The sequence below is a fragment of the Choloepus didactylus genome, chromosome 18 (assembly GCF_015220235.1).
Source record: "Choloepus didactylus isolate mChoDid1 chromosome 18, mChoDid1.pri, whole genome shotgun sequence".
NCBI lineage: Eukaryota > Metazoa > Chordata > Mammalia > Pilosa > Megalonychidae > Choloepus > Choloepus didactylus.
In genome coordinates this window covers 38,126,762-39,280,194 of record NC_051324.1, presented here as the reverse complement: position 1 = coordinate 39,280,194, position 1,153,433 = coordinate 38,126,762, and the positions used below count along the sequence as shown (strand labels likewise).

At 45.2% G+C, this 1,153,433-nt stretch overlaps 11 protein-coding genes, 2 long non-coding RNA genes, 1 other non-coding gene and 6 pseudogenes across 38 annotated transcripts; 7 read left to right on the top strand and 13 right to left on the bottom strand.

Moving 5' to 3' along the window:
* Window positions 1–15,106: 15,106 nt before the first annotated feature.
* On the bottom strand, window positions 15,107–36,372 carry C18H17orf67 (chromosome 18 C17orf67 homolog). The gene is made up of 4 exons (XM_037810413.1): window positions 36,305–36,372; window positions 35,057–35,157; window positions 17,825–17,962; window positions 15,107–15,493 (listed from the first exon to the last, which is right to left on the bottom strand). The coding sequence occupies exons 1-3, from the start codon at window positions 36,357–36,359 to the stop codon at window positions 17,846–17,848; spliced, it is 273 nt and encodes a 90-aa protein (XP_037666341.1). The 5' UTR covers window positions 36,360–36,372; the 3' UTR covers window positions 15,107–15,493; window positions 17,825–17,845.
* Window positions 36,373–61,098: 24,726 nt separating this feature from the next.
* Window positions 61,099–103,207, top strand: DGKE (diacylglycerol kinase epsilon). 6 transcript variants are annotated; one of them, XM_037809418.1, is made up of 12 exons: window positions 61,099–61,260; window positions 61,871–62,352; window positions 72,396–72,555; window positions 74,175–74,294; window positions 89,808–89,951; window positions 90,237–90,394; window positions 90,728–90,779; window positions 93,742–93,855; window positions 96,170–96,241; window positions 98,473–98,600; window positions 98,799–98,910; window positions 99,258–103,207. In XM_037809418.1, the coding sequence occupies exons 2-12, from the start codon at window positions 61,889–61,891 to the stop codon at window positions 99,435–99,437; spliced, it is 1,704 nt and encodes a 567-aa protein (XP_037665346.1). In that variant the 5' UTR covers window positions 61,099–61,260; window positions 61,871–61,888; the 3' UTR covers window positions 99,438–103,207. The 6 variants fall into 6 exon arrangements, 5 of the variants coding, with proteins under 5 accessions (XP_037665346.1, XP_037665347.1, XP_037665344.1 ...); XM_037809419.1 differs by having other exon boundaries at window positions 61,867–62,352; window positions 98,799–98,904; XM_037809416.1 differs by having other exon boundaries at window positions 61,867–62,352.
* Window positions 103,208–114,354: 11,147 nt separating this feature from the next.
* On the bottom strand, window positions 114,355–143,659 carry TRIM25 (tripartite motif containing 25). Its single transcript, XM_037809282.1, has 9 exons — window positions 142,830–143,659; window positions 138,152–138,247; window positions 134,722–134,955; window positions 133,450–133,621; window positions 131,197–131,262; window positions 122,581–122,607; window positions 122,202–122,285; window positions 122,036–122,122; window positions 114,355–118,269 (listed from the first exon to the last, which is right to left on the bottom strand). The coding sequence occupies exons 1-9, from the start codon at window positions 143,424–143,426 to the stop codon at window positions 117,740–117,742; spliced, it is 1,893 nt and encodes a 630-aa protein (XP_037665210.1). The 5' UTR covers window positions 143,427–143,659; the 3' UTR covers window positions 114,355–117,739.
* A 24,894-nt stretch (window positions 143,660–168,553) lies between these two features.
* On the bottom strand, window positions 168,554–184,876 carry COIL (coilin). The gene is made up of 7 exons (XM_037809745.1): window positions 184,621–184,876; window positions 175,733–176,834; window positions 175,520–175,606; window positions 175,012–175,059; window positions 173,028–173,097; window positions 170,367–170,455; window positions 168,554–168,826 (listed from the first exon to the last, which is right to left on the bottom strand). The coding sequence occupies exons 1-7, from the start codon at window positions 184,863–184,865 to the stop codon at window positions 168,740–168,742; spliced, it is 1,728 nt and encodes a 575-aa protein (XP_037665673.1). The 5' UTR covers window positions 184,866–184,876; the 3' UTR covers window positions 168,554–168,739.
* Window positions 184,877–191,913: 7,037 nt separating this feature from the next.
* On the top strand, window positions 191,914–192,681 carry LOC119513044 (annotated as a pseudogene).
* A 4,406-nt stretch (window positions 192,682–197,087) lies between these two features.
* SCPEP1 (serine carboxypeptidase 1) lies at window positions 197,088–224,190 on the top strand. The gene is made up of 13 exons (XM_037809459.1): window positions 197,088–197,227; window positions 199,468–199,616; window positions 203,862–203,951; window positions 208,959–209,114; window positions 209,451–209,525; window positions 210,157–210,229; window positions 213,334–213,371; window positions 214,370–214,498; window positions 215,168–215,261; window positions 216,047–216,160; window positions 218,096–218,233; window positions 220,042–220,205; window positions 223,603–224,190. Exons 1-13 carry the CDS (start codon window positions 197,143–197,145, stop codon window positions 223,663–223,665), a joined length of 1,368 nt encoding a protein of 455 aa, XP_037665387.1. The 5' UTR covers window positions 197,088–197,142; the 3' UTR covers window positions 223,666–224,190.
* Window positions 224,191–257,580: 33,390 nt separating this feature from the next.
* LOC119514562 lies at window positions 257,581–274,511 on the top strand (annotated as a pseudogene).
* Window positions 258,825–269,288, bottom strand: LOC119514561 (annotated as a pseudogene).
* A 29,065-nt stretch (window positions 274,512–303,576) lies between the features above and the next one.
* Window positions 303,577–304,372, bottom strand: LOC119514560 (annotated as a pseudogene).
* An 11,059-nt stretch (window positions 304,373–315,431) lies between these two features.
* Window positions 315,432–348,834, top strand: AKAP1 (A-kinase anchoring protein 1). 2 transcript variants are annotated; one of them, XM_037810392.1, is made up of 12 exons: window positions 315,439–315,573; window positions 316,665–316,833; window positions 334,179–335,826; window positions 338,477–338,610; window positions 340,149–340,275; window positions 340,857–340,984; window positions 342,832–343,009; window positions 344,458–344,608; window positions 345,052–345,119; window positions 346,885–346,958; window positions 347,156–347,218; window positions 347,814–348,834. In XM_037810392.1, exons 3-12 carry the CDS (start codon window positions 334,203–334,205, stop codon window positions 347,886–347,888), a joined length of 2,622 nt encoding a protein of 873 aa, XP_037666320.1. In that variant the 5' UTR covers window positions 315,439–315,573; window positions 316,665–316,833; window positions 334,179–334,202; the 3' UTR covers window positions 347,889–348,834. The 2 variants fall into 2 exon arrangements, with proteins under 2 accessions (XP_037666319.1, XP_037666320.1); XM_037810391.1 differs by lacking the exon at window positions 316,665–316,833 and having other exon boundaries at window positions 315,432–315,573.
* A 746-nt stretch (window positions 348,835–349,580) lies between these two features.
* On the bottom strand, window positions 349,581–468,520 carry LOC119514563. 5 transcript variants are annotated; one of them, XR_005212854.1, is made up of 5 exons: window positions 467,984–468,520; window positions 458,273–459,110; window positions 354,543–354,674; window positions 353,114–353,219; window positions 349,581–350,746 (listed from the first exon to the last, which is right to left on the bottom strand). It is a non-coding gene; the product is annotated as an uncharacterized LOC119514563 (long non-coding RNA). The 5 variants fall into 5 exon arrangements; XR_005212853.1 differs by having other exon boundaries at window positions 458,273–458,526; XR_005212855.1 differs by lacking the exon at window positions 354,543–354,674 and having other exon boundaries at window positions 458,273–458,526.
* Window positions 468,521–468,898: 378 nt separating this feature from the next.
* Window positions 468,899–860,974, top strand: MSI2 (musashi RNA binding protein 2). 7 transcript variants are annotated; one of them, XM_037810397.1, is made up of 15 exons: window positions 468,899–468,998; window positions 469,296–469,336; window positions 469,656–469,737; window positions 470,451–470,535; window positions 474,311–474,352; window positions 603,184–603,276; window positions 721,216–721,264; window positions 788,428–788,510; window positions 803,700–803,814; window positions 812,657–812,731; window positions 832,450–832,473; window positions 833,805–833,867; window positions 854,204–854,358; window positions 856,298–856,370; window positions 858,842–860,974. In XM_037810397.1, the coding sequence occupies exons 1-14, from the start codon at window positions 468,937–468,939 to the stop codon at window positions 856,337–856,339; spliced, it is 1,011 nt and encodes a 336-aa protein (XP_037666325.1). In that variant the 5' UTR covers window positions 468,899–468,936; the 3' UTR covers window positions 856,340–856,370; window positions 858,842–860,974. The 7 variants fall into 7 exon arrangements, with proteins under 7 accessions (XP_037666325.1, XP_037666321.1, XP_037666326.1 ...); XM_037810393.1 differs by having other exon boundaries at window positions 854,150–854,358; XM_037810398.1 differs by lacking the exon at window positions 832,450–832,473.
* Window positions 476,543–476,677, bottom strand: LOC119515083. Its single transcript, XR_005212977.1, has one exon. It is a non-coding gene; the product is annotated as a small nucleolar RNA SNORA70 (small nucleolar RNA).
* On the bottom strand, window positions 553,731–554,096 carry LOC119513774 (annotated as a pseudogene).
* LOC119513773 lies at window positions 684,091–685,259 on the bottom strand (annotated as a pseudogene).
* A 59,422-nt stretch (window positions 860,975–920,396) lies between the features above and the next one.
* CCDC182 (coiled-coil domain containing 182) lies at window positions 920,397–920,858 on the bottom strand. Its single transcript, XM_037808288.1, has one exon. The coding sequence runs from the start codon at window positions 920,856–920,858 to the stop codon at window positions 920,397–920,399; it is 462 nt and encodes a 153-aa protein (XP_037664216.1).
* Window positions 920,859–1,028,600: 107,742 nt separating this feature from the next.
* Window positions 1,028,601–1,036,745, bottom strand: MRPS23 (mitochondrial ribosomal protein S23). 2 transcript variants are annotated; one of them, XM_037810316.1, is made up of 5 exons: window positions 1,036,589–1,036,745; window positions 1,035,866–1,036,036; window positions 1,029,709–1,029,786; window positions 1,029,367–1,029,493; window positions 1,028,601–1,028,980 (listed from the first exon to the last, which is right to left on the bottom strand). In XM_037810316.1, the coding sequence occupies exons 1-5, from the start codon at window positions 1,036,630–1,036,632 to the stop codon at window positions 1,028,828–1,028,830; spliced, it is 573 nt and encodes a 190-aa protein (XP_037666244.1). In that variant the 5' UTR covers window positions 1,036,633–1,036,745; the 3' UTR covers window positions 1,028,601–1,028,827. The 2 variants fall into 2 exon arrangements, with proteins under 2 accessions (XP_037666244.1, XP_037666245.1); XM_037810317.1 differs by having other exon boundaries at window positions 1,028,601–1,028,977.
* An 8,823-nt stretch (window positions 1,036,746–1,045,568) lies between these two features.
* CUEDC1 (CUE domain containing 1) lies at window positions 1,045,569–1,123,695 on the bottom strand. 6 transcript variants are annotated; one of them, XM_037809452.1, is made up of 13 exons: window positions 1,123,171–1,123,695; window positions 1,065,193–1,065,842; window positions 1,061,320–1,061,447; window positions 1,056,177–1,056,303; window positions 1,055,171–1,055,369; window positions 1,054,326–1,054,376; window positions 1,054,119–1,054,202; window positions 1,053,835–1,053,903; window positions 1,052,217–1,052,288; window positions 1,051,268–1,051,361; window positions 1,050,471–1,050,529; window positions 1,049,631–1,049,701; window positions 1,045,569–1,047,398 (listed from the first exon to the last, which is right to left on the bottom strand). In XM_037809452.1, the coding sequence occupies exons 2-12, from the start codon at window positions 1,065,541–1,065,543 to the stop codon at window positions 1,049,634–1,049,636; spliced, it is 1,302 nt and encodes a 433-aa protein (XP_037665380.1). In that variant the 5' UTR covers window positions 1,065,544–1,065,842; window positions 1,123,171–1,123,695; the 3' UTR covers window positions 1,045,569–1,047,398; window positions 1,049,631–1,049,633. The 6 variants fall into 6 exon arrangements, with proteins under 6 accessions (XP_037665380.1, XP_037665381.1, XP_037665382.1 ...); XM_037809453.1 differs by having other exon boundaries at window positions 1,065,208–1,065,842; window positions 1,123,171–1,123,693; XM_037809454.1 differs by lacking the exon at window positions 1,054,326–1,054,376 and having other exon boundaries at window positions 1,123,171–1,123,694.
* LOC119513970 lies at window positions 1,083,010–1,098,530 on the top strand. The gene is made up of 3 exons (XR_005212732.1): window positions 1,083,010–1,083,092; window positions 1,086,061–1,086,304; window positions 1,098,238–1,098,530. It is a non-coding gene; the product is annotated as an uncharacterized LOC119513970 (long non-coding RNA).
* Window positions 1,123,696–1,137,836: 14,141 nt separating the features above from the next.
* VEZF1 (vascular endothelial zinc finger 1) lies at window positions 1,137,837–1,153,171 on the bottom strand. 3 transcript variants are annotated; one of them, XM_037809370.1, is made up of 6 exons: window positions 1,152,636–1,153,171; window positions 1,147,165–1,147,859; window positions 1,146,331–1,146,394; window positions 1,145,091–1,145,292; window positions 1,143,700–1,143,861; window positions 1,137,837–1,140,698 (listed from the first exon to the last, which is right to left on the bottom strand). In XM_037809370.1, the coding sequence occupies exons 1-6, from the start codon at window positions 1,152,666–1,152,668 to the stop codon at window positions 1,140,271–1,140,273; spliced, it is 1,584 nt and encodes a 527-aa protein (XP_037665298.1). In that variant the 5' UTR covers window positions 1,152,669–1,153,171; the 3' UTR covers window positions 1,137,837–1,140,270. The 3 variants fall into 3 exon arrangements, with proteins under 3 accessions (XP_037665298.1, XP_037665299.1, XP_037665300.1); XM_037809371.1 differs by having other exon boundaries at window positions 1,145,091–1,145,274; window positions 1,152,636–1,153,164; XM_037809372.1 differs by lacking the exon at window positions 1,152,636–1,153,171 and adding an exon at window positions 1,149,817–1,152,332.
* Between the last annotated feature and the right edge of the window lie 262 nt (window positions 1,153,172–1,153,433).

The window sequence follows — 1,153,433 nt, the reverse complement described above, 5'->3', positions numbered from 1 at the left end:
AATCAGCTAAAAATGTGATTTTTAAGAAAATTCCATTTACAATTGTAAAAGCCCTATAAGGTATCTAGAAATAATATTGACAAAAGATATGCAGGGTGTTTACAAAGAAATTATCAGACTTTAATGATGGACATAAAAGATGGCTTAAATAATGGAGAAATTGACCATTTTGATAAGCAGGAAGATTCAATATTGCAACTCTTCCTCCAATAGGGAGGCACACCCTCACTATTCTTGGTCCCCCAAACACTCTGTACCTAGTCTGTAAATAAAAAGTTTAAAAAAAAAAAAAAAAACTAGAACAAAAAGTAAATGAATAATGGGGGGAGGAGGGGTATGGGATGTTTGGGTGTTCTTTTTCATTTTTTATTCTTATTTTTATTTTTTGGAGTAATGAAAATGTTCAAAAATTGATTGTGAAGAGGAGCTAAGATGGTGGCATAGAGAGGTGTGGAATTTAGTTAGTCCCGTCAAACAACTAATAAACAACCAGGAACAACTAGTAAATAACCTGGAACAATTGCTGGGGACAACCGTGACTGTCCACACGTCGTACACCAACCTGGATTGGGTGGAAAGACTGAGATTGCAGCATAAAATCTGTAAGGAAAAACTGAGGAAACATGCCGGGAGCCCCCTCCCACCTTGGCAGGCTGAGCTACAAGACCTCACTGTAGGAGAAAGCAGCATTCCCAGAGCAAGCAAATATGGCTCAGTACAGCTCCAGCTGGGGTTTAAATTAACAAATGTGGACTGCTGAATACAAGCTACAAACATAGACAAGCAGCAAAGTATCCTGATGTCGCTCCCAGTGAAGAGGAGGTAGGGCTAATGGAGAGGAAAAAAATAATTAAAAAAAGAAAAAAAAATACAGAGACTTTTAGAGACTGACCTTAGAGAGCTGGAAAACACCTGTGCCCCATGAGGGGGTGCCCAGAAGACCAGGTGCTCTATCTGACTGATGGGCAAAATTGGGGGGCTGTGGACTGGCTCTGAAGGGGGGGCTTTCTTTCCCCTTTTCTATCTCTCAACCTGAATGGCTCAGTGAAGCATCAGCCATTTTCAGTTCACAGCACTCTGACCCAGATAGGGGTGGAGTTGACAGAGTCAGAGAGACAAAGAAACTATTGAAATGCAGAAGATAGCTCCCTATGGGGTGTATCTTCCCTAAGAGGAAGGAGGTGGAGCCCAACTCAAGGGCCTGCCCTCCCCTCAGAACTCAGACCCCAGGCCCTGGGGGAAAACAGTCAAAACAGAAACAACCTAAGTTAAGAATTAAAGGGGCCACACCTCTTTACACCACTTGGGAGCAACAGGCTGACAGGCACCACCTGCTGGGTAGGTTAGGAAAGGCACAGCAGCCAGAGGCCTCACAGGAAAGTCTGTCAATTTCTAAGACACACCCTCAGGGATACTTAAAACTGACTATAACCCCATTCTGAGACCTGAACCCATTCTGGTCTGGGAAAATCTGATTGGTGTAACTGGGGAAGCCACATGCCTAGAAAACAGAGAAATACGAACTACACTGGGAAAGGTGGAGATATGGCCCAGTCAAAGGAACAAACTTACACCTCAGTCAAGATACGGTTGAGATATTGTTTCACTTTAATGAAACAGTCAATTAAAGATTTTCAAAGAAATATGCTAAATCAAATAAAAAACCAAATCAACAAGTTCAGGGAAGATATGGCAAAAGAGATGAAGACTATAAAGAAAACACTGGGTGAACATAAGGTAGAAATCTAAAGTTTGAAAAAACTACTGGCAGAATCTATGGAAATGAAAGGCACAACACAAGAGATGAAAAACACAATGGAGACATACAACAGCAGATCTCAAGAGGCAGAAGAAAACACTCAGGAACTGGAGAACAAGACACTGAAATCCTACATACAAAAGAACAGACAGGAAAAAGAATGGAAAACTATGAGAAATGTTTCAGGGAATTGAATGGTAACATGAAATGCATGAATGTATGTGTCATGGGTATCCCAGAAGGAGAAGAAAAGGGAAAGGGGGCAGAAGCAATAATAAAGGGAAATAATCAATGAAAATTTCCCATCTCTTATGAAAGACATAAAATTACAGATCCAAGAAGCACGGTGTATCCCAAACACAATAGATCTGAATAGACCTAAGCCAAGACACTTAATAATCAGATTATCGAATGTCAATGACAAAGAGAGAATCCTGAAAGCAGCAAGAGAAAAGCAATCCATCACATACAAAGGAAGCTTGATAAGACTATGTGCAGATTTCTCAATAGAAACCATGGAGGCAAGAAGGAAGTGTATAATATATTTAAGATACTGAAAGAGAAAAATTGCCAACCAAGAATCCTATATCCAGCAAAACCGTCTTTCAAATATGAGGGAGAATTTAAAATATTCTCTGACAAACAGACAAAAAGAAAGTTTGTGAACAAAATATCTGCTCTAGAGGAAATACTAAAGGGAGCACTACAGACAGATAGGAAGAGACAGGAGTGAGAGGTTCAGAACATAATTTTGGGTGACAGTAGCACAACAATGTAAGTACACTGAACAAAGATGACTGTGAGTATGGTTGAAAGAGGAAGGTTAGGAGCATGTGGGACTAGAAGGAAAGAGGAAAAATAAAGACTGGGACTGTATAACTCAGTGAAACCTAGAGTGCTCAACAAATGTGATAGAATGTACAAATGTTTTTACATGAGGTAGAACAAATGAATGTCAACCTTGCAAAGTGTTAAAAATGGGGTGGTATTGGGGAAAGATACAATCAATGCAAATTAGAGACTATAGTTAATAGAAACATTGTACTATGCTTCCTTTAATGTAACAAAGACAATATACCAAAGCTAAATGCCTATAAGAAGGGGATATAAGTGAGGGGTATGGGACTCTTGACATTGGTGATTTTGTCTGACTCTTTTATTTTACTTCAGTTTAGTTATATCTTTCCTTTTGTTTTTAGCTGTCATTTTTTTATCTTTCTTTTTCTTTTTCTTTTGTCTCTCTACCTTCTTTGACTCTTCCTCCTCCTTTATGGAAGAAATGGAGATGTCCTTATATAGATAACGGTGATGGTGGTGAATGCATAAATATGTGACTATACAGGGAGCCATCGATTCTTTACTAAAGACAGAATGTATGGTGGGTGAACAAAACCATCTTAAAAAAAAAAAAACAGCATGATGAAGAAAACTTGAGGGGACTATATTGAGTGAAATAAGTCAGACACAAAAGGACAAATATTGTATGCCTCACTGATATGAACTAATTATAATATGTAAACTCATAGACATGAAATATACATTACCAGGATATAGAATGAGGCTAAAGAATGGGCAACAGTTGCATATTATGAACACAATATTTAACTAGGTTGAACTTAAGTGTTTGCAAGTGGACAGAGATGACAATAGCATGTTATTGTGAGAATAATGAACAGTGCTGAATGGTGTGTGAATGTGGTGGAAAGGGGAAGCTTAGAGTCATGTATGTCACCAGAAGGAAAGTTGGAGGTTAAAAGATGGGAATGTATAAAACAGTGAATCTTGTGATGGACAATGTCCATGATTAACTGTACAAATATTAGAAATCTCTTTCATGAACTAGAACAAATACATGACACTGTAACTAGAAGTTAATAATAGAGGGGTATATAGGGAAAAAATATACCTATTGCAAACTATGTACAACAGCTAGTAATATTTTAACATTCTTTCATCAATGGTAACAAATGAACCATACAAATACCATGAGTCAGTAATGGAGGGGGTGGGGTTAGGGGTATGGGAGGATTTGAGTTTTCTTTATTGTTTTTATTTCTTTTCAGGAATAATATATGCACAACTGTATGATGGTACCATGGGCAATTGATTGTGCACATTGGATTATTGTATGGTATGTGAACAATCTCAATAAAATTGAATTTAAAAAATTGATTGTGGTGATAAATGCACAGCTTTATAATGATACTGTGAAAAATTGTTTTACACTTTGGATGACTGTATGGCATGTGAATATATTTCAATAAAACTGCATTAGGAGGCGGGGCAAGATGGCGGACTAGTGAGCTGTATGTTTTAGTTACTCCTCCAGGAAAGTAGGTAGAAAGCCAGGAACTGCGTGGACTGGACACCACAGAGCAATCTGACTTTGGGCATACTTCATACAACACTCATGAAAATGTGGAACTGCTGAGATCAGTGAAATCTGTAAGTTTTTGCAGCCAGGGGACCCGCGCCCCTCCCTGCCAGGCTCAGTCCCGTGGGAAGAGGGGCTGTCAGCTCCGGGAAGGAGAAGGGAGAACTGCAGTGGCAGCCCTTATCGGAACTCATTCTACTGATCCAAACTCCAACCACAGATAGACTGAGACCAGACACCAGAGAATCTGAGAGCAGCCAGCCCAGCAGAGAGGAGACAGACATAGAAAAAAACAGCACGAAAAACTCCAAAATAAAAGCGGCGAATTTTTGGAGTTCTGGTGAACATAGAAAGGGGAAGGGCAGAGCTCAGGCCCTCAGGCTCATATGCAAATCCCGAAGAAAAGCTGATCTCTCTGCCCTGTGGACCTTTCCTTAATGGCCCTAATTGCTTTGTCTCTTAGCATTTCAATAACCCATTAGATCTGTGACGAGGGCCCTTTTTTTTTTTTTTTTTTTAATCCCTTTTTTCTTTTTCTAAAACAATTACTCTAAGAAGCCCAATACAGAAAGCTTCAAAGACTTGCAATTTGGACAGGTCAAGACAAGAGCAGAACTAAGAGAGCTCTGAGACAAAAGGCAATAATCCAGTGGCTGAGAAAATTCACTAAACACCACAACTTCCCAAGAAAAGGGGGGTGTCCGCTCACAGCCATCATCCTGGTGGACAGGAAACACTCCTGCCCCATCGCCAGCCCCATAGCCCAGAGCTGCCCCACACAACCCAGTGTGACGGAAGTGCTTCAAATAACAGGCACACTCCACAAAACTGGGCGTGGACATTAGCCTTCCCTGCAACCTCAGCTGATTGTCCCAGAGCTGGGAAGGTGGAGCAGTGTGAATTAACAAAGCCGCATTCAGCCATCATTTCAGCAGACTGGGAGCCTCCCTACACAGCCCAGCAGCCCAGAACTGCCCTGGGGGGACGGCACTCACCTGTGACATAGCACAGTCATCCCTCAACAGAGGACCAGGGGGTGCACGGCCTGGAAGAGGGACCCACTTGCAAGTCTCAGGAGCCATACACCAATACCAAGGACTTGTGGGTCAGTGGCAGAGACAAACTGTGGCAGGACTGAACTGAAGGATTAGACTATTGCAGCAGCTTTAAAACTCCAGGATCACCAGGGAGATTTGATTGTTAGAGCCACCCCCCCTCCCTGACTTCCCAGAAACACGCCCCATATACAGAGCGGGCAACACCAACTACACACGCAAGCTTGGTACACCAATTGGACCCCACAAGACTCACTCCCCCACTCACCACAAAGGCACAGCAGGGGAGAACTGGCTTGTGGAGAACAGGTGGCTCGTGGACGCCACCTGCTGGTTAGTTAGAGAAAGTGTACTCCACGAAGCTGTAGATCTCATAAATTAGAGATAAGGACTTCAGTTGGTCTACACATCCTAAAAGAACCCTATCAAGTTCAGCAAATGCCAAGAGGCCAAAAACAACAGAAAATTATAAACCATATGAAAAAAACAGACGATATGGATAACCTAAGCCCAAGCACCCAAACCAAAAGACCAGAAGAGACACAGCACCTAGAGCAGCTACTCAAAGAACTAAAGATGAACAATGAGACCATAGTACCGAATACAAAGGATATCAAGAAGACCCTAGAAGAGCATAAAGAAGACATTGCAAGACTAAATAAAAAAATAGATGATCTTATGGAAATTAAAGAAACTGTTGGCCAAATTCAAAAGATTCTGGACACTCATAGTACAAGACTAGAGGAAGTTGAACAACGAATCAGTGACCTGGAAGATGACAGAATGGAAAATGAAAGCATAAAAGAAAGAATGGGGAAAAAATCGAAAAAATTGAAACGGACCTCAGGGATATGATAGATAATATAAAACATCCTAATATAAGACTCATTGGTGTTCCAGAAGGGGAAGAAAAGGGTAAAGGTCTAGGAAGAGTATTCAAAGAAATTGTTGGGGAAAACTTCCCAAATCTTCTAAACAACATAAATACACAAATCATAAATGCTCAGCGAACTCCAAATAGAATAAATCCAAATAAACCCACTCCGAGACATATTCTGATGACACTGTCAAACATGGAAGAGAAGGAGCAAGTTCTGAAAGCAGCAAGAGAAAAGCAATTCACCACATACAAAGGAAACAGCATAAGACTAAGTAGTGACTACTCAGCAGCCACCATGGAGGCAAGAAGGCAATGGCACGATATATTTAAAATTCTGAGTGAGAAAAATTTCCAACCAAGAATACTTTATCCAGCAAAGCTCTCCTTCAAATTTGAGGGAGAGCTTAAATTTTTCACAGACAAACAAATGCTGAGAGAATTTGCTAACAAGAGACCTGCCCTACTGGAGATACTAAAGGGAGCCCTACAGACAGAGAAACAAAGAAAGGACAGAGAGGCTTGGAGAAAGGTTCAGTACTAAAGAGATTCGGTATGGGTACAATAAAGGATATTAATAGAGAGAGGGGAAAAATATATATGACAAACACAAACCAAAGCATAAGATGGCTGATTCAAGAAATGCCTTCACGGTTATAACGTTGAATGTAAATGGATTAAACTCCCCAATTAAAAGATACAGATTCGCAGAATGGATCAAAAAAAATGAACCATCAATATGTTGCATACAAGAGAGTCATCTTAGACACAGGGACACAAAGAAATTGAAAGTGAAAGGATGGAAAAAAATATTTCATGCAAGCTACAGCCAAAAGAAAGCAGGTGTAGCAATATTAATCTCAGATAAAATAGACTTTAAATGCAGGGATGTTTTGAGAGACAAAGAAGGCCACTACATACTAATAAAAGGGGCAATTCAACAAGAAGAAATAACAATCATAAATGTCTATGCACCCAATCAAGGTGCCACAAAATACATGAGAGAAACACTGGCAAAACTAAAGGAAGCAATTGATGTTTCCACAATAATTGTGGGAGACTTCAACACATCACTCTCTCCTATAGATAGATCAACCAGACAGAGGACCAATAAGGAAATTGAAAACCTAAACAATCTGATAAATGAATTAGATTTAACAGACATATACAGAACATTACATCCCAAATCACCAGGATACACATACTTTTCTAGTGCTCACGGAACTTTCTCCAGAATAGATCATATGCTGGGACATAAAACAAGCCTCAATAAATTTAAAAAGATTGAAATTATTCAAAGCACATTCTCTGACCACAATGGAATACAATTAGAAGTCAATAACCATCAGAGACTTAGAAAATTCACAAATACCTGGAGGTTAAACAACACACTCCTAAACAATCAGTGGGTTAAAGAAGAAATAGCAAGAGAAATTGCTAAATATGTAGAGACAAATGAAAATGAGAACACAACATACCAAAACCTATGGGACGCAGCAAAAGCAGTGCTGAGGGGGAAATTTATAGCACTAAACGCATATATTAAAAAGGAAGAAAGAGCCAAAATCAAAGAACTAATGGATCAACTGAAGAAGCTAGAAAATGAACAGCAAACCAATCCTAAACCAAGTACAGGAAAAGAAATAACAAGGATGAAAGCAGAAATAAATGACATAGAGAACAAAAAAACAATAGAGAGGATAAATATCACCAAAAGTTGGTTCTTTGAGAAGATCAACAAGATTGACAAGCCCCTAGCTAGACTGACAAAATCAAAAAGAGAGAAGACCCATATAAACAAAATAATAAATGAAAAAGGTGACATAACTGCAGATCCTGAAGAAATTAAAAAAATTATAAGACGATACTATGAACAACTGTATGGCAACAAACTGGATAATGTAGAGGAAATGGACAATTTCCTGGAAACATATGAATAACCTAGACTGACCAGAGAAGAAATAGAAGACCTCAATCAACCCATCACAAGCAAAGAGATCCAATCAGTCATCAAAAATCTTCCCACAAATAAATGCCCAGGGCCAGATGGCTTCACAGGGGAATTCTACCAAACTTTCCAGAAAGAACTGACACCAATCTTACTCAAACTCTTTCAAAACATTGAAGAAAATGGAACACTACCTAACTCATTTTATGAAGCTAACATCAATCTAATACCAAAACCAGGCAAAGATGCTACAAAAAAGGAAAACTACCGGCCAATCTCCCTAATGAATATAGATGCAAAAATCCTCAACAAAATACTTGCAAATTGAATCCAAAGACACGTTCAAAAAATCATACACCGTGACCAAGTGGGGTTCATTCCAGGCGTGCAAGGATGGTTCAACATAAGAAAAACAATCAATGTATTACAGCACATTAAAAATTCGAAAGGGAAAAATCAAATGACCATCTCAATAGATGCTGAAAAAGCATTTGACAAAATCCAACATCCGTTTTTGATAAAAACACTTCAAAAGGTAGGAATTGAAGGAAACTTCCTCAATATGATAAAGAACATATATGAAAAACCCACAGCCAGCATAGTACTCAATGGTGAAAGACTGAAAGCCTTCCCTCTAAGATCAGGAACAAGACAAGGATGCCCGCTGTCACCACTGTTATTCAACATTGTGCTGGAAGTGCTAGCCAGGGCAATCCGGCAAGACAAAGAAATAAAAGGCATCCAAATTGGAAAAGAAGAAGTAAAACTGTCATTGTTTACAGATGATATGATCTTATATCTGGAAAACCCTGAGAAATCGACGATACAGCTACTAGAGCTAATAAACAAATTTAGCAAAGTAGCGGGATACAAGATTAATGCACATAAGTCAGTAATGTTTCTATATGCTAGAAATGAACAAACTGAAGAGACACTCAAGAAAAAGATACCGTTTTCAATAGCAACTAAAAAAATCAAGTACCTAGGAATAAACTTAACCAAAGATGTAAAAGACCTATACAAAGAAAACTACATAACTCTACTAAAAGAAATAGAAGGGGACCTTAAAAGATGGAAAAATATTCCATGTTCATGGATAGGAAGGCTAAATGTCATTAAGATGTCAATTCTACCCAAACTCATCTACAGATTCAATGCAATCCCAATCAAAATTCCAACAACCTACTTTGCAGACTTGGAAAAGCTAGTTATCAAATTTATTTGGAAAGGGAAGATGCCTCGAATTGCTAAAGACACTCTAAAAAAGAAAAACTAAGTGGGAGGACTTACACTCCCTGACTTTGAAGCTTATTATAAAGCCACAGTTGTCAAAACAGCATGGTACTGGCACAAAGATAGACATATAGATCAATGGAATCGAATTGAGAATTCAGAGATAGACCCTCAGATCTATGGCCGACTGATCTTTGATAAGGCCCCCAAAGTCACTGAACTGAGTCATAATGGTCTTTTCAACAAATGGGGCTGGGAGAGTTGGATATCCATATCCAGAAGAATGAAAGAGGACCCCTACCTCACACCCTACACAAAAATTAACTCAAAATGGATGAAAGATCTCAATATAAAAGAAAGTACCATAAAACTCCTAGAAGATAATGTAGGAAAACATCTTCAAGACCTTGTATTCGGCGGCCACTTCCTAGACTTTACACCCAAAGCACAAACAACAAAAGAAAAAATAGATAAATGGGAACTCCTCAAGCTTAGAAGTTTCTGCACCTCAAAGGAATTTCTCAAAAAGGTAAAGAGGCAGCCAACTCAATGGGAAAAAATTTTTGGAAACCATGTATCTGACAAAAGACTGATATCTTGCATATATAAAGAAATCCTACAACTCAATGACAATAGTACAGACAGCCCAATCATAAAATGGGCAAAGGATATGAAAAGACAGTTCTCTGAAGAGGAAATACAGATGGCCAAGAAACACATGAAAAAATGTTCAGCTTCACTAGCTATTAGAGAGATGCAAATTAAGACCACAATGAGATACCATCTAACACCTATTAAATTGGCTGCCATTAAACAAACAGGAAACTACAAATGCTGGAGGGGATGTGGAGAAATTGGAACTCTTATTCATTGTTGGTGGGACTGTATAATGGTTCAGCCACTCTGGAAGTCAGTCTGGCAGTTCCTTAGAAAACTAGAAATAGAGTTACCATTCGATCCAGCGATTGCACTTCTCGGAATATACCCGGAAGATCGGAAAGCAGTGACACGAACAGATATCTGCACGCCAATGTTCATAGCAGCATTATTCACAATTGCCAAGAGATGGAAACAACCCAAATGTCCTTCAACAGATGAGTGGATAAATAAAATGTGGTATATACACATGATGGAATACTACACGGCAGTAAGAAGGAATGACCTCGTGAAACATATGACTACATGGATGAACCTTGAAGACATAATGCTGAGCGAAATAAGCCAGGCACAGAAAGAGAAATATTATATGCTACCACTAATGTGAACTTTGAAAAATGTGAAATGAATGGTTTATAATGTCGAATGTAAGGGAACTAGCAATAGAGAGCAACTGAGGAAGGGGGAACAGTAATCCAAGAAGAACAGATATGCTATTTAACGTTCTGGGGATGCCCAGGAATGACTATGGTCTGTTAATTTCTGATGGATATAGTAGGAACAAGTTCACAGAAATGTTGCTATATTATGTAACTTTCTTGGGGTAAAGTAGGAACAGGTTGGAAGTAAAGCAGTTATCTTAGGTTAGTTGCCTTTTTCTTACTCCCTTGTTACAGTCTCTTTGAAATGTTCTTTTATTGTATGCTTTTTTTTTTTTTTAATTTTTTTTCCATACAGTTGATTTAAAAAGGAAAAAAAGGTTAAAAAAAAAAAAGGAAAAAACAAGGAAAAAAATATGTAGTGCCCCCTTGAGGAGCCTGTGGAGAATGCAGGGGTATTGGCCTACCCTACCTCAATGGTTGCTAACATGACCACAGACATAGGGAACTGGTGGTTTGATGGGTTGAGCCCTCTACCATAGGTTTTACCCTTGGGAAGATGGTTGCTGCAAAGGAGAGGCTAGGCCTCCCTATAATTGTGCCTAAGAGCCTCCTCCTGAATGCCTCTTTGTTGCTCAGATGTGGCCCTCTCTCTCTAGCTAAGCCAACTTGAAAGGTGAAATCACTGCCCTCCTCACTACGTGGGATCAGACACCCAGGGGAGTGAATCTCCCTGGCAACGTGGAATATGACTCCTGGGGAGGAATGTAGAGCTGGCATCGTGGGACGGAGAACATCTTCTTCACCAAAAGGGGGATGAGAAAGGAAATGAAATAAGCTTCAGTAGCAGAGAGATTCCAAAAGGAGCCTAGAGGTCACTCTGATGGGCACTCTTAAGCACAATTTAGACAACCCTCTTTAGGTTCTAAAGAATTTGGGTAGCTGGTGGATACCTGAAACTATCAAACTACAACCCAGAACCCATGAATCTCGAAGACACTTGTATAAAAATGTAGCTTATGAGGGGTGACAATGGGATTGGGAAAACCATAAGGACCACACTCCACTTTGTCTAGTTTATGGATGGATGAGTAGAAAAATAGGGGAAGGAAACAAACAAACATACAAAGGTACCCAGTGTTCTTTTTTACTTCAATTGCTCTTTTTCACTTTAATTATTATTCTTATTATTTTTGTGTGTATGCTAATGAAGGTGTCAGGGATTGATTTAGGTGATGAATGTACAACTATGTAATGGTGCTGTGAACAATCAAATGTACGATTTGTTTTTTATGACTGTGTGGTATGTGAATATATCTCAATAAAATGAAGATAAAAAAAAACTGCATTAAAAAAATAGAGAGTGAGAGACTTTATCTTGATTATTAAAATAATGCCCAAGAATATTTTTTTAAAATAGTAATAGCTAGTTTTATGGTGTTCTTACTTAATAAAGCAATCATCTCAATAACATTTTGAACTAAGTACTATTATTATCCCCATTTTACAGAAAAGGGAACTGAGGGCTGGTGCCCAAGGGCACACAGCTAAACAGCAGTGGAGCCAGGATTTGAATGCAGACAGACTGGCTCCAAGGACGCCCTTTCTTTTCTTCCTGGACATTGGACCCTGGTTCCTGTGGATCTGCTTAATTTTTAATTCTGCCTCTCTTCTTGTCTGTTTTGGGACCTATTAGTCTCATTCCCTTGAATTCTGTCCAACCCACATATTCAGCTCCTACTTCTTGTAAACGCCATGAAAGGCAGATGGTGTGATGGACTGAGCTGAGTGTTCTGTTCACCTGCTCCACATGCTGCCCTTGGGACCTCAGGTAAGTCCCTGGTCCTCCTTAGGGCCTTGGACCCTCATCTAGTATTAAATGGCAGAGCCCATGGACTCTAATGCTGGGTACCCCTTCTCCTTCCCTTCTGTCCCCTCTCCAAGTAAAGGATGCAGCAGCATGACAATAAAGACACATCCTCATAAGCAAAATGCAGTATATCCATACCATGGAATGCTATTCAGCCATAAAAAGGAATAAGTGCTGACACATACTACAACATGGATAAACCTTGAAGACATCATTTGAGTAAAACAAGCCAGACACAAAAAGACAAATATTGCTTGACTTCACTAATATGAAATACCTAGAATAAGAAAATTCTAAAGACAGAAAGTAAATTAGAGCTAATCAGGCATTGTGTGGAGGGAAGTTATTGCTTAATGGGTGCAGAGTTTCAGTTTGGGGTGATGAAAAAGTTTTGGTAATGGTGTGGGTAACGGTAGTACAACATTGTAAATGTAACTAATATCACTGGACTGTACACATGTAAGTGGTTGAAATGGAAAATTTTGTGTTGTATGCATGTTACCACAATAAAAGTTAGGACAAAAAAAAAAAAAAAAAGACAGCCCCAGGCCTCAAGCTCAGTTGAGAAAACCAGTTAATCCCAAGGAGAAGGATCTCACATTAAGGGCAGAGGTGCAGTGTTTGGATGAAGCTGGGGGAGAGGAGGTTAAAGAGGAACCACCTAAGTTCAAATCTCAGCTCCTCCATCCACCTGCAGTGTGAATTTGAGCAAACTACCTGTGGTTGGCAGAGTAACGCCCCAAAGGTGTCTCTCTGAACCCCTCAAACCTGTGAAGATGTTACCGTCCATGGCAAAGGGAAACTAAGGTTGCTCATCAGCTGACTTTAAAATAGGGAGATAATCCTGGATTATCCAGATAGGTCCAATGTAAACACAAGGGTCCTTAAAAGTGGAAGACGGAGATGCAAAAGGAAGTCAGAGTGATATGATGTGAGAAGGAGTCAACCCGCTGTTGCTGGTTTTCAAAATGGAGGAAGGGGCCACAAGCGAAGGAATGCAGCAGCCTCTGGAAGATGGAAAGGGCAAGGAAATAGATTCTCCGCTAGAGCCTGCAGAAAGCAATGCAGCCCTGCACACCTTTGACTTAAGCATAGAAGACCTATGTTGGACTTCCAACCTACAGAAGTGTAAGATAATCAATCTGAATTGTTTAAGGCATCCAACTTGTGGTACTTTGTCATGGCAGTGATAGAAAACTAACAGATTACCTAAGCTGTAAACCTGTTTCCTCATTTGTCAATTGGGGATAATAACCATATCCCCATAAAATTGGGGATGACTACTTAACAGAGAGTAGGTACAATGATTAAATGCAGTAGCAAATGTAAAAAGCCTCGTGCACCCTTTTGGTTTTCGTGGGGGCAGGGTGGGGGTGGGGCGAGGTGCCACTTTCTGCAGTCATCCACCACCCGAGTCCAGCCCCAGCAAGATGGAAGTCGGGTACCTGAGGTGCAGAGGTGGGGAAGACAGTGCACTTCTGCCCTGGCCCCCAAGATCAGCCCCCAGAGTCCATCTCCAAAAAGGCTGGTGATGACATCGCCAAGGCAACTGATGACTTAGAGGGTCTAAGGATTATGGCAGAACTGACCATTCAGAACAGACAGGCCCAGATTGAGGTGGTACCTTCTGCCTCTGCCCTGTTCATCAAAGCCCTTAAGGAACCATGCAGAGACAGAAAGAAGATGATCATTAAGTGTGGTGGAAATATCACTTTTGATGAGATTATCAACATTGTCTAGACATGGTACTGATATTTAGTTTCTGCCTCCGCCCTGTTCATCAAAGCCCTTAAGGAACCATGCAGAGACAGAAAGAAGATGATCATTAAGTGTGGTGGAAATATGACTTTTGATGAGATTGCCAACATTGTCTAGACATGGTGCTGATCTTTAGCCAGAGCACTCTCTGGAACCATTAAAGAACCTCTGGGGACTGCCCAGTCAGTGGCTGCAATGTGGATGGCTGCCACCCTCATGACATCACAGATGACATCATCTGTGATGCAGCAGAATGAATATCTGTGGAACTGTGACGCAGTGGTGCAGTGGAAGCCCAGCGAGCTAAGTACTACAAAGGAAAATATTTCAATAAAGGATCATTTGGCAATCAGGAAGAAGAAAAAAAAAACAGCCCAGTGCAGAGTTTGGCCCTTAGTAAGCATGAAATAAAGGTTGATACCATTATTACTGATAAGTTCAGTAACTTTCTCCCTGGAAGCCTACCCTGGCCTCCCTTGGGACAAGACCTACCTCTCAAGCACAGGGTGATCCGGGCATACCTCCTCACCGTGTTTTGAGGGTGCCAGATCCTCCTTTCCTAGGGCCATGCAGCCCACCCTCCCTTTCCCTCTGAATTTCTGCTTGTGTTAGTCTCTGATAGTCCAGTCTCTGATTCTGGGGGTTCTGGGACAGGGAGTACTGCTGGGCTATAGCAGCCACAACCCACTTTCCACTACTGTGAATCATGGCTCCATTTCCAGAGCTGGCCTGGGGTGAATAATGTCTTTCCAAGAAGGATGGTCCTTGTGCAGAGGTGCTGGTTGTTCATATTTTCATTCATTCATTTATTTAAAGAACAGTTTTCAGATTCTGGATTCACAAAGATAAAACATGGGGGGGGAGCTCTCCTTCTCATCTTGTAGGGAAAGGAAATAAATAAGACACCACAGAGCAGATTTAACACCAATGTTTATTAGGGCAGAAAAGAAGGACAAAAAAAAAAAATAGGAGATGACAAAAAACACTCAGCAGACCCAACAGGTGTACTTGGCTACTCTGAACAAGCCTTCCCCGAAGTCCTTAGGGCAGCCGGTCCTCTCCCAGCTTCTGGACCAGGGGTCCCAGCCCCACTGGCCCCAGGTAAGATTCTGTTTCTGCCCACCCTTACAAACTGGTAGCCAGGCCATTTGCAGGTCTACACTTTAAGCTATTGCTTTAAATGATTTGTGCAGGATGGTAAAATGAAGCAGCATATATATTTGCTATCAATCCCCAAAGCAACTTTTGGTATGCCCACACTTCATGCGATCTGAAGAATCCATTTGGACAGTTTAAAAGCAAATGAAAGAAGGTGCCTTGTCCTGTTTCGACATCATCCAGGTCATTGCCTATAAAATGCTTGCTGGAAAAGAAAAAGAAAATAATGTCAGGAGGAAGAAGAGGAGGTAAAGAGAGAAGCAGCAGAAGGCTCAGAAGCAGAAGAGGCAGAAGCAGAAGTAGGAGAAGGAGAAGAAACAGTCCCAAACCACTATTTCCTATGCACTCCCTGTGTGCGTGTCAGGGTGGCACTATTTTCCATGCATTGACTTTTTTAAATCCTCGGAACTGTGTGAGGGAGAATCTATTACTATCCCCATTTTACAGTTGAGGAAGCAGACGGAGACATGGGGCTTCTCTTTTCCAAGGTCATTCAGCCAGTGACCATGGACTCAGGGTCTGACTCCAAATTCCAAGTTGACACATCCCTCCAGCCATTGCTTCCTCATCTCTGTATAAGTGTGAGCTGCCTGGATTGTGCCCCTCTGTGGAACCCTGTTTTGGGCGGGAGCCAGCCCCCCCAGTGCTCACTACCCAGAGGCAGAGGTCTCAGTGGTCCTTGGAGGGGTGCTGCAGTGGGGCTCACTCAACCCCAAAACCTCTTCTCTCACCCGGCATGCACAGTGGGAACAAGTCCTCCCGCTTATGGAACACTTCACGATGCGCGAAGCACCGCACATATGACTACCCCATTCTACGGACGCAGAAGCGGAGGCTCAGAGAGGACACGGAGCTGGGATGTGGAGAGGCCAACCCAGCTCTGCCAGGCAGGGTCTGGGCTCCTAACTGTTTTCTGGGAGAAGCCAAGTGTGTTGGTTAGGTTCATATGTCAACTTGGCCAGGTGATGGTGCCCAGGTGTCTGGTCAAGCAAGCACTGGCCTAACCTTACTGACATTTGTGGCTAGTTAATAAACCAGAAGGCTGGTTTACTAAATCATCAGTCAATTGACTGCACCCGTGACTGATTACATCAATGAAGGGCATGTCTTCTGCAACGAGAGAATTCAATCAGCTGGATTTAAACCAATCAGTTGAAGACTTTTAAGGAAGAAGAGAGAGAACCTTCATTTCTTCTTTGGCTAGCTAGCATCTCCTGGGAGTTAACTGAACACCTTCACCAGAGTTGCCAGTTTGCTGCCTGCCCTATGGAATTTGGACTCATGCATCCCCAGAGTTGCATGAGACACCTTTATAAAATCTTATATTTACAGATATTTCCTGTTGGTTCTATTTCCCTAGAGAACTCTAATACACCAAGGAAGGGCTTTCAGTGCTAGAGGACAAAGGTCCTCGATTCAGGTGGCGGAAGGCACGGTAGCTCGGGAGGCAGGGGTCGTACCAGCACACGGGGCTCCCGGGACTGGCAGGATCAAAAGAAGGATGTTGGCACATCCCCTGCCTCTTGAAAGCAGAACTTCAAGTCCACTCATAGCAGGTGCTTCCCACTGTTTGTGAAAACCCCCTCCAAGGGGATTCCATGACCTGCCCAACAAGATGAGGCAGTGCCGTGCACATGAAGTGTGCAAGGCTTGGAGCTGTCGAAAGACCGACATGGCCACCACTGCCCAGTGCACGTGAGGAGCTTTTTCATGCTCGGGGGCTGATGAAGATCAAATGAGAGAATTGATGTGAGAGCACCCTGAGAATTATGAGGAACTCTCCTCTAAAGGGAGCGTTCCTCTTTCACTTCACAGTAGCACAAACTAAACAACAACGATTTAAGATTTCTCTTACCCCCAGATGATAAAATACCCGATTATATCATGTCCTGCCTGGGCCACAGAATTCACAGAGGAGTGGAATTCACTGAAGGGATGTTCTACTTTACATAACAGGATTTGGAAAGAGGGAGAGGGAGGAGGTGGAAACAGACAGGCAGGCAGAGAAGAGCAAACTGCTTTTATCTACCAGCAAAGCAGAGGTGGGAGAGGCTGCATGTGCTGGGAGCACTGAGCCTGACAGTTCAGGTGGACCAAAGAGGAAACCCAGAGAAGGGGCAGACTGCAGCAGGTTCCCGGCCTTGGAGGCTGTGGTGGGCCAGTGGGGAACAAGCATGAGACCCAGTAAAGAAGGTGCTGGTCCTGGCCACAGTGGTGATGATGCAATGGGCGTCCCTGACCAAGACCACGGATGCTGGCGTCTCCTGGAGAGAGTCGGATCACCGCCAGCCACCCTTCCATAGATTTGCATTCCAGAGAGATCTTTCTCACTGGCAAATCTGGTCATGTTCCTCCCTATTTGGGAGCACTCAGGACCTCAGTGGGGGTCAGGTTCTCATGCATGTCACCCAGGACTTCTCTCAACCTAGCTTCTGCCTCTCTCTCTCTGGCTTTGTTCTTGCTGCTCTCCAACCCATATCCAGGTGCCCAGCCTTTTTCCCTAACACCAGAGAAAAGCCTCAGAAAAAAGACTTACCAGAGGCTGGCTCCAAAGCCCTTACACAGGGTGGACCACATTCCTGTCGCAGTGGGGCTTGCAGTGAGGATTCAGCCAGTGCTCCAGGAACTGCTCCTCGGCACGGTGCTCCAGGCGGAGCAGGTGGTGCATGTACTCCTGCCAAGACAGACCCACACTGAAGGGAGGCTTTTACCCACACTGACAGCCGGGCTGCAGATGTGCGTGACATGGCTGTGGTTCCTGAGACATGGCGCAGCCGGCTGAGAGGGAGGGTGGGAAAACCGACAGGGAGGACAAACCCCACACCCACACCTCTCTGTAGGGAAGGCCAGCCTGAAGGACCCCGGGATGGGCGACATGATGTCTGACAATACCAAGTGGTAAAGGGTGTGCATCCATTGGGAACTCAAATGTGCTGCTGATGGGGTGTGACATGGAGCAACCACTTTGGAAACTGACGGGTTTTGGTTTGTAAAGCTGACTTCAGTTGTTTGCGATCCACAAATTTCACGCTTAGTTTACACCCTAGAGCATGGTCCTCAAACTCTTGAGCATGCACCAGAATCACCTGGAGAGCTTGTTAAAACATAGACTGTTGGGCCCCACTGCCAGTTTCTGACTCTGGGTCTGGGGTGGGGCTCAAGAATTTGCATTTCTGACAAGTTCCCAGATGACGCTGAGGCTGCTGGTCACTCTTGAGAACAAGGGAAACTTGTCCCAGGAGACATGTGTAAGAATGTTCATAGCAACGATATTTATAACCGCAAAACTGTAAACATGCCAAGTACCCACTGACAGGACAAGAAATGAATAAATTATGGCACATTCAGATGGTGGAATATTTTACAGCAATGAACATTAATTATAACTACATGCAACAACATAGATGAATCTTACAAATAGCATGTTAAGTGAAAAGAGCAAGTCCAAGAAATCTAAATTTATAGTGATGCCATTTTTATAAAGCTCAAAACATGCAAAACTAAACAATTTATTATTTATGGCTGCACGAATTTGTGATAAAATCATTTTTGAAGACTATGGATAACCATAAGAAAGCTGGAGTGGCTATACCAATATCTGGCAAAGTGGACATTAAAACAAAAAATGTTAGCAGAGATAAAGAGGGACATTTTGTAAAAACGGTTTGGTGGCTCCTCATAATGATAAACATGGAGTTGCTATATGATCCAGAAATCTAGGTGTATATCCAGGAGAAATGAAAGCATATGTTCACACAAAAACTTATACACAGATGGACATAGCAGCATTATTCATCATAGCCAAAAAGCGGGAAAACACAAATGTTCATCAGTGGATGAAAGGATAACCAAAATGTGGCATGGCTGTGCAATAGAATATTATGCAGCCGTAAACAGGAATTAAGTACTGAGACATGCTACAACATGGACAAGCCTTGAAAACATGCTGAGTGAAAGAAGCCAGTCCCAAAAGGTCACATAGTGTGATTCCCTTTACATGATATGTAGCAGACTCTGCATATTGATATATCTACCACAGAAAACACTTCCTTGTCCAGTCAAGCCCATCTCTGTGACCAGCTCTCCACTCACTCAGGAAGCCAAGCCAGAACATGGACTGTCATCTCCTCCCTCAGCCTCAAACCCGACCTAAGACTGAACAGCAAGGCTTTGAGTCTGTCCCTGAATAGTTCTCAAACCCACTCCCTGCATCCCTGGCACGGCCCTCAGGTCGTCGTTGTCCACCGAGGCCGTTGTAGGCTCCTCATCCATCTATCTGTCTCTCTGCTTCCCAGCCTCACTTGTAGGATCTGCCACCTTCCCCCACCAATCCATGGCTCTCAATGTCCATTGATAGCCTTTGTTAATCTTTGAATGTCTCTAGAACTGTAATTTCTCCCTCAGATGGCTCAACTGAAGGGACTTTAACGAAGGCACTTTTTGCAGTAGGGTTAAGGGAATCAACAAAGACTATCTAAGCACCTAGGAAGCCATGACCATGCCTAAGCCTGCAGAGCCAAGGGTGGGAAGGTGTTGGAGGAGCCCTGGGAGCTGGAGCCATGGAGCAGGGGGCACTCTGGAGAGCAGGGAGGAAGCAGAGAACAAAGACCCGTCCCCTCTGCTATTACCCTCTGATCTCCTGCTGGACCCAACCAGAAGCCAGCCAGCCAGCCAGGGAGCTGGTGACACAGTCCCTAGGGATCAGCCTCCTAGAGCGCACATGAAAGCAGAACAGGATGGAGGACAGTTTGGGAAGGAGTCAGTGGAAAACCAAAAGCTGTACCAGGATGGCAGGGATCGAGGTGTGTGCTGTTGCCAGAAGAGGGGAGCAGGAAAGTAGGGATAGCAGATGTCCATGCATGACCCTTGGCTCCTCTGCACCCTGTGGCCCTCTGATACCACCAGGGAAGGAAGCTTGTTTCCTGTGTCTACGGTTCTTTCTTGTCTTTTCTCCTCTCTCCCAAGTGAGCTCCATCCTGGTCCTTTATCAACACGAGTGTTAGTGCCAGCCTCTAGGGGAGCCCTTCTCTTGGCAACATGCCTTGGTCTTCAGCATAGCCAGTTCAGGCTCTGAGTTCTCTCTACGTTGTTTCTCGTTGCATTTTAACATGCAAATAATCCAAGAAACAGAAGAATCATAACTCAACAGGATGCTTTTTAATTAAAAGAATGAAGTGTTACTTCGCTTGTCTTAGTTACCAACATCTCTTCCTTTCCTTTACCCTTTGTCTTTCTCTCTCCCGGTGCCATCTCTGCCCCCGGAACACCGCCCAGACTCCCAGAGGTGGCTCACCCTCTCTCTATTCAGGAAGTGTCGGCATTCCCCTCCCTCCCTCCTCTTTCTAGCCCTCCACGCCCACCATCCAAACAGCCACTGGGTGCCACGGATGCTCCTGAACACTCTTGACCCTCCCCCTTTCTCTCCCCACTTCTCCCCCCCCTGCAGAGGCCTCTCTGCCTCTCATCTTACCTCCGTCCTCTCCATTCCCCACCACAGCCAGAGTGGGCTTTTAAAATATGAAAATGAAAATGGTTTTATTGGTTTTATTTTTACCACAACAGTGATAAATACTAATATTTTTTTGAAGTTGTATAAAAATAGAAAGCTATGAAGAAGAGAGTGAAAAATCCCTCTTGGGATTTTTCTCAAAGTGATGCTTACCAAAAAGGAAAAGGGAAAAAAAAAAAAAAAAAACACCACCCACGTTGCTTCCCCTCTACTTGTATGACTTCCATTGGGCACAGGAGAAAGTTCCAATTCTCGAAAGTGTCCGTGATCTGGCCTCACCCATTTCCTAAGCCTCTTTCCTTACCATCAACTTGGTCTTTGCTCTCCATCTTTGCCTGAATGGGCCATGCTTGCTCTTTTCTCTGAGCCTTGGCACATGCTATTCCCTCTGCCTGGAACACCATCAAGCCTTCTCTTTTTCCTGCCTCACTCCTACTTAACTTTTCAGGCCTCAGCTTAAATGCTACTTCCTCCAGGAAGCCTTCTCAGATTCTCTGAGTTCCCACCTCTCTCGGTCCCCAAAGTACCCTGGACTTCCCCCAGCATAAGACTGGTCTCTGTTTGGCAGTGGCCTGTCCCTGAGATCAGGGACTTTATTGCCCATTTCATATATTTAGTGGTGGTGTCATGATCAGCTCACATATTGGCATGTGAACTTGATGTTCCTTCCAAAAGAGAGTAGCTGGAGATGGGAATGATTTTTAATTTGGAGGATATATGTTTTTGATGTTGCCCTGAAAGAGTCTGGGTTCTCTAACTGTATGATGCATGCCATTGCAAAGTATGCAAGAAGCACATCCATATAAACACATATCAACCAAAAACAGCAGCAAATTAATCAGAGAAGTGGCATTTCCCCTTGGGAGAAAGTATATATATTCAGTTATACCTGGGACAAAATTAAATAATTTTGGCACTTGTAGAGATCATAAAAATCCCAAATCACAGAAACCCTCCTGTGGCATTGATGAAGCTTTAACAAAGGATCCAGTTTAGATCTATTTTACATTTCTAGAAAGTCTGTGTCCTATATTAAATATGGTTTTTTAAAAAGAAAAAATAGTGTGCAAAGGAATGAATTATGAAGTGTCCAATTTTCCTGATTTTTTTTTTTTTTTTTTTTTTTTTGCTTCCCCCTAGGACCCATGCGGTTTGAATTTGTTTTGCTTATCATTGTTGTTTTCATTCAATTCATCAAAATGCATCCAGCATCCCAGTCTCTAGGACGCTGCTGGGCTGGGAGTCTTTGGGCCAGCCAGGCAGATGAGAGAGCTCCTTGTGGGACCCTATAATGATGCCCCAGCTGCTCACTGGACATGCTGTGAGTTTTGGACTGGATTCCTGCCCTGTCCGGAGAGTCTTTGGCCAAAAGAACAGTAATTGGGAAGAACAGGAAGGCAGTGTGGGGTGTTATAAATAAAGAGCAAAGACCTCCTGGTGCATCACATTACTTTTCAACTATTTCATGTCAGCAGCACACTGAAGGAAACCCGTTTTGCCTTTTTCTTGCCTGTTTGTTTGCTGAGTGGTATGGTACAGAGGCCAAGAGGTCTGGGTCTGGTTTAATCCAACCCCTACCAATACTGCTTTACTTCTCCAGCCTCAGTTTGTACTAGCACTTACTTCATTGGGTTGCCAGAATTAAATCAGATGCGTCAAATGGAAGTCCTATGCCAAAAAAAAAAAGTCTCCTTTTGTCCTTCCAGGTCTATCCTTTACCCTCCTTCACCCAGCCCTGTGCCCCGGGAGGCTGCTCTCAATGAACAACCACTACAGACTCCCTTGTCTTGCGGCCGCCAGTTGGGTTTGGCCAGTGGGAGGCACCAGCAGGGGACTGGAGGGTAGGAGCGACAGACACTGGGGTGCCTTCCCCCAGGACTCACAGCAGGGTGGCTGCGTCCCTCTCCTTGGCTCCCAGAGGGCTGCATTCTCCTGTTCTGGTTCTGGGAACCACACCCTCCTCTTTCCCCTTCATGCCAAGGAGTTTCTAGCTGCAAATGCTTTATCATTTCCTGCTGCTTTCCCTTAATCCTGCTCACCCTTTTGTAAAAAGTCTCTTTATCAAACTCTCCTCAGTTACCCAGTTTCCTTCAGGGTCCCTGACACTAGAGACACTCAGCATATCATTCCTGGCACTTAGTAGAAATCCAGAAAATATTAGCTATTAATTTTTTAAACTATCAGATAAGAAAGATCTGAGCGAGCCTGGAGGTTGTGGAGTGGAGCATCTGTCCCAGGGCCCGGTACACAGGAACCTTGCAGGGAAGGCTTGTTGAATGAAAGACAAGAGTGGTGGTCCTCAAAGCGTGGCCTCTGCTCCCTTTAGGGGTCTGCGAGGCGGCCAAAAACATTTTCAGGACACTAAGACATTATTTGCCTGTGCACTGTGTTGACCATGGCACAGATGGTGCACTGGTGGGTAAAACTCCTGATGCCTTAGCAGGAATCAGGCCGTGCTACCCAACTGTGTTACATAGTCACTGCATCTTTCACCATCACTTGCACACAGCTAAAAACAAAAATGATAATTAAAAATTTTTAAATGCAATTTTCGCCAAAGAATCCTCCTGATAAAGCAAAAAAAAAAAAAAAAAGAAAGAAAGTGACACAATGGCAAGAACACAGGCAGCATAACAAATACAGTGGTTTTCTCAAGGAGGAGCACCTGTGTAATTGTTTGTGTCAAGGAGTGAACTAGCTTTTTTAATGTGGGTATTTGGTAGGCATCTTTCCAAAAATGAAGAAAGTGAGCCTGTCACTTTCAGGAAAACAACTGACAATATTCGTTGCTAAATGATAAAATTGGAGCTGTCAAGGGGAAATGAGAATTTTGGAAAATTTGTATCTATTATTAACTTTGGCCTGAGAGTTTCCTGATACTTAAAGACTTTTCTGATGAGACTGGTGACAATATTAACAAATGTCACCAATGGTTTATAGCATTTTTACCATTTTATAATCATATGCTTATTTACATCCTTACTCATCTAATGCCTTTTCCTCTCAGCCAAACACTCCAGTGGCTTCTTGATGGCAGTGACCAAGGTATGCCTTAGTCCCAGAGAAATGTAAAAACAAGTGAAAGAATTCACGAAATAACTGTTCTTTCTCTGTAATCTTACTAAACTCTCCTTGGAAGATTCTGTGACATCTGAGTCAATCTGGTCACTAAAATGGCCCGTGCCAAATGTACATGAAAAGCATCAAAGAGCAATACATACTTCACACTCCTGAACAGCAACTGAAATCACTGGTGAAGAAAAACAACCAAAACAGACACACACGGAGAGAACTCAGCACTGGTTTCCATGACATTTCACTATTTATTTAAAATGTTAGGAAAATGAATATGCCACAAAGGCCTAAAAGTGATCATTAGTCAAAGATGAAAAGCCAAACTGCAAATCTGCTGGAAACCGCAAATTCAACAATTACGTTGGCGGAGTTAGAAACTACCCGGCATTAATGATAATCTCAAATGTTCCTGGACCAAGAAAGAAGGGGTGGATGGAAAATAAGTTTTAATTTCTTTAGATTACTTTCTTTGAGGGGAAAAAAAGAAGTAAAGCAAAATAAAAACCAGTATCTGCATTTCATGTCAAATGCCAAATGTAGTGATTTCAAAGACTAATTTCCCAATAATTAGAGTGAAAATTGGAATTACTCCTTTATTTTGGCACTGGAAGCTGTGATAATGAAATTATATACCCACTAGAACGTGAACTAAGCTGAGAATCATAGAGCGGACAGATCATCTATCAAGGCGGGAATTTTTTTCCAAGAAGGCAAAATCCTTCCTGTGACATTTGCACAGAATTACAGATCCATCAACATCTGGAAGAATTATTTTGCTCATTAGTAAAAGCAAGCTAATCACATAGGCAAAGAATGGCTCAGAACTTAACTGCTCTGTACACCAAAGGCTCAACCCTAAAGGAAGGCAGATGGGTGCCATATGCTACTTACATCTCAGTCACTCCAAACTGGCCTCTCAGGTCACAGGGAACAAAAGGTAATGGAGCTAAATTGTCAAGGAACTAAACATGAAAGCATGTTTTACAAAGACTACTTACAATAAAGCAGATTTATATTTTCCCAAAAAGAACATTCCTTAAGGAAGCACAGGCCAAAATGGAAAGCTTCCTAGAAAGGTGTAATCCCAGGATACACAGTGCTTATGGATGCCATCACAAAAGACATAATTTAGCCTTAGATGTCATCTTTTTTAAGGAATTTCCATGGTTCACCCCAAGAACTGGCAAACAATTTCTTCCCTAAAACCTGGGGAGATTAAGAGAAATTTAATGAATTTAAGTGAGGCAGTAGAAAATATAGCTTCAAAATAACCTTCAGATTCTACAGTAGAGTTACATCCTATAGAACCGTCTCCCCTGGAAAGAAGCATAGAAAGGAATGGAAATAAGTATGATGAGCATTTAGTAAATGCCAATGACTGTGTTTGGTGCTGAGGACCTAAGAGTGAAACAAATATTCCATCTTCTCAAGCTGCTTAGAGCCGTCTAGTGGGAGAGACAGGTAAGAAAGCCAAAATTAGCACACGAGCTGCCTCTCCTCATACATTTCTAAAGCCCGTGAATGGCACCATGTTGTCCACCCAGAAACCTGCAAGTTACTTTTTACTCCATTTCTTCCCTCACTGCACCTTTATCTCTCATCCCAGCAATAGCCAACTGGTCTCTATCTGAGGTACCATAACCATGTTCCCATCATATCTTTATCTTAAAATCTGTACTGGAACATGCTCTGGGAGCACAGGAACATGAATTGTTAAAAACCCTTTTGGAAAGCAATTTTATGATATATACTAAAATATTCATATCCTTGGCCCCAATAAGTTATTTTCTTGGACTATATCTTTAGGAACTAATTCAAAGTATTAAACGTACTTTATGCACAAAAATGTTCACTATGTTGTATACATAGGAAAAAAGTGGAAATGATCCAACTATCTACCCAAGGTGGGTAATTCAGTCATTTATGTTTAAAAAGAGTTTATAAAATATGGGGAAATGTGTATGATATTAGAATACTAAGAGAAAACCAAAACACAAAATTGTAGATATAATATGATCACACTTTTTTAAAAATATACACAAAAGACTGGAAAGAAATACATCAAAAAATGGCAATGCTGTCTTTGAGGAGAGGAAGTAGGACTACAACTGATTTTCTGTTCTTTTCTTTTCTTTTACTTTCTACATTTCCAGTTTTTCTATAATAAAAATAAATGGTATAAATTTTCATTTTTAATTACACAAGTAACACATAAACACATTATTTTTTTTAATTAAAATATAAAGTTCCCTAGATCATCACCTACAATCTTAGTCTCAACAAGATGATGCAATTAACAGTCAACTGTTTATTTTTCTAGAACTTTTTCTAGAAATTTTCATGCATGTAGATGTATCTGTATAAATATATGGTATTATATGAGCACTAGCAAAACCAACTGGGGGAAGATAGAGAAGGTGGTATTGAGAATGAATAGGAAAGTATCAGGCAGATATAAGGAAAAAGGGTATTGCAGAGAAAGGGAATCATTTGTGAAAAGGTGTTGAGACAGGAGAGAGGATGGCCTGTTTGAAAAGCAAGGAGAATTTCTTGGTGATTGGAGCATAAACTGCCTTGGAGCAGAGGAAGGAGAAGGGGCCACAGTGGTGGCTTGGGGCTGATTTGTGACTGGCCTTTATCCTTTAAGCAGTAAGGAGCCACAGAGGTTTTTATTTTGTTATATTTCAAGAAGTGTTGATTAAGCAGCTGCTTTTTTTAAAAAAAGAGGAAAGAGAACAAACATGATTACTAAATGTCAGGCACCATGCTAAGCTCTTTGCATGACTTCTCTCATTTCAGCCTCACAATAAGCCCATGAGGTAGGTGTTAGTAAATAGGCTCAGACCACACAGCCTGCTGACACATTCTTTAACTACTCTTCTGTGTTGTTTTTGTGAAAATGATACATCTGTTTATTTTTATAAAACTGAGTAGTGGCAAAAATACATAAAGATGAAAGTCAAGATTCATCCAAATCTTATCACCCAGACAATATCATTATTGTTTCGCAACATGCCCCATACAATATTCAGATAGAAGAATGGAGAGGTCCATTTTCTCTTAAAACTTTATTTCTCTCCATTTCAAAAGTTATACATGCAAAGTGTGATAATATCAAGCATTGGCTAGAGTATAGGGAACTGAGTAGCCTCATAAATCCTGATGGTGGGAGTTGGTATAGTCACTTTGTAGAACAATTTGGCATTACCTAGTATAGTGGAAAATGCATAAACCCTATGACTTGACAATCCCATTTCTGATCATTGAACCAGGAGAAACACACATGTGTAGAAGAACCTTCAAAACACACTAGAAATACCCACGATGTCCACTGTTTGGGGAAGGGCTAAATAGATTTATACTTTGAAGCAGTTAAAAATGTTCCAGACCCTCTCTCTCTCTAACTGAGCCACCTCGGCAGGTGAACACACTGCCCTACCCTCTACGTGGGACCCAACTCCCGGGGGTATAAATCTCCCTGGCAATGCAGGATATGACTCCTGGGGATGAATCTGGACCCGGCATCATGGGATTGAGAATATCTTCTTGACCAAAAGGGGAATGCGAAATGAGACGAAATGGTCTCGGTGGCTGAGAGATTTCAAATGGAGTCAAGAGGTCTCTCTGGTGGACATTCTTATGCACTGTATAGATAATCCTTTTTAGGTTTTAATGTATTGGAGTAGCTAGAAGTAAATACCTGAAACTATCAAACTCCAACCCAGTAGTCTGGACTCCTGAAGACAACTGTATAATAATGTAGATTGCAAGGGGTGACAGTGTGATTGTGAAAACCTTGTGGATCACACTCTCTTTATCTAGTGTATGGATGGATAAGTAGAAAAATGGGAACAAAAAACTAAATGAAAAATAGGGTGGGATGAGGGGGAATGGTTTGGGTGTTCTTTTTTACTTTTATTTTTTATTCTTATTCTGATTCTTTCTGATGTAAGGAAAATGTTCAGAAATAGATTGTGGTGATGAATGCATAACTGTATCATCATACTGTGAACGGTTGATTGTATACCATGGATGATTGTATGGTATGTGAATGTATTTCAATAAAACTGAATTTAATTTAAAAAAAAAAGTGCCAGAACAAGATATATTATTGAGTGGAAAAAAAAAACAAAAACAAATTGCAGAATATATAAACCCCACCCTGTTTTCCACACTGCCCAAATTGCATCAATGTAGGGTCAATTAAGCTATGGAAAGGAGCTTCTTGTGATTGACACGTCAAGGTCCAGTGAGGAGGCCAGCGTGGCTGAAGCAGAGTGAGAGGGGATGAGATACACGTGGAGGTTGAGGTAGGGCAGGGAGACAGAACTCTAGAGCCTCCAGATCACTGTAAGTCTATGGATTTTATTCAGAGTAAGATGAGAGCCATTGGAAGGTTTGAGCCTGGGAGGGATGGATCTGATATAAACATTTTTGAAAAATGACTGGCTGCTCTGTGGAGAGGGAGCAAGAATGGATGCAGGGAGACAGGTAAGAGATTATTGCAGAGTTCACTCAAGGGACTGTGTAGTGGCAATGGAGGGTGAGAAGGGGTCAGATTCTGGATTTAGGGCCCAAGCACCTAGGTGAAGGGTGGTGCAAGTTACCCAGATGTGGAAGGTAAGGCGGGAGCTGCCAGGAGGGTGAAATCAGGAATTCTGTTTTCAGGCCACTTAGGTCTGAGACACCTGTTTATTTATTCAAGTACAAACAGTTGAACGGATAGTGGTGCAAATGAGCCTGGAGATCACTGGGAGAATTCAGGCTGGAGAAAGAAATGGGAGGTCATCAGCAGAGAGGTGATATTCAAAGCCATGGGACTAGAGGAGGTAAGAAGGCAGAAGCCTAGGGTGCTCCAAAACTTAGAGAATGGTTGGGAGGCTAAGCATCCAGCAAGGATACAGAGTCGTAGAAATAAGAAGGGACACAGGGCAAGGTGAGCAGTGTACAGAAGGAAGGAAGAGAGATGAGCTGTGTCAAAACAACCATGGACTGGTTCCTAGATACCACAGTGCTGGAGAGAGAGGCTAAAAGCCATCTTTGGAGTTCTCCAGGGCAACACTTCCTAGATTTAAAGGTGCATATTAATCAGCTGGGAATCTTGATTTCAGGAGGTCTGGAGAGGAGCTTGAGAGTCTGCACGTCCAGAGACTGCCAGCCAAAGCCCATGCTGCTTGGCTGGCAACATTTTAAGGAACAAGAGGTTAACCCCAAACCTTGAAAACCTAAAGAAACACTGAAAATTGAGGGAACATTCCAGGGAAAATGCAGAACATTTTCAGCCTTCTTCCCTCTAAACACAAACCCAGCCCTTCTTTCTACACAGCCCTACCTACATCAATTTCTCCCCCAAGCAGATCTTTCCACCTTAGGATCTTGAGGCTTCATCTTACCCAGGAGCTCTCTCATGCAATGTCTTCACGAATGATTGGGCTGCTCTGTCTAAAGTAGAAGTCCATTCCACTGAAACCTAGTTGTCTCCAGAGAGGGTGACTCCAACTGGATTCCAGCCTTCCAGGGCTGCCCTTTATATACCTAGTCCCCATCCCATTCACCGTGAAGTCTTGGACCCCACCCTTCAAAACCCCTGAGGATGTGGGGACTGTTTCCCCTAAATTAGTCTCATAATCCACTTCTCAACCACTGCAGCTTCCAGAGTCCAGTGACTATCTTCCTTTCTTGTCAGTCCCCTTCACCCGACACCATCCGTCATTCCCCCAAAGAACCACTAACATAAGGGATATAGCAGACTCTTCCCAAGGTTAGAGGGTAGCTGAGAGTAATAACACAGAGCAGAAAATGACTTCAAACTTAGTATCAAGCATCACTATAAAATAAGCGTATCAGCAATTTCCTACTGCAGAGAGCTTCTCTTTAGGCCACATCTTCCTCACCTGCCTCTTTCTCTCCCTGATCGTTCTTCACACCCCTGCTACTGGGCCTTTCTCCCTCTTTCTCCCTGGTGGCCTCCAAACATTCAAAATCCCCTCTGCATTCTTACCCAGAGCCATCCTCTGGGGCCATGCCTTCCTCTGTCAAGTGTTGGAGCAAGGCGTGCTTGGGCCTCTGGGGTGCACACTGGCCCTCCCTACAATGCAGGGAGCCAGTGGTTTTTTAATACCATTTTTCCTTCCCACCCCCCAGTCAGGAAAGAACAGTTGTTGCAGTGAATTGGCAGGATATGTGCTGTCAAAATAGTCAAGCCCCTTATGTGGGGGGTGCAGCATGTCTGGACCTGTTTCCAAAAAGCCTAAAATGCCAGAGTAGCCAACATTAAGCCAAGGGTTAAGATTATAAAATTGCTTAGCAGATATTCATGGGGAAAGACAACTGCAAATCTTCATACTTGTTTTCATTTTGAATTCTTAATACCTCCCCAAAGCACCATTCATTTATCCTCCTCAGTGGCCTTTCACCTCTCTTTGAAAGAGTTTCCTTCTGAACAGTCCCTCAGAGGGTAGAAGAAAAATAAAATAGCCCAACCAGTCATCTCTTGGTAATTCAGAGTTAATGGTGGACTTATGAGTCTCAGGCTCAGCTCCCTAAAGATCACTAACTCTACTCATTTCCCCAGCTCCACCTGTTTGTCTCCTGGGTAACTTGGCAAAGAGGTGCAACAACTTGTCCAAAAATGTCCTTTCCCATTTCCCATGTACAACGGTATCTGAAAGCTGGCATTTACAAAGCTCTAAGTCCCAAACCCCTGAATGGCTTCTGTAAGACAGAGCTAATCACATCCTTCCTCTGCTTAAAACCCACTGATGGCTCCCCACTGTGTACTGAACTAAATTCAACCCCACTATGACATCCAAGGGCCTCCCAGCCTGGCTCCCAGAAAACCTTCAGCTGCCAACTCCTGTCACTCCATATTGTCCAGATGCTCAAGTCAAGGTCAAAGGTGGAAGAGATGGGACTAGAATCCAGAACTGTAAAAACTTTTCTACAAGGCCTCTTCCAACACACACACACGTTCCCACACACCCTCACACACACCACCACACACTTTCACACACCATCACATACACCTTCATACACAACCTCACACACACATCACACACACACTCATACACACACCGTCATACACCCCCCTCACACACACAAACACACACACATAATATCTGCAATTCCTAATGTGCGGGATGGCATGTCTACCCTGTCCTTTTACCTCACACATCTGTAAACTGATGGCTCTCAGCTTGCACAAAGAAAGAAGGTGGTCTTGGCAAAAGGTAAAGAGCAGGAAGATGTGGTCCCCAGGAACCGAGGTCTTTAGACTCTTAGCTCCTTTGGTCCCAAGGTGTAAGACATGAGCCCATAGAGCAGTTCTACAGCCCCTCCCTGCCCCTGTCCGGCCTCACCGCCTCCTCACAAGCTGCTAACAAATGCAGGGCCACACTGTCTTGCCCTCAGATTCAACAGTGAATGTGTGGCAATGATCATTTTGACAGTCAGCACTCAGTTAAAAGGAGTGAATTGCCTCTTTTTACATGACAGGTGATTGGTATTAATTTTCCTTTTAGTAAATCTACAAAAAAGAAAAAGCCAACAAGACCCTAGAGGAGGGAACAAGTCAAATAATAAGTCGAGGATGTCTAACGCAGCTGGCAGCTGGGCCAGTGTTAGGAGAAGAGGCCCCTAGGGAGAGAGAGAAAACTCTAGGGCCTTTAAATAAGCCATGCTGGCTCCAGTCCATGACTCTTCCCTCCAAGTCGCAGACCGGCACCAGGAAATGAGTGTCATCCCAGAAGCTCTATCCAGAACCCTAAAATATGAGACCTGGAATGAACTTTCTAAGCCTATTTTGGACCAAATTCTGTATTTTACAGATGATAAAATTGGGCTGCAGAAAGAAGAAATGACTTGCCCAAAGTCCACAAACTAATTAGTGGCAGAATATGGACTGGGATTGCACTGGGTGGGACATCCTTCCTACCTCACCTGCACCCCCTGCACTGCCTGAGAACTTCTCATCTTTAAAGCCTCAGCTGGGTGGACACCTCCTCTGGGAAGTCTTCCCAGCCTTCCTCCTACTGCCAGTTGGAGCCAGAGTCTCTACCCTCACAGATCCCACTGTTCCTTGTACCATATATCTTTGTCAGAAGACTTGAATCAGGCTGTAATGCTCTGGTTCTCAGTCTGTTTTTGCACAATGAACACGGAGCACATCAAATGAAGGAAAGATACCTAATTTATCTTACTTCTTCGGCGCCTGGTGCTTGGCAGGACACAATCAATGTAAGATTTAATTAAAGCACGTACACCTTGAGTTGCCAAGGCAGTGCTCTCCACAAACACAGCTCCACCCTCTCACACTCTGTCTAAACTCGTAGCATACCTACTCTCCATACCTGTCAGTCAAACTTTTACCTATTCTTTTTACTTTTTCATGCCGTTAGTTTTGTGTTCCCAACTAGAATACAGGAGAAGCATTACACGGGATTGCACTCTCCCAGAAGGTCTGGCACAGTGGTTTTCAGACTTGGCTGCACGTGGGTACCCCGGGAAACTTTAAACCACCCTCCCACCCCCATGCCCAGGCCACACCCCGGGCCACACCTCTGGCAGTGGGACCCAGGTGGTTCCAATACGCAGCCAAAGTTAAGAAATGTATGCCTAGCAAAATATGAAACCAGACACTTCTTGTTGATTCAGTCAACTCTGGGTGTGTGAGTGAGGATAATTGTGAATGGGAATGAGAGAGACACACAGTGACGCAGAGTAAAAGAGAAAGAGGTTGTTTGGCATTGTGTAGACAGGGTTCACTCACCCTCGGCACTACAGACATTTTGGGTGGAATAATTCTTTGTTGTGAGGGCTGTCCTGCACACAGTAGGATGTTCAGCAGCATCCCTGGCCTCTACCTACTAGATGTCAGAAGCAATCCCCCAACCCAGTTATGACAACCAAGAGCATCTCCATACTTTGTTAAATTTCTCCTGGGGATGGGAGGCAAAATCGCCCCTGGTTGAGAACTACTGGTGTACACTAGCCACCAAATTATTACTGGGTATTTATTTTGTATTGAAGTCATAGGTTCCATGACCACTTTTCCAGACTTGCCTGAGGGGTATACAGGATGGGGTGGGAAACGGTTGGTGGGGTCCACAGTAGGTTCGGAGGCAAGAACGTCTCCCAGAAACTAGATCCATTAGGCTCAAGGCAGTTAAGAGGAGTGGGTGGTGGTCAAGTTTACAAAAGATGACCACAAAAAAGCCAGATATTCAAAACAATGACGAAGTCAGATGCAAATAGGGAGTTATCAAGAATTAGGCTGGGAAAAGGCAAATTGTCAGAGACAGAGTTCTCATACGTTTCTGAGCAGGAGATAGACCTACAGAGCAGTGTTTTAGGGTCACAAGCACTGTGTGCAGCTGACACAGTGGTGAGGGGATGGGGTACAACAGGAGCGGGGCACTGGAGGCAGGAAGCTGAGCTGTCACAGTCCAAACCCACCTCCTGACTGACACCTTCAGGCAGGGCAAGGCCTGTTGCTCGTTGTTCCACAGTCCGGAATGACAGCACTCGGGAGCAGGCACTGTTTGGCAGACTTTGGAGTCTGAGACTTCGGAGACCTTCAGACCAGCTTTCCCCCAGCCTCCCGGAGTCCCTGGGGAAGAGCCACTCCCACCATCAGGCCCAGGGTATGTGGGGGGCAGGGAACCCCCATGGCAGCCCCACGGCAGCACCCTCCTCGCTGCCCACACTCTCTTGGTTTCCCCTCCACACATTCCTTCTCGGCCCCTCTGGGGTCCCTCTGCCCACCTCTGAGTGTTGTCCCCAGGCTCCAGTGCTGGGCCTCCTCTCTTCTAATTGCTTCTAATTGCTTCTCAAGCAATCTGTCTAAAACCCTTACCTGTACTCCACCATTGAAAAAAAAAAAAAAAAAAAACTTTCAGCGGTCTCTACAGAGCGCAAAACCAAGTCCAAAGTACCCAGACCCTGCTTGACCAGCCCCCGTGGGGCTCTCCATCCTACCCACCCCGTCCCTAGACATTCAGAGCCACCTGTTGTTTCTTCTACCAAACAAAAAAAAGAAAAGAAAAGAAAAAAGCCACATCCACTCTAACAGCCGTTTGCTTCTCTGACTCCACCACCAACTCAGAGCAGAAACCTGAGCAGACTCACCCTGCACCTGGCACCTAACCCTGAAAGGAGGGCCTGTTACCATTTACTGAGTCCCATTTTAGGTGCTTCTCACGGGTTACTTTATTTTATCCTCATAGAGCATTTATTTTAATATTAGTATTTATTATAACAATATGAACGATATTTACTATTATCCCCATTTTATAGATGAGGATACTGAGGGGCAGAAAGGTGAGGTAACTTCCTCAAGGTTACAGTCAGAAAACTGGGAGATTCAAACCCAGACCCTCTGACACCCAAGCCAGCTCCTCCTCACCATGCGATGCTGCACCTCACTAAGAGCCTTTAAAATGAAACGATCAGGTCAGCCACAGGACTCTGCAGTGAGTGAGCACAGGAAGGGCAACGAGTCTGGCCTGCAGAAATGGCTTTCACAACATTCTAACTTTGCCTGGGGTCCCCACCACTCACCCTCGCCTGAGTGGAGCAAAAACAGCGCGAAGGTGGCACTGCTTCAGCCACTGGGGCAGCAAGACAGAGGCTCATAGCTTCCAGCACAAGTCATGGAATGAAGGCAGGGCTGAGGGCCCTGGCTCAGAGCAGCCAGGTAGGTGGGCCCCAGGGATCAGGGGGCAGAGCTGAGGCCAATGACCAAAATCAGAGGGCTGAGGTCAGGGCTCTTGCTGGGCAGAGGTTCTGCTGCCTGGACAGAGTGTCATTACCAAAGTTGCAGGTCCAGCTCCCCTGGAGCCCAAGAAAGGAGGGAGAAGATGGGGTTGTGATCAGCTAAAGGAAAAGGCCCCCTGGTGCCCAGTTCAGGAGTGGCCACACCTAGCAGCTCACCCAGAAGCAGACTCCGCTGTCTGCCCCCCTATTTCTGTTTCAAATCCCGTATTCACAATGGCTGAGTCGGGTTGGCACCCCCAAAGGAGAGAGCAGCTGTGTAAAAGGCTGTGAGTGGCATGAATCCCACACCCAAGACTCCAACAGAGCCTTGACCTGGCAGCCCACGCTGGGGCCAGCGCCTGGCTTAGTTCCATCATGAAGGAGCTTTCAAGTGATCACATTTTCTTTAAAATTGCCAAGCCAAGCACTCACCCGCATGGGCTCGTCAGGGAATCCGGGTTTGCTTGGTCTGTCCTGCCTCCGGGATCTCAGGAGCTGCTTGGCCTGCTTTTCCGTCAGAATCGGGGAGGCCACTGAAAGAGGGGGTTAGGGCACCTTGAAAATCCTCAGGCACATGGAGCTCAGGCTCCATCCATCTCCACCATCCAAGGTGAAGGATTTGCAAGTTCAGTTTTGGTGAAAACACAAGAGATGTTTCACAGGGACCTGTCCCAAAGGGCCTGGCCTTCCTGAGGGCTCAGAGAGGAACTTTAAATTGTTTCTAATATGGTTAATGCAAGCAAAAGCTGCACACATTAAATATATTGTCTATTGCAATGGTCTATTCCTTTGAAAGTGGGTGTTAATGATTTTTTTTTAAATCTTTTATCATGGTAACATATATACAACACAGTTTCCTATTTTATCCGCTTTCAAATATACAATTCAGTGGTATTAATCACAGTCACAGTATTATGCCACTCTCACCAGCATCCATTACAAAAACTTTTCGATCATCCCAAAGAGAAACTCTATGCCCATTAAGCAATCACTCCCCAGCACCCACCCACCCCCAGCCTCTGATAACCTGTAATCTTTCTGTCTCTATGAATTTGCTTATTCTGGGGATTTTATATGTGAAATCCTACAACATTTTTCCTTTTGTGTCTGACTTACTTCACTCAACATGCTGTCTTCAAGGTTTAGCCACATGTAGCATTTAATGAATACTTTCACTTCTCTGCTCAATTTGTTTCTCATCAAAGGTTTGCTTTGATAGTTTTTATAAAGTCCCAATACAATAAATCAAGTTTAAAGCTCTTATTGGAAGATGACAATGAGCATAAAATTATGTTAAACTTGATAATCACACATAAACCCTAAACAAAGATATTATAATAAAATTATATTAAATTTTGATAATCACATACAAACTCTAAAAGACATTATGATGATAAAAGCATATTCAGTTTTGATAATCTCACATAAACTCTAAAAAAAGATCTTGTTGAAGATGTATCACAGATTTTGAAAATTTGTGCCCAAATACATTTAAAGATGTAAAAATTAATAATTATTATCCCTAATAATAGCAATTCTGAATGCCTATTCTTGAAAAAAGAGCATTGAATAGCTATACATTATACACTATAAAAAATTACTTTAAAAATATCAAATAGACTATTATCCCAGTTGATCGTGCCTTCACAAAACAGGCTGGTTTTTGGAGTCAGTGCCCACCTGAGAAGAAAGTCAGTAAGATGAGAGCGAGCACGAGCACAACCAATTTCTTCATCCTGCCGTACGATTCCGCTCTCTGCCTGTAGCCAAATGAATCACCGGGACGGAGCCAGCCTCCTTGAAGAGGCCACGTCACGCCCCGTGACCAGCAGGACTGACTCTAAATGCACCTGGCACTTGGTTTTTAGAATTACCATCAAAATATTTTCCTCAGAATTCCTGTAGATTTTCATCCTGAGGAAGGAAATATCCCTTGGCAATATGACTTTCTGAGCTTGAACTTGAGAAAGCAACATGTGATATTCATTTTATTTAAACATATATATATATATATATATATAATCTTCCATTCTTTAAATATGATACATAATATCACAAAGTATTTTAGCTTCAGTTTATGTTCCTACGGTTTCACTGAGAACTAATCTCTTACATTTGCATTTTGAAAATATTTTCCAAAGCCCATTCACCCATCTAATTTGACCCTCCCAATAATTTAAGAAGTAGGCAGGGAAATTAGTAAGGGGCATGATGAGAGGAAAGAAAAATCAGCTGACTTTGGAGCCAGAAAGACCAAGATTCAAATTCTGGTTTCATCTCTTTCTAACAATGTACCTTAGGTAAATCACTTTCTCTTTCTGAACTTCAGTTTTCCGATCTGTAAAGGAGATAAATCCTGTGATTAAGGATGAAGGATAAGGTATGATTTGCACAGCAGCTAGTTCTATTCACCCTTACCTATCTCCATTTTACAAAAAGGAAAGTGAGGTTCAGCAATGGGAAATCATGTCCAAGTTCACACACTAATGGATGCTAGAGTCTAAGTCTTGTGTCTTCAGAATCATAATCATAATACAGAAGCATCCCTGCATCTTCCACAGGGTCTTGTGCAATGATGTAAGACTATAACCAGCCTGACTTCAGACTTAAGGTTATTTTTGTAAAGGAAATAGAATCCCAATAAGCTCAAATACTTTGGAATTCAAATCATCTATAAATAGCACAGGAAGAAATTGTTAAATATATTATTAAAATATATCTGGAAAGTATGCAGCATTTATTTGGATAAAATTCTCAATTCAGAGAAAAGATCTGATGTATCTTTGGTCACTTTGCCAGTCTAAAAGGAAACAATACCCTCTCTGTAGCTGTCCCAAGTGTATGCTAATGTTGTATAACTGATATTAAATCTAAATATTCTGCCCACTCTGTTGTTATAAAGATATTTTGGTGAGATTGTAAACAAGAAAAAATAAGAAATCATGCATTATTAACAAAGTTGTCTAGTATGTTAATTTGCTCAAAATTTGATGTTTCATTTTATCCACTCTGTTACTAGCAACATCCTTCTGTTTTTGGATACTTTTTAATAATTGAGTATTATTTTAAGAATCCATAGTTGTAACATTAAACATCTTGTTTTTCTATGTACATTGTCAAATTTTCATCCTTTTTTCTCTTTGTGATTGGATCTAACATTAACTCCATTGTCTTATTCTATCAAATAAACATCCTCCATGGACCAGGAAAAGAAAATCTTTACCTAGATATAAATTTCTATTGTTATCCAACGTAATTTTGCTATAAAAGTATTTTTGAATGAGTAACTTTTATCAATATCAGCACTGTCCAATAAAAGTATTTTTGAATGAGTAACTTTTATCAATATCAGCACTGTCCAATAGAAACATAATGAGAACTACAGATGCAAATCACATATGTAATTTTAAATTTTCTAGTAGCTAAATTAAAAAAAAAAAACCTAAGAAAGAGATGAAAATTCTAATATTTTCCTTCACTCAAAATATTATTTCAACATGTAATCAATGTAAACAAATACTAATGAGATGTTATATATTCTTTTTTGTTTCAAGTCTTTGAAATCTGGTATTATTTTACACTGGCACATCTCAAGTGCTCAGTAGCTACCTGTGGCCAGTGGCTATTGGACAGCATGGATCCAGAGCCTTCCGTCTCCTTTGCCACCACCTGAATTTTTTTTTTTTTAATCATCATTTTATTGAGATATATTCACATACCACGCAGTCATACAAAACAAATTGTACTTTCGATTGTTTACAGTACCATTACATAGTTGTACATTCATCACCTAAATCAATCCCTGACACCTTCATTAGCACACACACAAAAATAACAAGAATAATAATTAGAGTGAAAAAGAGCAATTGAAGTAAAAAAGAACACTGGGTACCTTTGTCTGTTTGTTTGCTTCCCCTACTTTTCTACACATCCATCCATAAACTAGACAAAGTGGAGTTTGGTCCTTATGGCATTCCCAATCCCACTGTCACCCCTCATAAGCTACATTTTTATACAACTGTCTTCGAGATTCATGGGTTCTGGGTTGTAGTTTAGTAGTTTCAGGTATCCACCACCAGCTACCCCAATTCTTTAGAACCTAAAAAAGGTTGTCTAAAGTGTGCATAAGAGTGCCCACCAGAGTGATCTCTCGGCTCGTTTTGGAATCTCTCTGCCACTGAAGCTTATTTCATTTCCTTTCACATCCCCCTTTTGGTCAAGAAGATGTTCTCCATCCCACGATGCCGGGTCTACATTCCTCCCCGGGAGTCATATTCCACGTTGCCAGGGAGATTCACTTCCCTGGGTGTCTGATCCCACGTAGGGGGGAGGGCAGTGATTTCACCTTTCAAGTTGGCTTAGCCAGAGAGAGAGGGCCACATCTGAGCAACAAAGAGGCATTCAGGAGGAGACTCTTAGGCACAAATACAGGGAGGCCTAGCCTCTCCTTTGCAGCAACCGTCTTCCCAAGGGTAAAACGCCACCACCTGAATTTAGGACACTGTTAGCTCTTACATGGCTTCCTGCACCAGACTCTCAACCCCTGTCCAGCTTCTCTCCGTTCCCTTCAATCCATTGCCCAGCAGCATCAAAGCAGATTTTCCTAAATAAACATATAAAATACAAATTGGACAGCCATCCATGTGGGTGTGGGGTGGCATCTCATTGTGGTTTTGATTTGAATTTCCCTGGTGGCTAATCATGTTGGGCATATTTTCTTGTGCTTATTGGCCATTCGTGTATCTTCTTTAGCAGGATGTCTTTTCAAGTCCTTTGCCCATTTTTAAATTGGGTTGTCTTTTTGTTGTTGAGTTTTTATACATTCTGTGTATTAAGCTGAATGTATTTTGAATGGATGGAATCAACAGTGGATCAGACACTGCAGAAGCAATAATCAGTAAACTCAAAGATATTTGAAAACATATCAACAGAAAGTTTCAGAGAGAAAAGGAACTGAAGACGTAACAGAGCCTTGGTGACCTGTGGGACAATATTAAGTGCTCTAATATACTTGTAGTTGAAGTCCAGAAAGAGAGAGGAAACAGGTTAGAACAGAAAAATATTTGAAGAAATAAGGGCAGAAATTTTTCAAATTTGATGAAAACTATAATCTCAAAGATCCAAGAAACCCATCACCATCCATAAAGACAAATAAAATGACAGCAAAGCCCATGACAATAAAATTGCTGAAAATCTGTGACAATGAGAAAATCTTAAAAGCAGCTGGAGGGAAAAAGGGACCTATAGAAAAACAAAAAAATAAGAGTCTTTTCTTGTCAGAGACTCTGCAAGCCAGAAGGAATCGAATATGATTTTTGAAGTGCTGAAAAAAAAAAATGCTGTGAGGGTAGATCTCTATATCCAGTGAAAATATCTTTCAAAAACTGAAGGTGAAAGAAAGGCTTTTTCAGACAAAAAAAATAAGTGAAAGAATTCATAATCAGTTGACCTGCACTATTAGAAACATTAAAGAAAGTTCTTCAAAATACAAATTGGACCTCACCTCTCCCCTGCTTAAGAATCCTCTGTATCCTCCCCCTGGACTCAGAACAAAAGCAGGCCCCTTACCATGCACCACGGGACTCTGTGTATCTGCCCCTGCTGCCCTCTCCAGCCCCACTCCAGTCACTCACCTCCAGCTCACACCAATCCAGCCACTCGCTTACCTTCATCTTAACTTCATTCCCACCCCAGGACATTAAGTACGTGCTCTTCCTCCTTCTTCTAATGACTGGATCCTTCTCACTTTGAAATGCCTCCTGTTCAGGCAAGCCTGCCCTTACCAGTCCACTCAAGGAAGGTTCCCTGCTCCACCACCATCATTACTCTCCGTATTTTAGCACTCACCATAATGTGTAAATACTGTGTTCACTTGTTTACTTTTTTACATGGCTCCTCCACTGGACTGTAAGTTTTAAGTAAGCTTGTATTATTTTTATGTTAAAAAAAAAAAAAAGTAAAACCAATGTCTGGTGGACTGCAGAGGTGACCGTGGAGAGTCAGGGGCATGTATGCTGCTTCATGGTCTCAGGGGGATACTGACAGGGACTTTCAAATGCCCTTCAGCTTGACCTCTGAGGTAGTGTTCCAAAAGAGAGGGCTATTTAAAAACTGAAAGAGCAAGGTCACCTGATTGTGAGTGTCACTCTGGTGGAGCCAGTTCTCCCGTACCCTCCCACCCCTCTGTAAGCAACAGCCAGAGAGTTAGGTGAGTCAACAAGGCTCCCTGTGGAAGATGCAATTCCCAAAAAACCCACAAGGTGGCAGAGTGGAGAGAAGAACAGTTGGGGAAGAAACTCAAGGCCACCAAGGTTGGAGGAGTTGCCAGGGATCCCAGTGAATCCGTGGAACACGGAGAGGGTGGCACTGCAGTAGCTAACACTGTTTCCCTGCTGTTTCCATTGATGTGCTATTTGATGTACTTCATCAGATGCTGAGACCTAATAGGGCTTCATTACCGTTTTGACAACATTGAGAACATGGAAAGGAAGAATGCCACCACCCAGATTCAGAGCACCCTAACATAACTAATACTTGAATTTGTGTGGGTTTCCCACCTCTTTTTTAGAAGGAATTCATGTGTCATACAGATAGTTTCAGGATCAGTGAGAGAAGAACAGGCTGGATATAGACACCTGCTCAAAGCAGACAGCAGAGTCCTCAACATCACCACACTGGATACTGTTTTAACAGGATGGGGCAGTGGAGGTTAGGAGAGGATGCCAGTATCTCAAATTCTGTTGGCCAAAGAAACTTAAGGCCTAGGGGCAAGGGAACCTCTTTTTTTTTTCTTTTTTTTTTTTTTTAATATAGAAAGGTGCTGAATCTATCCTAACCAAGAGAATTATAATGTGCCGACATCTTTAGGCCCAAAGCCAATTAAATAAATGCGAACATTCCTTTTCATAGTGGTTTTTACATTTTTTATTGGCTGCCTCCCCCAATATAATATTCTTACAATGTGCATATAATTATTCATGATTTTTTTAAAGTAATGATACTAACCTCATAATTTGCATGTGTTCACCTACACAAACATCTCATTAATTTACAGGCACGTTGTACAAGAAAATGTTAGGCTTGAGAGGTGTGACAGAATAAATTATTTGCATCAATCGTTCACCTACACCATTCCATATCCAAGCCCTTCACCATGTGACTTTGCAGTCCTTTTGACTTTGGATTCAGCCAAGTGACTTGCTTTGGACAATGGGATGTTTTCATATCACAAACAGGAATACGAAATGTAATTGAGTAGGTGGGCATGCCCTCTTGCATTTCTGACATCATCACAGAAAGAGCTTCCCCCGATAGCTGTTGCCCCCTCAACCTGAGTTCCAGAATTAACACACATGGAAAGTACCTGAGCCAAGAGCCACACCCACCCAGACCTGCAGCTTAAAATAGAGCCACTTAGCCCAGCCCAGCACATCCTAGCTCAGCCAAACTCCAGTTGCCACAGCCTGAAGCAGAGCCACCTGCCAATCCGAGAGGAAAAATGATTTTGTTTTCGGCCATGATGTCTTGTGTGGTATCTTATACAGCATTGTTGTGATAACAGCTAACTGACAAGGGGATTCCAATGAGATGGTTGGTGTGTCCAAATATGGGTGCTGTTGGGTTTAAGTTAATAATAGGGTCCAGGCAGAATATTCATTCAAAAGTGAATAAAGGGGATTAAGAGTTTCCATTAAGCAAGATGGAAAACATTCCAGGGTGCCATTTCCCGTAGAATCTTTGAACAACTAGCAAACCTGGAAGAGCCATCTTCCTCAAAACTCCAGAGAACAGGTGAAGGGTTGCAGTAACTGGGCAAGGGTCAAATCAAGAAAACACAGCTTTAGAAACAGCAGGAGAAGCTTGTGGCACCAATGCTAGCCCCTCCCCAAACCCCTGCAAGGCACATTTTGGAGCCAGCTTGCAGCTTGGTCTGACGAAGAAAAAAGGAGAGAGGATGCAGCTAACTAAAATCAGAAATAAAAGAGGGGGACATTACTACCAACACCACAGAACTAAGAAGGATAATAAGAGGATACTATAAACAACTTGCATCAACAAACAAAATAACCTAGTTGAAATGGACAAATTCCTAGAAACAACAAACTACCTACACTGACTCAAGGAGAAACAGAAGATCTCAACAGACCAATAACAAATAAAGAGATGGAATCAGTTATCTAAAACCTGATAGAAAAAAAGCTTAGGACCAGATGGCTTCACTGGTGAATTTTACCAAACATTCCAAGAATTAACACCAATCCTGCTCAAACTTTTTCAAAAAAAAATTGAAAAGGAGGGAACACTCCCAAACTCAATCTATGAGGCCAGCATTGCCCTATTACCAAAGCCAGATAAAGAAACCACAAGAAAAGAAAATTACAGCATCCCTTATAAACATAGATGAAAACTCCTCAAAAAAATACTAAAATACTAGGAAACCAAATTCAACAACACATTAAAAGAATTTATACCATATGTAAATGGATTTATCCCAGGCATGCAAGTGTGTTTCAACATAGGAAAATCAATTAATGTAATACACCACAATAAGAAAACAAAGGGAAAAAGCCCACATTATCATCTCAATTGATGCAGAAAAGGCATCTGACAAGATTCAGCACCCATTCTTGAAAATTACTCTTTGCAAACAAGGAATAGAAGGAAATATCCTCATCTTGATAAAGGGCATGTATGAAAAACCCATAGCTAAGAATACTCAATAATAAAAACTGAAAGCTTTCCTTTAAAGATCAGGAACAACAGGATGTCTGCTGTCACCACTGTTATTCAAGATTATAATGGATTCTAGTCAGAGCAATTAGGGTAGAAAAATAAATAAAAGGCATCTAAATTGGAAAGGAAGAAGTAAAACTTTCCCTATTTGCAGATGACATTATCCTATAGATATAATAACCTGAAAAATCCACAACAGAGCTACCAGAGCTAATATATGAATTCAGCAAAGTGGTGGGGTACAACACACAAAACTAAGTCATATTTCTACACACAGTAACAAATGATCTGAAAAGGAAATCAAGAAAAAAATTCCATTTACAATAGCAACTAAAAGAATCAAATATCTAGGAATAAATCTAACCAAAGATGTAAATGACTTGTACACAGGAAACTACAAAATATTGCTGAAAGAAATCAAAGACCTATATATATGAAAGGATATTCCATGGATTGGAAGATTAAATACTGTTATGATATACATTCTACCCAAAGTGATTTACAAATTCAAGGCAATCCCAGTCAACATTCCAACAACCTTCTTTGCTGAAATGGAAAAGCCAATCATCAAACTTATATGGAAGGGTAAGGAGCCCCAAATAGCAAAAGCCATCTTGAAAAAGAAGAGCAAAGTTGGAGGACTCACATTTCCCAATCTTGAAACTTCTTACAGAGCCACAGTATTCAAAACAGCATGATACTGGCCCAAGGACAGACATATATAGCAACAAATAAAATTGAGAATCAATTGAGGTTCAGAAATGAATCCTCACATCTATGGCCAGCTGATTTTTGACAAGGGTGGCAAGTCCACTCAACTGGGAAAGAATAGTCTCTTCAACAAATGGTGCTGGAAAAACTGGATCTCCATTTGCAAAAGAATGAAGGTAGACCCTTACCACACACCATATGCAAAAATCAACTCAACATGGATCCAAGTACCTAAATATAAGAACCAAAACTATTCAACACCTAGAAGAAAACATAGGGAAACATCTTCAGGACTTTGAATTACACAATAAACAATTAACACTCAAAGCACAAGCAACAAAAGGAAAAAATAAATAAATATGACCTCATCAAAATTAAAAACTTTTGTGCATCCAAAGGACTTTATCATGAAAGTAAAAAGACAACCTAAAGAATGGGGGAAATATGTGGAAACCACACGTATGATAAGGGTTTAATATCCAGAATACATAAAGAAATCTTGCAACTCAACAAGTAGACAAACAATCCAATTTTAAAATGGGCAAAAGACTTGTATAGACATTTCTCTGAATCTTGACATATAGTCAAAAAAGCACATGAAAAGATGCTCAATATCATTAGTCATTAGGGAAATGCAAATAAAAACTATAATGAGATACCATTCCACACAAACTAGAATGGCTACTATTTTAAAAAAAAAATGGAAAATAACAAGTTTTGGACAGGATGTGGAGAAATGGGAACACTTTCATTGTTGATGACAATCTAAAATGGTGCAGCTGCTGTGGAAAACAGTTTGATGGTTCCTCAGAATCTTAAATATAGAATGACCCTGTGACCCAACAATTCCACTTCTAAGTATATACTCAAAAGAATTGAAAGCACAGACTTGAACAAATATTTACACATGAATGTGCATAGCGGCAATATTCACAATTGCCCAAAGACAGGAGCAACTCAAGTGTCCATCGACGGATGAATGGATAAACAATATGTGGTACATACATACAATGGAATATTATTCAGCATTAAAAAGGAATGAAGTTCTGATACATGCGACAACATGGATGAACCTTGAAGACATCATATTGAATGAAATATGCCAGATGCAAAAGGACAAATATTGTAGGATCTCACTAATATGAAATAATTAGAATAAGCAAACTCATAGAATTAGAATCTAGAATATAGGTTTCCAGGGGCTAGGTTGGGGGTAGGGAATGGGGAGTTAATGCTTGATTTGTACAGAATTTCTATTTAGGTTGACTGTAAAGTTTTGGAAATGAATGGTGGTGATGGTAGCCCATGATAGTGAGTGTAATTAACAGCACTGAATTATATCTGTGAATGTGGTTAAAAGAGAAAATTTTAGGTCCTATATGTTACTAGAATAAAAGCTAAAAGATAAAACATAGGACTGTACAACACAGTGAACTCTATTATAAATGATGGACTATAGTTAATAGTACCATTATAAAAATATTATTTTATGAATTATAACAAATGTATCACACTAATGCAAGGTGTTAATAATAGGGTGGTATTTTGGGGAAAAATACACACTAATATTAAACTATGGACTACAGTTAATAGTAAAATTATAATATTCTTTCATCAATTGTATCAAAGGTCCCACACTAACTCAAAGTATTAATAACAGATGGTAGGAATATATGTGAATGCTGTGTTTTTTACATGATTTTTCTGTAAACCTACAACTTCTCTAATTTAAAAGATTAAATTAAAAGAAAGTGCTTGACAGCATGAGGGTATAATACTTGGAAACCATTATTACTATTATTATCATCATTATTATTATTACTGTATGTGAAATCACCCTTATTATATTTGCATACCCATCCCATTCTCTGACACATGATAGAAAGCCTGTAAAAAAAATTTAAATGGCCAAATGATATACAGACTTATAAAAAACATATTAAGATATATTACCTCATATATTATTGAAATAAAAATACATCTTCGGGAGAGGCGGGGCAAGATGGCAGACTGGTGAGCTGTATGTTTTAGTTACTCCTCCAGGAAAGTAGGTAAAAAGCCAGGAACTGCATGGACTGGACACCACAGAGCAATCTGTCTTTGGGCATACTTCATACAACACTCATGAAAACGTGGAACTGCTGAGATCAGCAAAATCTGTAAGTTTTTGCGGCCAGGGGACCCGCGCCCCTCCCTGCCAGGCTCAGTCCCGGGGGAGGAGGGGCTGTCAGCTCCAGGAAGGAGAAGGGAGAATTGCAGTGGCTGCTCTTATCGGAAACTCATTCTACTGATTCAAACTCCAACCATAGATAGACTGAGGCCAGACACCAGAGACTCTGAGAGCAGCCAGCCCAGCAGAGAGGAGACAGGCATAGAAAAAAAACAACACGAAAAACTCCAAAATAAAAGCAGAGGATTTTTGGAGTTCTGGTGAACACAGAAAGGGGAAGGGCGGAGATCAGGCCTTGAGGCGCATATGCAAATCCCGAAGCAAGGCTGATCTCTCTGCCCTGGGCACCTTTCCTTAATGGCCCTGGTTGCTTTGTCTATTAGCATTTCAATAACCCATTAGATCTCTGAGGAGGGCCGTTTTTTTTTTTGTTTTTTTTTTTAAATCCTTTTTGCTTTTTCTAAAACAATTACTCTAAGAAGCTCAATACAGAAAGCTTCAAAGAATTGAAATTTGGGCACGTCAAGTCAAGAGCAGAACTAAGAGAGCTCTGAGACAAAAGGCAATAATCCAGTGGCTGAGAAAACTCACTAAACAACACAACTTCCCAAGAAAAGGGGGGTGTCCGCTCACAGCCACCATCCTGGTGGACAGGAAACACTCCTGCCCATCGCCAGCCCCATAGCCCAGAGCTGCCCCAGACAACCCAGTGTGACGGAAGTGCTTCAAATAACAGGCACACACCACAAAACTGGGCGTGGACATTAGCCTTCCCTGCAACCTCAGCTGAATGTCCCAGAGCTGGGAAGGGGGAGCAGTGTGAATTAACAGAGCCCCATTCAGCCATCATTTGAGCAGACTGGGAGCCTCCCAACACAGCCCAGCAGCCCAGAACTGCCCTGGGGGGATGGCACTCACCTGTGACATAGCACAGTCATCCCTCAACAGAGGACCCGGGGTGCACAGCCTGGAAGAGGGGCCCACTTGCAAGTCTCAGGAGCCATACGCCAATACCAAAGACTTGTGGGTCAGTGGCAGAGACAAACTGTGGCAGGACTGAACTGAAGGATTAGACTATTGCAGTAGCTTTAAAACTCTAGGATCATCAGGGAGATTTGATTGTTAGGGCCACCCCCCCCTCCCCGACTGCCCAGAAACACACCCCACATACAGGGCAGGCAACACCAACTACACACGCAAGCTTGGGACACCAATTGGGCCCCACAAGACTCACTCCCCCACTCACCAAAAAGGCTAAGCAGGGGAGATCTGGCTTGTGGAGAACAGGTGGCTCGTGGACGCCACCTGCTGGTTAGTTAGAGAAAGTGTACTCCACGAAGCTGTAGATCTCATAAATTAGAGATAAGGACTTCAACTGGTCTACAAACCCTAAAAGAACCCTATCAAGGTCAGCAAATGCCACGAGGCCAAAAACAACAGAAAATTATAAAGCATATGAAAAAACCAGACGATATGGATAACCCAAGCCCAAGCACCCAAATCAAAAGACCAGAAGAGACACACCTAGAGCAGCTACTCAAAGAACTAAAGATGAACAATGAGACCCTAGTACGGGATATGAAGGAAATCAAGAAGACCCTAGAAGAGCATAAAGAAGACATTGCAAGACTAAATAAAAAAATGGATGATCTTATGGAAATTAAAGAAACTGTTGACCAAATTAAAAAGATTCTGGACACTCATAGTACAAGACCAGAGGAAGTTGAACAACGAATCAGTGACCTGGAAGATGACAGAATGGAAAATGAAAGCATAAAAGAAAGAATGGGGAAAAAAATTGAAAAACTCGAAATGGACCTCAGGGATATGATAGATAATATGAAACGTCCGAATATAAGACTCATTGGTGTCCCAGAAGGGGAAGAAAAGGGTAAAGGTCTAGGAAGAGTATTCAAAGAAATTGTTGGGGAAAACTTCCCAAATCTTCTAAACAACATAAATACACAAATCATAAATGCTCAGCGAACTCCAAATAGAATAAATCCAAAAAAACCCACTCCGAGACATATACTGATCACACTGTCAAACATAGAAGAGAAGGAGCAAGTTCTGAAAGCAGCAAGAGAAAAGCAATTCACCACATACAAAGGAAACAGCATAAGACTAAGTAGTGACTACTCAGCAGCCACCATGGAGGCGAGAAGGCAGTGGCATGATATATTTAAAATTCTGAGTGAGAGGAATTTCCAGCCAAGAATACTTTATCCAGCAAAGCTCTCCTTCAAATTTGAGGGAGAGCTTAAATTTTTCACAGACAAAGAAATGCTGAGAGAATTTGCTAACAAGAGACCTGCCCTACTGGAGATACTAAAGGGAGCCCTACAGACAGAGAAACAAAGACAGGACAGAGAGACTTGGAGAAAGGTTCAGTACTAAAGAGATTCGGTATGGGTACAATAAAGGATATTAATAGAGAGAGGGAAAAATATGGCAAACATAATCCAAAGGATAAGATGGCCGATTCAAGAAATGCCTTCACGGTTTTAACGTTGAATGTAAATGGATTAAACTCCCCAATTAAAAGATATAGATTCGCAGAATGGATCAAAAAAAATGAACCATCAATATGTTGCATACAAGAGACTCATCTTAGACACAGGGACACAAAGAAACTGAAAGTGAAAGGATGGAAAAAAATATTTCATGCAAGCTACAGCCAAAAGAAAGCAGGTGTAGCAATATTAATCTCAGATAAAATAGACTTCAAATGCAGGGATGTTTTGAGAGACAAAGAAGGCCACTACATACTAATAAAAGGGGCAATTCAACAAGAAGAAATAACAATCGTAAATGTCTATGCACCCAATCAAGGTGCCACAAAATACATGAGAGAAACATTGACAAAACTAAAGGAAGCAATTGATGTTTCCACAATAATTGTGGGAGACTTCAACACATCACTCTCTCCCATAGATAGATCAACCAGACAGAAGACCAATAAGGAAACTGAAAACCTAAACAATCTGATAAATGAATTAGATTTAACAGACATCTACAGGACATTACATCCCAAATCAACAGGATACACATACTTTTCTAGTGCTCACGGAACTTTCTCCAGAATAGATCATATGCTGGGACATAAAACAAGCCTCAATAAATTTAAAAAGATTGAAATTATTCAAAGCACATTCTCTGACCACAATGGAATACAATTAGAAGTCAATAACCATCAGAGACTTAGAAAATTCACAAATACCTGGAGGTTAAACAACACACTCCTAAACAATCAGTGGGTTAAAGAAGAAATAGCAAGAGAAATTGCTAAATATATAGAGACGAATGAAAATGAGAACACAACATACCAAAACCTATGGGATGCAGCAAAAGCAGTGCTAAGGGGGAAATTTATAGCACTAAACGCATATATTAAAAAGGAAGAAAGAGCCAAAAATCAAAGAACTAATGGATCAACTGAAGAAGCTAGAAAATGAACAGCAAACCAATCCTAAACCAAGTACAAGAAAGAAATAACAAGGATTAAAGCAGAAATAAATGACATAGAGAACAAAAAAACAATAGAAAGGATAAATATCACCAAAAGTTGGTTCTTTGAGAAGATCAACAAGATTGACAAGCCCCTAGCTAGACTGACAAAATCAAAAAGAGAGAAGACCCATATAAACAAAATAATGAATGAAAAAGGTGACATAACTGCAGATCCTGAAGAAATTAAAAAAATTATAAGAGGATATTATGAACAACTGTATGGCAACAAACTGGACAATGTAGAAGAAATGGACAATTTCCTGGAAACATATGAACAACCTAGACTGACCAGAGAAGAAATAGAAGACCTCAACCAACCCATCACAAGCAAAGAGATCCAATCAGTCATCAAAAATCTTCCCACAAATAAATGCCCAGGGCCAGATGGCTTCACAGGGGAATTCTACCAAACTTTCCAGAAAGAACTGACACCAATCTTACTCAAACTCTTTCAAAACATTGAAAAAAATGGAACACTACCTAACTCATTTTATGAAGCTAACATCAATCTAATACCAAAACCAGGCAAAGATGCTACAAAAAGGAAAACTACCGGCCAATCTCCCTAATGAATATAGATGCAAAAATCCTCAACAAAATACTTGCAAATCGAATCCAAAGACACATTAAAAAAATCATACACCATGACCAAGTGGGGTTCATTCCAGGCATGCAAGGATGGTTCAACATAAGAAAAACAATCAATGTATTACAACACATTAAAAACTCGAAAGGGAAAAATCAATTGATCATCTCAATAGATGCTGAAAAAGCATTTGACAAAATCCAACATCCGTTTTTGATAAAAACACTTCAAAAGGTAGGAATTGAAGGAAACTTCCTCAACATGATAAAGAGCATATATGAAAAACCCACAGCCAGCATAGTACTCAATGGTGAGAGACTGAAAGCCTTCCCTCTAAGATCAGGAACAAGACAAGGATGCCCGCTGTCACCACTGTTATTCAACATTGTGCTGGAAGGGCTAGCCAGGGCAATCCGGCAAGACAAAGAAATAAAAGGCATCCAAATTGGAAAAGAAGAAGTAAAACTGTCATTGTTTGCAGATGATATGATCTTATATCTAGAAAACCCTGAGAAATCAACGATACACCTACTAGAGCTAATAAACAAATTTAGCAAAGTAGCGGGATACAAGATTAATGCACATAAGTCAGTAATGTTTCTATATGCTAGAAATGAACAAACTGAAGAGACACTCAAGAAAAAGATACCATTTTCAATAGCAACTAAAAAAATCAAGTACCTAGGAATAAACTTAACCAAAGATGTAAAAGACCTATACAAAGAAAACTACATAACTCTACTAAAAGAAATAGAAGGGGACCTTAAAAGATGGAAAAATATTCCATGTTCATGGATAGGAAGGCTAAATGTCATTAAGATGTCAATTCTACCCAAACTCATCTACAGATTCAATGCAATCCCAATCAAAATTCCAACAACCTACTTTGCAGACTTGGAAAAGCTAGTTATCAAATTTATTTGGAAAGGGAAGATGCCTCGAATTGCTAAAGACAGTCTAAAAAAGAAAAACGAAGTGGGAGGACTTACACTCCCTGACTTTGAAGCCTATTATAAAGCCACAGTTGCCAAAACAGCATGGTACTGGCACAAAGATAGACATATAGATCAATGGAATCGAATTGAGAATTCAGAGATAGACCCTCAGATCTATGGCCGACTGATCTTTGATAAGGCCCCCAAAGTCACCGAACTGAGCCATAATGGTCTTTTCAACAAATGGGGCTGGGAGAGTTGGATATCCATATCCAAAAGAATGAAAGAGGACCCCTACCTCACACCCTACACAAAAATTAACTCAAAATGGACCAAAGATCTCAATATAAAAGAAAGTACCATAAAACTCCTAGAAGATAATGTAGGAAAACATCTTCAAGACCTTGTATTAGGAGGCCACTTCCTAGACTTTACACCCAAAGCACAAGCAACAAAAGAGAAAATAGATAAATGGGAACTCCTCAAGCTTAGAAGTTTCTGCACCTCAAAGGAATTTCTCAAAAAGGTAAAGAGGCAGCCAACTCAATGGGAAAAAATTTTTGGAAACCATGTATCTGACAAAAGACTGATATCTTGCATATACAAAGAAATCCTACAACTCAATGACAATAGTACAGACAGCCCAATTATAAAATGGGCAAAAGATATGAAAAGACAGTTCTCTGAAGAGGAAATACAAATGGCCAAGAAACACATGAAAAAATGTTCAGCTTCACTAGCTATTAGAGAGATGCAAATTAAGACCACAATGAGATACCATCTAACACCGGTTAGAATGGCTGCCATTAAACAAACAGGAAACTACAAATGCTGGAGGGGATGTGGAGAAATTGGAACTCTTATTCATTGTTGGTGGGACTGTATAATGGTTCAGCCACTCTGGAAGTCAGTCTGGCAGTTCCTTAGAAAACTAAAGATAGAGCTACCATTCGATCCAGCGATTGCACTTCTCGGGATATACCCGGAAGATCGGAAAGCAGTGACACGAACAGATATCTGCACGCCAATGTTCATAGCAGCATTATTCACAATTGCCAAGAGATGGAAACAACCCAAATGTCCTTCAACAGATGAGTGGATAAATAAAATGTGGTATATACACACGATGGAATACTACGCGGCAGTAAGAAGGAACGATCTGGTGAAACATATGACAACATGGATGAACCTTGAAGACATAATGCTGAGCGAAATAAGCCAGGCACAAAAAGAGAAATATTATATGCTACCACTAATGTGAACTTTGAAAAATGTAAAACAAATGGTTTATAATGTAGAATGTAGGGGAACTAGCAGTAGAGAGCAATTAAGGAAGGGGGAACAATAATCCAAGAAGAACAGATAAGCTATTTAACGTTCTGGGGATGCCCAGAAATGACTATGGTCTGTTAATTTCTGATAGATGTAGTAGGAACAAGTTCACTGAAATGTTGCTATAGTATGTAACTTTCTTGGGGTAAAGTAGGAACATGTTGGAAGTTAAGCAGTTATCTTAGGTTAGTTGTCTTTTTCTTACTCCCTTGCTATGGTCTCTTTGAAATGTTCTTTTATTGTATGTTTGTTTTCTTTTTAACTTTTTTTTTCATACAGTTGATTTGAAAAAAGAAGGGAAAGTTAAAAAAAAAAAAAAAAAAAAGAAAAAAGACAAACAAGGAAAAAAAAAAAAAAAAGATGTAGTGCCCCCTTGAGGAGCCTGTGGAGAATGCAGGGGTATTCGCCTACCCCACCTCCATGGTTGCTAACATGACCACAGACATAGGGGACTGGCGGTTTGATGGGTTGAGCCCTCTACCATAAGTTTTTCCCTTGGGAAGACGGTTGCTGCAAAGGAGAGGCTAGGCCTCCCTGTATTTGTGCCTAAGAGTCTCCTCCTGAATGCCTCTTTGTTGCTCAGATGTGGCCCTCTCTCTCTAGCTAAGCCAACTTGAAAGGTGAAATCACTGCCCTCCCCCCTACGTGGGATCAGACACCCAGGGAAGTGAATCTCCCTGGCAACGTGGAATATGACTCCCGGGGAGGAATGTAGACCCGGCATCATGGGATGGAGAACATCTTCTTGACCAAAAGGGGGATGTGAAAGGAAATGAAATAAGCTTCAGTGGCAGAGAGATTCCAAAACGAGCCGAGAGATCACTCTGGTGGGCACTCTTACGCACACTTTAGACAACCTTTTTTAGGTTCTAAAGAATTGGGGTAGCTGGTGGTGGATACCTGAAACTATTAAACTACAACCCAGATCCCATGAATCTCGAAGACAGTTGTATAAAAATGTAGCTTATGAGGGGTGACAGTGGGATTGGGAATGCCATAAGGACCAAACTCCACTTTGTCTAGTTTATGGATCGATGTGTAGAAAAGTAGGGGAAGCAAACAAACAGACAAAGGTACCTAGTGTTCTTTTTTACTTCAATTGCTCTTTTTCACTCTAATTATTATTCTTGTTATTTTTGTGTGTGTGCTAATGAAGGTGTCAGGGATTGATTTAGGTGATGAATGTACAACTATGTAATGGTACTGTAAACAATCGAAAGTACAATTTGTTTTGTATGACTGCGTGGTATGTGAATATATCTCAATAAAATGATGATTAAAAAAAAAAATACATCTTCATTAGAAAAGAAAGTATGTCCCCTTTTAGATATGAGTTTATTTCCCTCTCTCTGCCTCCACACCCCAAATCCTTGGGCTTCCTTTTACATATCCTCAGCACTGCTTCACGCACACACACAGTCACATACACATCCCTTCCTGTTTGAAGCCGCAATACAATGGCCTCTGTAAGATGGTGTGGTCTTGGACAGGAGCCTTTCCAGGCTGCTGCAGGCTTTCACAGGGGACAATAATTTCTGCTCTGAGTCCAGGGTGTTGGCCTCAATATGTCTGCCCAGAAGATGAGAAGAGCCAAGATTAGGGGCAGGTTCCTGATAGCCAAGTACCAGGCTTCTCTCCAACCTAAACAGGAACAACAGAAGCACTGGCAACAGGTGTAGGAATGTAAGCTGGGTATAAATAAACACAACGGGGGAGTACAGCATGTACCCAATTATTGTGAAGCCACCTCCAAGGCTGCTGTCATATTATATTTCATTGAAGAAAAATGCTAGGCTTTTAAGTGAGAGAGAAGAGCTCTGGTTCTTCTGGGAAAAAATTACTGAAATATGTGTAGTTTTTCTCTGTGGGATCTTGGTTGGGTTGATAATGCTTCAAAGAGATTAAAAAACAATCTAGCAGTGGTTCTCAAACCTTAAGGTACATAACAGTCACCTGGAAGTTCACCAGTGAGCTGAGAAAGCCTTTGGCATGGAAGATAAAGACCAAACAAACCAAAGGATAAAGCAACCTGAGGCGATCAGACAGCAAGCAAGGAAAGAAAAACTTAAAAAAAAAAAATAATAACTAATTAACATTGATATCCTCTGAGATATAGAGATCTTTGCTTCCATGAAACATGAACAGGATGCTATAAAAAAGGAATATTCAGAAAACAAATCAACAAAAAAAAATCTCTTAGAAATTAAAAATATAATATCAAAGGTTTGGTAATGCATGGTGGTGATGGTAGCACAACAATGTGAATATAATTAACACTATTGAATTGTATACTTTGAAGTTGTTGGAATGGGAAATTTTGGTTTCTATATATGTTATCAGAATAGAAACTTTTAAAAAAACCTAACAAATAGGAAAAAAAGAGGACAGACCAGAAGGTTCAACATCCAAATAATAGAAGTTGCAAGGAAAGAAACCAAAAAAAAACAAACAAACAAAAAATAGAGAAGAAGAAATCAACAGAAATGGTTCTGGAACTGAAGGACATGTGCTGCTAGACTGAAAGGGCCCACCAGGCTCAGAAAAAATGGATGAAAACAGATCCAAACCAAGGCATATCTTTGTGGAACTTCTTTCAGAACACTAGAGGAAAAGAGAAGATTCTACATGCTTCCAGAAAGCAAAAACAAGTCCCATTCAAGGGATCAGGAATAAGAATACCCTTTGATGTCTTTACAATAACACTAAAAACAAGAGGAAATGGAGCAATGCCTTCAATGTTCCGTCTTAGAATTCTATACCCAGCTAAATAATCTAATATGGAAGGTAGAATAAAGACAATTGTAAACATACAAAGACTCAAAAATGTACCTCCCATGTACTACACAAAAACAAGAGACTTTACCAAGAAGAAGTCATGGGACCCAGAAAACAGAAGATCCAAACAGATGGGTGGTAAAAGGAAATCCCAGGATAACCACTGTGTCCCAGACATAGAGGGCAGCCAGTCCAGATTGGCACAGAGTGACTCATGGTACAGAAAACACAAGATAGACTGCACAGGTGAGCCTGGTGCAGATTCTCACTTGTATTTGGCTTATCTTGACAACCATGAGCTGATGAGATTCCTGCTAGCCCACTCCCCTATCCCTGTGCCTAGTTGCTTGGATCAGCTGAAGAGACTCATTTCTCCCTGAGAAGTGTTCCACATTAACCTTCTCCTGAGAACTTGAGGGAGGCCCTAATGAGCTAAGAAGCAGAAAATAGAGAGCAGTCCCTTCCCCCAGCTATACTTTTGCCAGATGTTTGAACTACAGCCCTGCCAGATACACCCACTGTGATTAGCAATTGTCCCAAGACTGCTTATGACCTTGTCCAGTGGTTTCCCCGGGTGGCATCTTCTCAGTGAAGTTGAATCCAGACTTGGTTCCGGGGACCCTCCTCAGCGTATCTCCTCCTGGGAACCTTCGTATATCAGTGGCGATAATACTATTTCCTGACACGGCCAGTTTAGAGCTTATTATTCAATTTTTCTAAACAGAATCATCTTGTTTAGGGATAGTTGCAAGGATGGTAAAACTATAAAGAAAAGTAAGCAAATGAAGAACACAACAATTAGGGGGGGATTTCCCTCTGATGGGGGGAAAGAAGGTATGCTATCTAATGGGCACATGAGAGGCTCCTGGTGTTCAATTTGTTAACCTGGATGGTGGATACATGGCTGTTTATTTTATTATTGTTATTTAAACTGTATATAAACAGCTTAAACCAAAATTAAACCAAAAACTTTAAATAAATATATAAAAGAATCACCCAGGGATGTGGAGAAATTGGAACTCTTATTCATTGTTGGTGGGACTGTATAATGGTTCAGCCATTCTGGAAGTCAGTCTGGCAGTTCCTTAGAAAACTAGAAATAAAGTTCCCATTCGATCCAGCGATTGCACTTCTCGGTATATACCCGGAAGATTGGAAAGCAGTGACACGAACAGATATCTGCACGCCAATGTTCATAGCAGCATTATTCACAATTGCCAAGAGATGGAAACAACCCAAATGTCCTTCAACAGATGAGTGGATAAATAAAATGTGGTATATACACACGATGGAATACTACACGGCAGTAAGAAGGAATGACCTCGTGAAACATATGACAACATGGATGAACCTTGAAGACATAATGCTGAGCGAAATAAGCCAGGCACAGAAAGAGAAATATTATATGCTACCACTAATGTGAACTTTGAAAAATGTAAAACGAATGGTTTATAATGTAGAATGTAGGGGAACTAGCAATAGAGAGCAATTAAGGAAGGGGGAACAGTAATCCAAGAAGAACAGATATGCTATTTAACGTTCTGGGGATGCCCAGGAATGACTATGGTCTGTTAATTTCTGATGGATATAGTAGGAACAAGTTCACAGAAATGTTGCTATATTATGTAACTTTCTTGGGGTAAAGTAGGAATAGGTTGGAAGTAAAGCAGTTATCTTAGGTTAGTTGTCTTTTTCTTACTCCCTTGTTATGGTATCTTTGAAATGTTCTTTTATTGTATGTTTTTCTTTTTTGTTTTGTTTTGTTTTTTTAATTTTTTTTCCATACAGTTGATTTAAAAAGGAAAAAAAGGTAAAAAAAAAAAAAAAGGAAAAAAAAAGGAAAAAAATATGTAGTGCCCCCTTGAGGAGCCTGTGGAGAATGCAGGGGTATTGGCCTACCCCACCTCAATGGTTGCTAACATGACCACAGACATAGGGAACTGGTGGTTTGATGGGTTGAGCCCTCTATCGTAGGTTTTACCCTTGGGAAGACGGTTGCTGTAAAGGAGATGCTAGGCCTCCCTATAATTGTGCCTAAGAGCCTCCTCCCGAATGCCTCTTTGTTGCTCAGATGTGGCCCTCTCTCTCTAGCTAAGCCAACTTGAAAGGTGAAATCACTGCCCTGCCCCCCTACATGGGATCAGACACCCAGGGGAGTGAATCTCCCTGGCAACGTGGAATATGACTCCCGGGGAGGAATGTAGACCTGGCATCATGGGACGGAGAACATCTTCTTGACCAAAAGGGGGATGTGAAAGGAAATGAAATAAGCTTCAGTAGCAGAGAGAGTCCAAAAGGAGCCGAGAGGTCACTCTGGTGGGCACTCTTATGCACAATTTAGACAACCCTTTTTAGGTTCTAAAGAATTGGGGTAGCTGGTGGTGGATACCTGAAACTATCAAACTACAACCCAGAACCCATGAATCTCGAAGACAATTGTATAAAAATGTAGCTTATGAGGGGTGACAATGGGATTGGGAAAACCATAAGGACCACAATCCCCTTTGTCTAGTTTATGGATGGATGAGTAGAAAAATAGGGGAAGGAAACAAACAAACAGACAAAGGTACCCAGTGTTCTTTTTTACTTCAATTGCTCTTTTTCACTTTAATTATTATTCTTGTTATTTTTGTGTGTGTGCTAATGAAGGTGTCAGGGATTGATTTAGGTGATGAATGTACAACTACGTAATGGTACTGTGAACAATCGAATGCACGATTTGTTTTGTATGACTGCATGGTATGTGAATATATCTCAATAAAATGAAGATTAAAAAAAAAAAAAAAGAATCACCCAGGGAACACAAGAAGGCAGGCTCCTCGCTCCACTACAATTCTGATTCAGGAGACCTGGCAAGACCTGGGAATCTGCATTTTTAGTGAGACACCCCCACACACACATAATCATGATACAGGTGGTCCAAAGACCACATCTTAAGACAACCTGCCTGGATTAACAGCATCACAGGTTATGGCACCAAACTTGGATCTAAAACCCCAACTCGACTCCTATCTACGTGACATCAAGCAAGTTTTCCTTCTCTGTCAAATGAGGATAATAAACTTAGTACAGTGCCTAGCACCTGATAACCAGTCAACCTAACTTAGCTATAAAAATATTGGTGTCTTTAGGGGAATAAGAGTGCTTTCTTCAGATGTGGTAATTTCTATTAATCTGTCCCTATGCAGGTAAATTTTCCATATGACTTGCATTAGCAAAGAGAGACTACTATTATTTTTTTCTAAGCCTTACACTTTTCATATCCTTTACTTAATTGTGGGGAACTAAGGAAATAACCCCAAACAGAGGAATTATTTATAATAGCAAAAATATTAGAAACAAATTGCCAACAACAGAGGTCAAGTTACAGAAACGGTGAGCTATAGTCATAGAATGGAATACTATATAGCCCTTAAATATGACTTTATAAAAATAGGTAAAAGTTATTTTATAATGCCAAATGAAAAAATAACCCGATAGAGAATATATCTACCACATGATCACAATCATGCATATTAAAAAAGCAAGACAGTGTTTGCATAGAAAAGAATGAAAGAAAATATCCCAAAATGCCAAAACATATGTTGTCTTTGAGGTAAAAGATGGGTGATTCTAGCTTCTTCCTTTTTTACCTTTCTGTGGTTCCAACTGTTCACAATCCCAGACTAACACTCATTTTACTTCATTGCAATACTCCCTGTCTTCATAATCCAGACTGTTAAGTATTTTAGCCTCCCTGCACAGAGTGTGGGCAGGAACGAGCAACATCAGCATCACCTGGGAGCTTCTTAGATGAGCAGATCTCAGGCCCCATCCATGATCTATTGAATCAGAATCAGCATTTTTATAAGATCTGCCAGGCAAGGTTCTCAGAGAAGTACCAAAATGAGAGAAACTCTCTCTGATGGTTTCATATAGATTGATGTTGATTCAGAGGACCAAATTAAAACACAGTGGTCTTAGTCCCAAAATTGTCTGTGTGACATCAAGCATGTTTCTCAACCTCTCTGTGCCTGGGTTTTCCTCATTCATAAAATGGGTATGATAAACTTAGCATGGTGGCTAACAGATACCAAGATGGGAGTTGGGGTACAGTAAATCATTATAAACAGAGCTAAGAAACACTTCTAGTTTGGCATATTTAAACCAGCCAGGCACTCTGCGAGAGTCGGGATTCCCAATATCCTGCCCAGTGCTTGAAACACAGTAAAGCCCTCAGCCAGTGTTTGTCTAATAAATCATTAATAAGAAAGCAGGTGACATTTATCCATTTTTGACCTGGATTGTCTCATTCCTTAGTGTGTAACACTCTCAAAAGTGCCCATTTTCTCCATTCCAACATTCAAAACTATGCCAGCTCGAGCCCTCGATCTTGGGGCTTGCCCTTATGAAGCCTGTTACTGCAAAAGAGAGGCTAGGCCTGCTTACAATTGTGCCTAAGAGTCTCCTCAAGAGAACCTCTTTGTTGCTCAGATGTGGCACTCTCTCTAAGTCCACGTGGCAGGTGAACTCACTGCCCTCCCCTCTACATGGGAACTGACTTCCAGGGGTGTGAATCTCCCTGGCAACACTGGACATGAATCCAGGAGATGAGCCTGGACCTAGCATGGTGGGATTAAGAACAATCTTGACCAAAAAGGGGAAGCAAAATGAAACAAAAGTTTCAGTGGCTGAGAAATATCAAATGGGGTCTAGAGGTCACTCTGGGGGGCTTTCTTACAAGCTATATAGATATCCCTTTTTTTTTTTTTTCAATCATCATTTTATTGAGATATATTCACATACCACGCAGTCATACAAAACAAATTGTACTTTCGATTGTTTACAGTACCATTACATAGCTGTACATTCATCACCTAAATCAATCCCTGACACCTTCATTAGCACACACACAAAAATAACAAAGATATCCCTTTTTAGTTTTAGTGTACTGGAGTAGATAGAAGGAAATGTCTGAAACTGTCAAACTGCAACCCAGTAGCCTTGATTCTTGAAGACAATTGCATAACTATGTAGCTTATGTGGTGTGACTGTACAATTGTGAAAACCTTGTGGCTCACACTCCCTTTACCCAGTGTATGGACAGATGAGTAGAAAAATGGGGACAAAAATTAAATTAAAAATAGCATGGAATGGGGGATGGGATGCTTTAGGTGTTCTTTTTTACTTTTATTTTATTCTTACCTTTATTTTTTGGAGTAAGAAAAATGTTAAAAATTTGATTGTGGTGATGAATGCACAACTATTTGATGGTGCTGTGAACAGCTGATTTTACACTGTGGATGATTATATGATATGTGAATATATCTCAGTAATATTGAGTTTTAAAAAAACCACGCCAGTTCCCACCTCCATCGGACAGTGAGGGGGAGGTTTAAGCTTAATGTAGTCTGTAAATCATTCATGCTAGAACTTCTTATCGGTACAAATTTACAGCGCTCAACCGTCCATACTGCCCACCCATCCTCACTGTTACACCGCCTACCAGATTCCCTAAGCCACACCCCTATACCCACAGTGCCCCGCCCGCGCGGCCGACTCTATCGCCTTCCCTAGGCCCCGCCCCCTTGGGCCGGTTCGCTTTCCCTTCCCACCTCACGCTTTCTCTAGGCAACAGCTCTCGTCCTCGCCCAACCACGGGGCGCGCCACTGCAGGCCCCGCCCCCAGCCCCGGCTCCCGCCGGCCCAGCTCGCGTGCGTGCTCGCTCTCGCCGCACGCCGTAGCTAACTCGCTGCCCAGGGCCGGGCATCAGCCCTGCGGCTGCGCTTCTGCTGGGCGCCGCGGGCAGGCGCCAGAGTCGGGCTCCCGCGGTGCAGTGGCCCGGAGGCTGCTTAAGGTTTGGGCTGGAGCCGTCCTAAGAGCCGCGCCTCCTTCCGGCGCGAGGTAGGGCCCGGGGACACGGGGCTGGGCCGAGGTCACGGAGGCCTCGCGAGAGGGACAAGGGCGCCGGGCCGGGCTGTGTGTGCGGGCGTGAGCGTGGCGGTAGCCTGCGAGCCCGGGGCGGTTAGACCCGTTTGTTTGTGTCCGGGCGCCCGGAAGGGGAGTGCGGCGCCTGGACTAACGGTTACCGGCGCCGCGCAACCCACTTGCGCCGTCGTGCCTCACAGCCCCGGCGCGGAGGACTGTGCCTATTCCTGCGTTCCGTGGCTGGGGATCCGTCTGTTCAGCCAGTAAATTTGTATTGCGCCCTTCGGTGTGCCAGGCAGCCGACTGGCGCCGAGGCGCAGAGAAGGCGGCAGTCCTGGGCATCTGAGCCCTTTGTCGAAAATGGGGTTGGATGCGAAGGGAGGGGACCGGAGCGTGACAGCTGGGCGCCGCCCCCTCGGCGTGACGAGATCAGGCCACCGGGAAGTCAAATGCGTGTGTTCGCCCTTGGGGAGCGCGGAGCCACCTGGACAGATGGCGCCTTCGTCATCCCCTGAAAGGCGGGAGGGAGGAGCGGGGAGGGCAAAGCAAGCCCGAGGTGGACCCCGCCTGTTTCTTTCCTAGTTAGAAATCGCCCTCGGAGAAGATGGAAGGGGAGAAGCGGCCGGCTCCGGGCCCGCCCTACGAAGGCGTGTTGGCGGACGGGCACCTGATCCTGTGGACGCTGTGCTCGGTGCTGCTGCCCGTGTTCGTCACCTTTTGGTGTAGCCTCCAGCGGTCACGCCGGCAGCTGCACCGCAGGGACATCTTCCGCAAGAGCAAGCACGGGTGGCAGGACACAGACCTGTTCAGCCAGCCCACCTACTGCTGCGTGTGCGCGCAGCACATCCTGCAGGGCGCCTTCTGCGACTGCTGCGGGCTGCGCGTGGACGAGGGCTGCCTCAAGAAGGCCGACAAGCGCTTCCAGTGCAAGGAGATCATGCTCAAGAACGACAGCCGGGCCCTGGATGCCATGCCGCATCACTGGATCCGGGGCAACGTCCCGCTGTGCAGTTACTGTATGGTTTGCAAGCAGCAGTGCGGCAGTCAGCCCAAGCTCTGCGATTACAGGTATTGCCTTCGGGGGTACTGTTAAGTCCCAGAACACGCAGCGGGAGTCAGGATCGCATAGGGTGGGTGTGGAGGCCGACTTTGAGCTCTACAAATGGCCTAAACTGCCCATCTCGAGGACGCAAGCTAATAAATATCCTGAGAATTGTCCAGCGGAGCAGCTTTTGCGAGGAGTCATTTGCTGAAATAATGCTTTTAGCCTCCGCTCCTCAGCCAGTCTGCTCTTTGGGGTAATAACACTTGGCTGTTAACTCTCATCCAGAGGTCTCTTAAGTGCTGTGTGATTCATGGACACTATATGTTGTAGCTTTTGCTACTGTTATCTCCATTCTACAAAGGGGGAAATAAGGTGTAGAAACATCAGCTTTTCCCTAGAACTTCAAAACTGATTGATCCTCGGTTTTGTACTGTGAATGTATGGCGTAAACAAGGGTTATTCCAAAACAGCATTTCAGATATCTTTTGCTCATACAAGTATTGCTGCCATAATGAAATATATTCAAAAAGGATACTAATCGGGATATTCCTTTTGCCACATGGTCTTTCAACATTTTAGATCAATGATGTGGTAATTATATTGACCCTGATAGAACCAAGAATATTTTAATGGCTTATACATACATATTGGGCAACACGTTTGTGTTCTTAAATACTCTCTGAAAATAGGCAAAGATGTCTTTGCTTATGTCAGAGATTGGTAGAAGGGGATGCTACTTTGCAGATCATCATTTTACAGTTCAGAAAGTAAGGTTCCTGAGGTCCATTCAGTGGTGAAATAGTAGTGGCTGCCATAATTTTTAACTCCAAGCCCAGGGCTAGGAATACTGTAACACCCAGCCTTGTCTCGGCCTCAAGTCTGAACATCCTCGTTGTGATGGGTTTACTCTGTGTTTTCTGAGAAGAAACATGTTAAGGCCCCCAAACATGTTTAAGAACTGAAATAAAAAGCTGCTACTAGATAGCAAGTTACCTCTTCTGATTATTTTTGGCAGAAAAAACTTTTTTAAAAAATTAGCATGGGCACTGTTGGGGCAACACCTGTTTTTCAAATATTTTACATGTTATCAGGTTTAGAGACTTAATTATTTTTCTAAATAATATGTTTTAAGCAATACAGAGTTCAGAGCCATTCATTTTTATTTGGAACTTTAAAATTTTATACTTTGTCCTTTTGGCATCTGTGAGAACTAGGTTACTGGTGAATATACATAAATTACAGAACTCTCTGAGGTGAGCTTTAGTCAGAGAAGTGGGATTAGTTGGAAAGAAGATACAAATTGAGTATTGTTATTTTTCCTTCCCTTCTTTGTGTCTGCAGAATTACGTAAAAATGGCTTCCAAGCAATGCTCCTTTTTTTTAAATAATCTTAATGCTTCCGATCTTTCACCCAAATGATCTTCTAAAAATACAAATGTGATCTAGTCTGCTCAGCTTAAACCTTCGTTTGCTCCCCCATCACTTACACTGGTGGGCTTACAGGGTGCAATCCAAGTGCTTGACGAGGCATGCAAGGTCCTGCGTGCCCTGCAGATCACCCTGCCTTTCCATCTTGTCTACCATCACTTGCATTAAACTTTATGCACTAGCAGCATCAAGGTGGTCATGGTTCCTAAACACAATCACATTGTTTTTTGTTTGTTTAATTGGCTTTCCTCTCTGTCTAAAGTACCCTTCTTCTGGCTAGCTTCTAGTCATCCTTAATGACCATCTCATGTCCTTTCCTCCAGGAACCCTTGCCTGACCTTCCATGCCAACCCCTGAGCCCCATTTTTTTTCTTCTTGATAATGCCATCATAGCCTGTATCTCAGTGGTTCTCAGAGTAAGGTTCCCCAGGCCAGCAGCATCACCTCACCTGGCAACATGTTAGAAATGTAAATTCTAGGGTTGCCAAATTTAGCAAATAAAAATAGAGGAAGCCCAGGTAAATATGAATTTCAAATGAACAATAAATAATTTTTTAGAATGAATATGTCCCATGCAATATTTTGGACAATCATACCAAAAAATTGTTTATCTAAAATTCAAATTTAATTGGGCATCCCCTATTTATCTGATGACCCTAGGCCCACCCCAAACCCAGTGAATCAGAAACTTGGCTGGTGACCAGCATCTGTGCTTTAACAGGCCCTGAAGGGAATTCTGAAGTTGGAGAACCTTATTATCTTTTTTATGTATCTTTCTTGCCCTTTAAAAACATGAGTCTCTCTCTTCAATTTTGTGTCCTTCCCATTGAGTACAATGAATGTTTCTGATGATAGATTTTTGCCTCATTAGCTTGTTCTTACAGATTACTGAGCAGTCTGTTCCCAGAGTTCTATACCACCACCCAGCCCCCCACGGAGGAAACTGTCTCTGAAATTTAGGAAGTGTTAAGTATTCCCAGGAGAAGATAGCACAGTATCCTGAAGTTGTACATATTCTCTAGTGTTCTAAGCTAATTTTTTTAGTCAGTAATACTATGCAGGATTGCAGTCTGCTTAACTTTCTGTAGGAATGACATATTTTGGAAGAAGAAACAAAATAGCTTTTTAAAACCTGTGAAACACAGGCCAGACTGTTCCTCTCTAGATTTTATCTGGAGGGGGCTCCTTCCATGGCTGCATCACATTCTCAGGGAAGTCCGTTTTTAAGTGAGCTTTGAAGAGTGTTTGGTCAACAAGTCAGCGTTTCAAGGGTGGTAATGACAAGTGATGATTGATTTTAAAGCCTCCAGCCCAGTTAACATCTGCAGAATAAGTGATTTATACTCATTCATTCAGTATCCAGTTTTCAGCTGTGCTAAGCACTGTGCTACATTCTGCTTTTCCTGTAGATTTTTTCCCTCTTTTTCTCTGTGTTCCTGCCCCTACCCTCCAACACTCTGCTGCGTTTCTGCACCTCGTATAGCCTCACTCCTTCCTTACCTTTTTTCCTTCTCAACTCTCTTCCGACTAAAGTACAGAACTAGGTTATATTTTTAAGGGTTCATTATATTTATTAAATAAACCTTTGTTCCTTGTAACTTTCTGTCTCTCATTAAGAAAACTTAAGGTGTTTTTTTAATTTGCAAGGCCTTTTTTCCATACATCTGCCACCACCATCACCCCTCACCTCCGCGCACACACACACTGTGATTAATGAAAGAAAGCTGCTGACTCTCGGAAGGTAATTACACTTTAGTCTTGGCTTTGATCTTAAATTTTATGTTTCTCTTTCCTCTTGGCATGCATTTATTTGTTTCATTCATTATCTGAAACAATAAAAGATACCAGATTTCTCTTCTAGAGCAGAGGTGGGGAAACTTTTTCCATAAAGAGCCGAAAAGTAAATATTTTAGGCTGTGTGGATGGTAATGTCTGTCGTAATTACTTAACTGCCATTGCGCAAACCCAGCTATAGGCAATATGTAAATTAACAGCTGTAACTGTGTTCCAATAAAACTTCATTTACAAAATCAGGGGCTGACCTGTTTGTAATTTGCCGACCACATTCGATTGTAAATCTCAGAAATGACTATCTCAGCTACATATGTAATTCAGCTGCCTCCTCCAGCATACAAAAGAAGAAAGCTATTGTGAACAGTTACTGTTTTCAGAAAAAATAATAAGCAGTGTTGCCAGCATTTTTTTAACCTTGTTAAAAAAATTTTTTTTTAAATCAGTCCTCCTCAACAAGAATGACATGTAAATTCATGAGTCATTCCATATTTTCGTATGAGGGACCTTTTGAGGGTGGTGGTAATTTTCTGCATCTTGATAAAGGTTTGAGTTAATGAATATGTGCACTTGTCAAAACTCAGCTAATGGTACTTAATATTTGTACGTTTCATTGTAAATTTTACATTAAAAGAAAAAACCTATAAACCATGTTGAACCCCAGGTATTGGTATGTGTGCTTGCTAAAGTATTTAGGAAGCATTCTTATGTCTACAGTTTACCTGGAAATGGACTAAAAATAAGGTGGATTAATGGGTGGATAAAAATGTGATAACGCAGTTACGGTAAGACATTAACACTAGAATGTAGGTGGTAGGCATATCGATGTTCACTGTAAGAAGTTTAAAAACCAAGACATTTTATGTACAATGTTTTATACTGTAGAATGTAGGGGACCTAGAGATACCAATTAGTGGAGGGGGAATGATAATCTAATAAGAACAGATAAACTATGGAGGGTAATCTCAATGTTATGGGAATGCTCAGAAATGATTATGGTTTGTAAACTTTCTTGGATATAGTAAGATCATGTTGGAAGCAATAGAGTTATTTTAGGTTTTTTTTTTCTCTTATTCCTTTGTTTTCTTAGGGGTTATTAATTTTCTTGGGGTATGATAGGAACATGTTGGAAGCAATGTAGTTATTTTAGATTATTTGTTTTTCTTACTCCTCTGTTTGGACATGGTTTATTAATTTTCTTGGGGTATGGTAGGAACATGTTGGAAGCAAAGTAGTTATTTTAGGTTATTTGTTTTCCTTAATCCATTGCTTTGTTTGAAATGTGGGGTTTTTTTGGTTGTTGTTTGCCTGTTTGTTTTTAATTTTTTGATAAACAAAGTTAAAAAATTGAAAAAAAATCAGTAGAAAAATGGGAGTAAAAACTAAATGACAAATAGGGTGGGATGGGGGGATGGTTTGGGTATTCTCTTTTCACTTTTATTTTTTATTCTTATTCTGATTCTTTCTGATGTAAGGAAAATGTTCAGAAATAGATTGTGGTGATGAACGCATAACTATATGATCATACTGTGAACAGTTGATTGTATACCATGGATGACTGTATGGCTTGTGAATATATTTCAATAAAACTGAATTAAAAAAAAAAAAAAAAAACCAAGACATTTTAAAGAACAAAGACTATCCTTGTTTTTAGGAGATACTAAAGTGTTGAAGAATGGAGTGTCATAATGTCTGCAGTTGACTTTCAAATGATTTAGCAAAACAAGTTCATACTGAGAAAGAACACGGGAGAAAATTTTAATTAAGAATCAGAGTGAAAGATTGGTTTAAGGATGTTCCTTTTACTATTTTTATTTTTATTTTTTTTGAGTTCTCTGTAGGTTTGAAATTCTTCAAAATGAAAAGTTGGGAAAACAGAAAGGGAAAAATAAAGATAAGCAATTACCCAATGACATGATTGCTAAAACTAAGGTATAAAAACATTATTAATAATTTCTTATTTTCTCATTAGATTTTAAATATAGATTGAATTAAATACTAATTACAAAATGTAAAGGATACAATATCTCAATATTTGAAAATGGTATTTCTAAGGAAAAGCATAATACTGAATAAATAGTAAGCATTTTGGCTTTACCTTTACAGAACACAGGCCAATAGTAGCTATCACCTTGGTTAAAAATAATCTGTCTGAAATTTAGGAGAATTTAGTAAATGATAAAGGTGGTGTTATACAATAGAGGGGATAGAAAAGATAATTTTATAAATCATGCTAGGACAAGTGCTGTTTGAGGGAAAAAAAGGATTAGATCTTTTTTTGTTGTTTTTTTAAGTAGAGAAGTTGTGTGTTTACAGAAAAACATGCATAAAATGCAAGGTTCCCATATGCCACCCTATTATTAACACTTTGCATTGGTGTCATACATTTGTTACAATTGATGAAAGCACATTTTTATAATTGTGCTATTGACTACAGTCCATGGTTTAACTTAGAGTTCACTGTATTGTGCAGATCTTTGGATTATTTAAATTTTTATCCTAGTAACATATAAACAACCTAACATTTCTCCTTTTAACCACATTCATATATTTAATTCAGTGCTGTTAATTGGGTTCACAGTGATGCGCTACCATTAGCACCATCCACTATCAAAACGTTTCCATCATCCCAAATGGAAACTGTTCATTTTAAGCTTCAACTCCCTAGACCCCACCTGCTCCCCATCCCCTGGTAACCTGTATTCTAGATTCTGACGCTGTGAGTTTGCTTATCGAGTTATTTCGTATCAGTGAGATCATACAGTATTTGTCCTTTTGTGTCTGGCTTATTTCACTCAGCATGATTTCTTCAGGGTTCATCTATGTTGTCTCATGTATCAAAGCTTCATTCCTTTTTACAGCTAAATAATATTCTACTGTGTATCTACCACGTATATACCACATTCTGTTTTTCCATTCCTCTGTTGATGGACACTTGGGTTGCTTCCAACTTTTGGCTATTGTTAATAATATCCCTATGAACATCAGTGTGCAACTGTCTGTTCAAGTCCCTGCTTTCAAGTTTGATGCATATATACTTAAAGGTGGGATTGCCAGGTCATATGGTAATTCTATACATAACTTTCTGAGGAACCACCAAACTGTCTTCCACAGCAGCTGCACCATTTTACATTGCCACCAGGAATGAATGAGTGTTCCTATTTCTCTACATCCTCTCCAACACTTGTAATTTTCTGTTTTTCTGATAGTAGCCATTCTAGTGGGTATGAAATGGTATCTTGTGGTTTTGATTTGCATTTGCCTAATGGTTAATGATTTTGAGCATCTTATTATGTGCTTTTTGGCCCTTTGTAGGTCTTTGTAGAAATGTCTGTTCAAGTCTTTTGCTCATTTTAAAATTGGATTGTTTGTCCTTTTGTTGTGAGTTGAAGGATTTCTTTATATTTTCTAGATAGCAAACCCTTATTGGATATGTGGTTTCCAAATGTTTTCTCCCACTGTGTAGGTTTTCTTTTTACTTTCATGATAAAGTCCTTTTATGAATGAAAGTTTTTAATTTTGATGAGTTCCCATTTATCTAATTTTTTCTTTTGTTTCTTGTGCTTTGGGTATAAAGTCTGAGAAATCATTGCTTAACACAGGTCCTGGAGATACTTCCCTATATTTTTTCTAGGCATTTTATAGTTTTTGGCTCTTGTATTTAGGTCTTTGATCATGTTGAGTAGATTTTTGTGTATGGTGTGAGATAGGGATCCACCTTCCTTCTTTTACACATAGAGATCCAGTTTTCCTAGTACCAATTGTTAAAGAGGCTATTCTTTCCCAGTTGAGTGGACTTGCCATCCTTGTCAAAAATCAGTTGGTCATAAAATGGGAGGGTGGGTATTTGAACTCTGTGTTCAATTCCATTGGTCTATGTTTGTCCCCATGCCAGTACCATGTTGTTTTGATTGCTATGACTTTGTAACAAGTTTTAAGATCAGGAAATATGAGTCTTCCAGCTTCATTCTTCTTTTTCAAGATGCCTTTGGCTATTCAAGGCTCCTTACCCTTCTATATAAATTTGATTTTGGCTTTTCCTTTTCTGTAAGTAAGGCTGTTAGAATTTTTATTGGGACTGCATTAACTGTAAATTGCTTTGGATAGAATGTACATCTTAATGTTAGTCTTCCAATCCGTGAATGCAGAATGTCCTTCCATATTTTTATGTCTTCTCTGATTTCTTTTAGCACTGTTTTGTAGTTTTCTGTGTACAAAAGGTTAGAATCACATTATGCATTAAGTGGATTAAAGCATGGATTCTTAACCTGATGGTTCTTAGATAGATAACCATCCAGAAAAGCCTGACACTTTAATGAGATGCTATAATCTATGACCCCAGAGGGTTAGGAAGTATCGAATTAAAGATACTAAATATGAAAACTGAATCTGAGGGGAAAAGACTCTATTTGAATATTTTTCTAATTTAGAAATGGTAAAGGACTTTAAAGCTTAAAGGCATTTGAACAAATCACAAAGGGATATCTAGATCTGACTATCAAATAAACTTACGTCTTTTAAAAAGTAAACGAGAAAACTGGAAAATATTTGCAAGAAATATGACAGAAAAGAGTTTGATGTCCTAGATAAGTAAAAAGTACAAGCATTTGTTAAAACCTCATGAAAAACGGATATAAAACATGAATGAATTCATAAAAAGAAGGCAAAAAATACTCAACCTCATCTAGTGACCAAAGACCTCTAAATTGAAACAACAAAATACCTTTTGCACCTTTCAGATTATCAATGAAAATTTTTGAAATAATTTTGAAAAATAATAAGCATTATTGGCAAATGTTAAATATAATGGACACCTTCCTTCAGTGTTAAGAAGCAAATTGGCCAGGCATATCAAGGACCTTAGGAAAATGCAGGTCCTTTGACCCAGTAACTTGACTTTTAAGATTCCAAGAAAATACTCTGATATATGTTTAAGGTTGTTCATCATGTTGTTTTTCCTTCCAAAAGTTAAAAAACAATCGAATGTGTTTTTTTTTTTAAAAAAAGAAAGGTTAAATAAATTGTGGAATAGCCACAATATATGTTCTACATCTTTTATAAACCATGTTTTAAAAAAAATACTTAATGGCCTGGGAGAATATTCATGATACACTGTGGGAAAAAAAAGCTGTATTCAGATATGTGTGTGTTTGTGTGTATCATAGTCCCAACTTTGAAAAACAATACATAAGTGTACTAAAAACTGAAAAAATAAGTACATCAAAAAGTTAAGAGTAATTATGTTTGGATGATTTTTATTTTATGTCTTTCTGTATTTTCTAAATTTACAAGCATAAGCTGGTATTATCTTACTTAAAATACAATTTTAAAATCTATGCAAGAAGTTCATGAATATATTCTGATTTTTAGAAGCTCAAGCAATATGAAAGAATATTAGAGTAATAATATCAGTCCTACTTTTGTTGCCGGAGGAAACCATTGTGAATTAATTCAGTAGGTGTTATTTCAGATTATTTTTAATGATAATAATAATATACTGTTTTCAAGTTAATGATAGCACAATATGTGGAGGTATTATACTTCAGCTGTAGTTTCCCAAGCTTAGTTTGAAAACAAGTGTCAACAAAGATCTCTGTGCAAGTGACTTCAGTTTTCTCTTTAACAGTTTATGCAGACAGCTCTTCGTTCAGCAGTTAATAGCACTCTTGAGTAAATAGCAGTAATTACTTGACAAATCTGAACATCCAACAGGAAAAAAAAACCTTAAAATAGGAGGTCAAGAAAGTTGACCTTGGGGCCCAGGAGTGTTTATTCTTTTTTTTTTTTTTAATTCAAACTAATTATAACCCTTTTCTCTCAGCCTGCTTTTGCCAGAAATATCTTAGCTGTGAGTGGATTACATACTTGGCACATTAATAACAGAAACCAGGAACCTTTACCAGCAATATTCCCTACTTGTTTAATGCATAGGTCCAAACGTAGAGATAAATCTGAATGTAAATGTTTTTCTTTCTGTATTTCAAATACAAATCTATAAATTATTTGTGCACTAACTACCAGGAGGAAATTGACTATTTTACTTATGTTATTGACTAAATAGAAGTTGACAGATGATTGTAAATTAAGAGATTTTCAAACTGGACCCTGAATAACTCTTCAGGGGCCCGTGGCCTGGAGGGCATTTGAGCAGTAAGAACTTCAGGATGCACAAGCCTATTTCAACCAAAGCACAAGTAAATTGTACATCAAACCGTTGTTCTAGACCACCTTTTGTTTGTATGGATTATATCTATTGGGTACTTATTTTATTCTAAGTTAAAACTGAAATTTAAAATTTTTTATTTATTTTTCAAATAATAAACTCATTACATGTTAAATAATGTATTTTTATGAAAATAAAAGAAAGGAAGATTTACTGAGAAGAGCAGCATAGATTTACAATTTTGTACATTTCTCTGGCTTAATGAAAGTCAGCTAGATTCACATGTTTACTTCTGCATTCAGTCTGTTACAATATCACATATCTTTTCTGTAAAACTCCACTGTACAATGTTGAGAGAATGAGGGTGAAATAACATCTTAGTAGTAGTATAGAAATTATTTTAACCTCACAGACCCCCTGAAAAGATATTGGTGATCCCCAGCAGTTTAAGAAACAGTGTTAAATTAAATTGCCAAGTATGTTCAAACCTTATTACTCTATTTTTACTATACAAGTACAGTTACATTTCTCTTATTTGCCAGATTTTAAGCTCAGTCACAATGAAATTACTGTTTTCTTGTTTTTGTGGGTTTTTTTGTTTTTTGTTTTTTACAAAAATGCTTTATTCTCAGACAGATTATGGTTTAAAATTTAATTATTGTCTTAGTTTCTTCCTTCCCTCAGGTGCATTTGGTGTCAGAATACAGTACATGATGAATGCATGAAAAACAGCTTAAAGAATGAAAAGTGCGATTTTGGAGAATTCAGAAATCTCATCATTCCACCAAGTTATTTAACTTCCATTAATCAAATGCGTAAAGACAAAAAAACAGATTATGAAATGGTAATTAGAGTTTGTTTTTCTTCTGTAATCTATTTCTAGAAAGTTACTTAAGTCAGTGTATGAGAAAATCGTGTGTGAGAGAGAGAGAGAGAGAGAGAGAAGAATTAGGGCCTGGGATAAAATAAACTAAGATAAAAGGTCAGGAGGAAGGGGAAAATAAAAGGCCATTATTTAAGCCATAAAACCCTACCCAATTCCTAGAGTTGTGTCACAAACCTTGGCTCTTGAGTTCTGTGTCTATAAGGAAAATGGAAATGTTTTATTCGTGGTTTCCAAATCACTGCCTGCATCTGAATCAACTGGGGAACTTTTTAAAAATACAGATTTCTGAGCCACTTCCATCCCCATGTTTGATTCTATAGGTCAAGGGTAGATTCCAGGAATCCATATTTTGGGGACAACATCTGATTCTGACTATTGTCAGTAAAAAGAAACATAGATTTTCCTCACATATTTTTCTAGAATTTTCCCTTTTGTAACTTTACATAGGATACCCAGAGAAAAGTTTACATTATACATTAGATGTTCCCACAAATAATGTGGAACATTAAAACTGTTGGCAACAGGTTGCAGTGTGTGTGTGTAAGAAACTATGCAAATGTTTTTCTGTCTTTATATAGCTCTTAAAAGAATGATTATAAAGATTTGCAGATTGATTGTCTCCTTGAATATGCCAAAATAGTTGAACTTTTTATCTTAACATTAAAATGTACCTTTCCAAGTTAAGGTTTTTGTATTATAAGTATCTTTGCAATATTTTTGCAAAGAAAGAAAGCATTTTTAAATTTTAAATTAACTCTGAGTTTAATGTTATTATATAGATTTTTTTTTATTTTTTTAATGTACAACTCCTTATGTAATTGAATTCAATCTGAGGTCTCAAGGGATGAGATTCACTGAGTAAAACAATTGAATAGCTTCATTAATGGTTACATCTACAAAGAGGGGAAGAGGAAAGAAAGTGCTAGATTATGGTCAATAATAACTTCATTTGACTTTGGACTGTGTACAAATCTGGATTCTTGAGTCTGATTCTGGGTACCCCACTTAAAAAAAAAAAAGTACACATTAAAATACACTAATATATGGCCAGAAAACAACAACAAAGGTAAGAGATCAGAGAAAATCATTGTTCGTTCTATGAATGATTGAAAGAATTTGTAACAGAGCCTAGGCGACAAGACACAGTGCTTCAGATGTTTTGAGTACAGCAGTTCTATGGAAGAACTGCTTCAGGAAGCAAAATTGGAACAATGAATGAAAGCTACTGAAAGACAGGCTTCCAGCTCAATTTTAAGGAAAAACTTTCTAATGATTTGATTTAGCACTGGAATGGACTACATAATAAGTGAGTTCCTTCTTTAATGAGTATTCAAGCACATGTTAGATGACTAATCTGGAAAAATGTAGAAGAGAATTATACAGTAAGTGGAGGTTAAACTAAATCATCTCTAAGTTCCCTTTCCAGTCTTAGAATTCTTTGATTTTTATATTGTATTGATGATACTGGTTTAGTTATTTTTCTGTCAGTATATTATAGCAATGCTGTTATCATGGAAAAGTGAGTGCTTCCTATCTTCCTAGTAAACTCTTCACTCATGTTCATTTTTTTTTTTTAGCTAGCCTCTAAGCTTGGAAAGCATTGGACCCCATTAATAATCCTGGCCAACTCTCGTAGTGGAACTAACATGGGAGAAGGATTGTTGGGAGAATTTAGGATCCTGTTAAATCCAGTCCAGGTAACTAAAGTGAAAAACTTCCTAATTTTTCATTTTTAGCTTTTCATTTTTCCTAAAATGCAATGAATGCTGATGCTATAAATCACTAGTCACCTGATTAAAGGAAAAAAAATAATTACAAAAGGATCAAGCCATTCAAGGATGTGGAGAAACAACAACCCTCATACACTGCTGGTGGGAATGGAAAATAATATGGTCACTTTGGAAAATAGATTTTTTCTTAAAAAGTTAAACATAAGTTGACCAATCACCCAACAATCCCACTTCTAGATATCTACCTAAGGGAAATGAAAAAAAGATTGTCACTGAAAGACACATGTAGAGAGAGAGGGTGGGGCAAGATAGCGGAGTGGTGAGGTATGGAATTTAGCTACTTGTCTAGGGCAGCTGATAAATAGTCAGGAACTGTGTGGAACAGCTGTTTTGGGGTTTTCTGTGACCAGTCACACATCATACTCTAGTCTGGAAGAGGTGGAATGGCAGAGATTGTGGCAAAGACCTGTAAGTTTCCCCGGCCAGAGGGTTGGCCTCCTTCCCCCCAGGCACGGCAGACTGTCTTAGAGCTGGTTGCCTGGAGGAAAAAGAAACAGTCTGTGCTGGGAGCAAGGAGGGGGGCTCCACCTAGCCCCAATTGCAGAATTAACAAATTGGACTGCTGAATAAAAATTCCAAGCACAGATAAATCAAGAGCAGGCAGAAAAGGAACCTGGGGGATTCTGCCCAACAGGGAGGAGGCAAGGCTAACATAAAAAAAAAAAAAAAAAAAAAAAGACTTTTGGAGGTGGAGTTGTTCAGGATACTGGAAAAGGGCTGGCTCCAAGAAAAGGGGGCACATAGAAATGGATAACAATTCAGGCTACCATTTGCAAACCCAGAGAGCTGGGATCTGCTCTGAAAAGGTTTTGTTTTGTTTTTTTCTTTTCTTTTCTTTTCTTGCTCTCCAACTCTTTATCTTTGTACTCTTCAATAGCTCATCAGAGCTCCTGCTTCAGAACTGCCTGGGGCAAGGGAGGAATTAAACCTTAGAGTAACTATTCAGGTGAAAGAGATAATAGCCTAAAGGGTGTATCTTTAAATAGTCCCTACTGGGACTGACAAAACTTGGGGGCTGAGGAAAGGCCTTAAAAGGGGATTTCTGAAAAAAAAAAAAAAAAAAAAAAAAAATTTGCAGAGCCCCTCTTAGGAGAAAAAAAGGGGGGGGGGATTTCTTTTTTTTTTTCTTTTTTTTTTTTTTCAGTAACTATTCTAAGTAGCTCTTTACAGAAAGCCTCAGATGTTTGCAGTTGGCCGCCAGACCCAGGAAAGGGGGGCAGCTAAGGTAGGTCTGAGAGACAAAGCAATGAGTCTGATGAGAGAGACAATTCCCTAAAGGGCATAATTTCTAAGACAAAAGGGGTGGGGTCCAGCTCAAGTGGCAGCCCTCCTTCAAAGAACTCAGACCCTAGGGGCTGGAAAACAGAAACCAGCTTGAGTCAGCCATGCCCCTGGCAGGAACAGGGTCTGCAAAGAATTAAAGGCACCTGTGGCACCTCTTTACACTGGTGGGTAGCTGTGGGCTGACAGTCGCCACCTGCTGGACAGGATAGGAAAAGCACAGAGTCTAGATGCTTCACAGGAGGGTCTGACAACTTTCAGGGTCTCATTCTCAGGGAAACGTCATACCCTCTTCCTGAGACTGGGCCTGTCTGGACTGGGAAAATCTGATTAGTGTCAATCATACCTGGGGAGACCCTCTCACAAAAAGATTACATAGAGGCAGAGCAAAAACTAGAAAGCCAAAAGGTGAAAAATTCTGATCAGCTAAACAGAAGCTAGGTTAGAGGTCTACAATAGGTTGAACTGAACATCAAAGACAGATAGCGAACAAAGCCAACCAACAAGAAAACCCTAGGTGAAACAGTGAAAATGAGCTCCAGAATAAAATAATCAAGAAAATCAGATGCCTAGACAGCTAAAAATAACAAGCCACTAGGAAAAAAGAAAATATGGACCAGCCAAAGGAACAAACTAACACTTCAACTGAGATATAGGAATTCAAACAACTAATTAAAGGTACTCAAACACATCTCCTAAATCAAATCAATTAGCTGAAGAAAAATATGGCAAAAGAGATAAAGGATATAAAGAAGATACTAGATGACCATAAAGAAGAATTCATAAGCTTGATAAAACAAGTGGGCAGAACTTACAGAATGAAAGGCGTAATAGAAGAGATGAAAAACACAGTGGAGACATACAACAATAGATTTGCAGAGGCAGAAGAAAGGATCAGTGAACTGGAAGACAGGACACTTGAAATCATACAAAAGAATAGACAGGGAAGAGAATGGAAAAATACAGAGCTGAATGACAAAATGAAGCACACGAATATTCGTGTTGTGGGTGTCCCAGAAGGAAAAGAGAGGGGAAAACAGGCAGAAAGTATAATAGAAAAATAATCACTGAGAAATTCCCAACTCTTACAAAAGACATAAAATTACAGATGCAAGAAGTGCAGCATACCCCAAACAGAATAGATCCCAGTAGACCTACTCCACGACACTTACTGATCAGATTGTCCAATGTCAAAGAGAATTCTGAAAGCAGCAAGAGAAAAGCAATCCATTACATACAAGAGAAGCTCAATAAGACTATGTACAGATTTCTTTGCAGAAATCATGGAGGTGAGAAGGCAGTGGTATGATATATTTAAGATACTGAAAGAGAAAAACTGCCAACCAAGAATTCTCTATTGAGCAAAACTGTCCTTCAAAAATGAGGGAGAGATTAAAATATTTTCAGACAAATAGACACTGAGAGAGTTTGTGAATAAGAGACCTGCGCTACAAGAAATATCAAAGGGAGTAGTACAAGCTGATAGGAAAAGACAGAAGAGAGAGGTCTGGAGAAGAGTGTAGAAATGAAGACTATCTGGAAGGGTAAAAGGAGAAAGAGAAAAAAATAACTTATGATATAAAATCCAAAGACAAAGTGGTAGAGTACTGCTCTCACAGTAAGTAATAACAGTAAATGTTAATCGATTAAATTCCCCAATAAAAAGACATAGACAGGCAGAATGGATTAAAAAACAGGACCCATCTATATGCTGTCTACTGACAAGAAGCTCATTTTAGACACAAGGACAAAAATAGGCTGAAAGTGAAAGGTTGGAAAAAGATGATTCACACAGACAACAACCAGAGAAAAGCAGGAGTAGCTATATTAATATCAGATAAATTAGACTTCAAATGTAAAACATTAAAAGAGACAAAGACACTGTATGTTAATAAAAGGGTCAATTTACCACGAAAACATAACAATCATAAATATTTATGCACCAAGCCAGAGTACCCCAAAATATATGAGGCAAACACACCACTAAAGGGAAAAATAGATACTTCTACAATAATAGTCGGAGACTTCAATACACCACTCTCATCAACAGACAGAACATCTAGATGGAGGATCAATAAGGAAACAGAGACGCTGAATTGTACAATAAATGAACTAGACTTGACAGACATGTATAGAACACTACACGCCACAACAGCACAGGATACACATTTTTCTCAAGTGCTCATGGATCATTCTCTGGGGTGAACCACATGTTGGGTCACAAAGCAAGTCTCAACAAACTTAAAAATACTGATATTATACAGAATACTTTCTCAGATCATAATGGAATGAAGTTGGAAATCAATAACAGGCAGAAGATTGGGAAATTCACAAATATATGGAGACTAAACAACATACTCTTAGACAATCATTGGGTAAAGGAAGAAATTACAAAAGAAATTAGTAAATACTTCAAGGCAAATGACAATGAAAACATAACACATCAAAACTTATGGGATGCAGCAAAGGCAGTGCTGAGAGGGAAATTTATTGCCCTAAACTCCTATATTAAAAGAGAAGAGAGAGGAAAAATCAAGGAATTAACTGTCCACCTGGAGAAGCTAAAGAAAGAACAGCAAACTAACACCAAAGCAAACAGAAGGAAAGAAATAACAAAGATTAAAACAGACATAAATGAAATTGAAAACAGGAAAACAATAGAGAGAATCAACAAAACCAGAAGTTTGTTCTTTGAGAAAATCAGTAAAATTGATGGACTCTTAGCTAGGCTAACAAAAAAAAATAAAAGAGAATATGGATGCAAATAAATGCAATCAGAAATGTGAGAGAGGTCATAACTACTGACTCCACAGAAATAAAGGAGCTAATGAGAAGATACTACAAGCAACTATATGCTAATAAACTAGACAACTTATATGAATTGGAAAACTTCCTAGAAAAGCATGAACAACCAACACTGACTTGAGAAGAAATAGACGACATCAACAAACCAATCACCAGAGATTGATACAGTCATCAAAAATCTACCAAAAATGGAAAAGCCTAGAACCAGATGGCTTCACATGTGAATTCTACTAAGCATTCAAGGAAGAATTAATATCAATTCTGCTCAAACTCCTTACAAAAAACAAAGAAGAAAAGCTACCTAACTCATTCTATGAAGCCAACGTCACCCTAACACCGAAGTCAGACGAAGATACTACAAAAAAAAGAAAATTACAGATGAGTATCTTTAATGAGTATAGATGCAAAAACCTACACAAAATACTTGCAAATCAAATCCAGCAGCACATTAAAAGAATTATACACCACAACCAGGTGGATTTTATTCCAGGTATACAAGGCTGGTTCAACACAAGAAAATCAATTAACGTAATGCACTACATCAATAAATCAAAGAGAAGAACCACATGATCATCTCAATTGTTGCAGAAAAGGCATTTGACAAAATTCAACATCCTTGATGAAAACTTCAAAGGATAGGAATAAAAGGGAATATTTGCAATATGATAAAGGCAATGTATGAAAAACCCACAGGTAACATCATACTCAACAGGGAAATACTGAAAGCTTTCCCTCTAAGATCAGGAACAAGACAGGATGCCCACTGTCACCATTGTTACTGGTGAGGAAGAAGATTGGAGAGGAAGAGGTAAAACTTTCACTGTTTGCAGATGACATGATCCTACATGTAGAAAATCCAGAAAAATCTACAGCAAAGCTACTAGAACTAAACAAGGAATGCAGCAAAGTAGCAGGCTACAAGGTCAACATGCAAAAATCAGTAGTGTTCTTATACACAAGTAACGAGCAACAGGAGAAGGAAATCAAGAAAAAAATTCAATTTACAATAGCAACCAAAATAATCAAGTGTTTAGGAATAAACTTAACGAAGGCCACAAAAGACCTATCCACAGAAAACTACAAGAAACCGCTGAAAGAAATCAAATAGGACCCTAAAAAAAAAATGAAAGAATAAACTGTGTTCATGGATTGAAAGACTAAATATATAGTTAAGAAGTCAGTTTTGCCTAAACTGGTTTATAGATTCAATGCAATACCAGTTAAAATGCCAACAACTTTGCAGAAATAGAAAAACCAATAACTAAATTTATTTGGAAGAGCAGAGTTCCTCAAATAGCCAAAAATACTTTAAGAAAGAGGAAGGAAGTGGGAGGTCTCACACTACCTGACTTTAAAGCATACTACAAAGCTACAGTGATCAAAACAGCTTCATGGCATAAAGATAGATATACTGACCAATGGAATTGAGTGTTGAGTGTTCAGAAATAGACCCTCTCATCTATAGACAATTGATCTTTTTCTTTTATTTTTTAATATTTCTTATTTTTGAATATCTCAATTTTATTGAGATATATTCATATACCGTACAGTTATCCAAGCGTATAATCAGTTGTTCACAGTATCACGATATAGTTATGCATTCATCACCACAATCAATTTTTGAACATTTTCATTACTCCAAAAATAATAAGAATAAAAATTAGAAAAGAACACCCAAAACATCCCATACCCTTCCTCCCCCCCCATTGTTCATTTACTTTTTTTTTTTTAATAATAAATTTTATTTTGAAATAAGTTCACTCTTACAGGAACAGTTGTAAAAACAGTACAAACCCCCTACGTAGAATTCCATCATACCCCAAACCCCCTCCCCCGATACCCCGATCCACCACCTTTAAGATCCTGTCACACCACTGTCTCTTTCTTTCCCTCCCTCTCTCCCTCCCTCACACCCATCATCTATTGCTCTGTCTTCTGAACATATGAGAGCAAGCTGCACATATCTTTGAACAAACAATATAATTCACATATACCTTTCCCATGAACAAGAACATTATTTTATGCAATCTCATTAAACACAGCTAGGAAGTTCAAGAAATTCAGCATTGATACAAAGCTTACATTCTATAGTTCCTTTTGTTTTTTTTTTTTCTTGTGTCCCATCTGTGTCCCTTTGTGCCTCCTCTCCTCCGACCTCAGATCCCTTCCAGGATCATCCTTGGCATTTAATTTTCATATATTTAGACTGTCTTATTTTTTTTTTCAATTGTGGAAAGATATATATAGCCCAAATCATCCTATTCCACCCCTCCCTAGCATTCCCTTAGTGGGATTAATCACATTTAGAATGTTGGCAATGCTATCACCTTCCAACCATCCATTTCTAGAAGTTTCCCTTCACCCCAAACCAAAACCCCTACTCTCATTTCTTAACTCCCCATTGCCCCTTCCCCTTCTTGGAACCCCTACTCTACTTTTCATCTCTTTGGTCATATTCTTTGATACTTTCTTTGTGTTTACCATGGGGCTTAAAATTAACCTCTTAAATCTATAACAATCTTGTTTTTCTTTGAAACCAACTTAACTTCAATAGGACACGTAAACTGTGTTCCTATACTCCCCCATTCCCCTACCTTTATGTAGTTCTTGTCAAGAGTTACATATTTTACATTGAGTCCAAAACCACCAATTTATCATTACAGTTTATGTATTTTAGATCCTGTAGGAAGTAAATCGTGGAGTTATAAATCAACAATACAGTAGTAATGGTCTTTATATTTACCATGTGATCTTTACTGGAAATCTTTATTTCTTCATGTGGTTTCAGTCAATTGTTTAGTGTCCCTTCCTTTCAGCCTACTTAGAACTGATCTACTGGTGGTGAAGTTCCTCAGCTTTTGATTGTCTGGGAATGTTTTCATCTCCCCCTCATTTTTATCTTTCAGGTGATTGTGAATTCTCCAAGTCTCTGATGGTTATTGACTTCTATTTATATTCCACTGTGGTCAGAGAATGTGCTTTGAACAAATTCATTTTTTTATTTTTTATTTTATTGAGGCTTGTTTTTATGTCCCCGCATATAGTCCATTCTGGAGAAAGATCCATGATCACTGGTGAAGAATGAGTGGCCTGCGATGTAATATTCTATATATGTCTGTTAAAAGTCTCTATATCTCTCTTTCATTTCTTTGTTTCTCTGTCGGTAGGGCTCGCTTTAGTATCTGAAGTAGTGCAGGTCTTTTATTAGCAAACTCTCTCAGCATTTGTTTGTGAAAAATTTAAGCTCTCCCTCAAATTTGAAGGAGAGTTTTGCTGGATAAAGTATTCTTGGTTGGAAATTTTCCTCTCTCAGAATTTTAAATATGTCATGCCACTGCCTTCTCGCCTCCATGGTGGCTGCTGAGTAGTCATTACTTAGTCTTATGTTGTTTCCTTTGTATGTGGTGAATTGCTTTTCTCTTGCTGCTTTCAGAACTTGCTCCTTCTCTTCAGTATTTGACAGTCTGATCAGAATATGTGTTGGAGTGGGTTTGTTTGAATTTATTCTATTTGGAGTTTTCTGGGCATTTATGCTTTGTGTATTTATATTGTGTAGAAGGTTTGGGAAGTTTTCCCCAACAATTTCTTTGAATACTCTTTCTAGACCTTTACCCTTCTCTTCCCCTTCTGGGACATGAATGAGTCTTAAATTTGGACGTTTTATTTTGTCTATCATATCCCTGAGATCCATTTCGATTTTTTCAATTTTTTTCCCCATTCTTTCTTTTGTTCTTTCATTTTCTGTTCTGTGGTCCTCGAGGAGGCTGAGTTGTTGTTCAGCTTCCTCTAATCTTGTATTTTGAGTATCCAGAGTCTTTTTAATTTGGCCTACAGTTTCTTTAATTTCCATAAGATCTTCTATTTTTTTATTTACTCTTGCAATATCTTCTTTATGCTCTTCTAGGGTCTTTTTTATGTCTTTTGTATTCTGTACCATGCTCTTCTTCAAGTCTTTTATATCCCGTGCCATGCTCTCATTGCCTGTCTGTAGTTCTTTGATTAATTCTGCCAGGAACTGTGTGTCTTCAGATCTTTTGATTCGAGTGTTTGGGTTCGGCTTCTCCATGTCATCTGGTTTTATCATATGCTTTAAGATTTTCTGTTGTTTTTGGCCTCTTGGCATTTGCTTTACTTGATCTTTAATTTGTTAGAATTGCAGCTTGGTGACATACACTTTCTCTAACTAACCAGCAGATGGCGTCCGTGAGTCACTTATTTCCCTCAAGTCAGTTCTCCCCAACTTTGTGGTATGTGGGGATCTGATTCTTTTGGGGTCCAATTGGTGCACTTAATTTGGGTGTGTTGTTGGTGCTGTCTGCCCCCAATGAGGGGCGTGTGCCTGAGTGGTTAGGGAGGAAAGGCAGGTTTAACAATCAGACCTCCCAGGTGTTCCCGGAGATTTAAGGCTGTTCTCTGCCGCTGACACAAAAGTCCTTGGTATTGGCATAGGTTCCCTGGGATTTCTGAGCAGTTCCTCCCTCCCTGCTGTGCTTTTCCAGGACCTCTGTTGAGGAGGGGAGGGCCATGCCACGTCAAAGTGCGTGCCGGCCTCCAGGGAAGCCCTGGTCCGCCAGGCTGTGTAAGGGCATTCCCAGCCCCCTTCAAAGAAGGTTGAATGAGACGCATTAACTTCCCCCTTTCCGCACAGCTCCGCTCTCCCAGCTCCGGGACAATCAGCCGTGGGTGTATTCAAGGCCACTGTCCATGGCCGATATTGTGTCGTGTGAGCGGTGCTGCAGGAAAGACTCCCTGTCAGGCTGGGTTTCTTGTCTCGGCTCTGTGCTGTGTGTTCAGCCCCGGGCAGGAGCAGCCCTGCCCGCTGGAGTGACGGCTGCAAGGCTGGGTTTCTCGGCTCGGCTCTGTGCTGTGTGTTCGGCCCCGGGCAGGAGCAGCCCCACCCGCTGGGGTGATGGCTGTGAGGCTGGGTTTCTCGGCTCGGCTCTGTGCTGTGTGTTCGGCCCCAGGCAGGAATAGCCCCGCCTGCTGGGGAGACGGCTGCAAGGCTGGGTTTCTCGGCTCGGCTCTGTGCTGTGTGTTCGGCCCCGCCCGCTGGGGAGACTGCTGCAAGTTGTGCGTCTCACCTTTGTTTCCCTGGACCCGAGACAATCAGCAGTGGATGTGGGAAGGGGTATCCTCCACCCCAGACACCAAGGTGTTAGTCCAGACCGCTCCCGTCTTATCTGCAGCTGTTCCCGGGCTTTTATTTTTTTAAAAACTCCAACCCACCGTTTCCCCCCAACGCAGCATGACCGAGGGATTCAGCCAACTCACTCACTCGTTTCAGAATGTAGACTCCTGGTTTCACCAAATGCACGTTCCCTGTGGCTTTAGCAGAACTTGTCCAGCTGGTGCTACTTTGGAAGTGGTGTTCTGGGTCCTTTCTGGTTTTTATCTAGTGTTTTCCATGGAAGTGTTTTTTTCTCTGTCTCACCTAGTTGCCATCTTAGGTTCCTCTCCTCATTTACTTTTTTTTAAACACGGTTTTATGGAGATACATTTACGTGCCCTACAATCATCCACAGTGTACAATCCATTATTCACAGCACCATCATACAGTTGTGCATTCATCACCAGAATCAATTTTTGAACCTTTTCCTTACTCCAAAAAAGTCAAAGTAAAAGTAAAAAAGAATTTTACAGTTTAGTAGGATGAGCCCTCAATCTTGGGATTTGCCCTTATGAAGCTTGTTACTGCAAAGGAGAGGCTAAGCCTACCTATAATTGTGCCTAAGAGTCTCCCCCAGAGAACCTCTTTGTTGCTCAGTTGTGGCCCTCTCTGTCTCTCTAAGCCCATGAGGCAGGTGAACTCACTGTCCTTCCTCCTACGTGGGATCTGACTCCCAGGGGTATAAATCTCCCTGGCAGTGCAGGATATGACTCCGAGGGATGGGCCTGGACCTGGCGTGGTGAGATTGAGTACATCTTCTTGACCAAAAGGGGGAAGCAAAATGAAACAAAGTAAAGTTTCAGTGACTGAGAGATTTCAAATGGAGTTGAGAGGGCATTCTAGAGGGCATTCTTATGCACAATATAGGTATTCCTTTTTAGTTGTTAATATGTTGGAATGGCTAGAAGGAAATACCTGAAACTGTCGAACCGCAACCCAGTAGCCTTGATTCTTGAAGATGATTGTGTAACTGTGTAGCTTACATGTGTGACTGTGTGATTGTGAAAACCTGTGGCTCACACTCCCTTTATCCAGTGTATGGACAGGTGAGTAGAAAAATGGGAACAAAAACTAAATGAAAAAAAGGGTGGGATGGGGAAGGTGAATGTTCTAGTTTCAAAATGGCTTTCTCCCAGAATGTTCCTTTCTAGGCTGCATTTCCTCAAAAATGTCACTCTTAGTTGCACTTGGGGTATTTGCCCTCTCTTAGCTTCTCCGGAGCAAGACTCTGCTTTCAACGGCTGTCTTCAAACTGTCTCTCATCTGCAGCTCCTGTGCTTTCGTCAGTGTCCCTCTTGGCTGTAGTTCCTCTTCAAAACATCACTCACAGCTGCACTGAGTTCCCTCTGCCCCTCAGCTCATTTATATGGCTGCAGTGATCAAGGTCCACCCAATGGGTGGGCCAACACTCCATGGAAATTATCCAATTAGAGTCATCACCCACAGTTGGGTGGGGCACATCTCCACAGAAATACAAAGAATTCCAATCTAATCAACACTGATAACGTCTGCCCACACAAGATTACATCAAAGATAATGGCATTTGGGGGACACAATATATTCAAACTGGCACAGTGAATGTTTTGGGTGTTCTTTTTTACTTTTATTTTTATTGTTATTTTTATTCTTTTTGGAATAAGGAAAATGTTCAAAAATTGGGGTGATGAATGCACAGTTATATGATTGTACTGTGAACAGTGGATTGTACACTGTAGATGATTCTATGGTATGTGAATATATCTCAATAAAACTGAAAAAAAAGACACATGTACATGTTCATAGCACTATATTATTCATAAAAGCCAAAAAGTAAAAACAACCCAATGATCTATCATCTGGTTAGTGACCTAACGAAATCAGGTGTACCCATGCAGTGGAGTACTACTCAGCAGTAAAAAGAAATGAACTTCTGATATATGCTAACCTGGATGAAGCTGGCTACATGAAAAAAGCCAGATACCAGGGATTACATATTGTAGGATTCCATTTATATGAAATGTCCAGAAACAATAAATCTAGAGAGACAAAAAGTAGATTAGGGGTTGCCTGGGGCTGAAACTAGGAAAGGTAATTAATTGTAAACGGGGATTGAGGGGTCTTACAGGGGGTGATGAAAATGTTCTAAATTTGATTATGGTGCTGGTTGCACAACTCAGTAAACTCAGTAAAACTCATTGAATTATACACTTTAAATGGGTGAATTTTATGATATGTCCTCAATTTTTTAAAATAAGGGAGAAAAGATCATACCATTAAGATTAATGAATTTGTGTGCTAACAACTTTCTACTTTGAAAAATTAAATAACCCCTTGTGCAACAATCAAAAATGTAATAACTTTATTCCTTCTAAGTTGTATTTTTTACACATTCAACGTTATATAGTTTAAGGAAATTATGAAAATAATAAATGAAAAAACATCACCTGCAGTTTCTACGCATAATTAACACTGGTTTTCATTTGTCCATGTTCTTTCCATTAAATGCATTTGCATATCAACATCACTATATAATCATCTAGATATGAATATGCATTCCGTTTTCTTTAATCAATGGTATAAACCGTTTTTTTATGTTGTAACATAGTCCTCATTAGTTTTGTTTTGTTTTTTTTTTAATTTTTAATTTTGAAATAATTTCCGATTACAGGACAGTTGCAAAAATAGTATAGACCCCATACAGAGAATTCCAGCATACCTCCACACTCCCAGATAACCAGATCAACCAATTTTAACATTTTGCCACTTTTACCATATCGTTCTGTTTATCTATCATCTATGTGTGTTCTGAACATTTGAGAACAGGATGCCCACATCATAATTCTTGAACAAGTAATACTTCCATGTTCTGTTCCTGTGAACAAGGATATTCACTTAGGTAATCACCTTAAGTGCAGTTATCAAGTTCAAGAAATTTAACAGTAATATAAAGCTTACTTTCTATATTCTGATGTTTTCTTATGTCCCAGTAATGCCCTTTTGAGCCTTTTCTCCTCCATTCTTAGATCCCATCCACTTTGATGTATTGCATTTAATGGTCATTTTCTCTTTAGTTTATCTTTCTTTTTTTTTAATTGTGGAAAAATTTATACAACATAGATCTTCCCAACTCTTCCCAAGCATACCATGCAGTGGGATTAATTACAGCCACTGCATTGTAGTATACCCACCACCATGCATTTCCATGCCTTTCCCTTCATCCCAAACAGAAACCCTACACACATTTTGCATTAGTTCCCTTTTTCCCCTGCTGCCTCCCCAAGGCCACCCCTGGTAACCTGTACTCTACTTTCTGACTTTATGAGTTTGCATATTCTGAGATACTTTTCTTTGTGGATGCCATGGATCTTAAAGTTAACATTCTAAGGCTATAATCTCATTTGCTTTGATACCAACTTAACTTTAGTAGTATACACAAACTATGTGCCAATACCCCTCTATATCCTCACCTCTGTGTAGTTCTTGTCACAAATTATATGTTTATATATTATGAGTCCAGAACCATGCTTTATCATTACATTTTATGCAGTTGCCTTTTAGATCCTGTAAGAAGTAAAAAGAGGAGTTACAAATCAGAAATATAATAATACTGATAATTATATTTACCCATATAAACCCATCTTTACTAGAGATCTCTATTTCTTTGTGTGGCTTCAGTCATTTGTCTAATGTCCTCTCCTTTCAACCTGCAGAACTCTCTTTAGCATTTCTTGTGAGGCCAGTGTAGTGAGGATGAAGTTGTTCATCTTTTGTTTATCCTGAAATGTCTTCATCTCGCCCTCTTTGTCGAAAGACAGTTTTGCCAGATATTTAATTCTCAGTTGGCAGTTTTCTGCTTTCAGCACCTTAAATATTCCTTCCCATTGCCTTCTTGCCTCCATGGTTTCTGATGAGAGATCAGCACTTAATCTTATTGAGGCTTCCTTGTATATGACATGTTGCTTCTGTCTTGGGGCTTTCAAAATTCTTTACCTTTGGCTTTCAGCAGTTTGATTATAACATGATGTGGTGTGGGTTTATCCTGTTGGAGTTTGTTGTGCATCTTGGATGTGTATACTTATGTCTTTCATTAAATTTGGGAAGTTTTCAGCCATTGTTTCTTTCAGTATTCTCTCTGTACCTTTTTCTCTTTTTCTCCTTCTGGGACTCCTACAGTGTATATGTGGATACACTCACTTGATGGTGTCCCAGGGTTCATCAGGCTGTGTTCACTTTTTTTTCATTCTTCCTTCCTTCTGTTCCTCAGACTGAATAATTTCAATTTTCTTATCTTCAAGTTCACTGATTCTTTTTTCCACCAGCTCCAGTCTGCTCTTGAACCCCTCTAGGGAATTTTTAATTTCTATTATTATAGTCTTCAGCCCTGTTTAGTTCCTTTTCATGATATTCTCTTTGTTTTCATCTGTCATTTTCCTGATATCCTTTAGTACTTTGTGTTTTCCTTTAGCTCTTTGAGCATATTTAGGACTTTTTTTTTATTTTTAACTTTCAAAGTATGATTTAACAAATAGTTATATAGAAAATGTTCCGAGACTGGGTTACAGTACCATAGTTTCAGTTATTTCCTTATTAGGGCTATTTTTAAAGTCTTAGTCCAGTATGTCCCAGGTCTGGTCCTCCTCGTTGATGGTTTCTAATGCTTTCATCTTCTCCTTTGCCTGGGTCAGCACTTCCTGTTTCTTTGTGTGTTTTGTAGCCTTTTATTGAAACCTGGACATTTTGATATTTAATGTTTTATTGCTAGAATTTTGACTCTGAGGCATCTGTCCCTTAAGCTTGTGTCCAGCTAGTGTTATGACAGAGCTTTCTTTGAAAGCAAGGCACTAACGAAAAAAAGGAAGAAAACAAAACACCTTTCTTGGTCCTTGCAAATTGACTTGTGCAAGTGCTCTCCTTCAGATCTCATCTACATTATGAGTTTGGAGAATAGCTCCAGGCCAAAGCATGGGGGCCTCCCTGATCCTTTCTGCACATGCATCTTATCAGGCATGCGCATGTCACCCAGCAGATCCCTTATTTACACGAATACAAATGCCCCTTCTTCATGGGAAACAGTTTCCTCCCAGTTCCAGGCACTGCACTGTATGTTCTACAAACAGCAGTCCCCTGCCCCAGGCAGCCACTTTACTGCTCTTCCACAGAATTCTGTAGGGGAGCTCAGTGAGCTGCCTTCATGCAGGGCAAGTTCTGGGATGACAGGTCCCTCAGGGGACAGAATGGGCCAGATGTACCTGCTCTAGTAGGTGCACAAGGGTTAGTCTGTGCCCTCTGGAACTGGGCAGATTAAGGTATCAGTCTTCAAGAACTAATTGCCTTTCATGGAAGCACATCCAAGAATCCACACTGAGAGTGTGGTCTGGGTCCGTGCTGAGCCAGTGAGGAGTTGGAGAGGGACCAGCCAGGAAGCCACGAGATCCTACCACTTTTAAGTAGCATTCTTCTTGGTTCAACATGCACCCTCTTGCTACAATCCTTTAACTGTCTTCCGGAAGTTTGAGAAAGTTGTTTCTGCCAGTTCTTGCTTGTTGTCCAAAGCTTCTCGGGGGGGGGGGGGGGGGGGGGGGGTGGAGCCTAAAGCATCTCACTCCACCATCTTAATCAGGGTGGGCTCCCCATAGGATGTTTTTGACTTTTGAGATGTTTTCATAGTATAATTTACAGAATTATGGATATTGTGTCCTTGAATTTTTATGTCATTTAATGCATATTACAAAATTGTTTTCCAGATAGTTCTGTTAACTTACAGTAGTGGTTTTTTAAAGAAACAACAGTATAAAATTGAAGCACTAGTTAGATTGAACTTAGCACATTTTGGCTTCCTGTGAACAAAGATAAAGCAATATGATATAATGGGCAGACTGTAGGTTTGAATTCGTATTGCTACACTTAGTTATCTGGGAAATAAAAGGCAAGTTATGTAACTTCTCTGTGCATCAGTTTCCTGGTCAGTAGAATGAAACTAAGTCCTGCTTTGTAGGGTGGGCATGGGCATGCACCACAATGAATGTCAGTAGTCTGGCAGGTGCCTGGCACATTGTTAAAGATAAGTACATTGAAGCCAATGTGGTTATGCAGCCATGTATGGACTTTAAATCTAAAGGAAAATCATCCCCATAACTGAAGGACAGTGTTGAATAAAAACACGTTTTTTCTTTGTCTTTCATTTCTAGGTTTTTGATGTAACAAAAACTCCCCCCATCAAAGCCCTGCAACTTTGTACTCTTCTTCCCTATTATTCAGCTCGAGTACTTGTTTGTGGAGGGGATGGGACTGTGGGCTGGGTCCTGGATGCAGTTGATGAAATGAAGATTAAGGTATCAGTCTTCAAGAACTAATTGTTTTTCACGGAAGCACGTCCAAGTTAAATATACAATTTTTTAATCTTTTTTTATTATGCAGATGAATATTAGGAGACCTTGCGAATTTTGAATATCTAAGAGTAAGATATTTATGGTTAAGCAGTTAGCTTAACCTTTAGTAAAATAACAGAGTTGTCATATTTGAATCTTTATTATTTTGGTCTTTAAGTTTTATGAAATATTATTACCCTATATGTAGTCTGAAGAGAAAAATCTAAAATATGTCTTTGCTATTTCTAGGGACAAGAAAAATACATTCCACAAGTTGCAGTCTTGCCTCTGGGAACAGGCAATGATCTTTCCAATACATTGGGCTGGGGTACAGGTTATGCTGGAGAAATCCCAGTTGCACAGGTCTTAAGAAATGTTATGGATGCAGATGGAATTAAACTAGATAGGTAAGTTAGACGTCCCCCCAAAATAGATTTCTTAGCTTTTGGAGTATTCTTTGGTTTATAAATGAAGACTTGTATAGTTATAAAACAAAACATAATTTAAATGTAAAGACTCTGTTAATTGTACTTATCCATAGATTCTGGTGCTTTGTTTTGTTATATAAAGCCCAAAGACATAAATTACCCTGGGTACTTTATCCCAGCATTTGCATGTTCACTTAGATGTAGTTATTTTTTCAAATGCTGTGTCAATAGAAGAACTTTATTGATAAGTCATCCAAACTACAGTTTATTTGATAAAAAGTAATGATTTTTTCTTTAACTTCTGTTTTTTAGATGGAAAGTTCAGATAACAAATAAAGGATACTACAACCTAAGAAAACCCAAGGTATGTTTAAGCACGTTGATTGTGAATAGTTTCAACAAGCGTTGAAGGAGTGCCTCCATTGCACAAGACATAGCACCATGTGGTGGGATACAGAGACGTGGTGCTTATGTGTAAGGAGCTTGTTATGTGATCTCCTAAGTTGGACTATAAACAGACTGTGGGGGAGAACACAATGCAAGCATGCTAAACAGTCTGAGGAAGTAGACATGTGAGCTGGTCCTTAAAAGGTAAATAGAATTTAGATCAGCAGAGAAAGGAACAAAGGACTTTCCAGGCAGAGCAAATAAAGACACAAGAGAATGCAAAATATAATGCACAAATAATGCAGAGATAGCAGATGTGTGTTTTGAAAAGATACTCTGGAGGTTGTGTGAAAATAGCCTAGAAGCCGCCCTTGGACAGAAACAAGAGGAATCTTAGGATGAGGAGAGTCCAGAGACGTTTGAGAGATGGAGTTGATCAACACTTGGCAACTGCTTGGTGTAAAGGAAAAGGAAAACATACTGTCACCAGGTTTCTAGTTTTTCTGCCTAGATGAATTAAACAGGATAAGAAAAATAGAAACAGTTTCAGGTTTGGGGCGGAATAAAATGCATTAGACTTTGGACACATCAACTTGAGTCTGTGGTGCATTCAACAAGTTGGAAATTTAGCCTTGCTCCTCAGGATCAAGGACAGAACTGGAGGGGTAGATTGAGGAATTGTCAGCCTATAGGTGATTGTTTAAATTATCAGGATGCATGAGAGAGTGTAGAGAAAGAGGAAAAGAGGTCCAAGATAATAGATACACTTAGGGGGCACAGCAAGGAAGAGGGACCAATAAAAAAGACTAAGAGTGTAGTGAGAGATTAAGAAGATGGTTTCAAGAGAAGACAGAGATATAGAAAGTAGGCAATAAGCAGCAAAAACAATGCAGACTTGAAAAAGAACATTAGGGGAACACTGAACATATGAATTTACCTCCACCCCTCCAAAATCTGTCCCCAAAATATCTGTCACCAAAATCTCTGAAGTGATGATAAATTCTTAGAATTTTGGTGTAAGCCCTTAAGGACAAAGAAAATGTGAAATGAGATGATAGCAGTCTAGAGAGGCCAGAACAATTTGGAAGGCAGAGGGCAAATAGTAGTAACTGACTTGACATATTGAAGAAAGCTGAAATGCTAAGTGTCTACAATGCAGAAAACTAAGAAAGAAGCCAAATGTGGCAGGATGCAGCAAAGGTTAGCACTTAGAGTTACCCAGTCACTTGGAAGGCATGAGTGTGTGGGCCTGAACTGAAAATAGAAAGAACTAGCAAAAGTAGCCATTTGCCCGTACAGCACCTCCCTTTCCCCAACCTCACGTAGTCACACACCACCCTCCTCCTCCTCCCCACGACCCCTTTCAGGCCGAAGATTGGAGGTTGACTCTGGAGAGTTTTAGGTAGAAGGATTTTGGTCTCAGGAATACTAAGACAGCTGAAAATAGGAGTTAAGTGACAGGTGAGAGCACTACCCTTTCATCCACTTAGCTTCAAAAATCCCAGCAGAGAGGATTTCTCTCTGAGGAAACTAACCTGCCCAAGGAAAAGTTTCACAGATACACTTGGAGGCCCCCGAACAAAATAACCAGATTCCTGCTCTGTGACCTTACAGTGAAGCTCTTCCCCTGGCAAACCCTGCCTTTTGATACAAAGTTCAGTTTGCCTTCGATGGCCTTACACCTAAAGGTGAACAGACACAAATAAGGATTTGAGGAAAGAACAAACATTTATGAAAAGCTTCTACCATGAAAGAGCATAAAAAAAGCAGACAGGAAAAAAGGAACATGAAGGAAACAAGGATAGTCCAACTAGGAGAAGAAAACCTAGAAGAAAAAAAGCCAAAACTAATGTCCTCAGAGAGATGAGAGTAACTGCATCCATGAAACGAAAACAGGATGCTAGAAAAAGAACATTCGTAAACACACACACACATACATCCCCCCCCCCAAAAAAAAGCTCTTATAAACTAAAATTCAGTAGTCAGATTAGAAGGTAAAGTTGAAGACAACTCCATAAGAGACAGATGGAGAAGGGATGAAGAAAATAATTGAATTAGACATTGCCCTCAAAAGGTTTAAGAGCACTTTGATTTGGGAGGTGGGGGAAGGTACATTTGAAAAAGACAAACTTTAAGTGGCAGGGAAGAGAAAATGTGAATTCGTACATGGTGATCTCGCTTTTTTCAGTGAGGCAAGAGTGAAGATCATTATCTGAGCATAAAGGCAAAAGGGACTGTTGGTCAAGGACTTAAGGAGAGTTGTAAAGGTGGATTATGAGAAAGGAAGTCTAAAGGATTTTCATGCACTATTAGCAGTTACGTGCAACCATGGTTGGAAATAAATTTCTAACAGAATTGTAATTATAAGGTTCTCACCAGCAGCTCCCAGCAACCTGGAAAACAAAACAGGATTTGAGTAGATTAACAAACAAGGCTGATACAGAAAAAGGTCAAGGGAATGTTGGAACTAAGGAAGCTGTCAAATAGAGTATTTGAAATGATTGACCTCGAAATCCAGACTAGGTTAAAAAGTACAATAAGTTACAAGGGGACCAGTGGCCTGTTTGGGACTGAAAGAAGTTGAGAACCTGAGGGTTGCAATGAAGGCGAAAAGCAAATATGATGGCAACACAGATGTGGAAAGACTGGATGCATTCATTACATTTAAGATCATAAAGTAGAGCCATTCTAGATGGTAAGATCTGAGGTGTAGCACTATTAAATAGAAATGGGAAGTGAAATTCCTGTCTATAGTTATTGTCCTTTGGACTGAAATTTTTTTCTGGCAATTGTACTGGACAGAATAATGTAGATTTATGTGGAAAGTAAACAAGAAAGTATTGGTTTTCATAAAGAACATGGACTACAATTTACATAATAATATGTGGTATAATCTTGGACTGAAGCCTAATCCGTTGCTTACTCTTTCTCTTCCATAGGAGTTCACGATGAATAACTATTTTTCTGTTGGACCTGACGCTCTCATGGCTCTCAACTTTCACGCCCATCGTGAAAAGGCACCATCTCTGTTTTCTAGCAGAATTCTTAATAAGGTGTGTTGGATAAAATAACATTTCCTGCTTATCACTGAAGGTACAGTAAAAATCAATAGTTCAGTTTTATTTAGCACCCTTTCAAGTAGATTCACATTGAACTAATTCACAGTTAGTTCAAACTGACATTTACCTGCTCAGTTTTATGTAAGCCTGTCAAATTAGGTCCTTGAACATATTTAAACTTTTTACAACAGTGACAGATTTTTAATCTAAAACTTCAAAGTTGGGATGTTTTACAGCTTATTTTGTTTAGAAGGCAACTATATGGAATGTATTATAGCTTATCTTACTTAAATGACAACTAAAATTGGAAATAAATTTTAATCAGGGTAGATTTTTGGTGTAGTTATTACTGGAAAAATAGATTCCATTGACTTGGGATAACTTGAAAAGGTAACTGAAGTAAGAAAAGGAGCAGCTTGTTTATCAGGGCCTCTGACTTAAGGTGGTTGCTCCAGTTTCTAGAGTACAATTGATTCCTTTAATGGAAGTTTTGAAATTTTTAAAAATGACTTGGTGAATCCAAGCATAACAGTTTAAGAAAATGCTTTTGAAAACATATATAATTTTAAGGACTAATACATTTTTTTTTTACCTTTTTTTTTTTTTCATTTTTATTGAGATTGTTCAGATACCATACAATTATCCAAAGATCCAAAGTGTACAGTCACTTGCCCCTGGGTACCCTCATACAGCTGTGCATCCATCACACTTAATTTTCGTTCAATTTTTAGAAACTTTTCATTACTCCAGATAAGAAATAAAGTGAAAGATGAAAAAAGAAAAAAAGAAAAGGAAACTCTAAATCTCCCCTATCCCTAACGAACCCCCCTCAATTGTTGACTCCTAGTACTGATATAGTACGCTTGTTACTGTTTATGAAAAAATGTTGAAATACTACTAACTGTAGTATATAGGTTGTAATAGGTATATAGTTCTTCCCTATATGCCCCTCTATTATTAACTTCTAATTGCATTGTCATACATTCGTTCTGGTTCATGAAGTGATTTCTAGTATTTGTACAGTTGATCATGGACATTGCCCACCATAGGATTCAGTTTTATACATTTCCATCTTTTGACCTCCAACTTTCCTTCTGGTGACATATATGACTCTGAGCTTCCCCTTTCCACCTCATTCACACACAGGACTAATATATTTTTAATACTATAGTGATGAAAGAAGAGGTAACCCTATCATTATTTAATATGCAAGGAGTATGAGGATATTAAATATTGCCTTTTCTCTCATACGTCATACTATCTCATGTTATGCATTCAGCCATGATGGCATTACAGGAAACATCAACTTCAAATGTTCCCATGATGTTTATTATGATGCCAGCAAATCACTTTTGTTGCTATTTTTGTGCTGTAACAAAGATCCCAAAAGTGTATGTGCGAATTCTTTGCCATGTGATCATTAAATGAATTTTATCATGCAAAAAAAAAAAAAATTACTTGGTGGACTTGGTGATTGAGCAACAGGATGTGAAAAACCAGTGTAAAACACTATTTTATTCCTGGGTCTGTTTTACAGATATTTCAAATTTGCAAATAGTTCCCTTTTATTGATATAATTACTAAGGCAATGAGTATTGGTATTTATATAATTAGTAATTAGCTCAAAATCTCAATGCCTCCATCAACTTTTCTGTATTTAAAATTGACTGTAAAATGTTTATTAGATTTATCTGCAATTACTTTCATTAAAATAACCTGAAGTATTAGGAAAAAAATGGAATTTTCTAATTTTAATATATTTCTTATAAAATGCATCTTTTTAGATAAACTGGCAGAAAACACCATCTGGGCACAAACTACCCCTTCCCATGTTTCCCCCCACCCCCCAAAAAAGGCCATTTAAACTAAAAAATAATGGCCTTCATTGTCACTTTCTAAAGGAGAGGCTGATTAACATTTCATCTATTCTACTGACATTCACCTAGAAACTTTAAACAATAAACAGCATAATAGAATAAAATATGACACCAAAAATAACCCCTAACATGTTAGACATATGCAAGGTAATATATCTAACATGTTAGGGACACTTTTGGCGTAATTTGTAATTATATATTTTCAGTGGTTGGTTCCAATTTTATCCTTTAAAATTTCTAGGATAGAGAGGTGTTGGATGGGGCCAGTGGTTGTGTAAAAACATAAGTTTCCCTCAGGTGCCCCTTTTTCCACTCTGAAAAAGCATCATTCATCAGTCAAGTCAGAGAGCTTTGATACAGTGCATTTTCCTTAATGTTTATAGAGCTTGTTAGATTGCTTTAATGTTATATATTTTGTCCATTTTTCATAGGCTGTTTACTTATTCTATGGAACCAAAGATTGTTTAGTGCAAGAATGTAAAGATTTAAATAAAAAAGTTGAGGTAAGCTATCAATACCTTTCCTAAAGTTTTAGGTGATCTCTGAATTATGAATTTTTCTAAAACAACAGTGCTAAATTATCTATTAACATATTTTGCCAACATATGTGGCATATTTACTGTGTGCCAGGCACTTGTTATGGTCCCCCTAAATTCTCACCACAGTCCTACAAGGCAGGTACTGTTATATTCCCATTGTACAGAAGAGAAAGCCTGGGTTTGAAATTAAATAATTTGTCCAAATTCGAGTCCTAATCAGGATTCATACCCAGGTTTATCTAACTCCAGAGTCTGTTTAATTCTTATGCCAAATAGCTTCATGTGATGACAGATTTGAAGTTATCTATCACAGTGCCTGACTCATCACAGATGCTTGGAGGAAGTTTAAACCCAAAGTTTAATTTAGATTACGTTTGTGAAGTCTCTCTCTTAAATATACTAAAGTAAAATAAAAATGTATAAACAATAAAAATAGAAGATTAACGATTGCTTATAGCTACAGTTTCCCTGACATCATGATATGGCAAATTATTGTATTTACTCCCTGCTTGCTTCCAAAAAGAATCCCTAATGATTGGCAGCCACAACAAAGACATTAGTACAGAGAATCCCAGAACTAGTAAAATAAAGGAAAGGGAAGAGCCAAATGATAAACAACGTGGGGAAAGTGAAAACATGAGCAGGGAGAAAGGAGCCTGTTTTATACATGGGGCAAAAAAAACAGCTGCTGCAGTTAGGCAAGACACTAGCTCAAAGCCTCTGGGTAGCCATGACACAGAAGGAGTAGCAAGCTTTTCCATACCAAGAATACTGTTCTTCTTTATTGTATCTCCTTTTTCCTAGGCTTTGTTAGCTTTGGTAGGGTGAAGCATACAAGGTGGCACTTTTATTTTCTGATATTTATATAAAAATTATTTTTGAGGCCACCTACAAAGTGCAGGCACTGTCCTAGGTACTAGAGATGTAATGGTAATTCCCTTGCTTGCACTAAGTTTACAGTTGAGGGAGAAGAAAGACCTTTAAGCCACTTTGCAATACAGTATGAGAACTGATATGATAAGAAAAGTACACAGTCTTATAGGAAGAAATAAGAGCAGTACATACCAAGGAGATTGGGAAGATTTTCTAGGGAAAGTGACAGTAACAAGGAAATCTTTCTGAAAGAAGTGACAGCTAGAATCTGAAAATTTTAAGTAAGAGTTAGCTAAGTGAAGAAAGGGAAGATTGTTCTAGGCTAAGAACAGCATTTTCAAAGGCTTAGAGGCAAGAGAGAACATAACATACTGGAGTGGGTTCAAGCTGGAACATCACTTGCAGGAGGGAAAGTGGCAGGAGCTGAGGCTAGAGCAGTAGGCAGAGGCCAAATCACAGGGGGCCGTATCAGCTCATGGATTTGATCATGAGCACATAGTCAAAGCCCCTGAAGGGTTGTAGTTAGGGGCTGACATATTTGCATTTTATAAGTGTCAGTCCAACTTCTCTGCGAGGGATGAATAAGAGGAGAGTAAGGCTAGAGTAACAGACCAGTTAGGAATATTTTAGGGAGGAGATGATGGTGTTCTAGGCTAGGGTACTATCAGAAGTGACAGGGAGAGAGATTTAGAAAGTGGTGATGACTGTTTTTAGTGATTAATTGGATGTGGAGGTAAAGACAAAGAAGTCAAAAATAACTCCCAGGTTTCTGGCTTGGGCAGCTCAGGTGATGGTGCTGCTCTTTCCTGGGAAGTGGGTGGGGGTATGTGGAGAAGATGCTTGACTCAGTTTTGTTCATAGATGCTACAGTCAGTGAAATTGTCTTATTAACAGTTGGATAGATAGATTGGATCCAGTTCACTTTCTGGACCAATGAAATCAATGTAAGAAGTGTCAGCTCAGAGATGGCAGTTCAAGACGTAAAAATGGCTTCAGAGTCTGGAGCATGAGAAAAGATGGGGCTTAGTACAAAGCTTTGGGGAATCCTACACTCATCCATGGGGACAAACAAGAGGTGGACTGGGGAGGACTATCCATAGAAGCAGAGTCTGTGGTTCCCAGAAAGCAAAGGAAGAGGATATTTCAGGAAAGGAAGGGGAGGAGTCAGTAGCATCAGATGCTGATGAAATAGCTATTTAGATAAGGCCTGGAAAAAATAACTCTATTTAACAAAAAGGACCCCATTGATGATGTGAATTCTAACTGGATATGTCTGGAAATAGTGTGCCCTGTAGTAACTCACTACTTGTATTTCTTTAAAGCTAGAACTGGATGGTGAGCGAGTAGAACTGCCTAATTTGGAAGGCATTATAGTTCTCAACATTGGCTACTGGGGCGGTGGCTGCAGACTTTGGGAAGGGATGGGAGATGAGACTTACCCTCTAGCCAGGTATGTACAGTTTTTTATTTGTTTCCTTTAAAGCAGCTGTTTTTCTTTATAGACATTAAAATTTCCCCCAATTTTTTGTATACCTTATTAATATAAATATTTAATAAGCTGATGGTCCAGCTGTGTTAAAAAGTACTTGCCCTAACATGCTGATTTTTTTTCCAGCATATAGTCCATATTTCCTTTTTCTGATTTTAGGCATGATGATGGTTTATTGGAAGTCGTTGGAGTTTATGGGTCTTTCCACTGTGCTCAGATTCAAGTGAAGCTGGCAAATCCTTTTCGAATAGGACAAGCACATACGGTGCGAGTAGGTGAAATATTGCTATAACATTCTAATTTGTCCCAGTTCTAAGTCATTAATGTTTAGAAGAAAATATATATGCTATATCTTTCCCTAAACAGTAGTTTATAGGACATGCCAGGACTTGATTGGGATGGGGAAGAAACAGGAAACATGGCCCTCAAACCAGTTGAATAAATAAAGCATTCACCAGGGAAAAAAATCTGTAAAGCAATTGCTGAATAAATACATAGATTAATTTTCCAAAAATGAAATGCAGGGGAGTTAAGAGACTATCAGTGGGATTTTTCAAGAAGACCTCTCTGAACCTTGATGGATTAACTTGCTTCTAATTATTTGTTCCCTACTACCAGCTGATCTTGAAGTGCTCAATGATGCCAATGCAGGTGGATGGTGAGCCGTGGGCACAGGGGCCCTGCACTGTCACCATAACTCACAAGACACATGCACTGATGTTATATTTCTCAGGAGAACAAACAGACGATGACGTCTCTAGTACTTCAGATCAAGAGGACATAAAGGAAATGGAATAGATGGATGAAGAAATGAAAACTTTGTTTAGAATCTGCACAGACAAGTCGATCGAGATGCATCCAAAATTAGGGATTCACTATTAGCTGGTCCATTTAATTCCTTCAGAAGTATGATAGATATACATTTATGTAAATTGCATTCCAAAAGCAGCCAAACCTTCAGTTATTGACAAAAGCTTGTTCTTTTCTCAGCTTTGAATGTATAGTACTAACTTTTAAAGAGTCACATGGAGTGGTTTTCAGCTTATGTATTGAGGGTGGGACTCACTCTGAAGTATGCACTGTCTCATTCCTTATTCTTGAACCACACATTTGATAGACATCCAGCAAAATGTGGGTGGGAAAATCACTTTAATTTGGTGACACCGTAGTATTTTAAAAATTAAATTATTTTTCCGAAAGAAAATGATATAAATGTCAAACCCACATGACACTACTAGGCTTCCACTTGCAACATGTCTCACTTCAGCCAAACAGTGAGTGGATAGATTTCCAGGAAACCTGAAAAGGAAAATTTTAAAGAAAGACCATACTTTAATTTTTTACTATAGTTTTTATGTGAGAAACACTTTCAGGCCCCCAAATATTGTTTGGCTGACCCCATTAATGACCCTGTTGAGCTGAGATTCAAAGTCTGTTTTATAACCCCAGTGTAACCGAAGGAGCACCAGATAGGTGACTTGGCAAAAATTAAAATTCAGAGCATTTTGGATTGAAAGTTATAGATTGCAGCAGGACAGTTCAGCAACTTGTTTTTGATAAAAAGTCAGTGTGTCAATGATTCAAAAAAATGTGCTGAAAGAAACTTACTAGTCAAATTACTTTCTCAAAAAAAAATTCAGTAATGACTGATAAGTTTTTAAAATCCAGTTGTCTTGTAGTATTTGAAATAGATAGTGTTTTATATTTAAAGCCCTTGACAGAATTTCCCCAAGGCTAGGGTTGGGGAGGAGGGAGATAGACTCTTCTGCTAAAGTCTTTATATCGTATTTATTTTAAAATGAAAAATCTATATTTTTTACTTATTTATTTACTTTGTGGTATAATACCTGTGTTTAAATAATTTTTTACAATATGTCTTTATTTAAAAGTCAAATTAAATTAGGTGAATTCTTCCAGTCACAGTTAATCAGATAGAAATTTAGCTTACTGACTAAGTAATTAAAATCCGTAATTTAATTCACCTGAAAGATACTACCCAGATATTCTCACTCATCGGAGATAGTCCTCTTAAAAAAAAAAAAAAAAGAATGAAAAGCACTGGCACATTACTTTTGGATAACTGAGAGTGCTGTTTCACTCTTTTGCCCCTCAACTGCTAGTTTCATAGGTGCCCATTACAGGGCGCTCCTCTGCTGTTGCTAACCAGCCTGCCTCTTAAATGCCCTGCAATTAGACAAACCCAGTGGGGTCCAGCACAGTTTTTTTTTATGGGCTTGGTGGTCTTTTGTGACATTAGTCTCTGAAAGATTATAATGTATCCCCCAAAACACCATTAGCTCCCCTTAATCTGTTATGGATTGGGCATCGGTGCATTGCCATAAACTTAAATTTGAGTCACCTTCAGACCTGGGCCATCTTTTTTGAAGGAACAATTTAGTATATAAAGTAATTGATATTCATATAAAATACTTTTATTTACTTAACCACTTCCAGAGCTCAGTGGATGCCAAATTCCGATATTGAAAGATTCTGTGAGCAGGTCTGTTTCACCTTATTCATAAATGTTTCTAGGCAGGTAACTTTCTTTTGTGGTGGTGGGAGATTTTGATTTTCTATTTTATGTACTGATCATGTTTTGAATATAATGAGATTTATCCTTTTATTTAATTCATGGTCAGAATTGTTGCAGATGTCACGTTTTATAAATACACTATTGTTTTAGATTATATTTTACCTATAACACATAGGTAATTGTAGAAGCAAGGTAAATAGTTTTGTAGAAGCCAAGCAGATAGTTAATTGGGGATATCAGAACTCATATAATCAAAATAACTATTTAGGTTTTTTAGTTGTTAAAACTGTACTCTAAGCAAAATATTACATGGATTTAGAATAGATTTATGTGCAACTCCCTCACTTACTTAAACAAATTGATTTTTCAGTTATAAACCAGTGAGGTTTTTTCCCTACCAACCCTTCATGAAGTTTTTCTGCTGCCATATTCACTCATTCATACTTTTATTTTGGAAGGTTATTTAGAATACCATATCATAAAACATCCTTATCTGGTCTGAGCCAACTTCATTTACTTTTTTAGTCACATCCACCCAGCAGTTCAAATAAATGTGAAAGGTAGGCATATGCCTTGTTTTAAATAGAATTTTCGTATTTGCTACATATATTAGGATAGCAACTGTTTACATTACCAGGGATTCTATACTTTACAAAATAACTTACCAGAATTTCCTGTTCCATTTTAAGCTGTCTTGATTTTTTTTTTTTTAATTCTACATTCTCAGGAATAAATATGAAAGTAGGACATAGCTCTCCATATCTGTTTTCAGATTTCTTTCATCTTTCACTGTCCTAATACATTCCTAACTCTTCATAAACCTAGTGGCTTAAATATTGAATACCTGGCAGCTCTTACAGATCACACAAGTAGATGATAATTTTCATTGCTTTGTTATGTTTACTATAAATCAATCTTTGTGTTTTAAAATAGTTTGTCTAAGATTGTATTGTCTTAAATGCATTTTTATTTTCTGCAACAATTCGCTGTGAAGCCCTAATGTTGCTAACTAATGTGTATACAAATTTTATAGACAAGATTATTTATTTTTATTTTTTTAGGCTCTGTTATAAAACATGTAGTATTTGCTTTTTTAAGATACGTTTGCTTACTTAGCATTATAAATTATACTGTGACCTTTCTGCACTGTAAAGACAAATACTGCCAGTATGTCAAAAGAAAAATAATTTGCATTTGTAATATAAAGTAAAATTGTACTTATGTATAATATGGGATTTTAAATTTGCACTATCTAGAAACTTTAAAAGTTATGTTCATTTACAGATTAATATGGATCCGAATACATAATTTGTACTTACTCCACCAAAAAGGTTAATAGACTGGATGATCATTTTGTGTGTGTTTTCCCTCTAAATGATAATATTGAAGCAAGAACCAGCACTTTATATTCAGAAATGTTTTTAAATTCTACCTAATTTGAGGCCCTGGATTGTAGGTATATTTATGAAAATGTATCTAGAAATTTAAGAAGAAAAGATAGTTTTGTTACTCTATCGAAATCTGAATGAAGGTACATTTTCAGCAACAAGACACAAAATGTCTTGCATTTTGCTTTTAAAATGCATTCCCCTGGCGTTTCTCAAATTTTCCCTGTAAGGACTGTCTCCTGTTTCTACAAGCGTGATCTGCAGCATATCTGCAGGCATCAGAGTCATCTGGGAGCTTCGTGCAAAGAATGGATTCTTGGGCTCAACCCCTGACTTAATGGTATCTCTGGAGATGGGACGCAGAAATCTGTTTTTATTAGCAAGCACCTCAGGCGATTGTTTGCACACTGAAATTTGAAAGCATCTGCTCTGTGCCTCGTGTCACCCAGGCCTTGTCCCAGATATCATGCAAAAGAACTGAATTAATTGAATGTTCCTAAAGTTGTATCTCCTTTACTAACTGCCCTCTTTGTGCCCCACCCCCACCCCATCATTCTTCTAAAAGAACTCTCTGAATCTTGTTCATATTCTGTCCATATTGTTGTATTTCTCTTAAACTCTATTGCATAAAAATTGGTGGCCCCAGATTCTTATGTGGAACTGTAGTTTTTGGTGTCTGGTCCATGTCTTGGAGGTGCAAGGAGAAGATTTCACTGTTTCTTTTTTAAGAGCTTAAAAGCCACTATTATAATGACTCTGTTACCTGTTTGCTTTTCTACTGATTTTTACATACCCAGGAGATGTTTTTTAGTGAAAAGATTATTTGAGGGGTCTCAGTTGCTGCTTTGAAATATGGCCACTTGGCTATTTCACAGTTTTTAAAGGCATTTTGTTGAGGTATAAAGCACTGCCTTAGGTTCTGTTCCTTGTATTTCTGATTTTAGTGAAGTATGGAAATGATCTGTGTATTTAATTTTAGATATGTAAACACACGCACACATAATTTTTTAAATATCCCTGCATGAGGCTTGCAGGTAGCAAAAATATATGCTCCGAAATTCTGGAGAAAGAATCTAAAAAATATCACCTTCTAATACAGAAACTCAAATGAAATTATTGAGATTAGCCATCTGCAGAAATGTTTGCAGAGAATAAGTTATCTAGAAACGATAAATTTAAGTGTCGCTGCTACCAGAACTGGGGCCCTTCCTCAGTCCCTGCAGGGATCACCTGGGCGACCTCACCATTAAAGGAAGGTGGCAGGAAAGAATGCATTTAACAAGATACACTGTGATCTAGGAAATTTCCATCGTGTACGTTTTGGTGACTGATAATGAAGTGTTGAAAGGGAAAGCTGGAAAGTTAGGTTGTTTTCCTTGTACCTCCACCATTGTCCAGGCAAGAGGGCATCCTGACCGGGTGACTAGATTTGGTTGTATGAAGCAAAGAAAGAAAAAAATCCTCGAGGAAAGCAGTGCACATCTGTCCTTACTACTACAGTGCTGGGCTTTGCCAGCACTTTCTCTGCCAGCATTTTCCAATTAGGTCTCATGGAACAAACCCCACAAGTCAATTGGCCCTCTTGGTTTGTAATTTTGTGTTATACAAGTTTAGAGTCCTCCAGCCCTGGTCACTTCCGGGCGAACTGTCTGGACTGTGTCTCTGAACCCAGAGTGTCGAGGGCACTCTGGATGACTGCGCCCGAGCAGCCCGCTGCCCCTGCACATCCTCCATCCCCCGGACTGCTGGGCACCTTCCCAGTGTTGATTACTCTTGCTGTGTTGGGTTGTGTTGTGGTCTATGCCTGCAGACAGAGAAATGTGAATTAAAGCATTTAGCATATTGAAAATTGCTTGTTTTTTAATAAAATTTAAAGTATACCACTTAAAAAGTATGATCCCATTTTGTTGTTTTGTTTTGTCCTCACTAACCATGAGATAAAATAAACAGCTTTGATTTAGTTTCACAGAAAATGGTCCTTGGTCTATAGCAAGACTAGCATTGGTGGCAAGTTCTGGATCAGATATTTCAGATGGAAAAGGTAATTTAAAAATTATATTACCTGACTTTGTGGGCCAGGGGCACAGTGCACAACTTGAATGGGCTTAGGAAAATTTGCATACCCACACTCACAGAAGGGCTCTGTGCAGGTTACAGAGGACCAAGGGATAATGCAATGAAGTAACTGAGGTGCATTTGTCTCATTTTAAGTCCAGTAGAGAAGAAAGAACATAGAATTCATTTGGAAATATCTAGGTTGAAAACCCAATTTCTGCAGTTTAACTTTGGATAATTTACTTGTTCTTCCTGAACCTCAATTTTCCTTGTAAAAATGGGAATTGTTGTCCACCTAAGGGCTTGCAAACTCAAATGTTTCCAGGGCCTAGGAAGGTGATAAAGGTAGGAATGGTGGGGGCTGGTAAATGAGAGAGCACCTGGTAATTGCCATTCAGGAAGGCAGACCCAGTGTGACCAAAACTAATTTTTCTAGAGAAAGCAGAAATCTAGACTTTCTATGTAAAAACTAATTTTTAAATGCTGGTTGGTAACTTTGTTAGGGTTCTCTAGGGAAACAGAATCAACAAGAGATATATGTAAATATAAGATTTTATAAGAGTATCTCACGCAACTGTGGGGTGCACAAGTCCAAATTCTGTAAGGCAGGCAGCAAACTGGCAACTCTGATGGTGTTTGATGAACTCAGGAAATACTTTGCTGGCTAGCCAAAGAAGAAGTGAAGTTCCTCTCTTCCTTAAAAGTCTTCAACTGATCGGATTAAATCCAGCTAACTGCATTCTCTCATTGCAGAAGACATGCCCTTCGTTAATGTAATCAGTCACAGCTGCAGCCAATTGACTGATGATTTAATAAACCAGCCTTCTGGTTTATTAACCAGCCACAAATGTCCTCACAGTAATGGTTGGGACAGTGCTTGCTTGACCAGCCACCTGGACACCATCACTTGGCCAAGTTGACACATAAACCTAACCATCACAGTAATTAACTGAATTTTTTTAAAAACATTGTGAATCAAATTGACAAAAGTATCTTCTGTTGCCCACCACAGGGTGATATGATGATTATAGGGGGAAAAAAAAAAAAAGGCATCTTAATAAGCCTGGTAGAAGTATGTGTTACTTTCCATTTGAATTTTTAAAAAGCCTTTTGATTTATCAGCTGTCTTCTGGGTTTCACATAACATTTTGTAGCATATAACTTTTATTCATTTCATTAGATATTAGGGGATTTTATGGTCCCACTTCATTATCCAGAAGCCCACTTTAGCAAATTATTTGGAAATAATTTAAAACTTTATGCATTTGCCTGCTTTTTAAGGACATAATGCCAAATGTAATGTACCTTTTCTTGATCAATAATATATATGCATTATACTTGGCTGTGATACCCACTGACTGACATTCACAGTGAAGGCCCCTTAAATAACCTGAGAAGTCCGTGTTTTGACTTCTTAAACAGCTTTTGCTCACATTTATCGGTCACTTGGGTGCTGTGCTAGGTTCCTTTACTTTTATACTTTGCAGTTCTGTGACACAGGTATTAACCCTGTTTTACAGATTGGTAAACTCAGCCAGACATGATCCCAGGTCATCATCCCTGCTGCCTTGTCATCATCAACACAACCACGACCACCAAGAGTGTGAAAGTTACTGTCGAATATAGTCTTAGACATGTCACTGTGCTGGCACTAGGAATTCCAGGGCTAGATTCAGCCTTCAAAGGAACTCCAATGCAAGGAAACAGATCAGCTACTTACAAAGATAAATTACTTCAACGGATTTTAGAGATTTTGATGAGCTGGATGTTTTACACATAAATAAGAACATAATCTACATTGTTGTGGGGACTGGGGACTAGGAAACAGAAACTGAGCATTTTTTTCAGGTGTGAGTAGATAGAAAATTACAAATCAGTCTGAGAAAGCTGTGTACACTGTGAACTTAAGAGCAGAAAGCTTACCTTGGTCATCTTTGCATGCAAATTAATGAATATTTGCATATCTTTTGTGAAGATTCTGTTCTATGTGGGAAATACCTACTCTGCAGGATACTGCATTTGACCTCCAATAATCAGCATATAAGGAGCACTCAACAGTCTTTGTAAAAAGAAGCTGCTGAGGCCCCTGCATTCATTATCTGCATACTTAAAATGGAAACAGCAAGGCTGTGTGTTCCTATAGCCTGCCTGTATCTCATGCCCCTTCTCTGAAAGTGCCCACCCCACCACCAAAGCCTCTGCCAAGGGGCTTTGCTTACACCAGCTGATCATACCTCCTTGCAGCTGATTGGACCCGAGGAGCCCATCAATTGGCCAAGCAACCAATCAGATTCTCCACTGGCCTTTATTTCCATGAAATGCCTTCTTTATCCTTTAAAACTATATTACTGAAAGTATGGCTCACAACTGTATGTTTCCAATCCACCAGGAAATAAGTACAGAAATGAAGTGAAAAAGTTTAGAAATTTTTAATTAGCCATTTTGACAGATGACTGTTGAATCTGATCTTTAAAAACTGGCTTATATTTTGTATGTCTTTTTCATTTCTTTTTCCCCTTTATTTGATTTTACAAAAAAAAATTGACACGTAATAAATCAGAAATTAAAAAAATAAGTGGTGAGTGTGTGGAGAAATTGGAAACCTTGTACATTGCTGATGGGAATACAAAATGGTACAGCGACTTTGGAAAGCACTTTGGAAGTTCCTCAAAGAGTGAAACAAAGAATTACTGTATGAACCAGCAATTCCACTCCTAGGTATAAACCCGAAGGAATTGAAAACAGAGATTCAATCAGATATTTGTAAGCCAATATTCATAGCACAATATTCACAATAGCCAAAAGGTGAAAACAACCCACGTGTCCATCCACAAATGAAAGATAAATAAAATACAGTATATTCATACAATGGAATATGATTTAACCATAAAATGGAATGAAAAAAAATCTCCCCACACCTTTGATCTAGATTTGTGATTACCATTTATGTCATGAGTCTAGATCAAAGGTGTGGGGAGATTTTTTTTCCTTCATTTTGGCTACTCCAGCACATGGCTAATACTAGTAGAGAAACTATTTTGAAGAGAAAATTAAGAATTACAATGCTTCTAAATTGTATGATCATTTTCTTAAAAGCAAGAATTTGAAGATAAGTATTTATGTAATATTCTTCAAAGTCTGAGACCAGAAACCTTGCTTTCATTACTGGCTCAGAAAAAATAAGATATCAAAACTGAAAACAATTAGGAATAATAAATGAATTAAGACAGGAGTTAAATATATTTTTATAGAGAGATTATTTGGGGTTTTATACATAAGAAGGGAAAAAATGACAATTCATACATGATAAATATTTAAGTAAAACAGATTATTTGAAGTTGGTAAAAGAACTCAAACAGGAAAATGTACCCATTAACTCTCTTAATATAATTGAATTCTTAGTCATAGTCAATGGCAAGTTTCCTGTTGCTAAAGTCCATTTACCTTGGAACTCTCAAGAATCCATGAAACCAGTTATTAATGTTCCTATGTTATCTATAATCAATAATATTTTTTAAATATACAGTTGTGTATTATAGTACTTGTGTAGATAAAAGTTGATAGCAAAATTGTGGGGGGGAAAGGAATGATGTTCTGATACATCCTACAAAATGGATGAACTTTATAAACATTATGCTAAGTGGAATAAGCCAGACACAAAAAGGACAAATATTTCATGGTCCCATTTACATAAAATATCTAGAATAAGCAAATTCATAGAGACAGAAAGTCAATTAAAGGTTACCAAGGGCCTGGGGGAGGGGCAACAGTTATATTCTGTTTGGGGTGATAAAAAATTTTGGACTTAGTGACTTAAGTTAAAGGTGGTACAGAAGGGATAGAGTTAAATATCATGAAACTGAAAGATTTTTTTAAAGTTTGCTATTGAAAAAGTGAGGACTTTTATTTTAGAAGACATTAGTTAGTGTTTCAATCTCAGTTTCATCATTCCCTGGCCAAGTGACTTGGGCAAGTCACTTAAAATTGAGATAACGATAGTATCTATCTCACAAGGGTATCAGGAACACCAAAGAGACACAATATATAAAAATATTTTGCAGACGGTAAAACTTTATAAAACATGAGTTGTTAAAACATGGTAATTCAACTCTCTTGGATGTACTGAAACTCTTATCCTGAGAAGAGTTCTATTCTGTTCTGGTAATTCTGAGATTCACTTCCTTTTCAGAAGTGCATTTTTTTTCTAAATACTTCAGTATGACACTTGTGGATATAAAAAATGTGTTAGCATTATCTGCACACTTAAGATGGGAACATCCTCACTTTGTGATTAATGTGATGGCAAGACACTAGCTCAAAATGTTTAAGGCGATTAATCTTACGATCTCACAAACCTGGTGTGCTGGCTTCTATGTATTGTGTCCCCCAAGAAGCCATATCCTTTAATGCAATCTTGTGGGGACAGATTTATTAGTCTGTTGATTAGGATGGAAACATTTGAATATATTATTTCCATGGAGATGTGGACCCCACCTATTCAGGGGGGTTCTTAATTAAATCACGGGAGTCCTATAAGAGAGCTCACAGACAGAAGGAGCTCAGAGCAGCTGAGAGGGACATTCAGAGAGAACCAGATGCTTGCTGATGCTTGGCGATGCAGACAGAAGGACGTTTGGAGATGCTGAGGTAAGAGATGAATCCCAGAGTTTGCTCCAGAGAAGCTAAGAGAGACCCAAAGACATTTTGGAGAAAGCCATTTTGAAACACAACCTAGGAGAAAAGGACCAGCAGACGCCAGCCACATGCCTTCCAAGCTGACGGAGGTGTTCCAGACTCCACTGGCCTTTTTCAGTGAAGGTTTCTTCTTGTTGATGCCTTAGTTTATGGCCTTAGAACTGTAAATATGCAATCTAATAAATCCCCTTTTTAAAAGCCAATCCATTTCCAATATTTTGCCTAACTGCAGCATTAGCAAACTGGAACACCTGGTCTGTTCAAAATTAAAATAGGACATATATTATTGACTATAAATGCCTTGGAATGAAATTTCCTCATATTTCCATATTTGTATATGAATAAGCATAATGGCATTTTGCTGCTTGAGCTGCAAAAGAAAAAAGAACCCAAAATACCATTAAAAAAAAAAAAAAAACAAACCCACCTGATCCTTTAGCCCAGAGTTTGAGAAGTATTGCTTAAATAACATGTGCACTTCCTTCTTCCGGAGAGGGTGGGGTCGGCTTTAGTTAGTTTCTGTTCCTTATAAACAAGTAAGCTCTGATTAAAATGTTTCAGAAGCCTTGCTTTTATCTGGTTTGAAGTGCAGCGACTTTGGACCAGTAGAACACCCAGGCAACAAAGTATGGGGGTGGGGAGATAAGAATAGCCGCCTATATTTCAAGATAAGTTAGACATGATGGAAATTGGAGCATATAAACATGAGAACCATATGGTTTGGAGATAAGCGGCATAATAACCCGTATTTGTCTCCTGACAGTCTCCCGGAGGAGACGGGAGGCAGGGAGGAGGTGAGCAGGGGACTGCCTCCTAGCAGCACCTCACAGTCCCGTCCTCTTGCGTTCCTGGAAGATCACAAGGCGACTGGCCAGGACTCAGATAAGCTGCAGCTCCAGCCTTCGCCGCGTGGATACATGCAAGTTCACCATAGCACCGTGGTGGCGCTGTCAGCCTACACCGGGAGCTGCTTTTGGGAGAAAGATAAGCTTGGTTTTAGATACAGAGAATGTCAAGTTACATTGGGACTTTCAGGAGCATAGAATTACCACCTGGCCGGCAATTCCACTTCCAGGTATGTAACCAGAAGAACTGAAAACAGGAACTTGAGAAGTTAGTTGGACACCAATGTCCATAGCGGCATGACTCACAATAGCCTAAAATGGAAGCAACCGAAGTGTCCAACAACAGATGAATGCACAAACAAAACATGGAATAACAGAATATTATTCAGCCGTAAAAAGAATGAAGCTCTGAAACACGCTACAACACGGATGAACCTTGCAGACATCATGTTGAGTGAAATAATCCAGATATCAAAGAACCAATATTGTATGATTTCACTTATATGGAACACCTAGTATAAGCAAATACATAGAGACAGAGAGTAGACTGCACGTTACCAGGGGATTGGGGGGAAATGGAGAATTACTGCTTGAGTTTTGTTTGAGGCGATGACAAAGGTTTTGGCAATGGATGGTGGTGATGGTAACACAATACTGCAGATGTAATTAATATCACTGAATTGTACACATGATAGTCATTAAAACAGGAAATTTTGTATTGTATGTATGCTACCATAATAAAAAAATGTTTTAAAAAAGACACTGATAGTTAAATGGGGATTAACCCTTATTTGTTGCAAGAGCTGGCAAAATATGCATTTCCTCTTCTTGAGCTATAATCTCATTTCCTCTTGCCCCCTCCTCCCTGGTTTGTTGACTCAGCATGTATAGTGTTAGTCCTTCGGTAATCTCTAGCTGGTCAACGGTCTTGGCCAGTTTGGGAATATGAACCATGAAAGTAAGAACCTTGAGGGTCCAGATTGGCTGCTGCATTTCTTCCCACAGTGTGGAACAAGAAGCTTAACAACACTCGTCAAACGCCGCCTGATGAATCACTGTTCTGGATCCATGATTGCCTTGATGGAAAGCTTCAAAATGCAGGGATGTAGAGTTGAAACAATTAGGCATTACCAATCTGCAGTTTCCCCAAATGAAGGCACGTTTCCTGAGCTCTTAATAGATCTCCTATGAAAAATGGGCCTGTGTTCGGCTAAGTTTGGTTTTAGATACAGAGAATGTCAAGTTACACTGTCTCTCTCAGAGAATCTCAATGCACTTTGTCATTTTAAAATTTACGAAATCAGAGGCAGCATGGCTTAGCAGCTGTTGGGGTCTGAGTCCCTGTTCTACCATACAACTGCTTGATCTTAGCTAAGTGCTAAACCTCTTTGTTTCCCATTTCCTCATCTTTTAAATAGGAATGACAACAAAACATTACCTTGGAGCCAGATGTGTTTCAGAATTCAGATATTTTTTGTTTGCATTTTAGAAAGTAATATAACTCTACAAAGTTATACTATGTGGCACCCTGGTATTTCTGCAGTAACAGATGAGTATCCACACCAAGTGGGGTAACTGTAGTCTTATTAAATGCCACACAGTAACTCAGATAAGGATTTACCATCAAATTAGTTTGCCTCCAAAATACTCAGTTTTCAAAGCATTTTAGGCTTCAGAATTGCAGATAAGGGATTGCACATCTGCAGTTGCTCCTCCTATAGTAATTTAGGATTCAATGAGAAAGCTCCTGTGAAGTGCTTCCCATCGTCTGTGGCATATTCATTGTCAGACATCAAAAAGAATTTTTTAAAGACTTGAAAATGGTCACAGTAAAGGAACTTTAACAGTGTTTCTCAAACTTATTGACCATGGAACCCTTTTATATCAGAGTAGATCACAGTTTGGGAAACCCTGATCTAGTCCAAACTTGTACTTTTACATATGAGGCAGTGAAGCCAGGAGAGGTAACATGATTTGCCCACGGTCAGTTGGTGGCAGCACCGGGACTAGGACCCCAACACCTGACTTCTAGGCTTGGGAATTTTCTTTGTGCTCTGTGTTCCTCGGCCTTAGAGAGCCCATTTTTAATTGCAGGAAACTTTGTGAATGGCTGCTAATGCTACAGGACAATTTGAAGTACCATATTATTCATCAAACTTAGGGGACGGTGAAGAGTAACAGTCCCAGGGAAGCTCAAAGGAGATACAGCTGCCCTCCAGGCACTTGGGTAAGAACGTCCTTAGGGTGAAAACCAAAAAAGAAACTTGGAAGGAGGGATATTTGGACTCGAGTTCTTTTGGGCCTTTAATTTCTGAAGAGAAAGCTGATAATACAAGATTTAACTTTGCTGTGGAAAATTAATAAAGTTCAGGAATGCATAAACTTGAAAAAAAAAAAAAAAAAGACCCAGAAATAAAGCAGAATGGTTCCAAGATCTAGGGCAGTAAGAGTTAAATAGAGCTGGGCTCAAATCTCACCTTGCCTTATCAAGTTGCAGTGGCCTGGGTGAGTCTCTTAATTTCTCTGAGCCTCAGTGTTTCCATCTATAAAATGGGGAGAGCGAATGGTTCTGTCACAGGGTGTGGTGAGAATGCAATGAGAGCGGTGTCTGGCACACAGGAAGTGCTAACTGAAAGGATTACTGTTACCTCTCTCCACTGACCTCGCCTGCCTCACGAATACTCACCTTCTGTACCTTTTTGGATGGAAAACTTTGTTTTCCTTAAACACATTACATGCTCCTTGCCGGACTTAAAAAAAAAAAAAAATCTGTGATAAGTGACCTTTTTGTGAGCCAAGGTCAGCATGACCCAGCACCGTTCAGCAGACATCAATCACTGCAGCGGGGCCTCGCCCTCAGGGCTGCAGGGAGGCAGCTCTTTGCCCCAACTCAGGACCGACTTGGGATCATGCTAACTCATACACTACTAGGCGTGTCTGATAAGACTCGTGACTTCTCTGAGCATCATTTGTAAAATAGGGTTAATAAAAAATGCCTGCATTTCAAGGCTTTGGTGAAAATTCAGTGAGTCAGTCTGCGAAAGTTCTTGGAAAAGAAAGCATTATTATATAACTGTTGATTCTGTTAAATTTACTGTCAATAGAAATAAAAATGGAATAATAACCACCATTTACTTCCTGAGTAAGCTCTGTATTAAGTGCTGTAGTACATTTCATGGGTATTATTTCCTGGTTATTATAGCAATCCTAGGAGGTAGGTATAACTCTCCCCTTTTGATGGCTGAGAAAACAGGCTCAGAGTGTCTGTCCTATGGTCAACACAAATTGCTGGGTGGGGGTGGATTGTGGGAGCCCCGGGCCCAGGGCCTTCCCCAAATGCCTTGAAGACTGCACACAGCAGCTTGCTTGACCTAGGACAGTTAAGATTTGACCTACTCTCCTTGTAGGATCAGGCCTCTGGTGCTAAATGTAATCTATAGCTTGCCTCCATTCTGAAACTACCTCTTCTCTGAAACTCCCTGAGATACTATTATCTAAAAAATAATCTATAGTCCTCCCCTCCTCCCTGTTGATTACAGTAGATCCCTCCCTACTTCAAAAGACCCGCACTCCCGCCTTATACCCTCATACCCACTAGAATGTTGAGCCTGTATAAACCACTCCCCAGCACCCCCTGCTTTGGTGGAGTATCTTCACGTTGAGCTCTGAACCTGCCGCCATTCAGAGCAGCTCTTGAATTCAGGGCAACGTGACCGACTTTCCACCCTGTAGGTAAGCCCCCAAACAAAAGCTCGTGTCTCAGAACATGTCCAGTGCTTTCTTTAGTCCTTCGGCTGCAAAAGCCCTCTTGGGCCATGACAGAGAGGTCAAGTTACTTGTCCAGGATCATGCACAGTCCAGTAATGGCAGAAACAGGACTTGAACCCAGGTCTAATTAAAAGCTAATTCTCTTAACCTTTACACCAAGCATCTCCCTCGTGGCAGTCTCCTCTGCCCAGAAATTTGCCTCTTCTTGTTTGTGGACAGGAAACCAGACTCAGATTGAGTGTGACCTGGAGCACTATCTTTTTTTTTTTTTAATTTTTTAAGTTGCAAAAAGAATACAAAAACAATACACAGAGAACTCCAGTATACTCCTATCCAGATACCCAGATTTACCAACTTTCAACATTTTGCCAAAACCTGGGATGTTAAACCCTTGGGATTTCACATGGGGGAGAATAAGCTTGGAAAGCTCCTTTTATAAGCAATATGTTTTATTCTGACAGGTCAGCCAAGAAGGGCTTATTCAAAGTTTACAAGTCCCACCACCTCAAATCCACGCCTCCCATAATAATCTACCAATATTCAAAAAGGGGACAAAATCTAGCAAACAGGGCCCTCTGCGGACCTGGGGCATTCTTTGTTTTTTAACTCTTTATTAGAGAAATTTTCAAAAATACACAGTAACACTAGAAAGAATAATGAATTCACATTCCCATCACCACTTCATTGATTCCACTCATTATCCATATAATTATTGTTTCAACTACACCCCCTACCCCTTCTCCCTGCCCCCACTCTCGGATTATCCAGAAGCAAAGCCCAGATGGACATGCTATCAGTCTAAGAATTCTTTAAACAAAAGGTTCCAGATGAGGTGCTTCACCTAGGGTGGGCCTCAAATGGGCAAAAGGCTGGCTGAAATCTCAATCCCTGGGGGCTGGGTGGCCCCTGAGCTGTGACACCCCCACCCCCACCACCACGGTGGGAGGCCTCATTCATTGATTCCAGCACCAGGGACAAGTCACATTTTCTACTTGGGCTGGTTTGCCAGAAAGAACCTCAAACACTTTTACTGCGTTCAGAGCTTCTAAGGTATGTCGGCCAGCCTTGGCCCTAGTATTTCTCATAGGTTCCAAAAGATCCATGTCTGTAGCCTTGATTATCTCCTTAGAGAATCAACTCTAAAAAGTAAGCTCAGGAAATAACAGCTCAAACACTTACTCCTCATCAATGAGAATCACTAGTGGAAGGAAAATAAGGTAAAAGTTAACATACCACTGTCGGCTATGGGTTACAGATACATTTCAGAGTAATGAAAATAGAGAATATACTACCCAGTCTGGACTAATACAAAGCCTTGACTCTGACCTTTGATTTATTTCACCAGAGTGACCGAGACAGTCCCTGATACTGGGGTCTGGGACAGTGGCTTTGGGCTGGTTTCTGTGACTTTCTGACACTTCCCCACAGCACCAGGGCCTCCTTCACGCTCGCCAGGAGGCATCTGCTCCATAATGGGATGACAAGACTGGCGAACTGAGCCATCTTCCCAACTGACTTATCCTGCAATATGAGAAGTCAGATGACCGCCAAGGTTCCTTCAACTCTGACTCCACTGTCCTGCAAGTAAGTGCAAGGTCTTACCCTTGTCCTGCAAACACAATGGGTCCGAGTCAGCAAGCGCACGCTCAATTTACATCCCTGAAGCTCCTGCACAGAGCTCTGCTTCCGTTACCTACTTGCCTCTCTTATAAACAGCGGGGCTCAGCCTTTTCTAGCTTGAGCTGCACCTTCGCCAGGAAAGAGCCTCTGCTGCCTTCATTTCTGCAGAAGAAGCCTCAACAGGAGCCATGAGTTAATCTTTGGCATTCTTGTCCCCTAAGCCCAGCTACATCCCCAGTGTGAACCGGCTTCAGACAAGGTTTTGTTTCAGAAGACTAATGAAGAAACCATCTTCCAAAGCAGAGAAGAATCACCAAAGAACTTTTCTTCCACATTACAAGGGAAGAAAACTTTTTAAACATATCAGCTATTGCAGGGATGTCTTCCCTGCTGAGATGCTCTCTCTCCCAAAGGCTTCAAAGTCCTCGTTGGGAGATGACACACACAGACACATGTCAGGAATTCCAAATGCTCTGAACCTAGCTAGAGTGGCCTAAAATTCCAGCACAAAGCCTGACATGCTTAAATATCAGTATGAAAAGGTCTTGGGGTCCTTCTTTCCCCAATGGTTACCTCTTTTTTTCATACCACAAGGAGCCTGACCTGAGCTCCTGTCTTAGAAAAGCCCAGAGCTGGACTCATTTCACCAAAAGAGGTTAAATTTCTTCCACTTTTGAGATGGGAACTAACGTCCTGACAATATCAGGATATAAGGAGCTTAGGAAAATTCCAGCAATCCATTTGCTCCTGCCTCCTAATGGTCAGGGCTTATTTTCACTGCACAGAATCAATGCAGGGAAAACGGTCACTCATTTGACCTTTGAGCTTGCTTCCTCCAGCTTGGCCAATCTGCACATCTGGAACTGGCTCAAACGAGGAAGACAGCAGAAGGGGACGGGGCCAGTGAAGGCCTCTGACCCCATGCGAGGCCCAGCACTGGGCCTGCAGCCAACCTGTGGCCGGGCTGAGCAGGAACAGTGCTGTTGCCCTGGCGTCTGCTTGTAAGGCCTCTCTGGCCATGGGAAGTCACCCCACCAGGTGACCACACATGGCTTGTCTGCACGACAGGAGATTTCAAATATCGGGCTCAGGTACCCACTTGACTGTAGTATCTACACTAGGCAATCCACAGTAGGACCCATGGTGTCTATACCTCTACCTGGCAGGTGGAGGAGCTAAGGTTGAGGAGATTTATCAGTAAGGAGGAAAGACACTCTAGTAAGAGCAAAACCACCATGCATTTGTTCACCCAGGGCAGGGTACAAGCACAGTTCCCTCTTACCCAGCAGTGTTCCTTGTCCCTGTAACCTAGACACTTGCACATACTTGGGGTGGAAGGGCGGTGGGTAGCCATCCAAACCTGGGCATTGGTCACCTTGACCTTGAATAAAAAGACAAATTCAACAGGCCCATTCAGATCATAGCCTGAAGCCTTAGAATAAATGGTTCCTGTTTGAGTGAACATTTTAAAACCATCAATGGGGAGATGAGGATTAGGAAGGGAAGCAGGGCTGTTTTCCAGCGGGAACACAGGACAGCCTGCTATGGGAAACTCTAGCTCTGGGAGACCTGCTGTGGGTGGTTTGCCTTGTGCACAGATAATAACCAGAAGAAGAGAACAAGCATTCACCCCAACCCCAATATTGGGCCGAGGGACTATTTCAAATTCAATGACGGTGGAATCTTTAAAAAAAAAAAAAAAAAAATCTATAGTTTTAAATGGCCCTGTTAGTATAATTAAAACACCAAGACCTGAAGGCAACATGGGAATGAGCAACCCCAAACAGCAAGGGGCTTTAAAGCAAATGATCCCAGAAATAACCTATAGTGGCTATAGCTCTTCTCCAAGGGGCAAGGGCACTGGTAACTTGATTTCCCAGGGTCCTGCTCAGCTGCCTAGCTGCCTGGTGACTAACGGGGACAAGTGGGAGGAGCCCATCCTGCCCTGAGGCAACGGGCCCCAGGAGGCAGAAATGCTTTCCCACCCACAGTACAGTTACAACCACTTTCTCCGGCCAAATCCCTCTCCTTACTCCATCTTCCCACCCTTCCCCCTCCACCAACTCCCCTCCCATCCTTGCAATACTTGGGGCTCCCAGAGAAGTTGCCCAAGGAGACTTCCTCCCGCAAGCCCAGCATTCTCACTGGAGTCTTGGGCACTCCCCAGGCCGTTAGCCCGAGCACCCCAGGGCTGCCCTACTTGGGGGGGAGGATGGAGATCGTGGCCCCAGCAGAGAACACCCAGAAGGCCGGGTACAGAGCTTCAGCAAAGTCCACCTTGTACTTATACATCAGATGGATCTTGTCACTGACGGCAAAGAAGATGACGAAGCCGTGGTCACAGCTGAGAAGCACACCAACCCGCGTGGCCTTGGTGGAGGGCAGGACTTTCTCCACATTGTTGTGCCAGGCCGAGATCTTGGTGTTGAACCACTCCACGCACCAGGAGGCGCTGTTGCGGCCGAGCCGGCTCTCGGGGCCCTGGCGTTCCATGGTGCCGTAGCAGACGCCCACCCCGCAGAAGTTGTTGTTCTGCAGATCCACTTCCCAGTAGTGGACCCCTCTCTTGTAGCAGTACAGGCCCAGCACCTGGGAGCAGTACGTGAACCTCTGGGGATGTGGCCGGTAGTTCAGGGAGGTGCCGGCCACCGAAGCCGTGGTGTAGTTCTCCGACAGGGCCACCTTGTTGTGGGCAGTGTTGAAGTCCAGGATGACTTTAACGGCATCTGAGAAAGCATCATCCCAAGGAATCAATTACAAGGAGCCTGAAGTGCTCTCACTTTTAAACATTTCTCCAACTGATATTATTTATTCACTCGTTCCAGCCATCCTTCAATCCATCCATCCATCCTTCAATCCACCCGTCCACCCTGTCCAGCCAGCCATTTGTCCATCTGTCTATCCATCGATCCAGCCATCTGTCCATCTATCCGTCTGTCCATTCATCCATCCCAAACCATTTACTGAGCGGCCAATTTATGCCACATTCTGTGCAAGACACACAACCATGAACCAGAGAGACATGGTGTCTGGTTTTGTGGAGTTCACAGTCCAACAAGCGAGGCAAGTCCAGCAGTAGTAAGGACGCGGTAAGACGTGCACCAGTAAAAGGGGGCACACAATGCTATCAGGACAGAGATGGGGCAACTGATTCTACGTGAAGGGTGGGGGGGGGAACATTTTACAGGTGGGCTGAGCAGAGGAGGCTGAGAAGAATTAAGAGAGCAGAGGAGAGAGAAAGGCAATTCAGGGCAGAGGGGACAGTGAGAGCAAAGCCACGGAGTCACAAGAGCTCTGAGCGTGTTGCAGAACCAGGGCAGTCTGGGCAGCTGGGAGCACAGAGTAAACAGCAGGAAGTGGATGTTTCCCTCAGGGCCAGACAGTGAAAAGCTAAGGGGCCTAGATGCTAATTAGAGGGCAGCAGAGAGCCAGTCAAGGTTTTTTAAGCACGGAGATGACCCATGTCCTCGGTTGGGACACAAGCATGCACCCCTCCCCTCTTCCTGCCACACCTTCGACCAGTCCCAGGAGCTCTGAAGACCAAGGTCAGCTGAGCACTCTGCCCACCCTCGGCCTCCTCCCTGGGGCACACTCATCTCTGCAATCCCCTCAAGGCAGATCCAGTACCCTGGGGGACAGTTATGCAAAGGGGGTGGGGTTGGGGAACAGGCTTTGGGGCAGCATGGCACAGAAGGCACTCCCCAGCCTGGAGACAGACAGACCTGGGTTTCTGGCTACGTGGCTTAGGGCACGATGCTTTTCACTGAGGTCTGAGTTTCCCTCTGGATGAAATGAATGGGCTGGGAAAAATGTTCTGAGATTCTAGAATTGTCCTTTCCCTGCTTATTTGGCTGTGCTTTTTCACGGTGTCAGGCTGGTTCTCTGTATGCTGACTCAAGTCCCTGCAACGGCCTGGTCCTTGATTTATGCCCAATTTGAATTTGTTCTATCGCTCATCAAATACGGATGGAGCCTGCTGGGTGTGCTGGATGCCAAGGCCAGGAGACAGGGGAGACTGATGCAGTGCTGCCCTCAAACAGCTTACATGGCGGGGGGGGCAAGGTCGTCAGCAAATCATTACACCCTAGAGAGTCACAGATTCTGCTGAGTGTTAAGAGGTGTGAAGGCTGTTCACAGAAAATGGCTTGACCCTGTCTGGGGTGCAGGCAAGTCCTCCCTTCCCCCTATTTAGGTGGTTACCTGCAGGGCAAGTAGGAGTTGGCTGAGAGGAGGGAGCAGAGAAAGATCTGGGCAAAGGGAAGAGCATGCATAAGGGTGTGCAGTGCTTTAGGGGAACTGACAATCCAAGGTGCCTGGAATGCAGAGAGCCAGGGAGAGGTGGTATGCAATGGAGGGCAGGGCTGGGGAGGTGGGAGGGGATAGATTCGCAGGGCCTTGGGAGAGGATTTGGATTTGATCTGGACAGCAATGAGAAGCTGTTGAAGGGTTTTAAGCAGGGGAGACACAGGATCAGATGTGCAATCTTTTTAATAGCAAAATCCTTCCCCAGGGCCTGGGCAGCTGGCACAGCAGGTGGCGATGCGTCCAGAGAGCACGTGGGGCTCCTGACGCACACGGCTCAGCGCCACCACCAGCAGCTCGGGTGACAGTTGGCTGTGGCCCAGCACCGGTTCTGTGAGGTACTGTGAGCTGGAGACAGCGAGAGGCTCCAGGGAAGGCCACCGGAGAAACCAAGGTATCCCTGGAGCCCCACCAAGCCCAGCTGTAGCTGTGGAAGAAAGAAGGGCCAGGTGTGCGTTTTCCAGAGATGTTTTGGCTGCTGCGTGGCAGTGGGTGTGCACGGAGGCTGCTGCGTAGGAGGCGATGTCTGTGGAAGGAGACCAGACAGTGGTGGGCCCTAGACCAGGCCTTCAGGAAAAAACTAAAATCACTTCCAGGTCAGAAGGGAAGGACGACCTTGCGAAGGAGCCTGAGAAAGAGCAACCAGAGGGCTAGGCAGAAAACCGGGGGAGTGTGGTGACACAGGGCCCAAGGAGAGTGCTTCAGGAAAAAGAAACCTGCTGAGAGGCCAAGCTCAACAAAAACAGATGTGCCCTTAGGACTGAGCCACACGGGGGCTGCCCCTGACCCCAGAGAGAGCAACTGCAGGAGAGGGGAGGGGGCTGAGTTTGACCCAGTGGGACGAGGGCACACAGCCGAGCTTATCAACTCTGGCTGCATTCTCCAACCACCCGGACAGCTTTAAAGGCCACTGAGGTCCCAATTCAACTTATCTGGGATGTGATCTGGGCATCAGGGATTTTAAAAAGCTCCCCCAGGGGAGCTGTGTTTTTCCAAACTTCCTTAAAAAGTATCACCGAGGAAATGAGCTACATGTACAGCTTTCCCTGCTCATCCTCTGGAGAGTCTGATCCTGTAGGACTGAACTGGGGCCCGTGAATTTGTAATTATAGCAAGTGTTCAGGGGAAGGAGAGGGGAGAAAGAGAGCTGTGGACAAGAAGGGTTTGCTTGTTTTGCTGTTTTTTGTGTTTATGATGAGACACATTTAAACATTTATGGAAGCAAAGGATCCAGGAGAGAAGGAGGTTGGAGAGGTGAGAGTGAGAAGGTCCAAGGGAGAGCATAAGTTTCCAGAGAGAGCAGGAAGGGATGTGATGCTGACCACAGGTGAGGGATGGACCTCAGGGATGACAGGTGGTACCTGAGAGATGAGGGCCTTACCCTCTTGGGGTGTCACTCCTCTCTGAGAGGGAAAAGGAGAAGCCTGAAGGGAAGGCAAGCGGGAAGTTGAAATGGTGGCTACGGCGAGTGGCAGAGGAGTCAAGAGGAGACAAAGACCAGGAGGCCCAGGTAGTGGGGCCACCCGGTGAAGGTGAGCTGGGTTCATCCAGGGCTGGGGTTTCGCCAGACCAGGCAGCAAGAGGGGGTGTTATGGATTGAATCATGTTCCCCAAAGGCAAGTTCAAGTTCTAAACCCCAGCCCTGTGGCTGTAAACTCATTTGTAAATAGGATCTTTGAAGGCCAAAGCTGAATCAGGATGGGCCTCATTCCAATATGAGAAATTTGGAGACAGGAGGAGACAGAAGGGAGCAGGTCACCAAGGGACAGAGACTGGGTCATAGATTGGCGGCATGGCACCACCCGAATGCTACAGGCTTCAGAAAAAGCACAATCCTGCCAATGCCCTGATTTTGGACTTCCAGCCTCCCAAACGGTGAGACACTAAATTCCTGTTGTTTGAGCCAACTGGTCTGTGGTATTTGTTATAGCAGCCCCAGCAAACTAAGACGGGGTTTCAGAGGACTGATTGTAGAATCCAAGCTGGCTAGGAAGGGAGATGAAGAAAGACAGGTGATGAAGGAAGGAAATAAGTAAGGGTGCAACGAAGTACAAGACAGATAAGAGGGGGCCAGCCGACCAAGCGAGCTGGCTGGACCTCCAAGCAGAGCCAAGAGTGAGGAGCTGTGCGGAGCTGCACAGAAGACATGCTGAGCCAGCAGGACCACCTGCCCCATCCGAGGCTACTCACACTCCAGGAGCTCAGATCTGGACTTGGCTAAGAAGGCCTCCAGCACCTTGGCCTTGGCTTGCTGAGACGCAGTGGCTGTGGCTGTAGCTGGGAGGAGAAACAAAGAGATGCTTTAAGAACAAACCCAGAGAGGAAACCCCATGTCCCCTTGCCCACAATAACTCACCCTCCGGGCCAGTTGCTTTTAAATCTATTGACTGTTCCGGTGCTCCAAAGGTGAAACCCTTGCTCGGTGAGGGAGGGGCAGGGGCTGGTGATGAGGGACAGGAAAAATGAGTTATTGACATGACACAGAGTACCCTGATGCTCTCTACTCCCTTCAGAGCTTCTAGGCACACCTGAACAGCCAGGGCAGCACAGGTGAGTGCAGACAGGCTACTGTCATCTTATTCATCTTATTATACTTGCCCTCCAACCTCAGGCCTGCCTATCATTACAGAAAATAATCATATAATTCACGACCCATCATAGAACCCAGATAAGAAAGGTTGGCTTTAGCTTGGGCAGTCTCAAAAAACAAAAAGATACAGAAATGCATAACTTACAAGGCTTCTTGAGTTTCTTTTCGACTTCTGAAAAAGAAAGTTTTCAGAATTAAGATATTTTAAAGTACAACACAATGATACTTCCAAAAGACCACAGATTTATTTGCATGAATTTTACCCACCCAAATAAAGCTGAGTTTTTTTTCAACTTGAAAAATATAAGGGGTCAACAGGCACAATGAATGTATGGTGGCAGAAACCACCCTCAGTGGTTGGGGAAGGAGGGACTGACTGGTAAGGAGCATAAGACAATTTTCTGGGGTGACAAGTATGCATTTGTCAAAATTTATCTAACTGTACATTTATGATCTGCACATTTCACTGTAGGTAAATAAAAAATGCAAACAAAAAAATTAAGGTGTCAGCACAAGATGTGCTTGCCAAGTACCACAATACTTTTTAAGTAGTTGGAGTGGGTACCTGTGAGAATTGCGTTTTGCTAAAACAATGCTTCTCAAAGTGTGGTCCCCAAGCCAGCAGCAGCAACATCAGCTGGGAACAAGCAAGAAATGCAAATTCTCAGGCCCCACCCCAGACCCAACAGATCAGAAAGTCTTGGGCTGGGGCCCAGCAATCGGTGTTTTCCAAGCCCTCTGGGTGATTCGGATGCACACTCAAGTTTAAGTGGGTTATGAGACTGCAAGCTCCCTCACTGCCACCTTCGCCACCATTGGAATGAAAAGGGAGGTTCTGGACCTCACACCTGCCCACCTGCTCCTCAACCTCCCCCCAGACTGTCCCTTGATCCCACATGGCTCCTCAACAACTCCTTCCTCCCTCTTCACGGCCACATCTCTCAGCAGTTGTCTTCACTTCCACGGGGTCTCCTGCCCACTCCCACAGGCCCAGCACCTTGAGACGATCTCAGAGACATCGGTCCTGAGCTAAGACGCGGCCTGGAGCATCACGACACGAGTGTTTCATCAACACTGTGACTAGTCCACCCCCTCCTTACATATTTTCCCATCTGAGTCTATTTTTTTTTATTTTTTCACTTGTGATAAAATATATATAACATAAAATCTGCCACTTTAATCATTCTTGAGTGTTCAGTTCAGTGGCATTAAAAACATTCACAATGTTGTGCTACCATCACCACTATCTAGTTCCAAAACTTTCCCATCACCCTAAACAGGAACTCGGTACCCATTAAGCAGTAACTCTCCATTCCCTTCTGTCCCAGCTCTAATTGTAACCTCTAATCAACTTTCTGTCTCTGGATTTGCCTAGTCTCCATTATTTCATAGAAGTGAAACTATACAATATTTGTCCTTTTTGTGTCTGGCTTATTTCACTCAGCATAATGTTTTCAAGATTCATCCATGTTGTAGCACGTAACAAAACTTTTATTCCCTTTTACGGCTAAATAATATTTCCTTGTATGCCTATACCACATTTTATTTCTTCACTCATCTGTTGATAGGCATTTGGATTGTTTCGACTTTTCAGCTACTGTGAATAATGCTGGAATGAACACTGGCGTACAAGGGACCTGCTGAGTCCCTACTGTCAATTCCCCGGTATATACCTAGAAGTGGGACTGCAGGATCATATGGCAATTCCATGTTTAATTTTTTGAGGAACTGCCAGACTGTTTTCCACAGTGGCCATACTATTTTACATTCCCACCAACAACATACAGGGTTCTAATTCATTGATCCATTTTTAGTTAATTTCTGTATATGGTAGAAGGTTCAAACTTCATTCTTTTGTATGTGGTTATCCAGTTTTCCCAGCATCATTTGCTGAAGAGACTTTCCCCCGTTAAATAGTCTTGGCACTCTTGTCAATAATCAATTGACCATAAGTGTGAGGGTGTACTTCTGGGCTCTCAATTCTATCCCATTGGTCTATATTCTATCCTTATGCCAGTTATCACTGTTTTGATTAAAATAGCTTTGTAGTAAGTTTTGAATTTGGGAAGTGTGAGTCCTCCAACTTCAATCTTTTTCAAGATTGTTTTGGCAATTGGGGTCCCTTAAAATTGAAATTCCACATGAATTTTAGCATGGGTTTTTCTAATTCTGCAAAAAATCACCACTGAGATTTTAATAGGGACTGCATTAAATCTAAAGCTGGCTTTGGATAGTACTGTCATTTTAATACACTAAGTCTCCCAATTCATGAACATACATGTCTTTTCATTCATTTCAGTCTAATTTTGCAATGCTTGAGGTTTTCAGTGTGTAAGTCTTCGCCTCCTTGGTCAAATTTATTCCCAAGTATTTTATTCTTTCTGATGTTATTATAAATGGTACTATTTTCTCAATTTAATTTCAGATTGTTTGCTGCTAGTCCACAGTAATACAACTGATTTTTGGGAGTTGGTTTTATATGCTACAACTTTGCAGAATTTATTAGCTCTAACAGTATTATCTGTGGATTCTTTAGAATTTTCTATATAAAAAAGTGTCATCTATTAATCGAGTTAGTTTAACTTCTTTCTTTCCAATTTAGATGTTTTTCTTTCTTTTTCTTGCCTAACTGCTTTGGGTAGGATTTCCAGTACTATGTTGAATAGAAGTGGTGACAGTGGGCATCCTTGTCTTGTTTCTGGTCTTAGGAGAAAAGCTTTCAGACTTTCATCATTGAATATGATGTCAACTGTGGGTATTTCATATATGGTCTTTATCATGTTGACGAAGTCCCCTTCTGTGTCTAATTTATTAAGTTTTTATCATGAAAGTGTATTGAATTGTGTTCAATGCTTTTATTCTACCCATCATATGGCATACTACACTGATTGATTTTTGTATACTGAATCACCCTTGCATAACTGGGATAAATTCTACTTGATCATAATGTATGATTCTTTCAATGTGCTCTTGGATTTTGGTTTCTTGTATTCTGTTGATGATTTTTGCATCTATATTCATAAGAGATATTGGTCTGTAATTTTCTTTTCTGTGGTATCTTTATTTGGCTTTTGGTATTAGGGTGATGCTGGCCTCAGAGAATGAGTTAGGGAATGTTCTCTCCTCTAATTTTTTGGAAGAGTTTGAGCAGGATTTGGTGTTAATCCTTCTGGGAATGTTTGGTGAAATTTACCTGTGAAGCCATCTGGTGCTGCATTTCTCTTTGTTGGGAGGTTTTTTTTAATTACTGATTCAATCTCTTTACTAGTAATTGTTGGTTTCTTCTATAACTTCTTGAGTCAGTGTAGGAAGTTTGTGTTTCTAGGAATTTTCCATTTCAACAGGTTATCTAATTTGTTGGTGTACAGTTGTTCATAATATCCTCTTATAATCCTTTTTCAGTTCATTTCTGATTTTAGTTATTTGTGTTATCTCTCTTTTTTTCTTTGTCAGTCTAGCTAAAGTTGTCCAATTTTACTGATATTTTCAAAGAGCCAACTTTTGGTTTTGTTGCTTCTCTCTCTATTTTTTTGTTATTCTCTATTTTATTTGATTCCACTCTAATCTTTTGGGGTTGCTCTTATTTTTCTGGGTCCTCCAATTTTGAGGATAGGTCTCTGATTTGCTATCTTTCTTCTTTTTAATGTAAGCATTTAGAGTTCTAAGTTTTCCTTTCAGCACTGCTTTTGCTGAATCCCATAAGTTTGGGAATGTTGTGTTTTCGTTTTCATTTGCTAGAAGACATTTTCTAATTTCCCTTGTCTTTTCTGCTTTGACCCATTGGTTGTTTAAGAGTACATTGTTTAATTCCACATATTTTAAAATTTTCCAGTTCTCCCTCTGTTGATTTCTAGCTTCATTTCACTGTGGTCAGTCATACATTGTCTGACTTCAATATTTTTAAATTTATTGATACTTGTTTTGTGACCTAACATGTGGTCTCTCCAGGAGAATGAACCATGTGCACTCAAGAATGTGTATTCTCCTGCTGTTGGGTGTTCTGTGTATGCCTGTTGTGTCTATTTACTTTATAGTATCATTCAAATTTCTCCTTAATGATCTTCCGTCTAGATGCTCTATTTATTATTGAAAGTGGTGTACTGAAGTCTTTTTTGTCTATTTCTCCCTTCAAATCTTTTAATATTTGCTTCATATATATTTAGGGCTTGCCTATAGATGCATAAGTACTTATTTATAATTGCTATATTTTCTTATTGAATTGACCCCTTTATTAGTATACAGTGAGCTTCTTTTTCTCTTGTAACAGTTTTCAGCTTAAGTCTTTTAAATATCTCATAGTAGCAGAGCTATACCAGCTCTTTTTTGGTTACTATTTGCGTGGTATATTTTTTTCCATCCTTTCACTTTCAACCTACTTGTGTCTTTGAATTTCAGGTGAGTCTCTTATAAACAGTATATAGTTGGGTCATGCTTTTTTTTTAACCCATTCTGCTAATCTCTGCCTTTTGACTGGGAAGTTTAAACCATTTACATTTACAGTAACTACCAATAATACAGGTCTTTCTTCTGCCATTTTACTATGTTGTCTTTTTAAAGTCTTATATCTTTCTTGACCCTCAATTCTTCCATTAATGCCTACTTTCGTATTTCTTTGGGTTTTTTTGTATTGTACCATTTTGAGTCCCTTCCCATTTCTTTCTGTATATATTTTTTCATATATTTTCTTTGTGATTATCATGCAGCTAAAATTTAACATCCTAAATCTACGACAATCACTTTTGATTTAATACCAACTTAACTTTAATAGCATACACATACACATCTCCTATGCTCCTCCATCCCCCCCTTTTTTTGTACTTGTTACAAATTTTATCTTTATACACTGTATTCCAAAACCATAGACTCTTTTTTATTACTTCTTATGCATTTGCACTTTAGAACCTGTAAGAAATAAAAAGTGGAGTTACCTACCAAAATATACAATATAATCATACTGGCATGTATAATTACCCATATGGTTAACTTTGCTGGAGGTCTTTGTTTCTTTATGTCTAGTGTCCTTTCCCCTCAGTTTGAAGAACAGCCTTCAGCGTTGATTGTAGAGCAGAGCTATTGATGACAAACTCCCTCAGCTTTGTTTCTCTGGAAATGTCTTAAATTTCTCCCTCGTTTTTGAAAAAGTCTCACTGGATATAAAATTCTTGGTGTTGGTAATTGCTTCCTTTGAGCACTTTAAATATTACATCCCATTCCCTTCTTGCCTCCACGATTCCTGATGAGGAATTGTCACTGAATCTTATTGGGATTCCTTTGCACATAACTCACTGCTTTTCTCTTGCAGTTTTCAGAACTCTCTCCTTGTCCTTGGTATTGGATGGTTTGAATACTATGCGTCTGGACATGGTTCTTAGTTTATTCTGCCTGGAGTTCTTTGGGTTTCTTGAAAGTGCATATTCATGTCTTTTGTTAAGTTGGGGAAGTTTTCTGCAGTTATTTCTTTGAATATTCCTTCTGCTCTCTTTCTCTCTTTCTTCTCCTCCTGGGACTCCCATAATGGATACATCGGTAGGCCTGATGGTGTCTCAGAGGACGTTCAGGCTCTGTTCACTTTATCTTTCTTTTTTCTTTCTGCTCCTGGGCCAGAACCATTTCATTTGTCTTGTCTTCAAGATCACTGCTTCTTTCTTCTGCCAGCTCCAATCTGCTGTTGAAGACCTCTAGGGAATTTTTTATTTCAGTTATTGTGGTCTTCAACTCCAGTAGTTCTGTTTGGTTGCTTTTAAAATTGCTGTCTCTTTACTGAGATTCTCATGTTGTTTATTCTTGTTTTCCTGATCTCCTTCAGTTCTTTCTCTGTGTTTTCCCTTATCTCCTTGAGTACATTGATGATCTTTTTTTTTTTTTTTTTTAAGTCTTTGACGGACTGTCTAAAGTCTGGTCATTTTTGTCAATGGATTTTGGACTTTTATTTTGTTACTTTGGATGGGCCATCATTTCCTGTTTCTTTGTCTTGTAATCTTTTGTTGCCCCTTGTACATTTTAACATTTTAAAGAGTTAACTCTGGGATAAAGTCCCTGAGCTGTCTATTCTTTAAGTTTCTATTCAGCTAGTGGTATGACAGAGATTTCCTTGAGTGTCAGAAGCTAACAGAAACTAAAAACCAAGCAAAAAGCACCTTTCAGTCTTTGCAAATTGGCTCTGCTTTGGCTGGTAGTCTCCTTCAGAGCTTAGCCCCCCTATCAAGAATATCAGCTTGAGGTGAATGCAAAATACAGCGTCCTCTTTGTCTTATCTGAGCCTGTGTAGAGGCTACATCTTGTCTTGGGCTTGTAATTGCTCCTGGCCTTAGGAATTCTCAGTTACAGGAATTCAAATGCCCCATCTGCTTCCTCTGAAATAGACTTTCATCCACTCCTGGGAGCTCTGTTGTACGACTTAATGCAGGTAGTCCTTTGCCCCAGGCCACTTTGACTTAATTATTTCTTTCACTGCTTTAGCTATCTGCAAGTTGCATCTCTACCTCCAGGATAAATTCTAAGAAAGAGAGCCTGAGATAAGTTTCCTAGTTCAATCTTTCAGGCTTCCACCTCATAAACCATCACTGACATGTATGCGCATAGAGGTTACTCTGCTCCCATCGGAACAGGGTCAGGGACCCATAATGAGAGCACAGGCTGGCTCCACACTGAGCTGGGATGGGGAAGGTTGGAAGAGGGGCTAGCAATGGCACCAGAAGCTTCACCTACCATTTTTCAAGCTGCTTTTTCTTGACTCTGCACTCCCCCAGTATTCCAGAGGTTGCAGTACTGTTTATCGGAGCTCTGAGGAAGACGGCTCTGCCAGTTTGAGCAAGCTGTTCAAAGATTCTATGGCTGGGCACTGCCCGGAAGCGTCTTATGCCACCATCTTGGTTGACCAGTTTTTCACTGAGCACATTTTAAGACAACTGATTTACCACCTTTAACTAGTAATTCCAATGTCTGCACTTCCTTAGGGATAGCATCTGTCAAATTCTTTTTTTCCTGTGAATGAGTCATATTCTGTTTCTCTGTATTGTTCGTAATTTTTTGCTGAGAAGCAGACATTTAAGTGCAATAATGTGGCAACTGGAAATCGGTTCTCCTCCGTCTCAGGGAGAGCTTTTGTTGCTTGTTAAGGGCTGGAGTCATGCACTTGTAGAGTGACTTTTCCAAACTATTTTTGCAACCTCTGCATTCCTTACAGTGTGTGCGTGGTCACTGCAGTACTGTTCCGCTCTCTCTTTGCTCAGCCTGTGACCTGACATAGACTTCCTTAAATGTTGAGGTTCAGCACCCTCTCCCTTCATCAAGAACTCCCCAGGTTGCTCTAAGTATCTAAGTCAAATTCATTGAATCTGATCTCTTTTTCCAGCTTAATGATTATTTCAGTGGAGGGACCGACCCCTGGAGCGTCCTACTCCACCACCTCCCATAACATCACTTTCAGTCTATGTATTTTGAGCCACTTTCAACACATAGGAGCCTCACTTCACTCAAGAATTTAGCTTTCATGGTCCCAACTATTTTCAAGGTCCAGGACATGGAGCAATTTATTCTTCTGCTGAGACAGGAGGGTAACACCTCCCTAGGGAATAGGCCTGCCTGATGGTCCAGCATCCACAGCTTATTAATGGGGAGAACATGTGCACAGTGGTGGTAATGATTTGGAGCAATGGTGAGGAAGCTTTCAGGGGAGGTATCGCTTAAGAAGGATACAGGCTTCTGGTACTTTTCATTTACTCTTTCATTCCCTTTTCACCCAAAATGCCCTTCAAAATTCCCAGCTAAGCTGAGAGCTCCTTCCTCTGGTCTGTATTCCCATTTGGAGACTGACAGCACACATCTGCCTCTTAAAGACAACCCAAACACTAAAAACAAACAAATGAACAAAAACTTGGAGTATTTTTATCCCCCCCAACCAACCACTGGTATGGGGATATCACTCCTTTGGTTTATAATTATTGTTTAGGGAAACAGTAACAGCTAACTGAAATTTTCAATGACATTTCTATGGTTTATGAAGTGCTTTTGCAATCAGTGTTCCATTTGCAACCTCACTCACAATAACCCTGTGGTGTCAATATCACCACTGTACAAATCTGATGCAGGAGGAAACCGAGGATCATTATTCTCCCTACCCTCCCCACGTACCAACAGAACATGTGTTCTCAATGACAGTGATACCACCTCCAATGGGATAAAAATTGATTGTGGGGGAGTGAAAAAATTTTACTCTTTTTATGTACAAAGCACAGCATATAAACAGATACACAGTATCTCTGGTATTAAAATTCCATGGGGGGAAGGAGCAATTAGGAAAATAAAAATGCCTGAAAAAGCTCTGGGTGTTGGGAAGAGGTTGAGAAACACTGCAATAGCAGAAGCACAAAGCACACTACAGTGCAAAGACTGAAGAGCACTGAGCTACTGGGACCATCAAACTCTTCCACAGCCTCTTCCTAAGTTCTAGAAAGTTATTGTAGTAAAGATTTCTTGAAACAAGCCAGCTTTGGTGAACTTGCTGTTCCAGACAAATACCTAATACTGATGGGTAAGCCCTCCTAAGGACCCCAGTGGAGCTTCTGCCACAGCTTCTACTTCTACTTGCTGTGGGCTGTAGCCAAACTTTTCTGCAGAGCAGACTTGAGCCCCCCCCCACCATGGCCTGCAATGGGCTGTGCTCGTCTGGAAGGAGCAGGGAAACCCGGGAGTGTCCCACCCACAGAGCCTAGCAGCCACAGCCATGACATCACCATGGGGACAGTGGTAGGTTACTTACTTGGGACCTTCTTCCCAGGGTGTGACATTTTGTTTGTGGATGGTGGGACATACTCTCCAGGGTCACCTGGGCCAAAGAAGAAGGGGTTATTTTATGTGGCTCTTACCCTCCAAACCCAGCAGCCAGCATTGCCATGGATGAGCAGGTAGAGGGTTTACACAGACAGCCATTTCCACTGATCTTCCGTGCCCTACCATTTACAAGAGCTAGAAACCACATACTAGATGGGTCAGCTCGGTGTGTTCCCTCTTTTCTCTGGTGCAAAATGTAACTGAGACCAAGTCTTTTCTCCACCGTTACTCCATGACCTCTCTGAGCTTCAGATACTTCAAAAGTAAACAGGGATATTCCACCTTCTGCAGGGTTGATGTGACCACTGAGCAAGACCACGATGGGATCATGTGGTGGATGCTCAATCAACATTAGTTCCTTTCCCACTGCTAATCCATCATCCCTCCTCCCCCAGACCACTGATCACAGACACAGCAAGAAAACAAACCTGCACGGCTAATCCATCAACAGCTTCACCCTGTACAAAGTCCTTTCACACACAACTAGCCATGGAACCACACCATGGCCTGTTTCAGAGGTGATTCTGCAAGGATGCTCAGCTGGCTGCCACTCAAGCCCATTCCCTGGGTTACATAACAAATATCTTCCACATGTTGGGATGTGGGCTAAGCCCCGCAGAGCAGTGTTCAGCAGCAACAACAAAAACTAGACACAGATTCTACCCTCACCAAGATCACAAGCTGGTGAGGGAGACAGACAGGAATCGCAAGGAAGAGTAAAATGACATGTGAGAAGGGCTCCAAAGGGATGATAAGGCTCCTATGACCTGCTGTGGTCTCAGGAGTGGGAGTGGTGACAAGGCAGACTTGCAGGGAAATGTAAGGTTTCAACCAAGCTTTGAAGGGTGAGAAGGAGTTAACAGGGTGAGGGGAAAGGTTCCAGGAGATCAGAATTGCACCTTGAAAAGTTGCAGCAGGAGCAGATGCAGAAGGACCATTTAGAAAACTGCCACAGTCGTGGCGCACAGGTGATGGCAACTGAGAGTAGACTGGTGACGGCTAGGACTGGGACGAGTGGACTGAGTCAGGAAATATTTAAGAAGCAAAAGCTGCTGATGGATTCGCTATGGGAAAGAAGGAAAGGAGGAGTCAAGGAGGAATTCCAGGTTTCTCTGACCTCAAAACTAACCATTCCCCCACCAAATACCCTGACAACTCAGATTCCACTCAAAACCCGTAACAGTCTCCAAGATGATCACAGAGAAAAAAAAACTTGCCCAGAAAGCCCAGAAAACTTGTCCACCAGGCCCCCAGAAACTTTTTAGGAAGGATGGTGTGCTGGTTTGAATGTATTGTGTCCCCCAGAAAAAGCCATATTCTTTGATGCAATCTTGTGGGGCAGACATATCAGTGGGGATTAAGTTGGGACGTTTGGATTAGGTTTTTTCATTGAAATGCGCCCCACCCAACTGTAGTTGATAACACTGATGAGATAATTTCCACGGAGGCGTGGCCCCACCCATTCAGGGTGGGCCTTGATCAGTGGAGCCACATAAATGATCTGGCAAACAGAAGGAACTCAGTGCAGCTGTGAGTGATGTTTTGAAGAGCAGCTACAGCCAAGAGGGACACTTTGAAGAAAGCGCAGGAGCTGCAGATGAGAGACTGTTTGGGGACAGCCATTGAAAGCAGACTCTTGCTCCGGAGAAGGTGAGAGAGGATAGATATCCCAAGTGCAACTGAGAGTGACATTTTTGAGGAACTGCAGCCTAGAGAGGAACGTCCTGGGAGAAAGCCATTTTGAAACCAGAACTTTGGAGCAGACACCAGCCACGTGCCTTTCCAGCTAACAGAGGTTTTCTGGACACCATTGGCCATCCTCCAGGGAAGGTACCCGACTGTTGATGCATTACCTTGGACACTTTATGGCCTTAAGACTGTAACTATGTAACCAAATAAACCCCCTTTTATAAAAGCCAATCCATCTCTGGTAGTTTGCATTCCGGCAGCATTAGCAAACTAGAACAGATGGCTATAATGTCAGGATGAAGGAAAGACTCCTCACCACCCCCTCACATGGAGGGTGGCTGTAATTCAGGACCCCTGAAAGCCAAGCCCAAATGCTCTAGATCACACACACACACACACCATTTCCATCCCATTCCACCCTCCAAGACGCTGAAGGGACCCATCTGGTATCATGGCTCCCCAACGGGGGTACAAGGGGGTTGCTAATGGTTACCTGGGATGGTGAACTCCTCAGGCTTCTTCTCCTGGGACTTCCTGATGTGCCCCTTCAGCTCGTTTTTGAGGTCTAAGGTGTCCTGATAGATGCTCTTTATCAGCTCATGGTTCAGCTCAACCTTGGGGATGTAGACCGACTTTGTTGAGATTTCTTGTAGTTTTGATGCTTTCTGGAATAAGCCAGAAGGTTAGTGTGGCAGCTCCTGGGAAGCCAGAGCCTGCCTGGGCTCAGTCCTCATGCTCCCAGGGAGGAGATTCCTGTGCCCACGGGTGCTAAGTCCAATCGACCTTTTCAAATTACAGGTCAGAAATTGCCACAGGTTCAAATGCCACTTTAAAACGTAGCGATCTGCAGCTGGAAGGGACCATGGAGCTCTCTCATCTTACAGAGGGGGAAACTGAGGTCTGGAAGTGACAAGTGGCCTGCCAGGAACTCTGCCAATTAATGGCATAGACAAGGCCTGGTCACCAAGGCACTTGTGGGCCATGCTGAGGAGCATGGAGTCAGAAAAGGTGGAGGGGGCTGGGGAAGAGGGTGGGAGGAAGAAGGTGGAGACAACATTCTAAGATGGTCTCCAAGATTCCTACTCCTGTTATGCAAGCCCCATATACCTGAGTGTAGGTGGGTATCACTCCCATGATTAGATCATGCTACATGGCAAAGGTGAAAAAAATTTGCAGCCGTAATTAAGGTTCCAAAAGCAGTTGCTTTCGAGTAAATCAAAAGGGTGGGCCTGACTTAATCAGGCAAAAGCCCTGAAAAGAGGTCCTGGGCCTTCTTGGAAGGAGAAATTCTCCTGCTAGCTCTGAAGAAGTAAGCTGCCAATCTGAAAGGGGGCCACGTGGCAACTGTGGGGGCCTCTAGGAGCTGAGAACAGCTTCCAGCTGACAGCCAACAAGAAGCAGGGACCTCAGTCCTACAACCACAAGGAACTGAATTCTGCCAACAACCACAGGAGCTTGGAAGGGTTCCATAAGCTGCAGAAAGGAACACAGCCTGGCTGGCACCTTGACTGCAGCTTTGGGAGCCACTAAGCAGAAGACCCAACCAAATCATGCCCAGACTCCAGACCCCGGGAACCGGCGAGATCATAAATGCATGTTGTTTCAAGCTGCTTACACAGTTTGTGTCTTAGGGATGCGTCCAGCAACCCTTTCAGCCCAATCTGGCAAAAAAAACTCCTTGAGGGCCCTCCTGAAACCATGTCAACATCTTGACGTGAGGCAGAGAGAAGACTGAACAGGACTGACTGCCCTCAACAAGACCCACCTCCAGAAAATCAAACTCATCCCCCTTAGCCAGGGCAAGTTCAATCTCCTCCTTCAGAGACTGGATCTCACTCTTCTTCTTGAGGAGGACCTGGTAAATGCCGTCAAACTTGCTGCTGACCCTCTTCTCCTCTTCCTTTATCTTTCGTGAAGAGTTGGCCTCTGAGGCATCAATGACAGCCTTCATTTCCACGTACTCGTGTCTAAGCTGCTCCAGCTTCCTGTTTGCAGCCTCCTAATGGGGCCAAGACAAGAGGGTACCCATTAGACTGGCGAAAATGCTAAGCATTCATGAGATGTGCAGCAGTAGGAACTCTTACCGTGTACTTTGTGGGAGTCCAAGCTGATTACAACCACTTTGGAGAGCAATTTGGCAGGAGATAGTAGGTTTGAAGGTGTTTATGCCATATGACCCACCCACCCCAACCCTAGGAATATACCCTAGAAAAATGCTCAACACCTGCCCCAGAGGCATGCACGACAATGTTCACAAGCAGCACTGTCTGAAACTGCAAAATCTTGGCAACAGCCTGACTGTCCATCAAGACAAGACTGGATACAGAGGATCCAGTGGGCTATTCAGAGGACAGAATATTAAATGGTTATGAAAATTAATGCATCGGAGCCAAGCATGGACAAATCTTCATGAGGGAAAAACCACTCAGAGAACAATACATTTACTATGATGCTCTTTATATAAAGCTTAAAAAGAAGCAGAATGGAGTATTTATTGTTAAAGAATGGCATACATATATAATAAAAGTATGAAGACATACATGGAAATTAATGAAAAAATTCAGGATATTGGTTAATGCTGGAAGAGAATGCTGGAGAGAGGGAAAGCAGACAGGGGCTTCATCTACATTGGTGATATTTTATTTTTTAAGCTGGGAAGCAGTACATGGGTAATTTTTTTTTTCAAAGAAAGGGCATGAAGCAGCTTTAGAAAAATTCTAGAGAATACCCAATACCATAGCCACACACATGTGGCCACTGAACACCTGAAATGTGGCTAGCTTAAACTGAGATGTGCTGTAAGGGTAAAATACATACTCACTGGCTTTCAAAGAATGTAAAATATCTCACTAACACTTTTTTAGACTGATTTCATCTTGAAATGATAATATTTTAGATATACTGAGTTAAATAAGATGTTTTATTAAAATTAATTTCATGTGTTACTCAAAGTAATTTAAAATTACTTGAAGCTCGCATTATCTTTCTGTTGGCCAGCACAGCTCTAGAAGCTGCAATTTCGCTTTACATCTTGGGTAACCTCAATAGATTAGAATCAAAAATAACAAACAGAAACACACATGAGAGAGAAAGTATACAAACAAAATGAATTCAACTATTTATCTAACGCTTTACTTTGCCACCTCCAATGTGACTGCCAATGTCCCCTATTGTCCCCTTTCTCCTGGTGTTTCAGCTGATCACATGGCTGCCCAGATACACAGGCCACGTTTCCCAGCCTCCCCTGCAGACAGGCTTGGTCATGTGACTAAGCTCCTGACAATCCAGTGTGGGCAGAAGTCATGTATGCAATGCCATGTCACCTGCTTAAAAAGAAACTGCTTAAATCGCAGAGTCAGAAACTAGAATACAGATTCCCAGGGGCCTGGGTGGGAGATAGGGAGTTAATATTTAATTGGTACAGAGTTTCTGTTTGGAATGATGGAAAAGTTTTGGCAACGGATGGTGGTGATGGAAGCAAGACACTGTGAGTGTAATTAGTACCACTGAAATTTATATTTGAATGTGGTTAGAAGGAGGAATTTTAGGTTGTATGTATGTTACTAGAAAATTAAAAAAAAAAACAGGACTGTATAACGCAGTGAATGCTAATGGAAACTACATGCAATTATAATATTGTTGCATCAGCTGTAATAAAGGTATCACACTAATGCAAAGTGTTAATAATAGGGAAAACTCTGTGTGTGAGGTGGCATATATGGGCACTCTGTATTTTCAGTATGATTTTTCTGTAACCTTACAACTTCTTTAATAAAAGTTAAATTAAAAAAAAAAAAAAATAAGGAAATTGCTCACCCTCCCCTTTCTCCCCACCCTTCTTCTTACAGGCTAGAACACAGATGTAATGATGACCCAACTTCAACCAAAGAGATGAGGACAACACTCTATGGAGTGCTGGAGCAGTAAGACGGACGGACCCTGAATCCCTGAAAAATCACAGGGGACGGAGCCATCCCATCTGCCTGGGCTGCTCACGTCTGCATCTGAACAGTCACAGTGAGCTAAATAAACCATCTTACTTAAGCCTCTAAATTGTAGGGGCACCTTTGTTACAGCAGCTTAGCCTGTCCCCTATCCAATGTAGGTACTTTCACAAGCTTCCTTTCATTTAGGCCTCATAATCAGCTTCAGAAAGAAAAGTTGTGACTCCACTGTGCAGAGGACAAAACTGAGGCTCTGAGATCTGCCAACATGACCAAAGTCACACAGACTAGTATTTGACAGAGCTGGTTTCTAACCCAGATGTTGTCTAATAAAGGCACAGCTGCCACAATAAAAACTGGGTGCTGCAGCTCCAGGACAAGATCCTTTAAAAAAGAAATCTTCTTTCAATATAAAAGCACTGTAACTTTATTGTACAAAAATTTAAAAAAGAGAGGGGGAAATATCCCTAATTCTATCCCTCCAATACTGCTACTGCTCTCCTTTTACTGTACTTCCTTCCAGTCTTTTTCCCTATATGTCCTGTCATGGGTCAAAAGGAGGCCCCCCAAAAAGATATGTCCATACCCTGGAACCTGTCCATGTGATTTTATTTGGAGAAAGGGTCTTTGCAGATGTAATTAAGTTAAAAATCTTTAGTGAGACCATTCTGGATTACAGAGGTTGACCCCAAATCCAATGATAAGCGTCTTTATAAAAGAGAAGAGACGACACAGAGAGAGAAGGGGGAAAGGCCCTGCGAAGACGGAGGCAGAGATTGGAGTGACGTGACGCAGCCACCAGGAGCTGGGAGAGGCCAGGAGGGATCTTCCCTGGAGGATTCAGAGGAAGCACGGCCTGGACAACACCTGGATTTTTACTTTCAATCTTCCTTTTTATAAATGGCTGCAACTACTTTGCTTCCTGTTTTTTTATTTTTCTTTTTTCCTGCTTTATATCATAACCATTTTTCTATATTACTACATTTTCTAACCCTAATTTTTAATTACCCCTGACACTCTCCCCCTCCCCCCAAGGCTGGGCTTTTAGGTAGTTTTCAATTTGGGGCTGCAAAAGATTTCCCTTGGGCACACAGCTTTTTGCACATTGGTCAGTTTAACTTTGACACTTGCGAATGAAGCCAACACCAGCCTTTCTCACGGCCAGAGCCGAGCCCGCACTGCCTGGAGGCCGTCGAGGGCCCAGGGCTGGTGGTGACAGCCATCGCTCACCCGGTGACAGCCATCGCTCACCCGCACATCCTGCTGCCTGGCTCTCACGTCGTCCAGCGCTCTGGATGCACCGTTGATCTGGCTGCACATGGTGGACAGTTTATTCTTCAGCTTGGTCTGCCGAGAAAACCAACCCAGGTGAGAGAGCAGCCCAGCCTCCCCACCTGCACCGGAAAGACAGCAGGGGCGCCCCCTGAATCGAACCCATCCACCCAACAGGTGATGCTTCCACCCCAGTGCTCGCCTGCTTTTAGCTTTTCAAAGAGTTCTCACATTTACTGCCTTCCTTCATCCTTTTGGGGGGACAGTGCAGTAAAGGAGCTCAGAATACAGGTTTTGGAGCCGGACAGACCAGGGTTCAAGTACCGATCCCCGGCTGCGCAATATTCTCTGACCTCAGTTTCCATGGCCACCAAATAGAGATGATAACGTTTCCCACTTCCCAGGGCTGTTTTGGGATGAGTAAATGAAATAATCTAAGTATTCAGCACAATGCCTGGATCTTAGAAAGGACACACTCAATGTCACCTTGGACTCTTATGAGTTTTTCACTATTACCCATTGTGCCGGTTTGAGTGTATTGTGTCCCCCAAATGCCATTATCTTTGTGGTCTTGTGTGGGGCAGGCGTTTTGGTGATGGTTGGATTTGCTTGGAATGTGCCCCACCCAGCTGTGGGCAATGATTCTGATGAGATGTTCCCATGGAGGCGTGGCCCCGCACATTCAGGGTGGGCCCTTATCGGTGGAGCTATATAAATGAGCTGACTCGGGGAGGGGGGGGGGGGAGAAAGAGAGTGCAGCTGGGAGTGATGTTTTGAAGAGGAGCAAGCTTGCTGGAGAGGAACGTCCTGGGAGAAAGCCGTTTTGAGGCCAGAGTTTTGGAGCAGACGCCAGCTGCCTTCCTAGCTAACAGAGGTTTTCTGGACGCCATTGGCCATCCTCCGGTGAAGGTACCCGATTGCTGATGTGTTACCTTGGACGCTTTGTGGCCTTAAGACTGTAACTGTGTAGCTAAATAAACCCCCGTTTTATAAAAGCCTATCCATCTCTGGTGTTTTGCATTCTGCAGCATTAGCAAACTAAGACACCCATTTTATAGCTGATGACACTGAAGTGAGGACACCTGGGGCATCGAGCTCACACAGAGACAGAAGGAGCTGGGACAGCTGCTTCAGTAATGGTAGGCCAGGTCATTCAGACCACCCTCCCATCCCTCTGCAAGAAACCAAAACCGTAGAGAAGATAGAAGAAAAAAAAAAAAAATCCCCTTAAGGGCACTGGAGAGCTAACGAAGCAGGGAAAGATTACAGAGCCAAGATCTGAGAGAAAGCAATCCAGACATGCAAGCCTGGCACCCAGGGATGTTCTCCCCAGGTGCTTCTGTCAATTCCAGAGACAACTGAGAGAGCCTCTGACAGCCTCCAGAACCAGAGGGACCACAACTAGAGTCCACGGCTTACCTGGTAAGCCCACTAGAATGAGACCACCAAGGGCTGCCCCTAGGAATAAGAACGAACTAGCAGCTGACCAGCCTGCAGGGGCTGGAGCCCAGCTGCAAACCAGCTTGATCCCTGGAACTGAACTGAGGGGATTCGGAATCCTTGGGCCCGTAGCCACCTCCAGGAACACAGGGAAATTATGAAGGAAGATAATATCGTGCTAGCCCTCATATGATTTCAATACGTTTTATAAGCAATATCTGAGCCTCCCACCCTCAGCCCACATGAAATGTTGGGGTGCCAAAATGAGAAGGAAAACCACCACCACCATCACCACCACCACCACCACAGTAACAGCAATTAACCTTTATCATGTACCTGCTACATGCCAGGCACCAATCTAGTGCTTTCCATGTATTGTGCTTTCCATGTTCTTATTCAAAGCTAAGAACCTGAGGAAGGAAGGACTGAATACCCCCAATTTACAAATGAAGACATTGAGGCACAGAACGATTAAGTGACTTGCCCAAGGTCACTCTATTAACCAGCACAGCTTAGATCAAGGTGTTATAATTAAAGACATGTGCCCAAGCTGACCAAACTGGAAATTTCTAGAAAAAAAAATTTACTTCCCCTAACTAGCTGGCTCAACGTACTCTGGTCCTGCCCTCTACCTTCCTATTCCTAGTCCACCCAGAATATTTGGGGCTGAACCTGACCTTGATCCTAGATTTGAACAACCCAGTGACAGTCACACGGAAGGGCAGGGGAGCAGGGACCAAAGCCATGCTAACTGGGCCCTGAAATGCAAGTCACTGATGATGTTTCAGGCTTGTCCTCTGTGACAACGCACTTTGACCTGGTATCTAACAGTGTCCAAGATAAACTGTGGGCCAAAGGCAGATGGCCAGGCCCAGGCAGATGCAGCCTCATGGGGTTTGGGGGATGGAAGAGACCTCAAAACCTAGAGGCTGCCAACTGCTTTACCTCCAATGGTGCTTTCAGTACTGTACCTGTGAGCCCTGTACTTTGATAGACTTTACCCGCCATTAATCAAAGACAGATGACAGTCCTGATTGTGGCCAGGGGTCCACAAGACTCCAGACAAAAGGACAGTGACCCAACGGCTTTGACCAGGGTAGAGAACTCTTTTGAAGTTCTGAGATCCTTTCACAGACCGACTCATGGGGACTTCCATCCTCCATGTTCAGCCACCAAAGTCCTGAGCTCAATCTTGCACCCACCACTCAAGGCCAGGGCACTGCCCAGTTGGGGCCAGCTCTACCATCAGTAATGAGTGGCAGCCAGCACTCAAAAAGCAGACCAGTTAACACACTCAGCAAGGCAGGACAACCAAAGCAAAACAGGGAGAGGGGTCAGGGAAGGCCGGTTTCAAGGATAAAAAGCATGTACAGGACACAATAAACTAGAAGCAGACTCCAGCTCTGGGCTGGGAGGCCAAATGAGAGCTGTGGCTCCCAGCCAGGAGGAGGAGGCACCTCCTACCCCTGCTGGCTTCCGCCTCCAAGGGTAGGAACTTCTAGACGAGCCTCCCTGCAGGAGCCAGGCTGCCCCAGTCCTGCCCGCAGGCCCGTGCACCCTGAAGCAAAGAAGATCTGGGCAGCCTGACCCCCAGGGGGGCTGCCCAAAAGCTCCCTCGGCTTAGCAAGTGCTTCTCTCCCTAGGCTTGAGCAACAGAGAGGATAGTGGCAGCTCTCAGAGAGCTTTTACTGTAAAACACTGCTTATGTGTTGCCTTATTTAATCCTCACGTTATGATTTCCCAGCTAGGAAGAGCAGTCAGGATTCAAACCTAGGTCTCTCTCAACCCCTAGCTCTGGCCGGAGCCAGGTAACCAGCCGCATCGCCTGACACTGGGCCCTGCAGACAAAGCACTTTCCATGCAGCTCACCTCTCTGAGATTCACCTCTCCGAGGCTCCCGGCCACCCCTGGAGAGGGGGAGGAAAGTTCAGTCCTATCTGACAGACAGGGAGCTGGGGCTCAGAGAACCATAATGACTTGTCCAAAACCACACAGCTAATACACGCCAGAGCAGGGCAGGTTCTCTTCTATAACTGGCCCACACTCAGGTGGTTGCTCCTAGGATGGCTGGACCTCAGAGGAGGTCAACTCGCAGGAAGTGCCTTTGAGGTCTGGCATCTGAGGCTCAGGGAGGAGGTCCAGACGAGCGCAGCTCAGACCTGGGAGCAGACAAGGCCAGGCCAGGGCCGTGGCCCCAAGTAGGGAGGCCCTACGCTGGTCCTGGTGTGACCACAAACCACCCCTGACCTTGCCAGTCCTCGTGTCTCCTTGGACAACGCGAGGACAGTCCTGCTCTGTCTGACAGTACTATGAGAACGAAATACAATAAGGCCATCTTTGGAGACTAGCGTCATGTGCAACTCAAGGCGGCTTGATGACATCTTTTCAGCCTCTTCCTTGAGTCCACCCACCACACACCACCCTCCTGCAATCATTAAAAAGACCACAGATCTGGAAGTCCCCTTAGGAATCCATAGTCTCACCTCCTCATTTAACCAGTAAGGATCCAGGCCCAGAAGCCAAATCCTGTGCTCCAAGTCACGCAGCCAGGGCGGAGGACGCCATGGCTCATCAGCGTTGGCTCTCCCTCTGGGTCATATCCAGGGACTCTTGGGACTCCGCCCGGCCTCCCTCTCCATCCTCTGATAACAACCGTCCCTGGTCAATGTAACTCTGGTTCACCAAAGGCTTTGGCTTCCATGACCTCCAGCCTCCGGGAACATCCATGCTCTGTGCTCTGTAGACCTAGACATGAGGCTGCCCACGGAGAGAAACTGCAAACTGTGCAGCCAAACCAACCCGGGTCCTATTGCCTGCTCGGCCACTTACTGTATTATATTGGGCTAAATCAACTTCTTGGACTTCAGTTTCCTCAACTGTAAAATGAAAACAATGAATCCACCTCCTGGATGCTGGAGGAACCCCCAAGGACTCATATTTGATGTTCAAAACCCTCTACTAAATACCATATGAGTGACCTCCGCTGTGTCTTCAGCTGTCTCCTCTGTAAAATGGGTGGGTGGGGACGGGTGATGGGGGAGGGCTGGATGATGTCCCAGCTCCTCTCTACTCTGACACTGTGGTTGGTCCCGTCTCAGGCCCAGCAAGACCAATTCCCCCAGGGGGTCCAGGGTAGGCTGAAATGCCACCAGCCTGGCCATCTGCACAACCCAGCTTGCTCTGGGCTGCCCCTCTGCCCCTCACCGACAGCCCCTACCTCCAGGTCGGCGCTGGCCTGGCTCAGGGGCGCGGGCGAGCAGCCTTTGTGTTCCACCAGACAGATGTGACAGATGCACTCGCCGTGTTCGGGGCAAAAGAAGTCCCGCAGCCGGTTGTGCTGGGGGCACTTGCGCCGCAGCAGGTCCCGGATGGGTGGCTGCAGCGGGTGGTCCCGGAAGACGGGGCTGTCGAGGTGCGGCCGCAGGTGCTCTTCGCAGAAGGAAGCCATGCACACGAGGCACGTCTTGGTCGCCGCGGCCTTCAGGCAGTGGTCGCAGGCCACCGGGCTGGGCGGGCTGCGCTCCACCAAGCGGGCGGGCGGCGTCCCGCCGTCGGGGACCGCCTCGCGGGCCAGCTCGACCTGCAGGAACTGCTCCACCACGGCGCACAGCACGGTGTTCTTCTGCAGCTGCGGCCGCGTCCGGTAGACCGCGCGGCACTGCGGGCACCTGAACGGCGCGCCCTGGACGGACCACGTCTCGTCCAGACACGAAGCGCAGAAGTTGTGGCCACACGGGGTCGTGACCGGCACCTTGAAGGGCTCCAGGCAGATGGAGCACGACAGCTCATCGGCTAGGGGGACCAGCTCCGCCATGGCGCTCCTGGGGAGACGGCACGGGACGTGCTGCTTCGCTCGCCGCGGCTCCTGCACCCTCGACCCGAGGCGCGGAGGAAACGAAACTGAGCAGCGGGAAGGACGGGCCCCGCGGCCTTTCGGGAAGTCACGTGGGGGCGCGCGGCGGGGGAGGGGCCCTGAGCGAGGGCTCCCCGGGCGCCCCCGCGGCCGCCGCAGGTTAGAGCCTCGGGCCCGCGGCGCTCCGAGACGAGTCTCAGCGACGTGAGGGCCCCCGACGGCTCCCGCGGATGGGCGCGGGGGCACCAGGGGTTCAGATCGTCCTCACGACCACCGGGAGGTTTCTTGTGGCCACTCTGCGGACGAGGAAACTGGCACGGGAGTGGAGCGCCCCACACCCGGGAGAAAGAGCCACCGGGGTCCTGTCTGGCTGCCGCACAAACTTGCTCCTGGAGAAAGTCCGCTCCCTGGGAGAACTCATCCAAGACCAGAGATGCCCCCGCCGCCGCCGCCGCCAACAGGGCTGATCTGGCTATCAGAAAGGCCTTTTTAAAAATAACAGTTGTAGGAATAGTTAAGGACAAAGGGCACTGCCCTTTTTTTTTTTTTTTAATCCTTTGTCTTCCCTGTTCCTGGGTTCTGGCAAAAGGGCATAGATCCTTGAAGGCTGGGACCCACAGTCTATCATGCATGCAGAGCTAAACTTGGAGATTTCTTTGCATTCCACCCATCTAACATGATTTTTAAAATCTCATTTCTACTTTCCTGGGGTTTAGACACACCCAGCTCAACAAAGGTTTTCACACACAAGAAATATAATATTGGAGTTTGGACTTTTTTTTTTAATCGTTTATTTAGATTTATTTCCTTTAATATTTTTAGCTCCTTTTCCCCCCACTGGCCTGGGTGCAAGAAAAGTGTGTGGCACATTCACATCTATGGCCGATTGATTTTTTTAAAATTCAGTTTTATTGAGATATATTCACATACCATACAGTCATCCATGGTGTACACTCAACTGTTCACAGTACCATTATATACTTGTTCATTCAAAACCCCAATCTATTTTTGAACATTTTTCTTACACCAGAAAGAATAAAAATAAGAAAGAAAAATAAAAGTAAAAAAGAACACCCAAATCTTCCCCCCCCAACCCACTGTATTTTTCATTTAGTTTTTGTCCCCATTTTTCTACTCATTCATCCATACACTGGATAAAGGGAGTGTGATCCACAAGGCTTTCACAATCACACTGTCACCCCTTGTAAGCTACATAATTATACAATCATCTTCAAGAATCAAGGGTTGCGGTTTGATAGTTTCAGGTATTTACTTCTAGCTATTGCAATACACTAAAACCTAAAAAAGGATATCTATACAGTGCATAAGAATGCCCACCAGAGTGACCTTTCAACTCTATTTTGAAATCTCTCAACCACTGGAACTTTATTTTGTTTCATTTCGCATCCCCCTTTGGGTCAAGAAGATGTTCTCAATCCCATGATGCCGGGTCCATATTCATCCCCGGGAGTCATATCGTGTGTTGCCAGGGAGATTTACACCCCTGGGAGTCAGTTCCCACATAGGGGGGAGGGCAGTGAGTTCACCTGCTGAGGTGGCTTAGCTAGAGAGAGAGAGAGGGCCACATCTGAGCAACAAAGAGGCACTCAGGGTGAGACTCTTAGGCACAATTGTAAGCAGGTTTAGCCGCTCCTTTGCAGTAGCAAGCTTCATAAGGGCAAGCCCCAAGATAGAGCGCTTGGCATACCAAACCCTCAGTCCTCAATGTTTGTGAGAATATCAGCAACAATCTAGGTGGGGAAATCCAACATTTCAGCATTTTCTCCCAACTCCTCAGGGGGGCCCGTCATATATATTTTTATTCTCTGCCCAAACTACTTTGGGATGTATCTCTATTTCACTCCAACCTACGCAAACTTACCAGGTCTCACTTCCTATTCAAAGTTCCATGTAATTATGGTATTTAAATAAACTGACTTACAAGTCAAATTATTTAGTGTACTACAGAAAATATAGATCCTGCACCAAACAAACATCTCTTCCCTTGTCTCACATGGAAGTTGAAGTTTTAAAACATAGTATCATCCTTTACCCTTTGGCTTGATTTGTCTTAGTCCTAACCATATCTGCTTCATTCATATCTCTAATTGAAGTCTGGACTCTTTTTCAGCTTTTTTAACAGTTGCTGTATGCACTAATACTGACATTCATAGTGCTGAGCTCTAGCTCTGAGTTTCTGGTGTCACACAGATACCCAAAGTTCCAGAGACTGACCAGGTTATAAACAGAGAGCAGCATCTCAGAATTTGGAGAAAGCCATTGACAAGGATGCCAAGTCCATTCAATTGGGCGAGAATAATCTCTTCATCAAAGGTGCTAGGAAAACTAGATAGCCATATGCGAGAGATAGAAGGTGGACTGCTAACTCACACCATACCCAAAAATTAATTCAAAATGGATAAAAGACCTAAATATAAAAACTAAAACTATAAAACACCTAGAAGAAAATGGAGTGAAGCAATGGTTTCTTAGACTTCATACCCAAAGCACAAGCAGCAAAATAAAAAACAGATAAGTGGGACTTCATCAAAATTTAAAATTTTTGTGCATCAAAGGTCTTCCTCATGATCTTCATCATGAAAGTAAAAAGATAGTCTACAGATCAGGAGAAAATATTTGGAAACTACATAAGTAATAAGGGCTTAATATCCAAAATATAGAAAAAAATCCTACAACTTAACAAAAAGACAAACAACCCAGTTTAAAAATAGAAAAAAACTTGAATAGACATTTCTCCAAAGAAGATCGACAAGTGGCCAAAACACCACATGAAAAGATGCTGAACATCGTTAGCCATTAGGCTAATGGAAAGCAAAACCACCTTGAGATACAATTTCACACCCACTAGAGTGGCTGCTATTTTGAAAACAGAAAATTACAGGTGTTGGAGAGGGTATGGAGAAATAGGAACATTCGTTCATTGTTGTTGAGAATGTAAAGTGGTGCAGCTGCTGTGGAAGACAGTTGGTAGGTCCTCTGAAAATTAAGTATAGAATTATCATTTGACCTGGCAATTTCACTTCTAGGTATATATCCAAATGAATTCAAAGTGGGAAATCAAGCAGATATGTGCATGCCAATGCTCATAGGAGCATTATTCCCAATTGCCAAAATGATGGAAACAACCCAAGTGTCCATCAGGTGAGAATGGATAAAGAAAATATGGTATATCCATACAATGGAATATTATTCAGCCATAAAAAGGAATGATGTTCTGATACATGTGACAACATGGATGGAACTTGAAGACATCATGTTGAGTGAAATAAGCCTGATACAAGAGGAGAAATATTGTATGAGCTCACTGATATGAAATAATTAGATTAAGCAAATTCATAGAATCAGGAACTAGAATACAGGTTACCAGTGGCCAAGGTCGGGGTAGGGAATGGGGAGTTAATGCTTCAATTGCACAGGGTTTCTGTTTGGTATGATGGAAAAGTTTTGGCAGTGGATAGTGGTGATGGTGGTAGCACAACACTGTGAATGTAATTAACACCACTGAAATAACATATTTGAATGTGGTTAAAAGGGGAAATTTTAGGTTGCATATATGTTATGTTACTAGAACAAAAAATTTTAGAAAGAATACATAGGACTGTCCAACAGTGAACTCTAATGTAAACTAGGAACTATAGTTAATAGTACAATTATAATAATATTCTTTCATTAATTGTAACAAAGGTATCACACTAAGGCAAAGTATTAATAATAAGGGGGATATATGGGAACTCTATTTTCTGCATGATTTTTCTGTAAACCTACAACTTTTTTTAATAAAAAACATATAAAAAGAAGAGACAATTAGAGGACACATCAGCCAAAGATGATAATAAAAGTGGGTGGATAAGAGGCTGAAAGTGCTCAAGAAAGGGGATGGGACGGTGGCAAAGAAGAAAAGTGTCTTGGAAAAGTTATTGGAATTTACACTGGCCACAAGGTGGGCAGCAAAAATGGAAAAAAAAGGTCAATGCCTTAGTAATTCCTACCATTTATGGGACATGGACTATGTGTTAGACAAGTCACAGATATTATCTTATAGTCCTTATAAACCCTGAAAGACAGATATATTGTGTCCATTTTAAAGATGAGGGTCACCTAAGTTATAGAAAGCAGGACTGGGATTCTAGCTCAGAACTGCCAAAGCAATGGAGTTACTCCTGGTTCCTCTAATTCTTGTCTTTCAGGCTTCCATTCCCCCAGAACCCTTTACCCCATTTGTTCTCTTTCATATTGATTTTGTTTTGTTTTGTTTTTGCATGGGTGGGGGAGACAGGAGGAGGACAAGGGAGGCAAGAAATTAAGATTTACTCATGCTATCTCAATTAATTCTCACAACAAATCTCTGAAGTGAGATGGATATAATTATCTCCTGTTAGTAGATGAGGAAACTGAGACTTAGACTAAATAATTTGCCTAAGACCATGGATAATGGCACCCACATGATCTGATTCCAAAAGCCGTGATTTTCCTACTATAAAATGCTGAAAGGGAGAAGTGAGGGCAGTTTCCAGGAAATAAACACTATGAAATTCCGTGTGACTGGCTCTCCTGGGTGCAGTGGCCTGGAGACTTATGCTGGAATGCCTGTAGACTGCTCTTTCCAGGCTGAGAAGGGCTGATTAGACAGTGAAGATGAGGAGGACCATACTTTATGTTTATCAGCTTCGGTACAGAATGTGTTTACTTAGACCTACTATGCGACAGGCATCACACGGAGTCCTAAAGGACTCAGATGTGAGTTGACCGCAGGCCCGCCTTCTCCTACAGGAAGACAAGCACAGAGCAGGAATGAGGATATGGTGAAAGGTCAATTTGGCCTAGGGACGTGGGTTCCTCAACTGCAAAATGGGAAGCCCCCCCCCTTTTTTTTAAATTATAATCATTACATTTATTTATTTTTTTTATTTTGAAATAAATTCAAAGTTATAGGAACAGTTGCAAAAACAGTACTAACCCCATACACAGAATTCCATCATACCCTGACCCCCCTTCCCTGATAGCTCAATCCACCAACTTCAACATGCTGTCGCATCGCTATTTCTTTCCTTCCCTCCCTGTCTATCATCCATCATCTATTGCTCTGTCTTCTGAACATATGAGATCTAGCTGCACACATCCTTGAACATACACTGTGTGCCGGTTTGAGTGTATTGTGTCCCCCAAATGCCATTATCTTTGTGGTCTTGTGTGGGGCAGAAGTTTTGGTGTTGGTTAGATTTGCTTGGAGTGTGCCCCACCCAGCTGTGGGAAATAATTTTGATGAGATGTTCCCATGGAGGCTTGGCCCCACCCATTCGGGGTGGGCCTTGATCGGTGGAGCTATATAAATGAGCTGACTCAAAGAGGAAAGAGAGTGCAGCTGGGAGTGATGTTTTGAAGAGGAGCAAGCTTGCTAGAGAGGAACGTCCTGGGAGAAAGCCGTTTTGAGGCCGGAGCTTTGGAGCAGATGCCAGCTGCCTTCCTAGCTAACAGAGGTTTTCCGGAGGCCATTGGCCATCCTCCGGTGAGGGTACCCGATTGCTGATGTGTTGCCTTGGACGCTTTGTGGCCTTAAGACTGTAACTGTGTAGTGAAATAAATCCCCGTTTTATAAAAGCCAATCCATCTCTGGTGTTTTGCATTCTGCAGCATTAGCAAACTAGGACACACTGTAATTCACGTATACACTTCCCATGAACAAGAACATTCTTTTATGCAATCCCATTAAGCGCCGCTAAGAAGCACAAGAGATTCAACAATGATACAAAGCTTACATTCTGTATTTCCTTTTCCTTATGTCTCAACTGTGTCCCTTTGAGCCATCTGTCCTCCATCCTCCAATCCCATCCAAGTTTATCCTTGGCATTCAATTGTCATCTATTTAGACTGTCTTTTTTTTTTTTTCAGTTGTGGAAACATCTATACAGCCTAAATCTTCCCATTCCACTCCCTCCCTAGCCTTCCATTAGTGGGATTAATCACATTTAGAATGTTGCAATGCTATCACCTTCTGACCATCCATTTCTAGAAGTTTCCCTTCACCTCAAACAGCAACCCTACACTCATTTCTTAACTCCCCATTGCCCCTTCCCCCATTTCTCTTAACCTATACTCTACTTTTCATCTCTATGGTCATATTCTCTGATAATTTCTTTGTGTTTACTGTGGGGGAGAAGCCCCCCCTTTTTTTTTATTTTGAAATAAATTCAAAGTTACATGAATAGTTGCAAAAACAATACTAGCCCCATACACAGAATTCCATCATACCCTGACCCCCTACCGATAGCTCAATCCACCAACTTTAACATGCTGCCACATCACTATTTCTTTCCCTCCCTCCCTATCATCCATCATTTATTTCTCTGTCTTCTGAACATATGAGAGTTAGCTGCACACATCCTTGAACATACACTATAATTCACGTATGTACTTCCCATGAACAAGAACATTGTTTTATGTAATTCCATTAAGCACAGCTAAGAAGTATAAGAGATTCAACAATGATACAATGCTTACGTTCTATATTTCCTTTTCCCTATGTCTCAACTGTGTTCCTTCGAGCCACCTGTCCTCCACCCTCCAATCCCATCCAAGTTCATCCTTAGCATTCAATTGTCGTCTAGTTAGACTGTCTCTTTTATATTTTTCCATTTTTCAATTGTGGAAACATATATACAACCTAAATCTTCCCATTCCACCCCATCCCTAGCCTTCCATTAGTGGGATTAATCACATTTAGAGTGATGTTATGCTCTTTCCCACCATCCATTGCTAGAAATTTCCCTTCACCTCAAACAGCAACCCTACACTCCTTTCTTAACTTCCCATTGCCCCTTCCCCCATTTCTCTTAACCCAAACTCTAATTTCATCTCTATGGTTATATTCTCTGATAATTTCTTTGTGTTTACTGTGGGCTTAAAATTAACCTCTTAAATCCCTATCAATCTTGTTTTTCTTTGATACCACCTTCACTTCAATAGGGCACATAAACTATGTTCCTATACTCCTTCATTCCCCCACCTTTATATAGTTGTCTAAAATTACATATTTTACATTGAGTTCAAAACCACTGATTTGTCCTTAGAGTTTGTGTATTTTTTATCATGTAGGAAGTAAATAGTGGAGTTACAGTTCAAAATTATTGACTTCTATTTGTATTCCATTGTGTTTGGAGAATGTTCTTTGAGTATATTCAATTTTTTCATTTTTTTTAATTTCTTGAGGCTTGTTTTATGTCCCAGCTTATGGTCCCTTCTGGAGAAAGATCTGTGATCACTAGAGAAAAATGAGTGTCCTGGTGATTTGGGATGTAAGGTACTATATGTGTCTGTTAAAATTCTCTATATCTCTTTCTCCTTTCTTTGTCTCTGTGTTGGTAGGGCTTCCTTTAGAACCTGAAGTAGGGCAGGTCTTTTATTGGCAAAGTCTCTCAGCATTTGTTTGTCTGTGAAAAATTTAAGCTCTCCCTCAAATTTGAAGGAGAGTTTTGCTGGATAAAGTATTCTTAGCTGGAAATTTTTCTCTCTCAGAATTTTAAATATGTCATGCCACTGCCTTCTCGCCTCCATAGTGGCCACTGAGTAGTCACTACTTAGTCTTATATTGTTCCCTTTGTATGTGGTGAATTGCTTTTCTTTTGCTGCTTTCAGAACTTGCTCCTTCTCTTCAGTATTTGACAGTCTGATCAGAATATGTCTCAGAGTGGGTTTATTTGGATTTATTCTATTTGGAGTTCGCTGGGCATTTATGCTTTGTGTGTTTATATTGTGTAGAAGGTTGGGGAATTTTTCCCCAACAATTTCTTTGAATACTCTTTCTAGACCTTTACCCTTCTCTTCCCTTCTGGGACACCAATGAGTCTTAAGTTTGGACGTTTTATTTTATCTATCGTATCCCTGAGATCCATTGCGATTTTTTCAATTTTTTTCTCCATTCTTTCTTTTGTTCTTTTATTTTCTGTTCTGTGGATTTCTAGGACACTGAGATGTTGTTCAGCTTCCTCTAGTCTTGTATTGTGAATATCCAGAGTCTTTTTAATTTGGCCAACAGTTTCTTTTATTTCCATAAGATCTTCTATTTTTTTATTTACTCTTGCAATGTCTTCTTTATGCTCTTCTAGGGTCTTTTTTATGGCGCTTATATCCTGGGCCATGGTCCTCTTGATGTCCTTTAAATCCTTTGCCATGTCTTCGTTCTTTGATTGTAATTCTTTAATTAAATTTGCGAGATATAACGTTTCTTCTGAAATCTTGATTTGTGTGTTTGGAGCTGGATTCTCCATATCATCTGGTTTTATCATATGCATTAAGATTTTCTGTTGTTTTTGGCCTCTTGACATTTGTTTTGCTTGATATGGTTCTTTCAAGTTGTATCAAAAAAAAAGGGATATCGATCTAATTTTTCAGAGACACAGTTTGGTGATGTACACTTTCTCTAAGTAACCAGCAGATGGCGTCTGTTAGCCACCTATATCTCTCCAGACAGTTCTCACGTAGTGAGGGGAAATGATTCTTGTGTGTTCAGTTGGAGAGCTCAGCCTGGGCGCTCCGCTGGAATCACCCGCCCTGAATGTGGGGCGCGCACACGGGTGGCCAGGGAGGAAGGGCAGCTCTCTGTCGGTGTCCCATAAACCACCGGACTTGACGTAGCGCCCCTGGGTTCTCCGAGCAGTTCCCCTCCCAGCCGCGATCCTCCCTCAGCTGAGAGAAAATGCCGTGCCATGTCATCAGTGTGCGCCGTCCCTCTAGGGAAGCTCTGGGCCACTTGGCTGTGCCGCTGGGCTCTCAGCTCGTTTCAGAATGCAGAATGTGTGAGGCTGTCTTTACTGCAACGCCTTGTGGGCTGAGAGCAGCTGAGGTTTCCTCCACAGAGAGAGAGCGAGAGACAGAATATTTCCCCCGATTCTCCCAAGGTCAGTTGTTGCCAAAAGCCTCTGTCTGCTTGTTGAGGATTCGCTGTCTGTATTGAGCAGTTAATATTAAAACCTCACTTGGCGCTGGGCTGAGAAAGTGCACGGCGCGGCTTCCGTGAGGGTGGGGCTCCCGGCTCTAGGCTCTCGGCTCTCAGCTTGGGTCCGCAGTTTTACTTACAGATTTTATGCTGTGATCTCGGGCATTCCTCCCAATTCAGGTTGGTGGATGTTGAGTGTACAGTCACGTTTGTCTCCCCACTGTTATTCCAGGTTATTTACTGGTTTTTTGTTCATTTATGAATTGTTCTGGGGGAGACTAAGTCTTCCACTTCTTTCTATGCTGCCACCTTCCCAGAATCCTGGAAACCCCTTTTTATACCTTTCTTTCTTTCTGTGGAACCAAAACGAAACCCGTGTAAAGGACACTGGCACAGGGGAGAATGGGGCACCATAAATGTTCACCCTTATAATGGGTTTGTGGAGGCCCAGAGAGCTTCCCTGAGCTGGTTTGTGTGTTTATTAGCAGTAACACCAGTACAGCAATGCCTCAAATCAAACGTGATCCTAGCTGGTCACAAGGAGTAGATGTCCCAGAAGATGACTGACTGGCTTAACTAGATTACAGTTTGTGTCTGTAGGTTGGCAGACCTAGGCAGAGTAATAAACCTCATTTACCTCCAAATATATTTTGATTAAGCCTGCCTATTGTATCTACCAATGCAATCCTCCTGGAATTGAAGGTCAGTTTGTGAGGGTGGTTCCAACACCCAACTCTCTAGTCCTCAATGCCTTATAAAGGACATTGACTGTTGTTCCCATTTGGAAGAAGGCTGGGAAGGACATACAGGTGTCTAGACAGAAATGGTCCTAGTATCCAGGCCTCCTGCCTTTGAGAGTCTCTGTGTACCAAAAAGATTGTGGTATGTGAGTGACCCCCACCTCCATACACAAACACAGTGGGGGGGGGGATCTAGTCTTAATAAAATAAGTATAAAGAGGTCCAACAAAGTCCAAAGTAACTACTATAGTCATTTTTTATTGAGATACTCTTATTTATTTAATCAAATAGTTTTCTAAACAACGATCATTTTTTTTCTTCCTTATTTGGTTAATATGGCAAATTACACAGATTGATGTTTGAACATTAAACCAACCATGAATTCCTGGAATAAACCCCCTTGGTCCTGTTTTATCATCATTTGTTATACATTGCTGCATCTGATTTCTTAACATTTTGTTAAGGATTTTTGTATCTATGTTCATGAGAGATACTGGCCTGTGTTTTTATTTTTCCTTTTTTTTTTTTAAACATCGTTGTCAGATTTTGCTATTAGGGTCATCCTGCCTTCATAAAAATGAATTGGGTATTAGAATAGCTAGGAAATACCTGAAACTGTAGAACTGCAATCCAGTAGCCTTGATTCTTGAAAATGATTGTATAACTATATAGTTACATGGTGTGACAGTGTGATTGTGAAAACTTTGTGGCTCCTACTCCCTTTATCCAGTGTATGGTCAGTGTATGGAAAAATGGGGACAAAAAGTAAAAAGTAAATGAATAATATGGGGGGATGGGATGTTTTGGGTGTCCTTTTTTACTTTTATTTTTATTTTATTTATTGGAGTAATGAAAATGTTCAAAAATTGATTTTTTGGAGTAATGAAAATGTTCAAAAATTGATTGTGGTGATAAATGCACAACTATAATGTGATACTGTGAACAACTGATTGTACACTTTGAAATATTGTAGAGTATGTAAATATATCTCAATAAAATCACATAAATTGCATAAAAAATTATACCTCACTTTCAATAATATGGTCAAAATATCAATTCCTCCAAAAATAAATGTATGACAGTACAAAAAAAAAAAAAAAAAAAAGGAATGAGGGACTGTTCCTTCCTTCTTTATTTTCTGAAATACCTTGTGTAAAATTGGCATTATTACTTTCTTAAGTGTTTGACAGGATTCACTAGTAAAACCTAGAATTTTCTTTGTAGGAAAGTTTTTAATTACTAATTCAATTTCTTTAGCTAATATAAGACTATTCCAAATTTTTATTTCCTCTTTTGTCAGTTTTTGGTAAGTTGTGTTTTCAAGGCATTTGTCCATTTCCTCTATGCTAATATATTTTATTTTACATTTCTGTTATTTTTGAGATATAATTCACATATCACAAAAGCCAATCTTCTTAAGGTGTACAAAAAGTTCAGTGGGTTTTAATATATTCAAAAGGCTATGCAGGGGTGTCTAGGCAGTGAGCACCCTAACTTGTTCATATTGAAAGGGGGTGTCAACAGTATGGGGAAGGGGGCTGCATCTGACTGTTGTTCTTAAAGAGGCTGTTGACTTCTCTAAGAAAGAAAAAAGTCTCAATAAATTCAGAAACATTGAAACCACACAATGTATCTTCTCTGACCACAATGGAATGAAGCTAGAAATGAATAATGGAGGGAAATCTGGAAAATTAACAAGTATGTGGAAATTAAACACACTCAAACAACAAATGGGTAAAAGAAGAAATCACAAGGGAAATTAGGAAATACCTTGAGGCAAATGAAAAAAAAAACACAACATACCAAAACTTGTGGTTTGCACCAAAGGCAGTGTTGAAAGGGAAATCTATAACCCTAAAGAAAATGTAACATATTTAAGGAAATTTCCAGACTGGTTGTGAATTATCAGGAGAATGTATTATTTGCATTGTTTATGAAGTCATCTAAATCTAGGTAGCTAGAGTTCATATATATTTAGATTTCATAAGTATTTATCCTCCAAGATGTTCACTGCAGCACTTTTTTAATAATAGCAAAAACCTGGAAAGTATCTAAACATCTAGTAATAAGATTGCTTAAAGACACAGGAAAAGATTATACACCAAAATGAGTTCTCTGTGGATGAGGGTATTATAGCCACTTTTCTTCTTTGTTATGTATGTATTTTTCAAATTTTTTCCAAAGAATTTGTATATTGCTTTTAATTGGAAAAAATACAATTTTAAAAATGAGTTGAATGCAATGAATTAAAAGGAATTGTTAAAATGAAGTAGGGATGAAGGTTGATATTTTGTCAACTTTATTCCCACAGAAGACGTCATGATGACCCAAGAGACTAAGCAAAATGTTACTTGTTGTTGAACCACAATAGCCTTTGTCTAATGTTCCAAAAATCAAAACAAACAAACCCTAAGTAATAAATAGATCGTATTTTCTTATGTTTACCCCTTCTTCTTCTTCAGAAAATAGGAAACAGGGTGGGGTGGGGCTAGCAAGGAGTGCCTCCCCTAGACCAGAAATTTTAAATCTCTTATTCAGGAATCCTCACAGCTCTGTGTTCTCCCCATTTCTTCAGATGAGGAGAGTGGGGTGCAGAGCTGTTAACTGACTTACATCCAAGTTCCTATGATTTTACACCCAAGACATCTGTTTTTTGTTTACCTTTTTAGTCAATACAGCACAGTGGTTAAAGACACCAACTCTGGAGCTCAGACCGCCTGGCTCCAAATCCCAATCCTGCCACTTACTAAGTAAGCGACTTCTGGGCAAGTGAGTTAGTTACTTCTTGGTGCCTTGGTGTGTATTACCTGTAATATTAGTTCCCATTTCTTAGCATTTCTGTGAGGATTAAATGAGTGCAATGTCACCATTCTCTTCCATCCTCTGAGCAAAATCACTGCTCACTTGTAGGATCACATGATTGGAGAGCATGGCTCCAACCGTGGTGGTCTGATGTTCTTAGCTGCTGTCTTCCATGAGTCCTCACCGGGCTTAAGTCACCATAGTCTCTGAGGTTGTGAGACCTACAAGAGCCACCTTGTGTGGGCCATTGACTTGGGGGGTAAGATTATACCCGTGGTAGAGTCCTTCAATTAAACAGCCAAAAGAGAGTCGCTAAAGCTGGAGTTTTAACGTGAGGTTCATGGATCCCCAGTGTTTCAAATGCATTAAAACTTTGTAAGTGACTATCCTTTGAAACCACATAAGTAAATCAGGGTCATTATATTGTAGTCACATCTCATTTGGGAAAAAGTTGGTATCTCCACTTTATTCATCAAACTTGGCTGCTTCCAGAAATTAAATCTATGCTTAAAGGGAGAGAGTTTAAGAGAAACTATATTTTGATTACTATTATTATTATAATTTGAGAAGGTTCTCAAGACTGTTCTCAAAAAAGATGCTGAAAGATGGTTGGAGCACTGGTAGCATTAATGGAGTAAGTTTCTGGAATTTCAAGGGAACTGTTTTGTAAGGCAGCATTTGTTTAAATACACATGTTGTTTGTAAAAATTTTAATATGACCGTGCATGACAAAACATACATTTGAATTTATATTGGAGGGGAAAAAATGTAAAATACTGCATTGGTCATTATCAAAAGGAAGTTAAAAAACAAAAACAAAAACCTTATTCATATTGCACTGACAGGGAATTTGTTTCCAATTACCTGTCAATGAGCCAAAAGCACATATATGCAACTCTATTCTGTTTGTCTTTTTTTTACGTAATGATTTCACAAAAGCACATTCTTAAGGGATTCACCTCAATTCCTAATGGTGACATTTTGTGTGTTTTTTCTCTTGCTCTTTTACTAACAAGGCCTTGAAGGCCTGGTCACGCCCCCATCAGCCCTGAGGCACGACAATTGATACAACTGTTGGCCTAAATCTCATCTCTTTGTTGTGCCTCACCCTCTCTACCTCCACAGAAGGAATGTGCTTTTGTAACACTCACAGAGCCCTCCTTTCCTCCTCTCTAAACTTGAATAATTGCAAAGCATCCCCAGGAAGAGAGAAACATCTATGACGGCCATGATCAGTTATACATTTATTTCATGCTGGGATTCCATCAGGGTCCATATCACTAGCTGCTTCTGCGTCCTTTTCTCAACCTCCACCCCCCAATCCTATAGCCTTCCCATTTCCTGTTGTTGGCTAGTTCTTCCTGATGTCTTCTTTGGTGACACACCTACCGATACCATATCCCTTTCTTTTAAAAAATACTTCAAAATTATAAAAGTATAGCATACATACAGCAAAACACTTCGCAGAATATACATAATGGGATATTGTTCAGCTGTAAAAGGAATCAAATGTGTTACAACATGAATGAACCTTGAACCTTGAAGCCATCATGTTGAGTGAAATAAGCCAGATACAAAAGGACAAAATTGTGATTCCACATGAATGAGATATCTGGAATAAGCAAATTCATAGAGAAAGAAAGAGAAACTACCAGGAGCAAGGGGAGGAGTGAAGAAAAAAATCTTGTTAATGGATGATGGTGATTGTAGCACAACATTGTGCATATAATTAATAACAGTGAAATGTGTACTTGAAAATGGTTACAATGGAAATTTTCTATGTTATCACAACAAAAATTTTCTTTAAAATCCAGAAAACAATGCAAAAAGTAGAAGCCTCCCCACCTCCCCCCCACACACCAGCCCCTCAGCGTAGAGGTGACCGCCAGTAAGTTTCATGGATGTCCTTCCGGAACATTTTTATCCATATCCCTTATCAGCAGCCTCTTTTTAAATTTAAATGGGAAATAAAGTGTAAAAATATAAAATGTGCTACAATTGCTTTTCCACTCCAATACTACATCTGTTTCTTCCCTGGAATCTTCTTCTGCTGAAGAGGTAGTAGAGCAGAGTGGCTGAGTTCAGGCTCTGGAATCCAGGCTCCTTCATTTGCTTAGCTATGTGACCTTGGGCAAGGTATTTAACCTCTGTGCCTGTTTCCTTTTCTGTAAAATGGGGATAATAACAGTACTTACCTTGTAAGGTTATTATGTAAATGAATCGATACATGTAAACTGCTTAGGAGAACAGCTGTCACATAGCTGTGATTACCATCATTTCCATTCTCCAAAGCTCCCTTGTGATGGTCTTATCTCCAGCTGTGGGTCTCAGCCTGGGGTCAGAGGGCAGCAGTGGACTCTCCTAGGCTGTGAGGGTGCCCAGGCCAAGATGGTGGTGGGCTGCTCAGGGCAAGCTGAATCCATTCCCTGCTCCTAAACTGCTGTGTCATGAAACATTGGTGTGCTCAGACAGGTTGCATTACTCATGTTCCAAGAATTTGATTCCTTCAATTGTGGGGCAGCCAGAACCCATGGGTGCTTGCCTCTATCCACTAAAAGCATTATTTGCTTACCTCACTGTGCCTGACTATTGTCATTTTCCATGTGTGCCTCAATGTGAAAAAAGATTGGGAATCAATACTTTCAGGACTCAACTGAATTGAATGTGCACATCTCAGTCCAAAAACAACCTTCTACCTTCAGAAAATCCAGAGCCAGTCAGCAGATTCCAGAGCCCTGTCTCTATTATTTTACTTCTCTGAGTCTGTTGTCTCCACAGTAAAACGAAGGTTGGGCTTTGTGCCAGTTGGATGTATTATGTCCCCCAAAACTCCATGTTCTTTGATTCAGTCTTGTGTGGGGAGACATATTAGTGTTGATTAGGTTGGAACCTATTGGTTCAGAGTTTCCATGGAGATGTGACTCAATCAACTGTGGGCAAGAACTTTCATTGGATTATTTCTATGGAGGTGTTGTCCCACCCATTCAGGGTGGGTCTTTATTGGATCATTGGAGTGCTTTAAAAAGAGCCACACAGGCCCAGACGCAGTGAGCATTTGAGAGTGACATTTTGGAGAGGAGCTGCAGCTGAGAGACACATTTTGAAGACGGCTGTTGGAAGCTAACACTGACATTTTGGAGAATGCCATTTTGAAATGCAACCTGAGAGCAAGCGGATGCCAGCCACATGCCTTCTGAGCTAACAGAGGTTTTGTGGACCCCAATGGCCATCCTTCAGTGAAGGTACCCTGTTGTTGAGGGTACCTTGGACATTTCATGGCCTTAAGGCTGTAACTTTGTAACCAAATAAACCCCCTTTACAAATGCCAATCCATTTCTGGTATTTTGCAAAAAGGCAGCATTAGCAAACTGGAACAGTCTTCATTTTGAAGGTGGCATACAGGTTTAACATTATAAGACCCTACAATAACCAAAAAATTGCTTATATTCCAGTGAAGAGTCATGTGTAGACCAGTGTTTTATTTCCTCCTTGAGTTCATCAGAATACAGGAGAGATGATTCCCATGACTAGCACATTCCCATGTGCACACCTGATTTTTTTTAAGGGTTGGGTGCTAACTGTAACTCCACTCTTATTCAGGCCCTAAAAATTTTAGAGCGAAAACCACTTTTTTTAAAATTGAGATTGTACATAAACCATACAATTATCCAAAGATCCAAAGTGTACAATCAATTGCCCATGATACCATCATACACTGTGCATCCATCACCACAATTCATTTTTTTTCAAATTTTAGAATATTTTCATTACTCCAGAAAAGAAATAAAGACAAAAAAAGGAAACTCTAATCCTCCCATACCCCTAACCACCCCCCCTCCATTATTGATTCATAGTTTTGATATAGTACATTTGTTACTGTTGATGAAAGAATGTTAAAATACTACTAACTGTAGTATATAGTTTGCAATAGATATATATATATTTTTCCTATGTGCCCCTCTATTATTAACTTCTAGTTTTAGTGTCATACATTTGTTCTAGTTAATCAGAGAGATTTCTAATATTTGTACAGTTAATCAGGGACATTGTCCACCACAAGATTCACCATTTTACACATTCCCATCTTTTAACCTCCAATTTTCCTTCTGGTGATGTACATGACTCTTTCTACCACCTTCACACACCATTCAACACTGTCAGTTATTCTCACAACATGCTACCATCACCTCTGTCCATTTCCAAATGTTTAAATTCACCCTAGTTGAATATTCTGCTCATAAGCAACTGCTCCCCATTCTTTAGCCTTGTTCTATATCCTGGTAACTTATATTTCATGTTTATGAGTTTACATATTATAATTGGTTCATATCAGTGAGATCCTGCAATATTTGTCCTCATATGTCTGTCTTATTTAACTCAATATAGTACCCTCAAGATTTCTTCATCAACCCTTTTTTTTTAAGATGGTTTTGTTCACACACCATACATTCTATCCTAAGTAAACAATCATTGGTTCCCTGTATAGTCACATATATATGTATTCAGCACCACTGCCACTATCTATATAAGGACATCTCCATTTCTTCCACAAAGAAGGAGGAAGAGTCAAAGAAGGTAGAGGGACAAAAGAAAAAGAAAAAAGAAAGAGAGTGAGAAAAAAAATGATAGCTAGGAAGCAACAAAGGAAAGATAGCATTAAACTAAAGTAGAATAAAGAGTCAGACAACATCTCCAATGCCAGGAGTCCCATACCCTTCCCCTATGTCCACCTCCCTCCCCCATATGCATTTAGCTTTGGTGTATTGCCTTTGTTATATTAAAGGAAGCATAACACAATGTTTCTGTTAATTATAGTATCTAGTTTGCATTGATTGTCTTTCCCCCCCCCAATCCCACCTTATTTTTAACACCTTGAAATGCTGACATTCATTTGTTCTACCTTATGAAAAACATATTTGTGCCTTTTATTACAATCATCGAGCACCCTAGATTTCACTGAGTTATACAGTCCTAGTCTTTATCTTTCATCTTTTGTTCTGGTGTCCCACATGGTCCTAACCTTCCTCTTTCAACCATACTCACAGTCATCTTTGTTCAGTGTACTTACATTGCTGTGCTACTATCTCCCAAAATTGTTTTCCAAACCTCTCACTCCTGTCTTTTCCTTTCTGTCTGCAGTGCTTCCTTTAGTATTTCCTGTAGAGCAGGTATCTTGTTCAAAAACTGTCATTGTCTGTTTTACAGAGACTATTTTAAGCTCTCCCTCATATTTGAAGGACACTTTTGCCAGACATAGGATGCTTGGTTGGTGGTTTTTCTCTTTCAGTATCTTAAATATGTCACACCACTTCCTTTTTGCCTCCATGGTTTCTACTGAGAAATCCACACATAGTCTTATCAAGCTTCCTTTGTATGTGATAGAACATTTTTCTCCTGCTGCTTTCAGGATTCTCTTTATCTTTGAAGTTTAATAATCTGATCATTAAGTGTCTTGGCGTAGGCCTATTTAGATCTATTCTGTTTGGGGTACGCTGCACTTCTTGGATCTGTAATTTTATGTCTTTCATAAGAGATGGGAAATTTTCATTGATTATTTCCTCTATTATTGCTTCTGCCCCTTTTCCCTGCTCTTCTCCTTCTGGGACACCAATGACTCATACATCCCTGCATTTCATTTTGTCCTTAATTTCCCAGAGACATTGCTCATATTTTTCCATTCTTTTCCCTATCTGTTCTTTTGTGTCTAGGTTTTCAGGTGTCTTGTTCTCCAGTTCCTGAGTGTTTTCTTCTGCCTCTTGAGATCTGCTGTTGTATGTTTCCATTGTGTCTTTCATTTCTTGTGCCTTTCATTTCCATAGATTCTGCCAGTTGTTTTTTCAAACATTCAATTTCTACCTTATGTATACCCAGTGTTTTCATTATATGCTTCATCTGTTTTGCCATATCTTCCCTAAAGTTTTTGAATTGATTTAGTATTAGTTGTTTAAATTCCTGTATGTCAGTTGAAGTGTAAGTTTGTTCCTTTGACTGGGCCATAACTTCATTTTTCTTAGTGTAGGTTGTAATTTTCTATTGTCTAGGCATCTGGTTTACTGGTTACCCCAATCAGGTTTTCCCAAACTAGAATGGGCTCAGATCTTAGAAGAAGGCAATAGTATCACATCTCCCTGATCATGTATCTTAGAAAATTGGTGCACCCTGTGAGGCCTCAAGTCATTGTGTGCTTTTCCACCCAGCAGGTGGGGACTGTCAGCCTGTAGCTCCAGAGTGGGGTAAGGAGGTGGGGCTGATTTCCCCCAGGCTCTGGGGTCTGGTTCTGAATGAAGGGCAGGTAGTAGAGCTGGGCCCCACCCCTTTTCTCTTAGGGAAGATAACACCCCCCCCCAAGGGAGAGGTCATTAGCATTTCAATGGTCTCTCTCTGCCTGTGCTATCTCCACCCTTGTCTGGGTCAGAGCACCAGGAACTGAAAATGGCTGAGGCTTTCTCTACTGAGCCAAAAAAGGGACAGAAATCTCCCTTCAGGGCCAGTCCGCAGCCACCCTCCAGCTCTCCAAGACTGGTTGTTACTAAAAAGCCTCTGTCTGCTTGTTGGGGATTTGTAGCTTGTATTGAGCAGTCCATGCTTGTTAATTAAAACCCCAGTCAGAGCTCAGCTGAGCTATGTTCGCTTGCTGGGAGAATGCTGCTCTCTAGCGCCATGAGGCTTTGCAGTTTGGGCTGTGGGGGGTGGGGGCTCCTGGCTTGGATCTGCAGTTTTTACTTACAGATTTTATGCTGTGATCTCAGGCATTCCTCCCAACTCAGGTTGGTGTATGATGAGTGGACAGTCACGTTTGTCCCCCCGCAGTTATTCCTGATTATTTACTCGTTGCTCCTGGTTGTTTATTAGTTGTTCAGGGGGACAAACTAGCTTCCACTCCCCTTTATGCTGCCATCTTCTTCCTCCTTTGAAAACCACTTTTAAGTAGAATGCACATACCCCTTTGACTATATCAATATAAATATAACTTTTGCAAAGTGTTAAATCTGCCCTGAAGAGTATCCCATGCTAATAATCTGTTGATTTTTTCTGCCTTGATGTTAATAAATTGAAGTAAACTTTATTAACCAGCCTCCTATGAGTCTGATTAGAGGCTAAATAGGAGACCAACATTTTCTGAATGCCTACTGTGTCAGAGTCTATACTAGACATTGAAAAAGCATTTTCACTACTTTCAATACAAGTCTGAGGATGGGTGAGGCCGTTTTAACAAATGAAGACACACACCTTATGTTACCCAGCTCATGGATGTAGGCCCAACTCTGACTTCAAAAACCCATTTTCTTTCCACCATGTCAGTGGTTCTCGATGTGTCTGAGGGCTCCTGCAGGTCCCCAAGATCTTTTATAGGGGAGTCCATAAGGTTAAAACTACTAAGACATCGTCTGCCTTTTTCACAGTGCTGACATCAGCAATTAAGGTGCAAAAAACAGTGGTAGGTAAAAGCACTGTACCTCAGCATGAATCAAACCAGTGGCACCAATCTGCCTAAGAATGCTGTTGATGGAGCAGTAAGAATTGTTATTAAATTCTGGCCCTTGAAGACACGTTTTAAAAATATTTTGTGTGAAGAAACGGAAAGTGTGCAAAAAAATCACTTCTACTGCATGAGTAGCACCGCAGAGCTTGGTTACCTCAAGGAAAGCACTGTGCAATTGATTGAGCTGTGAGTTGAACTGGCTGCTTTGTTCATGGAACACCAATTTTACTTGAAAGAATGATCGACCATAAAATCCATGATCATTCAGATTTGGGTATCTGGCAGACAATTTCTTGAATGAAATGAAGTGAACCTGTCACTTCAAACAGAAAGAAAAATGACAGTATTTGCTGCCAATAAGAAAATTTTGAGCTTTTAAGCAAAAATCAGTATTGGAAAACTTCTATCTCCACTGTGGCCTGAAAGCTTCCCAATACTTAAAGACTTTCCTATGGTATCAAGTATTTGTCAATGTTAACACGTATAACTTTTTAATATTGCATAACTAAAGGTATCAACATTTGAAAGACAGTGGATTTCCAGCATGTTCTGCCAGGACAGCAACACAGAGACTTCTCTGCCCTTCAGTGAGCCATGGCTGTGCCCTCCCAACAAAGTCTCAGCCTGGGAGAGGGATTGTTGGGGGTCTTTTCTTTGGGTGCTCCATTTCAGCCCCAGCGGTAATTGGTGGCTGCTCCTCATAGTTGCTATTTCTATATTCTTTAGCATTCTCTATATTTCTTACTAGCCTTGGATCATTCTTCTAATCCCTGTTACAGTTAGAAATTCTTTATATTAAACTGTCCCTGTTCAAATTACTGTGTGGCTTCTCTCTCCTGTTTGTACCTAAACTGATACCGCAGGCTTTGCAACCAAGAGCTGAGAACAGTGAACTGGAAGGAAAACAGATCAGTACCGTCATTCCAGTGAAGGGAAGGGAGCAAAGGAGAGGTGCATATTCCTGCCAATCTTGACCTTTGTGAAATGGCAAGAGGCTGTCTGCTTGATGTGGGGGGAGGAAGGTGTGAGTTTAAGGAGAAAATTTAGAAGAGCTGCTTTTAGGCATAAAGAAGTTGAAAATTAATACTATTTCAAATGAGCTAGTTCTTTCACCTGTGAAGAGTTTTTGTGCTATCCTTTTAGAACCATTAAAGAACTAGGGAGTTTGGGAGTCAATTAAAAAATAGTTAAGAGGTTGGTAATTAAGTTATCAACCAAGATGAAGACAGCAAAGGAGACCAATGGTATGGTAGAGCTTGAAGATTTCAAAGAAGGGAAAAAAGATCTGGTGGGATATGGGAGTGATTAAGTCAGGGTCAGAGTCCTTTATACTGAGTTGAATGTCTGAAAGCTAAGGCAGAAGTTTAGAACTTAATGGTGAGTAGACAACCTGAAGATGGACAAAACTGAGTTGAGGGGGCAGAAAGATAATTACAAGGTTCATGTTCCCAAGGAAATGGCAGCAGAGCAGAGATGTGAGGCAGGTGACCCACTGCTGCTTACACTCAAGGCCAAAACAGAGCCACTTTAGGGACAGCCACCAACATATCCTGGGAAAAAAGAACACTGCTCTGAAGTTACACTAGACTCCCCCTCTGCTAGCTGGGTGGTGTTTGGCAAGTTATTCAACACTGGGTTGGGAAGGGTTAAATGAGCTACTACTTTAGCCCACAGACGAGTCCTGTAATAAGAATAGCTGGCATCTGAACACTTACTATTTTCTTCAACTAGGACAGTGCTTGCTTCTAGACCCCCTGCTCAGGAGGAGTGAGGCAAAGATTTAGTGCCTGGCATGTTCTTCCAGCTCTGCACATTTGTTTTCATCTCCCCTCCTCTTCTCTCTCATTCTTGGGGTAAATGGTATACTTCAGAGTTTCCAGGTCTGAGTATAACATGATAATTATATCTCTGATATCAAGCAACAAGAAATACATTTACATTTTACATAGTCATCCAGTACACACATGGCAATATGGAAATGAGACAGACGTTTCATAAAGCAAACTTAAATTTACTGGGTGTGATACACTATTTTTCTATTCTATTGTATTTCAGTTTTCAAAAATCTGGTTGTAACTCACTAAATTGATTTTGACTCTTTTAATGGGCTATACTCATAGTTTGAAAAACATCACTAAAGAGGAAAAAAGGTGACTCATAATCTAATTACAATTTGAGGAAAACATACTCTGAGGTCAACACTTCCTTTTGGTCTAGTCCATGTTTTCTGGTTATCTTAATTAGGTTTTCAAGACTGGGAGGAAAGTGTGCTACACAAGAGTCCCATTCTTTCTCGAGTAATACTTCTCATTACAAGTGGATAAATCCACATTTTGATACACATCAGATGCTGGACAGCATTTTCACTGGCCTAGTGGCTCCTGGATATGGTGAACTCCATTGGACTAAACCCTGTAAGACCACTCTTCAGTCAAGAAAACCCTTGTTGCAAAAAATTCTAATCTCTTTGGAGGTCAGTGTGGTGGTTCCACAAGAAGCTAAGTATGTGGGGGCCTGCAGCCTCATTATGGGGTAGGTACTTGGAAGATCTGAAAGCAGAGACATGAATGGACATTTGCACACTGGTGTTTATGGAGGCAGTACTCATGATTTGCAATGGGTGGAGGTGGCCTAAGGGTACATCGACTGAGGAACAGAATGGTGAACTGTGCTGTATGCATGCAATGGAATACTGAGCAACTACGAGGAGCGAAGCTGTGAGACACGAGGTGAATGGATCCTGTAGCCAGCATTTTGAGTGAAGTAAGCCAGAAACAAAGGCAAACACTATAATGCCTCACTAATATGGACTAACTACAATGTATAAACTCAGAACTGAATCTTAGCGTACAGCCTATCAGGGGAATGATTATTGTAATGGTCGCTAGATTGTAAGCTCTTACAGCAGTCAAATCTATTCCTGAATTGTAATGGCTATCTCCAAACTCTGAGATACTGATCCCTTTGTGTATAACCTGACTGGTCTCTGGAACACTGGGTATCTGACACCTGAAACTTCAGAGCTAGAGCTCGGCAGATATGAATGTCAGTATTAACCCATACAGCAACTGTTTAAAAAAAAAGAAAAAAAAAAAGCTGAAAAAGAGCCCAGACTTCAATTAGAGATATGAATGAAGCAGATCTTGTTAAGACTAGGGCAAATCAGGCCAAAGGGTAAAGGTCGAAACTCACTGTGTGTTAAAACTTCAACTTCCACGTGAGAACAAGGGAAGAGATGTTTATTTGGTGCAAGATCTATATTTTCTAAAGAATATAACTTCTACAGTCAGTTTGTTCAAACACCATAATTACATGGAACTTTGAATATGAAGTGAGATACGGTAGGTTTGTATAGGTTAGAGTGAAATAGCAACACATCCCAAAGTAACTTGGGCAGAGAATAAAAATATATATGCAGGGCCCCCCTGCATAAAAATATATATGCAGGAGCTAGGGGAAAATGGAGAAAAGTTGGACTTCCTCACCTGGACTGTTGCTAACACTGAGGACTGGTGTTTTGATGTGCCAAGCCCTCTATCTTGGGGCTTGCCCTTATAAAGCTTGTTACTGCAAAGGAGAGGCTAAACCTGCTTATAATTGTGCCAGGAGTCTCCCCGAGTGCCTCTTTGTTGCTCAGATGTGGCCCTCTCTCTCGAGCTAAATCAACTTGGCAGGTGAACTCACTGCCCTCCCCTCTACATGGGACCTGACTCCCAGGGGTGTAAATCTCCCTGGCAACAAAGGATATGATTCCCGGGGATTAGCCTGGACCTGGCATCATGGGATTGAGAACATGTTCTTGACCAAAAGGGGGAAACAAAATGAAACAAAATAAAATTTCAGTGGCTGAGAGATTTCAAATGGAGTTGAGAGGTCACTCTGATGACATTCTTACACATTATATAGATAACCCTTTTTAGGTTTTGGTGTATTGGAATAGCTAACAGTAAATACCTGAAACTATCAAACTGCAACCCACTTGAAGATGATTGTATAACTATGTAGCTTACATGGGGTGACAGTGTGATTGTAAAAACCTTGTGGATCGCACTCCCTTTATCCAGTGTAAGGATGGATGAGCAGAAAAATGGGGACAACAACTAAAAGAAAAATAGGGTGGGATGGGGTCGGCAGGGAAGATTTGGGTGTTCTTTTTTACTTTTATTTTTTATTCTTATTCTTTCTGGTGTAAGGAAAATGTCCAAAAATACATTGGGGTGATAAAGCACAACTATATGATGGTACTGTGAACAGCTGATTGTACACCATGGATGATTGTATGTTATGTGACTATATCTCAATACAACTGAATTTAATTAAAAAAATTCTAATCTCTAGCATAATTGTTAAATAAGATAATGATATGTAATACTCAACTACATATGATGACTCAGCCTGGAAGTTTTAGTTCAATATGATTTTATTTTAAAATCTGGAAAGCTGAAGGAGGGATCGGATCTTTTGTTAAAAGAAAACAATTTTTACAGTATATATTTAGCAATTTTAGCTCTGTGTCAAATAACAACAGAAAAGAAAGTTTCTGTTCAAGATCCTCACTCCAGCACACTCATCCAGGTGCTTGGGATCTTGTGGCAAGATAACACATTTCCTGGGCTGAAGCTCACAGGAAACTCTCTCACCCAGTTAGACGGCCAGTTCTTCCCCAGGCACACACACAAGCTCTTATGTCCATTGCGCTACAAAGGGCCCTGAGAATCCTTAATTTTAAAGTTGGGAAAAATGTGAAAGGATTCCTTTTAATTCAAATTGCCTGCAACAAATCCAACTACCAATTGCTAACTCTTGACAGCTGCAAATATAAAATACTTGCAATTTACAAGATGTTCCACATTTAATGGAACTTAAAGGTTAAAAAAATTAGATCATTTAACATGCATAATGTTTTAAAATGTTACTTAATAAAACTTACTGAGACAAGATATACAGCACTTTCTTGTACTTGGTATTATAAACTCCTACTGACGGTTGCTACTTGATGGTCAACAAAATTAAAAATTAAAAAAAAAAAACAAGAAACCATACATATCGGTATGTAACAATGCCGGCAAGGAATGTCATGTTTTAAATGTTATAACTGAAACTGAAAAAAAAAAAAAAAAAGGTCTACAAAACCAATACCTGTTATTTTAAATGATGAGGTAGATCTTTATCCTATGCAGTAAAGTGAAGATAACAAAAATGCATACAATTTTCAAATCCTCTTTTTAAAAAAAGTACAAGTTATAGTCACTTTCACAAACAGAGATTTATAAACTATGAAGTGGAAAGATCATCCTCAGGCAAGTGATGCATTTGATGTGTTATTATTCGGAGGATCAATAATCAATCTTGGGTCAATCAATTCTCTCCAAAAAACAGTGATCTGAGGAAAAATATAAAACACTCAAATTTAGAGACTTCACTTTGAGAACAGACAAGTTTTAGTCAGTTAAAATCTTCAGTCATGTAAATTTCCATGGTTGAAGAATTGGAACTATTTGATTCCCAGTAAATTGAGTTCAATTGGGGTACAAGAACTCATTTATCTAGAATGCTGCTAAATTTTACATAACATTTCATCTTTTTTTTTTTTTTTTTTTATTTAGAACAGGGGCTGGCAATAGGAGGTAGCTGGTTACAAGATGGTCAGTAGGATTTGCCCTAACAAGCCCCTGGCAGCCAGGTGGCCCACACACCTCTTGGGAGTCAGATGTGGCCCAGGTGGGTTATCATTAAACTGTTGAAGTCCTTTTGCGCAGTCTGTAGTTCTTATATCCTATACTGCCTAAAAACAGGAGGTATTTTATATCTTACCCAGAGAAAGCAAATTCGAGCACCTGGCCACATGGATGAATGAGGGCCACGTATGTCAAAAAAGGTAATTAACAACATTTGTATCCCACTTCAGGTCTTGTTTATTAGGGCATAGAGAAGAAAGCTTCCAAGGTTTAATTTTCCAATGCAGTTCCAAGGAATGCATTTCAACAAAAAACTGGGGCTATATATATTGTAAATGAAGAAGTGTAGAAGACTGGGTCAAATCTACTGATCCTACCAGATTTGGAATAAAATCTCTCCTAAAGACAAAGCAAAACATATACTCTGATTAGGGTTTCCAGAAGTTTATATTTTAGATAATACGTCAATTTGCAATACTGAAACTTACAGAATAATATCTACCACATTTCAAATATAAATACCTTAGGAGAAAGCATTTTCATAAAAATAAATTCTATTTACTTTAATGCTAGCATAGCATGACAAGCCAGCCACTACCAGCAACCCTGACAATCTGGGATGCCTAAAACAGCTTAAACCATATACTTCCAACAATGGCAGTCAAAGGATTTAAACAAAGTCAAAGGATAGAACTGTCATTTTTTGTTATTCTTTAAAATTATCTATGCTGTTATAGGTCACTTGTAGTGAATAGTGGTAACATTTGAGGGTGTGGTAATGACTGCAAGGAGGAATGATTGAGGCTTCTGGGGAGCTTCTTAATATTCTATTTCTTGACTTGGGTGCTGGTTATGTAGGAATGTTCATTTGTAAAAATTGTTCAAACTGTACACTCGTGCAATTTTTTGAATGTATACGTCTATTAAAAGTTATTAAAGTATGCTACTCTTTTCTATTAGAAGCCTATAAAAATCCTATAAGCACTTTAAGCAATTCTACATGCTTAAACAAATATCTGTTATTTGTGCATCACATCACATAGGCTCTTTGAAGTCCAAGACAGTGCCTAAACTTGACACTTGACACTGTTAGTGCCACTCTGTAGGCATGCCACAGTCCCTCTAGGCCTAGATCCTTTACAGATCTAAATATAAGCAGCTCAGACCACATTACTTCCAGACCACTAGTAATAAGTTGAGAGAGAATGAATGACCAAGCAGTTCCAAAAAGAGAAGCCCACCTACCTTCCTCTCCTGTGTGACAGCATACTCCACTACCTCAGTTCCATTTTCATTGTGATAAACCAAATCAAATTTCCCAGGTTCTTTTATGGCTAAAATCAGAAAGTTGGGAGGAGAGAGAATAAGTCATTTTCCAGTAATTAAAATGTTCCTCCACAGAGAATTTGTATCATTATAAAAACAAACACAAACAAATTGTGAATTATTGTGAAGCCTGGATGTGTACATGAAAGCATGGAGTGCTCAGTGCCAGGAGACCCTTAGAAAACCCTGCTTGAGCAGACAGGGGGCTTCTTGGCCATTTGTCAGAGGCAATCTTTCCTTCATTGGAAAGAAATGAGCTTGATCAACTGTCATTAGTACTCCCAGAAAACAGAATCACAAAGAATCCCAAAAGATAATTCATATGTTTCAACAGGAAGGAAACATGAAATATTCTGCAAAACTACTCTCTCTCTCTATCCTCAGAAATCATGCTTACTTCCTGATAATAAGGCAGTCCTCACTTTGCAAGATAGTATAGGACCATAAAAATGACTGTGTAAGCTGAAACTGTATGAAGCAATCCTAATATCAATGGGAAAAGTTATTATTGTTTATTATTACAAAACTGTATCATTGCTGTTCAATGGATCTTTAAAAAATGTTGTCAAAACATTAAAAGCTCTTACTGTATAAGGAAATGAAAAAATAAAACTAATATTTATGCAATACACTGAAATTTAAAACATTAGAAGCATTGAGTGTTAAAGTGCTTTCTTTCTTTGTAAGAAAATTATCAAGGGTAGATTGAACAGCAATTGCCTTCTCGAATAACTAACAATACAGAAGAGCCTCTTTTCTATGCCTTAGAGAACTGTCCTGTTCCTCTCTAGGCTTGGATCAGCTTCTAACATTTTTATCCTTTGGACTTTTAATGTTGTGAAAAATCTCAGAGTTTCTCTCATGTGAAGTTTTTTGCTGGTGTTGGTTCTTCTGGGACATCTTCATTCTTTTCATCACAACCACTTTCCTCATTTAGGTGAGGAATCTGTGTGTCAACATTCCCGTGGTTAGCTATTTATTCTATAAAACCATTTACATTCGATTCAAATCTCACCTCCAGCATTACACTTTTTGATCCTTTGCTGTGCACTTTGGTTGGCCAACTCCCTCTATCAAATATCTGCTTTTGTACAATGTCATGGGGGTCATCACTGAGCGACAAGGAGACAACCCAACTCCACACTATGTTGTCTGCGTGTGAAATGAACAGTGACCAGTCACGGGCAGACTTTGAACGAAAAAATATGATTGGTCACTGGTCATGATGCACATCTACTATTTATGTGGTGATTTTGGGGCTGAAGAGCTAGCAGTAATTTGTGTAATTACTCATAGTTAATATACCACAGTAACTGAAATTTGAACCACATTGTCGGGGTTATTTAACTAAACCTTGGTAACTGAAATTCATGCATATCGTAATCATGCAACACAAGACTGCCTGTATTTATATTAGAGAACAGATAAAGCCTTTTCTTGGTGCCTCAAAGAAGGAAAGTTCTAATTGGCTGTCATTGCTGTCAATCACCTCACAAGCATGGCTCAGGTTGTATCCACAGAGCTTGACCCTGGATGAATTTCTCTGTCCATCTACCATTTCTAAGAAAAGGGATTTCTACAAATGAAACCTAACCCGAAGAAAGATGGAAACCCAGTGTAGGTCATATCTACTCATTTAATTAATATCATAAAGGGATTTTGTTGAAAAACTCCTTTGAATGATTTCTATTGGAATTTTGACTCTTTTACTCACTACCTTATTTAAAAACAAACAAAACAATTAATTGTTTTAGGGTCTACCAAAGAAAAAGAGAGCTTCCTGCTCTCTGGACAAGGACCCCTAAAACACATATAACTGCGTAAGTTAAGTCATATACAGTAAAAATCCTTTTATTCCAGGCTTTCAAAACCAATAATGGATGGGGTTTATGTGGGATAAAGCAGGGAACCATTTAAAATAATAATGTCAGTGTGAGAGTGTACACATTTTATTTTGACTTACCGGACAAAAGTAGGTTCATTTGCCAATCTTTTGAAATAGGGCTAAGTCTATGAGTCCACTGATTTAGCTCTCTTTCTTTTATAAAACATGCCCCTATTGTATTGTCTGCAATTTCCATAATTTCCAGTTTTGGTTTTTTAAAGTGATGCAAGAATGCAGAAACTTGCAAGGCAATCTGAGTGCAGAATCTCCCTAGATTTTTACAGAATTTCTCCCTTTTCCAGCTGACCTGCCCACACATAATTCAACAGCATTTTTTTTTTAGTACTGCTTCTGAGTCAGGATTCATCTTAGGTTTCACAGGGATATTTCTTTTCACAATCAATTTCCATCACTTTATATAATTTTTAACAAAATTACATAATTACAGTAATAAGAACAACTGGCCTACAAGCTTTGGAAACAAATCCAACAGGACCCTTGGGAGACACAGAACTCAACTAGTGGGAGCCGTGGTGCACAGGTCTCTCTGTGGAGAGAATGGAGAGTGCCAATTAATCCCGAAGGTCTATGAAGTGGAGGCCACTGAAGAGAGCTTCTCCTGGGTATGAAAGCTGTTTAAAAACCACTTGGCTATGAAGAGGCTGTATTTTCAAATTCTCTTCTAAAACACTCACCAGGTAAAGATGAAAGGATTTCTATATCTACTTGCTGGGTGTCTGGATTGTGGCTTAGTATTTTTCCTTCCTTTCAAAAATAAAAGTCCAAGTCAAAATCAACATGCGGAACATTGTGAATATAATAAACACGAGTGATTTTCAAACTTTAAAATGGTTAAAATGGTGAAGTTTTAATGTGAATTTTATCTCAATTTTTTAAATTAGAAAACAAATCAATAGGTAGGGGAAATAAAAAAAAAATGTGTTCTGATAAACACACTATTGGAATATACACAATTCTCCCCAGAGGAAAAATCAATTCATTTACATCATAAATGGCAGACTGTGACCTGACAGACTCAAAGAGAGAGTACACTAGGTAACTGAACAGAGGAAAACCATGCCAGGGTGAAGTATTCAGATGAGGACTGACCATCACAGTATTCACATGAGAGGCTTCACGTATTGCAGTGGAGCTGCTTTGGTTCATGATACTTTCAGAACTCTTCTAAAAAAGCGTCATCACAACCCCCAAGCAGGAAGAGAAGGTAGTTTTTCATTAATAAGGTCCAACTCTCTTCTCCCAAGTCTCCAGCTGTGGGAGCTGGTTTCCTAATGCATCAGGAGAATGCTCTGCCCCGTGCCTGTGGGACTATGGTAAGACAGATGGGCAGCCTGTGGGGGCATGTGTTGAGGCCAACCACGTAACATCAGGATTTCTAGAGCACCATCAACGGGAGTGGGACACCAGGGAAAGTAGCTTAATGAATAAAGCAGGTGATCAAACTGGGCAATAGAACTTGAGGTCAAAAAGTGGGATTGATTTTCATTCTCAAAATGGTTTTGAAAGCAATTCCAAAAGAATTCATAAAACACTGGGAATCAAAAAGCAAATAGCCTTCCAAGGTAATTACCATGAGGAACAACACCCATTTAAGGATGCACTTTAAAAAAAAATCAGGATTGTCTAGATCATCTAGAATCACAACTTGTAGAGGGAGTGGGACATATCAGTTCAGCATTGATTTCCATTCCCTCATGTATTACAAAATTAAATTAGTATCTATCATAGGGTGAGAAAACAGACTGGTTTGCCCAAAACAGGTCCATTTACCTTTTTCCTTCCAGAATAATTAATAGCACCCACTTTTACTCTCAAGTGTCCACAGATAGTAAATGGCAAAGAAGATCAAAACTGTAACACATCAATTACCCAGAATTAACCAACCAGATCCCTGAATTAACTGATTCTTCTTACAGCCTGCTTTTGAGGGAAGGCTCTTAACAAGATTTTAAAAGTCTTCCAAGGTATCAATCAATCAAATTTCCTGGTATTTTATCTACGTCATAATATTAACACTGCCAATGATTTTTTTAAAATGAACTTGCATTCTTTATATCACATCAAAATAGGAAAGTAGGCATTTTATAAGATTTCCAACAAAATTCTGAATGGGCAAAAAAAAAGGAAGGAAAAATAATCTGTAATCCCACTGACTGTGTCAAGCTTTTACTGAACTGTGATAATGCTCACAGGCCAATATGCACTTCCCTACAGAAGTCAAGTCAGTAAATTTCAAGGATGGCATTTGTGAATTACCTGTGATGAACTGATAATGCAAAAGAAACCATATTAGATCAAAATAACCAGTAGTAACTCACAAACACATAAAATAGATTCCTATGCTAAAAACTATCATATTTTCTGGCTGAGAGCAATTTATTTCCTTTCAGATTTTAGAACTGTGAGAGAGAGGGTACTCAGATAAGTTTGTGTGCTTAAGCTGATTAGAAAAAAGTGACTAAGAAAATTGAGCTCATCATTCTCATTCTACACTTTTCCCAAGAGACCTGTCATATTACTCAAGAGTTTACGTTTTCATGTTTTCATCTTCTACTTTGACATCATCTCTCAAATGATCTATCTTATCCATAAAAGCAGTTTTAAATATGACTTCACCTTCAATAGACTGACAACTGATTCATTTTTCAACAGCCTTACCTTGTACTCAGAGACATCAGGAGAGTAATTGGATGTTAGTTCCAAAAGCTAAAAAGAAGAAAAAAAAAACATGTAAATACACAAGTCCCTCTTAAACTCACACATTCTCATAGTGCCTCTCTCCCGCTCCTGAGTAAATGTGAGGTGTTGGGTTCCTACCTCTACCAAGCTGGGGGCCCTACTGTGAAAGTGGCAAAGGAGGGATTCTAGAGGGAAGGCTTTTTTTTTTTAAGAGAAGTTATCAGTTTACAGAAAAACCATGCACAAAATGCAGAGTTCCCATATACTACCCTATTATTAACACCTTATATTAGTGAGCTACATTTGTTACAATTCATGAAAAAACATTTTTATAATTGTACTGTTAACTATAGTCCATCATTTACAATAGGGTTCGCTTTTTGGGCTGTATAGTCCAGGAAGATGGGCTTTTACAGATATATTTAACTTAAGTTTATTTAGAGGATGAATTAACCCTTTTTGTTGTAGTTATTGTTTTTAAATATACCTTAAATGCAATCTTTTCTCCAACTTGAGGGGCAGCTGCTAATAGTGGTAACAGACTATAGTCCTTCTTTTGTATCTCTACTGGATTCTGAAAAAGAACAGTAGTTCATTAGCCAGTGACTTTGCTACTGGTGAGAAAATCGGAACCCATGACATCAACTCCAGGCACAGCACGTAGAGGCAGGTGAGGAGGTAAATTCACAATACTACTTACCTGAATAATAGTAGATGAGTTTGTTAGCAATTCATTTAATTGTTGCTGCTTCTGATAGTCGCTGTTTCTGTTTAAAACACAAGGAATGGTTTGCCCTCGTCCTCGACCTCTCCCCCGTACTCCCCGCCCCCTGGCTCCCTTCCAAGAAAGAAGGTCCTCTCCTCTACCCCATCCTCTTCCCAAACCGATGGGGACAGACAAGTTGGGAGGAGGACCAGGAGCCTGTCTGCCACCATTCGAGTCAGAGTGCTTCCATCCGGTAGCACTTGGAGTCTGTGAGGACGGCCCTGGCCCAGGACAACCACTCCCTGCAAAGAGGCCGGCTGTTTTTAAGAAACCTGCAGCACACACCGCCGTGCTCTTGGATATTATGCATTGGTTTTCTGACTCTGAACTGGAGTCTGAACTAGAAGATGATGCTTTTCTTGTCTTGCCCTTAATGGGTGTAAAGTTAAAGCCAGCTTTTGCAGCCAATTTGTTTGTAGGTGGGTTTTTCAGACAGGATCCTTCCTTTGACAGCTCAGTTGATATTTTCTCAGACTTTTTAACCTCCAAAATGACATTGCCGAGTCCATTGCTGGTTGATTCATTAGAAGACTCAGACTCCGAGCAGGAACTGGGGCTGTCTTTTTCACAAATGCCTCCACCACCTTTCTTTTTACCTTTAACAAGGCTGTTTTTTCCAGAACCTTTTGGAGGACTACAGTTCTGAATGGTCCACTCTTTCGCTGTCTGTGCTTTAGGAGACTTGGGATTCTTTGTCTGTTTTTTATATTCAAATTTTTCCTTTTTCTTGGGTGATTGTCCTTTTTTCTCCTCCTCCTCCTCATCATCCATTCCACCACATATTATTTTGTTTTTCTTCTTGTTTTTTTTCCTCACACTCTGACCTGTGGCAACTTTTGGTTCCAGATCCAAGGTCTTCTCGTTATTGCTCCCTTGCCTCTTCCATTGCTTCTTTGAATATCTGTAATCTAGTTCAGCTTCTTCCTCCTCAGACTTAATCGCCCGCTTCTTTGCTTTTCGAGGTAATAAATGAGTGTCATCACCATTAGTGACTACTACAGAATTCTCAGCAACTCCTTTCTCTTCTAACTTAACTCTGTCAAAAGAAAGAGAAAGCTTGAGTGAGAAATTCATAAGCATGTCTCCAGAATGTAGCTATATACTGAGATGACTCTGCAAACTGCCACTATCAGTAGTCCATGAAAAAATGTCAACTCTCTTAAAGACAATGGCTCTTTTTAGTTGGCTTTCAAATGACTAGTTTTATTTATTGAATACCTCCTGCATCCCAAGCATTTTCTCTCACCTTAACACAAACATGAAGTAGATGTCTTTCATTTTCCAGAACACAAAATTATACTTCTGGCAAGTAACTTGCCCAAGAGACACAGATATAATTAGTAGCAGAAATGGGATTCAAACCTTAGTTTTCTTTCATATCAAAGCTCACAATCTTTCCAGTACATTATATTGCCTACCCCCAAAGGTGATAATGCTGAACACCATTTTTGTTTTGGAATGCGGGATGCTTTATTTTTTTTTTAATCTTCATTTTATTGAGATATATTCACATACCACGCAGTCATACAAAACAAATCGTACATTCGATTGTTCACAGTACCATTACATAGTTGTACATTCATCACCTAAATCAATCCCTGACAGGGATGCTTTTTTAAAAACCAGATTTTATTTTTATTTTGTTTAAATTTAGGACAATACTAAACAATTTATGTTCTCTGCAGTAATGACAGCTATCCATGATAGTTTACCCCAAAATATTTCACTATAGGAAAGTAATTCTGTTCTTCCATGAACTGGCAATGGCTAATCCTAACATGTTCAGTCTAATGAGGGAAGGTTGAGTGTCCCCAATGTTGAGCACACAGTGGGTGCTCAAAAACGCCTGCTGAAAAGATACATTGTACTTAGGATGCATTTATTATAGCCAGCTATATATTTCACCAATTTTTTAGCAACTAGGTAAAGATGTAGGCAACCATATTTTAAAATAAAGTATAATTGGTGAATGATAAAAACACATATTCTAAGCATACCTCAAACTTTTTTTAAGCATAGTAATCCTGTGGCTTACAAATCTTACAAATATACAGACCCACAAGGATCAAGATAAAGTAAGAGCTACCAATAACTAAAGTAAGATACATAGAAAAAAGGCCTGAAAGACCAGGGGTTCAAGCTGTAGGATACACATTATCCTCTGTTCCCAGCTGTGGACTTCAGCATCTAGCAGCAAGGAAGTAATTTTTAAATTAGCAAAAGCTAGCTTGGCAACCTGTGAATCTAAGAACTACTGGGGAACTTCCAGAACACTGCTGTTCCCTGCTGTTCTTGATCAGTTTGTTTTTACTTGTGGCAAAGCTATGATTCAAGTTTCAATTCTGAGACTAGTGATTAGGACCAGACTATCAATCAAACTTTGAAAATGATTCCAAGACTTTCTGTTCAGTCATTGTGGTTTATGCAGGATCCTTGCCTTTCACAGGCGCTTGCAACACCATCATGCTTTTTTTTTTTTTTTTTTTTTTGTGTTTTTCTAATTGGGAAGATTTTCTTTTAATGCAATTTTATTGAGATATATTCACACACCAAATAATCCATCCAAAGTATACAACCAATGGCTCAGAGTATCATCATATAGTTGTACATTTTCATTACCCCAAGAAAAAAATGAAATAAAAAAGAACATCCAAAACATCCCACACCCCTTCATTCCCACCCACTCCATTATTTATTTTTTGTCTTTATTTTATAACTCATCTGTCCATACACTGGATGAAGGGAGTGTCAGTCACAAGGTTTTCAAAATCACACAGTCACACAATAAAAGCTATACAGTTATATAATCATCACCAAGAATCCAGACTACTGGGTTACAGTTCAACAGTTTCAGGTAATTCCTTCTAGCTATTCTAATACACTAGAAACTAAAAAGGAATATCCATATAATGTATAAGTATAACCTCCAAAATAACCTCTCAACTCTATTTGAAATCTCTTAACCACTGAAACTTTATTTTCTTTCATTTCTTTCCCCCTTTTTGGTCAAGAAGACACTCTCAATCCCATGGTGCCAGGGCCAGGCTCATCCCCAGGAGTCACAGCCCACATTGCCAGGGTGATTTATACCCCTGGGAGTCATGTCCCATGTAGGAGGGAAATGTGGTGAGTTTATTTGCAGAATTGGCTGACGGGCCACATTTGAGCAACCAAAGAGGTTCTCTGAGGGAGACTCTTAGGCATAATTATAAGTAGGCTTAGCTTCTCCTTTGCAGGAATAAGTTTCGTAAGGGCAAGCCCCAAAACGCAGGGCTTGACTTATTAAATTGAGAGTCCCTAATGCTTGTGAGCATATCAGGAATTCCCAAGATGGGGAAGTTTAATATTTCCACATTTTTCCCCAGTCCCTCAAGAGGACTGTGCAAATACTTTTAAAATTTTCTGCCCCAAATACTCTGGGATGTATTGGGGTATTACATTAACCTGTACGGAATAACAGGATCTCATTCCCTATTCCAGGTTTCATGCAATTATGTTGTTTAAATAAATCAACCATTCACGTTAAATTAGATAGGGTCCTACAGAAAATATAAATTTTGTATCAAAGAAACATCTCTTCCTTTGGTCTCACACAGAAGGTGAAGTTTTAAACTAGAGTCAATAACATCCATTACCCTGTATTCTCATTTACCAGAGTCGTAACCAAGTCCATTTCATTCATAATTCTCTTATTGAAGTCTGACCTCTTTTTCAGCTTCTTTAACAGTTGCTGTTTGGAGCAATACTGACTTTCAGTGCTGCAGAACTCTAACTCTGTGTCTCATGCGTCATATGGATACCCAAAGTAACTACTAGGTTATACACAAAGAGCTCAGCATCTCAGAATTTAGAAATAACAGTTAAAACTCAGGAATAGATACGACTGCTATAAGAGCTAACAATATAGGAACCTTTACAATAAGCCTTATTGAACAGTCTGTACTACTTAATCGTTGATTGACCAGTCTCTGCCCATGTTCTATCCCCTGATAGCCTAAGCTCTCAGATTCAATTCTTAGCATTTGCTCATTATCGTTCATATTAATGAGGCCTTACAATATTTGTCCTTTCATTTCTGGCTCATTTCATTCAACATAATGTCCTCAAGGTTCATTTACCTAGTTGCATGCCTCACACCTTCATGCTTTTTAAGGCAGCCCTTAGCATCATCTTACCCATTCTTAAGACAATGGACTTGTGGATACTTCGCATGAAGGCATGATCTGTGATTGCTGCAGCCTCACTACCTCTTCTTCCCAAAGAGAGTAACAGTTTCAATTTGAAACATACTAAGATCAAGAGGCAGAATGCCATCCAGAGGCAAGAAATGGTTTGCCTGGGTCTGTTTGGTTACTGTTGCTTTCAAGGTATACTTTCTTGGGCAATGTTCTTCAATTCTCCACCTGGATCAGACAAGGAATGGAGTTGTCCTTTTACAAACAGAAGTGAATGGATAAAACACCTGGGTAATTAGCAATGAAAGAGATTTTATCACAAGAAACTTTTAAAACAGACCCTCTACTTCTCATTCAAAGTGTCTGCTGGGCAAATTGGGTAATATTATCACAATGCTAGTATTCCCTTTAAATCTGCAATTTCACATCTAGGATTTTATCATACAATCGTGCACAGGTTTGTACAAAGGTATTCACTGCAGTGATTTCATTTTATTTAGAGTATTTAAGTACACACAAAAAAGGAGGAAGAACATTATAATGAACAGTTAGCTATATGTATCCAATTTAAGAAATAAAACTCTGTATTTAGTGTTAATTATACCCATGCGTTACTTTATGTCTTTATCATATAGGTATTATATATGGGTAATGTAGAGTATTATGTTGCATGTTTTAAAATTTTATATAAATGATATACTGCAAGTGTTCTCCTGCAAGTTGTTTTCACTCTATATTATGTGCTTATCCACATTCACCTCAATGATTCCCTATCAGTTGGTAAAGATCATTCTCCTGAGCCTGAAGTGGCACCCACCCTCAGCTTGGCTCCTCCCCTAGGATCTCCAAGCATCTCCTACTAAAGGGTTAGTTATCACCTAGTCCAGTGTAAGGGTGTTTGTTGATGCCGAAGTCAGTCAGCCCTGAAAATCCTGCTCCAGGGCTCCCCCACAGGCTCCTCACTGGGACTCCAGGGTACCAATTTGGCTCCACAGGAAGTCCTCACCCAACTCCAGGGAGCCCCAGGTGGGCATCTCTGAGGGAGTGCCCTGACTGTACGCTGGCCCAAAGCTGTGGTCCTCTCTATTGGCCTCTGTCCCTAAGTGTTCCAGGACCAGACTGAGTCAAGCCCCAGGCAAGGAGACGTCATCCCATGCAAATGCCTGATGCCCATTTGTCCCACCTGATGCCCCTCACCTACTGAGGCCAAAGTGATTGCCTTGGTTCAAATCCTTTCCCTGCCACTTAAATTAAGTTTTAAAAAAATTTCATTGCCTTTGCCTTTCTTATCTGTAAAATGGGGATAATGATAATTACAGTACTTAAAAGAGCTGTTACATACCAAGAAAAGTACCTGACTCTCTAGAGGAAGTGTTTCCCAAACTGTCAGCTCTAACTTTTATCAATACAATTAATGTTCTTAGTGCTCTGAGGGCAGGAGACGGTGGGTTTTTAATAAAATTGTCACATCAAATGAAGGTGAAATTCAACAAGGAGGGCAGAAGGGGGTCCTGAACTCCCTCTGGGTCTCACTTATTCCCTGCAGCCTCCCTTCTGCTTGGCTGCTACTCACAGTGGCCTCCATTATTCCCTTCAGAGAGGTAAAGTTACTTGACCAAGGATACACAGATAATGACTAGAGCTGGAATTCAGATTCCAGACCCTGAGCTCTTAATCACTCTGCTCTCCTACCTCTCACATGATAAGGAACAAAAGTAACTTACATATTGTTGGTGTAAGTACAGAGCCATACAACCTTTCTGGAGGCCAATTTGGCAGTACCTATCAAATTTTAAAATGCACCCTCTCTTTGGCTAAGAAGCAGCAATGAGTAACAGTGGAAAAGGAAGACAAATAAAATGCTCATTAATAAAGGGCTAGTTAAATAAATTATGACATGGTCACACAAAGGAGTACTCTGTGGCATTTAAAAGGAATGATGTACAACACAGACTTTACATACTGAAATGAAAGATACCCATAATATGTTACATAAAAAAAGCAAGGTGCAGAACAATATGTATGCTATGACATCTGTATTTAAGATGCATATATACTTTATTTATACATGGTTGCATATATACTTTATTGGTCTCTGTTTACTGTCCATGGGCATCAGATGAACAGGCTCCTTGAGACAAGAGAGCAGATGTCAATATTTTATGCCCTAGAAACCACTAGCATGCTGTGAAATAATATTTAGTCTTAAGAAACCTACAGCTGCACAAGGCTGGGCAATTTTAATGCAACCATCTTCTCTGACACTCAAGGATACTAAATTGTCCCCAGCCTGAAGGACAACAGCACACATAGACATTTCAGTGGTGTATCCAAAGATATCCAAGGGGCCACTCACTATAGCAATATGAAATGAGACCTCATCTCTAGTATTTAATCAAGCATCAAAAGCCACAGAGTCACAAGAGAATGAAGGAGAGAATGCACTTTGTTTCCTTACTGAGCGGTTCTTCAACAGAGAGATCTCTACTCCACCAGCCACTCTCCAAACCAGTAGGTGCAGCCAGCCACACACACCCCTATGAGACCCTCTTCAGGGGGCTTCAAGCAAATGGGAGCATCTCCTTCCTCCAGGAGAGTTAGAGACCACCTTCAAGAGCTCAATCAGCAGCTTGGGAGCAGATGAAGTCAGATTCCAGGGGCTTAAGAGAAAATGGGCTGTGGAGTCTTGTAGCTGTACGCAAGTGCAACAATGCCTATGTAGACTCTAGGCTCAAAATGTTGCATCCAATCCAGTGTCTCAGGCTAAAAATGAAGAATTCCTATCATCTGGCACCACTTTTCTTAAAATAATCTTCTTTCAGTACCCCCAGTACTCCCAAAAGAATCCTTTTGCTACTCAGACTTATCTCTTTACCAAGTCAGGCTAGCTCTTGCCTTGACGGTTGTGCTTTCACCATCCAACACTTCCTTCTTATCCTTCAGATACTGCTGAATTCCCTAACCATTTTTATTCCACCCTGGTCTCTTCTTTCTCAACTATCTTTTGTACTTAGCAGTATATCAGTCTAATTTTTCAGACTAATTGCTTACATCATACAAGATGATAATCAAAAGCATGAAACTAGTTAGTTTGGTCTACTCCAACAATATTAGGTACCCTTGAAAACAAAGACTATGCTTTCTTCTGTGGCCCTGAAATAAGTGAGTTTGTGCAGGGAGAGACAAAAGAGAATGATTGAGGGCATGAAACAACAAAAACAAACAAAATTTTTCCACATTCAGTTTTTTTCCTAAGGCCTGCTCCATTCACCACTGAAGCTGGCAGCAGCATTATTTCTGGGTGATATGCAATTGTGCATCTGACGAGTTTAGGATGGATTCTATCTGCTATTGTACTGTATTACTTATGACAGCTTTCACGTTTTGTTTTTGACATTACTAACTTCATTATGAAGAGTATAATTCCCAGATGATCCATTAATTGAAGCATAACTATAGTTAGCTAGCAGCAAGTTATTAACTCATCAGGCAAGGGACAGTTCAGAAAGCAAACTTAAGAGGTGACAGAGTCCTTAAATTGCAATATTTAAATTGTAAACTGTAATATTCTCTCTGAGTAGCAGGGAGAATGGAGATCTATTACACAGTTACTAAAAAGAACTCTTTGAAATTTAGACTATTTGAAATTTAGACTATTTTAAATTGCCATAAAATATGATTTATTAATAAATCATAGTGTTCCTGATTTAAATTAAGAGAGAGAAAAGATAGAGACTCAAAGACACAGTAATTGTTTCAAATTAAATTATCTGATATTCTACACAAATCTGAGGATCCTGACATGCTCTGGGGAAAGGAACATTCAACAGCAACAAAAGGCAAGCAAAAGGAAGTAGGCTGGTCCACAACTCTGGAATTAATTCAATGCAGCTTTAGCATTAAAAAAAGAAATCTCAAATAAATGAGTCCAAGATATGAGTCTGAACTGGAATGATCACATCCCATCATTTTATTCAGACAAATCAACCATGTATGGGCAATCCATACTACTACTGCTCCTGGTACGCACCTCTGAATCATTTTATAAAAAGTCCAAAAGCACATTTACAATTATTTTGTGTTCTCCCAATTCACAATCCAAAAGAACCCAAACACCTATTTGGGCGAAGCCCCAAAACACCTGAGTGAGACAAAGAATAACAACCAGACGGCTTAGGGGATATCGCGGGTAAACTAAGGTTGGGCACTCTGCGCCTTTCGGAGGAAACACGACTGTCTCTCTCCGTTTGTTTAGGTCTCCAGCACCTATCTCTGAGATCCGCCAAGGGGGAGGCCAGGGCTCAGGCACAACGGCATCATGTGCCTGTAACCCAGTAATTGGCTAAGTGAAGGCTTAGCAAACCGAGGCTTAAACACAGGCCCCGCCCATACACTAGATAAGGGTCTTTGAAAGTTTGATCCACCAACCACCTGCCTCAGAAGCACCTCGAGACGACTGCCCCTTAAAATGCAGATTCCTGGGCCCCAAACCTGACTGCACCAATCAGAATCTCTGGGGTTCACGAATCTGCATTTTCAGCAGTGGCGCGTCTAGAGTCCCCCAACCCCCACTCCCTCAGGGTCTGCAGCTACCTGAACACCCCCTTCCTCCAGGTCCAGGTCCACCCCCAACCCCCCGCCGCGCACCTAAGGCAGTCGTTGTCTCGCACCACGCGCGCGTTCTCGGTAGGGGGCAGGAGCCCCCCATCCAGGTAGAGACCTAGGAAGGCCCCAGAACTGAAGCCGAACCGTTGGCGGACGAGACTAATGAGATCGGTAACTACTCGGCATCTGTTCAAGTCGACCAGAAGCCAAAAGACCGTGCAGTGAGGAGTAGTTGGCGGTGGGTAGTCAAATTGAAGCCGTAACCTAACCGTCTCGGAGGCTGCCATCTTGTTCCAAGCTCAACGGAAGCCGAGAGATATCAAAGCTCTCAGGAATGGCGTGCTCAGGTGGCCCGCCCCCTGGAGCCTTTTAACGAGTGCCACCTGTTGGCGCCAAGAGGCTACTACAGGTTTCGTGAAATGTAAGAAGGCGGAACGTGGTTGATTTCAATTCAATTCGGTTCACCACAGGGCTAGGGCTGAATGTGAATGAAATGCCTTTATTACTTTTCTACCGAGCACTATGTAGAGTTCAATTTAGGCAAATATCTGTATAAACAAACACGTCTTCCAAACAGTGGTCGTCTAAGATATTTTCTGATACACCTAAAAGAATTTTTAAAAACTTTAATAGCTCAATTATAATAATATATTCTCTTATCAATTGTAAAAAAGGTACTACACTAATGCAAAATGTTACTACGGGGGGGGGCGGGTATATGAGAACTCTGTATTCCCTCACGATTTTTCTGTAAAAACATACAACTTCTAATAAAAAAAGGAAAAAAAAAAAAAGCTTAAAAAATATTCAATTTCCAAAAAAAAGTATATCAACACATTTAGTTGACAAAATTTTCATCATAAAGAGTTACAAAAGATGTCATTTCTAGCACATTTTAAATATTGACATTTTAAAATAAAATCTTTAATCATTCTTTTAAATGTATCCAATGGAATATAAATGCCTTAGTAATTCAATACCCAACAAAATCCATATTTAAAAATATAAAAATAAACCTTTCTTATTTACCTCTAGGTAAATAAGTCAGAAATTTTACATCATGCCTTTTACTCCTTGAACTTGAATTTCCATTCCACTTCTCCCACATAATGTAATATATTTATTAACCCCTCTAATTTTAAAGGCAAACTTATGAGTTATATATATTATCCCTATATGAAGATTAAAAAAAAGCAACAAGATTCAGAGAGGTTAAGTAACTTCCTAAAAGTCACTCGCCAAGTAAGTGGTTGATACCTGGCAGTTGGTATATACATGGAAATATGGGGGGAAAAATTTCATTTTCCTGTAACCTAATGCTCTAGGTCATCTGGATTAAATTATCATTACAATTTATTGGTGGAGCACAATTCATCAAAATAGCACAAAACATCACCCATTTGAATCAAACTTATTAAACAGATAAAATAAAATGGGCGTGGAAATGTGTCTCAATGAAATACGTGAGGCTGTGTTTAATTAGGCCAAGTATCCATGCATACCTATTAATGAATGAGGCAGGGCTCCATATCAATTCTGGACTCATTTTTTTGTTTTTGTAGATGTAAAGTCCTGAGGAAACTTGTTCACATAAATAAGTAGATACAAATGGAAGGGCTCATGCTATTGACAATGCTAGCCAACTCTTTGAATTCCTTCCAACTTACATGCTAAAAATCAGCTAGTGATCTATCTTTAAAAATTGTTAATACTCAGTCAGGCAACCACTCAGTTTCTCATTCTATGTTAAAGAATTGAGACCTACATGCCTTTCAAAAGAAATTTTTACTTTTGAAATTCATTGGAATTGTTGACTTTCTCTGTGTGAGAAGGCTCTAATAAAATGAATAAATGATTATTATCCTACTTACTCCTGCATTTGGGAGGTGACTGGTTGATGAAGCTAAAATTAGATGAAATGGGTAAAATGACAGCTGATTAAAATGAAGATTGTAGATTTTAAGATTTTTCCATTGCCTGTGATCAAAGACCTATATATTCAAGACAGATGTACAGAGAGACAGACACTTGTGAGCCATTATGTATAGATTTATTTGCAATTTAATATCATAGTTGAAATCAATTATGTTTATAAATATGCACTTGACAGAATTGGAAGAACTTATCAACATCTAAGAAGGAGGAGTTCATCCCAATTAAATGGAGCTGTTTTCTCCAGTTCAGGGCATTACTAGATTTCATGTATCAATGATTCCCCCTTCCAGGATAGACAAAAGATGGAATCTTACCCTTGCTCTTTCAAACAGAGCCAGAACTAAAGTGTTAACATTATTTTAATAAAGCTGGGTGGTGGATACATAATTCTGTATGCTTATTTGTATTTTGCAATGTTCATTACATTGGATATTTCTATTCTCCCTATCATAGTAATCTATGATGAGAAGAAAGAGAACAATAACAGCTGACATGTATATAGAAAATGTGATGGGCCATGTTCTCAGAGCTCTGTGTGTGTTATCTCGTACAATCCTCCCCAAAACCCTATGAAAAAGGCAATGTTATTACCTTCTTTCTTATTTGTAACTGATGAGACTTGAAAATAGAAAGGTTAGGTAATTTGCCCAAGGTCACACAGCTAGCAAGTGACAGAGCCAGGCTTCAAATTCTGGCAATCTGGCTCCAGAGGGCATACACTTACCTCCCACATGACACCAACTAAACTGCAACTGCAGTCATTTGGTTAAGGAAAATACTGATTGCTTTATTTATTCTCTACAATCTGGTTGGTCTTAAAACATGCCAGTTGAATAGGTGTTTTTCTTTCTTTGGATTTGCTTTTCTATGTTTTTCCTCTGAATTCTACAGTGTGTCTACAGAGCCCGGATGGAAGCATCTAGGCAGAAACTTCAGCTACACAGAAACATCTTTGGAGAGTTTTGCCTTTTGTATACTCTATGTGTCCCTAATAAATGCAAAGGAGACAGTGGAAATCATTATTTTATTTAACGAATAAATTATGAAGCTCAGACTTTGTGTCAGGCACAGTATTAGTCACTAGGTATTCAATGAAGGATATGGCACCACCACCACCTCCCCTGTCCTCAGGCTGCTTACAGTCTTCTAGGAGAGGCTACAGACAAATGACAAATTATAGTGTAGGGAGTGAGTGTTATCACTAAAGGGAGATACAGAGCCTAAAGGGGCAGAATGAGCGATGCTGGTGGAATCAGGGAAACTTTCACAGAGGACCAGATGCTGGAGCTGGATCTCAGATGTGAAGCAGTCATTGAGCTAGTAAGAGAGCACACTCTGGGAGAAGAGCTCAGCCTGTGCCAAGGCAAGGAAGCAGGATTTATTTGGAGCCGTAAGTGAATCATTATTTGGAGGGGTGAGGGCTGGAGGTGAGGTTGCTGATGCTGACAGTTTCTATAGGGTGCCAAGGACCGGCCTGTGTCCCCTCCAATGTGTCCCAGTGCAAGGCCTCATCCTGGCTGACATGTTCAATGGTCTTGAGCAGCCCCATTGGTCTCTGGTTCCACATTTACTATTATTTGTGTTTGGAAACTCTAGAATTAAACTGCATTCCAATGTAACCCACATAGATAGTTGAATTATCATTCCCATCACTGTGCCTAGGAATTTAAATTTAGAAATAAAGCTGAAAATATAGCTCCAAACAACTTCACAAAATTTGGGGGGTTATTCATGACATATCCTTTTATGGAAAGTTCAAACTGTTACTTTAAAAAAAATAGATAACTTAGGATGGCTCATTAAACCTGATTTCTGGAGATCTGCAAAGGAAAGAAGGACTACGAAAACTCCTTTCTGAGCTTTCTGGGTTTCCCTTGCTCCCATCTTATGTCCCATATTTTCTTTTCCTCAAGCACATTTCCATCTTTCCTCCTCCTTGGCCTGGGGCTTTATTCTGTTACAGCTACTGAACTTTGTGTGTTCTGGTAGTTACTGTAGTGATTCACTCTGAAGAAGAAGAGGCCTTTCCTCTCACCAACATAACAAAATGACAAAATTGACCCACAGGTCTGGGCATGTGACCCCCTGCTCACCTTTCTTCCCTGGATTCCCATTGCATTCCTGACCTAACTTGGTGACATGGCAGCCAGTTGTGTTACAGTTCCTGCATTCTGCTCCAGACCCACCCAAATACCCTGGTGGAATGATATACTTTATTTTCCAACAATGTGCCACTACTTGCAGCTCCCAAATATTCTGGGCCTCCCAGGCCCTATACACCATAAAAGAATAATTTATCTCAAATTTGGAAAAAGATAAAATGACAACTGTTTGCCTTTCTGATGTCATGGTAAGTCATTTTCCAATAAGCCTGCTCTGCTCCCAACTGATACTTTCAAATATAACTTTGTGGTCACAATCAATTTGACCAACCATCCACTAAATCCATGAACTCATGGAACTTACAGTTAGCAAGGAAGATAAATGTAAAAGAAACAATCACACAAATGATTGTTTAAAAGCAATTGTGAAAGAGAGGGGAGGAGGAAGATGGCAGCATAGAGAGGAGTGGAATTCAGTTAGTCCCCCTGGAACAACTAATAAACAACCAGGAACAACTAGTAAATAATCTGGAATAACTGCTGGGGGATGACCATGACTGTCCACACATCATACATCAACCTGGATTGGGAGGAATGCCTGAGATCGCAGCATAAAATCTGTAAGTAAAAACTGCAGACTTAGCCAGGAGCCCCCTCCCCCCACGGCAGCCTGAACTGCAAAACCTCACTGTGATAGAGAGCAGCACTCTCTGAACAAGCGAACATACCTCAGTCCACTCCAACTGGGTTTTAATTAACAAATATAGACTGCTCAATACAAGCTAAAAATCCCCAACAAGCAGACAGAGGCTTTTAGTGACGACTGACCTTAAAGAGCCAGACAACTTCTCTGTCCCAGGAGGGGGAGCTCAGAAGACCAGGTGCTATCTCTGGCTGATGGGTGAAACTGGGGGAGGCAGTAGACTGGTCCTGAAAGGGGGCTTTCTGTCCCTTTCCTCTCTCTCAAACTGAGCGGCTCAGTGGAGAAAGCCTCAGCCATTTTCAGTTCCCAGACAAGGGTGGAGATAGCAGAGTCAGAGAAACAAAGAACCTATTTAAATGCAGATGATAACTCCCTAGGCGGTGTATCTTCCTTAAGAGGAAGGAAGTGGTGCCCAGCTCTACTACCAGCCTTCCATTCGTACCAGACTCCAGAGCCTGGGGGAAAACAGCCAAAACAGAAACTAAGGGGGTCACATGTCCTTATACCAGTCAGGAGTTACAGGCTGACAGGAACCACCTCCTGGGCAAGTTAGGAAAAGCACAGCAGCTTGAGGCCTCACGGGGTTTGTCAATTTTCTAAGACACACCTTCAAGGAAACCTGATACTGAATATTTCCCCCTTCTGAGACTTGAGGCCATTCTGGTCTGGGAAAACCTGATTGGGGTAACTAATGAAACCAGATGCTTAGACAACAGAAAACTACAACCTACACTGAGAAAAACAAAGATACGGCCCAGTGAAAGGAACAAACTTACACTTCAACTGACATACAGAATTGAAACAACTAATGCTAAATTAATTCAAAAGGTTTAGGGAAGATATGGCAAAAGAAATGAAAGGTATAATGAAAACACTGGGTGAACATAAGATAGAACGCGAAAGTTTGAGAAAACAACTGGCAGAATCTATGGAAATGAAAGGCACAACACAAGAGAGGAAAGACACAATGGAAACATAAAACAACACATCTCAAGAGGCAGAAGAAAACACTCAGGAACCGGAGAAGAAGATACCTGAAATCCTACATAAAAAAGAACAGAAAGGGAAAAGAATGGAAAAATATGAGCAATGTCTCTGGGAACTTTAGGACAAAATGAAATGCAGGAATGTACATGTCATTGATGTCCCAGAAGGAGAAGAGAAGGGAAAAAGGACAGAAGCAATAATAGAGGAAATAATCAATGAAAATTTCCCATCTCTTATGAAAGACATAAAATTACGGATCCAGGAAGTGCAGTATACCCAAAACAGAATAGATCCGAATAGGCCTACACTAAGACACTTAATAATCAGATTATCAAATGTCAAAGACAAAGAGAGAATCCTGAAAGCAGCAAGAGAAAAGTGATCCATCACATACAAGGGAAGCTTGATAAGACTATGTGCGGATTTCTCAGTAGAAACCATGGAGGCAAGAAAGAAGTGGTGTGAGATATGTAAGATACTGAAAGAGAAAAACTGCCAACCAAGAATACTATATCCAGCAAAACTGTCCTTCAAATATGAGGGAGAGTTTAAAATATTCTCTGACAAACAGACAATGAGAAAGTTTGTGAACAAGATACCTGCTCTACAGGAAATACTAAAGGGAGCACTACAGACAGATAGGAAAAGACAGGAGTGAGAGGTTTGGAACACAATTTTGGGTGATAGTAGCACAGCAATGTAAGTACACAGAACAAAGATGACTTAGAGTATGGTTGAAAGAGGAAGGTTAGGAGCATGTGGGACACCAGAAGGAAAGAGGAAGGATAAAGACTGGGACTGTATAACTCTGTGAAACCTAGGGTGCTCAATGATTGTGATTAAATGTACAAATACGTTTTTACATGAGGGAGAACAAATGAATGTCAAGCTTGCAAGGTGTTAAAAATAGGGTGGTATTGGGGGAAAACTAGGGACCATAAAAAAAAAACAACAACTATGATGAGTATATACCCAAGAGAAATGAAAACATAGCTCCACAAAAAAAGTTAAACACAAATGTTCATAGCAGCACATTTGCAATTGCTCAAAGGTGGAAACAACCCAATGTCCATCAACAGATGAATGAATAAACAAAATGTGGTCTATCCATCCTTCCTGCTTGCTCCACGTGGTGGGGGTAGCTGCAGCGGTTGTCCTTGCCTCTTTGCCACCTCCACCCTGTCTCGCCTCCCCCCAGTGGCATTGGTGGGGAGGGGGACAGTAGTTTGTAGACATCTGCCCCTGCCTCAGAGAAGTTATACAATCATTATCAAAGATCAAGTCTACAAGATACAGTTCAACAACTTCAGATACCACGTTGAATGAATGAAGATTGAACTTTTTATAGATGCCTTTGTAAAGGGTGTGGAATAGTGCTTCAGTTTGAATCACAAAAGATTTCACATTTTAAGGTGAATGGGAGTGGAGTATTGGACAAATACAGGTTTTGTAATCTCTGCTTCATGATTTTTGGCTCCCCAGTTGTGGCACAGTCTTGCTATGTGAGGAAGTTAATGCTAAAAAATTGAAGCACTTAATGGGTGAATATGATCAGATTTCTCCACCAAGTTCTCAGCCTGATAAGGAGAATCCCTTGTTGTCAACCTAATGAAGCAGTCAAAGAAAACATATGACTCTTTTCAAGACGAGCTTGAAGATTATATCAAAGTGCAGAAAGCCAGAGGCTTAGAGCCAAAGACTTGTTTCAGAAAGATGAGAGAGTACTAGTTAGAAATCTATGGGTACAAGGAAGAGGTTAACTTCCGACCCAGATGTAGAATGTTAGAGCAGAGACTCCCATCTGAAACTGACCGTACTTACCGACGAGTACAATATTTCACAAACAGTGGAAAACCAGTTACCTCAGTGGCTACCAGCTCATGACAGCAGACTGAGACCAAATGCCCTGAGCTACTGTCAACTCTGCAGGGACTACTCAGAAAAACCAATACCCCTGAATCTTAGTCAGCAAGAATATAACTGTGCCTGCAACAGAGTAGAATCTGGAGTTTACAAGCACTTCTTCTTAGAAAACAATACCAATGCCTATCAATCCAGTCATGAACTAACACAGCAGAAAAAAAGGCACCAGAAGGAAAACAGAGAAAAATCAGAGGAGGAGCAGCCCAAGCATAAAAGGAAAAAAAAATTATGAGGAAATGGATTTAGGCAAACACAAGAGCATCAAAGAAAGAAAGCAGAGATAGAAAGTAGTCAGTGTCAGTAAAGAAAAGCCTAAGACTCGAAAGGAGAAAAAAACCCTGAGATGTAGTCTCTAAGAACGAGGAACGTAGGCATGGAAAAGAGAAAAAGGAACAAGGCCAAGAAAGGACAGAGGAGGGAATTCTTTGGGACCAATCTATCCTCAGATTTTGAAGCTACTTATTTGGTTCTCCTAAAGTTGAATTGAAAAAAGTAGTTGAGGGAGTTGTTTTCATGAAGTTTGTGTTCATATAACTTTTCTTATGTGACCTGGTACTTCAGCCTCTAACAAGGGCCAAGAGAACAGAAAGTATTTAGTATGCTTGTCCCCAACATGGAAATTACTTTTCCTCATTTTCTAGAATCATTATTATTACATTTTTCTTACATATAAGGTAATTTCCTTTAATGACAGTGGCTCTGCTTTTATTTATCAAATTGCTATGATAGTGGAATTATTTTCCCTTGGGAGATCATTTATTATCAATTGGAATATTAATAGGCTTTGCAGAATCTATTTCTCGATTGGATTTGTTTTAGTTTTGGTGGGATATTTTTATGTTGGTTGGTTTTCTCTGAATCAATTTAGGTTGGTTTTTTCTCTTTGTTAGATCTAACTTGCATTATATATTCTAGATTGGAAAGTGGAAAATGAGATACATTATAATATTAAGCTTAGATTACATATAATTTTAAAAGTTATCAAAGAGTCCCAATACAAAATTAGTTTATATTCTGCAAACATTTATTATAAAGTTCTAATTTCTTAAAAAAAAATGTGATCTATCTATTCAGTGGTATATTATTTAGCCATAAAAAGGAATGAAGTTCTGACTCATGCTTCAGCAAGGATGAACCTTGAAAACATTCTGTTAAATGAAAGAAGTCAGAAAGCAGATTAGTGGAAACCGGGTGAAGGCTTATTGTCCTATTAGTTAGCAGCAAAATCCCTCTTAAGGAAAGAGTGGCCTTTACAAAAAATACCTCATCCTTCCTCGAGGCTAAGGGGTGGGCGTATTGGGTATGGGGATGTCAGCAGAGGCATCAAAAGAGAACTGGCTGGTACGGGATGCTGAGAGGCATTTGCTTTATTTGAAGAGGAAAAGAGAGAGGGAGATGAAGAGAAAGGGGCTGTCAGAGAGGAAGACCAGCTAAAGAGAGACATTGCTGGATGAAGTGCCGGTGGAAATTTCCCTGATGGGGAGTGGGTGCAGAACATTTGAAGAAAGATAATGCTTGTGGTTTGGTTCAATCTTGCTTGCATTTCCATGATGTAATCCTGTTTTCTTGGGGCAGCTCAATCATAAGATATAACAGAACTTAGAGAGAGGAAATAAGAATGGAAGAGAGATGCTGGGAACTGGCCTAGAAGCTGTGTTCACAAAAATTATATGGTTTTTTTTTTTAATTACATGTTTTTGTGGGTTTTTTCCATTTTGAAATAATTTCAGATCTACAAAAAAGTTGCAGAAATAGTGCAAAGAATTCTTATATACCCTTCATCCAGATTGCCCAAATAGTCACAGCTTATATAACCACAGCACAATTATCAAGAACAGAAGACTAAAATTGATACAATATTATTATATAATGTACTGATCTTACCCAGAATGTGTCAATTGTTCACCAATGTCTTTTTTTTTTTCTGGCCCAGGATATATCTAGGATTACACTCTGCATTTACTGGTTATGTCTTCTCAGTCTCCTTGAATCTGGAACAGTTTCTCAGTCTTTCATTTTTTTTCAGTCTTTTTTTTTTTTAATTAGCAAAGTTGTAGGTTTACAGAAAAATCATGCAGAAAATAGGGTCCACCCCTCCCATTATTAACACCTTGCATTGGTGTGATATTTTTATGACTGTACTAGTAACTATAGTCCATAGTTTACATTAGGGTTCCCTGTTTGTCTTGTATGGTCCTATTTTTTTTTTAAATTTCTAGTCTAGTAACATTTACATAACACCAAATTTCCCCCTTTTTAACCACATTCATATATATAATCCAGTGGTATTACATTCACAATGCTGTGCTAGTATCACCTCTATCCACCACCAGAACTATTTCATCATTCCAAACAGAAACTCTGTGCAATTTAAGCATTAACTCCACATTCCTCCACCCCAGCCCCTGGTAACCTCTATTCTAGTTTCAAACTCTATGAATTTGCTTATTTTAATTATTTAATGTCAGTGAGATCATACAATATCTGTTCTTTTGTGCCTGGCTTATTTCATTCAATACGATATCGTCAAGGTTCATCCATGTTGTTGCATGTATCAGAACTTCATTCCCCTTTTTTGGCTGAATAATATTCCACCATATGTATATACCACATTTTGCTTATCCTTTCATCAGTTGATGGACACTTGGGTTGTGTTTTAGTTTGCTAATGCTGTTGGGATGCAAAACACCAGAAATTAATTGGCTTTTATAAAGGGGGTTTATTTGGTTACAAAGTTACAGTCTTAAGGCCATGAAGTATCCAAGGTAAGTTATCAACAAATTGACTACTTTCACTGGAGGATGGCCAATGGTGTCTGGAAAACCTTTGTTAGCTGGGAACACACGTGGCTGGTGTCTGCTCCAGGAATTCTGGTTTCAAAATGACCTTCTTCCAGGACATTCCTCTCTAGTCTGCAGTTCCTCAAAAATGTCACTCTCAGTTGCTCTTGAGGTGTTTGTCCTCTCTTAGCTTCTACTGAGGAAGACTCTGCTTCCAACAGCCATCTTCAAACTTTTTCTCATCTGCAGCTGCTCTCTCAGCTTCTGTGCATTCTTCAAAGTGTCCCTCTTGGCTGTAGCAGTCTTGCTCCTTCTGTCTGAGCTTTTATAGTGCTCCTGTAAACTAATCAAGGCCCATGCTGAATGAGCAGGGCCACACCTCCATGAAATTATCCAATGAAAGATCTCACCCACAGTTGAGTGCTCACATCTCCACGGAAATATCCAATCAAAAGTCTCCAACCCAATCAACACCAACATGTTCCTGCCCACACAAGACTGCATCAAAGGTAATGGTGTTTTGGGGGACAGCACAGGGTGCTTCCACCTTTTGGCAATTGTGATTAATGCCACTATGAACATTGATGTGCAAATGTCTGTTCAAGTCCCTGCTTTCAATTCTTTTGGGTATATACCTAGAAGTAGGATTACCACGTCATATGGTATTTCTGTACTTAGCTTTCTGAGGAACCACCAAAGTCTCTCCCACAGCAGCTGCACCATCTTACATTGCCACCAGCAAAGAATGAGTGTTCCTATTTCTCCATGTTCTCTCCAACACTTGTAACTTTCTGTTTTTTTAATAGTAGCCATTGTAATGGGTGTGAAATGGTATCTTACTGTGATTTTGATTTGCATTTGCCATAGCTGTTTATTTTACTTTTTCTTTTTTTTACCTTGATAAAGTGAAAATCTAAATTTCTAAGTATAGTTAAATGGTTTAGTGTATTTGAGGCTCTGGTGACAGAACAACTTGGAAGCTTTGGACTGGAAAAGTGTACGATAATGTTTGTTATATAGTTATTTTTATTTGACAAGAGAGTAACTTCTGTGCATCTTCCAAAGGTTTCTCCTAAGACCCATCACCAATATAGTCCTTATGGAATTTTGGGCATTCCAGAACCTGGTTGTATATTTCTTTTCCCTCACCCAGATCTCAGGATCCTCAAACCTCATCAGCAGGAATGCAGGTTCAGGGCTCTGCCTATTCAGAAGCCTTCAAAACAAAAACATCTCTGTGGATTTATGGAGGGGAAGGGGTAGAGATGGGGGAGCAGGTAAGGGGCAGTTGACACGTACTTAAAAAAAAAACAACACATGCATTTTTGAAACAGAATTTAGAAGTACTCTAACCCTCAGTCAGCTCCTGCTATAGCTTGTTTCTTAGCTCTATAAGGTGAATTATTCAATAAACCCTAAAATAAAAATGACCTTCAGACACACCACACACATCTCCGCCATCTGTTTTTCTTTTTTGCTTCCTCTTCCCAAATCCCAATTCCCTCTTCAAATGACTATTATGAAGACAATATAACACAGAATGCTGATGATAGTCTATCGAGAAAGAGAAGTAAAAAACAATAAAAATTTTTATTAGTGTGTTTAAACAGATGAGTGTGAGCAAAAACTAGGAAAAATATCCCCAATCCAATAATGCTTATTATGTATGATCTAAAAATGTTTTTAACTTTCAAAACGTCCATAATATACGCAATTTACAAAGAAAAAGAATTAAAAACACAAATCCCTGAAAATTGAATCCCTTAGTTTCTTTCTATCGACCAGCTGGGTTCAGGCTTAAATGGGATTTGAGGAGGACGCAGCAGTTTCGAAATCCCAGGGCGGGGCAGGAAAGACCAGACTTATTCCTCAGGAGCCGCTCTGTCTGGTCGCACGAATCAAACGGAAGCCCCAGCCCCAAATCAAGCGCATTAGACGCCTCGGAGGACCAGCTCCTTCCCGCGGCCCCTTTCCCCAAACCGCAGGGGCACCGGCTGGGCTGCCCGGCAGAGGGCGCGCGAGAGGCGGCTGGAGGCCCCGCCCAGGCCCCGCCCAGGCCCCGCCCGGCCCGCTGCCGTCACGTGGTGCGGCGCCAGGTCCAGCCTGTTGCTGATGCTGCTGCTCGGTGTTCGTCATGGAGCTGGAGCCGCGGAGCTGCCCCGTCCCGCCGCGGCTGCTGCGGGTGCTGCTGCAGCTGCTGCTGCTGGGCCTGAGCGCGGGTAGGTTCGGGCGAGAGGCGCATCAGCAGCCGATGCCTCCTCTCCCCAGGGCTGAGGAGAGTTTGTTCGTGGGTTTGTGCTTTTAAAAACAAATCTCTTTTCTTCGGTTCTGATGTTGTGTTTTTGAATCTCTTTTTTTTTTTTTTTTCCTTCAGTCCAAATTCTTTTCTACCCTTCTCTGGGCTCCGGGAGGTGTGGTGCGTCCTTTGTCCCCTCTGGCTAGGCAGCAGCAGTTGTGCTGCTTTGGGGTGTGGAGAAACTGCTGATGGACGAGGTCTCCTCAGACCCGAGGCCACCGCGGTTTCCCTGCCGTGATCGGCTGCTAAAGGCGGTCACAACGTCTTTTCATTTTGAGCTGAACCATGCGGTCGAAATGACCCTTGATCCTACCACGAGTGGAACATTTCATTGAGATAAGGTCTTTTCCGTCTGCTGAATCAGAAAAGGCAAGATAACTTCTTCCTCCGCCTTCAGCCTTTTCGGCGAAAACAAATTCGTGTTTGATATGATGACTTGCAGGCTGATCTTTTCTTCTTTTCATTTTTATTGGCTCATCAAATTGTCTCCCCGTCTGAATGAAGAACTGAGAGTTGCGGTCTTAGGCAAGTTGCTTAACAGTTTGCCCTTTTGTGAATCCGGGATCATCTGACCGTTCAGCTGTGTCTTGGAAATGGGGTAAAATATGCACTCACCCCCCACTCACCCCCCACTCCCTGGCAATGACCAGGGAGAGGAGGAGGGGCAGGATTGTCCTGTCATTTTCAAGGAGATTGCAATGCTGTGTGACTTGTGTAAAGAGAGAGAGAGAGAGAGAAAGAGAGAGAGAGAGAGAGGCATCAAGTCTTCCATGTTCTACGGCTTCTGTAATGCTCTAGCCATCATGTTTTGCTCCTCAGGCCACTTTCTGGTTTTCTTAATCTCCATTCTTACCATTTGCCAAACAGCAGCATCTCCTCCTCATCTACCCCATCTCCACTCTGTTGGGACATTTACTTGCCAGGGGCTTGAAATCTGAGAAAGAAGAAAGTAGAAGCAGAAAACTTAGGATACCAATGACGACCACACTTCCTTCACCTTTTAACATCAACCTTTTTTAACCCACAGAATAGTTTTTGAGAAAAAAAGATACTGTAACCTGGAAGTTGTCACTTTACCAGAAGGCAACACAGAAATGTATTTAACCTACTCTTTTCTGGTACATATTTTGCAGATGCTAGAAAAGTTACCTAAGGAAAATTGGGGTTCATAGGGTTAAAGTATATATAATATAATGTAATATAGTAATGTAATAGAATATAATTAAATATATAATATATTTCAGGGACTTGTGATATATTTTTGCCAAATTGCCTTCCCAAAAAGTTGTGCTGGTTGAGGGCCCCACTCACAGCTCCTTTTGAACACTGAATATCTGCTGTCACTTTTTATATATTAAATAAGTGAAGATTTTTTAATGTTCTCATCATTAATATTCATATCTTTGAATATTAATGATGTTAACTATTCTTTTACATATTTATCAGACATTTATTTTCTTTTTTAAGTTATCTCCTCACAGTCTTTACCATTTAACTGTTAGTTTTCAATTTTGAATTGATCTATGTAAGAAAAATCACACTTTTTCATACTTGTTGCAGATCTTTGTTGCTTGCCTTTTATTTTTGATATTCAGAAATTTCATTCAGAAATTTAACAATTCTCTGTCCTCAATTCTGTTGATTTTTTTTTTTTTTATAATCTCTTGGGTACATTTAAATCCCTTCCCTATCCAAAAGTCAAAAATATTCAACTGTATTTTAATATCATTTTTAATATTTTAATTTTAAAATCTAAATACTTGATCCACTTGGGATTTATTTTGGCTTATAGTGTTAAGAGAGGACCTAAATCTCTATTTTTTTTCCTCTAAAAAAGCTAACAGTTGCCTCAGCACCATATATTGAATAATCTTAGCCCCACTAATTTGTGTTGCCTCTATTTCATACTTATTGTTAAAAGTCCAAATATCACACAAGGGCGTAAGGAAAAGAATGAAAGCCCCCAGCCTCCTCTCCCACTATTAAGTTTGGCTTGTTTTTTTAAAACCGAGTTTTCCTTACCCCCACAATATACTGGGGTAGGCAAATAGTCTAAATATAAAGCAACTCATCTCTAGCTTAACATGGCCACGTCTACCAGGCTTGGGATTTATCTGGACATTAGACGATCTTCAGGAAAATCAAGTTGCACTTCTGTTTCAGGAGCTGTCATCAGCCAGCCTGGAGAGGAGGGCAAGGAAGTATGGGATTACGTGACGGTGCGCGAGGATGCCCACATGTTCTGGTGGCTCTATTATGCCACCAACCCCTGCAAGGACTTCTCAGAGCTTCCCCTGGTCATGTGGCTTCAGGTAAAAGTGGCTTTGCTGCCTGACCTGGGGTTGAGGTCAGGTTTCCCCCACTTTTCTTGCTGTTAAGGGTTCAAGGTAGCTCAGCAGTTTAGGAGACCTGATTTGATTGTTCCACGGCCAGCTGTAGGTGTCCTAGGCCTGGGACCTTGGCCTCCTTCAGAGGCAGGCTGAAGGATGGTGTAGCCATGGAGGTAACATCAGGGGGTGAGTGCCTTTTAGCCCTTTTTAAAATTTTTTCAATTGTAAAATATATGTAACATACAATTTGCCATTTTAACCATTGGCATTAATTACATTCTCAGTGGTGTGTACCCATCACCATTGTTGATTTTTAAACTTTTTCGTCATTGCCAGGGTCTTCTAAATTGGGTCCAGGCAGTCGCAGGAACCATTACGGAAAGCTCCTGATGATACCTTTGACTCTTGAAAATTGTTCTGAAAGGTTCAGAAGCAAAGCCTGAGGTGCCCTGACCCCCCACTTCCTCTGCTTCTTCCTCTCCTCCTCCTCCTTTTCTCAGACCCTGACTCCCTGTCCCCAGGAAAAGCTGGTCTTTTGGAAGGACAGGCTCCCAGTCCTTTGCATCTTAGTTGGAATTTTAAGCTCACGGCTCTCCCTAAGGGTGTTTGTATTTTAATCTTAGTCTCTGATTGTGGGACAGAAGGCAGGAAACTCCTTTAAATGTATTTTGGGGGCAGGCTGAGGATCCTTTCTGGTATTCCTGAAATATCAGTCAGAGGTGGCCCACACCCACCTGGAAGGCCAATCTCTAGGGTGATCGGAGACCCCTGCCTAGAGATAGAGCCTCTGAAAATGTGGCCCTGGCCCTGCCGGGGCTCCTGGTGCTCACCTGCACGGGGTGCGAATGTCGCTTCCTCCCACAACGCAGCAGTAAATAGTCAGCCTCTCGGGGCCCAGGCCGTGCAGACTTTCTGGTGGGACAGGGCAAAGATGACCAGTGTGCAAGGAGGGGCTTTCTCAGGATTATCCCATCTGCCTCCTCAGGGAACTAGAGGTGAGGCTCAGTGGATGTGCAGCTATGAAAATGCCTCAGAAGAAGAACAATTGTGTGCCAGCCCAGGGAACTTCTGTCCTCCTCGGGTGGCCGGAGGTGAAGGTGCCACAGTGGACAAGTCAGGAGACCTGGGGTCTAAGCACTTTCCTGCCACTTCTCCAGGCCTCAGTTTTCTAAACTTTTTATTAACCAGCAGAACTTTCTTCACCCCCAAAATGAAAGCCTACATATGGGAGTCAAAGCAGATAAAAGCAGAAATGCTGTGACTTGGGTGTGGGGAGGACAGAGTCCTACCCATTTGCCTCTGCTTTGCCCCAGGCTGCTCCAGAGGCACTTTTGCTGCTGTCAGGGAGGCAACTTGAAAAACACTGAATTTCATAGATTGCAAACTGTCCTTTTGGTTGACAGCAGCAGAGAAGGCTTGATGTTTAAATGTGTTGTAGCCAACATTTTAAACTCAGGAAATGTCCTTTCCCTTTCCCACATCAGGAGATCAAGCAGCTTTGGACCTGATTCCCTGCCGCCATGCTAAGGAGTGGCCGCCCCCTTTCATTAAGGGTGATACTGATCAAAAGCAGTGGACTCTTTGCCCAATGAGCTCAAATAACCAATTCCTGAGACACCTTGGTTTCAAAGAGAGAAAGAATTTATTGCTAAGCAGAAAGCTGGAGATCAGATGGCTTATTGGCCTAAAAGTCTGTCTCCTCCATCTGTTGTAACATTGATAATTTTATAGTAACAAAAGATGGACAGGTTTTCAGATAATGAGCATAGTGGCTCTAGAGGTTGTAATTAGAAGTGATGTAATTATTGAGCATGCTCAGATTGATTATGTACTTAGTCACAGAATGTAAAAATATGGTGGCCTTAATATGATGATGGGTGTGATTTTTAGTATTATAGTGAGGTATAGGTCACTTACAGGTTAAAGTTTAAGCTACTGCATATATCAGGCTGTCCAATTTTGGTTAGATACCGTTTTGTCTAGCAAAACAGATTTGGAATTGGGGTGTGTTAGTTCTGAGCTGACTTAAGGTCTTTCGTGATAAGACTCTAAAGTTGAAAAACAGGATAAGAGGGTATAGGTGAGGGTCAATTGCAAAGTTTTTACAATCACAAGATAAAGGCTATATAGTTATACAGTCTATCAGAGATCAAGGCAGCTGGGTTACAGTTCAGAGATTTCGGGTATTTATCAGAAAGTAAAAAAGACTCATCTATATAATGATTCAGTAATCATAATCATCCCCTAAATCCTCTCAGTTACAGGGGCAGGAGCCCCAGCCCCCACCTGGTTTGCTCTGCTCTGTGGCAGGGCCTGCTGCCTGGCCCCTGGCCAGTTTGTGGCCTTTGATTGGGTTCCTTTGAGCTGAGATGCTATGAGAAGGTTATCAATTTGTAGACACTAAACTGCTCTTTTCATTTCCCCAGAGGCCCAAGGGAGAAGTAAAAGGATTATGGTTAAAAAAGAAATATTTAGTTTAGATCAAAAGATGTATTTTAGCAGCCTACTGAGCCAGAGAGCAGTGACTTCTCTGTAGGGATCTTTGAGAATTGAGGTCACTTCATCTGCGTGGAGTATTGAGCTATTTTAGGACACTTTCAAGTCTTTTAAGCATTTCCATTGGTCCACATTTTAGTCACTGGATAGCCACAGGCTGTGGCAGCAACCAATCCCAAAGTTCTAGACAAAAAAAATTTTGCAATAGGATGTCCTCATAGAGAACAGAGGTGATCCTCCAGCCAGCTTCGCATTGCCTTGAGGGGTGTGGGGTCATTTGCCGCCACTATGGCTAATCAAAAGCAAAAAGACCAAGCCCCCTACGATTCCCAGCTTTCCCCTTTCGCTGCTCCTATCCCTATTGCAGTAAATACACTAGGAAAAAGGGATTCAGCTTCCGTTCAAGGGTACATATTGGTTTTATTTGTTGCACATTATGTCATAAGCATTTTTTAATATGTTTTTCATAGTTTCTGATTTAAATAGTGACATAACATTCCATCCTGTAGATGTGCGGTGATGTACTAACCCTGTACAGCCAGGTCCCACCCTTACTTTTGTTGTTAAAAATAGCACTGTGGTGAACATCTCCACCTAGTTCATGAACTTGTTTTTACTGAGTTAGGAAATCTTAAGATACAAACTGCATTTAATTAGAGGGATATATGCATCCCAGTTTTATCATGTCTAGCTTGTTGTAGATTCAAAGCATTATAAATGTCTTATAAAGTCTTTTCCTGTTGGGGTCCTCTTGCAGTTGTCTACCCTTAATCCTGACTCTGCCTTGCTCTTTTTTTCTTTTTTTTTTTTTGATGTTTCCCTACATAGATTGCCCTGGCTCCTGTTTCCTCTGAGCCCTTCTGTCTGTCCCTTTGCATGTCTTCCTCCCTCTCTGTCCTGCTTGTGCACAGGAAAGCAATATCCTTTTTTTCTAGACCCGAGGCTTGCCCCTCACCTCAGCTGCTAATGCTTTCCTCATAATCCCCCACCCACATCCCCAGCTTAGCTGGCACCTGAGATTTTGCCCACAAAAGCACTGATCGGCCTTTCCCCTGACCATTTTCCGGAAAGGTCTACTCCCATCACATTCAGAAAGCCCACCCAACCTGCTTGCATTCTGCCCCTTGCTGCTTCTTCTCTCCCCGCACTATAAGCCCATTGGACCCCTCAGAACCTTTGCCTCTCCCCATGTCTGCCCACCTGCCCAGCTTCAGTTTGGAATCCCACCTCTCCCTGCCCCCCTGGATGCCCACAGTGTCAAGTGCTCCCTGTCTTTGAACTTCGCATATGCTACATTATATCCTGAGAATCGACTTGCTCAAGAGGGGTGGAGAGTCAGGAGGCTGGCAGGGTGACCCAGGGCCGGGACTTCCTGCTCATTTTTGAAACTAGAGGGATTAGGCAAGAAACTCCTTTAAGGTTTTCTAGTTGTGAAGTCAGCAAATCCAAAGATAGGCCAATGCTCAAGCTCAAGAGAATCGGGGGTAGGAAAGTTCCCTTGAGGGAGTTTAGCCCAGGTCTGTTCCCTTCACACAAAAGGGATTCGAGCATTTATGAGCGGAGCTCAGTGTGTGCAGAAACCGCAGCCACTGGATAGATGGTGTCTTTGCGCATGGCTGACCCAGCCACCCTAAATCATAATTGTGTAGTCAACGTGGTCTTCAGTTGTAATGACACGGATTTGATAAAAATGTTCTCTGGATTTATTTTTGTTTCTCTTCTCTTCCACAGGGAGGTCCAGGAGGTTCCAGCACTGGATTTGGAAACTTTGAGGAGATTGGGCCTCTTGACAGTAAACTCAAACCTCGAAGAACCACTTGGGTACAGTGAGGTTTGCCCCTAATGGAAGCTGTGGGGTGCTCTCTGAAACTGAGCTCTGTCTGGCCTTTCCTCAACTCTGGGTGGGGTCACAGATTTAGCAATAAGGCCCAGTCTACCCTCCCCCTCTGTCTTCCCCGTGTAGACAGGCCTTGGGCCCTTGTCCACAGGCTTCCCCTCTAGGGCACCTTCTGGCATTTCTTAGAATAGCTTAGCCCATGCTCATCTCTCTGGCCTTCCCCGACTCTTTCTGTCCACTTGCCTTCAGAAACCTATTCTTGCAGCCACACTTTGGACTTTATCATTAACCCGCAGATTGGCCATGTCAGAAATCTCAGATCCAGGATCCCACCACCTCCACTCCTTTCCTCTTTCCTACCTATCTTGACTTTGTCAAGATTTCTAGACCCTTGCCTCCCCCCCTTGTTTTTTACATTTTAAGCTTTATTGTGATAACATACATAACATAAAATTTGCTATTTTAACCATATTTAAGCATACAATTCAGTGGCATTAATGACATTTACAATGTTGTGCTATTATCATCACATTCCATACCAGAACTTTTTATTCTTCACAAACAGAAACTTTGTACCCATTAAGCAATAACTCCCCATTTCCCCATTAAGCAATAACTCCCCATTTCCCCTTTCTGTCTCTATGAATTTGCTTATTCTAGATATTTCACATAATGGATTCATACAATATTTGTCCTTTTGTATCTGGCCTATTTTACCTTGCATGATGCCCCACCCCCCACGCCCCCAATCTGTCATTGACATCTCTGCTTCCCTGCCCTCGCTACCACCCTCATTCTAGCTTCACTTCCTTCCCTGACTGCAGTCTGCTCAGCTCACCCCTTGGCTCCCTTATCCTCCCCTCTTACAGCCCTGCCAAGCCCAGCCATGGGGCAGTCTCCCGACCACCTGCCCTGCCGCTGCCCACAGCCTGGGGGACCCTGGCTGCCTTTGCTCAGGGCTGCCCGGCCGTCCTCGGCTGTGGGCTTCTGGTCAGCACCTGCTGCTGTGTCTGTTCTCCCCTTCCAGCAGGACCCCTCCTCCAGCCTTCCTCCCTCACCCGGAGCTAACCCGACCCCGGGGCTCACAGAGAGAACAGAGCCAACACATATGGCCAGCTCCTTTCTGCCCTCGCCAGTAAACCTATTTACCTTTCTGCCCCTTCTCACCAACTTCTTGCCCATCTCAAAACAAGGGACCCTCATCCTGGCTGAGGTTACTTCCTTAGAGACTCCCCTTTGGCATTTAGTCCCTTTCTGTTTCTTTGTGTTCTCTAGTCACTTTTTCCCCTCGGAGTGCAAATATATGCAAGTGTTTCCCATCTTAAGAACAAACTCTCCCCCAGTTACACAAGCCACTCCAGCTGCTACCTTTTCCTGAAAGACTTGTTTGTATTTCCTGTTGCTTGTTCTTTACCCTTCATTTATTCCTTCATCTGGAGCTTTCCAACCCAGTTGCTGAGATACTGATCCCGGGGCTGGGACTGGGGAAGGAAGAGGAGGGTGCTGGGGACCCGATACATTATCTCTAGGTGCAGCGTACATATTATCATTTCCTCCTGGCCTTAAAAAGGCTGGGAAGCACTGTCTTACTTAACCTTGCGCTCTGTTCCCATCACTCTACTAGACCTGTTGTCCCCAAGGACAGGCTGGCTTCCTAATTCCCAAGTCCATGAGGTTCTTCTCAGTGTTCACCTTAATCAGACTTCTTTGCAGCACTGTTGGCCATTCCCATTTCTTAAATGCTGCTAATTCCCAGCTCTCTGCCTTGGTGACATTCTCTTCTACATGTTCTCTGGGCAGCCCCATCCTTGCAAACTGCTTTAATGTCACGTAGAAGCTGATGACCCCAAGTCAGTTTTCTTTTTTGCCCCAGAACTAGTTTTTTGGTTGTCTCTTGGACACCTCCATGTGGATATCTCACACACATCCCCAACTCAACATGCCCTAAACTGACTTCTTTATTCTCTGTCCTAAAGCAGACCCTCTGTCTGCCCACAAAACCAGCCAGCTTCCTGTTTCTCTTGTGAGTGGTGCCATCTTCCACTCAAGTGCCTAAGCCAGAAACTGGAAAGCTATCCTACTCTTCTCCTGTCCCTTACACTCCCATCCAATCAGTTTTACCCTATTTTTTTTTTTATTAAATTCAGTTTTATTGGAATACATTCACACACCATACAATCATCCATGATATACAATCCACTGTCCACAGTATGAAAACTAGTTATGTGTTCATCACCACAATCTATCTCTGAACATTTTCCTTACATCAGAAAGAACCAGAACAAGAATAAAAAATAAAAGTGAAAAAAGAACACCCAAATCATCCCCCCATCCCACCCTATTTGTCCTTTAGTTTTTATCCCCATTCCTCTACTCATCCATACACTAGATAAAGGGGATGTGATCCACAAGGTCTTCACAATCACACTGTCACCCCTTGTAATCTACATTATTATATAATTGTCTTCAGGAGTCCAGACTGCTGGGTTGGAATTTGGTAGTTTCAGGTATTTACTTCTAGCTATTGCAATACATTAAAGCCTAAGAGGTGTTATCTATATAGTGCATAAGAATGTCCACCAGAGTGACCTCTCGACTCCATTTGGAATCTCTCAGCCACTGAAACTATTTCGTCTCATTTTGCATCCCCCTTTTGGTCAAGAAGATACTCTCAGTCCCACGATGCCGGGTCCACATTCATCCCCGGGAGTCATACTCTGCATTGCCAGGGAGATTTACACCCCTGGGAGTCGGATCCCACGTAGTGGGGAGGGCAGCGAGTTCACCTGTCGAGATGGCTCCGTTAGAGAGAGAGAGGGCCACATCTGAGCAACAAAGAGGTACTCTGGGGGAGACTCTTAGGCACCATTACATACAACTTTAGACTCTCCTTTGTTTACCCTATTTTTTTTAAAAACAGCTTTACTGAAATATAATTCACATACTATACAATTCACCCATTTAAAGTGGTTTTTAATGTAGTCACAGATGGTACAGCCATCACCCAAATTTTGGAACATTTTCATCAGCTCAAGAAGAAACCCCATATCCTTTAGCTGTCTGACACAATTCCCTCCATCCCCCATGCCCATCCCTAAGCAACCGCTATACTACTTTCTGTCTATAGATTTCCCTATTCTGGACTAACATATGAATGGAATCATATAGTATGTGGCCTTTGGTGACTTGTTTCTTTCATTTAGGATAATACTTTCAAAGTTCATCCTTATTGTAACATGGATCAGTGCTTCATTTTTTATGGCTGAATAATATTCCATTATACATAGGTACTCTATTTTGTTTATCCATTCATCCATTGGTGGGCATCGGGTTGTTTCCATTTTTTGGCTATTAGGAATAATGCTGCTATGAACATTTGTGTACAGGTTTTTGTGTGGACTTATGCTTTCATTTCTTTTGGGTATATACCTGGGAGTAGAATTGCTGGGTCCTGTACTAGCTGTATGTTTAATACCCAAACGTTTTTAATGTTCTTCTTCTACCACCTCTTCTCCATCTCCACTAGTGAATGATTCAGAGTCTCCCCTCCGGTCCACTTTCCACCCTGCTCCTTGAGTGATACTTTTCCAGTGTGGATCAGCTCCAGATTTTGGGGCATAATCTGGCCGCCCCACCTACCTTCAGCCTTGTCTCCTGACACTTCCCCAGTCACATCTTATCTTCACGCCTCTGCCTGGCAATTTCCTCAGCTTGGACTTTATTATTTGGCTACCCATTCACATCCAGCTCACCGTACTCACATCTACTGCTATTTAAGACAATGCAGAATCTCCCCTTCCCCCTCCACCTCCTCTTCCTCCTTCTCTTCTTCTTTTGGCTTAAACAACAAGCATTTATTGGTTAATGGTTTTGGAGCCTAGAAATCCAAAATCATGGAGTCGACAAGGCCATGCTTTCTCCCTGAAGTCTGTAACATCTGGTGCTGGCTTGCCACAATCCTTGGGGTTACTTGGCCTACATCTCTGCCTCCTGTCACATGGCCATCTCTCTCTCCTTATGTCTACTCTTTGGGTTTCTGCTGACTTCTAACTTGTGGCCTTCTCTTTGTAAGGGCTCTAGTAATATGGATTAAGACAGGCTATTATTATTCAGTTGGGTCATACCCAATTAGGATCTTAAAAGATCCTTCTCACAAATGAGTCCATGCCCTAACTCGTCTTAGCATATTCAAAGATGCTACTAACAAATGGTTTCACACCCACAGGAAATCAGATGAAGATTAAGAACATGTCTTTTGAGGGGGTGCAGAATTCAACAAGATTCATACATACACTATAGGATCACCTCTTTAAGGTCCCCTTGAAGTCCTTTGACTTTTTTGTCTATCTCTTCACTGGTTTTCCTTTAGTGCCATTTACTCACTCCTGCCTCAGGGTGGTTGTACATGCTCTTTCCTCCCCCTGGAACACTCCGGAACTCAGTGCCAACTGAAATGTCTCTTCCACTCAGTGACAGTGCAACACTGGCTCCCAGAGCTAAATGGGGCAGCATGGCTGGTGCATCACTAAGGATCCTTCGAGTCATAAAATTCCATAATTTTAAGCCTTGTCGGAAAAGGCAGTGGAAAAAATTCTGACAGGGCCAATGTGGAAATTGGATTCATCTTGAAAAATACTGATGTGTGATATTCAGGCCTGGAGTATACTCTCACTGCTCCAACTTACTACTCAGACTGACATGCTCTGATGTGTTAACATTTAAGACATTTGTGTTTTGTGAAAAGTGACAACTTAGATTCTTTGATCTTCATATATCTTTCAGTCTTCCCTTCTTGTCTCCCCTGCTAATATTTTTCTTTGCCAAGTCATTCTGTCCTTCATTTTAAAAACAATCCCTTTTTAGCAATAGGATCATAACCACACTGATGTCCTCACTTGTGTGGTTTTTGCTGAGCTTGAATAAGATGCTCAAAAGATACTTGGTGGCCACATGACTGATTGCAGCATTTGGTTTTCCTCTGTGGTATGTAGCTCCAGTCGGCCAGTCTCCTGTTTGTGGACAATCCTGTGGGCTCTGGGTTCAGTTATGTAAACAAGAGTGACGCATATGCCAAAGACCTTGCCATGGTGGCTGCAGACATGATGGTTCTCCTGAAAACATTCTTCGATAGCCACAAAGAATTCCAGGTGAGCCGGGAGTCGGGAACAGGTAAAGAAGGGGCTAGCGGAGCAGTACCATATCAGAATCAAATTAAACATTCCCAAGGAGTCAATGCCCCTGATTTCAGAAAGAAGCTTTCCAGGTCCAGGTTAGGTTGTGGGCCTTTGTTTGTGTTGTCTCTAAAGGAGATTTTTAGCTTCAATGACCCTGAAGTTAGTATTCTACTCAGAGATGGGGAAAAGACAAAAGCAGACTTGTTTTGTCTGACCTTTTCATGCAGTAGAAATTTGAAATGAATGCGTGTGAATTAAAAAGCATTCACGATTTTTTAAAACTTCTCTGTACATTCCTTTTCTTGCCAGATGATTCCATTCTATATTTTCTCAGAGTCTTACGGAGGGAAAATGGCTGCTGGCATTGGCCTAGAGCTCTATAAGGTAACAGGGAAGATAACCTCATTGTTTTGGTTTTGGATAGAAAACTGAATATGTTACTTTTTTTTATTTTTATGTACTTTGTATAGGATCTTACACATGCAAAACGAGTAGGTCTGTATATTGTTAAACAAGAAAAGTTTTAAACAGAACAGTGAAGGTTGCCCTACCAGACAGCAAAGAAACCATAAAGCTACAGTGAGTAATACAGTGTGGTATTGGTATTGCAATAGGCAAATAGATAAATGGACAGGGTGAAAAATCCAGAACCATCAATATCATCTATATATCATATGTGCACATAAATATAATCATTTACAAATACATGTGTGTATCATTCATATATGCAATCATGTATCTGATAAGGCGGCATTTTGGATCATTGGGGAAAGGATAAAATATTCAATAAATGCAGTGGAAACAAATGGTGATTACTTTGGAAAATAGTAAAAGTTGGATTCTTTGCCATGTTTAAATACAAATTCTAAATGAATTAAAAATCTAAACATAAAAATTCTAAGAGCACTTAAAAAATATAGAAGAAAGTTTCATTCTCTTGGGTAGGAAAAGCTTTCCTTCACAAGATGAAAGATCTGAAAGTTGCATGTGAGATCCTTCTTGGTTTCGCTTTCAGGCCACCCAGCAAGGGAGCATCAAGTGCAACTTCGCTGGAGTTGCTTTGGGTGATTCTTGGATCTCCCCTATTGGTAAGTAGGGGGTTTGGGGGCTCTTCTTTATTCTCCTTTCCCCATCCTTCCCTGGGACTTTTGGGCTTTGTTGTTCATATTTAAGAACAATGCAGTATTGGCCTGTCTAGGAGGTGCTTTAGCTCCATGTTATATATTGCAGTTATTTTAACTACTTTAAATACCTTCTTCAGATGACTTTTTTTTTTTTTTTTTTTTTTTAGCATTAGCTAAAAGTCTCAGAGATAATGTAAAATAATAATGATAGTGGTGCTAATGAACATTCTTGCAATGTACTGATATCAGTGGCATTGGCATCAATATTTTAGTATATAATGTTAAATTTGCTGTTGGGTTTTCACAAGTTGCCTATCATGGTTAAGTAATACCCTTCCTGGTTAACTTATATTTTCATTAGAAATGAATTCTGAATTTTCTCAGAAGACTTTTTAGCATCTGTGGATTTAATCGTGTAATTTTGCTCCATTGATTTTTGGCATAATGATTTTTTTTTTAATTGTTCTGTAATTTTGAGCTATCCTTATGTTCCTAGAATAAACCCTACTAAGTCATGGTAATGTTAAAAAAAAAAAAAAAAAAAAAAGAACAATGCAGTAGAATTTTCTTGGTCCTTGAAGAGTATTTGCCTCAGAGGCAGCTGAGAAATTTGGGGATGAGAATTCATTTACAGAGCACCTACTGTGGGCCACGAAGGGCTGAACTGAGTTCTGTTATTTGATTCTCACACTGAAAGAACAAAATTCTACAGCTGAAGACATTCTGAAGGCTCGGAGAGGTGATGTAATGTGCATCTGACCTACAGAATGAGTGGCCTAGTGAGGATTCAAGCCCAGGTCTGTCTGACTCAGCTCATCCCCTCCACCACCCCTATGCTGACACCAGCATTTGGGGCGAAATTCCCATCTGTTGCTTAAGTCAGTGGTGAGATGAGGTTATCATCAGGTTCTGCAGCTCAGAAGTTCATTGATTCGTAACATGAGCAACCTTGTTGGAAGCAAAGATAAGAGTCATTTATATGAGACATCCGGGGTGTGGCTTCAGGAACCTGTACCCCAGCATTCTTCACCCTCAGCACTATTGGCATTTTGGGCTGTATAGTTCATTATTGTCGGGGCTGTCAGCCTTGGGAAAAGGGCTGCTGTTTGTTTTTCCTCCCTGGATGGACTTCATAGGACATCGTGAAACTGCCGAAGACTTGACCAGAGGCATGAGGGTTCAGCATGTTCTTGCCAGAGATCTGACTCCAAATTACAGGGCTGGTCCTCACCCTTCCGCAGCGGGGTGTCCTCACAGTCCCATAACAAACCTGAGCACCTTGCAGTGTTATATGCAATCATTTAATTCTTGCAACCACTCCATGAGAGGAATGCACTTATTATCCCAATTTTGCAGATGATGAAACAGACTGAGAGAGATTGAGTAATTTCTAGAGTCATCCAGCTAACATGGTAAAGTCAGGATTCAAACCCAGGCAGCAGGCCCTGGAATTGTGCCCTTAACCACTGCTCTACACAACTTTACAAGACTGGTTCGTTTTAGCCTCATGTCTTTGGAAATGCTGTTTATCCTGCTCAGAATCTATTGACTGTTGTATTGGACAACACAGGTGTAGAACATTTCCACCATTGCACAAAATTCTGCCAGCACTGGTCTAGATCAGAGGTTAGCAAATTACTGGCCCATCTCCATCCTGGCTGCCTATTTTTGTCAATAATCTTCTATTAGAACACATCCATGCACACTTGTCTGCATCTTGTCTCTGGGTACTTTCTCCCTACAGCAACAGAGTTGAGTGGTTGCAACACTCAATTTCTGGCTTGAAAAGCCAAAAATATTTGCCATCTGGTCCTTTACAGAAAAAGATGGTCAAATGTGGGTCTGGATCAAGCAAGGCATGGGATGCATAGAATTGCAAGCCATTTTGCTTTTGAAGAAATGAAGGCAAAGGCACAGGCTTGGAGATGAAGCTGGAGAGGTGAATGATAGATAACTAGGCCACAGAAGACCCAGTATACCCACATTCCTCGGGCTGTATTCAGAAGAGTTATCAGTCCAAAGGTGGTATCCAGAGGACTCCATTATTGAGTTGTGGAAGTGCTGAACACTGGCTCCACCTCCTGGTGGTTTATGGGCACATTAAAGCTACTGAGAAGTCCTGCAGTAAAGAAATATGTTGTATTTTGTGTATCTTCAATGGTGTAAACACCAAACAATCACTTTTTCTTCTAAGACACAGATTAAAATCCTACAAAACTGGGATGATTTTTTTTTTTTAAACTGAGATGATTTGAAACATACTTTGAGAAACTCAGCCTTAGGGAGCCATTGAAGGCTTTGGAACAAAGTTGTGGCATATGTCAGATGTGCTTTATAATAATGACTGAGGTCCTGGATACTTTGTTGGCACCTCTTTATCAATGGCACTTTCCTTGCCTAGTGTGGTAATTGCGAATTTGTCTACACCCAGGCCAACTATTCTCTTTGAGGACTGGTATTGTCTTACTTATAGTTATTATCTTCTAAAGCTCCTTTTCAGCTTCAGGCCCTTAGTAAATGCTCAATATGTTCATGAAGTAGAAATACATTGATTGACCATATAACCACAGAAACTTGAGTTACCATGAGTCTTCTTCCTCAGCTAGTTCCTTGGTAGAAGCTATTGGCTCCAAACAGGAAGAACAAACAGGATACAGAGTGAGGGCAGGGAAATATTTTGAGCTTTGAAAAGCCTGAAGAAGCGTGCAGATAAGAGCCTCCACCCAGCCACCCAGAGCGTGCTTGTGGGGATGCCATCACTGGCCATGACTCACTCGGCTGGGCCAGGATCAGGCCAAATTAAGGTGCAATTATTCCTCAGTCAGCCAGAGGGCATCTCCCACACCCTCATCTGGGCTCCCAGCCCTGAGGTGTCAGCTGGTGTCCTGTGTGGGCATGTCGAGTTAAGGAGCCTTCAAACCCAAAGCAATCAGGTTTCCTGCCTCTGTCTCTTCCTGCTTTGGAAGGAAAACTGGTTAGGTTTTCCTCTGGAAGGACAGAGCCACAACAGACTCATTTTGTATCTCATTTGCCTCTGTGTGTATCATTTTGTATCTTTGTACCTTTAGATTCGGTGCTCTCCTGGGGACCCTACCTGTATAGCATGGTGAGTAGGTGGGTCCTCACCTCCAGCACCCTCTGGGGGAACAGCTCAGTGGGACTCTTCTGGCTCTGCCCTCAGTTAGGAGGAGGCCAGGCAGGTGTGCAAGGTGGCCGGCATTCCCAGCATATTGACGTCTTTACTTGCTCCTTAGGGACTATCGTTTATAGCAAATTGGGTATCTTAAGCAGCAGCTAGCTTCAGGGACAAAGAAAAAAACATCAGCACAGTTATCCCACTTCAGGTACAAGAAACAATCTATTTAATCCCCCAACTTTTTAATATGAAAATTTTCAAATATGCAGAAAAGTTAAAGATCTCTGCCAACCACCCATATACCCACCACCTAGCATCAGTTAGCAATTTGCTATCTTTCTTTCACCAATAAATGCATGTATATGGGTTTTTTGCTTAATTATTTGAAAGTATGTTGCAGACATCATGAATAAATATTTATGCCTAACAAGTTTAACATGTGTCTTCTAAAAATGCAACCATTCTCCTATATAACCACATGTTCTTATCATACCTAAGAAAATTAACAATTTCTTAGTATAGCCTAAAATCCAGTCCATTTTCAAATTTCCCCACTTTTTCCAAAAATATATTTTATAGTTGTTTTTTTTTCAAAACAGATTCCAATAAAGGTTCACAGTTTACATCTCGTGGTTATAAGAAACATTATAATGCAATTTTATTGAGTTATATTCACACACCATACAATCCATTCCAAAGTATACAATCAATGGCTCACAGTATCACTCCCTAATAAAGTTAGCAGGAAGCAGCTAGATATTAACAAACTTTGTAAAGAATAAAGCACAGTAACAATAGTAGGTGATACCATTATTTTTGCTGCTAAACTGAGTAACTGAGCACTTTCAAAAGTAAGGTCCCTTTTCTCCTTCTACCCACTCCTTCCCTCATCTCAAGCCCAGTTGCAGCCATACCAGGTTCATGTCCTTAAGTATTAAGTGAGTCTTTGTCCTTGGTTTGCATTCCAGTCTCTTCTGGATGACCAGGGTCTGGCAGAGGTGTCCAAGGTTGCAGAGCAAGTTCTGGATGCTGTAAATAAGGGGCTCTACAAAGAGGCCACCCAGCTGTGGGGGAAAGCAGAAATGGTCATCGAACAGGTAAAAGGGGACTTGCTTAGGGGCCAGCCTGCTTGGCTTTTTACCATGGGTACAGGTCTTAAAAAGGAATCAGGTGGTTGGTGTTATCAGAATCAGGGTCTATCCTGAGTGAGACTCTCCCCAGATCTGGAAATGATTACATTTTGTATGATAAATCTGATGGGTCTGAGCAGTGAGGCAGTGGCCCCTTACAGAATCAGAAAGCCACTCAGCCCTGCAAGACTTGACTGTCCCTCGACTGAATGTATGGATTCTTTAAGAAATAATATGTCTTGCAGACGGGAGTATGTGGTTTCAGGCCAGTATATGACTGTAATTCTATGCTTGCCAAGCAACCTTCTGACTCCAGTGAGCCGGGGGGGGAAGAGTGGCCTGGCAAGGATTACAGCCCTCCCCTTGCTGTGAATTAACACACAGTCTCTTGGTTTCTTTCTCCTGGAGCATTGGGAGCTCAATTCACCCGCCCCCAAGAGAGTGGACTGACACAGCTGGCTTCTGAGCATTCAGAGCTGCATTTCCTTCTGGTCCTGGCAGATTTGTAGAGTTAAAGATTGACCTTGGATAAGATTAGAGCCAGTTGCCGTGCTGCTTTGAAACTTTGATAGTTGGCCAAAAAAACCCAAAACAACAACACACAAAAAAACAGCCAAATATCCTTTTGTATTTCAGAACACAGATGGGGTGAACTTCTATAACATTTTAACAAAAGGGACACCCATGTCTGCAATGAAGTCGAGCCTAGAATTCTCGCAGAGCCATCTGGGTGAGTGAAACTTGAAATTGTTAACTCTGCCTCAACCTACAAGCAAGAGGAAGTTGATTCTTTAAAATAGCTTTATTGAGGTATAATTTACATGCCATAAAGTTCCCCTGTTTTAAGTGTACAATTCATTGGTTTTTAGTATATTCACAGAGCTGGGCAGCCATCACCACAATCCAATTTTAGAACGTTTCCATCACCCCAGTAAGATGCCGCATGCCTGTTTGCATTCAGTTCTTGTTTCTACCTCCCGTCCCAGGCAACCACTACTCTGCTCTCTGTTTTTATGGATTTGCCTTTTCTGGACACATCATATAACTGGAATCATACAATCTTTTGCATCTGTCTTCTTTCACTTAGCATGTTTTCAAAGTTTGGAAACCAACTTTTATATAGCAAATTACAAAGTCACTTCTAAAGCGTGAGTCTGTTGTCTTTCAGCTTAGCCAGGTTCACTGCGAATGCAGAATGCCTGGCACCCTACCTCCATGAGAGGCGTCTAAATGCTGCATGAGTCCTCCAGATTCTCGGCTCATTTCCTTTGGCCATTTGGATAATCCAAATGGCTCCAAAGTGCACTGAATGCAGCAATCAGCAATGATAAAGCATCTCCACTTTCAGCATGTCTCTGACTCTCTTCCTCCATCTCAGGTGAATCAGGGTGACTCTTTACATTTTCCAGCCGAAACCCTCCCTCTTGCGGCACAGAATCCCCAACAGCTGAGAAGATATGTCCTCTTGGTTTTATTTCCAGTCCTTTGTTTCACTGTGTACCAGTTTGGTTTTAGTTCATCTTTGTCAGCGCCACGTGAGCTGCCTACAAGAAGACGCCTTAAGTGAGCTCATGAATGGTCCCATCAGAAAGAAGCTCAAAATTATTCCTGAGGATCACTCCTGGGGAGGTATTTATGTGACCTAATAAATCGCTGTCTGTAGAGTATGAAGGATAAAAGAGGTGCAAATTCGAAAGCCTTCTTTTGTAGAATGGGTTTTACTGGTGTGATGGCACACTGCAAGTAGAATAGTGTTCCTCTCTGCATTTTATAGGTGAGTGAACAGATATGGAAACAAGAAAGGACATGCCAAAGCTTTGTTCAAAATAAGGGGTTGATGGGGAGAGATATGAAATGTGCTTGGTTATGAGTTGATAACTCATAACCAGGTGTGGGTCCCAGGGAATTCTTATGTTTTCTTTTGCACAAGTTTGAACTTTTCCATAATACAAAATTAAGATTAAAAAGCCATGCCCAAGGTCACAATTGGTTGCACATGTGACTTACAGGTAGAGGTCCTTTGTAGGGTGACAAACACACCCATGTGCTAGGACAAGTTCTGACCAGCTCTCTCTGGCTGACCTCCCCAGGCAACCTTGTGCCAGATGTGGTCCAGCACCCACTGCATTCTGGCCTGAAGTGAGGGAATATTGGAGTTCTTAGAGCCCAGGGCTGGGTAAATCTCTGGTAGTCCTGTAGGAGGGAGGCCTTGGGCAAGTGGGACCCCCAGGTGCCTGTGTGGGAAACACCCCAAGCTGCAGAAGTTTTCACTTGTGTCCAGATACCCCAAGGCTGTGGTCAGGCGGCCCCTTCCTGGGGATGCCCCTTAACTGCTGAGCGGCACAGGGGACACAGGCCACCCTATCCCAATCCACAGTCACCAGAGGGCCTGGTATCTCCTTATCTCCCTCACCATTAGGGTTTTCTAGAAATGAGGGAAAAAAGTTAATTAGCTCAAATACAAAGATAGACTATGGTGTCAGAAGCTGCACGGGATGGCTGCCACTGTGGGTAGCTGTCATGGCACTGAGAAGAGAGAGGTGTCAGGGGTCACAGGAGGCCAGCGTGGGGACTCTCCAGAGCACATCTTTTCAGTCCTCACAGCTCCACTTCCCCAATTATCTTTATGTCGGTATTTTCCAGCCTCAGCTACCATGGTTATAGGGACCTTCTCTGCCCAGTGTGGCTGGATGGGCAAGGGAGACTACATATTTGCAGAGGATCACTAAGAGAGAAAACTGTCTCTGGCTGCAGATGTGCCTGTATATGGTTAAGAAAGGACAGCTTGGTCCTTGGCCAGTACCCCCAGGGTCTTGAGTTCCAGTCTGTAGTAAAGCATGCCAAGCCTAGCCATTTTACCCCAGAATGTTTCTTAGCCTCCCTGAGCCTCATTTTCTTTAACCGTCATACAAGTTAAGACTCCTTAGCTCCCAGGGGAGTGATGAAGAGGGAATTGATGTTGCTTATAAAGTGCTTGCTTAGCAAATACATGGTAGCTGCTGTTGTTACTCTTGTTGTCTAACATCACAGTGATGATGGTAATACTCAGGAATCCAGCAGCAGGCTGTGCCGAACATATCCTCTCTTTCCCAGACCTCGACAGCTCCATTGCTTTATTAGGGACCAGCTCTGAATGGAGCTATCTGAGTTGGTTTATCACCTAAGGCAGCCTCACTTGTTCAAAACTTAAAACTAAACTAATAGTGGCCCAAGCCCAGTTTCTTCCCTGCAAGTACCACCTAAAGAATGTTTTCTGAACTTCTGTCTGCTCTGTGCTTGGGCAATTACCTTCTACAGGTTTCAGTTCCTCATTAAAAATGGAATGTGCTGTCATCACGAGCTCTTGGGTGAACGGGCCATGTGTGCTGCTTATGCTTCTCCGTTCCACCAGCTGAGGCACGAATTTCTGGGCATTTAGAGTCACTGTTACGTGCTGCACAGTGGGTACTCCTAGGTGCCGCAGCCCAGGATGCTCACTCTGAGTCGAAAGGAACCTCTTGTTCTAGTAGATTCTGAACCTCTTGTTCTGCAAGATTCCAAGCTGCACTCCTTTTGCACGTGCAGATCAGTCTACAAGTGTCTTTGAGAACATGATGGGGGACTTCATGAAGCCGGTCATCAGCATTGTGGACGAGTTGCTGGAAGCTGGGGTCAATGTGACCGTGTATAATGGACAGCTCGATCTCATTGTGGACACCATGGGTAGGAGCAGATGTCATGGGTTGACTGGAAGGGAACTGGCCTTGGACATGTCATTCTTGGGGGAGGTGGCATTAAATTCCAGAAGCAGGCTATTTCCTGTTACATCCACACCCATCTGGCCTTGACTCTTTGAAGAGGGGGAAGTTGCATTCAACTGTGACCCTTCCAGGTTTTGAGGCCCTTAGGTTTGATTTTTAAAAGAACACCACCACAGAATTAAAAGAAAATTTCCACAGAAAAATTTAAAAGAAAGAACATTTTCCTGGCCATTGGGCAAATGCACCAGTTAACTGGAGGAAAACCTAGTTTTTGTGCAGGGTCACTGAAGATGTTAAGCCTTGCAAGGTGAATTAAAACTAAACCCTGGTGACTCTCTAAACCTGGGGACCCAGGGAAATGGTCTATGTGGAGTCCTAACAGGTACTGCCCTCTTGTGCTGCCACCACATGCTCACCTCTGATTTCAGTAGGGCCAGAGAGGGGCTAGGAGGCACCTTCTTAATGAGGGTAGGTGGTCTGCCAGGTCAAGGCACTTCTTAAAGTCAGCGGGATTCAGTTTTCTTGTGACTTGGAGGCCAAGGGCACCAAGTACCATTTGAAAAGTTTCTGCATTTCTTCTTTGAACGGCCTGGGGCTCCATGCCCTGACTCTGCATCCCTAGGGCTTCTAAGAGCTCCTGATATCCCTGCCAGCCTCCAAAGAGGCCCCTGACTTTCTTCCTCAAGAGCATCTGGTGGTGGGAGAGTCAAGGCAAAACAAACAGTGTTGCTTCACAGGCAGAGGTTTTCCAGCAGCGAGCCTTGGTGTTTAAAGTAGGCTCTGGAGGTCCAGGGTGTCGGCATCGTAGCTGCTAGCTGTGCAGAACCTCAGGCACCAGACCAGACTGATTGAATCACCGTCTGCATTTTAGCAAGATCCCAGGGCGACTTTGGGGAAGCACCAAGTCATAGGGCATATATATATTTATATTTTTCTGCTCTGCCCAGCTCTTTATTTTTTTATTTTAATTCCATTTTATTGAGATATATTCACATACCATACAATCATTCATGGTGTACAATCAACTATCCACAGCACCATCATATAGTTGTGCTTTCATCACCCCAGTCTGTTTTTGAGCATTTTCCTTAAACCAGAAAGAATAAAAATAAGAATTAAAAAATAAAAGTAAAACAGAACACCCAAATCATCCCTCCTGTTCCACCCTATTTTTCATTTAGTTTTTGTTCCCATTTTTCTACTCATCCATTCATTTACTGGATAAAGGGAGTGTGATCCACAAGGTTTTCACAATCACACTGTCACCCCTTGTAAGCTACATTGTTATACAATCGTCTTCAAGCATCAAGGCTCCTGGGTTGCAGTTTGATAGTTTCAGGTATTTCCTTCTAGCTATTCCAATACACTAAAACTTAAAAAGGTGTATCTATATAGTGCATAAGAATGCCCTCCAGAGTGACCTCTCGACTTCATTTGAATTCTCGGCCACTGAAACTTTATTTTATTTTATTTCTCTTCCCCCTTTTGGTCAAGAAGATGTTCTCAATCCACGATGCTGGGTCCAGGCTCATCCCCCAGAGTCATATCCTGCATTGCCAGGGAGATTTACACCCCTGGGAGTCAGATCCCACGTAGTGGGGAGGGCAGTGAGTTCACCTGCCAAGTTGGCTTAACTAGAGAGAGAGGGCCACATCTGAGCAACAAAGAGGTACTCAGGGGAAGACACTTAGGCATAATTATAAGAAGGCTTAGGCTCTCCTTTTCTGCCCAGCTCTTAATGTTCAGCCCTCTCGTTGTCTTTCTCACCAGGTCAGGAGGCCTGGCTCCGGAAACTGAAGTGGCCAGAACTGCCTAATTTCACACAACTGAAATGGAAGGCCTTGTACAGTGAACCGAAAGCTTCTGAAACATCCGCTTTTGTCAAGTCCCACAAGAACCTGGCTTTCTATTGGATCCTAAGAGCTGGGCACATGGTGAGTGTGAGCCAGCACTTGTTCTAGACTTAGAGTTGGTCTGGGGGTGAAGCCACGGGCTGCTGATTATGTGTGTGCTGGATTGGCCTCATAAGCAGAGCTTCAGGTTTTAGAGTGTTTGGAATTCTCTGACTAAATACTGCTTATAGTGCTTGATTCCTTTGAGCCTGGAAACTCTTATTTAAAAATTACATCCTCATAAGAGAATTAAGCTGGGTCCTCTTTACTCATTAGTTTATGTGAATTTAATAAGTTACTTTCCTCTTAACAGTTTGCCCTGAAGGAACAGGGTTTTAATGGGGGAAGAAGGGAGAAATTGTCTGTCTTTGACAGAGAAAAAAACCAAAGCTAGGTTCTCAGGAAACTGGGTCACCAGAGCATGGCACAAAGCAGGGGGTGGGGAGAAGGAAAGTCTTCAAGCAGTGCTGGCCCCAGAATTTCAGTTTAGAAGAGGCTTTGGATGCAAAGATGGACAGCCAAAGAAGGTTGTCCCACTGCTGTGCTTGCACAGCGTACACACTATTTCCCCCAGGATGTATGTTAATTGAGTGGCTTTGCATGGGCTGAGGGAGGTTGTGGAGGGCTAGATCCATCCCAGCCCCACCCCCAACACTCACACTTGCAGGGGAGGAATGCCTAGGAAACTGGTCTTAAACCTCTGTTTGCAGCAAGCATATAGTATGTTTACTTGGATGGCTGAAGAGGTTCTGGTAGAGATTATGGGGGGGATCAAAGTGTCCTGCTGCTCCTTGGGAGCATTAGTGGTTCTCAACCAGGCTTGATTTTACCCCTAGGGGACTGGCAATGCCTGGAGACATTTTTGTTTGTCAGAATGTGGGGAAGGGGGCAATCCTACTGACGTAGGTAGAGGCCAGGGATCTTACTAAAAATCCTATAATGCACAGGACACCTCCACAACAAAGAACTGTATAACCCCAGCTGTCACATTTTGGATTATACAATTGAGAAAACATGGTATAGAGGAAAGGGGAATGTGGGCATTTGATAGACTTGGTTTCGCAGTATTTATTAGCTATCTGTCATGGACGACTTATTCGTAACCTCTCTGACCCTCAGTCTCCTCTTCCATAAAATGAAAGCAATAATAGTCATCTCTTAGGGTTGCTGGGGAGATTAAAATAAGGTACTTGGCACAGTATTGGATACTCAGTTGGCATTTAATAAATGCAAGATGCCATCCCTTTTCCCCTTTCACGTACATTCTTATTTGTCCTCTTCTTAAGATTTCCTGGAAATGAAGAAGCTTTAAGCAAAACCAGAATTTCTCTTTGGTTTGTTTATTCAATGAGCAAACATTTGAGTGTCTCCTAGCTGCTAAACCCTGTGCAAGGTAATGAGAGTACAAAGATGAATGTTGCACAGGCCCTGTCCCCAAGGAGCTCACAGTCTAGAGGGGCAGACAGGCTAATAGACTGTAATAACATGGAGCAAGAGATACCAAGATGGGGGTTTGCCCAGGTAAGGGTACCCAGTCCAGGCTTGGGAGTCTGGAATACAGGGCCCTGAAGGATGAGTAGGAGTTAGTTAAAGAGAAGAAGGTGCTGGAAGTAGGGAGAGCAGTGTGTACACAGGGCCCAGAGGAGACTTCAGACAACTGAGGCCTTGGGAGGGACAGGGGCCAGAGATGAGGCTCAAAAGGTAAGCAGGAGCCACAGGGACTTTGCATATCATGCTAAGGAGTTCAGACTTTATCCTGAAAGCAGTAGAATATCAAGGGGTTTTAAGCAAAGAAATAAAATTGTGGGATTTGTCTAAGAAATAGCATTCTAGCAATAGAAGGGATGGGGCAAGACTGGGTTAGAGACCTAATCTAAGAGGCCATTATGGTAGTACAGCAGGGAGAAAGTGGATGGCTTAGATAAAGAGTAAGAAGGGAGACTTGGCAGGACTAAGTAACTGTATAGAAGAAATAAAGGGTGGCTGCCTGGTTTCTGCTCCAGCGCCATTCTCTGGATAGGGAGGTGGTTTGCACAAACTGCCTGTGAATTTCCTGTAGAACAGCCAAGTGGGATGTCCACAGGGCAATTGAATATATAAACTGAATATATATGGGTCTGGAGTCAAGACAAATATTTGTCATCAGAGATAGAGGTTTGGGAGTCAAAATGGAAAAGGCCAGGGACAGTGCACCGGGGAGCACCAGTATTTAAGGATCAGAGGTGAAAGAAGAGCCTACAAAAGAGACTGAGAAAGGAGTAGCTGAGAAGCAGGAGTGAGACCAGGGTCAGCCCTAAAGCAGGGAGGGGCCTTTTGGAGAAAGAGGGAGTGGGTGGCTGCGTTGGTGGTGAGAACTCAGCTAGAAGACTGACACCTACGCATTATTTGGTTACGCATTAAATGGTTGCCAAGGCAAGCATTTTTTGTGGAATGGCAGAAGACTCAGAAGCTGAATGGAAAGGTTGGCAGAAATGAGTGAGCAGTGAGAGAGTGGGGACAACCAGCTCTTTTAAGAAAATGGAAAGAAGTCGCCCACCCTTTTAAGAAACGTGATCTGAAGAGAGAATGGACAAAGTGGCTGTACAAAGAGTTAAGATGGCATTTTCTTGTGGCTCTACGTTACTGAGTAACTTCATTATAGACTGAGAAAAGGATGGTAGGAAGTCTTTGAGCAAAAAAAAAAATATTGCTAGAGACAGGTTCTTTCAGAAGCAGGTAGGAGGGGAAAGGAGCTGAGCTAATCACAGGCTCATTTCCTTTCAGTTAGTTGTATCTAGAACAAGAGGGGACAACCTGAAAATAACTCTTAGAGACAGTTATTAAATCATCCCCACGTTAAATCATCCCCAAACCGCTTCCCTTTCCGTGGATTAAATGTCTTTTTAGTGTGACCCATCATGCCTCTGCTCCAGGGAGACCGTTGCTTGGCAGGAGCGTCAAGGACAAGGGTGTGCCACGGAGAATCGAGAAGCCATGGAATTTCAGAACTTGGAGGCCATTGGTTTATGGCTGTTCTATTAGCTTCCGTCTGGGGTGCTTTTTCACTTCGTTCCCAACCTAGGATCCCTCCCACACAGAGAATCCTTTTCAGAATATAGAAGCTCCCTTCTTCCTTGAACATTCTGAGTCCCAGCCCTTAGAGGGGAAACATAGATCGGCCCCCAAATGGCATAGAAGGTTCTTTCTGAATGGTGACTTCTCCAGCCCCCTGCCACTCCACGCTGTTGGGGTCCAGAAGAACGTGTGGCCCAGCCCAGGGGTCATTTCACAGAAGATCCCTCTCCCTAAGGGATGTGTCCAGGTGCAGCTGACCTTGCAGGTTGCTATTGTGGAGCTGACACTCTTTCCCGAGAGCTAGTCTCTAGTCTCAGGATATGGTCCCTGAACCCAGCCCTGGGACACCGCTGGGGGCACTAACGCAGATGCTGCTCGGTTCCAGGTTCCTTCTGACCAAGGGGACATGGCCCTGAAGATGATGCGGATGGTGACGCAGCAAGAGTAGGATGGACTGGGCTGCCTCAGTCACAGGAGCGGAACTGAGGACCCTGGTGCTGTAGGAAGCACCACATTCTTCCCTGAATCTGACATTTTGAGTCACGATTGTGAAAGTTCCTGCCGGCATCCATAGAGGACAAAATTGTCACCTCTGCAGCACCTTGGAAATCATGTCTGCTGCTTATTAAACCTAAGATTTTAAAAAATGGATTCATTTTAATCAAAATGAAGGGGTTTAATAGATTAACTTTTTCTCATTATGAAAGTGAGTTATGTGAACTGCAGAAAAAAATGAGGAATGCAGGTAAGCAAAGAACAAAACAAAGCCTATATCCACCCCCTCCCCAGGGATATGCACTATAACCACTTTAGTGGACATCCTTGCAGATCTTTTTTTGCCATGTATACATATGTATTTTTACAAAAAAATGGAATCATTACCGTATATGTTATTTTACTATCTAGTTTGTTTACATACCAGTATGTCCTAAACACCCTTTCATGTCAATAAATATTCTCTAACATTTTAATGTTAGCTGAGCATTCTATTTTATGGAGGTACCATAATTTTCTTTTTAACCAAATACCCATTGTTTCCCATAAATAATTTCTAGTTTTTCACTACCATAAACAGTGTTCTGGGGATTCATCCTGACAGTTGCATTTTTATGCACATGCTTATTTCCTTACAGTAAATTCCTAAAAAGTGATTGTTTAGTCAAAGGATTGTCACATGCCTACTGTTAACATTTTGAGTGGACCCTTCTGGGCTCTTTTCTAGGTGTAAATGTGTATCTTTTTAAGCCTTTTAATACACATTTTTTAAAAATTAAATTCAGTTTTACTGAAATATATTCACATACCATACAATCATGGTGTACAATCAGCTGTTCATGGTACCATCATATAGTTATGCATTCATCACCCCAATCCATTTTTTAACATTTTCCTTACATCAGAAAGAATCAGAATAAGAATAAAAAGTAAAAGTAAAAAAGAATACCCAGACCATCCCCCCCATCTCATCCTATTTTTCATTTAGTTTCTGTCCCCATTTTTCTACTAATCCACCCATACACTAGATAAAGGGAGTGTGATCCACAAGGTTTTCACAATCATACTGTCACCCATTGTAATCTATATTGTTATACAATCAACTTCAAGACTCAAGACTACTGGTTTGGAGTTTGGTAGTTACAGGTATTTACTTCTAGCTATTCTAATACATTAAAACCTAAAAAGTGTTATCTATATAGTGCATAAGAACGTCCATCAGAGTGACTTCTCTACTCCATTTGAAATCTCTCAGCCACTGAAGCTTTATTTCGTTTCATTTCGCATCCCCATTTTGGTCAAGAAGATATTCTCAATCCCATGATGCCGGATCCAGATTCATCCCTGGGAGTCAGATCCTGTATTGCCAGGGAGATTTACACCCCTAGGAATCAGATCCCACATACGGGGGAGGGCAGTGAGTTTACCTGCCGAGGTGGCTTAGCTAGACAGAGAGGGCCACATCTGAGCAACAAAGAGATACTCAGGGAGAGACTCTTAGGCACAATTATAAGTGGGTTTAGCCTCTCCTTTGCAGTAATGAGCTTCATAAGGGCAAGTCCCACGTTAGAGGGCTCGGCACATCAAACCACCAGTACTCAATGTTTATGAGACCATCAGCAACAATCCAGGTGAGGAAGTCCATCACTTCTGCATTTTCCCCCAGCTCCTCAGGGGGGCTCTGAATATATGTTTTTATTCTCTGCCCAAACTATTTTGGGATATGATACACATTTTTAAGCCTATGATTCACATTTCCAGTTTTCTCTCCGGTTCATACTTCGAGGAGCAGTGCTTGAGACTCCTATTTCCTCCAGACCCTCATCAATCCTAGCTATTATCAATGTCTTTTGCTTTGCCAATTTGATAGATGAGAGAGTATTCTAATTCACTTTTCTTGAATTGTTAGTGACGTTGAACATTGTTTCCTATTTTATTGCTCACTTGTATCTTTAAGAGCTTTTTTGAAATTATTGATAAGAGGCTGCAGATATGTTCCCCAATCTATCTTTCAAACTGGTTTATGTACTCTTTTCCATATAGAATTTTTACATTTTCTGTTGTCGTGTTTAGTGATCTTTTCCTCTGGTTTCAGGTAATACTTTTTAAAAGATTTTATTTTTACAGCTTGATTGAAATGTAATTCACACACCATATAATTAGTCCATTTAAAGTGTACAATTAAATGGGTTTTAGTACCTTCACAGAGTTGTGTCACCATCAGCACAATCAATTTTAAAACATTTTCAAAACCTCTCAAACAAACCCGGTACCCTTTAGCTATCACTCTCCAACCCCTTCTTTCCCCCAGCCCTAAACAACCACCAATCTACCTTCTCTCTATATAGATTTGCCCCTGCTGGGCATTTCATATAAATGGAATCATATAATTCGTAGTCTTTGTGGCACTTCTGCGAGTGGAATCGTTGGGGCATATGGTAACTTAATGTTCAACTTTTTGAGGAACTGCCGAATCTTACGTTCCCACCAACCGTGTACGAAGATTCTGATTTCTCCATATCCTCGCCAACACTTATTATTTTCCTTTTTGTTGACTATGGCCAACCAAGTAGACAAAGCAGTATCTCATAGTTGTTTTTAATTGTGGTGACATAAATATAATGAAATTTGCCATTTTAACCATTTTTAAGTGTGCAATGCAGTGGCATTAATTACTTTTATAGTGTAGTGCTAAAAATTTTTCATCACCCAAAACAGAAACTCTTTACCTATTAAGCAATAACTTCCCATTCGCTTCCTCTCCCAGTCCCTGGTAGCCTTTAAATCTACTTTCTGTTTCTATGAATTTGTTATTTTAGATAATTCATATAAGCAGAATCATACAATATTTGTCTTTTTTGTCTGGCTTATTTCACTCAGCATATATTTTCAAAGTTCATCCATATTGTAGCATGTATCAGAACTTTGTTGCTTTTCACAGCTGAATAATATCCCATTGTATATATATACCATATTTGGTTTATCCATTCATCTGTTGATGGATACCTGGGTTGTTTTCACCTTTTGAATATTGTGAATAATGCTGCTGTGAACATTGGTGTGCAGATATCTGTTTGAAACCCTATTTTTCAGTTATTAGGGGGTATACATCTAAGAGTATAATTGCTAAGTCATATGGGAATTCTGTGTTTAACTTTTTGAGGAACTACCAAACTGTTTTGCACAGTTTAAATATTCCCAAGAGCAATGCTCGAGAGTTCCATTTTCTCCACATCGTCTTCAACACTTGTTATTTTCCATTTTTTTAAAAATCATATCCATCCTAGTGGGTGTGAAGTGGTATCTCATTGTGGTTTTGATTTGCATTTCCCTAATAGCTAATAATGTTGAGCATCTTCGTGTTCTTATTGGCCATTTGTATATCTTTGGAGAAATGTCTGTTCGGGTCTCTAGCCCACTTTTAAGTTGGATTGTTTGTCTTTTTGTTGTTGAGTTGTGGGAATTCTTTGTAAAGTCTAGTTATTAAACCCCTATCAAGACAACAAAAAATCCCATCAGATATAAGCTTTCCATATATTTTCTCCCATCCTGTAGATTGTCTTTTCACCTTCTTGATAATGTCCTTTGATGCACAATTTTTTTTTTAATTTTGATGAAGTCCAATTTAACTATTTTTGTTGTTGTTGCTCATGATTTTGATGTTACCTCTAAGAACCCCTTGCCTAAAACTAGGTCCTAAACATTTTCCTTATGTTTCTTCTAAGAGTTTTATGATTTTAGCCCTTCTATTTAGGTTATTGATTCTTTCATGTAGTGCTTTTGGAAAGAAAAGGCTGCTTCAACCAAGTTTATAGAGATATTCATCTATTTTTTTAATATTTGTGTTTTGTTTCACTTATATAATTGACCACTTGGGATTTATTTTGGTATAAGAAGTGAGGTGGGAATCTATAATTTTTTTTCCAGTTGAACCAGCTGTTTATTAAATGTCATCTCTCCTCCCCACCACACACACACACCAGTTGTATTGCATACTAAACTCCCATTTTTAGGCTGTCTCTAACTCTCTCTATCCCTGTACAGGTATCATTGTATTAATTACTGTATATTCATTGGGAATAGGCTGATCTCCCCCTTTAGTACATTTTTGTTTCAAAAATTTCCTCATAATTCTAGCATAGTTATTCTTCCAGGTGAATGTTAGTCATACTGTAAAATTCTAGGAAAAAAAAATCCTAATGAGATTTAGATAGGATTCAGTAAAATTTATAGACCAATTTAGGGAATTGACTTTATAGATCAATTTAGGGAGAACCTTTACTATATTTTCCCATACTCTTTGTTCAAGTCTTTTCTGTTCCATAGTAGGGTGTATGGTTTTCTTTATTGAGGTCTGTTCTGGTTTGCTAATGCTGCTGTTATGCAAAATACCAGAAATGGATTGGCTTTTATAAAGTGGATTTATTATGTTACAAATTTACAGTTCTTTGGCCATAAAAGTGTCCAAACTAAAGCATCAACAAGAAGATATCTTCACTGAAGAAAGGCTGATGGCATCCGGAACACCTCTGTTAGCTGGTAAGGCATGTGACTGGTGTCTGCTGGTCCTTTGCTCCTGGGTTCTGGTTTCAAAATGGCTTTCTCCAAAGTGTTTCTGGACTTGTCTCTCTTAGCTTCTTCAGCTCCTGTGCATCTAACCATCTGGGGGGTCCTCTCTTAGTTTCTCCAGAGCAAACTCTGGGCTAGCATCTCCAAACGTCTCCAAGCATCTCCCAAGTGTCAGCATTGGTGTCAGCTCTTAGCTTCTCTCCAAAATGTCCCTCTCAGCTGATTTGAGCTCCTTCTATCTGTGAGGTCTCTTACAGGACTCTAGAGATTTAATTAAGACGCACCCTGAATGGGCAGGGTCCACACCTCCAAGGAAATAATTCAGTCAGAGGTTCTACCCTAATCAGCAGATTAATCAATCTGCCCCCCATGAGATTGCATTAAAGAATATGACTTTTCTTGGGGAGATAATATATCCAAACTGGCACAAGGTCTTAAATGTTTCTTGTAAGATTATTCCTAGGTGTTGTACGTGGAGTGAGTGGGTTATTTTCTTCTTTTGTAGTCTCAGATTATTGTTTATATATGGGGAAGATATTGATTTTTATGTTAATTTTAGAAGCAACCAGCCTACTAAATTTGCATATTATCACTCACAGTTTTTCAGTTGGTTCTCATGGATTTTCCAAGTAGATGATCGTATCTATAAACACAATGATTTTGCTTCTTCCTATCCAATATGTATATGTCTTATTTCATTTCCTTATGTAATCTCAATAGCTAATCCTTTTAGAACAATGTTAAATAATGGGGATGATGGAAGGAACATCCTAGTGTTGCTCCTGACTTTGGGTATGCTTCCATTATTATCATGCTTCTATCTATTATTAATGTTGACTGTTGACTTGAAATATATATTTTTTCATGTTATAGTACCATTTACCCCCTCCTAGTTTCATTGGAATGGTGTAGATATTACCAAATACCCTTTTGACATTTAGCGAGAGTATCATTGTATTTTTCTCTTTTGTTCTACTAATACGATAAATTGTATGAATGCATGTATACCATATACTGGTTGGCTTAAAAACATGAATTTATTGGCTCAGTGTTTGCAATGTTAGAAGTCCAGCATCAAGGTCTTGGCAGGCCTTGGGAATGTGGCCCTTGGAGTGTTCTTTATGTTAGTGATTGATAATTTTGTTGTATTCACCTGGAGTAATGGACCGTGCCATACTGTCTTGTCAGACTGCTTTGCGCAAGCATCAAGATTGATAATGTGGATCTGATTTCATCCTTGGGGTCCAGAGTTTCAGTTGCCAAGGCTGGTTGCGTGGCACCTTATGCCTATGTAACCAGTCCCCTTCAAACCCTGAGTCTAAAATAGGCTTCCTTGGGCAGAAACCTTCCACACATGTCCCTGTAGTTTGCTTCTAGAGAGAGAACACTGGAAGCCTGTGCTGGACCCCTCTGGACTCCACCAATGCATGTCTTTTTCTTGCTGCATTTGCTCTGTGTCTTTTGCCATAAAAAATCTTAGTCAACAGTGTAACCTGTTATTGAATCTTGTGAGTCTTTTTGGCAAATCACTAAACAAAGCACTGGGTTCAACACAAATTGACTTCTCAATCTCTCTTTTGTTAAAGTCTCTTTTATTAAAGTTAGGGTATTGGTTGGAAAGGAATGGGATTCTGAAAATTGAGGTGGGTGACATGGTTGGATTCCAATATGGCTTAAATTCCTCTGAGCCTTTTTTTTTTTTTTTTTTTTTTTGCCAGTAAAAGCAGTCCCTTCTTCCCTGCCTGAAGAGGTTAATTTCTTCTTCTTTTTTTTTCTAATTCAATTTTATTGAGTTATATTCACAAACCATACAGTCATCAACAGTGTACAATCAGTTGTTCAGAGTACCATTATATAGTTGTGCATTCATCACCACAATCCATTTTTGAACATTTTCATTACCACACAAAAAAGAGTAAGAATGAAAATTAAAATAAAAAAGAACACCCAAAACATCCCATACCCCACCATCCCTCTCTATTATTCATTTTCTTTTTGTCCTCATCTTTCTACTCATCTGTCCACAAGGTTTTCACAATCACACAGTCACACGGTGTTAGCTACATAGTTATACAATCATCTTCAAGAATAAAAGCTACTGGGTTGCAGTTTGACAGTTTCAGGTATTTCCTTCTAGCTATTCCAATACACTAAAAACAAAAAAGGAATATCTATTTTCAGAATAACCTCTGGACTCTGTTTGAAAGCTCTCAGCCACTGAAACTTTGTTTCATTTCTCTTCCCCCTTTTGGTCCAAGAAGGCTTTCTCAATCCCGCAATACCAGGGCCAAGCTCATCCCCACGAGTCATGTCCCACGTTGCCAGGGAGATTTACATACCTTGGAGTCATCTCCCATGTAGGGTGAAAGAGAGGGAGTTTACCTGCAGGGTTGGCTTAGACAGGCCACATCATAAAGGCAAGACCCCAGATCAAGGGCTCGGTCTTCTAACTTGGTAGTCCCCAATGCTTGTAAGAATATCAGTAATTCTCCAGGTGGGGAAGTTTAATATTTCCACATTTTCCCCCAGTCCCTCAAGGGGGCTTTGCAAATACATCTTTTTTCTCTGCACAAATTACTCTGGGATGTATCGGGGCTTCACAGTAACCTATACAAATCAACCAGATTTTACTCCCTATTCAAAATTCCATGTAATTATGGTGTTTGAACAAACTGACCATACAAATTCAATTATATAGTATGCTACAAAATATATAGATTTTGCAACTAATAAATATCTCTCCCTTTGTTGTCACACAGAAGTTGAAGTTTTAAAAACCTGCCAATATCGTCCCTTACCCTAATTTATCTTAGTCCTAACCAAGTCCATTTCATTCATATCTCTAATTGAAGTCTGAACTCTTTTTCAGACTATTTAACATTTGCTGTGTGGGGTGATGCTGACATTCATAGCTGCTGAACTCTGGCTGTGAGTCACACAGATACCCAGAGTTCCAGGGACCAACCAGCTTATACAGAAAGAGCTCAGCATCTCAGAATTTAAAATAGCCATTACAACCCAGGAATAGATGTAACTGCTGTTAAGAATGTAGGGAACTTTATAATAAGCCTTCCCCTGATAACCTGTGCTCACAGATTCAATTCTCAGAGTTTGCACAGTATAGTTATTCCATATTAGTGAGGTATTACAATGTTTGTCTTTTCATTTCTGGTTTATTTCACTCAACATGCTGTCCTCAATGTCCATTCACCTAATTGCATACCTCACAAGTTCATTTCTTGTTGTAGCAGCTCAGTATTCCATTGTATGAATATCCCACAGTTCACCATTCCATTCATCAGTTAGTATACACTTTCACCTCCATCCACTGCGAATCGTGAATACTGCCACCATAAACCCCACTGTACAAATGTTCCTCTCTGTGCCAGTTTGAGTGTATTGTGTCACCCAAATGCCATTATTTTTGTAGTTTTGTGGGGCGGAAGTTTTGGTGCCGGTTAGATTTGCTTGGAATGTGTCCCACCCAGCTGTGGGTGATAATTTTGATGAGCTGTTCCCATGGAGGCATGGCCCCACCCATTCAGGGTGGGCCTTGATCAGTGGAGCTATATAAATGAGCTGACTGAAAGAGAGGAAACGGAGTGCAGCTGGGAGTGATGTTTTGAAGAGGAGCAAGCTTGCTAGAGAGGAACGTCCTGGGAAAAAGCCGTTTTGAGGCCGGAGCTTTGGAGCAGACGCCAGCTGCCTTCCCAGCTAACAGAGGTTTTCCGGACACCATTGGCCATCCTCCGGTGAAGGTACCCAATTGCTGAGGTGTTACCTTGGATGCTTTGTGGCCTTAAGACTGTAACTTTGTAGTGAAATAAACCCCCGTTTTATAAAAGCCTATCCATCTCTGGTGTTTTGCATTCTGCAGCATTAGCAAACTAAGACACTCTCTTTGGTTCTTCCAAGTATATACCCAATAACAGGGTTGCAGGACCATATGGCAACCCCATGCTTAGCTTCCTGTGGAACCACCACACTGCCCTCCAGATGGGCTGCACCGTTCTACTACCCCACCAAGAGTGAATAGGTATATCCCTCTCTCCACATGTTCTCCGGCACTTGTACCCCTCTGTTTATTTTTTAGACAGTTTATTCACACACCATACATTCCCTTCTAAGTAAACAAACAATGGTTCCTTGTATAATCACATACTTATCCATTCACCACCACTGTCTATGTGAGAACATTTCCATTTCTTCCACAAAGAAAGAGGAAGAGGTGAAAAAAGGAAAAAGAAAAAAAAATGATGACCAAAAAAGACAAGAAAAAATAAAATTAAAATAAAATAAAATACAATAAAAAGTCAGACAAGAACACCAATGCCAAGAATCCCATACCCCTCCCTTATGTCTCCCTCTTATAAACATTTAGCTTTGTATATATTGCCTTTGCTACAATTAATGGAAGCATATTACATGTTACTGTTAACTGTAGACTCTAGTTTGCATTGATTGTATTTTTTCCCCAATACCATCCCATTTTCAACACCTTGCAAAGTTGACATTCATTTGTTCTCCCTCATGTATAAACATTCTTATATTTGTACATTTAATCACAATCATTGACCACTGTGGGTTTTACTAAGTTATACCATCCCAGACTTAATCTTCTATCTTTCCTTCTGGTGTCTTACATACCCCTAACCTTCCTCTTTCAACTGTACTCATAGTCATCTTTGTTCAGTGTACTTACAATATTGTGCTACCATCACACAATATTGTGCTATCCATTTCTGGATCTATACAATCAGTCCTGTTGAACATTCTGTACTCCTTCAGCATCAAATGCCTGATCTTTACTCTCCTTCTATCTCCTGGTATCTTCATTTCTACACAAACCTCTCTCCTGTCTTTTCCTATCTGTCTGTAGCACTCCCTTTAGTATTTCTTGTGGAAAAGGTCTCCTGTTCACAAACTCTCTCAGTATCTGTTTATCTGTAAGTATTTTAAACTCCCCCTAATTTTTGAAGGGCAGTTTTGCCCGATATAGGATTCTTAGTTGGCAGTTTTTCTCTTTCAGTATCTTGAATTTATCATACCACTGCCTTCCCACCTCCATGGTTTCTACTGAGAAATCTGCACTTAGTCTGACTGAACTTCCCTTGTATGTGACAGATCACTTCTCTCTTGCTGCTTTCAGAATTCTCTCTTTGTCTTTGCCATTTTGACAATCTGATTAGTAACTGTCTTGGAGTAGGTCTATTTGGATCAATTCTGTTTGGGGTACACTGCACTTCTTGGACCTGTAAACATCCCTTTTCCCCTCTCTTCTCCTTCTAGGAAACCTATAACATGTATATTCATGCACTTCATGTTGTCATTCAGTTCCCTGAGCCCCTGCTCCTATTTTTCCATTCTTTTCCCTATCTCTTCTTCTGTGTGTGTAGGATTTCAGATGCCCTGTCCTCTAGTTCAGTATCCTTTCTTCTGCCTCTCCAAGTCTGCTGTTGTATATCTCCATTGTGTTTTTCATCTCTTCTATTGTGCCTTTCATTCCCGTAAGTTCTGCCATTTGTTTTTTCAAGCTTAACGAATTCTTCCTTATGGTCACCCAGTGTCTTCTTTTTATCCTTCATCTATTTTGTCATATTCTCCTTCAACTCATTGATTTGATTTAGAAGATTTGTTTTTTTTTCTAATTTTATTTTGAAATAAATTCAAAGTTATAGGAACAGTTGCAAAAACAATACAAACACCATACACAGAACTCCAGCATACCCTGATCCCCCTCCCCTGATACCCCAATCCACCAACTTTAACATGCTGTCACACTGCTATTTCTTTCCCTCCCTATCTATCATCCATCATCTATTGCTCTGTTAGAAGATTTGTTTTAACATCTTTAATTGGCTTTTTCAACTCTCGAATCTTAGTTGAGGTATTAGTTTGTTCCTATGACTGGGCCTTATCTTTGTGTTTCCTGGTGTGGCTTGTGATTTTTTTGTTGTCGAGGCATTTGATTTTCTTGATTAGTTTATTTTGGAGGTTGTTTTCTCTCTTTTGCCTTGGGTTTTCTTGTTGGTTTTCTTTGATCTCTATATTTCTTTGTTTCTCTCACTGACCATTTGTCAGATTGGCTCTGCCCCCCAGTCTTCCCCCAAAATCAGGCACCCATCTGGCCTGCCACAGGGATGTGAGGTAGGCACTGGGCACCCTAACCAGTTCACTGTGTGTGGTAATATAGATCTGCTGGTTTCCAGTGGTATTCTGTTTTCTGCTGGTCAGCAAGACCTGGGTTTGTTTTAGAACCCTGCTTTGACAGCTGAGGTGTCCATATTTCTCAGCCAAAACTGGGCTGGGTTTCTGTGCGTGGCATGTAGACCAGCTCCTGTGGTCCTAATAAAAGTATCTGAAGCATCTTTTTCAAATGTTTCTTTTCCCTTGCACTTTCTGGACTATCCAGCAGATGGCACTGTTCAGTAACTTAATCATCCTCAGAGGCTGCTTTGCCTCTGAGCACAGGCTGCATCTACACAGATGGGATTCCTGTGCCCTCACTTTGCTGGCCAAAATCTGGCTCAATGTGGGGCTACACCTGTGGCAGAGTACTCCTTCATCTGACCCAGTACTCCAGCCATCCCAAAGGCAATGAAAAGGCCACTGGCTGCTGCTTCCCTCAAGGGTGGGGGAAGGGTTTTCAGACCCAGGGCTGGAAATGCAGTCTCTGTCCATGTTTTCTCAGTCTCTTTATCCCTCACTGACTTGGGCCTTGAAATGTCCTCCCCTGTCCTCTGGGTTTTCAAACAGTGTGCATATGTCTCAGTGCTGTCAGAGATATTTAAATCTGTGTCCCTGGTGGGAGGGGTCCCGTCTCCATGCCTCTCCCACATGGAGACCAAGTGAGGGGGAGGGGCAGGACCAGGTGGTCCAGGACAGAAGATTCCTACCTGATATTTCTTCAAATTGGCCTATGCAGGGTCCTTCTCCAGTCTATATCCTCTTCCAGAGTTTCAAACAATTCAAAACTGTCCTTTTTTTTTCATTGAATTTCTGGAGAGGAGTTTTCTTGAGCTGTTTATGTCACCACATTGATGATGTCACCTGGTTAATTTCTTCATGCCCAAAGGTCCTAAATCGATTCCATGACTTGATTCCTATGGCTCGTATTTCTTCTACATTGTCTTCTCTCTCAACCAACATCCATGGCTTCAGGAGGGAATTCCCAATTATTAATTGACTGAAGAAGAAAAGCTCAGGCTTCGCTTACAGATAGTTCTGTATCTTATGCATGCATCACCTGAGAACCGACAGCTACAGCACTACAGCCCCACTTTGAGACATCACTGAAATATGGTAGTGAAGGAAAAATCTTCCCATATATAAGAAAAATTGAAGTATAGACTGTAAGCTTTATATCTATGTTAAATTACTTGAATGTGATAGCTGTACTTAAGGTAATTGATTACGTAAGTGTAATATCCTAACATTCTTGTTCATAGGAAATGGACATGGAAGTGTTATGTGTTCAAGGAGTATGATGTGTACAACCTGCACTCAAATGTTCAGAAAACAGATGATTGATTGATTGATAGGTAGGATGATATGGCTTTTGCCTCTTCTTTTCTTTAGAAGCAAGTTGCTAGATCCATCCCACATTCAAGTGGAGGAGATTACACAAGAGCATCAATACCAGGAGGCAGAAATCACTGGGAGCCAATTTAGAAGCTGTGTACCACAGTGGGCCAATACTTAATTTTCTCACAATTGCCTCTACCTTCCATCCCCTCAGAGCTCTTTTTGGGAGGAGAGTCAGGAAAAAGCATTGTGATGTGGGGCTTCTTAGGCTCTCCTCACTCCTCACACCCTGCAGTGGGGGGTGGGGGGGCATGAGCTCACAGGGGTGTTTTAAGTTGCTTCTGGAAGCTGGAACTTTCCAGTATCTCAAGCCTTCTCATCCTCTGACAATTTGGTCCCAATTAACCACATCTAACATATTAACAATGCATCATAGTCTTTGAGCATTTATTATATGCAAGATGCTTTATGTGGATTTTCACATCTAATTCTCCTAGTCTTCTCAGTGACATAACAATAATTATTGCCATTTTAAAGAAGAGAAAACTAAGGCTTGGAGATGTCACATAACCTGGCCGTGGTCCCACAGCTAATAAGTGAAAAATCTAGGATTTAAGTAAATGAAGCAAAAAAGCATGAGAATGAAAACCACCTGCCAAGGATGGGGGCAAGAAACAAGCAAAGGTTCCAAGGCCATAGATGAGACTATAAAGCTGTGGTGCTAGCCCCAGATCAGGTACCTTTGGATTTACTAGTAAAATAAGCCCCTACTTGATTCAGCCAGTGTAGTTTCTTTTTTTTTTTTTTTTAACATGGAGTCAAATGCAATCCTGCTACTGACAGCAGCTGAACCCAAGGGCCTTAATGAAATCACCCAGGGGAAGAGTAGACTGGGAAGAGAGGCGGGCCCCGGAAAAATCCTCTGGGAAGCTGCAACACTTAATGGCTGAGTAGAGGAGGCTGATGTGCAAGGGACTTGGAGAAGAAGGAGGAAACCTGAAACTAGTGCTGGAGAAAGGAATACTTGGAAATATCTCCAAGACCAGGCAGCAGCGGGATTAAGAGCACCAGTTTTGTAGCCATATTACCAGGCTCCTTCCTGGCTGGGTCACTACTAGCCAGGTGGCATTAGGCAATTGACTTAATAGTTCTGTGCTTCCACTTCCTAATTTGTTAAATGGGGATAATAATAAAGTTACTGTGATGATTAAATGTGTAGGACTTAGACCAGTGCCTGGCATAAGGTAAACTCTCAGCCAATGTTAGTTGCTATTATTATTAATCATTCCACAGAAAGAGGAAGGAGAACTTTTAAAAACATTGTTTTTTGTACAGGCTAGTCCCTTGGGCAACCCAGTAAATGGTTTTATCCTCCATGGGATGAACATTAGTCACAGACAGGCCTAATGAAAAACTGTTCTCTCTGAAGTGTTGCCGAGTTCCTCCTAGCCTGGCTGGCTTGTTCTGTGTCACACACTGGCAACATATTTCCATTCAGGGAAACATTCGTTGAACCCCTTTTCATGTGCAAGGACTGTGTTGGGTAATAGTGGGATAGAAAGATGAATACATATGGCAAGCATGTGTGTGTGTATGTGTGTCCATGTGTAATATCTCTGGGGCACCAACCACAACTATTACACTCTTGTTTCTACTGGACTTGAACCAGGGAAGATAGGAACCTGAGAGGGACCTTGTAAAGCCTGAGAGTGAAGCTTAGTTGGCAAACAGCAGAGCCCAGAGACAGAGAGAAAGGGAGTCGCAATGACATATTCAATCCTCAGATCAAATAACACTTGGACGGAGAAGTAGCCAAATTTTTAGCTACAGGATCCAGTAAATTGCTTAAACCAGTTTGAATTAGATTTCCCTTCACTTGCAACTGAAACAACTGTAAATGATGCAAGTGATAATGAGTTAATATTTGTCTCCTGCCTGCCTTAAAGTTCACTAATTGCTTTCTTCAGAGTCATTAATGCCTAATTGAATGGACTGTTGAAATTGCATAGCTAGCCAGTTTCAGAAGCAGGAGTTAAACTTAGGCATCTATTTAAAAATTATTTTTTGGAAAATTTCAAACAAATACAAAAGTAGAGAGAATAGTATATAACAAACCCTTATGTATCCATCACTCAACTTCAACAGTTATCAAATCATGACCAAATTTATTTCAATTATACCCCTGTCCTTTGACTAGATCACCTTACAGGAAAGCCCAGGCTTAATTTCATCTATAAATATTTCAGTATATATCTCTCAAAGTTAAGGACTCCTTTTTAAATTTTTTAAAACTTTTTATCATGGAGGATTTGAGACATACACAGAAGTAGAAGTAGGCAGGAGAGTATAATGAACCCCCAGGTACCCAATAACCATCCACAAAGGCAAGGCCTTCCCTACCCACAACCCTATCCACTCTCTCCCCTCCAAAATCGTTATGGAACAAATTTCAGATATGTCATCCGTAAACATTTCTGTATGATTCTCTAAAAGTTAAGAATAGTGAAAAAACACCCCCCCATACACATACACAAATTAACAAAAATTTCCTAAGATCACCAAATATCTAGACAGTTGCATATGTTTTCTTGATTATCTCATAAATATTTTTCTAAGTTGATCAGATTGAATCATGATCCAAATAAGGGCCACACGTTGTCATTGGTTGAAGTGACTCAAGTCTTTCATCTAGGATTCTCTTCCATCTCATTTTTTTGACCGGGCGTTTAAAAAAAATTGTTGTTAAAAAAAATTGTTAATCCTATGGAGTTTCCTACTGTCTGGACTTTGCTGATTTTATTCCTGTAGTGTCATTTAACAATGTTCCGTTATCCCCTGTATTTCCTATATATTGGTTGTTAGATCCATTAACTTGAACAAATTCAATATTCACTTTTTTTTTTTGGCAAGACTACCTCTTAGTATTGTGTACCTCCAAAAGGGGGCATGTAACATCTCTTCACCTCTTTTGATCTTTTGATCACTGCCTATATTCATTATTTCATCTGAGTTTGCCAAATGAATCTCTCCCTGTTCTTTATCTATTAGCTGGAATACTTCCCCTCATCAGCTTTATTAACCCACATGCCATACAATTCACTCATTTAAAGTGTATAATTCAATGGTTTTTAGTATATACACAGAGTTGTGTAGTCATCACAACAATCTAATTTTAGAAAATTTTCATCACTCCAAAAAGAAACCCTTTACCCATTAATAGTCACTTCCCATTCTGCCCCACCTCCTTACCTCTATGCCTCCACTGATCTACTTTCTGCCCCTACAGATTTGCCTTTTGTGGACACTTCATATAAATGGTATCATCGAATATGTAGTCTTTTGTAATTAGCTTCTTTCTCTTAGCCCAGTGTTTTCAAGGTCCATCTATGTGGTAGCATGTATCAGTACTTTATTTTTGTTGTTGAATAATATTCCATTGTACATGGATATTCCACATTTTATTTATCCATTCATTAGTTGATGGACATTTGGTTTCCAGAATCTCAATTCTATTTCACTGACCTACATGTCTATCCTGCCCATACCACACTGTCTTGATTATTGTGGCTTTGTCATAAGTTTTAAAATGAGGAAGTGAGAGTCCTCCAATGTTGTAATTCTTTTTCAAGATTGTTTTAACTATTTTAGGTCTCTTGCACTCCAATTTTAACTCTAGGATCAGCTTGTCAATTTCTGCAAAATGCCCAGCTGGCATTTTCTGAACACTTGAATGTAAGTTGTGGACATCATGTTCCTTAAACACTTAATACTGCCATATACACTTCCAGCTTCTTTACTTTTTTTGAAAAAAAAGTAAACTTAAAAACTTTAATTAGAATAATGGTTACTAAAGATACACTCTTTTTTTTCCATGCAAACACTTATTTATATTTGTAGTGGTACTCTGTGGGTTACATGCCTTTAAACGACCACTTTCCATCATGTCTGCCTTCAATGCGGCCCTGATACTTATAAACCCATTAATGAACCATCATCACCCCTGTCCATTCCCACACCTTTAAGTTTACCCTCATTATCATGTCTGTAATATTACACTAGCTACTATCTACCTCTAGGTCCAGACACTGATTTTACATTGTTCAGGGAGTTCACATTAGTGGCAACATACAATATCTCTCCTTTTGTGTCTGCTTATTTCACTCAGCATTATGTCTTCAGGGTTCATCCATGTTGTCATATGGCTCAGGAATTCATTCCTTCTTACTGCTACATAGTATTCCATCATACGTATATACCACATTTTTTTATCCACTCATCTATTGAAGGACATTTGGATTGTTTCCATCTCTTGAAAGTTGTGAACAATGCTGCTAAGAACAATGATGTGCAAATGACTGTTCATGTCACTGCTTTCATATCTTCTGGGTATATACCAAAAAGTGAGATTGCTGGATCATAGAGTAACTCGGTATCTAGCTTTCTGTTATCAGCAGCAGGAAATTCCAACAAATTCGACATCCAACTTCCAATTTAGTTGCCTCAAGTATAAAGGAAAATAAAGGAAATGCGGAGTGGGTGTTAAGACTTCTCCCATATTATCTTATTTCCAGGGATTACTGCTCCTACCCCAAGAACTATTAAAAGGTCCTCTTGAGAGAACTGCAACCAAAAATAAAGTGGCATTGGCATCTCTGGGGGCACATTTAACTCTGCTCCTACAAGCATAACCTGCTTTAATTTGCTGAACCCCAAGTCAAGCCCTATTTTCATCAGGGCTGGGAAAGAGAAACCACTGAGAAAATATTTTAAAATAATGATGTCAATCAAGAAAACCAAAGCAAAATATGCTGAGCCAAAAGAGGGTTGTGTTAGAAAATACTTTTGTTACAGTAAATCAAACCCAATGAAAACATATAATCTTTGGGGTTCAGACCTGCAAAATGTTAAGATCTAGGAATCAGGCTGAGATTGGATACCAAGGTTTTTTTCCTTCTTCAAAAATGTGGTCCCTTCTGGAGGCAGGGAAAGGAGTATAATAATTTCCTGTGATATTTATGAGCAACCCTGGTATTTGATCGTTCCTGCCATTAGAATGTGTCAGCAGTCAAAATCATGGTCAGATGCTAAAGCAAAGAGCTGCACCCACCTGGCCTAAGGAGTCAAAAATCATCACCAACAAGTAATGTGGTTTGGTATCCTCTGGGTACACAGAGTTCCCCTTGGACCAGATCACCCCTATCACTAGCCTCTCTGCCAAACTATGTGTGAATGCTCCAGACAGTTCTGTAAGATTCCCTCTTTCCCACCAACTTATCCTGGATCGAGTCCTCAAGTGCTTATATGGTAACCTCTCAACCTAGTTGAAGAGGGGCCATCCAATTCGTGCCTGTACATGGCGAGATGTGTTAACCAAAGCCAGCTGCCTCTTGCCACCTGCACAGCTCTGAACTATGTTGTATCATCAGTTGCTGTTCACCCGGGGAAAGCAAATAAACAAAGGCAAATATTGTTTTAGGCAAAGCCTTCTAACAGAAGCATCAAATTGGTTATGGAAGAAAGCATACAGTACACCCAAGCCAATGTAATTAAAAAGAAACATGGAACCATCCTCTGACATTCTGTTAATATAAATAATTATCCATCAGCTAGCCAAGTTATCCACTTACAAGTGGACTTCAGGATGTTTCTGATGTTGTAAGTCTTTTTACAGAATAGGCATTTCACCTCTACGGTTGATTGTAGAACTTGGCAATGAAATCTCCACTTCCTTGGGGGGAAAAAAGTACTCCATTTAACATTACTCAGTGATGGGGGAGGGGTTCTAAAATGGATTTAATATTATATTCCAGTGTGTTCCACCAAAATAACAACTGGTTGTTATCTTGTGCTTTTTGTGCTTTTTCTTTAAAAGCCACCTGGCTCCCGCCACAGCCCCAGGAAAACTGCTTTTGTTCCTTGTGCACGTTCCCTTTAAGAGTTGTTAGCGTTTCCCCTGGTGAATTTCCATGTGCCCTCTGGACTAATTGGCACGATGTGAGAATTTTCCAATTTGGAAGGTGAAAGAGCCTGTTCTCCAGGGAAGACTCTTGAAGGTAATTGCTCTCCGAGAGGTGCCCACCTTTGTCAGCCTTGGCGAGGATGAATCCCTCTCGCTGTTAGGTGGAGCTAGAAACCCACAGTGGGAGCGCAGGGACAGACTTGCCGAGACTTCTGAAACCAGTGACCTTTCCAAACCGAGGAAGTAGGGAAAGGCCAGGGCAGGCAGAAGCCACTCAACTTCCCTCCAAGCCAGACGCAAGGCTGTTGGTATAATGGACGTTTCTGCTGCTTTGCTTTTCCCAGGGAGCGTCGGTTAAGGGGCGCTGGGGGAGGGAACTAACGTGTTTACCAGGACTCCTCGAGGAGGGACGCACTTATTTGGAAGAATTACTTAAACAAAGCTCCTGGAACAAAGCTCCTGGACTGGAGGGCGGCACCCCGAGGGTGTGCTGGGTAGGAAAAGATGGTGGCTGACCCGAGTAAGGCTCCGGGAGGAATTTGCGTGTGTCCACGGCATGAGCGGGGGAGGGTGAGAAGAAAAGAGGCAGAGAAGAGAGAAGTGCTCTCTGGGGGCCCCCTCCCCACGCCTCACCCCTCCCCATCCCTGGGGCTGGAGGGGGGTGGGATGTGTGGGAGAAAGAGGCCAAGGGAGGGGGCAAACAAACGGGTGGCAGCTGAAGAGCTTCAGAGAATAAAAATAAAATTGCTGTTTTCTGTGATTGGGAACTGTAAATCCCTTTCCCCTGCTCTGCTTTGAAATCTTTAGTAAAGTTTACAACGTTCACTTTTTCTTGAGTGTGCACAAGTGCGTTTTTCCTGGGGAAACAGGAGGTGCTGAGTTCTGTGGTCTGTTGACATGAGGTGGAAAAGAGGGAGCACAGCTGGATGCAGGAGGCGGGAAAGCCCCTGCTGGGTTTTGGCACTTTTGTTCCTCTGTGTGCTGGAAAATGGCGGAAAGGGTATCACGGTTGTTTTTAGTTGGAGAAATGGAGACTCAAAGCTGAGTTGAAGGGCGGCACTCAAGATGAGGACGCCGGGCTAGGTATGCATTCAGCATTGCCTGACCCCAAACTCTTGCCTTAATTTTCTGTGTAGTCACATCCGGCCCCTGCCCCTGGACAGGGCCTTTAGAACTATGGGAATTAGCTGGCAGGAGCTGTCGGCTGCCATTTCTGATAGGAGGAGAATCGCATGGGTTTGATGACTCCTAGCTCTGCCATTTGCTAGCTGAGCGATCTTGGACAAGGTATTCAGATTCTCTGTACAGCAATCTCTTCATCTGCAAAAGCAAGACAAAAGTAGTACCTTCTTTATAAGATTATTGGGGGGTGTAAAGGAGATTATATACATTAAAGTTTTAGAACAGTGCCTGACCCATAGAAAATAATAAATGCTAGTTGTTGTTATTATTTTTTCTAACGACCACCTGAGACAGTGCCATAAAGGGCCCTAGAGCTCAGCAACGCTGAGGCTATTCATTTGTCTGTCTTTCTGATCCACAGAAAGAGTTCAAGCACCGGAGCAAAACAGACTCGGTTCCAATCCCAGTTCCGCCCCTTTCCATCTTTGCCACTATGGGTAAATTATTTAACCTTTCTGGGAAAGCCGTTAATCATGCCTCCCAGCAGGGTTGTTGGACATGTGAGTGGACGTGAAAAGGGCCTGGTTAAGTGCTGTCCATCTAATTGATCCTCATGAGATGGTCCCTGATTCCCACACCTGCTCTGCTTGGTTGTACATATTCTAAGTGGCCCCAGAGTCTCCTAAGCCATCAAACTTTTCCCACATCTGGTTTAATTTCAGCTGGAGTTAAACTAACATGGTGGGAATTGGTGGTGTTGTCTGGGAACCTAACTGGCCTCACTTAGCATCTGGCTGCTGCAGGTTGACTGAAGTATGATTCAAGCCACTCTGTGTCAGTTGGCAATGGGGGCTGTTTTGAGAAATGTGGGGAAACCTAAGTGGGAATAAACCAAGTCAAACATGTTTATTATGAGCAAAAATTTCCCTTTCCCCTTCAGCTGCAGACAGGTTTTCACGGTGGCTATGCATGAGATCTCCCCAAAGGCTTTTGTCTCTCCACCCAGAGGTATCCCCAAAGGCTTTTGTCACCCAGTGCTGCCGCCTGTACTGCTTACTCCCCCTAGGATGCTGTTCCGGTTTGCTAATGCTGCCATTATGCCAAATACCAGAAATGGATTGGCTTTTATAAAGGGGGTTTATTTGGTTACACAGTTATAGTCCTAAGACCATAAAAGGGTCCAAACAAAGGCCTCAACAGTAGGATCCTTCACTGAAGTACACCGATGGTGTCCAGAAAACCTCTGTCATCTGGGAAGGCATGGGCACGTGGCTGGCATCTGCTTCAGGGTTCCTGTTTCAAAATGGCTTTCTTCCAGGATGTTTCTCTCTAGGCGTCTGGGGGTGTTTTCTTAGTTTCTTGGGGCAAACTCTGGGCTAGTGTCACCAAAGTGTCAGCAAAAGTCTGCTTTCAGTGGCCATCCCCAAGATGTCTCTAAGCTGCAGCACCAAGCTCCTTCTGTCTGAGCTTTTATAGGGCTCTGGTAAAGAAATCAAGACCCACGCTGAAAGGGCGGGGCCACGCGTCCATGGAAATAATCTAATCAAAAGTTTCAACTACAGTTGGGTGAGTCACATCTCCATGGAAACAACCTAATCCCAATATCCCATAAGATTGGATTAAAAGATCATGGCTTTTTCTTGGGAGACATAATATATCCAAACTGGCACAGATGCCAAGCCCCATTTAGACTCTCCAAAAACCCAGTCACCAACACAATCTCTGCTCATCCATATGACAGATAGGAGTGAGAGTTGCCAGAAGGAGACGAGATGAGATGGAACACAGATGACGATCACACAAAACCCCACTACCACAGGAGAGTCTATAAAGTGGGGGAAACATCCACTTTTGTGCCTGCCTTACGAGCCCCACTTACTGTGTGCTTGTCATGTGCCAGGCACTGTTCTAAGTGCTTTCCTCTATTAACTTGTTTAACCCATACCCTGTGAGCTGGAACTATTATTCTGACCATTTTACAGATGGGGAAGTTGAGGTCAAGCAAGTTGAAATATCTGTCCCGAGACGACACAGTTAATAAGTGGCAGTGGTGAGATTCGAACCCATGCAGCCTATATCTGGAGCCCGTGCTCTTAACCATGATGTTATACACACTAAAATGGGTCCATATATGTGAAATTACATTGGAAACATCTATAGAAAATATAGATTAGAATTCGTGTTCCATTGACAATAGATAGAAGTATTACACTTTTAAAATTACTATTATTTTTTTAGTGTCATTTAACCCATTGCTTCCAGAAATCTTTCCCTTTGGATATTTCAGAGGCACCAAAAACTAAATATTTCTAAAAACAAATGCTTAGTTATTCTTTCCTATCCTCCCCCCACTCCCAATCTGTTTCCTTGCTTTCAAACCACGTTGTGGCAAATGGCTGTACTCAGGTGTCCAAGTTGCAAACCTGGGAATCGCCTTGGATGCGCCTCTCTCACCCCCACATTCAATTCATGGCCAAGACCTGTTGCTCCTACCCTGTTCTTCTCTTAAATTTGTCTGCCTCCACTCCCAGGGCTACTTCCTTGGGGGAGGGTGCTATTAGCCCCCACGGATCGTTGTAACTCTCTCGGAACTGCTGGCTCTGCCTCCAGTGCTCTCCCATCCATTATCTACCGTGAAGCTACAAGGATTTTTTTTTTCTGAAATGAATCTGTTCATGCCGCTCCCCTTGCAACCCATAGGTAGCCCCCGGACATCTTCCGGATCATGTCTAAACTCCTTCCTGTGCCTGACAAGGGTCTTGATGACCTGGATCCACATTTCTGGCCTCATTTCTGGCCCCCTGCCCCCACACCTTTACTCTTCAGCTCCCGGTGCTGCGCCCCTCCCACCCCAGGATCTCCGTGCATGTTCTTGCTTTGCTTTCAGTGCTGACTTCTCCCTTGGGCTCAATAGGGACCCATGAAATATTTTGATTTCTTTATAATCAGAAGGAGAAAAATCTTTTTAGATCAAAGAAATATATATTTAATATATGTAATAGTAGTATGATTATATATGTTTGTTCTAGTTTGCTAATGCTGCCAGAATGCAAAACACCAGAAATGGATTGGCTTTTATAAAGGGGGTTTATTTGGTTACACAGTTACAGTCTTAAGGCCATAAGTGTCCAAGGTAACGCATCAGCAATCGGGTACCTTCACTGGAGGATGGTCAGTGGTGTCTGGAAAACCTCTTTTAGCTGGGAAGGCATGTGGCTAGTGTCTGCTCCAAAGTTCTGGTTTCAAAATGGCTTTCTCCCAGGACGTTCCTCTCTAGGCTGCAGTTCCTCAAAAATGTCACTGTTAGTTGCTCTTGGGGCCTTTGTCCTCTCTTAGCTTCTCTGGAGCAAGAGTCTGCTTTCAACGGCTATCTTCAAACTGTCTCTCATCTGCAGCTCCTGTGCTTTCTTCAAAGTGTCCCTCTTGGCTGTAGCTCCTCTTCAAATAGCCACTCACAGCTGCACTGAGTTCCTTCTGTTTATCAGCCCATTTATATGGCTCCACTGATCAAGGCCCACCCTGAATGGGTGGGGCCATGCCTCCATGGAAATATCTCATCAGAGTTATCACCTATAGTTGGGTGGGGCACATTTCCATGCAAACAACCTAATCCAAACATTCCAACTTAATTCCCACTGATATATCTGCCCCACAAGATTGCATCAAAGAATATGGCTTTTTCTGGGGGACGTGATACATTCAAACCAGCACAATGTTTAATTCATTAATTTATTTTTTAATGAAGGAAGGGGTCCATGAAAGACATAATGTGGCTCTGTTGCTTTGGACACATTTCTCACCATGTCTGCTCCCCTGGCTGATGCTTTCTCATCAGTCCAGGTGTTAGCTCATAACTCTTGCCCTCCAGGAAGCCTTTTCTAACCCCCAAACTGGAGTAAGGCCATACTAGCTGCTCCCCGGACACCCTGCACTTGTCTATGCAATAGCACATGTGATGAAGGATGGCGATGGCCCCATTGCCTAGAAACTCCTTGACAGGTGGCTTCTGTCTGGGTCACCCCTGTGGCCCAGCACCTGGCACATTGTATATGCTCAATAAATAACTATTAAATGAATATTCTGCTGGCAGAAGTTTAAAATTGATACAAGCTTCAGGGCAGCAGTTTGAGTGCATGTGTCAAAAACCCTTGAAATGTGTATGTTCTTTGACCCAGCAATTTCGTAAGGAGAAGCAGCACAGCAAAGTCGGAGCCTGGGGCCCTGGAGGCAGGCAGCCTGGGTTGGAATCCCATCGCTGCCAGTTACAGCTGTGTGACCTTGAGCAAGTTACTGGCTTAATCTTAGTTCCTCAATTTCCTCATCTGTAAATTAAGGTAAAAAATAGTTCCCAATCTCATAGGGTCCTAGGAAAATCAAATGAGTTAATATTTGGAAAGCACTTAGAAAAATGCCTAACATATAGTCAGTAACTGCAAAAAAAAAAGTGTAACAAAAAATGAGGATTTATCTTAAGGAAATACTGAATGATGCAGATTATGCTTTAGTTTTGTGGCAGGGTTAAATCTTCAAACGTCAAAATACATGTGTTTTATATATTTCTCTCCCACCTGCTTTTTCACTGCACCCTGAGGGCTGGTTTGCTATCCCCCCTCCTCGTAGCCACATAAAAGCAGTTGCTGGACTGAGGACAAGGAAGGGTCTAGAAGCCACTTGCAGAGCATTGTCTCTCCCCTCCAAGGCAAGATCAGACCTGGACCAGGGGATGGGTGGAGAGAGGAGAAGGAGGGACGGTGTAGGCAGGGAGGAAGGCGAGGGGACATATGAACCCTCAAGGACTCTGGAGAAGACCCTGCATTTGGGGGATGGAGCCAGGAGTCGAGGTGACCTGCTCCCCCACTGGCCCAGGACACTTGTAATCCCCCCTGGCTGGGGGGCCAGGACTTAGCCTGCAGAGACCTCTCTCTCCGCTTCTGTCACCACCAATGAGGACCTAATCACTAGGGAATTTCTTTCTGAACTGGAGCAGCACTGGACATACCACCACCATTATAATTACAAGGATGTTTATTAAAGTTATATTATTATAATAGTAAAAAATGGAAACAATCTAATAGTATGGGATCAGTTAAATAAATAATGGTATTTTCATATAATAGAACATTATACAGGCAATAAAAATGAAGTTATAGAAGAATCGTAAGGTCATGTAAGTAAAAAAGTGCAAATCACATATATGTAGCATATACCATTCAAATGTTTTATATACATATATGTAAGTACATGTATGTATATTTTTATATATTATTTTTGTGTGTATATATATATATATACGAGACATAACTTCTGAACCACTTGAGCTTGCTCTGGATTGTGGGGCATGGGGGTGGGTAAAATATACTTTTAACTGTCCCTTCCCCAAATTAGAGGATAAAGACACCCTGCTTTAAGCATTTAGTCTAAAGAGCTGAGAGAAAAACTAATTTTAAGCTCTTGTTTTAGACTGTAGCTGGGTAGATGGCTTTTTGTTTGTTTCTTTGTGTGCAGTAAAGGATTGACTTAGCAAGACTGGGGTGTTCAAACCCTGAACATTCCAAAGAAAGGTTTACGCTAACAATGTGTGCCAGTTTGAATGTATTGTGTCCCCCCAAATACCATTATGTTTGATGTAATCTTGTGTGGGCAAACCTATCAGTGTTAATTAGATTGTAATTCTTTGAGTTTTTCCATGGAGATGTGCCCCACCCAACTGTGGGTGATAACTCTGATGAGATATTTCCATGAAGGCATGGCCCCACCCCTTCAGGGTGGGCCTTGATCAGTGAGGCCATATAAATGAGCTGACAAACGGAAGGAACTCAGTGCAGCTGAGAGTGACATTTTGCAGAGGAACTACAGCCAAGAGGGATGCTTTGAAGAAAGCACAGGAACCGCAGACGAGAGAGAGTTTGAAGATGGCTGCTGAAAGCAGACTCCTGCTCCAGAGAAGCTAAGAGAGGACAAATACCCAAAGTGCAACTAAGAGTGACATTTTTGAGGAACTGCAGCCTAGAGAGGAATTTCCTGTGAGAAAGCCATTTTGAAACCAGAACTTTGGAGCAGACACCAGCCACGTACCTTCCCAGCTAACAGAGTTTTTCCGGACACCATTGGCCATCCTCCAGTAAAGGTACCCGATTGCTGATGTGTCACCTTGGACACTTTATGGCCTTAAGACTGTAACTGTTTAACCCAATAAACCCCCTTTTATAAAAGCCAATCCATCTCTGGTGTTTTGCATTCTGGCAGCATTAGCAAACTAGAACACAATGTGATTTAGAGTGTGGACCTTGGGCTAAGCTGTGTCAATTTGACTGCTGGAAGGCTGGAGACTGAGTAACTAAGGCAAGCCAGGCAGGCAGTACTTGCCTACGTGACTAACCTCTATCTAATAAGAATCCTGGACACCATGGCTTTGGGTGAACTTACCGCATTGGAAATACTCTGTACATGTTGTCACACGTTGTAGCTGGGAGTCTTAAGTGCTGTCTCTAAGACTCCACTGGGAAAGGATAAGTGGAAGCTTGCACATGGTCTCTCCTAGATTCTGCCCTATGCACCTTTTGCTTTTGTTGATTTTAATCTGTATCCTTTCACTGTAACAAATTATAACCTTCAGTGTAACAGCTTTGCTGAGTTCTGTGAGTAATGAATGAATGAACCCCAGGGTGGTCTTGGGAATCCATGACACACTTTGTTTCTTTGTTTGGAAAACCTCTTGATGGGTCTCTCTCTTTTTGTCTCTTCTTTAATTCCAACCCTGACCTCCACCACCATTAATGTGAATGGGCAGGTAACCGGGCATTCTCTATCAGGGAGGCTAAGGAGAGATGAACTCAACTGTTCGACATATGAGGAATGCCAGGAAGCTGATCTTTTTCTTGAGAGGCTAGGAAGACCCTGAAATATGTAGCAAAAGGAGAAGGATCTGATTAGAGGTGGCAGTGGGCCAGGGACTTTGCAGGAAATTCAGGGAGAAATCCCCACTGCTAGCAGCAATAGCCAGTGCTGGGTTGGGTCTCCTTCCACGATCCTCAAACCTTCTCTAAAGAAGAACCTTTTAGCCACTTTATGTTCTTGGGTCTTGAGTTAGAGGTACTTTGGAGGATGAAGGAGAAGAGAAGTAAAGTCAAGGTAGAAGTTATAGAGATAAAACTGGGAAGAGAGAAAATAGCACCTTCGGGAGGTGAGATGTGGTAATTTAGCTGAGCCACAAATTGGAAGTTCACCAGAAGAAAGCAAGGCCCCCTGAAAATGCCAGGAAAGGCTGAGGAGAAGCCTTCGTTTCCCTCAGCACATTGCATGAGGACCAAGACATTTTATTTGACTTTCGAATGAAAGGGTGACCACAGAAAGCTGAATGACTTTGGAGCATATGTATCTATAAATATGTGGATAGAGATGCATCCAAAATTCCCTGGAGGAGTAAATATACTAGAAGGCTAATGATGGCTATCTTAAAATGTGGGATAACATGATTTTATTTTTGTTTTATCTATACTTTCTAATCATTTCTACAATGACCATGTGTGGCTTTTATAATGGGAAAAAAATAATTGTTAAAGATAAAAGTGATATTCTTAGCAAGAAAATTCATGGACTGAGTTTGCACTGGATGAATAAAAGGGACAAGGTCCCTGCACTCAAAAAAAAAAAAACAAAACAAAAAAACAAAAAAACTGCAATCAACTGAGGGAGACCTTCCAATACCAAAAAGGTAAGTATATCGCTAGAGACTGTGGTGCAGCAATGAAGGACATTTACTGGGTGCAGCAGTTGAGTACAATGGGAGGAGGCTGTGTGTGATGGAACCTACATTAGAAGGTAATAAACAAAGACCTCCCTTTGGGGGGTGATGTTTGGCTCAGACCTCAAGGAGCCTGAAATACAAAAATGGGTGGAGGAAAGTTCCAGATGCAGGAGGTGCCTAAGGCATGACCTTAAGACAAGAGTGACCTTGTCAGATTCTAGTAAAATTAGTGGACTTCAAAAAAAAATAAAAATCTATGCAAAAACAGTAAGAGACTTATAATGGAAAGAAAATTAGTTTATCAGCAAAAGAAAATGGAATAATATTTTTAAGAAACTCAAGGAAAGAAAATATGAGCCAATTATTTTATATCCAGCAAAATTGACTTTCAGGTATAAAGGGCAAAAACTGTTATCAACATTCAAGAACTCAGAGGATATTGTTTCTATGAGCACTTCCTGAGAAACTAACTAGAGAATAAACCTCAGGCAACTAAAATGGTTAGAGATACATTGGCATAGAGACTGTTGATGAACATTAGACATACATTACTTGTACAATTGAAATTAAATGAGGATTCAAGAGGAGAGTATATGGTATATAATGGCTGTATGTGTAGACAATATAGATATACTCCAACAATAAAAAATAAATGAAAGAGAAAAAAAAAAAAAAAGAGTGACTTTGTCAGTCTGAGGAACTAAAAGGTGGTTGCATGGCTTTAGGACCTCAAGGGAGGGTTTGGGAAGTGAAAGTGAGATTGTGGAGGAGGACAGGGACCAACTCATGCAGAGCCTTATGAGTCCTGATAAGAAGTTTGGCCTTTATTCCAAATGTAAGGGGAAACCACTAGGAGGGTTTCAATGGAGGTTCATTGACTGACTTGCATTTTAAAGAGATCTCCCATAAGCAGCGTGGAGAACAGAGTAGAGGAGAGCAAGTGAGGAGGCTCTTGAAAGAGAATATTCTGGGGATGGTGCAGCGGATATGGGAAGAGGTGGGTAGATTTAGGAGATGGAAGAATAAATAGACAAGATGTGACGTTGGATTAGGGCTGGGGAATGAGAGAGGGAAGTGTCAAGGTTGACTACCAGTTTTCTGGCTTGGAGTTATCTATCAAGGTAGGGCAGATTGTGGGAGAACAGATTTGGACCTGTGAAATAAGAGATGTCTGTGTTTATTAAAAAGGCAGCATTCACAATGGTTCAGCCCACTGATATGAAAAAGAGCGATGCAAACAAGAAAAACAATTCACCCAATTGCTTTAGTATCATTCCAGCCATAACTTATTTTAACAGCTTTATAAAGTTTTAATTCCTTATTTATAGAATTTTGAGATTCTAAGGAAGTCATATATAATTTTGAATTGTATTTTATTTCATGTTAGGGGTGACAATAAGTGCTATTTTGTAGTGATACCTAACAAAAGTGAAGGGTTTTCCAGTAGCCTTGATTCTTGAAGATGATTGTATAACTATGTAGCTTACACAGTGTGACTGTGTGATTGTGAAAACCTTGTGACTCACACTCCCTTTATCCAGTGTATGGAGAGATGACTAGAAAACTGAGGACAAAAATTAAATGTAAAATAGGGTGGGATGGGGGGATGGTATGCCTTAGGTGTTCTTTTTCACTTTTATTTTTATTCTTCTTTTTTTTGAGTAAGGAAAATGTTCAAAAATTGATTGTGGTGCTGAATGCACAACTATATGATGGTACTGTGAACAATTGATTGTGCACTGTGGCTGATTGTGTGGTATGTAAATATATCTCAATAAAACTGAATTAAAAAAAAAGTGGTGGGTTTTCTGCCTGATGTGCTCAAATGACCAATACCGAAGACACCAGAGTTTCAAAAAGAGAGTTTATTGCTAAGCATGAAGCAGATCAGATGGCCTATTGTCCTAAAAATCTACCTCCTCAAACTGTAGTAACTAATAGTTTTTGCTATCAAAAGAAGGGCAGGTTTTAGGATAATGAGCACAATGGCTCTAGATGATGTAATCAGAGGTGATCTATTGAGCATATGCAGATTGAGCACATGCTTAGCAAGATAGTTTAGGAATTGGGATGGGTTTGTTCTGGGCTGGCTCAAGTTCCTTCATTAATAATCATTAGGGGCTGTCTTATGTGATCACAAGGCTCTAAAGTTGAAAAACAGGATTAGGGGGTACAAGGAAGGGCCAGTCACAAGGTTTTCACAGTCACAAGATAAAGACTATATAGTTATACAATCATTATCAAAGATCAAGGCAGCTGAGTTACAGTTCAGTAATTTCAGGTATTTCCCTCTGGCTATTTTGATTTACTAGAAAGTAAAAAAGAAATATGTACATAATGATTCAGTAATCATAATTGTTTATTAAATCCTAACTTCTTGGTTACACCTCCTCCCTCTTGTTTGTCCACTCTCTCAATCTTGAGAGGTATCTGGGAAACAACTGTTCCAACTTCTTCATGCTGAAAAGAGGCATCATCATAGTGTGGAGGAATGAAACTGGCTGTTATTCTTGGAGAAGCTGATACTTCTGGGTTTCAGGGCTTAAGTGGCACAGGAACAACTTGGATGCTCTAAGTCTCTGAAAAATAAACTTAATAAGTAAAACCTTAAGAGTCTTATAGTCTGGGGTATTCTTTAGGGTTTTCAGGAACACTGTTGCTTAGGGTTTGGCATACTGTGGCAGTTTGCAATATCTGGCTGAAACTTGCATAAGAGTCATCTCCAGAATGACATCTTGACTCTATTTGAAATTTTGTAGCCACTGAAACTTTATTTTGTTTTATTTATTTCTCCTCTTTTGGCCAAGAAAGCAGTGCAAATCCCATGATGCCAAGGCAGGGTTCATCTCTGGGAGTCATGTCCCACGTAGTGGGTGATGTGGTGAATTTATTTGCAAAGTTTGGCTTAGAGAAAGAACATATCTGAGCAACAAAAGAGATTTTCAGGGGTAACTCTTAGGCATTAATTATAATTTGGCTTAGCTTCACTATTACATAAATAAGTTTATTTTGGGTAAGTATAATATCGGTAATATTGAGCACTTGACCTAATAAATTGGGAGTCTCTGTTACTTGAGAGAATAGCAAGAATTCCCCAGGTGGGGCAGTTTAATACTTCCATGCTTTCTTTCCCCAGTCCTTCGAGGGACCTTGCAAATACTTTTTCATTTTATGACCCAAACACTCTGAAATGCTTCAGGGTATTACATTAACCTGTACAGAATATCAGGATTCATTCCCTATGCCAAGTTTCTTATCAAATAAAGCTGAATTTGGTTGTTTAAATAAGCTTACCAGATAGGTTTAATTAGATAGTGTGCCACAGAAAATTTTAATTTTGGACAAAACATATTTTTCTTCCTTTGGTCTCACACAGAAATTAAAGTTTTAAAATACAGACACTGTCACCTTTTACCTCGTATTCTGATTTACTTTAGTCTTAACAAGATCAGCTTCATTTATATCTTCAAGTAAAGTCTGATTTTTTTGTCAACTTTTTAAACAGTTGCTGTGTGGGGTAATGTTATTTCTTTAGTACTTCTAGAGCTGGAGAACTCTGAGTCTGAATCTCAGGTGTCACACAGATACCCAAAGTCTCAAGGAGCTATCAGGTTATACACAAAGGGCAAAGCATCTCAGAATTTAGAAATAACAGAGCTCAGGAATAGATGTGACTGCTGTAAGAGCTTACAATCTAGGCCCTAATTTTCTTACAAGCATTTTCTAAATGGAGCTATTTCTAGAAATGAAAACATTTGACAGTTGACTTATATTGGGACCATTAACCACAAACCATAGCAGAAGTTTTGTCCTGTCTCACCTTTGCATGATTACCAGGGTTATGTTAATTAACAGGTAGAACATAATGTACATACCTGCCTTGCTTCTCTCTCTTTTTTAATATTCATTTTATTGAGATATATTCACATACCACGCAGTCATACAAAACAAATCGTACATTCAATTGTTCACAGTACCATTACATAGTTGTACATTCATCACCAAAATCAATCCCTGACACCTTCATTAGCACACACACAAGAATAACAAAAATAATAATTAAAGTGAAGAAGAACAATTAAAGTAAAAAAGAACACTGGATGCCTTTGTCTGTTTGTTTGTTTGTTTCCTTCCCCCATTTTTCTACTCATCCATCCATAGACTAGACAAAGTGGAGTGTGGTCCCTATGGTTTTCCCAATCCCATTGTCACCCCTCATAAGCTACATTTTTATACAATCGTCTTCAAGATTCATGGGTTCTGGGTTGTAGTTTGATAGTTTCAGATATCTACCACCAGCTACCCCAATTCATTAGAACCTAAAAAGGGTTGTCTATATTGTGCGTAAGAGTGCCCACCAGAGTGACCTCTCGGCTCCTTTTGGAATCTCTCTGCCACTGAAGCTTATTTCATTTCCTTTCATTTCCCCCTTTTGGTCAAGAAGATGTTCTCCATCCCACAATGCCGGGTCTACATTCCTCCCCTGGAGTCATATTCCACGTTGCCAGGGAGATTAACTCCCCTGGGTGTCTGATCCCACGTAGTGGGGAGGGCAGTCATTCCACGTTTCAAGTTGGCTAAGCTAGAGAGAGGGGGCCACATCTGAGCAACAAAGAGGCATTCGGGAGAAGGCTCTTAGGCACAATTATAGGGAAGCCTAGCCTCTCCTTTCCTTGCTTCTCTTTTAAAGTCCTTTTTTTGTTGCAGATGAAGTTCTGGCTTATAGCTGACCATGTGTACTTTTAGAGAAGCATTCAAGCAAAATAGTGTAATTGGTAAGGAAATTTGGTCATTTCCATGATCTGTAACATACTTTTAAGAATAACTAAAATCATGACTAACAATATACCATTGTCTAACATCATGCAGCTTGGTATCAAGATATAACATGGACAGTGAGAACATTGTCAAGACTTTAGAATTTTATACAATCTAGAAATATATGAATTAACATTTCACCCATACAAATTTTTTTTTTTAATTCAGTTTTATTGAAATACATTCACACATCATACAATCATCCATGATATGCAATCCACTGTCCACAGTATGATAACATAGTTATGCGTTCATCACCACAATCTATCTCTGAACATTTTCCTTACATCAGAAAGAACCAGAACAAGAATAAAAAATAAAAGTGAAAAAAAAAAAATCACCCATACAAATTTAACTAACAGAAGGATAGAAAATTCCTTTTTAATTATGTTAAAACTTCCTGAACATTTCCTTTGTAATATATTAAAATATTTTAGCACCTACTTTTACAAAATGAAAGAACATATCCTTTGCAACAGTTTGCCTTTAAAAGTGAGAAGGCTTGTCTTTTGAAATAAAGGATGATAAGGTCAACATAAACAACAAGGATATTATTCTGATATGATATAGAATCTGTCCTCTAGACAGAGTACTCAGATGGTTAAGAAAAACTTTTTATAACCTTTCATTAAGAGCAGACCAACAATTTGCATTATTTTAATGGAGAAAACTAAACTCCAGTTTTTGTATGAATACACAGTTTTACATAAAAGCTCTTTAAAAAATATTGTAAACAAACCTATCAAATTTTTGGTCAGCATTGACTATGGCAGACAAAATTCAGTTTCACAATCCTACAACTTTCCATATCCATTCAGGTGTTGTCTTCCATATTAAAACTAGCCATTTTACTTTAGGACAAACCATACTCCCTTAGACAAGCTTATCAAATTTATTGCAGTTACGGTTGCAAAGGTATCATGGGAAAAAAATAATTTTAAATTGGGGAATTCTCTCAGAACAACCTTGGCCTATTCCAAGGCATTTCTTCTGTGCCTACTATTTCTAATCCCCAGGCCCAGTAGAAAGAATCCTAAACCAAGCCTACCCTCCCCTATCTTTCAGCTACTTTAGCTGATTCATTCATATTTGGCCAAGATTTAAGAGGCCCTGGGGGCACGGATACGTGAAAGGGGAAGAATGAGGCCTTGTCTGAGTTTGTCTGTACAGGGTTCAAGACCCTGACCTCAGTTTGTCTGTTGAGTATACTCCTGGAAAATAAGGAACCCAACAGTTAATTGGTACTTAATGAAATTAAGTAAGTGTGTGATGCCTATTTAATTGTTAATTGGTGTGTTATGTATAGTGTTTAATACCTATTTAATTGTTAATTGGTGTGTTTAGTCTAGTTATGAATTGTTGTATCACTTTAAAGTGTTAAGTGTCTGTTTAAATTTGTTAGTCGGTGTGTTACTGCATTTCTATTGTTCATGTGCTTCTAATTGGTTACGGATTATGGAAATTCTTTAAAATAGGAAATTCAAATCTAATAGCATTCTTGAATGTAGATCTTTGGGCTATATTTTGAAAAATTGGAAAGATTTTAGTTATGAGCCTATGAAAGAAAATCATTTATTTCTGTAACACAGTCTGGAGAGAAATGGCCTGAGAATGGCTCTATAAAAAGAACTCTGTATTAAAGTTAGAGTTGTTCTGCAAGAGGGAGCAGAAATGGGATGATATGGCATGGGTTCAGTCCTTTATTTGTCTCTGCCAGCAATCAGTGTTGATGAGAAAACGTAAAATTTTGCCTATAATGATTAGCAGAGTAAAGAAAAATGCCCCCCCGGATTCAAATCTGGAGGATCCGATCGAACTTTTATTAACTCCTTTATCTGCTCTACCTCTACCCTGTAACTGGAGGGCCAATAGATCAGAAAAGGAGGAAGTTCCCCTACCTCTCCCTCCTCCTCCTCCTCAGTATCTCAGGTAAAAGACCCTGAGATAGAAATGGTCTCCCCTCCCATATCCGCCAGTGTACTCAGCTTGGCCAGGGCTGCTCTCTAAAACCAGCAGCAGAGCCACTGGCAAAACTTCCACCCCTCTGGCAAGTGCCTACAGGAGTAGATGAACAAGGAGACCTGAGAGGATTTGTATAAGTGCATATCCCATTCTCCACATCAGGTTGATACAAGGAGGAAAATAATACCCCACTCTATACAGAAGGCCCAAAGAAAATAGAAAGCTTAGTTTTCCCAAATTGGGCTAATATTCAAGCATACCAGAAACAATGAAAAAGTAGTGTTCAAATTAGTGTGTTTTATACTTCTATGTTTCGGTTTTTTTGTGTGTCTAACTTTCTATTTGTGTCTGTTTGTGCAATGTATATTTTCTATCTCTGGATGGTAATATCGAATTGGCAAGCAAAAATTCTTAAAAGAGCCCAATTCAGAGCAGTTGGTTCAGCGACCTGGCAGCCTTCTGTGGCAGGACCACGGGTATCTTCGGACAGATCAGAGGTATTGTAATAATGCCCGAAATAAACACCAACAATCTCGATGAGTAACAAGTTCAACTTCTGGCACAGTTGTGTATTATTATTGATGAAAATGACAACAAAAGTGGAGGCGAGCTCTCTCTAAGCCCGCTTGGCAGGTGAACTCACTGCCCTCCCCTCTACGTGGGACCTGACTCCCAGGGCTGTGAATCTCCCTGGCAATGTGGGACAGGACTCCCGGGGATGAGTCTGGACCTGGCATCATGGGATTGAGAAAATCTTCTTGATCAAAAGGGGAATGCAAAATGAAACAAAATAAAGTTTCAGTGGCTGAGAGATTTCACATGGAGTTGAGAGGTCATTCTGGAGAGTATTCTTATGCATTATATAAATATTCCTTTTTAGTTTTTAGTGTATTAGAACAGCTAGAAAGAAAAACCTGAAACTGTTGAACAGCAACCCAGTAGCTTTGATTCTTTTTTTTTAAATTTTTGGCAAACTTTAGTAAACTCTTTTGCTATAAATTACCCACATTTTATAAACAAAATCCCAATAACTTGCATTTGGTTTAAAGTAATAGCTTTATATCATGCAAATAAATTTCAAGTATGAAAAGTTCATTATTGCAATAATACCTCTTTGCAAGCCCAAAATTCTTGGTTTATACTAAAACTGTAAACTGAAAAAAAAAACCTAAAAAGGAGTAAAACCATCAGTGCCATCTATTGCAGAATTACAACATCTTCCTGAAGTGTTGCTAAGCAAATCGCAGAGAAACACGTCTGGAAGGAACATATCATTGAAAAGAAAAGAAACTGCTTTTATTTTTATTCTTCTTCTTTTTTTTTTTTTTTTTAACATTTTACATCATTATTGTCTCTAGTATTTTCTCCTTTCCAAATAGAAACTCACATCTTCTATAATGTTGCTCTTGAGTCAGCCATTCTATGCAGTCACCACTTGCATGTTCCCAAAATCGTCATCTTCATGTGTTCTCTTCAAACTGCCTGTGGTACCAGAATGGACAGATAATGACCTTTCTGTCTCTAGTGGTGACATCATCTGTATTGTTAATTTTGCTAGGTAGATGGCTTCATACTCCTGAAGCTGATGGATGAATCCAGCATTAGGAATAGTACAAAATCTTCTTTCTTGAACATAAGCGAATGCATCTCTGTACTTCATTCCAACTCTTTCCATAATGTATGCAATAACAAAGGCAACATTTCTGGAGATCCCTGCATTTCCATGAACAAGAACTTTTTTTTTTTTTTAATCTTCATTTTATTGAGATATATTCACATACCACACAGTCATACAAAACAAATCGTACTTTCGATTGTTCACAGTACCATTACATAGTTGTACATTCATCACCTAAATCAATCCCTGACACCTTCATTAGCACACACACAAAAATAACAAGAATAATAATTAGAGTGAAAAAGAGCAATTGAAGTAAAAAAGAACACTGGGTACCTTTGTCTGTTTGTTTCCTTCCCCTATTTTTCTACTCATCCATCCATAAACTAGACAAAGTGGAGTGTGGTCCTTATGGCTTTCCCAATCCCATTGTCACCCCTCATAAGCTACATTTTTATACAACTGTCTTCAAGATTCATGGGTTCTGGGTTGTAGTTTGATAGTTTCAGGTATCCACCACCAGCTACCCCAATTCTTTAGAACCTAAAAAGGGTTGTCTAAAGTGTGCGTAAGAGTGCCCACCAGAGTGACCTCTCGGCTCCTTTTGGAATCTCTCTGCTACTGAAGCTTATTTCATTTCCTTTCACATCCCCCTTTTGGTCAAGAAGATGTTCTCCGTCCCACGATGCCAGGTCTACATTCCTCCCCGGGAGTCATATTCCACGTTCCCAGGGAGATTCACTCCCCTGGGTGTCTGATCCCACGTAGGGGGGAGGGCAGTGATTTCACCTTTCAAGTTGGCTTAGCCAGAGAGAGAGGGCCACATCTGAGCAACAAAGAGGCATTCGGGAGGAGGCTCTTAGGCACAACCATAGGGAGGCCTACCCTCTCCTTTGCAGCAACCGTCTTCCCAAGGGTAAAACCTATGGTAGGGGGCTCAACCCATCAAACCACCAGTCCCCTATGTCTGTGGTCATGTTAGCAACCATCGAGGTGGGGTAGGCCAATACCCCTGCATTCTCCACAGGCTCCTCAAGGGGGCACTACATCTTTTTTTCCTTGTTTTTCTTTTTTTTTTTTAACTTTCCCTTCTTTTTTAAATCAACTGTATGAAAAAAAAAGTTAAAAAGAAAACAAACATACAATAAAAGAACATTTCAAAGAGACCATAACAAGGGAGTAAGAAAAAGACAACTAACCTAAGATAACTGCTTAACTTCCAACATGTTCCTACTTTACCCCAAGAAAGTTACCTAATATAGCAACATTTCTGTGAACTTGTTCCTACTATATCCATCAGAAATTAACAGACCATAGTCATTCCTGGGCAACCCCAGAACGTTAAATAGCTTATCTGTTCTTCTTGGATTATTGTTCCCCCTTCCTTAATTGCTCTCTATTGCTAGTTCCCCTACATTCTACATTATAAACCATTTGTTTTACATTTTTCAAAGTTCACATTAGTGGTAGCATATAATATTTCTCTTTTTGTGCCTGGCTTATTTCACTCAGCATTATGTCTTCAAGGTTCATCCATGTTGTCATATGTTTCACGAGATCGTTCCTTCTTACTGCCGCGTAGTATTCCATCGTATGTATATACCACATTTTATTTATCCACTCATCTGTTGAAGGACATTTTGGTTGTTTCCATCTCTTGGCAATTGTGAATAATGCTGCTATGTACATTGGCGTGCAGATATCTGTTCGTGTCACTGCTTTCCGACCTTCCGGGTATATACCGAGAAGTGCAATCGCTGGATCGAATGGTAACTCTATATCTAGTTTTCTAAGGAACTGCCAGACTGACTTCCAGAGTGGCTGAACCATTATACAGTCCCACCAACAATGAATAAGAGTTCCAATTTCTCCACATCCCCTCCAGCATTTGTAGTTTCCTGTTTGTTTAATGGCAGCCATTCTAATCGGTGTTAGATGGTATCTCATTGTGGTCTTAATTTGCATCTCTCTAATAGCTAGTGAAGCTGAACATTTTTTCATGTGTTTCTTGGCCATTTGTATTTCCTCTTCAGAGAACTGTCTTTTCATATCTTTTGCCCATTTTATAATTGGGCTGTCTGTACTATTGTCATTGAGTTGTAGGATTTCTTTATATATGCAAGATATCAGTCTTTTGTCAGATACATGGTTTCCAAAAATTTTTTCCCATTGAGTTGGCTGCCTCTTTACCTTTTTGAGAAATTCCTTTGAGGTGCAGAAACTTCTAAGCTTGAGGAGTTCCCATTTATCTGTTTTTTCTTTTGTTGCTTGTGCTTTGGGTGTAAAGTCTAGGAAGTGGCCGCCTAATACAACGTCTTGAAGATGTTTTCCTACCTTATCTTCTAGGAGTTTTATGGTACTTTCTTTTATATTGAGATCTTTCGTCCATTTTGAGTTAATTTTTGTGTAGGTTGTGAGGTAGGGGTCCTCTTTCATTCTTTTGGATATGGATATCCAACTCTCCCAGCCCCATTTGTTGAAAAGACCATTATGACTCAGTTCAGTGACTTTGGGGGCCTTATCAAAGATCAGTTGGCCATAGATCTGAGGGTCTATCTCTGAATTCTCAATTCGATTCCATTGATCTATATGTCTATCTTTGTGCTAGTACCATGCTGTTTTGACAACTGTGGCTTTATAATAAGCTTCAAAGTCAGGGAGTGTAAGTCCTCCCACTTCGTTTTTCTTTTTTAGAGTGTCTTTGGCAATTCGAGGCATCTTCCCTTTCCAAATAAATTTGATAACTAGCTTTTCCAAGTCTGCAAAGTAGGTTGTTGGAGTTTTGATTGGGATTGCATTGAATCTGTAGATGAGTTTGGGTAGAATTGACATCTTAATGACATTTAGTCTTCCTATCCATGAACATGGAATATTTTTCCATCTTTGAAGGTCCCCTTCTATTTCTTTTAGTAGAGTTAGGTAGTTTTCTTTGTATAGGTCTTTTTACATCTTTGGTTAAGTTTATTCCTAGGTACTTGATTTTTTTAGTTGCTATTGAAAATAGTATCTTTTTCTTGAGTGTCTCTTCAGTTTGTTCATTTCTAGCATATAGAAACATGACTGACTTATGTGCATTAGTCTTGTATCCCGCTACTTTGCTAAATTTGTTTATTAGCTCTAGTAGCTGTATCGTCGATTTCTCAGGGTTTTCCAGATATAAGATCATATCATCTGCAAACAATGACAGTTTTACTTCTTCTTTTCCAATTTGGATGCCTTTTATTTCTTTGTCTTGCCAGATTGCCCTGGCTAGCACTTCCAGCACAATGTTGAATAACAGTGGTGACAGCGGACATCCTTGTCTTGTTCCTGATCTTAGAGGGAAGGCTTTCAGTCTCTCACCATTGAGTACTATGCTGGCTGTGGGTTTTTCATATATGCTCTTTATCATGTTGAGGAAGTTTCCTTCAATTCCTACCTTTTGAAGTGTTTTTATCAAAAAGGGATGTTGGATTTTGTCAAATGCTTTTTCAGCATCTATTGAGATGATCAATTGATTTTTCCCTTTTGACTTGTTAATGTGTTGTAATACATTGATTGATTTTCTTATGTTGAACCATCCTTGCATGCCTGGAATGAACCCCACTTGGTCACGGTGTATGATTTTTTTAATGTGTCTTTGGATTCGACTTGCAAGTATTTTGTTGAGGATTTTTGCATCTATATTCATTAGGGAGATTGGCCAGTAGTTTTCCTTTTTTGTAGCATCTTTGCCTGGTTTTGGTATTAGATTGATGTTAGCTTCATAAAATGAGTTAGGTAGTGTTCCATTTTCTTCAATGTTTTGAAAGAGTTTGAGTAAGATTGGTGTCAGTTCTTTCTGGAAAGTTTGATAGAATTCCCCTGTGAAGCCATCTGGCCCTGGGCATTTATTTGTGGGAAGATTTTTGATGACTGATTGGATCTCTTTGCTTGTGATGGGTTGGTTGAGGTCTTCTATTTCTTCTCTGGTCAGTCTAGGTTGTTCATATGTTTCCAGGAAATTGTCCATTTCTTCTACATTATCCAGTTTGTTGCCATACAGTTGTTCATAGCATCCTCTTATAATTTTTTTAATTTCTTCAGGATCTGCAGTTATGTCACCTTTTTCATTCATTATTTTGTTTATATGGGTCTTCTCTCTTTTTGATTTTGTCAGTCTAGCTAGGGGCTTGTCAATCTTGTTGATCTTCTCAAAGAACCAACTTTTGGTGATATTTATCCTCTCTATTGTTTTTTTGTTCTCCATGTCATTTATTTCTGCTTTAATCCTTGTTATTTCTTTTCTTCTACTTGGTTTAGGATTGGTTTGCTGTTCATTTTCTAGCTTCTTCAGTTGATCCATTAGTTCTTTGATTTTGGCTCTTTCTTCCTTTTTAATATATGCATTTAGTGCTGTAAATTTCCCCCTTAGCACTGCTTTTGCTGCATCCCATAGGTTTTGGTATGTTGTGTTCTCATTTTCATTCGTCTCTATATATTTAGCAATTTCTCTTGCTATTTCTTCTTTAACCCACTGATTGTTTAGGAGTGTGTTGTTTAACCTCCAGGTATTTGTGAATTTTCCAAGTCTGTGATGGTTATTGACTTCTAATTGTATTCCATTGTGGTCAGAGAATGTGCTTTGAATAATTTCAATCTTTTTAAATTTATTGAGGCTTGTTTTATGTCCCAGCATATGATCTATTCTGGAGAAAGTTCCATGAGCACTAGAAAAGTATGTGTATCCTGGTGATTTGGGATGTAATGTTCTGTATATGTGTGTTAAATCTAATTCATTCATCAGATTGTTTATGTTTTCAATTTCCTTATTGGTCTTCTGTCTGGTTGATCTATCTATAGGAGAGAGTGATGTGTTGAAGTCTCCCACAATTATTGTGGAAACATGAATTGCTTCCTTTAGTTTTGCCAGTGTTTCTCTCATGTATTTTGTGGCACCTTGATTGGGTGCATAGACATTTACGATTGTTATTTCTTCTTGTTGAATTGCCCCTTTTATTAGTATGTAGTGGCCTTCTTCGTCTCTCAAAACATCCCTGCATTTAAAGTCTATTTTATCTGAGATTAATATTGCTACACCTGCTTTCTTTTGGCTGTAGCTTGCATGAAATATTTTTTTCCATCCTTTCACTTTCAGTTTCTTTGTGTCCCTGTGTCTAAGATGAGTCTCTTGTATGCAACATATTGATGGTTCATTTTTTTTGATCCATTCTGTGAATCGATATCTTTAATTGGGGAGTTTAATCCATTTACATTCAACGTTATAACCGTGAAGGCATTTCTTGAATCAGCCATCTTATCCTTTGGTTTATGTTTGTCATATTTTTCCCCTCTCTCTATTAATATCCTTTATTGTACCCATACCGAATCTCTTTAGTACTGAACCTTTCTCCAAGTCTCTGTGTCGTTTCTTTGTTTCTCTGTCTGTAGGGCTTCCTTTAGTATCTCCAGTAGGGCAGGTCTCTTGTTAGCAAATTCTCTCAGCATTTGTTTGCCTGTGAAAAATTTAAGCTCTCCCTCAAATTTGAAGGAGAGCTTTGCTGGATAAAGTATTCTTGGCTGGAAATTTTTCTCACTCAGAATTTTAAATATATCGTGCCACTGCCTTCTTGCCTCCATGGTGGCTGCTGAGTAGTCACTACTTAGTCTTATGCTGTTTCCTTTGTATGTGGTGAATTGCTTTTCTCTTGCTGCTTTCAGAACTTGCTCCTTCTCTTCCGTGTTTGACAGTATGATCAGAATATGTCTCGGAGTGGGTTTATTTGGATTTATTCTATTTGGAGTTTGCTGAGCATTTATGATTTGTGTATTTATGTTGTTTAGAAGATTTGGGAAGTTTTCCCCAACAATTTCTTTGAATACTCTTCCTAGACCTTTATCCTTTTCTTCCCCTTCTGGAACACCAATGAGTCTTATATTTGGACGTTTCATGTTATCTATCATATCCCTGAGGTCCATTTCAATTTTTTCAATTTTTTTCCCCATTCTTTCTTTTATGCTTTCATTTTCCATTCTGTCATCTTCCAGGTCACTGATTCATTGTTCAACTTCCTCTAGTCTTGTACTATGAGTGTCCAGAATCTTTTTAATTTGGTCAACAGTTTCTTTAATTTCCATAAGATCATCCATTTTTTTATTTAGTCTTGCAATGTCTTCTTTATGCTCTTCTAGGGTCTTCTTGATATCCTTTGTATCCCATACTATGGTCTCATTGTTCATCTTTAGTTCTTTGAGTAGCTGCTCTAGGTGCTGTGTCTCTTCTGATCTTTTGATTTGGGTGTTTGGGCTTGGGTTATCCATATCGTCTGGTTTTTTCATATGCTTTATAATTTTCTGTTGTTTTTGGCCTCGTGGCATTTGCTGAACTTGATAGGGTTCTTTGAGGATTTGTAGACCAATTGAAGTCCTTATCTCTAATTTATCAGATCTACAGCTTCGTGGAGTACACTTTCTCTAACTAACCAGCAGGTGGCGTCCACGAGCCACCTGTTCTCCGCAAGCCAGTTCTCCCCTGCTTAGCCTTTTTGGTGAGTGGGGGAGTGAGTCTTGTGGGGTCCAATTGGTGTACCAAGCTTGCATGTGTAGTTGGTGTTGCCTGCCCTGTATATGGGGCGTGTTTCTGGGCAGTCAGGGAGTGGGGGTGGTCCTAACAATCAAATCTCCCTGGTGATCCTAGAGTTTTAAAGCTGCTGCAATAGTCTAATCCTTCAGTTCAGTCCTGCCACAGTTTGTCTCTGCCACTGACCCACAAGTCCTTGGTATTGGCGTATGGCTCCTGAGACTTGCAAGTGGGCCCCTCTTCCAGGCTGTGCACCCCGGGTCCTCTGTTGAGGGATGACTGTGCTATGTCACAAGTGAGTGCCGTCCCCCCAGGGCAGTTCTGGGCTGCTGGGCTGTGTAGGGAGGCTCCCAGTCTGCTGAAATGATGGCTGAATGGGGCTTTGTTAATTCACACTGCTCCACCTTCCCAACCCTGGGACAATCAGCTGAGGTTGCAGGGAAGGCTAATGTCCACGCCCAGTTTTGTGGTGTGTGCCTGTTATTTGAAGCACTTCCGTCACACTGGGTTGTCTGGGGCAGCTCTGGGCTATGGGGCTGGCGATGGGCAGGAGTGTTTCCTGTCCACCAGGATGATGGCTGTGAGCGGACACACCCCTTTTCTTGGAAAGTTGTGGTGTTTAGTGAATTTTCTCAGCCACTGGATTATTGCCTTTTGTCTCAGAGCTCTCTTAGTTCTGCTCTTGTCTTGACCTGCCCAAATTGCAAGTCTTTGAAGCTTTCTGTATTGGGCTTCCTAGAGTAATTGTTTCAGAAAAAGAAAAAAGGATTAAAAAAAAAGGGCCCTCCTCAGAGATCTAATGGGTTATTGAAATGCTAAGAGACAAAGCAATTAGGGCCATTAAGGAAAGGTCCACAGGGCAGAGAGATCAGCTTTTCTTCGGGATTTGCATATGAGCCTGAGGGCCTGAGCTCTGCCCTTCCCCTTTCTATGTTCACCAGAACTCCAAAAATCCTCTGCTTTTATTTTGGAGTTTTTCGTGTTGTTTTTTTCTATGCTTGTCTCATCTCTGCTGGGCTGGCTGCTCTCAGATTCTCTGGTGTCTGGTCTCAGTCTATCTATGGTTGGAGTTTGGATCAGTAGAATGAGTTTCCGATAAGGGCTGCCACTGCAGTTCTCCCTTCTCCTTCCCGGAGCTGACAGCCCCTCCTCCCACGGGACTGAGCCTGGCAGGGAGGGGTGCGGGTCCCCTGGCCACAAAAACTTACAGATTTCGCTGATCTCAGCAGTTCCACATTTTCATGAGTGTTGTATGAAGTATGCCCAAAGTCAGATTGCTCTGTGGTGTCCAGTCCACGCAGTTCCTGGCTTTCTACCTACTTTCCTGGAGGAGTAACTAAAACATACAGCTCACCAGTCTGCCATCTTGCCCCGCCTCAGAACTTTTTTTTTAATATACAATTTTATTGATATATATTCACATACCCTACAATCACAGTGTACAATTAATTATTCATATTACCATCACACAGTTGTGCATTCATCACCAGGATCAGTTTTTGAACATTTTCCTTACTCTCTCCCCAAGAAAAAAAAGGACAAAAGAGAACACCCGAAAAATTGCATCACCCCCATTCCCAACCTATTCTTCATTCAGTTTTTGTCGCCATTTTCTACTCACTTGTCCACACACTGGATAAAGGGAGTGTGAGCCACAAGGTTTTCACAATCACACAGTCATATAGTGTAAGCTACATAGTTACACAATTGTCTTCAAGAATCCCTTGATTCTTGAAGACAATTCCAGGTGTTTCCTTCTAGCTATTTCAACACACTAAAAGCTAAAAAGGGTTATCTATACAGTGCATAAGAATACCCTCTAGAGTGACCTCTCGACTCCATTTGAAATCTCTCAGCCACTGAAATCTCTCAGCCACTGAAACCTTGTTTTGTTTCATTTCGCTTTTCCTTTTTGTTCAAGAAGACTTTCTCAATCCTACCATGCCGGGTCCAGGCTTATCCCCAGAAGTCATGTCCCACATTGCCAGGGAGATTTACACCCCTGGGAGTCATGTCCCATGTAGGGGGGAGGGCAGTGAGTTCACCTGCCAGGTGAGCTTAGAGAGGCCACATCTGAGCAATAAAGAGGTTCTCTGGGGAGACTCATAGGCACAATTACAAGTAGGCTTAGAGTTCTAGTTTGTTAATGCTGCCAGAATACAAAACACCAGAGATGGATTGGCTTTTATAAAAGGGGGGGTTATTTGGTTACACAGTTACAGTCTTAAGGCCATAAAGTGTCCAAGATAACACATCAGCAATCAGTTACCTTCACTGGAGGATCACTAATGGTATCCAGAAAACCTCTGTTAGCTGGGAAGGCATGTGGCTGGTGTCTGCTCCAAACTTCTGGTTTCAAAATGGCTTTCTCCCAGGACATTCCTCTCTAGGCTGCAGTTCCTCAAAAATTCACTCTTAGTTGCACTTGGGATATTTGTCCTCTCTCAGCTTCTCCGGAGCAAGAGTCTGCTTTCAACGGCTGTCTTCAAACTGTCTCTCATCTGCAGCTCCTGTGCTTTCTTCAAAGTGTCCCTCTTGGCTGTAGCAAGCTGTTCCTTCTGTCTGAGCTCTTATATAGTGCTCCAGTAATCAAGACACACGCTGAATGGGTGGGACCACACCTCCATGGAAATTAGCTCATCAGAGTTATCACCTACAGTTGGGTGGGGCGCATCTCCATGGAAACACTCAGAGGTTTCCAATCTAATCAGCACTAAAACGCCTGCCCCACAAGATTGCATCAAAGAATATGGCTTTTTCTGGGGGACGTAATACGTTCAAACCGACACAATCTAATCAGCACTATAACGCCTGTCCCACAAGATTGCATCAAAGAATATGGCTTTTTCTGGGGGACATAATACATTCAAACCGACACACTTAGTTTCTCCCTTGCAGCAACAAGCCTCATGAGGGAAAGCCCCCAGATTGAGGGCTTGACCTACTAAACTGGTAGTTCTCAATATTTGTAAGAATATTAGTAATAACCAAGGTGGGGAAGTTCAACGTTTCCACCTTTCCCCCCAGTTCCTCAGGGGCACCCCACAAATACATTTTTATTCTCTGCCCAAATCACTTTGGGATATATTGGGATTTCATCCCAACATGTACAAACCTACCAGATCTCACTTCCCATTGAAAGCTCCATGGACTTATGGTGTCCAAACAAACTGAGTGTGCAAGTTGAACTGTTTAGTGTGCTTCAGAAAGTATAGATCCTGCACCATATAAACATCTTTTCCCTCAGTCTTGCAAGGAAGTTGATGTTTTAAAACAGTATTGTCCTTTACTCTTTGGCCTGATTTGCCTTACATGGACAAGAACTTTTCCTCCAATTTGTAAGCTCCCATCAATAAATTCTTTAGTCATGGGATAAATATTATATTTTCAACTAGATTATCTGCAATATCTAAGACTAAATAGCTAAATAATTGCTGAAAGTTTGGTTTAATAAAATTTTCTTCAATATTTTGTCTCAAGCATATTATGTGGCTTATTCCATGTTTCTGTAGTATAGCTAGCCCAGAAAAGTTGGTTAATAAAGTTTCTTGGTGAACCTAACCTAAAGTTCATATGTTGCTTTTCATAGCAGAAGAATAGGGGCATAAAAACAATCCAGGTAAAATTTCCTGCATCTCTCCACTCGTAGGATAGGTCCATTCCTTGGCCTCTTCTTGGCACTGTGGGAGGGTGGGGAACTCCAGCTTCACGTCCTCCATGGTCCTGGCCCGTGGGCCAGTGGGTGGGGTGGGAGGGTGAGTTACCTGGCTGGATGACCCTCAGACCTGGCAGTGGTGGCACAAAGGAGAACCCGTGGACCAGAGGACTGGCAGGCAAGTGGCGGGCTTACAGCTAACACACGCAATCTAAACAATCTGGTGGCGGTGATGGCAAGGAAGAGGAGGGTTGGACGGCTCGTACTCAGCCGCCATGCTGCCACCATCTCCCACTCCTAATGTCTCCCAGCCTTGATTCTTGAAGACGATTGTATAACTATGTAGCTTACATAGTGTGACAGTGTGATTGTGAAAACCTTGTGGCTCATACTCCATTTATCCAGTGTATGGACAGATGAATAGAAAAATGGGGGCAAAACTAAATGTAAAATAGAGTGGGATGGGGGGGGGATGGGATGTTTTAGGGTTCTTTTTTACTTTTATTTTTATTATTTTTATTTTTTTTGGAGTAATGAAAATGTTCAAAAATTGATTGTGAACAATTGATTGTACACTGTGGATGATTATATGGTATGTGAATATATCTCAATAAAATTGAATAAAAACAAATTGGAGCTGGAACCAAAAAGAATTGTCCCCTGAATGAAAACATTGTCAAAGGATTATTGCGTTGAGCTTTTAGTATCTTCTTATTCAACATCAAAAATTAGCTCCTACTACAGCAGAGATCAGATGCTAAAATTACCTTTCCAGGTTGTTTTACCAATATCTTTTGCAGTCGTCCATCAAGTAATCCAGGAGAACTTGAAGTAAGTGATACAATTGGAGTAAGATGAGCAGCACAGGGGTGTTTAAATTAGGAATTCCCATGGAAGAGACTCCTTCAGAAGAAATTAATTATGTAACACAAATTCACTACAAGGCTCAATCTGATGGTATTTGGGATGAACATGAAATTGATTACATTTTGTTTGTAAGGAAGAATGTAATTTTGGATCCAGATCCTAATGAAATTAAAAGCTATTGTTATGTGTCAAAGGAAGAACTAGAAGAACTTCTGAAAAAAGCAGCCAGTGGTAAAAATTAAGATAACTCCATGGTTTAAAATTGTTGCAGAGATGAGGCAGGACAAGATGGCAGCATAGAGAGGTGTGGAAATTAGTTAGTCCTCTAGAGCAACAAGTAAATAGCCAGGAACAGTTAGTAAATAGTCTGAAACAACTGTTGGATACACATCGTACACCAGCCTGGAATGTGTGGAACGGCTGAGATCACAGCGCAAAACTGTAAGTAAAACTGCAGAGCTGGCACCCCTCCCTCACTGGCATGGCAGGCTGAGTTGCAAAACTTCACTGTGGCAGAAAGAAACAGCATCTGCCCAGAGCAAGGGAATGTAGCAAAACTAAGCTCCAATTGTGGTTTTAATTAACAAATTTGGACTACTGAATATGAGCTACAGTCACAGCTCTACCCAGAGCAAACTGGAAAGGTAACTGAGGTTCCTCCCAGCAGAGAGGAGACAGGGCTGATGAAAAACAAAAATAGATTAAAAACAGAGGCTTTTGGAGATGGCTGAGCTCAGAATATTGGAAAATGGCCATGTCCCAAGAAAAGGGGCACAGAGAAATGGGTACCAACATCAGTCGACCGGCAAAACTGGGGGGCTGGGGACTGGGTCTTAAAAGGGGATTTTGCTCTTTTTCCTTTTTTTTCTCTCTCATTCTAAGCAGCTCATTAGGGTAAGCCTCAAGCATTTTCAATTGTCAGTGCTGACCCAGGCAAGGGTGGAGGTAACAGAGTCAGAGAGACAAAGGAGGAATTCAAGTATAGAAGATAACTCCCTAAAGGGTGTTATCTTCTCTAAGAAAAGGGGGGTAGGGCACAGCTCAAGTGGCATCCCTCCCTTGGAGAATTCAGACCCCAGGGCCTGGGGGAGTGGGAACGAGAAACAACTTAAGCTTGGCTTCTGACACCCTCACCCCTGGCCAAGACAGGGTCCACTGAGAATTAAAGGGACTGCACTTCTTTACACCAGTGGGGAGCTGCAGACTGACAAATGCCACCTGCTAGGCAGGATAGGAAAAGCACCAAGTCTAGAGGCCTCACAGGAAAGTCTGATAACCTACTCCTAAGGGAAACTTGATACTGATTACATCTTCCTCCTGAGACCTGGGCCTGTCTGGTCTGGGAAAATCTGATTGGGGTAATCAAGGAAACCAGATGCCTAGAAAAAAAAATTACAAGTCACATTAGGAAAAATGAAGATATGGCCCAGTCAAAGGAACAAATTTCAACTGAGATACAGGAATCAAAACAACTAATTATTAATCAAACAACTCTCCTACATCAATCAAAAAATCAAATCAGTGAGTTGAGGGAAGATATGGCAAAAGAGATGAAGGATATAAAGAAGACACTGGGCAGACATAAAGAAGAACTTGAAAGTTTGAAAAGCAATTGGCAGAACTTATGGGAATGAAAGGCACTATACAAGAGATGAAAAACACAACGGAGACATACAAAAGCAGATTTGAAGAGGCAGAAGAAAAGATTCATGAGCTTGAGAACAAGACATCTGAAATCCTGCACACAGAGAAAAGGAAAAGAATGGAAAAATATGAGCACTGGGGACCAAATGACAAGATGAAGTGCATGAGTGCATGTGTTATGGGTGTTCCAGAAGGAGAAGAGAAGGGAAAAGGGGCAGAAATGATAATGGAGGAAACAATCACTGAAAATGTCCCATCTCTTATGAAAGACATAAAATTACAGAGCCAAGAAGTGCAGCATACCCCAAACAGAATAGATCCAGATATGCCTATGCCAAGACATTTACTAATCAGATTGTCAAATGTCAAAGACAAAAAGAGAATTCTGAAAGCAGCAAGAGAAAAGCGATCCATCACATACAAGGGAAGCTCGATAAGACTATGTGCAGATTTCTCAGTAGAAAACGTGGAGGCAAGAAGGCAGTGGTATGATATATTTAAGATACTGAAGGAGAAAAACTGCCAACCAAGAATTCTATTTTCGGCAAACTGTCCTTCAAAAATGAGGGAGAGTTTAAAATATTCCCAGACAAACAGACACTGAGAGAGTTTGTGAACAAGATACCTGCTCTACAGGAAATACTAAAGGGAGCATTGCAGGCAGATAGGAAAAGACAGGAGAGAGAGGTTTGGAGCACAGTGTTGTGTGATGGTAGCACAATAATGTAAGTGCACTGAACAAAGATGACTGTAAATATGATTGAAAGAGGAAGGTTCAGGGCATGTAGGACACCAGACGGAAAGATAGAAGATAAAGACTGGGACTGTATAACTTGGTGAAACCAGCGGTGGTCAATGATTGTGATTAAGTGTACAAACATGTGTGTACCTGGGGGAGAGCAAATGAATGCTAACTTTGCAAGGTGTTGAAAAGGGGTGGTGTTGGAGAAAAAATACAATCAATGCAAACTGGAGTCTGTGGTTAGCAATAACATTGTAATGTGCATCCAGTGATTGTGTCAAAGGCAATGTGCCAGGGCTGGATGTCTATAGGAGCGGGATATGAGGGAGAGATGTGGGATTCTTGGCATTGGTGGTGTTGTCTAACTTTTTTAAATTGTATTTTATTTTAATTTTATTTTTTCTTTGGTTGCTTTTCAGTTGTCATTTTTTCCTTTCTTTTTCTTTTTTCTTTTTACTTGTTTCGCCTCTTCCTCTTTCTTTGTGGAAGAAATGGAAATGTCCTTATATAGATAATGTTGGTGAATGTATAACTATGTGGTTATAGAGGGAAATATTGTTTGTAACTTAGGATGGAATGTATGGTGTGTGAATAAAACCACCTAAAAAATAAACAGAGGGATACAGGAGATGGTGAAAATGTGGAGAAAGGGATGTGCCTAATTGCCATTGGTGGGGAAGTAGAATGGTGTAGCCCATCTGGAGGGCAGTGTGGTGGTTCCACAGAAAGCTGAGCATGGGGTTGCCATGTGGTCCTGCAACCCTGTTATTGGGTATATACTTGAAAGAACTGAAAAGATGGACACAAATGGACATGTGCACAGTGGGGTTTATGGTGTCAGTATTCATGATTTGCAGTGGAAGGGGGTGGCCTAAGGGTACACCGACTGATGAACAGAATGGCGAACTGTGGTGTATGCATACAATGGAATATTGAGCGGTTACAAGAAGGAGTGAAGTTGTGAGGTGAATGGACATTGAGGACAGTATATTGAGTGAAATAAACCAGAAATGAAAAGAAAAACATTATAATGCCTTGCTGGTATGGACTAAATATAATGTGCAAGCTCAGAGAGGTGAGTCTGAGAGCATGGATCATCAGGAGAAGGCTTATTGTAAAGGTTCCTGGACTGTACACTCTTAGAGCAGTTACATCTATTTCTGAGCTGTAATGGTTATTTCTAAATTCTGAGATGCTGAGCTCTTTGTGTGTGATCCGGTCGGTCCCTGGAACTTTGGGTGTCTGTGTGACCTCTCTAAGCCCATTCAGCAAGTAAACTCACTGCCTTTCCCCCTATGTGGGACATGACTCCCAGGGGTCTAAATCTCCCTCGCAATGTAGAATATGACTCCTGAGAATGATCTTGGCCCTGGCATTGTGGGATTGAGCAAACCTTCTTGGACCAAAAGGGGGAAGAGAAAGGAAATAAAATAAAGTTTCATTGGCTGAGAAATCTCAAATAGAGTTGAGAGGCCATTCTGGAGGTTATTCTTATGCATTATATAGATATCCCTTTTTAGTTTTTAGTGTATTGGAATAGTTAGAAGGAAATACCTGAAACTATTGAGCTGCAACCCAGTAGCCTTTACTCTTGAAGACGACTGTATAACTATATAGCTTACACTGTGTGACCGTGTGATTGTGAAAACTCTGTGGCTCCCACTCCTTTAATACAGTGTATGGATACATGAATAGAAAAATGAGGACAAAAAGTAAATGAATAATAGGGAGATATGGGGGTATGGGATGTTTTTGGTGTACTTTTTTACTTTGACTTTTATTCTTATTCTTTTTTTGTGTGGTAATTAAAATGTTCAAAATTTGATTGTGGTGGTGAATGCACAAATATTTGACGTTACTATGAACAATTGATTATACACCGTTTTGTACACCATCTATGATTGTATGGCATGTGAATATATCTCAATAAAATTGAACTTTAAAAAATTATTGCAGACTTTCCTCTTTAAATGGTGGGATAATTTAAATCATTTGAATCAGTTTGTTGAACATGAGAAAATATATAGAATGTGAAAGCAGAGGTGAGTAATTAGTAAAGTATTGAGAATTTCTATATAGTAAACTTAGAAGGATTCTTTTTTTAATTTGGTTCTCTATTCAGAAAACTCATTTGGTACACTGATACTTTCATAACTAGAGTTTGGATGGAAAAGACTACTGACTTCTTAATTTTATTTCATATACCCCATTTTTATGCACTGTTCTTTGTAAAAGAAGGCATTTCTCAGGCATTACTGTAAAATAGAATACAAATAAATTTAAACTGTTGAAAATCGTGTTCATGACAAATCTGAACAAATAAGCTCTTCATTTTTAATATTTTTATGATCAACATTTTCAGAACACTTGTAGAGCACTTTGCTATTTGCCAGATGCTTTATATATCACTGATTTCTTTTTTATAATCATAGTCCAGGAAAATGTGCAAAGAAGCTGTTTGTGTGGCTCCTTCAAAACAGTGCTAATATTAACTGTAATTATTAGTAGATTGAACTAATAGAGCAGATTCAAGGGGAATTAAGTGGTAGATATCCTAATCTCTATCATTGTAAGTTGATTTTGCAGTTTAATAATTCTGGAATATCACTTGAAACTTAAAATTAATCATTGCTTTTGGCAATGAGCAGGCATTTATATTGATTAGGTTAGATCTCTTAATAGTCTTGGCAATTACCCAAGTATATGTTTTCAGAATTACAGTGGACAGAGGAGCTATTCATAAAGTGGGAATTGGGTCATATTCTATAACATGGTTTCTTAACCTTGGCACTGTTGACATTTGGGGCCAGATAATTCTTTGTTTGGGAGAGTGCCCTGTGAATTGTAGGATGTTTAGCAGCAACCCTGACTTCTACCCATTAGAGACAAGTATCACCCTACTCCCCCAGTTGTGATAACCAAAACCATGCCAGACATTGCCAGATTTCTCCTGGGGGCCAAAGTTGCCCCCAGTCAAGAATCTCTGCTCCACAAAGTCAGGCCATGTTATAGGAGAAAAACAAAAACAACAGAAAAAGGGCTAATGGTCAAATTAAATAGACTCAAGTTATGGAATATGTATATATTAATATTTAAAAGCATACCTTAACTAAATGCAGTTTTTTACTCTTACCATAGATTCCTTAGATTTGAAATCTTAAAACATCTTTATAAATGCTATATAGTAATGAAAAAAATTGTTTCTTACAAAGCTAAGTGATACACACATTCAATAGAAAAATTCATGCTTTAGCCCTGAACAGTGTATTTATAATTTCAGGCAAAACCTGCTTTATATAGCCAGTATTTATTTTACTGACAAGTAAAAGCAATAAAAAGTGTTTTTTGTTTTTGTTTTTGTTTTTTTTTAAAGAGCTCTATTCAAATGGCTTAAAGATAAATAACCATCCTGGAGTCCCAAAAATAGAAAAACCCTCTAGGCACCAGGGTGCAAAGCCTTAGTACATGTAACTACTGTAAACAAACCTGAACTTTAGAAAGAACATGCCCCCTGGAATTTCCCTAAGGAAGCAAAAGGCTGCCTTGGTAATGGCAAAGACTTATCCAATAGTTCAGGTCACAGCTTCAAGGAAAATAGACCTAATAATTGGAAATAATTAAAAGAAGGGCATAGGAACTCTCATCAAGCCTAAGGCCACCTTATGGGTCTTAAATCCCACCGCCCTCATTTAAAACCAAATTCTTTCTGTCTTACCTATCCCTGCCCCCAGGGCCTCTTAAACCTTGGCCAAATATGAATGAACCAGCAAAGGCAGCTGTAGGGGAAGAAAGATGGGGGAGGGAAGGCTTGGTTTAGAATTCTTTCTTCTGGGCCTGGAGATTAGGCAATGGTAGGCACAAAGGAAATATGGAATAGGCCAGGGTTGTTCTGAGAGTATTCCCCAATTAGAAATTTTTTTTCCAGTAATACCTTTGCAGTGGTAACCACAATAAACAAATCATTAATAAAACATAAATAGCCTTGGGATGGGGTAATTAGATGAGATCTAATTGCCAAATTTCAGTAAGTAAGAGAAAATGTCCTTGAGTGGTATGGAAAAGTTTTCCTGGATTTATACTTAGGACAAATTAAACAATTTTGGTATATTTTGCATATTTTCCAGAGTTTGATATTTTTGAGGTTGTTCATAAATTTTAGGATATTATGAAAACAGAGAGATTTTTTTTAACCTCCAATAGAAAAAGGAACATTGTATCTATTAGATCTTTAAGATGGTGAAAAATGTTTGTTTTTGCTTAATGAAATTAAATTAGTTTGACAAACTATTTTAAAAATTATTAGGCTTTGTAGGATTTTTAAAGACAATGTTGAAGATCTTTTTGGTCACTTAAGGTATGCAGGTATGTAAAGTATATAGCATGTGCTTTGTTAAAGAAAGGGGGGTAGTTTTGTCCTCGAGAACATGTAGGACAAAGCGTGGGTGAATATGGAAAATTGGGGAAGTTTGTGGAAATGAATGTTGTTTGTCATAGTCAATGCTATCTAAAATTTAATAAGCTTTTCTAAGGGAGTATAGCTTTGTAAATGGCTAGTTTTAATGTGTAAGACAAGAGCTGAATGCATGTGGAAAGTTGTGAAAGGGTTGTAAAAGTGAATTCTGTTTGTCTTAGTCAATGCTGATCAAAAACTTGATAGGCTTGTTTATAATATTTTGTAAGAGCTTTTTGTCAAACTGTGTATTCATGCAAAACTGGAGTTTAGTTTTCTCTCTGTTAAAATAATACAGAATGTTGGTCTGTTCTTAATGAAAAGTTATAAAAAGTTTTTCTTAACCATCTGAGTTTTCTGTCTAGAAGACAAAGATTCTATGTCATTTCAGAATAATATTCTTGTTCATGTTTATGTTCACCTTATCATTCTTTATTTTAGAAGACTTTTTGTTGTCACTTTGGTTAAATAAAGATACAATATTGTTTACAGTAACCCATTTTGCTGTTTAGCATGGTGTTCAAACCTGGCAACATTTGGATATTTTTCCATCCCAAAACTGAACCCTAAAAGATGTCACAAAGGATTTTTTCTTTGAGGTGATACTACCTAAGGAAATGTTTGGTAGATATCTTCTATTCCTCTGTTAGCTAAATTTGTATGGATGAAATGTTATTCATATATTTAGAGATTGTATAAAATTCCTAAAGACTTGACAACGTCCTCACTGTCAATGTTATATCCTGATATGATACAGATCATGGAAACAACCAAATTTACTTGTCAGTTATACTACCTTACTCTAATGCTTCTCTAAAAGTACATGTGGTCAACAAAAAGGGACTTTAAAAGAGAAGCAAGGCAAGTATGTACATTACATTCTATCTGTTAATTAACATAACCCTGGTAAATGTGTAAAGGTGAGATAGGACAAAACTTCTGCCATGATTTATTGTTGATGACCCCAATATAAGTCTGTTGTCAAATATTTTTATTTTTGGAAACAGCTTCATTTAGAAAATGCTTATATGAAAATTATGGCCTAGATTGTAAGCTCTTATAGCAGTCCCATTTATTCCTGAGCTCTAATTGTTATTTCTAAATTCTGAGATACTTTGCTCTTTGGGTATAAGCTGGTAGCTCCCTGCAACTTTGGATATCTTTATGATACACGAGACTCAGACTCAGAGTTCTCCAGCTCTAGAAGTACTAAAGAAGCAACATCACCCAATACAACAACTGTTAAAGAAGCTGAAAAAGATTAGACTTCCATTAGGGATGTAAATTAGGTCAATCTGTTGGGACTGAAGTAAATCAGAATACAGGGTAAAAGATGATTCTGTCTGTATTTTGTCCAAAATTTAAATTTTCTGTGGAACATTATCTAATTTAACCTGTCTGGTCAGTTTATTTAAACAATTTAGCTTTATGTGGCACGAAACCTAGAATAGCAAATAGGAAATGAGATTTTGATATTTTATTCAGGTTAATATAGTACACTGATACATTTCAGAGGGTTTTGGGCATAAAATGAAAAAGTATTGGCAAGGTCCCTTAAGGGACTGGGGAAAGAAGGTGTGGAACTATTAAACTTCCCCACTTGGGGAATTCCTACTATTGTCTCAAGCAACAGGGGCTCTTAATTTATTCTAAAATATATGAGCCCTGCCTAATATGACATAATGCCTACGAGACACCCCCTGGAAAATCTCCATGTTGCTCAAATATGGTCTCTCTCTCTCTCCCTCCTGCCCCCTCTCTCTCTCTCTCCCAACCCTGCAAATAAACTCACTACCTTCCCCTCTACGTGGGACATGACTTTCAGGCATAAGTTTCCTTACACCATGGGACATGTCTTCCAGGGGTAAAATTTCCCTGATACTGTGGGATTAGCAATGGATTTGTGATATAAAGGGGGAAAATAAATAAATTTCAGTGGCTAAGAGATTTCAAACAGAATCAGGAGATCATTCTGTAAGTTACTCCTATGCAGGTCTCAGCAAGATATTGCCAACACTATTCCTGAAAATCCTAAGGAACACCACAGGTTCTATCTAATATCTGTAGAAAGTTATTTCCCCAATGTAACCTGGTTATAAATCACTTCCTTCTACTCCTTTTATATGAACTTATAATTATCAATTTACTTATAACGTTTATTTTTCAGAGATTTAAAGCCTCTGGATTGTTCCTAAGCCAGTTAAGTCCTGAAACACAGAGGTACTGTCTCTTCAAGAATGACAACCAGCTTCATTCCTCTACCCCATAAGTTGAAGCCCCTTTTCAGCATGAAGAAGTTAGAATGGTTGTTGCCCATATATCCCTCAAGACTCGAGGAATGAACAAAAACAAAAGAAAGGAATTGTAACTGAGAAATTAAGAATTAACAAATGGTTGTGATTACTAAATCATTATATAGATGTTTTTGTTTCTATGTTGTAGAACAGGCAGAAGTTAACACTTGAAATTACTGAAACTCAACTAGTCTCAGCTCCGTGTATAGTTACTATTGTAATGGTTATTGTAGCCTGGTCTCAGCCCTGTATATACTTACTATTGTAATGGTAGCAACTTCATCCCTTCCTTGTTTGAATCCATAAAAACCCTGAACTCCTTGAACTCCTTAAACTCTGGGAGATAGAGTTTTGGGGGAATAGGCCATCTGATGTTCTGCTTCGCATGTAGCATTAAACCTTTTCTCTCTTTGAAATCTTCAGTGTCATAGATTCGCTGTTACGTGTGTTGGGCAGAGAACACACTGCTTTTGTTTGGTATCAAATAAAGATCTGAATATACATCATCTCATCCCATTTCTGCCCTCTTTTACAGAACAACTCAAACCGTAATATGGTGTCCTTTTCTTTAGGCCATTTCTTTCCCGATTCTAAATCATATTGAGGCTAGACTGTGATACAGAAATAAACTATTTTTTGTTTTATTCATAGTCTCATAACTAAAATCTTTCTAATTTTTCAAAATACAGCCCAACTGGCTACATTCAGGAATGCTATTACAATTAGAATTTTCCATTTTAAAGAATTTCAGTAATCAGTAACCAGTTAAGAACACTTGAACCATATAGATACGGTAACACAACAACTAACAATTTAAACAGACACTTAACACTTACTATGTATTTAAGTAACACATCAATTAATAATTAAACACTTCCATTAAATACCAGTTAATTGCTGGAATACTTATTTTTACAGATAACAGAAAAAAAATGTATGGTGGTCAGAACAAGGGGGATTGTTCTGGAAGCGAGATCCAGCCTTAAAACCCAGGTACGGGGGACTCAAACCTCTATTAACTTCCCAATCCACTTTTTCCTTGGTGACCCGCTCACCTGGTCCAGACCTGCAACTGAAAACTGTTTCTCTCTTTGAAGCTTTTTAAAGCACCAAGTGTTTGGAGGGCCAGCAGAGCAGAGAAAATCCCAGTCGCCAAGCCTCTTTGGTGGCCACAGAAGGCTAGATTAGCAGGTTTACCTGTCCTGCCGGGGCCCCAGAACTTCAGGCAGTCAGACTCCTTGCTTCCCATCTGGATCACCAAATTGAGACCAATCAAAAGCGGTATGTTCTCTGCCTGATGTGCTCAAATGACCAGTACCTGAGATAGTGGAGTTTTGAAGAGAGAAATAGTTTATTGCTAAACCTGAAGAAGGAGATCTGTCTCCCCGAACTGCAGTAACTCTGATAATTTTATAGTATCAAAAGATGGACAGGTTTTAATATAATGAGCACAATGGGTTTAGATGATGTAATTAGAGGTGATCTGTTGAGCATACGCAGATTGAGTACATGCTTAGCAAGATAGTTTAGGAATTGGGATGGGTTTGTTCTGGGCTGGCTCAAGTTCCTTCATTAATAATCATTAGGGGCTGTCTTATGTGATCACAAGACTCTAAAGTTGAAAAACAGGATTAGGGGGTACAAGTGAGGGCCAGTTACAAGGTTTTTCCAGTTATAAGATAAACGCTATATAGTTATACAATCGTTATCAAAGATCAAGGTAGCTGGGTTACAGTTCAGTAATTTCAGGTATTTCCTCTGGCTGTTTTAACTTACTATAAAGTAAAAGAAGAAATGTCTATATGATGAGTCAGTAATCATAATTAATTGTTAAATCCTAACTTCTTGACTACAGTAGTCTGGAGATTCATAAACGTATTGGGTGTAATCCTCATGAACGCCAAAGGTCTACTATAGATATAATAGATAATTCATTGAACTAATTTCCCAAAAATTTTATGGGAAATGGAAGTGGCTAGCTGCTTTGTAGTCTCTGAACGGACAATAATTATCCTTTATTGAGCATTTGCTATGTACTAGGCATTCTGCTACAGACACTATAAATATCCTCTTAAACCCTGCATATTTATCATCCCATTTTATGTGAGAAAAACATGGCTTAGAAAGGTTAAGTCACTTGTCCAGGGTCACAGAGCCAGCAAGGGGCAGAGTCTCCATTTGGACCCAGGTCTGGCTCACTAGAAATCCTGTGCTTCAATAAAGCATGTTTTGATCTTGGTTGCAGAATGGTTTCTCCAGGAAGCAGAAGCTGAGATGGAATTGGAATGCAAAAGGTTTATTGGGGAGAACACTGTGAAAGGACAGCACCTCAGTGCAGACTTTTCAAAGTCTCTGCCAGCCCATCATGGAGCTCTGATCAAAGACTGCCCATTTGAAGGACCCTGCATTGGGCAGAACTGATTGTGCCTTTGTACCACTGCCTTGCCTGGCTATTGGCTGGGAGAGGGGCCTCCCGAGAAGAGCAAGCTGAGCCGGACCCCAAAGGTTGCTGGATTACTGTACTCCTTGCAGCTGAGTCATGAGTCTGTCTTTAAATGGGGATGTGAGCAGCATACCTCTGCATCTGCCAGAGCCTCTAAAAGTTGCTAGCTCTTCAAGTTCACCCTAGAAAAAGCAGAGCATTAGTTATCTATTGCTGTGTAACAAATTATCCCCGAACACAGTAGCTTAAAACAACAAACATCTGTTTTCTCCAGGCACGGCCTAAGGTGCCTCTGGCGGCATCTTTTATGATGTTGCAGACGAGCTGTTAGCCAGTGCTGCGATCTCATCTAAAGACTCGACCGGGTGGCGATCCGCTTCTGAGCCCACCCATGTGGTTGATAGCAGGCCTTGGTCCCTCATCCCATGGGCCTTGGCATAGGGCTGCCTCATCCCAGGTTGAGAGAGAGAGAAAAAGAACCCAGGATGGAAGCCACAGTCTTTTATAATCTAATCTTGGAAGTGACATTCCATCACTTCTGCTGTATCCTATTTGTTAGAAGCAAGTCAGTAAATCCAGCCCATTTTCAAGGTGTATATGAAGACAAGAAAACCAGGAGGTGGGGACCATTGGGGGCGTGTTGCTGCCTACCATAAACAGGCACAGATTCAAATAGAGAACACTGGGAACAATCATAATCTCAGCGGCCATGGACTGGCTGTGGTGTTAGGCCCCTCCGTGCATTATCTCCAGTTCTCTCCATGACTCCTTTGTTCACTCGAGATTCATCAGGCCACAGGCACCATGGGCTGCTAAGGAAAGAATGACAAAGTGAGCCACACTTTCGGCTTTTGAGGTGCTCATGTCTAGAGGTATAATTTGTTCAAATTTTACAAGGAGGAGGAGAGAGGTCACGCATTAGTTAGCGGCTTGAGCTTGGAGGCCAAAGTTGGACAGTGAGATTTCAAAGCCCGTGATTATTGGGAGGACAGCATCTTCTGGAATCCACAAGCCCTGAAAATATCACTAGACACCAAAGGAATATTCTTCACTCCTCTCTAAGAACAATTGTTAGAAAGAAGCAAGTCACAAAGAATGAATAGATTACAATTCCATTTATATGAAGTTCAAAAACAGGCAAAACTTAATCTTGTTTAGCAAGGTTTAAATAGCAATAACACTAAAGAGAAACGCAAAGAAATGATTTCCACAAGTTAGGATAGTGGCTACCTTGTGGGGGAGAGATATGTGATGGGGGGTGCCACACAAGGGGCTTCTGGGGGGCTGAATTGTATTCTAGAACTTGGCTGGTGGTTACTCTCCAATTTATAATGACGCATTGACCTGTTTTTTGTTTATCTGTCTTATATTTTATCCATTATATATGTTTTATTCACTCCTCTGTCTGATATATCTTGCAATAAATGAAATAATAAAACAATTGTGTTGAACTGGAAGCTGTTTGCCAGGTGCCAGTTAGGGTAGGTAGAGAGCTCTGTTTTCTAGACACTTGCCAGGGGCAGAAGGTGCTATGCTCCTGGCACATCTCCCACACAGATGAATTTGCAGCCTGGTTATCACTTGGTTTTTAACGTGTGTTACATCCAACATAAATTCTGAGGAGGACAGGGCTTGGTGAGCGCATACTGCCATTTGATACAGCCTGTCTGAGCCAGCTGGTGTTCTCTGCTCCTGAAAGGGGTGCTGAAGGCTGAACCCTGATGCACTCTGTAACAACAGCCACTTAGTCTTGATAGAGCAGAGAGCAGCCTTGTACAAAAATGCAAGGGGAAACAAGAACAGATAAGCTATCGTTGTAAATTTAACGTTCTGGGAATGCCCAGGAATGACTATGGTTTGTTAATTTCTGGTGGGTATGGTAGGAACAAGTTCACAGAAATGTTGCTATATTAGGTTATTTTCTTGGGGTAGAGTAGGAACATGTTGGAAGTAAAGTAGTTATTTTAGGTTAGCTGTCTTTTTCTTACTCCCTTGTTATGGTTTGTTTGAAATGTTTTTTTATTGTGTTTCTTTTTTAATTTTTTTTGATATAGTTAATAGTTAATAGTTTTTTAAAAAAAGAGTTTTTTTTTTAAAAAAAAAACAATGAAAAAAATATGCAGCACTCCCCTGAGGGGCTGGTGGAGAATGCAAGGGTGTTGGGCTTCTCCACCTCGATGGTTGCTGATGTGCTCACAGACATAGGGGACTGGTGGTTTGATGGGCTGAGCCCTCTACCATGGGACTTGCCCTTGGGAAGACGGTTGTTGCAAAGGAGAGGCTAGGCCTCCCTACAATTGTGCCTAAGAGCCTCCTCCCAAATGCCTCTTTGTTGCTCAGATGTGGCCTTCTCTCTCTAGCTAAGCCACCTTGGCAGGTGAAATCACTGCCCTCCCCCCTACATGGGATCAGACACCCAGGGGAGTGAATCCCCCTGGCAACGTGGAATATGACTCCCGGGGAGGAAACTAGACCTGGCATCATGGGATGGAGAACATCTTGACCAAAAGGGGGAGGTGAAAGGAAGTGAAATAAGCTTCAGTGGCAGAGATTCCAAAAGGAGCCAAGAGGTCACTCTGGTGGGCACTCTAACACACAATATAGACAACCTTTTTAGGTTCTAATGAATTGGAATAGCTAGAGTAAATACCTTAAACTATCAAACTACGACTCAGAACCCTTGAATCTTGAAGATGATTGTATAAAAATGTAGCTTATGAGGGGTGACAATGGGATTGGGAAAGCCATATGGATCACATTCCCCTTTGTCCAGTGTATGGATGGATGAGTAGAAAAATGGGGGCAAAAAAAAAAAAAAAAAAAAAAAAAAAAGCACCCAGTGTTCTTTTTTTACTTTAATTGTTCTTTTTCACTAATTTTTATTGTTATTATTTTTGTGTGTGTGGTAATGAAAATGTTCAAAAATTGATTTTGGTGATGAACGCACAACTATATAATGGTACTGTGAACAACTGAATGTATGCTTTGTATGACTGCATGGTATGTGAATATATCTCAATAAAATTGAATTTAAAAAAAATGCAAGGGGAGGCTCACTCCTGAGATACCTCCCATTAATTAGGCTTAATTTATTCCCTTTCAGAACTGTTAAAAAGAAAAGCACAGGGGGGTTTTAGGTTGGGCTCTGTTTGAGATGTCTGAGCCAGAGCAGCCGGAAAGCACGACAGGGATCTGGGTCCCAAGCTTGGCTGCGTCTTTGGGAGGCGCGTCTGCGTGAGGAGGGAGGGGCAGCGGGAGGGGTTCCCACAGTGCCGTGGGTCTTGGGGGGATTGTGAGCTGGTTCTATTCAGTCCCACCTTGGTCAGGATGGGGCTTTGCTTTCTGAGTTCCCAGCCCTCTTGATTCCCCAGCCTATGGCGTTGTTCTTTACCTAGACCTGGGTGGCTGAAAATTTTACTATAAGTATGACCCAAATATTGCATGGCACATACTTTCCAAAAAAAAAAAAATTATTCATTTTTATCTGAAATTAAAATTTAACTGGGCAGCCAATATTTATATTTGCTAAATCTGGCAACCATGGCCAGGGCTGTGGTGCTGCTCAGCATCTAGCACTGGGAGGGCAGTGGGTGCTAGCCAGGTTTCTGCTGAGTTTTGTAGACCTGGCTATGGCTATTGCTTGTTTGATCGGCTCACCATCTGCATTTCTCTCCCTTTCCCCAGACTTTGGGGACTTCTATCCAGACTACAGGCTGAACGCTTGCTCTGCAATGGATTTTATATCATATTAAGGAATTCTTGTTAATTATTTTGTGTGATAATGTATTGTGGTTATGTTTCTTTAAAAATGAGTTCTTATCTTTTAGAGATACATACTGAAATGATATGATATCTGACATTTGCTTCAAATTAATATGAGAGGAGGAATCGATATTGTGGGGAAAAAAAAAAAAGCACATCAGTGGTTCCCTGAGGCTGGCAGCAGAGGGAGGGATGGACTGTAAAGGGGCACAAGGAAATTTTGGGGGTGATGGAAATGTTCTGTATTTTGATAATAGCACTGGTTTCAAGGGTGTATGTGTTTGTCAAAACTCCTCAAGCTGTACACTCTAAATGGATGCAGTTTCTTGTACATAAGTCATACCTTAATAAAGGTATACCCCAATAAAAGCAGACCTCAATAAAGGTATCAGGTGAAAAACTAAAATATGAGAGAGGAAGTAGATGCTGCTATGGACAGGACAGGGCTGACCATTGGTTCATGGTTGCTGGGACTGGGTGATGGTTACACATGGGATTCATTATTCTGCCCATCTGCTCTGGTGTATGTTCAAAATTCTCCATAATAAAAAGCTTTAAAAATACAATAAGGGAAAAGAGGAAAAAATCCAAATTAGAGATTTTGGAATTTCTCAATCAGGGAGAGCTGCTTAAAAAACAAAAAATCATTGCACTTAGATTTAGTTAGGACAACTATGAATGATTCGAAGAAGACTGTTATCATCTGGAAGGATTCTACATTCAGATTTCTTCTAAAGTGACTTTAAGTTCTTACTGCACATTAATGAAAAAATGGAAATCCTAAAAACAGAGACAGACAAAAATACAAAAGAATATTGCTCTGCAAATGTGCCCTCCAATTTTCCTTTCTGCACTTTATTTCAGCAGCATTTTAAAAATATTCTAGCTTTTATTATAACAGTTGTGATTCACGTGGCAAAAAAATCTTGCTTAATATCACCTAGAAAGAGTTTGTTTCACCACATTTGTCCATTGTGTATTATGTGACAACTTTCAGCATCCTGACATCTGCCTCCAGCATCATTTTGAAAGGAACTGTCTCATATTTGCCGCCTTTGTTTTCTGGTTCCACAGAAGGGTGACTCATGTTTCATGGAAGTGTGGAGCTCACAGGAAGGCCTTCGGGGAAACTCGAGAGTGAAGGGAAACTCTGAAAAATTAATCCAGTCGCTCTTACAAGCACTGCTGATATGGCAGGAAATTGCCTCCACAGAGGTTGGGATGCTGTGTTGTTAGACATCTTCCCCACTGTAGGGTGGAGGTGGGGGGCTGTGATTTTATTGCCTCTTGACTGTTGGAAACCAGCTTCGCGCCAAGTGTCTGGGAGGACGCGCTCAGTGCCCCGGCTCCGGCTGGATGTGAAAGTGAAAGGTTCTGACTGTATTATGCTGGCTGGAAACTGAAACACCTGTCAGGAAGAGCAGGTCAGGCCTAACTCATGGGTGCTCCCAAGTGGCTGTGGGCTAGTAAAGGTCTCTGGCTGAGAGAGGCAAGAAGTGTGAGGCAAACCATAAGCAAATGGAGAACATGGGGAATCCTTGACTATAACTCCCACAAGTGGTCTGGGTATGCCAGCCTCACAGGGTAAATCGGGAGCTTTGAACAGCAAGCACGAATAAATGATAATTAACATTTATTCAGCATTTATTCTGTGTCTGGCATTGAACTAAAGGTATATAAGAAATATCTCATTTGATTTTCATAACCACCATCTGAGGTGGGTACTATTTGTATTCCCATTTTATAGATGAGGAAATGGAGCACATAGGAATTAAGTAACTTGCCCAGGTCCCAAAGCAAGTACATGGTAGAGCTGGATATGAATCTGGCTGGCTGGATGCTAGAGCCTGTTCTCTTAAACACTATATTAGTGAGAAGGAGGGTGTTCTGGTTTGCTAATGCTGCCGGAATGCAAAACACCAGAAATGGACTGGCTTTTATAAAGGGGGTTTATTTGGTTACACAGTTACAGTCTTAAGGCTATAAAGTGTCCATCAACAAAGGGTGCCTTCACTGGAAAAAGGCCATTGGCATCCGGAAAACCTCTATTAGCTGGGAAGGCATATGGCTGGCATCTGCTTGCTCCCAGGTTCTCCAAAATGTCTGCATCAGCTTCCAATGGCCGTCTTCAAACTTTCTGTCTCAGCTACAGCTAGCTCACTCCTTCTGTCTAAGCTTATATAGTGCTCTAATAAACTAATCAAGGCCCATGCTGAATGGGCAGGTTCACTCCTCCATGGAAATTATCTCATCCGAGTTATCACCTACAGTTGGGTGGGTCACATCTCCATGGAAACACTCAAAGGATTCCAATCTAATCAACACTAATACATCTGCCCCCACAAGATTGCATCAAAGAATATGGCTTTTTCTGGGGGACATAATACATTCAAACCGGCACAGAGGGCAAAAAGATAGAAAAAGAAAGTTCTCCTTAAATGGCTCAATTGTCTTACTGCTTGATGGGGGCTAGATAGTCCTATTGCTGATGTAAGAACCTAACAGGGGAAGCAGGATGGCAGACAGCTATGATGAGTGCTCTCTTAAAAAATTTCAAGGTCAGAAATGTAGTGTCTGCACCCCCACTGCCTAGCATAGTGATGAGCATGCAGGAGGTGCTCAATAAAGATTTTCAGAAGGAATGAAAGAACATTTGGCCACTGGAGCCCATTACGTGGACTTACCCTAGGGCCTTAATAAATATCTGATTGCCTGTTGATGATTTTAAGTTGATAAACAGATTAAGAAAGCAAAGATCTCTTCTCTCTCTAAATTAGTCAGTACTCATATTGGTCAGGATGGTCTAGGCTATGCAGTGGTAACAAAAACCCTCCAAATCTCAGTAGCTTAAATAAAATAAAAAATGTATTTCCTGCTCTTGCTACATGACTCTAGCAAATCCCCTGGGGACCTATTCCACATTTGACTCACTATGGGACCCAGGCTGATGGAGGAGACATTATCTAGAGTATTGCTGGTTGCCATGGAAAGAAGTGACAGATCATGCCTTGGCTCTTAAAATGATCACATTTCGTTGGTCAAAGCAGGTCCTATGGAAGCACACCCCTACCATATGCCTGGAAAGAGGGAAGCAGAATATTTGTGAAGAGCACCTGATTATTACAGGTTTCTTTCAGTTGCAAATGATGGAAATGAAACTCAAATTTGTCTAAGCAGAAAAGAGAAATTACCAGTTCACCTAACTGAAAAGTCTAGGGGTTGTTTGGCTTTAGACATAACTGGATCCAGATACTCAAAGAAGCCATCAATTGTCCAGCTCTTTTGTTTGGACTTCTTTCTCAAAAGAAGTTAGTTTCGCCCCACATCATGACAAAAATGGCCATCAGCAGCTTCATATTTCTCTCTCACCAACTGGGAATGGGGGTGTTTCTTCCCTTTGTTTTCAGCAGAAGTCCCTGAACTGTGTCCCGCTGGCCTAGGTTGAGTTCCATGGCCATTCCTGATCCAGCCTCCCTGACTGTGGTCAGTCTGGCCTCATTCACGTGCCCACTCCACTTGGCAAAGGGAATCTGTCCCACCTGAAAAACATGAACTCATGAGGGGGCAGGGATATTTTCCCCAAATGAAGAGATGACTCTTTTCCTAGGAGAGGGGACACTGGGCAGGCCCAAACAAAATAAAGTCATCAGGTTTTCTCTTCCTTTTGTGTGCTGGGTCAGATACACCTGGAATGGAAGCTACTGGGATGTGTGACCCCAGGATTACTTACAACTGCTTCTATCCTCCAATTTATGCACAAGGCACTGCCTGGGTTTACTTCTCTCAGCAAGGTATGGTGGAAAGGGGCTGCTTAGAAGGAGGCTATGGAAAAGGAGTAATCAAAGATGAGTCTGATATTAAAGCCCAGGAGAATGGGAGAATAAAAATGCCACTAACAGAAATTGAAGGTGGGGAGAGTAGAACTATACATCTTGAATTTCAGACAAGTGGGATATGCAGATAGAGCAACGCACAACATTTGGAGCTGCAGAATCATAGGTCTTTGGTTAAAGGATCCAGCTAGGCACTGATTTGAAAATCATCTACTGATAAGTGGTAGGATACAAGAGCCTTGAGAAAACTAAGGGAGAAAATGGAGAGAAGAGCTCTGTCTTCCTCAGGGACTATCCACAGCTGGCCAGGGAGAGGAGGAAGGAGAACCACCAAAGGTGACTGAAGAGTGCCAGGTTATCATGATGAAAGGAAAACAGAGGGCATGTTCTTTTTTTCAGAGATGTCCACTGCTTTTTCAGGGGAAGAATGAAAAACATACCCCCCATGTTGTTTCCTCTGATCCTACGCATCCTCACTCTCATCTCTGTGCCATAGGATGATTTGTTTGATTGTACTTGTAAACATTTGTTTCTGTTTATCTTTTGATTGTCAATTGACTTCTATCCACTACCTGCTGATTTATCCATGTTTGTCCTAAAAGATTAGAAGAGTCAGTGATGCTAATAAGCAGTCTTATATTGATTAAAAACCGGAGCTTTAATAGCAGAGAGAACTGGGCTCCAATCTGCTCTGCTGCTTACTAACTCTGTGACGTATTTTAAGATACTCAATCTCTCTGAGACTTAATTTCCTAATCTGTGAAATGGGGAATAATAGTAACTATTTCCCAGAGTCATAGAAATGATTAAGTGACATGATGTAAGTGAAGTGGTTAGCATAGTGCATGGCACATGAAAATAGCCCCCATTTATTGAGAACTTATTCTCAATTATAATAAAAATGATATAACAGAAAACCCAATATCATGGAAAGCCAGTCTTGATATTATAGGTTAAAAGTCAGGTTGTCAGATAGTAATTACAGCATGATCTCATTTTTATTAAAACATATACACACAAGATGGGAAAAGTATACACTAGAATTCAGCAGTGATTAATATGGGCAGATTTACAGGTGATTTTTGTTTTATTATATTTTACTTGCTCATCTTCAGTTATCTGTATATTATTTTGCTTATCTGTAATTTCTATCATTTGTATAATACATAGCCACTGCTTATGTAATAATAAAACATGTCATTATAAATGAAGCAAAACAATGAGTGATTTTCAGAGAACCTAGCAAAGCTGCACTGACTAGGGGCCCTGGAACGGATAAGGCACCAGCTATCTTGGCAGCTGTGATGGTTGAATCATGTCATGTACCACTGTTCCAGTTTGCTAATGCTGCCGTTATGCAAAATACCAGAAATGGATTGGCTTTTATAAAGGGGGTTTATTTGGCTATAAAGTTACAGTCTGAAGGCCATGAAAATGTCCAAATTAAGGCATCAACAATCGGGTACCTTCACTGAAGGAAGGCCAGTGGCGTCCAGAAAACCTCTGTCAGCTGGGAAGGCACGTGGCTGGCGTCTGCTGATCCCAGGTTGTGTTCCAGCTCTTCTCTCAGCAACTGTGCATTCTTCAGAATGGCTCTCTTGGCTGCAGCAGCACTGAGCTCCTTCTGTCTGAGCTCTTTATAGGACTCCAGTGATTAAATCAAGACCCACACTGAATGGGCAGGGCCCACCTCCATGGAAATAATTCAATCAGAGTTATCACCTACAGTTAGATGGGTCACGTCTCTATGGAAACAACTTAATCCAAAGATTCCAACCTAATCAACACTAATAAGTCTACCCCCACAAGACTGCATCAAAGAACATGGAGTTTTGGGGGACATAATACATCCAAACTGGCACAACCATCCCCACCCCCCACCCCCAAACAAAGACATGTTCAAGACCTAATTCCCGGTCCTGTGGGTTTGAACACATTTGTAAATAGGATCTTTGAAGCTGTTATTAGTTAAGGTGAGGTCAAATTGAATCAGACTGGGCCTTAATCCAATGTGACTGGAGTCTACGTAAACAGAGGGAACTTGGACAGATGGGAGAAAGATGGCCATGTGAGAGAGGCAGAGACTGAGTTATGGAGGGCCAGCAAGCCACTGCCAAAAGCTCTGGACTTCAGAGAAAGCATGATCCTGCTGACACCTCGATTTTGGACATCTAGCCTCTAAAACTGTGAGACCAAAAATTCCTGTTGTCTAAGCCTGCTAATCTGCAGTGTTTTGTTATAGCAGCCTGGGCAAACTAAGACAGTCCTATCATTTTTTTTTATTTTACTTCCACTCTTCTAGTCTGTTTTTGATGAATGCCTTCCCATCCACTCTCCATAAATGGGGGATTTATGAGGAAAATCCTGCAACACGGATTCAAGGCTTCACTGGACATTAAAGAGCCTGCAGCAGTCCCTTCTCTGAATGTGGGCACAGCTTGTCACTAAATTCTTCTCTTTGAAGCCTCTCTTAAGGATCTCTAATAATGAAAAGGAGCAGTAGTACAAACCATGAGGATATCTAAACCATTAGTGATTGAGCTCAGAATGTTGCCATCTACATGTACTTGGTTTTATTTTTGTACCAGCAGATGTGCTGCTTTAACAGTGGAAATGAGCTTGCACTCTACAGTATAGAATAGCTGATATGTTAGTAAAACAGCTCAGGGCTGGGAGGTGGGAGGAAGGTGAGGGTCTAATTCATACAGCTCATCAATAATTTGAAAAACTAAGATGTAACATCCCTAACTCAGCACAGTCATGAGTTCACATAGACCTTTAAGTGACTAGGTTTTGAATAAGTAAGATCAGTGTGAAATCAATCTAAATCTCTTTTCACTTCCCACAGGACTGGTACAATTCTCAAATGCTTACCAAATACTGGTTATCTCTTGAGAGCAGAAGAAGAGAATGGGAACCATTTCATAAGCTGGTGAAAGTGTTCTCCATATTCTGAGTTTATCTTTAAGCCTGCCTCTCACACGTGCTTGGTTTAGTTTGTTTGACACTTTTGAGACTTTTACCATAGTTACCCATGGACGTGATCCCGACATATACTCAACAGTGACTGGGCAGATGGGGAAGGAGCTGGGAATTGGTGCCACTGGGACTTTGCAAACTGATGTGTCTGCCAATTGGACTTCTGAAGAATGTGAGACTCAAAAGGGGCCATTGAAGGGAGGCTTTATATCTGGGAAAATCAGATATGGTGGGCGGCAGTTGGGCCCACTCGGAACATTTGTCAGCCCCAAAGAATACAAATAGAGATCTACGTTCCATATGTCTAAATAATTAAAAGTTCAAGCTCAAGCCAGCAAACTGTTCAATAAAATATGTTCCAACTTCCTACTTTAACAAATATAGCTGCATAATGGAACAAATATATTTTCATAACAACAAAATCAAAACACTTTCATAAAGTGGTGGTATTTTAATATGAGGAAAGCCAGCAAAATAGCAAAGATAACTGAATGTAATTATTATATCAGATGTAAAACCAATGAAATATTTATTAGTTTCAATTTCCTTGTTTCTTTCTTCTAGCAGCTCAACAATTTACATAATACATGTTAGTTGTTTTAGATGATATTTGTACATAATATAATCTAGTTAAACTGAGTAACTGAGTAAGATTTACTTTTAAATGTGTTGTGTATGATTCCTTCTCTTACTTTAGAACCCATTAAATTGATAATCTCATTTTGAGTTATCCATTCTATATTATATCCTTTGATGAATTATTTTTTACTTGTATCACATGGTAAACATTCTTGCATCACATTTTTTGGAAATAATTTCTGTGAAACTTAGAAAGTTTTCATTGTTTTCTGTAAATATTGAACTGTGATTACCACAAAAAGCATCATTATGCTTGATTAAATATTGTACATCAATATTACTTTATAAGAACATTACACATCATATAGGAATATCAGTTGTCTTTGTTGAATGCTATTGTTTGCTAGTTATTCAGTCTTTAAAATTTAGTACTAATAATCACATTTTTTTTGTATGCAAGTGAAGTTTCCTTATTTTTTTAATTCACGTACCTAAATATTTTCAGACATATACCTTAACTGGCCAAAGCTGATCTTGAAGACTCGTTGAAAAACTCTTGTCACAGCAGTAACAAACACTTGTCTTTGTACTAAGGATATAAAAACAAAAACTATTTCTACAATTTATTTGTCCATCTAAAATAATTTTGGTGTAAAATTAAATACTAAATTTCCTTCCATGTTTATACAAAGGACAACTGTAATCATTAAGTTGAAGTGGATTGCATTTTGCTAGAAACATATTTACGCTGCCAGAAGGATGTCAGCCATTTTTCGGGATCACTATCCAATAAGCAAAATAAAGCTCCAGAGGTTTTTGATTTTTGCATTCAATTGCCGCTTTTATAAATACAATTTTCTTCATATGCTAATTGACAGCCCAGAGTTGCATTTGGTTTTCTGAGTTACGAATTTGTTATGAATAGTTTTTGTTCTCATTGTTTTTCATCGATAATTGACTCTTCAATGAGTGAAGGGTTTGAAGTTGCAGGGATTTTGTATGATCTTTTCAAACTGTGGATTTGAAGATAATTTTTAGTTCATTTTCATTTGATTAGTAGTTTCATCTTTATTAAAAGAAAGAATTTTTATAAAGTCCTGCCTGCCCATTTTCTGTGGGTCATGCTCACAGAAGTCTACTCACTTTCATTGTTACCATTTTTGAAAAATTTTCAGTGTTTTTCTTTCCTGAGCTCCACTATTGTATTTTCTATCTCTATGATGAGCTGGACTTGTCCTCATTTAAACACTATTTAAATAAAGCTGGAATTTGTATTTAAATTCTTGGAAAATTTAATCATCAATATTTTAATAAAAATTCTAGCTCTAACGTTCAATGTGCCATCGTATTTGCCCATCTAGTTGCCAGATCATATCTCGTTTCACGAAATTTGCATCCAGACCTAGGTATATAAATCTAAGAGTAATATGAATTATTTAATGTTACAAAATATTTCTCAGATGTCACCTATGACTGCTGCATATTCCAGAACCAGGGACCACTGGGAAATGATGCTTTGTTATGCAAGAGTCTATTATCTTCATGGCATCTGGGAGGATGAAGTTGACAAGTTAATTAATTGTCTTTTTTTCTGAAGTGCTTCCTTCTCCCTGCACTCTGAAGCGGTGTCTATGTCTGCATTAGCAGAAGCACAACTTACAAATTCTTCATTGCAATCGGCTTCAGTCTCTTTTTGTTTCAAGGGCGCAGGGCTAGAAATGTGGAGAGGTAATTCCTTGGGGCTTCCATGTACAGAACCGTGTAAGTCACAAGAACAGATGTTTAGGGTCACAGGTTGTTCTGTGCCAGCCTTGAGTGCTGATCCCAAATGACAGGCATCCTTCCATTCTTTAATGTTGCGTCTGTGACATGTGAGGTCCTCCAAGGCTCAAGGCCTGTGCAAGGGTCCTGCTTGTCTGGGTTAAGGGTAGTGTGGCCACTCTGGATGTTGTCTTAGGAACTAATGAGCGGTCTAGGGAGAACAGGGTCCCTGGCAGAGTGGAGACTGGGGAAAAGAGCCACATTAGGTATGATTTGGGGGTGAGAGGGCAGAAGTAGATTTACCATGAGGCTAATGAGGCCTAAGTTTCAGGTCCCTCACTTGCACAGAGAGCTCCTAGGCCCCGTGCCTGATTTGTGTTCTTTTTCTTAAAGATGGCTCCGAGACCTTCGAACTTAAGTTTGAAAAACTTAAGGCAGGATACCAGAGCCCAAGCCAGACAGATCCAGGGTAGGTCAGGACTGGGTCTTCTGCAGGCATCGAGCAGGGGTCCTCAACAGGAACCAGAGAAAAAAAGCCTGGAAGCACCAAGCCTGGGCCATCCCAGTCGGGATTCACAGTGAAACTGCAGTGACAAGCCACATGCAAATCTCTAGAGCAGCACTGATCGACAGAATTATAATGCCAGCCACTTGTGTAATTTAAACGTTTTTAGAAGTCACATTTTTAAAAAGTAAAAATAAATGAGTGAAAGTACTTTTAATAATATATTTTATTTAATCCAATGTATCCAAGGATAATGTAAAAACATTACTGAGATGGTTTGCATTCTTTTTTATGTGAAAGAGAAAAAATTCTTGAAATCTATTGTGAATTTTACATTTACAACACATCACGATGAAGACTAGCCACCTTTCAAGTGCTCAATTGCTACATGTGGCTGGTGGCTACTGTTGGGCAGCACAGCCTGGATAACCCCCTCTGTCTCTGCCTCCCCATCAGGACCAGCTGGGGTGCTTGGAGGGGCTGAGGCTTCAGGGGAAGGGTGCCAGGGCTTCTGGCCAAAGTGGGGCTAGGGAAAGAAGAAATAACTTGATTTTGTCTGGAGTAAAGGCAGGAATGAGCTAGAATTCCATAGGAGGAAAACTAGGGGAAGCTTTTCCAGTTTGTTAATGCTGCCTTTTCACAAAACACCAGAAATGGATCGGCTGTTATAAAGGGGTTTTATTTGGTTACAAAGTCACAGTCTTAAGGCCATAAAGTGTCCAAGATAAGGCGTTACCAATCAGGTACCTTCACTGGAGGATGGCCAATGGCATCTGGAAAACCTCTGTTAGCTGCTAAGGCACGTGGCTGGTGTCTGCTCCAGAGTTCTGGTTTCAAAATTGCTTACTCCCAGGATGTTCCTCAAAAATGTTACTCTTAGTTGCACTTGGGGCATTTGTCCTCTCTTAGCTTCTCTGGAGCAAAAGTCTGCTTTCAAAATCCATCTCCAAAATGTCTCCGTAAACTTGAGCTCCTCTCTCAGCTCCTGTGTGTTCTTCAAAGTGTCTCTCTTGGCTGTAGCAAGCTCACTCCTTTTGCCTGAGCTTCTATAGTGCTCTAGTAAACTAACCAAGGCCCAAGCTGAATGGGCAGAGACACAGCTCCATGGAAATTATCTAATCAGAGTTATCACCTTACGGTTGGTTGGGTCGCAGCTCCATGGAAACACTCAATCAAGGAATTACAATCTAATCAACACTAGTATGTCTGCCCACACAAGACTGCATCAAAGATAATGGTGTTTTGGGGGACATAATACATTCAAACTGCCAAAGAAGCCAAAGGTGGCCCAGGACCACCCTGACTAGCAGGCTCTCTACTTTTTTTGCCAGTTGGGAAACCTGTCACAGTTATCAGTCCTAAAACACAGTTTCTCCTCCAAAGAGCATATCCATTTCATGTAGTCTAAGGCCCAAACCCTCCCACAGTGTCCTCTGACACACACACACACACACACACACCCACCCATGCACACGTATACACACACATACAACCTCAGTGCAAATACCAGAGGCAGAACTCAAGTAGTGCATATTGGTAGAGTGGATCACATAAAATTTTAAATATTTGTTGAATGGAAAAATATATTGCATTTTCTCTTAGGAATGCTATTAAAATGGGAGATTGTGTTCCTGACCAAAGTCTCTGCACTAAATAAGCCATAGATACGGTCAAAAATACATCATAAGAGGAAAGATTATAAAGTCAATAATCACCTACAACAATAAAAGTGGGCTGTTCCAACTCTATAAAACAGGTTTAAGTATACTCTACTATAAAGCATGTAAAAGTACCACTGGCTCATATGTTTGAACTAAAGCCTACTTTGATGACTCAAATGCGGTCAATAATATTCTTGCTGGACTTGGTAGAGTTTAGGAAGGCTCCTATGACATGATTGAATGATCTGAGAATATCTCACAGACACTGTTATTTTCTCCTGATATATCTCCCTAGAGAAAGCAGAGGTATCTAAATCTATTTCCATGAGTCATATATCTAGTGCTGTGTTATTGGTTATGAAGGTCATCACAGCCTTACAGAATCAAGGCACAGTGGGAGTGGAGATGAACTAGCACTTGACACACCCATGAGGGCAGGGAGTGCCCTGGGAAGGCAGCCCACAGGATGGGTGCTGGGAGGCAGTCCAGTTTGGCAGGCAGAATGTGGACTCTGGGGAGCAGGGCAAGTGATGACAGGCAGTTGTTTAGTAAAACAGGAGGCATCGGGGTCATCAGGTATAATAAGAGGTGGATGGAAGGTGGCAACAGAGCAGGTATTAAATTAACACCCTTGGCATTCTTGAATACCACAGCCACCATTAAAAATATTTGTGAGTGATCACAAAAGGTCCTTGTCATGCAGTCGTTTGACATTTGCCAGGACAGGTATCTTTTTTTTTTTTTTTTTTTAAATTAAATTCAGTTTTATTGAAGTACATTCACACACCATACAATCATCCATGGTATACAATCCACTGTCCACAGTATGATAACATAGTTATGCGTTCATCACCACAATCTATCTCTGAACATTTTCCTTACATCAGAAAGAACCAGAACAAGAATAAAAAATAAAAGTGAAAAAAGAACACCCAAATCATCCCCCCATCCCACCCCATTTGTCCTTTAGTTTTTATCCCCATTCCTCCACTCATCCATACACTAGATAAAGGGGGTGTGATCCACAAGGTCTTCACAATCACAGTGTCACCCCTTGTAATCTACATTATTATATAATTGTCTTCAGGAGTCCAGACTGCTGGGTTGGAGTTTGGTAGTTTCGGGTATTTACTTCTAGCTATTCCAATACATTAAAGCCTAAGAGGTGTTATCTATATAGTGCATAAGAATGTCCACCAGAGAGACCTCTCGACTCCATTTGGAATCTCTCAGCCACTGAAACTGTTTCGTCTCATTTTGCATCCCCCTTTTGGTCAAGAAGATACTCTCAGTCCCACGATGCCGGGTCCACATTCATCCCTGGGAGTCATACTCTGCGTTGCCAGGGAGATTTACACCCCTGGGAGTCGGGTCCCACGTAGGGGAGAGGGCAGCGAGTTCACCTGTCGAGATGGCTCAGTTAGAGAGAGAGAGGGCCACATCTGAGCAACAAAGAGGTACTCTGGGGGAGACTCTTAGGCACCATTACATACAACTTTAGACTCTCCTTTGTGGTAATGAGCTTCATAAGGGCAAGTCCCTTGCTCGAGGGCTCAGCACATCAAACCGCCAGTCCCAATATTTGTGACATCATCAACACCAGTCCAGGTGAGGCTGTCCAACACATCCGCACCTTCCCCCAGATCCTCGGGGCTGGCGAGGGGGAGGCTGTAAATATGTTTTTTATTATCTGCCCAAATTACTCTAGGATGTGTCACTATTTCACTCCAGCCTATACTAACCTACCGTATCTTACTTCCTATTCAAAGTTCCATGCAATTGTGGTGTTTGAACAAATCGACTGTAGAGTTGTACCGTTTAGAAAATTTAGATCCTGTACCAAATAGATATCTATTCCCTTGGTCTCATATGAAAGTTGAAGTTTTAAAACACAATCAGTTTCAACCTTTATCCTTTGGCCTGACTTGCCCTGGTCTTAACCAGACCTGCTTCATTCATATCACTAATTGAAGTCTGGGCTCTTTTTCAGCTTTTTTTTTTTTTTTTTTTTTTTGACAGTGGCTGTATGCACTAATACTGACATTCATATCTGCCGAGCTCTAGCTCTGAGTTTCAGGTGTCTCAGAGATATGCATTGTTCCAGAGACCAATCAGGTTATACGCTAGGGGATCAGCATCTCAAAGTTTAGAGATAGGCCTTACAATTCAGGGATAGAGTTAACTGCTGTAAGAGCTTACAATCTAGGGACTATTACAATTATTATGTCCACGTTAGGCTATGTTCTAAGATTCAATTCTGAGTTTACACATTGTAGTTAGTCCATATTGGTGAGGCATCATCCCTCTCACCATGTTTTCTCCAACACTTTTACTCCTATATATATATTTTCCTACAATTTTATAGAGTTATATTCACATACCATACATTTATCCACAGTGTACAATCAGTTGTTCATGGTATCATCATAAAGTTGTTTGAGTAGGGTCTTCAAGGGAGAGAGAAACTTTAGCAAATGTTGAAAAGGGGGTTAATATGTTTTGTGAGGCTATGCCCAAGAAACACCTTCGATTCTGGAGAACAAGAGTTATCTTATGAACAATGCAGGGATTCAAAATGTCTTGAAAAAGTATTGCTCAAGCATGTCATGAGTGTGCTATAATCAGAAATCAAACAGCTAGTTGCTGATAAAAGGAAAGATGTTAGGGCAGTTGGTACTGGCTGGAGTTCAGAGGCAGGGCTGGGGTGGGTCTCAGGAGGAGCAAAGCAAGGCAGGGACTTAAGTCCTGGAAGGACTGGAGGGAATGTTTAGCAGAGAATCAAAATAGCACTTTTGACTCAGGGAGATAAGCAGAAGCCAGCCAACACAACTTAGAATGGAGGCAAAAAGTCAAAGCTGACCCAAGAGCAAACTTAATTTTGTACTAAGTCCCCAAACATCGGGCTAAACATCCTTAATTTTCCTTCCTAAAGTTAGAATTGGTCCTAAAAATTGTGGCAGGGCTGAACCTACAGGTTTAGGAGGAGGATCCAGGGAGGGCTTTTGGCTACAGGGAAGGGGGTTTCAGAGGCTGGGAGCCTGGAAGTCTGCGAAAAAAATTACCCAATGAGAAGAGCAACAAATTATTCGGGGGCAGACTACTGCAGAACACCTGGACAAATCAAGTGCTGGTAACATCTGGCTCTTCACTGCAAAATTAGGTCATGAGGTTCTCAGTGTGTGGCTGCCTGGGTAAAAGTTTGGGTAGTGTACTAATCTGCAATGTGTCAACTTGAATACATTGGAAACTACATCTCCCAGAATCCCCTTCTTTTGGTAGGGAGTGGCCAAAAGAGGAATTTGCATGAGATTTGGAAGATGGAAGTGACACGGTAGCTATTACCTTCTGAAGGTCACTGTGGTTAGAAGCAGCAACAGACAGATACAGAGGTGTCCATGGGTTCCAGCTTGTCCCAGCTCTCCTCTGCTCATTATCCATTTCTTCTTACCAGCAGCAGAGCCTAGTGACCACAGGGCCCCAGACTCACTTTGCATACCTGACAGTGATCTGCAAAGGTGATGGCTACACAGAGGCACAACTTCCCACTGATCTTACCTTTGCCTCCTTATTTTGGGAGTTGAATGCTTTCTTAGAATGACTGCATGGTGAATTCTTCTCTGGTCCTCCAATTTTCCTCCAGGACTTCACTTCCCCAGATTCTCCCATATGGGTCTAATACCTATAAATAATCCCTTATCCCATAACTCATAGTGGTTCTGCTTCCCTGAATTATGTCTGACTGTATTACTATGTAGCCTGTGTAGACCCCTGGGAAATCCAAGCATGGAATCTTCTACCTGATTTGATCCTTTCTCAGTTATTGTAAGGATTTTTGGTTGCAAGAGACAGAAGGTCATGCTGAATTAATTGAAGCAAAAAAGGAGACCTTTATTGACTCATATACTCAATCCACAAAAGTACAGGAGTGACTAGACCCAGGGGTTCAAATACTATCAGTCTCTTACCTCTGCTGCTCTTTTCTTGTTAGCTTTATTCTTTCCTACATGGGGAAAGACTGCCCATCCAAGTGTTGGTCTTGTTTCCACACCAAGGACCAATCACAGGCCAGAGTAACGAAGCACTGTCACTTGTTCACCTCCATGGCCCGGGGTTGAGTCTTGTGTCAGATGTTGCATTAATGTGGCTGCTGGTAGAATTGTCCTGAGCCAGTAATTTACATCTAATTGATTTACATTTACATTGAGTTCAATTTTACATTGAGTTAAATTAAATTGGGCAATTTCGAGCATAATGAAAACCTTTTCTAGCTAAGCTATCCAAAGAGACACCTAGGAGTTGGAAGATGCAAATAAGTTCCACGTGCCTCTCTTAGAATCTGACATTTCACTAATATGCTTTGGGGGCTTTTTGCACTGTTCCGATTTGCTAATGCTGCCATTATGCAAAATACCAGAAATGGATTGGCTTTTATAAAGGGTGTTTATTTGGTTACAAAGTTACAGTCTTAAGGCCATTACGTGTCCAAGGTAAGGTATCAACAATAGGGTCCCTTCACTGAAGGATGGCTGATGATGTCTGAAAACCTCTGTTAGCTGGGAAGGCACATGGCTGGCGTCTGCTTGCTCCTAGGTTGCGTTTCAAAATGGCGTTTTCCAAAATGTCAGTGTCAGCTTTCCATGGCCGTCTTCAAAATGTGTCCCTCAGCTGCAGGTATTCTTCAAAATGTCACTGTCAGTTGCTCTGAGGTCCCTCTGTATGTGAGCTCTTTTTATAGGGCTCCAGTGAATTCATCAAGACTCACCCATTCAGGCCACATTTCCATGGAAACAGTCAATCAAGAGGTCACACCCTAATCAAAGTTGACACTCACAGTTGGGTGGGTCACATCTCCATAGAAACAGCCTAATCCAAAGATTCCAACCTAACCAACACTAATACATCTGCTCCCATAAGATTGCATTAAAGAATATGGCTTTTTCTGGGGGACATAATATACATACAAACCAGCACATTCACTTTCCTAGAAACCTTACAAACAACCACCAGGTCATTACTAGGGATCATTAGATAAAGCTCTAAAATGTGTCTCAGGAGAGACTTGCTAGGACAGGTAAAAGATGTTCTGATAATGAAAGAGCTGATACTTTCTTTGGGGACATTTACAAGAACAAAAGAATGTAAGGGTGAGAAGAGAGATAATATGTCTTTTTTCTTCTTCTTCTTGAAATATATAATTTTATTTAGAAAATGTTTAAAGTAGAAAAAAAACCCTTTCAAGAAAGACCAGGTAGAAAATGGGTTCCCAATATAATAGAATTTTAGGGCAACGAAGTCTAAAAGGCCACAAAAGAGAAATAGCACCACTGTCTTTTGAACAAAATGGCTACTTACTTGCCTTTTTTTGGCATTGTTAATCACTGAATCGGGGTTTTCTTCTGAATTCCACACAAATCATGCACTACACAACAATTTTATCATAAAATACCTGCCTTCTACACACATTTTATGACAAGCTACCACCAGAAAGAAATCAATACAAACATATCTTAATAGTGGGTGACACACATTTTGCAGAATTCTGTCAAAAGGGACTGAATAGGCTGTGGGCAAAAGCAAATGAGAGAGAGGTAAGGAATGGAATATTTTAAATATTAATAGTTAAATCAGTCATGGCACTGTATTTTCTGCAAAAGAAAATTAACATTTAGTAACATGCTAACAAATTTATCTCCAAAGATATTAGTGCACTGGCAAATTATTCCAATAGCAGTGGAGAGCTGCGGATAGCAGGTACCGAAAACACCCAGCCTTGCAGATCCAAGGTAGTGATGCCCTTCACCAACCACTCCCTTTGCCAGAGGTCCAGAAAGAACATGCAGCATGATCACCTGCCTGCTGTATTTCCACTCTAAGCAGCAAACTTTAAGGGGCCAAAGAGGAGTCCCCAGTAGGCAAGGGGAGCAGAGAAGAGAAACACGTTAAATGTAAACTTAAAAGACAGTAAAATGGGACACGACCCCCATTCAAATCCCAGAGATGTGGGCAAGTCCCCAATAGTAGTTGTTAGATTAAAAAACTGGACACGCCTCATTTCCCAAAAAAACACAGTACACAGAAATTTGGGAGATAATTGGAAAAATCATTGGAGAAATGCTCAATGAAAATTGAGCTATTTAACTCAAATATCTCAGGGTTGAAACACAACTTGTATTCATCTAGGCAACAATGCCTCTTGCTTTTTTAGCAGGGATGCAATTGGTCAGTGATGCCAAATGGCTTTACAGAGCAACACTCCTTTTGGACCCATGTCTAGGCCTACAAGGATTCAAGCAGTCCTGCAAAGCTTCGTGAAGAGCAGGTGTCGAAGGTTCCAAGGTCTGGCCCTTCCTTCCTAAACACAATATCAAACACATTAAATCTGTCATGTTACATTTAATATTTTGAAATATGGAAGCCTATTTTAAATGCTCTTAAGGCATTTATTTATTAAAACGTTCTTTGCCAAGATTTCACATTAGCTTAAAATTCAGTTCAGTCTTTCCATTTCTCTCATGAGGTCTCCACTTCAATGTATGGCATTAAAACACCCTCTCCAGCAACCAGCATTTCCAGCAACCACACAGTGACCCCCAGGGTCACCTCTTTGTTCCCAGGTGAACCAAGTAGATAAAACTGCTCTGCTACAGGGTAAAAATTCCTAACTCATATTTAATGGAAAAGGAGTGAAACTTCTGCAAAGTGCACTTTTTAGGAAGAGATAATTTTTGTTTATGAAAAGAAACCAGAGAGTCCTCTAAGAGTAATAAAAGGGAGTATTTTACAGTTAAGCACATGATTTGGAGTGAAGATGTTGCTATGTTGGTCCAGGCTGTTAATAATCTTCTTGTTCCTCCTCTGGGCCCCCTTAATCAGGCATCACAAAGCCTTCATCTGTGGCATAGAGAATGTCCACATCCTTTGCAATACAGGGTCGTTTTTCCCCCTTGTTCTGCTGACAAATCAATTCAATGTTCCTTAGTTTTCCAAGACAGAAATCTCTCTCCTTCTCCAAGTCTTCAACAGTAAGTTGCAATACATTGACCTGCTGCATCACTTCGGCCACTTCATCATCCCCATCGCCCACACCAGGATTCTTTCTCACCACCCCTGGGCCAGCCTTAGGAGCTGCAGGAGCTCTCTGGGTGGAAATGGTCTTCTGTGGAGCTAAACTGCTAGAGCTGAGAGGCTTCTTTGGTTTATTAAGAGCTGGGGCACCAAGGGAGGGAACCACTGCCATTTCTTGATCTTGTCTAGCAGCTACAGGATCATAGTCTGTTCCATCGTAGTTTGCATCAAAAAACTTCTTGAACCTCTGAATGAATTCAAAATTGTCCTGAAGCTTTCCTTTCACTAATTTGTCCACAGAAATTACTTTGTCAACACCCATTCTCTTAAAACCTGCTTGTAGTATTTTGAAGTTCTGGATGTATTCATGATCTAACTTAGCTTGGAATTTCACTCTCTTCAAAGCAATGGAGTACGTCCATAAACTGACAATAGGCAGCCCCTGAGCACAACTGTTTAACTGTTGTCAAATTCAGCTACAGAGACTTGTTGATCCATGCCAGTATGTCATGTCAATTTAGGTTATCACTGGTCACTGATGTCGAGTATACATTCGCTGCCATCTTTGGCTCCTGGTGGGACTGTGTCCACTGCCTGTGCCCGACTCTGGTTCCGTCTCCATCTGTTCAAACTGCCCACCCTCCTGCATGATAACCTCACATGCAACCCTTAGTTACATGCTGACCAAAAGCTAATAAGTCTTAATTAGGAAGCAAAGGATGTGTAAGATGGAGACTATTACATCTTTACCACATTAAGTCTTCTTATCCATGAACATGGTATATAATCTCTTCATTTGTTTTGGTATTCTTTTATGTCTTTCAATTAAGGTTTTACATTTTCTTCATAAAAGTTCTCACCATAGTTTATTAGACTTATTCCTAGATACCTTGCAAGTTTTGGTCCTATTATAAATGGTATTTTCTCAATTAAATTTTCTAATTATTTGCTGTTGGTGTAGAGAAAAGCTTTTTTTAGGGGGTGGGGTGGGGTGAGGAGGGGGCAAGGACCTTGTGTCCAGAAACTATAGTGAACTTTCTCATTTGTTGTAAAGGTATATGTGGAAGTTAATTTTCTGTCAGTCATGTAAACTGAAGACTCTACTACCCAGTACTAATTTTCCCTCATTTAACAATTGACATTTATTTAGCTCCTACTGGAAATCATATTGGTCTATGTTTTGCAAAATATATACCCTGGACCAAGAAAAGTTTTCATATTTTATATTATATTCTTGTTTTAGAGTTTCACAAAGGCCTTGGGAAGACCTGCAAAGAGACCTTTTTATCTTGGGTAAATCCTGCATTCCAAACTTACTTTATCATGGAACCCCTTCTCAAGCAACACCTTCCAGCCTTCTGAGGAATCACTTTTTACAAAGGACACATTCTGGGAAATGTTGGTCTCAGGAAATTCATCACAAAATCTCGTGAGCCCCAGGACATTCTCAAGGAATCTACTATCTTCTTCACCATAGTCCATGGAAGCTAATTGGCAAGAGCAAGATTTTATTTGGCTTTTTCTGTGTCTACTCTTCAGTCTTTAGCAATAGTTCCCTATGGGTTAATGCCAGCATTATAAAAAGAGGAAAATATGCATATTAATTCTCACAAGACTTCTCCTCAGGAAAGGGCAACAGCTGGTCACAGTGGGAGACCACACTTGTAATTCCCATCAGTGTCTTCTGACTGATTTGGAGACATTTTTTCTGTTTCTGTAACTCTTCCTGCTAAACCCCAGGCTATCAGCTCTTATTCCGTGATTTTTCTTTACATTATACAGAAACAGAAGTGTTTATCAAAATCTATCCTTTCTGTGTTCTGGATCATGTACAAAGGCCACAGATTTGTCAGAGTACAAGTAAACAGATGGAAATATAAAAGGTCCAGAAGTAGGAACATATTTTAGGGAAAAAACATTCTAATTCTATCTTTTCCTTGTATTGCTATACCTGATCAGACTGCATGTTTACTCAGTTATTTGAAAGGAGAATGAACAGTGTCTAGCCCAGTGGATCTCACCGGATGTGCACGAGAATCACTGTGGAGTTCTGAAAAGTGTAGATAACCAGGTCCCACTTGGGACCCTCTGAATAAGAATCTCTAGAGAGAAGCCTGAGTGATTATATTTGTAAAGCTCTGTAATTCATTCCTTGGCATTTATTATCTCTTTTTTAATAAACTATTTTTCAGTATTGTATGACATAAAGAATTTCTCCTGATTTCAATTTAAAGCAACACTAGAAGAATATTCTTAAAGAAAAAAAATATATATCAACTCCAAACCTGTGTCCTAAACACTAAAACTGTTTTTTCATGTCTGGCTCTGATCCTTGTTCATGTAGAGATATATTTGAATTCTGAATTTTCTTTGAGCATTTTATTAAAAAAAATATTTTCCATGCCTCCACATAGTAATAATAATGGTCATTTTTGGAATTGCACTGTATTTCAGCAAGTATTTATTTGTGCCATAATTTAGCTGTTCCCTTACTATTGGACATTGAAGTTATATTTTTATTTTTAGCTGCTCTGGGGAAAATGGTAATAAAGAACTTGGTGTATAGAGATGTTACTTTTCTTTTGAATCAATTTCATTGGGACAATTTTCTGGGTAAAAGGATATGAACTTATTTTTATTAATCTTGCTAATGATTACTAAATTGCTTTCTAAAAGTTTGAATAAATTCACAAAGCTTTGTCCCAATCCATGGCATAATTGCTGAGATTTTCAGGGAGGGTCAGGCAGTACTAGAGGTCTGTTGAGTTTTCCCTTGACAGACAGAAGAAATGAACCCATAATATTACCTTATTTAAGAAGGCAGGCAAGAAACCTAATAAAGACAAGGGTTATCATGGCCCCTTCAATGATCTCACCTACCATGTACCAGCACTTTCCATACATTCTAATTCCCAAAATAGCTCTGCAAAGTAAAATCTTATGGCTCCTTATTTTACAGATGAGGAAAGAGTGACAAGAGGTTAAATAACTTGTGGGTTGTGCAGTAAGTGCTAAAATGAGGGTTTGAACCCCATGTTTTGTCACCAAGATACCATGCTTCATGTCATGCCATTGATTCCTAAGTCGGTCACAGCCCCTTGTCAGTTACCTACCTCCTAAGTCATAAATTGGTTGTAAAATGAAATATGAAAGAACAGATTTGGCCACAAGTTCTCTGCTGCCCCTCTCATCAGGAGGGGAGTCCCTACCCCTTCATCTTGAATCGGGGCCAGCCTGGGGCCCTTCTAATAAGGAGGCAGCTCAGGTGTCTGTGCCGGGTCTAGGCTTCTTAGAGAGGGCTGCCAGCTCCAGCTCTCATCCTTCCCGAGCCCTGAGCCACTCTGCAAAGAGACCCAGCTCCCTTGCTGGAGAGACCACTCGGAGACAGAAATAAAAGCCTGGGCCAGCCCCAGCTGTTCCAGCCATTGCAGCTGAGCCACCAGACATGGGAGTGAGGAAAATTCATATCCTCTAGCCCCAGTCAAGTTGCCCAGCCAAACTCCAAAGGTTTGGAGCAGAAACAAACCCTCCTTGAGCAACAATCAGTTGTGTTTGAAGCCATTAAGTTTTGGGGTGTTTTGTTCTGCAGCAATTGTCCTGAAGCAATAGATTTTATTTTGGTCAATGTCAAATTCAGGAAGAGAAATAGGGGTCTGTTCCGTTTTCCCACAAGTAGAGTTAAATCCATTAACATTGACCTCTTCCCCACCTAGTACTAACCTAGGTTGCAGCACCGCCCACCCCCCACCCTCCACCCTTCACTCCCTCCCCGGCCCCACTGCCTGCCCTTTACTTGTATACAGGTCTCACGCCTCTACCAGCCTGGGGTCAATTCACAGAGGTAACCAGGGTGCTGTGTGCAAGGCCCACACCAAACAGGTGTTTAACAGATATTTGCCGAGTGAATCATGACTCGCTCTTCATTGATTTCTGAAAGCTTGTGAAATGGAAGAGCAGCTTTTACTTATTGCACTCAGAACTGTGCAAGGTATTTTACACGAATTATCTCATTTAGTCTTCACAAACACCCCACCAGGTAGACACAATCATTATTCCTTTTACAGGTGAGGAAGCTGAGAGCCTGGGTAACTTGCCCCGGGTGCCACTGTCAGTAATTGAGGCAGTGCAGGTTCACCAGAGGCCCCATTTTGCAAAGAGAAAAAATTTTGACTATGAAGTATTTCAACCATACAAACAAGTATAGAGATGACATAGCAAACACCTATATACCTACTTCCCCAAAGCATTAACTTTTTATATTTGCCTCAAAACTTTTCAATGCTTTTAGAGAAATAAAATATCATAGATTCAGTTAAGTGCCTGTGTCGCCTCTCGATTCTATATGCCTCTCTCCCCTTCCTCGTTCCTCCTCAACCCGAGATAACAACCATTCTGAATGTGTTGTTTATAAAGCCAAGTTGAATCCATGCTTGTTTTTATAGTTTTAAACATATGTATGCATTCCTAAGGAACTTATAGTATTGTGGGTGTTTTAAAACTCTATATAAAGGGAATCATACAGTTTGAACCCTTCTCTACCCATAGGTGGCTTTTTCCTTCCTCAATAAATACATTTTTGAGATGCATCAATGTTGATATTTGTAGCTTTTTCTGCCATACAGTATTCCATTGTAGAAATATGCCATATTTTATTTCTCCATTGTCCTGTCAATGAACACTAAGTTGTTTCAAAAACCTTATTTTTGCTATTACCAACTATGTTGCGATGAGCATTTACACCTTACTCCTTAGGTAGATACTTAACAGTTTCTGCCCAGGGGTGCAATTGTTAGGTTATAGTACCTACATTCTTTTTTTAAAAATTTTCTTTAAAATTTTATTTTGGTCCTTTAATTTTATTGTGTTATACATACGCAGTAATAAAATATAAATAAAACACAAAATTTGTCATTTTAACCACTTTCAAGTGCATGATTCATTGGCATCAATTACATTCGCAGTGTTGTACAACCATCACTATCATCCATTACCAAAACTTTTTCATCACTCTAATCAGAAACCCTATCCCTTAACCAATAACTCCCGTTCCCTCCTTCCCCCAAACCCTGGTAACCTGTAATTTATTTTCTGTCTCTCTGAATTTGCTTATTTTCCATATTTCATAAAAGTGGGATCATACAACATTTGTTATTTTGTGTCTGGCTTCTTTCACGTAGCATAATATTTTCAAGTTCATGTACGTTGTAGCATGTATCAGAACTCCATTCCTTTTTTAAGGCTGAATAATATTCCATTGTACATATTTACCACATTTTGTTTATCCACTCATACATAGGTTGTTTCCACCTTTTGACTGTTGGGAATAATTCTGCTATGAATGTTGGTTTACAAGTATCTATTTGAGTCTCTATGTTCAGTTCTTTCGGGTACATACTTGGAATGGAATTGCTTGGTTATATGATAATTCTTTGTTTAACTTTTTGAGGAGCTGTCAAACTCTTTTCCACAGTGGCAGTACCATTTTACACTCTCACCAGCAGTGCACAAGGGTTCCAATTTCTCCACATCCTTGCTAACACTGTCTGACTTTTTAATTCTAGCCTTCCTAGTGGGTGCGAAGTGGTATCTCCTTGTGGTTTTGATATGTGTTCCCAGACTACTAATGATTTTGATCATCTTTTCATGTGTTTATTGGCCATTTGTATTCCTTCTGTGGAGAAATGTCTATTCAAGTTCTTCGCCTATTTTAAAATTTGGGTTATATGTCTTTATGCCAATGAGTTTTAGGAATTCTTTATATATTCTGGATATTAAACCTTATCAGATATATGTCTTCCAATATTTTCTCCCATTCTACAGATTGTTTTTTCACTTTCTTGATAATGTCCTTTGAGGCACAAAAGTTTTGAAATTTTGTTAAGTCCATTTTATCTATTTTTGTTGTTGTTGCTCATGCTTTTGGTGTCATATCCAAAAATCCATTGCCAAGTCCAAAGTCATGAAGATTTACCCCTATGTTTTCTTTAAAGAGTTTTATGGTTTTAGCTCATATTTAGGTCATTGATCCATTTTGAGATAAGTTTTTAACTATGGTGTGAGGTAGGGCTCCAACTTTACTCTTTTGAGTGTGGGCTATACATTTCTCCCAGCATCATTTATTGAAGAAACCATTTTTCCTCTTTGAATGGACTTGGCACCCTCGATTAAAATCAATTGGCCATAGATGTGTGAGTATATGTGCATCTTTAACTTTACTAGATTTTTGTCAAATTTTTGTGCAAAGTGGTTGTACTGATTTACACTCCCAGAGCCCACTCTCTTAAACATTAAGCAATAGTCTTGATAACAACAGTTACAGGGTTATTACCAAACAAGTATTTTTCAAGAACCTGTATTGAGCAATGCAATGCTTTAGGCTATAGCAGCCAGCAAATGAAAGTAGCCATTCCAATGTGGTGCACAGAACCCACAGAGGGTGGGTCGCTTGGCTGTGTCATGGTAAACAGCCCTAGTTCTGTTAGGACTTGATCCCAGCTGCAGGAATGTCATGAAAGGTAATGCAGGCCATGCCCCGTACAAGGGCATCCAGCCAAAGGGCAAGTGGAGGCTGAAATGTAGGCTCTGCTATTGCAGTCTGATCACCAAGGAGCCTGGCACAGTGCTGTTGTCTGCCTGCAGGAAGGAACACCTGTTGTCTAATTGCATGAAGGCACTGTATGGCTAGTGGCAGTCCTCAGTAGAAGGCTTTAGTCTGTGGGAAATTGTAGAGCCTAACCAAACAGGAGATAGAGGTTACTAAAAATGTGCAAGTTTTTAGAATGGATAGAGCAGGAAAATACTTCCAGGGAAAAGACAGGGGATGCATGGAGAATTTGAGTGTAGTGCATGAACTCCCATACGGCAATGTGCTTTGCCCCCTCACTGCCAGGTTTGGGTTACCTTGGCTATTGTCTCATCCCTAGGGAAGTTCCTGCTGCTATTTCAGACTTCTGGATCTTGCTGTTTCAGATCACTCCAGCTGAATGGTATGACATGCAAACTCATAGAATAAACACTGCATAGCTGGATTATAAACCTCACCTAGAGAGATCCAACTGCAGTTTGCTTATGGAGTCCAAGCAATTCAAACTTCCAAACATAGGCACCCAACACGGACAGCTGGCCTCCTGGGAGGATCCCAATGGTTGACACAAAAGGAGATACCCCACAGGTAGGTGGCAGTCTCTGATGATTCAATTGGTTCTCTACAGGCCTGAGCTTTGCTTGTTGTCTAAGGGCCTAAACTGACCTTGGGTAGAACTTCACCCTGCCTAGAGGAGTTTACAGAGCTTTCTAGATTCCACTTCCCAACTGAACTGCCATTGGTAGAATCTGCGAAGAATGCAGGGGGCTCTGGGAAACGTCCAGCCATACACTGGCTAGCCACCTACTGAACAGAACCAGAGTTAAGATCTTAAAAGGACAGCTGAAAGATTCCCAAGAATTATATGGTGGTGATGGTGTCAGAGCATGGGTAATGCCTATTTGAGGCCCATTTTAGCTCAGTCACTTGGATGGGGACCCTCTCCCATGAAGCCATGGGGAGGCAGTTCCTTTACATCACCTGCTGAATGACTTCATATTCCCTTCACCAGCTGGCATCCATGGGTTCAATAAAGAAGAACACTTTCCTGTAGAAAGCTGCTCCCTGGGTCTCTGAGTCAGCCTCCAGCAGTGGGAACCTTAGGTGGTGAATTCATGGGCTCTGAGTCAGATTGCTTGGGTTAAAATCTTGTCTTTGCTGCTCTGTGACTAAGGGTTATAAAATGGACATACGGTGTAACAGGAGTATCTAGTTTTTGAGGTTGGTGCCCAGAGCCAGGTACTAAGTAAACAAACATTAACTACTAGCCATTACTATTGTTATTCTCCAACTTTTTTCACTGACTTCTCTGGGAGTAGATCATTGATTCTTCCCTGCAGACACACAGTCCTGGAGCATAACCAAATGCATCTTCAGTTTAAGGGAACTGGGAGTGGGGTAGAGAGTGGGAAGGGCTTAGTTTCATCAATTATTCAGACTCAGATTAAAAGACGCTCCTTACTGTATTGCCAAGAAAGGAGACAGTTCATATTTATTAGTAATAAAAAATTATTTCTGTAGATGATTCCAGTGGAAAAGGTGGGACATTTCTCAAACACATTTCCCCTGAGGTTAGAGAGGGGCCAAGAAATGAGAACTGGTTGACTTTTTTAAAGAGCCTCATAAGGAGGTGTTTACATTGATGAATTTCCTCCACGGTCTTGGAACAAGCCCTCACTCGGCTTTATAGCAGGTTCAGAAACATCACCATGTTCAGTCCCAGAACTGAAAGCCGACTCCAACCATTGACAAGATGTATAAGAGAATACCGAAGTAGGAAACGAGTGGGCAACTTAGGTAACTTACTCTGACAAAAATCAACCTGTCAAAGGACCATGCCTTCCATAGGTCCAATCACTGCTTCTCTCCTTGGTCAGTTTTATCAGAAGACTACTTGGTGGGCACGGAATCAGCAGGACGGATGTGAATTACAGGGTTTAAATGAATATCAGCATCAGCCCCTGATCTGACCACTTCAGAGAGCTCAGCTTCTTGTTTAGATCGGATTGGGTACCTTCCTTTTTTCTTGCATGCTTGCTGCCCACTTTTCCTTTTTTTTTTTTTATCTCTTTTGGGGACTTTCATTGCTGATCTCCTCCTTTTGACTGATATTTCCCTTTTTTAGATGTAGTGTTACCCTGATGTCTTTGTCTGTCCACTGGAATCTTCATCTTTTTTGTTTGTTTGTAATAGGTCGGGATTAGATAACCTGATAGAAGCTATCCATACTATTTCCTCAGAAAAATGTCCTACTTAACAAAACTACACAAGCAATTTCAGGGAAGTTCATGGGCCTTCTGTTTTATGAACACTGGACTAAAATCCTGCCTTAAGCTATCTTTGCCTAACATTTTGAGCTGATGTTAAAGTCTAACACTGAAATCTTATTGTGCTCACTGCCAAGTTCTTAGGATCACTTTCCAGCCTCATTTCCCTTCTCATTCCTCCACCTTCGAATCTTTAACTAGGTTAAGCCCTTTGACCTCTGAACTGCACTGACCTTGTGGCTACTTTCTCAACCACGGACACTGGATTAAATTTCTAGTTTTGATTACAATTAATCCCATGATCTTGCTTTTTTCCCCTCTCACGTGTATCTTGCTCTTTCCCTTGTATTCTAGTTACCCCACTCCTCTCTTCCCTCACTCCTTTTTTTCTGACAAGTTTTGCTCAAGTCCCCACACATAGAGTCCGAGGGATTTGTCTTTTTCACCCTGTACTCCTCTGTCCCTCCTTCTCATAACCATATTTTCATAATTGTCTCCTGTTTTCTTCTACTCCCTCTTCTCATTTTTTTTTTCCTGCCAAAGCTTCAAGGCTTAATCCATGGGCATCATTTTCTCAGTTTCTTCCCTGTAGACTGTGTCCACCCCCTCCACCACCAGGACATCGGATTTCCTTAAAGTATTCCATTTTTACATGATTTTTTTCAATAAATATTTCAACACGCCTCTGAGCTCCAGACTGCATATCCAACTTCACTAACATTTCTACTTGGATGTCACGGAAACAGCACAAACTTAATGGGTCCAAAATGAAACTAATGATTGACTGTTCCTCCACCACCACAGCCTCCACCTCAGTCAGATGCCTCGTGCTCCACAGAGTGACTCAAGCCAGGGGAGTCATCCTTCATTGTTCCCTTTTCCTTACCCACCACAACAGAGTCTTGTTGTCACTACTTCCAAAATAAATCTTGTGTACAAAACAGTCTCTTCATTCCCACTGCCACTCCCCTTAGCTTAAGACAGCATCTTATCATTTCTCACCCGGGCTACTGCGGCAACCTCCCAACAGGCTTCCTGCTTCTCCAGGTTTCTCCCTCTAACCTGTTGTTCGCACAGCAGCTACAGCTTGCTTTTAAAAACAAATTAAAATATATATAAAATATATATATATGGTGTCACTCTCTAACCCTCTTTAATGGCTTCCCACTCATTTACTAAACAAAATTTTACTGAGCATTCTCTATTGCAGGGCCCTCAATAATTCCTATCTCATCAAATAAATTAAATATATAGTAAGGAATGGAAGAAAAATAAGAAAGGAGCAAGGTACAGGAAAATTGTGTGTCTTTGGACACAACGTAAATAAGGAGTCTAGAGAGGGCTTCACTGAGACTGAGTGACCTTTGAGCAAAAGTGACCTTTGAAAGTGGTAAGCCATGTAGAGCTCTGTGGGAGAATATTCCAGGCTAGGGGAATAGCAAGTGCAAAGGCCCTCAGGCAGAAGCATGCCAAGCTTTATAAGGTTTTATCAAGAGACCCAACACCTCCCCCCCAAAAAAGAAAACTTCCTGTACATCTCTAATCCCATCCTTCCCCCTCCCCCCAACTATATTCCATGGATCTTGGTCTTCCAGTTCTCTAGAAGCTATTTTTTGCTTTTGTCTGTGTCATTCCCTCCACAGGAAACACTCTCCACAATCTCGTATTTTCATATTCAGTTTGCAAGACTGGCTCCTTCTCATCCAACAGGTCTCAGTTTAAATTTCACTTCAGACCCTTCTCCTTCCCTATTTCAGCTTCTTTTCACGTTTCCTTCATGACACTTACCACACTTTGCTTTGGGAATACACACACACACACATACTAAAAATACAGTTAAACGGTATTTCAATGCTATTTTAATTTGACTTCGATCATTAGTGAGGATTAATAATTTCTTCAAGTAATGGTTAGCTATTAGTGTGACCCCTTTCCCGTATTTTGCTCAAACAAATGTTAACTTAACGTCCCCATGCCGTAATGCTGGAGCAAGGCGGTTAAGCAAAACCGACCCTCTCCACTAGCCGGGGATTGCGGGGTGTGGGGGTGGAGGGGTAGATTTATTTCCCAAGTTTGCTGGCGAATCAGGGACTCAAGTGATTGAGCCTTTTCGCAGGCAACATTCCAAAACCCAAATCCATTTAGAAGTGAGTGTTTCACTCCGAGACCACGGGTTGTGAAAACGGGCAAGAAAGTTGCATTTGAGTGCTACCAGGCATCATCATTATGTACTTATTATTGAGCAATTATTAACGGTCATCTAATTGTGCATTACAATGCAATGATGTTCGGGGAAGCTCAGAGTTCCGAGGCCATGGGAACCCAGCCTCTCATCCGCCCCTGCGCTCTTTCCCCGGGGCTCTCGGACCCGAGGCAGGCAGAGGGTCTAACCGATCCCTCGAGATCTCTCAGAGACAGGGCAGGAAAAAGAAGGAGTTTTTCTTCTGCAGGAAACACACGGTGGTCTCGCGAGGTGCAAAACACCCCGGTTCCCCCGGGTTCTTCAGGCGCCGGCGCAGGCCCGCTCTTTCCGAGCCCGGCGAGACTGCAGCTCCTCTCGTGAGAGCACGAGCAACGCCCGGTTCCCAGCGGCCCCGGGATGTTCAGGAAAATCTCTAGACTGCGCCCCCTCTGGCGCAGCTGGGAGAAGAGCAGCCCGGGCGTGGGAGTGAGTCGCCGGCGGCGCGCACGCGCAGGTGAGCGAGGGCGGGCGCGGGGGCACGAGGGCGGGGGGCGGGGCTTTGCGTCGAGCCGTGGGCACGTCCCTGCGCGTCCTCAGTATTTAATGTCTCTGTGTTCCACCCGCCCCGGCGAGCACGTGGGGTAGCGGCTGGAGCTCTGGGCCACCGGGGCCGGAGACCGGGGGGCGGTGGCGGCGCGAGGACCCTGCATCCGGACGATCACCGAGGAGCTGGTAAGTTGGGGTCTCCAGGGCCAGCTGGTCTGGGGACCACCTGCCTGGCCCGGGAGGACGATGCCGTCGGGGTGATGAGGAACCTGGGGTGCAGGTGCAGAGTGCGCCGCGCACTCCAGAGGCCCTGGGGCAGGAGGTTTCAGACGCCCGCCGCCGGCTGTCAAGAGCAGGCCCTTCCTTTCATTTTCCCCGCCTGCGCTCCCCCTCGTCCTGCCCGCTGGGGCTGTCTGTCCGCGGGCTCCTGCTGACAGATCGGGCGTGCGTGGCTTGGGGCGGTGCTCACCAGCGGCGCGGTTCCCCACCCCCGCGTCACCACCTCTGCCCTCTGGGGCTTAAGTTTCCCTGAACGTTCTGAAGGGTGTCTTCGGTTGAAAAGACGTGAGCGCGTCCCACCCAAGGTCGCCCAACCCCGTACGCGTTTACTTTTCAAAGGTCGAATGTACCCGGTCTGAGCCTGCAGAGGAGGCGACGGGGCGGGCTGTGGGCAGTGTCAGGTACTAAAGAAAAACGAGGGGGTCCCCCAAGCCCCGCGGGGTCCCTCGACTCCTTCAGAGGGATCGGAGTTGAAGTGGTAACTTCATGAACCTCACCCAACTTCTGGGTCTCTTTGGCTCGCCCTGGGTTCTACCCCACCGTAGGCCCGGCGGTAGTGACAAACCCGAGCGCGTAGCTCGGCTCCGGGGAGTTCGCTTTGCGGAACCGGTACGCTGGGTCGGGAGATCGATTGTGATCGGAATCCTATTTCGGGTGGAGGGTCCGTTTGGACCGAGTTAGGGTTCCGAGGTGGAAGGCTTGGGCGTCTCTTGAGAGGATTAGCATTGATAACCACTGGCTTGTCGGGAGAGGCGGAGGCTGTCCAGTCCCGTGTGCCCGCCGACTTCACGCCCGGGGCGCAGTGGGTCACGTGTCGCTCTCCGCCTGCCCCCTCCCCCCCACCCGCCTCTGGTCTGGAGGGACCATGCTTGTTTCGGGGTTACCCTTTAAAATGTGCTTGGAGAATCCGTGGGCTGGGCGCTTCGGGGGCGGGCTTTCCTATCTGTGCTCAACTAATTTGTGCCCTAGGTGACAGTTGATTTCATTTCCTCTCCCAGGGATGGGGGAGGAAAGGTGCTGATGGAAGGGTGGGTCTTGCAGAAAGGACTGGAGACAGATGGAAGCTCTGGGCGTTTCGGGATTTTCCTCCCCCGGGGAGATGCCCAGGACCGGCGCCTGCCTGCCCATCCGCAGCCACTAACAGAAACCCGGTGGACTTCGCTCCAGGTGTGAATGGAGGCCTCTCAAACCGGTGGGGTGTACGGGGAGGGCAATTAGTGCATTTAAAACAGCTATCTTTCCCCTACTGAAATGCAGGTTACTTGGTCTTTATATCTGCAGTGAAATCTGGGCTGTGGGACCTAGTGCAAGTGTATCTGTTGCTTGGTTTGCTGCTCCTTGATGTTGCTGCTCCCGATCAAGGAACACTTCTGTTCCCAGAATCCAACAACAACAACAACAAAAACAACAACAAAAAACCAGCTATTAATTCTGGCAACTAATAACCTTACTTGTTCTTGTAACTGCTAAGTCCTTCCTAAATTGGTAACTTAAAAAAAAAAAAAAAAAAAAAAGCTTTACTTTTATTTAGAAAGCAAAGCTTGGGTTCTAGTAAACACCACCCATCCACTTTCCTCTTAAAGGTACAGCACATCTTTGAAATGAGTAGCCTGCCTGACCGATACCTGTTGTTGGCATTCAGGTGGCTCATCTGATTATTGACGACTTTCTGAGCATTAAATAAGTGAAGTTGTGTTTGGGGAGCTTTTTGACTTGTGTTGAACCTTTTCTTTTTCATCTCTAGTTTTGCGAGGTCTAGTAATAATTCTTGGGTGTATTCGCTGTGAAATACAGCCTTAGGCTAGAGATTCTTCTCTAGATCCTACAGGTATGCAAATCAGTAAAGCTTCAGTTGTTTCCTGGAATAAATAGGCTCTTTTGCCATGTATGTTGTTAGGTGATGACCCAGAGCTTGCAGGTAACTGATTGAAGCCAGTGAGTGAGAGGACTAATGGATTGATTGGTGTACACCTGGAGTCCCTTGTAAACCTCTCACTCTCACCCTCTAGCTGTTTCTAGGAAAAATGTTCGCACTTGGCTACTGCAGGGTGACACTGGGGGTGTCTGTTGGAAATGGCCTGCTGAGGTGCTACAGAAGTTGATGGGTCTCCGGGGTAAGGATGCTGAGCATCAATAGTTTAAAGCAAAGTGTCTTGCTACCTGGTACCCCAAATTATTCTTGGGCTTTGGACCCAGCCTGGATCAGAGTCATAGTTTGTGGGGAAAGGCTAGTTTTAGCCTTCACAGGGTTCCCCGTTCTGCCCTAAAGACACATTGAGATAATATTGGTGAGACTCTGGGACTGTGCCTGGTCCATGATGGGGGCTCAAACATTGTTTTCTTCCCCGTATAGAAGCCCTGCAACTGATTTTACTTAATTTCTCTTGCATCACTTGAGTGATTTGAATTTTATTAAAAACTCCACCTGTCCTCTCCCCCAGCCTCTAACCTAGAAACGTGGTTGGAAGGAAAAGGAAAACAAATTGGTTTCCCCATGCTTTGCTAGCCAGCAGCCTGGCTGCAGCCATTCTTTGGTGTGTAGATTTCAGGGCTCTGAGGAGCAGTCAGCAAGTAGCCCATGGACCTCGGGAGCTACCACCTTCCAGCCCGTCCTCCCCCAGGCCACTTCTTCTGAATCTGCCCTGTGAGTCTAGAATGAAAGGGGCTTCTCTGCAACTTGGTCTGTTCTCTTTATTGTGGCGAAGTTGACAGTTGTTTCAGGTCTGAGTTAATACCTTCTGTTTGTCATTCAGAGAAGAATTTTCCTCTACTCCAGGGAGGTGGTAGGGCCTCTTGCACCACTAAAATCATATCAGACTGAGAGTTGCTAATCTCTATGGTAGAGGTGTATTTTAGCCCTCAGCCTTGCTTCCTAGGGCAAGTTCTGTTTCTTTCATGTCCCTTCCTGGTGTAATACCTCACACAAGTTTCACTTTTATGACCATTTGACATTGAGTACCCATTGTTGGTGGTGTTCCACTGAATGAACTTGATGCCACCTGCTGGCCGTGGAACCTGATTTTAAACTTGGGTAGTGGAAAACATGTTTTGAGTAGGATAGGGTCTGACTGGAGAAGTAGTGGAGATGTGGGAACTGAAGTTTAGGGGATGCCTCTTCTTTGGCAGATATGTGCTAGGTGAGTTACAGGTGAGCATCTCTTTAATCCTTTAATTCTCACACCTCTGAGTATAGTCTAGAAGGGTCAAGTTGGAGGTCATTCCAGATAGTTTCAGTGCTTGTAATTTCATGGGGAGAGAAACTAACAAGCATGGGTTTGGTCATAAATTAGGTTCTCTTGAGGGCTTTTGTGAAAGGAACCAAGGAATACTCTAAAATCCATTGGCTTTTTTCCTAATCTTTTGACTGCTTTCTAAGCAGTGAAGGAGTGTATGTTATCATTCAGCATTCTGTGGCTTTCCAATAATAAGTAGCTTTCATTCAATGTGTCCCTTTAACTTTTCCATTCCTTCTGCTAAATGGTTTAGAGGCGTCTTCATTCCTTCCAGGTCTTTGGCATCTGGATGTTTTTACAGCTCAGGATATAGTAAACATTCTCTTCCTCATCCTGTATTTCTGGCTGGCTGTGTTTACTGTCACATGTCACTGAGGCCCCTTTGTATCTAGGAAAAAATAAGGCCCTAAGGTGAGTTCTGGAAGTAAGGTTATGCAGAGCTCAGAGCTGATGAGGCTGGTTTCACCACTGGGCTTAATCTCTAAAGCATCACGTTTGGGTTTTAAATCTTCTATAATCCAGAAACCTGCCAGCTTCGATGACAAATTATTTTTGTGGTGTTTTTGTTTTTGTTTTTGTTTTTATGTGGCATGTTAAGCAAGTTCACGTTTGCTAGTTGGGAGTTGATCAATTAGCAGCAGTTTGAGAGAGGAGTTTATTGAAGGGCCTGGGGAAAGGAGCCTGAAGCAGAAGGGCCAGACACTAAGCCCTTGGAGAGCTGTTCGGGTTTGAGAGCCTGTTTATTATCCTAAAGGTGCTTGCTGGTTCTCCAAGACCTGTGCTCTCAGTGCTTGGTCTTCAAGTGAAAGATGTCACTTGAAGACCAAGTGAAAGATGTCACCAGGCCTGCTACTTGGTCCTGCACCCACCTTATGATAGTCTACAGAGTCCCAGTGGGAGTCCTAAATGAGTGTCAAGTTGGGGGCCTGTTTTCACAGAAGGTGCTTGAGGGAGAGTTGTGCCCCAGAGGGGATCCTGGAATGTTGGTGTGGGGCTAGTTGTTGTCTGGTCCTGGCTATGCTTTGTCAGAACCCTGCTAGACTGACCACTGGCATATAACATGAGCTCTCTTTTCTTGCAGGCAGACGGCAGAAGATGTATAGCAGGCACTTATACTTGGTGCTTTGGGGCTGGGTGGAGTGGGTTTTGAACTGTCCCACTTCAATACTTTCTCAGCTCTATAAGGTTGGGTATCTCTAGTTTGTGGATGAGGAAGCTGAGGCCCGAGAAAGGTGAGCTTGACCCCTGGACACCTGGCTGGGTTGGCTTTAGACCAAGATCTCTCCCTGGCCAGGCCCCAGGGCTGTTTTTTATTTACTGCCCCATTAGCACTCCCTTCTCATCACGAAAACTAAAACTAGGTTGTTTTGGTTTTTTTTGTTGTTGTTTTGCTTTAATGCAATTTCATTGAGATGTATTCACATACCGTACAGTCATCCAAAGTGTACAGTTATTCACAGTATCATCACATAGTTGTGCATTCATCACAATTTTTCAACATTTTTATTATTCCAAAAAAAAGAATAAGAATAAAAATAAAAACAAAAGAAAAAAGGACACCCAAAATATCTTGTACTCCTTTTTCCCCCCTATTATTCATCTACTCATCTTTCCATACACTGGATAAAGGGAGTGTGAGCCGCAAGTAAAACAAGGTTTTTAAAAGATTAAAATCCTGTATCCTACAAACTGTGAGTCAATCTGTTTAGAGATTTGAGTCATTTAAGCCTCCTAACAATCCTCTGAGGGAGGTACTGTTACCCCATCTTACAGGTGAGGAAACTCATGTACAGGATCCTACTCTTTAACTCTGTTGCCTTACCCATAGTTTATCACCAGAATTCTGCAACCATTTGGCACTTGGGAACTGCACAGGTGATAGCCATGAATGGAAAAGCCCCTATCCTGGTGCTGTGTTATGCGTAGAGGTAGGTAGCTGTGCCTTCAGTGCCTGGGGAACTTCTCCGAAGACAGCTGTTTAACTCAGTCTCCTGGTTGAAAAGACAACCTTGAAGTCAGTCATTCCCTGGCTAATAATAATGTGGCCTGTCACATCTCACATGGAGGTCACAGGACCATCCCCTGGCCCTCCAGAGGCTGTCACCCAGGAGGAACTTGGCTGCAGTTGGAGGAGGTTGCAAGCTCTGCTCAAGCACAGCTCCAGCCTCCCTTCTCCTCCACCTTGGCCTGGCTGTGTGTTGTGGGGACCCAGGACACCAGATCTGAAGGCCCATTCAGTCTTCATTAGGATCTCTTCTTTCTCCCTTCTCCCTGTCTTCCCAAAGAAATAAGGGGTGGAATGTTTCTCCCTTGCCCTGCTGTGGAGGGAGGCCAGCCCTTGGGCTCTGTCTGCAGTGAGAAAGGCCGGGCTGAGAATAACCTCCCCGCTTTGTCCTTTGCCTTTCCTGGGGCCCACCCCAGCCAAGCATGTGCTGTTGTGCTATTTTTAGCAGGTGGCAGCCTTTAGGAGGGCCAAGTGCCATGTGGCTGCAGTGTCTGGGGCAGGTCCTGGTGATGAAACTGCTGCCACTGCCACCTAATCGAAGGAGGAGAGAATAAAGGCACTCTAGGCTCCGCCATGGAGTGTGTGTGTGTAGGGGTTGATGGATGCTTCAGAGGTCTCTGGGGCTGCCTTTTCTATTCTGGGTCCCTGGCAGGGGCCCAACGCTGCCTCCTGGGCCAGGCCCACACGTGACCCAGGCAAGGAACTAGGGGTCAGGACTGCTGCCCTGGGGAGTGAGGACCCCCCAGCAGCCAGTTTCTCGGGAAAGCACGTAACCCCATTTTCCTGTGACGTCACCCTTGGACGGGTCACTCAGTGGGCACTAAAAGCTGTATAACGGTATGGCTCTGCCGGCAGCCTGATTACTGGTGTCCTCTGGGTTGAACCAAAGCCACAGCATGAACGGAGAAGGCAAAGCCGTGTTCCCGAGTGGGGATTCTTTACTGAGAAACCACGGAGGTTGAAGAGGCATAAAAAAGAAATTGATAAACAAAGTTCTGTTCCCCACCGCTCTTCTTTTCTCTTCTTTTTTTTTTTTTGGTTCCTCCTCTCTAACTTAGAGCTGCCAAGTCCAGCCCATGTATCTGTTTCTGGTTAAGAAAGCTTTGAGCCATATAAGGCCCTCTGCTGCCTATGGTTTATGTTAGCTGAGGAGTGAGGTTTTTGGGAAGCCCTGATTCAAACAAGTGGCAAGTGCCTATGTGGGGCTGAGTGTGTCTGTGTGTGTCTGTCCCTGGGGCTGCGGGCTCTTAAGGCTAACGAGTGCCCACTGTGCTTCCTGGCAAGCCCTCTTGCTGAGATCTTGACTTAGGAATTGATCCCCTGTTGACCCACCCGGTCCCGCTACCAGCCCCGGAGTCATCCTGTCTCAGGAATAGGTGCGGGAAACAGCTTCTGTTTATTAAAGAAACTAAAGCCCCTTGGCTCTGAAGGGGCACGGGAACCTCGGGGTTCTCAGTAGCCCAGATCCGCCTAAAAGAGGTACTTCTGCCTGCCGGGTTGGGGAGCGACTTCTCTGGCAACAGCCCTCCTACCTTATCATCACCTCCCCTTCTTGGTGACTCTTGTCTGCCAAGCAGTTCCTGCCTTAGGACTTCAGCTTGTGTTCTCGCTGCCTGGAACCCCTCCCCGCCGCCCCCACCCTGGCCGGCTCCTCACTGTTCCAGCTCTGGTGCCAGCTCTTTCAGGAGGCATTCCCCAACCGTTCTGTCTAAAGCTCCCCCTCCCAAGCACGCCCCTCCAGCCCTGCACCACACAACACAGAAAATGATTCCAGTGACTCTTTCTCTACTCTCCCAGTCAGTGCCGTTCTAGATGCATAGGCCTGTAGTTAATTCATTACATACAAGCGGGGCCTTAGGGCTCCGTTCTCTGCAGAACTCCAGTTGAGTGGCTGTGGGGTCTCTTCCATTATCTTGTTTGCAGTACTTTACCCCTGAGCCTCCCTCTCCTTTGCTTCCTGTGGGCCGTTTCCCTAGTGTCCAGAATGAGACTGGGCTCACAGTAGGTAATAAAATTCAATTTAAATGACTAGCCCTCAGGGCTGCCTGGCTAGCCATCAGTAGTAGGGTGGGGAGACCAGGTGTTTTGGTTCCTGAAGGTCCTTGAGTAGAATAAGCATGTTCTCTTTTTAATCATTACTATTATGTCAGCAGGGCAGTTTGCGCTGGGGTGGTGGTCTCTGAAGCAAAATGGACACCAGTTATTATGGGGAAAACAAAACTTTACAAGTTTGTATATAGATGTGTTGGCACTACTTGATATACATACTTACAATGATAGTTAACAAGAAACATTATATGAAGCTGTAAGGTAATTGAGCTTCCTTTGCTACTTTTGTATATACTTACGAATGTATTGATTTTCTATCAAATTGAAATTTGCTTGTAGAAAGATGTCTTCTTGACTGCATAAGGTTTGAAAGAAGAGTTCTTAGCTCTGAGACATGCCCATCGCTACCCCAGCCCCTTCTCTTGTAGTGGCAACTGCTTTCACGTCTTCTAGCTGTTCTCCCTGCCATTTACCTCTAGAATTCTAAATTGTATACTTTCTTATTTAGGTGTTTTTTTTTTTTGACATTATCTGAGTGTTTTCTACTGTAGAAGATAAGGATGGAGTTTATTCCTACAAATTTTTTTTCTTCTCTCATCCTCCCTATATAGAGAGAGCACAATTTTTGGTCAAGTTACTATTCAGTTTACATTATTATAATAAAAACATTGTTAATGGCTGAGAAGTTCTTAGTAGTTTTCCATGTTTCCTTTCTTGTCTGTCCTCTTCCTCCTCTCCCAGTTAATTTCCTTAGTTTCTTTTTCTTTGTTTCACAAATTCACTGATTCTCCCCTGCGGCTCTGCCCTTGCTGAAAAGCTCCTCACACTGTGGTTAAACATAGCGGTCAGGACATCCCACACTTCCAGCTTTCCTTCCGCCTGGCTCTGCTTCCCCTCCATCCTGGGAACTCCTCACCTTTTCTTGCTGAGGTCTCCTGGATCCTATGCCCGTGTCTTTCTTGGTTGACTTCCTTATTTTTTTTGGTGCCCATCTTCTAACAGCTTGCTGAGAATATGTGTGGGGGTGGGCAGCCACCAGGAAACAAACCCATTCACGCAGAGGAGCAGGTACCTGCGACGGCGTGGAGGGCAGGAAGTCTGCAGTCTGCAGAGACTGCGGGCACCCAGATCCCTCTACCACCCTGCAGAAGCTCGGGCTTTACTCTCTGACGACGTTATTAATAAGAGGGTCTCTGGATTTGGGGAGTGGTGAAAATAATGGGTCTTGAAACAAGGCCTGAATATTGAATGGGGTACCCCCTCCCACTCCCACTTAGACTACTATTCCCCCACCCCCCACTCCAGGATGGTAGAAGATTCTAATCTGGGGACCTGGTAGCCTGTTTCCTGTTCACTCTCACCCCAGGTAGGACAGTTGCCTGCGTCTTGGACAAATTGCCCCTTGCTTTCCATTGGTCAGTGGCAGCGGGTGGCAGTAATAAGCTCACTGGAGAAGAGGACATTGGTTTTATGCCCCCAAAGAAACAGAAAGACTTGAAGGCACCGTGAACACAGCGTTCTTGTCTGATTCATTTGTTTCCCAGCATGCTTTGTACCCTGTAGGTGCCAGTAAATATTTGTTGAATGGAAATGACCTCCGTATGCCTTTCTGTGATTGCCGGTTTGGTCTTCTTACACTGGCTGCTGTTTGGAAAATCAGAGTCTTTATTCTTTGCTTTGCCCATTTGAGGTGAGGGTGTGAAGGGTCTTTTGCCTCAGATCAGCATTTTACTAATTTCTTTTGAAAGCACATGTCATCTTTATTAGCATTTAATAGGCTTATTGTCAGATCACAACTTCATACCTTCTGGGCAGTCCTCTGTAGTTTTCTGTGGTCATGGACAGGAACTTGACATCCCCAAGAACACTGTCCTGGCACTTGCTTTGCCACCGTCCTCAGAAACCTGTCAGAAATCACTTGTAAAGAAAAGTTAGTTGCCAAGAATGAAGATGAGGGCCAGGATGGCGGGAAATATTTTTTTTTAAGTTTTTAAAAACCATCCTGACCCCAGTGAGGCAGTGGAGAGACCGTTATGGAATGTGGCTGGACCCACCATGGAGGGGTGGGGAGGTTGGGCAGTTCACCCTTGTGTCACTCCCTTTATTACCAAGTTTTCCAAACTGGTGATTATTCCATTTGGGCTAGAGGAGGATGAGCTTTCTGAGACCATGTCTAGCAGTGGGATTTTGCCTTCTGGCTCTTTTTTCCTGGAGCTCCTGGGGCCGGGCTCTGGGTGTCTGTTTTGGCTGGAGAGAGCTTCCCCGGGCAAGGGCTCCTCCCCAGTGCTCACCCTCTGCTGAGCAGGCTGGGGAAGTGTCCCGTGACTTCTAGGCAGTCAGTTTCCTGGCGTGGTGGGCCCATCCCCAGAGTGTGGCTGGTCTGGCCCAAAGCCTGGGCCAGTGCCATCACAATGGAGGGTGTGGGGGACTGTCCTGAGCAGGGGACAGCACCACTGTGAGCTAATTTGGAACCTCTAGTTCCAGTCACAGCCCACCCAGGCCCCCAAAGGATGAAGGTAGCAACCCTGTGAAGAGCTGGGGCTGGGCTGAGGCCAGCACACCTGCGACATGGCTCCAGCACGCTGAGCCCTGGGCCCATAGCCAAGCTGCCGAGAGGGAGTGGCCCAGGCTTACCATCCCCACCCTCAGTGGCCAGGACCCAAGGCATCCGGCAAGGTAGGCTTGGTGGCATCTCGTCTGCCCTCTGTGTTTCCTTGGGGTCTTTTCTTCTGAGACCATCCTCCAAAACTGGGCTGCCCGTGACTGTAGCCACCAGCCACCAGCCACATGGGGCTCTTTGATCAACTAACGTTAAATAAAACTAAAAATCCCATTCCTCAGTCACACTAGGCACATTTCAAGTGCTCAGTACCCTCACGTGGCTAGAGGCTCCCGTACTGGACAGCCGTCACCTTTTGGATCCCTGGCCTTTGCTCTTGTGACCTGCTCTACTTTGATCTGGTCACAGCTTCCACAGCTCTTTCTGGCTTCCCACTGCCCTGGCAGTAAAGGTCAAACTTCTTTTGTCTGACCCCTACCAGCTCCCAGGACTTGCTCCTTCTCTGCTCTGGGAGCAAAGAAGATGCTGCCCATTCCCACCCCAAAAAGCATCTTGGGCTTAGAACCTTAATTTTTGCCACCCCCAACCGCCCATTGCAGTCCAAGGAAATCCTGGCTCTCTTTGAGGGAGCCTTCCTGGGCTCGCTTTGCCTACCTCTGAAGTTGAGCTCAGCTTTGCTGCTTGTGGTGCAGAGGTTGTGTTTGTGTGTGTGTGAGTGAGTGTGTGAGTTTGTGGGTGAGAGAGAGTTTCTTCCATCAGGACTGTGAGCTTTTGATGGGCAGAAACTTTCTTATAGTAACTGACTCACATCTGAATGTACATGCAAGGTGTGTAACCTAATGGAGAATTAACACCACATCCAATACAAACCCAGAGACAGTCTTTCAGTCTTGCAAAGAACTTCTGGGTGTGTAATGTTCCTGGCAAACTCAGCTGAGAGTGTGGCTATTCCCTACCCTCGGAAGAACCCCTTCAAGGGGGATGACCCCTTGGGCAGAACTTGGTGCGCTTGGCACTGTAGAGGTGCAGGGTCCCAAGCAGGCTCCTGTTGGGGACGGTCATTGACAGTGAACAGAAATCCCTGAAATAATGGAAGAAGGGTCCAACTCTGATTTGGAGGGATGTGAACATCCATTCACAACCCAAAACAGTAAGGCTTCCCTGACCAACTCTTGCTTTTAGGATTGACTTTCCCATCAGTTACAGGCAGCTCTTTTTCACAGTAACTGCAAGCAAAGTTGGCACAGTGACTGAGACCAATAGTTTTTGTACCATTCCCAGGGATTTGTTTTATGGCTTAGCGGAAGGGTCTAGACTGCAGTGACAGCATGTGTTGGCTAGGTTGGGCGTGAGCCCTTCACTTTTCTGTTGGCTGCTCTGAGAAGCTGTGGGTACCTCTCTGGAGAAAGAAGGGGTCCTTTTAAAACCTGGAATGAGCAGATGAACATTGAGGTGTCTGGGCTTTGGCCCATGCCTGCCTTCATCACTGTGTGACCACCTGGCAAGCGGTCAGTGTGCATCTATCCATGGGTAAATGGACCCGCTAGAAATAAGCAGGCAGCTCTTTAATTCCAACAGATTTAAAATAGCCAAGTCTCTCCTCCCCACTGACCCTAGGACAGGGCTTTGCAGCATCCTTCTGGGAGGCTCTTCCCTGCTGATGCGGGCCTGCCCTGAGTGTCCTGGGCATCAGGGAAGCCCTGGGGGAGGAGGCAGCCTGGGTGGCAGCCTGCACTTCAGTTAGCTTGTGAGTGTGAAGGCTTTTAGACCCTCTGTTAAATGCCCCTTAAATCTTGAGAGGTTCAACTCAAGCCTGTGCTTGGAGCTTGTGGGCAGAGAAGGAGTGGAGCAGAGAGCCCAGTGAGCTCCTCTTGTGTTTGGGTGTGCGATGGTGGTCCTCCTGAACATTCAGGAAAGGTGGTGCATCCTACTTCACTCTTCTAGATCTATCAGACCATGTAAAGGGGGAGGAAGTTTGTATTTGACTGAGGTAAGATTGGCTCAAGGGTAGGGCACTCCCAGGGGTGACGATGTGAGGGACGAGCCGTTTTCTTGACTGGTGGGCAAGTGGGGTCACCCTCATGGAGCTCCCAGGCCGGGCCCTGTGAGGTGCCTCCGGGCAGTGGCTGTCCTCAGTGAAACCCAGAGAGGCTCAAGGGTGTTGCAGTCAAGGACTAGGGTGAGCAGCTGCTGATCCCAGGGGTTCTTGGTGCTGATCTTGGTGGCAGATGGCTCAGATCTCTAACCACAAACTTCTGGCAGTAAGGGAAAAAGCATGCTTCCCCCTCGAATCTCTGAGGATCTCATCCCCCTTTTCACGCTGGGCAGTTCCTGTTCTTCGAGGCAGTCACGGAGAGAAGGGCTTTGTTTGGAGCTACTCACCAGCAGAAGCAGTGGCACCTGGTTCCCAGTTCCCAGTTCCTGGTTCCTGGTCATTTGGTCTCTGGCTCAAGTTCAGAGTTGGGATGGAGCCTTTAAAGCAGCCTTGCAGGGCACTGAGGCTCGGGGCTGTGGGCACTTGGGAATCAGATGGGTCTTGCTGGATTCCGTGGGTTGGGTGGCCTTGGGGCAGTGTTATTAAACCTTCAAGGAGGCCCTCCTGGCACCATGGCAGTGGGGAACTGGCCTGGGTGCAGTGCAGGAACAGGATTCCCTGGGCAATAATTCTCAGCTTAGTGGGTGTAGCTGGGTCTGGGGTTTAGCCTCTGGGGAACAAGCTGGCTGGGAGGGCTGATGGGTGACTAGCCCTGGTGTCACAGTGAGCTCTAAGGCAGCAGACAAGGTCACATGTCGTGGCCATAGGCGGCTGGTTCCATCTGAGCGAGGCCTTGGGAACAGAGCAGATGAAGTGGTGGGAGGGCCAGGGGCGTGGAGGGGCCGAGGGCTGGGCTGTGGCCTGGTGGGTCTGGTGGGCAGGGCCCTAGCCACACTGGAAGGCATGTTTGAGAGTTGGGCCTCTGCTTTATTGCAGTAGAGCCAGCTCCTGGGGTCTTAGATGGGAGAGTCTGGACTCCTGGGGGTCAACTTCTAATTCCGAGTTGGGGGCTTCTCCCAGCTGTTTGAGAGAGGCAGTTTGCTGCCCCCGCATAAAAATTTGAGCCTCTGGCCTTAGACCATGTTCCCTTTGTGTATATGACCACATCCTACTGGGCGGTTAAGACCAAGGATTCTTCCCCTTCCTCTCTATCCCATTCCATTTAAATCTTTTTCCCCCGAGGTCACAGAATTGCTAGAATACTGTGGAGATTGCAACTATTAACTTTCTATTTCTGAAATGGGGTTGCTTAGTGAGTCAGAATCCACATTTACTGACAAGATGAAAACCTGGATTCAGGTTTTCACTTCCTTTGGGTAGGACTTGATCTCCTGGGCATACTGCCCCATCCTGAGACCACCCTTCCCCCACAGCCCATTTCCTTTAAATTGTGTTTGCATGAAAGATATTGAACCCAAAGCAAACCTTCCATTATCTACCACTTTCCTGGATGTGTATGGGCTATTATAGACAGTGATTCTCAAAATTGACTGCACGCTGGAATCACCTGGGTTAAAAACCAAACTGGTGCCTGGGTCTCCCCCTTAGAGATTCTCATTTGATTGGTCTGGATGCTTCCTGGGCATTGGAATTTTCAACGCTTCCCAAGTGATTCTAATGTGCAACCGAGTGAGAACCACTGATACAGAAATTAAAAATCACCCTTCCCAAAAGGAAGAAGTAAAACCGTCTCTATTCACAGATAAGAAATCCCAATGAATATACTAAACAAACAAACAAACAAAAAACTAACAACAATAAAGGAGTTCAGCATGGCTGCAGGATACAACCTCTTCTCCCTCCAGCTGTAAGTGGCTTGGTGTGTATCCTTGCCAGTTTTTCCATGAGATTATGTGGACACATAGAAAAACTTGAGTTCATATATGCATATTAGCCTACGACTTTTATTTTCTCTATCATGACAGTTTTTCCCTGTCAGTACATGAGATTAACTTCATTCTTTGACAGCAGTATATTAGTGAGGATTCTCCAGAGCAACAGAACTGACAGATTATACACACACACATGTGCACACATAGACACCCAAATGTAAATATTATGATATTTATTATAGGAATTGACTTATGCAACCATGGGATTGACAAGTCTGAATTTCAAAGGACAGGCCACAAGTTGAGAACTCCAGTGAAGGTTTTGATGAATTCCCCAGGAAAAGCTGGCTGGCTAAAGTAGAGATAGAAATTCTACTAACTGCTGAAATCATTAGTTCCCCCTTTAAGGCCTTCAGTTAATTGGATGAGACTTCTCTCATTGCTGAAGGCAATATCCTTTGTTGATTGTAGATGTAATCAGCCACAGATGCAATCAACTAATGATTTTAATCCATGAAAAGTCTCTGTGGTAACAATTAGGCCAATGTTTGCTTGACCAAACTGCTGGACACCATAATCTAGCTAAGTTGACCCGTGAACTTAACTATCACAGTTTGCCCCTTTGCAACTCAGCACCCATACACATCTCATCTCCTTAAACTATACTTCATCTCTAAATAAAAACAATAATAGTCACACTTTTACCTAACATAATTCAACTATACTGCATACAACTGAAAACTAATTCCCCAGAAGAGAATGCAAATCCTTGGGTAACATTCACTCTTAAACTTGATATCCCGTAACTTAAATAATATGACATAAAATTAAAACAGCATGATAAGGGGATCAGATAGGGAAGAAAACAAAGATATTTGCTATGTACGTATACACACACACATTCATAACAAAACAAGGAAGAAATGCTCATAACCATTACAGTTCTTCATTCTGTACCTGTTCACGTGGTCATAGCTTGTCTTTATAACTACCTCCACTGTTCATTCTCTTCTTTACCCCCAGCAAGCACCTCACCTGGCTGTGGTTCTGCCCATGGTTCTTTGCCTGGTGGGGTGACCCAAACCTTCATTCCTGAAGTTTCTGGGCCATTTGTAGTCCTGCCGGGATTAGGTTGTTGCAGTTTTCTGTTGACTTTAATCACAGGGCCAAGTAGTACTAAGAGACACCCTTAGGGGATCTGGTGTATTCCACACACTTCTTTAGCTCCATTGTGTGGTTTCAGTCCTATTTCCCCTTGATAGTCAGGAACAATCAAACCAGCCATTACAGTAATTCCCTTCTTTGTCTGTGGACTCAGAGGCTTGAGGTGGCGGCCTTAACTTCCAGTTCAGTGGGATCATTGCTGTGTCTTCTGGTGGAAGCCCGCCTCCTTGTGGAACCAAGACCTGTAGGCCAGCAGAGATTAAGGTCACAGGGACACACGGGTATGTCCGTGGACATGGATTCCACAGTGTAGTTAGTAGCAGTTTCCCTTTATGTTTAATCCCAGTTTTGTCTCGGATGGTGTCCTGGTGGGCTTTCATTGTTTTGTTTTGTTTTTTGACCAGCTTTATGGAAATGTAATTCACTTAACATACAACTTGCCCATTTAAAGTATACAATTAAATGTTTTTAGTATATTCACAGATATGTGTAACCATCGCCACGCTCAATTTTAGGACATTTTCTTTGTCTCACTATTTACTGTAGCTATCTGCCCCCATTCCCCTCTATCCACCCCCCATCCCCCATCCCTAAGCAACCGCTAATCTACTTTCTGTCTCTCTAGCTTTCCCTCTTCTGGACTTTCCTATGAATGGAATTATATAGTAAGTGTTTTTTTGTGACTGGCTTCTTTCATTTAGGATAATGCTTTAAAGGTTCATCGTGTCGTATTATGCATCAGTGTTTCATTCCTTTTTACAGTTGAATACTATTCCGTTGTGTATATGTACCACATTTTATTTATCCATTTGTCTGATGGGCATCTGAGTTGTTTTCTACCTTTTTACTCTTCTGAACAATGCTGTTATAAACATTCATGAACAAGTTTCTCTTGTTTAAGCAGTGAGAGAGGTTTGCTGTTTGGGAGCAGGGAGGGGGAGAGCAAACAGTCTGTTTTCATGTTTTCACCATGTTTTCATTTTTCTTGGGTATGTACCTAGGAGTGGAATTGCAGGGACATGAGGTAACTTTTATGTTTGATCATCTGAGGAATTTCTACTGTTCTGCAAAGCAGCTGTCCCATTTTACATTCCCACCAGCAGCAGTGTATGAGGGTTCTAATTTCTCTACATTCTCACCAACACTTTTTTAATTCTAGTCCTAGTGGATGTGAAGTGGTATCTCATTGTGGCTTTGGTATTTATTTCCCTGATGGCTAATGATGATGGGCATCTTTTCATGTGTTTATTGACCATTTGTATATTTTCTTTGGAGAAATGTCTATTCAACTGTTTTGTCCATTTTTAAATTATCTTTTTTTTATTATTGAGTTGTAAGTGTTGTGTATTATAGAGACAAGTCTTTTAACAGATGTAGGACTTGCAGGTATTTTCTCCTATTCTCGGGGTTGTCTTTTCACTTTCTTGGTGGTGTCCTTTGCACAGAAGATTTTAATTTTGATGATGTCCAGTTTATTTTTTCTTTTGTTGTTCTTGCTTTTGGTGTCGTATTTAAGATCCTTTGCCAAATCCAAGGTCACAAAGATTTATCCCTATGCTTTTTTCTAAGACTTTTATCAAGTTTTTGCTCCTACATTTAAGTCTTTGATCCATTTTGAGTTAAGTTTTGTATATGAGGCCTCAGTGGGCATTCTTAAACAGATCTCTGCCTGTTCAGAATTACTTTTTTGTAGGAAAGATTCCAGTTGTGGGATTTCTGGATCAAGGGGCATGTCTGTCAGATTCTAAGAACTAGTGCTAAAGTTCTTCCAGCAGGTAGTATGAACTTGCCCTTTCCTTGGCCCGTGCAGTGCATCTTCCCCATGCAGATCCACTGATTAGTGGGTCGGAGAGTGTGGGGTGGAACCTGGGTTCACATCCCTTAGCTGGATGACCCTGGCTTATTTTAACCTTTTCTGGGACAGTTTCCCACTTTTAGGATGGGAATACGTTTCAGATCAGCTGTTTGAGGACTAAATGATACAAGGGAAAGTGTCTAGGAAAGTTGTCACATATTTGAATCTGAAGCCATGTGGTCGCATCATCCAGGCTTTCAGCTCGGAGGTGTTAATACAAAGTCTTCTGAGCTCTGGCCCCTGCTTAGCTCTCCTTTGTACTTTCCAATCCCTTTGCTTCATCTTCATATGTTAGCAAGGTTCATCTTTAAAAACAAAGGGACTTTCCGGAGATTACCACCCCCCTCCCCCTCCCATATCATTTTGTGGACAGAATTTATCTCCTAGCACTCTCCTTCACAAACTGTATATGTGTATGAATCTTGTCGGGGTCTTGTTGAAATGAGGCTTCTGATCCAGTAGGTCTGGAGTGGAGACTGAGATACACTGCATTTCTTGGGAGGTTTGCTTCCCAAGGGATGCTCCATGCTTCTGGTCCAAGCCAAGTCCTGGAGAGCTAGTTCTCAACTGTGACTAAACTGTTAACCAGATAGAACCACCTGGACAGCTGTTAAAAGAACGGATGCTCTGGTTTCTCCAGAGACCACTAATATAAGTAAATTGAACTGAGTAAGAGTTGTTAAAACATTTGCATTTGTTACCTCTGCAATAAAAACACAAAATCAAATCAAGATGTAACTCCCCATGTCAGTTGGAGGATTTTAGGTTTTAGGAAGACATTATTTTTGCAGATGGATTAGAATTTGCTGGCATGGGAGACAGTGAAGACAAGTGGTCTAAAATAAGTCTCCAGTAAGATCTAACACTGTTTTACAGAGCACTTAATAGATATTATCTCAACTAATCCTCATACCAATCATCTTTTAAGAGAGGTGCCCCCATCTTACAGATGAAGAAAAATTTTTTATCTCCTATGTATGTCTACTGCCTTCTAGGCCCTTGTCAGTTTTCCTTGCTTGGATCTAACCAATTTAGGTCTCCAGGTTCCCTTTGCTTGATGTACTGTACATCCTGCTCCTAGAATCACCTTCTGGAAATGTCGTTTGAGGGGTGTGTCTTGCAGACTTGTGCTGGTTCTCTGTTGCCTCCATGATAAAGTCTGGACTCCGCTGTGTGTCCCCAGGACCCTGACTGGCCCCACAGGACTACTTGAATTCTCCAAGGGTGACCTGTCCTTAATGACCCTCACCCTGGAACATCTTCCTATCCTTTTGCAATTTTGCTCATCCTCCCTTCTGGCTGTCTATTGCTGCATAACAAAATATTGTTTCATTAACTTATGTTTTTGTGAGTATATGTGAGGGCCTTGTGTTCCCTGGGTGTTTAAAAATATTCCAGTGCCACCTGCATATATTAAAAAGATCTGGGACTTTGGAGAACTAACACACACGAAACATAACTAGTCCCTTGAGGGAATGAACGTAGGGAAAATTTGGCATCATGAAGCCATGAAGAAAGGGATTTGGGTTCAAGGGAATGGCTCAGTTTGTTTCATAGGAGTGGGTGTGAATTAGGGAGCACAAAGGTGCCCATCCACCTACGGGGGATCACCTAGGGTATGTGAGTTTAAGCAGTGAGAGAGGTTTGCTCTTTGGGAGCAGGGAGGGGGAGAGCAAACAGTCTGGCTACAGACCCCTCCACTCTTCTGCGTGAAATGGCATCAGCATCCTCTCGCTTGGCTCTCACAGCACTCCTTCTCTCCCTCTCCTGCTCTCCCAGGTGTGATTCTCCCAAGCCTCCAGGATGGCAATCCACTTCCGCTCACTGGTTCCCCTGGCCCTGCCTGGGATGCTGGCACTCATTGGCTGGTGGTGGTTTCACTCTCGTAAAAAAGAGCACGTCAGCAGCCATAGCAAGCAGGCGGAGGCCAGTGCCGTGGGCCTGAGGACAGACCCTGCCACCGCAGCCCCGCTCCCCGTGGAAGATGCCTGTCCTGGAGCAGGGCCCACGACCCCCACTGTCATGCAGCCGCCAGAAAAGGAACCACCCACCATGCGTAAGCCTTGCACGGAGCCCCCAGACTTGCTGTGGGCACATCCAGCCCCCCGGCGATCAGAGTCCTCGGGCAGCCTTCCCGGTACCATGGACACAAGATTTCGACCTGGAACTCGCAAAGACGATGGTGCTAAGCTGGAGATAGCCCTAACGTGTGATGAAGCAAAGTCTATTCCTCTAGAGTGTCCCCTTCCATCGCCGAAAGGTGTACCATTCCCCCATGAAGCAGTTGAGGCGTGTAAGCGAGAGTCTGTGTACAGCAGGATGCCAGGGCGAGGCCAGCCAGCCCTGTCTGCAGCCCCCACAGAGAAGCGAGGCCCTGGGGAGAAGGCGTGGGAGACAGGTGGGACAGAAGGGACTGGCGATGCGGTGTTGGGAGAAAATGTGCTTGAGGAAGGTGTGATGTCTCAGCATGGCTCTGGACTGGAGAACAGCAAAGTGCCCAGCCTGGCACCCTTGAGAGGAGGGGAAGAGAACGGGAAAACTAGCCTGGCTCAGGTGGTGGGGACAGTGCAGAAGGAAGAGTGCATAGTCAGGAAGTCGTTAAGTAGCTTCATCGAGTCGGCTCACACCGAGCGGGATGAGGATGATGAGAAGTCGGGACTCCAGGTCAGAGGTGGCACTCACCAGGACAGAGACCTTGTAGAAGAACAGTGCAAAGACGAGATCTTGGTTGGAAATGAGAAGATTGAGCAGGTTGCCATCCAGATCATCTCCAAAGTGATCTTGGAAGCAACTGAAGAAGTGCTGGCCATCACAGCGGACAAGATTGCGGGTCAGAAGCATCAGACCTCAACCAGTCAGCTCCAAGGGCAAAAGGAGGAGAGCTGTGCTCCAGACAGCCAGACAGCTGTCCCACAGCAGGATGCCACAGAACCCACTCCGGCCACAGCAGTGGCAGCCACGGACGTGTTGTCTGCTGCGCCCCCTTCCTCAGACCCGCCAGCAGAGGACCTGTCACCACCAAAGACCCACGTGAGCTGCCTGAACAGCCCCCTGTCCAGCCCCACTGAGGACAGTACGCCAAAGAACTCCGTACACCCCGTCTCCCTGGCTGCCTGCCCACCACTTTTGGCCCCTCTTGGAGAGTCGCTGGATGAGGCAGGCACCCTGGTGGAAGATGCTGGCGGCCTCCCCTGCATGTCGGACAGCAGCCAGGGCGTCCCTTCAGTGGTCTCTTCGGGGCCATGCTCAGATTCTGCCAGCACCTCAGGGCTCGATGACTCTTGCACAGAGACCAACTCAAGCCCCAGGGACAAGGCCAGCACCCTGCCACTGCCAAAAAGTACTTTGCCCTTCAGCAATGGGGTGCTGTCAGACTTGGGGGCGGAGGATGGATGGACCATGGATGCAGAAGCAGATCATTCGGGAGGTAGGAGGGCCTTGGGTGTTTGTCACTTAGACGATGGGCGGGTGCTCCATTATTCCTTGAGGAAAGGCTGCTGGTGCCTTGTCCTCTTCCTACTTCTGCAACAGTCACGATGCTCTTCAACTCTATTCCCTCTGGCCTAAGGAGTTGGGGTGCAGCATAGAGGATGCCCTGAAGACCCAAAGCCACGGGAGCTGTAACTTGGTACACCAGCCGATGACCCTCCCCAGCCCTTCTGACAGAACCACTTACAGTGGGGTTCACCGATTAGCCTAAGCGTGCCTCTCTCTTCTCTTTTACACACTAACCTCTTAATGGTTTTTCATGGAGAGGCCTCCTTAGCTTTGTTTCCCTGGTGTGCCAAGCAAGTGTGGGTATGAGTTGTTTTTAATGGTTTATTTCCTTTTAATCATGTGCTGTTCCCATGTCTTCACCTGCTTTCCTTCTCCAGAAGCTCTTACGGGGTAAGTGCCCAGAGAATGGCCACAGCTTTGAATGCTTGTAGGAGGCGCAAGCTTTCCTGAGTGGTTGCTGTCACGCATTCCTCCGCAGAGCGCCTCAGCCATTTTCTTTCTGTGCAGCTGCAGTTCCACCCCCGGGAAAGAGGGGCACTTTGGTAACGAAGTGTCCACTGGGTTTTTCGAGTGCTGACCCCAGCGTAGACAGTTCAGACCGCTAATTTACAGGTCAGCAGCTCCTGACCCTGCTTTTGCAGTTACCCCGGGGTGTTTTCATTTCTCATGGAAAGATGCCGCAAGTTAACTGCGTAGTGTCGGGCTTGTTTATCCTGGAGCCTTTCCCTACCATTTCCGCTCCAGGGAATCTTTCTTGGGAATTCGACTTTCAGCAGCATCTGGTGTTACCATACACTCTCTATCATTGCATCTAAGATGCGATTAAGACACTTCTATTTTATGTCCTGCTAAAAGAAAAAAATGCTGCCAGTCATGACTGTAGATGCATCATAACTTCAGAGATGTTAAAATGTGTTAAAATAATAATAATAATAATAATGTGCATCTTAAAATGGATGACATATCTATATTTTTAAGAACAAAGGGGGTTTCCCTTTGCCTACTGCCCTCTCAGTGTAATTAACAAGTCCCTCTGGCTTGTCCTGCCAACTCCAGACCGATTGTAGTAGCTTCTCAAGTTTGTGATGGCTTCTGGGTTTAGGTTTAGTGGAAGAGAATGCTGTAGCTGAGCCATGGTGATGGGGGGTAGAGGTTTAGGGATGGCAAATAGAAAACTGGTAATAGTGTCCATTGAACGCTAGCAACCAGGTAGGGCTCTACGTGCGTTCTCACATGCTCCCCACTTTGTGCACGAGAAAGTAGAGGCTTTGGAGAATTCCAGGGATTGCCCAGCTGAGGGAGCTGGAAGGCAGCCTTTGAATGCTGCCTGTTGGAGTCCTGGCTTTGGTTCTTAGCCACTCCTGGGTGCCTTCAGGTGTGCCAGGTGTTGGCCAGACTTGTTCTGTAGGGAGGGTACCAGGATGAGCAGAGCCCCCGCCAGCCTGCGTCCGTGTCTAGTGGGGCGGGCCGGCAGGCTTCTCTTTGAAGGGGTGGATTTCCCAGTGGGAAGCCCATTCCAAGCCCCTGGAGTTGAGGAGGGAGGTGGACTTGGAAGGCAACTCTTCCTTATATATAGCTGGGAGCAGAATCATTTTCGACCCTAGTCCTCTGCATCCAGACAGGGCATTGGATGGCAAAGGAATGTGCCCAGGATTTGGGGAAAGCATGTAGAAAATAACCTAATTAGTGGAATCTCAGGAGGGATCTATTTTTGGCTGAGTCATTCATATTTAAGCCAGAGCCACTTCTGCTAAGCTGGGCTGGACTCCTGTGTGCTCTGATGCCCTCTGGCACGGTGTGGAGCAAGCGTGGAGCAGCCTGAGTCCATGCCAGCAAGCCTCCGTGGCTGGCCTTTTAGGTAGGAGGAAATGAGCTTTAGCTCTGTCTCCAACCCAGGGGCTTTAAGACCAACTGTGAATCCAGAAAAGCAGAATTGCAAAAGCTAGGCCCAAGCAGAGGGGAAGGAGACCCTCCTTCCTTTGTCTTCTTCTGGCAGAGAAACAGACAGGGCCCTGACTGGGGATAAGAATCTGGGTGCTCAGACAAGTCAGCCAGGACTCTGTCTGGCTCTGCTTGGCTGAAGGCTCCCACCTCTGAGTCCAGCTTGAGGCCATGGGGAGTGGAGGCCCTTGGTGGGAGGTGGGGTGGCTGGGAGAGTGGCGGCACAGCTGTAACCAGTGCACCCCGTGGAGGCCCGCATCAGCACCTGGCTCCCGGGGCCACACAGACCTGGTAGTCTGTCCCCTCCCCCAGCTATGGGCTCCCCCTGCCTGGGCTGGAGTCCCTTTCTTCCCAGTTCACCACTTGTCTCTGCTCCAGCAGCTGTGGCTGGGCGCAGCTGCCAATTAAGCAAGTAGGACTGTAAGTGACAGGCTAAAATTAGGTGTATCTACACCCCCAGTCCTCCTTTCCTGGGAGTTGTTCTGAGCCTTCTAGACTGTGAGTTGACAGTCACCTGCCAAACTTGAGGAGGGGGCGTGGGGCCGCAGCCTCCCCGGAATGTGGGTTTGGGAAGTTCTGCATCACTGGCGGCTCTGAGCCCATGTCTGTGTGTGCGCGTGCCTCTTCCTCCCCTGCAGGGTCGGACAGGAACAGCATGGACTCTGTGGATAGCTGTTGTGGCCCTAGGAAGCCGGAAGGCTTCCAGAGCGTCCAGGCAGGCTCCGATCCTAAGAAGGTAGACCTCATCATCTGGGAGATCGAGGTGCCAAAGGTAAGGGCAGTGGCATCCCTGCTGGCTGCCGCTGCGGCTCCTGGGCAGGCGCAGGGTTCGGGCGAGGGGGCCGGGGCACGGACCGGAAACCAGAAGAAGCCCCGGAGTGAGCCAAACGTCAGAGGGAAAGGGAATGCTGCACTTTGTCAAGGTTCAGGGAGCTTCCCACAAAACGGAATTCCACCAGCTGCCTTCAGGAGTCTGTTCTTGTCCTCCTCCAACTCAGCAGGCCTGCTCACCTCCCCCGTGGGTTTCTCTTGTGTGAGCTGGGGCTTGGATCTTACCTGTTTGGAGATGGCTAGCAAACAGAGACTGCAAGCCTGCAGGTCTCCAGGAGTTATTATCCTGTGCTCGGCTCATAGCAGCTCAAGCTCTCTAGCATGTAAAGTGTATTTTTTAATTGAGAAGAGCATAAATACATATTTTAGAGATCTTGAAAAGTATAGAAATGCATGAAGCAAATAAAAGTCAGCTCTAAACCAACCCCTGAGAGTGACTGTTGAGACTTTTATTTCCTTCTCATCTTGCACCCTGTGGTTTTTAAACAAAACTGAAATTATGTTGCTTTAATTAATGCTTTTAAATATTTAACAATTTAATTTTCCTGCGTTATTCTTTGAAAATGTAATTTTAACTGCATTATTCATTGTGTGACTGTCAACTTACTTCACCAATCCCCAATTCCAGGGTGTCTGAGTGGTTTCCAGCTTCTTGCTGTTATAAGTTACCAATCTATTAGCTTGATCTTCATGTTTATCTCTGGGGCTCAGAAGGAATTGGCAGGCGGTACTCTCCTGGGGTGCTTAGCTCCCCGGCGAGGTGGGGATTTGGCTGGGTCTGAACTTTGGGTCGGGCAGGCTGTTGGGATCCCAGGTTGCTGGCTGTTTCCTCCCTCAGTGACCCCGTTAGCAACTCTGTCCTCTTCCCCTTCAGCGGGTATGAGGGGCACAGCAGGGCAGGCTCTGGATGAACAGGAACCAGGTCCCTAGGAGCTCAGCTGGAGTGGGGGTCATTTAGGTTTGTTTCGGAGTTTGTCTTACATCATGGCTAAGTTTGGCTTCCTCTCTCAGCCTTGAACTCTTGGTGCATTGGGCATTTCTTTGTGCCTTGCTCTGGATTTGCTGAAGGCTCCAGCCTGCTGTGAATTGGCAGCAGGAGCCCAAGGGTCTTTAGAAATTTATTTTCAACTAAGGCTTCTTTATCTCTGAACTTGAACAGACTTGAGGGGGAGGAAGAAGGGGCAAGAGGGGCGGTAAACTGCCCTTGCACTGGGATCAGCTGAGTTCAGATGTTTAGTAGCTGAGTGACCTTGGGTGAGTTACCTAGCCTCTCTGGGCTTATTCCCCATCTGCAAATGGTGATAAACGTAACCTGTTTCGTAAGTACTATCAGGAAACTTAAGTGCTTAGCCCCTGGCATGTAAGTGCTAAAATAGAATAATATGTTTAAACTTGTCCTTGTTTAAAACAAGGTATATCCTTGAGAGTGTGGGAAAGCAGCTTCCTGTTAACCCTCTTGTTTCTTTCTCTTTCTGGAAGCATTTAGTTGGCCGGCTAATTGGCAAGCAGGGGCGGTACGTGAGCTTTCTGAAGCAAACATCTGGTGCCAAGATCTACATTTCAACCCTACCTTACACACAGAACATCCAGATCTGCCACATAGAAGGTCAGTGGCAATTGTTTAGTTTTCTTACCTGAAATGTAAATAAATTGAAGCATGTGAGCCCAACTGCTCCCCTTTTGGAAACTAAGCTTCTGCGTAGAAAACCCTGCTCCTCGACCCTGGGGAAGAGAGAGTGTGGAGTATCTTCAGCCCTCTTCCCTGGTTCAGTTGCTTGCAGGAGACTTGTCCCCTTCCCCCACAGATCTGCTGGCCAGGAGAGGTGCTCAGACCGTGGGTCTCGGGGTCTGGGGATCCAGGATGACAGTGCTTGCAGGCCCCCTTGGGCACCTCCACAGAGCACAGATGCCCTGTGTGTGATCTGCCTTGGTCAGTGAGGGCCAAGCCTTTCCTCATCTGCTAGCCTCCTATTCTGTTCAAACCATTGATCACCCCCAGCAGAGGTATTGAAAGCTGATGGGTTTCAAGCTTCTTTAGATGTCTTTCTTCCCAAGGCAGCATCTTAGCATCTCAGTGATGCCCTTGCACCCTGGCAAACATTCTCTGGGGTGGGGTGTGTGCGTGAGCTGGTTTTGCTGTGACGTTTCTTTTACCCACAGTGATTTTGTGTCCTTTCCCCCTTTTAGGCTCTCAGCATCATGTGGACAAAGCACTGAACCTGATTGGGAAGAAGTTCAAGGAACTGAACCTCACTAATATCTATGCTCCCCCACTGCCTTCCCTGGCACTGCCTTCTCTACCAATGACTTCCTGGGTGAGCATGCTCCTAGTGTGGTTCCTTCCCCATACAAGTCCCCAAAAAGAAAGTCCTAAGACCACGGGCCAAGAAGGCCAGGACACGTGAACGGTCAGTTCTGCTACTAGCCTGGGCTCTCTGGGGATGGGAAGGGGGGTGAAGTGCTGGGCAGGAAGCCAGAGGCTGCTTGATCCTGTCTGGAAGGACCACTTTCCCCTGGCTCTGCTGCCTGGGCACCTTCTACATTTTCTGGGCATTTGCCTTCTTGAGAGGATTATAGTCCAACCAGGAGACTAGATGTGTCCAGCCTGGTTTGGGGTTCCTTAAAGCTGTGCTGTGTCCAGGGTGACACCCAGCATCATGGGCTCGGATGGGGCTTGAGATGGGTCAGTTCCATTCCTTTCTACTCAAGCCAGGCTTAGTAGTGGCCCTGGTGAAGGATTCTCTTCCCCCTTCCTTTTCCAGAAGATACCTAGATTATAAAGAAGAGCAAATCCCCCCCACCAGGCCCAGGAAGCCAGTGGCTGTGGGGCACCTTGGGGCCTTCTGCCTTGTCCCACACCAGCCTATTCCTGCATCGTGCTGTGGGTCCTCCCTCAGTGGCAGTGGGATTTTAATATTCCGTGGGCCAAAGGCAACTGCTTTTCACATCAACAAGCTGAATGTGCATCTCTAGGAAAGCTGCTGCCCTGGGTTTTGTTTGGCAGGGGAGGCATTTTAGTTTTCTGTCTCTTCCCCAAAGACCTTTGTGCCATGGGAGAAGGGATAGGGTGTCCCCTTTCTTTCCTGTGCATATTTGCGACTGGGCTGAATCCTACTGCACACTTCACTCCTGAAATCATATAGAACTTTTTTCCAGGAAGCCTGGCCCCCGACTCACTCTTTACTTTTTTAAACAGTTGGGTGCTTTGTATGGTTTCCTTCCTTTCTGCTCTGCTTGGCTCGGTGGGACTGGAGAGGAGATTCCAGCTGCCTCCCAACCAGCAGCTCTAGCAGCTCTGGGGAGAACATGGTGATGGCTAAGACTGTCAGCCAGCAGCTTTTTTCTCTCTGTGACCCCCTGGCTAGAAGGTGGAATTAGAGCCATATCCTGTGCAGAGCCCCTAGATGTTGCCAGTAGCTTGGCATTGGGAAAATTAGTATCCAAAGGACAATTATTTAGAGACCAGTAGTGGCGTTTTCCAGGGTCTTTAAGTAGTGTCTGTCCACCGAACAGATCCCTAGCGGGGATGAGCCGGGGGATATCTGTGGACCTAGAGAAAAGGAGCAGGACCTGGGAATGGACGGGAAGAAGAGGAAATACCGTGTAGACTGTTGCACACCATGGTGCTGGATCAGGTTCTGGCAGAGTAGAAAGATGCTCTCAAATCATAAGCTTCCGGGATCAGCTGCTGGGTCCAAGTTGTTGACTGTGGGGCCTGAGGGCCTGCCCACCTCCTGTTCTCAGTGGTCACCTCGTTCCCATGTTTACCCTTCCTGCCTTCATCAAGAGAGGTGGGAGGGAGGAGAAGCCCTGGTAGACGGCCCCTGCCCAGGCCACGTCAGGCCCAAGCCCACATCCAGAGTTGGCTCCCCCATACTTGCTGGGAGCCACCTGTCCCCAGCCCTGAGGTGAGAGTGCCCCTCATGGTTACTCCTGGGATTGCAGAATAGGGGCCACAGTGGTGTCAAATGCTTTCCACGGCTAAAGTAGTTTTCCTGGAGCCGCTATCATCTGGGTGCTGTGTTTCATAGGGTGCCATGCCATGCCCTTTCTGAGGATGTATGAGTTCAGAGACTTGCCCTAAGGCCTTGGGGCTTATCCCAAACAAGGGAAGAGAAGGCTTGTTGCAGTGCCTACTGCGCCTTCCCCTTCTTCTCTGCAGCTCATGCTCCCCAGCGGCATCACTGTGGAGGTAATCGTGGTCAACCAGGTCAACGCCGGGCACCTGTTTGTGCAGCAGCACACACATCCCACCTTCCACGCGCTGCGCAGCCTGGACCAGCAGATGTACCTCTGCTACTCACAGCCTGGAATCCCCACCTTGCCCACCCCAGTGGAAAGTAAGCATTGTCCTGGGGGCCAGGGGGGCGCCCTGGGCTCTGGCCAGGCCACGGGTTGCTGCTTTGGGGGCTGCCTATTTATGCCTTTGATCTTGAGCAGGAGTTAGACTGCTCTGGGCATCTTCCTAGGCACAGCCTCCCCTGAGTTTCTGCCACTGGCATGGCGTCATGCTGGGTGACTTTCCCAGCTACGCTGGTGTTTCTTTTGGCCCGTGGAGCGATGGGATTGGAGTGGAGGCTTGACACTTGGATTCAGATCCCAGCTCTGCCACTTAATGTCTGGTAAATGGGGCGGATACCCACTTGTCCCTGGAATTAGTGTTCGGTGCTGTATGTGTTATGTGTAAAGCACTGGGTGCACATGCTGGTTACCGTTTCCATGGGCTCCCCATGAATATCTCTAAATACAGCAAACCTGTTGAAGTCAAGTTTCTTGCCCTAGTGAGACCTGAGCAGGAGCTGGGATCTGAACCCAGGTCAGACCCCTGAGCCCACCCTTTGTTACTGTGATTTTTGTTGCCATTGTCAGCAGGTATCAAATAGTTAGAACTCTCTCTCCCCCTGTCCCCATCAGGAGATCCTAACTTGGGGACCACTGATGGGCTTCAAGGCATCAGAAAAAACCTTGAAATTAGGTAGCATGTTTTTAGGGATAAGGATTAGGTTTTTATCAGATTCTCTAAAGTTGCCTTGACCCAGCAGCACAGACCAAACCAGAGTCCAAGAGGGCTGACTGCCACAGGGGCTCCCTTTAAGGGTCAGGACACAGGCCCTTGTACCAGCTGTCCTGGACACCTGCTGGGGGTAGAGGGTGGGGCACAGCCTAATCTTTACCCTGTGGTTTCATCTGCCCCCATACCTGCCACCCCAGGGTGGGGGGTGGTGACCCCTGGAGCACTTGCGCTCTGACCTTGTTAGCTGCCCAAGGCATCAGAGCTCTCAGCACCTTCCTGAGACAAAGGCTAGAGAAAGAGGGGCTTAGGCCTAGGAGTCCCCTTCTCCTCAGGCCTGGATCTGGGCCGTCATGGGCCAGAGCAGACCTTAGATGCCGGGCCCTGAGATCTGGCTGCCCTTCTGGGTTCTTGATTCCTTTAGGGACATTTTTTTTTTTCTTAAGAATGTAGGATAGACCCTTGTCCTCATTCCCAGAGTGCTTATTTTACTTGATTAATTCCCAGTTACTCTGTACCCATGATGGGCTTTAGTAAGTGTCAGGGTAAATGGATCCAGTCTGAGTGCCTCTTGTTCTGGAAAGCTCTGGGGGCAGCACACGTTCCTAGGCTGAACTTCCCACACTCGAATTTTCCCCAACTGTCCTGGGCTTTGGGGAGGCTACTGTCGTTCCTGACCTGGCCCAGAAGTGCAGGCCCCTGAGAAGTACCGTGGGAAGGTGGGCAGGGCTGACCGGGCACCCTCGGTGCCCACACGCTCCTCTTCCTGCCCTGCAGTCGCGGTCATCTGTGCCGCCCCCGGCGCGGATGGTGCCTGGTGGCGAGCTCAAGTGGTGGCCTCCTATGAGGAGACCAACGAGGTGGAGATTCGCTATGTGGACTATGGTGGATATAAGCGGGTGAAAGTAGATACGCTCCGGCAAATCAGGTAAGTCGAGGCTCCGAGACAGACAGACAGATGGACACATGCCCTGCGTGCTCTGGAATGTGTGATCTCTGTAGCTGGCTCAGTCACCAAGCCTGGGATGTGGGCTTATCCTTCCCTCCTGCTGCTGCCAACTGTGTTTTAGCCGAGTCTGATATAAACAGATTTGATTCCTGGCCTCAACCAAAATGAACCAGAAAGGCCTGTCTAGGGGAAGAATTCCCCCAGTATCATACGTCAAAAGAGAAGGGGGTTCCTCTTTGGGAATCTGATGCAGGAAGTCCCTCTGGGGTCAGGCACGCAGCAGGGTGGGCGCCTGCAGTCAGGGATCCCCCTCCTCCCTGCCCTGCTTCATCCTGGATCATGGGTGTCTCTGTGCTGAGCAAAAGGGGAAATGGCGGCCTGGAGTGGAGTTGGTCTTCAAGTCCACGTTCTCGCCATTACAGGTCTGACTTTGTAACACTGCCATTCCAGGGAGCAGAAGTCCTTCTGGACAGCGTGATGCCCCTGTCAGGTAACAGGTGGGGCCTCTGGCTTGGGGGAGTGGGGAGCCAGTGAGAGGTCTTCCTCTTCTAGAACAGAGGTTCTCACCTGGACGGTTTCTGCAAACCCAGGTTGCTGGCACAACCCATGTTTCTGATTTAGTAGGTCTGGGGTGTAAGGCATGAGAACTTGCATTTGTAACAAGTTCTCTGATGATGCAGATGCTGCTGGTCCGGGCATCAGCCTTTGAGGACCACTGCTCTAGACTTGACCCATGCTTCCAGCTGAGAGGCTTCCCGCAAAGGCACTTCCCAGAACTTAGCCCAAACCGGAGTCTGGGCAGCACCCGTTGCCGAGGTCAGCAGCCCCGCTCGGCCAGGTCACAGTTCCTTGGGTGCTGGCAGGGACTAACCCTAACCCTCAGCCGGTGCCCAGTGTCTTACACTGTGTAGCAACTGCCACAGAGAAGAGGACTGGCAGCCAGGTCCTGGGCAGGTTACTTTAGTACCATCCCCCAAGGGGGAAATTGAAGCTGTCTTTCAGGGAGGCTGTGAGAATGACATAAGCCGGGAGCTGGTATGTAGAAGATGGTCACCAAGTAGCAGCCGTACATGGCTAGGAATTTTATATTTGTGGGCGTGGTCTGCTCATTCCATGCCCCTCCCTCCCCAGGTTCACCCTTTCTGATCTTGGTCTGGGTTGTCAAGGAGATTACGTGTGTTAGAAACACTTCAGTCTATTTGGAGTCATGGGATAGAAAACTTGGGCAAGGTCTTTGTTTTGTTTTCCTTTATCGCTCTTGCCCAATTTCTGTTTCTCTCTGATGTCTGTCCATCTTAACAATCTGTCCAGGCTCAGCTAAAATGCTCTATCCTTCCATAAGACTTTCCCAGACCTTTGTAAATGCCTGCCTCTCCCATCCTGACCATCTCTTGCCTTGGGTATGTTTGTGTGTTTTTTGTTTTTTTTTTTAATATATTTTTGATCGTGGTAAAACATATATAACACAAAATTTGCCATTTAAACAATGTTTAAGTGTATAATTCATTGGCACTAATTACATTTGCAATGTTGTGCTACCATCACCACTCTCCATTACCAAAACTTTTCCATCACCCCAAACCTCTCTGTACTCCTTAGCAATAATTCCTCATACCTCCCGCCCCCTAGCCCTGGCTTTCCGTCTCTATGGATTTGCCTATTCACGATATTTCACATAAGTGGGATCATACGATATTTGTCCTTTGATGGCTGGCTTGTTTCACTCCCATGACTGGGTGTGTTCTTACATGTGACTTTTATATCCCAACAAAGCAGAAGCAGCCTCAGTGCCCTGCCCCCCACCTGCTGACTGTCCAGGTTGGGCTTGGGGCCAGTTGCTCAGTCAGATTCCTCCCTCACCACGCTGGGAGGTGGTTGGCCTTGGCTGGTCAGCCCTCCCCTCAGTGTTCTCACCTGTAAGGTGGGGATAGCACAGATGCCATTGCACAGTGCACAGCTGATGGGGTGGAGATGCACACGACACGCCCAGCACAGTCAGTATCCCACATGTGGGGGTGACACTGCCAGCACCTCATTAGCTCACGAGGGCATTCTGCGCCCGAGTCTGCCCACGTGGAGTCATGTGGAGGCCTGAGGTCCACACCTGATGTAGGTGGCTGTCCCAAATGAAGAGTGCAAATCCCACTGCAGCCTCTGAGGCATTTTGCTTGGAATACATCTGGAAGTTGTGTAGGTGACGAAAATGCCCTGCCTTGGTGAGAGCCTAAATGCTGCCTTTCCTTCTCCTTTTAAAGATGATGACCACTTTTCACCTGAAGCAGATGCAGCTATGAGCGAGATGACAGAAAATGCGGCACTGCTTGCTCAGGTGGGTGGTTGGTGGCTGGCTGGGGTCCGTCTGAGGAGCCTCCTGCCTGGCTTCTGCAGTGCCTCCCTTGCCTCTGTTAGTTAAGTATCTGGGCTTCTTGGGAACTGATCTCTGAACCTGGGTCAGCCAGCACTCTTTAAGGAGATGACAGCGCATGGTGGGGAAGCTTTAAAACAGGCGCACTTTTCCCCCCACAGGTGACAAGTTACAGTCCAATTGGCCTTCCTCTGATACAGCTGTGGAGTGTGGTTGGTAATGAAGTAAGTTCTGTCATTCTTTCCTCTTCTAATTTGCCAGCCAGGAGTAAGGGATGATTTGAAGCTGGTTCTGACATGGTTTCTTCTTGAGCTAACTAGGAGATGTAACTAATAGACCAGCACCCTCAGGGGTCATTAGGCCACTTCCGGAGACATTTTTGGTTGTCACAGGAGGGTGCTGGGGACATCTAACAAGTAGAGACCAGGGATGCTGCTAAATGTCCTACAATGCACCGGGCAACCCCCCACAACAAAGAGTTATCCAGCCCAAAATGTCAATAGTGCCAGCATGGAGGAACCCGCTGTAGACCTTCCTGACCTTCTGTCCGTTGGGTTGTCCTATCCTTCCATCTGATGGTTAGATTTCTTCAGCATATTGACAAGTCCGTCCTCATGTCAAAGTGGCCAAAGAACATTGAAGTAAATAAACCTGTTGGCCCTGAAAATGTCATGCACCCTCCCATTATTCTCGCACACGTGTTGCCTATGAGGTTGTTCTAGGACTGTAGGAATAAGACCCCATGTAGGGTGGAGAAATTGCCCCCCCCCTGGGGGGGGGAGCTGTGGGCAGAACACTCAAGGGGACTTTCTCTTCCAGGTGGTGCTGATCAACCGGTCTCTGGTGGAACGGGGACTTGCTCAGTGGATAGACAGCTACTACACAAGCCTTTGACCCCAGCCCTCCGACAGCCGCTTGAGTCTTTTGCACTGTTAAAATTGGGCTTGGCACTCGAGGCAAAGACTTTACATCCGAATAACAAACATTGTCTTCCAGAAAGTCTTTTTTTTTTTTTCTTCCCCGTACTGTAATCATATCGAAGAAGTTTTCATCTCGAAGAAAAAGAGGGAACTGTGTGTTCTTTTCACATCCATAGGATGGTATTTAACAAGACAATTAGTTTGTTTAACCTGATTCCAAACTGTAAAAAAAAAAACCTCAACTAGGCTATTCTATTCCCCATCCATTCCATTCCCCACCTTTTTCCTTCCCATCCTCACCAAAAAAATGGTATTTCTGCACTTAGCACACAGGCAAAGAAGGTGTGTTGCTTGCCTGAGAGGGTTTCTTTGACTTCAGAGTCTTCCTTGCACCGTCAGGCAGTGAGGCATGAACTGACCCACTGGTATCAGTGATTTGCACAGCTCACTAAATGAACTTACGGTATTTAACTATTTTTTTTTTTTTTTTTTTTATCAATTTCATCTAGGTCTCTAGGAACACAAACTTTTTAAACGCAGATGTAAATATGAAGCAATCATCACCTCTCTGGCCTCCTCGACCAGTTGTGGGGGTGGGGAGGGAGAACTGTTATCCTACCAAGCCTGGTTGTAATTTGTAACATTTTCTATTTGTGCAAAATTTGTAAATATGTGTTCAAAAATGTAATATTTTGTACAAGATACACTGGAGAAGAAAGGGAACTCAAGATTTTGCCACACCAAGTGTCATCTGAAAGTAGAAGTTAATCCTTCAGAGTACAGCTGCCGATCCCACCTCTTCTTGCTGAGCCCCTGCGGCTTCCTGTAAACCGACAGCATGACTGTATGGCACAGACTGTGGTCAAGGGGTCTTTGGGCTGTACAGATTTGTAAAAAGCAACTCGTTGAATTACCTTGCAGTGGTGTGTTTTTGATTCTTTTTTCTAGACTGGCTTCAGCATTGTGCAGTTTAAAAATAAGTAACTTAAGTAACTTAAACTTATATAAATATTGAATTATATAAGCTATCGCTTTGAGTCCATTTTCTCAGTGGCAAAAAAAGGGTTGGGGGGTGCGGGGGCTGCTGCACCTAAAAGAAACTCATCATTCTTTGAAGGCAGTTTGTCCAGAAATTTCCACTGGGCCTTTTTTTCCTCTCCCTGCCCCATCAGGTGGCAGCCGAGCCTCTCCTGGCTTCCCCATTGAATCTAAATAGCTGAACCTGCTAAAGGTTCCCAGGAGAGACCTAAGTTTTTTAAAGCACTGGTTTCCAGAATTCTTCAGTTGTGTGTGATTAATACACAGTCGTGTATGCTGTTATTTCATCTACTGTAACGATAAAACTGATTTTTTAAATGTATGCATTTAAATGATGAGAGCAGCTATGAAGCCGTGATTGGATGGCCCCTCTCTTAAATGTAGGCTCAGACCCCTGCAGCCCAGCTCCCCAGGCAGCCGCTCCCCCTGCCTCTCCCACAGTGCTCTGCGGCTTTCCCACCCCTCCAGGGTGCTATGGAAGAGCTCAGCAACTCCAGTCTTTAGGGAGCTGAAATATCCAATAGCCCTTGGGGCTGAAGGAATCCTCCCCCAGAGCTGTGGCTGCCCTCCTCCGCTGCCAAGCCCCCCCACCCCTTCCCCATCCCAGGGAGGCTGTGAGCCCCTTCTCCCTGGAGCTTCTCCTGGTCCCATCCAGCAGACCTCTGTCACTCTTCTCACTGCTCTGCCCAACGGCTGTGGTGTCTCAAGCCTGAGCTGGATTGGGTTGAGTCTCACCTACGAGGCTGATAAGTGGTTAAAAGCCTGTTTCCTCATGTAAAATTAGGTAATGGTACCTACTTCTTAAGGCCATTAAATGAGATCATAGAAATGCCACCTGCTTGTATGGAGCTTGGCCCACAGGGCGTGCCCATGCAGTCTTAGCTGCCCTTAGCACTCAGTCCTAGCAGGGCTGGGGTGTGACTTTGGCCAAATCACACTGCTGTACATCTTGGCATCGCTGGAGCCTGAAAGGGTCCCTGGGAGCCGGGCAGAGTGGTCTGGGAGAAAGCTTACAGAAGCCTGCTCTGCAGATTGGCCTGTGTCTCCAGGGAGCCATTGAGAGCCAGAGGGTAAGTCACAGGTAACAACACGATTCTGGTGCAAGGGGAGGGAGGAGAAGCCCAGGCAGCCCAGACGCCACAGAAGGGCTTCCTCCAGGATGGTGACCCGGGGTGGATGACCCGTGTCAGAGCCAGATCCTTGAAGTCCTCAGGTGGGGATAGAGGAGATGAAGAAGACAAGTCACCTTTTAGGGTTCTCTCCTTCAAGGATCGGTCCATTAAACAGGATTTGGTATATGGGAGGAAAAGTGACACGGAGGTTGGTAAAAGGTGACTACATTTTGAACAAATGCTCCGCAGATTGTTGAAAGCCTTTGGTTAACTTTGCGTCCTGAGAAAGTTGGTTTTGACCGTTTTGCCAGTATTTTCATTACTTTTATGGAGGAGTGGATTAATGGAGGTCTCGCTCTACTGTCCTAGAATTTGGTGCACTTTCATGTGTCCTTTGAGTTAGCCGTGGGACATCCTGGGTGCATCTTAAGGGTGAAGCCAGTGCTGGAGAGAGATTTGGGAATGTGTCAGCCTTTTGCTGGGGTAAAGGAGAGAGGTGCATGCTGGGCCTGGGGTCAGAGCTTCCAGTGTTGGTTTCCACCACTTCCCCTCTGGTCCTCGGGGTCTTGTTAGGTACGGGAGGGATGGCTGGTCCTAGGAGGGTGTCACCATGAACACTGGGTTCTGGGGTTGCTGTTACACCTTGCAAAGTCTCGGCTATGTCACTTACAGGCATCAACCTCTATAAAACAAGAACCGATGTCAGTTCTAACCATCACAAGAGGATAAGACAAGATCAGCAGCTGAAGCTAGGGGGTGCTTACTATGTGTCAGACACTGTGCCAGGTGTTTTACAGGTAATACCTAATTCTCCAATAACCCAGAAAGAGAAGGATTCTTTCAAAGATGAGCAAACTGACTGCAGAGATATAAGCCGGTGACTTCATAGAGCAGAGACCCAAAGCCAGGCTGTTGCTTCCCGGGCAGGTGCTCCCAGCCACTGCCCTGCTATAAAACAGTGCGGTTGATCTCGCCTCATCCCGTATCGCTAAGTGCCACAGTGGTTAAATGACCAGACCATAGAAAAGTTTGGGAACTTAGAAAAAATACTAATGGTAGGAGAGATCAATAATTCTGTTTATATGAAAATTTTAAATTAAAAGCCAGGAGAAACCTGTAGCATCCAGTCCAAAGGGTGAATGCTTTTAATTTCTAATGACCTTAAAATGAAAACCATATCTCCATTGGAAAATGTCTAAAGGATATGGACAGAAAAAGATATTTTGCGATGTCTTTCATAGTGTTTAATATCTGGAGTGTTATTTTATACTTGTGTGCCTCTCAAGATGGGCCACGTTTCAAGCATTCAATAACATCATGTGGCTCTTGGCTACCCAGTGTTGGATGGCACAGGTCTACACGCTGATCACCATTTTCAAATCCTAGCAGCTTTGTATATGTTCTTCCTTTTTCAAAAAGTTCTAGCCCCACCCCCCACCCCGGAGCTTTGAACAACAAGCAAGAACTGGCAGAAACATCTTCCTCAGGGCTCCAGAAAAATTAAAGGATTGCAGTAAGAGGGTAAGTGCCAAATTAAGAAAAAGGCCAATTAGAAGCAGGAAATGTGGCGCCCTGGCCGGCCCCTCCCCACCCTCTCCGGCACAGTGGCGGGCACTCCCAGCGTGGATCCCTGGGCCTGGGTCCGGAGTGAGCAGAGTGGCCCTTGGGCGCAAGCTGGGACACGCATGTCTGGCGCGGTCTGTCTGGTGGTGGACTGAGGGACCCGCCCCTCCGGAGCCTGCCCTGCAGGTGGAAGCGATGGGGGAGCAGTCTAGTCAGGCTGCCCAGGGCAAGGGGTTGCTGGCCCCAGAACACCTGGGACCCTTAGGGAAACTATTTCCTAGGGAAGAGGGGACATTTACAACCGTGTTAACGAGGTGATTTCTAGGGTCACACGTGCATGCCCCAGACTGGACAAGCAAGCCAGGAAAGGATGGGGAGGCCCCCATGCTGAACTGGAGCTATTCTCATACAAGTCCCTGTATGGAGACGCCCTGAAGGAGAGCACTTGAGCTGCAAAGACTGGGAACTGGGAAGGTGTTTTCTTTTTTTTTGGTTGGCACCTGGCATTTAGGGAATACTCCATCATATCATTAGCTGGGTGCAAGTTTAAGGAGCAGATGCCTCAGAATCTGAATTCCAATGGTAAGTAAACTACCAGAATATCAAAATGTCCAGGTTTCAACAAAAGATTCCACAACATACAAAGAAACAGAAAGCGATGGCCCAGGCAAAGGAGATTAAAGCACTGGAGACTATCAATAAGGAGGATCAAACCTAGGACATCCCAGACAAAAACTTTTTTAAAATGGCCCTAAATACGCTTAAAGAGCTAAAAGAAAATAGGAACAAAGAACTAAAGAAACTCAGGAAAATTGAACACAAAGAGAATATCAGTAGAGAGATGGAAATTATGAAAAGGAACCAAAGTGACCTGAAGCATCGTTCCTGGTGGGGTGATTAGGCACAGGAGATCCTCACCCCCATAGGGTGGGCAAATGACCCACACAGGCTAGAAAGTGTGGTCCACAACCCCACAGCTGGCAGCATCTCATCTTACTGAATTTGCATCTTCACTTTAATAAGCACTCCCCAACCCCAAACAGGTAATTAGTTTGTACTTCGAAGTTTGAGAAGCAGTGCTCCAGGGTCGTGGTGTTCAACTGCATATTGGAATCACTTTTTAAACTGCTGATGCCTGAGATCCGTACTCAGATTCTGACTGAACTGGTCTGGGGTGCAGCCTGGGCATTGGGATTTTTCTTTGTTAGCTACCTTTGGAGTATAACATATGCACTAAAGTGCATCAAGTGCACACATCTTGAGTGTCCATGCAATGCACTTCTACATGTGTCTACACCGAGGCATCCTTCACCCCGATGAAGATAGAATGATTCCAGGACCCCAAGAATTTCCCTTTCTAGTCACTACCCCCTCCCCAGGTAACCACCGTTCTTTCTTCTCCGTAAGATTAGTTTTGCCAACTCTAGAACTTCATAGTAATGGAATCATCCAGTGAGTCCTCTTGCATCCTGCTGTTTTCACTCACCGTTATGTCTGAGATTCTTTTCTGTTGCTGTATGTTTCCACTGTATGAACATACCACAATTTATCCATTCTTTGGTTGGTGCGCCTTCAGGTTGTTTCGTTCTAGGCTGTAATGGATAAAGCTGCTATAAACATTTTTCTTCGTGTTTTTGGTAGATTTCTGTACTCATTTCTCTGGGGCATACATCAAGGAGGGGGTTTACTGGGCCATAGGGTAGGAATGTGTTTAGCTTCAGTGGTTATTTGGGTTTTGGGATTTTTAAAACTCCCCAGGTGATTCTGATGTGTTGCTGGGGCTGAGAATCCCTGCTCCAGAGAGACAGCCCTAAACTCTTGCTGCTAAGCTACCTCCACCTGAGTGACCCCTCCGAAGCCAGCTGTTGAGCTCTTCCAACTGCTGTTCTATGAATTTCCCATTAGCCGTCCAAGTAAGCCCTATCTAATTCAGACACAGAGTTTCCAGTCCAACTCCTACCTTACCCCTGATCCAATTCAGTTTTTAAACCTCTTCTCCATCATCTCTGCCTACTGGATTCCAGTCTCAGGTTGGATTCCCCACTGCCAGAGCCCTCAAGACCTGCAGCAGCCTAGCTCAGACTTGGGACAATTCTTCCTTCTGTGCCCGCTGGGCCGTACTGAACACGGTCATCTGAATGTGTGGACATTTGTCAGCCATGTGCTTGCTCCCGAGGGAGGACTGTCATAGGGGGTGATGCACAACATCCTCTAACATGGGGCCGACAGGAGATTGGAACGGCATAAAGCACGTAAAGCACTTAGACCAGGACTGGAACATGGAAAGCACACAATCAGTGATGCCTAAATGCAGATATAGAACATATCCATTGTCAAACAGTTTTAGGGACTGTGTTGCATCACTATCAAATAGGGGGTAGCCACTGGCACATGAGGCTACTGAGCCCTTGATATATGTGTCCAAATTGAGATGTATAAAATACAGTTTATGAGAAAAGGAATGATTACATGTTGGCATAATATTTTGAATGTACTGGGATAAATATAATTAATATTCCTCTTCTCACTTTTCAAAATGTGGCTGGTGGACATATTAAAATCACACATGTGGCTCATATTGTTTCCTGTGGACAGCGCTGGGTAGAAGAGTGTCATTGTAGGAGGGCACACCCTTCCGGACAGTGTTCTCAAATTATGGGGCTCGGGATGTTTGGGTTGGAATTTACCTGGGGTGCTTGTTTAAAATGCAAATTCCTGGGCTCCACCCGAGGCCAGGCCAATTAGAAGCTCTTAATTATAAGAGTGGGGCTGGGAATCAGAGTTTCCAACAAGCCCCCAGTTAAACTCATGCGCTCTTAAATCAGAGAACCACTGCTCCTAGAATTTGGGGAATTTGATTTTCCTTTGCCTCTCTTGCTTCAGATTGTGAAAAGGATGCAACCCTTATTTCCTACCGTGACTTGGCTCCAGGAAGCATTCAGGATGAAGTTTTAGGCTAAATTCGGGTTTAATAACTTCGTAACCTGGATGGCTTTTTTTGCTGTTTGTCAGTGTGTTAGCGTCATCATGCCTTAGGTTAGGAGCATCTGGAAGACAAAGATCAAGGGCTCTTGGCACTGCTTGGAGTTTCGAACCATCTGCCTCTCTGTTCTGCCTTTGCATGACTTTGGGCAGTTCACAGTCTGCAACAATCATATTTCCTAGTTGTTCAAAGGATAGAAAGAGATCACTTAACTTCAATAAAAAGCTTACCTAAAAAAACTAGAAGTAACAAAGGTGAATGCGGCCCATGCAAGCTGTGAATTCTTGCTGTGTGAGGAAGAGTAATTTTCATGAATGGTTGCTCATTTGCCCAGAGCAGATTGCTGCCATTGCAGTTTTAGGCCACTAGATGGCGCCACAGCACAAGCTACTGGAAGTGACACTCCGACCCGCTCCATCCCACAGTGGTTCTCCAAGTGTGGTCTTATTATTAGTACTTATAAGAAATGTAAATTCTCAGGCCCTACCCCAGACCTATTGAATCAGAATTGTTTTAACAAATTGTTCAGGGATTCTGTTGCATGCTGAGTTTGAGAATGACTAGATTCTACCTTGAATCTGCCTTGGGTAGTTGGGAAAGTTGTGTAGGAAGCCATGGGGTAGAGAGCTTGCTGGACAAGACGGGGGGTGGGGTGGGTGGGGAAGACCGGGTGAGCATAAAGATGAAAGGCACTGTGCAGGACCAACTCCACAGGGCTGTTGAAATCAGCAGTTAAGGAAAAGAGACTAGGTGGCAGGTTTTCATTTTCCTTTTTAGGTAGAGCATCTCAAATGGTATCAGCCAGATGGAGGGAATGGGGGTTTAAAGGTGAAAGGCCCTGGACAGGCAGCAGAAGCACAAAGCCTGGCCAAGTTCTGCCCGGAGCCGGCATATGTCTCACCCTAGATTCCTGGCCATGGCTATTTACCTCTGCCCATTCTGAAATTGCACCAAATGACCATTGCTAATGAAGTAAAATCTTGCAACCTTTCCAAGATGGCTAGGTGGAAAAATCACTAGTGAATTAAAACCTTTCTATCTTTTCAATCCTATCTGTATCCTAAGGGGAGGTCAGTGCCAGAATGAATTCATGTTATTTTCTTCGACACTGACAAAAATGCCTTTTGCAGTTGGTTACTGATGCTTCAAAGGGGCAATGTATCATGCGAATAATTGTTTTCATCTATGACGTATACAGTTTAGTTTGATTTATTTATTTATTTATTTTTCACTTTTATTGAGATTGTTCAGATACCATACAATTATCCAAAGATCCAAAGTGTACAATCACTTGCCCCTGAGTACCCTCATACAGCTGTGCATCCATCACACTTAATTTTTGTTCAATTTTTAGAAACTTTTCATTACTCCAGACAAGAAATAAAGTGAAAGATGAAAAAAGAAAAAAAGAAAAGGAAACTCTAATCCTCCCCTATCCCTAACCAACCCCCCTCAATTGTTGACTCGTAGTATTGGTATAGTACATTTGTTACTGTTTATGAAAAAATGTTGAAATACTACTAACTGTAGTATATAGTTTGTAATAGGTATATAGTTCTTCCCTATATGCCCCTCTATTATTAACTTCTAATTGTATTGTCATACATTTGTTCTGGTTCATGGAAGCAATTTCTAGTATTTGTACAGTTGATCATGAACATTGCCCAACATAGGATTCAGTTTTATACATTTCCATCTTTTGACCTCTAACTTTCCTTCTGGTGACATATATGACTCTGAGCTTCCCCTTTCCACCTCATTCACACACCATTCGGCACTGTTAGTTATTCTCACATCTTGCTACCAACACCCCTGTTCATTTCCAAACATTTAAGTTCATCCTAACTGAACATTCTGCTCATACTAAGCAACCACTCCCCATTCTTAAGCCTCGTCCTATATCTTGGTACCTTATATTTCATGTCTATGAGTTTACATATTATAATTAGTTCCTATCAGTGAGACCCTGCAATAATTGTCCTTATGTGTCTGGCTTATTTCACTCAGTATATTGCCCTCGAGGTTTTGTCATCAACCCATTTTTTTTTAATATGGTTTTGTTCACTCACCATACATTCCATCCCAAGTAAATAATTGATGGTTCTCTGCATGGTCATACATTTATGTGTTCACCACCTTCACCACTATCTATATAAGGGCATCTACATTTCTTCCACAAGGCAGGAGGGAGAGTCAAAGAAGGTAGAGAGGATTGTTGTGCTACCATCTCCCAAAATTGTGTTCCAAACCATGCACTCCTGTCTTCTATTACCCTGTAGTGCTCCCTTTAGTATTTCCTGTAGGGCAGGTGTCTTGTTTACAAAGTCTCTCATTGTCTGTTTGTCAGAAAATATTTTGAGCTCTCCCTCATATTTGAAGGACAGCTTTGCTGGATATAGGATTCTTGGTTGGCGGTTTTTCTCTTTCAGTATCTTAAATATATCATACCACTTCCTTCTTGCCTCCATGGTTTCTGCTGAGAGATCCGCACATAGTCTTATTAAGCTTCCTTTGTATGTAATGGATCGCTTTTCTCTTGCTGCTTTCAGGATTCTCTCTTTGTCTTTGACATTTGATAATCTGATTATTAAGTGTCTTGGCATAGGCCTATTCATATCTCTTGTTTGGAGTACGCTGCGCTTCTTGGATCTGTGATTTTATGTCTTTCATAAGAGATGGGAAATTTTCATTGATTATTTCCTCTATTATTGCTTCTGCCCCCTTTCCCTTCTCTTCTCCTTCTGGGACACCAATGATACATACATTATTGTACTTTGTTTCATCCTTGAGTTCCCAGAGATGTTGCTCATATTTTTTCATTCTTTTCTCCATCTGCTCCTTTGTGTGTAGGCTTTCAGGTGTTTTGTTCTCCAGTTCTGAGTGTTTTCTTTGGCCTCTTGAGATCTGCTGTTGTATGTTTCCATTGTGTCTTTCATCTCTTGTGTTGTGCCTTTCATTTCCATAGATTCTACTAGTTGTTTTTTTGAACTTTTGATTTCTGCCATATATATGCCCAGTGTTTCCTTTACAGCCTCTATCTCTTTTGCAATATCTTCTCTAAACTTTTTCAGTTGATTTAGCATTAGTTGTTTAGATTCCTGTATCTCAGTTGAAGTGTACGTTTGTTCCTTTGACTGGGCCATAACTTTGTTTTTCTTAGTGTAGGTTGTAATTTTCCGTTGTCTAGGCATGGTTTCCTTGGTTATCCAAATCAGGTTTTCCCAGACCAGAACAGGCTCAGGTCCCAGAGAGAAGAAATATTCAGTATGTGGTTTCCTGCATGTGTGTCTTAGAAAATTGCTCCACCCTTTGATGCCTCGGGTCACTGTGCTTTTCTGCCCAGCAGGTGACGCCTGTTACCTATAATTCTTGACTGGTGTGAGGAGGTATGGCCGTGTTCCCCCAGGCTCTGGGGTCTGGTTCTGAATGGAAAGGGCCCCACCCCTTTCCTCCTAGAGAAGACAGACCCCCCAGGTGGAGGTCATTAGCATTTCAATGGTCTCTCTCTCTGCTTGTGCTGTCTCTACCCTTCCCGGAGTCACACCCCTGGAAACTGAAAATGACTGGGGCTTTCTCCACTGAGCCGAAAAAAAAACAGATAGTCCCCTTCAGACCCAGTCCAAGGTGACCCTCTGGCTCTCCAAGGTCAGTCGTCACCCAAAGCCTCCGTCTGTGTTTTGGGGATGCGTACCTGTAGTGAGCAGTTCACACTCGCTACTTAAAAACCCCAGTTGGAGCTCAGCTGAGCTATATTCACTTGCTGGGAGAGAGCTTCTCTCTGGCACCACGAGGCTTTGCAGCTTGGGCTATGGGGGAGGGGGTATCACGACTTGGATCCGCAGGTTTTACTTACAGATTTTATGCTGTGTTCTCGGGCATTCCTCCCAATTCAGGTTGGTGTATGACGAGTGGATGGTCTCTTTTGTCCCCCCGCAGTTACTCTGGATTATTTACTAGTGGTTTCTGGTTTTTTGTAGTTGTTCCAGGGGGACTACTTAGCTTCCACTCCTCTCTATGCCGCCATCTTGCCCCGCCTCCTAGTTTGATTTATTTTTGATGTCAGAAACAAAATGGAAAGTTAGTGCTTTAAAAATAAGCGTGGCTGGCTGAATAAATAAATAATATGCTCTTGGCCAGAGCCTGCCAGTGCCTCCTTAATTGCCCATTGATTCTTTAATTCTCTGTAAATTAAGGAAACCGGGTTTTAGAAGGTATAGTCCTTCCTTGGGCTTTGACCTAACATTTAAAGGCAGGAGGCAAAGCTGCTGGTAGAGGAAAGCCCTTGGTGGTTTCTTCTGGAGCATGGAGATACCAACCCCTTGTTTTTTGAGCCATGAATATTTATGGCATGCCCCACAGGCCTGAGAACATACAGAACACAGTACGACTCAGAAAGCGACAGGGACACCATGCGTGCCTCCTGTCGCTCCCTGGGAAGTCTGGAGGAGACCTGGTGCAGTTCTCCCTCGGGAACATGCTGGTACCTTGCATTTAGATCCTTCTCGAAGGGGAGCCTGAGTAGAATGGGACACACATCCTGGGAGGGGTGGGCCTCCTCCATTTCCTAGAAGGTTTCTTTCGTCCCCATTTCTGGGCTGTATCAGAGGCACCAGCTATTCTCACCATCCTCGGGAGAGACCCCTGACCCAGCCCAAGCCTCCAGAGCCTCTCAGCTCACCACCATCCCTGGCTTTAGACTCGGGGAAGTTCCTAATCGCTGAAAGTCTGTGTGTTCTCTCCTCAGGCTGTTCCCTCTGCCCATTTTCCCCTCTTCTTCCTCGAAAACACTTCTCCTCTCTAAGACTGCTCTGGGATCCCCCCTCCAGAACATATGAAGCCTCACCTCCAACCCCCCACGAGTCTGGGGTCATAACCCCCCATTGTTCCCAGAGTACCCCATGTGTGTTTCTGCCATGACATCAACCCCCACTGAGAGCAGGGCCTGGGCCTTTTATTTCTGTAACTCCAGCTTATAAAACAGGATCTAGAACATCGTAGGCCCTCCAGATATTTGATTGAATGAATAAATGATTGAGAGTATTTGTCCCCAAGGAGATACTACAGATGTTACTCGGTTAACAGGAAGAAATGCCTGAAAGGAAATTTCATGACTATTTCCATTTTTGGTTGTGTTCCGGCATCTCACGCCTCTTTATCAGGAAGTCCTTCCTTATAGCCCCTCTAAACCTCCCACTCTGTGTTCAGGTGGAGTGTGTGGAGGTTAAATAGGAAAATGAGCGTAGAACACTCAGCAGGCAGTGCATGCCGGTGGTGGAGCCTGCTTTCTAACTCGCGAAGGCAGGGAGCCATTCTTAGGCCCTGGTGGATCCAAGGTTGGTCTGGAAGGACGGGTGTGGGGTTATCTGACAAAAGGCTGCATCCTACTGGGCTTCAGACCCTTGAACACGATGTCTCTGACCACAAGTTTGTGCCCCTAGGGCTGAAACCTTCTGACTTGGGAAGGCAAATCTACATATGTGAGCAGTTCTGGGGTGGCATGCCTGTTACGAGCTGTGTGTTCTCTGGGAAGTTACTTAACCTCTCTGGGCCCCAGTTTCCTCATCTGTAAACTAGGGTGCTTGTAGAAATTAAATGTGGAGTTCCTGGCATCCAGGGTGCATTTGATAAATATTTTATTATTTATGCCCTTCAGCTGCTGTATGGAACAGGAGTGAGGACATTGAGATCTGCTGAAACTCTTGTCTGTAGAAAGTTCTTAAAACGGGCAATCGTTGTCTGCCTCTAGGGGTTCTTCCAGGGTGGGGCTACCATCTCTCTCCTCCACTTGCCTAGTTTCCCCACCCCCTGGAACCACCGTGGGATGTAATTATGGCTCCAGGGTGGCACCACCATCCAAACACCCGCTGTTCAGGCCCCTGCTCCCAGATGCCCTTTTCCTTCCGAGATGGGGCTGGGGGGCAAGGCTGGGTCCCCTCATCCAGGCACAGCGTCTCCAGCTGGCCGCCCTCAGGACCTGCCATCCCTCCCTGGACCCCCTCTCTCCTCTGATTCCCCTTCCCATCAGCATCTTCATGAGATTAGGTTCTTGCCCGTCTACTTATCAAATCCGCACTGCACCTGCCTGCCTCACCTGCCTGCCTCACCTGCGTCAGCTTCCCTGCTCCGGGGGCCTGGGCCACTCCTCTCTCTCCAGTGTTTATGATTCCTTCCCCAGCTCCCTTTTTCATTCTTTGTTCTTCTCCCTGAATGTTCAAGTTAATTTCCACTGACTGCTTTTTCAGCCTTTGTACTGCCAGGCTTGCTACTTACTCAGGAAACGCAGCCCTCTGAGAGAAAAGAGCAGGGATGGCAGAGCCACAGTTTGAGACAGGAAGGAAAGACACTTTGGAGAGGGGGTAGACAGGAATTCTGCGGCCCCAGGGAATGGGGGCGTGGGGAGGGGGGGTGGGAGCCCAGCAGGGGTGGCCGGCCAGTTCTCAGGCCTCTGCTCTTGGGGCTAGTGTCTTGGTGTAGTTCCTTCCCATGTAAGCACGTGTGTGTTTGCACAGGGATACACGTGGGTGTGGAGTGACACAAATCTGTCCGTGGAGAAGGCAGGAAAAAATAGCTATTCACGGCCACAACTCACTCTGGTGGCTTTTTGAGCATTTGAGGAGTTTGGGAGGAGGCTCTGGGCAAGCAGAATTGCCTTGCTAAGAAGAGAGAAGAACTGGGCTCCAGAAGGCGATCCAACAGGGAGAGGAGGGGTAGGGAAGGGAAGGAGCCGGGAAGGGAGTGAGGGCTGGGTTGGTGCAGCCCGAAGAGTGTCACGCAATTTTAGATCGTCTGCTGTGACTCCTAATCTTCCTGGAAAATTTGGTTCTTGGGCATCAGCCTTGGATTTGAGGTTGCTTTGGTGGAGAGTGTCTTACTTTTGGACTAATGCCCGTGTGGAAATAAAGCCAGAGTCAGGAGATGGCACAGCCAGATTAGGGAGGTGCTGGAAGTCTAGGACTTGAGCATGTGGGAATTTGGAGAAATTTGGGGGACAGCTTTGGACTATGGAATGAGGGGCAGAGTCAATCTTATCTACCTTATTCACTAGAAGACCCCAAGTGACATTTGGGATTCTCTCTATAAACATACACCCACACTGACATAGTATATACATAATATAGAAAATGTGTAAATGTAAAATTATATACAATATGCAATATGTGTAATTTATAAATGTATAACATTATGAGAAAAATATAAAATACATAAACAAAATATATAATACATACAGTATATAATCATGTATACAATTATATATATAAAATATAGAATATGTAAACATGTTTTAATATATGTAAATTATATATATAATATAAAATATCTTGAGATGCAAAATAAAGTCACATCTTTTTTTCCCATTCTGACAGTCTAACTTGTTTTGCATTTAAACTTTTTCATCTTTGTTGATGTATAATTGGCATACAATAAGCTGCATGTACTTTAGAGTATACAACTTGATACGTTTGACATATAAATATACCCATGAACTCATTACCACAATCAAGATAGTGAATTTATCCATCAGCCCCAATAGCTTCTTCAAATCCCTTTATAATCCCTCCTGCCCCTCCCCAACTCCCTCCCACTCCTAACTCCCCACCCCACCCCCAGGCAACCACTATAGATTAATTTGGATTTTCTAGGATTTAATAGAAATGCAATCATACAATGTGTACTCTTTTCTGCTGGCTTCTTTCACTCGTATAATAGTTTGAGACTCATCCATGTTGTTGCATGTAACAATAGTTCTTCCCTTTTTAATGCTGAATTCTATTGTATAGATTTACTTCCCTTTGTTTATCCAGTCACCTGGGGAAGGACATTTGGTTTTACCATTCAAATTAAATAGTAAACATCTCCAAACCACTGTGCCATGAATTTCAAGCACTTCCTCTCTCTCTCTGGGTTTCTCCCTGTTTCTCATGAGTCCCAGGAGCCCAGGTTAACTTTTCCAGCGAGGGATGCCTGCGCAGTCTGCCTGTCCAGCTCCCTCTGTTTGTCCTGTCTGCACAGGCAGTGTAGGGTATCAAACCATGTCCCCCCATAAACGTCACGTTCAGGCCCTGAGGGTGTGAACCCATTTGTATCCAGGACCTTTGAAAACGTTTTTAGTTAAGGCACCCAACCGAATGAAGGTGGGCCTTAACCCAATTTGGCTGAGGTCCTTTTAAACAAAAGAAATCGGACACGGAAGAGAGAAAGGCACTGGGAGGAGCCAGGAGCTGGAAGTCAACGGAACCAGAAGAGAAAGGAGACGACGTCACCAGGTGATGGGAAAGCTAAGGAACCCAAGGACGGAGGCCAGCCAGAACGCGACCAACCTTGGGAGGAAGGAAGTCTCCTAACTGTGAAACCGTGAGCCAGCTGATTCCTGTTGTTCGGCTTATCCATTGCCCGTATCTGTCTGAGCAGCCTGGAAACTGAGGCAGGCCTCTGAGCATTAGAAGCAGCTCGGAACACACACCCCTTGGCGGTGGCTCTGGCTCCTTAGGGGGCTGGGATGGACAGGTCCTGGGAGCCACCGAGCGCCATGCCCGGGAGAGCCTTTCTCTGCTCGTTTGCCCCAAGCGCAGACACGGTTGTGCCCCTCGACGCTGTCAGGGCAGATCCAGGGCTCCCCAGGGTGCTCACACCCACAGGCGGGCACACTCAGGGAAGGCTCACACCATGTAGTTGACTCATCTTTCTTGTTTATCATTATTTCCTCCACTGCTCCGTGGAGGCAGTCATTTGTCGGCTTTATCATTGTATTCCCAGCTCCTAGAGAGCCTGGGGCTAAGCACACAGTAGGTGATTAAATGTTTGTCAAGCAAAATAATGAATGAATGAAAGATCCCTTAGTTCATTCCGCAGGAGGAGCGCCTCCAGTCCCTCCAGGATGACTAGCCAAAGGCAGTTCAATTTTAACAAAGATTGGTCATTTCCGTATTGGGGGCTGAGTGGATTTAATTCCACTTAGCGAGTCTGGTAGAACCTGGCCTGGTCAAGGCTGTGAGTCCCACTGAGCATTACAGGCAGCCTTAAAGGAACATTCCCTCCAAATTGTTTGCAAACTTTTAAAAAGGAGTAGATCCTCGGCTCTTCCCCCCAAAGAAATCTTCCTGGAATTACATTATGCAAAATAGGTAAAATTGATATTTTATTAGTATAAAACTACAGGTTCACTACAGGTTTAATTATTAAATGAGAACATTGAAATTGATGAAAATACAAATTTGACTAAATGCAATGTGGGATTCTGGATTGGGTGGCCAGGACAGAAAAAGGACATCGGTGGAAAAACTGGTGAAATCTGACTAAAGTCTGGTGTTTTGTCAACAGTAACGTACCCATGTTGGTTTCTTAGTTTTGACGAATGGACCACGGTAATACAAGATGGTAAGGTTAGGGGAAACTGAAACTGGGCAAGGCATTGGGTTACTCTCACTCCTCTCATTATAACTTTTCGTTAATATATAGTTATTCCAAAAGAGAAAGCTTAAGCTTGATTGCATTAGTAAATAACATTTTACAAATAAAAGTATGAATTTGAAATTATAGTTAACGATGACAATGATCATCTTTCACAACATAAAGATTATGTTAATATTGCTATGTTTTGCTTTGGTTACATAATATTGGAAAAAATCTTGATTCTTTCAGTTAAGCAGTTGAAAATGTCAACAGATTTTAGCAGCTGCTTGCTTTGCAGTCTCAGGATATGCTCCAATTAAGCCAAGAAGGTGGGAGAAGCTCATTTTGAGTTCTGTAGAATAATGAGTGAAGTAGACATTACACATTAGTGCAATGCTCATCTGCAATGGGTTAAAATTTTAAAGCACATTTTAAAGTGCATGCTGTTTTCTGAATTTTCAAAATAGTTAAAAATACTTTTGAAAGACCTCTAGGGCTTTGCTGAATGCACTTTGAAAACCATTGGTCTAATCAAAAGTTCCCATTTTGCAGATGGGCAAGGTGGGGCCTGGAGAAGGGAAGGGGCTAAGGTTTCAGGGGTCTGGGACAAGCCCAGGTTGTCATGTTTCCAGCCACGAGATTTATTCCCATGGATGGCTGTAACTAGAAATCCATTGGATGCTTCAGTCTATCTCTTCTCCTCTTGATGGTCATTTATGCTATTTCCGATTTTTAAAGCTCCAGTGAACAATCCTGAAATGTCTCCTTGTTTACATGTCTCGAGTTTCTCTTGGGAATAGCCCTGGAAGTGTGGTTGCTGGGTTGTAGGGTGTGCATATCTTTCACTTCTCTGGGAAATGCTAAATTGCTCTCAAGTGCTTGTAAGGATGACCCCTCCCCAACAGAGCGAGGCTCCCTGTGAGCTCCACCCCCCACCCCCCAGTACTCGGTATTGTCAGATGGAGGAGGCGGGTTTCCCCCGTTAGTCTGGTGGGCATCGCTCTTGTCCTCTGGGACCTCCACGGTCCCGGGAGGGAGTCCTGGCCCCGACTCCATCCTCACTCACAGGGACCCGGGGTGAGTCGCTCCTGCACCCCTGGCTGCATTCTCCTCATCTGTGACAGGAGAAGGTGGGCCTAGGTCAGAGGTTCACAATCCCAGTGTTTTAACTCAGAATCAAATTTTCACCAACCTCCCCCATGATGGCAGGTGTACTTGTGGTTGATGATTGAGAAGATGCAACCTGATCATAGGCTACTATGGATTCAGTAACAATTCAGAAGAAATTTGTATGTGAGATTTAATGTCTGGCCACCCCCCTTCCCATCCAGTCACAACCCATAGTTGGGATCTATTGCACTAGAGAATGTCAGTGAAGGGGGAAGGTAGCGGTATGGTTCAGAAATCCCTGGATTTGAATCCTGCTTTTGCCTTTTGCTAGCTGTGTGACTTTGCTTTGCAAGTTGCTTAACTTCCTGGGATCCCAGTTTTCTCTTACTCTGTGTGAGTGTGTGTGTGTGTTTGTGCGTGTGTGTGTGTGTCAGGCACTGTTATAAGTGCCCTATGTACATTAACTCTCTCACACACATACACATTGCTTAGAACACTTCCTGGCACATAAGTGCTTTCTAAATGTTAGCTTTTATTATTATCTCAATCCTCCCAACAGTTCTACAAGGGAGTTATCATTCATTCATTTATTCAGTGGATATTTATTGAACATGACCATGTTTCAGACATTGTTCTAAGCACTGAGGATATAGCAGTGAGCAAAACAGTGAGAAAAAAAAATTGTGCCTTTATGGAGCAAACCATAATTCCAATTTTACACTTGAGGGTGCTGAGATACAGAGAGGTTAAGTGCCTCTTCCAAGCTCACACAGTGAATATAGAGAAGCAGCATTCTGGTTGCTTTTGAGTGCACTAGCATGATCCACTCTTCACAGAGTCCACTCTACCTGGGGACTGCTCCTTCCCACACCGGTCCATCCATATGATTCCTGAGAAGCTAATCCCATCTCTCATGCCCTCACTCAGCTGGACTCTGCCAAATGGACCAATTGTGGCCACTCAGAGCAAACAGGAGACATGGATCCCATTCCATGGGTTTCTGTACTTGAGACCAGGGAAAGCATCATCAGTCAGTGGAAGCTGTAAGAGGCAAAACAGAAAAACTTGGGAGCCGCTGGCTGACATGTTTTCTTCCATATGGAGAATACCAGTCTCAGGTGGGGGAAGGGGTGGAGAGGAAGAAAGGAGGAGGAGAGGGAGGGAGAGTAATGAAGGGATGGCACAGAGAGGAACAGAGAGAGAGTGCGGGAGATGCTTGTATCTATGTCTCCTGTTTCAGACATTCCTAAGACCCAGACACATTCTCTCTCCTTGAGATCCAGGAGACACCCCAATATCCTTACAGCAAGCTCTCCCTTTTTTGCTTAAGCTTGCAACCAAAGGAATCCTAGTTATTGTACTGGGACCTGGTAAATGCATAGCAAACGACTGCTCTAACATTCTTTGAGCTTCCACCACACCCGAGACTTGCCTTTTTGGCTTCTGGAGCTGTGAGTTCCTGTTCTCAGATAACTTTGCAACAGCTTCTCTCCCTTCAGAGCATGTGGCTGAAGCCTAACTGTTAATAAATCAGACAGGAGCTTTCTGCATGGAAAAGAGCCTCCTCATACATCATTGTTGTTTTCCTCTTGGGAAGAACAACTATGCTACAGCAATAACCTGCCACGTATATGTCTCAAAGCCCTATTTATATAGCCATATGGATAAATATATATAAATAGGACTCTGGAATAATAGATTAAGGGATCTGCTCATCCATAGAAGACTTATGGGACTTTCAGGACCTAATGGCGGCTTGATTCAGTAAGAATAATGAGTTTCCAGCAGGAGGTGGCCGAGAATTAGATAAGCCCATAACCTGATAGGAAGCCCACCTGGAGGATGGAGAGGAGGGCAGGACTGGGTGAGAGGAGCCAGAGGCCCTCATGGGCTCTGCTCCTATTTTGCTGTGTCATCTTGGGCAGGTCAGTTGCCTTCTCTGATATCCTCATGTATAAAAGGAGGAATGTGGACTCACTGCTCTCTAAAGGTCCTATCCACTCTGACATTGAAATGACCCTGAGATCCATAGTCACTGCCCCCAGGGTGGGGAAGGTGGAGAAGCTCCCAGTTAGTGGGGCTCATCCCTAGACCTTGACCAATCACTGATGCTCCTCACTGGTGCTCCTCTTGGCTCTCCCGCCTTCTGTAGGAATCTTCAACAACGACAGCTACTATTACTACTCCTCTCCCGTTATGCTGCACTTTATGCTCATAATCTGCATATTTATTGAGCACTTGCTACGTGCCAGGCACGGTTCTATACACTTTACATGCATTATCTCATTTCATCCTTACAACAGCCCCAGGCAGTAGGTACCACGATTAGCCCCCATTATAGATGAGGAAACAGAAGGACAGGTCCGGGCTGTCCTGGACAGCAGCCACCCGGTCTCCAACCCCGGGAGCCTGGGTCCAGCGTCTGGGTCCCTAATCGCGGCTGTGTACTTCCCATCTTCAGGGGCGGAAACTAAGGTTACGAGGGGCTAACCACTATGTGAACTGTGCGGATCCTTTGACTCCTCAGATCTGTCCAATTCAAGAGAGGGGATATAGAGATAAAATGTATTCTGGCTGCTTCTTGTTTCTTTCAGTTTTTCCAGGTTACTCCATCTTAAAAAACAAAGTCTATTTACAGAAGAGACATATAGGAACCAAGATAACCACGTATCAGCCATGCTTCAGTGAACCCCCAAATCCATGATGGGCTGGATAATGTGTACCTGATGCTGTTGGCTTTTTCAGTATTTCAGACTATTTTTTTCCCCTCTGGGTTGAAACCAGGCTTTTGTGACTTGATGAGGACACATTTCTCCTGGGGTGTAATAACGTAGCTGGTGATAGATCTAATGCTGAAAAGACATTTGCTATTTTGGAAAAGTTAAATCCTAAAGCTTTTTTCCCAGGCTTCTGCTATGAGAAAAGGCATTTCTCACAAAGGTTCAGGCAAGACTGCAGTCTCCATATAATCTGTCCACGATCGTCTCAACGCCAATCACTGAACTGTATTGAGCACTTGTGCCAGGCCTGGTGCTGAATGCCGATTTAATTCTCTTAACACCTTGTGAATGGGAGTTGCAGTAACCCCAGGTTGCAGATGAGGGTCTGAGGCCTGGAGGTTACACAGCTTGGCCCAGGGCCTCCAGCCAGCCAGTGGCAGAGCTGGGACAAGAACCCCAACTCCAGACACCGGGCTAGTGATTCCATCCTTGATTGCCTCCAGAGCTGGCTACCAAGTAGCAAGCCCCAGCGCAAAATGAAAATGCGAGGCCCTTGTTCAACTATTTTAAGAATTTCAAGATGGTGACTGCAGAGCATGGGACTCTTCAGAGCACAGCCCTGTGTGATTGCATGGGTCATACACCCAGGAAGCCAGCCGGGCCTACCTCCTTGGATCAGTTTCTCCGGTTTCCAGGTCTTTTGGCCAGGGTTGTGTTCTCAGGATGGGGAAGCAGTACCTCCATCCAGGCAATGTGCCTTATGACACCCTGAAAGCTGTAAAAGGGTCCAGCACAGCCTGGGCTTTAGGAAACCTTGGGCAGCTGCCAGCTCCTTCTGTTGGGAGGCAGGGAAGGAGCAGAGCCTGGCGGGCACCCTGAGGCAGACCCATCTTGCTGTGGTCACTCAGCCGGATTTCACCCCCTCTGCGGGCAAGGCACGGGGCTCCTGAGAACATTGCCCAATCTCGACTCTCACCCGTTTCAGTCGTCCTGTGCACAGGGCCATTCTCAGCAGCTGAGAGAGGGCCAGGTCACCTCCCTTTCTTGACACTTCTAGTTTACTAAACAATGAAGACATGTCAAAACAGGTTGCAAAAGTGGTGGTGTACTTCAAAATGTAGATGTTGGAAGTTCATGCCATTAAACAGCAAATAATACAGTGTAATTATAAGTGTGCTTTTCCCAAATACTGGATGTATTCATTCAAAGCTCACACAGGATCTGGTAAACGAATATAATTATTTTTTGTTTTTATTGAGGTGTAACGCACAGTAAAATAAAAATAAAGGCTGCTAATCTTAAATATACAGCTTGATGGGTTTTCTCATATGTATACAACCGATCAAGACACAGAACATTTGCAGCAGCCGGAAGCTTCCTTCATGCCCCTTCCTCGTCAGCACCCTCCAGTGGTGACCACCATTCTGACATCTGTCGTCATTGATTGATTTTGTTTTGCCTGTTCTTAAATTTTGTATAAATGGAATAATCATCTTTTGTGTTTGGCTTCTGTCGCTTAACATGTCTGTGCAATCATCCATATGTTTGCATGTATCAGTAGTTTGTTCCTTTTATTGTTGTGTTCCATACCATTATATGAAGATAGTATACTTTATTTGCACATTCTTTTGTGATGAACACTTGGTTGGTTTCCAGTTTGGGGCTATTAGGAATAAAGTGCTAGGAATGTTTTTTAACGTGTTTTTTGGTGGACACATAAGCTCATCTATCTTGGGTAGGTATGTGCATGTTCAGCTTTAGAAGGCATGGCCAAACAGTGGTTGTCCCAGTATGCGCTCCCACGGCAGTACACGAGCATGGGATACTCATTTACAGTTGTAGAGTGAATATCGTCTTCTCTCAATTCTTTTAACCTAACTCTGTGAATGTCACAATTTGAGATACGCTGAAATTTAAAGGGGATGTCACCAGCTGGTGGGCAGCCGCCTGGTGCCCCCAGGCCCACATCTGATGAGGAAACGCCACAGCTGTTGGGTCTAGAAGGCACTGGTTTGTCTTGGAGATGCCAGAGCCCAGCATTTCCCTCATCATCCTCCATTGCCCGGGCTGCCTCGAGGGTGGGTAGGGATGAGTGCCGCCCCCAGTTTGGCCATTCTCCCAGTGAAATAATGGAAAAGGTCCCTGAACCAAGAAAGAGAGAGCCTGGCAGGCAAAAGGAGGGGAAGGGAAGAGGTCCTGGCCTGACAGTTTACTCCTTGTGGCCTCCTCGAAAGCCATGTCGATATTTAACTGCAGGTCCCTCCACTCCTTTCCACTGACTTTTTTTTTTGCGGGGCCGGGATCTCTCTCCCATGCCACAGGCATTTGCTATTTTTTGTAACCATTCCAACAACCTTGAAAATTTGCTATTATTAACTATTACCATATGTCAGACACCCGTTAATATTCATTATCTCTGATCTTTCTAACTCCCCCAATGTACAAAAGAGAACAAGGCAGCTCAGGATGAAGCAGCTGGCACAGGTCACATGTTGAGCAGCGGCTCACGTGACCTGAACCCACTCAGCCTGGCACAGCGAGCGCCACACGGCATTTTAGCAAGTGGGACCTCTACTTGATTATTGTATGTTACACATTTGCATGTGTGTGAACATTTGTGTACACACATGGATAGGTGCGTGTGAACACCACGTCTGGTGACAGGCTTTCAGGCAACTTCCTGAAAGAGTAGCATCCAAAAAAATGGATATTTTGCCCAGGGGAACTTGCTTTCAAAAAAAGACATAAAAGAAGATGTAGGGTAAGGCCATTTTAATATGTGACCCTACCTCTTCTTGTGGGCGAATCTAGGTTTTTACACTTGGGATTTGTTTAAGGCAGGACCTACACAGCCTTTCCCCCTTCCCACAACACACGAAGACTCACTCCCATTCTGTATATGTTTCAAGGAGCTCAGTGTCCTGTCTTGCGTTGCAGTGACCCTGGTTGTTTGTGTTGGAGGGTGGGGTAGGATGTGTCCACAGCTTGCAGGATTCAGGGTGGTGTGTGAGGAGCAGGCTCTCGTTCTTTCTGCTTCCTGTCCCCCTCCCACATCAACACCCATGGAAGGGCCCCTCATTTCTGCCAGGTTTTGTTTATTTGTAAGTCTGTGAGGCAAGCTAACACAGTAAAGTGATAGAAAGTGATGCTTTCCAGTTCCAAAAATAATTGCAAGCCACAAGTCATGGATGGGACTCTCTCATTCTGCAGCAGGTCAATAGCCTTCTGGGGGCAAAATAGGGCCCATCCCCTGCCCCTCACTCATCCAAGGAGAGCAGCTTCCATGGGGGCTGCACTGCCGGGGCTGGAACAGATTAGCAAGTGGGGCAAGGCCAAGTTGGGGGTTGGGGAGGGCTGTGCTCCTGGTTCCCCGCAGGGCCAAGTTGGGTAGAGGACTGGAGCCACCAGTGGCCAAGAAAGTTATTGTTCTGGGAGGTAACATTTGGGTAGGAGAGGATGGTAAGATGTAAGGAGGGAGATGAGTACTTTTTAGCACCGCTATGGGCCAAGAGCTATGCCCCTTACCCTATTCTGTCTTTGCAACAGCCCAGAGATACCACTTCTTATACCTAGGCTAGGAAATCATGTACTCTGCTGTCACTGCCTTGAAATTCTTAATAATTTTTGAACAAGGGGCCCCACATTTTCATTTTGCACAAAATAATGTGGCTGGTCCTGATTATACCCACTTTACAAATGAGTAAACAGAGGCTCTGAAAGGTTACATAACCTCCCCAGGGTCCCAGCTAGGAAATGGATTTAGCACTTAATCCATGGCTGTCTGACTCCCAAGACTATAATCTCCAACTTTATCCTGCATATCATTCCAAAAGGGTATATTTATTGAGCATCTACTCTGGGGCCGGCATTCTTCTAAGCATGTGGGATTCATCAGTATGTGAACAAAGGACCCCAGGTTTATATTCTAGCAAGACACGGTGCATGTGAGCACGGTGGTTCTCTAAGTGAGGTCCATGGACCTGCGTCAGCATCACCGGAAAACTTCTTAGAATCAGACCTTCAGGGGTCGGGGGGGGGCCCAGCAGTCTGTATTTTAACAAGTCCTCCAGGTGATTCTGATGCACACTCAAGTTTGGGGACCACTGTGCTAAAAGAGGTCAGTAGCAGACAAACAGGAGAGCAGAGTAAGGAAGGAGAGGGAGAGCTTGTGAGTATGCAGACGCACATGCGTGTTTTCCGGGGGGTTAGGCTGCAATTTTTGAGACAGTGACACTTGTGCAAAAATATGAAGGCAATGAGGAGATGACCCATGGGCCCTCTGGGGGAAGAGTGTGCCAGGCAGAAGCAGAGGCTGGCCAGAGGCCCAAAGGTAGGGTGGGCCAGGGGAGTGGGAAAGGAGCGGGAGGAACAGTAGGGAGCCCACTGGGGCTGGAATGAAGCATGGCAATGATGAAGCCACATTTGATATGTCACCAAGACTGTGAATCCTAATCCCCTTTCCTCCTTATTCCATCCTGGGGAGGCAGTTTGCCACCCAAGAAGGTGCAGGACAAATGAGGGGTTGCTTCTCTCAGTGGGCAATCATGCCCCTTCTAGGAGAAGGCATGAAGAACGATAGTGTCCAGTTTCCCTTTGGGCTTTAGTTATCTGAAAATGTGCCTTCATGGATACATAGATTGGGCCTCATTAAAGAACACTGGCCAAGGTCCTTGACTTGCACTATTTCCTGGGTGGTAGCCCCAGAGGACAGATCAGCAGACATTTTCACTGGGTTGTGTTAGCCCCCAAAATAGCACAGGAAGCTCCAGTCTTGCACTTTACTGTTGGAATAGTAAGCCTGCAGACAAGGGGTTTTCTCAGAATTTTCAGGGCCAAACATGTCACCAGTGGGAAATCCCAGGAAATCCTCAGAAGTGGCCTTGCCTCTGGGTGACCTTGGGGACTCATCCTGGGGAAGGCCCAGAGCTCCCATTTCTCCTTTTACTTTCTCATCTCATTCCTACCCTCAGCTCCTTATGCAGAATCTGCAGCTCAGTCAAATATGGGTTGGTGAAGCCCTGTACTGTGGTGGAAGGAATGGAAAAGGGAGGAAAATATTAAGGGTGTCATATGGATAGACTTGATTAAGGATTGTTCCTGGGGAGTGATGGAGAAGGAAAATGGAGGTTGACTTCCACATTGGCACCAGGATAACGGTCAACATTAATTGAGTGCTGATTCTGTGTCAGACAGTTTATTAAGTGTGGTAGGTGCATTGTCACATATAATTCCTCATTATCTCCATTTCATAGATGTGAAAACTGAGCCTCAGCCAGGAAAACATTTGCTTCAGGTCCCAGAGCTAGTGTGATGGTTAGCTTCATGTGTCAACTTAGCTAGGTGATGGTACCCAGCTGTCTGGTCAAGGAAGCACTGGCCTAACCATTGCTGCGAGGATGTTTGTGGCTGGTTAATAAACCAACAGGCTGGTTTATTAAATCATTGGTCAATAGGCTACAGCTGTGACTGATGACTCAACAAAGGGCATGTCTTCCACAATGAGAGAATGCAGTTGGCTGGATTTAATCCAATCAATCAGTTGAAGACTTCTAAGCGAGACAGATCAAGGACCTTCACTTCTTCTTCAGTTGACCAGTGAAGTGTTTCCTGAGGAGTTCGTCGAAGTTGCCAGTTCGTTTCCTGAGGAGTTCATCGAACATCTTCACTGGAGTTGCCAGTTTGCTGACTGCCCTATGGAATTTGGATTCGTGCATACCCACACTTGCATGAGTCACTTTTTTAAATCTTATTTTCATAGATATCTCCCATTGATTCTGTTTCCCTAGAGAACCCTAACTAATACAACTTGGTACCGAGAGCGGGGTGGTTCTTGAGAAACAGAATCTTAAAATGAGCTTTTACAATTTGTTTTCTACTCTGATTAGATTCAGAGGCACTAATGACTCCATTTCCAATAATCAAGAGGGCACTGACAGTCCATGGCATGAGTTGGCAAAGGAGATATGCAAAGTAGCACCGTTTGATTCTCCTCATCATACTCTTGTACAAAGCAAGGCTCTGGATGACAGTGTTTTTGATACCTTCACAGAGTTTTGCAGAATTAAGAGGTATAATGATGTTGGCTGGCTGCTCTTAGATACATTGGATCAAGTTGTAAGAGAAAGGGACGCGCTAAAGGCTTCAAATTTAAAATTTAATGCCGTATGACAGATGTAAAGGTTTCTATGTGTGCCCTGAAAGGAAATCTTATTTCCTGTGCCCACAGACTTGAGATTTCTGAAAACCAGAAGCAGATTCTCATTGTGTGAGTAATAGATTTACAAGTAAACTAAAATCTCAACCTCTCAGGGTGTCTGCTGTTAAAGTAAAGGCATTAATTGGAAAAGAATGGGATCCTGAAACTTGGGATGGGGACATATGGATTGATAATAATGGCAGTGAGGACACTGGAACCCTGGATTCTGCTGAGTCATTGTTAGATTTACCTGTAGAGGGCTGTCCTGAGGAAACAGCTTCCCCACCTCCAGTCTGCCCTAAGGAGCTTGTCATACAACCTCCACCTAAAGGGATTAACCCTTCAGTGCCTGCTAATCCTGTAATCACCTCCCCTGAGGAAGCAGCCCTCACTCCTCTGTCTGGAGAGATTAATCCTGTTTTAAGAGATGAAAATGCAACAGAATGTCTTGAGGTAAATGGCTTGAGGGTTAATTCTAACTCTTTTCATGACCCACCCCCACCACCAGTCTTTGCTTCAAGACCTATAACTAGACTAAAGTCCCAACAGGCCCTGAAGGGTGAGGTACAAAGTGTGACCCATGAGGAAGTATGCTATACTCCAAAAGAACTGTATGAGTTTTCCAACTTAAACAGACAGAAACCAGGGGAATATGTGTGGGAATGGATATTAAGGGTGTGGGATATGGTGGAAGGAATATAAGGTTGGATCAGGCTGAATTTACTGATATGGGTCCACTAAGCAGAGATTCTGCATTCACTGTTGTAGCTCCAAGGGTTAGAAAGGGCATTAACAGCTTGTTTGGGTGGTTGGCTGAAACATGGATCAAAAGGTGGCTGGCATTACCAGAGGTTGAAATACCAGAACTGCCCTGGTATAATGTGGAGGAGGGAATTCAAAGGCTTAGAGAGATTGGAATGTTAGAGTGGATTTATCATGGAAGACCTGCTCACACAGCTCTGGAATGTCCAGAGGACACACCTTTTACCAGGACTGTGAGGAATAAATTTATGACACTAGCTCCAACATCCCTGAAGAGCTCTGTAGTCACCCTTCTCTGTAGGTCAGATATTATGGTAGGAACTGCTGTCACTGAGCTGGAATCCTTAAACACAATGGGGATAATTGGGTTCTGAGTCGGCAGAAGCCAAGTGGCTGCAGTGAATCGCCACAGACGAGGTGGGCATGGCTACCATAATGGAAAACAGGCTCAAAGCAGCAATCAAAATAATATGACTCACAGAGATTTATGGTGTTGGCTAGTAGATCATGGAGTACCAAGTAGTAAAATAGATGGGCAGTCGACTAAATTCTTGTTTGAACTATATAGGCAGAAGAATTCTAGGTCAAGTGAACAAAAGTCTCCCTTGAATTACAAAAACAGAGAGTCATGGCCCCTTAATCAATTCCCAGGCTTGAGACAGTTTACAGATCCAGAGCCCCTTGAATGAAGAGAAGGCTGGATACCCTTGGGGAAGGACCCTGTTACAATGCCAAAATTTATACTGTTAATCTTCCTCCCAGCCTTCCCCAGGGGGACCTACGGCCTTTTACCAGGGTAACTGTGCACTGGGGAAAAGGAAATGATCAGATATTTCGTGGATTATTAGACACTGGGTCAGAAGTGACATTAATTCCAGGAGACCCAAAACGTCATTCTGGTCCACGAGTCAGAGTTGGGGCTTATGGAGGTCAGGTGATCGATGGAGTTATAGCTCAGGTCCATCTCACGGTGGGTCCAGTGGGTCCCCAGACCCATTCTGTGGTTATTTCCCCAATGCCGGAATGCATAATTGAAATAGACATACTCAGCAACTGGCAGAATCCGTACATTGGTTCCCTGACTCATGGAGTGAGGGCTATTATGGTGGGAAAGGCCAAGTGGAAGCCACTAGAACTGCCCCTGCCTAGCAAAATAGTAAACCAGAAGCAATACCAGATTCCTGGAGGAATTGCAGAGATTAATGCCAACTCTTAAGGACTTGAAGGATGCAGGGGTGGTGATTCCCACCACATCCCCATTCAACTCTCCTATTTGGCTTGTGCAGAAAACAGATGGGTCTTGGAGGATGACAGTGGATTATTGTAAGCTTAACCAGGTGATGACTCCAATTGCAGCTGCTGTTCCAGATGTGGTATCATTGCTTGAGCAAATCAACACATACCCTGGTACCTGGTATGCAGCTATTGAGCTGGCAAATGCTTTTTTTCTCAATTGCTGTTAGTAAGGACCACCAGAAACAGTTTGCATTCAGCTGGCAAGGCCAGCAGTTTACATTCACTGTGCTACCTCAGGGTTATATCAACTCTCCAGCCCTATGTTATAATATTGTCCACAGGGATCTTGATCATTTCTCCCTCCCATAAGACATCACACTGGTCCATTATATTGATGATATCATGTTGATTGGACCTAGTGAGCAAGAAGTGGCAACTACTCTCAATTTGTTGGTAAGGTATTTGCGTGGCAGAGGATGGGAGATAAATCCAACAAAAATAGAGGGGCCTTCCACCTCAGTAAAATTTCTAGGTGTCCAGTGTTGTGGGGCCTGTCGAGATATTCCTTCTAAGGTGAAGGATAAGTTGTTGCATCTGGCCCCCCCTATGACCAAAAAAGAGGCACAATGCTTAGTTGGCCTTTTTGGATTTTGCAGACAACATGTTCCTCATTTGGGTGTGCTACTCCAGCCCATTTACCGAGTGACCAGAAAAGCTTCTAGTTTTGAGTGGGGACCAGAACAAGATGAGATTCTGCGACAGGTCCAGGCTGCTGCGCAAGCTGCTCTGCCGCTTAGACCATATGATCCAGCTGACTCAGTGGTGCTGGAAGTGTCAGTGGCAAATAGAGATGCTGTTTGGAGACGTTGTCAGGCTCCTATAGGAGAATCACAATGCAGGCCCTTAGGATTTTGGAGTAAAGCTTTACCATCCTCTGCAGATAACTACTCTCCATTTGAGAAACAGCTGTTGGCCTGCTACTGGGCCTTAGTAGAGACAGAACGCTTAACCATGGGCCACCAAGTTACCATGAGACCTGAGTTACCTATCATGAGCTGGGTGTTGTCTGACCCACCAAGCCATAAAGTTGGGTGTGCACAGCAGCACTCCATCATAAAATGGAAATGGTATATACGAGATAGAGCTTGAGTGGGTACTGAAGGTACAAGTAAGTTACATGAGGAAGTGGCCCAAATGCCCATGGCCCCCACTCCTTCCACCTTACCTTCTCTTTCCCAGCCCACAGCTATGGCATCTTGGGGAGTTCCTTACAATCAGTTGACTGAGGAAGAGAAAACTCGGGCCTGGTTTACAGAAGGTTCTGCACGATATGCAGGCACCATCTGAAAGTGGACAGCTGCAGCACTGCATCCCTTTTCTGGGATGTCCCTGAAGGACAGTGGTGAGGGGAAATCCTCCCAGTGGGCAGAACTTTGAGCAGCGCACCTGGCCAGTTTGGAAGGAGAACTGGCCAAAGGTGCATTTGTATACTGATTCCTGGGCTGTTGCTAATGGTTTGGCTGGATGGTCAGGGACTTGGAAGGAACATGATTGGAAGATTGGTGACAAAGAAGTCTGGGGAAGGGGTATGTGGATAGACCTTTCTGAGTGGGCAAAAAACATGAAGATATTTGTGTCCCATGTGAATGCTCACCAGAGGGTGACTTTAGCAGAAGAAGATTTTAATAACCCAGTGGATAAAATGACCCGTTTGCAGGATACCAATCAGCCTCTTTCCCCAACAACTCCTGTCACTGCCCAATGGGCTTATGAACAAAGTGGTCATGGTGGTAGGGATGGAGGTTACGCATGGGCTCAGCAACATGGACTTCCACTCACCAAGGCTGAGTGCCCAATCTGCCAGCAGCAGAGACCCCCACACTCAGTACCCAATATGGCATCATTCCCCAAGGTGATCAGCCTGCTACCTGGTGACAGGTTGATTACATTGGACCACTTCTGTCATGGAAGGGGCAGCGATTTGTTCTTACTGGAATAGATACATACTCTGGATATGGGTTTGCCTTCCCTGCACGACATGCTTCTGCCAAAACTACCATCCATGGATGTACAGAATGCCTTATCCACCATCATGGTATTCCACATAGCATTGCTTCTAACCAAGGAACCCACTTCACAGCAAATGAAGGGAGAGAATGGGCACATGTTCATGGAATTCTCTGGTCTTACCATGTTCCCCATCATCCAGAGGCAGCTGGACTGATAAAACAGTGGAATGGCCTGTTGAAGACTCAATTACGGTGCCAACTAGGTGGCAATACCTTGCAGGGCTGGGGCAGTGTTCTCCAGGAGGCTGTGTACGCTCTGAATCAGCGTCCACTCTATGGTGCTGTTTCTCCCATAGCCAGGATTCATGGGTCCAGGAATCAAGGGTGGAAACAGGAGTGGCACCACTCACTATGACTCCTGGTGATCCACTAGGTAAATTTTTGCTTCCTGTCCCTGCAAGCTTTAGCTCTGCTGGTCTACAAGTCTTTGTTCCAAAAGGAGGAGTGCTTCCACCAGGAAACACAACAACAATCCCATTGAACTGGAAGTTAAGGCTGCCGCCTGGCCACTTTGGGCTTCTTATGCCTCTGAATCAACAGGCAAAGACAGGGATTACTGTACTGGCTGGGGTGATTGATCCTGACTGTCAAGGGGAAATAGCACTGCAACTACACAATGGAAGTAAAGAAGAGTTTTCCTGGAATACAGGAGATCCCCTAGGGTGTCTCTTAGTACTACCATGCCCTGTGATTAAAGTCAATGGAAAACTGCAACAACCCAATCCAGGCAGGACTACCAATGGCCAAGAAACTTCAGGAATGAAGGTTTGGGTCACTCCACCAGGCAAAGAACCACGGCCAGCTGAAGTGCTTGCTGAGGGTAAAGGGAACATGGAATGGGTAGTGGAAGAAGGTCGTGATAAATATGAACTATGGCCATGTGACCAGTTACAGAAATGAGGACTAGGATGACATGAATATTTCCTCCTTGTTTTGTTATGAGTATGTTTGTATTTGTCTATAAAGCAAATATCTTTGCTTTCTTCTCTGTCTTATCCCCTTATCGTATGGCATAAGCTGTACTGTCCATTTGGCTGTATTTAAACTAAATGAAATCAATTTTAAGAGTTAATGTCACCCAAGGGCTTGCACCCTATTCTGGAGAGATTTAGTACATTTCCAGTTGTACGTGGCACAACAGAGTATTGTTAGGCGAAATATATGTCTGCTATTGTTCTCTACTTAGAGATGAAGTATGGTTTTAGGTGATGTGTATAACTGCCAGGTTGACAAGGGGTGGACTGTGATGATTAGGTTCATGTGTCAACTTGGCCAGGTGATGGTCAAGCAAGCACTGGCCTAACCATTGCTGCGAGGACATTTGTGGCTGGTTAATAAACCAATAGGCTGGTTTATTAAATCATCAGTCAATTGGCTACAGCTGTGACTGATAACTCAACAAAGGGCGTGTCTTCCATAATGAGAGAATGCAGTTGGCTGGATTTAATCCAATCAATCAGTTGAAGCCTTTTAAGTGAGACAGTTCAAGGACTTTCACTTCTTCTTCGGCCGCCCAGTGAAGCGTTTCCTGAGGAGTTTGTCGAAGTTGCCAGTTGCTTCCTGAGGAGTTCATTGAATATGTTTGTTGAAGATCCCAGTTCATTTCCTGAGGAGTTCGTCAAAGTTGCCAGTTCATTTCCTGAGGAGTTCATCAAACATCTTCATTGGAGTTGCCAGTTTGCTGACTGCCCTATGGAATTTGGACTCATGCATACCCACAGTTGTGTGAGTCACTGTTATAAATCTTATATTCATAGATATCTCTCACTGATTCTGTTTCCCTAGAGAACCCTAACTAATACAGCTAGTAGCTGATGGCTTTGGCATGGAAACCCAAGCTCGATCGAATCTATGACACCAGAGGTTCACAAACTTCTGTATATATCAGAATCACCTCAAATGCTTGTTAAAACACAGACTGCTGGGTGCTACTCCCAGGGTTTCTGATTCAGCAGGTCTAGGGTAGGGCCAAGAATTTGCATTTCTAGTAGGTTCCCAGGTGAAGCTGACACTATTTATCCAGGGACCACACTTTTAGAGCAATAGCATTAAAATAAAACAGTTTTTCTCCACCCCAGCTGGACAGTGGAATCTCATGGAGCACTTAAAAACTCTGATGCCAGCTGCCTCCACGCTCAGAATGTCTGATTGAATCGGTCTGGACTGTTGTCCAGCCATTGGCATTTTTAAAAGAGCTCCCTGGGTGTTTCTAATGTGCAGCCAGAGATGAGAACCACTGCTGTAAACTTTGTCAGTAGGGAATACAGGAGAAAAAGCAGGCTTCTGGAGGAAAATAATGGTCCCTTTTCCCTCATATGCAGAAACATAATGACTTCTGCTTTCATGCTCAAAATCCCCAGCATTACCAGCCAATCTGCTCAGCTCCAGCTAAATGCTAATTGAGTTTCCTCTTTGGGCTGGATGCTTGTTCTGTGTGGCTTTTCCAACGACCTGAGTGTGGACTGATTGGGACCAAACGGTTGGTGGGAAATGACAAGACGGAAATGCATTGAGAAATTGATGATGGATCTACCTTGCAACTGAGCATTTTTTCCTTATAAATAACAATCTGCAGTGATTTCACTTAAGTTTGCAGCAGCAGGTTTTATGACCAAGGTCCTTGTAATTATGCAGTGGAAATGTATTTGAAATTGCTTTAATGGTAAGATTTGCTCAAACATTTGACGTACTTTTAAAAAGTTTGCATTCAGTTAGATTACCTTTGAAATGTGCTTTGGAAATTGGAGTTTGCTGTTCTCAGCTCAGTGCAGAGAATGAGGAGGTGCTGGGCATAACCTGAAAGCAACAGTGCTTTGTAAAAGGCCGGCAATAATTATTTCTAAGGATGATTAAATCTTCCCTGGTCATTAATTATTTAGGAAATAATTAAGGAAGCTTGTGGCTACTGCCTCAAAATACAAAAGGAAGGTCTGAATGTCTTGATTCATTGGTTCTCACCCAGATAAGAAATAAATGATGATGTTGACTGGATGAAGGAGGAGGAAAAGAAATAAGAAGCATGGAGTGGTAGGACCCCAGACCAGAGCTTGAGAAGGCTTCCAGGCCGGGGGTGTCAAACCCAATGCCCACAGAGTCTGGATGAGTGGGATGGGCCAGCATATACTCCAGCTAAAGGGGGGGCAGCTGAATGCTCCCCCCAGGACTGCGAGTCCAGTGCGGCCAAATCACGTTTACAAGTGAAGACAGAAGTCAAGATTTTAATGTGAACCTTCCCAATTTTAAAATGCTTGCTTAAATAAAATACTGTGTGGGCCAAAAACATATGTGGGCTGTATGCAGGCTACCTCCATGACCTTATCAAACCCCATCCTTTTATTGGGAGAAAAGCCCTAGAGGGTTTACTCAAAGTTATTGATTTAAATAAAGGCAGCCTGGAGTGTGGAACTCATAGCTTCATTGTCATCTAGGGGCTCACCATGCGGTGGGGGAGAAGGCAGGGAGCAGGGCTGTGATTGCATGGAGGGCAGGATGTTGTGACCTGAAGAAGGGGTTGTCTCTTCCAGCCTGTGGATAGGGAAGGACTTCTCTAGGAGAGGAATTCTCAGCTGAGTCTTGGCAGAGGATGGGGGTTGGCCAATGAAGGAACGGTGATCCTGGAAGAGGGGCCAGCCTCAGTGAAGCCCCAAGGGCAGGTGTGTTTGGAGACCTGCAAGAGGCTGAAGACTGAGCCCAGTTACAGAATCTGAAAAGTCACAGGCTGAACCCAGAAGAGACTCCCAGCAACCAAGAGATTTTGATACTTCTGAATCTGTAGACCACACCTCCAAGAAGTATATTCACTGCGGTGCAGGAAAGGATGAGTTAAGTGTCTGAGAATCTAACAGTGAGGTTGTAGCCAAGTCTGGGGAAAGTGTGACCATGTCAGGTGATGAAGTGTAGTTTCAGCCTTTGTTTTTTTTTCCTACTTGCTCTGAAAATGAGCATTCAAACTCTGTCATCATAACCCCCGAAACCTGCCTGATTCCTCCATGGCAATGGCTCCCTCTGCTTTTAACAGCTCCCCCTGCTTTGAAGGGATCTTCACATTTCAGTAATCAACATGATTTCCCCTTGGTAACCTCGGAATTCATCGTACCTGACTGGGGATGTTTTCTTTTTTGGTGCTCATGTCTTAGAATTCGGTAGGGAGGAAGGAAGAAGAGGGCCTTCAGACTGTTTTTCTGTCCTCTCAGATTTGGGGTGTTTCTTTTTTTCTGTTCATATTGTTACCCCAAAAAGGAGCGGTAGATTAGGATAGGAATTTCCTCCTTAAGTCAATTGTTGACCAGTTGTCCCTGTGGCTTCCTCAGAGTTTTTAGTCCCCAATATTTTCATTATTTTCCAGGTACTGTGATAGACTTCTGGGATCCAACTCTGTCCCTTCCCTCATGAAGCTTACAGTGCTGTGGGAAGACAGCTTTGTGTGATCCAAATCATGACAGGAGACAGTACAGAGGGCTATGATACTTACGCCAGGGGGTCAAAAGTTCGATTCCTTTATTGTCGGGGAAACTAATTTCACCAGCAAATAACATCTTGACCTTACTTTAAATTGAAAAAAAAAATGTTTCAGATAAAATTCAGGTAAAATAAAATGCACCATTATTTTAAATTGTGCAATTCAGTGATTTCTGGAATATTCACAATGTTGTACAACAAGAGCCACTATCTAATTCCAGAACATTTTCATCATTCTGAAAAGAAACACTGTAAATATTAAGCAGTCGCTCCCAATTCCTCCTTCCCCTCAGCCCCTGGCAACCCAAATCTACTTTCTGTCTCTATGGATTTGCCTATTCTAGACATTTCATTTAAATAGAATCACACAATATAAGACCTTTTGTGTCTGGCTTCTTTCAGTTAGCATAATGTTGTCAAAGTTCATCCATGTTGTAGCATGTATCAGTACTTTATTGCTTTACATGAAGAATATTCCATTGTATGAATGTACTGTATTTTGTGTATCCATTCATCAGTGATGCACACTTGGGATGTTTCCAATTTTTGGTTATTATGATAATTCTGCTATGAGCATTCATGTTCAAGTTTTTATGAGAACATGTGTTTTCAATTATCTTGGGTATATACCCAGGAGTAGAATTGCTGGGTTCTACGGTAACTCTATGTTTAACTTTTGAGGAACTGCCAAACTGTTTTCCACAATGGCTGCACCATTTTATATTCCTACCAGCAATGCATGAAGGTTCCAATTTCTCCACATCCTCACCAAACTTGTTATTTTCCAGTTTCTTTGCTATAGTCATCCTTATAGGCATGAAGTGATATCTCATTGTGGTTTTGATTTGCATTTCTCTGATGACTAATGATGCTGAACATCTTTTCATGTGTTTGTTGACCATTTGTATGTCTTTGGGAAATGTCTATTCAAGTCCTTTGCCCATTTTAAGTTGGGTTGTCTTTTTTTGTTGTTGAGTTGTAAGAGTTCTTTATATATTCTAGATACTAGAACTTTATCAGATACACAATTTGCAAATATTTTCTCCCATTCCATGAGTTGTCTTTTCACTTTCTCCATAGTGTCCTACAATAAAGAGTTTTTTATTCTGATGTTCAATTTACCTTTTTTTTTCTTTTGTTGCTTGTGTTTTTGATGGCTTATTTGAAAGACTCTTTCCTAATCCAAGATTATGAATATTTATAGTTTTGTTTCCTTCTAAGAGTTTTGTAGTTTTAGGTATTACATTTTAAGTCTTTGATGCATTTTGATTTAACTTTTGCACATGGTATGAGGTAGAAATCCAAATTCATTCTTTAGCAAGTGGATATTCAGTTTTCCCAGCACCATTTGTTGAAAAGACTATTCTAGTCTCATTGAATGGGCTTGGCACCCTTGTTGAAAATCAATTGAGTTTATTTATGTAATCTCAATTCTGTTTGATTTATCTATATGTCTATCCTTATATGCCAGTAACACACTGTTCTGATTGCTATAGCTTTGCGGTAAATTTTGAAAATGGGAAGTGGGAGTTCCCCAACTTTATTCTTCTTTTTCAAATATTGTTTTAGTTATTCAGGTCCCTTGCAATTCCATACAAATTTTAGGATCACCTTGTCCATTTCTGCAAAGAATGCATTTGGGATTTTGATAAGAATTGCACAGAATCTGGTGATCAGATTTGGAAACATTGCAATCTTAACACTGTTATGTCTTCCAATCCATGAAAACAGGATGTCTTTCCATTTATTTAGGTCTTTAATTTCTTTCAAACATGTTTTGTTGTTTTCAGTGTATAAGTCTTGCACTTCCTTGATCAAATTTATTCCTAAATATTTTATTCTTTTTGATGCTATTGTAAAAGGAACTGTTTTCTTAATTTCATTTTTGGATTACTCATTGCCAGTGTATAGAAATACAACTGATTTTTTTTATATATTAATTTTATATCCTGCAACTTTGCTGAACTCATTTATTAGTGCTATTAATTTTTTTGTGTTAGGTTTCTTTGGGGTTTTCAATATAAATGATAATGTTGTCTGTGAATAGAGATGGTTTTATTTCTTCCTTTCCAGTATGGAGGCCTTTTCTTTCTTTTTGTTGCCTAGCTGCTCTGGCCAGAACTTCCAGTAAAATATGGAATAGACATGGCAAGAGCAGACATCCTTGTCTTGTTTCTGATATTAGGAGGAAACTTTCAGTTTCTCATCATTGCATTTGTGAGTTTTTCATAGATGCCCTTTATTATGTTGAAGAAATCCTTTCCATTCCGAGCTTGTTGAGTAATTTTATCATGAAAGGGCATTGGATTTTGTTAAATGCTTTTTATGTATTATATTGAGATGATTATGTGGTTTTTTTCCCTTCATTCTATTAATATGGTGCATTACATTGATTGGTTTTCATCTATTAAACCACCCCAAATCCCTGGAATAAATCCCAGTTGGTCATGGAGTATAATCCTTTTAATATGCTGCAGTATTCAGTTTCATAGTATTTTGTTGAGGATTTTTTTTTCTTCTTGAGTCAGTTTTGGTAGATCGTGAGTTTCTAGGAATGTGTTCATTTCATCTAGATTACTAATTTGTTGGCATTCAGTTGTTCATAGTAGCCTCATATTCCTTTTAAATTATGTAAGGTCACTTTCTTGATTTTAGTAATTTGAGTACTCTCTGTCAGTCTAGCTAAAGATTTATCAATTTTGTTGATCTTCCAAAACACCAGCTTTTGGTTTTGTTGGTTTTCTCGTTTTTTTGCAATACTCTTTCATTTTACTCAACTCTAATTTTTATTATTTCCTTCCCTTTACTTGCTTTGGGTTTAGTTTGCCCTTCTTTTTTCTAATTTTTTAAGGTAGAAATTTAAGTTATTGATTTGAGATCTTATTCTCCAAAGCATCTCATTCCCAAGCCTTTCCTCCCAAGCTTTTTGGTTAGTCTCCTGTTTGCCCCACTGCCAAGTGTTATCTTTTGCCCCAGGCAGCAGCTACTAATGCATTTGCCCATAAAAGACCCTGTGCTGGTTTGGATGTATTATGTCCCCCCAGTGTCACAGCGTAGAGTGGTGAGCAGCCAAATGAACAAAGTAATAGCATTTTAAATAAAGACAATGTGGTAGGTTGAATCATATGCCCCAGAAAAACATGTTGTTAATCTTAATCCTTTCCTATGGGTGTGAACCCATTGTGACTAGGACCATTTGAAGATTTATTTTTAGTTAAGATGTGGTGGAATGAATGAGGTTGGGTCTTATTCCTATTACTGGAGTCCTTACAGAAAAAGCCACAGAAGAAAGTGACCGGGGAGGGGTAAAATCTGGAAGCCAGTGGAACCCGGAAGAGAAAGGAAAAGACACTGCCCTGTGCACTGCCATGTGATTGAAAAGCCAAGGACCCAAGGATCTCCACAGCCAGACCCAGAATGCCACAGTCTTTGAGGAGAAAGCTTCACCTTGCCAATACCTTGATTTTGGACTTACAGCCTCAAAACTGTGGGTCAATAAATTCCACTGGTTTAGCTAACCATTGTGTGGTATTTGTGACTGCAACTGGGAAACTAAGACAGGATGCAACCCTGCACTTGTATCACTCACCTTGCTTGCCTCACCCTAATCCCTGCCCTGTCCGATCTGGTCTTTGTTTAAAATTTTGATATTTTGTTCATCATGGATTTTTTGCATTAATTTTAATTTTTGCAAAAAATCCATGATGAACAAAATATCAAAATACTGTGCATTAAAATGTTATTTATCTTGGTTGCTGAGTTTTCTGGTGCCCCCTTCAATTTTGCACCCAAGGCGGGTGCCTCACTTGTCTCACCGTTGACTGGCCCTGTGGACTCCAGTGTCAGTGATGACGCAAACTGGGAAACAGCAGTGCCCGCCAGTGTGGATGGTGTTGATCCCCCCGATGCCTCAAGGCTGCACACAGCTCCCCTGAACTTAAAAGCAACTTAGGGATGATGGAGGTGGGAAAGAGGAATCTTGGAATTGGCTGATAAGACCTTAATCTGACTAAGATCAAGTTTTCACCACCAGCAGAACAGTGGCTAGAGAGAGAAATTAAGTTCAGTTATGAAGAAATAAAGTCACTTTGTGGACATTAAAGTTTGTAAATTCTTACTGATCTCAATTTAAAGTCTTGTCTCCAGGGAACGTATGTAAACTCCATAAAAACCAACAGGGAAATGTTGGATTTATTTGCTGCCATTTCCTCAACAGCTAGCACAGTAGTGGGTGAACGATAAACATGCAGTAAATATTTATTAAATTAATGATAGGAATGCACCTGCCCTAACAACAACAGAGTGGCATGGCTGTTTTCGCTTGTGTGCATATGTGTGTGTGTGTGTGTGTGTGTGTGTGTGTTGTTAGTTTTGTTTTTGTGTTTCTATGGCATTGAAGGTGTATTGCCTCCATTCACCTCTCTTCTCTCTCGGTCATTTTTTTGACCTGCAACAACCTCTTGGAACTGGCTGTCCATTGGTTCATGTAGTTGAACTAATAAACTCCCTCTGAGATCAAACCATAGCTGCCAGCTAAATGGGAATCCAAAGACCTTGACTTCTTTAACATTTGGGCTAGCTAGACCAGACAATAGATCTTTACTTTCAAAAGATCAGGTCTAAAATGTTAAAGTCAACTCCTGAGTGCATTGTGCATTAAAAAGCTATAAAGAGTTAATTCCCTGAAGGCATTCTTATTCATCGTGGCGTCATCTGAGTAAAACCTAAAATTGGGACCTCAATTCCCTGACCGAGTCCCGTGTAGACTTCGCCAGCAGTAATATTGATGAGGGTGGCAATCATTTCTCCCACTTGGAGACCCGATTGCAATCCCATCATAAGCCATCTGTCCTTCAAGTGCTTCCTGAGGTGGGCATTATTTTTCTTTTTTCTTCTGATGTAGAGAGAGTTTTTGGTTCCTGAATCTTTAACTTTCTGTGATCCACAGCACAGCCTTACTTGGATGAAGAAGATAAATAATACCACTAATATTCGAATCATCTGTTACAGTTTTGGAAGCACTTAAATATTGTCTTGTCTCAACCCAACCTCCTCACTGATCAGTAGGTAGGTTTGGTCATGCCCATTTGTCAGGTGAAGAAACTGAGGTTCAAAGAGGTTAAACTACCTGCCTGCATCATCCGGCTGGTAAGGGAAGGGGGCGGGGTACGACTCAGAAACTTGACTTTTCAGGCTCATGTTTTCTGGTTTCTCTAGGCTTATGGGCTATAGAGGGTTTCATCAAACAGGTTCAGATGTTTATAAAGAGCAACGGACACAGAAGAGCAAGCATTCTCCACAGTTCAGCAGTTGGTGGGGGAGAGGAAGGGCAAAGTTTGATGGAAAGGCTGTGGGTTGTGGGAAGAAAGTGGAATTTTGAGGAGAGTACTGGAGGTGGTGCTTTCAGCAAGTGGAGCACTACTGCCATCTAAAACGAAGGTCCCCACCTGTCAAGCAGCGGTTTGTGTACAGGCCTCCATTTATCTGTGGCTTTCCTATGCTGACCCTCATCAATCATCCCTCCAGGGAATTACTGGTGGCATATTTTTGGTCTCAAGCCACCTGATGCACATCTGGTCACCAACCTGGAGAGGGGGCACATGGTCAGAGAGTGTGAGGTTTGCTATACAGCATTATTCTGGCAATAGCTGACTAATACAAGCAGGCTGATTAGGACTTCTCTGAGGAATGAGTGACAGAGACAGGTTATTTAGTCCAGAGGACAGAAGAAAGAAAGGGCACCTAAGGATAAATTAAACTAAGGGCTGTCTCATGACAGAGGATGAGCTTTGTTCCATGTGACCCTAAAGTACATGTCTGAGACCAGCAGAAGAATGTACGAGGAAGCAGGTTTAGGCTACACCTAAGGAAGAATTTTTATCAATTAGAAATGTCAGGAAAATGGAATGAATTGTCTTGGAGATTGCCGTTCACCACCAGAGGAAACATTAATCTAGTGCCTACTATCTGCCAAGCACTAACAGAGTTTTTCTTTTGCGATAATCCTCACCAAAAAATCTGTAAGATGGAGAGTATTGCCCCATTTTACAGATAAAGGGATGGAGGCTCAGAGAAGGGAACGAACTCATTGAAATCTAAATAGACAGTAAGAAACAGTGGCAGTAGCTAGTTTCTAAAGATGGTTTCAAGAGGATTCAAGTACTGGACAGGAAGAGGGGCCAAAAGCCACCCCTATTCCAGAATGTTTTTTCCTTTTCACTGGCACTTAGCAAGTTTTCACTATTGGGGGTGGGGAGAGGGAGCAAGCAGTGGGGGAAAAGTGGTTTTTCTTAAAGTTAAATTTACTTCACTTAAAAGGCTTCCTTTATTCCAACATTCTATCTTTTCTTTGTTGATCAAATAATGATGTTAGTTTTTAAAAAATTGTCTTAATATAGCAAAAGTAAAAGTTTCCAGCCAGGTGTTTTGGAATTACATGGGCTGTGAAATCTCAAAGTCTAGACATCACTATCTGGATGACCTCCAGTGTCTTTTCCAGCCCTGAGCTTTTAGAATTTTTTTTTTCTTTTAACTCTAAAGGTCAAGTATCAGGCTTCTCAGGCCTCAGGAATCTGCCTCGGCCTAAAATTGCCTGCAGGCTGAGGAGGTAGGCAAGGCTGGCTGCCTTCTCCTAACTTGAAAAGGACACTAAATGCTCATCAATCACACACTTCGTTAGAGGGGTCCACCTTCTCTCATGCTGTCCCATTTTGCTGATTCAGTGGCAATAGGCCAGCCACGTCCCATTCATAATGGTCCCCATCACCTGCTAGGATGGAGAGGGTGTGGCTTATCCAGGTGCCCACACTAGCTGAAAACAGCCTGTTCCCAGCTAAGCGGAGCTGTGCTTATGCTGATGAGATCTCCTGGCAGAAAGCTCACCCCCACCCCTCACTCATGCAAGACATAGTCAAGTTTTCCTCCACAGATGAAGGTAATTAGCAGGGGCTTCCAGGAAGCTGCAGTCCCACCCACTCGTATATAGTGTCCACCACCCTGAAGAGTTAGAAACTGAGAACGGAAAGAGGGATTTGATTGGTCTTTTAAAACGCACCCACTGACTGTCCAAGCAGCATCCCTCCCCTGTGACTGGCTGCCCTGGGGCTAACCTGTGGGCTCCTTTGAAGCAAAAGTGAGGAACAGGGCACTGAGCTGAGGGCCACCATTGTGAGAACAAACTGGTGGAATGGGACGAGGATGTGCAAGCCTGGGGATTTCAAGAGAGATTTGCTTTGACAGCTAGGGGTCCGGGGAGGCTGTGCAGATGACTGGAAGGAGATCTGGCTTTGGAGTGAGACTGCCTGGGGTTGACTCCTGGCTCCACCATGCGACCTTCAGCAAGTTACTTAATCTCTCTAGGCCCCGGCTTCATCACCTGTAAATGAGGGGGCAATAATTCCTTCCTGTGAATGTGCCCAGCCGTGACCACTGTTGGGACAGGTGACAGAAGGACAGCTCTGGGTTTGAAGAGAAAAGACCTGGAGAACGTCTTCCACTTGCCCCTGCCCATGTTGTGTGCATGGCTTTGGGCAAGAGGCTTCATCTCACTGGACCTCAGTTTCCAATCCGTAAAGTGGGGATAACAACACCTGCCCCTATTATGTGCCGTGAGGTTGTGAGGTCGATAAGACAATGTTCTGTAAATGGAAGTGCCTTATACAAAAAATAAAATGGAGATGAGAAAATAAAGAAACATTTGGCATAATAATGAACTGTTAACCCAGGGTACTGTTGTTAATTAAAAATGATCCTGCATAATATGCAGCCATTAAAATTGGTAATTATGCAGACTATGTAGAAACAAGCAACACCATTTCTGAGAGGCAGAATGCTTACAAAATTATATGTACATGAGGATCAGAATTATGTATAATGTAGACAAAGACTAGAAAGGATCACATGGAAAAAATGTAGGTAATTATTATGTACAGGCATGGGGAAAATTATGGGTGATTTAAACCTGTGTCTTGAAGGTCATCCTTATATTGGTTTTACAATAAGAATATGATTTTTAAAAAATAGGTGTGTTAGCAGTGGAGGAAGGGCTCGTGTGGGGACAGCCTGCATTCTAATTCTGGTCTTGAGATCCATCTACCGTGGCTTTGTAGAAGCACTGGAGAAGGAAACCACAGTTAAGAGCTGTCTTTGCAGAAGCCCCGCCTGCCCCTCCTGCCCCTCCGGCTCTTCTCCTGCTGGCTCCGCCACGCACAGATGCTCAGCTCGAGGTCCACCTACCACTGCAGAGGACGGACGTGTCACATTCTGACAAGTTGCTCACCCTCCCAAGTTACTCATTCTGTAAAATGAGACACAGTCCCTGCCCCTGCATTCCCAACTCACAGGAGGCTGGAATGGGTTGCTGCGTGAGGCAGAACCGAACCACTGGAGCCCTGCAGACAGGAGCAGCCGTTGCTGCTTCCCCTGCCTGCGCGGCACCCTTGTGCCCGACGGGGCTAAGTGCCAGAGCCTGCTTCCTTCTCATGCCAACCGCCATATTTGGGAAATCGGTCTCAAAAGTATTATGCACTTACATACCTTCAGAATTAAAATACATGGAATGTAACTGTGCCTTTCTTCAAAATACCTTTTTGGTCCACATGGAACAGTCCCCTGTTCTACAAGTCTCAATCCCCAGAGCAAGTACTTCCAACTCTTTTAGTTGTTTCTTCCAAATGTTATGTACACATCCCTAAACGGATACTATTTCTTCATTTTGCATTTTAAGTATTACTCATTGCATTCGTGTCGCAGTGCTGCCATAACAAAATGTCCCAAACTGGGTGATTTAAAATAACAGAAATTTAGTCTTTCACAGTTCCGGAGGCTCAAAGTCCAAAATGCAGGTGTCAGCAGGGCTGGTTCTTTCTTGGGGACGTGGAAGGAGGACTTGTTCCATACCTCTCTCCTGCTTTTACTGTGGCTGGGCCATCCTCGGAGGGCCTTGTGGCAGCCTGACTCCATTCTCTGTCTCCATCGTCACATGACGTTCTCCTCTCTGTGTGTCTGTGTCTCTGTCCAAATTTCCTTCTCATAAAGACACTAGTCATACTGGATTTAGGACCCAACCTAATCCAGCATGATGTCGTCTTAATAAATTACAGCTGCAAAGACCCTAGTTCCAAATAAGGTCACATCCCCAGATTCTGGGTGGATATGAATTTTGGGAGGACACCGTTCAACCAGGTATATCCACTGACTTCCTTCTACATTAGGAAAGGACTTAGCTCACTGACTCCCCATCTCCATCTCCTTCTCCCTCCCATTCTCCCAATGCAATTATATCACCATTTCAGATGCTTGTTTGGTTATAATTGTAACCTTAAGGAATATGCTTATACCTCTTTTTGCTCCATCCACTGGTATTTCCTGGTGCCCTCCAGCCACTGCTCTATCAGAAGAGGCTGCTGGTGCTGCAGCCTTCCCTTCTTCCCCTCCTCCCTTCTACCTCCAAGTTTCTGTCCCATGTACTTTTTTTTTTTTTAAGGTGGGCTGTCCCATGTACTTTTACTTTCACATTGTCTTGCTCGATAGCATCCTCATTCTGTTTCAAAACTGTAATTAAGTTTTCCATGCTTGACAATAGATTGATTCTGAAATCAATAAACAATGTTTACATTATTGAGACTTATACACATATGCATTTGGTTCCTTGCCCAGCCAGAAGCATATCTGCTTATGTTTGCTTTCTTGCGAAAAATTTTTTTTATCTTTGATACGGATTTTCAAACAACCTTTCTCTGTCTCCTGCAATATTTGGCTTCATCATATTCTCAATTCTCCCCAAACTTTCTGTCCTAATATGTATTGTGTTTTCCCCCCTCCCCAAACTCTACTCTGGAGCCTTCTGTCATCCTGCTCCAATCTGGTTAGTTGGTCTGTCTCAAAGCCATCATCCAGGACTTCCCCTCACTGCCTTCCTGGGCTCAACCCACAGTTTCTGAGATTTATGTTGACATTCTTGATTTTTCTTCTGTAGTTTGTTGGAGCATAGCACCAAGCAATGTTCTAAGCAAGGTATATGGTGGGTAAAATTTCTGAAACCCTTATATTTGGAATTTTTTCTCTTCTGCCCTCATGCTTGATGGATAGATGGACTGTGCATTGAATCCTAGGTTGTAAATCATTTCCCCCTAAAACTTTGAAGGTACTAGTCTATCGTCATCTATATCCATTTTCCTATGGAAAACCCTGATTTATTCTGATTCTTATTGCTTTACAAGGAAACTGACCTTCAGTGGAAGCTTTTTTTAAATTAAAGTAGTTATGAGTTTACAAAATAATCATGCATACAATACAGGATTTCCGTACACTACTTGTGATGGCTAGGTTCATGTGTCATCTTGGCCAGGTGATGGTGCCCAGGTGTCTGGTCAAGCAAGCACTGGTCTAACCGTCACTGCAAGGACATTTGTGGCTGGTTAATAAACCAGAAGGCTGGTTTATTAAATCATCAGTCAATTGATCGCATCTGTGGCTGATTACATCAAGAAGGGAGTGTCTTCTGCAATGCGAGAATTCAATCAACTGGATTTAACCCAATCAGTTGAAGATTTTTAAGGAAGAAGAGAGAGAACCTTCTTCTTCAGCCAGCCAGCCAGCCTCTCCTGGGCAGTTCATTGAAGACCTTCATCAGAGTGGCCAGCTCACTGCCTGCTCTATGGAATTTGAACTCGTGCATCCTGCCCTATGGAATTTGGACTTGTGCATCCTGCCCTATGGAATTTGGACTCATGCATCCTGCCCTGCGGAATTTGGACTCATGCATCCCCACAGTTGCGTGAGACACTTTTATAAAATCTCATATTTACAGATGTCTCCTGTTGGTTCTATTTCCCTAGAGAACCCTGACTAATACAGCTTAGTACCAGAGAAGTGGGGGTGCTGCTGAGTTTGCAAATACCAAACATGTTGGCTTTTTAAATGGATAACAGGAAGATTCTGGAAGAATTGTGAGGAGCTTGATGGAAAAGGCCTAGACTGCTTTGAAGAGACTGTGGGTAGAAATAAAGACTCTAAAGATACATCCGATGGGGACTCAGACAGAAATGATGAATGTGTCGTTGCCAACTGAAAGAAAGGCAATCTTTGTTTTAAAGTGGCATAGAATTTGGCAAAATTGAGTCCTGATGTCAAATAGAAGGCAGAATTTAAAAGTGATGAGCTGGGATACTTACCTGAAGAGGTTTCAAAACTAAATGTGGAAAATGCAGCCTGGCTTCTCCTTGCAGCTTATAGTGAAATGCGAGAGGAAAGAGATAAGCTGAGAACTGAACTCTTGGGTACAAAGAAACCAGAAACTGGTGGTCTGGAAAATTCTGGGCTTTCGGAAAGTGAAACCCCAGAGGCTACAGCCCTGTGTGAGGATTTAATGAAACCTGGAACCAGCCAGCCAATTCAGTACAAGCCAGGATTGGAGATGGAGTTATCTGGAAAGGATGTGTGGAAAGTCCTATTGTCTGATGGTTTTGACCCCTGTATGCTGCATGCCAAGCCAACAATTTTTTGTGAGCTCTGTGTAGGTGGAACCACTACCAGTCTGGACTAAAATGGACAGAAAAGGGACAGATGGAAGGAAAAATTTCTTCAGAGAAGGCAGAACCATGGAAGCCAAGAAATCTTGGGTGAGGAGAGCAGAGCAAACCATGTATGTGGAAAAGGTGAGTTTGCCCCAGAGGCAGAGGTTGGGCCTTCCTCCTTGATGCTCAGGAAGAGTGCTGCCATCCCAGGCCTCAGAGAGGATGGAGCACATTCCCCAGGGATTGGGGAGAGCCTGGCCACTACCCCACTGTTTGGAGTGGGGAAAGTCCAGGTGGCACCCTGATTCTTGAGGAGGGTGGAGACGAGAAGAAGGTGGGCTCCCCAATGCATGGATATCTTGGAACACTCACCCTAGCATTTGGAGAGAAAAAGGCTGCCAAGAAGGCCCTTGGAAAAGGGCAACAGCTGCTTTCTCAAGCCCCGAGGATAAAATGTCATTTGATAAATGACTCTCAGACTTTGAAATCTAATGGAGTTTGTCCTGAAGATTGTAGGAACTGTTTCAGTCCTATGACCCCTGTTTTCTTTTCAGTTTCTCCCTATGACAATGGGAATGTTTATCCTATTACTGTCCTTCCTTTGTATATTGGAAACAGATAACTTGTTCTGTGTTTCATAGGTCCACAACCAGAGGAGAATGTTAAAAGACTTTGTACTTATCTGTATTATGATGGAATGAATACATTTTTGCATTTTGAAAGAACATGTCTTTCTGGGGTCTAGGGAGTGGAATGTGCCAGTTTGAAACTGTCAATTTCAGGAGAGTTGACAGAAGAGCCTTGATCTTTTAACCCAATCTTGTTGGGCGGAACATTTTGATTGAGTGTTTCCATGGAGATGTGACTCACCCAACTGTGGGTGATAACTCTGATAGAATGATTTCCATGGAGGTGTGGACCCCGCCCATTCAGGGTGGGTCTTGATTAGTTCACTGAACTTTTTAAAAGAGCTCAAGAGTCGACACAGACACAGACGCTAATGCTTGGAGATGTGGACAGAAGGATGTTTGAAGATGCTAAGAGACAAAGCCAAGTTTGCCCCGGAGAAGCTGAGAGGATCCTCAGATGCTTAGAGAGAAATGCTCTGCGAGAGAGGAGCAAGGACATCTAGGAGCTGAGAGAGAGGAGCAAAGACAGAAGCCCAGAGACATTTGGAGGAAGTCATTTTGAAATACAACCTCAGAACGAAGGACCAGCAGATGCCAGCCACGTGCCTTCCCAGCTGACATGTGTTCTGGATGCCATCTGCCTTCCTTCATTGAAGGTATCCTCTTGTTGATGCCTTAGTTTGGACACTTTCATGGCCTTAGAATTTTAAATTTGTACCTGAATAAATCCCCTTTATAAAAGGCAATCCATTTCTCGTATTTTGTATAATGGCAGCAGTAGCAAACTGGTACACCATCCCACCACCAATACTTTAGATTGGTGTGGAACATTTGTTACAATTGATGATGGCACTTTTTTTTTTAAATAATTGTGCTATTTTTAACAGTAGTTACCTTTGTTACAATTGATGAAAGATTATTAAAATAGTTCTATCTATCCTCCATTATTTACATTAGGTGTATGTTTTCCCAATATATTCACCCTATTATTACCACCTTGTATTGTGTTGTACATTTGTTATAATTCATGAAAAAACCTTCTTTACTTGTACTGTTAACTATAGTCCATCATCTACAATAGGATTCCCTGTGTTCTACAGTCCTATGTTTTATCTTTTAGGTTTTTTTTTTTTTCCATTTTTATTGAGATTGTTCAGATACCATACAATTATCCAGAGATCCAAAGTGTACAATCACTTGCCCCTGGGTATCCTCATACAGCTGTGCATCCATCACACTTAATTTTTGTTCAATTTTTAGAAACTTTTCATTACTCCAGACAAGAAATAAAGTGAAAGATGAAAAAAGAAAAAAAGAAAAGGAAACTCTAAACCTCCCCTATCCCTAACCAACCCCCCTCAATTGTTGACTCCTAGTATTGCTATAGTACGTTTGTTACTGTTTATGAAAAAATGTTGAAATACTACTAACTGTAGTATATAGTTTGTAATAGGTATATAGTTCTTCCCTATATGCCCCTCTATTATTAACTTCTAATTGTACTGTCATACATTTGTTCTGGTTCATGAAGTGATTTCTAGTATTTGTACAGTTGATCATGGACATTGCCCACTATGGGATTCAGTTTTATACATTTCCATCTTTTGACCTCCAACTTTCCTTCTGGTGACATATATGACTCTGAGCTTCCCCTTTCCACCTCATTCACACACCATTCGGTGCTGTTAGTTATTCTCACATCTTGCTACCAACACCCCTGTTCATTTCCAAACATTTAAGTTCATCCTGATTGAACATTCTGCTCATACTAAGCAAGAGCATCTACATTTCTTCCACAAGGCAGGGGAGAGAGTCAAAAAAGGTAGAGAGGCAAAAGAAAGAGGAAACAAAAAAAATGACAGCTAGGAAGCAGCAAAAGGAAAAATAACCTTAAATCAAAGTAGAATAAAGAATCAGACAATACCACCAATGTCAAGTGTCTAACATGCCTCCCCTATCCCCCCCTCTTATCTGCATTCACCTTGGTGTATCACCTTTGTTACATTAAAGGAAGCATAATACAATGATTCTATTAGTTACAGTCTCTAGTTTATGCTGATTGCATCCCTCCCCCAATGCCTCCCCATTTTTAACACCTTGCAAGGTTGACATTTGCTTGTTCTCCCTCGTAAAAGAACATATTTGTACATTTTATCACAATTGTTGAATACTCTAGATTTCACCAAGTTACACAGTCCCAGTCGTTATCTTTCCTCCTTTCTTGTGGTGTCTCACATGCTCCTCATCTTTCTCTCTCAACCGTATTCATAGTTACCTTTGTTCAGTGTACTTACATTGTTGTGCTACCATCTCCCAAAATTGTGTTCCAAACCATGCACTCCTGTCTTCTATCTCCCTGTAGTGCTCCCTTTAGTATTTCCTGTAGGGCAGGTGTCTTGATCACAAAGTCTCTCATTGTCTGTTTGTCAGAAAATATTTTGAGCTCTCCCTCATATTTGAAGGACAGCTTTGCTGGATACAGGATTCTTGGTTGGTGGTTTTTCTCTTTCAGTATCTTAAATATATCATACCACTTCCTTCTTGCCTCCATGGTTTCTGCTGAGAGATCCGCACATAGTCTTATTAAGCTTCCTTTGTATGTAATGGATCGCTTTTCTCTTGCTGCTTTCAGGATTCTCTCTTTGTCTTTGACATTTGATAATCTGATTATTAAGTGTCTTGGCGTAGGCCTCTTCATATCTCTTGTTTGGAGTACGCTGCGCTTCTTGGATCTGTGATTTTATGTCTTTCATAAGAGATGGGAAATTTTCATTAATTATTTCCTCTATTATTGCTTCTGCTCCCTTTCCCTTCTCTTCTCCTTCTGGGACACCAATGATACGTACATTATTGTACTTTGTTTCATCCTTGAGTTCCCGGAGACGTTGCTCATATTTTTTCATTCTTTTCTCCATCTGCTCCTTTGTGTGTAGGCTTTCAGGTGTTTTGTTCTCCAGTTCCTGAGTGTTTTCTTCTGCCTCTTGAGATCTGCTGTTGCATGTTTCCATTGTGTCTTTCATCTCTTGTGTTGTGCCTTTCATTTCCATAGATTCTACTAGTAGGTTTTTTGAACTTTTGATTTCTGCTGTATACATGCCCAGTGTTTCCTTTACAGCCTCTATCTCTTTTGCAATATCTTCTCTAAACTTTTTGAATTGATTTAGCATTAGTTGTTTAAATTCCTGTAATTCAGTTGAAGGGTACGTTTGTTCCTTTGACTGGGCCGTAACTTTGTTTTTCTTAGTGTAGGTTGTAATTTTCTGTTGTCTAGGCATGGTTTCCTTGGTTATCCAAATCAGGTTTTCTCAGACCAGAACAGGCTCAGGTCCCAGAGGGAAGAAATATTCAGTATCTGGTTTCCCTGCGGGTGTGTCTTAGAAAATTGCTCCACCCTTTGATGCCTCGGGTCACTGTGCTTTTCTGCCCAGCAGGTGACGCCTGTTAGCCTATAATTCTTGACTGGTGTGAGGAGGTATGGCCGTGTTCCCCCAGGCTCTGGGGTCTGGTTCTGAATGGCTATCTTTTAGTTTTTATTCTAGTTAAATGTATAACCTAAAGTTGTAACCGTATTCACCTATATACTTCAGTACTGTTGATTACACTCAAAATAATGTGCTGCTATCACCACCATCCATTTCCAAACCTTTACCATTGGCATAAATAGAAATTCTCTAACTGCAGTCTATCTTCTGGTAACCTATACTCTAGATTCTAACACTATGAGTATGCTTATTATAATCAGCTCATAACAGTGGGACCACACAGTATTTGTCATTTTGTGTCTGGCTTATTTCACTCAACCTAATGTCTTCAAGGTTCATACATGTTGCATGCATCAGGACTTCTTTCATTTTCACAGCTGACTAATATTCCATTGTAAGTATATACCACATTTTGTTTATCCAGTCATTGGTTGATGGACACTTGGGTTGATTCCATCTTTTGGCAATTGTGAATAATGCCTCTATGAACATCAGTGTGCAAATATCTGTTCGGGTCCCTGCTTTCAGTATTTCTGGGTATATACCGAGTAGTGGGATTACTGGATTATATGGTAATTCTATACTTATCTTCTAGAAGAACTGCCAAACTATCTTCCAGAGTGGCTGCACCATTTTACATTCCCAGAAGGAATGAATGAGTGTCCCTATTTCTCCACATCTTCTCCCAAATGGTTAGTTTTCTGTTTTTTTAATAGTGGCCATTCTAGTAGGTGTAAAATGATATCTTACTGTGGTTTTGATTTGTATTTCCCTAATAGCTAGTGATATTGAGCATCTTCTCATGTGCTTTATAGCCATTTGTATTTCCTCTTTGGAGAAATGTCTATTCATGTCTTTTGCCCATTTTTTAAAAATTCAGTTTTATTGAAATATATTAACATGCCATACAATCACCCATGGTGTACAATCAACTGTTCACAGTACTATCATATAGTTGTGCATTCATCACCCCAATCTATTTTTGAACATTTTCCTTACACCAGAAAGAATAAAAGCAGGAATAAAAAATAAAAGTTAAGAAGAACACCCAAATTACCGCCCCCCCCATTTTTCATTTAGTTTTTGTCCCCATTTTCCTACTCATCCATCCATGCACTGGAGAAAGGGAGTGCGATCCATAAGGCTTTCACATTCACACTGTCACCCCTTGTAAGCTACATTGTTATACAATCATCTTCAAGAGTCTAGGCTACTGAGTTGGAGTTTAATAGTTTCAGGTATTTACTTCTAGCTATTCCAATACATTAAAACCTAAAAAGGGTTATCTATATAGTGCATAAGAATGCCCACCAGAGTGACATCTCGACTCCATTTTGAAATCTCTCAGCCACTGAAACTTTGTTTCATTTCACATCCCCCTTTTGGTCAAGAAGATGTTCTCAATCCCATGATGCCAGGTCCAGATTCCTCCTCGGGAGTCATATCCTGCATTGCCAGGGAGATTTACACTCCTGGGAGTCAGGTCCCACGTATGGGGGAGGGCAGTGAGTTCACCTGCCGAGCTGGCTTAGCTAAAGAGAAAGGGTCACATCTGAGCAACAAAGAGGTTCTCAGGGGGAGACTCATAGGCCCAATTATAAGCAGGTTTAGCCTCTCCTTTTTTTTGCCCATTTTTAAATTGGGTTGTTTGTCTTTCTGTTGTTGAGTTGTAGGATTTCTTTATATATTTTGGAGATTAAACTCTTACCAGATATGTGGTATCCAAATATTTTCTCCCATTGTGTAGGTTATCTTTTCACTTCCTCAACAAAGTCTTTTGATGCACCAATTTTTTTAATTTTGAGGAGGTCCCATTAAGGTATGTTTTTTGCATTGCTTGTGCTTTGCGTTTAAAGTCTAAGAAACCATTGCCTACTACAAGATCTTGAAGATGCTTCCCTACATTTTCTTCTAGGGGTTTTATAGTCCTGGTTCTTATATTTAGGCCTTTGATCCATTTTGAGTTAATTTTTGGATATGGTGTGAGAAAGGGGTCCTCTTTCATTCTTTTGCATATGGATATCCAGCACCACTTGTTCAAGAGGCTATTCTCACCTCAGTGGTTTCTGATGAGAAATTGGCACTTAGTTTTATTGTGGAGCTTTTATATGTGACAAATTGCTTTTCTCTTGCTGCTTTCAGAATTCTGTCTTTGGCATATGACATTCTGATTAGTATGTGTCTCAGAGTAGGTCTACTAGGATTTATTCTGTCTGGAGTGCATTGTGCTTCTTGGACACATATGTTTATGGCTCTCATAAGAGTTGGGAAATTTGGGGCCATTATTTCCTTAAATATTCTTTCTGCCCCTTTCCCCTTCTCTTATAATTCTGGGATAGCCATGACATGTATGTTTGCATGCTGTGTGCTGTCACTCGAATCTCTGAGACCCTGCTCAACTTTTTCCATTCTTTTCTCTGTTTGTTCTTCTGTCTGTAAGATTTCAACTGTTCTGTCTTCTAGTTCACTGGTTCTTTCTTCTACCTGTTCAAATCTGCTGTTGTATGCTGCTAGTGTATTTTTAATCTCTTCTTTTGTGCCTTTCATTCCCATAATTTCTGTTATGTTTCTTTATGCTTTCAAATTCTTCTTTATGCTCACCCAGTGTTTTGGTTTAGTAAAGCTGCTGCAATGCAATATAGCAGAAATGGGTTGGCTTTTACAATGGAGATTTATTATTAACTTACAATTTACAGTTCTTAGGCCATGAAAATGTCCAAATTAATGCATCAACAGGATGATACCTGGACTCTGAAGAAAGGCTGCCAGTATCTGGGACACCTCTGTCCCATGGGAAGGCACATGGCCGGTGTCTGCTGGCCCTTCACTCCTGGGTTTCATTACCTTCAGCTCTGGTTCCAGTGGCTTCTTCTGTGGGTCCTCTCTTAGCTCCTCCAAGGCTTTTCTCTCTGAGCTTTCTTGGCTTTTTCTGTCTTTTATCCTCTCATAAAGGACTCCAGCAAAAGAATCAAGACCCCCCTTGAATGGTGTTTTGGTTTGCTAAAGCTGCTGAAATGTAATATACCAGAAATGGGTTGGCTTACATAATGGAGATTTATTAGTTTACAAATTTACAGTTCTAAGACCATGAAAATGAACAAATTAAGGCATCAAGAGGAATGTACCTTCTCTGAGTAAAGGCTGCTGGCACGGTCTGTTAGATAGCAAGGCACATGGCCAGCGCCTGCTGGTCCTTCACTCCCGGGTCTCATTGCTTTCAGTTTCTGGTTCCAGTGGCCTCCTCTGTGAGCTTCTGTGGGTCCTCTCTAAGCACTTCCGGGGACTTTCTCTCCAAGCTCTCTGGGTGATTCTCTCTCTGAGTTCTCTAGGTGTTTCTCTCTTATCTTCTCATAAAGGACTCCAGTGAAAGGATTAAGACCCACCTTGAATGGGCTGGGTCACATCTCAATTGAACCCATCCACAATAGATCTGCACCCTCAGGGATGGATTAAAAGAACATGGTCTTTTCTGGGGTACGTAACAGCTTCAAACCAGCACAAATGGGGTAGGTCACATCTCAATTGAAATAACCTAACCAAAATGTCCCACCTACAACAGGTCCACAACAACAGGAATGGATTAAAAGAACATGGCCTTTTCTGGGGTACATAACTGCTTCACACCAGCACACCCAGTGTCTTCTTAATATCCTTTATCTCTTTAGTCATATTTTACTTCATCTCCTAGATTTGATTTAGGAGATTTGTTTGAACATCTTTGATTAGTTGTCCAAATTCTGTGTCTCCTCTGCAGTTTTAATTTGTTCCCTGGACTGTGCCGTATCTTCCTATTTCTTATTATGGCTTGCAATTTTTTGATGATGTCTAGGCATCTGATTATCTTGATGAGTCTTACTCTGAAGTTTAGTTTCTCTCTCTTGCCTAGGGTTTTTATTGTTCATTGGCTTTGTGTTAAGGCTCTTCTTTGCTGCTTGCTTCAATTTATTCCATACCTTTAGAATATCCTGTGTTTAACTGATTAGATTTTTCAGCTCTTCTTCATCTGCTTCTTGCCCACTTTTTGTGCAGTTGCTTCCCCTCCAGGAGAAAGCTTCCTTTCCTCTGTTCCTTCTCTGCAAATCTCAATCTGTTCTGTTTGTTTTTGTCTCTATAATTTTTTACATTCTTTTCATTGTCTGTAGCTGTTTTTGCCTGGAGGGCAAATTCTGGGAGGAGGGTCACCCTGGAGAGGACATTGCTAAGTCAGTATTTCCCAGTCAAAACAGGGCCAGGGACTCACAGGGCAGGGCGGGTGGTGGTGGTGGTGGTGGTGGTGGTGTTGGCACAGACCAGCTCCAAAGTGCCCTGGGGAGGGGATCAGGAAGGACACCAAAAGCCTTTCTGATGACTTCCCACAGCTGTGCTTTCCTGGCCTGCCCAGCAAATGCAGCCCTTTAGCTAGCTGTTCCTGCAGCCCTGAGGAAAGCACTGCATCTTTAAATCTCCACCATCTCTGCCCCTGTTCGGGGCAGGGTTGAAACAATGGCTGCTGCTTTTGTCCAGCAGGTTGAAACAGCAGCTCAGAGCCAGGACCCAGCGATCTGTCTTCGCTAATCAAAAACCATGCCCACCGCTGTTCTTGGGAAAGATAATTTTTATATCCCTTTCTGGCTACAGTGGGCTGGCCATGGACCCCAAGGCGGCCCACTGTGGGAGGGGGAAGGGTGTCGGCAGCCACCATGTGGAGAGACTAACTCACTGTTCTCCACGGTGGTGAATCAGCCTCTCCCCCTGTCTTCACTGGATTCTGCACAGGATTCCTCTGGCCTCTGGAACCCCAGAATGGTTGTCTCTGACAGTCCCTGCCTGTTCAACAACCATTTAGGTGGAAGGATCGTGTCCCAGAACTCCCTACTCCGCCATCTTTCCCCTTCGGTGGAAGCTTTTAGGTTCTCTCTTTATCCTGGTAACCTATTATTTCACAGCGTTGTTTCTAGGTGTGGGCTTTTTTTCATTCATTTTTCTGAGTTCTTTCTATCTGAGGATTTGTGCCTTCATCTCTGAGGATTTTTCCTGCATTATTCATTTGACAATTTCCTTTCCTCTTTTTTTCTGTCCTCTTTTTCAGAAACCCCTATCAGTTGGATCCTGATTTGATCCTCCGTATCCCTCATCTGCTGGCTCAGTTTTTCCATCCCTTTGTCTTGATATCTTCAAATCATGCAAGTATATTTAAGTTCAAGAACGATTTGCCTTTTTTGATTGTGATGTAAAGTCTTATGTGAAAATGCATTTTTTATATTGTTTCCAAAATAAGAGTGACAGGCATTTCAAACAGGTTTACTTTTTAAGCATTACCCATGAAGCAGAAACCAAACTTGTCTTAAATGAGTGAGGCTTTGGAAATTTAACTACAAAGTGAGAGCAAGGGCTTTTAGGGACATAAAATGAGGATGCGGTAAGGGCAGGGGCCAATAGGAAAAATTAAAACATGACCTTAGGAAGCATTCTCGGAGCTACTGTAGGTCACCAGGTCACCAGGCTCTTGGGGCATGCTGCTCCCCTACCCTCGACGCTTTTGCCACCCTACCCCTGCCCCTTCTGAGAAATGGGTGGACCGGCCAGTCAGGCAGAGGAGCTGTGAGGGCCACACCCCACGTCTGTGAAGAGGTCTTTGCTGAGCAAGGCAGCTGGACTAAGAATGGCAGACACTAGTGGGGCAGGGGAAGCAGGAGACAGGCAGACAGACAGAGACCCAGGCTCAGGCAAGGGGCCAGGGTGAGGCTGAGTTGATCCTCAGGTAATAAATTGTCAGAGGCTCTGGGTGCTGAGGGGAGTACCCATGGCCACGTGGGTGAAGAGAAGCAGCCCACACCTGGCCCATGGAGCTGGGGAGGCTCTTCCCCAACCTAACCCCTCCACCTCCATGCTGCATGGCCTTTGCCTAATGAAGAGGAGGCAACCTAATAAAAAGATAACAACAGAGATTCAAGGGCCTTTCTAATGTTCTGGGACCCTGCATTCACTTTTCCTGCTCTTAGCGCTTTTGCACTTGTGTATATCCCCTGTGCACCCTGCGCTGTTGCCCCAAGACTCTGTATCAAGCTGGTAGTTAGAGACGGTGCATTCCCACACCCCCTTCAGGCACAGACGTGTTGAGCGTCTCCCCATAACTGTGCCTGCACAGAGTTGGGGCTGGAGCTCCATCGCCGAATCCGAGGCCCTTCCTGCCTCTGTGTCCCGTGGGGGAGGCAGGCGGGTGAATAGAAGAGGGCGAGCGACTCCTTCATGGTTCAGCTGCCTCCAAATGAGATGTTTGGCGGGAGAGGACTGCAACCGGTTGGCCCTATGTTCATTGCTTATTTACTAAAATAATAATTTAGGTAATTAGTTATTCATGCAAATGTTTACTTATTCAACGCACGTTTATTAAGCTCCTATAATAATAATAATTAGCACTCATTGAGTGCTTACTGTGTGTCAGGCACGGTGCTAAGCCCTTTAAACTCTACCATGTGCCAGACGTTAGGAAGACGGAGATAAAAGCACAGTAAGTGCCTTCAAGGAGCCGGAGAAGAGAGACCCGCAATCAGCGTTTCACAAGGAAAACTCTGTGAAGTGCTATGCCTGAGGGGAAGGATCACATAATGGTGAAGAGTTAGGCTTTTTGTATCAAGGTTTGAAACCTGCATATGTGACTCTCTGGGCACATTACTTCAACTGTCTAAGCCTCGGTTTTTCCATCTATAAACTGGGCATGAAAGTAATAACAGCTGTAATGTATGGCGTTGTGAAGATAAAATGAGATCATGCATATATAAAGCACTTTGCACACTGCCTGGCACATAATGAATTATTACTAAGCACAGGGTACTATGGAATCCCAAGAATTAACTTAGGACAATATTAAGTTAAGGTATTGACACTCAAAGAATGAGTAGGAGTTAAGCAAAGGAAGAAGTAGGATTAGTCTGCATGGTTCACGGTATCCTGATGGGAAGCCCAATATCTCCCCCATCAATAATATCTCCAGGGTCTGCTGTGAAAACTCATGGTGTGTAATTACGGCAGACCTTGGGGAAGGCTCTTGTCACTTCTGGGCCTCAGACTCTTCATTTTTACAAAGAGAAGGCTGTAATAATCCCTATTAGGAATCTATCCTTCAAAGATGTTCACTACAGCACTGTTTATGATAGTAAAAACTTGGAAGAATCTAAATGTTCAGTGGGGAAATATTATGATACAGTCATACAATGGAGATCTATATTGCTTTTAACAAGACTGACGTAAACCCATATGAGCTGATATAGAGAAATGTACTTTATGGAGCCATAACTTATATTCAATAAATGCTCTGATCCTACATTTACTGCTCAATGCATTCTGACAAACATATTCATCTTTGTTACCCTCAGCTGTCTGATCAAGAGAAAGAACACTTCTATCAGCCCCCAAGTTTCCGTCATGCTTTCTTTCAGTCAATCAATCCTTTTCCCCACCCACACAGATGCAACTACTATTCTGATTTCTAGCACCATAGATCCATTTTGTCTGTTCTTGAATTTCATATATTTGGAACTTTTTTTATATTGAGCCATGCTATTGCAAGTATCAGTAGCTCTCCTTCTTGTTGCTGAGTAGTGTTCCATTGCTTGGATACCACAGTTTGTTTAGCCATTTCCCGTTGATGGACACTTGGGCTATTCCGGTTTTGGGCCATTGGGTAAAAAACTGTGTGACCATTCTTGGAAAAATCTTTTGTGTATATATTACATGTATCATTATCATTTCTCTTGAATATATTCCCTAGAAGTTGAATTGCCATGTCAATTAATAAGTGTACATTTAATTTTATTAAAAACTGCCAAACAATTTTCCAAGGTGGTACTGCCATCTCACACTCCACCGGCATGTATGAGAGTCCAGTTGATCCACATCATTGCCAATGCTTGGTATCGGCAGTCGTTTTCATTTTAGCCGCTGAGTGTGTGTGGTCTATTTCATTGTGCTTTAATTTGCATTTCTCTGATGAAGAATGTGGAACACCTTTTCATACAATTATTTGATATTCAGATATCTTCTTTTTGAAGTGCCTTAAGACTTTTGCCCTTTCTCTTCCATTGTCTTTTTCTTTTTAGTTTGTAGGGGTTTTTACATATTCTGAAGATGAGTCCTTTGCCAGATAGATGCATTGCAAGTATTTTCTTCTGGTCCACGTTTTGTCTTTTCACTTTCTTAATTGTGCATTCTGATGAACAGAAGTTTTAAATTTTGATGAAAAGTACAACTTATTTTTCTTTTGTGGTTAGTACCTTTTGTATCCTAAGAAATCTTTGCCTACCCCAAGGTCATGAAGATTACCTGCCTGTTTTAGCTTTCATATTTAGACCCCTGACCCATTTTGAGTTAATTTTTGCGTATGGTGTAAGGAATGAGTTGAGATTCATTATTTTCCACAGGGATATCAGGTTGTTCCAGCACTATATGTTGAAAAGACTATCTTTGTCCCATTAAATTACCTTTGAAACTTTGTCAAAAATCAGTTGCGCCTATATGTGTTTTGGACTATTTCTAGACCCTATTCTGTTCCCATTGAACTTTATGTGTATCCTTGCATCAGTAATACCATAGCAATTCTCGAAAGCAAAGTAAGTCTTCCTACTTTGTTGTTTTGGCTCTTTCAGTTATTTGCATTTCTAGATAAATTTTAGAATTAACATGTCGATTTCTACAGAAAAGGCTTGCTGGGGGTTTTAATTGGGATTGCATTGACTCCGTAGCTCTGGGGCCCTTTTCTGCACTTCTCTCTGCTCTGTACCCTGCAAGTCCCAGCCACCTGAGCAGCCTGAGCTCGGATCTACTTCCTCCAGCAGGCCCCTGTTCTTCTACCCAGTGTGACTGCTACTCTATGCTTGGGCTCCACTTACCTCCACTGCAGTTTGGAAATCCCCATGCCCTGTGCAGAAAGCTAGGGTGAATATGCAATTTGCCTCCAGTGCTTCCCATCTTTCAAGGATTAGAGCTCAGTGCTTGTCCAGTGCCTGAAATCAGTTGCTTCATATTTTTTGTTCACTTTTATAGCTATTTACAGTGGGAAGATAAAGCTGACACCAGCTACTAAATCATAGCTGGGACTGGAAAATCCGTGGTATTTAAAAAAAATTTTCATTGAGGTGAAATTTACATAACATAAAATTAACTATTGTAAAGTGAACAATTCAGTGGCATTTTGTACATTAATCATGTTGCACAACCACCACCTCTATCTAGTTCCAAAACATATTTGTCACCCCAAAATAAAACCCCATACCCACTAAGCAGTTAGTCACCATTCCACCTGTCCCAGTCCATGGCAACTACTAGTCTCTATTCTATCTCTGTGGATTTACCTATTCTGGAAATTTCATATAAATGGGGCCATATTATAATATAGGACCTTTTGTGGCTGGCTTCTTTCACTTAGCATAATGTTTTCAAGTTCCTCCACGCTGTGGCATGCATCAGTGCTTCAATTCTTTTTAAGGCTAAATAATATTCCATTGCATGGATATACCACGATTTGTTTATACATTCATCAGCTGATGGACATTGGGTTGTTTCCAACCTTTTGCTTGTGTGAATAGTGTTGCAAAGAACATTTGTAGGCAAGAATTTGAGTCCCTGTTTTCAATTCTTTTAGATATGTACCTAGGAGGGGAATTGCTTGATCCTACGACAATTTTATATGGAACATTTTGAGGAACCGCCTGTTTTCCACAGTGGTAGGACCCTTTTATATTCCCACTAGCAATGTATATGGGTTCTTTTTTCTCCACATCCTTGCCAACACTTCCTATTTTCTGTTTTTGTTTTTTTTTTTTTAATAGCCATCGGGTAGGTGTGAAGTGGTATCTCATTGCGGTTTTGATGTGCATTTCTCTGATGACTAATAATACTGAACATCTTTTCATGTGCTGGTTGGCCATTTGTATATCTTCTGTGGGGAAATGTCTATTCGAGTCCTTTCCAATTTTTAAGTTATGATATATTTAAGTGAAAATAATCAGTATGATGCAAATTTGGTAAAATCACGTGTTTTGTGGGTGTTTGTATACAAATATATGTATAGAGCACAGTGCTTAGAAGCACAGAAGCACAAACTTTAACACAGCCTGGCTTGTATTCTAGTTGTGCAGTTTACCCCTGTACATCTATGGACAAGTTACCTAATCTCTCTGGGTCCCTGTTTCCTTATCTTTAAAGTGGAGATGATAACCTCTTAGGGTTATCTTCATGAAAAGGCTTAGAACGGTGCTTGGGCACTTTGTAAGTACTTGTTAAATATCTGTTGTTTTTATAATAACAATTATTTACATATATTATGTTGATATATGCACAGAAAAAAGTCTGTAAGGAAAGGCAATTGTTAATACAAAATATGACTGGGGAATAGGATTGTAGAGGAGTGGGAGACACTTTTTAATTCACATAGTTTTGTATTGTTTGAATTTCTTAAAACAAGCATATATTTAAAAATAGAGATTTTTAAATAAACCTTAATGTAAAAATAACAATCTCTAAAGAACTTCCTATTTTAAACTTTAAACTTAACCCTCAAATCAGGACTTCTCTGAGTCGCCAGGGGGCCTTGATTTTCTTCTGGCTCTTCCCGGGGCTGCAGTTTGAAGTAGCTTTTCAAGAAGGGCTGAGACAGCCCCTCCCTCCCTCCGCAGGGGTTTCCCAACCCCATTCCCCATCTCTTCTCCTGCTACTCAGAACCCCCTCTTGCTCCTGGCACACTTTGCTCTCCCACACTAAGAGCCGTTTAAATCTTCTTTCCCTCTGCGGGGACCCAGCCTTGGGCTCCACTCCTACTCCCTGCTCACCCTCCAGGCCTCAGCTTCCTTGCCTGGGAAGCCTTCCTCATTTCCTCTTCCAGGCTTGGTTGGGGGACCCTCCTCTGTGCTTGCCTAGTCCTCTGTGTGACCCCAGCTTTACTTCTTGTCACACTATGTCGGTAGTTCCCTGTCTGTCTTCTCTGACAGTGAACTGATATAACAGGGGCCATCTTAGTTTTCTAGGACTGCCCTAACTAAGTACCACAACTGGGTGGTTTACAACAGCAGAAATGTATTGTCTCCCACTCTGGGGGCTAGAAGTCTGAATCAGGGTGTTGGCAGAGCCACACTTCCTCTGAAGTCTGTAGATATCTAGTGGTGGCCACAATCCACGGTGATCTTTGGCTGGTGGCAAAACTGAAACTCCGCCTCCGTCACACGGCTGTCTTGTCTCTCCTTCTGCCTGTGTCTGAATTTCTCTTCCTTATAAGAACACTGGTCACAATGGGTTGGGATAACTCCTTAATCCAGTTTGGCTTCATCTTAACTAATAACATCTTCAAAGACCCCATTTCCAAATAGGACCTCATTCATGAGATTACAGGTTAGGACTTGAACATATCTTTTTGGGGAACACAATTCATTCCATAATAGAGACTGTCTTAGTTTCTTGGCTAAAACAAATATCATACAATGGGTTGGCTTAACGACAGGAATTTATTGGCTCGTGGTTTCAGAGGCTAGAAGGTTTACTTCCTCCCAGGGTTGGTATCTTCTGGCTGGTCGGCGATCTTTGGGGTTCCTTGGCACATGGTAAAGCACATGGTGGCATCTTCTCCTTTCCCTTCTGGGTTCTGTTGACTTCCAGCTTCTGGCTGCTCCCTGTGGCTCCCTCTCTGTGTCCAATTTCCTTTGTCTAAAAGGACTTCAGCCATACTGGATTAAGGGCCATCCCACCATCATTCAGTTTGGATAAACCTTAACTAATACTAACACCTTCCAAGGTCCTGTTTACAGAAGGGTTCCCACCCACAGGACCAGGGATTAGGACCTGAATGTGTTTTCTGTGGAGGACATGATTTGGTCCCCAACAGGGACCATGCTTATCCCCCTGGTGGCTTTGTGGCTCCATCCCTAAAGGCCAGCACACAGCCTGAAACATGGTGAGTGCCCACAGTATTTGCTGAATGAACGAATGAAGAAGAGACATGATTCACTCATAAGAAACACAAGCTACAGCCCTCAACTGTGTTGGCCCATCACTCCATGCCTTATAAGCAAGGGGCTTGAAGGATCTAAAGAAATTTTTCTGGAAGAAATTTCCCAAAATGGAAAGCTAAGTAGACCATAGATCCTTGTCCCTTCCCAATAGAGCTGCCTACAGATTCCAAAAGAACTGATGAATAGCATCCACACAATTCTCTTGGATATTATTGAAGGATTCATTTCCTTCTTTGATATAAAGCAAGACTTTTTTTTAAGCCTGAGTCTCAAGACAGCCATCCCCTCAAGTTACAGTGGGTGCAGCTGTTCTTTCAAAAAATGAAAATAATTAGAAAAAATACTTCTACCTCCCTGAGAAAGAAAGAACCACAGTTTCTTAAAGAACAAATGATGTTGCACTGAGTGTCCAGTATGTGTTCCTGGCAAGAGGGTTGAAAGTCTGACATGAATGTAGACACCTACCTCTGACCCAACATTGGTTTGGGTCTCCAAGCATCCTTCAGTACAGTGTGCACAAATGAGGCACACTCAGGGAGGGGCCCAGCCAGGGGAGCACATCCCTCCATGAGCCAGTGCCCAGGTCAGAGGATAATCACAAAACTCAGAAAATCCACCATGGGTTACTGTTGTCGTTACTGGTATGAGGCATTATTATAACTGTGGTTATCTTTGGCTTGTGTATTTTATGGTATGTATAGTTATGGTTAATTTTATTGAGAATTGTACTTTGTTGTTGCAGTGAGGGGGTTGGGTGTGTATTTGCCTTACTATTTTTCCATTCTTCTCATGGGATTTATAGAATTCTAGTGATGATAAACAATGGCTCTTGTTAATCTGTGTGACTAGGTAATAGAGTTCTAAGTGCAGGGATGGTTAAGTTAGGGAAGGCCCTAGTCCACAGCCAATCTGGGAGAGAAGTTCAACTTGGCCTGTCCCACAGGGACCAGCAAGGCCACTCACCCCTTGAATTTGGCAGCCCCCGGAGCTCACATCAGATGAGCAGAACCTCTTGCTGAGGTGCCCTTGAGTTTTCTGAGACGTTCATCACCTGATGGATTTCCAGTGGCTGGGAAGCTGGCTTCCTATCATGCCCCAAATCCCATCCCAGGTTGAAGTTGATCTCTCTTGAGATTTTTGGAGCAGCCAACAGCATGGATCTGGCATTCACAGAGAGTTTTGCAACCAAGGGAGGAGGTAGCTGTAGTCTGAGATACATTTCTGCTTCTTAATATCCAAGACAGACCTTGGAGTCTCCCAGGACCAATAATATTATTGTTAATCACCACCACATCATCATAGCCAACATTTATTGAGTGTTTACTATGTGCCAGGTACTGTCCTCAACACTTGAGATGAAATATTTTATTTTATTGTCATAAGAATCCTTTGGGGTTTACCCCCTGATGGGGATTGAATCATGTATTCCATACAAGACATGTTCAAATCTTAATCCATGTTCCTGAGTGTGTGAACTCATTTGTAAATAGTGTCTTTGAGTACGTTAAAGTGAGTTAAGGTATGGAATCATTTGTGAGTAGAATCTTGGAGAACCCTATTTAAGTGTGGCCAAAATGAATGAACGTGTGCTTTAAATCCGTGTGACTGGAGGCCTTATCAAGAGAGAAAATTAACATGAAGTTAGAGAAGCCAGAAGTTGGAGAAAGTCACAGGAAGAAGCCAGAGAGGAGAGAGAGAGAAAGAGAGAGAGATTTCCATCACCAGAATGTGACTGGGAGAGAATGTGCAGCCTTAGTGATATCTTGATTTTGGAAGTCTGGTCTTCCAAACCATGAGACAACCAACTCCTATTGTCAAGTAAACCACTGTGTGGTATTAGTCCTAGCAGTCCTGGCAAAGTAAGACACCTCCATTTTACAAAGAAGGAAACTGGAGCCGAGAGGCTAAGCAGTTTGCCCCAAGTTGTCTCTCTTATTAATGAAGGACACAAACGCAGGCAGTTTGCAGGCTGTGACAGATGCACCCTAAGGTGACCTCCACAATGAGCCATGTCCTTGTATTATCCTGTCCCCTTGGGCATAGGCAAAATCTGTGATCTGCTTCTAGTCAAAAGATTATGGTGAGGGTAACATGATGTCACGCTCATGAATATGCTATATCATGTATGACTTCATCTTAGCAGAATATAGGCCAGCTTCTCTTGCTGGCCTTAAAGAAGCACACAGCCACGTTGTGAAGAGCCCATAAAAAGGGACACGTGGCAGGAAACTGTGGGCAGCCTCTAGGACTTGAGAACAGCCTCTAGAACACAGTCATAAGGCGATGAATTCTGCCAATACCCTGAATTAGCTGAAAAGCAAATTGTTTCCTAGTTGAACCATCAGATAAGAATGTGGCTTGGCTGATGCCTTGTGAGACGCCGAGCAGGGGACCCAGTTAAGCCATGCTTAAACTCCTGATCCACACAAACTGAGATAAATGCATGTTGTTTTAAGCTGCTAAATTTGTGGTAATTTGTTACACAGCATAGAAAACTTATACATAGCCCATGCACTTAATCTCCACACTGTCCACCTTTGTGGCAGCTTCCCGAGCTCTGAGTACTGATCCTCCTGCAAAGTGCCCCCCTTTCCTTCCTGGAGAGTTCCATGTGAATTTCTTGGAAGGAACCAGTACAGGGGAATCGTGAGCTCCTTCCTGACCAGGAGGTAGAATAGCAGGGCACCCGGGCACAATCAGCTTTTTATTTGAAAGGATCAGCAAGGAGACCTCCTGCCTTGTCACAGGGCATATTTCTAGGCAAGCAGAGACTCTGGATTAAGATTCAAGCATAACATGTGAGAACTGTTACTAACAGAACTTGGAACCATACCCAGCGATCCCTAATGATATTATGCAGTGAGAAGGGGAGTGGTGCTGAGAGTTTTTTTTGAAATCTGAATCTACACTTACATTATTATGGTGCATAATTGCACTAGTGTTGGGCTTCTGGGGCATATTTCACCTTGACTTTCAGGGCTGGGATTTAAAGTATGGCCCACGGGCCACATGTCATTGGAGTGGCACCACATCTGTTAGATACTTTCAATTTATCTACTTCATCAAGCATGGCACCAAAAAGTCAATACCACAGGATGGTGCTGCCAGCATAATTCTTCCAAAAATAAAACACATAAGTCTTTGGAGACTTACGAAAACAGAGGGTTTCTCTTCCTTGTTGACTGTGTGTGTGTACACTCAGGCCTGTGCAGAGCTGCATCTAACAAGGACGCTGCTGTGTGAGGCCATTTAAAAGGCATGTTCAGCCTTGGCCCCAACCACGAGGGACACTGGGATCCTTCAGTAGCTGCCTTTACCCTTCCCAGAGAGGGCTTCCCCTCCAGTCTGAGCTGGCACCGTCCTGTGAGCTGGGGGGTCATCTTTGATGCTCACTCTTTCCAGGGAAAGGAGAAAGAGCCCCCACCGCCCGAGTGCCGAGGCCCAGGCTTGCAGCTGGTTTCAGGGGAGCAAGCCTGTTTCTCAGCAAACTGCCTCAAGAAGTGAAAACGGTTACTGATTCATCTCTCTGTAGGATCCACGTGACATTTAGGTCATGCCTAGATTGGAACTTGAAGAGTCAACACTTGCCTGTTTAAAAATGTCTCTTGTGGGGATGACAGTCTGAACAAGGCTGTTGCCCTGCCTTGCCCGACTCCAGTCGGTCTGCATTCCCAAGCCAGGGTCTTCTGGGGAGGTGGAGAATCAGTTGCAGGTGAGGCTTTGGTCTTTGGAGAAGTGGAAGAGGGCTGGGAAAGAGGCCGGAGATCAGTATCCAGTGGCCGAGGAGGACAACTCCCCACAGGTCTTGGAGAGAGCTTGCTCTCAGAAATCTGAGGATTCCCAGGGGGAAGGCTGCTGTCTACACTTGAGGATCTGGTCTCCTGGGCCCCTGAATGGCCAGAGAGGAGCACAGGGGATGGGCTGGGTCCTTAGGACCTCCTGGGAAGGTCAGTTAGAACCAGCAGAATTTGTGTCATGTGAAACAGAGCTTCTAGTGGAGACACATGGCAACTTCAGCCAAAAATTAATAAGTATATTTAAGAAGAGTCAAGAGATGCACAAAACAAAAGATCTGTGCAGACACTAAGAAATTCAGAGTATATTACCCATATCCCCACTGCAAAAGTAGAAAGACTCTGATAAAACAATAAATGAATTTGACAGGGACTTCAGGAAATAGGAAGATGAAGGGACTCTCAAATCCTGATGGCTTTGACAGCAAAGAGGTGTCCTTGCTCAGTTTATGGGCTGCAGTTCCAGTCCGCATGATCTTCACTGCAGGACCTGGATAGTGTAAAAGTTAATATATGTGCTTTCACTGCTCCATTTCACTTTTATTATTTGTTTTACATTGCTTTTTCCTCTTTTCCCATTTTCTTATCTTGACTGGTTTGATCAAGTTCCTATTTGTTCTGTTTCTCACCTGCTTAGCTAAGGGATTTTTTTTGCATTTTCAATGTAAGGGGTACCTTCCCTTTCCTTCCACTCTTTGCTATTATTTGAAAATAATATACCAACTAAGGATGACAAAACAGACAGACAGAAGTATGTGGGTCCCAGATGATGGTGGAACTTCCATGTTAGCCCTAGATTGACTATTTGGGGGTTTATTTTATAATATTTGTTTCAGCCTCTGATATGTGGGTTTTTCCGTTACATGCAGCAGGGATTGGTTATATTATTGCTCAAAATATTTGCTGTCTCTCCCTGTGGAAGGATTATATATTCCTGCTTTATTGAGGACAGGCTTGGCCATGTGGCTTGCTGTAGCCAATGCAAACCTAGCAGAAGTGAGATGTGCCATTTCTAAGCAGAAGCTTTGAGAGCCACTGTGTTCTCTCACCATGCTCTCTTCCTTTGCCATGAACCCAGCAATGTGCCAGGCAGGACAAACCCCAACAGCATGGGTCCCCTGGAGCAGAACCACAGCTACCCCACAATGGATCAGTTATGTGACAAGAACTAAATAGTGTAGGCCCCTGAGCTTTTGGAGTCATTTGTTATCCCCTAACCCCATCTATTCAGACCGACATAACAGTCAAACACCATCCTAGCTGCTGGTATTTGCAACTAAAATTTTATTTTGCTCAATGATGCATCATGCCATGTAATATTTAATCACCTGTACATGTACTTATAAATAAGACCCTTTTCCAGAGGAAGTGATGGAGACAGAGAGAGAGTAAGACACCTTCCCAGGACCTCATGGCCAGTAAGGGGAGCAGAGCTGGATTTCACACTTAGAGGACTCCAAATCCCTTGCTTGTTTTACCATAAGAAGTTGATGCAGGAGACTCTGGAGCCACCTCCCTGGCATCATAACAGAAGTGCACGAAGAACTGTGGCTTCCACTTGGGATTTTCTCCTTTAACTCCATTTTTAGCTTGAGTGGCACATGGTACTAGGTTTCTGACTGTTACTGTTGGGGTCTGACGGACTTATCCATAATAAGGAATCTCCATCCCCAAACTTCCCATGCTTTTTTAAAAAAGGAAAGGAGACATAATTGTCAATGCCCAGCTCCACCATCAAACTGAGTATAAAAACTTATGTTGATTTAGAGACCTGAATAATCAGTTTTCTGAATTTGTGGGGGAGGTTTTCCTCAGTCTCACCTTTGTGCAGTAATGCTAGGCTTCTAGCTAGATTCAGATCTTTGGGGTGTGTATATAGCAGAACAGGGTTCCTATTCTCTGGAAGCCTGGGATTCAGTGACCTTCCCTGCTTCACACTTCTGAGTTTGGCAGAACAGCCAGCCCCCTCAGGAAACCCCAGCCATCTCCCTGGGAGAGAGCAAAGCATTTTCAAGGTCCCTTTCACGAGGGGGGAAAATTGCTTCCACACCTCACACTAACATAAACCTAGCCATTGATAGACTTCTTGCAGATTTTTAAGCAGGACTTTAGGGGAAAGGGGGAAGAGACAAATGCAGAAGAGAGAAGAAGGGAACTCCTTGAAATCGACACAACAAGCCTGGACATAAACAAGAAAATAGGGCAACTTTCAGAGGGAGGCAGGGGAAATCACTGAAAGTTCCATAGATGAAGCCTTTCATTTCTATCTTGGCATTTTTCCTACCCGAGCTTTTACATAGGTGAATTTCTGGATCTCCAGGCTGTAATTTCAGTAACATTTACTGATGAAATAAAAATGGTTTGGACCAAAGAAACTGATTCACTCCACTTCTCTAAAGCTGATTTATTGCATCCTGCTCTCCTTGGAAGTTCATTCTAAAAGAGGGATTGAACAGTTTTCTGATCGAGGCTTTCCCTCCTTCCCAATCTTCATGTCCCTTCTGAGCTATACAAGTTAGGGATTACCATCCCCGAACTTGGACAAAGGCCCAACACAGAGAAGAGGGAAAAAAGCCTGGTGAGCTGAGAAGGGTAAAATAAGTGTGTCAAGAATGGGTGGCACCCAGAGATGATGGAGATATGGGAGAGGTGGGTACTGCAGGCTGTGTAGGGAGCGCCTATCTTGGTTTGGACTCACATCAAGATTTCTGAGACAGCTTAAATAGCCTGATGCTAGGGGATGACTAGTGTTTTGACACCAAGATGGATCTCAGAGTCCCAGAAGAGTGAGGAATTTCCTGATATTACAAGGTAAGATTGTTTCTCCTGAGCAGCATCTCTCCTGAACTCAAAGATTCATCTCTTCATGCCCAGCCTGTGGTCATAATTAGAAAGCCATGAACAGATGTAACAGAGTGGCGTTCACTAGCTCTAAGAAGTTAATCCAGATTAGAAGCGTGGACTTTTCTTAGGGCTTGTGGACTTCATAAGAGCATAAGAAACCCCAATATCACCTGTCAGACGTTTAGGGGGGAATGACTACCATATGCTGTCTGGAAATAGAGAAGACGATGTGCTAGCTCCCTGGTATCTTTCTTTAAAAGTAAGGAAGAGTTGCAAAGAGGCTCAAGTCACCTCTGTAACTGCTGATGTACCAGCTGGCTATTGTTGCATAAAAAACCACCTTCTAACCTAATGAGTTATAACAACAACCATTTATTATTTCTCACAAATCTATGGAGAACTGTGTGGTTCCTCTGGTCTGGGCAAGATTGAGCTGTTAATGGCTTGGCTTGTTCATGCCTCTCTTGTCAGCTGGTGGATTGGCTGGGGGCTGGCTGGTCTAGGATGGCTTCTCTCATGTGTCTGAGGACAGGCTGGCTACTGGCTGCAAGGGGGTGATGGGGTCATGACGTCTCATCCTCCAGGGGGCTAGCTCAGACTTTTTCCTAAAGAACATGCAGAAGTACAAACAGCCCTGAGGCCTAGGCTCAGAACTGGTTCATGTCACTTAAACGACATTCTACTGGCCAAAGCAAGTCATGAGGTCAGCCCAGATTCAAACAGGGGGCTAATGGACTCCCATTTCTTAGTGACCGGAGCTGCAAAATCACAATATCAATGGTGTGAGTATAGGAAAGTGTGGAGAATTAGGGTCTATTTGTCATCAGTCTACCACAGATGAAGTTGCCTTTATTTGAGAGATGGCTGTGCCAGACCGGGGTGCGTGGGCCCTGGAATTGAGGTCCTCTCTGTGTGCAATGAGTAGACCCACAGAGGAGTCACACACACAGTCCTGACCTCAGTGGGGCTGTGTCCCGAAGCAAATAGCCATAGGGCAAAGGATTTCCCACATTCAAAATACTACCTGGTATTTATTCTCTCACTACCTTTGTGAGTGCTGCTTGCATTTTACAGAAAGGGAGACCACAAAATGGGTTTTGTTCCCCCACAGATAATTTGCTTTTTTAATTAGAGTTTAAACTAACTGAACCTTCTTGTTTGGAAACACCTGATGCCAGGATGTCTTTTCTGTAGTTTCTTGGGTTCCTGCTGATTTCCCAAGACATTATGCACATGGAAGAGACAGGAGGAAGAGGTAAGAGTTGTGGCTTAATAGCTATAAATCCAACTTTGTGAATCTAGGACACAAATGTGACCTACTGGGGGCAATAGTGGACCATGATGCTCTGTCATAGTGATGGAGGTTGGGGCTCTCAAGCACCCAACTTGGATCTGTGAGGCAGTGCCATCTCCACAGGCCCAAGATCCTCCACCTCCGAGAGAAAAGGAGCAGCGTTGCCCACCTCATGGTGATCCCAAGGGAAAATGAAAAGTTGTTTCTCACCAAAAGGTGAATGTAGCAGATTTTGTGGAACCACTTCTCCAAACTCTACTTTGTTCCATACTCATGTAACCCTAATTTGGTTCTGGTACAGGTGGCGACATGTTTTGGCAAGGTGGGACCCTCCCCAGCCCGAGGCTGCACCGTGATTGGTCCACGTTAACCACTGTATTCCCATTTTACTTTGCTAATGATCAGTTTAAAGACAGACATGTGGCCAATTCTGGCAAATGTACTTAAAGAGGAAGCATACTGGGAGCTTCTGGGAAAGATCTCCCCCTGATAAAAAGAGAGATATACTGGGAGAAATCCTGCATTCCTTCTCTCCTGATTTTGGCTTCATTGTTAGAAGAGGAAGTGATGTTTGAAGATGTGGCAAGCACGTTGTCACCACAAAAGGGAGGCCAGCCTCTCTCTCCAGGTAAGCCACCTCGGCAGGTGAACTCACTGCTCTCCCCCCTGCATGGGACCTGACTCCCAGGGGTGTAAATCTCCCTGGCAACACAGAATATGACTCCCAGGGATAAATCTGGACCCCACATCATGGGATTGAGACCAAAAGGGGGATGCAAAATGAAACGAAATAGTTTCAGTGGCTGAGAGATTCCAAAACGAGCTCAGAGGTCACTCTGGTGGGCACTTTTATGCACTATATAGATAACCCTTTTTAGGTTTTAATGCACTGGAATAGCTAGTAGTAAATACCTGAAACTATCAAACTGCAACCCAAGAGCCTTGACTCTTGAAGACAATTGCATAGCAATGCAGCTTACAAGGGTAACAGTGTGATTGTAAAAACCTTATGGATCACACTCCCTTTATCCAGTGTATGGATGGATGAGTAGAAAAATGGGGACAAAAACTAAATGAAAAATAGGGTGGGAGAGGGGGGTGTTTTGGGCGTTCTTTTTTACTTTTATTTTTTATTCTTATTTTCACTTTTTCTGGTACAAGGAAAATGTTCAAAAAATAGATTGGGGTGATGAATGCACAACTATATGATGGTACTGTGAACAACTGACTGTACACTTTGGATGACTATGGTATGTGAATATATCTCAATAAAATTGAATAAAAAAAAAGGGAGGCCAAGAGAATCTCTGAGAAGTGACACAAACTGTACCATCATCATTCTGCTGAGCAACTGGGACCAGGGCTGAAATTCAGCCAGATGTTCCAACGCAGCAGCAGTGGTTGTTTATAGCTAGTTTGTTCCGATTGGTCAGGCATTGGTTCTGATTCATCAGTGCCTACGCCATATTGATTATTAAGTATTCTGTAAACCAACCTTGCCTGGAACCAAAGCCTCTGGATTTCTTGTTATATAATGAAAATAACCCCTATTGTTTAAGTCATTTAAATTGGATATTCAATTACTTGCAGCCCAAAGCATCCTAACTGATACAGTTATGGATTATGGGAATTTGGTCATGTCTGAACTAAGCATATGGATATTTCATTTGCAGGGCTTTGGAGGCTGGCAGCCCTGTCTGCATCTGTCATATTCCTTTGCTTCCCCACCCCACAATTGTTAGGAAGCAATAAGGACTTTCTCTGTTGATTGGCTCCCTTATCTAAAACCAAGTGGTGGTATCAAGATAAAAGGAGACTGTCTAGAATCTGTGGCCTGGAAAAAGAAGCTCTCCCAACTCTATCAGTGTGTGGTATCTTGCTCTTCACAGAAGGGTTGGGATAGACATTTGTCCTCTGGCAGAATGTAGATTTAGCTAACTTCTACATAATCTATACATTTACCCTTTTGCTATACCATTTGATTAGCCATATTGATAATGTCCCTTTTAGGAATGAGGCTTGGGTATCCATCAACCAACCAGTCAACCAGTCACTCTTGTTGATGCCACTGGTAACTGGGGGAAACTTCAGGGAACAGGTCTATGGACATGCCTGCCGCACCGTATTGTCATTATTTTTCCTGTGTCCATTCCCTGCTGGACTGTGAGCAACTTGAGGGCAAGAACCACATCTTTGATCTGTGTATCCACAAGCCTACCACAGGATCTGGTCCAGGTTGGGGGGTGCTCAATATGTGATTCATTGAAAGAAAAACTGAATTATATTCATTCATCTTCACTGTTTGTTAGTAAAATTATTTTAAAGTGCATGTTCTACCAAGAGTGGATGATTTTTATAGCCACAGAACAACCCACTTTCTATCTGGCTGTCTGAAAAAAATCTAATTAGGGATATTGGAGTATCTTATCCCATTTAAAACCCAACATATGCAGAAATACACTGAAGAAAACTCAGCCCATGTTTCCATATGCTTTTTGTGGCACAGTCTTTTCCTAGAAAGCCTTTTTTATGGGAAGGATGATGATTCATAAAGCGACTCACTACTAAATGTGATGACAAGAGTGGGAATATCATTCTCAGGTTAAAAAAAAGATTTTTCATGAATTCACTAAGTAGTGAGTTTGAACTAACTTGAAAAGCTGACAAAGAAGTTAGATAAAATATATTTATATCTCTGCTAACATGTCAGCTCATCTGAAGCCTCCCTGAGATCTCCAAGGGACAGCAGGTAAGCTGTTCTTCAAATGGCCATCTGAAAACTCATCAAATAGCAAGGTATGAAACACAATCACCTCCAAAACTTTCAAATTGCATTGATCTGTGGCATAAAGCTTTCACCACAGGAAGAACAGTGATGGGTTTGAGAATTGCAGGAGGATTCATTTAAAGTGCTTTGTGTTGTGGTTTTTTTTTTTTTAAATTATATACGGAATTGCCTGGGAGTCGTAAATAGACTTTATTTGCTATATTTTGCAGAAGATAAAATTATCAGGACTGTCTATGTATTTCAAAGCCGGGGAAAACAAAAACATCTTTGAAGTCTCTCCTCATGGATTTTTTTTTTTTTTTTTTTTGGTCTTAATCTTCTAAGAGATGGTACTGATAATGTTTATTCTTTTCTTCTTTCTAAAACAGTTGAAAGTACCATTTTTCCCAGTTAAAACAGCAATCTCATTTTTAATTAGGTCAGGTAGAGGACCCACTGAGTGCCACAGATTTTCTAAATAACTGCAAAGTGGTATGCGGGGATTTCTGAGCACCGTCACCCCTCTCTGCAAACATCTCTCCTCCCTGTCTCCCCAGCCCTGCGGCCCTTCTGCCAGGAACATGCCCTGATCTTTGTGGGGTGGGGCTTTTCGTTTGAATTCATACACACCATCCGGACAAGTTTTTCTGCACGTATTTCCCCAGTAACCAAAGAGATAAGCCGTTTTCTATCTGCTTGGAGATAATTCATGGAGTTTTGGTTTCAGATGGTGGTTATGGGTAGGGGGTGCACAGCCCATACAACAGGCAGGCAGTGAAGACCGGGGGCAGGATTTTCTTTTAAGTTACACATACTCAGAAATATCAGGTTCTCACAAAATTCCATCCTGTTAGTCTCCCCCATAGCCTGGAGCAGGAGTTGGAAAACACCTTCTGTAAAAGGTCAGCTAGTAAATATTTTAGGCTTTGCGAGACATTTGGTCTCTGTTGCAACTGTGCAGCTCCGTGCAAAGGCAGCCATGCACATACAGAACCACATGGGTGTGACTGTGTTCCAGTAAAACTTTATTTATAAAAATAGGCGGTGGGCCTCAGACCGCTGACCTGGAGCATCTCTCGGTGCTTCACCTGATGGGAGCCTAGACCACGGTGTTTTGAGTCATGGCATCCCGCCTGCTGTCTGAAGAGGTGGTATGTGGTGAGCCCACAGGAGCTCTGACCCATTTGGGTGAGCCCGTTACAAGGCCCTACCTGTGCCCTTTGCATGACAGACACCTGGTAAGCATTATAGTGGGTGACCCTCAAAAAATACAGTGGGTTCTGTATTTTTATTTGCTAAATCTGGCAACCCTACATAAAAGCCACGATGCAGCCTCGTTGCACAATAACATTCCTTTGCAGCCGTCTCTCCCTTGCTCCTTACGCTGAGTGTCTTAGGTCCGGTTCCCCAAGAGCAGCCCCTAAAGTGAGGATCCTTGTGCACGTGATTTATTGAGGAAGTGCTCCCAGGGAGCCTGGAAGGAGAGTGAGGGAACAAGGAGGAGACCAGGCTCGGGTGGAGCCTCAGGCAAGTCCTCCAGAAGGGAGCTTCAGCCTGATGACACACGGGAATTCTGGAGTGTACGTTTCACCTCAGCAATGTCCCCAGGGTATCTGGGCAGAGCACTGACACTGTCCTCTACATTAAGCCAGAAACAGAGGCAGGTAGAGGTTTGAGGCTTGGAAAGAATAATCACCAGGTCCCTGCCAGCTTGCTTTCATTTGGTTTTATTCTCACCTATCACTAAGAAGGGCAAAGGAGATAAATGTAGCCAAGCATATATGAGTGGATACAGCTGTCCCATCTTGCCTGCACCTCACAGAGTTGGCCTACACCTTACAGAGCTGGCCTGTACCTCACAGAGTCGGTCTGTACCTCACAGAGTTGTTCCATACCTCACAGAGTTGGTCTGTATCTCAGAGTTGGTCTGTACCTCAGAGTCGGCCTGTATCTCACAGAGTTGGTCTGTACCTCACAGAGTTGGCCTGTGCCTCACAGAGTCGGCCTGTACCTCACAGAGTCGGCCTGTACCTCACAGAGTCAGCCCGTACCTCACAGAGTCGGCCTGTACCTCACAGAGTTGGTCTGTACTTCACAGAGTCGGCCTGTACCTCACAGAGTTGGCCTGTGCCTCACAGAGTCGGCCTGTACCTCACAGAGTCAGCCCGTACCTCAGAGTCAGCCTGTACCTCACAGAGTTGGTCTGTACTTCACAGAGTCGGCCTGTACCTCACAGAGTCAGCCCGTACCTCACAGAGTCGGCCTGTACCTCACAGAGTTGGTCTGTACTTCACAGAGTCGGCCTGTACCTCACAGAGTCAGCCCGTACCTCACAGAGTCAGCCCGTACCTCACAGAGTCGGCCTGTACCTCACAGAGTTGGTCTGTACTTCACAGAGTCGGCCTGTACCTCACAGAGTTGGTCTGTACTTCACAGAGTCGGCCTGTACCTCACAGAGTTGGTCTGTACTTCACAGAGTCGGCCTGTACCTCACAGAGTTGTTCCATACCTCACAGAGTTGGCCTGTACCTCACAGAGTCGGCCTGTACCTCACAGAGTCGGCCTGTGCCTCACAGAGTCGGCCTGTACCTCACAGAGTCAGCCTACACCTTATAGATGTCGGCCTGAAGGGAAGGATTTGGCAGATCAGAGGAGCAGGCTTGCTATCTGTTGTTGGCCAGGAGAGGAATCCTGTTACAACTCAAGGACCTACCTTACTATCACAAAAATAATTTCTTTCTGGGACACTTCTTAGTTACACCCTCCTAGGTTTTACCCCTTGCTATACCAACTCCTTGCCAACCCCTCTCTTTAGGGGACTTCTTGGGGCTCCCGCATCCCTAACTCCAAATATCGGGACCTGATGGGTGATGAGCCTGATGCTGAACAGCACCAAGGAATCCCACGGCCTTCAACAGACCTACGCGCACCCACCTCTTGGGAACCCCAAAGGCCTGCTCCTCTCATTGCCCGGTGGGCAGCCCACTCCCACAGCCAGGGGGGAGGTGAGAGGACACCGGAAAGGACCTGGATTCTGGGGTGGACGGAGTGGGGCTTGGATCTGGGCTCTGGTGCTGACCAGCTGGGTAATCGTGGGGAAGATGTCTCCCCTCAGTGTCCTCATCTGTCAAAGGGACTGATAACACTATCTCACAGGAAAGGGAGAATTAAGTGAGATCACTAACAGATGCACAAAACAACAGCAAGTCCTTTTCCTTCTGTTTAGGGGCCCTCCCTGTTCCCAGAGGTCTTCCTTTCCTTAATGACCCTTGAAATCCAGGGTTCAGAATGCCTCCCAGTTTGAGAAATAGCCTTTTAATTCCTGATCCGCAGCCATGCTTTGCTGGTGACCGTGCTCGTGTGCACCGGGGAGGGGAGGGTGACGTTGACCCAGAGGACCTGACAGCAGGAAACGCAGAGACAGTGACGCAGCACTCAGGGAGCTGAGCAGGACACAGCACATTCTGCTCAAACCCAAAGACAAGCATTATTAGGAAGTCATAATGGAATATTCCTCCTGATGCGTGTGGGCAGAAGGGGCTGAAGTGATAAAGGGGAAATGATGTGGACTTTCATTTTCACGGGTTGGTCCTCAATTACTCAGGCTCGGTGGGAGGTTCCACTTGCACCGAATGTGGTACCCAGAGCGCACAGTGGCTCCTCTCTTCCCCTTTGCAAAGTGACGGTTAAGATTCATTTTCTGATCCGTTCAATAAGTACGTGGAAGGATCCTTCAGGAAGAGAGGTGTCTGGTGAAGGTGAGATGTCTACTATGTTGTTACAATTCTCTACCCTTTCTAACTTGCTTCAATTTCTGACTCCTCCACCTCTTGCCCTTCACTGCAGCTGAATAAATAGAATGACTCTGAGAGATTTGGTGACAGCTGCCAGCTCCCCCGATGGATTCAATCTTTAGTTCAATTCAGATAGTTTCTTCCTGTTGAAACAAAATCCCTAGGTTGATCCTTGAAGACTAATTATTTCATTACTCCTTTGTTTGTTCCCCGAACATCACCTACAATAAGCTAGGTGTGGAGGGGTGGGGTGGGTCAGGGAAGTGAGGATGTGCTACTCAGTTCCTGACCTTAAGACCCCAGGAGGGGAGAGAGGAAGGTAAGTGGTCACGGAACAACATGCAAAGTGCTGCCTCAAAGGGCTGCACAAGGTGCGATGGGAACACCGAGAAATGAGTGACTGAATATTACAAAGGAGAGCACGCTTGAACTGGGTTTGAAAGGATGAATTAGAGTTTACCCAGGGACAGAAAACTTCCTAAATGGAGAGGCTAAAGGATACAGATGTACAGATGCAGATTGGACTGACTTATTGGGGAACTTGGTTTAGCTAAAATATAGGGTATTTGGGGGAATTAGCAAGAGCTGGAGCTAGCTAGATAGGCTGAAGCCAGATTAATTCATTAAAAAAAATTACTGAGTACCTACTATGCACCAGAGATTATGCTTTGTGCCAGGAATGCAAAGATGTGTGAGATGGCTATGGTACCCACCCTCTCGAGGCACATCCACCAGGAGGGATACACAGGAAAAGAACCCAATCATGAAATAAAGGAATGTTTTCTTTCTGCAGTTCATTAAGAACTACTGAAAGTTGTTAAACAAAGGAATGCAGGGCTCATGTTGACATTGAAGGAAGTTTACCACGGTAGGTGTGGAAGACAGAGTGGAGATGGGTGAAACTGGGGACCAGCAAGGAGGCTACTGAGATAATCCAGGTAGGATCTGATAAAGGATTGGATTAAGGCAGGAGAGATCTTTCAGGAAATGATCTGGTCAGATAACCACACCCTGACTCCATAGCAAAGACTCCCTGTCCTCCCTCTTTAAATGGTGATAAAATACACGTAATGCAAAGGTAACCATTTTAAAGTGTATCATTCAGGAGCAGATATTACATCCACAGGGCTGTGCAACCACCCCCACTATCTAGTTTCAGAACATTTCATCACCTCAAAAGGAAACCAATACCTGTTAACCAGTCACTTCCTATTCCTTCCTCCTCCAGCCTCTAGCAACCATAAATCTCCTTTCTGGCTCCATGGATTTGCCTATTTTGAATATTTCATATAGATGGAATCATACAATTTGTGTTTTTATGTGTCTGCATTCGTTCACTCAGCGTAGTGTTTTCAAGTTTCATCCATACTGTAGCATGTATCAGTACTTCATTGTTTTTATGGCTGAATAGTACTCTATTTTATGGATATGCCACATTTTGTTTATTCTTTCATCAGGTGATGGACATTTGGGTTGTTTCTACCTTTTGGCTCTTGCAGGTAGTGATGCTGTGAACATTCACGTACAAGTTTTTGTGTGAACCCCAGTTTTCAATTCTCTGTGGGTAGACCCAGGAGTGGAATTGCTGACACCCTTCTTTTTGACTCAAACTTATAGCTCCCAGGAAATCAATTTTTGGGAAAACTTACACAAAGGCTTTCTTCCCTTGCCTAAAGAGTGTGAATGATGGTGGTAGTACTCCTTTCAGTCTGTGATTGTAATGGGATCAGTTTCTATCTTAAACTTCTGTTTAGGGCTGCCTGCCTCTCATCAGCAAGAAGTGATCTCTAGGGGAGTCTGGGTTTATGAAGTGGCCATAGAAGCAAATTGGCTTGGACTTCGTGACCTAGAGACATATGGTCAAATTTCTCAAATAAAATAGACTCCATATCGTCAGTTCTGATTTCCTGACTAGATTATTCAAGGGAAGCCTGAGGGGACTGGTATTGATAATTAGAGTCTCTCTCAGCTTCTGACCTCCGCATCTGCTTTGGGGTGTAGGACGATCATCCCTTCTATGGCTATTTGGAGGACAAAAGCAACACCACCTTCTCCTTTATGCCACAGTGTGGTCTTCTAGAAGGACCAAATTACATTTAGAAATATATTAGCCCTCTTGATTTTGTATGTGAGTTTGGGAACTGGTCAGCGTAACCTGAATTTTTCTAGTTGCACTGGTGTGGCCTACTGGAAAGAACACCCTCTCTGGACCTGATGGAGCTGAGTTCAAATCATGCTACTTCCCAGTTATATGTCCTTGGACAAGTTATTTAAATTTTCTGAGCTAACTTTCTTCACTTGTAAAAGAAAGATAGTAAGACCATCTGTAAAAGGATGTCTTGATTTTGGCTGAGGTCTCAAAATATGAGAAAAAAATAATAGGTAGCAAGTATTCTATCCAAAATGAGTTGCTAGAATACATATCTAAGATTTGCAAGGAAGCATCCTGGAACTGTTTTTTGTTTGTTTGTTTTTTTTGGTTGTTGTTGTTGTTGTTTTAAAATGCCCAGCCTTTGTGTACATCAAAAGTTTAACAGATACTGAGGTTGTAAAGGCCAAAAGTTGAAATTAGATATTTTTGGATCGTGTTGTCAGTAAGAAGACTTCAAGAAACCCCTAATCCTTAATATTGGGAACAAGGCAAGGATGTATGTGCTCACCACTCTTATCCAACATTTTACTGGAGGTACTAACCAGGGAAATCAGTCAAGAAAAAGAAATGAAAGGTATAAGTATTTGTGCCAGTTTGAATGTATTATGTTCCCCCAAATGCCATTATCTTTGATGTAATCTTGTGTGGGCAGACCTATCAGTGTTAATTAGATTGTAATTCTTTGAGTGTTTCAATGGAGATGTGCCCCACCCAACTGTGGGTGATGACTCTGATTGGATAATTTCCAAGGAGGGGTTGGCCTGCCCATTGGGTAGGTCTGAATTAAATTACTTGTGCACTATATAAGATCAGACAGAAGGAGCGAGCTTGCTACAGTCAAGAACGATGCTTTGAAGAATGCACAGGAGCTGAGAGAGGAGCTGCAGCTTACAGAGACATTTTGGAGACAGCCTTTGAAAGCAGACTTTTACTCCGGACAAGCTAAGAGAGGATAAACGTCCCAAGAGCAACTGAGAGTGACAGTTTGGAGAGAAGCTGAAACTAGAGAGGAACATCCTGGGAGAAAGCCATTTTGAAACCAGAACGCTAGAGCAGACACCAGCCATGTGCCTTCCCAGCTAACAGAGGTTTTCTGGACACTATTGGCCATCCTCCAGTGAAGGTACCCGATTGTTGATGGACACTTTATGGCCTTAAGACTGTAACTGTGTAACCAAATAAACCCCCCTTTATAAAAGCCAATCCATTTCTGGTATTTTGCATTGTGGCAGCATTAGCAAACTAGAACAGATTTTGGTACTGAGAGTGGGGTGCTTTTGCTGCTGAGTTTGCAAATACCAAACATGTTGGAGTGCCTTTTTAAATGGATAAGGGGAAGATTCTGGAAGAATTGTGAGGAGCTTGATAGAAAAGGCCTAAACTGCTTTGAAGAGACTGTGGAAATATGGACTCTAAAGATACTTCTGATGAGGCCTTGAACAGAAATGATGAATATGTTGTTGCAAACTGGAAGAAAGGCGATCCTTGTTTTAAAGTGGCAGAGAATTTGGCAAAATTGAGTCCTGGTGTCAGATGGAAGGAAGAATTTGAAAGCGACAACCTGGAATATTTAGCTGATGAGATCTCCAAGCAAAATATAGAAGAAGTAGCGTGGCTTCTCCTTGCAGCTTATAGTAAAATGCGAGCAGAGAGAAATAAACTTAGAACTGAACTCTTGGGTTCAAAGAAACCTGAAGCTGATGGCTTGGAAAATTACAGGCTTCCAGGGAGTGGAATCCCAGAAGCTACAGCCCAACGTGGGGATGTAACCAAACATTGAACCCAGCCACCATTCCAGTACAAGCCAAGACTGGAAAAGGAGTTAAGCAGAAAGGATTTGTGGTAAGTCCTATTGTCTGCTGGCTTTGACCCGTGTGTGCTTCATGCGAAGCCAACAGAATTTTTGCAAGATCTTTATAGACAGAGCTGCTGCTGGTAGGGACTGGAGGAGAAGACAAGGAACAAATTGAAGGAAAAATTTCTTCAAAGACAGAGCCATGGAGGTTGCAGTCTGGAGTCAAGAGGCCTTAGACTAGGAGAGCGGAGTGGCCCACATGCATGGAAAGGGTGAGTTTGCCCCAGAGGTTGAGGGTGGGCCTTCGGCCTCGATGCTCTAGAAGAGTTTTTCCACCCCAGGCCTCAAAGAGGGTGGAGTACATTCCCAGGGAATTGGGGACAGCCTGGCTGCCACCCCACTGTTCTGAAGGGGTTGAGCATGTGCCCCGGAGAAGGAAGGGAATCTGGGTGCTGCCCTGCTGTTTGAGGAGGGTTGGGTCGAGAAGGTGGTCTCCTAAATGTGTGGATATGTTGGAGAACTCACCCCAGTGTTTGGAGAGGAAAGGGCTACTGAAAAGGCCCTTAGGAAGGGTTAGACTCCCGCTCTCTCAAGCCCCAAGGATGCAACCTCATTCTGTTAATGACTCTCAGACTTTGAAATCTAATGGAATTTGTCCTGCGGGTTTTAGGAACTGTTTTGATCCTGTTGACCCTGTTTTCCTTACTCTTTGTCCTTATGGCAATGGGAATGTTTATCCTATGAATGTCCCTCCTTTGTATATTGGAAGCACATAATTTGTTCTAAGTTCACAGATTCATAGCTAAAGGAAAATTTTGCCTTAGGACTGACCACACCTATAATTGATTTTGATGGGATCTTGTATTTAACTACTGTTATTGAAATGATTTAAGTTTCTGTGATATTGTTGTGGGATGAATGTATTTTGTATATGGAAAGATAATGTCATTTTGGGGTCCAGGGGGTGGAATGTGCCAGTTTGAATGTATTATGTCTGCCAAATGCCATTATCTTTGATGTAATCTTGTGTGGGCAGACCTATCAGTGTTAATTAGATTGTAATTCTTTGAGTGTTTCAATGGAGATGTGCCCCACCCAACTGTGGGTGATGACTCTGATTGGATGATTTCCAAGGAGGTGTCGACCCGTCCATTGGGTGGCTCTGAATTAAATTACTTGTGCACTATATAAGATCAGACAGAAGGAGCAAGCTTGCTACAGCCAAGAGGGACACTTGAAGAAAGCACAGGAGCTGCAGATGAGAGACAGTTTGAAGATGGCTGTTGAAAGCAGACTCTTGCTCCAGAGAAGCTGAGAGAGGACAAATATCCCAAATGCAACTAAGAGTGACATTTTTGAGGAACTGCAGCCTAGAGAGGAACTCCTGGGAGAAAGCCATTTTGAAACCAGAACTTTGGAGCAGATGCCAGCCACATGCCTTCCCAGATAACAGAAGTTTTCCAGACGCCATTGGCCATCCTCCAGTGAAGGTACCCGATTGCTGATGTCTTACCTTGGACGCTTTATCACCTTAAGACTGTAACTGTATAACCAAATAAACCCCCTTTTGTAAAAGATAATCCATCTCTGGTGTTTTGCATTCTGGCAGCATTAGCAAACTAGAACAGTATTTTAAAACTAGAACAGTCTCTATTTGAAGAAGACACAATTTTTTATACAGAAAATCTCAAAGACTCTGCAAACAAAGCTATTATAGCTAATAAGTAAGTTTAGCAAGGTTGCAAGATACAAGGTCAAAAAACAAAAACCAATGGTATTTCTATAAACTAACATTGAACAACTAGAAATTGAAATTTTAAAATTTCTATTTACAATAGCTTCAAAACCATGAAATATTTAGGTATAAGTCTAATAAAATATGCACATGATCTGTATGCTGAAAAATATAAAACATTGATGAAATAAATTAAAGAAGACCTAAATGAATGGAAGGTTCATGGATTGGATTACTCAATATTGTTAAGATGTCAATCTTTCCAAACTGATCTATAGATTCAGTGCAATCCTAATAAAAATTCCAGCAGGAATTTTGTAGAACTCAACAAGCTGATTCTAGAATTTAGATGGAAAGACAAAGGATCTAGAATAACCAAACTTTTTTTTAAAAAAAGAGAAGAAACAAACTGGAGGATTCACACTGCCTGACTTCAAGGTTTACTATAAAAGCTGCAGTAACCAAGACACTGAGGTATTGTCAAAAGGATATACACAGATCAATGGAACCAAACAGAGTCCAGAAATGGACCCATACATATATGTTCAATTGATTTCCATCAAAGGTACAAGAAATATTGTCTTTTTGGCAAATTGTCTTTTCAGCCTATGATACTGAAACAATTAAACATCCATATACAAAAAGTCAACATGATCTATATCTTGTACCATATGCAAAAATTAACTCAAAATGGACCATAGACCTAAATGTAGAACCTAATACTATAAAACTTGTAGAAGAAAATGTAGGAGAAAATCATTGTGATCTTGGGTTAGACAAAGAGTCCTTAATTACAACACTAAAAGTGTGATTCAAGAAGAAAACCTTGATGTATGGTCTTCATCAAAATTGAAAATTTCTGCTCTTTGAAAGACACTGTTAAGAGAATGAGAAGACAAGCCACAGGTTGAAAGAAAATAGCTGCAAGACACACATCTGATAAAGAACTTGTATCCAGGATATATAAAGCTCTCTCAAAACTCATTAAGAAAACAAAGAACCCAATTTAAAATGGGCAAAATTTTAAACTGACAATTCGCCAAAGATGATATAGGAATAATATATAAGTACATGAAAATATGCTCAACATCATTATTAGCGATATTGAAATTAAAACTACAAGATACCACCACATACCTATTAGAATGGCTAAAAAAAAAAAGAATCATCACTATTGAGTGCTGGTGAAGATGTGGGGCAACAGGAACTTTCACAGCTGCTTTGGAAAACAGTATGGCGGTTTCCTACAGTATGACCCAGCAGTCCCACAATTCCACTCTAGTTATTTACCCAAGTGAAATGAAAACTTATGTTCACACAAAAGCCTGTACATAAATGTTTATAGGCCTTTATTGATAATCATCAAAAACTAGAAACAACCCTAAAGTCTTTCAATTGGTGAATGGATAAACTGTCATACATCCATACAATAGACTACTACTCAGCAATAAAAAGGAATGAATTACTGATCCTTACAACAATATGGATGAATCTCAAAAACATGATGTTAGTGAAAGAAGCCAAACTCAGAGGCTACATGTTGAATGCAACCATTTTTATGACATTTGGAAAAGGCAAAACTTTAGTGGCAGTGGTTGCCAGGGGCTCAGGGTGAGGGGAGGAATTAACTACAAAAAGAGAAGGGAATTTTGGGGGTCAATGGAACTGTGTTATATCTTGATTGTGGTGGTGGTTATATTATTGTATGCATTCGTCAAAATTCATAGAACTCTACAGGAAAAAGGGTGAATTTTAACGCATTATAAATTACACTCCAATAAGAAGAACACAGTTGAATGTAAAAAAAAAATGTAGGTGATGGTAGGGAGAGGAGGGTTGAAGTGTTAATATATTTTCTCTGAGATTTGGCTAGATGATGGAAAGATCAGACATTGAAAATCAGATTTCTTTGGAGAGAGTTGTGGTGTTATGAGTCCCACTCTCGTCTTGGGGGAAAAGTAGGGACCTGCATGTTACCCCCTTGGCTCAAGCCTAGGGTGGGAAGCTCCAAGGAGATCCCCCGCTGAGACAGCTTGAAATGTGACACCCGTGATTGGAAGGACACAGGGACTGGAACTCACACCTCAAAGAAAAGTCTCAGGCAAGGGGCTGGCTGAAGCAGCCTGTGACGGCAGTGAAGTCACCGTGTGGGAAGTCACTGCACTACCACAAAGGTCAGAAGTACGCCGTTCCAAATGTAGAACTCTAGGATGGGTGGGCTTGTTTAAAAGGACCCTGTCCATGGGGCTTCCTGTGTGGGCAAGAAGACCTCAGCAGAAAGAAGTGGAAATCCTCCCCTCCACCCCCTCAACAACTGAGGGGATTCATAAGCTGTCAGCCTAAGAGACCTACTGCCTGAGTCTAGGGATGCAGTTGTAGGGGCCCAGGAGAAGGACCTCGTGGGAGCCCACGAGGGAAGCATCAGCTCTAGACATCTGCCCCAGGTGGCATGCTGGCAGCTCACATCAGCCTTTGTCAGATCAGAATTTTCCTGCCCTTTACCTTTCCCCCCACCCCCACCCCCATAATCCTGTAGGAGCCACAGGGAACTTAGTGAGGAGGGGCGGAGGTAACGGGGTGGGAGCCTCAAGGGGAATCATCAGGCAAATCTGCTATGGGTTTCTGGGAGCTCCAATCCAGGGAATATGCTTCTACAGGAGGGAGATGGAATATAATGAAAGTCATTATTTCTTCTTTTGGGTAAACATGAATTATTCACCAAAGATCTAAATTCTGTTTTATTACAGCATCAAATTTATCAAGGGAGAAAACATCTTTTTTTTTCTTTTCATCTCCATCTCTAGAGGGGAAGTATGACCTCACCTTGCTCAACGGTACAAACACTGAATGTAATGATTACCCTTAATCATGGAAGCGGGTGAACTGACCACGGGCCAGGGTGCTGAACAGTGTGGTTATTTACATACTTCTTGCATCTGTTGTGAATGATAATACTCTATTCCTCTGCTGCCTGAAAGTGGTGAATTGTGCCCTCAAATGGAAAGATAAAATATATGACTTTTGTGATGATCTTAATGTCAGCTGTTATATTCCTTTAAAAGAATGTTAGGGATCTAATCAGCTTACATGCTGATTCTAAAGTCTGACCTTAACGTGAAAGGTGAGAGGTAGCGTTCTTTCTGAACCTAGTAGGGAGGGGGTGAAGACGAGATGATAACGGTGCCAAGATGGGCTTGAGCCCAGGGCTTGATTCAACTCTGTGCATGTTACTCCATTTTTTCCAACAGCTGGAACTTCTGGAGGTTCAGTCTCTCCTGGAGGTCACTGAAGCACCATTAACCAAGCTGACGAAGGTGACTCACCCTCCAGGGTGTGAGCTCACTTTACTGGGAAGGTGGCAACAACGTTTGTCAACCTGAGGGGTGATGTCAGATTTAATTTTGTTGTTCAGGGCCTCATAAAACTGGAATGAAGTGTATCCCAGAACCTAAATAACTCTTGTGGTTGTTGTTACTGTCATTCCCGAGACCGTTTCTTCTGTGATAATCTTCCATGACACTGGGCACATCCTCCACTGGAGGATGGCTGGGTGGGCTTGTTGATATCCAATTTATCCACAACTCCTCACTAATGTTAATATATCTCCCCTGAGATTCAGCTTCAGACCTAAGGAAAGAGACGAAGTGAAAAACACCTCACCTTAGATGAACCCTGAATGCATCTCAGTGCACTCTAAATACCCACATTTATTTTAACCCTCCCCACTCAGCTGGCACAATCATCATTGCATTATATGCCTGTATTCCTGTATTAGTCAGGACTCCTTTTTTCCCAAGCATTAGAAATTCCGCCTTGAGGCTCAGGTAACTGAAAAGCCTAGACGCTGGGGAAAGCTTCAGGCATGCGGGATCCAAAGGTTCAAATAATGGCATACGTACTCAGTCTCCAGTTTCTCGCTCTCCTTTCTTCTGGTTGGCTTCATTCACCATGACGGAGGATTCCCCAACCCCCAGGCTTGCTTTGTCTTTGTAGCCAGCAGTTCCAGTGCAAAGGGAACTCACTTTTCCCCAAAGTGCCAACAAACCCTTCAGACTTGAATCCTATACCAGTGTATTGCCTATTGTGGGCCAATTACTGCATCCACAGAGTTGGAATATACTGAGTGGCCAGGTCTGAGTCACTTCCTCAATCCTTGGACCGAGGACTGGGTAGTCAGCTCCATCTCAGGGACCACGTGCGAGAAGGGGATGAATCCCCAAGGGGAAACCAGGGTATTGACACCTGAAGGAAGGGGGTTGGATGCTGAACAGGAAAATTCACAGCACATGTTGGCTCTGCCTTTTCTGAGCTCTGTAAGTTATTAAATGTTACTGTGCTCATTTCCTTAGTATTAAAATGGGGGAAAATAGTAATACATACATTTACATTTCTCTGATACACATGCAGGAGAACTTTTCTAGGACTTACAACTAATGGTGGAATTATTGAATTTTAAGGTTTGTAAGGTGAGTATATATTCAACTTTACTTGATAATGAACTTGTTCCAGAGTGATTTTTATCAATTTTCACTCCCACCTGTGTTAGGTGAATGGTTGGGTGCCCCTTCGCTCCACATCCTCTATAGTTGTTATTCTCAGACTTAATTTTTGCCAGTCATGTGCATATGTAATGACATCTCATTATGATTTTACATCATAGTTGAGCCTCTTTTCAGCTGTCTGTCGGTCACCTGAGTTTCATCCTCTGTAAAGTGCCTTTCAAGTCTTTTGCTCATTTTTCCTTTGAATGATGTCTTTTTCTTAAAAATTCATGTTATTTATACTTCCAAGATTCTTCTCCTTTAATAGTTATACATGTTGAAAACATGTTTCCCCAATTTATGGTTTGTCTTTTTACCTTCTTTATGATGTACTGAAGTACTTGATTATAATCAAGACTAATTTATCAATCTTTTCCTTTATGTTTTCTTTTGTTGTAGGTCCTGTTTAAGAAATCTTTCCTACCCCCAAAGGCATTCATAAATTCTATTATCTTCTAAGAGCTTTATAATTTTGCCTTTCACATTTAGTTGTCAGTCCACTTAGAACTGATTTGTGTATATGATGTGAGGTAGGAGGCAAAGTTTTATGAATTATAGATAACCAATTATCCCAGCATCATTATTGAAAAGTTCAGTGTTTACCTGCTGTTCTGCACTGCCATCTCTATCACATAAAAAAATCTTCAAAATTGTGTGAGTCTTTTTTTGGAAAGGAGTTTCTCTATTTGTTTCTACTCTGTTTTTCTAACTCTGTGCCAACACCATACTCTCTTAACTGTAATGGTTCTATAGTAAGTCATGATATCTGGTAGGGCAAGTCACCCTAACTTATCCTTTTCTTTCAAGAGTGTCTTGGTCATCCTAGGCCATGTACATTTTCATATAATTTTATTTTTTTATATTTAAAATTATATTTTAATGAATTTAATATACACAGAAAAGTGCACACATCACAAGTGCAGAGCTTAATGAATTATTTCAAAGTGAACAAATCTGTGTAACTACTAGCCTGGTCAAGAAATAGTAAGTTGAGCCACATGAAATTGCTATTATTGTAAGTAAAAAATGTTTGAATATCTTCCTGTGAAGTATTAATGGCTATAGGAATTGATTTCCTACTATCAACAACTGGAAAACCAGACAAAACAAGTTAAACAGCTGTTTTCAGACATTAGAAACAGGCAACAAGGACTGTGACCCAGAGAAAGGAAACAAAAAAATTTAAGCCCTGTAATCATGTCACCTTATTGACTGTGGACAGTTTCCAACTGGATTTCAAAAATAGGGAACCCCAAAAGAACCCAGGAGTTTGTTGAGGGAAGCTATGACACCCAGAACTTGCAAGGCAGAATACTGGTCAAGGGATGCTGAACACAGAGAGAGGGGTCCAGGGATTTGCAGAGGAGTCCTCATGAATTTTAGGTTGAATATCAATCAGCAGATATTTGAGATGGAATTCCACAAGACTGGAGAAAGGACCCCTGGAAAGAAGTAGGCAAAAAAATTCCCAGAGCTTTTACAGGGCTGGGAATAGGTCGTATTCTCTCCAGCCAGCACGGAGACTCTGTAATTCATGGAGCTCTCAGAAGCTCATTGCTCTAGAAGTGGAGATAAATTAATCTTACATTAAGGACTACTCTGGATGCACCCTAACACCTTAAAAACAAACCTCAAAAGGATTCAATTAACCTCAATCAACTGCATGCCAGAAAAAAAGCCCAATAATTTTTGAAAGAATACAGCAAAATACAGCACCCAACAACATAAAATTCACAATGTCTGATATCCAGTAAGAATTTCCAGGCATGCAAAGAAGCAGAAAAATATGCCCAGAACCAGGAGAGAAAAATTAATCAACAGAAACAGACACTGAAATGATGGAGATGATGGAATTACTAGACAGGGACATTTAATCAGTGAGTATAAATATGTCTGACATGTTAAAAATGTAGAGGGACACATGAACATGATGAGGAGGGAATGAAAGGACCAAATGGTACTTCTGGTAATGAAAAATACAGCATATGAATTGAAAAATATATTGAATGGGATTTTTAGTAAAGACTGCAGAAGAAAAGATCAGTAAACTTGAAGACACAATAGAGAACATCCAAAGTGAAGCATGCAGAAAATATGAAAAAAAAAAAAATGAACAAAGTGCCCCATAAGATGATTTAAAGAGGCCTAATATATGTGCAAGTAGAGTCCCTGAAGGAGAGGATAGGTGGGGAAAATATTTGAATAAATGATGGGTGAAATTTTTCCAAGTGTGAAGAAAACCCATGGAACCAATAAGCTCAATAAACTCCAGACAATAAACATAAGGTAACTACATTATGGTACATTATACTCAGGTTGCTGAAAAGCAGTGATAAAGAGAAAATTCTTGTAGGGGGGAAGAGGTCAGCACTTTACATACAATGGAACAAAGATAAGAATGACAGAATGTTTCTCTTCTGGGACCACGCATGCCAAAAGGCAATGAAGCAACATCTCTAAATTCCTGGAAGAAAAAAAAAGTCAACCTAAAATTTTATAATCACCAGAAATACCTTTCAAAAGTGAAGAAGAAATGTAGATATTTTTCAGACAAACTAAAGCTGAAAATCATCACAAGCAAACCTGCACTGAAAGAAATATTAACATAAGTCTTCAGGCTGAAGAAAAATGATACTAGATAGAAATTTGGATTTATACAAAGGAATAATAAAAGCTACAGATGATGAATATGTAGGAAAATAAAACCACCTTTTTCCTTCACTTTTAATTCCTTGAAAAGATAATTGACTGTTTAAAGCCAAAAGATGTATTGTGGAATTTATATCATATATTAAAGTAACAGAAATGACAAAAAAGGACAAAATGGCAAGAGGGGCATGGAAATATTCTGTTGTAAAGTTGTTACACTAAATGTGAAATGAATTAGTATTACTTGAATATAAACGTATTAAATTAAAGATGTTTATTGAAAACTCCAGAACAAGTAATAAAAATAATATAACAAACATGTATTGCTAATAAGACAATAGAGGAGATTAAAATGGAATCATAAAAAATATTCAAGTAATTCAAAAGAAGATAGGAAAAGAGGAACAAAGGACAAGAAAAGAATGGACAATAGAAGAAAACAGTGACATGGTAGTTTAAACATAACCATATTGATAATTATATTAAATATAAATGGCCTAAACACTCCAAATAAATGGCAGAGATTTTCCAATTAGAAAAAAAAAAATGAGTGAATTCCAACAATATCTTCTAAATATAAAGACACAGATAGGTTAAAAGCAAAAGGATGAAAGAACAAATGTCATGAAAACATTAATATCAGAGCAAGTAAACTGAAGACTAGAAATAATATCAGGGGAAAATAGGGACACTGTATAAAATCAAGAGGTCATAATAATCCTAAATGTGTATGGACTTAATAACAGAGCTTCAAAATATATGAATGAAAACTTGATAGAACTGAATGAAGAAAGAGACAAATATACAACTACAGCTGGAGAATTCAACACTCCTCTATAGGTAATTGATAGAACAAGTAGACAGAAAATCAGTGATGACAGATAAGTCAATCAAATAGACTTAATTGACATTAAGAAAACAAGCCAAAACATCAGATTATACATTTTTTCAAGTACACATGGAACATTAACCAAAGATAGACCACATTGTGGGCCCTAAGATAAGCTTTAATAAATTATAAAAGAATTGAAACCATACAATATGTGCTTTTTCACTACAATTGAATTAATCTAGAAATCCATAACAAAAAGTCATCTGGAAAACCCCAACCATCTGGTGATTAAGCAATGCATTTCTAAATAATACATGGGTCAAAGAAGAAATCAGAAGGGAAATTGGAAAATACTTTGAACTGAATGAAAGTGAAAGCATAACACCTGGAATTTTAGGGGAATTTTAGGGGAAGCAGCTGAAGCAGTGTTACAGAAAAGTATACAGAAAAATGAGTGTTTATATTAGAAAAGAAGAACGGTCTCAAACCAGTGATCTAAGCCTTCACCTTAGAAACTAGAAACAAAGAGCAAATTAAATCCAAAATAGGCAGAAAAAAGAAAACAACAAAAATTGCTGATACAGAAAATGTTTTTTCATTTCAGAGATAATTCAATAAAGCTAAACGCTGTCTTTTGAAAAGATCAATAAAATTGTTAAAATAGATTAATGAAGAAAAAAGAAAAGATACAAATGATCAACATCAGGAAAAAAAGAATACCAGGAATAAAATACATCAAAATGGCTGCTACAGACATCAAAGGCTAAAAAGAAACATTGTGACAACTTATGCCAATAAATTCAACAACTTAAATGAAATGGACAAATTTCTTGAAGGTCATAAACAGCCAAAGCACACTCAGGAAGAAAAAGATAGCCTGAGGATCCCTAAATCTATTTTTAGAATTTGTACTTAAAACCTTCCCATAAAGAAAACACCGGCCTAGATTGTTTCGCCGATTAATTCTAACAAACATTTAAGGAAGAAACTTTCATAGTAATTTGACACAAGCTCTTTCAGAAAATAGAAGACAAGAGAACACTTCCCCATTCATTTTGTGTGCCAACATTGCCCTGTTACTAACACCAGACACAGAAATTACAAGAAAACTACAGGGCAATATTCCTCATGAACATTGACATAAAATCCTTAACAAAGATTTAGCAAGTTGGAATCAATATGGAAAAAGGATAACACATCTTGAACAAGTAGGATTTATTCTGGGAATATATGGTTAGCTTAGCCTTCAGAAATAAATATAATTCACCATATTAACACAATAAAAAAGAAAAATCATATGGTAATTATATCAAGAAAGCATTTGATAAAATTCAACACCCATTCATGATAAAAACTGTCAGAACACTCGGAATAAAAGAGCTCCCTTAACCTGAGAGAGACTGTTCAAAAAATCTACAGGTAACATTGTATTTAATGGTGAGAGATTGAATACCTTTCGCCTAAGATTAGGAGAAAAGCAAGTAGGTCCACTCTAACTACTTGTATTCAATTTAAGGGACAGTATGATAAGGCAAGAGAAAGAAATAAAAGGCATACAGATTGGAAAGGAAGAAGTCAGATGTCTTCATTTGCTGATGACATGATCATCCAAATAGAAAATCCTAAGGAATCTACAAAAAATCTTCCAGAACTAATAAGTCAGTCCAGCAAGATCACAAACACAAGTTCAATATTTAAAAAAAATCACTTGTATTCCTATATGTTTAGCAACAACAACAACAACAACAAAATGAAAATAGAAACTTAAAACTCTTGATGGGATTTTTATTGGGAGTACATTGATCAATTTGAAGGGAATTGACGTCTTTACAATCTTGAGTCTTCAAACCCATGACATGATATATAACCTTCCATTTATTTGTATCTTCTTTAATATTGATCAATAATGTTTTGTAGTTTTTGTGCAAAATTCCTGCACATCTAATTAAGATTTATTCCTAGGCTTTTGATTGTTTCTAGCTATTACAAATGCTATCTTTAAAATTTTCATTTCAACTTCTTGGCTGCTAGATTATAGGAATACAATAGGATTTTTGCAATATTGACCTTGTATCTAGTAACTGTGCTGAGTTAACTTATTAGTTCTAATAGTGTGTGCACATTACTTTGGATTTTCTACAAATGCACCATGTAGCCTGCAAATTTTGACAGTTTCTTCCTTTACAATTTTTGTATAATTCATTTTGTTTTCTTACTTATTGCACTGGTAGGATCTCTAGTACAGTATTAAATAGAAGTAATGAGAACAGACATCCTAGCTTTGTTCCCAATCTTAAGAAAAAACTTAATCTCACCATTAAACTTGATGTTGGCTGAGGGTTTTTGGTAAATACTTCTTATCATGCTAAGGAAGTTTCCTTCCATTCCAAGTTTTCTCAGGGTTTCTTTTTATAAATTCAAGGTTGGAATATGTTAAATGTTATCAATACTTTTTATGAATTTATAGAAATAATCAGACAATACTTCTTTACTTTATGTTAAGGTGTATAATTTATATTGACTTTCAAATGCTGAATCCGTCTTGCTTTGGTCATGATGCATTATCTTTTTCATATATTGCTAGACTAAGATTGCTAATATTTTAAAAATGATTTTAGAATCTATTTTCATGGGAGAGTCTTACCTGATATTTTTCTTTCTGTCAGGTTTTGGAACCAAGTTAGTGCTAGATTCATAAAATGAGTTGAAGGAATGGGGCTTCTGTTTTCTCCGAAATAGTTTACATAAAATTAATATTTATTATGTGAATGTTTGGAGTCTAAATAAAGTTTAACATGTGGAAACATTTTAATTTATACATTCATTATCTTTCATGTTATAGGATTGTTCAGGGTTTCTATTTTCTGAATCAATGTTTTTAATTCAGATTTTCCTGCAGTTTGTCTGTTTCAAATAAGATTTCAAGTTTAGTGACATAAAATTTGTCACCATATACTCTCATTGTTTTCTCAGTGCCTCAAGTCTCTGTATTTATATGCCTTTTCATTTTTGATATTGCTTATTTGTGCTTTCTCTCTTTATTTCTTGGTCAGTCTTACCAGAGATTTGTCACTTTTGTTGGTTATTTCAGAGAGCCATCATTTGGCTTTGTTAATCTTCTCTATTGTGTTTATTTTCTATTTCATTAATTCCTACTTTTCTCTTGATTATTTCCTTTCTGACTACTTTGGGTTTTTTTTTTTTGCTGATCTGTTTCTAACTTCATAGGATGGATTCTTGGCTCATTAATTTTTAGTCTTTGTTTTCCCTAACATAAGCATTTTAGGCCAGAAATTTCTCTTAGGACTGCTTAGCTGTATCTCACAACTTCTGCTATGTATTTTCATCATAGTTCAGTTCTGAATATTACCAAATTTCCACTATCTTTTCTTCTTTGAAGTCCATTGATTATTTAACCATGTTTATTCATTTCTAAATATTTGGGGCTTTTCTATTAATTTTATTATTGGTTTCTATCATAATTTCATTGTGGTCAGAGAGTGTAGTTTGTATAACTACAACCCTAAGGAAGTTTACTGAGATTTGCTTAAAGACTCAGAATATTGACAATTTTTGTACACATGCTGTGTATATTCTAAAAAAGAATGTGTATCTTCAGTTGTTGGGTATTGTGCCGGTTTGAATGTATTATGTCCCCCAGAAAAAGCCATATTCTTTGATGCAATCTTGTGGGGCAGACAGAATAGTGGGGATTAAGTTGGAACATTTGAATTAGGTTGTTTGTGTGGAGATGCGCCCCACCCAACTGTAGATGATAACTGATGGGATATTTCCATGGAGGCGTGGCCCCACCCATTTAGGGTGGGCCTTGATCAGTGGAGCCATATAAACGTGCTGACTCAAAGAGATGGAACTCAGTGCAGCTGTGAGTGACATTTTGAAGAGGAGCAAGCTTGCTAGAGAGGAACGTCCTGGGAGAAAGCCATTTTGAAACCAGAACTTTGGAGCAGACACCAGCCATGTGCCTTCCCAGCTAACAGAGGTTTTCCAGATGCCATTTGCCATCCTCCAGTGAAGGTACCTGATTACTGATGTGTTACCTTGGGCACTTTATGGCCTTAAGACTGTAACTGTGTAGCCAAATAAACCCCCTTTTTATAAAAGCCAATCCATCTCTGGTGTTTTGCATTCTGCAGCTTTAGCAAACTAGAACAGGTATGATATTCTATGCATGTCTGTAGGAGCCATACTAGATATGTCTACGTCAGTCACAAAGATGAGCCAGTCACTTCTCTCCTGGGGTGGGAAGCGTGGTTGACTAGCAGCTCTTAACTGCTGCTCAACTGGATCCACCAACACACTCCTCCTGAGACCACTCTTCCCTGGGCTGCTCCCAGACATTAACTGATCATGTCATCAGTACTAGTGCAGACCCATTCCCATGGGATGGGAGACTTCCTTAATGGGCAACATTGGCTCAAGGGCACTCCACTGGCCTGGCCAAAACACATGTAGAATTGCATTGTTGCCTTGGACCCTTCCTATCCAATTCTTCTTCCTTCTCCCATTTGTTTCAGATCTACCTTGTGGTTAGAAGGCTCTCCCAGACTATTCCTGCGTCCTCCCCTTTGTCCTTCACAAGCAGTTTTCCCAATAAATCTGTGGCACGTCTAAATCCATCTTGGCATCTGTTTCCTGAAGTGATATAATGCCCATTAGGTGCGTTTCATTACGTGTTGAGCAAATCTTCTGTAACCTTACTAATGAATTTTTCCTGTTTGCTCTACCAATTACTAGAAAAGGTATGTTAAATGTCCCACTATAATTGCAGATTTGTTTACTTTTTTTGGTGTCAATTTTTGCTTAACATATTTTGAAAATTAGTGCGTGTATAAATTTAAAATCAATGTTTTCCTGTCAAACTGAACATCTTGATGCGTCCCTCTTTATCTCTAGCATTACTCTTTGCCTTAAATCTATTTTGTTTCATATTAACATAGCTAAACCCAGTACACCTTTTCTTAATGCCTTTTTCCATTCTTCCACTTTTAGACTTTCTGCATACTTTTGTTTAAAATGTGTTGCTTATGAACTGCAAATGGTTAGTTTTTTTTTTTTTTTTAATCATTCCAACAAGCTTTTTTTTTGTAAGTGGAACATTTGATTCATTTATATTAGTCAGAATTATCTTTATAGTTATCATCTTTTGTTTTATTTCCATTTTTCCCACTAGTTCTACTCCTTTTTCCATCCTTTCTTGCCCTCTTTTAGATTAACTTATTGTTTTTTCCATTTCCATTTTTTTTCCTCCACTGGGTTAGCTGCTCTGTTTCTGTTTCTTTAGTTGTTTCTCTAGATAGAGCAGAAAAATAATTTACCAAAGTCAAAGTTTCTCAATAACTTTACCCTTCTTCTGAAAAACATAAGAACCTTACAACTTTGGTTTTTCCTTCCTGACTTATATGCTATTATTGTTGTGCATTTTAATTCTACCATTTTTTCCTTTTGAAATTTCCACTAAAAGTTTATTGTTTTATTCATTCATTATTTCACCTATTTTTCACTTTTTGTGTACTTTATTCCCTCTTGTTCCTCACACTTTCCATCTGGGCTTATTTTTCTTTTGCTAGAAGTGAAGGTTTATTGGTACCAAATTCTATCAGTTTTTGTCTGTCTGAAAATGACTATTTCCCTTTTTATTGTGGATATAGAATTGAAAATGGCAATCATTTTCTATCGGCACATTGAAGACAGCATATACTGACTTTTGATTTCAATTGCTGCTGCTAAGTAGTATGGTGTCTGTCATTCCTTTAAAAATAACCTCTTTTCTCTCTCCTTCTAAACTATTCTCTTTGTCTTTGGTATTCTCAATTTCACTGTAATGGGTTTAGATACATATTTTTTTTTTAAATCCTGCTTGGGATTCCTTAGATTTCTTGACTCTGTGGGTTGCTGTCTTTCATCAGTTCTGAAACTTTGCAGCCATTATTTTTTCAGACACATCTACTCTCTTTCTGGGATGCTAATTAGATGTTTGTTAAATTCTCACTTGATTCTCCATGTCTTTTTTTCTCTTTCACATGGTCTCTCTTTGTCTCTCTATGTACATTCTAGATATGTTTTTCAGATCACTCTTCCAGAACACTGATTTTCTTCCCATGTGACTATTCTATTAAATCTGCCCATTAAGTTCTTTTCTTCTAGAAATTTTTGGTTCTTTTAAAAATGTTTCTTTTTCCTTGCATATATTTTCAAGCATGAATTTTTATCTTTATTAAACATATTAAACATGATTATTTTATAGTTTTATCTTATTAGTCCAGGATCTGAAGTTCTTGAAAGTTTGTTCCAGCTATCTGCTTTTACTTGAGTTTAGTTCTTAGTGTCTTATTGTGTGTTTAGTTAGTCTTTCTTTCTTTCTTTCTCTCACTTTCCCTTGTTTAACTTTAAGCCAATCATTTTTCTTGACATTTTGTATGTGGGAATAATTTGATTTCCTCTATAGAGGAATCACTTTTGCATCTGCTAGGTTCCTGGGGCATTATATTTTGGGATCACTCCAGTAAATTCTCCACTTCGGGTGTTCAGACCACCCAAATAATGTTGATTTTTGCTATCAACTGTGTCATAGACAGCTTGTAGTTTGAATTCTTTGTGGTGGTTCCTGGCATGTGCATGTACACACATATACACACACGCACATCTCATCTCTTCCAGTGCAGCAAAGTTTGAGGCTGATTTTCCTTGCAGCCTCCAGGAGGGAGTGTAGGGGGTGCGGGTGGGGGAATGGGAGTGGGGGTGGGAGGCATAGCCCTTGGAGACTTCCCGTCTCTATGCTGGAGGATGTCTCATTAGACTCCCCATCTTAGGCAGACCTTGGTCTTGGTCTCCTTTTACACAAGTCCTATGAGGTCACGAATACCAAAGCTCAAGTTCACCAGGTTCAGCAAATGCCCTTGGAATGCTATGCTCTACTTAGATTTCTGAGATCCACCTCACTCAATCCCTGGCCTAAGAATTCTTTTTTTTTTGCTAAGTCACTGATACTCCTAAGAAATTAATTTTAATCCAGAATTTTTAGTTGTTTTCAGTAAGAATATTGATTCAAGTACTTCACTTGGTAGACTTCCAGAAACAGAAGTAATTTTTATAAAAAAAGAGAAAATGCCCATATTTTATAATAGTCTTCCTTTAAAAACTCTAGATACATGGTATCTACTGAAAATACACTGCAATTTTTGTAGATTAATCATACTGTGTATTTGAAAAGTACTTTTAAGTTTTTAAATTGCTTTCACATTTATCTGTTCTCAAGGGGATTGGGGGTAATAACGCCCTTCTGGAATTCTAAGGAGTGTTTTTGGTTGTCATTATGACTTGGGGCCATTACTGGCATTTAGTGAGAGCCAGGGATGCTAGACTTCTACAATGCAGACAGCTCTGCCCAAAGAATAATTGACGTGTGCCTCATGTGAGTTTTGAATGTCCCCCTTACTGTGTGGTGACATTTCAAGACAGGAGATGTATTTTTCCACATTATTTTATCACATCTTTTCCTGTGTCATAACAAAGGGAATTATTTTAATGCTACACTTTTAATAAGGCCCAGAACACTTGTGAGAATATCTTCGTTTTCTCCGTTCTGATAATCTTTAATTTGTCTTGGCATGTTATTCCTACTTCAATTAAGATTATATCCCTTTGTCTCTTATCATGTGCAAACAAGTACAATTTGTTATCACTTATCCAAACATTAGTTTCATTGTGATGAATATCTGTACCTCTTTCTGCACCTTCATTTCCTTAAGTTCTAAGTCCAAACTAATATATTTATTATAACTTGTTGCTTGCCTTACTCTTCACTATGTCTTCTAGTGGAATTATGCCATAGCAGACTGAAATAGAAATTTGTATATATTTATTTACACTTTTATTATCCTCTGGACATCATTTTTATATTTTGAGTAATTAGTTTTTGGATATATTGTCTATGAATTTTATTTCAGCATAGTAAAAGAGGCCATCACAAAAATATTTTTAAGAAATTAGGACAATTGGTCTGATAGGGTTAAGAACAACTACACATATGTTTCATTTTATTCTCCTAAAAATCCTTATTTCCTCTCCAGAGAGATAGGGGAGGAGATTGAGACTTCAGGTGTAATGACTTACCCAAGATCATCTGGCTCTTTAGAGTTAGCCTTGATTACAAAGTGGCTTCAAACATTTTATCATGCCACTAATTTTTTTTTTTTACAAAATGTTTACTTATTCCACCAACAGGTATTTAGGGTACAGCCATGTGCAGGGCACTGTGCTGGCTGTGGACAGAACTCAGAGATATAGAGATTGCAGTTCCATCTGTCTTAGTTTCCTGGCTGCTAAAACAAATACCATGCAGTGGGTTGGCTTAAACAGCGGAAGTTTATTGGCTCATGGTTTTGAGGCTAGGAAAAGTCCAAAATCAAGGCATCAGCAAAGCAATGCTTTCTCCCCAAAGACTGCGGGTGTTCAAGGGCTGGCTGCTGGTCGTCCTTGGTCCCTGGTTTTTCTGTCAGATGGCAATGCATATGGCAGTATCTTCTCCTTTCTCCTCTGGGTTCTGTTGACTTCTGATTCTTTCCATGGCTTTGTCTCTGTGGCCTTCGCTATGAGGATTCCAGCAATAGGATCAAGACCCATCCTGGTTCAGTTGGTCACACCTTAATTAAAAATAACCTCATCAAAAGGCCCTATTTACAATGGGTTCACACCCACTGGAATGGATTATGATTAAGAGTATGCTTCTCTTGGGTGCATAATTCAATCTGCCACACCATCTCAAGGAGGGGACAGAGACAAATAGAAGCCCAGTGACTACATACAACCCAGCAGCATCTTTGTCATCAGGGTGGCCCAAGTGCTCTAGGAGCCCAAAGGCAGGGGACCACTTCTGCTGGGAACACTTGGGAAGGAGGGGTGCACAGAAGAAAGGGCATTGGGACTGGGTCTGCAGGGTGGGCAGAAATGCAACAGAGTGAGGAGGGGTAGAGCAGGTGGAGGGAGACAGAGCTGGGCATCACTTATTTTGTTCAAGAAAAGGTGTAAAGGTGAAAATTTTTTCAATTTTTACTTTTGTGACAAATGCAGGCTTAAGAAAGATATTTTTTCAGCCTTGTTTATGCTAGGGAAGCATTGGGATCCACATAAATATCCAACAATAAGGAAGTGAGAATGCAAATTATGGTACACCCAGCTATTTAACATAATATTTATCTAGCTTGGTTTCATTAAAAAGTCAAGGTTATTAAAAAAGAAGGGGTGAGATACTGTTGTAGCTCAGAAGAGACTTAAGAGACACATCGAATGTAATGCATGGTTCTTGATTGGATCCTGATTTGAATAAACCATCTGTAAAAGACATTTTTGGGACAACTGGGAAATTTGAATATGGGCTGGGTATTGGATGATATTGAGAGATTATTGTTAATTTTGAAGTTATGTAGGAAAATATCCTTTTTTTTGGAAAGCATATGGAAGTATTTAGCCATGATGTCTGCAATTTACTTTAAAATACTTCAGCAAAAAAATAGATGAAGTTAATATGACCAAATGTTAACAGTTTTTACCTAGGCGAAGAGTATACAGGTGTTTATTATCCTATTGTCTCTACTTTTCTGTATGGTTGAAAATTTCCATAATAAAAAGTGAGAGAGAGAGAGAAAAAAAAAAAGAAGAATGTTTATCAATAATTTAAATGATGTTGAAAAATACTTGTGATATAATGTTAGAGGAAAGAAAAGCAGGAATAAAAATTTTATATATGGTTTACAATAATATATAGTGTGGGCTTAAAATTGTTTTAAAAATGAATAGATGCAAGTTATGAAGCACTTGCACTTGCAGGGGCCAGTTCCTAGGGATGATGTTACTTATATGTTATAACTAATCTTTCCCGTCCCCCTCTAGCTGGTCAACTGAAATCTAGACTCAGTCCACTCCAAAATTCTTGCTCTTTTTTTTTTTTAATCATGAATAAATGATTTATTTACACTGGAATTTACATTCTTATACACACACACACACACACTTTCAAAATTTTAATGTAAACTTCTTCTGGTTATATATATTTTCTGAAAAATAAATATTCTTAAAAATTAAAACTAATAGAGAATGCAACTATGAAACGTTGAATTTTGTTCTTTTAATTATGAAATATTCCTCAAATGAATTTAACTAAAAAACGGTATTTCAAAGAAATCATTCAGTAATCAACTGGAACACTGTAATCTACTGTGACTCAGGTCAAAATCACGCAGCCTGTGACATGCCAATATCATTTTATTTATAGTGGTATGTTTCCATGATTCTGCCCTTCAGTGACTTTAATTCATAATACTCAACTAAGAATTTACAATTCAGTTTCCAAAACCCTCACTCTTGCTCTACACAAAGGATTGGCAAACTTTTTCAGTAAAGGGTCAAATAGTAAATGGGTTTGGTTTTGCAGGCCATATGGTATCTATCACAGCTACTCCACTTGCTGCTGTAGCAGGAAAGGAGCCACAGGTAACATGTAACTGATTGTATGTGGCTGTGTCTTGAGAAAACTTTATTTACAAAAACAGCCGGTTGGCCAGATTTGGCCTGTGGGCTTGTATTAGTTAGGGTTCTCTAGGGAAACAGAATCAATGAGAGGTGTCTCTGACTATCAAATTTGTAAAAGTGACTCACACAACTGCAGGTATGCATGAATCCAAATTCTGTAGAGCAGTCAGCAAACTGTCAACTCCAAGGAAGATGTCCGATGAACTCGTCAGGAAATGAACTGGGATCTTTGATGAAAGTGTTCGATGAACTCCTCAGGAAATGCTTCACTGGGCAGCTGAAGAAGAAGTGAAGGTCCTCTATCTGTCTCACTTATAAGTCTTCAATTGATTAATTGGATTAAATCCAGCCAATTGCATTCTCTCATTGTGGAAAACACGCCCTTTGGTGAGTCATCAGTCACAGCTGCAGTCAATTGACTGATGATTTAATAAACCAGCCTGTTGGTTTATTAACCAGCCACAAACATCCTTGCAGCAATTGTTAGGCCAGTGTTTGCTTGACCAGACAGCTGTGTGCTATCACCTGGCCAAGTTGACACATGAACCTAACCATGACAGGGTTGCAGTTTGCCCACCCCTGCCCTTCATGTTGCTGCTTTCAAAATACTCGATACAGACACACAGAGACCAGAGACCAGAAAAGTCAGGCTTAATAGCAGTTCTCTCTTTCATACTTTTCTGTATTTCCCGAGTTCTCTAACATGGTCATGACTTGCTTTCATATACGTGTATTTGTTTATACAACTCCTTTTATTTTTTGGAAGGGAGGGGTTTTCTGTAACACATTTACATAGTTTCAAATTCAAAAGACACAAGGCCATATATGGTGAAAAGTCTCCCCCCAGCTCTGTTCCAAGCCACCTAGGTTTCTTCCCTACAGGCAACCAATGTTATTCTGTTCTCTGTATTCTTCCAGAGAAGTGCTACACTCACAGAGCCAAGTTGGCAGGGCCAGTGTTGCACAGTACTAAGGGACACAGTTGAACTCCTGGGATGCCACTGACAGAACACAGTGGAATGACGCCACCTGGAGGTGTGCAATACAGAAGCCTTGACCAAAGATGTGTGTGTATGTGTATTAAATATACACTTATGGATACACATGGGTGTATTTTATACCTCTTTTTTAAAACAAGGGTAGCCTATTATACACTCTGCTCTGTATCTTACCTTCTTTTCACCTAATATATCTTGATACTTAGTCCATATCAGTTTATAAAATGTCCTCATTCTTTTTTCTTAATTATTATTTTTTAATTGTGGAATACAACATATTTACATAGAAGTGATACCTTTCCAACTGCAATTTAACAAGTAGTCAGCAAATTTCAAAGAATGCTATGGGTCACAGTTCCACAGTTTCAGTTACTCATTCTTTTTTATAATGATGATAATGGTGGGGGTGCTGATAGTGGACACATATCGAGTGCTTTGTGTGTGTCAGACATTGTCCTAAGCACTTAACTCGTACAATTCTCAGAACAACCCATGAGATAGGCCCAGAGAGTAAAGAACTGACCTCAAGGCACAGGCAGTGAGTGCTGACCCGCAGGGAGTTCTCCTATGGTTCCTGCAGTATTTATATAGGCTTGTGTTTACGTTTTCGTCTTTGATCAATTTGAAATTCTACCTGATATGAGATGAGGATCCAACTTCAGTTTTCCCTAATGGCTCCTGTTTTTCCAAGCACTGTTTCCTGGATGTTTGGAGATGCCACTTTCTCACACATGAAAGTTCTGAATGATTTGAGCCTGTTTCTAGACTTTCTATCTGTTCCATTGTTCTGTCTGTATAATCAGGCACCAGTGTCACACTGTTTTAATGACTGGGGTGTCCTAATTTGTGTTAATCTCTGGTTAATCTCATCTCCTCATTATGTTCCTTTCTCAGAACTATCCTAGCTATTCTTGACTTGTTTACTTTTCCATCATTAATTTTAGAATCAGTTTGTCTAGGTTCATGCAAAAAATCCTTCCACTGCTTTTACAATTACCTTCCACCTCCCTCACCCCCACATCTCGCAAGGGCCATGTATTCGTTTGTCTGATCACAGCATGCCCCAATATCCCTCTGGACTTGTCTTCCATCACTCACGGCAGCCCACCTGTGGTTTTGCCTTCCCAGCTTTCCTTCCTCCTTCTTCTCATAAAACTGCTCTCCAGATTTTCACTTGGAAAACTACTTCTCCTTTATTCTCTATCCATGATTCTAGCCACTGGCTTCAGAGATTCGTTCTGGGGGTAAGTTGCTTTTCTTGTGCTTACCTGCAGACCCGAACTGCCCCAGCCCAGTGGAGCTCTCTGGGTTCCCCAGTGCCCTTGGCCTCCTTGCCTCAGGAGACCCTCCTTCTACCATCTCCAGCACTGGCTGCTTTAAGAAGCCTTTCTGCTTCTCCCTCTGTAACTTTCCACCACAGCTGGCCTCCTTTCCTTGGCCACTTACCTCCTCCATCCGGTTTATGAGCCATTTTTTTGTACTTGCTTGATCCACCTGTTGGCCGTACTCAGCTTGAGTACAGTGTTGTCTCTCACCTCCCCAGTGCCTGCTGCATCTAAGTGCAGTGTTTTTCACATAGTGGATGCCCACTAAATGGCTGCTGATTTGAATTGGGTTAAACCAAGAACGTCTTCTTCTAGAAGCTTAGGCACAAGTAGTAAAGTGTCTAAAGCCCTCCCATGCCAGGCACAGGACAGTCTCAGCCACTTGTTGGCTCACGGTTGACTGCAGGGACTGTTACTGACATCCGTCCTGCTAATGACCCTGGATGTCCTAGCACAGCCTGCTTCCCCTTGAGGTGCAGCTTTGTGTGCTGATCCTGGTCATCTGCAGGGTCCTATGTGTCCTGGGTCCCAGGGTCTGAATCACGACCTTCTCTTTCACACTCTGGGATAAGTTCTGAAAGGCAGGTTTAGGGTGGGTTGCAAATAAGACCCAGTTCCCATGTAGTTCCACTGTGCAGTGGGCTCTCCTACCCTTTGAGTTGTGGCTGTCTTCCTAAAAAAGTTCTCTGCAGCCTGATTTTCTGTGAACAGGTGTGTGTTTGTGTGTTTCATTACATTTCATGTTCATCTTACTTGTTTCTTTCTCAGCATTTAAAATGCATTCCCTTACTCGACAACTGTTTACTGGGCAGTTACTCTGCGCGAGGTGGGCAGGGTGAATGAGGATGACATGATCTCTACTCGGCGGCTTTTACATTCTCATGGGGGTGGGAGGCAGGCAATCAGCAAGGACACATGAATGAACACCATCATTTCCACCAGTGAAAAGTACTAAGAAGAAGACAAAATAGGATAATGTGCTAGAAAGTGATTTGGGGACAGATAGGGAATATTTTAGATTTTGGTGTTAAGCTTCTTTTCTTTTCCCCCAGACTTGAAGGATGGTAGTTAAAGACAGTTGTTCCTACCTCAAGGGGCCCCCCTTGTAATTTAAACAATCATCTCTTCAATGTATATCTTTGGTAATTGATATTTTTTTGTTGGGTTTTTTTACACTAGAGCTGCCCTTTGGAAAGGAATTATAGAAATGTAAAGTCATTCATTCATTCATTCAACAAATACTTAAGGGTCTCCCAACATGTGCCAGCCCCGTTCTAGCTGTTGGAAAGGCAGCAATGGACAACACAGGTGGAGCCCTGTACTGAGGGAGGTTCTGGGCTAGTGGAGGTAGCAGACAATTCTCCAGTGAAGACATAAATAGACAAGATGACTTCAGATGGTATCAGGGGCTATGAAGGAAATAACCAACGTGATGAACTGGAAAGCAACAGGTGGAGAGGCCCCTTTAGAAAGGTCGGGCAGAAAAGGCTTTTGTAAGGAGGTTACTATTTGAACTAAGAAGGATAATAGGGAGATACCCAGGCAGTGAGCAGAGAAAGAACATTCCAGGCAGAAGGAACCGCATATGCAAAGAGTCTGAGGAGAGAAATAGCTCGTTTTGAGAAATAGTAAGGAACTGGAAAAGAAGGCTAATGCCAGATTATGTAGGGCCTCTTAGGCCACTGCAAAGGGGTTCAACTTGATTCTAGGTGCAGTGAGAAGCCACTGGAGGGAAGAATCAGGATCTGACTTGAATCCTGTAACAAACCCTCTGGCAGCTATAAGGGAAGATTGTCTGGGTAAGTCCTAGGAGCAAGTTAAAAAAAGAGTTAGTCTATGAAGTGGACCTCCTTTGTGAAAATTCAACCTATGAAAGGAACCACTCACAGAAGATACAATGGACATGACACAGATGGGGAAACTCAAGTTCAGAGAAGTTAAATAACTTGTGCAATTGTACGGGGCAGATCCAGAAGCAGGATGAGGGGCTCATCGTGCAGACCAAGGAGACCACTTATTTTAATTCCCCCTATTTTGTTTCAGTCACCAGTTTGGTAAGGGGAGAGTTTCAGCCATCTGCAAGCAATCCAGATGCCTCACTAACCTGCCTACCCACCCACCCCCACACAACAAAAAAGAGAGAAGGATAAAAGAAGCCAACCCCAGAGCTTGTATGCCTCCATTCTCTACAATCATTTCTCTGTATTACAGCTCTTGTCATCTTACATTATACATGAATAACTAATCAACCAAACACAAACCCACTGATGAAAAAAAAGCGTATTAGATCTAGAATGTGAGAAGGGTAAAGTGTAATATTAATTTCACTGGTAAATAACAAAACGGGGGCAAACATGAGGGATGTTAAGGTGAGAATGGTATTTCTGAGCACTTCTGGGAAAGGAAATTTCCCAGGAAATAAGGGAAAGGAGAAGAATCAAATGACGTCGACCATATCTGAAATGCACAAAGGCTATTCTTTTTTCTTCTGGCATTCATATGTGAGCATAATCCTGGGTCGGACCAGCATTCTGCCTGCGTCACCCAGTTGAACAATTACTATACTAATATATCTTGCACTATGCCCTGGTGGACATTTAGATGTTAATCTTAATTCTCCAACCAATATTGAGGGGGTGTTTATGCTTTTTGGACTTCCATAGTGCACAGCACCATGCTAGGTATGTAGAGGCCCCCAATAAATGCATCCTTCCACAAACTTCCTAAATTCTGCTAATGTCTTCTGTTTTCTCAGTCCTTGAAGTCTGTATCTGCCTCCATGCTTTTCCTGACTCATCTTTCTTGACCACTAAGGATGAGCTCCTAATTTCCACTTCCAGTGAGCGGTCTGGAATATTTGGGTTTTCCTCCTCCTCCACCTGGACTTCTTCTTGGCACCTGATACTGCTGACTCCCTTCCTTCATCTTTTGTGACTCCAAACTTTCCTGCTTCTAATCTTTTTTTAGTGGTGGCCTCTCCTCTCAAACTTCCTTTTCCTCCTTCTGCACATGAAAGCACATATTCCACCAGGACTCTGTGTTTTTCTCTTGTCACTCTTTCCCTATAAGAAAATAACTGCATCTCATTTCGAATCAATGCATGTATCTATCACCATCTGTCACATTACATGCAAAGTACCTGTTTACGGGCCCATCTCTCCAACTAGTCTGCAAGCTCCTCGAAGACAGAGGAGCTTGTGTTCCTATTTGTTCTCCCAGTGCCTGGCACAGAGCCCACTCAGTACATGCTCAGTACACACTGGTTGACTTACATGGACTTGATCCTTCAAATGACAGTTGGAGGAAGACTGGGTAGAAGGTATTATCCCCATTATACAGAAGGGGAATCCCAGAATTCAGGTAGGTTTTAAGTAAACATTGAAAACATGATTCCTGGTATCAGCTACTGAGACTGTAACTTCAGTACAATAATCATTCTGATATTGCCAATTGCAAAAGAACTGTCATGCTGATGTTGATGCTAAATCCCGAAGTCCAATCCTTCTCAGACTCTTCAGATCAGGTTTAATTTTCCAATCCTCCCCCCCTTCCCACCTGCCTTAAAATATAGCCCACAGGCCTGAGCATAAACCTGTACATGGCCTGACCGCCAGCATGCACTGGGGTTCATGTGTCCCTCCTCCTACACTCTGCCGTTCTCCACAGCCTCCTCGCCCGGCGCTGCAGGTTCCCATCAAGCTTACGATCAGCTAAGCTTACGAACGTTCTCATGAACACCTCTGCCAAGCCAAGCGGCTTCCTCAGCCTCTTGGGCAATTGATTTTTTGAATGCTCATGATGATCTGCGACCCGGACTAGAGGATACAAAACCAGGCCTCACTCTCCTTTCTCACGAGATATTTGCTGAGTGGGTGACGGGGTCTCAGAACCCAGAGGCATGGCCGGTCTCTGCCGTGGGGGCCTCCAGCCTCACCGGATCCAAGAAGGAAGCGGACAGTAATAATCATAACGTCCTGCTCCTCTCGGAGTATGGTCCTTTCCTCATCTTGCTCTAATTCCCGGTGTTTACGAGCAGAGCCTCTTGTTTCTCCCACCGGTGGATGCAGCCACTCTTGAATTCTTGTGCCCTCTCTAAGCAGTATTATTTTTAGCATGAATGTCTTGCTCAGCAATTTTCTCTACAGTCTATCCTCTATTGTGCTTGCATCTAGTCTTTCCTTTTTTCCCCCTTTTTCGCTATGTGTGTCGATACCGTGCTTGGCTAAACACGTTTGATTTTGACCTATTTGAGAGAACAGAGAGGACAGAGCTTTCTCCCTCTCCTTCCTTCCCTTTAGTTTTGGCAGCCCCTTGGAACTAGCTGATTGGTAACTGTAGAAACTGCAATGGGGGCTATTGTGGTGGGTCTTGGCTTTACTTCCAGCAATACTCCAGATTTGGGGGCTTCGGTCTCAGAATCTGGTAGCAGGGCGCTGAGGTGGGGGAGCGTCTCTGCTCGGCCAGTAGAGGGAACTGACACACACGGGCGCACGTGGGCATTCCCTCTCTTGGCCAGAAGAGGGCGCTCACGCCCACCGTACTCCAAACTTGCGGTTTCTCACACGCAAATAGGTCCAGCTCTACTGGCCTCCTGAAGACCCAAACGTAGGGTGAGTTGATGCTCCAGCCAGGCTCCTTATTGCTGCTTTGGCCACCTCCAGCCAAATGGTAAAAAGAAAGACTTTATAAAAAGCGGACCCAATGTTGGCCTGAAAGAATTGGCTTTTGGGTCTGAGTGAAGACCTTGTTGCTGGCAAGTTGGCAAGCTGATGGGACAATGAGGCTAGACCATGGGAGTGACAGTGGGAAAGTGTGAAGTTCACAGACAATTTGCAGAGTGTGCAAGGGGGTGCTGGGCGCGGGGCCCTGCGGATTTCCAGCTGTGGCTTTTGGGGTTCGGCAAGGCAGGTCACAGCAGGGCTGGGGCAAGTTCCAGATGGTGTAGAGGGGTGAGGGACGGCCACGGTGGCACCAAGTCGGCCATCTCCAGGCAGGGTTAAAAAGCAGCCATCCCCAACCGCCCCCCCCCAGCCTCCTTTCATCAGGGCTAAGTTGGTGACTGATTAAAAAAGAAGTGATGGAAGATTAAGCCCGAGAAGGCAGGGAGGAAATGGTTCCCAGGTGGAAAGCACTCGACAGCACGGTGCCGCACCTCTAGCAACGCCAGGAGTTTTCGAGTAGCCCACTGTTGTCCCGGCTCCCAGGCAGCCTAGGAGGCAAAAGGCTCCTTAACTGCCAAGCAGTAAAGATGTTTAATAAAATATTTACCTACATGTATAAGAACACTGACAGCATGACAAACAGCAGTTAAACAGTTTTAAGATACATTGGAGAACAGCCCTGGGATGTTTTAATGAAATAGTAACTTTGTGTTTAATGCCTGAGCCTTCTTTCTTAGGCCTGCCATACCCACACTGACACGGTAAGACAGGCCCGGTTGGGGAGGGGGCTAACCAGGCCACCAAAGGGTGTGCTGCCCCCCACTCATCTCTGGCAGGAAGCTGCTGCCTGGTGGGGGGGGCGGGGAGGGGGTTTCCATCACCAGCCTCACTCCCTACACCAAGGAGCTCTTGCAGCTCCTGGAGATTAAAGATTTCCGATCTCTGTCCCCACCGCACCTAGGAAGGTCGTCTGCTGTGGTCACTCAATAAACTGTATTGACTGATCGGGAGTCTGGCCCTTTCTTCCTCAGCTAGACTTGTGGGCAGCATTTGCACTGTGGGTGTGATCATTTTGAGTTGCTGATAAGGAAGGAGGATGGTAGAGATGGATGAAAGGGGGCAAAACCCTTCAACCACGGCCCCAGATCTCTAGCCACATCAAATGGGAATGTGGAAAATGAAAAAAAGAAAAAAGTTGGTTAAACATGTTTTAGGTCCTCCCGGGCTCCTCCCCACCAACTTCGAGAGCTTTTTGCATTTCCTGCCCAAATTTGGAAAAGAAATAAAAACAGAACCAAACAAATTTTCTCCATCATTTAAATAAAATGGATCTTTATGTCTCTAAATATATCAAACAATATTAGGACTAATTGATTATACATAAAGATGTTTGTATATTAGATCAGTAATGAGTGTTTGAAAAATATAATAGTGCTTTCTCCCAGCCTTTCACTTTGCTCTCCTTTTTTTCACATTTTAACCTTTTCCAGATATTTTATACCTCTAGTTCCAACTCTGTGAGAAAGATACCATCCTGGCTTTCCCATATTCTGCATCTTCAGAGAAAAGACCAAATTAGGATCTAAACTCCTAATTTTCATTTCTTGGAAGAAAACAAATCAAGCCTGGATTTGAGAGCATGCTCAAAAGTTGTAATTCTTGAGGAAAGCAGTTAGGTATTTATTTAAGGGCAATACAAAGGGCCCTTTACTTTTACACATGGAATTTATACTTGGTGAAATTTTCATGAATAAAAAAATCACTTCACTAAATATTTTCTAGTAAAAATATGGTTTACTTTTCTGGCCTGATGTCTGCCGTGTCTGTTCTTAAAAGTTAGGCTCGTGAGACTCCAGGAGACATAAGTGAACAGGCTCTTTAATAAGAGTGGTGCCCGGCATGGCGGGGAAATGCAATACCAAAAAGTAAACAAAGAGCATTGTGTGAAAAAGAGCAAGTTTAAATTAATCTTGCTTTCTCCAATTTGAAAACCTGCCCAGGGTTGTTAGTAACTGACTCAAGACATTTAAATCATATATATACTTTTATATCTTGACAGTGACCTTTTATAAGTGTGCAGTGGGGATAAGAAGATGAGCAAAGCAATGCCCCAGAAAGAGCATTTCAGGTAATTGAACATGAAATGTGTTGCAATCTGCTAACATTAATAATATGTCATCACTGTTTTATATCTAATACGCAGTTCATTTGGTCAGAGTCTAAAGCACTCTATAAATGTTGGCATATGAATCCTCACTGCAAACCGATAAATAAGGTAAGAAGCTCTATTTTAGTGCATTTTGAAGTATCCCTGTATTAGTTATCTATGCTGTGCAAGAAATTACCCCAAAACTTAGCGGCTTCAAACAACAAGCATTTCTTACCTCCTGTAGCATCTGCGGGTCTGGAACTGCCAGTGGCTTAGTTGGGTGGTTCTGGCTCAAGGGCCTGCATGAGGCTGTGTGAAGATGTTGGCTGGGGCAGCCGTCTGAAGGCTTGGCTGAGGCTGGAGCGTTTGCTCCTGAGGTGTCTCACTCACAGTCCTGGCTCACCATGGGTTGTTAACCGAAGACCTCCGTTCTTCCTCACGTGGGCTGCGCCGTAGGGCTGGTTCAGTGTCCTCATGACATGGCAGCTGCTTCTCTCAGAGCAAGGGGTCCGGGGGAGAGCAAAGCAGACACCACATGTCTTTAATCACCTAGCCTTAAAATTCACAGTCATTTCCTCCACTTTCTGTTCATTAGCAGCCAGTTACTAAGTACAGCCCCCACTCAAGGGAAGGAGCTTGAGGCTCCACCTCTTGGAGAAGTATTAAAGAATCGGTGGACTTCTTTAAAAACCACCATGATACTCTATTTACAGGTGGGGCAGGTGAGACTACCTGCTAACTAGTGAGACATCAGGCAGAAAGCCTTAATTTCCTCCGTGCTGTGCTATCCACGCACAAAGCAAAACAGAAAACCCACACTCCTGAAACAACTGCACACAAAATCCAAAATCTGCTTCCCTAAAATTACCAAGGTCTTCTAAAAGCGGTAGGAGGCTTTATGTTTTAAAATGATGACACGTACACTAGACTAGAATACGGGAGTCAGCTTTCCTTTTAATCAGCTGCATGACCTTGAGAAAAGGCCCTTCTGTTGGGGACTGTTTCCTTCGTTATAGAACAAGATGGGTTAGGCTGGCTGAGCGGTTTCCAGACTTGGTCGCCCATCACGGATTCTAGGGGAACAGAAAGAAAAATAGACTCATGGGCGCTATCTTAAAATCCACCAGATCAGAATCTCTAGGAATCTGTATAATTAAAAAGTTCCCCGGGAGTCTGATGGTCTGCTGTGCAGACAGTAAGAACCGCTGAACTAGATTATTTCTGATGCTCCCAGCTCTATCATTGTTTTAATCCTTCCCTTCTGACGGGGTGTGCCTGGGTAAATCATTGGTTCTTAACCCTCACTACAGTCATCAGGGGAACTTTTAAAAAATATAGTACCCATCCTCCCTTGCATTCCCTGTAAAATAAATCAGAAATTCTGGAGGCGGAATCCTGGTATCATTTATGTTTTTGTATTAAAAAAAATCAGTATGTTTTAAACTCATCATGTTCAACCTTGGCTGCACATAGGAATCCCCTGGGGAGTTTAAAAAAGCCTGCTGCCCATACTGTTCCCCAAACCAAATAAATCAGAATTCCTTGGGGTAGGACCAATTATCAGTATTTTTTAAAGTTCCCCAAGTGATTACAATGTACAGTTGAATTGACCTATGTTTGCCTTATTTGAGACGATTTCAATGTAACCTCACACATAAAGGATTATTTAGAGGAAAAACTGGAATCTTAGATGACACAGTACTCTAAGAAAAATGTATTTCAAATGGAAGATATTAAAAATAAAATGGAAGTAAGTTCCATTTCTGGCAACATGGTAGACTAAATCACTTGAAACCCTCCCATTTTTAAAAAGGTAGATTTGAAGCCAGAGGGAGATGGCAGAATGGTCAGCAGGCCAGGTGAGGTTGAGCTGGCGTTGGGCATGTGTGCTGGCCTTGGAAGTCAGGTCTGAGCATCAAAATGGAACGGGATGAAGACTGCTTTGGGTACATTAAAAGTTCCTCCATATTAAACTGGAGACCCCCCACCCCCCAAATTGAATCATTACAGAAAGAACTGACTAGGAAAAAAACCTCCCCATGGCACAAGGAGACAAGAAAATTTGTCTTTCTTGACAAGGGCTGTGGTGGAGGAGAAGAGTCTTCCTGAGAATTTGACTACGGCTCTGCTTTCACAGGCATTTCAGGCTGGAATTTACACCATCTCTATGGTCCAGGAACCCCGAAGTCGAAAATGCAGACCCAATGTCAAACTATAAACATGCATGGGTACGATCCTCTATAAATAAGATGCAGTAGATACAAGAGTCCCAACAACCTCAGGTAAGAGAAATAGCAGGCAGACTATAGAATTAGCAAGTTTAAAATTATTAAAGACATGAAAATATTTGAAACCATGACAAAATAAACCATTTTTAAAAAGGTAGATTTGATAGAGAACTAAATAGAACTTCTAGAAATGAAATATATAGCCATTGAAATGAAAACCTCAGTGGATGAGTTACACAGCAGATTAGACACAGTTGAAGGAAGAAGTGGAAATGAATCTGAGGAAATTGCCCTGGAAACAGCACAGAGAGATAAAGTGACAGAAAGTCTGAAAGAAAGGTTGCGAGTATACTGAATAGAAGGAGAAGGTGTATTAATACATCTAATACGAGTTCTAGAAGGAGAGAATAGAGAGAATGGGAAGGAGGGAGGATTTATCTAGATAATGGCTTAAAATTTTCCTGACTTGATTAAAACCTGAATCCCAAGATTTTAGATGTACTAAGAGTTTTGAGCCAGATAAACAAAAGGAAATTCATACTTGAAGATAGCATAATATGCTGGAAATTGAAGACAAAGAGAAAATCTTAAAACCAAAGAGAAGAGACAGCTTATCTACAAAGCTACGACTATTAGACTACAGTAAATAGAGAAACAAGACGACATGACAGGTTCAGAAAAGAGCTGAGAGAAAATAACTATCAACCTAGAATACTACCTGCAGGGAAATTATCATTCAAGAGTCAGAGTGAAATAAGATATTTTTATACTAATGGAGAAAATATATCACTCCTACACCTTTCCTGAAAGAACTACTAAAGTATATTTCAAGAAAAAAAAGCAGGTACACAGAAGGAAGGAGTAGTATTTAAGAAGTAAAGGTGAACACATTGACAAATATGAGCAAATCTAAACAACGGACTGACTTACAAAATTAAAATGACGATAGTGATCAAATTTAGAAGCATAAAAGCCAGGTAAATCTAAAGCAGCAAAAACATAAAATAGGAGTAGGTGATTGAGTTGAATTGTTTGTTATATAGTTCTAGGGGGGACTGCTTCATTTTAGATTAAGCATACATATTAAAATTGTAAAAGTAATCACTAAAAAAAAAGAAATATAATTTATAACTTCTAAATTTGTAAAAGAGTTAAGGAGGAACAAGGAAATCTTGATCAATTCGATAGAAGACAAGAAAAGAACCAAACAAAAATGCTTTGAGAAGGCAAAGTAAATAAAAAGTGCAAAAAGAGATGAAAGACATAAATTCCACAATAGCAGAAATCAGTGATCAATAGACTCTTTTATACATTGCTAGTGGGAATACAAACTGGAATATCCCAAACAAACTGTTCTGGAAAAGTTGGGCATTACCTTGTAAACTTTTATATTTACACACCTTATTATCCAGCAATTACTCCAAAAATGAATTCTTGCCTACCTACACCAGATGACAAAAATGCTCATAACAGCACTCTCTGTAACACGGAAAACTGGAAACAACTCAAAAGCCCACTGATAGGAGAATGGACAAATTAAATTGTGGCATAGTTACACAATGGGATATTATACAATTATGAAAAAGAATGAACTATAACCAGATGAAACAGTCTAGCTGAATCTTTTTTTTTTCCTTTAAAATTTTTTATTTTGAAATAATTTTAAACTCACAGGACAGCTGCAAAAACAATATAAAACCGATACAGATAACTCCAACATACTCCCACCTCACATACCCAGATCAATCAATTTCAAAAATGTTGTCACACTTGCCATATCATTTTACCTATCCATCTCATCTATCCACCTATATGTCTGTCTGTCTATCTTATCTATCTATCTTCTGAATATTTGAGAGTAGGTTGTGTACATCAGGCTCCTTGAACACATAATACTTCCATGTACATTTCCTAAGAAAACGGATATTATTCACTTACGTAACCACCTCAAATACAGTTATCAAGTAGAAGAAATTTAACAATAATATAAACCTTACAGTCTATATTCCAATTTTGCCATATTCTCAAAAATGTCCTTTTGAGCCTCTTCTCCTCCATTATCAGATCTCATCCAGGGTCACATATTACATTTAATTGCCATTGTGTCTTTAGTTGCCTTTTTAAAAATTGTGTATGCATATATACAGCATGAACTTTCCCATCTCATCCACCTGGAAGCTACCATTTAATGGGATGAACCACATTCACAATGCTGTGGTACACTCACCACCTTCCTTTATTATAGTTGAATCTTGGTAATGCCATGTTGAGTAAAAAAAATAAGCCTCAGAGAAGTTTCATCAAGTCTAAAACAATGAAAACAAAACAGTATAATATTTAGTCATTCTTATCTGTGATAAAACTATTTTTGAAAACCAAAGAATAACAAAATATGAGATTTAGATTGGTGGTCAACTTCTGATAGGGGAGAGGGATGGGGAGGAATGCATACATGGATGTAAGTTATTGTCACTGTTTCAGTTTTCTGGTTGAATAGCAGGTTTACAGGTGTTCAGGATATAAAAAAATAAAATAAAATAATAAAATAAAATAAAATGAAACAGGGCCATGAATATGCCCAATGTTGACAGTGTACTGTACCAGAGATTGTGACTAACACATTTTTGTGCCCCAAAAGTTCAGTAAAAAAAATAGCAGCACTCATAATACATGTAACTGGCCTAGACTCAGGAGTTAAAATGAATAGAATAAATAAAAGAACAAGATCCAGCTATGTGCTGTTTACAATAGATTCACCTTAAAAAACATTTAAAATAAGAGGATAGAAAAAGATATGTCAGACATATGTTAGCTAAAAGAAAGTTGGAGTATTAATTTTTATCTCAGACAAAGTCGATTTTAAGGCAAAAACATGAGGAATAATGGTCATCTGTGTATGCATTAAAGGAACAGTCCACTAGGAAAACAAAGTAAATTTAAGTAAGTATATAACTCATAATAGCCTCAAAATACATAAAGCAAAAAATAAAAAAAGAAAAGAAATAGAAAAATGCACAGGTACAGTCCTATTTGATGTACCTGATAAGATAATCTCAAAATATAGAGAGCAAAATTTGAGAGATTTATAGGAGTAACTGGCAAATCCAGTCATATAAGGAGATTTTTTTTTAACAAACCACTATAAAAAGTGACAGATCAAGCAAACAAAATATTAGTTAAGACTATAGAAAATCTGAAATACACAATTAATAAGCTTGAGCTAATGGACTCACATAGAATGCTAAACTTAGCAATCTTAAGGCTTACACATTCTTTTCCAAACCAAGTGGAATATTTATAAAAATTGAGATCATGTACCAAAGTCAGTCTCAACAAATAACAGAATCACCAACATACAGTCCACCTTCCTGACCACTATCCAATTAAGTTAGAAATCAGTAACTAAAAGATAACTAAAACAATGTATGTAATGGTGCCTAAGAGTCTCCCCCTGAGTACCTCTTTGTTGCTCAGATGTGGCCCTCTCTCTCTCTAACTGAGCCACCTCGACAGGTGAACTCGCTGCCCTCCCCCCTACATGGGACCCGACTCCCAGGGGTGTAAATCTCCCTGGCAATGCAGAGTATGACTCCCGGGGATGAATGTGGACCTGGCATCATGGGACTGAGAGTATCTTCTTGACCAAAAGGGGCATGCAAAATGAGACGAAATAGTTTCAGTGGCTGAGAGATTTCAAATGGAGTCGAGAGGTCACTCTGGTGGACATTCTTATGCACTATACAGATAACACCTCTTAGGCTTTAATGTATTGGAATAGCTAGAAGTAAATACCTGAAACTACCAAACTCCAACCCAGCAGTCTGGACTCCTGAAGACAATTATATAATAATGTAGATTACAAGGGGTGACAATGTGATTGTGAAGACCTTGTGGATCACACCCCCTTTATCTAGTGTATGGATGAGTAGAAAAATAGGGATAAAAACTAAAGGACAAATGGGGTGGGATGGGGGGATGATTTGGGTGTTCTTTTTTTCACTTTTATTTTTTATTCTTGTTCTGGTTCTTTCTGATGTAAGGAAAATGTTCAGAGAGAGATTGTGGTGATGAACGCATAACTATGTTATCATACTGTGGACAGTGGATTGTATATCATGGATGATTGTATGGTGTGTGAATGTATTTCAATAAAACTGAATTTAAAAAAAAAAGAGATAACTAAAACAAAACAAAAAACAACCTTATGTTTAGGAATCTAACAGTATACTTATATTGAGTCATAGGTTAAGAAGAAATCATATTTGAAATCTGAACTTTTTTGACCTGGATCATAAAAAAAAAATATCATATATCTTGTGGAATGTAGTTTGAGTGGTCAATAGAGTGAAATGTGTAGTCTTAAATGTTAATTCAGAAAACAGAAGGTTGAAAATCAATTACCTAAGCTGCCAATTCAAGAAATTTAAAAAAGAGCAACAGAGTAAACCTAAAGAGAGCAGAAGGAAGGGAATACTATAATATATATAATAATATAAAATATACATATTTATATATTATATTCTTAAATGCGGTATATAAGAATATGCTATATAACAATATATAAACGAGCAAAAATTAATGATGGAAAAACAAATCGAGAGTGTTAACAAAACTAAAGCTGATACTTTGCAAAGACCAGTAAAAAGGCAGAGGTCTGGCACAACTGATCTAGCAAAAAGAGAGAAGATACATATAAACAATATTTGGAATGAAAAAAATGGACATTACAGATAAATACAATAGAGATTAAAATATATTAAGAGAAAACTATGAACCATATTTTGCCAATAAATTTGAAAACATTGGTGGTATGAAAAATTTCCTTAAAAGTATAATGTGTAACAATGAACTCAAGAGTAATAGAAAACCTGGAGAGACCTATAACCATTAAATAAATGGAATCAGTAGTTAAAAATCAACTGACGAAATGTCAACCCCTGACCCAGACATTTTACCGGCAAGTTCTACCAAACGTTTCAGGAACACATAATTCCAGTTTTATACACACTGTTCCAGAAAATGGAAAAAGAAGGAACGTTTACCAATTCATTTTATGAGACTAGTATAACCAGACAAAGGCAATATGAGAAAGGAAAATTGCAGTCAATTTGACTTGTGAACATGCATGCAAAATTCCTAGAATGAAATTAGATGTTGGCATTCATTCATTCAACAAATATTTACTGAGTGCCAACCATGCACTAGCACGCACTGTGCTAGGGGATGGTGGTACATGGCCGTGGTGGTACATGGATGTGGTCTCTACTCTCAGGGAACTTACACCTTGGTGGAAGAGACGGGCGATAAAGTAGATCATCACACGGCATAAGGTACACAGAGAGGGTTCTGGCAGGGTAATGTTTTATACCAAGGGGCATTTGACCTGATCAAGAGCTCAGGTATTGCTTCCCAGGCAAGTGAGAAGAGTAAGAGGAGATGCAGAAAAACATTTAAGAAGCTACTGAAGGAGTTCAGGTGAGAGACCTGGGATGCGATAGCAGAAGATGGATTTGAGAGATACTTGGGAGGCGAAATCCACAGGCCTTCACAATAGTTTGCACATAGGAAGGGTTGAAGAGGAGGGTTCAACTTTGTTGTCCCTGTAGGACGGCGTGGGACGGGGGTTCTGTTCACCGATAGAGGGAACCCTAAAAGAGGTTCAGATTTAGGTGGAAAGAGGATGCACATGGCTTTGGATATGTTGAGCTTGAGGTACCTTTGGGAAGTCTAAGTAGAGAAGTTGAATAGGAAATTGACAATGAGTACCTGGACATCTGAGAGGAGGTCAAGGGTGGAGATTTCAATGTGAGTGGCATTAGCATGTAGGTGATATTTAAATCCATCCTACAGAGGATGTCACCATAGAGTGTGTGTGGCTGGAGGAAAGAACAGAGCTGAGAATGAACACCAACATTTTAAGGAAAGGGAGAGGAGAAGTCAGGACAAAGAGACAGAGAAGGAGTGGCTGGGGAGGTAGGAGGAAAACCATGGGCATCAAGGAGGCCGAGGGAAGAGTGAGTTACAAGAAAGCAGTGTCCAATAGTGTCATGGGTTGTTGAGACCTTAAGAGGGTGGAGAACTGAAATTGTGCTGCTGAATTCTCCTGACCAAGGAGCTACACTGAGTGAGCTGGAGAAGAAATGAATAATCATCATCATAATAAGTTATTACAAATAATGTAGCGCAAAGGGTTTTATTTCAGTTCAGTAAGTGTCACTTGTGTATCTCTACAACTCCGAAGAGCACCCCCACTCCTGCTTTGTGATGGACAGAATACTATGCAGGCAGAGAGCCACAGGGCATTAGACTGAGGGCCAGAGTGCCATTTTAGGTACTGACTGGTGGGGGTGGGGTGTAGGCTGCTAAACTTGGCTTCTCTGGGACCCTGATATAAAATGTGAGGGCTGGATCAGGAAAGGCCTTTCAACCTCTGAAAGTCTGTGGTCCTAAAAATCCAAAACACAATCCAATTAGCTCTGTCTGCATTTTGTTATTGAGAATAATCATAATAATCAATTACCTTAATAACAAATGGCTCTTCAACACACAAGATCCTGGATAATTTGGGAAGCAGCTTGGAGTGAGAGGAAATGTTTGGATTTGTGGTTTAGGCCTTAAAGTGCCTTCTAAAAATCCTACTGATGATTGATAATAAGCATGGCCCATATAGGTCTGCAATGAAAAGGGGGCTTTTACAGAACTTTTCACATTCGTTCATGTCAACCTCTCACCTTGGTCCCATCAATCCTACCAGAGAGGAATTATTATCCCCATATAGGGGACAGGGAGATTAAGAGTCTGGTCACCCAAGGCAATGGCTTTGTTGGGATTTTCCAAATACCTCACTTTGCCAAGACCCACCACGGATTTGGTATAGCTTTAGTGTTTAGTGTTGAGTATTTTCCATTGTCTCCCAATCCTATGAAAATTAATTGCGAAATGTTAATTGGGCATCAATTCATGCTTAACTTTTATCTGAGTATTTGATGAACCACAACTTCATGTTGCCCCTCATGCCATATTAACTGAGTTTACTGTAATAATTTAAAACAATAAGGATAATTGTATCCTTACTGTTTTAAATACCCCATAAATTGAATCCAGCCTGAATCTGGCCAGCCTGGAATCTGCTGGAGAAGTGTGTGATGCCTTTGGGAGGCTACAAACACTGTCTTTTTGGAGTTTTCAGTACAGGAAGGGAGGATGCCATCATTTATTAAGCACCTACTGTGTACCATCACGACCTGTGCTGCACCTCATCGCTCCAAAAGTTGTGTGGCAGAGATGGTGTGTGTGTGTGCATGTGTGTGTGTATGTGTATGTGAGTCTGTCTGAAGCCTTCTACTATTCAAGCTACATCCCCAGGTCATACGGATTCTTGGGCTATTTCAATCTCATGCATTTTACTATCTCACAATAGAAAGCCTGAATAACCTGAGAAATAAAACATATAACAAACGGATTTGGGAGGGTATTTCTAAAATAACTACCTTTCCCAGCCATCCAGAGACGCTCCAAGACTATTCCTCACAATGTATAAAAGTTTGCTTTGAACCCCATTCATTTGACCTTGACTCCTTCCTCTAAACCGATTCCATTACATATTTTAAACGCTGTATGATTAACGCGGAAACCTTTCCTTTGGTACTGTCTTGCCACTAGAAGCTCCTTAGTTTCTCAAAGTTCCAAAATAACCTTTACCCGGCACGGATTCGTACCTCTGCCTGGGAAGGGCGGGGAATCACGGAGGACGTGCCGGTGTGGAGGGAGAGCCAGAGAGAACTTCCAGCGCGAAAGGAAAATAAAACTTGTGGCTGGTGTTTGTGCGGGAGGGTCTCCGCAATCCTGAAGGCCCCCTGATCCTGGGGGGGTCTTAGGGTTCGCCCGAGGAGTACCAGGGTTTGGGTTTGTTCCCGACGTCCTTGACCTAAATTTCTGTGCGGTGGCTGGAAACAGGGCGCACAGCCGGGCGGGCGGCTGGTGCCATCCCCGGATCCCGGCCGCAGGGACCGGCGAACTTGAGTTGAGAGGCCGTTTTAGAGGGAGTAGGGGACGTATTCTCCCCCGACTGGGCTACGAGCCGCGGCCAGCTCTCCGCGCCGCTCCCAACCCCGATCCGCCCGCCCCCCGCAGCCCATGTGATCCAGGGAAGTAGGGGTACGCTCCCCCTTGCCCCGCTCCCGGCCCGCCCGGAGGCGGTGTCCCCCGGGCCGCGGGGTTTGCGCGCCACCCCCGTCGGTCCATCCGCGGGGGGCCGGGTGTGCGCGCGCGGACAGGCGGGGGCCGCACCGGGGTGCGTGACGTCACCGGCATTGGTTACACGACGTTCTAGAACTCCGCCCCACGTGCGCCGGGGAGGAGGGGGAGGAGGAGGAGGAGGAGGAGGAGATGGGGGTGGGGAGGAGGAGAGGGAGAGGTGGGGATGGGCCGGGGGGGCGGGGACGGGGGGTGTGCGAGGCGGCGGGGCTGAGCTAAGCCGAGCCCACGTGTGACGGCTCTCGCCGCTGCCCCGGCTCCGCCGCTCGCAGAGAGATTCGGAGGAGCCCGGGCGGGGGGGAGGAGGAGGGGGAGGAGGGAGCGGGAGATCTCGGGGCTCGGAGCCGGCCGCCGCTCCGCTCCGATCGCTGTGGGGCTCGGTTTTGTGGGGGTGGGGGGGCGGGGGGGCTCAGATATGGAGGCAAATGGGAGCCAAGGCACCTCGGGCAGCGCCAACGACTCCCAGCACGACCCCGGGTAAGTTTCCAGCCGCTGCCCACCGCGCCGCCTCGGGCTCGCTCTCCTTGCAGCGGCGGGGACGGCGGTGCGCGGAGCCCGGCATCTCCCGCGCCCCCCCGCCCCTCCCGCGCCCCCCTCCCCCCCGTGGAAGTTACACACCTTTGGATTGCATTTCGCCGTCACCTTCTCCCCCACCCCACCTCCCGGCTCTCGCTGGCTCGCTCCCCCCCTCTTTCCTTTTAGCTTTTGTAAGTTACACGTCAAAATGGCCGATCTGACATCGGTGCTCACTTCTGTTATGTTTTCTCCCTCTAGTAAAATGTTTATCGGTGGACTGAGCTGGCAGACTTCACCAGGTAAGGGAGGGAGGGGGGACGCCTGAGTCCCCCCCCTTCTTGGTTTCTTTGTTGCTCTTTGTTATCCCGGTGTAGGAGCCCCCCCCCCCCCGCCATTGGCTCCCCACTTCTCCTGTGCAAGGTTATTTTTTTAAATAGCAAATCCTTTCCGAGCCCTCTACGCGACCTCTGTTGCCGAATTTCCCCCGCGTGTGCAAGATATGCACAACCAAAACAGAATAACAACAGAAAACTACTTTTGGTTTTTGTCCTTGATCAAAATTTGCAATGCCTTTTTTTCCCCTCCACCCCCCCCATCTCCCTCTTTCTCTCTCTACAGATAGCCTTAGAGACTATTTTAGCAAATTTGGAGAAATTAGAGAATGTATGGTCATGAGAGATCCCACTACGAAACGCTCCAGGTAAACCATTCTCTTCTGGATTTTGTCTTTATTTTAGAACAAAGTTTAAGTTTTATTTTTGGAGGTGTCTTCGGAAGTAGCCGAGCGGATTTAGGATGGGGCTGAGGCATGTGGATGGTCTCGAACGTCTCTCTATGGCCCCCCACCCCAAAGGTTATTGTTAATTGGGTCTGAACTCTGGATACCGAGATGCCCATCTCTCCGCTTTAAGTCATTTTCCCTTCGTTTCTTTTTCTCCTGTTTAAAATGACATTCAGCTTCATTCACTTTCCACGTAGTTTTTTTTTTTTTTTCTTTAATGTATGCTTCTCCTACACCACTAAGCTCTCCAAACTCTTAAGCCTCTTCTTAGAAAGGTGGGCGAATCTCTTCTTCTAAGTGCCCGGCTTTCCTCGGAATAAAACAAAGCGTTAAGAAAGGAAGGGGAGGAGGAGGAGAGGAAACTGAGGTGGCTAAAGAGGATAGACACCAGCATTTTCCAACTTACCTCCACCCGCCCTCCTTGGATTCCACCTCCCCCACTAACCTTGATATTTTCTCTTCGGTGGTGGTAGATGTGGGCAGGAGGGAGTTGGGGAAGGGTTGTGAGGGGTAGGGATGCTGTGGTGGGGGGACAACTTTTGCTCCCCTTTCTGCATTAGGTCTCACTCCCTGTGGCTATCAGTGGTGTCACATTTTCTTGTTTGTTTTTCTCCCTCTTTGTTTCATTTCAGAGGCTTCGGTTTCGTCACATTCGCAGACCCAGCAAGTGTAGATAAAGTATTAGGTCAGCCCCACCATGAGTTAGATTCCAAGACGGTATGTTGCTTTTTGTTGTTGTTGTTCACCCCTTTTCAGGAACGAAGTGGGCATTGACAGCCCCATTTAAAGGGACAGCGCCTGCTTTTGCTTCTGTGTTGGGAACTGGGTACTTTAAGCAGAGTTGGCTTAAAAGTTTGCTGTGGTGTCTGGGTTTGGGGTTTTCTTTTTAGACCCCGCCCCACTGCAGCTTCAGGTGCTGCCTAGAGAAGGCTTGGGGGTGTTTCGGAGTGGGGAGGGTTAGCTTCCTGGCCAAGGGACCAAGCAGGGAAACTGTCAGAGAGCAAATGCAACTTTTCTTTGTCACTGAAGCATAGTACATGATACCAACTGTGGCTGTGGGAATTGGCTTTTGGAAGGCACAGCCTCCTTCACCAATAGGGGAGAGGGGGGGATGAAGGAGAGGAGGGGGCGCTAATCACAGGTTCAGGCAACAGGTTCCTTTTGGGGCACTTGGAATTAGCAGTGGGGTTTGAGAAGGGGAGGAAAACGCTCCCAGAGCCAAGCTGGACATCCGGTGGGGACTCCAGATGGCACGAAATCTAAGACTGATAAGGCCTTGGATTTCAAAGTGATTTTTTTCCCCTTTCTTCCCTAGATCCTTTGATTTGCATGTGGGCACTTTTATAGAATTAGGTTTCAAAATCCAAAGTTGGGGGGGGTGTCTAAGTAGAAGTTAGAAGAGAAAAGGAAGAAAAAGTGTGGGTATATTACAGCTTATTAGTTGGAAATAAATTTAATGGATGGAGGAGGGGAGTTCGCAGTGTTTTATTAAGCCTCTATGTTGGCTTCCTGGCTCTCCACCCTTCCCTTTATGTCTACTAGAGTTTCCCCTCCATTTTTATACATCTGATTAAAGCAGGGACTCTAAGGTCTAAGGTGACATTGAGATGTGGTGCTAGGCTGCGTGGGACAAGGCAAAAAGCTGGGGTCTAGTCCCAGCTGCCCATTTCTAACTTGCACTGTAACCTTGGTCAAGTTGCTTCCTGCTCTTGGGCCTCAGTTTCCTCTTTTGTACAATGAAGGAGTGGAATGAGATGATCTTCCAAGTCCTTTTTGACTCTTTAACATTGAATGGAAGAAAAGAAGGGGGGGGAGTGGCCTGGCAACCATTGGTGCCCTTGAATGCATTTTGCAGTTTCAACCTGTTTCTCTGATCAGAGAGATCAGGTGTTGTCGTCCCCACCTCCCCCCCCAAGAAAAAAAATGTGCATTGTTTGTTGCTTTATTAATTGCACTGGACTTGTCATAGCTTGCAACCCAGATATTTTTGTACTTTCAGATAATTTAATTTCAGGGATCATCATTTATAGGGTGATAACGAATATCTGAAGCTTTTTCTTCTTGTCTTCCTGGTGAGACAATTCAAAAAGCTAATGAAATTACAGAGGAAAAACATTTCCAAGCAAATTCAGGAATTTGTGATGTACCCTTCTCCCTCCCCGCCGGCTGGGAGAAATAGTATTTAGTTTTATGGTAACTGGTCTGTCATAACCCTCAAAGCCTGCAGTTTGCCCTCCCTGATTGTTTGTAGACATGTTTTGGTCGCTATTATTTAGTATAACCTAGCTTTTGACTTTGTTTCAACGTTCAGTGCAGGAGCGGTTGGTTTATTGACATGGAAACGAGGATCTTGTTTACCGTTACCTTAAAAGCTTTGTTTAGGTAACGGCCATTCACACCCAAAATAGTACCCTAGTCTTCCTAGAGGACTTGTAGATACAGTAAGTAGAGCTGTACCTAACTAACTAATGTTTTAATTTTTAGTAGTTTCCTTTTTTTGTTTGTTTTTAAAAACTAGTTGACAGGGATGTGCAAAAGGTTGGGATTTGCCATACTTTTCTTGACCCTTCCTCTCCTTTGGAGATCTCGGCGTGTCGGTTTTGCACACCAAAGACCGTTGTGGTATAACACGCTGTTATCGCGGCACCAATCCAGGAGTTCTGAATTGGCTTTTAGTTTTGCAATTTTAGATTTTCTTTAATGCTGCGCTTTCTTCACCGCCCCCTTCCCCTCCAGCTCGTGTCCTGTTCCTCTACCGGTCCCTTACCTTTCACCGCATAAAGTCACTTTTATTATTGCAATTGTGTGCCGGTCAGCTAAAAAAAAAATACCTTGGGACATGTTTATTAAAAAAAGACATACCTACCTTGCCTTTGGTCAACAGAATGGAAAATCCACACCTGTTGTATTTCTCTTGTAGACAAGCTCTAGTCAGCGCTGAACACACCTGTAGATGCAGTAATGTTAATCTTTATGAAAAGGGTAGTTTCCTAGATCGAAGATTTTTGTCTATTTTAGTTTTTGAAAAAGTAATCTCTCATTTCTCAGGTGATGTTTAAAGGTAGAAAACATGCTGCAGCTTTTTATGAGGTCTGTAGACTACCTTAAAAAAAGCAGTAAATCCTTGTATGGCTGGAGTCCTGGGGATATAAATTAGGGAACAGATGAACTATCTTTGGTGTGCTTTTTAGCCCCCTTCTGTGCTTTTTCCCAGAGCATTACTCTCCCCCCACCCCCATGGCAGAACTGAAAACAAGATTCAGATTTACATTTTAAAAGGGGAAAATTTTAATATGAAAGCCAAAGCTCATAAATAAATAACTTGTAGCAATATTCATGCCACTCTCCGCACTGAATTTTACCCAAAGATTTGTGACATTTAGAAATCTAATGAAAACCAACAATGGAAATATTTTTTTTTATCCCTTCCTCTCCATAATACCCATCTAGTAACTTCTTTTTTTTTTTTTTTTTTTTTTTTTTTACCTCAAACCAGTCTGTTAGATTCCAGTGCTTTTGTGGGAATTGTTTTGCATTTTAAGGCCAGTCTCTTATTGAGAATCATGTGCTCTGCAAGTGTCTGATCTGGAATATAGAATGTTTTTCCATTTGGGCTGATAGTGGAGAGGGAACACCCTAACTGTAAACTAGATCCTGACTTCTTTTTTCCAGTAATTTTTTTTTATCCTCTCCGCATGATGGCCTTTCTTTTCTAACATGGGATTACGTTGCTCATAGATCCCCATGCACCATGGTTTTTAAATCCAGGTCAGTTATGCTCATGTGCTTCCTTTTTTACTTATTTTTTTGAGAACCAAGTCAGGCTCCACAGTTTTTGACACATGCATTCTTTTGAGGTCTAACTACAGAATAAATTATCTTTTTGATTAATCCTAGGTAATCTTTCCTTTTGCTACAACAAGTCAGTTAATTCAAGCAGAGCATTGTGTTGGATGTCTGTGGGGATTTGGGGGGATGTTCTTGATTTTTAAATTTTTTTGGTATCCCCTTCCCCTCCTGTGTTGTTCAGTTCTCACCAGGGAGAAGAAATGCTGTTTGGTTACTTACTGCTGGAAGATACTTACACTTAATTTGCAGGTTATGATTTTTTTTTTCAATTATAATGATGCTCCCATCTTTTCTCCCAGCCATGCATTGCAAATTAGATGCAGGTACCATTTTACTATTCAGTGTCTGTGGAAGAGAAGCTCTTCTCTAAATAAGAACACATGCGATCTGGTTTATTAAGAGCATCACACATTGAAATACAGACAGGATAGGACTTTTCAGTAAGTCTAGCTATGTTTGTTACATTTTGGGAGGGATGGTTAAAGTTTAGAACAAACGTTAAGGAACTTTGGAATTGCCTGAAAAGTTATAAAAGCTGGGTTGTAAGCCTGAGAAATGAGTGATTAATGCTTAGGTGATTAATCATATTTTTTTTCTCTCCTTAAAGGATTGCATTGACTCCTGTTTTTCCATTTTTCTTCAGATTGACCCTAAAGTTGCATTTCCTCGTCGCGCGCAACCCAAGGTAAGTAGGAGAATCGATAATAGGATTTTAGCACTCAGAGATTGTTGCTAAGGATTTCGGTTTTCAAACAGGGATTGGCAACCAAGCGAACGGTTGAAACTTGGTGCATGACTTCAGGGTATCATCAGCCTGTGGCTGTGAAAGTCCATGCAAAATGCTTTGTGAGCTAAGTGTGGGTCTCCTCGTTAGCCATCCCAAGGTGGGTTCTGAGCAGTTGGGGGCAGGGGTAAGTCTGTTCCTTAGTGGTAGCATATGGCTCTGCCTGTTGCAATGTTTGTGTAAGCATTGTATTTATTTTTTAAGCATGGCTGAGATTGTATCAAGAAAAGTTGAACATTTTCTTGTGACTCTATTTTGGAGGGAACTCTTTTGAGGCCTTACGAGTTGGAGTTTATGGAGAAGAGAAGAATTTTAAGTAAACAACTTGTCCTTTCTTGGAAGCAGCAACTTTGGAGAACTGCAAACTCTTAAATGAGAGAGACGAGGCAATGAATGTCTCGGTTTCAGGTTGGTTGGTTAAATCAGGGCACACTTGAAACCAACCGTGCTTCTTATTTGTGCAAGTACTGGTTCCCAGCTGGAGAAGTTTGGAAAATGTTGTAACCTTGTAGGAGTGGTACTACAAGACTTGCTTAAAAAATTAAGATAGGGCTTCACTTCTGCAGAAGTGTGTAGCTAACATAGTTTTCTCTGAGCTTGCCAGGTGTAGATATAAGAATGTAGCTGCAGTTAGCTTAAGGTTAAATTTAAAGGGCTTATGGCTTACATGTTAAATTTACACTTTAATTATACTTTTTTCTTTTCTGCATAGCATAGGAAGAAATGCTTTTTGCGTTTTTTTTTTTTTTATCTTGTGGTCTTGGGACTCTTTTAGTGAAACAGGAAAAGTTGAAGCTTCGTTTTTATGGGTCACAAAGGGAAAGGGCTTGTGGCTTTAACAAATTCAGTTTGTTTCTGCAGGCGCTGTCTTCCAGAAGTGGAATCTTTTAATGGTTTAAAGGGAGGAATGGTTTTGCACATTATTAAGAAAAAGTTGGCTGTATTTTGAGAATTTCAGGTCTGCAGCCCACTGTGAGATTCCCTCCCTGCCTCGTAACTTCTTTTTCTTCCTTTCCCTCTCTCTTTCTCTCTCTTTCTAGAAAGAAGCACACATCTATAAGTAAATATATTGAAATATTTCCTGAAGGCATTTTTTTCTAATGCTTAAGCAAATAATAGGAATTAATGAATCAAAGAGGCTAGATTATTTCTGTACTTAGCACAAACTTTGGGACTGTCTTAACTGTTTTTTCCCAAAATGTTGTTTTCCACACCAAAATGTTTTCCAAAACATAAATGTTGTTTTCCAAACTGTGTATGATCCTTCACATTTCAGAGGACTTCTCAGAATTATCTGTATTTCCCATGTTTAGTAGAATTGCTGTTTTTTCCATAAGGGTGAATCTTTGAATTTCCAGGTTAGTCATTTGATCACCCAGAACTAGGGTCAGATTACCCTAGAGGGAACCTGGAAAAATCCCTGAGTTGATCAAAGCATGGTGGCTCCATCTCCCTTCTCCTTTGCTGTTCCTTTGTCCCTCCCCTGCCCCCCACCCCCAACTTTTTTTAAACCCCAGGAAAGCAATATTTCACTTTAATATATTATGGCATTTGGTTTTTTAGTAATGCAGTCAACTTGAAAATGAGACGGAATACTTTTCAAGCTTGTTGAAGCATGTCTTCCCTGCTCACTGCCCCTGAGTATGGCATACTTATAAGTGATTTGTCAGACTTTTTTTTTTTTTTGATGCCAGGAAGTAGTAAATTGGTGGGCACAAGCTGGGTGAGGGCTGTGCTGGCAAAGCCTGTCCAAGGGGATGTAAATTGGTTGGGGATGTATTTGACCCCACAACCATCTGGGATGAGGCGATTTTCTGCAAGCTTGTCATCAAGTTTGTCAGCATTAAACTTGTTAAAGCCCCGCTTCTTGGAGATAAAGATTTTCTGGTGGCCAGGGAACTTGAACTTGGCCCTGCAAAGTGCCTCAGTCCCATGCTTCTTGTTTTGAAGCTTGGTGCAGATGGACATGACGACTTGGCCTATGGGGACCCTGGCTACCTTACCCTGGGGCTTTCCGAAGGCACCTCGCGTACCTGTCTGGAGTCTCGATTGGGGACGGCACGATGTCAGACATGACCATCAGCAGGAAGGGGCTGTCTCCAAGGTCCCTTAAGGCAATGCATACAAGCAACAGTCTGTGTCCACTACCAAGGAGGCCACAGTCTGCAGCCACTGCAGACTGGGCCGCTATGGGGAAAGGAGAATAGTTGGCTTAATTGGCTACAGAGAATGGTCAGACTTTTAGTTGTGAGTTTCATTAAACAAGCTGGGGGAAGACATCTTTCCATGGAAATTCTAGGGATTTAATAATACTACCTTACTCTTCATGCCACCCTTTACTTTAAAAAGGAGTTTCCCATCCATTGTCTTCACCTGAAGCCCTGTTCTGTTGCATTTGATGGTCATCTCAGCAGATTACTTTTTTGGTCTCAGTTTGTTCATCTGTTGAATGGCCATGATGATAGCTACTCTCTTGGAGAGAGGTTGTGAAGAATGCAAGAAGTGGTACGTGTTAACTCACCATCACCATCATCAGCGTTAACTGTTGTTGACTTCGTCGTCACCATTATCAGATGCTGTAGCCAGTCGGCGGCCTGGGTTCAGTTCTTGGTGCTGCCCCTCATTAGCTGCATCAATTTGGACAAGTCATTTAACTTCCCTGAACCTCAATTTCCCCATCTCATAGAGTTTTTCTGCAGATTAAATAGTTGAATTAAGGTAAAATGCTTAAAACAAGACCTGGCATATGGAAAATACCAGATAAATGTTACCTGCTACTTTTACTACTACTTTTATCAGGCCCTCACACCAGTCCTGTGTGAGGTCAAATAAAAATAATGACACTAATTGAATTTCTGTGCCAGGCACAGTGCTAGAGCCTTTATGTGTATTAATTCATCTAGTCAGCACCACAGCCCTGTTAGGTGGATGCTAGTATTACCCCCATTTTATGGATGAGGGAACTGAGGCAGAAACAGCCGACAGCCTGGCTCCAGAATGGGACCCTTTACCAGAGTGGTGTCCTGTGGGGTGTCGTCCCTTTGTTATGAAGAGGAGGTGGAGTCAGGGCAGGGGGTGGTGAGCAGCAGAACCACCACAGAAGCCCGATGTCACCCCTCTGTGCCCTTTGTGCCCTCGGGGGCATCCTTTTGGATTAGGAGGTTCTGAGGTTGCTCTGACCCCGTGAGGCAACCTGGTAATTGATAGGTGTGCGTGATTGGGAGTGGGGGCAGACTGCGGGTAAGTGCCTTCTTGTCTAAGTTATTTCCAGTGGAATTTGAGCCTGGCCACCGAGGTTTCAGACCAAAGTTAACGTTAGGGGCCAAAAGCCAGCTGACAGGAGTAGAGAATTTGATTCAAGCCTTATGTATTTATTATTTACTTATTTTCCCTTCCATGAAACGCATGTGTGTGTGTTAGGGCCACAGTGGCGGGGTGGACTGTGCTTGTGCTCGTGGGCTTGGTGAGGAGCTTGTAAATGATATGTCAGCGTGTGTTTCTGTTAAAATTCATCTCTCTGCTTTCTGGCTGTCCCTCCTTGCTGACACTCGCCAGAGAAATATTCTATGGAGGTGTTAAAACAAGACTAGTGGAAAGAAACTGTAACTGAATACGAAAGAAAACCCTCAGCGGTGAGGAACAGATTTCATATTAGTATTGTCATAATATTCTTTAATGTATCGTATAAATAAAAATCTGTCTTGCCCGGAATCTCAATGAGCGACCAGAGGAATGGTTCCGAATCCCCCGGTTCATCATTCCCCTCTGCGATGTAAGTGTTCACATCTCACATGAAGTGTGATGGGCCTTTATTACCTAATAAAGGGGCGACTCTTTGGAGACTTGTGGCCGTTAATTAGTGAAGTACCGTTTGATCAGAAGATAGGTTCATTTCATATCTTCCTGTTTCTCCTGATGATGATTTCATCTTGTGAAATATGTAAGAGGTTTTCTCCGCTATCCTTTTAAAAATTAAAGTAGCCATGCTATACTGAAAAGATGACTTAATTTGAAGCCATTGGAGAACTGAGGATGATTAAGATCAGTCACATCATGTCCTTTCTTTGGTCCCTTTGGGCAGAAATAGTAGCTGCCTGGAAGAGTTTTGCTCAAGCATGTGGGTTTTTTTCTGGTGTGGAGAAACTGAGAGACACCCTAGCATCTTGTGGCAAGAGTGAAACCTGGGTGTCGCTCATCGTGTGTCCTAATTATCCTTGCATATGATACAGCTCTCCCACTGCCCCCAATGTCTATTTCTTTAAAGTTTTTAGAGGCCAGAACATTATCTGTTGATTTAGAGATAGCTCATCCATTCAGCCTAATGGCCTTGGGTGAGTCACCCAAGCCCTTCCAAGCCACAGCTCTCTCCTCTGTAAAATGGGCACGGTAACAAAGCAGCTCCCCGGCAAAAGTCTGCTGATATTATTTTTATAGAATTAAAAAAAAAATTATAACGGTGTAAAGGACCTAAGAGAAACCTAAATTGGAATGTAGAGTTCCTAATGACAGGGAATTGTTGATGGTAGGTGTTCTGTGACTGTTTGTTAAATGAATGAATTTTGAATCCTGCTTGCCTTTTTCACAGCTGAGTCAGCCGGGAGATTGCCCTCAGGCTCACACTGTGGAAGGGTTGAGCCAGAAGCCAGGTTTTCCTGTTCCGGGCTGGTCCTCTGACGTGGCTGCAGGGCCCTGGAAGGTTGTCTGGGAAGCACAAGCGTTGTACACGCAAACCTCCTGTTGCGGGGGGGCGTGGCTTCCTCGCAGCCTCTCAAGGGCGAGGGGTTTGTTTTCCGCATCTGGCCTTCCCTGGCTGCTGTGGATCGAGTCGTGCTAGCGTCTTGCCATCTTGGATGGCAGCTGTCATCTCGGCAGCCACAGTTAACTGGCCTGCTGGTGGGTTTCTCTTCCCCAGCAAGGATGTGGTGGTGTGTCTGCAGCCCTTTTGAACAGCAGCGAGGAACTTGGAGGATTAGTGGCTGAGCCAGTGCGGCACCTTCCTGCCTTCTAAGTCAGCAGCAGGTGTCAGCTCAGGGAGGTGGGGCACCTCGTCCTACAAATGTCCTTGCTGTGGATTTTGCTTTTCCTCTTATGCTTTCAGTTCAGTGTTAAGTTCATTCTACCAAGATGCTGAAGCTCCTGTGTTCTATGTCAGATGTTTTTTTGTTTTTTGTTTTTGTTTTTTTTGTTTTGCAGACAGGTGAGACTCCTCTGAAGTCGTTGGGGTGCCCCTTAAGGCGGCTTCCATTCTGCATGTCCTGTTTTGTATTTTTAAACCCAGCCAGTCTGCGGCCGAAAGCCCCGAGAACACACGAGGGAGATGTAGTTCATCATCTGTCTCCTGTCGTTTGTTCTGGTGTGTTCATCTAACGAAAGCCTGGTTTATAGTTACGACTTGCTGACTATGTGTATGCACCCACTTTTGGGGGAGGGGGTGGGTTCAGGAAATCCTCAGTGACTTCCTGATGCTCACTGAACAAAATCTAAACTTCTTAGCCTGGTAAAGTCCCTCATCTGTATGGGGTGTGTTTTTCCAGCTTCTTTTTTGACTCTTCTACCTTTTGTTGCCTTTAAACGGAGTGTTCACCCTTTTCAGAACAGCTGCCCTTGTGGATGGCTGCCTCTGCATGTCTTCTGCACCAATCACACCCTGCTTTTGAAGCCTTTTCCACGAAGCTGTCCCCACTCTTTCTTGGAAGTAATACTTCTTTCTCTGGATTTCCACAGCACTTTACCTTTTCTTTGGTTGTGACTCCTCCAACAATAATAATATTAGCTAGAAAAGCCTTACTGAGCACACCCCCATTCTCTCACTCATTCATTCGCCAACCTTTATTGAGCACCTGTTATACGCTAGATAGTTTGAGGCCCTGGAATAGCGTGAAGTGGAAGATGAAGTCCCTGCCTGCAAGGAGTTTTCACTCTGGTGGAGCAAATAAGCCACGACGAATAGATAAATATATAATACGGCATCAGTGTGGAAACCAAAGCAGCATAAGTGATGGTAGGGCTGGGAATGGACCATATCTTTTAATATCTTTCAGTCATTCAGTAATAGTTTACCAAATTTCTGCTCAGCTCCAGGGACTGTGTTAGGTACATTGTTCTGATTTTTATGGTTATTTAGGTTCATGACTCATCGCCCTCCACTGGACGATAAACTCCAAGGGCAAAAGCTTATTTTACTAACTAAAAAAAAAATCCCAGCTCTTTAATACTGCACTTTGCACATCATAGACATCCTTGATTATTTTTAGATAGAATAAATGCAGAGTGGCAAAGCAGACACCATTCTTCAAGGATTTTACCTCCTATGGAGGAGGGGGACTTGCTGTGATCCTGAAGAGGCTGTGAGAGGCACAATAAGAGGGGTAGAAACAGCATTTAGAGGGAGGAAGAACTAAGGAAGCTTTTTGGAGGAAGTGGTCTTTGCCCCAGATCCTGACGAACTGGTAGGAAGGAGGACTATCAGGAACGTGGTGTGGGCTCAGGACCAGCCAGGTGAGGTGGTGCAGGTGTAGCAGAGGGTGTGTGCTGCAGAGTAGTCTGGGCGAGCGAGGCTTGGAAGGGCCAAGCTGTGGAAGGCCTTGAATGCCAGGCAAAGCGGACGAGTTTGTGCTTTATTTGGCCGGTGCTGGGGAAGCTGCTGTGTGTGTGTGCAGAATTACGGGGATACTCCGTAAGAATGTGTTAAGCCCTTTTGGACCAGTATAGAAGCTGGGGTCGCCGATAGGACCGTGCAGTAGCACGGAGAATGTCCCACACTGGGCTTGTGGCTTAGGCTAACTCATACGGTGTTCTCCCTGGCTAGAGGCCATTCTTCAGAAGCGGTTTTCTTGTTGGCAGATACCACTCCTGATCTTCAGAGTGTGTGGCAGCCGATGAGGAGCTTGTCAGTCCTTTGTCATTACCTTCTACCTTGCCCTCCTCTGTGGCACGTGGAGGCAGTGGCCCACTGTGGTTGGTCCAGGTCGAGGGCAGGTACCCCCTGGTGTTCCCCGTTTTCCCTTTCTTTTGAGGAGAGAGAACACCAAACCCCCAATCATCTGGAAAGTTTTTTTCAGGGTGGGAGCCTGGTTGCTGTATTTCTTTTAGTTTGAGATTTTGAGTAATCAAAAAAAAAAAAAAAAATCCTTAATCAAAATAATAGCTGTCACTTATTGCAAGGTAGTATTTTATAGGCAAAGGATGAAGCCTCTATCTCCTTTAATTTGATCTGTAAAACATTCCTTTGCAATAGTTGGTATTATCTCCATTTGACAGATGGGTAAACTGAGGCCCAAAAGGGTCAGGTCTGGCATTTGTACCAAAGTCTGAACCTCAAGGCTTTGTTCCTTTAACTGCTAAGCCCCACTGCATTCATTATGAGTGGATAGATTTGAGGTTCTTCCGCTTGGTCTGACCGCTGTAAAATGCTAAAGCTGAAGAATAGGGTTTGCTGTGCTCCGGCCAGGAAGCTTCAGGTTGCTTTCTATTGCGTGTTCTCTAAGAGTCCTGTTCAGCTAGTTAAGTGCCACTTACCAGCTATGGAAATTTGGACCAATTGCTTAACGGTTTTGTGATTTTTTTAAAAATGGAGATATCAGTAGTACCTACATTGTAGAATTAAGGGGAATAAATGAATTAATGCATGGGAAGTACGTGCCCACAGTGATACCTGCACATAGTGGGGCAATGTAAGCATTAGTTATCTGTTACTGTCCCCAAACATGCCACCCCCCACCCCCCCTCCATCACAGGAGGACCTTATCTAGTAGCTCCTAGGTTGGCTGACGCTGTTGCCCCTTTTAGGGATGATGGATGGAGCAGCAAGTTGAGATTTGGACAATTCTCTGCCAGTGGCTTAGCCTCCTGGTTTGAGCCTGGCTCTTAAGGGGGAGATGGCGTGCACCCTTTACCCCGGGGATGCTTGATGGGCATTACGAATTCATCTCCTTTTCTGACTCGGAGGCCTGCCTTTTTGCTGTCTCTGAGAGTGAAGTCCTGGGGAGCAGCTTGGGGACAGCTGAGACACCACAGTGGGAGAGGTCTCCCCGTGAGCCCTCGTTTTCCTCGTCTTGGTCTTTATCTGCCTGGGGGTAGTTCTATCACATTCATTTGTTTGTCATTGGCTGTGACAGGCAAGTTAATGCTAATGGATTCTTTTTTTAGCCTGTTGTCTGGGATGTTTCACCCAAATGTTCTAAAATCTAAGGCATTAGGGGAATGTGTGACTCCTATAGAAGGGGAGGAGGGCCTTACATTTAGTTTGGGGGCAAGAGTGGCCAAGGAGGGGATGTTGGCAAGCACAGTCTTCTTTTTAGGAAATCCATTCAGAGCTCTAAATTGCTGTTCCTGTTTCAATTATGTGACAATTTCAAGGGTTTAGAAAAGTCTGATAAAACGATCCTGATGATGCAGTCTGGGGAGAGAGCGCTTCTGAAGCTCCGGGAAAATGAATTCCTCGGGGTCAAGAGTGTCTCCTTCTCGCCACCTTGGGCCTTCTTTCCTCTGGGTTTTTACATTTTTATTGTTCTGAAGGGCAGAAAACGGTAGGAATGTAGTCAGGCCTCCATCCATATCCTCCACCAAAATGAATTATTCTCTTTGGGCAATTGGGAATAGATGGGCCACTCCAATCTACTCCTGTTTTCTCACTCTCTCTCTCTTTTTTTTTCCCCAGAGCATAGTTTGTGAGTGTAGTGATTCTGAATAAAACACCAAAGAGAAAAGACTCAAGGAGGGGAAAGGGGAAAGAGTGAAGAGGGGGGTCCTGTGAAAGTTTTCCTTTTCACCAGTCAAAGCTTCTGGTAGTTTCCCAATGACCAGACGTATGCAATGGAAGCCGGCTTTGGGCTGCCTACGGAACCGAATGCAGAAAGACCTAGTGTAGCAAAATGTGATTTTGAGCGACATTAACGAGGTGACTGTGTGGGTGGAAGGGACGCAGCATGCTAGCACAGGAGCGGTTCCCAAAATTCGCCCTCGGCCAAGCCTGGGTCCCTCTGCCTGCTTGCGTGGGTGCGTGTGCGTTTTTTCTGATGAAAGTTTTAACACCAGACCCTGCTTGGTTTGCTGCAACAGTCTTCACCCTAGAGAGCCCAGGTGTGGCAGGTTCCATTGTGTCTTCCCACCTGCTGAAAAATAGTTTTAAACCAGGAGGCGTTTTGTTTTACCTTCCGGGTACCTGCTGGAGCCCAGGTGGGGATAGCATACGAGGCTGACATCACAGAACTGGGCACAGATGGAACACGACAGCCAAGAGCATGAAAAGTCAATACTCTCATCGCTGAAATGGATTCTGGGAGCGGGATGAGAAGACCTATTGGAGTACGGCTTTTTTTTTTCCTTTTTTTTCCCATCGAGGTCCTAGACTGATAGCACTTCATATTGGTGGTATAAATGGAACCTTGCAACAACTGCTTCTTAAATATTTTAGTGTCTTGGAGAGAATTCTGTATTTCCATGTTGCACTTGTGCAATAATTTCCACTGACTCAAAAAAAAAAGCTGCGACATTTCTGGTAGATTACCTGGTAAAGAGGTGAGAAACCTGGGTGTTGCTGATTTACCCTGTAGGAATTTGGGAGAGCCTGGCTCTGTTGTCACCCTGTCTGTGAAATGAAGCTGGTCTCTTCCATCTTGTTCTTCATTGTGATGTTGGAGTGCGTCTTCTAACCAGTATCGAGCAAGCGTTTCAAACATGACTGTGAGATCTCAAGAAGAGAAGCTAGATGGGACCTGTTGGAGGGGGGCGGGTGGAAATACAGAGGGTGTTTATTGTCATATACCTGTTTTCTTTATCCCCATCAACTCAGTTCCCTATGGGATATCTCTCAGTACATCAATTTTGTAGCTGAAAGCAAACAACAACAAAAACCTTTTAAACTTAGACACACATAATACTTAATACAAATTAACCAGTAGGTTCACCTTCTACTCCACCTGGAGAAAAAGGATCAAATTAGGATGCTTGATCTAGGGAAAAATTGGAATGGATTCTTCACAAGACTAGTGCATGTATATATTTCCTCTTCTGTTTTCAAAGCAGATAATTGGTTTTAGTAAGAACTTCTGACTTGATTAGGGGGCCCTTAGGAAATTAAAGTGTGTTTGAATTTCACAAGTACAATTTTAATTATACAAATTTTGCATTTTTCACTGGGGAGCCAGGTTCAGAACTTGTTTTCCTGTACTAATAGGGGTAGTAAAGCTGATTATGGCAGAATGCCTTACTTAAATAGCTTTGAAAATAAAAATCTGTGGATTTGATCAGTTTTCCCCTGCAGTACATGACGTTCAAGTTAACGTCCATACGTGTCCCATATCCTTGTTAAAAATGATTTTTCATTGGATCCACACAGCTATAGAACTGACTGACAGAGTGGAGGGGGCCTCATTATGAATTTTTCTGCTGTACTTGCTGAAAGAATTCAATTAAAGTTCTTTGGAGCATAAGTCCTGCCTGAGCGGCTTGTGTTTGGCATGCGGCCACGTTACCGTGTTGCTATTGCCTTTATCGCCAAATCATGCTGTTTGTTTGAAGCCTGCTCGCGCCCAGCGTTAGTTCTCCTAGCTACTGCCCCTCTCCAGCAGGACCCCAGTGGATTAGAGTAGATGGTACCTTGGAAACATTCACCTGAGTTCTTCCCCAAGCTATAAAGAGATGTTGCAGTGAGGACGATCAGACCCCCTGGGCATCCCAGGAGAAGGACTGATTGTGTTAATGGGAAATGACGGCTTTCCAGGGCTATCCAGATGAAACCTCCAAGTGTCGGGCAAGTGCTTAGTGGGTTTGAACTCAGGCATCTTCAAACATCCCTCTGTGCAGGGGCTTTAAAGAGCCGCCTAGAGACCAGCTCCTTGGGCCCTCTGGGTCCTTGTCTTAAAGAGATATTGGCAGGAGAGCTTGACTAGACCGTTCGTTCAGGAAAGAGAAATCATGTCAGCAGCTTGTGAACAATTTGGTGTCATACAGGTTGGGGGCTGAGAATGTGGGCTGATAAAGCTCTATGACCCCCCCATACCCCCACTCCTCATTTTAATCATTGACTTTATTATTTTTATTACTTTCTATAGAGGTGTTGGAGCTTTTGTGTTTATAAGTGAGGACTCTGGAACCACCATCTGAGTTTGAATTCTTGCTCTGCCACTTCCCAGCTGTGTGACCTTGAGCAAGTCATCTAAGTATTCCATGCCTTCATTTTGTCATCTGTAAAATGGAGATACCGAAAGTACCTCCTTCATGGGGTTGATGTGAGGATTGTAAGAGTTATAGATAGAGTGCTTAGATTGGTGTCTGGCGCATGTAAGTTCTGCGGATGTGTGAGTTATGGTATCGCTGAGGAAGAGGATCTTCCTCTGATAAGTTCGGCAAAATGCTGTCTGCCTTAGTTGGAGTGTTATGAGAGCTGTGCCTGCTGCCTTACATATTGTTTCTTTTGTGATACTTGAGAAGTGCAAAAGAACACACACACAAACATACACATATGTGTGTGTACATATGACTTCAGTTGAGTTGCAGTGTAATTGAGATTCAGACATAAGCACTTGCACTGTATTAAATGAGGCACGTGGCTCATTGGACAGGGCACAGCCTCTAGAGTCTGAGGGCTCTGGTTTGAATCTTGTTGCCGACACGAACTCTGAGACCTTAGAAAGGTATCTAAGCTTTACCGAGCCTCAATCAGTTCTGCATCTGAAATAATGGGATCATAGAGTTGTGGGGATTAAATGAGACAGTATAAAAAAAGCACCTAGTGTATGGTTGAGTCTCAGCAAATGTTAATTTCTTCCCTCATAACCAGGGATTTTTTTTTTTTTGCCCGTCTTGAAAATGGTAAAGATGCAGTGTTCTGGTTTTGCTGGTGATGAGGATACCTGAAATTGCTAAGTCCTTAGCGTAGAGAAAAGCAGACCACAGGGGCAAGTGTTGTTATCTTTTATCTGCATGCAAAAAAGCTGTCTTATGGAGTTTGTTTCACACACCCCGAATTCCCATGGGTGGGGAAATAATTGTATTAAGTCAGGAACCTTAGATAATGTGCACAAGCCTTTGAAGATGCCTTTGTTCTTTTGACACACGGTGGCGGCTGTCAGAGGCCTGTGGCTAGATGGTAAGAGGTTCAAGGTTTGGGGGACTCCTTAGAAGGAAGGAGTAACTTCAGGGAATGAAACCTATGAGGACAGTTGGGAGGGAGGAGGGAGGGAGTTGGGACGGAAGGTAAGTGCTACCTTTCCCTAGAACCTTTTGCTAGAATGAATTGGGAACACGTAACATTACGTTTTGATCTACATATCCCTGAGCTCTGATGTGTAAGCGGGAGTAAGTTTGGCAGAATGCCCAGTGATGGCCACAATTCCTGGTTACCGACTTGCGGGATCCCTGACCTCGGAGATGGACTATTGGGGTTGGGAATGCCCCCAGACGCCTGAGGACGTTCACAGTGTGTGTGTCCAGGCCTCTTTGCTCACTTCCAAATTAGCCCCCTCCACTGTCTGTCCGCCCAGTGAAATTTATCAGGTGTTGCCAGGAAAGGAGAACAAGATTATGGTTGTAAGTGGATCCTGGGCCTGGAGGTGGAGTGTGTGTGGATGTTAGTGTGTAGAGGGTGGAAAGAGAAGGAGAAAAGGGGTGGCTGGGTGGAGGGAAATAGCAGTAGATTACATTGACTAATTATCGGGAAAAAGCCATATTTGCTGCTCCATTAGGTGATCGCTAGGCTATGAAGCCGTTTATTGTAATTAACACAGAAACAGCAAGTAAGTGTTGGATTTGGAGTTGAGGGTCTCCAGACAGCAACCACCCCCCCCCCCCCAAACACACACACACACCTCCTGCATTTCCCTGTGTTCACTGCCCCCCTTCATTATCCTTTGGGGTAAATCTTCGGAGGGCTGTGGTGGGATCTTTTGCCAGTTTTCTCTTGGTTTATTTTGGCAAGTAAGGAAGCTCTGTTACCGCATCTGCTTTTGAATCTTCTGTAGGGGTTTTATGTTTTCTAAGAATGGGAGAGGAGGAACAAACCCATGCCGTCATTGCTATTCTTGCCACGGTCATTTTAATTTCAGTGCATGAAGGTGGCAGGTTACGCATCCAGGTCCATGAAGTTACAGACCATGTGGAGTTGTGATTGCTTTCCTTGATGATTTCTTGTTCAAATCAGTGGCGCTCTTAATTTTCCAGGTGAAGTAAAAAGAAAATTGGAGACTCCCCTCCCGCCCCATGTCTCTCCATCCAGGGTTTTCTGAGCACGACTCTGATTTGGAGGGTTAATATTAATTAGGAGCCAGTTTAGACCTCTGTTGCTTGATGAGAGAGCTTCAACTGTTGTGACAAACGCTCCCTTTTGCATATACCTGCTTTTTGTGTGACAGTTTCTGGGTTTCAAAGCCAAAGGAATTTAGGAATTTGGGGGCTGACTCCTGAAGAATGCAACCGATTCTCTTGGGTCATGAGGGAGGCACAAAATGAGAGAGCAGAGCAGGTCTGGGTTCTGAGGATGCTTTTCTGCCTCTCTCTGTCCTGGTCAGTGTGGGGCCTTGACCAGCTGCTTTCTGCCTCGGTTTCCTTCTCTGCAAGTGAAGGTCATCTCTTTGGCTTTCTCAGGGAGGCATGACTCATTTCCTTAGTTTCCAAATTGGGTGTCACTTGAATTTCCCTGAGGTGAGTCCCCAGTTAGTGCCAGGTAACAGGGAGGCACTTCATTTTGTGCTGAGCCTTAAGATCCTTGCTTCCAAGCTTTACCAGTGCTGACTCAGTCCTTTTGGGGAAGGTGGCAGAAAGGAAAAGGACGGAAAGAGCCAGCAAGCCTCATTGTAGTGTTAGTGGACAGGAGACCTAGAGAGGAAGAGACCTGCTTCCCTCAGGTTAGATCACGTTAAGGATCTTTGTTCTGTGGTCTGTGGGTTTGGGCTGATTTCCTTTTCGATGGACAGTTTGGGGCCGCAGAAAAGACAGCTGACCATGGGTGTGTGTGAATGCTACAGGTGAGGCAGGAGAGACCTGGCTTCTGTTCTTAGCTAAGTAAGAACTGATTAGCTGAACATGACCTCCGGCAAATCGTCTTGTGGCTGCATGCCTCAGTTTCCCTATCTTCGCCTGGGGGAGAATGAGGGAGTATGTGGTAGGAAGCAACAGCACTTAGAGTTTCAGAGACTAGGCTCGGGAGGCAGGTAGTCTTAGGATTTTATCTCTGGCTGGACAATTTCCTAGTTGCATGATCTCTCAACTAGAACTTAACTTTGCAAGTCCTTGGCTTTCTGATCTGCGAAGTGGGAATGATGTGTGATAATGCCGACTTTTGTTCTAGGGATGGCACGAGATGGTGATTGAAATGCCCAGTGCAGGGCCTGGGAGGTGGTGAGCACTCTGCACCTGGGAGCAGCTGTCACTGTTAACAGCCCCGTGGTGTTGTGACGGCAGGTGTCTGAGATTTCAGTCAAGGTGTGGGCCAGAAAGGCTCACATCAAGGAAACATTTGAGCTGATTTGGGCAGAGCTTCCTACAGAGGGAGAGAGAGGTGGTCAAGGAGGGGAGGCTTGTGTGGCAAGTGGGAGCTGAACCTAGACATTGAGGTGCCCCCGGCTTTGGGTGGGTGCTGCGGATGAAGAGGGGCTCAGCGTTGCTGAGGGTGTGCGCCGGTGGCAGGGAGATCTGGGATGGTCCCTCCTGCCAGCGTGATCTCCGGGCTGCAGCTGCGCCACGCAGCTTCATAGTGTAGGGGACTGGGGTCTTCCCTGTGTGACTTCTTCACCACTTCACTGCAGAAGAAAGGGAGGGGGACCAATTACCAAGCGACGTGGAGGTCTACAGTAGTTTTGGGGAACCCACGTCTGGTACTATCTGAAATTCAAAAGCCTTGCTTGACTGAGGCAGAGCTGATCAAAGGCCATTTGCTATTTCAGAATGTTCTTTGTTGTGTTTGGCAGACAGAGTTCTGCCTTTTTATTGCTTCCTCTCCCTCCTCCTCCTCTCGGTGAAATGGTTTTATGTCAGCCCAGCAGTGAGGGACTCCACCAGCACCTGTTGGCCATGCCTTGCGTGTGCAGCTGGAATGGTTTGAACCGAGGACAGGTACGTGCCCTTTTTGGTCCCTGCCCACATGGAGCTGCGGATAGCAGAGCTTGTGGGGCAGGATGGCTGCTGGGAAGGGGCGGCAGCTGCCGTCACGTGTGTCTCAGCTTCGTTCTCAGCGTAGGCCTGATTAGGGGTGGGAGGTGGGAGACACCTTGGAGGTTGTTACTGAAGGGAAGGTGGAAGGAGGGGGCACAGAGGAAAGCAGCTTGCGGGGAAGGGGAGAGAGGGAGTGTATGTCAGCAAGCACGGCACAGCCAAGTACGGCACAAACTGCAGGACAGACCCTGAAGGGACAGAGAACCAGACACAGGACCTGCCCTGCATCTGCTCCCAGGACAGCAGGGGAGACGGTGACCAAACAAGGATGTGCACTTGGGTGTGACAGTGGGTGTGCTTGATCTATACCATCGGCAGCAGGAACACAGAGAAGGGAGCGGTCAGGACAGGCCCCACGGAGCTGAATCCTGAGAGGGGAGAGCTACTCCACGCTCAGGGAGCTGTGGGAACAGTTTAAGCAGTGTGGGTTTTGGGGATCATGGCATGTGGTTCCTCACGGGCTGGGGTGTAATGTGCAGAGGCATGTGTGGTGAGAGATTGATTTGCTTGTGGGGCGGCAGGTGAATGGAGCACCCATCCCGAGCCAGGCCATAGCCGGCGCGTGGGGATGTTATGAGGTGGACCCAGTCCCTGCCCTCAGGGAGTTTGCAGTCTGGCAGTGGGCACATTCATGAAACAACTTATTACATGGTCCGCCATTTAATTACAATGATGGTGGGAAATACAGGGATGTGTAGGGTGTTTGTAAGAGTGTTATAGGGAAGCCAGGTCTCCTACACGGTGCTGCTGGAAAGGCTTGCTGGAAAAACCACCTTGAAGCTGGGCTTGCAGAGTGAATACAAGGTTTGATAGGGAAGGGCGGGATGAGGGTGCTGGGAGAAGCCAGGGTGGCTGGAATGCAGAGCACAGGGAGGGGGAGACGAGAGGTGAGGCTGGTGATGGGCCAAGGCCGTGCTAGGTTGTTGCTCCAGAGTGGGGGGTTTTCTTCTTATCCTAAGGGATTGGGCAACCCGTTTAAGGGTTTAAAGACGGAAGCGAAATGATAAGTTCTGAGTTTGGAAAAGCACACCTTGGCAATCCTTGTGGAAGATGGCTTGTGGGTGCCCCCACAGATGTTGGGGAGATCAGTTAGGAAGCCGTTGCGGCTTGGAGGAATTCTTGGAGGTGGCGATGGGGACCCGTGGATGGATGTGAGAGACACTTGAGGATTTGCAGCCGCAGCTTGGTGGCCTGGTCCCGATGTCAAAGGTGAGCTCCAGTTTGCTCATCTTCTGTGTGGTAGAGGCTCCCTCCCCACCTCTGCAGGAGCCTGGGATGCTGGTGCCTGCGGGAGACACAGGCAGGGAGGCTCAGATGGGCCTGGCTCAGGAGTTTGGGTTGCACCCTCTTGGCTGGAGATCGCCACATTCTTGGTGATGTATCCCTATTGATAAAAGTTTTTTGAGCATGCACGTGCATACCTAAATGACATAGATGTACTACTGTGCTAAAATAATATGCTCCTCATAAATCATAGACAATTAATTAAAAAGAATGAGAATAATAATAAACATAAATAGAAGTCCTAACCCTCCCTGTTCTTTGGGGACTGTAGTATCAGGTCACGGGGGGCCATTGATGAGTTTTAGGCAGGGGTGGCCTGATGAGATGGGTGTTTGGGAAAGAGCTCTCTGCATCTGGGGGCCAAGAGAAGAGGCCCTTGGATGAGTTCTCTCCAGGCCAGGGGCCCATGGGGGCGAGGGGAAGGCGCTCACAGGGTCTGTCCTTGTGTATGGCTGGGTGTCTCAGGGGCATGAGACTGCAGTGTAATGTCCCCCCAGAAAGTCTTGGCAGTATCGCAGGAGGTGCTTGGTGTTTGCTAGTCTGTGTCTGCTCATCAGGCGGCAATTCCCCCATGGTCGGGGGTGGGGGCTCCGGGAGCACCGGCCTTGAGGGCAAAGGCCACACCTGCCTGCCAAGAGCCGAAGAGCCGGATTTTCAGATTCTGAGCCCACCTGGTCTGCCCTTTCCCTTGCGGCTGGTGGGTTGATAATGATACATACCTACCGGATGCCATAGGCTGACGTGGATCCAAAAGGTTGCAAAATGAATTATTTCTATCTTTGCCATCCAAGCGGTCCTCCGTTTACCCTCCAAATCCTTTCCAGCAAATTGGCATCGATGCACTCCCACTCTCGCTGGGTTTTCTGAGGCTAATTCCGTTCCAGCCCACTCCATTTAGCTCTTCTTCGAGCAGAACCCGAGCTAGGATCTCACCTTCCACACAGTGCTTTAAAAAGCCTTGTTTCCCAATATACTGCATTTCAGCCTTTCCCTGAGTGCAGCCGTGCTCGGTCGAGGGATGCGAGTCATTTTTACATGGAGAGGTGAGCAAATCAAAGGGAAGCTCGTTTTGCCTCGGTGAGGCCTTTTGTATAAAAAGGGCCTGGTGGAGTACAGCAGTCACATTGACTGACAACTGCCAGAACTACCGAGGGACAGTCCCGCTCCATATGGTAACCCTGAGAAAAGTCAGGGCCAACAGCGGACAAAAGACAACCCAGAAACCGGTGGCGGAGATAAAACAACCTGAAAATGTGTCTCCCAGTTAGTACTTGATGTGGAGTGAGGTCGAAGCGGCCGACTGAGGACATTGGCATTTCAAATTTGTCCTCACTTTTTCCCTGGCTTTATTTCCCTTGAGATGAAAGCAGGGAGAAGAGGAGCTACCACTCCCGGGTTTGGTTTCAGACTATTTTGGTGTCCCTTGCTTTATGACCTTGGGGTTTCGTGTCTTTGCTTGGGTGCATGGGGTGCGTTTCAAACAAAAAATGAGAGAGGAAGCACTCGTTTAGTCAGAGGAAGCTCTTAGAAACACCCAGAAGGGGCTTTGAGAGGATTAGAAAGCAGCCTGTAGGGCTGGTCCTGTAGTTGCCAAGGATTCTAGGGTAATAGGAGTGCAGGGGTTTCTGTTTCTTTTTGGGCTTGTTGCTCCTCAGAGGAGCCATCTGAAAGCAGTTTAGTCCTGCACGTAGAGACAAGGGACAGGCCTGACGAATTCCTGTCCCCTGCGCATAATAAATCTGATACTAAAGTTAGTACCAGCCTCCTGAGCCATAAGTCTTGCTGAGATGATAAAGAACTGTGTGTGTGTGGCCGGCTTGTCTTTCAGGATTGTAGGATGTTGCTTTATGGCAGATAAGTGTCCAGATCTCAAGTTGATTTTTTTATGACAACATTTCCTCTCTCTCCTTTCCTTCCTCCCTCCCTCCTTCCCTTTCTTCCTTTCCATTGGGGTGGGAGGATGGAAGGGGGTACAGAGAAGGGAAATATTTTAACTTGCCTTTCGGTTTTGCTTAAGTCACTGTCACTGTAGTAGATGTTCCTTGGGAATCCTTCTGAAGGTTTATAATTGAGTCTTTTACCTCAACAAGATACTATTCATCTTCTCTAAAGCATGTTACTTTATGCTCTGTGGAGGGGGAGAGGGCAGGACTTTTTTCGCTCCAGAAAATACTTGTCTGGAAGAAGCTTGCGGTCCAGGGCAGCTGAATGGCAGCTAACAACTTTAATAATTGAGGAGGCCCCTGGGTCCCTCAGAGAAAGGCAGCCCTTCTGGCAGGGATGATTTTGCTTTTAAAGTAACACGTTCACCTTTAACTGCAAGTGGCTGTGACATGAGGTTGTATTTAATTTTAAATTGCCCATGTCCACCAACTCTCTGTTACTCTTTAAACAATAAAATGTTTTTAATCTTCCTGCAGCTGTGTTCTCTGGGTGGGGGCTTGCCTTTTTTGGGAGAGGGGGAGCTCGTGTAAACTTTCCCCACTCCCCTTCTTTTCCCTTTCAAACTCAGGAGGACTTTTAGAAAGCCCTCTCCACTAGACGTGTACTCCCGACCCGGAAACCTTCTGAAGTGAGTTGGCTGGGACATTTGGAAGCAGGGGCCCTATGGGGTCAGTCAGTAGGGGCAGCCCCCGGGGCTGAAGTGCCTTCTTTGTGGGTAGAACCCATCAGGTCAGTATCACTGACTCTTTAAAGAGCCTCCCTGCTCCCGCCCCCTGACTTCAGTGGGGCTTAATTTGTCTGTTATAATCAGAAACAGATTTTGGCTCCTGATCCATTATAGATGTGTTGGAGATGGATGCCAAGCCTTAAGCCACTTAAAGAGCATGCAAAAATATATTTAGATACAGAAAGAGAGAGAGAGAGAAAGAGAGAAAGAAAGAGAAAGAGCCTCTTCCAAATCGCCCAGATCAAAAAATCCTGAAATGACTAAACACAACAACAACAATCCAATTCAGACCCTGAAAAAGCTTGGGAAGAGAAATTTTGGCTCCAGAATCAGCAAAATTGGTGTTCAATCTGGGACGAATTACACGGTAAAGGATGTTAAAAGGGTGCAGGACAGCTGTGCCCTGCCTGGAAGTGCCGCCCTCTGGGGGTGGGGTGGGGGGTGGTCCCCGGAGCCCACACTCCTTGGCAGTGGAAGTGCTGCCCCCTGGAGGCGTTCCCCAGAGCCCGGGGCCGCAAGCAGAGGGTGGCAGGCCGGTGGGGACGGCGGGAAGGCATTCACGTGCCCAGCAGGGCTGTGTTTCTATTGGGGATATCCTTGTGCGAGGAAATATTGATTGCTTTGTATTTGTAAACAGTCTTCAAAGGAACCGGGTGCCAACAAAAATAGCCGGCTTCAGGCGCATAAAATATGTTAGAAGAGGTTCTCCGCAGGGAGACCCATTGCTCTGATGCTCTGGATCAGCACGGCCCAGGATTTATTTTCCTTTTTAATTCTAAAACGGGGCCCGCTGAGTTGCGCAGTGTCCGAGGTATTGATTTCTTTTCATCCTTGTTGGATTTCCTTTTCTTCCTGAATGAAAGAGTCAGCTGAGTTGGCCGTGGGGCCCTCCCCCCCAGTGTGGTTGTCCTGATGACACTGGCTGCCCAGGTTCCAAGGTGGCTTTCCTTGTAGCCATCCTCAGGCTCGCTCCTGTGTCGGTCTGAACCCCTGGGAAACTTTTGCAGTTCAGCCACTGGCCTCCAGAACTTGCATCCATGTGTCTCTCACTCCAAACAAAAAATAAACCTGTGCGCTGTATGTATGTATTTTAGAGGTGTGTGTGTATGTATGTGTTTTCTCTTGGCAGGTTTGTTCCCTACAGCTGTGCTGCTGCAGCCGGCTTCAAAAACTGGGAAAAAAGTTTTTAAGCGCCTGTTTGGGGCTAAGGGTGGAAGTAGGAGGAGATGGGGAGATGTGGTTTGGTGTAAATAAGACGCTCTCTGACCCCAAATTTAAAATGCATTTAGTTGAAATATTGTAGGAGAGAGTTACTGAAAACAGGAAAGTTTTTACATTGATGGGACTCCTGTTTTTCCCAGTATAGGTTTTTTTTTTTTCAGTTGTAAAGGTGAGAAAGGTGGGGCTTTGTGATGTCACCCTGTTCCCCCACTGGGGGAGGGTTGTTGGCACAGGGAGCTCCCAGGAGGAGTTCAGGATGGCTCTTTTTGGTTGGCTGCAGGCCTCGGGACCATGGTTTTACCCTGTGCCCTCAGTCATATCGAGTTAAAACTGCCTTCTCTGCCGTGGGTGGGTCGGGGGCAGTTGAAGGTAATAATTTATTGAAGCTGCAACTCAGCAGTGATCAGTTTGGAGATTTTCTCTTCCTTCAACCCCTCCCCTTTCTGGAAGCTTTGTAAGAGAAAGGGAGAGAAGTTTTCTGTGCAGAGATTAGCTTTGGTTTTTCAGAAGTTTCTTCCTTCCCGTTTTTAGAAAAGTGTTTTTATTCCTCAGCTCAGACTCGCCTTTTCAGATAAGGATTTATCAACACCGTTGTAGAGCCGAGCGCAGAGGGGAGCTTGAGGGACTTGCACTTACTATATTTTCAAGGTCAGATAGCAGCAAACTTTCCGAGTAGCCCAGGCCTCATGTAAGGGAGAGTTCTTTGGTTCAAGGTTACCCGTTTTTCCCCTCCTAGGGAGAAAGCCTTTCCTTCTGTTTTCTTTTGCTGTGTTCTTCCAACAACTTAGAGAAAATAGATTAGCAAGCCAGCAAAAATCAAACAAATGAACACATAAGTTTGCAGTGGGTATAGGCAGGCTCTGTTGAGGAGACTAGTTTGCATTTTTTTACATGTTCACGTTGAACCACGTTCTCTCTGTCCTTCCTGGTTCTCTACGCCCTCTTAATACACACTCAGAAAATCAGAAAAAAGTTTAAAAAGAGGGGGCCACTTTTCAGGACTGAGGCCAAAGGAACGTATGCATAACCGTGTGCTATTAGCAGCACCCCTCAAGTCAAGTCATTTGTGGAATATCTGGGCACCCACAGTTGTGTCTGGGAAGTTCTCTAGTAGCAGCTGTTTTGAATTCTGTGGTATCGAATTGAACTTTTAAAACAGTTACAGGAACATCTCCCAAAAGGGGTGTTCCTGAGAATTTCTGTGTAAACGGAACCCTATTTTCCCAGCAACCGTCGTTACATATTTAGAAATGTTTTCTTTTCTTGTTGACCATCAGTTAGCAAAGGCTCCCAGTACTTTCTGTCATGTAGTTTAATTTCCTGAACAGGTGGGTGTTTGGAAGCACGAGGGGTTATTTTTCTCTAAAAAATACTGAAGGAATCGATACCTTTTCATTCTGCATGGATGGAGTGGGGCCAGGGACCCAATCTGTTTTATATCCCTGCTTTTCTGAGAGGGCAAGAAAAGGGTCATACTGTTCATATTAGCTAGGCAGCTAGCTTGCTTAGTTGCTTCCTTCCTTCCTTCCTGTCTGTCTGTCTGTCTGTCGGTTTTTTGACTGATACCTAACTCCTTGTTCTGTTTGCACGATTTTGAGAGAGACTAATTTTGTGTGGGCCAACTGAACTGGTAGCTGTAGTTTCACTTGTCTTTTAGCATTCAGGAGACAACTTACAAACAGATTGTTTTGAGCACAAATTTAAAATGTTTTTGGGGGGAAATTCTGAAGGTAGGTTGTGGCAATTTTTTTAGCGTTAGCCTCTCCTTGGTGGTTTGTGCCCTTGCCTTTTCCTCGAGGGTCGCTAATAAGAGCTACTGGTCTAAACCAGTGTCTCTGCGCATCATCGATTCACTAATTGCTCATAATCGAGTCCTGGCTTCCCCCCCTGCCGAGAGCACTTTTGTTTTCTCCTATTCTGTAAGGAATTGGACGGATTTCTGGAGTGTTTAAGAGGTAGCCAGTAAAAGTGTTTGGTGTGCCATTGTTCCTAATTGCGCTTCCCAGAGGGGACTGAATCGTTGGTTTTCGGCCTCCATAAACGGGGCTGCCAGGCCAGGTGACCTTTCCCACCTAAAACCGAGGGCCCTGGGGTTGCTCGTCTGAGGAAGGAGAGCGTATTACCACTATGGGCCTCGCTTCATCTGTTCCTTTCCTAAGGCAGAAGGACTGCCAAGTCCACCTGTCCTCTTTTTTCACGAAAAAACAATTAGGAAAGGTGTCTTTTTCTAGTAGAGCACAGGCAGCCACTAATTAAAATCCTTATGGAGGGTTACGCACATTATCAGGGTCCCACAGGTTACAGTGTCAACGCCAAGAGAACAGAGCGAGCCCAGGAACAAAGCGGGCCTGAAAGAGGGGCAGCCTGGAGAGAAACAGCTCGTACAGCACAGGGGTTTTGAAGCAACATTTCTCTTGGCATTGGGAATTAAAAAAAAAAAAGCAGCACTACTCACTCCATATTCATGTTCTTTATAGTACTCTGCAAATAAGTGGGCTTCGAAAAGCTCTTTTCTTTTTTTTTCGCTAAACCTTTATAAAAGGACCCTTCCCAAGGGCCTCACGAGGAGCCCAAGAATGCCTCCTTGCAGTGTGAGTGTGGGAAATTAGTTCAGCCCAGAGAAAAGGAGCACAAAATTGCTTCCCTCCGTGAGCACTCAGCCCTGCGGGGCCACCCTGAGTGTCTCAGAGGCCAGTGGATTTGGAAACTCAGATTAAATCAAAGCCGACTCTGGGTAATGGATGATTTGTTGGCCTCGGTTCCGTTCCACAGATCCTTTGCAAGTGCCTTGGGGAACGGGTGCATGGGGACTGGACCGTGCCTGAAGGACGGTTTCCCATGGAGGGACACCGTTGTGTTTGGTGTCACTTGGTTTCTCCATCCCCAGGTCTTGAGTGTGGCTTCTCCCTTGACGTGGGTGCTCACGTGTTTCTTTCCTGTGGTTGTCGGTTTCTGTTTTGTGTTCGGCACTCTGGTCTGCTCGGAGTGTTCCAACAGGTGGGAGCTGGAGATTTAGCCCAGGTAAAGGCTCACGATGCTTCTCTGCCTCTCTGCTCTGAGCCCTGGCCAAAGAACGGGGCCTTTTCCTGCCTAGTACTCGTCTGCATGGCCAGCCTGAGTTTTCAGTCCTCCGCTTGTAATTTCTAAGCTGTCAAATGGGTCCCATCCCCAGGCCTGGGAGGCAGGATGCACTATGTGGTGGGTTGCGAGTAAAGTTGAAGTCCTGGGCTCACACTTGCTCTGGCTCAGGCCATAGAGCACCCGCTGCAGTGCCGTCAGGTGGCAGGAGTGCCGGGGGCTCTGGACCAGCTTCCCCAAAGGACCTGGCAGAGGACGCAGGTGTGATCAGATCGTTCCCTTCTGAAAGCAGCGGAACAGGCCTGGGGCCGGGGGAGCAGCTCAGAAGGAGCCCAGAGTGGATTTCTGCAAACGAGCGGTCCATTGCTATTCGTTGATCTTGGGCTTTGTCCTTCTTTATTCCTCCATCCCTTTGGGATGGGATGTTTGGGAGAAGAAAGGCGATGTGCTGTGGTAGAGAGGGCCTATTTGGAGAGAGTTCTGGAATTGAATTCTGGCTCTGTGACCTGGCCAAGTTACATAACCTCTCTGAGTCTCGTTTGTATCATTGGTAAAAATGAGGATAATAGGATGATAAAAATAATTAGAATATTTAGATTTACCTGGTGGCTGTGGGGACAGATACAGCCTCATAGTCAAGTCCTGGTACTTAGTCAACGTTGGGTTGAGGGTCCCTAGTGAGTGTCTGCTGTGTGGCATGCACAGGGTTAGGCATTGGATGGCAGCTGGTGTTAGGGATGGGGTGGAGGTTGTGTAGTTGCCAAACCTTACACCAGTCTGTTACTTGTACTGATTTGGACCCAGGGGCCCTCATCCAAGTTCCACTCCACGTGGAACAGAGGCTCAGAACACATACAAACTTTCTCCTTCTTGCACCAACAAAGCCACTTACGGGGCTAGACCAGTGGTGCTCAGCTGGGAAGCATTGTTCATCATTGTTGTTTGGGCTTCCGGGCCCTGGAAGGTTAGTCATGTCATCCTATCTTGTCTCCAAATCTGCCCCCCAATGTCTGCTTGGATTGAGGGTTACCCTCACTGTTGGTTCAAGACATGCAGAGTCCCATCTTCTGGGCCAGCCTCTTTTTCTCTGGCATCTATCAGGGGCTGGGAGGTTGGCTCCAGTTAGTACAGACCCTCAGCTCTCACCTGAGGCTGGATCTCAGCATTCAGCTCACAGACTACCCAGTGTGGTTCCTAATTCTTTGCCTGAGTTAGAGGGGTGGCATTGAAGGAACAAGGCTGTGGGAGGATTGTGTGTCAGTGTTTAATTGCCTTTGATGGTCTAGTCCAGGGTTTCTCTGCCTTGGCACTACTGATGTTTTGGGCTGGAGAGTTCTTTGTTGTGTGGGCTGTCCTGTGCCTTGTACGGTGTTTAGGAGCATGCCACTAACCCCACCAGATGCTGGTAGCACCCCTACCCAGTTGCGACGATCAAAACTGTCCTCAGTCATTGCCAAATCTCCTGGGGGACAAAATTGCTTCCCAGCTGAGCACCACTGGTCTAGCCCCGTAAGTGGCTTTGTTGGTGCAAGAAGGAGAAAGTTTGTATGTGTTCTGAGCCTCTGTTCCGTGTGGAGTGGAACTTAGATGAGGGAGCGTTCATGGAATTCAAGAGCAGGAAGGCACCTGGAGAAGTCACCTGGTGCTGTCCCGTGTCTCCCGCAGGTGAGGCCCAAGCTTCCCTGGATTTGATTCTGTGGCCTCTGAAGTCCTCTCTGTGGGTAAGGAAAAGGCCAGGGAGAGGGACGTTTCCATCTGGGCCAGCACTTCTTTTAGCAGAATGACCTCGTGCTCAGGGGCGCTTGGCAGTCCCGTGTTTCAGGCCTCCTGGAGTTTGGTTACAAGCTCACAAGTTTGATCTGCCCTCTCATCTTCTACACGTACAAATTCGTCACTCGGAGAAACTGGCTTTTCTGCATGCACTGAAAGGACTTTTATTTGAAATGAATTCACTAAAAAAAAAAAAGAAAGAAAGAAAAGTTTCACTTGCCAGGACTCTGATGGTGCTGTCCTCTCATTTTCCTTGTGTTTCTTCTCTTTCGTCTGTAAGACCAGCCTTAGAGGGGCTGTCTGGTGGGAATGGTTGGGCAGGGATTTTTGTAGCCCCTGATTAAAGGTAAATTATCAAATGAAAGTTGACTGTAGCTGCTGTGCTTGTAAAAGTCAGTTGTGTGCTGTAAAATCCATCACGGCTCCCTTGGTGAGAAGGAGGAGGGTGGTCAAACATCCAGTGGCGTTGGTTCAGTTTCCAGCGATCAGGCTCCCTTGCTGGGGGAATGCAGCCGTTCGGCCTGGTGTCCCACGACCTTGTTTTCTAGCTTTTGGTGAGCAAGTGAGGGAGCAGCTTGTTTAATTGGATTGGTGGGAAGCTCCGAAATGGGCTGCTGTTGTCAGCAAGCTGTGCAGTGGTTTAAGATGTTGAACTTGGAGAAACTGGATGGGTGTATGGGCCACATGTGGGACCCGTGATGTGTTGGTGACTTTCGCCTCCCTTCTTTCCTAGAACATCAGACACTTGTCTAGTTGGAGTGGGTGTGCAAATCTGGCCTTTAGAATGTGCAGGCACAGGCACAGGGGCCAGGCTGCATTCTCAGATGGGATCCGGGAAGGTTATCGAATGCTCTGTGCCTCAGTTTCCTTATCTTTAAAATGGGGGTACGGTGATACCTACCTCAGGGTCGTTGTGGGGAATTAATGTATGTAAGAGCCTGGCGTGGGGTAAGGAAGTCCCTTTAGTTATATCATTATTGATTACATTATTCTGGAATGGTTGATGAGCCTTGCTCCCGAGATTTTATATGATGGTGGTTCTCAGACTTCACCGTGGAGAAAATCACGTGGGCCTTCACTGAGACGTATTGAAATCAGAGTCTCGGCCTGTGGGGCCCAGGGATCTGGTGGTGGTACAGGGGGTCAGCAGATGACCTTGTGACTCCTGGCAGTGGCGTTTATCAGATTCCTGAAGAACGAGTAGCCCCGGTATCGTCAAGTCATCCTCCTTCACCTCAGATGATCTGGCCCAGGCTCTGGATTTGGTTCTTGGGTTGCCTGACCTGGGCCCTGGGCATGGGGGACTGCGCTTCACTCTTCTCTGTCCCTGGAAAGGTGATGACTGCACCCTGTCAGCAGGGATGGGGACAATTCCAGCAGGGGTGGGGTGAGAGAAAAATTATTTCCATCTTCCAGATAAGTCAGAGTCCCATACCCCATTCTCATTTTGCCAGCGAGTGCTGTGGGCCTGCAAGCTGGGGGTCTGATGTGCTGGTTTCATCAGTTCTGTGGGTAACTGGTATGTGTGTGTGTGTGTGCATGCGTGCAAAAGAAAACATCAAAATGTTTTGGGAGTGTTTTAGGAAAATAGCAAGGAGCAGATTGCCAAGCTTTGCTTATATGTTTCTTTTTCTTTCCTTTTGCTGTGTACATGTGTGATCAGCATCCTGTAGCATTCTGAAATACAGCTTTGGCTTTTCTTACCCCAACTGTTCTTTCTTAGAGTGGAGAGGATAAAATTCAGCACCAATAATACTGAGCAATAAATAACCCAGAGAAGATGAATAGCCTTGTGTGGTGGTAAATTAAAGTTGATTTATTGCACATAATATATACAGGTGCTTCTAATGTAATTAAGCAGTGAGGCTTTTAATGCTGCAGAATCTGAAAGAAGACCCAAGAAAATTGGGTCTTAATAAGGCTTATTGAAGTAACAGCTAACCATGCCACGCAGTGCCATTAAGGGGATGCTGAAAGATAGATGGACTCCACAGCTGCTTCTTATGCGTGGAGATGATGCCCTGACCCCTTGGCAGCGGGGCACACACTTGAGTTATTTCCCTTGCAGGACTGACCGTGTTGAGATGTCTGCACAGACTAGCCTCGCCCCTCTTGTGATGGTCACTCAGGTGGCTGGCCATTGAACAGGCTTTTCCAGAGTGAAGTGCAAGGGTGCTGAGTGGCATCAAACTTGTGACCCCAGCCTCATTAGCTCCCCGTTCTCACAAAGTATCCGCAGGCAAGAGCTGATTGGTTCATCGAGTCAGCTCACTGGTTGAGGTCCTCCGGTGGGCTGTGCTAGAGCTGGGGATGCAGGCCTGGAAACAGACAGCTAGACTGCCCCCATCCTCAAGGTTCCCAGGCTGGCAGGAGAGGCTGGCATTGAAGCCCACGATGATGGAGAGACAGTGGAGGTTGCTGCTGCGACAGACGGGGAGGCAGGAGAGCAGAGCAAGGGACGAACTCACGAGAAGGTGCATTCATGGAGAAAGATTGCGAGTAGGTGGGTCCCGTGGGTTGGGGGCTGCAAAGGCCCTGGGGACAGTCCTGAGGGTGCAGGGCAGAGCCCAGGCAGTGTGGTCCTGGGGGGAGGGGCCCTCTTCGTGTGTCTGGAGGGTGAGGTCAGAGTTTGGGTGGGAGAGGGGGGCTGGGCAGGTGGCTTAGAGAAGAGAGCAGGAAAGGTTTTGAGTTTCAAGCCAAGACCTGGAGACTACTTGAAGGCAGTCTGGAATCGTAGAGGCTTGTGAGCAAGGACATGATCAAATAAATATTTTAGAAAGAAAACTCTTGGCAATAGCATGGGGCTTGGACTGAAGGGGATCAGTTAGCCAAGAGAGAAAGGGGCTGGAGCAGAGCAGGAGCAGGCGGGAAGGAGGAGGGTGTGAGAGTTAGCACCTGGGTTTGTGCCTAAGACCTGGTGACTCTGGTGGAAGGGGCAGGTGCTGAGCCAGGCCCCCCAGCCCCCTGCCCCCATGCCAGCTAGAAACGAAGTGGGATGGTCCCTTACCCTGGGATCTCTAGTGGCTGGGGCTCCAGGGCATCTGTGACTGTAACCAATGCCCCGGGGATGCTGAGGCCTGAGGACTTTGGTATCACATGGGGAGATGGCTCGGAGCTTCCCTTGGGAGCTGCTCCACAAGGAGTGTTAGGAGAAGGGGTGGTTCCGGGAGAAAGTGGGAAGAGTTCCTGCAGCCTTTCTGTGAGTTGCCTCAGGGGCCTAAGACTTTCTGGAGGGGAAGGAGCCCTCTGAGAAGTGGCCCCTCCCTCGCATAGGTGTACCCCACTTTAAGAAAACCCACGATACACAACCCTGACTTGTCGACCAAGATATGTCCAGGAGAGGTTAATTGTTGCCAATGCCAAAGGCTTCAGGATATGATCCTTGTAAGTAATGAACCCATCTTTTGAACGAAAAAATAAGATTTTGTTTGCTTTGAAGGGGGCCTCTATTGCACAGACTGAGCACGTTTGAATAGTTTAATGCTTCTGCCCACCAAGATTTAAAAAAAAAAAACATCGGTCTGCTTGGTCAGTGTCTTGGTTGAGTGTCTGTGGTGTTCTGAGAGCCCAGTCCTGGATACAAGAAGTGGTGTTTGCTACAGGGCCTGGGGCCACCAGTGTGGCTGGGGAGACAGAGACCCAGGACACGTCTTGCTGAGGCTTGGAGGCAGGTGCAGTGTGCTCCTGAGTGGGAGGCAGGGTAGCTCCTGGGGCCAGTGGGGCAGCTGGGACGGGGCTGGCTTGGCCTCCTGGGCAGCGAGTGCCCGCTCGTGGAGACTCCTCCCTTCGCCGCCTCCTTACGCCGGGAGGGTGCTCTGCTGTACCTTGCCATTACTTGATTATTTGCAGAATTAGAAAAGGCTCAAGTATCTGATCATGATTTTTTCTTGGATGTATAGCACATCCTCTGCATATATAATCAGTGCTTTTTTTTTTTCTTTTTAAAGGACTACGGGGATGTTAGACATCGCAGATGGACGGGCTGATGAATATTTACTCTTTTCAAGGCTCGTTCAGGGAAACTGAACAAAGTGCCTGTGCCACCTCTAGCGCGTTTGTGCAGCTCTGTGGGGTGTGGGCTGGAGCTGGAGGTGAGGTGGGCTGCAGATGACCCTGGGGAATGCTTCCTGGGGTGGGCCTGTTGGCTTTTGAATCCTAGGCAGGGCTATACCAGGCTTTGATCAAATATTCGTTTGACCTTTTTATTCCAGTGAGTGGGAAGGGATCTGGGGCATCCTTTATCATGAATCTCGCCTCATTGTTTGCTCCGGAACAGCACTGCAGTTGGGTGCTATGTGAACGTCTGGCTTCGATGTTTAAACACTGACAGGTGCAGGGGTGGGCATCTCTTCAGGGGCAGTGGTGAGAGCAGCAAGTCAAGGCCTGGGCCCGTTGGGCGGTGGAGATGGTGGGGGAGGGTGAAGTCGAGTTTGTCCTTGGGGAACTCTTGGCTCCCTTGCTGACATTTGTGAGGTATGCCACCCACAGATTGGCTCCAGGGGGCTTGTTTGCGGCGGGGGAGGTGAAGGAGAGGGGATTCTGAGTTGTCCGGAACTTGAGTGGTCAGGTATCAGGGCACTGCCAGCTGCCGGCTGTGTGCGGCTGTCCTCCTCCTCTGCTTCTCACGTCCCGTCAAGACCAGCCATTCGTCTTCTGAACCATCCCACCGCAGCCCCACGTCAGGCGATCCCTTCTTTGTGCTCCCAAAGGACTCAGCAACTTGGCTAACAAGCAGACGTTTGTTAGTTCATTTCTCCATTCATTATTCATGCAGCTAGTGGTAATTAGCATTTAGTAATGTAGCTTCTTTCTGGGGGTAGTTGGGTGTTGTGTTCGTTCATTGAGCAAACATAGGTTGATCCCCTGCTCTGGGTTGGGTGTGGGGCGTGGTGGGTTGGGTGTGGGGCGTGGTGCGAGGGTCCCCGAGAGGAGGGGAGGGTCTGTTTGCCCTTGAGTGTGCAGTCCGTGGGAGGAGGCAGGTAATCATCAGGGGCGGTCAGCAGGTGGAGATCTGGGAAGGCTTTTCAGAGGAAGTGAAATTTGACTTGGGACTTAAAGAGTGAACAGGAAAAATTGGGGTTGGGGGGCAGTGTTCACCTCCCGGGGTAAGCACATCTCTCAGGATTTTGCTTCCGGTGACCTGTGGTCATATCTTCTCTCCCTGCCCTCCCTCCCTCCCCAGGGCCTCTAGCAATCCGGAGAATTCATGAGCCTTCTGCCGTGCATCTGGTGGTCCTGCAGCCCTACTTGCTTGGGGAGATGGGGCACAGTAGGAGGGGAGGGGAGAGAGAGGGGTGCCCGTGAGTCATCCAGGTTCCCTGCAGCTAAAAGGAGAGCAAACTTCAAAGCCTGGGGCGCATGGTAGATGAATGGAGCCTCGCCCACTGAGCCTTTACACAAATAAGAACACAATTACTGGCTCTGCAACAAAAAGCAGGTTGAGAGGTGTTCCCAGAGATGGATGAGGCAGATACAAAGGTGGTAGCATGTGCTCTTGGTACCTCTCTTTCTGAAACTCCATTTTCCTTTGTTCTAGCTAATGCTTTATTACTGATCCAAATCACTGAGGGGTTTGGAGGGAGAGAGCAAAGGGTTTCTGTATAAACAACTGTCTTGCTGATTCAATCTACAGTGGATTTTATAGCTAAAGTATTTGTTCTTGCTTTAAAATGCCAAAACGGCAGTGTCATTTCTTCTGCTTAAGAGAAGGGTGTTTGGGAATTTGGGTACCTTCTATCATCAACCTTTTTTGGGAGGAAGAAAGGAAGGAATTCCAACAAACTTTCCAAAATAATCTCATTCTTGGAGTAATATTTTCTTCACAAAGTTTAAGACAGACTACTGAATTTGAGTTACTAGTTCATGCAGTCTTCATCTTTTGCTCTGGTTTATGCTGGTTAAAAGAAAATCATCCCATCTGGACCCCGCATTGTGGGATTGAGAACATCTTCTTGACTGAAAGGGGGATGTGAAATGAAACGAGACAAAGCTTCAGTGGCTGAGAGATTTCAATTGGAGTTGAGAGGTCACTCTGGTGGACATTCTTATGCACTATATGGATGACACTTTTTAGGTTTTAATGTATTGGAATAGCTAGAAGTAAATACCTGAAACTACCAAACTGCAACCCAGGAGCCTTGATGCTTGAAGACGATTGTATAACAATGTAGCTTACAAGGGGTGACAGTGTGATTGTGAAAACCTTGTGGATCACACTCCCTTTATCCAGTGTGTGGATGGATGAGTTGAAAAATGGGGACAAAAATCTAAATGAAAAATAGGGTGGGATGGGGGGGATGATTTGGGTGTCCTTTTTTACTTTTATTTTTTAGTCTTATTCTGATTCTTTCTGGTGTAAGGAAAATGTTCAAAAATATATTGGGGTGATGAATGCACAACTGTATGATGGTACTGTGAAAAGCTGATTGTACACCATGGATGATTGTATAGAATGTGACTATATCTCAATAAAATAGAATTTTAAAAAAGTACATATTTTTAAATATAAAGTACTTAATTTATGCATGAATTCATTATCTATAAGTCCCTTTTAACTCTTCCTATTATCTAATTATTTAAATACTAGTACTTATTTACTGTTTATCCTTTGAGTCATTGTGGAGAACATTATTATATTAATTATAAAATAAATATCATATATGGGCTACAAAAAAGAAAGAAAAAAGAAAATCATCCCTTTAGCAAATAGAGAAATGCACATTAAAACTGCCATGAGATACTACGTCACATCTACTCGGGTGGGTATTATTAAAAAAACTGGAAAGAACGACTGTTGGTGAGGATGCGGAGAAATAGGAGCCGTAGTACGGTTTTGGTGGGAATATAAAATGGCACAGCCACTGTGGAAAACAGTTTGGCCAATCCTCAGGAAGTTCAGCATAGAATTACATAGGACCCAGAATGCACCCCTAGGTATATACCCAGAAAGACTGAAAGCAGGGACTTGGACAGATACATGTACGCCAATGATCATCGCAGCGTTATTACCAATAGACAAAAGGTGTAAGCAATTCAAGTGTCCATCAATAGATGGCTAAGCAAAATCTGGTGTATCCTTACAATGGAATATTTATTATTCAGCCATACAACATGGATGAACTTTGATGACATGTTGAATGAAGTAAGACGGACAGAAAAGGACAAATATTGTCTGATTTTTCTCTCTGTCTTTTTTTTTTTTTCATGAATTGTAACAAAGGTTCCACACTAATGCAAAGTGTCAACAGTAGGAGTTGTATGGGAAACTGTATTTTTTTTTTTTGCATTTTTTTATTGTGATTGTTGACATATCATACAATTATCTCTAGATCCAAAGTGTACAATCAGTTGCCATCATACAGCTGTGCATCCATCACCACACTTTTTTTTCAATTTTTAGAACATTTTCATTATTCCAGAAAAGAAAGACAAAAAAAAGGAAACTCAGATTCTCCCATATCCCTAACCACCCCCCTCCATTGTTGACTCATAGTATGGATATAGTACATTTGTTACTGTTGATGAAAGAACGTTAAAATACTTCTAACTATAGTATATAGTTTGCCATAGGTATATTTTTTCCCTATATGCCCCTCTATTCTTAACTTCTAGTTATAGCGTTATACATTTGTTCTGTGTCTGATTTCTCTTATGTGAACTACTTAGAATAAGCAAATTCATCGAGACTGAAAGCAGAATAGTGGTTCCCAGGACCAGGGGGGATGGGGAATGGGCAGTCATGGCTAAATGAGTATGAATTTTGCTTAGGAATGATGAAAATAGTCTAGAAATAGTGGTGAAAGTTACACAGTCTTGTCATTGTACTTAATGTCAAAGAATTGTCCACTTAGAATGGTTAAAGTGATTTTTGTGTTATGTCTACTTTACCACAATTAAAAGTAAATAAATCATAAATTAAACAAACAAATAATCCTCCTCGGTCATCACAGCCACGTGCTTAATGTTTGCATGTAGATATTTCGTTTTCTTTTTTATGCAGGATTTCATTGTTGCATGATCTGAGATAGTTGATTGCCCTGAGATTATTAATAAATTGAGATGGTTAACGGTGTGCGACTCAAAACATGTATTTAAAAACAAGTTGGAATAGAAGTAGGCCTTTTACAAAATTAATTTTTTGTTAGGCTCCTCTCTTGAGCCTTTTTGTTTGAAGCCAGCTTGCTTCGTAATGCTCATATATGCCCTATTGCAATTAACATAAATTACTTTTAAATACCAGTTAGTTGCTGTGGAGAGAGGCCAGGGTTGTGGTTGCTTGTGGAGGGTTAAGAGGTTTGCTCATTGTCTGGGTTTTTATCTCACTGTAGATCGAATTCTGTTCCCTTTGGAGGCAGGCAGAGTATGTGGAAGATTGCTTTCTTTGATGGGAAGAAGGAATAAGTCTTTGCCTGGAGTGTCAGGACATTTTTTTTTTTAACCAAGGAAGAATAAATAATCAAAACTTGTTTGTTTATTTAAAAACTTGTTATATTAAATATTAAGTGCAATGTGGTATCCTGCATTTTCCGATCCTGGAACAGAAAAAGGACATCAGTGGAAAAACCGGGGAAATCCAAATAAAGTCTGTAGTATGGTTAATAGTGCTGAACCATTGTTAATTTCTTAGTTTGGTAAATGTACCCTGGTTAGGTAAGATATTGACAGGAGGGGAACCCAGGGGAAGGGTATAGGGGAACTCTCTGAAATCTCTTTGCAGTTCTTCTGTTGCAAAATAATTTCAAAAGGAAAAGTTTAAAAAAAAGTCATGTTTGGGGTATTCCTTTTGGCTTGGTTGAGATTATATTTGGCTTTACCCATATTCAGAATCGTCTCCCTGTAGGAAGGGCAGCTCATTCCACCGTTGCTTTGGCAGCTGGGGAACTAAGACCTGGGGAGATTGAGGGAGCCCCTCACTCCTGGCTCCTCCCTTCTTTCTTGCCTTCCTCTGTCCTGATCCGTAACAAGGCCCGTAGCAAATCCCTCCCCACCACGCCGCCTTCTGAAAACTCGGGGCCAGCTGACCTTCCCTTCTGCTTCCTTTGGCATTCGTTGCCCGAGAGGGACAGCTGGCATCTTGTGATTTGCCGCCTCATTCTCCTGTGAGGACTAGGTAATTGGATTTTTTTATGCTCTCTTGTTCTCTCTCATTTCCTGTGTGTTAAGTTTTACCTTACTGGCCAGATTGTAAACTTCCTAGAGTAGAATTTTGCCATGCTCCCTTCTAAAATCAATTTAAAAAAATTTCTCTGTCACAAAAATAATGTATGTTCATAATAAAAAATTAAACATTAGAGAATTTATAACATCAAAAGTAGAGGCCCAACTTGGCAGATGAAATCACTGCCCTCCCCCCTATGTGGGATCTGACCCAGGGGTGTAAATACCCCTGGCAACGTGGAATATGACTCCCAGGGAGGAATGTAGACCCGGCATCGTGGGATGGAGAACGTCTTCTTGACCAAAAGGGGGATGCGAAAGGAAAGGAAATAAGCTTCAGTGGCAGAGAGATTCCAGAAGGAGCTGAGAGGTCACTCTGGTGGGCACTCTTATGCACAATATAGAGAACCCTTTTTAGGTTCTAATGAATTGGAATGGCTAGCAGTAAGTACCTGAAACTATCAAACTACAACCCAGAACCCGTGAATCTTGAAGACGACTGTATAAAAATGTAGCTTATGAGGGGTGATAATGTGATTGGGAAAGCCATATGGACCACACTCCCCTTTGTCCAGTGTATGGATGGATGAGTAGAAAAATGGGGGCAAAAAAAAAAAAAGCGCCCAGTTATCTTTTTTACTTTAATTGTTCTTTTTCACTTCAATTTTTATTCTTATTACTTTTGTGTGTGTGGTAATGAAAATGTCCAAAAATTAATTTTGGTGATGGATGCACAACTATATAATGGTACTGTGAACAATTGAATGTATGCTTTGTATGTCTATATGGTATGTGAATATATCTCAGTAAAATGGAATTATTAAAAAACAACAACAACAACAAAAAGTAGAGGCCCACTATAGGACTACCTCCCTCCACCACTGGTAATGGATTGGAATCTATTTTTCCATATTTTTTTCTGTGTATAATGTAAATAGTTTCCATGATTTACAAATAGGAGACCCTGTTACGCATATCATTTTGCAGTATGCTTTTTTTGAGTTAACAAAATATCTTTGCATGGCTGTGCATCTAGAGACCATATCTCTGTCTCTCTCTCTCATTCCCATATTGACTAGCACTGGGCTAGGCACATTGGAAACATGCAGCACATATGTATTGTTATTATTATTGCTATGATTTATATTATTATATTAGAGTGGGTGATTTGACTCAGAACCCAGAATTACTGTATGCTTGGTTACAGATAGAAGACAGGTACATCAGGGTAGAGAAGGGGAGGTGGTTGATGATATAGCTTTGTTTTGCAGGGAGGAAGCCATCTTGACTTAATACCTGGGGTCAGCGTCCTTGAAAAGATACAGCAATAGATACGTGTGGTGAGAGAGTGAGTTGGGAGAGGAAGAGTACAAACCGAATCTGACCTGGCTTGTCTTGGGTGGCAGGGGGCTTGGCAGCATCGGGGTTGACTCGTGAGAGTCCCCGAAGACGACTTGTCTAGAGGATGGCCTGAAGTGCAGTGTGAGTAAGTTACACCAGCTGGGTGGGGAGTGGGGGGTGAGGTGGGAGGAGAGTGGTTTGAGAAGGTGCCGGACAACATCTGGCCACCAGGAGCTTTCAGGGCTGCCCAGCTGGGACGGGAGGGTGGAGACACTGGAAGAGCTGCCTTAGATTGATGGAGTTGAGCAGAAAATAACTATGAATTATTAGCGTTAACAAGAGGGTGAAGCCCTTTGCAGAGTTTCTTGAAGAGGGAACCCTCTTCCACCTGTAATGCTCAACAAGAGAAGCTCGTCGAGGGACGTTGTGAGTGCTGCTTTGAGATGAAGTGCTCCTGGGGGAGGCTGATGGGGGATGGTCTGTCTCTGACTAGGGAAAGTATCCTAGAAGCCAGTGTGACAGCCCCAGTCAGCAGCGTGCTGTGGCTGCAGGGATTTTTTTCTAGAGCAGATCTTGCTTTGAGCTATGAATAGATTAATTTCCGTTTTTGGTTTTGACTTGACTTCAGGGAAAAGGGTGGTAGTAAGTTCTGGAGAGCCCTTAACAAGAAAATTTCTTTAGAGAGAATGAGAGACCCCCATAGGAAAAATGGGTGTACTCTGAGGAGAGGAGTTTAACTTGAATTTAGTTTTGTTTTTTATTTTTTGCTCACATATAAAATAGGGCAAATATACAAAAATGTATAAAATATATATGTAAGGTATGGATGACAATGACGCCCACCCTGTCCTCCACATGGCTTTGAAATAGATTGTTATTAGTACCTTCGACACCCCTATTGTGTATTCCCAATTTAACCTCCCTGCCTACCCAGCACTGTAGGTTTGCGTGCTTTCCAACCCGGTATAAGAATCCTTTTTCATTCATCTTTATGTTTGTGGCATTTGTTCACTTTGCGGTGTACAGCCAGAGTTCGTTTGTTTTCGGTGCTGTTTGGTGTTCATCGCATGAAGGTGCCTCAGTTTGCCTGTCCGTTCTCCTTTTGCGGATTTCTGAGTTGTTGATTTTTATGTTTTGTTTTGAAGGCTTGTGCATATCTGCGAGAGTTTATCAGAGTGTATATCTAGGGCTGGAATTGCTGACTCACGGGTGGGCAGCAGCTTCAAGCTTACTGGAAATCATAGTCGCAAGATCCCCTGCTTGTAGCATTTGCACCACGTCACTGTCCCACTTGCAGCACGGAGGAGGTTTTACTGCTCTGTCTTCTCATCAACAGTTGGTGGTGTCAGACTTTTTCATTTTTGTCAATCTTGTAGTAATCTGGTTGTGGTTTTAAGTTGCATTTTACTAATGGGATTGAACATCATACTTATTTTATAGGGAAAGGAATCTAGATACTAAAACACACTTCTCATAAATGACACAAAAACGGCTGCTTTGGTAGGACCTCCCCAATGCTATTTTATGTAACCTTGGAACAAAGTCAGATTAATTATTTTTTCATATACAGTGAAAAGTTTGGGAGTGCCTGTGAGCTGGCAACACTTTCTTGGGTCCTGGACAGTCTGTTTTGAGAACCCAGCTAATGCCTGGTCCTGTTGCCTCTTTATTTTATCAAAAGCACCTGGATGGCAGGAAGCTTGCTGCTTCCTGGTTTGATGGGAGCATGTTGTTCCTTTTAATGTAAATAGACAAATAAATGAGAGTGCAGGAGGCGTTCCCCAGGTGATCTGGCATCAGATCCCAGGCAAGGGAGTGTCCTTGGGGGAGGCCTGACGCGCCCCAGCAAACAGCAGCACCGGAGGGAGTGACTGGCTGGCTCTCCGCGGAGGGGAGGAGAGGGGAGAAAACAACACGTGGGGTGGGGAGAAGAGGGAAAAGGGACCAGGCTCCAGAAGGATGGATGGGGGCCTCATAGGGATCGGGCAGGATTGCTGGAGCCCAGGGGCTCCCAGCCAGTGTTCCCTGGGTGGTTCCTAAATCTGTACGAGGGACCCAATGGCCAGGGAAGTCCCACTGCTGAGGCTTTGAGGGGGAGACAGCCTGTTCTATGGTATGTGCAGATGAGCACTTTCATGTGAATATACACCTTTGATGTTCTGGAAAACGAGAAAGAAAATCTGCATTAACACCTGTGGAAGAGAAGCTGTCTATGGGAAAAAAAATGGTCTGTTACAAAGGAATAGAATCACACAGCTCAACACATGCTGGCCCGGTTGTTCTAGGAACCCATGAGGACGGCCGCAGGACAAAATACAGGCTTTCTGTCCCGAGTGAAAGCTTGTTTAGAAACCCTGTGTTGAGGAGGGAAAATAGCAGCGGCTGATCAGGGTTATATTTATATTATGAGTATAGCTATATAAATACTTACGGACAAGGACTGGGAGGAAACAGGGAAAAATAATGGTTGATTTTGTTTGTGTGGTGGGATAGTGGGTGTTTTAAAATTTCTTACATTATTATTGTACAAGAAAAAGTCTTTGCCAAAATTAATCTGGACTCTGGGCCCATCACCACATTTATTTATTGAGTTCCTAATATCATGGGCCTTTTGAGGAAAAGATGCTAGGACCTACCTTCAAGAAGCTTCGAGATGAACTGTGGGATACTAGAATGTTAAAGATGTAAATAATAGTTTACTAGAGTAGCAGGTGTCAAGCAAAGCAGCATCTGACTGTTAAAGGAAGTGGACCAGAGGGCAGGCTCTCTTTGGGGGCTTTTGGGGAGGCATCTCAAAGGAGGCAGGCTTGGGGAGGTCATGAAGGATGGGAGCATCTGAGTATGCAGAAGGAGCAGGGAAAGCTGTCCAGGAGGGGGGCAAAAGGAGCACATCATCCACAGGGGAGAGGCCAGAAGGATAGTTTGAGGCCATATTATGGACTCATTGACTATCAGGCTAAGAGTTCACCCAGAATTCCTGCCTTAGAGCCCACCATTTGTCAGTATTTTTTTTTTCTTTTTTTGAGGCAGGGGTGGGTTGCGATCAGGACCTCTTTGAGAATATGATGAAAGCCATAGAGATTCTCCTAAGAAAAATGGTTGTGTACACATGTACTTTTAATCACAGTAAGCCCATACGCAGAAGGTTTTGCATACAGTTTCAAAGGATTCTCCATATCCCATCCTTGGGGATCCCAACCTTGGGGCTCTCAGTTCAGTTTAACAAATATTTATTGAGGACCTACTATGTGCCTGGTGTTTTATTGAGCACTTGGGATGAAACAGAAATTTGACAAGTCAGGTCTTTACCCTCAGGGAGCTTACAGTCTGATGGGAAGGACAGACCCTGAAGAGGTAATTACAGGAGGTGATGTGTTATTAAGAGGAAGACCAGATGCTGGGGAAGGGATCAAAGGGCCTTAGCATCTAGGGAAAGCTCCCCCAGTCAGGATTCGGGAGTGGCAGGGCATGTAACCCCATAATGGGAGCCCCAGAAGGGAACTTGTATCTGTGTGGTGGTGCCTCCTCATTTCTTGGAGGAGGACTTGGGCTCTCCTGTGAGGGTGAGTCGTTCAGCCAGGGTCTTAGAGAAAAGCAGGTGTCTCTGGGGCCTCCAGTGATGAGGAGAAGGGTAAGAGCAGTATTGTTTTCTGGGGCCTTTTTCCCTTAGCAACACACACTCACCTGGAGCCAGTTGTGCATTCTTCTTCCAAACAAACAGCTTTCAGGAAGAGTTAATAAATTAGTCTTCTGGGAAAAGAATCTGCTGCGGCGCCAGCAAGGACTTCAGCCACCCAGGCCAGAGATTTGGCTAATGTAGTCAAAACACACGTTGAGAATTGTGCATCGTTGCTGACAAGGTTTGGGCAACCAGCTCGGTGTCATCAACACCAGGCCCTCCTCGTGGTTAGCTGAGGTGCAGCTTGGTTCAGGAAGAGGAAAGGAAGCCAACTGGTATTAAATGCAACTCTCGCAAGAACCCTGTGAGGATATATTCCCATTTTGCTGAGGAGGACTCTGACACACAGGTTAAAATGGTCTTGCTGAGGGTGAGAGCTGCCGTTCCACGGGGGATAGGGTTGCACATCCTGTTCTGTTCCCTCCATTTGGTTGGCCTTCCCTTGATCCCCTTCTTCCAGCTATTTATAACAAGGTGGCATGACCTGACCTGCAGGGTGGTGTGGAAGGCTCTATGTAACCATCACTTCCAACTGGAGAAGTATTTTGAACCATCCATCTATATTTAAAGAGGCAAGGATATGATATAGTTATCCCACTGAAATCTAGTTATCTACTCAACAGGTAAAAATGTATTGATAGTCGTCTTTGTGCACCTAGCATGCATTAGTGAACAAAACAGACAAAGTCCTGGTGGGGTTTCATCCTGGCCATCCATTCAGATAGCGAGAAGCATGGCTTCTGGCTTCCAGGGAGGCCAGGGGAGCAAACTGTGGACGCTGGGGAGACTGGATCAGGTCCTTCCTGCTCCTTTGGCTCATGTGGAAGAGCTTATCTGGCTGCCTCTTTTGTTCCCCGCTGTCTGTCCCTTACCACCCGCAGCCCTTCTGGGGCTTGGAGTTCATTGGCTGCCTGTAGAGAAGAGCCCTTTCTGCCTACTAATGAGAGAGAGAGTTATTCCCACTGAGATCTGCTTGTTAAAAAGTTAGACTCATCTGCCATTTCACCAAACAGATGACTTGACAGTGGTTGAGGAAGGAATGGAGTCCTGTCCACCTCTTTATTTCTCCTCTGTGGGCACCTTCCCCTCCCCTTTCGAGCTCTTGCTCCACAGCTGTAGGTCCTGGAGTTCTGATCTAGGTTCTGCAGCTGTTTTGAATGAAAATGAGGTTGGAAGATTCAAGTGTGGCCTTGTCCTAAATGGAGAGGCAGGAAAGAGATTCTCTCCCTAATCCTGTTCCCAAGGGATCAGGGACACCTGGCGGTACAGTTAGATGTACACACTCTCCCTTCATTTTTTGCTTATCACTATTCAAATGCTCTGCCACCAACTTTAATATTCTTTATTGTACACAACTGTGACCCACTTTACAAAACTATGATAAAAGGATATCTCTGTAACATTTTAAAAAGCAAACTGATGGGCTAAGTGATTCTTTGGTTCGCAAAAGGATTCACTGGGCTTCTTTAACTAGGGAGTCCTCCCAGTACATTTAGAGGAGAACTTGGTCTTTGAGGAACATGTTGAATTTCTGATGCTTCCTTATTCCTTGGGCTTTCCAATATTTCCTAAATCTTTAGGTTTCTTCTCTGTTGCCTTAACACCCCATATATCCCCTATGATAGCACTCAGTAATTACTTGTTCAATTGTCTTGTTCCCATGTTAGACTGTAAGCTGTATGTGAGTGGAGACAGTGTCTGCTTCGTTCACTGCTCTATTCCAAGTGCTGTACACGGAGCCTGACACACAGAAGATGTTGTAGTTAATATCTGCAGAATGAGTGAGTGCTTCTGAATTCGCCAAGAGCCAACATGGACTTTGTGGTTAGACAGACCTGAGTTGGAGTCCTGGCTCCACTATTTATTAGCTGTTGGATCACCAGCTAATTGCATCTAGCTCTCCAGGTGGTTGTGGGAATCAAATGAGAAGATGTATCTGGCATGTAGCAATTGTAAGCCAGAGGAATCCAAAAAATGTCAACTACTACTGTTAAGATCATTGTCATCATCACCATCACCATCACCACCATCATCATCTTCATTGTCATTTTCCAAGGTTGTTTCAAGGACTAAATGAGATAATGAGTATACCATTCCTAGCACATAATGGACGGAAGTAAGTGCTGGTTCTCATCCAAGTATCACACTCATTTGCATATTTTCATTAAATTTAATTCCTGTTTAAATCCTGTGAAGTAGTTTCAATTGCTCCATGTTGATGAGGAAACTGAAGCCTAGAGCTGAGCTAAGTGTATTATCCCAAGTTCATAGGCGTATTTTTATTGTGTGCCTACTTGATGGTTGGAGTTCTGACCCAAAGCAGGGCAGCTCCGGCTCCTGGCCTCCTTCCTCTTTGGCATATTGATTTAGGAGCCTATGTGATTTTGGACCCAGTTTTCCCCTTACCTCATCCATTACCGTCAGTTGTCACATGATCTGGGTACGCTTACGTGTCCTTATGGTTCTGTGGGTTCATGTAGCTTTTTAGTCATCCCCAAACTGAAAAGTGGGTTGTCTTCCTTCTGAAAGGTCCTTTATGAGTTGGCTTTTGGGAGCTGAGAATGAGGATTGCCCTTGGAAACAAGGTCATAAATCATGAAAGCCCACAAAGCCTGAAAGAAGGCAGTTTCTTTTGAGACCTGACTCTCCCTGGACCTTCAGCTGGTATGAAGCTGGAATCGGGCCACTCCAGTTGGTTTCACTGGGCGGGTGAGGTGGGAGGGGTGGGGAGGGGAGGTCACCTCCTTGCATACCTGCAGCTTTGTCAGATGGAGCGAAGATGGGCATCAAATTTAGGGGATTCCTTGGGCCTTACAATGGGTAAACCCTCCCGGCTTCTTAGTGGGCCCTCCTTTTCTTCTTCGCTGTGGCCCCCAGGGACTCAGCCTGCTCCTCTTTCCTCTGACACCACCACTGCACACTCCATCCCTGGGGGTTCTTCTCTAAGACCTGCTCCTCAGAGGACACCACCCCCTAGTTCCCACCTCCACCTTGCCCTTGAGGGTGAGCCCTGTTTTCCTGGTGGTTTTATTGTTGATCGTTGAAAGCTCCAGTGGGAGGACATTTCAGTGATGACTGGGGCAGGGGTTCAACTAGGCTCTTTTATTTGTCTCATGGTCCCACTGAGGAAACAAGCCTAGAGCTGAGTTAAGATGCTGTGCAGGGTCACAGAGCTGTTACCTGGCAGATTTCCTGAGTTGGGGGCTGCCTGTATTTTCATCATTGTGGGAGGTTATCACATCCTCAGCCCATGTGATCCTGCAGGCTAGAACTGTAGAACTCTTTAATAAGTTCAAACGCCCTGCACAGTGACTCTTTGAACGTAAGTAATTGTATAGGTCATCTGTTCTTGTGGGCTTAGTCTCATAGGGCATTTTAGCCTCAGGTTTGGGGATAAGGAACATGTAAGTGCTTCTCTATTACCTATGAGCTGGAAGCTGTGTTCCGAGCGAGCCCCTCCTTATACTTGGATCATGCCTCTAGGTGCCAGTTATATTCTGAAATTGCTCTGGGCCTTCTGGCACCTCGGCTGCCCCTCTGCCACCAGTCAGCTTCCAGAATGGGTTTGCAGAATATGTAGCTTTAAATCTTTATTGGCCACTTGTTATATATCCCTACCATGGGGAACGGTGTATAATAAAACATGAATATGTGTCGGGGAAATTTATATATGTTATATATGTATTGTATGTGTAGTATTGAAAGAAAGGGGTATGCTATAAATATTAGGAAATGTTTGCACAACTAAACTTGTATTTAGTCTTTGTGATTTTATGGTCCTTGAGGGGAATTCCTTCTCAGAAAAGCAGGTGTTGGCTCCAGTTGATTGTGTCACCACCTCCCCAAGATCTGAGCACTGGAAGGAGCAGTTGGGGAAGAGGGGGCAGGATGAGCATGGCTTGGGGAGCTCGGTGGATGACAGCCAGACCGGGGAAGACAGGAAGTCACGACTCGTGTGGCAGAAGGATCCTTGAGGCCTGAGTTAAGTGCTGTTCATTATCAATAGGTTCGAGAAGCCGTCTGGAACTCCGGGAGAACTGGACTGAGTCAGATCCTGTCCATGGGGCTGCAGTGTCTCTCCAGGCAGGAGGTGACGAGGAGGAGCCGAGGGCCTGGGGAGCGTGATGAGTTTGGGCTTTCGTGAATGGAGGAACTAGCATTGATGTGTGTCTGTTCAGCCCAGGCCGTCACGGCTCTGTTCCCTTCCTCCTTCCCAGGCCAGTAGACCTGCTTGAACCAATATCCCACTGCTGCACCGGGCTAGGAGTCGCTGTGCTGTCTGCTGAGGAGCTGCTGCTCATCTTGCAGAGTGGAGCCGGGGCACAGGGCACCTGCAAGGACGCATAACGGCCCGAGAGCAGAGCTCAGTGGAGAGGCATGGCCTGGGGAGCCCTTGTCCTCTTGTGTTTGCAGCACAGGAAGGGTCTTGTCTCTTCCCCCAAGTGAAGGGTTAGGGGCACTTTGCTTCCCTATTAGGTCTCAGTTTTCCCACCAGTAAAATGGGGGATATTAAAGACTGCTCCACTTGCCCCTCTCTCCCCAGCTGGATGCTATGCAGGCGGTGGCTGGACAAGGAGAGGCCTGTGAGCTTCTGTAGGTGATACGGCATCACCAAGAAAGCCTTGCAGTCAGACAGACCTGAGTTCAAATCTTGTTCTGCCTCTTACTCTCTGGGGGACCCTGGGCAGGTGGTTTGTTTTTTCTTAGCCTCTGTTTTCTCATCAATATAAAAGGAATGATAACATTTTCATGAGCTTTTGGTGTTACCTTCTTGACAGCATTGCTGTGAGGAGTTGATGATCTTGTGCGTAGCACACATGAAATATGTATAGTGCCTAGGACCTGATAGATGCTCAATAAGTGGTGTCTCTTGTTACTATTATTGTTATTGTTGTCTGTAGAAACTCAGGCTTGTATCCCACTGGTGGCTTGTGCCAGGGAGCTTTAGGTGTTCAGAGAAACCACAGTGGAGGGCTTTAGCCATTGAGACCAGTCCTTGGGCAAGTATGACATATCGTGTCTCCGGTGGTCTTTCAGCAGATGAGAAAGAGGGTACTGAGTCCTTGAACAGCTCAGGGATGGAGCTGTTTCTTTACAGGCAAAGGGTTCCCTGGATTTTGAAGTTCCATTTTGTGGAGGATAATAAATAAAAGAGAGCAATCCCACAGCTCCTGCAGAGATGTCTCACGTTCTAGGGGGTTCTTGGAGAGGTATCCTGAAAGGAACCCTAAATACTGAGGGTTGGTGGTATAACCCCAGAGGAGAGAATTAAAGGTGTAAGTCTTTTTGGTACCTGCTTTCTCTAGATACGAGCCACTGTGCTCACACCCGGAAGGGTGTCTGTTGAATTGAGGTGTGAGTGGAGCGGTTGTAGCAGCTGCCCCTCTACAGGGCAGGGACCTTGCTGCTGGAGGGACCCCGTTTTGCTGTCCGTGTCATGGACGGTACGATGTCGGGGAGAATTACACTTTTACAGTTCTTGGTGTTTGAAGGCAACTTTGCATGAAGGAAAGTAAGTGCCTTCTGTCCAAAGCCTGTGTTGGACTGCATTGCGATGTGCAGCAATTCCTGCCCCTTCCCCCTTCCTCCAGTTCTCTTTCTTCAAACCACAAGTGGAGGTAGCCTGGTGCGGGGGTGCTGGAGAGGCTTGGGGAGAGGCTCTCCGGGGCCCAGGCTGGGAAAGAGCCTTGAGTCTCCTGACAAGGGCTAAACCCCTGTGCTGGAGTTTCAAGGCTGGCCAGCCCATGACCTTCCAAAGAGCCAACCCTGCAGTCTTTGGAGGATAAATCGAACCTAGATAGAAAGTGACCCTTTCATATTTCAGGTTCTATGTGGAAAGGAAAAAAATAAAATTCTACAAAGATGCCTGGCCTGTTCTCTAGTCACTTGGAGGGCATATATTTGACTCCCCTCTCTCTGTTGTTTGAACATGCAGGGTTTCAGCATTCTATCTTCAGTAGGAATTAATGGATCTGTTTTGGGTCCTCCTTCTCTCAAATCCAAGTTTCCAGGGCACCATTGTAGTTCCAAAGAGGGGTTAAGATTTCCCTTTGGCAAAGCTGGGCCTTCCTTTTCCCACGCCACTCATGTGCTCTCCTCAGCCCCCCTGTAGGACTGTAGCGAAGTTGAAACACGGTAGGTTTGCCCAGCTGCTCCGTGTTGCTTCTCTTAGGTCTCCTCTGCCAGCATAAAACCCACACCAGAGGATGGAAAGCTGCATTCCAAATCTGCCTGCGCTCCCCCCTGCCTAGCATTTGGTTACCATTGCCTTTTGACAAAAGAATTACTTTCTCTTCCTGGTTTTGAATTGAGGACCTTTTGTGTATTTACTGCAAATGTGATAAATGCTAGTCTGGAGAAACCAGCTGCCCCTTATGGCTGGGGGTAGCGTTTTTAACACCTGGCAGTTTGCATTTCAATATGGTGGATTAAAAAAAAAAAAACAAAACACACACACAATAAAAACAAAAACCAGCTCAATACAGTGATCATTCTTGGCTGGGGAGGAGGGAAAAACAGGCTGCAGGGGCAGGCAGAGAACTTGCCTGGAAAGTTCCTGTTCCCGAGGTCCACTTTCCTTCCGGCTGGCTCACGAAGGTCGGGCCCTTCCAAGTGCTGTGCCCCGTGCTGGGGGGCGCCGGGGCTGGGGGTGGGGGACAGATGCGGATGAGACAGGGTCTCTGCCCTCAAGGAGCTCACAAGTAGGTGGGAGTCAGAAGAGCAGGTCACTGCAGGACAGGGAGACAAGATCACTGGAGGCACCAAGGATAGCCACCTATTTGGTCAGATGGGGCAGGTCAGGGAAACTTCGCAAGACCGAAGTGCCTGGAAATTGGGTAGGAGTTTTAAAATTTTTATTGCGGTAACATACATACAACATAAAATTTCCCATTTTAACCACTTTGAGGTATACAATTCAGTGGTGCAATGTATACATTTGCAATGTTGTGCTACCATCTCCACCACCCGTCACCAAAACTCTTCCATTACCCCATCGACACCCCATTCCCCACTGCCACCCCAGCCCCTGCTAACCTCTAATCTACTTTCTATCTCTATGAATTTGTATGTTCTTGTTAGATCGTATAAGTGAGATCAAATAATATTTGTCCTTTTGTGTCTGGCTTATTTCACTAACGTGATGTCTTTAAGGTTCATCCGTGTTGTGGCATGTTTAAGAATTTCATTACTTTTTAAGGCCAACTAATATTCCATTGTGTATATATACCATATTTTCTTCATCCATTCAAGTGTTGGACACGAGTTTCTTCCACCTTTTGGCTATTGTGAATAATGCTGCTATGAATGTTGGTGTGCAATTATTTGTCTGAGTCTCTGCTTTCAGTTTTTAGGGGGATATACCTAGAAGTGAGATTGCTGGGTTATATGGTAATTCTATTAACTTTCTGAGGAACCGCCAAACTGGTTTTCACAGTGTTGACACCATTTTTATTCCCACCAACAATGCATGAAGGTTTCCTATTTCTCTGCATCTTCAGCAGCACTTACAGCGAAAGTGAGGTGGTATTTCATTGTGGTTTCAATTTGCATTTCCCTAATGGCTAATGATGTGGAACATCTTTTTATGTGCTTATTGGCCATTCATATATCTTGTTTGGAAAAATGTCTATTCACATCCTTTGTGCATTTTTTAAGTTAAGATTTATTCACACACCATATAATCATCCAAAGTATACAATCACTTGTTCACGTTACCATCATATAGTTGTTCATTCATCATCCCGATCTATTTTTTGAACATTTTCCTTGTACCAGAAAAAGTGAAAATAAGAGTAAAAAAAGGACACCCAAATCATCCCTCCCCTGCCGCCCTATTATTCCTTTAGTTTTTTGCCCCCATTTTTCTACTTATCCATCCATACACTGGATAAAGAGGAGTGTGATCCATAAGGCTTTCACAATCACATTTTCACCCCTTGTAAGCTACATTGTTATACAATCGTCTTCAAGCTTCAAGGTTACTAGGTTGTAGTTTGATAGTTTCAGATATTTACTACTAGTTATTCCAATTCATTAAAACCTAAAAAGAGTTATCTATATTGTGCGTAAGAGTGCCCACCAGAGTGACCTCTCAACTCCATTTGGAATCTCTCAGCCACTGAAACTTCATTTCATTTCATTTCACATCCCCTTTTTGGTCAAGAAGATGTTCTCCATCCCACAATGCTGGGTCCAGATTCCTCCCTGGGAGTCATATTCTGCGTTGCCAGGGAGATTCACTCCCCTGGGTGTCAGATCCCACGTAGTGGTGAGAGCAGTGATTTCACCTTTCAAGTTGGCTTAGCCAGAGAGAGAGGGCCACATCTGAGCAACAAAGAGGGATTCAGGGGGAGACTCTTAGGCACAATTATAAGCAGGCCTAGCCTCTCCTTTGCAGTAACAGGCTTCTTAAGGGCAAGTCCTGTGTTAGAGGGTTCGGCACATCAAACTGCCAGTCCTCAATGTTTGTGAGAACATCAGCAGCCATCCAGGTGAGGAAACCCAACACTTCTGCATTTTCCCCCAGCTCCTCAGGGGTGCTCTGCATATTTTTTTTTTCATTTTTTCTTTTAATTTATCAAAAAATAGAATAAAACAGACAATTAAAAAAAACATTTCATACATAACCAAAACAAAGGAATAAGAAAAACCAAATAATCTAAAATAACATTACTTCCAAGATGTTCCTACTCTACTCTAAGAAAATATACAGACTATAAGCCAGCAAAGGAATAAGAAAAACAGATAACCTAAGATAACTACATTTCTGTGAACTTGTTCCTACCATACCTACCAGAAATTAACAAACCTTAGTCATTCCTGAGTATTCCCAGAACGGTAAATTTACCCACAATAACTTACCTGTTCTTATTAGGTTATCGTTCCCCCTTCACTATTTGCTATCTATCACTAGGATCCCTACATTCTACATTATAAACCATTTATTTTACAGTTTTCAGTGTTCACATTAGTGGTGACATGTCATATTTCTCTTTTTGTGCCTGGCTTATTTCGCTCAGCATTATGTCTTCAGGGTTCATCCATGTTGTCATATGTTTCACGACTTCTTTCTTACTGCCGTGTAGTATTCCATTGTGTGTATATACCACATTTTGTTTATCCACTCATCTGTTGAAGGACATTTGGGTTGTTTCCATCTCTTGGCAATTGTAATATTGCTGCTATGAACATTGGTATGCAGATAATCTGTTCATGTCACTGCTTTCAGATCTTCCAGGTATATACCGAGAAGTGCAATCGCTGGATCGAAGGGTATCTCTGTATCTAGTTTTCTAAGGAACTGCCAGACTGTCTTCCAGAGTGGCTGAACCATTATACAGTCCCACCAACAATGAATAAGAGTTCCAATTTCTCCACATCTTCTGCAGCATTTGTAGTTACCTGTTTGTTTAATGGCAGCCATTCTAATTGGTGTGAGATGGTATCTCATTGTGGTCTTAATTTGCATCTCCCAATATTTAAATTGAGTTGTCTTTTTGTTGTTGAATTGTAGGAGTTCTTTATATATTTTGAATATTAAACCCGTATCAGATACGTGGTTTCCAAATATTTTCTTCCATTTGCCCGGTTTTAATTTCACTTTTTTGATAATGCCCTTTGATGCACAGAAGTTTTTAATTTTGATGAAGTCCAGTTTATCTATTTTTTCTTTTGTTGCTCATACTTTTGGTGTAAAGTCTAAGAAAACATTGCCTAATAGAAGGTTTTGGACATGTTCCTCTGCTTTTTCTTCTAGAAGTTTTATAGTTTTAGTTCTTATGTTTAGGTCTTTGATTCATTTTGAGTTAATTTTTGTATGTGGTGTGAGATAGAGGTCTACTTTCTTTTTTATTTATTTACTTAATTTTGCATGTGGAGATCCAGTTTTCTCAGCCCCATTTGTTAAGGAGATTATTGTTTCCCCATTGAGTAGACTTGGCACCCTTGTCAAAAATCAGTTGGCCATAGATGTGAGGGTTTATTTCTGAACTCAGTTCTGTAACATCTGTCTATATGTCTGTCTTTTTGCCAGTACCACACTGTTTTGATTGCTGTATCTTTGTAATAAGTTTTGAAATTGTGAAGTTTGAGTCTTCCAACTTTGTTCTTCCTTTTCAGGATGGTTTAGTCTGTTTGGAGCCCTTTGCCCTTCCACATGAATTTGGTGATTGACTTTTCAATTTTTGTAAGAAGAAGGATATTGGAATTTTGCTTGAGATTGTGTTGAATCTGTAAATTGCTTTGGGTAGTATTGACTTCTTAACAGCATTTAGTCTTTTCTAGTCCATGAACATGGGCTGTCTTTTCATTTATTTAGTTTCTTTCTGCAATGTTTTGTAGTTTTCCATGTACAAGTCCTTTACATCTTTGGTTAAATTTATTCCTAGATATCGATAAAAGGCAGGTAGGGATTTTGCAAGGGATGAAGGAGTTGAAGGACAGGCTTTCCCACCTAAGGGAATAGGGGCATAGTCATCAAGGAGAGAAATAGCACTGTGAATTTGGGGGAGCTGCATGCATTTTGGGGTATATGGGTGGGGCAGTGGCAAGAGATAGAAAAGGGAAAATAGAGGGTTCAGGTTGTATGTGCCATGAGTGCCTATCAGAGGGTTCGGACTTTTATTCTAGATCCTTGCTACTCAAAGTGTGGTCCGTGAACAAACAACATCAGCTGGGAGCCGTTTGAGATGCAAACCTCTGCTCGGTCAGCATATGCATTTTATCAAGAGCTCCGATAATTCGTGTGCATGCTAAAGTTTGAAATGCACTGGTCTAGAGCAGTGGTACTTATCCTTGGCTGCACATTGGAGGCATCTGGGGAGAAATATTGATTCCTGGAGCTTTTCCCTCAGAAATTCTGATTTATTTGGTCTGGTGTGTGGGCCTGGGCACCTGGAGTCCTTCAGAACCCCCTGGGGTAATGTGCAGCCAGGGTTGAGAGCCACTGGTTTGGGCAGTGGGGGAGCCAGCGAAGAGTTTAAAGCAGGGGTGTGGTATGGGGTAGAAGACACAGAAACCGTCTTCTGTCCTTTCTTTTGCAACAACAAGAGTTCATGGGCTTTGAAGCCTAACAGAGCCCTGACCTTCCCCAGTGACTGTCCTGCTGTGTTTTGCCTGGGGATGGGTCAGGATAGTGAAGGACAACTCCCCAGGGCCTATCACAGGGGGAGGCCCTGACTTGAATGTAGCTCAATCTTCTCAAGGACCCTGGGATTGGGGGGTGGGGGGCGGCACTTGACCCCACTGCTGCCAGCATTTCTTGGGTGGTTGGAAGAGGGGTGGACGTGAGCCTTCAGTGGAGGAGGAAGAGTAGCTTGCAGCAGTAGGAGAGGCATTCACATCAGGTTTTTTTGGCAATGGTATTCTTATTTCCAGTGGCAGCAAAGGTTCCTGAAAGCAGTTCCCACTCCTTCGAAAGGATGCTTTTCATGGCTGGTGCATGCAGCAGATAAGTTCTCTAAAGCCCACTGGTGATAAAAGTGATCTAGAGAAAACAAACATCAGTCAAAAAGCAAACAAACCCAAAAGCTCAACAGCATTTATCCCAGTTTAGTGGGGAGATGTCCGGCGCCGCCCCGCTCGACCCCTGTTCCCCGGCCGGCGAGGGGAGAAACAAGGGATGAGAGAGAGAGAGATGCAGACCACGCAAACTGACCTGGCTGGAAGTCACGACTCGAGCCACACGGCGGTTGCGAGAGCAAGTCTTTTACTGAAGCTAGATAAGCATTCTCTGTTACAGGTTTCCACGCGGGGCAGAGTGCCTCGCGGGAGAGCAGCCTCGATGTGGCCGTCAGGTACGGCTCCTAGTGGGCTGTCTCCCCGAGGTTCGCTTGGGCAAACTCTTAAGTACTCTACTCATAACCAATGATCTAGCGCCGCGCATATGCACTCAATTGGCAGATAGGAATAGTGAGTGTGCACGTCATAAGCGGAAGCAGGATATGGGCGCCATCTTGGCTCATTCGATGGGCGGGGGGACTTTGGAGCAGGTTTACAGCGCATGCGCTATGCCCGTCCCGGGAGACGGCTCTCCACAGGGAGACTTGGATTAGGCAGGTCACATGCCCACGACTCTCCTTCAATCCTTGGGAGACTTCTTCCGTGGAAATCTTTTTTGGCAGCTTTGCAGTTTTGATTTTCAGTTAATTAGATTTGTGCTGTTTGGGAGACTTAGTTAATGCATTTCACCCTACAGAGCTAATTCGCCTCTGTCTAAATTAGGTCTTTGCTACGGCAGAGGGTGTATACTGGGTACGTGAATATAGAATTGCACCGGGGTACTGAGGGGCCGTTAGACAGTAAGCAGGAGAGGCTTGGGAGTCATCATTTGTCGTCATCCACATTATTGTGGAATATTTGAGATCCCACCGAGTGAGGAGAGCTGTTCTTTGGAGAAAAGGCATCATGTGAATACACAGTGTCCTTGTTACTTGCCTCTCAGACTCCACCCTGGTTCCTGCTCTATTGTCAGCCTGGGTTACTAACAGTACTGAGAAGCGAAATCTATCAGGAGAGAACAAAGTAGTAGATAATGCAAAATAATAAATTTACAGTCTGTAAACTTCTTAGAGCTGGGAGGAACCTTAGGAGATATCTCAGCCAGTCCCTTAATTACAAGTGCAGGAAACTGAGACCTAAGGTCATTCCTACTTTTGAAATTAGAAGAGAATATGTTTCTCTTCCTTTTCCACACGTGCTTGCTCCCCCTATCCCTTGACCTCCTTGTCTTTGGTTGGACATGAAGGAGGGAGGGAGACTAATCTGATCGCATGGATATTTGAGAGGAACTGAATGAGGGCTTGGGGTCCAGTTTTATGGATTCATCACAAATTCTGTTCTTTGTTCTCATTCTCCCGTGTCAAGAGATTATAAACTTCTTATTAGTGATATGACACAAGGAATCATAATTTAATAATTTATATCCTCCTGATCTTCTCAGAAGACTTGGGGCAGCTATAAAAGGGACCTAGGTAGTTAGAATCAGGCTTTTTGTTGCCACTGTTCACAAAAGTGTAGGTGGCTGTGTTTTCAGAGTGCACCTGTAAATAGTTGGGGTCTGTGTATGTCAGAGGTCACGTGTACCATCTAGTCTGGAAGGCAAACCGTTTTCATCTCCTTTGCCATCTGTGATCGCTTGCAAGTGACTGACTTATGGAAGCACTGCTGATCAGTAGGTGGGAGTGTGCACTTGATTAGCCATGTCTGTCCAGGTCAGGGAATGGGGGTGGCAGTATGCTTGCTCTCTAGTTGCCAGCTCTTCCATCGTTACCACCAGCTGAGCTTACAGTGTGTGGAGAATCCTGTTTTAGGCATTTTGGAAAAAGAAAGAGACATAACCTCTGTCCTTGGAGAAATTATATTCCTATCAGGGAAAGAGAATATATGCACAAAGAGAATTTAGTACCTAGAGTATCAACAATATCAATTAGCATTATTAGCGTAATTTAGTAGGAACTGCCCTATAATGTTGTATCACATTTTAATAGTCTTAACTTGCAGAGAAGTTAGGAAAAAAATGGACTAACATTGCAGATGAATGCCAAGATACAGATAACTTTCTTGAGGCCACAAAGCTGGTAAACAGAGCCAAACGATATGTGCTCAGGGCAGTGGAGGCCTTGGTATCAGATTGTGCCTCTCTGGAAAGGTGGGCAAGGGTGGGCATATCTGGAAATGGGGGAGGAGGACCTTAAAGAGGAGGTGGGAAGTCCAGTGCGGTGGCTCACGGCTGATGGTTGGTCATCTCCTGGATGTTCATTATCGGAGCCTCCACCCCACCCCCACCCCCGGTTCTTTGCTGGTTTCATCTGAGTCTTCCTTGTGGGAAAGTGTCTGAATGATAGTCTGAGATCACCCTTGGACTCTGGCCTTGGGAAACTTCTCCAGCTTTCATTTTCATCACTTGTTGGGAAAGGGTGGCAGTGTTAACCAGAGAGGGCCCCACATTGGGCCAGAGAGCTTGTGGGGCATACTAACTGGGGTTGAGGCTCTGGAGCTGTTCATAGGAAGCTTGAAATAAGATGGTGTGCAGTCCTCCTGTCTGAAACCCAGGTCTGGGAAGGTTCCTGGAGGGTCCTGGGTTGGCGGGGGGTGGAGAGAAAAGGTTAGCCACACATGTAAGCACTTCAGGCACATCCCTGAATCCAGGTCTTAGCGTAAAGGGAGTATTTGAGTTGCACGTTTCCCTTTTTCTATTTTCTTGAGTTGTTTTGCTTCTTAACTGCAAGGGAGATGCTACATTACAGGAACAGCTGTGCTCCTTAGCTGATTTGTTAAATGTAAATTTTGTAATGTGGGTTATGGAGCTGTTGAAGGAGAGAAGCAGGGAGGCTAGCTCGGGAAAGTCTCTCTGCCACTTGACTTAGTATTGGTATGCGTGGCTCTAGGGCCAGCCTTGGCACTCTGCTTTGGGGTGAGTGTGGCCCTGAAAGGACGGTCTGTGCCCGTGTCCCGGAAAGCTTGGGGAGGAGTGGCCTTCTAAGCCCATAAAGGGAGCAGCGGGGGATTATGCAGAGCAGCCCCTTTTGGCTCAGGGCAGGCTGAGGCTGTTCCTGAGACAGTTAGGAAGGTTCAGGAATAGCACAACAGAGGCAGAGCCCTTGCTGTCACTGATTTGGGAACCTTGTTAGAAGTCTTTTAGGGCTGCATGGTGATCTTGTCCATCCTTCCACTGCACTTCGAGGAAACTGAAAACCAGAGAGGTGACGTGACCTCAGGGCTGGACAGGAGCACAAATGTCCTGATTCCCACCAAAAATACTCTATTTCTTCAACCGAAGACAATTTTCTTTCACGTTTGTGCTTGAAAATCAGGCTGCATCTTCCAGATAGATGGCATTGTGTCAGAATGGTGAATCTTAGAATCCATGGGGCCTTAGATTCAGTTAAGTATAGTAGCTATTGTCTATCAAGAGCTTGCTTTATGTCCAGTATTGTGCACATTGCTTTGAACATATTTGCTCAATTTGATCCTATACAAAACAAAACCCTATAGAGTAGGGCTTTCTGACATCCATTTTCTGATGAGAAAACCTCAACTTCTCTTTTCCACCACACTGCTGGCCAGTGCAAAGCTGGGATTCCAACCCGGAGTTGTACCTTGCCCTGCCCGTGCTGCCTCTCCTTTAGAGGGAGAGGGCCTTGCTGTGGCTTCCAAACCTCAAACCTCAGTGCCAGCCTCAAATGAGTTGACAGTGTGAGACCCCCTCCCTCCCCTCCCCGCCTGGCCCTGCTCTCAGCTTCTCTGGAATGAGCACCCTTTCTTCCTCTGAGTGGTCACCAGGCTGCCACCTGCGAGTTTTCTGGATACTCACCTGCTGAACTGTGTTCGGATCGAAAGAAACACAATTACTTTCTGAGACTTGAGGGCAATTGTGAACACTTGCAGTCCTCCTCCTTGTTCAATACTTGCTTGGAGTGTCTCTCTTGAGAGGGCTGGAAAGTCGTCTTGGGGTGGAGAACGATCTGTGTGGCATTTGGCTGCATTGTGGGGAGAGGAAGGTCTGCTTTTGGCCTCTCTCGGGGTGGGAAGAGTTATTTTTATTTAGGCGTCGACGTGGGGACTTTAATCCAAGGCAGAGGTGACGTCTTGCCTCTTTCAGTTGCGGGCCAATTTGTCGGACAGGCACTGGGGGGGGTGTTAGATATGCCACCGCCGGGGAGGCACCTCGGGGAGAGGACCCGAGGGCAGGGCGAGGCCCTGTCAGATGTTCCTCGCCAGTTTGCAAAGTGCTTGGAGGTCGCATTTAAGACAGTTGGGAGGGCCAGAGGTCCCTGCCCTCAGAGCCTCATCAAAGAGCTAACTGATGCCCAAAGGGCATGAATAATTCTTCCAGAAATCTGAGTCCCAAGCTTTCCTCTCTGCTTTCTTCTTGGTGAAATAGGCACGCTTATAAAGGGATGCCTCTAACCCTATCTTAGGGAGGAGATAGATAACCATACAAAGCAGACTCTTGCTGTTTTTGCAGCCAAGGAAGGGGGTTCTGCAGAAGACAGTCCAGGGAGGGAGAAGGAAAGATGTCAGGACATAAAGGGCTTGGTTTCTGCTCCACCCTATAGCCATTTCCTGGATATGGAAAACGGACATCTAGGGCTCCCCCCAGCCTGTTGCCTGCCAGGCTGCCCTCCTGACTTCTGCATCCCTTACCTCCTTACTCCCTCCTGTCCCTCACCCAGCCCTCCTGACGCGGCGCTGCCCACCTGGCCCAAGGGGAGGGGGATATAAGAACCTTCCATTGGTTCTCTTACTCAGGGCTGTAATAGGGACCCCAGGGGTCTCTAGCTGCTTCTCATGGACTCTATGTACCCCCAAGTCCTCTGGACGATGTTTGGCTGGGAAAAGTGACCAGAAAGGAGCCTCTTACTTGGGCTCGCTGAGATTGCTGTGTTCTTGTTGAGCCTTCTGCCTGTGGCTTCCAGGCCTAATCTCTCGGTTATTACTGTGCATCACCAAGCAGATAGGGACGATAATTATAAACACTTTGAGAGCCGCCATTCGCTTCGCTTGGCAAGGTGACTCAGACATTAGATCAGAATTAGAAAAGGAGAAAAAGCATCAAAGGGAGCCCCCACCCCACCCTCATGTGAAAACGGCTGCACTCAGTCCAAAATATTAGTTATGGAAATATCCCCAGCCTCTCTGGAGACGGGGAGCTCTCTTTCACCGGAATTCATGCTGAGCTTTCTCCCAGACTAGGTGCAGAAAATTTCCCTGCAATGGAGGGGAACCGATTTGTGTCTGCTCACCCAGGAGGCCACCGTATTTTTGCTAAAGAGATGCGTGGGAGAGAGGGAGTGAGCTGGAGAGGGAGAGATGTGGCCACAGACAGACGGCCATAAAGCTGGCTGTTCTTATTTCTTGGTCTTGGGCAGCAGCCTCCAAAGACACTCTTTTGTGTTGGGCTGGGACACCTTGCTGCTCTCATTTTAGATTTTAAAAGTGCCATGAGGGCAGGGTGGATCTGTCTTGTTCACAGCTGTAGGGACAGCACCTAGAACCTGGGCTCAGTCAGTACTTGTGGATGCAGGTGTTACAGCCTTGAGGCAGGTCCCCGCCACACCTGCTGACCCCGAGGGCAGGAGGCAGATCTTGTGCTTTTTGGTCAGGGTTTGGTCCTCAGACTCTGGTTAGAACAATTTGAATGGAAAAATTTATTTCTGCTTCAGGAAAGGGCAAGAAAAATATTTGTTCCCATCATCAAAGTGGAAATTTAAGTCAATGACAATGGAAACTATTTCTGGCCATTTGCAGACTGGGAGGAGGAGGGGGTGGGCTGACTCCAACAGGGTGGGAGAATTCAGGCACTGTAAATTTTAGGGGCAAAATAACAGCATAGAAATAAAAAGTCCCCGAGGAAATATAAACCAACCCTTAATCAAACATAAACAACAAACCACGTTCCATTCACTGGAGCCGCTGCTGCCGGCTCGTTCGCCGGCTGGTAGATTCAGGCTGGTTGTTGGGGTGAGATGCGGCCCATGACAACTTAGCATACAAAGGAAGAAATATTGGGTTTTCTCCCTTGCCTGCAAAAGGTCATCATGGACAGCCGGCAGCTTCTCAGAGCACTCAGTTGCTGATCCATGCCTCATCTCCCCCACTCCCCACCCTCTGTTATTAAGCTGGAAACACAGTGGGGGTGGCTCTCCGGATTCATTTCACATCTGGAGGGTTCCTGGGTGAAAATGCGAGGGATGGAGGCAGTGAGCAAAGCCCATTTGGGAGTTGCCTGTTGTGTTGGTTACAAACAGGTTGGAAAAGAAGCAGCTGATCAGAATAATCTAGTGTGCAGGAGGGTTGCAGGGGAAGGTGGGGGAAAGTAGAGATGAAACAAGAAGGGCCATGTGTTGGTAATTACCCAGCGATGGGTACTAAGGGTTCATTATATTAATGAATCCCTTTACTTTTGTGTTTGGAAATAGCCATATAAGAAGTCAGGAGAAAAAATCGCAAGGTATCCTCTCCTTGTAGCAAGTATAAGTTTGTTTCCTCATCTACTCTACATAGACAGATTCTACAGAGACCCAGGCCCCAAATCTTGTGAGAAAACTGGAAAAGGAGAAAATGAAAGACCGACTTTTATTAGGGTTTTGTCTGTGAGCATTACTTTTTCTCCTGGACTTCTGGAGATCCACGTCTGAGGAGCAGGTTAGGTTTTCTCTGCTCCGCCAAGACTGGCTGAGCTGTCAGTATCCAGGGAAATGTGGAGGCCAGCTGGACCCTCGGGGGCCACTTCTGGTGATCCAAGTCCCCAGTTCCCCTGGAGGCCTCGACCTGCTCCACAACCTCCTCGGTGCTCCCAGCCTGTGTGGAGGGCAGTTGTCCAGGCCAGAGTTCTGTGGCTTCCACTGGAGGGCCTGGTGCCCAGGTGCCAGGATGGGCAGGGCCAGTGGGGCTGGGAGCAGACAAACTGTCTGCCTCGGTGGGGGTTAGGAGACGCCTTCCCGGTCGACCACGGGGTGGCTGGAGCAGAAATGCACGTTATTGTGAAACAGTTTCTGGGCTCTGAATTCTTGCATGAATCCATCATTTGCTTATTGCCCTCATTTGTTCCTGCCTTACGAGGAGCACTCCTATGAAAATGGTTTTCTTTTTGGTGGTAGCTCAATTTGCCAAATAATTCTTTTGCAGTTGTTATGTTTGGAGTATTGTTAGGGGATGATAAACGGAGGAACAGGGTAGCCCCTCTCCTTAGGAATCTTGAGGAGTCTTGGGTGGAGACCGAGGCCTGTGTTTATACTCAGCCCTGGTCAGTTAAGTTCCCCTCCGTCCTCCGGCAGTGGAGCCTGCGGATTCACCGATGCTTCCACTTCCGCTGTTGGTTCACAGTTCCTGGAGGCATCAGCAGGTAAGGCCTGCGGACGCTACTTTGCTCCTCCTGGTCCACGACCCTTGTATCTCTCTCACCACCGTGAAATAACCTCTCCTCTTCTGCCCTGGCTCCAGGCTAATGTTTTGTTTTAGTTTGGTTTTGTTTTTAATAGGCGAATAGTGACCATTTCAGAAATGGATGGCTGTAGATAATCTTCATGAGTTGCAGAGTCTAGTTCCAAGCTGGCCTGGGCTCTCTCCTCCCTCTTCTCCCAGTAACCCTTCTGGGTATAAATCTGGTGTTAGCCTGTGGCCCAGGAAGGTGTGTGACAGGTGTAGTCCCCGCCTCTGTGACCCACTGCTGGGTCTTCATGGACTTGCTTTCTCTGAGCCGCTGGGGCTAGGGTTGAGTTGGGTCCAGTGCAGTAGGCCTGTGCCTCTGCCAGCCCGCTGGGAACCTGGAGGAGGCGCTGCTGCAGCTCAGATTCTTGTGCTGTTGAGAGTCGCTTTGTCATTTGGTTCATCAGAAAGTGGCATCTCGGAAAGGGCCTCCATGAGGCTTTGGCTGCTGAGTGTGGCTGTCTTCCATCCAGCATCCTGCCCTCCTTCGTGGCGGGACCGGGGCGAGTGCGCATGTCCGTGTCCCCCTTTCATGCCCTCCACTGCTTTTCTTGGCATCAGCATCTTCCTCACCATCAGCACAGTCTCCCAAACGGGCACCTCCTCCCTCTCCTCCCCTTCCTGCCCATTCTCCAGGCGGCCATCCAGGGGGCTTCTATGAAAAGGCAGATCTGCGAGTGCTCGCCCCCTCTTCACGTTCTTAAAGGGCCCCTCGTGGACGCCAGTGCCAAGCTGTAAACCCTCCAGCATGGTACACAGCTGCCAGGGTCTGACTCTGGCCTGATTTTTGAGCCTCTTCTCTCACCACGTCCGCACATACGTCTGAGGCTGCAGCCCTCGAGACCCGGCGCCGTTCCTGAACTTGCTGTGTTGGTTCCTTTTTCATCTGCCAGTCCCTCTGCCAGAAATGTTCATCCGCCTAGTTCAATGAGGCTCCTGTTTCTCCATCAAGTTTCAGCCTAAACCGTGACTTTTCTTGAAGCTTTTCCTTTTACCCCCATTTGGTTGTTGGCTGCTGCCTCCTTTGTAACACCTCATTACTACAGGTACAGGTCTACAGACCCTTATTTGCAATTCTGATATCCAAAGAGCTCTGAAAACCAAAAGTTTTTTTGTAACTCATTTGGCTGCAAAATCTAACCTGAGCTGCCTTGGGGCTCTTTGTAATGCTTGTTGATCCCACTTAGTGGGACTAGATGTGTGTTCTGCTGAAGAAATCCCACTGTGTTTGATTGTGAGGTTCCTGCCTATACAGGCCCCGTCGGGATGTTGTATAAATGTGGCATACACTCCTGTTACCTGTCTGAAAGCAGAAACATCTGAATCCAAACCCATCGACCCAAGGGCTTTGGTTACGGGATCGTGGATCAGTATTGTAATCATTTATTGGTTCTTCTGCCTCTTCCCAATAGACAGTAAGGGCCTCAGGGGACAGATTACATCCTATTTGGTATTTTTGTGTTTCATTAGAACCTTAAGGAGTAACTGGCATTGTTAGAATAAATACTCAGTAAGAGTTTGTTGGATGAATGGATGATAAAGGCTAACATTTACTAACATTTATTAAGCACTCACTGTGTGCCAGGCTCTGTTCTACATGCTTTAGTTAGAGTAAAAAGATGATTGGATATGGGGTTAAAAAAGAAAACAGTCTCAGTGGTCTTTGAGTTTTTTGCTAAGTGTGATATGGAACTTGATACTTACAGAAACAGGCCATTCAAAGTGGTAGGTGTCTTAGTGATCTTGTTCACCCCTTTTATTTTCTGTATGAGAAACCTGAGAGGCCCACAGAGACAAAGTAACCTGCCTGAGGTCACACAGCGCATATGCATTGCAGGGACCAGCTCTGAGTCCCCTCGGTGGGTTCCTCTCCTGTCGCTCCACGTTGCAGGCCCCCACAAGTACCAGAAAGGAGGTACCTGGGGGGCGAGAGCCGAATCCTCCTCCTTTGGTTCTCAGTCCAGCCCCTTGGCTGGTTAGCCAACTGACCATGTGACTTGTGATTGGTATCCGGCAAACTTCTAGAACATAAGTGTTCTTAGCACATGCCTTCTCTGTGACATCAAGGGGAGTGGCTGTATGGGGAACCCCCACCACCAGTGTGCTCCTGCTCTCTGAGCTTTAGGCAGACGAAGCTGAGGATTGAGTGTGCCCATGTTGGCAGTTAGAGGGGTGGCTGCCTTTTTAATCAAGCTGCAAAAATTGAGACCACCCTGGGATTCGCCTGGGGTAAATAGATGATGGGGTTGTGCTGGGGAGGTCCCCGTTTGTGGATAAAGCTGGGGTTAGAGGGACCTGTAGCCAAGATTCCTTTCTCTGTTTGGGACAAGAATTTTGCCCTTGACTGACTGTGTACTTGAGTCCGCTTCCAGGCACCTAAATCCAGTCTAGTTTCATAGTTCTTCCCCTCTCCGCCTGGGAGACGTGCCCTGCCTTTCCCAGCCGTGGGTAAGACGCTTCCTCTTCACCCTCTAAGAAATTTCAGTAGGCAGAGTCTGGGCTGTTGGGGTGAGGGTGATGAGTCAGGCAGACTTTTTTCCTTTTTATTTAATATTTTTTAACTGTCTGTTTTCCTTAGCAAGGTTCGTGTTCCAAAAACAAAATTCACTAGCTCTGAAAGTAATACAGCACTATCTGTTGCTCTCTGTCTCATACGTCTGTCTTTCTTTCCTTCTAGGCTTTCTGATGTAAATATAGACATATTTGTATATATTTCTGTTTTCTAAAAAAAAAAATAGGATCACATTGTACACACAATTTTCTAGCTTGCTCTGAATGCCTTTCACATCCCAGGGATGTACCTCAACACCAGTGTTTTCAATGGCAGCAGAATGCCCCATTGTATGGATATAACCTAATTTAACTAATCCTTTGTGGTTGGACAGCTGGGTGGTTCAGCTTTGCCTATGTAAACAGTGTGACTGTGAACATCCTTAAATATCCTTTTTTAAAAAAAACCCACTTGTTTGATTACTGCCCAAGGAGACAGCCTTCTGTGTAGAATTGCTGCGTCAAAGATTATTTGCTTTTTTGGGGGGGAAAGTGGTGGGTGGGGAAGGGGAAAGGGTTCATCAAATCACGTGACTGAAGTTTTCTCTCGCGGATTCCTCATGCCAGAGGCGTTGGGGCTCTCTGATAGGAATATAAACTCATTTTCATATTTGCGAAAGACTCAGAAAGTAAATCTCTGATAGGCAGAGGGAAAAGGAAGACATCAGCTTCCTGGGGTATCCCCAGAAATGAGATAAATAAAGGACCTCAGGGACGTTGTGACTTCACCTGGCAAGGAGAACTCATTCCGTGACCTTATTTGAGTTTCTCCTTGCAAAACAGCTCTTCTACATGTTGTTGAAATGGGATTATTAGAAGAGATTTTCAGTACCTCCAACTACAGTTGGAAAAGCTGTATTTATTTCCTTTGGCTTGGTTGTAAGAGACAAGTAAATAATTTTTTTTGAAGTTAAATGGAAATATTTTGCATTCCCAAAGAGCATGCTCTGTACTTTAAACTCAGAGTGCTCAACGGTAAATTATTTGATTCCCTCTAACAATACCCCTGTGTGGGAGGTATGTATAAACTTCCATTAAGGGTAAACGACACGGTAAACCGAAGCTCAGAAATATGTAATTTCTTATCCATCTGGGTGGGCCAAAAACCCATAGTGGGGTTTTACTGGGGTGTAACTGTGGGTGGATGGGGGGAGTGAGGGTCACTGAGGGTGTAAAGAGGTTTTCTCAAAGACTTGTTGACATGAGTTAGTGAAAAAGGATCTGTCCTGCTTCCCTGCCTCCCCTTGCTTACCGTCTTCTGTGTTTGAGCGCCCAGTGTCCCTGGTGAGGAGCTGAGGTACACACAGAATTGTCTCAGCCAGCAGGCTGCTTAAAGCATAATCAAATCAGAACCCTCATTTCTGAGTTACGTAATCTTGCAGAACGGACACAGAAGCTCCTGGGAAAAGTTGCCTGTCCTCCTGTTAATTTTAAGGTCCATTTATAAAATTAGAAGCTGTGTTGAACAGATGAATATGAAATGGGACTTGCCTATTAAAGTTGTTTTTTTTTTTTTTGGTCAGATAGCCTTATTTAACCTTTCCGTGTCTCAGAGGTCGGTGGCCTTTGCCTCTGGCGCCTTCATGGAAAAAGTTCTAAAGATAGCTCCTGTTTGTTGTTGAATAATGACTCGGGAGGGCGGATGGGAGGGTTTCCAGCTTCTTTCAGTCAGCAAACTGGGCGGCAGGCACCCTGTCCGGGGAGAGACGGGAGCTCGTGTTCAGCACCGCCGCTGTCGATGTGGCGCTGGGTCGGTCAGCGAAGGTGAGCGTCACCTTGCCCGTCTGCTGCCCGTCTCCTCCCCTCTCTCACCCCGAAAGCCTCTGGTGAATTCCCAACATGGAAACATGTTCCGAGTTTTGTCTCTCGGGTGTTCCTCATCCACAGGCCTTGGGAGCCCTTGGTTGTTATCCTAACAGAATGTGGTGGGGGCTGGAAAATTTACAAAACACTTGAGTTTCATTATATCTGTATTCATGGGAGCATGGCCTGGGAATTCAGGTGCTAGTGAGTGTGGCCTTGAACGCCAAGTTGATTTCTGTTCTTGGTAAAATGAGGCCTTGGATTATATTACTTTCCTCCCTCAAAGAGGTTTTGTTTCTTTGGGGCCCAGATTGGTTCAAACGAAATAATGAAACCTCTTGAAGAACCCGCCAGGGGCACCCTTTGCAGTCTTTCCTTCTGCAGTCCATGTTTTCTTGATGAGCTTCAACCAGATGCAGACTCGTTTCTTCTTTTAGGCCTCCGAGCTAGGGGAGGGGCAGGCGGAGAAGGTAGGAAGTTGGGTTTCCATTAGCGTCTCCAAAGGCAGAGTGAGGTGAGTTGAGGTGTCAAGGAAAGGAATGTCTGAGATTAGTGGGCTGCTGCTCCACAGTGGATGTGTTCCTTTTGCCACCACTGAGAAAGACCTGAAAGCTTCTTCAGGATGCATCTGTGCAGTAGTTCCAGAAGCCCCAGTCATTCCTGAAGCCCCGTTTCACATGACTGGGGGATGCCAGGTGTGTAACTTTCCTCTGTGTTCACCGATGTCCATGTCCTGGGTTTCTCAGACCTGTGAAGGCATATCAGCTGCCCCAAGGATCTGCCTATTTACAGAGAAAAGTTTTTTTTGTGATTTTATTACAAAAAATTTTTGTAATTTTTTTAGAGCCCAGTTTAGAGCAGAGTCATAGATAAGTTCACTTGACCTTGCTTTTCGTGTGTTTATAATACTCCTTTCCATGGGGCCAACTGTCTTTCATGTTATTTTATTGTTGATCTTATGTCTTTTCTTGTTGGTCACCTTAGAGCATTTGTGCAAAGTGGTGGGTTAAGAATACTTTAAAAATAAACACAAAAATAAAAGGGCAGGTATAAGGCTTTTGTGCTGTTAGGAAAGCTTAAGAATGCACAAGCATTCTTCTCTTAAGGGAATGAGAGAGACTGAGGATGATTAGCATAATATTTAAGAGCTTGGATTCAGGAGCCAGACCATTAAGAAGGTTCGCATCCTATCACTTAGTGGCTGTGACCGTGGGCAAGTTATTTAACGTCTCTCTGCCTCGGTTTCCTCATCTGTAATATGGGGATGATAATATTCCCTACCTTATGAGGTTGTTGAGAGGATTAGATGAATTAATACGTAAGACCCTAAGAAATGTGCCTAACACATATATACAGCCTATAAATTTTATCTACAATTCGCAAAATACCACCACTTTCTGTCATTATTTTTTCCCATCCCCATGGAAATATCACAATAGTATTTGATCTCTTCTGTCCTGTTCCTCTAATTCTGACTTTGTACCAGACTAATTCTTGATTTACCAAGCCAACTGTTTGCCTGTGTAATTACCCGAGGTGTGATTTGTACCTTTTAATTTTTTTTTAATAAGAAAGGAAAAAATAATTGCCGCCTAGGTTTGGCACACCTTTCCAGAAGATGAAGAGAAAGATGAAGTATGTCCTGTTGCCTGTAGCTACTGTGTGGCTTGCCCGGCCTAAATTTATCTGTGTGCCTTGGTGGTGAGGGCTGCACCCCAGTCTGTCAGCTTGAAAGGTCACTTTTCTGCTCTGTTCCATCCTCTCCTAGCTCCAGGGAGGTGGGGTCTCTGTTATCCCCCCTTCATCCTGCACATTGTGGCCACTCAGTAGATGTTTGCTGAACCAATGGATGAATGGAGATGGTAAATCCTTGCTGTGCTACCTTGTGCATTTCTTCTGAGTCTGAAATAAGATAACTGAAGCGAGAGTGATTTTAGGAAGTTAAAAGGACCCTCAAATGGAAGGGTTTTTGATTCCTATTTCTTACCTACTCTTTGACAGTGGCAAAATGCTGATAAAATCTGAGAGTTGGATGAAATGAAACAGCCCATCAGGGTCCCCTGCCATCTGGGCAGGTGGTGATTAAAAATTGCAAGCCTCACAGCTTCCCCTGGAGGGCTGTCTGCGGTGGCCACTGAAGATGAGTGTGCAGAGGGGCTAGGCTTCAGGGGTCTGCTGAGGGCTGGCAGGGGAGCTGGGTAACGCCTTTGAAAGTAGCACTTCCTGAGATCTCATTAAATGCTTCCTTCATTGGCCTGACCTGGAGCAAACAGGTTTGGGGATTAAAACAAGCTAAGGCTAGTAGAAGACACCTAACTATGAATTTCGTGGCAATTAAAGTAGAAAGACTTGAGCATGTGAATTTTTTTTTCCCCTAAGAATAGGGCCCTGTAGTTACCTTTTGTTTTTGGTGGTTAATTTAAAATAAGCACAAACTTTGTCTGTTAGCCTGGCTGCCAGAGTTGCATATATTTATTTTCATGACTGTTCTTTTGCATAGCACGGGAACCCATCAGTAACAGGGTATTTATTTGTCTGTGAACATATTTTGGCTTTGTTGGTATCCTCCCTCTACCCCCATCTGCCATCTCCTTGAGAAGTCAGCAAGCGTGAACCAGTAGATTTTCCTCCTAAGTGGATACTTTAATGATTGGTTGATTTCATTCTAGCAGTAGTGGGATGTGCTAGAATTTTATACCCATACTTGCTTTGCGGACCTTAAGAGACCAGCAGCTCTAAAAGTGGATGAGAGCATCTTCTCTGTGCTGAAAGACTTCAGAAAACAATGGGATGGCCTGTTGTCCATTTTGTTCTTCATTAACCATTTCACTGTGAGCAAAGTTCTTGCTGAATTCCACCAAGATCCCTCAGCATAGACATTGCAATCCCTTCTCCCCTGTATCGTCCAGCTGGAAAATGGAAAACAGTCTCATATTTGGGAGACAAGTACATATTTTTAATTAACTAATTAATCACAAATATCGGGTCAGCAAATTCTGGTCTGTGAGCCAAATCCAGCCCATTTCTGTTTTTGTAAATAAAGTATTATTGGAACACAGCCATGCCCATTCATTTCTGTATTATAGGGCTACTTCCATGTGACAGCAGCAGAGTTGATTAGTTGCCCCCGGGGATTGTAAGAGATGCAAAGCCAAGAATATTTACTCTCTGCCCCTGTACAGAAAAAAGTTTACCAACTCCTGAAATATGTGGTGAGCACCTACTGTGTGACAGGTGTTATTTTAGGCACTGGAAGTGCAGCAGTGAACTTCTCCGAGTCCTGTTGGTGAAACATGAATGGATACACATATAATACGTCAATCAGTGGTAAGTGCTGTGAAGCAGTCAAGCAGAATAAGGGCATGGAGACTGACGCCGGGAGGAGAGTGTAATTTTAGGTAGGACCTCCAAGCAAGGCCTTCGTCAGACACCCCTACGAAGCAGTAGCCAGGACGGTGCTCCAGGCTGGGCGCACAGTGAGGCAGAGGCCTGGTGGCAGAAGCTTTGGAGGTAAAAAACAGCTTTTGGAAAACTTTCTCCTCTCCCAGTGTCTCTGCTTCCAGCTGTCTTCCTCCCCTACGAATTTTCTTGGGGAGGAATTTTGAGGAATTATACTATTTTCATTGGGGTGGTGGTGGTGGCAGGATCTAGGATTTAGGCAGTGGTTAATTCACTCGTGTTACAGATAAGAGCCTGTCTCAGCAACGTCAGGAAATAATTACAGGTACACTCTCAGCATTTCCTCCATTCTAAGACATATTTGTTGATCACATTTTACTGTTTGTGAAATCTAGGTGTATCTTACAATTGATGTGCATATTTAATACGATGGCATTTCTTTTTTCCTGAAAAAGCTGTTATTAATCAGTGTGGTACGTTATGGTTATTTTAACCTACAGGAATTGAGGAAATGGGTAGGAAGCGTATATTGAGCCCTTATGTACCAGGAACCAAGTCTTTATCATCTATTGCTTTTATCTCCCAAGCCTAACAGCTTTAAACAACAACTATTCTGAAATTGAGTCTTAAACTGGAATGCCTTTGAGGTCAGATGCTTCTATAGAGGTCCTTTGACCTAAATAGTTGAACATTTGTAATGAGTTTTATTTTGGTGTCTGATTCCTAATCATAGCCCCTAAGAAGGAATGTGATTTTAATACTGGATTTTGTTAATGTGCTCGAGTGTCTGCTAGTTTTTTTCCCGTTTAAATCATAGCCATATGGTAAATTTTCCATTTTGTTATGGTTCTCTTTTATTGATGGGCATGCAGTGGGTGTTTCTTGGAGTGGCCAAGTTTTATTAAAATCTTTCTGGAAGAAAAAAAAAAAGAGGATTGCAGTCAGGCTGTCATTTGGGGCTGCGGTCACCTGAAGGCTCGACTGGGGCCGGAGGGGCTGCCTCCAGGTCCACTGACAAGGTTGCTGGAGGCGGCCTCAGGGGCTGCCTGGGTGACGTTGCAGCTGACTGGCCCCCAGCCTTAATCCTCCATGATTTCTTCCACCTCTTCAAATTATCCTCCAAGCTTGGCGTTTTAGCCTGGATCTCCAGATGGAGAAGCTGAGGCTCAGCGAGGTTGGTTCACTTGTCCCGAGGTTACACAGAAGTCGGCAATTAGACCAGGACAGGACTCCTGATAAGGGACCCCATCCTCTTTGTTTTCTGGGCTCCAAGGTAGTGTTCCTGTGTTTTCACGGTGTTGCCATCTAGGACTGACCCAGGAACCTCTTGGAGGTCATTACATTCCACTTCAACTGTTGGATGTGTTGGTGTGGTCCAGGCGAATAATTACAGCTTAAATGGTCATCTTGACCTTGAGACTCATTTCATTGCCAGCCCCCGCCCCGCCACCCTGTATTCCTCACTTCTCTTTCTCAGCCTCCAGGCAGACTGCGAGCCGCCTCCTCTGGAAAGGCCCTTGCTTCTTTATCGCCCGCTGACCGCAGTGCTCAGGCGTGGCGAGAGTCCCTGGCGGCATTTTCGTGCTGCGTGCCACCTTGGCAGCGAGCAGCTCGTGCTGCACCATGGCTGGAGCCCCTGGCTGGGCAGTGACTTGGTCTGGCGGGGCCTGTATCACGTCATGAATTGGTCCATGGCCAAACCCAATACTGTGGCTCCCTTCTTTACAGAAAAATGGTTAGTATATTTTTTGAAGTAGAAAATAAATGCCTGCCCCTTGCAGGAAACTTTAAAAATATAAGAAAAAAAACTGCCCACAATCCTACCACTTAGTGATAAAAACAGTTTAAGGTTTTGGTATATTGTCATTTCTGTATGTACATATATATTTAAATACATAGTTTAAAAAACACAATTGGAATCATACTATGTTGTACGTGTACTTCTTGGTATTTTTTTATTTAATAATACATTCTAATTATTTTCACGTCATTGGATTGTGAAAACATTTTTAATTGCTGCAAATAATATTCCATAATCTGGATATAAAATATAGATATATTTTAAATACACTTCACTGTCAAGGAAAAGATGTGTGAGGATTTGTTTTCATAGCATGTAAGATTGTATAGGATAGAGAGGAAAGAGGATTCAGCTTGAAGTTAGAGGGCCTGGATTTGAGTTTCTATTTTGCCCCTCAGACAAATTATTTAAATTCTGAGCCTCAGTTTCTTTTTCTGTAAAATGTACATAACATTATGCACCTCGTACCTGTGGGATAAATTGAGATAATGTTGTACACGTCGTGTGACTCTTGTTACAGACCTTGGTTCAGTTGGTACCGTGCCAGCTTCCCATCACCCCACGCTCACTCCTTTGGAATCACGGGTTTTGAATCCTTGTTGTGGGCATGATCCTTACAAGACCCTTTGGAGATGATTCTGCTTAAATGCTGTGCCAGTTTGAATGTACTATGTCCCCTCAGATGCCATTATCTTTGATGTAATCTTGTGTGGGCAGACCTATCAGTGTTAATTAGATTGTAATTCTTTGAGTGTTTCCGTGGAGATGCGCCCCACCCAACTGTGGGTGATGACTCTGATTGGATAGTTTCTGTGGAGGTGTTGGCCCGCCCATTGGGTGGGTCTGAATTAAATAACTGGAGCACTATATAAGATCAGACAGAAGGAGCGAGCTTGCTACAGCCAAGAGGGACACTTTGAAGAAAGCACAGGAGCTGCAGATGAGAGACATTTTGAAGACTGCTGTTGAAAGCAGACTCTTGCTCTGGAGAAGCTAAGAGAGGACAAATATCGCAAGTGCAACTAAGAGTGACATTTTTGAGGAACTGCAGCCTAGAGAGGATCGTCCTGGGAGAGAGCCATTTTGAAACTAGAACTTTAGAGCAGATGCCAGCCACGTGCCTTCCCAGCTAACAGAGGTTTTCCAGACGCCATTGGCCATCCTCCAGTGAAGGTACCCAATTGCTGATGTGTTTACCTTGGACACTTTATGGCCTTAAGACTGTAACTGTGTAACCCAATAAACCCCCTTTTATAAAAGCCAATCCATCTCTGGTGTTTTGCATTCTGGCAGCATTAGCGAACTAGAACAAACGTGGAGTGGTGGTCAGGGCAAAGGGTGGATTAGGAAGTTCTGAGTTGGGGGCCTGGGAGCGGCCTGGGAGTTGTCGTAGTGGTGGCAGTGAAGGGGGTAGTGTTGGAGCTGAAAAGAGATTCCTGAGGCCAAACTTCACCCTGTTCTTGGTTTGCGGTATTGTTAGCTCTGGGGATCCATAGATTTCAGTCAAGTAGAATATGGGAAAATTGCTTTCCCAGGACACATTTCTGGTGGGAATGTGTAGTGGGAACTAGGGAGCTAGCCCTTGCCTCAGAGAATTGTGTAAGGGCATGCTTTCTGTAATGAAAAGCTTCCTGCAAATAGCCATCACCTTTGTTATTGGGTTGGGACTTTTCTAGAAGGGACGGTGGGAGAGCTGTGTGGGTCTTCAGGTAAGAGAAATGGAGAGTAGTTAAAGGCCGACTCACCCCCCACCCCCACCCCCCTGTTGCCATACTGAGGGGCCAGCACATAGCTGTACTCTGCATAAGCTCTGTATCCTTGGCGCCTAGAAGGCTGCTCTGCATATAGTAGGTGCTCAGTAAATGCATGCTGAATGAGTGACTGAGGGAAGACTGCCAGACCAGCCAGACCAGAGGAGGCACAGAGACGGTGAAGGGCCCAGACCCAGCTGTGCAGAAGGCCTGGCTGGGTCTCTGGCTGCACCCCTTACCAGCCACATACCCTTGGTCTCACTTTGCTCCTCTGACAAGTGGGGATGTGAAAACCCCAGGCTGGGAGAACCTGGGTGCCATAAGTGCAGCACGCCGGATGAGAGGCCTGGCCATGGCGACGGTAGCCATTGTCTTTCTGCAAACACAGGAGGCCCGTGGGAAAGGCAGACAAAACGTCAGGGCCTGGTGAAATACAGGGCACATTACCGTTCCATCCCCCTGTTTCTCTTCAGGTGTCCGTGAAGGCAGAAAGAAAGAATAAGTAGCGGGGCAGGCCCTGCGCTGACTTGTGTCCCAGTTGCTCGGGGACCCTGAAGGCTGTGTAACTCACAGTGGGGCCTCTGCCCGGAGGAACCGGCTGTTGATTCGCTGACCCAGAGAAGACTTCCTGGCCGTTGGCCTTTCCATCTTAGGTGGTACCCAAACCTTTCTCATTTTGGTCCCTGGCATGGCTTTTTATTCAAGACTGCAGTTTCAGGGTGTGCAGTTGAGTTCCACCATGAAGCAGATAATGTGGGATGAGCAGTTCAAGGCCTGATATTGCGCCCTCCCACCCACCCTCCCTGCTGTCACCCCTAGGTGGTAAAGTGGACCCACCTGTCAGAGCCCCTTTGTCTCCTTTGCAAGGAAATTCCTTTATTTGTTCTTTTAATACAACTGGCCTTTCAATATCCTTTCAGATCCATTTGGTTTGTCATGGGTGCCGGTTTAAGTTTTCAAGCTTTCTAAAGAATTGTGGGGGTGGGGGGTGTGGGTGGGGGGGCTGGGGATCAGACTTTTTTCTCTTTGTGGCTTTTAGAAGAAAATCATGCACGTTGAAATAAATGATGCAAATATCTGTATTTTATATATCAAAGAGACAAATGGCATAAATGCAGATTATAGGGTAGTCCTTAGAACTGTCCATCACACAAGAGCTCCTGGGAAAGGCGAACTTCCGGCTTGGTACCAGCCAGTTCCACCGAGGGTGCCCTCGCTTTGGGGCAGCTTGCGAGTGTCGGCATATTTAGGTCATTGTCTCATAGATTGATTCAGGATCATCTTAAAAGCCAGCTAGTTTTCCAAGTGTTTCATCTTACATGCACACTTAAAAAAAGTAAAAGCTAATTTCCAATTTCTTATCTTTGATCCACATTGACCAGCCTTCAAATTTTGCCTCCACCTGGGTGATTATTTCTCTTCTGGTTTAAGAACTGGCATATTTGGAGTTCTCTGCTCCTGTCTCTCTCCTTTCTCCCTCCTTTGATTTTTTGATGCTGATTTGTACTTAAACCGCTGTTGTGGTTTATTGTCTATGGTGGGGAGGGAGTGCAAGCAGTTTCTGCAGCTGCTCATGTTTCTCAGCCTTTCTTGTGTCCACCCACCAGCCACTCTCTGGAGGAACCTGCCCCCACCACCACGATATCAGGGAGCCCACTCTTTCCTCTTAACATTTTCTTCCAAGGAAAGATCACTGATGTAAGTTTTTGAGGATGTGCATGGTTGCTGTACTGTGCTTACTGTAACTATGGAGATTCTTCTTTGGTTCTCCATTGCTAGTTGAGGACCCTTGCACTAGGTGACTCCTGGAGACTTTTCCAATTTCCGATGGTTCTGTGCTCAGTGTGTGTTCCAGGCTGTGGTCTCCTGGAAGACAGTTTTCCTAGCTGAGAATGATTCTCCAAGGTCCACTGCCCTCTGTGCAGTACTCATCCAAGAATCCTTCAATAAAACGGATGGATTCAACTGCTTTAAAGTCATGGGACTGTCTGTAGCTGGGCCATAATGTAACATCCAGCAAGAACGTTGGATGCAAGCCGACCTAGGTTCAGGTATGGAGTCTCGCCTTTCCCAGCTGGTTGACCTTGAGTGAAAACAGCTAACATTTCTTGACCGTTTACCATATGAGGATTCACCTTAAATCCATTGCCTCATCTAGTCCTCAAAACAACCCTATGAGAAAGGTATCACCCTTACTTTATTTTATCCAAGCCTACAGAACGTGCCTCCTGATCCCACACCCTACAGCCACTATTCTCTATTGCCTTAACTGCTATGCTGTAACTCATCAACACTACAAAACATTTATCTCTCAGAGCCTCAGTTTCTCCATCTGCAGAATGGAGATAAAATGTCAACAGGATCCTTTGGAGGATAAAATGAGATGAAATGTAATGAACAGTCCCTGGCACATGGGAGGTGCCCAACAAATGCTAGTTCCTTTCTTTTGTTCCCCTGGGTCAAGGGCTAGGGCATGAGAAATAGAAGGACATTTTTTCCCTGCTTGGCAGTCTTGATTATAAGAGGAAAATGTGGGGGATCCCCCTCCTTGTGGCTGGATCATTTCACCCCAGAAGTCTTCCCAGCATTCTGGGAAATGGGGTGGGCAGTGGGAACTTCTTCCTGGAGAGGAATGCATGGTAGGAAACACTGTCAGGCAGCCACTTGAGTCTTGATTGGAAGTGGAGATTGGGTACTTGTCCTTTTGACTCTGGGGAGGACTTGGCATTGGGCACTGGAGACTGAATGTGGCCCTGGAGGCTGAGTGGAGAGTCCCTCTGCAGAGATTTCCAGTGCACCAAGCATGCTCATTAGCACCCCTAAATCCACCAGCAGTGGAGCCCTATTTCTGGTTACTGTTACCCATCTTGGGGTGCTCCCCCTTGGATCCCATGAGCAGACCTGGAGGGAGCCTCACCAAGGAACCTGGATTTGGATTACTCCCTAATTATCTGTTCCAAGCCCTTGAATTTCATCCCATTCTGTGCCGGAGGGTGCCCAGGTGGAAGTAAAAAAACTGATGGGTGCATTGTAGAGACATGCACATGCTACCAAGGGGAAGGGTGAAGTTCCAGACTTTGTGCAAGAAAGCTGTTTGACTTTTTCCCAGTCTTCTTCTTTTAGAATGTAAACGCTGCAGGAGCACAGAGAGTCTCCCCACCTAGATCAGGGGCTCTGATGGGAGAAGCGGAGGTCAAGTCAGGACAGCATCTAGAAGCCAAAAAGGTGACCCTTAGAGCTCAGGGTGGTCCCAGGTGTCACCTGAGAGCTTGTTAGAAATGCAGAAGCTCAGATCCACCTCAGATCTTGGAATCAGAGTCTTCATCTTAACAAGCTCCCCTTGTGATTTGTGTGTGCATGAAAGTCTAAGAAGCTCTGTCCTTAGACTTTCTTTGGGGCTAAGAGGAACTAGGATTATACCCTTTTGCATACCCACCTGCATTTTGTAAAAAATAAAAACTGTTAATATAATGTATTTAGAAGATTAGAATTAGCTAGCTTAACTAAAAGGAAGAACAGAAGGAAACAAAACAATGCCCTGTGCCTGAAAGAGAAATGGAATTGGTTGCTTCCTGGGTTGGTTCTCTCACCCGCACCTTCTGACTGAAGACCCTGCACCATGTGAAGCCAGGATGGTATGTGGTTTGTGTCTTCAGTCTGTCAGTCAGCTGCCCAGCTCAGCCTCCCTCCTCTCTCTATTCTGTTTCCCTTGTGCATTATTTCAAAAACACTACTTTTGGGGAGAGTGTTTGTAGCAAGTGGGAGCTGTGGGTAAATAGCTTTGTTGGCCACTTTTGCTTTTCGTGCTTATATTGTACACCTTAATGTGCTTTTTCTTTTCTTGCTTTATTTTTTTGGATAATGGCAAAATCACTGCTTGTGGGCACTGCCACAGATAATACAAAAAGCCCTTTGAGAAGAGCTTTATCTAAGCACAAAGTACTTGGAATTGAAGACCCCTTAGGGATTTGCTTCTATCGCTCATCTTTTCTCTCTCCTCTCCCTCTTCTTTCTCTCCTGGTTCTTTTCACCCTCTCCCTCCCTGTCCTCTTTCTCTTTTCTTCATTCAAACTTTCTGTGGAACTGGAGTGAGCTACATATTGCCCTATTTTCGGCTGCTTTGCATGTTAGAGAGAGCAGAGTAATTGGTGTTTAACCAGAACAAAAGAGGATCTGTTTTCTAAAAGAAAAAGAATTTTTGAAGTAGACCCTATTGCATCTACTGTCTTTGTCTTCCCTCTCATTAGGAATTGAATAGGATGGCCCTGATGAGAATGTGGGAGAGACCGCATTGGTTGGGATGCTTTTTGAGCTAATTGGTTTGAAAATTGTATTTGATGTGGATCTGAGGGATGTTGGCAAAACACCACATTGGGATATGGACATCTTTTCCACACATCAGCTGAAGGATTGGGTGGGAAGAGGGGTTTCGAAACACTGTTTGCCTTCCTAGGCAAACAGATGGGCCATCTCGAGATTTTGTCTTTCTCCAAACCTTCATGTTGGGCCCCTGTCTCCTCTCCTTGGGTGAAAGGAAGCGTGTGGCTATTACCATCAGGAGTTCGGTATAAATATTGCTGGCTGATGATTTGACTTCCTGTGAAGAAATTTTAATTTGGGGCATTTTAGCAAGGAAGTGAAGTTGGAAAATGATTTTTTCCTTTGGTCAGAGGGAGACAATCTAAGTCTGGAATAGGAGATTGGCAGGGTGTCAGGTGAAAACTTCCGTTGAGCAGATTTAGATTGCCCATTTCTCAATTTATATGTGGAAATTGTTTAGTCACCTCAAGTGGTTACATTCTCTTCTTTCTGGAGCTTACCAGCGAATGATCATATGATAGAGTTTTGTGAAAATGAAGTGAAATTTTAAAAGATTTTCCAAGAATCCTTCAGAGACCATCAAACTATGTTTAAAATTTAAAAAGTGAAATAACTCTACATGAACTTTGAAAAATAAGAGGAAAATGAGTTATAATTGCATCATTCTAAACACCCTCTGCTTTTTAATTTTAGTGTATCACTCATTCTTTGGTTGTTGCTTTCCTTAAACACACACACATTTTAAAATGATGCTAGAATACTGATTACTTTGGGGATTGTATTGAGGAAAATATTTATTTAATAGTGCCAGTTAAAGGGTTCTGTGACCTTGAGTCCTCTTTTGAGATCATCCAAATTTGCAAAAGGTTGATATTATCTTGCAAAATCCAGTGCCAGATAAAAAAGAGGTACACAGATATTGGTGCCTTCCCTCAGAAACTGTGATTAAAATAAATTTTATTGTCTTTGTTTTGTTACTTTATCTTTCTGCAAAACCTGTGAGATCATAAGGGTTAAGCCATCTTGACCCCACTTTTTCTACGTGAGGAAATGGAGCTAAGTTTAGACGGAGGGAGTTAGCCAGCAGCCTCCAGTCCTCTGGTTTATGGACCAAATCACTCTTTCTCTCTCCTTTCTTTTCCCCTCTCTCCCTCCCTTCCAACTTTCTATTTGAAAATAAATTAAAATTTATAGTAAAGTTTTAAGAATGATACATAGGACACCCATATACCTTCCACTCACATCTACCCTTTGTCACATGCTCCATCCATTACTCTCTTTCTCTGTAGATGAATATTTTTAATCCCTAAACCTTTGGGGAGTAATTATGTATACCTGATGGCCCTTCACCCCCAAATACTTCAGTGTTCCTAAGAGTGGGAATAGTCCATTTCAAAACCACAGTACAGTTATAAACTACAGGAATTTAGCATTGAGTCAATGCTTTCATGTAATCCTACCATCCAAATTCCAATTTTGTCAGTTGACTCAATAATGTCCTTTTTTTCCCTCAAGTACAGGGTATAATCCATGATCAGGTATTACATTTAGTTTTTTATGTCTGTTTAATCTCCTTTAATCTGGAATATTTCCACAGTCTTTCTTTGCCATTTATGTAACATTGACATTTATGAAGAATATAATCCCCGCTCTTTTATTTTTTTCAACAGAACATTTTTGACTAATGTTTTCTCTTGATTAGATTCAAGTCATGCATTGCTGGCCAGAATACTACATAAGTGTTTTTGTGTCCTTCTCTGGTCAAATCTGGAGGCATGATGTCCTTCTGCCCCTCTTTTTGGTGATAGTAATTTCGATCACCTGGTCAAAGTGTTGTTTGATTTCTCCATGGTCTAGTTATTATGTTTTCCTTTGCAACCAGCAAGCAGTGAGGGGAGACACTTTTAAGACCATGCAAATATTCTGTTCCTCATCAAAATTTCCCCTTAGAGTTAGCATTCACTTCCTGATCTAGCCTTTACTATGATGGCTGCAAAATGATTTTCTGACTCCCATGTTCCCTCCAGGTTTACCAGTTGACACTTGGCACTCCGCTGTAAGCAAGTGCCCTTCCTTCTCCCACATTAATTCTTTTATTTATTTACTGTCGGTATGGATGCATAGAGCCCTGTTTTTTCAATGGCTTATTATCCATTAGTGTACTTGATTTTTTTGGTGCTTTAACTGCCCCAGATTTAGCCAGTGTGAGACCCTTCTTTGTGGTTCTTTACAATATACCTCTGTCATTTTTTGAGCACTTCTTTACTTTCTGGCTCATCTTGTGTCTATCCTGCCTCAGCTCTGGAGTTAGTCGTTTCTCCAAGAAGCTGGTTTCTTTTCATGGGGAATGGATTTAGAGACCAAGATCTGGGTGCTACTTGAGTGTCTTTGCTCATTGTTATTGGGTGTCTTTGCTTCTGGGCCTTTTCAATGGACAGAGCTAAGAAATATATGCTTTTAAATATATGTACATATGTATACATATGGACATATACATGGGAAATATACATGCATATTTTAGAAATCAAGAGCTCACACCAGCCCTCCAGTTCTAGTCCATCTGCACAGGCTTCTATCTTGCCTCCCCTATTCTGGGGTTGTGTGTCCTTCTTCCATGGAGACCCTGGCTCTTAGCATCAGCACATTTACTAGTTTGCTTAATCGTATAATAGATCTAAAGTAGAACTAAAGTTGCTTGCCCTTTCCACTACAAAAAGCATACCTGAAAAAAAAAAAAAGCAAACCTATTTTAAGAAGTTCTCATATGCACACACACAAACAGAAACACAAAAACATAAAAGAGTTTGGGATTTATTTGTAGTCACCCCCCACACCCCTTCTCCCCATCCCAAGACTGAGGGTATACAGTCAAATATAGTACTCCTGAAATACTTGCATTTGCTCCCTCACTCCACCCCTTACGGTTTGATTTCTTTTTTTTTTTTTTTTTAATCTTCATTTTATTGAGATATATTCACATACCACGCAGTCATACAAAACAAATCGTACTTTCGATTGTTTACAGTACCATTACATAGTGGTACATTCATCACCCAAATCAATCCCTGACACTTTCATTAGCACACACACAAAAATAACAAGAATAATAATTAGAGTGAAAAAGAGCAATTGAAGTAAAAAAGAACACTGGGTACCTTTGTCTGTTTGTTTCCTTCCCCTATTTTTCTACTCATCCATCCATAAACTAGACAAAGTGGAGTGTGGTCCTTATGGCTTTCTCAATCCCATTGTCACCCCTCATAAGCTACATTTTTATACAACTGTCTTCGAGATTCATGGGTTCTGGGTTGTAGTTTGATAGTTTCAGGTATCCACCACCAGCTACCCCAATTCTTTAGAACCTAAAACGGGTTGTCTAAAGTGTGCATAAGAGTGCCCACCAGAGTGACCTCTCGGCTCCTTTTGGATTCTCACGGTTTGATTTCAATGTCAGGTTTTTTCCTTTTTCCTTGCCATTCTTGTTAATTTAATTTTATTTTATATGTAGGACATTAACGTGTCTCCGAAGATCATACAAAAATGTTTGCTTAGAGAATTCCCTTGCTTATATCTTAGCCCATCCACCTCTTACAGGGAACCAACTTCATTGTTTTCTGGTTTGTATTTCTTTTTGTAAAGATAAGCAGATGCATGTATGTTTTCCTATTTCCCCTTCTTTCTTATATACAAAAAATAGCACAGAATATATACTCTTGAAGGCATTTTATTTTTTTAAATGAACTAAAGTCCGTACTATATTCACATTTCCCCACTTTTTCCCTAATGTTTTTTTTTTTGGTCCATGTTCCCACATTACATTTAGTCATTGTCTCTTTAAGCTCCTCTTGGTTGGGACAGTTGGATCTTATTTTTTGAAGTATGTTTATAGGTGGTAGATGGAGGAGGAGAAAAAGGAAGGTCAAAGGTGAGAGACTAAAAATTTAAGGTCCATAGCCCCCAAATGTTATTCTATATCACCATCATGATTTTTACCATATCCTCCTGCTACCTGTGCTTTTAATTACTTAATAGTTTTCTTTGTATTTACAAGAAAACTTTTCATTGCTGCCATAAATGGGAAACGACTGTTACTTGCCATAAATAGAAGTTAACTCAAGTACTACCAACAAATGCAGTTTTTCCCCTTGTCTTCAGAAAAACTGAAAGACAGTTGACAAGGAGGCACTTTTTCACAATGTGACTTGGTGCTTGTGCTGGTTTGGGGTTGTTATGTACCCCAGAAAACACCATGTTCTTTTAATCCATTCTTGTGGGTGTAGAGCTGTTGTTGGTTACAACCTTCTGATTAGGTTGTTTCCATGGAGATGTGACCCAGCTCATTCGAGGTGGATCTTGATCCCCTTGCTGCAGTCCTCTATGAGATGATAAAAGATGAAACTCAGAGGGCACAGAGAAGCTGAGAGAGAAACGCCCGAAGACATTTGGAGACAGCCATTTTGAAACCAGAACGAGGAAAGAGAAGCTAAGAAAGAAAACGCCCTGGGAGAAGCAAGAAGGACCCACAGAAACTGAGAGCGCCATTTTGAAAACAGGGTCCAGGAGAGAAGGACCAGCAGACATTGCCATGTGCCTTCCCGTGTGACAGAGGAACTCCACATGCCAGCAGCCTTTCCTCAGAGAAGGTATCTTCCTCTTGATGCATTAATTTGGACATTTTCATGGCCCTAGAACTGTAAATTTGTAGCCTAATGAATCCCCATTGAAAAAGCCAACCCATTTCTGGTATATTGCATTCTGGCAGCATTAGCAAACTGGAACAGTGCTGTTTAATGGCGCATGGGGGTGTTTCATAAACCCACCTTGAGTAATGGAGTCGTCCATCCCTCGAGTTCCATACCCCATCCTCTGGGATTTGTTGTGACTTCGGCCGACAGTAAAGCGAGAGCTGTGTACCTGGAATTGTGTTAGGCAACCTATGTGTACTGAGGCCCCTTCCAGTGGATGAGCCAGCTGAACAGCCGCCTCGCCGTGAGAAAAGATGCGTGTACACCTGGGCGCAGAGTCCTGCGCTGGCCAGGAGGGTCAAGCAGAGCCTGGTGGGCTGGACAGCTTGTGATCACAACCAAGCGATGGTTCACACGGGCCTTCCTGTGACCAGATATCCTCATAGGTATTGGGTTTCCTTGAATTTGACTTTTTTTTTCCTTCCAAGCAGATTTATTGAATGTAGCAAAATTCTACATACAAAGTGACCTGGACCTGCTGCTTCAGAACTTGATCCGTTCTTACCAGTATTTTGATAGGATAGTCTATAGAGTGTCTAAAGGCAGATTACCCAAAATAAAAGGAAAAATGCCCAGTGTACATTAAGTGAATAGCCTAACTACTGGAGTTTTAATAGCTCTGTAAGATAATTAACATAGGTAGGGTTGAGTGCCTGTGACAGGCTGGAGAATTGATATGCAGCTTGAAGAGGCTGTTTTCTGCACTGCTCCCATTATGCCATCATGTTTCTGGATCATAATGTTCCCATGAAATGATTCTAGACATACACAGGACTATCGGTGAGGTCAGAGGTGAGCTCAGCTGCTTGCTGGGCTGGAACAGGTATCACCCCAGCATGCTCATCTGATGGGGTCCCTCAGCAGCTGGGCTTAAACCTTATGAATCTGTGCATAGGACTGCAATAAAATGGATGGATTCTTCGTTGTGTCCTTCAAGTGCCTGTCCAAGCTCGCCTCCGTCCCACCCACCATCTGCCCTGGCCCAGGATCTTGCATCCTGAATCTGTCTTTTGATGAGTATTTTTAATCTATGCGTCAGCACGTTGCTAAGATTTTTGACTCTCTGTGTGTACCTTCATTATAGCATTTACAGAGCTATACTTGGGTCATGGGCTATGTTCATTCCACTTGTATTCCTTGAGAGTTAAATAAAAATTGCAAACTTCTAAAGTTTAAAAAATTCAGGTAATCTCTTCTAATATTTACTCTTAACAGAACTAGAAAAGTGAATAATAATAAACACTTCTTGCCCCATTTTTATCTTAATGCAGATGCGAATGCATTGAATTCATAGACATAACCCATTGATCTAATGTGTGCAAGAAACTGGGGCTGGGTCTTTCCGGGGATTTTAGAATATGTGTTTTCCTCTCAAAGAGCTATAACTTCGTAGAGGAATTAAAATAAAAACACAAATAACTGTTTTTAGCCAAATGAATTAAATGTTAATACTAAGCAGTATTTTTTTTTTCATTTGTAACAAATTTAAACAGACTATGGAGTGATACAAAACACATATATGTATTTGTGTGTGTGTGTGTGTGTATGTACTTTAGGTTTACTCTGTTTATCTTTTAAGATAAGGCCTTAAAGATTCTGGGCCATATCTTAGCCGTATTAAATGCCTACTGGTTATGATTATATCTTCTTGGTCATGGAGTTCTAAATGGAAAATTTGCCAGCGTTTAACTATAGCAGATTTCTTAATTAAGCAGCCAATAGTCAATACTCTATTCAGTATTACTCCTGGAAATGAGATATGACAGTCCTGGCCCTTCCCACTTGTTTTTCTATTGCCATAGATAATAGGAATGAGGGGTTTTCTGGGAGCAGACTTGCATTCTAGAAAGGAAATGGAAATTAATGGAGCACTCACAAGTGTGCCGTCTTATCAGAATTCGAATTATGAGACCTTTATTCCAGAATGACTCTTTAAAAATGATCTCAGCCATTCTTAATTTTAAATAATGAATGCAACATTATAGCAGTACTATTCAAATTCTAAATGAAAAAAAAGGAAGATGTTTACCCATCACTCTGCCCACTCTTCCAGCCCTGTCCCTGTGTGTACAAATTCATTTCTGTAGGTGTCATTGGAGTGCAGGTGTACAGTTTTCTGTCCTGTATCACTTGGCATTACGTGTGTTGCAACACAGGCTCTTTTTGAAGCTGTTCTGTCTTCACGGTTGTGAATAGGATGTTCGGTGACGTCACCTCCCCAGGGTTGCTACATGTGGCACCCCCTTGGTAATGGAGAAGTGGAATTTCTGCCCTGGGTTTCTTTCCTGGCAGAGTAGATTTGTCTCTAAGCTCCCCACATCACCTGCTTCAATGGCATTGGCCAGAATTGGTGGTGTTATCAATTCCTCTTTTAGTTGCAATCCTTCAGTCATTTTCAGCACACATGTCCCACTGTTCCTTCTTTGGTTCATTCACTGAATCAGTATTCATAGGTCCTGCTGTCTGCCAGGCCCTGGGTTAGTTGTGAGAATGGAATGTTGAGCCAGCTCAGAGCATTTGGTCCCTGCCTTGTTGGAGCTCAGTTCTTTTGCAGGACCCACTCTCATAGGTGAGTACACAATTCCTTTGTGCTTTGCTGCACATCCAGCCCTCTCTCCGACTCACAAATGCACACATTGCAGAGGAAGGAGATGAAGGTAACATTATTGTTGGAAGAATCTAGCATCTGTTCTCCCTTCTTAAATGCTAAGTTATATGCTCACCTTGGTACTTGACTAGTGTTACAGGTTAGCTTGCAGTACATCTCACAACTGCTGGGACACACGTGTGATGGTGGGATAGACTAGGGTGCTAAGATGGGGGAGTCTTGGGAGGTGGGCGGTAGTGACAAATGCCTTAGCTGCTTTTATTGGAGTAGGGGCCACTGCCCAGACTCAGGAATTCACTTTCATACCCAGGGAAGATGAGCTCTGGGGGAATGGTAACATTCTTAAGTTTAATATTGCTTCTCCCCCCAAAGCCTTCTCAAGGAATTCTGACTTCTTATTTCTAATCATGGGAGAACCACTGTCACAGAAGTGATCTGATGTCGTTTACACTCAACGTGTCAACTCTTCCAGCTGTTGCCTTTAAGCCTTTTATCTCAAATAATGGACTGAAAGGCTTTGTCTCTAGTGCAAAGGCTTTAGATACGCCTTCTTGAAGTCTCTGAAGTAAGGGCGGTCAGCAGTCTGGGGCTGTCCAGCCCCTCTCCTCCGTCCTGGGGTTAGGGGCCAGACTGTCGTCCCTCAGCCTCCCCTCTCCTACGATTGGGATCCCCTCTGCCCACTAACCTCCCTTTCTGGTGATCACTGCTGCCTCTCTCCTGAACCAGCCCAGGGAGTCTGTGTGTGTGTGTGTGTGTGTGTGTGTGTGTGTGTGTGTGTGGTGTCTGAGGGCTTTGAGAAGAGGGGGACAAGGATGTGAACTTGGAGAATGAGAGCTCACCAGAGGGGCATACGAAACTCCGAATAACATTTAAATCTTCTTGATGAACATGTATGAGCTATCTTGACAGCGATGAAAGAAAATGGGAAAAGTCTCACCACTGGAGTCCATTATATATACTGGGGCAGGGGGGCAGAAAGAAGAAGAAAAAAATGAAACTTTTGAGTGATTTGCTTTAGAAGGGCCAACTGTGTACATTTGTGTCTGAGTACCAGGCAGCAAGTAACGGTGGTATACATACTTAAATAGACTAATCTAATAGATGAACTTTTATCAGTTTTATTACAACAGTAGAGTTGGGCTTGTGCTCCAGCCTGTCTGCTTATTGTCAGAAATAACGGAAAGAGTTAACACTGGTCACTGTGAGTTTACCTAGCAGGTAAACTTTAAAAATTATTCTATCTGAAATCTTTTTAAGCCAGTTTTCAGAAGTATTATACTCAAAAGTCCAAGGGAGGGATGGAAAGCCAAGAAATAATTTTTTAATCCAAGAATATTCTAGAATCCAGTATTGCCTGAAAACCACTTGAATACATCTTTCTTTGCTGTCTTTTTGGAAAGATAAAAGCATTGTCTGGTTACTCTAGTAGATGTCATCTGAATGGATTCTTGCTGACTGGTGCCACGTGAATTATAAATGAACCATATGGAACCACTTTATGTTAAGTAACTTATGCATTCCAATGATAGTTATTTAGGTTGTAATCTTCTCAAAATCTGTTGTTAATGACTGGTGTGTTTTCACCTGAAGTTGTTAGTGCTGCAGAGCCTGTGGTTAACAGTGCCAGAGGTGTGTGAGTGGGTGTGTGTGCATGGAAGGATATTACTGGGAACCATATTTTATGGTCTGATAGCCTTTATAGTTTGCCTTACATCCCAGACACAGTGCTCTGTAATAGCTGTTTTAGGTAAAAAATTACGTTTATTGTCCTAAATGAGTGCCAGTTTTCATTTTGTCCAGGGATGGGATGTTCTTGGAAACACATGGAGTATTGGATGGAATCACCATATGATTGGCCTTTGGAGACGGTGCACTGCTTTAGGATAAAGTCCAAATGCCTTAGCGTTGCCTAGAAGGCCCATCGTCAGCTGGCACCCGTCCCTCTCCTCACACCAGGCTCTACTGAGCTTCTGAAGTTCTTCGAGCACTCTGGTTGTTTGTGCATCCCTGTCTTTGCTAATGGGGCCTCCTGGCTTCCTCCTTGCTTGGCGAGCACCTACTCATTTGGTTTCGGCATCACCTTGTCTGGGAGCCTCCCCTAGTGCTCGTCCCCTTCCCCTCCTGTACCTGGTGGCTGTGTTTACCTCTGTTAATATCTACACTTTTTAGATTTTTATTGACCCATTAAATGAATCCAGGTCCCTGTAGTAAACAGATGCCATGCTGAAGTGGGTGAGGGTAACTGGAAAGCTTTAGGGAGGGGAGGACGTACAGAGGTAAGAACAGGGTTGGGTTCAAAAAGGAATGAGGAAGCACCCAGGGCTCAGCAATGCTAACCAGTTACTACCTCTTGGACCTAAGGGGCAAGAGGAGGGAGCAGTTAGTAGAATGCATCTGTTGGGGGGTGGGGGGAGGGGTGCCCAGACAGAGTCATGGCCCGAGGAGGAAGGGTGGGTCCCAGCCAGGAGGGACTGGGGCCCTGACTCCCCCAGTCTCTCTTTGTTCCCACCTTCTCCTGACAGTGTCTTTCATTGGTGAAACCCCACTGGAAGTCGAATGGTAAGGGATCCCAGGAGGTGCGTTCTGGAGAGGTCAGTCTTACAAAGCACAGGACAGGGAGGGAAGGAGCAGTTGGTGGACAGTGATCAGCATACCCATGCATTTCTCCTGTAGGAGTATAACTTCCAGAAGAGCTTCAGCCGTATCTTTCTCATTTCCCTATTCCCATAGTCTGTTACAGTGGAGTGTTGGGATTGGGGCTTGTTCCTCTCCCTAATCTCCACTGACACCTCCTAACCACCATATCTGAGCTGCTCATGTAGCTTCAAGACAAATCCCCTGTCCATTGCTGCTTCTGAACCTCTTTGATTTAGAAATTCTGGAGCCATCACTGATCTAGCACAGAGTCTGACCCAAGGTTTATGTTCTGCATATACTTGTTGAAGGAAGGAAGAAATCAATGAACAGGTGAGACAATGAATGAATGAGAAAATATGTTGTATGAAGAAACATTGAAGGAAAGGTGTGATCTGAGCCTACTCTTTGCATCCCTTCCAATATATATAGTGCAGGAGGCTATCTGATTTTAGGTCCCGTGAAGGAAGGAATTTCTTACCTGTTTTATTGTGTCCCCAGCACCTGGAACAGTTCCCAAATGTTCTGTATGTTAAGCCACAAGCCTGGATGGGTTTCTTCTCTAAAGGGCTGCCCTTCGAGGTTCACCAGTGTATGAGGTCTTGGGCCACCATCCCTCTATTGGTTCCCAAGGACCACTTGGGTATTTTTCGGTAGTAGAGAAATGTGTAGCAGCCCTTCCTATTTATTATTTTGATTTCTGGAATTTAAAAGTCAGAAGAGAAGACTGCAAATATGCTCCTCTTATTTTAGAGGGGAATTAGGGGAGAAATAGGACTTTAAGACTTTGGTGGAAGAGAGAAGGAGGCGGGTGCCTGGAGGTGATGGTTGGTTGGAGCCACCCGCACCCCATCCCAGAGGCCCCGTTGGCCTTGCCCGGCGCTGAGCGGTGCGGTGCCTCCCCTCAGCCTTCCAGGCACACATGGGTCTGCAGTTTTATAGGAGGAGGTACTGAAGTACCCTGGACGAGAGACAAAGGGCAGGGCCAAGGGATAGAAATGTCAGCTACTCCCTGGATAGCTGTTCTTTTGCAGAGTCTGCACCTGGCCTTGAAGGAGTAGTTCTCATGTTCTCAAGCTCCTTGGTCTTTTGCCATGAGGATTTAATTTGGATGGAGTCACATAGCATCCCCATTGGCTGTGGCCAGGAGGGCTCCTCCTAAGCTACCCGTCCTGGGTCCCTTCAGCCTTGTGGGCACATTTTACAGGGTGGTGTTAAAAATCAGGGTGTGGAAGGCAGGACATCAGTAATGACTGTTCTTGGTGAGGGTGACTCTTGCAATTTTAAAGAAATGTTTAAAAATTAATTGGTTCTCTGCTCCGCAGCTTTGTACTGCTGAAGCCGAAAAGAAAAGTCAAGATGGACAGTTTCCCACTGTGACGCCTTTTATTTCTGGAAAGTTGAGTCATTTAATGATGATTTGAATATCAACAACTCATTGGCCCATCTTTCCCCAGACGGCTCCCTCCGTGTGCTCCCATCCAGGGAAGGACATGCTTCTTTCCATCAGAATTCTGGCAACTCCAGTGAGTCTGGGCTTCTGTGTCTCCCTGGACCATTATTAGATTTTTGCTGGCCAGGATTTGAGTGGGGTTTAACCTTTGCCTGTTGCCCCCTATTTAAGTCATCTTTGGACAGACCAGAGTGAAGTTGAATGGGGCAGGTATGGCAGTGCCGGCCGCGTTGCATGGGGGCTTGCTGACTGACTGTCCGTGGTCCCCAAGTGCTGTAGTTACCAGACTAAGAACCCCTGCCTTGGAGGACCCTCATGGAACATCTGGTTAATGGCAGGTTCTGGGCACAGATGTGTAGTTCAGTTAGAGGCAAATCGAGGAGCCCCTCAGGGACGCTAAGGTGTGAAACATGGTCAGTTATTGCCTTAGTTATTTACGGAGCGGGTGGAGCTGGCGTGGGGTGAGTGGTGTGATCTCTTCTCCTGTAGGGGTATTTGCTGAACCAGACTATCTGTTTCCTTTGGAAAGTCTTTGAAGTTAAGCACTTTCAGTATATTAGAGACCTAATCTATTTATTTTTAACTGGATCCCAGGACATTAAGAGAACTTGCTAGCCGGCCCTGTCGTTTCGTCATTAGCAGTTAGCCCTGGATGGCGCTGGGGTTGGAGTGGCCTAGAAAATCCCCTTTCCCCTGTCAATGTACAGTAAGTCTATAGCAGGGTCAGGAAACTTTTTCTGTAAAGAGGCCAGATAGTAAAATGTTTTACGCTTTGCTGGTTAAGAGGCGATATCAAGGATATTATGTAGGTACTTACATAACAAGAGAGAGTGAATTTACACAATTTTTTACTGACGAAATTCAATAATGGAGTATATTTTTTGTAGTATAGGTTTACAAGTGAGAAGGTGGATTTTTTGGGGGGAGCGATTAACATTTTGCTTAATTGGGGTTCAAAGTTATTACTTCCTATCATCAAGTCAGTTGCAAACATTCATTTGTAAAAACCATTCTCAGCTTGCAGGGTGTATGAAAACTGACAGTCAGCCAGATTTGACCCCTGAGCCATAGTTTGCCAACCCCTGGTCTATGGCATAACTCTGGTGATCTTTGTTTTCGAGTGGAAAGCCTGAGGACATGGAAAATGGCACAAGATTCCATGTTGTGCCTTGTTTGAGTGTCTGGGAGATGCTCTTTGAATGCATAATACTGCAAATTAGGTATATTTGTTCAACAAATAGTGACAGAAGAGAGGCTAGGCTTGGGGTTACTGACCTCAACAAGATGATGAAGGTTGTCGTCCTTGGAGAGCTTATATTCAAATTGGAGAGACAGTAAACAAGTGCACAAGTATAAATACTATTCCAGGTGGTGATTGCTGTTGAAGAGGTGGGGAAAGAGGAAGTGGGTGGACCCGGGAGAGGTGCTTAGGGCGTTCCTCTGTAGGTGGTGCCATTTGGACAGAGACCTCAATTAAGTGAGGGAATGAGCCACGGAAGCTTTGGGGGAGTCAACAGCAAGTATATATGTCTTGAGGCCAGAACAAGCTAGATGATTGTGGCCCAGGAAGATGCAGAGTGGTGGGAGCAGGGTGGGGATGAAGAAGAGAGGGGCAGGCGAGTTTGGAGAGTTGGGAGGGTCAAATTGAAGAACTTGAAGCCCATAGAAAGGACTTTCTGATAGGACATCATTGGAGGGATGAAAGTCAGAGAGTGATGTAATATGATTAACTGCCGAAGAAGATTATTCCAGCTGCTGGACAGATGGTAGACTCTAGAAGGCAAGAGTGGAAGTGGTTTAAGGGCGCCACAAAGCTGAGTATTGAAAATAGAGCTGGTCTGAAAAATCTGAGTCCTTGGTCAGTGAACATTTAACATTGTCTTACATGTCATAAGTCAGGATCCTTCTGGTTTCAAATGACCCAACTCAAATGGGCTCAAGGAGAAAAGGGAATTTATTGGGCCATGTAACTATGAAGTCCAGGAGTTTTATTAGCTTTATGACAGTTGGTTCCAGGGGCTCAAATGATATCATCATGGCTCTCTCTGTCCCTCATCTCTCCTTCCTTCTGTGGATTGGCCTCATTCACTCCTTTTGCAGATAAATTTATTCTGTGAATTGGAGAAGATGGCCATCAGGATTCCAGATTCACATGATATTAGTCTGGCAACTCCAGTGGAAACATTACTTCTTTCTTCAGCATCTGCATATCAATTTCAAGATGTTCTCTGACCGGCCTTGCTGAGGTCATAGACCCAGCCCTTGGACCACCCTCTGTTGATTAACAGCCCCATTAGAAGTGCGTAGGGTGAGGGAGGGTTGGTTCCCCAAAGGCAGGGGTGCTGAGCAGGTGAAAAAACCTATGTCCACGACACATTGGTGTGTCCCCATTTGGTCTCCCTTATTTTTCCCTTCCTTCTCTACCTAAATAATTTCTGTTGGGGAAGCATGTCAAAACCCACGTGAAACCTATGTCCCTTCCAGACACAGACCCATTGTGCCGGTTTGTATATACATTGTGTCCCCTAGAAAAGGCCATGTTCTTTGATGCAGTCTTGTGGGGGCAGAGGTATTAATGTTGATTAGGTTGGAACCTATTGCTTCAGTTTTTCCATGGAGATGTGATTCAGTCAAATGTGGGCAAGACATTTCATTGGATTGTTTCTATGGAGGTGTTGCCCAACCCATTCAGGGTGGATTTTTATTGGATCACTGGAGTACTTAAAAAGAGCCACACAGGCCCCGATGCAGAGCAGCTGGGAGCAACTGAGAGTGACATTTTGAAGAGCAGCTGCAGCAAAGAGAGGACAAAACTCCCCAAGAGATGTTCTGGAGAACACCATTTTGAAATGCAACCTGAGAGCAAGTGGACGCCAGCCAAGTGCCTTCCCAGCCAACAGAGGTTTTCCGGATGCCAATGGCCATCCTTCAGTGAAGGTACCCTATTGTTGATGGACACTTAATGGCTTTAAGACTGTAACTGTGTAAACAAATAAACCCCCTTTATAAGAGCCAATCCATTTCTGGTGTTTTGCATCCCGGCAGCATTAGCAAACCGGAACACCCATGAAGAAGCACAATCACATGCTGGTTCTTGGTTATCATTGTTCAGACCACATAATTCTCTTGCTCCAAGGGCTGGGCCCAAACGCGTCCTTGATCCAGAAATGCCATTTTGAGAAGGAAGGGAGCAGACAAGGCCTGGCTGGGTTCCATGTTCTGGTCCACCTGTTACTACCATAGGCCACTTAACCTTTGGGAGACTTAGTTTCCTTATCTTCATGTCACTTCTGAGCTGCTGCTGTGCATCAACTAAGATATCCACCAAGTGCTTTGTAAGATGCGAAGTGAGTGCCTTTTGGATGATAGCTGTTAATTGGTCGTTTTTAATCCTTTGCTCAGGAAGGAGAGTGTTACCCGGGAGAAGAAAGATGTTATATGTCAGTTCTGGACCTTGCTACCCATATATATCAGCTTTTCCTCTTTGCTTAACTTCTTTTCCAGTGGGCCTGTTTCTTTATTTTATTTTCTTGATACGGGCTGGACTATTAAGCAGATATCCTTGGCTGGTGGTTGCTGGCATGGGAGAACCACCCCAGATTAAGACAAGTTGTGTTTTGTCTTCAGCCACAAGCGACTCATAGCAATTTGACATAGACGTCATTTTAGATTTACAGAGAAGAAAGGACAACATGCTCTGTATTGATAAGATTTCAGCAAGACTTAAAAAGAAAAACACAAAACTTAATGCATCACTATGTGAGGACTTGGTTCCCAGTTCCTTAATTAGGCCTGTGGTTTAGCCGAGTGCACCGTCTCAATACACAGATGGTTTTTATGTAAAAAAATTTTTTCAAATGTTAATTTCCAGTGACTGATGTTCTCTGCCTAAATCATTTTCCATTGTTTGTATTTGATAAGAACGGTATTTGAACTGCTCCTTTATAAGTTGGATTCTTTTGTAATGGGATTTAACTTAGTGGTTTTACAGGTGTATGAAAATGTTAAGCTGTGTATTGTATTTGAGAGTTGGAAAATTCTTAGTTGCAGCTAATTTAAGAAAAAAAAAATTAAACAGGTGATTAGCAGCTGCTTTCGGTTTTCAGTGTCCTCGCCTTGGGGTTTTGTGTTTGCTTATTCGTGTGCAAATCGGTGTGGTTATTTTGCACAGGGCTAGACAGCCAGCAGCACACCTCCCCAGCCAGCTGCCTGGCCCGTTCCCCCGACCCCTCCCCGGTTCTCTAGGCTGCTCTGTTCCCCGGACACGGCCTGGCCTTCCTGAGGAAACAAAGCTGCCCTGGTCCTGTTTCTCCTTGAGGACGGCCTGGTCGGCGGCCTCCTCCTCAGTCCCTCCTTTAGAGCTCTGTACTTGTCTCCTGAGTAGCAAATTCTGGATTGCCTTCAGCTCCAGGATCCTCCAAGGCCACTCGACATGGGGTCTGCGTCAGGGGTTAAAACAACCATTAGGAAGTGGGAGGTGCAGAAGGGGCTCCTGAGCTGCGCCCAGCCACCCGTGTCTCCCTTTGGTGGCACCCCGAGGCCCCCGTGTGCTCTGGCTCTGCCCCAGATGTCATGCTTTTTTGGCTCCAGAGTATTGTGTTTGCCAGGGCCTGGGACGCTTTGCAGGGGCCGTCTCTGCTGACTTAGGAACACTGACACCAGCGGGAGCAGTGCCACCGGCTCCCTTTCCAGGCCTTTGTGGCCGCGTCCTTTTCACTTAAAGGTGAAATCACAACCTGCCGGACTTGATTTTTCAGTTGAGGGGTTTTTACGTGCGTGTCTTTCTTATGCAGTATGAGAATTGTGCTTTCGTTGATGAAGATTTGATCAGTAAATATGGAGAGAAAATGCTCAAGGGAGAAATGCTTTTCCTCTAGATTAATAAATTAATCTTTTTTATTATTATTTTTTTCTGGGTCAGCCCAAGGCACTTTGCTGTTTTTCTCACTTGAGTCTTTGTCTTGCAGCCCCTTTTTGCCTTGGTACCTTCTGACCTCAGCTGACTTGATAACTCAGCCAGGATTCCTGTACCTCCCCATCTCCTCTCTGGGGGCAGCTGGCTCCCACTTGTGCTTTCTTGTTCTTTCTTGCATGGCACTTCAGCCCATCCCCAAAGGAGGTAGCTTATGGGGCTGCCATTCGAGGGACCCCCGATGTGGCAGGCCTGGCTTCAAAGGGGCCGGTGGACTTTGGTGCCACAGGTCTCCCAGACTTTGGCAACTGTTGGCCCCTGAAGAAAAGCCTTAGTGGGAAACTGAGGGCAAAGGGAGAAGAGGAAGCCCTTTATGGGTATTTCTTTGCTTTCTTCTGGGCAGCATTTTGTACCTGTAAAACCAAAATGACTCCTTCAGGCATTTACTCTCCAGGCTGGCTCCAGTCATGGGCTGAAGTTGGCATTTCCAAAACCTGCAGTGATGTTAAGGTTAAGGGTTTGTAAGGTAACACGTTAAAGGATTCAAGTCCACAGTGTGAGCCTCATCAAGGAAAGTCTGTTTGTCCTGTTCTCTGTATGTGGGTGTTGATTTTTTTATTTTTTTTTTGGCGGGGGGAGCTGTTGGAACAAGTGTGTAAAGGCCAGGTTCACTTTCAGGATTTAGAAGTGGTCTACCCTGGTCACTGAAGGTGTTTCTGCTACAGAATCTCCAGGGACAGCCCTATTTATAACTTCTCACACAGGTGGAGAGGCAGCATCACTTAGCAGGCAAGAACCCAGAGAACCTGTCTGAATTCAGATATCCCTTATAGAGAGTCGGGGCTGACTGTAAGCCTTGAGGGCAGGGCTGTGTCTGTGTGTCTCCCCTGTGCCCCCAGCTCCAGCCCCAGCATGCCTGTTTCAGTGCCTGCTGAGTATTGGTTACTAGATGGTTGCATCAGTGAGTTAGGTCCCAGCTCTGCCACTAAGCAACCATGTGAACGTTGGGCAAGTCATTTAACCTCCTGGGGCCTCAGTTTCCTGATCTGCTAAATGGAGCATTTAGCATTCAGGTTGTCAGTGCTGTGAGTGTTGAATGGCTTGTGGCACCTGCCACTTAACTACAGCTGCCTGGCATAGCACTGGTGAAAGCACTGGTGTGTTTCCTTTTACACAAATTTACAAGCAGGCAAAATTAATAGTGGCAAAACTATAAAGAAAAGCAGGGAAATTCTACACACAAAATTCAGAGTAATGATTACCCCTGAGTAGGGAGGGAAGGGGGTGGGATTAGGAAAGGGCAAAATTGTGGCTTCAAAGCTAATAATAATTTTTTGTTTCTTCAGCTTGCTGGTAGCTACATGGGTGTTGGTTGCATTGTTTTTCTTTATAGTGTACATATATTTTATTAATATTTTTGGTGTCTGTTCAGTAGTATTTAAAACAAAAAAGAAGTTACCATGCTGTCTGGGACATATAATACAATCATTAAATATGAACTGCTGTTTTTGTTATTACTTGTGGTAGAACTGAGTAGTACGGCTTCAGGAATGTTGAATGGAATGGTTCAAGGCTGCCATGTATGGTTGTTCGGGTTGTTCATTACATAAGGCTCCTGATCTAGTGTGGGCTGAAAACCAAGCTTTGTTCCAGGACGGTTTATCACCTGGAGTAAAGGGCACCTTTTCCTAATTACCACAAAAACATCTTATGGGCTAGTGATGTCACTTTAGTATAAGGATCTGTTGGAAAGGTGAGATTAGAGAGGGTTGAGCATCAAAGTGACATATCAGGAAGGTGTGGGATGTGGGATCCTAATCGTTAGAATGCAGAGGGGACCTTGGAGATTCATTAGGTCAGAGCTCTCATTGTCAAATGAATTTGGGCCCAGAGAGGATCAAAGACTAAAGATCACACAATGATTCTGTGAATATCAGAACCACAATGCTTGAGAAAAATAATTTTAGGACAAATAAAAGAAGTGCTGCTTTTTACAGCAGTTCTAACAGTTCTATAGAAATTCTTATGCCTGAAGTATTGCATGTGTTAAAATGTAAATATGCTCAAGAAGAGTGCAGGTAAATTCAAGGATGGTTTGTTGCTAGGGGCTTTTGAGGGATGTTCCTGATACTTGGAGATTGGTTTTATAGAGGGCAGTTATGGACACCTGCAGCAGTCCATCAGATCTTGGGTGGGAGAATGGAGACTGCTGTTCAGACCAGGTAACAGGTGGTCCTGCTGTCCCAGTGGCAGCTGCCCCCTCTTTTCTCCCCCCACTCCTAGGGATCAGCAGAGGAACAGTTTTGTATCTTATCCACCCCACACCCCACCCCTCAATTTCTGGAATCCCTGAGATCCCTGCTCAAACCCCCCCAGTCAAAGCCATTCAGGTCCCCACTGTGACAAATCTTTGTTCTGATTCAATGTGCACATTTTAATGCTCTTATGAATCCAGCTGCAGAGGAGGTGGAATTGGCTGCTAGTGAAGGGCATGGGTCTTGAAGTCAGAAATTGGAGGTTCCAGTTCCACCTACCAGCTTTTGAAATTCTGGGCAGGGTCTTCCTGCCCAAGCCTCAGTTTCTCCATCTGTAAACGGACATCACAGTACTGCCTCTCCCCCAAGCTTGTGTGAGTGAGTCCTCATTAAAGCTGGCGGCAGCATTATTAACAGTGTTCGATGGGTGGTGGGAGGGGAGGGGGCTCAGTCTGTGACACCCCCAGCACCAGGGCCCTGCCAGCCGGAGCATGTCCTGTTGCCTGCCCCTGGGAAATCTCTAATGTTGATTCTCGAGCCAAAATCTTGCTGAGCTCTTGGTGATCCCTGCGACAGTTTGCTTTCCTCTTGGCTTCCTCTGCTTTCTTTTACAGTGTATGTATTTTTAAGTTCCCTTATAAGTGTTCTTTTTGCTATTTCTCCCCCTTTGCTAAGCCCACCCCCCACTCCCATGTGGTATCATTGAGCACTTTTGTTTGTGACCTGAGGTAGTCTGGGAAACTCTTCAAGGGCAGCTCAGAGCCCGGCTTTCCATCTCGTCTCTCAGGAAATCCCTGCTGGGTGTCCCAGGGTTCAGCGCCAGGGAAGTTCTGTAGATACAGTTTTCCAGAAAGCTCTCTGCTGTCACGCACGGTGAGGAAGTGGAAGCTTGAAGTAAGTGAAGAGGCGCTGGCGGTTGGCTCCTTTTGCCATGGGAGGCTTCAGCACCCAGGCGCTTGCAGCTGTTGGGAGCAAGCCCTGGGTCTTGGAGGAGCTGGGCTGCTGTCAGATGCTGGCATTTATGTTCAGTTTGTGTATTGGTGGAATCTATTATATCTTGCCTCATTTACAAAAGGTTTGAGGCCCAGGGGTACCACGGTTAGAATTTTTTCTCTTTAACAATTTTCCCTTTTCCTTACTTTTCTTTGAACCTCTTGATCTCCAGGAAAGGTCACTCGGCAGGTAGATTTGGGGTCTCTTAGAACCTGATGGGTTTTGGCTTTGTTCGGGAGAACAGCAGGGGCGGAGCAGAAAGGAGGTGGCTGGAGATCAGTTGAAGGAAACCCTGTCCAGGGGCTCTGAGTTCCACTTTTCAGCTACAGCAGTGGCTCGTCCCTTTGTCCCCAAATGCTCTCCTGGCTTGTGAAGGGCCATAGGATCCCAACCAGTTTATTGTGGTAGCACGAAGGTCGGTGCTGTTTCTGGAGATTGACGCAAACCTGTGAAGACAAAATGTTAGAGCTAGGCTTTCTGCACAGGCAGTGATTCTTCTCTGGTTTCTCAGTTCTATTAAAATTTTAAAACATCTTATTGCTTCCATGGCAGAAAAAAATTTGGAATATAGGAAAAATGAATATAACATTTTGTTCGATATTAAAAGTTAATTTAAGACAGAACCAGAGGCCAAGACAAGTGTCTTGTCTTTTCTTCTTTTGGTGATATAATTGACCCTTCACAACTCCATACGACTTAATATTCATTCAGCACAGGCTAATTACAGGGTGTGTGGGAGCCATATGGTTAAGGTGAGGATGCTGATTTCTGCGTCAGCTGCTTAATTCTGAGGGTTTATAACTTGTCCATAAAATTTGCTATGGATTTTAACAAGTGGAATATTAGCTAAGTGTATGGGGTGGGTAGGTCAGGGTTCTCTCCCACCTGCTTCCCTTCTGATGGGCTTCCAGCTGGGCTTAACGGGATGTACCTAGTGGACAGTTAACACACCTTCTGAACCCAAAATTGGATCACGGACCCCCACCCCCATGCCAATTCATTTATGTGGTTAGCCTTGTAAAAATAGAACAATAAAACAATATTTTCTCATATAGGCCACAAATTATCTTTGCTGAAAATAAGAACATACATGGAATCTGAGCTCTCCTGGAAAGGAGGAATTGTGTCTGGTGTTAGATTATTGACTGTGAGGAAGGGGATAACCTTGGTGCCTGTGATCTCGGCTTTTCCTTCTGGAATGAGCAACCCCCAACTTCCCCCTGTACCCCAGATCTGTGTGGATGGTGGCTCGATGGTGGCAGAATCTTTGGAAACAAAATGAAGTTCACTTCAGTTGTCAGAGAATGAATGCTGGAAACCAAATTGCAGTTGGTGGAAGCAGCGTTGGGCTCAAAGTTACATTCAAATTTTGCCTTGTAATAGGGTTGATTTGCTTGTATTGGGAGGGAACAGCAGCCTTTATTCCCTAAACTGAGGATCCTACAGCTTTCTTGAGATGACTGCTCACTGAGTGGTTGGAAAAGGGAGGTGGTGAAGTGAGTAATCCCCGTTCCTCTGTCCACTGTGGAAATTACTATCTGACCCAGTTCTGTTTGCCCGGTGAGCTTATGGCTTACATAAGTGGCCGTTGTAATGATCCATCGACTGTTACAACTGCATTTCCTGAAAATTATATTTTATAGCTCTGAAGTTTTAGTCCATAAATCTTTTGAATTTAGGGCTTTGAGTTAGAGGAGTCTTGTGGTTCTAGGGAAAAAAAGGTGCCAAATTTATTTTCATGTCTGTTGGCTTTTCCTCCCCCACCTACCCCCTTTTTTTCCCTCTTTCTTCACATGCCACCCCTCTCATATTTCCTGCTTGAAAAAAATCCGTACTGAACTGTTGGTCTTCGTGTAATACCACCCATAGAAAATTTGTATTTTAAAAAAACATCTGGTGAGAGCAGTGTTCAACAAAAACGCACACATGGATTGTTAATTGTAAGGTTTTCCTTTAAAAACGTAGGTTGAAGGAATGTCCTATGTGGGGATGTCCCTCTGAAACCAGGCAGGTGAGAAACTGCCCTGATGTCCTCTGAAAAAACAGCAGTGCGGGGCTGCTCCGTCAAGATCAGCCAGCTGCTGTTAGCACCAGATCCCAGCTTCCTCCTGGGCAGTCCCTGGGCTGCCGTGCATTTGTGCATTTTCCTTCTAGCTGGGGAGTTGGTGAGCTCCCACCTGAAACTGCGTTCTTGGTTGCTTTGTGTGGTAATTATTGTGTTCTATTTTAAGCCGGCTTCTCTGCATTTTGTAACCGTCTGGGACTGTTTTGTTAACTCAGTGAGACACGATAAAAGAACAGAAAGACGTTGTGTACGTGGCGAAGGGCAGAGGGCTAGGCTGGCTGGGTTTGGAGACAGAGATTCCTCCCATGCAACAGGAAACTTGAATCCCTTTTGGTGAAAGCTGAGAAAAGACAAGACTTAAAATCAAAGAAAATACATATTTTTTCCCCCTGCTCTAACTGTTGGAAACAGGGTTGGCTCTATCACAGCAGGTGGCTGAGGAACTCAATCTGTGGAAGGCGGCAGTGCTTTCAGTGCAATCAAAGTTAAGTGCAGAAATTTAATTAAACGGCATCAAGGATGGCAGAAACTTTGTAAAGCTGCAGTGCATTGTCAAATTCAACAATTATTTCAAGGAACACAACCCACAGATGGCATCTAATTGATAAATTAAGGTTCTGCTTCTCTAATGGGCTTGCATTTAAGCCCTTTTTCCTCCCATACAATAACTACATCACCTTCACTCGAGGCGCCTTTCCCCACCAGCTCTCCTTCACCCCTGCAAGAAAAAGCTCATTACATCCCCAAACAACACCCTGGAAATGTAGCAATGGGTCCTGAATGTTTGGCATGAAAGACCTTCAGCTCCTTTCCCTGCCAGCCCAAAGCGCCCCATTTGGGATCGAATCTTGTCCTAAAAACAGAAACTTGGATTTCTTCGGGCCTGTGTGTCCTTTCTGCTCTGCAAACTCAGATATGTTGCTCAGAAATGACTGGGTTATTTTTTCTTTTTCCTTTTTTTAGCATGGCTGGCTTTTATCAACCCCACAGCACAGGATTTTGCCTAAAACAAAAGTCTCAATTTATTTATTCTTTTTAAAAAAATCCTCTGTTTTTAAGACCTTGGGGGCACTTCCTGCCTGTTAACAGTTGATACACAACTAACTTATTTTTATTTCATAGGAAAATATTTGCTGTTGCTAAAGACCCAGCCATGTTCAAGAGAAATGCATCCTGCATTGAGAGTTAATAAATAATCTGAAATTCGAAGTTCTCAGATATTTACTGGAACTTCATTTTGTGGATGAGAAAATTGAGGCACAAATGGTTTTATATGCCTTGCCTGGTGGTTAGTCCTGTGAAATCATAATGATTTTAGAGCTGGAGAACAGGCCTTTGAGGCCATCTAGCCTACCTCCATTAAATGGTTATTTCATTCATTCATTCATTCATTCGTTCAACCAAAAAATATGTATCAAGTGCCTACTAGTGTTTTTCTTCATGCTAAGGGAGAAGTCATTAGTGAAGGTAGGTATACAATCCTTGCCCCTCTGGAAGTTCCAGGAGAGTGTGGGGGACAGACACTAAAATAATCCCACAAATAGAAGTATCATAGGGGGCATATATCAGGAGGCATCAGGGATGGCTTCTCTAAGGAATGACTTATGGATGAATGGAGTTTGGTCAGAGGGGTGGGAAGAGCCTCTTGGCCGAGGGAGCAGCCTGCTCAAAAGCCTTGAGCTGAGAAAGAGCTCAGGGTACTAGAGGAAAAGGACCACGTCCTGGAGGAAGTGTCACGAGAAGGCTGGAGATGAGCAGACCAGCGTGTTTAGTGACAGATTGGCTTCCACGTATTGAGCGCTTACTATGAGAGCTCAGTACGGCCAATCTGGTCTGATTCTTTATTTTATGGTTGGTGAATCTCAGCAGCTGCCACACTGCCTGGCACATAGTAGGGTCTCAATGAATGCTTGTTGAATAAAGGAAGGAAGGAATCCTTCCGGTTGTGGGCATTGTTAGTCTCATGTTAACGCTGGGGAAACTGAGGCCCATAGAGGTCAAATCCATTTGCCCGAGGTCTGTAGCCTCTAGTAGGGCCAGAATCTGTGCTGGAGTCTGACTCCCTGGCTCGGGCCCTTCCCCACTCTTCTCCCGGACTTTGCCACTAAAGGGATAACCTGTTTGACGCGCATGGTGAAGCGTTCTCAAATTTTGAGCTCTGACACCCCCCCCATCAGTGTTTTCATCCCTTGAAAGAAAGAAGAAAAAAAATGCAACTCCTGTTTCTGCACATATAGTAGTTGGTGGTGGAGAGGGCTGACTTTGAGACAGAACCTTTGCCAAAGGAGAACCGCAGGGTCCGAGACTTAACTGAGTAAGTAACTTGGCCTTTTCTCAGTCTGTGACGTCTTAGAACAGAAAAGCCGTGTGTGTGTGTGTGTGTGTGTGTGTGTGTGTGTGTGTGTGTGTGTGTGTGTGTGTGTGTGTGTGTGTGTGTGTGTGTGTGTGTGTGAAGGGCTGGGGGAGAGCCGAGGAACAGATCATATTTACTTATTTGTTTGTTTATTTCTAAGGTATAATTGTGGGGAACGCTGCAGCAGAACCCTTCCTAATTGCCTTTTTTTGTGAGAGCGTGGGTGGCTTTTAAAATTCCGTGTCGTTTCCGGCTGGAGGATCCTTGCCTAGGAGCCAGATGATGTAGTTGAATGGCTGATGGCTGTTTATTTGCTAGTCTGTCGTTACCAACACAGCAGACTGGAGTTCAGTGGCACAACAGTGTCCTCCCCCCTCCCCCCCATATCTAAATATATCCAACTAGTCAATCAGACTTGGCAGCCGGCAGGGCTGTGACTGTCAGATTGAGTTTGCTTAGATCCTCTGAACTATTGGCTTGTTTTCCAGGCTCAAAAATGTATTCAAAGAGGGATATCAAAACTAGACTTGCAAAGGCACACCCAGGTAGGGGCCACGTAGGTAGGGTAAGAATGGGGTAGCCTTTTGGTATAAAAGTGGAATTTCCTTCTCCACTGTCTAGGTTGTCGGGGAGAAACAAAGCCTTGCTGAGGGCTATGGCTTCAAGCTTGGTGAACAATTTTTTTTTTTTTTTAAACCAGGAGAGCAAATGAGAAGCGGGTGCTGTAGAAAGTACTTCGTGTGTGTAGCAGGTGGAGGTGGGGAGTGGCTGGAAGAGGGGAGAGGGCAGACATGGTTTGAGCATTAAAGGAAGGATGGCTCCTGATGACGTGGCCTTAGCCAGGGATGCCGGAAGAGACCCTTTAGCTCCTGTAACCCCGGAACAGCACCCCTACCTGCTGGGCCCCTCGGAGGCTTGTTCAGGGGGATCAGAGGAGAGCAAATCGGAAGATTGAAAATCCCTACCTGAAAGGTATCCTGAGTTCTCCACGGAGAGAAGGCTTTTATAAATAAATACCTTGGGTGTTCACCTCCCGAGTTGCTTCACTCTGGGAGAGGGTGGCGGTCAGCACTGGCCAGGCCTGGATGCACGGACACGCATGCACCCACCTTACAGATCCTTTCTCCCCTGCCAGCCTTGCAGAGCCCTGGAGGGGTGGGGGGTGGCCTGTGCAAGTTCTCCCCCCCATGGGGGTTGCCGTAGTTTGCTGTGTGGGGTTTCTGGGTGTTGAGTAGGGAGGGAGAGGTTAAGGGAAGTTCACCAGCTCCGGCACCAGGAACATGGAAATATATCATTCAGACCCTGCCCTCAAGCAGCTCCCAGAATCCAGAAAACACAGACCTACAAAAGAATCAGAACAACGGTTCCCAGATTGTGGTCTGGGGACTCTTGGGCATCCCTGAGGCCCTTTCAGGGTCTGTGATGTCAAGACTGTTTTTCATAGTAATGCCAAGAGTTATTTTGCCTTCTTAGCGCACTTCCTTTCATGAACGTACAGGGGAATTTTCCAGAGGCTCTGTGATCTGTATTGACTCCATTGTTCTGATGGCTAATGGAATGCCTGTGTGTATGTTCCTGTGTTTAAAAATGTCTTGGCTTTAATTTGTAATATGGTAATATTGATAAAATATAATACACATAAACAAAAATTCTGTGAGAGTCCTCACTTTTTAAGAGTGTTGTAAAGGTGTCCTGACACCAAAAAGTTTGAAAACCACAGAATCAGAATATAGTCAGATGAGTAGCAAGTTGAAGTATATACTAGGTACAATGGTAGAACAGCTCTATGGGTAGATAACAGGTGAGGGTGGGCAACCTGTAAGTGGATTGTCACAGATGGCTTACAAGAGGAGATGCTTTTTTTTTACCTGGGCTTTGAAGGTTGAATAGTTTACCAGGTACATAAGGAAAGGAAAAGCATTTTAGAAAGAAGGAACAGCAGGTATAAGGGAACTAGGATGTGAAACATCATGGTGTGTTAGGCTTTTGTCATCAGTCTGTGGAGCAGAAACAGTTTTTCTTACTAGCCTCTCATCATGGGATTTTCTTTACCATTGATTTCCAAGCCAGACTGCATCTTTATGGAAATACTGGTAAAGCTAGTTCTGAGGTGTGATTCTGGTCCTTGGTTGGATCCTTGTTTGCTTCTGGTGGCAGGAATAACCGAGTGCTCTTTGAACCATTTTGAGTTATTTTGTCGAGTGTGGCATTACAGTTGTGTCTGCCTCAAGCCAGAGTCACTCCATGCTGTTGGCTGTGTCACAAATTTGCAGCAGGTTCCACTGGACATGTGCAATTCCCTCCTCACATCATCCCTCAACCTCAGCATGAGGGGAAAGGGGGGTCTGTTGTAGTCTGGGGACCAGGAATTCTGAGATCCGTTTGCCCCTCGCTGCTGAGCTGTGTGACTTCGAGACCAAACAGTGTGGCTTGGTCTCTGAGCCTGTCTTTCCTTCCAGGAATAAAGTGGGTTCGCAGCCCTCATTTAATAGACACGCCTTAATCTGCCAGTGAAAGGGACCCTCCTGTTGATGAATAATTCATTCTAGTTTTGTTTCCTAGAAAGTGTTCCATGGAGCACACCACTTCTCAGCTGCTCTTGGTTATTATGCAAAGGAAGAGACTAAATGTTCAGATTAACAGTTTAGACAGCTTCTGAACCACCGAGAAAAGGAAGAGGGAAGCCCAGGGCTCATGTATACTGGGAACTCACTCTATGTCAGGCTCTGATCTGTGGGCTTTTGTGGATCATCGCATCTAGTAGTCACACCATTCCTGTGAGTAGTCATCATCCCATTTTACAGATGAGGAAGTGGAGGCCTGGAGAGGTTGCCTTTTGCCCAGTCCAGGTGTTCTGGCTTCATGCCTCTGCTGTCAACACCATATCCTGTGCCCATGGAGAGTGAGGGGGGTGGGCACGGCTGGAGTTCAGAGAAGAAAGGACACAGAGGAAGCCCCATTCTTCCTTTCTTAACAAGAATAGAAGATGGAGTAAAGGACTCAGGAATAAAATACTGTTAATCAGATCGGTGAATCAATAGACTAATTAGAAATCAAACAGCTTTGTAACATCATTGCCGGGTTAATTGTGAACCAACTTTGCAACTTGAAAACTTGCCCTGCCCACGGGTTTGAATTATTAACTGAGTGAGTTAATTTCCAGCCACCGCTTTGGGTAGCCCTGAAACCCGTGGTGAATAGAAGGGGAATTTGTGTGTTCTTTCCTGCTCAGGCCTGCCTGGGCGCCCAAGGTCTCGTTATTGCTACTGCCGTGTTTGTTTTTTGTTGAAATATCTTAAACATGTAGGCTGAACCTCGCAGATTCAGATAAATTGTGGGAAAGGACGGTTAGCATCAGTAAGGGGTTGAAGGACATGTATCTTTCCAAGTGGAAGAAATGCCGTTGTGTTGTGCAATGTCACAGAGTCTTAGAGGGAGAAGGGGCTCTTTTTTCAAGTCCTTTGGACTTCAGTGTTTCCTCCGAGGCTGCCATCCTTCCTGCTGCTTTCATGGCTCTTCGGTGTTCCTTTCATCCCAGAGGCCCAGGTCCTGGGGTCTGTGTTAGAATTTAGCCCTAAGACTGTCTGCTCCGAAATGAGGCTTCTAGGATATTCACTGTTGGGCCACTGGATCACAAGATGTTTTTGTTATGTTTTAAGTAGAGAACTTGATGGACCTGCTTTGATGACTAAAGAAACTCATTGGAATCCAGCTGCATTTTTGAACTTCCATTAGCTGTGTTTCTAACCTGTCTGGGGTCACGGATCACACAGGGAAAGTTAGGGACCCTTTCCCCAGAGTGCCGTGGCACCATAATTACGTGGAGCTCTCGATGCCCATTCACGACCTCACCAAGAACTAAGAAGTCCTGCGCTGAAGTCATGAAAAAGCAAAAATTTTGATGGTAATAATAGTATTTCATTATTACTTATATAGGTTTCCCCCGCCTCTGCTGAGTTCTCGACAAGACATCTCATTTGATCCTTATGAGAATCCTGTGGGGTCAATTATGTAGGCACTATTTTATACATGACATATAAAAGTAGGCTAAACAGTTTCCCCGTGTGTTGCTGTTTTCTTGTTAATTTGCTAAATAGGCTTTAAAAAAGAAGATAAAAGTAAATTTCAACCCTATAAAATAGTCACATTTCAAATGCTTGCAACTTAAATTCATTAATTAAAAAACAGTGTAAAACGCTACTCCAGCCACAGGCATGGGAAGTGAGTAATGTTTGTTCCATTCAGTCAGTGATGGGGTAAAATTATGAGATTGGTCTATGATTAAAAAAAATGCTTGATTCCATCTTTGGACACTTACAGAAAGGAGAAACTTGGGCAATTTATTTGTTTATTGAGAACACTCATTATTGCTTCTGCCCTATTCATACAATTATAAAAACTTGGGAAGTTTTTGGAAAACCAGAACAAGTAAAAAAAATCCCCCTAATGCCACCATTCACCGTTTAAAGATAACCACTGTTAATGTTTTGGTACATTTTCTTCCAGCTTTTTCATGGATATATGTGTGTGTGTGTGTGTATACACACACACACAAATACATACACACAAACACACACATGTTGTTTGCTAACCTGCTTTTATCACCGTATCATGAATATTTTCCCCATGTTAAGTACTGTATTTTATGGCATGGTTTTTATTGTCTACATGGTGTTGTGACTTATGAGTATACTCTGATTTGTTCGACCAGTTCTTTCTGCTGAACAGTTAGCTTGATGATAGTTTTATTTTAAACAGCACTGTGGTGGACATCCTTTTACTTAACCCCTTTGCAACATCTCTGATTGCTTCCTTAGGACATGTTATCTAGATGTGGAATTTTGGGATTAAAGGCTATTCATACTTTAAAATATATATAATATATATATGTGTATGTATATGTATATATATATAATGTCATAGTGCCCCCATAGGATAGTTCTTTATACTCTCATCAGAAGGATGAGAGTAACAATTTAAAAAACCAGCTTTTATAAAAATGAAATGTTTATGGAACGCATTTTTTATTTGTGCTGAATGCTTAAGTTTTAAAAGACTGGTGCCTGGCCAAGCTTGAACTAAATGTATTCTTTGAAACCACCCCTCTTCCGCTTGACCAAGCTTTCTCTTTAGGGTTTGTTTACCTACCTACTTGTCTATCAACATACTGACCTACCCACCTGTCTGTCTTATTCAGTTAATATTTATCCAAGTTGAGGATAGAAATCGTTTTCCTCTGAATCAGAACTTTCAGTGTAACATTCCAAAAATCCACCTCCACAGATATGGAAAGAGTGGAGAAATGAGGAACCTCTTCAGTGTCCCTTTTATCCATTGGGTTTGTAAGTGCGGCCGGGGCACCAGGGTACCAGATTTCTCAATGCTCTCCCAGCCTAATGCATCGTATGCTTGTATCATTAGAGCACAGTGGTTCTGGGTCTTATTTGTTTGTTTGTTTTCTTAAGTGCTCCCAAGGAATTACTGATTATATTTTTAAACAAAACACCTTTTCTTTGATTGTTAAAGTAAAACTTCTTAAGTATAACAAATTTGGAAAATGTCAAAAAAATATAAAAATGCAAAAAAAAAAAAAAAAAATCCCTGAAATCTCACCACACAGTCATCATCACAGTCAATGTATAGATATATTTCCTTTTGGGGAAGACACGTGCATACGGATAAATAGAAAATTTAAAACGGGATGTGCCTACAGTCTGCTTGCTTTATTGTACAACGAATTGATAAGACTTTTGTAAAAAATACAGACAATACAGAAACCCATACTACTACTTCCCTTTCTAGAATAAACAATAAATGGGTATCATGCATACCCTCCCTTTTCCACCACTCCACTGAGGACCCTTTCCTTCAAAGGACATGCTCTACACCCAGTGAAAGTGGAGTTTTTTGGTCTGGAGCCACAGTGTTCCAGAGCACAATTTGAAAGATACCACTTAAAAAAGAAAATGAGGACATTTTTTCCTATCGAGGGGCATTGATCTTATTATTTCAAAAGTAAATTCAGAATTACAAAAGTAAAAGGCAACTGGATTTAGAAGCTTCAAATGTTAGACATGCCAGGGACCTTGGAGATCATCTAGTTTCACCCTCCCATTTTACAGAGGAGAAAACCAAGGTCCATAAAGATTAGTAAGTGCCTTGCCCCGGGTCAACAGCCAGTAGAAGCAAAACTAAAATTTCAGGCTTTTGGTTTGTGACTTTTTTTTTTTTTTTTTTCCTTTTTAAATGAAGATATTGATCTGTTTTTAAAAACAGAAACTACAGCCAACTTTTTGGTCAGGTTCAGTTGCAGAGAACTGAATCCACTCCTATCTGGGCATTATAATGCTTACAGAAATCATGAGGAGATCTAGAGAAACCTGTAGATTGTGCTTTCAGAAATAGCTCTCAGAGCTACATGGCAGATCCCAACCTCCAAGTAGCTGCTGCCTCTTCTGTGATCTGGAAGTCACCTGGAAAATACTACGTGGCCGTACTCCCTGATCAGGAAGCCCCCGCTGCTGCTGCCAGCTGGCCATGATCTTCCCCCGCAACATAGATTCAGAGGACACCCAGGATACCGTTGCAGATTAACCACACACCCACCTGACCAGCGGCGAGAGGAAACAGTCAAAGCACAGAACCCACTTCACTTCCCCTTTCACACCTAGCTGCAAGGGAGCCTGAAACTGTCATCCTCAACTTTACATTCCCTGGAGAACAGAAAGGGACTGTGGAAGAGGTTGGAATGGATGATGGATCCCAATGTACCGAATTTCCTCAGCAAGTTAGTAAACAGATCAAATGATAAGCAACATGCTTGAGATCTGTGTTATACCTGTGTAAAATAGACTAGCAGAGAATTTAAAAAAAAACAACAGAAAGACAACCCAGAGAATTGTACAGAATAGAAGAACAAATAGACACAGAAAGAAGCTGTATTGTCCTGGGGTGGCAGTACTGCCTTGTAATGTTTCAGGATGTAGCATTTGAAGTTATGTTGCATTTTTGCAACAATAGGTGCCAGTGGTATGTGGTAATTTAGTAATTGCCCTGACTGAAATTAAAGCAGGTCCAGCTCCAGCCTGAGGGTTGAAGGTATCCTGTCCTGCCCTTGAACTTGTATTCTGAAATTTGTCCCTAAAACTTTTAACTTCCTCACTTTTTTTTTCCTGGCCTTTTTCTGGTGTTATTCTTTCCATAGTATTGAGAGACCCTTTATTCCCTCTAAAAACCTGAAATTTAGATAGAAGTTTATCTTTGATCTAGCAAGGAAATCCCTTAGCATTTATTCCATGCACAATTGACATTGGAAAGTGCTTTAGGCAAGACAGCAAACAGAACATAAGGCCTGTATGTTATTGGAATGATCATCTTGGTTTCCGTATCTTTCACATCTCTAGTGGGACTTTGTGGCACTCCTGAAAATTCTCCAGACAGATTGAAACAACATCACTATTTGCTATTCCTAGTCATTGCCAGCTTTCTGGTGTGGCAGCAGAGTGCCTGGTGTTTACGCAGCCCTGAGTTTAGATTTGGCTGCGTTTATGTGGTATCTTTACTGAACCGGGAGGTTTATTCAAGAACATCTAGGATGATAACATTGAAAATGAGACTTACCGGAGAAGAAGGAGGAGATAGATAGGGGCTCAAAAATTAAGAGAGGGACAGCATGAAGTGTAGCAAGCAGCAGATTTAAGCCCCTGGCAACAGGAGATCAGCAGCCTTTCCAGGTCAAGTAGATCAGCGGTTCTTACTGAGCGGCTGGGTGTAGAACATTCTACTTGGTGGTGTAGTGCAAGGGCTAGGGGGGAGGAAACCTAAGAGAGTAAAGATACAGCTTTATCTCCAGAGGAGTTTACTTTTCTATTTGGAAGGGTGAAGCCCTGATACAAAACAATTTCTGAGCTCTGGAAATGGTGATGAAATATAGGATTGCATACCAGGTGACATAGTGGATTTCTGAGTGACGCTGGAGGCCAGGTGTTCTCCGGGGAGGGCAGGAGTGGGGGTGAAGCCAGGCAAGGCTTCTTGGAATAGCTGAGGTTTGAGAGACTTGAAAGAAGGAATGCACTGGGCTGGGAGAGGTAGAAGGATGTTGCTTTAGTTCTGCTCTTTGTTCCCAGTCCAAGTGCCTTTGACAACTGACTTGGGAACTTCCTTTGACCATGGAGAAAGCATTTAAGGCCGTTGCCCCTTGGGGTGGCCTCTCCTTGGGGGGCTGTCTGGGAGTGGAAGCATCTGCTGACCAGGAATGGCTTCTGTTGGACAGGCTTCTCATCGTCCGTAATGTCACTGGGCACCAAGTTGTCTTCAGTTTTCTCTTTTGCACTTCTGGCCTACTGGGCACGAGCCCTCCTTGTATTCTTAGGGTGAATGATTTGGTGTTAAAGGTACCCCATGACCCCTTCATCCGTCCATGTGACTGGAGGGCACTGGGTACCTGCAAAAGGCGAGATTTTTAGACTGGGTTGGTTAGTTTTTAATTCTCTTAGATCTGTGGCCTTGGGCAAATGATTCAACCTCCACAAGCCTCAGTTTCCTCAGCTGTAAAATGGAGATGATGATGATACCTAATTCACTGAGTTGTTGGGAGGATTAATTGACTTTTGGAAGCACGCTGTAAGCAACATCCATTATCGCTGCCGTTATCCCTGTTATGCTGAGCTTACCCTGTCTGAAATCCTGGCGCCCACCTAAACAGGTCCTTCCAGGACTCAGCCCCGGATGGACTTGACACGCCTTCTCTCTGCCTCTCCTTTCTTTCCCGTCTCTACTTTTCCTTCCTCTTTTCCTCATCCTTTACTCTCATTCCTTTTCCTTCCTCCTTCCTTCTTGATTTACTGAATCTGTGGTTGGTTGGTTTGTAAAACTTAATGTGTGTTTGCTAAAAAAGGAAACACATCTATTGCCTTCTTAGTGGAGAAGACAAAACCTATCCTATATAGTGTTCAAAAGAGGCTGGTATAGACGAGCGTTAGGGGTATAGACTTTAGAACCCATATTACCAGGGCTTACATTCTAACTCTACCCTTTTCTCTGCATCTCTGGACCTCACTTTCCTTTATCTGTAAAAGGAGATGATGACAGTCCCTACCTGATAGGGTTGTGATGAGAAATGTGTTGGTATGTGCCGAGAACAGTGCCTGGCACCTAGTGAGGGCCACAAAATATTACCTAAATAATATTGATGAGGATGATGATATGATGATAACATTATTACATCCTCCCACTTACGAGTCAGTAATGATTAAGACAGTGTCTTTAAGATAGGTCCACCAAGAATAAAGGCACAGAGGCCACTCTGAGTGAATGTGTTTGGGGGGCCCTAACACATTTGGGGGAGCTGGTGTTGGGTACAAATAAGAGATAAATTTAGAGATGAAGGGTGGCTGTGCTCCCCTTTCCTCCTTCCTTCTCCCTGGCATGTGTGTGGCCCTGTAACTGACGGTGCCCATCCCCACAGCAAAGGCACACACAAGTCCCATCTGCCCATCCTTGATCTGGCCTCCCAGGAGCAGCAGGCTGCCCCGCCTTTGACCGGTGCTCCTCTGCTTGCTTTAATTAGATGATACGTGGTTTCCCTTATCTTCCCTAGAGAAGACTTCTCTATTCAGGTGATCAGCTCTTGAAGCCAGTGTGGGATAAGAGGGCCTGCTCTCTGTTCCCCCCTCAGGCCCTATTACAGGATGTCTAAGAGGGAAAAATCACGTTTGTGCACGTGAAGGGTGAGTTGCTTGGTGAGTTCATGAGACTGATAGCTGCAGTGTTTTTTCAGGTTTACAAAGCACTTTCACATAAAATCTGATTTTATCCTCATAGTAATACTTTAAAATACCCCAGAATATTATCCCATTTTGTAGATAAGCAAACTAAGGCTCAGAAAGGTGAAGTGCTTGGCTTCAGGTCAAATAGTGAGCAGGCAGCAGCGCTGGGAGCCGGACCCAGGACAGTTCATTGCTCTCTCTTCCGGTCATGTCGTTATCCACTTGGACTTGGTTTTCAGTAAAGATTGACTGTTGATTCAGTTCACTTCAACAAATGTGTTGTGAAACCGTGTGTTAGCTTCTTAAACACAATACAGTGCAGCACAGCACAGCTTGACACCATCATAGCGGTCATCCCTTTTTCCAGCTGCTGAAACTGAGCTCCCTTCCCTCCTGGGTGGAGAGTTACTGGGAGGCACTGAGCCAAATGGGTCAAGAACAGGCATGTGAGACCTTGGCTTCTCCACGACCCTGTGTTCTGGGGTCAAAGAAACTTCCGTGAGGTGAAATTCATTGGTGGTCTAGTTTTCAGTTGTGATTTTTAATTCTCAGTAAGTCAGAGATCAGAAATAAAAATTCTGAGGTCCATTGTTGTTTTCTTAACTCTCTTGAAGAGTGGTCTGTTTATGAGCAGCTAATGGGCTAAATGTTAAAATTTCAAAAAATGTCTTGATCTTTTGGGAAGATGTGACAACTCGGTTACTTTGCAAAATCAAGCATGTCCCCCTTTGCCTTTGGGCATGTTTGCTGACAATACCTACTTGTGAATGAGAGTCCACCCTTCCCTTAATACCCCCTTCACTCCTGGGCCCCGTGGAGGGAAGCACATGGTCATTCTGGGTGCCATTTTGACCAGAAGTGTCTTTTGTGAGGTGGGACAGAATCAGAAAAGGTAGGGACAGACCCAGCCTGTCCTCAGGTATTGGTCAGTCAGTCTTTAACTCGGGCTTGAATCAGAACATCAAATTCTCTAGGCATTTGCCTCGAAAGGCTTCGGCTCTGTTGCATCATCCTCTCATGTCGCATGACTGTGGTTGGCTTGAGTTGAAATTCTGTATTGGGGAAAGGGCAGGGAATCTGGGGCCGTGGCCAGGTGGACAGGGCTCCTGCACAGTCCAACCAGCAGATGTTGGCAGAAGCCGTAGCTTTTTGTCCATTCATCTTGGCAATAACTTGTCCTGTGAAAGCTCATCTTTTCCACAAGTACCTCAAACATATTTGACCACAGATATATTTCTCTGGATTCTGCAAGTGGCAGAATTTGTTAAGAAGTGCATTAATTTCCTTTCTTGGTCTCGGTCACTTAACAGCAGAAAAGCTAATTTTTTTTAAACAGGTTTATTCACACACCATACAGTTCATCCGAAGTGTACAATCAGTGGCTGTCAGTAAAATCACAGACTTGTGCATTCATCCCCACAACAATTTGAGAACATTCTCATTGCTCCAGAAAGAAAAATCCCTTACCCCTTATACCCCCCTACTTTATTTTAATGTGTACAGCAGGGAGGAGGATGGGACTAGATAAAAACTTCTCATCTTTTCACCTTGTCCCACCTCAGAGATTGAGGTATTGTAGGAACTTCTCATTTAGTTATTTACTCCTGTAGTTTTCTTTGTTACTTAATTTCTTACTTAGCTTACTAAGTTTAGGGCTTTCAGCATGTCACGCTTTGAGTATGGGTCACTTGGAAAGAAGATTCCGGAGTAAAGACACCTGTTATGAGGAAGGCTTTACCCCAAACTGACCGCCTCTCTCCCTGACTTTTCAGCACAGGCCTATGGAGCAGTGGGTGGTAAAATGAATGGAAGCTACATTCTCTTCACACCCTCTGGGGCCCCAAATGTTACCTGTGGTGAGTGGCTGGGCTTACTGCATGCGTTCAGCATCCCCGTGGTGAGCTGCGGGGCCGTGTCCCATGTGCTGCATTTCTTTGGGTGGGGTTCAGCCCCAGACGCGCCCTCTTGCTTTCACCTCACATTTTCTGTAGACCCCTCAGAAGTAGTTACTTCATTCTTTGCCCCCTTCTCAAGCATACCCACCCCCAAACCCTTCAGAAACAAAACCCAGCGACATGATCGTTTTCTTGGTGGCTTTTCTCTCAGTTTATGCCGTTTCTCCTAGCTTCGGAGAACAACAGAGAGAAACCAGCACCTGTCTCTACTGCTAACTATGCTTTCCCCAAATGCTTCTGCATCTCAAAGTTCATTTTCCCTCCGGCCTTTCCTGGGCCAGGGGTCAGGTAGAATCTTCCCCTGGTACTTTACAGCAGGGTATCTTTATTCAGCTTGACTGTTGCTATTATGTGGTGAAGCAGTCAGTAAAAGTTGTGATTTATGGGATGTGTATGGCTGCAGTTGTTTTTCTTTCATTTCTTTTTCTTTTTCTTTTTCTTCTTCTTCACTTTTTCTTTTTTTTTTTTTTTTGCTTTGTCATCTATCAGGGAGAGAAAAGCCAGGCCTGATATTTCTTGGTACATCCTGTGTTCAGTTAAGAATGTCAGCTGTCGGGCCGTCAGGAAGTTTCTTCGTGGACTGGTTCCTCCCGCCTTTTACCTCTCCCTGTGGTTGCTCGCTGTAAGCAGGCAGCGGCCCGGCTCCGTCCTGCAGGCCGGTGATAAGGGGAGGCTGGATGCCATGGGGACGGGAGCGTGCCCCTCAGTCCCTTCCAGTCTCCAGCGCCAAGTGGCCAGTGCTCCGTCCGCTCTCCATTGCTTAATAGGAGGAGGCAGGCAGGGGCCTTTCAGAGCTTTCAGAGTTGTCTTTGTTTTTGGATTCAGCCACCCTCATCCTCTTTGGTTTTTTGGCCTGGCCACTTAAGAAATATTTTCCTTTCTTGCTCTCCTTTCCTTTTGCTTTTCTGAGAGGTATGTGCATGTTAGATAAAAGGCTCTTGAATAGAAGGCCTAGCATATTGGATATTGGCTGCTTAAAATAGGCTAATTGGAGATGGAAACAAGTTGTCACCAAGGTGCCCATGGCAGGGGGTGGGGAGGACGGTCCCCAGTAAATGCCAGGTTGACTTTTCCCACCTCTCCCCTCCTCCTGCTTTTATTATTAGCTGTTTGCCAAAGTACATCCGAGTCTTTGTGGAGCCACCTACAATAGCATTGACCAAGCTGTGCCCTGCATCTTAAGCACCTGGTTAAAGCGTCTGGAATCAGTCCAGGCCAAGCCCCCCCCCCCCCCCCCCCGAGAGCATAAATAAGTCTTTAACTGCAGTGTGTGGCCTGGGAGGGAACAGTGGAAGGCAGGCCTGCTGCACCCGAACACAGTGTTGCCTCCGTTTCAAAGCAGAGCCGGCCAGGCTTTCTCTGTGGTCAGGAGCGATGCTGGCCGGCAGCATAGAACTTGGAAGAGCCCCATCTTTCTGGCCTCGTGACATCAGAGTGACGTGGAAGCAAGCTGAGGAACATGTCAGCACCTGCCAGGCTGACCGACGCAGGATCTAGTCAAAGTGGGGTTTTGCCCCCAGTTTTTATCGGATAAAATGTGTCCGCCTAGGAGGTTGGCCCTCCCCGCCCACCCCACCGTTCCCCCAAGATATCACCAAGTGAACATGGGTTTGCCTTCTAGTTGTTTACACCCTTAGCGGGCAGGGGAATTCTGCTTTTGTGCGCATCTTCCATCCTTTGAATTTGAACATTCCATCACCCGCAAGGATAGCCAGTATCTAGTCACGTGTTACCGCCACAGGCATCTGTTCTTTCCTGTCTATTTCTGCTGAGGCCACCTATCCAGACCTCTCCTCTAGGATGTGGTGGTGGCTTTCTCTCTGGTGGCCTCTGATGTGCCCTCTCCAGGCTCACCTGTGCCCTGCTCCCAGGGAGTCGAGAGCAGCCCTCTGCCTGGAACTCCTGGCTCACCCAAGCCGTTCCCGCCTCGTCTCCTGCATGCCCCATGCCGCTTTGCTCTGGGGAACATGCCCCTGAGCCCCTCTGCATGTGGCTTCTCATTCTCCAGGCTCCTGGGATGCCCACCCTTTCTTTTGCCTGGAAAAAACCCACCCGATTTTTTACTGTGCATCTCAAACATCTCCACTCCTTCCTTGAAGCCTCTTCTGCTTTTTCCTTCCCCCCAGGCAGGGACAGTGCTCTCCTTTCAACCCCCATAGCCCTTTGCTGGTTCCTTTATAGCTGGTTAACATATCGTTTCTCCTGGCCTTCCTGCTTAGATGTCACGAGCAAGGACTGTCTATGTGGGTTCTATCCAGGAGAACTTTCTGTGACGATGGGTGTTTTCATTCTGTGCTGTCTGATATATGAGGCCATCAAACATAGGAAATGTGGCTAGTGTGGCTGATGAGCTGAATTGTTAGTCATACTTAATTTTAATTAATCTAAATTTAAATTTAAGTAGTCACGTATAGCTAGTGGCTATCATATTGGTCAGTGCAGTTCTGTATCTTGCTTCTCTTTGCATTTTCAGAGGACCTAGCACTGTGCCCTGCACAGGAGAACACCTTCAGACCTGCTGAATGAGGTGGGAGTCACTTTAGGTGTATAGTTATAGTTACACTAGCTTGCGTTCTCTTTGCCTATTTTCTATGCAATTTGATTTTTAAGTTAAATTCAATAGATTATATATTCAAGCACTGGCAAGGCTTTGGGGAATACAAAGATGAATAAGACATGGTCTTTCCTTCAAGGAATTTAAATCTAATGGGTAAATGGCTAATGATAATATGAAGCAAAATGGAAGAGTGCCTCTGTTCATGAACAGATTACACCTGGGCGAGTGTAGAGAGAGGAGTGGTTTATGATGACTTGGCATGGGGGTGGGGGACGCTTTAGAATGCTCGTTCATTCGTTCATTCATTCAGCAACTACTGAATGCCTCTGATGAATCAGATACTGAGAAAATATCTGTGAAGGAAACAGACACAATTCCTGACCTGAAGCTTAAACCTTTTGGTGAGTGGGAGACACATAGAACGTGTTCGAGGTGCTGAGTGCTACGGAGTAAAATAAAGCTGGGAGAAGAGCTAAGGACTGCTGGGGTATGAGATAGGGTTGCACTTTTAAATAAGGTGGTCATGGAAGGCCTCCTGCTGAAGGTGTTATTTGAACAAAGACATTTGAACTGAGGCTTGAAGAACTGTGATAGGCAGCATTCAGCAGAAGGGTATTCCCGGATGAGGGGGCAGCTTGAGTGCAGGCCTGGAGGTATTGAAGCATTTTCTAGGGTCGGAGAATCCTGGCTGGAGTCTGTGTATAGAGAGAACTGAAGGAGGGCCTGCAAGGTAGTGTGGAACCTAGTAAAGAAGGGCCTTGAAAACTGTGCTGAGGATTTTGGATGTCTCTGCAGATGCCCTTTCTTTCTGATGACATTATTAGTCCCCCAAAAACAATGGTCCTGGTTTTTACTTCTCATTTGTCTTCCCAAGAGGTTTCATTCCAAGGAACTACTGAGAAATTGGGTTGATTAAGGGACAGTTCAAACTAAGCGAGCTCTCCTGTGATGACATTTTCAAAAAGAAAAGGTTTGATCAGCACAGTCTTCTCCTCTGGGTCAATTGTACCACTGTCTTTTATTTCATTTTTAAGTCACTCTGCACAGACTGAGTAGTTTGCAGGGTCCCAGGTGGCTCAGTCTATGTTTTAACACGTTCCTTTGACCTTGATCAGCTTGGGGTGCAGAGAAAGTTTGCGAGAGCCAGGGCATGTGAGAAGCAGGAACAGGGTAGAAGACCCCCGAGGCAGGCCTGTAGGAGGATGGGATTTGTGACCCAGCAAAGGAATGTCACATTTCCTAGCAAGTCTGGAGACCCAGAAACTTGATGGCTGGACAGGAAGTGAGTTGTCTGTAGCCACAGGTGCCGCTTGGAGAATACCTGTGCTAGGTCATCCTGATTTAAGATGTATCCTGGGTATTAAGAATCCAGGTTTCACCTAGGAAGGGAGAAGAGCATTTGGCCAAGGCCAAGAACAATTGCTATTTAACCTGTTTTGAGGGAGTTGCCTGGAGCCACTGATATTTACAGTGGTAACAGATACAAAAACCAATTCTCTCCAGAAGATGCTGACATTTTAGACTTCTACCTTTTGAAAAGCAACATTGACCACAACAAGCGTGTGGTGTGTGCTTTGGTGCTGTTATCAGGTTCATCAGTAAATCTTCCACTGCTGTTGCCATCAGTGAGGTTTTCCCCAAAATGAATACTTGTAACTGACCAGAGGCTGTCAATGCCACCCCAGGGCCTGGCACACCTGTGGGCCTGTCTGGAAGAGTTGCTCACGTGGCAGCTCGGGGTTTTCTGATGAGCTGCTTGTTGACTGCCAGTTTGCAAGCCCCAAGATCATGGGAAGTGTGTGGCTGGGATCTGGATTCAATGAAGCAGACTGGATTCCTCCTTACCTTACTAAACGAATTTATGATGCTTAACACCATGGACCCTTCCTTTCTATTTGAAATGCTCTAACTTTGGTGGTACAGTTATTATTGCTGTGTAACAAATTACCCTCCCCCTCCCCCCAAATTTAGCTACTTAAAAGCAACCACTTTACGAAGCTCATGATTCTTTGGGTCAGGAATTTGGACAGGGCATGGCAGGGAATGCTGGTTTCTGCTTTACCATGTCTAGGACCTCTGCTGGGAAGGCTTGAAACCTGAGGGTGACTTGATGACAGTGGGGCTGAAATCATCTGAAGGCTCGTTCGCTTGTACATCCAGCACCTGGGCCGTAGTGACTCGAGGAATGGAGCTCCTACATGTGTTCCATCCATGGGCTTGGCTTCCTTACCACCACAGGGTAGGTGGACTTCTTGCTCATTGGCCTAGGGCTCCAAGTGTGAATGTTTCAGCAGACAAGCTGGAAGCGGCAGTGACTTCTGTGACCCAGCCTTGGAAGTCGCATGCCTTCCCTTCTGCTGTATACTATTGGTCAAATCAGTCACAGCCCACCCAGATTCAAGGGAATGGGCACAGACCCAGGGGCCATGGCCCAGTTAGTGAAACATTTTTCTCTTGCTTTTTTCCTAGTTTTATGGCTGTTGCTTTGGATCTCCAAAAGATGTTAGGATTTCTCCTGAAATGGTCCTTGTCCTGATTTTCATGGCTGCCCAGACGTTGGTGAATTCATTCTGGGTCGTCTGCCCTGATTTTTTCCCTGAGCTTCCAGATCGGATATACAGCAATCATCCTGAGGGCACTGCAAGCATAACATACCCAAAATGAACATTTACCTTTCCTCTGCAAACCTGCTTCTTTTGTATTCCCTATGTCACTTGGTGGCACCAATAAATTCAAGACTCTGTCATCTCACTCATTTTACCAGTTACCCAGAACTGATAATTTTGTCTCCTACTCTCTCTGAAATCTCTTCCCACTTTGTTATGCAAAAGATCCTTGCTGTAGTACAGGGTCTCTTCATCATGGACTATCATAATAAGTTCCTGGCTGTTCTTAAAGTCTCTGGTTTCAGCCCCTCAAATCCATCTTCTGCAGAGTGAGTTATCTAAAACACAAAGCTGGTCATATTATTCTCCTACTTAAAATCTTTGGTTACCACCTGCCTACAGGGTGAAGTCCTGTCTCCTTGGTTATGGTCTACAAGAATCTTCCTGAATTAGTCATAACCCTAAACCATGTCTCTATCCTCTTCTCTCATCAAACCCTCCTTTCCACTTGATTTCTAGCAGTGACAGACTTTTAGTGCCTGAAACAAGAAATGTTATTTCATGCCTTTGTGGCTCTGACGGCTCTTTTCTTATTTTCCTGGAAAACTCCTGCTCATCCTTCAAAACCCTCATCAGGCACCTCCTCAGGCACCACCTCTTTGAAGCCTTCTCTGACTCTTCTGACACAGTTCATCATATCTCATCTGTCCCTTTTGCCCTCCTGTCATTGTGTATGTTAGTCAGGTCCCAGTGAGAATTTTAAGGACAGAGAACTTAATTCTTTTAGTTTGGGAACCAGGTCCTGGTAGGGATCAGATACTTACTATTGTTTGATGTTGAATGGAATTAATCAGGAGCCAGGTGATACAGACAGTGGAAATTATCATTGATTCTGTGATTGCCAGTGGTTTCAGGCCCCTGTCCTATTTCAGTTGACCTTTTATCTGGTTCCCTATAGAGTTATCAGTTGTCCTTTGTATATAAAGATGGGCCTACTAAATCACTAGCTATGGGACATGGTGTGTGTGTGTGTCCAAGTAGGAGGGAGGGGTTTGTTTGACTCAGTCCAACAGGACCTTTCTGTTGCAGTACTTTCTGTTCCTGTCCTTGAACAGAAATTTGGCCAACTGTTCTTAGGAATGAAGGCTTTAATCTCATTAGTGCCTGTGCCCAGCTTAGCAACAAGGAGTGTTTGGAATTACCCAAGGAGAAAGAGATGAGGCGAGCCCAGGGACCTTGAATCATTCACAGACTGGGTGAGTCAGAGCAGAGAACATTCACTTGCCCATTCATTCAATCCATATTTTTTTAGTGCTTGCTGTATACCACACATTCTCCTAGGTGCTAGGAATACCCCAGTGAACAAAAGAGATAAAACTTCCCTGACTTTATGGAGCTTCCCTTCTGGAGGGTGATTTGACCATTACCTTGCCCTTATGCAGCCTCCGTCCTGGAGGGCATCCCGTCCACGGCTGGTTGACCGTGAGTCTTTAGCCTAGTGCCTTGTGCAGAGCAGACACTCGACAAATGTTTATGTAGGGAAAGAATGAGTGCTGTTGGACACATGAGGTTTAACTGGGCAGATTTGTCTTCCTTGAGGGAAGGGAACTGGACTTTATTAAGCACTTGCCAGGTGCCGGGTGATTTCCCCTTAGAAGACCCGGGTCTTCCAGCAGAAGTGCCCTTCGGAGAGAGCTGTACGCAGTTTTCCAGGCTGTGTGGCTGATTTGACGGTTATCCGAGTGAGCTACAAAATGAGCCTTCCACATTGCAGCCAAAATCTCCCAGTCCCCAGTTGCCTCTTATAAACACCCAGTTCAGACCATTTAGCTGGGTTGGGTGCTTTGGGGAACATATCTTTTCTCTCTCTCTTTCTCGTTGTTTGGTTGGCCCAGGGCAAGCGTTTTAAATAGAACAGACAACATGGCTATAAAACATCTGTAACACTACACATTTAGTGAAGTTCCTGGCGGACCCGTTCTGTTTGATTGGTGGCATTTTTGCTGCGACTGTTTTTTCCTTGTTCCCTCCTGTTTATACCTCTGGAAAATAAAGTTTCCTTTTATATGAGGATTTATAGAAATATGTGGCTGGCATGAGGAGAGCATGAACATATTAGGATCTTGGTATAGCAGAGGAATATTACCTCCAGGGAGAGGGCAGCTTTATCTCCTACAGAGAATGACCTTCCTAATGGGGGACAATCTGTAAGGGGTTGCCTAGGTTAAGGCAGATAAAGACACTGCTTTGCCTTGACAGCATCTCTTTTGCTGGAGCACCCACAGCCCTTGCAGTACCAGAGCTGGCCAGCATCCCTGCTGGAGACAGTTCGGTTCATGGTGTCCGTGAAATCCAAGGGTAGTAGAATCAATAATAATTAGTCATTGAATTAGGAGGGTGTGCTTTGTGTCTTGCCAAGTGCGTCTCCTGTTGCTGAGCCTGTGGGATAAGCAGGGCAGGCTTGGTCTCCATTCACAGGGGCAGACGGAGGTGAAAGTCACTGGTGGGGAAGGGAAGGGGGAAGGTGGGAGTGTGGGAAGAGTAACCTAATGAGTGCCTGCCATCCCAGTCCCCATGCTAATAAGCACGTTTCATGGGTTGGTTCATTTAATCCCATTTGGTAAAAGGAGAAACTGAAGTTCAGAGAAGTTCAGTCCCTTGCCAGGGTCACGTGGTAAATCCATGACAGCATTGGAATCCCCAAGTTTGACCTCTTTCCAACATACCTCCCAGCCTGCTCAGGGTGCTGGGCGGGGGGGCTAGCCTGTGCTCTGCTCCCCCATCTCCAGATCTAATGCTCTTTTCACTCTCCAAGACCCTCTTAGGTGCAGAAGACTCACCTTCCATCTCTTGAGAGGGTGAGACATTTAGTAAAAGGTGGAGGGACTCGCTCATGGTCCCCTCAGTTTCACTCTTTTACTACAAACACTTTTTTGGGTCTCTCCCTTCGCTCAAAGGAAGTTGCTTGTTGGGGGTAGAAAGGACCAGACCAGCACCTCCTGGCTGGGGCAGGGAGGCGGGTGCAGGGGGAATTTAAGTATTGTTTTTTTTTTTTTTTTCTTGACAGGTAAAATTTATGACCTAACAGATGTCTGAGTGTGTTTCCAAAGACCACCCCAGCAAGGGCGCAATGTGCTTATCTCTCCTTTCCCTTCCCCCGTCCCCCCCTCGGCCTCCCACAACCAGGAACAGTAAAACAGCAGGGCCGCAAGGGACCTGCTGACGGGAAGCTGGCCCCGGGGCTCATGCCACCCTCACCAATGCCAACTCCTCCTTGCCAGTATCTAAGCATTAAGGTGACCCAGCCCCCCATGTGGCCCCATTTTTCTCTCTAACAGCCCACTTGAAGAGTCACCCCCTGCTTAAAGCCTCTGGAGTTTCCTTTGCCTCCCTGGCCTGACCTGGGCTGTACAGTGCTCCGGGCTTTACTTGCTGCCCTTCCTTGCATTCCACCTGACCTTGTGCTGCAGACTTTTGAACTTGCGGCCTTTCAGTCAGATGCACTACATCCTCTACTGGGGGGCCCTTCTCCCCTTTCTTTCCTGGCTACCCCCGCTGACCATTAAGCTGCAGGTCAGACCTAGCCCTGTGTTCCCCAGACCCCACCAGGCTACAAATAACACACCCCTCAGTTGACTGTCGGCACATTTGAAGCCAAGACCAGGTCTCGTTTGACTTGACATCCACAGAGCCTAGCAGAGCACTTGGCATAGAAGGTCCACCAAACACGATTGATGAGCGAATGAATCAATGAGTATGGTTTGTCACCAGAGACATAATCTGCAGTTCACCTTCTCTTACCCCTTGGTCTTCATTCTGGCTATCCTGGGATTCAGCAAACATTTCTGAGCACCTACTGTGTGCCAGGTGTTTTCATACTTGTCGCTTTTGATGCTTATAGGTATTACCTCACTTTACAGGTGAGGAGCTAAGGTGGCCTCCTAAAATTACACAGCTGGTGAAGCAGGGGAGCTGGAATTCAAGCCCAGGGCTCCCTGATTCAAGTCTCAGGCTCTTTTTGCTCTTTCCTGGATTTTCTCACTCTCACGCGCATTGATGGTAATAATGGAAATGACGGGAAAGAATCTTTGTTTTCGCAGAGGCCTCTACCCCCCACCTTTTCTCCTGCAAATTGGCAAAAGCAGCTTCTTCTGAGCCCTGGATACACACTGGAATTATCTAGGGAGCGTTGAAAACACACTTCTGCCTGGGCCTCACCCTGGACCAATTAAATCAGAATCTCTGGGGGTGGGGCCAGGGTTTCCGTAAGCTTTGAAAACTCCCCAGACAATTTTAATGTGCAGCCAGGGTGGAGAGCCGCTGCTCCGTAGGAGTGCCTGGCGCAGCTCTGTGGAGTAGGTAAAACTTGCTCATCAAGAACTGATTGCCATGTGCATCTAAAATATGTTAATCAAGGTAATCAAGGCTAAGGGTTAAGGCTTCCATTTGTTCTTTTCACTGAATCAGCTGGAGGATTTGAGGGATGGGACACCTTGGCTTTAGAACCTGCCTCCCAGCCCAGTTCTTCCTTAGGAAGAGCAGACTTCCAGTAATGTGGGTGGTACGGGTTCTAGAAGGCCTCTCTTGGGTTGTCTTCCCCCAAATACACTGGTACCCTCTGAAGCTTGGCTTTCTTTAACCTGTCATGCTTCTGGGGTCTGTACTCGTGACCCCCATTTCTAATGTGCTTTCCCAGCCTGTCCCCTGGTATTTCCTCAATGTCATCTGGAGGACGCAGAGGCCTCTGAGGTAGGTCAAGGTGTGGGTTTACTTCTGGTTCCAGAAAACTTGGGCACTATTAGTGTCCATGTAGAAACCTTAACTTCTGCGTAGGAACTGTTTCTCTGTTCGTTGCTGCCCAGATGACCTGAAATGTTTTAGGAGAGCAGCGGTTTGGGGAGCAAGGAGGGATGCTCTGAGCTCATTCTGTGCTTGGGTGTTTGTGAATCAGGCTGCCTGTGCCTAGGCAGGGACCTGAGCCAAAGGAGAAGAGCCCCGGGCGTTTCTCAGCCTGGAAAGAGGCACCGGGGAGGTTCCAGCCCGGGGAGAAGCTCTGAGGAGGGTTTGTTTTAGGGCTCAGGGCTTGGCTTCGCCTTAGTGCATTTGCGGAGGACACAGGAATCACGTGTGGAGGGTGTTCTTCTCGGTATAGTGTCAGACTTGGCTCAGATTGTGTCGTTGAGGCCAGTGTCTCTTGCCCACTTTAGAGCACGGGGAAGGTGAGGCTTAGAACTGGTAAAGGACTTGATCTAACACCGTCCACAAACCAGGGTCAGTTATTTTGCAAGTCTCAGTATTCATAGATGTGCTTTACCATGCAAAAGGGGGTTGGCATGTTACGATGAAAACATGATGCTAAGTGAAACGAGCTGGACACAAAGGACAAATACTATGTGATTCCACTTGTGTAAAATATCTGGAATAGGCAGATTCATAGAGAGAAAGTAGATTAGAAATTACCAGGGGTTGCGGGAAGTTACTGCTTAATGGGTAACGAGTTTCTGTTTGGGGTGACAAAGACCTTTTGGTAATGGATGGTGGTGATGGTAGCACAACATTGTGGATGTATTTAACAGCACAATTCAGTATGTAATTTCAGTACATAATACAAAATACTTGAAAATGGCTAAAATGATTAATTGTAGGTTGTGCATATGTTACCAGGGAAAAACTTGACAACATAAAGAGTGAACCCTAATATAAACTCTGGACTATAGTTAATAATATAATTATAATAATAATGTTTCATCAGTTGTAACAAAGGTAACACACTAATGCACAGTGTTTATAATAGGGCAAACTGTGTGGGGCTGGGTGGGTTGTATATGGGAACTCTGTACTTTCTGCATGATTTTTCCATAAACCTGCTAGTGCTCTAATTTTAAAAAAAGGTTAAAATGACAAAGTCTATGCTATGTATATATATCACCACAATAAGAAAAATTTTAAAAGGGAGTGGATGGACAGACATTTTGAACTTACTGTTATTTTATTTGGATCATTTCTGTAGGCAGAATCACCTTGAGCCCTCAGTTTTGACATGAGGCCTGAGACCATCTGTGTGACCGTTTCTATGCACCCACCCCAGACCCCCAGTCCTCCTCTGCTGCGTCCAACTTCCCCCCGGGGAGAGCAAATCCGACTTGCCCTGCTGGAGTGACAAGTTCGGATAGAAGGAACTGAGTTCAGACCAGCCCCGCCATCGTGCCTGGCCCTCTCTTTCTCACCTCTTACTGAGGTTTATTAAGAATCTGCTTTGGATGCCTTTCCTTAGCTGGGGTTTTGAAGGCCCCTCTTTTGTATGCAGAAATGCACGGCTTCTTGGCAAATTCAGCAACAGTAGAGGGTACTTATTTGCTTAATACCACTGCTATAAAAAAAATTATGGGTTTTCATTGCATGTGTGTATCAGTAAATCACTTGAATACTGGAGAAGATCTTGGGGCCTTCCCTATAGTATGTCTCACTGTGAGTGAGTTGGGGGGAAATGGGGATCTGAGAAGAATGGAATGATGGAGGAACTACCTGTGGATGCAGAGCGGCTCGGGGACTGAGCAGGTGGTGTTCGACCAGCCACCCGCTCAGCATCGGTTGATGTGTGGATCACAATTCCTTAATTTCCGGTGCTTTCCAAGGCAATGCTCCATCTCTGCACCTTTTTATGCTCACTCCCTCAGCCCCCAATATGAGTCAGTGCCACTGTCTAGGATATTGCTCTCTGATACAAATCTGTGGACAGGTCACCACTGCTGGCTGCAGCTTTTCCCCCAAGGGTAAAAGGAAGTAGTATTTTTAAAATTAGCCTGAGAGGGAGCCAGGCAGAGCTCTGAGTTGGGAGTGGGGAGGCTCAGTGCCCTGCCAAAGCATCCTGATAATTTCATTACAAGATCACATTCGCCTTTAGGGGAGTTACTGTTGTTTTGATCAGAGATAATGGTGTAACCTGACTATGTCATATAATTGTGTGTAAATTATATCCCAGCCCCATATAGATGAAGCCTCTTTTTTTTTCTTGCTGCCAATTTTAAAGCTACTTAGAGGGAATGCCAAATTGTAGCTTGAACCGTAGTGCACTCTGGCTAATAGCTAAAGATGGGGAAGGGAGAGCTCTGAGAAACATTTGGGGTTATATTTGTAATTAGTTTCATCTGAAGTTAAATTAATTTCTGCAATCCGCATCATAAAAGATTGCTATTCCTTTGTGCGGTGGTGAACCACGGATGAATTGAAGCACACGAAATTAGATGGAGGATGGAGCAGGCTTGGCACAATGTCTTGGCCACTGAGGTTCATTTTAAGCCCTTCTTGAGTTTGGCTTCTTGGCTCAGGGATCTCTCTGGCCTATTATTTTTGCATCTTTGCCTCAAAACTGAAAAGGACAGTGTCGGACTTGTTCCTGATGGTGCTCTCTCTTCTCCCCTTTCGCCAAATGTGTCTTCCTGCTGGGAAGTGAAGGTGCAAGAGACTTCGGTGAATGGAAAGGGCAAGAATTTGACTCTCGATTTTGTCATTCCTGGTGCTGTGTGGCTTTGGACCCTTAACCCCTCTGAGCCTCCGTTTCCTTATCCGTGGAAGGGAGGCCAAGCCCCATCCTGGGATTGGTGGGAGGACCAAGTAAGGTAACTCCAGGGAAGGACCTGGCCCAGAGAGAATCCAGAGTGAGGGCAGAGAGCTACATGTGGGAGGAGATGGGTAAATGGGCTTTTCCGTGGGAAAAGAGGGCCTGTCTCAGTTGCTCTGATCTTATTAGGTAGGATCCTGCCCGTGTGTGAACTCTGGCCACACTTTTATGATGGTTTTCTTAGAGGAACTTAAATCCTTGTGCAAAATTTGGGTTGTTTCTCCTAGTTTGCTTTGTTCTTCTTACTCCTTCCCCTTCCAACATGTATTGCCGTTACCCCTTCTTAAAAAATGATGGTAAAATAGATCACATAAAATTTGCCATTTTAACCAAGTCTACAATTCAGTGGCATTAATTACATTCACAAAATTGCACTATTTCCAAAAATTTTCACCTCCCTCTCCAAACAGAAATTCTGTACCCATTAAGCAATAACTCCTCATTCCCTTCTCTCCCCAGTCCCTGGTAACGTGTGATCTATTTCCTGACTATGAATTTGCCTGTCACAGATACTTTGTATAGGTCGAATTGTACAATATTTGTCCTTTTGTGCCTGGCTTCTTTCACCTAGCATAAAGTCTTCACAGTTCACCCATGCTGCAGCGTGTGTTTCTTTGTGGCTCAGTAGTTAGTATTCTATTGTAGGTATAGACCACGTTTTGTTTATCTGTTCATTTGCTGGTGGGCACTTGGTCTGTTTCCATCTTTTGTGGCTCTTGTGAACGATGTTGCCAAGAAGATTGGCCTACAAGTATCTGTTTGAGTTCACTTTACTTCCTAAGGCAGAGACGGAGACCCTGCGGCTCTCATAGGGTCTAAGAGGTGGGGGACTGTGATGTATGCAACCTGCCTTCCTTGGGAGGCAGATTAAGATGATCACCCCGGTGGATGTGACGTTCTTCTCCCCTGTAGCTGCTGGGAAACTTCTGTGTGGACTCTGGCTCCAGTGTCACCAAAAAATGGGAAGCCAAGGCAGCGGTGTTCTGGGCCTCTCCCGAGTAGGCCCCTTTCTACCTGTGATCCCATAACCATTTGGAATTGGAAGATTCCTGATGCCTGACCTGGGTTCTGGTTTTGCATGTTACGTGAGTTTTGCTGCTCACTGGATTCCGATGTGGTATTTGTACCGGTGGCGGCAGTGGTGGTGGCAACAGTGATATTTAGGGACAGGAAAAAAATAACTGGAGAAACAGGAATTTTCGAGGGCACATCCCTTGGAAGAAGCACCCTGGGGAATGGGGCCTTGGGGTTTGGGACTTCTGTGACTCAGCCGCCCTGCCGAGAGCATCTTTGCCGCACAAGTGAGCTTACTTCTCAAATTCAGAGTGACATGGGAGGATGGACATGTTGGCGATAGCACACGATTCATCCCAGATTTGAATGGTGTGCACTTCTGTTCCAAACTTTAGCCTCGTGTTTTTTTTTTTTTTTTGAGGGGGGGTGTTGCAGAAAACACTTTGGATGTGGTCATGTGGGGTGAAGACTAGAGCCTTGTGTGGGGTCTAGGGACGTTGCCCTCCTGGGCGCCTGCCTTACCTTTAGCTAGCACATTAAGTCATCTTTTTTCAGACTTGTTTTTTCCATCTGCAAAATGGGAGTGACAGAGTGGGCGGTTTGCAAGATCCCATCCAGTGCTGCTTCTAACATCTTTCCTGAAATTTACTGATGAAGGAGCATCTGTAAATGAGCCTGCATTCTTGGACAGTGGAATGACTGTTTTTTCAGCAAGAGGAGTTTGAACTGTCTTTTCAGGAACTTGATGATAGAAGAATTGGCCCAATTTCTCTAGACTCAGTTAAGACCCTCCAGAGCCATTTCTTGCAAAGCTTTCCCTACATTTGTCAGGATTAAGATTTTATTTTATTTTATTGGTTTTTGTTTTTCTTTGTGTGGTAACTAATATCTTTGGGTTAATGCTGTTGGAGCAAAGTTTGCCCTTCAAACTCATTCTTAAAAGTAGCTTCTCTTTTCTAATGCTCCTCACTCTTACACACACACACATATACACACATGCGTGCCATTTGCTTTGCCCTATTTTAGAAAAATACAGCCAGTGATCTCAGATGGAACACACTTGTTAAAAGGGAATTTCAAAAACAAACAAAAAAAGCACCTGTTCTCTGGTTAGAGCTACGAAGTGGAGTGTTCTTCGCAGCTCTGGTGGGCAGCTGGCTTTGGCCAGTTCTTATGCGTGAACAGTAATTTCCTGAACTGGAATGGGTGCTGAGGTGTTCTTTGTAGAGTGGGGAGTGTGTGGGGAGCAATGGCCTATATTTAAATTACAAGTTCAGATGCTCAGCTTTGCAGCTGTGTTCTTGAGAGCCCGACCACTCCCATTCCCCTGTCCACATCCACACCCCACTTATAAGCATGAAACCTAAACCAAAGACAGGGCACCTGTTGGAGGAGGGGCTGCCCAAGTGGTGCAGGTCTCTGTAGGGGAGGGGTAGAAGGGCTAGTGTCTCTAGCAGTGGGAAACACTCACATCCAAAGTGTTTTCTGCAACCCCCCCCCCAAAAAAAAAAAAAAAAACTCCAAGCAAAGGAGGGAATTTAAGATCAATTTCCTAATGAATTTTGGACTCTGCTTGCTCTGGAACAGATGGGCCACTTTCTACCCTGGCTACGTCATGGGAGCCGAATGAGGCTATCTGAGCATTTTGGTGTGCGGTGGCCAGCTGCGGTTGCCTGTACGTTGAGTCCTGTACAGGGTGAAGGTGTAGGTTAGGGAACTGTTACCTGGAAGGCCTAGAACAGGAAGAAAGCACAGGAGGCTGTCACCGCAGGGAGAGGGGCCAGTGGGTACCTTGTCCTTGTCACTTTTTCCAAGATCAGAGAAGAAAGTTAAAATTACGGGGGTGCTAGATGTTTCCTGAGGCAAGTAGAAGCCAAGACTCTAGGGTTGCAAATAGGCAGTTATCCCACCCACACACATGCATGTGTGCACACGCTTACACATCCTCCATAGTACTGATGGGAATTTGAGGACCTCCTTTTAGTCCCCACAAGAGACCAGATGTAATGTCCCAGCCCCCAGCCCCCTGCCGGCCCGCCTCAGTAGCCATGGAGATGGAAGGGAAAGGGAGAAAAGAATGTGTGATTCTAGGGTCCTCTGGCGCTGCCCCCCTCACCAGAATGCAAATCATCCAGCAGCCCAGTCCATTTAGCAGTGATGCTGTCCAGATTCCCGAGGTAAATCATGCCCCTTTCCAGCAGCATGCCCCTGGCTGGAGAGGTCACTGTGCAGGGCCCCGTTGTCCACAGCCGTGCTCCCCTCTCCTACGGCAGAGCCAGGGCAAGCAGCTAACCAAGTGTCGCACATCTTCCCCTTGGCCTTTTCACATTCAGAAGATTTTGATTCAACCAGTTTCCTTTCAGTGTTTGCGGAAGAGTGGGATCCATCACTGTATCAGCTTGTTCCTGGGGAGGATGTTTTAGTTACTTGGACATTTTGGCGCCTGGAATTTCTCATCCTTCTTTAAAAATGTGTTTTAAAGGCTTTTTGGGAAACCTGTGTAGATTTATCGCTGGGTGTCTGCCCCTGTGTTTAGGGCTCTGTCTAGGCAAGTTTATGGCTGTAGGGCAACTGGTGAGGGAGGAAGGGGGAAGAGGAGACCTTTCTGTTTAACAAGTTTCTGGGGAATGAACATTCTGTTGACTTCTTTTATTTGGAAGGAAGACACCCGGGTTGTTGAATTCTCTGGGTCCGTGTGAACATTTGGATTATAGATAGGGCCTGCTCTGAACCCACCCGTCTCTAAAATCGTAAATGAGACTACAGGGTTCATTTTATAGAATGCCTCTCCCGAGTTTCTTTAAGTAGAGAACTCCACTAGTGCATGCTTATAGATTACATTAGTGTTTCTTTACAGATATTTAATTACTTGGCTAGGGTAGAAAAGGAATGAAAAAATCTAAAATTAAACTCTTGGGAGTCTTTGCCAATCTGAAACCAAGTGGAAATGCAGGAAAGTGTTTTTGAAATTATAGTAGGAGAGAATAGGGGCAATAAGAGTTGATTTATCAAAGCTTTTTATATAAGGTATCTTTTTGCTGCACATTTATTCTGAGCTTGAAGGATGAATTCAGTAACTCATTTTGGATTTAGTTACAGTGAACAGTTATTTAGCGTCTACCAGGTGCCCTGCTAGACACTTTGGCATATGTTATTTAATTTAGTCCTAATAAGAGTCTTGTATGGTAGGCTAATTTATTATATCTCCGTTTTACAGTGGATTAAATTCCACATTCTATTAGAATGGAAGTTCTAGCACCTAGTGCATAATGTATCTGTTGAATGAATGCATTAGGAAACTTGGGTTAGCCAAATGTGGTGATTAGTGCGTATAAGGAGAGATTTAAATCCGAAGAGGACCTGATGGAGTTTCACCATAAAGGTGACCTCGATCCACCCGGGGACGCTTATGGAATGGGTCGGAGGGGAAATGAACAATGAGGATCAAGGCTAAGAGGCTCGCTAGTTAGGGAAAGGCTCTTAGAGCTCGGCTGTGCTTGGGATCTTCACAGTGTCCTCCCAAACTTTATCTCATTGAAACCTCTGTTCATCTGAAAAGGGACAGGAGACAGTAAATCACAACTCTCAACACCTCTGCATGTCTCTTGCAGGCAACAGGAAATAGCAGCGAGCAGGATGCAGAGTCTAGAACAGTGCCCTCTGAGACAGTGCGGGAAGTCTGTGGCAAGGGCGATCCAGTTTGGGGTAAACCAGCTGCCGCTGTGGCATATGGCCTTGCTGGCGGCTGCTACGCTGATGCGTGAGCTCCCTGAAGCCTGCGGGCCTCCCTTGGTTACTGCCCTCCCATTCAGGGATTCAGGAAGAGTTCAGGGTTAGGTGGGACCTGGTCTAGCACCTCACAGGGTGAGTCCGGCCCAGGGCCTTTCCCACTCCTCAGCGTGGCCTGCCAATCACCACCGTGCCCCCAGGGGCCCCTCGGGGAGCAGCCCTGTCCAAGGTGGCTGGGGTCATTCATTCACTCGGCTGGTGTCCCGGGAGCCGGGCTGATGACGTGGTCCATGCAGCCATGGTCCCTGCCCTTAGGAATCCTACATCGAGCTGTAATACCCAGATTTGACATTGTGCTTTTTTGGTATATAACCAAACTGGTGAAACTCTGCACCTGCTGAATTTTGTAAATTTTTAATTTTGACGTTAGAAACAAACAACTACACATAGCTGAAACTTCGTCTTTAGAATAAGGGTTATTTCTTGTTTAATACTTGTCTCCTGCATGTAAGGTTCTTGGTCCCTGTTCTGAATAGTGTATGCCATTGGGCTTCCTTCTCCCTTGACTTTGAAACTGGTAGAATTCTGGAGTATGGTCCCATTTGTTCATGTGTGCATCCACCAAACATTTGGTGTGAGCTTCTGTGCACCAGACACTGTACCTGGCATTGTGCAGGGTTCCTACAGGAATCAGGAGCTTATGGTCTGGGGGAGGAGTTAAGAAAGACATATTCATTGATGACTTTAGCACAAGGTGGTGAGTGGTGAGTGCTTTGAGAGGAATATGGATACAATGCTAGGGGATTTCAGAAGAAGGAGGAATAGCTTCTGGCCAGAATGCCTGTATTTATATTTTGAACTTTGGAGAAGGTAGTATTAGTTGGGTTTTGGAGGATGGTTATAATTTGTCATGGGGAGATTCAGGAGTGGAGAAGCAATCCAAGGAGAAAGACCTATTGTGAACAAAGGTGTGGAGACCTTGGGATTAGCTGGGCTTGACTAGAATATGGGGTGAATCGAGGTGAATCATGAGAAATCAAGAGGGAAAAGGGTGCTGGGGACAGAGCTTGGAGGGTGGTCCTTGCTTGTGAGGTTGGTGTCTGTCTTATTCCCAAACATAAACCAGCTCCCAGAACAATTCAGTATAGACAGTGCACAGATGTTTTTGAGTTGCTTATGAGTTTCTTATTGACTGTTTTTGTGGGTACTTTTTGGGCAGCAGATTTTTATGCATTTAGTTCTTTTCTGTTCAAGCTTAGGTTTGCTGTGTGACTTTTCTCTTTGTGCTGATACATCAGAATGAAGCCGGGTGCTATGGTAAAAGAGGCTCTGAAGCCCAGTCCACATGTGTGTGAAACTCAAGCTTTTAGCCTCAGCCTGAATGCCTAAGATATCCAGAGCTACTATCTCCAGAATCCTTAGATTTCTAAAGGGCCTTCTCCATGCAACTTGGCTATCTCTTAGAGAAATTGGACAGTGGCTTGTTTTACTTGTTTATCTTATCAAGTGCTGCTTCAGGTAACCTGGTTAACCCATGTACTTCCCTTGTTGTTTCTTGCAGATGGTCACAAGAACAAAGAAAATATTTGTAGGCGGATTATCTGCGAACACGGTAGTGGAAGACGTAAAGCAATATTTCGAGCAGTTTGGCAAGGTAAGCGCTGCGTGGGGTTGGATAGCTTAGGTTAGAAGTGTCCTGATCAGTTCTTGGAACTGGGTGCCATCCCCCCTGCCTCTGCCATGGCTGTGTCCTTAAGAAGCTCATCCTTGAACTGGGCCATCAGGATTTAAGTGAAAGTTGGCAGGAGCTGAGATGGAAGAGTCCGGCTTGTGGTCATCATGCTGCCCCATGTGCCTGCAGGAGCACACAGAGTGGTCTTTCAGTGTGGTTTTGCTGCATTTGCCAGCCACGTGGATCCTGGGCTGGGAGCTGGCCTTGGCCGTGGCTGGGGAGGGGTGTGGGGCTGTGAATCAGTCGTGGCAGGGACTGCCACAGAAGCTCCTAGAGGTTTGTGAGTTGGCACCAGGCTTGGTTTGGTTCTTTCTAGAAAATGTATTGAGAGAATAGGCTCCCTGGGGCCCTTTACAGCTAAACCTTCCCTGTCTAATGCCCAAGAAGATGCAGGAAAGATACAGAGCTTGTACCTGTCAGCATTTTCCCACTTGAATGCTGTGAGACAGCAGTAAAATCATCCCCTGGGCTCTGCTGCTGCTGGAATAGGCTGGGAGCAATATAGTGAGCCTTGACTCAGTCGGGAAACATTGTCAGAGTGTGTGTGTATGCGACAGCCAGAGAGTGAGACAGACAGAAAAGACAGGTAACCATGGGTGATGTGCCTAATTCAGCCTCTCTCTATTGGTGGGGGAAGTTGGTGCCTTTCTGAAGGAGACACATTCCCCAGATGGCTGTGTTGCCCCAAGACTCACATGGGGCCACTTGTCAGGGACTGACTCTTTTTGGCTTTTGTATGCTATCCTTCCTCTGGCTCCCCTGAAAAAGGCAGGTCCAAGGAGGCTGGCCGGTGAGTGGCTGAGCTGGCTACTGTCCAGAGGCCCCCACTTCCTGCGTCTTTGATAGTTGTGGACATTGTCCTGGGAGCCCAGGTGTCTGCACAGATCTGGGACCTCCCTGCCAAGGTGCTGACGTGGCAGAGTGCTGCCTTGCAACCTGCGGGGACATGCGTCTGTTCTGAGCTCTGCCACTCCTTTCCTCCTGCGATTGCTTGCCATGGGTGGTACAAAAAGGCCATGCGGCTCACTGGCTGCTCTGAAGGTTCTTTGCTTTTTGATTGGTTTGCCCAGGGCAATGGGCAGCTCTGACCTGTCTCTATCTATGTCTGTCTGAGAGCTAGCTGTCTGGGATTAGGGCCATGACCTTTATTTAGTCTTAAAATGGAGATTTTAAGACTCTGTTTCTGCATGGATGGGAGAAACCAGCTTCCCCCAGCCCCGCCTTGCCTTTGGAATGGCACTGTATTACTCAGGGTTCTCCAGAGAAACAGAACGGGCAGAGATACATATATATGTCAATATTATGAGATTTATTGAAGGAATTGGCTCATGTGACCATGGGGATTGGCAGGTCTGAAATCCATAGGGCAGGCTGCAAGTTGGGAACTATGATGTAGCTTTTGATGAATTCCCCAGGAGAAGCTGGCTGGCTGAAGTAGAGATAGAAATTCTTCTTTACGTCTGCTGAAATCATCAGTTCTCCCTTGAAGGCCTTCAACAGATTGGATGAGACTTCTCTCATTGCTGAACACAGTGTCCTCTGTTGACGGTAGATGTAAGCAGCCGTAAATAGAATCAACAGACTAATGATTTAAATCCACAAAATACCCTCGCAGTATTGATCAGGCCAGTGTTGGCTTGACCACACAATTGGCACCATAACCTAGCCAAGTTGATACATGAACTTAACCATCACAGTTTACCCCTTGTCAACTTGGCACCCATACATGTATATCTCCTTAAACCATATTTAATCTCTAAATAAAAACATTGACAGTCATGCTTTAACCTAATGTACTTCAGCTATCCTGCGTACAACCAGAAACACACTAACCATTTCCCTAGATGAGGAGGGAAGTCCTTGGGTGATATTCTTTCTTAAACTTGATATCCTATAACTTAAATATTATGACATAAAGTTAATACAACTTATGTTATATGCTAAGAGGATAAAACAGGGAAGAAAAAAGGTATTGCTTTATATATATAAAAACATATTCATAACAAAACCTGGAGGAAATACTCGTAACTATTACAAACCTTGTTTCTGAAACTGGTCACATGGTCGTAGCTCCTATTTATAATTACCTTCTTCCACTGTCCTTTCCGAGTTCCTTTACCCCAGCAAGCACTTCATCTGTCGTACTTGGCCTAGTGGGATGACCCAAACCTTCATTCCTGAAGGTTCTAGGCCATTAGTAGTCCCACCTGAATTGGGCTATTTCAGTTTTCCATTGACTTTAATCACGGGCATGGTAGTACTGAGATGCTATAAGGGGTCTCCTGTATCCCAGGCAAACTCTTCTTTACCTCCATTGTTTGGTAGCAGTTCTGTTTCCCTTTGATAATCAGGATCAATCATCCCAGCCAATATGGTAATTCCGTTCTTTGCCTATTAATCCAGAGGCATGAGGAGCCCAAGTGGCTGAGTGGCAGTCTTGACTTCCAGTTCACTGGAATCATTGTTGAGTCTCCTTGTGGAAGCACACCTCTTCTTGGAATTAAGACCTGTAGACCAGCAGAGCTTAAGGTTGCAGGCACAGGATGCAAAATTTCCCTAGTGGATCACTAGGGTAATAGTGATGCCACTCCCATTTCCACTCCATATTTCCTGGACCTGTGAATCCTGGTGTTCTGGTTTGCTAATGCTGCCTTTTCACAAAACACCAGAGATGGATCAGCTTTTATAAAGGAGGTTTATTTGGTTACAAAATTACAGTCTTAAGGCCATGAAGTGTCTAAGTTAAGTCATCAACAGTCGGGTACCTTCACAGGAGGATGGCCAGTGGCGTCCGGAAAACCTCTGTTAGCTGGGAAGATACGTGGCTGGCGTCTGCTCCAGAGTTCTGGTTTCAAAATGGCTTTCTCCTAGGATGTTCCTCTCTAGGCTGCAGCTCCTTAAAAATGTCACTCTTAGTTGCTCTTGGGGCATTTGTCCTCTCTTAGCTTCTATGGAGCAAAAGTCTGCTTTCAAAGGCTGTCTCTAAAATGTCTGTGTAAGCTGCAGCTCCTGTCTCAACTCCTGTGCATTCTTTAAAGTGTCTCTCTTGGCTGTAGCAAGCTCACTCCTTCTGTCTGAGCTTATACAGTGCCCTAGTAAACTAATCAAGGCCCACACTGAATAGGCAGGGCCACACCTCCATGGAAATTATCTAATCAGAATTATCACCTACAGTTGGGTGGGTTGCATCTCTCTGGAAACAATCAAAGAGTTACAATCTAATCGACACTAATGCATCTGCTCACACAAGATTGCATCAAAGATAATGGCATTTTGGGGGACATAATACATTCAAACTGGAACACTTGGTTATGGGAGAGACATCACCCTAGAGTGATTGTTGATTTAGAGCATACACAACCCCCTGGAGACTATTGCACCAGCCTGCAAGGTATTGCCACCCAGTTGCTCTGTAATTGAGTCTTCAAAAAGCTATTTCACTGTTCTGTCAATTCAGATGCTTTAGAATGGTGGGGAACATGATAAGATTACTGAATTCCATGAGCATGTACCCATTCCTGCACTTATTTGCTGTGAAGTGGATTCCTTGATCAGAAGCAATGCTGTGTGGAATACCATGACGTTTGGTTAAGGCATTCTGTTTAAGTCCATGGATGGGTAGTTTTGGCAGAAGCATTGTACACAGGGAAGGCAAATTAGTATCTAAAGTGTGTGTCTATTCCAGTAAGAACAAAATGCTACTCCTTCCAAGATGAAGTGGTCCACTGTAACCAACCTGCCACTAGGTAGCAAGCTGATCACCTTGGACAATGATACTGTATTGGGGACTGAGTGTTGGTCTCTGCTGCTGGCAGATTGGGCACTCAACAGTGGCTGTTGCCAGGTTGGCCTTGGTGAGTGGAAGTCCACGTTGCTGAGCATAACCTCCATCCCTACCACCATGACCTCTTTGTTCATGAGCCCATTGGGCAATGACAGGAGGCTGGAGAAAGAGGCCAGCAGGTATCCACGGGAATAGGTCATCCTATCCACGTGATAATTAACATCCTCCTCTGCTGAAGTAACCAGCTGGTGAGCATTCACACAGGACACACATGTCTTCATGTTTTTCATCCATTCAGAAAGGGCTATCCACTTATCTCTCCCCCATACCTCTTTGTCACCAATTTTACAATCATGTTCCCTCCAAGGCCCTGAACATCTAGCTAACCTTTGGCCACAGCCTGTGAATCAGTATACACACGCACCTTGGCCATTTCTCCTTCCAAGCAAAATGCACAACCAGGCATACTAGAAGTTCTGACCACTGGGAGGGTTTCCACTGTCATTTAGGCATGTCCCAGAAAGGCGCTATAGTGCTACAGCTATCCACTTTTGGATGGTACCTATATATTGTGCAGAATTGCCTGCAAACCAGGTCCCTCGGTCAGCTGATTATAGGGGACTTCCCAAGAGGCCATAGCTGTGGACTGGGAAAGAGAAGGTAATGTGACCGGAGTGAAGGCCATAGACATTTGGGCTACTTCCTTGTGTAGCTTACGTACACTCGAGCTTGATCTCATATATACCACTTCTATCTGATGAGGGAATGCTGCTGTGCATGCCCAACTTTATGGCTTGGTGGGTTCGACAACACCCAGTTCATAATAGGCGCTTCAGGTTTCGTGGTCACTTGGTGACCCATGGTTAAGCTAAGGCCGAGTAGCAGACCAAAAGCTGTTTCTCAAAAGGAGAGTAGTTATCTGCAGAGGATGGCAGGGCTTCGCTCTAAAATCCAATGGGTCCGCCCTGTGAATCTCTTATTGGTACCTGCCTGAGGCTCCAAACAGTATCTCTATTTGTCACTGACACTTGCAGCACCATTGGATCAGCTGGATCTTATGGTCCAAGTGACAGAACAGCTTGCATGGCAGCCTGGATCTGTTGCAGAGCCTCCTCTTATTCTGGTCCTCACTGAGAAGGAATAGCTCTTTGGGTCACTTAGTAAATTGGCCAGAGTATCACTCCCAAGTGAGGAGTATGTTTTCTCTAAAATCCAAAGAGACCACCTAGGCATTGTGCCCTTTTCTTGGTTGTAGGAGGGGCCAGATGCAACAGCTGATCTTTCATTGTAGAAGGGACATCTCAACATGCCCCACACTACTGGAGGCCTAGAAATTTCACTGAGGTGAAACAGTCATGAATTTTTTGGATTTCTCTCTCACCCTCTGAAACAAAAATGCCTTACCAATGAAATGCCTTACCAATATGTCTACAGTAGTTGCTCCTTCTTGGCCACTAGTTCCAGTCAGCATGTTGTCAATCTAATGGACCAGTGTGATGTCTTGTGGAATGGAAAGGTGATCAGGGTTTCTACAGACTGGATTATGGCATAGGGCTGGAAAGTTGATAGAACCCTGAGGTAGGACCGTGAAGGATCTTGCTGGCCCTGCCAGCTGAGAGCAGACTCTTTCTGGTGGTCTTTACTAGAAGGTGTCGAGAAAAAACCATTTTGCCAGATCAATAACTGCATACCAGATACCAGGGAATGTATTGCCTTGCTCAAGAAATGATATCTCATCTGGAACAGCAGCTGCAATTGGAGTCACCACCTGGTTAAGCTTTTGATAATGCACTGTCATCCGTCTATTTTCTGCACAGGCCACATAGGAGAGTTGAATGGGGATGTGGTGGGAATCACCACCCCTGTATCCTTCAAGATCTTGATAGTGGCACTAATCTTTACAATCCCTCCAGGAATCCGGTATTGCTTTTGATTTACTATTTTGCTGGTAGAGGCAGTTCTAGTGGCTTCCACTGGAGCCTTTCCTACCATAATAGCCCTCTTACATAAGTCAGGGAACCAGTGTGAGGATTTTACCATTGCCGAGTATGTCTATTCCAAATATTCATTCTGGAACTTGGGAAATAACCACAGAATGGGTTTGGGGACCCACTGGACCTATTGTAATGTGGACCTGAATTAATATTTCATTAATCACCTGACCTCCATAAGCCCCTACTCTCACTGGTGGACCACAATGATGTTTGGGTCTCCTGGAGTGAATGTTGGCTCAGAGCCAGATTCTAATAATTTCCCCAAATCATTACCTTTTTCTCACTGTGTGATCATCTTCGTAAAAGGCAGTAGATCCTGTTGAGGGAGGCTGGGAGGCAGATTAACAGTATAAATTTTTGGCAGTGTAGCATGGTCCTTCACCAAGAGGTGAAGGGTTTCATTCAAGGGGTTCTGGGTCTGTATGCTGCACCAAGTTGGAGAATTGATTGAAGGGTTGTGACTTTCTGTTTTTGTAATTCAAGTTAGACTTTTGTTCATTTGACCTAAAACCCTTCTTACACAGCTCACCTAAGAATTTATAGACTGCCCATCTATTTAATTTCTAGGTACTCCATTATCTACTAGCCAGCACCGTAGGTCTCTGTGAGTTAGACCATTCTGATTACTGCTTTGACTCTGCTGTCCATTAGGGTAGCCATGTCTACCCTGTGTTTGGCAATTAAAGTGCTGCCACTTGGCTCCTGCCAGCCCCAGATCCATTGTCCTCATTGTGTTTACGCATTCAAGTTAAGTGACAGCAGTTCTCACGGTAATATCTGAACTACGGAGAAGAGTGACTACAGAGCTCTTCAGGGATGATGGAGCTAGTCTCACAAATGTATTCCTCACAGTCCTGGTGAAATGTGTGTCCCCTGGATGTTCCTGGGGTGTGTGAGCGGGTCTTCATGATAAATCCACTCTAACATTCCAGTCTCCCTCATCTATATTATACCAGGGCAGTTCTGGCGTTTTGAATTCACCTTTTGGTCCATGTTTCAGCCAACCACTTGAACAAATTTGTTAGAGCCCTCGGGCTGCAACACTGAATACAGAGTCCCTGTTTGGTGGGCCCATATCAATAAATTCAGCTTAATACAACTTTATGTTTCATCTGCCGTTATCCCATATCCTTAATATCCATTCTAACACCTCCTTATGAGTAACATTTTGGACCTCATCTTTGAATGCCTGTTGGGACTTCAGTCTGATTAGAAGGCTGGAAGAAAAGAGGGGTGATTATGGTTGGTCATGAGAGGAATTATCAATGTCTTACAAGCCAGCTGCCTTAGGGCATTCCAGGTGTGAGGGTTGTTTACTCTGGGGAGCAGTTTACAGGTTTATCAGGGTTAATGTCTTCAGGTGGAGGCAGGGATGACTGATTCCTCAGGGCAGACTGGAGGTGGTATGGCTGATTCCTCAGGACAGACCATTACGGGTTTATCTGGCAAAGAAGCCTCGGCAGAAGCTAGGGTTTCAGTGTCCCCACCATCAGCATCAGCCCCTATGTTACCATACGGATTTTCAGGATCCCATTCCTTCCCAATCAATGCCCTCACTTTCAGAAGACACCCTGCAAGGTTGGGAGTTCAATTTATGTTGTAATTCAGCCACTTACCCAATGAGACTCTTGGTTTGGTTTTCAGAAATCTTATTTGTGGCTACAAGAAATAGAGTTTCTTTCAGGGCACATATAGAAACTTTCATGTCCTTCATGTGGCTTTCGAGCTGGGAATTTGAAGCCTTGAACTCTTATCCCTTTCTTTAACAACTGTATTCACTGTATTTAGGAACAGCCAGCCAACATCATTATACTTTTTAACCCCATAGAACTCTTTTAGGGTACCAAATATTCTGTCACCCAGAGCCTTGCCTCCTATGAGCATTTGAGTAGCAGTATCCAAAGGTGATATTTTGTATATCTCTATTGCCAATTCACTTGGACTTTCAGTGACCCCCAATCATTGGAAATAGAGTCATTAGTGCCTTTGAATCTAATCGGATTAGAAAACCAATTTCAAAACACCCAGAACCAACTCAGAAATCCCATCCTTAAGATTCTGTTTCTCAAGGACCACTCTTGGTACCAAAATCTATATTAGTCAGGGTCCTCCAGAGAAACAGAGCTGGCAGGATGTATGTGTATTTATATGTATTTAAATATGTAAACTTATATGTAGCTAAATGTATATTTAAATATGTAAATATTATGAGATTTATCATAGGAAATGGCACCTGCAACTATGGAGATTGGCAGTTCTGAATTCATAGGGCAGGCCACAGTGAGTTGGGAACTCGGATGAATGTTTTGATGAATGTCCCAGGAGAAGCTATCTGGCTGAAGTAGAGATAGAAATTCTTCTTTCTTACTGCTGAAATATCTGTTCTCTCTTGAAGGCCTTCAGCAGATTGTATGAGACTTCTCTCATTGCTGAAGGCAGTCTCCTTTTTTGATTGTAGATGTAAACAGCCATAGATGCAATCAACAGACTAAGGATTTAAATCCACAAAATGCCCTCATAGTATCTATCAGGCCAGCATTTGCTAGACCAAACAACTGGCACCATAACCTAGCCAAGTTTACACATGAACTTAACCATCACAGGCACTTAACTGCCCTTCCAGCTCGATCTTGAAAGGCTCCTTCCCCACTGCTTTCCGGCATTGGGAGTTGAGGGCTGATTCATTTTGTCAGGGTTCTAAAGAAAAGCTGAGTGTATTCTTGACCAGGTACGTTACAGTACTTCTCTTCAATACTAATTTAAAACACTAAGGGGAGTTTTGTCCCTTACCTAGCCCCACCCTGCCTGGGAAGGGAGATTAAAAATAATTAAATGAGACAAGTCCAGTTTGCACAATGGAAGGTTCTGGGACATGAGCCCTCTCTGCTACCATTCTGTCTTTAAAACAAGGCCAGGGTAGGGTTTGCAAACATGAGGTGGGATTTCTTTTTCGAGCCGTAACCTGCCTTGGAATCTCATGAGCCTATTTGTGGGTGTCAGGGAAGTTGACACTGCTCAGATGGGCTGTTGGAGTATTTCAGACAGGCTTCTACTTGCCAGCACATAGTACCTTTCTCTCTACACATTCCCAGCCCTCCACTTCTTTTCCTTTTTCCTCTCTCTTCCCTCCCTTCTCTCTCTCTCTCTTTTTTTTTTTCCATTAACACATAATTTTTGACTCAATATGTCAGCAGCAAGGCTATGGGAGGCTCTGCAGGCTTTGGCCTTGGCCACAGTGGCACGATCATGCCAGAGAACAGTTGTCCTTTTGTCTGGGAAGCAGTCACGGACCATCTTGCTCGGTCTGAAGCTGCCTGGTTAATTTTGCAGTAACGTTTGTGGATTCAGGCAGGATGTGCAACTTATCAAGTGTTTTATTCAGGGGCTAAGGAGGCTTTTGAATGTATCAAACCATAACTCTCTGTGCTCATGCTTAGTAGCTTATTTCACACGTATGCTCTGTGTATTATCTGGTTCTGTCTTCAGAATAGCTTATTTGTCTTCTGGCTGGTGGCTAGTGTTACATTTGTGTCCCCTTGTGCAGGGCCTGCCACCTCGCAGGAGTATGATCCAATTCATTTGAATCCAGAATGATCAGAGTAGTGGAGACTCTGCTCCTGGGCCTTTGGGGCAATGAATAAATCCAGTAGCTGTGAAAGTGGGTGACAGATAATTGGCAGAGTGACTCTGCCTTTCGGTAGTTTAAGTTCTGGTTGAAGGAAACCCACAGCACATGCACACACGCACACACACGCTTGCATGAAATATGCTGGTCTATATATGTACACCTGCATACATATTTTCCTGACTGTATAAGATTGTTTTGAGCTATCTTCAACACAGCTTCAAACTAGCGATGTATAAATTTGTTCCTTCTGGATACCATCTTAGTTTCCTAGCTGGTAAAACAAATACCATGCAGTGGGTTGGCTTAACAGCTGGAATTTATTGGCTCATGGTTTCAGAGACTAGAAGGCTTGCTCCCTCCCAGGATTGGTATCTTCTGGCTGCCGAGCAATCTTGGGGTTCCTTGGCTTTTCTGTCACAGGTCCACTCACATGGTAGTGTCTTCTTTCTCTTCCAGGTTCTGTTGACCTTTGGCTTCTGGCTGCTCCCCATGGCTTCTCCTTCCGTGTCCAATTTTCTTTGCTTGTAAGGACTTCAACCAAATTGGATTAAGTTTGGGCACACTTTAACTAATAACATCTTCAAAGATCCTGTTTACAAATGGGTTCACACCTCCAGGACCAGGGATTGGGACCTGAACATGCCTTTTCTGGAGGACATAATTCAATACCCAGAAGAAATATTATCTCATTTCTTTCTTCCAATGGTGATAGTCTCCATTTTGTAGTTTGTTAAATGGAGTCTCATTGGAATTAAATCTTTGATTCAAGGTCACAACCCCCAAAGATGTAGAGCTGGGTGCAAACATCCCCTCCTGGCTTGTCTGATGACAGAACCTGAGCTCTGGGTTCGCTTCCAACAGGTGGGGAGCATGCTAAGTAGAGGGAGAGACTATGTCCCTCCAGGTACCCAGGGTCAGTGCTGGGAACCTGCACGTTCATTGCCTCATTTCATCCACGTAGCAGTGTTGTGCTGTTTGGTATCATCAAGCCCCTTTGACCAAGACAGACAATGAGGCTCAGCAAAAGTCACCTAGATAAAACAGCACAAAGCCAGAATTCATGCCCTACTTCTTTTCCTCTAAGTGTAGAACTTTCCATTCTTCCTTGGCCTATGTTTAGGGCTTGCTACCCTCTTTTTAGACGTCTCCCTTTTCTCCCTCTTCCCTTCCTGCCTGAAGCTTCTTCAACTGTTTATTTGAGGTAGCAATCAAAGTAGGTAAGACTGCTTTCAAGGAGCTGAGCTCAGGGAGTTTAAATATGTCATTGCTTTAACTGGAGTGGGCACAGAATGGCACACCGAGTGCCTTTAAATAACCGGAATTAGAGGCTTATGAACTCTTTTGTGCTTTTTACCCACCTTCCCCCCAGAAAGTTTACCCCTCTGGTTGGAGATGTCATTACCTGTTTATATTTAAGATTAGACCCTGCTAACTTGAGATGGCTGTCTCCCCCCTGGGGCTGTTCTGTGCTGTCCTTGGAGAAGGGGAAAATGCTGGAGAAGGAATCCCATTCCTGTGGGCTGGGTCTGTCTGTGCGTCTATCCTGCGGGACACCTGGTCAGGTCATTTCATTCCCAGCCTCAGGTTCTCATCTGAGGGAAGGGGCTGGACCAAATCAGGGGTTGGACAAACTTGAAAAGGACCAAATAGTAAATAATTTTCAGCTTTGCGGACCATATGGTCTCTGTAGCAGCTAGTTGATTTTGCTGTTGTGTCACAAAGGCAGCCACAGACAACATGTGGACAAATAGTCATGGCTGCGTTCCAGTAAAGCTTTATTTACAAAAATAGGCAGTGGGCCAGATTGGGTCCATGGGCTATAGTCTGCTGATCCCTGGACTAGATTATTCCTAACACTGATTTCAAACTTGAAAATTCAGTAATTTAGAAAGTGTTTAAATGATAAGTAGATAGATAGATTGATGGATGGATGGATGGATGGATGGATGGATGGATGGATGGATAGTAATCTAATGTATCTTTAGGCAGTAACCAAAACAAGATCTTATCAATAGTAATGAGCATGATATAATTAAAAAAACAGTCTTAATCATGGTAGAGTTAACTTTCTCGACTTTGAGGTACAGGGACACTGAAAGATTCATTATTTGGAAAAAGCCACTGTTTATAAACTAGAATCACCATCTGTTCCGGTTTGCTAATGCTGCTGTTACGCAAAACACCAGAAATCAATCGGCTTTTATAAAGGGGATTTATTTGGTTACAAATTTAGAGTTCTAAGGCCATAAAAGTGTCCAAACTGAGGCATCACCAAGAAGATATCTTCATTGAAGAATGGCCACTGGCATCCAGAACACCTCTGTCGGCTGGGAAGGCATGTGGCTGGGTCTTCTGGTTCTTTGCTCCTGGGTTGCATTGCTTTCAGCTTCTGCTTCCAGTGGCTTTCTCTCTAAGAATCTGGGGGTCCTCTGTTAGCTTCTCCAGGGCAAACTCTGGGCTTCATCTCTTAACTTAGCATCTCCAAACGTCCTTCTGTCCACACCTCCAAGCATCTCTAAGCATCAGCAAGCACCTGGGTCTGTGTCAGCTCTTAGTTTCTCTCTTAAATACACCAGTGAACTGATCAAGACCAACCCTGAATGGACATGGTCCATACCTCCATGGAAATAATTCAGTCAGAAGTTCCACCCTAATCAGTAGACTGATCAGTCTGCCCCCACAAGATTGCGTTAAAGAACATGGATTTCTGGGGGACATAATATATCCAAACCAGCGTATCATCCTATGAGTAAGACCCAGAAAACCAATAGTTACTCCCTATTGCATGTGCTAGGTCTAATCTAATTGAGACTCAGAATTTGTGAGGTTCAGATTTTACTCTGAAGATAATTTTACTGTGTGTTGGTTTTTGAATTAGAGCCACATGTGCTTTGTTTCACACTTTTTAATGCATTTTAAAAATTTGCTTCTCAAGGATATCAAGTGAGGTGGGTGGCATATCTGTTATGTAGATGAAGAAATTGATGTTCAGAAAGCTAAAAGTAAGTTGTTCAAGATCACACAACCCTTGCTTGGTGCCCCAGATAGTCATTCAATTTTGCACAACCCATCCTCGCCCACTTTACCACCAAGCAACCCCTTCCTCAGATGGAGCACGTTTTGTTCATTTGTCATAAATGTTGATACAGAGTAATTTATTTTACGGTCTCAGGTTTCTTCATGGACGTTATCTGTGCTCATGAGATCGTACACACAGGAATGATGTACCTAAGCCATTCCAAAAACTGGCACGTAAACGATGCCCTAGATGTGCACACACAGACCCAGACAATGGATCTGCCTGTGCTCCACATTATCCCACACAGCCTTCCGGAATAGTCCTGCTTGGTAATTAAAATGCACTGGGATCAAAGAAACTCCAAGTACATGGGTTTCCTCTTTCTCCCGCTTAGGCCCCTCCTTCAAGTTCCGGTTTCTTAAATTCTCACTTATAGGCTTTTGGAGATCAAAAAGAGGCCTTTAAACTTAATGAATTCTCTGCTTCGTCCCGGATGGAGCAGTTCTGCACCTTTCAGCTGTTGGCTGCGACGAGGGGGCTGCTGGGTGCTGTGTGCGCCAGGTAATTCTCACTTTATAGAACTCCTGTGATAGCAAAGCAGCCGCATTTGGAGGCTTCCAATTATACTTCACATGGCGAACTGTGTAATTAGTTTGGAAGACTTATGCTTAGTCATTGGTTTATCCTAATCGGCTTTGGCTTTCCCCAACAACAAAGTGAGCTTATTTTGCTAAGCTGAAACAACTCTGCACCCTTTGTTCCTGCCTTTTATTGTCTCATTCCTTTCATTCTGTTTTACTGCCAAGGTTCTGTTTCATTAGGCCCACAAGTCATTTCCAATTCAGTGGGCTGCTACAATCCAGCCTTTATCCCTCACCGCCCCGGTTCCCATGTCCCTCTGGGCCAGCGCCCGAGTTTGTGGGATGACATGAGGGCTTTAACCCCTTCCTGTGCCAGGCCGTCATTGTACTGGATGGGAAGAAAAAGGATTTTAAGGAACAGATTTGGAAAGTTGTAGCTCTTCAGGTCCCATCAAAGGGGAGCTCCTGGGAAATGAGGTGAAAAGTGTCCTTCAAATGCTTTTTGTTAGATTTGGGTTATGTGTGGGCCCATAAAAGTTAATTTGAGCTGGAGAGAATGGTGCTTGAAAGCTTTCTGGGGAAAAAAAAAAAGAAAACAAAAAGGAATCGCCTTTTTAATATAATGAGATCTTCTCATTCTTTCCACTTGTGAGGGGATCCTCGGAGAGCACACTGAGGAAGTGTTTTACACCTATTATTTTCCAGCTCCAGGTTTTATGTGCAGGTGTGATTACGCGTCCACTGTTGCTACTCAGATTCTCCTTTTGATACTGTATGTGTGAGGAGAGTAATGCCTAGGAAGAAAAAAATGTTCTAAAGCCTTTGAAATTTGAAAGGCAAGATATTTGTGGGGAAATAAATAAGCGAGTCAACATACTCCTGAGAATGGACTGTGATCCTGAGGTAAAATTTTATCACTTCCAAATGTGTATTGTTGATAAACGGAGCTCTGTGCACTGTGGGGTTCCCTCAGATGTAGGCCTGGAAAACAAAAGCCCTGCCTGTCCTTTGCGGGCATCAAAGCTCCTGGGAGGCTTTCGGCTTCTGAAGTGGTTTGTGCAGGTGGGCTGACCGGGCCTCGCCTGTCGTCTGCTCACTTTTCCTCTGGAGAGCCGCGCTGTTGCTCAGACCTTCTCGAGCTCTAACTGTAGGGCGGACTGGGAGGGACTCCTTACCCTCCCCTCCCTGGCCAGCCATGCTGAAGGCTACTTTTGTGTTTAAATTTTTTTCTTACAATAGCGCGGAACAAGGCCAACACTGTCCCCATGTTTCATTAATTCTCTGTCTGGTTTGTGTCAGTCTCTCCCTTCGGAAGTGTGTCATACGGAGGAGGGGATTTTGTTTGCCCCCTGACCTTGGCAGAGCGGCTCAGCGAGAAATGTCACAGTTGGAAGACGAAAGAATTCTGCCTCATCCGCCTGCCTGGAGGCCAGGTGGCTGCAAGCAAACACACAGTACCCACAAGTAATACGATCCTTGGGGCTTCACAGGTAAACCCTCCTGCTGAACAACCTGGTGTTTTCCTGTTGAAATTTTCCTCCATAGACTGACTTTTGCTCCGGCCAGGAGAGGTTCCAGTTAGAAGTCGATTGATTTCGGGGCTCCAACGTCACTTTTCCTAAATCCTCATCCGCCCCCCCCCCCTTTAATTGCTTAAAAAAGGAGCTCCTGAAATAGAGAGTGGGTTTCTAGGAAAACTTCCCACTTCCCTTTTCGTGTATAAAATATAGCCGGCTGTTATGTTAGGCAGATGCATCAGACATTATTATTACTCTGTTAACAGTATTTTAAAATATACAAATAGAAAAAAAAGGCAACAAGCTGGGTAATATGCTGGGAAAATTTTGAGATTATGGTAATCAAAAGACATCTTCATATACATAGTAGGTAGAGTGACAAGGCCCAAACTTTCTGGCTTCACCGTTTGTGTTTCCCTGTGTGGTGTAGCTTTATTTGATTTTTCTGCCGGGCCAAGATGAGGAAGTCTAGGGCCAGGGTTGCTGATGGGCACGAAGGAGTTAAAGAGCCAGGGAGGGAGCTTGAAGGGCTCCCTCCGGCTCACCTTCCCAGAGTCCTCCTGGAGGCCTCTGAAGACGTCATTTACAATGGAGCTGTTAGCATGAGAAAGAAAGCCTTTTTCTCCCTGGACTTAGTTCAGTGGGAACTGAAAGTGAACTAGAAATCCTGGTTTAAGCTTGTGCCAGTGGGTGCAAGGAGTGGTTCTTAGGAAGAGAAAGCTCAGTTCATTTAGACTTGGCATAGAAATTGAATTCCATTGTTTCCTGGAGTGAACATTGATATGTAGATTCTACCCACTCCCCTCCCCGTTAATAGGACACCCCATTACATGGGTCTTGTACGCTTTTCTTTCTTTCTCTCTTTTTCTTTTTCTTCTTTTGTCCTCTTAGAATTAGTCTCTCTGTAGAAAGGCCAGATTTGTCAAGTCACCACCCTCTAAATTTTTATAACTCTGTATTTTCAGACTTGATATTTGTGAATTAGCTCGAAGTGGGCTGCCGATCTGTACTTTATTTACATTCGAAGCCTTAACAGTGAGAGCCCGAGAAAAATGTTAATATTCAGGAAGAGGCAGAATGGTTGAGTTTCTGACTGTTGCTAACCTCACAACTGCCTTTAAAACCAATCATGAGGCACACGGCTGATATTTAATAGCTTTTAGCTTATTATTTTTCTTCTCCTCCTCTTTCTTTTCTATCCAAGTTGACCTGGGTGTACTTGAGCGGAAATGAAGTCATCCACATGCTGAATTAGAATAATCACAGGCTTCTAAGAATGAAATGGAAGCAGAGATTAAATGGTGGAGGGAAAGCCAGCAGTAATAAGCACTGGGAAAACTTTGCATAAAATAAGTAGGAGATTTGATAGATTGGATTTGTATATGCTGCTTCCATTTTTCTCCATTTCATGTTATCTTCCTTGAGTTGAGTTACTGGCAAAGTAGGATTTGATTTGCCTGAAGTCCACATCCTTTCTGCAGTTCAGGCGATGGATGGCCCTTGCTTCTTAATGAGACGTTTGTACATCTAGGATGTTTCCAGAATGGAGGAATCGGGGTGGAGGGATGGCTGCTGTGAAATACTGATGATGACTTGTTGCAAGTGCTGGGTGGGGTGGGAGATAACACACAGCAGGCAAACTTAATGAATATTGACTGTTACAGGGAGAAGAAAACAGGGCAGGATGAAGGAAGGGTAACCCACTACCCTGGTTTCTGGGGACTTGAGAGCATGCAAACCAGAACAAGTTGCCACCCCTAAATAAAGGTGTGTGTGTGGGGCGGGGGGAGTCCAAACACTTGGCCTGAAACTCCAAAAGGGATGAAACCTTTCTTGACCACCTCCAGGGAGATTTAAAATATTCCTTCCTGTGTGTGTGTTCCAGAACACTTACTTCATACCTATTTGCAATCTGCCTTTCTGATTTAACTCCCAGCAGCTGGGAACAGGAGCTAGCACAGGACTTGCAGGAGTACAGGTCAGTAAATGTTGAGTGAGCAAGTGATTGGAGGAAGGCAGGACAGACAGATAGATCCTCCAACTCCCCACCCCCCAGGCCAAGGAATGACTTGGAGTATAGGACTTCTTTGGGCTCCTACTTAGGGACTGTTTCGCTGCCTTTTGAAAATAAAAAAATTCTGCTCCAGTGTAGTGAAAAGTGAGCTTCCTGTAAGTAAAGAATGAAATAAGGATTTAATTAGATTTAAAAATCCAGCAGTGGTTTGTTTCCAGGAAGTTGTTTTTAGGTGGTCTGTAGGAAAAGATGTAATTGTGGGAGGTGGATTAGTTGTAAATTAGAGTTTGGTGTTGAGATCCCCAAACGCTGTTTTAAAATTGGGGGCAGAGTTAAATATTTTCAGACTTGCTTATTGTTTGTATTTGAAAAAACAATTCAAGGTGCTTTGCACTTAAGGAAATGTAAATGAGAGTATGGAATGGTCAGAGACTGGCTTCCTGATCTTATTCTCAGCTGCTTCTGCAGTGGCAGCAGGGCAGGTAGGAATCGGGGAGATAAAGTTCTGGAGTAGTTTGCAAGACCAAGGGAGCTTGTAGATTCTCTGATATGGAAAAAAAAAGCATTTTTGGTTTTTATCTTTCAAAAGACCACCCCATTTCTTTTGTCAATAGAGTGTTTTAGTGGCAAAAGAGATTTATCAATGTCACAGCTCTTTATTCCGACTCATTTGGCATCAGTGTTCAGATTCAGGGATTCCTGTTTGCCTGACCCTTCCGTGGGTTGTTTGTCTTATAATTCTCCCATCAAAGTGAAGAGGTAGGTTGGATAATCTACATTTTAAAGTTCGGAAAGGAAGGCTGAGTGAGCATAAATGACTTGCTCTACCCTTTAGCCAGATAGCAGTGGGCCCAAAGTGCGAATCCTGACCTGGTGAGGGCTGGGGCCGTTACTCCACCTGAACTGCGTTCTCCCTCGGAGTATGGGGTGCATGCCCAGTGGATTTTGGGGCCACGGGATTATCATGGCATTTTTTCCAGAGGTGTGACTTTTACCTGGTGATTGTTTGTTTAAATAAATAATCTGGCATAAGATCAAAAATTGTGTAGTTTCTTTTTAATAAGCCATGAGACTTCAAGGCGTTTCAGGGTGGCAGCTGGCTGCATCAGTCTTGGGTAGAAAACTTGGGAATCACTATTGTTTAGCACAGGAGTTGGCAGACTTTTTCTCTGAAGGACCAAACAGTAACCATTTTTGGCCTTGTGCGCCAGATGATCTCCTTCACAGCTACACAACTCTGCCATTGTAGGACAACAGCCACAGTGAGTATGTAAATGATGGGCGTGGCTGCGTGGCAATAAAACTTTATTTACAAAACCCCAAGGCTGCCCGATTTGGACAGAAGACCATGGGTTTGTGGACTTTCCCCAGTTTAGCATATTGCTTGGTAATAAGGGCATTCGGATCAGTGAAGGCTGGGGTCAAAACACAGCTCGTCTGCTTACTAACTGTACCCTTGGGCAGATATTTAGCCTCTTTCTGTCTCAGTTTCTTTATCTGCAAAATGGGGATAATGATGGAACCACATACGATTGTTATGAGGATTAAATAACCTAGTTCTTAGCATCATACTGGAAAGAGAGTATGTGCTTAATAAATGTTAGCTGTTGCTGATTTCACCAGCTGAGATGTAGGTTTGGCCTCTGGAGTTCCCTCTCTAGTTCTACCCAGCAGCAGCCCTGCCACTGCAAGGGCCTCTTCACGTACACACACCACACACACACACACACCACACACACACTCCACAAACACAAAGCAGTCTTCCACCTTCCTCAGCCGTTCTCTGGGTAGGTTTACCACTCCATTCTTCCACCCATCCCCCGGGGGTGGCACAAAATTAAGAAGTCCTTCCTGATTTGCAGCATGAAGGCAAAACTTTAGTTTTGTGTAGTCTCGGATGGGATGCACCTTGAGTTAAATTCAGCTACCCTAATGCTTCCAGTGTGTGGAACTGACCTTCCAGGCACTCGGGCTTGGATGGAAAAAGTTGTACTGATCTGGGTTGAAAGACAGTTTTTTTTTTTTTTGGTAGGAGATACTGTTTGGAAATCATTCTAATATCATTTAGCTGATGCTTGTTAGTATCTATTGTGTGTTAAGAGTTTTTCACATCCTCATATAAGTTTTCCTTCTTTTTCCTTTAACATTCCAATAAGCTTGGTTTTCTGGCTTTTGAATTTATAGTAAATAATATAGGGTGAGAAGATGTTAATAAATTCGGTGTAAAGGAGGAGGGAGAGAAACTTGTATAAACAAAGCCTTCAATCTTAAAAAGCACCACCTTGTGGGACCATTTAATGCAGGGAAACATCCATCCTTCCTCATTAGGCCCAGAAGGCATTGTCTACAGCCCAGTGCACCCTTCCTTTGTTTATTGATTCACTCAGAGGATCTTGACTATCTTTGGAATGCCAGGCCTTGTGCTAGGAGCCAAGGGCATATCCAGTGAGTGAAACAGACAAGAGCCTGCGCACCTGTAGCTTAAGTTTTAGATAGGTTGGGGTGGGGGTGGAGGAGCACCATCCAAGAGCAAGCAAGTAAATAATAGGAATCATTATAAATCATGTCATAAAGAAAACAAGTTGCTGAGAGAATCCATCATGGGGGTACAAAAGAAGGAACCCATGGCTTATCAGGAAAAAATTAAATTATGGTTAGTCTCTTTGCCCCTACTGGATTATAAATTCTGCCGAGGTAGGGCTGGATCTGTAGGGACTCACTATGTAAGGTAACCCCAGGGCTGGCCCAGTGCTGGGCTGTAGTAGATACTCAGTAAATAATGGCAGAATCAATGAATCTTCTGGATCGGAGGGATAAGGATGTGTCAGTCATTGGAGAAAGATTTCCAAATGGTAAAATTATGGTTTCCTTTGTAAGGATGGAGCTTTAAGAGAATACACTGGGTTATCTGGAGTATTGTCTTACGTGGAACCCATTATTCCCCTGCAGCCCAGAATAAATGAGCTGTTGTGCTCTCCTGTAAGAACTGGATAAATGCTGGGGGTTCATGGCTAAGGGAGTGTCTGGGCAGTGTGGAGCTCATCAGCCAGGCTCTCTCTGGAGCAGGTCTTGGTGCAGAGGGTGGACACATGGAGCTGCCCAGAGAAGGGGCGGGTGATAGGAGGGGAAGCATCACGTACGTGCTTCTCCTCTTTCGTCTTCTCACCTGCTCTGCCTTCTTTCTTTGTGTCTAGGAAGAGCAGTGGGCCTGCGGGGTGTGAGGTGTCAAGAAGGGTTTGTGGTTGTTGGAAGCAAGTGGGAGACGTGCTCACAAGTCTAGGCCAGTGGGTGCCATGGACCTCCCTGGGGTCAGGGACTAGGTGGGCATGGGCAATTTCTCCTCCATTACTGCCGTTTGTGCTTGGCCAGGCCGGGGACTGGAAACGGGTCCAACCACACGAAGCCGAAGCACAAACATCTCTGAGGTTGAGAAACCAGGCTGTATACAGGGAGAACTTGTTTGTGGGTACATTTTTCCCTCTTGAAAGAACAGAGGGACACTGCTGGTGTTTATTGTCAGGCTCTTTGAAATTGGCTGGATAGTGTGTGATAAAGTTGAATGACAATGGGCTTTGGAATCAGGTAGAGCTAAATTTTAATCCAGATGCCACCACTGGCTATTAGTGTTACCACCTTGGACCTGACGATTTAACCATCCAGAGCCTCATTGCTTGTCTATGTGAGAATAATCCTCTCATTAACAGGGGTTGTAAGGATTAAAAGAAACAGGTTTGCCCAGTTTCTGGCACTTGGCTGCCCCATGGTAGTCTCTCCTCCATCCTTTCTCTGCTTCTCTCTCACACAGGTACATGGTGTCTCGAACTTCTGTCTTCCACCAGGTTCACCTGTCACCTATAGACTCAGTACCTTAACCTGCACAATGCACTTCATATGTGCCGATTGGGTGGTTGAGTTAAGGGACTAGTTCCTTAACCCCTCCCAGGCTCTGCCCCATTGTGTGACAGCATCAGCTCTATGACAAATCCTGAGCCACACAAGTCCCGCATCTAAGATCCTGCTAGATTTAACCCAGCTGGAGCTTTTGGAGGGGGAGGCCGATGGGAAGATTTGGCTTTTTTTCCTCTTATGCTAATGAAGTGAATATGGCAAAGAGTCACAATATTTTCTTTCCAGGCAAAGAAATATTGTAATAGGAGAAACAGCATGCAGGGAAGCAAATGTGATCTTACTGGATTCTCTCAAGGGAGGAATAGGACAAATTGTCAGCTTCTGTTGAGAAGATAATGCTCTCGGTATGATAAATGCCAAGTTTCTATTGAAAACCACCATCTTAATGGTGGTAGCCCCTAGTACTCGGTGCACGCCTGGCAGCAGAGGCCGGCGGCACAGGAAAGCAGATACTTGCAGGGGGTTGGTTTGTTTGCAGTGAGAAATCAGTTTAAAGCAAATGAGTCTGTGCATTAAAAACGTTCTTTTAAGACAACTTTATAGAGCTAACTGGAGTGCTCCAGCCTGGCTGGCACTTAAAACACACCTATGGGGAGACTTCCACCCTCAATAAATATTTCTTGCATATGACTCAGATTAAAGGAGCACAGGGGACTGGAAAGCAGCCTAAAATAATTTTCCCTCCCATAGGAAGCAGCTGCCATAATTCACTTGCAAGTATTTCTAAAGGCCTGTTCTGATAGAATTGCTGCCTTCTCATGGACTGGGGTTTTTTGAATACTGTTTGGAACATCCCTTTTTGACAGGGGCATGTCTGGTCGTATTTTATTGAATCCCTCTCCCTCGAGAAGCTTTTCAGCTTGTAGTTGCCTGTTGGGGTGTGCTTTTTGCTGACCCCTCGTAGCTTCTTTGGTGAGGCTGGTCTGGCTCATAGGTCTGAGCTCTGGAAGGCCCTCGGCCTGGTGGGGGGTGGTTCTGGGCAGTGCATCCTAGAGCTCTGAGTATGCCGGGCCATTGCCTTGCCACCAGGACCCTGGCTGCATGGGGGACTGTGGGGGCAGTTGAAGAGGGAAGAAAGGGGTCTCTGCTAGCTGTGGTTGAAAGGCCCTGAGGCAGTTCTGCTTGTCCCCCTGTCCATCCCTTCCACTGCCCACTTTTTGAATGCCTGCTCAGTATTAGGCACTTTCTGGGGTTGGAGGGATGAGGGAGGAGGGCTCCCTGCCCGCCAGGGGAAAGCAGTTGGGAAGTGGAGAGGCTGGTAAACAGAACGGCAGTGAGGAAGCGAGAAGCCCGCCAGCCACCCACCACAGGTGGTGGTGAGGGTGGCGGTTGCTGTTTGTGCTCCCCTGTGCCAGCCCTCCATGCTTTACACCTCTATCTCGCTTTTGCAGGCAGATAATGTCTTCATCTGTCGCAGGGCCAACCTGAGTGTTGAACTGGAAAAGGTGCTCGACAGACACTTACTTTGGGTTCTGTCAGAGTACTGGTGTTGGCATGAGGGAGGAGGAGGAGGTGAGACTTTTACCCCACACACCCCTGGATAAGGCAGCACCTATCCCCTTTGGAAAGGGCCAGATGGAAATTGCCCATTGGAATAGTGACTTTGTCTTCAGCCAGAGAGCAGCAGGGGAGGCAGAGTTCAGATCCGCGGCCTGCACTTACCTTGCCCAAATATGTTAACTGCTGAGGACGTGTCCCAGGCTTTTCAAGACTCCCCCCTTCTTGCCACGTTCAGAGGTTTCTTTCTGAGATCGTACCACTCACTCCCACCCAGAAACTGCAGCCAGGTTCTCTGGCTCTGGGTGGGACGGAGGGTGCTACCTTTTCAGAGCTAGAGGGTCTCAGTGTATATCAATTCAGTCTCATCACTGCCTCCCAGATGCATTTAACCCAGGCTCTGCTGCTGAGGGCATCTGGTGGCCCTGGGAAATTGACAAAGATAACTCCTCAGATGCCCCTTAGACAAAATGACGGTTGAAGTTAGTGGTTTTGTGCTAAACCCATAAACCCGTAACTTCTAACCACTGGAGTGAAAGCTTCCAAATCAAATATGTTACTTCTAGATACCTTTTTACAAAAAAGTAAACAAAAAGAAATCTCATTTATTTTTGTGTGTGTGTTGGGTCCTCCCAGTCTAGGGATCCTTGTCACACTTTCTAATTCATAATCTCATTCTTTGCACCATGTTCCTATAGAACAGGGGTTGGCAAACTTTGTCCATAAGGGGCCCAATCGCGAGTATTTTAGATCTGTGAGCCATATGGTCTAGTGGCCCAACTATTCAGGCCAACCATCGTAGCGTGAAATGAATGAGTGTGACAGTGTTCTGCTTAAACCTTATTTCCAAAAACAGGCAATGGCCTGGATTTGGCCTGCGGGCTATAATTGACCGACCCCTGCTATGGGCATTCCCAGCCCCCAACTTCAGTCTCAGAGGAAAAAAATGATTTCACCTCCCTGTGGACTATGGGGATTTTCAGGGTCAGTCATGAATTTACTTGGGGGGTAGGTGTAATTGTTTGGCATAATAGTCCTTTTAAGGTTGACATATACTGCAAAGGGACATCAAAAAGTGTCTCTCCAGTCCATTTGGAAAACTCAAATAAGTAGCTGTAAATAGAAGGCTGACCAGAGAGAGAGTAGAACAGGCCCAAGACCTTGCCAGTGGCCCAAGGAATGTAGCTGTGGATGGTGAAGATTGGCCCTGGGATTTTGCTTCTTCTCGGGCCATAGGATTCTGCTGCTCAGCGACAGGTGCCCTGCATGGCTGTGCCAGCCTCCAGCTAGAGGGACTCTGCCCGCGAATGGTTGTGGAGAGGCTTGTCCGTCGTGCGTGTGTCACTTGTCCGGCCACATCCTGAACGTGGAAGACCAAGACAGAGGCGTTTGTGTAGCTGCACACAGAGGATCCTAGCTCTGCTAACTCACACCCGGGAGCTCAGAATTTGGTTAAAATCATTTTTCTAAAAGAAGAGGAAACTGGATCCACATGGATTAATTCGAACTCCTGAGGTCTGTAAAAACGCAGTAACACTGACGTGTCGACGAAAATGTGGAAATAAACACTTGGGAATTTTTATTTAAAGCCTTTATTGAAATTTCAGCTAAACATTCTGAACACTAAACACACTGTAAAAGAGCTATATATTTACACCTGAAAAACTCAATTTGATGCAAGCTGCTTATTTCTCCATTGTGATCACGTGGGCTGAGGTTCTTGGTATGAAATGCAATTTACACAAATTAGTCCAAGGCAGGTAGAGTGTGAAATTAAATTGATGCCTTGATTTCTGTATCCTCTAGTAAGTGGTTCTCTGAAAATTTGTCATTTCTGTCCTAGGAACTTTGAAATATGTTGTTTTTTTAAACAGAGCAAAGAAATTCTTATTGGTTAAGGATAGGAAACAACCTTAATCACAGGCTTAAGAGACATGTTTCATTTGGTTTTGTGGCTAAATATTAGAGTAGGTCCAAATTGGACTAGCAGTAGATATAGAAAAGTTAGGATTTAACATGTCTGCTAAATTTTTCAACTATCTGGACCAAACCATTTCATGCCTTTGGCTGTGATTAGAACAGTTTGGAGCGTTTAGTTGTGTAGACCTGAAAGGGGCTCAGAATGGAAACTCCAGAGTCCCATTATGACCTTGGTCAATTCTCTGATCAGTTCCTGGGGTTACTGTATTGTCGTAGCAGCTGTACTAAGAATGAAGAAAGTATGGGGTATCCTGGTTCAATGTTGATAATCCAAGAAGAATGAGAACTACCACGTGTTCATCAGAAATAATCCCCATGGCCGTCGGAGGGACCTACATTAGCACATTATAACAAAGGCAAAGATGATTTTACTTGACCTTGTCAGCAGTAAGTCAGCCCTCCAGGACTGAACCCATCTGCTGTTCCCCCAGTAGCTCTGCCGACAAACGTCAGCTAAAAAGGAGTAAGTTGCACGTCCAGGGTCTAGGCTGTGTGTGGTTGCGTTTTATCGGTGTCTTTCTGCTAGACCACCTCTCAGCAAGGTAAGCCTGGGTCAGCCATGCTGATGTGAGAGTGAATCATTTCTGCCAAATAACTAGTGGCTGATGTTCGGGAAGCTCTGAATAATGAATTATGGGCTCTCATGATTTTTATTTGTCCATGGTGGCATAGGTGGTATTTATCTCTCTCATCCCCACTCTCCCCCCTTTCAGAGCCTTTGTCTCCATCTGAGTCAGCACGACATGGTTTGAAAATTGCCTGTTTGCCTTTTAATGATGATTAATGTCCATAGCCATGTTTCGAATTTAGGATCTCTTGGAGAGTCTGGGAGACTGTTACCCAGAGCAACCTGGTGAGGGAGTTGATCTTGCAGAGCTCTTTACTTCTCTAGCCGGAGTTAGGTTCCTCGTAAACATCATCTCCATCTCTCCTCCTGCACGTTGTGGACTCTTCTTGGAGCTTTGGCACAAGGAGCTGAGTTGGAGGGCGTGGGAGGGACCATCTGGCAAGCGTGTCCTACCCTCTTGGCCACTTCCGTGAGTGCCTCGCTGTTGGGTGTCTGAAAGGGTCACTCCTTGCCCCTCCTTCCCTCCCCCCAAATCAGGGAGGCCAATGAGGAGTTTAATTTCCTCAACAGCAGGTGCCTGTCATCTATCTGAAGATAGTTGACAACATCTGGTACCATTGCCTCCGCAAACGCAGTAACAAGGCGGCCTGCAGTTCAATCGCAGAGCGAGCATCGCCGCTTTAATGATAACAAGCTGTTGGCTTCCCCTCTGAGATGAATCCATCTCACAGATGTTTGTCTAGTTTTGGCAATCGTATCGCACTATAGCTTTGGTGATTATGCTCAACTGGAGACTATTACAATAAAAGAAGTTTGAACTTGTTCCATTTTTACATCCCACCCTCTTCTCCCCTGTTCTGAGGTGTAATTTATATCAGTGGCTGTAATATTGGTTCCATTACGGAGGCCTCTTTATTTTTTATTATGTCGGTGGAGCTGCAGCTTATAGCCTGGCTTCCTCCACAGGTTAATGTGTTTTAGCTACATCAGCGCTGCTAATGTCCTCGCTTACTGGCCCTGTGTCAGTCCTATTCACCCTCTGTTGAAGTGCGTGTTGACACTGAGAGGCCACGCGATTACTTTGACTTAATATCTCTGGCTGTAGATAGTTGTGGCTCCTGTGTAGATGGAGGGAGTGCTCATGGGTCATGGGGGAGACTTGAAGCATGCACAGGACAGTGAGTAGATTGGAAGGAGGGGTTTTCCCTGAGATAACAGTAAGAGAGAAGGGCTGAACATGAATGATGTTGGCCTCTCCCTCCCTCTCTCCTCCCCATCCATTCTTCTCCTCCTCCTTTTAAGAAGGTGCCATATACTTTTATTAAAACAAAATAAATCAAAATCCGACTGGGGTGAAACTGCCACAATGTTCAATATTTTGGGCCTTACTATCACAGAGTGGCTTAATATTTAATACTGTTTAATACTACACGTTTAATGTTATAGCTTTATACATAAAAATTGGAAAGAACTATCAATCTATTCAGATCATATTTAGCAATAGTAAATACTAGGTACTTTTACTAACAACGGTCGTTAATTGGGTCTTGGCTGTGTATAGTCACTGTGCTGATTGCCTTTATTAATATATGAATATGTAAACCATCGCCCTGGGAGGTAGGTGTTTTTATGCCTTTTGTCACAGATGAGGAAAGTGAGGTTCAGGGACGTGAGGGCACATGCTCCATGGCACACAGGACGGGGAAGGCCTCGGATCAGGGCTAATGTTCTCCAAACCGTTCTTGGGTCACCATTGTCACTGCTAAACTGCCTCGCTTCCTGAATTGATGCCATGGAAAAAATCTGCCCATCCGAGATGTGGTGCATTATATAAATCTGTATGAGATAAATCACCATCATCACTTGACATTTAAGCCTTTTTTCATTTTAATTTGGATATTACTTTGTCAAAGATTAGGAAACGCAATTTTGGCAAGGTGCTATTTTCAGCAGTGCGTTTAGGAATGGGTGAGTCAGCCTGACTGTAGATGTGTCATTGGTGGCAGGGCACCACGTGTTTCTTTCCTTGGCCCAGAAATAGACATTGGTCTCCGTGCTGGTGACACATCAGGGGCTTTGGGCAACTGCACCGGGCACTAGGGTAGGAACTTTGTACAAGGGACCGAGGGAGCTGCCACATCCTGGTCTGGGACAGGACGCCGTTCTCCAAAGAGCTCTTCACATGTGTGGGTTTGAATCTGATAGATTTGAGTCTGAAGATATCCCCTGAAAAATTAAAATAGAATGGTCTCTTGTGATGCATGTCAAATAAAAACAAAGTGGCTCATGAAGAATATTGGTTCTCCAAAATGGCTGAGAATGTGAAGCCTAAAACCTAGCGGATTGTTGAAGACTTGAGGACAGTGTCTGCCACCAGAGTTGGATTTTAGTCTTATGCTTTTAACCTGAACCATGCAAGGTGATTTTAAAAGCCCACACATGAGTTGAAAGATGTTCCAAGCCCCATGCCACCTGGGGCAGCAGTGACCTTCTCTGGGCCTCAGCTGTCCCTTCTGTAAAGTTGGACTAAATGACATTTTGGATCTGCTGTGGCCCTAGGGTTGTGCTCTATTGGCAGGGACCTATGCCTTATTTTCCGCTATCAAAGTGTCTCACTAGCTTCCTTCTGTGTCCTAACTAGGTCTCAGGATGCCCAAAGTTGTTTGAAATCAAGCAATATTTACCTTTTGGGGATAGCCTGTGGATCTGGTGTCTTCTCTTCCTCTACTTCCTCAGCACAGATCTCCCATGCCAACAGTCAGATGTAAATTTTCGTGCCCACCCAGTGTTCTGCATCGGGGATCTCCACCCTCTCCTGCCTGCCCCTCTGCATCAAATTAGCTCTTCCTTGTGAAGCCTGGGCCAAACCACCAAAATGCAGCACAGACATGTGGTGCAGCTTTCCCCAGTTTTCCTCTTGTGGTAGTTACAATATTATTAAAAATCCATTAAATTTTAATGTACCCTATAAAATATGTGCTCTTGTGAAAGCAAGCACAGATAATTATTTCTGATGAATAAACCAAGAGGACAAGTATGTATGAAGTTCATGCTGCAGCATTCAATTTTTATTATATACATCTCCTGCAGGGGCAATCATTGTGATGTTCCAGCTGGTTGTGTCGAGGGCCTGTTCTCCTTGGAGAGCCTTCGGGCAACGTGAACCCTGATCCAGCCGGCATGTTCTCAGGGCTTGTCATTACGGGGAAAGAAAGAGCCATGTGTAGTAGCCGTCCTCTCTTAAGCTCTTCAAACCAAAGAATGAAAGACTAAATGAATCAGGAGAATAGTGCTGCCCTGCCAGTACTCCAAGGGGGTGAAGATCAAAACCAGACATAGGTTCGAGGCTCCTCTTCTGCCCAGTGGCTCTGTGCCCTTGAGCCAGTCTCTGCTTCTGGGGAGCATTTGCTTCCTGTACCAAGGGTGATAATTTTATCTGTTTTGGTTTTGGCTAAGAGGAGTCTGCTTGGCATCGAGTCACTGACTTGTAAGTTCCTCCTTTTCCTTCTCTTTCCCCTTCTACTGAGGATCCTTTGAAAACTCTCTGAATAGCTCCAGAAGTTGGAACACAGAACTGCCTCCTGGAGTCCATGTGGTATGATGCTTCGAAACCCTTATTACAGCACTGCGGGTGTTTAGAGTGGTGCGTGGTGCTGTCTTCCGAGGGCTCCCCTTGTCCTGTGGATGGAAGTGCCTCCCATGGGGATGGTGGGGATTGCAGGTCAGCCCCCTCCCAGGCGGCCTCTGGCCCTGTGTGCCCGAGGACCCAAGGGCGGCAGCAGCAGCTCCTTGCTTGGAGGGGCAGTGGCTTAGAACTAAAAGGAAGGAGCTCAGCCCTGCTGGCCCTCCTGGGATTTATTTAAGGCTTTCCAGGGAACTGACACTTGATCTGCTTTGCAAGTTTATGAGGCCCAACCCTGGGCAAGGTTAGTCATCCAGCAGGATCTGGCTCTCCCGGAGGCAGGGGAAAGATTCCGGAAGCATTTTTAAATGGTTTGAAATCGTGGGCTTGTACAAGCTTCTCTTGTGAGGGACTTGCATTACCTCACATTCCATCTCACTCAGCATCCCGAAGAGGGAAAGGCAAGGGTTGTAGCTGGGTTCCATGGAGGTGTTCTGGAATATTCCAAAACTAAAGCTGGGAGTCAGTGACTGACATCAGTGAAGGAAGCACAATACTTTGCATAGAATTGAGTGATCTGTAGATGAGAGATGTTTCTTTAACAGGGTTATGATTTTTTTGAAGACAGAAAAAAATCATAGAAATAAAGAACTAAAAATTCACCTCATGTTTCGTCTCCCTGAGGCCTGTCTGCACGTACCAAAATGTATGGTTGTGTACGCTTTTATTTAAATAGGATCATATGTGTTGTTTGCCTAACTGCTTTTTCCTCTCAGCAACATATCAGAGACATCTTCAGTCCCCTGTGTGATCATATTTGATGCCTACATTGTTTCTATGATGTTGATGTATATGACTGACTGACTCACACCCTTTGTTAGGGGCGTTTAGATTCTCAGTGTCGTTCTTGTTGAGTGTTTGAACAATGCTGCCGTCACTCCCTGTGCACGCATTTCTTTCTTGCTCACGCTGTACTTTAGATCTAGTAATTTCGCTTCTGAGAATTTACACTAAGGAGAAAATCATACATTTTACAATTTGCTATTTATTGCCAAACTGCCCCACAGGGTAGTGGTACTAATTTATATTTCCACCAGTGAAAGGTGGTATAAATATCATCCTTGAGCCTTGGTCTTGAATTTTGTACCCAAGTTTTAAAAACATTTTTATTCCTCTGAAATTTGTCATTTGTGGCATTTTTTTTTTTCAGTATTGAAAACTGTTTTACTTTGACTTCCAGATGCATTACACTGTCTGTTCCCTGTTGATCCCTGAAGGCTTGAATTATTTTGGCCAAAATGCATGCAGAAGGGTTTCAGGATAGACCTGGAATTGAGTTTATGTTTCAGGTTATCATCTTGAAACAAAAATGGTGGCAGCTCAGATGTTTTCGAGTGGTGATTTTCAGTGAATTTTTTTTATCATTGTTACTTTAACTCTAGCCATGTACCAGTTTTGTCGTAGAGAGGATATCACTGAACAAAAATGGTGACTTTTTTCCTGCCAGTGATACATTTCCCAATTACTTACAACCTTGTAAAAAGCATTACCATTGTCATTTAAATTTTGCATTGCTCCTTTAAGATAAAGGTTCAGCTTGTTACCTGTTTACCTTTTCCTGCAGCTCAGTGGGTTGGGACTGCAGACTGCTGCCTCTTGTGCATCCCCCACGGATGCAGTCTGTAGATACCTGCTGTGCATTTTGTGACCTTTCTCCAGTCACAAAGTTCTAGCATTGGAAGGTCTCTAAGGGGTCGACTGTTTCCCCCTCTAGATGTCTTTTGTTCTTTTGCCCGTTTTAATTTGCCACTTCTTTCACTCAGTAAATAGTTGTTGAGAGCTTATTATATACCAGGCGCTGTGACAGTGTCCTGGGAGCTCCAGGCAGAGCCCTGGGGGCAGACAAGGAACAGGTTCCAGTGGGGTGTCCAGTGTCCCCCGACAGGGCTGGGACTCCAGCCTTAGTGGAGGACACCCACTCTGCCCTGCTCATTCCTGTTACTTTTTACATCTGTGTTTGATACAGACCTTCTCCTGAGAAAGGCTTGGAGTTCGCAGAACCGTTATTTCAGTAGAGTTCTGTGCTCGTCAGCCTTGGAGTGAAGGTGTGAGGGAGGCACGGCCTGGTGAAGGAGTGTTTGGGGAAGGGATTACGAGAAAGCAAACTCTTTCCATCTGACAGGAAAGCAAGCAGAGCCAGGTGCCCCCAGGAGCAGCCCTTCGGAAGTCTAAAATTGTTACTTCCACAGCTTCGCCATGGTGCTGCGAGGAGCATGTGAATGACGTTGTCCGGTTGCTTTGAAGGAGTCAGATGAGTTGAGAGACGCTCATCCTTTCTTTTGGAGGGACACACTGGCAGGAGCAAAGGCAGGAATGGGTAGGAGCCTTGTTGGCTGTGAGGAAACCAGCCTTGCTGGAGTAGAGGGTGTGCTCCGTGGATCCAGCCTCCCTCCAGCTCAGGAATAAAAGTTGCGTAAATACCGTGTTCCCTATCCTGTGTTTATAAGGAGTAAGTGAGGCAACGTTTGTGAAGCACCAGATGTAAAGCACCAGACATAATTGAGGGCTAGTAAATGTTAGGATGTCATTAGTCATTAATGCATTGAATTGAAAAGGTTATTTATTCCAACTTGTCCATCTAATCCATATGGGAATCTCTTCTGCAATATTTCTGACAAATTTGATTTGTTAGGAAACTCATCTTTCCAAGGCATCAGCTTCCATTTTTGACTGGCTTTTAACGGTTTAAGGAAGAGTTTTCCTCCCCGCCTGATGAGCACATAGTTCCTTTTTTTGGCTTTCTGAGCCTCGCAGTGGGACAACTCGCCCCACCTTCCTAAATAATATGTTTTCTGCAGCTCATTAAAATATATCAGCAGTTCTCAAATCTGGTTGTGCATCAGGATTATTTAAAGAGCTTTTAAAAAATGGAAATTCCTGATCCAGTCTCTGGGGATTGAGTGGGCCTGGGCCTTTATTTTTGAACATCCCAATGTGCCACTAAGGTTGGGAACCATTGGTTACCTGTTCTCATATTAAAAGGAGGGTCAAGTTGCTCTTCTAGGGGCACACAGAGTTAGTTGAAGTCTTTTAACCTCAGATTTCATGTTTTGTGTACTCCATCATGAAGCTTAATTGTGTAAGCACAATTTTGAGGTCTCCCCCCTCCCCAACTCCCTGTCAACATATTGTCTCTTTTCCAGGGTGAATGCCCCCAGTTACTTCAGTTCTTCCTCCTCTATGATTCTGAGTGCATTCCACTCCCAAGTGACAGCATATTTGCCACTCCATATATATTACTCAATCAGTCTTCATGCATTCAATGCTAGGCATTGGGGTTCAAGAGGATCCAGAAGACAAAACTCACAAACTAGACACAACGCCTTAGACATAGTCCTTGTCCTTAATGCCACCAAGATCTTTCCCAGAACATTTGCCCTTCCTCACTTGGGGAGCAAACCCTTCCTGGGTCCAAGAGGTATCCTCAGGCTAACCAGGGCAGACCCTACAGACCTGGCTTCCTGAGGTTTACCTTCTGGGTGGCCCTTTACTTGGGGTGTTCTGAGTTAGCCCTGCATTTCAGCCTGATTCTGTGCAGCCACTAAGTATGTAGCCTTGCTTTAGGATCAATGGGAAAGAAGCTGACCCCAACTTTGGAAGCTTTTTGGTTTTTATTGTGTCTAAGAGATTAAATTCAGTAGTTTTGCCCTCCCAAAAGAAGGAAGAAAAGCTGGTGGCGTGTTGTCAGACTCGGGGAAAGCCATTTTCATGGGCAGTCTTTGTACTGAGCTTCCAGTGACACTTGCAGCCGTCGTCCTTCCCGGCTGGATGTTTTTGGAGCGTCCGTCCACTCATCCAGCATCCTGGGAGTCCGTGATGAAGTGAGGACCATCTGTTAGGGACCAGATAGCAAGGACATCTGCAGCACATTGGAGGTTGGCCTGGACGACAAGCAAGGGCTTTGCACGCCCTTCATACTCAGACTCCCACCTTCCCACTCCTGCTTTGGCTTCTGGTTGGGAAAGTGGTACCTAACGGAGCTGCGTTCCTTCTGATACCGACCAGCAAAACACCAAAGCCCCCTGGTAATTCAGAGTCATCAATTTTTTTTTTATAAATGTAAATACAGCTAAGCAAAGAGAAGGAAGGATTTGTGGTCTCATTGTTGAGAGCTAGCCACGGTGAGCATTTTGATGTGTGTCCTTCCAGACTTGTGTTCTGTGCATTCGCTCTGTGTTTGTCATATTGGTGATGAACATGGACGCTGGAGGCAGGCAAGCCTGGCTGCCAGTTCTTGGCCCCATCACTTCCCAATCGTGTGACCTTGGACAAGTTAATTTATCTGTGAAATGGCAATATAATAGGATTGGAATTGGGAGCCTTAAAGGAGATTAAGTCCTTAGCAGAGGACCTTGAGCAGAAGAATGCTCAATATGATGCTAATTTAAGTGACTCGTGCATTAAGAATGGGACGCCCTCCAATGTCCTGAGGTCATTAGTAGATGGCCATGAATAAAAGTATCTACACATTTGTCCATTCATTAGAAATTCTGTTGCCACCAAAGAAAACTAACCACAAAGTTAACATGATGCACTTTTGATGGTAAACACCATCATTTTTGCTGCACAGTAATTAGGCATGAATGGCAAACAGTTCACATCAGTGATTATAATTAATTAGTACTGCTTTTAAATATTTTCCCCAGCCATCTCCACGCTCTCCTTCTTTCTTCTCATGTGGTTCTCCAGCACCAGCACTGGCAGTGTTGGTGGCAGCGTTGATGTTGTGCCTGTGGGAATGTGCCTTGAGGTCAGGAATGGCAGGGTCTTCTTTGTACCCTGAGTGTCTGGCACACTGGGGTTCAAGGTCTGTTAGGAATCAAGTACAACTGTGCATTTGTTCATTCATTCACTCCAGAGTCATCTTCACCTGTCACACGCACCCCTCAAGGCAACGGTCCTGTTTGTATTGGATTTCTTTTTCTTGTTCTGCTCTTAACAGGTGAGATACTCCCAGCTGCACTCAACAGCTTCTGTCTGTCTGCCCCTCAAGGCTAACGGTCTCTGAACACCCACTCACCACCTTTCCCTGGTACGTGTGCTGTGCCTGTCACCCGAGGATGACTACACCGTATTGGGGAAGGTGGAGGAAGTGGTGTGAGGCCATGGTGGAGGTTGGGTGGAGGCGTCAGAGCATAGAGCAGGAGGGGCTGCTGATTCTCTGGCCTCATAGGTGAAGGGGCTTTGGCCATTTAGAGGGTCCAGATTGGTTGTCCTGCACATGTCCTCTTCCTGATATTGACCTTGATTATGATTTTAGGAACGCAGAAACAGCTTCTCCAAGAACCACCAGTGCAATATTTTAATTTGTTCTGCCTTTGAGTGCAAAGCCTTTAACTGGAAACATGCCTTTCATACCTCTGCTCGAGATAAAAGGTCCACAGTTATTGAAACCCACTCAACTTCAAATGGTAATTGATAGTCGCTCCCTTCTCTGCTGAGAAACTGGGGGACAGAGAGCTGGGAGACCCCACAAGAGTTGCCACCACCAAGAGGATGGGGATTCAACCAACCCCAGCATGTCTGTCACCTGTGGCTGTACCTGGGCTGTACCTTCATTCCTCACCTCCCCTAGTTTGGAACTCACACTCTGAGGTCAAACAGACCTGGGTTTGAATCTTGCACTTGTGGGATGTGGAACCTTGGGCAAATTACCTGACTCCTCAGAGCTCAGTAGCCTTCCTTTGAAAAATGAGGATAATAATCCCTTATTCCCCAGGGTGGTAGTCAGGCTTAGAAGAAAGAATTTATACAAAATCTCTGTTGCAGCTCCTGGTATGTAGTAAATGCTCAGTAAACATTAATTTCTTCTTGAGCCCTCCAGGGTGGGGGGGGTAGGGTATTTTAGCATGCCTGATACCTACTACCTTCATGGAAAGTTCTAGCTAACCTTGGATCACCTGGAGAGGAGAGGTTTTGTCCTTTCACCCATTAGAATTGCCCTCCCTGATACTATAATGTTAATTGACCACTTTTAGTTTAATAAAGGGCAAAAAAAAATGAAATCCATGAGCATCCAAGCTCCACGAGACATTTAAACTTGCCAGTCCTGTTTTCCACTGGACCTCGTCCCTGTCTCCATGCATCCTGTAGTGGCGGAGCTTCAGTTTCTAATCAGCTGGTTGTCCTGAGCAGGCTCCCAAAGACCAGTGGCCTTCTCCAGTCAGCTAAGAAGGGGAAATGTTTCCATGCTAATTCTTAAAGAATTTATTTCTTCCTTGTGGGTTTGGGTCCTCTTCCCCTTTCCTTCTTTGTGGCCCTCCTGCCGTGAAGACTGGATCCCTTCAGGCCTGGCCTTTTGACAGGCTCATCGGCTGGGAGCCCATCTAGGGATGAGCCTTTTTTTCCCCCCAGACCCTCAGAGTCAGGCCCCCCTGTACACAGACGTCAGAGCCCTGGGCTTCCATATGGCCAGTTGTGGGCTGTGGGCTGGTACCAGCCATGTGGGCCTGAGCTGGCAGATTAGGTGGGTCACGGATAGAATCACCCATCTAGTACCTGTCTTGTGAGTCTTCCTTTGAATTTGCAAGAAGAGGCAGCTGCAGCAGCTTGGTGGCCAGGTCTGTTGTGCCAGAGCACTGTGGCACACGCTTTCATACACTCTACATCCAGGTTACTGGGAGGTTCCTTTGGTCCAAGAGGGAGGGTCTCCTGCTACCCTGGACCAGTTTGGCAGCGCTCAGTCACCTGTCTTCCTCGGAGACCAAGCTCACCCTTCTCTGACCTTTCTGCCTTACGGAGAACTTGACTGCAGGGGAAAGGGCAGGGTGGTTCTCATTCTGGTTCTGTGGCGAACAGGCACTCATTTGGTAGAGAGGCAGAGAGAATCAGCTTTTCCTATGCCCCTGGTAGTGTCCAGCTGCACCTGGGCAAATTTGCCAGATCATTCTGTACAGGTGGCCTTCCCTTGGGATGCAGACTCTGCTGGGTGCTTGGGTGGACTGTGGAATATGGAGAGAAGCCTTCCTCCAGCCAGTGTTTAGGACCTGCTGTGTCCCTTGCAGCCCATGTGTTTCCACTAAGCCGTGCATTTCTCCCCTCAACATGTTCAGCCTTTAATTGTAACTATTAATCACATGGAGCTGTGTCATACTTCATAACCCTTCCATTAAATATTAAGCTTTTTTAAAAAATCGAGCTTTCTTAATTGAATTATTGAATTACCAGGCACTTAATGTGGCTCCAGTGGATAATTGTAGGATCTTGGTGTCGGAAGGGATCTTAGTTTCCTCATCTGTGACGTGGAGGTTTGTGAGGCCTAGAAGAACTGCAAGGCTTACTCAGGGATGGTGGCCCAGGGTTGTTGGCCCTAATGAGACGTGAAGCCATGGCTCCTCTTTCTGCCCCTTCCCCTCCTTCCCCTACTGCCTCCTGGTGTAGGAGGCTCTGTTCCTGTGTGCATAGCCCTTCCTGGGTTTCTGCTGTGTGCATTTTTCTGGTTCTTCACTAGCATTAGAGTTGGATTAGGTGGAGACCCTCACGTCCAGTCATTTGAAGGGCTGCTCCTGGTGTCTGTGATTATGCAGGCTTGCCTTGGGCTGAAGTGCTCTCTGGGCCTTATCCTTGACCTTGGCTTCTTCTCTAGACATGTTCATCCCTAGGGTGCCTTTGTGCTCATGGCCTCAGCCGTCATCCCTCCCCTTCCACAGTTCCTCCCTGCAATCTAGGCCTCCCCCAGCCGATGCCCCTCCCCAGGCCCCAGCCCCACTGCTGGACATCTCTATTTGAATGTTCCAGGCTCATTTCATGCTCTGCCCACCTCCGACTGACCTCACCACCTCCAGTCTGGTGTCCAGCCCTGAATTCCTGTCTGGCAGAACAGTGCTGGTTCTGACCGCTCTTCCTGACTTGCTCCTTGAGACTGATGTTTATCTGCTCAGTGGTCCCCACTTTCACCTCTTCTCTCCCCCGCCTGCTGCCCCATCCCAAGCCAGGCTGAATCATTTCTGCTTCCTAATGATGTTTGCGTTTCCTCCTGCTCTGATCTGTTTTGTACCCCACCACCAGACTTGTCTTCCTTTATCCCTGTTTTCCCCGGACAATCCTCTGTTCCCAACTTGCAGTAGCTCCCTATTTCCTTCCACAGCAAGTCTGCAGTCCTCTCAACTGAGCTCACGTGGATGTGCCCTCCCTTTGTGCCGTGCTCCGTGAGCAACGCTGCCACCTTCCTTTAGGAAGAGGGTTCGAGACTTGCAGTGGGTTGATGAGGAAATGGAGACTGAGATGCTTTAGGTGGCTTCTCCAAGGTGGTGCACGCTGAGTTGGTGGGGAAAACAATGTTTTGAAACCAGGTCCCATACACAGCCACCCACCTGTGGTTGGCTTTCATGGATTTCCCTAATGTGGCCCCTCCTTGTGAAGTCTTAACCGCAGCAATTACTTAGCATCTGTCTTCTGGGTTGCTTGGCCCTCAGGAAGCACCTCTCCTTCAGGCATCATGTGCATTTAGACCTCCTGTCCTCTGCTTGTGCTGTTGGTTCAGCCTTCTTCTCCTCTCTCAACATACTTTAATTGAGTGCCTACTATGTGCAAAGTGCCTGGAGGATATAAGCTGGAAAAAGTTCTTGCTTTCTTGGAACGTACATTTTATTGGAGGATTGATGGGAACGCACTCAGGTGGCGGTTGAATAAACAGCACAGTTACCAGGTGGTGACTATTGCTATGGACAAAATAATATCAGATGATATAAGAGAGAGTGGTCTTTAAATGAAGTAGTCAGGGAAGACTTCTCTCACAAGCTGGCATTGAGGCTGAGACCTGAATGAAAGAAGGGGCCGGCTCTGTGCAAATCTAGGAGAGATCATTCCTGGCAGAGGGAATAGGCAGTGCAAAGGCCCTGTGGCCAGACCGGTCAGAAGGAAGGCAAGTGTGATGGAGGCTGGTGGGTGTGGGAAGAGGCAGAGAGGTCACCAGTGCCTTAGGAGCATGGAAAGAAGTTTGAATTTTGTTCAAAGTGCCATGGGAAGCCCTTGGAAGGTTTTAAGCAGACAAATGACATGACCGGAGTTTTTAAACTGGTCTGTGGAGACTGGACAGGGGGGAGTTGGGGTCACCAAAGGTGGTTGGGCCTTCGTGCCCCAGCTCGGTTCCTTTGTCTCAGACTCCTAATCCACTGTCCTCCTCTGAGCTACTTTTGCACTTAAGTCAATGTGGTTTGCTCACCACTTAATTACAAAATCGTTTCCATGTGCTAAACGTGGAAGAGCCTAAGGGCTGGGCTGTTTCATGTACAGCTTCTTTGGAATGTCCCACAGTTCTTGGTGATGGATTCATTGCTTTTCAGATGGAACTGAGTGATGGATTCATGTTTATCTGGAATTGTCCAAGGGGTAAGTGTTGAACCCATCCCACCTAGAAAAATCTTCATCTATCCAGGAACTACCACCCTCGTTTGATAATCCAGCTTTTGTCTAGAGGAGGCATCGGGAATGATTAGCTCCATTATACATGTGGGAAACTGGAGCTCTGAGAGTCATGAGAGCTTGGATCTGCTAGACCATGAAACTCATGCCTTCTTCCTTACACCATGGTGCTACAAGCTGAGGCTTGGCTCTTGGAATGAATGCCTGACTAAAAAAATCTGTAGCTCTGTGATGACGCTGTTAAAATCTGGAAAGCTCCTCATGGATCGTGGAGGCAGGCATGACTCTACAGCGTAGTGGGTAGGAGCTTTGGAATGAGATAGGCTTGGGATCGAATCCTGGTGTGGCTGCCCACTAGCATGTGACCCTGGGCAAGCAACTTGGCCTCATTGAGTCTCAGTAAGCTAATCTGTAAGATGGGAAGAATAATAAAGTAACTACATTACTGGGATATGGTGAAGATTATATGAGCGAATGCATAAAAAGGGCTCAGTCCAGGGTGTGAGAGGGCTCAGTGCTCGGTAAAAGTTTCCTGTTACGACAAGGAATGGAATAGATTTTAGAAGCACTAGGAATATCTATTCACAGATTTCTGGGAAAAACTGTCATACTTGTGTTCTGGACAGTAGGTTCTCTGAAAAGTATTGGACAAGAGAAAACCGATGCCGATTCCTGACTTACTGAAGGGAGAGAGGTCCAGTGCGGTCCTTGCTCTGTTAAGATGTGTGCTGAAGACATGGGGAATGGAATTTGAGAGATTCTGGAGACTGGGACAGAGGGGTCCTGGCTCTGGGCACCCCTTCCTAACTGGGGCGGCAGAGGAGTAAGAGAATGCAGAATGGGAAGTCGGATTCTAGGTTGTATGTGGACGTGGAAGGCTACTAATTACCATGGGCGTTCCAATAAAACTATTCCTCTGAATATGACAAATGCGAATCATAAAGTCATAGCAATTTTAAAAGTACACTGCCAAGGTCACAGCAAGCAGAGAGGAGTGCTGACAGTGCTCAGGTCTTAGAAGAAAACATTTCCCTTATCCTGTCCGTCCCTTCTCCTGGGTTGACTCCAACAGTCACCACTCCCCACCTTAAGAGGTATTTGCGACTCGGATTCAAGGGCATCAGGGACACTTGCAGCCTGCTGTCCGGCGTGTGCAGTGTCGATGCTTCCCCAAGGTTGAGCCGAGACACTGGTGTGGTGGCTAAAGTGTTTGTCCAATATCAGTAGACATATTTCTGATTTTCCTGTCAAGAATGGAATTTTGCAAAGGAGTCTTTCAAATCCCATCCTTTTATCAATTGTGATCCTTTTACCAACTGTTTTTGGGCAGTGGCTTTACATTTGGACTTACTTTATTTCACATTCTAGCTCATTTCTTCATCTATTTTTAGCATGTTTTACATATTTTCTGTAAGACACCTCCAATCCCTTTTGGAACAAAGTAAGGTAGAAACAAGTAAATGAAATCTCTTGGCTTTTGCACCCTGGTCATCAAAGAGATGTCCTCATCAGCCAGACCTCGGTCAGGTCAAAACTCAGATTCCAACCCAGGAGGGGGGTTGGCACTGGGCATCTTGGGTGGGACTGCCTGGGGATCCTGGTGATGGGCTGGAACTGAATTGGGCGTACGTGCATGAGGGACTGGAGAGAGGAGGAGGTTTTCAATGGGTTGTCATGTGGAATTGCAGTGTTCACTGCGATACAGCTTTTCCTTAAACTTGTGTCCTTGGTTCTGTGTTTTCTTTGGTATGGGGCAGGGATACATTCTTGTGTGGCTTCTGAACCTGCTGAAATAAGGAGACAAAACCAGACAAAAATAAGGAGAGGTAGGAGGAAAGTAAACAGGAGAATCCTTCAAGTTCCTATGGTATTCCCTGCTTCTCGTGTGAGGCAAACAGTTCTCAAAGAGGCCCACCCCAAATCAAGCTAGGGTCCTGTTTCTAGTAGCCTGTGGTAGCATTTCTTGATTTCTACTTGTATATTCAGTAAGTATGTATTGAGTGCTGGACCCCGTGGAGGAGGCAGCTGTGGTCTGAGCCCTCCTGAGGCCTAGTCTCGTGGGGGAGACCAACAAACTGACTGTCACACGTATGTGCACACACACACGCTCATGCCCTTGTGTGTAATTGCAAATTGTTATATATGCTTTGAATGGAAAGCCCAGTGTGTTCTACGAGAGGGAGAAAGGGACCTGATTTAGATGGGGTGCTTGTGGAAGGGCCTCTCTGAGGATGGTCAGCTTCCGTTTCGATTCTCTTGCGGCAGCCCCTCCAACCCCCACGTCCTCCAGCAGAGGTGGTTTCAGGCAGGCAGCGTGGCCTGAGCTGGGATGCCCGGGTGGTGACCTGCTGGGGAAAGGAGGATTTGACGAAGGGGAGGATGGGCTCTCACACACACAGCCAGCTAGCTACTCCCCAGCTAGGCCACCTGTCCCAAACGGCTGGGTCCCTGGGGGGCAGCCATTTCTCAGAAGGGGCTGACCGCAGAGATAAGACCACAGTGACAAAGGGGCCATAAATTGCTACCTGTGCCCTTCAGTTACCCTCCCTTCCTATGTCCCCTCCTTCTTGGGCCTGGGGGGCGGGGGTTGGATTTAGCAACAGGGTTTCTGCTCATGGGCTGGAGCTTAAAAGCTGCCTTTCTGATGGCTGGGCATAATCACTAAGATGCAGGCCCTGATAACAGGAATCAATTTAATTTCTGTTGCTCTGTGACAAGGAGCGGGGAGCAGGAAGGTCAGGACTATTTTGAAAGCCGCAGTTCAGTTAAAACAAAACGCTCCTCCTTAGGAGTTTAAAAAAAAAAAAAAAAAGCCAGCGAAACCACCATGTTTTAGGAAGAAAAAAATGGAAATGGCTTGAGATGATGGCTTGAGATCAGAGGGCAGGGGAGGCAGGGTAAGTCAACACCATGGAAAGGCCAGTGAAATCTGGAACCTGGCACCTGAGAGCTGTAGCTAGTCCGTTAGAATTGCATTTGGTGTCCCCACGCTTGAATCACTCAGGACTCGCTGAAGTAGAGGGCATGGTCATTAGGGATCAGTTTCCCCAGACACGATTGGAGGGCATGGTTCTCTGGCCTGCTGATTGCTGCTGGCTGCTGGGGAGGGTCTTGGCTTTTCCAGCAACTTATGGTTGCTCTGAGCAAGTCTGGGTAATTTATAGGATTGCTGCAGACTTGGAGCTGAGAGGCATCTGAGGACCTGGGTGAAGATTTGCACCCAGCCTGGATTGCAGAGCTGTCTGGTCAAACCACAGCCCAGCCTGACCTGGAGGCCTTGGAGGGTCCTGCAGAAGCCCCTCTTTGGCTGATGATAGAGATCGGCTGTTTCTGAGAAAAGAGCCAGGCCATCCTGAGCCTTCCCCATCAGTTCCACAGAGACCTACTTGAGGTGACTTTGATTCGTCAGACTTTGGTGAGGATGGTGGTGTGCAGGTCCTGTGCTAGAACTGGGGAGACAGGCCTTGTCCTGAAGGGGCTCACAGCATGGGAGAAGGCCCAGCATTGGACCCTTTGCTAAGAATTTGTGAGTGAATGCATTTACAGAATTCTTAGGGGAGGGCCCAAAGTTGGGGTTGGCAAATGAGGGCCAGAGGGAGAAGTTAAAGCAATGAAGGCCTCCTAGCCTGCCTGATGGCCTGGCATGTGTCAGTCACTTGTTACTGACACCGTAAATGTGGTTGAATGAAGGTAACTGAATGACTGTGTGTGCTCGCCTCCCGTCATTGGAACCACACTGCAAACCTGTGCCTGTGATGCTCGGGGTGGGCTGGGGGTCCATTCTGGCTAAGATGCAGTGCCAGTGGGGTCTCTTTGATAACGGCTTGCGGTAATGGTGAGTGAACTGCCCTGTTTGGTCTCCTGAGTTTAGGTGGTTGCTTAACCCAGATCACCTTTGACTGGGCACTCTCGACCTTGAGAAGCCACCTGCGACAGTTTGAACTGTGCTTGGAAGGGTGGGGGGCAGGGCCTGTTCTGAATTGTGAGGTGTACAGGTGGCCACAGGAACACTGAGCGCTGACTATCAGGGTCTGAGAAGCAAGCTGGAGAGGTAGCTGGGTCCAGGTGCTGAGCGCTTTGCTCGGGCCCAAGAAGCTGAGCCCTTTATGCCTTTTTATGAAGGGCTTCAGGTTTGTCATTCCTGTGACTTGGAGACAGCTTTAGACCCTGCCTCTCTGGGCTTAACATCAGTCAGATCCTATTTATCAGACAGTCTTACCGAGGGTTTATTATGCCTGTGTGTGTGGGTGTGGGTGTGGGTGTGTGTGTGTGTGTGTGTGGCTGGCTGGCTTGGATGGGTCAGAACCGGGCTCTCCGTCGAGCATCTAGCTAAAAGAGGTTAAGAGGGGGCAGGACTCATACCACTGCTAAAGGCCAGAGAACTTTGCTGAAGAGCTGGTCATCTTCGAAATGAGCTGGTCTATTTATAATTTGGCAGGCTGCTGCAGGCCTTTAATGAATGGCAGTCTGTGTGGGCTCACACACTTTGTGTACTGAATCTGAGTGTGTGTTTGTTCATTTATGTGCCTCTGTGCCATTGGTGTGGACGTGATTTCACAGCGGCCCCGTGGGAGGAAGGTGGGGCTGGGGGGCCCTGGCTACCCTTGCTTGTGCCTAGAGGATTGGCTTCTCTGGTATTGGGTTGCTGGAGGAACCTTTGAGGAGGTGGGCCTGGACAAACTCTTTTTACTCCTGGGGAAACAGAGACCTGAATAGGTAGGTGCCCAGGTCTCAGAGCTGGCCTCAGTCCAGGGCCACCATGGGCTGGGTCTCTGGCTCTTGCCCATCTCACGTCTGTCAACACTGCTCCCTACTGCCCTTCCCAGGGAGGGCCGCAGGGACCCACTGTGCTTAGCAGGTGGCTGTTTTTCAGGCCACGCTGCCCTTGGTAGGAGGCAGTGACGCTGGTAGCCCATTAATGGGAGGATGGAATCTTTGTATTTTGTTTCCGTTGATGGGGATGGGTTTGCAGCACCTCCCACGCTGCTGCCTGCTGCTGGTGATTCATGTGGACGTCGATGGCTGACCAGGGAGAGCGAGGGGTCCCAGGCTCCAGGAGGCTCCTATACAGGCACCACCTTCTCACCCAGTGGGTCTGCATCGAAAGACAGCTTTGCATTCCCTCTAAGTCCTGAGGCTGACTCTTTTTAAGACATTTGACACTAATCTTCAGCCCTGAGGCTTTTGCATGTCGACAAAGTCTAGCCACTTGCCTTGCCTCTCCTAGAGTCAGCATGAAACGCATCAGAATCCCCCTTGGGAAGTGCTCCACTCCTGGATCCCGCAGGCTGCGGCACTCGCCCTGTCACTTGTGCTGGGCTGGCTGGTTTTAGTTGCAAGGTAGTCATTTTTTTAGGGAAGTATAAAGGTGTCATCAGCATCTAGAGCGTTGCAGTCAGATGGAACTGGGTTTGAATCTCGGCTTCAGGGCTGAATAATTTTGCAGGTCCCTGAAATTCTTGGTACCTCTGTTTCATCTTCAGGCCAAGGGGATCATATGTGGGGCCTAGCCTAGAAGGCACGTCCAGTCAGGGCTGCTTTCTTTTTCCTGTCCTCTCAGCTTGAGTCTGTCCTTATTTTCTTCCTTTTTTGTGGATATTTGAACTTACTAATGTGATTACGTTGATGAATTGGGATATGAGGACTTAGCACCCAGTAGGCACACACGGTAGCAATTGTTTTTATATAGTTGTCCATTTTACACACAACCTATACCTGCAAGGATTTGTTTCCCTGTTAGCTGTGGCTTACAACTTGCAGCGCCAGGGCAGACAGCTCCGAGCAAAGTGTCACCTTCCTCCACCCCAGACGGCTCCCTTGAAGTCCCCACATTTAAACGGGGCCCTTCTGTCTTGTTGCTGGTCTTGGATGTCAGCACCGCCAGTTTTGATGAACCTTCTGGATGCGTTTACCTTCCTGTTGTTCAGGCATGAATAACTCCACTTCTTTCTAAAGGGGAAAGAACAGAACTTGGAGAGGTTTTTGCTTGGGGTTTATTTTCTTTAAATGGTGTGGGGCTTGTTGGCTTTTGTGGGGTTTCTGCAGCCTCTCCAGTTAGCCACCCCATTTCTCCCCCGAAGAAACCATGACTTGTTCTCTACTGGCCTCTCCTTGGAGGGTTTCTTCTCGTGGGAAACAACCCTCAGCCTGGGTTCTGCTGCCCAAGATGAGACTGGATAAAAACTGAGAGAGGATGTTGGAAAGGCCCTGGAGGACCCAGAGATTGGGGTGGAGCCCGGGCGAGCAGGCGGCGCTGGCCTGACAGGTGTATAGAATGGCATTTCCACCAGGTGGCATTCACAGGGTCTGGGATATCTGGCAGAGATGCCGGAAACTTGATGCCCATACTCTTCCCTGAGGATAGGAGAGCCCAAGAATGCTCCTGAAAATCGTTCTCATCAAAAAGTGAGCGGGTGGCAAAAGATGGTGATGGCGGAGGAGCCTCGTACTCTTTCAAGTCAACCTCAGAGAGGTCAGGAGTCACCTCTGACCTGACCCGCTGCATCTCAGCCCTAGGAGGACAGGGAAGATGGTGGCTGGGACCTCAAGCCACTTGTTTGTGACTTAAGCCATGGAGGAGGCAGAGGGCCCACCTGGAGCCCCTCGAAGATTCTGGATTCTTGCTTTTCTTTGACTGCTCGTGTTCTCCAGCCACCGCCCAAGGTTCAGCAGACTCTTGGGTGAGTCTCCGTTAGTGCCATGTGTTCTGTGGGAGCAGCTGTTGGTGCTGACTAATGAAGCTTCCTGGCAGCTGCACTGGGCACTCTTGGCTCTGGCAGGAACCACCTCCCCTCGGTCACCCACCCCAACCACCCCGAGAAGGGCCGGAGAAGGGTGCCTGTAGAGGGAAGCTGCCCGTTGTGGGAGAGACCTAAAGCTCGGTGACTCGCCGAGATTCAGAGAACAAAGTTGGAAGGGTCAACCCTTTCTGCAAAAGGGAGAACTTACTGCTAAGGAGAGGGACTGGTGTGTCCAAGATGAAAGAGCAAGTTAGGTGCTGGGATGGCTTTTAAAACTGTGTTTCCTCTTCACCCTCTGAATTAGGCGGCTCCACCCTGGTGAGTCTGGCCTGGCACAGGACTAATCTTGCTTGGGGTCCCAGGATGGATGCTGGCACTTGCCAGCTGGGCTACTTGTTTTATCTCCCGGAGATCAAAATGGGGTGATGACTGTCCCTACCTCATAGGCTTGCTGTGAGGGCAGAATGCAAGCCCAGGATAGCATGCCCAGCCCAGGGCCAGTCAACCTCAGCAAAAGCCCCCTTTCCTTTCTTCCTCACCCAAAATCGAGGTAGATGCATCTCTCCCCATAAATCCCTTGGCGCTTATAGCAGATGCCCTAGTGGACGCTGTAAGAACCATAGCTGGTATCCGCTTGGCCCTCCAGGGAGGAGGAGCAAAGGAAGAAGACAGGATAGAAACAGGAAAACCTCAGTGCTTACTGATTCCTGCCCTTTCCCCTCTGCCCAAACCCCTCCGTGTGCAGTCATCTGCTTTCGAGTCTTGGAAAGGACTTGAGAGGCCTTTTAGGAATAAACATTACCAAGGCATACATGATCCTGCTTATTCCTGACAAACAGCCACTGTCCCTTGCCTGATAATCATAGCTGCTATCCATGGAGCTTCCAGGGGTGCCAAAACAGCCCAAGGGGGCAGACTCTGTTCTCACCTCCAGTTTACAGACAAAAAAAACAGAGGCTCAGAGCCAAGAAGTGTACATCTGCCCAGTGGCATTTGCTGCAGATCCAGAAGATGACCCAGATGTTCCCACGAGGCCATCCTGCTTCCCTGCCGGAAACGTTGTCCTGGTAGAGCAGGAAACACGACTCTGGTTGTCCGAAGGCCTTGGGGCCTGGCTGGTCCTCTGGATACCACATTTGGGTAGCCTGGCCCTGACTGTGGCCCAGGAAGAAAGAGGGCTTTGCAAGGCACATCAAGAGTGATAAGAAGGCCCCTCGGTGCCTGTAAGTAAACCTCCCTGTCTGCTCTTCTTTTCAAGCCCCAGCTTTTCAGGGGATCAGATAACAGGGCTTTGTGCCCAGGGCTCTTTGAATGCTTGAAATGGGAGGAACAGTTTCAGTTCTCTGCATTCACAGGACTTGGAAGGCCCCTCTTTCTCCCCATACTGAATTCCAAAAAATGGGACCTTAGTTCGTATGGGACGAGTAGCTGACATCTGGACCTTTTTCATTGAAATTCCATGGTGGATTTTTCCCCAGGATGTGCAGTCAGTGTCTCAAAGAGAGATTTATCAGTTAAACCTGCCTGGCTCCGGAGGAGTTCCCGCTAACTTCCTGGTAAATAACCCTGGGCCTGGAATGCATTTGTGAAGTGTTTAGGAGGTGATCCCAGAAAAGCCTCCTCAGTCACCAAACTTTGTGTTTGTGTCTAGAGATGATCTGTGCAAGGGAGGAGGTTTGCTCCTAAAAGCAGACATTTTGTCCCACATGTACAAGCCTTTTATTTGATGTTACAGTCAGATGCAAGCTGTCAGGTGTGGGGCTTGAAGTTGAAAGTTGACTTTCCCCCCTATAGCTACAAAGTTCTATGTCAGCCTAAATTTCCATTTTCTGGGATTTTTGTCTGTCTTATAACTCAACTTAGTGTTCTTAGCACCTTGTTTTGTTTGTTTGCTTGTTTGTTTGTTGTATTTTTTTGGTGAGGGTGGTGAGGGGAAGGGATGGGTTAGTGACAGGGCAAGGGGGCATTTAATCATTTATTCAAGTAGGTTTAATTGTGTAACGATTATAATGCATACAAATGTCTGTAATTAGGGGAGTTGGTTCTGTTAGACAGTGTTTTAGTGAAGAAAATTATAGTGTTCATAAGCTGTTTAAGGAGGAGGAAGCACATATTAACATGCAACTAGTTTTTGTTAATTCATGCTGAGTATTTACAGTGCTCTCTGAAGGTGTCTCTCCTAATCCCAAAGTATTCCCGATCCCTGCACACTGGCTGTGCCTCTTTCAGCCAAACCAGCCATTTCCAGAAGACAGAGCCTGTCTCTAGGGGCTTAGGGACCAGATTTTGTTCTGCAACAAAATGAATACAAATATTTAGGTGTATCTGCTATGTGCCAGGCCCTGTTCTGGGCGTTGGGGATACAGAGGGGAATAAGACAGCAAGTGTTTTGCTCTCATGAAGTCTGTAATCTAAAGGGGAGTCAGACTGTAAACAAGAAAATAAAGAGATAAACATTCTATTTACAGCTAATGATCAGTGCAAAGAGGAAAATGGAAGAGGACTGGGGAGTGGGTGTGAGGATACGAATTCAGGTCAATTTAGGTAGAGAAGGCCTTTCTGTCCTTGCCACTGTCCTGGGACAGGATTTTCCAGGCAGGCAGCCCAGCCCAGTAGTCTCCCCAACAAGAATGAGTTTCAGGAGTTCAGGGACCTGAAGAAAGGACAGTAGGGCTGGAGGGCCAAAAGCAAGGGAGCAAGTAATGGGAGATGGGGTAGGAGAGGTGGGTGGGGCCAGATTGCTTGGGGGTTTGGATTTAGTCTTAGCGCACTTGGGAACCAGAAGTGAAGGTACCTGCCACAAGGAGAGTCGGTTGTTCTGCCCCTGCATAGATGGCCCTTTTTAGGCTCTGTGCCACCATCTTCCCGCATGGTCTTCTTGTCAAAGGTGCCAGGTGCATGGAATATGGATTTTCCAGGGAGGAGAGCCTTTTAGATCCCAGCAGAGGTGTCCTTAGCACCCTTCAGGATCTAGTCAGTTAGTGATGTTTTAACACCAGCTGGAGACACCAGCTGGAGAAAAAGGTGGATCACCTTTTCAACTCAGGGAATAATCTTATAGTGTCCACCAGGCCATAAAAGAGATTCAGTCATGTAATGTGGGAATATCATTGACTCTCAGTGGCTCCATTTGGGGGCAAAAGGCATGGGCTCTGAAGGATGAGTAGGAGTTTGATAATACATGAAAATGGGAAGAACATTTTTGGCAGAGGAAGCTCACATGGGCAAAGGGCAAAGTATATTGTAGGAATGACAAATAATCTAGTATGGCAAGAAATGAGTCTTTTTGGAAAAAGGGCCAGGGTCAAGTTGAGACAGGCCTTGAAGCTTTGGACTTTATTGTATCGCTACACTCGCATATGCTATGATGCTAGATTGAGTCATAAAAACTAAATTCAAGAAATCCATTTGCTCCAGAGAGATGACCATCATATTAACAACTCTGAGGCCAGCTGCATCAGTTTAAGTTTTAAACTTTAAAGACCCCTGTTCTGTAAGGGCAGCTCCTGGACAGAGTGGCCCCATCCAGATTTTGCCTGAGCCTTAGCCTCCTACTGTCAAACACAGTGTTATGGTTTGCTAATGTTGCTGTTAGCAAAATACTAGAAATGGATTTGCTTTTATAAAGGGGGTTTATTTGGTTACAAATTTACAATCTGAAGACCATGAAAATGTCCAAATGAAGGCATCAACACAAGTATACTTTCACCAAAGGAAGGCCAATGGCGTCCAGAAAACCTCTGTTAGCTAGGAAGGCACGTGGCTGGCATCTGCTGATCCCAGGCTGTGTTCCAGCTCCTCTCTCAGCTCCTGTGCGTTCCTCAAAGTGTGTCTTTTGACTGCAGCACCTCCTTCTGTCTGTGAACACTTTTGTAGGACTCCAGTGATTCAACCAAGATCTACCCTGAATGGAGGGTGGGGGTGGTGGTAACACCTCCATGGAAATTATCCAATCAAAGTGCTTGCCTGCAGTTGATTGAGTCACATCTCCTTGGAAACAATCAAAGGATTCCAACCTAATCAACACTAGTACGTCTGCCCACACAAGATTGCACCAAAAAACATGGCATTTTGGGGGACATAGTACATCCAAACTGGCACCCACAGGTAAGGGCCAGCCCACTCAGTTGTCCAGTCAAGCGCTGGATTAGACAGTAAGTATGTGGAAGGCCCTTGGCAGCCTCAGATGTTGTCATGAAGATTCCACCAGCCTGTCTCCCCTTTCCCCTCAGCCAGATAATCACCTGTCAATCAGCAAACCCAGCCTCTTCATTCGGTGCCATTTGTTGCTCTAGAACCTCGCGGCGCAGCTCTCACAGTCACTTTGGGTCATCATGGCCCCTTTCCCCCACCCCACTGACAATTTACTTCTGGCCGAAAGCCTCAAATACCAAGAAGCGTGCCATCTGAAACATCACTGCTGCGCCTCTCCTAGCTGGTTTGCGGCGAGTTGTTAGGGCAGAGACTCTCGGTTTGGATTTCAGCCGTAGCAGAGAGGAGATAAAGTTACAAGTTACTGAACGCGAGCCCGCATTCTTGCCTCGGTTCCCGAGCTCCCTCGGCACGCTCTTTCTGGCCTTGCCGAAAGACGATTTGCTAGGATGAAATAAATACGTCCCTAATTGTTTGTGGTGCGGGAAAGCAATCCCATAAGCATTAATTTGCCTGAGCCCAGAGTGTGAGAGAGAGCTCCTGCCTGATGTGTTTTTCTTTTCCATTAACACTTCTGTGATAAACAGCTTAGATGCACTGAGAAAAATTAATGAAACTATTGTAACAATTGTGTACATGTAGGTAATTTATTAAGGACAATTAAAAAGCTTTAAAAATCATCCATGAGGCAAAATGAACAGGAAGATGGTGTGTGGCAGGTTTGGCAGGGAGCCTGCCCGGGGGTGTGTGGAGCAGGTTTCTCTCCCGTCTCCCTCACTCCCCTTAGAATGACACGCCGGCAGGGAGCATGGATTTCTGCTGTCGAAGCTGTGGGTAACAAGAATTCCGTGCCAGCCCCCTGTTTTGTAAAGTCGGGGAGATGTGCAGAAGTGTGAGGATGGCTGTGAGATCCAGGCTGGCCTTCTAAGGGACATTTGGCTCTGTCCTTCCTTCGGACAGAGGGGTGCTTGCCCCTGGACCTCACCTCAAGGGCTTTAGGAAGGTTATGCTCCTTCCCTTCTTGATTGTTGTTATAAGGGTGTTCACTTGTGTTGGTTCTGGGACCTTCAGAGCAGAGGAGCAGAAGAGAAAGGCTAAAAAGGTTCAGGTGGCATTGTCATGGTGTCATTAGCCATTTACAAGCTTGTGGCCTTGGGCTGGCCTCTGTGACTGCTCTGAGCCTCAGTTTCCTCATCTGCTAAGTGGGGGTGATGGTAGACTGTCACAGGATTGGAGGGAGGGCCACACAAGGTCATGCAAGCGAAGTGCTTAGCACTGTGTACCATATAGGTGGTGAGTTCTCAGTAAATGTTAACTGTTCGTCACCATCGTCCAGGGTATCTTTTTTTGTGTTGGCTGAAGGCCACGCTAGGATTGAAATCCAGATGTCTTAACTCCAAGGCCAGTGCACTCTCCATCATATGCCAATATCTAACAGGTCCTTGTTTTACCTGAACACACACCTGATACCTGATGTGGGTGCTTAAATGCATTCATCCACCCTACCCAAGGTTTGGCGAGGCCCTTCCCAGCGGGGTGGGACCACCAGGCTTTCTCCTGGTCTGAGCTCCACCCCCACCCCTTCTTCACCCCTGTCCTGGTTCCCAGCCCTAGAGTGGTGCAGCTTCCCCACCGTGAAATTCTCTTCACATGTGTGAGGTCCTGGGATTGCTAGGATTTGCTTTTTTTATTGGCTGGTGACCCAGGAAATCTCTGACTTTGTAGACCAGCAGTTTCTCCAAAATAGACACATTTAATAAAGTAAGATTCCATTGGTGGATGGTGTTGACCACTCTCTGGGTAGCTCTTCGTTTTACTCTGTTTTCCTCCAGGCTTGATTATGGACACATATGTTATGTGTCCATTATAGACATATGCATCTACTTGCAAGAAGTAATTTTTAGTTCACTTACCAACTAGAAAGGAAAATGAAGACTTTTAGCTCACTCAGACACATCAGACGCAACAGACTTTTTCCCTTCCCCTGCTGCAAATGAACAGTGAAAAATTACCCGCTTTTGCTATTAAAAGCTGTAGAGCCTGTAAAAAAATAGTAAATTATAGAGACATTATCAAAGTTTATAGGCACTAGAATTTGACCTTTAGCAAATTCAGCACTGGAGGGGAACAGGGTTTTCTTTTCTTTCTTCAAAATGAAAAACGAGAGGGAGGAAAAAGATTTATTTCCTTCTGTGGCTAAGAGCAGCAACTGGAAATGGCACTCCCCGGTTTAAAAAAAACACACACTTTGTAAAATTACATAAAGTAATACAGGAAGTAGGCTCCTTAGAAAAAATTAACATCTTGTAGAAAATGTGAAAGTCCCTTTGGACAATTTACTCTCCCCACCCCACCCCCCACCCCTCATGCTTGAGCTTACCATTTTGGTGAGTATTCATACAGATATTTTTTTGTGAATTTATATGTCTATTTTTATGTACTCAGACAAAATGATGTAGTATTGTTTTGTCTTTCCAGGGTGTCTTTCCCAAACGTTTCATCTTTTCCTTTATCCTTTCCTGAGACTTAGCTGGAAGAAAAAGGAGCTTAGGGTGCAGTTTTCTTTAACGTGGAGTTGGACAGTAGGCAGAAGGGGTTCTACCCTCTTCTGTGAGGTGCTCTTGGGCTTCGTGAAGCTTGTTCAGTTGCTGATAATCTGGGTTAAGATGGACAGGATGGATGGTCAGAGGAAGCAGATAAATGTCTAGAGGGGGCAAAGTGTTGGGAGTCAACTGAGTGCCAGGTGTTTAGACCTGAGCTTCCTTTGCTATCAGGCCAGATCCTGGCACTCTCCTGAACTAGGAAGCCCATTACATGGTTTTGAACATGTGAGTGTGTGGTGTGTGTCTTTAGGTGTGCATTTAAGGTACGGTTTTTGCCAAGAAGCTGCCGACTCCTGCAGGTAACCTTGTGAAATGCAAAAATGAGACTCTTGGTTAAATAAGTCAGCAGACTTGAGTGTTGGTGTTTGAGGAAGACACCTTCAAAAAGCCAGTTGCTGTTTTTGAAATGACTGGTTGATCTGCCCAGAGTGGGCTCCAAGGGATTTTCTGAAAGTAGTTACCTCTGTCCTGTTGGGACAGTGACATTTCTGCAGCGTCCGGCGCCAGCCTGGGGCCTTGCATCTCTGAGCCAGTGAGATTTTTCCTCCCTCTCTCCAAGAGCAGAGACCTCATGGCTGTTGCTTGATCGTCACAGAGAATGGGTCTCTAATCTCATTCTCACTTGCTTATAGCTCTGCTCCGAGACCAGTGAGACCAGTGGAGAAAATTGCTTTGGTGCTTTGCTGCTCTCTGAGATTTAAGGTGGGAAGTTGAAGATTCAGATCCTTAGGAAGGCGCACATGCCATTTGGGAATTACAGTGAGATGCACACAGCTTTCTGGCCTGGCCAGCTTTCTTCCTCACCTCCTTGTTGAGCTACAGGTCTTTAAGATTTTTGTCCATCTGCTGCCTGGCAGGTGCAGTTTGGGCCCTTCAGAAACAGGGAAGGGATAGGGTACAATCTGTCACCTCTCTCGGCAGCTGACTCATCCCAAAAGTGAAGCCTTGGGCAAGAAGGGTATTGGGGAATCAGGCAGTGGGACAAGGAGTTATGAAAACGAGAAGCCCCGACTCCCCAAAGCTTTGCTGACTCTTGCAGTAAGTAACATCCCCTTCTCTTTCCTTTTCTGAGGAGTAGCTCTTCCATGTCCTCTGGCCCATCTTCCCTGGAGATGGCCATCTCTACCACACCCTCACTCATCAGCTTCTGGATGCAAGACATGGTGAGCCCTTCAACTTCACCGCCATCTAAAGTGGTTGATTAGCCGACTTTCCTAAATGCTCAGGGGTGGTTTGTGTAGCTGGTGTCTGGGACACACGTGGCTGGAGGGTCAGGCCTTTTTTGTGCCGGCTGGCTCAGTGATACATCCTGTAGCTCTGAGGGCAGGAGGGCAGGGATTCTCTCCTCCAAAAGTGGAGCAGGCTACTCGTCAGCAGGAAGGGAGCACCGGGACCCGTGTCCACCCTTGCAGAGAAGTCACTTGCCCAGACCCCCTCTCCCACCAGCAGCAGAACCAGGACTAGAAGCCAGATCTTCTGCCTCCTGGTTGTGCGTTCCCCACACTAGGCCAGAGACCCCTGACCTGGCATCACGGACTCCTGAGGGACAGCCAAGTTATTGCAGTGCCTTTCTGATCCATTGCTAATTGAAAACCAACTGTCTTTTCTGGACTTGGAACAAAAGAGGACCTTTTCCTTGAAAAGTCTGGTCTCTTGAATGGTTCTGATATAAAGAGAGAAGGCTTGATTCCTTTCACCTTTGTTTTTTTTTTAAATTAAAGAAGTTGTGAGTTTACAGGAACATCATGCAGAAAGTATGGAGTTTCCATATACCTCCTTCTCTCACTCTCAGTTTTCCATGTTTACATTTTGTATTTCCCTATTACTTACGTTTTGCATTAATGTTGTACCTTTGTTACAATTCATGAGACATATTATTATAATTATGCTATTAACTTGAGCTCACTTTTTACATTAGGGTTCACTTCTTGTGTTGTTCCGTTTTATAGGTTTGTGTGTGTGTGTGTGTGGTAACTTAAATGCAACCTAAAATTTCCTTTTTTATCCATTTTTGAATATATAGTTCAGTGCTGTTAATTACATGCACAAAGTTATGTCTCCATCCCTGTCATCCTTTGCCAACACTTTTTAATCACTCCAAACAGAAGCTGTATACCAATTAAACATTAATTCTTCTTTCCCCTCCCCAACCTGGCCCCTGGTAACCTGTGTTCTACTTTCTGAATTTATGAATATGCATATTCTGCTTATTCCATATAAATGAGATCATATAAAATCGGTCTTTTTGTGTCTGGCTTATTTCATTCAACATCATGCCATCAAGGTTCATCCATGATATAGCATTTATCAGAGCTTCATTCTTTTGTATGACCAAATAATATCAAATAATACTCCTTTGTATGGATATACCACATTGTGTTTTATCCATTTATAGGTTGATGGACACTTGGGTTTCTTCTGCCTTTTGGCAGTTGTGAATATGCTATGAACACTGATCTGCAAATATCTGTTTGAGTCTCTGCTTTCAGTGCTTTGGGGCATAAACCTAGATGTGGGATTGCCGGGTCTGATGGTTAGGGCTATACTTAATTTTCCAAGGAACTGTCAAACTTTTTTCTGCAGTGTTTGCATCATTTTACATTCCCACCAACAGTGCACGAGTGTTCTTATTTCTCTTCATCCTCTCCAACATTTGTAATTTTCTTTTTTTTTTAAATAGTAGCCATCCTAGTGGGGGTGAAGTGGTATCTCGTTGTGGTTTTGATTTGAATTTTTCTAATGGCTAAAGATGTTGAGCATCTTTTCTTGTGCTTATTGGCCATATGTATATCTTCTTTGGATAGGATGTCTATTCAAGTCTTTTCTCCGTTTAAAAAAAAAAAGATTTCTTTGTCTTTTTGTTGTTGACGTATAGAAGTTCTTTGTATATTCTGGGTATTAAAAGTTTGTCAGATATTTCTGATTTATTTCATTTTCACAGTGAGAATAACAGCTACCGTTTCTTTGATACCTACAGTGTGCCGGGAACTGAGCAAAGTGCTTTGTGTGCATCTTCTTACCTGTTTCTCCTAACCACTCCACGAGGGCAGCACTGTCTTCATACCTGTTTTATGAGCAAGGAACTGGAGGGGTTTGTGTCCTGCCCCCCAAGTCACACAACTAAGAGGCAGTGGAGCTGGGATTTGGGCGCAGGGTCTGATCTCAGATAGGAGGGGAGTTCTGCGGAACAGAGCTGCCTGGCCAGTCCTGGCTGCAGGACCTGTGCGGCCAAGGTCTTCTCCTGTGCTCCTGATCGCTTCACTGCGATGCCACCTTTGTGATTCTCAGGCCATCTCGTGACAGTCCCAGAGCCTTGCTCTGGCCGTCTGGGTGCTGAGCATCACAGGCCCATCTGGAGCCAGATAATCTGGGATTGAGCCATCTTCCTAAATCATTCTCTATGTTGAGGAGTCACTAGTACCCCCGACACCCGATTCCCTTTGCTCACCTCCGCTAAGTGGAGGGGCAAAGCGAAGAGCCTGGTCTCATATCAGCAAAGCAGCCAGAGCAAACAGGGCCTTGGGCTGTGGAGTCCTCTGCCCCGGGCCAGGCATCACTTGTGTTATTCATGCCATCTTCACCACAACTCTTGGGGTAGGTACTATTATTATTCCCACTTTGTATATGAAGAAATGGAGGCCCAGAGAGGCAAAGTGACTTGTCTGAGGTCACACAGCCAGGAGGTGGAAGAGCGAGGATCTAGACTGAAAGTGACGGTCCCCAGGGCTCATGTCTTTATCTTCCTCATTGAAAACCACTGGTTGAATGAGTTCCTGTGCCCAGCAGAAGGGGCCGCAGGACCCTGGGATCTGTCACCCAGCTGCAGGCTAGCAAGGCCGACCCAGGGAAACCTGCATTCTCAGGGCACAGCCCCCCATGAAATAAATAGCCATGCAAAAAAGGCTACATGTGGGCAATGCGTGCCTCTGGGAGCTCTGTACAGCTCTAGAGCAAGCCTCCTCTATATATTATGGAATATTATGGAAATGGAGGCGCCTCAGCTGAGCGAGGACTAATAGTGCATTTGGTAGTCCTGGGGACAGCCAGGAACGATGGGTTATCAGACTCCCTTCCTCGTGTGTCAAGATGGTGTCTCTGGTGTGTGGTGGCCTTGTGCTTCCATTTACTGTGTTCAGTGGCAGTGATGAGTGGGATCAGCCAGCTTCGTCCCTCTTCTTGTAGCTGCCAGTGGCATATTTTTTCAAGGTCCACTTCAGTTGGGGCCTATGGCTCTTTGGTCTGTGGCAACAGAATAAAACAGCACTTCATAGCCAAGTGACTCGTGTGGCACCTGAAGTCGCCGCCAGGCTTAAGCCAGCAGGGTTAAGAGCCCTGGTGTGTGGAGCAGGCAGCGGTGTTAGCAGGGCTCCATCCGGGGATAGACGCTGACCCCAGCACTGGCCCTGCCTGCCCGCTGCTCCTGTCGTGGAATTAGAAGGCCGGCTGGAACCTTCATCCTGCCGTCATCAGCTGCATGACCTTGCAGCTGTTAATTAACTCCTGGGAGCCTGGGTTTCCCCACCTTCCTTGTGAAGTTCTTGCAGAGTGCCTAGCCCATGTCCAGGCCCGTAGGAGATGCTCTGTGATGCCGAGTTCCTTCCTCACACCTCCTCATAGAGCTCTGGCCTGCTTTAGAACTTCCTTTTCTGTTAGACTACAGCTAGCTGTTGCTGCTCATATATGAAACTGTCTCTTTCTATGGTAGCTTTGCACAAAAGATGGTTTTGTGGTTGCCCACTAAATAATGCAGTGAACCCCTTGACACCACTTTCCCCCCACCTCCCCAACTTATATGCAGGGAGCTGTGATCATGGTCAGAGCAATTGGGAACAATAGCAAGACTTGAAACATGGGGCTTGAAACCATTGCTTGCAAATTAGCATGTTTTTCTCTCTTGCTTTTGTGAAAACCAACATCCTGTACAGCCGCTTGTGTTTAAAAACCTTAAAGGGTGGGCAGGTGGGGGGCGGGGGCTCTCCGCCCTGGTCCACCGCTCGCCTGGTTCCTGGGAGCATTGTGAATTTAAAATTACAGCCGTTAAAAAGAGATCATCTTTAAACAAGCACAGTTGCCTCTCTCCACGTCCCCTGAGTGTTGAAGTTTTTGTATGTAGTGAGTCCAAAACCAACAGAGATGTTCTTGAGCGATGTGGTGGGCTGGGACTCGAGCCGGCAGGAGAACTAGGGCAGCTCAGGAGACAATGCACAAGGGGCCAGGGCTGTGGGTTTGAACTGTTGGCCCCCTGTTGGTATTCTTGGAGAAACAGGGCAGCATGGAGTGCTCAGCGGAACGTGCTGCATGCTGGGTTGCTGTGTGACCTTGGGAAAACTTTGGATTTCACCTCCTCCCCAACAAACGCACACATACACACCCCCTGCATACACACACAAACACTGCCATCCCAACTGATACCCATGTGTGGGTGTTATGCACACGCTGATGTCTGAAAAGGCTCTGGGCTCTGGGCTCATTGGACAAACCTCTGAAGATGAACTGGGCGAGAGCTGCAGGAGAAACGTTCCCAGGAATCTTCTTTTATTAAATGCCTTTTCATTGCACGTGAAGATGGACCAGATGCCCAACACAGCAGCCCACATGGAACTCGCACCTGAAACAGGCACCACAAATGTGAGGGGTTTCTAGGATTTCTAGGCAGCTGAATAAAACCTCAAGCAGCTACCACCATTCATTGAACAGTAGCAATAATGGACACCCCTGAGCCAGTCATTGAACTATACAGATGCTCAAAAGTAAACCTGGCCCGTGGCACGAGCTCACAGTGCAGTGGAAAAGACAGGCATGAAGGGATGAGTCCAGAGTACTTTTCCACGCTAAGAGGAACTCTTAGCCTTTTAACCTCTCTAAGAGGGAGGGAAGGGATCAGAGCCTATTTCCCCTGCTTTGGAGATGGGTATACAGAGTGACAGTCTTGGTTAAGGGCTATACCAATGGCTGTGGTCATGAGCAGAACTGGGGCTAAATCCCAGGCCTTCTGATGTTGGATCAGGAAATCTTCACTGCAAAATGTTGATGTAATTCCCAGGGCTGCACCGTCTTGGAGTTTATTTCAGGCAGGTGATTACCTTTGTTTTCAACCATTTAAGTATCCTTAGAAGGAGACTTTTCTGAACTTTCCAAGGCTCTTTGAGATGGGAACAAGGCATGACATTTTCCCACCCAAGTGATCTCCATCTACCCTGGGCCCTGTGGTTTTATTGGCTTCTCATGTGGAAAGCTCCTGGATGTTGGGAGGGGAGGCAGAACAGAAGTTTGGCAGCATCAAGTTCCATGGTCTCATGACCACTGACTAACCCCTGCCAAGGTCACCACTTCTCTGAGCAAAACTGGACTCTAGGTAGAGGACTGGACATTTCTTCCTTGGGCTGTTTCCCAATGGCATTGATAGGTGACCACAGGACTCTTTGGTCAAATACATTTAGCAACTGCTGAATTAAACGTTGCCTGCATGCAGGACTTCTCAGAGCCTTCACTCTGCTAACAGCTGCTCTGCTCTTCCATGAGCACATTAAGTTAGGCAATGTTTCCTGAACTCATTTGACCACTGACCTTATTTTAAGGGGCATCTCATAGGACTAATGTCTCTTGGAACATTCTTTGAGAAACTTTCTAAAGTCACTTTTCCTTTGAAGGCTTCAGATTCCTGACTGTGAAATGATGGGAGTTATTAGAGTGTACTCCAGCATCTTCATTTCTTTTAAAATTATTTTTCTCCTATAGAGTCTATATCCTGAAAGAATATTTTTGCCTCTTGAAAGCCATCAGTGAATGTGGGGAAGTGTCTTGGTTTGCCAGGCTGCTATGACAAATACCACACAATGCATTGGCTTAAACAACAGGAATTAATTGGCTCATGGTTTTGAGGATAGAAGAAGTCCAAAATCAAGGTATCAACGAGGCTTGCTTTCTCCTGGAGTTTGTAGCATTCTATTGCTGGTTGCTAGTGATCCTTGGAGTTCCTTGCTTGTATCTCTGTCTCCAGTCACATGGCAGTTTCTCTCTCCTTGTGTCTGCTCTTCCGGTTTCCACTGACTTCTGGCTTCCTCCTGTCTTTGCCAACGTCTGGCCTCCGGTTTCTTCTCTTTATAGCACCTCCAGTAATATGGATTAAGACTCACTCTCATTCATTTGGGCCACAACTTAACTATAAAGAACATCTTCAAGAGATCCTGTTTACAGTGGGCTCACACATGGGAATGTGCATTAAGATTAAGAACTTGTTTATTTTGTGGTACATAATTCAGTCTACCGCAGGAAGTCAAATGACTTCTGACTTGATAGATTCAAGTCAGATATAAATATGTCAGCTTGATAAGTTATGTATCAATGGCCATCAGAACTTCAGGTCAACCAGTGTTACCATGCTTTAATCAAAAGCAAAGAACTTCGGGTCAGTGCTCAGTTTCTGGTTGGCTCTTGGAAGCAGGCAAAGCTTCCCTGTCGACATCTTCTCCAAGGCCCATGATTGAGAACCACTGGGTAAGTGGATGGGACGCCCCTTCCGACTCTAATATTCTGCAGGTCCCTTGCCTCTGGGTGATTAGCAAGACACCTGGCTGCTAAGCCCATAGCTCAGGTCAGCTGTTGCACAATGCCAGAAAATAATTGGACCCTTGATTGCTCCTGATACCATGTCTTGAACCAAGCTTTGGAGCGTGGGGAAGGAGCCCTGTGCAGACCATGGGAGGATAATTTGAGAATTCCCTTGCCTCTCTCTGCTTTGTGGTTGCCGGGCACCTGGCATGTGTGTTGTGTTGTTTGCTGTGGGTAACTATGGCAGCTCTTTTTTATTGCCACTAAATTATTTCAGCCCAGTCTCAGCACTGGTTGTTTTGCTGCCTTGCTCAGAAGAATGCCGACCTCTTTGTAAGAGCTGGAGAAGCTTAGCGGTGACTGACGACGCTATTTAATGTCTGTCTTTCCATTTAATGGGTGTGAAGCAAAGCTTAAGTTTCAGGGTCTTTATGTGGCACAGGGTTAGATTGTTCATGGTGTGCTGCGTCTTGGGCTAAACATTTCTCACAGACATATTAAAGACACAGACATATTAAAGTAAACTCCTGTCATTGCCAACTTCCTCTTAAAACACCATCTGCTCTATTTTGGGGATAGGAGTGGGAAAAGGGTGGGGTGAGAGAGGACCCGGCAGCATGTGGAGGGACGGGGGGTGCCATGCAGTTTCATTGCCCATGTTCAGATTTTCTAGAAACAGGTCGTTAAGTGGTCTGGGGATAGGAAGGGAGATGCATGAATCATTTGGTGTGGCTTTTGCTCCTCTGACGTCAAACTGGTACAAGACCCTGAACCTTTGGCTCCTGGCTCCAGATCCATAAATCTCCTGGGGCTTCCAAGGAAAGAAGGACACGTTAGGCTGGAACCCTAATGCTTGATTAAAGTGGTTTTTAGTGAACACCTGTCCTCACGTATTTGCTTATTCAGCCAGCCAGCCAGGATAGTTACTGTGCATAGACCAGGTGTCAGACACCGCACTGGGTGCTTGAGATATGAGACACAGTGCTTAGCCTTGGGGACTCATGGGGGTGGGGGTGGGAGGTAGAGTTGTGCAAAGCAAGTACTTTAGAATACAGTGTGCTGTGTGCCATGATAGAAGCATGAACAAGGTAGAGAAATCATACCGAGGAGGGGGCGATTAGCTCTGGGGAGAGCATCAGATAGGATGTGAGATCTGAGCAGGGATTAGGAAAACGATCAGATTCCCCAGGCCGAAACGGGGTGCCTAGGGTTCCACACAGGAGGAGCTGCTCAGGCAGAGGCCTTTCTCCAGCAGGTGAGGGGGGCTGTGGTTTCTGTAGGCTTCGCAGTGGAGGTCACCATTGGGGTAGTTGACTGTGTTCTGGGGAAAGTGACAGGTGCCTGGATGGCACCGTGCACGTCCACTCAGACGCTCCCGTGACGTGGGAGCCCATGCCTCTGGGGCCCACAGCCCCCTCCCTACCCTTGACCTGACCATACAGAGACATGCACACATCACACAGCTGCAGAGCTGTTGCCTGGCCTCCTCAGATCTGCACACCCACAGCATCTGCCTGCTCCACCCGGGCCGCACGGTCATCCCAGGCAGCTGTTCAGTGGGAATTAGTCAACCCAAGCCTTACAGGTTCGATGACTCATTGTCTTAAATTTTAATAAGTACAGAAAAACAGAGTGCTGATTTATTAAAAATTAATCCTCCTAAGAGGTAGCTTTGGCATTGGGGAAGCAGGGGGGCTGCCGTGCATAGTAGAAGTGTGGGTTGGGAGGAAGGAGAGTGGAGGGAATGTGCTAGAAAGCAGAAACTTCCTTCTTGAGAGCCCTACTGAACCCCTCACTTAGTCAAGGTCACATTTTAGGAGATGGTAGCTCTGTACAGATTTTTTCCTCTTCGTATTCCTTTTTCTTTCCCTCTTTTCTGTCCCCTTCTCCTTTCCATCACCTTCTTTCCTCTCCCCTTCCCCCTCCCTCCCTGGCACCCTCTTGTTCTCTTGCTTGCTCCATTCCCTCTGGCCTTTCTCTCTGGCTCGCAATATCCCCGTGCCATCTTGCCCTCCGATTCACCTTACTATTTAGGCTGCAGACATCTACCAGCAGTGGACCAATGCCTTGCTGTGTCCTGCCCCCACCAGCCTCCCCTGCTCCCCAGCAGTGGGTGCTGTGCCCTCGTGAGACCCCGGAACGTCTCTCCACGGCAGCCCCCAGGTTCCCATGCCATTCTCAGGCAGAAGTTCCCTTCCAGGGCCTTGAAGAAGTTCCCTGTCCAAGGTTTAGCTCCAGGCCAGGGGGTGTGTGGTGAGGACAGGAGAAAAGGTGTGTGAGTGAGGCTGCATTCTTGAGGGAGAATTTCCTGCTATTGATCATAGAGCATTCCAGCGCAGGGCAGGGACATCCCTGGAATGAGCCTTGTCATTTAAAACATTTCCTCCTCAAAGGCAATCAATTTGGGCAAAGTGCAGAGCAACTTTGTTGAGATACAACAAGTGGGGAATGCTGGCCCCCAAAGCATTACGGGCCATTAAGTCTGTAATGCAGCGAGTGCCTTCTGGGTAGCCCAGTGCCTGCCTTCCTTGCTAATTGCAGGGATGCTACACTCTCTTCCTATGAACTTGGCGTCATGCACACAGACGCACCTTCCCCCATGGCTGTCCCTTCCTTGTGTGCCTGTGTGGAAAACAGTCTGGGGAGTAGCCAGGAGACCCGTCTTGGATCTTTCTCCTCAGAGGCCTTTGGGCCCCTGGCCACAGCTCTCAGGATGAGGAGCTGCAGGTTCACAGCAGCCAGCGCCTCTTTCCCTGTTTGCGGTCGAGTAGTCCCCACACCTGAGCTCTGGGAGGAATCCAGCCAGAAAACACCCGGGTCCCTGTGCTTCTCCCCTTCTGCTGCAACCCCGGCCCTTCCAAGCTCCCCAAGGAGGACTTGGTTTCCACCTCGAGGGTTGAGCCCTGTCGGGAGGGGGCGGGGAGGGGCCGGCTCCTCCAGCAGGGGGTGGGGTGGGGGGTGGGGGCTGGGTGGAGGTGGAGGTGGAGGTGGCAGCCAGGAGGGATGGGAACTTGGTCTGACTAGGACCAATAGTTTTGAAATGACTTGAAAAAATTTGATCTTGGGGAATTTCCAGCATGAGTAAAACCTAGAGGATTCTTGGGGTTTTAAGAAAGGGCACCCCCTCACAAGCCTGCCCCCCAAATCTCCCTGCCCTCGGCCCAATCCTCTAGAGGTTTCCCCTAGCCCGGCCCCTGCTCACCCATCCCCGCAGGGCTGGGGCCCCGTCTCCCAGCTGCTGCAGTGTCGTGGCCCTGCGGCTTACCCTGCCTCACCCTGGACACTGCGTTCACACAACTGTGCCCAAATTGAGCCTCCAGTGTGTTCTCTTACGTGCAGGATAAAGCTTGGCCTTGCAGCCCCTTGCCGGACCAGTCCAACTCTTCTCCATCCTCATCTTTGTGGGTTTCACTGTGTGAGCCCCCTGCTCCGGCCCCATCCTGTCCGTCCTGAGTCCCGGAACACACGTCTGATGTGCCCCAGTCGGAAGTGATCTCCCAAACTGTTCCCTCATCCTCCATTTATACAAACAGGATGCCCCTCTCCTTTGACACTTGCTGGATTCTCAGGGTGTTCCACCTCGTACCGAATAGACCGTGTCTGAAATAGCTACTTTTTTTGTCACCCCAAAATATCTACCCTTTCTCCTTGCAAATTTAGTTTGATTCCATTTAATGAACATATGTGGTGTTCGATAAATATTTTCTGACTCAAAATGATCTGTCTCCTTGGTTGATATTTTGGAGGGTGGGGTGAGGTGGGGAGTTGAGTGAGGAAGGAAGGAAACACGTGGCCTTGAGGTGAAAGGGCAGGTGGCCTTGGCCTTGGAGTAGAACCGTTGTGGGGGAGCGTGCCGCCTTTCCTGAAGCAGCCGGATCTCCGGTCTTTGATCAGATAGGGGTAGGACATGGTTAAATCCATTTCTCTAGGAAGGAAGAAAGGTCAGCTGATTTGTCCACTGGGTACTTTTAGCTGGAGGAGGAGGTGGGGGCAGGTAGGGCACCCTCCCACGCTGGGGCCCCTCAGTGCTCTTTCTGGAGCCCCGAGAGATACCGCTGGTTCACTGTGTTCCCGTCCCTTCCCCTTTGCCCTGAGGTTGGTCCAGCAGGCCACCTGTAGACCCTCCTGGTTCAGCTTGGTGGGAAGCAGCCTGACCTTGCTAAACAGTCCTTGGGTTTGAGTTGAAAAGAGTCCCTCTCCCGCACCAGGTAGGACAGAGCCCTGTGCACTGTGCCCACCTGGCGTGAGAGTCTTGTGCGTGGAAGCTTTGCATCATGTAGCCCCCCTGTTAAGCGGTGTGGTTCCCTTGCCTTCCTGTTGACACATCCATCCCACGCCCACCCTGGGAAATGCCACCATCTTAATCCATATGAATGTTTCCTGTAGACCAAAAATAGGTATATATTTTCGAAGGTACCACCAAGAATGGCTTTAAGCATGCACTGTTACCATTATCCTTTTCATTACTATCATATTTCTGTTCAACATGATTAACTGACCTGTCCTGAGAACCTAAACTAAAGCATAGAGGCATTTTGTTTAGAGGGGAGCCTCCCCGGAGCCCCCTTACAGGCACCCCTTTCAACAGCAAGATCTTCCTGTGTTCCTTAAGTGGGAAAATGAGGTCAATTCTGGGTTTCGTTGGAAGCTGCTTTGTTTCTTTACCATGATATAAACTGCTCTTGAAGCCAAACGACTGTTGGACTTAGGGGTCCTGGAGTGGGTTGGAAGATGGGGGGCGGGGAGAAAGGAGCCAACATGTGAGAGTGTATACGCCAGGTGTTAGGCTAAGAGCTCTGCAGCCGCCATTCAAACCTCACCCAAAGCCCGTGGGTATGGGTGGTGTCTGCGGTCCGTCTTCCAGGGGCCTCCTATGGGTGGTGGAGAGGGGACTGTGGCCAGTGCTGTCCTTAGCTGCAACTACCATACTTCCCTGGAGATCCAGCCTTCGCTCCCTCACCTCTCTCTTCCCCATTCTCTGCCTTTGCAGGGCTGGAATGGCCCAGAAACCCAAGCTGTAGTTAGCAGCCCATCTGCTTAAGACCCAAGAACGGTGAAGGCTTCGTTGCAATGCTGTTGGAGAACATTTGCCAGCTCTGAGCCCAATAGAAGGTTTTCCAAGTCTATTAGGCAGCAAATGCTTTCATGGCTTTGGAATCGTAAGGTTGATTTGAAAAATTGACACTTAACGGCTTACAACTGGAATGCATTTCCTGAAATTGGACCTCAGAGGGAGACTTGGGTGCCCACAGTGGCCTCTCCCCAGCTCGGCATACACCACTCCCCTGTAGGTGCTGCTTGTCAGGCCACCAGGATTCTGAGTCCCCCCTAATTAGGAGACAGGCTCTGTAGCTCCTCATTTCTCAATTTGGACACGACATTTAGTGGCAGTGACTGTGGGGAGACTTTCTGCCTGGAATTTCTCCCCACTGGCTTTTAAAAGGCCAGAGCCTGAGAATTCCTGAAAAATTAATAGGGTCTCTATGGGTTCCTTACACTTGCTGGTAACCTCTCCTCTCCCAGGCTCATTGTGGCTTTGCAGCATAATAGCTGCTCAGCAGCTGGTCTTTTGTATGCAAATATGACCTAAAGAAGTCCGGGAGGCAGTGGGCCATTGTTGTGGGAGACTGAGAGGTTTCAAACAGACCCGCAGCTTTTAAAATATTCCAGGCAGATATTGGAAATGTCAGCAGCAGGTTTCTCCCACATACTTCTCACCAGTCTCTCTTTTCCTCTCTTCATCTCCCCTGCCACCCACCCTACCGTAAAATATAATCAAAAAGCTAGTAAATAATTTAAAGAATTGCCTCAAAGGATTGTCACACTAGAAAGAGGACCCCCTTCTCTGGTTTAAGTTGGGAGAAACTGTTTTCATTTTTTTTTTCCCCAAGATATTTAAAATATTCAGGAGTGTCCCACAGGGTCCTGAACTCATAAGTGCCTGCATTTTTCTCACCATGCACTCATCCCTTCTTTTCTTTATTGATTTTTTTTTTTTTAAGGTAGCTGTTGGCAACATTTAGGGTCAGCTTTCAAATGAAAATCATTTTTGAGATACTCATCTGAAGTCAGACGATCCTAAGGTATATTTTGTCCATCTGATTTCTCTACCCCCTTGCTCTTCAATTTAACAAGGGGTGGAGTGAATCAGGCTGCTGTAATTTTTCATCCTATTAACTCTTTTCACAGGGGTCTTCATCTTATGACTAGAAGCTAAATCAGCTGGGACTGGACCCTCAGTCTCTGCCTGCTCATCTTGAGAAGTGAGAGAGGTAGGGGGTCAGGGCCTCTGGGGAGCCAGAAGCTTAAACAGAGATGAGGGTGCACAGGCCTGAAAACCTTTAGATCTACCCAGTCCCAGCCCCCAAAAGAGAGTTGATGGATGGATGTGTGAATAGATGGATCAGTGACGGAAGGACGGATGGATGAAAGGAGCAGTGAAGGAAAGTTGGATGAGTGGAAGAACAGATGAAGGATGGGCAGATAGGGAGTTGGAGGGATGGATGGATGGATGGTGGTCACTTGGTCTCCCTGTTAGTATTTGTTCTCTCATGCTGTCCTCCACGTTGGGCATTGCTGGCACCTGCTTGTAGAGGCAAGGGTGAGGACCCGGCTGCCAGGCAGTCCTGGCGATGTCCTGTCCTCCTCTAATACTCACAGATGCTGCTACTGAGTGACCTTCCAAGAAGGCCACTCATTCACACAGGGATTCTTTCCCTTCAAAAGGGCAGTGCTGTGCTACCATCCCCACCCCATGGCACCCCTTTCCTCTGTGATACCCTCTCATGGTTGGGGTACCTGGCAGTCCCCTGCCAAGAAGCCAGATGTCCTCTGTGTTTCCAGCCAACACATGGCACCTCCTGGGCATTGTGATCTGTGAACTAAAGCAACTGCTTCAGGCCCAGGAGTATAAAGCATAGCGGATAAGAGCTCAGGTCCAGAGGCAGACAGAGCTGAGTTTGAATCCCCAGTGCTACCATGTGACCTTAGACGAGGTACCTAACCTCCTGGAGCCTCGGTTTCCCCACCTGTAAAATGGGGGCAATAGTCCTTAGCTATAGAGTGTTGTGGGCATTAAATGAGATGATGTAGACAGAGCCCTTAGACACAAGCCGGCAGCTGGTACCTGCTCGCTGTGGCGCGCGTCCTTTATTGTTGTTATGGGGGAGGGGGGCTGGCGGCTCCTGGGAAGGGGTACGTGGGCTACTGAGGTGATGGTGGCAACGGTCAGCCCCGTCAGCTGGGCTTCTGTCCGTGCCAGGGAACCCTAGCATTTAGCGCCTGCCTCTCGAGCCCCCATATGGGCACCGTTTATGGCTCTGTTGCTGTTTCTGCAAAGAACAGCCAAGGGCTCGAGAGACCTGGGAGGCTGCTCATCAGGTGGCTGGAGAGGACTTCAGCTGACCTCTCTCCCTTTGAGACCAGAGAGTTTTCTCCCTTTTGTTTTCTTTTAGACTACCCTCAGACAAGTTCTTTCTCCTACATTGAAAGCAGCAACCCCAGCCTCTCCCCCAGCTGTTGGTTTGCACGTCTTCTGGGGTTAGGGCCCCCGAACGTAGGGACTGCCCGGGGCCGGCTTCAACCCCATTTCTGACTTGGAGGGAGGCTGTTCCCGAGTTGGGGGCTGGCGACTCCGGGCCTTGGCGACTCCGAGCAGCCTTCAGAAAACAGGAGTTCTGGGCTTTCCGCCTCGTCCCCTAGCTCCTGTTCTTTTCTATTTTAAAGCCTCTAAGAAGGGAGGTGCAAAGCCCATGATAAGCATAAAGGATTTTTAAACTAAACAAGAAAACCAATTATTTTTCTAACTGCTTTACTCCTTCAAATCTTTCACTGTAATGGAGATTTAGAATCCATCACAGCTGGGCTATTATTTCTGTGTAAACAGTGTCATGCCCTGTCGCACCAAGCAAACAGTCAATTTTTTCCATTACACTTAGACACGGGCAACGAGGGTGCCCAGTCCTTGGTCTCCCGGACCAGGTTTGAGTTGATGGGCCCACTTGTCTATGGTTGGGGGTGAGGAAAGGGTTAAGGCTTGTGGGGATTTCGGCTCTGTCCCAGGGGTCACCTCTTCTGCTTGAGCTGTGTTAATCTTCAGACCTTGGCATGTGAACGTCCCATACCCAGAGCCAGGAGGCCGGGGGAGATTGAAGAGTCGACGGGGCACCAGGGACAGGGGCTTGGAGTTTGCTTTTAAACTGGTGGGATTTGGTGCACGCTGTTCTCCAGTCTCTCCCTTCTTCTGGTAGTTCTGCTCGCTGGTCTTTCTGAAGTGCACCTCTCATATTGCATCCACCTGGCCCAAGGCACCCATCCTCCAGTGCCTACCTGGAACCTTTTGCTCTTGCAACAACTATGCTCTTGTGGTTCCCTGAAGATGGCCTCTGCCCAGAACTTTCTTCCCAACCTTCCCCTTCCCTCCATCTAATGCCTTCTCATCCTGCAGGACCCAGCTTATATGCTGCCTCCTCCAGGAAGCCCTCTGTCTCCCTCACCCTCAGGGCTGGGTACAAGCCTGTCCCAGGCTGCCCTGGGGGCCCTCTCTTCTAGCATGTGCTGCATGGTCTGTCTTCTCCTGTAAAGTGCAAGCACCTTGAGGGCAGCCACTGTATCCTCATCACCTTTGTACCACCAGCACCTGGCACAGCTCTCAGCAGGTAGTACCTTCTCAGTGGATATTTGTGGAATGAATATATGGGTCCCCAAGCTGGTAGGGGGAGCAGGGCATGAGAATACCCTCAACAAGGATGGAGATGGCACTTTGCCTGGCAGCCAGACCACCTGGGTTCAAATCCCAGGAGCCAGACCTGCCTGGGTTCAAATCCCAGTCCCACCACTGTGACTCAGGCAAGTCACATAAACTCTCTGTGCCTCAGTTTCCTTACCTGTGATGGGAGTTCGTAACCATAGTGAGTTAACAGTGTCTGTGTAAAGTACCGAGCACAGTGCCTGGTACAGAGCGACCACCAGGTAAGGGTCGTCTCGTCTCTTTGTGGTGCTCCTGCTCCATGGGCTCTGCCCCAGGTACTTGGAGGAGAGGTCAGGGACCGTGTATTGCACACAGCGCTGGCTGCAGAGTTGACCCTCTGGGTGGTGGCTGCCAACTTTGGGCAGGTCGCCTAGACCCCACCACCCTGCTCCCCCTTTTGTGCCACCCGCCTGGCCTCTGAGTTTGTGACTCCTGCAGTGACGGTTAACTCAGTGCGAGGCTTCTTGAATCAAGCTGGCTCTGCTAACAGACTCAGCCAGACAACCTGAGGCACTTCTGGAACACCCTCTGTGTACATGTGCTGCCCTTCTGTCACAAATGCCTTCAAGAGCACGTTTTATCTGCACCCTAATCCCATGAGGTAGGCCAGGCTGGTGTTCTTAGTTTGCTCAGATGGAGAAATTGAGGCAGGGAGGAGCGCGAGGCGTGCAGCTGCAGGAGGTGACGCAGCTGTGCCCCCACCCCCGCCCCCCTGCCCCAGGGCCACTGTTGAGCATTTTTGCTTTTCTTGTCCACGTGGACAAATACCCTCTCAGTCCTGGACTCCACAGAGGTCTTCAAGGTCCTCGTGCCCAAAGCACAGGCTTCTGGCAAGGCCGTCAACGTCTGGAGTTTAGAGGGGCCGAGGAGAAATGTCTTCAGCCACAAAATGCCTGGTCTCTTTCTCTCTCGGGGCTGTGGAGGCTTCTGGTCCTGGCTGGGCCCACAGATCTTGAGGAGAAGCACAGGGAATGGGAACGGGAGAGCTGAAATGCAGCTTCTCTCTTGGGGGTGGGCATTTCCCCACTGACGGAGGGACATGGGGCGCCCGGGAGAGCTGGGGGGAGGGTGGGTTGCTTGTGGCAGGTGGCACAGTTGTTTCTGTTCTTGCCCATGAGTGGACCTGCTTTAAGCAGCGTTGGGAGCTGAAATGATGCATTCCCACAAAAGACAAATTAGGTAGGGATTATCGTCTCACAAAAGAACTCCTTAAAAATATACCCAAGAGTATTCAAAATAAGGTTGGTTCACATTCAGCTTGGCAGGTGCACCTGTGTTCTTTCCAGGGACTGACTGCTTTGTGGTGGAGGTAGGAAACGTCCGATGAGTGTGACGGTGCTCACTTTCCCAGATAGCGGGGAGAAGTCCTGCAGATTCCGTTAGTGACAAAGTGGGGATCAGACATCCCAAAAGACGAACGGGCAGTGGTGGGGTGGGGTTAGACCCTCTGACCCTTAACTGAAGGTGATGGAAAGGGGATCACTGTGGCTTAGAACTCAGGACCCGGCTTTGGGGCCAGCCACATCTGGGTTTGAGTCCTGACTGTGCTTCCTACCAGCCTTCTGACCTTGAGCAAATCCCTTAACCTTTCTGAGCTTTACTTTGCTCATCTGTAAAATGGAAATAATAATAGTAATAACAATACTATCTACTCTCATTGGGTTGTTGTAAGGTTGAAATGAGGCAATGTTTGCAACATGCTTAACACAGTCCTTGGTACATAGTAAAGGCTATATGGCAGCAGTTCTTGTAGTTGCGTTTTGCCCCACCACAAGGTACAGCCTTATACCTTACAGGACTCTGCTTTCGTGGACCCTCTCCCCACTTACACAGGCACTATCCATCACTGAGCTTTCCCATCAAGCCACTTCCCTTGAAATGTCCTTTGAAGCTATCCAGCACATTGCATTCCCTTCCCAGAGGCTGGGGGCTGCCTGTCTGGGGATTTGCCCTGTGTATTTTGTCGGTAATGCATAATATATGTGTGTGTGTGAGTATGTGTGCATAGATCCCCCCACACGGATGTATATATAACTCATTCCCCAAAGAGAGATTTATTTCATGGAACAAATGCTTCTGGTTAGCTTCTGTGTGGATCTGATCCAGCCCCAGACTGTTGCCATGAGTAGAATTCATTGACGGCAAAAGGAAATGAAAACAAACATTCCCTGACATGGGGCATTTCCGTTGGAAAGCCTCTGGGAATTCGCCTCCTCTTTTAAAATATCTACCAAATTGGAGAGAGGTACTTGGCAGCCATAGCCCGAGTGCTTTGTTTCTCTGCATAGAAGCCGTGCACTGGCCTCTCTTCTGGAACCTTCCCTGAGCCATTGAAGGGGCTGTTTGAGAACAGGCGATGGCTGGGCACCCTTGGAATCCAGCTACCACCTCCCAAGTCAGGATAGGTGCCCCAGCTGGTGAGAGGGAACGCCTTCTCCCCCGGTCCTCAGGAAGCAGCTTTTTGTAAAAGTTGGGGGTGGGCGTGTGGTGCTGGGAGCACACATTCCTGAGATGGTCTGAAGCCTTCCGTTTAGCCCCAGCAGACAAAGTATGAATGTGGTTTTGATCACAACCAGCTGATGGGAGCTGACCCAGACTTATTACAATTTGGCTGTTTTTGTGTTTTTTTTTTATTCCTTCCCGCTCCCCTTCCTTGTGGAAATGTTTCTTCTATGAATGAATTTGCTCCAGGGGACAGAGTTCAGGAAGGAGGCAGACGATGAGATCCAGGGGCTGTCACGCAAAGTTTGGGGGATTTGCTGATCTGTAGCATCCAGGGTAATGCTGACCCCCCCCCCCAAAAAAAAAATAACAAACAACAGACCAATTTGTTGGTGCTAGACATGTTCATTTATTCAATATCTCATTTAACCTTCTGCCAGGTAGGGGTACTTATCCCCATTTTACGTCTCAGCAAGGTCAAGAATCCTGCCCAAAATAACAAAGCTTACTGTCAGTGGTTGGGTTACTGAGCTCAGGCAGGTCAGTCTCTAAACCAGAGCTTCTCCACCTGGATGCCATTGAGATTTTGGGGCCCAGCGATTCTTGAGGAGTGAAGGAGGGAGGTGCAGTTGTCATGCGCATTGTAGGATGTTTAGCAGCATCCCTGGCCTCTACTCACTAGATGACAGTGGCACCCCTGCCCCTGAGTCATGATAATCAAAAATATCTCCAGACATTGCCAGAGTCAGCTGGGGAACAAAATCACCCCAGGTTGAGAGCCACTGCTCCAAACTCATGTTCTTTCTTATTCCCACTGCCTCCCCACGCCCTGTTGCTCCGTATGGAAATACAATATGTATTTTGGGATACCAAGGTGACCAGTGGCCAGTTCAGGTGTCTGATCCAAAGTTACCTACACATATTCAACAAGTATATAATGACTGCTTATTGAGCACCTACTTGATGCACTTGAAGGCAGTGAGACTAAGAGTGAAACTACAGGCTGACATGGTCCCTGCCCTCATGGAACTTATTATGGTGCCAAGAACTGAAGGATTTACTAAAAAGACTAGGAGAGGCTCTCTGTCCTCCACAAGGGTCCATTTGAGTGGGACACTCACAGTCTTGCTGTGCAGCAGATGCTCACTCTCAGTTATCATATGGGTGGATGGTGAGGGCTGCAGGTGAGTGTTGGGGGGGCGCCCCAAAGACACATGCAGGCACCCAGCAGTGGAAAGAATAACACTTGTGACACATCTGTGGGGTTCCTCATCAGGACCCAAGAGGCCATATGGCATCACCCAAAATAAACTCCCTTTGCTTTATCCAAGAACCTGCATGCATTTCTCACTTCTGAAAACCTAAGGACTTTTTTTTTTTTTTAATCTCTTACACCATTTTGGAAATTTACCCTTAAAACAAACAAGAGGAAACGCTCCTGGGCCTTTGCCCTTGCAATTTCAATTAATTGGTGCTAAAAATGTTTGCTAGTAGACACTGAAAACCTGATATCTTGGGGTAAGTCAGATTCCTTGGGAATCATTTCTGAGGACTCCCAGAGAGAGGAGCTAGTAAGAGAGGGTGTGTATTTGTGCATGTGTGTGTGTGTATACACACACACACACAAGAAAAGAACATCACGTTGTTCATTTCTCGCCTTTACGAACTCTAAGAATGCATTTCAAACTCCTCCTGCCTGCCAGTCACCTCCTCCCTGCAAAATCCTTGGTTAAATCTTTAAACTCAACAACAACAATGAAGAACAAAGCCATGATCTCCCCCTCCTGACAATGTCAGCTGTGAAGTGAAGATCTGAATAGCCTTTAAAATTGTTTTATTGTTGTCAGCGCTGCAGAATGGTGTGTAATCTTTGTGTTCTGGAGAATCTTTAATTGGCACAAAAGGGCAGTTTAGCCGGCATCTTGTAGGAGGTTTGTCATGCAAACGGTTAGTGCCTGCCACTCACAACATACAGGCCTACCCGAGTTGATTTGCATCCGCAGCTCCCTCTGGTTAATCGCCTGGGATGTTTCCTGGGGGGCCCTGAGCTGAGGTGAGTGAAGACTGCGTCCCCCTCGTCTGTATCCACACTGCATTCTCATCATTGGAGACCCCCCTGGCACCTTCTCCTGGGCCCACTGGGGGTGGGAGGGGGGCACGATGGATTCCTCTTGTAGATGGAAGCCTTTGGCTGTTCAACTATTTTGTAATAAAAAGCAGGGGCTCTAGAGAGGCATGCCTGGGTTCAAATGCCAAGCAAGAAGCAGTCCTTTTTGCTACCTTGTAGGAGTGATGGTAACGGAAGCAGCTAAAATAACTAAAGCCCAAAATTTCAGCGCTTAATACAGTAGAGGTTTATTTCTTGCCCACTTAAGGGTCCAGTGTGCATGTTCCCAGTTGGCTTTTCTTCCACGTGGGGTATTCAGGGATCCAGGCCTTCCATATTACAGCTTTGCCACCCCATAGGCCCTCAGAATTGTGGAGCTGTGGGCATGGAACTCAGCACTTTGGGTATGTGCTCTCGGTTTCTCCTCACAACAGGTCCTAGACATGTCCTCATTTTACAGGTAAGAAAACAGATTCAGAGAGGGCCAGTCGTTCATCTGAGGCCACTGAGAGCATCGTGGGAGCTCCAGGGCCAGGGCAGGGAAGATCGGTTCTCCCCACCCCTGCCACAGGGCACTTGGGTGACCCACCTGGTCTCACTCTCTCCCCCAGTTGACACTTGTAAAACAAGCATCCTCCCCCCACCCTGCCCAGCCGCATCCACATGTGGCTGCCACTGTGGCTCTCCTGATGGGGTTAGCAGGTCTTTTGTATGAGGGGGGCAGTGTAGGGGCGGGGGAGTCCCCCGAAGCCAATGCCGGTCCCCATCTTGGAAAGGCAGGGCAGGCTCTGAAGAACCACCTCAGACCATTGCCATGCTCAGGTGCAGAAGGCCCGCCTCGCCTGGCCTCAGCTGTGTGGGGGAGCATTTCGGGGTGCGGAGGGGGAGCTGTTTATTTGAACTCTGGAGATACAGACACAGCATGCGGCCCCGTGGGAGGGGTCTCTGCTGATGAGCTGGCCTTCCTTCTGACACAGCTGATGGTTAATGGATTCAGAGTCTGCAGAAAGCCAGCTGCCAGTGAGCTGGGCTGTTCCACATGCTTTCCACTGCTGCTCAGAAATGGGTTTCCTTTTGATGCCCTGCATTACTCTGCTCCAGAGATGGCCTCGATCAGACAGTGCAGAAATAGTTACACTGACATCCATCCCCAGGCATGTCCTCTAACTCTTCCTTCCCCACCCTCCCCACCTCCAGCAAGGCTTAGACATTCCCACAAAGCCTCCCCAGGGCTCTGAACGTGACTTTGGCCTGTGTGCTGATGTAAACCCACCCAAGGGGAGTAGACTTAGGCAGGGAGGGCCTCCAGAGGAAGCCATGTCGCCTGTGCTGGGGGCCCAAGGGGGCAGGACAGGTAAAAGGAACGGCCCCTGTAGACCTTCTCTCCATAGACGTCTGAGCTTACTTTATTGTCCCTGTCCCTTGTGGGTACCTCCTGGCAGAAAGTTTGGGAATGGACAGTGATCATAAGTGGGAGGCATTTGGAAGGGCTTGGAAGCAAGGGACCATCACAGTCTGGGTTTAGTCCATCTGAGGGTCTTCTCCTCTAGCAGCCTGGAGCCTTGGAAGAGCCACAGCTCTTCTCCCTTCTGCTCCCAGCAAGGATGCTGCTGGTCTGCAGCTCAGGGGGTCAGGTTAGCCCATGAAGAACACAGGGCCCTGGACCCTTGGCCCACCTGGTCCTGGGCTCACCCATCCCGAGAGGTTTTGCAGGGCATCTCCTCAGTCATTACCCAGCTTCTTGGCAGGTGGGCACCAGGCTGGGGCACGGTGATGATGTGCCCCCAGGCTGCAAGCAGAAACCAGCGAAGGGCACATCCCAGTGGCTCCCTTGCCAGTTCTGGGGAAGTCGGCCACTGCTGGAGAGAAGGAGCTGTTCGTCAGAATCCGCAAGTCAGAACCAAAGGGTCCTAGTGGGCCCCAGGTTCCAGAATCCTGAGTGCCCTGTTGGCTCCTCCGTACATTCTTCTGGATACTTTCCCAGTGCAGAAGCACAGGTTCAGTCTCTGATGGAGAAGACTTTGTTCTTAATTACTTAATTCTTGTGCTTTGTTGCAAGTAACAGGACTTGAAACCTTTAGAATGCTCTGCCAAATATTTTAGTTTCTTTTCTCAAGAAAGAAAAGGCTACAGGCCTCTGAAGCATGTATTATCCTACATCTGCTCCTCAACACCAAGCACGACAGACGCATGACCTGTCACATTCGAGGCCAGTGCTTATGTCATTTGGTTTCTGAATTCTTACAAGGCTGAGCCAGAGATGTGAGGAAGGCCACCGCGAGGTCCCAGCGAAGCACAGGGTGGTTCTCAGAGTCGAAGGAACTGAGTTCTGGTGGGAGGCAGCCTCGGTTTGGCCTTGGGCAGAAGGCCAAGCCATTTGTTGCTTTGTTCCCTCTTCCCATCGCCGAAACACAGATTTCTTCTCTTTAGAAAATAAGCAAAAACTTAACTGTTTAGTAGAGGAGCTACTTAATCTTTTTGCTGCTGCATTTGTTCATTCATTCGTTCATTCATTCAAGTATTTAGTGAGTGCCTATTATGCACCAGTGTCATTCTAGGCACCAGGGATGCAACACAAAGTAAACAAAACCCCAGCCCTCCTGGAGCTCACATTCTGGCCGAATAGAAGAAAACGTGTGCCTGATGGGGATATGAGATATGCAGGAAAATACTGCAGGGAGGGGGTGGGAGTGCCTTGGCAGAGGGCATTACCTCCAGCCCATAGAGCCTTGTGGGGTGACCTGGGCTGCTGGGGGAAAGGGGCAGTGAAGCGAACAGGGACAGAGGGCACTCAAGATTAATTCTCACTCTCAAGGCATTTAGTGCCATCGGGGTGGAAAGCGAGGTGGTTGCGTTGGACATGTGGAGACAGGGAGAGGGTCATTTTACCTGGAGCACAAGGATCCTAGGGAGTCTCCAAGCCCTCCTGTCTCACTCCTGACCCTTCCTCTTGGGAGTCAGTAGTCCTCATTGCATTGTCTTTTCCAGAATAGGTTTTTTTCCCTGCTTTGGGTAAAACCACACATGCTCCATTTGTACGTTTCAGGTTTAATCCCAAACAGTTTCATTATTTATGGGTAAGTCAATCTGTTCTTCCGAAGAGGCAGGAAGGACAAATCAAAACCAGCAGGATTAGAAGCTTTGGTTGTCGAGTAAAGGAAAAGCCGTGGTGAAAGGATGGGGTGCATCTGCACTAATCAGGGCCGCTGAACCCTGGATTTTTGTTTGTCCTGCCCAGCCCCAGCCCATCTGCTGTTACAGTCTGCTAGGCAGGCACCTTCCCGATCCCTTTGCATGCATGATCCATGTGATCCTCATTGATGGCATGCCACGTGGGAAGCTGTATTTTTTACACATGGAGAAACGGAGGCTTATAGAGGTCAAGTGATGTGCCCAGGGTCCTGGCTGCATTCATATCCAGGCTAGCAACCCCCACTTCACATCATGTACCATCATGTGTACGGCCTGTGCAAAGGAGGTGTTAGGCTACAGCACTTCCGTTAGGTCCAGTGGCCGGGAGAAAGAGCTGTTTCAAATACCAGTCTGGTAACGTTCATGTGAGATATAAAGCATTCATGTTAGCGTCAGTCAGTATAACCGTTAAAAACAAACAAACAAAAACCACAATCACAACAACTAAAGTTGTAACTTCCTTAGAATTTCTTAAGCCAGTAACAGACCCAGTTGAGTTTCGCCAGGGTTCCGGCTCCAGCCAGCAGCATGAGAAGAGATTTCTGGTCTCCTTCATCAGGGTATCTGCCTTACCCGAGCCCTTGAGTAATAGATTCAGAATTTCGAGATTGAATCATGTGAGCAGGACTTAACAGGCCTACCTCTGCCTGTGCTTGGCTGGGTTTCAGACCTCAGCTGCAGAGATGAGGCGCTATAAATAGATGAGGGGAAGAGAATTAGCACAGAAATCCTGTGTTCTCAGAACCGCCACATACTACCTTTTGGGCCAAGATGTCCTTGTCTTGGAGCCATGAAGTTTGCATGACTAACTTGCAGGAGTTAGTTTTCGGTCCCAGCCCACACCCTGGTTAGAGAGCCCTGATTCCTTAACATTTAGGGGGGGCGTCTACCAGGAGGGGCCTTCAACCTCACCCTGAATATGCTTCCTTCCAACATCAGGCTAAGAGGAAGGAGTGGGCTTGCCTTGCCAGTAAGCTTTAGGATTTGAAGGCTGGGGGTGACATTGCCTGGGAAGCTGATAGCATTTCAGGATTCCAGGGACTCATTGTAAAGGATGGTAAAATGCCGAAGGCTACGGAGAACAGGCTAACAGTCACCGGTGGGTTCATGATAATTATGTGTATATATCTGCAGCAATCACCCTAGGGCTGTTACCCATTCCAGACCAAAGGAAATGTGGTTTCTAAGTGACAAGGTGTTAGGGTCTACAATCCCTGTAGTTCATTGCTTCTTGGGTTGATTTCTTTGAGGAGACTGCAGAGCAGCAGCTGGCAGGTAATGTGTTTCAAAAGGATATATCCGTTCTGCTGGAAAGCACAGAACCAAAATAATCTGTAACCTATTCCACCCAAATAAATAAGTCAGCAAATAAGTCTGCTTTCATTGTATTGTCTTCATAAATATGTTTTAAATTGAGGCTGAGTGGCAAGATGTGCTTCTGCCACTAAAATGGTATCACTGATGATATTGAAAGAGCCTTTAAAATACCACAATTGTCACTGAAACTATACTTTGCTCTTTTTTTTTTCCTCTCCTTTGCTAGTAACTGGGTCTCTTTGGGGGATTTTTAAAGTGACAATTGGTAGCTTGTAGCTGGTGATATTTTTCCCATGTAATACTTCTGAATGCCACTCAACTCAACCTTGATTGGCCCCAAATATCCAAAAGAAGAAAAACATTTCATTTGAAAATGTAAAGCCTATTGGAGGTTATTTGCTCCCTAACTTTTCACCCCTTTTAAAAGGGGCGAGAAGAAGGCTGCCTTAGTAGGACTTGGCCTCAAGAAGGCTGCATCGGTTGGACCTAGCCTCAAGGGAACATAACTGCCATCAGAATCAATCTATACCTATCAGCTTGAGTACAGAGTTTTATATGCTTATTAGATTCTCAAATGTTACTCAGCTTGATTGCAGCTTTTATTCAAAGGAGTTAAGATACGGCTAGGGAAGATAATAGAACTATAAATTGCAAGACAAGTTCTTATGAAATCAGTAAATTATTCATTTAACAGTTCGCTCCTTGTTGATTTCATGTTGCTATGGCACCTCAAGATGGAGACGAGTGGGTCATCAGGTCCAACCAGGGGCCTTACACGGATGCACAAATCCTGGTGGAAGGCAGATAATGCATTACGTGCATCCTTCAGCCACATGATAAATCGCCTCTTTATCTGGCAAATTCCAAGGAGATCTACTGGAGAGAGCTGAAAGAGATATCTTACAGTGGCTAACATTTCTTGGAAGAGGCCCAGCCGTCTCAGGGCTTGAGTCAGAATCTGTTTAAGAACACATTAAGAATGCATTGTCTTGGAGTGACTCGCCTGCCTCCCGAGATGTTGAAAACACCGAGGCCTCACAGTTGCTTTGGCATCCACGCTACAGTAGATGCCTGACTTCATTGATTATTTTGATGGGCAAAGAAAGCTGCCTGCCGACAGTCATGCCCCTTCCTAAGTCCTTCCCTGCCTTACTTTGTAGTCTACCTCTGCCCAGTTACAGCTTGGTTCTTGCTGCTTGTTAAATTATTGTACTCCTGAAATAGAACCCTGTCGCCGAGCCTGCCACTCCCGTTTGGTATAGTTGAGGGTAGTTGGGTGCAAGGGGAGGTGATGTTGGCCGTGACATTGGTGGCCATGCAGTCTTGGAAAAGTCACTTCATTTCCAGGGTCTCAGCATCCTCATCTGAAACATGAGTGGGGGCTGGAAGGTTTGGGGGCCCCTTCCTTCTCTGACATCCTGAGGCCCTCTGCCTGTAACCCATACAGATGTCTTGTTTGTGGATGGCAATGCAGCTGCTCATAGCTCTGAGCCCATCTGAATGTGCCCGTGTTTAGAAAGTTGGGGCCAGACCCCCCAGATGCTATGAGCTCTGTGGATATTGTGTGTTTCTGACAGCTTGATGGATGGAATGGTTTTACCTGGCGTCCATAGGACTTGACTAAGAAAGAAGTGTTTCCTAGGAGAGTCTGGTTATGTGTGTATATTAGAGTTTGGTTCCCCCCTCCCCCAATCAAATATTAAAACTTTGCTCTGAAAAAGAAATAGCAATAACCTAATCTAATATCCTTTTATATTTGATTCTGTTGGTCATACCATCTCTTAAATTCTCCTCTGGGCTTCTGTGACCTAATACAGTAATGGTAATAAGCATCAGTATTATTATTATGAGGTAGATACTGTTACCCTATTGTATGAGTCAGGGTCTAGTCAAGAGACAGAAACCACATGTTACATGTTCAGAGAGAGTCTGATATAAAGAGTTGTCAATGGACTAGAAGGTTAACTAGGTAACCAAAAGGTAAAAGGAAAACTTGAAGGTATTGGTTTTCACATACTAGCGTGCGTCAGAATCACCGGCAGGACGTGTTAAAACACAGATCACTGGGCGCCACCTCCAGAGTTTCCGATTCAGTAGGTCTGGGGTAGGGCCTGAGCATTTGCATTTCTAACAGGTTCCCAGGTAATGCTGATGCTGCTGATTTGGGGCTAAGTTCTGAGAACCAGTGCTTTAACAAACCGCTGCAATGCAATATGCTAGAAATGGGTTGGCTTTTAAACAACAGGGATTTATTGAGTTACAAGTTTACAGTTCTAAGGCCTTGAAAATGTCCACATTAAGGCATCAAGAGGAAGCTACCTGCTTTGAGGAAAGGCTGCTGGCATCCGGGGTTCCTCTGTCACACGGGAAGGCACATGGAGGTGTCTGCTGGCCCTTCTCTCCTGGTTCTGGTTTCAATGGCTGTCTCCAAGTGTCTGTGGGCTTTTCTCCGTTTCTGTAAGTCCTTCTTGCTTTTCCCGGGGTGTTTCTTTCTAAGCTCTTTCTCTCTTAGAAACAGCTCTCTTAAGGGACTCCAGTAAAAGATGAAGACCCACCTTGAACTGCATGGGTTGTGTCTCCTTGGAAACAACCTAATCAAAAGGTCCCACCTACAACAGGTCTGCACCCACAAGAATGGATTAAAAGAACATGGCATTTTCTGGGGTTCATAACAGTTTCAAACCAGCACAGATGGGTTGGCTTAAACAATGGGAATTTATTGGCTCACAGTTTGAAGGTAGGAGAAGTCCAAAATCAAGGCACGATGCTTTCTCCCTGAAGACTGGCATGCTGGGGCTGGCTGCTGGCGATCCTTGGTCCTTGGCTTTTCTGCCACATGGCGATGCACAAGGTGGCCTCTCCTGCCTTCCCCCTTCTCCTCCAGGTTCTGTTGACTCAGCTTCTGGCTGCTCCCTCTGTAGCTTTCTCTCTGACTTTCCCTTTGCTTATAAAGGACTCAAGTAATCCAGATTAAAGCCCAACCTGATTCCTTTGGGCTGTTTCTTAACTGAACATCAGCAATGGATTAAGTTTAAAAACCTGTTTTTCTTGGGTACATTACCCCAGAGATGCAGGTTTGATGCAGGTTCCTCAGGACATAGAGCTGCTCTGAGAAGAAAGGGCCTGTCAGGGCAACCTGTGGGTTAAACAGGCTCCCTGCCTGCAGGCGTTTTCAGAGCCTTTAATATGCTATGGTGAGCTAACGATGAGCTTCGTGAACCTCCAGCTGCAAACGAATGGAATTGGACCACAGGAGTGGAGTTTTATGGGGCCAGAAAGGGCCCCTCTGAAAGGGCTTGGAGACAGATTGCCGTAATGACTAACTGTATCAGAAAGGGACCAAGGAAGCAGGAGCACTGGTCAGACCCCTCCTTTGGCCCTCCAGGGTTGTTGCTGGGTAGAGGAAGAGCCAGGAGGCCGGCGGGGAGAATGGCAGCCAATTCTGCAGCCCATGTTCTAGGCCCACGGGCCAAGACTGCGCGGGCCACAGGAAGGCACCAAACACAACTTCCCTCCGGGGGAGCTCTGGAGGACCTTGGGGTTTGTTTCCTCCACCGGCCTCGATGCCCCAAGGATGCAGTGTCAGAGCAGCAGCTTCTGTTGTCTCTGAAAGGAGTTTTCTCCGCCCATGCAAATTACTTTCTGACTCTGAGCGCCCACGTGGGAGGGAAGGTGTTCTGACTGCCCCGTGGTGAAGGAGGGACAGGGCAGCAGTTTCTTTTCTCCTTGCAGAGGCAGACAATACCCTGCCTTTAATCAACAGGTTCACAAGCATTTTTCTGAGAAATGAATTTATAAAGGGCTCTCCCGGCCTTGTGGAATTAGAGCAGAGATATTGCTTTCTTTTCACTTCAGTTAATCCAAATGAGCTGAGTCTCCTTTCTATAAGGAAGGGCAAAACAAAACAAAAACCCACCCCAGCAAGCACGAGGCTTTCTTACTGCCAAAGTAGGGCTCTGAAAATAAAAAATAGTTTGGATCATTGGAATCATGAAAGAGATGGTGTTTATATAACCTCTCTCTCGGGGAACTTGAAAGTGATTGCCTTAACATTATATGCAGATAATCTATGGAATTTATACCATCCCCTTTTGTCAAACTCATCATCTATGTTTGTGTGTATGGAAAGCTTATTCTCTGATGAACACAGGTTTCTTGGATTTCCTCCGGTTAAGTTGCCTTTAGATGGTAAATTCCAAGCTCTGTCCTTCATTCAGAGTTGGGAGGATATAAGTGGGATGAGATGAGAATCACTTTTTAAATTTTTATTTTATTTATTTATTATTGTTATTTCTTTTTTTGGTGGGCCTGGATAGAGATCTCAGTTTTTAATTTTGATGACAAAAACTACAGCTGACAAACTGGGTGTGGGGTGTGCACTGGGGAACGTGGGAGATGGGTGCCCGGGGATGCCATCTGGAATCCTGGGCTTCCTGAATACCTCCCAGAACCCTCCCCCCAGGGGTTCCACAGGGCCCAATTTGAGAACCACCCGCCAGGCCAGGCCTGTGGGGAGGGGGCAGCTCGAACAGTGGCCTCAACCTCAGCTGCCTCACCATCCTCCTCTCGCAGCCGGCCATAGGAGGCATGGCTCCATCAGTGTTGCCACAGTGGGTGAGCCAGCAGCTTGGCCATGCAGCTGTGCAGCTCAAGGGCTAGCTTGGCCAGCGTGACTTTGTACTTGTAGCTCATGCCCTTGGTATCCAGGCTGCCAACGAAGGCAAACATGGCCTTCCAGCTCATCTTTTCCTCCTCCTCCTCAGCTCCACTGTGGATGTAAACCATGTCGAAAAAGAAATACGGGCACTGGAACATCTTCATGAGCTCCATCAGGGAGAACTGGGGCTGGCGGGGCGGGCGGCTGCACAGGAGGATGGCGCGGACCACATAAGGGTAGAATTGTCTGCACGTTCTCCGTGACTGGCAGCTCGGTCTTCTTCTGGATAAGGATGAAGATGCCTTCTAGATTGAAGGTGGACATGAGGCTGGCTCCAGGTTGTAGAGGCAGCTGTGCAGCTCGCGGGGATCAGGGGCCAGTCCTGATAGCCAGGCCGTGTTGTCATTCACACCCGCCTGTGCAAATTTGTGACTTTTGTCGATCTTGTGTTTTGCTGCACAAACATCTTGATCATTTTCTGGGAGACGTTGAGGGTGTTCATTTTGGAGCCATTGAACGACTCCAGCTTTGGCAGTGACATTTCCTCTGACAGGTGCAGGCAGGTGATCACCTTCTCTGGACAGTTGACCCTCAGTGCCCGCACCTGTACCCCAGGGGTTGGTAGGGGCACCTGCCAGGGCTTGGGGCTGGCACCTGGAGAGGTGGGGGTGGCGTCTTCAGCACCGGCCACCTCGCTCTTGCCCTCATTCTCAGTGCAGCTGCCCACACTGACTTGGGCCCCTAGCGCCCGGTCCTCGGCCTCCTCAGGGTGGGAGCACGTGCAGAGCCGAGGCTCAGCAGACTGCTCCTCCTCCTCCTCCTCCTCTTCGGTGGGACTGCTGGGCTAGGCCACTTCCATGGCTCCTGTGTGCCTGGAGGCAGCAGGGACTGGGGAGGCCAAGACTTTCCCTATAGCCTGAGTTTCCCTCCAACTCAGCTGCCCACTCACTAGGAAGCCGCCATCTTTTTTTCAGACTCACTGTTGAAAGAGCTCCTTCATCTCTACTACGTAGATTTTTTATCTCCTTTGGATATGTCAGTATATCACTAGACTTAGTAGGTACTTAGTTTGTCCACAACTCCTCAAGAGATGCAAAGATAAACTAAGACCTCTTGCCTTCAGGGAGCTTACAGTCTAATGGGTGAGACAGTGCCAGACATCACAATACGAGGCGCATATGGGTGCATGCAGAGTGCCTTGGGGTTCTAGAAGAGAGGGTGACAAATCCTGCTGGGTGGAGAGGGGGAGGAGCTGGCCTTTGAGCTGTTCTTGAAGGACAGGTTGCATTTCAGCAGGTAGAGGGGGCAATATGGCTGGAGACGCAGGTGTGGGAAGAGCAGGAGGACTTGGAGGGATCTGGATGGGGAGTGGGCTAGGTTACGGTATGTGAGGATACCTTGAGAAGATGCTGTGAGAGGGAAGGGCTGGTGCTCGGTGGAGCCAGCTCCTGAGACTACAAAGTCAGACCATGGTGGGCAGGAGAAGCCAAGCAGGAAGAAACTCCAGTTTTACTCTTGGGAGCCATCCAGGTGTGGTGCAAGCAGGTGAGAGCTGTGATCGCCTCCTGTTCCTTTGTGCTCCCATCTCAGTGGTACTAGAAACATCCCATCTCAGTGGTACCAGAAACCTGGACACCATCTCCACACCCATCTCCCGTGTCTACGGTCACAATCCTTCCATTGTACCTTAAAAAACTATTGCTTGAATTGTTGCTTCTCTACATTTGTCCCCTGTCCTCTCGTCACTCATCTGTGTCTCCTTGAGGGCCCCTTCTCTTCTCCTGCCCTTCAGCCTCGCTCCCCTCTTGTCTGTCCTTCCCAGGCTGCCAGAGGAGTGGTTCTAAAAGGCTGATCTGGCCACGTCTTTGCCTTGCTTGGCACCCTTCAGTGGCTCCCATCATCCCCCGAGCAAAGCCTGAGCTCCTTGGAGTGGCAGATGGGGCCTTCAAGGTGTGACCTCCCTACCTCCCCCTTTGCGCCCACTGAGCTTTAACTGCACCAGACTGGATGACCGTGCACCGTATCGCTCCCGTCTCTTTAAATGTACTGGGGGTTCTGCTTGGATCTCTCTTTCTCCTGTACAACCCCCACAACCACCTCTCAGCCAACAGGCATGCAGAGGCCGTGCCAGCCCACTCCTGCCCTCCCCACCTGGTGCAGTTGGTTGCATCTCCCTCCCTCCTTTCCCATGGCACTCTGTCCCCTCTGCGCTCACAGCCCAGTGCTTTATAGTTATTCCTTGCCTGCTCTTCATGCCACTAGACTGTGAGGCCCTCCCAGTGCCTAGCTTTGTGCCCAGCCCATGGTAGGCCCCCAGGAAGTGTGTGCAGGGTGGGTGAATGGCATCCTGGGTGGGAGATCTGGAGGGAGGCCACCGTCACTGGTCCACTGCTGGTCTCAGGGTTTGCCTCCTGAGGGTGGTACTAGGTTACTGGGAAAGAAGACGGGAAAACTCATTCGTGTAGAACGAACCACCTCCTCTTTCTCATCCCAGGAGGAAATGATATTTCCATACATCCTAAACCTCCGCCTCCATTCAGCATCTGCTGAAGCTCGGTTGAATAATGAAAGATAATCAGTAATGGGTTGAAATTTCCTCTCCTTGGACAGATCCTGTTTTCCTACTATCATATTTAACTCTCTCCACCTACCCCTTGGGGCCTTTGGAACTTATGGTTGTGGACTAGGGGCTTCTTAGTTTTTGTGGGTGCAGTGATGTGTACCTTGTATCTTTCAGAGTCAGGAACACAGCTTAAAAATTTCTTCAGATCCTGCAAAATGATGGCTCATTAGACCTGGCAGTGTGCACACATGGCAAAAGAGAAAATTAGATGTGCTGGCAGAGAGCTCCCGAGTGCCCTTCCCGGGCGTGCCTCTCGGAGAAAAAGCCAGACTGCGAGCCAGCCAGTGGCTCGAGGCTTTAACTCTCCATTCTTGCAGGAGATGCAGGCCCAACACGTTCACTTAAGCATCATCAGAGCCATTAAAGGTCATTAAGAGCCTTGGGTTCTGGTCCCAGCTCTGCTGCCAATTGGCTGAGGGGCCTTGGGCAAGCCATGCGGCTTCTGGGGCCCAGGTAGCCCTTGTCTGTCAAAGGAGGCAGTTGGACGAGACCTCCGAGGATCGTTCCAACGTCTCATTTCCAGGGGTCTATGGAGAACCCAGAGTCATGGGATTGGCAATGAGTCTGAGAGAGGATGTGCCTTTGAAGAGGTGAGATAAGCACAGCGGGGGGAAGGATGGGAGGGGAATGAGACAGGGGACTGAGGGGCTCCAGGAGTAAATGCTCTTGGCTGCGGGTGGAAGGAGAAGAAGGTTGTGGGAGAGAAGAGCAGCTTTTGCAGTGGTGGGGTACAGACTGGGAGGAGGCAGCCCCTGGACGTGAGCCCGGTGACTCTGGGGTTCTGAGCACAAGTCTCAGAATTCTCATTTGGCCAGCAAGGCTGTGGGCATGGCCTGTCCCTCTGTGGACAGAGTCCCTGTCCATACCTGTCCTTTGTGGCCAGCCGGTACTGCCCGGGGGCTTTTCCGGAACCACAGTGGTCCTGGCGCCTGGTAGGTCTGTCAGTGTTGGGTTCTCTTCTTCCATCCTTTGAACCTTCCTTCCCTTACCTCTTCCCTGGCATGTGCTTTCCTTCTCACGCATTTCTGCGCCATCATTGTTACAGAGCACGCTGTGTGCCAGCTGCAGTGCTAGACACTGGAGACCGCAGTTCTTGTGTGGTCCTTATCCCTGTTCCCACCCAGCACCTGCTGTCCTAATTCTATCTACCTTTGGGTGCCCCAGGGAGGGGAAGATCATTAACCCCACTGGAGCGGTGACCCAGAAGACTGTTGACCTCTGCCCTGTGACAGCTCCATTCTGCAGTTGGTAAAACCTTTGCTAAGAAAAAGGACTTTGGAAAAAAAAAGGAAAAAGCAACGTGTATCCTACAAGTCCAAGTGGGTACTGTAAACAGTATCAGTTTCTATTAGTTGAAGGAGTAGGAATTTGGGTAGGCAGGAGAATGAAGAGAGGATTGTTGGAACTGCCAGGTGACAAAACATAGAAATGAATCGTGTTTGCTTGGGAAATGCAAAAGATGCAGGGACATCTTTGGAAAAGCATTCTTAGCTTCCATTTCTGGGAAACAAGAATGTACTTAACGGGGGCAGGCTGTGGCGGAAAGATCCCAGACCTTGGCCACAGCCTGGGTTTGAATGCTAGTTCCCCAGGGCAAGCTCTTTAATCTCCCTGAACCTCCATTTCCTCATCTGCAAAATGGGGATCATCAAGCCTGTCCAGAAGAGTTGTGGAAGAGATATAAATGAAATAGTGTATGTGACATGAAATAATGTATGTGACTTTTAGCAACAGGCCTTCTTTTTTGGCACCAGAAGAGACCTCTCCTTTGTCTTCCTCAGCCTATATGTTTAGGTCCTTTGTTGGAATCTGATGGCCATGCCCAAATGCTTGTTCTTGCCTTCTACCATGTTTTCAGTTTTTTAGATTTTCTCTAGGAAGAGTAATGCAGACTCCCTCTAATTAGAGCCTGGAGAGTTTGGGCTATTTAAAAATTTCCGCACACTGAAGGGAGTCCTCTGCTTTTGAAAGCCACCCTCAGCCATCCAGGAAGGGCTTGTGGGAGCCTCTTGGCCATACCAGTCTGTGCAGAGGGGGCAGGGGTTGGGTTGTGTTCTCACGTGTCCTGGGTTTCCAAAGCAAATGGCTTCTCCTTGCCAAAGGGGGTACATTTGGAATAAAACGCCACAGCTCACATTTCAAGGTATCATAGGCCCAGAAGTGACAGCAATCTTGGTGAGACACCCTGACGCTTTCTTTCTGTGGAGCACGTCCTAAAAGAACTTTGCTTTAACATTTTGGTCTGCCCCCGTTTCCCAGCCGAACCTTCTGGATTGGTCGTAGGGGTTGAAATGCCTTCTGGGGGGCTTTTTTCCCTCTCTACTTGCTCTTTCCGTCCTTTTCTCCCTCTGTTTTCCCCTCCTTAGCCAGGGGCAGCAGCTTTGTACTTGGAACTGGTAACTTGAATGGCTCAGACTCTCTGGAGCCAAGGTACACGGCTGGAAGCACCGCCAAGCATCTTGCCAGGGTTCTGGAGAGGGAGGTGGGCGATGGGTAGTGCCACAGTGCCCCCCGTGGGCTTTCCTGCTCACAGCTCGTGTGGCTCGGGGCCAGGGTAAGAGGCTTATACCCTGCTGGCCTCGGGCGCGTTCCTGCAAGGCACCCACATTGGTCAGTTAGTTCTGCTTCTGTGGAGGAGGTTATCCTGCTTCTTTCTGCCTCCTTTCCCCGCTGCGTGCCCTGGCCAGAGGCCTCTCTTAGAGCAAACCGGGGCCCCGGGAGAGCCAAGCAAGGAACAGGAGAAGACAGCTTGTGGAGTCAGTGGATGAAGGACCCTGGGGTGCTTGGGTTTTAGCTCTTAGAATAGTCATAGCCTACGTAGCCACGATGCAGCGGGCATTGAACCTGGCACCAGAAGTAATTTTCAATCTAGCAGAGGTGCCTGGAGAGCAGCCCAGGAGAACACTTGAGGTAAAGAGACAGCCAGCCTGGGGTCAGACGTTTGCGGCTGACAATAGACCACAGATAAATTGAGCGTAGGTCTGGCACATCTGCAGACCCAGAACTCGGGCAGTCAGAGGGACTCGGCCCCTTGAGGGGCTCTCTGGGAGGATCTGGGGGTTGGACAGAGGTGGACTCAGGTCTGAATCAATCAGACAAGACGTGTGTTTGGAGGCTGGGGCCGGGGGGAGGCACTGGGCCCTGTTTCTTGCCCTGGCAAGCAGGAAGGAGGCCAGTGCCTGTTAGTCCTTACTTCCAATTCAGGAGTCACTGAGCATTCCGGTGGGAGGAAGGCCAGCTCCACAATGATGATGATGATTTTTTTCAAAGCTTTCATGGAGGATCTAATGACAAGAATATGAAGCCATGGTGTGCCTCCTTCCTGCCAGTCATTCGGCTTTTTTAGCCTGGCAGCTTTGCCTCGGTTTTCATCTCTGGATGATGGATTCATGACTGCCGGACAGAAGATGAACACTGAAAAGTCATCATTTTGCCCTTTTAAAACTTATTTGTGTTTCTCCGAGTATTGTATTAGTATGGTAGTTTGCTTCTGATACCTCCTAAACCAGTTGTGATTAAAGCTTTTTTTTTTTTAAAAAAAAAAAAAAAACAGGTTTGCTGCCTGGATCATACATATATGAACAAAGATGAAAAAGATAGCTTCTGATTTATAATGTTCTGAATTGCATAAGTCCTTCATTTGTATTTCCCAAGAGTGCTCTAGGAAAGCGAGGCTTCTAGTCTGTTGTCAGGGTCTCGGTAATCCCCATGAAAAATGGGGGGAGGATTTGTGAGACATTCTACATAAGCCTTTGAGATGATAGACAAATAAAAATTAGGACGATATAAATTACTGAGTACCTTTCTTCCCCAGTTACATTTACTGTGGCCTCACTATATTGGGAAGTCCTCCAGGACCCTGGAAGGTCAAGAAATCAGGAAATAATAGCCTTGTAGCAAATGACCTAATCAATACTGGGGCTGCTCGAGCAGTTATCTAAGTCTTGGCAGCCAGTGCTGGGTGGGCAAGAGAAAAAATAGTTTTGATAAGTATTGAAGACATTCCAGCCGTGGCCGAGTTTGCATGTGTTGGATGTGTTTTCCACATGTGGGATGTGCCATGTGCCTGTCTCGGTTGGGAAGGGGAAGTCCATTTGGGTTCTTAGTCTTCTTCAGATTTGCTTTTTTCTTCCTCTATTTTCCATCGCTTTTCCACTTTGGGGTGCTGAAAATTAGTTAAAATGGTACCATGGGCATAGAAGGAGTTGAGAGATGAAGCCCATTGCAGACCCTCTTGGTGCTAATGAAACTCAGACTCCTGTTTAAAAGGAGAAAACCTAAAATGAATTCCTGGACTGTCATTCCAACCGTGCCTCCAGAATTCCCAGCACTGGCCCTCGGGCTCGAAAGACCCGGCAGTGCTGCCGAGATGCGGACGCTACCGTCTTTAATGCACACTCAGCTCATATGTTGCCTCTCAGAAATTGGGGAGTGTGAGCGTTGCGGCATTGGTGTCATTTGCATCTGTCAGAAGAAAGATGAAAGGAGTGATTGCTTTTACATTGGGCATTCCTGAGTTGTCTCTTAAGAAAACCTGTGTGTTGCCCATTTTATTACATAGTTGATCTAAAGCAAAAAGGAAGGAAGGGATGAATGAAATCACTGCCCTTCCCTGCCTCCTCCTGATCCTTTTATTCTTTGGTTGTTAAGTGCAGCAAAGACATCGATAAAGAGGCTGGCCAGTTAGCTGGCAGTCCGGGGCCACCTGTCCGGAGACGGTGCCTTCCCGGTGGAGTTCTGCCCAGGTGGGTGCAGTGGCATCGCCTGCATTTTGTGTTGTGATGTGTTTGATGAGATTTCCATTATTTGCTAAGTCCCTCCCACCAGATGAAAGCTTTCAAGATCCCAAATTAGATGCAAAACAATCTTGAACTAACTGAAGATCTTGTCTCCTTGAGGGGAAGAGGCATTAGAGATGGGATCTTTTCATCTGCCTATTGTCATTGTCTCTTCAAAGCTTTACCAGCTGCCCACACAGCAGTGGGGAAGTAGGCCCCTTGTGGGCATTTTCATGCCCTTCCCATGTGGGGTGAAAGGGAATGCAGGCACCAGATACCTGTTCCAGGCTCATCCCAGCACTGGGAGGACGGTGGCGCAGGGCTGGAGAAACTGGGCCTTTGGAGACATTGAGTGGTTTGGATGCGCCATGCATGGGCTGGTGCTCCAGGCCAAGTCTCCCAACTGCTCAGCGGCTCACTGGTTGCCCTTGGCCCTCGTGACTCTGCATCCGATCACTCTCTCAAGCGCGGAAGCCTCCCTCAGCACGTTTGACCTTCAGGACTACCCTGTTCAGTACGGCACTGAAGCTCTTATAACCCCCCTTTTGCAGATAGGGAAATCAAGGCTCAGAGAGGGTAAGTAACAGAGTAAAACTACTTGTCAGAGTATCTCATTGTGGTGCTGTTCATCCTCATCACCTACAGTAAGGGAGAGAGACCCACTAAATAGAGTATCCTAGTTTTATACAGAAGGTGACTCTGAAGCTAACAGCTTACTGATTTTCCCAAATCCCCTTGGGCTTCTTGACTCCCATGTCCAGAAGTCTCTGTGATGTGGAGATGCCTGCAAGAGCTAACGTTGGTTTCATTCTTTTCTGGAGCCAGGAGCCAGGCTGTGGACTTGGAGCAGTTGGGGATCCTGGAAATGGAGGAGGCAGGAGGAGGTTCTAGAGGAAGGGTGTGTTGTGACAGTAATGAGACCAGTGACAAAGCCAAAACCTGCCTTTGATCTGAGCAGTGAAAACTGCCTCCTTAGCCTTCGAGGGAATTTTGCTTTTCTCCACAAAGTAACATGCTTTGAGCATCCCCATGTTGCCATGCACTATGCCAGGTGCTTTTGCATCTGCTTGAGTTTAAGCCTCCCAGGAACACTAGGAAGGAGGTATCTGCCTCTGTTGTGGAGGAAACTGAAGCTCAAGGGGTTGAAGAACCTCGTCCCAGGTCACACCCCTGGTCTACAGTGGCACCACTCAGCCATTCAGCAAACATTTATTGAGCTTATGATGGGTGTCAGGTACTGTCCCAGGCACCAGGGATACATCAGGGAACAGAACAGACACAAAACCTGGTTCTTGTACGGCTTGATTCAAATGGGGGGAGGCATGCAATGCACAACAAATAGAATAAATAATAAATTACATAGCATATTAGAGGATGATAAGAACATTGGAAGAGAACAGCCATAGAGCAAGATAAAGAAGATTGGGAGCATCTGGGCTGGGTTGCAGTTTTAAGTTAGTGGTTCTTCAAATCACAAAAGGGTGAGCCTCGGGGAGAAGGGTTGGAGTTGATGAGAGGGTGACCATACCTGGGCACACTGACCAGAAGCCCCCTTTCGGGAAGAAAGGGAGGCCCAGCAACTGGGAGCGGCTTGGCATCCAAACAGGTCCAGAACCCTGGGATTCTTAACAGCTGCCTTGGAAAGCTCCCGTCTGTTCCTTTGTTTGCCCTCCACATCCCTGACTTTCTTCTCTTGAGCAAGTCTCCAGTGTCCACTCCTGAGTCCCCACACCTGCTCTCCACCACCTTCTGGGGCCCAGCCTTCTGTGGCGTGAATTTCCAGCCACCACACGCCATCCTCAGAGCCTCCCCCTACCCTCAGAAGCCCCATCTTGCTCCTTTCCCCATATAAACACGCATCCCCTCACCCCAGCGTCCCAGCGCCCTGACTGAGGAATTAATGCTTTTTTTTATTGGAAGAGATCTGCCGCTGTCATTTTTGATGTCTTCTGTTTTTGTATGCGGGAACACAGAGCACAATTAGAATACAGTTATATATTCTCATAGTTATTAAAGCTTGGATTAACATGACATAAAGTTTTGTCTGGGGAGTCTTTTGCTATGGCTCAGGGAGCATTTTTTGTGACAGTAATAGGCTACAGTTAATATACTTGAATGATACTAGAATCTGTGTTATAAGGCAGAACAAAAGGGGTTTATCTGAAGCTGAATTACAAAGGTGGAATTATCACTGCGAACGATCCGCAGAGATCTGGGCTTAATTATTGTCGCTTGTGTCATTTCAACATAATACGGGTAGTTACTGGAGCACAGTAGACGTGCGGGGAGGGCCGGCGTGTCACTCACCGGGGAGCTCCTGGCTCTGAGCCCGGGGGTGACACCCATCCTGCCCGTGCTTGGAGATGGAGCCCTTCTACGTCCACAGTACGCAGTGGGTCCAGGTTTTATGGCGTTTCTGCCACAAGTTTTCAGTGACTCCCTTTCCCACTTCTAGTCCAATTCCTCGTCACCCTTCTGGCCCTGCTAAACTGTCCACGGGGCTGATGAGAGGGCTCATACGCCAACTGCGTCTTCTCAGCTGCGGGACCACAGCACCTTCCAGAGCCTAATTGTTCTGACAAGCGAAGAGGCACACGCGTGTGCGCAGTCAGCTGTTTGGTCACAGAACCCGGCTGTGGCTGGCCCCGGTGCGGGCAGCAAATGGGTGTGCTCAGGTGCACTTCCCCATCTGCTCCCAGAGGACAAAGTAGGGCATCCCTTCTCCCCTCCTGCCCTTTGGGTGCCCAGGCAGGGCAGTGTTCCTCTGGGGATCGAGTCACATCCCAGGGGTGCGGGACCAGGAGCAGGACAGCTCAGCACCTGAACAGGGAGGGGCTCCCAGAAGGCTTGTAGAAAGGCCGCTTTTATAGGGGACCATAAGCCTCTTTTGTTGTTGTTGCTAATATCCGGCCATATCCAGCCGCCAGGTGCAAATTACAGCCTGTTTGCTGGTGGCTAAATTCAGCTCTCACCCTCACCTTTACTGTTAACTAAGAGATGGGTGGTTGTTTTCAACGGTTAAGTTACTTCCATTGAACCTTTTTAATGGAACTTTTTCTGGCAAACCTGTCTTCTCTAAAGAGGTCTTTGCTCCGGTGTTTTTTCATAAGCCACTCTGCATTGCCCCCCTTTTAGGGAGAGGAAAGGGAACAAGACTCTGTCAGGCAGCTGTATGTGGCAGGAAGTGGACTGGGTGCTTCACACGGCTTGGCTTTCTCCTGCAGTCCTCCCGGCAGTCCTGGAGGCTGCCCTTCTTCAGGAGCAGAGCGGGTCAGAGAGCCGGAGCACCTTGTTCATGGTTACCTGATCGGGGAAAACCTTGGACCATTGTCCAAAAAATGCAAGTTCCTGGGCCCCATCCCCGAACTCCTGAATCGTGCTCCCTGGGACTCTGCATTCCACGAGGTCACCAGGTATGCATGTGTGCATGCACGGGTGTGAACTGCTGCACTCCCGGGACAAACTGCTTGTAGGGCCAGCCCTGGTGTTCCCGTGGTGGACGGTGGTGGGTTTACGTGCCCTGACTCACTCCCTGCATCAGGAGAGCTGGTCTGTGGTCCATTGTACTCCATGGGCGGGGGACGACAGGAAGTGGGACAATGACCTCACATTCATTAGAGCCAAAGGGAACAGGTGGAATTTTCTTCACATTTCCTGTTTTATAAATAAGAGAACGGAGACTTGAGTAAGAGAGTCCCATGCCCAAGGACATGGGTTCATGGCAGAGCCGGCCTTGATGTTGTCTGTTACCCCCACTGCCCGTTAAAAAATAAATGTCTGTCACCCGTTGCATTCCATTGCTCCGATGATTTAAAAGAAGGGTTGGTTTTAATTAGAATAAACACAGTATTTTTCTTTCTGCAACAAGGCCTTCAAAGGGTGGGGAATCTCAATACCCCAATTATGCCAAAGCATTCCCAGTCCTATCCAGGAGTAATTAAAAAATACAGCCGATGCTTGTTCTCTCGCTTGTTTTTAAATGAATAGCTAAGTATCTGTCAAGATGATGAGTGCCTAGGCCGCTGACGGCCTTGCGATCTCAATTTGCTCCCAGGAACTGCGGTGAGAAGAGCATGAAAGCTGCAGTTTTGAACTGTGAAGCACCTGGCTGCCCAGCGCCCGCATTTTGTGGCTGGCGGAGAACATCCCCCAACCCCTGCACCAGGCTGGGAGGTGGAAGGCCGGGCTAGCGTCTGTGTTCCCAGCAGTCTTGCAATGATCCTCCTCTTTCCCTGTGGGGAGAGGAGGTGGCTGCTGCTTCTGCTGCCCCAGAGAACTCAGCTTCTCTACATACAGAACACAGATATTAGGGTTTTGAAGATCTGTCCTTTGCATAAACTTAGCTTGGATTTGTTGGGAGAGACCCTCCAGTTCCAAGTCACTTTCCAATTAGTTTATAGTGGAACCTTTCTTTCTAAAGGATGCCGCTTGGTGAATTGAGATGTCATTTATTTAGCACATGGACTCAGAACTTCATTTGGCAACATCTGGGTTTTTTTTTTCCCCAGAAGTTAAAGGCAAATCCACATGCTTTCTCCTCACCCATCCGCAACACAGATTTTTCTAAAGACAAAATCCAATTAACATGAAAATCAAGGGCAGATTTGAGGAAGAAATAACCATAAAACTTGTTATAGAATTAGTAGTTCTTAGTATACCCGTAAGTTTGCAGTATGTTTTCATGTTATACATGGTGTTCCAGTTATCTATTGCAGCATGACAAATCACCCCAAAACCTTTTGGTTTAAAACAGTAGCAGTCATTATGTTATATCTGGTGGATCCTGTAGATCAGAAATTCGGGAAGGGCTCAGCTGGGTGGTTCTGGCTCAGGATGTCTTGTGCGGTTGGGTCAGACTGTGGCTGGAGCTCAAGCAGCAGGGGGCAGCTGAGCATCTCTCTTTATGTGGTCTCAAGACTTCTCCATGTGGTGTGTCCACATGAGCCAGTTTGCACGTCTCACACCATGGTGGCTGCAGGACGCTCAGAGTGCTTATATGGTGCTTAAGGCCTCAGCACAAGGGTTCCACAAAGAAGACAGAAATGGCTTCATCTTTTCTGATCTAACCTCGAAAGTCACTGGCACAACTGAGTCACAAGCTCAACTAGATTGGGCGGGGGAGGTTGGTGATATAACCTCACGTCTCATTTGGAGGAGTGTCAAGATGGCATTGTAGATAGCATGTGGGCTGGGGGAGGTGTTGTGGTCTTCTGTGCTGGTTTATATATATTATGTCCCCCCGAAAAAAGCCATGTTCTTTGATGGAGTCTTGTGTGGGCACATGTATTAGTGTTGATTAGGTTGTAATTCTTTGATTGAGTCTTTCCGTGGAGATGTGACCCACCAAACTGTGGGTGATGACTCTGATTGGATGGTTTCCATGGTGGTGTTGTCCTACCCATTCAGCTTGGGCCTTGATTGGTTTACTAGGGCACTATATAAGCTCAGACTGAAGGAGCGAGCTTGCTACAGCCAAGAGGGACACTTTGAAGAATGCATAGTTGCTGAGAGAGGAACATCCTGGGAGAAAGCCATTTTGAAACCAGAACTCTGGAGCAGATGCCAGCCACGTGCTTTCCCAGCTAACAGACGCCATTGGCCATTCTCCAGTTAAGGTACCCTTTGTTGATGGACACTTTATGGCCTTAAGACTGTAACTTTGTAACCAAATAAACCCCCTTTATAAATCCGATCCATTTCTGGTGTTTTGCAAAAAGGCAGCATTAGCAAACTGGAACACCTTCTGTGGAAAATACAATCTTCCATGCCGTGCAATAATATTAGGAACTTAGAAGGTGATGTTAACCACCATTTTACAAACCAGAAAAACAAAGCCGGGGATGTCACTCAATTGCTAAGTGGTCATTTGAACCCAGGTCTTCAGCTGCTAAAACCCGGTTCTTCCCCCTCTGGGGTGGTCCGAAGGATTTGGGGAATGGGAAGAAGAGGCAGTAGCAGTTAGCTTGTCCAGGTGACATTTGGGGGTGTGGGGTGGGACTGATTGGCCTATACCTCAGGTGTCTTTTCAGTACATATGAAGGTGATGGCACCTGCAGGGAGAGGAGCCAGATGGGGCTGTGGACCAAGAGGAGAGGTAGGCTCTGAGGAGGAGGGGGGCAGGTACCCTCTTGCTAGAGCAGCTAGTGTTAGATAACCTCTGATAGGTGACAAAGTGTCACCGGGGTTTATGCGATGTAATTACCAGGCTTCACCCAGAGCTTGCAAGGTGAGTGTGCTCAGTTAAGGACACGTTCAGCTGTGGCCTTTAAATAATAACAACAACAATAATAGCAGCAGCATCAGAAGGTAATTCTTGCTGTGTGTTCCCATGGATGTAAATTCTTTGTAGGCACCATCTCATTTAATCTCATTTCATTCTCCTTTAAAGACTATTTTATAACTGGGCTCTGAGAGTTACTTGCCCAAGGTCACTCTGTGGCTCATGAGTGTCAGATGTAAGGCCAAGTCTCTGTGACCCTGGGCCCGAGCCCTTGACCACTCTGCTCGTGTCTGAGTTGGCCACTGCTGGTCCAGCTGGTGGAGGACATCTACAGGAGTGCATTTGCTATGTTGAGCTGGGCTACTTTGCCAAAAACAAACACGCTTTTATGTGCTTACTGCTGCACGTGCTCAGCCAGCAGCTCCTGTTTTATCACCTAGTTTAGATTGGGGGGTGGGATGCTCCATCCACAAAGCCCTGCCCCAGTCTCTCTCCAGCCTCCTCTCTGTCCCACTGCCAGAGGCAGGCCCTCAGCAGCTCTTCCTGGGCATCAGCCCCTCACGGTGCCCTTGCCTCCAGGCTGTCCCCACCCCCCCATCCATGTCCCCCGCAGTCCAGCCACCAAGTGCAGCTGAAGTGATCTTTCAAAGTCACCTGTATCTCTCAGTGCCTAAAACGGAATCCAGTGTGCTCGGAAAAGGTCTTGAGAGTGGCTGAACGAACAGTGCGTGCGTTGGCTGCTTCCTCTCCCCTCCACACTGTAATGGTTAGCCCGAGTCTGGCTTTTGGCAGCAAAGTGACCCAGGGGTGGGGGGTGGGGATGACTCCAGGAGGTTTTACCCCCCAGACCCTCTAAGGAAAGCCTGCCCTCGTGGCACAGTCAGCACATGCCTTGGGTTTTCCAGGGAGGTTCCATTTTCAGATTTTCTGTCCCTTTATCAGATGATACGTTTAAGATCCAGATAACTGCCTATAGGGCAGTCATTTCTTATGGGCCTCTTTAAATGTTGGAGCTTATCACAGAGTCGGTTGTACAGGCCCTCGGAGCTCAAGCCAGGTTGCACGGCCAGTTTCTAGGAGCGAGAGATTCCCTCATCCTCTTCTCCCAGGCTGCCGACAAATGCTGAGCACAAGTCATAGACAGGCCTGCCCTGTATTTGGAACTGCCCGAGTCCCTCTAGGAGGGAGACCCCAGGAGAGGGGGTGGAGGTAGCGAAGAAGAAAAGGAAATACAGTCTCTGCTTCTCCATATCGCTCAACCCTCTGGATCTCGGTTCCCTCTTTTATAAACAGAGGTGATGCTAATAGTACCTCCACTGGAGAGGATGTTTGAGAATTAAACCAGATAATGTGTCTGAAAATGCCTAGCATGGTGTTGAGTATACAGTAACTGTGGGATGAGGATGGGCAGCTTTGATTATTCCTGTTATTGTTGTCATTGTTGTTATTAACCTGAGGGATGGGAACAGAGAAAGAGGGAGATGGCTCTGGCATATAATATGTCACCTGTCCCAATAGTCACTCTTCTGCCCCCCAGGATGGTCTGGGCACCGGCTCAGGGCTTCTAGCAAGGAGGCTGCAAAGGAAACCACAGGAGGGGAGAGGGTTGTTCAGGAAGAAGCAGGATTGAGGGGAACTGGTTGGGACATGAAGGAGAAAGGATCAGTGAAGGAGAAACAGATTGGGAAATCTGAGAGGTCAGAGTCATTGTCAGAGGGTTCTGGAGGCTGTGCATGTGTGTGTGTCCATGCGGACGTGCACGTATGGGGGAGCCTGTCACCTGCCCCGCAGCTGCTCCCTTACGTAACCCGGGTTCCGTTAGACCTTCCGGCCCCAGCCTGTGCAGCCCTGATGTGGCCTGGGCAGGGGATGTGGTACTGGTGGCCTCGGTCTGGGCTCCGGCTTGCTCACCAAACCCTGAGCCTCTGTTTATGACTAATTGCCTTGTTTGTTCTATATGAGACACTTAATTTTTTTTTCCAGTGATTTACTCCTCTTTGTAATTAGGTGTAGTGATTAGAATCTTATTCCTATTACAATGGAGTTTTTCCTTTTAATTCATGCACATTCGCCAGGCCTGTCTCTGTCTGTTTCATTGATTGTCCCCAGTTGGCTTTTCCCAAGCTGTCGTATAAATCACAGTTCAGGGGTGGCGTGGAGACTGACGTGAGCTAAGCACTCAGAGAGAACTGACTGGGAGTTTTGTTACATTCGGCTACCAAATGGTGATCCATACTTGGAGAAGAAATATCAATAATTCTGGGCCTGAGCAGTTGGCGCATGACTTTATAAGCATTCTATACTGTATTTTCTCTCATGTAATTATTTTTTTATTATAAATGCTGTATTGTACACATATACACACACATTGCTAGGAAAAGGCTTGGAAAAATAAACACCAAAATGTTAACAACGGTGATATGTATTCCTTCTTTTTGCTCATGGGCAGTTTCTGCAATGTGCATATAATGCATGTATTAAAAAAATAAAATGTTTTGCAAGCCCTCCTTTATAACAGATCAGGCATGGTGCAGTTGTCAACTATCCCAAGGTCACGCTACACGTCAGCAGCAAGAGTCCACGTCCTTACTAAAGCCCCAGAGGGACTGCTCTGTCCCCAGAGCTGCCCTTCATCTGTCAGTCAGTCAGAGAAGTCATCGAGCCTTTGCTCTGGGAGGAGGGCAGAGAAGGCGTAAGATGCAATTCCTGTTCTCAAGGTGCTTACTCTTTAGGGGTGATCTCCCTGAAGCTCTCTCCTTCTCTGACAATGGCTCTGATCTCTCAGATTTCCCAGTCTGTGGTTTCTCCTTCACTGATCCTTTCTCCTTCATGTCCCAACCAGTCTTGCTTCTTCCTGAACAACCCTCTCCTCTCCGTGGTTTCCTTTACAGTCTCCTTGCTGAAAGCCCTTGTGTCCAGCCAGCCTGGCCTCCAGAAGGCAGCACCTTGAGCCGGTGCCCCCAGCCCTCCAGGAATCCCCTCTGAGTTTCCTTATGGTCTGTCTTCTACTCTGGAGGTTGCCACCCCATACGCAAGGGGAGTGGCAGGAATTCAGTGGCTAGCGGGCAGACAGGTGGGCTGGACTGCGTGTGCGACTGTGGGCACAGCGAGCCCTGAGGCCGGACAGCAGGACTGGAGCCAGCTTGCTCAGTCCGTGCATGCTTGGACGTTTTCCTGTGGGCAGCAGACGTGCAAGGATTGAAGCGGTTCTTCACAAAAAGTCACCCAGCCACACTGAGTGGAACAGAGTGGAGTGGTCAGTGAGCCCAGGAAGGAGGTCATCATTAGGTGCCGACTGGCGGTGATAAGGTCCTGAAACTAAGAGGGATGTAGACAAAGTAAGGAAGGAGCGGGGCCTGGGGTTCACGTCAGAGTAACAAATGACAGAACAGGGTGGGGTAGCTTAGAAGAAAGAGGGGTCAAAGAGGGCATAAAGCTTTCAGCCTGTGAAATGCGATCCACTGGTAGAAGTGGAGTTTTAGGGGGAAGATGCAGAGGTCAGTGTTAAGATATGTTGTGCTGAGGTCCCAGAATGTCCACTTGGGAGGAAACCACAGCAGGCAGAAGTGAGGCTGGTGCTTTCAGGACAGGCATGGGAGGAAGCTGTGCTCTTAGCTAGAGGACAGCTCAGGGGGAGAGCCTCGGGGCAGCAGGTGGATAGAGCAGGGTAGGTGACAACCTGGGGGCTTAGAGGGTGTGAGAAGAAAGAGGAACCCACAGAAGTTACAGAACAGGATGCCGAACCCTGGAAGCAACAGCGTGTGGGTGGGCGTAAAGGCAGGTTGGGATTTGAGGTAAACTCTAGGTTTTCCTAGGTGTTTTCCTGTTTAATAAAAAGGGAGTGGGGCCATCCGGACTTATCTGAACAAATTAATAAGGCAAACCATCATTCCTTAATATATGCAGGTATTCCTTGCTTTCTGCCTCACCAGAGTTCCTTAAACAGAGAAGTGTACGTATTTGTAGGATGTGCGCTACTTTGCATGGGAAGGTAAAACCCTGCGAGAAGCAGATTTAAGGTGAAGGCTATGTCAGTGCTTGTTTGGTTCGGTTGGGTGGCATCTTGGTTTGGGGTGGGAGGGGCTGGATATTTCTTCCCGAGTTAGTGTGTAAGTTGGTAGGGGGTGGGAGGACAAGGTGAAACCCATATAGGAAGCAAAAGCAGTTTTCCTGAGGTTCTGTGGCTGTAGATTTCTTTCTCAGTAGCTGAAGAGAAGCTTTAATGAGTTTTTCCTTCACAGGTAGAGCTCAGTTTTATTCTGTAGCTGAGACTTTTCTAAATAAAGCAGCCTTCTTTTTACCTCTCTCCCTAGGCCTCGTCCCCGCTTCCCGCCGGCCCCCTCTCCTCCTCCAAACGCTCTTTAAAATAGACTTTCATACATGAGGAAGCATCATAATGTAATACTTGTCTTATCTTCACACTCACCCAGCAGGCTTTTACGAAAGGACAGTGGGCAAGCCTTAGAGAGCGACGCAGCGAGTGGAGGTTGGACGTTTTCTTTTGAGACATCCTCACCTGGATCTGTGCAGGGCAAGCCCCTATTCGGTCAATTAGCATGTTCAGAGCCTCAGTGCTCCGATTCCTTCCCTTTGAAAAGCTCGGACTTGTCGTCTTTTACATTTCTCGGGTCCTCAACTTGTCGCCCTCACGATAAACAGTGTGAGGCAGAGTGTCGTAAGGACTCGGGGAAAACCTGAGGGGTTGTTATGGCTCATTTGGTAGATGAGAGGAATCTGTAATTTTCCGTTGTGTATTTGTATGCACCGAGATGTGATAAAGATGGCTTGTGGCCTCTTTCATTTTCCAGATGTCTCACAAGTGGATAAACATCGTTTCTTTCTTTGGCTGCGGGTACTCGCTCTGGTTTTCTCACACCGCCGCATTCCCCGGGAGTGTTAGCCACGGTCATTTCACCATCTCCAGGAAGCAGCCATTTTACCTGAAGAGGTCTTCCCCGGCCTTTGGAGGAGCGAGGGGATGACTGCCTGCTGGAGAAGGCTTGTTTCTAGGGCTATTTGAACACCTGGATGTGTTTAGCCTGTTTGATTAGAGTTAAGCAAAACCGGAGCTTATTTTTCACCCCTGTTGAGGGGAAAAAGAAAACCTTCCTGTGTTCTCCTCCATGTACAGGTTATTAGGACAGCAGATCTCATGAAATCTCATGAAAGCAGAAGTCTGACAGCCGAGAAGAGCATGGAAGGGGTGTGTGTGTTGGAGCAAGGGGGGATGTGTAGGGTGCTTGGTAAACACATCTTGAGCATGCTAATGGTGTTGTACACTAAGAGAATGAAAGTTTTCTTACAGTTAGATCTATAATTTATTTGGTATTAGGTTGTGGAAGATCCTTCCTGATTTCTCTTCCCTTTTTTTCACCTCCAAGATTTTTCTATGATGAGTCAGTCTTTCTCAGTCTCTCTCTGTTGGCCTCTGTCTCCGTCTGTCTGTCTGTGTTTGTGTGTGTGACTCTCTCTCTCTCTTTCTCTCTCTCTCTGTCCTCGCCCCTACAATGACTAGAAGCATTAAGACCAGGGCTTTTTCATACCAATGCAATGTCTTCTTCAAAGTGGGAGCCGGGCTGCTTATTCCAAAGATATCGTCTTTGCTCTGAAGATTTTCAAAGCTTTCACTGTGGACTCATATTCAGACTCTGTGGCATTTTCTTCTGAATATCCTCAGTGGTGATAAATCTTTGGCCTTTGAAAGTGGATGTGATTCTTGGAAACTATCACCAGCCTTAGCTCCAAATGACTTGGGGCCAAGATTGATGATGCTGTTTTTGGACCAAAATTGCAGTAGGACTATAAAATAATAAGACTGGTTGTCTTGATGAGTTGGAAACTGATTAGAAAGAAATTCCCCAAGAGGACCTCACAAAAAATATTCCCAAGACTTAGTGGAATAAAGAGAGCAGGGTCTTCCCCCGCGACTATTTGGAAGTATCCCATCCTGGTGTGCTGGTTTATCAAGCAAAAAGCTGAGGTTCTCTTTTATTTCATCCTTGCCGACATCAGACCAAATCAGCTGGCGGAAAGAAAAGGGCCAGGGTTGTTTGTGAATTAGTGAAGATCTAGCGTGGGGGGCATCGGCCACAGAAATTATCCTTTTGGAACACCTGCTTCAGGCTGGCGATGGCTGTATTGGGGGGCACCAAGGGCAAGGATGGTGGGAAAGCACCCTGGGTGCACATCACCGATTCCCTCCACTATGGGCCGTTATTGGCTGGCAGGCAGGTGGGTGGAGCGGGCTGTACCACACTGCCCCTTCATCTGCTGCCCCCACCCCACACTAACTCCCCAGATGCCCGGCCCCACAGTGCACCGAATTTGAGGGATCTGCACTGACAGTCCTTTTCTTCCTCACCAACCAATTTGCTATGTGAATGGACTATTAAAGCGAAGACTAAAACGTCAGGAACCTTAACTTTCACTTTAAAGTCAGGGGTGCACAATCCATTTGGGGGTTAAAGTTTGGGGCCCTCAGTAGAGCCTAAAAGGTTGGATGCTGTCTAGAGAAGTCCAGAAATGCTTCCTTTAGGAAGAGAAGAAAAGCCACAACACAGGCCATGTCTCTTCTTAAGATCTCCTCAGGAGCCTGGATTTTGTCCCTGAAAGTGATGTTTTAGTTCTAAATGGTTCCAGTCCTGTGGGATTGATGTGATACAGTAAACCTTTCCCCACCCAAGCTCCCGGCATAGGCTGATGAGCCTGGACCAGGGCACCTGAGCTGATGTTCACACCTGGCCAGCCAAGGTGTGAGGGCGTGGTGTTTTCTGTGGTCTTGCAGACTCAGCAGTGGTCTGAGGCCCCCGGGCTGTCCCCCAGCCCCATTAGAACAGAGCCAGCTCTAGGTGCAGCACAGGCTTCACTGGAAGGTGGTTCCTGTGGCCGGGGGAGAGGTGCAGCAGAATCTGATTCTAGGGAAAGCCCTGCCTGTCTTCCATCCTGAGACATGGGGTAACTGCTGCATTGCGAGGGTGCTGAGAACTAACGAGCTGACATTTGAAAACTGCTCGGGAGATGAATTGGAAGTGCTAAGCATTACTATTTCATGTGGAAGTCTGAAAATAACCTCGCTGAAGCGTCCTGATACATAACTAAATCATGCTAGCGAAGAGGAAATTTCAGCCGTCTAAAGAGTGTTTTACTTAAATATTTTCCTCTGAAGCGGAAAGGAGGAGTGAAGGGAGAGAGATCTGTGGGAACTGTCACCCGCCTACATTATCCAGCCCATAGAGGAAAGAATCTTGAGCTTGGGAAGCCTTGCTGCTTTCTTTTGCTCCTTCTTTAACTTCAGACTCAAGGCATTTCCAACCAGATTAAATCCACTAACATGAATTCAATCAGCCCCACCCGTGAACGGCTTCCCAAGGTCCCTCTGTTTTCCAAGTTTCCTGTCCTTCAAGGCCTGGCTTCATTCCATCTTCTCCTGAGAAACCATGCTGAATACATTTAGCCAAATAGTGATTTCTTCATTCTTTTTCTTCCAGCATCTCATTTTGCCATGATCACCGTTTCTGTCCTTTGGATTTAAATGTCTGCTTCAGCTTGCCCTCTTCGAATGGTCCGTGGTTGTCTGTGGGGCAGAGGTGGTCCACTTGTGACATGGACTGAGCCTGGCATGTGTTTGTTGACTGTCAGTTCATTCTTAAATTGGGCTGTTTGTCTTGCCACCACTCCGTCCCATGCTTTTCCGTCTTTTCCCTCCTTGGTCTCAATCCCATTGGACTCACCGCCTGTTGGGTGGTTGGGTTCTCCACAGCCTCATGGCCCAAGAAGGTGAGGCTGGAAGGTTGAGAATGGGGGCCCCATCCCTGAACATCCCTACCACTTCTTCCTACCCTGGTATTTTATAGCAAAATGCGAATAGCATTCGGTTTCACCAGTGTGAGGTCATAAATATAATGCTGAGCTCCTGCGTCCAATTCTTGATTATAAAAGCCTTGCAAGTTCTGAAAGCTGCTAGCACCGGCCAGGGCAGGCATGTGCATCCAGAAATGCCTATAAAAACTAGGCTTATGGCACATTCTGTGTTTCTTTGGCTTTAGCCCTCAGCACATAAACTGGGATTAGGAGCAGGCAGTTTAAATCCCCCAGGGTCAGTCAGCTCTCCTCCTGCTTCCAGCCTCTCTGCATCTTGCTCTTGCAGAGGCAGGGTGGCCATGGCAGCCATCAAACTGATGCTTTTGTCCCTGGAATTCCATTTTTCTTCAGTGACCAGAAATTCTGGGGTATTGATCAGCCTTGGCACTTTGGAGGATCACCATGTCCAGGCAGAGATGGAGCCGTGGTGCTTTCTCATCAGTTCTTGGGCCAGCACCAGAAGGGGATCAGCCAGCATGGCACTCAGGAAAAACCCCAAGGGTGGAGAAGGCTTGGGCCTTACCTCAGAGGGCTTACAGTCCAGCAGGAACACACCCTGGACACGTGGACATAATGATCCTGAAACTGGAGCAAGGAGGGCAAGTTAACTCAAAGTGAGAAGCAAATATAATAAAAGGTAGAGAAGTAATTCACCCACTCACATACGGAGTAGGCACCCCCTCACATACACGTATCTAGAGACAGGGGAAGGGCTCATTCCACTGAATAGTTCTCTCTCATTCCTGCCTGCCTTGAGGTGTGGGCTGTATGATTTGGGGGCGCCTCAGCATTCCAGGCCATGGGTGGGAGTCTCAGCAGCTCAGGATGACTGTCATTTACTGGTGATGGCTGCTCCTTGAGTCTTGTCTTGCCTTGTTCTCTTGCTCACACCGGTGCTGTTTCCCAGGGTTGAGGCAGTCTCCTAGCCCAGCTTTGCCTCTGACCAGCCACGTGATATGGAGGGCAGGGGATGCTGCCCCCGGACCCTCGGCCTCCACAGCCCTGGGGGATCTCCTCCCAGTGTGTTCGGAGAGGTTGCCTTCAGCAGAGACCTAGTACATGGGTGTCTCTGACTTCATTCTGTGCCCCTCTAGTCTGCCCTTCCCTTTTGAGGAGACAGGACAGAGGCCCAGCCGCCCCATGGCTCACATGGGCCAGGCCGTCCTGATGCCAACCTGGCCTGCAGCTCATTTCCCTGCACTGCTCCTTGGCTCTCATACCACCCCAGTTGTGCAGGTCTCCCGTCTGCTCCCCCAGCTCCAGGCCCACGGCGCCCTTTTGCCTGCAGTTCCCTTCCACCGGGTCCAGGAGGAACTCACCCTCCCCCAGCACAGTGTGTCATTTTTACGATGAGTTTTCAGAGCACCTGCATGCACTAATGAATGATTAGACAGGCTCTTATGGAATGCTTCTGTGGACCCTGAGGCCCGCTACACAACCCTTAGGGCACTCGTCACATATGGCACAGTGATTCTCTCTCTCCCCCAAGACCTCGAGAGCAGAAGTCACATCTTCCTCATTTTTCCATATTTGTGCCTAAGATGGTAGACATTCAGTAAGTATGTGTTGGTTAATTGATTTTTTTAAAATGAATGAATTAATTGTAAAGGTAGCAGCACTGCCTCTGACAAACTTGTCTTTTTTTAAGCTAGGGGATACCCATTTGCTGGATGAAAGGAACTCATTCGGTCTAGTTGTTAGGGCAGTAAATGGAAGATTAGGCTTCTGAAGCACTTGACCTTCCTCCTTAGCAACTCACTGAGGCCAATCAAAATGGATCACAGCTGTTTGTGTGCCAGGATGTCACAGTGCTCATGATAGCATTATGAGGTAGCTACCAACCTGGAGGTGAGTTACTGAGGCCCAGAAAGGTCCAGTAACCTGCCCAAGGTCACATGGCTAGTGAGTGGTGGAGCCAGGATCTGAGCTCAGGGAGTCTGGTTCCAGAGCTTCTGGCCTTTTCCACTCCTCGGTACTCCGTGGATGTGTCACTGGCAGAAGAACTATAATGCCCTATACATACTGGAATCCAAGAGTGTCCACAAGCAGTCGGAGTTCTGTGAAACACATTCTGCAGGTCCAGCATCACATTTGCCTCTTGATTCCAGCTCTGTGATGGGGGCTCCCCCTTCAGTGTCCTGGCTCCCAGGAGCCTGGTTCTGGGGGTCTCACAGCCTCTTGCCACCGACTCCTTGTGGTTCACCTAAGATGGCCAAGGGCAGTTTCCCCAGTGCCACACGGCAACCTCAGGTCCTCTGGGACATTTTGGCCCTAGAAGTTCCTGTGTATCTCAGAAAATCCCCGGCCCTGGAGCTAAAGAGGGAAACATTACAGATCTCAGCAGTTGAGGAGCAATTTAATTTAAAACAAAAAAAAATGTAAATGAACTTGCCCAAAGTCTTCACGAGGCATCATCATTGGTAGAGGAGAACCACGAGAGGAAGAGATTAAGGCTTCCTTTTATTTATTTTTAAGTTCAGTGGTAATCAAACTCTCGGTGTCGGTGGGGAAGGATTTTTCACACAGCCTGGCCCGTGGCATGCATTTGTCTTTGTTAATTTAAATGGGAAAGGGTAGTAAATCTACTGGAACATGCTGCTGGCTCCCGTGCTATTTCACAGGGGTATTTAAAGTAACAGCACCTGACAGTTTACCAGCAGCTAAGAGGTTTTTCTGCTTCAGGAAGCAAAATATTGTATGAGTTATGCATATGTATAAATGATTTGGAGAATTGGGGTGCAGCACATCGTACGGTTTTCAGCAGAGACCTAAAGACTTCATCAAGTCATAAAGTTAGCAAGTGGAGGGAAGGCAGGAGTGGGCCGGTGGGTACAACACGGGTGGGCTTTGTGGCATGGCGTCCTTGTTTAATTTCCTTTTTCCCTGGTCCCAATTTGCATTGCCAAAATATGTTAGATGCAGTGCATTATTTCATTTGCCTGCTTTGTAATTCCTCTTTACTGCAAACGGATGAAAAACATGGCACTAAAACAAATTGACAGCTCCTGAAATGAGAAAGATCTTTATCCTTCAGAGTGTTGATGTAGAAATAAATGAAAGAGAAACATGCTTGTTGGGTCTTGAAGCAGCTTAGATTGGTACTTTTTTTTTTTTTAAGGGTAGATGAGGCATTTTCCCTCTCCCTTCTGTTTTCCCTTTTAGGGAGGTATGTGGTTGGGGATGAAGTTGGAGCACTGGTTTTTCTGTTAATACTTACTTGCAAAGATCTGAGTCATGATTTGATCATAAGGAGCAGGCCAGAAGGTTCCATCCTAGGGGTTGACAGGAAGAACGCTGGGCCCCAAACTGGCTTCCTTACTTCAGAAAGTCTGTCGGGCATCGCAGTTATCCCAACTACAGCATCAGGCTTGCTTGGACAGAGTATCTCAATTCACGGGCTCTCCCCAAAGCCCCAAATGGCAATTTTGACAAGTATCGATAATGCACGTCCACACCTCAAAAGTATTAGTACATTTGGTATATGAAATATTTTCAAAAAATAGAAGATCTGTGTTTCAAAAATTAATGAAGGGGAGTTTGATGGCTTAAAAAAATTGGAGACTGTTGGATTTGTGGCTCTTTTTTATATGAATTTGTTTTCTTTGTCCTACAAAATCTTTCTGAAACTCAATCAGCAAGCACTTACTGAGCACTTTTTTTGCTATTAACCTAGTAGGTTCTGTAGATGTGCAGAGCTGTATCTGATATTTCCTGAGGACCAGGAAGAGGAACAGATGAGGTAGTGGGGCTGCCAGCTGGATATTTACATGACAACATAGTATTCCCAAGTAGTATATGCCAGTGGCCAATACGAGGTACAGGTAAGGAGTATATCTTTCTACTATCGGTGTATCTTACTTAGGCCCACTTCATCCAAATCAAGAGGGCATAAGTAGGATTTTTTATTATAAATTTTAATTTTTAAAGTTTAGGATTCACAAGAAATTGCAAAAATCGTACAACGTGTTCCCACATACCTGGTATCCACCTTTACACAAGAATAATATCTTATAGAACCATAGTACATTGTTAATACCAAGAAAATGATGTGCTAGGCGTGTATGTGTGTATTTGTGTGTATGTGTATGTGGGCAGTTCTTTGAAATGTTCTCGTGTAAATTTGAGTGACCGTCACCATAACCAAGATACAGAACTTCCTATCACCACCAGAAAGTCCCTCCCCTCCACTCCCTTCTCCAACCCTAACCCCTTGCCACCCCTAATCTGTTCTCCATCACTGTAATTTTGTCATTTTGAGAGTGTTTTAGAAATGGAACCATACTGTATGTACTTTGAGATGGACTTTTCCCATTCAGCATAATTCCCTTACGCTCCATCAAAGTTTTGTATCAGTAGTTCATTTCTTTTTACTAGGGGTTGTATTCCATTGTAGGTATATCCCACAGTTTGAACATCTGCTTCCCTTGTGTCTTTAAAATATAGTTTATTAATATACAGCTCATAACACAGGACATAAAGCAAGGTACACTTATTGGTAAAACCGCACTCATCCAGACTGATTTCATTAAATTAGAATTTGTGATAACCAAAGGAGGACAAAAATCTGTTGTTGCATTATCCAGTCCTTGCTAACGGGCATTTGTGGGGCATCTGGCATGCCAGGGGCTGGGGTATGTGCAGTTATCAGCCCGCTGGAGGTTAGCGTGATCTGTTACCACAGTCCAAGTGCTTTCCTGTACATGAGGTCAGTACTTGCTGCTTCTCAAGGCAAGGGTGAAGGTTAAGAGGTGCCATCACCTACTTTTATAGAAAGGAAACCAGAAGAGAGCCTTTTCCAAGATCGCACGAGGCTGGGATTTGAACTTGAACCTGGGACTTGTGATACCACACCAGGCTCTTTCCATTAAGCCTTTGTCTATAGCCAGTGAATCCCTCAGCCACTTTGCTCCTTTGGAAAATGAATGGGTTGGGCTCATCTTTTAGGTCTTTTCCAGCTCAAAAGATTTTATGATCTTTGCTAAACAAGAAGCAGCTTCTCCAAGTGCCTGAGTCCTTCAGCCTGTTGCCACACGTGAACTTTTTTCTCAGCAGCATTTTATCCATTCTTTGAAGATGCTTTGGGAATTTTAAAAGTAACAAAGTAAAATTCCTTTTAAAAATAGTCGGCAAGTCAGATCTTCCTTCATTTTGCTGATTTTTGACAAGGTCTTTAGGTCAGAGCTGGAACTGAGCAACCCATGGAGGGCTCTGTCCCAGGGCTCCTGGGGGTGGCTTTTGGAATATGACTTTGGGACTTCTAGTAATGCCCTTGAAGCCCCACTAAGAAGCTTTGGGACGGGGGATTCATGGGGCCCTGACTCAGGTGCCTGGCTTCTCCTGTGAGGTCAGGGGAAGCTGCTGTTTTCGGGCATCTCAGTGCTCCTGCTGCTGAATTTAGGCCTGAGCAGCTCCGCCGAGGGCTGGGGCAGACAAGCTCTGAGTCTTTGAAGCTCCAGAAGGGGAGCAGGGATTCCTGCACTGGGTGGGAAATGGAGAGGCGGCCTCTGGGTCACTTCTAGCTCCCGAGTCTGATTATGAGATGAACAGAGCTTCCTCTCTCCTCCAGTTACTGAAATTCACCCGAAGCCTCCTCTGAGTTTGTTGGAATCACAGGCTGGAGCCTGCAAAGAGCGGGTAGAGGGAGAAGGGCCTGGGGCTCAGGAGGCCTGCAGGGACAGTCCCTGTGACCTTTGGCATGTCACCTCATCCTTCCTCAGCGACAGATGGGGCTGTGGAATCTGACAGTCCGGTGTCCACCTCTGGTTGCAGAGAGGGGGATTATTTTCTCAGGGGATACTGGGGAGTCTTGGAGGCATCATGGCATGGGGATGTCAGAAAGCCCAAGGGCCATTCTAAACCAAATTATTGTCATCTGTGCTCTGCAAAAACCTCTCTGTGTTGGGCAGACAGTTGGTCCTTAACAATATTGGCTTAATAAATCAATGTGTCACTTTGGCCAAACTCCTTGCCACCCCTTCTCCATCCTTATCAAGATCTGTTAAAGAGGGTTTCTGAAAGCCTGTCCCAGAGGGTCATAGAATGCCCTCAGAAATTCTGTACCCCCAGGCCCTGACCTTCCCGTGGTGCAGACAAGCTCTCCAGCCCACCACCATCAAGCTATGCTGTTTCTGCTCATGATTTTCCAGGCAGAAAGAAGCTGCAAATGGCCCAAGGGACTGACATCGGAATTGAAGCTTAGACTTTCCATGCTCACAAAACTCCTTTCTCCCCTCTCCCAGCCCCGAGCTTGTGGTTGCAGCTACGTTTGTCACAGTCCGAGATTGCATTGGCCACAGGAGATGTGGATGATTTTTCCATTTGGTCCTGATGTTTATTTCATGCCCATCAATATCAGCCCATATTAGGACAGATGAGGTGGTTATTTACAGGCTGTGCATTTTCACACTTAGTAGTTATAAACCCTTCCCCCTGTTCAGTCAGAGTCGTGGAGATCTATTTTGGCAATTAGCAGTTTAGTATTTGTTTAATGGGAATGCAAGAGAGTGTTACGGCACATCAGTGCTCCACTAATGATTTGCCTGTCTCCTCTGGAGCGGGCAGGTTTGGGCCTTTTTCGCGGTGGGAGAGGGTGGTGAGCATTAGGCAGCTTGCCTGCTGCTCCCCCCCCCTCCCCGGAGCACGCCTGCCTGCATGCGCGCACACACAACCAGCACTATGAACGGACTGTAGATTTCCAGAGCACAGCAGCCGCCACTTGAAGGAGCCTTGCATGCAAGGCCCGTTAGGCCAGATGCCATTTCCGTGTGACAGCTGTCAAGCCTGCCGGAACCAACTGCTTCTCCTCCAGCAGCTCGTACCCGGCCTCTCTCCATGCCCTTCTCCCACCACCTCCCTTCCCTCACCTCCTAGGCCCCTGGCTGGCTCAGATCTCCCCAGAGGGAGCCCCTGCCCCACACTCCAGGGCCAAAGAGGTGCAGGGGCCCGGTGAGCCCCACCCCAAGCATAGCTTGCACAGGCAGTCTCTCACTCCCTCCCCCGGTTGAGGGGCAGGTAGTATCTCCTGGGACTGCTCCCCCAGGGACATGCTGGTTCCCTTAGGTCTGTGTTGTCAGTTGCTTGAAGTGACCCCTTTGCAGTGGGAAGAGGCACAGCATGGGGTGTGGCTCCTGGCTTTACTGTGTGCAGTGGGTGTGTGTCCGTGTGTGCATGCACATGGAGACGGCTCGGCGAGGGAGCTGCCAGGAGTGGGGCGTGAATCACGCCAGCGTCTCTCATGGTGAGCGTATTCCGTGTGCCGGGCACCCGCTCACCACCACCCAAGCCTTTTAACCTCTCTAGAAGGCAGTGCATTCTTAGCACGCTCAGGGCACGGCCGTGCTGGTGGGGGCCTCTGCCAGCCTGCTCCGTGACCATAGACCAGCCCCGTGAACACCAGGCGTCCAGAGCCACCCGTCTAAAAGCAAGGGTCTCAAATCGTTCTCCCCTCTTCTGAGCCTGTCAGAGCAATACAGTCCATGTCCTTGGCTACCTAATCACCTCTCTTAACTCTGGTTCGGGTTTAAGGCACCTTTTTCAATTCATTTGGCAGACAGTGGCATGCTGCCAAACCCTAGGGATTCAAAAGTAAAATAGAACGCAATTAAGGGAGACCAGTAGAAAGACTAGGACACATCTGGTTCTGTTTTTATTATTGTGGTAACATATGTCTAACACACAGGTTCCCATTTTAACTATTTTTTCAGTGTATAATTCCATGGTATTAATTATATTCACAGTGTTGTGCTACCGTCACCACCATTCATTACCAAAACTTTTTCATCTCCATTCGCCCCTCTCCCCGACCCCTGGTAACCTCTAATCTACTTTCTTTCTCTATGAATTTGCTTATTCTAGATATTTCATGTAAGTGGAATCAATACAATATTGGTCCTTTAGTGTCTAGCTTATTTCACTCAACATAATGATTTCAAGGTTCGTCCACGTTGCAGGGTATGTCAGAACGTCATTCCTTTTTATGGCTGAAAAATACTCCATTCTGTGTTTGTTCCACATTTTGTTTGCCCATTCATCTGTTGATAGACACTTGGGTCGTTTCTACCTTTTGGCTATTGTGAATAGAGCTGCTATGAACATTTGTGTATGAGCTTTTGTTTGAATTGAGGTTTTCATTTCTTTTGTATATATACCTAGAAGTAGGATTTCCAGGTCCTATGGTAATTCTGTGTTTAACTTTTTGAAGAACTACCAGACTTTTCTCCAGGGGCCGCACCAGTTTACATTTCCCATCCACATTATGTAAGGGTTTCAGTTTCTCCATGAATCTTGGTCAACACTTGCTATTCTCTGTTTTTTTAAAGTAACAGGCATCCTAGTGGGCATGAGTGGTATCTCACTGTGGTTTTGATTTGCGTTTCCCTGAAGACTAATGATGTTGAGCATCTTTTTTTGTGCTTGTTTAGCCATTTGTATATCTTCTTTGGAGAAATGTCTATTCAGGTCCCTCGCCCATTTTTAAATTGGGTTGTTTTGTCTTTTGTTGTTGAGCTGTACGAGTTCTTTATATACTCTGGTTATTAAACCTTTATCAATATATGATTTGCAACTGTTTTCTCCCATTGTGTCAGTTATCTTTTCACTTTCTTGATAATGTCCTTTGATTCACAAAAGTTTTAATTTTGATGACGTCCAGAGACACATCTAGTTTTAAATCCTGGTCCCATCATTTACTACATGTGTGACCCTAGGCAAGTCAGTTGATCTCAAAGAGCCACAGTTTTCACAATTTTCACATCTATAAAATGGGTATGATGATATCTCCATCATAGCTATTGTGATAAACAAATGAGCTTTGCAGCCTGTTCGCCTCCAGTATACGGTAGCTGTTACAACGGTTATTATTTGGGAGGATAGACATTTTGTCACGTAAAGTCTGATGTTTTCTTACGGACTCAGAATCTGTGCAGGAAGCTTGCTTGCCTTCAGAAAGGGAATGAAAAGAACCTGGTACTAGGATCCTGGGCCTACCAGCTCTGCGATCATCAGTGGGGAAACTGAGGCCCAGTTCTCTCCTTCCCTATGTCATGGGGTTATTGTGAAGGTCAAAGCAGTAATAATGCATGTGAAAATATTGGTGGTGAGAGGAGGGCAGTGGCGTAATCAGGTTTTCTTAAGGTCCCATCCATGAAGAATATCCTGTGTTCAGTTTTTTGTGGTTCTGAGCTACTTCCAGGACAGCACGTTGTCCCTCTGGTGCTAAAACAAACACAACAGTTGAGAGAGCCCCGAGAAAGCAGCAGGCAGCAGGGAGCTTGCTGAGGACCTCCGTCGGGGATAAGCCTCCACCCACACACACTCGGTGATTAAGGCTCAAATCAGATATATTTAGCCATTTAAAACAGGTTCTCAGCCTTGGCTGCACCTTGGAATCACTTGGGGGGCTTTAAAAAAAATTTCTATGCTGGACTCCTACCTCCTGGGATGCTGATTTAATAGGTCTGGGGTGTGGCCTCAGCATCACGGATTTTATAAGCTCTTCAGGTGATTCTGGTGAGCAGCCAACATTAAAAACCACTGATCTAGATTTTAGCAGGAACTAATGGGATTTTCCATCTGCTTCCTTTTCTCCTCCCTTCTTCCACATGGGCGATGATTAAAGGTAGACTCACCCCATGTTTTGCAAGGCCGGAGCATGCTGAAAAGGCCTGTTTAATAAACTAGACTCCATTGCTGAGCTTTATGGCAGGAGTAGATTTTGGTTCTGTTCAGGCTGGCAATGGGAGGAGCTGCAAGCTGCGCCTTCTGGGGTTCTGCAGTAACCCTGGTAGGGGAGCCCTTCTCTCCACACCTCTTTCCTGGGCACCATGTCCTGCGTGTCTCCACTCTGGTGCCTTTAGCACCTCTGATTTACAGAGCGTAACAAGGCCTGTTGAACCTCACACACTGTAGTATCCTGGTATTGCATCCGAGGGTGTTTATTTAAACTAACACTTCAAGCATTTGTGTGGGAGCAGGAAGAGAAATCCAAATCCATTTGTTCTGGGGGAGTTTGAAGAGCTAGGTTTCTTTCTTTCCCTTCCCACCCGCCCTGTGTTTGACCAGAAAACGTAAGGATCATTTGATGTGCCATTTCCTGCTTTGCTCTTGATATGCATGGTGTGTGGGTGGGTGTGTTTGTTTCCTGAGAGGAATAGGAAATTTCTTAGAGCCTGTGTTGGCTGCAGCAAAGCTCTGGAACATCTTCACAGAGCGGAGAGTTTGCAGAGGACCAACAGCGAACTCAATGCTCCCAGATGTTGTCCCAGCAGCCCCTGCATTCGGTTTTCACATTCTAGGCAGACAGTTGTTTAAAATGGATCTCAGGTGGCATCTCACAGAGTTTTCTCCCTTTACAAATGAGAAACTAAGGGCAGAGAAGGAAGGAGACGTGTCTCCAGTGAGAGCCTAAAGTCTGGCAGGGGTGGGATTGGAACCTGTATCCTCCCTGGGCTTTGTGCCTTGAGTCTGCCATGCTTAGCTGTCTCCCAGCACCTGCTGAGTTATTACCAGGAGCTCTTCTCCCTTTTGCTGTCTCCTGGGAACAATTTTTCTGTGTCTCCAAGTCAGTCTGGCCTCACTCACCTTCTGTCTACTTGTAGAGCCAAAACCACAAGCCCACAGGCAGCGAGGCTGTGGTCTGGGGGCATGCTCTGGAGCCACGCCTCTGGCCAGCCAACTGACCAGCAGAACTTTTGACCTCTCTTTGTAAGAGTGACTATACGTTGTGACCTCAGAGCTTTCCTATTCAGCTAGCACATGACTTGTGCTGGCTAGACTCTCACCTGTGGATACAGTCAACACCATCTGGCTACTTCTGAAATCACCAGCAAGAACGTCTAGCTCACAATAAATCTTTTGACTCATTATAAAGAGGGTTTGCTCGCTCATTAAATGAATTAGGATTAGAGAGGCATCACCCACTGACTTGAGTGCTCATTATTGCTGATTTTCATGGTCCTCATCTAGTGAGGAACATGCTGCCAGTTTCTCTTGGCACTTCTAGGATCTCCGTCTCCAACCTGGCTGCTGGGATGGGATTTAGAAGAGGTACCTCCGTATCCTAATACCTGTGCTCGTTTGGATTATGGAACCTGGTAGTTAATAGTTTAATACTTGGCCCCCATTCAGCACTTTCCTTGCTTCTCCCCACCCCCCCTTTCTTGCCTCTGTTCACTGTCTAATTGAGAAAGTCGGTGTGTCCTTTAATGGATTATGGGCTTTCTTTTTTTTTTTTTTGAGAATGGAGACTAGTATGTCCCAGTTACTTTTTACCAAAGAAAGCTGTGTAACAAACAAGCACAGTGCCTATTTATTTCATGTGTCTGGAGTCCACCAGGAATGGTTCTGCTCTTTCTGGGTTCACGCACATGTTTTGGGATTGGTGAGCTATTGTCTGATCCAGACTGGCCTCAGCTGGGGCGACCAGGGGCGCTGGCCAGCTCCATGGGGCTCTCATCCTCCAGCAGACTGGCCTGGGCACGTCCTTCTTGTGATGGCAGAGGTTCAGGAGGGAACAAGCAGAAAACATGCAGACCCTCTTAGGCCAGACACAAAACAGACAAGCCATTCTCTCCACCTCCTTTTATTGATCACAGAAAGTCAAATCTGGAATCAAAATGTGGGGAAATACCCTCTATATCTTTGGAGAGAGGAACTGCAAAATTACAGAGTAAAGGGTATGAGGCCATTAATGCAATGCTTACCATGGACCAAAATAATTTGCCTCTTATTTGTTCTTAAGCTGATACTTTGCAAATAGTGAGTGCCTAATAAATGTATGTTGACTGAAAGTCAGTAAATTATCACTAGCTAGATATTTCTAATCAAGATTAGGTTGGCTTCATGATGGAGACATTCAGTGGAGTTTATCTGTTAGAATAAAATTCTAGACTCTGAACTTCTCAGTATTGCAGCAAGGGTAGTTTGCTTGCCACTAAGAAATCCCCTTTTTGTCATCATTTTTAGGCTGTTAGAATGTAAATATCTGAGAGAAGGGGGGACCAGAAGGGGGAGAACGTGGTAATGGAGCAGTTACCCCTCGAAGAGAAAATTTGTCCCTGGGATTGAGAGCTGAGTGTCTGTGAAAGAGGCAGAAGCAGCCTCTGTCCAGTGTCTTTACCCTTGCTTGGCTGCTACTCCTCATCCCTTAGAGTAGTGCATGGAAAGTGGGGCCCAGGGCCAGCAGCTGCCTCAGCATCACCTGGGAGCTGGCTGGAAATGCAAATGCTGCTGAGTCAGACGCTCTGGTGGTGGGGCTCAGGCGGTCCTTGATTCAGCAAGCCCCCCAGGTGACGCTGAAGAGGATGACAGTTTGAGAAGCCCTGCCCCCACCCCAGTGGACCGCAGCCACTGACTGTCAGATGTGGGGTGTGCCTGGCACCCAGCTCCGAGGACACTGCAGACTCTCAGCCTTGCAATAGTCCGAAACACATGCTCAGGACTTTTCTAGGGTCAGGGTCAGAGACTCAGGCACCCCCAGCCGTCTCCCCTAAAAGTCACTTTACCCTGCTTTTTCCTTCACAAAGAAACATCACTGTTGATGCTGGGCTGCATTTTAAACTTGCATCAAGTTCTTATAAGGCAGATTTCAAGGTTGGCATAATCTCTTCCAAAAACAGACTGAGCGTGCATAGAGCACGGACAAAGAATGCTGAGGTCCAGATACCTCCTCTTCTTCTCTTTCTTGGGAACCCCCCACCAGGTACAAAGCCATCCATAAGATAGGTTGAGGGTATTATAAACACAAACTGAATACTGGTCTAATCAGGAGGTTGAGGCTGGTATCCCTTTAGGCTGCATTTAACTAGAGTTAATAGTGTTTCCTACCTGAGGTCAGAGAAATTCCTGTTATCGGCTTGCCTAACCTTTGGTGGGTTCTAGCACCCTGAATGAGGCCTGAGTCTGGGTTTTGTGTGTGAGAGAGTTGGTTAGCTAGCAAGTTAGCTAGTTGGCTCTCTCCGGGGCTGAGTGGCAGATACCTCCCCTGCGCCCCTCGCGTCCCCGTGCCGAAGCTCACACAAGTCTCTTCTGTTTGATTCACACAGAACCGTGAGAAACAGTCCCGTATGTGAGGCCGCGTTTTTCATTCTATTCAGCCTTTGTATATTCAAATTCTTCCAGTTTCAGCTCTTGCTGTTCTGCCAGATTTCCATCGCATTGATGGCTTCTCTGAATTAATAAGTTTTGCAATCGCTGAAACCCCTGCCACCAGCACAGGGACTTATCCATATTGATTTTTTTTCTTTCGCTTTTCTCTCTAGCCACTTCTTAGATGTTTTATTTTGTAAAGTGTTAATAGAAATTTTTTTTTGCCCTGACACTTTATCTGTTCAGGAGGTCTTTGCGAGTCCCATTGTACAACTGGGCTATAGTGGAAAGAGTTCTATTCTTTACGACAATGGTTGCCCTAAAAAGCATATACACATCCCCATCCCCCATTCACCAGGGTGGGGTGGATGTTGAAAGGCAGGGTTAGAAAACGTTCAAACGCAGGAAGGAAAAGAAGGAGCCAATTACGTACTGCTGAACGAGTTTCTTTGAAAAATATCTTTTAAAAAAATTCAAAATATTTATTTCCTAAGGGGATCTGAGTTTCAGAACCAAAACATGGCCAACACAGAAGGGAGGCTGTTTTCCTTACTGTTAGGCATTTTCAGTTCAAAATAAGGACTTGGCAAACATCTTAGAAAATATGGAGATGGTTGTGAAACAGATGTCACGTTTACCTGCAGATCCCCAGCAGGCCTTGCCCCCTACCCGCCTGCACCCCAGGCATTCAAATTCCTCTCGGATCCCAGGGTCTGAGTCTGAGACGCCATCTGCTCAAGTGTGACTCCTTTGTGTACAAACAAACCAGCTGATCTTCTGGTGGTTTTGTCTTGTTTGGTGCGTGGGCAGCAGGATGGCTGTGGTGTGTGTGGTCTTGGGAGGGGCCTGGTGAAGGGATCCATGTTCAAATCGTCTCCAAACTAGCACCCCCGACCTCTGTGATCCTGGTGCCCAGGAGAGAGAGGGCAGCTAGCTCTCTGCTGCAGGAGTGGGCTCCAGACAAGACCATTTTCCTCCCAGCCACTGACTTCAGAAATGGGGACCAGAAAGGGAAGGCCCCAGGAGCCTGTTGTTCAATCTCAGTTGCTTAGCAACAAAAGGGGGCCCTGACTCCAGAAGGGATTTATAAGCCAGGCCAGTCCCTTCGAGGTTTGTATCTGACTTGCCTACCCCTCTCTTCTGTTCTTACCTCAGCTGCTCTCTCCCCACTATTATATTTGATAGCACCTGGAAAAATAGATCTGAGTTGTCTGGAGGCACCTTTTAAAACCTAGTTTGAATGTCTCTCCCAGTTTCCTCTTCCCCTGGGCTGTGGTCTGGTGGGAGTGAGGAATGAACGGCTCTTGACTCCTTTTCTGTGCCGGCTTAGCTGAGCTCGGATGAGTGGTGCCCGGTCCTTCCCGAATACACACACACACACACTCGAATGCACCAGCACATGCTAGCAGTTTTGTCCACCACAGCCACATGGGTTGGGTTTACATGTTTATGGCCAACCTTGAGCACAAAATGAAGGAAGAGACCAGGAGTGCTCACCTGGCCAAACCCGGTACTCTCCCCAGGTAAAGTAATGATTGATTAGGACCAGTACCTTCACTATAGATGTGTGTTGTGTGAAATAAGAGGAGTGGAGCCCAAAGCTAAATCTGGCTCACCAAGTGTGAGCTTCTTGAGCTCTGCATGGGAATTAAGTGTGTATCCTGAAATCTTTTTATTTATTGCTGGAAATATCCAAAAGGGTTGCAGGATGTGTGGAGAAGGGATTAGGAAAAGATAGAGGATGCTTTTGGTATTTTCTTCTCTTTGATGTTTTTGATGTTTTTGGAAAGGTCCTAGCACCAAGGTATTAAAATTCCATTGATTATAACTGGAAACAACTTACATCTCCGTCAGAAAGGGAGTAATTAAGTAAGCTGTGGCTTCTGTTTGAAATAGTATGCAGTGGTCAAAGCATTCATGATGCATATATAGTAGTCTGGGAATTGTTTGCAATGTTGAGTGTTGTTGGGGGCTGGGGGGAAGGGGAAAAAATCATATATAATATGGTTTAAACTACATTAACATAGTCACAGATTTTTTGTTAAAAAAAAGACTAAAGGGAAATACATCAGATATTAACTGCACTTGTTCTGAGTGGAAAGACAAGGTTTTTTTTAAATTTCTATATTTTTTGTAATTTCAAATATTCTTGAATAACAGCTGTTGTATAATGGAAAACCACCCAAGCATACACTGTTGCGTGTACTTTGTTAAAATTCCTAAAGCAGACTGTGTTCTGTCTGTTTTGCAGGTGGAGGATGCGATGCTGATGTTTGACAAGACAACCAACAGGCACAGAGGTAAGAACCTGCAAGGAGGCTGCGCCTTCACCCTGTCCTGGCCTGCGTCTCTTCCCTCCCCATCCCACTGACCAAAGATCCAGTGACTACTCCGGGGTCAAGCTGGTAGGGGTGATCACCTGTTGAAGATATTGATGGAGAGCCACAATGGCACAGAGAGTCTAAATCACGGACCATTAAAAAACTCTTTCCTCTTGGCTTGGGAACTCATGTTAAATTATGCAGCCACTCCCAACACACTCATTCAGATACACCTTTCCAATCCCAAATTTCTTAGTCCCTTGCTAACTTCAGCACTAAGTGATCCAAGTCGCAATTATTCATAGCAGTTACTCAGTTGAGTTCCCAATTTGCGTTGAAGGAGGTGGTTTAGAAGCAAACTGTCAATCTAAAGAGGAGAGAGAGAGTGCTCGCGAGAGCGAGCCTTGTGGGTTTGTGGGATGTGTTCAAAGAGTACAGAACTGGAAATGCCCTGTGGCAAATCCCGGATGTTTATGGGGGCATCTGCCCCTGTTTGTATTATCCCCTGTGTCTCTCTTCTCCCATCCATGTTTTAGAAAGTGGGTCTTCTCCTGGGGTCTGTGTAACCCCTGAAATGATAGCCCCCCCCCCAAATTTTAACTATTGCTTGAAACTGAGAAAAATCAGAGGAATCTAGAAAATCTCCCCCAGAGGGAATAGAGTCAAAGCAGGGGATGGCATCACAATCCATTCTCCTGCTCTCCCGAAGTTCCCAGTTTCTGGGGTTCCTGTTAAGAGGATGTTACAGAGCAGAGCTGCCAAAGAGGGCAGCATTCGGGAAATGATGTGGGTGTGCGGGTGCTCTCTGTTCTCGAGGGAGGGGAGCCAGAGAGCAAGCAGTGTTTCCTTGCCACTCGGATTGCATTTAGATGTTTCTTGTGTTACTTACATTCCCGCTGTCACCTGTGATTAGAGGCAGTTACCCAGCGCTGACTGTCTGTCTCTCCTCTTTGGAGAAGGCAAGCTGAGCAAAAAAGAGGAAGGAGTGAGTGGGGATTATTGTTTGTGGGGGTGAAAGAAAGAGGGGGTATCCTCCGGAACATGCCTGGTAATCCGGCTGCTTGTGCTCCATCTCTACTGCATCCTCAAAATGGGAAAATTGAAAATTTGATGGAAAACTGTGATGTCTGGTGGTGTTTAGGATGGTAAGGGGAGAGATGGGGAGGAGGTGGGAGATGAGGAGTGGGGGAAGACAGGAGGGAGAGAAGAGCATATGGCTGTAGTAGAGCAATGAGATTTGTCTGTTGCGTTGTTCTGAGTGGGCACCGAGAGGGGAGGCAGGCGGTGACCACAGTGGACAGTCCTTGATTATCCGTCATCGTCATCTGCATTGCGTCCATCTGGCTTTATGGTTTCGAAGGCACTACTTTCATGTTCGTCATCTAATTTGTTCTTCACTGTGGCCCCAGGAGGGTGGTTATGACTTTGGGAAAGTCACTCAACTTCTTTATGCCTCAGTTTATTCATCTGTAAGATGGAAATAATAATAGTACCTCCCTGTTGGTTTGTTTGGAGGGTGCAGTGTTTTGAAACATCCTAAAGGGTGCCACACATATCATCAACTGTGAAGACATGTTTGCTCTTTTTGTTATTATTATTATCACCACCTCCACTTTGCCGATAGATAACCGAAGCTCAGAAAGGATAACTAACTGATTACTCCCAAGGTCAGAGCAGGGGCTCAATCAAACCCAGGACTGCTGGTTCTAAATCCTGCTCCATTTCTCTTGGCTCCAGGTGGGGTTGGGTTTATTAAGAGCGATTCATCTAATTATTTTCAGGGTAGGCAAGGCCTGTCTGATTGGGAATTTCCTTGGTACAATTCAGAATCCTGGAAAGATTCCCATCAGTCTTTTTGAATATCAGTAAGTGAAAGACATTTTTTGATCTCCTGCTCTGTGTCAGGCTTGTGCCTCCTCATGTAGTATCTCATTTAATCTCACAGCCACACAGGGAAAGAGGTTTGACATTGGAGGAACCTGAGAGGGCCAGGGGCTTGTCCGGGGTCCACAGCTGGTAACCAGTACAGGTGGGGTTCACTCTCAGGACGCTGGTCCAGCACAGTCCCAGGTGATGCCTTAGTAAGAGTTAGCTCTCATTTTTAGCCCTGATCCATCCCGCTTTGGGCAAAGCCTCTTCCCTTTTCCCAAAGAGGAGGAAGACTGAGAGGCATGGTAATCAGAGATTGGGGTAATCAGTAATCTGTGGATGCCTCTCTGCTCTTGGCCAGGGACAGTTGCCTGGAGGGAGGTGGAGGGAGGTGCTCGGCATGCCTTCGTGGGCTCATTGCCCGGGACCTCTGCTGGGCATTGGTAGGAAGGAGAGTGCAGAGTCCCCGGCAGGACCTGCCAAACCTCCTCCTGCCCTGCCAGAGTTTAAGGTAGCTTTAGTGGATGCTGGGCCAGTTACAGAATTTGTGGGGCCCAGAGCTAGAAGAAAAGTTGGGGCTTCTTCAAAAAGTGAAATTTCAAGACAGTGACAGTGGAGAGTTAAACCAGCATGGGGCGCTTCCGAGCTCTGCTCCTGTATAGCTGCACAGTTTGCACACCCGGAAAGCCGGGCCTGAGTGGGTGCAGCCTGCAGGGGCTCCCGCCCAGGGCTTGTGGGCAGGGGAAGAGAAGGCAGGAGGAAAGGTATGTGCCAAGATGCTTCCAAAGGAAGGACCTGACAGCCGCCCTCCCCTTTCCTCCTGAACTTTTCCATGGCACAGGAATCTCCTGCTCCCCAGTTTTCTCTCTGTGATAGTGGGGAGCTTTGGACCATACACATTTTCTAATCCTTTCAAACACTCTAAAATGGGTACTAGAGCTGGGATAATGCTACAGTGAGTCAGAGCATTTCGGAGAGTAAAAAAAAAATGATTTTTTAAAAAAAGAATATATCCCACAGAAGCACAAATCATATATGTGGAGCGAGTAGGCCGACACAGCTGTGGCCTGACGGAAGTGTGCATTTGGAATTGGGTGATAAACACAAGAAAATAAAATCCTCCTGCAGCCGCCGTGCCCAACCTTACCCTCACCTCCTCAGCTTCCTGATTCCCATTATCTTTTCAAGAGGAAAGTGCTGCAGCAGCAGAAGTTGAGGCCACCTCTCTGTGTGGCACTGCCCCCAGCTTGCTTCCTCAAGAGGCCCTTGACCCCGAGCTGCTGGCAGCCCCTGCCCAGCACACTTCCCGGCGCACGTCCAAGGCAGCCCCGCTGGGAGGCCTGGGGAGCCGACTCCAACCTCCGCCCCACACGTTTGAAAACGACCAGTGTGTCCTTGGTGCTCTGACAGCTACTGGTCGGGGAAAACCACCCAGGACTGGTGGTCAGGTCGGCCCGGCTCACGGGACCCACTCAGGCCCTGGAGGACCCTGTGGCCACACTTCCCATTATACGCCAGAGGTCACACCAGAACTTCCACCCCATGCCCCACAGTGGCCTCCCCCTCCCCGGTCCTTGTTGGTCCCTCTGGGAGCAAGGATGGCCCTCAGTTACGTCCATGGCATTTCGGCTTCTCCTGTGCACAGAGGTGCCAGCCTGAGTTTCTTTCCGTGTTGCATCCTATCTAGACCTCATAGCAACATGGGAGAGAACCCAGGGGACGGGAGACAACAAACTCTCCGAGGCTGTGTGTCTAGGGAGTGCCCGTGTCCTCCACCGTGGAAGGACAGGAAGGAAGAGGGTCTCGCTTCAGTGTTCGATTCCCCAGGGTAGAACCTGGAAGTGCGGAGTCGTCTTCCCACCTTTCTCCTCGGAGCTCCTGGACCTTTTTCCAGCTTCTGCTGTTCCCTCGATGTGTCGTCTGGGGCACGTTAGCTGCCCTCCCTGAACATCTCAGGTTACTGCTCTGTGGAATAAGGAGACCAGGACTGATGAGCTCCAGGACCCAAAGTATACCTTTTTTTTAAATGCAGTTTTATTGAGATATAGTCACACGCCATAAAATCCATCCAAACTACACAATCATTGGCTCCTGTATCATCACAGTTGTGCAATCATCACCAAAATCAATTTTAGAACATTTTCATTACTCTAATGATAATAATAATAAGAAGAAGATAAAATAAAAATATAAAAGAAAACCCAAAACATCCCATGCCCCTTATTCCTCCTCCCCTTGTTGACCCCTAGTGTTGATGTGGTACATTTGTTATTGTTAGTGAAAGAATATTAAGATATTACTATTAATTATAGTCCATAGTTTGCATTAGGTACATTTTCTCTCATATATACCACTCTATCATTAACTCCTTGTAATAGTGCCATACATTTGTTCTAGTTCATGAAAGAATTTTTTATATTTGAATAGTCATTGAAGTATAGCTTTCTAACTGAGAGATTGTCCAAGATTAATTCTTTCTTTTAAAATTGGAGGGTGGGCCCCTATGTGGGACCTGACTCCCAGGGGTGCAAATCTCCCTGGCAATGCAGGATGAATCTGGACCCGACATCGTGGGATTGAGAACATCTTCTTGACCAAAAGGGGGATGTGAAATGAAACAAAATAAAGTTTCACTGTTCTGAGAGATCCCAAATGGAGTCCAGAGGTGACTCTGGTGGGCATTCTTATGCACTATATAGATAACCTTTTTAGGTTTTAATGCATTGGAATAGCTAGAAGGAAATACCTGGAAGTATCAAACTCCAGCCTAGTAGCCTTGACTCTTGAAGATGACTGTCCGACAGTGTAGCTTACAAGGGGTGACAGTGTGATTCTGAAAACCTTGTGGATCACACTCCCTTTATCCAGTGTATGGATGGATGAATAGAAAAATGGGGACAAAAAACTAAATGAAAAATAGGTTGTGTGTGGGGGGGGGGTGGATTTGGGTGTTCTTTTTTACTTTTATTTTTTATTCTTTTTTTCTGGTACAAGGAAAATGTTCAAAAAGATTGGGGTGATGAATGCACAACTGTATGATGGTACTGTGAACATCTGATTGTACACTTCGAGTGATTGTATGGTATGTGCATATATCTCAATAAAATTGAATTTAAAAAATTGGGGGGTGGGGGAGAGGTCGTTGCAGATGGGGTTCCCTGGGAAGTGTTTGCGGCCGTGGGTTCCAGAGTGCAGGGGGTTCCTGGGAGTGCCCTCATCAGGAGTGTGTGGAGGAGGAAGTTGGCCTTGGATGCCCTGAAAGGGTCTCGCGGTAGGGTCTTGCAGTGGGGCAGGAAGGCTGGCTTTTATACCCTTTTGTTGATCAGCCATTGGATGCATCCCACCTTGGGAAGGGATGTGACCCTGAGCTTCACTGAGGAGATGCTGGAGGGGGCTGACAGCTGGGGACCATCTTCCAGCAGCAGTCCCAGCAGCTGGAGAAGAAGTCCTTCCCTTCCTGCAGGGGCATCTGGGCATCACAGCCCAGCACCCACCGTGGGGTGGTAGTGGGCTCTGTGGCTGTCTAACCAGGTCATGTGAACACCCTCAGTAGACACAGGCAGGCCTTCTGAGCGCTTTCATGCAAAGTCTGTACACACCGTTGCATCTTGAGGACAGGTGGTCCCAGGTGAATGGAGATGCCAAGAGCCACATGCTGGTCAGGCCAGAACCTGCCTGCCAGAGATCTGCTGGGCAATAGTTGAGAGAGGGGGTCCATGATTTCCAGGCATTGTCACTTCAATCATTATTAGTCCTTCTCCACACCAACCCTTCTTGCTAAACTGCAGTGTGCCTGCAATTCCAAATGCAGAAACTTAGGCACATAAAATTTGGGAATGCTGCCTGCCTGGTTCCTGCAGCCAGGCAAGAGAGAATTGAGCTACTGGTAGAAGCTGGCGCCCTCCTTGGCCTGGCCCATCAGCTCATTTTATGGCCTTCCATGAGGTTATTTGTGCCCAGAGGGAGAGAGGGAATGGTGGCTTTCCAATTTTCTCAGAGTCATTTCATTTGCTCTCTAAAAGTTGTTAGAGGTGGTCTGAAAAATATTGGGCTGATCCTCAAAGGATTTAATCATTGGGGGAAAATTTGTTGCCTCATCCTTGGAAAACTCAGATAAGATATTGAATTCAGTATTAGGTATTGATCCTAGACTGGGGCTGCAAGGGGGAAGACGAGAAAGAAAGAAAGAAGCTACAAGGCACTGTCCTAATTTGCTCTTTTGTTGACAGGAGCTGGGGAATTGAGAGGCAAAGGAAGGGAAAGTGGTAAAATGAGCTCAGCTCTCTCCATTCTTCCCACAGCCACAGTCCTCTTTGAGGTAGTGGCCCACAGGGGTGTTGGTTGCTAAATACATCTCGTATGCATCTTCTTTAGGCAGAGGATGCCTCCACTGCCTCCTCTCCCCCGAGAATGGATGTAACTTTGGGGGACTCTCAACCGTCCCTCCCTCTGACCCCAGGGCCCTGCGTCCCTCCGAGTCTGGCCCATCAGGGGAGAGCTGGATGGCGGGGGGCCCAGTGGAAAATGAGCTGGGTGTCTTTGAAGCTTATGGGTTAGTCTGGCGAGGGTCAGCTGGAGAGGGAATGGTTTCTGGCGGAGGAGAGGACTTAAAGGCACCGCCATCCCCACTCCCTGTGGCTTCCATTACCCAGCAGGCCTGTTTGCTCCGGAACGTTGCCAGAGGCGAAGGAACAGGATCCACGGAGAGAAAAATAAAGATTCGTGTGATGGATGACTCCTCTCCCAACTGTTACCAGTCGCTTATTAAGTGCAGTGCTAATGATTCCGGAGAGGAATAACAGCTCTAAGACTCAGCATCGAGTCTACCCCCCAGAGGATCCAGCACCCCAGACGGGCCCCTCCCTTATACCAACATCAGCCCAGGATGGTTTAATGAACTTCGGTGAACACCATCACCTCCAGGCTGCCTGGGCAGAGAGGGTCCTTGCTCAGGGTGGCTGGGCCATATTCAGAGCTTCTGGGCTGGAGTGGTGCATGGTAGGTGGATCCGGCCAGGGAGGGGAGCTCAGGGCAGACTCACCTTCAGACAGCCGGACAGAGAGCTTGGCTCCTGCCACGAAGCTTGCACAGCATCTCCGTCCCCCAAGAGCAGTTGGCCGAAGTTAAATGTCTCAGTAATTTGTGTAATCAGTTTATTTGTTAAAAGGGTGCCAGTAAGATGTCGCTGGAGCAGTGATGGAAGATAATGCTTTTCCAAGGGGAAAAACCAGCCCTTAATGCCCTGACTACCTGCCAGACACTCACTTTTGGAATTGACCTTTGAAGTCTAGATTGACTCTTTTATGTAAAGATGATTAAGAATCACAGCAGTTATTTGTTTATGGGTGCCTATTTTCCCAGAAAAGGGGTTTCTAAAAAGAGCTTCATTTTGTTCTGTCCAGCATTTAGCATTTAAAAAGGAAAGAAAAGGGAAAGGCATTGCTTCATTTGTAGGTGTGGATGTCAAAGATAGTGTTTGCACCCTCTTCCCAACCAGAGTCCAACATTTTGACTTTATGTACCTAGAAAAGAATTTTGGGCTTTACAGCCTGGCGATGTGACCTTGTGGGATGGAGAAGGGTATCTGACAAAGAGGATAAGCGCTCTGGGTAGGAAAGTGCACGTTCAAAGAGAAGGGTTGCTAGATGGGGTAGACATCCTGATAAGGGTGTGTGGACTCACAGCTGGTGATGGCACACTTGTGCCGATGCGACGGGAGGACTCCCCGCAAACACCAGCGCCCGGTCTGGGGTCAGAGCAAGGTGAGGTGACGGGAGGGCTCCCTGCAAATGCCAGCGCCTGGGCTGGGGTCGGAGCAAGGTTTGCCGCAGGTCGCCCAGCTGGAGTTAGCCCCGTGTGTTTCCCACGTGCTGGTTGCTGAAGACATTGCAGCCCATCACACCCTCCTCTGAGATGGTGCTCAGGGATTTCTTGGAAGCCTGTAAACCAAGAGCTGACCGAATTCTGCACCTGATAAATCAGAAGCCAGTTAACGTGAAAGCTGCTGGTCTGTCATGGACCACCAGGAACCACCGCTGGGATGGTGTTGACCTCGCGGAGCTGTCGGTCTCATCCCTGGTGTCACTGGCGACCAGAAACGCTAATGGGCTCTCTTAGGCGAGTCAAGCGTCTGGATGGGGTTAGGTGATAATCTTGTTCTTTGCCCTGCAGACCTCCCACAGGGGACCCTTAGCCTGGGGGCAGCATGTGTTTTAAGGAAGATGTGACAAACCAGGACTCTGGCAGGAAACTGAGTCTCCTTCACTGCAGCCTGGGGAGAGATGGGGGATGGGTACATTAATTGCCCCTTTTGAGCACTTTAAGGGGTTCCATTGGAAGAGAGTCCTGTGCAGGCTTGAAGTTGGGCACACATCAGCTCAGAATGAGGAAGAATGGCCAAGTCCAAAGGTGGCGTAAATGGGCAGCCGCTTACCCGAGGGGAAGGGCCTGGATTCTCAGAACCCAAGGTTCTGGGCTTCTGGCAGGGCTCGTGCTAAATCTGGGGCTGTGTGTGCTCGGGCCCCAGCCTGTGCCCACCATCAGGGGCACACCTGCCCCCAGCCTCTGCGTTCCCTGGCAGTGCTTTGTGACCCAGTCCCCCCACCCCCAGCAAATGGCCCTCAAGCCTTGACCAGTCACTGACCCATGACAGATCCCTCACAGAGCCTGGGAGCAACCATGAGGCAATGGAGGGCCTCAGAGTCACCCTGAGCCATTTTCAGAGACCGGCCCCAGAGCTGTCTGCACATTTTATTTTCTCGTTAAATAAACACCATTAGCCTTCCGGAGAAATTGGTGCAAACATGACCTTGCAAATAACCAATTAAAAGGGCAGGGTTGAAAGGGAATGTGAATTTGAAAACATGTAGAGGAGGCCATTAGAGATTTCTGTAAGATACCCCAGTACTGGCAATATCGATCCCAGACCTTAATTTTATTTCTGACAGGAAAGCAAGGAGTGCGCTCTAATTTTTTTTCCCTGAGCTAACTAAATTCCGGAAGCACCCATGCCGGCACTGTCTCTTGAGATACTGATCAACACGGTGGCTTGGTTTCTGTTCACCTGCCTTTCTTTGTAGACACAGGGTAATACAAAGCCCTCAACTCCCTAGCAACAGGGCGGGGGGGCAGGGGTGCCCAGGGCAAGGGGGATGTGAAGCCAGGGGAATTTGGCACCCTTGGATGAGATGCGTTTTCTTTAGCTGAAGTATAAATCTTAAGCTTCTTTCCTTTGGAATAAAAGCCCTGGCACCAAAAGGGTGGTGAGCTAATAGTTGTTCCTGCCTCCCTCCGGCTGCAGCCCACGGGGTAGAAAGGGAGTGGGCTCTGGGGCAGCAACTTCACTGACCCAGAAGTGGTTTGTTTTGCAGGGAGGGACAGTGAGGCCTTTGTTTGACCGTGTTCCCCACAGAGGCCCAGGCTCTGGGCTCTCACTGCACGTTTTAGGATCTCGGTGAGGGCAGAGCCTGGAGGTCCCGAGAGAAGCCTTCCGCTTGGCGACTTGCTTAAAAGCACCCCCATTCCCACCATCACGGGGCCAGGAGGGGCATCAGAGGGCCCCCAGGGCCGGGGCGGGGGAATCTCAGGCTGTGGGTGGCTGCCTCCCTATTAGGACCTGGGGTTCCCACAGGAGCCCCACTTCTGACGCAGCCCCAGACTTTGACTTCTGTTTGGAGCCTTGCTGACTGGAGGGTGGGTGCCAGCCCGTAGCTGTGTACACCCACACCGCATGTTGGAAAGAGCCTGAGTTCTCCAGTTGGACGTATTTGGTTTCCAATCCCAGCTTTCCCATCAGTGTGATTGTCGGCAAATTACTGAACAACCTCGAGCCCCGGTTTGCTCCCTTGTGGAGGTTGTACACCTAGTCACAGAGTTAACTGAGATGACAGGTAGAGCGCCTGCAGCGAACAGTGCCTGCTTTCTCTTCCCCCTTTAAGTAACACCATTGGTTTCACTTTTTTAGGCAGACAAACTGAAAACAGTGTTTGGATTTTTAGGACTCTAATCTTTAATTTTTTCTCCCTTTGGAAATTTTCTTCCTCCCCTGCCTACCCACAACTCCTTGGCTTGCATGTGCATAGGATATTTTGGAAAGGATACCCACCAGACTGGTAACAAAGAGGCAGAATGGCTTAGTGGTTGAGAGTACATACTCGAGAGCCAGACGGCTGGTGTTGGACTCTAAGCTCTGCCCCTTGATCGCTGTGCGACCCTGAGCAAATTACTTACCCTCTCTGACTCAGATTTCTTATCTATAAAATAGGAGTGAGAGCGGGTTAGCCTGAGGCTTAAATCTGTTAAGTGTCAAGCACTTGGAACAGTCTCTGGCCATAGTAAACCCTTGAATGTTTTCTGCACATGTACATATGTAAATAAAACACAGTGTTTGCTTCTGCGGAAGAGAACTGACCCAGGGGTACAGAGATAAAGGAAAACTTTTTGCTCTATACTCATTTACTTTTTGAATTTTGAACCATGTGCATTTATTACCTATCTAAACCTTTACTTTTTTTTTTAGTGCAAGTTTAAATAATTCATTCCAATTTGAATTGTAAATGTAGTACTATAACAACATGAAAGAAAATTTTCAAAAGAAGGAAATTCTTTTGAGTCCCAGCACCCTAACACAATAACTGTTGCCTCTTTTGCCTCATTCCTGACAGATGCATACAAATTTTCAAAGTCGGTTTTAATTATGGGCCCTTGGGCTCAGCAGCCCTGTGTGCATCCTAGGGAGCTGGGGAGTCTGAGGTTGAATGAGGAATGGACCTGCCTGGCCTGAGTTTTCTGTCCTGTCACTGAGAGGGACTGAGGAGCCCCAAACAAGACATGATTGTGCAGACGAGAAGCCTCCGTCTTTCCTTTTCTATAAACAGAGTCAGATAGACACATGAGCATTTTCTTAGTAGTTTCTGCGCTTCCCAGACTCTGTGCTATAATTAGAATAGCCAGACTGGCCCCGGTCTGCAAAAGTACCTGGTTGCTCAAGTTGTTCTGAGAATGGAGGGGAAAGAGGTCGGAACGGGGAGACCCCGTATCGCAGAGCTGGCCCTCCACCCCGAGGATTCAAAGTGCTTTCTCATTAGAGACAAAAAAAGATAGAAGCATTTTCCTAACCCAAGTTAGGGTTGATAAGCATGCAGGGTCCTTACACAGTATAGCAAATACATAATTCTCCTCTTTGTGCCCATTGCTTATAGCTTTAAGAGTCAAGTCAAAGATCTAGTTAGTTAATGGAGCTTGTGAGGTGGGGGGACTTGCAGCAAAGGGATGAGAGCTTAGGTCTAAAGTCACACTGCTGGATTCAAATTCCAGTGCTACCACTTACCAGTCGTGAGACCTAGGGCACATTATTAAACTTAACCTGAACCTCAGTTTTCTCGTCTGTTAAATGGGGCTAATGTTATTTACTCATGGACTTAAGAGAAGTAAATGAAATAAGTCATCTGTGTGAAGCATCCGACACTTGGGAGACCCCCTGAAAATCTCAACTTTAGTGTTAGCATACTAATTATTGTTATTTTACTACTAATAAGAATGTGGGTACTCCACTTCTTAAGGAAGGAAGCCTAAGGCTTGCTGGTTGGAGAGGGCCGTCGGCAGACACTGTCAAGTGCTCCAAGAGGAGGGCAAAGCGTTGCTGTCTGTTGGATGTGCTGTCGTGCTCACTGCTGGCCTGCAGTCCCGGCGGCCAGACCTGGCCTCTCCTCTCTGCAGTCTCCTGCCCCCATCACAGCTGCTCCCTCAGCACAGTTATGTGCAAGAGAAGTTAGAGAAAAGACTTCACCTGAGTTCATAAATCCAATTTAGCTCAAGACCCTGAAATTGTCCAGAAACAGTGACCTGGATGTTAAAGTTTTTTGTTGTTGTTGTTTTTAGTAGAAAGAGAGAGAGAGAGTTGAAAAACTGAGGTTTAATGTTTAATTTAGTGGCCTTCAGGGCTCAGTCATTTCTTTACACACTTAGGAGCCGACAGAACCCCCAACCCCAATGCATACCACACTCACTCACTAGTGTTTCCAGCTGGGTCGTCATGGCTGTTAAGAGAAAATAACACTCAGGTTAAAAAAAAATAATAAAAAATCAGGAGAGCTCCGATGTATGACAACAGGAACCTTGTCATCTTCACATACCTGCTTCTACTTCCATCCTGGAAAAAAAAATAAGAAAACACAGCTAGACAACACCAAACTTCAAAAGCTGCCAAACAGACTTCTTGCTTTATGTTGTCACGAAATCCTTTCAGGCAGGAACATTTGCCAAACTCAATCCTTGAGTGAGTTTCTGAGCTAAATGAATGCCATGTAGAGTCAAAGTGGTAGCACCCACAGGTCTCTGGTTGTGAGGCTGCTGGTGGGCACGGCATAATTAATAATTACAGCATCATGGGGATGTGCTTCTCTTGATCGTCAGGTTTGGTTGGTGAACCCAGCCGTATATAAAATAGCTGCCATGATTTTAAAGTGATCAAAGTTGTGTGCCTTTGAGCACTCCTTACAAATTCAAAATTGCTCCCTCAACGTGCCACCCCATTTTTGATACCAGGAAATAATTGAAAGTTCCTCCTCCTCCCCGCGTGTCCCAGCATTGGTGCCTGGCTTCCGGCACCCTGGGCAAAGCCGGCACCTCTGCACCAGCTCTGTAGTGTGTGCAGTGCTGACATCTTATTTATTATCTTGGCGGGCTGGGCCAGTTCATGGATGATTCATGACTCCGCTTTGCACTGTCGCTGGGGGTGACATCATCTGTTCTGGGCCGGGAATAGACACAGAAGTAACTATGGCCCCGGGTTTTTTTTATTATTATTAAATTCAGTTTTATTGAGATATTGTCACATATCATACAGTCATCCATGGTGTACAATCAACTGTTCACAGTACCATCATATAGTTGTCCATTCATCACCCCAATCTATTTTTTAACCTTTACCTTGTACCACTTTTGAAAAAGTAAAAATAAGAATAAAAAATAAAAGTAACAAAGAACACCCAAATCATCCCCCCACCCTAGTTTTCATTTAGTTTTTGTCCCCATTTTTCTACTCATCCATCCATACACTGGATAAAGGGAGTGCAATTCATAAGGCTTTCACAATCACACTGTCACCCATTGTAAGCTGCATTGTTATAGAATCGTCTTCAAGAGTCAAGACTACTGGGTTGGAGTTTGATCGTTTCGGTTATTTCCTTCTAGCTATTCCAATACATTAAAAAATAAAAAGGTTATCTATATAATGCGTTAGAGTGTCCACCAGAGTGACCTCTCAACTCCATTTGGAATCTGTCAGCCATTGAAACTTTATTTTGTTTGATTTCACATCCCCCTTTTGGTCAAGATATTCTCAATCCCATGATGTCATGTCCAGATTCATCCCCAGGAGTCATATCCTGCATTGCCAGGGAGATTTACACCCCTGGGAGTCAGGTCCCGCCTAGGGGGAGGGCAGTGAGATCACCTCCCCAGGTGGCTTAGCTAGGGGGAGAGGGTGGACCCCGGGCTCCCCTATCCTGCTGCTGCACTCGCTGGTAGGACTGGTGGTGGACCCGGAGCCCACTAGAAACGGCTCTTTGGTGGAGGCTGTAAACATCTCTCCGTGCTGCTGCCGCTGGGACCTTCCCCAGAGCTCACCTTCCCCTTATTTTCCTCTCGTTGGAATTCAGATTTCACTGACAACTCAAAGAGCTGCTTACCACTATGGTCACCTTTGGTTTCCGCATTTGCAGACAGGGTTGGCCAGGAAGGAAGGCCAGGAGGAGACTGTCATCCCACAGCCCAGCGTCAGAGGCTCCATATGATGAGTGGGTGTTTCCCATCCAAGGTTTTCAACACTGATTACACATTAGAAGCACCTGGGGAGTTTTTAAACCCTAACCAATGCTGGGTCGTCCCACCCGGGATGAATCGAGTGAGACGCCAAGGACGGAGCCCTGGCATTGTTAGGTTTTAAATTTCCCTCAGCTGGTGCTCATGTCTAATCAGGGTGGGGATCCCCTGGGTTGGATGATCTTGGAGGCACTTTCCAGCTCTGAACCACATCCTGTGACAAGCGTTCCAGCGACCACAGCTCTGGGACCCTGGCCTGCAGCTGGGCCATCCAGCAGTGGGGTATGTCCTGGTGTGTGAGCTCGGGGACTGTGAGGATGCTTTCTTGACATGAGTGGTTCTCAGTGACCCATGTAGGGGTGGGAGATGTGAGTAACTAGCATCAGGTTGTGCTGGTTATGAATCTAGTTAACCCCCACTGAAAAGTCCTTTGGCTTCCCATCGCTGTTAGGATGGGGCTGCCAAAGCTCCCTGTGGCCTGCTGGAGTCTGTGGCCTGGTCACTGCCTCCTCTCCAGCTCCTACCACACTCCCTGCAGCTGCACTGACCTCCTCCTCATCATTCCCTTCAGTGCCCAATGGGGGTCTCCATGCATGCTGTTCTCTGTGCTGCCAGGAACAGTCTCTACCCTGCTCCCGGCCAGTTCCCACTCATTTTTGAAATCTTCCCAAACTCCTAGACCACATCAACTCCCTCTGTCACCTTGCTCATGGCTTCTTGTAATTTTCCTCTTCATGGTGCTTGTCAGTTCTCACTGATTGTGTTGTTGGTTTTGTTCACTCTTCTATTCCAGAACCTAGCAAACAGTAGGTGTTTAATACTTGATGAGAGGGCAGTTGAATGGGCAGGTGGGTGGGTGGGATTAGCCCCAGAGCTGTTGCTGAGATGCTGGAAAGAGAATAAGCCCACTCCTCACCTTGGGCCCCACCCTCCTGTGGCTGCAAACCGAGAAAGGTTTGCCCTCACTCTCCCCCTCCCGGCTGCCTCTGCGTTGCCCCCACCCCCTGCTTGTGAGACCCTCTAGCACAAGGGAGACCCAGCGGCTTTGTCTGGAGGACAGTGTGGGAGTTACAGGTATTTTCTGGAGAGACTATTTGGAGAACTAAAGAAATGGCTCCAGAATGGCCTTGCTTTTCTGGTACCTAAGCAAGGAACAGTTACCTAACAAACAAATGAGAGTTGATTTTGTTTTGTTTTGTTTTTTTTAGCAAAGTCCTTGGTGGCAAGGTGGCTACCCTTCCCAGCTGATTTGGAAGAAAGACTGAAACGCTGGCTTTGACTTGAAAAAAAAAAGCAAACAAAAAAACCCACCTCAATCCTGCACTCCAACCTCCGATTGTTGACACAGGGTTGCAGCCCTAGTGGGCTGAGGTGAAAATGTGCTTTCACCAGGGAGGCAGGGACTTAAAATGCTATGCACTTGGCTCTCTGGCCAGGTAGAGAGGCGTGTGTTCACAGATGGATTCCTACATTTCCTCCCCATTTCCCAAATCACTAGGCTTGGCATCTTAAGCCTGCTTTTAATTAAGTTGATTCATTTGCCCTGGAAAGAGATTTCCTGATTCAGCTAGTATATTTATGTATAAACTACTCTGGAACACCTGGTAATTTTTCTGAGTGACAATAAGGAAACGTAGTCTGAAAATTATGGTTTAATTTGCTCCCTCCCCCATGCTGTCTTACCTTTTTAAAAAAATGGATGAGATTTACAAAAGAAGCTTTGTATTTTGCCCACAATTCTAATCCTGTTTTACTGTACAAATAGGCATATCAACAATACATAATAATTTGCCTTTATGTATTTTTAGAACTCTAGCTTTTAATGGACAGTTGGGTTATTCCTTGGCAAATAGGAAATCATCTAATTGCATGTTTTTATTTACTGTGAATTTGCAGGTAGATCCCAGAGGAGATTGGTGAGCATATGTAAAAAGTCAAAAGCAACATCTTAATGACTTTATTTTTTCAGAAGTCAAAAGCTTTGTTGCCACTCTATGTTGCATAGCAGCTCTGTGGGTTGGCATAGGTGTGTATGACTGGTGTGGGTCAACTGGTTTTAAAAAATAAGCTGGTTTTATTTTAAAATAAACTGGAGTCAAAGATGTAAAAGATCAAAATGAAAAATAGGTACCTGTTCCTATTTTATTTTACTTTATTGGAAGTTGTGGTTCTTTTATGGTGGGACTAATTAAAATCCTCTGGTAAAATAAAGAATCTGGCTATTAGCAGAAATGTTAACTGTTCCTGGGTGGTATTAGTGGCTTCCACAAAGTGGTTTGAATCATAAATGGCACCTCCTGGATCCATCCCCTTTTCCTTTTTTTCTTTTTTTTTTAAAGGTTCTTTAGTGAAATGGGAAGGGGGGCGGTAAGGCACTGCAGGTAGCCTAGCAAATCTTGCTACTTGCCAGGGCGGTAGCAGCTGGGGTGGGAAGAGGAGAGCAGCTGTGGTTGTGTTATTAGTCATTCCATGAAGAAATTGATTTGATAAATAATAAAGCAGTGATATTAGCAACACATGCTTGCAGGTCAGATGACTTCAATGAAAGACCCCAGTTAAGTGTGTGTAATGGTTTGACAATATATATGCCTTCTAGAAACATCCTATTTTAAAATGGAAATTGGACTGTTCATGCAATTCTTAGCAAATATGCCAAAACGATTACCAAAGGGAGCTTGAAAATCTGAAGGATGATCTTTCTATTTAATTTGGCCTCTACCCTCCCCCTTTCAGACGGATGCTTAAACTCACTTTATTTCCCTGTCCTTGCCTTTTCATTTTGTTAACTGTTTTGATTTGTAAAATACTATGCCTCACACTACACTCCTTTATGATGATTTACTGTGCTGTTCTTATCTTTCACCTTAAATCCTTGATAAGAACGTTTTAAAAATGAAATTGCTACCTGACACTATTATCAAGTCTTGGCTGGCAGCCAGGGAGCAACGACAGTTGGGGGAGAGAAAATGGAGACTGCATTTAGAGAAAGGAAAGTTTTTAAAGAAATTGCATAGCACTTTTCCCCCTGAATTCTGGAAGCCCCCTACTTCCCCCTTTTTTAATTCAGTTTTATTGAGATATATTCACATTCCATACAGTCATCCAAAGTGTACAATCAGTTGTTCACAGTACCATCATATAATTGTGCATTCATCACCCCAATCTATTTTTTGAACATTTTCCTTGTACCAGAAAAAGTAAAAATAAGAATAAAAAATAAAAGTAAAGAAGAATACCCAAAACACCCCCCCACCCTATTTTTCATTTAGTTTTTTTTGTCTCCATTTTTCTACTCATCCACCCACACACTGGATAAAGGGAGTGTGATCCACAAGGCTTTCACAATCACACTGTCATCCCTTGTAAGCTACGTTGTTATACAGTCATCTTCAAGAGTCCAGGCTACTGGGCTGGAGTTCGATAGTTTAGGTATTTCCGTCTAGCTATTTCAATGCATTAAAACCTAAAAAAGGTTAACTATATAGTGCATAAGAATGCCCAACAGAGTGACCTCTCGACTCCATTTGGAATCCCTCAGCCACTGAAACTTTATTTTATTTCATTTCGCATCTCCCTTTTGATCAAGAAGATGTTCTCAATCCCACAATGCCAAGTCCAAACTCATCCCCGGAGTCACATCCCGCGTTGCCAGCCCCACCCCCGTTTTTAATGGAGCATTAGTTCGGCATCAGAATGCCTCTTGCTATTGCAAGTGAGCCGTGGCTTGGGGAGTGGGTGAATGGAACCCTGAAACATTCCGTAGGCAAAGGGTCATCTCCATTCCACGCAGTGAAGAGGATCCTCCCGCATATCCTTGCTGGGGATTGAAACTGGATGGATGGATAGGTGGATGGCATTTAATGACCTGTTACATCTGTTACCTGGAGCACATGCCCCTCCCCGCACCCCTGGTCTAAGACAAGTCAAAGCAGAATCTCCTTTAGTGGCAACAGCACTGGGGGCGGACTTGCTGGAGTAAAAGCGGGTGCTATAATTGAAACTTCTTTTTGTTTGTTTGGCTGTGTTGTGTGTCTGGAGATCTATCCATCTATCCACAAAAGGCACCAGTGATGGGGGGCATCAGTAAATAGAGCTGTCTGAAGTAGCAGGTCATTTAAATTCTAATATAGGGATTTAATGAACTCTTGTCTTTAATTCCTGTGACTCAGAGAAGACAACGGTTCTCTCTCCATAATGGAGCTCGTTAACCCATCTGTGCGCTGACTGGTGCTTTTATTATGATGATGATGACCCAGAACTTAACTCTGACTGTTAGAATAGCAGGTTTCTGAAGTGCCTGGCAGAGAAGGGGGTGTATAATGACGCTGTGCTTTCATAGAAATAGCAGTGGCCACCGGCTCATCTGGCGCAGGCATCATCGTGTGAGGCGTCTGAAGTGCCTGCGTGAAGATCTGGCGTTTATTGCCCTGGATGATTGGGGTGGGGGAGGGACAGTGGCAGAGGGGACACTTAGGGCCCTTCACTGCTGACAGCCGAGGTGCAGCTGCCTGGTGCTGAGGTCACAGCCAGTGGGGGGCCCCTGCGTGTAGCTGGAGATTCTGGAGCGATTATGCCCCATTTATCACATAGCTTCTGAAAATATAATCTGCCACCCAAATGACTGCTTTTGGAAACTGTCTTGTCTCTTTTGAGTTGAGACTGGAGACAACCAGACAAGGTTCGGTGGTAACGAATAAAGAAACATTACTTTCTGCACACAATCTTCTGTTACCAGTCACTTTTCAACAGACATTCAATCAAAATGCTAATAGCAGTGGCAACAAGGGAACGCGGTTATTGTAATACTAATTGATTGGTTGGAGGGTGGGTTTTGATAAGTGCAGCTGAAGATTTCTGAAATATGATTCTCTTTAATTACAGCGACGCTGATAAAAATGAACAAGTGATTTAATGATGATTCTCTGGGTAATGACTTAAAGATTTTGTGAGGGTTTAAAACAAAACGCACCAGAAAAACAGGGCCCTGGCGGGTGGCCTCGCCTTTTATCAGGCTGTGTGGAACCTGCTTGGAGGATAGAAACAAAGGCCTCTCCCATGAGGCCACGACGGGCAGGTGATGGACTGATCCTCGCTTGACATCACTGGCGTTTCGAGGAGTGGGGACCACGTATTCCCTGTGGGTTCCCCCAAGCCCCAGACTGGCCAGGGCAACAGATGGCCTCTTTGTGGAGCAGGATGAACCCCACTGTACCAGTGGAGCGGCACCCTGTGGCTTGAGGCTCTTGGACTTGACGCTTTGGTTGGACAGTGTGCTATGTTCCAGGCTCTGTCTGTGATTCAGGCACTGCTCCAGTTCTGGCAGTACAGTAGAGGACAAGGAGACTGAATCCTGGTCTTCCATGAGCTCACATTCTATGGGGAGAAGGAACACATATCACATCATCTCAGATATGGCTCCACGCTGTGAAGGAGGTGAAATGTTGATGAGGCTTGATAAGCAGAGCCCTCTGTCTTAGGGCTGGCCGCAGGAAGCTTGTTGCTGCCAAGGAGAGGCTGAACCTGCTTATAGTTGTGCCTAAGAGTCTCCCGAGTGCCTCTTTGTTGCTCAGATGTGGCCCTCTCTCCCTAGCTAAGCCACCTTAGCAGGTGAATTCACTGCCCTCCCCCCTACGTGGGATCTGACTCCCCGGGGTGTAAATCTCCCTGGCAACGCAGGATATGACTCCTGGGGATGGGTCTGGACCTGGCATTATGGGATTGAGAACATCTTCTTGACCAAAAGGGGGATGCAAAATGAAACAAAGTAAAGTTTCAGTGGCTGAGAGATTTTGGATGGAGTCAAGAGGTCACACTGGTGAACATTCTTATACACTATATAGATAACCCTTTTGGGGTTTTGATGTGTTGGAGTGGCTGGAGGTAGATACCTGGAGCTTCTGGGCTCTAGCCCAGTGACCTTGACTCTTGAAGACAATTGTATGACAATGTAGATTACAGGGAGTGACGGTGTGGTTGTGAAGACCTTGTGGATCGTACTCCCTTTATCTGGTGTGTGGATGGATGAGTGAAGAATGGGGTGGGTTAGGGGGATGATTTGTGTGTTCTTTTTCACTTATTTTTTATTCTTGTTCTAATTCCTTCTGGTGTAGCAAAAACGTTCGGGGATGGATTGGGGTGATGAATGCACGGCTGTGTGGTGGTGCTGCGGACAGTTGATTGTGCACCATGGATGACTGTATGGTGTGTGAGTGTATCTCGGTAGAACTGAAGTCAAAAATAAAAAAAATGTTGGCGAGGGGTTCTGGGCCTGCCTTCTTTAGTTAGGCAGTTGGGAGTGGCTGAACAAAGCAAAGGGCCCGGGAAGGGCATTCCAAGGTCACAACAGCAAGTGAGGCCCTGATATGGAGCGAGCGTGGTGGAGGGTTGGTGGCCGAGAGGTAGGGAGATGGGTGGGAGAAGAGGACGGGGCAGCTGCAGGGAGGGCTAGTGAGCCGGGGTGAAGTGTGTGCTGAGGAGCGTCGGAGGATTTACGAAGGGCCGAGGCCTGTGGTTCATGCTTTGGAAAGAGCCCACTGGCCCTGGCTCTTGACTTGAGGAAAGGAAGGCCAGCGGGAGTTCATGGCAGGATGCAGCCGAGAGCCGATGCTGTCTTGGGCAAGGAAGGGTTGTGGCCGTGGAGGTGGGAGAAGCAATGGGAATTGGGACATATTTTTGGAGAAGAGGCACAGGATATTGTGATAGACTGGATGTGGGGTATGGGGGGCAAAGAGATAAATTAGGGCTGGTTCTGGGATTGGGCACTGGGGGGTGGTGCCATCTAATAACATGGGAACTGCTTTGGTGGAAGGAATAAATTTTAGGAAGAAAATCAGTTCTGTTTGAAATTCCCTTTGGACTCCATTTGGTGATGTTGAGTAAGTGGATATACAAAAGATGCACCAAAAACCTGCCTCAGGAGAATTAAAATAACTCACCCAATCATTTTTGCATAAACCTCACTAAGGGATTTTCTCAGCGGGCCCCTGAGTCTATTTTATTATCAGTGTGGTAGACAATGAAATTTGGAGATGGAGTGATTGGTCCCCAAGCACCCTGGCTTTCCCAGCATTGAAACTCCCCCTGTGCTCTTCTACTGTGGTTCAACTTTCATGAAAGATGTTGCATCCAAGGGACAAGCATCAGGCCTGTCTGGGCAGGGCCGGCTTTGCGGCTGCCCCGTCTGCAGAGAATGACAAGGTTGGCAGTGCTTCCCCTGGTGTGTGCAGAAGGGTCTGCGTTCACGGTGAATGTCCTGGGAGGACAGGGTGTCTGTCCCCAGGCACTTTCCACCCCCTACTTCTCTCAGCCCCCTGGGTCTCTCAGATTTTAGGGGCTTGGCCTGTAAAGGGGGGCTCACTCCTTGTGTCCCTAACCACACAAATCATAGGTAGGAACAGTTCTGACAAATTAATTGGCAAAAAAAAAAAACAGAAACCAGATTTTGTGTTATTGGGATGGGAGTGGGGGCTTACTTGGGGTGGAGAGGCAGTGCTAGCCTTTCTTTCAACGTGTCAAGCTTTCTTTCAAAAGATCTGCCAAAGAAGAAAGGGTAATTAATAGGCTTGAAGTCATTTCCGATGTGTCAGGATTTCTGCCTTGCTTCCAAGTGATAATGTTTCCCGGCTCTGGGCCTCTAGGGAGCCTTCCGTCTTATTAACTTGTCCAGGAGAAACAGGGAGTGGGGACAGCCAGGGCCAGTGGGTGACAGGAAATAAAGATTTGTGGTGTAGTGAGCTGTAAACATTAGGGCCAGCTAAGTTTGGTGTGGAGGTGGGGGGTTGGTGGGCAGGGGTTGGGGGAAAGGAGGGAACTTCTCAGACACCTCTTCCGCAAGCAAAGGCCTTGAGTTTTCCAGGTCAACTGATCATCCTTCTTACCTGGAGGAGTTATCAGGGTAACCCCAGAGAAGAGTTGCTTTTAATGAGAAGCATGTAGATGCTCAGCAGTTTTTGTGTGTTCATCTCTTCACCCCTCTTCCTTTAAAAAAAAAAAATACCAACTCCCATCAAAACAGTCCTTGGACTTTACAGTAGTTATTCTCTGCAGCTCTGGAAGTTTGACTTTTGCAAAGATAGTGGTGCAAGGCTCCGTCTGTGACTTGGCTATAAAGGCCTGGCCCCTGCCCTGGAGGGGTTTACAGTCTAGGAAAGCGAGCTCACCTCCCTTTTGCAACAGGCATGTTCAGTTGCCCAGTGCCGGCCGTGGTTTGTGGCCTGCCAAATGACCTCATGGTTGAGAGGGTGGAGAAGGAATCCCGTTTTCCTCTTTCTTGCTAATAGTTCATCACCATCATGGCCCTGCTGTGTAATGGCTCTTTGCCCCTCGTTTCCACGTGCCTTGCCTTCACCCCATCCTCAGCAGTAGGACCACTCACCTTTAAAAATTAAAGATTGTATGAATATTATTCTTAAATTGAGTAAGTGGATAAATGATAATGGTCATTGCTAGACTACTGCTGAGGCTTCTTTGTGCATTGTCTCATTTAATAGTTACAGCCACTCCATTTACCTGATTGATACTCAGAGAGGTTAAGTAACTTGGTCCAGGTCACACAGCCAGTGTGAGGGGGAGACCGGGATTTGAACCCGGGAGTCCTGCTGGGGGGGTAGCTCCTCAACTACCAGGTGGGCTCCTGCATTTGTGCTCGGGATCATGCCATTAGCGGTTGGCAGAGATGTGTTAGCTGATGTCGAAGGCCCTGCTGAGTGGAGAAGGGAGCTGAAAGAGAGGCTTGGAGACTATCCCGGCCTGTGACTCCAGGGGGGTCGTTGAGACCTGAAAGCATTAGGCGCATGCAGAGGAGCATCTTCACTCTCCACATCACCCCTGAGCGAGGGGGCAGCTGCATGGTTTCTCTCTCCCCCCCAGCCTCAGTCGGCTGGGTCTTTTCGGAGGGGAAGGAAATCTGAGGATTAGGAGTAACTGCCTCAGACAAATGCTGCCTGTAAATGCTCTCGGTGTTGGGGAGGGGTTCATGGAACTGGGTTTTAAAACTCGGAGTTGGGTGACTTTGGCAGTGGGAAGGTGGGGTGGGGTGGAGTGTCCTGGGCGACCTTCAGGATCGATGGGGTGCACCGATCTCCTTGATACACACCCGTTTGGGCTTTTCTTCTTCTCCTCCTCATTTGTTGCAAAAGTGCTTAGGAAGTAAAAATGAAGTGAGTATAGGAAGCCCGAGATGACTAATGCCGGCTCCAACCATATGCGGGCTGATCCTCATTCTGTTGCTTAAAATAACAAGGTTTGGATTTGGGGGGTCACAGGGGAAGAACATGATGTCTCTTTTCTTTTTTCCTCTGTGTATCTTACCTTTTCCAAAATGAATTTTGGGTGCCAAATCAAAAGATTTTCAGCTTGGGGAGCAGAGGAAGGTCCAGGACATTTTTCGTTTTGCTAGGAAAGCTCAGAGCAGGATTAGACAGCTTGCACATCCAAGATCTACACACAAGCATTTGCACGCACACGCGCATGCACACACACACACACACCCTCGGTCTCTCGCCTGATTAAATCCCCGCTTCAGAGTCTGTTCTGAATGAGTGTACTGCTCTGGCGCCTGACACCATCGCACCAGGAGGCTTTTTCAGGAGCCGTTTACTCTTAAACCACAAGAGTAGGACCTGATGGGAGAGGGTGCAGCCCTGCTCTGGAAAGAAATAAAGTTTGTTTATTATACTGATTAAAGAGAGAGCATGGTTATTATTCACACAGCAACCTGCTCCCTGTTTTTTTTTTTTTAGGACTTTTGTTGATTTATGTAAAGGGGTTCAGAATCTCAGAATCCACATGATGGCTGGCTTCTGTGGGCACCGAGTCAGGCCAGGAACCGAGAAGGAACGAGCGTTCCCTTATGTTGGTGCTTGTTGGTAACTCGGGCCAGGAGACAGACTGAAAGAGCATCTCTCAGGCTACACAGAGCCCTTTATTTGAGGTGGAACCTGAGTGTACAAGGTTTGCCTTTCCTTGTACAACCTGGTGACAACCTGAATTCTTCCTGCTAATTTATCTGCTGACTGAGACAGGCCCTCAGCTCGCTGCCTTGGGCTGGAGATTCCGAATGGCTGGGAGGACAGAGGCCTGGGTGAGACAGGCCGTGCAGGGCCAGCAGGCAGGTGGAGAAAGGTGTATTGGCTGGAGACTAGAACCGGGTAGCAATTGGTTTGGAAACGGGTGTTCAGCCAAGGGTGGAAATCAGGTGCACGGAGCAAACTGGTTACTGTTTAGAGGCTGTCTGTCCCCGCTTGCACCCATGGGTCACACATGTCCGCACCAGTATGTTTTCAAACCCTCCCTCCCCACCCACCACAACCAGCCTCCCTCCCCCACCGGCCGCTGCACTCTTAGCTTTCAAATGCAGGTGTTGAAGTTAATAGCCAGACAGTTCCCAGTTGACCATTTGCTTGAGAGGCTTCTCACAGGGCTCTGAAGGTGGAAAGGAAAAGGTTTAAAAGAACTGTGGAAGTCAAAGCTGGAAACGGTGGCATCCACTGCTGGGGGCAGGGGTTGGCTGGGAGGTTGTTTTGTTTGCTGACCACTCCGAGGAAAGAGCAAGCAGCCCGGGCAGCAGTTGTGCCTCACCTGTCCCTACCGCAGCCTGCTCTCCCATTTGGCTGTAGCACCCAGATTAGGCCAACGACTTGACTTTCCTTAGCCCTTTCAACTTCGGAAAGGCTCTCAGCAGCAGGGCCGAGTCCTCTCCGCTCACTGCCCAGAGTGGCTGTGCTCTCCTGGAGCCTCGAGTCCCAAGGACCTAGGCCGCATGACCTTCTACAGCTCTCTCCCCATGCTGCCCCAGGACTGCCTACACCCTGGGGTGCTGTCCCCCCTACTTCCTCATTGGACCCTCAGACCAATACTTGCACATTCTGGTTGTAAGGTTTTTACTGCTAATGCCACTGAGTAACATAGCCTGCGGGGGAGTTCCAGCAGCTTAATGAAGTTCAGAGTTGTGTTCACTGGTCTGGAATTCCTGGCCCCCGTTCCGAGAGGGCCCTGGGAAGCCAGGCTTGGCTTTCTGCCCACTTGCGTCGAGCACAGAGGCCAGCCGGGAACCCCATCGTGGCCCCCCTGCATCCACATCCGGGGCCTCCAGTCTGTTGGTGGCACTCCAGGTCTTTAGTAATAGGGCCAAGCACTAGATGTCCCCCGTCTCCAGAGGCGTTGGCCCATGGGACATGGCTTTCCCAGACTTGCATGTTTTAAGCCCTATTGTCTCTAACCTAAATCCCTAGGTTAGAGACAGTCTCACCTGTTTCCTGAAGTTCCTGCAGAAACTGGTGTTTCCAGTTTTCCCACAGCTAGTCACAGATTCCCTGAGCCCCGAGCATCACACTCGCCACCCCTCCCTGGCCATGGGAACCCTGCTGCGGGCGACCATTGTTCTATGCCTTCTGATTGCTCGTCTTTCACAGGTTGGATTCCTATTTTTATTGTCTATTTTTGTATGTGCTTGAGCATTATCAGCCACCTCAAATATCTCTAGAAACTTGGTGGGAACATCGAGGATAAACAGCTCAGTAACCACGTGCCTGCTGGCCCCCTCTAGTTGTGGGGAGTCGGGGAACCGGACTGCCCCAAGACGTAGACCGGATGCAGCTTTGGGCCGGGGAATCTTTTCGTATGCTGGTCTTTGAATGAACTCCCCCAACAAAAGTAACAAAGAATAATTTTTTTTTTATTTTTTATTTTTTTAAGCATTTTTAACACCACTGGGAATAATGGGAGATGCCTGCTATGTTCAACAGTGGGATCCGGTATTGCCGGGTTGGAAACACTGCCCTTCGTTAACCTAGTCCCCTGGCTTCCCACGGCCCCCAAGGCCAGGACCTTACCTGCTCCTGCACTGCGGTTGAGCATTCCCGGAATGAACTGCACTGATGGGTGCAGAGGCCAAAGTAGGGGCTGTGGAGGACGCCAGGGCTCGACCAGCTCACAGTTATCCATCTGAAGGCTGTTTGGGGGAAGGCAAAATGAATGTTAGAATCAGCTTTCACTTGTGCAATTTTTCAAAATTCAGCCACAGGTCTTACTGGACCCCTAAGTGGGTTCTGATTTTTCTAGGCTGAGATGAAAGATGAAAGCGGTATTTGTGTGGTTGGAGGGGGAACAGGGACATTGCACTGTTTTTAAATCTTGCAAAGAAGCCCTCTCTTCTCCCCCTTTCACTTCTGCTCTGGTGCTGAGTTTGAAAAACCTTCCCAGACAGGCTCCCAGACAGGGGAGCTTTCTCCAGCCACTTTGCAAGGCCAGCTTTTGAAGTACACGGGAAACCTATCTCAGCTGCCGATCGTCCGTGAGGTCTCAGCACGGAGGGGAGGGTGTGCAGGCGGCCCAGCTGGGGGAACTTTGTGGCCATCCTTTCACCTGGCCAAGAGATAACCATTTTTGAAAGTCCTGTGTTTATCGGGTGAGAGCAGCGTGGTCGGAGAGGCAGCACAGAAATAGCCACAGGCCTTTCTATGATGAATGAATGGCAAACTTTTCTTGTGAAGCAAAAGCAATCCACAAGTTTGTCTTCTCAAAGGAGAGAAGAAATTTAAAGTGACGCTCTGGAGATAAGTTAGGTTTTTTGTGTGTGAGTTTTTTTTTTTTTTTTTTTGGCAGTCTGGTGTTTCATGTAGGCTTAACAATTCTAGTAGGGCCCTGCAAATGGCAGTGCCCTCAATTCCACCCCCCTTAATGTGCTCCCTAACTAGAGAGGTTTGCAAAGCTTAAGGGGATTAATGCTCTTTAAACCGGCACTGCTTCCTGCCCCTCATGGGATCCGGGCGCTAATAAAGATGTACCAGCTCGGAAAGGCTGGTAAACACTGCGTTGTTGCCATGGCAACAGGTGAAACAAGAGCGACTCCGAGTATTGCTAACAAGAGTCCTTATGATCAAGAGTTTAAGGACAGAAAAAAAAAAAGCCAGTTCTTAAAAATGCAGAGACTCTTGGCAAGGTAATTAGACTTGGGGCTCTCAAAGTAAATTTATAGTTTTATAGAGTATCGCTGGAGTGCCTTGTTGCTTGCAGAGTCACCCGCCATCAAGTATTACCAGCGGCCTAATCGCTGAGAACCACCAGCATCTGCTGCCAGTTGCTCTGGTGATGCTGGGCCTGGGTCTGGAGACACCCATGAGGTTTTTCCTTCCCCTTCTCGCCTTGTCCTGGGCAAGTGGTCACCGCGTATGTTGGTGTGGTTGGAAAGTGTCAAAAAGATCTCTTCCCTGCCTCCTCAGTGTTGAAAGGCAGGAGGAAAGGTTCGACACCTGCCTTCTGTCTGGGACAGCATAGGGATTAACGACCAGGGTACGGAGATACATCTTACCAGAAAGCACTCACGGTGGCAGGGAACTGGGCTCAGGGCTTCCCTTGCTTTCCCTCACCCCCCCCATTCAGGCTGACCCCGGGCAATATCGCTGTTTTCATGCCCATTATTCAGATGAAGAAATAGAAGGGTTAAGGAACGAGGCCCGCAGGGACACAGCCGGCAAGTGGCTGAGCCGGGATTTGAACCAATTGTGGCTCTGAAGCCTGGGCTTTCGACACCCTGGCCCACGTGTTTGCAGACCTCCTCCTGCTGCTGTGATTTTCATTTCTGAGTCATGAGCAGCAACTGCAGCCCCTGCTGGGATCCTCTGCCCAAACGTGCAGAGACTTCCCAGCGAGCCCAGGGCGCTGATCTCACACTCTTCCCATCTCCAAAGGCTCATGCTTCTGGCCCGGCTTTGAAGGTCCTGTGGGCTGTGGGTGAGAAGTCGGGCAGTGTGGGGAGGTAGGGTCTCTAGAGAGGAAGAGGCTGCCCTGTCGCCTCATGGCCCCCTCAGCTGCTCATGACAAACGTGAGGGCTGGTTCTGGCCTGCTGCTCCCACTCATCAGGCCGGTTTCTGTCCTCGGCATCCTGGGCCATGCCCTGTTTCAGGCTTTCATCATGTCTCTCCCTGGCCGCTACAGCAGCTCTCCGAGGTCTCCTGCCTCCGGGCCACCCCTCCCTGATCCATTCACCTCCAGAGGGTTCTTTCCAAGCGAAGATTCTGATCCTGCAGGCTCAATGGCTTCCTGTGCAAGCATCTGAGGATGACCTCCAAGTGCTGCTTGGCTGAGCCTTGCCTGGCTCTCCACTCCCCATCCGCCTGGACTGCCTGCTTAGTTTATCCTCTCCTCAGCTGTCCCTTGGACACCGGGTTCTTGTGAGTCCTACCATATTGAATCCCCACCACCTTTCCTCTGACAAACTCCTCAGGTCTCCCAGAACTCAGCATAGACCCACCCCAGCTTAAATGCATGCCCCTTCCTGCTTCCTGAATCCTCCGAGCATACCTCTGTCATCTTATGTTCATGCTGAGTCCCCCAGTAACTACGAGGACCTGAAGAGTAGACCCTGTTCTGTTCCTCCCGGTGTCCCCGGTACCTGGGACATAATAGGTACTTGGTGTTTACTGACGGGTGGATGATATTATCTGTCCTCACTGAGGAGCTATGGCAATGGATGCTTTGGCCCTTGAAAGTCAGGTGACGCACTCAAGGCCACACCACTACCTTCCTCCAGCTCGGCCTGGAATCTCCCTCTTCCTGTGGCCAGGGCGGGCTACCCGGCCTCAGACCCACAACTAATCCCCCGTGTCCCAGTGTTGCCTCGAGAACCTGCCTTAGATGCCTTCCTCTCTCAGTAGTAATGAGAGCCCACTATCTGAGTTTCATTGCTTGTAAATTTCTTTTATGCTGATAAACTTGGAACTGGATTGGAATTGAACGTGGGATGTCATCCAGTATCCATCAAGAAAGTAATGGCAAACATTTAACGTTTTTCCTCCTCTTTCCCCACAGTATCAGTTTTCTTATTGAATTTAGGAAGCAATAGCAATTGATTAAGTTGCAGTGGAGCTTGCCCTAAAAGGAAATGATGGATAATCCGTTTATGCCCAGCCCGCTTGCTCTTCCCCTCCTGATTTCCTTGGCCACTTTTTCAATTACCAACTGTATTTAGCTTGGTTTGCTCGCCGTAACTCATTTCCCCTTCCTCCAGGATCTGCAGGGAAGTTGTAATGTAATGTTGGAGTAGTGACATCTAATTATTTCCCTGGGACATCAGTTAGAAATGCTAGAATACATCTTCCCCGAGGTGGACAGGCGAGGGATGTGGGGCTGGGAAGCAGAACCCGACTCGTCCCTTCACATCGATCCTTCGGGAGTTGAGGCAAGGTCAGGGCATCCTGTGACGTCACAGCCTCCGGGTCGCCGGCATCGGTTAGAGCTCACGCGGCCCTCCTGGGGCACAGGTCACGTGGGCGATTTCCCAGCGGACCCATTGGCGGGCCGGCTTGGTGCCGTTCGGTGACCTTAACCAGTGCTCACGGCTGGTAGCAGAGCTGCCCGAGGTGAGTGCTACTGAAAGGAGTGCCACACCGTTACCTTCGGAGCTTTGTTTTTATTGCTTTAACTCATATCTTTAAGGCAATTTGCCATCCACAAAGTACTTTCACCTTTCCAGTTTTGACAGCTCGAGATCTTCTCAACAGTACTCTGAAGGGAAGGAACAAAGAAATTAGCTTCTACATTTGCCCTACTGAAGTGAATACACTTGCGGCACCTGGCCCTTAGTGTTCAGTGACATGGTTTAGTGATGTGCTTTGTTGAGGCCGCCTTCTAGAATGGATGTGTGTTTCCCCTGTTTCACAGATGGACAAATGGAAGCTTGAAATGGTGGAGGAGCTTGCCCAAGATCATTTACTACGTGGAGTATGGAACCCACTACTGGGGATGGTGGTGGTGGGGGGGTGTGGAGGGGAGTCTGCCCAGTAAACAGGATTCCATATCTTCTGACTTCCAAATGGGAAGTCAAAGGAGTGGCAGACGGTGCACCAAATGTCACCTTACTAAGAAATGTTAAGTGGAAGGATGCCCCAGCTGAACCCCAGCCTGGGGGGACTCCCGCAGGCCTAGGCAAGCTGGGGCAGAGGGCGGGCAGGCTTCCCGGGTTGGGGGTGGGCTGACGTAAGGCAGGGGGCACACAGGTGAACTTGTGCTTTCTGCAGGAGCCTGCCAGAGAGGGGGATCAAGTTGCTACCATATCATTTTTCCCAATTTACCTGTGAGCTAAGTTGCACTACCTCTTTTAGGACAGGAGTGTTACAGAAAATCAGCAGGAATCACTCAGGAGCTGGAGACTTTTCCCAATATATCATGGAGTCTTAGGGCTTCTGCTCTCAGGCCCACACCCTGTTTCCCTCCTCTTCCTGACTGTTGAGTAATGGGCTTGGAATGACTTCAGTAATGCCACCACCACCCAGCTCACTTCTAAGTCACTTTCTGCCAGCTGTGGACAGTGTGAGGTCTGATTTACCACGGAGAGCCCTGCCCGGGGTGGGGTGGGAGGCTGGGGGGCTGTGTCTGCAGAACTGGGTCTAGGCTGTTGACTGACAGCCCCCCGCAGCCCAGGGCTGGGGTATCCTTCTGACCCTGCATTGCCCACTGTGAGGCAAGGCCATCTATCTGGCAGTCAGGCATTTGCAGCCACTCCCCTTTAGGGTTGGGGAGCAGAAGAAACACAGAGGCTGTCTTGGGAATGCAGGGTTCCTGATTCCAAACCTCTGTTGATGGGGGAGAAGCAGCCCTGATTTTGTTGAGAGTTAATGATGTGAAGCAGCAGAGCTGTTTTCATGGGCATTGAGTCTTTCTTCTAAATGTTCAGGTCCATAACGGAGGCAGCTAAGTCAGCGGATTGCCAGCATTCCAGAAAGCACTGTCTCCCGGGCACTGTAGTTTCCCCCCCAGGACTGCATCTGACTTAGCCTCCCCTTCCCTTTGTGGCATCCTTGATTTATTTTAAGAGGAATGAGGGGATAGGAGTGGCATTTCTCATAAAACCCACCCCCCATTTTCCAAAGAGTGCTGGGGGATGGAGCTTGCCGGCTGCTGGCTCAGAGAGCTGACACAATATTTAAATAAAGGCTCTGGGGAAAAGGACATGCTTAGATTACGAAGAGAAACTCCTTGCAGTTACCATCTCGGTGCACTACGCGCCTCTATAATTACACCAATTCCGCGCTGCCATTTCTAGTCACCACGCAGCCATCCGAGGGAAGACAGGCACTTTAAAGATGCCCCAAGAACAGTCTTTTTAAAAAGGCAGCTAACGATCCGGTGCTATAAATAGTGTCTTTGCAACAAATAGCAAAGATTGTCCAGTTCCCCCTTGGGGCTCTGCTGCTGTCATCCCGTGACCTGAAGAAAGTGGGTTGGGGCAGGAGTGTTTGGACTTGGAGGGCTCGAGCCACCCAGGTTCTGGTGGGACCAGCCCACGGCGTGGAGGTGGGAACCAGACCCTGGCTGGCCCCAGCTGCCTCCACACTGTCTGTCTTTGGAGATGCATCTGTCCTAGTGGCAAAACAGCAGAAAGCCACCGATGTCAGTCACTCGCCCCCTCTGTCTGATCTTTGCTAAACCCAGACCGGCTCTTCTGCCAGTTCTAAACCACTAACCCTGCCGTGAGCTGAGGCTAGCACCTGGATTCCGCCGGCCCCTGGTGGCCTTCCTGAGTCCCAGGCCCTTCCAGGTACTTCTTGGTCTGCCTCATGTGTCAAAACTCAGACTTCTTTGACATCATTTTAATTCATTCCCACTCTAAACCAGTAACACAAAAGTAACATATTTACTGTCGCGAGTCATGTACGTCATCTGAACTACTGACCCTAGAGGAAAAGTTAGTGGCTAAAGACACTCACATGAGGACAGCGTTAGGAAAGTCGAAACTAAGGGAACGAGAGGGATGGTTCTAAAAAGATGACACACCCCGATGTACTTTTATCTGCCCCCCTCTCCCTCCTCTCCTACCCCACCGCCTCCTCTCCTGACCATGAGGTGGTTTCCCAAGACTCATCTCTCCAGATCAGCTGTGGCCCCATTGGAACACAAGCTTCCCTAAGTTGGAGATTGGCCAGAAAGGGGACGAGCCTGGGTGGAAGACAAAGATACCTAGGTAGCAGGGAGATTCTGGCTCCTGCATCCCAGGGCTTACCCCGTCCTTAGCCAAACGTGACCCTGTTGGTAAATATTTAAACCCACGGAGAACCGCTGACAAGGCAGGCACTGGGGTGAGGGAAGCTAGAGGGACTGTGTGGGTCCACCTTGGCTGATGAGGACAGCTGGCAGCCTGGAGGGTGCTTATCTCTGAACCCCTGGCTTTGTTCCTGCCCCTCTCCTGGGGCAGCTAAATCCACACGCACCTCTCCGACTTCTGCTCGGTGCAGAAGCAGCTGCACATCTGGTGGCCACAGTGGCCCAGTGGTCAGCATCCCCACGGCCGTCCCATGTTCCTGCAGGGGTGGGGCCTGATAAAGCAGGAGCAGGTGGCTGCAATCTGGGCTGGGTCCACCTTTTGGTGTAACTCTTTAGCCATGGTTGGTTGATGGGAAGGTGAAAGCGTGGGTCGTAAAATCAGTTCTTCTGCAAAATGCCATGGGTTTTCTGAGCCCCCACCACTACTTCCACCATCTGGATTTGTGCTCTGAGTACACCACGTTAACGAGTTTTAAAGTAGAGAAACACGTGTGACTCTGGAAGACTAGAGATGGGGCAGTGGAAGAGACAGTTTAAAATTGCTGCTTGGTGTCTGGGTACAGTAGCAAATGTGAACCTATTATGGTACATGGAAATGGTTCACTGTAGAATGGCATCTTCATAAGCTGCCTTGCCAGCTGGCTTCTCTCGGTCTTGGGAGGGAAATTTTGCTCTTTTAAAATATTTTCTTGGGGTGGTGAAGGGTGGAGACTTAGTGTCCTGAGCCCCTCCACTGAACTCTGGTGAGGGTGGGGGAGGGAGAGCTGGCACCAGACTCCATGGGCTACAACCACCTCTCTGTGCTGCTTCTTGCCACTCTTTCCAAACTGCCATATTTGGGGGGGAGAATGATTGGAAAGCAAGAACTCTGGAATCAGACTGCCGACTTCAGAAATCCCAGCTTCCGACCACTCACTGGCTGAGCATCCTTAGGCAAGTTGCAAAACCTCTCTGAGCCTCAGGCCCCGGGTCTGTAAAAGGCTGGCAGTGACACCGGGCCCCTAGGGTACTGTGACACCTGACTAAGACAGTGCCTGTGCAGTTCTCACCAGGGCTGGTGAGAGCTCAGTAAAGGTGGTGGTTGACACTGATGCAGGCAGGATTGCAGCTTGGTTTTGGTTGCCTGAGCTGCCGAGTGGCAGGTTGTAGGGGTCTGATTTGTGAAGATCCCAGGAACAGAGAGGACAAGGGGGAGAAAGGAAAGTCCACGGCCCTCCTGGGGCTGGCAGGTGCTGCTGCCCTGTTGCAGCCTTGGCCTGTCGACAGACGAGGGGGGCTGCTGGTAGAGGAGCAGAGCAGAGAGAGGCAGGGGACGCTCCTAGTTCTCCTCTAGGGAACTAGGGGTTGTCCGGGATGCCCTGTCTCAGCTGGTAGGCAGATATTGGAGCCCTGTGCTCGCCAGCTCCCAGGCTTCCCAGCCTGGCGGGTGGGGGGGGCAGGGTGGCTTTACAGGGTCCCCTGGCTGACGTGGAAGAACGGTGGTGAGGGGCTGCCTCAGCCTCCCGACAAGACCCCTGTACCCAGGCTGATCTGCCTGTCTCTGGAGTCAAGAATGGAAATATTGTGCTCTTCCACTGTCTGTTCTTGAGCCATGATGAAGAGACCTTGTGACCCAGGAGAAATCAAGCAAAGAAATGAAACCACAGCCTGTCGGTGGGAAGCTGCCGGCGCGGATCGGGCTGGGTGCTTCGGAGAGGGTTCCGCTGAGGCAGCAGGTGGGAACATTTGATATTCTGGCCCATCTGCCTCAAGCATATTTCCGTGGCTGCTTTGCCCAGGTCTCTGTTCCCTGAGCCCTGTCAGCCCTGGACAGGCCCCAGATAGCACGGAAATCTCTGCTCTTGCTCACCAGTCTTGCTGTGTTCCATCCCCAGCGTATACATTTCTGTGCAGTTTACTCTTGAGAAATCCTCTGTGAACTATGGTTCTTGAACCAATGGGGTAAGAGAATCTGTGCCCCCCATCCCTACCCCAGCCTTTCATCCAAGCTGCAAACAAGAAGCAGAGTGAGCCGTTTGCCCAGTTGCTTTTTTATCTTCTTGGGCCCCATTCTGGGTGGGAAGCTGTGTTAATGGGTAGGCACCGGTCGGAAGGCCACAAGCAGGAATGCTTTGGGAGTACAGGAAGGTAGGAAATCCACAGTGGTCGTCTTGAGTGGTCTGCTGTCCCCCAGTATCCTGCTTGCATGACTCATCATGTGATCAGGTTTATCGGAATTTCAGGGAGCTGACGGTGCCCACGAGCTGAGGGCAGTACCCTTATTTTATAGATGAGGATGCTGATTCCCAGGCAGGGTCAGCTCATTTGTTACTTGAATTTGCAGCTTTGGTCAAATCTGGTTCCTTTCACTTACTAGATGTGTAAGCCACTTAATGTCTCTGAGCCTTAGTTTCCCCATCTATAAAATGGGGATAAGAATACTTTTTTCAAATGGTAGTTGCTGTGAATTAAATGAGGGAACAAATGTAAAGAGCCTAAAATATGAGTGTCAATAAATGGCAGCAGTTCTTCTTTTATCCATTCATTCAACAGTGATTGAGTCCCTAAGAAGTTCAGAAGCAGATTCTGTCCCAGGGGTTTATGGTTAGTGCCATTTCTAAGGTCCTACCACCCAGCTCTATAGATTTCTCTTCTTGGGGCTCTTTGTATCCAGAGGGAATGTTCTTCTCTAGGCAGAAGACGTGACTTACTGGTCCCCAGCCAGCCCCACACTGGGCACTGACTTCGCAGAAGCTACACATCCTCGTTGGCTTTGCCTGCAGCCTGAACCTGGGCCGTCACTCTCGTGGGCAATGGGAAGGTACAAGGCGGCGTGACACGGCTCCCCTTTCCAAGGTCTATGCCATCACAGCGAATGACAGTGATGCCCAGCTTTCCAGCAGAATGCACCAACTATCGCACGTGTCTGCTGGCTTTCTGAGGAGTAGAGGAGGGCCTTCTTTAAGAAATACGTAAAATTTAGGGAAAAGCCACTTTTGTTCTCATTTCACTGCCTTAAAGAAACGTAGTCACCTCCAACACTGACAGGCAAATGGTGGCCAGCAAATCCGATCCTCGAGGCCTGTGCGGAGGGTGGGTAGGTCTAGCTGTGTGAGTTGCACATCAACTGTTCTCACACCAGGGTCTGTAGGCCTTAGAGGCTCCTTCTCTTTAGTGAGTTCCTTGCCCCTTGCCAGTTCCCGTGGAACCTGTCTTGTTCCCTCCTGTCCTACCCTTCTGGAGCAGTTACACTGTGATGGGCACTTCAGAGACATTTAACAGTCCCTGTGAGCCAGGGACCCCATCTATGGGTGATCACAGCTGAGAACTCTTAGGCCACTTGCCAGGATCCCAGGCCAGGCAGCAGTGGAGCTGGGCTCAAGTGTGGGGCCCGTAACCCCATTTCCCTCCGGCTTTCATAAACAGTGTGACACTGAATAACGTTCAGCTCAACTCGGGTGCTCTCCCATCCTCCCTAATGTGGGCTGTGGTCTTCCAGAATGTAATGTATCAGTAACAGCCATGTGTTAGTGGGAAACACGTACACACGTGCATGCACGTGCACGTGCAGTCCTCTGTGTACAGATGGCCCCGTCCTCCAAGTGAGGCTTTGTGTTCTCCTTTCATGTCCCCCTCCTTGTCCCCAGGCCTGCCACCTTTCCAAGGATGCTGTGATGAAGGAGTTTGCAAAGAGCCCATTGTCTGGGCTGTTACACACTCTCCTGAACAGCCCACCTGAGCCAGACGGGCCTGAGCACCACCTCAAACGTGTGTCACATTTCCCAAGCACGGCGCAATGAATGGGACATCCTTATGGCCAGGCGCCCTTGTGCGTGTTGCTCGCTGTACAACTGATGCTGTTGTGCTCTGAACACAAAGGCTGCCGTCACCGGATGCCCTTTCTCTCCGCGTTTGCAAGGGTGTGCCATGTGGTTCTGGATCTCTTGCTGGAATAGGGGCACAGATGGCTGGGTTTGAGTGCATCGGTAATTAAGAATTGCCCAGGAGCTAACATATTTATGGTCATCGGCCAAGAAGGTCGCCACGTGACAGGTATCATGTGGCTCCCACAATCACGTCATCAGTCAGCTATAGCCTTTGGCTTGCCTTTGCATCCTTTGCCCTTTGTGCCCTCAGATGCTTTTCTTTTGACTGGGGAATTTAGGGATGTGTGGGTCTTTCCACTGTTTGGGGGAAACCCTGATGTGTCTGGGCCCCAGTGGATCCAGACATGGTGGCCTGGAAGTTGCCAATAAGCACAAGAGGTCTTGGCGATGGTGGAGGCCTGAAATTAGAGCCCCATGGAGGCCGCCTGGAAAGCCCCTGACTCGTGGGAACTGTGAGTCTGTGCTGCACCCTGAGTGCTGGGTGGCTAGTTTGGTTTAGGAGGTGTGGGGAGCTGCTGCCCTAAAGGGGGATCACTTGGCCTGTTTATGGGGCATTTGCCCCATGCCCAGCATGAGGTATAGAGAGTAGTCCCCAGCTCAAGTGTATGATTAAGTGCTGAATTGTGTGGCATTTCATTGGCTCATGGTGTGAGCACATGGTAAGTTTTGAGTGATCCTATCCCACACCTCCGCTGCGCTCTCCCGTGGCCCTTAGTGCAGCCTTTTGTTTGTTGAGCAAATACCTCTTGAGGTCACTGAAGATGCCGTGGCATATCAGTTAGCATTCCACGTGTGCATATGTCTTATTTCATCGATTTCATTAACAACCACCGTTTATGGAGCATCTCATGGTGCTAGATGCTGTCAAGTCCTTACATGCATCACCTCTGTAGCTGAGGAAACTGAGGCTCAGAGACGTGCTCATTTGCCGAAGACCACACAGCACATGAGTGGCAGAGTCGCATCCAGGTAGGCTGACCCAAGAGCAGGGGCCTGACTCGGGCTGCACTGCACTGCTCTGCTCTGCGTCTCGTGACTGCTTGTCCAATCCCCAGTGCCTAGTATTGATGCTTCCAGAGAAGGAAGAGATGATGGATTTCCCATTTTCTGTAGGTTGAGGGCTGAAGTTTTTTAGCACAGCATTCAAAGATTCTAGTAGTCTGGTTCCAGCCAGTCTTCCCAGCCACACACAATCCTGCCTGCTGTTTCCCGACACACCACAGCACACCTTGCTCCTGCAGACCTCCCTGACTTCACACCTACCTGGAATGTGCTTCCCAGCCCCTTTGGTGCCTGGAAGCCTCGCTCTCCGCTGCAGGTCTCCACTTGGACACGGACGCGGAGGACACCTGCCTGGAAGCCTTCCTGCGTTTGTGCAGGTGGAGTCCAGGCTCATCCTTCCTTTAGTCTGCCTCCATGCACAGCCTTGTTGGCTTTGAGTTGGGTGACTCACCTGTCCCCCTCCTGCTAAGGATGGGGTGTCTGAAGAAGGCATGCCATCCATTTTGTAGCCCCAGGGCTAGCCCCTGCCTGCCATCGAGGCAGTTCCTGATCGAACGGATCATGTGAGCGGCTTCACGGAGCTTTATCCATCTGGGTTTCGTGCATGCAGAGCAGGGGGCACATTTCAGGCAGACGTCTCCTTCTTGCCACTCTCCTCTCGGGCTCCCTGGGTTGGGTGAAAATTGTCTGTAGTTGTGAGACACCCTTGTTGCCTCCTAAATAACATCTGTTTACGTTCCCAGGGAGAGTAGCAATTTATGATGAGTGCATAGAAACGAAAACCCCTTTCCTCCTTTCGGCTGCTTGCGTCTTGCTGGGGCTCTCGGGCACACCCCCAGAGACGTTCTCACAGACTGCAGAAATTGGGGCTGCGTGAAGATGTAACATCGGCAGAGAGGGTTCACTGTAGAGCGGCCCTTCGGGTTTCTCCTCATCTGGAGAAGTGGGGAAGTGGTGCAGGGAGCCTGTGGACAGAGCTTGTACATGGCTCAGTCCTGGAGGGACAAGCTCCCATTCCCTGGGAGCAGGGCCCACCTTAAACGTGGAAACAAATACAGCAGACTAATACACACTTGAGGCTTAATGTAAGTTAATTCCTTTTGGCACAGCCCCAGATATCTTGATTAAATGACCTGTGAAGTGCTGAGATATCTTGATAATGTACATTTTACATTTGATTGTATAATCAATTATGTTTCTCCTAATAAAATGTAAAATGAGCTGAAAAGCTCCGAGAAGGCTGTACTGTATATAGCAAAAGAAGGTCTCCAGATGGGTGTAAGAAAGCCTAAACACCTCGAGGGGGATATCAGTGGGTTTATCTGAGCCAAAGTCACTGTAGGTTATGACACCTGTGTTTTCAGAGCATAGGGGCAAAGTGAGGTGTTGTTTGAAGGCCCTGAGATGCAGCACAGCATGGCTTTCTCAGACGAAATGGTTTTATTCACTCGGTGACTGAGGATCTGGCCCATCTTGCAGCTGCCCCTCCCGAAGCTCAGGGCAGATGTGTGAGAAGAGCTCAGCAGAGCCAGGCTTGCTCTGGAGGCGGCCACCGAGCAGGTTGGGGCTACCGGTCGGTTTATGAAACGATGAAGAGTTAGTGATCCACGGTGCACCAAGGGCCTCATACAGGCAATTAGGGGAGCTGTCATGCGGCTTTCTCTACCCACCTGTGGCAGCCGCTCCCCCCTGGTGATGTGGCAGGATGTAATAGAAGGGGCATGCTCAAACCCATTTTTCCAGGGAGCATCGGAGAGGGGCCCACGGGTTCTTTCTGTGGATCCCCTGGAAAGTAATGTTTCTCCAAGGACACTCACAGGTGGCCAAGAGCTTGAGGGAGTTGGGGGGCAAATGCTCATTCTCATTAGTGGAGGGGAAGGGTCGAAACAAAACTGTCCATTCCGCCTGCAGACAAGCCGCTGCAGCATTTCTGTTTCCATTTAAAACATTGCCATCAACCAGTTGGAATATAGGCCCAGAGTATCGCAGGGAGTAATCTAATTAGTATGAAGTCAATTCAGTCGCTCCTTTTGTATCTCGTGATTAAATAAGTGGGGAAAATGGCTTGAAAATTAGGTGCTAGAACGACCCAATTACATTTCTGTAGCTTTTTGTATTCAATTTCATAAACAATTTTGCTCTTCGCTGGTTAATCAGTGAATGCCTTTTTCCAGTTTGAAAAGCACTTTTGAAATTATAATGCAATTAAATTGTGTGTGGATGTTCTGGCATAGCGAGTGTGAAAGCTGGGGGCTTGGCAGGCCGCCATGTTGTACCTTGACTGCAATGAGTCCCCAGGCTGGCAGCTTGCAAGTGTCATTCATAATATTGTCCATGCTGGGTTACTGTAAAGTGCAGCTGCCTTAACCGGCAGTGAACCAGCGACCGCCCGTCCCCTGTCTCGAGCGAGGCATGTGTGCTACGTGTGGCGAAGCTGAGTCACGGGGAAGCTGGAATGGCAGGGCTCCTCTCACGACTTGTCAGGGCATCGGGAAGTCAGGTATCCTCCCGATAGATGAAGCCAGTCCCTTGGGGATGATCTTACCTGTCCCCAGGACAGGGCAGAATGGATGTGTCCCTCTTCTTCAGCTTGGCCACTCAGTCTTCTGTCTCCAGTTAAAATAGATTATGGGAAGGGAAGAAGTGGGAGAAGCCTTGGATCCCTTCTGTGTGCCCAGCATTATCATAAATACCTTTATAATACCCTTACAATAACCCTGCAAGAGAAGTATTACCCCGTATTGTAGATAAGGACAGAGGAACCATGAGGTTCTGTAAGTGGTGGCTCTGAGAGTGGGACCTGAGTTTATCTAACTCCAAAACCTATGTTCTTTTAGTGTTTCCGGGCTGTCAGAGCCTGGTGTAATGGAAGATAAGCTGAAATGAAGGCAGGGGACCTGCATGGAGGCTGGGTGCAGGCATGGGGTACGGGTTCCCTCCTCTCTGCGATGGGAAATGAGGACACGAGCCCTCCCTACTCTAGGAGGGTGCTTGCAAGTTCACAGAGGGATGCTGTGGGTAGAGTGAACCATGCTTTCGATTTATTTTCCAAGCCATTATTTAATAATATTCCTGATCCTTTGGGCATTTGGGTATGAGTCAGCATGATTTATGACATGGATACACAACCGTGACCCAGGGTTGGTGTTAGGAACTTACTGCAGGATAAAGAGAAATTTCCAAGGGAAATACTGACCATGGCACAATCCAGTGGACAAGATCGAGAGGACCTTTCCCAGGATCCAAATCCTGCCCCTCGTCTTTAGTGATTTAGGATATGAAGCCTGTAAGAGGCAGGCTCCCACGGGCCTTTGGCCTGTGGTTAACTTATTCTGAGCTTTCTTAAGCAGAAGTTTAATGGCTCAGCTCCAAACAGTTAATACCTTCAAGCTCCAGCCTCTAATCACCCGTCTTCCCTGTTGATTTTCTTTCCCAATAGAGGCCTTCATACTAAACCTGGTTTACCGGAAATGAGTGATATTGCAACTCCTCGGGCATCCTGTTCAGCACATTCTTTCATGTTAAACTTGGCCTGGAATTTCAACCAGGGGAGGGAGTACCTGTGGCCTGGTTATCGTGGTGCCTGCTGGGTGGGAATGACAGGCTCTTCCCGAGGTCAGCCGCCAGGAGCCAGGGAGCTGTGATGGTGTTTATTGGTGAGAGAAAAGGTCAGGAGGTAGGAAGGAGCACACCTGGGCTTAGCTAGTAATGGAGAGGGAAGGGGAGCCGAGGGTGATATTTACTGAGCTATCTTGGACTTGGGGAAACTGTTTCATGCTGCAGATTTTTTTTTTTTTTTTTTTTTTTACTGTTGGCCACATGCCTGGGAGATCTTGGGTCAGGTGCAACATCTGTTTTTCAGTAGAGCTCAGCAAAGCTGGGATGGGGATGTGGATGGGGTGGGATGTGGATTAAAGAGAGGAGGGAAGATAGTGCTCCAGGGACTGAGCTCTGATTTAGCTGGGAGGCATGGTAGTCACTGCTAGCATGTGCTTCTAATCATCTACTTGCCAGATGTTACCAGAGTGGGAACTGGAAGGGCCTTGCCTGGTGGGGAACGAGTAGCTTTGGATTGGAAATGGGCTCCTGTTTGCTTGCCAGGTGTTTGTTGCTGCCTAGAACATCTGGAGGGAGGATGGCAAAAGAGGCTTCTCTTTCCCAGCCTGGAGTCTTGGGGTCACCTGTCTTGCTGGTGGGTCCTCTAAAAGCTGGACATTCTGGTCATGGAAGGAACCATAAGAATCCTCTGAAATGAGCCCTCCCTATCCAGGGCCTGATCTGTCTCAGAGTCTGAACTTCCACACACCCAGCCCGAGACTCCAGAACAATGCACATTACATGCCTGGGCTGATGAGGCCCCTATTTCTGGAGAGAGACAGGTTTTTCAAGATTCCCAGAGGAAGAAGTGAGAGAAACAGGTATAAGCAGTTGAGAGATCAGCCGCTGACATAATTTCTTGACAAAATGACAAGATTCAAAACATCTGTTAAGGTGTTGACTGTCCTCAACTTGTAGGAGCTCTGTGAGGATCTGTGAGTTAAAAAGAGCCTGATTAGTTAATCAGGACCCTGTTTTGCGTGGAGGCCTTCATCCGGCCCTCTGGGTGGCTCTTCTCCAGTGGACCGAAGGGAGCCTCCTGGCAGAGAAGGTCAGTTACCCAGTTAGTGACAGATCCCAGGGTTTGGTCCAGGATCTGCTGATGGCCATGCAGGCCCCTGGACTGGGATGCCAGCAGCCAGCCTGTCTAGAGATACGCTCACTGATCAACCTCGGGGAGCCCAGCTCTCTCCAGGGAACCAGCGGGAAAGGGCTGAAATGGGCCTGCCTTAAGAGTTTGGGGAGCAATCTTCCCTCTGGACACCAGTCATGTGCTGACACACACTCAGAAAAACACTTGAGAAATCATACTACAAAGAAATTATGGTACATTCACATGACAGATTATTAACATCCATTAAAATGATGTTTACGGAGTTTTTAAATGACATAGAAATGCTGATGCTATAATATTGCATGGGAAAAGTTCTAAGATTTATACACACTATGAATTGCAATAGAATTAAAATCAACCAGGGGAGCTTTTATAGAATACCAATTCCCACGTCCCACCGCAGACCACGGAAGTCAGAATCTCTGAAGCTGGGACCTGTATATCCGTGTTTGAAGGCCCCCTGGAATCCCCTGACTCTGAGGTGCAGCAGGACTGAGAGTGACCAGGGTAAAGCAGTATTCGTGGAAGGAGAGAAAGTCTCCAAGTTGTTAACAGTGGTTTTCTCTGGTGGAAGGGTGAAGGGTAGGTTCCAAGTCTGTGCCTTAATCATTCCTGAATTTTCCAAGTTTCTGCAGGGTGCTTGGGAGCCAAGATTCGAGTAGGGCCCTGGGGCTTTGCCGGGGGCCCCTGTCCGCTGGTGAGAATGTATAGTACCACAGACCCAAGGTCAAGCCCCTCCATGCAACCCCTGGGAGTCTGTTGATTTGGCAATTTGCTTTGGTGCTGTGAGCCATGAAGCCATCAAGTGTATTCAGAATAAGTATCAGGAAAACAAAAACAATGTCCCCGAGACGAAGGCAGAAACCTGGCATGGTCCCCACTGCCTCTGCTCCTGTGGGTGTGTCCAGGCCACCAGTTGGGCGGCTTGGGTGTCTGCAGGGGAAGCCACTCCTTGGGTAGCCCCTGCTGGACCCTGTCAAAGGCGGGGTGCCCGGCAAGCTCATCCGGTGGGCAGGTGGTGAGTCCCGGCTGAGTTAGCCGCTACCCCTTCCCGAGACTTCTGGGCGGACTGCAGGGGCCAGGGGTCCAGGACAGCAATTACTGCCTCTGCAGATGAGGGGAGAGCGGGAGCCACAGGGTGGGCTCAGGGCCTTTCAGCCGCTGTGGCCAGTGGCCGTCTGTGATCTCGCTGGCGGAGAGCAGGGAAGGAGCCTGCTGTCCGCCATGATTGGCTGCCTCCCTGATGTATGGGATCTAGCGCGGAGCTTTTGAGCAGAAGGACAGGATGCTGAACAGCATTTCATCTCTAGAGCAGTGGCAGCTTTAACTAGCAGCCGAGCTCTCGCCTAGTCCTGACATCATTTTATCATTTAGTTCCAAGGAACCAGAGGCTGGGCAAGCACCACTAACCTTTTACTGCTTGTCACTGTTGAGCGGGAGGGGCAGGCCACCCCAGGCCGCAGGAGAATCAATCCAGGACTGGCTTATATCGCTTGTTAAATCTTCTCCCCTTGCGTGCCAGGCAGGGGGGATGAGGGGCAGGGGGGATGAGGGGCAATAGGCCCGGCGAGGGGCAGGACGCAGGGAGGCGCAGGGGCTGGGGAGGAGAGAGTTTCTGCTCTGAGGCAACACGGCTCCCCCACCCAGGCCCAGGGAACCTGCCTTTCCGTCAGACACCCCTGGGCTTGAGATATCCGATCCGAGATAGGATGGGGACTCTCTGGCTCTCCTCTTGTCCTGGTCATTTGACTCACAACGTGGCCAAGGGCAGGGTGCCCCCAGCCTCTGCCTCAGTTTCCCCTTGGGTTAAAACAGGAATAATAATCCCTTTTGAGATACTTCATTGAGTGGTTGTGAGAATAAGGTGAAATGACCTATGGGTATGGTTTTTAAAGACAGTATAAAATAACAACAATATTTAAAATGATGTGGCGAGAACGAATCCAGACACTTACTCATCAGTTCTTTTTCTCTCTCCTTCCGTCTGGGTAGATAAGCAGGTTATTATACCATATGGGAAAGCTGATACTTTATACATCTGGTCCTGCGCCTCTAGCCCCCTGAAATCAGAAGAGCTCAACCCCTTCTTCTGCAAGTGCTCATTTCCCTCCGTATTAGCTCAACCTTTCTATGAACATCCTTGTTCTCCAGGCCCCCAAAGAAGGATGCTGTATACTTAGGGAACTCTCTGCCTTGGTAGATGTGGCAGGAGAGCTGGAAGGCTGATCAGCAGTTCCACGGAGTAAGTCAGTGGGAGCGTAGCCAGGTGAGGTCAGGTGAGCCTGAGGTGGGGGCCTCAGGCCTGAGCTTGCTGGGGAGCAGTGAAAGGGTTGGCATCACGGAGGGGCAAAGTCACAGGCTTGAGTAAGGATTCAGAGGTTGAATCAGCAAAGCTATTTAGGTCCCAGTGAGTCTAACTGTGAGAATTATTTTGAGCCTCACCCTGTTCTGGAAATATTAGGTTCTCTAAGCAAGATGGCATTTGGCACCAGCAGTCTAAAAAAGAGTGAGGACTTGCTGTAGAAGCTTCCAGGATTAGAGAAATTTGCAGAGCCCTAGAACTCAAGATTTTTATGGGGCCCAGTCTCAGGACTTCCTTCTGAGGAGTTGCCTTTTAAGAGATCAATCTCTTTACCCTTTTCCTTCAGGAAATCTGTCTTGAATAAGAGCTATTTGTGTGCCTGCTTGTGTCTGTCCATTGTGTCACCTCAGGGCATTGCTGATTTAGCCTTGGGTCCCTCCCATCATAAAAGTGTGTGCTGAACAATGTTAATTAGGTCACAGGAGACTGGCTTTTTGGAGGGAACGTGGTCCTTTTGGTGCAAGACCCTTCCTTGCCCCTGAGCTGGTGTTGCTGCCCTGGAGGCAACCACCTGCCAGCTCAGGACGAGAGCTGAGCTCCGCTGACTCTGCACATCAGCATGGCGCCACATTGGAATAGCACCTGCTCCCTGCCGCCCTGATTTAGAGGAGTCTGGATTTAGGTTTCTGTTGTAAACTCTATTTTTAACTAAGGTGAGCAGAGACCTGGCCATGGTGGCTGCAACTTATGGGCGTTAGGTGATCTGTGCAATGGAAACAGGAGGCATTCTTGGTGGAGTTGTCTTGCAAGTGTGGATGTGCCCAGCAGCCTAACCCCAGAATCCCAAATGGGCACAGTGACCTGGGCAGACCATGGGAAGGAGCTCCTCCTCCCAGCTCCCAGACACCCATGTCTGCTGGAAAAGCAAGGAGCAGCCACCTGGGAGGGCTCCGTGCTGAGCTCCTCGGTCTTCATGGTGGCCTTTTGTCAGGGCCTGCCCTTATTTTTTGGCGGCAGTTACTAGTTATTGTAAAGACACTGTCATACGTTTATATAAGTCTTTAAAGTTCCCAAATGCTCTGATGCTTCTAATAACCTTGTGAAGCAATAATATCAACAACCACAATAATGGTATTAATAATAAACAGAAACTTCTGCTTATTGCTCCCTTGGTATGCACCAGGCTCTGTGCAGAGTGCTCTGCTACATTATCTCATTAATGAGGCAGGTAGGGGGAATGTTACTGGGATTTCCATTTTTCAGATTCATTTATTTATTTGACAGATTTTTATCAAGCACAAGTTCTAGACACTGGGAATACAGCAGTGGACAACGCAGACTGAAATCTCTGCCCTTCGGAGGAAGCTGAGCCTCTGGAGGTCACATGCTTTGCTCAGGGTGATACAACCCCCCATCACTTACTCTAGACCCTCTGAACATCCCAGGCCCCCACACATACTAGCAAGGATCACCCATCAGTCCTTTGACCTCCTTTTAGGTGGCTTATCCAGAGCCATGTCAGCACTAAGCCCTCTGTTGATTCCAGTTGTCCTCCCAGGGGCTAATGGAGAGGAAAGTCCAGGTTTTAGGATCAGACAAACCTGGGCTTAAAGCCCAGCTCAGCTGTTCACTTGAGCCGTGAGCAAGTGACTTGACTTCACTGAACGTCAGGTTCTTTATTTGTGAAATTGGAGTAACATTACCTGCCGTGAAGGTGGTTTGGAAGGATTAGAGATAATGTATCTGAGAGGGTTGAGTATAAAATAAATGGTCATGACAATAAGGATGACGACCCAATTAAGAAAAAAAACAAACCACACAGATGTGAAAGGAAAGGGGCTCATCCTAGAGGAGGACAAGCCAGGAGGGAACTCTGCCCCCTCCCAGCGGGCTAGGATTTCTCAGGCCCAGGTTGGGAAGCGACTCCCCATCCCCTGCCCTGCTGCTTCCCAGTGCTCGGATCATCCCCCTGACCCAGCAGCGCTGCCGAGCCTCTGAGGAGAGCGACTGGCCGGGGCATTACGCGCCTGCTGTTCTCCAGCCTTTGCTGAGGCCTCCGCCACTGCCAGCTTCTTTCTCCAACACTATCTGGTTATGTCCCTTTATAAGCCAATGAACTACAGTCCACAATACTTTCCGGCTGACAGAAAACCAGGTCTTAAGAAACAGGAGGCAGAGCCCTCATGAGTCCACAGCACTGGTCACTGGATGGGAATGTCCTCCTCCTCTGGGAGGGGACATGGGGACAGGGTGCCTGTGGGCCGGGGGCAGGGCAGAGCAGCCAGTCCGTGGGCCACCCACTGACACTGGGTTAAGGACACTGCTCTGGGTCCTCTCTCCCCAAGATTGAGCCTCCAGTGGCCATCCTCAGCCTCTCCTGGAGATGTGCCTTTCTAGAAAGAAAGCTAGACTCCTTCCATAGGGCACGATGTTGTGGGCTCAGCAATGGCCAGCGACACCAGGCAGGCAAAGGTCTGTCTCCAAGTCTGGGTTCTGTCCTAGCTCTAGCCTTCTGTCTTACACGTGAGCTCCTGGTTTATCGGTCTTTGGGGATGAGCAGGGCAGACAAGACAGCTTTCCTAGCCTCCAGAGAGAAAGGGATGCTGCATTCTGCTTTAAAAAAAAACAAAAGCAAAGTGGAATAGATTCCCACCCTGGCTGCCCGCTGGCTGGTCCCGTCCCTTCCACGGCAGCCCTTGAATGCTGTAGCTCGTTCATGGGGGAGATGGTGATTTGGGGATGCCATCCGGCGCTTTGTCTGCCTTGTGGTTTTTGTGGCATCATTTACCCCAGATGCTCAAACATTCTGCCTTGCTAGTGGAAGCCGGAAAACCAAATTTGACTTGGCTCTGGGTGGCAGTTCAGTGGGAGCAAATACTGGACTACACATCTCCAGTTTCATCTTTAAATCACTGGACAGCGCTTCCAAGCTGCCAGCTGCTGGGAGAAATGTGAACTTTTACCAAAGCCTTTGCAAATGGGCTTTTCCAGGGAAGGAATGTGGCTTTGTTTGGCCAGGCCCCGAGATCCTGGAATTGGCTTTCTTCCTCCGCTCACTCCTCACTGTTTTCTTACTCCTCTCCACCTCAGACTTGCAGCTAAGCAGATTCTGTCCTCTGGGACCTGGCTCCAGGTGGAAGTCAGAAAAGGACTCCTGGCTGGCTGAGGAAGGAGCCCTGGCTCCTTTTGTTTACTTAAATCTTGGTCTGGAACTGACCGCCTATGCTCATGATGGATTTGGTCTTTGGAAAAAAAAAATTATTTGTATGTACAGAGAGAGAGATTGGGCGATTAGAAGGGGGTTGGTCTGGTTCCTCTCTGGCTATAGGTGGCCATATGTGACAATCCCAAAAGATTGGGCGTTAGGATGAAGGAGAACTTGGTAACGCGTCAGGCTGCCCAACTGTAAACCAGCCATCATTAGGAAGTATTGAGGTGGTGTCCCTTTCCCCCCCCCGAAGTATCTAAACAGTTGTAGAATGGAATTGGTGAGGCTAGGGTTGGGACTGCAGATCTGGGTGTTCAGTGGACACTTTGCAAAACACAGGTGGGTCCTTTATGCCCGAAAATCTCTCACTGCTAGACCCTTGGAGACCAAGCAGTAATATTTCAGGAGGCTTCTTTATGAAACTATGTCTTTAAGCTTTGGTCTCTCCCTAGCATATATTGGTTTAGTTAGGGATTGTTTACTTCCATTCTCAATATATGATAGGCACGCAAGGGAAAAGGACAGAAGAAAAAAAAAGTTGAGATAGCAGGAAGAGCCCCTGCCTGTTAAGGTTGATTAAGAAATAAGGAGAAAGCCCTTTTTGGAGTCATGATATAAGCCCAAAGGGAGAACAGGTTTTTATTTATGAAAAAGGGTTATAACAAGCTATTCTGAAGCACAGCAATTACATGGAGCAAGATGCCTTTTAATTCATTTGGCCTCTTTTGTAGGTGACTGAGGGTTTCATCTTACTCCTGCCCCTTCTTTGGTCGGTCCTGTGGCTTCCTTTCCGAGCAGGTCACTGGGTACTCCAGAGGCATTATGATGACGTTTCTCCTCTATGCCCTGACCCCTGCCACCCGGACGCAATGCTTTGGAAAAAATAGCCAAGTGTTCCACCAAGTAAAGGCATAGTTTTCCCTCACTCCCTGCTCCTCCCCTTGTGGAACGATCCCAGTATCTGGGAGAATGATCATGAAACTCCAGTCTGTGGGCAGCTAAGCCATGGGCTATTGTTCTTTCCTTCTACACCACTACCCTGGTCCCCTTGTCTGTCTGCAGGGGGGAGACAAATATCTATATATTAAAGCTCTAAGCAGCTAAAGTCTGGGTTGCTTCTGTGCTGGAGGCAGCCCAAGCCCTTCCCCATGCGTTTGACATGATCTAGTGGGTTTACAGTTGTTTGCAGAGCTTCTCTGAAGCCAGTGAAAGCGCTGAGATCTGGGATGCATGAGGTGGCACAACCACAAAGCTGGAGGATCATCTAGAAGTGAGCCACCCTTTTGCTTCGGCCGCCCTCAGGACTCAGGGTGCTTCTGTGGGCAGCCGCCACAGAACCCTGTGGAAGGAGCTGCAGAGATGCTCCCTGCCATGCTGGCCTTTCTGCTTGAAAGGTGCTGGGATGCCGAGATCAGGAATCATCCTCCAGCTGTGTTCCTTTTGCGAGGAAGCTTGGGGCTAATTGGGAACCTAAGGGATGCCTCGGGGATTAGGAGAGGGGACAAGAGAGAGTGGGTCTCTCCAAGGTAGGAAAGGGACAACTATATGCTTGTAGCAAAACAAGAGTGAAAACAAGAGCCACCTAATGAGGGCTTCGGGGCATTTTGTGCTTTCAGTTCTCAGGGTGTGATTAGTTGTCTTGCTACTTGGTGCAAGACCAATCCCTCTTTTCAATATCAAGTTTCATAAGCATGGAACAATAACAAATCATTATAAATCCTCTGGTGAATGGTGGTGGGTGGCAGTGGTGGTGTTTTGTTTTGTTTTGTTTTTTCTCCTCTTCAATAAACCCATCTTTTCAGCTCAGGTACATTTTCCCCATTGTAAATGGAGAATGGCGAGGAAGGGATGGTGTCTCAGAAACTTGCAGTGTTGTTCATCTGTTATTAGGCAGAAGACTTAACACCAGGCTGGGTGCTCAGATGCCTCATTGTGAGCTCGGGATGGAATTATGCATCATGAATAAAAACCGCTGTCAGCATGCATTGGTTTCAAAACATTAGAGCATATGGTATGTGATTATCTGTATTGTCAAGTGCAATAAAGTGAATTTTGATATAATAAAGAATGTAATATTTTAGAAATTTGGTAATAAACTAAGGAAGGGATGACAGCTGAGGTTCCTTAAGGCCCCAGACGTAAATAAATTGAAGGTACTGGTCTCCGCAGCCCAGCGGAGAGTGGCCACATCGCTGTCGGTGCACAGTGACGTTTGAATTGGGGAAAAGCTCTGCTGTCTCCGAGTTGCCTTCTCTGGAGAAGGCTGAGGGGATCCGGGTCTCGTGCTTGCTGATGGGAACAGATGGTGGCTCGTTCTTACCTGGCCCCAGGATAGGCCCTGAGGCCCAGTCTCCAGCTCCCTTGGCCCCTCAGCTGGTCAACGGGAAAGTTGTTTCTCAAACACAAGGATAGTGTGCACATTGCCCATGGAGGCGGCCATTTCCTAGGACCCTCATCCCACGGGGTCAAATTCTTAAGTCAATAAAAGTAAAAAAAACAATCTCTAGACAGGCACTAACGGGTGAACAATCTGATTAGGGCTAGGAACTGTGCTGAGCTTCACAGGCATCGTCTCATTTAAACTCTCCACAGTGCTACGAGGGGGGAGTTCTCTCCATTTTACGGATGAGAAAACTGAGGCACGGAGAGACATCACACAGCTGATCAGTTGTGGAGCTGGAATTACAGCCCCTGCCTGAGCCCAAAGCCCGGGTTCTTTTCACTCACAACCCACAAATAAGGGAATGACATAGCTGAAGGGCTCACCACAGGAAACCTTTACATTACAGAATTCCCAGGGCCTTGAAGGAATGTTCCAGAAAATACATATATAATCAGGTGACTCTCTTCTCTCTATTCTCAGTTGGGCCTGGCAAAGGATGGTTCGCTTTTTTTTTTTTTTTTTTTTTTTTTGATTTTCCCTTCACTCTGATTTTGTATCCTGGCCCCAGCTAGGTGAACCCATTTATCCTCACCCTAACAGTTTGCCTTGGCCCTGTGCTACCCACCCTTGGGGAAGGTCTCCTGAACCAGTCAAAAGTTTATTGAGGGTGGAGGCAGAATCTGTTTGCTTTTCCTAACTTCCTCTCCTGTGTTTTCTGAGCCCTGGCTTCCCCTGGGCCCCAGGTGTGGCCTTCCACCCCACTGGTTCCTCCAGCCCTGCTCTCCAGCTCTGGTCTTATTTGCTGCCCACCCAGGCAGAGTATTTCATTGCGAAGCGTGAAGAGTTGGGAGTACCACCGTCGGGCCAGGCTAAAGCGATTTGGGCATCTGGGCAAAGAGAAGGAATGTAGTCCATTTCATGCCTGGATACCTCTGTAATTCCCAGGACAGGCCGAGAAGAGGCTGGAATAACCCCTCTGGCCTAGGGATTGTGTGAGCAGGTTTCCTTTGGGGAATGACAGCAAAGTGAGTCCAAATTCACTTCTAAATCGCTTTTCTTTGGCATTATGGGGTAGACCCCACTAGAACCCATAGCGCTGCAGTCAGCATTTATTGATAACTGACTTATTTTCAAGTCTCAGCCAGTGACCCACTTCTTCCAAGCAGCGTTGGTTACAAAGTTCTTATCTACAAACTACAAACTTGCGCAGTGATGATAACAGGAGCTCTTTCTTCCTCAGTTAACCCTCATACCGACCCTGTGAGTCGGCATCGCCATCCCTGTTTCACAGGTGGAGACGGAGGGTCGGGGAGGTTAATGGCTTGCCCTAAATCACACAGCCAGTATGCAGCAGACCCAGGATTTCAGCCGTGTCCTCAGATTCCCATCTCCAATCCTTCCAGCCAGCCCGAGTCTCACTGGTCTGCCTCAAAAAAAGTGTTGCTCTTCTCTTCTCTGCCACTCAAGTCCCTTCCGTATCGGCTCTTTTGAGTAGATTGCACTGAATGACATCAGATCTTAGAATAGTTTCCTTTGGGGAAAAGTAGACCTTGAGACCGTGAGCGGGGCACCGAGGGTGCACCCGAAGCTCACTTCCACCCTTGCTCTGAATTCCCGCAGTTGCTCACCAAGACCACCCTGCTGAAGAGCTGGTGAAATTGAACTGAATGCTCCTAATGATCTGTGAATGTATTAATCCTACTTTCCGTTAATTAACAATATGATAAAACCGGCATTTCGTAAGTCATCACTTAATACATGTTTTAGCAATTATGTACTTAGTGGTTTGGATTCAGAATGCTAATAGAATAAAATTTTTATGAAGATATGCTATGAAAAAAGTACTGGGAAGAGTTCAGGTGTTGCTTCAGTTCACGTGGAGGAGGTGGGGGTCTCAGTTTGAAGGGTGGGGCCGCCCACATGCCTCCTGAGCTTTCTGTGCCGCTGAGCCAGGAGGACCCAGGAGATCCTGGAATTAGCTGGTTCCTGACTTCCATGAGTATCTCGTCCAAAGGCCCCTCCTTGGGCATGGGCACGGGCTCCACACCAGCCGACAGGCACTAAGGTGCTTTACCTGCCAGACACCTGCTCCCACCCATCCCCCGGCTTTTAGCAGTTTCTGTGACCAAGGAATGACCTGGAACCAGGCTCAAGACATGCAGCTCCACGTTCTCCCTCTAGAGCACAAGGCTCCAGAATTTTTAATTGTGCAGGAAAAAAAATTAGCATGCATCCCTAATATATATAGTATTTAATTTTCAAATATATGCATGTAGTATTAGGGTGAATAAATCACATATATCATAAAACCTACATAAATAGAACTATAATAGGATAAGATAAACTTAATATAAGTGATATCTAGAATTTTATTAGTAAAGTAATATTTTTGGTGAGGACACTGAATATGCTTTTTTTTTTTTAATTTTACTCTCGATTTAACACTGCGATACAACTGTAAAGCTTGGATTCTAAGTTTATTTTGATACTTGGTTTTAATGGTGTCATAACTGAATCTACATCTCACAAAAATACCCAGATCCCGATGGAAGAAACGCATTCGCTGCGCTGACTAAATCATGATACTAATTTCTCAATCCCATCCTCCAATTATGCAAAGGAATTTGTTGAAATTCAGCTTGTAAATTTCCATCTTCCCCGATGTCAATCAGTTTTTCATGCAAACTAATCAAGTGTTGCATTTTTATATTTTTAATAAATGGGTTCAAAATCCACTGAATTGTACATTTTAAAAGGTTTAAAAAACAAGTTTCACAGTTCTGTTTCCAGGTCTTAAAAGTATGCAGATAGAAGAGCTTTTGTCGGTGACCCAGTTACATCTTTTTTCAGCCACACAATCGCATAACAATAGAAATATGTTTCCAAATGTCTGTGTTCACAGTTTCTCTGCAGCACAAGTTTCTGTTTTAAAGCACTTTTCTTTCTCACTTGCTTGGCTACTTCCTGTCCCGTCTGATCAGGACACGGTTTGGAAGTGTGATATGGCTGGTGAGGAGTCTTGCTAAGAGAGAGAGAGAAGTCAGCTTGCTGTTTTCCCGTTGGTGGTGCACACTTTTACCATTGGTATTATCCGATCCCCATGTTCTTTGCAGTTGCCTGTTTTATGAGGGTTGGTTTACTTAAAACCAGATCACAGAGGGCGGGGCAAGATGGCAGACTGGTGAGCTGTATGTTTTAGTTACTCCTCCAGGAAAGTAGGTAGAAAGCCAGGAACTGCGTGGACTGGACACCACAGAGCAATCTGTCTTTGGGCATACTTCATACAACACTCATGAAAACGTGGAACTGCTGAGATCAGCGAAATCTGTAAGTTTTTGCGGCCAGGGGACCCGCGCCCCTCCCTGCCAGGCTCAGTCCCGTGGGAGGAGGGGCTGTCAGCTCTGGGAAGGAGAAGGGAGAACTGCAGTGGCAGCTCTTATCGGAAACTCATTCTACTGATCCAAACTCCAACCATAGATAGACTGAGACCAGACACCAGAGAATCTGAGAGCAGCCAGCCCAGCAGAGAGGAGACAGGCATAGAAAAAAACAACACGAAAAACTCCAAAATAAAAGCGGAGGATTTTTGGAGTTCTGGTGAACACAGAAAGGGGAAGGGCGGAGCTCAGGCCTTGAGGCGCATATGCAAATCCCGAAGAAAAGCTGATCTCTCTGCCCTGTGGACCTTTCCTTAATGGCCCTGGTTGCTTTGTCTATTAGCATTTCAATAACCCATTAGATCTCTGAGGAGGGCCCTTTTTTTTTTTTTTTTTTTAAATCCTTTTTTCTTTTTCTAAAACAATTACTCTAAGAAGCCCAATACAGAAAGCTTCAAAGACTTTCAATTTGGGCACGTCAAGTCAAGAGCAGAACTAAGAGAGCTCTGAGACAAAAGGCAATAATCCAGTGGCTGAGAAAATTCACTAAACACCACAACTTCCCAAGAAAAGGGAGGTGTCCGCTCACAGCCACCATCCTGGTGGACAGGAAACACTCCTGCCCATCGCCAGCCCCATAGCCCAGAGCTGCCCCAGACAACCCAGTGTGATGGAAGTGCTTCAAATAACAGGCACACACCACAAAACTGGGCGTGGACATTAGCCTTCCCTGCAACCTCAGCTGATTGTCCCAGAGTTGGGAAGGTGGAGCAGTGTGAATTAACAAAGCCCCATTCAGCCATCATTTGAGCAGACTGGGAGCCTCCCTACACAGCCCAGCAGCCCAGAACTGCCCTGGGGGGACGGCACTCACCTGTGACATAGCACAGTCATCCCTCAACAGAGGACCCAGGGTGCACAGCCTGGAACAGGGGCCCACTTGCAAGTCTCAGGAGCCATACGCCAATACCAAGGATTTGTGGGTCAGTGGCAGAGACAAACTGTGGCAGGACTGAACTGAAGGATTAGACTATTGCAGCAGCTTTAAACTCTAGGATCACCAGGGAGATTTGATTGTTAGGGCCACCCCCCCTCCCCGACTGCCCAGAAACACGCCCCACATACAGGGCAGGCAACACCAACTACACACGCAAGCTTGGTACACCAGTTGGGCCCCACAAGACTCACTCCCCCACTCACCAAAAAGGCTAAGCAGGGGAGAACTGGCTTGTGGAGAACAGGTGGCTCGTGGACGCCACCTGCTGGTTAGTTAGAGAAAGTGTACTCCATGAAGCTGTAGATCTGATAAATTAGAGATAAGGACTTCAATAGGTCTACAAACCCTAAAAGAACCCTATCAAGTTCAGCAAATGCCACGAGGCCAAAAACAACAGAAAATTATAAAGCATATGAAAAAACCAGACGATATGGATAACCCAAGCCCAAGCACCCAAATCAAAAGACCAGAAGAGACACAGCACCTAGAGCAGCTACTCAAAGAACTAAAGATGAACAATGAGACCATAGTACGGGATATAAAGGAAATCAAGAAGACTCTAGAAGAGCATAAAGAAGACATTGCAAGACTAAATAAAAAAACGGATGATCTTATGGAAATTAAAGAAACTGTTGACCAAATTAAAAAGATTCTGGACACTCATAGTACAAGAGTAGAGGAAGTTGAACAACGAATCAGTGACCTGGAAGATGACAGAATGGAAAATGAAAGCATAAAAGAAAGAATGGGGAAAAAAATTGAAAAAATCGAAATGGACCTCAGGGATATGATAGATAATATGAAACGTCCAAATATAAGACTCATTGGTGTCCCAGAAGGGGAAGAAAAGGGTAAAGGTCTAGGAAGAGTATTCAAAGAAATTGTTGGGGAAAACTTCCCAAATCTTCTAAACAACATAAATACACAAATCATAAATGCTCAGCGAACTCCAAATAGAATAAATCCAAATAAACTCACTCCGAGACATATACTGATCACACTGTCAAACACAGAAGAGAAGGAGCAAGTTCTGAAAGCAGCAAGAGAAAAGCAATTCACCACATACAAAGGAAACAGCATAAGACTAAGTAGTGACTACTCAGCAGCCACCATGGAGGCGAGAAGGCAGTGGCACGATATATTTAAAATTCTGAGTGAGAAAAATTTCCAGCCAAGAATACTTTATCCAGCAAAGCTCTCCTTCAAATTTGAGGGAGAGCTTAAATTTTTCACAGACAAACAAATGCTGAGAGAATTTGCTAACAAGAGACCTGCCCTACTGGAGATACTAAAGGGAGCCCTACAGACAGAGAAACAAAGACAGGACAGAGAGACTTGGAGAAAGGTTCAGTACTAAAGAGATTCGGTATGGGTACAATAAAGGATATTAATAGAGAGAGGGAAAAATATGGCAAACATAAACCAAAGGATAAGATGGCCGATTCAAGAAATGCCTTCACGGTTATAACGTTGAATGTGAATGGATTAAACTCCCCAATTAAGATATAGATTCGCAGAATGGATCAAAAAAAAATGAACCATCAATATGTTGCATACAAGAGACTCATCTTAGACACAGGGACACAAAGAAACTGAAAGTGAAAGGATGGAAAAAAATATTTCATGCAAGCTACAGCCAAAAGAAAGCAGGTGTAGCAATCTTAATCTCAGATAAAATAGACTTCAAATGCAGGGATGTTTTGAGAGACAAAGAAGGCCACTACATACTAATAAAAGGGGCAATTCAGCAAGAAGAAATAACAATCGTAAATGTCTATGCACCCAATCAAGGTGCCACAAAATACATGAGAGAAACACTGGCAAAACTAAAGGAAGCAATTGATGTTTCCACAATAATTGTGGGAGACTTCAACACATCACTCTCTCCTATAGATAGATCAACCAGACAGAAGACCAATAAGGAAATTGAAAACCTAAACAATCTGATAAATGAATTAGATTTAACAGACATATACAGGACATTACATCCCAAATCACCAGGATACACATACTTTTCTAGTGCTCACGGAACTTTCTCCAGAATAGATCATATGCTGGGACATAAAACAAGCCTCAATAAATTTAAAAAGGTTGAAATTATTCAAAGCACATTCTCTGACCACAATGGAATACAATTAGAAGTCAATAACCATCAGAGACTTAGAAAATTCACAAATACCTGGAGGTTAAACAACACACTCCTAAACAATCAGTGGGTTAAAGAAGAAATAGCAAGAGAAATTCCTAAATATATAGAGACGAATGAAAATGAGAACACAACATACCAAAACCTATGGGATGCAGCAAAAGCAGTGCTAAGGGGGAAATTTATAGCACTAAACGCATATATTAAAAAGGAAGAAAGAGCCAAAATCAAAGAACTAATGGATCAACTGAAGAAGCTAGAAAATGAACAGCAAACCAATCCTAAACCAAGTAGAAGAAAAGAAAAACCAGATCACATGACCTATACTTCCATTTCTCGTCCCGTGTGAACGTCATTCGCCCCAGGTGCGCCGACAGCAGGTGTGAGTGCTGGTGCCACACTGTCCTGGCCTGCGTCATACCATCTCCCCTTTTCCATCCCATCCAGGACAGGTGTCGCCTGATATACGGCCATGTGAGGGCACCAGGATATTCAATCCATGTGTCTAAATATTAACGAAGCTTAAATTATTTTTAGATGAAAAATAAATAAAAATTAGATGTAACACTTTTTTTTCCCCTTTTCCCTGTATATCGACTCTCCCTGTATATCTGAATCACCTGGGGAGATTTTTAAAAATACAGATTACCCCAGATCTTTTCTAACTGAAAATTCCAAGGATGGGGCCTGGGTATCTGTACTTTTTTAAAGCTTCCTAAGTGATTCTGATGTGCATCCTTGGTTAAGAGTCACTATTCCAGACCGCTACAGCTGAAGTTTTAATTTGCATAAAAAGCACCTGGGGAACTTGTTAAAATGCAGATTCAGGTTCTGTAGGTCTGGAGTGAGGCCTGAGACTCTGCCTCTAACAAGTTCCCAGGTGATGCTGATGTGCCCTGGGAACCACCCCTTGAGAAGGGGGCCTCTAGCCTGTGCCGGCCCCTGCCCCCCACCCCCCCTTCTGCCCCGGACTTTGCCTTGCTCCCTGCAAAGCACTCCTGCATCCTCCAGGCCGCCTGGGCTCTGACCTCAGCTTCTTGAGGAGATCTGGCCTCCAGATGTTAAGAACAATTCGGAGCATGTTCTTTATAGCCAGGAAAATAAAATAGGCCAGACCCCACCCCGGCCTGAATAAGCGTGCGAGTCTCGTGCAAATCGCAGTTCCTCCGCCAAGCACTTGGCAGCTTCTGCCCACAGGCTCCAGGAGGGGTTGCTGGCAGCACGGCGAGCTGGGGTCACAGGGATGCCGGCGGCAGCGACCCCTGCGGAGGGGGCTGTGCACCGGTGGGCGTCCAGCCAGGGCCCTGTCAGCTGGGACTATTCTGAAACCATAGCTCATAGTAAAAGTCATGTAATTTGTGGTGGTGCTGAAAACCGGCTTCCAAGTAGTGGTTTTTTGATGGCGGAGATTTGGATCGCTCCCAAGAGCTCGTTGAAGGGGAGGTGGGTGGGCATCTTAAGGGGCCTGCTGGCAGGATCTGCTGGGGCACCTAGGCTTTTTTTTTTTGAGGGGGGGGCCCTCCCTCTATGCTTCTGTGTTTAGGGGAAGAGTGCAGGGCTGCTTCTGACACATCCCTGGAGAGCAGGTTTTGTTGTCGTCTTTGTCTGCCCCACCTTTCCCCTTTGTTTCCCTCTGTCTTCTTCACGTTCCCTCTTCAGAAGCCACCAGGGCATCTCCTCAAGAACAGAGGTCACTGGCTTTTTCTGCAGCAGCCTTTTGAGGGCCCTGCCTTGGCATCGTCTCGGGTGGAGAGACTCAGAGCCAGACCGCAGACTTCCCAGCCCCGGAGTGAATGAAGGGGCCGCTTGTGGGAGCATCAGAGTCAGGGCACTGGGCCACTGTGGCCACATCTCGCTCAGCCAGTGTCAGGTGACACTCAGGTTTTGCAGACACTCAAGGATTAAAAGATGATTTTTCTTAACCTAAAAGAATACAGAGTAGGGTCTATTTAAGTAACAAGATGGCTTTGGAATTGTTCCTCATGTCTTGTCTTCCCTCTCCCTGTCCTGAATCCTGTTCCCACTGTAATAATTGGTAAAGCCCCTTGGACGTCTTTGTGATAAACATGTCAAATGAATTTTAATAAATGAGGCTTGGGGCAGGGGGGCAAAGGTAAGCATGTGTGGAGATAAGGGTTGGGGTGGGGGAGAAGCCATAAAAAGTCTAATTTGATCTGTGGGAAGAGGCAGCTAACCCCTCACAAAGTGCTTTCAAATAATCCTCCTGTCTGGGAGGTGGGTTTTATCGTTTCTTTCTCACAGAGGAGGATGCTGAGGGTCAGGGTGGTTGAATATCCTGCTCAGAGTCGTACAGCCTGTCACTGGACTTGAGTCCAAACCTACCTTGTTCCAAAGTCCACCCCAACTCAACAGAGGTGTGAAGGCAGATGGAAACCCCTCATGCTTTCCAGGTTGCTCTCTGCTTGGGGCTGGAGCAGGGCGGATGAGTATCAGAAAAGGAGACAGATCTGAACCCCCTCTTTGGTGGAGAGACTGGGGATACCAACCTAGATCCTCACTTTCGGTCAGCGCCCTATTTCCCCAGAGCCCAGCCCAGGGGGGTTGAAGTATTGAAGGACACGCTCCTGCCCGTGCGCCCCAGGCTCTGTGGTTTCCAGAGCAGACGCGGAGGCGGCGCGTCCTCATGCCCTTGCTCCAGCTGCGCCGGCGACCTCAGCATCCTCCTCCCCGCTGGGCGCGCGCGGCAGTCCTGGCACCTTCTGCCGGGTCCTGATCCGAGCCAGTTGTCTAGCGATTTAATTTGGTGAATTTACCACTGCGTCCCAGAGTTTATATTGGCACTTAACAGCAGTAATATGTGTCTCTCTCGCCAAGAACTGACTATTTTCCTGACCAAGATGGAACACCACGCGCAAAAAATAGGTTTGTGAACTAATCTGCTGCCCTGACAAGTGTCATTCACGGAATCACTGCTATAGAGTGCACTTGGAATTAAATGAGGTTGGGCTTTTCTGGCCTGGATCACAGGTGCTTTTTGCCTCTCGGTTAACAAGAGGCTGGGATGAGACACCCTCTGCCTGCAGCCGCAGGCACTTGGAAATCACACCATCAGTATTCACGGCAGATTTCTCTCTTAGAAAAATGGTTTGGGGAGGGTTGGAGGACTCTCTTTGCCTCCCTCCCTCCTCCTCCCTCCTCCTATTTCTCTTTTCTGTTTCTTTCTTCCCTCTCCCTTCTGTCCTGACTCCTAAATTGTAAAGCTCTCTCTATGCACTGATGCAATTTCACGGGCTCAGGGAGACACCCCCAAACCAGTAAAAAAAAAAAAATCTCTCCCGGCCCAGATGCCTGTTTCGGATTCTAAAAGTAGAACACAGTGGCTTTTGCATATGAATTTGATTCGGGTAAGCCACCGGTACTCCAGGAGTGGAAGCAAGATCTGTCATTTACTCTTAAGTATGAATGGGTTTCTGATGTTTTCTTGGTCCTGGGAGAGAAGCTTTGTCTTTGCCCCCATCTCCCTGTCCTGCCTTGGATGAGGCTGTGCCTGACTGAGTTCCAGCTCTCTGGGAAAGGGATGTCAGAGGCTCCCTAAGAACTACTTTTGTTTCCCCCTTCGTGTGAGAAGGGGCCTGGAGATTTTTCTTCGGTGGAAAGGTTTAGATTCTCCTTTATCAATTCTGCTCCTCCTGAATTGGGAAATGAAGGGGAACTTAGAGCAAAGATAGACTCCGATGGGCATCCGAATGGCCAGGAAGCTGATTAAAAAGCAGATACCTGGGCCACACTCACAGAGCCTGTTTTAGGAGAAGGCAGAGCCCAGGGATCTGCCTTTTTAACAAGCCCGTCCCCTACCGGAAGTTTCTGTCGCAGGACCACACTGAGAAACAACTGATTTAGGAGCACAGTTTGCTGTCACACACAGCTTGATTTTTTGGTTTAGGGGCCTTCCTAAAATGGTCCTGGGGTTGTGGTGGCCATTTGAAAAAATTACTTGTAACTAAAGCCTTAATGAAACACTTTCTGTTTCACAGTTGGCTTCTGACTTTGCAAATGTTTATCCTCACATTTCAAGGTCAGGTGTTGGTCAGACCATCCTCAGGCTGAAAGAGAAAGCAAAGCATCTTTCCAGTTGAGAAATTGGCTCCCCTCTGGCAAATGCCGCCAGTGTAGCTTAATATTAATTTAGGGAATTCAGTCTTGTGCAGTTACTCAGAACTAGATTGGAAATCTGATAGTGCCATTTCTGTTATCTGATTCCCCACACACCTGAGATGCCACCCCTTCAATACCCAGCTCCCCTCGTCCCCAAAGGTGGCGGGAGAGGCGCAGGTGTGAGCTGGCTCGCTAAGTAACTTCCCCCTCCTGATTAAGTGGTGTGTGGAAATAAAGGAGACTCATGTCGATTCTCACTGATCTCTGCCTGGGCTGAGCGAGAGCCACTTGTAATTCCCCACAGCCCCAGCGAGCTCTGCAAGGCAGAAAGAAATATGACCAGGCAAGTTGAGAAAATAAATTAAACTAAGTGTCAACTTTTCTTGTTTCTCTCCTCATTATTAAGAGATGGAATGGGGCTCGTTTATCAAGGAGGGGGAGAAATTAATTGACACGGCTTTAATATCATGGTGTCTGGTGTGTCTGGCCACATTCCTTCATTTTTTGGAAAGGCATTTTATTATGGTTTACAGCCACCAGCTGCTAGGCTCCTGGTGTAAACGAGGAAGCAGGTGCAAGAATGAGCCACGGTGCAGGGGCTTGGATGCCACCCGAGGGACAGTGGGGTCAGAAAGGGCCCCAAAAGAGGCAGCCTCTTGGCTCGGGGCAGGGAGGAAGGAAGAAGGGTGTGGGGAGGAGAGAGCATGTGTCTGCAGACCCCTGGCTTCCATCATAGGCCTGTTGGTCGGCCGTAGGGGTGGGAGGTAGCGAGCTTTGCTTCTAATTGCTTCCTGGCCCGGAAGATTTTGTTCTGACCAGCCCTGAGGCCCAGGTACGGAAGGGTCAGCAGCCATCGTCCAGCGTGCCTGCCCCTGTGCTCTGTTCTTCTTAAGGTGAGGAAGTGGGTGCTTCTCTGTTTACCCCTCCAGGGAGGCTGACTCCTTAGAAAGCCAGTTTGCTGCAAAAGCACCACTCTTGGTGACCCAGCCCCATTCCAGGCCAGTTAGTGGCGGAGACTAGAAATGTTCAGAGAAGTAACTCACCCCCTGCCTATCCTAGGTTGGACAGCTTGGAAGGTAGGCTAGCGTACCACTAAAAGCCCTCAGCGTCACCTCACCTGACTTAGGTTTAAAGAAGCATTTATCTGAAGTGGATGATCTCTTGCAGCTTTCCCACACCCTGTCCCTGCCGTCGTTTTCCTGGGCAGTGAGGACAGTGGGTTTGTGGGTGTTCTCACGGAGAAATGTGACAGGACAGGGGTCCAGAGCCAGGATGTGAGACACGTATGGGATTCGGGTGATACCAAATTTGGAATAGCCCGCCTTTGCGGGAAAAGAACCGGCTGTGGTGGAAAGAACACGGGCCCCAGCAGGGCCTCAGTTCTTCGTCTGTAAAATGGGAGCAGTCGCTCCTACCCCATGGGGGTGGGGGGAGGGAAGGGAAGACTGAGTTAAATAAATGATGTAGACAAGTGCCCAAGACCTTTAGATGGAGAGCTGCTCAGGAAGTGAACTTATTTTTTTTTTGTTAGAATATTAGATGATTATTTATGTTGTTATCATTTTATTGTTAGAATAAATAACCACATGTGGGATGCCAGGCAGCTATAACGGAAGGAATCCCATCCCTAATTAGGTGGGAACTGAGATTCCTACCAACGTCTGATTTGCTTGTGACACCAGGCACAGCCGCGACTGTCGCTCCATCCCTTGCCAACACCAATGTCTGAAAATGCTCAGGAAACTCTAAAGGCAGCTCAGACCGGATTTCACTAGTGTCAGGGTATTGTGCCGTGAGGATCCCAAAGTGGCAACCGGTGATCGGAAACACGTCACTTTGGAAGGGCAGCTTGTTTTTTCATGGAACAAATTGATGTTCTGAGTTCTGTTCTTCCTAGGGCAAACCCAGACCTGCAACCCACCCATCCCTGTCTCTACCATACACTACACTGCCCGGTGCTTCTGGTGTTCAGGATGGAAGTTTCCATGAAAACCTTTCCGGGTATTGGCTAAGCCCACGGGAACCCCTAGAGGCGGCCCGGAGTGTTCTGAGATGAGAAGAAATGTTGATGCGATGCACAGCCCGCTGGGCGTTGACTCTTAAGGCTGGCACACCGCACACACGCATCTCTTTGCCCCTCATCCACTCTGAGCCACACGGCCATCAGTCTGCCTTCGGACACTCGCTGATCCAAGGACGTCCGAGACGACCTGCTCCAGAAGAGTGGGGTGGGGTCACAAACAGAGCTTGGGGCTCAGCTTCTGCTCTACTTTTAGACACGTCATCATCACCTTGGACTAGTCACTTAACTGTGCCGAGCAGCTGGGCAAAATGAGGAAAGCAGAGCCAGCCCTGCCACTCATGCAGGCTTGCTCGGAGACCCAGGAGGATGCTGTATGAAGCATCATTTTGAAACTAGAAAGTGCTCTCCGGGCCCAGGCACCCGTAGACAGTGCTGTTTCCCCCAACACTGGGTTTTTAGCAAGACAGGGAGGTTGTGCGAGTTGTAGACATACCTGTATGCACATACCGTATATTCCTCATGGGACACTCAGAATAAATTTGACCATTTTTCCCCCATTAACCAATTTTTTGTGTACCACATGACTTGCACTGATTTTCATCAAAGATGCATTAGGCACTGCCCAATTGCCTGTTATTGTTCATTGACCTATATGATAAGAGAAGGAAATTATTTTTGAGGCTAAAAAGAGGCTGTTCCCGTCTTTTCCAACCTGACCTAAAAAAAATTCTCTGCAAGTTAACTGTTGAATGTTCCGCAGTGACTGCATTTAGAGGAGGTCATTTTAATTTTGAGGTATTTTGTTTTCAGATTTTTAGTCTCTTCTGTGTGTGTGTTTATAGCCTTGTATTATTCAAATGAATATTCTGTTTTATTCATTTGAATAAAAGAGGGAAAAAAGGTTCGACTGTTAAATGCTTATCTCTTAAATAGAGCTTACTTGTTAGTTTCCAATAATAGCGTCATTCAGGAGAATGCTATGGAATTTCATTTTTAAATGCTCCCTGGCAACGACCACCCTATTCATGCCCGGTTTAAAATCCCTGTCTGGGTGGGGTCACCTTCCCACCACCTTTGAGGCAGTGTTGCTGACTCCTGGGGTACAGGTAAGTTGGGGGTCTGAGGGTCCAGATAGTTATTTTGCTGACAACAGGTGAGCACGTTTCCTTAGAGAATTACTCTGTTGTCCCCCAAGTTCTGGCCCTTTGATCCACCCGCCATTCCCAGATGTCAGTCCTGGGGGCTTCTCCTGGCCGCCTTGAGTGACTTTAAATATGTGGGGATGAGTTCCCTGTCTCCAGGGTGGTGCCTTAGGGGCACAGGAGAAGCTGAGCAGGGGAAGTTCCCAGGGCCGTCCCTAAAGGCTGTCCCTAAGGGCATGACCGGAGCAGGAGCCCCAAATCAAAGATCTCCCCCCGACAGGGACCCGAGCGGGCCCTCAGTTCTGCCTGCTTTTACAGAAGCCCAGAGAGGCAAACAGACTCTCTGGGGTCACACAGCTTGTTATCTGGCCCCTGCTTTTGAGTGCAGTTGATGGTGTTTCAGTTTGGCCTTCATGAGGCCATATTCCGGGTTCTCGGTGGGGGGAGAGGGAAGTGCTCTTGGTGGGGGCCTCTCTGTTGGAAAAAAAGGGGGAGGAAAGGGATGAGCCTTTCCCAAGTCCCTGGGATGCCCAAGAGGACTTTCCCATCCAGCACCCCATCCTGCCCAAATTTCTGACAACCTCCTTTTTGTCCTTCACTTCTCAGGTTAGTTTCTTTAGGGGTGGTTTGCCGTCGAGTTACTAATCCCTTGTAAATGATAATGCACCTGTGAGATAAAAATGATTATACGTTAAGGAATAACACTTATTGATAATTAAGTGTTTCATTGCTTCTTTGCTCTCCCCGAATGGAATGAATAAATATTTTAGACATAATCAAGTTTGTTTTCACTATTCAGGCCAAACAGGAATGTTAAAATGATACAGATCTTTAAAATACTGCAAATAAGTCTTGACATCAGTGAATTGTTATGCATCCCAGGCACATAGGCTTGAAATCCGGGCTACCTCCTTTAATCAAGAAAGTCGTTTTTGTGATTTTGAATCCTGTGTGGTTAGGGAAGGACCAGCAGGAGAAATTTCAGAATCAGAATTTGAAATGACACGTTGAGTCCTGCTCCCACCTGTATCGCTGAACATCTGCATTTAGTTCCTGTCTCCCCGCTCACCTGCCCCTCGGCATGTCTCCGAAGGGTGGCACGGGGCAGGAAGTCAAGGCCACACTGAGCTTTGCGTGGTATTGGCTGTTCAGCGATTTACGCAGCATTGCAGGCAGAAAAGCAGTTTCCGTGGCAGTGACCGAAACCGTTGACACCCAGGGTGACTTGACTTACCCTGATCTCTATTCCGGGATCAGTTACTTGTGCTCGGCAGCAAGGTCACTTTAAAACAGCCGTCCCCTGAGGGACAGTGTCCTGGACTGGCACCTGCTTCATGCTCTTGCCCGACAGCAGGATGGTTTTGCTCTCCCACCCGCACTCTCCTGCCCTCTGTCCACAGAGGCAAAGTCAGCTGGCCTGGCTGGAGGGGACAGCGTGTGGCCTGCCCTGGGGGTGGCCGAAACCCGTGGCCTTGCCCTCCTTAGAGGGAGGGTGCCCCTGAAAGCTGGTCCCTCCTGGCTTGTTGAGGGGTTCATCCATTGCCTGGGTTTGGGTCCAGGACAGAGGAGTGACCTTCAGAGACAGGGGAGACCCAGAGTGAGGCTCGAGAGGGGAGAGGCATGGTCTGCAGGGAGAGACTCCTGAGTGGGCACCTCCGACCTGTGCCTTTGTCGAGCGCGCTGCTGCAGAAGAGGGGGGTGGTCACGTCGATCCCATGTCCTCCTGTCCTCCATGATGCTTAGCACACAGGTGCGGTTTGTGGGCGGAAGGAAAGGCTGGATAAGGACTGAGTCAGTGGGTTAGCAAAGATGCCGGCTCCCTGGAGGAGCAGAAATGGCTTCTTCGTCTGTTCATTCATTCATTCATTCCTTCATTCACTCACTCCCCCTTCACTCAACACTTACTGTGTGTCAGGAGCTCTGTTTGGAAACCCACAGTCCCTGTCCCTGGTGCTCTGGCTTAAAGCCAGTGCTAGAAGATTCCTGCTCCTCCGCCACCTCTTCCTTTCCTGAAGGATGCTGCTGCTTAATCCCTCCTTGTGGGGCCGGTTAGAGGCCCCTTGAAGATCCGGGCAGGAAGAAGGGGATAAGCCCCTCAGTGTGCTTCAGGGTTTACTGCCTGGATGGGGGCTTGATCTGATGGCCTTTAAGGCCCTCTCCAACCCCGGCTTCCCGAAACCCTCTGGTGAGCAGAACATCCTTGGAAACCAAAACTGCTCGGTGTTGGGGGTAGGGAGCAAACACACCAAAGCCCGAAGAGAAATCATTCGGGGATGCTCCTGGATGTGGCTCTCGTCCAACTCTGCAGATAATAAATGGGACCAAGAGCCAAGGAGGAGACACTCAAACAGGGAACCCGTGTCCTTGCTGGAGATGACAGCTTGGAAGCCCATACAGGGACCTGGTTAGAGTGCGTGCAAGCCTGATGAAATGGTCTTTGTTGGGCCTCCTTTCAAACAAAATACTGTGTATGATGCCTGTTGCAGGCAACAAAGGAGACTTAAGGACCCAGCTTCTACCAGAGAATGCTGGGGAAAGCTTGCCAACTTTGGACCCCCACGTCCTCTTAGGTATCTGTAACAGGCCAGGCTATGTCACCGGGTGTTACACGGTGGAACACGTGCTTGGTATTAGATGTGTCGTAAACACATCATGAATGCCTCGGTTGCCGTTCACGTGGGGGTCCGAGCCATCTGTCATATTGGAAATTGCAGGCAGGGAGTGGCCTTTCCATTCTTTCCTGGAGGAATCTTCTAGACCCCAGGAGCCACGTTGTAGCAGCTGAGTGTATCAGCTGCCTGTTCCCAGCTGTTCCTTCAAAGATGGTGGTGTCAGAGTTGGAGAGATGAGAGTCAGAAGAGACTGCGGAGATTCTCTCTCTAACTTAGGTTGCTGAGACCCAAACTCGATGTGGAAGCTTGAAAAGGAAACATCTGTATTTTACACATCAATGGGAAACACGTAATTACCATAATACAGAAGCAGCCATTCTGGTTTTCATCTTCCTGTTCGATGTGTCTGGAGTTGTATTTGTCTAGGCTTATAACGTTGCAGAGGAGAGCCCTGGGGGAATCCTAATTTGGGTCGTGACCTGGGGTGTGGGACCCATTGTCCAGTCTCAGTACCTTAATTTGTAGGTGCAAAGTCAAGGCTCAGAGAAGATGGGGCTTTCAGAAATTACACATAAACCAGAGGCAAAATCAGAACTCAAACCCAGCTCTCCTGCCCTGCATCATTGTGTCTGCATCCACTGCATGAGTGGGTTGTTTGTACTAAAACAGCAGTTGCATTTCATCCGAGGTGGGGTGTGTTGCTCCCTTCAGACCCTTGTGGCAAAGCAGAGCTCACCGAGCGGTGTCACAGATTGAGTGGTGTCACAGATGGGGCAGCATGCTGAAACCCTGTCAGGGGTGGGAGGAGGAGAAAGGAAGAGGCAGGAGGGGGTGGGGAGAGGAACTCGGGATGCTGGGCAGCAGTTGCCTGCGAAAATTCTTCAGTAGGGCTTGTCTAGCAAAGCCGGTCTCCAGCCGAGTAAATACAGTGGATAGCTGACGGGCTGACAGCAGGCATCAAACAGTCTTAAACTGCCCCAAATCCGCAGTGCTTTTGAAGCAGCAGTAGAAAAAGGATGCCTGTGCAGAACAGAGACCCGAAACTTTTAATAGTTTCTTCCAGGCCTCAGGATGTCCTGATGAGGTATTAGAGGAAGTAATTCAGGAAGAAAAGGACAAATAACCACCTCCGTCTGGAGGCTGACCCCAGGGCTGGCCGTGGCTCCGTGCGGAAAGGGTGAGCGTGGCCCCACAGCCATCCATGCAGCTCTCATTAGCCCACCCGCCTGCCTCCGCCCAGGGAGCCGCTGGGCTCTGACCTGGTAAATAACAGACAAGTAAATTTTTTGTTTGCTTCCGGGCAAATGTAAGCCACACAGTGCCCGCTGCATGTGGGCGAGATCATCAGCTTTTCCTCACTGCTGGAAGGGTGCTCAGTACAAATCGGAAATCATTTCCTCCGCCTCGAGGCCCTTCCCAGGGATCGCCCGTCCCGACGGCAGGACATAGGGAAAAACATATGCAGGCGCGCCAGAAGTGAACTCACCCCGTCTCTCTCTGTTTTCTCTTTTCCTTTTCCCTTTAGGGTTTGGCTTTGTCACTTTTGAGAATGAAGACGTTGTGGAGAAAGTCTGTGAGATTCATTTCCATGAAATCAATAATAAAATGGTAAGTTGGTGGAGGGGGCGCGGGAGTGTGAATGCGCCCTTCCCCATCCTCGCCTCTGCTTCCCAGACGGCTTCAGCCACCATCGTCAGGCTTGAAGATGGGTGTGGGGTGCGTAGGGTCCAGACTCTAAGGGTTCAGCCCTGTGAACGGCAGCAGTGGTTTAGGACAGGGGTTGGCAAGCTTTGGCTGCAAGGGACCAGAGCATAAACAAGTCATGCGGGTCACACAGCTGAGTGTTGCGACCGTGCATCTCTGCCGTGGTAACACAAAAGCGGCCGTGGACCGTAGGTATGCGAGTGAGCAGGGCAGGGCTTCAGTGGAGCTTTATTGCTGGGCAAAGAAATTTGAGTTTCTTAAAATTTTCAAGTGTCACAAAATATTTTTTTTTGTTTTCTTTTTTTCCATTTAAGGATGGTACAAAAACAGGCAGGGAAGCTGGATTGGCCCGTGAGTCATGGTTTGCCCACCCCTGGCTTAGGGTATTATTTTGCTGTTTGGATTTTGAAGGGTATATTCTAGATGTGAAGTTTATGACCCCAGACTGTTTCTCTCTTTGGGTCTGGCTGGATGATTAACATTCTCCCCTTGTGATCAACTCGAGATAGTTTATACCATCACGATCAGCTGCTTCCTTCCCAGCCGTTGGCTCTTTACGGTTCCTTTACCTGCTGTGGCAGCGTCAAGAAGTGGGGGAGGTTGAATGAATGGAACTCGGGAGCCAGGTGGGCTTCCCCGAGAAGTGGCCACCAGAGGGCGCCATGCCACGGGCTGTTATGTGCACCCACTCCAAGTCTCAAACGCCTTTCTTCAAATTGAGTAGGGGGTGAGAAACCCCTTCTTTGTTGGTTGCAGAAAGTGGGAACTCAGCGGGTGTTTCTGGAGCCATCCACAGGTTCTTCAGCACCAAAACATTTTAATGGGCCCGCAGAGCCTCCAGCCCCAAGAGAAGAGGGAGGGGAAATTTGTATTTCAATCACAGCTGTAACTTTGGTATTTTCTCCCTTTTGTCAAAACATTCCTTGCTTCTGAAGCATGCATTCAGATATGCATTGTATATTGGTCTGATATGTGTTCACCAACTTTAAATTCAATAATAGAGCTTTTAGTGTGGATAAGATCAAAACAATCTGCTTAGCATGTGGTGCTATGGGCCTGATTCAATATTTGACTTGCTAATTTTTTTCCCAGGGCACTAGAATAATATTGTTCATATTGTTCCTAGCTATAATATGCATCTGAAATGGAAATACTGTTTCTTTGCATACTGTATGCTGGAGGTATCAGCTCAAGCATTAAAATGGCACGTGAAAGTAAGTGCATGGCAAGAGCACAGCTTTCTGTGCCCCCACATATAGGTGTCTTCCAGTTGGTACTTCTGTCTTCCAGGAGGTTCTCTGCCTGCTATTGTTGAAAACTAGAGACACAGGGAGCTTAAAAGGAAACTGGCCTCCAGTGCCCTGCTGCCTGGTTTATCTGAGCAGAGCCGTGCTGTTGGCAGAGTCCAGCGAACACCACCTGGGAGGCAGGGAGTGGAGGAGGCCGCACAGAAGTCTGGCAGACACCGCTCCTGTCCTGCGGGTTCTTAACTGTTCATTAGGGAAGGCCTGGTGTAGACTAACAAGAGACCGCACTCTGGGCTGCCTCAAATAGGTATCATGGCCTCTCACTACTGCCTGGCTTTGAAACAAGCCAGAGAGACAAGCAGGGACGGGCTTTGTCCTCCTGACTGCTCCAGTGGGGGAAACTGAGGCCCAGGAGATACACCCCAGGGCTACCCAGATAGTGAAGGAGCATAGGTCTTGAACTTACTCAAACTATAGACGGTGGTTTGAGCTTGGGGGTAGGAGGGTGAATCCCCAGATTACCCTGGGGGCCATGAGGAAGTAGAGTTTCAGCCCCAGAAAAAAACCCACAGACTGGCTTGAAGCCAGAGAGGAAAATGCAGTCATTTTCCCCAATTCTTTCACATTTACCACATCCTCCACCAGCCCCAAGTGGAGGTTGACTAAGATGGATGCAGGTAACTGGGTTGTCATAGTGTGAGGGTTTCTGTTTTCTTTTGAGTCTTGAGTTAGTACTTGTTATTTAAGAGAATATGCAAAAATGGTAGTAGACAAAGCAGAGGAAAGCTTGGGGGGTCAAGTGGTTAGGATACCAGGCTTTGAAGGTATCAGTCCAGTTTCCCAGCCCAGACCCACCAGTTAGTAGCTCTAAGGGAGAATTTTAAGGTGTCAGAAGACCTGGGGGTGGGTCACTGATTCTCACCGACCTCCAATGAAACAGGGATGGTAGTGGTACCACCTCATGAGATTGTTGAGATTGGATGAGATACTGTGCAGAAAGGCCTCACACATGCCAAGCACAGAGTATGAGCTTAATAAGCGTTTGCTCCTGTCATCCTCAACCTCATCATGGTTGAAAAGTCTTCCTCCCAGCAAGCTTCCCCTTCCTCCAAAGTAGGGTGCAGTTTAAAGGGTGTTGGTTGAAGAGCCTGAATCATGAATTACTTTGGATTCTGTTATCCTGGTTTCTACTTCTGAGGCCCAAAGAAAAAGAAATGAATTTAAACTGTGCTATGGACAGAATTCAAATGAGGGATCCGGAAAGACTCTGAGAACCCAGAGACTGCCAAGCAGGAAGGCGAACAGTTGTGAGAATGTACGTAGGAGTGTTGTATAAACTGGACTGTGCTTTGAAACTGTAAAGACGGGTGTCGTTTAACCCTCACAATCTCTCCACGCATTTGGCAGGAACATGCCTCAAGCTACAATTTTCTCATATTCACAAATAAGAACGGTCTCACCTCTGATTCATAACAAAGATAGGGCTTGAATCCAGGTCTTCCGATCCTAATCCAGTACTCCTGTGCCTGGCACTTAGTAGGCCCTCTATAAATAGTTGTGGAATGAATAAGGGATTTGATGAGGGACCACATGCACATGAGGTACGTCATGGCTCTGGAGTATCTTTCTTATCTGATTTGGGTGGCGGATCTCCTGGGCCTTTATAAAATAAGGGCCCTCCTCTGCAGTCCAGGAGAGCTGCTGCCAAGAAGCTGGGGTCACACCCCCCACCCTCCACCAGTAAGTGCCGGCCTTACTCCCCTACTGGGTGGTGGGGGTGGGGTGGGGTGGTCAAAAAGACCTCCCCTGACCCCCTCCCACACACAGGTTCTGTGAGTAACTGGCATTGTTTGGAGTGCCAGCAACAGCTCTGCTAAACGCTTCATGTGCCTCATCTCATTTGATTATCATGCCTTACTCTGATGTAGGCATAATCATTATTCCCTTTTTACAGATGAGCATGTTAAGGCAGAGAGAGGTTAAGTCCAAGGTCACATGGCTAGCATGTAACAGCACCAGAATGCAAGCCCAGAAAGTTGTACCCCAGAGCTCACGTCTGTAACCACTAGGCTGCACCCTCTCTCCGGGCTGAAAGGGACTTTAGAGGTCATGTAGCAGGGCCACGGGCCTTCCAAGGCTATTGTTGCCCCCGTGGCTCCATGTTCTCTTGAGGGTGGAGCAGAGGAGACACAGCCAGCCAGGGCTGGATTCCTGGCTGGGGCGAAGGGTCAAGCTCCATCTTACGGGGTCCGGGTTGGCTGCGGGTCTCCAGGCCTTTTCCTCCACTGCCCCAGAGGCAGGTGGACGAGGGGCTGAGCTCTGAGAGCCGAGACCCCACCTCTTACTCCTGGCACAGGTCAGAGTGCAAACTCTCTGTCAATAAACACACACACAGGGACCCTTCGGAGAAGGTCTCCTCTCTGGCCGCCCTGCCCCGCTGCGAGTGCGACTTGACGCCTCCCACCACGTCCATCTGATGGAAGCAGGCCCCCGGGCAGCAGGGGCTCCTGGTTTGCCTCCAGAGCACGGCAGCCTCCTGGCAGTGGAGGGAGGGAGGAGGGAATTCACAAAGGACCAGCTCGGCCTTCCTCAGAGGCCTGGCTCAGTCCCCGCCTCAAAATGGAGTCAGGGAGGCAAAGCCCACCTCACCGGGTAAGAACTAGGGGTACGGTTTGAAAGGTGGCTGGTGGGGGAAGGCGCCTGGGGTAGAGCATTTTCCCAGGACTGAGTCAACAGAAGAAACGGATGTTCCCCAGACCCCGGGAGAGAGAGGGCCATCGGCAGCGCCATTTCCTTGAGTCCTCACAGCGTCCTGAGGTGGGGGGGTCGCTGTCGCATTCTACAGATGTGCTCACTGGAGCTCAGGTTGAAGGAACTTTGTCCTTGGTCACTCAGTTCCAAGCGCTAGAGCTGGGATTTGAACCTGGGTCGTTCTAGCTCTAAGCCCGGTGTTCTTTCCATAGTACCCTGTTGCCAAGCTAGGCAAACCTAATATATGAAAAACTGGTGAATATAAGGAGTTTTTATTTGCTTTGTACAAGGACAACTATAGGATTCATTTAAACAATCCTTTTATTCTGTTAAGGTGACCCCGTTTGCAAAAATGTGCTGAGCACCTTATGAGTAAAGCACAGCGTACTTATTTGGGTGTCAGTTGTCTGGAAATGAAGAGGAGGTAGCTAGACCCTCGATGATCCAGGTGTGGTTCATGAACCAGCAGCCTCGGCGTCACCTGCAGAGTCTCAGGCCCCACCACAGACCTACCCAGTCAGAATCGGCATTTTAACAAATCCCAGGTGTGCACATTAAAGTCTAAGAAGCGCTGGGCTAGATCACTGCTAATGATAGATGACATGGGAGTTGTGGGTCCTAAATCGTCCTCTAATGTCAGCAGGAAGGTACCAGAAAAGGTGGAACTGAAGCCCCAGAGCACGGAGCTGGGACGAGCTGGGCCTGCCACCCAGGTGCCCAGGTTGGACTGGTGATCTCAGCACCGTCCCATGACCGGAGACCAGATCTCCAGAAGAGGCTCCCAGTGCCCAGGGTCTCCCCCCACCCCCAACCCTACCCCTGCGCATCGACTGTAGAGAATACCACTAACACCCCAGTGAACAAGCGTGAGGCGCATATATCAAAGTAAAGGCTGCCGCGTGCATGTCCTCATCCCCACGTCAGGACCTGCTGGGTCGTTTAGAGGCACCGTGGGCGCTGGACCAGGGGCCTGAATCCCAGACCCGCCGTTTCCGTGGCCGTGGGCAAGTACCCCAGCTGCCTGCGCCTGCTTCCTCCTCTCTGAAATGGGAAAGGAAGGTGATGGCTGCTTTTTTGCAGCTTATGTCAAACCTGGGTCTGGCTCCTGACCCTGGGAGGTCTCGGCCGATTCTGTAGGGCATGTGATCTGGTAGCCTTGAGAGAATCAGCCCTCCTGAAAACTCCCTTGGTAACCATGAGATTCCTCTCTGTGGCCTCAACCAAGGGCCAACAGACTTTACCTATAAAGGGCCAGATAGCAAATATTTTAGGCTTTGATAGCCATAAGGTTTCTGTCTATCATGAAAGCAGCCACAGTCAATATGTAAACGGAGGGGTGCGGCTGTGTCCCAATACAACTTTATGCACAAACACAGACAGCAAGACAATTTGGTCCGCAGGCCATAGTGTGCTGATCCCCGGCCTAAGCCGATCTAGCTGGGCACTGTCACGGTGCTGCTTGTCCCAAGGAGCCAAGGAAAGACTTTTCCAAGTGGTCATCGTTGTCACTGATGCGTCGGCATGTTATTAGGCAGAGGACTGGACCGTAGGTGGTGCCCAGACAAACACTGGGGTTTGGGATGGACAGCAGCCTCCTAAGGCCTCAGCACCTCCATCCTAGGAGGAGGTCCCGAGCACCGAGCAGGTAGGGAGTGACGGAACGGTCCGAGCTGGGGGTGTCAGCCAGAGAGGCCTTCCCAGCAGAGAGGGCACATGCCCCTCACCCCTGTACCCCCCAGGGCGCCGCGCAGCTACTTGGCCGTGCAGTGGGATATCCGGCTGCGTCACCTCCTAGCCCTGCAGCCTGTTAGCTTCTCTGCGCCTGGGTGGGCTGCATCTTCTGTAAAGCGGGGAATGCCGGTGCCCACCTCAGAGAGCTGCTGAGAGGGAAGACTTGTGCGGGCTTCAGGACAGAGCCAGGCCAGAGCACACCCTACAGAGCAATGGATGTTTTTACTACTGTTGTCATTGTCATCCTCTTTATCATTATTCTTAGAATCATTTTTGTTGAAAAATAATCATAAGGTAAGGACCTCCGAGAGATTAAAAGCAGTCGGGAAAATGCACAGGGAGTGTGGTATGAGGTGGGCTCGCAGAGCCTCTGTCCAGAAGCGGGTCCTGAGGAGAGAAGGTGCCCAGCCCCTCACCCCCGGAGAAGTAGGTTTCTGGGTCTCCAGGGAGCTCAGTCCAGCTCTTCAGCTGCATCATGCTTTTGGGAGATTCCAGAAAATGCACTTCTAAGAGCAAAGCCTGTGAGATCTGGGGCCTGGCACCCTCCGGCCCGGTGTACTCCTGGGGGATTGATTCCCAGATCGGTGGCTTCTGGGCAGGAGGGGATGGAGGACCAGAAAGCAGCAGAGTTCCGGGCTGGCCTCAAGGACTCGGGAGCCAAGCCGTCTGCAGGGGCAGGCCCCAGGCTAGGTCAACATTGGGTGCCCCTAGCAGCAGGGGACCCCCCAACTGGCTTGTTCTCCTCCCCCAGGCTGCTGCTGCTCAGGCCCCATAGACTGAGAGCCCAGTCGGGAGCCACCCCAAAAGGGGGTGTGTGTGATGTGGGTGGAATTAACTAGGCTCCTGTGTTCGTGATCCTCTTTTAGCATCATTCTCACGCGTGAGCTAATTTTAGCCATCCATTCTGCTTCTGTTGCCATTTATAAAATGAGAATGTCAAATGCAATATTAAACAAGCAGGATGAAGGCAAAAAAGGCAATGCCAGAGAGGCATTTAATAAGTGAATCTCATGTTTACGAGGGAGAGACCCTGCCCCCGGCCCCCCACTGTGCCTCCCACACACACGCGGTGGCGTCGTGTGCAGGCCCATTAATGAGGAGCGGAGTGACGCTCGGGTGGGGAGGGGGCAGCTGGGTGGGCAATGCTGCTTGCTCTCTAGGCAGAGGTAATTTTTCCTGCAGGGCATGGCCTTGGCCACACTGGCCCCTGGTTGCCTGCTGTCCAGCCTGTTTGTGTCTGCCCTTCACTTGTCCTTTGGCAGCGTCACAGCGGGGAGGGCTGGGGTGGGCGAGGGTCCTCCTCAGGATCTGGGCTTTTCCACACACTGCCACAACCACCCCCTAACCACCACCCTAGGGTACAGGGTCATGAAAGGGGAGCACGGAGACCCCGGAAGAGGCTGCCCCTTCCCTGAGGCCTGGGGCTCTCCCCTGTTCCTTCTTCCTTTGGCCTCCCCTCCCTGCTACTTTTGCCCGACTTCCCAGGGAAGTTCAAGCTAATGCTCTAGTTGTGCCTCTTATTCTTTGTTAAATAGAGCAATTAAATTCCTCTCCATACATCTCCCTGCAAAGCCCACCATGGGCTGGGGGTAAGCACTCAGCCTTAGGGCAGAATTTGGGCACCTGCTGGAGGCTGAGGTTTCTTTTTACTTTGAAATGCCCTTGCAGGTTCCCAGAAATAAAAAGGAGAGCAGCTGCTGCTGCCACCATCAGCTTTTCCCCCAAACAGCACAGCCGATGAAGGTCCTGTTGTGTACCTTGCTGGTGAAGGCAGGGAGATTGGTCTCTCCCTGGCTGGCAGGTGGGGAGACGTTAAGGAGAAAATCAGCTGCAGTATATGCCAAGAGCGCTGGGCTGGGGGAGCGGCCACTTTCTGTCTTCCTCTCTGCTCCCCAGCCCTCCAGATTTAAATAAACAGGGATGTGAGCTGGCTTCATCACCTTCAGGCACACTCACCTGGGCTTGATGTGGAGGAGGGTAACAGGTGACTCATCCTAGTTCAGCTCACTTTTTCCAGTAGTTCAACTCCTGTGATTGAACTCATTTTGTAGGATTAGCTCACTTATAGCCTCCGAGGTAGGTACAGCCTTTTCTCTGTTTTGCCGATGAAAGAATGAGGCCCAGAGAAATTAGGCTCAGAGAGCCAGGATGTGAAGCAAACGGTGAAACCTGCTACAACATGACTGAGCCCCCACCCCCACCGCCCCCCACCCCGGCTTTGGGCAGGGTGGAAGGCTGCAGTTACCGGGAGTGCACGTCCGGAGGGTGTCGGAGACCAGCTCCTCCCCACCCCTTTCCCAGACCCCGGGTCTTCACAGGGAGAAGCCATTCCCTGTCACATTCCTCCTTGGGTCCACACCCCACCCTGTAGGTGCTAAATATTACTGGTTTATGGCCTGTTTCACTTTGCCGTCATCGATTAGACCAAAACTCTAAGCAGAAGAAACAGAGGCTGAAATTAATTTTGAAAGTTGTGGGAAAATTAATTCTGGAAGCCAGACTTGAGGACGGTTTTGTGGAAGAAATAGCCTATGTGCAGGCCTTGGGGACTGGGTAGAGGGTGGTAGGGAAGGGCCGTCGGGGCGGGAGGAGTGAGTCTGGGCTGTCGTTGGCTGCCGTGATCTTGAACAAGTCATTCCTGGGGCCTCGGCTCCTTTCCTGCTGTCACTCCTGGGCAGATAAGGCATCCCCAGGACAGGAGGAGTCGGTTCAGTGGGGGTGTGGAGAGCGCCTGTGTGCCAGGCGCCATTACAGGTAGATGTCACTCAGTCTCCGAGCCTGGGAGGAGACGGTAACTGTTGTGCACAGTCCTTCCTCCCCAGAGCCATCCTGCTCCCCGGAGAGACCACGTCGCGATGCTGTGTCCTGCAGGACCATCCCAGCTTTGCACAGCTCGGTCCGGCTGTTTACAACAAGCGCAAGTGCTGGGAAGGCCTGAGTCCCCCGAGAGGAGCAGTCTTCCCACATCTGTGTGCATGGTGACCCCTTCTTCCACCGCCTCTATGGCTGGGTCCACCGGTGCCGGGCTGCACAGTGCGCCCTACCTCCAAGGACAGTGTCCGGGGAAGGTCGGAGGGGGTGAGGGAGCCTAGAACCCCTCGTATCCACTCTCTTTCCAGCATCAGCAGTGACCAGCTGGAAAGCCTCTTGAGTGGGCCGAGGGCAGCAAGGCTGCGCTGGTGAGGGAAGGTGTGGCAGATGGCAAGGCACCCTTCCCCTGCCGGGCTCAGGGGCTGGGCCCTCCCGCCACAGCTGCCAGGATATGTGGGGCCACACCTTGCCCTCGGGCAGCCGCGTCCTCCTGCGCCTCAGTACGGAATCTGCTCTGCCCCAGCCCCGGGGAAGCAGAGCAGCTCCATAGACCGAGAACCAGAGGCACACAGCCAAACAGAGAAGGGGCGGCCTAGCTCAGAGGGTCCCACAGGGAGTGATGGGCTCGGGTTCCTCTGGAAGAAGGGCCACGGGCCCCACCTTCCCTCCACCAGGTTGTTTGTGAGCGTGCCATCCCCTCACTTTATTACTCCATAAACCTCTCTTCAACTTTTGTACAAAAGATATCCCTTGAGCAGGAAGGGCCCGTGCTCAGAATGGCCTTGTGCTTGGTTTAATGTTCTGCTGTTGCCACGTTGAAACTCTAAATTGTCGAACAAAGAGCCCTGGTTTTCATTTTGCTCTGGGCCGTCCCCGTGAGGTAGCCGGCAGGTCCATCTGGGTAACGGTGGGGAGTTGCATCCTTTGAGATAGGTCTGTCCTCCCTAGTGGAGAAGGAGTTTCTAACATGACCTGTTTGGGGTGAGAGATGAAACTGCAAACAGTGGCCTCTTCAAGCTAGACAGAGTTTCCTTGTCTTGGCGGGAAATCAAAGCTTGGGTTTCCCCAGACCGGCCCCCGGGGCTGCAGAAACCAGGGGAAAACAAAAGCCTTTTCACGTCTCCAGCTTCCCAGAGCTCAGGAGCTGCAGGGAGGCATCCCCATTGAAGTCCCTGGGCCTTCTCCCAAAGTGTCCCCCCTCAGAGAGGGTGTGGGACCCCCACCTACCCCACACACACCCATAAAAAGAGTGTGGGTTGTGGCATCAGGCAGAGCTGGGTTCAAATCCCAGCCCTACTAGGAACACGCTGGGTCTGCAACCAGGGGGTAGGTGCCTGAGGTTTCCAGGCCTCAGCTTCCCTTCCCATAAGATGGATGGATATACATAATGTTGAAGAGGACATTATTGGGGCAATCAAAATAGGACTACTGAAGGTGGATTAAAGTATTGTATCAATATCAAATTTCCAGAAGTTGATAACTATACTGTAGTTGTATAAGAGCATGTCCTTAATCTTATACATGATGTATGCAACTTACTCTCAAGTGGTTCAGGAAAAAAAAAAACTACCTATAGATGTAGATGTAGCTATAAAGCTCAAGTGGGCAAATGAAGAAAGCAGATGGGGCAAAATGTCAACAATAGGTACATCTGGGTAAAGGGTGTGTTGATGTTCTTTTTGCTTTGCTCGCACATTGTCTGTAAATTTGAAATTACCTCTAGAGGGTTACAGACAACCGCCAGCCTCCTTGCTGAGTTACTTTGGACTCGAATGGGACGCGGCACCCCCACCCCTCTTCCCTCCTGCCTCTGATTCGTTCTCTGGAGGCACATGTTGCTGCCTTAGTTGTCCTGTCATTAAAGAAGGTTCAGTTAGGTTGTTATTCTGAAGCTGTAACTGAGGGGGTTACCATGAAGCCGTACCCTCTTCTCCAAGGCCAGTTTGCCAAGCAAAACAGCATATTTGGAGAATGAAATTTTAAAATAAATCCCACCCTTGGGGGGCAGGGGGTGGCACATCCTTGGCATTCGGCCCCTGGTAAGGGCTTGCTGCTTGTGGCTTTGCCAGCTGTGAACCTTGAAAATGCTGACTGACTCTTCCTGACATGAGCTGTTGGTCACAGGTGGCTTCTGAATGGAACTTCCTGATGCATTTCTTCCTGCTCCAGTTAGACTTTTTTTGACTGCCATTGCGGAAGCCGCCGAGGTGGAGTCTAAACTGTTGATTGAAGAGACTCAAGGATCAAGACTTGGAGATGTTCCTTCCTCCAGACTCTACCCCCACCCCAGAGCTGCCCTGTAGAGAGTGGACGGTGGGGAGCATTTACCATAAATGGGTTATTTAGGGGGTGGGGCTGAAACAGCTGGAGCAAGAGGCCTGGCGACCATGAGATGCAGCTCCATGTGGCATCTGTTGGCCGTGGGCTGCACCAGGAGGGGAGAGCCTGTGCCCTGCCCTCTGCCCCACGGTGAAAGCCATCCTCAGTGCTCACTGCCCCAGGAACCCGGTCTGCCAGATGCCAAGAGTGGAGCGAATGACTCCTGCTACCCTCTCTGCTCACTGCCTTTCCTCAGTCACATGCGGTAGGTGGTCTCCAAAGACGGCGCACAACAGTCCCCACCTCCTAGGGTTCAGCCCTTGTGTGCAGCCCTCCCACACTGAACCTAGGCTGGACTTGTGCAGCCAGTGCGATGTGGCAGATGTAACACTCCGTCCAGTTGGGTGTAGCGAGGCCAGGTGGCGGGGCTTCTGCCTGGGTCTCTCTCGTTCTCGGGATGCTCCCTCCTGAACCAGCCGCCATGCCCTGAGATGACCGAGCCACATGGAGAAGCCACGTAGGTGCCTCCATCAGCAGTCCCAGCGGCACCAGCATCTGCTGCCTGCCAGGTGATTGCAGAAGCCCTCTTAGACCTCCACCCTAGCCAAGGCTTTAGATGGCTCCAGCCCCAGCCCCAGCCACCCTCTGCCACAGGTACATGAGAGGCCAAGAGCAAAAACCCAGCTGAGCCCAACAACTCACAGAACCATGAGAAAGACTAATAAACTGGTTGTTCAAAGACTCTAGGTTTAAGGGTAATTTGTTGCCGAGCAGTAGATGAATGGGACATTGTGTCTGCCCAGATGACCGAAGTACGTGACTAGAGCTGGGGAGATAGCCTGCTTTTTCTCCTGCTTTGGTCTGACTAACACTGGTAGTTCATGCCAAGCTCTCCGGCTTACCCAGGGCCCAATGTGAAGGATGGCAGAGGAGGTTGACCCCAACACAGTCCAACTCGAGAGGCTCCAAAGGTTGACAGGCCCGGAAGCAATGAGGGCAGGTCGATGCATGAGTGTGTTAACGTTCAAGTTGGGTGACCAAGACAGAGCCCGTCCTTTTTCAAAAGAATGGGAGCTTTTGGCGATACAAGCTTGTCTTATTTATCTCTTTGCACCTCCCAAAGCCTAGCACTTGCCTGTCTTGTTGAGTTCCTCAGCACATCTCTGTTGAACTCGGTAGACTGGGTCTTCTTGACCCTAGCGAGCATGTCAGTCAGGACACGCTCCGGAACACCACTGAGGGACCGGAAAGTGGGGGCAGACCCCGAAGCCTGCTCTGGGAACTCAGCCTGATGGGGGAGATGCCTCGGCCAGTCTGATGAGTGACTGGCGTAACTTTCATCCTCAGCAAGCCCTCAAACCATTGCAAGGACTCAGGCCGAGAATAGCTATGCTTTCTTTCCCTTTTGTGTGTTTTCTTTGTATGAGATAATAAAAGGAGCCAGGAGCTGGGTGGGTAGGCTTCCTGATCCTGAGACTCTTTCAAGAAGCCTTCAGTGCCGACCAGGCCAGGCTCCCTGGCGTGACTGCCACCTTTCCCTGTCACTCAGGGACGTGCCAGGGTTCCCCGGAGAGCATACAGCACAGCCTCTGCCCGCTCACGGTTCACGCGGCAGGTGGTCAGCAGAACCCACTTGGTTGGCGCTGCTCAGAACACTGCCAGCGCAGAAAGAGAGCAGAATTAAAAGGAGCTGCCAGCCCTGTTCAGCGAGAGGAGGAGTAGGTGGGTTTGTTTAAAATACTCCCATTACAGTCAGTTAACCTTTATGTTCCCTAAATGAAAATTGTATAAACCTGAAATTTTCGTTGATCAGGTTGCCTAGGAACAGGCAGCAGGTTTTCATAAGACAATGCAATAGATTGTCACCGATAGGGCTATTAGGAAGTGAGCTGGTTAGCAGCATAATTCGGGCTCCTGGTGTTGGCGTTAAGTAATTATCCGTCTGCCTGTACCGCACACGCCCATCTTCCCAGGCTCTGGGCTGGCTCGTGCAGATGAGGCATCTCAGCCTGCTCCGCTCAGGGCCTGGAGTCCAAAAGGAAATCATCGCCACCCCTGGGCTGATGAGAAAAATCGAAAAATCTCTTTTTAATCACCTTCCCCCGACCCACCCACCCACTTGCAACAGAAATACTCAAATTAAAATTAAAATTGGAAAAACAAACAGCAAAAAGCACAATAGAAATTAGAAAATAGAGTCCCTTTAAGAAGCTGTAGTGGTTTTTATCTCTCTCTCTCTTTGATACATACATATTTTCCACAAAGTTTCCATAATTTGCTTGTTTACCTTTTGCAGTTAGGGTGACTATGCATTCTCGTTTGCCTGGGTGGAGGGGGTTCCCAACACTAATTACGTGCTTTTTTACCGCATGCTTTTCTGTGGCTGTGTAGTAATTTAGTCAGCGTGGATAAACCAAACTTGGCTTAACCAATCCCCTATCCTTAGGCGTTTGGGGTGTTTCCTTCTTTTGTTGTTGTTGTTTGTAATTATAGTTAAGGCTTGTGGTGAAGAGCTTCATCCAGCCCTTGTAGGAGAAGTTCTTAGAAGTAGAATTATTAAGTCAATGGGTATGTACATTTATGGCTTTTGATATATTGCCAGTTTGACCTCCAAAAAGATGTGCCTTTTTAGCACTGCCAATGCAATAGTGAAAAGCTGTCCTTCATTATTGGCGGCTTAGGAATTGCCTGCTTGTGTCCTTTATCCATGTCTTTTTCAGGATAGTCATCTCTTCCCTTTTAATTTGTAAATACTTTTTATATTAAGTGTAACAGTCACGTGTGTTGAACCATCTTGTTCATTTTTAGAAAAGCATTTGCAGTTATTCTTTTAAAGAGCAGAGCAGCACCCGAGTTATCTGGTGCCTTTGAAGGAGTTAATATTTTAGGTAATTAAAGCTTCCTCCCAACCTTGAACACCCACATATCTTTTAATGGAACTATTTGGGATGACAGTATCTCTACAATAGGTAACCCAGTATATCCCTTTTTAACAGAGGATACTGAGCACAGTTTAACTTTTTCTTGACATCTCACACCCACTGTAAACAATAGTAATTTTTTGTGTTACGGCGATACCCTCAGCAGCTTCTGAGCGACCTGGAGTTTGGGCTCCTACATCTCAAACCGCTTTTTAAATAAGATACTTGATCCTTCTCTTCCCTTCATCACTGTCAGGCTGTCACACTGTGACTTTTTGCTGCTATAAGCTTCCCTGCCTCACGGCTACAACTTGCGTTTTCATCAGCAATGGGCTTGATTACTGGGTAACTGTGCTTGTTAAATATATCTGTAAACTAAAAGCAAGTGAGTCCCGAGTGCTCTAGTAAAAGCAGTGCAGGAACTTCAGCAGGAAACCTTTTTACTTATTTTTTGAAGTTGGTATTTCATATGGTTAAGGTTGTCAAATAAGTGATCTCTGGATGTGTAAGCAGAAGAGGATTAAGCAATTTTGTAGGCAGAAGGGAAACAGAGAGGAAAGATTAGCAGCCACTTGAGGATGGAGCTGCAAAATGAGAAACCAGTAATCCAGATGAACAGAGTCGATGTTTAATCTTATTGTTTCACTAAGGAGTGTGATGGCGTAGGGTTTTGTTTTGTTTTGTTGAAATGGCAGCTTTGCTGACCTAGAACTTTAAAACTTCTGGCTCCAAGGCCTCGACCTGCTGGAGTATGGTCTTAGGTCCATTACTCAAGCCTTCTGATGCTCAGTTTTCTTATCTGTAAAATGGAGGTAAGACTAACTGGCCTCCTGCTTAATAAGAGAATCAGATGATCTAAAGTGGAGAATGCCAACCTGAAGGAATCTGAAAGGAATTTCTAAACCTGTAAAGGGCCAAAGGATTATGAGAGATGATTATTATTAGTTTTATTATACCGCTATCGTTATTCGCAGACACACATGTCAAACAGCTATCGCCTGGCTCTTTAACTCTCCTGCCCTCTGCACAAGCTTCAGTCTGTACTTCTTCCCATGTAAATCTTGAGCTAACATTTTTTGCTGTCCCTCCAGTAACCCAATTTCATCCTTGTAGGTTTTTCCGAAGCAGGATTTGCACAAGTGGCGTATTTTCTTAAATATTTATTTTGCAGGCCATTTACCTGGCATGGCTATTTTTACAGTGAGTAAGGAGCAAGGCTAAAAATAACTTAGCTCCTTAACCAGATCAGTTTTGCATTTGACATTTATGTGGAATTCATTTGCATCTCATTTGTTCGTCCTTCTGTTGAACAGGTAGAATGTAAGAAAGCCCAGCCGAAAGAAGTCATGTTCCCACCTGGGACAAGAGGCCGGGCCCGGGGACTGCCTTACACCATGGACGCATTCATGCTCGGCATGGGGATGCTGGGTGAGTCTAGGGGCTCTGGGGACACAGCGGGGTCCAAGGGAAGCAGGGAGAGCTGTGCAGGCCTGTATCCCCAACTGGGTCTCCCAGCAGCCGTGCAACTCGGGCAAACCACTATGCCCATCTGAACCTCGGTTTCCCCGTTTGTATGTGAGGCTAGTCCCCACCTGGCAGCATCCTGCCCCGCGCCCAGCTCACAGGAGATACCTGATGATGTTTTCTCTCCTTTTCGCCCCCTTTTTCAAAAGAAGGGAAAGCCAGCCCGTTTTCCCTGACCCTCTTTGCTGGGTGGAAGTTCTTAAAGACCCAGGGTTGCCTGGCCGGCTTGAACTTGGGTGTGCTAAAATTTGGGAATGGAGAGAAGTGGTGAGTGAGGGTGGGTGATAATCCTGTCTATTTAAATGATTAACATTTTTCTCTTGGGATATCAAAATTTGCATTTAAATGGATATTTTAAATAGCCTGTTTTACTCTTTATTTGCAAAAAAAAAAAAAAAGATAAAAGACAAAGTGTGTTTGTTCTGACTAAAAATGATCTCTCCTGGCTTTTAGAGAAATTGAGTCGCATATTATGCCCCTTTCCTTAAAGGTATCTCTGTCTGTCCTGCGTAGATAATTGAAAATCTTCCTGCTTAAATGGCATGAAAGATGGAGAAAGCAGTGGAGAGGCGTAATAGTGTGTGGGTCGCAGCAATAATTAGAAATTTCAAGGCGAGAGAACGGTATTTTAGTGCAAGTTATTGTGTGTCCAGAAAATACTAATTAAATGGGATAAATGGTAGTTAATGGTAAAATTCCATTCAGGCACATGATCCATCTAGTTTTAATGGGTTTTCATTTGGTTTGGCTAAGAGTCCCTCTTCTGTATTGTTTGATAAGCTCTTTATGTACTTTCAAATCATTCCTGGCTTAGTGTTAAATTTATCAAACTTTTCTTGGTCTTAAAAAGAATTGTATCTCCTTGTCTGAGGAATTAACCAGGGCAGGTAATGTTATTTTGAGGAACTTAAAAAATAGATATGCCATGAGAATACAAAAATAGCCAAGGTGTTAATTTTTCTTAAGTTAATTTTTGAAGTTTAACAGAGTTTCAAATAAGCCCATTGTAATTTTTAGAGACTAGCCAAGTAATTCTAAAACTTACCTGGAAGAAGAAATGCATGAGAATAAATAACAAAATGCTTTTAAAAAGAGAAATGAAAAAGATTCGTTTGACCACATGTCAGAATATAGTGTAAAGCTACAGTAATTAAAACAGTGTGGTAAATGGAGATACACCTGTTCATAGAAAGGATTTAAGAGCCTAAACTAAATATATTTATATGAGTATAATTATTATAAAGGAATGATTTAAAACAGTGAGTGAGAAGGGAGAATTATGTCCTGGTTGACCATAAGGCAATTGATCAGCTCTTGCTTTAAAACATAATTATTATTTGGTCTTTATCTCATGTTGTATACCCAAATAAACTCCAAATGGATTCATTATTCTAAATTTTAAAATCAAACCTTAAAAAAAAAAAAGAGTTGAGCCATTATCCCTGCTGGATTTTGGAATCTTGAATTTAAAATGTGTGCAAAGGCCCTAGGTTTGCATAAAATGGGAGACTTCTTAGAATCCAGATCCATCATTGACCACGTGAGCACTGTGTGGCCTTCAGGAGGTTCTCCCACCTTCCCGTGTCTAACTTGATACCCTTTGCAAGCTGGGAAGATTGAACTGGTTTTTCTTCAGGTAGAAGCAGCTGTGTGGACCCAAACCCAGCTCAGCTCGTGTCCATTGCCGCAGCATAGACGTAGCCGTGGTCAGCATCCCAGACTCTGGGCGAGGACTCGGGGCCACGCCCACAGACACCCAAGCTCAGGTCCCTGGACAGAGGGGCACCTGCTGGCTTCTTGGGGGAGCCCAGGCGAAGAGAAGGGACGGGTGGGCACCCATTGTGTGCCAGGCCCTAGGCTAGCGCTGGGATACAGTGCTTAAAGAGGCAGGTGCAGTCCCTGTCCTCATGGAGCTTGTGGTCTAGTGAGAGAGGCGACGTTGAACAGCTACTCACGCAGATAGGTAATTCATTGTAATAGAGGTGGGGGGATCCCAAAGCAGCCTGAGGAATCAGGGAACACCTCCCTGGGGAGGTGACGTTTCAGTGGGAATTGGAAGGATGAGCAGGAGTTAGCCAAAAGCATTCCAAGCAGAGAGGGAACAACCTTGGAATGCTGGGATCCTGTTGTGGAGCCTTGACAGCCAACCAGCCTGGCTGGGGAGGGGCCAGCAGGTGGGAGTGGGGGGTGAGGATGAGGAGGGGCTCTGGGATTGGGTCTGACCATCTCTGGCGGCAGACACACGTGGACCCTCCCGAGAGCAGTCCCTGACGTGGGGGTTCTCCCATTAGTGGGAGGGTGTGGTCCCTGCACTTCTCCAGACAGACACTACCTGGTTAGCTCGAGCTCCCCAAGGGACGGATCCGTGGTGAGTGCCAGATGCTTAATCATCTGCGCGAACTCTTTTCCTGTCCTCTCACGTTTCAAGTTACGACTTCCCGAGCCACAGTAGAGAAGTAATTGTTAGTTAAAAATATCTTCGCGGTTAAGAGTCTATTAGTTCTTGAGTGATAACCTCCTCTAGCAAATGATTTAGCCTGTTTGTCCTTCAGTTTCCCCATCCATAAAATGGGGATAATAATCTCACTTCATGGGGTTGTTGGAGGATAAGTGGAACCATAAGGGAAGAAAAGTGCCTGGCAAATGGTGTATTTCATCCCATCAGAGATGCTGTGACTAGTAGGGTGCACTCTTAATTTATGTACCATTCAGAAAGAAAGGGAAAAAAAAAAAAAAAACACTGCCAGTTAAACTGCATGATATGTTCTTATCACATTGACTGTGGGATAGATCCCACTTTTGAAGATGTTAAAATGTGAAAAAATGTTTGTCTTCCTATCAACAAAATACAGTAGTACGCACTCAGCCTGGGAGCTGTTATTAAGGTGCCGAGTGGCCCTGGGTAAATCATCACACGGGTATGCTACAGCGGCTGCAGCCTATCCCCGTCTGGGATCCGCACCCCAAAGGGTTTGGGTTAGCCTTGAGTTGCCGGGTCCTGCCAAAGATTCGGCCCGGCCCTCCTGAGTTATCCAGGCTTTGTGATGAGGCCATCCAGCTCCCTGCTGATACGGGTCCTCCTAAAAGGTCCCAGAGGGTGCCCCTGCCAGGAGCCAGCTCCGCCTGAGGTCTGGGTAGAAGGGGCAAATCAGGCACAGCACCCAGGGAAGACTTCAGTCTCGTTGGCCTGTTGCCTCCCCAGCCAAGCCAGAGCCTGCTGAGCCTTCTCTGATGCACTTACTGGTGCTGAAGAGAGGCAGAGAAGAACTCCATGGGCTGCTCTCCATTTCACCCGTTGGCACAGCTTGGCACCCTGGCCTCCGGGCTCTCTAGACAGGGGGAGTGCCAGCTGCCGGGACTTAAAACCCTTGACGCCAACATCCAAGACTATTTCCCCCTTTCTTGTTGCTGCTTCTCTCTGTGGTGGCGGCATGGCGTCAGGGGGAGTCTGTGCCTTGGGTTCAGCGCCCTGATGGGCCCCCCTGCCCCCAGTCCCCCCTAGCCACCTGGGTCACAGCCTCGGTGGTGCATTACCCCCTGCACGTCAGTCCTGGAATCACTACCATCATCAACAACCATAATTTGGCTGATGAACTTGGCTCATGCAGAAAAAACATATAAAAAAATGAATGAAATGAGATGAAGTTTCAGTGACTTAAACTTCTGTTGTTTAAAGATCACCAAAGTATGTAGCACTTCTGGGAGGTTTTAGAATTGATGCTTTAAACCATTAAAATTTTTAAATTCATTCATTCAACAAACATTAACTGGAGAACCTATTAAGTGCCTGGCACTGTTACAGATGCTGAGACTGCAGCAGAGAACAAAGTCTGTGATCTCAGGGAGCTGGCACTCTAGTGGCCGGTGGGGTAGGAGATGTCTCAGACAATAAACAAGCTGCCCTAGAATATCCCTTAAGCCTGTCTCTGTACTTTGGGAGGGCACATCACAGGGAAGCTGATGAGCTGAGAGTTGCACAGTTATTTTCTCCTGAACTCTCTTGATAGGGCTGCAGATGTCCTTAGGGGGAAACCTACCCCTGTTTTGACTTTAGCTTCCACAGCCTTTGACACAATCATAGACTAATCAGGCCCGATGGGGATTCCTTAAAAATAATGTAGGAGAGAAGCGGACGGCTCATCCTTAGGCCAGGCCTCGCCCCCTTGGAGCTAGACAAGACCAGACTCAACCGAGGCCCTCAGGAAAGGTCTTTGCAGCCACCAGGCTTTGTTCCTCTGCCCCCCAGCAGCAAAGAGATGCCCCCAGTTCTCCAGCCTCGGTGCGGTCGAAGCACTTTAGTTGTGCTTAATGAAATGGGCTTCATTAAAGTAAATACATGATTATGGTTCCTGTATCTGCTTCCTCTTTTCTTAGCCTTCTCTGCCCTCAGCCACATAATCCCACTGCCTTTAACTGTCTTGACCTCACTGGGCACCTGCTACTTATCTAACCTGTTTGATACCAACGATAGAGAAATAGTGCACTGCTGAGGCCTTGGAGGAAGGCGCCACCGCGGCGGGCCCAGGAGCAGACAGAGGCTGTTGACCGCTGAAGCCCTCCAGCCCAAGGCGTGCTTACAGCCTGCACCCCGAGACGCCCATGACATCACGCCCCGTGTCCCCTGACGCCACGCCCCTCCGGAAGGAAAGCTGTATATAAATATATGTCATTTATTGTTTAGAACTGATGAAAGCCTGTAATCTGCTGGCGTTCACTTGCAGACCAAAACGAGTATGGCTGGAACCTAAAGCCAAAAATCTTGACTCATTTGTAGGATTTTTGTGGGATTTTTCTTTCCCCAAACACCTGTATAGGCCATTCCCAAGGAGTCCCCACTTTTTCAGCCGTTTCCTCATGGACAGAGGAAACTCAAAATCCAGCTCCTCAGCGCAGTCCAGTAGAAGTTCCGCGATGGTGGAAATGGCCTCGATGTGCTGCCAGATACGGCAGCCACTGGCCACAGGTGCTTGAGATGCAGCTCATTTCACTGACAAACTGAGGTTTTTGTCTCATTTAATTGTAATTAAACATCAATAGCCACATGCGGCTGGTGGCTGTCGAATTGGCAATATACGTCTCAAGGAGCCCCAACGGCTCGGGGTGCCTCCGAGGACTGGGCATCTCGGAGCATCTCTGTGGACTTCGGCCTTCACGCCCTTGGCCCTTGGTGCTGTCCGAATGCAGACCTCACGGCGCTGGCGTGGGGCTCCCAGCACGGCTCCCTGCACCGTGCAGCAGACACTCCACACCCCAACAGTTCCCGGAGACACAGCCCTTGTCTCTTTCAAGTCGAGGGTCTGGCGGGAGCAGTTTTCCATGACTCTGGAGCCTGGGAGAGATGCGCCATGGACCTGTCTAGAATGCAAACATCTTCTGCAGTTGGGGCAAAGATCTAGAACCACAATTCTGAGAACCCTCCCAGGATCCCCAAAATGGGACCCAGGAATTAGTCGACTGGCAAACCTAAATTCTGCTTTTGGTTTCTGATTTCTGCTCCCACCACAGAAAGCCCGTCTGTAAGAAGGGTAGGTCATCCAGGCAGAAGGCTTGGTTTTTCACTTTTGTGACAAGAGATAATTACTGTGGGATTGATCAGACATCCAGGGTATTGGAGCAAATAAATTGTGCAGTGGCCAGCGTGGGAGGGGCCCGGCTGCTAATGGAAGCAGTGGCCGGGTCATCCCGCGTAATGTGGCTTGATGGAGCGTCCACATGGATCTGCGGTAATGTGCTATTGATATGCAGCCAGCCAATTTCCCCTGTGTGGCTGGGGCTGTGAGCGTTAGAGCAGAGCTGGGCTTCACAGCAGTAAATGAAGAGGAAAATTGAAGTAATGTTGTATTATAAATTTATGATTTCATCTGCCCAACCTAGAAGATGTTCAGCACTGGGAAAGGGCAGAGATAAGGATCCCTCTCTGGCAAAGGCCAGATTCTCATCCTTGTTGCTCAGGAGAGGATATGGAAGTGTCTGGGAAGGTTGGAGTGAGGCCCAAAGTTGGGGTGAACTTGACCATGTTTTTCTTCCTTCTTATTGGGGACTTGCTGGAATGCCAGGAAGAGAGCAGATCTGACCGCCCGGTGCAGATCGTCTGAGTGCAGGGAGGGACTTGGCGTCCCATCCCAACCCATCCCCGAGGGAGTCTTGAAGGTGACACATCGGCTTACACTTTGCTGTCAGATTAACGCTAAAATATTTAACACCCTCAGAGCTGAAGTTAAAAGCAAATGAGTCATTTTTCATCAGGAAAGCCTCGTAGGCAGCAGTGCTTTGGCTGTTTGCATATAATCCGTTTATTGATATTGTTGAAATAAGGGTATAAGAAAATCTAGTAGTGAAAGATCTGATTTGATAAGCAATGATTAATTAGGAGGAGAATCGAACTGCCCAGCCATGAAATAACTGGCCAGGAAGGAGCTAGCGTGCCTGTCTGCTTGAGGCCCAGCCACTGCTCCCCTCCGCCGCCTGAGCTCAGTGGCTTGCTTGGGCCCCGCTGCTCAGTTGGTAGCTGGTGCAGCGCACACTTGAGCAGCCTTCTGCCGGCGAAGCAGCCCCACGGTGCTGGAAAATAAACTCACAGGGAAGGAGCAGGTACCAAGACGCTTTTGGGGTGGAAATATTTCAGTTGGCCACGGAGTTGCAACTGCAAATTTGGGAAGGCCATAGCTGAGGGGAGGGGAGGAGCCACGCCATGGGTCTCAGTTGAGAATCTGGGCACATTGGGGCTCAAGCGACTCCCCGCCCCCCCACACACACACCCCAAGACTTTCTACAGGTGGTGTGGCTCAAGGTCAGAGAGAAGAGAAGGCCCCCCATGGTGTGGCATTGGGCCAGGGCAGGGCGGGAGCCCGGGTCTTCTGGATCCAGCCCACAAGCATCCGCCTGGGCCTGTGGCAGGTGCTGATCATGGGCAGAAGCTGTGACCCCAGCAACCTCGGGGAAGTGAGGGGAAGGCTCCTGTTTCTGGACCTGAGGCAGGGATGCTCTGCCTTGGCAGCGGGAAGACAAGAAACAAGCAAACTCACCATGCTGGAGTGCAGACAAGATGGAATTTAGTAAATGACTTTTCTATTTAGGCCTTATTGCAGGGTCAGAAAACGCTTGGAAACACGTGCGAATCCACTGAGTAGGTGGGTGAGGAGACCTCGAGTGCCTGATTAGGGATGTGTTGTAAGGGGCACCGTGGAACCCAAGAGACCCATGAGAGGGCTCTGCTGTCCTCTCTGCCCTCGTAAATCCACCTATTAAAGAAGATTTCTACCAGCATCCCGGGTACCAAAGAATGGAAACCATTCTGGCTACTGTAAGCAGCAAAGGAGTTTATGGGAGGGGTATTGGGCAGTGCAGACACGATGGGAAGGCTGGAGAACAGCACCAGAGAACAGGCAGGAGCCAGGGGAGCTGGGTGGTCAGAGCCCTGGTCACTGGGCCACTGTGAACTGCCATAGGCCCCAGGTTCTGCTGACGCCAGGCTAGATTCTGAGTCCCATCCTCTGCCTCACTGCTCGGACGCAGACCCTGAGGAAGGTATCAGCCGGCCCAGCCCAGGCCCACTGGCCTCCCTCCCAGCTGCCAAGCTCGGGGACAGTGGGAAGGGGCCTTTTCAGCTCCGGTGATGGGCGGCAGTGCCTCCCTCTAAGACTTGCACACAGCGAAGGGCTAAGATGCTGGGCAGCCCCCCCAAAAAATACTCACAGACATCCACCTCAATGGTCAGAGCAAAAGTCAAGTTAGTGATAGTGGTGGCAGAGTTGCCACGGTGACATTTGAAGGATGTGAATGTGCCAAGACTCCCCATTCATTGAGTGGAGGGGAGGCAGAGAGAGCCTGGGGGTGGGTGGGATCGGGGGGCAGCCATGGGCCCCTCCTACCGGTGAGATTTCCATCTGGGGAGGCTGCACCACCTTTTGTAGCCTGAGCAAGGAGGCAGGGACATGAAGAGTGACATGGCCTGAGCAGATACGGGAAGCATTGAGGGCTCAAGTGACATCCCATGTACAGACATCTCTGTACCCCATGCCCAGCCCAGCAGTAGTCACCGCAAGCACCCCGCAGTTAACCGATAACCCTCCAGCGTAAGAGCTGCAGAGACAGTGTCTGGAAAAAAGAACCCTGGTTGTAAAATGCTGGGCAAGACAAGGCGGCTTGAGGCTTCTGGGTTTTCTGGGTTTAGGCCACGCTTCATCTTACACGTTTTAACACAACCAGGCCCTCACCGTGCTCAGAGGACCTTGCAAAGGCACTGACCACCCCAGGGGTGGGCTCCTGGCACCCCACCTCCCCTGGGCCATGGCTCAATAGGCCAGGCATCTTCCAGAAGCCCGGGGTCAGCCCCGAGCTCTCTCCACCACTAAGCCGTGACTCCTGGGTGCCCTTGCCCTGCCTGGCATGGGTGCCACTGCCCTGTCTCGGGAGGAGGCATTACAAGAACTTTAATCTCGTACTGTCAATAGCTTTAAGGTAAAGTACATTCCGGGTAAGCTCTCCAAATGTCAGAGCAGACCACGGGCCCCGGGTTTGGTGCTATCCTGTGGCATTTACTCTGTGGGTTCAGACAGGCGTGTGGGCTTTGGGGTCTGGTACCCAAATACAAGCTAATTACCAGCAAGCTGACAGCAGCACCCCCAGCCACCGGCGATGACTCAGGCCTTGGGTGAAGACCCTCACAGCAGAAGGAAAACACTTGGGCTGTTCCTCGCCCCCAGCCAGCTGCACTAACAGATTCTGATCTTTCTCTGTATTCAAGGCTACCCCAACTTCGTGGCGACCTATGGCCGCGGCTACCCCGGATTTGCTCCTAGCTATGGCTATCAGTTCCCAGGTGAGTGTCTGTCTCCTGGGGCTTTGGAAACTCTGGAGGTGGGCTGGGTTTGAGGGGAGGTGGGAGGGCCCCCAAATAGAATGCAACTCGTACCTAGGTTCCTTTAAGAAACGATCTCCGTGTGCTGAATTTCAAATCCACTTAACGCCAGGGTCAGGAGACAGCAGCGCAGGGTTTCTGACTAACTGAAGTGTTCTGTTGGTGGCTGGGTACTTGAGAGTGGCAGCATTTAAAAATGAAAGGGAAAGAGCTGAAAGCAGAAGGCCTCCCTGTTCACCCTCCTTATTCCGAAGCTGTCACAGGGTCTTTCTCACTGGGGACTGGACTCCAGACCCGGGCTGTCCTCCCTCGCCTGCCTGCCCTCCTCCTGCTCGTTCCTCGTTGCTCTCGCTTCAGTGCCCCTCGGTGGTGTGTCGATGTTGTGTTGTGGGGTCTGTTCCACCCCACCCAGATGGCAGGCCCGGGACCCCTGCCCCAGGGCAGCAGCCAGGGCAGGCATGTGTGGGGACAGAGAGGGGTGCTGAAGGAGACGACGCTTCATGGGGTTTGCAATGCCCCTGAGATCATCCAGCCTTTATCAGACTTGGAGCACAGATGAGAATATATCGGGGCGCTTGGCAGTGTCTCCGTGAAAGGACAGCTGCGGTCCCTGGAGAGGGCAGTAGAGTGGAGTCTCGTCCTCTGCGGGTTCTCTGCTGGGGGTGGGGGCCCCGTGGGAAGGTGGGCATCAGGCGGGATTCTCTCCTGGAGGGTCACTGGAGGCCTGGGAGCGTCAGGGCCTGAGAGAATTAGGGGGCAACGGGAACAGAGAGGTGGTCCTGGAAGGGTGTGGCTCTGAAGCTAAAGAGCAAGAGGGTAGGCAAAAGGGGTACGCGAGGGGTCAGGCTGGCGTTCTCACTGCAGGCTTTGGGGTAGAGAAATGTGGCAGCAGAGGGGGCTCGGGAGGCACTGGGGAGGCCTAGGGCCGGGCCCTGGGTGCACAAGTCCCCCGACCAGCCACAAAGCCCCGGGCTCTTGTCCTGGCTCCAGCGTCAGCTGGCTGAGTGACCATGACCGCAGTTCTCCGTTGGGTAAAGGAGGGGACTGGGCGGGGTGGTCTCTGGGTCTGTGAGTGAGAAGTGGAGGGAGGTGGTGGAGGAGGCAGAGACAGCAGTGGAAGTCCAAGGTTGGGGAGTGGGGGTGTGGGGACCCCACCATGAGCAAGGCCCGGGGGCTGAGGCGGTTTCCCTGTCGGGGCAGGGCCCTCAGCAGGGACCCTCCAGGCACCTGCCCGGGATGGCCACAGCTCCTCCACCTAAGGAAGGACGGGAGCGCAGCCACAGCAAACCTAGTGGTGGAAGCAGCGCTGGGGCCAGGCCCGGCCTGGACTGCTTTAGGTCTGTCGTCTCCGTTAGATTGCTCCCGCTCACAGACGAGAACCCAGAGCAGAGAAACCTGCTCAAGGTGTCAGCCACCAAGGGGCAGGGCCACGATTTTAAATGCAGGCATCCTGGTTCCTAACTGCCCCAGCCCGCCGTCTCTCTAGCGTGAACTGTCCATTAGGAGAACACTGGCCACATGTGGCTACTTAAATGAAGATATAAATTAAATAAAATGAAAATGGAAAAATCCCATTCCTCAGTCACACTGGTCACCTTGCAATTCCTCAGTAGCTCTGTGTGGCCAGTGGCTACCGTTTCAGACGGTGCAGAACAGAGGACGTTTCCATCATCACGGAAAGTTCTGGGCAGTGCTGTGCTGGAGCGCACAGGAGGAGGTGTGCTGTGGGGCGTGCTTGCACTGCTTCTCCCCAGAGAGGGGCTGTGCCACCTTCCCTGTGCTCCGCTCCTTGCCGGTGCTGCTCAGCCCAGAGGCTAGAGGTGGTTTCAGGGGGAGCTGTTTGTCCCAGGGGCCGAGGCAGATGTGCAGGCTCCCCGACCCCGGCTCCCTGAGCACGTCAAGCTGATCTCTCTCTTCATAGCCAGGTTGCCATCACCTCCTCAGTGTGGCAATAGTCCTGAAAGGGTGGAGTTGGGAGGGGGTTTTATGTGCAGTCATTTGGGGGCAGCAACTTGGAGCCCATGCTAAGGCTTCATCTCATCTGTCTCTGTGACCTGCATCCCCCCATCTGCCCCATCGCTGATACAGGAGTGACCTAGTGAGGCCAGGCGGGATGGGCCAGGCCCCCCAGGTGCCCAGCTCTTCACCGTCGCCAGGGCTTCGGGAGCTGGGGGTGGGGTTTGTGCAGGACAGATTGCCCGTGCCTGGGGCCCGTCTGTTTATCACTGTCACCAGCGCCTCCAGCCGCATGCAGTCACCTGGTTTGAGTGGGACAGAAATCAGGCATTAAAATGAACATGCAGGGTCTCCCTGACCCAGGGGTGTAGGCTGTTTTGGTCTCTCTTAGCCATCAAACTTCCCGTTTCCCCATCCTTTCCGTTCACACACTGGAAGCCTCTCCTTTATCCCCACCAATGACAAGAAAGGAATTAGCTGTGGCCCTGAGAGTGAGGCTACCACTCTCAGGAGGGGAGCAGGGAAGGAGCAGCCCTGGGCTGGGAAGGGATTGCCCAGTGCCTGGGTCCAGACACCCGCCCTCCTAGTGAAGAGCCAGAAGGGGGTCAGAGTTGTAGACTGTTGGCTTAAGTCTGCTGCTTCCAGACTGTTCTCAATGCCTCCCCAAGCAGCCTAGTGGTTCTAGACCACAAAGCCTAGGCCCCTGCAGTTTCTAGTCAAGGGCTCTCGAAGCGGTTGCTCCCTCTAGAACCAAACTTGACCCCTCCTGGAGCCTTGGCCTCAGGGGTGGGGCTACCATGTCAGCGAAGCTTTGGAATGTTCTGATATCTGTTACTTGTCTCATGTCAGTGATAATATGTCTAGTGGGTCCAGTTCAGGGGGGCTGGGGTGCAGAGGGGAGACCCAGAGCAGGGGCGGCCCTTTCCTCACCCCCCGTCAGGTGGGTTCTGCTGACCCCTCCTTTCTCATCCCACCCCTTCCCTATCCCCCAGGGACTGAGGTCCTGACATTGGCATGGCCATCACCTCCAGGCTGTCCTGAGCTTTTTTTCTTTGTGGTCTCACTTTTCAGTGTCCTTGGTGTGTGCCCACTTCTCCCACGCCCCCACCTGCAGTCCCTCTTAGGATACATGTGGAACCCACACCCTCCCCGACACTTTCCGAATCCATCCAAGCAGGACGATGCTAGGTTAAGAGAAGTGCAAGGCTGCTGCTCAGACAGTCCCTGCTGCCTGTTTCCACTCCTGAACCATGGGGGGTCATGGGTCCCCCTTTGCACCTGGACTTACCCCTCCTATGAATGCCCGTCTCCTCACCTGGCTGGGGGTGCAGACTTCACTCCCAGTGAGGCCCCGTTTTAGCTGCATGATGTGGGGGTTCTGGCAGGTCTCTCTGGGCAGCCAAGTTGATGCTTCAGGATTCTCCAAGAATAAACAAGCTATTCCGAGGGAGGGGCTGGACGTCTGGATAATTATTAGACTTGGGGGGCAGGGGAGGAGTCCTTCTCTAGAACGGCTGGGTGGTGACCAGTCACTTTGGAAATGGTTCCTTCTTCCCGTGCCCTGGTGCCCACCGTGTCCCCCCCACACGGCTCCTGCAGAGCAGTATATGGTCTTGAATTACAGTCGTGCCAGTGGTCTCCCTTGTTTCCTCTCTTTTCCCCCCTCTGGACTTCTCATTTCAGTTTAATCTGTTAATTTCTGTTCTTATTTCACTTTGCAGACTATTTGCCGATTTCACAAGACATAATTTTTATCAACTAGCTCTTAAGAGAGTCATAAAAATTTGGGGTTTGCTACCATTGCTAGAGAGAGAACACAGGCCAGGTTGGGTCACCCCAGCCGCCAACAGTGTCCACTGAAACTGTTCTAGCTGCCGGTTTGAATGAATGCTCTTTTTCCCATTTTTAATTCTTGGAAAAGACCATCCTCATTGCTTCACCACACAATTTTTTTTTTTTAAATAAATTTTGTTCTCCAGTCCTTGCCCATTTTGCTTCTTGTATTGTGAACAACCCCTGCCTCCCCAGAATGTAACGGGGCCAGAGGGAAACTTCTCACAAACTTTGTAGAGCCTCCTCATGGCAACACAGGAAGAGAGTAAGAAATTATTTTGAATAACGACCAAGCAGGCTTACTTGGGGCATTACGTGGATGTGCTTTTAAAGGATGGTGGTCCAGAGGGGTTGCCATCGTGGGCCTCAGAGCCCCTATGACAGACAGAACCAAAAATGAACACATGCCTGCCTTGCACATACAGACCGTTCCGGAAACACTGATCTGAAAAAAATTAATCTGGAAGAGTAACTCTGTAAGAGGGATTGGATTGTCTCTGCCTCTTGGGGCCAGTCCCTCAGCGGTTGCTGCCATAATAAAAAGCACGTCTGTCTTCAAGAAGGGAGACACCCAGGCACTGCCACGTCTCGGGCACGGGGGGGCATCAACCCCTGCTGGACCCCTTCGTCCCCAGCCTCCCCTTCCTGCCCACACCAGCCCGGCCTCGAGGCCTCCTGGCACACCGGGGCTGACAGTCCCCCCAAGACGGGCTTTCTGTGCCGTGATGCTAACCCCTCCGCTTCCCTGTCTGAAGACCCCTAGCTCTCTTTGTTTAATGAGGTACAGATCAGTCGGACCCCTCAAGAGTCTCCCCTTTGTCGGGGCTCATAGTTTGTGAGAAGTGACCCGTGTGCTTCCATTTGATGCATTTGATGTGAGCTAATCCTTGCGTTTGAATGTCAGTGTCCTTGAGACTCAACATATGCAGTTTTGCTCATCTCATTAAAGATGCTTGATGTAATTAATAATTGGTTAGTTTCCTTTTATTTTCCTGTAGGCTTTTTCATGAGTATTATTTTTTTTTCTCAAACAATCTGTATGGCTTTTTTCCCCCCCATATTTTGTTTTGCTATGAATTGCTTTGCTTTGGTGAACTTGTCCTAGAATGCTTGACTCACAAACGTTTTAGCCATTGTAAATTTTCTTCATCTCTGTAAATAGTTCATCTGTGCTTCTCCCTAATGACGTTTTATTTTTTTCCCTGTAAGCAACTGAGGTAGAAAAATAAATTGTTTACCACGGACATGCTGTGTGCTGCCGTCTCTTAGCCCTACAGAGTCCTGTTCTTGCTCCGGGCGAGGTGAATGCACTAAATAACCAGTCCCAGTGACAGCCTAATGCAGCCTCTAAAAGCATGTGCTCTCCCCCTGCTTCCTCACGTTCCCTGCACTTGCCGGAAGTGATCCGTCCTGGAGCAGCGTGGCTGAGCATCTGCACGTGGCAGCTGCACGGGATCGCCCCATGCCCCTTTCTCTGTCACCACTCCCACCCTCCAGCCAACACGCCACTGGAACATCTGGAACCCGCACATCTGTGCACTGGTTGTGTGGGCTTATGCACGTGCTTTTGCACACAGGCCTCCATGTGTTTGTGCACGTGGCTTGTTTTCCTAATTCCCGGAGCAGTGCAGGTCGGGTGAGGCACTTGCCGGCTCGTGGAAATGTTGCTGGGTGTGAGGCTAGAAGACCTCGTTCCCAGGTTCCATTTGGCCACTTAAGTAGCTGTGGGACCTTGGGCAAGTTTCCCCTTCAAGCCCTGGGGATAGTGATAGTGCCCAGCCAGTCAGCTTGTAAGGAGAATGAAGTGGGATGGTATGTGTATGTGAAAGTCCACTTGTAAATGCTGTTGGAGCAGAAGTTATAGAAGTAGTGGGCTGTGAGGTTCTCATTAGGTCAGCTCTCTGGGGTGGTTTTCCCTGGTGGAGCTGCCTGTTAGTAGATGTGCTGGTGGGAGAAAGGAATGCTATGGGATCCACAGGTGAAGCCAGAGACTTGCCAGGAATTCCTCCCAGCCTCATGTCCTCCGTCCCTCCCTCCTGGTTTGCTGATCATCGGGCACTGGGCTAGGCACCAGATATCGGGACATGAATAAGACTCACCCTTCAAGATGCTTATAGTCCAGCTGAGGGAGAGAGAAAAAATGATCAAACCACTGAGAATCAGATGCTCAGCTAGAGAGAGGGAAACTATCTGGGCTTCGTGAGTTAAAGGTGGGCTGCTTGTTCTGTATGCAGGGCAGTCAGGGATGGCTTCCTGGAGGTGGTGATGCCAGAACAGGGTCTCAAAAGATCAAATTGAATTCGCTGGGGGAAAAAGGGAAGGGAGTATATCCCAGACAGGAGAATGGCATGCTTAGACACTGAATCAGGTAACTTTAAGTTTAGCTGTAGGAAACACAATAATAATGGCCTAATGAAAATTAGAGTATGTTTCTCTCTCCCATGTAAAAGAAGTGTGGGTGTAGCTCCATGGTATTAAGAGTCTGGATTTATTCTATCTTGTTGTGCTACCCTCTTCAGCATAAGAGCTGTGCTTCATGACCTAATAAGGCTGCTTGAGTTCCATCCATCACACACCCATCCTAGTTATCAGGAAAGTGGAAGGGGTCATGAAAAACACACCTCTTCCCTTTCATAACACTTCTCAGAAGACATGCGTGGCACTCTGCATAGATCCCATGGTCAGAACTGAGTCATGTGTCCAGTTTCAGCTGTCAGGGAGCCTCAGAAATAGTTTTATTCCAGGTAACCATGAGCTCAGCTAAAAACGGGTTCCTGGTGCTAAGGGAAGAAAAGTAGAACAGATATTAGGGGACAATTAGTGATCTCTGTCACAAACCTGAGGCAACAAGCACTGGAGGTCCCAGGAATTACAAGTAGTTACCGGGAGCTCATAGGAGCAAATTGGGTTGGGATCGGGGGTGAGGGAAGGGCCGAGTCACAGTGGGCCTTGTGAGTCAGGGTCAGGAATTCAGATTTGATCCCCAAATCACATGAAAAGCCCTTAGAGGATTTTAAGTAGGGGAGTGATGTGGTCAGACTTCCAAAGGGCAGTCCACAGGGATTTGGAGAGCTTAGGGGGGGTGAGCAGCAAAGAAGCCACAAGGGTGAGTTTGGAAGAATGCCCCCTTCTTCCTCTACTCCCACCTCCTCTGCTTCCTGCTTCACCTTCTCTCATCTCCATTCCTCTCCCCCCACCTCAGCTGGCTGGCGGCCCTTTGGGGCCTTTCCACTCTAGTTGGGGACAGCTGGGTTAATACAGTATGGCCCCCCGTCTTCCAACCTGGATCAGAATCTCAACCACCAACAGTGGCCCCGGAGATTGGGGCTCTTGGGACAGCCAGGAGAGCCAGGCTCGTGGCTCAGTGCTCACGGCTTCCTCCCAGGACCCCGTGTGTGTGTGTGTAAACAGCAGGGCGGTGTAGATGCCGAGGTGGCGGCCCTTCCCTGGCTGGCTCGGCCTGGACTCTAGTTCTGGAAGTGCCAGTGTATGCTCCCGCCTCTGCAGTGCTGGAAAACAGGTTTCCTCTCAGGTGCCTGTGTTGACCGATGGGTACCGGCTTCCTGGAGCACTGGCTGAAGGATTTTGAGGCCAAGTCCCAGCTCAGCAGAAAGGAGGGCGGTGACTGATTCGCGATGCCCGCGGTGGTTGCTGGGTCAGGGACTCACGGCCGCTCGCCACATGTTTTGCCTTCAGTCTAACAATGGCTTTCTGGTGCCAGGTGATTTTCAGTTGCTCTAAATCACAACCATTTTGTGTTTCACATCAGGGTGGGAGGTGGGGGGGTCCAAGGAGAGGTGGCCTAGCCAGGGGACCCCTTCCCTCTGGAGGAGAAACCTGTAGCCATCATCACTGGGGGATGCTGCAAGGTAAGCTTTAGTTACCTGCTTTTTGAGGACAAAGTCTCAGTAATCTGTCTGATCCGAGGCATCTGGCTCGAATGCAGAAAGCAGAATGCAGAAAGCCTGAGTGTCTTAGGAGGTGAAGGTGTTGCCATGAACAAGATGACTGAGGAAAGCAGCCCCGGGGACGGCGAACCAGCACAGGCCCAGCCGGTCAGTTCTGTCCAGCTCATGACAACTTGCAAAGCGTAGAGACGTGCGGAATAGCTGCCCTGTCCGAGGCCTCGGGTGCTCTTCTGCCCCCACCCCCTCCTCCAGAGCACTCCAGCCCACCAGGGACAGTGTGCCTCGTGCTCAGCCCCCACTCAGCAGAGCAGGACCCTCCTGCCCCAGTTTCTCTCTCATTTTGCACTTTCTGGGCCTAGTTCTAAGAGGGAAAGGAGCCTCTCTCCCCAGCCTCTGTGTCCTTAGAGGAGGAAGTTCCAGGGCATACAACCAGTGGCTGAGGATGGCCCTTCATTTGGTAGAAATTTAAATCCCAGGACTCTTTCCCTCTTGCTTCATTGTGTCGGGGCTCTTCCTCACCCTCTGCCCCAGAAGCCCCCGCTGGGAAACCTCGCCAGCTCCCCGGGTGGTGGACCTCGGGCTCTACCAGCACTGCCAGGCCCGCTGCTTCCGTTTGGGGTCGAGAACGGAGCCCAGACTGTGAGTGACGGCTTGCTCCTCACTCGTTAGGGAAGCAGAGCTTGAAATAGCAAGACTCTGGGGTTGGCTTCCCAGCTGCGTGGATGTAAACGCAGACCCACGTGCCGCAGCACCCACCGTAAGGGGAATCACTCCCTGGTACGGGAGCGTGCTGCCCACCCAGGAGCCACCGCACATCCGTTTCGTCACCTGCCCTCGAATCAGTCCCCGGGCCTCGTCTCGGGGTCACCCTCTTCTTGATTCAATTTTAAATCACTAGCCAGCCCCACAGTGGCCCGCCCACTCCTGTGCCATGTATGGATTTGGGGCTTACACTCACATTTGAATTTTAAAGGCAAGCTTAGGAAAACTTGTGTCTTGCTTTAAAAGAAGGTGGAGGTGTGGAGTTCAGCATCTCCCAGTCCAGACGGGCCTGGCGGTTGGAGTGTTGGGGCAGCGGATGGGCCCTGCCTCGCTCCCCTCCCTCGGAGTGAAAATTTCAGGAGTTGACTGTATTCCCAGATGGGAACAGAGAGCAGTGCCTAATAGGCACTTAATAAATGTTTGTGGAAATGAATTGGAACAATCTGAATTGACGGGAATTGCGGGTTTCACTTTCGATCAGCTTTCTGGGCCTCTTGAAGCTTCTCTGCATAAATAAAGGGAAATATGACTAAATGAGCGGCCAGCTCCCCGTGGTAAAACCCAGAGCAGTGTGTTCTCGGGCTGGAAGTCAGGAGGCTGAGTTCTTGCCTTGAGCTTGCTGGGAGAGTGCGGCCGTCTCTGAGCCTCAGTTTCCCCATCTGTCAAATTGGGCTGTTGAGCCTCGTCCTATTCCCTTCCTCACAGGTTGTTGAGAGGGTCAAATGGAAGCAGTCATGATGTAGAGCTTTGGAAAAGAATAACGTTGTGTCCAAGGAGGGAGACCCCCACCAGAAGCAGAGGGCCTCGCCTGCTGAGGGCAGCTGTGTGTAGCTCTGTGGGCTGAGAGCCTGGTGTCCACGGAACCCCTCTCCACCTCCAGCACTGCTGGCCTCGGCTCCCCCTCACAGCTTCTGGGGTACCTGGTACCTCCTGGCTCACAAAGTCCCCATTAAGTCAACCAGCAGGCACTTAATCACCATTCTTCAAGCCTTTCAGTTTTAATTTCTGTCTATAAAAGCAAGCCACAGAGGCTGGAGCTTTAAAAAAATAAATAAATGAACATAAATTACAGAGTGTGAAATTGTAGGCAGAAGGCAGTGCCAGACCTGAGAGCCAGGCAGCTCATGCCCTCTGGGACAGCCAGGGACAAATCAGAAGGCCGAGGTGTGTACCCCCACACCCCCTCCTCCCCAGGCTGAAAAGATGGAGCCAGACCCTGCCCAGAGACATCTTCAATGGGTCCAAGTCAGCTTGCCCCTGAGAGACCCCAGCCAACTGGGTCCCCCCATGCACTCCCTGTCCCACGTTCTCTGCAGGGTACTGGAGTGGGCCATCAGGACCTGCTCTGGGCCAGGATGTCCTAGGATGTGGGGTGCTAAGCAAGCGAGCAAGGAGTTCAGATCATGGAGGGAAGTCCCCCATGTGGCCAGCTGTGTTCCTGTGTGATCTGACAGCGCGGTCATGGCTGCATGCACAGGAAGCAGGGTCAGCACAGGAGGGAGTCATCGACCCCACCAGGAACACTTTCAGGAAGTGGTGACAACTGAACTGAGTTTTGAAGATCACGCAGAAGCTCACCAGGCAGTCAAGGAGGAAAGGGTTATTCCACATCGTGGGAACGGCAGGTGTAAAGGCAGGCATGAAAGCGTCACATGCCTTCCATCCCTAGCATTCCTGCTTCCATTGATTCTGTTGTCCTGTTACCTGGGCCAGGACAGCTGGACAACAGACTTGGACATTGGGAAGCCCATGCCAGTTCCTTCCAGACCCAAGGAATCACTGGCAGACACTTTGTGAACCGGGCGTGCTGACCCCACCCTTGCCGTAGGAGCTGCTCCCTGACGTGGCCCTCTGTGGATACCACTGAGCCGGTCCCGTGGGCTCTGGATGCTGGCTGGCCAGGGCTGGTTTCCTTCGAGGCGGGAAGCCTTGCCCAGATGCACCCACTCAGACAGAGAGTTGAGCACAGCCTGCTGTCCCCCCTTGGAGGCCCTGCTCCAGTCCAAGCAGGCGTTGGGCTGGTCCCAGGGCGTCCCAGTTTTGCAGGGGGAGGGTCCACAGCCAGCTTTGCAGCACTTTTAGCAGTGCCCGCGTAGGGCCTCTCCAGCCTTTCTGCAGCTGACCTCCAGTACCAACCTTGAACGTGCTGGGACTCAGGTAAGGCTAGGAACAGGAAGAAGCACTACCCCCACTGCCCTTGTACCTGTCCATCCTTTATGCATTCAGCACGCAGTCATTAAATGCCTTTATGTGGCACTGGTAGGGGCCAGACGAGCAAACAGGATTCCACTCGAATGGAAGAACGCAGAGAGGTTCCTCTAGCCCAGGCCCTCCGAGAGGAGCTGAGAAGAACTGGGTGAGCCCGAGGGCAGCATGTCAGGACTAGTGGGCAGTAGAGGGTGTCAGTGCAGCTGAGGAGCAGAAGCACCAGGGCCCCAGGACCTGCGTCCGCACCTGTGGTGCCCACATCCCAGGGCCCTGGCCACCCCGGCAGGCCTTGCTCTAACTCCTGCAAGCCCCATACGTCCAGCAGCCACACTGCTCTGCCTAAGTTAGAGCTCTTCAACTAAAACTTACCGTTATCTCCCACAAGCAAGTTATAAATGTTATCTGCAAAAGCCCTTTGAATGTGAAATGTCATATAAATTAATAGGATTTTAGACGAGGGAGGCACCAAAGGATTTCTCAGCTCCACCACTGTTATTACCTTGGGCAATAATAATAAAAATAGAAGTGAAAGTTATTATTGCACTTACTGAACACTTACTGAGTGCCAGATAACTGTGAGCCCCTAACGACGTCCTGTCATTGACTTGTTACAGCAGGCCCACGAGGAGGTATCGAGTTAACTATATTTTATATTTTACGAAGGAGAAGAATGAGGCTGAGAGAGAAGCATCTTGGTTCATACAACTAGAAAGTGTTGAAGGTGGGACTCAAATCTGGGTTTTTTTAGATTTCAAAGTTCACGCTTTTAACCACCATTAATGTTTGTTTCCTTCTGCCTTGCTGGACCTTGAGTTCCTCATGTTTTCAATGGAGTAGTCATGTCTTCCTTGTGAAGTGGTAGCGGGGATTCATTGAGATGATGCATGAAGCTCCTCGGTCCCTGGAAAGTGCTCAAATGGTAGCTGCTATTAGCATTAGTGTAATTGTTACTTTTCTCATCATCAAGGCTGAGCTGTATTGTATAGGTGAGGAAACTGAGTCACAGAGAAAGCTATTCTGCCATTCACCCTTTAACTAGGGCTCAGTGGTGTGATCCACTGGCCATTGCAATTTTTTAAATATTTCTGAACCGGTTGGTAAATAGTTGCTGCCCCAAATGCCTCCCCCAACCCCCAACACTCTGAGCTCTCCTCTGAGCCCCCCTGCCCACCCCACATCCATCAACCAAAGGGCCAGCCCAGGACAGCAGTGGTCTGTCGTTCAACACGAAACATCCCAGCTCAGGAGACACAAGGCAGGGGAATCTCCACCTTTTGCAGGGGAGGGAACTTGAGATCCACTAATGTTCGTTGACTCACTGGCCGCTGAGGGGGTCTAGGCAGGATCCTGGAGTCTTTGAGCCAGTTCTCAGGGTGCTCAAGACTGGAGTTTTTCCTGTCCTGGTCTGCAGAGGTGGGTGCCCCAGAGCTGCCATTTGGAACTGTGCTGCGGAGAGTTCCGTGAAAAGGGCCCATCTAGAATGAAGCTGGGGGCCCAAGAAGAGCTCAGCACTTAACCGGCTTAGCAGTGGCTCCCTGCAGTGAGGAAGCCACATTTTGACCCTCGCTGGCAATCAGGCATCTGAAGTTGTGGGAACAGGGAGACGTGTAAACAGTGAGCTCTAGAAGGACCAGAAGGCCAGACCAGTGGTTTGTCCTGATGCCTATTGGCAGTTAGTGGAGGGAATCTCGGAAGCAGACGTTACAGTCCTCTGTATGAGGAATGGCAGGGCAGGGGTGGTGGGGGGATAGAGTGGGGGTGGGGTGGTGGAGTTGCAGCACCTTATTACTTCTCTTTAGAGGTCTTTGTTTCCAAGAGACGGGGATGTTTGTTTTGTAAGCAAGTGGGTATCCCTGTTCTATCCAGGACCCACAAACTGCTGGTCCCGGGCAGCGAGGGCTGGCTTCAGAAGGCCTCCCTGTGGTGATACTTGCCCCTGGAATCTTGTTGGGGGGGGGAGAGTGATGCTGAGCAGTGTCCTCCTTGGGCCAGAAGCCGGTGCCAGATCTTTATATTGTGTCATTCATTCCTGCTGCGTGCCTTGGCCAGCACGGCAGAGCCTCACCCCAAGGCCCTGGACGGTCCGGCCAAGGGCAAAGGGGCTGGGACTTTCTTGAGCCCTGGAAGGCAAGGATTTGCCCCCCTGCCACCAGCTCAGTGGGTAATGATGGGAAAGAATTGGAGGGACCTGTGTCTTGGTCACCTGTGTCCCAGTGCCAAGCTCAGTGATTTTTTTTTTAACCAATTTGAATTCAATTGAATTGAATCAAAGTGGTGAGAACTTTAGGGGATTAGGTCAAGATCATGGCCATGGAAATACCTCCATTACTTTTCTTCTTGCCTCCTGGATTTTGGAGAAAATAATTCATTTGAATAGCTTCCCCCTGTACTGTTACCTTCCCTGAGGGTTCAGTCTTCTGATCGCTGCCTCTGTCTTCAAACAGGATCTGGCCCAGCCCTGCCCGGGTCCTTTGAGCTCAGCTTTAAAACCTGAAGTGGACATAGAGGGACCCGGCCCTAATCTAGAGGGTCCCAGGCACAGATCCACACCCCCAGCTCCTTGGCAGAGTGAGCTGCAGCCCCCGTTTCAGCCCATGGCCCAGCTTCTCACTGGCCAGTTTTCTCTCCTTCCCAGGGTTTGTGTGAGCTGGCTCCTGGGACCCCAGTCCTATGGATGAAGCTCCCCATCCCCATCATGGCTAGCAACTGTAAGCTCCACGAGGGCAGGGACTGTGTGTTTTGCTCACTGCCATGATGCCAGTGCTTAGAGCAATGCCTGGCATCTACTAGGTGCTCACTAATTACTACTGAGGGGGTTAAAGGTCAAGAGTGGGGAGTTTCAAGAGCTCTAGTGCAGTTTTCTGCAGAGGTTCTCGGCGAGTGAAGGTCCTGAATCTTGGGGTCCGGTTCTCTATTGGGAGGGATTGAGTGCCTCGGGGACAGAAAGGGCCCTGGAGAGAAGGCTGCTGGGCCAGCGTCCCCAGACAGAGCCTTCTGTTTCTTTCTGCCCAGGAGAGGACCTACTGCTGGGGTTCTTTCCCCAGGTGCACCCTAGAGTCCCCGGAGAGCTTTTGAAGTTCCCGGCTGCACCTCAGAATGATTATATCAGCATCCCTGGGGTAGGGCCCAGGCATCAGTATTTTTTCAGGTTCCCAGGGGATTCCAATGCTCAGCCAAGGTTGAGAGGTTGAGAATGAGGCCGAATGGAGATGGGAGGGTAGGAGGAATTCCTGTGGGTGGTGGGTGGTGGGCTGTGGGGCTGGCGAGGCTTCTGGTGGCTGGAAGGGGCCACTCTCCGAGGTCTGAGCACCCTCCCTGCTTCCTCCCCAGCCGCAGCTCCATGTCCTGAGCTGGGGGACAGGCTAGGGTTTAGACCAAGGCCCATTCCTGAACTGGGAAATCATTCACCAGGAAGATCAGAAGCTGCAAAGTGCCACGTGGCCGGGGAGCAGGGAGGCAACCTCGCCCCACTCCTGGTCCTCAAGGACACAGCAGGTGGAGCACCTCCAAGGCAGAAGGGAACTGCAGCAAAGTGCATGCCTTTTGCTCCTGGCCCTGCCACCTGGCTTCTCTTTTTATGCCCCCACAAACCCTTTCATCCAAATAGAGGCTCTCTGACAGCAAAACTTCACAAAGGTTTTATGTTGGCAATATACCTTCCATTTATCCCCATCAAAATATCTAAAGCGTTAAATACTTTTTAAAAATTAAGATAACTAGCATATGCTGTTATTCGGGTCATCCCTCTGCTTTAGGTGATAGCACCCCTGGGGCTCTTGACCCTCCCTTAGGCAACAAGAAGGTTCCAGAGACCAGACTGGAGAGCTGCTGACCCCTTCCCCCACCTGGCTGGGCTTTAGCATTTGGTCCCCCTGCCTTCCTCTTGGGAGGGACATTTGTCAGGTTCCAAATGACTGTCATTTCCAGGCTGCTACGATGGTGAGGCATTTCCAGCCCACACGCTCCTCGGTGCCCCTCCCCCCAGCAGCCCCCAGCCCTTTCCTTGTCCAGGACGTCTCCGTGGGAATGAAGCAGTCGGTGTCCTTGGGGAATGTGGCACTTGCTCCTGAGAAGGTGTGTGTAAATCACATTCCTATTTTGAATTCCAGGAACTCGGGCTTTCTTCAAATGGATGTACATCAGCTTGCTTCAGGGCAGAATTTTATACTTTAATCGTGTAAATGTGTCCCTTTGATTACTGAGTTTTCCTCCTTTTTAGGCCCTCTGTTCCAATTTGAACCCCTATGCTCACCCACCCCAAAAATGCACCATCCAGGCCTGCCTGGAGGTGGGAAGGGTCCTGGCCAGCTGGAATGGCAGATGGCAGTATTTCCAAACTCTTTTGGAATGCATTTCCTACATTTGGGGTGACAGTGTCCTCTTTTGGTTGCTTATTTTTTAGTGTTGGGATTCAGTAAAGCAAAACTGGGTTTAACCAAGACTGTTTGAGCCATCCATTGGAATGGCTGGGGGTGGGATGGGGCACGCGGGGTATACTGGGGAAGGGTATATAAGCAAGCACAATATAAGGAAAATCGCCTTTCATAATGGACCCTGTGATGCACATTACTAGAGATTCTCTTATAAAGATTCCTCTCAAAATCTCAGCCTGCTGGAGCCATAAAGAACCTTGGAATTCTGTCCTCTTTTTGTGCGAGACACAGAGGGCCCACTGACTCACCCAAGGACACCGAATTCAGTAATGACTGAGCCAGAAACACACCCAAGCAGTCCACTCCTAGTCTGGCAATTTTTCATATCAGGAAAGGGAGGAAAAGATTCATGACACAAAACTGCAGCAGACAAGGACAGGGTGGCAGTGTCCTTTCGGTGTTTACTAGAAACAGAGACCCCACACCCAAGGTTTCTTCCAGATCAGTGGTTCCCTGCCCACACTGTGCGTCTAAATCATATGGGGGGCCTTGGAAAGATAAGGGGGTGCAGGCCCCGCCTGATTCCGTGGGTCTGGTGGGGCCAGGTCTTCTGTATATTGTTTGGGCTGCCCCAGGCAGGACTGAGAAGCGCCACTTGGAATGGAAACATCCACAGTGGGTCTCAGAGGGGTTTGGTCGCAAGAATTAGATTCACAAAAGTATTTCCAGGGGGTCTTTTCCTTCCACTAGGTAGTAGGGTTACCAAACTGTGCAGGCAGACTCTGCAGTTTAACTTGTTTTAAAAAACTTGAATGCCTTTAAGCCATGGGTTCCCAACCTATTACGCAATGGGGTCACCTGGGGAGCCTAAAGGTCTGGACACCCAGGCTGCACCCCAGACCAAATGAGTCAGGATCTTTGTGGGTGGGGCCCAGGCATCAGCATTTTCTAAAGCTGTCCTGGTGATGCCAGTGGACAAACAGGACCGACAACTGTTGTGTTCAAGTGGGGTGCTCCCATTTGCCATGGCCCCAGTACTCGCCCCTGGGTTATTTATGCTCCTGGCCCAGCTGCTGTGGGCATTTGACTTTGCTGTCCGTGGGGGTGGAGGACAGTGGGAGCGAGAGGCTGCTAGACCTACAGGTACAGCCTGTCGGCTGCAGCTCACCCACAGCGTCCACTCCCAGCCCTGGCTCTCCACCGCTGCCCCAAGGTAGCCTGACCATCATCTGCTGAATGTACTCTGGGGCAGATGCTGGGTTAGGTGCTAAGTGGTTATGTGGGACTTGGACCCTGCCCTAGAAGAATTTGTCACCCAGCAAGAGAAATAAGACGTACATATACATATAACTGTGCTTAGGTAAGGCAGAAGCTGGGAAGCACTGCAGAAGCTGGTAAGTGCCATAGAAGCAGTAGAAACTCGGTGTGGTATCAAATAATTCTCAGAGAACCAAAATACCGTTAACTTGTCATTGTCAGTGGAGTATCACAGCTCCAAAACTTCAGAGGAGTGTCCTGTTCGCTGTCAATGGGATGGAAACACCTTTCACTTGGACAAGTCACTAACCCCATGGTTTCATTAGCGTCAACCACAAAGGCACCACTTTCCTGTGACAAAGGGACTTGGGTTTCTCGTGCTTTTACACCAGGGCACAGGCTCATGCGGGGGTTGGGGACAAAGAGACACTGGAGGTCATCTGGCCTGACCTCCTTGCAGTAGAGAGAAGTTACTCAGCGCCCAAGTCACAGAGCGAGTCGGGTCAGCCAGGCCGAGTCCAGGATCCTTCTGTCATCTCACTCAGAAGGCAGAGGAGCCCCAGACTAGGGGTCTGACCCCTGTCAAACAGTGACAGCTCCTGCAAGGAGTGACACTTGCCCATGCCCGAAATTCTACCATCAGTAGGTCACTCTTTTATGCCCAGGTGTTTTAGTTTCCTGGCTGCTAAAACAAAGACCACATAATGGGTTGGCTCACCAACAGGAATTGATTGGCTCACTGTGTCCGAGGCTGGAAGGCTTGCTTCCTTCCAGGGTCCATTTCTTCTGGCTGGCCGGCAGTCTTCGGGGTTTCTTGGCTTTTCCGTCACATGGCAGTGCGCATGGCAGCGTCCTCTCTTCCAGGTTCCACTGATTTCCACTTCTGCCTGCTTCCCGTGGCTTCTCCTTCCGTGTCCAGTTGCCTTTGCTTATAAGGACTTCGGCCATATGGGATGAAGGGCCACCCTTGGTTTGAGCACCTTAACTAAGAGTATCTTCAAAGGTCCTATTTACAAATGGGTTCACCCCCACAGGACCAGGGGTTGGGGCTGAAACATGCCTTTTTGGGGGATATGATGCAATCCCCAACACCAGGCATCTTTTTAAATGTAAGGTTCCCTTCCGGGAGAAACATACTCCATTCCTAATAGCCAGGTTACCAGATGTCCAACCTACAGCTGCGAGGCCCCATCAGCAAAACTTTTTTCTCCTTTCTGCCTGATTTCCTACTAAGACCTGGGAGGTAGGAGGCTCCCTGGTGTCGGGCAGCTCTCTTGGCCTGGTCATTATTGGAGCTGGAAATTCAGCTCCACTAAAATGACATTATGCAATTGGGATGTTCTGGAGGGTTACTGACGACTGTTATCGGTACAGGATTACTGATATGTACCCTGTATGCTGACGGCTGTCTGACCATATGACCCACCATGGAAAGGGTGGGACAGCCATGCATGGGGGTGAGTCCTGTCCTGAAGGAGGGCTGATGGCTGGACAGGCTTGACAGCCTCATGATGACAACAGCTAACACCCATTTAAGCTCACTGCGGCCAGGCATTCTTCTAAGCACTTTGCATATATTAACCAGGCACAGATATGGTAATCCCCTTTACAGATAGGGACATCGAAGCACAGAGAGGTTAAGCAGCTTGCCCAAGGCCACTCAGTAAGTGGCTGAGCCAGGATTTGAACCGAGGCAGGCACTAGAGTTGGGCATGTTGCTGCTGTGCTAAGCTGCCTTGCCAGGAAGAAGCCTGGTTGCCTCCTTTGTGGTCATCTCCCACCCTGGAGTGGACGCCAGGGCAGACCAGGGCACTGATGGACCAGGGAGCTCTGCCCCACCTTTGCTTGGGTCTCAGCCCCTAAGAGAAGCCCCGGGCCCTGCATCTTTGGCCCTGTCAGCCTTTCTGTCCAATTCTCTGCAGTCTGCCCTGGTATTCCTGTCGGGGCAGTTGTCTTCTCTCCTTGGCAACCCAGACTCCTGTTCCTTCAAAAAGAGAATAGAGAGGTTCCCCAAGGATGAAACCAGACTCTGAGAAACCTGCCCCAGGTAACCCCAGCATTCTCTGGGCCGGGAGAGAAATGCTGAAAATGGGACCACCAAGGGAATCTGCTTCTGCTCCCTGCACTCGCAGCCCTTCCAGAGCCAGCCCTGGGAGGGTGTTTTCCACCAGCATGTGAGTGCTGGGGCCCCCTAACCCCCCACCCCTGGCCACCCTGTGAAGGGCCTGGCCTGGGGACAGGCTGCTCCCCTTTTCAGGCCAGAGCTATGATTCTTCTCTGGCTTCTGACAACCTCTGTGCAGTCCCCCTCCCTGCAACACACACACCCTTTCCTGGATCTGTGCTTGTCCATCGCCCTCAAGCCACAAAGGGCCCCGGGCCCTGGAAACTCAGCATCAGGGGCTCTCTGCAGGTCACCTAGAGAACGCGTTTGGGGCGGCCAGTGAGGCTGGACCGCTGAGCAGGACAGAAGGGGGCTGTGGAGAGCTGGAGGAGTGAGAACCTGCATTCGGGGTCTGGATACTGGTGCAGGCTCTGTGTCCCCTCCAGGTTTCCCAGTGCTTCCGAGCATGGGGGAAGAGGCTGGGCAGGGGCCCTGGTGTCTCAGAAAGGGGGTACGACCCTGGGGCTGTTGGCCCGTCCCCTTTGTACGGGGCAGATGGGGGTGGGGAGGAGGGCTTTCATCCTCTGCCTCTCCCCTCACACCTATCAGTCTGACTTACCCTCTGTTTTGATGGTTGAGATTAAATTCCAGCCCTCAGCAGTGTCTGACGCCCAGTCTCCAGCAGGAGCCTTTATCTGAGATTAAGGATAATGGATTTCCTTTCTTGGATGAGATTTTTTTTTTCCTTTTCTCTCAGACTTTTTGTCCAAAATAGGCTCAACTCCACAAAATAGACCTTTTGTTAACGAGTCTTTTTATTGACTAAACTCCCCTCCCCCAGATCTGTGTCCCCACCACCACCTTTCATGCTTCCAAGGAAACCTTCTGTTTCAAATGCATGGTAAGAGAGTACAAAAGAATAACTTGACCTTCCTTCTCTCCCCTGAGCCCCCACCTCCTTCTCCAAACACCCCCTGAGCCCTGCTTCATGCCTGATGGCGGCAGAGACGGTATAACGGGTCGGGACAGTGAGAAGTAACTTGACTTCTTATTTCCATCAGTAATTCCCACCAGCACACACATCTTCAGAAGTCTAGTCTGCCTGGAAGAAATGGGGAGAGGACTTGGTGGTGGGATCTCTTCCTTCGGTGCCCTTGGGGTTCACTGCTGCCCCTCCCGGCACTGAGCAGCGTCCTTCCTGGGAGCCCGGCTCGAGTCCAACCACAGGGACAGTCTGCACGTTTACTTCACCTGGATCTCTTTTTTTCCCCCTCCACAGCCCTATTACCATACTTAAATGCAAGTACGTCTCTTTTCATTGACATTTTAAGTAGCTTAGCCTGACCTTTTTAGAGTAGCTTCTTCCCTCTTGATCTTCTTTCCCCCTAGTAGTTTTCCGTGTAGCTAAGATTGTAGTCTTAGTTTAGTGGGCTTCTAGTTTGCTCTGTTTGGGGTTCCTCTCCTCCCCCCTCCCCTTCTCCCCTTTCTTTTCCTCTGCTCCCTGCTCTTACTGGTGCATGTCTTCCTCGCTCTTGTCCCACAGAAATTCCGTATCTGAAAGGCTCAATGGCTGAAGTTGGGCAGCTCTGTTGGGGATTTCCTTGAGTTTCCACTGGCTTCTGGCACATCATTTAAAACAGGGCTTGGGGTCAGGACTCTGCCTGGGCAGCAGAGGATGTTTGTATGCGTGTGCGAGAGCGTCAGTGTGTGCACGTGCCGGTGGCTGAGACAAGCCCGGGGGACGGGACTCGGCCACCCCTTCCTTCACAAGGACACTCGGCAGCCGCATCTGGTCTCCTGTCCTCCCGACCTTCGTTCCCATTGCTGCCTGCTGCTCTTGTAGACGGCACAGGCTGGGATCAAGAAGGGCTCCTGGGGCTTCTAGGAGCCCTCCACTGCCGGCTTCCCCTGAGAGGGGGACCAGATTGAAATCCCCAACACTGTGCCTTAGCAGGTTGAAAAACTAAGAGAGAGAACGAAGCCCCAGGACTTTCCCCACGTAGATCCTCCCGCGGCCCCACGCTCTCCCTCCAGGGGCTTCACTACACACTCAGCTGGGACCCCCGGAATGCTTCACTCTTGGGCCTGGAGCTGTGAAAGAGCCGTCCCTCGGATGCGGCTGACATGGGGTTTTGACCAAGTCTGGAGTTAGATGGCCACACAAACCTCCAGTACCTTTGGCAACAGCTGGGATGAGCCCGTCTCTTGGCCAAGGTGCCTGTTCTTGTCAGGTGCTCTCTGCCTGCATTGGAGCTGACCACTCAGCCAGGGGTCCCTGCAGGGAGCAACTGCCCGGGCCAGCCGTGCCAGACCCTTCTCCAGACAGCCCCAGGGAATCCTCGGGTGCAGGGCAGGGTCAGCCTGGAGGCTCGGTCCCAGTCCTCAAGGGATAGTTCCTCCTAATGCTCCCGAATTTTGTTTCTGGAGTAACAAGTGTTAGGATCAAGCATACCTAAGGACGCTGTGCCTTCCAGAAGCCTGAGAGCCACTGCTGTGTGTCCCCCCTAAAGGCTGACTTGTGAATTCCCGTCCCCCTCCTGTCTTGTGTGGAGGGTGGGGAGCGTGGCCTGGGTGACGGTCTGTCTGTGGTCCTCTGAAGGGGGCCCCTGACTCCGACTCCTCTCTCCCCTCCAGGCTTCCCAGCAGCGGCTTATGGACCAGTGGCAGCGGCGGCAGTGGCAGCAGCGAGAGGCTCAGGTAGGGAGGTCTTTGGGACAGGCGGCTCCCAGGCATGCCCCAGTGTGTCAGGGGGAAAGGTAAAGGCCCTGTCGGATCTGTGTGTCTGCATCTGCCCAGCACTACTCTGACCGTAGCCCGGGGGCAGGGAGGGGTGGGCCGGGCCCTGCCACCCGGGGCAGCCCCTAGTGGGGGTCAGTGCCACGGGACTGCAAACCAATAAGATCACTTGTTCTCTCATTTTAAGAAGAAAAAAATATTTCCTTTTGACCTTTGGACGCTCCCCTTCCGCTGACACAGTCGCTTCAGGGCACCTGTGTCCTTTCTCTCCTTGGCTTCTAACTGGTGTACAAGGCTTCCCTCCGTGGGGTCTCTGACTGAGCCAGAGGGTTCTAGGTTGTGCGAGGGGAAGCTCAAAGCCTTGGAGCGGCCAGCCCTCTCCCGGGCTCCTCCTGTACCTGGCAGGAGAGTGTTCTGATCTGGCCAAAGAGCCGCAGGGCCCCTAAAGGGCCATACGTGGAGCCAGCACTTTGCCTCCTGTGAACGAAGCCCCGTCACATCCTAGTCTCCTGCTTAACAGAGACCAGATGGGTCCTGGCCTCCAGCTGCCAAGGATGCTGGGGCTTTCTCTCCCATGTGGTTGCCCCCATCCTTCATCTCCAAATCCAACCTTTCAGGCGGTTTGGAGCCTCTCGAGGGCACTGTGGGATCAGACCGGAGTTGGGCCAGGGCACTTCAGTCCCCCCAAATGCCCTCCGCCTTCCTGGGCGCGCAGGGCATCTGCTGTGCACTGACTCCGCCAGGCCAGCCGCCTTCTGCCTCCCTCCCTCACCCTGGCGATGGTTTGCAGCTCTCTCCCCATGCCCCGTGGACAGGGCTCTGGGGAGGGGGAAGATGGTGTTGCTGGTGAGGGGATGGGGAAATGGAACTTGGAAAGCCCAGAGGGCAAATACCAAAAAAACCCAAACCCTTGGTCATGAGAAACCGGCACAGTGAGGCCCATTAGAAAGCGTCCATAAAAATCCGTTCCATGCAAACTGGCACTGCCTCGGAGCTACAAAGGATCCCCTTCCCTGAATTATCCATTGGGTTTTGTTTGGAGGGGGCCAAAGAGTTTTGGGGGGTGGGGGGCAGCTGAGGGGCAGTTTGCCAGGGATCTGGGGAGTGGGCAGACTGGCAGGCAGGTCCAGATAGCTGGGTGCCCTTCCTCAGCTCCCACCTGCCCCAGCCAGTCTCCACAGGCTCTGCCCACCCTGTGGCCAGTGCCCCTTAGCCTCGCGGGGGCCGGGGGCAGCTGCCTCATGTTGTCCTCTTCCGTTTGGTATTTTAAGTGCTGTTTTGGTATCATTATAAATGACCCTTAGTCCTATCTGTGCCTGGGGGGCGGGGGGAGGGAGGGGAGATAAAAAGAAAAATCTTGAGATTTTTGAGTGTTGTTGGTCGTTGTTTTCTCCGTTCAGTTTCTTTCCTTTTATAACTTGGATTATGAAACTAAACTTTAACCCGAAATTAACCCTGCCTCTCTCCCACCCCCGGTTCTCCTTGACTTCATGGCAAGTTTAAAGGGCAGCACGGGGTTCTTTGTGAGTCTGAGAGTGGTGCCCCCCACCCCCCCAGCTCCCAGTCTCTACCCCCTCCCACCCCCACCCCACCCCTCATGGAGCCCCAGAGCCAGGCCAGAGTCCCACCCATTCCCTCTAACTCCTAACCACCAGAGATCAGACACCATCTCCAACCACACATTTTTTTTTCGGGATCAGTGGTGTTTTTATTTGTAGCCAATCTTCATCCAGAGCCAACCACTCCCACAGGCCATTTAGGTCAGCCATGTTCATCGCTGCACTGCTAGTGAACTCTATTCAGGAGTGTCCCCTGACCACCTGCCCACACCAGCCTGGGTTAGTGCCAGGAGTGAGTCCTCAGCACCGAGGTGCCCGCCCTGGGGTGCAGGCTGGGGCAGGAGGCAGTCCCGCAGGCTTTGGGGCAACTCCACCATGCTGCCCGGGGACAGGGGTTTGGGGTGAGCCTAAGGGCGATGGCTAGACTGTGCCCACTGCGGTTAGAACACCCTCTGGGCCAGAAGACAGGGCCCCCCAGCCGCCCTGCCTCCCCCACCTACCGTGGGCCTGGAGTAGGGTTACCAGGGTGGAGAAGGAAGATCTCTGCCTTTCTTTCTTCTAACCCATTTTGGCCCCTTGGGATGATCATCTCCCTCTGGAAAATGTTCTGGACTCCTGAGCCTGGCCAGACGCTGGTTCTCTGCCTGTGGCCCGGCCCCAGTGGCCACAGCTGCCCGGCCTCTGGAAGAGGGTCCACACAGACAGGCTTGGGTTGTGCCTCAGTTCCGCTGCCCCTGCAGGCCCTGGGGGGTTCACTGAAGGCCCATCGCCCAGTTCTGCCTTGACCAGCCTGCAACCCTGCCCCTCCCTTCCCAGTTCCTTCCCAGGGGATGAGGATGCTCCTGCAGCCTCCCGAGCACACTCCAGTACTAACTGCATCCCTTATAGGGAGAAGCACGGGTCAGGGAGAGCGTGTGGAGTACCCACCTTGAGCTTGGTACCGTCCTAAACCTGTTAGGTGATTAAAATAGTAGGAGATGTGGCCTCTGCCCCACCCAGGGGCTCTCAGGCTGAGTGTAGGAATTAGGCATCCTATGGAAAGCCCTTTTTTGTCTTTTCGTTTTTGTCCACCTCCTCCTATTGTTTTGTTTTGTTTTGTTGTGTTTCTTTTCCTACCATCCTTACTTATTAGGGGAGCTTTCTGAGGTAGGAAGCACCTGCTGAAGGCTGTAGGGATGGGAAGCAGCTTGGGTTTTGCTCAGGTTGGCAACTGGTATCTCTCAGGGCTATGGTGTCAGGGTAGGGGGTCCAGGGGGGCCTTGAGCTCTGCACCCACCTCAGCCAACTCCTCCGGGCCGGCTGCCCACCTTTTCCTAATCCACCCAGGACCTGAGGGGAGCAGGGCTCAGGTGACCCCACCAGGGAGGTCCCTACCGACTCCTAGATAACTTCACTATCAGTGGTCACTTTTCTTTTACCTTCACCTGGTAGTTTGAAATGTCATCTTTTCTTGTGCTCAGTCTAGAGTTTGTTTATTTTGCTCGTATTCATTCAGTTCCAACAGCCCCATCATGTCCCACCCAATCCTAAATCCAGTTTGGCCAATGACTTCCCCCACAGGTGAGGGAAGTGGTTTGGATTTTCAGGCTATTTTATTTCCGGGCGACATTATGGGTGGGTCAGTGTATCAATCTCAGAGCTTCTGAGCCCCCTGGAGCCCCCCCGGGCCCCATCTCCAGCCCCCATCTCCAGCCCCAGCCAGGACCCCTTACTGTACTTTATACTTGCCAGCTTTATCCCAATCTAGTGACATGAGCTCCCGATGGTGGTGGTGAGTGTCAGCAGTTATGTTTCTGTTGTCTTTTCTCTTGCTTGGTTGGGGCTGCGGTGAGAGAGTGTCTCTGAGGCACACTTTCCTGCCTCTCTTACACTAGGATCTGCACACCTCCTCTCAAACACTCTTCTGAGCACGCTCAGCGGGAAGGTTTGTCCACACCTATTAATCCTCTCTCAGTGTCCAGCTTCCTGTTAGTACCAGCTGGTTTGCATGTTTTTGCTTGTTCAGATGAAACAGTTCAAGAAACAAACTCATAGTCAACTCTCGAGAAATGTCTTTTTTTTGTAAACTTTCGTTTTCAATTTTTTTTTTTTATTAGTTAAAACTCCAAAACACCTGTTGTCCAGTAAAACATTTCACACCTCCCCTGCCTGTTCTTAGATTGTATGTATCTGTGGGACTGAACTAAATGCATGCACTGTAGTAGATGTACCGGTAGCTGTAGCTGTAGTTGTACAACATGCATTGTTGAGTTGGTATTACAGGGTCTCCGACGGCTCGGCACGGCACGACCGGCTGAAGCATAGCGTGGGGCATGAGGAAGAGAAGGGGCTCCATATTTTCAGTGTTGCCAAGGGGCTTGGATCCATGCTCTCGCCATCAGCCACCACCACCTCCCCTCACACTCCCTGCTCCCCCAGTCCAGAACTGGGTCACCACCCTCAGCTCTAGCCGTCCCAACTGAGGTCTCTGTTGATAGTATCCAGCGTGAAAGAGGATGCAAGGAGTCTTAGAGTTCTTCTTTGTTCTGGTCTTCCTCACATCGTTCTTGAACAGAGCAGATCTTTTCTAATTTCTTATAGCCTGCCAAGCCCCTCCATTCCTCGAGTCCTTTGCCAGCTCACAGCCAGCCCTTCAGGGAAACGGGACCATGCGGCAGCCCAGTCTCTATGGTCAATTCCTTGGGGCCAAGGGGAAGTGAGACATGGCAGGGACAAGGCTTGAGATCCTAAGACCCTCAGTCTACAGACAGGGAATGCATTTGGTCACAGCGAATGTTGGTATTTGTTCTTGTCGTTGGTGAAGGAAAAGGAGGTTTTCAATGAGCTCTCCAAGGAGGGTAGGGTGAGTGACATTCCTGGTATGGGGACATTCCTGGGTTGGAGATTTTTGGCACATCCTCATGGTGGGGTGGGGAGGGAATAAGGTGGGTCTGTAACAACCGCAGAGGAGGCCCCCTGTCCCCCAGGATGACTGCCTCAAAGGTATGTGCCCAGTGGTCTTTGGACAGATGTCTTCCCTATATTTGTGGTGATAAGGGAGCACCAGAGGCCTCTTAGAGCCTTTGGAGATGTCCCTAATCTTGGAAAGTTGATGTCTAGTGAGATGGTACTTGCTGCCTGTGGTCTGCTCTTTAGAGTGGTTGGTGGCTCTGACTCGCCCTAAGGCGGCAGGCTCTGTGAGCTGCTGCAGGAAACAGGTGGGCATGATCTGAGCCGTTTCAGGGTACAAGTTGCCTGTTTTGTGAGATGGAAGCCCAGGAGAAGGTCAGAGAGTTCATAAAGTCCCCAAATGAGCACGAAGGGAGCGAGCAAAATGGTAGCTCGACGGAAAGAAGCTACGGTGCTGCAGAAGCCAGTGGCAGAATCAGGGTGAGCAAGGATTAAATGTGAGCTCCGCCAGTCTGCCACAGACAGAATGAGGGCAGCCAGGCACAGGAAGTGCAGTCTGGAAAGAGCCAGCCTTCCAGCTTGGCTGTCCGGGGGCGAGGGTGTGGGCAGAGGAAAGTGGGGGGAACTGTCAGGTTTTGAGGCTGCTGAAGCTGCAAATTGACCCTAGGCAGGGGGTGGGGGTGGGGGGGTAGAGGAAGGCAGAAATAGAGCAGAAAATCCCCCTCCCACTGGCCTAAATCCTGTTCTGGCTCTGCTAGGAAAATGGCTTTGTTGCCCTGTGGCTGGAATTCCTAAGAAGTCTAGTTCCAGTAGGGTGGAGTGAGCAAAAGCAATATTCATATCAGAGGGATAGAATAAATCCTTTAACTTGAACCAGAAAAGAAAACACTTTGAGGAGAACAGATCTTCAAGAAGCAGTCCTGCCCATTCTACCCCTCTCAAAATAGTTTCCACTCCCACACTGATAGCCTCTGCCTAGATATGTTAGGGGCTGTGGGGTGTGAAAGGTCTTGTCCAGCCGTGGAGGGATCCTGGAGCTGTTTGGGCTGGTTGTGGCCACAGCTTTAGGGTTCCCAGATTTTCCTTTCAACAAGCATTTACTGAGGATTTGCTTTGTACCAGGCACTAAGGAATATAAAAACAGGTAACAAAAACTTCTTACTTCCGATAGCCTGAGAATCTAGTTCTCTCCCCTGAAAGCCCCTATTTCCCACAATACATTGCTTCTGGCCTGACAACGACCACTGTCAGCTGCAACGAAAAGGGAAAATGGATCAATGTGCTGGCCTTCACTTCTAAAATAGCTTTCCTGGGCCTCCATCGGCAGTATCCAGTGTCCAGGGATATAGGAAGGCTGTCTCTACTTCCTTCCCCCCCGCCTTCCTTGTGCTAGCAGCAAGCATCCTTTGAGGCTGTGACCCCAAGCTGGGCCCATCTGTGGGTAGGGTCATGGAGAGACCCTGTAGCTGGGATTAGAGGCTCATCTGCAGCCATGGAATGAGCCAACACCATAGCCCAGAGGGAGAGCGAACCTGTGACCCAGTAGGACCAGCCACTGTCACCAGCCAGACTTTCCCATAGGATCTTTCATGAACACCCATCTCTCAGCCCCCTGCCTTGGGTTTTGGGGATGGGTGCCTTATTTTCCAGTTTGTCATTATTTTTTTCATTTCTGGGAGAGCCTGGACTTTCACTCTAGGAGTCCAGCATGGATTTCAGTAACCCCAGTGAATTTATAATAATGTGCAAAGCCACCCACCACTGACCTCAGCAGCTTCATTCATTTTCCAAGGGCTTTCAAGACCAACCCTGTTGAGGATAAAATACATCAGCTCTAATCAATAATTTTATAATAGAAATACCATGCACTTGATAAATCAGCTCTAGTGCAATTAGTGACTAGCCTTGAAGCCCAGACTTAAGAATGAGTTAATCCTAAAGCGAATGGAGTGGAGGAATGTTAACGGTCTTTCAAATCAGTGGAATGATTTTCAGTGGGTGACACATCCCTGCCCGCCCCCTGAGCTGGGTGGCCCTCCCTCTTGTGCCGGCTCGGGAACCCAGGCCCAGACATCTGAAGGGGATGTGGAAAGCATGGTGGTGCCCTTCGTAGCCCCATAGGAACATGCAGACCACAAGAGAAAGGGACTGGGTAGGGGCCCTGCAGGGTCCAGGAAGTCCCCCAAAGCTTGTGAAACCCCTATGTTGATGAGAATCATCAAAGGAGGATGTTTGGGTGCATGACGATTCCTTATATTTCTGCAGAACTTTGAAATTTCAAACACTGTCATCTAGATGACCACAGCAACCCCATGAAGCAGGCAGGAAGGCAGATGATTTGGGCCTGTTTGTTGTTGTTTTATGAGAAGGCTGGGCTTCAGAAAGGTTCTGGGACTTACTCAAAGTCACACAGCTGGTTCCTTGGAGATCGGGGCTCTGGTCAAGGGTGAAGGGCCCTGGACTCAAACCCAGGTTTTTGACCTCTTTAAAGTAGCCCTGGGGGGAGCCGTTTTCACTCATGAAGGACCCAACTACTGCCCAGCACCCAGCACAAGCAGCAGTGAAGGATGTGCTGGGAGAGCCCAGGCAACCTCAAGTTCTAGCTCGGAATGGACCAAGGACTCGGGACCCAGCCCCGGATCACACAACCTCACCTTTCAGATGCGGATGTCAGAACTGGGTCCAGGGCCTATCTGCCATGGAGTTTTAATTCAGCAGGTACTTGTTAAGCATGTAACAACCAATTATAATTATAGGTGGCAGGCATTATCCTAGGTCTTCGAATCAGGGTGCTTTGGGTTTTGTATGAGAAAACCCAACTCACTGTGGCTTAACTATTGGAGAGGATGTATTAGTTCACATACTGAAAGCTCCACAGAAGAGTGGGCTGCATGTGTGCTTTGCTCAGGGCTCTTTTTCTGCACTTATCTCAACTCTGTCCCCCTTCTCGTTTCAATACTGTGTTTGTATTTTGGGTTTCTTTATGGTGGCAAGAGGGCTGCCACGGTTTTCAGCTTTGTACCATCCTGGCCAGAAGAGGAGGTCATATTGTCCAGTATTCTAGCAAAAGTGCAGAGCTTTATGCTGCTTGGCTAAAGAACCCATCACTGAGAGTGGGGTCCACCCCCCTCTAAATCGAATGGCTTTTACAAAGTGGAGGAAACCCAAAGGAAAATCTGGGGCCTGATAAGAGGGAGGAAGAGGGAATGGATGCTGTATAGACAACCCCATGAATGTCCACCACAGCCCTGGAAGCTCATGGATGAATACCGAGCACGATCCGTGCCTTATGAGGACCTCCCAGCCTAGTGCGGAGACCAACAGGTGATTTCAATTTGGCATAGCCATGGAGCTCAGTGAGGACAGAAACATCTAAAGAAGTTCAGCCTGGCAGCAGCCCCACAGAGCACAGCCTGACCCTTAATCCTGAGTCTTGGAGCTGGGTTTGTGACCTGGAGCCAGGGGAAGGGAGCCAGGCAGCCAGAAGGCAGACACTGGAGGGCATTCCAGCCAGGGTCCTCCACCTCCTCCCACTCAGGGTCTTAGTTTCCCTTGACTCCCTTGGTTCTGCTTGGGGCTGCTGGGTCCCATCCTGTACCCTCATGGCAGCCCCTGCCCCCATTCTTTCTTGCCAGTACATTTCCCTCTGTCCTTGTCTGGCTGAGACTGCCAAGAAGCCACACCCGATTAACCCTTCCCAGGGTGCCCCACCTCTGCTCCCATGTTCTCAGCACAACCTCCCGTCCATGGCACCCTTCCTGATTGGTGAGTTCTCATGAATGAAAGGTGGGGCCAGGAGTCCTTGGAAGATTTTTGCATGTGGCTCAGGGTGACCCCTGCCTTCCCCAACAATATACTGTCGGTCCTCCAGGAGGCAAAGTCAGTCTAGCCCTCACTGTTATTATAGATGAGTAATTATTATGCAATTAGAAAAAGCAGAAAATAAAGGGGCCCTTTGTTCCAGGATATGTATTAATGTTAATTAAAAGTCCTCCCCTTTCCAGCTTGGCATTCTACAGAACAAGAGGCAGGCAAATAATGCTTCTGATTGACTGATTGGCTGTCGGATTTAGACCTGCCAGAGGATAAGGGCGGTGGTGAACCCCACCCATGGCCCCCAAAGGAGCGCTCCAGCCAGATTCTCCAAATTCAGACCCCCCTACCCCACCGGGGAGGGCCCTTGCAAGAGGTGGATGGAATGCTAGAAACAATTCCCAGTCAACTTGATTGAGATAAAGTTAATATAGCAATGATAATAGCTAACATTTATTGCTTAATGTGAACCAAGTACTGGGCCAAGCCCACATGCCTTATCCTATTTAATTTTCACTATGAAGTGGTCACTGTCATTCCCATTTGAAAGCTTAAAGAGCTGGGGCTTAGGGAGGAGATTTAGCTTGTCCTGGGGGGTGGCAGAGACAGGATTTGAGGCCCAGGCTGGTCTCGTCACTCTGCACCTCTCAACCGCTATCAGTAGCCGAGGCGCCACCATACCAGCCTAGCAAGCAAAACTCGGCATCTTTAAAAGCATACACTCAAGAAAAAAAACAGCTGCTGTCAACTCAATTCTCCATATCCTTGGGGGAGGAGATAACTCAAAATCATTTACGACAGGCCTCGGGAGGCATTGTATGTATTTTTTGCACCTGCTTCTCCTGTTGCAGACTTAACGTCGTGGCACTGTCTGGCTTTGGCTGACATTTCTGTTCTGACTTCAGGTCCCTGAATCCATTCGGACCAATGTCAGACAAAGGAGGCCCAAGGGAGGGGTGTTTGGGTAAAAGGGAGTTACTCTGAAGGTCACTATTTGGAAGGAACCTTTAGCTAAACACAGCTGAAGAAAGTTAGCCACTGCCCAAGAGAAAACAGGCAGGGGAACCAGGGAGAGCGTCTCTGGGAAAGACAGACGTTCTCCGTGGGGGTGAGTCAACATCCTTTCCCGTGGGCTCGGGGACAGAATCCGGAAGGTCGCAGGCAGGCACTGCCCAGCCTAGGACTGGGAGGGGATTGGCCGCCCAGTCGCTTGGCTCTGGCTTTGGACCAATGGCTGTGTGGAGGGGGCGGGGCTCCAGCCGGGAGCGGCGACTCCTCGGCCAATCATCCTGCAGGGAGGCTGGACTCTGGGAACCATGGCAACCGCGAGCAGGGGCTCATTTGTTTTGTAGATGAGTAATTACTACGCAATTAGAGAAGGCTAAAAATAAAGGGGCCCTTTGTTCCTGGTTACTTATTAATATTAATAAAATGGTCTGTCCAGGTCTGTGGTAAACAGTTAATGCAACCCCGTGAGCCTGTGGTAGAAGCCGCAGTGGGAGGAAAAGGACGCCCACCCCCCTTTCCCCTCTCTCTTCTGGAAGTTATTTTCCGACTGTAACCTGGAGAGGTTTGGCTTTCCTGGCCTTAGGGAGAAGAGAAGAGACTCGGCTTCGCAAACACTCGCAGGATCCAGGACGCCCTGGAGTCAGGGGGTCAGGCCGGCACTGACCCAGGCGGAAGGACCTCCTGCAAGAAGACTAAACGCATAGCTGCCAAACCAGAAAACATGGCCAGTGTTGGGGGAAACCCCTAGTCCAGTTTTGTTATATGTCCTTGGCCTTGTTTAACTTTTCTGGGTCTTGATCCTTCAGCCTTAGGTGCATAAAATAGGCCTTAAACCTTCCACAGAAGTAGCCCCAGGGAAGTGTTTGTCTCCCCTTCCAGCCTTCCTCCCCACCCACCTGGCTTGAAGAACCCATTGGGCTTAGGCTTGGCAATGACTTGCTGGAGAGCTACACAGTGTCCCCTCCGCTCCCATGCCCTGGCTTTTGGTGTTCGAACTACCGAGAGCTTCCCTTACAACCCGTTCCCTTCCTGGGCGGGGAGAGGTGGCCCTGTGGATTAGTCCACTAAGAAAGAAAAGAGAGGGGGCATGAGCGTTTAGGGGATATGAAGACTTGGTCCCAGCCCAGGTTCTGCCACCGGCAGGCCTGCTTCCTTCTTGTTCACTTGAGGCCTTGAGAGGGTCCTTGGGGTCCATTTCAGCCTTTCTTGCTGCTGTTTCCAAAGCTTTCCATCCCTTGCCCTTGGAGGTGAAAGGGGTGACAGTGACAGCACCTTAAGATCCAAGAAGAGCCATGGAAGCATACCAGAGGTAGGGAGGAAGCTTGGTGGGGCTGCATTTGCAAACATTCAGGCAGGCATTTTTTTAATGCACAAAGGCAGTGGGAGAGACAGAAGTATTTCTGGAATTGGGTATCATTTTTTAAACTCTGTAGCCCCAAATCCCATCCTTGGGTGTAGTTGATAAGCCCCATAGGTGGATGGTATTCATTAATAAAGGTGGACCCATTGATAGCTGCCATCGGTCAGAAATCAGCCCTAAGAGCAGGACCAACAAAGTTGTAGTCAAATTTTGCCACACGTTAGAATCACCTGACGAGTTCTTAAAATTCCCAGTGCCCAGGGCAGCTCTGAAGACCAATCAAATCAATCTACCTGGGTGGATCCCAGGCCTCAGGAGGATTTAAAGCTCCCCAGGTGAGTCCCGTGTGTAACCGTGGACTCAGGTACCACAAAGCTCTTTCCAGATGCCATCTCTGTGGCATCATCACCAGCACCCTTAGCTGAGAAATGGATAAATGAGACCAAGTCAGGCAGCTCAACCCAACTCCTCAAATGCAAGGGGGCAGCAGAGCTATTCCCGGGTCTTTAGCCTGCAGCCTTGGAGCCCAGGGCTCTCCTGCCCCCTGTTGTTCCTCCTAGCAGGGCCAGGAAGTGCAGCCCTGTGTCCTCATAGACTCATAGACTCTCCTGCCTCCGTCCCCTCCCCACCCACCCCCCAGGCCTGCCCTGGCTGAGCACCCACACCTAGAACTAGCAATTCCAAAGCAGCTACAAACAGGGACACGGCCGCCCTTCTTGACTGTCGGAGGTAAGGTCGGAGTTTGTTTGTTATTAAAGACCTAATTAGAAAGGAGAGGGAGCGGAATGGCTCCGTGCCTGGCTAATTAGTGACATGTATGTGCCCGCTTTGAACTTCAAGGACACAGAGCTATTAGCACTTACATCAAAAATGGATTTAACGCCTGTGCCTTTATAATCATCAAAGACTGGCTGCTCAAGTGGAAAGCCTTTTGTACAAGTCCTCGAGGGGCTGCCCTTTGGGTCTCCTCCCCACTCCACCCCTGACTGCTGGAACCCCCGGCGGTGCGTGTTCATGTGTTTCCATTAGATCGGGCGGTAAATGTTGATCTGTCCTAGGGGGTTCCAGCACTCCATGGGACTAGCCCTCGCAGAATGGAGTGGTCTGCTGGGACCGGGGTCACCCTCTGGGGGCCCTGCTGAGTTCCACCCCTGTCTGGAGGGGTCCCAGTGATGGCCGAGGCATGGCGAGCTCTTTCTCTCCTGTACTGCCCACCCCATCCCCACCCCCCAGTGCCACACGCCTGCGTGCCACACGCCTGCTTTCCACACAGCCTTGGTCTCTGGGATACAGGACAGAGGAGGGTGGCCCAGTCAGGAGAGAGGCAGGGGGGATGTCTCCATCACCAGGACCTCCCAATTTGGAGAGGGTAACAGGGTCCAAGCTCTCAGGAACTTACATTCCGAGGTTGGAGAGTGGATTCTTTGTTCTTGAATTTGTGATCTCTCTCGGGCAAAGAAAGAGCCAAATGAACAGAGGAAACCAGGTCAAACTGTGATTCAGGGAAGGACACCTGGACAGCATGATACAGTTTAAAGCACACGCACTTTCAAGTTAACACAGCTGGGTCAGTCCTGTTGGCCGTGTGAGGCTGGACATGTTACTGCTTGGCGAAACCTCACTTTCCTCATCTAACCTGAGTGCAGGGTAGTCGAGTCGCTCTTACAGGTTGTGAGCGTGTGAGAAAAAGATGGTGTAAAACACCTACCACCGTGCCTGGCACCCTCGGAAGCCACAGCTCCTAGAACTCTGTGATTCTTGACTCATCGGCGCAACCCTGTTTCCCCCCCACTGGTATGAAGCACACACCCTCCCCCGCTTTCCTGACAAGAGTGTTTTCTAATTCTTACATGGTTTTTCATCTTGACTAAGGCAATCTTTTAAGTATATAGTGTCGGCCGTGGAGTTCACCGTGTTTCCTTTCCATGACAGCATATAGTACCGAAAATTTACGCTGGCCTGAGACAGGTGGAACATTTACAAGACACCAGCAGGGACGGACCTCTCTGGGAGGGGCGGGAAGTGGAGGTGGCTTTCAGGGTGGGAGTTAGTGAGTGAAAACACGCAGCCCAAGTCGGTGGCCGAGTACAAGGGGGAAAAGGCCAGACTGGTTTCTTCTTTGAAAAGGCAGAGAGATGGATGTGCCTCAAGGACAAGGGCAGGCATCAGATCAAAGCGAAGCAAAGAAGGTTCTCAGGAGTAAACTAAGAGAAACTTGGAACAACCCGACTACTCGAGAGAGCGGAGAGGCATTCACGACACCGTGCTCCCTGTCTTCATTTCCTTTCCAGTCTCAGGTGGAATTAGGCTGGAAGAGGGAGCAGAGTCTTCAGCATCCTCCCATGGTGCCCACCGCCCCACCTTTATGTGGGTGCTGGTGGATTCTGGATCTCCTCTCTGCTACTCCTTCAAGTTCGGAGCCTGGAGTCAGAAAGCAATTAATTTAGGGATGAGGCAGCAGGACGCTAGTGTTAGCCGAGCCATAAACATTCGTTGCCCTGGATGGTTTTCACCTCGTCCTCCAAAACCTTTTGGAGGGTCTGGGTGGATGCGCTGTGGAAATGCCCGTCCACCCTAGGGAGGGGCTGGGAACAGAGCCTGACCCGTGGCGGCCTGCTGAGGGCCTTGCATTGGTGAACCAGTTGCAGCCTGGCAGACGGTCTACACTGGCAGGGCGGGCACCTTCACCACCAGCCAGCCGTTCCTGGTCACTGAGTAGTGCTTTTCCCTTCCTGGGGTCCCTCCCCCACTGCCCTCCTCCTTCCCTTGGGACCCCTGGGAGGGTGGCAGGAAGGGAACCTGCCATGAGCTCCAGAAGAAATTTCAATTTTGCTTTTTTGCTCTCATGACAAAAGCCTGGTTTCTTTGGCTCCATCCCCGGAATTTACACCACAAGCAGATGCCAGCCAGCTGCTAACTGCCGACCAACCAGCCACGAACCCACCCAGCCTGGTCCTTTTTCTGAGGAGAGACACACACACACCCACAGACCCAAGTCAGGGTCCACAACAAAGAGCATCCATAAAGAGCTGTTCTCTGTTGAGAAGGTGTCTCCACAAAAAGTATAGTGGCCAGAGCCACAAAGCAGTCCTCAGACAGTTCTGCTCTGGGTGTTTAGAGCCTTCTCCTTGCACCTGTTTGAATGGCAGTGCGAATCCCCAGGTTTACCGTTAGCAAGTTATAGTTACGTGAGGGTTTAGAGCCGGCCAGTAGTGAAGTTGTCTTTTGAGGGTGATATGTTTGGAGGAGTGTGATTTGACTGGAAGCCCAGGGAGTTCTACGGAACAGTCATGACTTCCTCCGTCTATCAGTTCCCTACTTGAGACATGCCTGCTTACCCAGCAGACATCATCAGCACCAGCCATTGGGGTCTGGTTCCAGTTCCGTTTTGAGAGAACAAGCAGACACTGCAATCTTATAAGGCTGGCACCATTGTCACCAACATTTGGAGTGTTTGTGTCACCGCAACTCCCCTGTCAGGCCAGTGAACGAGCAAATGCTCTCCACCTGTCCCGTGCAGTTTTAAAGATGAGCTGCGTGTCCCTGGATGATGCCAAGACTGGCCAGTCAACGTTGATAACAGGCTGAGTTTGTACCTCCCAACAGTGTATTTGTTTGTATATGGAGACAGTGAAAAAGAAATATTCTCACATTATTCTCTTAATCCTCCCCCAGTTTTAAAGTGTATTTTCTCCTTCCTTCCTGAAATAGCCTGAATTTCAGCAGAAAAAGAAGTATTGTGTGTAAAATTGATTGTCCCTGCATCTGGGGTCCCTGAACTGATTTGATTTTAATTTAGAGTGTCACACAATTTTCCCAGCTTGGACATAACGGCTGGCCCTCTCTCTCTGTCTCTCCCACCTTCAGGCTGAACTCAGGAAGGGAAGCCTGAGCCAAGGATCCCTGGCCAGTAGCTGGCTGGGCAGACGTCTGGAGCGTAATCCCAACTTGCTTAGCTCGAGAGACATGTTGTAATAATTCAACATTGAGTTTTTCCTTCAATTATCAGAAACAAGTTTAGCTTCTTCATGCTGACCTTGCCCCTTTGACCATCTGCATTGATTTATGGTTGGCACTATCTTCAGGGGACACAGAAAGGAGATTGCAGGGTGGAGTCCCCAACTCTGTTACCCAGGAAGGGCCTCAGCTGCCCCAGGTGCCATTCTCCAGAGCCCTGAGCGAGGAGTGGCCGGCTGCCAAGAGGGATCCATGAAGCTTTCCACAGTCAAAAGCTTATTTTCCGCCCTACTCATTCATTTTTCAGTTAGTTTCTTTAATTTCTTTAAAACAAGCAAAAACCCCTCAAGTCCAGTGTTAAGGATTAACTCAGCCCCTGGCTTCGAAGAAAGATGTCAACAGACTTGTGGGCTCACAGCTCTCGGTTCTCCACCCTGTCGGGAACGGAGGCCATGGCACCAATCAGCTGAAACTGCCTTCCTCTTGGCTCTGAAATGCACAGTGTAATTCATTCTGGTTTTGGCAGCACGTTACCTTCTGGACTGGAATTTGTAAGGACCGGCCTTCCATTGCATTCTCCCAGCCAGGGAAGAAGCTTTGTCCCAGAAATATGCCAGGGGCCACAGGGGTCTTCAGCCTGAAATTAAACCCAACAGGGGCAGGTAATGCACAAAGGGGATGGTTGAGATTGTCCCCAGGGCTGGCCCTGCCCTTTGGGGAAATGCAAGACCCACCAAACCAGAAGCTGGGTCTAGGGCTGGAACTTGTCCCAGATATACTGGCTAAGCTTGTCTGGAAAGTTTGTCCACAGTTCCTTTCTCTGGGTTAGTCTTTATAAAATCTGATTTGCAGGCCTCAGAGACAGAGATGCCCTCTGCGGGGTGCCCCTTGACAGTCCTGGGCTCTAGCTTTTTGCCTCAGCTCCAGTGGTATCACTTAGGGCCAATGTAGAAATACCCTTGCCACCAACCACTCTCCAGCCTTTTCTAAACCCACAATGAGGCCGTTCTGAGGCCGTCCCCTTCCACGGACTAATGCCACTATCAGCCCACAGCTGGACAGAGTCACCTGCAGACTGTGTGCCAGCCACAAGGCAGGCAGCTGACCTGGCTCACCTAGAACCCTCGAGGGGAAAGGTGCCTGTGAGCTGCTTCTACACCTTTACAGGTGAGGATCTAAGCCTGCAGCAGACCTTGTTAAGGTTTCCAGAATAAGATTCCTTGGCCTTCCCGAGTCAGCCATCACTGTGTTTTATTCAATTGAGGAGCAGGAAGTCCCTGCTTTATCCAACCTAAAATTCCTCCAACTTTAATTTTGGGCATTACCTCTTGCTGTCCTCGGTGATACTTGCAGGTCCCTGCCCTCCTACCTTACATTCCCAGGAGTCATTTCTTTAAACCCGAGATGATTAAATGCACCAGCTGAATGAATTGCATCTTTTTGGTTAACCACCTACTGATTTGTGTGGTGAGAAAGTTGTGTTTCCCTAGACTAGATCAGATTTTCCTAAATCTACAAATCTACATATGCTACCTGCCTTGCCGGGCTTTGCCTACACAATGATAAAAAAAAAAAAAAAAAAAAAAAATAGGCAGGTGCATGGCTTTAAACTTGGTAAGTAGAGCTCTCTCTCATTTTCATTCTCAGAGCAGCCTGTGAGATTAAATAAGGAGGACATCATCCACGTTTTGCAGATGAGGAGACTGGGGCTCGGGCTGGTGAGCTTCTTACCCTGAGGCACGCAGCCCTAGGGGTCAGGGCCAGAGTCCCACTCAGGTCTTCTGACTCCAAGTCCAGGGTTCCCTTAGTCTACACTTAGCTGCCTCCCTGGAGGCACTTCTTGGACCAGGAGAGCCCAGAGGATCATGGAGCACAGGGTGAGAGGTAAAGAGGAACCTGCCCCTACTGAGGATGAAATGGTTGCTGTGGTCCCTGCTCAGAGCAGATGATAGAGAAGTAACCTGCTCACCACAGGGGACCCCCAACCTGCCAGCCTGGCACAGGGTCACCCCAGGCCACTTAACATCAATAGCTTCTGCTGCAGAAATGTCAAGGTTTTTGCAAGACACTGGAGTCATAATAGCCAATTTATAAATCTCAGCACTATTCACCAACATTTACTGAGAACCCCCCTGCATACACACACACACACACACACACACACACACACACACACACACACACACACACACACTCTCTCTCTGGCTGAACAACAGGCAAGTTGCCAGCTGCCCATTAGGGGTAATGTCCCATTCGCTGTGCCTGACCTGACCTTGGCCTGTGGAACCAGTTCTGCTCCCTCAAAGCCTCAGTGCCTGGGGAAGGGCACTCTCTGTTATGCCAGATCACAGAGAATTAACTGCAGGGGGAGCTTCTCAGAAAGCACCCTCAGGTCTGGGCTCAGCTTCAGAAGGTGAGTGTCCATGCTTCCTTCCCGGCCTCTCTCGAGATCACAGCTTAGGGGGAGACGGGATCCTCAAGTGGCTCCCTTTTCGGGGTAGCCAGGCAAGCATTCGGCAAATGGTTACTCTGACTTCCCAGAAAAGAATATTACTTTGTCCCAGTGCCTTCCCACTGTCAGACAACAGCAACAGCTACTGACAAGTTTATGTGCGAAGTGGGATCCCTGCTTTTCCTAAGCCACCAGTGCCTGCTTTTTATGTCTTCCCAAAGACGCATGCATTCCCAGATGGCTTGTTCAGCGTCTTGAGCAGGCTTTCTGGAGCCTGGGTCTTTTGCCCACCGAGAAAGAGGGAGGTGTTGACCATGGAGTCCAGAGGTGCCTCTTCTCTTCCCACCAGACCTCAAGGGTGCAGGTTCACTGTCAAGAAGCCTAAATGAAAGGGGACCAGCCTGAGAACTGGGTGATCAGTGTCTGCCAACTGTGCCCTCTAGTGGGGACCCACCAGCCTGCTCTTTCACCCCTGGCTGGGAGATATTTGAAAGGTGGCTTTGAGCTGGGGCTCAGCCATTGTGACAAGCAGGTATATAATAAAATAGGACTTCAGAGTTTAAAGCTGCATTCTAATACAGTGCCTCCTCCATGGTGATTTTAGTGTTACTGGATGGAAGATGGCCAAGCGAGGAGGGGTGATGTAGCCCTAAAAGTTGCTGCCTATTGGGAAATCCCCTTCAGGCCAGCTTCCCTAGAACTGAGCACACAGGAATGGGAGGGGCTGCCAGGGATGGGCATAAGACCACCAGCCCTCTTATCTTCTAAGCCTACAGTGGGGGCATCTCTGGACAGCGTCCTTCTGTGGGCAGACTACATCCTATCTCCGAAGCTGTTTCTGCTGGCTGGATTAGTCTCTAGGTGGCTCTCCCTGGTGGAAGATGCCATGAGCAAAACCTCCCTTTTCCCATCCCCTAGATAGTGCACACACACACACACACACACACACACACACACACACACATCCCAACCTCCTGGATCTTCATTCAGCCAGAGGAGAAACAAGCCAAAACTTTCTTCCATCTTCCACTGCCCCCCACCCTATTACCCTAAAGCAGAACAGGATAATGAGTTACTTTGGGGGGTTCAGCTACCTGGGTGAACCAACAGTCCACTGTCTGAGCTTTTTCTGTTTTCCCAAAACCAGAAGAAAAAGTGTGTCAGACCAAGATAATACCGCCTTTTGAATATCTCAGCTTGATAATTTATGCCACCATGAGTGAGAAGGGCCAAGTGTTATCTGCAAGTTTAATCTTCTATATTCAAAACTCCCCATGCCAGTGCTTTCCCAAATAAGCCATTCCCTTGCTCTAAGCCTCTGTGTTGTTATTGTTGTTTTTCTTTTTCTCTTTAACCTGTTCTTTCCATTGGCCAATTGATGCCTTTCTCGGCCACAGCTTCAAAGGGGTCTCACTTGGGGTTTTCTGCCCCAAAGGGCATCTGGAGGTATAACTGCATTTGTCTGGGCCGAGTCAGGAGCCCAGCCCAGCGTGGTTTGGTCTCCTTCAGATCTTCGTGCTCCAGGCTCCGTCTCCTATCGGGCTTGGGTGCATCATCAGTCTTCCCATCCCAGCGGGAAGTGGGTCAAAACCCACTTCTGGCTCTTCAAGCCTTCCTGGGAGTGGCGCCTCCAACCACAGGCCTCTGGGCAGGTGCCCTTCTCTTCTGCCATTGAAAGCAGCTGGTCACAGGGCAGCGAGGGAACTGCGGAGAGAGGTGGGAGGGAGAAGTGGCTGCGGCCAGGAGCAGCCCCCTGGGGCTGAGGAAGTGGAGCTCAGACTGTCTCGTGCTCCAGGAGAGGTTAGCTGTAGCCCGGAAGTGACCGGCCCCAGATTCACCTCGAACTTTAAAGATCAGGAAATTTGCTTTTATGATTAAAATATGTGCTTTTCCATTTTGGAAAAGAAAATAAAGTTTAAGCTTCTAAGGGAAGATAGCGAGGAGACAAAATTCATCTGACCAAAGGGCTGTGGGCTTTGCTGTGGAGGGAATGGTGGGATTCGGGGGAGGCCCAGGGAGGGAGCCGAAGGCGGGGTCTCCTTCCGCTGGTTCCCCAACCGCAGCCACCGCTCTCTGCATCTGTGGGCACCAAGTCCCATCTCTTGATAGCGAGGGTATCTTCTCAACTTTCTTTTTCTCAGTCTGGATTTTATATATTAAGATAGCTAACAGACAGCAAGCTTTTAGGTCAGACACGCTGCAGCTATAATTGGTTCAGTCGGTGTGCCCTGGATTCATACTTCTGTCTTTTTTTTTTAAACAAAAGGGAAAAAAAGTTTAAATCCCCCCTTCCTTCTACTGCAGGAGGTGAGTGTGTGGGTGTCCTGTAGAATCATTGGCTTTCACCCCAGCTTTGACCCCAGCCTCCAGGTCTACCATCCCCACCCCATCCCCTGCTCTCCACCCCAAAAGGGAATCGTCTCCTGCCACCATTACCGTTATGTTAAGATGCCCAAACTTTCCATGACATATCCCATCCTCCCACCACCTTCAGTATTGACCTCTTTCATGCAGGGATATAAATGGGAGGGGGGAAAGGGAGGGAGTAGCCAGAGGGGAGGGGGAAATGGTTTGGGGGGCGGGAAACAGAGAATGGAGATCTTTTTTGTCTTTTTTTTTTTTAAATAAACAATTTTTTCATCTAATGGATCCAAAAACAAACAAACAAGAAAAAAGCAAAACAAACGAAAAGTCCAAAATCCCCTCCCCAAAGATTTTTTTTTCCTGGACACAAATTGCTTTGTTTCCTGTCACGTTTTAATATCAATATTAACACAATGTGTAGTCTAAAACTAGTTCCTTTGTAGTTTGCATGGGATGTGAATGCTGTCTCAACGTGCCCAGACCTAGAAAAGACTGCATGAGCATCAATTCAGATGTGAAAACAAATCTCTCTTTCTCTCTCTCTCTCTTCCATATATATTTCTATTTCTATTGTGATAATTTGGTGGGCAGTGAAGCACCTCCGGTTGGTTGCCGTAGTGTGTTGAATGATTGTTTTTTTTATTCTCTCTATTTTTGGAGCTCCAAGCTTCTTAGTAGTAGCCTGGGCTGAGTATTTTTGAGTCCCTGCTGATGTTCTCGCATGGCCTTGGTTGAGTGTTAGAAGTTGGGCCTCAGCTGTTTTTCTCGAGTGTTTGGCTTGTAATGACCGGTGCATGCTTGGCTTCTGGCCTCATACCCAGCTCTATTCTCTGCACACCAGTCCTGAATAGCTACAGTGCTCAACCGAATTTTGGCGCGCCCGCTTCCCCGGCAGGCTCCAACCCGGCACGGCCCGGAGGCTTCCCGGGGGCCAACAGCCCAGGACCTGTCGCCGATCTCTACGGCCCTGCCAGCCAGGACTCCGGAGTGGGGAATTACATAAGTGCAGCCAGCCCACAGCCGGGCTCAGGCTTTGGCCACGGCATCGCTGTAAGTACCTGCCTCTACCTGCCCACCCACCTCCTTCCTGACCCACCTGGCGGCCCGTGGGGAGGGGGTGCCAGGGAAGCCCAGGATGGGGGGCAGAGAAGGTTGGGTCCCCAGCAGTGTCATGTCCACTTGTGGACTTTCCGTCTGCCAGCTGGGGCTGAGGCTTAGCACCTCCATTTAGCTGTTTCCTGAGCCCTCCATGGGCCAGGTGCAGCCCAAGGAGTGTGGGCAGGTCGGGGCGCCAAGTGCCACTCCATCACCTTCAGCCCGTGAGCCCTTAATCCACTTATATGACTCTGGCTGCAAAACTGAGAAGATGGAGTGAGAATTGACAGAAGGTATATGGCCCGTGCCTGGCACGTAGTAGGTCCTCAGTTTTTGCCCCTTCCTTGGTCTCTGCTTTCTGGAGACTGTCTTGTCGTTTTCCTCAGAGCTGGAGCTCCCCACTCCACCCCATGGTAGCACCTTAGCCAGCAGGGTCCCCCGGCCTGATTTCCAGTGGCAACATTGGTGTTTGGGAGACAGGGGTGGGGTGCAAGCCGCCTCCCCGCTGGTTTCCTTTGCTAATGTTTCTTATAGTTTCCAGGTTCCAAGTACATTCCCACTTGAGTTCTTTAGCCATGGCCCCCTGAAGGCCAGATGCATTTGATATTTGTAATGCTCTGTGGTTCTATAATCTGACTAATCCAGGCAATGGAAATTTGCTTAACAGATTTGCATGCTGTTTTCAGATTGTATTGTTCTCCCTCCTGGTGTGTGAGCATGAATGTGCCTGAGCCGCACCCTCGCTGTCCCTTCCATTTTGGAAACAGAAAATCGGCCAGCCTCTGTCCCAGCATTTTGGAGGCATTTTTGAGCTCAGGTGGCAGTGTCTGCTGTCCCAGGGTGTGTCCCTGTCAGACTCCACTTCTGGGAGACAGCAGGGAGCCCTGCCTGGGGGGCCATGCTGGGGAGAGCCACACACGTGCAGACAGGGTCTGGGGCACCAGAGCAGCCTGATGGCTGCCCAGTGGAAGCCAGTCACACACTCCCCTCTCTTACACACTCACACTCACATACACACTCATGCACTCACACACACACACACCACTCACATGCACACTACCCCGTCCTCTCACACTCACACTCATGCACTCTCACACGTCACACACACACTCCCCTCTCATACTCACACTCATGCACTCACACACACACACACCACTCACACTCACACTCATGCACTCACCCACACACAAGCACACACTCTCACACACTCCCCTTCCCCTGACTTCTGGCAGCCCTGGCCTGTCCCAAGCCCATATCACTTAATTAGTCAGATCCCCTTGGATCAGCTATAGGACCAAATCCAGAATATTTTTATTCAGCTTAGAGCTACGTCAATTTGGGGGAACACCTATCACCACTTAAAACACATCATTTCCATTTTGGGCATTCTGAAACACAGACCCTGCTTGTTCTTGAAAACCCAGGTCCTTTGGCCTCTGTGCGGTACTGGTTTTCTGAAATAACTGCAAAATAGCATCATATTTTGTCTGCACGGGGGGCTTCTTCTCCTAGGCTGAAGATGTTGGGATTGTGGACAGAGACATTTGTTATCTTTGCTCTCTGGGGCTCGGGGCAACAGTGCCCATCAGTTTGGGCATGAACCTCCGTTTCCCAACACCCACCCACCCCCTCCGAATCTGGCTCTTGATTTGCCCCTGGGTGGGCAGCAAACAAGCTTGGGGTTGGAGCTGGGGGGTGAGGGGCAAGGAGTGGGGGCTTGGTGGGGAGGAACAGGGCAGGATGTCATGCTGGACCCCCATGGCCTTGTGTCTCAGAATTACATATTCATGCTGGCAACCACAGACTAGTCTTAGAGGTAATTTCCTTTCCCAGAATATGACAATCTGTTCCCATGTATAGCACACTGATGACCTTAACAATTGTGCAATTTTAGGGACCTTTGATTGCAACGGCCTTTACAAATGGATACCATTGAGCAGGTGCTTTCGTTGCCATCTCCCTCTGAGGTACTACCGACTCTGCCTTGTGTCTCCGCCCCGCCGGGCGTGTCCGTACATGTATGTGACCAGCCATACATTTAAGCACACGCCCTTCTCTCATCACGGCCACATCTCCTTGTCTCTCTCCTCTCTGTCGGGACCCCTTTCTGGGGGGATGTGTGGGAAAAACTCCAATCTTTTAATCTCATCCTTTTTTCCATCTTTAATCATGACAAACACACAAACACACACATCCCTTGTTTTACTCCCTTTTTTTTTCTTCCTTTAGTTCTTTCCATTCCTTTTCTTGATCTTCCCCACCCCTCATCTTTCTCTGTCTTGAAATCATGCGTGTGGGAAACTGGAAGGAGATCCCATGCTGTGCCCATACCAGGGGGGGGTGGAGGCAGGGAAACCCTGGGCTTCTGCCAGACCTAGAAAAGGGGGGCAAGGCCACCCCGAAAGTCCTGAGAGCTGACCTTGGGGGTCGCCGTGCCCCTTCAGCTCCACAGGGCTGGCTGGTTGGTGCTCAGCCAATGGGGTTTGTACAGTCAAACAGCCAGACTACATCTTTTAGTGAAAAGAAAACATTTTTGCCAGTAACTACTGAGCAATTATCCAGATTACGGCACAAAAAGCAAATTAAATTAACAACATCACCTGTGTAACATGGATGTGGATCCCTGCCAGTTTCCTAACCTTTTAAACTGAGCTCAAGTTAATTAAACACTTTTAAATCATTTTGATGGGGACGTAGAGGGGCAGGAATGGAGAAGGGAGGTTGGGCAGTCACGGAGGAAGCCTCCTGCCACGTTCTCGTGTGAAAATGCATTCCTGTCATTCTTGGCAAGAACCCCAAGAATGAAGAGGGGGTTCTCCTTGTGTCAGCACTAAATGCACACTGTGTTCAAATGTTGGTTTGGGGGTGGAAACCTGGGTCTTTTTGGAAGAGGGAAGGCTACAGCTGAGGCCTGAGAATGGGCCATTCCATGCAACTCCCAGCTGGGACTGGGAACTGGAGGAGGCTTCACTCCTGGGGCGGGGACGTGGGCGAAACGAGGCCAGAGGTGAACTTGTCACTTGGGGTTTTGCAGTTAATAGGATGCCTCCCTGACAGAGGGGGTCTCTGCAGGCCCTTGAGGCAGCTGGGACTATAGGTTGGGACCATTCAGGGAAGCAAGTTGAGTTGAGCTCCACCAATCTCTTTTGGATTTCTCTAATGTTGCTGCTAAGGAATCACGACTAACACAACTGCCTCTCTTAACCAAATAAACCTCATGTGTGAATTCCTGCTCCTCACTGCCCTTCGTGCACTGACCCAGCCATTGCTGGCCGGAGCCAGAGGCCGCTAACAGTTTGAAGGAGAGCTACTCACTACTAATTAAGCTGGGTTTGGGGGCCCAGGAGAGATGAGGTTCCTTTAAGAGCAAGGAGGGAGCCGGTATGTCCAAGAACCTTGGGCATTGAAGGTGGGGCCAGCCTTTGTGGAGTCAGATGAAGGAGGAATTAAACGACTAGCAGGTGCCGCAGATCCCTGGAAGGCTGGATGCTGGGGCCGCCAGAGCTCTGTGTCTCCCTCCCCTGGAAAAGGATGTGTGGCTTGGGGCTCCCCCACGCCCCTCCAGGACCACTGCTGCAGCCTTTTTCTCTGAGGGAAGCCACTCCCAGACCATCCTCCCTCATCCAACTCTAGGACTCATTTCCGAGAAGGATGAAGTAGCCAACCCCTTCCGAAATGGGTTACATGAGCTAGTCGAGCCCCGTGGCTGCACCACAGCAGTTAAGAGGGACTGGCCAGAGACCACCGTGTCCCCAGCAGAGGTGACCCTCTGGCATTTTAGTGCCATCCGTAAAGGAAGGGCCAAGGCTCACATTTGACCCAGGGAGACACAATAGCAAGTCTGTGAGTCCTGGGCCCATTTATATTTTTCTAATGGAAGCCGATTATTTATTGTGTTTATTTTTTTAAAAGCCCTGATCTTGAATCCTCATTATAAAATATGATTTTTTAAAATACAGATTTACAGTTTCAGTTCTTAATAGCCATTGTTGAGTATCTAATAATGGCAGAAGTTTTCATTTGTTTTTAACATTTAGCTTTGAAAACAAATCTAAACAGAAAAAGCATCACTGGTCAATGTGCAATTCATCAGTCTAGTTGAAAACCCAGCGTGACCCCACCTGCGGACCACATTTCCAGCCATTGTCCTGAGAATTCCACAGCACTGTATCAAATCAGCCAAATAGTGGGCACCGGGATGTAGAACTGCCCTCTCCCCAGTGTCAGACATGGCGTAGATGTCAGATTTCCCAAGCCCTGATCTCAGCAAGCTGTTAGCTGGGCCGTTTTCACAGACTCAGTAGCCAAAGGCTGTCACCCTTTTAAAACTAGTTGAGATGTTGGAATAAATAAATTCACTTGTGTAACACGTCTCCTTTCTCCTCCCACCCCTGCTTTACGCTCTCTTCCCGGACACCTGACCTTCCTTACCACACAGAGCATACCTGGATGTCCAGGCAAGACTGGGCGAAGTTTCTGAGTGGCCCTTTGTTTAGGTGATGCCATCAGACGTGGATCCCCCCAGCCTCGCTCCTCATCCCAACCAGAGATGGCTCGCTTCGGATCGAGGGTTGGCTACATCTCATCATCTCACGAATCTGCTGTAATATACGACAACAGCTTTTAAATGTGTATATAACCCATGATTTTGGTTTTGGTTTTTTTTTTGTTTTGTTTTGTTTTGTTTTCTCGATGGTTTCCCTTCCCCTTCTCTCTTCCCCTTCTCCTTTAAGACCTCTTTGAATCACATTTGGTAGTGATTTTGACTTAGTCCAGTAGTCATATAGCTTTAATATCTAGTTAAAAGCTAACCATAGTATAACTGTTATATTAAGGAGTTATTTTATCTTAAAAAAAAATTTTTTTTTTGCTTGTTTTGATTCTGTTCTCACTTTTAAAGGATGTTGAGATGGTAATAATACTCTCAATATTTTGGTACCAATTCTGAGACTGTGTGAATTTTCAGGTGGAACTTTAGCACACACTGAATCGAAGTTGAGAAATGCGGAGTGGGAGGTGGGCATAAACTTTCTATTTTGCATTGTAGAAGAATCGAGATGTAGTAGGCTAATCAACAGACTCTATAGCAGTTCTTTTTTGTGATGTCTCTTCGTTAACCTAAGTATATCTATTTTCGGCAATAAGATAAGGACGACAATGTTTTGAGTGTCCTCCTTTTCTATAAGTGCTTTTTTTCTGTTGAAAGAGGTGATATTATAAGGTTTTTTGAAATTGCGAATCCTAAAAAAGAAATGTTGTAAATACAATTCCATTAACTACATAGAAACTATTAAGAAAGAGAGAATCAAAAATATTTTTGTGAGGGCGTCAGTCCCAGGCTGTTTGATGCTCTGTGCAAGGAGGCGGGAAAAGAACGATGACACAGTCAGTCACCGAGACCGGAGAACACCCAGCTGCCGGGACGACCCCAGGAGAAGTTAGAACACTGTTTAGCATCTTTTGTCTGTGTGATAGACCCAAGAACTGTATTTGTGTCCTGCCAGCATATTAACCTCTCGTCTGTGCACAGCTTCAAACGTTACCATCTAGTTAGATTTTTATTTAAAATATGAAAAACTGCTTTTCCCAAGACGTTTTTTAATGACAAAGCTACAATTTTAATATTTAACATATTTAAAGTTTCAAAGCACACCTGTTTGGCTTGGGTGGGAGGAGGGGTGAGGGACATTCTTTTTCAGTCTTAATTTTTAAATATTTGATCATTTTCTATTGTCCAATCATTTCAGCACCTCCAAAGGTCCCTGGGACACTTTGTCTCTCTCCTGCCTGCTCCCAACTTGGGGGGGGGGGGAGTCCATGCGCAAGGAGTAGATAAGCCTGCATTAATGAAACCTATTTACAAATTAGGAAAGCAACCTTTTGGTTTCTATTTTTTTTTAATACCTCAGTGCTGCAAGTATCACCAGAGAGGCTATGGAAGAATTTTTTTTTTAATTTATTGTAGATGTAAACAGAATTTTAAAAATAAAAAGTATAAACATCACTGCACTGTGACCGGTAGGAAAAACTGACAGTTTCCTGTTTGCACATGTTTAACATTTGGCTGTTATAATATATGGTCCTCGGTTGGGGAAAGATACTTATGATGAAGGATATTTTTTAATTTAACTTTTTTTTAATATGGTAATAGGTCGGCAACAGCAACTGTAGAAGTACAACTCAATAGATGGCATTAAAACCTATTGTAGTATGGATATATATTTTTTTCTTTTTTAAAATGTGATATTGACGTTTTATTAATATTTTTTAAATTGTTACGTTTATAAATTTGGTACTTAAGGCACAGCCAGTATGAGACACTGAATGCGACATTTATTATAAAGAGCTGCTGCACTCCTATTTTTATAAATTTTACTAACAAAGTAGACTAATGTAGACATTCACAGACATGGTAGAGCAAAAGCATCTTCAAACAAAAGGCTCCAAAATGCTAACTCAGAAAGAAAGAAAAAAGCCTTTTTCAATTCTAATTAAAAAGCGACAACGTTAAAAAAAAACAAAACATGTAACATGTTCTTTGTTTTTCCAATAAAATGTTAGGTTGTTTGGAGAGAGGCTTTCTTTCTTTCTTTCTTTTTACTTTCTTTTTTTAATTTCCAAACAACCAGGTTACGTAAAATGCTGGGCGCTTTTAAAATATCAAAACTTGTTCAAGGAATAAAATAACAAAATAGAAGTTTTATTTAAAAACATCAGCAAAGAAAATTTAAGAGACAGTAAATTCCCAGAAATTCAGTGTCTAGACTAGGGAATTTAATTACCATTAAATCCATGTTGGTGATGTACTGTACTACCCTCCGTTTCTCTGCATCTCCCATCACCTCATAGAAGATTCTCTGTTGATCATTGTCTGTTAATAATGTATAAAATGGCTATCTTGTAAGTGTGCCGTCCTGGTACTAGTATAGTGACTTTTTTTCTCCTCTTTCTTCTAGTACATATTGATAGGCATAATGTAATTAAGGTTTTAAAAAAAATTAGACATAGTTATTCAGATTTAGGACCAGTAAGGATAGAACTTTCTCTTATTTATGAAAAAAAAAAAAATGCTAATAATTTGGGGGCAGTTTTTTCCTTTAAAAATTTTTTTTTCAATTTCAAGTTTAATTTTATTTTTGCTGATCTGGTGTGGTTTCAACTAACCCAAGGTCTCACAATGTTAAAACGCCAGCCAACTCTACGGCGTTTGGTAGATCCCCGCTCCCCCCACCCCCCAGACTGTGAAGGGGTGTGCCATACTACCTTAAATGCTAATGCTAGATATGCAAAACTGGATTTTTTTAATTTATTTTTTAAAAGAGGGAGGCATGGTATATTAAAATGATTTTACTAAGAGAAAAAATATTTTTTTAAGAATGCTCAGAAGAAATCGATAATCTGTGTGAATATGTTTTAGATGTTTATATACCTTTTGAAGAGACCCAGTAGCCCATAGCACAAATCTCGTGGAAATCTGATATGTTTTCATGTGGCTACCTAGGTTAAGGCTCGCGTTAGTCCCCCACTCATCTAGAAGTCCATTTTGAATGATTTTTGTAAATTATTTTAGCAGTGTTGTTCAGCCTTCTCTTTGTTTCAGTTGAGCTCAGTGGCGAACCTGGGAGCCACCTTTCGCCTTCCCTGGGGGAGAAACCCTCTCGGCTGATGGTTTTTCCCCAGAATTATAAAACAGCCACCGGGTGACTTTCTGGCTTCCAGATCCATCTGCCTGGGACCCCCGAACTCCTCTCCTCCCAAGCCAAGGAGAGTGAGTAGCATTAGCTCCTGGACCCCCTCCTGGTCCTTACCTGGACAGGGAGCTGATGGAGATGGCTGAGAGCTTTCGGCCTCCTCCCTAGGAGCTTCTGCAGATGTGGTTCGTGGCCTTCCTCACACCCATCGGGAAAACCAAACAGCCTCACCGCTATCCCAGTCGCTCATTGGCTTGATTCAGACGAAGCCCCAGCTGGCCTTGCATTTCTCTCCTTCATGACCTTCATCTTAATTTGAACTCGTAGCTTGGACTTTAAGGTAGCATGGCTCTATTGCTGTCGATTTAATGTTTCACCACAGCAATTCACAGCCAGTGAATGTTACACACATCTTGCTAGACTAGTATAAAAATCATTGGGTAATTGTTGGTTCTAATGACCTGAAAGGTGTTCAGTTTTTGTTTTCGGTTTTGTTTTGTTCTTGTTTTTGTTTTTATTATTATTTTTGTTGTTGTTCTTTTTCATTTGGGGAATTTGAAAAAAAAGAAATTGTTTTTGTTCCAAATAGAGAAATAAAACCTATTTTTGATTTTTAGTGCAAACGAGGGCTAGGGACTTAGCCTCCACCACCACCACACTGCTTCATTCTGCCATTCACTCACTGCAGCATAATCAAGAATAAAGCAATATAGTTTACTACATTTTTTATTGAAGGTCAGCCATGCTTTCTGTATTATATTGCATATGAAATTGTTTACAAAAGAAACACTAACTCATACGTATCTTTATCGGTTGGAAGTGGCACGCGGGGACAGAGGGAAACTAGGGGGTGGGGTGGGGGAGCAGAGAGGTTTTGTCTTGAATGTGCTTCACAAGCCAGGCTCTCTTCCAAGGGGGGCACAGGTAGGAAGAGGGATGCACTGCAAGGCAAGCACGTTGAAGACAGACCCTGGCGGGTGTTCTCACCCTCTCCCTAAGCAGGAAACAAGCCGGAGTCAGCTCAGCCCCATGCTGGGCACAGACACTACACAAGGAGATGTAAGTCAAGCAATACTTTAATACTGTAATACATTCGTTTTTGTTTTCTTTTTCTTAACCAAAAATAATAATAATAAGTAAACTAAAACACATAAAAAAATATAAATAAAACCCACCCCTCTGGGGGAACAACCTTAATCCAAACACTTGGCTATCAGATAATGAGAATGTATTGTCTCGGACTAAATTTCATTTCCAGGAGGCGGGGGGGGGGGGGGGGGTGGGGGGTGGGGTGGGGGGTGGGGACTGGGAGAGAGAAAGTTCCAGAGCCTCCTTACAAGGCTCTCTGCTACTGTATTCTGTACATACTGTACCATCCTGCGTGGAATCTGTGAGTGTCCTCTTGAGTAGCGTGGGCTAGCCAATCTGTTCATGGCGTATTGTAAACTCGGAATTCCATATGTAATAGGATGCAAGTCTAAGCGTTTCATGTGGACATAAATGTATCTAAATAAAACCTTCCCTAGCACTGTGGCTGACCTCACCCTTACTTTTATACTTTAGTATGAAACTGATGAGAACTTTGGTAGTGAGTATTTTTTTTATATATATACATATATATGTATCTATCTATATATATATATATCTCAAGCATCTTTCAGGTCTTTGTGTGTGGCTTTCTTAAAGCCCTGTTGTAAAAAATTACTATGTGGATGGCAGTCTCTCACATCACAGATGTGGAAAGTATAATTTTATATTTGTATTTTCAAATAAATAAGTTTGTGAAAGGTTTCCATCCTCTACTGTGGTCCAGAAATCAATGTGTTTGTCTGACAAAAATAAAATAAAATAAAATAAACTGTTTTGAACAGAGTTGTCCGGTGTCCTTTCCCTTGCGGGGGCTGGGTGCAGGGGGAAGAGCTGTTGTTCGGTTTTGGGGGGTCCATCACCACATATACCTGCCTGCCTTCACCCCTCGGCATGAGCATTGGCCATGGGCCTCCAGCAGAGAAGAAACCCTTTCTCTGGACTAGAGAGCACTGAGATGGAGAAGTAGGCCAGAGATTGGGTGAATTAACAGTGGAAGGTGTCTCAGATCCCACGGGTGGGCAGATACAAAACACCAAAAGTCCCGTGCGATGTAGGAGCTGGATAGTGGAAGTGTGCTGAAGGAGCCCAGGGGCCTGACAGGTGCCTCGGGAGGCCAGCTTCTGCCCACGGGACTTCAACGTTTTGCCTAATGGGAAGGGTTTTTAGACTTACAAAATTTAAGGTGTAGAGATAGACCGCCCACTATACTTCCTATCTTCTCGCTGTCAAATTATTGAGAGAAAACAGAAGAACTGAGGCACAGTTGGATGAGGGCAAATCCCATGAGCTGGTGGTAGCAGGAATAGCTGAGGTACAATCTGAGCCAGTGGGATTCTTGAGACTTATGGAGATGAACAGTCAAGCCAAGCGGTTTCTAAGGGACCAGGCAGGGCCTGAGAGTGTCCTAGTAGCTGCTGCTTGGAGGCTCCAGGATAATGACCTTCTTGGCCCCTCCTCCAATTTCCTGCCTCCTACTTTTTCCTGCCACTCTAAGGTGCCCCTCTTTGTCTGGGGTTGGAGTCAGAACTGGGTGCCAGGCCCAACTCTTGAGTGTCCATAGGCCAAGCATCATCAGTCTCTGGGGTCTCCGTTATGTTGGTTGACCACAGCAGAAGAAACCATGCTCCCTGCTGAGTTGCAGAAATGGAAGACCAATGAGAGCTGATCTGAGAATTCTCTCTCCAAGAATTCTGAGAGGAGTGGGCCCAAAACAGCCTGTCTTCACCATCCCTCATCCCAAGTGATCCACTCCAAGGGCAGTGAGGCCCAGACCCAGCCCGGGAACCTAAGGGGAGAGCAGGGAAGGAAGCAGGGGCACCTGCTGCTGGATGAGTTACATACATGGTCTAGTTAGTCTGACGTGTGCGTGTGACTACACATGAATGCTCATAAGTAATTTGTCCACGGTCATTAGCCTGATGGGTGGCAGAGTTGCAATCTTGTGTCCAGGATCCCCTGCCACCCCTGGGTTCAAGTCCGGCAACAAGTGTGAGCACTAGTGAGTGTGCCGGGGGGGGGGGGGGACTTGTTTTCTATCCTCTCTTTTGGTGTTTCTCCCTGAAACTTTGATTTTCTCTAGACTGATAGCTCTCTGCCTCTTTTTGTGGTACAATTGGTTGACTCAGGTGGACACTTAGTTCAGAAGCCTCCCCAAGCCCCCCCTCCCTGCACACTCACTAGTGCTCACACTTGTCGCCGGACTTGAGCCAATTACCAGAGCAACTAAACACTTCAATCAGAAACCGTTAGAAATGCAAAGGGAACTTGATAAATATACAATTACAGAGATATTAATACACCTCTTTCAGAACTAAACACATTTAATAGACAAAATAGAGGACATAGAGGAATCAAATAATGTAATTAGTAAACTTGACCAAATGACTATATATAGAATGTTCAAAAGGAGAATGTACATTTTTTGGTATGTATTCAGGAAACATACAAAAATCACTCCAATACTTGCTCCCTCCCCCCCACCAAAAAAAAAAAAAAACCCTCAATATTATTAAGGAATTAGAAATTTTAGTCCACATTCCATTGTAATAATCCATTAGCACTAGAAGAATAATTGAAATATGACCATAGCCATTACAACTGCAGGAAAGCTAAGCAACAGAATTCTGTACACTCTTGGAACAAAGAGGAAAATTAAATAAAATCACAAACTATCTAGAAATCAACAAAAAACGCCTTAGACCTAAACCTACAGCATACAGAAAATTGGGGAAATTTAGCTTTAAATGCCTTTAATGGAGAAAAATTATGTTTTTCAAGTGAAGGAACTCACTATTCATCTTATGATATCAAAAAGCAATCAAAAAACTAGAAAGAAGGAACTGCTAGAAGTTGAAAACAGTAAAATAGAAAACAAATCATAGATAAATAAATCAAAACACTGGATTTTTACAAGGACTAATAAGACGGATGAGTCCTCCTCCCGCCTCCTTCCCTGCAGGCTCCTCTAGCGCCCCCTATTGGCAGAGCCTGACACGCGTGCAGGGGGCGAAGCAGCCATGTGGTTTGCAGGGTCTTAGGGCCAGCCTCACGAAGCACAGTGTGTACGGCTGAGTGCGGAGTGGAGGGGTAGCACCCTAGTGACGGGCACACAGATCAACATTTACTGAGTACCTGTTATGTGCCCCAAGTCACATTAGCTCCCTCAGACTACAGAGTCGTGAATGTCGTAGTAAGGTTTGGAATTTGATCAGCAGACAATAGGTTTTATGCATTTGTGTAAATGGGGTTACGTGATCAGTTGTCCTCTTTGCCCAGCTCAATCCCACTCATCCTTCCCCAAACTCTCAGCTCACCCCAGACTCTCCCCTCTTCGGCATTGCATGACTTCTCTGTTCATTTGATGTGTAGTAACAATTTAATAAGTAGCATATGTGCTTAGGAGAATGTTCCATGGAATCAGAGCTGTCTCTGCAGCTCCACTATGAGCCATGGAGTAGGGGCCACCCCATAGCAAAAACCAGGTTTGGGTCATAGTGGATCCCTAGGGGATGGGGTGAGGTGACACCCTGTCATTTCAACACCACCGCTCTTTACCCCCAGTACACAAACACACAGAGGCTCTCTCACTCACACGTGATCTGTGAATCACACCTTCTCACACTCATGCAAATCCTCTCATTCCCACACTCACATTCACCTGCTCACACACTCATCACTTCCATTCTCACACAGTCACACTCATTCACTCACATTCACTCATGCTCTTACACTCACCCTCACATTCATCCCTTCAGACTCACATGTTCAAATGTACTCACTATGCTCATTTTACTCACACTCAACTCTTGCTCCCACTCACATTCATTATGTTTGCATTCTCACACCCACTTTCCCACAGTTTCACACACTTACTCTGCTCAGTCTCCTCTCTTCTCACACACTCACATATGCTCTCTCACACTCTTACTCTTGCATTTACATTATCACTTACACACTCACTGCTTTCCTCACACACTGTCACTCAAAATCACACTCCTGCATCACTCATTCACTGTCACTTGCATTCCCTCCCTCACACTCACTTTGAATCACACTTACATACCCACACTCACCCATTCATTCCCCCTTCCTCACTTCCTCTCGCACACAAACTCCTTTGGTTGTACTTGCCCTCCTTCACTCTCTCTGTCTTGCTCAGTCTCACACTCATGCACATAGACCCTCTCAGCAAAATTCTGCCCTTCCTGTCATATTGTAACACTCTCCCCTTCTCAGCAAATTGGTGGAAACTGGATCAGCCTCTTGGGATGAGAACAAATGTCCAGGGAGTTTTCTCTCCACCCCCTTCCTCTGAGCAGGAGCAACTTTCCCTGCTCTTGGTTGCGTGGAGAAAAAAGACAATTTAGAAGAAAACAGAACAAGTCAAGCAGCCCATCCACCATCAAGGATCCTTCTCATCGATGCCCGTTTCCCCCTACCCAGCACGCTTTGGGGCCCCAGGACACTCCAAAGGGGACCACAGGCTCCCCAGAGGCCACCTGCCCCACTCCAAGGCCTCAGCTGGATGATACTCCATTTTCTGTTCCCAGAAACCCACTCATTCCTCCCTCTCTTTACTCCGACTTTCCAAGACTCCCAAAACTACGCCCAAAGGTTGGTGAGAATACCTCTAGCAATCCATTCCAACTTCAAGTGTCCTTCCTTCCCTGTTCCCAGAGAATCTCCTTTTGCTTGTGCCTGCAACCACAGCCTCCTCCTCAGGCTGAAGAAAAGTCCTCCTTCCCAACCAGCCTTCCCTCACCCTCACAGCCAGCCTGTCCCTGCCTAGAAGTAGCTCTGCTAACCCTTCAACTCAATGCAGCACGTGTGATTTGGCCTTCCTTGTGCCTGGCACAGTGCTCTGCCTTTTTTGGTTTAAGCTGATGCAGATCCCTCTGGAAATAATCATAGCATTCATTTATCAAGCATTTACTATATGCTACACGCTGTGATAAGTAGTTGCTTTACATAACTGAGGTTTTGAGGAGAGGTCAGGGAGGAAGCTCTACCAACAAATGAATTCAGCAAAGTTGCAGGATACAAGTTCAACATATGAAAATCAGTTGTATTTCTATACACTAGCAATGAACAATCCAAAAATGAAATTAAGTAAACAATTCTATTTATAACAGCATCAAAAAGAATAGAATACTAGGAGTAAATTTAAGCAAGGAGGTACAACACTTGTAAACTGAAAACTACAAAACATTGTTGAAAGAAATTAAACAGGACCTAAATAAATGGAAAGACATTCTGTGTTCATGGATTGGAAGATTTAATATTGTTGAGATGGCAATAGTCCTCAAGTTTATCTACAGATTCAAGGCAATATCTATCAAAAATCCAAATTCCTGGGGAATTCCTGATATCCTTGCAAGCCCTGGGGACGACCAGTTTAATAGGATGAGCCCTCTTATGAAGCTTGTTACTGCAAAGGAGAGCTTGAGCCTACTTATAATTGTGCCTAAGAGTCAATGCCAGAGAACTTCTTTGTTGCTCAAATGTGGCCTCTCTCTCTAAGCCAACTTGACAGGTAGACTTTCACTGCCCTCCCCCTACGTGGGCCATGACTCCCAGGGGTGTAAGTCTCCCTGGCAACATGGGACACGACTCCCAGGGATGAGCCTGGATCTGGCATTGTGGGATTGAAAAAGTCTTCTGGACCAAAACAGTGAAGAGAAATGAAGTAAAATAAAGTTTCAGTGGCTGACACATTTCAAATAGAGTTGAGAAGTCATTCTCGAGGTAATTCTTATGCATTATATAGATATCCCTTTTAGTATTTAGTGTATTAGAATAGCTAGAAGGAAATACCTGAAACTGTTGAACTTCAATCCAGTATCCTCGACTCTTGAAAATTATCATATAACTATATAGCTTACACAGTGTGACCGTGTGATTGTGAAAACCTTGTAGCTCGCACTCCCTTTATCCAGTGTATGGACAGATGAGTAGAAAAATGGGGACAAAAAGAAAATGAATAATAGGGGGGGATGTAGAGTACGGGATGTTTTGGGTGTACTTTTTTTATTTTTATTTTTATTCTTATTTTTATTTTTTGGGGTAACGAAAATGTTCAAAAATTGATTGTGGTGATGAATGCACAACTATATGATACTGTGAACAACTGACTGTACACTTTGGACGACTGTATGATATGTGAATATATCTCAATAAAATTGCATATAAAAAATCCGACTGCCTTTCTTTCAGAAATAGACAAGCTAATCCTAAAATTCATATGGGATTGCATGGAGCCCTGAATAAACAAACAATCCTGAAAAAGAAGAACAAACTTGGAGTCCTCACATTACCTTATTTCAAAATTTACAACAAAGCTGCAGTAATCAATACAGTGAGGTACAAACATAGGATGGATGTGAAGATAAATGGAATAGAAGTGAGAGTCCAGGAATAAACCCATACATTTATATTCAACTGATTTTCAGCAAGGGTGCCAACACCATTCAACATGGAAAGAATAGTCTTTTTTTAAGAATGGTGCTGGGACAACTTGATAGCCACAGGCAAAAGAATGAAGTTAGTTAGACTCTAACCTCACACCATATAAAAAATTAACTCGAAATAAATCAAGACCTAACTGTAAGAGCTAAAGCTAAAAAAAAACTCTTAAAAGAAAACATAGGAATAAATCTTCATCATCTTGGATTTAACAGTGTATTCTTAGATTTGACATCAAAAGCACAAGCAACAAAAGAAAAAATAGAGAAATTAGACTTAATCAAAATTTAAAACGTAGGTGCATTAAATGATCTAAAAGAGAGTGAAAAGAAAATCCACAGAATGGTAGAAAATATTTGCAAATTTTATATCTGATAAGGGCCCGGTATCCAGAATATACAAAGAACTCTTACAACTCAACAACAAAAAGACAAGCAAACCCCACCCAAAAAACACACGTATGGTGTTGCATTTAATCCTTTGAAGTAGATGCTACTATTCACACTTTATGGATGAGATTCAGGGGTGTGTGCATGACTTGCCCAAAGTCACCCGGGTGGTACGTGGTGGAGTTATATTTGAACCCAAGTCCGTCTGACTTGAGTGTTCCTTCCACAGCACCCCACACCTCCTGCATCACACATTTATCTTGCTGCTTTCCCTCCTCATTTAATGCCTGTCTTCCCTGCCGGCTTGTAAGCTCCACAAGGACAGGGATTGCTTGGTTCACCCTGTATCCCCAGCACCCAGAGTCTGGCGTATTCTCAGAAAACACTGCCTGGGTGAAGGGCTGGAGGAAGTGTGGAGTTTTCACATTTTACCTTCTCCTCCTTTTTGAAATCTGACTGCTTTGCCTGCCTCCAGTCTTCTATGGCCTCTTCTTTTGCCTCATGCTTCAAGCTCACAGACTGTATTTTAACAATCCCATTCAGGATCCTATAATGCTGTTTGTCTGAACGAGAAGATCAGAACTCACGTCTAACCCCTGGGTGTTCCCTTTTCAACTTCACTTCCTTATGGGGCACCCTCTCCCCCTCACCAAAATTCATGTAAAGCTTTTTAGTTCCAAACTCTTTCTCCTTAACTGAAAAGGAGGCAAGATGCTCTGCTCTCTCTGTCATCTGGTAACATTACCCCAGCAGCAGGCTGATCCTCTCTTTGATCTTCATCTTGCTCTGAACGTCCCTACAAAAGCCTTTTGTCTTTTCAGTTCTTGGTGTATCTTACGTTACTCTCCTCACTGGGCTTCAGCCATCTTGGGTTTATTCTTACAGATCTGGGCTACCGTCTTAACTTACCCTTGGTTTGTGAGCCTCTTTCCATCTTTCATAAATGCTCCTTATTTTATTTTATTCTTATGTATTTATTTGAATAGGTAATACATTTATGTGTTTCAAAATTCAAAAGGTACAAGGAGAAAAGTTTCCCTTCCACCCTATCCCCAAGTTACCCAGTTATTCTCCTCAGAGGCAATTGTTCTTTTCATCTTCTTGTATAAACTTCCAGAGATATATACAAGAGAGTGGGTGTGGGGGTGGGTGTTCTGATAAACGTAAACTTACGTTTATAAACTTACGTTGATAAATGTAAACTTGTTCAGCCATCACTGCAAATAGGGACATTCCCCATCAATTCCTCATCAGGGTCATTTGGGATGGTCCAGTGAGCGGTGTATTTCAGAGTCTTGTAATAAGAAAAACATGGCTACATGATTTTTTCAGAATGTTTTGTCATCTGCCTCCCTCAAGTCTAAGGAATGTTTCCTTGTTCTCTGCCTTCTTCACCTTGGCTATCACCAATTACAATATTATGGAGACAGTTTCCTCCCAAATTTCTCATCACTTCCAGTTGGCCAGTCAATTCTTTTTGGTGAGTTTAATTTCCAGGTGGCCGGCCCACTGGTCATTTCCTCTTTGCTGTGGGAGAGTAAATCACTGGGCAAGTCGAAAGCGACTCTTGGAATAGAAGCTTCTTCAAGGGCTCCCTTGTCTGCCAGTGGCCTTGGCCAACGCTCCGAGGAGGATGGGGGCCTGGAGGGGCTGTGGTTGCACCACCAGCCGGGCTCTCCTGCTGCCCTGCCTCCTGCCAGCAGGTCTCCGGCTAATTGCTGTGACATATCCATGGGCACTCTCCGAGGCAAGAGCAGGCGAGCCGGCCCACGGCATCCTGGCTCAGCAATCATTGCTGATTAAAAACTAGTTACAAAGCAATGAAGATGGGACCCTGCATTAACCAAATGACCCCGCCCGTGGCCAAGCCCAGATAGATAGGCATGATTATGAAAGCATCACTTACAAAGTCGGCAAACGTTAAGGGCTGTTTGAATTTCCGGGAGATTTACGAGGTAGTGACAGCGTTTGGCTGGATCGGGCACTCACTCTTCCCTTCCTTCCCAGATGTGCCTGTGTGTCTGTGGGCTCCCGGGGACTCAGGGCCGCTTCCTAGTGGTCTAGCTCAGCTGGGGTCTAGATGAGTCTAATCTGAATACACTGGCTTGCGGGAAGTGGCAGTTTATCATTTTGCCAATTTTCGGAGAATCTGAATTAGCTCAGTTACACTTAATACTGAAACTATTCTGAATGTAATTTAATCCTCTTTTAATGATTCAAAAGGTGCTTTGAGGTCTTGCACTAATCAGAGTCATGGTTATGAATATGAGAACTCAATATTGAAGAAGTATAAAAGTGCTCATAAAAGCATTAGATGGAGGAAATTATGGAAAGCAACATATATGGATGTTTCTGGGAGGGTGTGTGTGTGACTGTGTGTGTGTGTGTGTGTGTGTGTGTGTGGTGTGATAAAGCTAACCTGGCTCATGCTGACATTGGCCACATTCGACGAACGCCCCTATCGAGAAGTCAGCCTCTCCACCCTCTGCCTGCTCCCACCCCTCCCAAAAAGAATTTGGCCTTTGCCCCCTTGGGCCTCAGTTGTGCAGATCTGGAGTGAGGGGAAGAAGTGTCCTGCCCAAGAAAGACCCAAGAGCCAAAGACAGAAATTCCCTTTAATAGATAAATGAGCAGCTATATAAGGTGAGAGGGGAGGAGGGAGAAACAAGAGCCCACAAGAGTCAGGTATGAAAGGAGGCAGACGGGAACGCTGGGCGGCAGCTGCCATAAGAGTGACTTGCGTGTGTGTCTTTTGGGTGAAATTTAAATTGAATCACCATTTGCTGAGTTTGTTTTGTTCTGTTTAAAAAAAAAAACACTTCAGGGAAGATTTAAACTGCCTTTCAATAATTTCTGGCTATGGATATTTCTTTGAATGCACCCCCATGTGGAAACAGGGGCAAGAGGACTGGCTTTTTATAGGCTTTGTGGCAATATCACTTTGGGCCAGATGTCCTCATCTGGGTTCCCCCAGAAGCGATACCAGCATTAGGGTCCAGCGAATGGTGCTGGACCAGCTTTGGAAGTCAGCTTGAGAGTCTCCACCCTAGGCCAGGGCCTCTGCCCTTGTCCCTCACTAACCCCACTGATAGAGAAAATGGAGATGCCCGGCCATGGGGCAGGAGGAGGACAATGGGCAGCTCCTCCAGCCTAGGAATAAAAAGCAAATTGCTCTGAGTCTGAGTCATGGGGGCAGCTGCATTTGCCTCTGTTTGGCACCCCCTTCCCAGATCCAGGCCCAGGAGGTGAGGCCGCGCATCAGAGCTGGGGATGGAGGACACGCTGGGCCTGGAGCTGCCACGCAGCGAGTGCAGGGACCTGGGGCAGCAGATGACCAAAGTCACCATTACCAAAGGCTCCATGGCCCTGCTCCAGGGGAATGCAGACCAAAGTGAATTCCTCCTTCGGCCAGAGCCCAAATGCTACCCCTCCCACACCCCTGGTCCATGTGCCTGAGGACTTGAGGAGCCCACAGTGTCTACCAGTCTGTGCTACAAATTGGAGTCCACCCCGGCGTCCTCCCACTGTTGACCTCTCACCTGGGCAATCTCTACTAACTCCTCCCCCACCCCTCTCCATCCCTAACACCTGCAGAGTGTGGGCATTCTGCATGGCAAGCCTGGCTCCCACATGCACAAGAGGCTCTCAGTATGAGCGTTCTGGAAATTTGTGGGGGCATCTTGGTGGTCTCCATGCTGGGGAGCACTGCCGCCACTTAGTGGGCACGGCCAGGGACATGGAGGCCGTGATGTTGGGGCAATCCCAGGTGAGGGACCCATGTGGCCTTCACGGGTCTCCCACGATGTCCTGTAATGAAAACCGAATCTAATTATCTGAGCTTTCTGCCTAATTTAATAGACACTCAACTCAAAGTATTTTTTGCATAATTTTACTATACAGTGACTTTTGCTGGAGTGGAACTATTGTGTAAATGAAGGGCACACGTTTCATTCAGAACTTTGCCAAGAGTTAGGCACCTTTCAAAGAATCAAGTCAGTGCATTGACAGCGCCCCATTTACAGTGACTACACATATGGGTGCCAGCATCTGACCACTTCACTATGTGCTCTAGTGTAGTCATCCCCAAATACTCACATATTGAAATACAGATTATTTTATTATGAATTACTTAACTTACATCTCTCCTTCATATTATAGACTGAGCATTAAATTGAAGATTTTTTTAGGTATGCATGTTCCTCAGTTATATTACTGGTGTATTTCTTTCAGCCTGTAAGGTGGCATTACAACATGTTTTTATATAAAGGAGTTGTTGGGTCTGATAGAGCTGAGAACCACAGGCCCTCAGGCTACTCCCCAAGCCCCCTAGGAAGGATTCTGGACCCTCGTGATCTGCTGTCTGTCTGTGCCCCAGCCTGGTCACCTCCCACCCCTCCAGCCTGGCACTCCGGACTCCAGCAGCTGCAGTACAAACAGTGCCACGGAAACATGGTGCAGCTCCAGTCGTCATGAGACTGTGCGCACTGCTCCCGCCATCCAGGCTGGCACCCCTGCCCCACACTGCCAAAAGTGGCTACATTCGCCCTTATTATCTCCACATAACACCCATGGCAGAAGGACAGATTGCCATCCACCTGCCTGAATCACTTCTTGGGACCAAAATCTCACCTTGAAACCTGTAACATCACTGCTGGGTCTCCCAGGAAAGCATATGGCGGGCAAGTGAATGACAGGGACGTGACCGGCAAGATCTTGACTGTGATAAGTGCAATACGTATGATAGAGTTGGGGACGTGATCTCTCGGTAATGAATTGCTTTACAATTGGAGTCACCCCAGAGAGTCACACCAGGTTAAAAACCTTGAGTCCAGATGCCCTCAGGAGAGAGACCCCCTCTCCTCCTTCTCCTTTCCCAGCTGTGGCATTCCGCGTCCATCCGGGATTTTGTCAGCTCTTGGTATGGAAGCAGACCAATATGTCAAGTGACCAATCCTACAGAAGTCCAATTTGTTCAGTTGAACTAGTCTACTAGAAACTTGCTTCTTTTAACTATTTATAAAGTTTTCATCAATCTGTGTTGGATGAAAGAGGTTTAATAGCTTTTGAAGATTTCTGTGGAGTCACAGTTGCACGCTTTTTGTTTGCTTCAGCTTCATCACAACAATAGATGAAGGTTGCTGGGGCAGCAAGAGGGGACTGTCTGCTGAGGGAGGACAGCTTCAATCAGCACACAGCACTGCTGGTATGGCCAAGCCTGGAGAGCAAGGACACTGCAGGACAAAAACAGATGGAGGTTGGGGATGGGTGGAAGGCCAAGGGCTAGAAGTGGGGGCAATGGTGGGTGGGAGAGAAATCTGAAGGCCACAGAACCCTGGAGCCCTGGCTCACCACAGCCCTGAGGAGGCCTGCCCAGTAAGGTGATAAAATCCATCCAGCAAGATGATAAAACCACTCCTCCAACGAGTTGGTTACAAGCACTTGCCAGAGTTTTGTTTTAAACTTGCCAATAAAGAAGCTATTTCCATGAAAGCCAGTTCTGAGATTTCTTCTTGGTAGAGGCATTTGTAGGGAAGAAGGGTGTCTAAACCACAGGGAGATCAGGTACAATGAAAGAACGTGTAGTTTAAGTACTAAGGGGAGCCGGGGAGCTAAATCTCAATTCCCCAAGAGTCTGTAGATCATGTCATGCCTAACAGAGCTGCCCCAGACTAGGTGTGGAACAAGTTTCTTTCACAAAGAATTGCAGTAAAGACCACAACTAAAAACGTATGTGTGTGCATGTGGGTAAATGAGTAAATTTGATAATAGGACAAAGGAGTGTCTCAAGCCCCAATGTTCCTCTCCTGGGGAAAGGAAATATTAAACAATTAACTCCAAGTGTTGCAGCCCATCAGAGGGCACCTCAAGGTGGGGTGGGTGCTGGGGGCCTGACCCGTGAGTTTCCAGTTCTCTTGTCCTGTTGCTAAGAACTTCCTTTTTGGGAGACGGGTGCATCAGCCTTGGTTGCATAATCTCGGTTGATGCAATTAAACATTTGATTCATCTTGCTCCCTTTGTTCAGGTTGGAAACAGGCCAAGAAAGCATCTCGTTATAGTCTGGCTTCCCAAGTGGGCCTGTCGGTGTCCATGAGCTGCTGGAATTATTCCTCCAAAAGAGCCACTCTCAGGTTGCAGATGAAACCAAGGATGGTCGGCAATTCTAGAAGGCAGAAAAGCAGCCTGGGAGCCCTGCCCGCCTGCCGTTGCGGAGCTCCCCCCCGCCCTCCTCATGGAGCACAGCACTCTCTTCTACCACTTCTGTGCCTCCAGCAGCGATGCACTTTGGAGGTTGCAAGTTTGCTTCCCAGCCAGCCTCCAGGGCCAGGACCACAGCTTATTCATCTTTGTGTCTCCATCTCTTGGAACCCAGCAAAAACATGGGCCAGCTGAGAACACATGGTAGGCACTAAATAAAAATGTATGGAATGGAAGGGCAAATCTAGCCATTTTTTAGCTCACTCCTGGAGGCTGAGCTCAGGCCCACCTACTCTGACGCACATCAAGCTTTCAGAATTCCATGACCCTTTCCTGGGTTCTGCATGGTCATCAGGTTCTTTGTGTCTCCTGAACAGTGTGGGCTTCAGAACCAGGCACTCCGGGGTCCAAAGCCAGCTTCATGACCTTGGGCAAGTTCCTTAACCTCTCTGCATGGTCTCCACTGCTGCCTTCCCTGAAATGGGAATAAAGACGTTGAACTATATGGGAGACAGATGAACTTTTTCTACAGGTCCATAGGCTTTGGTTCGAGGAAGAAGCATCGTGGAAAGGCAAATATTCTTAAGTCCTCCACTGAATAGGCTTGAGACCCAAACTTCTCCACTCGCCCTCATCTCCACCCCCACTCCTGACCTGGGAAACTTTGAGCCCTGCTCGGCCAGGAATCAAAGGGGCCCTTTATCTGCCTGCCTTCTCCCCTTCCCTCGTCCCAGGAGCCTCCAAGGTGAGCCATCTCGGCCTGACAACTTCGGAGCCTGTCTTCTGTCGAGGGCGAGAGCTGGCACCTCCATCTGGAGCAGGGAGCAGGGAGCAGGGAGTGAGCTCCATGCGGACAAGCTCCTTCTCTGAGACCCTGCTCTCCCTCCCCTCCACCACACAGCAGCTGGCTCCCAGGGGGATCAAGGGACAGCCAGACTCCAGGGAAGCGAGCTGGCCAAGACCAAATTCTGTTGAGTGATCCATAGTGACAGAGGAGCCTCCGGGCCTGGGAAGCTCAGGAGGGGGCTGGGGCAGGGCCAAGTTAACCCATAGAGGGACGGACGGACAGTCTGGGGGTTATTGACTGAATCCTGCTCCTGGCTCCAACGGGCTCTGTCAATTGTCGCGTAACCCCCTGTCCCCATTAGCATGTCGAAGCCGCAGATGACTTTCTGTTGTTGTCCTCCTGACTGCCAGGTGGCTTCTGCCCACTCAGGGTCTCCATCCTGGGTGCCTGCCCACCTTTCCCAGTCCTCCCGTCTGACTGCTTGCAGTTCTACAAACAAACCGAGCAGAGCCAGGTCCCTGTCCTGCAGCCCGTGTTGCTTCCTCTGTCTGCAAGATCCGCTCTCGCACCTCCTTGGCCTTTCGGCTCGGTTCTGAGTCAGGGCTCTGGGGAAGCCTTCTAGATGCTCCAGTTGGAGGGGGTGCCCCCTCTCCTGTGCCCCCCCCCCATAGCCCCCATGCTTCCCTCTGCCACAGCAGTGATCCCGGGAAAGGGGACCAGCTTACCTGGCTGAGCTCCCGAGGGCAAAAATGCCATGTGTCCCCTATTTCCGAATCTTGAGTGCCTAGTACAAGAGCCTGCCAAAAAAATAGAAATTCAACAAATGTATGTTGACATTAAACGAATTTGGTCGAAGATTCAACTTTTAGTCAAATAAACCTCACTAGTCCTTGTGATTAGGATTAGGCTGGTATCTATGAACTTGTGAATCATGCATATCCAGCTTGCTTTTTTTATTGGTATCAATTTTATTGCGATACAATTCGTATACCATACAATTCACCCATTTAAAGTGGACAATTCATTGATTTTTAGTATATTCACGGAGTTGTGCAACCATCACCATAATTTTAGAACATTTTTGTCACCCCAAAAAGAAACCCCACTAGCAGTCACACATACCCCCCCCCCCCCGCACCATTCCCTGATAACTACTAATCTACTTTCTGTCTCTATTGATTCGCCGATTCCGGACATTTCATGTAAATGGACACATATAGTGGTCTTTTGTGACTGGCTTCTTTCACTTAAAATGATTTTGTGACTGGCGTCTTTCACTTAAAATGATTTCAAAGTTCATCTATGTTGTAACATGTATCAGCACTCCATTCCTATAGTTGAATAATATTCCATTATACGGATAGACTACATTTTATTTCTCTATTTCTCAGTCAAGGGACATTGGGGTTGTTTTCACTGTGGGGCTATTATAAACAGCTTGCTTCTTTTAATGCTAAAGATAATTTTTATTTTAAAATAGCCTCAAATTTACCAAAAAAAAAAAAAGGCGGGAATAGTACAAAGAACTTGTTATTTTGACCCTTTTGAGAGTGAATAGGTGAGGATTTCCCATCACCATCACCAACCCCCAACACACACATACACCTAATACTTCAGTGTGTTTGTGTGTTTTTCCTACAGCATTGACATTCTCCTACAGAGTGACAATACAACCACCAAAATCAGGAAATTAACACTGATTCATACCTACTGAATAATCCAGGGACCCATTTGAGTTTTGCCATTTGTTCCAATAATGTCCTTTTTACTTAAAGATACAATCTAGAATCACGTGTTGCATTTAATTGTGAAACACTTCCTCAGCTCTCCTTGGCTTCAATCTGAAACACTTCCTCAGCCCTCCTTGGCTTTCATGACCAAACACTTTGGAACATAATAGGCAAGTTACTTGCAGAATCCCTCAGTCTGGGTTTTCAGTGTTTCCTCGTGATTAAATTGAGGGGATGTCTCTTTGGCAGGACCATCACAGAAGCGATGCTGTGTTCTCGTTGCATCCTATGAGGTGGTACACAATTTCTGTTTGACCCCTTACCAGTGGTATTAACTTTGATCGCTTGATTAAATTGATGATGTCTGCCAGGTTATTCCATGGTAAATTTACTCTTTCTTCCTTTGTAATTAGTAAGAATTTTGTAAGGAAATACTTGGCAACTACGTATAAATCCATTCTTCATCAAACTTTCACCAAGTTTAGCATGAATTGATGTGTCTTGACTGAATAATTAATATGATGGTGGCCAAATGGTGATTTTCTGATTCCATCTTGCACTCTGTGTTTGTTAGATGAACCACTACTACATCTCTATTCTAAGGGAAATGTATCTCATAAGTATGGATTCAGGAATTCTTATTTAAAGAATTATTATCACTTATTATGATCAGTTATTTTTATATTCAGATTTTCCCTGATTTGGGAAGCATCCTCAAGATGGTTTCTGTGTCCTGTTGACACATCCTCATTATTCTGAGCACTTTCATTTTTATCAGCAGAAGATATTCTAGGCTTATCTTTTATTTTCTGTGGCCCAGCCCTGAAATCAGCCATTTCTCCAAGGAGTTAGGGCTTTTTTTAGAGGAGACTAGTATTTAGAAACCAAGATATGGCCACTAAGTGCTCTCATTAGTATTAGGATATTGCTTCCCCTAGGCAATGGACACACATGTACACACGCCTACATATATAGGTAATTATATACAATCATACTCACATTTACAGGTATATTTTTATTTGTATCTACCTAGATATATGTTGACAGACATGGACTTGCACTAATACCTCTAATTCCAATCCAGAACCACAGAGTTCATTCTCTTTCGTACATTTCCATATTTGTGACACCTCCAACAATGAGACACCTGGCTCACACGCCCTCAATATAGTTACTCATTGACTCAACTCCACCATGTGTAACCCGCCTCCCATCTCCTTTGTGGACCCCCACGTGGACACTCTCCTTACCTTGCTTTGGCTATAAATCCCACATGAGGTCACTGCTGTCACCAACCCCTACCCCCACCCATGCAGATGACCTAACACTAACCCTAACCCCCTCGGGCTATAACATTCCATGCCCTATTGACACCCCTACAAGGATGTACCTTTCCATGTGGATATGCTCCTCAACCTGCTCCATGCTGGGTTGCCACCCCCAAATGGATGCCCTTCTCACTCCACCCAGGCTCTGACAACCCACCATTCACCCATGCAGACACCCTCTTCACCTTCCTTGGACTCTAACATCCTGTGCCATGTCACATAGACACTCTTTTACCCTGCTGGGGCTCTAACACCCAACCCTCAGCAGCTACCTCCAGACATACCATTCCTACCCACACAGACCCCAATGCCCTGGACTGACTGCTGCCCCAGCCACTGCCCCCACCACCTGCTCCCTCCTCCCCACAGACCTACCTTGCTTATTGAAGGGATTAGACACTTCACAGCTGAGATTTTGCTAATTGCATCCCCATAGTGTCCTTTAGTATGTTCCTCCTTTTCCTTCAGAAGAAATTGGTAATCAGATCCAGAGGTTTGATAAGATTCAGGTTCTGGTTTTTTTAATTCAATTTTCAGTATTTGGGCAAGAATGCTTCATAGCTAATGCTGTGTTCTTCCACTTGCTAGAACATGATGTCTAGTCGTCCATAATTTCACTAAGGGTTGCAAAATGATGTTATTCTATCTCGCATTCTTCAAATGAAAATATATTACTCTTCAACCATTTACCCTGTGATTCATAGAGGAAAGGCAGGAAAATGTTTGATTCTTTCTCTTCATTTGCCAGTTTTCAAAATACTGAGTAGGTTTCCTAACATCCTCCAAGAATGATCAATGTGTATTTTCCTTAATTTATTAAGAACTCACATGAAACATATCAAATATGTTCTATCCATTGCAGATATTATTTCTATTGATCAAATTATCCCATCTTTGGCCAGTAGAAGCTTCTTTGAGTTGGCACCGCCCAGTAATCTCAAATGACTTCCTTGCTTTCTTTTTTTTTTTTTTTTTTTCATTTTAATTGAGATTGTTCAGATACCATACAATTATCCAAAGATCCAAAGTGTACAATCACTTGCCCCTGGGTACCCTCATACAGCTGTGCATCCATCACACTTAATTTTTGTTCAATTTTTAGAAACTTTTCATTTAGACAAGAAATAAAGTGAAAGATGAAAAAAGAAAAAAAGAAAAGGAAACTCTAAACCTCCCCTACCCCTAACCAACCCCCCTCAATTGTTGACTCCTAGTATTGATATAGTACGTTTGTTACTGTTTATGAAAAAATGTTGAAATACTACTAACTGTAGTATATAGTTTGTAATAGGTATATAGTTCTTCCCTATATGCCCCTCTATTATTAACTTCTAATTGTATTGTCATACATTTGTTCTGGTTCATGAAGTGATTTCTAGTATTTGTACAGTTGATCATGGACATTGCCCACCATAGGATTCAGTTTTATACATTTCCATCTTTTGACCTCCAACTCTCCTTCTGGTGATATATATGACTCTGAGCTTCCCCTTTCCACCTCATTCACACACCATTCGGCACTGTTAGTTATTCTCACATCTTGCTACCAACACCCCTGTTCATTTCCAAACATTTAAGTTCATCCTAATTGAACATTCTGCTCATACTAAGCAACAGCATCTACATTTCTTCCACAAGGCAGGAGGGAGAGTCAAAGAAGGTAGAGAGGCAAAAGAAAGAGGAAACAAAAAAATGACAGCTAGGAAGCAGCAAAAGGAAAAATAACCTTAAATCAAAGTAGAATAAAGAATCAGACAATACCACCAATGTCAAGTGTCTAACATGCCTCCCCTATCCCCCCCTCTTATCTGCATTCACCTTGGTATATCACCTTTGTTACATTAAAGGAAGCATAATACAATGATTCTATTAGTTACAGCCTCTAGTTTATGCTGATTGCATCCCTCCCCCAATGCCTCCCCATTTTTAACACCTTGCAAGGTTGACATTTGCTTGTTCTCCCTCGTAAAAGAACATATTTGTACATTTTATCACAATTGTTGAATACTCTAGATTTCACCAAGTTACATAGTCCCAGTCTTTATCTTTCCTCCTTTCTTGTGGTGTCTCACATGCTCCCCACCTTCCTCTCTCAACCGTATTCATAGTTACCTTTGTTCAGTGTACTTACATTGTTGTGCTACCATCTCCCAAAATTGTGTTCCAAACCACACACTCCTGTCTTCTATCACCCTGTAGTGCTCCCTTTAGTATTTCCTGTAGGGCAGGTGTCTTGTTCACAAAGTCTCTCATTGTCTGTTTGTCAGAAAATATTTTGAGCTCTCCCTCATATTTGAAGGACAGCTTTGCTGGATACAGGATTCTTGGTTGCTGGTTTTTCTCTTTCAGTATCTTAAATATATCACACCACTTCCTTCTTGCCTCCATGGTTTCTGCTGAGAGATCCGCACATAGTCTTATTAAGCTTCCTTTGTATGTAATGGCTCGCTTTTCTCTTGCTGCTTTCAGGATTCTCTCTTTGTCTTTGACATTTGATTATTAAGTGTCTTGGCGTAGGCCTATTCATATCTCTTCTGTTTGGAGTACACTGCGCTTCTTGGATCTGTAATTTTATGTCTTTCATAAGAGATGGGAAATTTTCATTAATTATTTCCTCTATTATTGCTTCTGCCCCCTTTCCCTTCTCTTCTCCTTCTGGGACATCAATGATATATACATTATTGTACTTTGTTTCATCCTTGAGTTCCCGGAGACGTTGCTCATATTTTTTCATTCTTTTCTCCATCTGCTCCTCTGCGTGTAGGCTTTCAGGTGTTTTGTTCTCCAGTTCCTGAGTGTTTTCTTCTGCCTCTTGAGATCTGCTGTTGTATGTTTCCATTGTGTCTTTCATCTCTTGTGTTGTGCCTTTCATTTCCATAGATTCTACTAGTAGGTTTTTTGAACTTTTGATTTCTGCCATATACATGTCCAGTGCTTCCTTTACAGCCTCTATCTCTTTTGCAATATCTTCTCTAAACTTTTTGAATTGATTTAGCATTAGTTGTTTCAATTCCTGTATCTCAGTTGAAGTGTACGTTTGTTCCTTTGACTGGGCCATAACTTTGTTTTTCTTAGTGTAGTTTGTAATTTCCTGTTGTCTAGGAATGGTTTCCTTGGTTATCCAAATCAGGTTTTCCCAGACCAGAACAGGCTCAGGTCCCAGAGGGAAGAAATATTCAGTATCTGGTTTCCCTGCGGGTGTGTCTTAGAAAATTGCTCCACCCTTTGATGCCTCGGGTCACTGTGCTTTTCTGCCCAGCAGGTGACGCCCGTTAGCCTATAATTCTTGACTGGTGTGAGGAGGTATGGCCGTGTTCCCCCAGGCTCTGGGGTCTGGTTCTGAATGGAAAGGGCCCCACCCCTTTCCTCCTAGAGAAGACAGACCCCTCAGGTGGAGGTCATTAGCATTTCAATGGTCTTGCTCTCTGCTTGTGCTGTCTCCACCCTTCCCAGAGTCACAGCCCTGGAAACTGAAAATGACTGGGGCTTTCTCCACTGAGCCAAAAAAGAAACAGTCCCCTTCAGACCTAGTCCAAGGCAACCCTCCGGCTCTCCCAGGTCAGTCATCACCCAAAGCCTCTGTCTGTTTTTTGGGGCTGCGTACCTGTAGCGAGCAGTTCACACTCGCTGCTTAAAACCCCAGTTGGAGCTCAGCTGAGCTGTATTCGCTTGCTGGGAGAGAGCTTCTCTGTGGCACCACGCGGCTTTGCAGCTCGGGCTATGGGGGAGGGGGTCTCCCGACCTGGTTCCGCAGGTTTTACTTACAGATTTTATGCTGTGTTCTCGGGCATTCCTCCCAATTCAGGTTGGTGTATGATGAATGGATGATCTCGTTTGTCCCCCCGCAGTTATTCTGGATTATTTACTAGTTGTTTCTGGTTTTTTGTAGTTGTTCCAGGGGGACTACTTAGCTTCCACTCCTCTCTATGCCGCCATTTTGCCCCGCCTCCTGCTCCTTCCTTGCTTTCTGATGTGACAAGATGTTCCAAGCTCACCTTGTACGTTTTTGTTTTTGTTTTTGTTTTTTTTCCCCGATCCCTCAGGTTAGGTCTAAACCTGGTATTATAAGCCTTTCAGCACCATGCCTCTCCTTGATGGCACGTGTCTGAGTTGTACTCTTTGGGACCATTCAGTTGTCTGTCTTCCTCCCTAAAGCACAATGAGGGCAGGAACCCTCTGTTTGTTTCACATCTGTATCCCTAGTATACATAGCACAAGACCTTGTCGGGCCATAGTTGGGACTCAGTACATTCTGCTGAATGAATGGATGAGTGAATAAATGATTGAGGGGGCAGAGTACAATTTATCAAGGTTAGAAATATTACTATCTAAGATGATCACCTTGTACGTTTTGTGCCCCAGAACTGGAGTCAGTCATTTCTCCAAAAGACCTTGTTTCCCACTTTGGGAGTGGTAGTATTTAGAGGCTACAATCTGGTCTTTAGGGGTGTTCTCTGCTACTGGGTTATTTATTGTTTCCAGATCTTTGCAACGGATAGAAAATGAACAAGGCATGGACAGAGCTAGAAAATAATAACCTACCTGTGAGTTCATACTGATACTTCCTATTAAAATTCAGGATTCCTGGACTGTTACTTAGCCTCATCAGTCTTACATTTGTATATCATTTCTTCCATGCTGAAAATCCATTTCCCAATGAAACCAACATACTCACTCACTCTCTCTACCTCACAATCCACCCTCCTTTCTCTGATGGACGGCATCTGCACAGTCATTAATAATATGCATATTGATAAACTGGTTATGATTTATTTTTGCAGTCCTTTTGGTTAGAGTATACCCCACTTGGGCTGATAATGAAATTAATTTGTCTTTAATTCACTCAAAACAGTTCCTCTCTATGTGGTTATGCTATAGTACAGATTGATACACAGATTTCTTTCTTTCATAACTTAGACTGTTATTTATAATTTTCATAGATTACTTTTTAATATTTAATTTTGTTTTCATAATACAAAGAGTATTTACATAGTTCCAAGGTCTCATCTACAAAACAAGTTTTGATAAAACAAATCTTCAAACTCCCCCCATAGGAATTGTACATTTTGCATTCCCACCAGCAGCATCCTCCTTTCCTACAATCTTGCAAAAGAATTCGTTGTCAAAGTTTTGAGCATTAGATTTTTATTAATGTAATAGAATTTGAGCAACCCCTAAACATGCTCAGAGAAGTGTAGGCAACAAATTGTTGAGGTTCTGTGATATCAACATTCTGGCCAGTTCTCAGTCATAACAAGGTGTTCTATAATTAGGATACAGGTTTGATACTGTAACAAAGACCCTAACGTAACAGTAATATAGAATTCTCACCATAGGTCAAGAATAAGCCCTCTGGGCTGATGTGATGGCTCCATAGTGCCAGGAGCTTAGGTTCCTTCTGTCTTGTTACTCCCCTATCCTCAACACATGGCTTCCATTTTTTTTAATGCAATTTTATTGAGATGTAATCACATAACATACAATCATTCAAAGTGTACTATCAGTTGTACACAGTATTGTCATATAGTTGTGCTTTCATCACCACAATCTTTGAACATTTTCATTACTCAAAAAAATAAAATAAAAATTAAGATGAAAAAGAACATCCAAAACATCCCCTTCCCCTCCTCGCTCCATTGTTCATCTACTTTTTTTAATACAGTTTAATTGAGATATATTCACACACCCTACAGTCATTCGCAATGTACAATCACTTACAGCACCATCATACAGCTGTGTGTTCATCACCAGAATCAATTTTTGAACTTTTTCTTTACTCCAAAATAAAAATAAAAGCAAAAAAGAACACCTAAATCTTTCCATCCTCTCCATCCCACCCTCTTCTTCATCTAATTTTTGTCCCCATTTTTCCACTCATCTGTCCATACACTAGATAAAGGGAGTGCAAGCCACAGGTTTTCATAGTCACACAGTCACACTGTGTACTTTACGTAGTTATACACTCGTCTTCAAGAATCAAGGTCACTGGGTTGCAGTTTGACAGCTTCAGGTATTTCCCTCTAGCGATTCCAACACACCAAAGACTAAAAGGTGATACCTATATATATAGTGCATAGGAACACCCTCCAGAGTGACCTCTCGACTCCATTTGAAATCTCTTAGCCACAAGAACCTTAATTTTATTTCATCTCTCTTTCCCCTTCTGGTCAAGAAGATCCTCTCAATCCCACAGCGCTGGGTCCAGGCTCATCTCCAGGAGTCATTTCCCGCATTGCCAGGGGGATTCACACCCCTAGGAGTCACGTCCCACATGGGGGGCGGGCAATGAGTTCACTGAGTGGGCTTAGAGAGAGAGGCCACATCTGAGCAACAAAGAGGCTCTCTGGGGGGGGGACTCCTAGGCACAATTATAAGTGGGCTGAGCCTTTCCTTTGCAGCAAGAAGCCTCACAAGGGAAAGCCCCCAGATTGAGGGCTCAGCCCACTAAATTGGCAGGCCTCAGAGTTTGCGGGAAAATCAGCAATGGCCCAGGTGGGGAAGTCCAACACTTCCTCATTTCTCTCCAGCTCCTCGGTGGGCCCCACAAATAGACTTATGCTCTCTGCCTGTATCACTCTGAGATGTGTCAGGATTTCACCTCAGCCTGTACAAACACCAAATCCCACTTCCCAGTCAAAGCTCCCTGCACCTATGGCGTTCAAACAAACTGATCGTACAAGTTAAATTATCTAGTGTACTACAGAAAATAAAGATCCTGCACCAGATAAACATCTCCTCTCCTGGTCTCACATCTAAGTTGTAGTTTTAAAACCCAGTCAGTATCATCCTTTACATGGCTTCCATTGCGTGATCCAAGATGACTGCCCCAGATCCTGCCATCACATCCTCATACCAGCCAACAACAAGTGGGAAAGAAGAGGCCAATTCTCTTTAAGGGCAGGGCCCAGGTACTGCACACACAACTTCCACTCACATCCCATTGGCTAGTTAACTGCAAGAAAACAGGGAAATGTAGTATTTTGCAGGGAAGCATGTGTTCAGCTAAAATTTGAGGGTGCCATTACTAAAGAAGAAAGTGGGGACTAGATATTGGGTGACCACAGGCTGTCTCTGCTACCTCCTATAATTAATAAGCCAAAACATCACATGATCCAAGCAAATTTTTCACCCCACTGATACTCTTTTAGGTTCAGGGTGAAATCAAGTGGTCAACCAGGACTACGTGCAGACAGAATATGGGAAAGGAGTCTACACTTAACCTATAAAAAATCTAAAGTTTTATATAGTCAAATCTAGCTTTTACAAATTCTGCCTTTATTTCTATGCTGAGAAAGGCACTCTCCCTTGAGTTGAGAATCATGTTCATCTTTCTTTTTGGCAGTTGTTTCATATATCTTTTGTTTTCTTTTACCCCTGAAATGTTTATTGAATAGTATGTTAGGGACCTAATTGTCAATCAGGATGGTCAGACTTGGGACAGACGGCCTTGTCTAGGATGCCCATAGACCAAGATTATTCGGAACAGTTTCTGGTCTTTGTCAATGTTGGTTGAGCAGCCGTGATAGGCCAGGCTCTCAGCCAGGATCTCAGGACACGGGGATGGAGAGGACCCCACCCCTGCTCGTGAGGGGCTATCCAAAAAGGAGACAACCCTCAAGACAATCAGCCCCATAGAATGTAATTAGTGCAGGGGTAGATTCTACACAGTTGGGAACAGTCATCGGGGGTAGGTGGGTGGGGAGAGAACATAAGGGAAGCCTCCCAAGAGAGGTGACAATTGGGTTGAGTCAGGAAAGACCAGGAGGTATTTGCCAGGTGGGCAAGTGGAGGAAGGGCATTTGGGGGCAAGTTGTTTCTTCATTTAGAAAACACAAGGCTAGCACCTTTTTCAAGGAGGAGATGCCAGCATCCTTGGTTAAATGACTCCTCCACTCTTCATTCTGTGAACCGGTAGGTGGGATTTCCAAGCTGCTCAAGATTTCTTGGGGGAAGGGTGCTAAGATGGAGCTGAGCAAAGGCCCCACTCACCTGGGCAGGGGTGAGGGGTGAGAGGAGGCTGAACAGCCCTGGAATTGAATATGGTCACCGTCACAATCTCCACCCAGCCTCCTGCTGCAAAACTGACTTTGAAGTAGAAGGTCCAGGGGACAGAGCCATAGGGGACTTGTGGTTAACTCACTTCGTGACTTTGAACAAGTCATTGCTTCCGTCTGAGAAATGATTCTTTTAGCTGCAGGACATCCAGAGCGTTCTCTGAGGCCCTGAGTCAGTCCAGGGGTGAAGAGCGGGAAAGAGGGACATATGCCTTTAAGGCTGTCATCTGGGCCTTAATGAAGTCCACATGCCAGCTGTCGCCACGCCTGGTCCTCGGGTCAGCGGTTGCTGTGGCATGTGGGCTCGGAAGGCATCTCGCTGTAATAAGACATGTTTATTTGAAAACGAAGGTCAGGGAGTTAAGTAGTTGGTATTCCAGTCATATAGAGTCGTTTGCACAGTGTCACTAATAATTAAAGGGGGTTTTGACTAATCTAGTTGCTCTTCCTAAATATACTCAGCTCAAGAAACTCATCAAAGCAGCAAAGTAATCTGTGAGGCTATTAATCTCCTCTGCTTCACAGCTGGGGCAAATTTATTTGCTTGAATTAGCATGTAATAAACTTATAATAAAGCTGCCTGAGCCCCAGCTTGGTAGAGCGCAGCTCTGGGTAATGGGTAGTCACATCTAGGAAATGGGGTGCTAGTCCTTGGGCCAGGGCATCCCCAGAGCAGTCAGGGGCGGCCTCCAGAAACCACACAGAGAGGAGCCTCCGGGGATGGGGAACCCCGAGATGGAGCTGAGGAGATGTTCGCAGACTGGCAGGTCCAGCCTCCTTGTCTCTGCCCCTCCATGTTGCAAAAGCGAGGAAACCACGGCCCAGAGAAAGGAAGGACATACCTGAAGTCACCATGGCCCCACCAAGATCTGTTTGCCTTCCCACTTCTCCATTTTCCAAGGAAATGCTGCCCTTCTATCCTATTGTATGAGCTTGTCTGGACAGCTTAGGCCACAACCAGGAGAACTCAGTCTCGCTGGTAACCATCCCTGAATGTACCGAGAGCCTACGAGAGGGTGCAGAGCATCTCCTTCTTAGACCTGGGTGGTGATGGGGGGCCTCTCACTCCGTGTGGAGGGACAGCCTCAGATGGGGGCCTGGGTATCTCTTCTACTTCTCCCTCCTCTCTCTCCTTTGCTTCCCTCTGCCCTCCCCCAGAATGTCAGCTCTACCTAGAGCTCTTTGGGGTTAAGATACTCCCTGACTGCTCTGGGGATGCCCTGGTGAATCATCTTATTCTTAGAGGAGAGCAGCTACAAGACAACCACCTCTCTGGTGCCAATACTGACCACCTTGCATAGCATGACTTTGATACATTATACCAAAAATAACCTACCCCACCCAGTGAGGGTGGTGGTGACAGGCAACACCATTCTGCCACACCCATAGCTGAGCTCCTCATCCTCTATCCCCTGTCTCATCCCCCATCCCTTCATCCCCTCATCCCTCATCCCCCATCACATCCCCACCCCCCCATTCCCCATCACTCATCCTCCTGATATTTTATCCCCTCATTGTTCTACCCCATCACCTTCTATCCCCATTCCTCATCTCCCAATTCCCCATTCCCTTATTCCTCTTTCTTTCAGTATTTGGAGGAGAATGGAAGGGAATGCAGGAGAAGAGAAGCTTTCTGAAGTTCTCTCAGTCCCAGGATTCTGGAACTTTTCTTTAGACACCTCTGAGACATTGACATGAGTGACATCCTTCCAGCAAGGTTCACACCCATGACATTCCCAAAGTCACAGCCATTTCTGAAGCAACAGATAATAAAAATGCAATGAGTATTGGGTCTCTTGAAACTCTAAAAGGTTGGAAGTCATATATCTAGGCCAAGTCCTTTATTTTGAAGACCAGAGAGAATAAGTAAATAGCCACTGAGCCCAGGTCCACCACTAGAACCCGGATGTCCCAATCCTCTCTCCAGGGTTCCTTCCTCTGCACCAAGTTTCCTTAGAGAGGGGCGTGTGGTGAGAGAACCTTCCCTGCCAACCAACACAGTGACTTATGTCCTGGGACCTGGATGACTCCTCAGTTATCCAAAGAATTCACTCAAGGCCCTCAGAACCCGTTCTTCCCATCTAATCCCCCCACCAGTCCTTATCAGTAACGATTTAGGAGGTACCCTGTCTTGGAAATTTTGAGCCTGGCACAGCTAACAGCAGCATAGCTTAGATCCCTGGGATGGTAGAATGAGACTTACCCAGTAGAGGTATCCGGTGCTGGAAGGAGAAACCCCAAATTGTAGGTGCCATTGGAGGAAGGACAATCTAGCAGGCAGACTGTAACCCCAATGATGGCAGAGGATAACCCCAACGGTGGTCAGCATCAGGAAAGCCCAATTCATCTGGGACAGGTTGCCTTGGCATGGAGAGAACTCTTGCTCCACATTTACCCCATGTCAAGGTGGCCCAGGTCTGCTCAGCCAGGAGGGCTCTCTCTACCACCCTTCACGAGCCCATGGTTCTACCGCGAAGCTAAGAAGCAAATAACTCCAGCCCTTTCTTGAGGGCCCTCACCCTGGTCTCGGAGGTGTCAGGCAAGACCTTCAGGGGATATCAGTGGGGAAGGAGTACGAATCACAGAAAAGGCATAAACAGGTATGAAGTCATTGTGGGAGAAAGCAGGACCAGAGAGGCCTCCAATTATTTTTCAACTCCCCAAGACTCCTCTGAAAACCTTAGGTGAGATTTTAGTGTTTGTTTGTTCATTGTTCGTTTGTTTGTTTTGCAAGGGAATGAATAGGAAAAGAATGGACTCTGCCTTTGTAAAACCTATCTAAACAGGCCTTAATGGAGGATAAAGGTGGAACAAGTTTTAAGTTGGGAAAGCTTGAAAACATGTCTCCCACAACCAAATGGTTTTTAAGCTATATTTGGAGCAAGAAAAATTGACCACTTGATGGGGATGGGATAACAGGACTGGTTGGTAATGAGAAAGCAGAACAACTGGAGGCATTTCAAACCCAAAAGGATAAAACAAAGAGAACATTGATCCATTCCTGGAGTTCTGACCAAAGAAAACAATCTGCAATAAAGAACAAGGGTGTGACAAGGACGCTCATTTCAGTGTTGTTAAATGGAACTTTGTAAACCACTTAAAGGAGAACCCAAATCAGAGCCTATTTGAGCAGTCTAGACAGCCTCAATTCTATGGACTCTGACAAAGTCATCAAAACCCCTCCAGACTTTGTAAGAACCTGGAAAGGGCATGTTGTCATGTTAAATGGGGGAAAAACAAAACAAAACAGGACTCAGATTTGCTCGCATCATTTCACACATTTTCTATTATGAGCACGTATATTCTTTTTTCAGCTATTACCTTTATATTAGAAAAACTGTGGCATATAATGTTTCAGAATATTTACAAGATATATTTCAATTATATTATCATATATTAACAATTATTTAAAACAAACAATGACTAGAAAATGGAAGAGAGTATGCTAAATTGTAAATACGGTAACGCAGAGGTGGGACATTTTCCAAATATCCTACAAAGAATACGTATTTTTTATATTATATTGGGAAAAAAATCTAAACAATTTTACAAGAAAAGAAGGAAAGAAGGAAGGAAGGAGGCTTGGAAAGAAGGTAGAGAGAAAGAGAAAATTGGATTCACTGTACATAAAACCAGAGAAACTCGGGTCTGTTTCCCAAAGTCCTTCAGACTCGTGGTCCTAGGACAGAAACTTCAGGGGCCACTGCAGAACCACTGATGGGCAGTTTAAGAGACCACAGAGAGTGAAGAAATACTGAAATATTGACAGCCAGCCCATGCCCTGATTTTTAGAACAAAAGAAAATATTCAAATCCCACGCACGGGCTGGCAAGTTTGAAAACAATCCCTGGCAAAATTCTAACTTTAGGGATTTGGAGAAGAGAAAGTCACAATCCCTAGAAGCCAGCATGAGTTCACCAAAGATGAGCCATGCCCGGCTAAATTCCTGCCTTGGAAGGTCAACTAGGAGAGGAAGGAAGAGAGCGTGCCTTTGACATGCGGTAATGGTGATTCAAGTAAGGCATTTGTCAGAGTCCTTGAGCCCTGAATAAGGTGAAGTGGGGCCTGCCTGATGGCGTGGGTGCTGAGGAAGCAGCCACTGGGCCCGGTGACAGCCCAGCGGGCATCTCTAATAATACCCCACGCTCAGCCCTTGATTTTGTCCACCTCACCTTTTTGTCAGCAACTTAGATGAAGCAGAAGAGAAGATGCACTTATCAAATTTGCAGTTGACACAAAGCCAGAGGGATTGGTAATAGAAAAGACGGCACGAACAGGATTCAAAAAAAAAAAAAAAAAATTGCTCAACAGGTTGAAATAATGGGCTGAAAACATGTAAAAGGGATAAATGTAAATTCCTGCGTTTAGCCTTCAAAAAAAAAAAGTTTCCTAAACATCAGATGTGAGAAACAGGGCTTAAAAGCAGAAAAGATAGCTAGGTACGAGCCAGTGTGGAGAATGAGTAGTTACAGAAAGGGAAGGAAGAAAGAAATATCATTTATTAAGTGTGCCAGCAACTGCTCTATCTCACACCATTTCCAGGAGGCAGACTATTGCTGAGCCCACGTTACAGATGAGGATGTCATTAAGCGATTAAATGATACATATTAAGCTATTAAAGGATTCATATTAAGCTATAGGAGTTAGGCCACAATGGATGGGATGGAGTCAAAATTTGAAATCAGGTCTTCCTGTCTCAAGGGCTAATGCCCTTCCCCTGCCCTGAAGGATAAATCTTTCCTTCTTTCTTTCTTTCTTTCTTTCTTTCTTTCTTTCTGTTCCTTCTTTCTTTCTTTTTTAGTTTTATTGTGGTGTCTTGTATATAAGAGTCGCCAATTAAACCATTTTTAAGTATATAACTCAGCAGTATTAATTACATTTACAATGTTGTGCTACCATTACCACCATCCATTACCAAAACCTTTTCATGACCCCAAACAGAAACTCTGGCCAGGAGGTAAATTTTTATTAATTTAAGAAAATCACAGTGATTCTTTTCCACTTGCCAGTAATGGTTTTGAAATAGGCACATCATCCAACTCTAGCCAATGAGACATGGGGGCAGGTATGCAGGGAGCTTCCGGCAACGTTTTCCTCTTTCTTAATAAAGAGCTAGAAAATAGCTGCCCTACCCCTCTTTTTTTTTTCCTGAAAACTGTCGTGAAGAATGCAAATGTTTATTTGAAGAGCAAGTTACATTCCATTACAATAAACTACATTCTCCATATGAATGATTTTGTCTTAGAATTCACTCCTAGTGAATTAGTGAAAAGAGGGGCTTCCCCACCCATCAAAATTCCCGGCCACCCTCCCCAATGATCTTTCTAAGTGTCTGTATCTTTTAAAGCATAGCAATGTAGTATTTTACCTGAAGTGTGTGAACAAGACCTGACATTTTGAACCAAAGGGCCTTATTTTGGATGCCTCAGTTCTTCCCCTTTCTTGCAAGGTGAAATGACAAAAAAGCATCAGTGGCTGATTCCTCCAACAGAAGATTTGTGCCCCTGCCTCTCTTGCGCCTCTAAACATTGTTACCATTGGAGGGCTGGAACCCTGGCAGCCATCGGGCACTTGAGGAACGTGGCCTTTGAAGGCCAGCAAATGAGGAGGATATAGGGTGGGGAGACAGGAAGGTTCTGGGTCACTGACAACTGTGGGAAAACACTGAACGAACCCAAACTGCTCTACCATGGGATTCTTCTTTGGAGAGCACCCATTTTCAGGATCAGTCAAACCCCCTCTGCTTGGGTTTCCTGTCATGTTCTACAATAAGCCTCCTAAACAATACACAAGACCTAGTGAGTCCCCTCTTTTTTCTGGCCCTGGCAAGACTGCATCTGGTACCGACAAACTAGCATCAGCCTGACCCAGATAATGAAGAGTCTCGGACCCACGCCCCACCCCATCCCTCACTCACCTGCCATCCCGAGCAGTGGAGGGCCTTGGGGAGTTTGCCTGGAGAGAAGATTTGGGAGGAAAGCAGCATAACATTCTTCAAATATTTGCAATTTAGAAGAGCAGCTCAATTTATTCTGTGATGCTCCAGGATGCAGAACTAGAACCAGTGAGTAGAGATTACTAGAAGGCAGATATTGGCTCAGTGGCAACTAAGTTGTCCTACAATGGCATGTGAGTCTGGCGAAGGAGAGCGTTCTCCGTCTCTGGAGATATCCAAACAGAGCTGAAGTAACCATCAGACGGAGAGGTCAGAGAGAGGTGTCCTCACTGGAAGGCAGTCAGACCGTTTGACCAGGATTCTTTCAAAGCCAAAGTTCAGAGCTTCTGTGTTATGAACTTGGGGTAGTACTAGACCCTTCCAGGAAGACGAAAGAGTAGAAAAACATGCTTCTGCAGTCTCCTCTTTCCCACATACAGAGAGGCAGTGAACAATCCTGGGCAGGGAAGGTAAGTGTCCAGAAAAAAAGACGTAGTGTTCCGTAGGAGGTCGGGGTGGATGAGAGCTCTTCTGGAAGACAATAGGAGAGGGCAGCGTGGAGGAAGGAGACGCGAGCAGGGCTCGATGAACACACACATGCCCTCCACTTCCACAACACACACATCGAGTTTGGCCCATTGGTCCTTTCAACCCTGAGGGCTCAGACCCATCCCTGTTCCCAGGAACAATGCTAGCGGGAAGCAAGAGGGATTTCAGCAGCTCCCACTCCAGAATCTAGTGCTGAGCAAAGCCACCTGTGCTGCTGGAATGACGCTGACTTTGTGCCTCAGTTTGCTAGCAGGGCCTCAGGGCTGTGTCTGAGACGCCTCTCTTTCTCCGTGCTCCTGCTGTTAAACCAGGTCTCTCAGTAACTTGTGAGGGCCCAGCTCCCTGCTGATGGGCGTTGGTTTTGCCCCCACTTTCTTAACCCCATCTCCCGCTTTTTTTTGATAATAGACTCCACCCACTGGTGAAGGATGACCATGTGACCCAGATCTGGCCAATCAGAGTACCCAAACCCTTCCCTACAGAGACTGGCTCAGGGAGGGCACAGGTGGCCTCATTCTGACCAGAGTCCTTCCCCAGGGCTGTTCTAAGTAGAGTTATGGGGGAGTCTCCCTGCCTCCAGAATTACAAATAAAGGAAAGTGGGAATCTAGGGCCCTATTCCCTGCCACACGGAGCAAACCTGTCTTCAAAAGGAGAGAAGGAAGCAAGGCAGACTCAAGGGCAGAGACGACAAAGAGATGGGTGGAGAGAAGGCAGTAGTGGCCACGCCTACTCTGGGTTCTTGGATTTTTTCCCCTTTTTCCTAGTGATTTCCTCAGTGCTGGAAACTGCCCCTGCATCCCCTGATAAATTTCCCTGTTTTCTCAAACTGTTTGAGGGGGTTTTGTCAGTTGTAACTCAGTCCTGACTGAAACCCTAGCCTTTCCCATTGCCACGCAGCTGCTCTGACCCTAGAAGGCTGAAGGAAACTTCCATCAACAGCCGCATCTGAATGAGGTTCTGCGGTTCTCTGCCCTGGGCCCGTGCTGGGGGAGTAGGGGCAGAGGTGGAGGGTGACTGACATGCATTTCAGCTCTGTCTTGCTGAAAGTCAGCAGGCAATGGTGTGCCCAGGCCTTGGAGAAGACACCAGCACCTTGGGCAGGGGCCTGAGTGTGAGCCAAAGGAGAGGGGGGGGGGGGTTGGTGTGGGATGGCAGGTGCATGCCATTCATTCATTAAACCTGTCACTCACTCATTCATTCATTCATTCAACAGCTAGGGATTGAGCCTCTTCTATTGTACAAGGTGCTCTTGGCCCAGGGGTCGGCAAACATTTTCTGCAAAGGGGCAGATAGTAAATATTTCCAGTTTCATAGGCCATAGGGTCTCTGTGGCAACAGTTCAGCTCTGCCTTGTGGAGCCAAAGCAGCCAGAGATAGAGGTAAACAGAGGGGCGTGCCTGGGTGTGGCTGTGTTCAGTAAAACTTTATTTATAAAAACAGGTGGTCGGGAGGAATGTAGACCCAGCATCGTGGGTTGGAGAACATCTTCTTGACCAAAAGGGGGAAATGAAAAGAAATGAAATAAGCTTCAGAGGCAGAGAGATTCCAAAAGGAGCCAAGAGGTCACTCTGGTGGGCACTCTTACACACAATATAGACAACTCTTTTTAGGGTCTAATGAATTGAGGTAGCTGGTGGTATATACCTGAAATTATCAAACTACAACCCAGAACCCATGAATCTTGAAGATGATTGTATAAAAATGTAGCTTATGAGGGGTAACAATGGGATTGGGAAAGCCATAAGGACCCACACTCCCCTTTGTCTAGTTTGTGGATGGATGAGTAGAAAAATGGGGGAAGGAAACAAACAGACAGACAGACAAAGGTACCCAGTGTTCTTTTTTACTTTAATTGCTCTTTTTCACTTTAATTATTACTCTTGTTATTTTTGTGTGTGTGGTAATGAAGGTGTCAGGGACTGATTTTGGTGATGAATGTACAACTATGTAATGGTACTGTGAACAATCAAATGTACAATTTGTTTTGTATGACTGCATGGTATGTGAATATATCTCAATAAAATGAATATAAAAAATAAATAAATAAAATAAAATAAAATAATAATGCATATCCACCTGAGGATTTTTGCCCATCCATATTTTTTGGAAATGTCACTGAGCTTTCATAGTTGTTTGTTGAATTAAACTAAAGTCTTTTGTTAAAAAACAAAAAACAAACAAAAAAAAAAACAGGTGGTGAGCCAGATTCAGCCTGCTGACCATGGTTGACCAACTCCTGACTTAGAACACACAGCTGGAGAAGCTAGTTAGAGACAGATTGAGTTCAGAGAAAAATGAACTTTATTGAATGGCTGATGGGAATCTTGAAAGAGGTTTACATTGGGGAGCAGTGAGATCAAGGCAGGGTGATAGAGGGGCTGGTTCAGCATCAGCCTCCTCAGCCAGGCACTCAGGATTCCTTCATTTATTCAGGGAGCATTTATTGGAGGCCCACCGTGTGCAGAGGCTGTTCTAGGCACAGAGGATTTGGTGATGAGTGGAGCAGGCAAGATCCCAGCTTGCACAGAGCTTACGTACCTTCCTCCACGTTTACAGAGTTCTTCCCCAGCCTTATTGCTTCCCGCTCCCCGCCTACTAAACCCCTCAGAATTCCCGTGTTCCTTCCCGCACGTGCCTTTCCACCTGCTGTGACCACTTCCTGGAATGTCCTCACTCACTCTACCTCACCTGCCTGCCGAAGTCCTTAGAGCCTGGCTGAGCTGCTCCTCCTCGTGAAGTCTTCGCCCTCCACCTTCCACCAGGGGAGAGCTGGTCACTCCTTCTCCCGGGTTCCCCCAGCGCTTTGCACCCACCTGGGCTCAAGCATCTTCCAGGCAGCAATGGAATTCTTTGCTTCTGTCTGTCACTCCGACAGGACTGTGGGCTTCTCAAAGTGCTGCATCCCCAGCACCTGGCAGAGTCCCCACACATCAGAGGGGCTCCGAAAATGGTTGTCGAGTGAAGGAATGATGGTATCTTTGGGAAAGGAGGAAAATCATGCCAGGAGAGGAACCATTTAGAAGTGGGAGACCCTGAAACCAGGGAAGAAAGGAGGCATCTACCTTTAGGGATCTATGTGCTTGAAGATACAAGAGATCTTATTTGCAGGCTTAAAACTGTCCAAAATTATTTGTTGAGCATGAGCAATAATACAGCTGCACACGCTCTGAAACACCATGGCAAGGGCTCCTTTGTTTGATTAAGGGCTGTCGGGAGTGATGGATGCGTTCCTGCCGGATACCGAAACCTCCCTCCTTCTGACAGCACAAGTGATAGGCGAGCGGAAACTGACCCTGGCTGACACACTCATCTTAAAATATCTCTGTTTCCCTGCGGCCTAGATAAAATAACTGTCACACTAAAAGTAAGGGCTGCACTCGGGGGGATGCTGGCTTCTCCAAGGACTGGTGATGGAGGAGCCTGTGATGTCAGGGTTCAGCCGAAGGCCAAACAGAAAGGACCCCAAGAAACTGGGCCCTGGATGAATTGTGTGCTGGGGAGCGACTCAGTGTTGAGTCTTTCAAGGCTGGGTCAGGAAGAAGGAGATACCGTCATCATCATCATCGAGAAGTGTCTATTCAGTGCTTATTGGCACGTGGCTCTAGGTTCTGTTCTGATCAAAGAGAATAATGCAGAACAGCTCTTGCAACACACAAAGGGTGGTAAGGACATTAGTCATTGTTATGGACCTTACAAAGCTTTTAGCAACACCATGAAATAGGTAGGGGAGGTATGAAAATTATTTCCACCTTAGAGGTAATGAACCAAGGCTCAGGGAGGCTAAGCGTCTCACCCAAGGTCACACAGCTGGGAAGGGTCATTGCAGGGATCCATCTCAGAGAAGGAAACAGATCGCATACTCATAAGGGCCATTGAAGAAGGTCCAATGAAGAGATTGTTTGAAGAGCTGTGGGCGGGTTAAGGGAACTGACAGATGGAAAAGCACCCTGAGGTTAGCAAGGGTGGGATCCCCTGGATTTCAAGGAAAGGGGAAGGAATTGCCTTAGAGGAGCCCAGAGAGAGTGGGACCCACGAAAGAGGAGCCACTCAACAGGAGCAGCAACCTCAGATAGAGGAACTCAGCCACTGCCAGTCACCCTCCCTCCTTCCCAGTCGCCTGACAGCGCCTCCCATCAGCCAAACCCAAACAGAAACCAGGGGGCAAAGAAGTTGGGGTGATGAGTTTGCAAAGTCAGCTCCCTGGGTCTGAGAGCAGGTGGAGGAGAGTGGAGAGTGGCTCTGGAGGAGCAACTGGGGATTGTCCAGTAAACCCAAACCCGTACCCAGGGCTCGTCTCCTGCTAGCATGTTAATATTTGGGGGTGAATGAGTGGGCAGGGATCCTACAGAAATGGAAGGAACAGTTTCTGCCCTTTGCAGACCCCATGGTTTCACAGGGAGATCATAGATGCATTTTTTAAAACCCCAGCGTATGCATCATGCAAAAAATAAATCAGTGCTCAGGAAAAGAAAGTGAGGGATGACCCAGGCTTGTGATTGGCAGAAGGCAGGGTGGCCTCCTCATGCCTGGTGTGAGTTAGGAATGCTGCTTCCTGGCCAAGGACCAGCCAGCGAGATTGTGGCTGCAGAAGCAGCCAGTGGTCAAAACCACCTGGGAAAGAGGACGAGGGGAGGGGTCACGACCACCGGCTCAGAGGTTGGGAGAAGAAAATTCTCTCTGCGAGGTGGGAGCCTGGGATTGGAAGCAAACTACAGAGCAGTATAGCCTGAGCTTTGGGGGTGGTGGTGGTGGAGGGGAGGGATGGGACTGCCCTGCTCCCTTCACCAGTAGGATTTTCTCTGGGTCTTCTATGTGGACCATGAGCTTCTCTTTTCAGCCGATTAATATCTGTCGCCCCCACTGGAAGCTGGGGTCACGTCTGTCTTGTTTGCCTCTGTATCTCCAGGGCACAGCAAGGGTCCCCAATAAATATTTGTCGAACAAATGGAGAATAAGACTCCAGAGGGAGGGAAAGGCTGCCAGGTGGGAAGGTACCTTGAGAAAAAAAACAATCACCAGCCAGACTCACCTGGAGGCAGATTGGGTAAGGTCTGGCAGGCGGCCCAGACTTGCAGGGGCTTCTGGGGAGATCAGAAGCCCCCTGTCTAGTGGCACCCCACCCCCTGCAGGCATGCCCCAGAGCTGCAGGCAGACCTGAACCGGACAGGGCAAGCCTGTCTCCAGCTCCAGCCCGCACTGTCGCCCGGGGAGACCGCGTGACCCACTCCGTGCCCTCTTTCCCCAGTAGGCAATGCTCCTCCTGGAGCCTCAGCAGAAAGGTCTTCAGGGGTCTCCGGGGGCCTCCTTCTAGCACCGTCAGTTTCTCCAGGGACTGGACAGATGGGCCGAAGCCTGAGAGTGAGGGGGCCCCTTCCAGGACACGAGAGGTCACAAGAGACTGGGGATGGGGGTGGAGGTGGGGGACCTGGTCCTGCAGACAGACAGACAGAGCAGCCTGGGAGAAGGCCACTGCAGGCACGCAGATGGAAAGAGCCAGTGTTCTTGGCTAAAAGACCGTCCTTCTCCCACTTGCACTTAGGCTGAGGCTTTAATTATAGCTTGTCACTCACGCACCTTCCCCAGGAGACGGGGGAGCTGGGAGGGGAAGGAAATGAAACTTTCACTTCAGATGACCCATTCTGTCTGTCAAGAAATTTCAAACCCACGAACAATGCTATCTCGAATTGCTGCAGCGCCGGCTTCCCGAGGGCTCCGCGTGCCCCCACCAAGTGTGGCCAGTGAGCTCATTCCTGGGCCGCCATCCATTGGCAGAGGCCAGACCCATTTGCAGATGGAGAAACTCATCCCAGCGAGGCCAAGCAACTGGCTCAAGGTCACCCAGGGGTTTGGTGGAACAGGGAGTGCTGTGACATTGCTCTATTAGGGATTCTTTTCTATCTGTTGGAAGATGTCCCATAGGGAAGGAGCCTAATGAAACGTCCCCTGAGGGTCAGCTCTGAGCACCGGGAGCTGGGGTGGGAGAGGTGTCTTTGTATCTGTCCCACAAGGTTGGCCTACTACAGTGTTGACACTGGGGAGGGGATGGGGGCTCGGGCCTGGCTCCAGGCCGCTCAGTCGTCAGACCTGTCCTCTCTTTGGGCATCTTCTCAGGTGAGCCATGCAGAATGGAGTAAAGTTGGGCTCTTCGGGGGCTTAGAAGGGGATACTGGCTCCCTACCCTAGGGCAGAGGCCACCCAGAGGAGGGTCGGTATGACGTGTCACCCAGACCCCTTCCCAAGAGCAGTGCCCCAAGCCCGCTGGAAACCCCACTGGTGGCTTCACAGAGCCACGCAGGAATAAGCCAAGACTCCTGCTGCTTCGGATTACTAGTGTGGCCGACGTTTCCGCCTGGTCTTGGGATGGGAGAGGAGTTTCAGCCTAAAGATGCTGCCGTGCAAGAGGAGTCGAGCATGGGGCTGAGAGTGGTCTGGTCCTGGGCCTGTGGTCTGGGAGGGGGAGGACCTGATCCAACTCTTGCCTCCTGTTTTGCTAGTTATGGGGCCTTTGGAAGGTCCCCGAATGCCCGGAAGCCTCAATATCCTCGCCCAGATGATGGAGCTGACAGTCCCTCCTCAGGACCACGAAGAGGATTAAGTCTGGGGAAACAAGGGGCCTGGGGTGGTGTGCTGACTTCCCTTCCTAGGTTAAAGGGATTGAACGATAAATTATCCATTTGTCTGCCCAAGACAGTGGCAAAACCCATGATCCACAAAGTACAGAGCAAATTCCCAGCAGAGAGAAATCCATCCCTAAGAGCTGAGTCTACAGTGCACAGCCACGGTCACGGGCTTTCCAGGTGTGAAGGGTCAGGGGTGTCGTCAGCCCGACTCTCGCCTCTCCAGCTCTGCCCCCTCCTCTGATTTGCTCAGTCTGCACCCATTTTGTGCCACATGTTGCCAGGTTTGATGTTCTTCATCTTGCTCATTCTTCACCATCACCCAGAAGGGAAGGTGTCACAAGCCCCATTTTACAGGCAGGGACACTGAGGATCAGAGAAGCTGGGTCTGGAAGCTGCCGAGGGCCGAGTGAGGACTGGCAGCAGGTCTGCCAAGCTCCAGAGCCCTGGGCCCCCACAGGGACCCCGTGCCACTGCCACAACTCCTCACGCTCACCACCCCCCACGCTCTGAAAAGCACACAGCCCTGGTCCATCTGCGCTGGGGTGAAGGGGTTAAGCTCCCTCCCTGCATGGGGGGGAAGGCCCTGGCAGCCCCCCTTCTGCAGAGTCCGGTTACTGGGAAATATGCTCAAATGGTACATTATAGTTTTATGAATCCAGCTCCTTCTGTTGCCCCGATTGAAGTGCAGAATGCCTGGGGCAGGCTGCCCTCCTTCACAGACCCATTTGTCATGGGAATTGAATTTAAAAAGAAGAAGAAGAAAAACAAAAAATTAGCATGATGGCTTGATCGGGTTTGTTTGAGGCCACCTGTCTGCCATCCTCGGCTCAGATGGGCCAAAGGGACGGCTGACTCTTTGTCCCCAAAGCAGGAAAACTCCCAGGAGCACCAGGGGATGCTGGGAGGAAGTGGGGGGCTGAAGATGGTGGGGTCTTGGAGCATTGGGGGAGGAGGTGAGAGACTCAGAGGAGCTTCTAGTTCTGGGTCAACGCACCAGTGGCTGCAGATCAGCGCAGATCTGCCTCCAGGGTCATAGGCTAAGAAAGGGGACCACTTAGGCTGCTTAATTTCTGAGCAGAACTCTCTCCTCAGCACCCCAAGAGACAAAGGAGCAAACCCTAGGAACCTGAAGGTAGGATGGAAAGCAGAAGCCTTAGGGTTCATCTGCCCTACCCCAGCTAGATGACCCCAGTGTGGGAGTGGAGTGTGGACACCCCCATCCCCCCGAGTGACTCACGGCAGAGGACTCAGAGGCTCAGCGGGAGCCTGAGCACAGCAGGCCTGTGGCCCCGCAGGGAAGAGGGCTAGACCTACCCCAGGTCCCGGGAGAGCCACAGGGTCTCGGATGGGAGAGCCCACCCCTTCTTCAACAGACCGGAAGGGACTTGCCCAAGGTGCCGCTATGGCAGTGGCACGGCCAAGACTCAACCCATCTCTCGACTCCCAGGAGAGGTGGCAAGAGGGAGTGGTAAGTGCCAGCCACGGCCCTCAGCCACCAGAAGCGTGAGGAAAAGGACAGCACCCCATCGCCAGGGCAAGTGGCCAAGTGGCCTGGTCTACCTTGGCCTTGCGCAGGGAGACCGTGCTCCCGCTGCCTCCCAGGGACCCCTGGTTTCTCACATGTCCTCTCCTCCATCGTTGCTACTTTGCTGGGGTGGGATGCGGTGAGGGATGCTGTGGGGGAAGGAAGGAGGGAGGAGGAGAGGGCAGGAGGAGGGTAGCAGGAGGGCAGCCGTGCCTGGGGAGCCATGGGTCAGCTGGGCCAGGAGACCAGGCTTGTTTCCACACAGCACACCTGGAATAGCCTTCCGTGCTCCGCTTGCAGGCTGGATGAGTGGACTCACTGAGATGCCACATTGTTTGCCAAGGTTTCCCAAGGGGCAGGGGCCAGAAGGCCTGAACAGAGCTGGGATGTTCGTCCGTCTTGGGCAGAAGGCAAGAGGGATGTCCTCTGGTTCTACCCAGCAGAGGCCCCATGCGTCCAGCAGCCCAGACATATGCAGCAACCCCAGCCCTTCCCAAAGCCCAGCAGAGGCACCGGGAGAGGGCAGGGCCAGGTTGGAGAGAGAGAAGGCACTTAGGGAGAAGTGTCAGCATCAGCTCACAGTCCCTAGGTGTGAGACTTCCAGGCCTCCTCACAAATTTAATTAAGTGCCTATAGTGCGTCAGATCCAGGGATGCAAGTATCAGTAGAGCCCAGAAACTTCTTTCGAGGGGCTTACGGTCTAGCGGGGAAAGCAGACTCACAAAGAGGTGACTGCGATGCAGTGTTTAAAAGGTCGAGCTGCAGGTGAGCAGAGGTGTCAGGAAAGTACAGGAAGGAGAGGGGGTGTAGGATGGCCTCCTGCAAGGTTAGGGTCTGTGGGGAGTGGCCTGAGGGAGGGAGCAGGGAGGTGAACTGGGCAGGGGTAGGCACAGGGACAAAGGCATGTTGGGGAGAAGGAAACAGCACTGTGTGCTGGGGGGACTGGAGGAGCTCGGTGGTGCTCAACTGAGCAGGTGAGGCCAGGAAGGACAGAGAGCAGGGCAGACGGTGGAGGTGGGCAGTGTGGGGACAGGGCCTAGGCCTGGGGTACCCCCTGGGTCAGCCCTCTGTGGTCCCTTCGGAGACCTTCCCTTTTCCTGGCACTGTTCCTTTCCCGGCCATGAGCTGCTGAAGGCCTTGCAGGGTGTTGAAAGTGGCCCCCAAAACATACATCCACATCCTGGTCACTGTTACCTTCTGTGGTAAAAGACTGAAGGTGCCCTTATTTGGAAAAAAGTTCTCTGCAGATGTAATGAAGGATCTGAAGGAGAGGAGATCATCCTGGGTTATCCAGGTGGGCCCTAAGTCCACCGACACGGGAGTGAGAGAAAGCATGCGCCCAGGCTAGGAGAAGGCCGTGTGCAGACGGAGACCGAGGCTGGAGTGATGCACCCACAAGCCAAGGAATGCCTGGGCCACCAGGAGCTGGAGGAGGCCAGGAAGGAGCCTCTAGAGGGGTCGTGGCGCTGCCAACGTTGTGATTTTGGACTCTGGCCTTCAGAACTGTGAGAGAATGAATTTGTGTTGTTTCCAGCCACCAAGTTTGTTGGGGCAATTGGTTGGGGCAGCCGTGGGAAACTAAGACAGGCCCCGAGGCTCGGAGCTGTCCTGTGGCCCGGTCAGCGTCCGCCCACCCCCGCCATGCCCCAGAGGCTGTGTTCAACTAGCTCATCTTTCTCCACCTACCACCAAAGACACCCCCTAACTTGAGGACTCGGGGTACCCAGGGAGTGGGTGGATCCATAGCTGACATCTCCTCTGTGGATCCCTTTAGATCCATGGGAGGGATATGTAGGCAGGGCACTGTCAAAAGTCAGGCCTAAAAAAGCTTGGAGAATGCCTACCAGGAGTTTGATGGGATTTACCATTTTAAGCCAACATTTTTCTCCACTGGGACTCTCAAGCTGGGTTGAGACATTACAATCTTCAGAGTAGCTCTTCCCAAATACCAGTACCTGTGCCCTCCCCAGGCCGATTAATTGGGTTCTCGGGGTGAGGCCCAGGCATAGGAATTTTTTAAAGCTCCCCAGGTGATTCAATGGGTAGCCAAGGTTGAGAACCAGCAGTCTATACCAGCCAATTCAGATGCCATTTTTCTTGTGCTCCCTCCGTTTCCTTCACTTCACAACTGTACCTTCCCTGGCTCTCTCCTCCTTCCCATCTGTCCCATCTTTCCTTCTCCAAGATGGACCTCTCTGCTATGCTTTGGATCTCATTCCCTCTCATCACCTGTGAGATCAGACTCCGAAGAATAATGATGATAAAATAGTCATAATAACAACAGCAGCGTTTTCTTTGAGTGCTTAATATGTGCCAGACCTATGGGTTATCTCATTTGGATTTGGTCCTCAGAACCACCCTTTATGTAGGTACTATTATTATTCCCCTTTTACAGATGAGGAAACTGAGATCGAAGGGGATTAAGCAAAAGCCTATGGCCCCATCACTATTGAGTGGTCCCTTTGTCACCAAAGCCAGTCCTTAGCTGTCATGGAGCCCACCTCCATCAATACCTTGTGCCTGCCATGACTTCAACTTCCATGAACTTGTACTTCCCTAGCAGGTGGATCTGTCAGGCTCTTGGCCTTCACATCCCAGTCCCTAAGCTGGTCTGCAAGTCCCAGGGCAGACGTGGGTCACTCTGTCTTCTGAATCCCCACAGGGCCTCCCCAGCTGGGTGCTCGTGGTGGGTGAGCCTCGGGCCTCCAGAGGTCTGGAAAGGCTCTGTCAAACCTGTTCACCTGTCAGAGGCCCCAACCACACCTAAGGGCAGCACCTATGGCATCCCTCCCCAGGGAGGAGTAAAGGGTTATCTGATTTATGTAATCTAAAGTTCAAAGGTGCCATCAGCTCGTAAAAAGTTCCATTGTTCCCAGCTGCCTGTTTGATGCCCTTGTTCTGCCGTTGCTTCACCCCCACCACCTTCCCTCGTGCCTGCTGGGGCTTCACGCCATGAAGACGACCCTAGCCACCAAGAGCCCTGTTATCTGGGGCCTCAGCTTCAGGAACACCACTGAGAAGAAGACAGCATCCTTTGAATGGACAGGGGCCCCAGAATATAGGCAAGCGCGGTGGGGGGGCAAATTTCCAATTCTGAAGCCTCGTCCCAGGCCCAGGCGGCCAGGATGATGGTCAGAAATGAATTGGAGGTAGAAGTCCCATCTACAGTCTACCATTCACAATCGGCTCGGCCCCGTGCTGGGTGTAACCTTTATAAAAGTTGACTGGAGATCAGAGCATGATCATGACCAAGAAGCACATGGCCCTCAAGAACCATGATGATGCCTGGGCAACTCTTTAAAAGAGAAGAAGAATCCTGATAAGTTATCTTCCTTCCCTTTCTGCCCAGCAAGTTCAATTGTCAATGACAGCGAGGTGCACGATGGAAACAGAGACACTGCTTGAAACCCAAATCCCAAACAAATATGTCAATACCTCGAGGTGATATCAGGTTAAGGTTTGGAAAAAGGCCAGGAAGGTTTGCACGACACTCGTCCTTACCAAGGGCAGAGAAGGAAGACCCTCAATTCTTCCCAGGAAGGTCCCAGGCAATGCTATTGTTCCCATTCTCTACACCCACCCTCAACATTTCTGAGTCTCATTTTCCCCACTTGAAAATGAAAGTTGAGTAGAGCAGTGCCTTTGGAACCAGACAAACAAAGGCTCACACTAATTCAACATTTCTTACTAGATGTGAGCCCCTAGACAAGCTTTTCAGCCTCTTGGTATCAGTTAGCTATTGCTGCAAAATAAACCACTCCAAAAACTCAGTGGCTTTAAACAATAATCAGTGATTATTTCTCATGAGCCTGTGAGTAGGCCGGGCAGCTCTGCTGATGTGAGCCAACTTGGCTGATCTTGATGCTGAGCTTGCTCATTCATCTGCAATCAGCTGGCGGATCAGCTAGGGACTGGCTGCTTTATCCCTGGCCTTGGCTGGGATAAGTTGGCTCTGCCCTGCATGGTCTCTCAACCTCCAGAAGGCTGGTCCAGGCTACTTTCTCTCTCAGTCCAAGAGAGTGAGTGGAAACACACGTGGGCTTTTTTCAAGCTTCTGCTTGTAGTAAGTTTGCTGCTGTCCCATTGGCCAGTCATTTAACCAAGCCCAGAGGCAGAATGGAAGGGAACTATAAAATCTCAGGGCAAATGGCAAATATACAGGAAGGCAAGTAATTAGGTCTGTCAAAGTAATCAATCTATCACAGCCCCCAAGCTCAGTTTCCTTTTTTTTTTTATTGAGGTGAAATTCACATAACAAAATTAACCATTTTAAACTGAACAATTCAGTGGCAATTAGTACCTTCACAATGTTGTGCAACCACCACCTCTGTCCAATTCCAAAACATTTTCTTTGCCCCAAAATAAAATCCCAAACCCATTAAGCAGGTACATCCCATTCTCCCCTCTTCCCTGTCCTGATAACCACCAATATGTTTTCTGTCTCTATGGGTTTCTTTATTCTGAATATTTCATATAAGTGGAATCATATAATATGCGACCTTTCGTGTCTGCCTTCTTTCATTTAGCATATTTTTTGAAGTTCATCTTTCTTGTAGTATGCATCAGCACTTCATTCTTTCTCATGGCTGAATAATATTCCATTGTGTGGAAATACCACATTTTGTTTATCCATTCATCCGTCAATGGACATTTGGCTTCCACCTTTTGGCTGTTATAATGAGTGCTGATACGACCATTTGTGTACAAGTGTGTGTTTGAGTCCCTGTCTTCAACTCTTTGGGGTATATGCCTAGAAGTGGACTTGCAGGTCACATGGTCATTTTATGTTTACCTTTTAGAGGAACCCAGTTCCCTTATGTTTAAAATGAAGTTACTTTGTGGGGATGTCGGGAGGCTTAGAGGGAGTGCATGTAAAATGTGATCACAGAGCACAACCTCAATAAATAGTTTATATAACTCTTCTTTGTTCTTTAATTCAATGAACATTTATTGAGCCTAGGATGAGGAATTATATGAGGTGCTTCATAGATATATGGGTATATAAGGGATAAAACATCTATTAAAACATATGCCTCTATTTTATAGAGGCATATAAATATATCCCTAGGGTCCCTTCCGGTACAGACTTCCAACATTCCATCCTTGCTCCTTGCCTGGTGTGTCCTTCACAAGCAGAAGACAAAAGGCTCTCTCTCTCCTTCTCCCATAACTGATTCCCCAGGAGGCTCCTGGCTTCACTGCTCCCCACCTGAATCAGTTCAAACCACCTATTTCAGATCTGTCGGCTCTTATAAATGTAGCCACACACCCACAAAGTGAGATAAAACAGCAATGTGATTAGTGTGTGTATGTGAGTATGAATACTTATGATTCCCTGTCTCATTCCTTTTGTAAAGATTAATACATCAGAGCAAGCACTTATGAAAGGAAGAATAAAAAAACAACAACCGCATCCAATTTCCCAGACATTCAATAACCAAATGTCATCCACATGGTAAGCAATAAAATAAAAATATATGCTTAGCAGAGGCAATATAAATATGATGTATATTTTGAAGTTGGATAACAGAACAGTGGCATAAAAATTATACCCACTGGCAAATTCAAGAAAGGAGAACTTTGGAAAATGTGGCATTCCTTTGGGCTGCCATTCCTAAAATATCGCAGTGTCTAGTGCAGTAAAACAGGGGTTGGTTTCCATCTGACAGGGGTTGGTTTTCAGTGTAGTGAGAACATGGAAATTCTTGCCAGCATTCCAGTGCCAGGGCAGCCCTTGCTTCCCCTCTGCCCCCAGCACCTCCTCACTCCTGAGAACACTCTCCCCAATCTGCCAGCTCCATCCCTTGCCTGTCACAATAATCCCTTACTTTTAAAAATGCTTCACAGACATTATTCCATTTGCCCTTTACACACTGCCCCTAAAGCTAGGAGAACAGGTGTCAGTATTGCCATTTTATAGATGAAGAAATGGAAGCCACAAAAGCAGTATTCAACCTAGGACTGGAAATCCACCTACCTGCCACTCCACCCAGGAAAGAGAAAATCTTTCGTACCCTACGAAGTATCACTTGCTGCTCATAAATGCATGGGAAAAAAAATCGTTAAAAGGATTTTAACCAAAAACAAAGACCCTGCTGAAGTCCAGCACAAGTTTAGACTCCCAGTTTCTATTTGCTTAAGCAATACAATAGAATTTTTTCTTTGCATCATCCAAACAGAATATAAATAGAAAGGTTAATCTGAGGGTTTATATGTAGACATCAAAATATATCAAAAATTGATACTGTCTGTATCTTAAAACACACACCTTTTGCAGCTCTTAGGTACCAAGATTTTAACGAGAAAACAGAGAAATGGAGGTCCAAAAATTTGATTTGTCTCAGGCCTCAAAATGAGAGCTCTAAAACTGGAATGCTATATTGTTGTGTAGAGAAAGTACAACTACAACCAGCTGTGTGTCTTGAGGCAAATTGCTTGACCCCTCTGGTTCTTAATTGGTTTTTTTAATGATGAAGGGAGTAGAAATAGATGATCTCAAAGCTGCTTTAAACTTTGAAATTCTATCATCTTTTCTCTAAGACAAGATGTTCAATGCTACCCACAGAAAGCCCTGTGTGAGATCGCTGGTGGAACCCCAACTTGTAACGGCTATTCTTGCGAGAGCAAAGGCCGTCTTGGAAGCAAGAAGAAGACTTGGGTCCTGGTCCCAGATGAGATACTAACTCACTGTGTAGCCCTGAGCTTCAGCTTTCTCCTATACGAAGGAGGGGATTGGACTAGATAAGGATGGGAAATAAATTTCTTATCAACTGCCACTCTGCTCAATAGATGGTGGCTGCTTAGAGTGTTGTGTTGAGAAAAAATTCCAGCCTGTATCCCAGTCGAGTGCTGGGATTGATTAGCAATGTCTGCCCCCAGTGAGCGTGGGAGGCAGCTGCACAGGGAATTTGCCATCCCTGGCGTAGATGCTCTCCAAAGCTCTTCTAACTTGACACTAATCCTCCATGAGTAGCACCCAGAAAACTGGGGGATTCAGAGTCACTGATGCACAGGAAGGAGAACTTGGCTTGTTCAACTGTTTTTATATTATCCATGGCTTGAGTTTGAATAATCTGTCCCCTGATACCACTGTATTTCAGAAATTGCTACCTAAGGCAAATTCTCCACTTTTAAACTCATTTCCTGAGTCGGTCTTTTTAAACCCCACATTAAATATTGATCTGCCCTGGAGAGATCTAATTTATTTAGTAGACACATTTGACTCCACCGGAACTGTCAAACCCAGAAATGGGGCCATGCCCCTCCTGAAGCAATAACCATCCCGGATGGTGACAGAGAAGCCAAGGACACAGGAACCAGTTCTTTCCTCTTTCTGAGTCGCAGGGACAGGGCCTGCCTGCCTGGGCTCACGCAGGTAAACCTCTCGCCCCAGATTGTCCAAGCGTCTTTGAGGACCTTTCCTATAAGGATGGTCTGAAAGTCAGACTCCCCGCCCCACTGCCCCAAATCCTGCTGGCCCACGGAAACCTCTTCTGCTTGCTCGCAGCATGCTCTAGTTCTAGGGCTATTGCTGCAAGCTCTGACCCTCAGACTCTGCAACCCATCCCACCCCACCGCCCTCGAGGCCTGTCTGGTCCAGGAATGTGACATTTCCTCTTGGATCCTGGCTTTAAACCTCAGCTTCCCTGGCAACGAGCTCTGCCTTGACTGTCCCTCTGATTGCCATCACCCTGGCTGCTCCTAAAGGAACCCTCTGCCTGGAGAGACAGGCTGGGGAGGGCGGGGAGCAAGAGCCAGAGAGAGAGAGAGAAAGAGATTAGACCCGCCACAAGCCTGAGAATAAGGAGTCCCACGCTCCCCCGCAGCCCAGCGCACGAGGGTGGAGCAGGAGGGGTCTCTGTTTTCCTCCTTGGATCTGGCTGTCTCCACCTCCCGCTCTCAGAAGCACTTGCTTCCGTCACCCGGCACTCTGGGTCAATCCAGCACAACTTCTCTAGGTGATCCAGGCTTTCAAGTACAAATGCCAAGGCGCCCTTCTGGATTTCTGGAAACAGCTGTTTGGGGCCCTGCAAAAAGGGCCCCTGAGGCAGCCTTTCTTCCCAAGTTAGAGAAAAGTAACTATAGTTTCAAGACCCGAATTGTGATTAAAATCTCAGTCAGTTATCCTGCCATACCTACATTCCCTTGGCTAATTCTCCCAACGATCCTATAGGTTGGCATGTCATTATTCCCATAGGGATATGGGGAAACTGAGGCTCTGAGGCTGTAGCCAACAGTCATATGCAGCTAATTGCAGCTATATAAAATTAAAAATTCACTTCCTAAACCCCACTAGCTGCATTGGAGCTACTCCATAGCTACACATGGCAGGTGGCGACCGTATTGGACAGCACAGCAGAATTACGGAACATTTCCATCATCACAGAAAGTTCTCCTGGACAAGGCTGTGAGAGGTAAGGTACATACCTACATCATACAGGAGCTGAGTAGCAGAGTAGTGTTTAAACCAGGCCAAGTTGTCTGCAGAGCCTGAACGCCTGTCTGCTATCCTTCCCTGCTGCTAAAAGGAATTCAAAAGGAATGAGATGGGGTGGGCAAGAGGTCCACGAAGAGATCCCACCAGAGTGAAGCCTTTAGGACGGCACACCAGAGACAGTGCACGAGAAACCCTAAGCCTTTTCAACCTCCTCTGGTCACGGGCCAGCACCGTGGGCCATGTAGCTGTGAAGCTGCCCTTTACCCTCCAGAGATCTCTCCTGGGCTGGGGGGAGGGCAGGGGACTTGATTCCCTCTGGCAGTGGCACCTCCTGTGTCCCTGGATCACACATTCAGGCACAAAAGAATTTCTTACGCACACTGCAGAGCTCCTAAGACTTCTTGGAGATGGTAGAGGTCAGTCAGGGTCATTGACCACAGAATTTTGCTCACGATGTTTTGGTGACTTCCTTGCAGTTTTGACTCAGTTATCATTTATGACACACCCCATATGGCTCCAGAATGTCATAAATAATTTCAATCGTTATTTGCTTCTCTCAATATTCAAAGGGAGTCAAATTATAAATCAGGGCATCACTTCTTTTTTTCCACTGCGTATGTGAGCTTACACTTTATTTTTTAAACAGCTTAATTGAGATATAATTCCCGTATCACTCAATTCACTTATTTAAGATGTCCAATCATTTTATTTTTTTATTTATAAAGATTTATTCACATACTATAAAATCATCCAAAGTGTACAATCCATTGATCACATTACCATCATATAGTTGTTCATTCATCACCCTGATCCATTTTTTTAACATTTTCCTTGTACCAGAAAAAGTGAAAGCAAGAATAAAAAAAAAAGTAAAAAACAGAACACCCATATTGCCCCCCCATTCTTCCTTTAGTTTTTTTAGTTTTTTTTTTTTTTTTTGCCCCTGCTTTTCTACTCATCAATCCATACGCTAGACAAAGGGGAGTGTGATCCACATGGCTTTCCCAATCACAATGTCACCCCTCATAAGCTACATTGTCATACAATAGTCTTCAAGATTCAAGGGTTCTGGGTTGTAGTTTGACAGTTTCAGGTATTTTCTGCTAGCTATTCCAATTCACTAAAACCTAAAAAGGGTTGTCTATATTGTGCATAAGAGTGCCCACCAGAGTGACCTCTGGGGTCCTTTTGGAATCTCTCAGCCACTGAAACTTACTTCTTTTCATTTCACATCCCCCTTTTGGTCAAGAATATGTTCTCCATCCCACGAAGCCGGATCTAGATTCTTCCCAGGGAGTCATATTCCATGTTGCCAGGGAGATTCACTCCCCTGGGTGTCAGATCCCATGTAAGGGGGAAGGCAGTGATTTCACCCACCAAGCTGGCTTAGCTAGAGAGAGAGGGCCACATTTGAGCAACAAAGAGGCATTCGGGAGGAGGCTCTTAGGCACAGTTATAAGCAGATTTAGCCTCTCCTTTGCAGTAACAAGCTTCTTAAGGGCAAGTCTCGTGGTAGAGGGCTCAGCACCTCAGACTGCCAGTCCCCAGTGTCTGCGAGCACATCAGCAACCATCGAGGTGGGGAAGCCCAATACCCCTGCATTCTCCCCCAGCTCCTCAGGGGGGATCTGCATATTTTTTTCAATTTTTTTTTTTTCCTAATTACCTATTAACTATATCAAAAAATTAAAAAAAAAAAAAAAAAACATTTCAAACAAACCAAAACAAGGGAATTAGAACTAACGTAAAACAACTATTTTACTTCCAACATGTTCCTACTCTGCCCCAAGACGTGTCCAGTCATTTTAGAACATATTTGTCACTTCAGGAAGTAACCTCATACCTATTAGCAGTCACTTCCCTCTCTCTCTCTCTCACCACCCCCTAACCCACCCTTAGGCAACCACTAATCTCCCACTAATCTCTATAGATTTGCCTATTCTGGACATTCTGTATGAATGGAGTCATACAATACATGTTCTTTTGAGCCCGGCTGCTTTCATTTAGCATAATGTTTCCAGGGTTTATTCTTGTTGTGGCATGTGTCAGTACTTTATTCCTTTTTCTTGCCAAATAATTTTCCATTGTGTGGATATGCCATATTTTATTTATCCATTCATCAGTTGATGGGCATTTGAGTTGCTTCCACCTGAATCATGCTGCTGGAGGCATCTGCTTTCATGTTTGTGTGGAGGTATGTTTTCATTTCTCTCGGGTATATATCTGGGAGGGGAATTGCCGGGTCATGTGGGAACTCTATGGCTGGCATGCTGAGGAACTGCCAAGCTGTTTTCCATTTTACATCCTCACCTCAATGCACAAAGGTTCTAATTTCTCCACACCCGCACCAATACTTGTTATAGTCTATCTTTATTATTGTCATATTAGTGTGTAAAGTGGTATCATAATGTGGCTTTGATTTGCATTTCTCCATGACTAATGATGTTGAACATCTTTTTATGTGCTTATTGGCCATTTGTCTATCTTTTTTGGAGTAATGTTTAGTCAGAGTCTTTGCTAATTTTTAAATTGCATTATTTATCTTTTTATTATTGAATTGTAATATTTCTTTATATATTTTGGATACCAGTCCATTCTCAGACACAATGCTTTGAAAATATTTTCTCCCATTCTGGGGATTTTCTCACTTTCTTGATAATATCATTTACAGAACAGAAGTTTTTAATTTGATGAAGTCCAACGTATCTTTTGTTGTTGTTGCATGTTTCTTTAGTGGCATATCTGAGAACCCATTACCTAACCTGAGGTTACCAAGATTTATTCCTATGTTTTCTTCTAAGAGCTTTGTAATTTTAGCTCATACAAACAAAGCTCTTAACTCCTCCTTCCTCCTAACCCATTGGCCTCTCCTCATCTGTCCTAGGCAAAAACTTCCAGCCCCTCACTCTCACTCTTTCTAAACTAAACACTGAGAAAGAACTCTCTCTGAAAACCTGAGCCTGCCATGCTTTTGCATTTTTCTCCTTCTCCCTATTTCCTTCCAGTTCTGTTCCTTTTGTCTTTCCCATGACTAAATCTCAGCCCTTTCTGAGGCAACCTCTTGGCCCCCTTCTTTTGTTCAGCATCACAAAATAGCAAATGGGCTGATCCACTTGGATGGTTGGCAGTAGAGGATTACCATCTCATAGTTTAGTATCTTTTCTTTTGTCACTCTCACACATGCCTTAACCTGAATTAATCTTTACACAAACCTGGGAAGTTGGCCCCACTAATCCCAGTTTGTAAATGAGTAAATAGAAGTCTCAGGATGACAAGAGAAGGATTTCTAGATAAAGGATCCCATCTTAAATGAAGGCCCAAGAAGCTGCAGAGCCAGAATTTGAACTTAGGACCTCCAACACCCAGCTTGGTGTTCTGGCACAAAACGGTGCCTCAAACATGAGGCTGCCATATGCCACTCTTTAATTGCAAGACCCTAAATGGCACTCAAAGGTTGCATTTATAAACACCATACATACAAACAGGCGTTTAAGATGCCATCACTTTCAGTTCTGCTCAGTGACTGTTTGCTGAACACCTACTACCTGCTGGGCACGGAATGTGAGCTCACTCGCCTTTGAAGCAGCCAAGTGGAAAATGGAAAGGAAACGGCTAAGCCCACATGTGCCTCTTTCATCTTTGCACCTCAATCTCTGGAGGAATTGCCAAGGAGTTGCCCAATAAATCTCCACCCAAGGACAGCCACTCTAGACTGGCACATGTTGTACATTAGGAACCATTCCCATGGCTGGCTTCTCATGGCATTGCAGGGATTATTAAACGGATCAGATCAGACCAGGAGGCAAAGTCTTGGGTATGGAATAAAACCAAATCCCAGGTCCAAATCTGTGCTTCCTGCAGCCATGCAAGGCCCACCCAGGCTGCACAACTCTGACTAGCCATGCCATCTCCCAGAGTGGCTTCTCTCTGGCTCTCGGTGTCAGTTAAGTAGAAAAGATAAGACTGGAGTTGTGGCAGCCAGGCCTGGCTGGGTGTTTGGCTTTCCTGCACCTCGGCCATCTCGCTACTCACCAAGCATCCATCTTCAACAAACAAAGGACTTGGAATCCAAGGGGGGCTCCCTGGGCAGCCCCGGGGTTTTGTGAGATGGAGCCGTGTCTCTAAGTCCTGCAGCAGCCCTCTGACTGCTGGGAACACTCAGAGGTGCAAGCAGAACGCTGCAGCTTTTACACAACCTTTGAGAACTATGGCTATTGTCAGGGAGAAAACCATCTGTTATTTCATCTTCTATTTGACATAGGATTTCAAAGTAAGCGAGCAGTTGGGCTGCTTAACTTTTTTGTTCACAATCAGGAAGAGAAGGGTTGGGATGAGAAACTCTATCTTCCAAACCTGCAAAAAAGCTGTCTTTTCTTGGTACCATGCACAGTCCCTAAGTGGGGGCTTTTTAATCTATCATGGATTTCCCCTGTCCTCCAGGAAATAACTCCATTCAACTGAGGTTTGGCCTAACCAGGAATCCTGACTGTGCACACGGATCTCAGAAGTTTCTCAGAAAAGGCCCAGCTCTCAAACCTCCTTGCTGACTTGGGGAAGCAGGCCAGGGAATGAGAGCAGGGAGGAGAAAAGAACTCAAGGACCAGCCCCTGCTGCTACATGGTGGGCAGGGCAGAGTCCTTGGGCTAAAAATGAAAGCAAAGATGCACCACCCTTGTGTCCTCATCTCCTGTGGCTCACCCACCCACAGCCTCACCTGGATCATCCCAAGGTGTTCTATGTCTAATGCAAGGTAACCAAACATCCCAGTTTGCCCAGGACTGAATGGGCTTCTGGCATTTAGGACTTTGTTTGAAAACCAGGGCAAGTTGGTTGCATCTCTAAGAGTGGCTGCCCATCTTAAGGACTTAGGGCTTGCAAAGTCTTCCTGGCATCCTTGAGACCATCTCAAGCCTCTGACATCAAGGGCAAAAACTGGGTATCAGACAGGTGGGAGAGTAGAGCAAGTGAAGGTCACCCTGCCCTTCTCCTCAATCCCCAGCTCCAAATCCATGCTTCCCACAGTGATGGGATGGCCACCCATGCTGCACAACTCTGACCGTCCCTGCTGACCCCCAGAGCTCTCTTCTTTCTGGCCCTGGATAGCAATTGGATGAGCAGAAAAGATTAGACTGGAATTGCAACAACTGGGGTTGGTTGCCTCCCCAGCAGCCAGCCTCTTTAATAGAAAATGGTTTGATTCAGATGTTAGACAACTGAGCAGTCCAGTCCCAGGGAATGAGTTGTGCAGTCATCTTGTCCTTTGTTCATGATTGGTTTAAGACGGGCAGGTGACCCAGGTCTTGTCAAAGAGATATAAAGGAAAGTCTGCTGAGGAATTCTTGTTAAAAGTCAATTAATTTTAAAAGTGACTTGCGTAGAAAGGTTTATCACTTTCCTGTTCTGGAAGTTATCGAGTAAGGATGTGATTTTGGAGCTCCTGCAGCCATAATGTGACCACAGGGGAGAGGAGGGCAAGAGGATCACAGGGAGGCCAACCCAGGGCCCTATTGCTGCTGAGTCACTCAACCAACTGCCTACTTCAGATGTCTTATTTTACAAGAAAAATAAACTTGCCTTAAACAAGTCAGCAGAATGGATATTCTGTGGCTTGCAGCTGAAAGAGGAGGGGAAGACCGTAAGAGAGGACACTTAGACTTTGACTGTCCCCAGGTAAGGCACTGTCTAACACAACCTGGACAGATGTACTCTTGAGCTCTCCAAGACAGGAAATCCACATGCCCCCTTTCTCTTCCTCCAGCACTTCTTCATCCTTACTCCAGGACATATAGCCCAAAGCTGCAGGGCCTTAAGGCCACCCTCAAGGAACCTTCCAGCAAAGGGAGCCCAGCCTATCATTCTCACTTCTTTCCCTTGGAATGGGGTGATGATCAAGAGAGGGAGCTCCGGAGTTCCCCTGAACTCCTAAACAAGTTACTTGGTCTCTGTATGCCTCAGCTTCCTCGTCTGTAATGGAGAATAATAGTGCCTGGCTCACAGGATTATAAGAATGAAATGTCAAGTGCTTACCACAGCATCTGACACTGTTTTGGTTCCCCAAGACCACCCTCAAGACAATGATTCACTAGAAGGACTCAGAACTCAGAAAAACTGTTATATTCACAGTTACAGTTTATTACAGCTGAAGAATACAGCTGAAGATTGGCAAACTTAAAAGGCAAATGAGGCAGAGTTCGGGAGAGACCAGGCACAGGCTTCCAGTTGTCCTCTCCTGTGGAGTCTGACAGACAGCACTGCGCTCTCCCCACAGTGGTGTGAATCAACATGCACAGGGCATTGCCAGCAAGAGAAATTTACCCAGGACTTGGAGTTTTTATTGGGGGTGGTCATGTAGGCATGGTGCACCCACATCGCTGAACTTAGTCTCCAGCCCCTCCAGAGGTCAAACTGATACCGTGTGGACCGAGGTCCTCACCATATGTCACACTGTTAGCAGAAACTAAAACTATGTGGCACGGCCCAAGGCCGCAGGAAACCAAGACACTCTTATCAGGCAAGATATTCCGAGGGCTAAGAGGTTATCTCCCAGGAGGGGCCACGGGCTGGACTTTTCTTTGGAATATGCAGTATTTGAACACCCCAGACCCGTCTGGGGTCAACCGTTTCCTGCACAGACCCTTTACTGCACAAGCACCCAATGTTATTTTTGTTCCTTATGTGGGGCTGAAATCTGCCGGCCTGTAGCACCCATCCTCTATCACTAACACTACCCTTCGAACTTACATAGCATCAGTCTAACCCAGCCCTTCATTGTTGGGAAGGAACCCTTGTCTCCCATTCCCCTTATTTCATTATGGAGGGACCCACACTCAAGTAGCATTCCTGGGCTCTCCTTACTCCTCCCAAGGAAAGGGGAATGACTTTCTGATTGGCGGGTTTGGGAGAAAGCTCAGCTCTTGCATGGCTCACTCCTGCTCCCTTGAGCTGGTCCTCTACAGAGAGGCCCTTTCTCTTTCACACCAGCAGCCCCTCAAGAGAGGCCTGTCCACCTCTGCCAGTGCCTGTGCCCAGAGCCTGCGTCTGACTCAGGGATGAGGCCTCGGTAGCCTGTGCGGCTGGCAGTCCCTAGCCCACCATGTGTCAGGTAGCTTTATCACAATGAAGGTGACGTTTTGTCTCCATTCTGCCTGGTTCCTGTATCTATTGCTCAAGCAGTTCCTAATGCAGAGAGGGAAGAGAGAAGTGACACTGATCAGCCCTTCCAGAGTTCAGAAGGCCATGCCTGGGCCTCCTCCTCCAAACGTCCTTCCATCATGCCTCGCTTTGCAGGCTTCCCTAACCTGTCTCCACCCTCTGAGCACACTCTAGGCTAAACCCCTCTTCAGATGTCAGGCCCAGAATGGTACACAGAGGACTCCAGACACGGTTCCACAGGCACCCATCACACGGCGCCAGCTCTTAATCTTCCTGGGAGGTCATTCAGCAGTGGCATCGTGAGCTGAACTTGCAGCTGGCTGCAAGGATTTCCTTTTCCGTATGAATTAGTGCTAGATCCAGTTTCCCCAGCATAGGGCAGTTGATGTTTTGTTCTTTTAAACCTCTTCTTATAGTTGGCCAATCAAATTCTGCTTCCCAGATACATTTGTAAACACATGCTCAGATACCTCCTACAAGAGTTAAAGATATTGGAATCTCTCCCACAAAGCAATCTGTTCTCCTAGAACTCACCTCACCAATTTCAAGTAGAAACCTACCTTCAGAGGGCTTTCCGTGAGGATTAAATGCATTTAAATGGCCAAGCATGGTATCTGGAATATACTATAGTCTCAATAATTATTACCTACCAGTATTAGTAGTAATGTCACTATTACTGGTGTGACCATTATTATCACCATTTCAGCCAAACTGCCCAAAGTCAGAGTCAGAATGTAGCCCTTGAGGGTGGATGGTTGACGGATGGATACTGCAATTAACTATGGGTCAAGATGAAGTGAAGCTTGGGGGTGCCAGATGTTCAAAGCAAGTCTGGGGAGACTTCATAAAAGAAAGAGGGAGGAGGATAGGGCTGAAACAGAAGATCAGAGGGCATGGAATAAGCTATAGGTCCCAAGCTAGGAAGACTAACTCGACTCTGGCCTCCAGGCTGCCTGCTTCTCCTGTCTGGGGGACAATCCCTGCTGCATGGCGGTGTTTGGGGGAGCCAGGGAGAGGAGATGCAATTCTATGAATCAGAGAGGCTCAATGGAAATAAAAGGTAAAGGGACAGCTAATGAATCAAAAAGTCTCCTGTGTGACAGTCTCAGCCCTCCGGAGGGACAGGCCCATGAGCAGCCTGAGTATAAAGTGTGGCTCCATTAAAACCAGGAGGGATGGCAGGATGGTGGGCAAATGAGCTCGTGACCTGGACTTGAACCATGGTCCTTTCACTTCCTAGCATGGAGACCTTGGGTAAAGGACCCCCTTCCTGAGGTTCAGTGGGGATTACCACTCCCCTCTGAAGGTGCCTGTGAGAGTGAATGAGATGATGTACATAAATTACCTGCTCAACGGCCAGACCCTGTCCCGTGGGTCAGACTGTGACAATCGGTTTCACTACTTTGCATCCCCATCTTGTAGGTGTCACATCATCTGCCCCAACACTCAGATAATCCAACCCATCAGAATCCCAATAAGTCCATCAATCCGATTGGCAAGCCTGCAGACTAGGTGGGGAGGAAGTAGAGGTGGGCACGGACAGCAGGGAAAGGGGGATGGCAGTCGAACAGTGAAAGCAGGCAGAGAGGCCCAAAGAGCCAGGAGAAGCACTGCAAAAGCGGAGCAACCTGGGTGCATTTCACGCGTTGACAAACGACCCGACCCAGCTCGGCGGACCGTGCATAAAGGAAAACATCATGAGCCTCCAGTCATTAAAAGAAAGGTAAATTCTGTTCAACACAATCAGTTTAAGAAGATTAAAAAAAAAAAGAAATCACACATTTCAGCAATATTAGCATTACAAAAAGGAAAGCTGCTAAAGGTGGGGTCTGAAAGACTTAGTGCTGGATGCCTTCTTCCTCCATGATGCTGGATAAGTGAAGTTTCACCGAAAGAACATGCTGGGCCTTTTCGCCTCTCAACAAGGTGTTATTTGGGTAGAAGCAAAGTGCTGGAAATGGGGGAGGGAAGCGAGTGAGTGGGGGCTTAGGATTTATCCTTCTGTTTAAAAGCTTGTGCTCGGCCCTTGGCTGGAGCAGCCCAGGAGGTTCAGTTTGCCTGGAACTTCTTGGGGATGCCCAGCGCCTCGCGGCCCCTGCCCAGAAGCAGGCCCTCCAGCTGCTGGCAGTGCTCCCGGAGCTGCTTCTCGCGGGGCAGCAGGAAGGTTAAGACCTTGTTGCGCACGATGCCCCGGTCCTCCTCCTCCCTCAGCCGCTGTTTCACGCGGGCTGCCTGCTCCTCCTGCTGGGCCAGGGCCTCGTTCATCTCGCAGAAGGCGTCCTCCAGGGAGTGGATGGCCTGCAACGCCTCCTTCTTGAAGTCCTCCAGCTCCCGCTGCAACCCGGCCACCTTCTGCTGCAGCATCTCCACGTCGGCCGGCGGCGGGAGGCAGGGGCGCCACGACGGGGGGAGGGAAAAGTCTCCAGACTGGAGGCCACTCTCCACCATGTTCTTCCCTTGTAGGGTATTCACCTTCATGAAGATGGAGCCAGCCTGGTAGAGTGGATCCATGGTCTTCCTTTCCCAGTTGGCAAAGGCCAGGGAGTTGTTTTGGTCAGAGTCACAATCAGTTGGAGTGGAGAGAACCCATCCATTGTGACATCAGAGCTCCTTCAGCCAACCAGGAGGAAAGCCACATCCATTCATTTGCATATTGTAGCCACTTTGGTTGGTCACCTGGGGCTCTGACCACTCATCTACCCAAGATGTGGATCCTCATCATCTCATCACCCCTTCCAGAAACAGAAGCTCTATCACCCCTTTAACCTGAGGGAGAAACTGAAGCCCAGAACAGGGAAGTAAATGGAGCAGAGCAAGGCAGACCAGCTGGGCTCTCTGGCTGCTAAGACTGAGTGGTCTCCCACACTGGCAAGGGGCCTGGGTGGTCTCGGAAAGGTCTCCGGGCTTCAAAAGCAAGGACGTTGTTAGAGATGATGTCTAACCTCCCTTCTAGCTCTAAAATGGTAAAGGAGCAATTTCTGATAATCTTAGAAGTTGCCAGATATGTACTTAGGTTTTGATGTATAGTCCGGCGCAGTGGCTGATTTGGTATGTGCAGGGTAAAAATAGGTCCTGGTTCACTGATTCAGTATTTTCTGGGCGCTCTGAGGAACATGTGTGAGCAAGAGTGCATGGTCCCCCACTCTCTGCCCTCCCAGAACATATCAGAATTGTTGATAGAGATGAGAAAAAATATACACAAGGGTGAATGTCTCACTTTTTACCTGATTCCTTTAACAAAAGAAAAGTTTTCTAGCTAACCTGTGTTTGGATGGGTCAGGAACAATCCTTTATCTTGCAGATCTCGATCTCTTGCCCAGACGTCTCTCCTGGGGCCCCAAGTCTAAATATTTCCTCCAGCTATGTCCCTCCAATGCATTCCGTCCAAAGTTGAACTGGCCGGCTTTTTGCTTTCACTGGTTCCCATTCCGATGTTGTCTCTCAGGTTAGTGACACAATCATGGGACAGCACCCACATCAGTCACCCACGTGAGAAACCTGGGATCAACCCAGACCCCTCTCCATCAAAGCGGCTCTGAGTCCTGTAGGACCTACCACATCTGAAGGCTCTAGCACCAGACCACCAGGGGTGGGGTCCTAGCCCCCTCACTTACAAGCTGTGTCTCCTGAGGCAGATTGCCTCACCTCCCTGACCTCAGTTTCCTTATCTGTTAAGTAGGGACACTAATTCAATGGTGTGCATACAAACCAGTTCTCTGGAGAGGAAAAAAGGCTGTGGTTTGTAGCTATCCAGATTTCCAGGGTGCACAGACTCCCGCTGAAGCTGCTTTCACGATACCAACAGGATGGCACTGACAGCGCTGGGAAGACGGGCCCACAATCAGCTCTCCTGAGCCTGGGCCAGCCGCCTCCAGCCAGGGCTCTCGTTGGGGTCAGCTGCCTTCTCCACGATGCATGTTGTCCTACCCTCAGTAGAGGGACTGGTGGTAGGCACCAGAGAGGGCATTTTTCAGGGAGGTCCGTGGCTAAACTAAGGGGGAGTTTTGAAGTGCATGATGGAGAAAGCAGGTGCAATTATTGAGACAGAGTGTTTGGCGGAAAGAGCACTGTCCTAGGAGTCGGGGGACCTGGAGTCTGGAATTCCTGTGTGACCCCAAATCAGTCACCTCCCCTCTCTGAGCCTATTCTCTCTGCTGTAACATGAGAAGATGGGGGTGGGGCAGTGTCTCTGAGGTTTCTGATGTTCTAAAATCCACACAACCCTTCCTTTAAACCTCTCCTGGGGCACTTACTGTATTGTATTCTGCCTCTTTTTGCGACTGGGTCCTTGTCCTAGGTCCCTGATGGCACAGTAACTCCATGAGGGCAGAGCTGTGCGTTTCTCACCCTTGTGTACCCCCAGTGTCCCTCCTGGCCCTGCACATAATGGCACTCCAATAACTAGATGAAATTTGAGTTGATTTTCATAGGCGGCTGTCAAGTCCCGTGGCTCCTCTAGCTTTCCCTCTGACTTGATGACACCTACTGGTCTGAGCAGAAACAGCAGCCCCTTTAGTCCCCTACCTGGGAGCTATATCGGCATTTGGGAAATGACATGAACAGCATGTGGTCTCATGGTATATTTAATTAGGGGTGGGCGTGTGGGTGTGTGGGGCCCACAGTGGGTTCTCAGTATTTTTTGAATCAGTGAAAGGAAAAGTGTCTCTCTCTGTTTCTGTCTTCCTGTCTCTTTGTGGCTTTGAGCGTTTTTCTGTTTCTGCCTCCTTTCTTTCTGTCTCCGCCTCCCTGCTCCCCCAACCCCTATCTTCTCTCTCTCTCTCTCTCTCTCTCTCTCTCTCTCTCTGATTCTCTTCTTCTTGGTCTCCTTCTCCCACAGGGAACAGTGGTTGTCATAACCAGAGCTATGAAAGAAAAGTAGCGAAACTTAAAATGGAATCAGAATTTCTCGATTTCCCTGGTGCTTTTCAATGAGAAGGCTTCTGCGCCAGTGGTTGGCGTCTCCTCGGCACCAGGGAGGACGGTGGGAAGAGCCTTGGTTTCCACGTGAGCCACAGGGGAGCCCGAGAGCCAGTGAGTGTTGGTAGCGGTGGGAGGCCAGGCCTGGTGGCCGCTGAGCCTTCAGGGTGTCCTCAGCAGCGGCTGCACAAAGCACGTGTGCTCTGCATGACCTCCTCCTGGAAGTTTTATAGTCAAGCCTGAGCCTTCGGCACAGAATTTCCTTCAATATATCCTAGGAAATATGAAGGCAAATCGATTTGTTTCCTTGAAGGTGTCAGGGGCAGGGAATTGTATCATCCCTTGGCAAGGCATCTCCAGGCCTTGAACTCCACTGTCAGGAGGGTTTGCCCGTCCCTGGTCTGTTTCGGTGCTTCCCAGGCTCCCTGGGCCTCCGAATGACGAGCATATGGGAGATGCAGGGGTGTCAGCCTGATTGGGATGGGGCTCAGTAGTGGGCACATCTTGATCGTTCCTCGGATTGGGCAGCACTCCCTGGGGCTCTGCCCACCTCTTCTGGATGGCAACCACACAGACCAGCTCCCCCGCTCCCAGTCCTCTTTCCTGCACCCCACCCATGCCTTCACTCTGCACAGGAACTAAACCTTCATCCTTTTGTCCCTGGCCCAAGAAAAGGGATGTGGAGGTGTTCCTTCTTCATGCCCCTTTTTAAAGGTGAAGACTCAGAAGCTCCTTACATCCCAGCAGTTACAACTGCATTCTCCTGTCTATTTCCAAACCAGTCACTGGCTAGGGAGTGGCCTTACCCCACCAACTTGGACCAGTCACAAGTCCCTTTCCTGGTCTGGGGCTACGACTGGGGCTGGGATGGGGTCAGGGGCTGGGTGGAGCGGGGGCAGGCCGGCCTCCCCAAGCACAGGCCTCCCAGTACCAGAACCAAACTGGGGTTCTGTTCCCAAACAAGAAAGAGGGAAGATGGGTAATCAACAGTGTACACAAGTAACTGTAGTATTATAAGAGAAGACACAGTGAAAGGACCATGCTAATCCTTTAAAAAATGTACTTCTCTATCAGTTTTCAGGCAAAGAAGGGCAACAGTCTTCAGGGGTCCCTCAAATCTACCTCTCCCCACTCTAAAGAAAAAAAGTACTGAAAAGCCCAGAATTCGGAGCAATTGCTCACAAACGCCAATGAGCATGTGATTTGACGTTTCTAGAGGAGCGAGAGCAGCTGCTGGTCTCGTTTCCCAGAATCCCCTGGGCCTGAGCCTTAGTTTGGGAGCCGTGCTGGCTGGGTGAGAGTGCTACACGGCCCTTGTTCTCCCAGATGTGCTCCTCCACCAGCAACGGCAATCTTCATGCCCTGAATCTTAAAATCCTGGCCCACAAAGAGACTTCCATCCATCCATCCATCCATCCATCCATCCTTCCATGCATCCACTATGCATTCACTTATTCAATGACATTCATTCTGAACCTGCCCTGTGTCAGATGCTGAGCTAGACAACAGGGAATTCAAGACAGCAAAAGGATAGAGGGGACCCCCCTCCCCACCTCTCCACCCAACTCTCAAGCAGCTTCTATTTCAAAGGAAGGAGACAGACAGTAAAGTAAAGCAATCAACTGTTAGGATGATTTGGGCTGGTGCGGAGTGCTCTGAAGGAAATATGACAAGGAAGTAGAGAGCACCTGGAGGCAGGAGGGGGCTGAGGGTGGGCCTTTGGGAGGCGGGGGCATTTGAGCTGAGATAGGAAGGTTGAGGAGACCTGGGCAGAGTGCTCCTGAGGGAACAGCCTGGAGGCAAGAATGGGTTTCAGGAGGAGGCGAGGGGCGAGAGGCGCGGGGCTGGGTCGTGCAGGGCCTCGAGCCCGCGCGCAGGAGTGGGAGCACATCCCCAGCGCAGGCGAGGGCTGTCCAGGGCTGCCCCAGCTGCGGGCGGTTTCCCCTCTGCACTCATGGTCCAGTCCGGGAAATGGGGACAAGGCTGGGCCCGGAGCGTGGGGACTAGGATCAAGAACCAAGCTCAGAGCTGTTCACCGTGATTAATTAACCCAGTGCCAGGGCCCCAAGACATAGTGCTAAAAATACCTGCTTCCCTCCGAGATGCAGCTGCCACCCAGCCACTTCTACCCACTGCCATTTGTCATAATTTGACACTGATAAGGAGTGTCCACCAGGCTGTGTGTCTGCAAAGAATCGGACCCACCTGCAGCCCACCAGCCAGCTGGTCCTCGGAAACCGTCCTTGGGGATTTCCTACCTTAGCTCTTCTCCCATCCCTGAGCCCCCCTTATGCACCCCTCGGTGTGCCTGCCACCTGCCCACCCCCCACTGAGGCCTCCTCCCCTCCTGGAGCCCGAGTCAGCTTCCTCGGGAGGTGGGAGCCAAAGCATTCTCAGGAGCACAGGAGCATCGTCGGGTGCCATGTTTCACACCACCACAGCCCTGCAACTCAGACTAGAGCCATCTATCAGAGGCCCTGCCAGACCAGGGCGGCACTTTAATTAAAATATGTAAAACATCCTGGTGGGAGTGGATCTGAAGACACAGGAGCGGTCTGTGGACACAGCAGAGCAGGCAGGCCCAGCAGGCGGAGCTGGCCCTTCTCCAGCCTGGGAGGGAAAGCAGGCTGGGAGAGCGTGATGTGACATGCACCATCCACCCACTCCACCCAGCACAGAACTTAGCTGCGGGCAAGAACGTCTGCACGAAGGAGAGCCACACCAAGTCCGTGGCCCAGCACGGTGACCACAGAGCATGCTGGAAGGGCTTGGCAGCACCCTAGTTGCCAGTCTTGGAGGGTGAAATTTTCTGTCCTCTCTCTCAACACTAACTTTTCTAAATGATCCCTGTGAAGCAGATCCCTGTATATTTATATAAATTCTTTAACAAGTCCATTTCCATTTTCCAGTCTAAGGAGCTTCCCAAGTTGACTCGTTATTCAGTCTTTTCTTTCTTGTTGAGTGGAAGAGTGGTAGAAGCTGCACTGTTTGGGGCAGGGAGAGCAAACTTTTTGCACAAGGATCAAATCAGGAAAAAGTGTTTATCTGCCAAATCTTTCAATCCCAACTATTTTTTTAAATCAGGAAATGCAATATCTGTAAATTGTCTTGAGCATCATTTTTTCCCATCATTGAATGATTCATGAGTTTTACTGAAATGGCAGAATCTACACAAATACTGTGTGCTGCAGACTGCAACAGAGATTGTTGGGAGTGTTTAGGAATTTGGGACTGGGGAGGTAAACTGGACTCCAAGCCCAGCCGAGACCAGGATCCTGTCCCAGGGAAGAAAGCAGTAGGGGTTCTCCTGGGAAGCAAGTCTCTGGGGGAGATAGAGCTGCAGGAAGGGGTAGGGGTGCCGAGTATTGTGGAATGACTGGCTCTGCTTCCTACCCCCAGCCCTCCCGAGGAGAGCAGGGTGGGGAGGGGAGCCCACCAGCTCTAAAGTAACCATGCTCTAAGACAAGCTGCGGCCGCCTGCAACCAGGGGAAACTTCCTCGGAGCAGAGCGAGAGCCACTGCCTTCATGTCGGGGTGTCAAGCTGAATTATTTGAGCTTAAAAGCCAAATCCCCTCCTTCCTGGGTTACTTAACTGTCTGCCGGGCTAGGCTGGGGGATTGCTGGTGACAGACACCAGGGCCTGCCTGGCTGCTCCAGACAGAGAAGCTTTGATCACCTGGAAAACTCCAGACACCAGGGCTCCTAATGATGAGTAATGAGCTAAAACCATCGGAAAGTTACCCAGCCGCCATGCTGTGGGAACACTCTGCTTCCCACGGAGGGCGAGGCAGGGAGCAAATAAAACCTGGGCCGGGGAAAGGGAGTGCAGCCACCCAGCAGTGTCCAGGGGAAGAGTCAGACCCCCAAGTCCCACTCCTGCCCCACCCAGAGTCCTGCCCACACACTGACAAGCTGGGGAGGGCTCCCGGCTTCCAGGCTCTTGGCTGTTACAGGCTTGGTTTGGGGTCTAGTGGCTGGAGTTTCTCTTTATATTCAAGAGCGCAGCCTCTCCATTCATTCGTTCATTCATTCATGTCTTCTACACACATTGATTGAATGACTAAGGTGAGCCAGGCCTGGCGCTAGATGCTCAGGATAGAAGTCAGCTAAGATGGAGTTGGTCTCCTAAGAGGCTCTCTACTCGGAAGACAGTCCAAGTTCAGCATCATAAGGCTCTGTGGTGTGGGTCATGGCAGAGGTGGCTACAGGGCACCAACACAGTCCAGAATAGGAGGACCCTGAATTAGACTGTCCCTTGTGGCTGTGGGGACAAGAAGAGGGCTGGGGGTGGAATCTGAAGACCCAAGTCCCTCTAGGTTTGGGGTTCAATATGATCCTGCAGTGTTTCCCAGTCTTGAGTCACTCCGCATCGCTTCATCGCAGTTTCCGTTAGCTGGGAATATGTCAACCTTGAATCCACCATTTTGTTATCATGGAAGCTTAAGCTCAGTGATTCTCCAACTTTGGCATGCATTAGAAACTCCTTGAGACAGTGCTTAAAAATCACTTTTAAGGTCTGGGTCTCATGCCTCAGAGATTTTCATTTGGAAGTTCTTGGGAAACTAGAATTAGGGAACCAACTATCCCTGTTTGCCCAGGGTTGAGGGAGCTCCCAGGATGTGGGACTCTCTGTTTTAAAATGGAACAGACCCAGACAAACAAGGATGAGTTGGTTACCCTAGCTGGGACACACACTGTTAATCCCTGCCCAATAACATCCTTGCCTCCCTGGGTAATAGAATCTCAATTTTGATCAGGCAGTGACATGCTCGGGGAAGGTCAGCCCTCCACAGCCCTAGATGGCAAACCTTGATACAAGCAGTAATCCCACTCCATGTTGCTCTGGATTTATTTAGAGTAGACCTGTTACTCAGTTCTGCCACTGAGTTGTAAAAGGAAGACTTATGGAAAGGATATTGGACCTGATTTAAAAGAGAGTGAGACAAAGAGAGAAAGAAGGCCTGCCTCTTCTTCTATCTTGTACACAGTTGTGTGAGACCATGATGGCTGGAGCTGGGACAGCCATTCTGCAATCATGAGGCAACAAGCATAAAGATGAAAATCCAACTCTGCTAAGAAAGAACAAGTAGAAAGATAAAAAGAACCTCTTTCTTTGATAACAGCACTGATTTAGTACACCAACCCAAACAATCTACCTCCAATCTAACTAACGTGACAGTTAAATGTCTTTCTTGCTTAAACCGTTGTCATCTAGTTTTCTGTACTTGCAGCCAAGCATCACAACCGTTACAAAAGGCTTAGAAATTGGAATTTTTGACAAGATCCTCAATGTCGTTCTGATGCCCTCCACTGATATAACTAATCAAGTGATTCTCAAAGTGTGTTCCTAGGACCAGCAGCACAGCATCACCGAGGAATTCATTAGAAATGCAAATTCTCAGGCCCCACCCAGATCCTTGGAATCAGAAACTCCTGAAGGAGAGTGTGGCTCAGCAATCTCTTTTTAACAAACCCTTCAGATGATTCTGACGCTCACTGAAGTTTAAGAATCACTGAGCTAATCAATACCTGAGACTCTGACTAATACCAGACCCCCAAAGCAACTGGATGGACCATCTAAACTTAACCCATGTCACAACTGCTTCTTATCACCTGAAAGATAATGTCGTATGTCCTCTCACCTGTGACTTTTGTCCTCCTCCACAGTCCCTTCCCTAGATATTGTTGAAGTTTGGGCCGGATTTCCTGGCCTGTGTTACATGTGGTGGCAGGGAGTGAGGGGAGTTCTTTGCAGTCAGGCCTGGTCAGGGGGAGGGACCTCGGTCAGCCCGCTGGTTCAGAAGGGAGAGTGGATGTCCATGGCCCTGACTCAGGAATCTGGGGTGGGGGCTTTCAGGCCCAGCCTGTGTGCTCACCCATCAGGCCTCAGCATGGTGCAGGCGCCAGCCTGGGAGGGGAAGAGGAGGGAGGCCCCCCAGCCCGGGCAGCCCTGCCTGCTCCCTCCCAGGGAAGCTCGGCTTCAGCGGAGCCCCCCACTTCTCAACATAATGTGTCCCTCAAAAGCCCGATGAGAGTCCAACAGGCAGAAACTGAACAATACACATCATGTTACAAGAGGGCTCATTCTCAGCTAAAAAAGAAGTAATTATGAAATCCCTAATCATACCTTCCCTTTGGGATACCTTTTTCAATAGTAATTTGCAGCATGTCATGGATGCTCATAAGTTTTATTTTTTTTCACAATTGAGTACACAGTCAAATGATTATCCAGTGAGCATCACATCATTCTCATGGTAAATCCTATCACTAACTGGGTGCTGTCCATGTGCCAGGCACTGTGTTGAGGGTTTTGCGTTCATTTTCCCTTTGAAGCCGGGCAGCCGTCTCCCAGGCATGCCAGCTAAGGCTCATCTTTGTCTCCATTGAGTCAGGTTTATGAGTCCTATGCTGGTAGCTCCATGTTTTCCAGCTTCCATTCATATTTATCAAATAAGGCCAAAACGCAATAAAATATTTAAATACTTGCACCACTTCTGCTCTGTGGTCCAAACTGGCAACACTGCTGGCACTAACCTGGTGGCCAGCAGGCCCCCCTGTGACAGCTGAGAGTGCTGTTCATTTGGTTCTCAAAAACAAATTCAGCACTTTTCAGATAAGAAACTGAAAATTGTCCCAAAGTGGAGTAAAGCAAAATCCTTCCCTGCCTTTCCCAGAGTGTCCCTGGCTCCTGCTGCCATCAGTCTGGTGTTAGGCTCACCTCTTGGAGGGTTGCCCCTCAGCCACCCCTGTGTCAAGGCTGTCACACAATGGGGAATGCATCCTGGGAAGAGCTGGATCTCCTGGTGTCAGGTCTCTCTCGCACATACAGTGAGACACATTCCAGCTCACACGTCATCACTGTCCTGGACGTTGCCTTGGTTGATCCAAGTTGTGTTTAACAGTTTTCTCGGCCATCATTGTTTGGTCATTGTTACAACAGAGGCCTAGATGCCAAAATGGTCCCCCTCGGCAGGACAACTGCATGGCACTGATACTGAAGACGTGAAAGTCAGGGTGAGCGGTTAAACCAGAAAAGGTCAATAATCATAAAGAAACATTAATGGCTGCCTTAAGACCCTCTTATTAAAGGCGACAACTTGGAGTCTCAGCCTGGAGAACGATGCAAAGACTTGACTGCTGAGCCTGAGGTTGTGCTGGCAGCAAAGCCGTTGGAGCCCAGCAGGCTGACCCACCACCTCCTCTGTGTCATCTGGCAGCCAAGTGGGTGCTTGTCTCAGGCACCCCCACCCCCTCTGGTGTCTGTGCTGGGGACATCTCGGCGGCTCCCTGCCAGCCACAGAGACGCTGCTTTGCCATAAGCCCAGCAACTCCAACCCCACCCGAGGCTCTGTACACACCTGGGGAACGTGTGTGGAAAGTAAGAGCGGGAAGAAAGGAAGGAGCAAGAGAAGGGAGGCGGGAGGGAATGACCGGGCTGGCTCTGAACGCCTCTTTCCCTTGACTAGTGGCACACAGGTTGGGGAGGGGTTAAGATGATCTCGCGGGTTTGGAGTGAAAGGTCAGGGGAAGCTGGCCCAGGCTCCAGAGGGAATTGTTTTTCAGACAGCGTTCTGGGTGTAAGTAGAAGGCAGGTCTGAGAGCGATTGCCAAACCCCACAGGCTGGAAGCCAGGGTGCCTGGAACCCTCCCCCGCTCCTGCCACCCTCAGAGCCGCAAAGCCTTAGGAATCAATCTCCCTCTGCTGGGTGTTCCGTCCTGTTGGAGCAGCTCCCTCTTCTCTCTCTCTCTTCTTGTAGGGGAAGGTCGGGGTTCACATCAAATGTCATTAATCATCTCCCGGGGGCCGGGTGCTTATTGGACAGTCCTATTAATCAGGCCTATCACACGCACAGCCTGGCTGGGCCGCCATTGTCCTGTTCCTCACCTATCATAGAGAGATTAGATTATCAGTGACAACTGAGACACCCTTTGAGTCACAGGGAAGCCAGAGAATGAGGTTGCTTTTATTTTTTTATTTATCCTCCTGATTGGAGGATGAGCTGTTTCTTGTCTTGTCACACGGCATCCTTTTCTTCAAAGAATCAGCTTTAAGAATCCAATTTGTCAAACTGGACAATCATTGGCAAATCCATAAAATAAAATGAAATAAAATAAACCCTACCTCAGCGACTTTATCAAAAAGGTAAAATAAAGCAGAAGGTTTTAAATGGGGCCCAAAAGGATTAGAAAATAAGTTGTGTTTGACCACAATCTCTGAAAAGCAGAGATTTTTTTTGTAAAAAGGAGCAGGCAGAGATGTGTCCAAAAGGGATTCTGGAGACACGTCCAGCTGGTGTCCATTCATTTCCCGGAGAGCCATCCCTCTTCCAGAGCAGAGCCAAATTGAGAACTGGTGCTAAAGAAGAATGCCGTGTCCTCCAAGCTTGCCCCAAGCTTTCTGCCAACCAGTGGCGGCGGCAACAATGACAAACAAAAAATAAACAAAAACCTAGGGCAGAGCAGCACAAAGAACCCACTTCTCCCACCCACTTCTGTGACAGTACCAGACAGTCAGTCAACAACTCCTGAGTCAGCCCAAAATGGCCACTGTGGGGAATTTATGAGGGCAGTGGGCGCTTTCCAGCCCTTCAGAAGTGTAGAGCCAAGCTGAGCACAAGAAACACCCAAATCAAGTTCCATGGGACGGGGCCTTGGTGACATGGCATCCCGGGGCCACAAACCCAGATGCCCTGAGGGGCCCAGAAGTGATGTGAACAAGGGCAGCCGGCGTGAGCTTGAGCCCATGTGGAGTGTCCAGGACCCCAGCAAGGAGCCCGCAGGCCCTGCCCAAAGGGGCAGCCACAGCCCACCCCCCACTCACTGATGCCGTGTGGGAAGAAGAGCCCAAATCTGTCGTATCCTCCAGTTTTTCAAGAGATGCTAGAGACCTAGGTTTTTTGTGGCCATTCCCTACGTTAAACCTTGGCAATTTATTCTAATTAAATGAAACCTTTGGGTGGGACCAATTCGGCCCCCAGGCTTGGGGTTTGTGACATTGATGTAATCCACCTGCTTCAGTGCAGCTGAGACGGTGAGGCCCAGAGAGGCTGGTAAATGCAGAGGTCACACAGCTGGTTAGAGGCAGAGCCGGATCAAGAGCCTGGTTCTCCAGACCCTTAGCCTGCTGCTTGCTCCTCCAGGCTGTGAATATGTATGTGTACCTTGATGTTTCACATATATGAACAATCGGCAGGTACAGTCACTCAAGGGCACAAAAGTGGTAAGAACCAATGTCCCATACCTTTGCCGTGAAATCAGAGAAGGGACTGAATTAGACGTCTAAGTCCCAGGTGGCTGTGGCTGTACCCTTGACACCGTATTCATTTACTTTTTCTACCTGACAAACTAGCCCTGAGTGATTCTCTGTGTGTGGGCTATGGAGGTCTGGGGCAGGGTTAGGGTGAGGAGGGGTGTGGAGCCTTCCACTTACAGATTGAGGCTGCATGCTCTGTGTGAGTGCATTGTCCACACAGGCAAAAATCTCAGGCTCTGGAGCCAAACTACCAGATTCAAATCCTGACTTTGCCACTGTTGGAGACTGAATCTTGCCCCCACCCAAAAAGGCATGTGCAAGTCCTAACCCACAGTCTTGTGGGTATGGACTCATCTCTGACTAGGATCTTCAGAGATCCTCTTTAGATGAAGCCAGATTGAATCAGGCTGGGCCTTAACCCACATGCCTGGAGTTCTGATCAGCAGAAGACATTCGGATGCAGTCAGTTGAGAGAAACCGGAGAAAGAACAGAAGGAGACGGGTTGTCATGTGACGGGGATTGCTGAAAAGCCATCACCAGAATGCTGCAGTCTTTGGAGAAAGCATGGCCTTGCCAACGCCTTGATTTTGGCCTTATAGCCTCCAAAACTGTGAGACAATAAATTCCTGATGTTTAAGTCACCCCTTGTGCGGTGCTTGTCATAGCAGTCCTGGCAAACTAAGACAGTCACTTGTTAGCTGTGTGACCTTGGGCAAGTTACTCGACCTCTCTGGGCTTCAGTTTCCTCATCTAAAAAGATGAGGATGGTAATGATATCTACATCAGAAGATTGTTGTGAATAACAAAAGTGGCATAGAACAATGCCTGACACAAAGCAAGTGCTCAGTAAAGTGTTGTTATATAAAGTAATCATATTTTATTTCCTTTTCAATTGTGCAGCTTATAAAGATTGGGATTTGTATGTGTCAGGGTGCCTGGTATTAAGACACAAAATTGTAGGAAATTGAGTCCAGAAGAAACCTTAGAAAGCGTTTGAGTCCAATTGTCTAAACTTAGGTAGAAGATTAGAAATGGAAAAGAGTTTTCTGTCTGCAGTGGGCACATGTGAAAATATATATATTCCTATGGACGCAGCTCACTTGCAACCACGCCCATGGCTCTGGGCCAACTATTTTGTTTTTCTACTGTGACCTCATTGGAAATAAGGGAAGTTTCTACTGTAAACTTATTTAAAAGCAAAGCTGTACACAAGCCTTCAGGCTCTCAAGTATTTCAGCAACATCAGCGTAGTTAACCCTGCATAACACGCCCACTCCTGTGCTCATTAAAGGAAGATTTGTGAGACAACTAGGGGCCCTATTTGTCCACTGCAAGTTTGCGACCAGCTTCATTTTTAAAAGGGATTGGTCCCCGGGGGAAGCTGGGGATCGTTAGTGAGAGGCCCAGCCTCACTGGGATTGCGTTGTCTGGGGGAGGGGCTGGGGCATTACGGTCAAGCCAGTGGATCGTTTGTGAAATCTGAACACTTGTATGTGTTAACTGTTGACAAAACTTGACAGGTATCGTGTCTGCCTTTATTAGCGATTAATTAAAGGCTGCTCGAAGTGCTGGCGTGGAGTGGAAAGCCTGGATTTGGGGCTGGGCAGATTTGGGCACAGATCCTGCCTCTTTGCTCAGCTCAGAAGCCTTGGGCTAAACTCTCTGTCTCCATTTATTCATGTGTGAAATGAGAGTAATAAAACCTACTTCATCAGAGTTGGTGAGAATTGAACAGAAAATGTACGTGCTCAGGGACCGTGAGGCTCCCTTCCACCCCACCGCATCCCCTCTAGACACGGAACTTCTGCTTATAGGCAAACGAGGCAGGAGTTCGTCTCGTGTGGAGTCCCTTGCTAAGTGCTGCGGTGAATCCGCTCACAGCCAAATGTAAGTTAATGTCAAATGAGAGAGGAGGACAATGGACGCGTTCATGCTTTATGCTTCTGTTCAGGCTTCTGGTCCGTAGGCCAGTTGCTGACTTGTTTAGAGTGCACGCCCTCCTCGGAGCTGATCTGGGATCTGAAGTTGGTGTCCTGGCTGAGTGCAGTTCAGGCATGCTAGTTTTGATGTCTTGACCTTTCTGCAACCTTCCACCACCCTGAAGCAGTCTGCAGAGGGGAAGGAGCGGGAGGAACCTCCCTCGGCATGTGGTGTAGGGAAAATGCTGGCCCTTAGACAGCATTCCAGAGGCACATACCGTGCAGCTCAGGGGAGACTTCCGGGCCATTCTGCCTGTTCTGGAGAAGAGTTCCTGAGAGTAACCGCCTAACTCAGGAGTACAAAGATGAATGTGCTTACGGGGGACTGGAGTTGGAAGCATGAACTGGAGAATAACGACGGCCAACACTTATTGAGCGTTTACTATGTGCTAAGTCCAACGCTTAAAGCTTCACCGTCAACAACTCATTCCATCCTCTGCAGCCCTCTGAGGTAGATACGACTGTTTTCATAGCCAAGAACACTGAGTAGTTATGCCTCCTGGGGCCACACGGCTCCCACGGGGCACAGCCCAGATTTGAAAGTGTGAGTGATGTCAAAGCCCACACTCTTGACCGCTGGCCCCATGGCTTCCCCACCCGCGGCTGATCCCTTCGATGCCCTAACGGGGGATCCCTGGTCCCTGGGCAGCGTGCCCGCACTCCATCCCACCTGGGGCCTTGGCGAAGACCCTCGTAAGGAGAGGCTTCCGGTCCCACTCGGGATCCTTTCTCTCCATATTGGAATCCCCGAGATCACCTGGGTCCTGGGTTCTAACCCTGAAATACCACACATGCACACACACGCACGCACACATCCTAAACTGCAAATATAATTCCTGGTGCTCTGCTCGATTTGGGGGCTGGATGGCAGCCTCTCTTCCTTCGCATCACCCTCCTAGCCACATCCCTTCCCAGGCATCTACGGATAGCCACCCTGTGGGGGCTGGTGGGGCTCAGAAGGGGCAAGTTCACCCGCCACCCACTCCCAAGTGCTGTGTCCTTGGCTTTGATGACCTTACAAAGGCTCTTCCCTGGAGTGCTACTTAGGTTCGGGACCTATCAACTTTGGGGGGCAAGAAGAAAGGAAAAGAGGAATAGCTGCAGCTTAAAATAAATATACCGGCAACCACAAGAGAAACTAGGGGTTCGCGGAACCAGAGGAGAATTTGTAAGCGATCAGCCACCTGAAATTGTGGTGCTTTCCCCCGCATGTTCTAATAAAAGCTGACAGCCCGCATTGTTCTGCCATGGCCAGGCGCGCTGCGTCCCAGTGCTAGGGGGCGGGGAGCAGAGGAGGGGCCGCGGGAGGGGGTAACAAATAAAGAGTGAGGGCTGGCGGGGGTGACTCTTAATCGGGGGCCTGGCAGGAGACCCTGGGAACGGCAGCCCACTGACAGTGGAGACCAGGAGCTCCAGATGGCTTTTTGTCTCCATGCAATAAAAAATGTAATCTGACAGGCCTGCGGATGGGACTCGGGAAACAGAAGTCTGAGAAGCGGGGGAGTGGGAGTGGGAGTGGGCCGGGTTAAAGGTATCAGAGTCTGAGAAAGGAAAAAAAAAAAGAAGCTACTGCCTCTTCAAACAATTACAGGCTTTGCAAATGACATTTAATTCCAGAGATGCACGCTAGGACAAAGCCAGTTGTTTCCTGGTCTTGGCAAAATGGGAGAGGAATTGGAAATGGGCCAGTGCACTGGACGTTTGGCCCCTGAATAAGGTGATAACTTTGCCAATTAACCACAGATGTGGGCTCTGTGTACCCACTCGTCCCACCCACCCACCCCTCCGGTCATTAGGGGATGATAGGAAGATACAGGACTTCCTGGTGCAATTTAATTGCTCGTAGACGGAAAAATGATGAGCTCCATCATACGATGCAGACGTCCTGGAGGAGACCAGCTGCTGCACTAATGTGGCTTCTCGGAGGGGGGCATGCCCCCACCTGCTTCACCGGGACGTACAGACGCCCGGGAAACAGTGGCACCCCGGTGGCCTCTGATGGGGCTGTCACTCTATTAAATAATCTCTGCCTTTGAAACCACTGCATGTGTTCTTCCCAAAGGTCTTGGTTGCAGTGTGGGCCCAGCACACAGCAGGCTCCTAATAAATATTAAACAGTGGATGCTGGTAATGGCTCCAAATTTCATTGTAGGGTCAACTTGTCACCCAGGGGACAGAGCCCACTCAGGATGCTGAACGGCGGCATGGCCACTGTGGCCGGATTACGGAAAATTTAAGGCATGGTGGTGTAAAGCAGGGAAATGAGGCGGTAGGTTCAGTGGATGATAGCAAGACAAAAAAGAGAAAAGCCAGAAGATGCACAGTGCTGGGGAAGATGTGGGGAAACGGGCACCCTCACATCGTGGCTGAGAGAGGGGCAGTCAAGGCTTTGTCAAAATCAGTGGGTCAGTGTTGATAAAAATGTAAATGAATTCCTGCAATTCCGGGAATCCACCCTACAGGAATGTTTCAGATGTGTAAGAAGTTGTAGGCATACGGGAGTCCATTGCAACATGGTTCATAATTTAAAAAAAAAGGAGAAATAACCTTAAATATTTTTCATTAGGGACATCGACGGTACCTCCATACAATGGAATACTCTGCAGTTATTAAAAAATAACAGGTTAATCTACACCTACTGATGCGGAAAGATCTTTAATACATATTGTTAAGAGGAAAAATAAGCCAAAAAACAATATATACAGATATATATAGCATGATAGTAAGTATACTTTTTAGAAAAAAAACCCTAAATATCTAAACAGGGGTACATAATGCAAATTATTTGGAGGGTTAGGGAAAAGGAACGGTGGAGAGAAGGTTGTGAAGAAGATCTTTAACATTTTTTTAATAATGAGAGTGTCTTTGTGTATTACTCACATAATTTTAAAATGAAAATATGTATTCAACAAGCACCAGTGTTTTTTAAGTACAAACTCTGGAGTCTGATCAGGGCTCAAATCCAAGCGCCATCTCTCCCTCAGTTTATTACCTCAGACACATTACTCAGTTTCCCCAAGTTTCCATTTCCTCCACTGTGGCTTGGGGAGTAGTGATATCTACCCCAAAAGGTTTTTGAAAGATGTGGATGAGATGCATAGAGGAGCTCAGGCCTCACACGTGCTCAGGACGCGATGACGGCAGTGGGTGATATCATTTTAGACCGAGAGCCTCTAAGTGTCTCGCAGGAATGGTGGAGGGTGCGGGGAGAGCTTCCTGTAGCGAAGCGCAGACTGCCCACAAGTAAAAGCGGACGTCTCCCATGCTGGGAAGATCTGCAAACCGAGGACACAAAGAGATCCATGCCTGGTCTGGGTTCCTCTTTGTCTCACCAGCTGGACCGTTCTGGGTGGATTCTCCCTCACCTCCCCGTCTCCCTAATTCAGGTTGCAGCGACAGGGACCTGAATTTTGGATACCGGCTAAAGTTAGACAAAGGGTCCCCCTTGCCCTTTAATTGTAATGAGGGGCAGGGTAGCTCTCTTTTCAAGGGAACACTCCTGGGCAGGGGCTTCTTGGGCAAGAGACCCTTGGCTGTCATGGAGCTTTGCACGTCCTTGTTGTAACTTCTTGTCCCCAAAAGAATGTTAGGTTGTGAGAGCCACCACGAGAGTTCTCAAGGGAGCAGACAAAAGAGGTGGACTTGCATAGTTGGTGCTTGAGTGAAGAAAAGAGAGAGAAAGAGAACTGAGGTTCCCCCCTAAGCAAGGAGGTGCGCCCCTGGCTGTCCCTCGCAGGGAGGCTGTCAGAGTGGACTGGGAGAGATGTTGCACAGCAGCCTCCTGTCTCCATTTTATGCTCAGGGACCCAAGCCCAGAAGAGGCAATGCTTCTAGAGACGCACAGCAAATGAGTGGTCCAGGCAGAATCTGTGTCTGAGTCTTTAGAACAATACTGTACAAGAGAAATGTAATAAGGTCCAGAAATGTCATTCAAAATCATTTAGGAGTCGTGTGAAAAAAGGAAAAAGAAACAGGTGAAATTAATTCCAGTAATATATACTATTTAACACAATATATTCAAAATATTATTTCAACATGTAATCCATATATGAATTATTAATGATCTCATTTACAATCTTTTTTCATGCAAAGTCTGCTGTATATTTTACTCTCACAGACATGTCAGTTAGGACAAGCCACGTTTCAAGCACTCAACAGCTAATGGCTAGTGGCGATGGTATCGGACAGCGCAGCCAGTTCATTTTCCTTGAAGTGCAGCCTGCATCCTCAGTGTGCATGGGTGTTGGCAGCGGGGAGGGGGCCAGGAGCCTCAGAAAATAAACCCTGATTTGGTGGGTAGAAGGTGAATTTGTAAAAGGGGAGCTGGCCACAGCAGTCCAGGCCGGGCATCATAACCGGGCTTTCCAAAAGGATCGGAAAGAGCCAGCGAAGAGCTGTGGCCACACCCCAGGACAGAGAGAACCCAGGGAAGGGGCAGGAGACAGGACTCCATGGGGTCTGAGACCGCGTGAGCCCTGAAAGAGGCCCGGCCAGCTCACCCAGCAACCCAGCCCCCAAACTACAGCCCGGAGCTTCTTCCTGAGCCAGAAGACCCAGCCCTGTGAGCCCTGTGAACTTTGCCAGGGAAGGACACCACTGTGTTTGCTCCTCCCTGTTTCTAGGCCGCCACTGTTAGCACCAGTCTTTGTTTATCGAGAGCCAAAGCGTGCAATGCAAGCTTGAGACAACAAAGTAAGACGTAAGGACATTGAGGGGATGATCCCGGTTTGGGGTCAGCCAGCCTGGGTACAAATCGTTGCACCGTCACTCAACTAGCAATGTGACTTAGGGAAAATTACCTTCTAAGCTTCAGTTTCCACAACTATAAATTGGGAAGACTAATGTGTCAACCCTATTGCAGACTTCACAAGGCACCTGTGAGCATTGCAGGAAATGATATGTCAAGACCTCTTCAAAGCCCCCCATTACCACTACCACTCACGGTTGATCCATGCAGGCGATACACAGTCACACCTTACCTCCATGAGCCTGGAGCAGGGGGCAGCCGTGGCGGTCATCTGGCTGAGAAGAGCCTCAGGGACTTCCCAAGGTCACCTGGCTACTAAGTATAGAACCCCAGGTGAACCTGGGCTGGTGGCTGCTCCGGTGCTCGTCCAGGGCTAGTTTGAAGATGTTTCTGTTTCCTTTGAAAGATGGGATGCTTTTGGCTTTCTCTTTAGTTTGGGAGGTTTTGTTGTTGCTGTTTGTGTGTTTTTTGTTTTAACTAAAAAGGTGGGGCACAGCCGTAAGAAGCAGATGTCTTCCTGTCCCTTCTGTTGCTCAAAGTCACCCTCATGAGGGACCCAGGCTGTGGAGGGAGACCTGGAGGGACCCAAGGAGCTGGCTGAGCAGCTCAAAGGCCAAGATGGTTCCAAAGTACCAGGTGGTGAGGGTTGGGCCCGGGAAGGAAGATGAGATCTCACTTGATGGGAAGGAGGGAAAAAGAGGAGCTATGGGTGGGGATGTTTGCTGGTTGCTAGGCTGGCCAGCCCCAGGTTAATTTAAGGAAGGCTTTGGTGACTACACTTGTTTTAAGGACTCTGGGTGTGGGGCCAGAAACCCCACCAATTTATACCACCCCTGTCAGAAAGGACAGGGCTCTCATTTCCAGGGGCAGGGAGCAGACAGGCCACAGGGAATGAGGCTCTGTAGCAGATCCTTGTAAAGCCGGGACAAAAGCGTCATCTCACCTCTTAAAGTGTGTCCTGAAAGCAGCCTTGGAAGTAAGTAATCTTGTCCAAAGACTGCTTTACAAGAGGTGAGACTGAGACAGAAAAGAGGCTGTGAACTGGGCTTAAAGTCCTATGGAGAGCAGCTGAGCCAGGTTTTATGCATCGATTGAAGGGGGTGGTGGGCAGAGGGGCAGGAAGGAAGAGGGGGGCATAAAGGAGAGGAGGAGGGATAGGAAGGGAATTGCTTCTATAGGGAAAGGGGCTGCAGGGCCTCCCCATGTCATCTGCATGATAAAGCCCCGGCCCTTGCTTGGCTCATCAGAAAAGCAGGATTGTCATCAAGACTAATTACTCGAGAGAATTATGAAGACGACCAGGAGACAACCAGGACACCCCTCACAGAGACTAGGGATCCCATATCCCAGGGGGTAGACCCAAAAGTCCAACTTCCATAAAAATAATCTGATGTTTTCTACTTATATATTAGTTAGCTTTGAGGACACTAATTGATGTGAGACAGTCTGAAATGTTAGTTCAACTTCCTTCCTTGGGAGGATGCGGTGGTGGTAGAGGGACATACAGGCTCAAGAACCAATTAATTAAGAACAAAATAAGACCATATTACAGTTTGTAGGTCTTAGATTGGAAGTGAGGAAGACGGTTCTGGATGTCATGATTGAGAAGCCCAGGGGACCCAAATAATCAGCCATGTGTTTCTCCAGGAAGGAGAGGATGGAGAAGACAACAGTCTTTTGAGAAGGCCTGAAGACTACGGGCTTTGAAGTGGACTAGATGGTTTCTTAGGTTTTGTCATACTCTGAAGAGTATTTGTTGAATGGCTGACTGATCCAGTTACTGAAGACTAATTGAATTCCATTCTTTCACTCAAGTGTCTCGGAACCAAGGCCTGTCCTGCGGCTGGGCCAAGTCCCTTTCAGCTGGGAGCTTGCCTAGGCCTGGGGGCAGGGGAGTGGGGTAGGGGTGAGATTCCACGCTCTCTTCTCAGCTTCCCAGCTCTAATGGTTCCAAGCAACCCTTGCAGCCCTATAGCAAGAGGATTAATTAACGTGGCTAACATGCTCAGAGATCCCTAAAGGAGGGCGTTAGCCATGGGCCAACATTATTAGAGTGAAGATAGCTATTAGGATTACACTATTGTTATTATGTTTGCTCTCTCAACCCTTAAATCACACTCCATCTCGCGATCACTTGTGTTTTATGTAATTATAGCTTATATAGGTAACAAATGGATATTTCTACAAGCCTGGGAGAGAGCCTCCTGCATACATTAATTTGCTCGATTAGTTCTCTATCTGGTATGCTTTCTTCCCCAGACCCCCCTTTCCTGCCCAGCTTCAACAGAAAATTAATGAGTTTTAACACCTTGCAAAAGTGGGTTGTACCATGGGAATACCTCAAGTGTACTCTGGGTTTTAAATCCACACATTCAGGGACTTCCTAAAGGTTATGCAAAGGTTAACAAATAATTAATATGTTGAATCAGTGTGCTAAATCTGTTTACCCAATCTTTGCAATCTAAAGGCCATTAGCCATCAGTCTCTACACTTTAGATTTATCTGTCTCTTTCCTAACCCACCCCCACTCTGTTCCCTGAGTAATTTGGGTGAAAAGGAGAAAGAAAGAATTCTGAATTGAGAGTAGTAAATATCTCTGTAAAGTTTGGGTTTTGTTGATACTTAAGACTCCAAAGTTTTAGGAGTCATAATAGACTTGATCAAGTGAGTTGAAAATTTTGAGAAGACAAGATGGGAGGCGTTTCTGACATTTTAGCAGCGATCCAACAATGAGCAAAATGTGAGTGAGGCTTATAAATGGATGCTGTATTGAGCTCCTGCCTCTTGTGTTGATTCCCTCCCTTGTTTACAGAGAGGGGGTAGAGGAGAGATATGAGATAACTCCCACTTGGGGCTGATAGGAAAGAGGCTTCCTGCCACGCTCCTCTAAAGAGAAAACACTGCACAGCATTTGGGGCCAAGAATGTTTCTCTTCTCAGGAGGCAAAAGAAAGAGGGTAAGGAATAGCCACATGCAGTCCAGGTGCTGCAATTGCCCCTTAAAGGACTCCTAATCCTACAAAGAACCTCACCATTCTCCACTTTTTAAGATGCTCTTGTTGATCATCATCATCATCATCACTATCACAATAAAGACAACGATGAAGATGGTGACCTTGATGAGATGGTCAAGATTTATCATTAGAGTCCAGGATACAGGAGAAAAGCAATATGTCCATCCCACCTGCCCCCTTTAATAGAAGCTGTCCTGTGCACACCATCCACCTCTAGCCTCTAGTCTCCCACATTGACTAGACCCCTCCCCTTTGCCTTTTTCCAGATCCTCCAGCTTGCCAATCACTTGGTCTCCCTACCGAAGACCCCTTTTTCTGATGACCATCCTACACAGTCTGCCAATTTTGGTCTTTGGAGGGGCTTTCTTAGACATTATTTGACATTTGCCCTTTGGAACTTTTGACCTTTATTCCTTGCTTATGTCCTCTCATCAGTGTCAAAGGCAACTCCTATGAAGGACTTCAAATGTTATGTCTTTTTCCTCTCCAAAATAAATATCAACGAGGGCTGACGGATAGGTCATTATTTGGTCTTTGCTGTATTGGGGGTGGTAATCAATCAAAAGCACAATCGCTGACCAATCTGAAAGGATACCAGTTGGAAACCACTGGAATGGCTGTGCCCATATATATCAGCTGAATATCTGCCCTGAGTAAGTGTCTATCACTGGGAAACAGTTATTTTGAATGTTGTTAGAGCTTAGCTCATGAATTTTCTTGAATGCATTGTGCTTTTGCACTGTATATAAATCAAGCTTCATTTAATTTTAATCTCACTTGTGACACTTTGGTGTGTGTAAATACCTTTGTTTCTAAAACTTCTTGGATGTGAATATTAATGGTGGAGATGAAGACGGGTGCCAGGCTCTGTGCTGGCAGTTTTACATGAAGATTCTCACCTTGATCCTTTTAAGTGACACTGAGATACATGCAATCACTACATCATTTCACAGATGAGGCTATGTAATTTGACCAAGGTCACAACTGAAAAGTGATGGAACCAGCTCTCTTTGATGCCAAAACACACATTCTTGGCCACAAGGTTATACTACCTCCCTTATGAGAAAAGAATATTTTTTTTAACAAGAATTGTATACTGTGTCTTGACCCAGAGCAATTCAGAGTCATTTAAGCCCTCTGGTCTTTTCTTTACCTAGAAATGAAGGTGTTGGATGCGTAGTTTATAATAATCTGGGGGAAATGGAACAATCATAGATATACAAAATTCAGAAAATGGATAAATAAATGATGGCACATCCACTTACTAGTATAAAATCCAGCATTAAAAATGAATTTTACAAAGAATTTGTTAACATTCAAATGTGTTAATATTATCAAAATTATTAAATAAAGCTGGATGCAAAATTACATATTAGGTATTGTATTATTACAACTAGGTAAAAAAATCATAAGAATGCTGAAGTGTTCATGAGCAAAGTGTGCTGATGCTTATAACACTGAAACACATCAAAAAATGAGAAGATTGATAGAGAAATGGATAAATGGATGGTGTTCTAGTTTGCTAATGCTGCCAGAATGCAAAACACCAGAAACGGATTGGCTTTTATAAAGGGGTTTATTTGGTTACAAAGTTACAGTCTTAAGGCCATAAAATGTCCAAGATAAGGGGGGTACCTTCACTGGAGGATGGCCAATGGTGTCTGGAAAACCTCTGTTAGCTGGGAAGGCATGAGGCTGGCTCTGCTCAGGAGTCCTGATTTCAAAATGCCTTTCTCCCAGGACATTCCTCTCTAGGCTTCAGCTTCTCTCCAAAATGTCACTCTCAGTTGCTCTTAGGGCATTTGTCCTCTCTTAGCTTCTCCAGAGTAAGAGTCTGCTTTCAACAGCCCTCTTCAAACTGTGTCTCATCTGCACCTTCTCTCTCAGCTCCTGTGCATTCTTCAAAGTGTCCCTCTTGGCTGGTAGCAAGCTTGCCCCTTCTGTCTGAGCTTATATAGGGCTCTAATAAACTAATCAAGGCCCATGCTGAATGGGTGGGGCCACACCTCCATGCAAACTATCCAATCAGAGCTATCACCCACAGTTGGGTGGGGCACATTTCCACGGAGACAACCTAATCCAAACGTTCCAACTTAATCCCCACTAATATGTCTGCCCACACAAGATTGCATCAAAGAACATGGCTTTTTCTGGGGGACATAATATATACAAACTGATACAGACGGAGATGCGATAAAGCAAATACAGCAAATGTTGATTGTAGAATCTAAGTGGTGGGTACGTTACTGCCCATTGTTCAATTCTTTCTATTTTTTTCTGTATGTTTGAAAGTTTTCAGGGTAAAATGTTGGGGAAAAAAATACATGTAGAAAAAAAAGACTGAAAGGAAAAGCTCATAGATGTTAGGACTGATTATTTTTGCATGATGAGCTCATGGAGATTTTTTTCTATTATCTAAGATTTTACTGTTTTAGCTATCTATTGCTGTATATCAAACCACTCCAAAAGTTAGAGACTTAAAACCAAAATGACATAATATTTCTTATATTCAATCTGTTGATTACTGCCTTAAAACAACAACTGTTTATTATTTCTCATGATTCTCTTTGCTGGCTGGGGGCTTCCTCTGCTGGTTTTGTCTGGCCTCACTCATGCAGTTGCACTCAGCTGGAGGGTCAACTGGGGTGGGAAATCCAAGATGGCCTGCTTACACGTTGATAATTGGTGTTGGCTGACGGTGAGGCTTTTCTCTCTGCGTTGTCTTCCATTCCAGGCCTCTTCATGGCATGGCAGTCTCAGGACAGTGTTTCAAGAGAATGAAAGTAGACACTGTGAGGATCCAGAAGGCTTAGCTTCAGAAGTTGCATGACCTTACTTTCTACACATTCAATTGGGCAAAGCAGGTCCTAAGGTTAACCCAGATGTGAGGCAGTGGAGAAACAGACTCTACCTCGGGATGGGAGGAGCACCAAAGCTCTTTTGCAAAGAGACATGATCCTGAATTGGAAGGAATCTGGGGCCATGAAAAATCTACATCTACCTCAACTAGATTGGCATTCTCTTGCCTCGGTGTTTCTGCTGAAGCCCCAAACCTAAGGATAATAGGTGCAGAGTCAAGCAAGAGGCAAAACCACCCAGGCAGGGCTTCCAGTTCAATCAGTGCTAGAACATTAGCATCTCCAGCCAACTTAAGAGAAGGCTATGAATTTATGAGTCAGGTTGAAGCTCTTGCGACTAAGAGAGAGAGTTGTTGAGTGTGAGGGTGGAGAAAATGTAGAGAGAACCACTCAGGGAACTGGATCTGTGGCCCCTGGAATTTGGGACATGCAGGGACTGCAACCCGACTCATGTCTAAAAACTCTGTGACAAAAGCTTAGCTGGGACTAATCTTAGCCTGCACGGAGAGGCAGCTGAGCGATGGGGTGGTGATGGGGACAGCTGCACTTCCAGGGCATGGTGTGTGAGGATGCAGGTGTGTTTCCCATGGACCACTCATATCCCCAAGAAAGATGCCAGCTATGGCTCAGATAAGGACACCCTAGAAGGAGGGTGTCCTGGAGAAGTGAGGTGACCACAACAGGGGAGGGGACTACTGTAAAAGAGGGGTTGTGTGTAGCCATCCGGAAGAAGCATTGTCCAGGTAAGTGGAAAACCCCCAGGCACGGGGGAAGTGGTGTCTGCAAAGAACCCAAAAATGTACCCACAAGAGAAACACACGTAGAGGACACCAGGTTACAACTGTTTCCATCAAACAAGACCTTGCCAGCCCCTTATCCCTTCTCAGCCCCCTTCACAGGTTACCTACCAAGTGGGGGAGGAGAAGCAAGGGAGAAAAGAGAGAAGGGATGACCACATGCCTGTCCCCAAAGGCTAAGCTTAGGGAGGGGAGAGGTCATATCAATTGGATGAGAGTTCGATGTGAGACTGGATTTAACCTTTTATTACCTGAAGCACTGAAACTCTTCAGTATACTTGGGAGAATCCAAAAAGCAAGGGGAAGGGGAAATGAATCCCCAGAGCCGGTGGGCAGAGGAAGGGGAGGAAACCCAAAGCTTTTATCAGCTTGCGCTCTACCAAGTCCGGCTCACTCGATCACTAGCTCCTCTATTTGTTCCATTTTTTATATTGAACTTGCGTAACTTATATAGGCAGTAAAAAATAAACACTATTTTTCAAAAAGAAAGAAAAGAGCTTTGCACTCTAAATTTCAAAGTTTTAAAATTGATGACAAGTGTCTTGACGGGCGCCTGAGTTGACCATCAGAGGAAGGAGTGAGGTGTCCCCTTGGGAATCGGGAAGTAGGTTTCTTCAAGGTTTTATGTCTAAATAAAACTACAGATTTCAGCAAAAGCCAGTTAAGTGGCAAGCTCTGAGCACACATTAGCCACTTAGAACCGTGGGGTCCAGGTGCCGGGCCCCAGATTGTATACTCAGAGTAGCTGGCTTTTTTAGGATATTAAAGTATTCTTCTAGCATAAACATGTTCTCTCACAAATTCTGGAGAAAAGTCTGCTCAGCCCACTTCTGCTCCCCAGTGCACAGAGGAGAGGCCCCAGGGAGAGGTCTGTTTGCAGCCAGCAGGAGATCTTCATGGAGACCCCAAGAGAGCCCAAATCTCCTGACTTCAGGTGACAGTCTCTGAGGCCAGGTTTCATGCCTGAAGAAAGAAAAGTTTCATTGTTTTAAGACACGCCAAGCTGATGATATGAAGGGAAAAGTAGCTAAGCTCTACTTTGTCTTCTGTGTCATTCGGGGGTTTTATGCAAAGATCTTATCTTTAAAAATAGGATTGGGGGCAGGGTTAGGTTATGTTTGGGAGTGAGAAGACATCAGGTCTGGCTTGCCCAGTGGCCAGGTCTGCTGATGTGTATGTACTGATAGCGGAGATGAGGGCACTGAGAAAAAGACAGTGCAAAGGCCTATCCCAAGCCACTGACTCTGGAGAGTTTGCCAATGCCTGACAGTAGCCCAGGAAGAAGCCCAGGCCCGTCCCTGCAGCAGCTGGTGGCCCTGCGAAAGGGCAGGTCAGAGCCAGTGGGTGGGCTCCCCCCCGCCCCCGCCTGTGACAGAGACACCTAGCTTGCTGCTGACAGCAAGGGGTGGGCTGTGCTTCTTGGACCTCTACTCCCCTCCTGAGCCTGAATGCCCAATTCAGGAGACACCATTCCCCCTGTGAGACACTGCTTGTTTAATTTGGCCCCGCTTCCATCCTAGATTTTAATCTCAATTTGGGAGGATAAATGGGGGGCAGGGGATTTCTGAAAATTTTGAAGCTTCCTATTCATAATAAGTAGAAACCAGCATTTCAGCCTCCTGCAGCCCATACTGGTGCCAGGATGGGGGTGGGAGGGTGCGTGGGGGCTGATCACTTGCAAGGAGATGGGGAGACATGTTGCCATAGCTTCACAGAGAAGCGCTTCTGTCGTCAAACCCTGTTTACACTGATAGAAGGAGGCAGTCCAGGCCCCGGACTGTTGCAGTTCTCCCAGATGTCGTGCTCTCACCAGAGACTGCTGTCCAGCAACACACCAGCACTCCTGTCCTTTGGTCATCCCTCCAAATCGGCCCTCCCTTCTTCCTGAGCATGTGATGAAACTACATTTCCCAGCCTCCCTTGCAATTAGTTGGGGCCATGCAACCAAGGTGCCCCCAAAGGAATGTAAGTAGAAATGATGGGTGCCACGGCCAAGCCCGAGCCTTGGAGTTCCTGGGTGTGCCTTCTCTATGCTCCTTTTCCCTTTCCCTCTGGCTGGAACCCTGGCAAGCCTGCCTCAACTCCACAGACAAATCCAAGGCCTCAATGATGCACGGAAGACTCATTTCAAACTGCTACATAACAGAAACAGAAACTATCCCATGTGATCTACTCAATTACCATTGGGGCTCTTTGTTACAGCAGCCAAAACTAACTTCTAACCAATACCCTGCATTCTGCAGTTCTCCCCTTGTTCACATATCCAAGAAGGAAGACAAGAGAAAGATTTCTTGGAGGCAGAAACCACAACACAGAGGAGCCTTTTTCTCTGGGGTATAACGCAACTGAGAACAGAGGCCAAGCAGACAAACCCCCAAACCCTTGTATTTCTTTTCCTTTCTTAATTATAATCCCATTCATAAGCCAAACCCTGTCATTCTGTCTCCCTTAATGGCTAGTTTCTATTCTGGTCCTTTCTCTACCCTATTATCATTTGAAATATTCAAGAGCTCGGGCAATGGCGGGGTAAGGCCACTCCATGAGCCTGCCGTCCTTCTCTATCTTTTTAAATATTTCAGTTGCTCCCAATCTTTATTTTTGCAATTCGATTTCCTGTGGTACAGTAAATTTATCTTGGTCACTCAATCAAGTTCTCCCTGGCTCTCTCCCCTTATCTTCCTTCCTCGGGGCTGACTAAAAATACCTACATTATCTTTGCAGCCAATATGCCGAGGGGAGGAAAATCTACAGATCATCCTGATAGGGAGACATCTGAGGGAAAGCTGTGGAAATGCTGGACTTGTCAGAGGACAAGGGCAAAATGTGTGACCTCAGTCAGCTACTTTCTTTCAAGGTTAACTGCACAGTGCCGGCCTCTTCCACCACATCTGAGAGAATTCTCTCCTCTTTGCTTTAGTTTGGAACCAGGCCTTCCACTTGTGTCTTTGTCCTGCTGTGCAGTGGGTTTACTAATAACTTCATACCCGTCGCCTGGCCTTGACCGATGAGTACCCAAGCCTCAGACTTCCCACTTTTGATACGAGCGTGCCATTTTTAGATTATTGGGAGATACGTAGATAGTTCCCAATAGTGTCATAAAACAAATATTTGAGAAAAAAGTTCTATCTTTACTTCCTGGAATCCTGAGGATCTTGAATGGGAGAAGCTCTGAGTTGAGTAGTTATTCCCCCTGGCAGATACCAGAGCATGGAAGCAAAGTACAGAAGAGCATTTCATCTGCTCTTTTTTATGGTGATAGCCAAATTCTGACCCAAATCTCTGATTGGCAGAACTTCCTGAATAACCCTAGGCTGCCTCAGCTGTGTTCGCAGATATACTTTGTGTGTTGCTTATATATACACAAATATTCCTCTGCTGGGCCTCAGGCTGGGTCAGCTGGGCTTAATTTCCACCAAAGAGGAACCCCCCAATAGTGGGCTGAACAGGGGAAAGGAGAGAGGGTACAGAGCACTGTTAAGCAGCCTCTCTGATGGCCATTCAACTCAACATGGTAAACAACAGTCCTTTGTTTCAAGATTATGCTGTATCTTTGGGGTTCAGCTCCTCCAAGACACAATGCCTTCAACCTCAGCTCTTGACATCCTGTAGCCACTTTTCTCAAACTTGGTGAGGCAAACCCTGCCCTTCCTCCTTGGGCCCTTCCTATCTTCTCCTGTTAGGCCATTTCCTCTGCTCCCCCAGGGTTCCACTTCTCTACTATCCCCGGGAACACATTTCAATCATTTTGTTCCACTGCATTTGGTGACTCTGGAACTGGGGAACAGGGTGGGAGACTTGTTTTGATTCTGCCAGATGGGCTCCTCTTAGCCGATCTCTTGAGTGTTGCAAGAGAGGCTCCGGTTTCTTCTCCGAGGTTTTAACACTTAGGAATTGCATTTATCTTGCTGTAGGAGAGACCTGATCAATGTGACCTTAACAAGATAGAGATTAATTTCTCTCTCAAGTTACAACAACAATAAAAAAAAAGGAGCAGAGCCCAGAATAAGGCAGCCCAGAGCTGACCTGGTAGCTCCCAAGCTCATGGTATACTTCTCCTCCATCCTGAGCACAAGGCTTCTATCCTTGGAGTCACTTCACAGTGGCTGCTGGACCTCCAGCATTGTGTTTGCATTCCAGGAGCAAGAGGCAGAAAAAGCCAAGAACAAAGAGCCTCCACTTACCTCGCATGGACCACACCCAACTGCAAGGGAGGCTGGAAACTGGAGTTTGTCAGCTGGGCAGGCTGTTGAGAATTGTGACAGTAGGGAAGAAGGATAGGACAGGACTGGGCAGACGACTGGGGGGTCTGCCCCCAGAGGTTGGCTGCAGAGGTGGTCCCAGGGGGAGGCTCCTGGATCAGACTCCATGGGTTCAAATCCTTTGCCCCACTAATTCCCCGCTGTGTGAGCTAGGGCAAGCTACTGACTCTCCACTCAGGCCTCTTCATCTGCAGAGTGGGACTAATACTAGTACTGACCTTATTGTTGTCAACCACTATTAATTGTTTGATTACCGAGTGGATTCAATAAGAATCTGAAGTGTTCTGGTACTTGGTAGGTGCTGATGGATGCTATAGTGATGTTATCACCTGCGACCTCACCAGGGCATCAGCTGGGGTGAGGGACAGGAGGAGGCAGGTGGCAGTGTGTCTCTTTAATTTCCCACTCCTAGGGCCAAAAAGACTCAAGGCACTTTGGAATATTCTTTCCCCTAATGCTCCTTTTCCTCCCCCTCTCCCCACTTGTTACTTATCCCCTGAGAAGGGCCTAGGTCTCCTTTCTACCCATCACAAGCCCCAACTTCAGTGTTGATAATGTCTCCCTTCCTACCTAATCCTCGTCAAGTCCCTAATTGTGCAAAACACTTTTCCAGGAGCTTGGGGCATCCATCTGACCCTTGTCCCAAAAAATGTACAGTCCAGACCACAGCCTAAGGGCCAGATCCTGCTTTACTAGTTTACCTGCTATCTGTGGCTGCTTTTGCACTACAACTGCAGAGTTGAGTAGCTGTGACAGAAACCACCCACAAAGCCTCGAATATTTACTATCTGGTTATTAATAGAAGAAGCTTGCTGCTCTCCTCTCTAAAAGGAGAAAAAGAACATATTTTTAAAAATATCTGTAGGTGTATGCAGTCACATAAGCAGAGATAGAAAACGGATCTGGAAGGACTTGAGCAAACAGCTAGAAGTGGATGTCTACACAGAGGTGAAGAGACTAGACTGGGATGTGGTCAACGGTGACATTAGCCTGGTCTGTAATGTTTTAATTTTTCACAAGGAGAATAGACTTGGGTAGTTAAAATTAATTTTAAAAGAGTTTGTTGATTGCTGGAAAGGGTGTGATACATTTAAGACTTTTATAAGGTATAAATTATTACAACCCTGTTGGAAAGCAATTTGGAAACATAGATCAAGAATCTTAAACATAGTCGTACTCTTTGGCCCCATAATTCCACTTCTAGGAATCCATCCTAAGGCTATAAACTAAAATGTCAAAAACATTTATGCACAAATATGTTCATTGTGATATAACTTACAGTAGCAAAAAGCCAAAACCATCTAGATGGTCAGTAATACAGCAAAAGTAAATAAATTATGAGACATCCATATAACGGGATATTATATAGCAATTAAAATGAGGTTTACAAAGAGCTTACAAATACTTTGGGAAAACGCTAAACAACTGAGTAAGATCCAGAGTTGGATGTTGTTTCATCACTGCTGTATAAAAGAAGCACTGACAGGACAATCTCGGCATACCCAAATGTCACAGTGGTTATCTTTGGAGGAGTGCAAGATTCATGTTTCTCTTCTTTATACAAATCTCTCTACATTTTTATGGAACATGCTTGCTGTAATTTCATAATGGGGACAGTGCATACCCTCATAGATTGTAGCGGTTTTTAAAGGGTGCATTGGGCTTCAAGTGGCTCAGAAGTTGCTTGGGAGTGAGGAAGAGGAGGGGGGAGCTGGTCACCCCGTCTCTGGGCACTCAGGAAAGCAAAGCAAAGAGAGGAGAAACTGGCACTCCAGCTCCACCAGACTGGCTGGTCACAGGGTGCTCTGCGTCCGCAGCCTCGACCAGACGCCGCCTTCGCCCTGCACCGGCCTCCACTGCTGGGAGGCTGGGAGAGCTGGCCTCACCCCACTCCACGGAGGCCGCTGCTTCCTTCGGGGGCAGGTCAGAGCTGTCAGCAGGTATCGGGTCTCTGGTCTCGGGTATCGGCTGAGAGGGAGGGAAGAGAAGGTCAAGGATGGGCAGGAAGCCTGGAGGAGGCAGGGTTGGCACCTTCACTTTCCCCCAGCCCCCCCCCCAAGTCTGGATCCGTGCCTTCTGAACGTTTTCCTCTGGTTCACACACTCTGCCTTGTCCTGAAACCTCTGGGCCTGCTCCTCCCCAGCGTTTTGTTTTCTATTAGCAGCAACAACTATTCGTTTGGGCTTCTCCTCCCTTACCCTAAAAAAAGATAAGAAAACAATATCGAAGCTGAGATCTCAATCCATGCAGTGTTCTAGGAGGGCTCCAAGGGATCAGGTCTGCCTAAAGGAGGAAATGGGGCACTCAAAGGGGAGACCCTTCAGAAAACAGTACACACAGTGCCCCTTCTGTAAATCGCAGCCCCTCAGCTTGGGGTTCATATAGAACCGGCTTCACATTCTGGCTCCAGCCTGATTTAGCGACATGACCTTGGGCGAGTTACCCGCTCTCTCGGAGACCCATTTGCTTCATCTGTAGATTAGGGCACAGGAGGATACTCCGATGAGGGCCATTGTAAATATTAGAAATATTTTTTAATGTGCCCCATGCAGTGATCGGTACAAAGCAGTTACTCATAAAAGGTCATTCTTATTTCAAAAATTATATTTCCTGGGCAGCCTAAAGGTATGAGGGGCAGTGGCCCGGAATCAGGGGAAAAAAAAAAAAAAAGAATTGTGAGTTCTTTTTCTAGCATCTGATGCTCAGCCTTCAAGAGGCAGCTCAAATCCAGGCCTGCCTCCTCCCCACACCTGCCCAGTGCTGTGGTTTCTGACAGGCACTGGCCAGAAGCGCTCCCTCCCTCCCTGGACCAGAGAGCAATCAGCCTGGGAAGCGTTCACTGCTAATTCATCACCTAGGCCAGGTGACATCTCTTTTTTTTTTTTTTCCTAGTCTTCATTTTATTGAGATATATTCACATACCATGCAGTCATACAGAACAAATCATACATTCCATTGTTCACAGTACCATTACATAGTTGTACATTCATCACCTAAATCAATCCCTGACACCTTCATTAGCACACACACAAAAATAACAAGAATAATAATTAAAGTGAAAAAGAGCAATTGAAGTAAAAAAAGAACACTGGGTACCTTTGTCTGTTTGTTTGTTTGTTTCCTTCCCCTATTTTTCTACTCATCCATCCATAAACTAGACAAAGTGGAGTGTGGTCCTTATGGTTTTCCCAATCCCATTGTCACCCCTCATAAGCTACATTTTTATACAATTGTCTTTGAGATTCATGGGTTCTGGGTTGTAGTTTGATAGTTTCAGGTATCCACCACCAGCTACCCCAATTCTTTAGAACCTAAAAAGCGTTGTCTAAATTGTGCGTAAGAGTGCCCACCAGAGTGACCTCTCGGCTCCTTTCAGAATCTCTCTGTTACTGAAGCTTATTTCATTTCCTTTCTTTCTTTTTTTTTTTTTAATCTTCATTTTATTGAGATATATTCACATACCACGCAGTCATACAAAACAAATCGTACTTTCGATTGTTTACAGTACCATTACATAGTGGTACATTCATCACCCAAATCAATCCCTGACACCTTCATTAGCACACACACAAAAATAACAAGAATAATAATTAGAGTGAAAAAGAGCAATTGAAGTAAAAAAGAACACTGGGTACCTTTGTCTGTTTGTTTCCTTCCCCTTTTTTTCTACTCATCCATCCATAAACTAGACAAAGTGGAGTGTGGTCCTTATGGCTTTCCCAATCCCATTGTCATCCCTCATAAGCTACATTTTTATACAACTGTCTTTGAGATTCATGGGTTCTGGGTTGTAGTTTGATAGTTTCAGGTATCCACCACCAGCTACCCCAATTCTTTAGAATCTAAAAAGGGTTGTCTAAAGTGTGCATAAGAGTGCCCACCAGAGTGACCTCTCGGCTCCTTTTGGAATCTCTCTGCCACTGAAGCTTATTTCATTTCCTTTCACATCCCCCTTTTGGTCAAGAAGATGTTCTCCGTCCCACGATGCCGGGTCTACATTCCTCCCCGGGAGTCATATTCCACGTTGCCAGGGAGATTCACTCCCCTGGGTGTCTGATCCCACGTAGGGGGGAGGGCAGTGATTTCACCTTTCAAATTGGCTTAGCTAGAGAGAGAGGGCCACATCTGAGCAACAAAGAGGCATTCGGGAGGAGGCTCTTAGGCACAATTATAGGGAGGCCTAGCCTCTCCTTCGCAGCAACCGTCTTCCCAAGGGTAAAACCTACGGTAGAGGGCTCAACCCATCAAACCACCAGTTCCCTATGTCTGTGGTCATGTTAGCAACCATTGAGGTGGGGTAGGCCAATACCCCTGCATTCTCCACAGGCTCCTCAAGGGGGCACTACATATTTTCTTCCTTGTCTTTTCCCCTTTTTTTTTAACCTTTTTTTCCTTTTTAAATCAACTGTATGGAAAAAAAAAAATTAAAAAAAAAAAGAAAAACATACAATAAAAGAACATTTCAAAGAGACCATAACAAGGGAGTAAGAAAAAAACAACTAACCTAAGATAACTGCTTTACTTCCAACCTGTTCCTACTTTACCCCAAGAAAGTTACATAATATAGCAACATTTCTGTGAACTTGCTCCTACTATATCCATCAGAAATTAACAGACCATAGTCATTCCTGGCATCCCCAGAACGTTAAATAGCTTATCTGTTCTTCTTGGATTACTGTTCCCCCTTCCTTAATTCTCTCTATTGCTAGATCCCCTACATTCTACATTATAAACCATTCGTTTTACATTTTTCAAAGTTCACATTAGTGGTAGCATATAATAATTCTCTTTCTGTGCCTGGCTTATTTCGCTCAGCATTATGTCTTCAAGGTTCATCCATGTTGTCATATGTTTCACAAGGTCGTTCCTTCTTACTGCCGTGTAGTATTCCATCGTGTGTATACACCACATTTTATTTATCCACTCATCTGTTGAAGGACATTTGGGTTGTTTCCATCTCTTGGCAATTGTGAATAATGCTGCTATGAACATTGGCGTGCAGATATCTGTTCGTGTCACTGCTTTCCGATCTTTCGGGTATATACCGAGAAGTGCAATCACTGGATCGAATGGTAGCTCTATATCTAGTTTTCTAAGGAACTGCCAAACTGACTTCCAGAGTGGCTGAACCATTATACACTCCCACCAACAATGAATAAGAGTTCCAATTTCTCCACATCCCCTCCAGCATTTGTAGTTTCCTGTTTGTTTAATGGCAGCCACTCTAATAGGTGTTAGATGGTATCTAATTGTGGTCTTAATTTGCATCTCTCTAATAGCTAGTGAAGCTGAACATTTTTTCATGTGTTTCTTGGCCATTTGTATTTCCACTTCAGAGAACTGTCTTTTCATATCCTTTGCCCATTTTATAATTGGGCTGTCTGTACTATTGCCATTGACTTATAGGATTTCTTTACATATGCAAGATACCAGTCTTTTGTCAGATACATGGTTTCCAAAAAGTTTTTCCCATTGAGTTGGCTGCCTCTTTACCTTTTTGAGAAATTCCTTTGAGGTGCAGAAACTTGTAAGCTTGAGGAGTTCCCATTTATCTATTTTTTCTTTTGTTGCTTGTGCTTTGGGTGTAAAGTCTAGGAAGTGGCCGCCTAATACAAGGTCTTGAAGATGTTTTCCTACATTATCTTCTAGGAGTTTTATGGTACTTTCTTTTATATTGAGATCTTTGGTCCATTTTGAGTTAATTTTTGTGTAGGGTGTGAGGTAGGGGTCCTCTTTCATTCTTTTGGATATGGATATCCAACTCTCCCAGCCCCATTTGTTGAATAGACCATTATGACTCAGTTCAGTGACTTTGGGGGCCTTATCAAAGGTCAGTCAGCCATAGATCTGAGGGTCTATCTCTGAATTCTCAGTTCGATTCCGTTGATCTATATGTCTATCTTTGTGCCAGTACCATGCTGTTTTGACAATTGTGGCTTTATAATAAGCTTCAAAGTCAGGGAGTGTAAGTCCTCCCACTTCGTTTTTCTTTTTTAGAGTGTCTTTAGCAATTCAAGGCATCTTCCCTTTCCAAATAAATTTGATAACTAGCTTTTCCAAGGCTGCAAAGTAGGTTGTTGGAATTTTGATTGGGATTGCATTGAATCTGTAGATGAGTTTGGGTAGAATTGACATCTTAATGACATTTAGCCTTCCTATCCATGAACATGGAATATTTTTCCATCTTTTAAGGTCCCCTTCTATTTCTTTTAGTAGAGTTACGTAATTTTCTTTGTATAGATCTTTTACATCTTTGGTTAAGTTTATTCCTAGGTACTTGATTTTTTTAGTTGCTATTGAAAATGGTATCTTTTTCTTGAGTGTCTCTTCAGTTTGTTCATTTCTAGCATATAGAAACATTACTGACTCATGTGCATTAATCTTGTATCCCGCTACTTTGCTAAATTTGTTTATTAGCTCTAGCAGCTGTATCGTCGATTTTTCAGGGTTTTCCAGATATAAGATCATATCATCTGCAAACAATGACAGTTTTACTTCTTCTTTTCCAATTTGGATGCCTTTTATTTCTTTGTCTTGCCGGATTGCCCTGGCTAGCACTTCCAGCACAATGCTGAATAACAGTGGTGACAGCGGGCATACTTGTCTTGTTCCTGATCTTAGAGGGAAGGCTTTCAGTCTCTCACCATTGAGCACTATGCTGGCTGTGGGTTTTTCATATATGCTCTTTATAGTATTGAGGAAGTTTCCTTCAATTCCTACCTTTTGAAGTGTTTTTATCAAAAACGGATGTTGGATTTTGTCAAATGCTTTTTCAGCATCTATTGAGATGATCATTTGATTTTTCCCTTTTGAATTTTTAATGTGTTGTAATACATTGATTGATTTTCTTATGTTGAACCATCCTTGCATGCCTGGAATGAACCCCACTTGGTCATGGTGTATGATTTTTTTAATGTGTCTTTGGATTCGATTTGCAAGTATTTTGTTGAGGATTTTTGCATCTATATTCATTAGGGAGATTGGCCGGTAGTTTTCCTTTTTCGTAGCATCTTTGCCTGGTTTGGGTATTAGATTGATGTTAGCTTCATAAAATGAGTTAGGTAGTGTTCCATTTTCTTCAATGTTTTGAAAGAGTTTGAGTAAGATTGGTGTCAGTTCTTTCTGGAAAGTTTGGTAGAATTCCCCTGTGAAGCCATCTGGCCCTGGGCATTTATTTGTGGGAAGATTTTTGATGACTGATTGGATCTCTTTGCTTGTGATGGGTTGGTTGAGGTCATCTATTTCTTCTCTGGTCAGTCTAGGTTGTTCATATGTTTCCAGGAAATTGTCCATTTCCTCTACATTATCCAGTTTGTTGCCATACAGTTGTTCATAGTATCCTCTTATAATTTTTTTAATTTCTTCAGGATCTGCAGTTATGTCACCTTTTTCATTCATTATTTTGTTTATATGGGTCTTCTCTCTTTTTGATTTTGTCAGTCTAGCTAGGGGCTTGTCAATCTTGTTGATCTTCTCAAAGAACCAACTTTTGGTGATATTTATCCTCTCTATTGTTTTTTTGTTCTCTATGACATTTATTTCTGCCTTAATCCTTGTTATTTCTTTTCTTCTATTTGGTTTAGGATTGGTTTGCTGTTCATTTTCTAGCTTCTTCAGTTGATCCATTAGTTCTTTGATTTTGGCTCTTTCTTCCTTTTTAATATATGCGTTTAGTGCTATAAATTTCCCCCTCAGCACTGCTTTTGCTGCATTCCATAGGTTTTGGTATGCTGTGTTCTCATTTTCATTCGTCTCTATATATTTAGCAATTTCTCTTGCTATTTCTTCTTTAACCCACTGATTGTTTAGGAGTGTGTTGTTTAACCTCCAGGTATTTGTGAATTTTCTAAGTCTCTGATGGTTATTGACTTCTAATTGTATTCCATTGTGGTCAGAGAATGTGCTTTGAATAATTTCAATCTTTTTAAATTTGCTGAGGCTTGCTTTATGTCCCAGCATATGATCTATTCTGGAGAAAGTTCCGTGAGCACTGGAAAAGTATGTGTATCCTGGTGATTTGGGATGTAATGTTCTGTATGTCTGTTAAATCTAATTCATTTATCAGATTGTTTAGGTTTTCAATTTCCTTATTGATCCTCTGTCTGGTTGATCTATCTATAGGAGAGGGTGATGTGTTGAAGTATCCCAGAATTATTGTGGAAACATCAATTGCTTCCTTTAGTTTTGCCAGTGTTTCTCTCATGTATTTTGTGGCACCTTGATTGGGTGCATAGACATTTACGATTGTTATTTCTTCTTGTTGAATTGCCCCTTTTATTAGTATGTAGTGGCCTTCTTTGTCTCTCAAAACATCCCTGCATTTAAAGTCTATTTTATCTGAGATTAATATTGCTACACCTGCTTTCTTTTGGCTGTAGCTTGCATGAAATATTTTTTTCCATCCTTTCACTTTTAATTTCTTTGTGTCCTTGTGTCTAAGATGAGTCTCTTGTATGCAACATATTGATGGTTCATTTTTTTTGATCCATTCTGCGAATCTATATCTTTTAATTGAGGAGTTTAATCCATTTACATTCAATGTTATAACCGTGAAGGCATTTCTTGAATCAGCCATCTTATCCTTTCGTTTATGTTTGTCATATATATTTTTCCCCTCTCTCTATTAATATCCTTTATTGTACCCATACCGAATCTCGTTAGTACTGAACCTTTCTCCAAGTCTCTCTGTCCTTTCTTTGTTTCTCTGTCTGTAGGGCTCCCTTTAGTATCTCCAGTAGGGCAGGTCTCTTGTTAGCAAATTCTCTCAGCATTTCTTTGTCTGTGAAAAATTTAAGCTCTCCCTCAAATTTGAAGGAGAGCTTTGCTGGATAAAGTATTCTTGGTTGGAAATTTTTCTCACTCAGAATTTTAAATATATCGTGCCACTGCCTTCTTGCCTCCATGGTGGCTGCTGAGTAGTCACTACTTAGTCTTATGCTGTTTCCTTTGTATGTGGTGAATTGCTTTTCTCTTGCTGCTTTCAGAGCTTGCTCCTTCTCTTCTGTGTTTGACAGTGTGATCAGAATATGTCTCGGAGTGGGTTTATTTGGATTTATTCTATTTGGAATTCGCTGAGCATTTATGATTTGTGTATTTATGTTGTTTAGAAGATTTGGGAAGTTTTCCCCAACAATTTCTTTGAATACTCTTCCTAGACCTTTACCCTTTTCTTCCCCTTCTGGGACACCAATGAGTCTTATATTCGGACGTTTCATATTATCTATCATATCTCTGAGGTCCATTTCGAGTTTTTTCAATTTTTTTCCCCATTCTTTCTTTTATGCTTTCATTTTCCATTCTGTCATCTTCCAGGTCACTGATTCGTTGTTCAACTTCCTCTAGTCTTGTACTATGAGTGTCCAGAATCTTTTTAATTTGGTCAGCAGTTTCTTTAATTTCCATAAGATCATCCATTTTTTTATTTAGTCTTGCAATGTCTTCTTTATGCTCTTCTAGGGTCTTCTTGATTTCCTTTGTCTCCCGTACTATGGTCTCATTGTTCATCTTTAGTTCTTTGAGTAGCTGCTCTAGGTGCTGTGTCTCTTCTGATCTTTTGATTTGGGTGCTTGGGCTTGGGTTATCCATATCGTCTGGTTTTTTCATATGCTTTATAATTTTCTGTTGTTTTTGGCCTCGTGGCATTTGCTGAACTTGATAGGGTTCTTTTAGGATTTGTAGACCAATTGAAGTCCTTATCTCTAATTTATCAGATCTACAGCTTCATGGAGTACACTTTCTCTAACTAACCAGCAGGTGGCGTCCACGAGCCACCTGTTCTCCACAAGCCAGTTCTCCCCTGCTTAGCCTTTTTGGTGAGTGGGAGAGTGAGTCTTGTCGGGTCCAATTGGTGTACCAAGCTTGCATGTGTAGTTGGTGTTGCCTGCCCTGTATATGGGGCGTGTTTCTGGGCAGTCGGTGGGGGGGGTGGCTCTAACAATCAAATCTCCCTGGTGATCCTAGAGTTTTAAAGCTGCTGCAATAGTCTAATCCTTCAGTTCAGTCCTGTCACAGTTTGTCTCTGCCACTGACCCACAAGTCCTTGGTATTGGCGTATGGCTCCTGAGACTTGCAAGTGGGCCCCTCTTCCTGGCCGTGCACCCCGGGTCCTCTGTTGAGGGATGACTGTGCTATGTCACAGGTGAGTGCCGTCCCCCCAGGGCAGTTCTGGGCTGCTGGGCTGTGTAGGGAGGCTCCCAGTCTGCTGAAATGATGGCTGAATGGGGCTTTGTTAATTCACACTGCTCTACCTTCCCAACTCTGGGACAATCAGCTGAGGTTGCAGGGAAGGCTAATGTCCACGCCCAGTTTTGTGGTGTGTGCCTGTTATTTGAAGCACTTCCGTCACACTGGGTTGTCTGGGGCAGTTCTGGGCTATGGGGCTGGCGATGGGCAGGAGTGTTTCCTGTCCACCAGGATGATGGCTGTGAGCGGACACCCCCCTTTTCTTGGGAAGTTGTGGTGTGTAGTGAATTTTCTCAGCCACTGGATTATTGCGTTTTGTCTCAGAGCTCTCCTAGTTCTGCTCTTGACTTGACCTGCCCAAATTGCAAGTCTTTGAAGCTTTCTGTATTGGGCTTCTTAGAGTAATTGTTTTAGAAAAAGAAAAAAGGATTAAAAAAAAAAAAGGGGCCCTCCTCAGAGATCTAATGGGTTATTGAAATGCTAAGAGACAAAGCAACCAGGGCCATTAAGGAAAGGTCCACAGGGCAGAGAGATCAGCTTTTCTTTGGGATTCGCATATGAGCCTCGGGGCCTGAGCTCTGCCCTTCCCCTTTGTATGTTCACCAGAACTCCAAAAATCCTCCGCTTTTATTTTGGAGTTTTTCGTGCTGTTTTTTTCTATGTCTGTCTCCTCTCTGCTGGGCTGGCTGCTCTCAGGTTCTCTGGTGTCTGGTCTCAGTCTATCTATGGTTGGAGTTTGGATCAGTAGAATGAGTTTCTGATAAGGGCTGCCACTGCAGTTCTCCCTTCTCCTTCCCGGAGCTGACAGCCCCTCCTCCCACGGGACTGAGCCTGGCAGGGAGGGATGCGGGTCCCCTGGCCGCAAAAACTTACAGATTTCGCTGATCTCAGAAGTTCCACATTTTCATGAGTGTTGTATGAAGTATGCCCAAAGTCAGATTGCTCTGTGGTGTCCAGTCCACGCAGTTCCTGGCTTTCTACCTACTTTCCTGGAGGAGTAACTAAAACATACAGCTCACCAGTCCGCCATCTTGCCCCACCTCCACATCTCTTCTTTTGTTGTCTGTTGTTTGCAACATTCCCTGGTACTTCACTTCCCATGTATTTGGGTCTCCCATCTCCTCAACTAGATTACAAGCCCCTCGAGGGTGAGGCTGTTTCCTACAGTTCTTGCATTCAGTAGGGCATTGACACCTATTTGTTGCACGTTTTATTTTTATGCCCGTTTAGGCCTAGTCAACAGAGGTACAGCTAATATTTGTCTGGTACAGGATAGACTACGTGTAGCTCTAAATAGATCAGTAAAGCTCTGAGACCGGCTACTTCAAAAATTGAAAGGGGAAATGCAAAGAATTTGCGGCAGTTGGGGGCCTTTGTATACCCCTCCTCCAAATGTTTTGCTCCCCCTGATTCTGTACAGATCAGCGGGGTGGGGGGGCAGGGCCAGTGCTGCCAATTCAAGGGCTAGTCTGCATCTGGGGCAAAGCCAGGACACTGGTTGCTTCCTGCCACCCTCAGCTGCTTCTGGGAGTCGTGGGTTGCAGCTGCCCCAAGGAAGCTGGACTTAATCAGTGAGCAACCAGGCTGCCAGCCGGGGCAAAGGGGCCACGCAGTCAGGCCAAATGTGGAATCAATTAGAAAGGAGAGCATGCGATTCTACCCCCGCCCTCACGTCCTTTCCTTGGGCTGGGCGTGTGGGTCCCCAGGAGGGTAAGCAGTGCCACGCTCCCCGCGGGAGCAGCTGTGTCCCCTCCCTCCCTCTGCAGCCGGCCGAAGACTCTGGTCACATGCAGCTGACAGCTGCAGTGGCGCCAGGGCTCTGGCGGCCACCACATGGCTTCCTTTTGATTCTGGCCCTCCCCTGGGCTGCTGCTCCTCTGCCCCCGAGCCACTAATGGCCAGTGGTCTACCCCACGAGGGGGCGGGGGTGGGAAGTGTTAACAGCACCTGCTTCCCCCTTGCCTTTCTTTGGGTGACATTCTCTTCAAAGTCGCAGGACTCTGCTTCCCTGTCTTTGTTCTATCCTTGCAGATGCAGAGGGTTGATTTTTCAAACTGGGAGTTCATATTTCAGAGGTTCTAATTGCCAGGATCTCAGAAAGAAGACAGCTTTAAAAGGAATGTAGGAAAGAAAACTGATACTCATTCAGTGCCTGCCAAGCATCAGATACACACCATTCTGGGCACCGAGCTAAACACCAGTTAGCTGGACTCCTGGGCACAGCCAGGGCCGTAGCTTGCTTGCTCCCTCTTCTCTGCCCCCTGTATTTTAACATCAACATCCTCTCACCAAGGGCCAGCGCCTCCCATCCTGAGGCCACCCCTATCCCAGTATCCTGGAACCACAGCTGATGTTTCACAAGAATCTCCGTAGAGAGGTTTTTCCTGATCCTGTGAAATGGCTTTGCTAACAGCAGCAGCGCTGAGTTCTGATGGGGCAGAGCCGAGCAGGGGCAATGTCTGGAGCCTTCGCGCGTTTTGTCCGCCTCTCGTGACTGGAGAGCGCCCCCTGCTGCCCGAGACCAGCTGGTGCCGCGCAGCCCAGACAGCGCGGGCGCATCCGCGCGGGGCAGGGCCTGTTCGGCAGGGAGCTCAGCGGGGCAGGAAGAGGATGCAGCCCCTGTGCAGCCCACATCTGCTTGCAGGGGCCGAGGGCCAGGACCGGCTTCCGGGTGGGCAGTGCTCCAGTGCTCGAAGGCCTCGTGGTCAAGAGGCTGGGGCCGCACTCAGCAGGTGAACTCACTGCCCTTCGCCCTACGTGGGACCTGACTCCCAGAGGTGAAAATCTCCCTGGCAATGCGGGACATGACTCCGTGGGATGAGCCTGGACCCGATACTCTGAGATTGGGAACATCTTAACCAAAAGGGGGAAGCCAAATGAAACAAAATAAAGTTTCAGTGGCTGAGAGATTTCAAATGGAGTGGAGAGGACACTCGAGGGCATTCTTAATGCGCTATATAGATATTCCTTTTTAGTTTTTAGTGTATTGGAATGGCCAGAAGAAAATACCTGAAACTGTCGAACTGCAACCCAGTAGCCTTGATTCTAGAAGACCATTGTGTAACTATGTAGCTTACATGGTGTGATGGTGTGATTGTGAAAACCTTCTGGCTCACACTCCCTTTATCCAGTGTATGGACAGATGTGTAGAAAAACGGGGACAAAAACTAAATGTAAAATAGGGTGGGATGGGGGGATGGGATGTTTTAGGGTTCTTTTTTATTTTTATTTTTTTGGAGTAATGAAAATGTTCAAAAATTGATTGGGGTGATGAATGCACAATTATATGATGGTACTGTGAACAATTGATTGTATACTGTGGTTGACTGTATAGTATGTGAATATATCTCAATAAAACTGAATTTTAAAAAGATAGTCTGGAACCTGGGTTCAGACCCTGGCTCCACCACTCACTGCTGGCGGGATACTGGGGTATGATTTAACCTCTGCAGCTTCCACTTCTTCATTATTAAATGGAGATAATCAATAGTATCTGCTTCGCAGAAATGCTTTAGGGAGATAATTCATGTAAAGCACATTCAAAAAGCTTTCAATAATAGTAACTATTATTATTGATTCAACTGATGCTTCTACAACTAAGTGATGAGAGAATAACTGACAAGGTCCTGTGGATGAAAGTCAAGGGATTTGTTTTTTTCACATCATTTTCATCATTACATGGATCTGATCTATTTCCATGGGCATGTTTGAGGGAAACAACTTTGCCTAAAGGAGGAATAAATGCCAGAGAATTCACAGAAACATTGATTCACAGAAACAATTACTAAACACATTGATCAATGCTCCAAGCTGTACAATATAGAAAAGAGAAAAAAGTTATGCTTGGGGAGACTGTCCTGCGTTATCAATTTTTTCCTCTTTACTGGATTATATCCATTAACTACAAACTTGCTGGAAAATCCCCCACATAAGAACAAACAAACAAAACGATCTTGACTCCACACCCCCTTCTAGCTAACCTTCCCCAAATTTCTTCCCTTCCCTATATGGCCAAACTTCTTGAAATATGCTCAGGGACTCCACTTCCTCTCCTGTTAGCTCTTGAACCCACTCCAGTCAGGCTTTTGTCCCCACCACTCACTCTACTTCACCTGCTCTTGTCAAGGTCACTTGTGACCACCACAAGGTGCATCCAATGGTTCATTTTCAAGCCTTGGTGTAGTTGATTGGCTTCTCCCTCTCCCTCGGAAACACTTCCTTTCACTTTCACCCCTGATTCTCCTCCCACTTCTCCCACCTGTCCTTCTCCATCGTCTTTTGCTGGGTGCACCTAATCTTCCCAACCTATAAATGTCAGGCCACTCTGGGCTGTGTCCAGACCTCTTCCCCCTTTCTAGGTGATTCCTGCCAGCCCCATGCTTTAACTACTATACACTGATGACACCCACATTTATGTATCTCATGTCACCTCTCCATGAACTCCAGACTTGCATATCCAGCTCAGGCTTCATCATCTCCACTTGGATGCCCTATAGTCAGCTAATGTAACATGTCCAAAAAGAGCTCTTGATTCCCCCACTTCTCCTAGTCCATCCCAGCTTCATAAATGGCAACTTCATACTTCCAGTTGCTCAGGGCAAACCACGTGGCCATCCTTATTGCCCCTCTTTCTTTCACACCTGACATCCAATCCATCAGCAAAGCCGGCAGTTTTACCTTTAAGATGTATCCAAAATCAGACCACTTCTGGAATCTCTACTGCTACCTCCAGTTCACAGCACAATTGTCTCCTGCCTGATCTTCCTGCTTCTACCCACGTCACCCTGCAGTTATTTCCACGCAGCAGCAGACACGAGTCCTTAATCACAAAGGTCAAATCATGTCACTCCTTTGCCTTCAACTCTTCAAAGGTTTCCATTCTCTCTAAGAATAGAATGTAAGATCCTTCCATGATCTTCAGGACACACAGTATCCTGCCCCTGGCTACTTTTCTGACTTCATCCCCCCTACCCTCTCCATTCTCACCACATGGGCCTCCTTGTTGTTGCTGAATGTGCCAAGCATGATCCTACCTCAGGGCCTTCTCTCTTCCTGGAATTCTTGGACCCCAGGCAAACTTGGGGCTCCTTCCCTCACTTCATTCAGTCCCTACCCACCTTATCAGAGAGGCCTTCCCTGACCACTCTATGTAAAAGAGAATCCCCTCTCCATCCCTTCTGCCTCACTGTGATGGGTTTTTTCTTCGTAGCATTTATCACCACTTGACATATTATAAATTTAATGGTTTATTTTCTGTCCCCTCCATCTAGACTGTGAGCTCCCAGGACCTTGCTTTGCTCACTGTGGATCCCCAGCTCCTAGTACAGTGCCTGGTACATGGCAGCTGCTCAGCAAATGTGCAGGAATGAAGGAGTTGGCACCAGCTACGCTCCCACATGAATGGAGGTAAAAGACAACAGGCCTGCCACGGCCCTGACTTCAGAGATGCACCCACGGTTCTGAGCTGTTCCTCTTTAGAAAGGCCTGTCTCTAGAACAGGAGCAAGACTGCCTCAGCCTTCTCCAGCTCCAAGATATTGATTATGTAAGGCTGGAAGTTTCTGAGGTAATATGACCCCTTCCACTTCTGGGTTGGCCAATTAGATTTCTTTTTTTCTTTTTTTTTTTTTCCCCCATTATAAGAGTAGAGATGAGCCTGTGAAATAATACACCCCAGAGCTTATCTCTGCAAAATCATGTCATCAGTCTGTATCATTCAATGTTCCAGTGATGCATTCAAGGAGATGAATATTCAGAGACTGCCAGCTGGGTTCAGGATGGCTCTAGCCGTTTCTAATGAATGCTCTTAAATAAAATAAAAGACACACTTGACCTGGTAGACTATTTGGGAGAAAGAAGGTCAGTGCTTCTAAATCTAAATTTCATTTCTTATTTCACCTGAAGCTCAACTGTAGAATTGCGTACACTGCAAGAGAGCCCAACAATATACCCCAAAAATTACTGACTGAAGAGGAGTAGCTTGGAATACTCCTCTTCTCCACAAATTGCTCTCTCCCTGGAGTCTGTCAATTTCCCAACCATGAAGTACATGCAACATCATTTTCCTCTGTTCATCTTGTTTAGATGAGGATGCCTTTGGGAAAGTGAGACATCTCCAAATAAAAGGTGTTTCAATTGGCTCCCCACTTCCATTTATTATGGTGTATCGTGAGCTGCCAACATGCAAAAGATTCCACTCCTGATATTTATGGTGTTTTTAGCTTATAAAAACAGTGTTTTCTGTCTTTTGACTCTACTGGCATAGGTGCAGAGTACTGACATCTTCCAGCAACCTCCTGATTCACTTGGTCCCATCACTAGCATCTCTTGCTAGTTCATCCTTTTTAAGTCTGTGTCCTGTCTGAATTTTTTCTTTCTCTTTCTTCCTTCTCTTTCTTCTTTCTCTCTTTCCTTCCTTCCCTCCTTCTTTCCTTCTTTCTTTCCTTCCTTCCTTCCTTCCTTTTATTGTTCTTGGTTTCTTTTTTAACTTTTTATTTTGAAATCATTTCAAACTTACAGGAAAGTTGCAAAAATAATACAAAAACAATAAAATATGTTGGAAAGAACGCCAATATAACCCCTACCCAGATTTACCAACTTTCAAAATTTGCCACATTTGTTATATCATTCTGTCTATCTATCTATCTATCTATCTTCTAAACATTTGAGTAAGAAACATACATTATGCTCCTTTAACACTTAAAACTTCTATGTATATTTCCTAAGAACAAGGATATTCACTTATGTAACTATATTAGGTACAGTTATCAAGTTAAAGAAATTTAACATTGATATAAACCATACAGTCCTATATTCAATTTTTTCAATCATATAATAATGTTCTTTTAGGCATTTTCTCTCCTCTTATTAGATCCAGTCCAAGATCATGTATTACATTTAATTATCACCATCTCTTTAGTCTCTCTCTCGTTTGTTTGATTGTGGAAACATATTTACAACATAAAACTTCCCCATCTCAACCACTCCCATGCAGACAGCTCAGTGGCATTAATCACATACAAATGTTGTGCCACCATCATCACCATCCATTATCAAAACTTTTCAGTCACCCCAAACAGAAACCTTACACCCATTAACTCCCCATGGATTTATTTCTTTTTGATACTATTGGAACTTGAGAATTCAAGGTTCTTTCCTACATGGGCCCCAAAGTGTATCCTCTGGCTTCAAATGTAAATTCCTCTCCCTGACTGTGACCTCATTATTTCATTTAACAGACATTTGAATGGATAGACAACTACCTAAACTCCCAAATACCATTAGTGTGCTAAATACTAACTATAGGCATTGGAAGTGCCTAGGAAGCCCAGAAGAAGATGACTCTGGAGGGTGACTCGGGTTGGAGGTGGCTCATCAGTTGGGAAGTTGTTGCAATGGTCCAGGCAAGAGGCCACAAAGGCAATGGTGGTGAGGAGGGCGCCAGAACTGGAGCAAAGAGAGATTAGAGGAGTAACAGGAGCAGGCGGGAGAGGTCCAAGTCCAGGGAAACTCCCAGATTTGGGACCCAGAGGCCTTGGACACTCAGATCCGCAGAAAGATCATTTGCCAACTCATCCTCTCTTCTCCTGCTCAACTCCAGGCTCTAATTCATCTGACGGTCCCCAGGACCCCATTATTCACGGCTCCAACCTACCAGCTTCATCAAATATTTTCTCTGCGCTTCAGTTTCTGCATCTGTAAATGGGGACAACAGTCATTTCTGTATAAGTTTGTAGTGAGAAATGAACAAATTAATCCATGTAAAGTATTTCAGACAGTGCCTGGGACATAATAAGCACTCAGGAAATGTTAGCTATCATCATCATCGTTGTTATCATTATCATTGCCATCATCACCGTCATCATCATCATTTATTCCCCCTCCTCCTATTCTGACCCTCGTATCCTTTCCAGCTTCAGGACTTTTCTCTATATTCTAGGCCTGTGTAGAATCTAGCATCTTTTCAAACTTCATTTTTCTGGCATTCTTCAGACCCCCAAATTTTACCACTGAGGGACTTCTTGCCATAAGACTTTAACTCCCTCTCAAAGCAAGTTGACTTAAAATTAGGGTCCCTCCGTCAGCCCCCAGCATTCCCCTCCTCCACATCCATAGCTGCTCTTCTCTCCCGTGGGCAGAACGAAACAACATAATCAGTACAGAAACTCCAACCCCTCAGCCCTGCCGACCACCTGGCAGCTCCAGTTGAAACCTGCTTGTTTCTTTTTCCACTCTCTAAATGCTTACAGATGTCTGTCTGCTTTCCTCTACCACATGCCTTCCAAAAGAGACGGGAAGATCAGATACTGGTAAATATTTTAATCTCTCTTTTTCTTTCTCTCTTAATATCAAAAGAAGCAGGGGGTGGATAGGGGGATGTTTTTCTCCTTCCTGGCAGAGTTTAAGTTGGCCAAGCCTGAAAAGAGCTTCATTTTATAGCCTCAGGGGATAGGAATCGTGAGTCAATTGACCAGGGGACGGGACTAGCCCTTCACACCTTGGCGCTCACCCCTCCAGCCCCACCAGGACTTTGAGATGCATTGGAAGGAACTCACCAGAGAGTCCCAAGCGTGACCACAGACTAAAGCAAGGACCTGGTGGGGCCCAGCTCCAGCACCTGGTTTCCGAATTGCTGCAGGGTTGCAGTTAAGGAGCTGCTCCCAGGGGGAACCGGCAGGAATGACCTCCAGAGGCCTAAGACAAGAATGGGAGAAGAACAGGGATGGAATCGTGGTCCTCAGACTACATGCATATCCTGCAGCAAGAAACTGCCTTACAGCATCTTTCAGAGAGAATCCGAAGGTTTTAAAGAGAAAGGGATATTGCCTCAGGCTTCGGAACCTTTCAAGTTTATATCTGAGCAGGAACATATTTACTTTCAAGAGTGTGGTACATTGGACAATATCGCTGGAATTGTAAAGACTCAAATCAGGACCCTTGTGGGAGAATAAATTCATGCCAAATCTTTAAAAAGCAAGTTGGCTAAATGAGTCAAGAGCCATAAAAACATCCGTCATCTCTGACTCAGGAATTACGCTTCTTGGATAGGATCCTAAGGAAATCACTCCAAATACAGAAAAAGATGTTTGCTCTCATGTTATTTATACTAGCAAAAACAAAACCGTAAAAATGGAAACATCTGCCCATTTGCAGGGGAAGGGTGAGAGAAATCAGGGGCGTTTCTGGAGGCACCTCCTAGCAGCCACTAACTTATGAAGAGTACATGACAGCATGGAGGCATTTTATAACACGGTGGAAAACAGGTCCTTTTTCTTTTCTTTTCTTTTCTGCATTCCCCAAGAGCTCTTTTTTTAATGCCATTTTATTGATATATATTCACACACCAAATAATCCATCCAAAGTATACAATCAGTGGCTCACAGTATCATCATATAGTTGTGCATTCATTGCCACAATCAATTTTAGAACATTTTCATTACTCCAAAATAAAGAAAAAAATAAAAATAAAAAAGAACACCCAAATATTCCACATCCCTTACCCCCCCCCCTCTTATTTATATATTATCTGTCTTTTTTTTATTATTCATCTGCCCATACACTGGATGAAGGGAGTGTCAGTCACAAGGTTTTCACAATCACACGGTCACACGATAAAAGCTACATAGTATACAATCATCACCAAGAATCAAGTCTACTGGGTTACAGTTCAACAGATTCAGGTATTTTCTTCTAGGTATTCTAATACACCAGAAACTAAAAAGGAGTATCTATATAATGCATAAGAATAACCTCCAGAATGACCTCTCAGCTCTATTTGAAATCTCTTAGCCACCGAAACTTTGTTTCATTTCTTTTCCCCATTTTGGTCAAGAAGGCATTCTCAGTCCCATGATGCCAGGGCCAGGCTCATCCCTGGGAGTCATGTTCCACGTTGGCAGGGAGACTTACACCTCTGGGAGTCATGTCCCACATAGGGGGAGGGTAATGAGTTTATTTGCAGAGTTGGCTTAGGGAGAGAGGCCACATCTGAGCAAGAAAAGAGGTTCTTTGGGGATGAGTCTTAGGCATAATTATAAGTAGGCCTAGCTTTTCCTTTGCAGGAATAAGTTTCATAAGAGCCAGCCCCAAGATCAAGGGCTTAACTTATTAAATTGGGAGTCTTTAAGGCTTGCGAGAATATCAGGAATTTCCCAGGTAGGGAAGTTTACTATTTCCACATTTTTCCCCAGTCTCTCATGGGGACTTTGTATATATTTTTTAATTTTCTGCCCAAAATACTCTGGGATATATCGGGGTATTACATTAACCTGAATAGAATAATAAGATCTCTTTCCCTATTCTAGGTTACATGTAATTATGTTGTTTAAATAAACTGACCATACAGGTTAAATTAGATACTGTGCTACAAAGAACATAAATTTTGTACCAAATAAACATCTCTTAAATAACAGTTAAAACTCAGGAATAAATGTGATTGTTGTAAGAGTTTACAATCTGGGAACCTTTACAATGAGCCTTATGGAACATTCTGTACTGCACTGTCAATTGCCCAATCTCCAAGAGTTCTTTAATTGTGGGTATTTCGCTCATAAAGTGGAGGGAAAAGTGTTGGTCTTCATTAGCAAGCACATCAAGAGTTTTTGCTTTCACATCTAAATTAAAAGTTTTACGTGGAAGTCGTTTTGCCAGAATTTTTTTCTTTCCATGGAAAAGTCCACTGATGTTAAAATCCTGTCCCTCCAAGCAGATGAACTTGGAGGGACATTTTGCTCCCTTCAAATGTCCAGGGTCCCTTAGCTTTCACCTCTAAGCAGGGAGGATATTGGGTAGAGCAGAAGCACCAGTAAATTTACCCAGATGAATACAGACTGCTGCTTACACGGGAAGACGTAGAGGAAGTGAAGATAAAAATCTTCCACTGAATGGCCCGATTCGCCTCAAATGCTGCATGCTCTTCACAAGTAGTCCTGGCCGGGTCTTCAGAAGTGCTCCCTTGTCTGTTCCCATGCAGCGGCTGGCGGATTCGCAAAGACCACAGAAACGGAGGAGGAGAGTCCTGAGTCTGCGGCAATCATTCCCGTCAGGCCTGCGGAGGAGACCTGTGAGCTGCGAGCAGCGGGAGGAGCCCGGGCTGGGCCCGCCGTGAAGCCCCCTCCCATGACTTCAAGGCAACAAGGAGAAACACCCGTCCTAAAGGACAGGTGCCCAAGCACCCTGAATCCTAAAGACACAGAGCTGCTCGCCCGGATCGCTGGGCGGGTGTTGGGCAGGAAGCCCCAGCACCATCTCCTGCCCCACTGGAATCCCACTCTGAGCTCCTGGCTCCAAGGGCAGACACCTCTTGCTTTATAAAAGCAGAGTCAGCTGATTGTATAAAAATGCAGCTTATGAGGGGTGACAATGTGATTGGGAAAGCCATAAGGACCACATTCCCCTTTGTCTAGTTTATACATGGATGAGTAGAAAAATGGGGGAAGGAAAAAAACAAACAGACAAACAAACAAAGGCACCACGTGTTCTTTTTTACTTTAATTGCTCTTTTTCACTTTAACTATTCTTCTTGTTATTTTTGTGTGTGTGGTAATGAAGGTGTCAGCGATTGATTTTGGTGATGAATGCACAACTATGTAACAGTACTGTGAACAATCAAATGTACGATTCGTTTTGTATGACTGCATGGTATGTGACTGTATCTCAATAAAATGAATTTAAAAAAAAAAAAAAAGCAGAGTCAGCAAGTCACTGGGGAGCCCCAGGGTGAGCTAGGTCCCAGCTGGGGGCTGTTGCTTAAAGGACACTTTTATTCTGCTTGAGACAATCTCTTAATGATGAGTGCTCTGCTTGTGAAACTGAAAGGAACTGGTTGATAAATATCCAGGAAACCAAAAAATAAGTAAATAAATAAAAGGCCACCCTCAGAAGCCCCTTGCTTTGACAGAGAGAGCCCTAGTTTAGCAGCCTCCAGGCAGCTCCTTGCAGGGTCTTTGAACCCCCTGATTTCCTGCCCACTCACCTCCTTCCCCATCCTAAACTTCCACCCATTTACCTTTTGTTCAGCCAATCAGAGAGCAGGAAAGTTGTTTTTTTTTTTTTATTTTTATAAGGGAACGTTTCAAAGAGCATAATAAATCCCATGTACCTCCCAGCTTCAGCCATTATCAACTCATGGCTAATCTTGTTTCAGCTGTGCCCGCACCTACTTCCTCCTTTCCCACCAATTATTTTGAAGCAAATGCCAAACATTATATCATTTCATCCATAAAGAGTTCAGTAAATATGTTTGAAAGATAGAGCCTTTTAAAAACATAGTCACTAAATCTAAAAAAAATTAATAATTCCTTCATATCATTAAATATCTAGTCAGTATTTTAACTTTTCTTGATTGTCTCATAAATTTTTTTATTTGAATCAGGATCCAAATATGGACCTTATAATTGTGAATAATTGTTACGTTGGAGACAAAGAGCTGCACACTAAAACCACAAAATCCAGATTTTAGGGCAGGTGGCAGAGAGGCAGTCTTAGCAGGTGCCAGTTGTCAAAACCAAGCATTCATTCATTCACTCATCCCATAAATCTTTATTGAGGGCCACCAGTGTGCCAGGTCTGTGCCTCCTGTGGGATATAACAGTGACCAAGATCATACCCAGACCCTGACCCCATGGAGGGAATCCGGTAACGAAGGCAGACATTGATCCAATGATTGCACAAGTAAACGTAACATTTAAAAGACTGAGGGGGGCTATAAAGGAAGGTGCCTTCAATACCAATAACAGGGAAGTTTACGTGATCCTAAAGGACTGAATTAGGACCGACAAGTCAAAGTGCTGGGGAATCAGATTTGGGCACAGTATGGGGAAAGACTCTCTAAAAATCTTGAGTTCCCCAGTCATGGAGTAAACCACTCGTCTTGGGATGACATGTGCCCTAAGCCTGGGTCAGTTTAAGCCAAGGCTGGGTGACCGGCCATCCAGGTGTTGTAGAGGAGATTCCTACATTAGGTGTCCATGGGCTTTGTGGCACAGGGCCAATTCACTAGGACCGTGTTAAGCAAATGTCTGTGTGGTTTGGTAGAACAAAGAGGGGCCTTGAAGTCATAAAGGCCTGAGTTCAAATTCCTACTCTACTCCTTGGAGGTGACCTTGGACAAGTCAATCAAATCCCCCTGTCTTCCTCGTTTGTGGAATGTGAACAATCAGAATCCTATCTTCACTGCAGTTTTTGAAGGTGAAGTGAGATGGTAGGGCCAGAGCTGATTCCGGACTTCTTACTCTGAATGAACATATGGGTGGGAATAGATGCCCCTGAAAGTCCCTTCCAACCCTAACATCCATGACCCCAAGAAATCTTGTGTTATCTGCATTTGTTTTTTATTGTGAGCCAGAGGAAGGGGCTATGCTTTAGGACCTTGAGATGTAGCCAGAATGGAGTGAGCTATACTCACTTCTGATAAGCCAAGTCTGGGAAGTATTTGAGAAGAAGTGAAGGAAGGGAAAGAGGAGGCAATCAGGAAGGGAAAATGACCAGTGGTAGGGAGGGGAAGGAGGGAAATAAGCAAACAGTGCAAGGAAGCCCAAGAGAAGTCTGGGCTTCAGTTTCCCCATCTGTAACATGGCAGTGAGGGGTCCCTATACTCTCTAAGGTCCTTCCCAGCTTTAAGATCCTGTGATGTGTGGGCTCCATGGAGTTTGGTCCTAGCTAGCAGGGAACCCACAATGAGGTTAGCTGCTCTTTTATTTCCTGGGTAGTTTAATCTGGCTGCATATATCTCCATCTTCTCTACCGCTTCTCTATCCAAGCCACCATCATCTCTTGCGTGGATGACTGCAATAGCCTCCTAACTGATCCCCTCAAATCCACTCAATGTCCCTTCCAATTCTTTCACCATGCAGCTAAGAGAGAAATGTTTCTCAATCATAAATCGTACTGTGTCATACACTTGCTTAAATTCTTCAGCGCCTTCAGTACATCCCGTTTAGACTGAAGTGCTCTATCCTCAACACAGCCCACCACAATCATCAGAGTCTGGCCTCTGACCTGACCACTGGCCTCATGGCACACTGGCTTCCCCACTTTCCCCATATGCCTGACTATCTTGTACACATGCTTCACATCTCAGCTCAAGAGCCGCTTCCTTATGCCCCCCTCGACAAGGAGCAGAGAGGGAGTTTGAACCCAGGTCAGTCTGGCTTCAAGGCCCATGCTCACTTCACCAAGCCTCACAGACGTAAATCATCCCTGGGCCACCAAGTGCCGGAATACCCTCCACAGCACCATGGATGGATGGCCATCTGGTCTCAGCTTCAATTGACCCAGGTTCATTCCAAGCAGTAGCTGATTCCACAACTGGATAGCTCAAGAGACTGAGGAGCCCTTCCCTATACTGTGATTCCTCAACACTTGGACCTATTGGTCCTAATTCTATCCCCTAGAATCAAGTCTACTTGTGGTAGCCAGTCTGTAAGACGGCCCCCAAGGATGCCCACCCCTGATGTTCACACCCTTGTGTAGTGCCCTCCCACACTGTGTGAGGTTGGTCTGTGTGACCAAAAGCTGGGGGCAGAACTAATGCTTTGTCACTTCCAATTAGGTTATGAAAAAAGACTGTGGCTTCTGTTTAAATTGCTCTTGCATGTGCTTGCTCAATCTTTCCCTCTTGAATCGCTCACTCTGGGGGAAGCAAGCTACCATGTGGTAAGCAATCCCATGGAGAGGCCCATGTGGTGGGGAACCAAAGCCTCTGCCAAGAGTCAGCCAGGGACAGAGGTCTGCCAACAGCCACTTGAGTGAGCTCAGAAGCAAATCTTCCAAGCCCAGGCTAGTCTTGAGATGGCTGTAGCCTCAGCCAACAGCTTGACTACAATTTAATGAAAGTCCCCATGTCAGAATCACCTAGCTAAGCTGTTTCCAGATTCCTGACCCTCACAGACTGTGAGAGGATAAATGTTTTACTCTGCTGTTTAGGGGTAATTTATTAAGCAGCAATAGATAATACACTACTCCTTCTTTCACTGGATTGTCCTTTTTATATTGTATGTCAGCTATTGGAGTTATTCCCTTAGTCTTCTCTTTTCAGGCTAAAAATGCATTCACTCGTGCATTTAAAAAACCCTATTGAGCACTTGCTCAGACACTGAAACAGGTCTGGGAAGGCAAAGATGAGAGAGATAATCAGGAATCAGAGAGACAAACTTGTAGATGAGCAATAAAGCACCTCTACAGAACAAGAAGTCATGAGAATGGCTGAGGCATAGGGTGTGAGCCAGGGGTGGGCTGAGAGATCAGATTGGAAGAGTAAGCAGGTAAGATCAAGAGTTGGGACTTTACCCTGAAAGCATGGGGTGGGAGAGCCCCAGAAAAGTTTTAAGCAAAGAGTCACTACAAAATGAGGTTTATGAATTAGCAAGATCACTCTGACTGTAGTGATCAGGAGGGACTGGGTATACTGGAGGAAGGGTACACTTAGAGACTATTGAAATATTCCAGAAAAGTGTTGATGAGACCCTGACTTAGGAATAGGAAGAGCAATGAAAGAGTGTATCTAAGAGATGTTAAGGAGTAGAATAAAATAACTTTGTCATTGATAAAATGTAGGAAGGAGAGGTTGAGAGTCTCCCAAGTGTATGGCTTGGGAATCTGGACAGATGGCTGTTCCATGTGCCAATATGGAAAATAAAAGAGGAAGAGCACATATGAGGTGAGTTCTTCGAGCTATCCTGTCTGTGAGATGCTTATGGGCATTCAAGTGAACATGTCCAAGAGGCAGTTGCCTGACTGGTTTCAGAGCTCAGGAGGGAGAACAGGGACCATGGGATCATGCTTGTACATTCCACTAACCTCAGCCGATCTTTAAATGACTTACTTTCTAGATCCATCTCCTCGCTAATCACCTTTTTCAGGACTCACACTAACTAGTCAATGTTACTTTTAAAATCCAGTGCCTGAATACTCACAGAGGAAATACTGAAGGATTTTCCTCTCTGAAATCAGGAATAAGACAAGGATGCTGTGCCAGTTAGAATATATTGTGTCCCCCAAACGCCATTATCTTTGATGTAATCTTGTGTGGGCAGACCTATCAGTGTTAATTAGATTATAATTTTTTGAGTGTTTCCATGGAATGTGCCCCACCCAACTGTGGGTGATAACTCTGATGAGATAATTTCCATGGAGTGTTGTCCTGCCCATTGGGTGGGCTTGATCAGTGGAGCCATATAAATGAGCTGATGCACAGAGGGAGCTCAGTGCAGCTGTGAGTGACATTTTGAAGAGGAGCTACAGCCAAGAGGGACACTCTGAAGAATGCACAGGAGCTGAGAGTAGCTGCAGACAGTCTGAAGACAGCCGTTGAAAGCAGGCTTTTGCTCCAGAGAAGCCAAGAGAGAAAAAATGCCCCAAAAGCGACTAATAGTGACATTTTTGAGGAACTGCAGCCTAGAGAGGAGCGTCCTGGGAGAAAGCCGTTTTGAAACCAGAACTCCAGAGCAGATGCCAGCCACGTGCCTTCCCAGCTAACAGAGGTTTTCCGGACACCACTGGCCATCCTCCAGTGAAGGTACTTGATTGCTGACGTGTTACCTTGGACACTTCACGGCCTTAAGACTGTAACTGTGTAACCAAATAAACCCCCTTTTATAAAAGCCAATCCATCTCTGGTGTTTTGCATTCCAGCAGCATTAGCAAACTAGAACAGATGCCAGCTGTCACCATTTCTGTCAGCATTGAACCGGAGGCCTAGTCAGTGCAATAAGAAAAGATTTTTTTTTTTAAATAAACAGCATAGGGATAACGAAGAACTAAAATATCATCATTCCAGGACTCCCATTTTATGATAGTGTAACAGGAAGAAATAGGAAACAATGGTTTTCAGACACTGGTCACAGGCAACACAGGACAGTGATTCCTGAGAGAAGGAGCCTCACAATTTCCCTGGCTTATTGACTGGAGAGGCTACAACACAGGCAAGAGAAACCTGAACAGAGCCTGGAAGTTTCTCTGAATTGAGGATACAGAATTCAGAGTTTGGGGAGGCCAACACAGCTAGAATTCACAGGGCAGAGTGCCAGACAGAATGACAGTTACGCAGAAAGTGGGGGAGCTCCAGAGATATGCAGAGGGTCCCCCTTGGGTCTTCTGCTGAAGACTGATCAGCATACTTGGGAAAGAAAACCACCTCCAGGCCAGGGCAAAAGCCACCAGAGAGGAGCAGGTAGGTCTAGGAATAGTTCACCCAGGGAGGTCTAGGAATAGTTCAGGTTCTCACCAACCAGAGTGAAAAGACTTCTTAACATGTGAGGCATCAAGGAGAGTCCTCAGGAGTGCTTTTACTAAGTAGTGAGGCCAAATTATCCCTAGACTAGAGGCATTCTAGACCCACCCAACAAAGCCTAAAAGCAAGCTTTGAGAAGACAATGTTGCTTTCATGTAACTTAACTGCATCCCAGAACAAAGTTCTCAAATATTTTAAGGAATATATAAAACTTCAATACATGACAACATAAAATTTACAATGTCTGGCACCCAATAAAAAAACTTAACAAGCATGGAAAGAAGCAGGAGCATCAGTCCATAATAAAGAGAAAAGTCAATCAACATAAACAGATTCAGAAGTGAGACAGATAATAGAATTAGTAGAAAGAACATTAAAACAGATATTACTCCATATGTTCGAGAAGGTAGAGTAAAAAACATGATCAGGATAAAATAGTAAGGAAAATATTTTACCAAGTAAAACTTCTAGAAATGAAAAATGCATCGAAATGAAAAATACACTGGATGGCATTATCAACAGATTAGACACTGCAGAAGAAAATATTAGTGAACTTGAAGATACAACAATAGAAACTATCCAAAATGAAACATAGAAGAAAAAAAAGGAAAAAAAGTAATTGAACTATCTGTGAGCTGTGGCACCACATCAAACATATGTTTATGTTGAAGTTCCAAAGGAGGGGAGAAAGAGAGAGAGACAAAACAATTTGAAGAAATAATGGCCAAATTTTTTCCAAATTTAATGAAAATTATAAACCCACAGATACAAGAAGCTCAACCCCAAGCACAAGAAATATGAAGAAAACGGTATCAAGCCACATTGTAAACACTTTGCTAAAAAGCATGATAAGTATGCCAAGCCCCAACCAACAGCATTCCTGAAAACCCTGGGGAGTGCACTGGGCTCTACCTAAGTCTCTATAAAAGTTTTTCTTAGAAAGATTATTTTTTCAGAAATTTAAGGTCTCCAGATTGATCCTATGCCAGATAAGCCCTGAAACCCAGAGGTATCAGTCTCTCCAAGTACATCAACCAGGTTCATGTCTCTACCACATAAGGTCAACACACCATTCCAGCATGAAGAAGTTTAAAATGGTCATTGCCCAGATATCCCTGAAGACTGAGAGAAAGATCAAATGAGAGGGAGGAGATGTAACTGAGAAATTTGGATTTAACAAATGACTGCCAGTACTGACTCATTATATAGATATTTCTTTTCAGTGTCTAGTGTTTTAGAATAGCCAGAAGGAAATACCTGAAGTTATTGATCTTCAATAATGATTGTATAACTAAATAGCAAAAAAAAAAAACAAAAAAAAACAGTTGCCCATGTTTGTATTGATCTACTTCTGGATGTTTTGTTCTGTTCCAATGATCTATGTATCTATCTCTGACAATACTACACTGTCTTGCATTAACCTATCTCTATTGTATGTCTTAAAATTGGGTAGATCACAATACTAGCGATCAATAAGAGGGAGGGGTAAGGGATATGGGATGTTTGGGGTCTTCTTTTTTCTTTTTATTTCTTTTTCTGGAGTAATGCAAATGTTCTAAAAATGATCATGGTGATGAATGCACAAACATGTAATGATACCGTGAACCAGTGATTGTATACTTTGGATGGATTGTATGGTGTGTGAATATATCTCAATAAAATTATGTTAAAAAACAGTGATGATAAAAAAAACAATGATGAGAAAAATCTTAAAGCAGTTTGAGAAAAAAAGATACATACAGAGGAAAAATTATAAGAATAAAAGCAGACTTTTCATCAGAAACAATGCAAGTAAGAGATGAGTAGAGCAACATCTTTAAAGTAATAGGGGAAAAAACTGCCAACCTAGAGTTCTACACACAGAGAAAATATCTTTCAAAAATGAAAACTAAATAGTTTTAAAGACATACTAAAGCTGAGAGAATTCCTCACCAGCAAAACACCAGTGCAATTAACTGTTAAAGCAGTTCCTTCAGGCTGAATGAAAATTTTGCCAAAAACAGAAAATTTGGATTTACACAAAGGAGTGAGGAGTACCAGAAATGGCAAATATGTGGATAATCAGGAAAGACTTAGTTTCTTAGTATTTAAATCTCCTTTAAAGGTAATTGACAGTTTAAAGCAAAATAGTAACGGTGTACTATGGAGTTTATAACATACGTAAAAGTAAAACGCATGACAACAGCACAAAGGCCAGGAGTAGAGACATGGAAATACAGCACTGTAAGCTTCTTTTACTTATGTAAAGTGGTATGGTATTTCCTGAAGATAGATTGTGACAAGCTAAAAGATGTACACGGAAATACTAAAGCAACCACTAAAAGAACAAAGCAAAAAGGCTTGACTAATAAGCTTATAAAGGTGATAAAATGAAATCACAAAAAATACTCATTTAATAAGAAATAAAGTAGTAAAAGAGAAAAGGGGGGAACAAAGAATAGCTGGGAGAAATAGAAAACAAATAGCAAGATGGTAGATTTAAATCCAACCACATCAATAGACACCCCAATTAAAAGGCAGAGATTGTCAGATTGATAAGAAAGCAAGACATAACTAAATGCTGTCTAGGTACCCACTTTAAATACAAAGACCAAATAAGTTAAAAGTAAAAGGATGGAAAAAGATATGCCATGCCAACATCAAGCAAAATAAAGCTGAAGTTGCCATGTAATATCAAAGTAGATGTCAGAGTAGGGCTAAAAAAAGCATCATTTCATCAAAATAAGGGGTCAGTTCATCAAAAGGACATAACAATCATAAATATTTATATACCTAATAACAGAGCTTCAAAATACATGAAGAATAATGTCATTATTCAAAGATAATGTAATTGGGTACATAGAAAATCCAAAAGGATATAGAGAAAAACTATTAGGATTAGTAAGTAATTTATCAAGGTCACTGGCTAAATGGTCAATATATAAAAATCAAAGGTATTTTAATCTAGTGGCCACAAACAAAAAATAAAACTTTAATTATACCACTTGTAATAGCATAAAAATCAAATACTTATGAATAAATCCTACAAAGCACGTGCAAAACTTTTACACTAAAAACTTTAAGAGCAATTAAAGAAGACCAAGATGGATAGAGGATTATGTCATGTTCGTGGGTTGAAATATTCACTACCATAAAGAAGTCATTTTCCCCCCCATTGGTCTGTAGATCTAGTGCAATCCTAATCACAATTTCAGCAGGGTTTTGCTTATGTGTGACAATTAACAAGCTAACTTTAAAATTGATGGGGAAATGCAAAAGACCAAGAATCATCATGCCAATCTTGAAGAACAAAGCTGGTAGATCAGATACAAGTTCTATTAAGAAGTTATAGTAATCAAGACAGGGTGGTGCTGACCAATAGAATGGAATAGAAGTTCCAGAAACAGAGCCACACATACATAATTGATCACCTGATTTATAACAAAGATGATACTGCAGTGCCATGGGGAAAGAAAGGTCCTTTCAAAAAATGGTACCGGGTCAATTGCATACCCTTATGGAAAACAAATGAACCTTGATCCCTCCTCATACACAGTCACAAAATATAGATCCATATGTGAAAGGTAAAGGAATAAAATCTTTAGAAGAAAACATAGGACATCTTTGTGGCCTTGAGGTAGACAAGAAATTTCTTAGAAAGGACACAAGAAGCACTAACCATAAAGGAAATTTTGAAAAATTGAACTACTTAATCTTAAGATTAAGGACTCCTTCCTGTTCAACTAAAAGTACTATCAAGAGAGTGTAAGTCAGAGCCCAGTCAGCAGATATGACTTGAAAATAATATAAACTGGGAAACAAAATTAAAAATATAAAGAAAAAGAAAGAGGTGATTCATTATTTAAAAAGGTAAAAAGAGAACCCTAAGGTATAATGAAGGTAGTAATGAGGGAAGCAGCTACTGCCCCAGGGCTGAGCAAAAAGTACAAAAGGAAGGAACTTTAAAAACTTACAAGGGAGAGCCCCACAAAGCTGAGATTCAGATCTCTCTGCCACAAAAACACAGTCTGCTAATGCAGCACAACACGAAAATGGCTGGAAAGTACCTGCCTCTGAACTGTAAGTGCAGCCTACTGCTGCAAGAATGCAGCAGGGGCCCCTGCACATCGCTCCACTTAAAATAAAATATATGGATGGTGGTAATGGTAGCAGAACATTAGGAATGTAATTAATGCCATTGAAGTATACACTTAAAATGGTTTAAATTGGAAATTTTGTATAATACATGTTACCACTATGTGTATAGAACAATAGAAAAAACAAAAACACCTTTTTCCTCTTTCAGCCTTGTAATGAACCTCCAGTGTCTTCCATCAACAGAGCCTGTCATCAGCCAGCTGGCAAAGGAGAACTAGCATCTTCAGAGTCACAAAGCAAAGCAAAGAGAGGAGAAAATTTACAGCTGAAACCAAGAGTGAAAGGGAACCCACAGAAAATGGAAGAAAATATGTGCCATATATATATCTGACAAAAGACTCACATAAAAACTCCTCCAAATCAATAAAGAAAAAAAGACCAGACATCACAAGAGAAAAATGGGCAAAAGACTTATACAAGTACATTACAAAAGAAAATTTCTGAATAATCAATAAATATATTAAGATTTCATCATAGAAATGAAAATTAAAACCATAATGTGAAGCCACTATATAATCACCAGAATGGCTAAAATGGAAGAGATTGAAAATACCAAGTGTTGGCTAAAACATGAAGCAACCAAAATCTTCATACACTGCTGGCAGGGAGCATGAATTGGTACAACTACTTTGGAAAACTGTTAGGCAGCGTCTACTAAAGCTAAATATATGTATATTCTATCACCTGGCATTTCCACTTCTAGGTACATACCTAATAAAAATGAATATATTTGGTCAATAAAAGACATACACAAGAATGTATGTAGTAGCATAATTTCTAAAAGCTCTAATCTGGAAAACTACCCAATGTCCCTCAATGGTAGAATGGATTAAGAAATCATGGAATGAAACACTATACCATAGTAAAAGTGAATAAAATATAACTATACCCAAAAATATAGATCAATTCCATAAATATGATGTTGAACTAAAGAAGCCAGATGCAAAAAAAAAGTAAATATTCCATCTAAAATTTAATAACAGGCAAAACCAACCTATGATGTTAGAACTTAGCATGGTAGTTGGCTTTGGAAGGTGGGGAAGTGACAGGAAGGGGAGAGGAAAGGGGCATCTGAAGACTCATAATGCTCTGTTTCTTGATCTGGGTGCTGGTTACTTATGTGTGTTCAATTTACAAAAATGTATCAAGCCATATACTTAAGATTTGTGCTTCTGTGTGTAGTTATACTTTGATGCTTTTTTTACTTGAATGATGATAACGCTGGTCTGGCCAATGAAAAGTACAGAGTACAGAATCCCTTCTTCTGAATTCCACACTTCCATTAATATTGTCTTAGATTCTATTCAGTTTTTTTGTTTAACCTCAACACAGTGGCTCATATGAAACTCATATGTCCTGGATATTAAGCTATGCCTCCCCTAAATGGCAGTTTTTATATCAATTTTATTGGGGTATAACCTACATCAACTGAAAGACACCCATTTTAAGTGCACAGTTTCATAAGTTTTGACAAATATATATGTCTATGAAACTACCATACCAAACAAGATATAGAACAATCCCGTCACCCCAAAAAGTTCCCTCATGCCCTTTGCAGCAAAGACCCACTGCCCATATCTGATCACAGGCAACCACTTATAGATTAGTTTTGCCTGTGCAAGAAATTCACATAAATTGAAACAAACAGCATGTACTCTTTGTCTTTTTCTTCCCCATTATAATGTTTTTGAGGTTCATTCATTTTGTTGAGTGTTCTGGCATTTTTTTCCTTTTTATTGCTGAGTAGTACGGCATTGTTTGAATAAACCACAGCTTATCTATCCATTTATCTAATGATGAATATTTAGGTTGTTTCTAGATTTTTATTATGAATGAAGCTGTTATGAACATTCATGTACATATCTTTTTGTAAACATGTTTTCCCTTCTCTTCAGTAAAATACCTAGGTCTGGAATTGCTGGGTCATATGGCAAGTATATGTTTAACTTAAAAGAAACTGACAAACTGTTTGCCAAAGTGGTTGTATCATTTACAATTCCACCAGCAATGTGTGAGGGTTCCATTTGCTCCATGTGCCTGTTTGGATGTATTATGTCCCCCAAAACTCCATGTTCTTTGATGCAGTCTTGTGGGGGCAGATGTATTAGTGTTGATTAGGCTGGAATCCTTTGATTGAGTGTTTCCATGGAGATGTGACTTAATCATCTGTGGGTGAGACCTTTGATTGGATAATTTCCATGGAGGTGTTACCCCACCCATTCAGTGTGGGTCTTAATTGAATCACTGGAGTCCTATAAAAAAATTCACAGACAGAAGGAGGTGCTGCAGCCAAGAAAGACACTTTGAAGAATGCACAGAAGCTGAGAGTGGATCTGGAACACAACCTGGAATCAGCAGACACCAGCCAAATGCCTTCCCAGCTAACAGAGGTTTTCCGGATGCCATTGGCCTTCCTTCAGTGAAGGTATACTTGTGTTGATGCCTTCATTTGGACATTTGCATGGCATTCAGACTGTAACTTTGTAACCAAATAAACCCCCTTTAAAAAGCCAATTCTTTTCTGGTATTTTGCATAATGGTAGCATTAGCAAACCAGAACACTCCAAATCCTGGAAAACACTTGTGATCAGTCTTCTTAACTTTAGCCATTATAGTGGGTGTGTAATGGTATCTCATTGTGTTTTAATTTGTATTTCCCTAATCACTAATGATGTTGAGCATCTTTTTATGTGCTTATTGGTTGTTTCTATATCTCATTTGTGACATGTTTATTTAAATCTTTCACATTTTTAACAGTTTTCTTGAGGTATAATTGACATACAATAAACTGCATGTATTTAAGTGCACAATTTGATGAGTTTTGACCTACATATAAGTTCATGAAACTGTCACTACAGGCGAGATAAATGAGCATGTGCCTCGCCCCCAAAAGTTTCCTCATGTCCTTTTGGTGATCCATCCCTCCTTTCTCCATCTCCCACTCTAAGTCAACTATTGATCTGCTTTTTGTCATTGCAGATTAGTTTGTATTTTCTATCATTTATATAAGTGGAAGCATACAGTATTACTGGGTTTTTTGTCTGCCTTCTTTCACTCATCCTAATTATTTTGATATTCATATCAAAATACCAAGTTTATTCCTTTTTATTGCTGAGTAGAATTCCTTCTGCATATCTTCTTTGGGAAAGCATTTGTCCATATCTTTTGCTCATTTTGGGAGGATTGCTTGTCTTCTTATTAAGTTATAATATTTCTTTATATATTCTAGATCAAATATTGACCCTCAGGCCAAACCTGCCCAACACCTATTTTTGTAAATAGTCTTATTTGAACATAGCTGTGCTCATTTCATATTTTCTATGGCTGCATTCACATTAAAACAGCAAAGATGAGTAGTTACAACAAAGACCTATATGGTCTGTAAAACCTAAAATATTCTGGCCCTTTATAGAAGTTTGTGAATCCTGTTCTAGATACTTGTCTTTTATATCCACTTCACAAATAATTTTCCCAGTCTGTGGCTTACCTTTTCATTTTCATAACAGTATCTTTTGAAGACCAAACATCATTTTCATTTTGAAGTAATCTAATTTACTGGGTTTTTTTTTTTTATAGTTCATGCTTTCTATGTTCTATTAAAGACATTTTTGGCAAATCCATGGTCACACAGATTTTCTCCTATGTTTTCTTCCTGACGTTTTATAGTTTTAGTTCTTATAGCTAGGTCTGTGGTGCATCTTGAGATAAGTTTTATATATGGTGTTAAATAATGTTCCCGTTTGCTAATGCTGCCATTATGCAAAACACGAGAGATGGATTGGCTTTTTAAAGGGGGTTTATTTCGTCACACAGTGACAGTCTTAAGGCAAAAAAATGTCCACGGTAAGGCATCAGCAGTAGGGTACTTCACTGGAGAAAGGCCACTGGCATCAGGAAAATCTCTGTTAGCTGTGAAGGCACATGGCTGGTGTCTGCTTGCTCCCAGATTGAGTTTCAAAATGGCGATCTCGAAAATGTCTCTGTTATCTGCCTCTTGGGGCAAACTCTGAGCTATTACCTCCAAAGCATCAGCAAAACTCTGCTTTCAGCAGCAGTCTTCAAAATGTCTCTGTAAGTTGCAGCAGCAAGCTCCTTCTGTCTGAGCTCTTATATAGGGCTCTAGTAAACTAATCAAGGCCCATGCTGAATAGGCAGGGCCATGTCTCCATGGAAAATTATCTAATCAGAGTTATCACTTACAGTTGGGTGGGTCACATCTCCCATGGAAACAACCTTATCCAAAAGTTCCAACTTAATCAACACTAATACATCTGCCCACACAAGATTGCATCAAGGAACATGGAGTTTTGGAGGACATAATACCCCCAAACTGGCACAGATAAGGTCAAGGTTTTTTGTTTTTTGTTTTTTGCCTTTTTTTTTCATATAATTACCCAATTGTTCCAACACTACATGTTGAAAAGATTATCTTTTCTCTATTGAATTGCCTTGGCAGCTTTGTCAAAAATCAATTGATCCTAGGGGAGGGGCAAGATGGCAGCATAGAGAGGTGTGGAATTTAGTTAGTCCCCTGGAGCAACTAATAAACAACCAGGAACAGCTAGTAGATAATTTGGAACAACTGCTGACCATTGCACACCAACCTGGAATGGGTGGAATGGCTGAGATAACAGCATAAAAGCTGTAAGTAAAAACTGCAGAACCATTCTGGGACCCCCCTCCCACCATAGCAGGCTGAGCTGCAAGACCCTGCTGTGGAAGAAAGCAGCATTCCCCGAGCAAGTGAATATAGCTCAGCCTAGCACTAACTGGGGTTTTAAGTAACAAATGTAGACTGCTGAATACAAGCTACAAACATAGACAAACCCCTAACAAGCAGCAAAGTACCCTGAGGTCACTTCCAGTGGAGAAGAGGTGGGGCTGATAGAAAAAAATTAAATTAAAAAATAAAATACAGAGGCTTTTAGAGGCAGCTGATCTTAGAAAGCCAGAAAACTCATGTCCCAGGAAAGGGACCTCAGAAGACCAGGTGCTATGTCTGGTTGACAAGCGAAAGTGGGAGGCCATGCACTGGCTCTGAAAAGGGGCTTTCTTTCCCTTTTGCTCTCTCTCAACCTGAGTGGCTCAGTGGAGAAAGCCCCACCCATTTTCATTTTGCAGTGCTCTGACCCAGACAGGGGTGGAGTTAACAGAATCAGAGAGACAAAGGAGTAATTCAAGTGCAGAAGATAACTTCCTAGGCGGTATATCTTCCCTAAGAGGAAGGAGGTGGGGCCCAGCTCTAGTGCCTGCCCATCCTTCAGAACTCAGACCCTAGGGCCTGGAGGAAAACAGTCAAAACAGAAACAACCTAAACTGAGAATTAAAGGGACCACACCTCTTTACACCAGTCGAAAGTGACAGGCTGACAGGCCCCACATGCTGGGCAGGTCAGGAAAAGCACAGCAGCTAGAAGCCTCACAGAAAAGTCTGTCAATCTTCTAAGACACACCCTCAGGGAAACCTGATACTGAGTGTAGCCCCTTCTGAGACCTGATCCCCTTCTGGTCTGGGAAAATCTGATTGGGGTAATCAAGGAAACCAGATGCCTAGACAACAGAAAACTACAAATCACACTAGGAAAAACGAAGACATGGCCCAGTCAAAGGAACAAACTTACACATCAATTTAGATACTGTTGAGATATTGTTTCACTTTAATGAAACAATCAATTAAAGATTTTCAAATAAATATGCTAAATCAATTCAAAAACCAAGTCAATGAGTTTAGGGGAGATATGACAAAAGAGATGAAGGATATAAAGAAAACACTGGGTGAACATAAGGTACAAATCAAAAGTTTGAAAAAACAACTGACAGAATCTATGGAAATGAAAGGCACAACACAAGAGATGGAATACACAATGGAGACATACAACAGCAGATTTCAAGAACCAGAAAAAAACATTCAGGAACTGGAGAAAAAGACACCTGAAATCCTACATACAAAAGAACAGATAGGGAAAAGAATGGAAAAATATGAGCAACGTCTCAGGGAACTGAATGACAACATGAAGTGCTTGAATGCACGTGTCATGGGTGTCCCAGAAGGAGAAGAGAAGGGAAAAGGGGCAGAAGCAATAATAGAGGAAATAATCAATGAAAATTTCCCATCTCTTATGAAAGACGTAAAATTACAGATCCAAGAAGCACAGTGTACCCCAAACAGAATAGATCTAAATAGACCTTCACCAAGACACTTAATAATCAGATTATCAAACATCAAAGACAAAGAGAGAATCCTGAAAGCAGCAAGAGAAAAGCGAGCCATCACATACAAGGGAAGCTAGATAAGACTATGTGTGGATTTCTCAGTAGAAACCATGGAGGCAAGAAAGAAGTGGTTTGATATATTTAAGATACAGAAGGAGAAAAACTAGCAACCAAGAATCCTATATCTGGCAAAACTGTCCTTCAAATATGAAGGAGAACATAAAATACTCTCTGACAAACAGACAATGAGAGAGTTTGTGAACAAGATACCTGCACTACAGGAAATAAAGGGAGCACTACAGACAGAAAGGAAGACAGGAGTGAGAGGTTTGGAACACAATTTTGGGCGATGGTAGTACAGCAATGTAAGTACACTGAACAAAGATGACTGTGAGTATGGTTGAAAGATTAGGAGCAGGTGAGACAACAGAAGAAAAGAGGAAAGATAAAGACTTGGACTGTATAATTCAGTGAAACCTAAGGTGCTCAACAATTGTGATAAAATGTAGAAATATGTTTTTATATGAGGGAGAACAAATGAATATCAACCTTGCAAGGTGTTAAAAACGGGGTGGTACTGGGGAAAAAATACAGTCAATGCAAATTAGAGACTATAGTTGGCAGAAACATTGTATTATGCTTTCTCTGATGTAGCAGGGGCAACATACCAAAGCTGGATGCCTGTGAGAGGGGGATATAAGGGAGGGATGTGGGACTGTTGGCATTGGTAATGTTGTCTGACTCTTTTATTATACTTTATTTTAATTCTATCTTTCCTTTTGCTGCTTTTTAGCTGTCATCTTTTTTCTTCTTTTTTTTTTTTTTTTTTGTCTCTCCACCCTTTGACTCTTCCTCTTTCTTTGTGGAAAAAATGTAAATGTCCTTATATAGATAGTGGTTGTGCCAGTTTGAATGTATTATGTCCCCCAAAGTGCCATTATCTTTGATGCAATCTTGTGTGGGCAGATGTATTAGTGTGGATCAGATTGTAATTCTTTGATTGAGTGTTTCCATGGAGATGTGACCCACCCAACTGTAGGTGATAACACTGATTAGATAATTTCTATGGAAGTGTGGCCCTGCCCATTCAACATGGGCCTTAGTTTACTAGAGCACTATAGAAGTTCAGACAGAAGGAGTGAGCTTGCTACAGCCAAGAGAGACACTTTGAAGAATGCACAGGAGCTGAGAGAAGAGCTGCAGCTTACAGAGACATTTTGGAGACTGCCTTTGAGAGCAGACTTCTGCTCTGGAGAAGCTAAGAGAGGACAAATGCCCCAAGAGCAACTAAGAGTGACATTTTTGAGGAGCTGCCGCCTAGAGAGGAATGTCCTGGGAGAAAGCCATTTTGAAACCAGAACTCTGGAGCAGACGCCAGCCACGTACCTTCCCAGCTAACGGAGGTTTTCCAGACGCTATTGGCCATCCTCCAGTGAAGGTAACTGATTGTTGATGACTCACCTTGGACATTTTATGGCCTTAAGACTGTAACTTTGTAACCAAATAATCCCTCTTATAAAAGCTAATTCATTTCTGGTATTTTGAATTCTGGCAGCATTAGTCAACCGGAACAGTGGTGATGGTGGTGAATGCATAAATACATGATTATACAGGGAACCATCGACTGTTTACTTAGGATGGAATGTATGGTGTGTGAACAAAACCATCTTAAACAGAAAACAACAAAAAAAATGGGTTGATGAAGAAACCTTGAGGGCATTATATTGAGTGAAGTAAGTCAGTCACAAAAGGGAACTATTGTATGGTCTCACTGATATAAATTAATTATAATATGTAAACTCATAGACATGAAATATAGGTTACCAGGATATAGAATGAGGCTAAAGAACGGGGAGCGCTTGCTTATTATGAGCAGAATGTTTAACTAGGTTGAACTTAAATGTTTGGAAATGGACAGTGGTGATTGTAACAAACTATTGTGAGAATAACTAACAGTGCTGAATGGTGTGTGAATGTGGTGGAAAGGGGAAGCTTAGAGTCACGTATGTCACCAGAAGGAAAGTTGGAGGTTAAAATTTTGGAATGTATAAAATAGTGAATCTTGTGGTGAACAATGTCCATGATTAACTGTACAAATATTAGAAATCTCTCTCATGAACTAGAACAAACGTATGACACTATAACTAGAAATTAATAATAGAGGGGTATATAGGGAAAAAAATATACCTATTGCAAACTATGTACTACAGTTAGTAGTATTTTAACTTTCTTTCATCAACAGTAACAAATGTACTATACCAATACTATGAGTCAGTAATGGAGGGTGGGTGGTTGGGGTATAGGAGGATTTGAGTTTTCTTTTTTGTCTATATTTCTTTTCTGAAGTAATGAAAATGTTCTAAAAATTGAAAAAAAATTACTTGTGGTGATGAATGCACAACTATATAATAGTACCATGAACAACTGATTGTACACTTTAGATGACTGTATGGTATGTGAACAATCTCAATAAAATTGAATTAAAAAATCAATTGATCCTGTGTATGTGGCTCTAGTTCTGGAATCTCCATTATGTCCCATTGCTCTATACAGCTATCTTTACACCAGTACCATACTATCTTGATTACTGTATCTATATAATAAGGTCCTGACATCAGGTAGTGTAGGTCCCCCTACTTTGTTCTTTTTCAAAGTTATTTTGTCTATTCTCGGTCCTTTAAATTTCCATATAAATTTTAGAACCAGCTTGTCAATTCTATAAAAAATGTCTGCTGAGATTTTGATTGGTATTATATTGACTCTATAGTTCAATCGAGGGAGAACCAATATCTTAACAATGTTGTATCTCCTAATCCATGAACATCACATATATTTCCACTTATTTAAGTCTTCTTTTAACTCTCTCAACAATATTTTTTTTTAATTTGCAATATATTGGTTTGGCTTATCTTGTCAAAATCATCCTCATGTATTTAATTTTTATTGTATTGTAAACAGTATATTTTGAATTTTAAAATTACTGTTGTTTGTTGCTAGTATTTAAAAATATAATTTATTTTTGGACATAATAGACTTTTTCTCCTGAAATCTTTCAAAACTCACTTATTAGTTCTAGTAGCTTTCCATAGGATTTTCCACATAGAAGATCATGTCATCTGTGAACAAGATAGTTTTACTTTCTTTCCATCTGTATGCCTTTTGTTTTTGTTTTATTTTGTTTTATTTTGCCTTATTCCACAAGCTAGAAACTCCAATGCAATGTTGAATAACAAGATGAGAGCAGATATCCTTACCTTTTTCCCAATCTTAGGGGGAAAGCATTTACACTCTCCCCCTTATGTACTATGTTAGCTGTAGGTTTTACTTGGGTGCCTTTTATCAAGTTGAGAACGTTTCCTCCCATTCGTAGTTTACTGAGAGTTTTTATCACAAATGGGTGAATTTTGTCAAATACATTTTCTGCATCTATTGAGATGACCATTTAGTTTTCTCCTTTACTCTTCTATTAACGCAAATTATATTAATTGATTTTCAAATATTAAAAATACAAATATATAATCACTTCGTATTCCTGGGGTAAACCCCACTAGGTCATGGTGACTTGTCCTTTTAATACATTTCTGGATTCAATTCACTAATGTTTAGTTAAGAATTTTTGCTTCTATTGTCATGAAGGATGTTGTTCTATAGTTTTCTCGCGATTACTTTGGTTTTGGTATCAGGTAATGTATCTTCATAAAGTTATTTGTTAAGTCTTTTCTATTTTTGAAAGAATTTGTATAAGATTGGCATTATTTCCTCCTAATTTTGATAGAAATCACCAACGAAGCCATCTGAGCCTTGGGTTTTCTTTTTAGGAAAATTTCTTAAATAATAAATTCAATTTCTTTAGTAGAAATAGGGCTATTTGGATTTTTTTTCTTCTTGAGTCAATTTTAGTAATTTGTCTTTCAAGGAATTTGTTTCTCTTAAGTGGTTGAATTTATTGACATCAAGTTCATTATATTATTTCCTTGTTATCTTTTTAATGACTGTAGACTGCAAAGTGATGTCCCCTCTTCCATTCTTGTTATTTGGCAATTTGCATCTGCTCTATTTTTTCTTGATCATTCTAGCTGGAGGTTTATCACTTTTATTGATCATTTTTTTTAAAAATAGATTTTGATTTCATTAATATTCTTTATCATTTGTCTGTTTCTATTGCATTTATTTTTGCACTTTTCTATATAATTCCTTTCTTTCTCTTATTTTGAGTTTAATTTGCTCTTCTCTTTCTAGCATCTTAAAATAGACATTTAAATTGTTGATTTTAAACCTTTCTTCTTTTCTAATATAAGCATTTAGAGCTCTATATTTTTCTCTAAATTTTGCTTTAGCTTCATCCCAGAGATTTTGATATGTTGTTTTCATTATCATCCAGTTCAAAACACTTGAGATTTCTTCTCTGACCCAAAGGTTATTTAATTGTTGCTTGATTTCCAAATATTGGGGAGATTTTTCAGATATCTTATTATTATTGGTATGTATTTTAATTCCATTGTGGTCAGAGAATAGACTCTATATTACTTCAATCCCTTTAAAATTATTGATTCTTATTTTATGTCTCAATATATGGTGTACTTTGATAAAGATTCCTGTGTACTTTAAAAGATGTACTCTGCCATTGTTCGGTGTGGTATTCTACAAATATCAATTAGGCTGATTTGGTCGATAGTGTTGTTCAAGTCTTCTCTAAATTTACTTCTTTGTGTCTATTTTTTCTACCAATTACTGATCATTGTTAACTATCATTTCCGTAAGTTTTTACTTCATGTATTTGGAAGCTCTGTTACTAGGTGCGTTCATATTTAGAATTATTCTTAAAACCCCAGAATACCCGTTACTGCATATCTTCATATATTTTAATTTAAGAAAATAGAAACTGAGATGAGAAAAAAAGGGAAGAATAAGAAACATTCATAAACCCATCTCCAGAGAGATAAGCAGCATCACCATTTTAGGGTATGTTTTTCAAAACATTTTCCATGCATATGGTAACTTCCTTTTTTAATTGAATAGTCATGGACATTTTTCCATGTCATTATTATTCTTCAACATCATTTTTAGTGGCTGCATAATTTTCCTCGTGTGGATGTACTGTAATGAAATTAACTTCATGTTGCATTTACATTCTCCTCTTTCATTTTAATCTTGTGGATACCCACTCATTGGAATCTCCTTTTCAACTATTTTTCCCCTTTGTTCTGTTAGCTTTCTTCTCAAATTAGGGCAATCCATGGATTTACTTGGCCTGAGCTCTGCGTCAGCCTCCCAAGATGTAGACATGAATGTTTCCCTGCACTGGCCCAAGGTGCAGCTCTGAGGTTTACTCCCAGAGCTATTCCCCTAACCAAGAACATCCATCCCATACCCTTTGGAAACAGTTGTTCAACCACCTCTAAATCCATCTACATGTACTCTCACCTTTCTCCTCAAACACCATTCTAAATACCTGCTTATGGGAAGCTAATTCATTTGGTTGTTATTTTCTAAGCGCCCTTAGAGAGCTATTTAGGTACCATACTTGGCATCTGAAAAAGACTCCATTGAAACCTCTCCTATATTTCTCCAACTCTGGGTGCCCACTCCCCAGCCTTGTGCAACTGGCTGCTAACAGCTTGCCATGATGACCTTTAGAGGATTGCACTTGGGCACTGAAGCTGCTGCATCCCAGGGATTTTGCACTTTCCTCTGGGCAACCTAGAGCCAATACCTGACTTACTTGAGAGTGTAAAAACCCACCTTCGCTTGCTTCAAGGGGGTAAACTCTACGGTATTATTTACCCTCCAGGCTTCCCATGGGATCGGGCCTTGTCTGAGACCTGAACCTTCTTCCCTGTCCCTATCCTTCCCCTACTCCCTTACAGATTTTTCCTGAGAGCGCTTCCTTTATAAATCATTTGCCCCCAAATCCTTGGCCCAGGGTCTGCTTTTGGTGGAAACCAATGCTAAGACAGCATTCAAATACCACCCGAAGCATATTCAAAGTTGGAGCCTCCCAGCTCCCCATACTCTTACCATCCCACCTTCCAACTCACCTCCCCCACCCCACCCACCAAAAACAAACTGGTATGCCAGACTTTAAAACAACTTGATATCTGAAAATCTATGCTTACACTAAAGGAATAGTAGGAGTTTTTATTCACTTTACAAAAGGATTCACAACAGGGTTCTTAATATAGGGAACTCCACTTGTGTGTTTAAAATTAAATTTACAAAAAGAAAAATTGACCTACAGTAACTCTTCCAGAAATAACGTATCCTATATAAAGCAGTGCCCCATAGAGCAACTCAATAATTGAGACTTTGAAATCCCTCTCTGTGAAAGTGGCTTTCTCCCGGGAACCCCCCTGGTAAGTTTCTGACTCTTTTTCTCAGCCATCCCTCCCCATCCCATCGTACCCTGAAGGTGTTGCCATGGTGATCGTGGCAGTGTGACCTCCGAGTAGCTCAGGCTCAGAAACAAGGGCTTCTGCCAGTGTGGCTGGAAAGCAGGGAACTGAGAGGCAAATGGCATTCTCCTGGGTCAGTTGGGCAGATATTTGACCAGTTTAGCCTTGGAAATGTGGAGAAAGAGCTCAAAGGCCTTGGGATGCCCAGGTTAGCTGACACTAACCCTGCTACTCTGTGTAGAAGCCTTAACCATACACCTTGCTCTGGTGCAGACAAATGTATGCACCCAAAGAAAGGCCATTCTCAGGGAGGCAGGCTGGAACCAAATGACCTCTAATTAATTTAATATCAGAGTTCATTGATAAAAAGAAAGGGTCACTGCATATGTAAATAATGCTGTTTTTATCCCAAGGATCTAAAGGCATTTAACCAAGGCAAGTTATTCCATGAAAGGTGTTTAATTAGCTCATTTGAATAGAAGAGAAGCCAGGGAGGGACAAATAGGCCTGATCTCAGGAACTTGCCCATACAAATCATTCTTCACCTTCCGAATTCCTTCCTTTTATTTTCCACCTACTTTTTTTTCAGGTTAATATTACAAAAATAATATGTGCTCGTTATAACAGAATTTTTATGTTAATCATTTCCCTTCCCCCCCCTCCAATCCCAGTCACTTCAGGCAATCAGTGTGAACATCCTGGAGTATATAGCCTTCCATTTCTTTCTTTGAGATCATTTAAAGGTAAACAGCCATTCCCCAGCACCCCCACACCTACAACACTGCTCTGCAACTTGCTTTTGCCAAGTAACTCTATTTCACAGGCATGCCTCCAAGTCAGGATATATGGATCTAATACACTTTTCAATACCTGCACAAAATTCCATAATATATATGTACTATTACTTATTCATCATTTCCCTTTTAATGGACAATTCAGAGTCTATCCAGTTTTTGCTACTGTAAACAATGCTATGATAAATAATCATGTACATGTATCTTCATATACTGATGCCAGTATCTCTATAGGTTACATTTGCAAAATTGGTATTACTGGTGAAAAGGTATGTATTCATCCTTAATTCTAACAGTCACCTTGAGATTGCTTTCCAAAAGGGTTTAGCAGTTCACATACCCATTAGCAATGTATGAGAATCCCTGTTTACCCACACACTTGACAACCCTGGATGTTACTGATCTTGAATTTTTGCCAATCTGATGAGTGAAAATGGTATTAATTGTTGTTTTACTTTGCATTTCCTTGACTACAAGTAGAGTTGAGCGTCTTTTCATATGCTTATCAGCCGTTTGTATTCTGTCAACTGTAAACTGCTTGTTATATCCTTTGTCCATTTTTTAAAAAGTTTTTTTCTATTGCTTATGAAGTTATATATTAGGGAATATTATTCCTTTGTCATGTGTATTATCATTAGTCTTTGATTTTGTTTCTGTGGAACTTGGCCATTTTTGTCCCTTCCCAGTCAGTTTTACTTGTGAATGTCAGTTCTCACCATTTTTTCCAAATTAATGGGCAAAGGTGTGGGACTGAGAAGGCATATTCAGTGGTTATGGTGCAGTGCAGAGGCTAAAGTAACTGAAGCAGAGAGCTTGTGCTGGGAGGCAGTGGAGACCCAGATGGATATCACCCATCATCTATAATACTCTAGTATCTGGATGAGAGGTTGGTGAGCTTCATTTCCAGAATGCAATCAATTTCTTTGTTCCACTTTAAATATTCCCTCCTCTTCCTGGAATAGAATTCTTCTCCCACATCCCTTCATCTAACTCACACTGACTCATCCTTCAAAACTCAGATTAAACTTCCTCCTCCGAGAAGCCCTCCTTGATCCATGCCAAGCTGACCTAGATACCCCTCCTGTATATAATTCTATTTTTGGCTCTGGTCACAGCACCTTATAACCCACTGGTTGGCTTGTCAGTCTCCCCTCTAGACTGAGAGCTCCTTTGGCACAGGGTTCCCTTTGGAAACATTTTCATCCCCAGGATCTAGCACCTCAGTGGATCTCCATTTGCTCAAAGAATGGACAGAACAAATTTAGCAAACTTTTCTTCAGTATCATTGTGCCCGGTGCTGTAGAGGTTACGGAAGAATTATAACACATGAACCCTGATCATAGAGGGCTTAAAAACTAGCTGAGCTGTAAGAACACACTAAAATAGAGACAACAGATCATGAAAGTAATTATATTTTTGTGAAATATTGTGTAATAGAGAATATAAATACTGTAGAAGTTCAGAGCAAAAGGAGCCCTGGGTAAAGAGGGACAGTGAAGAGTCATGGAGGATGTGGGGACTTGATCTGCATCTTGACAGATGAGAAGGATTTGGGTGGGGAATAAGGAGCCAGAGCAACTGGGTAGGGGCAGCCATGGGCAAAGGGAACGAGCTCGCATCTCACATGAAACAGGGTGGAGGTGAAAGTGACCAGACGGTTTGTGCTGGAGGCAGAGGAAAATCAAGTTGGACAGCATCTATCCTCCAGGCAAGGAGTTTCTGGATTATATATCAACATGCACGCTGCCTCACCAGATCTCACTGGCTTATTATAGTACTGTGCCATGTACTCTAAAGGGGTGTTTATGTGTGCCTCTCACTAAATTGTGAGCTCCTAGTTGGGACTTACATTACTTTGCAAAGAGGAATGAAGGTGGCAGATGGAACTCAGGTTGCTAATCAACTGACCTTAAAATGGGGAGAGAATCCTGAATTGTCCAGGTGGACCCAATGTTATCACAAAAGGCAAAGGTGACTACAGAAGGAGGTCAGCGTGATGCAGTGTGAGAAGGATCTGCCTCGTGGGGCTGGCTTTGCAGATGGAGGAAGGGGCCCATGAGCCAAGGAAAGCAGGCAGGCTCTAGGAGCTGGAAATGGCAAGGAAACAGATTCTCCCCTAGAAGGCCCAGAAAGGATATGCAGCTCCGCCAATACCTTGATTTTAGCCCAGTGAAACCCATTTCAGAATTCTAACCTGCAGAACTGTAAGACAATGAATTTGTGTTCTTTAAGCCACTAAGTTTGAGGTGAGTTGTTACGGCAGCAATAGCAAGCCAATATGGGAGGAGGAACCACATCTCATCTGTACTACACACACACACGACCTGGCTCAATGTATCGAGTTGCTCAATAAATGCTTACGTAGTAAAGAATTTCTCATGTCTCACCATCCCTCCAAGAAAACAAAAACCAAATTCTCTTTATCAACAGCCATGTGCTTAGAGCCACATGCTCTGAGTCCGCACGGTCCTCAGCACAGACTTTGTTTTGCTGTTATAAACACCAGAGCAACACATCTTTTTTCTGTATTTGAAGTCATATCCTTACTGTGCAGAAAAGAATTAAAGTTGCCAAAAGAGAGGTCTGGCCTCTGCCCTCAGCACCTGAGAGTTGCTCTCTGAGTCCTTGGAATGACCTGCCTGAAGAGTATCTTTGCTTACCTGTTCTTTGGACCATGCCAGACAGTCAATCCCAACAATATGGTTTATGGTGAGGGTTTTGGGTTGTGCAGCATCAGCTTGGCCTCTGGAGGAGCTGGAATCTAAGGTCAGCCATGCACGTGGCCAGCCATGTCTACACGACAGAGCCGCCAATAAAAACTCTAGACAACAAGGTTCAGGTGTGCTTCCCTGGTTGGCAATACTCCGTGTGTATTTTCACACATTATTTCTGGAAGAATTTAGGACTAGGGAAATTAGGCACTGGGAGAGGACTAGCGGAAGCTCCACACATGGAATTCTCCTGGACTCTGCCCCTTGAGTCTCCTCCCTTGGCTGATTTTAATCTGTATCTTTTTGCTATAATAAACTGTAACAGCTTTCACTGAGTGCAGTGAGTCCTTGTAGTGAATTATCAAACCTTAGGGTGGTCTTGGAGACCCCAAAACTGGCAAATGATGTCAGAAGCAAGGGGAGTCTTGGGGACTTCCTGACTTTGCGCTTGTCCTAAGTAAAATTCCTGGAACAAAGATGAAGGATGTTTTTATAGCTCTTGACCCATTTAGCCAACTTGCATTCAAAGATTTTGCAGTAATTTACCTACCACCCTCCTCCCGGACTCACGTGGTAAGAAAGCACCACCCTCTGCCGGGACTGGGCCCAGCAGGGGCTTTGTGAATCACCGCTTCCTTGCATATAAACATTTTTCTGCTCTGAGATAAACTATAGAAGTTCTGGCCCCTGAGGCTCAAGTGGGGCCTCCCATACTGAGCAGGACCTTCCCTATGGCCCCCCATGTAGCCAGTATCCCTTAGGGCTATTGCTGGCCCGGTAGGGAGGAACCTGATACTTCCCTTGTTTATTTTTAGTCAGAAACTGCAATGGCAGGCTTTTTTAAAGAGTCATAAGAGGGGATCTGTCTGTGTTCAGGAAGCTGGTGATTTTCCAAAGTCCCCAAATAAGTGGCCTGGGAATTGTCGTTGACTAACCCAGAGGGAAAAGCTGGTTTATTTAAAGGTCTATTTCTTTATTCCCCTTTGCAATATCCTGGCGGTGTTTTGGGTTTTGTTTTTGTTTTTAATGAGTCCTTTGTTGACTGTGCTAATAAGAGCATCATGGAGGCAAAAACAAGATTAGTAATTTTTCCACCTGCTTCCAGCCCACAGGACAGAGACAGACCTGGAGGTGGGCCAGCTTCATCTTCCCTGAGGACTGATTATCTTCCCAATTCAGGGAAGAAAAAATAATGTGCTTCCTCACTCACAAAGGTCTCATTGTGGAGGGGTCGGGGGTGCTGCTCGAGCATGGGGAGGGGACCAGGTGGGAGTCGGGGATCAGAGGCTCCCGGGAAAGTGGACAGTCTTTGTCTTAGATGCTACAGTGTGGGCAGTGAGTCTGGTGACTTCTGTCTCCGTCTTTCTCTTCAGCCTCCGTCCTTTCGTACCCACATACCCTGCCATGGGTGCGGCCACGCAAAATACAGACAATGACGTCTGGCCCTTAGGAGGGCAGGGAAAAGCCCTACCTCACCAGAGGTACAGTCAGGTCTAAAGGTAACGTGGTTTTACCTGCGCATGCTTTATCCAAAGAACGGAAGAGGCCTTTGAAATTTGATTAACTTAAATGTAGTCTTGGCTCTTTCCCAGGCTTCCCTCAAGACTTGCGGCCTTCACGTCCCTTGGCCGCAGGTTCTCTCAAATGTTTATAAACCTGTCACTCAGGGGCAGCTAAACAAGCCATCGGAGCGAAGCCTGACCCAGGCAGCCCTGGACCCTTCCCGGGCTGCTTCCTCCTGCACACCCCGGACCCTGCAGGGCAGGGCAGGCCCCTCAGCCTCCCAGCGGCGCTCCAGGCAACTTCCCAGCCCACGAATTTCCTTTGGCACTTTGAGGCTCCCCCAGGAGGCTTCATGAGACCGCAGCAGGAAATGAGGAACATATTTTTAAATCAGAAGGGGAAGCAATGTCTTTGTGTCAGATAAGTGGCCTGGATCCAGGGCTGAGAGACTGTGGAGCGTTTCTCCTCACAGACAGCAGGTGCTCTTCTAGATGTGGTTATGGCAACAAAATAAATGATGGATAATTGCTTTTGTGACAACTTGCCAATTAAATTAGACTCAGCAGAATAACATAATGACAATTTGTTATGCTCCGGTGGGCACTAACATACCAATCATAATTAAATGCTATGACTGAAATAGAATACTGCTCGACGCAGGAATATATAACCCCAATTCCCTCTCCATGAAACATTATAGGTTGAGGCTTGATTTTAATTTCGGGAAGATAATGGCATTAGCGCACATCCGAGTGGGTTTGTGGAGGCCTGCGGTGAGGGGAGATGGGCCTGAGCAGGACGGCTGGGCCTGCAAGGAAATGCCCCGGGGGCTGAACTCCAAGGTTGGGGAGGAGTAGAGGAGGCCCTGGTTGTGAAAACAGGGCTCTGAGGGCTGAGGATGTGCCTGGCTCCCCTGGGCAGAGCTGGGGAGGGCAGAAGGAGGAGGCTTTCGTCAATGGCTCCCACAGGAACAGGGCCTGAGCTGTGGCAGCTCCAAGGCCCCCACAGTGGGACGTTCCAGGTGCAAGTCCTTGAATGAGAGGCCTGGGCTCACACCTCATGATAAAGAGGAGCTGAAAGCCTACTATGCCAGGCCTGTGCTGAGTACTCTTCATCCGCAACTCATTTTCTCCTCACAGCTCTCAGAGATGAACGCCCTACTCGAATCACAGTGAGTCAGTTAGTGGGCGAATTCAATGCAAAGTTGGATTATTTGCCTTCAAAGTCCTTCCCCTGTGCTTCCTCCAGGCTCTTCCCTCCACACACTTGCTGGCTGGAGGAGGCAATTATGTCAACACGAGGGAAGGAAACCCCTCAGGAGAAGATGAGATTTGAAATGCCTGCCTGGACCACATAACACCCTGAGACCTACTTGCTGAGCCTTTGTCTTGACCCTGACTTTACACAACCCGGCCCTCCCTGGTCAGAGCTGACGAGACCAGAGTGAACAGCCGGCCCAATGTGGGCCAAACTCTCCCTCTGTGAATTTTGCAACTGGGCTACTTCAAGTCCATAACATGATCATTTTTTTAAAATGATCTTATAAAATCACTACATACTGAGAGCCCAGAGGGAAACAGCCATGGACCACACCTTACACCAGTCTGGAGTTACAGGCTGACAGGCATTACCTACTGGGCAGAAAAGCACAGTGTCCCAAGGCCTCACAGGGTGTACCAATTTTCTAAGACATACCCTCAGGGAAACCAGACACTGAATAGTTCTTCCTTCTGGGACCAGAGCCCCTTTTGGTCTGGGAAAACCTGATTGGGGTAACCAAGAAAACCATGCCTAGACAAGAGAAAACTATAACCTACACTGAGAAAAATGAAGTTATGGCCCAGCCAAAGAAACAAACTTACACTTCAACTGAGATACAGGAATTAAAACAACTAATAATAAGTCAATTCAAAAAGTTTAGGGAAGATATGGCAAAAGAGATGAACCGTATAATGAAAACACTGGGGGTACATAAGGTAGAAATTGAAAGTTTGAAAAACCAACTGGCAGAATCTATGCAAATTAAAGGCACAACACAAGAGATGAAAGACACAATGGAAACATACAACAGCAGATCTCAAGAGGCAAAAGAAAACACTCAGGAACTAGAGAACAAGGCAACTGAAAGCCTACACACAAAAGAATAGATAGAGAAAAGAATGGAAAAATATGAGCAACATCTCTGGGAACTTAAGGACAAAATGAAAAGCAGGCCTATACATGTCATTGGTGTCCCAGAAGGAGAAGAGAAGGGAAAAGGGGCAGAAGCAATAATAGAGGAAATAATCAATGAAAATTTCCCATCTCTTATGAAAGCCATAAAATTACAGATCCAAGAAGCACAGTGTACCCCAGACAGGATAGATCTGAATAGGCCTACACCAAGACACTTAATAATTAGATTATCAAATGTCAACGACAAAGAGAGAATCCTGAAAGCAGCAAGGAAAAAGTGATCCATCACATACACAGGAAGCTTGGTAAGACTATGTGCGATTTCTCAACAGAAACCATGCAGGCAACAAGGAAGTGGGGTGATATATTTAAGATACTGAAAGAGAAAAACCACCAACCAAGAATCCTATATCCAGCAAAACTGTCCTTCAAATATGAGGGAGAGCTTAAAATATCCTCTGACAAACAGACAATGACAGAGTTTGTGAACAAGATGCCTGCTCTACAGGAAACACTAAAAGAAGCACTGCAGACAGAAAGGAAAAGACAGGAGTGAGAGGTTTGGAAAACAATTTTGGGAGACAGCACAGCAATGTAAGTACACTGAACAAAGATGACTGTGAGTATGGTTGAAAGAGGAAGGTTGGGACCATGTGGGACACCAGAGCAAAAGACAAAGGATAAAGACTGGGACTGTGTAACTCAGGGAAACCTAGGGTGCTCAATGATTGTAATAAAAGGTACAAATATGTTTTTACAAGAGGTAGAACAAATGAATGTGAACATTGCAAGGTGTTAAAAATAGGGTGGGATTGGGGGGAAAATACAATCAATGCAAACTAGAGACTATAATTAACAGAAACATTGTATTATGCTTCCTTTAATATAACAAAGGCAATACACCAAAGCTAAATGCATTTGGTGAGGGGGAGGGGAATAGGGGAAGGGTATGGGACTCCTGGCATTGGTGATGTTGTCTAACTCTTTATTCTACTTTAGGTTAATGCTATCTTTCCTTTTGTTGCTTTCTAGCTGTCATGTTTTGTTTTGTTCTCTTTCTTTTGTCTCTCTGCCTTCTTTGACTCTTCCTCCTTCTTTGTGGAAGAAATGGAGATGTCCTTATATAGATAGTGGCGATGGTGCTGAATACATAAAGACGTGACTATATAGGGAACCAAAGATTGTTTACTTAGGATGGAATGTATGGTGTGTGAACAAAACCATCTTAAAAGAAATGGGTTGATGAACAAACCTTGAGGGCCCTATATTGAGTGCAATAAGACAGACACATAAAGGCAAATACTGCAGGGTCTCATTGATATGAACTAATTATAATATGCAAACTCATAGACATGAAATATAAGTTACCAGAATAGAGAATGAGGCTAAAGAATGGGGAGCAGTTGCTTATTATGAGCAGAAAGTTCAACCAGGGTGAACTTAAACGTTTGGAAATTGACAGGGGTGATGGTAGCATGTTGTGAGAATAACTGACAGTGCTGAAAGGTGTGTGAAGGTGATGGAAAGGGTAAGCTCAGAGTCACATATGTCACCAGAAGAAAAGTCAGAGGTTAAAAGATGGGAATGTATAAAACAATGAATCTTTTGGTGGACAAGGTCTGTGATTAACTATACAAATATTAGAAATCTCTCTCATGAACTTGAACAAATGTATGACACTATAACTAGAAGTTAATAATAGAGAGGCATATAGGAAAATACATATATATATACCTATTGCAAACTATATACTACAGTTAGTAGTATTTTAATATTCTTTCATCAACAGTAACAACTGTACTATACCAAAACTATGAATCAATAATGGAGGAGGGGGTGGTTAGGAGGTATGGGAGGATTTGAATTTCCTTTTTTTCTTTTTCTTTTCTGTGGTAATGAAAATGTTCTAAAAATTGAAAAAAAAAATTAATTGTGATGATGAATTCACAGCTGTATGATGATACCATGGGCAACTGATTGTATGCTTTGGATCTTTGGATAGTTGTATGGTATGTGAAAAATCTCAATTAAAAAAAAATATATATACACACACACACACATACATATATATAAAAACCTTTTGGCAATAGTAAAAGATAACACCTTTCTCTAATGTCCTTGTCCCCGCAGAAAACAAGAATGGAAATATTCTAGAACTATGTCATTCAAGATTCTACCAATTCCAGAAAAAGACTTTCTTCATGGTGACTGAACAGCCTACCCTGGTCAACTTGGAATTTCTGCGGTTTCCTGATATTGGATTCCCATGAGTGTTTGAAGGGCCAGGACTAGGGTGAGGCAAGTACCAACTCTGCCCTTCCATGGCCCTGAGAGTGAGCACCTTCTTAAATTTTGTGCCCCAGATGCCTCACCAGCCTCGCCCTGGGTTTGACCCCCTCTGCACCCACTCCAGCTGCTGGGAGTATCAGTTGATGACAGCTCACAGCTACATCCCTCACTAGGAATTACTCCGGCCACAGGGAACTGCTTTGCCCAAAATATACCTCCTCCCAGAAGGCATCCTATAGCCAAAGACAGGCTGCGGTGGGAATGCAAAGGCCCATCCTCCTTGCCTCAGCTTGGGAGAATGCTGAACGGCCATCCAGCTGCAGAGCTTCAGAACCACAGTTCCCACCACTAATCAAAAAGCACAATTCTGGGTAGATTTCATCGGTCCTGGAGGTACCATATTCCATGCTTTGGAATACTGCTTCAACCCATTTATTGAATGACAAACAAGGCTGCCAGCTTGGACTCAGCACAGGAAAGGGCTCTGCAGCAGGCTCAGGCTGTGATGCAAGTAGCCTGCTTCTTAGGCTCTGTGTCTCCACAGCATCTCTGGAACTAGAGGTATCTGTGTGAGAAAAGACACTGCATGGAGTTTATGGCAAGCCCTGTTGGGAGAATAACATTATAGAATCCTAGCGCTCTGAAGCAAGGCATGCCATCTGCAGCAAAAAGCACACCAACTGAAAAGCAGCTCCCAGAATGCCACTGGATCCAGGTAGAGATGAAGCATCTAACTGAGCGATATCAAGTGACCAGCCGCCAGTGCTGCCCATCACGAGTGAGCCTCTGTCCCATCCACCAGTTCACAAGGGAGGCAAGCCCAGCAGCGTCCATCACAAGATGGAAGTGGTACATTCAGGATCAGCATCAGCGTGCTGCATGGACAGGGAGCCAAGACTTCCATGTAACATACCAACGTTGCCCCAGCTTCTCTCCCGCAGATCACATCTATGGCTGCATAGTGGTCCCCTTTAACCAGTCGATGGAAGGGGAAAAGGCCCAGCCAAGTTCACAGATGGGTCAGATCAGTATGTCCAAAAAATAAACTGCTGAAATAGCCAAGATGAGCCTGGATCTTAAAAGTGCCAGAGTTAAAAAACATTCAAAACAAACAACAACAACAAAATGATGGTGGTATGTCAGAGAGATACAAGAGCCGATTGAAAGAGCCCCCAATGGCACAAACTGGGACAATCTGAGCAAGAAAATAAAGTAATATCTGATTAAAACCCAAAGTATAAAATAAATATCCATGAGTCCATACTGATATAAACGGTAGAATAAATAATTAAATGAAGGAGAAGAGACAAATCTCCTAGGTAGCAGAATTACAAATAATTTATGTAGATGTTCCACCTTAAGGATGCAGAGTATAACTCCCCATTCCTTAAGTGTGAGTGGTACATAGTGACTTTTTCCCAAAGAATACAGAAAAAAAAAGTTATTTTACAATAGAGAAAGCTGACAAACACTACTTCAAGCCAGGCAATCAAGGTTAACATGAAGAATGGTGTCACATTGATTGTATGTACCTGTCCTGAGTTTCCCAGCCGCTAAAACAAGGACCATACATTGGGTTGGCTTAAACAATGGAAATTTATCTTCTTAAATTTTTGAGGCTCGATGTCCAACATCGAGGCATCAGCAAGATGATTGATGCTTTCTCCTCAAAGACTGAGGTGCTCTGGGGCTGGCTGCCAGAGATGCTTGGTCCTTGGCTTTTCCTTCACATGGCAATGCACGTGGCAACATCTTTCTCCTCCAGGTTAGGCTGACTTCCTGCTCCTGGCTCCTCCTCATTGCTTTTTTTCTTTATAAAGCTTCCAGTAATAGGATTAAAACTCTTCCTTATTCAGTTGGCCATACCTCAACTAAAATACCATCTTCAAGAGACCCTATTTATAATGAGTTCATACCCATAGGAATGTGGGTTACAATTAAGAACATGCCTTTTCTGGGAATATAACTCAATCTGACACAGTAACCTCAATACGATGTGATGAAAATGGCATCTCTTCCTCCCCAGAACCCCAATACAGTCATGAGAAAAACAACACATAAATCTTCGCACTAGTCCTATGAACCTAAAACTGTTTTAAAGTACAGAGTTTATTTACAGAAAAAAAACGGCTGGTGTTCACTATAAGCACACGCAGAGGGGGCCCTGAAAGGCAGCTGTTCTAGTTTGCTAATGCTGCCAGAATGCAAAACACCAGAAATGGATTGGCTTTTATGAAAGGGGGTTTATTTGGTTACACAGTTACAGTCTTAAGGCCATAAAGTATTCAAGGTAATGCATCAGCAATCGGGTACCTTCACTGGAGGATGGCCAATGATGTCCGGAAAACCTCTGTTAGCTGGGAAGGCACGTGGCTGGCATATGCTCCAAAGTTCTGGTTTCAAAATGGCTTTCTCCCAGGACATTCCTCTCTAGGCTGCAGTTCCTCAAAAATGTCACTCTTAGTTGCACTTGGGGTATTTGTCCTCTCTTAGCTTCTCCAAAGCAAGTCTGCTTTCAACAGCCGTCTTCAAATGTCTCTCATCTGCAGCTCCTGTGCTTTCTTCAAAGTGTCCCTCTTGGCTGTAGCTCCTCTTCAAAATGTCACTCACAGCTGTACTGAGTTCCCCCTGCCTGTCAGCTCATTTATATGGCTCCACTGATCAAGGCCTACCCAATGGGTGGGCCAACAAGCCATGGAAATTATCCAATTAGAGTCATCACCCACAGCTGGATGGGGCACATTCCAAAGAAACACTCAAAGAATTACAATCTAATCAACACTGATAGGTCTGTCTACACAAGACTACATCAAAGATAATGGCATTTGGGGGACACAACATATTCAAACTGGCACAGCAGCCCTGAGGGGGGACACACCTAAGGGCTGAGCTCTAGGCGCTGCACCAGGTTGTTCACTGTGTGTGGAAAGAGAAGCTGCCTGAGGTAAGGATACACTCAGACTCCTGTTGATCAGGGACCTGGAAGAGCCTGAAGATTGGGGACAAGAAGGCCTGAGGAAGAGGCTTGTGGCTAGACCTCTGAGAGTGGGCACAAAATGTAAAAATCTTTGTGACACATGTTAATGCACACCATAAAGCAACTGTCAAGAAGAGGCACAAAACAACCAACTAGATCAACTGACTCAGACAGTTGACATCACACAGCCCTGTCACCAGCTACCCCAGTGCTGGCCCGATGGATGCATGGATGGGGTAGCCAGGGTGGCAGGGATGGAAGCTGTGCATGGCCCGCATCATCAAGGCTGATCTACCTACTGTCAGCCTCGGGGAACAATGCTGAGGCCCCAAGATGGCACCATCCCTCAAGGAAACCATCCAGTCACTTGGTGGAAAAGGGACCCTTCTATGGTAGGGGCAGTGACTCATTCTGACTGGGATTGACACATATTCTGGGTATGGGTCTGCCTTTCCTACCCACAGGCCTCAACTAGCACCCCTATATGAGCAATTAGAGAGAACTTAATCCACTCACAGAGGATCCCCCAAAACTTTGCCATGAACCAAAAAATCCATTTACAGTAAAGGATCTGCAGCATATGCCCATAGGATACACTGATCTGGCTGAGTGGGAATGCAAAGGCCAGTCTCTACCTTGGGACAATTCTGAGGGGCCATTCTATCCCCCAAGCTTTCTGTAAGATTAGCTGAGGTCCCTGCAGCAAGCACATTGTGGGACAGCTTCTCCCTCGGCCCCACCCTGTCTTCCTTGTATCTTTCAAGAACACTCATAATAAATGTTCTGCACACAGCTCTCCATCTCAGACTCTGTTTCCAGGGATTCTAATCTAAGATATCCCCCAAGCTCAAGCAGAGATATTGGGAAACCCAAATGATGCCGAATCAGTCCCTTGATATAAGGGATGCCAACAGTTACACAGTGATCTACAATCAATAGATTAATTGATCTTCAAGTTGGTTGTTTTGAATCTGTCTCCTCTCACTGGGGTTCAAAGGAATTGCTCAAAAGAAGAAAAATGCAGCCTATAACCACATTACATTGGTGACCTACTCATGTGCCCTTCTTCCCCACTTGGAATCACATGATTCAGGATAATTCTAATAATAAAACCTTCAGCAAGATAAGGACAAATCCAAGCTAGGGAACACAACCAAGCTGCCCTTCCAAAGGGAAGGGGATGGGCTACTGCTGTGAGGTCCACAGTGGGGGTTAATGTTAGACTGAAGTATTTTTAAACACCAACAGAGAAAAATGTGGAAAACAGGCTGATTGATTGACAGACAACCCAATTTTTAATCTGGGCATCTTAATAAATTCCACAGTGCAGATGACCAATCTTATCTCACCTGATTTCTACCCTTCACAAGGAGATGGCCTTGATTTTAGAGGCCAGAATAAGAAATTCTTTATCAAGCAGCTCGCTCACTACAAATGGCTGAGCCTGAGCAGCCCTGAGCCAGTCCCCGGAAGCCATGTTTCATCATCTTTTCATGGTAAGAGAGTTTTTCTTATTAATTACACTTTCAGAAGCAACCCCTTTTTCAGTACTGTGTTAGAGCCACACCAGTCTGGGACCCCCTTAAACCAAGTCCAAGATTTGAGATTTCCTGGACCTGGAAAATCTGGGCTATTTGAAACCTAGAGTGTAATTCCGTGTGGGGGTTGGTCCATTTCCAGTTCACACTCACAATAAGGGTCTTGTCACTCTTGGGGTCTCCTGTTAGCCTTCCCTCCTTGGGCTGGCTTCCGGTTTCTATCTCTTCCCTCTCTTAGAGCTAGACTGCAAGGCCATCAAGGAAAATCCCCCATTCCGAGATCAGTAAATGCCCCCAGGGCAAAAGCGGCATCTGTGCTCTTTCACCACAACTGTCCCTCGTCTCCTTTTGTTGTTGACCTAGTCATGTCTTACTGCCTTGTCAGCAATTTAATATGATTTAAGAAGATTTCAAAAATATTTTATGCAGCATTATTAGTTGTCTCCAATGGGAGAGTTGGTCCAATAATTTAGCCTGCAGTTGCTACAACCTTCTTGAGGAATAACCAATTCCAACCAAACTTGGGACCCTACTAAGAGGTGTTGAGAGATACCCGAAGTTTGATTGTGTGTCTCAAAACAAAATGATCAGTTTTTTAACAAGCACATCTTTCATTGCAGTTACTGAGGTCTGCAGTTCTCAGTACTGGTTTAGGATCCTCTAAGAAAGGGGGGATCTGGGGGTGGAAGGGGATCTGTGGCATCAGGCCCACCAGCTCTGCTATTGAGCAGCCATGCAAACTTGGCCAATAATGCCAGCTCTTGGCTTGTTTTCTTCTCTGGAAAATGGGAATAATAATAAGGCCTGCCTCACAATGTTGTTGCGTGGATTAAATGAGATACTATGTGCAAAGCCATTAGTACCACGTTTGCATTTGTTAAGTGTACAATAAACATTATTATTATCATTATCCCTAAGGCTTTGATATCATCAGACACACACGCAGACTCAGACGCACCGAACTCCCTCCCCCACTTCCTGCACCCAATCTGGCTAAGAACCACACTGACTTAATGATAATCTGAATAAATCACTCAATTCAAATAAATCACTCAATGGTCCGTCTGCTAAGGACATTATTTAGAAGGCCTGAAAGGCAGTCCTCCTGGATTTTATCTCCCTGAACTCATTCTGTGACCTACAAACGTGAGAGGCAGACAACCGAGATGTGGAAAGGGCCTGGAGATCCACCCCACCCCAACCCACCCCAAAAGATGCCTCTGCAGCCATGTGCCAAGTTGTGCTGTTGTGATAAAGCAGAAGACTGTTTGAAAATAATCAAAAATTCTCTCAGGAAGCCCAATTATATTTTTACATCAAGAATCAAAATGCTGGTACCGCAGACTTCAGCCTATCATTCACAAACCTTTTATCCTGTAATTAAGCCAGATCTGCTGCTGGGCTAATTCTTCCCTGAGTGACACCACCCTTCGAGCCAGCCCGCATGTCTGTAGAAGACTTCACTCTGATGATCTATTACACCAATACATCACCGCGGTGCGCTGCCTCCTTAATGATTTATCCATAACACATCATCAGAGTGAGGCACTCTCGTAATATACTGCTCAATAAGTCTGCGGTGGCCAAGGAAAAGAGCCATGGCCTGCGACCGAGTCTGTGCTCTTACATGGTGGGAGTCAGCCCGCTGGGCCCTTGCTGGGCTCTCCCTTCCTAAATAAGTGTTTATATAGGTGGGAGGGCCCTGGTACCAACAGGCTTTTAAAACACGAAGAACCATGACCTTAAAAATGTCCTATAAATTCAGAGCAGAAGGGCACCTAAGTGGGAGGGGGTGGGGTCTAGTCTTCTAAGCCTGTCAGAAAGGTGGAAGCTCTTTTTTTAAGCTCTTTCTTGGTAAAAGGCCAGGGCCACTGCACCCTGCAGTCTATGCACATGGTGCCCTCTGGGGTTGTGCAGCACACTGCCTGGCTGACCTTAACAGGCAGCCCTCTAGAAGGCCCTAGCTAAGAGATTCTAGCCTCGTTCAAATCAAGGCTCTGGGAGGAACAGACTTATATCATGGGGTTGTCGTGATCAGGTACAGAGAAAGACATAGCATATAGAGTTCAGATAAAGTACAATAAAGCACTTATCACATAGTAAGTGCTCAGCAAATGCTAGTCATTACTGATGGCAGCCTTAACAATTCTGAGAGCCAGGAAGCCTTTAGGTCCAGGGCTGGAGGAGCAGACAGCTCCTACATATCATGTTCTTCATCCTGCAGGGCCCTGCCTAATTTTTTGCATATTTAGATCCTGCGTCATTCAAAAGAAAAAGGGGCAGAGTGGAAAGGAGGATGCTTACAGAAACACTTACCAGAATAAAAATAAGTAGATGAGGTCATGTGAGTGAAGGAAAAGAAAGATTACAGAAAGTTAAAGCAAAAGTAATGCATCGAAACAACACCAAGAATCAGCAAGGCTGGGAGCCATAGGTGCACTCGTGCACTCAGGTGAGTGTGTGATTAGTGCAAGCACTCTGGAGAGCCATGCACCTTCATCTGGAAAGCTGCAGCTGTGCACACCCTGCAGCCCAGCCATTCCACTCCTAGGTGTTTTCCTGGGTCAGAGGGACTCTTTCTTACACATGTGCAGAGAGAGATGGTGTTTTAGCTTCCTAAGCTGCTCAAAGCAAATACCATGAAATGGGTCGGGTTAAACAATGGGAATTTATTGACTCACAGTTTTGAGGATGCAAAAATGTCCAAATCAAGGCATCATCAAGGTGTGATCCTTTTTTTCTCTAAGACCAGCTACCAGTGATCATCAGTCACATGGCAAGGCACATGGCGGCGTCTGCTGGTCTCTTCCTTCTCTTCCAGGTTTCATGATTTTAGCTTCTCTCTTTGTCTGAATTTCATTCTCTTATAAAGGACTCCAGCAACAGGATTAAGACACATACTGACTGACGTGGGACATACCTTAACTGACGTAATCTTCATCAAAAGGTCCTACTTACAATGGGTTTACACCCACAGGAATGGATTACATTTAAGAACATGTTGTTTTTATGGGATACATACAGCTTCAAACTGCAACAGATGGGTTTAATTGTCTTTCCTAAAACATCCTGGAGACAGCAAAAAGCTAGAAACTATCTAAATGCCCACTAACAGGAAACTAAATGTACAACAATGATAGCCAACTCATAACTATCACATTACCATGTAATAAATGTAAATACTTTACATCTATTAACTTATTTATTCTTCATATCAACTCTACGAGGAGGCACAATCATTAGCCCCATTTTATAGATGAGGCAATTGAGGCACAGAGAGGCTGAGCAATTTGCCAGGTCACAGAACTAGTAAGTGGCAGAGCTGGGGTAGAAACCCTGGCAGTCTGGCTCCAGGGTCATGCTCTTAAACTCTACATATACATTTTTCTAGTCTTAACAATAGAATATTATGCAGCAGTGAGAAACAAATTAACTAGAGCTACCTGTGTCAACACAGATATGTTTCAAAATAAAAATCTTGAATAAAAAAAATCAAATTACTCCCTGGCAGCAAGGTATTGAAAACCCCTAATTGACCAAAAGGGTGGAAAATAAAGGTAACAATCTGAGGTTACAATGGCTGAGAGATCCCAAATAGAGTAGAGAGGCTATCCTGGAAGTTTCTCTTATGCTAAGATCCAGCTAGACATCCCAAATGGCCACAGTATGCCATGCCCTTACCAAAAGTAAATCCACAAATACCTAGGTCCCTACCTGAGATTCTATAAAAGATTCATTCACTAAGTTTTATCTCTCAGAAACTTAAATCCACCAGAGTGTTCCTATGCCAGACAAGTCCTAAAACCCTCTTTAAGAACAGCCTCCTTAAGAACAACAATCAGATGTAGCCCCTTTCACCATACTGTCAACACCCCCTTTCAATATGAACAAGTTAGGCTGGTCCCTGCCTAGAAGATGGAGAAAGAGATTAAGTGAGAGGAAAGGATAGCAACAAACAAGATAAGATTTAATGAAGGTAGGCCTATGAAAACTGAAACTTTATATAAATATATATATTTTTAGATGTTGGGCTGTTGAAATAGCTGGAAGGAGGTAAATAATATTCTTTGAAATTTGCTCTACAGCTACTCATCAAATTGTGCTTTGAAAGTCTTCAACCTTCTGTACATACCCTATATTTCATAATAAGGAAATAACTGAAACTGTGGAACTGTAACCCATAACAATTTTTGAAATTACCTATATAACTGCTGGTTGAGCCGTGTATCAAAAGTTAACACCTTTCTGTATGTATTATATTTTACAACAATGGAAATGGCTGAAGTTGTGGAACTGTGACCCATGACATTCTTTGAAATTTGCTCTCTAACTACTTGTTAAATTGTACTTTGAAAACTATCACTGTTATATATATATATGTTAAAGTTCACAATAAAAAAATGCATTAAAAAATCAAATTACTGAAGGATACATATTGTATGAAGCCACTTATATGTTTTTAAAACATGCAAAAATACTATACGTTCTTTACAGATGCATACATATGTATAAAAATTATTTTTTTTTAATGAGAAGAATAAACACCAAGTCCAGGAAGATATTTACCCCCAAGGGGTAGGGAAGAGGGAGAACAGGATCAGGAATGTGTACACTGAGGGCTTCATACATATTTGCTAAGTTTTTTGTTTCAAGCTGGGTGGTAGGTATATGGAAGTCTGTTATATATTCTCTATAATTTTTATGCTTGAAATACTTCATAAAAATAAAACAATGTCATTACCATTACCAGAGCTACACATGACTGTAAAGTTATCTCTGAATATCCTCACAACCAAAGCAATGAGGAAAACTAAGATACCAAATTTGCCAAGTCCACAAAAGAAACGCATCTCAGCTGTTCAAAAGAAGCTCAGGTTTTCCTTGAACCAAGATCTGAGAAAAACTTCCCTCAGGAGCCTTCATAGTGGAAAAGATGGGTACGAACATTCCTACAGTAAAAACAAAAGGGAGCATTACATAACCATTTCCCAGAGTCCCTCGATGCACCAGCGGCTGACTGCCAAAGCAGGATTCAGAAAAAGCTGCGCTAGGAGGGGACCCATCTCCGTGGTCAGCATCTGGGACATTTCCAGAGAGAGTAGGCCGGTGTGAAGCAAGAGGCAGGCAGGCGGACCCCGGGACCGTTTGCTGTGGACACAGCGTCGCCGTATTCTACAGGCACGGAAGACGGAGCGGAGCCGGCAGTCTCTGCCCTGGGGCAGGAAGGTGCACACCCTATTGCCCAGCGCTGCCCGTGGTCGCCAGCACTTCTTGGACCCGGGATTCAGCTGCCTCTTTAAACCTTCGGTTCCTATCCTCGTCTTACAAAATAGGGAGTCAAGAGGTAGCCCGTGGAACAAGAGGGAGAATCTAAGCGAGCTAAATCCTCATGGATCACAGCAGAAAGCCAGGAACAACGACTGAGCTAATAAAGCAGGAACTAGTGGTATAAGCTACTTCTTTGGCAACGTCAAGGTAACCGCTAGAAGCACATGGATAAGGGGTTGGCCCCAGGGATAGGCCTGGGTGGAGGGCAGGGGGAGCCTGTCCCAGGGACTGTGGAGAGCCTCGAATATGGACAGGGTTATTAGGCAACATTAAGGAATTACTGTTTAGTACTATTTTGTTGGGTTTGATAATGGTATTGTGTTGATGTAAGAAAAGGTCTTATTTCTCAGAAATGCAGACTGAAGCCTCGGGAGTGAGAGGTCATGATGTCTGGATTTGCTTTAAAAAACTTCAGAATAAAATATAGATTAACAAATATGACAACATACTTACAATGACTAAGTCTATTTGATGAACAGATGGAGGGGTCATTGTACTATTCTCTGTACCCTTGTGAGTGTTTCTGCAATAAAAATGTAAAAAGTGAAAAGATTTCAGGTAAGTGTTTAATAAGTCTTAGGACGTGCTTGCTCCCTGCATCTTTGCATCTCTTCTTGCACCCGCGGACCCAAAGAACAGGACTTCAGAGATCTCATAGCTCAATCCCCTTATTTTACAAAGGACTGAAAAGGCTTTCCAAAGTCAGGCAGCCCATTGAGCTGGCGCCAGACGGGGTTGCCAGGAGCCTCACAAGTGTTCTGTCCCCTGTCCCATATCGCCTCCTGCCTCATTTTGGGGGCTAAAGGAACTAGTCTTAAATGTCAGTAATCAAAGACGGTGCACTCAGTTTGTTTGCTTTTTAAGGCAAACATTGCCTGTGGGTCACTGAATTCTCATGTGTAAGAAATCTAGATTATACCCTGAAAGTATTTTTTTCTTTTCAGCTTAATAGGAAAGTACATTCAAGCCCTTTAGATCTTCAAGTAACCCCTCTGGGGTTAGGCAATGCATATGTCAGTTGAGCAATAAGCAGCTTCATCTATTCATCTTTAATATTAATTATAAAAGGCCAATACTCAGGGGACCTAAGTCCTGAAGATGTGAGTTTCCTAAATTTGACCTTCTGGGACACAGGTATTCAAAGTGGTTCTTTCAAGAAGGTAGTCTAGGCTCATCAATAATCAAAAGCAAAGGAATCAACAGCCCCAACCTGAGTAACATTGTGTGTTGGAGGTTCGATTGTCCAGAAGGCTAGGAGAGACATGGCAGATGCTATGGGGCCATAGAACATTCTGATGCCCTTTATATGCCTGGAGCTCTGGGAACAGATCCATCCTACTCAGCTGGACTACCTCCTATGACCTCCATGTCTTCCCTCACATCCCAAAGTGGAGAAGTTGGGGATGGGGCAGGACTGCCAAAGACAAGCTTTGCCTTCTTAGGATTTAAATAGGAATTTTTCTGGGATTAAGCCCACTGCCTACTGTTCTAACCTTGGCAGGGCCGCATGAGTATGGCTGGGTAGGTGTTCCAGTTTGCTAATGCTGCCAGAATGCAAAACACCAGAAATGGATAGGCTTTTATAAAAGGGGGTTTATTTGGTTACACAGTTCCAGTCTTGAGGCCATAAAGTGTCCAAGGTAATGCATCAACAATCAGGTACCTTCACTGGAGGATGGCCAATGGCATCCAGAAAACCTCTGTTAGCTGGGAAGGCACATGGCTGGCGTCTGCTTGCTCCCAGGCTGTGTTTTAAAATGGCATTCTCCAAAATGTCTGCATCAGCTTCCAATGGCCATCTTCAAAATGTCTGTGTAAGCTGCAGCTATTTTTTTTAGCTCCTGTGCGTTCTTCAACGTGTCCCTCTTGGCTGTAGCAAGCTTCTGGCCTGTGTGGCTCTTTTTAAAGTATTCCAGTGATCCAATTAACACCCACCCTGAATGGGTGGAGTAACACCTCCATGGAAGTTATCCAATCAAACGTTTCACTCACAGTAGATTGAGTCACGTCTCCATGGAAACACTCAAAGAATTACAATCTAATCAACACTAATACGTCTGCCCACACAAGATTGCATCAAAGATAATGGCATTTTGGGGGACATAATACATTCAAACTAGCACCATGGGAAACCCAGGAGGCGTGGCTCAGACTCTCACAGGCTTGAGCCACCCCCAGCCCTGGGCGCTCCCTCCCCCCAGTCCAAATAGGAAGCCCAAGGAGTGAGTTCTTGGTTCCTGGCAGTCCACTGTCCCTGACATTACACCCTCAGGGGGCTGGAAGCTTGAGGAGCCAAAGTGACACATATGCCGGGACAGGAGCCTTGAGGAAGATAAGGAGCTGCAGGAGGGCTGAGGCCACGACCCTCATGTGGAGATGGAGCAGGGCCACTTGCCTCACTTAGCAGGAGCCCCAGGAAGGGGGTGAGAAAGCTCAGGAGCCTGCTATCTACTAGTTTAATATTCCAGAGATAATCCTGAACAAGCTTAGGGTTTAGACTGAGCCTCCCAGGAGCAAATTTGATGAACAAGCAGGCATTTCCTGCAGAATTCTTTAGCAGTCAGAGACCAGAAAGCACAACCTTTACACCCTCACCCTGCTGCTCCACCTCTCGTGGGTCCTCTCCCCCGGCTCTGCACTGCTTCTGGGGGAAGCCCAGCACCAGCACCATCAGCTCTGTAGCCATTTTCTTCTTCCCCACATTTTACTTTGTGTAATTTTGTGTAATTGTAAGAAGGCTTGAGAGTTTACAAATTACAGCCAGCATCTTGTTTGGGTTTTGTACCCCAAGACTTACTTGGTGCAGATATTGTTACCCCATGTTATAAATGAGGTAACCATCCATTTGTTCATTCACTCATTTACTTAGAAAATAAACTTTTAAGTATCTGTTAGGCTCCAGATGCTGTGTTGAGGCTGGATGTGGCTCAAAAGGGTTAAGTGACTTGCCCAAAGCCAAGGCCACAGAGAAGTGGCAGCATCAGGATTCTCACCCAGTTCTTTTAACTGACACTTAGAAAGAAAAGAAGATACAGCTCTTTCTCTCTAGCTCACCTGGCTGGCAGCCTCGGCTCTAGCATCCCAGGTATCCAAACACAGAGGGGCCCCACAGCCCACCTACAGACCAACAAGTCAGACGGAGGAGAGGGGCACAGGGAAGGACACGGACAGATCTTCTTGGCTCCCCCAGGCCTTGTCCCCACCCCACCCACCATTCCAGCCCCAGCAACCCCACCACCTCTACTCCCCCAGTCCACCCCTGCCTGCCCCAAGTGCTGACCCCAGGAACAATGTCTCTGAGTTTGGACCTATTTTCCTGTCCTGGGTCTCTAAGTAGTGACTCTCTGGCTTCCCTCCACAACGTGGGGTGCAGGAGTGGGGGACATAAGGAAAGCAGAACAGTTCATTGCAAAGAGGCCAGGAGAACAACAATGAGGGACGAAAGCAGCAACCCACCAAGTTTTCCAGTGAGACCCATCAGCACTGGGTAAGTTCCAATAGTGGACAAGTTCCCAAATGAAATCCTTGATTTCCTCCTTTGCCTTTTTGTTTTGTTTTGTTTTTCAGTGCTGGAAGATAAAGACAGTAACTGGGGCAGGGCAAGAAAAGAGAAATGGTTAAAACTAGTGGCTGGTGAAAAGGGTCACAATACCTATTTTTGTTTGTTTCTTCCCCGTTTTAATCTAATACACAATCCTCTCCATCCGATTAGAATCAACAGTTGCTGAGAGTCTGCCAGGCACTGAGAACAAAGACTGACTGCATGCCAAGAACTTTATGTTCTCATTTAATCCTTATAACAACCCGATGAGATAGATGATATATCCCTGTTCTACAGATAAGGAAATTGAGATTCTAGTTGTTCAATAAATTTCCCTAAGGTCAAACAACAAGCAAGAGACCACGGCTTCAGAGCCAGGTCGGTCTCTCCAGGGCCGGGGGTTTTTCCACTGCTCCACATGGCCTCCCTGCCTGCACCGTTCTCTCCCTCCATCCTCCACAGCAAATTCGCAGAAGTGTCACTGACTAGAGGAGGTTAGGAAACACGCTCTGGGCAGCCTCTCCGGGGACTCAGCAGTCAGCTCCTTCCCCTCCTGCTCCCCGGCGGGCCTTTGTCATATGTCCCATGGCCTCTCCTCTTTCATCTCTGCTCCATCCCAGTAGAACTCCAGGACCTCAGCTTCCTAAATCTCAACCAGCAAGTTATTTTACAAGGACACTCATCAACCTTGAAAGGCAAGGTACCCCGGGGCAACGAAACAAAATTACCGTTGTTGAACAATGTGAGGGTACAGCGCCATCTAGTGGCACTGGAGCTGATGGTCCCAGACCGTGACATTTTCAGACAATCAATATCTCATTATTAACCATAATCACAACCTGATGTTTACTTTTGGAGAAGTGTTCAACAGCAAGGAATGCACATGCACTTTTCTGCATGTTTCAGAGGCCTGCGATCCTAAATGCCACGATGGCTATTAAACAGTATCCCACACATAAGCAAACAGGAAAGAGCAGAGATTGATTGTGTATCTTTTTCATCGAAGCTGCTCACCAAAAACAAAGCATCCGTTGGAGCCACTGACCTTTCACTAACTGCTGGAAGGAAAATGTTGGATAAATAATAAATAAACCACTACTAGAATATTGCGTAGAACCATTTTTTAATTAAAAGAACTAAGCAACCAGAAGGTCAGATGACTGACATTTAAATTGCAATCCAGAAAAAGCATCAATCAAGGGTAGAACTATACCTAAAATGTATTTTCATTGCCAGCTAGTATTCAACAAAAATCCCTCTCTGTAATTTGTAATTTTACAAATCTGTGATCTATAAGGATGGAGAGCTGCTGAGGTTGGTACTTGGTGGTGGTGGTAGCAACAGCATTTTGTAGGGGACAAAACACTAAACTTCCTTCCTCTTTTGCCTTCCCCTAGCAACCTTTTCATTTTCATGCTGCAGCAATAACCACTCGTCTTGTTCAGCATCTCCACAGAAACTGCTTCAGTGCGGGCTCAGCCAATCAGAACGCTACCCGAGGAGTAACATGAAAGCCATTGCCTGTCTTTTCCACGGGAGGGCAGGTACCCTTCCTCTGCCAGCCAAGGTGACCTCAACCAAGTTGCTTTCCTGCTCAGGCATCCCTGGTCTCACCGTCCAAGGCCCAAAACACAATACTGACCTAGCCAGAGTCAGTCCTCCATCTTTTGGCTGTTCTGAAATAGCTCAGGACCAAATCACCACGCCCTCTACCCCTACACAACTCACCTTTCCTCTTTCCTAGCTTCTCCAGCTGAGGTAGGGCTGGTTTGCTTTCACCATCAGCATCACATCACGTCATATGCCCAAACTTCTACGTAGTAAAAAAACTGCCAATCTAGTTCCAAGACAGCTTTTGTCAGAGTTAAGAGCTGAGAAAGACGTAGGAGGCAGGGAAAATCCAGCATGCCACGTCTGGATTCCCAGCAGCACAGGCAGGCACCAGTGCTAGCCTTGGAGAAAATCTTCCACCTGAATGACTTTGCTTAAAAAAAAAAAAATCTGCTGAACATCTTTAAGTGACAAGCTATCATTCATTTAGAGATGAAGGTATGATTTTGACAAAATCAGGAAACCTTTGGGGGCACAGATTAATCTGTAACACCACTTTCATTGTCAGAAGACTTGGCACCATTTTAAATAGTTTACAAATTTACGAAAAGAATTGGGCTTGTCTTCTAAGGACACACAATCAAGGATGAGGTCTACCCAACAAAAGCAAAGGAAGATATATAGACTTGTAGGAAAAAAATATAAATAGGCATAAAAGTGCTGGAGAAAACATGGAGAGAGGGATGTACCTATTTACTGTTGGTGGGGAAGTAGAATGGAGTAGCCCATCTGGAGGACAGTGTGGTGGTTCCACAAGAAGCTAAGTATATGGGTGCCATAAGGTCCTACAACCTCATTATGGAGTATATACTTGGAAGATCTGGGAGCAGGGACATGAATGGACATTTGCTCACTTACGTTTATGGAGGCAGTATTCATGATTTGCAATGGGCGGAGGTGGCCTAAGAGTGCATCAACTGATGAACAGAATCATGAACTATGGTGTACACATACAATAGAATATTGAGCAAGTGAGAGAAGGAGTGAAGCTGTGAAACACGCAATGAGGTGAATGGATCTGGTGGACAGCATTTTGAGTGAAGTATACCAGAAACGAAAAGATAAACTTTATAACACCTCACCAATATGGACCAACTACAATGTGTAAACTCTGAGAATTGAATCTTAGAGCACTGCTTATCAGGGGAACACTTATTGTAATGGTCCCTGGGTTGTAAGATCTTACAGCAGTCACATCTATTCAGACAATAAAAATATATTTGTAGGGTTCCCCTGAGGAGCTGGGGGAAAATGAGGAGATGTTGGACGTCCCCACCTGGGTTATTGCTGATGTTCACGCACATTGAGGACTGACAATTTGGTATGCTGGGCCCTCAATCTTGGGGCTTGCTCTTATGAGGTTTGTTACTGCAAAGGAGAGGCTAAGCCTACTTACAATTGTGCCTAAGAGTCTCCTCCAGAGAACCTCTTTGTTGCTCAGATGTGGCCCTTTCTCTATAGCTAAGCCAACTTGGCAGGTGAACTCACTGCCCTCCCCCCTACACGGGACCTGACTCCCAGGGGTGTAAATCTCCTTGGCAACACAGGTATGACTCCCAGGGATGAGTCCGGACCCAGCATCATGGGATTGAGAAAATCTTCTAGACCAAAAGAGGGAAGCAAAATGAAACAGAGTTTCAGTGGCTGAGAGATTTCAAATGGAGTCGAGAGGTCACTCTGGAGGGCATTCTTATGCACTATATAGATATCCCTTTTTAGGTTTTAGTGTATTGGAATAGCTAGAAGGAAATACCTGAAACTGTCGAACTGCAACCCAGTAGCCTTGATTCTTGAAGACGATTGTGTAACTATATAGCTTACATGGTGTGATGGTGTGACTGTGAAAACCTTATGGCCCACACTCCCTTTGTCTGGTAGAAAGTGGATGGATAAGTAGAAAAATGGGGACAGAAACTAAATGAAAAATAGGGTGGGATGGGGAGGATGGAATGATTTGGGTGTTCTTTTTTACTTTTATTTTTTATTCTTATTTTTATTCTTTTTGGTGTAAGGAAAATGTTTAAAAAAATTGATTGTGGTGATGAATACACAATTATATGATGGTACTATGAACAGTTGATTGTACACCATGGAAAACTGTATGGTATGTGACTGTATCTCAATAAAACCGAATAAAAAAATAAAGCAAAGGAAGAACTCTAACATCTCATAAATCCAGGGCCACTTAAACAAGGCTTGCTATTTAGACGTGGGACTTCAGTTCCTTGGCTGGCTTTCTCAGCCTCCTGTCCTTTCACTGAGAGTATTCACCTGGCCCAGCCCAAGACCCTGTGTCTCTCTATGCTCCCCCTTGGAGAGCTCATTCATTCTACTGGCTCCAACTCTTCTGCCAGGACGGGGGATTTTCTCCGTCTCTCCAACATACTTATCCCATATCTGGCTGTGATGTTGCACCATCCCCACCAGCTCAGCATGTTGAGAGCTGATGCTTTCTTCTCTGAGAGGGCCAGTTGCTCTTCCCAACTCTGCAGTCTTTGTTAGTGACACTACTATTCTTCTGCTCACTCGGATGTATAATCTTAGAGTCACCTGTCCCCACTTTGGTCTCTGTGTGAGAATTAGATTAAGTTTAGCTTTCACACAGGGTGGGGGCAGCTCAGGGGAATGGCAGAGGGTCAAGAAGCCAAGCTATAATCGGTGGCTGGTCCTCCTGTTTATCTGCCCACTGTCTTTGCAAGGTGGAGACTGGGGGGGTGGGTAGAGGTTCCTTAAACAGCTTCATAAATTGTTACCAAACTAGCTTAGACTAGCTCTGCAGCTCAAGAACAAAGGAAAGGGCAGGGCAAGATGGCGGCATAGAGAGGAGTGGAAGCTAAGTAGTCCCCCTGGAACAACTAAAAAAAACAGAAACAACTAGTAAATAATCCAGAATAACTGTGGGGGGCAAACAAGACCATCCACTCATCATACACCAACCTGAATTGAGAGGAATGCCCGAGAACACAGCATAAAATCTCTCAGTGGAGAAAGCCCCAGTCATATTCAGTTTCCAGGGCTGTGACTCTAGGAAGGGTGGAGACAGCACAAGCAGAGAGTGAGACCATTGAAATGCTAATGACCTCCACCTGGGGGGTCTGTCTTCTCTAGGAGGAAAGGGGTGGGGCCCTTTCCATTCAGAACCAGACCCCAGAGCCTGGGGGAACACGGCCATACCTCCTCACACCAGTCAAGAATTATAGGTAACAGGCGTCACCTGCTGGGCAGAAAAGCACAGTGACCTGAGGCATCAAAGGGTGGAGCAATTTTCTAAGACACACCCACAGGGAAACCAGATACTGAATATTTCTTCCCTCTGGGACCTGAGCCTGTTCTGGTCTGGGAAAACCTGATTTGCATAACCAAGGAAACCATGCCTAGACAACAGAAAATTACAACCTACACTAAGAAAAACAAAGTTATGGCCCAGTCAAAGGAACAAACTACACTTCAACCGAGATACAGGAATTTAAACAACTAATGCTAAATCAAATCAAAAAGTTTAGAGAAGATATTGCAAAAGAGATACAGGCTGTAAAGGAAACACTGGGCATATATACGGCAGAAATCAAAAGTTCAAAAACCTACTAGTAGAATCTATGGAAATGAAGGGCGCAACACAGGAGATGAAAGACACAATGGAAACATACAACAGCAGATCTCAAGAGGCAGAAGAAAACACTCAGGAACTGGAGAACAAAACACCTGAAAGCCTACACGCAAAGGAGCAGATGGGGAAAAGAATGAAAAAATATGTGCAACGTCTCCGGGAACTCAAGGGTGAAACAAAATACAATAATGTACGTATCATTGGTTTCCCAGAAGGAGAAGAGAAGGGAAAGGGGGCAGAAGCAATAATAGAGAAAATAATTAATGAAAATTTCCCATCTCTTATGAAAGACATAAAATTACAGATCCAAGAAGCACAGCGTACCCCAAACAGAAGAGATATGAATAGGCCTACGCCAAGACACTTAATAATCAGATTATCAAATGTCAAAGACAAAGAGAGAATCCTGAAAGCAGCAAGAGAAAAGCGATCCATTACATACAAAGGAAGCTTAATAAGACTATGTGCGGATCTCTCAGCAGAAACCATGGAGGCAAGAAGGAAGTGGTGTGATATATTTAAGATACTGAAAGAGAAAAACCACCAACCAAGAATCCTACATCCAGCAAAGCTGTCCTTCAAATATGAGGGAGAGCTCAAAATATTTTCTGACAAACAGACAATGAGAGACTTTGTGAACAAGACACCTGTCCTACAGGAAATACTAAAGGGAGCACTACAGGGTGACAGAAGACAGGAGTGCGTGGTTTGGAACACAATTTGGGGAGATGGTAGCACAGCAATGTAAGTACACTGAACAAAGGTAACTATGAATACGGTTGAGAGGAAGGTGGGGAGCATGTGAGACACCACAAGAAAGGAGGAAAGATAACGACTGGGATTGTGTAACTTGGTGAAATCTAGAGTATTCAACAATTGTGATAAAATGTACAAATATGTTCTATGACAAGGGAGAACAAGCAATGTCAACCTTGCAAGGTGTTAAAAATGGGGAGGCATTGGGGGAGGTATGCAGTCAGCATAAACTAGAGACTGTAACTAATAGAATCATTGTATTATGCTTCCTTTAATGTAACAAAGGTGATATACCAAGGTAAATGCAGATAAGAGGGGGGGATAGGGGAGGCATGTTAGATACTTGACATTGGTGGTATTGTCTGATTCTTTATTCTACTTTGATTTAAGGTTATTTTTCCTTTTGCTGCTTCCTAGCTGTCATTTTTTTTCCCTCTGTCTTTTGCCTCTCTACCTTCGACTCTCCCTCCTGCCTTGTGGAAGAAATGTAGATGCCCTTATATAGATAGTGGTGAAGGTGGTGAACACATAAATGTATGACCACGCAGGGAACCATCGATTATTTACTTGGGATGGAATGTATGGTGAGTGAACAAAACCATATTAAAAAAAAAATGGGTTGATGACAAAACCTCAAGGGCAATATACTGAGTGAAATAAGCCAGACACATAAGGACAATTATTGCAAGGTCTCACTGATAGGAACTAATTATAATATGTAAACTCATAGACATGAAATATAAGGTACCAAGATATAGGACGAGGCTTAAGAATGGGGAGTGGTTGCTTAGTATGAGCAGAATGTTCAATTAGGATGAACTTAAATGTTTGGAAATGAACAGGGTTGTTGGTAGCAAGATGTGAGAATAACTAACAGCGCCGAATGGTGTGTGAATGAGGTGGAAAGGGGAAGCTCAGAGTCATATATGTCACCAGAAGGAAAGTTGGAGGTCAAAAGATGGGAATGTGTAAAACTGAATCCTATGGTGGGCAATGTCCATGATCAACTGTACAAATACTAGAAATCGCTTCCATGAACCAGAACAAATGTATGACAATACAATTAGAAGTTAATAATAGAGGGGCATATAGGGAAGAAATATATACCTACTGCAAACTATATACTACAGTTAGCAGTATTTCAACATTTTTTCATAAACATTAACAAATGTACTATACCAATACTATGAGTCAACAATTGAGGGAGGTTGGTTAGGGATAGGAGAGGATTAGAGTTTCCTTTTCTTTTTTTCTTTTTTCATCTTTCACTTTATTTCTTGTCTGGAGTAATGAAAAGTTTCTAAAAATTGAACAAAAATTAAGTGTGGTGATGGATGCACAGCTGTATGAGGGTACCCAGGGGCAAGTGATTGTACACTTTGGATCTTTGGATAATTGTATGGTATCTGAACAATCTCAATAAAAATGAAAAAAAAAAAAAAAGAACAAAGGAAAGAAGGGTGGTGACTTGTTTCAAATGTTCCAACTTTGCACAGGAGACTTTTTTTTCAAATGTTTCCAATTTGGGCAGGCTGCATGTTTCAAATTTGCGCGGGCTAGTTAGGCTTGTCGAATAGAATGTAACCTCTGAAGTATCCAGCCAATGGAGAAACAGGGGAGGGACTTGCGGTTAGGTGTAGGGAATAAATACTGCTGGGTCTATTGTTCTGTGCGCCAACCCCCACATTTTGATTGGGCACCTGTTCTTGCAAGATCGTGAATAAATTCTTTTCTTCTCCACAATCGAGTGAGCGTTTATTCCTTTTTAGGAATGGTGCTTGTTTCTCACATCTGGCATGTCCCGTCTTCCCCCCTGCCCCCCCGCCCAACTCCATTCTTTATAGCACGTCTGAGTAAATCTTCCTCCAACTTCACTCTGCTTTCATTATGATACCTCCCTGCTCAGAAACTTTCTTACATCCAACTCAACTCTTCTGGGTAGTTTTCAAGGCCACCGTGATCTGATTCCATCCTATCTGTAATAATAATAAAAGCACCTGTCATACAGATTACAAAGGAGCCTTCTCAATTAATCCTCACAATACCAACTGGCAGCCAAGCAAGCAAACATTATCCACATTTTTCTGAGAGACTGTGACAGGCACAAGGTCACGCCAGTAAAAATGCTCCAAACTAGAATCCAGATCTTCAGACTCAACTTATACAAACATTGCTGCAACCCGGACGTACACCTTCCTCTTCTTTAGCTCACCAAGCCCACACGGAGGGTCTACTCCCGAAAGCCATTTCAGTATTTTAGTGGATACTAAGATGAATCATAGTTTCTGCCCTTGTTTAGACTCTTAAGAGGGAAAGTTACTTAATGGGGAAGTTACCATTTGAATGTCAGGCCGTGGTAAATTAGGCAGGTGTACAAACAATAGATAAGGTAAACAAACTGCAGGAACATGCCTTGTGAGTGCAAAGAAGTTCAATGAGGACTTGACACTTGATTTGAACATTAGGAAGTTTCCAGGCAGAGATACCATTTGAAAAGGGCAGTAGAGGTACAGTTTCTAAAGACTGTAGTGTCAGGGAAGGTGCTTCTGGAAGAAGAAATGGTGCCCCCACTTCAAATCCCAGTCACCCTTCGAGGTTCTCCCAGGCACTATTCCCAGACCAGTCCAAAGCTGATCCTGCTCCCCACTGAATCACTACCATTGTTCTATAATTCAAAAAGATTCCTCTTCATCTTATCATTTTGCAACTCACTTTTCTTTTCCCAACTAGATTTTAAGCCCCTTAAAGACAAAAATGAGGCCATACTTCCCTTCCCTCCAAGCATACTCTAAGGGTGGTTTTTGCCAAACTGACTGTGGGAATAGTTCTGAATTCCCCCAAATAAGTGTCACACATTTCACTATGTTTTGATCACTGCAATCAATAGGTGACAACTTTTTTCTCCTGTTAAGAGATTTGCGATTAGGAATAGTCTCTCTCCCTTCTGCCAGGCTTAACCTGCCTCATGAAAGTCCTAGCCTGGTTTAACAAGATGAGTATGTATTGAGCAAACAGGCATTCTCATACATTGCTGGTGGGAATATAATTTAGTAAAATTTCTATGGAGTATGAAAACATCTATCACAGTGTAAGATAAGTTATTCCTCAATCCAGCAATTTCACTTCTAAGAATGTACCATATGGGTATACTAACCCATTGGCAGCACAGCAAAACACAGAAACAACCAATATTTCCTCAATTGGGCATTGGTTAAATCATGATGCAGTCACACAAAGAATCTCTGAACCATGTTAACTGGAAAAACAAGATACCAAACACTATGCATAGCATTTCCATGTATATGCCCAAAATATCTTTGGAAGGCCACACAGGGAAATGATGACAGTGTTGGCCCCAGGGGAGGGAAACTGGGTGGCTGGGGAACAGGTGTGGGAGGGAGATTGACTTTTCACCTTCAAATTTTGAACCACGTGCATGCGTAATTTTTTTTAAGAATTAGACAACAAAAAGTCTTCATTGTTATAGTAAAGAAACTGCCTTTAAAAAAGCCGGAAACAGATGCATGCTACAATATGGATGAACCTTGAGGACACTATGTAGAGTGAACTAAGCCAAACACAAAGTGACAAATATGGTAGATCTCACTAATATGAACTAAATATAATAAGCAAACTCATGGAGTTAATATCTAGAATATAGGTTACCAGAAGATAGAATGAGAATAGAGAATGGGGAGCTGATGCTAAATTTGTGCAGAATTTTTTAATAAGATTGATTGTAAATGTTTCGAAACGGGTAGAGGTGATGGTACACGTTATCATGTGTGTAAACAACAGCACTGAATCAGATGTGTGATTGTGGTTGAAAGGGAGGTTTAGGGTCATATATGTCACTAGAAGGAAAGCTAAAGGATGAAACATGGGACTGTATAAAATGGTGAACATGGTGAATATGGATGGTGAAGGTGGTTAATAGTACAAATACAAGAATGTTCTTCCATGAATTAGAACAAATGTATGTCATAACTACAAGGCATTAATAATAGGATGGTCTATGGGGAAAAATATATCTAATGCCAACTACAGACTATAGTTAACAGTAACATCTTAATGTTCTTCCATCAATAGTAACAAAGCTACCACACCCATGCTAAGTAACAATAATAGGGGGATACAAGGGAACTGGGATTTCTCCTTTTGGAGCTATAAAAATGTTCTAAAATTGTGATGATGAAAGCACAGCTCTGTGATTATACTGAGAGCCACTGACTGTACACTTTAGATGCACTATGTGGTGTGTGAATAATACTTTTTAGAAAACAAAAAACAAAATGAAACAAAACAAAAAACACACAAAAACAGAAACATAACATTTACAGAGGTAATCAGTGACTTACTTTCTCCGATTATTCCTCTGAGGACAAAATCCATTTCTTCCACTGGCTTGTTTAGTCCTCTTCCCAGAGTCTGGTTAGGTAAGTACCCAGTGGTTACCTAATGTTTTTGAATGGATGGAATTGACTTCCCATGAAAACTAAAGCATTCCCCAGACAAGAGGAATTGTAAGACAGTGGTCAAGGTGGGGAGGAAAGTAGCATGGCTGAGAAAGGAAAGCAGCTTTTGCCTCACGCATTTATTTGCTTACATTATGAGCATCCATGGGCAAATATCTGCACAAGCTATGAGATGTGAAGCCCGCCCTTACAGTCCACCGGGAGAGAATAATGTTCAAAAAACATTATCAAAATAGGCTAGAAAAGCTACAAGAATTTTTAAATAAGGAATTTCTGAAGCAGCTTATGACTAGTAATTGAAAATATTGACATAATCACAAATGCAAAGGTCACAACCTTAGAAGAACCTTTCATTTACTGAGTAAAAGAAATGGAAACGAGGAAGGCAGGCCAGTTGGTAAGGACCCATGAGCACGCCTCAGCACCAGGGAGGGAGTGAACCCTGGGTGAGAGTGGCATCTGAGGCATCTGATGGGCTTCTCCCCTCTGGGCAATCAAATTACCCACAGAGATGCAATCTGAATACAGCCTTCAGCTGGACATATGATTCATTCATTCATTCATTCATTCATTCAACAAATATTTACTGAGCAGTCTACTACATGCAAGCCTCTGTTAAGTGTCTCCGGCACAATCAAGTAAGATTCAAATTGTAGTTTTGGCCTTTGTCCATCACCAAAGATAGGTCCTCACTCTTACTGCAAACCCCAAGTCAGCTTGGTCTCTCAAGTTGAAAGTCAACAGTTCTATGGCAAAGAGTACAAAGATTATCTGCAGACAGAAACAGGTGACCAAGGAAACAGACAGTATGTACAAGAAAACATCTGATGGATTCAGAGAACCCAGTGTATCTAGCCCACATACTAACAAAAAAATCCAAGCAAACCTACTCAAAATGAGTGCCATTCAAACAATATTTATAAAGGTTTCCTCATGTTATTTATAGTTTCAAAGTAAATTTGCTCTCTAAGCAGCCAGAGAATTCTTTATTTAATAACATTCTAACATAAAAGTTCACATACCTGCTTCTTTCAAACCATGATACTGAGCTTTATAACAAGCCAGAATAGGAACTAAGAGAAGGTAAACATAATGCCTTAGAGAGTAAGAAACATTTACACAGTTCCACTGTTAAAAATAGCTCAGCATGCACTCAGTGAATAAGTCTGGATGTCAGTATACACAGCATACAAGTCTTTCAGGGAGGTGAGAGGCGTTCCAACTGCTCTTCAGGTGCCTCCGAATGCAGATCTTGCGGAACTTCTTTTGGAGGCTGGTTTTCTTCCAATACAGTTTGGGGTTTGACATCTACATGTTCAGATTTCAAGGAAACATGACCACCTCCCTGCTGCTTAAAAGACCAGATACAAGTACGTCACGTAGATGTTACCATTTTCACTTGATCTATTGGCTGAAGCCATATGACTATGCACATTCTATCAAAGTCAAAAATTTAACTTCAATTTCTCAGGTCAAATTATGTCATAAAAAAATAATAAGCATGACCTTTAAAGAATCTTTATAGAATCACAATTTCCAACACCCTAATGACCATTTACTTGTTCCAAGTAGCAGCCATAACCACAAAATTCCAGTATATTCCCTAGAATTCAAACCATCTTTGACCTAGAGTTGAAGAACATGAGCCAAGGTAGGGAAAAGAAAACCAAGCCTCCCTTTAACTTCTGGTAAACAGGAAACTAATCCTAGTAACAATTTTAATAATAAAATACTCACAGGCCTTGCTTCTCCTAGTCGTCTTAAAATGACACCTTGTGCCAATAAAGCCTTCCCTGTTTCCACAAATAACTTCTCTTCATCTGTCTCTCCAAGTTTCTGTAGCTCAATGTACTTCTCAACAAACCTGAAATTCCAAGCAGTCACATCTTAGGTCTGTCTGTATATTTAGAGTTGTCAAGCGATGCTATTACACAATATCAAGCAATCCCTTAATGGATATTACTATAGGAATGTCTTCTTTTTTCCTTTTCCTCAGGTGGAATCCAACAAAACTTGTCAAACTGGTACCTAAATCCTTAAAAAAAAAAAAAAAAAAAAAAAGTAAATAAAATTACTTACTGTTGACAGGTAGACTTGAAGTTTGGATTGAGTAGATCAAAAGCTTTTGGACCAGATCCATAGGCCGAATAAAATTTCCTAGAAAATACAAGTGACAGAATATTAACTTCCAATAATAGATTGGTCCAAGAACTGAGAAAAAGGAATAGCTGTTTGGTCCTGAGGAGTTAAGTACAGCATGATCTACATATCTTAAGTGTTTAACAGTTTGTTTTGTTTTGTTTTAATAAGTATACAGTATACATGTGGTAAATACATCAAAGAGTACAAAAGGGGATCCAGTGAAAACTAAGAACCCTCCCACCTCTCTACGCCAATCCCCACCTCTCTAGCCCAATCCCCGTTTCCCTCCCAGGAAACAACCACTAACCAGTTTCAAAGGTATCCATCTAGGAATATTCTATTAATATGCAAGCATGTAAATATGTATCATTCTCTGTCCCCAGTCATATTTTTTAATCCAAAGTAGGGTACTATAAACACTGTTCTACATCTTGCCTTTTTACTCAATATTTCTTAGAGATCATTTCAAATAAGTGAACGTAGACTTTTCAGCTCTTTTCTATTCTAGACAATGCAACAAATATCCTTATATATACTTTCTGGTGCAACTGAGCAAATAAGTCTGTGGAATAAATTTGTAAAAATGGTCAAAAGGTATGTTGTACATTTGTAATTTGACCTGCCACATTGCCAGACTGCCTTCCAAAGTGGTTATACCAGTCTACCCTCATACCACTAATGAATGAGAGTGACTATTTCACCATATCCTCACCAAATTGTACTTCAACTTTTTGATCTTTGCCAATCTGACAGGTGAAAAATTATAACTCATAGTTTTAATTTAAATTTCTTATGAAGAGATTGACCATGTTTTCATGTTTAAAACCCAATTAAATTCATTTTCTGTGAACAGTTCATGATATCACCTCTTTTTCTATTTGGTGGTCTTTTTAATGATTATTTATGAACAAATTTATAAACTGGAAATTAGTCATTTGTCAAACATGTTGTAAAATTTTTCCCCAGTATATTGATTGGTGTTTAATTTTGCTTATGCTATTTCTTTTCTTGCAGAAAATTTTAATCTTTTCTCTTATGGCTTCAGGGTTTTATGTCATGCTTAGAAAGGCCTTTGCCTACTCAGATTATTTTAAAAATTCTCCCATGTTTTCTTATAGTACTTTTATGAATTCGCTTTTTGAATTTAGGTTTTGATCCATCTGAAATTTATTTTGTCCTAAGTTCTTAAAAATATCAAAACACCAAAGGGGGAAAAAGCCACAAAGACAGAGGTTCAAAGAACTACATAAATACAAAGTGTTAATATTTTGGCATTAAGAGTAGTAATAAAAATATTCAACCAGAAACAAGAAGCAGTAAAATATTCTGCAATGACCCATCACCCAGTTCCACTGCCATCTATATAGTGGAAGTACAAACAGTTTTAATGTGCCAATGACCACAAAAACATCCCCACCAAGTGCATGCAATGGACCTGGGCAGAAAGGTGGTGAAAAAGTATTTAATGCCCCAAACATCTCATCTTCTACCCTGAAAACTTGAGTAGAGCAAGTGCATACTTGCTTTTTCCTACCTCAAAGGAGTATTGGGAAGAAAAAAGATTCCTCACATAAAAGATGCTTGGAGAGGTGTTGGGCTTCCTCACCCGAATGGTTGCTGATGTTCTCACAAACTTTGAGGACTGGTAGTTAGATGTGCCAAACCCTCTATCAGGGGACTTGCCCTTAAGAAGCCCGTTACTGCAAAGGAGAGGCTAGGGCTGCTTATAATTGTGCCTAAGAGTCTCCCCCAGAGAACCTCTTTATTGCTCAGATGTGGCCCTCTCTCTCTAGCTAAGCCAACTTGGCTGGTGAAATCACTACCCTCCCCACTATGTGGGATCTGACACCCAGGGGTGTAAATATCCCTGGCAACATTGACTATGACTCCCAGGGAGGAATCTTGATCCAGCATCGTGGGATGGAGAACATCTTCTTGACCAAAAGGGGGATGCAAAATGAAACAAAGTTCAGTGGCTGAGAGATTCCAAATGGAGTGGAGAGGTCACTCTGGTGGGCACTCTTACACACTACATAGATAACTCCTTTTAGGTTTTAATGAACTGAATCTTGAAGACAATTGTATAACAACGTAGCTTACAAGGGGTGACAATGTGATTGTGAAAGCCTTATAGATCATACTCCCCTTTACCCAGTGTATGGATAGATGAGTAGAAAAACGGGGGCAAAAAAACTAAAGGAAAAATGGGGGAGGGGACAATTTGGGTGTTCTTTTTTTACTCATTTTTTTAAATTCTTATTTTCACTTTTTCTGGTACAAGGAAACTGTTCAAAAAATACATCGGGGTGATGAATGAACAACTGTATGATGGTAATGTGAACAACTGATTGTATACTTTGGATGACTGTATGGTGTGTGAATAAATCTTAATAAAAAAATAAAAGAATAAAAACAAATAAAAATAAATTAAAAAAAAAAAGATGCTTGGGCCACAAGAATATAATGACTTTATAAATTCCATCTGCTTGCATCAAGGAATAGTGGTAAAAATAAGGGATTTGCATTAACTTCTGTTAGGCACAATCTCTGATCTTTACATGATAAAAGGAACTACACAAATTCTAGGTACTAAAAATTAACTGCCATCAGAATTTGAGGGAAAGGGTTTTTTCACAAATTCCCAGTGCGTGATTTACCACATACTTGGAATCCAGATATGTGCGCAGGAAGGCTAAATGTGGCCATAGAAGTGGTTTCCAACCCATTGTTCCAGAAGCTGTTTCAGGGAGCTAATAAAACTCTGATGGACATTCTCCAAACAGCCCCTATCCAGCCTTCCATCACTCCTCTCCAAAGAATCTTTTCTTATGTCACTCTCTACTAGTCTCATGGTTCACTTGTCCACAAAATTATGAACGACTTAATGTGCCACGCACTGAGCAAGGAAGGTCTTGAGATTACAGGGATGAATAAGATAGTGCTTGGCCCACAGTAGTTCTTAATAAATGTTTGTTATTTAATCAAAGCCAGGGCATTTGGCAGAACTGCTGATGACAGGTAAGACCCCTAAAGCAGAGGGGCAATGTGAACAGTGTATTCCAGATATCCGAAGGGGGAGACACTAACACGGGAAGGCATCAGAGAAGTATCCCCAAAAGAATGTGACATCTGAGCTGGTCTTTTTGTTTTACCATTAAAAAATTGAGGATTTAGCCAAGAAAATGTTTATTATGTGACTCAGATGAAAAAGAAAAAAAACAGAGCTTTAAAACATTAAGAAAGTTGCTGAGAAACCATTAGAAATATCATTTCCATGGCTATATAGGTTTTGAGGGGAAGGCAAGGGGAGGAAGGAAAGAAGTTCAAGAATGCATATTTCTACCAGTTTCACATCTGATGTGCACTTTGAAAGCGACTCAGAAAAGTATACCTGAGTTTACTGAAAGACTCTCCTAAATCATCTAAGCCTAAAGGCAACAGAAACCAACAAAAAGAAAAACCTGGTAGATTTCTTTACATAAAATACTCTAGTGCCTAGCACATCTGGCACAATGCTTGGCATATAGAAGACATCCCAAATGCATCTGTGGAATGAAATAAGCAACTTCTATTCATCAAAAAAAGCCTAAATACATTATAACATTCTCTCATCAATTGTAACAAAGGTACCATACTAATGCAAAATGTTAAAAGTGGAGGTGGGTATATGAAAACTGTATTTTATGCATGATCTTTTTGTAAACTTACTATTTCTCTAATAAAAAAATAAATTAAAAAACAAACAAACAGTTGCTCAGATGTGGCCCTCTGTCTCTAACTGAGCCATCTTGGCAGGTGAACTTACTGCCCTCCCCACTACGTGGGAACCGACTCCCAGGGGTGTAAATCTCCCTGACAACACAGGACATGACTCCCGGGGATGAATCTGGACCCGGCATCGTGAGATTGAGAATATCTTCTTGACCAAAAGGGGGATGCAAAATGAGATGAAATACTTTCAGTGGCTGAGAGATTTCAAGTGGAGTCGAGAGGTCACTCTGGTGGACATTCTTATGTACCATATAGATAACACCTCTTAGGTTTTAATGTATTGGAATAGCTAGAAGTAAATACCTGAAACTACCAAACTCCAACCCAGTAGTCTGGACTCCTGAAGACAACTGTATAATAATGTAGATTACAAGGGGTGACAGTGCGATTATGAAGGCCTTGTGGATCACATTCCCTTTGTCTAGCGTGTGGATGGATGGGTGAAAAGTGGGGACAAAAACTAAATGAAAAATAGGGTGGGATGGGGGGATGGTTTGGGTGTTTTTTACTTTTATTTTTTATTCTTATTCTGATTCTTTCTGATGTAAGGAAAATGTTCAGAAATAGATTGTGGTGATGAATGCATAACTATATGATCGTACTGTGAACAGTTGATTGTATACCATGGATGATTGTATGGTATGTGACTATATTTCAATAAAACTGAATTTAAAAAAAAACAACAACAAACAAACAATAGGCAAACAGACCAATGGAATAGTCCAGGAAAAAAAACGCTATAAACAGTAAATAACATATAAAAAAGTGTTTACAACCTATGTCAAATGATTAATATCTGTAATTCTATGAAGAACACTTATTGATAAGTAGCCACAATTATTAAAATGAGTAAAGAACATGGATATTTCCAAATAAAATTCAAATGTCCAAAAAATATAAAAACAGGGAAACTTACTAATTAAAAAAAAAAAAGAAATTAAAATTTTCAAACTATTTTTAAAGTATCTACATCAGAAAAAAATTTTAATAATCATTATCAATGCTGACAAGGGTAAAGTAAGAACGCTCAGATACTGCTAATCAAAGTATAAACTAGGACAGCTTTTTTTGATCTTACCAATTTAGATAACTGTAGCAAAAGACTTTTTAATGTTCACACTGTTAGACCTAATTATAGTGGTAGATGTCTACCCTAAAGAAATAATTAGTATTGCAGAGAAAAATACGTATTCAAAACTATTGCAGTTTATTATAGCTAATATTATATAAACACAAATGTCCAACCGTATGGAAATGGTCAAATAAAATACAGAATATCCACAATAGGTTTAATATATTCTTTAAAATGTATGACATGAGAAAATACTTACAATAAGGTTAAGTGGAAAAAAGGACACATTATTTGTATTGTATATTACTAAATTAAATCTATCTATCTATATACATATATATCAAAAAGAATGGAAGGAAACAGACTCAAATGTTATTAACAACAACACATCACTAATGGTTAACATTTATTGAAGGCTTACTTTGTGCCAGGCACTGGACTAAAAGCTTTTTATGTGCTATCTTATTTAACCTTTACAACCCTAAGAAGTCAGTTCTATTACTGTTATATTTTACTGTGTGGAAACTGAAGCTTTGAGGAGTAATTGGCCCAACGTCACAGAGCTAATAAGTAGTAGGTCTTGACTTCAAACCATTATCTCTAGACGGTGGGACTGTAGGTGATCTTTGCTTTCTTCTTTACACTTTTCCTTTGTTTCTAAATTTTCTACAGTAAGCATATATTACTTTTAATGAAAGAGAAAATTGATGCTTAAAGAAATAAAGAAAGCGAGCACTTTCCCTCAAACTCTTAGATTTGTATGCATCCTTCTCTCTAAAGTGGCATCAAAGGTCCTAGCCATGTTCCTACATCCACTCCTGAAGAAGGCCGGCACGATCATCAAGCACAAAAGCATGGAGTCAGAGATATGATTCCCAGGTCTGCCACCCTCTTGGGTAACATAGGAGATCAGTTAGTTAACCTCCCTTAGCCTCAGGAGCAAAATGGAGACAAGGCTACTTACCGTGCAGGGTTAGAGTAAGACCCAGGTGAGATAATGTTTGTAAAGGATTTAGCACGGTGCCCGGCCCAAAGCAGATGCTCAAAACCTGGTAGCTATCACTGCAACGATCTACGGGTGGCTGGACTCCAGACTCCACTTCTCAGAACTTCTGTTGCTCTCACCCTGTGGGAAGAGTGCTCATTTCCTAGTCTGAGCTAGGTATACCTAAGAACTCCACCAGGCAAGTCCCTGACTCAATTCCTTATTTATGTTACCAAGGTGCTGACTAAACCTTTCCGGACACTCACGCTCTAATCTGATCCTCGTGGTAGAAGATGTCCTGTATGGGAGCTTTGGCTTTGCCATATCGCAAGCGGGGCTTCCGGAAGACCGGCTCCCTCAGCGGAGGAAACGCGTTATATACGTCATACCAGAGGGGCTTCTCCTTCAACACCCCACCCCGAATCAGGTCCCGAGTCCTTAAGGAAAGGAAAAGAAAGTCAATTACAGTATCCTGCCCAAACTCCCAGAATCGGTCTAACGCAGCCTGGGACGTTAGAGGGATCACGGAATCTGCAACGCGTACCGGGAAGAAAGGAGGAGCAGAACTGTTCCCCACCTACGGGGAAGCCTTTTCCATATCCCAAACCAACCCAACAAAGCTCGGGGATTGAGTGCGTCCATCTCCTCCTTATATACGTCCCAGCCCCGCCCCTCACCCTCCATTCTGTCACGTCAATACAAGGAAAGTTCGGCCGGGCCCATAGGCCTCTTCCTCCCTCCTTCCTAGAGCCCTCCACCCAAGGAGGGTTGCAATTTTTAACGCAATAAATAACAAATCTAAGGGAAGGGGTCGTCAAGAACAATCATTCCGAGGCACAAGAGAGCACAGGAGACGGCCTCACCCGGCTCAGACACCCGCACCTGAAGAAAGCCTCACTGTGCTCAGACTCACCCAAGGAAGAGCGTGACCTGCTGAGAAGCCCTCCCGCGGCAAGCGCTCCCACCCACCCCCGACTCCGAGCACTCACCGCGAGAAGATGCTCCCCACGGTTTCCAGCCGGCTTCCCGCCATGATCTGAGCCTTGAAACCAGCGCGACCAGCTGCCACCGGAACCAGAAACGGGAGCGGCAGGTAAAGGGGGCATAAGCTGCTGGCCGAGCCGAGGATCGCCGTGCTTACATCACAACCCCGCGGGGAGAGCGGAGCCAGACAGACGCAAAGGATGGGCGGAACTGGCGCGCTCCTCGACTACTTGCCAGGTTCAGACAAGAGCACTCGATAGTAGAACCTGAAGAAAAGGAGCGGGCCAAACCCAGGCAGAAGTAACAGAGGGCCGATCTAGAAGGAGGAATTCGTTGTGGTGGCTGCTTCACCTTTTCTGTCCTTATTAAGCCAGCTCCTTTCGAGAAGCTGGGGCTGCGCAAGGGGAAGATAATGGCGCAGAGCAAGGGAGCAGCACAGCCTACCGGTCTGGGGTGGGGGTGGGGGTCATGAAACAGAGAAATGCAGAGATTTGCAAGCACCGACTTAGACCCAGACTGAGCCTCATCGTGGTCAGTCACAGACTCAGTGCAGAAGAAACCCGAGGCCCATGGAGGGGCAGTCACTTGTCCAGGGTCACACCAGACCCAGGCCTCCGGCCCACCCCTCCTGCCACTCAGCGCTCCCCACTAAATCTTTTGTCCCTGGGGCGCCACCACCTTCCGCACAAATAGGGATGCTGCCCAAAACTGGGGTTTTTCGCCGGAAACCTCGCTAACTAGCTGCTCCTTGGAGCTTGAAAAGTGAAAGTATCTGGAACAAATTTGGAGAAAGTGACCTCTCAATAACTGTTAAAAGGTAAACTGTACATAGCATAGTCTTTTGGCCCAGTAATTGTAGTTTGGGTAAAGTACCCCATAGAAAGTTAAAGCACAATTTCATGAGGATATTTATTCAAGGATCTTCATTGCAGCATTGTTTGTAGTTACAAAAAAAAAAAAAAAAAAAAGCCCATCGTATGGGAAATGGGTGGAAAATTACGACCCAGACATTCTATGGAATCCTATACAGCTATTAAAAGGAATGAGTTAGATCTATATGTATCTACAGAGGTGAATGCCCATAAGTTATGGTTAAATGAAAAAAGAAGCTGCTGAAAAATGCCTTTAATAAGATGCCAATTTGTTAAAAGAAAAAAAGAAAACACCGCCATATGTGTTGGTGTTTGTCAGAGGAGAGAGAATGGTGTGAAGGGACACACAAGGCTGGGAACATTAGTTATCTTCTGGTGAAACTGCAGGAGGGGAAGTTAGAATGTTAATTATTTTTCTTTTATATACCCCTCAAAGTTTGACTTGTAAAGAGTTTGTATTCATATTTGAATTTCTTAATCCACTGAACTGTTTTGAACCACAGACACACAAATATCTCCTGGGAGTCCTAAATCTTTGTCATCCCAGAATCTTCCGACTCTACCTGAGGATGATGGGGAGGAGGAAGGGACTGTTTGATGAGCAGTTACCACTTGTTCATGTTATCTCACTGATTCCACACTCCTACCCCACTAGGAAGCTATTATTTTCCTCATTACGAGTGAGAAAGCAGCTGCAGGTGGTTACATAACTTAGAGCCTAGCTCCCAGCCCAGCCTGGGCCCTGTCCAGGAGCTCAGGAAGCTATGTCTGAGGCTGGAGACTGGTGAACTGAGCGGGGTGAGGCAAAACCGGCCCCACAGGCAGGAGATCAGGGATTTGTTTCACGCTGCCTCAGTGGTTTCTGGAACAGAGAAGAGAAAGCACAGCGCTGGCCCCTGGGCCAAGTGTAGTGGCTCCAGTATCCCAGTCCCAGGGAGGCCTAGAAGACTTTGCCCCAGGGAAAGCAAATGTGCCCCTAGCTAAATATAGTCTCCCTGGGCCTCACAACAAGTTTCTAATTCTGTCCAAGCCTGCGCTATCTGCCTGTCCAGACCACAGACACACTTCCCTTCTTCCACCAGGGCATGTCCCCATGGACCGCTGCAGTTACTGCTGCTAAAGAATCAGAAGGGTTTATTCCAAGTTCAGGGACAGGAGCCAAAGACCCAAACCCTCAATGGGGGAGGAATTGCAAGACGGGAATTTTCTCTCTAGATCATCTTGGCAAGGGCAAGCCTTTGAAGTTTCCCCTACCAGCATTACATCTAATGCTTCTGTGACTGAGAGAGCAGGATGTTGGTGGGGAGACTGTGGTAGACATGGAAATGTCAGCCTGCAACAGGAAGTGTACACTCCAGGGAGCTTTCATTCTTAACACAGAAGGAAACTATTGGGCAACTGGAGGCAGGCACATGGACATTAGAGGCTTTCTGCCATCATGAGCTGCAAGGGCCTGAGGCCGTCCAGGAACCTGGCTTATTTCATTCAATTGCTCAACTACCTGATGCAGGAGGTAACATTCTGACAATCAAAAGGAAAGGAGCTTATAAACTCTATAAACCACTTGCTCCATTTATACCACTCTGTCCCATTTTAGTCCTACCATATCTATTGTGCTCACCAATCAGTTCGCCTTGGGCCAGTTGTGTAACTTCAAGTCTCTGTTTCCCCATCTGTTAAAATATGGATGGCAGTGTCAACTACCCGCATGGCTTGTTGTGAAAGTAAAAGTGGTCGTTCACTACAAGCACTAATCTCAGCACCTGGCCGGGCGAGTAACAACTCTGGAGGCGATTGCAGCATCACTATATGTGTATGTACTTCATGGGAGCCACCGATTGCCATCAGGGACTGCAGCATTGCAGTTGAAGATATTTCATAGATCACCCTATTGTTTTATTTTTCTTGTTAAATGACCCATTCAATCCACAAATGTGTATTGAGCACCTAGCTGGCCCTGTGCTAGGTCCTGGAGAAGATGGCCATTCAATGGGGCAGACAGAAGGCAAGACATAATTGACCCTCCATGGGATAAGTGCTTCTGCACTTAATAGCTTCCATTTGCCCATCCAGACCCACACCTACTCTGACCTTCTTTTCTCCATCTACACCCCAGGAGGGTGACCTGTATGGCCACATACCCTGACCGCCTTGTCCCCACTTCCAGTTGGGTTCCAGTTGGTGCCTCCAGTGGGGGGCGCTGGCAGGGGACTGGAAGGAAGGAGAAAGGTGTCACTATTTCCTCCCCTGGCTCCTCTCTGCTCAGATCAGGAACACGACGTCGCAGTTCCTGTCAGGCGGCCACCCAGGCGTCTCGCCAGGTCACAGTCCCCCTTGCCCCTGCAGGCTCAGGCACAGTGAAGTGTGGCCCTCTGTCACTGGCCACGGGGTCTAGGCCCTCCCTGGTGGCTTCCCTATGGGGTGCCCACACCTTTGTAAATAGTGCCCTGATTTAAACGGTGCTGACAGATAGAGGCCAGGCATCCTCAACAGCAGAACAGCTTTGGGAAGTAAGACCCCAGCATTGCTGAAAACAGGAATCCTGCTACTCGCCTTTGGCACAGAGCCAGGATCAAGGAGCAATTAGTTGGTTGCTTAAAAGAGAAGGAAAGCACTAGTGTGTGTGTGTTTCTATTTTTATTTCTATTTAATTTACATAAACAGTACAAGACTTGTAGGCCTACTGAGTCGGAGGACAAGAGAATGGAGGGGGCCGTGGGGGGGGTGATAGGGAGGAGCAGGGGTGCCTCCCCTCACCTCCCAGCTGGCGCCCTGTGCTCTCTCCCCACTCTCCTTGGAGACCCACGCCTCCTCTTCCTTTCGAGAATCAGGTCAGAAGGAATTTCCACCCCAGCACACACTTAGCCAGACTGGGTGAGTGCCTGGGACATGCTTCTCCCCCCACCCCCTCCCGCCCCGCCAACCCCCTCAGCTTATCTCCTTCACAAGGCGGCTCTGCAACTGTTGACTTGTCTGCATCTAACTGGGCCTCTTAGAGGACAGGAACAGGACTCTTATCTCTGTCACCCCCACCCCGCAGTCTGGCGCTGGGCCCAGAGCTGGCCCTTAGGAAGAGTTTTATAGCAAACAATGTGGATGAATGGATGGACCAGTCAGCTCCGGGACTCCATGCCTCCTGCTTCCCATGATGGTTTTCAGCTGCCACCAGCTGCCACCAGCTCTGCCAGGTAAATCCCGTGGTGCTCCAGTCTCCATAATAAGCGGTAAGCTCAGTCACCCAAGTTAGGACAAATGAGGATCTCAGCCATCCCCATGCTGCCTGCCCACATCCTGCCCTCCCTCCTGGGCCCAGCTTTCCTATGAGGCCTTCCCCAGACACAGTGCTAGGGAGGAAGCTGTGGTTGAATGGAAATAACCCCCTAAGGCAGTGTGCACTGGGGCATCCCTGCCATTCAAGGCTTGGCAGGCCCCTGCACCTCACCAATGGAGAGATCCCTTCTGCAATCCCCTATGCCTCGGCTTTCTCATCTGTAGAATGGGGCAACCATGGTACCCACCATATAGCCATGTCATGAGAAGTCAGTGGGTTAATACCTGCAAATGCTGAAAATCATACCTGGCGTACAGTAACTGCTCAATAAATAGGGAGGCAATGGTGACGTGGGCCTCCTCTGTGCTTCCCGGCAATCACGTCCTACCACTGAATCACGAGTAATGATTTACAAAGCCTTTTCACGTGCCTGCTCATTCACTTCTTCAGTATTTACTCTGTGTGGTGAGCAAGGGGCGGGGCATTGAGGAGACTGAAAGGAATAACAGCTGCTCTGCCCCTAAGGAGAATCCACTTCAAGTAGGGGAGATCCACCTACCTGAAGGAGGTCTGTATGGCTGTGGGCTCATTTGTAGCCAAGAGAACCTAAGCAAGCTGGCCCCAAAGCTCAGCTCTCCCGACTACCCCCAACCCTCACCCCGCGCCCCGCCCCCCCCCCGCCCCCACCAGGCTCTCACCTCCACCCAGCCACCATCTGGCCTTTTATTATTGGGATTAAAGGCCAATTGACATCACTCTGGGTTTTGCTGAGGGACAGCAGGCACTTCAGGCCTGGTGTGGGCTCTTGTCTTCCTGGAAAAAAAAGAGCAACTCAATCTTTAATATGCACACGAACCTAAAATGCAGATTCTGACTCAGTGGGGCTGGGTGGGGCCTGAACTGCATTCTAACAGGTTTCCAGGTGGTGCCAAGGCCTTTACTCTGCAGAGAGGGTAACTCACCCATCTGAGTTTGTCGGGACTTTCTGGTTGTAGCATGGGAAAGTCTGCCTTCTGGGAAAGCACCCAGAGAAAGTGAGATGATGAACCACCCCATCCACAGGTTGTACTCGCACAGCAGGGTCATGGCAAGGCAGGCTTCTGTGAGTGGGCACTGAGCTTCACAACCGCCTCACCCCACAGTTCCTGGAATCATCCCATTGGTCTGATAAGAATTGTGGCTGGAAGGAAATAAGAACTGACTCCAGGCCTCTGTTCTCCAGGCAGAGTAGATACTGGTTTTGTGGGACCTGAAACTTGTATAATATTAGTGACCCTTTTTAAGAAAAAAAAATTACAAAATATCTGTGTTTGAAAACTTTGCAAAACATGACCATGTGAAGGAGTAAACTCGTCCATTTGACGTGAGGTGCTCACAGTTTCCTACTGGGAAAATGGTGTTTGGCTTCTCAGCGGGGAGGGGGACCTGCCACTTCTGGAAGATGACCACCAGGTGGCAGTAGATTCACACAGCCGCTTTCAGGCTCCCCCACAACCCTCCACCCCACCCCCAGAATTTTCCAACTTCCTCCAGCTGGCCCAGGCAGCTAATCCAACAAATTAATCTATGCTGTGATAATGGGCAGAAGGAGTTCATGTGCTTCTCTCTCGATAGCATATTTGCCTTTTAATGGAAATGCTAAGAGATTGTTTTTAAATCCAGATAAAGAATGCTAATGGAAGAGTTCCAGGGACAGTGTTGTATCACGGTTCACCGGGAGATATTTTTGAGCAGGCGGACCTTTCCGTGCTGCACAAATTTTGCCTATGCAGGGGTCCTAGGTCTTATCACCTGTCCCCCTCTTCCAATATATAGTTTAGTGGTTAGTCCCCAGTTCTGGAGCTCAGCAACCTGAGTTCAAATCCAGGTACTACTGGTTACTAAGGGTGATATTGGGTAAAGACCTTAACATCTCTATGCCTTGGTTGCCTGATCTGTGAAATGGGAGTAATACTGTGGATTTCATATAATTGAAGATTATGTAAAATAATGTATGCAAAGCATCCAGAAGACTGCCTGGCATACAGTAACTGCTCAATAAATACACAGCTGCCTATCATCTTCATCATCTCACACTTTTTTTGTCTGCCTTCTTGCCTTCTTCAGACCAAATTCTCCTCTTTCCTGCCCCACACCAAGCATCAGGTGGTTCAACTCTGGGTCCCGCAAGAGAACTGAAGGAGTGTCTGAGAACCTGCCCAGTTCTTCTGGACATAGTGTTCTCCAGAACTATGATCTCCTTTCAAGTTGGGGCTGAGCCCTGGGGACACCAAAGCACATGGAGGGTAATGGACACTAGCCAGACCAGACTACAGATAGCCTGGTGCAACATTTGCAGGGATAAAAAACCTGCCAAGTATTACTTTTGTGGTTGCCAGGAGCCCTGTATACGAGGGTAGCTGAGTGGGGTGGTTATCTATTCCCATCATTGGGCAAGGGCTTCATCCTCATGACTCTTATTAGATCCAGTAATCTTTTCTTTTTCTCTGTCTCTGGTTACAATCACTTTCAGTCTCATTTACACTAGTAGGCAAAAGGGTGTATGGTTCTCAGACTGCTGCATTTTAGAATCACCTGGGAATCTTCTAAAATCTAATCCCCAGACCAAATCCCTAACCAATTAAATCAGAATCTCTGGGGGTGGGACCTAAGGATCAGAAATGATTCTGATGGGCAGCAAGTTTGAGAACCAGTGTTCTAGAGTAGCATTTCTGAAGCTTTAATGTGCATACAAGTCACCTGGGCAGCTTGTTAAAATGTTAATTCTGATTCAGTAGGTCTGGGATAGGGCCTAAGGCTCTGTGTTTCTAACTTCCGGAGGATACGATGCTGCTGGTCCATGGACCAAATTTGAGTAGCAAGGGTGTAGACTTGCAGTCTTCAAACATGAGTAAGCATCACTATCATTTGGAGGGTTCAGAGTACCGTAGCTTTGGAATGGGGTTGGATAATATGCAGTTCTAACAAGCTCCCAGGTGATGCCTGTGCTGCTGGTACACAGACGACACAAAGGTATAGACAATGGTACCCAGGTTTTGGTATCAGGTAGGCCTGGACCCTCTATTCTGGCTTTGAACCTTGCTAGCTCTGTGATCTTGGGCAAGTTATTTAATCTCTCTGGACTGTCACACTTTATTATCTATAAAATGTCCATTACTGAGCAAGATTAATTGGGCTAATATGAAACACCAAACAGGCTGATTAGTTCACTGGTCCTCAAAACTTGATTGCAAATTTAAATTACCTGGTGTGTTAGTTTGAAGCTCTTATGTACCCCAGAAAAGACTATGCTTTTTTAATCCATTCCTGTGGGCGCAGACCTATTGTGGGTGGGACCTTTTGGTTTAGCTATTTCGATGGAGATGTGACCCACCCCATTCAAAGTGGGTCTTAATCCTTTTACTGCAGTCCTTCATGAGAGGACAAAGGACACAGGAAAAGCCCAGAGAGCTCAGAGAAAAAGTCTCAGAGAAGCTAAGAGAGGACCACAGAAGCTCAGGGAGGAAACCGCTGGAACCAGAAGCTGAAAGCGAGGAAACCTGGGAGCAAAGGACTGGCAGACACCAGCCATGTGCCTTCCCATGTGACAGAGGTGTCCCAGCTGCCAGCAGCCTTTCTTCAGGGTCCAGGTTCATCCTGTTGATGCCTTAATTCGGACATTTTCATGGCCTAAGAACTGTTAATTTTAAGTTAATAAATCCCCATTGTTAAAAGCCAGCCCATTTCTGGTTTTTTGTTTGTTTGTTTTTCATTCTGGCAGCTTTAGCAAAACGAAACACCTGGGGTACTTTTTAAATTACTGATTTCAGGGTCCATCCCCATAGATGTTGATTTAATTAGTCTAGGGTACTGAGTATCAGGATTTTTTCAAGCTACTCAGGTAATTTTACTGTGTAGCTGGTACTAAGTACTGGCCTAGTACCGTGGCTCTCAAACCTTAGTGTGCCTCAGAATCCCAGATTGCGGGCCCTACTCTTAGAGCTTCTGATTCAGTAGGCCTGTGGTGGGGCTGAGAATGTTCATTTCTAACAAGTTACCAGGTGGGAACCAGGTGTTACACTGGTCCATTGCTATCAATAACGTCAGGGCCGGGGTTAGGGCTGGTTTGCCCAGCTGTAGCAAGAACACACCTGGGGCACCACCTGCTGTCCTAGGTATGCCACCTTACAAGCCCACTTGGGTCTGGTTAGGGGTAGGGGAATCTCTCTGGCTGGATGGCCAAAGAAACAATTGTTTGTTCAGGAGAAAACAGAGTTGGACCACTGACCTCAAGTATGGCACCAGGGGGAGAGGAGCAGCCTCAGCCTGGGTGACCCAGAGCCCAGAAACAAGATGTGTCGGCAGAAGCCACAAGGCCTTTGGGCCCCACATGAGGAAGAACTTTCTGAAAGCTGCCTTGTCTGGAAAGGGCATCAGCTGCCTCTCCTGGCAGTGAGTTCCCCAGCGTGGGAGGTAATCCAGCTGAGCTGGAGAGTAGGGGAGCTAGAGATATTTGAACTGGAGGATCTCATCTGTCCCTTCTAAGTCTGAGCTTGCACATCCCTGCCCTACCATTGTACCGTTAATCCAGAAGCCTTCTGTTTATTTAGGGAGGGACCGTCTGGATCTTTCACAACAATGGTGCTTCTTTGCCTATCAGCAAGCATTTGCTTTTCCAGAGCAAACAGAAAGGTGACAATGGTTAAGCGGAGGGCTGCAGGTGTCCAGTGGGGAGAGAGCTGGATCCTTTGGGTCTCACATGGGCTGCGGGTGAGTGGAGGTGACACTGGTTTCAGAGAGCCAAACCCAGCCGCGTAGGGGGAGGAGGGGGTGTCCAACGCATGCTGCCAGCCACATCAGAGCACCAAGAGAACACGAAGTCTTTATTGTAGGAATTCCTATGAAACAGCTCCAAGAAAAAACCCACACATAGGAGAAAAAACTAACATAGCAACACACACAGACTTGGGGCTGGGGTTTTCCCTGCCAGGAGCCCCATCCTGACGCGGGGAGGGGGCAGGACCACAGCCCAGAGCCCCCTCCTCTGGCCCTCGGGGCCAGGACCGACCTGGAGGGCGAGCTGAAGGTCCCGGGGGGCTCCTTGGTGAGGGGTGCTTTCTCCCGCCCTGCAGGAGCCACAGGCGCGGCTGCAAGGAGCAGCGAAGGGCTAGCGACCCCTCCGCCCAGGGCCCGGCCGCGCAGCAGCGCCCCCACCCCGCGCGCACTTCCAAACTTGGGAAGGCTGGGCGGCTGCGCTCCCCCGCCGCGGGACCCGGCCTTCAGGGGGTCCGGTCAGGGAGCCCGGGCCGGAGCGGGCGGAACTCAGTGCCGCTTCGGTATCGCCTCCGGCGCTGGCCCCGGGCGTTATCTCGGGGTGACTTGCGGGCAACGAGGCTCGGCCAAGGATTAGCGCCCGCTCCCAACGTCGCGCGGGAGAGCAGGCTGGTTCCACGCCCCGCCACCCCCGGAGGCTCGTGCCGGTTGCAGAGTTTTCGGGTCTCAGGAGAAGTCAACGCCCTTCCATCTTAGGGTGACAGGGAGAGTCCAGGGAGGCGGGCAGACCCCCGCTGGCAGTGGTGGGTGCTGTGTAAACGTTCACAGACCCTGAGTTTCCCTCCTCAGACAACGTTCTCCCTTTTTGCAAGGGACACTCCCAAGCCCTTCTGCCCTGGCCAACTCCCACCCCCACCCCCATGCTGGCAAGCTGCTTCACCTTCTCTGCAGTCCCACACCTTCACCTCAAGGGGGTCACTGCAGAACCAGCGCTGCCTGCCCTGAGAGGATGGTAGGACTTCCAGGCCCGCTGGGAAGTCGGGGTCCCTGGGAGCCCCCACTGTTATGAGACTCCAGGGTCCCTTCCAGAAGTGGCTTCTGTCTTCTTCCAGACTAAAGACTATACCTGCCTGGAGTGCCCTAGCGGGGTATAGAAACCCTTCCTATCCCCGCTGGGGAAGGGGAGGCTGCTGGAGGCCCAAGCCAGCCCCAAACAGAGGCCGCCGTTGGGCCCAGCCCGGGCAGAGCACTCAAGAGCTGCGTCTCTGCGGCGGCCCGTCACTCCTCAGCCAGCGCCTGAGCATGCCCAGGGCTCTCCACCAGGAGCTCCACACAGGGGCCATGCAGATGCCCTGCAGCCCTGCAGGCAGGGCTGGGATGCAGGAGGCCACGGTAAGAAGGGGCACAAAGCACCCAGGGGGAGGCTGGGACCGAGAGGGAAGCAGGCAGTGTCCATGGCACTGCAGGGGAGATGGGGAGGGAGGAGACGGAGGCAGGAGCTCCATCTTCAGGCCCAAGAGCCTCTTATAGGGTCACTCTGCCCTTTCTCACACTCCAACATTTGCCTGTTTTCTGGATTTTTTTTTTTTTTTTTTTTTTTTTTTTGAAGGGGAAGTTGTTCCTCCATTTCCACTTATTACCCATAGAATAGCCTGGCTACAAAGGAGGCTGTGATTGGCTGCCGCTTCTGGGGGGCCCAGGACCTTCCTCCAATCACAGCCTGGGAACTCAAAGTTCTAAGCCCCAGTGGAAAGTGGAGGTGGCAGTGGCTGGGCTGGACTGTGGCTGGAGAATCCCTGGGCCTCCATACTCAAGCACTGTCTGTCCAGCTGCAGGTGGGCCCTTCAGCTGGGGGCCAGGTTTGCTCTCCAGCTGCCCCACTGGGTCAGATCATCTCCAGTGAGGATGAGCTTCTGGCATCTGTGGGGGAGAAAGGAGGGTGAAAAGTCTTTTTCAAAGGGACTCAGTGGCCTTTCCTGGTCATTGGTTCCTGAAGAGATGGCCTTGGGCAGAAGCTAAAAGACAGCCCTCTCCTTTTCCAGGGACTCTGTCAGCTTTGGAACTCTAGCTGGGGTCATCCCATCCATCCAAGCTCCTAGACGCATTCCAACTTGCAGAATGGAAGGGACACTGGCAGTTAGAGGTGAAGGGGTGTGTGTGTGGAATTCCAGGTGGGAGAGGCTGAATGACAAGGGCTTAGCAGTAAATTGCCTGGTCCATTCTAGGACATGGTAGTGGCTCCAGTGAGCTAGCCCATTGGGACCTTTGGGGGCAAAAGAGTAAATTGGGGCCAGAAACTGGTAGGCCCTAGACACCAGGCTGAGGGGTTCAGAAGACTTAACCTAGGAAAACCCGTTCAAAGAGCAAAGGAGACACAGAACTACAGTGGTGTTTTGGTGATGGATTTACAGTAGCCTTGAAGAGACTAGTGGCTCTTAACTAGATGAGAGGCTACTAGGGCAGTGATGGAAGGAACAAGGAAGAGAAATGAAATGGGCAAGTTGGGACGAGAAACTTGTCTGGTTTTACTGAGTTAATGTCCAAGGCTCATGCATGCAGCTGGGGATCAGGAGCAGATTTGGAGGAATGGCAAATGGAGATTCAGATACTGGAGCCAACTGCAGGGAAACACTGGTGCTGTAAAAGAAGGTGCTGGCGCTACCAGAGAGAGTGGGGAGTGAGTAAGCTTCAGAGAGGGCCAAGGGCAGAGCCACGGGACAGCTGGCATTTAGGGAATGGGGGGAGCCACAGGAGCCCAGAAAGTGCATGGACAATAAAGGGGAGACAAGGGGGAGGAGGACGGGATGCCTGGGGTCACAGGAGCCAAGAAGGGAAGCCAGAGGAAAGACAAGGACACCAGAGCAGGAGAGAGCACCGGGAGGCTGCAGAATAGGAAAAGGCCCTGGCCCTTAGGATGGCACAGGGGTGGTGGGAGGAGCTGCCGGCCCTGCAGTGGGTGAAGAGGAGATGCCACTTTTTGATAAGTTGGATGATGAAGGAAAATATCAGGACTTAGATAGGACTTGGTTTCTAAGATGGGACAAAGACTTGAGGAAGGAGCTGGAAGGGGAAAGCTGACTCAAGAGAGAAACAAATGAAGTGCAAGGTCCCGATAGGGGGGTGACTTTGGACAGGACACATTTTCCCTGGGGACTAGTAGGAAGGAGAAGAGGGCATGTCCCCTGGCTGACTTTACCGGGGCATTCCAGAGAAGTAGGATGCACAGATGCAGCTCTGTGGTTGAAGAAAGGAAGAGGTCTGCAAGTTCGGCAAGGGATGTGGGGAAGGAGTCAACTAGGAGCGATGCGAAGGCTGTGGCCCAGGCGGAGGTGACAGGGCGCTTGTATTTACTTGTTCCTGACTGTGTCCTCTGCACCCGGGTTCTTCTTGCCTCCACCCAATATCCAAGGGCAGCAGGCATTCCTCCGTGGTCTGAAACAGGGCCATATCTGGCACACTGTCAGCTCGAGAAAGCCTGGCAGATGCTCACCACGGTGACCGGGACAACGGCTGGGGGGAGGGCAGGTGGGCAGCTTCCTGACTGGAGGAGAAGGTCTGGAAGAGGGACGGGTGCAACTGAGTCCTGGAGGAGGTGCCGTTGCCTGGTTCTCTCCCACAGGGGCGCACAGAAGGAGAGAAAGGAAAGCAGCCTGGGGTCCAGGGCTCCAGCCAGAAACAGCGCTGCTTCGTGAGGGGGTTTCCTCATCTGGCTCTGGCAGATCCCAGACCGTCAACCCAAGCAAGGAACTGGAAAGTTCTGTGTCTGCACAGCAGAGCCGAGGCCACCTTATTTTTTTCTTAAATTATCCTTTTGGTGCAAGTGCATGTCCTGGACTGACTTTTCAACTGGGCTGTAAACCATTCAAAGCCGACAAGTTTTTTTTCCTCCCTATTCCCAACATCTGGCATAAGCAGGTATGTGATTATTTTTTGCCAAATGAATAAATAACCAAATTTTTAAATGCAAAGGCTAGTTCCTATATAAAAGCCCATGTCCCTTGCGGGCCATAACAATGAGAGAAGAGACCCAGGACCTTCACTGTCCAGCTGTTGGGGCCCAACCCCTCTGGATGCCTAGAAGACACCTGGGATGTGGGTGTGGTGGGCCCAGGCCTTGGGCAGGCCCTGGGGAGCAGTGACATAGCGTCTCACCTCTTACTGTCCTTCTCTTAGGGTTTCCTCCACTTTGGGCACTTCTTGCCGCCTTCCCTGGAAGCCTTCATCTGAAAAGCAGGGAGAAGCTGCCTCATCCTCCATCCTGCATGTCCCCCAGACTGGGCAAGAAAGCTGACCTAACTCTTCCCCACCCCCTTTGCTTGATAGGGCACACATCGATCCCCAGGATGGTGATGGATCTGGGAAGAGGCAGCAGGGCACAGTGGGGGTCAGGACACCCAGGTGCTGGCCTAGCTCCAACATTGAGCTCTGAGACCTCAGCCAAGTTCTTTCCCCTATTTGTGCCTCAGTTTCCTCATATGTAAAATGGGATGGTTGGACTATCCAGATGACTTCTAAGGCCCTTCTGGTCCTTGTTTCTGGGTGTCTCCTGGCTACCGAAGGGCCCCTCTGCTCTGGTTCGGCTGTGGCCCTGGTGGGGTGTGAGGCAGAGCCTTCTGGCCCATGTGGCCTTTGGGAAAGGGACCAGATGGAGGTTGAAAAGCAGCTGACCCAAACGCTGAACTTGCCCAGCACTTGGCTCTCAAGTTGTGAATGTTCTACATGCCTAGGCCTGTCTGCACCTTCACAACTGAGACTATTCCCCAGAAACAGCACCTGGCACTTTGTGCTACAGGTAGAGATCAATGTTGGAGGTGCCGTGGGGTCCCTCTTAGGGATTGGAGGAAGGGAGAGGATCTGTGACCCTGAATCATCTGCCCACCAGCCCTGGTTGGGTGCTCCCCTCCCCCACAGGCAGTGTCCACCCATGGACCACCCAGGGTCACTGACCACAGGCAGGCTGGAAGCTGAGCTTCCCCACCCTCCCTGCCTTACCACAGGCGTGGCCCTCCACGTCATCCAGGAGATTGGCTGTTGACGCTGCAGCCCCCAGCCTGCCGGGCCATTCAGGAAAACTGCCCCAGGCATGGGTGGGCATTGTCAGGGTCCTCTCAGACCTGCCCACTGCCCCCTGCTCCAAGCTCCAGAGGCTTCCACCCCTCTCCATCCTCCCACCAGGCTCCTCAGCTCCCTGAGGCCAGATGGCTTTTCTTGGGTCAGCTGAGCAGACGGCCCAACTCCCTCACCCTGATTCCATCTCGGGAGATGGAGACACCACTTTCTCCCTGCTCTCCTTTGGCTGTTCAACTTCTAATATCCTGGGCCTTGTTTGACAAGTATGGATGGGACTTCGGGTAAAAATGTAGAAAACCTTATTCCTACTCAAGGAACTGAAAGCGAGGGGAGGGGACAGGGCCAATGGGCCTGGAATGAGGAGGTGGGAGGGTGCATGAGTCAGTTCAACAAGAGAAATTAGGGACAGGGTTTGTTGATATTGACAGAAGAAACAGTTTTTCTCCCATGAAGCAGATTATCCCAGGCAATGGGGGGAAAAAAAGAAACAAAAAAAAAAAAAAGAAAAGTTGTAAGAGAACTTGAGAGCAAAGGAAGGAGGCCAGGAGACGCTGCCCAGCTCCTCTGCCCGCCCTTCTGTTCAGGCTCAGGACAGAGAGATGGTTCATGCAGCCAAGTCTCCCCATGAGGCAGGATGCAGGGAGAAGGCCACAGCCTCGGGGAGCCCAGTGCCCCTAGAGCCCACTGGCCCTCACTCAGTCCCAGGCTGGAAAGGATACGCCTGATGCTTCAACAAGTGTTTCCTCTTTGACTTCCTCATCTTGGTCTTCTCCGAGAAGGCCCGGGCAAGTTCAAACAGCTTCCTCCGGGTGGCTGGGGGCAGAGAGACCATGAGCCGTCCTCTGGGAAGCCGGAGCACTAAGTGGCTGCACCCCAGTTCCGGGGGAAGACCGGGGCAGGGCCGGGCCACCGGGGTGGGGGCAGGTGGGCAGGCCAGCATGGGAGCCCGGGGTCGGGAGCAGGAATCACGGATGTGGGCCGGGCTGGGGCGTCACTGCAGGGAGCGGGGCTGCCATCCCATCGCGGCCTGCAGGGGCAGCACGGGCCACTGCGAACAGGGCCCAGGGACGACAGACAGCCGGAGATCCGGGTATTCCTTGCAAGCCATGACCGAGAGCGCCACATCTTGGCTTCCTTTCCCGCCGCTGCCGCCTCCAAGCCCCGCCCCTAGCCACCTTCAGAGTTCTAGGATTTCCATGACTAATCCGAGATTTTCCCTGAAATGGAGCCTGAAAGGATTGCAGCCTCCTTCTCACGCAGTTGCGTCTGTGTGTGGTGGAGGGGTGGGTGTGGGGGCGGCGGGCAGGACTCGGTGAGCAGGTCACCCACACAGCGGGCTGCGGCCCCAGTTCACAGTGGGCTTAGCGAGGGCCCCCGGTACAGACCCAGCCAGCCCCCCTCAGACCACAGAGAACGTGAACACGAAAACCAGCACATTGTTTTTCTGCAGACAGCTGGCTCAAGAGGATTTAAAACTTAATTTGTATCCAGACTCAGCTGTAGAGGGAAGTGAGGCAGAAAGACTAAGGCAGCCAGGCTGCCATTAAAATGTCACTTAGGATCGCCAAGAGTGAGCTGCATTTAAAATTCTGGGTGGCTCCCTCCTTCCCCTGAGGCCGCAGAGCCTCTCTTAGAAGAACGGGGACAGAGACATGGGGCTGGACTCACATTTTCCCATGTGTTTCAACTTGTCCCTGAATAAGGCATCTTCAGACACAGCGGGATTGGCTTCACTGGGTCCTGGAAAGGGGAGACACCTGCTGAGGGGAGGAGGGCCCTAGGGTGAATGCAGGCCAGCAAGAGAGGGCAGTCGGCTACCAGCCCTGGGGAGGAGGGTCAGGGCTGTCCCCAGGGTGACTGCTTCAGCCCCATCCTTCCATCTGAGAAAGGAAGCAAGAGCAGGCTTTTTCGCTAACCGGGAGAGCACTTCATGCAAGGAGGAAACAGGTTTCTAGGAGCACTTCTTTCCCCTTCCAAGCCTTGCTGTCCTCCTCTGTGACAATGGGGACATCCCGGCCAGCCAGCAGCTCCTCCACCCCACTCCAGTGAAAAGTCATGCTGGTAACTTGAAACCAGCTATGGTAGGAGTATTTACACATGAAATCCACCAGATGCTACAGACCCGGTCTTCCCCTGCACCCAGAGCCAGCTGCTGAACATTCACCAGTGGCCCCCCGTGGTGGCCTGCCTCCCACAAGGCCAAAAGGGTCAGTGAGGTAAGGCAGGAAGGTGCCTGGCCCGGAGCAGGTATCCGCCAGCGTGACTCCCTTCTCCCGCCTTCCAGGTCAGCCCCTTCCCAGACTCTCCTGGACACAGTTTCTGACTTGTCAAAAAATGAGCAAGAACTAGGATGGGGCTAGTCCAAAAGCCTGAACCCAGAGGGCCAGCCAGCCTCTCCCCTACTCACTCGGCACCCATTTGGGTCTCTCACTGCCCTTCTAAATAGAGCCCTTGCTCTCCTCTCTGCAATTTGGTAATCCAGAGTCACCTTGCCAGCTAAGTCCCCTTTGAGTCATTTTGATCCATCTCAGCAGCCTTGGCATCTCTGGTTAATTCGGGATCAAGGACGGTAGGCTCTCGTTAAAACTCCCAGGCACAGGTCTGGTGGAGCCTAAGCTCCCAGCCTGTTGCTTACGAATCCAGTCCATGCCACAGGATTTTCTCTCTTGGAGCTGGGGTCAGCTATGCTGCCCATCCTTCTGTTCCCCTACTCCCACCCCCCTGCAGAATGTAACATCCACTGCAGGAAAAGCTTCTACGCCTTTATCTGAGGCAGGGGGGGGACTGACAGAGTTCTGATGTCAAGTCCGGGCCTTCTGGGCCCATCTGCACCATGTCCCCAGCTCCAGTTCAGCCTCTAGTCCATCACCCCCACGGCACTGCTGCCCAGCCCCTGGCCTTCGCTCAGCTAGTTAGGGCTCCTGGAGGGCCCTGGCCCTCTTTTGATGCAATCCTTTCCTCTCACCACCTTGTACATGAAACTTAAAATTCCCTTCCTCCAACACCCAGGGCAGGGCCTGGCACATGGCAGACATTCCCCAGCTACTTAATGAATGAATGAACAAACCTTTTCCAGATTACTCCTGCCCTTCCCTTCCTGGCTTTGCTATAATCAAGTGTGTCTGCAGCTCTGCTGGTTTGCTCTGTTTATTGGACTGTGTCTCCTGCATTCCCCACAAGGCTGGAAGCTCCCTTAGGAGCTACTACAAGGCTTTGGTAAGTCTCCAAGTCATTCCTGCCCTGCCCTCCATGGGGCATTATGGGGTGCAGGGTATCCCCTTCTTACCCATGCTGCAGGCACCTCTGGGGAGTTCAGCCACCCTGCAGCTGCTGGACTGGCAAGAACTTGGGACTGCTGAATGGAGAGGAGGACTCAATCCATGGTGGGTGGGCAGGTGGGGGCAGAAACCCTCCCCTCCCGCTGCTGAAAGGGCCCAGGCCCCCACTCTCAGTCTGTCTGTTTCCTTACCCTACCCTCAAAATCCAAATATGCAAAGGGAAGCTGGGGTGGGAGCCCCCCAGGCCCTCCGGGACGTCGATGTGAGCCCTGTCCTGGGAAGGCAAGGTTACCTGGGACGGGGGAGGGAAAGCCATAGTCGTTTCCGACAGCCACACTGCTGGATTTGGATTTCTGGGATTCGTATTTCAGTCGATCTGGAAAAGGACCATGTTCCCATCAGGGAGCACACCAGAGACCCAGGAGGCTGTTAGAGGCTGAACTTCCAGAATCACACAAGTGCACAAATGCACACGCAAAACACATGTGCGCCCACCTACCAGTGCTCAAAAAACCCGAGTTCACAGAGAAACTGTTTTCCTGACAGACATCTGGAATATTGGAGTGTCCAAATCAGAAGGACTCTGAGACTGTCCAGTCCAGCCCCGAGGCCCCCAGCACCTCGCTGCAGAGCTGAGAACAGACCAGGGCCTCTTCCCTCCCAGCCCGGCATGCTCTCTCTGCACACCTTGCTCCGCCCCCCTGCTGTCAGTTACACACACGTGACCCGTGCAGCCCTCCATCCCCTACTCGTAAAGGAAGCAGCAGGCCTTGCCTCAAGAACTCTGGACACAGCTCCCACGGCCCTCCCGCTGCACCCACCCCAAACACAGTCCCACAAAAACTCTGAAGGGGAAAGGTACCAGGCTGGGGAGTAGGGTCACCCGCCCAAAGACAACCCAAACATCTAAAAAACTCAAGAGCCCCTGCTCTAATGTCCTCCACTCGGGGAGTCCCACCTCTGGCCCTCGGAAAGATACATGGCCTCTGCTCTCTGAGCCCTGCTCCGTGAGGAACGGCAGCTCTCCAGACCTGTCACCCAGGGCCCTGCACAGAGCAGATGTGTGGCGGGACAGGAGAGGGCACGAGGGGGCACCTCCCTCTTTGAGTCCTGGGGAGCAAGGGATGGCTGGTAACCCAGGCTCCCCTTGGCAGAATTTTGGGGCTCCCACAAGGGTAGCTCTGTGGGGCCATGTGTGGGCAGGACAAAGAGCGGCTGGCACCCCTGGCCTCTGGCTCAGTGCCTCTGCTGAACCTCAAGGCTAAAGCCCACATCAGCTCCCCTGTTCAGCCACGGGGAAGCAGCCACGGGGAAGTGGCCACGGCGCCCCCATCGGGGCAGCACCTCTCTCCAGGGCAAGGAGGAAGTCGCGGTTACGCTGCAGCTCCTTCATGAACTCCTCATTCTGCAGGAAGAGAGCGATCCTCTCGTCCTCCAGGTACTGTTTCCAGCGGCTCTCCTGGTCGCGGGTCCCGGCCCCCACGGCGCAGGGTGGGCCTCCCTCTCTGCTCACACTCACGGGCTTGGAGCCCCCGGGGTTCCCCTGCAGAGAAGAGCGAGCATGCTGTTGAGTGCCTGCACACAAGGGCACATGTGAAACAAACCTTCATGCACACCTGGGTGTACGCGTCCTTTCCCGGGTTCCTCCAGCCCATGCTGGGGCCCGCCCCTCCTAGGGATCTAGTCCTCAGCCAAATTCCAACATAACAGGCCAGAGTCCTCTCTGCTGGGGAAGAAGCAAGAGCTTAAAACAGATTTTCCTCTTCACCCTGGACCACTCCATCCCTTTCTCTACATCCTGAATAGTCATGAAAAGTGATTTGCAAACTGCTCAGTAGTCCACACAGAGTCCCAAACTGGAAAATCTCTCCTTGCATTGGCTGCCTCAGGGCAAAACACACACATGCACACGCACACACACACACACACACACACACACACACACACACACACGCATGCATGAATACTCTGCAGGGGCATCTTAAGATACGCAATATCTGGGGAGGAGCTGCCCCGGCTCTTTCCTGGTGGAAGGAGGGGAGGTGCCCCCCGGCCCTCTGCCACTGGCTGCCCAACGCCCCCTCCCTCCAGCCTGGGTGATGGCTGCAGCCAGAGAGCCTCCAGGGCTTTCACCTTCCCTGGGTGGAACAGGAGACCTCCAGACAAGCCAGGAAGTGAAGCTTTTGGTTCAGCGTTCTTTCCCTGCACACCCAGGACAACAGAAATAGCTCAGCCTGGGCCTAAAAATCAGGAAGTGAAACTTGCTGGCAAAAACTGTCTCGGCCTCAGATGACAAAAGAGATGCCGGACAAGCAGGTGGGAGTGGAAGGCGGGAGTCAGCGCCCGTTACCTGTACGCTGTCCAGCTGCTGGGGCAGGATGCGGAGAAAGTCATCTGGGAGGTTCCCCAGCAGTGGTGGGTTCCAGTTCCGATAGCACCTCTGGCTCACAGCAGGGCCGGAGCCCGGCATGTCTATCCTGGGGGCGGAAGGGGGTGGTCAAGCCCAACCACAGGTCTCCCGGGCCATCACCCCAGGTCCTGAGGCACACTGGATCCTGCTCAGAAACTTCCCATGTTCCCCTGCCTCAGGCAAAGGCCCAGCGCTCTATGTCGTGTTGGAGATTCGATGCTGGCAGTCAGGCCTCAGCTCACTCGCCAGCCTCAGCTTTTCCATTCCAGCTGCAGGCCTGGGCTCCTGTTGCGCCAGATACCCGCGGCTCTCCAATTATAGGTCTCCAGGCTTCCAGAACTCTCTGTTCATGGTCTAATGTCGGACATTGTGGATTCAGAGAGATGTTTATGATGTCCTCTAAAGACAGCAGGGAGTAACCTTTCATGTTTATATCCCTGGCAACTCGCAGGCCACATCGTGCCCAGCTCATGGCTGCTGAGTAACAGGTGTGGTCCAAGTGAACAGATCTGCAAACCACTGACTGCCCAACCCGCCGCCCAGTGTGGGGAGAGGGGGTCACCAGGATCCCCTGGAGGAACCAGTGGCCACAGAAGCCCACTGGGGAGAGAACAGAGCAGATCTGGGTTCCCCAGTTCTAGTTCAGCCCCAAGTGAGCAGGGTGGTCTTGGGTGAGACCCTTCTCCCCTCTGGGCCTCATCTAGAAACTACTGCTCCCTCCCAAGGTACTTGGGAGCCCCTTGTGGGACTGTGTCTTGAACAGTGTAGTGCAAAGGTGGCTGGAGACATGAAGGTGGAAGGGATTCTTGTACCAGAGTTATTTGAGAGACAAGGGGCCGGGAGCCTCTGCTCTCCGTTGGCAAGGTGCATCACAGGACGTCAACAGCACGGCAGGGGGTGGGAGGGAAGGAGGGGGTGGCACCGCGCCCTCCTCCCCACCGCCCTGGGCCTGAGGCCCCGCCAGGAGCTACCCCCAGCAACTTGGCGGCCTGTGCGTGGCAACCGCAGGACACGTGTTCTGCTGAATCAGGGCAATGACACACAGACATGCAGCCACCGGCCGGGGGGCTCTGGGGGCCACTCTCCCTCACCGCCTGGCTTTGATTTGGTTTTCAGCTTCAGGAATCCTGCCCGCCCCCTCACTGGAGGGGAGCTTTTCCGGGCGGGCTGTGGCAGACTATGAAAATAACTTCCTTTCCTTTTCTATTTTAGGCGGATGGCCCGCGGGGGCGAAGGGGCGGGCCAGGGGGCGGCAGCAGACAGGATAACAAGCTGCTAAGTGCGTGGTGGGAGCTCAGCACAGCGCGGACTGGAGCCAAGGGAACCCCGGGCATGCCTGGCCCACCCTCTCGCTGCACAGATGAGGGAGGCGCCTAAGCTCTCCCTGCTGACATCACAACCCGGGACTCCGGTGGCGTTTCCTCCAAGGCCCTGAGAGGCAGGGGAGAGGGTGTCCCAGCTCTCAGGGACCACTTCTGGCCACTGGGGGAAGAAATCCCCTCCAGCGTCACCCTTCCTTGGACTTTGTTGTCTTCATCCGGGACATGGGTGCCCACCCTGACTCAACACGGCCGCAGCCACCCAGGAGAGCTGTGGGAGGAGAGCTGGGCGTTGCACTGGACCCCGCTAGCCACAGATACCCAAGTGGGAAGGGCGGCCGGGGAGCAGGGAGTTCCGGGCCTCGGCCTGAGTTTCCCGGGCGGCGGGCTCTGAAGCTGGGCCCAGCCCCCTCGGCCCCTTGGCCCGGCCCCAGCCGAGATGAGGTCAGTCCGCAGCTGCGCGAGCCGAGCCGGGGGCCTGGAGCACAGGCAGCCCAGGCAACGCCATTGTGGTTGGAAAGGAATGTCAGAAATGAGCTGAGAAGCAAATAAAAAACTTCCAAGGCTGTGATTTCAACGGAAAAACAGCAGGCGGCCTGTGCGGAGGGGTCCCTCCGGGTTTCAGAGACGCGTCTTTCATTCAGGCTGGGGGAGGGGAAGGAGAGAGGAGGCCTGGAGAATCTCCTGACCGGAGCCTCTGCCCCGGGACCCCAAACTAGGACGTTGAGCCCCATCAGCCCCTCCCCGCCCCCCCCGCCCCAGGTGTACCCACAGAACATAAGACGTGAGAAGGATTTCAGAAACAGACAGGACTTTTGGTAAAGATGGGCACTGAAGCCATCCCCTGGGCGACAACTGTCCAGGCAAAGGCTGGACCCAGGGCCCCCGGCATTCCAGACACGCTGGCCTGGGGTCACCCTGCCTCTCGGTGCTCCAGCAGGACAGCACCTGAGGTCCCCAGCTCTGCCCCATTTGCAGTCTCACAGGCACCCCGGTAACTGGGGTGGTGGAAGGGGGCCAGGCCATTCCTGTTCCCAGGCCCTCCACTCAAATCTGATCACACGGAGCAGCCAGAGGGAGTTTCCTAAAACCCGAGCCTGATCACATCCCTCTCCAGCTTAAACCCACCACCTCCAGAATAAGAGCAAAGCTCCTTGGAGGACATAAAGTCCCCCATGATCTACTTGCTTTTTCAGCCTCACTCGGCCCTTTGATACTTCCTGGAGTTCTCCAAACAGTTCCCTCTTTCCTTTCCTGCCCCCAGGCCTTGGCACACGCTGTTTGCTCTGCCTGGAATGCCCTCCTGTCCTCTGCTTCACCAGACTAAGGCCAACCCATCTGTCAGGTCACAGCTTGGGCATCAGTTCCTCTAGGAAGCCACACCTGCACCCCCGCCCCTGTGTCTGGGCCTCCCCCAGACTGAACTCCTTGGGGGATAAGGCGGTACAGTATTCATCTCGGCACTACACAGCTAGCTCAGCAACCGCACCATGCAGGTGACTCAGTAGATGCTGGAAATAAATGTCCTCGATGGAGAGACTGAATAAGGCCTGGGAGATGGCCTAAGGGTAGAGCTGGGCCTAGCAGGGCCCTCTGGGGCAGAGGGGAACATGCTCAGGGACCGGTCCTGCCTCTCCTGGACCCTGGCCTCTGTGTTCAGTGTGTCAGAGTTGAACTCAAAGACCAGCCAGCGCAGCTGGGGCGGAAAGGGGCAGGAAACCACTGATTGCAGGTTTGGTGCATACCTGGCACTGTGCTAAATGCTCCACACACCACATTTCATCCAATCCTCATAACAGTACTGAGGCTGGATTAGTATTCCCATTTCACAGATGCAGCAAACTAAGCCCAGAGAGGTTAAGTAAGGAGCCAAAGGTCACTCAGCAGTGACATCTGGAGAATCAGAAGTCAGACAGTTGAAGAAAGGGGGCAGGGAAAGCAGCTCACATCTGGCTGACTGCACAATTCATGCTCCCTTGCTCCCTTCCCTGCACCATGCCCCCTCCCCCGCCCACCTATCATTTTCTGGGCCGGGCCCTGAGGCCCAGGGAAGGGCAGTAACTTGTCTGAAGTCCACAGGGTCAGAATGAGGCCTCCTGAGCCCTGGTCCAGTCTGAGGTCAGCCTGCCCTGCACCAGGGCTCCCGTCACTGGGTCTGGCTGCCTCTGGCCTCCCAGGCCCTGGACCTAACCCACCCATGGCAGGCTGAGCACCACGCTAGACAGAGAAGAGGAAGGAGGATGTGGCCAGGACACCCACACCCACACTGGGATTCTCTCTCTTACAGCATCAGTTTAACCTTCTGAAAAAAACAGGAAGGACCACCCTGTCTAATAGGAACTGAACCCTTCAAAAAAGCATCTTGAGGTATTAAAAAATCAAGTCAAAGGAAAATCATTTAGCCCCAGGCTCCAGGGCCTGCCCCATGCTGCAGACCCTGCCAAGGTCTCACCCAAACCCACCCACTTAACTCCAAATCTCCCACCCCCATACAGCCTGCCATCTCCTGGTACTGCTGTGATAAAGGACCCCAGCTCTGCTCCTGTCCCTAACTTAAACATGTCTCCAACCTCCACCCTTACCCCATAATTTTCTAGGACTCTTTTAGTTCCCCAAGCTTCAATCACAGAGCTTTTTCTCATTACAGAGGCAAAAGGACACAGCAGTAAACAGCATTAACTTTGGAGTCAGACTGACCTGACTTCAAATCCCAGCTGTGTAGCTTTGGGAGAGTTCTGAACCCTCCCTGAGGCTGTTTCATCATCTCTAAAAAGGGGATGATGACAACAGTGCCTACCTCACAAGTTGTTAGAAGATTTAAATGCAATGGTGTAGGTAAAGAACCTTGTCAGATTCTGGTGTTGGAAGGGTGCTTGGTCAATGGTAGCTGTTATTATTATCTACGCCTATATGATAGCAGAGTGGTCACCACCACTGCTCCGGAGCTCCCCAGACCCCCTTAGAGGAGAAGGTCCGCTGGGTCCAGTCTCCTGTCCCATCAACCTCCGACCCCTCACCACCCCAGGCCCAAGTCATTCTAAGGAACTAGAACAAAGAGGCAACCCCTGGGCTCCCCACAGCCCCATCACAAACATTGAGCCCAGAAAAACAAGCACCTCAGAGACCCATGGGCTCTGCCAGCTTCATTTCAGACTTTCAAAATTACGGAGTCTTTGACTTGAGAGAAGTCTCCAGGGTCTTGCTAGTCTATTCTATTGCCTCAAGTTATCAAGTCATCCAAGAAAAAGAGACTTTTCCTTATTACTTAAAAACTGCCACAACATCCCAGCCCTGGGATGGCAAATAGATATCCATTCCATCGACTGCTGATGACTGCCTGAGAGTGCAATGTTGAGAAGGATTCTGAAGCCCATTCTTAACTCAGCAAGGAAGGGCACAGTGCTCAATTAGTAACATCTGCACTTAGGAAGGGACAGTCAATACATGTTTCATGTGTTTGTCATTCCCACTCTGGTATCCCATGTGACTATAAGCTTCCAGAAAGTAGAGGCTGAGCCTTATTTAACCCCGTTCCCTGTAGAGTGTTCAGTATAGCACCTAGCCTAGAGTAGGAATTTAGTAAACGTTTGCTTTTGCCACCCTTACATTTTGGAAGTCCTCCCTGGTGTCTAGCTGAAAACTCTCTTGCTACAGAAGCCTATTCTTGGTGGAATCATATACCGAGTGGTCCAGCCAAGTGTCCCATATTTTGTACTCAACCCCTCTCCTACTGAGCTGTGCTCTGAGACGAGATGTGTTCTCACCTGGGAGGTGGAGTAGGGGGAGCCAGAGGGTGAGGCCTGTCAAACATGTGCATGTGGTAGGCTGGCGGGGAATACACTGGAGGGGGCTCTTCGTCGGAGCTATCAGGTTCCAAAGTCCTTTCCAAGATCTAAATCAGAGACAAGAAAGAAATACTAATAATCCTTCCTTGAACTTAAGTAACATTCAGACAATACCGAGTGTGGGCAAACCCTGACCAAGAAAAGGGAACTCTTACCAAATAAGGGGAACTCCCATTGCTGGTGGGAGTGTAATTTGATCACCACCATCACTTTAGACTGTTTGGCCCTATCAGCTAAAGTTACACACATGGATACCTCTGACCTTGCAATTCCAACATACTTAACAGACACGAAAGTACATGTTGGTAGCAGCATTATCCATCTGTAAGGTGCAGAAATATGGAAAAGGAATACAGGTGACCAGAAGTCAGAGCAGTGGTGACCTGTGTGGCAGTGGATGAGGAAGGGAAGAGGGCGAGGGAGATACCAGGTTTTGGAATGTTGTTTCTTCATCTGAGTGCTAGTAACGTGGGTGTGTTCGCTGTGAAAAATCCACTGAGCTGCACACCTGTAATCCGTGTACTCTTCTATATGTGTGTTATTCAATAAACAACTTTACTTACTTAAAAAAAAAAAAAACCACATTCATACTACCTCTCCAAGTATGTCCTCATCTATTATTTCACTATAGCCTCAAACAACCTGGCAAGGTAGGTTATGGATCATTAAACTCATTTTTAATGAGTGGCCAACAGAGTGGAATGGCAAAAGCCAAACCCCGTTTTTAGAGCTGGGTCTTTGACTTGGACCACAGCCCCTCACTCCCCAGGCCCCCCTGCAGGCACAATGCCTGCACACCCAGGCTGGGTTCTCTGGGTGGAGCGTGGCAAGGGGAGGGTCCAGAAGGCCTGCTCTCCCTCTTGGATGTGTTGCTTCACCCAGGAACCCATGTGGGGCCAAGGTAACGACAGATGTTTCTGCTACATGGGCTGATCCGGACCCTTCCCCAGAGGAGTCTAGGCCAGGAGGCAGCCATCAACCAGGAGACCTCACATCACACACATCGCAACCAGCCCACACCTGAGCCCCACAGCTCTGTTCCTTCTCCTCCGAGACCAGACAACACGGCTGGGCCCTCAAAGGAACCCCCAGGAAGAGCAAGGCTCAGAGGCTGCAAATTGGCCTAGAGTCACCAGGTCCCATGTTTTAATCCCAAATGAGTTTGCAGAAGTCACTACTAAAGCTGCCTCTGCAAGCCTGGGCTGGACTGGGCTGCACTGGCACACCTCTGCCCCGTGTCCAGCCATGACCAGGCACATGGAACCTCACAGGGACACGCTGGTGCGTGGGCAGGTGAGCATACACGTGTTCACACACACAAACACTGCAGTGCTCTTTGGCAGGCAGATGAGCACACATGTATGCACACACAAACACCACAGTGCTCTGTGCACACACAGCCAGCCCAGCCCAAGGAGGCCTCCTGCCCTGGAATGCACTAACGTTCTTTCCTTTGAGGCAGAAAGTATTTAAACAGATGCTTTTGCAGGAAAAGAAGAATGTAGCTGCTTTGCAGGCCACTGCTCTGCTTACCCCAAATTTCCAAAGAGGAAAACTAAACATAGAGATCACAGTAAGCGCAGCTCTGGTTCAGCGGTGAATCTCCAGTGCCCAGCAGAGTGCCTGGACAGGACGGTGGCTCAGCAAGTAGCTGGTGCCCAAGGAGAACTTGCTGCTGCACCCCCAGCCCACATGCCCCACTGCCCAGACCCCTCTGCTCTGAGGCCTCTCCTCCCTTGGTGGGCGGCCTGGCCTTGCCCACTGAGGATGGTCTGAGAGAAATGGGCGAGGAGGGGAGAAGAGCTCAGCAGGACTTATTAAGCTGCTGCTGGGGGCTTCCGGGACTCAGGGAGATCAGGCCTCCACATCTGCATCAGGAGACCCTCTCCCCTCTCAGCCACCCCCGGTCCTCACCGCAGCCTCCTGGGGTTGCGGGAACCAGACACTCGGCCGGCCGAGGCTCCTGGGCCAGAATGGGGAAACACCAAGAAGGCAGGCAGTGGGCCAGGCATGCTCCAGCAAGTCTGAGCCTGAGTTTCCAGAGAGAGGAACCCCAGCCACGTTTCTGGCCTCCCCCTGCCTCTCCCCCACCCAACCCCCACCAGCCATAATGCGGTTGTGCTGACTCCAAGGGTGCTGAAGTTTTCAGCTTTGAGGCTTCCTGGCGCAAGTCTGGGTAATGGATGCCTGCCAGGTGCTGGGGTGGGGGTGGGGCAGGGTCTGGGCCATTTGTCTGGCAGGAGATCTTTCTCCGTGGCGAGGATACCCCTTGGGCCAGCCCACCATCCATCAGCCCTCAGAGAGGGGGCTTTTTCCAGTCAGCAGTTATTGACATTCCAGCTGCTGCTCATAAATTTTCCGAAGCACTTTCCGCTGGTTCAGGAATCGCCTGCTGATGGGCCCAGGCAGGGCTCCCAAGGAGGAGGGCTGGAGAAACCAAGGAAAGCCCAGACAGGGGAGGAGCACTAAGAAGGGGCTCAATCCAGAAAGCAGGACTCAGGAAAACAGAAGCGCACGCATGGCTGGTGCTTCACCAGGGGGTGGTGAGCCCTCGGGGAGGTTCACAGAGCTGTGGGCACCACGGACAAATGAGGAACTGTGATCCCACCTGCCAGACAGTCAGAACAAACGGAGACTGTAGAAAGGGTCAGAGGTTGCAGAGTTGTACCTTCTCAGCTCACACTTGAAGGATGTATCTGCAAACACACACACACACTCACATACTCACCCCTTCCTCCACTGGGCTAATCCTGGCAGGACAAAGGAGTGCCAGGATAAAGATGGTAGTTCCCAGGATAAGAGATGGTAGAAAGCTGTGCAAAGACAGAGGGGCATTTATTCATTCAACAAACTTTCCCTGAGTGCCTGCTATATACCAGGACTGTCCAAGCTGCTGCAGGTGACACAGGGATGAGCCAGATGTCACTGCCCACACAGCTTCACCTCCACATGGAGAGAGAGAAGTCCCAGGCAGCACCCACTAAGGGAAGGAGAGCAACCAGATTTCGCCCTGCAGTGTGACTCTAATTGATGAAGGGGGTTGCCTGCAAGGTTGTGTTAAGAAGGAATCTGAGGCCATATCTGGGTCTAGAGTTTCTCACTGTAAATGAGGACAACAACAACATCACCTCACAACGTTTGTGAGAATTAGATGAGATACTACAACTAATGCACTTAGGATGGGCTGGGACTCAATAAAGGGCCGAGCTAAATCCCGTCCATCTTGCCAGGACTGCATGTCCCAGGTGCCTTTGCAGGCATGGACCCTCTCACTGCACTACTCCGTGTGGCTCGCCCTTTCTGCACCAAGCACTGCAGGACCCTGGGGGGACAGACAGGCACCTAACTCTTGGGTGAGGCTGGTCAGGGCCAGCCACACCTGGGAGGTGGGCACTGATGCAATGGGGTGGCCCTTTCTCCCCCGGCCACGTCCCTGGAGAGAGGGGAGCACAGCTCTCTGGGTTTCTGGCACTCCCACCTTCGCTGCTCTGCGGTCCGAGGGATTCCAGGTCTGGAACTGGAATTCAGTATGTTGGGGTGGGGCCCAGGCATCTGCCATTTTAACAAACTGGGATTCTGACCACCCCTGACTCATCTACGTGCCTGGCACACCACGGAGTGCGTGTTCAGCGTTTGTTGAATGAATGCATAATTTCTGGCAATAAAATAAGCCACTGACTGGCGTGGGAAAAAGAGGAATAGGCTGCTTGCTAGTTGGAACCCAGGGAGAGGACCAACCCAGGTCCTACAAGAGACGCAAACGGTTGGTTGTTGGAGCGCACGGCGAACTACCTGCGGCGCCCCTACCTCCGGGGGAATGCTGTCCTCGGAGTCGGAGCTGTCTTCGTAGACGCTGCCGCCGCCGCCCTCCAGGTTCATCTGCAGCAGCTGGTCGATGGTGGCGTCCACAGCGCCGCTGTTGGCGCGCAGCACGCACTCGATGATGTCGTAATCCATGCTGGGGAACATGGTCTTGAAGTCGTCCATGGCCTGGTTGAACTCCAGGCGGCGCACCTGGCGGGCGGGCCGGCTGTTGTTGAGCTCCTGCGCCGCCGCGGCCGCCGCGCTGCCCCCGCCGCCCCGCGCCCCGCCGCCGCCGCCCCCGCCGCTGCCGCTGCTGCTCCGGCGGAACAGGCTGGTCATCTTGCGGAGCCGCTTGGGGAAAATGTTTCCAGCTGGCACCGAAGTCCCCTCCCTCGGGTCCCTCCACTGTCCGCCCCTCGCTCCGCTGGCCCGGGAAGCTCGCTCGTGCACCTGCTCCGGCCCCTGGGCGGCCGGGCAGGGTGTCCGGGTCAGGGGACTACGGGCGCGGGTCCACAGGCGGCCCTCGGGGAGCGGTCCTCGCGGGGCGCGGCATCCGGGCCTGGGCCGTGGTGGGGGCTGGACGGCTGGTCATCCACACCCCCGGGGCATCCTGGGGCCGCCTCCACCGCGGATCCCACCTAGAACCGGGAGAGACAGAGTCAAGGGCAGAGGAAAACAAAGATGAGCTCAGGGTGGTAGCCAAGAATTGTCAAGAAATTAGGGCAGGGAGGGGCGACTCCTACCACACCCAGGGAGAAGGGCTTCTTTCTGCTTTCTCCCAAACTGCTAACACAGTTAGCAAGGGCTTACTGTCAGCCAGATGCCATCCTAAGTGCTTGATGTGGGGCTAACATGACAACACTATGAGGTAGGTGCCAGTATCCCCATTTTGCAGATGGGAAATAGATTCTAAGTGGAGGAACCAGGGATTTGAAGCCAGACCACTACACAGGGGCAGGAGGGGCTCTGTACAGGGCAATGTTCTGCCCCTCTAGTCACCCCCTACACCCTCCAGTCCCTGCTTTCCTCCTCTCCCCACATTACCACCCCAACATCACAGCGCCATGGTCAGAGCATCCACCTCCTGCACTAGTGCAGGGTTCCACTGAGTCGGAGTAGGGGGTGCAGAGAAACAGGATTCCCCAGTTTCCCCAGGAGCTGTCAGTCTGAGGGAAGAAACATGGTTTCCATCCTTGGAGAGCTGTGGGCTGATAGGGGCAGCCCAGTTCCCACTCTTGGGGAACCCAGTCCATGCCCCAGAGAAACACCAGCCCAATAGCAGGGAGTGGAGAGAAGTGACAATGTTGTCAATCCCTGGGTTCTCCGTGCTTCACCCTAAAGTCATGCTGACATGTTTCAGCGATATCAGAGGTGCAATTTGTTTTTATGGAACACTGAGGTCCTTACATGTTAAAAAACGTATCCTAACTTTGGGTATCTGCGTGACACCTGAAACTCAAGCTGGAGCTCAGCAGCTGTGAATGTCAGTATTGCCTCATACAGCAACTGTTAAAAAAGCTGAAAAAGAGATCAGACTTCAATTAGAGATATGAATGAAGCAGATCTAGTTAGGACTAAGGCAAATCAGGTCAAAAGGTAAAGGACAATATTGACTGTGTTTTAAAACTTCAACTTCTGTGTGAGACCAAGGGAAGACATATTTGTTTGGCACAGGATCTATATTTTCTGTAACACACTAAATAATTAAACTTGTATGGTCATTTTATTCAAACACCATAATTGGATGGAACTTTGAATAGGAAGTGAGATCTGGTAGATTTGTACAGGTTAGTGTGAAATCCTGACACATCCCAAAGTAATCTGGGCAGACAATAAAAATGTATCTGCAGGCTCCCCTGAGGAACTGGGGAAAAATGTAGAAATGTTGAACCTCCCCACCTGGCTTATTACTGATATTCTCACAAACATTGGGGACTACCCTCTGTCTTGCGGCTTGCCCTTGTGAAGCTTGTTACTGCAAAGGAGAGGCTAAGCCTACTTAGAATTGTGCCTAAGAGTCTCCCCCAGAGAACCTCTTTGTTGCTCAGATGTAGCCCCTCTCTCTTCCTCTGAGCACCCTTGGCAGGTGACCTCACTGCCCTCCCCCCTAGATGGGACATGACCCCCGGGAATGGGCCTGGACCTGGCATAGTGGAATTGTTCTTAACCAAAAGGGAGAAGAGAAATAAAACAAAATAAAGTTTCAGCGGCTGAGAGATTTCAAATGGAGTGGAGAGGTCACTCTGAAGGGCATTCATATGTGCTATATAGATATTTCTTTGTAGTTTTTAGTGTATTGGAATAGCTAGAAGGAAATACCAGAAACTGTCAAACTGCAACCCAGTAGCCTTGATTCTTAAAGATGATTATCTAGCTATGTAGCTTATACGGTGTGACTGTGTGATTGTGAAAACTTGGGGCTCACACTCCCTTTATCCAGTGTATGGACAGATGAGTAGAAAAATGGGGACAAAAATTAAATGAAAAATAGGGTGGGATGGGGAGATGGAATGCTTTGGGTGTTGTTTTTTACTTTTACTTTTATTCTTATTTTTTTGGAGTAAGGAAAATGTTCAAAAATTGATTGTAGTGATGAATGCACAACGATATGATTGTACTGTAAACAGTTGATTGTACACTGTGGATGATTGTAGGGTATGTGACTGTATCTCATTACAAGTGAATTTTTAAAATAATAATAATAATAAATGAACAAATAAATTTAAAAAAAAAACCATACCCTAGAAGTTTTTTCTGGACCACACTCTTCTGGAAGCTGTCTTGAGGAACCATGCCTTATCCCAACCAAATCCAGTCCCCCCCCCTCCCCAGCCAGCAGGTCCCCAGCCCCCAGTACTGCCAGCACAGTGTGCCTGTGGAATGCACGAGGTCATAACGGGGCATCGAGTGTGATAAGGGGCCAAACTCTGTGGCAGAAAACCACCCAGCCCTTCCGAGCCCAGCACGTAAATGCCCGCCAAGGTCGTGTTTCTGTTTGTGAAGGCACCTGAGAGTTGACTGTGTTTTAAAACATCACGTTCTGCCTTTTTCCTGCTTGTTCCAAGATTTACAATAATTTTGTTAATTGTAGAAAAGTGGCAGCTTTATTTTAAGGGATTGTTTGATCAAAGGATATTCTTAAGTTTGAGGAAACAAGTGCAGACCTGTTTCCAGTTTTCTAGGGCTTGGGGCCATAATCCTAACAGCTGACATTGAAATGTTTGTGTGAGCAAATTGTGACCTTGCTTATCATTATCATAAAAGTCAAATGACTGAGAGGGTGAAAAAGACAAGACCAGAGCAGCCCGGGAGTGCAGAAGGTGCAGTGGGGGTGGGGGGGTCCCCTCACCCGGGGGTCACTGCCACTGATCCCCTCTGTCATTTTAGGCAGGTCCGTCCCCTCAGTTTCCTTGTGGAGTTTCCTTGTGCCACTGCGTTGAGAGTCTAAGCTCTTTACAGGGATGTGGGAACTGTCAAGGGCGCCTGTTCTGGGGCCTGGTGGGTGTCTGCATAGCCCGAGAAGTGGACCGTGTTTGAGAATGTGAAACCAGGACCAGGGCCTGGTCCAGAGTCCAGACACTGAAGTCACAAAACTATACAACCCCTGCCCACCCTCCCTCCAGAGAAAAGCCATTAGCACTCGGGTTAAATAGATGACACCCATATATATGTCTAGATTTTTTTCTGTGCTTATACTACCATATATATGAATACTTTTTTCTGAAATGTGCTCAAACTGTAAATTCTACTATGCAACTTGTTTTCTTCCACTTAATAATATATTGTGTCCATCTTGCCCTGTCAGAACATATAGATCTACTTCATCATTTTTAATGGTTGAATAGTATTCTGTTGTTCAGGCAAAGCATGATTTATTATCCAAATCCCTCTGCCCCATCTTTTCCCAGATTAGCAAGTCACCGCCCAGACAGGCCAAAGCCATTCCACAAAGAGTCACAGATGGGCGATCTCAAGTGATCAGTTCCAGAATTTCCTTTACGAGAATGAAGACAGGCAGGTAGCCAAGTATGACACAGCTTCAGCCGGCTTCAGACACCCCAGCTGTCCCCCGACGCACACACCTCCCACCAACCCTGACGCGTTATTCTGGTTCTGCCAAAACTCCCTCTAAGGAGGGGCTCAACCCAGCCAGCTGCCTCCGATCTGGGATCTGAGGACCTGCCCTGAGGCCTCTGACACAGACCCCGGGAGGAGCCCCCAGACGCCAGTGCCCTGGGCTGCTCTCTGCTGGCCCTGGTGATTGCACAGGATTGTGCCTTGTCCAAAGCCCTCCAGACCAAAGCCACCATCTCCCTGCCCCTCCAGTAATTTAGTAAGAGACACTGAGGAAAGTCATAGAAACAGAAAGTAGAGCACAGGTTACCAGAGGCTGGGGGTGGGGTGGGGAAATGGGGAGTTAATGCATAAAGGGTGCAGGGTCTCTGTTTGCGGTGAAACAAAAGTTTTGGTAATGGACGGTGGTGATGGCAGCACCACATTGTGAGTGTGATTAATGCCACTGAGCTGTATGCCTGGGATGGTTGAAATGGGAAGTTGTGTTGTAGATCTGTTTCCACAATTTTTTTTAAGTGAGACTAAAGAAACAGTGACAATTACATGCAATACATGATCCAAGACTGAGCTAATAATGGAGGAGAAAATGCCAAAAGGACATTATTGGGACAAGTCAAAAAATTTGAATATACACTGTATGCTTTATATCAATGTTAACTTTCTTGAACTTGATGGCTGTACTTCAGTTGATTATATAAGTGAGTGTCCTTGTTCTCAGGAAATAAACACGGAAGTGTTAAGTGTTAGTGGAGCAAGATATATGCGACCACTTGCAAAGATTTAGAAAATAGATGACAGATACTTGACAGATAGCTAGAAAGATAGATAGTGAAGGAAGGAAGGAGGGAGGGAGGGAAGGAAAGAACAAATGTGGCAAAATGCTAATGGTAAATCTGGATATCTAGGTGGGGGTATGTTGGAGTTCTATGTACTGCTTCTGTATTATTTTGCAGCTTCCCTGTAAGCTTGAAATTATCTCAAAATAAGCTTTAAGAGAGAGAGAGAGAGACAGATGCAGGGACCCAGCTCTCACTCCACCAGGGCAGCCCCTTGGAGAAAGACAGCCATTTCCTGGCCCACCCCTGGGGGAGGAAGAAGGAAGATCGTGGGCCCCACATTTTCCCCATTAACAGCCCTGTGGGCTGGTCCCTCTGGCTCTGTGCCACTCTGAGCATTGGGAAGCCCTGAGAGGCATTCTGGTGCTCGCCCGTTTACCCTGAGTGTGCAGTGGTTCCAACCCGGCCTGGAATTCTGCCACTTCCCAGGTGTGTGACCTCATATGAGTCTCCTAACCTCTCTGTGGCCTAATGTCCCCACCTAACCCTACCCCCACCCCCAAGGGGCTTCCGTGGGAATTAACCAAGGCAGTTCTCAGCACAGTGCCCGGCCCTTGGTGAGATGCAATGTTGGAGAAGATGCCAGGAGCAGTTGGTAAGCTGACCGAGCTGCTCCCCAAGGTGGTGGGGGAATTCTAGGGGACCCTTCCCCTGCTTCTGGATGTTAACCCCTGGAATTCCTGTGGCCCTCTGGAAGGAGATGCTGCTCCTCGCAGCCCAGGGGAGGTCTGACTGGCCTGGACAGCTGGAGATGCTGCAGCTCAAGCAGCTTCTTCTTTACCCAAGGTGCAGAGCCTTGAAAAATATCATCTTGTGCATGTGCCACAACATGTAAAAGGCAGAAATAATCTAATCCAGCCCCGCACCCTGCTCCACATTACAGATGAAGACAGTGAAGCCTAAGACTAGGAGGGAGTTGCCCAAAAACACAGAGCAAGTAATGGCAAAGCCTAGACTTTTCCATCCACAGGTGGTTCTGTGGATGAGAAGAAAGTGGCTCAGAAACGGTAATGGGAAACACAGGGAAACAGGATTCAATTTATGAAATACGATTTCCATGGGACTCTGCAAGGACTCATGGACTCCCCAAAGCCAGGCAGCCTATAATTAGCATCAGGCAGAGCTGTGAGGGCCTACACTTCACCGGGGACAGTCCCCCCTTACTAAGTTCAAGGGCACAGTCTGAGCCAGGGCTGAGGTGTGGCTAGCACGGCTGGCAGTGGGGAAGAGGACTGTCCTCAGGGTCAGAGTCATCGTGCCAGGCTGCCTTTTGTAACCAGCACTGTCAAATGAAAAGCTGCTGAAAAACACATGAAAAGGCAGGCAGACGACCTGGGTTTACCAAGCTTTTGGCAGGCACAGTGCCAGGTACTTTCACATTTCATCTTTATTCCAACTCCAGGAAATAGGTGCTACTATCTCCATTTTACAGCTGCTGAAACAGGTTCAGAGAAGGTGGTTAACTTGCCCAAAGTCACACAGCCAAAAATGCCAAGTAAGGTTTGCAGGGCTAAGAGCCAAGGAGCCCAAGAAATGCAGCCATGTATGCCCCAGGCTTGGGAACGCTGGGCACAGACCAGCTGACATTTCAGCAGAGGAACAGGACCCAGCTGACACAGGGGAGGTCTGCTTGGCTCTGCCCCAGAGCAGGCTCTGTGACCTTGGGGAAACCATTCCACTTCTCTGAACCCTAGCTGCTGGGTGCTGGCAGGGAAATAAAGGGAGATAACCCCCAACTGGCTTCCAAGAAAGGAACTGAATCAAACTCACTGAGCCTGTTATACCTGGGAGGCTGACTCCAAGGCTCTCCTGAACTCACAGTTGTGAGTGACTTGGGGATTGGGAAACAGAAACCCCAACCCCATACCTTGTCCTCCCTTGGGGTCCCCAGAGAGCCAGGCCCAGTGGTCTGTCGGCACCCACCCCATCCCCGCGAAGGATCTGGGCCTGGCAGAGGACGGCACACAGCCAAGCTCCACTCGGAGCACAATGACCCACAGCCAAGGACTGAGTCACCCCTGGCTGGGCCCAGAGAGGTGGGCAAGCTGCCCCAGTGTTATCCTCTGACCTTGTCCAAGGTCAACCCAGCCAGCCTCCTGCCTATGGGGGGCCTGTCCATCAGGGCCAGAATAGGGTCTACATGGGGGGGTGTGACAGCCCGGGAGCCAGAGTCCTGGCTTCACATTCTGACTGAGCCAAGCGAGGCTGCATGACTTGGGAAAAATTTTCACTTCTCTGAACCTCTGTTTTCTCATTTGTAAAAATAGGGATAATACCTCCTTGAAAGGATTACATGGGTGCCTGGAACAAGGTATGCACCCAATGAGACAAGCTGGTGTGGCCACAGGCACAAGCCTTGGACCTTTCCCCTGGCTACACTCACCCCTGAGCAATCTTATCCAGTCCTGTGGCTTTAAACACCATCTGCACACTGACACGGGCTCCTAGACTTCTCTCTAGCTCTGACCTCCCCTGTGAACTCTCCCCTCAACCCCACACTTGCACTTCCTACCTGCTGCCTCCACTTAGATGTCTAATTGCAACTCCATCGGGGTGGGGGAGGTTTTCTTGGTTTCCAAAGCCTTTCTACCTCTTCTCCTCACAACTAACCTATGAGGTATAGAGGAGTATGTATTATTATCCCACTTTACAGATGGAGAGACTGAGGCCAAGGCAGTCCAGTGACGTGGCTAAGGTCTCATGAGGCTTCCACCATCTGGTCCAAGGGCCCCTCACTGACTGGTGAGGCTGATGGCCAGTTCCCCTTCCAAGCCAGTGCTAGCTTTAGGAGCAGTAGCTCACTCCCCTCCAGGATGTGCCTTAACCTTGCACTCTGAACCCAGGAGGACCTGGACTCAACCCTGAAAAGTGGGGGTCAGAGCAACAAGACGGGGGCGGGGCTGAGAAGCCAGGGGTCCCCAGTGGCCAGTATTTTCATGCCTCTCACCTTCCTCCTCGTTCTGTGCTCTCCTCTGGAGGAGAAGTGGCCCAAGCCAGCTGTGTCCCTGCACACCCCTGGCTTCCTCCTCTGAAACCCCCCCAGGGACAGACCCGCATCTTGTGATCCATCTGCAATTGCTGTGATCCTTGCCTGCCGAGGGACACACTGTCCCTTCTTGCCTAAGACCTGGGCCCAGCCCAGAGCCAACGCCGTGCAAGGCCACTAGGTGGTGTCCTGTGGTGTCCTGGGGCTCGGGCCTGTCGGCTCCCGGCTCCCGGGGAAAGGGCAAACAGCCGCTCCTCTTCCAGGCCCCAAGAATGTGCCCCACCCTCACCCCGGGACTGACTAAAAGGGAGGAGAACCACCAACCCCCGAGGGACTCAGAACCTAAGACTTTCAGAGTTGGAAACTATCTTACAAAATCTTTCAGGTGGGAAATACATGGCACACGTGCCAACACTTTCTATTCCTTGTCCTTGGCAGACATCACTAATCCACCCAGGTTTTATTGTCCTACTGAGCCCACAGGAGCCTCAATACCCTTTTCAACACGCTACTCTGGGCAAGCCACTACCAAGCGATTAGAACCGGCGTGCAAGACAAAACCTGCTTGCCAGCCCTTTCGTTTCCTGTTTCCCGTATGAGAGCCTAGGCCCAGGCTTACTCTATCTCATCAGGAATCCAGGCTACAGAAGCCAGCAGGGCCAGAAGGAGGTCATATGACCTCTGGGAGGCTTGTGTAACCGTGGTTCAGTCCTGGGAAACCTCAAGTGGGTAATGGCAGTGCTGATGGGGAGGCCGCTGGCCCCGGCAGCTGCATCTTCATTCAATTGTCACCTCAGTGCCATGTGGGTGGAGTGCAGCGAAGTCTGCAAAGCTTCTTGGCTTCTGAGCTGAAGAGGCCCCAAAGGGGGAGAGGAGGGATGAACAGCAATAGACAGAGAGAGAGGCTCTCAAGGTCGCTGTGTGTGTGTGTGTGTGTGTGTGTGTGTGTGTATGGGTGTGTGTGTATGAACGCTTGAACCCAGCGGGGAGGAGGGGTCAGCCCTGACAGAGATGCCTTGTCCTCCTGCCCCCGCACAGGCTTGTTTTCTTCCCAAGCTATTAATGTCGCTGCAGCTTCAAAAGCCGGGTGACCTTTAAATGCTGAGCCTTCTGCTCCTGCCCAAGGCGCGGAAACAGCTTAATGGAAACTGGGCTCATAAATTATCAACTCAGCCCAAATGGCCACAGCTGCTGGGGCTGCGAAAAGGCCAGCCTCATTCCTGGGGCCATAGAGCCGCTGGGCAGCCACACCTATGCCCACCCCTGGGACAGCTGGGGAGGGCTGAGGGGACTCTCAGGCACAGCCATTTGGGAAAGAAGACCAGGCTGGACCTGATGTGGGGGTAGAGGGGAGGCAGACTCAGCTCTGCCACGCCCTGCTGTGTGACCTTGAGTTGGCCACTTAATTCTCTGGGACGCTCGTCTCTTCTTCATCAATAAACCATGAGGATTTGATTGAAGGTCTCCTAAGGCCACTTGCTAGGAAAAAGCAGGGCTATGAAAAGCCCCACTACCATCCAGACATGCAAGACACAAGGCTTCCATGCCCAGCTGGCAGGGCTGCCGGGAGGGTAAGGGGCTGGAGGCGTGCCTGCCTTCCCAGGGCTGCCACATGCAGCTGTGCAGGCTGTGCACTGCACAATCCTTGTTACCCTCCCCTAACCCCCCAAATCATTTAGTCCAATCTGGGTAAGGCCAGGACATTCCTCAAAAATATATATCATTTACAAATCTGAAGAAAAGAAAGTCATTTTCTCTCTCAATTTTCCTTTCTCCTGCCTCAACTTTTGTGGCCAGGTCTGTATCCATGGGGAGTTCGTAAGGTCCCTTCCGTAGAAGGACAGGCCCCGGAGCCTCAGTCCTGAGGACAATGTCATTCATCTCTGCTCCTGAAGCTCAAATGTCAGGCAGTGGCTGCCATATAAGGCTCAACAGGAAGACAAGTCTGCCTTCCAGTTGAAAAGATCCAGGATGAAACTCTTCAGGCATGAGTAACACGTCATCTCTTTGGTTCATCTTAGTATAATAGTAGTAATAATAGTAATAATGACAATAACAGCTAACATTTATTGCCCACTTCCTTGGGTGCCAAGCGCTCCACCAAGGGCCTTACATGTGTTAACTCTTTAGTCCCTGTGAGGTCCATACCACAACTGCTATTTCCATTTTATAGATAGAAAACTAGGCACAGAAGAGTCAAGTAACTTGTTCAAGGTCATACAGTTAAGTGGCTAAACTGAAATTTGAACTCAGGAGGTCTGATTCCAGATTCCATGCTCTTAATCCATCAGGCCACCACCTCTCTATCCTCCCTGGAGCCCAGCACTGGGTCAGCACATAGCAGGAACTCAATAACTGAGCTGAACTGAATCCTAAAGGGACACAGTCGCCCCTGGAGAGGCTGGGGATGCCTCGGAGCCTCAGGAATTACCAGGGATGATGCTCAGGTCAGGGAGAGGAGACTGCAGGTAAAACCTCATCCAGAAGAGAAAAACAGAACAGTGGCCTTTTCCCCACCCCACCAAAGTGGTCCAGTTGCCTGAGCAACTAACTGTTTTCTGCCTCTACCTGAGCTGATTAGGGACTATTTCCAAAATAATCCCTCTCTCCAACAACAAATGCCACCAGCTCAGCCAAGACACTCAGCCCGGGCACCTGGGAGGGGATCACACCTCAGTGGAAGAAAGAGGCACTACTCCCCAGTGCCCCACCCTACCCTGGTACCTCAGCCCTGGGGAGACCCTCCCAGCTGGCAGGAGCGTGCATGTACCTGGGATCAAGAGAAAAGGAAGAAGGGGAACCCCGGCAGCCTAGCCTCCCCCCGTCGGGGAGGCTAGGCTGGCTGCAGATATGAGCTCATGCTGGCCCAGGCCCAGCTCCTCCGGAAGGACGGGCCAGCTGCCCCTTCCTGGGTCTCTCGTGCAGGCAGGCAGGCTGGGCCAGCATGGTCTGGGGCTGAGCCCTGAAGGCTGAGTGACAACAGGAGACAGGCAGGCAGGCAGGCAGGCAACGCCCAACAATTCAGCACCAAGCCCAGAAGATTCAGGCCCAGGGACCCAGGACTGGGGAGGGTGTTCTGATGGGCAGAGAGGGATCCTGGGAGCAGAAGTGCCAACCCTGCCCCCCAATACTAACACTTTGCACCCACCCACTGATAATGAATTCCACTTCTAAGAACTTCTCCTACAGATATATTTGCACTTGTGCCCAATAATATGTGTTGTGCAATGATGCAACAGCAGAAGATTGGAAACACTTTAAATGTCCATCAATAGGAGTCTGGTTAAATTGTGGAATACTGTCATCCTCCTATCTATGTATAATGGAATACTATACAAGAGTAAACAAAACTGAGGCATTTCTAATGCAAGGGAACAATGCAAGTACAGAACAGTGAGTACAGTCACTATACCACAGTGCATTATGGTGTGTGTGGGTGGAGAGAGGGAGAGCACACTCAGAAAGGATTCACAAGAAAAACACTGGTTTCCTCTGGGTTGGAGAATTGGGTCATAAGAAACAGATCAGGGAAATTTTTAACTGTAAATGCTTATATACCTTTTAAAATTTGATTCATGTACATTTGTTAATCTAAAAATAAAATGTGCAAATAACCTATAAAGAACACCAAAGTGATAGCATTGCCAGTGATTTTTGTTCTTTTTGTACATGTATGTTATCTACCACAGACATGAATTACTTTTTAATAGTAATTATAGCAAATATTTATGAATGCTTACTATGTGCCCTGCTCTTTCTAAGAATTTGGCATGCATTACCTCATGAAAACCTGGCAGTAAAACAATTATTATCTCCATCTTACAGATAAAGAAACTAAGGTTCAGAGAGGTTAAATAACTTGCCTAAGGTCACACAGTCAGTGGCAGAGCCAGAATTTGAATCCAGACAGTCAGGCCCCAGACTGTCTAATTAAATATATATATACTGAATGATGGTGGAAGAAATCTTAGGGGGAAGCAAACCGAAGTGCCTGCAGGGCTTTAAAACCTTTGCAATCTTAAAGAATCTAAGAATACCAAGTCCGTCCTTGCTGCTGTGACCATCAGGTAGGCTTTCTGCAGTCCCACCCTCAGTGGGAACCTGCTCCTAGCAGTCAGGGGCCCGCTCGCCTCCAGGTGGGGATGCAGGGGAGGGAGGAAGGCCCAGTGAGCAGGTGATGGCAAGAGGACTAGAAAGCAGGGCCAATGCCACGGCTGGGACAGAGGTAGACCACAGCGTGGAGAGCCGGCTGGGACAGAGCAGGCTCAGGGGTCAGGCCAGGAAGCTCTCTGGGGAGAGGAAACCACAAGTTCATTTTTATCGGTGCTGGGTCTGGAGGTAAAAGGCCATAGAGCACAGCGTTTAGCGCATCGGGCAGACCTCAGCTCACATCCTGGTCCTGCTGCTTCTTGGGCTAGCAAAACGTCTCTGAGCCCCAGTCCCCTTATCTGCAAAGCAGGGACATCTATAGGTTCTTATATGGCTTCCTGTGGGATGAACTGTGATGTGCCCCACGCAGGTGCTCTCCAGTGGGGGCAGCTGTTAGTGAGACTGTGGTGGCCACCCAGGTGCTGAGTCTGGAGACTGGCCCGGGAACCAGGCCCAGGAATATGGCCTCGAATCAGCTCTGGGGTACAGCCATGGCCTCTGGGGGAGAGTGTGCAGCACAGAGGCCTCCCCTCAGGGGTGGGACCCCAGGTCCTCCAGGCTAGTCAGGGAGAGTCAAGCTCTGGGGCCTCTGGAGGAAGAGCAGGCAGCTGGGAAACAGCCCCTCTGCCCTTTCCTGCCTGTACGCAGCCCCTCAGCTGAGCTTCCTAGGGGAGGAAGAGTGGTTGGAGTATGACCCCAGGCCCGGGTTCCCCAGGCATCCCTTGCCCAGCAGGGGAGAAGAAGTGGCTCCATGGGAGCCTGTCCTCTCCAAGAGGGGCTCTGGGCAGCAAGAGCACGGGCAGCGTGGCCTTCTCGGCAATGCTGCCTTTAGCAGCTGAGGACTGCAGGCCCGGGGCTGGGAAGCAGCACTGGGAGTGGAGGGCTGGCCCAGAGATGGGCTTCAGAAGAGCGGGCAGCAGCTGCAGTGGGGAGGGCCACCTCTTCAGGACACCATCAGAAAGTCCACGCGGAGGGAGGAAAGCCCGGCCCAGGCAGCCAATGGGATTGTGCAGAGCCACTTACCGCCGGCCAGCTACCACCCCCACCATAGGCTGCTCCGTCCTCCCGGCCCCCTCACTGGAAGCTGTTTGTGTAGCCACAAGGCTCCCCTTCCACAGCCAGAGGCCAGCCGCCAAGTGTCCCCTCCCCACCAGAGGCCCTCACTCATCCACACTGCCTTAACTCCTCATGACCACACACCCAGCACACACTTCTGGAGTCAGCCAAGGTTAGGAAGGCAGGAAGAAACCTCCTGTCCTCACTTCCAGATGGTGACACTGAGGCCGAGAGAGCAGAGGCATGCGCCAGAAGCTGTGCAGCTCGGTAGCCGCAGAGCTGGGGTTTGAACCTCGGTCACGCAGCTCCTGGGCCCGTGTTCTCTCCTGTGTAGACACAGCAGCACGATCCAGCACGCAGCTCGTGCACCTGTACTCCCTGCCACACATCAGCTCCTTCACACCCATCTCCCCACATGCTCATAGCCACAGGACACGGACACCATCTTTAGGATTTTTCCTCAACCTTCTCACCCCATCCCAGGCACTCCATTCCACTCACCCGACTCTGAAGCTGTTTTTCTTTTGTTTTTTAATTCAGTTTTATTGAGATATATTCACATACCATACAATCATCCATGGTGTACCATCAACCGTTCACAGTACCATCTTATAGTCATGCATTCATCATCCCAATCTATTTTTGAACATTTTCCTTACACCAGAAAGAATCAGAATAAGAATAAAAAGTAAAAATAAAAAAAGAACTCCCAAATTAACCCCCCCATCCCACCCTATTTTTCTTTTAGGTTTTGTCCCCATTTTTCTACTCATCCATCCATACACCGGATAAAGGAAGTGTGATCCACAAGGTTTTCACAATCACACTGTCACCTCTTGTAAGCTACATTGTTATACAATTGTCTTCAAGACTCAAGACTACTGGGTTGGAGTTTGGTAGTTTCAGGTATTTACTTCTAGTTGTTCCAATATATTAAAATCTAAAAAGTGTTGTCTATATAGTGCATAAGAATGTCCACCAGAGTGACCTCTCGACTCCAAATGAAATCTCTCAGCCACTGAAGCTCCATTTCGTTTCATTTTCGTCCCCCTTTCGGTCAAGAAGATGTTTTCAATCCCACAATCCTGGGTCCAGATTCATCCCCGGGAGTCATATATCCTGCATTGTCAGGGAGATTTACACCCCTGGGAGTCAGGTCCCACGTAGGTGGGAGGGCAGCAAGATCACCCGCCAAGGTGGCTTAGTTACAGAGAGAGAGGGCCACATCTGAGCAACAAAGAGGCATTCAGGGAGAGACTCTCGGGCACAATTATAAGCAGGTTTAGCCTCTCCTTGCAGCAACAAGCTTCATAGGGGCGAGCCCCGAGACAGAGGGCTCAGCAAATCAAGCCGTCAGTGAAGCTGTGTTTTTAAAATGACAGTTACACTTTCCTATACACACACACACACACACACACACACACACACACACACACACACACACTAAGGGACACCAACAGCCCCGCCCCATCCTTCCCACAGCCCACCCCCAAGCCATGCCCTCCCCTAAGCTGATGAATCCCAGCCCCCTGGAGCCATCTGTGCCGGAATGGTTTTTACAGCATCTGCTACAGCAGCAATGAGGTCGGGCTGACCTGACTTGCGGCAAGACTGGACAGAACCAGGAAGCGGCACACCAAAGGCCCAGGCTTCCTGGCTGTCCACGGTATAGCACTCCTGGAAGGGAGTGCAGGGAAGGATGTGGCTGGTAAATCTGACAGCCAAGGGAAGAGGGCAGGAGCCCTTAGGGGTCCCCTAGCCAGCCTCCTTTACCTTCGGGGGGGGTGTCTCAGCCTCTAGAAAACGGAGAGAAATAGTCCCTGTTCAGTGTGACCCTTCCCATCACTGAAGCCTTCCAGGGTTGCAAGGACATGGGTGGGTGGAAGTAGGGGGCATCAGGTACAAGCAGTGAGGGACTTCTGCAGAAGGAGGTGGCTGCATCACAGACCCTGGGGCTGGAAGGATCTGTCCACTTTCTTTAGCTTAACCCCTTTTCTCAAATAAAATCCTCAGCAGAAGCCCATTAAAGTCATGGAGCACAGCCATGTCCTCACCTCCCTCGGCAATTACACACAATCAGAGAACCTGCAATTTATTGAGTGCTCGCAAAATGTTTTCTGGGCATCGTGTCGGCTAATCCTCATGGGAATCTAGTGTTGTAGATGATTACTACCTTCTACCATTATCATAGCCGTTTTACAGACAGGAAAACTGAGTCATGTATGACCCAGAGGCTGTCCAGGGCAGCGCCACATTCAAACTGCCCAGCCTCCCAGGGCAGAGGCAGAGTGTGCGTGTCAAGTCTCCTTACACACCAGAGTTACATGCTGAGTGTTTTAAAGCCTGGGTTTAACCCTTTATCTCCTGAGCTGCCTGCATCACCGCCTGTTTCCCCACTGCTACGAACCTGCTCACGTGGCTTTGGGAAAGGCAAATGTGCCTTCCATCAGTCTAAGAAGCAAACGCTCTTTGCACTATAGCAGTGTATCTCAGAGGCTGGTGGAGACCACCTTCAGCAGACTCCCCTGAGGTGTTTGCTAAGAACACATATTTCCCATCCCTTGATGGAACTGTAATCTCTGTATTTTAACAAGCTTCTCAGATCATTCTAATGCACAGAAAAGTGTGGGGACCACTATCTCACTGGGTGGTGCAGTTCGGAGCCCAGGATTCTGGTTTTAGCCCCATCACCAACCAGCCAAGTGACCTTAGGCAAGTCGTTTTACCTCCTGGGTCTCTAGGTTCCCATTTGAAAAAAGGGGAGAGGACTTGAATGATTTCCGAGACCCCTGTCACCTCTGACATCCTCTGTGGCTACCATGAGTACCCACATGCTTCACCTCATACACCCAAATCAAGTTTCATGGACTGTTTATGGTCCCTGTAGCGGCCAACATAAACTGTAGGCAGGCACTAAAAAAGAGATCCTGTATGGCTGATTAAGGGAAAGCTGTAAGAATGCCTTACCTCTGGCTCCAGGCCGCAAACAAATGGCTTTTGGGTTATGCTTCCACCTCTCCCCTCCCCTGAACATCTATTTCCTTCATTCCAGCCCCTGCCCAGAGCCAACCAGGATTCTGCAACATTGCATCCGTGCACCTGGGTGAGTCAACAGGCTTCTAACAAAGGCATTGCCAAACCACCTTACAAGCCCCAACTTGCCCCCATGCCCTGTCTCTCACAAGCAGCCAGGCTGGGAAGCACAGGCAGCGAGGGGCAGCGAGCTCCCTGCTGCTCATCACAGAACCAGAAGGAGGGCATCAGGCCATAAGTGGGCATAACTGGGTCACCTAGAGGGTGTAGTCAGAATGGATCCAGCCAAGAAAGGGGTTGCAAGGTTATCCAGACTTACAGAAGCCATCAAGCAAGGAGGGCAGATAACTGAGGAAGCCATTGCTGGGACCTTCCAGAAGCAGTTAGACATTTCTCATTGGGTCTGAGCTAACAATGACTCTTCGATGATCATCCTTAAATCATGATGTTTTCAGCTAGTGCTCAAGCATTGCTTGCTGGTGGCAAACATGAATGACACTTCTTTCAAGGTCTATGAATCCTAGACAGCAGGGTTAATGGGGTTCTCAGACCCGCAGCACATGAACACTTGAATGCAGATGCAGGCTATCTTTGCATATGTGTGCACACTCAAAATAACTAAAGGGGAAGAACAAACAAGAAAGGCAAGAATGAAAACCCAACTTCCACATTGGGCAACATCTGTGAACTGTAGCCAGGGGCTGCTGACCCCAGTCATTTAAGAACTCTAAAATAGATCATCCTCTCACTTTGAGCATGCCAACGGTCCAGGACAATTATGCTTTATGTGTGCACAGCACTTCACAGTTTACAACACTGGGGAGAAGTCCATCAGCCCTTTCCATTCAGCCAGATCCTGGGCAAGGCATATATGCTGCAGCAGAGCGCTGAGCCTGGCACCTGCTAGGAGCTTTACCCAGATGAGCTCATGGAATCCTTGCAACAATCCTACAAGGTAGGAACTGTTATTTTGCAGATGAGGAAACTGAGGCACAGAGGAGTTAAATAACTTGCCCAAGATTTCAAAGCTAGGAAGTGGCAGGGTCAGGATTCTATTCTAAAATCCACACTTTATACCACTCACTGCACCTGTGGCTAGCATGGGATGAGGGAAACTGAGGCACCAGAGGGGCTGAGCACATGGGGTCAGCCTGGCAGTGACCCCACCTCCAGCCATGCTGGGGCAGGAGAGATGCAGGTGCACTGAATGTGTGGGTGTGGGGGCAGGGCCGATGAGCCAGGGGCACTCTAATAATTCTAAACATTCACCTCACTTTATCAGAAAAGAAGTGGGCAAACCCCAGCTCAGGCCTGCGTGGTTCAGTCCAGTCAAGCTAAAGGAGGCCTCCTCTGTCACCAGCACAGTCCCAGCCATGGAGGGGAGCTGGCCAGGCTCTGCTCCCACCCCCAGCAGGACCGCCCTGTCCTAGTCCAGGCTCTCAAGTGGTGTTTCCGTCCCAGCCACACTGCAGCCAGACTCAATCAGGCCAAGTCAGGAGGGAGCAGCCACACTCAAAAATCATTAACATGCATGGCTGGGTTTGGGGCCTTTGTTCTTGAGCAAGGACTGCAGCATTTCACTTTCAGGAAGGAGCTGGGAGGGTGGGGCAGGCTCAGGATTGCACAACCAAGCACACAACCAAACACACAGGCTCAGACGCACACGGGAGCCACAGTGAAAGTTTTCTCAGGTCATCTGCGGGAAAAACCCAGGCAAACCCAGGGTCCCTCACGCACGACAGGAACACAGAGAGGTAAGAGAACGTGCAGGCGAATCCATCCTCACTGCTTTTTAAATTGGAGAGGGCTGCCCACAGGGGGTGAAATTGGGACTCTGCAGCCAAAAGTCTTTCAAGTCGGGGAAATCAAGCAAAAGAAGGAAAGCAGCAGGGGGGTGGGAAGGGCTCCCCAGGCAGCTGGACCACGAGGAAGCTGAGGCCTGGGAGAGATGGACATCTCCCCCTGGCCAGGAGGGGCTGCCCACACACACACACACACACACACACACACACACACACACCTTTCCTAGAAGACGGCATCCCTCCTCCAACCCAAGTGTCCCTGTGCCCATCCCGTGTCTACCAGACGAAAAGAATGACCAACAGACCCTACTGGCACCCCCAGAGGCACTCCCCTCTCCCCACGCCAGACACTCAGTGTCCAGGACAACTTCTCAGGACCGCGGCTCTCGTGTGAGACTGTCACATCTCAGCCACCAGTTGTGGGGAAGGCTACGAAGCGAGTTAGTTAATTCTGGGAGAGGAAAGATGAAGGTTGAAGAGGGAGGGAAGGGAATACGGTCAGCAGGGGAGAAAAGTCAGTTGACAAAGAAAAATCTGTTCTAAAAAATGTAATACAAACAATAACAATAAACCCCCCTTTGCGTGAGCCCCATAAGTTCTTGGAACCAGGACTGTCCCTAGATCCCAGGGGCTGGGCCCTCCCTGCTCCCCTCCCCACTTCTAGGGGTCAGTCAAGGGGCTAAGGTTTCATTCTGCTCCCCTCCTGCACCTCCTTAGAGCCTAACCTCAAGGCCTTCAAGGAAATTGGCAGAAATGGGACCTAAGTCCTCTGTCAATTACAAAGCAAATCGCTCTCCCGGGGATCACCCTCGTTTGGGGGGTCCTCTCAATCTCAGGCAACACCCCCTCATACTCACTCTCCCTCACCTCCACTGGGGTGGCAGCAAGAAGGAAAAGGAATCCTTCTTGTTTAGGAAGCCGCCTGCTCGATCTGGGACTTTTGGCAGGGGCCGCCATCCACCAGGTCCAACGCACCCCCCAAAGCGCCTCTGTTTGTAAAGGGCTTTCAGGGACAGGAAGCAATAAACAGAGTCAAGCGGCCAAGATGCAGAGGCTGATTATGCTGTTTATGGATTTTCCAGGCCTCTTTGTACTTGGCCCCACCAGCTGCCTCGGGCTCTGCAGAAAAGGGTGCTGGCAAAAGACTGGCTGGCCCCTGCATTAACAGCGGCCTCCTGCCAGGCCCAGGCTGGTCCTTCCAAGGGTGTGAGGGGACTGTACGCTGTGGAGGCCCCACAAGCACCTTCTTATAACCCTCCCTGGAGAAGCCCTCCACCCCCGTACTACTAGAGCCCAGCCTGCTAATTGCTAACACTTTTCACACACACACACACACACACACACACAAAAACAGCAGCCTCTGCTCACCTCTCCACCCAGCTCCAAAGTAAGGACTGACTCTTGGCATCCCCACAGGGGTGGGTGGCCTGGCTGCCTGGTGCTGAGGCCAGGTGGGTAGCCCTCCTTCACAGAGAAGCTCACAGAGAAGCTCAGCTCAGCTTTCTGCCCAGGGAAGGGAGAGCCACCTGGGAAAAGCTGGGGCTGCCCAGGAAGCCGGCTGTGGGCTGGGCGGTCTCCCCAGTGCCCGGCTCCACCTGCGTTCCCCAAACAGGCTGCGCGCCTGATGAAAAGTAGCCCATCTGTGCAAAGCTGCGAGTGCTAGGACACACGGCGCAGTGCAGTTTGCGGGAGCAAAAGCCTGGAAACCACCCTCTTGTCTCTCAGTCCTGAGTAACAAATAAATAACTCAGGGCTCATCCTCAAAAAGGAAAAGCATGAGGACAAGATCTCCAGATGCCGCTGTGGAATGACAGGAAGAAATGAAGTCACAGGCCATGGGTTCATAATTTCTGTTGGTGTTAAGATGTCTGTGTGTATACCTGTGTATTTGAATACACACAGGAAGATGCCTGAGTGGGCATGTGCCAAAGCTGAGCAGCAGTTACCCAAGAGGCAGGGTTGCATGCCCGGGGAGCTCTCACAGTTTACTTCATGCATGTCTGCACCCTTTGAAGTTTTTACAAGTGTGCATTATTTCTTTGGTTTAAAATTAAGAATTTACAAACAGAAATAAGGCAGGATGAGGTGCTGGGTTGTGCTTTACTGTGCAGAAGGGGGTACCACTCAGACTATTTAGAGAGAGGGCAACCAGCACCCAGGAAATCCTGGCCTGCACAGAGGGGCTCTGACCCCATCTGTGTGGCACGGGCCTGGGACAATGGGACCCCTGGTGATGAGGATGGTTCAAATGGCCTGCAGAGTCACATATTGCCTGGGGCTGGAGGGAGACAGCAGCGCAGGGATATTTTTTAGGACATGTGGAATAGTTCTGTTATGATACATTTAAAAGCAGCTATTAAATAAGGTTAGCTATCAAGTAAGGTTAGCAGGAAAGTGAACATCATCTGAGAGCCCTGGACAGAAGAAAAGAGGAAAGGGGAAGGGGGAAGGAGGGAAGAGGAGAGAAGACTCACTTAAGCTATTGGGGGAGAGGAAGAGAAGGGCAGGAGGGGTCTAGAGGGAGAGGACGAGCAGAGTCGGTTTTAGAGGGCTCTCTGGCAGACAGAAACCACACGCTCACTCAACAAGCTCATTCAAGGAGCACTCCCAGGTGCTAGGTGGAAAAGAGGACCAGCTTGGCTGGCAAACCTTAGTGCACCTTCAGTTTCCACTCCCTCAGGCTGTCCCCCTCCAAAGATTATCTATATATTTATAAAACAAAAACACATAAGCTGCCTTCCCACCTTCTTGGATGACCCAAATCCCTCTTACCTGAGGCCAAGCCGTGCCATCCAGAATAGGATATGAGATAAAAACTGCCTGTGTGGGCCGGCCAGGCTTCTGACTGGGCCTGATTCACACAAACTGCCCATCGGCCAGTTCCCAGGCATTAACTATGCCAGATTCTTTCTTCCCCAAGGGAGAGAGCAATGCGAAGAACCTGGCATCTCAGAACAGAACTCCAGAGCCTGAAGGGGAATGGAAGAGGGGGCCATGACGGCCCAAAATGACTTCTCAGGCGGCACCATTTCCTGAGGCTTTATCCTGCTTATTTCCAATTGTGCAAGAGCTGAGTGTGGAGGCCTCACCTGAAGGAAGAATATTTAAACATGGACTTGGCCATAAAATGACGTTGTATCCAGGGGCTTCCTGAATCACACAAGGTATTACACATGCCAGAGAAAGAGAGAGAGAGAGAGAGAGAGAGAGAGAGAGAGAGAGAGTGTGTGTGTGTGTGTGTGTGTGTGTGTGTGTGTAGGAAAGAGGGGGTGGGAGGCAGCTCTGGAATGCCCTGACTTAGCCGCTATGCCCTTCTCAGAGATCCACTTCCTCTAGAACTGTGCTCCAGGAAATGCTCAATAAGGCCACTGGTCACTATATAAATTTAAACTAATTAAAATTAAATAAAATTTTAAATTCAGCTCCTAAATCACATAGATCTCAATAGCCACTGTGGCTAATGGCTATCATATTGGACAGTATGTATTATAGAACATTTCCAACACTGCGGAAAGTTCTATCCAACTGCCCTGTTCTAGATTCCAAAGGGGAGCCCCCTCCTGAGTGGAGTGAGGCCCTGTTTATAGTAACTGGACAGGCTTTATTACCGTTATCTGGAGGAGGACAAGCACGTGGAGCCCTTCCGCATCCTTCCAGGAAGGCCGAGTAAGTGTGGCCAGGCGGAGCTGGGCTGAGCACCAGACCAGGCCACCCTCCCTATGCTGTCCCCGGCCTCACCCAAGATCAAAGCTTCGGCCTGTTTCCTGTGAACCTGGACACCCCAGGCAGAGAAGCATCCAGGCCAGCTTGGAGCCCAAGCTCTCATTTCAATGACCCTCGCAGGGCGCTGGTTTCAGAACCAGATTCGGAAAAGGCCGTCCCAGTTTGCTTTGTTGGGAGGAAGGGTGGTCTCGGCACTGTCAGGGCTCAGTCATTGTCCCCTCCCCTGCGAGGCCCCATGGGTGCCCCTGCTCTGCCTCCTCCGGCTACTCCAGAGCAATGGGAAGGAGTCGACTTAGAAAAGAAAGAGGTTATTAAAGGAAAGAAAACATTGTTTCAAGGAATTGGAAGGAGCAGGCTAAGGAAACGAACTGACAGGGATTCTAAACCCACAGACTATGACTGGTGTTCCAGTTTGCTAATGCTGCTGTTATGCAAAATACCAGAAATGGATTGGCTTTTATAAAGGGGGTTTATTTGGTTACAAAGTTACAGTCCTAAGGCCATAAAAGTGTCCAAACAAAGGTGTCAACACAAGTATATCTTCACGGAAGTAAGGCCAGTGGCGTCCGGAAAACCTCTGTTAGCTGGAAAGGCATGTGGCCAGCATCTGCTCTGGGTTTCTGGTTTCAAAATGGCTTTCTCCCAGGACATTCCTCTCTAGGTGTCTGGAGGTGCTCTCTTAGTTTCTCCCAGGCAAACTCTGGACTAGCAAAAGTCTACTTTCATTGGCCATTTCCAAAATGTCTCTCTTTGCTGCTCTGCAAAGAGCTCCTTCTGTCTGATCTTTTGTAGAGCTCCAGTAAACTAATCAAGACCCATGCTGAATGGGTGGGGCCACACCTCCATGGAAATAATCTAATCAAAGGTATTACCCACAGTTGGATGGGTCACATCTCCACGGAAACAACCTAATCCAAAGATTCCAACCTAATCAACAATAATATGTCTGCCCCCACAAGACTGCATTGAAGAACATGGCATTTTGGGGGACATGATACCTCCAAACCCGCACAACTGGGTATCTTTTATCTAACCTAGGGAAACGAAAACAGGCTGAAGCACCTCCCACCTCCACTACACAAACACCACACAATGGATATGTCTGAGACACTTTCACTCCCAGCCTAACCTATCACCTTAAAAATTTCGCCTCTTAATTCAAAACAGCATCACCATTCTCCCCCCAGGTTGTTTCAGCGTGGCCCTGAAAGTCAACCAAAAGGAGCTAGGAATCTGCCGCTTTTCCAGCAAACAGCAGACTGGGCCATGGGGGACAAAGGGTAGATAAACGTTAGGAGAACAAGCTGGCAGGGACACCCCAAGGAAAGAAGCTGTGAGCCTGGGTTCTAGCCCTCGTTCTGCCATGAGGATCCTTGAGCCAGTTCCTTTCCTCTATTAATTTTTTTTATATAAAATAAAACACAGATACCAAAAAAAAAAACCTCACAAAACAAATGTAAGCTTAATAATAAGCTTAATGAAGCAAATGTCCTTGTAACCACCACCCAGGCCAAAACCCTCTCCACGGACACAAGCTGACTTTTATAGGAATCTCTTCCTTGCATTTCTTTATCACTCAAATTCACGTCTCTAGATGCTATACTTTAGTCTTACCCATTGCTTGTCTTTTAAGTCTATTTTACTCTACAGGTTCTCCCTCGATCCCTGTTTTCCTTAGTTTATGCAGTAAAGAGGCCAGGCCATTGGACCGTTGAATTCCCCACAGTCTGAAGTTTACAGAGCAAATTTCCTCCTTGCTGTGAACTTCAGTGACCTCTTCCTTACCACCCGCCCTGCCCACCTAAGGAGGTCCTGTGACGATGAAGTCAATGAGCCTGAAAGCACATAGGGAAACACTCGCGATAGTCTGTTAAGCAAAAAAAGCAAATTGATACATACGGTATGCTTTCAACTATATAAAGAAAAAATGCATAGAAAAAAGGCCACAAGGAAATATACCAATATGTCAATAATTGTCCTGAACAGTGGGAATTATGAGTCCTTTCTTTTTTCTTCTTTTTTTTTCCTTTCTTATAATTTTCCCACAATTAGCATTTAATAATGTGAAAATAATCAGGGGACAGTTGTTTTGAACAAAAGAGGGCTCTTAAAGTGTGGCATGAGCCCAGTCGTGTCACCAGGCTCGTCCACCTCCCTTCACAGTCCTCCTGGCTTTGCTCTCTCTGTTCCCACTGCCACCACCAATCCTGCTGGGATCCTCAGCATCTCAGACCTGCCCTCCTTGAGTCCTTCTAGCCGGTCTCCCACCTCCCTTCCATCTTCCCTCTACACGGCCAACAAGAATAACTCACCTAAACCATGCCACGTCACTCTCTGGCTCTGCAATCTCGCACATAAAGATCATGTCCCTTCCTTCTTCTATATCAGTGCTCATCAAACCTAGCAAGCAGAATAATCACCAGGAGGGCCCGTGCAACACACACTATTGGGCTCCATTGGAGTTTCTGACTCAGTAGGTCTGGGATGGGGCCCACGCGAGTGCATATCTAACAAGTTCTCATGTGATGCTGATGCCACTGGTCCCAGGACCACACTCTGAGAACCACTGCTTTGCACCTTTCCTCTGTCCTCCTATACAAGTCCTGCCCATTCTTCAAGATTCAGCTCAAGTGGCCCTCGTGCAGGAGGCAGCCTCTGGAAACTTCAGCCAATATGCTATCTCCCCCTCTCCCTGACCTTCCCTAACACTTAAGGCTGGTCTGAACAAGGGGAGAGCACTTAGTAGCCACAACAATGGACAACGTAGCACTTCATCCTCTGCTGTCTTCTGTGGTCCTGGCTTCCCTCCATCATACCAGCTCTTCAGGGCAGAGTGGGAGGGACACTTTTTTAGTGTCCCCCACTATCCAGGAGGCTGTCCACTTGCCCCAGGTAAACAGAATCTGTTTCATTCCCAGGCACCCCAGTGACACACACAGATCTCTAATTATTCATTCATTCATTCACTGTCAGTCAAAAAACACTTACCGGGCATCTACTGTATGTCAGGATGCACAAGATAAAATCTCTTGGCTTCAAGAAGGCCAGGAGTTACAATAGCGTGAGTTACAACAGAAGTCTGCAGAAAGGACTCTGTGAGGGATCCCTTCCAATTACCAAATGCGCAACCCCTGCCCCCCCTCTGGCTCAGAGCCTGCTACACACACAGCCTTGCCCTGAGATGCAAGCATTGGTGCACCCCAGCAAGCACACACAGTCCCGGTCACACCCCGTCGTGTAGCCATGGTGAGGGTTTGGCCGCCAGTCATGGGCTCCATTGTTCCCCCAGCTAAGCCACCCTGGTCTCAGGGACAGGATTTATGGGCAGACATTGTTAGGAAAACAGATGTCCAGGCAAGCGGACAGAGCAACTGGGGACAATTGCTGTGATTGTGCGGGCCTGGAATCTACCCAAGGGAGGCAAGAAGACACTACCTCCTAATTAAAAGGCAAAGAATGTCTGAGGAGCAGATCCCTGCCCCATTTTTCGAAACACCTGGGGGTCTGGCCATTTAGGCCCTCTGCTCAGCAGGACACTATGAGCAGGCTGCAGAGACCACAGATTGCATAAGGCAGATGTCGGCTTCCCCATGACCTTGGACAACTTTTACTTCTTTGTGCCTCAGCTTCATGATCTACTTACATGTCAAAAAAAAAAAAAATTGTGAAATCAAAAGGTAAATGATAAATTATCCCCTTTGGACAAACAAGAGGAGAAATTAAAAAGCAAACAGCAATAATACCATTCCATAAAAGTAAAAAGAAGAAACTGCAAAGAGACCAGGCAGGGAATCAATGCCTCAGTTGGGGAAGCCCCAAATGTAGACAGGGCATCCCTAGAGCAGTGATTCTCAGCTAGAGAGGTGTGCATCAGAATCCAAGAGGAGCTTTTAAAGACAAGGGCCCAGCATCCCCCTATTGAATCAGAATTACCTGAGATGCACCCAGCCCCTATACCCAAGCCCCAAGGAAGATAAAGAGGCCCAGGGGATTCCAGGATCCTCCTAGTCTGGAGACAGTACCCCAGAGGTGAGGTCTGTTAGTAGCAAATCCTTACCTAAGAGGGAGCAGGGGGGGTTAGGGGTCATAAATGCATCAAGGGTGCTCAGAGACCAGCTGGGGAGGAGGAGTGTCGACATTGAAGCACCACTCATTCCTGCCTTACCCACGCCCCGCCCCCCCCCCAAGAGATCTGGTTCTGGAAAGGAAATATCCCCGTAGTATAGGTTGACCAGTTGTCCAGGAACTTGATGCTTTGGCTAATGCATGCTTTGGGTCCTGGGCTACTCTCCTCTCCAGCCACCATGTTGTCCCAGCCTGTTTCCCTGATGCTGTGCCCTAACTCCTCAGCCCTAGTAGCCTCACCCTGAGCAACTAAGACTCTTCTTTCAGGAATCAGATTGCAGTCCTCCTCCTCCAGGAAGTCTTCCCAGGTGTACTTCTCAGCTCACCCCCTTCCCCTCACAGCCTACAGCCTGTTAAACCCTCTCTCTCCCTGTGTCAGCCAAGTGGCAGCACTAGTCATGTGATATGATTGCACACTGTGCCTGTCGGTGGCCCCAAAGACCCCAAAGACTGTGCCCACCTGGAGAGCAGGGATTTTTTGGTCTCGTTCAGCTCTTTATCTCCAACACCTAGCTCAGGGTCCAACATATAGCAAACAAGCAACATTCTTATTTATGTTGATCTGAAGAAAGCGAGGGGAAGAAATGTTAAATCAAGCAGCTCCACAGGCAGATTTTTCAAAACTCTGGGGAAATTACAGCAAACACTTTTTAGCACTTTCTGTGTGTCAGAGAGAAGGCTGAGGCACAGGGAGGTTAAATAAGGGACTTCCAGTGGCAGAGCCAGGATGAGAATCTAGCTAGTCTGGCTGGACCCAGAGTACTTGCTGTCAACCACTCTACTACATTATCTCTGTCTGATTCAGGAGGGAGAAAGATTAAAACCTGAAAATGCAGCAGCAACCTCTGAAGTCCTTGTCCCCCGTGGCCTTGGGGCCACAGAGACTCCATGACTTCAGCCTCTGATGAAGCTCAGATGAAGGCGCCATCGCAGGGGCAGGAGTAATTGGTCTCTGCTGAAGGCGTCTCTTGATAAGGCACCAGGAATGCTGGTGCGTCCATTCAGGGGGGGCCTGGGAGTCTGCAGTCCCAACTGGGGCTCAGTTTAGAAATAGGGACAGGGAAAATGCCGTCCAGCCCCTTGGCGTGAGAAGGCTTTTCTCTCCCACGCCCTAGATCCTCAGGGAGGAATTAGGGGACCAGGTTTCCCAGCATGCTGGTTCGGGGGCAGTAGGAGTGTGGCTGGCACCTGCCTGCCCCCCACCCCCAGCTTTTTTAGGCCCAGGAACAGGCCAGTGAAGAGGATGCCCCATGAGCCCAGGCTGCTTAACCTGGGAGAAGCTATGAAGGAAAGCAGGAACCCTGAGTGGCATCAGTGCAGACAGGAAAGAGACTTTATTCAGAGTCAACGGCAGTAGTTGAAAAGGAACCATATGCCAGCACTTGGCTAGCTGCATCCCCGTAGTCTTTATTTAATTTTCACACCAACCCAATGAGGCACCTTCGATTTTCCTTGTTTTACCAACAGGAAACGCAGGCATTGTTCAGTTGGAAGGAAGGCAGCTAGGAGGCCAGCCACCAAAACTGGGTGTATTTGGCCAAGGCTGAGTAAAGATTTAAGCATCTTTGAGTAAAGCATTAAGGATACTTGCTCTTTATTCTTTTTTAAAAGACTGAACAAAATAAATTAGGTTAGATACCAAGAAAAACTCCTTAACTGTAAAGAGGCGTTAGAGTCCACTTCCTGCAAGTTGCAGCTACATCAAGTGCCCTCCCTGCAGGCAGGAGACTGGACAACATGACCTTTACCACCACATGACCTCTACCATCACCGAACAACTTGGTTCCAGCTCCAGCCTCGAGTGAATCTTTTGGACAGTGCAAAATCTGAGGTTAAACACATCCTTTGCTAAATTTAACAGGCAGGCAGGTCAAGAGTTCAGCTTGCTGATTTACTCAGTGCAGTTAATGGTGACTGTGTCAAAGTTAACAGCGTGTGCTACTGCTAAAAGCCTACTGTTTCGCCCACTGGATAATGTAGGTCATCAAACCGGCAGTGACAGGGAAGGCTAGGAGCAGCGGGGCAAGGGGCTCGGGCAGAGAACTGCCGCCTGGCCTCAGGGAGCAGGTCCCGCCTGCACCGCCCTCACCCGCTCTCTTCCCTCCGCAGTGAGAGCTGAAATGCTGGGAGGACCGCGAGGACACGAAACAGGCCAGCTGCTGACTCCGGATGCTCAGGCCAACACTTGTGCTCTGGCCGGGACTAAGGCAGGGACTGCAGAGCCTCCTGGGTGGGAGGAGGGAGGCCTGGGGGGTGGGGGTGGGGGCTATATCATAAGCAAAGTGCTCAGGTGAATGAGAGGTTCTTGTTTCGGAAAGTTTCATTTCAAACCAGGCAGCTCACTGGGTTAAATCAAACACAGAATCTACTAATTGCCATCGAACAATCATATGACAAGAATTTGGCAAAGTTTATCCAGATGTGGGCTTTCCTTAAGGTAGAAGTCCTGTCTTCTCACGAGTCCGGAGCCTGTCGGAGAAACCAAGGCCCAGAGAAGCCAAAGGCTGCGCCCTTGAGGTTCCTCTGCAGGTTCAGAACTGGTACCTGCTGTCTGACTCCTATCCAGCTTCCAGCTCCAAGCGGCCAGCAGCTACCTCTGAGTGGGGGGTGGGCCGAGAGGGGCTGAGAGTGTCTATAAATCACTGCACGCTCCACTCCATCCCACTGGCCTCACCCGTCAGAGGCGCAGCCAGGCCTGCAGGCCAGGCCAGGAGCCACGCTACAGGGCCCTGCTGGCTGGAGGACTGGCCACAGTTCCCCGACCCGGGCCTCCAGGCCACCACAAGGCCTCCCAGTCAATTCCCCTTTTGACACCAAACTGGGGAGAGGGGTGGAAAGCAAAGAAAACCCCCCACCTCAACACAGATTTGCCCAAAGCAAAGGCAACACAAAGGCTGCACCTGTTTCCATGGAGACTCAATCGTTGGAGCTTGGAGCCAAGGAACAAAACACAGAGCGAGAAAACACAAGCCCTTCACCACCTTCCGGGCGGGCGTGATTGATGTTGGCGGGTTAGAGCCCTGACAGGAAGGCTGCGGAAGGATGAAAGGCAATCAGCAGATCCAGAAGCCGTGCCCAGAGCCCTTTCAGCAGGGAGAGAGGGAGCGGGCAGCACCCACTCCCATACCCCCCCCCACACCACCCCCCAGAAAAGATCCCAACAAAAAATCCTGAACAGAAATCCAAAGTGAGCGATTACAAAGGGATTCCTTGAAAGAGCAAAATCCCATGTGGATGGAAGCTTTTGTTTTCATTCATTATTTACTTCTCTGAGGCTGAGGAGGAGGAGCCAGGGAAGTAACTTCCAACTGCAAGTCTGTGAGAGAAGATGACAAAACGCCTGAGAGAAAGGGATGAGGAGACTGGGGGTGAGGTAGGGGGGCAGGACTGTTTATAAAACAGCTCCAGCTGTTAGGAGAGGCCCACAAGAAATTGAGATGTTGCAGCTTTGAAACAGAAAGGTGAGGGAGCCGAGGGCCTGCGGCCTGTCTGCCAGGAAGCTGGGCAGAGGAGGGCCAGGATCAAATGGCGGAGGGAGCTGGGAAGCAGCAGGTTTCCAACAAGGGCCCTCAGGCTGCCACAGGTGAGGCAGGGGCACCCAGCTCACAGGAAATGTGGGGAGACAAGAAGGAGGCACGTAGCCTGCAGCTCCCCTGGGGCAACAAGGAGAGGGGTTAAGATGTTCCCGAGTGAAGGCCAGAGGGAGAAGCCAACAGTGGGCTCAGCAGATGGCAGGAGCTCAAGAGCAGTAATAAGAGCCTCCTGGCTCGCTCTCGCTGTTAATCAGGTGACATTTATTAAGTGCTTCTTCACACATGTTGTCATCCTGGGAAGCAGACAACACCACACACCAACACAATCCCTGCCCTTGAAGAGTCCCAGCCAGGCCTTCATTCCACTGAGTTTTCCCAGCTATAATCCCCACAAGGAATGAAAACAACGATAACAGCAACAATAATAATATTTAAAAACATGCTGTGTTAAGGAGACACAAAACTAACCATTGTCTCATTTATGCTCCCACCCACCCCAGGAGAGAGATACTATTCTTATCCCTGTCTACTGATAAGGGAACTGAGCCACAGGGAGGGTAAGCACTTGCTTGAGGTCACACAGCTATTAAGTGGCAAAGCCAGGATTCAAACACAGGTCTGTCCAATTTCAAAACCTGCGAACAATGGGCTTCATGCCTGCCTCATGCACCCCATTTAACAGACAGACACACTGAGGATAAAAGAACTCAAGTGACTTGCAGAGGCAGAGGCAGAGGATAGCTCTGAAGACCAGTCTCTTGACCCAACCCCTAAGCTTTTTGATCCTTGTGATACCTCCCCCAGGAGGGACTGCTGTGGTCATGACGTCACTCCTGTTCTGGGCCTCAGTTTACCTCTCCGCAATAGGGAGACATCATTATAGTCTGAGCCCTCTACCATCACACTGAGAAAGAGGAGCTGGGAAGAAATGTGGCATAGGCATGCTGCGTGTCACCAGGGAGCCCGGTGGGAGGAGCAGGCTCAGCCCCAGCTGCAGCAACGATTCCCAAAGACCCACAAGCTCTTGGAGGGAGCAAAGCAATGTTCATAGAACCAAACCCTGGGCAGCATCTCCAGGCCTCGAGTTCAGTGGTCTTCCCGTCAAGGTTCATTAGGGGATTCCCTGGGGAAGCCGGAGACTTCCTGTGTGTGTACAGGCATGGATGGCTTTCAGGGAATCAGCCTCGGAGTCCTGTATTTCCCCACATACTCCTTCCTAGAACTCTTCTGCTGGTCGGGGTCTGTCCGGTCTCCTTTCACAAAGGCCCTTACAAACACTTCACAAAAGAAAGACCAACCCGCAGCCATCCCCACCTTACGGGTGCCCTGCCCTGGGCTCAGAACAAAGGGACAACTGAAGAAGACAACACGCCGGGGGGGGAGAATGTCCTGAGGACAAAGAGAGCTTCCTCAAGATGCTGAGAAGGGGGCCGCATATTACCAGGGTCTTATCTGTCTTATTTGTCACCCATCGATTTATTTTAGGATTACAATTAGGAATCGAGGAAGCTGACACCAGGACACCTAACACATTTATTTAAATTAAAAATGGAGCCAGACCTTTTCTGACACAAAGTATGATTTGGATGACTGGTCTAACAACCAGGACCGGCTTTGCCAATTAGGAATTAGATTATATGACAGACATTTTCCATAACCGAACAGGCTGAGTTTGCAGTTCTAAGGCTTTGACAAAAATATATTTGAAGCCAGTTTATGACATGCAATAAGCCTAGAATTACATTGTATTTAAACTTATGATAAAAAAATTTTTAGATGTCAGTTTTTAAATGTGTGAGGAGAGGTACAGTCTTTCAAAATTCTTCTGACAGGTATAGGAGCTGGAATGTTTGAAGCCTGTTGCTCTGCTTCCCCGGAGCCACACTCAGAAGCTCTGGCTTCCAGGCGGACGGACTCACTGTGCCACACACATAGTGGGCTCTCAAGAGAAGGCAGCTGAGCATATACAATAAGCTCTAGACCTGGAACCAGGACAACTGCCTGGGAGTAAGTTGGTTTCTGCTGCTCACCCTGTGGGTGAGGAATTATTCTCATGTCCTCCTTACAGGCATGGAAAGCTTCCGTCCCTACGCAGCTTCCTCAGCGAGGAATTAAGGGCCCAGCGCATCAGTTTGACACCTTTGCTCTGAAGCCTTGCAGCAGCAGCAGCATCAGGGACCTTATTAGAAATGCAGAATGCCAAGACCTACTCCAAACCTACTAAATCAGAATCTGCATTTTAGCCAAATCCCTGCCTGATTCATATGCACATCCAAGTTTGAGAATCATTGCTCTAAACCACCAGTCCAGCCGATTTACCCCACCCTGGTTTGATCTTGCTGAAGGTAATATCAGCATGTTTGCTTTCTCCACACATACACACAGCTGGCAATAAAGCAAGCAAGATGATTAGGGATTATAACAATCCACTGGAAGCACATGTAAGCCACATTTTAAAAAATGATAGGAAGATTAGCATCAAACTATCATTAGTGGTTACCTTTGAGGAGTGGTATGGGAAGGCAGGGAGTGGTGGTCAAAGGGGGCTTTTCATTTCTATTATTTGAATTTTTTAATAAAAAGAATGGAGTTGTGTATTGGTTATATAATAAAAAATGAAAGCATGTTTTAAAATACAAGTATGGATCATTGGAAATTGATTGCATTTTATGAGCTATGTGTATCCAAGGTTGTTGCCAGTCTAGCCAACTCCAGACCCCGGAAGGTCAAGGTAGGGAGTGGACAGAGAAAAGCTGGTGGAACACAAGGGGCACTGGGCTTGGAGTCAGAAGAACCAGATTGAAGACCCAAGGCTTTCACTTAGCATCCGTGGCTCCCTGTTTCTTTTGCTATAAAATGGAGATAACCTGACACACCCTTCCAGCCCCACAGTGTTGGTGTAAGGATCAACACTCCAGCGAAATGCATAAAAGCCCCTTATGAACCCCAAGGTGCTGTAAAAATTCAAGGGCTGAGTGTTTCCTTGAAAAGAGAAGAGATGAGGGGAAAAAAAAAAAAAAAAAGCATTCACCCTCACTCATTCCACTGCCTAAACACAGATATTCCATGACTTTATAAGGAAGATGCACAGAGCAACCTGGATTTAGATTCGTGAGAGCCTCAGGCTGATTTTCAAATCCTTATTCGAACTTAGACGTTGAGTTTGGACGTGTTTCAAAAAACGAAGAGAAACGGCTATTTCTCAATGTCTAGCCCATTTTCTTTGTGCTTCTCGCATGGTTTCTCTGCAGGCTCACTGCTCCTTGGGATGCTCTGTTTGGGGGTTCTGTGTACTTCCTGTTTAGACACAGCCAGCACTCTCCTTTGCTCTCTCTGACTCCCAGACAGCAACCAGCCCCAGTGCTGCCTCCAGGCTCCTTAGGGCAAACGACAAAGGGTCTGCAGTTCGGCCTACTTCTGGCCAATGCCTCCATTTCCCAGCTTTCATCTTAGAACCCAGAATTGCAGGACTGGAAAGAGCAACAAATGGCAGGTATGGAGTTTAGGTGTAGAGAATTAAAGGCACTTGCTCAAACTTACATAGCAAGCTTAAAATAAATAGAGCTGGGTGAGGTTCTCTGACCCCTAAGCCCATGCTCCTTGATCCATGCTTTCTCTATGGCCTCTGGAAAAACCTCTTTTCCTTGAGATTTTGTTCTCTCTCATTAGTTTGTAACTTGTCCGTCACTGACATCCCCCTCTGTCCTTCATTCTAGGACACTCATGAATCTGAAGACTAAAAGAAGCTGTACTTTTCCTCAAACGGAAGAATCCTAAAACCACTCAGTCTGGAAGTATCACTGAAACTGAGCCAGAAAGGAATCTCCAGTCAGATTTCCCAAGGAGAACCAGGACCTGTCTAAACCATGATGAGCTTCAGTTACACTAGAGTAAAGGCAAAAGAAGCCTCCAGACAGACAATTCCAGCCCCCGATACTGGCATGGCCTTAGGGGACTCATGTCCCGTCTCTGAGCCCCAGTTTTCTCACATAAGACAGCTTTCAGGATTAGCAAGAAGGTCACAGGTAAGGGTAAAGCCCTTGTGCACAGCAGAAGCTCAAAAAAGAGCAGCTGTTAACATCACGATCATCATCATTCTGGACCATCCGTTGCAAAGACAGGGTCCTCATTAATTCTTCTCCAGCTGCACATGAGAGTCACCTAGGACATTTTTTTTTTTTTTAATACCAATGCCAGGTCTTACCCTCAGTGATTCTGATTCACTGGTCTGGGAGTGGGGCCTAGGGAATCAGCACGCTTTTTACAGCTGTGTAATTGTAATGTGCACCTGTGTTTGAGAACTGTGACCTGAGCCTGTGCTTCTTAAACTTTAAGGTTCGTGCAAATCCCCTAGGGATCTTGTTAAAATACAATTCCTGACTCAGCAGGTCTGCGATGAGACCTGAGATTCTGCATTTCCAACTAGCTTTCCAGTGATGCCAATGCTAAAATGGCCCATGGCCTCAGGGAGTATGGCACCCAAAACTCAAGGTCTTGGGCAGATAGCTGGAAAGGTTATAAGATTCTCCTTCCTGGGACAGTCTCAGAAGGCAGCTCTGTCCAGCCAGCTTGAGTTCACTGCCTCCTGGAAACAGTCAACTATATGACCTCACACTGGGCCCAAGGGCCCAGAACCAAAGCCTGTCCCAGGATGACTCTCTGCCTTTGGCTTTCTGGGTTCTAGCAAGAGCCTGCAGACAGCGTGGCCACAAAGAGCACTAGCAAATTAATCGTGACACCACACCCTGCATTCATGTTGAGTTTTGCTCCCAACGCTGTCCAAGGAAGAAGCCAGAAGGAAAAGGCTGTAGTTGCTTTCACTCAGATGCCACTGAGTAATGTAGGAGAGCACAGCCCACCTTGGCAGGGTGTCCCCAGTCAGAAGAGCAGAAAACTACAGCAACCCTGCTCAGTCAGAACCCCCGATGGGCCAAGCAGGAAAGTGTCCAGCTAGGAGCTGGCCAGGTGAGTGTCCAGGTGAAGGGGCTCTGGGGAAAGGCAAGCAGGCAGTGAGCTGGGTGGGCAGGCCCCTGCTGGCTTTGAAACTGTTGCATTTTGGGACCCTGAACAACATCAACAAACAACACTGACTGGGCACCTACTATGTGCCAGGGAACTTCAGAGAAATACTCTCATTTGAGCCTTACATCAACTTTGCAAGTCAGATATTGTTGTCTTTATTTCACAGATGAGGAAACCAAGGCTCAGTGGATACGTGACAATGGAACTTATAAGTACAATTACCACTGGAACCTAAACCTGTGCAATCTGGCTTACTTCTTTACATTGCTGCTCAAAACTCTTAAATCTCTCAGTGCCTCAATGTACCCTTTCCCTGGGGAAGAGAAGAAAGGGAAGAAGGAAAAGGATAGAAATTGACAGAATTGGAAGTGGTTTTGGGTCTCTAAGAACAAAGTATAATATTTATTATCAATCACTATCATTATCAAAAGTGTAATTAAGAGACACTGAGAGAAAAGGTCAGTGTCCATCCTAACAGCCTAACATTTAGGGGGTGGCTATGCAAGGAACCCAGCCCTGGGCAGTTTCCTCTGTGGTCCTGTCCCTGGAAATGAGTGAACAGACCTGATGACTCCAGAGTGAGTTCATAAGGGCCTTTGGGAGAAGGCCCTGGATGTGGAATAAGGCAGGAGCCAAACCCCCGGCAGGCCCAAGGCTGGAAAGGAGACTCGATCCACGTACTAATGGGCCCATCGCCCACCCCTGCATAGACCACAGGGGGCCTCCGGAGGCAGCCAAGCGTGCTCCATGTTAAGGTCTGTGGCACTGAGGGCTGAAGAGGCCATGCTGGGAGCCACTGCCCCCACGAGGGCCCCAAACCTGTGACCGAGCCAGTTGCCTCCTTCCAGCGCCTTGGCAAGAAGGGGCCTTGGCAGAGACTCCAACTCCAGATCAATATTAGACCAAGGAGACCAAAACAAATGGCTCCCAACTTTTTATGTTCCACAAATGAAGCTTGAAATGCAGATAAGTTGGGGAGGGGGTGGTCAATAAGAGGAGAACAGACAAGTAAACAATGTAAAGCTGCCAGCTGAAATATTATACAGCCATTTAAAATAATGTTTCAAAGCCAAATCACTTCATTTAAAATGTTCATTATATAATGTTACATGGAAAAGTTAAATTCAAAAGCACACAGGATTTTAAAAGCCCATGCACATTGGGGAAAAAATAAAAGAGTTGAGGGAAATACAACCAAATGTTATCAGCGGCAGCATTTAAGCTGTCAGAATGATCTATATTTTTGGAAATCAAGCATTTTCCAGTTTTTCTTTAAAGATCCTGTAAACTGCACAGAAGCAGGAGGAACACATCCTGACTAAACCAGCGTGTATGAAAAGTCAGAGTAAAGACCTGCTGGGCTGGTGTAAGCCAAGCCCCACGGCCTGCAGCAGTGCAAGAAGAGAGGCTCACTGCAATCCAGAGAACGGTGGGCTGTTGTGGTCACACCTGGACAGCCAAGCCAGGGAGGTTCTTTTTCCAAGGGGCTGAAATCCTCCAGGGAGCATAATGAAAAGTCCATTAGCTCTTATAGTGCTCTACAAGATTTTAGCAAAAGACGCCAAAGTGAAACACAGTCCAGTCAGGTGCTCTGCCCCAGGCAAAGAGGCAGGAGACAGCTGTCGCCGTGGGGTCTGCTGTCCCTTAGAGACCCCCAGGAGACCGGGAGTCTTGCCCGTGCAGCCATCCCCCAGCATGAGAATATAAGACAAGCCTCGCCATATGGGGCTCTGGAGCCCCCTGAGATAGCTGGTGTATGGATGGCAGGTCCCTAAGCCATGAGCAAATGCAAAGGAGGAAGGGGGGTTAAAAGAGAAGCGACTGCACCAGCTGCCTCCAAAAGGACATTAACTGCAGGGGCTGTGCCACCTCAACAAGGCGTGGAATTGCAAGCAAAGGTTCTCCCAGGAGCCCAGGGAAATGCTTTGCTGCCTTGTGGCTGGGCCCAAGGGAGGGACTGGCTGAGGCTGCTGGCCCGATGCCTTCCCCACCGGGTGGGGAAGCACCAGGTCCAGAAAGCAGCCTCCACAGGTCCTTCTTACGAAGAAATCCACATCATATGATCAGGAGGCCGTGCTCAGTGCCAGGGCTAGGAGACACTGGAATGTGGGGAGGGCCAGAGAATTTCCTTCTCTGGAGATTTTAAAGACCTGAGCATCTGTCTGGAAAGTTCAACACTGGAATGGAAAAAAGTGACACCCTCATCCCTTGAAGCGGTGAAAGGAAGGAGCAGAATCAAGTGGAGAGGTGAAAACTGCAAGTTCTCCAGGGCACTTGACTGGCAGCAAAGAGCTCGTCAGCCATCTTCGAAGGTGCCCCCCGCGACGGCCTCCTGCTGCCAGAACTTCTGCCAAGACACTGGGGAGGACTGAACAAGGCCCTCTCTCATGAAGCCGAGGAGGCAGGGAAGGGGTAAGAGCCCTGGCCTGGGAGTCAGACTCAGGGTCTTGTTCCTATTCTGCTGCTTGCTAGCTGGGGGCTGGGGGCAAACCCCGTCACCTCCCTGAAGCAGGTGTACGTGATACCCGTCTCAGCTACTTCAAAATAAAAATGTTTACAGATCAAGAGAAATTGACGGGACAACACCTCTAAAACCTGTCAGATGCTAAACAAATGGAAGACATTGCCATGATTAATGGGGTGTCATTACAAAGTGGAGGCATTCTGCTGTCCTTTCATGACAATAGGCAAATTAGAAGTAAAAACCGACAGCACATTGCTTTTTTTTTCCAAACCACCCACGCTTCACCCATTAAAACAGGATTATGCCCCTGCCCGCAGGGCCAAAAAGGGTGTCTGCTCTGGGAACACACGAAATGAGGCCCCCCAAACCAGGGGGAAAGGGATGACGTGGGGAGGGATAGGGGAAAGGATGGAATAAACAAAATCAAAGAAACCAGACAAGAAATAAGAAGGTTAGAGCCGAGATCCTGCCCTCCTGGGAACGAGCCCTGCATCCCTGGGAAAGAGGCCGAGATGAAAGGGAGGCGCAGCTGGGGGGGAACAGGCCAGGAGAACAGAACCACAATTGTTCAGCCCGGCCGGGACAGGCCTGTGATGCGCCCTGAGCACCCAGCGACACCCCTGCTTTGTGCACTAATGTAATTAAGGGCCCGGTGAGGGCCGCGTTTGGCATCCTTTAACTCCCCGCCATTTTCACAGAACAGCTGAGCCAGAGCAAGGGATTTAACCGAGAGCGCGTTTCTGGGCAGCTCAGCTCAAAGTGGGGAGCAGGGGCAGGAGGGCCTGGGCAGCAGGAGGCACTTCCTCTTCCTTGGCATTTTCCCCAGGAGTCCCCCTGAAGCCGGGACACTGCCCTGACCCCAGTTAACATTCCCACTAATCGCCAGGGCTGCAGAGAGCCTGAAAACCCCCGGAGCAAGTGATCTGGAGTGAATTAAGGAGAGGAAAAAGGCTGCTTCTCCATTCTTCACTGAGGTTTCCCTCCCCTCTCACAGCCTTGGGGTTGGGGCATCTAGTTTTAGGGAAGCTCTCTAGGCGGGGATCTCAGCTCCGGGACCCAAAACCAACAACAGCACATGGAATGGGAGCAGCTGGGTCTAGAGGGCCTCTAGGAGCCTTGCTCCAAAACTCCCCCACCCCCCAAATTTCCCAAGAAATTGCCCAGCCCCCCCCCATCCAAAGCAAAACCTCACTTTCTCAGTCCAACCAATTGTTGTTATGAAACAAAGGCAGTGCAACTTCTTGACACCAAAGTGGGTTCCCCCAGAGGGCACTGGGACATTCTGTAGGCTAAGTAACAATAATTAATAATTGATGTAAATAATTAATTATTTATAGATATTACCTTCTCTAATCTCTCAGCCACCTCATGAGGTAGGTACTAATCTTAACCCCACTCTTTGGATGGGAAATTGGGGCTTAGAGAAGATAAGTCACTCACCCAAGGTCAACAAGCCAGCAAGTAGCAAAGGAGGGATCCAGACCCTGGCACTCTGACTCCCCAGCCCGTGCATGGAAACCCTCTTCCATTCTGAGATTGATTCAGATACTCACCATACATTAGAAGCAAGTCCTGTGGAGCTTACAATGTGGTGCAAGGTTCTTAGCCAAGGCCATAATGGGTTTCCATGAGGTCCATATACCCCCCTGAAATCGAATGCACAACTCAAGTGTGTTTGTGTGGACATGTACTGTTCTGGGCAGGGAGTGTCAAAGTTCTTACACAAAGGGTCTGGGATCCAAAAACAGGTTAAGAACCACAAGCCAATGACGTAACACCCCAATGGTTGGCTAAGGTGATTCTAGAACACAGGTCTTCTGACTTGAATCTGCTACCTTTTCACATCATCTCCTTGCTCATAAGATATAGCCAAGAGGGCAGCCTGAATTTCTCCAGAAAGGGAAGATACACTGGCGGCTTGATAAGCAGAGGCAGCATGGCACTGAAAGTCCTCCCAGCCCACCAAGGAGAGAAAATCCAGGAGATGCCCTGTGGGGTGGGGGTAGAGGGGGTAGGGTTAACAGACAGGCCCTGCAGGATTAAAAGGATTTCCTATACAGTGTCTATTACCCTTCCCATCGCTTAAAAACAGTTTTCAACAGTGTCTCGATCCAGAACCTGGGTCTCACTTGGATCTACATAGAGGAAAAGTCATCATCAGTAGCTCCAAACTCTCAGCAATTCATAGGAAAACAAAATAAAATAGTTTTTCTGACCAAGATTAATTTGCTACAGTTTTCAGAACTCCTGTCTCCCTAAAACCAAGGATTCCCTTAACTGAGGCTATGGTCCTCGTTTTCAGACACTCAGAGGCAGCAAACAGTTAACAATGATGATGCTGTCAACATTTGACAGCCAATATTATCAAGCACAGCACACATTCTGGGTGCTGGGCTCTGTGCTTTACCCACACTTGTCTCTTTTAATCCTCATCCCAACCCAATGAGGCGGGTGCACTATTATCTCCAATTTAGAGATGACAAAGTTAAGGCTCAGAGTGGTTGAATTACTGCCCAAGAACACACAGTGAGTAAGTGACAGAGCCGGGATTCAAACCCGGGTCTACCTGACCCCGAAGATGAGGTTCTAGACAGGGCCAATAAAAGTGCTTCCTCAGACCATCCATGAACTGTTAGTTATGGGTCCTCAGCAAGATAGCTTCAGAAAGGGAAAGAAAGAATTTAGAAACTTTAAGGCAAGTTGAGATTGCCACAACATCCAGGCATGCGATGGGTGGACTTGCCTCTCTGAACAGAGTACTGACCGGTTCAGAAATTGTCAGACTTGTGCAGACTGGTCATGCACAGTGGGACCACATATGAGTCCCCGGGGAAATAAAAACAACTTGTCTTTCACCTTGGATAGTTTGTGAAGCAATGTTCTAAAGCACACTGCAAAGACAGAGGCATAAATTATGCTCAGACTGGACCCCCAGTCTTTCCTCAATCCTCCCCTCAGAGTCCACATTATCCCAGCACAGTGCATCCCAGACTGTAAAGTGTACACAAACCACCTGGGGATCTTATTAAACTGCAGACTGACTCAGGAAATCTTACTGAGACTCCATCTCTAAGCAGGTGATGCCAGAGCCACTGGCCTGGGGATGGGACGAGAAGCAGCAAGGCTCTAACTGCACAAGCACATGAGGACAGGTGGGCACCAAGGCCCACGAAGCTGGTGCTGGGAGCACCACCTGACAAAAGTGCATCAGAGTCCAGCAAAGGGACTGACCACAGGCCCATCACTCAGGCCTGGGGCTGGGCTGGGCTCACAGGAGGCCCTCGCAAAGCACCTCTCTCACCCTAGGCTGTGTCTGGGACACCCTTTCTTTCTGAGTCCAAGAGATAGCAGTCCTTTCTTTCCTAGGGGCATGACAGCAAGCGGAGAAAGGCAGCTCAGAAGCATTTGCAAACATTCACAGGAAAATTACCTGTAACCATACCCGAGCAGAGGAAGCATTTTGAGGAAACGACTTACTCTCTCTGCAACTGCCAGGCTGGAGCTGGATCTCGACAGTGCGCCCTGGGAGAATAACTACCGGTGCACATTTGGACGGCACTTTTTACTTCTTAAAAAAAAGGATATTCCCATCTGCTGTGAGAGCAAGGAAATCTAATTAAGAGCTGGACACCCCAGGGGAAGGGGTATACTGTGGGTCAGCCCAGGAGAGAAGAAATGACTCCTCAGGGACTCCCCCTGCAGCCAGAAAGGGCCAAGAGCAACCAACTCCAGAGGGGAACAGCCCCCACTTCCATCAGGATACTGTTCTACTCCCTGGAAATTCTTGACAGTGAAGACTTTCCTTCTAATTACCAATCTCTCTCTCCTAATTCATTTCGCAACACAAGGACTAGAGGACCATGTACTTACTAAAGGAGCAATTTGCAGTAAAAGCCTCGATCCCCCATTCATTCAGGGGACTCATTCAGGGGACTCATTCATTCTTTCAAAAACATTTATGGAACAACTGCCATGTGCCAGGGAGTGGGCACACGGCATGAACTTGGTAGACAGTCCCTTTGCTCAGCCCCCTGTACAGAAGCAGAGAACAAATATAGAATGGACCCTGGAGCCGTTAATAGGCAAAGGGCACTGCCTGTTCCTGAAGGAGGGGAAGTGAGTCCTGGGCAGCAGCTTTCACTTACGCCTGGACTTAGTGAAAGTCATCCCGGGGGTGAAGTGGGCATCTGAAGTTGATGGTACCCAGCAGGGGCTCCTTCGCTTGATTCACAGGGCAAAGAAAGGCCCAAGGATGAGTGACACATACAGCAACACGGTCAGAGGAGCTTGGTGTCACAACCAAAGGTGTTTCATCAAGATAGGAGCCCGACTCCAGGCAGGATCAGGCTGAAAACCCTCTCCAAATCTCAGATGACTCTCAGGAAACCATGAACCTCCTCCTTTGCATCTGCCACTCGCCTCCAGGATGCCCCCACCCTGCTCCTATCCACCCAAACATGTCCTTCCCTCTCTCTAGACAGGGCCAATAAAAGTGCTTCCTCAGACCATCCATGAACTGTTAGTTATGGGTCCTCAGCAAGATAGCTTCAGAAAGGGAAAGAAAGAATTTAGAAACTTTAAGGCAAGTTGAGATTGCCACAACATCCAGGCATGCGATGGGTGGACTTGCCTCTCTGAACAGAGTACTGACCGGTTCAGAAATTGTCAGACTTGTGCAGACTGGTCATGCTCAGTGGGACCACATATGAGTCCCCGGGGAAATAAAAACAACTTGTCTTTCACCTTGGATAGTTTGTGAAGCAATGTTCTAAAGCACACTGCAAAGACAGAGGCATAAATTATGCTCAGACTGGACAGAATTTAAGAATTCTGCTTAAAGCAAGTCTCCAAAAGGTCTAATCCAGTCACTAAGGCAGGATTTATCAACCTCAGCTCTACTGACATTTGGGCCAGATGATTCTTTGTTATGGGGGACTAGCCTGTGTATTAAAGGATGTTTAGCAGCATCCCTGGGATCTACCTGTTCGATGCCAGTAGTACCATGCCCCCAGTTAGGACAACTAAAAATTTCTCCAGACACTACCAATGTTTCCTGGGGGGCAAACTCGCCCCCATTTGTGAACCACTGCACTAGATGGAGGTTTTCAACTCCGGTTGCACTTTGGAAATACCTGTGGAGCTTATAAAACTCACCCATGCCCAGTCCCCACCCCCACTCCCACTGACAGAATCAGAATCTCTGGGAGGTGCGAGAGGGCGAATAATGGACTGAGAGCTACCTCCAGACATTTTTAGCTCTTTCAGCCTGATCTAAGTCTGCAAGCAAACAAGAATGTCTGCTTGTCATTTTATATGCCCTTAATGTTTTTTTAATGTGTTGGTTGTCTCCACCATTAAACCAAATCTCTTCAGAAGCATGAACTATATCTTCTCCTTTCCTCTCTCTGCAAAGCTCCAGACACTGTTCAGAACATTTCCTCATATTTGATGCTAATCAAACACGTTCAGAAACTTACATGGCACCTCCACCCCAACTTCAATGGAATAAACCACTTTAAATAACACAATCTCCCCCAAATTCAACAGTATATGACAGGGAAGAATTTATAACCTTCCTAACTTCAAATGGGGGAGGAGACAGAAGTGATGGACTGTGATGATAATCTTATGTGTCAACGTGGCTAGGCCACACTACCCAGTTATTGAATCAGAAACTAACCTAGGTGTTGCTGTGAAGGTATTTAGTAGATGCAGTTCATATCCACAATGGGCTGACTATAAACAAAGGAGATTACCCTTGATGATGTGGGTAGGCCTCATCCAATCAGTTGAAGGCCTTAAGAGCAAAATCTGAGGTTCCAGAAAGGAAGAAATTCTGTCTCTAGACTGCAGCATCAACTGTTGCCTGATTTTCCTGCCTACTGGCCACCCTACAAATTTCACTTGCCAACCCCCACAAATGTATGAGCCAATTCCTTAAAATAAATTTCCTTATATATTATGTCATCTATATCATATATCATATCTGTCTGTCTATCTATCCCTCCCTCCCTCCATCTATCCTATTGGCTCCATTTCTCTGGAGAACCCTAATTGATGCATAGGAATCCATGAGAATACCAGCCACCTGATTTTGGTCCAGTGTCTGACTTCTGAATGAGATCTCTTCATGTTCTCCTTCAGGTGTGAGGAAACCTTGAGAGTGATGAGGGCAATGCTCTTTGCACACACGAGTTTATTGAGCCCCATCCCCCGGACCAGGATGGAGGGGCATGAAGCTGGGGCCATCAGCACTAATAGACCCTCCAGCCTCTCAAATCAGACACTGTCTTCCTGATGCTGACAGTGTCTGAGAATAAACGAACCCAGGCCCATAATCAGCTCCTTTCCAAGCTCCACCTCCAGGCTGGGATCTTTTCCCACACCTCCCTCGGGGATCCCCAGGAACATCTGGAGACCTGGCTGAGAGAGGTCTGGCGAAGTCTAATAGACGTAGTCTCATCTGTCTCCTGCCTCCCCTCCTAAGGCTGCCCCCACTCGCCATCTCCTCAACAAGGCTAAAAAGGAACTCAGGGTCAAGGGAGAATAGCCAGATTCTAACCCCTATCTTCCCTAAGAAGCAGAAATGCATTCATTATTCACTCATTCATTAATTAATTTATAGAGAGAATATCTTATAAGTGATCTAGGTGCCTAGAAGGCAGACAGGCCATCCTTCCCTATTTTTACAATTGGGTTAGCTTAAAGACAAAGACAGCAAAGGCTACTCAACTCCTAAAAGATCAGCTTTCTCACTAAAATCCACTGGCTAGCACAGCAGAATGCAAACTGCCCAACATGGTTACATTACATTTAATGAATGATTCTGTGTTTATCCTGAGATTTTACTTATTTGCTATTCATTGCCAATAGGGTGAGCAGTCCTCAAAGATTTGCTTCAGGGGGTCCTGGCAGCTTGCCGGTTGTCTAGGGCAGCAAGGCCTTCCACTCTGAGAAGGCCAGCAAGACAGTGTTTTTGTTTCAAGCTTCCTTTCCTCCCCCACATTACACACACACACACACACACACACACACACACACACACACGCACGCACGCACGCACGCACGCACACACACACCCTGTTGCCTAGAGACGGAACGCATTCCTGGTGCTTACACTTCTTTTCATTCTCCACAAGCAGGAGCTTTGGAAAAGGGGCCTTCAGGAAACATGCCTGGGGCCTCAGGGGAAGCGGAGGAACCAGGAGTGACATTTCCTCACAAACAGGCCTACCCTGTCCTGGCTCCCACTCTCACTCCCCCATTTGAAAAGCCCCAGCAGGCTGGAGCTGCAGAGCCCTGCAGGGAACAAGGCCCCCTTTGAAAGCCAGTGTTTACCCCGGGCTGCTGAGGGCAGGGTTGCCATGGCCACGGTCCACCTTGGCGGGCCTGGGTGGAACTGGCCTCAGCACCCAGACACCCCACTCCGACCCCCTCTAGGGAACCTTCCCCCGCCCCAAATACCCGCTACTGAGACCCCACAGTTGCTGGAAGCATTGATTTTCACCAAGTCCCTGACTGAAAACAATCCTGAAGGGAATGAAAGAGGATCACGGCTCCTCCCGGAGAAGGCCTAGCCACAGCCTCCCTCTAGACCTCCGGAGAGAAAGGCCCAGCGGCTTCACCTGCCTGCTCGGCCTGCTGGGCGAGAGGCCACATTCGCCAGAAGGAAGCAGCTCTGCCGGGTCCAGGCCGGCCTCCCCAGGCGCTGCCGGCACAGGAGGCCTAGGGCCCGCCCGGCTGCTAATGGGAATTACTTATTTATGTAATTCATTATCACCGTGTCCTGTAGCCAAGCAGGATCAGGCGGAGGCGAGACCTCAGCCCCTGAGGGAGGAAAGGGAGGGGTTCTCTTCTCAGCCTCAACCGCAAGGACAAAGGCGCCGAGGCCAGGCCGACGCTATCTGCTCCCAGGGCCGCGTACATCAGCCTACCCCCAGAGAACATAGCCCTCCCTGGCTCCACATTCTTCCCTTGTCCCTGCCCCCAGGAGAAACCAGAGGGAGTGGATTCCCTAAATAATTCAACCCTCAAATTGCTCTGTTGTCAGAAGAGTTTCTTCATGTTTTGCTTTGTTTTGTTTTTTTTTTATACTCTCCGGGAGTGCCAGTTTCTCAACAGGAAGCACTTTAATCCCAAACCTGAGACCCGAGCCAGAGTCTCAAGGACCTGGCCCGGGACTGAAGAGAAGGAGTCACTAAACCTGTAAGATTCTGCAGAGTCATCCCTAAGTTCCACAAACTGAGGAACTGTGGCTGGGAAGCAGATGGGGCAGGGGGAGGAGAGGCGGGGTGGCCGCTGAAGGGGCTATGTCTCGCCTCGGCAGTGCTGTCAGAACCGAATTCATAGAAAGACCTCAGCATCAGCCTACATGTCAGCAGAGACTGTCTCCCCAATCCTTTCTACCTCCCCCTCCAGTATCCTATCCTCTCCTAGGGCTTCTTCCTGCACCCTTACCTCTCCACCCCCACCCCCATACAGCCCTCCACGTTCTCTTTAACTCTGAAAGGGCCTGAACACACAGTGTTACTACTCCTGGCCATAGCTCCCTGGAATTGGCCTGGCCTTGGCTTCTATCAATAATAGTTAACCTTTTATTGAGCACTCATTTCATGTTATCTTCACAATAACCATATCCTCACTGCACAAATGAGGAAACAGACTCAGAAATTTTAAGAAGTTTGTCCAGGTCACACAGTGAACAAGTGAAGAGCAGGGACTCAAACCCAGTGGGCCATGGCCCGCCTTTCCCATCCCTGCACCATGACTTTCCAATACACGGCCCCCTGCCTCCACCAAGCCTTTTAAATTCTCTCTCATAGCATTATGAACCCAATCCCCCTTTAGAGCATGCAGCCTAAAGGTTCTAATGAGAAATCCCACACCATCCCCATCACCACCTTGCCAGCTCAGATGGATGCAGCACCTTACAGTTTCAAAGCATTTTACAGACATTATCCAATCAGCTCAATAACCCTTGGGCTAGGTTAAGTCCCCACAGCTTCTCGAGGTGTCTGCCCAGCCCACACCCTTCTGAGGCCTGCCTCCACCCCCATTCACAGGGGAGGCCCCCAGCCTCATGGTGATCCTACATGACCATGTCCTCCTGGCCACAGCTGATTAGACAGCAGTAGACAGCTGGCCCAGAATTCTCTCCCCAGGAATTTGAATCAATGTTCAAACACTGTTCATTCTCTGATGGTTATCAGAACGAAGACTGGTACAGGTGGGAGCCGAGGGACACACGTAAGGCAGCCTCCTGCAGGTGCACCAGGCAGAGACACCAAGAGCAGCTTCTTGGTTCCAGGCACATGGAGGGCAGCTGTATTTCCAGCCCTGGAGTCTTCAGCTCCCCTGTGGCTTCAAGGTGCTCAAGCTTACTTCTGTTACTTGCAATCAGCACAGTCTGAACTAAGAGATGGGCTGGTGTTACCGATCTCCTTTTACAGGTAAGGAAAGAGGCTCACAGAGGTGAAGTGACTAAAGTGTCACAGGACCAACGTGTAATAAAGGGGAGGTTAAAAATCCTGCAACGGGACTCTCCTTCTGTGTCATATCATTCCTCCTTCCCAGGCTTAAAGGGAGTGGCAGGTGTTCCCTTTCTGTCAGTGTGAAAAAAGGTAACTGATTCAGCCAGAGGCAGTCTGGTGGACGAACACCAAGGACAAGACACAAAGTCCTCTCTTTTGGAACTCAAGTGCAGCAAAGGCAGTGCTCACCAAATACCCCTTTGTTCCTCTACGTTTCCCAGTTTCCCTTGCAGTTAGGTCACAGCCATGTGACCAGCTCCAACCAATGAAATGTGAGTGGACATGACAGGTGTCAGTTCCTTGCCAAAGCAGTTAAAAGCCAGAGTGCTGCCTCCATCTCTCTCTTCCCCTCCTATGACGACCCTGAAGGCCCCATTTCCAGATGGTTGGCTACAAAACGGAGAAGAATGACTTAACCTACATCAGACATTCCATGAGCAGAAAATAAACCTAGACTGTATCAAGTCTGAGATGTCAGGGCTTAATTATTACTGTAACATGGTCTAGCCTCTCCTGACTGAGGCACAAAAGTTATGCAACCTGGACCCTTCGGTACATTTCTCTGGTCTGCAGGATGCTGTCGCTGTTCGTTTATTTAACAAACTTTTCTGGGGCATCCGGCAGATGCTGTAACAGGTGCCAAGGGCAGAGTAGTAAAAAAGGCTCAATCTCTACCCTCAAGAAGCCCCCATCTGGTGACCCATAGGTCCCAGGAGGAACTAAAATGAACAGTTTTATAAGTATGAAAGCAAGAATGCCCATGGCAAAACTGAGCCCTGAAGAAAGCTAAGCCATCAGGAGGCAAAGACAGCTTGTCCCAGAAACTTCAGGCAGGTAGCTGCCAACTGAGTTCATTTCAGGCTTTCACACCCTGGGCTCAACCAGGAACCCTGCCACCAACTCACGGCCACAGACAAGTGCTTCCCTTGCCCTGGGCACAGAACAGAGAGGAGAAGCCATCAAGGAAGAGGAGTCATCAAGGAAGTAGGCGGCTGATAAAAAACAGGGACAGCAAAAAACACAGCTCATCTGCCCCCACCCTCCTCTGCAGAAGTATCTCTTCTAGGAACGATCTCACTGCTCAATTTATTCCAGTCCAAAAAGTCCCTAACAGTTGACCTGTTCTTCCTTCACCCCACCTAGCCGAGGACCAACCAGAGAAATCATTACTCTGTCAGGACCTGGTTTCTGGCTATAGTCTCCTTTCTTTATGCCAAAGCTGATGAGAAAAGAAGTTAGGCAGGCAGGGCCACCACACACAGTTGTACACGCTGTTCACTGCACAAGGTGCCCATTCAAAGAAATAAATGCAATGCAGCCTATGTCCTTCTTACCAAGATGTGTGTGCCCTGAAGGAAGGGCACCTGCTAATTCACACAAAGGTGTCTGCTATAGGACACAGAAGCACTAGAGCTAGGGCTTCTCCACAAGAAGTAAAGAAGCTGGGTGATGGGTGCATGGGAATTATTTACTATACTAGTCTCTCTTACTTGTGTATACATTTGGAAAATTCCCCCTGCCCCCCAAAAAAAGACCACGCAGTACCTGGCTGAATAACAACCTTAGACAAGTTGCTTTACCTGTCAGCCCTCAGCCTCAGTTCCCACATCTGAAAAGACAATAATCCTGGTCACAGAGTTGAAATAAGGACTAAAATTAAATTACCCAAGTAAACTCCTTGGCACAGAGTAGTCCTCTTAGAAATGGGAGCCATTAGCAATAGCTGCTGATGACGACTGGGGAAGGAAGGAAGAAAAGGCATAAGGTGGGGGCACTGCCGAGGAAGCAATCGTTTTGGGAGATGCGTGTGCCATTGGGCCAGAGAGAGCCAGAGAACATGACCACCTGCTAACGCTCCGAAATGTGAGCTTCCAGGAAGGGGTCTGAAGGCTTCTCTTGTAACCCCTCTCCATCATGGCCTTCACATTCCCCCAGGGACCCCAGCCTCAGCTCCAGATCCAAATTAAGGTCACTGATTTACAGAAAGGTCACAAAGAGTGGCTCAGGAAAGGAAGCAAACCCAGCTTCCCCGGCATCCACAAGCAGGGTGGTTTGTGGGTGGGTCCAGGTGGAGCAGGAGGGCTCACCCCTGGAAGGTTCATCCCTGCAGTCCTAGAAGAGAACAAGGTGGCCCCAAAGATGTCCCAGGGGATCAGGCAGCAGCACAGAGGGTCCCTGCCACCTTCCCGGGGATGGGGTAAGGGGGTTAGAGTATATGAATAGCCATTCATAGACCTGCCGTCAAAAGCTATTTTTTAATTGTCTAGTTTTCTGTGGTGAATTTTAATGTTTGTGTCTTCAAAATGATCAGCGCTATGTGTGAATTTCACCAGTGGTTTGTTTTTAAGGACATTTACACCCCCATTCATTTCCCTTTAAGGTCTTAGGTCCCAGAGCCTCACAGGGACAGAGAAGGAAGCAGCGTCAGGGGGCTGGGAACCTTTGCCCAAAGTCCCTGGAGGGACTTCACCTTTGGCACGAACCCCCAAGATCTTGTATCAGGCCTGGTGTCTGCCCTCAGAGACCAATATGAAGGCTCACTTCAATCGAATACCATCTCACTTGCTTGCTCTCTCCTTTCTTTTTTCTTTTTCAGGATGAAAGCTAATAGGATGATTCATTCTTTTATTAAGTAAACTCATGAGAAATAGGGAAGTCACCCAAGTCCCCAGTCATCTCCATTGAACACAAGCCCCTCCATGGCTCATCCCCCTTCACACTTAATAGAAATGCAATAACAAAGAAAAAGTGCCACTAAAAATCCCATCCTTCACCTTTCCATGTCTCAAGAACCCACCATCCTCGACAGTTTTCTAAGTTTCTAAGACTGTGACAGCTGAGGGCTACATTGAGGTTTAAAGACAGGCTTCCAAATAAAATGTGATGGGAGAGGAAAGGGACGCGTGGCTCTTAAATCCACAGGCAGTGCAATCCCTCATGGCAGATAGTAAAAATCCCTTCAGAAAATGTCCTTCTCTGTCCCTGCCGGATCTCCTCAGCTCTGTCCCAAACTTAGAAACAGCTGTTTTCCTATAACTCCAAAAAAAGACTTCATATGCTCCATCTCCTCATTCCTTCCAACACGGTCGGTAATCTGTACACTTAATCTACCTCCAGGCTAACTATATCCCTCCCTCAGCTGTCAAATGAGAAGAGAAACAGTCAAAGAATAAGAATCCCAACACCACGATTTTTATAAAGCACTCTTGTAAACATGATCTACAGACTCAGCAGCCTGGCTTTCTGGGTTCAGATCTCAGTTCCACAAGGAGCCGGGTGACCTTGAGCAAGTTAACATAACACCCCTGTGTCTCAGTCTTCCCATAAGTAAAGATAAAACCATCTCAACAGGTTGATTAAATAAGCGAATAATCCTAAAATGCTTACAGAAGTGCTTGGCACGCAGTAAGCACTCAATAAATGTCGGCTATTATTAAACTGTCACAACAATCCACCCTGGTCTTCAATTCCAAATGGCAAACTCGCAAATTTCACACTTTAACACACTCCCCCTCCCTCAGGCATAGAAAATTCAGAAGTCCTATGGCTAGACATCGAAAACAGATTTCAATTCCGTAACCCCCAGAGAGTGCCAGTATCTCAAGGGAGTGCTGCAAAATTCTCCAAACAAAATGCAGTCCCATTTGTTTTCATTTTCCAAGAAAACACACGAAAGAGGCCTTACAGGAAGCCAGAGGTTGCCACCTGTCAAGACTGAGGCTCACACAGGCCTTAACAACGCACCAAACTAAACCGTCTCCCTGGGAGGATCCTAGACGGTCAGCGATTTGCAGAAGGGTCAGTGCGAATCATTTGGGAATGCATTTGTGTAGGCATGGCCTAATACATGTGGACTTCTGCCAAGCCCATATTTTAAAAAACATCTGCACTGTCTTCACCCTTGACAAATAGCAGCCAGCCTGCAGAAATATTTCCATTACACCCGAAAGTCTGCTTTGCCACCACAACTCATTGAAATGGACGTTTCCAAGTGAAAAGAATTCAACAACAAAAACAACATCCCAAAACACTACAACCTTTCCAGCAGAGGCAACCAATCTGGCATTCAGGCAGTCTCTAAACACTGGTAAACGATATATGTGGAAACAAATTATTTGGGAAACATATGCCCGCATGCCCTAAGTCTAACTATATCTAATAAATTGGTTAAGCCCATCTTCTCCTAGCTCTATCATGAACATTCATTAGAAAACTTCTGCACAGCACTTTCATAAATGTTCCTCATGTATTTCAAGATTGTGATGAAACCATATTTATTATGCTGGAGAGAACTAGGAGTAAAAAGCGCTTTGCATTTTAGCTCTGACTGTATGACTAACTAGAGGCAGGACTGAATGAAATAATAACAATAGCAGCAGTAGTTGCTAGCATCGATTGAGCACTTATAACCTGGCAAGCATTGTGCTAAGGGCTTAATAAGCATTAATGCATTTGATCCTCATCAGTAACCATTAGGGACTAGTATTATTCTGATTGCTTGGATCAGGAAACTGTGACTCAGAGAGATTGAATAACTTGCCCCAAGAACACAGCAGCAACCAGCAGAGGCTGGACTCAGACACACAGTCTGACTCTATTCTTAGCCATGTCCCATGTGTCTTTTCAAAGGGTTTAACGACCTTGGACCATAAATTCCTCTAGGAGCAGACTGGATGATCGTCAAAATCCTTTCCAGTTTTAAAAATCAGTTATTCTCTCTTACAGAAATAAAATAATTTTATGACTTCGAGAAATAAAATGCAACACTGGTCTGGTGCTGCTGATGTGGATTGGAACATCTGTGTATGCTTCACCCAGATCCCAGCTAGGGGAGGAAAACTGCTGATTTTCTAGGGTAACAATGCCCTGGAAACAACCAGACTGGCCCCAACCGTCTCAGGAAAAACAACAGCTTGAAGTTCCTGGAGAATGCACCAAAATGCAATGGATTGCACACAAGTCTGCAGCATCAGCTCTCAAATTTTAATATCACTTTTTTTTTTGATATGGAAAGTCAAATGCAAGAAAAAGCTGTCAGGAGGGGCTGATCTTAAAAATGCCAGCACAGGGTGAATGTGGACCTTGCGGCATACTTACACCTTGCTTTCCTCTCAGGTCTAAACCTACTCATGGAAAGTTCACCTTATCCAGGTAAATCTATGCTTTAAAACTTCCCTAGCCGGTGGCTCAGCAGTCCTGTAACTGAACGAAGTTTTGCCCAATGCACATTCCTGATACATTCATACACTCCTTCCCTCTTCACCCATCCCTGTCCCCAGACACGCAAACACTCAGTCACTGCCTTCCCAGACTCCATCTCTGATTCATCTTCTTCCTCTGCCTGCACAGCACAGGAATTCCCTGTCCACCCACCTTGCCCTCACCAGATGCAACCAATGGTGAAAGCTCTCTCCCAGCTCCCCAACCACAACTCCCTCGTCCTCACTAGCTCTCTCCCTCCCCCTTGCTCACCCCAGCGTGTGTGCTCTCTCAGCTCCTGGTACAGCCTGAAACCGAAACTAATCTCAGACCTGAACAAAGTGAAATCATTTCCTGCGCTGATCCTCCTGCGTGACCACAGAGCACCCTTTCCCCAACAGAGCTCCAAATCCTGCCTGCTGGTCGCTGGAAAAAACAAAGCTTTGCAGGAGCCCACCTGGAATCCAATGCTTTCTCAATGAATAGGGAACAGCGGGGTTAGAGAAGGAAGCAAGAGTTCCTGTCATCGTGTTTTCTGCTGCTGCTTCTCTTTAATTTGCACAAGTCAATTTAAATTCACCCCAGAACTGAAGTTCCCCACTGGATACTTTAAACTCATTGTCCAGCATCAGTTCATATTTGGCTCATTTTTAATCAGATCTTCCTCTGAGAGTAAGCCTTGTTCTCTTCTGAGATCTCGGTAGCCATCTCGCCTAACGCGACACAGACTCAGTTATGCTGCATGCTTTTCCTAAGTCTGAAAAATGCAGCGTTCATATTTGTGCTAAAGAAAAAAAAGCTATTATAAACGAACATAACATCAGCCCTTGACCTTTCAAAGAATTATAAATTTTGAGAACAATCCCAAGCTGTGTTTTGTTAATCTTCTCTTTGTCCCCCACTCCCACCCCAGCACAGTTTTAGGCAGGCTTTCTCTGTTGCTAGGGGTTTGGGGGTGGGTGGGTATTAAGAAATAACTCTACTGTTGGCTTTAGCAAACTAGGATGGGAAGGGTAAGCACACTGCTCCAAAAAGTGTATGGTCAAAAAGAAATAACTTCTGGATTATCTGCTATGTAGTCATTCGTTCAACAAACTTTACCGAGGGCCTCGCGTGTGCACAAAGCTCTTCCAGGTGCTGGGCCAGAGGGTGAAGAAGAAAACCCACTAGCTCCAATTGGGAATGCCCTTCTTAGTTAGACACCTCTTGGAGTGGGACCTGATGCTTTCTCCAGTTCCAACACCCAGACGAAGGTCAGCAACTTTCAGGCTTCCCGCAGCAGTCCTCACAAGGCTTGACCCCCATCCTGTGGGGCTGAGGGCACTCCCAGAGAGCCGCACCCCCCAGACTGGGATCCACGCAGGGTGAGATGCCAACCGCGTCTTGGCTCACTCATCACCGGATGGGCCTCCCAGACTCAATGGGCAATGGTAAAATGAGGGGTTAGGCCACATTTGAGCAACCTTCTAGTTTAAAAATTCCAGCTCCTTTTAACCTCGTGTTACGGAGCACACACAGACCTCAGGGTTGGGGCAGGGAGGCTCAACTTAAATCTTCCTGTCTCCAGATGAAACCTCCCAAACCACAAAGAAAAATAAAAATTGTTCCCATTTCCAAAGACCGTCAGGGGAGGCCATTCGCCTCCGCTCCTGTGAGTCACTCATTCTTACATCTGACATCGGATCTGGAACCATTCCTCCTACCTTACTGGGGTCCCTCCTCCGCAGTTTAAATTCATTTGCCTCTGGTTCTAAGTTCGGAGAGACAGGAGTGAATCACTGTGTTCTGAGCAACAATTCTTACGAGATTTCTATTTCTTTTTCAGCTTGTTCACTGCAGGCATTACAGGAGGTAACAGGGTTTCTCAGCTATTAAAAACCACAAAGGCATCCAGAAGGCCAACCACACTTCCCTGTTCCTTCCTCACCATGCCAGGGGTGTTGCAGGATCCAGAAAACCTGACCATCCTCTGACACCCACATTCTAGCCGCTCAGCTCTACTCACAGAGGTCACGGAGCTGGAGAGCGCTGGCATCCCACAGCCAGACAAGGGGCCCGGGAGACAGCCGCCTTTAGCCTCACTCAGCATTTGTCAAATGCCTCCTCCTCCAGGAAGGCTTCTCTACTCCAACTCCCCTTCTGGCTGGCAAAGTGCTCCCCTCTTCAGCACTTTGTCTTGCAGCACTCATCACAGCAACTGGAATTCATGACTTACACGTTTGTCTCCCCTACCAGGGCATTTTGAGCGCAGGGGCCGTGCCTTAGTGCTCTGAGTGGTTCTCTGCAGACTTGTTTAGCTGAATCCTCCAGGCTTGTTCTAATGGTGCCTGGACACTGCACCTCACCACCCCCACCTCACCCCACCCCCACCCCAGCTCAGGAGGGGTCTCTTCTAAGAATTACTCTAAATAATTACTCTAAAGGGTATGAGCTCTGCCGCCAGCCCTTCCGGGTTCAAATCCTGGCTCTTCCACTTTCTAGCTATGTGATATTAGGCAAGTCATTTAACCTCTTTACACCACGAATGTCTCTGCTTCCTCGCCTGAAAAATGGATATAATATCTCAGAGGGACTTATGAGGATTAAATGAGCTGATCCACTTAGATCAGGCCTAACATCACAGTAAGTGCTCAGTAAGTGTTGGGAATGCTATTTCACAAACCTATAACCTTTCAGGAACCCCCTGTTCCCCACAGCTTTCACTCTTGACGGCCTATTGGGCCTGTCCTCAACTTCACCTCACCATGCTCCCTACCTCCAGGCCCTCTTTGCCCTGTTCCTCCAGGGACCAATATTAGCATCAACAGAAAAAGCCATTCATTCAACCCTCCTCACTGACTATGTACTCTCCCCTCCCCCAGTTTATAGGGCAAATTCCCCAAAGAGAAGGGAGAAACGGCTCCAAAGCAGGGCTACAAATGCTGAGTCATTCTGTCCCCAACTCTGCTTAGCCATTGCCCCTGACAATTCAGCACACCCCATGCCCCTCCTCCCCACCACTCTGCAGTCCCCTCTGCTCATAATTCAAGAATCTATCCCACCCAACCCCACCCTTCCAAAATCCAGTCGAACCCTCTACAGCTTTTACCAGAGGTTTTCCCTGTTAATAATGCACCTTGGAACTTCAGTGCCCAGGTGCAGAAATAATAACGATATTGGTAATGATAATGATAGCTTCTCTCTAGTGAACACTCTATTTTTGGCATTCATGCACCATCTCCTTTAACCTTTTTTAAAGATGAGAAATGGAGGCACAGAAAGATTAAATGGCTCACAAAGTCATAGAATACATTGTAACTGGGGCAGCCTGACTTCAGATCCCACACTCTTAACCATGAAGCCAGAATGGAAACAGATGCAGAATGGTGGGGCTGGAACTTTCCTTTCCCACCAATCATTTCTCAAAGACCCTTGGTGCCACCATAACAGAAATGAAATGGTCACATTTTATGGGAAGGGAGTTTATGTTTACAGGGATTTTTATCACATATATAATTTATGACATGTTTTAAAAACAACAATAGTTACATAATTCAGAGTCCATTAGATTGCTCTGACACATCAAAGGTATTTACTGGGAGGCTGTAAGCAGAGGGGATCAGAGAAGCCCTGAGTGAGCCGAGACAACTAAACTGTTAAACAACCTATATCAGGCACTGACGAAGGTGAATCCCTAGCCACTTGCATCCCACCAAGAAAACTTCCAAGTCCAAGTCAGGGACCGCTGGTCCATGCCATCTCCAAGGCTCTTAATTGCTCTTACTTCCCTTCAGAGTAACAGTCAATAAAACAGGGGCATTGCCTCCTCCAGGTCACCTTGTATAATCAGAAGATCACAGTCTGGATCCCAGCTTCCTGCCCCCAAGGCCCTAGAACACTCCTGCCAATGTTGCCTATTACCAGGGTGGGAAAAATCCATCAGTGCAGAGTAAAAGTAGAAAGTTCTGAAGGAAGAAACACTCGTGAGTGCTACCATATGTCAAACACTGTGTCAGCTAGTTAAAAAAAGAAAAAGAAAACACCCCACGAGCTATAGTTCTCGGGGGGCACTTGAGCCGAAGGAGGGCCTCTCAACACCAAGGCAGAGAAGTCACAAATGCCCACCATCATAAAGGCTCCTCCAGATCCCCAGCAAGGGCAGGTGCCACAAACATCTAAGCAGCAACCCGGGGCCCAGTGACTGTGGCTAAGAGAGAAAAGGCAGGCCAGGGCTCCTCAGGCTGTACTGGAGCTGGTGACAGCCCATCCCTCTGGCCACTACTTGCCTTTTAAACCCAGAGGGATCAAAGAAACCTACAATACCCAGATCCCAGCCTCAGACAATAATCCTCAAGTGGAGGGGTGTGTCTTTTCCACACTCTCCACTGAACACTTCTCCCACCTCAACCTCATTTCCCCAAAAGTGAGATGGAGCTTTCAAAGGGCCTGATACGCAGACCCAGCTGAGACATCAATCCCCATATTTCCCTCTAATTCAATAGCCCCGTGGCCCCTGCACAGTGTCTACAGCTATCCTACCAGATAGAAAAACCATCCCCTGCAAAAGGGCCATACCATCTGCCCACCATCCACTGGCTAGCCGTAAGGGGTGGGATCTGGTCCAGAGTTTCCAGGTCTCCATGGCTGCAAGCCCAAAACTTCATTGCAAGGTCATGAGAAAAGACCTCTCCGGGAGGTCTGGGATTATTCACTGACCTACCACCCACCACCCGGAGGGAACTGTTCTGAATGGCCTAGGGTGAACAACAAACTTTAGAGTAGGGGTCTTAATGGGGACCCCAGATCCAGGGGGTATTTTAACCCCCTGATACTAGATACAAAATGTGTCACTCCACCCCTGCATGTTTCCAAGGAAAGGAGGAGTTAGAGCTTTCCGCAGACTTTCACAGGGACCCATGATCCAACCTCTGGCTCCACATCCTCACTCTGTGAGGCCATCCCAACCGCCCAGGGTCTCCTATTCAGTGTACCCAGGTCTACAGCACCACTCCTGTTCCCTTGTCCCCTGCTCCTTCCAGCTGCAGAAAGTGGACCTAGGGGTTTCAAGCCCCAACCCTCCTGCACATACCCCCCAGATTCCGGGGGGGGGGGGGGCAAGAGCCAGGCTTACTACCAAGAGACGTGCTGGAGATGCCACCCTCCTTTCAAACTGAGGTCCCAATTGCATAGACTCCCAAGAACAGCAAGTGCCCAACTTCCCACTTGATCCCACAGGAGCCAAACCTCCTAGAGAGATGACTTCCCCCAAGAGAGACTTTCCACTGCCCCTCACTCTCTTCAGGCACACTTGGCTAAATCCACTCACGCTGGGAAGAGGAGCCTGTCTGGCAAAGAAAAGGGGTGAAAGACCCAGAATATTTTCTGAATCCCTTCTCCGGGGCCAGGTGGCTCAGAGTGCTGCATGATAAGCAGCCGGAAGGCTTATTCCCCTTGCTCCTTGACGCCCGGCCTCTGAGGAGCAGGTGGGGGGTGAGATGGATGGTGTTCCTGAATCTTGGAATCTTGTCTACCTCTAGGACATCTTATTTCTAAACTCCCAGTCATTCCTCTCACGCTGATCAAAAAAAAAAAAAAAAGGAAACTCTAAAGCCCCCTCCCCCTAAAACAAAGTCCTTCCCAGCTCTTTTAATTTCGGTATAAGTTTCCCGGGGCTAAAAACTTTTTTTATAAGGTGGACAAGAAATGGGCAAGCCAGTGCTAGGTGTAAGGCAACAGAACAAACGAGAAAATGAAAAAGAAAGAACGAATAAACGCAAACAGCAGCCCCCTGGATCTTAGAGCCCGGGGCCCATAGAGCCGGAGGGGCGGGGGAGCAGGGGCGGGGACAGCGCGCTCCGAACTTTCCCTGGCCGCGCTGCGGGGAGATGCCGCTCCCAGGGGACCGGGAGGGACCGGGAGAGGCAGAGGCGACCTATGACATCGGCGGGGTCAGGGAGCGAAGTTCCCCTCCCCCTAAAAGGAGCTCTGCTCCGCCGCCCGGCTAGCGCCCCCGGGCCTGGGCAAAGTGGGGAGGGGCACCCACACAAAAGGGGGAGCGGCCCGAGCCCCAGCTCAGGGCGGCGCCGGCTCCAGGAGGCCTCGCTTCCCTTCCCGGCGCCGCCCGCCCGCGACCACCGCTATTACCCCGCGCCCCGCTGCCAGCCCCCCAGACACCCGCACGCTCCCCGAGCCCGAGGCCTGGGATGAGGTGGGGGCTCGAGACGGGGGGCAGGGCCTGGAGCTGCCGCCTGCACTGGGGCGGCGCGGGCTCCCGGGAAGCCGCGGCGGCGGAACCGGGAATCAAACTCGCGACGGCCCCCGCCAGCGGCACCCCGGCGGTCTGCCCGCGAGAAGGTGGGGCCGCGGGGCCGCGGCCGGGATTGCGCGCGGGGCGTCGGCGGGGTCCGCACCCGGGGGACGCGGCGAGCAGGCGGGGAGCGAGGGGAGGGCCTTACCCGAGCAGCCGCCACGCGCGTCGGTTCCTCGCGGGCGGCCGGGCCGGGCTGGGGGATGGGCGGCGACCCCGCGGCGGCGGCGGCGGGCCCGGCTCGGCGGCGCGGCTGGGGCGCGGGGAGGCGGAGAATGCGAGGCGAGGCCAGCTTCCTAGCGGCGGGCGGCGAGAAATGCAGCTGTCCCTGCGCGGCTGCCGGCGGGGCCCACAAGTGGGGCTGCAGGCGGGGGTGGGGGCCAGGCCGCGGCGCCCCTATATCTTCTCCGGATGCCCGACCCCTTTCGAGAGAGGAGGGAAGCAGGAATGGGGGTCCGGAAACCAACACGGTTGCAAAGGGGGGGCTCCGGGTGAAGATTAGGAAACCGCACCCCGTGTCACCCCCGCACCAGCAACAGTGACTCCGGCTTGCGGGCAGGAGGGCCTGAGCGGGGAGACTCCCTCTCCCGGGCAGAGAGGGCTGCGGGGCGTCCCGCGCCTCCCCCGGCCTGGGAGCAGCGCGGGGAAGGAGAACCCGGGAGGCGCGGGGGCGGGGAGACCCGCGACTCTGAGGGAGCCTGAGAGCTGGGCGGACCGGAGAGGTTGCGGATACGCCAGGAAACCTAGCGTGCAGGAGCAGCACGTGGACGCGCATCTGGGGTTTGGGATAGCTGGGATGCGGGAGAGGAGGAGGGGAGGCCCTCTGGGAAGTAGGACCCCAGGAAGAGAAACAAAACAAAATGCTGAGGACACGGTTGGCGGGGGCGCGGGGTGGGATGGGGTCCCCAAAGGGGCGCTCAAAGATATTGCCTATTCACAATCAGATATAACACCTGTCATCTCATGTTCTTCCTCCCCTTTTCCGGGACAACTGGGTCACTTATGGGACTTCTGAGCCCTGGGAAGATTTTCCTCAGCAGTAACTTGTTTAATAAATGGGAAATCGACTTTGGTTATTCTTTAACTACGTGGTTTGATTTCAGACTCCAATTTGGGGATGAGTGGGGTGGGGTAGGTGGTGACTGCTAAGGCCCCCTCCTCTGAAGAAGTGCCCAGGAAAATGCAGTTCCAGCTCTGCCCCCAGACAGCTTGCCAAAGGGTCTGCACCGTCCTTCTGGAAAAGCCTGCCTTAGAGACCCACTTGCCCATCTGGGCCCAGACCCCAGGGAATAGGCCCCTCTTCCCTCACAGTTTGCAATCCCCTAGCCATGCTGAGACAGCTGAACATGGTCAGCCACAGAAACATCTCATGGTAAAAACCACAAACCAAAGTGCCCCCAGACACCACCAATGTGTTTCAATATTTGCATGTCAAGGGTAAGTTTCTCCAGCAAGTATGGAATCTGGAAAGGAGAGAAACCTCAGAACCACCCTCCTTTGGGAGGTCCCACATGAGGCTGCTTAGGCAGTGGTAGGTTGATTCCAGCTCCAGGACAGGGTTTGGCCCCTCTGAGGTTTTCCTTTCTCCTGCATCTCACTTCCCATACTCCACTCCATGGTGCATTCCGTTTCAGGGGGGCTGACAGAACCCTAGAAAATGGTCCCTAGACCCCAGGTTAAAGATCCTTAGTCAAGAGTGAATGACCCATGGCTTTATGCTGACTCTGGCTCCTTTCCTGAGTTGTAACTGAGAGCTCAGGATTTCTGCTTGGCAGGAGGGTAGTCTAGTTTATGTTTTCAAATGTGTTACCTTACACTTACCCACAGTGCAGTCCATCCGCCTATTTTCTGTCTACCTGCAAGACCCCCTGCAGTTCATCTCTGTTACCTTGTCGTTTCAGAACCCGCAAAATGCATCTGCAAACTTGGAGATGTCTGGGTTTGCACTGGCCACTAGATTGCTCATAAAAAATCTTAAGGTATTATCATTACAGTCATCAAATAAAACCAGTCTCTGTAATGGATGTTCTTCCTTGACACACACTCCTCCTGGACTTTGCTAACATTCTTCTCCTTTTGGAACTGTCCTTCTGGAAGCTTTTTCTCAAATCCCTTCCCTGCCTTTCACTTAATCCCCTACTGGGTGACCACTGATCCTGAGCTGAAAATTCCCCAGCTCCCAGGGTTCCAGGTCAGATCTCCTTCTTAGATTCCAGTCCCTCACACCCAGCTGCCTACAGAGGGTCTCTGCCTGTGGGTCTCTCGGACACCTCAGACACCTTGGACACCTCAAACCCAAGGAGGTTAAAAGTGATCTCAGAAACACCCTCCGGCCCAGCCTCTTCATCCTCCCCTGAATGTGCTCATCTGGCTTCCTGGCTAGAAACTTCAGTCCACCCCCCAGCCCCTTCTATTTTTCAGGTCCTGTTCATTATTCCTCCTCCCTCACTGTCCCAGCCTCTGCCCGGCTCAGGCGCCTGTTGTCTCTGCTCATCTCTGAGGCTGCAGTGACCTTTTTGCTTTCAAGTCCAGCCCTCCTGCCTGCCTCAGGAGACTGGATTCTTTCTTTCTCCCTCTCTCTGCTTCACACCTAAAAGCACTGCAGGTTACCATCCTTGCCCCAACCCTACCTTGCCCTCAAGCCATTGCTCTATTTCTCTCTTCCCAACTCATCAGTAGGCTTCCTCTAAGAAGCCATACCTTCTCTCTCTGCCTCCTCAACCCCCATTCAATCCTTGACCTCCTGTAACCTGGCTTTTGCCCCCCTCATTCCTTGGGCAGCTCTCAGTGGAAGGCTCCAGCTGGCTCCTGCTCAGCCTCAACCCATGGGCACCTCCCCCTGCCCCACTTCATTGAAGCCCTGGGGGCTGTTACCACCTCCTTGCAATTACCTCAGTGGATTCCTATCACCAGCCTTTTGGTCTTACCAGCTCCATCATTTCTTCAGCCTCTGCCTACAGGGCTCAGCCTTCTGCCATTGCCACAAATGCCTCTTTCTAGAATGTTCTCATAGGGGGAATACAGTAGAGTGGGTACCAACCCCTGAAGGCAAGCTGTGTGACTTTGGGCCAGTGACTTAATCCTCTCTGAGCCTCCGTTTCTTCATCTGTATTTGGAGCTGCAACAGAACCTGTCTCAAGGGATTGTGGTGAAAATTAAATAAATCAATCCATGCGAAATGCCCAGAACATTAAATGTTCAATAATGCCTAGCACATTAAATGTTCAATAAATGCTAGTGTGGTTAATATTACTGTGTTTGCTCTCAGGTGAAGTGTGCTGATGACACCCAAATCTTTCCTGCACTCTGCTCCCTCTGTTGAGCCCCTGATTGTAATGTGTAGCTGCCATTGGACACCCTGTCCCACAGCCGTCTCACCTGCAGCATGGCGAGGGAACCCCTCCCCTGCACATCCTCTGGGTAAAGGACCTCCCATCCACTGAGCTACAAACTTCACATGCTGCCTTTCTCCTCACACACGTTCAAACCCTTAAGCAAACTCAGACCGCTCTACTTCCGCAACTTCTCTCAAATCTTCCCCCCTCTCCATTCCCACTGTTCTGACCTGGTTCATGCTCTGCCAGCAGGCCCCTGCCCTTCAATCTATCCTCCTCGGTCCTCACAGTTATTTTTCTAAAGCATAGATTGATGGTGTCTCCCCACTGTTGAAAACCCATGGATAACTCCCTTTGCTTGGAGAAAGAAAGATAAACTCCTTAGAGAGGCCCTTAACCTATGTTCCAGCCCCTCCTCCTTCTCATCATCATCTCACCCATCCACCCCCTTGCTAGAACCAGCTAAGAATACTTTTGTTCTCCCAGAGTAGATAGGATGGTGATGAAAGCCTCTTGCTAAGCCCCTGGCTATATTAAGCACAAATAAATGAGGACATAAAGAGTTATCTGCCATGCCTCACTGAGACACTCATGTTTACTGAGAGGATAATGCTGAATGAGAATTCTTGGGGTCAGGTTTGGAAAGGGGGGGACCTAGCTAGACCATAGACAACACAGGACATTTCCTTTCTGGGGATTTCCCCAACCCAGGACAAATGCCAGTGCATGAATGATGGAGAAGAGTATGTGGCTGCAGGTTTGGAACCAACCACGTTGTCCCAGCCACCAGGAGACCCTCTCCTCCTCTCTAAAGCCACCAAGGGCAGCTCAAGAGGGCTGGAGGTGGAAAAGAAAGTGGCAAAACATCTAGATAGTTTGGATAATCCCATCCCTTTTTCCATCTTTACCAATTTGACCTTAAAACTCCAAAAAAACTTTTAAAGAGTTTGTAGCATCATTTTGAAATAACACAAGAGTGTTATGAAGAATCAGCTAGCAAAAGACTGTGAATAAATTCCCCTCTTCCAGGATAATAATTCATTGGCTGTCTGTGGGATTTCCAGTCTAACTCCCATGTGAGGGATGGGTTCCCGGGGACCCTGACCTTTTTCCCAGAATACCAATGTCATGCCTGCAGCACCTTCCGCAAACCCTTCTCTTGATAACAGATGGCTGCCTTTGTCCATCGTGCCAGCTGGCACACCTGGTATTAGAGGGGTCTCTGCGAGTGCCCCGGGAGGTAGGGGATCTTCTGTCTCACTACCTCCATCCCCCGGCCCAGGGCCTGGCACACCCCAGAGAGCAAGGAAAAATGCCAAAGGACTGACTTCTGACAGGTGAATGAGACAGGCCTGGCTTGCTCTTACAAAAACCATGCGTCTTGTCCTTTATTGGAAACCATTTGTAATGCTCCAGCAACCCCACCGTCCTGCACAGAGGCTGCCAGCTTGCCCTCTCCCAACCAGTGGAGTGGAGATGAGGTGCAGATGTGTGCAATCCTTTATAACCATTAAAACTGTGTCTTTGAAGAATATTTCCTGTCTGTAAAAACGTTCATGATATAATGTTATGAGAAAGGAGGGCTACAAAACCGTAAACGCAATAGATACATATATCCTATATGTAGTCTTCAAGATCATTAAATTGAAAATAATAACTTTCCTCCATAATTATGTTTTGACTTAGGCTATTTCAATCCAGTGCTGTGGCCATTTTTCCCTTCCCTTAGGCCCATACTGAGATCCCAAAGGTGATCAATATGTAGTGCCCCCCTCCCTCCAAGTCTAAGGGGAAGGTGGATGTGAAGCACCTAGCAAAAAAAAAGAGGCGGAGTGTGACACTTGCTTAAAGCAGGGCATAAACAAAGGGCTCTGGGGTTTCACGGGGAGGAAGTGGTTAATTCTAATTACCCACTTAATTAGGTGAGAGGTCAGAGAGGGCACTTAGAAAGAGCTGGCATTTGAGCCATGCCTTAAGACACAAAAACAATTTTAACTGGGGATAAGGGCCCCCCCCCATGGGGGAGCCCCCTAAGCAAAGGCACGGGGTGGGGGGAGTTTGGCATATTTGGAATGGGCAAATGGCCTCGTGTGGCCTGAGTGTGGGGTGGATGGCAACAGCGGGGCAGGGGCTAGGAAGTCAAGGAGGGGTGTGATGGAGAGTGGCCTGAACACCAAACTAAAGACTCTGCGGGGGCTGGGGTAGGGGCATTCAGGGCTTTCAGAGAAGGGGTGTGTGACAGGCTCGGCCTCAGTTTCAAAATGTAATATCAAAATTCACTTCGATTCCTTCCTGACAACACCAAGACTAAAGGCAGTAAGTTCTCCCAGCCCTGTCCTGGACCAGCTCCTGGGGAAAGCCAGCTTGGGGTTAAGCATTTGCTACAAATTTTCACAGAGGCTGGAGGAGAGCTGCTGGTGCTGTGGGCACCTCAACCCCCGTCCTCCTAAACTCCATCTAAATGCCCTCAGTACAGGGCAGGGGCGAAGCGCCCAGACCTTAGCCCTGGTCAGACAGAACTGCTTCCCAGCGGGGTGAACTTGAATGACGACTTGAGTTCTCTGAGTCCCTGTTTCCTCATCCCTAAAATGATAAGAATACCACTTTCCTCCTCACTAGGCTGTTTCTTGAACATTTACAATGCCCTTGGCACTGTTTTAAGCACTTTTGTATGTCTTATTTAGTTTTAAGAAAACTCCTGAGAGCTAGGCACCAGCATTTCCATTTTACACACGTGGAAATCAAGACACAGAGAAATCAAATAAGCTGCCCAAGGTCCACAATAGGTGGTGGAATGGGGAGACAAATCTAGCTCCGGATTCCAGGGCTTCGCTGCACCCTTAGAGATAACGGCAACAATCGTAATAAAGCAGACCCTGATGTAATGCGTACAGAGTGCCAGTTAACAAACACGCTAGCTCATTTACTCCTCTCAATGACATGCTCAGTGTCACTACCATTTGGCCCATTTTGCAGATGAAGCTGAGGCACAGAGAGGTTAAGCCACTTGCCCAGGGTCTCTGCAGAACCAGGGTAGGATTTCAGGTGGTCTGACTGCAGGGTCTGTGCCTAGTCACGCTAATATACTCAACAGATGACAGCTGTTTTCTTATCATTTCCTTGACATTCTTGCAATTCCAAGGAGCCATACCAGAGATCAGTTCAATCCAAATGTTCAGATCTGCTTCTTCCCAGCAATGTAGATCCACGGAGGAGGTTGAGGGGTGGGGTAGGTTGAATATTCCTGAGCGGGACTTGGGAAACAGGAACCACAGGTAGAGGAGCCTCTGGGCCTTTGTGTTCTGGGGAGGGTCCTTCCTACTTAGGGCTATATGTTGCCAAGGAAGGGAGAGGAAGCTGGCACAACCTCATTGGCCCCTACGTGGAGCTCTGGGCACTAGAGGAAATAGCAAAAATGTCTTAATATTTGGTGGAAGAACCTCCCTTGGATTGCACAACAGCCAGAGATGGGCAGAGGACCCTGCAGAAACCTGAATGGAGTCTTTAAGGGAGACTTCACTAATTCTGTGTCTCTTTGTAAGAGAAAATGGGAACCCCTCCAGGAGGCAGGACTGAGCCCCAGGGTCAAGAGGACCCTAAGGCTGTGACAGGTCCCTAGGATTCCCAGGGTCCAGGCCATCAGCTTCAGGCCCCACACTTGAGCTCAGTGGGCCTGCTGTCTTTGGAGCAAGGGGAAGTAGAGCCCAGGGCTTGGTTCAACTAGGTTCCCTACTTAGGAAGGGACCCATTGTTGTGGCAGATCGGAGGAGATCACTACATGGTGTGGTAGCACAGGTGGCACAGCTGCTGCTACGGGCTGGCTCATGGGAAGGCTGAGCTGAGATTTAAAAGAGCAGGGGGGTTTATTCATTCATTTATTTATTTCATGAATTCTTGGATTATTCTTTTTCAATAGCTTGCAATTTATTATTATTTATTTTGATACTTAAATTGTCCCAGATTTGGCCATTTGGAGCTCCTACAAGCTGGTTTCTATATTCTTTTGATACTTTCCCATTTTCACTGAACACTTTCTAGTGCAAAGAGAGGTTTCAACCATCATGGTCAACATTGAATCAGACAAGAATCATCAATGGATGGTAAATCCAGGGGGAAATTTTGATGGGGAGCAGGATTTTTGAATGGTCTTAAAGTGTTTCCCCACAGATTGTTTATTAGTTGCAAAGGAAAAAATAGTAATTATACACTGGAGAAATTGGGCAACACCTTGACTGGGTGATCAAAATTAACATCATCTACAAGGGACCAACAAACATCGTGTGTCTCCGGATGTGAAATCCCGAGAAGGACACATCACCTCTGCAGTATTTGAGCTGAGAATGCATAATCTCAGTTCAATCATGAGGAAACATCAGGCAAACACAAAATGAGGACCTGACTCCCAGGGGTGTAAATCTCCCTGGCAACACAGAATATGACTCCCGGGGATGAATCTGGACCCAGCATCGTGGGATGGAGAACATCATCTTGATCAAAAAGGGGATGCGAAATGAAACGAAATAAAACTTCAGTGATTTCAAATGGAGTCGAGAGGTCACTCTGGTGGACATTCTTACACACTAAATAGATAACACTTTTTAGGTTTTAATGTATTGGAATAGCTAGAAGTAAATACCTGCAACTAACAAACTCCAACCCAGTAGCCTTGACTCTTAAAGACGATTGTATAACAATGTAGATTACAAGAGGTGACAGTGTGATTGTGAAAACCTTGTGGATCACACTCCTTTTATCCAGTGTATGAATGGATGAGTAGATAAATGGGGACAAAAACTAAATGGAAAACAAGGTGGGATGGGGGGAATGATTTGGGTGTTCTTTTTTATTTTTATCTTTTATTCTTATTCTAATTCTTTCTGGTATAAGGAAAAGGTCAAAAATAGATTGGGGTGATGAATGCACAATTATATGATGGTACTGTGAACAGTTGACTGTACACCGTGGATAATTGTATGGTATGTGACTATATCTCAATAAAACTGAATTAAAAAAAATAAGGCAGGGGAGATGTATTTTTAAAAAATGCAGCTGGCTACATAAATATTCTAGATTTAAGGAGATGAAAAAGACATGATAACTAAATGCAATATCTGACCCCTGACTAGATCCTGTAGTGGAGGGGGCAAAATGCTATAAAGGACATTATTTGATTAACTGACAAAATTGGAATATGGATGGTAGATCAAATAAAATATATATAAATGTAAATTTATAAAGTTAATAACTGCTGTGGTTATGTAAGAGTATAACCCTATTTTTAGGAAATACAGAAGTATTTAGGGGCAAGGGCCAGGAAACCCTTGATTGGTTCAGAAAAATATTGGATATATAGAGAGAGCCCACCAATGATAAAGCAAATGGGATAAAAAGGTTAATAATAGGTGAATCTGGGTAAAAGGTATACTGGTGTTCCTCGTTACCATTTTTACTTTACAATTTTTGATAAGTTTGAAATTATTTCCAAACAAAAAGTTTTGAAGAAAATGTTCCCGTCTCACTTTGTAGTTTCTTTGCCCAGGTTCTGCAATCAGTCTCTTCTCCAAGGAGTTCTGGTGAGCAGGTGTATTTAACCGAGTTTTTCAAAAAGGTAGATGAATGAGAAGAGAAAGCATTCCAAGCATTCCAAGCATTCCAAGCATGATCAAAAACAAGTATTGAAATACAAGTGTAGAGGGTGGAAAGGACCAGTGCCGGTAAAAGTGTTGTAAAAGGCAACGGCCTCCCCAAATAAACCGTGACCTCGCCTGGATACCCTAAACGGAGCCCCCTCCACCGCTTTCGTGCCCTCTTCCCATTCACTCGCACGTTTGTGATTTGAATAAAAGGTTCTGCCATTCATTCTTTAGGGAGACAACGCTGTATTTGGGGACATGTATTTGGGGACCATAGGACTGAATTTTATCTGTTTCCGAGGACTGGGTGCAGCGGTCGTGCAGCGTGTAAAAAGTAAAGCGCGTTCGAGACATCCACTTCACCCGGAAAGCAGAAAGCGCCGAGTGAATGAGCGCCCAGACCGGCATCCGGCCAATCAGGGCCCAGGAGTTGTCAACCAATCGCGGCTCGGCGATATTCTGATCCGGGCGGGGCCGACACGCCCTAGAGTTGTTTGTTAGCTTCGGCTCCTTACCCGTCGCGGCTCTAACTCTCCTCTACCCTCGGGGGAAGAAGCGGGAGGAGGCCCGCAAGGAGATTAGTTCTAAAGCCCAGCAGTTTGGGCACCACAGCAGCTAGACTGCATTTGCCGCGCGCTCTGCGTGGCTCTTCTCTCCGATCCTGTGAGTCCAGGACCCTTAGGGAGAGGAGGTGGAGCGATGAGGGCTGCTTCAAGAGTGAGCTTTTCTGGGAAGGATGTCTGGCTTCTCTCCCCCATCCTACCTGGGTGGGTGGTGACGCTCCCTTTCCTTTTGAGGAAAAAGGAGGTCAAGTGTGTGTCCGGTTTGCAATTAGCTATTAAGAACCAACTTCCTGATGGTCAGACTGGTGAAATTGTAGAGGGAAGTTGTACAGGCACCTTCTCTGGGTAAAGTGAATGACAGGGAAGGAAAGAATTAAGGAGCAAGATGGAACGACTACGCCAAAGAAGGGGATGCCACCCCGAGATAGGGCACATATCCTGGCACTTTTTTCAAGTCTCCAAGCTTCGAGATTCTTCCCTGAGCCTAACCTGAACTCTCCCTGCTGCATCTCTGGTCAGCCTCCAGTTAACTGCTTCTCGGGGGATGGGATGTCTTCCACCTAACGTTCTCATTCCTGCGATTAGACTCTGGTTCCGTGCTGGATGCCAGCTTCCAGAATCCCAAAGCCTGCGGTGGAGAAGCAATGCAGGAAGGTGTCAGTTCCTTTGCAAGTCTTTCAGAGAATGTAATCACTGCCTCTGCACGCAGTGATGTTGCCATTACTGATATAGGAAACAGGAGGGGCAGGTAAAGTGGGGAGTTCGGTTTGGAGTACCCTAAATTTGAAGCTCCTTTCTCTTTACCAGGCTCTGTGCTAAGCACTTTACATGAATTTCATAAAAATGTTACTTGATTGGAAGTCTTGTTGGCCTACAGGTGAAGGAACTGAGATGAAAGGTTAGGTACCTTGCCTAATAAGGTCACACAGCTTCAAGTGGCACAGCCTGGATTTACACACAGACCTGTCAGATTCCCAGTCTCTGCTCTCGGTCATGACCTTGTATTACAGCAGCTCCAGGCTGTCCCTTATGCCAGATCTTCTCTTGCCCTGGATCCACTGGGGCCCTCCTCACAATGTTGCTTGCTCCTGTTTCTGGACTCCGTGCTTGATTCTTTATTTGTTGTGTTTCAGGACCTCTGGACATCAGGACACATGTGTAGGGGAAAGTCAGCAAAACCGCAGGTCACCATGTCCCCCCTAATTTGGAATCAGAGATTTAGGGGATGTGGCAAAACATTTGTATCCCAGAGTTGAACTCAGGAATTTTATGTTGGCATAACCTAAGGCAAACTAATTTCTCATCAGTTTTCCTCAATTGAACTTATCTAGGTACCCATTAATGCCTTAATTCCCTGGAAAATTAGGAAAACAATGCAGTGTTTAAAACATGTCACTATTTTAACCTTCCATTAATGTGCATAGGACTTTTTCATGCCCCCAGCCCCAGCCCTCCTGCATGGACCCTTTGGCATCTGATGGGAAGGGAAAGGGGGCCAGATCGAGAAAGACCAGGCAAACTCCTCCCCCCATGCCCCTGGTTACAGCAAACCCTGAGGGGTCAGGGTTGACCTCTGGGGCTTTGGGCTTCTCTCTGTCCCCTATCCTAAACTCCCATGGACCAAAATATCTAATGCTCTCCCCAGCCCTTCTAGTGCATGGTCCTCACTCATTTGTGTCTCTTTAATTGGCAAGAGTTGGGAGATATCAAAATAAAGGTGGAGGAATTAGTCCAGCACCCCAAAGAAGAGAGGCTAGGGAAGTTTTTGAATACCTAGTTCCAACAGGTGTTTATTCTATAAGGTAAAGCTCTGGGCAAGGGAGGGTAAATAAATCAAGGGATTATTTGTCCCCCCAAGGTTCATAGTCTAGTGGGGAAGACAAGAAAGCAATTATAATTAATGTTATGCCAAGGAGGAAGGAACTAACTGCTTGCAGAATAGGGCAAAGTTTCAGAGGGAGCACCATTTAAGGTGGACTTTGGTGGACGTCTAGAGGTTCACAATGGAGAGGCTTTTTTGGAAGGCTGGTGGTGGCAAAGGCATTCTAGGCCCAGGGAACAGCATACACAGGGGCTTTGCCTCCTCTTTCTCTTCCCCACTTTTTACACTGCCTGTCCCCCACCCCCATTCTTCTCTCTCACAGATCTCTGATAGCCAGAGTCTCTGGTACTGACAAAGTGACAATGGTGTTGGACAATTGGACAGGCATGCTGTCTTAGGATGGAGATCTGGGATTCCAGGAAGGGATGGACCCTCACCATTTCCACATGGACGTGGCCCATGGATCCCCACTGCAGGGGGAATTCCCTCCTAATAATTTGAATCTTTCTGTTTCTTGAGCTCTGATTTTGTCCTTTCTCTGGCTGAAAAAAATGATTCTTCTTTTCTGCCAATTGACTGAAGCTGAAGTTATCACAGCTGGTTTGGACTAGCAAACTGTCCCAGAGTCCTCTGAGTAATCCCATCCAGCCCAGGGCAAGTGCATGGAGAGGGGCAGGGGTCAGGGTGAAGGTTACACCCCAGAAAACACAAGGACATATTTTCCCCCAAATCTATCCCTCCCCTCTCATGGTCTCTTCTAATCTCCAAGTCCCCTCTTTCTTCAATCCCTCCCTTGACACACACACACACAAGGCTGATATCTCTCAGGCTCTTTTCCCACTACCAACAAAGGTAGGAATTTCTTGGCTCACAAGCAAGGGTCTTGGGGGTCCAGGCCCCCTCAAGTTAGATCTCTGAATGGAGTTTAGGTTGACTCTAGGAGGCAGTGACAGAAAAAGCTCTGGTGGCACCCAGCTGCCCCTAAGATTGGCAGAGACCCAGATTCCTGTCACGGTCTCTGAGGCTGGCTCTACTCTCTCTGAGGGACAGAGCTGCTGCGCTAGTCCCTGAAAGGGCATATCCGTTCTATTGCCCTTGGTCTCCTTGTCCTTTCCAGCTGTGCCAAAGGAATAGCTCACTGGCAGAACAGAACGTTTCCCTCAAATGGTAGTTCTTGCTCCAAGAAAAAGTAGGATTCAGGTAGCAGGGCTGACATAGTCAATGCAGGTGGACCTCACTTTGAGAAAAATCGCATAAATAATGCGAATTTACAAAAACACTCCAGAGAATTCTTCTTGTATGGCTGGCAGTTATATATGTTAGAAAGGATTCACTCCGTAACAGTTGTGACTTTTAATTCTTGTTTTATGCACTCTTCAAAGAGATACTTGGGGGTTGGGAGGGAGGTGGGATGTCAAATAATCAGGGATAAACGAAAATTTCTGAAATTATGATGTAAGTCAGTAGTGATACAGAATTTGAAGTATGAAAATCTATTCCCTATGTCCCTTACAACAGGACAGTGTTTGTAGTGAGGTGTACTTGGCCCTCATAGTCTGGGGCCAAGACCTGAGTCAAGCGCTTCTCATGAGGCAGCTAACTAGTCAACTTCTGATGGGCAGGTCCAAGATCTGAAGCAAAGCCTGTGAGCCTTCAATTAGTTCCCTTTCTTGGGAACTAACTGGGTCTTAGATTGCCCAAAGGTGGGCAGCTAGGAACTTTGTTCAGATTAATGCATGTTTTAAGTCAGTGTTCAGCCCTGAATCACTTCACACTGACCTGACCGCCCCCTATTTTTACAAGGCAGGGGATGGGAGAAGATTATCTGGTAATCTGCCAGCGTCAGGCAAGTTGTGGGAGAGATTTCTAGGCCCAAATGAGGACAAATGGCATTCTTTCAGGGTACAGTTTCTGTAAGGAGGAAATAGAAAGGGTGCAGGACTGACAGCCAGAGAGATTATGGCAGGGAGGGGAAAGTCATTACCATCTCATTGCAGATTGGACTTTTTTGTCCAGTGATCCTTAAGGATACCAAAGAGGAAAACTCCACCTCCCCTATACCTTCTAAATCCAGGTCTCTTCAGAGAGGACCAAACTTCAAGGCCTTTTCAAAAGAGAGGAAGACACTGGAACAGACAGGATTGGAAACTAACTGGCAACACAGTGAAATAAACACTTCCCTTGTTCACAGAAAAAAGAAGCACAAGGAACACTTTTTTGCCCACCTGTTTTCACTCAGTCAATTAACAGACTAAAAATATTATCAGAGGAAGTTTGAAAATCCTTAATTCTTCATAAAAGAGATACAGGTATCCCAAACGTTTTCACTAGAAAAGGGTCAGATTCATCTCAATTTGCTGCCTGGTGGTATTGTCACTTGGGTACTTGCATTTTCTCCCTAAACAGCCTCCCTGGAGGTGGCAACCATGTCTTACTCACCTTTGCAGGCCCTCAAGTGCCTAACAGTGATTTGCACATTGTCAGTGCTAGGTAGACATCTAATGAATCTAGTTGAACACACAAATTGTCTAGTAGACATTTGATCAATCTAGGGGACCCTGCTTAAAACCCTTTTCACATTAAGAAACTGTGTCCTAGAACATAAGAAATGTTTTAAATCCATCTTCTCTTTTGGGTAGGGCAGATGTCTAAGCCTATAGTCACTGCCCCAAGACCTGGTTTCCTGGACATCAAACTGCTTGTCAGGGGTACTTCCCCTTCTGCAGTCTGCATGGTGCCTTTTCACCCTCCCTGCTTCCATGGTATCTTGATGGCAACCAGCCCAACACAAGTCCCTCCCCCACCCCACCCCCCCACTTCTCTCCACCCCAATATAGAGATGTTACACCCAGAGAAGCAGTGCTTCTGTATCATCATGGTGAAATGATGAGGCTTCTGAGGTATTAAGCAATCCATAACATTTGTGACCGGTTAACTTTAATTTGTCAAAATAAATCTGCAGTATTTTGCATGTTAATAATACAGTGCTGGTATTGACAGGTAAAATCATCATCTGCTTACACAGAAACCTCCATTTAGGAGCACACCTTAGGAGGGAAATGGATACACAATAAAAGGCAAATGCAGGCCAAGCAGCAAGCCCTAGAGCATAACAAGCTGGATGTCAGATTTGAGGATTATCTAATACAACTGTTTAGCTGCCAATCTGATAAAGGGGAGGCTCAACCAGGTTACAACCAGAAGGGAAACACTCTGCCTTTTCGTAGAACAGTGCCCTTCATGCCTTCAACACCTGGTTGAATCAGTTCATCAGCTTTAAAGCTGAATTCCAGTTCCAAGACACAGGAGAATTTCACTACACAACCTACTTGTCACCCTCTTGCAGTGACCCACCCTCACCGCCATCCTGCCATCAATTCTCCACCTCCCAAAAGACACAACGTGACTTTATTATTGCAGGCGAGCTTCTTAAGTGAATAAAGAATGCATACAAAATAGTATTTTAACTGTCATACAATGAAGTCTCACTCCTGTTTATTATACAATGAATTGATAAAACAATCATTTCTAGTAAATATCTTTTTGTTTTTTTTAAAGAACTAATACTTTCAGGGTTCAGACGACCATACTCTAGCCTAGGGGTAGGGCCCACACCTGCCCCCACTGAGGACTGCTCCTTATGCCATTATGGAGGAAGCCTGGGCTGTATGAATCATGGAGGATCATGATTGTCAGCCCAGCCAGGTAGAGATGAAAGGTCCCAGCAGGCAGAGCCAGAACCTGGTTCTGAGGCTGCATGCCAGAAAATATGGGCTTCCTCCAAATGTGGCCACCGCCCGCCCAATCCAGGCCTCAGCAGGGCCATGCATGGGCCTTCCCTACATGAGTCCTCCCAGTAGTCCACACATTATGCTCTACGTAGTAAAAACAAACGTTCTTTGTACTGTGAATAAGAACAATTGTAACAAAGTCATAGCTACATATTTTTCTCTACATTTTGTTTATTGAGACAAACTAATTAAAAGGCACAAACATAGGGCATGTTTACATGGACATTATAACAAACATATACATTAAAAGTGTAGGAATGTGTTGCCTTCCTGCTAAACAGAAAGTTCCTAAGCTTTTATATATACAAAAGTTGTACAATTTAATGTCCTAAAGTACAAAAGATCATTTATAAAATTATTTTACACTAAGTACTATTTATTTTATTTTTTACTATGTAGTTCAACCCCCTAGAACTGTTTTGTATAATGACACACAGATACCTGTCCCTGATGTAGGAAGTCTGCCTCAGATGCAAGGTATTCTGATGCTTGAACTGACACAGTGGGGTATAAACGGAAGTCATCCAGTTTGATAGTCAGTCCTGCAAACATTCTGCAAGATTAACACAACTAATTTCCATTTCTCTTAACTGCAAGATTAAAAAAGGAAAAAAAAAGAACCCCAAACATATTGCAACTTAAAAAAAAAAAAATCAGAGCGTCTTGGTCTTAGTTTTTTTTTTTTTAAAACACAGTGTTTAAAAAACATTAATGTGTGGCATGATGGTATAAAGTATCTGTTTCCCTAGCTTTTGGTTTCTACTTTATGTACAGAAATAAAACATCCTGCTAAGAAATAAAAAGCACGTCTCAACGTGCATAATCATTGCTGGGTTTCCACAGGGAGTGCAGACGGCTATCTCCCTGAAAATACCACAAAGCTGATACAAGTGTTTTCTCAAAGAAAAAAAAAGGTGATGTCCATATTTACAAAGTTGAACAAATCTGCACAATACTTGATTAAGAAACGGAAGGGGAAATTAAAAAAAAATACAGTCTGCTTGTTCTGAAGGGGCATACTACCTAGTTAGTGGTTAGAATAAAAACTGTATACAATTTAATATAAGACATAAACTCTAGTGAGCAACTAACACATCTGTCCCTGTTGTAACATCAACAGGGTCTGATTGGGAGAGAGGGGCATATCACATCCCAGTGCCTCCAGGGTCTTCCAATTTAAAGCAATATATTTTAACTGTTCCAAAGTACTCCTTGGCTCCTGAATAGGAGAGTCCCATTGGCCTCCATTCATCAGGAGCTTGCCTGTCCGCATGCTTGACTTTTCTGTCACTTGTGGCCTTTTCTTACCAAAACACAATTTGTATATTTTGGTTGGGTTCTTCTTCTTCTTCTTTTTTTTTTTTTAAGTTTTAATTTTTTTAAAAAGTCAACTACAATGCTACAGTCCATCAGGATTAATATGCTAAGCAATATTTACATCTCCAAATATCAGGTCACAATCCCTATTATATGTTGAAGTTAGAATGATAAATTATCATATGCTTTGCATATCAGAGCTGGTATCACCTTTCCCATAGGGAATGCTGCCTGAAATTAACATATTCCCAAAGGTAAAATGCATATTCTCTGAAATGCATTTTATTATGACAATGCATGTATTTACTCATAAAAACAATAAACATAGACAATTCTACACTAGCTCTCAGTCCATGGATTTAGAACTTCAGGTTAAAGTCAGCCATCCACCTTGTTTAGCGAAAAGAGTTCTGCTAGTGTTTAGAATAAACGATTTTGGGGGATTAGAAACAGTAATGCTGTTTTTGTTTTATTTTGAAATGGGTTTTGCTTTTTTATGATTGGTTTTAATTCTGGCATTTCATCTTGCCAACTAATATCCTGTTTAAGCAATGCTGTTAGCTAAAAGGAATTTCTGATTAAACTAAAGTGGTTCAGGGATAAGTTACATACTCACCCTACTTTGAACAATCCCAATCAAATTGGAAAAAAATGCTACTACATTCTTATTAACTAACGTAATAAAATCTCCCAATTTCATCGAGGTTTACTTCTTGCTTTAATCAACCAGAAATAAGTTGCTGGTAAATATTTACTTTAAACCCATATTTTGATTTTTTAATACTGCTTACCAAGGTGGTGATGTAGGCAAAGCTTGGGGTAAGAAAGGCATACTCTCTACAGGCCTCATTGCTATATTGAGAGGGGCAGCTAATGTCATAGGCGTGGGCAGGTTCATTGGAGACGTGATCGTCACAGGGTGTGCTATATTCACTGGGGCAGTGACAGGGGTGGGGAGATTGACTGGGGTAGTGAGTGTTAAAGGAGAGGTCATGGATAATGGACTGGTTATAGTTACAGGGTGCCCTATGTTCATTGGGCTGGTTATGTTAACTGCACTTGAAACATTTACTGGACTTCTCATGCTCATTGCAGCTGCCACTGTGACTGGGTTTGACATAGTCCCAGATGACACAGAGGATGTTATATTGAATGGAGTAGTGAGAGTCACAGGTGTTGCAGCAGCCGTGGAGGTTTGGCACAGGTTAGCAGCTTCTAAAATAAGAAGACAAAAGTTCCTTTAGACTCTCAAAACAGTGAAGAAAATTCACAAAGTTTATGAATCATCTTTTAATTAATAAAGGACAAACACTTTTTAAATTAAATTAAATTAGGTTTCAAGCAAGTGGTCAACAGGAAGGGAGGATCCTTCTGAGCACAAGACTGGGGGCCGAGAACTCCAGTGTGCAGATCTCCTTTCTGACTCTATAGCTCCTGCAAGGACTTCAGCCACTTGTTTAGCCTTGCACTTTTGGTTTCAAGTTCAGTTCAAATTTACTTACCTACCTTACAGTGATGCAGGAAGATCAGTTACTTCTGCAAGGCAAGGGGGAGGGGGGCAGCAGAGAATCGAGTAGGGCTAAGTATTTTCACTACCACTTCATGCAGTTCCTCTGAATTCTAAACACTTTCCTGGGAAGAGCCAACCATCAGCAGGTGAAAAGAGCTTGCTTACACAGAGCTAGACCTATGGTTACACAATAATACAAAATCAGAAAATTCTTCTCTTAGGCACACCGTACCAGAGAGAGGTGTGCATACTCAATGGTATGTATTCTAAAGTCTTCTCAGAGGTGAAACCACATTGTTAAGGTTTTTAAAATCTATTAGGGATTGACACGCAAGCTATTTTAGTATCATCTGCTTATTTTAGTCTTAGAAAAAAACCATTCTAGTTGTTTATGGTTATATTTCTTAATTATGTTAAGAGAGGAAAAAAAATATCCCTTAGTAAGTTTATGTTCTCCTCCCCATTCCTATTTCATCTTCTCTTTCTGATGTTAACTTATCACCTACTTTATGCCTAGAATCATTTAACTGCATATATTACACATACCACCAAGCAGCATTCCAGGGAGTACTAACCAGGCAGGGAGACCCTGCAGTGAGTTGGAAGACCTTAATCCTTGGAATCCAGCAAAGCCTGGGCACTTCTTTATGAAAATTTCTTGCAAAAATGATACCCCCACCCCACCACAAAAATCAGCAACACCTGCTGGTTTGCCAGAAAAATAGCATGATGGAGACAGGCGGGCTGGCTGTGACTTGGCTGTCAAAAGGGAGAAAAGCATTTGAGACTAAAGATGGAGGGGTGCGAATGTTCCACACGTGGGTCAAATCACCTCATGTGGACCCTTGAGCCATCAAACAGTCAATAAGCAGTCCTTACTTGGCCAGTAAGTTTGGAATACTCCATTATCAGGGATTCCCAAACCTGGCTGATGATCAAAATCATCAAGCTTTTATAAAAAATGGATTCCCAGGAGAGTCAACTGTGAAATTTAGATGGAACTTGGAAAATATGTATTTTTATAAAGCTCCCTAGATAATGATTCTGGTTGCCAGCCAGGTTTAGGAACTCATCTTACTCTAACACTAGGCTCAATATTTAAAGGGATATTGCTGATTCAAGTTCATCTTTCATGTCAGGAGTCTCCTCTACCAAGATGTGACGTTTACTAACATAAATACAGAGGTTTCTAACATCAGTGGTTGTTTCCAGAGAGTTTCATGCTATGAGTGGAATACAATAGTATTTTGTTTCATGGAGGTCAGAAGATGAGCTAAACAATTGAGTCTTATTGTTCAAGCAAACTGAAATACAATACCTAATAGAAAAGTGTGGAAAGAAAGAAGGAGCAAAAGAGAAAACCAATTCACTTTTGAGACAGTAGCATTGTTAAGAATATTTGTCTGCTTTCACCACAGGAGTTTTCAATCTCCTATATGCTGTACCCTTCCCCCTCCACATTTTCTTTTTGATCTAACGATGTCCTTTTACTATATGACTTGGCTAAACACTTTTACTCCTCCTCTAAGTAAAACATTCTGTATATAATGCACTTTCAAGCCCCTATGCAATTACTATAGTGCTATGTGTTTCTGCCTCCCTGCACCCCTCCTTCTCCACTCCTTCTCCTAATGCAAGACATTGTAGCAAAATTACAACAAATCTTCATCTGAGAGACAGGAATGAGCAGCACCTGAGGAAGGGTGGAAAGCCTATTTAGACTGCTGCATTGTTTTCCTCCAATGTTAGCAGACACATGAAAAAGGATGCTATTCCTTTTATTTTATCTAAGCACAGGATATTTAAGAGGGACCTGCCATCTATATAAAAGCAAAGGATGGAAAAACTACTCAGCAAAGGAATTATAGAGGAATTACTATATGCAGGGGATTCCTAACGCATTTAAAATAAAATAGTAAGACATGGCCGGGATGGAGAAGGAAAGAATGAATTCAGGAATTTGTCCTGTGGCTGATGATACATTGACAAAATGACTTATTTGAAATGGCTGCAAAACACACCAGAAACCAAGGTGCAACTAGTAAGTCAAAAAGCTATGTCAAAAACTGATAGTCCAACTGATTCTTTATAAGGTATACAAGGGAACAAAGAAAACCATTCTCAATTTTTATAGCATTTACAATAAAGAAACAACAACAGAACGTGTAAGCTAATACCAGCCCCATTGATAGACTGAACAAGATTAAGGATGAGACCACCAAGAAGAAAATTCAACACTAAAGAGTATGAAAAATGTAATAAATAGTATAACGCAGAAAGAACACTAAGGAACAAAAAATAACACAGCACTGAGAAAATGAATAAAATGGATATTTTATCTACCTCTAAAAGTAGGAATATTTTAGAAAGAGAAACAGGAGCCCATAATGCATGGATGTTGACAACAAAATGAACATCAAAAATGGAACTAAGCATAGCAAGGGACCAAATTTGGCTCCAAACTGTAAAAGTAAATCAAAAGAAAGAAACTGACAAGAAATACTGACAATTTTTATTTTCTAGTAATGAAAACCTACCTGACAGTTTTGTTGCCAATAACTACACTTTACCAGACATTTCCCAGCATTATGGTATTTACACGTTTCCATAAAGCTACTTTCTCTAAATTTTCTACTTTGATCACTTGGCACAGTAAATTAAAATACTTTTCAAGCTATTCCTAGACCACGGGAAGCTTCGTCTTACCTTTCTTTCTTGCTTTGACAGCTTCTTCCCATAGTCTCAGTGTCTCTACCTGCTTCCCTGGCCAGCTTGTCACATGCTGCTGCTGCTGCTGCTGCTGCTGTTGCTGCTGCTGCTGCTGCTGCTGCTGCTGCTTCTGGTTGCTGGTCTCTTCATTCATACATGCTACACCAAAGACAAAACAGAAACAGTACATTTACCTTCAAAAAGTATGGCCATTTTTTAAAAATCCAAAACTTAGATACTTTGACTCCTCTTGCCTTTGTGACCTTTATCATTTGACTCAATACCTCTTATTACAGGGCATCTTTTTTTGCCACTTGTATCTAAATTGGTCATGACAGATAAATTAACAAAATTATAAAAGAGAAAAGAGATCTTTGCTATATTAAAAAGCTAATGTCTTTTAAAATGGAAATTGGGGAATATTTGCATTGACTACTCAATATGTTCATCAACGTACCCATTTGACCAAAAAATAAATTTTTGTAAAGTGAACCAAGTACAACACACTAGATAATAAACTCAGTGTACTTGCAGAGAAGCTAAATGGATGCAATTAAACATATTAATCTTTCTCATTCATTTTTAGTCAAGTTTCTTTTTGTTTTTTCTAAGAATTTGATGTTTCTGCTGCATAAAGTACATAGGCAATAGAATAAAGAATTAGGAGAAAGCTTTCTTCTAGAGGTTAGAAAAATCTAACCTCTAGAAGAAAAAGCCTGTGTAAATGCAAGTATTAAATTTCATCCACAGTCTCTAGAATATTGTATCTTCAACTCTGAATTTAAGCAAGCAAAGAACTTAAGCCTTCAAATAGATATGACATCTCATTTCTCTACAGATTTGGCTTTGAAAAGCAAACTTTTTAATAATGTTTTCTTTAATTTTATGGTTTTTATTAAGGTCATGTTATTAATACAATGAAGAGTTGGGAGACAATGATATTTGAGGGTCTTCCTAACTTTAAATAAAAACAGTTAAAATTGCCTAGCATAAGATGTAGCTTCCTAGTTTGGGTTCTGTTGCCTCAATTCTAACACACTAGAGCTTTTTATTCAAACTCCCCAAAAGAAGGGACACACTGAAAAATAGCTGTGGAGAACTTATGTTCTTCTAACATGGGTGTTATTAATGAGTAAGGACTGAAATCAAGATTACTGGAGAGTTTACCAATGTTGTTTTGCATATATGCATGTGAAGCATATTCCTGACACCAAATAATCTTTCCATTGATGCATGTTTGCACAGTTCGCTATTAGGAGGACACGTGTAAGATGAACGGTAATATAATCCTGAGAACACAGTGAAAATACCTTTGATGTGTCATAAAAACATCTAGATTCCATCAAACTGAAATGCAAAGGAAATAAAAATTTTAAAGAGTCACCTACTTTTATTGATGCCTTGTTTACATGTATTACAGTTGATACTTTGGCTCTGCCCATGTGTCTTTAAGTGGCTGGTGATGTATGCTGCACTCAGAAGTTTCCCACAGATATTACACGATACCTTGCCTTCGTGGCGTACCATGTGTGTCCGCAGTCTGTCTTTGGTGGCAAAGGCAGCAGTACATGTCTGCATGAGGGAGGAAAACTTTTTTTAAATATAGACTATCCTGTTCTACTCATTTTAAAGTACGTTATATTCTATGCATTTCCCTATCCATATTAGCAAGCAGACTGAGCTGAGTGTTAATTGCATGTGTTACCTAGAATCATAATTTCCAAAACACTTGGTGAATTTTAGACCCTTCCATTTCAGGGGAAAAACAAGTATCAACACAAAGTAGTGAAAAGACATGAACTTTAGAGTCAGTTAAACCTAGATTTAAACCCAGCTCCACAATTTTCTAAACTGTGTAACCTCGCTGAATCTTTATCTGTAAAATGGGGCTATTAATACCTACCTCACAGGATTACTGGTCGATTAAGAGCCTAACTCAAGGCTTGGCACATATCAGGAACTCAACCACTGAACACTACCTTCGGTCCTCCAGTTGGAATTTTCTTAGAATTCAAATAATTTACTTAATAAGATCAGTCATTAGCAAACGTAACTGAAAGAAGTACAAAAAGACTTCCAGCAACAAACCAAATTACTGATGCCTAGATGTTGCCGGATTTAGTGAAATTCTTTTTGTTATCACAACTATGTCAAATGAGGCCAAGAACAAGAATAAGCTTTTAAACTAGAAAATGTTTCAATTTGGCCATAGATAAAAATCCATAAAGTGATAATATTTGGGAAAAAATTAGTATTTTCTCTTATCACAATTAAAACAACCTCAACCATCAATCTGGAAATTAATTCAAAGTGCTTCATTCTTTTATTCATTTCAAATACAATGACCTTTGCCAGACTATAATTTTTTTCTCTTGTAACAAAAAATGCTGTTGCCCAAGGAAAGGGAAGTGTAGTTAACGAAAAAACACATTTAAAATTTTAAATGATCTTGTCTCACAGAAATAGAAGCTGTCATTTACATTTTATAAAATTAGAATTCAAATGGACCATATTTACTCAAATCAGTGATTTTAAAATTATTCAAGAACTGTGAGATTTGATTGGCTCAGAACTTCAGGATAATGAGCATTAAATGCTACACTAAGGATAAGTCATTTTAACTCTTACTTGGCATTTGAAGGGTCTTTCTGTTGAATGGACATGTTTTACGTGACAGCTTAAGTGGTCAGGCCTGTGAAAGAGAGAGTTTCAACAGAAGATGTAATGGAACACACACAGAAAAATGCTGTTTATTGTGATGCTTACATACTTGGCAGATATGGGGCATTCTGAAGAAAGCTAGCAGAATTATTGACCCTCTTCCCTCCCATGCAAGTCTCCTTACCTCTCTTAGCATTAAAAAAAAAAGTCTTAGTCCTTTACCTGTTAATTTTCTCTCCTAGTCAACATCAAATCATTTTAGGTCTTGATTCTTTACAATTACAAAACATCCAAAGTTTTAGTTCAACACCTGTCAGAAACAGCTACTATTTTAACTTTAAAAGCTTTTAAAAATGAAAATTAGTGAATGTTAGTGCCCACAGGAAAAATAGAAAAACATTCCCCTAAAAATTTTATCAAGCGTCTCCGAGGTCATCCCAGCTTTCAGGAAATAAATTCCTTTGATTTGCGCGGAGAATGAACCTCACATCAAATCACCCAACTGATTTGGAACCTGGTGGTTCTGCAGTATCCATGTGCCAAACAAAGGCCTGAGTCCACCAAGGCACATCTTAAATGAAGTAATAAGTTAATCACTATGTCTCCACTTGTCAATCATACCAAACTGGAATTAGAACTAGAAGTGTACTACTTTTTAATCTATCACCAATACTTATTTATGTATCATTCATCAGACAGGCCTGCCCACATCTATTCTCACATAAACCTTCTAGATCACACCGAGACAAAACTGAAGTTCACTGATATTATAGTGAAAAAAAGCAAAGCAAAACGCAGTACCTCGAAAAGCCTTTCCCACAAACACTGCAAGTATAGGGTTTGGTGATGCCTCCTTCATGAGACCTCACATGGTAGGTCATCCGGTCCTTCCTCTTGAAGCGCTGATGACAAATAGGACACTCGAAAGGCTTTTCGTCTGAATGGGAGAGCTTGTGCCGATTGAGGTGGTATACATCTCGGAAGGCCTTCCCACACATCTCACAAGCATGGTTTTTCTTGACAGGCTTACTGGGTTTCTTGACAGACTGGGTCACGGGCATAGCTGTGGAGCTGGCACTGCTGCTGGGGTTGGTGCCCGAGGAAGATGTAGTGACTGTTGACAAGATGCCTGCAATGGTGGAGACCAACGAAGTTCGGCTGCTGTCCCCAGCGATGGTGGAGATAAGTGGAACCACTGTGGTGGGGGTTTTCTTTGGCCGGGACACCAACTTGATCCCTGTGTGGCAGGACTCATGGCGCCTCAGGTGATAGCTGTCCCTGAAAGCTTTACTGCAGTAAGTGCACACAAATGAAGTTTTGGGTTTTTCTTTTTTAATCCCAATGGTATCCTTTAATGTTTCTGGTGCAGCCTGAGGTTTTTGAGTTATTGGTATTGGAAGCAATGGTTTCTGATCAGGGGGCTCCACAGCAGAGCTCAGGAGGGGCAGCAAGCTGTTCTGTGCTGCCTGCTGTTGGTGATGGGAGGCTTCGTGGGCCTAAAACCAAACATTTACACTTCAGAAACTCAGCCTCTCACAATGACCTTCAAAATTCAACATACTCCAGACAACAGAGACCAAAGGAAACAGTTGAAGAGCCTATAAACTACTCTCTTCAGCAGAGATCCAGCAACCACTTAGCTCTACTCTCACAGCTCCCAATACAAAGCATTTAAAATCACTGTGCAGACACAAACCTTTTGCGACTAAGTTGCTGACAGTGATTTTGCTTTCAAACAGCTGACAACTAAACTACACACCACCCTGGTTCATAAAGGACGTAACAGCTGATGAAATTAGTTTGCATTAGTCTGTCAGTGCTGAAACCAAGTTTAAATAATTTGTCAAAAAAAAATTACACTCTAGACTTATTTAGCAGAGCCTTACTGTAGTTACCACACAAATACACACATATACACACACACACAATGACAATCATCTACCTGTCTATTACAAATTAGGAAAGGAAAGGCACCATGTCTCTCTCTTTCCATTAGAAAACTTGGAGATTGAGCAAGGGGGCTGTTGCTAAGTGATGAAAGGAATCTGGTACTCTAAATACATATGCTAGTTGTTAAGTTTCCTTTTAAAGCTTTCATTTAACTCTACTAAAAGATTTGGTTGAAATGAAATCTGCTATTAATCAACCTGGAAGGCATCTGTGAAGGTAGCCCATAGCAAAACACCTGTCCGTTGTTTCTCAGTTCATTTATTCCTACACTAGATGGCTATATCCCTTAACAATACCAGTTGTTCAAACCCTAAACTCTCCAAGACAAATATGGAAAAAAAATCACCAAAAAAAAAAAAAAAAATGCATTTAAAATTCCTTTCATGTTCATTTTCTTCCAGTAGTTGTAGGTTTCTTTAAAGTGTTAGATATTTGCTCTGTTGCAATGTGCTTCCCATCTATTTCCACTCCAAAACTGGGGGCTGGACACTGAAAATTTTCTTTAGCTGCACTAAAATCAAAATTTCATTGTGGATCAGGTTCTTGGTATTTATAAGCAGTTACTCTCTTGGTTTTGATTCTTTCAAAAATTCTCCATACCTCCATAATGATAACATTTAGGAAATGATGGAAAAAATTCCTGAAATAGTTCTTCCTAATATGTTGTTCTTTACCAACATTATTTTTGAAACTCTTGACAGTGAGCCCAAGCCCCTAAGGTTGAGTTTTGTAATCCTAAAAGGACACATGCACTAAGAAGTAAGAGTTCCAAATATTTTAAGCATATAGTATACTAGGAGAGGCCCTTCCCTTCATCACATACGCTTTAAACACTTATTTACCCTTCCCACTCTATAACCCCAAGTCCTATAGCTAACTTGACCAAGGAGAAAAAAACAACACACACACTCACACATAGCTTCTTCACTGATGGAAAAGAGTATCTACCATTCAATGCTGATGGATAAAAAACATTTACTGCACATTGCTCCATGTTTACTTGATGGCAGCACAATAGCTAAGCCTTGAACTAGTCTCTCCCATGTGATTAAGTGGTGTGGAATCCATAGTTACCAGTTTTAATTTAATACTTTTAATTTCACCTCCCTTTGAGTCCTGGAAGCTCTCTCAGAAATTATATGCTTACTTACTAGTATCTTCCTGGACTTAATGGCCATACTTAATGGTCATACTGAATTACTTTTAATTTAATTTATAGCGCTCCTGTCACTGTCAGTGTCCACCCAGGTGATAGTAGTACAAACTTTACAGAATTTGGACTCTAATCTTCACCCTTTTCCAACCTGGCTGTAGGATACCCAAGTTTCCATATAGTATACAAATAGTTAATAGCTGAAGATAGCTCAAGATATATAATTTCAAAGGCTAACAGATCAGATAATGGAGAATGCAAATCTTCTGGACAAAGTTCAGACTTATAGTTTAGGGGCATTTTTCAATTCTAAACCACCATTAGTACAATGGAGTACTAAAAACACTTACTGCCATTTTACCAATTCAGATGTCTGTGGCAACATAAAGTATTTTTACAGCACTGCTGAAGCTCACTCTCACACGAGGTCACACCAGGCCCCTGCTTCTTGGGTGAAATGCTGTAGAATGCCTGGACCACTACAGGAATCAATCCCTGAGGATTCCTAGGATCCTCACACTTCTACATGAAGCCTTCTAAGAGGGGAACTGTGTTTTCCCAACTTGTTCTCTGGGGGAGAGACAGAGTAAAGTAACAACCACAGCCTGCCTTCAATAAAATGATTTATTTTTAAAAATAGAATTTCTGGGTAGGCTTTTGACTAGCATCATCAAATCAGTTTCAATTTCATCTCCCATCTCTTTCCACTGTAAGGCTTTTTAACCCTGCCCAAATTTTCTTTTTGAGGATGGCAAAAAACAAAACAGAAATGTTATTTTATCACCCAAGGTGGTAGGATACAGCACCATGAAATCTCCAGTGCCAGAGGGTAAAAGATTTTGTACTGAAGCAAATTAGCATGGGTGAGTCATATCTTGAATGTCCTGTTAGGAGAATCATTCATCAAACATTTTAACAGCTATAGCTTTCACTTTCCACCAGGTTATCTGGAAAGCAAGCAGGTGTTAAATTGTTTTAAAATATAAATTCAATAGGATGCTCCAGGAAACAAGAAAGTTTAACTCTCAGTTTCCCCAGTGAAAAGTACTTAAAACCGTAACTGATTAAATCTATTCATACCTTTCCATAGGAAAGACTGAAATAGTCTCTTTACCCATTCAACTCTCCTCGGCTCTAAATTATGTTTTCCAATAATTTTCACTGCACACCTTGACAAGCCCAGGATCAAATATTAGTTTCACACTTCTCCATCAGGTAGAAAAAAAGATTTTAATAGCTGAAAAAAATATAATATAAAAATCTAATTTAAAAATTGATCAACAAATGTTCAGTATTAGATTTATCCAGGGAAAGAATAATAAGGATTTCCAAAAGATTTCTCAATTACCTTTCCAAAGACTATGTTTTTATTTTACACAAAGAACTCTTGTTTTTTTCCAATCTTCATTAAGTTTACAGACATCAGGTTTAATATGGCAAATCTAAATCATCCATCACATGATAATCACTTCAGAAGTCCATTAATCTCATATTTTTAAATGACCATTCAAAAGCTTTTTCTAGAGGAACTTGCCACCTTTACACCAACCTGGATGCCAGCTAGTTATGTATCATTTCTTTTCCCATGCATTTTAAGTTGCTTTATCACATTATTATCAAGCTCATCAAAGTGTAATAAAATAATACTAGATCAGAATGAGAAAAGGGGGAAGTTTGAGTTCCATAATTTTGAGTATCTTCAACTTTAAGAAGCTTGAACATTTCTCAACAACTACTTAAAAAATCAAATTACCCTCATTTGAAAGAATGTGTTTTAAAACAACAAACCAGATATACACAATAGGTAATGTTTGAAATCCTCAATTCCCTATATTTATTTCACTGGGATGGATCCAAGTGGCTGGGTGAAAAATTTTTTGAAAATTCTATATCCGTTCCTGGTTAGTTCCAAAAGTCCTCAAGAGCCCAAGCTACGCGTCTGGGATTTCACGAAGTTATTCGAAGAAGGAAAATAACCCAGAGAGGCGGGAAGAACGCACTTAGAGTGACGAGCTTCCTAACCTCCTCCGGTTCCGAAGTTTCCCCGTGAGCTCATCACTACTGCCCACTAAGTGCTTCGTTTGCAAATAGAAATAAAGGAGGAAAAACAAAGTTCCAGCCCAGGTCTCTCAAACAGGGGTCCCCCACCTAAGGTGGACAGGCAAACAGATTGCCAACGTATCGGCTACAGTCACTTTTAACTTTCTTGCAAAAAGCGAAGACCAACACCCCAACGAGTGATTCATCTGGGGGCTTTGTCAGCGGACTCTGTTTGCTCTCCCCACTTTCCGTCTCCCCTACTTGGTTGGAAGAAACGTTCAAGGTGGGACCGGAGAGAAAAGAGCTCCGAGATAAAGTCTGGCCTCCTGCAGTCCCGGCCCCCACCGCTTTCCCCGCTCCGGCCTGGCTGGGGGATTCCCCGGGCTGAATGGGACGGCGGGAGAGCTGGACGGAGGGAGAGGGTGTCAGCTGCCAAGGCTCGGCTGAGGCTTGAGAAAGAAAAAATGTAAATCCAATAAAAAAGTTTGGGGAGGGGGATACACACTCGCAACACCCCCCAACTGGGTAAACAAGAGGAGGGGCAGCGGGAAAGGGGAGTGGCGGGGGAACCCAGGGACACCCGCTATTCTCGCGGATGGGGGGGGAGCGGCGGTAGAAAGTCAACAAAAAAAGGAGAGGACGAGGTGAAAGAGGAAGGAGAGTGAGCGAAGGATGGATGAAGGGGGGGGCGGTGGGAAGGAGACTCAGAGTAGGACCCGCGGACCCCCTCACCCCCGGTGCAGCGCCGGGTACGGCGCGCCTTGGCCGAGCGGCCCGCGCTATCCAGCGGCCCGGCGCCCTCTTTTCTCTGGGCCCGCGGGTGGTGACAGCGACCGGCCTCCTCCCTTCCCCTTCAGGGCAAGAGAGAAGGGTGTGTGTGTGCGCGCGTGTGTGTGCTGAAGGGGCCCGGGGTTCACCCCGAGGCCTGCTCTCTTTCCCGCACCCCGTGAGGCCGCCTTCTTTCACCTCAGCAGCCCCGCTCCTCCAGAGCGGGCGGGCAGAAAAACAAAGGGGGATTAAGGCCCGGCCGGAGAGCGGAGCCGGGAGGGAGGGGAGGAGGAGCGCCCGCCCGCCCGGGGCCCGGCCCCCCTGTCCCCCCCGTGCCCCCCCCCGGGGGGGCCCCCAGTACCTGGAACAGGAACGCGGTCCAGTTGGCCTCCATGGCTGCGGCGGCCGACCCCCCTCCTCCCCACTCCCCCCCGCTCGGGGAGCCTCCTCAGCCGGAGGAGGCGACAACAAAGCGGCGGCGGCGGCGGCGGCGGCAGCGGCAGCGGCGGCTCCTCAACATGGCAGCGCCGAGCGCGGCCACTTCCGGTAACCTCCGGGACGCACCACCGCGGCGGCGAGCGCGGGCGGGGGGGGAGCCCCAGCCCGGCCGCCGCCGCCCCCAGTTGCCCGGACCCCTTCTGGGCGTCCCCGCAGCCGGCTCGCCTTCTCGGAGCTCAGCCAGTACCCGCCCGCGGTGGGGTCAGGGGCCCCGCGGGGGGGCCGGGGTGGGGCCGGGGGCGGGAATGGGCCGCGGCGTCCCCCCCCGCGGGGGTGTGTGGTGCTGCGGTCCGTGGCTCAGGCAGCTGGCGGAGGGGGAGCTCAGGAGAGAAGATGGAGGACGTCAGGGTCTGGCGCTGGCCTGCTGGGCACAGCCCGGCCGTCTCCCGTGACTCAGACACGGTGCCCAGCAGCGTCGCGTCCTTATTAGACCCTCAGCGGAAGGCACAGACCGCAGTGGCCACCAGCTCATCAACCCCTCTGCACAGCCTAGTCTCCACCTCCGAATTGGAGGACCACCCCCATTCGACTTCGAGTCTCTCTCCCCTCTGGTATTTCATCCCCTGCTGGCTAAACTCCCCAGAACTCTCGCTGTGGAATGCGTATCTCTCTGAGTGGCCTTCCAACTCAAACTGGGAATCCCACAGGGTGCAGCCTCACA

Excerpts from the sequence above, each read along its gene's own strand:
- MSI2 (XM_037810394.1), top strand. The coding sequence starts at position 468,937 with ATGGAGGCAAATGGGAGCCAAGGCACCTCGGGCAGCGCCAACGACTCC. Across the intron at positions 803,815-812,656 it reads GCTCGGCATGGGGATGCTGG|GCTACCCCAACTTCGTGGCG; the intron begins GTGAGTCTAGGG and ends TCTGTATTCAAG. Across the intron at positions 832,474-833,804 it reads ATTACCATACTTAAATGCAA|GCTTCCCAGCAGCGGCTTAT; the intron begins GTACGTCTCTTT and ends TCTCCCCTCCAG.
- DGKE (XM_037809418.1), top strand. The coding sequence starts at position 61,889 with ATGGAAGGGGAGAAGCGGCCGGCTCCGGGCCCGCCCTACGAAGGCGTG. Across the intron at positions 98,601-98,798 it reads GAGACTTACCCTCTAGCCAG|GCATGATGATGGTTTATTGG; the intron begins GTATGTACAGTT and ends TTCTGATTTTAG. Across the intron at positions 98,911-99,257 it reads GACAAGCACATACGGTGCGA|CTGATCTTGAAGTGCTCAAT; the intron begins GTAGGTGAAATA and ends CCCTACTACCAG.
- CCDC182 (XM_037808288.1), bottom strand. The coding sequence starts at position 920,858 with ATGGATCCACTCTACCAGGCTGGCTCCATCTTCATGAAGGTGAATACC.
- VEZF1 (XM_037809370.1), bottom strand. The coding sequence starts at position 1,152,668 with ATGGAGGCCAACTGGACCGCGTTCCTGTTCCAG. Across the intron at positions 1,146,395-1,147,164 it reads TGTGGGAAAGGCTTTTCGAG|GCCTGACCACTTAAGCTGTC; the intron begins GTACTGCGTTTT and ends TCTCTTTCACAG. Across the intron at positions 1,143,862-1,145,090 it reads TAAACAAGGCATCAATAAAA|CATGTATGAATGAAGAGACC; the intron begins GTAGGTGACTCT and ends TCTTTGGTGTAG.
- C18H17orf67 (XM_037810413.1), bottom strand. The coding sequence starts at position 36,359 with ATGAAGAAATTGGTTGTGCTCGTGCTCGCTCTCATCTTACTGACTTTC. Across the intron at positions 35,158-36,304 it reads CTTACTGACTTTCTTCTCAG|TGGCCTCCCCGATTCTGACG; the intron begins GTGGGCACTGAC and ends CCCCTCTTTCAG. Across the intron at positions 17,963-35,056 it reads TCCCTGACGAGCCCATGCGG|GAGTACATGCACCACCTGCT; the intron begins GTGAGTGCTTGG and ends CTGTCTTGGCAG.
- SCPEP1 (XM_037809459.1), top strand. The coding sequence starts at position 197,143 with ATGGAGCTGGAGCCGCGGAGCTGCCCCGTCCCGCCGCGGCTGCTGCGG. Across the intron at positions 203,952-208,958 it reads AACCTCGAAGAACCACTTGG|CTCCAGTCGGCCAGTCTCCT; the intron begins GTACAGTGAGGT and ends TGTGGTATGTAG. Across the intron at positions 214,499-215,167 it reads CAGAAATGGTCATCGAACAG|AACACAGATGGGGTGAACTT; the intron begins GTAAAAGGGGAC and ends TTTGTATTTCAG.
- MRPS23 (XM_037810316.1), bottom strand. The coding sequence starts at position 1,036,632 with ATGGCGGGAAGCCGGCTGGAAACCGTGGGGAGCATCTTCTCGCG. Across the intron at positions 1,029,787-1,035,865 it reads CACGAGGATCAGATTAGAGC|GAAATTTTATTCGGCCTATG; the intron begins GTGAGTGTCCGG and ends TGTATTTTCTAG. Across the intron at positions 1,029,494-1,029,708 it reads TTCAAGTCTACCTGTCAACA|GTTTGTTGAGAAGTACATTG; the intron begins GTAAGTAATTTT and ends TTGGAATTTCAG.
- AKAP1 (XM_037810391.1), top strand. The coding sequence starts at position 334,203 with ATGGCAATCCACTTCCGCTCACTGGTTCCCCTGGCCCTGCCTGGGATG. Across the intron at positions 346,959-347,155 it reads ATGCGGCACTGCTTGCTCAG|GTGACAAGTTACAGTCCAAT; the intron begins GTGGGTGGTTGG and ends TTCCCCCCACAG. Across the intron at positions 347,219-347,813 it reads GGAGTGTGGTTGGTAATGAA|GTGGTGCTGATCAACCGGTC; the intron begins GTAAGTTCTGTC and ends TTTCTCTTCCAG.
- COIL (XM_037809745.1), bottom strand. The coding sequence starts at position 184,865 with ATGGCAGCCTCCGAGACGGTTAGGTTACGGCTTCAATTTGACTACCCA. Across the intron at positions 175,060-175,519 it reads GAGAAAAGATTGCATTTAAG|CTTTTGGAACTAACATCCAA; the intron begins GTATATTTAAAA and ends TCTTCTTTTTAG. Across the intron at positions 170,456-173,027 it reads AATCCTTTCATCTTTACCTG|CCATAAAAGAACCTGGGAAA; the intron begins GTGAGTGTTTTA and ends TTCTGATTTTAG.
- TRIM25 (XM_037809282.1), bottom strand. The coding sequence starts at position 143,426 with ATGGCGGAGCTGGTCCCCCTAGCCGATGAGCTGTCGTGCTCCATCTGC. Across the intron at positions 133,622-134,721 it reads ATGAGTTTGATTTTCTGGAG|AAAGCATCAAAACTACAAGA; the intron begins GTGGGTCTTGTT and ends GGCTTATTCCAG. Across the intron at positions 122,123-122,201 it reads AAAAGCAACTGGCCCGGAGG|CTACAGCCACAGCCACTGCG; the intron begins GTGAGTTATTGT and ends TTCTCCTCCCAG.
- CUEDC1 (XM_037809452.1), bottom strand. The coding sequence starts at position 1,065,543 with ATGACCAGCCTGTTCCGCCGGAGCAGCAGCGGCAGCGGCGGGGGCGGC. Across the intron at positions 1,054,203-1,054,325 it reads CTCGGGTTTTTTGAGCACTG|ATCGACTGAAATACGAATCC; the intron begins GTAGGTGGGCGC and ends GTCCTTTTCCAG. Across the intron at positions 1,050,530-1,051,267 it reads CACTTGTTGAAGCATCAGGC|GCTGGGGGCTGCAGCGTCAA; the intron begins GTATCCTTTCCA and ends ATGGCCCGGCAG.